The 1007500-nt window shown below is 44.1% G+C and overlaps 11 protein-coding genes, 1 long non-coding RNA gene and 1 pseudogene across 25 annotated transcripts in view; 8 read left to right on the top strand and 5 right to left on the bottom strand.

The window, feature by feature from the left end:
- The first annotated feature begins 89130 nt into the window (after positions 1-89130).
- Positions 89131-127510, top strand: LOC142838794 (serine/threonine-protein kinase DCLK2-like). Its single transcript, XM_075954421.1, has 3 exons — positions 89131-90256; positions 116619-116905; positions 126786-127510. Exons 1-2 carry the CDS (start codon positions 89959-89961, stop codon positions 116753-116755), a joined length of 435 nt encoding a protein of 144 aa, XP_075810536.1. The 5' UTR covers positions 89131-89958; the 3' UTR covers positions 116756-116905; positions 126786-127510.
- A 3829-nt stretch (positions 127511-131339) lies between these two features.
- Positions 131340-193812, top strand: LOC142838793 (serine/threonine-protein kinase DCLK2-like). Of its 4 annotated transcripts, XR_012908633.1 has the most exons (4): positions 131340-131979; positions 182343-182387; positions 182679-182965; positions 193540-193812. XR_012908633.1 is itself a non-coding variant. In XM_075954418.1 (3 exons), the coding sequence occupies exons 1-2, from the start codon at positions 155916-155918 to the stop codon at positions 182813-182815; spliced, it is 435 nt and encodes a 144-aa protein (XP_075810533.1). In that variant the 5' UTR covers positions 155062-155915; the 3' UTR covers positions 182816-182965; positions 193540-193812. The 4 variants fall into 4 exon arrangements, 2 of the variants coding, with proteins under 2 accessions (XP_075810533.1, XP_075810535.1); XR_012908634.1 differs by lacking the exon at positions 182343-182387 and having other exon boundaries at positions 131342-131979; XM_075954418.1 differs by lacking the exons at positions 131340-131979; positions 182343-182387 and adding an exon at positions 155062-156213.
- Positions 193813-197352: 3540 nt separating this feature from the next.
- On the top strand, positions 197353-280213 carry LOC142838616 (uncharacterized). The gene is made up of 2 exons (XR_012908602.1): positions 197353-198001; positions 274386-280213. It is a non-coding gene; the product is annotated as an uncharacterized LOC142838616 (long non-coding RNA).
- A 39441-nt stretch (positions 280214-319654) lies between these two features.
- On the top strand, positions 319655-701711 carry Syn3 (synapsin III). 5 transcript variants are annotated; one of them, XM_075954797.1, is made up of 14 exons: positions 319655-319778; positions 351739-352199; positions 366405-366462; positions 408084-408175; positions 448480-448636; positions 451758-451847; positions 638020-638082; positions 677450-677592; positions 684034-684108; positions 688500-688602; positions 692710-692844; positions 693343-693430; positions 697324-697597; positions 698783-701711. In XM_075954797.1, the coding sequence occupies exons 2-14, from the start codon at positions 351889-351891 to the stop codon at positions 698913-698915; spliced, it is 1722 nt and encodes a 573-aa protein (XP_075810912.1). In that variant the 5' UTR covers positions 319655-319778; positions 351739-351888; the 3' UTR covers positions 698916-701711. The 5 variants fall into 5 exon arrangements, 4 of the variants coding, with proteins under 4 accessions (XP_075810912.1, XP_075810915.1, XP_075810914.1 ...); XM_075954798.1 differs by lacking the exon at positions 319655-319778 and adding an exon at positions 327076-327240; XR_012908665.1 differs by lacking the exon at positions 688500-688602 and having other exon boundaries at positions 319683-319778.
- Timp3 (TIMP metallopeptidase inhibitor 3) lies at positions 453991-502174 on the bottom strand. Its single transcript, XM_075954801.1, has 5 exons — positions 501743-502174; positions 464598-464680; positions 459241-459352; positions 458604-458725; positions 453991-457706 (listed from the first exon to the last, which is right to left on the bottom strand). Exons 1-5 carry the CDS (start codon positions 501864-501866, stop codon positions 457509-457511), a joined length of 639 nt encoding a protein of 212 aa, XP_075810916.1. The 5' UTR covers positions 501867-502174; the 3' UTR covers positions 453991-457508.
- LOC142838739 (large ribosomal subunit protein uL24 pseudogene) lies at positions 630234-630707 on the top strand (annotated as a pseudogene).
- A 4555-nt stretch (positions 701712-706266) lies between the features above and the next one.
- Positions 706267-726403, bottom strand: Fbxo7 (F-box protein 7). Of its 2 annotated transcripts, none has more exons than XM_075954794.1 (9): positions 726269-726403; positions 723777-724071; positions 719470-719697; positions 715441-715582; positions 713215-713298; positions 710829-710924; positions 710415-710591; positions 707750-707787; positions 706267-706864 (listed from the first exon to the last, which is right to left on the bottom strand). In XM_075954794.1, exons 1-9 carry the CDS (start codon positions 726388-726390, stop codon positions 706475-706477), a joined length of 1572 nt encoding a protein of 523 aa, XP_075810909.1. In that variant the 5' UTR covers positions 726391-726403; the 3' UTR covers positions 706267-706474. The 2 variants fall into 2 exon arrangements, with proteins under 2 accessions (XP_075810909.1, XP_075810910.1); XM_075954795.1 differs by lacking the exon at positions 726269-726403 and adding an exon at positions 726067-726141 and having other exon boundaries at positions 723777-723919.
- On the top strand, positions 726077-785327 carry Bpifc (BPI fold containing family C). Its single transcript, XM_075954796.1, has 18 exons — positions 726077-726866; positions 734909-735072; positions 740492-740584; positions 750211-750334; positions 752842-752962; positions 756454-756582; positions 758225-758380; positions 758484-758547; positions 760270-760330; positions 765598-765689; positions 767400-767576; positions 769559-769612; positions 770849-771019; positions 771939-772006; positions 778783-778825; positions 780773-780836; positions 782154-782230; positions 784055-785327. Exons 4-18 carry the CDS (start codon positions 750211-750213, stop codon positions 784175-784177), a joined length of 1524 nt encoding a protein of 507 aa, XP_075810911.1. The 5' UTR covers positions 726077-726866; positions 734909-735072; positions 740492-740584; the 3' UTR covers positions 784178-785327.
- Positions 785328-786458: 1131 nt separating this feature from the next.
- Positions 786459-806216, top strand: Rtcb (RNA 2',3'-cyclic phosphate and 5'-OH ligase). The gene is made up of 12 exons (XM_075954302.1): positions 786459-786644; positions 787995-788073; positions 790213-790280; positions 791217-791316; positions 793515-793671; positions 795779-795935; positions 796567-796726; positions 798396-798571; positions 798984-799172; positions 799753-799863; positions 801567-801686; positions 805758-806216. Exons 1-12 carry the CDS (start codon positions 786552-786554, stop codon positions 805863-805865), a joined length of 1518 nt encoding a protein of 505 aa, XP_075810417.1. The 5' UTR covers positions 786459-786551; the 3' UTR covers positions 805866-806216.
- A 4787-nt stretch (positions 806217-811003) lies between these two features.
- Positions 811004-811517, bottom strand: Ascl4 (achaete-scute family bHLH transcription factor 4). The gene has a single exon (XM_075954313.1). It carries the CDS (start codon positions 811433-811435, stop codon positions 811004-811006), a length of 432 nt encoding a protein of 143 aa, XP_075810428.1. The 5' UTR covers positions 811436-811517.
- A 5132-nt stretch (positions 811518-816649) lies between these two features.
- Prdm4 (PR/SET domain 4) lies at positions 816650-844258 on the top strand. Of its 3 annotated transcripts, none has more exons than XM_075954643.1 (12): positions 816650-816791; positions 817023-817229; positions 822042-822175; positions 825095-825280; positions 828283-829077; positions 830817-830966; positions 831807-831925; positions 833426-833511; positions 834563-834690; positions 836886-837200; positions 838724-838892; positions 842762-844258. In XM_075954643.1, exons 3-12 carry the CDS (start codon positions 822043-822045, stop codon positions 843066-843068), a joined length of 2388 nt encoding a protein of 795 aa, XP_075810758.1. In that variant the 5' UTR covers positions 816650-816791; positions 817023-817229; position 822042; the 3' UTR covers positions 843069-844258. The 3 variants fall into 3 exon arrangements, with proteins under 3 accessions (XP_075810758.1, XP_075810757.1, XP_075810759.1); XM_075954642.1 differs by having other exon boundaries at positions 816782-816929; XM_075954644.1 differs by lacking the exons at positions 816650-816791; positions 836886-837200 and having other exon boundaries at positions 817094-817229; positions 842762-843213.
- Positions 844259-846005: 1747 nt separating this feature from the next.
- On the bottom strand, positions 846006-866283 carry Pwp1 (PWP1 homolog, endonuclein). The gene is made up of 15 exons (XM_075954645.1): positions 866113-866283; positions 863826-863884; positions 863551-863735; positions 861582-861667; positions 861386-861482; positions 858305-858415; positions 857469-857599; positions 856961-857022; positions 854626-854722; positions 853824-853885; positions 851571-851682; positions 848475-848565; positions 848258-848379; positions 847238-847343; positions 846006-846341 (listed from the first exon to the last, which is right to left on the bottom strand). The coding sequence occupies exons 1-15, from the start codon at positions 866182-866184 to the stop codon at positions 846238-846240; spliced, it is 1497 nt and encodes a 498-aa protein (XP_075810760.1). The 5' UTR covers positions 866185-866283; the 3' UTR covers positions 846006-846237.
- Positions 866284-887212: 20929 nt separating this feature from the next.
- Abtb3 (ankyrin repeat and BTB domain containing 3) overlaps positions 887213-1007500 on the bottom strand; it is a 243736-nt gene continuing 123448 nt past the window's right edge. Inside the window, exons 2-17 of one of the 4 annotated variants that reach the window (XM_075954315.1) lie at positions 988523-988672; positions 973502-973706; positions 942911-943063; positions 918713-918878; positions 916591-916680; positions 914545-914646; positions 912599-912692; positions 912343-912478; positions 911432-911652; positions 909917-910095; positions 903520-903625; positions 898726-898828; positions 897924-898005; positions 894795-894863; positions 892497-892610; positions 887213-889392 (exon numbers count right to left, since the gene is read on the bottom strand). In XM_075954315.1, coding sequence (XP_075810430.1) covers positions 889183-889392; positions 892497-892610; positions 894795-894863; positions 897924-898005; positions 898726-898828; positions 903520-903625; positions 909917-910095; positions 911432-911652; positions 912343-912478; positions 912599-912692; positions 914545-914646; positions 916591-916680; positions 918713-918878; positions 942911-943063; positions 973502-973706; positions 988523-988672 — 2180 coding nt within the window. In that variant the 3' untranslated portion in view covers positions 887213-889182. Of the gene's footprint in view, positions 889393-892496; positions 892611-894794; positions 894864-897923; positions 898006-898725; positions 898829-903519; positions 903626-909916; positions 910096-911431; positions 911653-912342; positions 912479-912598; positions 912693-914544; positions 914647-916590; positions 916681-918712; positions 918879-942910; positions 943064-943208; positions 943307-973501; positions 973707-988522; positions 988673-1007500 lie in introns of those variants that run through there. The other 3 variants (XM_075954316.1, XM_075954318.1, XM_075954317.1) reach the window with 3 other exon arrangements.

Here is a 1007500-nt window from a genome sequence, read left to right as displayed (position 1 = left end):
TTTAGAAACAGCACGGATGAACACATATCGTTTGTTCTCTGTTTGGCTTCACACTCAGAAGCATTGAACTCATTTTGAGGACGGAACGAGTTTTTGAGGAGCTGAAGGCAATAGAATGAGAGTTTGTGCAGGATTGTGATCTGTGTATCAGTTGCCAGGCCGAACTCAGTGACCTTGGATGGGTCCCTAAACATTTCTTGCTTTAATGGCCAATCACTAAAATTTGGGGTAACTGCAATATTGGCACTTGGGTATTAGAGTTATTTGTGCTTCCATGTGAGATCAGTGAGATTTAGTTATGGAAAAGCTACCTTTGTATCGAACTCTTCTTACAAATGCCTTTTATGAGTATATGGCTAATACTTGGAGGCTTTAGGATATGGTACAGCTCGGTAAAGTAATCATACCATGTTTTGTGTTGAAAGAGGACCAGTGACTCAGAAGGATCATTCCGTGAGTGATATATTGTGGAAGACTTTATTGGATTTTAAGTGATTTTAATGTTGGGTGTGTGCACCAATGCGAGGGTGTTGATTAGAAACAGCACGGCTGAACACATATCATTTGTTCTCCTCTGCTTTACTTCACACTCAGATGCATTGAACTCATTTTGAGGACTGAATGAGTTTTTGAGGAGCTGAAGACTATGGAAGGAGAGTTTGTGCAAGGAGGGTGATCTGGGTATCAGACGGGATAATTGGTATTGCCAGTCCGAATTCAGTGAACTTAAATGGAAAGGTCCCTTAACTTTTCTAGGTTTGATGACCAATCACTAAAATTTGGCGTCAGTGCAATATTGGCCCTTGGGTATTACACTCAGAGGCATTTTACTCATTCTGAGGATTGAACGAGTTTTTGAGGAGCTGAATGCAATAGAATGAGAGTTTGTGCAGGATTGTGATCTGTGTATGAGATGGGATTCTTGGTGTTGCCAGTCCGAACTTAGTGACCTTAAATGCAAGGGTCCTTTAACTCTTCTGGGTTTAATGTCGAATCACTAAAAATTTGTGGTCACTCCAGTATTGGCACTGGGGTATTACATTTATATGGGCTTCCAAGAGAGATCGTTGAGATTTAGTTATGGGAAAGCTCCTTTTGACTCGAACCCTTCGAACAAATGCCTTCTATAATTATGTGGCAAATACATGATGGCTTCAGGATATAGTACAGCGCGGTAAAGGATTCATGCCATGTGTGTTGAAAGAGGACCAGTGACTCATAAAACGTAGATTATACTGTAATTTATATATTGTGGAAGATGTTATTGGCATTTTTAAGTGATTTTAATGTTGGGTGTTCACCAAAGCCAGGGTGTTTTTTAGAAACAGCACGGATGAACACATATGGTTTTTTCTCTGTTTGGCTTCACACTCAGAAGCATTGAACTCATTTTGTGGACTGAACGAGTTTTTGAGGAGCTGAATGCAATAGAATGAGAGTTTTTGCAGGGATTATGATCTGTGTATGAGATGGGATTCTTGGTGTTGCCAGTCCGAATTCAGTGAACTTAAATGGAAGGGTCCCTTAACTTTTCTAGGTTTGATGGCCAATCACTAAAATTTGGGGTCAGTGCAATATTGGCCCTTGGGTATTACACTCAGAGGCATTGTACTCATTCTGAGGACTGAACGAGTTTTTGAGGAGCTGAAGGCAATAGAATGAGAGTTTGTGCAGGATTGTGATCTGTGTATGAGATGGGATTCTTGGTGTTGCCAGTCCGAACTCAGTGACCTTAAATGCAAGGGTCCTTTAACTCTTCTGGGTTTAATGGCGAATCACTAAAAATTTGTGGTCACTGCAGTATTGGGACTGGGAAATTACATTTATATGGGCTTCCAAGAGAGATTGTTGAGATTTAGTTATGGGAAAGCTCCTTTTGACTCGAACCCTTCACACAAATGCCTTCTATAATTATGTGGCAAATACATGATGGCTTCAGGATATAGTACAGCTAGGTAAAGGTTTCACGCCATGTGTGTTGAAAGAGGACCAATGACTCATAAAATGTAGATCATACTGTAATTTATATATTGTGGAAGTAGTTATTGTCATTTTTAAGTGATTTTAATGTTGGGTGTTCACCAAAGCCAGGGTGTTTTTTAGAAACAGCACGGATGAACACATATCGTTTGTTCTCTGTTTGGCTTCACACTCAGAAGCATTGAACTCATTTTGAGGACGGAACGAGTTTTTGAGGAGCTGAAGGCAATAGAATGAGAGTTTGTGCAGGATTGTGATCTGTGTATCAGTTGCCAGGCCGAACTCAGTGACCTTGGATGGGTCCCTAAACATTTCTTGCTTTAATGGCCAATCACTAAAATTTGGGGTAACTGCAATATTGGCACTTGGGTATTAGAGTTATTTGTGCTTCCATGTGAGATCAGTGAGATTTAGTTATGGAAAAGCTACCTTTGTATCGAACTCTTCTTACAAATGCCTTTTATGAGTATATGGCTAATACTTGGAGGCTTTAGGATATGGTACAGCTCGGTAAAGTAATCATACCATGTTTTGTGTTGAAAGAGGACCAGTGACTCAGAAGGATCATTCCGTGAGTGATATATTGTGGAAGACTTTATTGGATTTTAAGTGATTTTAATGTTGGGTGTGTGCACCAATGCGAGGGTGTTGATTAGAAACAGCACGGCTGAACACATATCATTTGTTCTCCTCTGCTTTACTTCACACTCAGATGCATTGAACTCATTTTGAGGACTGAATGAGTTTTTGAGGAGCTGAAGACTATTGAAGGAGAGTTTGTGCAAGGAGGGTGATCTGGGTATCAGACGGGATAATTGGTATTGCCAGTCCGAATTCAGTGAACTTAAATGGAAAGGTCCCTTAACTTTTCTAGGTTTGATGACCAATCACTAAAATTTGGCGTCAGTGCAATATTGGCCCTTGGGTATTACACTCAGAGGCATTTTACTCATTCTGAGGATTGAACGAGTTTTTGAGGAGCTGAATGCAATAGAATGAGAGTTTGTGCAGGATTGTGATCTGTGTATGAGATGGGATTCTTGGTGTTGCCAGTCCGAACTTAGTGACCTTAAATGCAAGGGTCCTTTAACTCTTCTGGGTTTAATGTCGAATCACTAAAAATTTGTGGTCACTCCAGTATTGGCACTGGGGTATTACATTTATATGGGCTTCCAAGAGAGATCGTTGAGATTTAGTTATGGGAAAGCTCCTTTTGACTCGAACCCTTCGCACAAATGCCTTCTATAATTATGTGGCAAATACATGATGGCTTCAGGATATAGTACAGCGCGGTAAAGGATTCATGCCATGTGTGTTGAAAGAGGACCAGTGACTCATAAAACGTAGATTATACTGTAATTTATATATTGTGGAAGATGTTATTGGCATTTTTAAGTGATTTTAATGTTGGGTGTTCACCAAAGCCAGGGTGTTTTTTAGAAACAGCACAGATGAACACATCGTTTGTATTATGTTTGGCTTCACACTCTGAAGCATTGAACTCATTTTGAGGACTGAACGAGTTTTTGAGGACTTAACGAGTTTTTGAGGAGCTGAATGCAATAGAATGAGAGTTTGTGGTCACTGCAGTATTGGCACTGGGGTATTACACTTATTTGGGCTTCCAAGAGAGATCGTTGAGATTTAGTTATGGGAAATCTCCTTTTGACACGAACCCTTCACACAAATGCCTTCTATCATTATGTGGCAAATACATGATGGTTTCAGGATATAGTACAGCTCGGTAAAGGATTCTCGCCATGTGTGTTGAAAGAGGACCAATGACTCATAAAATGAAGATCATACTGTAATTTATATATTGTGGAAGAAGTTATTGGCATTTTTAAGTGATTGTAATGTTGGGTGTTCACCAAAGCCATGGTGTTTTTTAGAAACAGCACGGATGAACACATATCGTTTGTTCTCTGTTTGGCTTCACACTCAGAAGCATTGAACTCATTTTGTGGACTTAACGAGTTTTTGAGGAGCTGAAGGCAATAGAATGAGAGTTTTTGCAGGGATTATGATCTGTGTATGAGATGGGATTCTTGGTGTTGCCAGTCCGAATTCAGTGAACTTAAATGGAAGGGTCCCTTAACTTTTCTAGGTTTGATGGCCAATCACTAAAATTTGGGGTCAGTGCAGTATTGGCCCTTGGGTATTACACTCAGAGGCATTGTACTCATTCTGAGGACTGAACGAGTTTTTGAGGGGCTGAAGGCAATAGAATGAGAGTTTGTGCAGGATTGTGATCTGTGTATGAGATGGGATTCTTGGTGTTGCCAGTCCGAACTCAGTGACCTTAAATGCAAGGGTCCTTTAACTCTTCTGGGTTTAATGGCGAATCACTAAAAATTTGTGGTCACTGCAGTATTGGGACTGGGATATTACATTTATATGGGCTTCCAAGAGAGATTGTTGAGATTTAGTTATGGGAATGCTCCTTTTGACTCGAACCCTTCACACAAATGCCTTCTATAATTATGTGGCAAATACATGATTGCTTCAGGATATAGTACAGCTAGGTAAAGGTTTCACACCATGTGTGTTGAAAGAGGACCAATGACTCATAAAATGTAGATCATACTGTAATTTATATAATGTGGAAGAAGTTATTGGCATTTTTAAGTGATTTTAAGGTTGGGTGTTCACCAAAGCCAGGGTGTTTTTTAGAAACAGCACGGATGAACACATATCGTTTGTTCTCTGTTTGGCTTCACACTCAGAAGCATTGAACTCATTTTGAGGACGGAACGAGTTTTTGAGGAGCTGAAGGCAATAGAATGAGAGTTTGTGCAGGATTGTGATCTGTGTATCAGTTGCCAGGCCGAACTCAGTGACCTTGGATGGGTCCCTAAACATTTCTTGCTTTAATGGCCAATCACTAAAATTTGGGGTAACTTCAATATTGGCACTTGGGTATTAGAGTTATTTGTGCTTCCATGTGAGATCAGTGAGATTTAGTTATGGAAAAGCTACCTTTGTATCGAACTCTTCTTACAAATGCCTTTTATGAGTATATGGCTAATACTTGGAGGCTTTAGGATATGGTACAGCTCGGTAAAGTAATCATACCATGTTTTGTGTTGAAAGAGGACCAGTGACTCAGAAGGATCATTCTGTGAGTGATATATTGTGGAAGACTTTATTGGATTTTAAGTGATTTTAATGTTGGGTGTGTGCACCAATGCGAGGGTGTTGATTAGAAACAGCACGGCTGAACACATATTATTTGTTCTCCTCTGCTTTACTTCACACTCAGATGCATTGAACTCATTTTGAGGACTGAATGAGTTTTTGAGGAGCTGAAGACTATGGAAGGAGGGTGATCTGGGTATCAGATGGGATAATTGGTATTGCCAGTCCGAATTCAGTGAACTTAAATGGAAAGGTCCCTTAACTTTTCTAGGTTTGATGACCAATCACTAAAATTTGGCGTCAGTGCAATATTGGCCCTTGGGTATTACACTCAGAGGCATTTTACTCATTCTGAGGATTGAACGAGTTTTTGAGGAGCTGAATGCAATAGAATGAGAGTTTGTGCAGGATTGTGATCTGTGTATGAGATGGGATTCTTGGTGTTGCCAGTCCGAACTTAGTGACCTTAAATGCAAGGGTCCTTTAACTCTTCTGGGTTTAATGTCGAATCACTAAAAATTTGTGGTCACTCCAGTATTGGCACTGGGGTATTACATTTATATGGGCTTCCAAGAGAGATCGTTGAGATTTAGTTATGGGAAAGCTCCTTTTGACTCGAACCCTACGCACAAATGCCTTCTATAATTATGTGGCAAATACATGATGGCTTCAGGATATAGTACAGCGCGGTAAAGGATTCATGCCATGTGTGTTGAAAGAGGACCAGTGACTCATAAAACGTAGATTATACTGTAATTTATATATTGTGGAAGATGTTATTGGCATTTTTAAGTGATTTTAATGTTGGGTGTTCACCAAAGCCAGGGTGTTTTTTAGAAACAGCACAGATGAACACATATCGTTTGTATTATGTTTGGCTTCACACTCTGAAGCATTGAACTCATTTTGAGGACTGAACGAGTTTTTGAGGACTGAACGAGTTTTTGAGGAGCTGAATGCAATAGAATGAGAGTTTGTGGTCACTGCAGTATTGGCACTGGGGTATTACACTTATTTGGGCTTCCAAGAGAGATCGTTGAGATTTAGTTTTGGGAAATCTCCTTTTGACACGAACCCTTCACACAAATGCCTTCTATCATTATGTGGCAAATACATGATGGTTTCAGGATATAGTACAGCTCGGTAAAGGATTCTCGCCATGTGTGTTGAAAGAGGACCAATGACTCATAAAATGAAGATCATACTGTAATTTATATATTGTGGAAGAAGTTATTGGCATTTTTAAGTGATTTTAATGTTGGGTGTTCACCAAAGCCAGGGTGTTTTTTAGAAACAGCACGGATGAACACATATCGTTTGTTCTCTGTTTGGCTTCACACTCAGAAGCATTGAACTCATTCTGAGGACTGAACGAGTTTTTGAGGGGCTGAAGGCAATAGAATGAGAGTTTGTGCAGGATTGTGATCTGTGTATGAGATGGGATTCTTGGTGTTGCCAGTCCGAACTCAGTGACCTTAAATGCAAGGGTCCTTTAACTCTTCTGGGTTTAATGTCGAATCACTAAAAATTTGTGGTCACTCCAGTATTGGCACTGGGGTATTACATTTATATGGGCTTCCAAGAGAGATCGTTGAGATTTAGTTATGGGAAAGCTCCTTTTGACTCGAACCCTACGCACAAATGCCTTCTATAATTATGTGGCAAATACATGATGGCTTCAGGATATAGTACAGCGCGGTAAAGGATTCATGCCATGTGTGTTGAAAGAGGACCAGTGACTCATAAAACGTAGATTATACTGTAATTTATATATTGTGGAAGATGTTATTGGCATTTTTAAGTGATTTTAATGTTGGGTGTTCACCAAAGCCAGGGTGTTTTTTAGAAACAGCACAGATGAACACATATCGTTTGTATTATGTTTGGCTTCACACTCTGAAGCATTGAACTCATTTTGAGGACTGAACGAGTTTTTGAGGACTGAACGAGTTTTTGAGGAGCTGAATGCAATAGAATGAGAGTTTGTGGTCACTGCAGTATTGGCACTGGGGTATTACACTTATTTGGGCTTCCAAGAGAGATCGTTGAGATTTAGTTTTGGGAAATCTCCTTTTGACACGAACCCTTCACACAAATGCCTTCTATCATTATGTGGCAAATACATGATGGTTTCAGGATATAGTACAGCTCGGTAAAGGATTCTCGCCATGTGTGTTGAAAGAGGACCAATGACTCATAAAATGAAGATCATACTGTAATTTATATATTGTGGAAGAAGTTATTGGCATTTTTAAGTGATTTTAATGTTGGGTGTTCACCAAAGCCAGGGTGTTTTTTAGAAACAGCACGGATGAACACATATCGTTTGTTCTCTGTTTGGCTTCACACTCAGAAGCATTGAACTCATTCTGAGGACTGAACGAGTTTTTGAGGGGCTGAAGGCAATAGAATGAGAGTTTGTGCAGGATTGTGATCTGTGTATGAGATGGGATTCTTGGTGTTGCCAGTCCGAACTCAGTGACCTTAAATGCAAGGGTCCTTTAACTCTTCTGGGTTTAATGGCGAATCACTAAAAATTTGTGGTCACTGCAGTATTGGGACTTGGATATTACATTTATATGGGCTTCCAAGAGAGATTGTTGAGATTTATTTATGGGAATGCTCCTTTTGACTCGAACCCTTCACACAAATGCCTTCTATAATTATGTGGCAAATACATGATGGCTTCAGGATATAGTACAGCTAGGTAAAGGTTTCACGCCATGTGTGTTGAAAGAGGACCAATGACTCATAAAATGTAGATCATACTGTAATTTATATATTGTGGAAGAAGTTATTGGCATTTTTAAGTGATTTTAAGGTTGGGTGTTCACCAAAGCCAGGGTGTTTTTTAGAAACAGCACGGATGAACACATATCGTTTGTTCTCTGTTTGGCTTCACACTCAGAAGCATTGAACTCATTTTGAGGACGGAACGAGTTTTTGAGGAGCTGAAGGCAATAGAATGAGAATTTGTGCAGGGAGTGTGATCTGTGTATCAGTTGCCAGGCCGAACTCAGTGACCTTGGATGGGTCCCTTAACATTTCTTGCTTTTATGGCCAATCACTAAAATTTGGGGTAACTTCAATATTGGCACTTGGGTATTAGAGTTATTTGTGCTTCCTAGGGAGATCAGTGAGATTTAGTTATGGAAAAGCTACCTTTGTATCGAACTCTTCTTACAAATGCCTTTTATGAGTATATGACTAATACTAGCAGGCTTTAGGATATCGTACAGCTCGGTAGAGTAATCATACGATGTTTTGTGTTGAAAGAGGACCAGTGACTCAGAAGGATCATTCTGTGAGTGATATATTGTGAAAGACCTTATTGGCATTTTAAGTGATTTTAATGTTGGGTGTGTGCACTAATGCGAGGGTGTTGATTAGAAACAGCACGGATGAACACATATCGTTTGTTCTCTGTTTGGCTTCACACTCAGAAGCATTGAACTCATTTTGAGGACTGAACGAGTGTTTGAGGAGCTGAAGGCAATAGAATGAGAGTTTGTGCAGGGATTGTGATCTGTGTATGAGATGGGATTCTTGGTGTTGCCAGTCCAAACTCAGTGACCTTAAATGGAAGGGTCTCTTAACTCTTCTGGCTTTAATGGGCGGAGGGCGAACAGTGTCACACATAGACAGACCAACACACTCCCACAGTATTCCCTTACCTTGACTGAAACTGGCGACCTCCTCTGAGATCCGCCTGCTTCTGCCTCCCGAGTGCTGGGATTTAATGTGTGCATCACTACCACCTGGCTTCTAATTGCTCTATATAAGAAACAGCTGAAGTCACTTATCAGGGGTGAAAGCTGAAGAAAAAACACAAAACACAAACAATCACTACACTGAAGCTCCCTGTGCTGGTGGGGTGGAGGGAAGTTCATCTATTCCCGCGGATCTGAGGCATTGGGTCTTTTGACATGGTGGTGTCTATATGTCTAAAATACACATGCACAGGCAAGGCTCCCTCGGTTCCCCCTTCCCCAAACCCAAAACAAGAACCAAACGCCATTAGCATTAGTAAATATCTAGTTGGTGCACTTCAGAACAGCCCCTAAAGGGCTCCAGAAACCGCATGGGTGGTGATTTGGGACCAGCACGGAAACATCATTGTGAATGATGCACAGGACTCCGTACCTCACTCTCTCTGTCCTTCGAACTTCATTTAAATGGAAGACCCCACATTCGAATGCCTAATCCAGAAGTCTCTTAGCTCTGCTATCTGGAACTGCCTGGCCTCGAACTCAAAGAGATACACCTGCCTCTGCCTCCTGAGTGCTGGGATTAAAGGCCTGCGCCACCACCACCCTGCTCTCTCTTGGGTACTAATCGCGGCTGGGGTCCGGGGGAGGGGCCTGGGTTCTCCACGCGGCGTGTCCGCACGTGTGGGGGCCCCGCCCCCACACCCCTCGTCGCGAAGGGACGGCAGGGCACTCCCCGGGGCTCTTGGAGCCCGTTCCCTGCTCTGAAATACATCTCCCATGATTCTCTGCGGCGGCCATTTTGCCTGTAGTCCGTGAATGTGCAGAATGCAAAGGGAACTCGATTTCCCATGATGCCCGGGCCCCTGCCTTTGACAGCCTGTGGCAAAAGAAAAAATGCCGAAATATTAACAGAACAGTGGATAAACAGCGGAGAAAGCACCACCTGTGACCTGCAGCCGCCGCTGGAGCTGGTACAGGGCACGGAGGGGGCGGAGGGTGAACAGGGTCACACGGTGCTGAGGGAGGGCACAGGGCGGCAGCGGCGGAGAGGCCCAGAGGGAGGAGCATACCATGCCAGTGTCAAAACCCCATTAAGTCTTGTTGTGCCTTAAAGGTGTACTTAGGGCGTGGCTAGAGGTGGGGCATCACTAGGGATCAGCGGACCCGGGGGGTGGGGTGTCTCCAGGGCCAGGGAGGGGTCGGGGTGACCCGGCACTCGGGGTCCATGGGGGACCCCGGGTGGCTGGGGTCCGGGGCGGGACGTGGGGTCCCCATGGGTCATGTTCGGACAGACTCAGTCTCCCAAGATTCCCGGCCTGATGTTGCCAGGCCGAACTCAGTGACCTTGGATGGGTCCCTTAACATTTCTTGCTTTAATGGCCAATCACTAAAATTTGGGGTAACTTCAATATTGGCACTTGGGTATTAGAGTTTTTGTGCTTCCATGTGAGATCAGTGAGATTTAGTTATGGAAAAGCTACCTTTGTATCGAACTCTTCTTACAAATGCCTTTTATGAGTATATGGCTAATAGTTGCAGGCTTTAGGATATGGTACAGCTCGGTAGAGTAATCATACCATGTTTTGTGTTGAAAGAGGACCAGTGACTCAGAAGGATCATTCTGTGAGTGATATATTGTGGAAGACCTTATTGGCATTTTAAGTGATTTAAATGTTGGGTGTGTGCACCAATGCGAGGGTGTTGATTAGAAACAGCACGGATGAACACATATCGTTTGTTCTCCTCTGCTTGTCTTCACACTCAGATGCATTGAACTCATTTTGAGGACTGAATGAGTTTTTGAGGAGCTGAAGACTATGGAATGAGAGTTTGTGCAGGGATTGTCATCTGTGTATGAGATGGAATTCTTGGTGTTGCCAGTCCGAATTCAGTGAACTTAAATGGAAGGGTCCCTTAACTTTTCTAGGTTTAATGGCCAATCACTAAAATTTGGGGTCAGTGCAATATTGGCCCTTGGGTATTACACTCAGAGGCATGGTACTCATTCTGAGGATTGAACGAGTATTTGAGGAGCTGAAGGCAATAGAATGAGAGTTTGTGCAGGATTGTGATCTGCGTATGAGATGGGATTCTTGGTGTTGCCAGTCCGAACTCAGTGACCTTAAATGGAAGGGTCCTTTAACTCTTTTGGGTTTAATGGCGAATCACTAAAAATTTGTGGTCATTGCAGTATTGGCACTGGGGTATTACATTTATTTGGGCTTCCAAGAGAGATCCTTGAGATTTAGTTATGGGAAAGCTCCTTTTGAATGGAACCCTTCACACAAATGCCGTCTATAATTATGTGGCAAATACATGATGGTTTCAGGATATAGTACACCTCGGTAAAGGATTCACGCCATGAGTGTTGAAAGAGGACCAATGTCTCATAAAATGTAGATCATACTGTAATTTATATATTGTGGAAGAAGTTATTGGGATTTTTAAGTGATTTCAATGTTGGTTGTTCACCAAAGACAGGGTGTTTTGTAGAAACAGCACGGATGAATACATATTGTTTGTTCTCTGTTTGGCTTCACACTCAGAAGCATTGAACTCATTTTGAGGACTGAACGAGTTTTTGAGGAGCTGAAGGCAATAGAATGAGAGTTTGTGCAGGGATTGTCATCTGTGTATGAGATGGGATTCTTGGTGTTGCCAGTCCGAATTCAGTGAACTTAAAAGGAAGGGTCCCTTAACTTTTCTAGGTTTGATGGCCAATCACTAAAATTTGCGGTCAGTGCAATATTGGCCCTTGGGTATTACACTCAGAGGCATTGTACTCATTCTGAGGACTGAACGAGTATTTTAGGAGCTGAAGGCTATAGATTGAGAGTTAGTGCAGGATTGTGATCTGTTTATGAGATGGGATTCTTGGCGTTGCCAGTCCGAACTCAGTGACCTTAAATGGAAGGGTCCTTTTACTCTTCTAGGTTTAATGGCCAATCACTAAAATTTGGGGTCAGTGCAATACTGGCCCTTGGGTATTACACTCAGAGGCATTGTACTCATTCTGAGGATTGAACGAGTATTTGAGGAGCTGAAGGCAATAGAATGAGAGTTTGTGCAGGATTGTGATCTGTGTATGAGATGGGATTCTTGGTGTTGCCAGTCCGAACTCAGTGACCTTAAATGGAAGGGTCCTTTAACTCTTCTGGGTTTAATGGCGAATCACTAAAAATTTGTGGTCATTGCAGTATTGGCACTGGGGTATTACATTTATTTTGGCTTCCAAGGAGATCGTTGAGATTTAGTTATGGGAAAGCTCCTTTTGAATGGAACCCTTCACACAAATGCCTTCTATAATTATGTGGCAAATACATGATGGCTTCAGGATTTAGTACAGCTCGGTAAAGGATTCATGCGATGTTTGTTGAAAGAGGACCAATGACCCATAAAATGTAGATCATACTGTAATTTATATATTGTGGAAGAAGTTATTGGCATTTTTAAGTGATTTTAATGTGGGGTGTTCTCCAAAGCCAGGGTGTTTTTTAGAAACAGTACTGATGAACACATATCGTTTGTTCTCTGTTTGGCTTCACACTCAGAAGCATTGAACTCATTTTGAGGACTGAACGAGTTTTTGAGGAGCTGAAGGCAATAGAATGAGAGTTTGTGCAGGGATTGTCATCTGTGTATGAGATGGGATTCTTGGTGTTGCCAGTCCGAATTCAGTGAACTTAAAAGGAAGGGTCGTTTAACTTTTCTAGGTTTGATGGCCAATCACTAAAATTTGGGGTCAGTGCAATATAGGCCCTTGGGTATTACACTCAGGGGCATTGTACTCATTCTGAAGACTGAACGAGTATTTGAGGAGCTGAAGGCAATAGAATGAGAGTTTGTGCAGGATTGTGATCTGTGTATGAGATGGGATTCTTGGTGTTGCCAGTCCGAACTCAGTGACCTTGGATGGGTCCCTAAACATTTCTTGCTTTAATGGCTAATCACTAAAATTTGGGGTAACTTCAATATTGACAATGGGTATTAGAGTTATTTGTGCTTCCTAGGGAGATCAGTGAGATTTAGTTATGGAAAAGCTACCTTTGTATCGAACTCTTCTTACAAATGCCTTTTATGAGTATATGGCTAATACTTGAAGGCTTTATGATATGGTTCTGCTCGGTAGAGTAATCATACCATGTTTTGTGTTGAAAGAGGACCAGTGACTCAGAAGGATCATTCTGTGAGTGATATAATGTGGAAGACTTTATTGATTTAGGGTGTGTGCACCAATGCGAGGGTGTTGATTAGAAACAGCACGGATGAACACATATCGATTGTTCTCCTCTGTTTTACTTTACACTCAGATGCATTGAAATCATTTTGAGGACTGAATGAGTTTTTGAGGAGCTGAAGACTATGGAATGAGAGTTTGTGCAGGAAGGGTGATCTGGGTGTTGCCAGTCCGAATTCAGTGAACTTAAATGGAAGGGTCCCTTAACTTTTCTAGGTTAGATGGCCAATCACTAAAATTTGGGGTCAGTGCAATATTGGCCCTTGGGTATTACACTCAGAGGCATTGTACTCATTCTGAGGACTGAACGAGTATTTGAGGACCTGTAGGAAATAGAATGAGAGTTAGTGCAGGATTGTGATCTGTGTATGAGATGGGATTCTTGGTGTTGCCAGTCCGAACTCAGTGACCTTAAATGGAAGGTTCCTTTTACTCTTCTGGGTTTAATGGCGAATCACTAAAAATTTGTGGTCACTGCAGTATTGGCACTGGGGTATTACATTTATTTTGGCTTCCAAGGAGATCGTTGAGATTTAGTTATGGGAAAGCTCCTTTTGAATGGAACCCTTCACACAAATGCCTTCTATAATTATGTGGCAAACACATGATGGCTTCAGGATATAGTACAGCTCGGTAAAGGATTCATGCGATGTTTGTTGAAAGAGGACCGATGACCCATAAAATGTAGATCATACTGTAATTTATATATTGTGGAAGAAGTTATTGGCATTTTTAAGTGATTTTAATGTCGGGTGTTCTCCAAAGCCAGGGTGTTTTTTAGAAACAGTACGGATGAACACATATCGTTTGTTCTCTGTTTGGCTTCACACTCAGAAGCATTGAACTCATTTTGAGGACTGAACGAGTTTTTGAGGAGCTGAAGGCAATAGAATGAGAGTTTGTGCAGGGATTGTCATCTGTGTATGAGATGGGATTCTTAGTGTTGCCAGTCCGAATTCAGTGAACTTAAAAGGAAGGGTCCCTTAACTTTTCTAGGTTTGATGGCCAATCACTAAAATTTGGGGTCAGTGCAATATAGGCCCTTTGGTATTACACTCAGGGGCATTGTACTCATTCTGAAGACTGAACGCGTATTTGAGGAGCTGAAGGCAATAGAAGGAGAGTTAGTGCAGGATTGTGATCTGTGTATGAGATGGGATTCTTGGTGTTGCCAGTCCGAACTCAGTGACCTTGGATGGGTCCCTAAACATTTCTTGCTTTAATGGCTAATCACTAAAATTTGGGGTAACTTCAATATTGACAATGGGTATTAGAGTTATTTGTGCTTCCTAGGGAGATCAGTGAGATTTAGTTATGGAAAAGCTACCTTTGTATCGAACTCTTCTTACAAATGCCTTTTATGAGTATATGGCTAATACTTGAAGGCTTTATGATATGGTTCAGCTCGGTAGAGTAATCATACCATGTTTTGTGTTGAAAGAGGACCAGTGACTCAGAAGGATCATTCTGTGAGTGATATATTGTGGAAGACTTTATTGGCATTTTAAGTGATTTCAATGTTGGGTGTGTGCACCAATGCGAGGGTGTTGATTAGAAACAGCACGGATGAACACATATCGATTGTTCTCCTCTGTTTTACTTTACACTCAGATGCATTGAAATCATTTTGAGGACTGAATGAGTTATTGAGGAGCTGAAGACTACGGAATGAGAGTTTGTGCAGGGAGGGTGATCTGGGTGTTGCCAGTCCGAATGCAATGAACTTAAATGGAAGGGTCCCTTAACTTTTCTAGGTTTGATGGCCAATCACTAAAATTTGGGGTAAGTGCAATATTGGCCCTTGGGTATTACACTCAGAGGCATTGTACTCATTCTGAGGACTGAACGAGTATTTGAGGAGCTGAAGGCAATAGAATGAGAGTTAGTGCAGGATTGTGATCTGTTTATGAGATGGGATTCTTGGTGTTGCCAGTCCGAACTCAGTGACCTTAAATGGAAGGGTCCCTTTACTCTTCTGGGTTTAATGGCGAATCACTAAAAATTTGTGGTCACTGCAGTATTGGCACTGGGGTATTACATTTATTTGGGCTTCCAAGAGAGATCGTTGAGATTTAGTTATGGGAAATCTCCTTTTGACACGAATCCTTCACACAAATGCCTTCTATAATTATGTGGCAAATACATGATGGCTTCAGGATATAGTACAGCTCGGTAAAGGATTCATGCCATGTGTGTTGAAAGAGGACCAATGACTCATAAATTGTAGATCATACTGTAGTTTATATATTGTGGAAGAAGTTATTGGGATTTTTAAATGATTTTAATGTTGGTTGTTCACCAAAGCCAGGGTGTTTTTTAGAAACAGCACGGATGAACACATATCGTTTGTTCTCTGTTTGGATTCACACTCAGAAGCATTGAAATCATTTTGAGGACTGAACGAGTTTTTGAGGAGCTGAAGGCAATAGAATGAGAGTTAGTGCAGGATTGTGATCTGTTTATGAGATGGGATTCTTGGTGTTGCCAGTCCGAACTCAGTGACCTTAAATGGAAGGGTCCTTTTACTCTTCTAGGTTTAATGGCCAATCACTAAAATTTGGGGTCAGTGCAATATTGGCCCTTGGGTATTACACTCAGAGGCATTGTACTCATTCTGAGGATTGAACGAGTATTTGAGGAGCTGAAGGCAATAGAATGAGAGTTTGTGCAGGATTGTGATCTGTGTTTGAGATGGGATTCTTGGTGTTGCCAGTCCGAACTCAGTGACCTTAAATGGAAGGGTCCTTTAACTCTTCTGGGTTTAATGGCGAATCACTAAAAATTTGTGGTCATTGCAGTATTGGCACTGGGGTATTACATTTATTTTGGCTTCCAAGGAGATCGTTGAGATTTAGTTATGGGAAAGCTCCTTTTGAATGGAACCCTTCACACAAATGCCTTCTATAATTATGTGGCAAATACATGATGGCTTCAGGATATAGTACAGCTCGGTAAAGGATTCATGCGATGTTTGTTGAAAGAGGACCAATGACCCATAAAATGTAGATCATACTGTAATTTATATATTGTGGAAGAAGTTATTGGCATTTTTAAGTGATTTTAATGTGGGGTGTTCTCCAAAGCCAGGGTGTTTTTTAGAAACAGTACGGATGAACACATATCGTTTGTTCTCTGTTTGGCTTCACACTCAGAAGCATTGAACTCATTTTGAGGACTGAACGAGTTTTTGAGGAGCTGAAGGCAATAGAATGAGAGTTTGTGCAGGGATTGTCATCTGTGTATGAGATGGGATTCTTGGTGTTGCCAGTCCGAATTCAGTGAACTTAAAAGGAAGGGTCCCTTAACTTTTCTAGGTTTGATGGCCAATCACTAAAATTTGGGGTCAGTGCAATATAGGCCCTTGGGTATTACACTCAGGGGCATTGTACTCATTCTGAAGACTGAACGAGTATTTGAGGAGCTGAAGGCAATAGAATGAGAGTTTGTGCAGGATTGTGATCTGTGTATGAGATGGGATTCTTGGTGTTGCCAGTCCGAACTCAGTGACCTTGGATGGGTCCCTAAACATTTCTTGCTTTAATGGCTAATCACTAAAATTTGGGGTAACTTCAATATTGACAATGGGTATTAGAGTTATTTGTGCTTCCTAGGGAGATCAGTGAGATTTAGTTATGGAAAAGCTACCTTTGTATCGAACTCTTCTTACAAATGCCTTTTATGAGTATATGGCTAATACTTGAAGGCTTTATGATATGGTTCAGCTCGGTAGAGTAATCATACCATGTTTTGTGTTGAAAGAGGACCAGTGACTCAGAAGGATCATTCTGTGAGTGATATATTGTGGAAGACTTTATTGGCATTTTAAGTGATTTTAATGTTGGGTGTGTGCACCAATGCGAGGGTGTTGATTAGAAACAGCACGGATGAACACATATCATTTCTTCTCTGTTTGGCTTCATACTCAGAAGCATTGAACTCATTTTAAGGACTGAACGAGTTTTTGAGGAGCTGAAGGCAATAGAATGAGAGTTTGTGCAGGGATTGTGATCTGGGTATGAGATGGGATTCTTGGTGTTGCCAGTCCGAATTCAATGAACTTAAATGGAAGGGTCCCTTAACTCTTCTAGGTTTAATGGCCAATCACTAAAATTTGGGGTCAGTGCAATATTGGCCCTTGGGTATTACACTCAGAGGCATGGTACTCATTCTGAGGATTGAACGAGTATTTGAGGAGCTGAAGGCAATAGAATGAGAGTTTGTGCAGGATTGTGATCTGCGTATGAGATGGGATTCTTGGTGTTGCCAGTCCGAACTCAGTGACCTTAAATGGAAGGGTCCTTTAACTCTTTTGGGTTTAATGTCGAATCACTAAAAATTTGTGGTCACTCCAGTATTGGCACTGGGGTATTACATTTATATGGGCTTCCAAGAGAGATCGTTGAGATTTAGTTATGGGAAAGCTCCTTTTGACTCGAACCCTTCGCACAAATGCCTTCTATAATTATGTGGCAAATACATGATGGCTTCAGGATATAGTACAGCGCGGTAAAGGATTCATGCCATGTGTGTTGAAAGAGGACCAGTGACTCATAAAACGTAGATTATACTGTAATTTATATATTGTGGAAGATGTTATTGGCATTTTTAAGTGATTTTAATGTTGGGTGTTCACCAAAGCCAGGGTGTTTTTTAGAAACAGCACAGATGAACACATCGTTTGTATTATGTTTGGCTTCACACTCTGAAGCATTGAACTCATTTTGAGGACTGAACGAGTTTTTGAGGACTTAACGAGTTTTTGAGGAGCTGAATGCAATAGAATGAGAGTTTGTGGTCACTGCAGTATTGGCACTGGGGTATTACACTTATTTGGGCTTCCAAGAGAGATCGTTGAGATTTAGTTATGGGAAATCTCCTTTTGACACGAACCCTTCACACAAATGCCTTCTATCATTATGTGGCAAATACATGATGGTTTCAGGATATAGTACAGCTCGGTAAAGGATTCTCGCCATGTGTGTTGAAAGAGGACCAATGACTCATAAAATGAAGATCATACTGTAATTTATATATTGTGGAAGAAGTTATTGGCATTTTTAAGTGATTGTAATGTTGGGTGTTCACCAAAGCCATGGTGTTTTTTAGAAACAGCACGGATGAACACATATCGTTTGTTCTCTGTTTGGCTTCACACTCAGAAGCATTGAACTCATTTTGTGGACTTAACGAGTTTTTGAGGAGCTGAAGGCAATAGAATGAGAGTTTTTGCAGGGATTATGATCTGTGTATGAGATGGGATTCTTGGTGTTGCCAGTCCGAATTCAGTGAACTTAAATGGAAGGGTCCCTTAACTTTTCTAGGTTTGATGGCCAATCACTAAAATTTGGGGTCAGTGCAGTATTGGCCCTTGGGTATTACACTCAGAGGCATTGTACTCATTCTGAGGACTGAACGAGTTTTTGAGGGGCTGAAGGCAATAGAATGAGAGTTTGTGCAGGATTGTGATCTGTGTATGAGATGGGATTCTTGGTGTTGCCAGTCCGAACTCAGTGACCTTAAATGCAAGGGTCCTTTAACTCTTCTGGGTTTAATGGCGAATCACTAAAAATTTGTGGTCACTGCAGTATTGGGACTGGGATATTACATTTATATGGGCTTCCAAGAGAGATTGTTGAGATTTAGTTATGGGAATGCTCCTTTTGACTCGAACCCTTCACACAAATGCCTTCTATAATTATGTGGCAAATACATGATTGCTTCAGGATATAGTACAGCTAGGTAAAGGTTTCACACCATGTGTGTTGAAAGAGGACCAATGACTCATAAAATGTAGATCATACTGTAATTTATATAATGTGGAAGAAGTTATTGGCATTTTTAAGTGATTTTAAGGTTGGGTGTTCACCAAAGCCAGGGTGTTTTTTAGAAACAGCACGGATGAACACATATCGTTTGTTCTCTGTTTGGCTTCACACTCAGAAGCATTGAACTCATTTTGAGGACGGAACGAGTTTTTGAGGAGCTGAAGGCAATAGAATGAGAGTTTGTGCAGGATTGTGATCTGTGTATCAGTTGCCAGGCCGAACTCAGTGACCTTGGATGGGTCCCTAAACATTTCTTGCTTTAATGGCCAATCACTAAAATTTGGGGTAACTTCAATATTGGCACTTGGGTATTAGAGTTATTTGTGCTTCCATGTGAGATCAGTGAGATTTAGTTATGGAAAAGCTACCTTTGTATCGAACTCTTCTTACAAATGCCTTTTATGAGTATATGGCTAATACTTGGAGGCTTTAGGATATGGTACAGCTCGGTAAAGTAATCATACCATGTTTTGTGTTGAAAGAGGACCAGTGACTCAGAAGGATCATTCTGTGAGTGATATATTGTGGAAGACTTTATTGGATTTTAAGTGATTTTAATGTTGGGTGTGTGCACCAATGCGAGGGTGTTGATTAGAAACAGCACGGCTGAACACATATTATTTGTTCTCCTCTGCTTTACTTCACACTCAGATGCATTGAACTCATTTTGAGGACTGAATGAGTTTTGGAGGAGCTGAAGACTATGGAAGGAGGGTGATCTGGGTATCAGATGGGATAATTGGTATTGCCAGTCCGAATTCAGTGAACTTAAATGGAAAGGTCCCTTAACTTTTCTAGGTTTGATGACCAATCACTAAAATTTGGCGTCAGTGCAATATTGGCCCTTGGGTATTACACTCAGAGGCATTTTACTCATTCTGAGGATTGAACGAGTTTTTGAGGAGCTGAATGCAATAGAATGAGAGTTTGTGCAGGATTGTGATCTGTGTATGAGATGGGATTCTTGGTGTTGCCAGTCCGAACTTAGTGACCTTAAATGCAAGGGTCCTTTAACTCTTCTGGGTTTAATGTCGAATCACTAAAAATTTGTGGTCACTCCAGTATTGGCACTGGGGTATTACATTTATATGGGCTTCCAAGAGAGATCGTTGAGATTTAGTTATGGGAAAGCTCCTTTTGACTCGAACCCTACGCACAAATGCCTTCTATAATTATGTGGCAAATACATGATGGCTTCAGGATATAGTACAGCGCGGTAAAGGATTCATGCCATGTGTGTTGAAAGAGGACCAGTGACTCATAAAACGTAGATTATACTGTAATTTATATATTGTGGAAGATGTTATTGGCATTTTTAAGTGATTTTAATGTTGGGTGTTCACCAAAGCCAGGGTGTTTTTTAGAAACAGCACAGATGAACACATATCGTTTGTATTATGTTTGGCTTCACACTCTGAAGCATTGAACTCATTTTGAGGACTGAACGAGTTTTTGAGGACTGAACGAGTTTTTGAGGAGCTGAATGCAATAGAATGAGAGTTTGTGGTCACTGCAGTATTGGCACTGGGGTATTACACTTATTTGGGCTTCCAAGAGAGATCGTTGAGATTTAGTTTTGGGAAATCTCCTTTTGACACGAACCCTTCACACAAATGCCTTCTATCATTATGTGGCAAATACATGATGGTTTCAGGATATAGTACAGCTCGGTAAAGGATTCTCGCCATGTGTGTTGAAAGAGGACCAATGACTCATAAAATGAAGATCATACTGTAATTTATATATTGTGGAAGAAGTTATTGGCATTTTTAAGTGATTTTAATGTTGGGTGTTCACCAAAGCCAGGGTGTTTTTTAGAAACAGCACGGATGAACACATATCGTTTGTTCTCTGTTTGGCTTCACACTCAGAAGCATTGAACTCATTCTGAGGACTGAACGAGTTTTTGAGGGGCTGAAGGCAATAGAATGAGAGTTTGTGCAGGATTGTGATCTGTGTATGAGATGGGATTCTTGGTGTTGCCAGTCCGAACTCAGTGACCTTAAATGCAAGGGTCCTTTAACTCTTCTGGGTTTAATGGCGAATCACTAAAAATTTGTGGTCACTGCAGTATTGGGACTTGGATATTACATTTATATGGGCTTCCAAGAGAGATTGTTGAGATTTATTTATGGGAATGCTCCTTTTGACTCGAACCCTTCACACAAATGCCTTCTATAATTATGTGGCAAATACATGATGGCTTCAGGATATAGTACAGCTAGGTAAAGGTTTCACGCCATGTGTGTTGAAAGAGGACCAATGACTCATAAAATGTAGATCATACTGTAATTTATATATTGTGGAAGAAGTTATTGGCATTTTTAAGTGATTTTAAGGTTGGGTGTTCACCAAAGCCAGGGTGTTTTTTAGAAACAGCACGGATGAACACATATCGTTTGTTCTCTGTTTGGCTTCACACTCAGAAGCATTGAACTCATTTTGAGGACGGAACGAGTTTTTGAGGAGCTGAAGGCAATAGAATGAGAATTTGTGCAGGGAGTGTGATCTGTGTATCAGTTGCCAGGCCGAACTCAGTGACCTTGGATGGGTCCCTTAACATTTCTTGCTTTTATGGCCAATCACTAAAATTTGGGGTAACTTCAATATTGGCACTTGGGTATTAGAGTTATTTGTGCTTCCTAGGGAGATCAGTGAGATTTAGTTATGGAAAAGCTACCTTTGTATCGAACTCTTCTTACAAATGCCTTTTATGAGTATATGACTAATACTAGCAGGCTTTAGGATATCGTACAGCTCGGTAGAGTAATCATACGATGTTTTGTGTTGAAAGAGGACCAGTGACTCAGAAGGATCATTCTGTGAGTGATATATTGTGAAAGACCTTATTGGCATTTTAAGTGATTTTAATGTTGGGTGTGTGCACTAATGCGAGGGTGTTGATTAGAAACAGCACGGATGAACACATATCGTTTGTTCTCTGTTTGGCTTCACACTCAGAAGCATTGAACTCATTTTGAGGACTGAACGAGTGTTTGAGGAGCTGAAGGCAATAGAATGAGAGTTTGTGCAGGGATTGTGATCTGTGTATGAGATGGGATTCTTGGTGTTGCCAGTCCAAACTCAGTGACCTTAAATGGAAGGGTCTCTTAACTCTTCTGGCTTTAATGGGCGGAGGGCGAACAGTGTCACACATAGACAGACCAACACACTCCCACAGTATTCCCTTACCTTGACTGAAACTGGCGACCTCCTCTGAGATCCGCCTGCTTCTGCCTCCCGAGTGCTGGGATTTAATGTGTGCATCACTACCACCTGGCTTCTAATTGCTCTATATAAGAAACAGCTGAAGTCACTTATCAGGGGTGAAAGCTGAAGAAAAAACACAAAACACAAACAATCACTACACTGAAGCTCCCTGTGCTGGTGGGGTGGAGGGAAGTTCATCTATTCCCGCGGATCTGAGGCATTGGGTCTTTTGACATGGTGGTGTCTATATGTCTAAAATACACATGCACAGGCAAGGCTCCCTCGGTTCCCCCTTCCCCAAACCCAAAACAAGAACCAAACGCCATTAGCATTAGTAAATATCTAGTTGGTGCACTTCAGAACAGCCCCTAAAGGGCTCCAGAAACCGCATGGGTGGTGATTTGGGACCAGCACGGAAACATCATTGTGAATGATGCACAGGACTCCGTACCTCACTCTCTCTGTCCTTCGAACTTCATTTAAATGGAAGACCCCACATTCGAATGCCTAATCCAGAAGTCTCTTAGCTCTGCTATCTGGAACTGCCTGGCCTCGAACTCAAAGAGATACACCTGCCTCTGCCTCCTGAGTGCTGGGATTAAAGGCCTGCGCCACCACCACCCTGCTCTCTCTTGGGTACTAATCGCGGCTGGGGTCCGGGGGAGGGGCCTGGGTTCTCCACGCGGCGTGTCCGCACGTGTGGGGGCCCCGCCCCCACACCCCTCGTCGCGAAGGGACGGCAGGGCACTCCCCGGGGCTCTTGGAGCCCGTTCCCTGCTCTGAAATACATCTCCCATGATTCTCTGCGGCGGCCATTTTGCCTGTAGTCCGTGAATGTGCAGAATGCAAAGGGAACTCGATTTCCCATGATGCCCGGGCCCCTGCCTTTGACAGCCTGTGGCAAAAGAAAAAATGCCGAAATATTAACAGAACAGTGGATAAACAGCGGAGAAAGCACCACCTGTGACCTGCAGCCGCCGCTGGAGCTGGTACAGGGCACGGAGGGGGCGGAGGGTGAACAGGGTCACACGGTGCTGAGGGAGGGCACAGGGCGGCAGCGGCGGAGAGGCCCAGAGGGAGGAGCATACCATGCCAGTGTCAAAACCCCATTAAGTCTTGTTGTGCCTTAAAGGTGTACTTAGGGCGTGGCTAGAGGTGGGGCATCACTAGGGATCAGCGGACCCGGGGGGTGGGGTGTCTCCAGGGCCAGGGAGGGGTCGGGGTGACCCGGCACTCGGGGTCCATGGGGGACCCCGGGTGGCTGGGGTCCGGGGCGGGACGTGGGGTCCCCATGGGTCATGTTCGGACAGACTCAGTCTCCCAAGATTCCCGGCCTGATGTTGCCAGGCCGAACTCAGTGACCTTGGATGGGTCCCTTAACATTTCTTGCTTTAATGGCCAATCACTAAAATTTGGGGTAACTTCAATATTGGCACTTGGGTATTAGAGTTTTTGTGCTTCCATGTGAGATCAGTGAGATTTAGTTATGGAAAAGCTACCTTTGTATCGAACTCTTCTTACAAATGCCTTTTATGAGTATATGGCTAATAGTTGCAGGCTTTAGGATATGGTACAGCTCGGTAGAGTAATCATACCATGTTTTGTGTTGAAAGAGGACCAGTGACTCAGAAGGATCATTCTGTGAGTGATATATTGTGGAAGACCTTATTGGCATTTTAAGTGATTTAAATGTTGGGTGTGTGCACCAATGCGAGGGTGTTGATTAGAAACAGCACGGATGAACACATATCGTTTGTTCTCCTCTGCTTGTCTTCACACTCAGATGCATTGAACTCATTTTGAGGACTGAATGAGTTTTTGAGGAGCTGAAGACTATGGAATGAGAGTTTGTGCAGGGATTGTCATCTGTGTATGAGATGGAATTCTTGGTGTTGCCAGTCCGAATTCAGTGAACTTAAATGGAAGGGTCCCTTAACTTTTCTAGGTTTAATGGCCAATCACTAAAATTTGGGGTCAGTGCAATATTGGCCCTTGGGTATTACACTCAGAGGCATGGTACTCATTCTGAGGATTGAACGAGTATTTGAGGAGCTGAAGGCAATAGAATGAGAGTTTGTGCAGGATTGTGATCTGCGTATGAGATGGGATTCTTGGTGTTGCCAGTCCGAACTCAGTGACCTTAAATGGAAGGGTCCTTTAACTCTTTTGGGTTTAATGGCGAATCACTAAAAATTTGTGGTCATTGCAGTATTGGCACTGGGGTATTACATTTATTTGGGCTTCCAAGAGAGATCCTTGAGATTTAGTTATGGGAAAGCTCCTTTTGAATGGAACCCTTCACACAAATGCCGTCTATAATTATGTGGCAAATACATGATGGTTTCAGGATATAGTACACCTCGGTAAAGGATTCACGCCATGAGTGTTGAAAGAGGACCAATGTCTCATAAAATGTAGATCATACTGTAATTTATATATTGTGGAAGAAGTTATTGGGATTTTTAAGTGATTTCAATGTTGGTTGTTCACCAAAGACAGGGTGTTTTGTAGAAACAGCACGGATGAATACATATTGTTTGTTCTCTGTTTGGCTTCACACTCAGAAGCATTGAACTCATTTTGAGGACTGAACGAGTTTTTGAGGAGCTGAAGGCAATAGAATGAGAGTTTGTGCAGGGATTGTGATCTGGGTATGAGATGGGATTCTTGGTGTTGCCAGTCCGAATTCAGTGAACTTAAAAGGAAGGGTCCCTTAACTCTTCTAGGTTTAATGGCCAATCACTAAAATTTGGGGTCAGTGCAATATTGGCCCTTGGGTATTACACTCAGAGGCATGGTACTCATTCTGAGGATTGAACGAGTATTTGAGGAGCTGAAGGCAATAGAATGAGAGTTTGTGCAGGATTGTGATCTGCGTATGAGATGGGATTCTTGGTGTTGCCAGTCCGAACTCAGTGACCTTAAATGGAAGGGTCCTTTAACTCTTTTGGGTTTAATGTCGAATCACTAAAAATTTGTGGTCACTCCAGTATTGGCACTGGGGTATTACATTTATATGGGCTTCCAAGAGAGATCGTTGAGATTTAGTTATGGGAAAGCTCCTTTTGACTCGAACCCTTCGCACAAATGCCTTCTATAATTATGTGGCAAATACATGATGGCTTCAGGATATAGTACAGCGCGGTAAAGGATTCATGCCATGTGTGTTGAAAGAGGACCAGTGACTCATAAAACGTAGATTATACTGTAATTTATATATTGTGGAAGATGTTATTGGCATTTTTAAGTGATTTTAATGTTGGGTGTTCACCAAAGCCAGGGTGTTTTTTAGAAACAGCACAGATGAACACATCGTTTGTATTATGTTTGGCTTCACACTCTGAAGCATTGAACTCATTTTGAGGACTGAACGAGTTTTTGAGGACTTAACGAGTTTTTGAGGAGCTGAATGCAATAGAATGAGAGTTTGTGGTCACTGCAGTATTGGCACTGGGGTATTACACTTATTTGGGCTTCCAAGAGAGATCGTTGAGATTTAGTTATGGGAAATCTCCTTTTGACACGAACCCTTCACACAAATGCCTTCTATCATTATGTGGCAAATACATGATGGTTTCAGGATATAGTACAGCTCGGTAAAGGATTCTCGCCATGTGTGTTGAAAGAGGACCAATGACTCATAAAATGAAGATCATACTGTAATTTATATATTGTGGAAGAAGTTATTGGCATTTTTAAGTGATTGTAATGTTGGGTGTTCACCAAAGCCATGGTGTTTTTTAGAAACAGCACGGATGAACACATATCGTTTGTTCTCTGTTTGGCTTCACACTCAGAAGCATTGAACTCATTTTGTGGACTTAACGAGTTTTTGAGGAGCTGAAGGCAATAGAATGAGAGTTTTTGCAGGGATTATGATCTGTGTATGAGATGGGATTCTTGGTGTTGCCAGTCCGAATTCAGTGAACTTAAATGGAAGGGTCCCTTAACTTTTCTAGGTTTGATGGCCAATCACTAAAATTTGGGGTCAGTGCAGTATTGGCCCTTGGGTATTACACTCAGAGGCATTGTACTCATTCTGAGGACTGAACGAGTTTTTGAGGGGCTGAAGGCAATAGAATGAGAGTTTGTGCAGGATTGTGATCTGTGTATGAGATGGGATTCTTGGTGTTGCCAGTCCGAACTCAGTGACCTTAAATGCAAGGGTCCTTTAACTCTTCTGGGTTTAATGGCGAATCACTAAAAATTTGTGGTCACTGCAGTATTGGGACTGGGATATTACATTTATATGGGCTTCCAAGAGAGATTGTTGAGATTTAGTTATGGGAATGCTCCTTTTGACTCGAACCCTTCACACAAATGCCTTCTATAATTATGTGGCAAATACATGATTGCTTCAGGATATAGTACAGCTAGGTAAAGGTTTCACACCATGTGTGTTGAAAGAGGACCAATGACTCATAAAATGTAGATCATACTGTAATTTATATAATGTGGAAGAAGTTATTGGCATTTTTAAGTGATTTTAAGGTTGGGTGTTCACCAAAGCCAGGGTGTTTTTTAGAAACAGCACGGATGAACACATATCGTTTGTTCTCTGTTTGGCTTCACACTCAGAAGCATTGAACTCATTTTGAGGACGGAACGAGTTTTTGAGGAGCTGAAGGCAATAGAATGAGAGTTTGTGCAGGATTGTGATCTGTGTATCAGTTGCCAGGCCGAACTCAGTGACCTTGGATGGGTCCCTAAACATTTCTTGCTTTAATGGCCAATCACTAAAATTTGGGGTAACTTCAATATTGGCACTTGGGTATTAGAGTTATTTGTGCTTCCATGTGAGATCAGTGAGATTTAGTTATGGAAAAGCTACCTTTGTATCGAACTCTTCTTACAAATGCCTTTTATGAGTATATGGCTAATACTTGGAGGCTTTAGGATATGGTACAGCTCGGTAAAGTAATCATACCATGTTTTGTGTTGAAAGAGGACCAGTGACTCAGAAGGATCATTCTGTGAGTGATATATTGTGGAAGACTTTATTGGATTTTAAGTGATTTTAATGTTGGGTGTGTGCACCAATGCGAGGGTGTTGATTAGAAACAGCACGGCTGAACACATATTATTTGTTCTCCTCTGCTTTACTTCACACTCAGATGCATTGAACTCATTTTGAGGACTGAATGAGTTTTTGAGGAGCTGAAGACTATGGAAGGAGGGTGATCTGGGTATCAGATGGGATAATTGGTATTGCCAGTCCGAATTCAGTGAACTTAAATGGAAAGGTCCCTTAACTTTTCTAGGTTTGATGACCAATCACTAAAATTTGGCGTCAGTGCAATATTGGCCCTTGGGTATTACACTCAGAGGCATTTTACTCATTCTGAGGATTGAACGAGTTTTTGAGGAGCTGAATGCAATAGAATGAGAGTTTGTGCAGGATTGTGATCTGTGTATGAGATGGGATTCTTGGTGTTGCCAGTCCGAACTTAGTGACCTTAAATGCAAGGGTCCTTTAACTCTTCTGGGTTTAATGTCGAATCACTAAAAATTTGTGGTCACTCCAGTATTGGCACTGGGGTATTACATTTATATGGGCTTCCAAGAGAGATCGTTGAGATTTAGTTATGGGAAAGCTCCTTTTGACTCGAACCCTACGCACAAATGCCTTCTATAATTATGTGGCAAATACATGATGGCTTCAGGATATAGTACAGCGCGGTAAAGGATTCATGCCATGTGTGTTGAAAGAGGACCAGTGACTCATAAAACGTAGATTATACTGTAATTTATATATTGTGGAAGATGTTATTGGCATTTTTAAGTGATTTTAATGTTGGGTGTTCACCAAAGCCAGGGTGTTTTTTAGAAACAGCACAGATGAACACATATCGTTTGTATTATGTTTGGCTTCACACTCTGAAGCATTGAACTCATTTTGAGGACTGAACGAGTTTTTGAGGACTGAACGAGTTTTTGAGGAGCTGAATGCAATAGAATGAGAGTTTGTGGTCACTGCAGTATTGGCACTGGGGTATTACACTTATTTGGGCTTCCAAGAGAGATCGTTGAGATTTAGTTTTGGGAAATCTCCTTTTGACACGAACCCTTCACACAAATGCCTTCTATCATTATGTGGCAAATACATGATGGTTTCAGGATATAGTACAGCTCGGTAAAGGATTCTCGCCATGTGTGTTGAAAGAGGACCAATGACTCATAAAATGAAGATCATACTGTAATTTATATATTGTGGAAGAAGTTATTGGCATTTTTAAGTGATTTTAATGTTGGGTGTTCACCAAAGCCAGGGTGTTTTTTAGAAACAGCACGGATGAACACATATCGTTTGTTCTCTGTTTGGCTTCACACTCAGAAGCATTGAACTCATTCTGAGGACTGAACGAGTTTTTGAGGGGCTGAAGGCAATAGAATGAGAGTTTGTGCAGGATTGTGATCTGTGTATGAGATGGGATTCTTGGTGTTGCCAGTCCGAACTCAGTGACCTTAAATGCAAGGGTCCTTTAACTCTTCTGGGTTTAATGGCGAATCACTAAAAATTTGTGGTCACTGCAGTATTGGGACTTGGATATTACATTTATATGGGCTTCCAAGAGAGATTGTTGAGATTTATTTATGGGAATGCTCCTTTTGACTCGAACCCTTCACACAAATGCCTTCTATAATTATGTGGCAAATACATGATGGCTTCAGGATATAGTACAGCTAGGTAAAGGTTTCACGCCATGTGTGTTGAAAGAGGACCAATGACTCATAAAATGTAGATCATACTGTAATTTATATATTGTGGAAGAAGTTATTGGCATTTTTAAGTGATTTTAAGGTTGGGTGTTCACCAAAGCCAGGGTGTTTTTTAGAAACAGCACGGATGAACACATATCGTTTGTTCTCTGTTTGGCTTCACACTCAGAAGCATTGAACTCATTTTGAGGACGGAACGAGTTTTTGAGGAGCTGAAGGCAATAGAATGAGAATTTGTGCAGGGAGTGTGATCTGTGTATCAGTTGCCAGGCCGAACTCAGTGACCTTGGATGGGTCCCTTAACATTTCTTGCTTTTATGGCCAATCACTAAAATTTGGGGTAACTTCAATATTGGCACTTGGGTATTAGAGTTATTTGTGCTTCCTAGGGAGATCAGTGAGATTTAGTTATGGAAAAGCTACCTTTGTATCGAACTCTTCTTACAAATGCCTTTTATGAGTATATGACTAATACTAGCAGGCTTTAGGATATCGTACAGCTCGGTAGAGTAATCATACGATGTTTTGTGTTGAAAGAGGACCAGTGACTCAGAAGGATCATTCTGTGAGTGATATATTGTGAAAGACCTTATTGGCATTTTAAGTGATTTTAATGTTGGGTGTGTGCACTAATGCGAGGGTGTTGATTAGAAACAGCACGGATGAACACATATCGTTTGTTCTCTGTTTGGCTTCACACTCAGAAGCATTGAACTCATTTTGAGGACTGAACGAGTGTTTGAGGAGCTGAAGGCAATAGAATGAGAGTTTGTGCAGGGATTGTGATCTGTGTATGAGATGGGATTCTTGGTGTTGCCAGTCCAAACTCAGTGACCTTAAATGGAAGGGTCTCTTAACTCTTCTGGCTTTAATGGGCGGAGGGCGAACAGTGTCACACATAGACAGACCAACACACTCCCACAGTATTCCCTTACCTTGACTGAAACTGGCGACCTCCTCTGAGATCCGCCTGCTTCTGCCTCCCGAGTGCTGGGATTTAATGTGTGCATCACTACCACCTGGCTTCTAATTGCTCTATATAAGAAACAGCTGAAGTCACTTATCAGGGGTGAAAGCTGAAGAAAAAACACAAAACACAAACAATCACTACACTGAAGCTCCCTGTGCTGGTGGGGTGGAGGGAAGTTCATCTATTCCCGCGGATCTGAGGCATTGGGTCTTTTGACATGGTGGTGTCTATATGTCTAAAATACACATGCACAGGCAAGGCTCCCTCGGTTCCCCCTTCCCCAAACCCAAAACAAGAACCAAACGCCATTAGCATTAGTAAATATCTAGTTGGTGCACTTCAGAACAGCCCCTAAAGGGCTCCAGAAACCGCATGGGTGGTGATTTGGGACCAGCACGGAAACATCATTGTGAATGATGCACAGGACTCCGTACCTCACTCTCTCTGTCCTTCGAACTTCATTTAAATGGAAGACCCCACATTCGAATGCCTAATCCAGAAGTCTCTTAGCTCTGCTATCTGGAACTGCCTGGCCTCGAACTCAAAGAGATACACCTGCCTCTGCCTCCTGAGTGCTGGGATTAAAGGCCTGCGCCACCACCACCCTGCTCTCTCTTGGGTACTAATCGCGGCTGGGGTCCGGGGGAGGGGCCTGGGTTCTCCACGCGGCGTGTCCGCACGTGTGGGGGCCCCGCCCCCACACCCCTCGTCGCGAAGGGACGGCAGGGCACTCCCCGGGGCTCTTGGAGCCCGTTCCCTGCTCTGAAATACATCTCCCATGATTCTCTGCGGCGGCCATTTTGCCTGTAGTCCGTGAATGTGCAGAATGCAAAGGGAACTCGATTTCCCATGATGCCCGGGCCCCTGCCTTTGACAGCCTGTGGCAAAAGAAAAAATGCCGAAATATTAACAGAACAGTGGATAAACAGCGGAGAAAGCACCACCTGTGACCTGCAGCCGCCGCTGGAGCTGGTACAGGGCACGGAGGGGGCGGAGGGTGAACAGGGTCACACGGTGCTGAGGGAGGGCACAGGGCGGCAGCGGCGGAGAGGCCCAGAGGGAGGAGCATACCATGCCAGTGTCAAAACCCCATTAAGTCTTGTTGTGCCTTAAAGGTGTACTTAGGGCGTGGCTAGAGGTGGGGCATCACTAGGGATCAGCGGACCCGGGGGGTGGGGTGTCTCCAGGGCCAGGGAGGGGTCGGGGTGACCCGGCACTCGGGGTCCATGGGGGACCCCGGGTGGCTGGGGTCCGGGGCGGGACGTGGGGTCCCCATGGGTCATGTTCGGACAGACTCAGTCTCCCAAGATTCCCGGCCTGATGTTGCCAGGCCGAACTCAGTGACCTTGGATGGGTCCCTTAACATTTCTTGCTTTAATGGCCAATCACTAAAATTTGGGGTAACTTCAATATTGGCACTTGGGTATTAGAGTTTTTGTGCTTCCATGTGAGATCAGTGAGATTTAGTTATGGAAAAGCTACCTTTGTATCGAACTCTTCTTACAAATGCCTTTTATGAGTATATGGCTAATAGTTGCAGGCTTTAGGATATGGTACAGCTCGGTAGAGTAATCATACCATGTTTTGTGTTGAAAGAGGACCAGTGACTCAGAAGGATCATTCTGTGAGTGATATATTGTGGAAGACCTTATTGGCATTTTAAGTGATTTAAATGTTGGGTGTGTGCACCAATGCGAGGGTGTTGATTAGAAACAGCACGGATGAACACATATCGTTTGTTCTCCTCTGCTTGTCTTCACACTCAGATGCATTGAACTCATTTTGAGGACTGAATGAGTTTTTGAGGAGCTGAAGACTATGGAATGAGAGTTTGTGCAGGGATTGTCATCTGTGTATGAGATGGAATTCTTGGTGTTGCCAGTCCGAATTCAGTGAACTTAAATGGAAGGGTCCCTTAACTTTTCTAGGTTTAATGGCCAATCACTAAAATTTGGGGTCAGTGCAATATTGGCCCTTGGGTATTACACTCAGAGGCATGGTACTCATTCTGAGGATTGAACGAGTATTTGAGGAGCTGAAGGCAATAGAATGAGAGTTTGTGCAGGATTGTGATCTGCGTATGAGATGGGATTCTTGGTGTTGCCAGTCCGAACTCAGTGACCTTAAATGGAAGGGTCCTTTAACTCTTTTGGGTTTAATGGCGAATCACTAAAAATTTGTGGTCATTGCAGTATTGGCACTGGGGTATTACATTTATTTGGGCTTCCAAGAGAGATCCTTGAGATTTAGTTATGGGAAAGCTCCTTTTGAATGGAACCCTTCACACAAATGCCGTCTATAATTATGTGGCAAATACATGATGGTTTCAGGATATAGTACACCTCGGTAAAGGATTCACGCCATGAGTGTTGAAAGAGGACCAATGTCTCATAAAATGTAGATCATACTGTAATTTATATATTGTGGAAGAAGTTATTGGGATTTTTAAGTGATTTCAATGTTGGTTGTTCACCAAAGACAGGGTGTTTTGTAGAAACAGCACGGATGAATACATATTGTTTGTTCTCTGTTTGGCTTCACACTCAGAAGCATTGAACTCATTTTGAGGACTGAACGAGTTTTTGAGGAGCTGAAGGCAATAGAATGAGAGTTTGTGCAGGGATTGTCATCTGTGTATGAGATGGGATTCTTGGTGTTGCCAGTCCGAATTCAGTGAACTTAAAAGGAAGGGTCCCTTAACTTTTCTAGGTTTGATGGCCAATCACTAAAATTTGCGGTCAGTGCAATATTGGCCCTTGGGTATTACACTCAGAGGCATTGTACTCATTCTGAGGACTGAACGAGTATTTTAGGAGCTGAAGGCTATAGATTGAGAGTTAGTGCAGGATTGTGATCTGTTTATGAGATGGGATTCTTGGCGTTGCCAGTCCGAACTCAGTGACCTTAAATGGAAGGGTCCTTTTACTCTTCTAGGTTTAATGGCCAATCACTAAAATTTGGGGTCAGTGCAATACTGGCCCTTGGGTATTACACTCAGAGGCATTGTACTCATTCTGAGGATTGAACGAGTATTTGAGGAGCTGAAGGCAATAGAATGAGAGTTTGTGCAGGATTGTGATCTGTGTATGAGATGGGATTCTTGGTGTTGCCAGTCCGAACTCAGTGACCTTAAATGGAAGGGTCCTTTAACTCTTCTGGGTTTAATGGCGAATCACTAAAAATTTGTGGTCATTGCAGTATTGGCACTGGGGTATTACATTTATTTTGGCTTCCAAGGAGATCGTTGAGATTTAGTTATGGGAAAGCTCCTTTTGAATGGAACCCTTCACACAAATGCCTTCTATAATTATGTGGCAAATACATGATGGCTTCAGGATTTAGTACAGCTCGGTAAAGGATTCATGCGATGTTTGTTGAAAGAGGACCAATGACCCATAAAATGTAGATCATACTGTAATTTATATATTGTGGAAGAAGTTATTGGCATTTTTAAGTGATTTTAATGTGGGGTGTTCTCCAAAGCCAGGGTGTTTTTTAGAAACAGTACTGATGAACACATATCGTTTGTTCTCTGTTTGGCTTCACACTCAGAAGCATTGAACTCATTTTGAGGACTGAACGAGTTTTTGAGGAGCTGAAGGCAATAGAATGAGAGTTTGTGCAGGGATTGTCATCTGTGTATGAGATGGGATTCTTGGTGTTGCCAGTCCGAATTCAGTGAACTTAAAAGGAAGGGTCGTTTAACTTTTCTAGGTTTGATGGCCAATCACTAAAATTTGGGGTCAGTGCAATATAGGCCCTTGGGTATTACACTCAGGGGCATTGTACTCATTCTGAAGACTGAACGAGTATTTGAGGAGCTGAAGGCAATAGAATGAGAGTTTGTGCAGGATTGTGATCTGTGTATGAGATGGGATTCTTGGTGTTGCCAGTCCGAACTCAGTGACCTTGGATGGGTCCCTAAACATTTCTTGCTTTAATGGCTAATCACTAAAATTTGGGGTAACTTCAATATTGACAATGGGTATTAGAGTTATTTGTGCTTCCTAGGGAGATCAGTGAGATTTAGTTATGGAAAAGCTACCTTTGTATCGAACTCTTCTTACAAATGCCTTTTATGAGTATATGGCTAATACTTGAAGGCTTTATGATATGGTTCTGCTCGGTAGAGTAATCATACCATGTTTTGTGTTGAAAGAGGACCAGTGACTCAGAAGGATCATTCTGTGAGTGATATAATGTGGAAGACTTTATTGATTTAGGGTGTGTGCACCAATGCGAGGGTGTTGATTAGAAACAGCACGGATGAACACATATCGATTGTTCTCCTCTGTTTTACTTTACACTCAGATGCATTGAAATCATTTTGAGGACTGAATGAGTTTTTGAGGAGCTGAAGACTATGGAATGAGAGTTTGTGCAGGAAGGGTGATCTGGGTGTTGCCAGTCCGAATTCAGTGAACTTAAATGGAAGGGTCCCTTAACTTTTCTAGGTTTGATGGCCAATCACTAAAATTTGGGGTCAGTGCAATATTGGCCCTTGGGTATTACACTCAGAGGCATTGTACTCATTCTGAGGACTGAACGAGTATTTGAGGACCTGTAGGAAATAGAATGAGAGTTAGTGCAGGATTGTGATCTGTGTATGAGATGGGATTCTTGGTGTTGCCAGTCCGAACTCAGTGACCTTAAATGGAAGGTTCCTTTTACTCTTCTGGGTTTAATGGCGAATCACTAAAAATTTGTGGTCACTGCAGTATTGGCACTGGGGTATTACATTTATTTTGGCTTCCAAGGAGATCGTTGAGATTTAGTTATGGGAAAGCTCCTTTTGAATGGAACCCTTCACACAAATGCCTTCTATAATTATGTGGCAAACACATGATGGCTTCAGGATATAGTACAGCTCGGTAAAGGATTCATGCGATGTTTGTTGAAAGAGGACCGATGACCCATAAAATGTAGATCATACTGTAATTTATATATTGTGGAAGAAGTTATTGGCATTTTTAAGTGATTTTAATGTCGGGTGTTCTCCAAAGCCAGGGTGTTTTTTAGAAACAGTACGGATGAACACATATCGTTTGTTCTCTGTTTGGCTTCACACTCAGAAGCATTGAACTCATTTTGAGGACTGAACGAGTTTTTGAGGAGCTGAAGGCAATAGAATGAGAGTTTGTGCAGGGATTGTCATCTGTGTATGAGATGGGATTCTTAGTGTTGCCAGTCCGAATTCAGTGAACTTAAAAGGAAGGGTCCCTTAACTTTTCTAGGTTTGATGGCCAATCACTAAAATTTGGGGTCAGTGCAATATAGGCCCTTTGGTATTACACTCAGGGGCATTGTACTCATTCTGAAGACTGAACGCGTATTTGAGGAGCTGAAGGCAATAGAAGGAGAGTTAGTGCAGGATTGTGATCTGTGTATGAGATGGGATTCTTGGTGTTGCCAGTCCGAACTCAGTGACCTTGGATGGGTCCCTAAACATTTCTTGCTTTAATGGCTAATCACTAAAATTTGGGGTAACTTCAATATTGACAATGGGTATTAGAGTTATTTGTGCTTCCTAGGGAGATCAGTGAGATTTAGTTATGGAAAAGCTACCTTTGTATCGAACTCTTCTTACAAATGCCTTTTATGAGTATATGGCTAATAATTGAAGGCTTTATGATATGGTTCAGCTCGGTAGAGTAATCATACCATGTTTTGTGTTGAAAGAGGACCAGTGACTCAGAAGGATCATTCTGTGAGTGATATATTGTGGAAGACTTTATTGGCATTTTAAGTGATTTCAATGTTGGGTGTGTGCACCAATGCGAGGGTGTTGATTAGAAACAGCACGGATGAACACATATCGATTGTTCTCCTCTGTTTTACTTTACACTCAGATGCATTGAAATCATTTTGAGGACTGAATGAGTTATTGAGGAGCTGAAGACTACGGAATGAGAGTTTGTGCAGGGAGGGTGATCTGGGTGTTGCCAGTCCGAATGCAATGAACTTAAATGGAAGGGTCCCTTAACTTTTCTAGGTTTGATGGCCAATCACTAAAATTTGGGGTAAGTGCAATATTGGCCCTTGGGTATTACACTCAGAGGCATTGTACTCATTCTGAGGACTGAACGAGTATTTGAGGAGCTGAAGGCAATAGAATGAGAGTTAGTGCAGGATTGTGATCTGTTTATGAGATGGGATTCTTGGTGTTGCCAGTCCGAACTCAGTGACCTTAAATGGAAGGGTCCCTTTACTCTTCTGGGTTTAATGGCGAATCACTAAAAATTTGTGGTCACTGCAGTATTGGCACTGGGGTATTACATTTATTTGGGCTTCCAAGAGAGATCGTTGAGATTTAGTTATGGGAAATCTCCTTTTGACACGAACCCTTCACACAAATGCCTTCTATAATTATGTGGCAAATACATGATGGCTTCAGGATATAGTACAGCTCGGTAAAGGATTCATGCCATGTGTGTTGAAAGAGGACCAATGACTCATAAATTGTAGATCATACTGTAGTTTATATATTGTGGAAGAAGTTATTGGGATTTTTAAATGATTTTAATGTTGGTTGTTCACCAAAGCCAGGGTGTTTTTTAGAAACAGCACGGATGAACACATATCGTTTGTTCTCTGTTTGGATTCACACTCAGAAGCATTGAAATCATTTTGAGGACTGAACGAGTTTTTGAGGAGCTGAAGGCAATAGAATGAGAGTTAGTGCAGGATTGTGATCTGTTTATGAGATGGGATTCTTGGTGTTGCCAGTCCGAACTCAGTGACCTTAAATGGAAGGGTCCTTTTACTCTTCTAGGTTTAATGGCCAATCACTAAAATTTGGGGTCAGTGCAATATTGGCCCTTGGGTATTACACTCAGAGGCATTGTACTCATTCTGAGGATTGAACGAGTATTTGAGGAGCTGAAGGCAATAGAATGAGAGTTTGTGCAGGATTGTGATCTGTGTTTGAGATGGGATTCTTGGTGTTGCCAGTCCGAACTCAGTGACCTTAAATGGAAGGGTCCTTTAACTCTTCTGGGTTTAATGGCGAATCACTAAAAATTTGTGGTCATTGCAGTATTGGCACTGGGGTATTACATTTATTTTGGCTTCCAAGGAGATCGTTGAGATTTAGTTATGGGAAAGCTCCTTTTGAATGGAACCCTTCACACAAATGCCTTCTATAATTATGTGGCAAATACATGATGGCTTCAGGATATAGTACAGCTCGGTAAAGGATTCATGCGATGTTTGTTGAAAGAGGACCAATGACCCATAAAATGTAGATCATACTGTAATTTATATATTGTGGAAGAAGTTATTGGCATTTTTAAGTGATTTTAATGTGGGGTGTTCTCCAAAGCCAGGGTGTTTTTTAGAAACAGTACGGATGAACACATATCGTTTGTTCTCTGTTTGGCTTCACACTCAGAAGCATTGAACTCATTTTGAGGACTGAACGAGTTTTTGAGGAGCTGAAGGCAATAGAATGAGAGTTTGTGCAGGGATTGTCATCTGTGTATGAGATGGGATTCTTGGTGTTGCCAGTCCGAATTCAGTGAACTTAAAAGGAAGGGTCCCTTAACTTTTCTAGGTTTGATGGCCAATCACTAAAATTTGGGGTCAGTGCAATATAGGCCCTTGGGTATTACACTCAGGGGCATTGTACTCATTCTGAAGACTGAACGAGTATTTGAGGAGCTGAAGGCAATAGAATGAGAGTTTGTGCAGGATTGTGATCTGTGTATGAGATGGGATTCTTGGTGTTGCCAGTCCGAACTCAGTGACCTTGGATGGGTCCCTAAACATTTCTTGCTTTAATGGCTAATCACTAAAATTTGGGGTAACTTCAATATTGACAATGGGTATTAGAGTTATTTGTGCTTCCTAGGGAGATCAGTGAGATTTAGTTATGGAAAAGCTACCTTTGTATCGAACTCTTCTTACAAATGCCTTTTATGAGTATATGGCTAATACTTGAAGGCTTTATGATATGGTTCAGCTCGGTAGAGTAATCATACCATGTTTTGTGTTGAAAGAGGACCAGTGACTCAGAAGGATCATTCTGTGAGTGATATATTGTGGAAGACTTTATTGGCATTTTAAGTGATTTTAATGTTGGGTGTGTGCACCAATGCGAGGGTGTTGATTAGAAACAGCACGGATGAACACATATCATTTCTTCTCTGTTTGGCTTCATACTCAGAAGCATTGAACTCATTTTAAGGACTGAACGAGTTTTTGAGGAGCTGAAGGCAATAGAATGAGAGTTTGTGCAGGGATTGTGATCTGGGTATGAGATGGGATTCTTGGTGTTGCCAGTCCGAATTCAATGAACTTAAATGGAAGGGTCCCTTAACTCTTCTAGGTTTAATGGCCAATCACTAAAATTTGGGGTCAGTGCAATATTGGCCCTTGGGTATTACACTCAGAGGCATGGTACTCATTCTGAGGATTGAACGAGTATTTGAGGAGCTGAAGGCAATAGAATGAGAGTTTGTGCAGGATTGTGATCTGCGTATGAGATGGGATTCTTGGTGTTGCCAGTCCGAACTCAGTGACCTTAAATGGAAGGGTCCTTTAACTCTTTTGGGTTTAATGGCGAATCACTAAAAATTTGTGGTCATTGCAGTATTGGCACTGGGGTATTACATTTATTTGGGCTTCCAAGAGAGATCCTTGAGATTTAGTTATGGGAAAGCTCCTTTTGAATGGAACCCTTCACACAAATGCCGTCTATAATTATGTGGCAAATACATGATGGTTTCAGGATATAGTACACCTCGGTAAAGGATTCACGCCATGAGTGTTGAAAGAGGACCAATGTCTCATAAAATGTAGATCATACTGTAATTTATATATTGTGGAAGAAGTTATTGGGATTTTTAAGTGATTTCAATGTTGGTTGTTCACCAAAGACAGGGTGTTTTGTAGAAACAGCACGGATGAATACATATTGTTTGTTCTCTGTTTGGCTTCACACTCAGAAGCATTGAACTCATTTTGAGGACTGAACGAGTTTTTGAGGAGCTGAAGGCAATAGAATGAGAGTTTGTGCAGGGATTGTCATCTGTGTATGAGATGGGATTCTTGGTGTTGCCAGTCCGAATTCAGTGAACTTAAAAGGAAGGGTCCCTTAACTTTTCTAGGTTTGATGGCCAATCACTAAAATTTGCGGTCAGTGCAATATTGGCCCTTGGGTATTACACTCAGAGGCATTGTACTCATTCTGAGGACTGAACGAGTATTTTAGGAGCTGAAGGCTATAGATTGAGAGTTAGTGCAGGATTGTGATCTGTTTATGAGATGGGATTCTTGGCGTTGCCAGTCCGAACTCAGTGACCTTAAATGGAAGGGTCCTTTTACTCTTCTAGGTTTAATGGCCAATCACTAAAATTTGGGGTCAGTGCAATACTGGCCCTTGGGTATTACACTCAGAGGCATTGTACTCATTCTGAGGATTGAACGAGTATTTGAGGAGCTGAAGGCAATAGAATGAGAGTTTGTGCAGGATTGTGATCTGTGTATGAGATGGGATTCTTGGTGTTGCCAGTCCGAACTCAGTGACCTTAAATGGAAGGGTCCTTTAACTCTTCTGGGTTTAATGGCGAATCACTAAAAATTTGTGGTCATTGCAGTATTGGCACTGGGGTATTACATTTATTTTGGCTTCCAAGGAGATCGTTGAGATTTAGTTATGGGAAAGCTCCTTTTGAATGGAACCCTTCACACAAATGCCTTCTATAATTATGTGGCAAATACATGATGGCTTCAGGATTTAGTACAGCTCGGTAAAGGATTCATGCGATGTTTGTTGAAAGAGGACCAATGACCCATAAAATGTAGATCATACTGTAATTTATATATTGTGGAAGAAGTTATTGGCATTTTTAAGTGATTTTAATGTGGGGTGTTCTCCAAAGCCAGGGTGTTTTTTAGAAACAGTACTGATGAACACATATCGTTTGTTCTCTGTTTGGCTTCACACTCAGAAGCATTGAACTCATTTTGAGGACTGAACGAGTTTTTGAGGAGCTGAAGGCAATAGAATGAGAGTTTGTGCAGGGATTGTCATCTGTGTATGAGATGGGATTCTTGGTGTTGCCAGTCCGAATTCAGTGAACTTAAAAGGAAGGGTCGTTTAACTTTTCTAGGTTTGATGGCCAATCACTAAAATTTGGGGTCAGTGCAATATAGGCCCTTGGGTATTACACTCAGGGGCATTGTACTCATTCTGAAGACTGAACGAGTATTTGAGGAGCTGAAGGCAATAGAATGAGAGTTTGTGCAGGATTGTGATCTGTGTATGAGATGGGATTCTTGGTGTTGCCAGTCCGAACTCAGTGACCTTGGATGGGTCCCTAAACATTTCTTGCTTTAATGGCTAATCACTAAAATTTGGGGTAACTTCAATATTGACAATGGGTATTAGAGTTATTTGTGCTTCCTAGGGAGATCAGTGAGATTTAGTTATGGAAAAGCTACCTTTGTATCGAACTCTTCTTACAAATGCCTTTTATGAGTATATGGCTAATACTTGAAGGCTTTAATGATATGGTTCTGCTCGGTAGAGTAATCATACCATGTTTTGTGTTGAAAGAGGACCAGTGACTCAGAAGGATCATTCTGTGAGTGATATAATGTGGAAGACTTTATTGATTTTAATGTTGGGTGTGTGCACCAATGCGAGGGTGTTGATTAGAAACAGCACGGATGAACACATATCGATTGTTCTCCTCTGTTTTACTTTACACTCAGATGCATTGAAATCATTTTGAGGACTGAATGAGTTTTTGAGGAGCTGAAGACTATGGAATGAGAGTTTGTGCAGGAAGGGTGATCTGGGTGTTGCCAGTCCGAATTCAGTGAACTTAAATGGAAGGGTCCCTTAACTTTTCTAGGTTTGATGGCCAATCACTAAAATTTGGGGTCAGTGCAATATTGGCCCTTGGGTATTACACTCAGAGGCATTGTACTCATTCTGAGGACTGAACGAGTATTTGAGGACCTGTAGGAAATAGAATGAGAGTTAGTGCAGGATTGTGATCTGTGTATGAGATGGGATTCTTGGTGTTGCCAGTCCGAACTCAGTGACCTTAAATGGAAGGTTCCTTTTACTCTTCTGGGTTTAATGGCGAATCACTAAAAATTTGTGGTCACTGCAGTATTGGCACTGGGGTATTACATTTATTTTGGCTTCCAAGGAGATCGTTGAGATTTAGTTATGGGAAAGCTCCTTTTGAATGGAACCCTTCACACAAATGCCTTCTATAATTATGTGGCAAACACATGATGGCTTCAGGATATAGTACAGCTCGGTAAAGGATTCATGCGATGTTTGTTGAAAGAGGACCGATGACCCATAAAATGTAGATCATACTGTAATTTATATATTGTGGAAGAAGTTATTGGCATTTTTAAGTGATTTTAATGTCGGGTGTTCTCCAAAGCCAGGGTGTTTTTTAGAAACAGTACGGATGAACACATATCGTTTGTTCTCTGTTTGGCTTCACACTCAGAAGCATTGAACTCATTTTGAGGACTGAACGAGTTTTTGAGGAGCTGAAGGCAATAGAATGAGAGTTTGTGCAGGGATTGTCATCTGTGTATGAGATGGGATTCTTAGTGTTGCCAGTCCGAATTCAGTGAACTTAAAAGGAAGGGTCCCTTAACTTTTCTAGGTTTGATGGCCAATCACTAAAATTTGGGGTCAGTGCAATATAGGCCCTTTGGTATTACACTCAGGGGCATTGTACTCATTCTGAAGACTGAACGCGTATTTGAGGAGCTGAAGGCAATAGAAGGAGAGTTAGTGCAGGATTGTGATCTGTGTATGAGATGGGATTCTTGGTGTTGCCAGTCCGAACTCAGTGACCTTGGATGGGTCCCTAAACATTTCTTGCTTTAATGGCTAATCACTAAAATTTGGGGTAACTTCAATATTGACAATGGGTATTAGAGTTATTTGTGCTTCCTAGGGAGATCAGTGAGATTTAGTTATGGAAAAGCTACCTTTGTATCGAACTCTTCTTACAAATGCCTTTTATGAGTATATGGCTAATACTTGAAGGCTTTATGATATGGTTCAGCTCGGTAGAGTAATCATACCATGTTTTGTGTTGAAAGAGGACCAGTGACTCAGAAGGATCATTCTGTGAGTGATATATTGTGGAAGACTTTATTGGCATTTTAAGTGATTTCAATGTTGGGTGTGTGCACCAATGCGAGGGTGTTGATTAGAAACAGCACGGATGAACACATATCGATTGTTCTCCTCTGTTTTACTTTACACTCAGATGCATTGAAATCATTTTGAGGACTGAATGAGTTATTGAGGAGCTGAAGACTATGGAATGAGAGTTTGTGCAGGGAGGGTGATCTGGGTGTTGCCAGTCCGAATGCAATGAACTTAAATGGAAGGGTCCCTTAACTTTTCTAGGTTTGATGGCCAATCACTAAAATTTGGGGTAAGTGCAATATTGGCCCTTGGGTATTACACTCAGAGGCATTGTACTCATTCTGAGGACTGAACGAGTATTTGAGGAGCTGAAGGCAATAGAATGAGAGTTAGTGCAGGATTGTGATCTGTTTATGAGATGGGATTCTTGGTGTTGCCAGTCCGAACTCAGTGACCTTAAATGGAAGGGTCCCTTTACTCTTCTGGGTTTAATGGCGAATCACTAAAAATTTGTGGTCACTGCAGTATTGGCACTGGGGTATTACATTTATTTGGGCTTCCAAGAGAGATCGTTGAGATTTAGTTATGGGAAATCTCCTTTTGACACGAACCCTTCACACAAATGCCTTCTATAATTATGTGGCAAATACATGATGGCTTCAGGATATAGTACAGCTCGGTAAAGGATTCATGCCATGTGTGTTGAAAGAGGACCAATGACTCATAAATTGTAGATCATACTGTAGTTTATATATTGTGGAAGAAGTTATTGGGATTTTTAAATGATTTTAATGTTGGTTGTTCACCAAAGCCAGGGTGTTTTTTAGAAACAGCACGGATGAACACATATCGTTTGTTCTCTGTTTGGATTCACACTCAGAAGCATTGAAATCATTTTGAGGACTGAACGAGTTTTTGAGGAGCTGAAGGCAATAGAATGAGAGTTAGTGCAGGATTGTGATCTGTTTATGAGATGGGATTCTTGGTGTTGCCAGTCCGAACTCAGTGACCTTAAATGGAAGGGTCCTTTTACTCTTCTAGGTTTAATGGCCAATCACTAAAATTTGGGGTCAGTGCAATATTGGCCCTTGGGTATTACACTCAGAGGCATTGTACTCATTCTGAGGATTGAACGAGTATTTGAGGAGCTGAAGGCAATAGAATGAGAGTTTGTGCAGGATTGTGATCTGTGTTTGAGATGGGATTCTTGGTGTTGCCAGTCCGAACTCAGTGACCTTAAATGGAAGGGTCCTTTAACTCTTCTGGGTTTAATGGCGAATCACTAAAAATTTGTGGTCATTGCAGTATTGGCACTGGGGTATTACATTTATTTTGGCTTCCAAGGAGATCGTTGAGATTTAGTTATGGGAAAGCTCCTTTTGAATGGAACCCTTCACACAAATGCCTTCTATAATTATGTGGCAAACACATGATGGCTTCAGGATATAGTACAGCTCGGTAAAGGATTCATGCGATGTTTGTTGAAAGAGGACCGATGACCCATAAAATGTAGATCATACTGTAATTTATATATTGTGGAAGAAGTTATTGGCATTTTTAAGTGATTTTAATGTGGGGTGTTCTCCAAAGCCAGGGTGTTTTTTAGAAACAGTACGGATGAACACATATCGTTTGTTCTCTGTTTGGCTTCACACTCAGAAGCATTGAACTCATTTTGAGGACTGAACGAGTTTTTGAGGAGCTGAAGGCAATAGAATGAGAGTTTGTGCAGGGATTGTCATCTGTGTATGAGATGGGATTCTTGGTGTTGCCAGTCCGAATTCAGTGAACTTAAAAGGAAGGGTCCCTTAACTTTTCTAGGTTTGATGGCCAATCACTAAAATTTGGGGTCAGTGCAATATAGGCCCTTGGGTATTACACTCAGGGGCATTGTACTCATTCTGAAGACTGAACGAGTATTTGAGGAGCTGAAGGCAATAGAATGAGAGTTTGTGCAGGATTGTGATCTGTGTATGAGATGGGATTCTTGGTGTTGCCAGTCCGAACTCAGTGACCTTGGATGGGTCCCTAAACATTTCTTGCTTTAATGGCTAATCACTAAAATTTGGGGTAACTTCAATATTGACAATGGGTATTAGAGTTATTTGTGCTTCCTAGGGAGATCAGTGAGATTTAGTTATGGAAAAGCTACCTTTGTATCGAACTCTTCTTACAAATGCCTTTTATGAGTATATGGCTAATACTTGAAGGCTTTATGATATGGTTCAGCTCGGTAGAGTAATCATACCATGTTTTGTGTTGAAAGAGGACCAGTGACTCAGAAGGATCATTCTGTGAGTGATATATTGTGGAAGACTTTATTGGCATTTTAAGTGATTTTAATGTTGGGTGTGTGCACCAATGCGAGGGTGTTGATTAGAAACAGCACGGATGAACACATATCATTTCTTCTCTGTTTGGCTTCATACTCAGAAGCATTGAACTCATTTTAAGGACTGAACGAGTTTTTGAGGAGCTGAAGGCAATAGAATGAGAGTTTGTGCAGGGATTGTGATCTGGGTATGAGATGGGATTCTTGGTGTTGCCAGTCCGAATTCAATGAACTTAAATGGAAGGGTCCCTTAACTCTTCTAGGTTTAATGGCCAATCACTAAAATTTGGGGTCAGTGCAATATTGGCCCTTGGGTATTACACTCAGAGGCATTGTACTCATTCTGAGGACTGAACGAGTATTTGAGGAGCTGAAGGCAATAGAATGAGAGTTTGTGCAGGATTGTGATCTGTGTATGAGATGGGATTCTTGGTGTTGCCAGTCCGAAATCAGTGACCTTAAATGCAAGGGTCCTTTTACTCTTCTGGATTTAATGGCGAATCACTAAAAATTTGTGGTCACTGCAGTATTGGCACTGGGGTATTACATTTATTTCGGCTTCCAAGAGAGATCGTTGAGAATTAGTTATTGGAAATCTCCTTTTGAATCGAATCCTTCGCACAAATGCCTTTTATAATTATGTGGCAAATAAATGATGGCTTCAGGATATAGTACAGCTCTGTAAAGGATTCATGCCATGTGTGTTGAAAGAGGACCAATGACCCATGAAATGTAGATCATACTGTAATTTATATATTGTGGAAGAAGTTATTTGCATTTTTAAATGATTTTAATGTTGGGTGTTGACCAAAGCCAGGGTGTTTTTTAGAAACAGCACGGATGAACACATATCGTTTGTTCTCTGTTTGGCTTCACACTCAGAAGCATTGAACTCATTTTGAGGACAATCACTAAAATTTGGAGTCAGTGCAATATTGGCACTTGGGTATTACACTCAGAGGCATTGTACTCATTCTGAGGACTGAACGAGTTCTATATCGTTTGTTCTCTGTTTAGCTTCAAACTCAGAAGCATTGAACTCATTTTGAGGACGGAACGAGTTTTTATGGCAATAGAATGAGAGTTTGTGCAGGGAGTGTGATCTGGGTATCAGTTGCCAGGCCGAACTCAGTGACCTTGGATGGGTCCCTTAACATTTCTTGCTTTAATGGCCAATCACTAAAATTGGGGTAACTTCAATATTGGCACTTGGGTATTAGAGTTATTTGTGCTTCCTAGGGAGATCACTGAGATTTAGTTATGGAAAAGCTACCTTTGTATCAACCTCTTCTTACAAATGCCTTTTATGAGTATATGGCTAAGACTTGCAGGCTTTAGGATATGGTACAGCTCGGTAGAGTAATCATACCATTTTTTGTTCTGAAAGAGGACCAGTGACTCAGAAGAATGGATCATACTGTGAGCAATATATTGTGGAAACTTTATTGCCATTTTATGTGATTTTAATGGTGGGTGTGCACCAAAGCCAGGGTGTTGATTAGAAACAGCATGGCTGAACACATATCTTTTGTTCTCTGTTTGGCTTCACACTCAGACACATCAAACTCATTTTGAAGACTGAATGAGTTTTTGAGGAGCTGAAGACTATGGAATGAGAGTTTGTGCAGGGAGGGTGATCTGGGTATCAGATGGGATTCTTGGTTTTGCCAGTCTGAACTCAGTGACCTTAAATGGAAGGGTCCCTTAACTCTTCTTGCTTTTATGGGCGGAGGGCGAACAGTGTCACACTCCCACAGTATTCCCTTACCTTGACTGAAACTGGTGACCTCCTCTGAGAACCGCCTGCTTCTGCCTCCCGAATGCTGGGATTTAAAGTGTGCATCACTACCACCTGGCTTCTAATTGCTCTATATAAGAAACAGCTGAAGTCACTTATCAGGGGTGAAAGCTGAAGAAAAAACACAAAACCAAACAAAACATCACTACACTGAAGCTCCCTGTGCTGGTGGGGTGGAGGAAAGTTCATCTATTCCCGCGGAACTGAGGCATTGGGTCTTTTGACATGGTGGTGTCTATATGTCTAAAATACACATGCACAGGCAAGGCTCCCTCGGTTCCCCCTTCCCCAAACCCAAAACAAGAACCAAACGCCATTAGCATTAGTAAATATCTAGTTGGTGCACTTCAGAACAGCGGAGAAAGCACCACCTGTGACCTGCAGCCGCCGCTGGAGCTGGTACGGGGCGCGGAGGGGGCGGAGGGTGAACAGGGTCACACGGTGCTGAGGGAGGGCGCGGGGCGGCAGCGGAGAGGCCCAGAGGGAGGAGCATATCATGCCAGTGTCAAAACCCCATTAAGTCCTGTTGTGCCATAAAGGTGTACTTAGGGCGTGGCTAGAGGTGGGGCATCACTAGGGCTGAACGGGGCCCACCTGTGAGCAAGGCCCTCGTGCTCGAGCCAGGTGTCCCAATGCTTTAAGGCCAGAGCGCCCAGATCACGGCACGCTGCGGCTGGGGCTGTGGGGACGTTCCTTCATTAATTTATTTATTTGTGGAGAGCTTTCTCTGAGCAGCCGCGACGGCCAGCACCAGGAGCATTGAGCTGGAGCATTTTGAAGAACGGGACAAAAGGCTGCGGCCACGGTTGTGGAGAGGGTCTGGGAGCTCCTCCGGGGGCAGCAGCATCTCTGGCCCCAATTGCAATGGGCTCATCCCCAGCCCGGCGCACAGTGCACACTGCAGCTTCTACCGCACGCGGACTTTGCAGGCCTAAAGCTTTGAGAAGAAGGCCAAGAAGGCACGCTTCTACCGGAATGGGGACTGCTACTTCAATGGCCTGGTCTTTGCCACCTCCAATGATAGCTTCAGTTCCTTTGATTCGCTTCTCACAGAGCTGACCTGCTCGCTGTCTGACAATGTGAACCTGCCTCAGGGCGTCCGCACAATCTACACCATAGACGGCAGTCGGAGGATCACCAGGTTGGACGAGCTGCTGGAAGGTAGGAGGGGCGGGCAAGGCTTGGCAGGTGCAATGACTGTGGGCTGGGCGCTTCCCCGCCTAGAGGTTGGCAGGTGCTTTCTAGGCAGCCAGGGGTTTAGAGCTCCTTTGTTCGTGTTGGGCCAGGGTGTACACATTTTCTGTCCTTCTCAAGAGATTTGCCTTTTTTTTTGAAGAAAATTCTAATGAGTAGAGACAAATGGTACCTTTAAAATTAGCCGACTTATTTTTGCTGGAAGGGCAAGCTGTTTGAAAGCATGGTCCTCCAGTGAGGCGCGGGGTAACCCTTGGTGGAGCTCAGCGCAGCACTTGTGCTGTCCCCGTGATTGGGATCCCACTGTACCTTCTGAGCATGGCTGTGGTTCTGACTTGCTCCAGGTTGGCTTTTCTGATTTCACTTATGGCAGAAGTCACTCGAAATCAAGAGGGGCGATCCAGCATAGCAGGTATCAACCTTGGCTTCATCTTGGACCATACTGGACACTTTTTAAAGTATAGGTGACTGGCCCCACCCACCCCTTAGATATTATGATGTGCATGGTTGGGGTGTGACTTGGGCGTTAAGGTTTTGAAAGTTCCCCAGATGATTTCAGTGTGTAGACAAAATGGAAAAGTAGCCGTGCTTAAAGAATTTTCCACATTTGGTCGACAACGGGGTGAATCAAGATGAATCTCACCTGCCTTCTCCCTGAAGAGGATAACTAGGGTCGAGGGAAGCGACAGCAGAGGCCTATTAGAAATTAGTAATCCTGGCACAACAACTCAGAAGGACCACTTGGTAATATGTTGGGTCATTCTTGAGTTTCTGCAATATTTATTAGTTTTTAGGAAGGGACGGGTGGTTGGTAGTTATGTTACCTCTCAGACATCTTTCGTAATGCAAAAGTGCATTCCATGTAGCCATAACAACAAGAGGGAGGAAACTGATCTCTGAACTAGGTGGTTTTCTTATTTCAGCATAAACTTATATTCTAAAGTCATTTTCTCGATGTCACAGTTGATGAAACCTAAGCAGCATGCATGCCAGGGTTACTGATTTCTAACAGGCCTCAGTTGATGCTTTCTCTTTTACAGTTTCCCTCCAAAGGAAATAAGGTAGCTATTCTGAGGAGTCCTCAAAGTGCCCGAGTTTCTCCATTACTTTTAGCAAATGGTACCCTTGCTCTGTCTACAGGACAACATAATTAAAATTGTCTTCTATATAATTTAGCAGTAGAAGGGACTACCTCACACTTTGTCTTAGAAGTGAGATTTGGTTTTAAAGACTAAAAGAAACCTGTATGTGTGCCAGTAAAATGAAGAAAACATCATTGAGAGATAAGGTCTCATTACATAGCTTCGGCTGTCTTGGTACTCACTACGCAAACCAGGCTGGCCTTGAACTCACAGACATCTGCCTGTCTCCAGTTTCCTGAAAACTGATCCTGATAGTTTTTGTCTGATCCCCATGTCAGAGCACCAGCACAGTGAAAGGCTCAACACGGTTGTGCAAGCACGTGTATCACTGAGGTTCCTAAGTTTTATAGCTGGGTAGGAATGTTGATTTCTCTTTTCCTTTGGCAGTTTGCATAGCATCTTCAGGTACTACTAGAGCTAGTCCTTGGGAAGGAGGCTTGCAGGTCAGTTCCAACTCTATTTCCCTGAGGTCTATGTCTGAAATGTGTAGTATCTTTAACAAAGGCACTGAAACTATATCAATAGCTATGTCAAAATGGAAAAGAATTTTCCAATAATAAAAATAGTGGGAAAGTTACAGTAAGTAAGGTTTTTTGGACTGTATAAACACTAAATTTCTGGATGTCAAGCAGCAGTTTTATGTTGAGGTATAGCAACTTAATATTAGGGGATCCTGGAAAAGTGACTAAAAGTTCGTACAGTTGAAGCACAGACAAATGCAGTCACCTTTAAAATGTGTAAACTCGTGATGAAACATTTGAGTACTGAGACTGTGACTCAGTGTAGAGTATTTGTTTAGTATGGGTGAGACACGGGCTTTGTTCCTGATATCCCCCAACAGTCCTTCGGTCTTCCTTTTGGTGCTTAAATTGATTTTCTTTTAGGAAGAGAAATTTCTGTTGCACGAATAATAAAAACCTAGAGATAGATATTGGGTTCAAGTTGAAGATCAGAAAAGCAAAGCAGTCAAGCAACTAGAGAGATCTTATCTCTACCAACTCTCAGACGAACAAAAAATATTCTACTCTCTGCCCAGTCATATTGCTCCTGTCTTCACCTCTCTCCATTAAAGGTGTGTGATTCCCAAAAGCTGGGATTAAAGGTGTGAACCATCACCACCTGGATCTGTTTGTGGATTGATTTTGTGTAGCCCAGGGTAGCCTTGAACTCAAAGAGATCCATCTAACTCTGTCTTCTGAGTCCTGGGATTAAAGGTATGTGCCACCACTCCCTGGCCTGTAGGGCTGACTAGGGTGGCTGCTTTGCCTTCTGATCTCCAGTAAAACTTTATTTATTAGAACACAAATACTATAACACTAAAAATGTCCAATGTTTTTGAGGATGCAGTGATCAAAAGAGATAAAAGTGTACAATTTATTAGCTTTGAAAAGCAGTATGCAATTTTTTGTAACTCTCTCAAAGGTCTTACTGCTTGAACTCATAAATTCATTTTAGAAATTTGTCTAAAATAGCCAGAAAAACAAACATAAGAAACTGTGTATAGGGGCTGGAGGGATGGCTCAGAGGTTAAGAGTACTGATTGCTCTTCCAGAGGTCCTGAGTTAAATTCCCAGCAACCACATGGTGGCTCACAACCATCTGTAATGAGATCTGGTGCCCTCTTCTGGTTTGCAGCATATATGTAGGAAAAACACTGTATACATAATAAATAAATTCTAACAAAAAAAAACTGTGCATAGCAAGTTTAAGCCCAGCATGGAATCATGAAAATGGATCGCTACCAGTTAAATACCGAATGTGAAAACATTCCATTTCTTCCTTCATACTGGACATTTCCATCTGTGTTTGGGGAAATCTAACAGTTGAGGAAAAGGCTAAGGGAAAGAAACAATGAGTGAGATCTGTGTGTTGTATTTTTTATTTTGCTCACAAGGATAGGAAAGACAACTTAAAAAGTAATGCAGCAGAAACAGTAGACTGGGGGCACAGAGGTGAGGGGGAGGGAATGAGAGGAGAGGAAGGAGGGGAAACTGCAGTCGGGCTGTAAAATAAATAAATAAAAGTAATTCAGAGGTTGTCATTACCATCAGAAACCAAATGTTTGCTGTTGTTATCATTCTGCATCATGCTGAAGTTAAACAGTCTGAAAGTGATCTTTGAAACCTTGGAAGATGGCTATAGAATGCTACAGGGATTACTCTGGTCACTTGTTGGTTAGTTGGTCTTTCTTCAGAGATAGGGTCTTACTGTGTGGCCCACGTTGGCTCGGACTTGATGCATTCACTTGCCTCCGCCTCCTAAGTTCTGTGATTGTAGACCTTCCCTACCCAGATATTTACATCTCCTGTTAGGTCTTATTAACGTACATGTTTTTCATGTGCAAAGAAAGTGATGTTTTCAAGCTTTGACATGATCCATTGTTTTTGAAAAAAAAAGTATAGATTTGACTTTTGTATACACAATTTTTGGATCCTACATTCTTGGCACCCAGGCCATTCTTGAGGAGCTGTGGTTATCTTTGTGATTTAAAATTTTGGTTTCACTTGCTATTTTTTGTTTGGTGTATGGTTTAAGGAGAAATAGAACAGTATCTCTAGCCTTAAAATGACAAGGAGTTGGGGCTAGAGGAGTGGTCAGCAGTTAAGAGCACTGGCTGCTCTTCCAGGGGTCCTGGGTTCGAGTCCCGGCCACCACATGGTGGCTCACAACCATCTGTAGTGGGAACGGGTGCCCTCTTCTTTCGTGCAGGCACACATGCAAATAGAAGCACTCACACACGTAAATAATTCTTCTAAAAATAGCAAGAAATTGGGCTATGTTTAAGATTAATGAAAACCTTAGTTAGGCAGTGTTCATTTTTACTTTATTTTTCCATAAAATTTCTTTATTCTCTGGATTGGTTAAACTAACTACTTGCTGCTGATGTTTTTTTTTTTTCTTTTGTACTTTTGAGACACGATTTCAATGTATCCTTGACTGTTCTGAAATTCTCTATGTTGACAAGGCTGGCCTTGAACTCAAAGAGATCTGCCTGCCTCTGCCTCTCAAGTGCTGAGATTAAAGGTGTGTGCCACTATGCCCATGCCCATGTCTAACTGCTTTAAGATTCTTTATAGTGTGTGCATGTGTGTGTATGGTGTGTGTGGTTTAGTGTGGTATGTGTGGTGTAGTATGGTGTGTGTCATGTGTATGTATGTGTGTGTGGTGTATTGTGATGTGTGTGTGTGTGGTGTGTGTATGTGTGTGTGGTTTAGTGTGGTACGTGTGGTGTAGTATGGTGTGTGTCATGTGTATGTATGTGTGTGTGGTGTATTGTGATGTGTTTAGGTATGTGTGTGTGGTGTAGTGTGTAGATGTGTGTGATGTGGATGGTGTGTATATGTATGTGTGGTACATGTGATGTAGTGTGGTATAGTGTGGAGTGTGTGATGTGTGTATGTATGTGGTTTAGTTGTATATATGTATGTGTGTGGTGTGTGTATGTATGTGTGGTGTGTGTGTATGTGTGTGGTGTAGTGTGTGTGTGATGTATGTGGTGTGTATGTGTGTGTGTGGATGGTGTGTATGTATGTGTGTGGTGTGTGTATGTATGTGTGGTGTGTGTGTGATGTGTGTGGTGTGTGTATGTGTGTGGTGTAATGTATGTGTGATGTGTGTGGTGTGTGTATGTGTGTGGTGTGTGTGTGTGATGTGTGTGTGGTGTGTGATGTGTGTGGTGTGTATGTGTTTGGTGTAGTGTGTAGGTGTGTGTGTGTGGTGTGTGTGTGTGATGTGTGTGTGGTGTGTAATGTGTGTGTGGTGTGTGTATGTATGTGTGGTGTGTGTGTGATGTGTGTGGTGCGTGTATATGTGTGGTGTAGTGTATGTGTTATGTGTGTGGTGTGTGTATGTGTGTGTGGTGTAGTGTGTGTGTGTGATGTGTATGTGTGTGGTGTATTGTGATGTGTGTAGGTGTGTGTGTGGTGTAGTGTATGTGTGATGTGTGTGGTGTTTATATGTATGTGTGTGGTACGTGTGATGTAGTGTGGTATAGTGTGGCGTGTGTGATGTTGTGTATGTATGTGGTTTAGTGTGATGTGTATTGTGTATATATGTATGTGTGTGGTGTGTAATGTGTGTGGTGTGTGTATGTGTGTGGTGTAGTGTGTGATGTGTGTATGTATATGTGTTTTGTGTAGTATGGTGTGTGTAGTGTGTTTGTATCGTGTGTGTATGTGTTGGTGTAGTGTGTAGTGTGTTTGATAAAATGTGTGTATTTTTATGACAGATTTCCTTTGAAGAGAAATGAGAAAGAAACTTAGACATATTAGTGAACTGTCTTTATACAATTTTAGACTGTCTTAAGCATATTTTGTCCTAGTTCACTTACTACCTGAGTTTGTTTTAGTTTAACATTAACTGGGTGTGTGTCACAAAGACAGAAATTGTCCTTTAGACAACTCGCCGTAAGCCATCACTGATCTCATCCTAAAATAGTCGACTTTTATCGGTGTTGGTTTCTTTCATGGATCCGAAGGCTTTGAGATTGAAAATATTATGAGTATCATGTGATAGCAGCATTCATGTCCTTGTTTTTTCATGTTTCTGTAAACAGCAGAGTTTAACATGAAAAAACATTTTATAGAATTTTGGAACAAGTTGGTTCTTGTCATGGACAGAGGCAAAACAGACTTAGAAATTGATTGCAGTTGATGCTTTTAGGGTAAAACACTTCTAGACTTTGGGACCACTGCCAGCGTTGAGATGCCCATGTGCAGTGTCCTCATCAGGGAGCATGACATCCACTGGTGTGCCTGTCATATGAGCCATCTTAGAGCCTAGGACTCTTTCCACCCTCACTTTCATAAAGCTTAGTTTTTACCTGGGTCGTTAGTACATGGTCAGCTAGTTGCAGATCCCTGCTCTGCTGCATCTCTTCACTCTTCCTTTTCCTGGTAGAGGTGCTTATTTCCTCCTTATTGGTTATGCGGAGATCAAAGGTTAAGCTTGGCCATGCCCTCCACATTCTCAGGGAAGAAGAAGAATGAATTGAGTCTAAATTAAATAAAAATCCTTCATGAAGGCAAATACGCTTGCTCTCTCAGTAGCCCCATGTAATTTTTCAGATTTAAAAATTGACCTCATGCATTTGTTGATGTTAATATAGAAACGCTTCACTCAAACTTTGTAGTGTTTTTCATGATTATTCTCTTTTGGTATTTTTAGGACTTTTAATTGTAGTATGATAGAACTGCCAGACTCAGTGTAGTGAGCTCTGCAGTTAGTATTGCCTCCATGGAGGTTTAATGTTCAGAGTCTAAAGACTGTTCATATTGAAGCAGCCAGCACCTACCCAGAAGAAATGCTCCCGTTTTCATAGGCATTTCAGACTCTTACTTGAAAAGTTTCATATATGTTTTTTTTGTTTCTTCACTTAGTATAGTGGTCAGTATTTTATATATGACCAAAGATAAATGTCTTAAAAGTTTTAGAAGCTGAAAGTGACTATTATTTTTTTGCAGAACATTTTCTCCTAGGTAATATCAGTGATGATGTAGTAATTTCTCAAACTTCCAAGAAACAGGAAGTATGATCATTATAATTTGTGCCCAACAAACTAATCATGTGGTATGGAGCCCGGGGGTATAAATACAATTTGATATATTCATTTCCTATGGTGTAGTTCTGCTATAGGGGAGAGTTTGTACTTAAGTGGCGAGGGATGACATCTATAAGATTTTTTTCTTTCTTTTTTTTTTTTGTTTTTTCAAGACAGGGTTTCTCTGTGTTTTTGGAGCCTGTCCTGGAACTAGCTCTGTAGACCAGGCTGGCCTCGAACTCACAGAGATCTGCCTGCCTCTGCCTCCCGAGTGCTGGGATTAAAGGCCTGTGCCACCATCGCCTGGCTAAGATTTTTTTGATAATAAAGTTAATAGAACTCTGATCTTGATCATCCTGCAATAGGTATGAGGTCATATTCTTACCCAAGGAATGCTACAAAGTACATCCAGAGAAAATTCTTAGGTGTGTGTGTATGTGGAATGGGGTGCACATGGTTATACACGTTCACGCATGTATGGATGCCTGAGGCTGACATCAGGGGTTTTCCTTTGTTGCTCTCCACAGTATGTCTTAAGGTGAGTCATTGAATCTGGAGTTTGCTTTTTTCGCTAGTTTGGCTGTCAGATCTCCAGGAATTTTTCCCCTGACTCTGCATACTCATAAAACGAGTCTGGCAATGTTCCTTCTGGTTATATTTTGTGCAACATTTGGAGGAGTACAGGAAGTTCTGATGGAATTCTTCATTAAAACCATTTGGCCCTGGGATATTTGGTTTGCTTTTGATGAGAGCTTCGATTTCCTTTAAGAGTATATGGCTATTTAAATTGCTCATCCAAGCCTCATTTTATTTTAGGTAAATGTTGACTAGCCAGAAAATTGTCCATTTCATTTATGTTTCACAATTTTGTGGAGTACAGGTTTCTGTGGTTCGATCTAAGGATTCTGTGAATTTCCTTAGTGTCTGTTGTCATGTATCCATTTTCATTTCTGATTGTGTTAGTTTGGATGTTCCCTCTTGTCTTTTATTAGTTTGCATTAGGGTTTGTTTATCTTCTTTATTTTGTCAAATAACCTGCTTTTTGTCTCATTGATTCATTGTATTATTTATTTGTTTCAATTTATTTCCGCCCTCAATTTTTTTATTTTCTGTTTCTACTTATTCTGGTCATGTCTGCTTTTTTTTTTCGAGACCATTCACATGTGTTGTTAAGTCACTAGTGTGAGCTTTCTGTTTGTGCTAGGAAGTTTCCTCTTGGCACTGCTTTCATTGTGTTACATAGGTTTGGGTACAACGTGCCTTCATTTTTCTTGAGTTTTAGGAAGTATTTATTTTATTTTTCATTGGTCCATGCGTGGTTAAGTAGTTTGCTGTTCAATTTCCATTGTTTTGTAGGATTTCTGATAGTACTGTTGTTGTCAAGTTCTAATTTTAAATCATGGTCATTTGATAGGACACAGTGTATTACTCCAGTTTTTTTCTGTGTATGTTTACTTTGTTCCACAGTGTGGTCAGCTTTATAGACCTTTTCATGAGGTGCTGAGAAGATGGATTTTCCTCCTAGCGCCACTTTCAGTTTGGTTACGTTGTGTCTTTATTTTCTTTGAATTCAAGGAATACTTTCATTTCTTTATTTCTTCCCTGACCCAGGTACAGTTTAGTGGTTGCCTGTTCCCTTTCCATGAGTTTGTCTGTCTTTGGTGTAATAACAGTTGTTATACTTCAACTTTGATCCATGGTCATCTGATAATGCTCATGTGCTTGCAAAATTTTTTTAAATATTTACTTTCTTGGTAATTTATTTATCATGTATGCGATATTCTGTCTGTGTGTGTGTCAGCAGGCCATAAGATGGCGCCAGACATCATTACAGATGGTTGTGAGCCACCATGTGGTTGCCGGGAATTGAACTCAGGAGTTTTGGAAGAGCAGGCAATGCTCTTAACCATTGATCCATCTCTCCAGCCCAATCACCCCCCCTACCATTTTTTTTGTTTGGATTTTCAAGACAGGGTTTCTCTATAGCTTTTGGTTCCTGTCCTGTAAGTAGCTCTTGTAGACCAGTCCTGCCTAGAACTCATAGAGATCTGCCTGCCTCTGCAAAATTTTTTTGTGTCATATAAGGTTCACTTTGTTATCCATGTATGTGGTCAATTTTCGAGAAGGTTCTATGAGTAGGTGAGAGGATATATGCTTTACTATTAGGGCGGAATGTTCTACAGATATTTCTGAAGTCCATTTATTTCATCATCTCCATTATTCCTCTTATTTCTCTGTTATGTTTCTGTCTGGTTGACCTGTCCATTATTGAGAGAGGAGTGCTGCAGTCTCCTACTATTAGTGTGGTTTCGGGCATAAATTTATTTCTAGTGATGTGGGTGCTTTTATATTACTGAAATTTATATTTGGTATTGATACTTCATCCTGATGATATATTCCTGCTGTGAGTATAAAGTATTTGCTGCTCTTAATATTCTTTCTTAATACTGTATCTTTTGTGTTTTTATTATTATGCGGTGAGGGTTTCTGTTTCAGTCTATTTGGTGTTCTGTATGCTTCTTTTACCTTAATAGGAATATCATTTTTTAGGTTGGGAAAGATTTATTCTCTAATTTTGTTGAATCCTTTTCCTCCATTACAGTTTTCAAGTCTTGAAATCTTTCCATTACCAGTTTGATTGCTTTTTCTTGGTTTCCTTTCCCAGGGATTCTTTGATAGATTTCTCATTTCTTCAGAGTTGTTGTTATTCTTCTCATCCTTTTGTTTGAAGTTGTTTTTTTACATTCTTTTTGATGGTCCCTATATTTTTCATAATTTTATGTTTAAAGTCTATTTCTTGTACTACCTCTGGATTAGGGTGTTCAAATTCTCCTGTTGTATATTCCCTGGCTTCTCATACTATCATGCTGTCTTTCAAATTGTTGGAGGTATTCTTACATAAATGCATGCACATTTGTACCAATCCTGTTAGGAGAGTCTTGCCTGCTTGGTATGGTCTTTGCTGCGGCTATCTCTGTGCTTGTGGTTTTTTCTTGGTCTGTCTTCTCTTAGTTTTCTCAGCTCTGGAGTCTCTTATATCTACTCCACCCTGGAGTAGACTGTGGTGATGGACATCAACACATTCCAGATGGATAGGAGTCCTTGGTGGCAAGCTAGGATGGGATAGAGTATTTTTGCATTCATGTTCAATATTGAGATTAGTTTTTTATTCTCTTCCTCGGTTGATTCTTTTTGTTTTTGCGACAATCTTACTGCATAGTCATAAAAAGAGTTTTGGCAATGTTCCTTCTGTTTATATTATGTGCAGCACTTAGAAGAGTAGGGAAGTTGTAATGGAATTCTTCATTAACACCATTTGTCCTGGGATATTTTGTTTGCTTTTTACGGGAGCTTCTTTTTCCTTTAAGAGTATATACATATTGAAATTGTTCACCTAGGCATTATTTAATTGATGTAAATGGTACCCACCCAGAAAAGTGTCCATTTCATTTATGTTTTACAATTCTGTGCAGTACTGGTTTTTTTGGTATGATCTAAGAATTCTGTGGATTTCCGTAGTGTCTGTATCCCTTTTCATTTCTGATTGTGTTACTTTGGATGTTTATTCTCATCTTTAATAGGTTGCATAGGGGTTTGTCTATCTTTATTATATAAAATAACCTACTTTTTGTCTCATTGATCTGGTGTATTTTTTATTTGTTTCTACTTAAATTATTTCAAGTTGTGGCCAGCGAGGTCTTGATCTGTATCATATTCATTAAATCCCTTATGAAAAGTGATTTGCTCATATTTTGTTTCTCCAATTCTTATTTTTAACTTGATATGTTTTAGTGATTATAAATTATATGTCCTTAGTATTTTATATTCTACCCAGTATTGCTTTTTGTCCCCTTTTTCCATAAAGTAAATCTTGATGTTAGGTGTGGTGCCTCACACCTGTAATCCCAGGATCAAGATGGTTTCATATAAGATTGAGGCCAGGCCGTGCCATATAGTGAGGTTCAGTCCAGTATGGGATACAGGGTGAGATCATATGTCAGTAGTAAAACTTTTTAACAATAGAAATTCATTTGCCATTTTCTAGTGTTCTTTATTATACAATACACTATAGTTAATTCATGTGCATATGTGTTAAACATTCCTAAAATATCATAATTTTCTTTTAAACATTCACATATATTTTACATTTTGTGCACATGTTTTTATGCATGTGTGTCACAATATACACGTGGAGGTAGCGGGCAAATTTTAGGAGTCAGTTCTCCCTTTTCAGTGTACCAGGGAGGCAAACTCAGGCCATCTTGGTCCCTGCAAACATCTGTAGGCGCTGGGCCATCCTGCCAGGCCCTGTGTGTATTTTAAAGGAAAAAAAGTGGAAATAGGGAACTTGGTATTAAGATGACATTCAAGCCTTCTGATGGTCTTTATTTGCACAAAAGGATGTTGTTGTTTCTGGTATTCTTTTCCTTCAGCCTGAAGAATTTCTGATTGTTTATATTTGTGTATTTCTGCTTTTTCTCGGGACTCTTACTTTTCTTTCTTTCCTAAAATATCTATGTCACCTTCAGGCATGAAGAATGTTTTCAATGGATAAGAGACTGATTTAACTTTTTCTGTCATCACCCTTTAGAGGAAGTTGATATCTTGATGGGGAAGCTCAGCCAATCACTTTTATCTAGGGTGTGGCTGCTTGGGGCCAGGGAAGAAAACCTGGGAATCTGGGTCAGTTTGCTCTCTTTGGCTCTCTTTGCATGGTGTTCTCCAGACCTGTTTTGGACATGGGAAACTTTACCCCAGTCGTGTGAGTTTCCCCGTTTTCAATTATTAAGTTATATCTGTTGTTTTCAACTGGTTTGCTTAATTCTAGCATACTGGTCGAACAGAACACCACTTCCTTCTAGTCTCCAGGTCACTGATTAGAAAGTCACAGGTTTTTGAATAAAACATGTCATGCTTGATATGCGAACACCTCAAGTGTATGGAAGGGATTGCCATCTTTTCAGTATGTGGTCTTGGGATTGCCGGCTATCCATGTATACAAATGAGGCTTTCCTCCTCTCTCACTCGACACACATGAAAAATCAATTCCATGGTTCCTTTAAAGGAAGTCATGGTAGATAAATTCACTTCATACCTGCAGCAGTATTAGAGAAAGGAGGGCTTAACATGACATAACATGGCATAACATGACACAGCAGAATAATGTTGGTCAGCGACCTGTATTCCTAAGAGTGGATTTACACTTTCATTTCGTGGTTATCACCACGGTTTGGGTTTTAGTTTTTGATTCAGTGTTTCGTTATGTCGCCCAGACTAGTCTGGAATGTGCCTTCCTTTGCCTGTGTCTGCCAACAGAGTGGGCCACAGTAGCAGTTTCTGGCGTTGTTCTAAAACACTCCAACACAAAATCAGCTTAGATAAGAAAGGGTTTATTTGGCACAGGCTTCCAAGTCACAGTTCATCACTGGGGAAATCGGGGCAGGAACTCAAGGCAAGAACCTGGAGGAAGGAAGCCTGGAAGGAAGAGTGGACTCCAGCGTCCAAACACCGAGGAGGAGTCGCCGCCAGAGACCAACTCTCACACCATAGCTGAAGCAAAGGCGTGAGGATTTTATTAATTCTGTCATGACAGGGTCCCTCAGCATTCAGGAAGCCGAGAGACCTCGAATAGTGTGCACAGGCTACTTTTAAAGGAGAAGGCCGCAGAATCAAGGGGGGTTGTGAATGGCTCATTCAGAAGGGCTATTACCAATAATTGACTAGAGAGCTGTTGCCAGATCAGATGAGGTCAGAGGTCATTTTGACCCCGTTTCCCAGGGGACTGAATCAAAACGTACGTATATGGGTAATTGTTCAGGAACTGAGTACCTGCGTGTGTAGCTATAAGGTCCTTAGTTCCCAGGGGAGGAGGGGAAGCACTATGGCATGGAGGCTGAGAGGATTTAGAATAGTCAGAAATGGCTTCAGGATTGTCTTAAAGTCTTACATTAGCTAGTCCCTTCTCTGGCTTGCCCATAGGCTCGTGCTTCGCTGGTACTTTTATCTAACCTAGAGCCTCCTCCCTAGGAATGGTATTGCCTACAGCGGACCGGGACCTCTTTTGTGAATTAATAATCAGGGAAACCACACACACATGTGTCCAAAGACCAACCTCTTCATCTGATGTAGGCAGTTTCTCATTAGAGGCTTCCCTCTCAGTTGACACTGTGGTAGGTCGACATTAACACAAGGACAGCCACCATGTCTGTGAGGCTTCCATTTCTGGAGGGAGCTTTTATAAAATGAACAATATACAACATGAAGAACTTGATGTTCTCTGCAACCTTGATGGAGGTGATGTACTTCAGAAAAGAACTTCTCATGGTCTTCCCAAAGGTGACTCCATTGAGATAAAGACAGTAGGGAAGGATGCAACACACTAACGTTTCATTTTACCCTAGAAGTATAAATGATTCCTCAACACAAATATATGTCTTACAAAAAGCCATGGGAACCACTGCTGTATGAATTAGTGTCTTCGTGGGAGACACTAATGGACAATGGTAAAGAGTAATGGTAAAAGATAAGGATATCTGAATAAACCATGGATTTAGTAATTAGGAATGCCTTGATTGGCTCAACAATTGTGACACATCCACTCAAAATCGTAACAAAAGAATCAACCAGGTTCAGGGCATTTGGGAATATTCTGTCTTATTTTTGCAACTTTTTCGTAAAATAAATGTCTAAAATTAAAAAAAAATTCTTCAAAGCAAGTGGCCTTAATGGTGGTTTGGGGCTCTTAATGCAGGGTATGTGTCACGCTGAAGATTATGGATGGCCCATATATGAGATTTAAGGGTGTCTGGTTTATCCCCCACTTGGGAATATGCTGTATTAGTTTTAAATTGTAATCACTATGGTCAAAATCAAATTGAAAGGCTTTATTTAAGTTTCCAGTTTTAGTCCATCATGTAAGGAAATCAAGGAAGGAATCTCGAAGCAGAAATCAAAGCAGAGGTGTAGCAGAATCATAAAAACCCAGAGGCAGGTATTGGGGTCCAAGCTGAAGATCAGAAATACAAAGCAGCCAACCACCTCTACCAAGTCTTCAGACTCAAGGTGATGATCCTGTCTCCACAAATTATCAGACTCCACACTCCTGAGTTCCTGTCTCTCCCCCTTTATATTCCTCTCTCTGCTCTTCATATTGCTCCTGTCTCCCCTTCTCCAGTACTGGGATTAAACATGTGTGATTCCCAAACACTGATATCTGTTTCTGGATCAATCTTGTATAGCCCAGAATAGCCTTGAACTCAGAGACTTGCCTGCCTCTGCCTCCTGAGCACTGGGATTAAAGTTTTGCTCCCCCCACCACCACCACGGTCCTGTATAGCTGAGGAGTGTGGCTGCTTTGCCCGCTTATTTTCAGGCAAGCTTTATTCATTTTAACACAAATATACCAGTATACAGAGGCCATGGCAGGAATGCTGCTTACAGGCTTGCTTTCCACGACTTACTGAGCTTCCTTGTTACACACCCTACCACCACCGGCCTGCTGATGGTTCTTTATACAAGGGCATTTAACCTGGAGTGGGAGTTATTAGACTCTCACCTGAGATTCCAGCTCTCCTCGAAGTATTTCCTTGTCATCTGTGTGTGATTCTGACCCAGTTACTTGTGTTTCTGTAGCCTCTGGAGACACTGGAGTACTGAGAGTGTGAACGGTCGACTGACGGGCAGGCACTTCCATCTATCTGGCTACAGAGAAGGAATCTTTCCTTGCTGCAGTCAGACTTTCTGTGGTGTCGCTGCTTTGCTCCTGTAAGTAACTCCTCATCTGTTAGCTGTAAGTTTTAAACTCTTTGGCTCACCAACTTGGGTTTTGGTGGAATAATACCTTGGTCTTTTGGAGCCCTAGCTGATTTGGAAAACACTTAGAACTCAGGATCAAAGTCAATGTTTTCAGAATACACCCCCCTCCTTTTTTAAAAAAAATAAATCCACTTTTTAAAAACCACATTTCTAACTGATTATTTTGTATCCCAATTAAAACTTCATCCTAGGATTTGAGGGGAAAGCTCAATTAACAAGGTGCTTGATTTGCAATCCCCAGAATCTACATAAAACTCCAGTTGTGGAATCCCAGCACAAAACTGTGGATACGTAATGTTCCTGGGGTTTACTGCTCAGACAGCTTACCCTATTTTGTGAGCTTCAGGCCAATGAAAGACTCTGTCTCAGAAAAAAAGTGGACAAGACACGAGAAAACACACTCAAACCTGTATATAGGCATCAACCTCAAATGTGCAGAGACACGCGTGACTGTGCACAGACACACGTACACACACACATTTGATCATCTGGTGTGGAGGTTCTCCTTCCTGGACACATCAGGAAATCATACTAGGAGCTTACATACCACACACACCACTACAACCTCACAATACCCCCCCACCCACACACACACACACAAACACACAGAGCGAGGGAGAGAGAGTGAGTGAATTTTGGATCTTATGCTCAAATGCTAATTTGATTTGCCTGAAAGGAGGTTCAGGTATCAGTGCTAAGAAATCAGGTGATACTACCCTATCTAATTCAGGTATCAGTGCTAAGAAATCAGGTGATACTACCCTATTTAATTCCTGTCTCCTGACCCTACTTCCAGTTACCTCACTGGTTTTTCTTATGAAGCAGAGAGGATCTCTGTTTTTCTCTGGTCTTGACCTTAGCAGCACTCTTTCTTCCTTTCTTCTTTTTGTCTGTCTTTCCTTCATGCATTTCTTCATTTGATCCTTCTTCTTTTCGAAAGGGAAGAATTCCAATAGGATGCAGTAGTTGGTCAAGTACTCAAGAGTGTAAGCAGAGCAATCAAAGAGGCAAGTAATATAGCCAATTCGAGGAGCTGAAGACTATGGAATGAGAGTTTGTGCAGGGAGGGTGATCTGTGTATGAGATGGGATTCTTGGTGTTGCCAGTCCGAACTCAGTGACCTTAAATGGAAGGGTCCTTTAACTCTTCTGGGTTTAATGGCGAATCACTAAAAATTTGTGGTCACTGCAGTATTGGCACTGGGGTATTACATTTATTTGGGCTTCCAAGAGAGATCGTTGAGATTTAGTTATGGGAAAGCTCCTTTTGACTCGAACCCTTCGCACAAATGCCTTCTATAATTATGTGGCAAATACATGATGGCTTCAGGATATAGTACAGCTCGGTAAAGGATTCATGCCATGTGTGTTGAAAGAGGACCAATGACTCATAAGATGTAGATCATACTGTAATTTATATATTGTGGAAGAAGTTATTGGCATTTTTAAGTGATTTTAATGTTGGTTGTTCACCAAAGCCAGGGTGTTTTTTAGAAACAGCACGGATGAACACATATTGTTTGTTCTCTGTTTGGCTTCACACTCAGAAGCATTGAACTCATTTTGAGGACTGAACGAGTTTTTGAGGAGCTGAAGGCAATAGAATGAGAGTTTGTGCAGGGATTGTCATCTGTGTATGAGATGGGATTCTTGGTGTTGCCAGTCCGAATTCAGTGACCTTAAATGGAAGGGTCCCTTAACTTTTCTAGGTTTAATGGCCAATCACTAAAATTTGGGGTCAGTGCAATATTGGCCCTTGGGTATTACACTCAGAGGCATTGTACTCATTCTGAGGACTGAACGAGTTTTTGAGGAGCTGAAGGCAATAGAATGAGAGTTTGTGCAGGGAGTGTGATCTGGGTATCAGTTGCCAGTCCGAACTCAGTGACCTTGGATGGGTCCCTTAACATTTCTTGCTTTAATGGCCAATCACTAAAATTTGGGGTAACTTCAATACTGGCACTTGGGTATTAGAGTTATTTGTGCTTCCTAGGGAGATCAGTGAGATTTAGTTATGGAAAAGCTACCTTTGTATCAAACTCTTCTTACAAATGCCTTTTATGAGTATATGGCTAATACTTGCAGGCTTTAGGATATGGTACAGCTCGGTAGAGTAATCATACCATGTTTTGTGCTGAAAGAGGACCAGTGACTCAGAAGAATGGATCATACTGTGAGTGATATATTGTGGAGAACTTTATTGCCATTTTATGTGATTTTAATGGTGGGTGTGCACCAAAGCCAGGGTGTTGATTAGAAACAGCACGGCTGAACACATATCTTTTGTTCTCTGTTTGGCTTCACACTCTGACACATCGAACTCATTTTGAAGACTGAATGAGTTTTTGAGGAGCTGAAGACTATGGAATGAGAGTTTGTGCAGGGAGGGTGATCTGGGTATCAGATGGGATTCTTGGTTTTGCCAGTCTGAACTCAGTGACCTTAAATGGAAGGGTCCCTTAACTCTTCTTGCTTTTATGGGCGGAGGGCGAACAGTGTCACACATAGACAGACCAACACACTCCCACAGTATTCCCTTACCTTGACTGAAACTGGTGACCTCCTCTGAGATCCGCCTGCTTCTGCCTCCCGAATGCTGGGATTTAAAGTGTGCATCACTACCACCTGGCTTCTAATTGCTCTATATAAGAAACAGCTGAAGTCACTTATCAGGGGTGAAAGCTGAAGAAAAAACACAAAACCAAACAAAACATCACTACACTGAAGCTCCCTGTGCTGGTGGGGTGGAGGGAAGTTCATCTATTCCCGCGGAACTGAGGCATTGGGTCTTTTGACATGGTGGTGTCTATATGTCTAAAATACACATGCACAGGCAAGGCTCCCTCGGTTCCCCCTTCCCCAAACCCAAAACAAGAACCAAACGCCATTAGCATTAGTAAATATCTAGTTGGTGCACTTCAGAACAGCCCCTAAAGGACTCCAGAAACCGCATGGGTGGTGATTTGGGACCAGCACGGAAACATCATTGTGAATGATGCACAGGACTCCGTACCTCACTCTCTCTGTCCTTCGAACTTCATTTAAATGGAAGACCCCACATTCGAATGCCTAATCCAGAAGTCTCTTAGCTCTGCTATCTGGAACTGCCTGGCCTCGAACTCAAAGAGATACACCTGCTTCTGCCTCCTGAGTGCTGGGATTAAAGGCCTGCGCCACCACCACCCTGTTCTCTCTTGGGTACTAATCGCGGCTGGGGTCCGGGGGAGGGGCCTGGGTTCTCCCCGCGGCGTGTCCGCACGTGTGGGCGCCCCGCCCCCACACCCCTCGTCGCGGAGGGATGGCCGCGCCACTCCCCGGGGCTCTGGACTACGTCTCCCATGATTCCCTGCGGCGGCCATTTTGCCTGTAGTCCGTGAATGTGCAGAATGCAAAGGGAACTCGATTTCCCATGATGCCCGGGCCCCTGTGGCAAAATAAAAAATGCCGAAATATTAACAGAACAGTGGATAAACAGCGGAGAAAGCACCACCTGTGACCTGCAGCCGCCGCTGGAGCTGGTACGGGGCGCGGAGGGGGCGGAGGGTGAACAGGGTCACACGGTGCTGAGGGAGGGCACGGGGCGGCAGCGGAGAGGCCCAGAGGGAGGAGCATATCATGCCAGTGTCAAAACCCCATTAAGTCCTGTTGTGCCATAAAGGTGTACTTAGGGCGTGGCTAGAGGTGGGGCATCACTAGGGCTGAACGGGGCCCACCTGCGAGCAAGGCCCTCGTGCTCGAGCCAGGTGTCCCAATGCTTTAAGGCCAGAGCGCCCAGATCACGGCACGCTGCGGCTGGGGCTGTGGGGACGTTCCTTCATTAATTTATTTATTTGTGGAGAGCTTTCTCTGAGCAGCCGCGACGGCCAGCACCAGGAGCATTGAGCTGGAGCATTTTGAAGAACGGGACAAAAGGCTGTGGCCACGGTTGTGGAGAGGGGCTGGGAGCTCCTCCGGGGGCAGCAGCATCTCTGGCCCCAATTGCAATGGGCTCATCCCCAGCCCGGCGCACAGTGCACACTGCAGCTTCTACCGCACGCGGACTTTGCAGGCCTAAAGCTTTGAGAAGAAGGCCAAGAAGGCACGCTTCTACCGGAATGGGGACTGCTACTTCAATGGCCTGGTCTTTGCCACCTCCAATGATAGCTTCAGTTCCTTTGATTCGCTTCTCACAGAGCTGACCTGCTCGCTGTCTGACAATGTGAACCTGCCTCAGGGCGTCCGCACAATCTACACCATAGACGGCAGTCGGAGGATCACCAGGTTGGACGAGCTGCTGGAAGGTAGGAGGGGCAGGCAAGGCTTGGCAGGTGCAATGACTGTGGGCTGGGCGCTTCCCCGCCTAGAGGTTGGCAGGTGCTTTCTAGGCAGCCAGGGGTTTAGAGCTCCTTTGTTCGTGTTGGGCCAGGGTGCACACATGTTCTGTCCTTCTCAAGAGATTTGCCTTTTTTTTTTGAAGAAAATTCTAATGAGTAGAGACAAATGGTACCTTTAAAATTAGCCGACTTATTTTTGCTGGAAGGGCAAGCTGTTTGAAAGCATGGTCCTCCAGTGAGGCGCGGGGTAACCCTTGGTGGAGCTCAGCGCAGCACTTGTGCTGTCCCCGTGATTGGGATCCCACTGTACCTTCTGAGCATGGCTGTGGTTCTGACTTGCTCCAGGTTGGCTTTTCTGATTTCACTTATGGCAGAAGTCACTCGAAATCAAGAGGGGCGATCCAGCATAGCAGGTATCAACCTTGGCTTCATCTTGGACCATACTGGACACTTTTTAAAGTATAGGTGACTGGCCCCACCCACCCCTTAGATATTATGATGTGCATGGTTGGGGTGTGACTTGGGCGTTAAGGTTTTGAAAGTTCCCCAGATGATTTCAGTGTGTAGACAAAATGGAAAAGTAGCCGTGCTTAAAGAATTTTCCACATTTGGTCGACAACGGGGTGAATCAAGATGAATCTCACCTGCCTTCTCCCTGAAGAGGATAACTAGGGTCGAGGGAAGCGACAGCAGAGGCCTATTAGAAATTAGTAATCCTGGCACAACAACTCAGAAGGACCACTTGGTAATATGTTGGGTCATTCTTGAGTTTCTGCAATATTTATTAGTTTTTAGGAAGGGACGGGTGGTTGGTAGTTATGCTACCTCTCAGACATCTTTCGTAATGCAAAAGTGCATTCCATGTAGCCATAACAACAAGAGGGAGGAAACTGATCTCTGAACTAGGTGGTTTTCTTATTTCAGCATAAACTTATATTCTAAAGTCATTTTCTCGATGTCACAGTTGATGAAACCTAAGCAGCATGCATGCCAGGGTTACTGATTTCTAACAGGCCTCAGTTGATGCTTTCTCTTTTACAGTTTCCCTCCAAAGGAAATAAGGTAGCTATTCTGAGGAGTCCTCAAAGTGCCCGAGTTTCTCCATTACTTTTAGCAAATGGTACCCTTGCTCTGTCTACAGGACAACATAATTAAAATTGTCTTCTATATAATTTAGCAGTAGAAGGGACTACCTCACACTTTGTCTTAGAAGTGAGATTTGGTTTTAAAGACTAAAAGAAACCTGTATGTGTGCCAGTAAAATGAAGAAAACATCGTTGAGAGATAAGGTCTCATTACATAGCTTCGGCTGTCTTGGTACTCACTACGTAAACCAGGCTGGCCTTGAACTCACAGACATCTGCCTGTCTCCAGTTTCCTGAAAACTGATCCTGATAGTTTTTGTCTGATCCCCATGTCAGAGCACCAGCACAGTGAAAGGCTCAACACGGTTGTGCAAGCACGTGTATCACTGAGGTTCCTAAGTTTTATAGCTGGGTAGGAATGTTGATTTCTCTTTTCCTTTGGCAGTTTGCATAGCATCTTCAGGTACTACTAGAGCTAGTCCTTGGGAAGGAGGCTTGCAGGTCAGTTCCAACTCTATTTCCCTGAGGTCTATGTCTGAAATGTGTAGTATCTTTAACAAAGGCACTGAAACTATATCAATAGCTATGTCAAAATGGAAAAGAATTTTCCAATAATAAAAATAGTGGGAAAGTTACAGTAAGTAAGGTTTTTTGGACTGTATAAACACTAAATTTCTGGATGTCAAGCAGCAGTTTTATGTTGAGGTATAGCAACTTAATATTAGGGGATCCTGGAAAAGTGACTAAAAGTTCGTACAGTTGAAGCACAGACAAATGCAGTCACCTTTAAAATGTGTAAACTCGTGATGAAACATTTGAGTACTGAGACTGTGACTCAGTGTAGAGTATTTGTTTAGTATGGGTGAGACACGGGCTTTGTTCCTGATATCCCCCAACAGTCCTTCGGTCTTCCTTTTGGTGCTTAAATTGATTTTCTTTTAGGAAGAGAAATTTCTGTTGCACGAATAATAAAAACCTAGAGATAGATATTGGGTTCAAGTTGAAGATCAGAAAAGCAAAGCAGTCAAGCAACTAGAGAGATCTTATCTCTACCAACTCTCAGACGAACAAAAAATATTCTACTCTCTGCCCAGTCATATTGCTCCTGTCTTCACCTCTCTCCATTAAAGGTGTGTGATTCCCAAAAGCTGGGATTAAAGGTGTGAACCATCACCACCTGGATCTGTTTGTGGATTGATTTTGTGTAGCCCAGGGTAGCCTTGAACTCAAAGAGATCCATCTAACTCTGTCTTCTGAGTCCTGGGATTAAAGGTATGTGCCACCACTCCCTGGCCTGTAGGGCTGACTAGGGTGGCTGCTTTGCCTTCTGATCTCCAGTAAAACTTTATTTATTAGAACACAAATACTATAACACTAAAAATGTCCAATGTTTTTGAGGATGCAGTGATCAAAAGAGATAAAAGTGTACAATTTATTAGCTTTGAAAAGCAGTATGCAATTTTTTGTAACTCTCTCAAAGGTCTTAGTGCTTGAACTCATAAATTCATTTTAGAAATTTGTCTAAAATAGCCAGAAAAACAAACATAAGAAACTGTGTATAGGGGCTGGAGGGATGGCTCAGAGGTTAAGAGTACTGATTGCTCTTCCAGAGGTCCTGAGTTAAATTCCCAGCAACCACATGGTGGCTCACAACCATCTGTAATGAGATCTGGTGCCCTCTTCTGGTTTGCAGCATATATGTAGGAAAAACACTGTATACATAATAAATAAATTCTAACAAAAAAAAACTGTGCATAGCAAGTTTAAGCCCAGCATGGAATCATGAAAATGGATCGCTACCAGTTAAATACCGAATGTGAAAACATTCCATTTCTTCCTTCATACTGGACATTTCCATCTGTGTTTGGGGAAATCTAACAGTTGAGGAAAAGGCTAAGGGAAAGAAACAATGAGTGAGATCTGTGTGTTGTATTTTTTATTTTGCTCACAAGGATAGGAAAGACAACTTAAAAAGTAATGCAGCAGAAACAGTAGACTGGGGGCACAGAGGTGAGGGGGAGGGAATGAGAGGAGAGGAAGGAGGGGAAACTGCAGTCGGGCTGTAAAATAAATAAATAAAAGTAATTCAGAGGTTGTCATTACCATCAGAAACCAAATGTTTGCTGTTGTTATCATTCTGCATCATCCTGAAGTTAAACAGTCTGAAAGTGATCTTTGAAACCTTGGAAGATGGCTATAGAATGCTACAGGGATTACTCTGGTCACTTGTTGGTTAGTTGGTTTTTCTTCAGAGATAGGGTCTTACTGTGTGGCCCACGTTGGCTCGTACTTGATGCATTCACTTGCCTCCGCCTCCTAAGTTCTGTGATTGTAGACCTTCCCTACCCAGATATTTACATCTCCTGTTAGGTCTTATTAACGTACATGTTTTTCATGTGCAAAGAAAGTGATGTTTTCAAGCTTTGACATGATCCATTGTTTTTGAAAAAAAAAATATAGATTTGACTTTTGTATACACAATTTTTGGATCCTACATTCTTGGCACCCAGGCCATTCTTGAGGAGCTGTGGTTATCTTTGTGATTTAAAATTTTGGTTTCACTTGCTATTTTTTGTTTGGTGTATGGTTTAAGGAGAAATAGAACAGTATCTCTAGCCTTAAAATGACAAGGAGTTGGGGCTAGAGGAGTGGTCAGCAGTTAAGAGCACTGGCTGCTCTTCCAGGGGTCCTGGGTTCGAGTCCCGGCCACCACATGGTGGCTCACAACCATCTGTAGTGGGAACGGGTGCCCTCTTCTTTCGTGCAGGCACACATGCAAATAGAAGCACTCACACACGTAAATAATTCTTCTAAAAATAGCAAGAAATTGGGCTATGTTTAAGATTAATGAAAACCTTAGTTAGGCAGTGTTCATTTTTACTTTATTTTTCCATAAAATTTCTTTATTCTCTGGATTGGTTAAACTAACTACTTGCTGCTGATGTTTTTTTTTTCTTTTGTACTTTTGAGACACGATTTCAATGTATCCTTGACTGTTCTGAAATTCTCTATGTTGACAAGGCTGGCCTTGAACTCAAAGAGATCTGCCTGCCTCTGCCTCTCAAGTGCTGAGATTAAAGGTGTGTGCCACTATGCCCATGCCCATGTCTAACTGCTTTAAGATTCTTTATAGTGTGTGCATGTGTGTGTATGGTGTGTGTGGTTTAGTGTGGTATGTGTGGTGTAGTATGGTGTGTGTCATGTGTATGTATGTGTGTGTGGTGTATTGTGATGTGTGTGTGTGTGGTGTGTGTATGTGTGTGTGGTTTAGTGTGGTACGTGTGGTGTAGTATGGTGTGTGTCATGTGTATGTATGTGTGTGTGGTGTATTGTGATGTGTGTAGGTATGTGTGTGTGGTGTAGTGTGTAGATGTGTGTGATGTGGATGGTGTGTATATGTATGTGTGGTACATGTGATGTAGTGTGGTATAGTGTGGAGTGTGTGATGTGTGTATGTATGTGGTTTAGTTGTATATATGTATGTGTGTGGTGTGTGTATGTATGTGTGGTGTGTGTGTGATGTGTGTGGTGTGTGTATGTGTGTGGTGTAGTGTATGTGTGATGTGTGTGGTGTGTGTATGTGTGTGGTGTAGTGTATGTGTGATGTGTGTGTGGTGTGTGATGTATGTGGTGCGTATGTGTGTGGTGTAGTGTGTAGGTGTGTGTGTGGATGGTGTGTATGTATGTGTGTGGTGTGTGTATGTATGTGTGGTGTGTGTGTGATGTATGTGGTGTGTGTATGTGTGTGGTGTAATGTATGTGTGATGTGTGTGGTGTGTGTATGTGTGTGGTGTGTGTGTGATGTGTGTGTGGTGTGTGATGTGTGTGGTGTGTATGTGTTTGGTGTAGTGTGTAGGTGTGTGTGTGTGGATGGTGTGTATGTATGTGTGTGGTGTGTGATGTGTGTGTGATGTGTGTGGTGTGTGTATGTGTGTGGTGTAGTGTATGTGTGATGTGTGTGGTGTGTGTATGTGTGTGGTGTAGTGTGTGTGTGTGATGTGTATGTGTGTGGTGTATTGTGATGTGTGTGTGTGGTGTGTGTGGTGTATTGTGATGTGTGTGTGTGGTGTGTGTGTGGTGTAGTGTGTGTGTGTGATGTGTGTGTGTGTGGTGTAGTGTGTAGTGTATATGTGTGTGTGGTTTAGTGTGTGTGTGCATGTGTGTGTATGTGTGTGTGGTGTATTGTGATGTGTGTGTGTATGGTGTGTGTGGTTTAGTGTGGTATGTGTGGTGTAGTATGGTGTGTGTCATGTGTGTGTATGTGTGTGTGGTGTATTGTGATGTGTGTAGGTATGTGTGTGTGGTGTAGTGTGTGTGGTGTGGATGGTGTGTATATGTATGTGTGTGGTACGTGTGATGTAGTGTGGTATAGTGTGGAGTGTGTGATGTGTATATGTATGTGGTTTAGTGTGATGTGTATTGTGTAGAAATGTATGTGTGTGGTGTAGTGTGTGCGATGTGTTTGGTGTGTGTATGTGTGTGGTGTAGTGTGTGTATGATGTGTGTATGTATATGTGTTTGGTGTAGTATGGTGTGTGTAGTGTGTTTGTATCGTGTGTGTATGTGTTGGTGTAGTGTGTAGTGTGTTTGATAAAATGTGTGTATTTTTATGACAGATTTCCTTTGAAGAGAAATGAGAAAGAAACTTAGACATATTAGTGAACTGTCTTTATACAATTTTAGACTGTCTTAAGCATATTTTGTCCTAGTTCACTTACTACCTGAGTTTGTTTTAGTTTAACATTAACTGGGTGTGTGTCACAAAGACAGAAATTGTCCTTTAGACAACTTGCCGTAAGCCGTCACTGATTTCATCCTGAAATAGTGGACTTTTAGCGGTGTTGGTTTCTTTCGTGGACCCGAAGGCTTCGAGATTGAAAACATTATGAGTATCATGTGATAGCAGCATTCATGTCCTTGTTATTATGCTTTGAATTTTTTCCTTCTTTAGAATGTTTACATTCCCTATTGGTATTGACTCCATTTGTAAGATTTGGATTTATTAGTAATATTGACTAATATATCTAAAGTCTTCATAAAATCGCTTAGATCAACTTTTAGAATTTCATTTAAGTTAACTCATGGTTTCTAAAGCAGCAGTGATTTTATTTAAGTCCTAGGAGACATAGAGCTATATCTGGACTCAGCTTTTAGTTGTCACATCTAGAAATGGGGATTTTGGTGATTGATCATTGGAAGGCAGAATCCTAAGATTCACAGGCAACTATAACATGGTTCTTTGGGCTATATATTTATAGTACTGAGAATTTAAAGTCCTGGTTTAGTGTAACAACGTTATTCAAAAGTAAATACTCTTTACGTATTAACATTGTTAGTAGATATCATACTGAACTTTATTTTGGACCTTTATTTTTGACAGACAGGCTACAAGGACATCTGTGTTGTCTAATGGACACAAACTTTGGGAAGTTGTGGTTTATAATCTGCTGGCTTGGGTTTCAGCCTGTCTCTCTTGTGCATGTTTACGTAGTGCAGCTTCACAGATGTTTAAAGAAAGACATCATAAATGCTTTTGTAGGTATTTAAAGTTAGGTACCAAACATCATGATTTAATCGTAAGTTTTTAGTACTTAGAAGCATGGTGTAAGGGTTTAAATTAAGCGTTGTCACACCCGAAGGCTATCTGCTTGCTTGTTAACACATGGGGTTTGGAGAGGCAGGAACATGCCAGAGCCTCCAACCTCATCACTGGAGTAGCTGGTTGATGGGACAACAGTTTGGTTGGCTGTTGGGAGATGGAGCTTCGTGGGGGTATTTCTTTTTTTAAAATATTTATTTATTTATTATATACATATAAATATTTATTATTTATTATATTATTTTTATATACATATAAACACAAATAAATATAAATATTATTTATTTATTATTATATTATTTTATATACATATACATATAAATTAAATAAATATTTATTATTTATTATTATTTATTTATTATATACAATATTCTGGTGCCCTGAAGAGGGCACCAGACCCCATGACAGATGGTTGTGAGCCACCATGTGGTTGCCAGGACTCGAACTCAGGTCCTCTGGAAGAGCAGGCAATGCTCTTAACCACTGAGCCATCTCTCCAGCCCCTCGTGGGGGTATTTCTGTGAAGTGATGCCTTGCTCTGGCTTCTTAGCTCTCAGTTACTACTGTCTGTTGGCTGAGTAAGCAGCCTTCTCTGCTATGTGCTTCACCCACTACTTTTTTGTCTTGTCTGAGGCCCATACTGTAAAGCCATCTGATCATGGATCTCTAAAACCTTTAGTCATTTTAGGTTCCTGGAGGTATTTTGGTACAGGGATAAAAAACAAATAGCCATATTTTTCATTATCTTTAAAAAATTACAACCTTCACTCATGAGGCAGAGGCAGGGAGATCTCTGTGAGTTTGAGGCTAGCCTGGTCTACAGAGTGAGTTCTAGTACAGCCAGGGTTACACAGAGATACTCCACCTCAAAAAAAATAATAACAAAAAATCCAAACAGACAAAACAACAACAACAAAAAAAAACCCAACAAAACAAAAAGGTTCAATCTTGAATTTGGGAGTAGCTCAGTAATAAACACCTGACTTGCATTTGAGTGGCTCCAAGTTCCAACCCAGCAAAAAGGAAAAAGAAAAACGATAAATGAAAATTCCTAATGTAAAACTCATATATTTTAAAATGAGATGACTAAGAAAAATAATCTATAAAGAGGAATACAGGCCATTTCATAATACTGTTTAAACACACATTGAACTTTGATTTTTTTTTTCAATGAAAAAAGCCTTGAACTTTTAAACACATGTATAGGGAAAGAAGGCCTTTTAAACATGTTTAAAGTTAGAAAGCCTTTTTTTTTTTTAAAATAAGCCACAGTGGCAAAGTTCTTTAAAAATGTCTCTTTTTTCTGGTACAGAACTGAAAGGTCCAAATATAACTTTTCCCACATATGTGAAGAGTTCTAGCTTTTAGCATTCCCAGAAACAGCAGAGTTTAACATGAAAAATCATTTTATAGAATTTTGGAACAAGTTGGTTCTTGTCATGGACAGAGGCAAAACAGACTTAGAAATTGCTTGCAGTTGATGCTTTTAGGGTAAAACACTTCTAGACTTTAATTACATCATTTATGTCACCACTTTCTTGCCTCTAAGCTTTCCAGAAATTAGAAAAATGATGAATTTTGCTTTATCAAGGGTTGCTGTTTGCCTGTGACCTAGGTTTGGCTTCAGAATATCTGAGCTATAAGGGAAAGGGTTTATTACACTGGTCAGTGACTCTGTAATGGAACACATACAAGTAACACCATATTTTGGAAAAGAACAGGAAGTGCTCTCAGAGACTGGAAGAGTTTTTACTAAAATGCCAATATTCCAGACCAGAACCCTGTGTTCCCCTAGGGTGGAATGGTAGAGCTGGGAAGGGCTGTGCTGGCTTAGTCATTTGATTTCTGCTCATCTAGTTGGGGAACTGCTTGAGGCTCAGCTGGGCAATTCTAGCTATTGAGGGATTCTGGGCAAGCCTAACAATCAAGAACACCAGTGGGTAGTAGATTGTGAGCAAATAGGGAGCCAATAAAGAGCCATGAGAGTTGTTTTTCTTCTTCCCTAAATTGGTTTTTTTAAATATTTATTTATTTATTATATACATATAAATATTTATTATTTATTATATTATTTTTATATACATATAAACACCAATAAATATAAATATTATTTATTTATTATTTATTATATTATTTTATATACATATACATATAAATATAAACAAATATTTATTATTTATTATTTATTTATTATATACAATATTCTGGTGCCCTGAAGAGGGCACCAGACCCCATGACAGATGGTTGTGAGCCACCATGGGGTTGCCAGGACTCGAACTCGGGTCCTTTGGAAGAGCACACAATGCTCTTAACCACTGAGCCATCTCTCCAGCCGCCTCTTCCCTAAATTGTATAGTTGATTTCTACCTCCAGTTCTTATCCCACCTTCCTCTGAAGAGGTAACACTAACTACCATGATGGAATTTTGGTCACTGCTATTGTCTTGAATCCCAGCTAGGTGGTCCTAGCTATTGATGGACTCTGGGTGGCAATAATGAGCCCCAGTAGTAGGAAGTTTACAGGTTCTTTCAGTGTGGCCCCATATTTCGATATGGCACAAAAGCCATTAGTCCCATCCGAGCTGATCACGTAGCTCTGCAGACAAGCTGTCTCTGCCCTGAACAAAAGCCAGGATGCCTGCTCCTAGCTTCTTTTGTTAAAATGTGGATTACCTGAGAAGAAATGTTTGACTGAAGCTGATGACTTAAGAGTTCAGAGGTTTGGTGCTTCCTTTCTTTTGTAATTTGGAAGGTGTCTTATAGAGATGCTAATTCAGGGCCTACCTGACTGCTAGATGCGGATGTGACTTGAGCCCTGCACCTAGTAAAAAATCTGCCAGCCAGAGCTCAGGAAGGCAGTCTAACAGACAGAGAGCCCGTGTTCTACTCCCTGCTCTGCAGTGCAGCTTCAACTGAAAGAAAAAGCCAGATTTAAATTAAAGTAGCCTCTGAGGTAAGCAGGTTAAAATGCTTTTTCATTTCACAATTTTGCCTTTTTGTTAATAGTCTGCTGTTTGTAGGCAAGTGAATTTGTATCCAAGGTGGATTGATTTTAGTACTGTGCCTCTAGTAAAGTTTAAAGTCAGAGATTGTGATGCATTCAGAAGTTCCTTGATTGTACAGGATTTTAAGGTTTTTCAGGCTAGCCTGAGTTTTTGTCTTTTCTCACAAGGCTAAGGATTGTTTTTTCAACATCCGTGAAGAATTTTGTTACAAGTTTAATGGGCATTTGCATTAGATCTGTAGATTGCTTTCAATAACATGGTCAATTTTGCTATGATTGGTGCTATCTTTACAAGAGAATAGGAAATCTTTCAATTTTCTGTTGGCTTAAATTTCTTCCTTCAGAGATTCAAAGTTCTTGTTATACAAGTTTTTCAACTCGTGTGATTAGAGTTACTCAAATATTTATAATATTTATGAGTATCTCGTTCATGATATATGTAGAGGAGATTCATTTGAGTTGTTTTCAGATTCTGTGTATGATAAAGTAATTCTGCTATGAACATGGTTAAGCACATGTCCTTGTTGTATGGTTGAGCATCTTTTGTATATAGGCCCAGAAGAGATAGCTGAGTTTTAAAATGGTTTGTTGCCTAATTTTGTGAGAATTAAACAGCAGTGGAGGAGTTTCCTTTAAACATAAGTTGTGAGTTTTTGATCTTTGTCACGTTACAGAGATAAGAGTCTCAGAGTTGTTTTGATTTGCATTTCTCCAATGGTTAAGCATATTATATTTGAGCAATTTTTGAATGTTTCCAGTCATTTTAATTTCATATAAAGTTATGGTAAAGAAAATTATGAAATTATGAATAATTGGAGAGCTGGTACTGACCGGCTAAACATGCAATTACGAATTAGGAGAGCTGGTATTGACCGGCTAAATATGAAATTATCAATAATTGGGAAAGCTGGTTTTGACCTGCCAAACATGAAATTATGAAAATTGGGAGAGCTGGTTTTGACCGGCTAAACATGAAGTTACGGTATTAGAAAACTAAAGAACGGTATTGACTGATGATGTGGAAAAATCATGATTGTGAGTTGCTGCGGTTGAGATTTGGCTGAAAGAGAGATTGACCATGAATGTTGAGTTGATACGCATGCTGAGAAAGTAAACTCTGAATGATGTTCTGTACCAGCGGAGGAAACATTTTCAACTCAGGTGATTCTACTCTCCTTTAAGATAGGAGAATATAGTCTTTGGGAGCATAATTATACATAAAGCATTATGATGCATCCTAACAAGTAATGGCTGATACACAGGGCCTTAAAAGTTTATTTATCTCCACTAATCTCTTTACAGAGGTCGGCAGTCAATGACGGGTGTGAGGCTTCTCCCCAGATGCCTAAGACAGGGGCTTGCATAAAAGATGCCTGCTCCAATGACGGGAAAATTTGGGTAAATGAGGACTTTGCCCAAGTCAGGCGCGACATATCTGTCTTGTTGCAGAAGCACAGGGTTTATTAAAATTAATAAGAGAGAGTGGATTGTGGGCCCATATTTCGATATGGCACAAAAGCCATTAGCCCGGTCCGAGCTGATCACATAGCTCTGCGGACAAGCTGCCTCTGCTCTTAACAAAAGCCAGGATGCCTGCTCCTAGCTTCTTTTGTTAAAATGTGGATTACCTGAGAAGAAATGTTTGACTGAAGCTGATGACTTAAGAGTTCAGAATGCTTTGCTCATTTAAAACATCTGGGTGATCAGAAAATTAAAACCAAACAGAAGCATTTCTTGTTTAATGTGGGACCAGGCAGACCAGAAACAGGAAAAAGTGATAAGTAGGAGAGGGCTGTAAGGTCCACGCTCTCTTCATCATAGCTTAGACTTTCAGTCGAGAGAGTCTTAGGTGGTGATAAGGCCTGAGTGAACAGTCTCTCTTTTAGCCTTATCACCTGGCTACAGGCTTCCTGGGATGCAGTTCCTCTCATTGTCCTATGAACTTCTATAGTGTTTGTTCCCTGAATGTAGCGTTTTTGCCTAGTCACTATTTCTTTTAGTCTTCTCAGACTCCTACTTCTTTATGAATCTCTTGCCGGGCGACAGTATAGTAGACGCGTGCTGCCACCATGTGGCTAAATAGTGCAACGACAAATTTTACAGTTCTGGATGGCTGGCTGTCAGGTCTTGAAGCTCAGCAATATACTCTTGAGCTCAGTGAAGCTTAGGGCAGTAATTGTCAGAGTTTTATCTGAATCGTACCCATGGAATTCCTGAATAATCTTACGATTTTCATGTATAAGTTCTCTGCTGGTGCTGGTGCTGTCCTGATAGGTCCATAGCATTGATTCAACTGCCACAGACTCTGCCTTCCTCCCTGTAAAAGTTAATTATACTGTTGAAGAGATGGCCTGTCTCCCTGCAGGGCAATTATTCAAACTGTCTTTCCCCTCTTTGTCATCAGGAAGGCTCAAAAGAGCCTGGGGAAATAATAAGAAGACACGAGGCTCTCTGCCACAGTTATCCTGTTCACTGGGTACAATGGGGGCATGGGCAGAGTTAGATTTGTTTCAGTTCTAACTTTTCAAAAACCCTTTCTGCTTTCTTTGCACCGCTAGCTAGCTATTCGTTTTTTGGAGGCAGTCTGTGATCAAAGTCTTTTCATGCTTGTTTTCCAGATCTTTCTCCCAAGCTAATGGTTTAAGCAATGAATCCTTTGAACAACTTAAAGTAAAACTTGATCTGTGTTACAAAGGTGACGCATAAATCCAACTACACTTAATAAAAACCAGGGGACAGATATGGGAGTAAAAACCTGGAAGACCAGAGAACTGGGAGCAGTCACCATTTGCTTTCTATGCATCTCCTTTCTGCATTTAAAAGGGTCAGATTCTGTCTCTACCCAACCACCACCACTACCACCACCACCGGGCTCCTATGGTCAACTAGTGGTTAGCTCCACCCTGGATCTCCAGGCCAGTTTTATTTGTCAGAACACAAACAAAATGCTACACAACACATATGGAAGGATTTTCATGAGCCTTTTGGAGGGGTGTTCCTCACTTGATCAGACAACAGAGCTGATTGATTAGATCAATCAAATCATTCCTGATTTGTAGACTATTATGTCAGGAGGCTGCATTCTAAAAGTCAGCTGAGGAGCTACCGTGTGTGTGTGTGTGTGTGTGTGTGTGTGTGTGTGTGTGTGTGTGTGTGACACCCAGGCATTGAGCTGAGACTGCTGTCTCAGAGGAGTTTCCAGATTCGAGGTAGGATGCTTAGGTGTAGCTCACAGACATGAGAGAGACAAAGAGTAGGAAACACTACATTATGAAAAGAGGAGCCATCTGATGTCTTGTTCTCTTAACTCTGATCTTGATTACCACAAGACAGCACCTCCCTGGGTCTTAACTTGTGGATGTTTATTGTCTGTTGGAAGTGTATGTGAACCCAAGAAGCAGAAACCTTTCTCCTTGCCTTCTTTATTGTTTAGGGTCAGAATGAATGAAGTTAGGACATTTTTAAAAACTTGTTATGTCTGGTGCTTACTATGGAATCACGTGGCCAGACTTCAATTTGGCTCAGGACTGATGGAGTTCAAGATCATTTGGCACTGGTGGTGGAGAAGCGGCACTCACCACACTCTGAGTTTGTTCAGTGACAGAAAGTAAAGGATCCTAGGAGGATAAGCATAGAACAGTAGATTCTAGCCTAGCATGGGACATTTGATTCAGACTTCTGTTTGTTTACCAGAAAACTGACAATCAGAAAGGTGACAAGGTGTTTGCTCGAGGTCACTGGAAATTTTGTAGCAGTGAAGCTCATAATCTAGGGTTTCAGTCCTTTATCATGTTCTTTCAGAGACAGGGTTTCATACAACCTAAGGTGGCCTGGTATTAAAGCAGAATACTGCTTTAGTATTCGAGATGCTGAGATTGCAAGTGTGAGTCTTTGTACCTAGTTCTGACTCTTCAGGCATAACTTCAAAAACTTATTTATTATGTGTGCATGTGTGTGCATTTTTGTGGGCATACAAGCACTCATGCACCATAGCATACATGTTGAAGACAGAAGACAGCTTGTGGGAGTTGGTTCTACCTTGTGGTTTCTGGGGATTAAAATTAGGTCCTCACCTCTCTGCCTTCCTGACTTCAGGCATATAGCAATCCCCCAAAATTTGAGCTTGTGCAAAGTCATACATTGCCTTAGATCACCCACCCTCTCTAGAAACCTATAGGTTATAACCTATAGTAAAGAACTCTCTTTAGTTGGGATTCAGAACAAACCCCTATTGCCGTGACTGATGCTGCAACTAAGCTGACCTTTCTACCTGAAATAAATATCAGCTCCTATTTATACCAACCTGGAACAGAATCCTTTGCTCATTTAAAACATCTGGGTGATCAGAAAATTAAAACCAAACAGAAGCATTTCTTGTTTTCTGTGGGACCAGGCAGACCAGAAACAGGAAAAAGTGATAAGTAGGAGAGGGCTGTAAGGTCCACGCTCTCTTCATCATAGCTTAGACTTTCAGTTGAGAGAGTCTTAGGTGGTGATAAGGCCTGAGTGAACAGTCTCTCTTTTAGCCTTATCACCTGGCTACAGGCTTCCTGGGATGCAGTTCCTCTCATTGTCCTATGGACTTCTATAGTGTTTGTTCCCTGAATGTAGCATTTTTGCCTAGTCACTATTTCTTTTAGTCTTCTCAGACTCCTACTTCTTTATGAGTCTCTTGCCGGGCGACAGTATAGTAGACGCGTGCTGCCACCATGTGGCTAAATAGTGCAACGACACATTTTACAGTTCTGGAAGGCTGGCTGTCAGGTCTTGAAGCTCAGCAATATACTCTTGAGCTCAGTGAAGCTTAGGGCAGTAATTGTCAGAGTTTTATCTGAATCGTACCCATGGAATTCCTGAATAATCTTACGATTTTTCTGTATAAGTTCTCTGGTGCTGAGCTATGAGAGCCAGTGTGGTTCATCTTCCCCTGGCTATGTGGTAGTTAGTGATCAGATGCAGATTTCTTTATATTCTTGCCTGGTCCTGCATCATCCAGTGTGCTCCAGCATGATCTGAGTGGTCCTGCATGTTCTTTGTATCTCTTGGGCCGACTGGCACTCTCCTGACTGCATCTGTGCAGAGCACAGGGAGTGGGACTGTGCTTTGAAATATCCTTTATGAAATCAGCCCCATGGAACACAGATTTGCCAAGGTCGGAGAGCCCTGGTCCCTCTAGTATCTTCCAGAAGTTTTGCACTTTGAACATTTAACATTTAGGTTTACTATCCATCTGTAGTTAATTCTGTGGAGCTTGTAAACAGTAGTTCCTTTATAGAGTAGCACTCCACTGTTACTGTGATAAGACTAGGATCGATGGTATAAATTCTTAGAAAATATTACGTCACAAAGTAGAATTTATATAAGGGAGAGTTGCATCCCAAATCCTCCAAAGGTTAATGGTATGCTAACTGCACGTTAGAGATTAGTATAAGACATAAATGTTTGTTCCCTAGGATTAACCAGCTGCATTCCCAAAACAAAGGCGACAGCCCTGTTTTACAAACAGCAGAAACACCCATTCCTCCATCCTTTTAATGCTGCTCAAGAGACCATGCCAGTGTCACAACCCCATTAAGTCCTGTTGTGCCATAAAGGTATATTAATTCTAGAACATTGGCATTTCTAGTCTTTATGAAAAGAAATTTTGAGTCAAGGTCTCCTATGTTGATTGAAGTCTATTTGAACCCTGTCTGTAGCCCCACAAGGCATTGCCCTTCTTGTCTTCCTGCCTAAACACTCTAAACCTTGGATTGCATGTCTGCAGCACCACAGCATTCTGAAATTGCCAGTTTGAGTACATAGTGGACTGTCCATTGCAGAACAGAGAAAGGATTTGTTTATGGAGCCTGTCTTCTCCACTCAGACCAGAAGCGGAGGAACACTGCTCTGAGAAAACAGATAATAGCCAGGTCACAGACTGAACTTGAAGGCAGTGAGCTGCAGGGGTCTTCATTTTAAAGAAGGACTGACTGATGGGGCATGATGAGTGACTTTCTCTATAATTTCCCTGCATGTATTAATTCCTTCCATGTGAGTGAAGACAGACAGAATTCGTGGGTGTGCAATTTAGGGAGGGGAGCTTGAATGACTGAGTATTCAGTTTCCAATGAGCAGATCTATGCAGATATGTACAATCCTGATTGGATAAAGTTAAGTCAGCTGAGATGTTTGAGAAACAGACAATTGAATGCAACTCCATGTGTTAGATTACAGCACTCAGTGACTAACATTTTACATGGAAGCTGAGCAACCTCTTCCATTGCTGGTCTGGGTCCTCAGAACCCAAGACTTTTCACAGAAAGGTGAAAACTATGGTTATCAGTTCCAACACCACTGTGGACTTTGTTTATAATGTTCTTGGTTTACCCAATGTTTCTCTTGTGCAACATTGTCTGATTAGCCCCTTTCTGAATTTGTATACTTCCTTTTAAAACCCAACCCATTGATTTACATTAGCAAGAGACTTGCTGTTGAATTTGACTTAGTTCTACAGTCAATCTGGGATAGGTCTGATTAGCAGCCATTGCTGGGACCTTCTGCTCACCTGATTCTGACACTCAGACCTCACTAACCAATCAGAGCCTCCACCAGTCAAATGGGAGGGTTCTTCAGGGAGCAAGGACTCCCGGTTTATCGCTTCCTGAAGAAATCACAGTCTCTCTTGTGCACTGTGTCTTGGGTTCCCTTGTGGGGAGAGAGTTTGTCAGCTGTACCATGGTGAATGAGTGGTTGCTCTCCACAGATTGGAGGAGTGATGGGCCAAGGTGAGTAAGGGGCCAATGTCCCCAGGGGGGAGAAGTGGCTGGGCTTCATGCACGTGGCTGCTCTTCCCACGGTTTTTATTTTTATTTTTATTTTTTTTTTTTTTGGTTTTTCGAGACAGGGTTTCCCTGTGGTTTTGGATCCTGTCCTGGAAGTAGCTCTTGTAGACCAGGCTGGACTCGAACTCAGATCCGCCTGCCTCTGCCTCCCTAGTGCTGGGAGTTTGGAGTGGCTGTGCTTGGCGGGTCAGGGGCCACTGTCCATAAACTAGCCTGCTGAGGAGTGCTGCTGATCTGTTCAGTCCTCCCCTGATTGGTTGGGAGCCAGTGGACAAAGAGTTTAGTGTGTTCCTGCCTTATCCTAAGTAAGTAGTCCTAAGTGATCCTTGCAACTCTCCATGGCAGTCTCTGAATAACTTCACCGCCTGGGCTGTGTCTGCACTGAGCAGAGCATTGGCAGCTGCAAATGGTGGTGGCTGTAGTGCTTATTTTGCCGCATGTGGAGAGATATCACCATATTTTCCAAACTCAGAGACCACAGTATCTTCAGAAGTTCTTCACTTTTAACATTTATGTTTAGGATCCATTTGTCGTTAATTTTGTGGAGCGTGTAAATGGTTTCTCCTGTGTAGAGTAGCACTCCACTGCTAAATTGAAGTAGAGCATAATTGATAGTAGCATTAATGGTATAAGGATTTACCAGTTCTTAGGAGACATTAAGTCACACAGGAGAATTTAAGTAAGGGAGGGCTGCATCCCAAATTCCCCAAAGATAAGTAGTATGCTAACCATGCCTGTTAGATATTAGTATCATGAGATGCAAATGTTTGTTCACCAAGATTAATAAGCCATTAAGGTACATTCCTATAACAAATGAGACAACCATGATTTACAACCAGCCAAAAGACCCACTTCTCAGTCAAAGACCTCTAACATGGTGCTCAAGGGGCCATTATAGGCTCACAACCTGTGTGCCATGAAAGTATAATAATTCTAGAACAGCTGCATTTTTCAGTTTTTAGAAATGCCGAGTTAACTTTTAAATTAAGGGATGTACATGACTTTTTTATTGTGCATTGTCCCATACCCTGTCTTGACATGCAAAACTGTCAGTATCAAGGGATTACAGAACTTCAATAAAGAACACCAGAAAGTGGCAGACAGAAACAATAGGCTAAATGCAAACCCTAGTTTCACTGAAAACCCCTGTTATTGGAAATGGTAACAACAAACAAAGCAATTAGTACCTGAGCTTTACCTCAAGGTTATAAAAATTCTTTTGTTCATGCATAATGCTTGCTTCTTGCTATAAATAGGGTAGTTTGTAAATCTCCCATCACCACTGATATAGAAATCCAATCTCAGGTGGTGATCAGATATAACTGATAAGCTTTGTGTGCCCCATGGAGGTTTTTTCCTTTTTTTCTGGAATCAACTTTGCTTCTGGTTTAATAGATTTTAGGGGTCTGCCCCCTCCTCAATAGTTGCATGCCACCTGGACACAACAATAGTAAGCAAAATGTTGTCTAAGTGACCCTAACAGACATCCTATTCTTTATCATAATAGAATGATATCCTTTTATTTTTTTTTATTTTTATTTTTTATTTTTTGGTTTTTCGAGACAGGGCTTCTCTGTGGCTTTGGGGCCTGTCCTGGAACTAGCTCTGTAGACCAGACTGGTCTCAAACTCACAGAGAACCACCTGTCTCTGCGAGTGCAGGGATTAAAGGCGTGCGCCACCATTGCCTGGCTGAATGATATCCTTTTAGTAGTCACAATATCTTCTACAAAGTTAAAACCTCAGAAGGCTTCAAGTGAATCTCTCCAAAGAATGTGGTGTACTGGATGAGTTATCGTCATTGATTTCTGGTAGTTTGATTTTGATTAGAATCCTGTCATTTCTGTTTAAGAAATTATAGTCTATATTTGTAGGCTATGTCTTTATGTCTCATTTTTTGAGTGCTGCAATCTATATTGTTTTATTATCATCTGATTGTTCCTCTGGAAAATGATCGGCCTTCAACAATTTTGTATCTAGAAAATTTCATGTTAAAAGTTCCTTATGTTTTCGTTGGTTTGAGAAGTTTCTGTGGAGAGTTGGTTTTAGTTATTTTTATTTATTGTTCTTAGAGGCCTTCCTCTTTCCATTCCCTGACATTTCTGTGTTTTCCAGTTGCTGTTTGGGCTTTGGCTGTTTAAGTGATTGGATGTGATTAATACATTTACTTTGGATCTTTAAAACCTCCTTGTATATTATTGTCTTTTTCCTAATTAGCCTCACCTGTCAACATGACATTGCCTAGGGTTATCTGAAGAAGCATCAGTTGAGGGTGTGCATAGATGAGAACATCTAATTGCTGCATCTGAGAGAAATTGTATTGATTTAAAGTGTGGGAAGGCTCTTCCACTGAGTTGACAATATCTCTAAGCAAGTGGACCTGCAGAAGAGAACTAGCTTAGACAAACGAGAAAGGTAGGAAGCAATGTTTCCCCATGTATTGTCTTCATTTATTAGCTTGAGTTTCCACCCTAAGCTCCCACAAGGGTGGACTGTGATCTAGGGATATCAACCAGATAAATCTCATTATCTAAGTTGCTTTTGGATAGAGTTTAATCACAACAATGGAGAAGAAAATTGGAACAAAAATGGTACCTCAAATGTACTTTTATTACTGCAAAGGACTTGAAATTTTTAGGTCTGCCCTTGCTATCCTGAATGGAATTGTTTTATTGTTGTTTTGTTATTTAGCCCAAGGAGGCAACTGATGCATAGCAGCTTTCCTCCCAGCCTCTGTATGCTGGAGTTACATGTCATGTACTCCCATTGACAAAGAGCCAAATATTTGAATTTTTTATACGTGGTCATTACTTGTGCAGCTGGCACTACTTTATCTTTTGACACTGTGGCTAGTTATTTTCATTTGCTTTTCTTTGAAAATAGTAAAGCTCATAAACCCTATAAGACCAGAAATAGACAAGTACTTTCTCACCCTATCTCAGAGCTTTTTCAACATTAGCTTTAATTCTTTACCAAGTATCTATATCTTAGGTGCCTTCTGGATACCAAATAATTTTTAAGGCTTCATTATTTCCACACACATTTCTAAATCAGAAAGAGAAATGTGAACCCTATGAGTTTTTACTGAATGCTTTAGGATAGCAAGGTACAGAGAGGATTTGGCTTGTCCCATTACCCTGTAATGAGGATTACTTATCTGGTTAATATTTTACACTTCCTAACTTTTACTCTTTATGGTCCCTGTTCCGGTGACACTGATCAACATCTACTGCATTGTAGACTCTTGGTATGGTTGTCTTGTAAATCAGTACACTGGGAATACCTCAATGAATATAAAAATGAAATAATAAATATTTCATTTTTATATTAATAATAAATAATATAATAAAAATAAATAATAAAAATAAATAATCATTAACCCCAACTCTGAAACCCCTCTGGACTCACGTACATGGTCATGGTAAACTCTCGCCTCTCCTTGCCAGAACAATACCTCAATGAATATAAAAATGAAATAATAAATATTTCATTTTTATATTAATAATAAATATAATATAATAAAAATAAATAATAAAAATAAATCATCATTTTTCAGTAATAAAAATGAAAATAAGTCCATAGACACAAGGCAACACGTCTACAGAAGCAAAGCACTCCTTTGTGACTGGTACAGTGTGAGCAACTGCGCTCAAAAACAAATTCTTTATCCATGGTATAGATTCTGAGAGAACCTTTGAGAAATAGGCAGAGTTTGCTTTCATCGATGCTTGTTTTCTCATGCAACCGTTTCCCGACTTTGTCTCATCTCTACCACGAGTAGCCTGCACTCTAAGGTAGTTTGGTGCATTCGTTATTTTCCTTTTTTTTTTGATTTTTATTTGTGGTAAATGGAGTATTAATATGTATAGTAAAATTATTAATATGTATATTAATAGTAAATAATGAATAATAAATTAATTATTAATAAGTAAATAATAGTAAAATTATTAATATGTATATCAATAGTAAATAATTAATAATAAATTAATTATTAATAATTAATTATTAATAAGTCAATAATAGTAAAATTATTAATATGTATATTAATAGTAAATAATTGATAATAAATTAATTATTAATAATTAATTATAATAAGTCAATAATAGTAAAACTATTAATATGTATAGTAATAGTAAAAGTATGAATTTTCCGCATTTGAAACAAACTGATACATCATCAAAAATAGAAAGCCATGAGAATGATTGCAACAAGCATACTAACAGAGGTATGATTAATGCCTTGTGTGAATCCCTCAGGGTCTAATTTTTCATATTATCCTGTCAATTCATCATCATAAATGTGTGAATGGTAGAGGAATCTGAATCAGGAAATGATTAGGAAAAGCAAGTTCTATATCATTATGTAAGTGCTCAATGAGAGATCTAGAAGCAGCATTGCCCAAACGATAAGGTTGAATAACCTTCTATTTATGTTAAAAATCATTATGAGCCTTATCAGTAATGCCAAAAGTTGTTGAATTCCAATTACAAGGCAAAGTAATAAGTTCTTGCACAGATAAATATTTCTTTCCCAACCATCCCACAGTTTGCTTAAGTCCATCAATCTCTGTCTGAAGTAGAGCATCTATTTGAGCTTGTTGAGTCCAGTTCTTGATAAACTTTATATTGTTGCCCTACAAAATGCTTTGTTTGCAGGGATGTATGTAAAGCAATACCAGTCACAGAATCATTAGCAGCAACAGCGATAAGGCTAGGAATTACAGCTATTACTAAATCTAACATGCAATTTGTTCTTTTCAATATCTTATTTAGGAATTCTACAACATGATGATCTAGAGTACTTAGAGCCCAAGAATGACCTAGGTTTACAGGCAGCCAAATATGTGTATGTTGCTGTAGTGTCATAAGTGATGAGGATTAAACTTAACAGAGGGATTAATACATGAATATCATAGAAAATCTTTACTACTAATTCCAGTAGTGAAATTGACTCTTCCAGGTTAAAATACATATGTAAGTAAGTAGCACATAGGCAGTAACATTAGTATTACAGAATAAGGTAATTTTACAAGTAGAACCAGATACTGCTGTTTTAAGTTTTTTTTAAGGCAGCTATCTGTATTGCATTATGGGCTGTGTGGAAGGCAATCAATGCCAGAAAATGGCTTCCTGTTATCTTTTTATTATTGGCTTGATTCATCCTGGTAACACTAAGCAAATCACAAGTTGTGATATTTCAGAACAATTGTTACAAAGTTAACCCCATGGGCCCCAATTGACCCATTTGTATAGAAGTATTTTTCCAAATATGCTCAACAATTTTCCAAAAGATGGCTGATGTTTGAAATTGTAATGTGTATAATCTGTACATACAGGTTATGCTGTTTCTTAATTTTCAGTGCCAATATCCCATGCATGATTAATGGGCTATGCTGAGAGCCTCATGTATTTTTTTTTAAGTTTATTTATATCATGGATTGTGTTACTGCATTGATGACTGTTGTGCCATCCCTGCATCTCTGGGATGAGGCTGAATTTATTATGTAGGTTTTTAAAATAGATTCCTGGATCTGGTTTGCCATCGTTTGATTGAGTATTTTGTCGTTCATGCTCATGACTGAGATTAGTTTTTAATTCTTTTCCTCCGTTGATTCTTTGTGTGGTTTCGCATCAATCTTACTTCATACTCATAAAACGAGTTCTGGCAATGTTCCTTCTGGTTATATTTTGTGCAACATTTGGAGGAGTACAGGAAGTTCTGATGGAATTCTTCATTAAAACCATTTGGCCCTGGGATATTTGGTTTGCTTTTGATGAGAGCTTCGATTTCCTTTAAGAGTATATGCCTATTTAAATTGCTCATCCAAGCCTCATTTTATTTTAGGTAAATGGTGACTAGCCAGAAAATTGTTCATTTCATTTATGTTTCACAATTTTGTGGAGTACAGGTTTCTGTGGTATGATCTGTATTTTTTTATAATTTTATAAATTTTATAATTTTTTATAATTTTATGTTTAAAATCTATTTCTTGTCCCACCTCTGGATTAGGGTGTTCAAATTCTCCTGTTGTAAATTCCCTGGCTTCTCATACTATCATGCTGTCTTTCAAATTGTTGGAGGTATTCCTACATAAATGCATGCACATTTGTACCAATCCTGTTAGGAGAGTCTTGCCTGCTTGGTATGGTCTTGGCTGCGGCTACCTCTGTGCTTGTGGTTTTTTCTTGGTCTGTCTTCTCTTAGTTTTCTTAGCTCTGCAGTCTCTTATATCTACTCCACCCTGGAGTAGACTGTGGTGATGGACATCAACACACTCCAGATGGATAGGATTCCTTGGTGGCAAGCTAGGATGGGATAGAGTATTTTTGCATTCATGTTCATAATTGAGATTAGTTTTTTCTTCCCTTCCTCTTTTGAGTCTTTTTGTTTTCGCATCAATCTTACGGCGTAGTCATAAAAAGAGCTCTGGCAATGTTCCTGGTTATGCTAGCCCCCCCCTCCCCCACAGCTGCTGAGCATGAGTCCACGCGCGGGAGCACGCAGCTCCCGCTGCCTGGAGGGCGGGGCCCCCATGAAAGGTCCAGCTGCTCCTCAAGCCGCGCCGCCCTCTTCCTCACCACCTCCCTCTCCTTGCGGTTTGTGGTATCCCAAGAGTGGTAGAAGGAGTCCTCCGGGATCCAGGCTCTGCCAGGCGGCCGCGAGCTCGAATGCCCATAAGCGTGCGCCCCTGGGAGGAGGCTGCGCTCTTCCCTCAGGGGCCCAGCGCAGCGTGAGGATCCCGGTCAGCTTTGCCGCTCATTGGCCATGGACCGGTCCTGGCAGCGGGCGAGGTGGCGACGTGAACCCGGGACCCCAGGCCGCACGTCACAGCCACGATGCGCCTCGCCCAAGCTCGCGCTCCACCCCATCCCCTCCACTTCCTCCGTTTAGCGCGCCGGATAGCGAGTGCGGACTGGACGCGAACCGGGGCAAGCCTTGGGTCTTTCAACTTAGTGGTTTCTGGCCCACTGCCCACGCGCTATGTGTGAGGCAGGGCCCGGCCAAGGAGGCGCTTAGGGGACGTGGGGCTCCCAAGCTGGCGGCGGTGACGGAGAGGGTGCGCGGAACAATGAGCTGGGCAGCTGCAAGCCGAGACAGCTTTTAGCTGTCTGAGCGGGCCCACCTGCAAGCACAGCCCGCGTGCTCGGGCCAGGTGTCCCAATGCTTTAAGGCCAGAGCGCCCAGATCATGGCGCACTGCGGCTGGGGCTGTGGGGACGTTCCTTCATTAATTTATTTATTTGTGGAGAGCTTTCTCTGAGCAACCTTGATGGCCAGCACCAGGAGCATTGAGCTGTAGCATTTTGAAGAACGGGACAAAAGGACGCTGCCAGGGTCACGGAGAGGGGCTCCCAGCTCCTCAGGGGGCAGCAGCATCTCTGGCCCCAAGGGCAATGGGCTCATCCCCCAGCCTGGAGCACAGTGCACACTGCAGCTTCTACCGCACGCGGACTTTGCAGGCCTTAAGCTTTGAGAAGAAGGCCAAGAAGGCACGCTTCTACCGGAATGGGGACCGCTACTTCAATGGCCTGCTCTTTGCCATCTCCAATGATAGCTTCAGTTCCTTTGATTCGCTTCTCACAGAGCTGACCCTCTCGTTTTCTGACAATGTGAACCTGCCTCAGGGTGTCCGCACAATCTACACCATAGACTGCAGTCGGAAGGTCACCAGCTTGGATGAGCTGCTGGAAGGTAGGAGGGGTGGGCAAGGCTTGGCAGGTGCAGGCAATGCTTGGAAGGTGCAGTGACTGTGGGCTGGGTACTTCCCTGCCTAGAGCGGGGCAGGTGCTTTCTAGGCAGCCAGGGGGATTAGAGCTCCTCTGTAGGTTGTGTTGGGCCCGGGTGCACACATTCTCTGTCCTTCTCAAGAGATTTGCCTTTTTTTTTTGGAGAAAATTCTAATGAGTAGGGACAAATACAGACAATGGTACCTTTAAAATTAGCCGACTTATTTTTGCTGGAAGGGCAAGCTGTTTGAAAGCATGGTCCTCCAGTGAGGCGCGGGGTAACCCTTAGTGGAGCTCAGCGCAGCACCTGTACCATCCCCCTGTTTGGGATCCCACTGTACCTTCTGTGCATGGCTGTGGTTCTGACTTGCTCCAGGTTGGCTTTTCTGATTTCACTTATGGCAAAAATCACTCGAAATCAAGAGGGGCGATCCAGCATAGCAGGTATCAATCTTGGCTTCATCTTGGACCATATTGGACACTTTGGAAAGTATAGGTGACTGGCCCCACCCACCCCTTAGATATTATGATGTGCATGGTTGGGGTGTGACTTGAGCGTTTAAAGTTTTGAAAGTTCCTCAGATGATTTCAGTGTGTAGACAAAATGGAAAAGTAGCTGTGCTTAAAGAATTTTCCACATTTGGTCGACAGCAGGGTGAATCAAGATGAATCTCACCTGCCTTCTCCCTGAAGAGGATAACTAGGGTCAAGGGAAGTGACAGCAGAGGCCTATTAGAAATTAGTGCCTGAGTTTCTCTATTACTTTTAGCAAATGGTACCCTTGCTCTGTCTACAGGACAACATAATTGAAATTGTCTTCTATATAATTTAGCAGTAGAAGGGACTACCTCACACTTTGTCTTAGAAGTGAGATTTGGTTTTAAAGACTAAAAGAAGAGAGTAAGAAACCTGTAGGTGTGCCAGTAAAATGAAGAAAACATTGAGAGGACCACATTACTTTCATATGCATATCAGAATATACATTTAGAGCAATTTAGTTCATTGAGCTCTTTCTTCCTTAGAATATCTTTTACAAATTTAAGATTAATTTTGAAATAATGATAAAATTGTTTCTCAGTCAGCGAGTCTCCTCCCCCATTTCCTTGCTCATCATCTTCATCTCTTAACAGTATTTTGCCTCACCTGAAGAAAGTCTTAAAAATGCATTGCTGGCTCTATGCATGTTCATTAAGCCCGTGTGAGTGAAAGAACCTGAAAAGTGGCTCAGTGGATATGTGTCTCCTTAGTTTAGTGATCAAAGTCAGTAGCTGGATGAATCTTATAGTGCACTTAAATACTTAGTAGCCTGGCTGCTAGAGATACTTGTGTCATGGTCTTCAGAATCTTCCAGCAAAATTATGCCTGACACCCACCGCCACCTCCAAGTGCTGCGATTAAAGGCATACACCACCATGCCTTGCCTACTTTATTTTTTTTGACTCTGAATAGACCATGTGGAGATTCATAAGGCTATGTCTTCCTCCTCCTCCTCTTTCCCCTTCTTCCCGTTTTCCTCCTCTTCCTTCCCCCAGCCCCTAACTCCCTTCTCCTCTTCCAGGTGCCCAGGCACTTTGACATCAGAGTTACATCTCAGGCCTGCCCTGCTTATTGTTTATCTGTCCTTCAGATATGACCCATTTCCCTCAAGTCTTCTCATTCTTGGAAGGCCTGTCTGTCTGTCTTTCATTTTTGGACGAACACTTGTTTTCTGAACTTTTGTTACTTGTGTGAGTGCTGAATCTGAGTCCCAGTCGGGATTGCTTGCCTAAACTTAGGGCTAAACTGTGCGGTGAGATCCATGGAAGATTAAGGATGCAGGAGAGGAGAATTGAAGGACCCCAGAGGCTGGGGAACCACTGCTTGGATGAGCCTGTTAATGGTATGCTACACTCATTGTGCCCTAGTTTGTTTGCAGATGTCAACCGTCTTTCAGTTTGAAACCCTTCCACTAGCCTTATACTTGCAGTTTATTTATTTGGACAGAGTCTCATTGTTGTAGTTCTGGCTGACCTGGAACTAAGATGCACCTTCTTCTGCCTCCCAAATATTGGGTTTGAGATATATATGACCACTCTTGGCTATATTTGATTTTATTTGCTACATAGGAGTTATAGCATGGGGTATTGTGAGCTATCTCAATGCATGTAAACAGTGTTAATGATCATGTCACGGTAACTGGTATATCTATCACCTCAAATTTTTTTTTTGTTTGTGTTAGGAACTTTCAAAATCCTCTCTGCTATTGACTTGGAAACATTTCACTAAATTTTTGTTAACTGTAGTCATTGTACTACTGTGTGGATCAGTAGAAGTTGTTCCTCATAATCCCCTGAGATTACAAAACCTGAATGTTTGTGCCCCTGGAAATAAGAATAGGAGCCTGGTAGTGGTAGTGCATCCCTTTAATCCAAGCACTTGGGAGGCAGAGGCAGGTGGATCTCAGTGAGTTTGAGGCCAACCTGGTCTACAGAGCAAGTTCCAGGACAGGCAAAAAAAAAAAGAAATCCGAGCGATGCCTTTAATCCCAGCACTCGGGAGGCAGAGGCAGGTGGATCTCTGTGAGTTCGAGACCAGCCTGGTCTACAATGCTAGTTCCAGGATAGGCTCCAAAGCCACAGAGAAACCGTGTCTCAAAAACCAAAAAAAAATTCCCAGCACCCACATGGTGGCTCACAACCATCTGTAATGGGAACTGATGCCCTCTTCTTTCGTGCAGGCACACATGCAAATAGAAGCACTCACACACATAAATAATTCTTCTAAAAATAGCAAGAAATTGGGCTATGTTTAAGATTAATGAAAACCTTAGTTAGGCAGTGTTCATTTTTACTTTATTTTTCCATAAAATTTCTTTATTCTCTGGATTGGTTAAACGAACTACTTGCTGCGGATGTTTTTTTGTTTCCTTTTGTACTTTTGAGACACGATTTCTATGTATCCCTGACGGTTCTGAAATTCTCTATGTTGACAAGGCTGGCCTTGAACTCAAAGAGATCTGCCTGCCTCTGCCTCTCAAGTGCTGAGATTAAAGGTGTGTGCCACTATGCCCATGCCCATGTCTAACTGCTTTAAGATTCTTTATAGTGTGTGCATGTGTGTGTATGGTGTGTGTGGTTTAGTGTGGTATGTGTGGTGTAGTATGGTGTGTGTCATGTGTATGTATGTGTGTGTGGTGTATTGTGATGTGTGTGTGTGTGGTGTGTGTATGTGTGTGTGGTGTAGTGTGTGTGTGCATGTGTGTGTATGTGTGTGTGGTGTAGTGTGGTGTGTGTCATGTGTATGTGTGTGTGTATGTGTGTGTGGTTTAGTGTGGTATGTGTGGTGTAGTATGGTGTGTGTCATGTGTATGTATGTGTGTGTGGTGTATTATGATGTGTGTGTGTGTGGTGTGTGTATGTGTGTGTGGTTTAGTGTGGTACGTGTGGTGTAGTGTGGTGTGTGTCATGTGTATGTGTGTGTGGTGTATTGTGTGTGTGTGTGTGCATGTGTGTGTATGTGTGTGTGGTTTAGTGTGGTACGTGTGGTGTAGTATGGTGTGTGTCATGTGTATGTGTGTGTGGTGTATTGTGTGTGTGTGTGTGTGTTTGGTGTGTATGTGTGTGTGTGTGGTGTGTGTATGTGTGTGTGGTGTATTGTGATGTGTGTATGGTGTGTGTGGTTTAGTGTGGTACGTGTGGTGTAGTATGGTGTGTGTCATGTGTATGTGTGTGTGTGTGGTGTATTGTGATGTGTGTGTGTGTGGTGTGTGTATGGTGTGTGTGGTTTAGTGTGGTACGTGTGGTGTAGTATGGTGTGTGTCATGTGTATGTATGTGTGTGTGGTGTATTGTGATGTGTGTGTGCATGTGTGTGTATGTGTGTGTGGTTTAGTGTGGTACGTGTGGTGTAGTATGGTGTGTGTCATGTGTATGTGTGTGTGTGTGGTGTATTGTGATGTGTGTGTGTGGTGTGTGTATGTGTGTGTGGTTTAGTGTGGTATGTGTGGTGTAGTATGGTGTGTGTCATGTGTATGTATGTGTGTGTGGTGTATTGTGATGTGTGTGTGTGTGGTGTGTGTATGGTGTGTGGTTTAGTGTGGTGTATTGTGATGTGTGTGTGTGTGGTGTGTGTATGTGTGTGTGGTTTAGCGTGGTACGTGTGGTGTAGTATGGTGTGTGTCATGTGTATGTATATGTGTGTGGTGTAGTGTATGTGTATGTGTGTGGTGTATTGTGATGTGTGTAGGTGTGTGTGTGGTGTAGTGTATGTGTGATGTGGATGGTGTGTATATGTATGTGTGTGGTACGTGTGATGTAGTGTGGTATAGTGTGGCGTGTGTGATGTGTGTATGTATATGTGTGTGGTGTAGTGTGTGATGCGTGTATGTATATGTGTTTGGTGTAGTATGGTGTGTGTAGTGTGTATGTATGTGTGTGTGGTGTATTGTGATGTGTGTGTGTGTGTGTGGTGTGTGTATGTGTGTGGTGAAGTGTGTGTGTGTGATGTGTATGTGTGTGGTGTATTGTGATGTGTGTGTGTGGTGTGTGTGGTGTATTGTGATGTGTGTGTGTGGTGTGTGTGTGGTGTAGTGTGTGTGTGTGATGTGTGTGTGGTGTAGTGTGTAGTGTATATGTGTGTGTGGTTTAGTGTGTGTGTGCATGTGTGTGTATGTGTGTGTGGTGTATTGTGATGTGTGTGTGTATGGTGTGTGTGGTTTAGTGTGGTATGTGTGGTGTAGTATGGTGTGTGTCATGTGTGTGTATGTGTGTGTGGTGTATTGTGATGTGTGTAGGTATGTGTGTGTGGTGTAGTGTGTGTGGTGTGGATGGTGTGTATATGTATGTGTGTGGTACGTGTGATGTAGTGTGGTATAGTGTGGAGTGTGTGATGTGTATATGTATGTGGTTTAGTGTGATGTGTATTGTGTAGAAATGTATGTGTGTGGTGTAGTGTGTGCGATGTGTTTGGTGTGTGTATGTGTGTGGTGTAGTGTGTGTATGATGTGTGTATGTATATGTGTTTGGTGTAGTATGGTGTGTGTAGTGTGTTTGTATCGTGTGTGTATGTGTTGGTGTAGTGTGTAGTGTGTTTGATAAAATGTGTGTATTTTTATGACAGATTTCCTTTGAAGAGAAATGAGAAAGAAACTTAGACATATTAGTGAACTGTCTTTATACAATTTTAGACTGTCTTAAGCATATTTTGTCCTAGTTCACTTACTACCTGAGTTTGTTTTAGTTTAACATTAACTGGGTGTGTGTCACAAAGACAGAAATTGTCCTTTAGACAACTTGCCGTAAGCCGTCACTGATTTCATCCTGAAATAGTGGACTTTTAGCGGTGTTGGTTTCTTTCGTGGACCCGAAGGCTTCGAGATTGAAAACATTATGAGTATCATGTGATAGCAGCATTCATGTCCTTGTTATTATGCTTTGAATTTTTTCCTTCTTTAGAATGTTTACATTCCCTATTGGTATTGACTCCATTTATAAGATTTGGATTTATTAGTAATATTGACTAATATATCTAAAGTCTTCATAAAATCGCTTAGATCAACTTTTAGAATTTCATTTAAGTTAACTCATGGTTTCTAAAGCAGCAGTGATTTTATTTAAGTCCTAGGAGACATAGAGCTATATCTGGACTCAGCTTTTAGTTGTCACATCTAGAAATGGGGATTTTGGTGATTGATCATTGGAAGGCAGAATCCTAAGATTCACAGGCAACTATAACATGGTTCTTTGGGCTATATATTTATAGTACTGAGAATTTAAAGTCCTGGTTTAGTGTAACAACGTTATTCAAAAGTAAATACTCTTTACGTATTAACATTGTTAGTAGATATCATACTGAACTTTATTTTGGACCTTTATTTTTGACAGACAGGCTACAAGGACATCTGTGTTGTCTAATGGACACAAACTTTGGGAAGTTGTGGTTTATAATCTGCTGGCTTGGGTTTCAGCCTGTCTCTCTTGTGCATGTTTACGTAGTGCAGCTTCACAGATGTTTAAAGAAAGACATCATAAATGCTTTTGTAGGTATTTAAAGTTAGGTACCAAACATCATGATTTAATCGTAAGTTTTTAGTACTTAGAAGCATGGTGTAAGGGTTTAAATTAAGCATTGTCACACCCGAAGGCTATCTGCTTGCTTGTTAACACATGGGGTTTGGAGAGGCCGGAACATGCCAGAGCCTCTAACCTCATCACTGGAGTAGCTGGTTGATGGGACAACAGTTTGGTTGGCTGTTTGGAGATGGAGCTTTGTGGGGGTATTTCTTTTTTTTAAATATTTATTTATTTATTATATACATATAAATATTTATTATTTATTATATTATTTTTATATACATATAAACACAAATAAATATAAATATTATTTATTTATTATTATATTATTTTATATACATATACATATAAATATAAACAAATATTTATTATTTATTATTATTTATTTATTATATACAATATTCTGGTGCCCTGAAGAGGGCACCAGACCCCATGACAGATGGTTGTGAGCCACCATGTGGTTGCCAGGACTCGAACTCAGGTCCTCTGGAAGAGCAGGCAATGCTCTTAACCACTGAGCCATCTCTCCAGCCCCTCGTGGGGGTATTTCTGTGAAGTGATGCCTTGCTCTGGCTTCTTAGCTCTCAGTTACTACTGTCTGTTGGCTGAGTAAGCAGCCTTCTCTGCTATGTGCTTCACCCACTACTTTTTTGTCTTGTCTGAGGCCCATACTGTAAAGCCATCTGATCATGGCTCTCTGAAACCTTTAGTCATTTTAGGTTCCTGAAGGTATTTTGGTACAGGGATAAAAAACAAATAGCCATATTTTTCATTATCTTTAAAAAATTACAACCTTCACTCATGAGGCAGAGGCAGGGAGATCTCTGTGAGTTTGCTGCTAGCCTGGTCTACAGAGTGAGTTCTAGTACAGCCAGGGTTACACAGAGATACTCCACCTCAAAAACAATAATAACAAAAAATCCAAACAGACAAAACAACAACGACAAAAAAACCCCAACAAAACAAAAAGGTTCAATCTTGAATTTGGGAGTAGCTCAGTAATAAACACCTGACTTGCATGGGAGTGGCCCCAAGTCCCAACCCAGCAAAAAGGAAAAAGAAAAACGATAAATGAAAATTCCTAATGTAAAACTCATATATTTTAAAATGAGATGACTAAGAAAAATAATCTATAAAGAGGAATACAGGCCGTTTCATAATTTTGTTTAAACACACAGTGAACTTCGATTTTGTTTTTGTTTTTTTATTAAAAAAGCCTGGAACTTTTAAACACATGTATAGGGAAAGAAGGCCTTTTAAACATGTTTAAAGTTAGAAAGCCTTTTTTTTTAAAATAAGCCACAGTGGCAAAGTTCTTTAAAAATGTCTCTTTTTTCTGGTACAGAACTGAAAGGTCCAAATATAACTTTTCCCACATATGTGAAGAGTTCTAGCTTTTAGCATTCCCAGAAACAGCAGAGTTTAACATGAAAAATCATTTTATAGAATTTTGGAACAAGTGGGTTCTTGTCATGGACAGAGGCAAAACAGACTTAGAAATTGCTTGCAGTTGATGCTTTTAGGGTAAAACACTTCTAGACTTTAATTACATCATTTATGTCACCACTTTCTTGCCTCTAAGCTTTCCAGAAATTAGAAAAATGATGAATTTTGCTTTATCAAGGGTTGCTGTTTGCATGTGACCTAGGTTTGGCTTCAGAATATCTGAGCTATAAGGGAAACGGTTTATTACACTGGTCAGTGACTCTGTAATGGAACACATACAAGTAACACCATATTTTGGAAAAGAACAGGAAGTGCTCTCAGAGACTGGAAGAGTTTCTACTAAAATGCCAATATTCCAGACTAGAACCCTGTGTTCCCCTAGGGTGGAATGGTAGAGCTGGGAAGGGCTGTGCTGGCTTAGTCATTTGATTTCTGCTCATCTAGTTGGGGAACTGCTTGAGGCTTAGCTGGGCAATTCTAGCTATTGAGGGATTCTGGGCAAGCCTAACAATCAAGAACACCAGTGGGTAGTAGATTGTGAGCAAATAGGGAGCCAATAAAGAGCCACGAGAGTTGTTTTTTTTCTTCCCTAAATTGTTTTTTTTTAATATTTATTTATTATATTATTTATTATATACATATAAATATTTATTATTTATTATATTATTTTTATATACATATAAACACCAATAAATATAAATATTATTTATTTATTATTTATTATATTATTTTATATACATATACATATAAATATAAACAAATATTTATTATTTATTATTATTTATTTATTATATACAATATTCTGGTGCCCTGAAGAGGGCACCAGACCCCATGACAGATGGCTGTGAGCCACCATGTGGTTGCCAGGACTCGAACTCGGGTCCTTTGGAAGAGCACACAATGCTCCTAACCACTGAGCCATCTCTCCAGCCGCCTCTTCCCTAAATTGTATAGTTGATTTCTACCTCCAGTTCTTATCCCACCTTCCTCTGAAGAGGTAACACTAACTACCAATATGGAATTGTGGTAACTGCTATTGTCTTGAATCCCAGCTAGGTGGTCCTAGGTATTGATGGACTCTGGGTGGCAATAATGAGCCCCAGTAGTAGGAAGTTTACAGGTTCTTTCAGTGTGGCCCCATATTTCGATATGGCACAAAAGCCATTAGCCCGGTCGGAGCTGATCACGTAGCTCTGCAGACAAGCTGTCTCTGCCCTGAACAAAAGCCAGGATGCCTGCTCCTAGCTTCTTTTGTTAAAATGTGGATTACCTGAGAAGAAATGTATGACTGAAGCTGATGACTTAAGAGTTCAGACGTTTGGTGCTTCCTTTCTTTTGTAATTTGGAAGGTGTCTTATAGAGATGCTAATTCAGGGCCTACCTGACTGCTAGATGCGGATGTGACTTGAGCCCCGGCACCTAGTAAAAAATCTGCCCCCTAGAGCTCAGGAAGGCAGTCTAACAGACAAAGAGCCTGTTCTACTCCCTGCTGTGCAGCGCAGCTTCAACTGAAAGAAAAAGCCAGATTTAAATTAAAGTAGCCTCTGAGGTAAGCAGGTTAAAATGCTTTTTCATTTCACAATTTTGCCTTTTTGTTAATAGTCTGCTGTTTGTAGGCAAGTGAATTTGTATCCAAGGTGGATTGATTTCAGTGCTGTGCCTCTAGTAAAGTTTAAAGTCAGAGATTGTGATGCATTCAGAAGTTCCTTGATTGTACAGGATTTTAAGATTGTTCAGGCTAGCCTGAGTTTTTGTCTTTTCTCACAAGGCTAAGGATTGTTTTTTCAAAGTCTGTGAAGAATTTTGTTACAAGTTTAATGGGCATTTGCATTAGATCCGTAGATTGCTTTCAATAACATTGTCAATTTTGCTATGATTGGTGCTATCTTTACAAGAGAATAGGAAATCTTTCAATTTTCTGATGGCTTAAATATCTTCCTTCAGAGATTTAAAGTTCTTGTTATACAAGTTTTTCAATTTGTGTGATTAGAGTTACTCAAATATTTATAATATTTATGAGTATCTCGTTCATGATATATGTAGAGGAGATTCATTTGAGTTGTTTTCAGATTCTGTGTATGATAAAGTAATTCTGCTATGAACATGGTTAAGCACATGTCCTTGTTGTATGGTTGAGCATCTTTTGTATATAGGCCCAGAAGAGATAGCTGAGTTTTAAAATGGTTTGTTGCCTAATTTTGTGAGAATTAAACAGCAGTGGAGGAGTTTCCTTTAAACATAAGTTGTGAGTTTTTAATCTTTGTCATGTTACAGAGATAAGAGTCTCAGAGTTGTTTTGATTTGCATTTCTCCAATGGTTAAGCATATTATATTTGGGCAATTTTTGAATGTTTCCAGTCATTTTAATTTCATATAAAGTTATGGTAAAGAAAATTATGAAATTATGAATAATTGGAGAGCTGGTACTGACCGGCTAAACATGCAATTACGAATTAGGAGAGCTGGTATTTACCGGCTAATTATGAAATTATCAATAATTGGGAAAGCTGGTTTTGACCTGCCAAACATGAAATTATGAAAATTGGGAGAGCTGGTTTTGACCGGCTAAACATGAAGTTACGGTATTAGAAAACTAAAGAACGGTATTGACTGATGATGTGTAAAAATCACGATTGTGAGTTGCTGCGGTTGAGATTTGGCTGAAAGAGAGATTGACTATGAATGTTGAGTTGATACGCATGCTGAGAAAGTAAACTCTGAATGATGTTCTGTACCAGCGGAGGAAACATTTTCAACTCAGGTGATTCTACTCTCCTTTAAGATAGGAGAATATAGTCTTTGGGAGCATAATTATACATGAAGCATTGTGATGCATCCTAACAAGTAATGGCTGATACACAGGGCCTAGAAAGTATATTTCTCTCCACTAATCTCTTTACAGAGGTCGGCAGTCAATGACGGGTGTGAGGCTTCTCCCCAGATGCCTAAGACAGGGGCTTGCATAAAAGATGCCTGCTCCAATGACGGGAAAATTTGGGTAAATGAGGACTTTGCCCAAGTCAGGCGCGACATATCTGTCTTGTTGCAGAAGCAAAGGGTTTATTAAAATTAATAAGAGGGTGGATTGTGGGCCCATATTTCGATATGGCACAAAAGCCATTAGCCCGGTCCGAGCTGATCATGTAGCAATGCAGAAAAGCTGCCTCTGCCCTTAACAAAAGCCAGGATGCCTGCTCCTAGCTTCTTTTGTTAAAATGTGGATTACCTGAGAAGAAATGTTTGACTGAAGCTGATGACTTAAGAGTTCAGAATGCTTTGCTCATTTAAAACATCTGGGTGATCAGAAAATTAAAACCAAACAGAAGCATTTCTTGTTTTCTGTGGGACCAGGCAGACCAGAAACAGGAAAAAGTGATAAGTAGGAGAGGGCTGTAAGGTCCAGGCTCTCTTCATCATAGCTTAGACTTTCAGTGGAGAGAGTCTTAGGTGGTGATAAGGCCTGAGTGAACAGTCTCTCTTTTAGCCTTATCACCTGGCTACAGGCTTCCTGGGATGCAGTTCCTCTCATTGTCCTATGGACTTCTATAGTGTTTGTTCCCTGAATGTAGCATTTTTGCCTAGTCACCATTTCTTTTAGTCTTCTCAGACTCCTACTTCTTTGAGTCTCTTGCCGGGCGACAGTATAGTAGACGCGTGCTGCCACCATGTGGCTAAATTGTGCAATGACACATTTTACAGTTCTGGATGGCTGGCTGTCAGGTCTTGAAGCTCAGCAATATACTCTTGAGCTCAGTGAAGCTTAGGGCAGTAATTGTCAGAGTTTTATCTGAATCGTACCCATGGAATTCCTGAATAATCTTACGATTTTTATGTATAAATTCTCTGGTGCTGAGCTACAAGAGCCAGTGTGGTTCATCTTCCCCTGGCTATGTGGTAGTTAGTGATCAGATGCAGATTTCTTTATATTCTTGCCTGGTCCTGCATCAGCCAGTGTGCTCCAGCATGATCTGAGTGGTCCTGCATGTTCTTTGTATCTCTTGGGCCGACTGGCACTCTCCTGACTGCATCTGTGCAGAGCACAGGGAGTGGGACTGTGCTTTGAAATATCCTTTATGAAATCAGCCCCGTGTAACACAGATTTGCCAAGGTCGGAGAGCCCTGGTCCCTCTAGTATCTTCCAGAAGTTTTGTACTTTGAACATTTAACATTTAGGGTTTACTATCCATCTGTAGTTAATTCTGTGGAGCTTGTAAACAGTAGTTCCTTTATAGAGTAGCACTCCACTGTTACTGTGATAAGACTAGGATTGATGGTATAAATTCTTAGAAAATATTACGTCACGAAGTAGAATTTATATAAGGGAGAGTTGCATCCCAAATCCTCCAAAGGTTAATGGTATGGTAACTGCACATGTTAGAGATTAGTATAAGATATAAATGTTTGTTCCCTAGGATTAACCAGCTGCATTCCCAAAACAAAGGTGACAGCCCTGTTTTACAAACAGCAGAAACACCCATTCCTCCATTAAAAAACCATCCTTTTAATGCTGCTCAAGAGACCATGCCAGTGTCACAACCCCATTAAGTCCTGTTGTGCCATAAAGGTATATTAATTCTAGAACATTGGCATTTCTAGTCTTTATGAAAAGAAATTTTGAGTCAAGGTCTCCTATGTTGATTGAAGTCTATTTGAACCCTGTCTGTAGCCCCACAAGGCATTGCCCTTCTTGTCTTCTTGCCTAAACACTCTAAACCTTGGATTGCATGTCTGCAGCACCACAACATTCTGAAATTGCCAGTTTGAGTACATAGTGGACTGTCCATTGCAGAACAGAGAAAGGATTTGTTTATGGAGCCTGGCTTCTCCATTCAGACCAGAAGAGGAGGAACACTGCTCTGAGAAGAGATAATAGCCAGGTCACAGACTGAACTTGAAGGCAGTGAGCTGCAGGGGTTTCCATTTTAAAGAAGGACTGACTGATGGGGCATGATGAGTGACTTTCTCTATAATTTCCCTGCATGTATTAATTCCTTCCATGTGAGTGAAGACAGACAGAATTCGTGGGTGTGCAATTTAGGGAGGGGAGCTTGAACGACTGAGTATTCAGTTTCCAATGAGCAGATCTATGCAGATATGTACAATCCTGATTGATAAAGTTAAGTCAGCTGAGATGTTTGAGAAACAGACAATTGAATGCAACTCCATGTGTTAGATTACAGCACTCAGTGACTAACATTTTACATGGAAGCTGAGCAACCTCTTCCATTGCTGGTCTGGGTCCTCAGAACCCAAGACTTTTCACAGAAGGGTGAAAACTATGGTTATCAGTTCCAACACCACTGTGGACTTTGTTTATAATGTTCTTGGTTTACCCAATGTTTCTCTTGTGCAACATTGTCTGATTAGCCCCTTTCTGAATTTGTATACTTCCTTTTAAAACCCAACCCATTGATTTACATTAGCAAGAGACTTGCTGTTGAATTTGACTTAGTTCTACAGTCAATCTGGGATAGGTCTGATTAGCAGCCATTGCTGGGACCTTCTGCTCACCTGATTCTGACACTCAGACCTCACTAACCAATCAGAGCCTCCACCAGTCAAATGGATGGGTTCTTCAGGGAGCAAGGACTCCCGGTTTATCGCTTCCTGAAGAAATCACAGTCTCTCTTGTGCACTGTGTCTTGGGTTCCCTTGTGGGGAGAGAGTTTGTCAGCTGTACCATGGTGAATGAGGGGTTGCTCTCCACAGATGGGCCAAGGTGAGTAAGGGGCCAATGTCCCCAGGGGGGAGAAGTGGCTGGGCTTCATGCACATGGCTGCTCTTCCCACGGTTTTTATTTTTATTTTTATTTTTATTTTTGGTTTTTTGAGACAGGGTTTCCCTGTGGTTTTGGATCCTGTCCTGGAAGTAGCTCTTGTAGACCAGGCTGGACTCGAACTCAGATCCGCCTGCCTCTGGCTCCCGAGTGCTGGGAGTTTGCAGTGGCTGTGCTTGGCAGGTCAGGGGCCACTGTCCACCTGCTGAGGAGTGCGGCTGATCTGTTCAGTCCTCCCCTGATTGGTTGGGAGCCAGTGGACAAAGAGTTTAGTGTGTTCCTGCCTTATCCTAAGTAAGTAGTCCTAAGTGATCCTTGCAACTCTCCATGGCAGTCTCTGAATAACTTCACTGCCTGGGCTCTGTCTGCACTGAGCAGAGCATTGGCAGCTGCAAATGGTGGTGGCTGTAGTGCTTATTTTGCCGCATGTGGAGAGATATCACCATATTTTCCAAACTCGGAGACCACAGTATCTTCAGAAGTTCTTCACTTTTAACATTTATGTTTAGGATCCATTTGTAGTTAATTTTGTGGAGCTTGTAAACGGTTTCTCCTGTGTAGAGTAGCACTCCACTGCTAAATTGAAGTAGAGCATAATTGATAGTAGCATTAATGGTATAAGGATTTACCAGTTCTTAGGAGACATTAAGTCACACAGTAGAATTTAAGTAAGGGAGGGGTGCATCCCAAATTCCCCAAAGATAAGTAGTATGCTAACCATGCCTGTTAGATATTAGTATCATGAGATGCAAATGTTTGTTCACCAAGATTAATAAGCCATTAAGGTACATTCCTATAACAAATGAGACAACCATGATTTACAACCAGCCAAAAGACCCACTTCTCAGTCAAAGACCTCTAACATGGTGCTCAAGGGGCCATTATAGGCTCACAACCTGTGTGCCATGAAAGTATAATAATTCTAGAACAGCTGCATTTTTCAGTTTTTAGAAATGCTGAGTTAACTTTTAAATTAAGGGATGTACATGACTTTTTTGTTGTGCATTGTCCCATACCCTTTCTTGACATGCAAAACTGTCAGTATCAAGGGATTACAGAACTTCAATAAAGAACACCAGGAAGTGGCAGACAGAAACAATAGGCAAACCCTAGTTTCACTGAAAAACCCTGTTATTGGAAATGGTAACAACAAACAAAGCAATTAGTACCTGAGCTTTACCTCAAGGTTATAAAAATTCTTTTGTTCATGCATAATGCTTGCTTCTTGCTATAAATAGGGTAGTTTGTAAATCTCCCATCACCACTGATATAGAAATCCAATCTCAGGTGGTGATCAGATATAACTGATAAGCTTTGTGTGCCCCATGGAGGTTTTTTCCTTTTTTTCTGGAATCAACTTTGCTTCTGGTTTAATAGATTTTAGTGGTCTGCCCCCTCCTCAATAATTGCATGCCACCTGGACATAACAATAGTAAGCAAAATGTTGTCTAAGTGACCCTAACAGACATCCTATTCTTTATCATAATAGAATGATATCCTTTTATTTTTTTTTCTTTTTCTTTTTTATTTTTTGGTTTTTCGAGACAGGGCTTCTCTGGCTTTGGAGCCTGTCCTGGAACTAGCTCTGTAGACCAGACTGGTCTCAAACTCACAGAGAACCACCTGCCTCTGCGAGTGCAGCGATTAAAGGCGTGCGCCACCATTGCCTGGCTGAATGATATCCTTTTAGTAGTCACAATATCTTCTACAAAATTAAAACCTCAGAAGGCTTCAAGTGAATCTCTCCAAAGAATGTGGTGTACTGGATGAGTTATCGTCATTGATTTCTGGTAGTTTGATTTTGATTAGAATCCTGCCATTTCTGTTTAAGAAATTATAGTCTATATTTGTAGGCTATGTCTTTATGTCTCATTTTTTGAGTGCTGCAATCTATATTGTTAGTTTTATTATCATCTGATTGTTCCTCTGGAAAATGATCGGCCTTCAACAATTTTGTATCTAGAAAATTTCATGTTAAAAGTTCCTTATGTTTTCGTTGGTTTGAGAAGTTTCTGTGGAGAGTTGGTTTTAGTTTTTTTTATTTATTGTTCTTAGAGGCCTTCCTCTTTCCATTCCCTGACATTTCTGTGTTTTCCAGTTGCTGTTTGGGCTTTGGCTGTTTAAGTGATTGGATGTGATTAATACATTTACTTTCGATCTTTAAAACCTCCTTGTATATTATTGCCTTTTTCCTAATTAGCCTCACCTGTCCACATGACATTGCCTAGGGTTATCTGAAGAAGCATCAGTTGAGGGTGTGCATAGATGAGAACATCTAATTGCTGCATCTGAGAGAAATTGTATTGATTTAAAGTGTGGGAAGGCTCTTCCACTGAGTTGACAATATCTCTAAGCAAGTGGACCTGCAGAAGAGAACTAGCTTAGACAAACGAGAAAGGTAGGAAGCAATGTTTCCCCATGTATTGTCTTCATTTATTAGCTTGAGTTTCCACCCTAAGCTCCCACAAGGATGGACTGTGATCTAGGGATATCAACCAGATAAATCTCATTATCTAAGTTGCTTTTGGATAGAGTTTAATCACAACAATGGAGAAGAAAATTGGAACAAAAATGGTACCTCAAATGTACTTTTATTACTGCAAAGGACTTGAAATTTTTAGGTCTGCCCTTGCTATCCTGAATGGAATTGTTTTATTGTTGTTTTGTTATTTAGCCCAGGGAGGCAACTGATGCATAGCAGCTTTCCTCCCAGCCTCTGTATGCTGGAGTTACATGTCATGTACTCCCATTGACAAAGAGCCAAATATTTGAATTTTTTATACATGGTCGTTACTTGTGCAGCTGGCACTACTTTCTCTTGACACAGTGGCTAGTTATTTTCATTTGCTTTTCTTTGAAAATAGTAAAGCTCATAAACCCTATATAAGACCAGAAACAGACAAGTACTTTCTCACCCTATCTCAGAGCTTTTTCAACATTAGCTTTAATTCTTTACCAAGTATCTATATCTTAGGTGCCTTCTGGATACCAAAGAATTTTAAGGCTTCATTATTTCCACACACATTTCTAAATCAGAAAGAGAAATGTGAACCCTATGAGTTTTTATTGAATGCTTTAGGATTAGCAAGGTACAGAGAGGATTTGGCTTGTCCCATTACCCTGTAATGAAGATTACTTATCTGGTTTATAATTTAAATCCCTTCCTAACTTTTACTCTTTATGGTCCCTGTTCTGGTACCACCTTTCAACATCTACTGCATTGTGGTCCCTTGGTATGGTTGTCTTGTAAATCAGTACACAGTGATGCATAGTATGAACAACTGCACAATAAGATTTATTTACTATGCCGTTTTATACATACTAAAAAGTGATACCTCAACTCTGAAACCTCTGTACTCATGTACGTGTGTACTCTTGCTTCTCCTTCCTAGAAACAATACCTCAATTAATCAGTAATAAAAGTGAAAATAAGTACAAAGATACAATGCAAAAAGTATACAGAAGCAAAGCACTCCTTTTTAACTGGTACAGTGTGAGCAACTGCGCTCAAAAACAAATTCTTTATCCATGGTATAGATTCTGAGAGAACATGTGAGAAATAGGCAGAGTTTGCTTGTTTTCTCATGCAACCGTTTCCCGACTTTGTCTCATTTATACCACGAGTAGCCTGCACTCTAAGGTAGTTTGGTGCATTCATTATTTTCCTTTTTTTTTGATTTTTATTTGTGGTAAAAGGAGTATTAATATGCATAGTAAAATTATTAATATGCATATTAATAGTAAATAATTAATAATAAATTAATTAATAATAAATTAATTATTAATAAGTAAATAATAGTAAAATTATTAATATGTATATTAATAGTAAATAATTAATAATAAATTAATTATTAATAATTAATTATTAATAAGTAAATAATAGTGAAACTATTAATATGTATAGTAATAGTAAAAGTATGAATTTTCCGCATTTGAAACAAACTGATACATCATCAGAAATAGAAAGGCATAAGAATGATTGCAATAAGCATACCAACAGAGGTATGATTAATCCCTTGTGTGAATCCCTTAGGGTCTCATTTTCCATATTATCCTGTCAATTCATCATCATAAATGTGTGCAATGGTAGAAGAATCTGAATCAGGATACGATTAGGAAAAGCAAGTCCTATATCCTCACACAAGTGCTCAATGAGAGACCGAGAAGCAGCATTGCCCAAACGATGAGGTTGAATAATTTTCTATTCATGTTAAAAATCATTATGAGCTTTATCAGTAATGCCAATCGTTATCGAATTCCAATTCCAAGGCAAAGTAATACGTTCTTGCACAGATAAATATTTCTTTGCTTAAGTCCATCCATCTCTGTCTGCGGTCGAGCATGGATTTGAGCTTGTGGAGTCCAGTTCTTGATAAACTTTATCCTGTTGCCCTACAAAATGCTTTGTTTGCAGGGATGTACGTAAAGCAATACCAGTCACAGACAATGGTACCTTTAAAATTAGCCGACTTATTTTTGCTGGAAGGGCAAGCTGTTTGAAAGATGGTCCTCCAGTGAGGCGCGGGGTAACCCTTGGTGGAGCTCAGCGCAGCACTTGTGCTGTCCCCGTGTTTGGGATCCCACTGTACCTTCTGAGCATGGCTGTGGTTCTGACTTGCTCCAGGTTGGCTTTTCTGATTTCACTTACGGCAAAAATCACTCGAAATCAAGAGGGGCGATCCAGCATAGCAGGTATCAATCTTGGCTTCATCTTGGACCATATTGGACACTTTGAAAAGTATAGGTGACTGGCCCCACCCACCCCTTAGATATTATGATGTGCATGGTTGGGGTGTGACTTGAGCGTTTAAAGTTTTGGATGTTCCTCAGATGATTTCAGTGTGTAGACAAAATGGAAAAGTAGCTGTGTTTAAAGAATTTTCCACATTTGGTCGACAGCAGGGTGAATCAAGATGAATCTCACCTGCCTTCTCCCTGAAGAGGATAACTAGGGTCAGGGGAAGCGACAGCAGAGGCCTATTAGAAATTAGTAGTCCTGGCACAACAACTACGCATCACTCAGAAGGACCACTTATATTCTTATATTCTAAATTCATTTTCTCCATGTCACAGTTGATGAAACCTAAGAAGCATGCATGCCAGGGTTACGGATTTTTAACAGGCCTTAGTTGATGCTTTCTCTTTTACCATTCACCTCCAAAGGAAGTAAGGTAGCTATTCTGAGGAGTCCTCAAAGTGCCCGAGTTTCTCCATTACTTTTAGCAAATGATACCCTTGCTCTGTCTACAGGACAACATAATTAAAATTGTCTTCTATATAATTTAGCAGTAGAAGGGACTACATCACACTTTGAAGTGAGATTTGGTTTTAAAGACTAAAAGAAGAGAGTAAGAAACCTGTAGGTGTGCCAGTAAAATGAAGAAAACATCATTGAGAGGACCACATTACTTTCATATGCATATCAGAATATACATTTAGAGCAATTTAGTTCATTGAGCTCTTTCTTCCTTAAAATATCTTTTACAAATTTAAGATTAATTTTGAAATAATGATAAAATTGTTTCTCAGTCATCAAGAGTCTCCTCCCCCATTTCCTTGCTCATCATCTTCATCTCTTAACAGTATTTTGCCTCACCTGAAGAAAGTCTTAAAAATGCATTGCTGGCTCTATGCATGTTCATTAAGCCCGTGTGAGTGAAAGAACCTGAAAAGTGGCTCAGTGGATATGTGTCTCCTTAGTTTAGTGATCAAAGTCAGTAGCTGGGAAGTTACAAATGAATCTTATAGTGCACTTAAATACTTAGTAGCCTGGCTCCTAGAGATACTTGTGTCATGGTCTTCAGAATCTTCCAGCAAAATTATGCCTGACACCCACTGCCACCTCCAAGTGCTGCGATTAAAGGCATACACCACCATGCCTTGCCTACTTTATTTTTTTGACTCTGAATAGACCATGTGGAGATTCATAAGGCTATGTCTTCCTCCTCCTCCTCTTTCCCCTTCTTCCCCTTTTCCTCCTCTTCCTTCCTCCAGCCCCTAACTCCCTTCTCCTCTTCCAGGTGCCCAGGCACGTTGACATCAGAGTTACATCTCATGCCTGCCCTGCTTATTGTTTATCTGTCCTTCAGATATGACCCATTTTTCTCAAGTCGTCTCATTCTTGGAAGGCCTGTCTGTCTGTCTTTCATTTTTGGACGGACACTTGTTTTCTGAACTTTTGTTACTTGTGTGAGTGCTGAATCTAAGTCACTGTCGTTATTGCTTGCCTAAACTTAGGGCTAAACTGTGCTGTTATATCCATGGAAGATTAAGGATGCAGGAGAGGAGAATTGAAGGACCCCAGAGGCTGGGGAACCACTGCTTGGATGAGCCTGTTAATGGGATGCTATACTCATTTTGCCCCAGTTTGTTTGCAGACGTCAACCGTCTTTCAGTTTGAAACCCTTCCACTAGCCTTATAGTTGCAGTTTATTTATTTGGACAAGAGTCTCATTGTTGTAGTTCTGGCTGACCTGGAACTAAGATACACCTTCTTCTGCCTCCCAAATATTGGGTTTGAGATATATATGACCACTCTTGGCTATATTTGATTTTATTTGCTACATAGGAGTTATAGCATGGGGTATTGTGAGCTATCTCAATGCATGTACACAGTGTTAATGATCATGTCACGGTAACTGGTGTGTCTATCACCTCCAATATTTTTTTGTTTGTGCCAGGAACTTTCAAAATCCTCTCTGCTATTGACTTGGAAACATTTCACTAAATTTTTGTTAACTGTAATCATTGTACTACTGTGTGGAACAGTAGAAGTTGTTCCGCATAATCCCCTGAGATTACAAAACCTGAATGATTTTGCCCCTGGAAATAAGAATAGGAGCCTGGTAGTGGTAGTGCATGCCTTTAATCCAAGCACTTGGGAGGCAGAGGCAGGTGGATCTCTGTGAGTTTGAGGCCAACCTGGTCTACAGAGCAAGTTCCAGGACAGGCAAAAAAAAAAAAAAAAAAAAAAAAAAGAAAGAAAGCCGGGCGGTGGTGGCGCACGCCTTTAATTCCAGCACTCGGGAGGCAGAGGCAGTCTCTGTGAGTTCAAGACCAGCCTGGTCTACAAAGCTAGTTCCAGGATAGGCTCCAAAGCCACAGAGAAACCGTGTCTCGAAAAACCAAAAAAAAAAAAAAAGAAAGAAAATAAGAATAAGTGCGGCAGGTGAGTGTAGCTCAGTGGTAGAGGGCTGCTTTACAAGATTACAGCTTGTGGTTCAAAGCCCATGGGTCATGACCTCCTGGGGCTGAATGACCCTTTCACAGGGGACACATCTCAGATATCCCACATATCAGATATTTTCTTCACAATCCTTAACAGTAGCAAAATTGTAGTTATGAAGTAGCAATGATGTAGCATGAATTCTAATTCTTATTAATAATAAAAACTGAGAGTCAGATACTGGGTGTTAATGCTGAAGATCAGAGAAGCAGAGTGCCAGCCACTAGAGAGTTTTTACTTCTACCAGTGCACAAACCGAGGGGCAATCCTGTCCTCAGACTGCATCTCCAGACTGTATCTGTCTCCACTAAACCTTCAGACTGCAGTGCTCTTGACTCCTCCCTCTTTATAGTCCTGTCTAGTCCTATCTACCTCCCTAGTGCTGGGATTAAAGGTGTGAGCCCCCACTCCCTGGGTTCTAGTGGTTTAGCTTTGCACTACGATCTTCAGACAAGCTCTGTTTGTTAAAACACAAACAAAATAACCGTACACAGTGAAATATGGTTTGGGGTCACCACAGCGTAAGGAACTACATTAAAGGGTCCCAGCTTTAAGAAGGTGGAGAGCCACTGCTCTAGAGCACCACCACCAATAGTGGTAAAACAATCTACATGAAAATCTAGCATACAAATGATAGAGATTGCTAACTGCATTGCAATTTAAAGATATTTATAAATATAAAGATGATATGCAAAGGTTCCATACTGCAATGCTATCCAAGCACAGTGGCTGTGAAAGAACTGGCCAACCTTCACGACCTGTGAACATGTAAGTTATCAGGATAAAGCTGCAGGCAATGTTTGTACTAACTTAACTGCTATTCACGGATCCCTTCAGTGCTTAATGCTATGTTGGTGTGCAGAATTGATGCAATGCCCTTCAGAATGCCATGCACTGAGCCAGCTATATAGCTAACTGACTTCTATTCCTAGTAAGTGAATATTCTCTGCCCATAACTTGCTGTGAGCATCTCTTTAAATTAGGTATTATCTTATTTTCCCAACTAATTCCTGTCCAAGTTACATACCTTGCACCTAAAGAGTTAGAGCTTTTGGCGGGAGTTTGTGTGGCTGTGCTTCATTTAGAGGTAGTTATTTAGATGTATTTCACAATGGGGTGATGCATACATTTTATCATAAAAACCAACACAAAATTAAAATTCCCATTGTGAACTCTAAGGATATCTTACCCTTGACCAGGTGTGGAGAACTGAGGGCAGGCCACGGATCTCTTAGTTTACACTAGTGCATGAGAACTATTTTTGGTCTCCTCATTAGTAGAATTTCTGTTTTCACATTTAGCTAATTTTTTAGGTCTTAAGACAAACTTCTGTGGTGTCGTTTTATTTGTATTTTTATTTTTATTTTTATTTTTTTATTTTTTTTATTTTTTTTATTTTTTTATTTATTTATTTATTTATTTTATTTTTTTTATTTTTTTTTTATTTTTTTTTATTTGTATTTTTAAAAATAAAGCTTGGAAAAGTAAAACAGCCACACTGTCCAGTCTTACTGACTATGCAGCAAATGACACATACTTTAATCCCAGTAGTTACAATGACACACACCTTTAATCCCAGTAGCCACACTAGTTTACCATAGAAACCAAACAGTCGTGGTGCATACCCTTAATCCCAGAATTAGAGATGATTATAAAATGGGAGGAGACAGCTCTCAGTCACAGTCTCATTCTGAGACTTCCTGGAGGCAGAATCACTATTTTCGGACTGAGGTTAAGGTCAGAGCCAGTGACTGACTGCTTTCCTTTTCTGGTCTTCAGGTTGAACCCTAATACCTGTCTCTGAGTTTTTATTAATCTTGCTCCCACTCCTCTATCTATATGTGGAAACCTCAGTATATAGACATACCTTTCTTCATATCTGCGTCCACCGTAGCTTCTCTGCACTTTTCCTGGTGGAAAGCATCATAAACCCAACAGTTGGATGTATCTTCAGGAGAGAAAACTGTGCTTAGCTTTCAGATGTGTGGAAAATGTGGTCATAGGGGGCTGGAGAGATGGCTCAGTGGTTAGAGCACTGCCTGCTCTTCCAAAGGTCCTGAGTTCGAGTCCCGGCAACCGCATGGTGGCTCACAACCATCTGTAATGAGGTCTGGTGCCCTCTTCTGGCCTGCAGGCATACACACAGACATAACATTGTATACATAATAAATAAATAAATATAAAAAAAGAAAATGTGGTCATAGAGGTCACCCACCTTATTTTGTGTCCACCGCAGATGGAAGTGACAGGGAAGCTCCTTGGGCCTGACACAGAGGTACAGTGCACATAGTACCCCAGCTGGAGCAGGAGATTTTGTGTTACCTTGATGATTCCCATAATTTTTACTTTAGCCAGTGCACAGTTTGGGTTAGAAAACCCAATTAAATCATTTTACACAGTAAACTAATAAAACAGTCTTACTTTTTCCCACTCTGTATTTTTCTTGCAGCTATGTGGGGTACTCATCTTCTGATGGAAATGAGCACTTTAGTATACAATGCACTCAGAAGCTCACCCACGTTAGGTTTCACTAAGAGCACATATAACTGAATGTGGTTTTCCTCGGTTGCATTCTTTTTGGGAAAATTTTCCTTAGATTTTGAAATTAGGAAAGCATTGAAATTCCTAAGATTTACCAGTATTAAGCATTAAGTGCCTTTCCATGTTTTCTTCTGCATTCCCTTGTTTAAGTGTGATGAATGCATGTCTATCAATATGTCCGTCATTTTCTCCAGAAGTGAAGAGCCTGTGTTTCAGGCTTAATCAGGTTTTGTTTTTCTCATAAGGTTGTCTGCTTGCTCCTTCTACCATAAGAAGTAAAACCATGGGCTCCAGATTTCATGTCACAGATTTTGACTTGAATGTCAGGATTATTTATAAATTAGTTAGTGACCTAAATAATTAAATTTTAGCAAATGTGAGAACGATATTGACTTACACAAGTAGTCTAATACTGCTGGTGTATGAATTTCCTACTTTGTAAATCATATGTAGCTCTCCCACAGCCAGCATCACTCTCAATAGTGGAAAACTTCAAAGCTTTTAATTTAAAAGGAGGAGGAGATACTCACGCTCATCCCATAAGCAACTGAGGGCCCCAGGAAGAACAGATTTTTAGAAAGGCAAAGGTGTTGGAAGAAGTGTCTAGGTCAGAATTTCTCGACTAGTGGGTTGTGATTCCTTTGGAAGTTGGACAACTCTTTTTCAGGGGTTGTCTAAGTGTCTACGACCACTGGAAAACACAAATAATTTACTTATGACTCAACACTAGCAAAATCAGTTATGAAGTAGCAATGAAAATAATTTTATGGTTGGGAGTCAACACAGCATGAGGAACTATATTAAAGGGCCACAGCATTAGGAAAGTTGGGAACCACTCATCTATGTCCTAGATGATAACTAGGGTTTGTTTTCAAAGCAACTAGAGAAAGTAAAAACCTTACATTTGCTTTGATAACCTGTCTACCAGTGACTGTTTCAGCTGGACCAGGGTGAGGCTTGGATGTGCTGAAGGAACAAGATCACCTAATTTATAATATATATATATATATAATATTTATAATATATATTATATAATTATATATATAATTATATATATAAATATATAATATTTATAATATATATAATATTTAAAATATATATATTATATAAATATATATAAATATATATATAATTATATATATAAATATTTATAATATATATATATATATATATATATATATATAACTTCTTTACTAACTAGAGAATGATGAGAAACCAATAGTTTGTAAGCTCAGTGTGCAGGAAACTGTATGTGCACATGCACACCATGGAAGTGTGAAGCTCTATTCTGTGGACACCTTGACTCAGAACTTTCCAAATTATAGAACTGTTCTACATGTTTCTAGTAGGAACATTATGATGGGAAAGGGGAGACAGGGAAGGAAGGAGTTAACCACCTCTAACTGCACAATCACACGAAGGGCTTGCTCTTCTGCTTGTTTCTGTTCTTCCAAGCCCATGCAGAGAAGGAAATTAAAACAGGAGTTGAAAAGCGTGTGTCCTGGGTGGTTTGTCAGCTGCGCAAGGTCTGGTTGATCAAAGGAGATGGACATAGAAAATCTGCGCATTTTCTTTTTATCTGTTTTTTTTATCTTTAAGAAGACTTTACCACTGACTTAATATATCCCTGTCTTAAGAAACAACTATCTTCTCTTGCTAAGGTTATTTTTATATAGTCTTCTATTACACATTTTGAGTCAGAACATTCATCAAGTTTTCATCAAAAATAAAAATGGCAAGAATTTTTTTGATATGACTTGTACTTTTTCTGTAAAATTCAATGGTAGCACCATCATATTTTTCTCACTAATACATGTGCATTGCATGGCTTTATTAATTTTATAACTTTTTGTGCAGGAGCCTTTGGGCATCTCTGAGGTTCTCTACTAATCAGGTCCTGGAGAACATTTTGATAATAGTCAATATTGACATTATTAGCTTATCCTCAGGCTTTCTTTTTCATTATTTTGGTTAAAACATTTATGACTCATCTGATATAATTACTATATCAAGAATGAATCTATTTGTACTAAGTATATAAAATAATGTGTTCTTTGTGATTATATCTCAGAGAAAACCTTAGCATGTAACCTTCCGTGTCAAAAAGTCAGTACCAAAATAATTGAGTAAGTTATATATTTCTTGGAAAAGTACCATCTTTTCAGTAGGAATTATAGAAATTTTGGAATGTAAAAAATTTATATATTGATAAACGATAGGCAAGCAGTATAGCCTCTGTGCCCTTCTTAATTAAACAAAAGCCTGATTAAGCTTTGTGAGAAATGACTGTATCATTTTAGCTTAATATCTGCTCCCATTTAAGAAGATATAGAAAAAGTTTTCCACTTGAAGTTTTAGTTTTATTTTAAATTTATATTCCTCTAGAGAAAACAGTGCCAGCAGTATGCTGCGTTGAGGAGCCAAGCCTTTCACTTCACAGGGCTTCAGTAGTTGAACGGATGATACTACAACTGAAGATGATAAGTCCACCGTGTAAGGATGTAGTGATTGCTGTTTGAATGAAATTAGAAGGATTTTAATTTTTATGAATATATTCGTTTCAATTATTTCAACCAGAATGAACTATCTATGTTTATTTCTGAGACAGGGTCTCACTGTGGAGCCTAGATGAGCCTTAAACTCCTTGCATAGCCTAAAGTATCCTTAAACTTGGTGCCAATCTTTCTACCTTAACCTCTGCTCCTAGGACTGCAAGCTTGAGCTACCTAATACCCAGTACAATCCCTCTCTCTTTGTAGTAACAGTTCAGGCTGAGTTCAAGCTGGCCTTGAACTCAGATCTTTCCACTTTAGCCTTCAAAGTAGCTACGATTACAGGATTCTACCATATCACCATGGCTGGCTAGGATGAGCTTTTATGAAGAATAAATTAGTTTGCATTTGGAATCATGAAGTACTTTGTAATTTAGTTACTTGATTTATTTAATTCTGCAGCTAACGATCCTGAGAATCAAAGTGTGGAGCAATGACTTATCAAAGGTGAGACATTTGGGTAAAATAAAACCCAGGTCTCACTCTTCATTTCTGGGCCTAGTGCTTTTCACATTATATGTGTAATTTTCTGAAAACCAACCTAGGTGCTTTGGAAGAAAGGGAGGTGGGGGGATGTTAAAGGAAAGGGGTATTAGACTGCACCCCCTTTCTGTGACCACAAGTTTAGGAGTTACAGGTTTCCAGAAGCCATTGTTTAGACATAACGCATCCAGGCTTACTATGGCCAATGCTCAGAGATCTGATATTGTGCTAATAAAATTGTTATTTGCTTTTTAGGAGAGAGTTACTTCTGCACCTCCAATGAACCATTTTGTAATGTTGATCACACCAAAAATGTTAATCCAAACTGGTCTGTGAACATCCAGGGAGGTACAACCCGAGCTTTGGTCATAGCCTCTGCGAAAGCGAAGTGAAAGAAAGCAAGGGCTTCATCAAACCCCCAAGTTAGTGACTGTGATTCAAAGTGGAGGGAAGCCTAGGAAGGCCATGCGGATCCTTCTCAATAAACCATTAAACTTGATTCAGGCGTGGTCAAGAGGCTGTGTACCCTGAATGGAAAGCAGGTAGGTGGCTTCCCACAGCTCGCCATCTTGCCTTCTTTGAGTTTACATGTTAATTATCTTTGCTGGTGTTTGCTGATGTCCTATACGGTCTGGAACTTGCTGTATAGAACAGGCCAAGCTTGAGCTTGGACTCCGCTGCCTTCCCAAATGCTAGGATTAGAGGCATGCAGCATGTCCAGCTATTTATGTGCAGGATTAGAGGCATGCAGCATGTCCAGCTATTTATGTGCAGGATTAGAGGCTTGCAGCATGTCCAGCTCCTTGTGTTCAGGATTAGGGGCTTGCAGCATGTCCAGCTCCTTGTGTGCAGGATTAGAGGCTTGCAGCATGTCCAGCTATTTATGTGCAGGATTAGAGGCTTGCAGCATGTCCAGCTATTTATGTGCAGGATTAGGGGCTTGCAGCATGTCCAGCTCCTTGTGTTCAGGATTAGAGGCATGCAGCATGTCCAGCTCCTTGTGTGCAGGATTAGAGGCTTGCAGCATGTCCAGCTCCTTGTGTGCAGGATTAGAGGCTTGCAGCATGTCCGGCTCCTTGTGTGCAGGATTAGAGGCTTGCAGCATGTCCGGCTCCTTGTGTGCAGGATTAGAGGTGTAGAGCATGTCCAGCTCCTTGTGTGCAGGATTAGAGGCTTGCAGCATGTCCAGCTATTTATGTGCAGGATTAGGGGCTTGCAGCATGTCCAGCTATTTATGTGCAGGATTAGGGGCTTGCAGCATGTCCAGCTCCTTGTGTGCAGGATTAGGGGCTTGCAGCATGTCCAGCTATTTATGTGCAGGATTAGGGGCATGCAGCATGTCCAGCTATTTATGTGCAGGATTAGGGGCTTGCAGCATGTCCAGCTCCTTGTGTTCAGGATTAGAGGCTTGCAGCATGTCCGGCTCCTTGTGTTCAGGATTAGGGGCTTGCAGCATGTCCAGCTCCTTGTGTGCAGGATTAGAGGCTTGCAGCATGTCCAGCTCCTTGTGTTCAGGATTAGGGGCTTGTAGCATGTCCAGCTATTTTTGTGCAGGATTAGAGGCTTGCAGCATGTCCTGCTCCTTGTGTGCAGGATTAGAGGCATGCAGCATGTCCAGCTCCTTGTGTGCAGGATTAGGGGCTTGCAGCATGTCCAGCTACTTGTGTGCAGGATTAGGGGCTTGCAGCATGTCCAGCTACTTGTGTGCAGGATTAGGGGCTTGCAGCATGTCCAGCTCTTTATGTGCAGGATTAGGGGCTTGCAGCATGTCCAGCTACTTGTGTTCAGGATTAGAGGCTTGCAGCATGTCCAGCTATTTATGTGCAGGATTAGAGGCATGCAGCATGTCCAGCTATTTATGTGCAGGATTAGGGGCTTGCAGCATGTCCAGCTACTTGTGTTCAGGATTAGAGGCTTGCAGCATGTCCAGCTATTTATGTGCAGGATTAGGGGCTTGCAGCATGTCCAGCTCCTTGTGTGCAGCATTAGGGGCTTGCAGCATGTCCAGCTACTTGTGTGCAGGATTAGAGGTGTAGATCATGTCCAGCTCCTCCTGCTGCTGCAGTTATATCAACAACAGAATGTCGTGGTCTCCTGGAATTGGTCCTTGAAGATTTACACAAGGACTATATGTGTGAATTAGCCTTTAGCAAGAAAGATGTAAGGGCCTCCCATTTTTTCCAGCTATCTTAGAATTCTCGTACTCCTCATTTTTTAGAAGGAAAGATGTCAATTTCCAAGGAAAAGGATAAGTTGAGTGGTGTCGTGTGCTAAACAGGAAGTTATCCAGAAATAATTATCAATTAGTGTTTAGTGGTTTGTGCCATGGGACAATGGTCTGGACCCTGTCACTTGTATTTTAAATAAATGCTGTTTGACCAGTAACCAGGCAGGAAGTATAGGCAGGGCAACCAGGCAGGAAGTAGAGGTGAAACAACAAGAATTCTGAGAAGAGGGAAGTTTCAGTCTGCAGTCTTCCTCCAGACACAGAGGAAGCCAGACACAGCAAGCAAGATGTGATTGCCTTGTCAAGAAAGGTACCAAGCCACATGGCTAACACAGACAAGTCTTATGGGCTAATATAAGTTATAAGAGTTAATAAGAATCCTGAACTACTAGGCCAGTCCGTTTATAATTAATGTAGGTCTCTATGTGTTTACTTGGAACTAAGTAGATGTGTGACCTGGTAGGACACAAACCTCAGTCAACAGAATGATGTGCCAATGTGGGGCTGACTAAATCCACTTTAAAGCCTTAAAGAGCTTGGGAAGTTATTCTAGATAGAAAAGAATAGAGTTAAACACAGCTGATAGCAGCACTTTCTCAGGTAGGCTCTGCTTGCTAGAGGCAAGCTTCCTGGGGTTGGAGAGATGGCTCAGTGGTTAGAGCATTGCCTGCTCTTCCAAAGGTCCTGAGTTCGAGTCCTAGCAAACACAAGGTGGCTCACAGCCATCTGTAATGGGGTCTGGTGCCCTCTTGTGGCCTGCAGGCATACACACAGACAGAATATTGTATACATAATAAATAAATAAATATTTGACAAAAAAAAAAAGAGAGGCTTTCTGACTCAGCTTTAGCTGCAAACCTTAAATGGTATTGATGAAAAGCTGACTGCATGCTTTTTGGTGGTGGTAGAGACCTTTAAACACCATACATTTGTGGCAATAAATATGACTCCAGCCAGTACTTCTGCCATGAGGCAAGACTCTCAGAATAAAGCTAAGGAATGGGCTGGAACCAGCAGTCAAAGCCATGGCTTTAATCCTAGCCATATTGCTGTACACGTGTTAAGGGCTGACCACTTGGGATTGGATAACCTATCTGGATGCTCGTTCTTGGGAAAAACTGATTCGCCCTCTGTCAGCCACAGTGAGTTGTGCTTAGCTCTTCTCTCCATCGAGGGGTGGGGCTTTGTCAAATTAAAATTCTAATTACATTAAATTTAAATGAAATTTAAAGTTCTAATTGAATTAAGATCAAATCAAATTAAATTCTAATTACGTTAAATAAAAATTAAATCAAGGTTCTAATGACAATGAAATCAAATCAAAAATTCTAATTACGTTAAATTAATTTTTATTTAGTGGAATTAGAATTTTAATTTCATTTGATTTCTTTTGTAATGAGAATTTTAATTTAAGTTCTAATTACAATAAAATCAAATCAAAAATTCTAATTAAATTAAAATTAAAGTTCTAATTGCATTAAAATCAAATTAAAATTCTAATTACATTAAATAAAAATTACTAAAGTTCTAATTGCATCAAAATGAAATTAAAATTCTGATTACATTAAATTAAAATTAAAGTTTTATCTCCCTCATGCGCATTGGCATGTCGACTGGTGGCATCACTATGCAAGTCTTGTTTAGGTAACTGTATTGTTGAGATTTCACAGGTACAGTTTTTCTGTCATGTGTAGAAGATACTAGCAACAAGTGTCCTGGGTCATCTGGTTCTTCCCATCTTCCTCCTCTTCCATGTTTTTTCTGGGCCTTAGGAGTAGGAGTTACATTGTAGGAAAACCAGTTGGGGCTGAGCACCTGTGGTCACATATTCTCTCCATGTGGACCTGTTGTATATCTCTATAATGTTCTCTACTACAAAAGAAGGGTTTTCTTGTGGAGGGGTTGAGAGTTACGCTTATCTTTGGGTATAAGAGTAAGCATTTAGAGTATTGTTAGAAAGTATATTGATTTTGGCAATTGTTGGTTCTCCCCTAGGGTCTCGAACCTCTCTAGCCATAGATATTGGCTAAGTTTATAGTACTGGGTGTGCATTCCCTCCTATTGAGTAGACCTTAAGTTCTATTAGACAGATGTTGGTCATTCCCGTGATAAAGTGCCCTTGTGTTGTTATTGTACCGTGGGGGTATCTTGTCAGAAAGGTATCACTGAAGTTCCTAAGTTTTTTTTTTAAATATTTATTTATATATTTATTATGTATACAATATTCTAATTTTATATTTAATTATTTATGTATTATATACACAATATTCTAATTTTTATATTGATTTATTATGGATACAATATTCTGATTTTTATATTTACTTATGATGTATACGTTATTCTGATTTTTATATTTATTTATTATGTATACGATATTCTGTCCGCGTGCATGTCTGCAGGCCAGCAGATGGCACCAGACCTCATTACAGATGGTTCTGAGCCACATGTGGTTGGTAGGACTCGAACTCAGGACCTTTGGAAGAGCAGGCAATGCTCTAACCACTGAGCCATCTCTCCAGCCCCCAAGGTTCCTAAGTTTTATAGCTGGGTAGGAATGTTGATTTCTCTTTTCCTTTGGCAGCTTGCATAGCATCTTCAGGTACTACTCGAGCTAGGCCTCGGGAAGGAGGCTTGCAGGTCAGTTCCAACTCTATTTCCCCGAGGTCTATGTCTGAAATGTGTAGCATCTTTAACAAAGGCACTGAAACTATATCAATAGCTATGTCAAAATGGAAGAGAATTTTCCAATAATAAAAATATTGGGAAAGTTACAGTAAGTAAGGTTTTTTGGACTGTATAAACACTAAATTTCTGGATGTCAAGCAGCAGTTTTATGTTGAGGTATAGCAACTTAATATTAGGGGATCCTGGAAAAGTGACTAAAAGTTTGTACAGTTTGAAGCACAGACAAATGCAGTCACCTTTAAAATGTGTAAACTCGTGATGAAACATTTGAGTACTGAGACTGTGACTCAGTGTAGAGTATTTGTTTAGTATGGGTGAGACACGGGCTTTGTTCCTGATATCCCCCAACAGTCCTTCGGTCTTCCTTTTGGTGCTTAAATTGATTTTCTTTTACGCGACCCCAGTATGACCCTGGTCTGACCTGTGTGTGACCCCAGTCTGACCTCTGTGTGACCCCAGTCTGACCTCTGTATGACCCCAGTCTGACCTGTGTGACCCCAGTCTGACCCCAGTCTGACCCCAGTCTGACCCCAGTCTGACCTCTGTGTGACCCCAGTCTGACCTGTGTGACCCCAGTCTGACCTGTGTGACCCCAGTCTGACCTGTGTGTGACCCCAGTCTGACCCCCGTGTGACCCCAGTCTGACCCCCGTGTGACCCCAGTCTGACCTCTGTGACCCCAGTCTGACCTGTGTACCCCAGTCTGACCTGTGTGACCCCAGTCTGACCTGTGTGACCCCAGTCTGACCTGTGTGACCCCAGTCTGACCCGTGTGTGACCCCAGTCTGACCCCCGTGTGACCCCAGTCTGACCTGTGTGACCCCAGTCTGACCTGTGTGACCCCAGTCTGACCTCTGTGTGACCCCAGTCTGTCCATTATTGAGAGAGGAGTGCTTCAGTCTCCTACTCTTACTGTGGTTTCGGGCATAAATTTATTTCTAGTGATGTGGGTGCTTTTATATTACTGAAATTTATATTTGGTATTGATACTTCATCCTGATGATATATTCCTGCTGTGAGTATAAAGTATTTGCTGCTCTTAATATTCTTTCTTAATACTGTATCTTTTGTGTTTTTATTATTATGCGGTGAGGGTTTCTGTTTCAGTCTATTTGGTGTTCTGTATGCTTCTTTTACCTTAATAGGAATATCATTTTTTAGGTTGGGAAAGATTTATTCTCTAATTTTGTTGAATCCTTTTCCTCCATTACAGTTTTCAAGTCTTGAAATCTTTCCATTACCAGTTTGATTGCTTTTTCTTGGTTTCCTTTCCCAGGGATTCTTTGATAGATTTCTCATTTCTTCAGAGTTGTTGTTATTCTTCTCATCCTTTTGTTTGAAGTTGTTTTTTTACATTCTTTTTGATGGTCCCTATATTTTTCATAATTTTATGTTTAAAGTCTATTTCTTGTACTACCTCTGGATTAGGGTGTTCAAATTCTCCTGTTGTATATTCCCTGGCTTTTCATACTATCATGCTGTCTTTCAAATTGTTGGAGGTATTCTTACATAAATGCATGCACATTTGTACCAATCCTGTTAGGAGAGTCTTGCCTGCTTGGTATGGTCTTTGCTGCGGCTATCTCTGTGCTTGTGGTTTTTTCTTGGTCTGTCTTCTCTTAGTTTTCTCAGCTCTGGAGTCTCTTATATCTACTCCACCCTGGAGTAGACTGTGGTGATGGACATCAACACATTCCAGATGGATAGGAGTCCTTGGTGGCAAGCTAGGATGGGATAGAGTATTTTTGCATTCATGTTCAATATTGAGATTAGTTTTTTATTCTCTTCCTCGGTTGATTCTTTTTGTTTTTGCGACAATCTTACTGCATAGTCATAAAAAGAGTTTTGGCAATGTTCCTTCTGTTTATATTATGTGCAGCACTTAGAAGAGTAGGGAAGTTGTAATGGAATTCTTCATTAACACCATTTGTCCTGGGATATTTTGTTTGCTTTTTACGGGAGCTTCTTTTTCCTTTAAGAGTATATACATATTGAAATTGTTCACCTAGGCATTATTTAATTGATGTAAATGGTACCCACCCAGAAAAGTGTCCATTTCATTTATGTTTTACAATTCTGTGCAGTACTGGTTTTTTTGGTATGATCTAAGAATTCTGTGGATTTCCGTAGTGTCTGTATCCCTTTTCATTTCTGATTGTGTTACTTTGGATGTTTATTCTCATCTTTAATAGGTTGCATAGGGGTTTGTCTATCTTTATTATATAAAATAACCTACTTTTTGTCTCATTGATCTGGTGTATTTTTTATTTGTTTCTACTTAAATTATTTCAAGTTGTGGCCAGCGAGGTCTTGATCTGTATCATATTCATTAAATCCCTTATGAAAAGTGATTTGCTCATATTTTGTTTCTCCAATTCTTATTTTTAACTTGATATGTTTTAGTGATTATAAATTATATGTCCTTAGTATTTTATATTCTACCCAGTATTGCTTTTTGTCCCCTTTTTCCAGAAAGTAAATCTTGATGTTAGGTGTGGTGCCTCACACCTGTAATCCCAGGATCAAGATGGTTTCATATAAGATTGAGGCCAGGCCGTGCCATATAGTGAGGTTCAGTCCAGTATGGGATACAGGGTGAGATCATATGTCAGTAGTAAAACTTTTTAACAATAGAAATTCATTTGCCATTTTCTAGTGTTCTTTATTATACAATACACTATAGTTAATTCATGTGCATATGTGTTAAACATTCCTAAAATATCATAATTTTCTTTTAAACATTCACATATATTTTACATTTTGTGCACATGTTTTTATGCATGTGTGTCACAATATACACGTGGAGGTAGCGGGCAAATTTTAGGAGTCAGTTCTCCCTTTTCAGTGTACCAGGGAGGCAAACTCAGGCCATCTTGGTCCCTGCAAACATCTGTAGGCGCTGGGCCATCCTGCCAGGCCCTGTGTGTATTTTAAAGGAAAAAAAGTGGAAATAGGGAACTTGGTATTAAGATGACATTCAAGCCTTCTGATGGTCTTTATTTGCACAAAAGGATGTTGTTGTTTCTGGTATTCTTTTCCTTCAGCCTGAAGAATTTCTGATTGTTTATATTTGTGTATTTCTGCTTTTTCTCGGGACTCTTACTTTTCTTTCTTTCCTAAAATATCTATGTCACCTTCAGGCATGAAGAATGTTTTCAATGGATAAGAGACTGATTTAACTTTTTCTGTCATCACCCTTTAGAGGAAGTTGATATCTTGATGGGGAAGCTCAGCCAATCACTTTTATCTAGGGTGTGGCTGCTTGGGGCCAGGGAAGAAAACCTGGGAATCTGGGTCAGTTTGCTCTCTTTGGCTCTCTTTGCATGGTGTTCTCCAGACCTGTTTTGGACATGGGAAACTTTACCCCAGTCGTGTGAGTTTCCCCGTTTTCAATTATTAAGTTATATCTGTTGTTTTCAACTGGTTTGCTTAATTCTAGCATACTGGTCGAACAGAACACCACTTCCTTCTAGTCTCCAGGTCACTGATTAGAAAGTCACAGGTTTTTGAATAAAACATGTCATGCTTGATATGCGAACACCTCAAGTGTATGGAAGGGATTGCCATCTTTTCAGTATGTGGTCTTGGGATTGCCGGCTATCCATGTATACAAATGAGGCTTTCCTCCTCTCTCACTCGACACACATGAAAAATCAATTCCATGGTTCCTTTAAAGGAAGTCATGGTAGATAAATTCACTTCATACCTGCAGCAGTATTAGAGAAAGGAGGGCTTAACATGACATAACATGGCATAACATGACACAGCAGAATAATGTTGGTCAGCGACCTGTATTCCTAAGAGTGGATTTACACTTTCATTTCGTGGTTATCACCACGGTTTGGGTTTTAGTTTTTGATTCAGTGTTTCGTTATGTCGCCCAGACTAGTCTGGAATGTGCCTTCCTTTGCCTGTGTCTGCCAACAGAGTGGGCCACAGTAGCAGTTTCTGGCGTTGTTCTAAAACACTCCAACACAAAATCAGCTTAGATAAGAAAGGGTTTATTTGGCACAGGCTTCCAAGTCACAGTTCATCACTGGGGAAATCGGGGCAGGAACTCAAGGCAAGAACCTGGAGGAAGGAAGCCTGGAAGGAAGAGTGGACTCCAGCGTCCAAACACCGAGGAGGAGTCGCCGCCAGAGACCAACTCTCACACCATAGCTGAAGCAAAGGCGTGAGGATTTTATTAATTCTGTCATGACAGGGTCCCTCAGCATTCAGGAAGCCGAGAGACCTCGAATAGTGTGCACAGGCTACTTTTAAAGGAGAAGGCCGCAGAATCAAGGGGGGTTGTGAATGGCTCATTCAGAAGGGCTATTACCAATAATTGACTAGAGAGCTGTTGCCAGATCAGATGAGGTCAGAGGTCATTTTGACCCCGTTTCCCAGGGGACTGAATCAAAACGTACGTATATGGGTAATTGTTCAGGAACTGAGTACCTGCGTGTGTAGCTATAAGGTCCTTAGTTCCCAGGGGAGGAGGGGAAGCACTATGGCACGGAGGCTGAGAGGATTTAGAATAGTCAGAAATGGCTTCAGGATTGTCTTAAAGTCTTACATTAGCTAGTCCCTTCTCTGGCTTGCCCATAGGCTCGTGCTTCGCTGGTACTTTTATCTAACCTAGAGCCTCCTCCCTAGGAATGGTATTGCCTACAGCGGACCGGGACCTCTTTTGTGAATTAATAATCAGGGAAACCACACACACATGTGTCCAAAGACCAACCTCTTCATCTGATGTAGGCAGTTTCTCATTAGAGGCTTCCCTCTCAGTTGACACTGTGGTAGGTCGACATTAACACAAGGACAGCCACCATGTCTGTGAGGCTTCCATTTCTGGAGGGAGCTTTTATAAAATGAACAATATACAACATGAAGAACTTGATGTTCTCTGCAACCTTGATGGAGGTGATGTACTTCAGAAAAGAACTTCTCATGGTCTTCCCAAAGGTGACTCCATTGAGATAAAGACAGTAGGGAAGGATGCAACACACTAACGTTTCATTTTACCCTAGAAGTATAAATGATTCCTCAACACAAATATATGTCTTACAAAAAGCCATGGGAACCACTGCTGTATGAATTAGTGTCTTCGTGGGAGACACTAATGGACAATGGTAAAGAGTAATGGTAAAAGATAAGGATATCTGAATAAACCATGGATTTAGTAATTAGGAATGCCTTGATTGGCTCAACAATTGTGACACATCCACTCAAAATCGTAACAAAAGAATCAACCAGGTTCAGGGCATTTGGGAATATTCTGTCTTATTTTTGCAACTTTTTCGTAAAATAAATGTCTAAAATTAAAAAAAAATTCTTCAAAGCAAGTGGCCTTAATGGTGGTTTGGGGCTCTTAATGCAGGGTATGTGTCACGCTGAAGATTATGGATGGCCCATATATGAGATTTAAGGGTGTCTGGTTTATCCCCCACTTGGGAATATGCTGTATTAGTTTTAAATTGTAATCACTATGGTCAAAATCAAATTGAAAGGCTTTATTTAAGTTTCCAGTTTTAGTCCATCATGTAAGGAAATCAAGGAAGGAATCTCGAAGCAGAAATCAAAGCAGAGGTGTAGCAGAATCATAAAAACCCAGAGGCAGGTATTGGGGTCCAAGCTGAAGATCAGAAATACAAAGCAGCCAACCACCTCTACCAAGTCTTCAGACTCAAGGTGATGATCCTGTCTCCACAAATTATCAGACTCCACACTCCTGAGTTCCTGTCTCTCCCCCTTTATATTCCTCTCTCTGCTCTTCATATTGCTCCTGTCTCCCCTTCTCCAGTACTGGGATTAAACATGTGTGATTCCCAAACACTGATATCTGTTTCTGGATCAATCTTGTATAGCCCAGAATAGCCTTGAACTCAGAGACTTGCCTGCCTCTGCCTCCTGAGCACTGGGATTAAAGTTTTGCTCCCCCCACCACCACCACGGTCCTGTATAGCTGAGGAGTGTGGCTGCTTTGCCCGCTTATTTTCAGGCAAGCTTTATTCATTTTAACACAAATATACCAGTATACAGAGGCCATGGCAGGAATGCTGCTTACAGGCTTGCTTTCCACGACTTACTGAGCTTCCTTGTTACACACCCTACCACCACCGGCCTGCTGATGGTTCTTTATACAAGGGCATTTAACCTGGAGTGGGAGTTATTAGACTCTCACCTGAGATTCCAGCTCTCCTCGAAGTATTTCCTTGTCATCTGTGTGTGATTCTGACCCAGTTACTTGTGTTTCTGTAGCCTCTGGAGACACTGGAGTACTGAGAGTGTGAACGGTCGACTGACGGGCAGGCACTTCCATCTATCTGGCTACAGAGAAGGAATCTTTCCTTGCTGCAGTCAGACTTTCTGTGGTGTCGCTGCTTTGCTCCTGTAAGTAACTCCTCATCTGTTAGCTGTAAGTTTTAAACTCTTTGGCTCACCAACTTGGGTTTTGGTGGAATAATACCTTGGTCTTTTGGAGCCCTAGCTGATTTGGAAAACACTTAGAACTCAGGATCAAAGTCAATGTTTTCAGAATACACCCCCCTCCTTTTTTAAAAAAAATAAATCCATTTTTTAAAAACCACATTTCTAACTGATTATTTTGTATCCCAATTAAAACTTCATCCTAGGATTTGAGGGGAAAGCTCAATTAACAAGGTGCTTGATTTGCAATCCCCAGAATCTACATAAAACTCCAGTTGTGGAATCCCAGCACAAAACTGTGGATACGTAATGTTCCTGGGGTTTACTGCTCAGACAGCTTACCCTATTTTGTGAGCTTCAGGCCAATGAAAGACTCTGTCTCAGAAAAAAAGTGGACAAGACACGAGAAAACACACTCAAACCTGTATATAGGCATCAACCTCAAATGTGCAGAGACACGCGTGACTGTGCACAGACACACGTACACACACACATTTGATCATCTGGTGTGGAGGTTCTCCTTCCTGGACACATCAGGAAATCATACTAGGAGCTTACATACCACACACACCACTACAACCTCACAATACCCCCCCACCCACACACACACACACAAACACACAGAGCGAGGGAGAGAGAGTGAGTGAATTTTGGATCTTATGCTCAAATGCTAATTTGATTTGCCTGAAAGGAGGTTCAGGTATCAGTGCTAAGAAATCAGGTGATACTACCCTATCTAATTCAGGTATCAGTGCTAAGAAATCAGGTGATACTACCCTATTTAATTCCTGTCTCCTGACCCTACTTCCAGTTACCTCACTGGTTTTTCTTATGAAGCAGAGAGGATCTCTGTTTTTCTCTGGTCTTGACCTTAGCAGCACTCTTTCTTCCTTTCTTCTTTTTGTCTGTCTTTCCTTCATGCATTTCTTCATTTGATCCTTCTTCTTTTCGAAAGGGAAGAATTCCAATAGGATGCAGTAGTTGGTCAAGTACTCAAGAGTGTAAGCAGAGCAATCAAAGAGGCAAGTAATATAGCCAATTCGAGGAGCTGAAGACTATGGAATGAGAGTTTGTGCAGGGAGGGTGATCTGTGTATGAGATGGGATTCTTGGTGTTGCCAGTCCGAACTCAGTGACCTTAAATGGAAGGGTCCTTTAACTCTTCTGGGTTTAATGGCGAATCACTAAAAATTTGTGGTCACTGCAGTATTGGCACTGGGGTATTACATTTATTTGGGCTTCCAAGAGAGATCGTTGAGATTTAGTTATGGGAAAGCTCCTTTTGACTCGAACCCTTCGCACAAATGCCTTCTATAATTATGTGGCAAATACATGATGGCTTCAGGATATAGTACAGCTCGGTAAAGGATTCATGCCATGTGTGTTGAAAGAGGACCAATGACTCATAAGATGTAGATCATACTGTAATTTATATATTGTGGAAGAAGTTATTGGCATTTTTAAGTGATTTTAATGTTGGTTGTTCACCAAAGCCAGGGTGTTTTTTAGAAACAGCACGGATGAACACATATTGTTTGTTCTCTGTTTGGCTTCACACTCAGAAGCATTGAACTCATTTTGAGGACTGAACGAGTTTTTGAGGAGCTGAAGGCAATAGAATGAGAGTTTGTGCAGGGATTGTGATCTGTGTATGAGATGGGATTCTTGGTGTTGCCAGTCCGAATTCAGTGACCTTAAATGGAAGGGTCCCTTAACTTTTCTAGGTTTAATGGCCAATCACTAAAATTTGGGGTCAGTGCAATATTGGCCCTTGGGTATTACACTCAGAGGCATTGTACTCATTCTGAGGACTGAACGAGTTTTTGAGGAGCTGAAGGCAATAGAATGAGAGTTTGTGCAGGGAGTGTGATCTGGGTATCAGTTGCCAGTCCGAACTCAGTGACCTTGGATGGGTCCCTTAACATTTCTTGCTTTAATGGCCAATCACTAAAATTTGGGGTAACTTCAATACTGGCACTTGGGTATTAGAGTTATTTGTGCTTCCTAGGGAGATCAGTGAGATTTAGTTATGGAAAAGCTACCTTTGTATCAAACTCTTCTTACAAATGCCTTTTATGAGTATATGGCTAATACTTGCAGGCTTTAGGATATGGTACAGCTCGGTAGAGTAATCATACCATGTTTTGTGCTGAAAGAGGACCAGTGACTCAGAAGAATGGATCATACTGTGAGTGATATATTGTGGAGAACTTTATTGCCATTTTATGTGATTTTAATGGTGGGTGTGCACCAAAGCCAGGGTGTTGATTAGAAACAGCACGGCTGAACACATATCTTTTGTTCTCTGTTTGGCTTCACACTCTGACACATCGAACTCATTTTGAAGACTGAATGAGTTTTTGAGGAGCTGAAGACTATGGAATGAGAGTTTGTGCAGGGAGGGTGATCTGGGTATCAGATGGGATTCTTGGTTTTGCCAGTCTGAACTCAGTGACCTTAAATGGAAGGGTCCCTTAACTCTTCTTGCTTTTATGGGCGGAGGGCGAACAGTGTCACACATAGACAGACCAACACACTCCCACAGTATTCCCTTACCTTGACTGAAACTGGTGACCTCCTCTGAGATCCGCCTGCTTCTGCCTCCCGAATGCTGGGATTTAAAGTGTGCATCACTACCACCTGGCTTCTAATTGCTCTATATAAGAAACAGCTGAAGTCACTTATCAGGGGTGAAAGCTGAAGAAAAAACACAAAACCAAACAAAACATCACTACACTGAAGCTCCCTGTGCTGGTGGGGTGGAGGGAAGTTCATCTATTCCCGCGGAACTGAGGCATTGGGTCTTTTGACATGGTGGTGTCTATATGTCTAAAATACACATGCACAGGCAAGGCTCCCTCGGTTCCCCCTTCCCCAAACCCAAAACAAGAACCAAACGCCATTAGCATTAGTAAATATCTAGTTGGTGCACTTCAGAACAGCCCCTAAAGGACTCCAGAAACCGCATGGGTGGTGATTTGGGACCAGCACGGAAACATCATTGTGAATGATGCACAGGACTCCGTACCTCACTCTCTCTGTCCTTCGAACTTCATTTAAATGGAAGACCCCACATTCGAATGCCTAATCCAGAAGTCTCTTAGCTCTGCTATCTGGAACTGCCTGGCCTCGAACTCAAAGAGATACACCTGCTTCTGCCTCCTGAGTGCTGGGATTAAAGGCCTGCGCCACCACCACCCTGTTCTCTCTTGGGTACTAATCGCGGCTGGGGTCCGGGGGAGGGGCCTGGGTTCTCCCCGCGGCGTGTCCGCACGTGTGGGCGCCCCGCCCCCACACCCCTCGTCGCGGAGGGATGGCCGCGCCACTCCCCGGGGCTCTGGACTACGTCTCCCATGATTCCCTGCGGCGGCCATTTTGCCTGTAGTCCGTGAATGTGCAGAATGCAAAGGGAACTCGATTTCCCATGATGCCCGGGCCCCTGTGGCAAAATAAAAAATGCCGAAATATTAACAGAACAGTGGATAAACAGCGGAGAAAGCACCACCTGTGACCTGCAGCCGCCGCTGGAGCTGGTACGGGGCGCGGAGGGGGCGGAGGGTGAACAGGGTCACACGGTGCTGAGGGAGGGCACGGGGCGGCAGCGGAGAGGCCCAGAGGGAGGAGCATATCATGCCAGTGTCAAAACCCCATTAAGTCCTGTTGTGCCATAAAGGTGTACTTAGGGCGTGGCTAGAGGTGGGGCATCACTAGGGCTGAACGGGGCCCACCTGCGAGCAAGGCCCTCGTGCTCGAGCCAGGTGTCCCAATGCTTTAAGGCCAGAGCGCCCAGATCACGGCACGCTGCGGCTGGGGCTGTGGGGACGTTCCTTCATTAATTTATTTATTTGTGGAGAGCTTTCTCTGAGCAGCCGCGACGGCCAGCACCAGGAGCATTGAGCTGGAGCATTTTGAAGAACGGGACAAAAGGCTGTGGCCACGGTTGTGGAGAGGGGCTGGGAGCTCCTCCGGGGGCAGCAGCATCTCTGGCCCCAATTGCAATGGGCTCATCCCCAGCCCGGCGCACAGTGCACACTGCAGCTTCTACCGCACGCGGACTTTGCAGGCCTAAAGCTTTGAGAAGAAGGCCAAGAAGGCACGCTTCTACCGGAATGGGGACTGCTACTTCAATGGCCTGGTCTTTGCCACCTCCAATGATAGCTTCAGTTCCTTTGATTCGCTTCTCACAGAGCTGACCTGCTCGCTGTCTGACAATGTGAACCTGCCTCAGGGCGTCCGCACAATCTACACCATAGACGGCAGTCGGAGGATCACCAGGTTGGACGAGCTGCTGGAAGGTAGGAGGGGCAGGCAAGGCTTGGCAGGTGCAATGACTGTGGGCTGGGCGCTTCCCCGCCTAGAGGTTGGCAGGTGCTTTCTAGGCAGCCAGGGGTTTAGAGCTCCTTTGTTCGTGTTGGGCCAGGGTGCACACATGTTCTGTCCTTCTCAAGAGATTTGCCTTTTTTTTTTGAAGAAAATTCTAATGAGTAGAGACAAATGGTACCTTTAAAATTAGCCGACTTATTTTTGCTGGAAGGGCAAGCTGTTTGAAAGCATGGTCCTCCAGTGAGGCGCGGGGTAACCCTTGGTGGAGCTCAGCGCAGCACTTGTGCTGTCCCCGTGATTGGGATCCCACTGTACCTTCTGAGCATGGCTGTGGTTCTGACTTGCTCCAGGTTGGCTTTTCTGATTTCACTTATGGCAGAAGTCACTCGAAATCAAGAGGGGCGATCCAGCATAGCAGGTATCAACCTTGGCTTCATCTTGGACCATACTGGACACTTTTTAAAGTATAGGTGACTGGCCCCACCCACCCCTTAGATATTATGATGTGCATGGTTGGGGTGTGACTTGGGCGTTAAGGTTTTGAAAGTTCCCCAGATGATTTCAGTGTGTAGACAAAATGGAAAAGTAGCCGTGCTTAAAGAATTTTCCACATTTGGTCGACAACGGGGTGAATCAAGATGAATCTCACCTGCCTTCTCCCTGAAGAGGATAACTAGGGTCGAGGGAAGCGACAGCAGAGGCCTATTAGAAATTAGTAATCCTGGCACAACAACTCAGAAGGACCACTTGGTAATATGTTGGGTCATTCTTGAGTTTCTGCAATATTTATTAGTTTTTAGGAAGGGACGGGTGGTTGGTAGTTATGCTACCTCTCAGACATCTTTCGTAATGCAAAAGTGCATTCCATGTAGCCATAACAACAAGAGGGAGGAAACTGATCTCTGAACTAGGTGGTTTTCTTATTTCAGCATAAACTTATATTCTAAAGTCATTTTCTCGATGTCACAGTTGATGAAACCTAAGCAGCATGCATGCCAGGGTTACTGATTTCTAACAGGCCTCAGTTGATGCTTTCTCTTTTACAGTTTCCCTCCAAAGGAAAAAAGGTAGCTATTCTGAGGAGTCCTCAAAGTGCCCGAGTTTCTCCATTACTCTTAGCAAATGGTACCCTTGCTCTGTCTACAGGACAACATAATTAAAATTGTCTTCTATATAATTTAGCAGTAGAAGGGACTACCTCACACTTTGTCTTAGAAGTGAGATTTGGTTTTAAAGACTAAAAGAAACCTGTATGTGTGCCAGTAAAATGAAGAAAACATCGTTGAGAGATAAGGTCTCATTACATAGCTTCGGCTGTCTTGGTACTCACTACGTAAACCAGGCTGGCCTTGAACTCACAGACATCTGCCTGTCTCCAGTTTCCTGAAAACTGATCCTGATAGTTTTTGTCTGATCCCCATGTCAGAGCACCAGCACAGTGAAAGGCTCAACACGGTTGTGCAAGCACGTGTATCACTGAGGTTCCTAAGTTTTATAGCTGGGTAGGAATGTTGATTTCTCTTTTCCTTTGGCAGTTTGCATAGCATCTTCAGGTACTACTAGAGCTAGTCCTTGGGAAGGAGGCTTGCAGGTCAGTTCCAACTCTATTTCCCTGAGGTCTATGTCTGAAATGTGTAGTATCTTTAACAAAGGCACTGAAACTATATCAATAGCTATGTCAAAATGGAAAAGAATTTTCCAATAATAAAAATAGTGGGAAAGTTACAGTAAGTAAGGTTTTTTGGACTGTATAAACACTAAATTTCTGGATGTCAAGCAGCAGTTTTATGTTGAGGTATAGCAACTTAATATTAGGGGATCCTGGAAAAGTGACTAAAAGTTTGTACAGTTGAAGCACAGACAAATGCAGTCACCTTTAAAATGTGTAAACTCGTGATGAAACATTTGAGTACTGAGACTGTGACTCAGTGTAGAGTATTTGTTTAGTATGGGTGAGACACGGGCTTTGTTCCTGATATCCCCCAACAGTCCTTCGGTCTTCCTTTTGGTGCTTAAATTGATTTTCTTTTAGGAAGAGAAATTTCTGTTGCACGAATAATAAAAACCTAGAGATAGATATTGGGTTCAAGTTGAAGATCAGAAAAGCAAAGCAGTCAAGCAACTAGAGAGATCTTATCTCTACCAACTCTCAGACGAACAAAAAATATTCTACTCTCTGCCCAGTCATATTGCTCCTGTCTTCACCTCTCTCCATTAAAGGTGTGTGATTCCCAAAAGCTGGGATTAAAGGTGTGAACCATCACCACCTGGATCTGTTTGTGGATTGATTTTCTGTAGCCCAGGGTAGCCTTGAACTCAAAGAGATCCATCTAACTCTGTCTTCTGAGTCCTGGGATTAAAGGTATGTGCCACCACTCCCTGGCCTGTGGGGCTGACTAGGGTGGCTGCTTTGCCTTCTGATCTCCAGTAAAACTTTATTTATTAGAACACAAATACTATAACACTAAAAATGTCCAATGTTTTTGAGGATGCAGTGATTTGACCTTGTCAAAAGAGATAAAAGTGTACAATTTATTAGCTTTGAAAAGCAGTATGCAATTTTTTGTAACTCTCTCAAAGGTCTTACTGCTTGAATCATTCATAAATTCATTTTAGAAATTTGTCTAAAATAGCCAGAAAAACAAACATAAGAAACTGTGTATAGGGGCTGGAGGGATGGCTCAGAGGTTAAGAGTACTGATTGCTCTTCCAGAGGTCCTGAGTTCAATTCCCAGCAACCACATGGTGGCTCACAACCATCTGTAATGAGATCTGGTGCCCTCTTCTGGTTTGCAGCATATATGTAGGAAAAACACTGTATACATAATAAATAAATTCTAACAAAAAAAGACTGTGCATAGCAAGTTTAAGCCCAGCATGGAATCATGAAAATGGATCGCTACCAGTTAAATACCGAATGTGAAAACATTCCATTTCTTCCTTCATACTGGACATTTCCATCTGTGTTTGGGGAAATCTAACAGTTGAGGAAAAGGCTAAGGGAAAGAAACAATGAGTGAGATCTGTGTGTTGTATTTTTTATTTTGCTCACAAGGATAGGAAAGACAACTTAAAAAGTAATGCAGCAGAAACAGTAGACTGGGGGCACAGAGGTGAGGGGGAGGGAATGGGAGGAGAGGAAGGAGGGGAAACTGCAGTCGGGCTGTAAAATAAATAAATAAAAGTAATTCAGAGGTTGTCATTACCATCAGAAACCAAATGTTTGCTGTTGTTATCATTCTGCATCATCCTGAAGTTAAACAGTCTGAAAGTGATCTTTGAAACCTTGGAAGATGGCTATAGAATGCTACAGGGATTACTCTGGTCACTTGTTGGTTAGTTGGTCTTTCTTCAGAGATAGGGTCTTACTGTGTGGCCCACGTTGGCTCGGACTTGATGCATTCACTTGCCTCCGCCTCCTAAGTTCTGTGATTGTAGACCTTCCCTACCCAGATATTTACATCTCCTGTTAGGTCTTATTAACGTACATGTTTTTCATGTGCAAAGAAAGTGATGTTTTCAAGCTTTGACATGATCCATTGTTTTTGAAAAAAAAAGTATAGATTTGACTTTTGTATACACAATTTTTGGATCCTACATTCTTGGCACCCAGGCCATTCTTGAGGAGCTGTGGTTATCTTTGTGATTTAAAATTTTGGTTTCACTTGCTATTTTCTGTTTGGTGTATGGTTTAAGGAGAAATAGAACAGTATCTCTAGCCTTAAAATGACAAGGAGTTGGGGCTAGAGGAGTGGTCAGCAGTTAAGAGCACTGGCTGCTCTTCCAGGGGTCCTGGGTTCGAGTCCCGGCCACCACATGGTGGCTCACAACCATCTGTAATGGGAACGGGTGCCCTCTTCTTTCGTGCAGGCACACATGCAAATAGAAGCACTCACACACGTAAATAATTCTTCTAAAAATAGCAAGAAATTGGGCTATGTTTAAGATTAATGAAAACCTTAGTTAGGCAGTGTTCATTTTTACTTTATTTTTCCATAAAATTTCTTTATTCTCTGGATTGGTTAAACTAACTACTTGCTGCTGATGTTTTTTTTTTCTTTTGTACTTTTGAGACACGATTTCAATGTATCCTTGACTGTTCTGAAATTCTCTATGTTGACAAGGCTGGCCTTGAACTCAAAGAGATCTGCCTGCCTCTGCCTCTCAAGTGCTGAGATTAAAGGTGTGTGCCACTATGCCCATGCCCATGTCTAACTGCTTTAAGATTCTTTATAGTGTGTGCATGTGTGTGTATGGTGTGTGTGGTTTAGTGTGGTATGTGTGGTGTAGTATGGTGTGTGTCATGTGTATGTATGTGTGTGTGGTGTATTGTGATGTGTGTGTGTGTGGTGTGTGTATGTGTGTGTGGTTTAGTGTGGTACGTGTGGTGTAGTATGGTGTGTGTCATGTGTATGTATGTGTGTGTGGTGTATTGTGATGTGTGTAGGTATGTGTGTGTGGTGTAGTGTGTGATGTGGATGGTGTGTATATGTATGTGTGGTACATGTGATGTAGTGTGGTATAGTGTGGAGTGTGTGATGTGTGTATGTATGTGGTTTAGTTGTATATATGTATGTGTGTGGTGTGTGTATGTATGTGTGGTGTGTGTGTGATGTGTGTGGTGTGTGTATGTGTGTGGTGTAGTGTATGTGTGATGTGTGTGGTGTGTGTATGTGTGTGGTGTAGTGTATGTGTGATGTGTGTGTGGTGTGTGATGTATGTGGTGCGTATGTGTGTGGTGTAGTGTGTAGGTGTGTGTGTGGATGGTGTGTATGTATGTGTGTGGTGTGTGTATGTATGTGTGGTGTGTGTGTGATGTGTGTGGTGTGTGTATGTGTGTGGTGTAATGTATGTGTGATGTGTGTGGTGTGTGTATGTGTGTGGTGTGTGTGTGATGTGTGTGTGGTGTGTGATGTGTGTGGTGTGTATGTGTTTGGTGTAGTGTGTAGGTGTGTGTGTGTGGATGGTGTGTATGTATGTGTGTGGTGTGTGATGTGTGTGTGATGTGTGTGGTGTGTGTATGTGTGTGGTGTAGTGTATGTGTGATGTGTGTGGTGTGTGTATGTGTGTGGTGTAGTGTGTGTGTGTGATGTGTATGTGTGTGGTGTATTGTGATGTGTGTGTGTGGTGTGTGTGGTGTATTGTGATGTGTGTGTGTGGTGTGTGTGTGGTGTAGTGTGTGTGTGTGATGTGTGTGTGTGTGGTGTAGTGTGTAGTGTATATGTGTGTGTGGTTTAGTGTGTGTGTGCATGTGTGTGTATGTGTGTGTGGTGTATTGTGATGTGTGTGTGTATGGTGTGTGTGGTTTAGTGTGGTATGTGTGGTGTAGTATGGTGTGTGTCATGTGTGTGTATGTGTGTGTGGTGTATTGTGATGTGTGTAGGTATGTGTGTGTGGTGTAGTGTGTGTGGTGTGGATGGTGTGTATATGTATGTGTGTGGTACGTGTGATGTAGTGTGGTATAGTGTGGAGTGTGTGATGTGTATATGTATGTGGTTTAGTGTGATGTGTATTGTGTAGAAATGTATGTGTGTGGTGTAGTGTGTGCGATGTGTTTGGTGTGTGTATGTGTGTGGTGTAGTGTGTGTATGATGTGTGTATGTATATGTGTTTGGTGTAGTATGGTGTGTGTAGTGTGTTTGTATCGTGTGTGTATGTGTTGGTGTAGTGTGTAGTGTGTTTGATAAAATGTGTGTATTTTTATGACAGATTTCCTTTGAAGAGAAATGAGAAAGAAACTTAGACATATTAGTGAACTGTCTTTATACAATTTTAGACTGTCTTAAGCATATTTTGTCCTAGTTCACTTACTACCTGAGTTTGTTTTAGTTTAACATTAACTGGGTGTGTGTCACAAAGACAGAAATTGTCCTTTAGACAACTTGCCGTAAGCCGTCACTGATTTCATCCTGAAATAGTGGACTTTTAGCGGTGTTGGTTTCTTTCGTGGACCCGAAGGCTTCAAGATTGAAAACATTATGAGTATCATGTGATAGCAGCATTCATGTCCTTGTTATTATGCTTTGAATTTTTTCCTTCTTTAGAATGTTTACATTCCCTATTGGTATTGACTCCATTTATAAGATTTGGATTTATTAGTAATATTGACTAATATATCTAAAGTCTTCATAAAATCGCTTAGATCAACTTTTAGAATTTCATTTAAGTTAACTCATGGTTTCTAAAGCAGCAGTGATTTTATTTAAGTCCTAGGAGACATAGAGCTATATCTGGACTCAGCTTTTAGTTGTCACATCTAGAAATGGGGATTTTGGTGATTGATCATTGGAAGGCAGAATCCTAAGATTCACAGGCAACTATAACATGGTTCTTTGGGCTATATATTTATAGTACTGAGAATTTAAAGTCCTGGTTTAGTGTAACAACGTTATTCAAAAGTAAATACTCTTTACGTATTAACATTGTTAGTAGATATCATACTGAACTTTATTTTGGACCTTTATTTTTGACAGACAGGCTACAAGGACATCTGTGTTGTCTAATGGACACAAACTTTGGGAAGTTGTGGTTTATAATCTGCTGGCTTGGGTTTCAGCCTGTCTCTCTTGTGCATGTTTACGTAGTGCAGCTTCACAGATGTTTAAAGAAAGACATCATAAATGCTTTTGTAGGTATTTAAAGTTAGGTACCAAACATCATGATTTAATCGTAAGTTTTTAGTACTTAGAAGCATGGTGTAAGGGTTTAAATTAAGCGTTGTCACACCCGAAGGCTATCTGCTTGCTTGTTAACACATGGGGTTTGGAGAGGCAGGAACATGCCAGAGCCTCCAACCTCATCACTGGAGTAGCTGGTTGATGGGACAACAGTTTGGTTGGCTGTTGGGAGATGGAGCTTCGTGGGGGTATTTCTTTTTTTAAAATATTTATTTATTTATTATATACATATAAATATTTATTATTTATTATATTATTTTTATATACATATAAACACAAATAAATATAAATATTATTTATTTATTATTATATTATTTTATATACATATACATATAAATTAAATAAATATTTATTATTTATTATTATTTATTTATTATATACAATATTCTGGTGCCCTGAAGAGGGCACCAGACCCCATGACAGATGGTTGTGAGCCACCATGTGGTTGCCAGGACTCGAACTCAGGTCCTCTGGAAGAGCAGGCAATGCTCTTAACCACTGAGCCATCTCTCCAGCCCCTCGTGGGGGTATTTCTGTGAAGTGATGCCTTGCTCTGGCTTCTTAGCTCTCAGTTACTACTGTCTGTTGGCTGAGTAAGCAGCCTTCTCTGCTATGTGCTTCACCCACTACTTTTTTGTCTTGTCTGAGGCCCATACTGTAAAGCCATCTGATCATGGATCTCTAAAACCTTTAGTCATTTTAGGTTCCTGGAGGTATTTTGGTACAGGGATAAAAAACAAATAGCCATATTTTTCATTATCTTTAAAAAATTACAACCTTCACTCATGAGGCAGAGGCAGGGAGATCTCTGTGAGTTTGAGGCTAGCCTGGTCTACAGAGTGAGTTCTAGTACAGCCAGGGTTACACAGAGATACTCCACCTCAAAAAAAATAATAACAAAAAATCCAAACAGACAAAACAACAACAACAAAAAAAACCCCAACAAAACAAAAAGGTTCAATCTTGAATTTGGGAGTAGCTCAGTAATAAACACCTGACTTGCATTTGAGTGGCTCCAAGTCCCAACCCAGCAAAAAGGAAAAAGAAAAACGATAAATGAAAATTCCTAATGTAAAACTCATATATTTTAAAATGAGATGACTAAGAAAAATAATCTATAAAGAGGAATACAGGCCATTTCATAATACTGTTTAAACACACATTGAACTTTGATTTTTTTTTTTCAATGAAAAAAGCCTTGAACTTTTAAACACATGTATAGGGAAAGAAGGCCTTTTAAACATGTTTAAAGTTAGAAAGCCTTTTTTTTTTTTAAAATAAGCCACAGTGGCAAAGTTCTTTAAAAATGTCTCTTTTTTCTGGTACAGAACTGAAAGGTCCAAATATAACTTTTCCCACATATGTGAAGAGTTCTAGCTTTTAGCATTCCCAGAAACAGCAGAGTTTAACATGAAAAATCATTTTATAGAATTTTGGAACAAGTTGGTTCTTGTCATGGACAGAGGCAAAACAGACTTAGAAATTGCTTGCAGTTGATGCTTTTAGGGTAAAACACTTCTAGACTTTAATTACATCATTTATGTCACCACTTTCTTGCCTCTAAGCTTTCCAGAAATTAGAAAAATGATGAATTTTGCTTTATCAAGGGTTGCTGTTTGCCTGTGACCTAGGTTTGGCTTCAGAATATCTGAGCTATAAGGGAAAGGGTTTATTACACTGGTCAGTGACTCTGTAATGGAACACATACAAGTAACACCATATTTTGGAAAAGAACAGGAAGTGCTCTCAGAGACTGGAAGAGTTTTTACTAAAATGCCAATATTCCAGACCAGAACCCTGTGTTCCCCTAGGGTGGAATGGTAGAGCTGGGAAGGGCTGTGCTGGCTTAGTCATTTGATTTCTGCTCATCTAGTTGGGGAACTGCTTGAGGCTCAGCTGGGCAATTCTAGCTATTGAGGGATTCTGGGCAAGCCTAACAATCAAGAACACCAGTGGGTAGTAGATTGTGAGCAAATAGGGAGCCAATAAAGAGCCATGAGAGTTGTTTTTCTTCTTCCCTAAATTGGTTTTTTTAAATATTTATTTATTTATTATATACATATAAATATTTATTATTTATTATATTATTTTTATATACATATAAACACCAATAAATATAAATATTATTTATTTATTATTTATTATATTATTTTATATACATATACATATAAATATAAACAAATATTTATTATTTATTATTTATTTATTATATACAATATTCTGGTGCCCTGAAGAGGGCACCAGACCCCATGACAGATGGTTGTGAGCCACCATGGGGTTGCCAGGACTCGAACTCGGGTCCTTTGGAAGAGCACACAATGCTCTTAACCACTGAGCCATCTCTCCAGCCGCCTCTTCCCTAAATTGTATAGTTGATTTCTACCTCCAGTTCTTATCCCACCTTCCTCTGAAGAGGTAACACTAACTACCATGATGGAATTTTGGTCACTGCTATTGTCTTGAATCCCAGCTAGGTGGTCCTAGCTATTGATGGACTCTGGGTGGCAATAATGAGCCCCAGTAGTAGGAAGTTTACAGGTTCTTTCAGTGTGGCCCCATATTTCGATATGGCACAAAAGCCATTAGCCCGGTCGGAGCTGATCACGTAGCTCTGCAGACAAGCTGTCTCTGCCCTGAACAAAAGCCAGGATGCCTGCTCCTAGCTTCTTTTGTTAAAATGTGGATTACCTGAGAAGAAATGTTTGACTGAAGCTGATGACTTAAGAGTTCAGAGGTTTGGTGCTTCCTTTCTTTTGTAATTTGGAAGGTGTCTTATAGAGATGCTAATTCAGGGCCTACCTGACTGCTAGATGCGGATGTGACTTGAGCCCTGCACCTAGTAAAAAATCTGCCAGCCAGAGCTCAGGAAGGCAGTCTAACAGACAGAGAGCCCGTGTTCTACTCCCTGCTCTGCAGTGCAGCTTCAACTGAAAGAAAAAGCCAGATTTAAATTAAAGTAGCCTCTGAGGTAAGCAGGTTAAAATGCTTTTTCATTTCACAATTTTGCCTTTTTGTTAATAGTCTGCTGTTTGTAGGCAAGTGAATTTGTATCCAAGGTGGATTGATTTTAGTACTGTGCCTCTAGTAAAGTTTAAAGTCAGAGATTGTGATGCATTCAGAAGTTCCTTGATTGTACAGGATTTTAAGGTTTTTCAGGCTAGCCTGAGTTTTTGTCTTTTCTCACAAGGCTAAGGATTGTTTTTTCAACATCCGTGAAGAATTTTGTTACAAGTTTAATGGGCATTTGCATTAGATCTGTAGATTGCTTTCAATAACATGGTCAATTTTGCTATGATTGGTGCTATCTTTACAAGAGAATAGGAAATCTTTCAATTTTCTGTTGGCTTAAATTTCTTCCTTCAGAGATTCAAAGTTCTTGTTATACAAGTTTTTCAACTCGTGTGATTAGAGTTACTCAAATATTTATAATATTTATGAGTATCTCATTCATGATATATGTAGAGGAGATTCATTTGAGTTGTTTTCAGATTCTGTGTATGATAAAGTAATTCTGCTATGAACATGGTTAAGCACATGTCCTTGTTGTATGGTTGAGCATCTTTTGTATATAGGCCCAGAAGAGATAGCTGAGTTTTAAAATGGTTTGTTGCCTAATTTTGTGAGAATTAAACAGCAGTGGAGGAGTTTCCTTTAAACATAAGTTGTGAGTTTTTGATCTTTGTCACGTTACAGAGATAAGAGTCTCAGAGTTGTTTTGATTTGCATTTCTCCAATGGTTAAGCATATTATATTTGAGCAATTTTTGAATGTTTCCAGTCATTTTAATTTCATATAAAGTTATGGTAAAGAAAATTATGAAATTATGAATAATTGGAGAGCTGGTACTGACCGGCTAAACATGCAATTACGAATTAGGAGAGCTGGTATTGACCGGCTAAATATGAAATTATCAATAATTGGGAAAGCTGGTTTTGACCTGCCAAACATGAAATTATGAAAATTGGGAGAGCTGGTTTTGACCGGCTAAACATGAAGTTACGGTATTAGAAAACTAAAGAACGGTATTGACTGATGATGTGGAAAAATCATGATTGTGAGTTGCTGCGGTTGAGATTTGGCTGAAAGAGAGATTGACCATGAATGTTGAGTTGATACGCATGCTGAGAAAGTAAACTCTGAATGATGTTCTGTACCAGCGGAGGAAACATTTTCAACTCAGGTGATTCTACTCTCCTTTAAGATAGGAGAATATAGTCTTTGGGAGCATAATTATACATAAAGCATTATGATGCATCCTAACAAGTAATGGCTGATACACAGGGCCTTAAAAGTTTATTTATCTCCACTAATCTCTTTACAGAGGTCGGCAGTCAATGACGGGTGTGAGGCTTCTCCCCAGATGCCTAAGACAGGGGCTTGCATAAAAGATGCCTGCTCCAATGACGGGAAAATTTGGGTAAATGAGGACTTTGCCCAAGTCAGGCGCGACATATCTGTCTTGTTGCAGAAGCACAGGGTTTATTAAAATTAATAAGAGAGAGTGGATTGTGGGCCCATATTTCGATATGGCACAAAAGCCATTAGCCCGGTCCGAGCTGATCACATAGCTCTGCGGACAAGCTGCCTCTGCTCTTAACAAAAGCCAGGATGCCTGCTCCTAGCTTCTTTTGTTAAAATGTGGATTACCTGAGAAGAAATGTTTGACTGAAGCTGATGACTTAAGAGTTCAGAATGCTTTGCTCATTTAAAACATCTGGGTGATCAGAAAATTAAAACCAAACAGAAGCATTTCTTGTTTAATGTGGGACCAGGCAGACCAGAAACAGGAAAAAGTGATAAGTAGGAGAGGGCTGTAAGGTCCACGCTCTCTTCATCATAGCTTAGACTTTCAGTCGAGAGAGTCTTAGGTGGTGATAAGGCCTGAGTGAACAGTCTCTCTTTTAGCCTTATCACCTGGCTACAGGCTTCCTGGGATGCAGTTCCTCTCATTGTCCTATGAACTTCTATAGTGTTTGTTCCCTGAATGTAGCGTTTTTGCCTAGTCACTATTTCTTTTAGTCTTCTCAGACTCCTACTTCTTTATGAATCTCTTGCCGGGCGACAGTATAGTAGACGCGTGCTGCCACCATGTGGCTAAATAGTGCAACGACACATTTTACAGTTCTGGAAGGCTGGCTGTCAGGTCTTGAAGCTCAGCAATATACTCTTGAGCTCAGTGAAGCTTAGGGCAGTAATTGTCAGAGTTTTATCTGAATCGTACCCATGGAATTCCTGAATAATCTTACGATTTTCATGTATAAGTTCTCTGCTGGTGCTGGTGCTGTCCTGATAGGTCCATAGCATTGATTCAACTGCCACAGACTCTGCCTTCCTCCCTGTAAAAGTTAATTATACTGTTGAAGAGATGGCCTGTCTCCCTGCAGGGCAATTATTCAAACTGTCTTTCCCCTCTTTGTCATCAGGAAGGCTCAAAAGAGCCTGGGGAAATAATAAGAAGACACGAGGCTCTCTGCCACAGTTATCCTGTTCACTGGGTACAATGGGGGCATGGGCAGAGTTAGATTTGTTTCAGTTCTAACTTTTCAAAAACCCTTTCTGCTTTCTTTGCACCGCTAGCTAGCTATTCGTTTTTTGGAGGCAGTCTGTGATCAAAGTCTTTTCATGCTTGTTTTCCAGATCTTTCTCCCAAGCTAATGGTTTAAGCAATGAATCCTTTGAACAACTTAAAGTAAAACTTGATCTGTGTTACAAAGGTGACGCATAAATCCAACTACACTTAATAAAAACCAGGGGACAGATATGGGAGTAAAAACCTGGAAGACCAGAGAACTGGGAGCAGTCACCATTTGCTTTCTATGCATCTCCTTTCTGCATTTAAAAGGGTCAGATTCTGTCTCTACCCAACCACCACCACTACCACCACCACCGGGCTCCTATGGTCAACTAGTGGTTAGCTCCACCCTGGATCTCCAGGCCAGTTTTATTTGTCAGAACACAAACAAAATGCTACACAACACATATGGAAGGATTTTCATGAGCCTTTTGGAGGGGTGTTCCTCACTTGATCAGACAACAGAGCTGATTGATTAGATCAATCAAATCATTCCTGATTTGTAGACTATTATGTCAGGAGGCTGCATTCTAAAAGTCAGCTGAGGAGCTACCGTGTGTGTGTGTGTGTGTGTGTGTGTGTGTGTGTGTGTGTGTGTGTGACACCCAGGCATTGAGCTGAGACTGCTGTCTCAGAGGAGTTTCCAGATTCGAGGTAGGATGCTTAGGTGTAGCTCACAGACATGAGAGAGACAAAGAGTAGGAAACACTACATTATGAAAAGAGGAGCCATCTGATGTCTTGTTCTCTTAACTCTGATCTTGATTACCACAAGACAGCACCTCCCTGGGTCTTAACTTGTGGATGTTTATTGTCTGTTGGAAGTGTATGTGAACCCAAGAAGCAGAAACCTTTCTCCTTGCCTTCTTTATTGTTTAGGGTCAGAATGAATGAAGTTAGGACATTTTTAAAAACTTGTTATGTCTGGTGCTTACTATGGAATCACGTGGCCAGACTTCAATTTGGCTCAGGACTGATGGAGTTCAAGATCATTTGGCACTGGTGGTGGAGAAGCGGCACTCACCACACTCTGAGTTTGTTCAGTGACAGAAAGTAAAGGATCCTAGGAGGATAAGCATAGAACAGTAGATTCTAGCCTAGCATGGGACATTTGATTCAGACTTCTGTTTGTTTACCAGAAAACTGACAATCAGAAAGGTGACAAGGTGTTTGCTCGAGGTCACTGGAAATTTTGTAGCAGTGAAGCTCATAATCTAGGGTTTCAGTCCTTTATCATGTTCTTTCAGAGACAGGGTTTCATACAACCTAAGGTGGCCTGGTATTAAAGCAGAATACTGCTTTAGTATTCGAGATGCTGAGATTGCAAGTGTGAGTCTTTGTACCTAGTTCTGACTCTTCAGGCATAACTTCAAAAACTTATTTATTATGTGTGCATGTGTGTGCATTTTTGTGGGCATACAAGCACTCATGCACCATAGCATACATGTTGAAGACAGAAGACAGCTTGTGGGAGTTGGTTCTACCTTGTGGTTTCTGGGGATTAAAATTAGGTCCTCACCTCTCTGCCTTCCTGACTTCAGGCATATAGCAATCCCCCAAAATTTGAGCTTGTGCAAAGTCATACATTGCCTTAGATCACCCACCCTCTCTAGAAACCTATAGGTTATAACCTATAGTAAAGAACTCTCTTTAGTTGGGATTCAGAACAAACCCCTATTGCCGTGACTGATGCTGCAACTAAGCTGACCTTTCTACCTGAAATAAATATCAGCTCCTATTTATACCAACCTGGAACAGAATCCTTTGCTCATTTAAAACATCTGGGTGATCAGAAAATTAAAACCAAACAGAAGCATTTCTTGTTTTCTGTGGGACCAGGCAGACCAGAAACAGGAAAAAGTGATAAGTAGGAGAGGGCTGTAAGGTCCACGCTCTCTTCATCATAGCTTAGACTTTCAGTTGAGAGAGTCTTAGGTGGTGATAAGGCCTGAGTGAACAGTCTCTCTTTTAGCCTTATCACCTGGCTACAGGCTTCCTGGGATGCAGTTCCTCTCATTGTCCTATGGACTTCTATAGTGTTTGTTCCCTGAATGTAGCATTTTTGCCTAGTCACTATTTCTTTTAGTCTTCTCAGACTCCTACTTCTTTATGAGTCTCTTGCCGGGCGACAGTATAGTAGACGCGTGCTGCCACCATGTGGCTAAATAGTGCAACGACACATTTTACAGTTCTGGAAGGCTGGCTGTCAGGTCTTGAAGCTCAGCAATATACTCTTGAGCTCAGTGAAGCTTAGGGCAGTAATTGTCAGAGTTTTATCTGAGTCGTACCCATGGAATTCCTGAATAATCTTACGATTTTTCTGTATAAGTTCTCTGGTGCTGAGCTATGAGAGCCAGTGTGGTTCATCTTCCCCTGGCTATGTGGTAGTTAGTGATCAGATGCAGATTTCTTTATATTCTTGCCTGGTCCTGCATCATCCAGTGTGCTCCAGCATGATCTGAGTGGTCCTGCATGTTCTTTGTATCTCTTGGGCCGACTGGCACTCTCCTGACTGCATCTGTGCAGAGCACAGGGAGTGGGACTGTGCTTTGAAATATCCTTTATGAAATCAGCCCCATGGAACACAGATTTGCCAAGGTCGGAGAGCCCTGGTCCCTCTAGTATCTTCCAGAAGTTTTGCACTTTGAACATTTAACATTTAGGTTTACTATCCATCTGTAGTTAATTCTGTGGAGCTTGTAAACAGTAGTTCCTTTATAGAGTAGCACTCCACTGTTACTGTGATAAGACTAGGATCGATGGTATAAATTCTTAGAAAATATTACGTCACAAAGTAGAATTTATATAAGGGAGAGTTGCATCCCAAATCCTCCAAAGGTTAATGGTATGCTAACTGCACGTTAGAGATTAGTATAAGACATAAATGTTTGTTCCCTAGGATTAACCAGCTGCATTCCCAAAACAAAGGCGACAGCCCTGTTTTACAAACAGCAGAAACACCCATTCCTCCATCCTTTTAATGCTGCTCAAGAGACCATGCCAGTGTCACAACCCCATTAAGTCCTGTTGTGCCATAAAGGTATATTAATTCTAGAACATTGGCATTTCTAGTCTTTATGAAAAGAAATTTTGAGTCAAGGTCTCCTATGTTGATTGAAGTCTATTTGAACCCTGTCTGTAGCCCCACAAGGCATTGCCCTTCTTGTCTTCCTGCCTAAACACTCTAAACCTTGGATTGCATGTCTGCAGCACCACAGCATTCTGAAATTGCCAGTTTGAGTACATAGTGGACTGTCCATTGCAGAACAGAGAAAGGATTTGTTTATGGAGCCTGTCTTCTCCACTCAGACCAGAAGCGGAGGAACACTGCTCTGAGAAAACAGATAATAGCCAGGTCACAGACTGAACTTGAAGGCAGTGAGCTGCAGGGGTCTTCATTTTAAAGAAGGACTGACTGATGGGGCATGATGAGTGACTTTCTCTATAATTTCCCTGCATGTATTAATTCCTTCCATGTGAGTGAAGACAGACAGAATTCGTGGGTGTGCAATTTAGGGAGGGGAGCTTGAATGACTGAGTATTCAGTTTCCAATGAGCAGATCTATGCAGATATGTACAATCCTGATTGGATAAAGTTAAGTCAGCTGAGATGTTTGAGAAACAGACAATTGAATGCAACTCCATGTGTTAGATTACAGCACTCAGTGACTAACATTTTACATGGAAGCTGAGCAACCTCTTCCATTGCTGGTCTGGTTCCTCAGAACCCAAGACTTTTCACAGAAGGGTGAAAACTATGGTTATCAGTTCCAACACCACTGTGGACTTTGTTTATAATGTTCTTGGTTTACCCAATGTTTCTCTTGTGCAACATTGTCTGATTAGCCCCTTTCTGAATTTGTATACTTCCTTTTAAAACCCAACCCATTGATTTACATTAGCAAGAGACTTGCTGTTGAATTTGACTTAGTTCTACAGTCAATCTGGGATAGGTCTGATTAGCAGCCATTGCTGGGACCTTCTGCTCACCTGATTCTGACACTCAGACCTCACTAACCAATCAGAGCCTCCACCAGTCAAATGGGAGGGTTCTTCAGGGAGCAAGGACTCCCGGTTTATCGCTTCCTGAAGAAATCACAGTCTCTCTTGTGCACTGTGTCTTGGGTTCCCTTGTGGGGAGAGAGTTTGTCAGCTGTACCATGGTGAATGAGTGGTTGCTCTCCACAGATTGGAGGAGTGATGGGCCAAGGTGAGTAAGGGGCCAATGTCCCCAGGGGGGAGAAGTGGCTGGGCTTCATGCACGTGGCTGCTCTTCCCACGGTTTTTATTTTTATTTTTATTTTTTTTTTTTTTTGGTTTTTCGAGACAGGGTTTCCCTGTGGTTTTGGATCCTGTCCTGGAAGTAGCTCTTGTAGACCAGGCTGGACTCGAACTCAGATCCGCCTGCCTCTGCCTCCCTAGTGCTGGGAGTTTGGAGTGGCTGTGCTTGGCGGGTCAGGGGCCACTGTCCATAAACTAGCCTGCTGAGGAGTGCTGCTGATCTGTTCAGTCCTCCCCTGATTGGTTGGGAGCCAGTGGACAAAGAGTTTAGTGTGTTCCTGCCTTATCCTAAGTAAGTAGTCCTAAGTGATCCTTGCAACTCTCCATGGCAGTCTCTGAATAACTTCACCGCCTGGGCTGTGTCTGCACTGAGCAGAGCATTGGCAGCTGCAAATGGTGGTGGCTGTAGTGCTTATTTTGCCGCATGTGGAGAGATATCACCATATTTTCCAAACTCAGAGACCACAGTATCTTCAGAAGTTCTTCACTTTTAACATTTATGTTTAGGATCCATTTGTCGTTAATTTTGTGGAGCGTGTAAATGGTTTCTCCTGTGTAGAGTAGCACTCCACTGCTAAATTGAAGTAGAGCATAATTGATAGTAGCATTAATGGTATAAGGATTTACCAGTTCTTAGGAGACATTAAGTCACACAGGAGAATTTAAGTAAGGGAGGGCTGCATCCCAAATTCCCCAAAGATAAGTAGTATGCTAACCATGCCTGTTAGATATTAGTATCATGAGATGCAAATGTTTGTTCACCAAGATTAATAAGCCATTAAGGTACATTCCTATAACAAATGAGACAACCATGATTTACAACCAGCCAAAAGACCCACTTCTCAGTCAAAGACCTCTAACATGGTGCTCAAGGGGCCATTATAGGCTCACAACCTGTGTGCCATGAAAGTATAATAATTCTAGAACAGCTGCATTTTTCAGTTTTTAGAAATGCCGAGTTAACTTTTAAATTAAGGGATGTACATGACTTTTTTATTGTGCATTGTCCCATACCCTGTCTTGACATGCAAAACTGTCAGTATCAAGGGATTACAGAACTTCAATAAAGAACACCAGAAAGTGGCAGACAGAAACAATAGGCTAAATGCAAACCCTAGTTTCACTGAAAACCCCTGTTATTGGAAATGGTAACAACAAACAAAGCAATTAGTACCTGAGCTTTACCTCAAGGTTATAAAAATTCTTTTGTTCATGCATAATGCTTGCTTCTTGCTATAAATAGGGTAGTTTGTAAATCTCCCATCACCACTGATATAGAAATCCAATCTCAGGTGGTGATCAGATATAACTGATAAGCTTTGTGTGCCCCATGGAGGTTTTTTCCTTTTTTTCTGGAATCAACTTTGCTTCTGGTTTAATAGATTTTAGGGGTCTGCCCCCTCCTCAATAGTTGCATGCCACCTGGACACAACAATAGTAAGCAAAATGTTGTCTAAGTGACCCTAACAGACATCCTATTCTTTATCATAATAGAATGATATCCTTTTATTTTTTTTTATTTTTATTTTTTATTTTTTGGTTTTTCGAGACAGGGCTTCTCTGTGGCTTTGGGGCCTGTCCTGGAACTAGCTCTGTAGACCAGACTGGTCTCAAACTCACAGAGAACCACCTGTCTCTGCGAGTGCAGGGATTAAAGGCGTGCGCCACCATTGCCTGGCTGAATGATATCCTTTTAGTAGTCACAATATCTTCTACAAAGTTAAAACCTCAGAAGGCTTCAAGTGAATCTCTCCAAAGAATGTGGTGTACTGGATGAGTTATCGTCATTGATTTCTGGTAGTTTGATTTTGATTAGAATCCTGTCATTTCTGTTTAAGAAATTATAGTCTATATTTGTAGGCTATGTCTTTATGTCTCATTTTTTGAGTGCTGCAATCTATATTGTTTTATTATCATCTGATTGTTCCTCTGGAAAATGATCGGCCTTCAACAATTTTGTATCTAGAAAATTTCATGTTAAAAGTTCCTTATGTTTTCGTTGGTTTGAGAAGTTTCTGTGGAGAGTTGGTTTTAGTTATTTTTATTTATTGTTCTTAGAGGCCTTCCTCTTTCCATTCCCTGACATTTCTGTGTTTTCCAGTTGCTGTTTGGGCTTTGGCTGTTTAAGTGATTGGATGTGATTAATACATTTACTTTGGATCTTTAAAACCTCCTTGTATATTATTGTCTTTTTCCTAATTAGCCTCACCTGTCAACATGACATTGCCTAGGGTTATCTGAAGAAGCATCAGTTGAGGGTGTGCATAGATGAGAACATCTAATTGCTGCATCTGAGAGAAATTGTATTGATTTAAAGTGTGGGAAGGCTCTTCCACTGAGTTGACAATATCTCTAAGCAAGTGGACCTGCAGAAGAGAACTAGCTTAGACAAACGAGAAAGGTAGGAAGCAATGTTTCCCCATGTATTGTCTTCATTTATTAGCTTGAGTTTCCACCCTAAGCTCCCACAAGGGTGGACTGTGATCTAGGGATATCAACCAGATAAATCTCATTATCTAAGTTGCTTTTGGATAGAGTTTAATCACAACAATGGAGAAGAAAATTGGAACAAAAATGGTACCTCAAATGTACTTTTATTACTGCAAAGGACTTGAAATTTTTAGGTCTGCCCTTGCTATCCTGAATGGAATTGTTTTATTGTTGTTTTGTTATTTAGCCCAAGGAGGCAACTGATGCATAGCAGCTTTCCTCCCAGCCTCTGTATGCTGGAGTTACATGTCATGTACTCCCATTGACAAAGAGCCAAATATTTGAATTTTTTATACGTGGTCATTACTTGTGCAGCTGGCACTACTTTATCTTTTGACACTGTGGCTAGTTATTTTCATTTGCTTTTCTTTGAAAATAGTAAAGCTCATAAACCCTATAAGACCAGAAATAGACAAGTACTTTCTCACCCTATCTCAGAGCTTTTTCAACATTAGCTTTAATTCTTTACCAAGTATCTATATCTTAGGTGCCTTCTGGATACCAAATAATTTTTAAGGCTTCATTATTTCCACACACATTTCTAAATCAGAAAGAGAAATGTGAACCCTATGAGTTTTTACTGAATGCTTTAGGATAGCAAGGTACAGAGAGGATTTGGCTTGTCCCATTACCCTGTAATGAGGATTACTTATCTGGTTAATATTTTACACTTCCTAACTTTTACTCTTTATGGTCCCTGTTCCGGTGACACTGATCAACATCTACTGCATTGTAGACTCTTGGTATGGTTGTCTTGTAAATCAGTACACTGGGAATACCTCAATGAATATAAAAATGAAATAATAAATATTTCATTTTTATATTAATAATAAATAATATAATAAAAATAAATAATAAAAATAAATAATCATTAACCCCAACTCTGAAACCCCTCTGGACTCACGTACATGGTCATGGTAAACTCTCGCCTCTCCTTGCCAGAACAATACCTCAATGAATATAAAAATGAAATAATAAATATTTCATTTTTATATTAATAATAAATATAATATAATAAAAATAAATAATAAAAATAAATCATCATTTTTCAGTAATAAAAATGAAAATAAGTCCATAGACACAAGGCAACACGTCTACAGAAGCAAAGCACTCCTTTGTGACTGGTACAGTGTGAGCAACTGCGCTCAAAAACAAATTCTTTATCCATGGTATAGATTCTGAGAGAACCTTTGAGAAATAGGCAGAGTTTGCTTTCATCGATGCTTGTTTTCTCATGCAACCGTTTCCCGACTTTGTCTCATCTCTACCACGAGTAGCCTGCACTCTAAGGTAGTTTGGTGCATTCGTTATTTTCCTTTTTTTTTTGATTTTTATTTGTGGTAAATGGAGTATTAATATGTATAGTAAAATTATTAATATGTATATTAATAGTAAATAATGAATAATAAATTAATTATTAATAAGTAAATAATAGTAAAATTATTAATATGTATATCAATAGTAAATAATTAATAATAAATTAATTATTAATAATTAATTATTAATAAGTCAATAATAGTAAAATTATTAATATGTATATTAATAGTAAATAATTGATAATAAATTAATTATTAATAATTAATTATAATAAGTCAATAATAGTAAAACTATTAATATGTATAGTAATAGTAAAAGTATGAATTTTCCGCATTTGAAACAAACTGATACATCATCAAAAATAGAAAGCCATGAGAATGATTGCAACAAGCATACTAACAGAGGTATGATTAATGCCTTGTGTGAATCCCTCAGGGTCTAATTTTTCATATTATCCTGTCAATTCATCATCATAAATGTGTGAATGGTAGAGGAATCTGAATCAGGAAATGATTAGGAAAAGCAAGTTCTATATCATTATGTAAGTGCTCAATGAGAGATCTAGAAGCAGCATTGCCCAAACGATAAGGTTGAATAACCTTCTATTTATGTTAAAAATCATTATGAGCCTTATCAGTAATGCCAAAAGTTGTTGAATTCCAATTACAAGGCAAAGTAATAAGTTCTTGCACAGATAAATATTTCTTTCCCAACCATCCCACAGTTTGCTTAAGTCCATCAATCTCTGTCTGAAGTAGAGCATCTATTTGAGCTTGTTGAGTCCAGTTCTTGATAAACTTTATACTGTTGCCCTACAAAATGCTTTGTTTGCAGGGATGTATGTAAAGCAATACCAGTCACAGAATCATTAGCAGCAACAGCGATAAGGCTAGGAATTACAGCTATTACTAAATCTAACATGCAATTTGTTCTTTTCAATATCTTATTTAGGAATTCTACAACATGATGATCTAGAGTACTTAGAGCCCAAGAATGACCTAGGTTTACAGGCAGCCAAATATGTGTATGTTGCTGTAGTGTCATAAGTGATGAGGATTAAACTTAACAGAGGGATTAATACATGAATATCATAGAAAATCTTTACTACTAATTCCAGTAGTGAAATTGACTCTTCCAGGTTAAAATACATATGTAAGTAAGTAGCACATAGGCAGTAACATTAGTATTACAGAATAAGGTAATTTTACAAGTAGAACCAGATACTGCTGTTTTAAGTTTTTTTTAAGGCAGCTATCTGTATTGCATTATGGGCTGTGTGGAAGGCAATCAATGCCAGAAAATGGCTTCCTGTTATCTTTTTATTATTGGCTTGATTCATCCTGGTAACACTAAGCAAATCACAAGTTGTGATATTTCAGAACAATTGTTACAAAGTTAACCCCATGGGCCCCAATTGACCCATTTGTATAGAAGTATTTTTCCAAATATGCTCAACAATTTTCCAAAAGATGGCTGATGTTTGAAATTGTAATGTGTATAATCTGTACATACAGGTTATGCTGTTTCTTAATTTTCAGTGCCAATATCCCATGCATGATTAATGGGCTATGCTGAGAGCCTCATGTATTTTTTTTTAAGTTTATTTATATCATGGATTGTGTTACTGCATTGATGACTGTTGTGCCATCCCTGCATCTCTGGGATGAGGCTGAATTTATTATGTAGGTTTTTAAAATAGATTCCTGGATCTGGTTTGCCATCGTTTGATTGAGTATTTTGTCGTTCATGCTCATGACTGAGATTAGTTTTTAATTCTTTTCCTCCGTTGATTCTTTGTGTGGTTTCGCATCAATCTTACTTCATACTCATAAAACGAGTTCTGGCAATGTTCCTTCTGGTTATATTTTGTGCAACATTTGGAGGAGTACAGGAAGTTCTGATGGAATTCTTCATTAAAACCATTTGGCCCTGGGATATTTGGTTTGCTTTTGATGAGAGCTTCGATTTCCTTTAAGAGTATATGCCTATTTAAATTGCTCATCCAAGCCTCATTTTATTTTAGGTAAATGGTGACTAGCCAGAAAATTGTTCATTTCATTTATGTTTCACAATTTTGTGGAGTACAGGTTTCTGTGGTATGATCTGTATTTTTTTATAATTTTATAAATTTTATAATTTTTTATAATTTTATGTTTAAAATCTATTTCTTGTCCCACCTCTGGATTAGGGTGTTCAAATTCTCCTGTTGTAAATTCCCTGGCTTCTCATACTATCATGCTGTCTTTCAAATTGTTGGAGGTATTCCTACATAAATGCATGCACATTTGTACCAATCCTGTTAGGAGAGTCTTGCCTGCTTGGTATGGTCTTGGCTGCGGCTACCTCTGTGCTTGTGGTTTTTTCTTGGTCTGTCTTCTCTTAGTTTTCTTAGCTCTGCAGTCTCTTATATCTACTCCACCCTGGAGTAGACTGTGGTGATGGACATCAACACACTCCAGATGGATAGGATTCCTTGGTGGCAAGCTAGGATGGGATAGAGTATTTTTGCATTCATGTTCATAATTGAGATTAGTTTTTTCTTCCCTTCCTCTTTTGAGTCTTTTTGTTTTCGCATCAATCTTACGGCGTAGTCATAAAAAGAGCTCTGGCAATGTTCCTGGTTATGCTAGCCCCCCCCTCCCCCACAGCTGCTGAGCATGAGTCCACGCCCGGGAGCACGCAGCTCCCGCTGCCTGGAGGGCGGGGCCCCCATGAAAGGTCCAGCTGCTCCTCAAGCCGCGCCGCCCTCTTCCTCACCACCTCCCTCTCCTTGCGGTTTGTGGTATCCCAAGAGTGGTAGAAGGAGTCCTCCGGGATCCAGGCTCTGCCAGGCGGCCGCGAGCTCGAATGCCCATAAGCGTGCGCCCCTGGGAGGAGGCTGCGCTCTTCCCTCAGGGGCCCAGCGCAGCGTGAGGATCCCGGTCAGCTTTGCCGCTCATTGGCCATGGACCGGTCCTGGCAGCGGGCGAGGTGGCGACGTGAACCCGGGACCCCAGGCCGCACGTCACAGCCACGATGCGCCTCGCCCAAGCTCGCGCTCCACCCCATCCCCTCCACTTCCTCCGTTTAGCGCGCCGGATAGCGAGTGCGGACTGGACGCGAACCGGGGCAAGCCTTGGGTCTTTCAACTTAGTGGTTTCTGGCCCACTGCCCACGCGCTATGTGTGAGGCAGGGCCCGGCCAAGGAGGCGCTTAGGGGACGTGGGGCTCCCAAGCTGGCGGCGGTGACGGAGAGGGTGCGCGGAACAATGAGCTGGGCAGCTGCAAGCCGAGACAGCTTTTAGCTGTCTGAGCGGGCCCACCTGCAAGCACAGCCCGCGTGCTCGGGCCAGGTGTCCCAATGCTTTAAGGCCAGAGCGCCCAGATCATGGCGCACTGCGGCTGGGGCTGTGGGGACGTTCCTTCATTAATTTATTTATTTGTGGAGAGCTTTCTCTGAGCAACCTTGATGGCCAGCACCAGGAGCATTGAGCTGTAGCATTTTGAAGAACGGGACAAAAGGACGCTGCCAGGGTCACGGAGAGGGGCTCCCAGCTCCTCAGGGGGCAGCAGCATCTCTGGCCCCAAGGGCAATGGGCTCATCCCCCAGCCTGGAGCACAGTGCACACTGCAGCTTCTACCGCACGCGGACTTTGCAGGCCTTAAGCTTTGAGAAGAAGGCCAAGAAGGCACGCTTCTACCGGAATGGGGACCGCTACTTCAATGGCCTGCTCTTTGCCATCTCCAATGATAGCTTCAGTTCCTTTGATTCGCTTCTCACAGAGCTGACCCTCTCGTTTTCTGACAATGTGAACCTGCCTCAGGGTGTCCGCACAATCTACACCATAGACTGCAGTCGGAAGGTCACCAGCTTGGATGAGCTGCTGGAAGGTAGGAGGGGTGGGCAAGGCTTGGCAGGTGCAGGCAATGCTTGGAAGGTGCAGTGACTGTGGGCTGGGTACTTCCCTGCCTAGAGCGGGGCAGGTGCTTTCTAGGCAGCCAGGGGGATTAGAGCTCCTCTGTAGGTTGTGTTGGGCCCGGGTGCACACATTCTCTGTCCTTCTCAAGAGATTTGCCTTTTTTTTTTGGAGAAAATTCTAATGAGTAGGGACAAATACAGACAATGGTACCTTTAAAATTAGCCGACTTATTTTTGCTGGAAGGGCAAGCTGTTTGAAAGCATGGTCCTCCAGTGAGGCGCGGGGTAACCCTTAGTGGAGCTCAGCGCAGCACCTGTACCATCCCCCTGTTTGGGATCCCACTGTACCTTCTGTGCATGGCTGTGGTTCTGACTTGCTCCAGGTTGGCTTTTCTGATTTCACTTATGGCAAAAATCACTCGAAATCAAGAGGGGCGATCCAGCATAGCAGGTATCAATCTTGGCTTCATCTTGGACCATATTGGACACTTTGGAAAGTATAGGTGACTGGCCCCACCCACCCCTTAGATATTATGATGTGCATGGTTGGGGTGTGACTTGAGCGTTTAAAGTTTTGAAAGTTCCTCAGATGATTTCAGTGTGTAGACAAAATGGAAAAGTAGCTGTGCTTAAAGAATTTTCCACATTTGGTCGACAGCAGGGTGAATCAAGATGAATCTCACCTGCCTTCTCCCTGAAGAGGATAACTAGGGTCAAGGGAAGTGACAGCAGAGGCCTATTAGAAATTAGTGCCTGAGTTTCTCCATTACTTTTAGCAAATGGTACCCTTGCTCTGTCTACAGGACAACATAATTGAAATTGTCTTCTATATAATTTAGCAGTAGAAGGGACTACCTCACACTTTGTCTTAGAAGTGAGATTTGGTTTTAAAGACTAAAAGAAGAGAGTAAGAAACCTGTAGGTGTGCCAGTAAAATGAAGAAAACATTGAGAGGACCACATTACTTTCATATGCATATCAGAATATACATTTAGAGCAATTTAGTTCATTGAGCTCTTTCTTCCTTAGAATATCTTTTACAAATTTAAGATTAATTTTGAAATAATGATAAAATTGTTTCTCAGTCAGCGAGTCTCCTCCCCCATTTCCTTGCTCATCATCTTCATCTCTTAACAGTATTTTGCCTCACCTGAAGAAAGTCTTAAAAATGCATTGCTGGCTCTATGCATGTTCATTAAGCCCGTGTGAGTGAAAGAACCTGAAAAGTGGCTCAGTGGATATGTGTCTCCTTAGTTTAGTGATCAAAGTCAGTAGCTGGATGAATCTTATAGTGCACTTAAATACTTAGTAGCCTGGCTGCTAGAGATACTTGTGTCATGGTCTTCAGAATCTTCCAGCAAAATTATGCCTGACACCCACCGCCACCTCCAAGTGCTGCGATTAAAGGCATACACCACCATGCCTTGCCTACTTTATTTTTTTTGACTCTGAATAGACCATGTGGAGATTCATAAGGCTATGTCTTCCTCCTCCTCCTCTTTCCCCTTCTTCCCGTTTTCCTCCTCTTCCTTCCCCCAGCCCCTAACTCCCTTCTCCTCTTCCAGGTGCCCAGGCACTTTGACATCAGAGTTACATCTCAGGCCTGCCCTGCTTATTGTTTATCTGTCCTTCAGATATGACCCATTTCCCTCAAGTCTTCTCATTCTTGGAAGGCCTGTCTGTCTGTCTTTCATTTTTGGACGAACACTTGTTTTCTGAACTTTTGTTACTTGTGTGAGTGCTGAATCTGAGTCGCAGTCGGGATTGCTTGCCTAAACTTAGGGCTAAACTGTGCGGTGAGATCCATGGAAGATTAAGGATGCAGGAGAGGAGAATTGAAGGACCCCAGAGGCTGGGGAACCACTGCTTGGATGAGCCTGTTAATGGTATGCTACACTCATTGTGCCCTAGTTTGTTTGCAGATGTCAACCGTCTTTCAGTTTGAAACCCTTCCACTAGCCTTATACTTGCAGTTTATTTATTTGGACAGAGTCTCATTGTTGTAGTTCTGGCTGACCTGGAACTAAGATGCACCTTCTTCTGCCTCCCAAATATTGGGTTTGAGATATATATGACCACTCTTGGCTATATTTGATTTTATTTGCTACATAGGAGTTATAGCATGGGGTATTGTGAGCTATCTCAATGCATGTAAACAGTGTTAATGATCATGTCACGGTAACTGGTATATCTATCACCTCAAATTTTTTTTTTGTTTGTGTTAGGAACTTTCAAAATCCTCTCTGCTATTGACTTGGAAACATTTCACTAAATTTTTGTTAACTGTAGTCATTGTACTACTGTGTGGATCAGTAGAAGTTGTTCCTCATAATCCCCTGAGATTACAAAACCTGAATGTTTGTGCCCCTGGAAATAAGAATAGGAGCCTGGTAGTGGTAGTGCATCCCTTTAATCCAAGCACTTGGGAGGCAGAGGCAGGTGGATCTCAGTGAGTTTGAGGCCAACCTGGTCTACAGAGCAAGTTCCAGGACAGGCAAAAAAAAAAAGAAATCCGAGCGATGCCTTTAATCCCAGCACTCGGGAGGCAGAGGCAGGTGGATCTCTGTGAGTTCGAGACCAGCCTGGTCTACAATGCTAGTTCCAGGATAGGCTCCAAAGCCACAGAGAAACCGTGTCTCAAAAACCAAAAAAAAATTCCCAGCACCCACATGGTGGCTCACAACCATCTGTAATGGGAACTGATGCCCTCTTCTTTCGTGCAGGCACACATGCAAATAGAAGCACTCACACACATAAATAATTCTTCTAAAAATAGCAAGAAATTGGGCTATGTTTAAGATTAATGAAAACCTTAGTTAGGCAGTGTTCATTTTTACTTTATTTTTCCATAAAATTTCTTTATTCTCTGGATTGGTTAAACGAACTACTTGCTGCGGATGTTTTTTTGTTTCCTTTTGTACTTTTGAGACACGATTTCTATGTATCCCTGACGGTTCTGAAATTCTCTATGTTGACAAGGCTGGCCTTGAACTCAAAGAGATCTGCCTGCCTCTGCCTCTCAAGTGCTGAGATTAAAGGTGTGTGCCACTATGCCCATGCCCATGTCTAACTGCTTTAAGATTCTTTATAGTGTGTGCATGTGTGTGTATGGTGTGTGTGGTTTAGTGTGGTATGTGTGGTGTAGTATGGTGTGTGTCATGTGTATGTATGTGTGTGTGGTGTATTGTGATGTGTGTGTGTGTGGTGTGTGTATGTGTGTGTGGTGTAGTGTGTGTGTGCATGTGTGTGTATGTGTGTGTGGTGTAGTGTGGTGTGTGTCATGTGTATGTGTGTGTGTATGTGTGTGTGGTTTAGTGTGGTATGTGTGGTGTAGTATGGTGTGTGTCATGTGTATGTATGTGTGTGTGGTGTATTATGATGTGTGTGTGTGTGGTGTGTGTATGTGTGTGTGGTTTAGTGTGGTACGTGTGGTGTAGTGTGGTGTGTGTCATGTGTATGTGTGTGTGGTGTATTGTGTGTGTGTGTGTGCATGTGTGTGTATGTGTGTGTGGTTTAGTGTGGTACGTGTGGTGTAGTATGGTGTGTGTCATGTGTATGTGTGTGTGGTGTATTGTGTGTGTGTGTGTGTGTTTGGTGTGTATGTGTGTGTGTGTGGTGTGTGTATGTGTGTGTGGTGTATTGTGATGTGTGTATGGTGTGTGTGGTTTAGTGTGGTACGTGTGGTGTAGTATGGTGTGTGTCATGTGTATGTGTGTGTGTGTGGTGTATTGTGATGTGTGTGTGTGTGGTGTGTGTATGGTGTGTGTGGTTTAGTGTGGTACGTGTGGTGTAGTATGGTGTGTGTCATGTGTATGTGTGTGTGTGTGGTGTATTGTGATGTGTGTGTGCATGTGTGTGTATGTGTGTGTGGTTTAGTGTGGTACGTGTGGTGTAGTATGGTGTGTGTCATGTGTATGTGTGTGTGTGTGGTGTATTGTGATGTGTGTGTGTGGTGTGTGTATGTGTGTGTGGTTTAGTGTGGTATGTGTGGTGTAGTATGGTGTGTGTCATGTGTATGTATGTGTGTGTGGTGTATTGTGATGTGTGTGTGTGTGGTGTGTGTATGGTGTGTGGTTTAGTGTGGTGTATTGTGATGTGTGTGTGTGTGGTGTGTGTATGTGTGTGTGGTTTAGCGTGGTACGTGTGGTGTAGTATGGTGTGTGTCATGTGTATGTATATGTGTGTGGTGTAGTGTATGTGTATGTGTGTGGTGTATTGTGATGTGTGTAGGTGTGTGTGTGGTGTAGTGTATGTGTGATGTGGATGGTGTGTATATGTATGTGTGTGGTACGTGTGATGTAGTGTGGTATAGTGTGGCGTGTGTGATGTGTGTATGTATATGTGTGTGGTGTAGTGTGTGATGCGTGTATGTATATGTGTTTGGTGTAGTATGGTGTGTGTAGTGTGTATGTATGTGTGTGTGGTGTATTGTGATGTGTGTGTGTGTGTGTGGTGTGTGTATGTGTGTGGTGAAGTGTGTGTGTGTGATGTGTATGTGTGTGGTGTATTGTGATGTGTGTGTGTGGTGTGTGTGGTGTATTGTGATGTGTGTGTGTGGTGTGTGTGTGGTGTAGTGTGTGTGTGTGATGTGTGTGTGGTGTAGTGTGTAGTGTATATGTGTGTGTGGTTTAGTGTGTGTGTGCATGTGTGTGTATGTGTGTGTGGTGTATTGTGATGTGTGTGTGTATGGTGTGTGTGGTTTAGTGTGGTATGTGTGGTGTAGTATGGTGTGTGTCATGTGTGTGTATGTGTGTGTGGTGTATTGTGATGTGTGTAGGTATGTGTGTGTGGTGTAGTGTGTGTGGTGTGGATGGTGTGTATATGTATGTGTGTGGTACGTGTGATGTAGTGTGGTATAGTGTGGAGTGTGTGATGTGTATATGTATGTGGTTTAGTGTGATGTGTATTGTGTAGAAATGTATGTGTGTGGTGTAGTGTGTGCGATGTGTTTGGTGTGTGTATGTGTGTGGTGTAGTGTGTGTATGATGTGTGTATGTATATGTGTTTGGTGTAGTATGGTGTGTGTAGTGTGTTTGTATCGTGTGTGTATGTGTTGGTGTAGTGTGTAGTGTGTTTGATAAAATGTGTGTATTTTTATGACAGATTTCCTTTGAAGAGAAATGAGAAAGAAACTTAGACATATTAGTGAACTGTCTTTATACAATTTTAGACTGTCTTAAGCATATTTTGTCCTAGTTCACTTACTACCTGAGTTTGTTTTAGTTTAACATTAACTGGGTGTGTGTCACAAAGACAGAAATTGTCCTTTAGACAACTTGCCGTAAGCCGTCACTGATTTCATCCTGAAATAGTGGACTTTTAGCGGTGTTGGTTTCTTTCGTGGACCCGAAGGCTTCGAGATTGAAAACATTATGAGTATCATGTGATAGCAGCATTCATGTCCTTGTTATTATGCTTTGAATTTTTTCCTTCTTTAGAATGTTTACATTCCCTATTGGTATTGACTCCATTTATAAGATTTGGATTTATTAGTAATATTGACTAATATATCTAAAGTCTTCATAAAATCGCTTAGATCAACTTTTAGAATTTCATTTAAGTTAACTCATGGTTTCTAAAGCAGCAGTGATTTTATTTAAGTCCTAGGAGACATAGAGCTATATCTGGACTCAGCTTTTAGTTGTCACATCTAGAAATGGGGATTTTGGTGATTGATCATTGGAAGGCAGAATCCTAAGATTCACAGGCAACTATAACATGGTTCTTTGGGCTATATATTTATAGTACTGAGAATTTAAAGTCCTGGTTTAGTGTAACAACGTTATTCAAAAGTAAATACTCTTTACGTATTAACATTGTTAGTAGATATCATACTGAACTTTATTTTGGACCTTTATTTTTGACAGACAGGCTACAAGGACATCTGTGTTGTCTAATGGACACAAACTTTGGGAAGTTGTGGTTTATAATCTGCTGGCTTGGGTTTCAGCCTGTCTCTCTTGTGCATGTTTACGTAGTGCAGCTTCACAGATGTTTAAAGAAAGACATCATAAATGCTTTTGTAGGTATTTAAAGTTAGGTACCAAACATCATGATTTAATCGTAAGTTTTTAGTACTTAGAAGCATGGTGTAAGGGTTTAAATTAAGCGTTGTCACACCCGAAGGCTATCTGCTTGCTTGTTAACACATGGGGTTTGGAGAGGCCGGAACATGCCAGAGCCTCTAACCTCATCACTGGAGTAGCTGGTTGATGGGACAACAGTTTGGTTGGCTGTTTGGAGATGGAGCTTTGTGGGGGTATTTCTTTTTTTTAAATATTTATTTATTTATTATATACATATAAATATTTATTATTTATTATATTATTTTTATATACATATAAACACAAATAAATATAAATATTATTTATTTATTATTATATTATTTTATATACATATACATATAAATATAAACAAATATTTATTATTTATTATTATTTATTTATTATATACAATATTCTGGTGCCCTGAAGAGGGCACCAGACCCCATGACAGATGGTTGTGAGCCACCATGTGGTTGCCAGGACTCGAACTCAGGTCCTCTGGAAGAGCAGGCAATGCTCTTAACCACTGAGCCATCTCTCCAGCCCCTCGTGGGGGTATTTCTGTGAAGTGATGCCTTGCTCTGGCTTCTTAGCTCTCAGTTACTACTGTCTGTTGGCTGAGTAAGCAGCCTTCTCTGCTATGTGCTTCACCCACTACTTTTTTGTCTTGTCTGAGGCCCATACTGTAAAGCCATCTGATCATGGCTCTCTGAAACCTTTAGTCATTTTAGGTTCCTGAAGGTATTTTGGTACAGGGATAAAAAACAAATAGCCATATTTTTCATTATCTTTAAAAAATTACAACCTTCACTCATGAGGCAGAGGCAGGGAGATCTCTGTGAGTTTGCTGCTAGCCTGGTCTACAGAGTGAGTTCTAGTACAGCCAGGGTTACACAGAGATACTCCACCTCAAAAACAATAATAACAAAAAATCCAAACAGACAAAACAACAACGACAAAAAAACCCCAACAAAACAAAAAGGTTCAATCTTGAATTTGGGAGTAGCTCAGTAATAAACACCTGACTTGCATGGGAGTGGCCCCAAGTCCCAACCCAGCAAAAAGGAAAAAGAAAAACGATAAATGAAAATTCCTAATGTAAAACTCATATATTTTAAAATGAGATGACTAAGAAAAATAATCTATAAAGAGGAATACAGGCCGTTTCATAATTTTGTTTAAACACACAGTGAACTTCGATTTTGTTTTTGTTTTTTTATTAAAAAAGCCTGGAACTTTTAAACACATGTATAGGGAAAGAAGGCCTTTTAAACATGTTTAAAGTTAGAAAGCCTTTTTTTTTAAAATAAGCCACAGTGGCAAAGTTCTTTAAAAATGTCTCTTTTTTCTGGTACAGAACTGAAAGGTCCAAATATAACTTTTCCCACATATGTGAAGAGTTCTAGCTTTTAGCATTCCCAGAAACAGCAGAGTTTAACATGAAAAATCATTTTATAGAATTTTGGAACAAGTGGGTTCTTGTCATGGACAGAGGCAAAACAGACTTAGAAATTGCTTGCAGTTGATGCTTTTAGGGTAAAACACTTCTAGACTTTAATTACATCATTTATGTCACCACTTTCTTGCCTCTAAGCTTTCCAGAAATTAGAAAAATGATGAATTTTGCTTTATCAAGGGTTGCTGTTTGCATGTGACCTAGGTTTGGCTTCAGAATATCTGAGCTATAAGGGAAACGGTTTATTACACTGGTCAGTGACTCTGTAATGGAACACATACAAGTAACACCATATTTTGGAAAAGAACAGGAAGTGCTCTCAGAGACTGGAAGAGTTTCTACTAAAATGCCAATATTCCAGACTAGAACCCTGTGTTCCCCTAGGGTGGAATGGTAGAGCTGGGAAGGGCTGTGCTGGCTTAGTCATTTGATTTCTGCTCATCTAGTTGGGGAACTGCTTGAGGCTTAGCTGGGCAATTCTAGCTATTGAGGGATTCTGGGCAAGCCTAACAATCAAGAACACCAGTGGGTAGTAGATTGTGAGCAAATAGGGAGCCAATAAAGAGCCACGAGAGTTGTTTTTTTTCTTCCCTAAATTGTTTTTTTTTAATATTTATTTATTATATTATTTATTATATACATATAAATATTTATTATTTATTATATTATTTTTATATACATATAAACACCAATAAATATAAATATTATTTATTTATTATTTATTATATTATTTTATATACATATACATATAAATATAAACAAATATTTATTATTTATTATTATTTATTTATTATATACAATATTCTGGTGCCCTGAAGAGGGCACCAGACCCCATGACAGATGGCTGTGAGCCACCATGTGGTTGCCAGGACTCGAACTCGGGTCCTTTGGAAGAGCACACAATGCTCCTAACCACTGAGCCATCTCTCCAGCCGCCTCTTCCCTAAATTGTATAGTTGATTTCTACCTCCAGTTCTTATCCCACCTTCCTCTGAAGAGGTAACACTAACTACCAATATGGAATTGTGGTAACTGCTATTGTCTTGAATCCCAGCTAGGTGGTCCTAGGTATTGATGGACTCTGGGTGGCAATAATGAGCCCCAGTAGTAGGAAGTTTACAGGTTCTTTCAGTGTGGCCCCATATTTCGATATGGCACAAAAGCCATTAGCCCGGTCGGAGCTGATCACGTAGCTCTGCAGACAAGCTGTCTCTGCCCTGAACAAAAGCCAGGATGCCTGCTCCTAGCTTCTTTTGTTAAAATGTGGATTACCTGAGAAGAAATGTATGACTGAAGCTGATGACTTAAGAGTTCAGACGTTTGGTGCTTCCTTTCTTTTGTAATTTGGAAGGTGTCTTATAGAGATGCTAATTCAGGGCCTACCTGACTGCTAGATGCGGATGTGACTTGAGCCCCGGCACCTAGTAAAAAATCTGCCCCCTAGAGCTCAGGAAGGCAGTCTAACAGACAAAGAGCCTGTTCTACTCCCTGCTGTGCAGCGCAGCTTCAACTGAAAGAAAAAGCCAGATTTAAATTAAAGTAGCCTCTGAGGTAAGCAGGTTAAAATGCTTTTTCATTTCACAATTTTGCCTTTTTGTTAATAGTCTGCTGTTTGTAGGCAAGTGAATTTGTATCCAAGGTGGATTGATTTCAGTGCTGTGCCTCTAGTAAAGTTTAAAGTCAGAGATTGTGATGCATTCAGAAGTTCCTTGATTGTACAGGATTTTAAGATTGTTCAGGCTAGCCTGAGTTTTTGTCTTTTCTCACAAGGCTAAGGATTGTTTTTTCAAAGTCTGTGAAGAATTTTGTTACAAGTTTAATGGGCATTTGCATTAGATCCGTAGATTGCTTTCAATAACATTGTCAATTTTGCTATGATTGGTGCTATCTTTACAAGAGAATAGGAAATCTTTCAATTTTCTGATGGCTTAAATATCTTCCTTCAGAGATTTAAAGTTCTTGTTATACAAGTTTTTCAATTTGTGTGATTAGAGTTACTCAAATATTTATAATATTTATGAGTATCTCGTTCATGATATATGTAGAGGAGATTCATTTGAGTTGTTTTCAGATTCTGTGTATGATAAAGTAATTCTGCTATGAACATGGTTAAGCACATGTCCTTGTTGTATGGTTGAGCATCTTTTGTATATAGGCCCAGAAGAGATAGCTGAGTTTTAAAATGGTTTGTTGCCTAATTTTGTGAGAATTAAACAGCAGTGGAGGAGTTTCCTTTAAACATAAGTTGTGAGTTTTTAATCTTTGTCATGTTACAGAGATAAGAGTCTCAGAGTTGTTTTGATTTGCATTTCTCCAATGGTTAAGCATATTATATTTGGGCAATTTTTGAATGTTTCCAGTCATTTTAATTTCATATAAAGTTATGGTAAAGAAAATTATGAAATTATGAATAATTGGAGAGCTGGTACTGACCGGCTAAACATGCAATTACGAATTAGGAGAGCTGGTATTTACCGGCTAATTATGAAATTATCAATAATTGGGAAAGCTGGTTTTGACCTGCCAAACATGAAATTATGAAAATTGGGAGAGCTGGTTTTGACCGGCTAAACATGAAGTTACGGTATTAGAAAACTAAAGAACGGTATTGACTGATGATGTGTAAAAATCACGATTGTGAGTTGCTGCGGTTGAGATTTGGCTGAAAGAGAGATTGACTATGAATGTTGAGTTGATACGCATGCTGAGAAAGTAAACTCTGAATGATGTTCTGTACCAGCGGAGGAAACATTTTCAACTCAGGTGATTCTACTCTCCTTTAAGATAGGAGAATATAGTCTTTGGGAGCATAATTATACATGAAGCATTGTGATGCATCCTAACAAGTAATGGCTGATACACAGGGCCTAGAAAGTATATTTCTCTCCACTAATCTCTTTACAGAGGTCGGCAGTCAATGACGGGTGTGAGGCTTCTCCCCAGATGCCTAAGACAGGGGCTTGCATAAAAGATGCCTGCTCCAATGACGGGAAAATTTGGGTAAATGAGGACTTTGCCCAAGTCAGGCGCGACATATCTGTCTTGTTGCAGAAGCAAAGGGTTTATTAAAATTAATAAGAGGGTGGATTGTGGGCCCATATTTCGATATGGCACAAAAGCCATTAGCCCGGTCCGAGCTGATCATGTAGCAATGCAGAAAAGCTGCCTCTGCCCTTAACAAAAGCCAGGATGCCTGCTCCTAGCTTCTTTTGTTAAAATGTGGATTACCTGAGAAGAAATGTTTGACTGAAGCTGATGACTTAAGAGTTCAGAATGCTTTGCTCATTTAAAACATCTGGGTGATCAGAAAATTAAAACCAAACAGAAGCATTTCTTGTTTTCTGTGGGACCAGGCAGACCAGAAACAGGAAAAAGTGATAAGTAGGAGAGGGCTGTAAGGTCCAGGCTCTCTTCATCATAGCTTAGACTTTCAGTGGAGAGAGTCTTAGGTGGTGATAAGGCCTGAGTGAACAGTCTCTCTTTTAGCCTTATCACCTGGCTACAGGCTTCCTGGGATGCAGTTCCTCTCATTGTCCTATGGACTTCTATAGTGTTTGTTCCCTGAATGTAGCATTTTTGCCTAGTCACTATTTCTTTTAGTCTTCTCAGACTCCTACTTCTTTGAGTCTCTTGCCGGGCGACAGTATAGTAGACGCGTGCTGCCACCATGTGGCTAAATTGTGCAATGACACATTTTACAGTTCTGGATGGCTGGCTGTCAGGTCTTGAAGCTCAGCAATATACTCTTGAGCTCAGTGAAGCTTAGGGCAGTAATTGTCAGAGTTTTATCTGAATCGTACCCATGGAATTCCTGAATAATCTTACGATTTTTATGTATAAATTCTCTGGTGCTGAGCTACAAGAGCCAGTGTGGTTCATCTTCCCCTGGCTATGTGGTAGTTAGTGATCAGATGCAGATTTCTTTATATTCTTGCCTGGTCCTGCATCAGCCAGTGTGCTCCAGCATGATCTGAGTGGTCCTGCATGTTCTTTGTATCTCTTGGGCCGACTGGCACTCTCCTGACTGCATCTGTGCAGAGCACAGGGAGTGGGACTGTGCTTTGAAATATCCTTTATGAAATCAGCCCCGTGTAACACAGATTTGCCAAGGTCGGAGAGCCCTGGTCCCTCTAGTATCTTCCAGAAGTTTTGTACTTTGAACATTTAACATTTAGGTTTACTATCCATCTGTAGTTAATTCTGTGGAGCTTGTAAACAGTAGTTCCTTTATAGAGTAGCACTCCACTGTTACTGTGATAAGACTAGGATTGATGGTATAAATTCTTAGAAAATATTACGTCACAAAGTAGAATTTATATAAGGGAGAGTTGCATCCCAAATCCTCCAAAGGTTAATGGTATGGTAACTGCACATGTTAGAGATTAGTATAAGATATAAATGTTTGTTCCCTAGGATTAACCAGCTGCATTCCCAAAACAAAGGTGACAGCCCTGTTTTACAAACAGCAGAAACACCCATTCCTCCATTAAAAAACCATCCTTTTAATGCTGCTCAAGAGACCATGCCAGTGTCACAACCCCATTAAGTCCTGTTGTGCCATAAAGGTATATTAATTCTAGAACATTGGCATTTCTAGTCTTTATGAAAAGAAATTTTGAGTCAAGGTCTCCTATGTTGATTGAAGTCTATTTGAACCCTGTCTGTAGCCCCACAAGGCATTGCCCTTCTTGTCTTCTTGCCTAAACACTCTAAACCTTGGATTGCATGTCTGCAGCACCACAACATTCTGAAATTGCCAGTTTGAGTACATAGTGGACTGTCCATTGCAGAACAGAGAAAGGATTTGTTTATGGAGCCTGGCTTCTCCATTCAGACCAGAAGAGGAGGAACACTGCTCTGAGAAGAGATAATAGCCAGGTCACAGACTGAACTTGAAGGCAGTGAGCTGCAGGGGTTTCCATTTTAAAGAAGGACTGACTGATGGGGCATGATGAGTGACTTTCTCTATAATTTCCCTGCATGTATTAATTCCTTCCATGTGAGTGAAGACAGACAGAATTCGTGGGTGTGCAATTTAGGGAGGGGAGCTTGAACGACTGAGTATTCAGTTTCCAATGAGCAGATCTATGCAGATATGTACAATCCTGATTGATAAAGTTAAGTCAGCTGAGATGTTTGAGAAACAGACAATTGAATGCAACTCCATGTGTTAGATTACAGCACTCAGTGACTAACATTTTACATGGAAGCTGAGCAACCTCTTCCATTGCTGGTCTGGGTCCTCAGAACCCAAGACTTTTCACAGAAGGGTGAAAACTATGGTTATCAGTTCCAACACCACTGTGGACTTTGTTTATAATGTTCTTGGTTTACCCAATGTTTCTCTTGTGCAACATTGTCTGATTAGCCCCTTTCTGAATTTGTATACTTCCTTTTAAAACCCAACCCATTGATTTACATTAGCAAGAGACTTGCTGTTGAATTTGACTTAGTTCTACAGTCAATCTGGGATAGGTCTGATTAGCAGCCATTGCTGGGACCTTCTGCTCACCTGATTCTGACACTCAGACCTCACTAACCAATCAGAGCCTCCACCAGTCAAATGGATGGGTTCTTCAGGGAGCAAGGACTCCCGGTTTATCGCTTCCTGAAGAAATCACAGTCTCTCTTGTGCACTGTGTCTTGGGTTCCCTTGTGGGGAGAGAGTTTGTCAGCTGTACCATGGTGAATGAGGGGTTGCTCTCCACAGATGGGCCAAGGTGAGTAAGGGGCCAATGTCCCCAGGGGGGAGAAGTGGCTGGGCTTCATGCACATGGCTGCTCTTCCCACGGTTTTTATTTTTATTTTTATTTTTATTTTTGGTTTTTTGAGACAGGGTTTCCCTGTGGTTTTGGATCCTGTCCTGGAAGTAGCTCTTGTAGACCAGGCTGGACTCGAACTCAGATCCGCCTGCCTCTGGCTCCCGAGTGCTGGGAGTTTGCAGTGGCTGTGCTTGGCAGGTCAGGGGCCACTGTCCACCTGCTGAGGAGTGCGGCTGATCTGTTCAGTCCTCCCCTGATTGGTTGGGAGCCAGTGGACAAAGAGTTTAGTGTGTTCCTGCCTTATCCTAAGTAAGTAGTCCTAAGTGATCCTTGCAACTCTCCATGGCAGTCTCTGAATAACTTCACTGCCTGGGCTCTGTCTGCACTGAGCAGAGCATTGGCAGCTGCAAATGGTGGTGGCTGTAGTGCTTATTTTGCCGCATGTGGAGAGATATCACCATATTTTCCAAACTCGGAGACCACAGTATCTTCAGAAGTTCTTCACTTTTAACATTTATGTTTAGGATCCATTTGTAGTTAATTTTGTGGAGCTTGTAAACGGTTTCTCCTGTGTAGAGTAGCACTCCACTGCTAAATTGAAGTAGAGCATAATTGATAGTAGCATTAATGGTATAAGGATTTACCAGTTCTTAGGAGACATTAAGTCACACAGTAGAATTTAAGTAAGGGAGGGGTGCATCCCAAATTCCCCAAAGATAAGTAGTATGCTAACCATGCCTGTTAGATATTAGTATCATGAGATGCAAATGTTTGTTCACCAAGATTAATAAGCCATTAAGGTACATTCCTATAACAAATGAGACAACCATGATTTACAACCAGCCAAAAGACCCACTTCTCAGTCAAAGACCTCTAACATGGTGCTCAAGGGGCCATTATAGGCTCACAACCTGTGTGCCATGAAAGTATAATAATTCTAGAACAGCTGCATTTTTCAGTTTTTAGAAATGCTGAGTTAACTTTTAAATTAAGGGATGTACATGACTTTTTTGTTGTGCATTGTCCCATACCCTTTCTTGACATGCAAAACTGTCAGTATCAAGGGATTACAGAACTTCAATAAAGAACACCAGGAAGTGGCAGACAGAAACAATAGGCAAACCCTAGTTTCACTGAAAAACCCTGTTATTGGAAATGGTAACAACAAACAAAGCAATTAGTACCTGAGCTTTACCTCAAGGTTATAAAAATTCTTTTGTTCATGCATAATGCTTGCTTCTTGCTATAAATAGGGTAGTTTGTAAATCTCCCATCACCACTGATATAGAAATCCAATCTCAGGTGGTGATCAGATATAACTGATAAGCTTTGTGTGCCCCATGGAGGTTTTTTCCTTTTTTTCTGGAATCAACTTTGCTTCTGGTTTAATAGATTTTAGTGGTCTGCCCCCTCCTCAATAATTGCATGCCACCTGGACATAACAATAGTAAGCAAAATGTTGTCTAAGTGACCCTAACAGACATCCTATTCTTTATCATAATAGAATGATATCCTTTTATTTTATTTTCTTTTTCTTTTTTATTTTTTGGTTTTTCGAGACAGGGCTTCTCTGGCTTTGGAGCCTGTCCTGGAACTAGCTCTGTAGACCAGACTGGTCTCAAACTCACAGAGAACCACCTGCCTCTGCGAGTGCAGGGATTAAAGGCGTGCGCCACCATTGCCTGGCTGAATGATATCCTTTTAGTAGTCACAATATCTTCTACAAAATTAAAACCTCAGAAGGCTTCAAGTGAATCTCTCCAAAGAATGTGGTGTACTGGATGAGTTATCGTCATTGATTTCTGGTAGTTTGATTTTGATTAGAATCCTGCCATTTCTGTTTAAGAAATTATAGTCTATATTTGTAGGCTATGTCTTTATGTCTCATTTTTTGAGTGCTGCAATCTATATTGTTTTATTATCATCTGATTGTTCCTCTGGAAAATGATCGGCCTTCAACAATTTTGTATCTAGAAAATTTCATGTTAAAAGTTCCTTATGTTTTCGTTGGTTTGAGAAGTTTCTGTGGAGAGTTGGTTTTAGTTTTTTTTATTTATTGTTCTTAGAGGCCTTCCTCTTTCCATTCCCTGACATTTCTGTGTTTTCCAGTTGCTGTTTGGGCTTTGGCTGTTTAAGTGATTGGATGTGATTAATACATTTACTTTCGATCTTTAAAACCTCCTTGTATATTATTGCCTTTTTCCTAATTAGCCTCACCTGTCCACATGACATTGCCTAGGGTTATCTGAAGAAGCATCAGTTGAGGGTGTGCATAGATGAGAACATCTAATTGCTGCATCTGAGAGAAATTGTATTGATTTAAAGTGTGGGAAGGCTCTTCCACTGAGTTGACAATATCTCTAAGCAAGTGGACCTGCAGAAGAGAACTAGCTTAGACAAACGAGAAAGGTAGGAAGCAATGTTTCCCCATGTATTGTCTTCATTTATTAGCTTGAGTTTCCACCCTAAGCTCCCACAAGGATGGACTGTGATCTAGGGATATCAACCAGATAAATCTCATTATCTAAGTTGCTTTTGGATAGAGTTTAATCACAACAATGGAGAAGAAAATTGGAACAAAAATGGTACCTCAAATGTACTTTTATTACTGCAAAGGACTTGAAATTTTTAGGTCTGCCCTTGCTATCCTGAATGGAATTGTTTTATTGTTGTTTTGTTATTTAGCCCAGGGAGGCAACTGATGCATAGCAGCTTTCCTCCCAGCCTCTGTATGCTGGAGTTACATGTCATGTACTCCCATTGACAAAGAGCCAAATATTTGAATTTTTTATACATGGTCGTTACTTGTGCAGCTGGCACTACTTTCTCTTGACACAGTGGCTAGTTATTTTCATTTGCTTTTCTTTGAAAATAGTAAAGCTCATAAACCCTATATAAGACCAGAAACAGACAAGTACTTTCTCACCCTATCTCAGAGCTTTTTCAACATTAGCTTTAATTCTTTACCAAGTATCTATATCTTAGGTGCCTTCTGGATACCAAAGAATTTTAAGGCTTCATTATTTCCACACACATTTCTAAATCAGAAAGAGAAATGTGAACCCTATGAGTTTTTATTGAATGCTTTAGGATTAGCAAGGTACAGAGAGGATTTGGCTTGTCCCATTACCCTGTAATGAAGATTACTTATCTGGTTTATAATTTAAATCCCTTCCTAACTTTTACTCTTTATGGTCCCTGTTCTGGTACCACCTTTCAACATCTACTGCATTGTGGTCCCTTGGTATGGTTGTCTTGTAAATCAGTACACAGTGATGCATAGTATGAACAACTGCACAATAAGATTTATTTACTATGCCGTTTTATACATACTAAAAAGTGATACCTCAACTCTGAAACCTCTGTACTCATGTACGTGTGTACTCTTGCTTCTCCTTCCTAGAAACAATACCTCAATTAATCAGTAATAAAAGTGAAAATAAGTACAAAGATACAATGCAAAAAGTATACAGAAGCAAAGCACTCCTTTTTAACTGGTACAGTGTGAGCAACTGCGCTCAAAAACAAATTCTTTATCCATGGTATAGATTCTGAGAGAACATGTGAGAAATAGGCAGAGTTTGCTTGTTTTCTCATGCAACCGTTTCCCGACTTTGTCTCATTTATACCACGAGTAGCCTGCACTCTAAGGTAGTTTGGTGCATTCATTATTTTCCTTTTTTTTTGATTTTTATTTGTGGTAAAAGGAGTATTAATATGCATAGTAAAATTATTAATATGTATATTAATAGTAAATAATTGATAATAAATTAATTAATAATAAATTAATTATTAATAAGTAAATAATAGTAAAATTATTAATATGTATATTAATAGTAAATAATTAATAATAAATTAATTATTAATAATTAATTATTAATAAGTAAATAATAGTAAAATTATTAATATGTATATTAATAGTAAATAATTAATAATAAATTAATTATTAATAATTAATTATTAATAAGTAAATAATAGTGAAACTATTAATATGTATAGTAATAGTAAAAGTATGAATTTTCCGCATTTGAAACAAACTGATACATCATCAGAAATAGAAAGGCATAAGAATGATTGCAATAAGCATACCAACAGAGGTATGATTAATCCCTTGTGTGAATCCCTTAGGGTCTCATTTTCCATATTATCCTGTCAATGCATCATCATAAATGTGTGCAATGGTAGAAGAATCTGAATCAGGATACGATTAGGAAAAGCAAGTCCTATATCCTCACACAAGTGCTCAATGAGAGACCGAGAAGCAGCATTGCCCAAACGATGAGGTTGAATAATTTTCTATTCATGTTAAAAATCATTATGAGCTTTATCAGTAATGCCAATCGTTATCGAATTCCAATTCCAAGGCAAAGTAATACGTTCTTGCACAGATAAATATTTCTTTGCTTAAGTCCATCCATCTCTGTCTGCGGTCGAGCATGGATTTGAGCTTGTGGAGTCCAGTTCTTGATAAACTTTATCCTGTTGCCCTACAAAATGCTTTGTTTGCAGGGATGTACGTAAAGCAATACCAGTCACAGACAATGGTACCTTTAAAATTAGCCGACTTATTTTTGCTGGAAGGGCAAACTGTTTGAAAGATGGTCCTCCAGTGAGGCGCGGGGTAACCCTTGGTGGAGCTCAGCGCAGCACTTGTGCTGTCCCCGTGTTTGGGATCCCACTGTACCTTCTGAGCATGGCTGTGGTTCTGACTTGCTCCAGGTTGGCTTTTCTGATTTCACTTACGGCAAAAATCACTCGAAATCAAGAGGGGCGATCCAGCATAGCAGGTATCAATCTTGGCTTCATCTTGGACCATATTGGACACTTTGAAAAGTATAGGTGACTGGCCCCACCCACCCCTTAGATATTATGATGTGCATGGTTGGGGTGTGACTTGAGCGTTTAAAGTTTTGGATGTTCCTCAGATGATTTCAGTGTGTAGACAAAATGGAAAAGTAGCTGTGTTTAAAGAATTTTCCACATTTGGTCGACAGCAGGGTGAATCAAGATGAATCTCACCTGCCTTCTCCCTGAAGAGGATAACTAGGGTCAGGGGAAGCGACAGCAGAGGCCTATTAGAAATTAGTAGTCCTGGCACAACAACTACGCATCACTCAGAAGGACCACTTATATTCTTATATTCTAAATTCATTTTCTCCATGTCACAGTTGATGAAACCTAAGAAGCATGCATGCCAGGGTTACGGATTTTTAACAGGCCTTAGTTGATGCTTTCTCTTTTACCATTCACCTCCAAAGGAAGTAAGGTAGCTATTCTGAGGAGTCCTCAAAGTGCCCGAGTTTCTCCATTACTTTTAGCAAATGATACCCTTGCTCTGTCTACAGGACAACATAATTAAAATTGTCTTCTATATAATTTAGCAGTAGAAGGGACTACATCACACTTTGAAGTGAGATTTGGTTTTAAAGACTAAAAGAAGAGAGTAAGAAACCTGTAGGTGTGCCAGTAAAATGAAGAAAACATCATTGAGAGGACCACATTACTTTCATATGCATATCAGAATATACATTTAGAGCAATTTAGTTCATTGAGCTCTTTCTTCCTTAAAATATCTTTTACAAATTTAAGATTAATTTTGAAATAATGATAAAATTGTTTCTCAGTCATCAAGAGTCTCCTCCCCCATTTCCTTGCTCATCATCTTCATCTCTTAACAGTATTTTGCCTCACCTGAAGAAAGTCTTAAAAATGCATTGCTGGCTCTATGCATGTTCATTAAGCCCGTGTGAGTGAAAGAACCTGAAAAGTGGCTCAGTGGATATGTGTCTCCTTAGTTTAGTGATCAAAGTCAGTAGCTGGGAAGTTACAAATGAATCTTATAGTGCACTTAAATACTTAGTAGCCTGGCTCCTAGAGATACTTGTGTCATGGTCTTCAGAATCTTCCAGCAAAATTATGCCTGACACCCACTGCCACCTCCAAGTGCTGCGATTAAAGGCATACACCACCATGCCTTGCCTACTTTATTTTTTTGACTCTGAATAGACCATGTGGAGATTCATAAGGCTATGTCTTCCTCCTCCTCCTCTTTCCCCTTCTTCCCCTTTTCCTCCTCTTCCTTCCTCCAGCCCCTAACTCCCTTCTCCTCTTCCAGGTGCCCAGGCACGTTGACATCAGAGTTACATCTCATGCCTGCCCTGCTTATTGTTTATCTGTCCTTCAGATATGACCCATTTCCCTCAAGTCGTCTCATTCTTGGAAGGCCTGTCTGTCTGTCTTTCATTTTTGGACGGACACTTGTTTTCTGAACTTTTGTTACTTGTGTGAGTGCTGAATCTAAGTCACTGTCGTTATTGCTTGCCTAAACTTAGGGCTAAACTGTGCTGTTATATCCATGGAAGATTAAGGATGCAGGAGAGGAGAATTGAAGGACCCCAGAGGCTGGGGAACCACTGCTTGGATGAGCCTGTTAATGGGATGCTATACTCATTTTGCCCCAGTTTGTTTGCAGACGTCAACCGTCTTTCAGTTTGAAACCCTTCCACTAGCCTTATAGTTGCAGTTTATTTATTTGGACAAGAGTCTCATTGTTGTAGTTCTGGCTGACCTGGAACTAAGATACACCTTCTTCTGCCTCCCAAATATTGGGTTTGAGATATATATGACCACTCTTGGCTATATTTGATTTTATTTGCTACATAGGAGTTATAGCATGGGGTATTGTGAGCTATCTCAATGCATGTACACAGTGTTAATGATCATGTCACGGTAACTGGTGTGTCTATCACCTCCAATATTTTTTTGTTTGTGCCAGGAACTTTCAAAATCCTCTCTGCTATTGACTTGGAAATATTTCACTAAATTTTTGTTAACTGTAATCATTGTACTACTGTGTGGAACAGTAGAAGTTGTTCCGCATAATCCCCTGAGATTACAAAACCTGAATGATTTTGCCCCTGGAAATAAGAATAGGAGCCTGGTAGTGGTAGTGCATGCCTTTAATCCAAGCACTTGGGAGGCAGAGGCAGGTGGATCTCTGTGAGTTTGAGGCCAACCTGGTCTACAGAGCAAGTTCCAGGACAGGCAAAAAAAAAAAAAAAAAAAAAAGAAAGAAAGAAAGCCGGGCGGTGGTGGCGCACGCCTTTAATTCCAGCACTCGGGAGGCAGAGGCAGTCTCTGTGAGTTCAAGACCAGCCTGGTCTACAAAGCTAGTTCCAGGATAGGCTCCAAAGCCACAGAGAAACCGTGTCTCGAAAAACCAAAAAAAAAAAAAAGAAAGAAAATAAGAATAAGTGCGGCAGGTGAGTGTAGCTCAGTGGTAGAGGGCTGCTTTACAAGATTACAGCTTGTGGTTCAAAGCCCATGGGTCATGACCTCCTGGGGCTGAATGACCCTTTCACAGGGGACACATCTCAGATATCCCACATATCAGATATTTTCTTCACAATCCTTAACAGTAGCAAAATTGTAGTTATGAAGTAGCAATGATGTAGCATGAATTCTAATTCTTATTAATAATAAAAACTGAGAGTCAGATACTGGGTGTTAATGCTGAAGATCAGAGAAGCAGAGTGCCAGCCACTAGAGAGTTTTTACTTCTACCAGTGCACAAACCGAGGGGCAATCCTGTCCTCAGACTGCATCTCCAGACTGTATCTGTCTCCACTAAACCTTCAGACTGCAGTGCTCTTGACTCCTCCCTCTTTATAGTCCTGTCTAGTCCTATCTACCTCCCTAGTGCTGGGATTAAAGGTGTGAGCCCCCACTCCCTGGGTTCTAGTGGTTTAGCTTTGCACTACGATCTTCAGACAAGCTCTGTTTGTTAAAACACAAACAAAATAACCGTACACAGTGAAATATGGTTTGGGGTCACCACAGCGTAAGGAACTACATTAAAGGGTCCCAGCTTTAAGAAGGTGGAGAGCCACTGCTCTAGAGCACCACCACCAATAGTGGTAAAACAATCTACATGAAAATCTAGCATACAAATGATAGAGATTGCTAACTGCATTGCAATTTAAAGATATTTATAAATATAAAGATGATATGCAAAGGTTCCATACTGCAATGCTATCCAAGCACAGTGGCTGTGAAAGAACTGGCCAACCTTCACGACCTGTGAACATGTAAGTTATCAGGATAAAGCTGCAGGCAATGTTTGTACTAACTTAACTGCTATTCACGGATCCCTTCAGTGCTTAATGCTATGTTGGTGTGCAGAATTGATGCAATGCCCTTCAGAATGCCATGCACTGAGCCAGCTATATAGCTAACTGACTTCTATTCCTAGTAAGTGAATATTCTCTGCCCATAACTTGCTGTGAGCATCTCTTTAAATTAGGTATTATCTTATTTTCCCAACTAATTCCTGTCCAAGTTACATACCTTGCACCTAAAGAGTTAGAGCTTTTGGCGGGAGTTTGTGTGGCTGTGCTTCATTTAGAGGTAGTTATTTAGATGTATTTCACAATGGGGTGATGCATACATTTTATCATAAAAACCAACACAAAATTAAAATTCCCATTGTGAACTCTAAGGATATCTTACCCTTGACCAGGTGTGGAGAACTGAGGGCAGGCCACGGATCTCTTAGTTTACACTAGTGCATGAGAACTATTTTTGGTCTCCTCATTAGTAGAATTTCTGTTTTCACATTTAGCTAATTTTTTAGGTCTTAAGACAAACTTCTGTGGTGTCGTTTTATTTGTATTTTTATTTTTATTTTTATTTTTTTATTTTTTTTATTTTTTTTATTTTTTTATTTATTTATTTATTTTTTTTTTTATTTTTTTTATTTTTTTTTTATTTTTTTTTATTTGTATTTTTAAAAATAAAGCTTGGAAAAGTAAAACAGCCACACTGTCCAGTCTTACTGACTATGCAGCAAATGACACATACTTTAATCCCAGTAGTTACAATGACACACACCTTTAATCCCAGTAGCCACACTAGTTTACCATAGAAACCAAACAGTCGTGGTGCATACCCTTAATCCCAGAATTAGAGATGATTATAAAATGGGAGGAGACAGCTCTCAGTCACAGTCTCATTCTGAGACTTCCTGGAGGCAGAATCACTATTTTCGGACTGAGGTTAAGGTCAGAGCCAGTGACTGACTGCTTTCCTTTTCTGGTCTTCAGGTTGAACCCTAATACCTGTCTCTGAGTTTTTATTAATCTTGCTCCCACTCCTCTATCTATATGTGGAAACCTCAGTATATAGACATACCTTTCTTCATATCTGCGTCCACCGTAGCTTCTCTGCACTTTTCCTGGTGGAAAGCATCATAAACCCAACAGTTGGATGTATCTTCAGGAGAGAAAACTGTGCTTAGCTTTCAGATGTGTGGAAAATGTGGTCATAGGGGGCTGGAGAGATGGCTCAGTGGTTAGAGCACTGCCTGCTCTTCCAAAGGTCCTGAGTTCGAGTCCCGGCAACCGCATGGTGGCTCACAACCATCTGTAATGAGGTCTGGTGCCCTCTTCTGGCCTGCAGGCATACACACAGACATAACATTGTATACATAATAAATAAATAAATATAAAAAAAGAAAATGTGGTCATAGAGGTCACCCACCTTATTTTGTGTCCACCGCAGATGGAAGTGACAGGGAAGCTCCTTGGGCCTGACACAGAGGTACAGTGCACATAGTACCCCAGCTGGAGCAGGAGATTTTGTGTTACCTTGATGATTCCCATAATTTTTACTTTAGCCAGTGCACAGTTTGGGTTAGAAAACCCAATTAAATCATTTTACACAGTAAACTAATAAAACAGTCTTACTTTTTCCCACTCTGTATTTTTCTTGCAGCTATGTGGGGTACTCATCTTCTGATGGAAATGAGCACTTTAGTATACAATGCACTCAGAAGCTCACCCACGTTAGGTTTCACTAAGAGCACATATAACTGAATGTGGTTTTCCTCGGTTGCATTCTTTTTGGGAAAATTTTCCTTAGATTTTGAAATTAGGAAAGCATTGAAATTCCTAAGATTTACCAGTATTAAGCATTAAGTGCCTTTCCATGTTTTCTTCTGCATTCCCTTGTTTAAGTGTGATGAATGCATGTCTATCAATATGTCCGTCATTTTCTCCAGAAGTGAAGAGCCTGTGTTTCAGGCTTAATCAGGTTTTGTTTTTCTCATAAGGTTGTCTGCTTGCTCCTTCTACCATAAGAAGTAAAACCATGGGCTCCAGATTTCATGTCACAGATTTTGACTTGAATGTCAGGATTATTTATAAATTAGTTAGTGACCTAAATAATTAAATTTTAGCAAATGTGAGAACGATATTGACTTACACAAGTAGTCTAATACTGCTGGTGTATGAATTTCCTACTTTGTAAATCATATGTAGCTCTCCCACAGCCAGCATCACTCTCAATAGTGGAAAACTTCAAAGCTTTTAATTTAAAAGGAGGAGGAGATACTCACGCTCATCCCATAAGCAACTGAGGGCCCCAGGAAGAACAGATTTTTAGAAAGGCAAAGGTGTTGGAAGAAGTGTCTAGGTCAGAATTTCTCGACTAGTGGGTTGTGATTCCTTTGGAAGTTGGACAACTCTTTTTCAGGGGTTGTCTAAGTGTCTACGACCACTGGAAAACACAAATAATTTACTTATGACTCAACACTAGCAAAATCAGTTATGAAGTAGCAATGAAAATAATTTTATGGTTGGGAGTCAACACAGCATGAGGAACTATATTAAAGGGCCACAGCATTAGGAAAGTTGGGAACCACTCATCTATGTCCTAGATGATAACTAGGGTTTGTTTTCAAAGCAACTAGAGAAAGTAAAAACCTTACATTTGCTTTGATAACCTGTCTACCAGTGACTGTTTCAGCTGGACCAGGGTGAGGCTTGGATGTGCTGAAGGAACAAGATCACCTAATTTATAATATATATATATATAATATTTATAATATATATTATATAATTATATATATAATTATATATATAAATATATAATATTTATAATATATATAATATTTAAAATATATATATTATATAAATATATATAAATATATATATAATTATATATATAATTATATATATAATTATATATATAAATATTTATAATATATATATATATATATATATATATATATAACTTCTTTACTAACTAGAGAATGATGAGAAACCAATAGTTTGTAAGCTCAGTGTGCAGGAAACTGTATGTGCACATGCACACCATGGAAGTGTGAAGCTCTATTCTGTGGACACCTTGACTCAGAACTTTCCAAATTATAGAACTGTTCTACATGTTTCTAGTAGGAACATTATGATGGGAAAGGGGAGACAGGGAAGGAAGGAGTTAACCACCTCTAACTGCACAATCACACGAAGGGCTTGCTCTTCTGCTTGTTTCTGTTCTTCCAAGCCCATGCAGAGAAGGAAATTAAAACAGGAGTTGAAAAGCGTGTGTCCTGGGTGGTTTGTCAGCTGCGCAAGGTCTGGTTGATCAAAGGAGATGGACATAGAAAATCTGCGCATTTTCTTTTTATCTGTTTTTTTTATCTTTAAGAAGACTTTACCACTGACTTAATATATCCCTGTCTTAAGAAACAACTATCTTCTCTTGCTAAGGTTATTTTTATATAGTCTTCTATTACACATTTTGAGTCAGAACATTCATCAAGTTTTCATCAAAAATAAAAATGGCAAGAATTTTTTTGATATGACTTGTACTTTTTCTGTAAAATTCAATGGTAGCACCATCATATTTTTCTCACTAATACATGTGCATTGCATGGCTTTATTAATTTTATAACTTTTTGTGCAGGAGCCTTTGGGCATCTCTGAGGTTCTCTACTAATCAGGTCCTGGAGAACATTTTGATAATAGTCAATATTGACATTATTAGCTTATCCTCAGGCTTTCTTTTTCATTATTTTGGTTAAAACATTTATGACTCATCTGATATAATTACTATATCAAGAATGAATCTATTTGTACTAAGTATATAAAATAATGTGTTCTTTGTGATTATATCTCAGAGAAAACCTTAGCATGTAACCTTCCGTGTCAAAAAGTCAGTACCAAAATAATTGAGTAAGTTATATATTTCTTGGAAAAGTACCATCTTTTCAGTAGGAATTATAGAAATTTTGGAATGTAAAAAATTTATATATTGATAAACGATAGGCAAGCAGTATAGCCTCTGTGCCCTTCTTAATTAAACAAAAGCCTGATTAAGCTTTGTGAGAAATGACTGTATCATTTTAGCTTAATATCTGCTCCCATTTAAGAAGATATAGAAAAAGTTTTCCACTTGAAGTTTTAGTTTTATTTTAAATTTATATTCCTCTAGAGAAAACAGTGCCAGCAGTATGCTGCGTTGAGGAGCCAAGCCTTTCACTTCACAGGGCTTCAGTAGTTGAACGGATGATACTACAACTGAAGATGATAAGTCCACCGTGTAAGGATGTAGTGATTGCTGTTTGAATGAAATTAGAAGGATTTTAATTTTTATGAATATATTCGTTTCAATTATTTCAACCAGAATGAACTATCTATGTTTATTTCTGAGACAGGGTCTCACTGTGGAGCCTAGATGAGCCTTAAACTCCTTGCATAGCCTAAAGTATCCTTAAACTTGGTGCCAATCTTTCTACCTTAACCTCTGCTCCTAGGACTGCAAGCTTGAGCTACCTAATACCCAGTACAATCCCTCTCTCTTTGTAGTAACAGTTCAGGCTGAGTTCAAGCTGGCCTTGAACTCAGATCTTTCCACTTTAGCCTTCAAAGTAGCTACGATTACAGGATTCTACCATATCACCATGGCTGGCTAGGATGAGCTTTTATGAAGAATAAATTAGTTTGCATTTGGAATCATGAAGTACTTTGTAATTTAGTTACTTGATTTATTTAATTCTGCAGCTAACGATCCTGAGAATCAAAGTGTGGAGCAATGACTTATCAAAGGTGAGACATTTGGGTAAAATAAAACCCAGGTCTCACTCTTCATTTCTGGGCCTAGTGCTTTTCACATTATATGTGTAATTTTCTGAAAACCAACCTAGGTGCTTTGGAAGAAAGGGAGGTGGGGGGATGTTAAAGGAAAGGGGTATTAGACTGCACCCCCTTTCTGTGACCACAAGTTTAGGAGTTACAGGTTTCCAGAAGCCATTGTTTAGACATAACGCATCCAGGCTTACTATGGCCAATGCTCAGAGATCTGATATTGTGCTAATAAAATTGTTATTTGCTTTTTAGGAGAGAGTTACTTCTGCACCTCCAATGAACCATTTTGTAATGTTGATCACACCAAAAATGTTAATCCAAACTGGTCTGTGAACATCCAGGGAGGTACAACCCGAGCTTTGGTCATAGCCTCTGCGAAAGCGAAGTGAAAGAAAGCAAGGGCTTCATCAAACCCCCAAGTTAGTGACTGTGATTCAAAGTGGAGGGAAGCCTAGGAAGGCCATGCGGATCCTTCTCAATAAACCATTAAACTTGATTCAGGCGTGGTCAAGAGGCTGTGTACCCTGAATGGAAAGCAGGTAGGTGGCTTCCCACAGCTCGCCATCTTGCCTTCTTTGAGTTTACATGTTAATTATCTTTGCTGGTGTTTGCTGATGTCCTATACGGTCTGGAACTTGCTGTATAGAACAGGCCAAGCTTGAGCTTGGACTCCGCTGCCTTCCCAAATGCTAGGATTAGAGGCATGCAGCATGTCCAGCTATTTATGTGCAGGATTAGAGGCATGCAGCATGTCCAGCTATTTATGTGCAGGATTAGAGGCTTGCAGCATGTCCAGCTCCTTGTGTTCAGGATTAGGGGCTTGCAGCATGTCCAGCTCCTTGTGTGCAGGATTAGGGGCTTGCAGCATGTCCAGCTATTTATGTGCAGGATTAGAGGCTTGCAGCATGTCCAGCTATTTATGTGCAGGATTAGGGGCTTGCAGCATGTCCAGCTCCTTGTGTTCAGGATTAGAGGCATGCAGCATGTCCAGCTCCTTGTGTGCAGGATTAGAGGCTTGCAGCATGTCCAGCTCCTTGTGTGCAGGATTAGAGGCTTGCAGCATGTCCGGCTCCTTGTGTGCAGGATTAGAGGCTTGCAGCATGTCCGGCTCCTTGTGTGCAGGATTAGAGGTGTAGAGCATGTCCAGCTCCTTGTGTGCAGGATTAGAGGCTTGCAGCATGTCCAGCTATTTATGTGCAGGATTAGGGGCTTGCAGCATGTCCAGCTATTTATGTGCAGGATTAGGGGCTTGCAGCATGTCCAGCTCCTTGTGTGCAGGATTAGGGGCTTGCAGCATGTCCAGCTATTTATGTGCAGGATTAGGGGCATGCAGCATGTCCAGCTATTTATGTGCAGGATTAGGGGCTTGCAGCATGTCCAGCTCCTTGTGTTCAGGATTAGAGGCTTGCAGCATGTCCGGCTCCTTGTGTTCAGGATTAGGGGCTTGCAGCATGTCCAGCTCCTTGTGTGCAGGATTAGAGGCTTGCAGCATGTCCAGCTCCTTGTGTTCAGGATTAGGGGCTTGTAGCATGTCCAGCTATTTTTGTGCAGGATTAGAGGCTTGCAGCATGTCCTGCTCCTTGTGTGCAGGATTAGAGGCATGCAGCATGTCCAGCTCCTTGTGTGCAGGATTAGGGGCTTGCAGCATGTCCAGCTACTTGTGTGCAGGATTAGGGGCTTGCAGCATGTCCAGCTACTTGTGTGCAGGATTAGGGGCTTGCAGCATGTCCAGCTCTTTATGTGCAGGATTAGGGGCTTGCAGCATGTCCAGCTACTTGTGTTCAGGATTAGAGGCTTGCAGCATGTCCAGCTATTTATGTGCAGGATTAGAGGCATGCAGCATGTCCAGCTATTTATGTGCAGGATTAGGGGCTTGCAGCATGTCCAGCTACTTGTGTTCAGGATTAGAGGCTTGCAGCATGTCCAGCTATTTATGTGCAGGATTAGGGGCTTGCAGCATGTCCAGCTCCTTGTGTGCAGCATTAGGGGCTTGCAGCATGTCCAGCTACTTGTGTGCAGGATTAGAGGTGTAGATCATGTCCAGCTCCTCCTGCTGCTGCAGTTATATCAACAACAGAATGTCGTGGTCTCCTGGAATTGGTCCTTGAAGATTTACACAAGGACTATATGTGTGAATTAGCCTTTAGCAAGAAAGATGTAAGGGCCTCCCATTTTTTCCAGCTATCTTAGAATTCTCGTACTCCTCATTTTTTAGAAGGAAAGATGTCAATTTCCAAGGAAAAGGATAAGTTGAGTGGTGTCGTGTGCTAAACAGGAAGTTATCCAGAAATAATTATCAATTAGTGTTTAGTGGTTTGTGCCATGGGACAATGGTCTGGACCCTGTCACTTGTATTTTAAATAAATGCTGTTTGACCAGTAACCAGGCAGGAAGTATAGGCAGGGCAACCAGGCAGGAAGTAGAGGTGAAACAACAAGAATTCTGAGAAGAGGGAAGTTTCAGTCTGCAGTCTTCCTCCAGACACAGAGGAAGCCAGACACAGCAAGCAAGATGTGATTGCCTTGTCAAGAAAGGTACCAAGCCACATGGCTAACACAGACAAGTCTTATGGGCTAATATAAGTTATAAGAGTTAATAAGAATCCTGAACTACTAGGCCAGTCCGTTTATAATTAATGTAGGTCTCTATGTGTTTACTTGGAACTAAGTAGATGTGTGACCTGGTAGGACACAAACCTCAGTCAACAGAATGATGTGCCAATGTGGGGCTGACTAAATCCACTTTAAAGCCTTAAAGAGCTTGGGAAGTTATTCTAGATAGAAAAGAATAGAGTTAAACACAGCTGATAGCAGCACTTTCTCAGGTAGGCTCTGCTTGCTAGAGGCAAGCTTCCTGGGGTTGGAGAGATGGCTCAGTGGTTAGAGCATTGCCTGCTCTTCCAAAGGTCCTGAGTTCGAGTCCTAGCAAACACAAGGTGGCTCACAGCCATCTGTAATGGGGTCTGGTGCCCTCTTGTGGCCTGCAGGCATACACACAGACAGAATATTGTATACATAATAAATAAATAAATATTTGACAAAAAAAAAAGAGAGGCTTTCTGACTCAGCTTTAGCTGCAAACCTTAAATGGTATTGATGAAAAGCTGACTGCATGCTTTTTGGTGGTGGTAGAGACCTTTAAACACCATACATTTGTGGCAATAAATATGACTCCAGCCAGTACTTCTGCCATGAGGCAAGACTCTCAGAATAAAGCTAAGGAATGGGCTGGAACCAGCAGTCAAAGCCATGGCTTTAATCCTAGCCATATTGCTGTACACGTGTTAAGGGCTGACCACTTGGGATTGGATAACCTATCTGGATGCTCGTTCTTGGGAAAAACTGATTCGCCCTCTGTCAGCCACAGTGAGTTGTGCTTAGCTCTTCTCTCCATCGAGGGGTGGGGCTTTGTCAAATTAAAATTCTAATTACATTAAATTTAAATGAAATTTAAAGTTCTAATTGAATTAAGATCAAATCAAATTAAATTCTAATTACGTTAAATAAAAATTAAATCAAGGTTCTAATGACAATGAAATCAAATCAAAAATTCTAATTACGTTAAATTAATTTTTATTTAGTGGAATTAGAATTTTAATTTCATTTGATTTCTTTTGTAATGAGAATTTTAATTTAAGTTCTAATTACAATAAAATCAAATCAAAAATTCTAATTAAATTAAAATTAAAGTTCTAATTGCATTAAAATCAAATTAAAATTCTAATTACATTAAATAAAAATTACTAAAGTTCTAATTGCATCAAAATGAAATTAAAATTCTGATTACATTAAATTAAAATTAAAGTTTTATCTCCCTCATGCGCATTGGCATGTCGACTGGTGGCATCACTATGCAAGTCTTGTTTAGGTAACTGTATTGTTGAGATTTCACAGGTACAGTTTTTCTGTCATGTGTAGAAGATACTAGCAACAAGTGTCCTGGGTCATCTGGTTCTTCCCATCTTCCTCCTCTTCCATGTTTTTTCTGGGCCTTAGGAGTAGGAGTTACATTGTAGGAAAACCAGTTGGGGCTGAGCACCTGTGGTCACATATTCTCTCCATGTGGACCTGTTGTATATCTCTAATGTTCTCTACTACAAAAGAAGGGTTTTCTTGTGGAGGGGTTGAGAGTTACGCTTATCTTTGGGTATAAGAGTAAGCATTTAGAGTATTGTTAGAAAGTATATTGATTTTGGCAATTGTTGGTTCTCCCCTAGGGTCTCGAACCTCTCTAGCCATAGATATTGGCTAAGTTTATAGTACTGGGTGTGCATTCCCTCCTATTGAGTAGACCTTAAGTTCTATTAGACAGATGTTGGTCATTCCCGTGATAAAGTGCCCTTGTGTTGTTATTGTACCGTGGGGGTATCTTGTCAGAAAGGTATCACTGAAGTTCCTAAGTTTTTTTTTTAAATATTTATTTATATATTTATTATGTATACAATATTCTAATTTTATATTTAATTATTTATGTATTATATACACAATATTCTAATTTTTATATTGATTTATTATGGATACAATATTCTGATTTTTATATTTACTTATGATGTATACGTTATTCTGATTTTTATATTTATTTATTATGTATACGATATTCTGTCCGCGTGCATGTCTGCAGGCCAGCAGATGGCACCAGACCTCATTACAGATGGTTCTGAGCCACATGTGGTTGGTAGGACTCGAACTCAGGACCTTTGGAAGAGCAGGCAATGCTCTAACCACTGAGCCATCTCTCCAGCCCCCAAGGTTCCTAAGTTTTATAGCTGGGTAGGAATGTTGATTTCTCTTTTCCTTTGGCAGCTTGCATAGCATCTTCAGGTACTACTCGAGCTAGGCCTCGGGAAGGAGGCTTGCAGGTCAGTTCCAACTCTATTTCCCCGAGGTCTATGTCTGAAATGTGTAGCATCTTTAACAAAGGCACTGAAACTATATCAATAGCTATGTCAAAATGGAAGAGAATTTTCCAATAATAAAAATATTGGGAAAGTTACAGTAAGTAAGGTTTTTTGGACTGTATAAACACTAAATTTCTGGATGTCAAGCAGCAGTTTTATGTTGAGGTATAGCAACTTAATATTAGGGGATCCTGGAAAAGTGACTAAAAGTTTGTACAGTTTGAAGCACAGACAAATGCAGTCACCTTTAAAATGTGTAAACTCGTGATGAAACATTTGAGTACTGAGACTGTGACTCAGTGTAGAGTATTTGTTTAGTATGGGTGAGACACGGGCTTTGTTCCTGATATCCCCCAACAGTCCTTCGGTCTTCCTTTTGGTGCTTAAATTGATTTTCTTTTACGCGACCCCAGTATGACCCTGGTCTGACCTGTGTGTGACCCCAGTCTGACCTCTGTGTGACCCCAGTCTGACCTCTGTATGACCCCAGTCTGACCTGTGTGACCCCAGTCTGACCCCAGTCTGACCCCAGTCTGACCTCTGTGTGACCCCAGTCTGACCTGTGTGACCCCAGTCTGACCTGTGTGACCCCAGTCTGACCTGTGTGTGACCCCAGTCTGACCCCCGTGTGACCCCAGTCTGACCCCCGTGTGACCCCAGTCTGACCTCTGTGACCCCAGTCTGACCTGTGTACCCCAGTCTGACCTGTGTGACCCCAGTCTGACCTGTGTGACCCCAGTCTGACCTGTGTGACCCCAGTCTGACCCGTGTGTGACCCCAGTCTGACCCCCGTGTGACCCCAGTCTGACCTGTGTGACCCCAGTCTGACCTCTGTGTGACCCCAGTCTGTCCATTATTGAGAGAGGAGTGCTTCAGTCTCCTACTCTTACTGTGGTTTCGGGCATAAATTTATTTCTAGTGATGTGGGTGCTTTTATATTACTGAAATTTATATTTGGTATTGATACTTCATCCTGATGATATATTCCTGCTGTGAGTATAAAGTATTTGCTGCTCTTAATATTCTTTCTTAATACTGTATCTTTTGTGTTTTTATTATTATGCGGTGAGGGTTTCTGTTTCAGTCTATTTGGTGTTCTGTATGCTTCTTTTACCTTAATAGGAATATCATTTTTTAGGTTGGGAAAGATTTATTCTCTAATTTTGTTGAATCCTTTTCCTCCATTACAGTTTTCAAGTCTTGAAATCTTTCCATTACCAGTTTGATTGCTTTTTCTTGGTTTCCTTTCCCAGGGATTCTTTGATAGATTTCTCATTTCTTCAGAGTTGTTGTTATTCTTCTCATCCTTTTGTTTGAAGTTGTTTTTTTACATTCTTTTTGATGGTCCCTATATTTTTCATAATTTTATGTTTAAAGTCTATTTCTTGTACTACCTCTGGATTAGGGTGTTCAAATTCTCCTGTTGTATATTCCCTGGCTTTTCATACTATCATGCTGTCTTTCAAATTGTTGGAGGTATTCTTACATAAATGCATGCACATTTGTACCAATCCTGTTAGGAGAGTCTTGCCTGCTTGGTATGGTCTTTGCTGCGGCTATCTCTGTGCTTGTGGTTTTTTCTTGGTCTGTCTTCTCTTAGTTTTCTCAGCTCTGGAGTCTCTTATATCTACTCCACCCTGGAGTAGACTGTGGTGATGGACATCAACACATTCCAGATGGATAGGAGTCCTTGGTGGCAAGCTAGGATGGGATAGAGTATTTTTGCATTCATGTTCAATATTGAGATTAGTTTTTTATTCTCTTCCTCGGTTGATTCTTTTTGTTTTTGCGACAATCTTACTGCATAGTCATAAAAAGAGTTTTGGCAATGTTCCTTCTGTTTATATTATGTGCAGCACTTAGAAGAGTAGGGAAGTTGTAATGGAATTCTTCATTAACACCATTTGTCCTGGGATATTTTGTTTGCTTTTTACGGGAGCTTCTTTTTCCTTTAAGAGTATATACATATTGAAATTGTTCACCTAGGCATTATTTAATTGATGTAAATGGTACCCACCCAGAAAAGTGTCCATTTCATTTATGTTTTACAATTCTGTGCAGTACTGGTTTTTTTGGTATGATCTAAGAATTCTGTGGATTTCCGTAGTGTCTGTATCCCTTTTCATTTCTGATTGTGTTACTTTGGATGTTTATTCTCATCTTTAATAGGTTGCATAGGGGTTTGTCTATCTTTATTATATAAAATAACCTACTTTTTGTCTCATTGATCTGGTGTATTTTTTATTTGTTTCTACTTAAATTATTTCAAGTTGTGGCCAGCGAGGTCTTGATCTGTATCATATTCATTAAATCCCTTATGAAAAGTGATTTGCTCATATTTTGTTTCTCCAATTCTTATTTTTAACTTGATATGTTTTAGTGATTATAAATTATATGTCCTTAGTATTTTATATTCTACCCAGTATTGCTTTTTGTCCCCTTTTTCCATAAAGTAAATCTTGATGTTAGGTGTGGTGCCTCACACCTGTAATCCCAGGATCAAGATGGTTTCATATAAGATTGAGGCCAGGCCGTGCCATATAGTGAGGTTCAGTCCAGTATGGGATACAGGGTGAGATCATATGTCAGTAGTAAAACTTTTTAACAATAGAAATTCATTTGCCATTTTCTAGTGTTCTTTATTATACAATACACTATAGTTAATTCATGTGCATATGTGTTAAACATTCCTAAAATATCATAATTTTCTTTTAAACATTCACATATATTTTACATTTTGTGCACATGTTTTTATGCATGTGTGTCACAATATACACGTGGAGGTAGCGGGCAAATTTTAGGAGTCAGTTCTCCCTTTTCAGTGTACCAGGGAGGCAAACTCAGGCCATCTTGGTCCCTGCAAACATCTGTAGGCGCTGGGCCATCCTGCCAGGCCCTGTGTGTATTTTAAAGGAAAAAAAGTGGAAATAGGGAACTTGGTATTAAGATGACATTCAAGCCTTCTGATGGTCTTTATTTGCACAAAAGGATGTTGTTGTTTCTGGTATTCTTTTCCTTCAGCCTGAAGAATTTCTGATTGTTTATATTTGTGTATTTCTGCTTTTTCTCGGGACTCTTACTTTTCTTTCTTTCCTAAAATATCTATGTCACCTTCAGGCATGAAGAATGTTTTCAATGGATAAGAGACTGATTTAACTTTTTCTGTCATCACCCTTTAGAGGAAGTTGATATCTTGATGGGGAAGCTCAGCCAATCACTTTTATCTAGGGTGTGGCTGCTTGGGGCCAGGGAAGAAAACCTGGGAATCTGGGTCAGTTTGCTCTCTTTGGCTCTCTTTGCATGGTGTTCTCCAGACCTGTTTTGGACATGGGAAACTTTACCCCAGTCGTGTGAGTTTCCCCGTTTTCAATTATTAAGTTATATCTGTTGTTTTCAACTGGTTTGCTTAATTCTAGCATACTGGTCGAACAGAACACCACTTCCTTCTAGTCTCCAGGTCACTGATTAGAAAGTCACAGGTTTTTGAATAAAACATGTCATGCTTGATATGCGAACACCTCAAGTGTATGGAAGGGATTGCCATCTTTTCAGTATGTGGTCTTGGGATTGCCGGCTATCCATGTATACAAATGAGGCTTTCCTCCTCTCTCACTCGACACACATGAAAAATCAATTCCATGGTTCCTTTAAAGGAAGTCATGGTAGATAAATTCACTTCATACCTGCAGCAGTATTAGAGAAAGGAGGGCTTAACATGACATAACATGGCATAACATGACACAGCAGAATAATGTTGGTCAGCGACCTGTATTCCTAAGAGTGGATTTACACTTTCATTTCGTGGTTATCACCACGGTTTGGGTTTTAGTTTTTGATTCAGTGTTTCGTTATGTCGCCCAGACTAGTCTGGAATGTGCCTTCCTTTGCCTGTGTCTGCCAACAGAGTGGGCCACAGTAGCAGTTTCTGGCGTTGTTCTAAAACACTCCAACACAAAATCAGCTTAGATAAGAAAGGGTTTATTTGGCACAGGCTTCCAAGTCACAGTTCATCACTGGGGAAATCGGGGCAGGAACTCAAGGCAAGAACCTGGAGGAAGGAAGCCTGGAAGGAAGAGTGGACTCCAGCGTCCAAACACCGAGGAGGAGTCGCCGCCAGAGACCAACTCTCACACCATAGCTGAAGCAAAGGCGTGAGGATTTTATTCTGTCATGACAGGGTCCCTCAGCATTCAGGAAGCCGAGAGACCTCGAATAGTGTGCACAGGCTACTTTTAAAGGAGAAGGCCGCAGAATCAAGGGGGGTTGTGAATGGCTCATTCAGAAGGGCTATTACCAATAATTGACTAGAGAGCTGTTGCCAGATCAGATGAGGTCAGAGGTCATTTTGACCCCGTTTCCCAGGGGACTGAATCAAAACGTACGTATATGGGTAATTGTTCAGGAACTGAGTACCTGCGTGTGTAGCTATAAGGTCCTTAGTTCCCAGGGGAGGAGGGGAAGCACTATGGCACGGAGGCTGAGAGGATTTAGAATAGTCAGAAATGGCTTCAGGATTGTCTTAAAGTCTTACATTAGCTAGTCCCTTCTCTGGCTTGCCCATAGGCTCGTGCTTCGCTGGTACTTTTATCTAACCTAGAGCCTCCTCCCTAGGAATGGTATTGCCTACAGCGGACCGGGACCTCTTTTGTGAATTAATAATCAGGGAAACCACACACACATGTGTCCAAAGACCAACCTCTTCATCTGATGTAGGCAGTTTCTCATTAGAGGCTTCCCTCTCAGTTGACACTGTGGTAGGTCGACATTAACACAAGGACAGCCACCATGTCTGTGAGGCTTCCATTTCTGGAGGGAGCTTTTATAAAATGAACAATATACAACATGAAGAACTTGATGTTCTCTGCAACCTTGATGGAGGTGATGTACTTCAGAAAAGAACTTCTCATGGTCTTCCCAAAGGTGACTCCATTGAGATAAAGACAGTAGGGAAGGATGCAACACACTAACGTTTCATTTTACCCTAGAAGTATAAATGATTCCTCAACACAAATATATGTCTTACAAAAAGCCATGGGAACCACTGCTGTATGAATTAGTGTCTTCGTGGGAGACACTAATGGACAATGGTAAAGAGTAATGGTAAAAGATAAGGATATCTGAATAAACCATGGATTTAGTAATTAGGAATGCCTTGATTGGCTCAACAATTGTGACACATCCACTCAAAATCGTAACAAAAGAATCAACCAGGTTCAGGGCATTTGGGAATATTCTGTCTTATTTTTGCAACTTTTTCGTAAAATAAATGTCTAAAATTAAAAAAAAATTCTTCAAAGCAAGTGGCCTTAATGGTGGTTTGGGGCTCTTAATGCAGGGTATGTGTCACGCTGAAGATTATGGATGGCCCATATATGAGATTTAAGGGTGTCTGGTTTATCCCCCACTTGGGAATATGCTGTATTAGTTTTAAATTGTAATCACTATGGTCAAAATCAAATTGAAAGGCTTTATTTAAGTTTCCAGTTTTAGTCCATCATGTAAGGAAATCAAGGAAGGAATCTCGAAGCAGAAATCAAAGCAGAGGTGTAGCAGAATCATAAAAACCCAGAGGCAGGTATTGGGGTCCAAGCTGAAGATCAGAAATACAAAGCAGCCAACCACCTCTACCAAGTCTTCAGACTCAAGGTGATGATCCTGTCTCCACAAATTATCAGACTCCACACTCCTGAGTTCCTGTCTCTCCCCCTTTATATTCCTCTCTCTGCTCTTCATATTGCTCCTGTCTCCCCTTCTCCAGTACTGGGATTAAACATGTGTGATTCCCAAACACTGATATCTGTTTCTGGATCAATCTTGTATAGCCCAGAATAGCCTTGAACTCAGAGACTTGCCTGCCTCTGCCTCCTGAGCACTGGGATTAAAGTTTTGCTCCCCCCACCACCACCACGGTCCTGTATAGCTGAGGAGTGTGGCTGCTTTGCCCGCTTATTTTCAGGCAAGCTTTATTCATTTTAACACAAATATACCAGTATACAGAGGCCATGGCAGGAATGCTGCTTACAGGCTTGCTTTCCACGACTTACTGAGCTTCCTTGTTACACACCCTACCACCACCGGCCTGCTGATGGTTCTTTATACAAGGGCATTTAACCTGGAGTGGGAGTTATTAGACTCTCACCTGAGATTCCAGCTCTCCTCGAAGTATTTCCTTGTCATCTGTGTGTGATTCTGACCCAGTTACTTGTGTTTCTGTAGCCTCTGGAGACACTGGAGTACTGAGAGTGTGAACGGTCGACTGACGGGCAGGCACTTCCATCTATCTGGCTACAGAGAAGGAATCTTTCCTTGCTGCAGTCAGACTTTCTGTGGTGTCGCTGCTTTGCTCCTGTAAGTAACTCCTCATCTGTTAGCTGTAAGTTTTAAACTCTTTGGCTCACCAACTTGGGTTTTGGTGGAATAATACCTTGGTCTTTTGGAGCCCTAGCTGATTTGGAAAACACTTAGAACTCAGGATCAAAGTCAATGTTTTCAGAATACACCCCCCTCCTTTTTTAAAAAAAATAAATCCACTTTTTAAAAACCACATTTCTAACTGATTATTTTGTATCCCAATTAAAACTTCATCCTAGGATTTGAGGGGAAAGCTCAATTAACAAGGTGCTTGATTTGCAATCCCCAGAATCTACATAAAACTCCAGTTGTGGAATCCCAGCACAAAACTGTGGATACGTAATGTTCCTGGGGTTTACTGCTCAGACAGCTTACCCTATTTTGTGAGCTTCAGGCCAATGAAAGACTCTGTCTCAGAAAAAAAGTGGACAAGACACGAGAAAACACACTCAAACCTGTATATAGGCATCAACCTCAAATGTGCAGAGACACGCGTGACTGTGCACAGACACACGTACACACACACATTTGATCATCTGGTGTGGAGGTTCTCCTTCCTGGACACATCAGGAAATCATACTAGGAGCTTACATACCACACACACCACTACAACCTCACAATACCCCCCCACCCACACACACACACACAAACACACAGAGCGAGGGAGAGAGAGTGAGTGAATTTTGGATCTTATGCTCAAATGCTAATTTGATTTGCCTGAAAGGAGGTTCAGGTATCAGTGCTAAGAAATCAGGTGATACTACCCTATCTAATTCAGGTATCAGTGCTAAGAAATCAGGTGATACTACCCTATTTAATTCCTGTCTCCTGACCCTACTTCCAGTTACCTCACTGGTTTTTCTTATGAAGCAGAGAGGATCTCTGTTTTTCTCTGGTCTTGACCTTAGCAGCACTCTTTCTTCCTTTCTTCTTTTTGTCTGTCTTTCCTTCATGCATTTCTTCATTTGATCCTTCTTCTTTTCGAAAGGGAAGAATTCCAATAGGATGCAGTAGTTGGTCAAGTACTCAAGAGTGTAAGCAGAGCAATCAAAGAGGCAAGTAATATAGCCAATTCGAGGAGCTGAAGACTATGGAATGAGAGTTTGTGCAGGGAGGGTGATCTGTGTATGAGATGGGATTCTTGGTGTTGCCAGTCCGAACTCAGTGACCTTAAATGGAAGGGTCCTTTAACTCTTCTGGGTTTAATGGCGAATCACTAAAAATTTGTGGTCACTGCAGTATTGGCACTGGGGTATTACATTTATTTGGGCTTCCAAGAGAGATCGTTGAGATTTAGTTATGGGAAAGCTCCTTTTGACTCGAACCCTTCGCACAAATGCCTTCTATAATTATGTGGCAAATACATGATGGCTTCAGGATATAGTACAGCTCGGTAAAGGATTCATGCCATGTGTGTTGAAAGAGGACCAATGACTCATAAGATGTAGATCATACTGTAATTTATATATTGTGGAAGAAGTTATTGGCATTTTTAAGTGATTTTAATGTTGGTTGTTCACCAAAGCCAGGGTGTTTTTTAGAAACAGCACGGATGAACACATATTGTTTGTTCTCTGTTTGGCTTCACACTCAGAAGCATTGAACTCATTTTGAGGACTGAACGAGTTTTTGAGGAGCTGAAGGCAATAGAATGAGAGTTTGTGCAGGGATTGTGATCTGTGTATGAGATGGGATTCTTGGTGTTGCCAGTCCGAATTCAGTGACCTTAAATGGAAGGGTCCCTTAACTTTTCTAGGTTTAATGGCCAATCACTAAAATTTGGGGTCAGTGCAATATTGGCCCTTGGGTATTACACTCAGAGGCATTGTACTCATTCTGAGGACTGAACGAGTTTTTGAGGAGCTGAAGGCAATAGAATGAGAGTTTGTGCAGGGAGTGTGATCTGGGTATCAGTTGCCAGTCCGAACTCAGTGACCTTGGATGGGTCCCTTAACATTTCTTGCTTTAATGGCCAATCACTAAAATTTGGGGTAACTTCAATACTGGCACTTGGGTATTAGAGTTATTTGTGCTTCCTAGGGAGATCAGTGAGATTTAGTTATGGAAAAGCTACCTTTGTATCAAACTCTTCTTACAAATGCCTTTTATGAGTATATGGCTAATACTTGCAGGCTTTAGGATATGGTACAGCTCGGTAGAGTAATCATACCATGTTTTGTGCTGAAAGAGGACCAGTGACTCAGAAGAATGGATCATACTGTGAGTGATATATTGTGGAGAACTTTATTGCCATTTTATGTGATTTTAATGGTGGGTGTGCACCAAAGCCAGGGTGTTGATTAGAAACAGCACGGCTGAACACATATCTTTTGTTCTCTGTTTGGCTTCACACTCTGACACATCGAACTCATTTTGAAGACTGAATGAGTTTTTGAGGAGCTGAAGACTATGGAATGAGAGTTTGTGCAGGGAGGGTGATCTGGGTATCAGATGGGATTCTTGGTTTTGCCAGTCTGAACTCAGTGACCTTAAATGGAAGGGTCCCTTAACTCTTCTTGCTTTTATGGGCGGAGGGCGAACAGTGTCACACATAGACAGACCAACACACTCCCACAGTATTCCCTTACCTTGACTGAAACTGGTGACCTCCTCTGAGATCCGCCTGCTTCTGCCTCCCGAATGCTGGGATTTAAAGTGTGCATCACTACCACCTGGCTTCTAATTGCTCTATATAAGAAACAGCTGAAGTCACTTATCAGGGGTGAAAGCTGAAGAAAAAACACAAAACCAAACAAAACATCACTACACTGAAGCTCCCTGTGCTGGTGGGGTGGAGGGAAGTTCATCTATTCCCGCGGAACTGAGGCATTGGGTCTTTTGACATGGTGGTGTCTATATGTCTAAAATACACATGCACAGGCAAGGCTCCCTCGGTTCCCCCTTCCCCAAACCCAAAACAAGAACCAAACGCCATTAGCATTAGTAAATATCTAGTTGGTGCACTTCAGAACAGCCCCTAAAGGACTCCAGAAACCGCATGGGTGGTGATTTGGGACCAGCACGGAAACATCATTGTGAATGATGCACAGGACTCCGTACCTCACTCTCTCTGTCCTTCGAACTTCATTTAAATGGAAGACCCCACATTCGAATGCCTAATCCAGAAGTCTCTTAGCTCTGCTATCTGGAACTGCCTGGCCTCGAACTCAAAGAGATACACCTGCTTCTGCCTCCTGAGTGCTGGGATTAAAGGCCTGCGCCACCACCACCCTGTTCTCTCTTGGGTACTAATCGCGGCTGGGGTCCGGGGGAGGGGCCTGGGTTCTCCCCGCGGCGTGTCCGCACGTGTGGGCGCCCCGCCCCCACACCCCTCGTCGCGGAGGGATGGCCGCGCCACTCCCCGGGGCTCTGGACTACGTCTCCCATGATTCCCTGCGGCGGCCATTTTGCCTGTAGTCCGTGAATGTGCAGAATGCAAAGGGAACTCGATTTCCCATGATGCCCGGGCCCCTGTGGCAAAATAAAAAATGCCGAAATATTAACAGAACAGTGGATAAACAGCGGAGAAAGCACCACCTGTGACCTGCAGCCGCCGCTGGAGCTGGTACGGGGCGCGGAGGGGGCGGAGGGTGAACAGGGTCACACGGTGCTGAGGGAGGGCACGGGGCGGCAGCGGAGAGGCCCAGAGGGAGGAGCATATCATGCCAGTGTCAAAACCCCATTAAGTCCTGTTGTGCCATAAAGGTGTACTTAGGGCGTGGCTAGAGGTGGGGCATCACTAGGGCTGAACGGGGCCCACCTGCGAGCAAGGCCCTCGTGCTCGAGCCAGGTGTCCCAATGCTTTAAGGCCAGAGCGCCCAGATCACGGCACGCTGCGGCTGGGGCTGTGGGGACGTTCCTTCATTAATTTATTTATTTGTGGAGAGCTTTCTCTGAGCAGCCGCGACGGCCAGCACCAGGAGCATTGAGCTGGAGCATTTTGAAGAACGGGACAAAAGGCTGTGGCCACGGTTGTGGAGAGGGGCTGGGAGCTCCTCCGGGGGCAGCAGCATCTCTGGCCCCAATTGCAATGGGCTCATCCCCAGCCCGGCGCACAGTGCACACTGCAGCTTCTACCGCACGCGGACTTTGCAGGCCTAAAGCTTTGAGAAGAAGGCCAAGAAGGCACGCTTCTACCGGAATGGGGACTGCTACTTCAATGGCCTGGTCTTTGCCACCTCCAATGATAGCTTCAGTTCCTTTGATTCGCTTCTCACAGAGCTGACCTGCTCGCTGTCTGACAATGTGAACCTGCCTCAGGGCGTCCGCACAATCTACACCATAGACGGCAGTCGGAGGATCACCAGGTTGGACGAGCTGCTGGAAGGTAGGAGGGGCAGGCAAGGCTTGGCAGGTGCAATGACTGTGGGCTGGGCGCTTCCCCGCCTAGAGGTTGGCAGGTGCTTTCTAGGCAGCCAGGGGTTTAGAGCTCCTTTGTTCGTGTTGGGCCAGGGTGCACACATGTTCTGTCCTTCTCAAGAGATTTGCCTTTTTTTTTTGAAGAAAATTCTAATGAGTAGAGACAAATGGTACCTTTAAAATTAGCCGACTTATTTTTGCTGGAAGGGCAAGCTGTTTGAAAGCATGGTCCTCCAGTGAGGCGCGGGGTAACCCTTGGTGGAGCTCAGCGCAGCACTTGTGCTGTCCCCGTGATTGGGATCCCACTGTACCTTCTGAGCATGGCTGTGGTTCTGACTTGCTCCAGGTTGGCTTTTCTGATTTCACTTATGGCAGAAGTCACTCGAAATCAAGAGGGGCGATCCAGCATAGCAGGTATCAACCTTGGCTTCATCTTGGACCATACTGGACACTTTTTAAAGTATAGGTGACTGGCCCCACCCACCCCTTAGATATTATGATGTGCATGGTTGGGGTGTGACTTGGGCGTTAAGGTTTTGAAAGTTCCCCAGATGATTTCAGTGTGTAGACAAAATGGAAAAGTAGCCGTGCTTAAAGAATTTTCCACATTTGGTCGACAACGGGGTGAATCAAGATGAATCTCACCTGCCTTCTCCCTGAAGAGGATAACTAGGGTCGAGGGAAGCGACAGCAGAGGCCTATTAGAAATTAGTAATCCTGGCACAACAACTCAGAAGGACCACTTGGTAATATGTTGGGTCATTCTTGAGTTTCTGCAATATTTATTAGTTTTTAGGAAGGGACGGGTGGTTGGTAGTTATGCTACCTCTCAGACATCTTTCGTAATGCAAAAGTGCATTCCATGTAGCCATAACAACAAGAGGGAGGAAACTGATCTCTGAACTAGGTGGTTTTCTTATTTCAGCATAAACTTATATTCTAAAGTCATTTTCTCGATGTCACAGTTGATGAAACCTAAGCAGCATGCATGCCAGGGTTACTGATTTCTAACAGGCCTCAGTTGATGCTTTCTCTTTTACAGTTTCCCTCCAAAGGAAAAAAGGTAGCTATTCTGAGGAGTCCTCAAAGTGCCCGAGTTTCTCCATTACTCTTAGCAAATGGTACCCTTGCTCTGTCTACAGGACAACATAATTAAAATTGTCTTCTATATAATTTAGCAGTAGAAGGGACTACCTCACACTTTGTCTTAGAAGTGAGATTTGGTTTTAAAGACTAAAAGAAACCTGTATGTGTGCCAGTAAAATGAAGAAAACATCGTTGAGAGATAAGGTCTCATTACATAGCTTCGGCTGTCTTGGTACTCACTACGTAAACCAGGCTGGCCTTGAACTCACAGACATCTGCCTGTCTCCAGTTTCCTGAAAACTGATCCTGATAGTTTTTGTCTGATCCCCATGTCAGAGCACCAGCACAGTGAAAGGCTCAACACGGTTGTGCAAGCACGTGTATCACTGAGGTTCCTAAGTTTTATAGCTGGGTAGGAATGTTGATTTCTCTTTTCCTTTGGCAGTTTGCATAGCATCTTCAGGTACTACTAGAGCTAGTCCTTGGGAAGGAGGCTTGCAGGTCAGTTCCAACTCTATTTCCCTGAGGTCTATGTCTGAAATGTGTAGTATCTTTAACAAAGGCACTGAAACTATATCAATAGCTATGTCAAAATGGAAAAGAATTTTCCAATAATAAAAATAGTGGGAAAGTTACAGTAAGTAAGGTTTTTTGGACTGTATAAACACTAAATTTCTGGATGTCAAGCAGCAGTTTTATGTTGAGGTATAGCAACTTAATATTAGGGGATCCTGGAAAAGTGACTAAAAGTTTGTACAGTTGAAGCACAGACAAATGCAGTCACCTTTAAAATGTGTAAACTCGTGATGAAACATTTGAGTACTGAGACTGTGACTCAGTGTAGAGTATTTGTTTAGTATGGGTGAGACACGGGCTTTGTTCCTGATATCCCCCAACAGTCCTTCGGTCTTCCTTTTGGTGCTTAAATTGATTTTCTTTTAGGAAGAGAAATTTCTGTTGCACGAATAATAAAAACCTAGAGATAGATATTGGGTTCAAGTTGAAGATCAGAAAAGCAAAGCAGTCAAGCAACTAGAGAGATCTTATCTCTACCAACTCTCAGACGAACAAAAAATATTCTACTCTCTGCCCAGTCATATTGCTCCTGTCTTCACCTCTCTCCATTAAAGGTGTGTGATTCCCAAAAGCTGGGATTAAAGGTGTGAACCATCACCACCTGGATCTGTTTGTGGATTGATTTTCTGTAGCCCAGGGTAGCCTTGAACTCAAAGAGATCCATCTAACTCTGTCTTCTGAGTCCTGGGATTAAAGGTATGTGCCACCACTCCCTGGCCTGTGGGGCTGACTAGGGTGGCTGCTTTGCCTTCTGATCTCCAGTAAAACTTTATTTATTAGAACACAAATACTATAACACTAAAAATGTCCAATGTTTTTGAGGATGCAGTGATTTGACCTTGTCAAAAGAGATAAAAGTGTACAATTTATTAGCTTTGAAAAGCAGTATGCAATTTTTTGTAACTCTCTCAAAGGTCTTACTGCTTGAATCATTCATAAATTCATTTTAGAAATTTGTCTAAAATAGCCAGAAAAACAAACATAAGAAACTGTGTATAGGGGCTGGAGGGATGGCTCAGAGGTTAAGAGTACTGATTGCTCTTCCAGAGGTCCTGAGTTCAATTCCCAGCAACCACATGGTGGCTCACAACCATCTGTAATGAGATCTGGTGCCCTCTTCTGGTTTGCAGCATATATGTAGGAAAAACACTGTATACATAATAAATAAATTCTAACAAAAAAAGACTGTGCATAGCAAGTTTAAGCCCAGCATGGAATCATGAAAATGGATCGCTACCAGTTAAATACCGAATGTGAAAACATTCCATTTCTTCCTTCATACTGGACATTTCCATCTGTGTTTGGGGAAATCTAACAGTTGAGGAAAAGGCTAAGGGAAAGAAACAATGAGTGAGATCTGTGTGTTGTATTTTTTATTTTGCTCACAAGGATAGGAAAGACAACTTAAAAAGTAATGCAGCAGAAACAGTAGACTGGGGGCACAGAGGTGAGGGGGAGGGAATGGGAGGAGAGGAAGGAGGGGAAACTGCAGTCGGGCTGTAAAATAAATAAATAAAAGTAATTCAGAGGTTGTCATTACCATCAGAAACCAAATGTTTGCTGTTGTTATCATTCTGCATCATCCTGAAGTTAAACAGTCTGAAAGTGATCTTTGAAACCTTGGAAGATGGCTATAGAATGCTACAGGGATTACTCTGGTCACTTGTTGGTTAGTTGGTCTTTCTTCAGAGATAGGGTCTTACTGTGTGGCCCACGTTGGCTCGGACTTGATGCATTCACTTGCCTCCGCCTCCTAAGTTCTGTGATTGTAGACCTTCCCTACCCAGATATTTACATCTCCTGTTAGGTCTTATTAACGTACATGTTTTTCATGTGCAAAGAAAGTGATGTTTTCAAGCTTTGACATGATCCATTGTTTTTGAAAAAAAAAGTATAGATTTGACTTTTGTATACACAATTTTTGGATCCTACATTCTTGGCACCCAGGCCATTCTTGAGGAGCTGTGGTTATCTTTGTGATTTAAAATTTTGGTTTCACTTGCTATTTTCTGTTTGGTGTATGGTTTAAGGAGAAATAGAACAGTATCTCTAGCCTTAAAATGACAAGGAGTTGGGGCTAGAGGAGTGGTCAGCAGTTAAGAGCACTGGCTGCTCTTCCAGGGGTCCTGGGTTCGAGTCCCGGCCACCACATGGTGGCTCACAACCATCTGTAATGGGAACGGGTGCCCTCTTCTTTCGTGCAGGCACACATGCAAATAGAAGCACTCACACACGTAAATAATTCTTCTAAAAATAGCAAGAAATTGGGCTATGTTTAAGATTAATGAAAACCTTAGTTAGGCAGTGTTCATTTTTACTTTATTTTTCCATAAAATTTCTTTATTCTCTGGATTGGTTAAACTAACTACTTGCTGCTGATGTTTTTTTTTTCTTTTGTACTTTTGAGACACGATTTCAATGTATCCTTGACTGTTCTGAAATTCTCTATGTTGACAAGGCTGGCCTTGAACTCAAAGAGATCTGCCTGCCTCTGCCTCTCAAGTGCTGAGATTAAAGGTGTGTGCCACTATGCCCATGCCCATGTCTAACTGCTTTAAGATTCTTTATAGTGTGTGCATGTGTGTGTATGGTGTGTGTGGTTTAGTGTGGTATGTGTGGTGTAGTATGGTGTGTGTCATGTGTATGTATGTGTGTGTGGTGTATTGTGATGTGTGTGTGTGTGGTGTGTGTATGTGTGTGTGGTTTAGTGTGGTACGTGTGGTGTAGTATGGTGTGTGTCATGTGTATGTATGTGTGTGTGGTGTATTGTGATGTGTGTAGGTATGTGTGTGTGGTGTAGTGTGTGATGTGGATGGTGTGTATATGTATGTGTGGTACATGTGATGTAGTGTGGTATAGTGTGGAGTGTGTGATGTGTGTATGTATGTGGTTTAGTTGTATATATGTATGTGTGTGGTGTGTGTATGTATGTGTGGTGTGTGTGTGATGTGTGTGGTGTGTGTATGTGTGTGGTGTAGTGTATGTGTGATGTGTGTGGTGTGTGTATGTGTGTGGTGTAGTGTATGTGTGATGTGTGTGTGGTGTGTGATGTATGTGGTGCGTATGTGTGTGGTGTAGTGTGTAGGTGTGTGTGTGGATGGTGTGTATGTATGTGTGTGGTGTGTGTATGTATGTGTGGTGTGTGTGTGATGTGTGTGGTGTGTGTATGTGTGTGGTGTAATGTATGTGTGATGTGTGTGGTGTGTGTATGTGTGTGGTGTGTGTATGTGTGTGGTGTGTGTGTGATGTGTGTGTGATGTGTGTGGTGTGTATGTGTTTGGTGTAGTGTGTAGGTGTGTGTGTGGATGGTGTGTATGTATGTGTGTGGTGTGTAATGTGTGTGTGGTGTGTGTATGTATGTGTGGTGTGTGTGTGATGTGTGTGTGATGTGTGTGGTGTGTGTATGTGTGTGGTGTAGTGTATGTGTGATGTGTGTGGTGTGTGTATGTGTGTGGTGTAGTGTGTGTGTGATGTATGTGGTGTGTATGTGTGTGTGTGGATGGTGTGTATGTATGTGTGTGGTGTGTGTATGTATGTGTGGTGTGTGTGTGATGTGTGTGGTGTGTGTATGTGTGTGGTGTGTGTGTGATGTGTGTGTGGTGTGTGATGTGTGTGGTGTGTATGTGTTTGGTGTAGTGTGTAGGTGTGTGTGTGTGTGGATGGTGTGTATGTATGTGTGTAGTGTGTAATGTGTGTGTGGTGTGTATGTATGTGTGGTGTGTGTGTGATGCGTGTGTGATGTGTGTGTGATGTGTGTGGTGTGTGTATGTGTGTGGTGTAGTGTATGTGTGATGTGTGTGGTGTGTGTATGTGTGTGGTGTAGTGTGTGTGTGATGTATGTGGTGTGTATGTGTGTGTGTGGATGGTGTGTATGTATGTGTGTGGTGTGTGTATGTATGTGTGGTGTGTGTGTGATGTGTGTGGTGTGTGTATGTGTGTGGTGTAATGTATGTGTGATGTGTGTGGTGTGTGTGATGTGTGTGGTGTGTGTATGTGTGTGGTGTAATGTATGTGTGATGTGTGTGGTGTGTGTATGTGTGTGGTGTGTGTGTGATGTGTGTGTGGTGTGTGATGTGTGTGGTGTGTATGTGTTTGTTGTAGTGTGTAGGTGTGTGTGGGTGGTGTGTGTGTGTGATGTGTGTGTGGTGTGTAATGTGTGTGTGGTGTGTGTATGTATGTGTGGTGTGTGTGTGATGTGTGTGGTGCGTGTATATGTGTGGTGTAGTGTATGTGTTATGTGTGTGGTGTGTGTATGTGTGTGTGGTGTAGTGTGTGTGTGTGATGTGTATGTGTGTGGTGTATTGTGATGTTTGTAGGTGTGTGTGTGGTGTAGTGTATGTGTGATGTGTGTGGTGTGTATATGTATGTGTGTGGTACGTGTGATGTAGTGTGGTATAGTGTGGCGTGTGTGATGTTGTGTATGTATGTGGTTTAGTGTGATGTGTATTGTGTATATATGTATATGTGTGGTGTGTAATGTGTGTGGTGTGTGTATGTGTGTGGTGTAGTGTGTGATGTGTGTATGTATATGTGTTTGGTGTAGTATGGTGTGTGTAGTGTGTTTGTATCGTGTGTGTATGTGTTGGTGTAGTGTGTTTGATAAAATGTGTGTGTTTTTATGACAGATTTCCTTTGAAGAGAAATGAGAAAGAAACTTAGACATATTAGTGAACTGTCTTTATACAATTTTAGACTGTCTTAAGCATATTTTGTCCTAGTTCACTTACTACCTGAGTTTGTTTTAGTTTAACATTAACTGGGTGTGTGTCACAAAGACAGAAATTGTCCTTTAGACAACTCGCCGTAAGCCATCACTGATCTCATCCTGAAATAGTCGACTTTTATCGGTGTTGGTTTCTTTCATGGATCCGAAGGCTTTGAGATTGAAAATATTATGAGTATCATGTGATAGCAGCATTCATGTCCTTGTTTTTTCATGTTTTCTGTAAACAGCAGAGTTTAACATGAAAAAACATTTTATAGAATTTTGGAACAAGTTGGTTCTTGTCGTGGACAGAGGCAAAACAGACTTAGAAATTGATTGCAGTTGATGCTTTTAGGGTAAAACACTTCTAGACTTTGGGACCACTGCCAGCGTTGAGATGCCCATGTGCAGTGTCCTCATCAGGGAGCATGACATCCACTGGTGTGCCTGTCATATGAGCCATCTTAGAGCCTAGGACTCTTTCCACCCTCACTTTCATAAAGCTTAGTTTTTACCTGGGTCGTTAGTACATGGTCAGCTAGTTGCAGATCCCTGCTCTGCTGCATCTCTTCACTCTTCCTTTTCCTGGTAGAGGTGCTTATTTCCTCCTTATTGGTTATGCGGAGATCAAAGGTTAAGCTTGGCCATGCCCTCCACATTCTCAGGGAAGAAGAAGAATGAATTGAGTCTAAATTAAATAAAAATCCTTCATGAAGGCAAATACGCTTGCTCTCTCAGTAGCCCCATGTAATTTTTCAGATTTAAAAATTGACCTCATGCATTTGTTGATGTTAATATAGAAACGCTTCACTCAAACTTTGTAGTGTTTTTCATGATTATTCTCTTTTGGTATTTTTAGGACTTTTAATTGTAGTATGATAGAACTGCCAGACTCAGTGTAGTGAGCTCTGCAGTTAGTATTGCCTCCATGGAGGTTTAATGTTCAGAGTCTAAAGACTGTTCATATTGAAGCAGCCAGCACCTACCCAGAAGAAATGCTCCCGTTTTCATAGGCATTTCAGACTCTTACTTGAAAAGTTTCATATATGTTTTTTTTGTTTCTTCACTTAGTATAGTGGTCAGTATTTTATATATGACCAAAGATAAATGTCTTAAAAGTTTTAGAAGCTGAAAGTGACTATTATTTTTTTTGCAGAACATTTTCTCCTAGGTAATATCAGTGATGATGTAGTAATTTCTCAAACTTCCAAGAAACAGGAAGTATGATCATTATAATTCGTGCCCAACAAACTAATCATGTGGTGTGGAGCCCGGGGGTATAAATACAATTTGATATATTCATTTCCTATGGTGTAGTTCTGCTATAGGGGAGAGTTTGTACTTAAGTGGCGAGGGATGACATCTATAAGATTTTTTTCTTTCTTTTTTTTTTTTTTTGGTTTTTCAAGACAGGGTTTCTCTGTGTTTTTGGAGCCTGTCCTGGAACTAGCTCTGTAGACCAGGCTGGCCTCGAACTCACAGAGATCTGCCTGCCTCTGCCTCCCGAGTGCTGGGATTAAAGGCGTGTGCCACCATCGCCTGGCTAAGATTTTTTTGATAATAAAGTTAATAGAACTCTGATCTTGATCATCCTGCAATAGGTATGAGGTCATATTCTTACCCAAGGAATGCTACAAAGTACATCCAGAGAAAATTCTTAGGTGTGTGTGTATGTGGAATGGGGTGCACATGGTTATACACGTTCACGCATGTATGGATGCCTGAGGCTGACATCAGGGGTTTTCCTTTGTTGCTCTCCACAGTATGTCTTAAGGTGAGTCATTGAATCTGGAGTTTGCTTTTTTCGCTAGTTTGGCTGTCAGATCTCCAGGAATTTTTCCCCTGACTCTGCATACTCATAAAACGAGTCTGGCAATGTTCCTTCTGGTTATATTTTGTGCAACATTTGGAGGAGTACAGGAAGTTCTGATGGAATTCTTCATTAAAACCATTTGGCCCTGGGATATTTGGTTTGCTTTTGATGAGAGCTTCGATTTCCTTTAAGAGTATATGGCTATTTAAATTGCTCATCCAAGCCTCATTTTATTTTAGGTAAATGTTGACTAGCCAGAAAATTGTCCATTTCATTTATGTTTCACAATTTTGTGGAGTACAGGTTTCTGTGGTTCGATCTAAGGATTCTGTGAATTTCCTTAGTGTCTGTTGTCATGTATCCATTTTCATTTCTGATTGTGTTAGTTTGGATGTTCCCTCTTGTCTTTTATTAGTTTGCATTAGGGTTTGTTTATCTTCTTTATTTTGTCAAATAACCTGCTTTTTGTCTCATTGATTCATTGTATTATTTATTTGTTTCAATTTATTTCCGCCCTCAATTTTTTTATTTTCTGTTTCTGCTTATTCTGGTCATGTCTGCTTTTTTTTTCGAGACCATTCACATGTGTTGTTAAGTCACTAGTGTGAGCTTTCTGTTTGTGCTAGGAAGTTTCCTCTTGGCACTGCTTTCATTGTGTTACATAGGTTTGGGTACAACGTGCCTTCATTTTTCTTGAGTTTTAGGAAGTATTTATTTTATTTTTCATTGGTCCATGCGTGGTTAAGTAGTTTGCTGTTCAATTTCCATTGTTTTGTAGGATTTCTGATAGTACTGTTGTTGTCAAGTTCTAATTTTAAATCATGGTCATTTGATAGGACACAGTGTATTACTCCAGTTTTTTTCTGTGTATGTTTACTTTGTTCCACAGTGTGGTCAGCTTTATAGACCTTTTCATGAGGTGCTGAGAAGATGGATTTTCCTCCTAGCGCCACTTTCAGTTTGGTTACGTTGTGTCTTTATTTTCTTTGAATTCAAGGAATACTTTCATTTCTTTATTTCTTCCCTGACCCAGGTACAGTTTAGTGGTTGCCTGTTCCCTTTCCATGAGTTTGTCTGTCTTTGGTGTAATAACAGTTGTTATACTTCAACTTTGATCCATGGTCATCTGATAATGCTCATGTGCTTGCAAATTTTTTTTTAAATATTTACTTTCTTGGTAATTTATTTATCATGTATGCGATATTCTGTCTGTGTGTGTGTCAGCAGGCCATAAGATGGCGCCAGACATCATTACAGATGGTTGTGAGCCACCATGTGGTTGCCGGGAATTGAACTCAGGAGTTTTGGAAGAGCAGGCAATGCTCTTAACCATTGATCCATCTCTCCAGCCCAATCACCCCCCCTACCATTTTTTTTGTTTGGATTTTCAAGACAGGGTTTCTCTATAGCTTTTGGTTCCTGTCCTGTAAGTAGCTCTTGTAGACCAGTCCTGCCTAGAACTCATAGAGATCTGCCTGCCTCTGCAAAATTTTTTTGTGTCATATAAGGTTCACTTTGTTATCCATGTATGTGGTCAATTTTCGAGAAGGTTCTATGAGTAGGTGAGAGGATATATGCTTTACTATTAGGGCGGAATGTTCTACAGATATTTCTGAAGTCCATTTATTTCATCATCTCCATTATTCCTCTTATTTCTCTGTTATGTTTCTGTCTGGTTGACCTGTTCATTATTGAGAGAGGAGTGCTGCAGTCTCCTACTATTAGTGTGGTTTCGGGCATAAATTTATTTCTAGTGATGTGGGTGCTTTTATATTACTGAAATTTATATTTGGTATTGATACTTCATCCTGATGATATATTCCTGCTGTGAGTATAAAGTATTTGCTGCTCTTAATATTCTTTCTTAATACTGTATCTTTTGTGTTTTTATTATTATGCGGTGAGGGTTTCTGTTTCAGTCTATTTGGTGTTCTGTATGCTTCTTTTACCTTAATAGGAATATCATTTTTTAGGTTGGGAAAGATTTATTCTCTAATTTTGTTGAATCCTTTTCCTCCATTACAGTTTTCAAGTCTTGAAATCTTTCCATTACCAGTTTGATTGCTTTTTCTTGGTTTCCTTTCCCAGGGATTCTTTGATAGATTTCTCATTTCTTCAGAGTTGTTGTTATTCTTCTCATCCTTTTGTTTGAAGTTGTTTTTTTACATTCTTTTTGATGGTCCCTATATTTTTCATAATTTTATGTTTAAAGTCTATTTCTTGTACTACCTCTGGATTAGGGTGTTCAAATTCTCCTGTTGTATATTCCCTGGCTTCTCATACTATCATGCTGTCTTTCAAATTGTTGGAGGCATTCTTACATAAATGCATGCACATTTGTACCAATCCTGTTAGGAGAGTCTTGCCTGCTTGGTATGGTCTTTGCTGCGGCTATCTCTGTGCTTGTGGTTTTTTCTTGGTCTGTCTTCTCTTAGTTTTCTCAGCTCTGGAGTCTCTTATATCTACTCCACCCTGGAGTAGACTGTGGTGATGGACATCAACACATTCCAGATGGATAGGAGTCCTTGGTGGCAAGCTAGGATGGGATAGAGTATTTTTGCATTCATGTTCAATATTGAGATTAGTTTTTTATTCTCTTCCTCGGTTGATTCTTTTTGTTTTTGCGACAATCTTACTGCATAGTCATAAAAAGAGTTTTGGCAATGTTCCTTCTGTTTATATTATGTGCAGCACTTAGAAGAGTATGGAAGTTGTAATGGAATTCTTCATTAACACCATTTGTCCTGGGATATTTTGTTTGCTTTTTACGGGAGCTTCTTTTTCCTTTAAGAGTATATACATATTGAAATTGTTCACCTAGGCATTATTTAATTGATGTAAATGGTACCCACCCAGAAAAGTGTCCATTTCATTTATGTTTTACAATTCTGTGCAGTACTGGTTTTTTTGGTATGATCTAAGAATTCTGTGGATTTCCGTAGTGTCTGTATCCCTTTTCATTTCTGATTGTGTTACTTTGGATGTTTTATTCTCATCTTTAATAGGTTGCATAGGGGTTTGTCTATCTTTATTATATAAAATAACCTACTTTTTGTCTCATTGATCTGGTGTATTTTTTATTTGTTTCTACTTAAATTATTTCAAGTTGTGGCCAGCGAGGTCTTGATCTGTATCATATTCATTAAATCCCTTATGAAAAGTGATTTGCTCATATTTTGTTTCTCCAATTCTTATTTTTAACTTGATATGTTTTAGTGATTATAAATTATATGTCCTTAGTATTTTATATTCTACCCAGTATTGCTTTTTGTCCCCTTTTTCCAGAAAGTAAATCTTGATGTTAGGTGTGTTGCCTCACACCTGTAATCCCAGGATCAAGATGGTTTCATATAAGATTGAGGCCAGGCCGTGAGATGGGATTCTAGGTGTTGCCAGTCCGAACTCAGTGACCTTAAATGGAAGGGTCCTTTAACTCTTCTGGGTTTAATGACGAATCACTAAAAATTTGTGGTCACTGCAGTATTGGCACTGGGGTATTACATTTATTTGGGCTTCCAAGAGAGATCGTTGAGATTTAGTTATGGGAAAGCTCCTTTTGACTCGAACCCTTCGCACAAATGCCTTCTATAATTATGTGGCAAATACATGATGGCTTCAGGATATAGTACAGCTCGGTAAAGGATTCATGCCATGTGTGTTGAAAGAGGACCAATGACTCATAAGATGTAGATCATACTGTAATTTATATATTGTGGAAGAAGTTATTGGCATTTTTAAGTGATTTTAATGTTGGTTGTTCACCAAAGCCAGGGTGTTTTTTAGAAACAGCACGGATGAACACATATCGTTTGTTCTCTGTTTGGCTTCACACTCAGAAGCATTGAACTCATTTTGAGGACTGAACGAGTTTTTGAGGAGCTGAAGGCAATAGAATGAGAGTTTGTGCAGGGATTGTGATCTGTGTATGAGATGGGATTCTTGGTGTTGCCAGTCCGAATTCAGTGACCTTAAATGGAAGGGTCCCTTAACTTTTCTAGGTTTAATGGCCAATCACTAAAATTTGGGGTCAGTGCAATATTGGCCCTTGGGTATTACACTCAGAGGCATTGTACTCATTCTGAGGACTGAACGAGTTTTTGAGGAGCTGAAGGCAATAGAATGAGAGTTTGTGCAGGGAGTGTGATCTGGGTATCAGTTGCCAGGCCGAACTCAGTGACCTTGGATGGGTCCCTTAACATTTCTTGCTTTAATGGCCAATCACTAAAATTTGGGGTAACTTCAATACTGGCACTTGGGTATTAGAGTTATTTGTGCTTTTCCTAGGGAGATCAGTGAGATTTAGTTATGGAAAAGCTACCTTTGTATCGAACTCTTCTTACAAATGCCTTTTATGAGTATATGGCTAATACTTACAGGCTTTAGGATATGGTACAGCTCGGTAGAGTAATCATACCATGTTTTGTGTTGAAAGAGGACCAGTGACTCAGAAGGATCATTCTGTGAGTGATATATTGTGGAAGACCTCATTGGCATTTTAAGTGATTTTAATGTTGGGTGTGTGCACCAATGCGAGGGTGTTGATTAGAAACAGCACGGATGAACACATATCGTTTGTTCTCCTCTGCTTTACTTCACACTCAGATGCATTGAACTCATTTTGAGGACTGAATGAGTTTTTGAGGAGCTGAAGACTATGGAATGAGAGTTTGTGCAGGGAGGGTGATCTGTGTATGAGATGGGATTCTTGGTGTTGCCAGTCCGAACTCAGTGACCTTAAATGGAAGGGTCCTTTAACTCTTCTGGGTTTAATGGCGAATCACTAAAAAATTTGTGGTCACTGCAGTATTGGCACTGGGGTATTACATTTATTTGGGCCTCCAAGCGACATCGTTGAGATTTAGTTATGGAAAAGCTACCTTTGTATCAAACTCTTCTTACAAATGCCTTTTATGAGTATATGGCTAATACTTGCAGGCTTTAGGATATGGTACAGCTCGGTAGAGTAATCATACCATGTTTTGTGCTGAAAGAGGACCAGTGACTCAGAAGAATGGATCATACTGTGAGTGATATATTGTGGAGAACTTTATTGCCATTTTATGTGATTTTAATGGTGGGTGTGCACCAAAGCCAGGGTGTTGATTAGAAACAGCACGGCTGAACACATATCTTTTGTTCTCTGTTTGGCTTCACACTCTGACACATCGAACTCATTTTGAAGACTGAATGAGTTTTTGAGGAGCTGAAGACTATGGAATGAGAGTTTGTGCAGGGAGGGTGATCTGGGTATCAGATGGGATTCTTGGTTTTGCCAGTCTGAACTCAGTGACCTTAAATGGAAGGGTCCCTTAACTCTTCTTGCTTTTATGGGCGGAGGGCGAACAGTGTCACACATAGACAGACCAACACACTCCCACAGTATTCCCTTACCTTGACTGAAACTGGTGACCTCCTCTGAGATCCGCCTGCTTCTGCCTCCCGAATGATGGGATTTAAAGTGTGCATCACTACCACCTGGCTTCTAATTGCTCTATATAAGAAACAGCTGAAGTCACTTATCAGAGGTGAAAGCTGAAGAAAAAACACAAAACCAAACAAAACATCACTACACTGAAGCTCCCTGTGCTGGTGGGGTGGAGGGAAGTTCATCTATTCCCGCGGAACTGAGGCATTGGGTCTTTTGACATGGTGGTGTCTACATGTCTAAAATACACATGCAAGGCTCCCTCGGTTCCCCCTTCCCCAAACCCAAAACAAGAACCAAACGCCATTAGCATTAGTAAATATCTAGTTGGTGCACTTCAGAACAGCCCCTAAAGGACTCCAGAAACCGCATGGGTGGTGATTTGGGACCAGCACGGAAACATCATTGTGAATGATGCACAGGACTCCGTACCTCACTCTCTCTGTCCTTCGAACTTCATTTAAATGGAAGACCCCACATTCGAATGCCTAATCCAGAAGTCTCTTAGCTCTGCTATCTGGAACTGCCTGGCCTTGACCTCAAAGAGATACACCTGCCTCTGCCTCCTGAGTGCTGGGATTAAAGGCCTGCGCCACCACCACCCTGTTCTCTCTTGGGTACTAATCGCGGCTGGGGTCCGGGGGAGGGGCCTGGGTTCTCCCTGCGGCGTGTCCGCACGTGTGGGCGCCCCGCCCCCACACCCCTCGTCGCGGAGGGATGGCCGCGCCACTCCCCGGGGCTCTGGACTACGTCTCCCATGATTCCCTGCGGCGGCCATTTTGCCTGTAGTCCGTGAATGTGCAGAATGCAAAGGGAACTCGATTTCCCATGATGCCCGGGCCCCTGTGGCAAAATAAAAAATGCCGAAATATTAACAGAACAGTGGATAAACAGCGGAGAAAGCACCACCTGTGACCTGCAACCGCCGCTGGAGCTGGTACGGGGCGCGGAGGGGGCGGAGGGTGAACAGGGTCACACGGTGCTGAGGGAGGGCACGGGGCGGCAGCGGAGAGGCCCAGAGGGAGGAGCATACCATGCCAGTGTCAAAACCCCATTAAGTCCTGTTGTGCCATAAAGGTGTACTTAGGGCGTGGCTAGAGGTGGGGCATCACTAGGGCTGAGCGGGGGCCCACCTGCGAGCAAGGCCCTCGTGCTCGAGCCAGGTGTCCCAATTAGCCGACTTATTTTTGCTGGAAGGGCAAGCTGTTTGAAAGCATGGTCCTCCAGTGAGGCGCGGGGTGGAGCTCAGCGCAGCACTTGTGCTGTCCCCGTGTTTGGGATCCCACTGTACCTTCTGAGCATGGCTGTGGTTCTGACTTGCTCCAGGTTGGCTTTTCTGATTTCACTTATGGCAGAAGTCACTCGAAATCAAGAGGGGCGATCCAGCATAGCAGGTATCAACCTTGGCTTCATCTTGGACCATACTGGACACTTTTTAAAGTATAGGTGACTGGCCCCACCCACCCCTTAGATATTATGATGTGCATGGTTGGGGTGTGACTTGGGCGTTAAGGTTTTGAAAGTTCCTCAGATGATTTCAGTGTGTAGACAAAATGGAAAAGTAGCCGTGCTTAAAGAATTTTCCACATTTGGTCGACAACGGGGTGAATCAAGATGAATCTCACCTGCCTTCTCCCTGAAGAGGATAACTAGGGTCGAGGGAAGCGACAGCAGAGGCCTATTAGAAATTAGTAATCCTGGCACAACAACTCAGAAGGACCACTTGGTAATATGTTGGGTCATTCTTGAGTTTCTGCAATATTTATTAGTTTTTAGGAAGGGACGGGTGGTTGGTAGTTATGCTACCTCTCAGACATCTTTCATAATGCAAAAGTGCATTCCATGTAGCCATAACAACAAGAGGGAGGAAACTGATCTCTGAACTAGGTGGTTTTCTTATTTCAGCATAAACTTATATTCTAAAGTCATTTTCTCGATGTCACAGTTGATGAAACCTAAGCAGCATGCATGCCAGGGTTACTGATTTCTAACAGGCCTCAGTTGATGCTTTCTCTTTTACAGTTTCCCTCCAAAGGAAATAAGGTAGCTATTCTGAGGAGTCCTCAAAGTGCCCGGGTTTCTCCATTACTTTTAGCAAATGGTACCCTTGCTCTGTCTACAGGACAACATAATTAAAATTGTCTTCTATATAATTTAGCAGTAGAAGGGACTACCTCACACTTTGTCTTAGAAGTGAGATTTGGTTTTAAAGACTAAAAGAAGAGGGTAAGAAACCTGTATGTGTGCCAGTAAAATGAAGAAAACATCGTTGAGAGATAAGGTCTCATTACATAGCTTCGGCTGTCTTGGTACTCACTACGTAAACCAGGCTGGCCTTGAACTCACAGACATCTGCCTGTCTCCAGTTTCCTGAAAACTGATCCTGATAGTTTTTGTCTGATCCCCATGTCAGAGCACCAGCACAGTGAAAGGCTCAACACGGTTGTGCAAGCACGTGTCACTCACCGATCCTCAGGTGATGTACCCACTCCACCTCCAGATGGTTAATAATGCTAGGGTCCTTCTCTGAAGTTATTTTGACAAGGTATTGTTAAGTTAAACTGCTTCAAAGGAGAGATAAGAGCATTTTCTGGGTTAATATATGAGTTCAAGACCAGCCTGGTCTACAGAGCTAGTTCCAGGACAGGCTCCAAAGCCACAGAGAAACCCTGTCTCGAAAAACCAAAAAAAAGAAAAAAGAAAAAGAAAAAAAAACCCCAAAAAACAAAACAAAACAAAACAAAACAAAAAAAACCCACCTTCTTCTGCCTCCCGAATGCTGGGTTTTAGATGTATATGACCACTCTTGGCTATATTTGGTTTTATTTGCTACATAGGAGTTATAGCTATGGGCTATTGTGAGCTATCTCAATGCATGGACACAGTGTTCATGATCATGTCACAGTAACTGGTGTATCCATCACCTCCAATATTTTTTTTTGTTTGTGCTAGGAACTTTCAAAATCCTCTCTGCTATCGACTTGGAGACATTTCACTAAACTTTTGTTAACTGTCGTCATTGTACTACTGTGTGGAACAGTAGAAGTTGTTCCTCATAATCCCCTGATATTACAAAACCTGAATGTTTGTGCCCCTGGAAATAAGAATAGGAGCCTGGTAGTGGTAGTGCATGCCTTTAATCCCAGCACTCGGGAGGCAGAGGCAGGTGGATCTCTGTGAGTTCGAGACCAGCCTGGTCTACAAGAGCTAGTTCCAGGACAGGCAAAAAAAAATAAGAAAGAAAGCCAGGCGATGCCTTTAATCCAAGCACTCTGGAGGCAGAGGCAGGCGGATCTGAGTTCGAGTCCACCCTGGTCTACAAGAGCTAGTTCCAGGATAGGCTCCAAAGCCACAGAGAAATCCTGTCTCGAAAAACCCCCCTCAAAAAAAAGAAAGAAAGAAAGAAAATAAGAATAAGTGCGGCAGGTGAGTGTAGCTCAGTGGTAGGGGGCTGCTTTACAAGATTCCAGCTCGTGATTCAAAGCCCATGGGTCCTGACCTCCTGGGGCTGAATGACCCTTTCACAGGGGACACATATCAGATATTTTCTTTACAATTTTATTTTCTTAACAGTAGCAAAATTGCAGTTATGAAGCAGCCATGATGTAAGCATGAATCCTAATTCTTATTAATAATAAAAACTGAAAAAAAATTAAAAATAATACAAAAAAACAAAAAACCTGAGAGTCAGATACTGGATGTTAATGCTGAAGACCAGAGAAGCAGAGGGCCAGCCACTAGAGAGTTTTTCCTTCTACCAGGGCCCAAACCGAGGGGCAAGCTTTGTTTGTTAAAACACAAACAAAATCACAGTACACAGTGAAATGTGGTCTGGGGTCATCACAGCGTAAGGAACTACATTAAAGGGTCACAGATTTAAGAAGGTGGAGATCCACTGCTCTAGAGCACCACCACCCATAGTGGTCAAACAATCTACATTAAAAAAAAAAAAACGAAAAAAGAAAGAAAGAAAAAACAAAAAGGAAAAAAAAGAAACAATCTACATAATAAAAATCTAGCATACAAACGATAGAGATGGCTAACTGCGTTGCAATTTAAAGATATTTATAAAAAATGATAGAGATTGCATCGACATAAAAATCTAGCATACAAAGGAGGTGGAAACTTGTTTTTTTTTTCTCATTTTCTCAATTAAAAAAAAGATTTAAAAAAAATCTAGCATACAAACGATAGAGATTGCTAACTGCGTTGCAATGTAAAGATATTTATAAATATAAAGATGATATGCAAAGGTTCTGTACTGCAATGCCATCCAAGCACAGTGGCCGTGAAAGAACTGGCCGACCTTCACAACCTGAGAAAATGTAAGTTAGCAGGATAAAGCTGCAGGTACTGTTTGTGCTAACTTAACTGCGATTCACGGATCCCTTCAGTGCTTAATGCTATGTTGGTGCTCAGAATTGATGCAATGCCCTTCCGAATGCCATGCTTGGCATGTGTGAGTCCCTGGGTTTAGTCCATTGCCATGTAAACAAAAACAAAGAGCCAAATCCCAGAGGAACTTATGTATTAGTTGAGTATTTGGCAATGGATGGATTTAAGGTGTTACAAGTCAGAGTCCCTAAAATGTGGTTTGTAAATTTAGTGAACTTTGAATTGACAAAAATAAAGCAGCAGTGTTGGTAAGGAAAACTGAAACCCTTGACTTCTCAGTAAGGTTTTTCCTGAATAGAGCCTTGGAAAGAAATGCTGAAGGCACAGAAGCAAAGATGCAGGGAATGCTTCTGTAGATAGTCCCGTCTCCATGGTACCTTGGTTCCTCCTGGTCCCATGCTCTGCCACAGGGTGCACTGGCAGGTGGCAGGTGAGTTCCAACAAGAGAACAAGCCTTGGAATTGTAGTTGGAGGCTTGTAATTGTGGGTAATTGGTAAAGGACACTGTGCCTGTGTCCTTACCTGGGAAGAGAATAGTAGTAAGAGCCTCCAAGGCTGCTGGCTGCCCACTAGGCTGCTGTTATTTTAACTGTTTCCTTTTGAAGCCAACTGTCAGCAAATCCATTTTTGCTGTTGTTCCTTATGTTTGCCATTTGAGCCTCAACTTATTCAGAGATCAAATCACTACATTGACTATCCAGAGTAGTTTTTCACTTGAAATGCTAAGATTTATGGGAGAAAAGTGCAATTTATGTAATTAATGCTCAAATCTAGTTCAAGGACTAGTCTCAGTCTTGCCTAGAAGGTTTTAGAAATGCAGTCTCTGGTTCAGCCTTAGCTCTCTTGGAAGGAGGAAGCTGAGGTTGATAGTTTGTATATGCAGTGTCAACATCTGGGACAAGGAAGCTGCAGTTGAACTGCACACAGTGGTTTCAGCTAAATGGTCAGAGTTAGTCAAAGTCTCTGAATTTAGACCACTGTGTGCTGGATAGTTTACTGGCAGCTTGAAATAAGCTAAAGTCATGTGAGATTAAATTTTAAAAAGGGTCTCCATAAGATTGGATCCTATGCAAGCTAGTAGGACATGTTGTTGCCTCATGCTATGTACTTGATAATTGCTTTAAACTCCTAATCCTCCTTCTGCTGCCCAGTGCTGGGTAGGTAGTCCTGCAACTCCTTCAGGACTTGACTGGTCTGTCAAAAGGATAAATAGACCATGTAGTGAGTGACCTCTAGTATCTCTGTTTTTTATTGTTGCTTATAAATGAAAAATAATCTGTGCAAGAACTGAGTACATAGGTCAAGCTTGAAGCTGGTAGATTCACAGTGCAGAAAGTGAGAGAAAGGACAGTGGTTGAGAAGGTTCCTACTTCAACAGTAGTTGAGATTAGCAGTGTTTAGCTATGTATTAATTACCTAATTAGTAATTAGGTAATCAATTTTAGACACTCCATAAATGTCCCGGATGGCCATTTCTTGTTTTCCACATGCCATATAATCAAAAATCTGGATAAAAAACATATCTTGTCATAAAGCCAAATTGCTATAGTTACAGTAGTTCAACCAAAATAGATCTGAGTAAAATGTGGCCCTGCCTAACAGGACTGTTATTACTGGTTTTAAATATACACCCTGAGATAAACAGTTTGAGAAATCTTTGATGTGCCCTAATATAAATCCCTAGTTACTGAATTACATGACTATTAATCCTGTTTCAACATTCTCTTTCCTATCCCCAAGCCTTACCATGACACCCCTTATTATCTTCTAATTTGTGGCTGATCTTGTATATTTTGAATTTCCAAGTGGATCTATATGTTTTTCTTAGGGTTTACTTTGTTACTTAGCTTCTAGGATCATGAACTATAGGGTCAATATCCTTTGTTTATAGCTAATATCCACTTATGAGTGAGTACATAATACCATATTCATCTTTTGGGGTCTGAGTTACCTCACTCAGAACAGTGTTTTCTAGTTTCATCCATTTGCATGCAGAATTTCAAATATTTTTGTTTTTTTACCACTGAGTAGTAATCAAACTATATGAATGTTCCACATTTTCTTTATCCATTCTTCAGTTGAGGGGTATTCAGGGTGTTTCCAGGTTCTGACTATTACAAAAAATGCTTCTATGAACATAGTTGAACATATATCTCTGCAGTATGATTGCGCGTCTTTTTGTTATAATGCCAAGAGTGGTATTTCTGGATTTTTGGGTATGTTGATTGCCAGTTTTCTGTGAAACAGCCATAGTGATTTTGAAAGTGGTTGCACAAGTTTGTATTCTGAATAGTTATTTCACATCCTCTTTAGCTTACGGTATCATTGGTGTTTTTGGACTTAGCCATTCTGACAGGTGCTTTTATATTGTTTAGATATGTTTCTTGTACCACTGATCTCTCCAAGATCTTCATCGTGAAGGTGTATCAGATTTTGTTAAATGCTTTTTCAACATCTAATGAGTTGGTCATACAGTTATTTTCTTTCATTTTATTTACATGATGGATTATATCAATAGATTTTTTTTATGTTGTACCATTCTTGCATCTCTGGGATCAAGCTGACTTGATAATGAAGGATTTTTTTGATGTGTTCTTGTATTTAGTTTGCTAGCATATTATTGAGTACTTTTGCATATCTATGTTCATAAGTGAGATTATTATTTTTTTAAAAATATTTATTTATTATGTATAGAATATTCTGTTGGCGTGTATGCCTAAAGGCCAGAATATTTTTTTTGTTTGTGCTAGGAACTTTCAAAATCCTCTCTGCTATTGACTTGGAGACATTTCACTAAACTTTTGTTAACTGTCATCATTTTACTACTGTGTGGAACAGTCGAAGTTGTTTGTGGCCCTGGAAATAAGAATAGGAGCCTGGTAGTGGTGGCGTACGCCTTTAATCCAAGCACTTGGGAGGCAGAGGCAGGCGGATCTCTGTGAGTTCGAGACCAGCCTGGTCTACAAAGCTAGTTCTAGGACAGGCTCCAAAGCCACAGAGAAACTGTGTCTCGAAAAACCAAAAGAAAGAAAGAAAGAAAGAAAGAGAGAAAGAAAGAAAGAAAGAAAATAAGAAAAAGTGCGGTGGTAAGTGTAGCTCAGTGGTAGAGGGCTGCTTTACAAGATTCCAGCTCGTGGTCAAAGGTCATGACCTCCTGGGGATGAATGACCCTTTCACAGTGGACACGATATCCTGCATATCAGATATTTTCTTTACAATCCTTAACAGTAGCAAAATTGTAGTTATGAAGTAGCCATGATGTAAGCATGAATTCTAATTTTTATTAATAATAAAAACTGAGAGTCAGATCCTGGGTGTTAATGCTGAAGATCAGAGAAGCAGAGTGCCAGCCACTAGAGAGTTTTTACTTCTACCAGTGCACAAACCAAGGGGCAATCCTGTCCTTAGACTGCATCTCCAGACTGTATCTGTCTCCACTAAACCTTCAGACTGCAGTGCTCTTGACTCCTCCCTCTTTATAGTCCTGTCTAGTCCTATCTACCTCCCTAGTGCTGGGATTAAAGGTGTGAGCCCCCACTCCCTGGGTTCAAGTGGTTTAGCTTTGCACTATGATCTTCAGACAAGCTTTGTTTGTTAAAACACAAACAAAATAACAGTACATAGTGAAATATGGTTTGGGGTCACCACAGCATAAGGAACTACATTAAAGGGTCACAGGTTTAAGAAGGTGGAGATCCACTGCTCTAGAGCACCACCACCAATAGTGGTAAAACAATCGACATAAAAATCTAGCATACAAATGATAGAGATTGCTAACTGCATTGCAATTTAAAGATATTTATAAATATAAAGATGATATGCAAAGGTTCCATACTGCAATGCCATCCAAGCACAGTGGCTGTGAAAGAACTGGCCGACCTTCACGACCTGAGAAAATGTAAGTTAGCAGGAGAAAGCTGCAGGCAATGTTTGTACTAACTTAACTGCTATTCACGGATTCCTTCAGTGCTTAATGCTATGTTGGTGTGCGGAATTGATGCAATGCCCTTCAGAATGCCATGCACTGAGCCAGCTATATAGCTAACTGACTTCTATTCCTAATAAGTGTATATTCTCTGCCCGTAACTTGCTGTGAGCATATCTTTAAATTAGGTATTATCTTATTTTCCCAACTAATTCCTGTCCAAGTGGCATACCTTGCACCTAAAGAGTTAGAGCTTTGGGCGGGAGTTTGTGTGGCTGTGCTTCATTTAGAGGTAGTTATTTAGATGTATTTCACAATGGGGCGATGCATACATTTTATCATAAAAACCAACACAAAATTAAAATAATTCCCATTGTGAACTCTACACTAGTGCATGAGAACTATTTTTGGTCTCCTCATTCGTAGAATTTCTGTTTTCACATTTAGCTAATTTCTCAGGTCTTAAGACAAACTTCTGTAGTGTCGTTTTATTTGTATTTATAAAAAATAAAGCTTGGAAAAGTAAAACAGCCACACTGGCCAGGCTTACTGACTATGCAGCAAATGACACATACTTTAATCCCAGTAGTTACAATGACACACACCTTAAATCCCAGTAGCCACACTAGTTTACCGTAGAAACCAAACAGTCGTGGTGCATGCCCTTAACCCCAGAATTAGAGATGATTATAACACGGGAGGAGGAGAGGGGGCTGGAGAGATGGCTCAGTGGTTAGCGCCCGGCCTGCTCTTCCAGAGGTCCTGAGTTCGAGTCCCGACAACCCCATGGTGGCTCACAACCATCTGTCGTGAAGTCTGGCGCCATCTTCTGGCCTGCAGGCAGACACACAGACAGAATATTGTATACATAATAAATAAATAAATATTAAAAAAAAAGAAAATAATTTTATGGTTGGGAGTCAACACAGCATGAGGAACTATATTAAAGGGTCACAGCATTAGGAAAGTTGGGAACCACTCATCTATGTCCTAGATTATAACCAGGGTTTGTTTTCAAAGCAACTAGGGAAAGTAAAAACCTTACATATGCTTTCATAACCTGTCTACCAGTGACTGTTTCAGCTGGACCAGGGTGAGGCTTGGATCTGCTGAACGAACAAGATCACCGAATTTATATACATAAAAAAACCTTCTTAACTAATGATGAGAAACCAATAGCTCGTAAGCTCAGCGTGCGGAAAACCGTATGTGCACATGCACACCATGGAAGTGTGAAGCTCTATTCTGTGGACACCTTGACTCAGAACTTTCCAAATTATAGAAGTGGTCTACATGTTTCTAGTAGGAACATTATGGAGGGAAAGGGGAGACAGGGAAGGAGTTAACCACCTCTAACTGCACAATCACACTAAGGGCTTGCTCTTTTGCTTATTTCTGTTCTTCCAAGCCCATGCAGAGAAGGAAATTAAAACATGAGTTGAAAAGGGTGTGTCCTGGGTGGTTTGTCAGCTTCGCAAGGTCTGGTTGATCAAAGGAGATGGACATAGAAAATCTGCTCATTTTCTTTTTACCTTGTTTGGGAAGTTATTCTAGATAGAAAAGAATAGAGTTAAGCACAGCTGATAGCAGCACTTTCTCAGGTAGGCTCTGCTTGCCAGAGGCAAGCACTCTTGTTTAAGAAAGGCTTACTGGGGCTCAGAGGTTAAGAGCATGCCTGCTCTTCCAAAGATCCTGAGTTCAATTCCTAGCAACCACATGGTGGCTCACAAGCATTTTTAATGGGGTCTGGTGCCCTCTTGTGGCCTTCAGGCATATACACAGACAGAATATTGTATACATAATAAATAAATAAATATTTGAAAAAAAAAGAGAGGCTTCCTGACTCAGCTTTAGCTGCAAACCTTAAATGCTTTTTGGTGGTGGTAGAGACCTTGAAATGCCATAGAGTTGTGGCAATAAACATGACTCCAGCCAGTACTTCTGCCATGAGGCAAGACTCATAATAAAGCTATGGAGTGGGCTGGAACCAGCAATCAAAGCCATGGGTTTAATCTTAGCAGTATTGCTGTACACGTGTTAAGGGCTGACCACTTGGGATTGGATAACCTATCTGGATGCTCGTTCTTGGTAAAAACTGATTCGCCCTCTGTCAGCCACAGTGAGTTGTGCTTAGCTCTTCTCTTCATCGAGGGGTGGGGCTCTGTGGAATTTCCCTCATGTGCATTGGCATGTCGACTGGTGGTGTCACTATGCAAGTCTTGTTTAGGTAACTATTGTTGAGATTTCATAGGTACAGTTTTTCTGTCATGTCTAGAAGATACTAGCAACAAGTGTCCTGGGTCATCTGGTTCTTCCCATCTTTCTTCCTCCTCTTCCATGGTTTTTCTGGGCCTTAGGAGTAGGAGTTACATTGTAGGAAAACCAGTTGGGGCTGAGCACCTGTGGTCACATATTCTCTACATGTGGACCAGTTGTATATCTCTATAATGTTCTCTACTACAAAAGAAGGGTTTTCTTGTGGAGGGGTGAGAGTTACGCTTATCTTTGGGTATAAGAGTAAGCATTTAGAGTATTGCTAGAAAGTATATTGATTTTGGCAATTGTGGGTTCTCCCCTAGGGTCTTGAACCTCTCTAGCCATAGATATTGGCTAAGTTTATAGTACTGGGTGTGCATTCCCTCCTATTGAGTAGACCTTAAGTTCTATTAGACAGATGTTGGTCATTCCCATGATAAAGTGCCCTTGTGCTGTTATTGTACCGTGGGGGTATCTTGTCAGAAAGGTATCACTGAGGTTCCTAAGTTTTATAGCTGGGTAGGAATGTTGATTTCTCTTTTCCTTTGGCAGTTTGCATAGCATCTTCAGGTACTACTAGAGCTAGTCCTTGGGAAGGAGGCTTGCAGGTCAGTTCCAACTCTATTTCCCTGAGGTCTATGTCTGAAATGTGTAGTATCTTTAACAAAGGCACTGAAACTATATCAATAGCTATGTCAAAATGGAAAAGAATTTTCCAATAATAAAAATAGTGGGAAAGTTACAGTAAGTAAGGTTTTTTGGACTGTATAAACACTAAATTTCTGGATGTCAAGCAGCAGTTTTATGTTGAGGTATAGCAACTTAATATTAGGGGATCCTGGAAAAGTGACTAAAAGTTTGTACAGTTGAAGCACAGACAAATGCAGTCACCTTTAAAATGTGTAAACTCGTGATGAAACATTTGAGTACTGAGACTGTGACTCAGTGTAGAGTATTTGTTTAGTATGGGTGAGACACGGGCTTTGTTCCTGATATCCCCCAACAGTCCTTCGGTCTTCCTTTTGGTGCTTAAATTGATTTTCTTTTAGGAAGAGAAATTTCTGTTGCACGAATAATAAAAACCTAGAGATAGATATTGGGTTCAAGTTGAAGATCAGAAAAGCAAAGCAGTCAAGCAACTAGAGAGATCTTATCTCTACCAACTCTCAGACGAACAAAAAATATTCTACTCTCTGCCCAGTCATATTGCTCCTGTCTTCACCTCTCTCCATTAAAGGTGTGTGATTCCCAAAAGCTGGGATTAAAGGTGTGAACCATCACCACCTGGATCTGTTTGTGGATTGATTTTCTGTAGCCCAGGGTAGCCTTGAAACCAAAGAGATCCATCTAACTCTGTCTTCTGAGTCCTGGGATTAAAGGTATGTGCCACAACTCCCTGGCCTGTGGGGCTGACTAGGGTGGCTGCTTTGCCTTCTGATCTCCAGTAAAACTTTATTTATTAGAACACAAATACTATAACACTAAAAATGTCCAATGTTTTTGAGGATGCAGTGATTTGACCTTGTCAAAAGAGATAAAAGTGTACAATTTATTAGCTTTGAAAAGCAGTATGCAATTTTTTGTAACTCTCTCAAAGGTCTTACTGCTTGAACTCATAAATTCATTTTAGAAATTTGTCTAAAATAGCCAGAAAAACAAACATAAGAAACTGTGCATAGGGGCTGGAGGGATGGCTCAGAGGTTAAGAGTACTGATTGTTCTTCCAGAGGTCCTGAGTTCAATTCCCAGCAACCACATGGTGGCTCACAACCATCTGTAATGAGATCTGGTGCCCTCTTCTGGTTTGCAGCATATATGTAGGAAAAACACTGTATACATAATAAATAAATTCTAACAAAAAAAAAAACTGTGCATAGCAAGTTTAAGCCCAGCATGGAATCATGAAAATGGATCGCTACCAGTTAAATACCGAATGTGAAAACATTCCATTTCTTCCTTCATACTGGACATTTCCATCTGTGTTTGGGGAAATCTAACAGTTGAGGAAAAGGCTAAGGGAAAGAAACAATGAGTGAGATCTGTGTGTTGTATTTTTTATTTTGCTCACAAGGATAGGAAAGACAACTTAAAAAGTAATGCAGCAGAAACAGTAGACTGGGGGCACAGAGGTGAGGGGGAGGGAATGGGAGGAGAGGAAGGAGGGGAAACTGCGGTCGGGCTGTAAAATAAATAAATAAAAGTAATTCAGAGGTTGTCATTACCATCAGAAACCAAATGTTTGCTGTTGTTATCATTCTGCATCATCCTGAAGTTAAACAGTCTGAAAGTGATCTTTGAAACCTTGGAAGATGGCTATAGAATGCTACAGGGATTACTCTGGTCACTTGTTGGTTAGTTGGTCTTTCTTCAGAGATAGGGTCTTACTGTGTGGCCCACGTTGGCTCGGACTTGATGCATTCACTTGCCTCCGCCTCCTAAGTTCTGTGATTGTAGACCTTCCCTACCCAGATATTTACATCTCCTGTTAGGTCTTATTAACGTACATGTTTTTCATGTGCAAAGAAAGTGATGTTTTCAAGCTTTGACATGATCCATTGTTTTTGAAAAAAAAAAAAGTATAGATTTGACTTTTGTATACACAATTTTTGGATCCTACATTCTTGGCACCCAGGCCATTCTTGAGGAGCTGTGGTTATCTTTGTGATTTAAAATTTTGGTTTCACTTGCTATTTTCTGTTTGGTGTATGGTTTAAGGAGAAATAGAACAGTATCTCTAGCCTTAAAATGACAAGGAGTTGGGGCTAGAGGAGTGGTCAGCGGTTAAGAGCACTGGCTGCTCTTCCAGGGGTCCTGGGTTCGAGTCCCGGCCACCACATGGTGGCTCACAACCATCTGTAATGGGAACGGATGCCCTCTTCTTTCGTGCAGGCACACATGCAAATAGAAGCACTCACACACATAAATAATTCTTCTAAAAATAGCAAGAAATTGGGCTATGTTTAAGATTAATGAAAACCTTAGTTAGGCAGTGTTCATTTTTACTTTATTTTTCCATAAAATTTCTTTATTCTCTGGATTGGTTAAACTAACTACTTGCTGCTGATGTTTTTTTTTTTTTCTTTTGTACTTTTGAGACACGATTTCTATGTATCCTTGACTGTTCTGAAATTCTCTATGTTGACAAGGCTGGCCTTGAACTCAAAGAGATCTGCCTGCCTCTGCCTCTCAAGTGCTGAGATTAAAGGTGTGTGCCACTATGCCCATGCCCATGTCTAACTGCTTTAAGATTCTTTATAGTGTGTGCATGTGTGTGTATGGTGTGTGTGGTTTAGTGTGGTGTAGTATGGTGTGTGTCATGTGTATGTATGTGTGTGTGGTGTATTGTGATGTGTGTGTGTGTGGTGTGTGTATGTGTGTGTGGTTTAGTGTGGTACGTGTGGTGTAGTATGGTGTGTGTCATGTGTATGTATGTGTGTGTGGTGTATTGTGATGTGTGTAGGTATGTGTGTGTGGTGTAGTGTGTAGATGTGTGTGATGTGGATGGTGTGTATATGTATGTGTGTGGTACATGTGATGTAGTGTGGTATAGTGTGGAGTGTGTGATGTGTGTATGTATGTGGTTTAGTGTGATGTGTATTGTGTATATATGTATGTGTGTGGTGTGTAATGTGTGTGGTGTGTATGTGTGTGTGGTGTAGTGTGTGTGTGGTGTGTGTGTATGTGTGTGGTGTAGTGTGTGATGTGTGTATGTATATGTGTTTGGTGTAGTATGGTGTGTGTAGTGTGTTTGTATCGTGTGTGTATGTGTTGGTGTAGTGTGTTTGATAAAATGTGTGTGTTTTTATGACAGATTTCCTTTGAAGAGAAATGAGAAAGAAACTTAGACATATTAGTGAACTGTCTTTATACAATTTTAGACTGTCTTAAGCATATTTTGTCCTAGTTCACTTACTACCTGAGTTTGTTTTAGTTTAACATTAACTGGGTGTGTGTCACAAAGACAGAAATTGTCCTTTAGACAACTCGCCGTAAGCCATCACTGATCTCATCCTGAAATAGTCGACTTTCATCGGTGTTGGTTTCTTTCATGGACCCGAAGGCTTTGAGATTGAAAATATTATGAGTATCATGTGATAGCAGCATTCATGTCCTTGTTTTTTCATGTTTTCTGTAAACAGCAGAGTTTAACATGAAAAAACATTTTATAGAATTTTGGAACAAGTTGGTTCTTGTCGTGGACAGAGGCAAAACAGACTTAGAAATTGATTGCAGTTGATGCTTTTAGGGTAAAACACTTCTAGACTTTGGGACCACTGCCAGCGTTGAGATGCCCATGTGCAGTGTCCTCATCAGGGAGCATGACATCCACTGGTGTGCCTGTCATATGAGCCATCTTAGAGCCTAGGACTCTTTCCACCCTCACTTTCATAAAGCTTAGTTTTTACCTGGGTCGTTAGTACATGGTCAGCTAGTTGCAGATCCCTGCTCTGCTGCATCTCTTCACTCTTCCTTTTCCTGGTAGAGGTGCTTATTTCCTCCTTATTGGTTATGCGGAGATCAAAGGTTAAGCTTGGCCATGCCCTCCACATTCTCAGGGAAGAAGAAGAATGAATTGAGTCTAAATTAAATAAAAATCCTTCATGAAGGCAAATACGCTTGCTCTCTCAGTAGCCCCATGTAATTTTTCAGATTTAAAAATTGACCTCATGCATTTGTTGATGTTAATATAGAAACGCTTCACTCAAACTTTGTAGTGTTTTTCATGATTATTCTCTTTTGGTATTTTTAGGACTTTTAATTGTAGTATGACAGAACTGCCAGACTCAGTGTAGTGAGCTCTGCAGTTAGTATTGCCTCCATGGAGGTTTAATGTTCAGAGTCTAAACATATTGAAGCAGCCAGCACCTACCCAGAAGAAATGCTCCCGTTTTCATAGGCATTTCAGACTCTTACTTGAAAAGTTTCATATATGTTTTTTTTTTGTTTCTTCACTTAGTATAGTGGTCAGTATTTTATATATGACCAAAGATAAATGTCTTAAAAGTTTTAGAAGCTGAAAGTGACTATTATTTTTTTTGCAGAACATTTTCTCCTAGGTAGTATCAGTGATGATGTAGTAATTTCTCAAACTTCCAAGAAACAGGAAGTATGATCATTATAATTTGTGCCCAACAAACTAATCATGTGGTGTGGAGCCCGGGGGTATAAATACAATTTGATATATTCATTTCCTATGATGTAGTTCTGCTATAGGGGAGAGTTTGTACTTAAGTGGCGAGAGATTACATCTATAAGATTTTTTCTTTCTTTCATTTTTTTTTTTTTTTTTGGTTTTTCAAGACAGGGTTTCTCTGTGGTTTTGGAGCCTGTCCTGGAACTAGCTCTGTAGACCAGGCTGGCCTCGAACTCACAGAGATCTGCCTGCCTCTGCCTCCCGAGTGCTGGGATTAAAGGCGTGTGCCACCATCGCCTGGCTAAGATTTTTTTGATAATAAAGTTAATAGAACTCTGATCTTGATCATCCTGCAATAGGTATGAGGTCATATTCTTACCCAAGGAATGCTACAAAGTACATCCAGAGAAAATTCTTAGGTGTGTGTGTATGTGGAATGGGGTGCACATGGTTATACACGTTCACGCATGTATGGATGCCTGAGGCTGACATCAGGGGTTCTCCTTTGTTGCTCTCCACAGTATGTCTTAAGGTGAGTCATTGAATCTGGAGTTTGCTTTTTTCGCTAGTTTGGCTGTCAGATCTCCAGGAATTTTTCCCCTGACTCTGCATACTCATAAAACGAGTCTGGCAATGTTCCTTCTGGTTATATTTTGTGCAACATTTGGAGGAGTACAGGAAGTTCTGATGGAATTCTTCATTAAAACCATTTGGCCCTGGGATATTTGGTTTGCTTTTGATGAGAGCTTCGATTTCCTTTAAGAGTATATGGCTATTTAAATTGCTCATCCAAGCCTCATTTTATTTTAGGTAAATGTTGACTAGCCAGAAAATTGTCCATTTCATTTATGTTTCACAATTTTGTGGAGTACAGGTTTCTGTGGTTCGATCTAAGGATTCTGTGAATTTCCTTAGTGTCTGTTGTCATGTATCCATTTTCATTTCTGATTGTGTTAGTTTGGATGTTCCCTCTTGTCTTTTATTAGTTTGCATTAGGGTTTGTTTATCTTCTTTATTTTGTCAAATAACCTGCTTTTTGTCTCATTGATTCATTGTATTATTTATTTGTTTCAATTTATATCCGCCCTCAATTTTTTTTTTTTTTTTTGGTTTTTCGAGACAGGGTTTCTCTGTGGCTTTGGAGCCTGTCCTGGAACTAGCTCTTGTAGACCAGGCTGGTCTCGAACTCACAGAGATCCGCCTTGCCCTCAATTTTTTTATTTTCTGTTTCTACTTATTCTGGTCATGTCTGCTTTTTTTTTTCGAGACCATTCACATGTGTTGTTAAGTCACTAGTGTGAGCTTTCTGTTTGTGCTAGGAAGTTTCCTCTTGGCACTGCTTTCATGGTGTTACATAGGTTTGGGTACAACGTGCCTTCATTTTTCTTGAGTTTTAGGAAGTATTTATTTTATTTTTCATTGGTCCATGTGTGGTTAAGTAGTTTGCTGTTCAATTTCCATTGTTTTGTAGGATTTCTGATAGTACTGTTGTTGTCAAGTTCTAATTTTAAATCATGGTCATTTGATAGGACACAGTGTATTACTCCAGTTTTTTTCTGTGTATGTTTACTTTGTTCCACAGTGTGATCAGCTTTATAGACCTTTTCATGAGGTGCTGAGAAGATGGATTTTCCTCATAGCGCCACTTTCAGTTTGGTTATGTTGTGTCTTTATTTTCTTTGAATTCAAGGAATACTTTCATTTCTTTATTTCTTCCCTGACCCAGGTACGGTTTAGTGGTTGCCTGTTCCCTTTCCATGAGTTTGTCTGTTTTTGGTGTAATAACAGTTGTTATACTTCAACTTTGATCCATGGTCATCTGATAATGCTCATGTGCTTGCAAAATTTTTTTAAATATTTACTTTCTTGGTAATTTATTTATCATGTATGCGATATTCTGTCTGTGTGTGTGTCAGCAGGCCATAAGATGGCGCCAGACATCATTACAGATGGTTGTGAGCCACCATGTGGTTGCCGGGAATTGAACTCAGGAGTTTTGGAAGAGCAGGCAATGCTCTTAACCATTGATCCATCTCTCCAGCCCAATCACCCCCCCTACCATTTTTTTTTGTTTGGATTTTCAAGACAGGGTTTCTCTATAGCTTTTGGTTCCTGTCCTGTAAGTAGCTCTTGTAGACCAGTCCTGCCTAGAACTCACAGAGATCTGCCTGCCTCTGCAAAATTTTTTTGTGTCATATAAGGTTCACTTTGTTATCCATGTATGTGGTCAATTTTCGAGAAGGTTCTATGAGTAGGTGAGAGGATATATGCTTTACTATTAGGGCGGAATGTTCTACAGATATTTCTGAAGTCCATTTATTTCATTATCTCCATTATTCCTCTTATTTCTCTGTTATGTTTCTGTCTGGTTGACCTGTCCATTATTGAGAGAGGAGTGCTGCAGTCTCCTACTATTAGTGTGGTTTCGGGCATAAATTTATTTCTAGTGATGTGGGTGCTTTTATATTACTGAAATTTATATTTGGTATTGATACTTCATCCTGATGATATATTCCTGCTGTGAGTATAAAGTATTTGCTGCTCTTAATATTCTTTCTTAATACTGTATCTTTTGTGTTTTTATTATTATGCGGTGAGGGTTTCTGTTTCAGTCTATTTGGTGTTCTGTATGCTTTTTTTACCTTAATAGGAATATCATTTTTTAGGTTGGGAAAGATTTATTCTCTAATTTTGTTGAATCCTTTTCCTCCATTACAGTTTTCAAGTCTTGAAATCTTTCCATTACCAGTTTGATTGCTTTTTCTTGGTTTCCTTTCCCAGGGATTCTTTGATAGATTTCTCATTTCTTCAGAGTTGTTGTTATTCTTCTCATCCTTTTGTTTGAAGTTGTTTTTTTACATTCTTTTTGATGGTCCCTATATTTTTCATAATTTTATGTTTAAAGTCTATTTCTTGTACTACCTCTGGATTAGGGTGTTCAAATTCTCCTGTTGTATATTCCCTGGCTTTTCATACTATCATGCTGTCTTTCAAATTGTTGGAGGTATTCTTACATAAATGCATGCACATTTGTACCAATCCTGTTAGGAGAGTCTTGCCTGCTTGGTATGGTCTTTGCTGCGGCTATCTCTGTGCTTGTGGTTTTTTTCTTGGTCTGTCTTCTCTTAGTTTTCTTAGCTCTGGAGTCTCTTATATCTACTCCACCCTGGAGTAGACTGTGGTGATGGACATCAACACATTCCAGATGGATAGGAGTCCTTGGTGGCAAGCTAGGATGGGATAGAGTATTTTTGCATTCATGTTCAATATTGAGATTAGTTTTTTATTCTCTTCCTCGGTTGATTCTTTTTGTTTTTGCGACAATCTTACTGCATAGTCATAAAAAGAGTTCTGGCAATGTTCCTTCTGTTTATATTATGTGCAGCTCTTAGAAGAGTATGGAAGTTGTAATGGAATTCTTCATTAATACCATTTGTCCTGGGATATTTTGTTTGCTTTTTACGGGAGCTTCTTTTTCCTTTAAGAGTATATACATATTGAAATTGTTCACCTAGGCATTATTTAATTGATGTAAATGGTACTCACCCAGAAAAGTGTCCATTTCATTTATGTTTTACAATTCTGTGCAGTACTGGTTTTTTTGGTATGATCTAAGTATTCTGTGGATTTCCGTAGTGTCTGTTGTCATGTATCCCTTTTCATTTCTGATTGTGTTACTTTGGATGTTTTATTCTCGTCTTTAATAGGATGCATAGGGGTTTGTCTATCTTTATTATATAAAAGAACCTACTTTTTGTCTCATTGATCTGGTGTATTTTTTATTTGTTTCTACTTAAATTATTTCAAGTTGTGGCCAGCGAGGTCTTGATCTGTATCATATTCATTAAATCCCTTATGAAAAGTGATTTGCTCATATCTTGTTTCTCCAATTCTTATTTTTAACTTGATATGTTTTAGTGATTACAAATTATATGTCCTTAGTATTTTATATTCTACCCAGTATTGCTTTTTGTCCCCTTTTTCCAGAAAGTAAATCTTGATGTTAGGTGTGGTGCCTCACACCTGTAATCCCAGGATCAAGATGGTTTCATATAAGATTGAGGCCAGGCCGTGCCATATAGTGAGGTTCAGTCCAGTATGGGATACAGGGTGAGATCATATGTCAGTAGTAAAACTTTTTAACAATAGAAATTCATTTGCCATTTTCTAGTGTTCTTTATTATACAATACACTATAGTTAATTCATGTGCATATGTGTTAAACATTCCTAAAATATCATAATTTTCTTTTAAACATTCACATATATTTTACATTTTGTGCACATGTTTTTATGCATGTGTGTCACAATATACACGTGGAGGTAGCGGGCAAATTTTAGGAGTCAGTTCTCCCTTTTCAGTGTACCAGGGAGGCAAACTCAGGCCATCTTGGTCCCTGCAAACATCTGTAGGCGCTGGGCCATCCTGCCAGGCCCTGTGTGTATTTTAAAGGAAAAAAAGTGGAAATAGGGAACTTGGTATTAAGATGACATTCAAGCCTTCTGATGGTCTTTATTTGCACAAAAGGATGTTGTTGTTTCTGGTATTCTTTTCCTTCAGCCTGAAGAATTTCTGATTGTTTATATTTGTGTATTTCTGCTTTTTCTCGGGACTCTTACTTTTCTTTCTTTCCTAAAATATCTATGTCACCTTCAGGCATGAAGAATGTTTTCAATGGATAAGAGACTGATTTAACTTTTTCTGTCATCACCCTTTAGAGGAAGTTGATATCTTGATGGGGAAGCTCAGCCAATCACTTTTATCTAGGGTGTGGCTGCTTGGGGCCAGGGAAGAAAACCTGGGAATCTGGGTCAGTTTGCTCTCTTTGGCTCTCTTTGCATGGTGTTCTCCAGACCTGTTTTGGACATGGGAAACTTTACCCCAGTCGTGTGAGTTTCCCCGTTTTCAATTATTAAGTTATATCTGTTGTTTTCAACTGGTTTGCTTAATTCTAGCATACTGGTCGAACAGAACACCACTTCCTTCTAGTCTCCAGGTCACTGATTAGAAAGTCACAGGTTTTTGAATAAAACATGTCATGCTTGATATGCGAACACCTCAAGTGTATGGAAGGGATTGCCATCTTTTCAGTATGTGGTCTTGGGATTGCCGGCTATCCATGTATACAAATGAGGCTTTCCTCCTCTCTCACTCGACACACATGAAAAATCAATTCCATGGTTCCTTTAAAGGAAGTCATGGTAGATAAATTCACTTCATACCTGCAGCAGTATTAGAGAAAGGAGGGCTTAACATGACATAACATGGCATAACATGACACAGCAGAATAATGTTGGTCAGCGACCTGTATTCCTAAGAGTGGATTTACACTTTCATTTCGTGGTTATCACCACGGTTTGGGTTTTAGTTTTTGATTCAGTGTTTCGTTATGTCGCCCAGACTAGTCTGGAATGTGCCTTCCTTTGCCTGTGTCTGCCAACAGAGTGGGCCACAGTAGCAGTTTCTGGCGTTGTTCTAAAACACTCCAACACAAAATCAGCTTAGATAAGAAAGGGTTTATTTGGCACAGGCTTCCAAGTCACAGTTCATCACTGGGGAAATCGGGGCAGGAACTCAAGGCAAGAACCTGGAGGAAGGAAGCCTGGAAGGAAGAGTGGACTCCAGCGTCCAAACACCGAGGAGGAGTCGCCGCCAGAGACCACCTCTCACACCATAGCTGAAGCAAAGGCATGAGGATTTTATTAATTCTGTCATGACAGGGTCCCTCAGCATTCAGGAAGCCGAGAGACCTCGAATAGTGTGCACAGGCTACTTTTAAAGGAGAAGGCCACAGAATCAAGGGGGGTTGTGTATGGCTCATTCAGAAGGGCTATTACCAATAATTGACTAGAGAGCTGTTGCCAGATCAGATGAGGTCAGAGGTCATTTTGACCCCGTTTCCCAGGGGACTGAATCAAAACGTACGTATATGGGTAATTGTTCAGGAACTGAGTACCTGCGTGTGTAGCTATAAGGTCCTTAGTTCCCAGGGGAGGAGGGGAAGCACTATGGCACGGAGGCTGAGAGGATTTAGAATAGTCAGAAATGGCTTCAGGATTGTCTTAAAGTCTTACATTAGCTAGTCCCTTCTCTGGCTTGCCCATAGGCTCGTGCTTCGCTGGTACTTTTATCTAACCTAGAGCCTCCTCCCTAGGAATGGTATTGCCTACAGCAGACCGGGACCTCTTTTGTGAATTAATAATCAGGGAAACCACACACACATGTGTCCAAAGACCAACCTCTTCATCTGATGTAGGCAGTTTCTCATTAGAGGCTTCCCTCTCAGTTGATACTGTGGTAGGTCGACATTAACACAAGGACAGCCACCATGTCTGTGAGGCTTCCATTTCTGGAGGGAGCTTTTATAAAATGAACAATATACAACATGAAGAACTTGATGTTCTCTGCAACCTTGATGGAGGTGATGTACTTCAGAAAAGAACTTCTCATGGTCTTCCCAAAGGTGACTCCATTGAGATAAAGACAGTAGGGAAGGATGCAACACACTAACATTTCATTTCACCCTAGAAGTATAAATGATTCCTCAACACAAATATATGTCTTACAAAAAGCCATGGGAACCACTGCTGTATGAATTAGTGTCTTCGTGGGAGACACTAATGGACAATGGTAAAGAGTAATGGTAAAAGATAAGGATATCTGAATAAACCATGGATTTAGTAATTAGGAATGCCTTGATTGGCTCAACAATTGTGACATATCCACTCAAAATCGTAACAAAAGAATCAACCAGGTTCAGGGCATTTGGGAATATTCTGTCTTATTTTTGCAACTTTTTCGTAAAATAAATCTCTAAAATTAAAAAAAAAATTCTTCAAAGCAAGTGGCCTTAATGGTGGTTTGGGGCTCTTAATGCAGGGTATGTGTCACGCTGAAGATTATGGATGGCCCATATATGAGATTTAAGGGTGTCTGGTTTATCCCCCACTTGGGAATATGCTGTATTAGTTTTAAATTGTAATCACTATGGTCAAAATCCAATTGAAAGGCTTTATTTAAGTTTCCAGTTTTAGTCCATCATGTAAGGAAATCAAGGAAGGAATCTCAAAGCAGAAATCAAAGCAGAGGTGTAGCAGAATCATAAAAACCCAGAGGCAGGTATTGGGGTCCAAGCTGAAGATCAGAAATACAAAGCAGCCAACCACTAGAGAGACCTTTGACCTCTACCAAGTCTTCAGACTCAAGGTGATGATCCTGTCTCCACAAATTATCAGACTCCACACTCCTGAGTTCCTGTCTCTCCCCCTTTATATTCCTCTCTCTGCTCTTCATATTGCTCCTGTCTCCCCTTCTCCAGTACTGGGATTAAACATGTGTGATTCCCAAACACTGATATCTGTTTCTGGATCAATCTTGTATAGCCCAGAATAGCCTTGAACTCAGAGACTTGCCTGCCTCTGCCTCCTGAGCACTGGGATTAAAGTTTTGCTCCCCCCACCCCACCGCGGTCCTGTATAGCTGAGGAGTGTGGCTGCTTTGCCCGCTTATTTTCAGGCAAGCTTTATTCATTTTAACACAAATATACCAGTATACAGAGGCCATGGCAGAAATGCTGCTTACAGGCTTGCTTTCCACGACTTACTGAGCTTCCTTGTTACACACCCTACCACCACCGGCCTGCTGATGGTTCTTTATACAAGGGCATTTAACCTGGAGTGGGAGTTATTAGACTCTCACCTGAGATTCCAGCCTCTCCTCGAAGTATTTCCTTGTCATCTGTGTGTGATTCTGACCCAGTTACTTGTGTTTCTGTAGCCTCTGGAGACACTGGAGTACTGAGAGTGTGAACGGTCGACTGACGGGCAGGCACTTCCATCTATCTGGCTACAGAGAAGGAATCTTTCCTTGCTGCAGTCAGACTTTCTGTGGTGTCGCTGCTTTGCTCCTGTAAGTAACTCCTCATCTGTTAGCTGTAAGTTTTAAACTCTTTGGCTCACCAACTTGGGTTTTGGTGGAATAATACCTTGGTCTTTTGGAGCCCTAGCTGATTTGGAAAACACTTAGAACTCAGGATCAAAGTCAAAGTTTTCAGAATACACCCCCGCCCCCACCTTTTTTAAAAAAAAATAAATCCACTTTTTAAAAACCACATTTCTAACTGATTATTTTGTATCCCAATTAAAACTTCATCCTAGGATTTGAGGGAAAAGCTCAATTAACAAGGTGCTTGATTTGCAATCCCCAGAATCTACATAAAACTCCAGTTGTGGAATCCCAGCACAAAACTGTGGATACGTAATGTTCCTGGGGTTTACTGCTCAGACAGCTTACCCTATTTTGTGAGCTTCAGGCCAATGAAAGACTCTGTCTCAGAAAAAAAGTGGACAAGACACGAGAAAACACACTCAAACCTGTATATAGGCATCAACCTCAAATGTGCAGAGACACGCGTGACTGTGCACAGACACACGTACACACACACATTTGATCATCTGGTGTGGAGGTTCTCCTTCCTGGACACATCAGGAAATCATACTAGGAGCTTACATACCACACACACCACTAAACCTCACAATACCCCCACCCACACCCACCCACACAAACACACAGAGCGAGGGAGAGAGAGTGAGTGAATTTTGGATCTTATGCTCAAATGCTAATTTGATTTGCCTGAAAGGAGGTTCAGGTATCAGTGCTAAGAAATCAGGTGATACTACCCTATTTAATTCCTGTCTCCTGACCCTACTTCCAGTTACCTCACTGGTTTTTCTTATGAAGCAGAGAGGATCTCTGTTTTTCTCTGGTCTTGACCTTAGTAGCACTCTTTCTTCCTTTCTTCTTTTTGTCTGTCTTTCCTTCATGCATTTCTTCATTTGATCCTTCTTCTTTTCGAAAGGGAAGAATTCCAATAGGATGCAGTAGTTGGTCAAGTACTCAAGAGTGTAAGCAGAGCAATCAAAGAGGCAAGTAATATAGCCAATTCGAGGAGCTGAAGACTATGGAATGAGAGTTTGTGCAGGGAGGGTGATCTGTGTATGAGATGGGATTCTTGGTGTTGCCAGTCCGAACTCAGTGACCTTAAATGGAAGGGTCCTTTAACTCTTCTGGGTTTAATGCCGAATCACTAAAAAATTTGTGGTCACTGCAGTATTGGCACTGGGGTATTACATTTATTTGGGCCTCCAAGCGACATCGTTGAGATTTAGTTATGGGAAAGCTCCTTTTGAATCGAACCCTTCGCACAAATGCCTTCTATAATTATGTGGCAAATACATGATGGCTTCAGGATATAGTACAGCTCGGTAAAGGATTCATGCCATGTGTGTTGAAAGAGGACCAATGACTCATAAGATGTAGATCATACTGTAATTTATATATTGTGGAAGAAGTTATTGGCATTTTTAAGTGATTTTAATGTTGGTTGTTCACCAAAGCCAGGGTGTTTTTTAGAAACAGCACGGATGAACACATATCGTTTGTTCTCTGTTTGGCTTCACACTCAGAAGCATTGAACTCATTTTGAGGACTGAACGAGTTTTTGAGGAGCTGAAGGCAATAGAATGAGAGTTTGTGCAGGGATTGTGATCTGTGTATGAGATGGGATTCTTGGTGTTGCCAGTCCAAATTCAGTGACCTTAAATGGAAGGGTCCCTTAACTTTTCTAGGTTTAATGGCCAATCACTAAAATTTGGGGTCAGTGCAATATTGGCCCTTGGGTATTACACTCAGAGGCATTGTACTCATTCTGAGGACTGAACGAGTTTTTGAGGAGCTGAAGGCAATAGAATGAGAGTTTGTGCAGGGAGTGTGATCTGGGTATCAGTTGCCAGGCCGAACTCAGTGACCTTGGATGGGTCCCTTAACATTTCTTGCTTTAATGGCCAATCACTAAAATTTGGGGTAACTTCAATACTGGCACTTGGGTATTAGAGTTATTTGTGCTTCCTAGGGAGATCAGTGAGATTTAGTTATGGAAAAGCTACCTTTGTATCAAACTCTTCTTACAAATGCCTTTTATGAGTATATGGCTAATACTTGCAGGCTTTAGGATATGGTACAGCTCGGTAGAGTAATCATACCATGTTTTGTGTTGAAAGAGGACCAGTGACTCAGAAGGATCATTCTGTGAGTGATATATTGTGGAAGACCTCATTGGCATTTTAAGTGATTTTAATGTTGGGTGTGTGCACCAATGCGAGGGTGTTGATTAGAAACAGCACGGATGAACACATATCGTTTGTTCTCCTCTGCTTTACTTCACACTCAGATGCATTGAACTCATTTTGAGGACTGAATGAGTTTTTGAGGAGCTGAAGACTATGGAATGAGAGTTTGTGCAGGGAGGGTGATCTGTGTATGAGATGGGATTCTTGGTGTTGCCAGTCCGAACTCAGTGACCTTAAATGGAAGGGTCCTTTAACTCTTCTGGGTTTAATGGCGAATCACTAAAAAAATTGTGGTCACTGCAGTATTGGCACTGGGGTATTACATTTATTTGGGCCTCCAAGCGACATCGTTGAGATTTAGTTATGGGAAAGCTCCTTTTGAATCGAACCCTTCGCACAAATGCCTTCTATAATTATGTGGCAAATACATGATGGCTTCAGGATATAGTACAGCTCGGTAAAGGATTCATGCCATGTGTGTTGAAAGAGGACCAATGACTCATAAGATGTAGATCATACTGTAATTTATATATTGTGGAAGAAGTTATTGGCATTTTTAAGTGATTTTAATGTTGGTTGTTCACCAAAGCCAGGGTGTTTTTTAGAAACAGCACGGATGAACACATATCGTTTGTTCTCTGTTTGGCTTCACACTCAGAAGCATTGAACTCATTTTGAGGACTGAACGAGTTTTTGAGGAGCTGAAGGCAATAGAATGAGAGTTTGTGCAGGGATTGTGATCTGTGTATGAGATGGGATTCTTGGTGTTGCCAGTCCAAATTCAGTGACCTTAAATGGAAGGGTCCCTTAACTTTTCTAGGTTTAATGGCCAATCACTAAAATTTGGGGTCAGTGCAATATTGGCCCTTGGGTATTACACTCAGAGGCATTGTACTCATTCTGAGGACTGAACGAGTTTTTGAGGAGCTGAAGGCAATAGAATGAGAGTTTGTGCAGGGAGTGTGATCTGGGTATCAGTTGCCAGGCCGAACTCAGTGACCTTGGATGGGTCCCTTAACATTTCTTGCTTTAATGGCCAATCACTAAAATTTGGGGTAACTTCAATACTGGCACTTGGGTATTAGAGTTATTTGTGCTTCCTAGGGAGATCAGTGAGATTTAGTTATGGAAAAGCTACCTTTGTATCAAACTCTTCTTACAAATGCCTTTTATGAGTATATGGCTAATACTTGCAGGCTTTAGGATATGGTACAGCTCGGTAGAGTAATCATACCATGTTTTGTGTTGAAAGAGGACCAGTGACTCAGAAGAATGGATCATACTGTGAGTGATATATTGTGGAGAACTTTATTGCCATTTTATGTGATTTTAATGGTGGGTGTGCACCAAAGCCAGGGTGTTGATTAGAAACAGCACGGCTGAACACATATCTTTTGTTCTCTGTTTGGCTTCACACTCTGACACATCGAACTCATTTTGAAGACTGAATGAGTTTTTGAGGAGCTGAAGACTATGGAATGAGAGTTTGTGCAGGGAGGGTGATCTGGGTATCAGATGGGATTCTTGGTTTTGCCAGTCTGAACTCAGTGACCTTAAATGGAAGGGTCCCTTAACTCTTCTTGCTTTTATGGGCGGAGGGCGAACAGTGTCACACATAGACAGACCAACACACTCCCACAGTATTCCCTTACCTTGACTGAAACTGGTGACCTCCTCTGAGATCCGCCTGCTTCTGCCTCCCGAATGCTGGGATTTAAAGTGTGCATCACTACCACCTGGCTTCTAATTGCTCTATATAAGAAACAGCTGAAGTCACTTATCAGGGGTGAAAGCTGAAGAAAAAACACAAAACCAAACAAAACATCACTACACTGAAGCTCCCTGTGCTGGTGGGGTGGAGGGAAGTTCATCTATTCCCGCGGAACTGAGGCATTGGGTCTTTTGACATGGTGGTGTCTATATGTCTAAAATACACATGCAAGGCTCCCTCGGTTCCCCCTTCCCCAAACCCAAAACAAGAACCAAACGCCATTAGCATTAGTAAATATCTAGTTGGTGCACTTCAGAACAGCCCCTAAAGGACTCCAGAAACCGCATGGGTGGTGATTTGGGACCAGCACGGAAACATCATTGTGAATGATGCACAGGACTCCGTACCTCACTCTCTCTGTCCTTCGAACTTCATTTAAATGGAAGACCCCACATTCGAATGCCTAATCCAGAAGTCTCTTAGCTCTGCTATCTGGAACTGCCTGGCCTTGACCTCAAAGAGATACACCTGCCTCTGCCTCCTGAGTGCTGGGATTAAAGGCCTGCGCCACCACCACCCTGTTCTCTCTTGGGTACTAATCGCGGCTGGGGTCCGGGGGAGGGGCCTGGGTTCTCCCTGCGGCGTGTCCGCACGTGTGGGCGCCCCGCCCCCACACCCCTCGTCGCGGAGGGATGGCCGCGCCACTCCCCGGGGCTCTGGACTACGTCTCCCATGATTCCCTGCGGCGGCCATTTTGCCTGTAGTCCGTGAATGTGCAGAATGCAAAGGGAACTCGATTTCCCATGATGCCCGGGCCCCTGTGGCAAAATAAAAAATGCCGAAATATTAACAGAACAGTGGATAAACAGCGGAGAAAGCACCACCTGTGACCTGCAACCGCCGCTGGAGCTGGTACGGGGCGCAGAGGGGGCGGAGGGTGAACAGGGTCACACGGTGCTGAGGGAGGGCACGGGGCGGCAGCGGAGAGGCCCAGAGGGAGGAGCATACCATGCCAGTGTCAAAACCCCATTAAGTCCTGTTGTGCCATAAAGGTGTACTTAGGGCGTGGCTAGAGGTGGGGCATCACTAGGGCTGAGCGGGGGCCCACCTGCGAGCAAGGCCCTCGTGCTCGAGCCAGGTGTCCCAATTAGCCGACTTATTTTTGCTGGAAGGGCAAGCTGTTTGAAAGCATGGTCCTCCAGTGAGGCGCGGGGTGGAGCTCAGCGCAGCACTTGTGCTGTCCCCGTGTTTGGGATCCCACTGTACCTTCTGAGCATGGCTGTGGTTCTGACTTGCTCCAGGTTGGCTTTTCTGATTTCACTTATGGCAGAAGTCACTCGAAATCAAGAGGGGCGATCCAGCATAGCAGGTATCAACCTTGGCTTCATCTTGGACCATACTGGACACTTTTTAAAGTATAGGTGACTGGCCCCACCCACCCCTTAGATATTATGATGTGCATGGTTGGGGTGTGACTTGGGCGTTAAGGTTTTGAAAGTTCCTCAGATGATTTCAGTGTGTAGACAAAATGGAAAAGTAGCCGTGCTTAAAGAATTTTCCACATTTGGTCGACAACGGGGTGAATCAAGATGAATCTCACCTGCCTTCTCCCTGAAGAGGATAACTAGGGTCGAGGGAAGCGACAGCAGAGGCCTATTAGAAATTAGTAATCCTGGCACAACAACTCAGAAGGACCACTTGGTAATATGTTGGGTCATTCTTGAGTTTCTGCAATATTTATTAGTTTTTAGGAAGGGACGGGTGGTTGGTAGTTATGCTACCTCTCAGACATCTTTCATAATGCAAAAGTGCATTCCATGTAGCCATAACAACAAGAGGGAGGAAACTGATCTCTGAACTAGGTGGTTTTCTTATTTCAGCATAAACTTATATTCTAAAGTCATTTTCTCGATGTCACAGTTGATGAAACCTAAGCAGCATGCATGCCAGGGTTACTGATTTCTAACAGGCCTCAGTTGATGCTTTCTCTTTTACAGTTTCCCTCCAAAGGAAATAAGGTAGCTATTCTGAGGAGTCCTCAAAGTGCCCGGGTTTCTCCATTACTTTTAGCAAATGGTACCCTTGCTCTGTCTACAGGACAACATAATTAAAATTGTCTTCTATATAATTTAGCAGTAGAAGGGACTACCTCACACTTTGTCTTAGAAGTGAGATTTGGTTTTAAAGACTAAAAGAAGAGGGTAAGAAACCTGTATGTGTGCCAGTAAAATGAAGAAAACATCGTTGAGAGATAAGGTCTCATTACATAGCTTCGGCTGTCTTGGTACTCACTACGTAAACCAGGCTGGCCTTGAACTCACAGACATCTGCCTGTCTCCAGTTTCCTGAAAACTGATCCTGATAGTTTTTGTCTGATCCCCATGTCAGAGCACCAGCACAGTGAAAGGCTCAACACGGTTGTGCAAGCACGTGTCACTCACCGATCCTCAGGTGATGTACCCACTCCACCTCCAGATGGTTAATAATGCTAGGGTCCTTCTCTGAAGTTATTTTGACAAGGTATTGTTAAGTTAAACTGCTTCAAAGGAGAGATAAGAGCATTTTCTGGGTTAATATATGAGTTCAAGACCAGCCTGGTCTACAGAGCTAGTTCCAGGACAGGCTCCAAAGCCACAGAGAAACCCTGTCTCGAAAAACCAAAAAAAAGAAAAAAGAAAAAGAAAAAAAAACCCCAAAAAACAAAACAAAACAAAACAAAACAAAAAAAACCCACCTTCTTCTGCCTCCCGAATGCTGGGTTTTAGATGTATATGACCACTCTTGGCTATATTTGGTTTTATTTGCTACATAGGAGTTATAGCTATGGGCTATTGTGAGCTATCTCAATGCATGGACACAGTGTTCATGATCATGTCACAGTAACTGGTGTATCCATCACCTCCAATATTTTTTTTGTTTGTGCTAGGAACTTTCAAAATCCTCTCTGCTATCGACTTGGAGACATTTCACTAAACTTTTGTTAACTGTCGTCATTGTACTACTGTGTGGAACAGTAGAAGTTGTTCCTCATAATCCCCTGATATTACAAAACCTGAATGTTTGTGCCCCTGGAAATAAGAATAGGAGCCTGGTAGTGGTAGTGCATGCCTTTAATCCCAGCACTCGGGAGGCAGAGGCAGGTGGATCTCTGTGAGTTCGAGACCAGCCTGGTCTACAAGAGCTAGTTCCAGGACAGGCAAAAAAAAATAAGAAAGAAAGCCAGGCGATGCCTTTAATCCAAGCACTCTGGAGGCAGAGGCAGGCGGATCTGAGTTCGAGTCCACCCTGGTCTACAAGAGCTAGTTCCAGGATAGGCTCCAAAGCCACAGAGAAATCCTGTCTCGAAAAACCCCCCTCAAAAAAAAGAAAGAAAGAAAGAAAATAAGAATAAGTGCGGCAGGTGAGTGTAGCTCAGTGGTAGGGGGCTGCTTTACAAGATTCCAGCTCGTGATTCAAAGCCCATGGGTCCTGACCTCCTGGGGCTGAATGACCCTTTCACAGGGGACACATATCAGATATTTTCTTTACAATTTTATTTTCTTAACAGTAGCAAAATTGCAGTTATGAAGCAGCCATGATGTAAGCATGAATCCTAATTCTTATTAATAATAAAAACTGAAAAAAAATTAAAAATAATACAAAAAAACAAAAAACCTGAGAGTCAGATACTGGATGTTAATGCTGAAGACCAGAGAAGCAGAGGGCCAGCCACTAGAGAGTTTTTCCTTCTACCAGGGCCCAAACCGAGGGGCAAGCTTTGTTTGTTAAAACACAAACAAAATCACAGTACACAGTGAAATGTGGTCTGGGGTCATCACAGCGTAAGGAACTACATTAAAGGGTCACAGATTTAAGAAGGTGGAGATCCACTGCTCTAGAGCACCACCACCCATAGTGGTCAAACAATCTACATTAAAAAAAAAAAAACGAAAAAAGAAAGAAAGAAAAAACAAAAAGGAAAAAAAAGAAACAATCTACATAATAAAAATCTAGCATACAAACGATAGAGATGGCTAACTGCGTTGCAATTTAAAGATATTTATAAAAAATGATAGAGATTGCATCGACATAAAAATCTAGCATACAAAGGAGGTGGAAACTTGTTTTTTTTTTCTCATTTTCTCAATTAAAAAAAAGATTTAAAAAAAATCTAGCATACAAACGATAGAGATTGCTAACTGCGTTGCAATGTAAAGATATTTATAAATATAAAGATGATATGCAAAGGTTCTGTACTGCAATGCCATCCAAGCACAGTGGCCGTGAAAGAACTGGCCGACCTTCACAACCTGAGAAAATGTAAGTTAGCAGGATAAAGCTGCAGGTACTGTTTGTGCTAACTTAACTGCGATTCACGGATCCCTTCAGTGCTTAATGCTATGTTGGTGCTCAGAATTGATGCAATGCCCTTCCGAATGCCATGCTTGGCATGTGTGAGTCCCTGGGTTTAGTCCATTGCCATGTAAACAAAAACAAAGAGCCAAATCCCAGAGGAACTTATGTATTAGTTGAGTATTTGGCAATGGATGGATTTAAGGTGTTACAAGTCAGAGTCCCTAAAATGTGGTTTGTAAATTTAGTGAACTTTGAATTGACAAAAATAAAGCAGCAGTGTTGGTAAGGAAAACTGAAACCCTTGACTTCTCAGTAAGGTTTTTCCTGAATAGAGCCTTGGAAAGAAATGCTGAAGGCACAGAAGCAAAGATGCAGGGAATGCTTCTGTAGATAGTCCCGTCTCCATGGTACCTTGGTTCCTCCTGGTCCCATGCTCTGCCACAGGGTGCACTGGCAGGTGGCAGGTGAGTTCCAACAAGAGAACAAGCCTTGGAATTGTAGTTGGAGGCTTGTAATTGTGGGTAATTGGTAAAGGACACTGTGCCTGTGTCCTTACCTGGGAAGAGAATAGTAGTAAGAGCCTCCAAGGCTGCTGGCTGCCCACTAGGCTGCTGTTATTTTAACTGTTTCCTTTTGAAGCCAACTGTCAGCAAATCCATTTTTGCTGTTGTTCCTTATGTTTGCCATTTGAGCCTCAACTTATTCAGAGATCAAATCACTACATTGACTATCCAGAGTAGTTTTTCACTTGAAATGCTAAGATTTATGGGAGAAAAGTGCAATTTATGTAATTAATGCTCAAATCTAGTTCAAGGACTAGTCTCAGTCTTGCCTAGAAGGTTTTAGAAATGCAGTCTCTGGTTCAGCCTTAGCTCTCTTGGAAGGAGGAAGCTGAGGTTGATAGTTTGTATATGCAGTGTCAACATCTGGGACAAGGAAGCTGCAGTTGAACTGCACACAGTGGTTTCAGCTAAATGGTCAGAGTTAGTCAAAGTCTCTGAATTTAGACCACTGTGTGCTGGATAGTTTACTGGCAGCTTGAAATAAGCTAAAGTCATGTGAGATTAAATTTTAAAAAGGGTCTCCATAAGATTGGATCCTATGCAAGCTAGTAGGACATGTTGTTGCCTCATGCTATGTACTTGATAATTGCTTTAAACTCCTAATCCTCCTTCTGCTGCCCAGTGCTGGGTAGGTAGTCCTGCAACTCCTTCAGGACTTGACTGGTCTGTCAAAAGGATAAATAGACCATGTAGTGAGTGACCTCTAGTATCTCTGTTTTTTATTGTTGCTTATAAATGAAAAATAATCTGTGCAAGAACTGAGTACATAGGTCAAGCTTGAAGCTGGTAGATTCACAGTGCAGAAAGTGAGAGAAAGGACAGTGGTTGAGAAGGTTCCTACTTCAACAGTAGTTGAGATTAGCAGTGTTTAGCTATGTATTAATTACCTAATTAGTAATTAGGTAATCAATTTTAGACACTCCATAAATGTCCCGGATGGCCATTTCTTGTTTTCCACATGCCATATAATCAAAAATCTGGATAAAAAACATATCTTGTCATAAAGCCAAATTGCTATAGTTACAGTAGTTCAACCAAAATAGATCTGAGTAAAATGTGGCCCTGCCTAACAGGACTGTTATTACTGGTTTTAAATATACACCCTGAGATAAACAGTTTGAGAAATCTTTGATGTGCCCTAATATAAATCCCTAGTTACTGAATTACATGACTATTAATCCTGTTTCAACATTCTCTTTCCTATCCCCAAGCCTTACCATGACACCCCTTATTATCTTCTAATTTGTGGCTGATCTTGTATATTTTGAATTTCCAAGTGGATCTATATGTTTTTCTTAGGGTTTACTTTGTTACTTAGCTTCTAGGATCATGAACTATAGGGTCAATATCCTTTGTTTATAGCTAATATCCACTTATGAGTGAGTACATAATACCATATTCATCTTTTGGGGTCTGAGTTACCTCACTCAGAACAGTGTTTTCTAGTTTCATCCATTTGCATGCAGAATTTCAAATATTTTTGTTTTTTTACCACTGAGTAGTAATCAAACTATATGAATGTTCCACATTTTCTTTATCCATTCTTCAGTTGAGGGGTATTCAGGGTGTTTCCAGGTTCTGACTATTACAAAAAATGCTTCTATGAACATAGTTGAACATATATCTCTGCAGTATGATTGCGCGTCTTTTTGTTATAATGCCAAGAGTGGTATTTCTGGATTTTTGGGTATGTTGATTGCCAGTTTTCTGTGAAACAGCCATAGTGATTTTGAAAGTGGTTGCACAAGTTTGTATTCTGAATAGTTATTTCACATCCTCTTTAGCTTACGGTATCATTGGTGTTTTTGGACTTAGCCATTCTGACAGGTGCTTTTATATTGTTTAGATATGTTTCTTGTACCACTGATCTCTCCAAGATCTTCATCGTGAAGGTGTATCAGATTTTGTTAAATGCTTTTTCAACATCTAATGAGTTGGTCATACAGTTATTTTCTTTCATTTTATTTACATGATGGATTATATCAATAGATTTTTTTTATGTTGTACCATTCTTGCATCTCTGGGATCAAGCTGACTTGATAATGAAGGATTTTTTTGATGTGTTCTTGTATTTAGTTTGCTAGCATATTATTGAGTACTTTTGCATATCTATGTTCATAAGTGAGATTATTATTTTTTTAAAAATATTTATTTATTATGTATAGAATATTCTGTTGGCGTGTATGCCTAAAGGCCAGAATATTTTTTTTGTTTGTGCTAGGAACTTTCAAAATCCTCTCTGCTATTGACTTGGAGACATTTCACTAAACTTTTGTTAACTGTCATCATTTTACTACTGTGTGGAACAGTCGAAGTTGTTTGTGGCCCTGGAAATAAGAATAGGAGCCTGGTAGTGGTGGCGTACGCCTTTAATCCAAGCACTTGGGAGGCAGAGGCAGGCGGATCTCTGTGAGTTCGAGACCAGCCTGGTCTACAAAGCTAGTTCTAGGACAGGCTCCAAAGCCACAGAGAAACTGTGTCTCGAAAAACCAAAAGAAAGAAAGAAAGAAAGAAAGAAAGAAAGAAAGAAAGAAAGAAAGAAAGAAAATAAGAAAAAGTGCGGTGGTAAGTGTAGCTCAGTGGTAGAGGGCTGCTTTACAAGATTCCAGCTCGTGGTCAAAGGTCATGACCTCCTGGGGATGAATGACCCTTTCACAGTGGACACGATATCCTGCATATCAGATATTTTCTTTACAATCCTTAACAGTAGCAAAATTGTAGTTATGAAGTAGCCATGATGTAAGCATGAATTCTAATTTTTATTAATAATAAAAACTGAGAGTCAGATCCTGGGTGTTAATGCTGAAGATCAGAGAAGCAGAGTGCCAGCCACTAGAGAGTTTTTACTTCTACCAGTGCACAAACCAAGGGGCAATCCTGTCCTTAGACTGCATCTCCAGACTGTATCTGTCTCCACTAAACCTTCAGACTGCAGTGCTCTTGACTCCTCCCTCTTTATAGTCCTGTCTAGTCCTATCTACCTCCCTAGTGCTGGGATTAAAGGTGTGAGCCCCCACTCCCTGGGTTCAAGTGGTTTAGCTTTGCACTATGATCTTCAGACAAGCTTTGTTTGTTAAAACACAAACAAAATAACAGTACATAGTGAAATATGGTTTGGGGTCACCACAGCATAAGGAACTACATTAAAGGGTCACAGGTTTAAGAAGGTGGAGATCCACTGCTCTAGAGCACCACCACCAATAGTGGTAAAACAATCGACATAAAAATCTAGCATACAAATGATAGAGATTGCTAACTGCATTGCAATTTAAAGATATTTATAAATATAAAGATGATATGCAAAGGTTCCATACTGCAATGCCATCCAAGCACAGTGGCTGTGAAAGAACTGGCCGACCTTCACGACCTGAGAAAATGTAAGTTAGCAGGAGAAAGCTGCAGGCAATGTTTGTACTAACTTAACTGCTATTCACGGATTCCTTCAGTGCTTAATGCTATGTTGGTGTGCGGAATTGATGCAATGCCCTTCAGAATGCCATGCACTGAGCCAGCTATATAGCTAACTGACTTCTATTCCTAATAAGTGTATATTCTCTGCCCGTAACTTGCTGTGAGCATATCTTTAAATTAGGTATTATCTTATTTTCCCAACTAATTCCTGTCCAAGTGGCATACCTTGCACCTAAAGAGTTAGAGCTTTGGGCGGGAGTTTGTGTGGCTGTGCTTCATTTAGAGGTAGTTATTTAGATGTATTTCACAATGGGGCGATGCATACATTTTATCATAAAAACCAACACAAAATTAAAATAATTCCCATTGTGAACTCTACACTAGTGCATGAGAACTATTTTTGGTCTCCTCATTCGTAGAATTTCTGTTTTCACATTTAGCTAATTTCTCAGGTCTTAAGACAAACTTCTGTAGTGTCGTTTTATTTGTATTTATAAAAAATAAAGCTTGGAAAAGTAAAACAGCCACACTGGCCAGGCTTACTGACTATGCAGCAAATGACACATACTTTAATCCCAGTAGTTACAATGACACACACCTTAAATCCCAGTAGCCACACTAGTTTACCGTAGAAACCAAACAGTCGTGGTGCATGCCCTTAACCCCAGAATTAGAGATGATTATAACACGGGAGGAGGAGAGGGGGCTGGAGAGATGGCTCAGTGGTTAGCGCCCGGCCTGCTCTTCCAGAGGTCCTGAGTTCGAGTCCCGACAACCCCATGGTGGCTCACAACCATCTGTCGTGAAGTCTGGCGCCATCTTCTGGCCTGCAGGCAGACACACAGACAGAATATTGTATACATAATAAATAAATAAATATTAAAAAAAAAGAAAATAATTTTATGGTTGGGAGTCAACACAGCATGAGGAACTATATTAAAGGGTCACAGCATTAGGAAAGTTGGGAACCACTCATCTATGTCCTAGATTATAACCAGGGTTTGTTTTCAAAGCAACTAGGGAAAGTAAAAACCTTACATATGCTTTCATAACCTGTCTACCAGTGACTGTTTCAGCTGGACCAGGGTGAGGCTTGGATCTGCTGAACGAACAAGATCACCGAATTTATATACATAAAAAAACCTTCTTAACTAATGATGAGAAACCAATAGCTCGTAAGCTCAGCGTGCGGAAAACCGTATGTGCACATGCACACCATGGAAGTGTGAAGCTCTATTCTGTGGACACCTTGACTCAGAACTTTCCAAATTATAGAAGTGGTCTACATGTTTCTAGTAGGAACATTATGGAGGGAAAGGGGAGACAGGGAAGGAGTTAACCACCTCTAACTGCACAATCACACTAAGGGCTTGCTCTTTTGCTTATTTCTGTTCTTCCAAGCCCATGCAGAGAAGGAAATTAAAACATGAGTTGAAAAGGGTGTGTCCTGGGTGGTTTGTCAGCTTCGCAAGGTCTGGTTGATCAAAGGAGATGGACATAGAAAATCTGCTCATTTTCTTTTTACCTTGTTTGGGAAGTTATTCTAGATAGAAAAGAATAGAGTTAAGCACAGCTGATAGCAGCACTTTCTCAGGTAGGCTCTGCTTGCCAGAGGCAAGCACTCTTGTTTAAGAAAGGCTTACTGGGGCTCAGAGGTTAAGAGCATGCCTGCTCTTCCAAAGATCCTGAGTTCAATTCCTAGCAACCACATGGTGGCTCACAAGCATTTTTAATGGGGTCTGGTGCCCTCTTGTGGCCTTCAGGCATATACACAGACAGAATATTGTATACATAATAAATAAATAAATATTTGAAAAAAAAAGAGAGGCTTCCTGACTCAGCTTTAGCTGCAAACCTTAAATGCTTTTTGGTGGTGGTAGAGACCTTGAAATGCCATAGAGTTGTGGCAATAAACATGACTCCAGCCAGTACTTCTGCCATGAGGCAAGACTCATAATAAAGCTATGGAGTGGGCTGGAACCAGCAATCAAAGCCATGGGTTTAATCTTAGCAGTATTGCTGTACACGTGTTAAGGGCTGACCACTTGGGATTGGATAACCTATCTGGATGCTCGTTCTTGGTAAAAACTGATTCGCCCTCTGTCAGCCACAGTGAGTTGTGCTTAGCTCTTCTCTTCATCGAGGGGTGGGGCTCTGTGGAATTTCCCTCATGTGCATTGGCATGTCGACTGGTGGTGTCACTATGCAAGTCTTGTTTAGGTAACTATTGTTGAGATTTCATAGGTACAGTTTTTCTGTCATGTCTAGAAGATACTAGCAACAAGTGTCCTGGGTCATCTGGTTCTTCCCATCTTTCTTCCTCCTCTTCCATGGTTTTTCTGGGCCTTAGGAGTAGGAGTTACATTGTAGGAAAACCAGTTGGGGCTGAGCACCTGTGGTCACATATTCTCTACATGTGGACCAGTTGTATATCTCTATAATGTTCTCTACTACAAAAGAAGGGTTTTCTTGTGGAGGGGTGAGAGTTACGCTTATCTTTGGGTATAAGAGTAAGCATTTAGAGTATTGCTAGAAAGTATATTGATTTTGGCAATTGTGGGTTCTCCCCTAGGGTCTTGAACCTCTCTAGCCATAGATATTGGCTAAGTTTATAGTACTGGGTGTGCATTCCCTCCTATTGAGTAGACCTTAAGTTCTATTAGACAGATGTTGGTCATTCCCATGATAAAGTGCCCTTGTGCTGTTATTGTACCGTGGGGGTATCTTGTCAGAAAGGTATCACTGAGGTTCCTAAGTTTTATAGCTGGGTAGGAATGTTGATTTCTCTTTTCCTTTGGCAGTTTGCATAGCATCTTCAGGTACTACTAGAGCTAGTCCTTGGGAAGGAGGCTTGCAGGTCAGTTCCAACTCTATTTCCCTGAGGTCTATGTCTGAAATGTGTAGTATCTTTAACAAAGGCACTGAAACTATATCAATAGCTATGTCAAAATGGAAAAGAATTTTCCAATAATAAAAATAGTGGGAAAGTTACAGTAAGTAAGGTTTTTTGGACTGTATAAACACTAAATTTCTGGATGTCAAGCAGCAGTTTTATGTTGAGGTATAGCAACTTAATATTAGGGGATCCTGGAAAAGTGACTAAAAGTTTGTACAGTTGAAGCACAGACAAATGCAGTCACCTTTAAAATGTGTAAACTCGTGATGAAACATTTGAGTACTGAGACTGTGACTCAGTGTAGAGTATTTGTTTAGTATGGGTGAGACACGGGCTTTGTTCCTGATATCCCCCAACAGTCCTTCGGTCTTCCTTTTGGTGCTTAAATTGATTTTCTTTTAGGAAGAGAAATTTCTGTTGCACGAATAATAAAAACCTAGAGATAGATATTGGGTTCAAGTTGAAGATCAGAAAAGCAAAGCAGTCAAGCAACTAGAGAGATCTTATCTCTACCAACTCTCAGACGAACAAAAAATATTCTACTCTCTGCCCAGTCATATTGCTCCTGTCTTCACCTCTCTCCATTAAAGGTGTGTGATTCCCAAAAGCTGGGATTAAAGGTGTGAACCATCACCACCTGGATCTGTTTGTGGATTGATTTTCTGTAGCCCAGGGTAGCCTTGAAACCAAAGAGATCCATCTAACTCTGTCTTCTGAGTCCTGGGATTAAAGGTATGTGCCACAACTCCCTGGCCTGTGGGGCTGACTAGGGTGGCTGCTTTGCCTTCTGATCTCCAGTAAAACTTTATTTATTAGAACACAAATACTATAACACTAAAAATGTCCAATGTTTTTGAGGATGCAGTGATTTGACCTTGTCAAAAGAGATAAAAGTGTACAATTTATTAGCTTTGAAAAGCAGTATGCAATTTTTTGTAACTCTCTCAAAGGTTTCAAATGCTTGAACTCATAAATTCATTTTAGAAATTTGTCTAAAATAGCCAGAAAAACAAACATAAGAAACTGTGCATAGGGGCTGGAGGGATGGCTCAGAGGTTAAGAGTACTGATTGTTCTTCCAGAGGTCCTGAGTTCAATTCCCAGCAACCACATGGTGGCTCACAACCATCTGTAATGAGATCTGGTGCCCTCTTCTGGTTTGCAGCATATATGTAGGAAAAACACTGTATACATAATAAATAAATTCTAACAAAAAAAAAAACTGTGCATAGCAAGTTTAAGCCCAGCATGGAATCATGAAAATGGATCGCTACCAGTTAAATACCGAATGTGAAAACATTCCATTTCTTCCTTCATACTGGACATTTCCATCTGTGTTTGGGGAAATCTAACAGTTGAGGAAAAGGCTAAGGGAAAGAAACAATGAGTGAGATCTGTGTGTTGTATTTTTTATTTTGCTCACAAGGATAGGAAAGACAACTTAAAAAGTAATGCAGCAGAAACAGTAGACTGGGGGCACAGAGGTGAGGGGGAGGGAATGGGAGGAGAGGAAGGAGGGGAAACTGCGGTCGGGCTGTAAAATAAATAAATAAAAGTAATTCAGAGGTTGTCATTACCATCAGAAACCAAATGTTTGCTGTTGTTATCATTCTGCATCATCCTGAAGTTAAACAGTCTGAAAGTGATCTTTGAAACCTTGGAAGATGGCTATAGAATGCTACAGGGATTACTCTGGTCACTTGTTGGTTAGTTGGTCTTTCTTCAGAGATAGGGTCTTACTGTGTGGCCCACGTTGGCTCGGACTTGATGCATTCACTTGCCTCCGCCTCCTAAGTTCTGTGATTGTAGACCTTCCCTACCCAGATATTTACATCTCCTGTTAGGTCTTATTAACGTACATGTTTTTCATGTGCAAAGAAAGTGATGTTTTCAAGCTTTGACATGATCCATTGTTTTTGAAAAAAAAAAAAGTATAGATTTGACTTTTGTATACACAATTTTTGGATCCTACATTCTTGGCACCCAGGCCATTCTTGAGGAGCTGTGGTTATCTTTGTGATTTAAAATTTTGGTTTCACTTGCTATTTTCTGTTTGGTGTATGGTTTAAGGAGAAATAGAACAGTATCTCTAGCCTTAAAATGACAAGGAGTTGGGGCTAGAGGAGTGGTCAGCGGTTAAGAGCACTGGCTGCTCTTCCAGGGGTCCTGGGTTCGAGTCCCGGCCACCACATGGTGGCTCACAACCATCTGTAATGGGAACGGATGCCCTCTTCTTTCGTGCAGGCACACATGCAAATAGAAGCACTCACACACATAAATAATTCTTCTAAAAATAGCAAGAAATTGGGCTATGTTTAAGATTAATGAAAACCTTAGTTAGGCAGTGTTCATTTTTACTTTATTTTTCCATAAAATTTCTTTATTCTCTGGATTGGTTAAACTAACTACTTGCTGCTGATGTTTTTTTTTTTTTCTTTTGTACTTTTGAGACACGATTTCTATGTATCCTTGACTGTTCTGAAATTCTCTATGTTGACAAGGCTGGCCTTGAACTCAAAGAGATCTGCCTGCCTCTGCCTCTCAAGTGCTGAGATTAAAGGTGTGTGCCACTATGCCCATGCCCATGTCTAACTGCTTTAAGATTCTTTATAGTGTGTGCATGTGTGTGTATGGTGTGTGTGGTTTAGTGTGGTGTAGTATGGTGTGTGTCATGTGTATGTATGTGTGTGTGGTGTATTGTGATGTGTGTGTGTGTGGTGTGTGTATGTGTGTGTGGTTTAGTGTGGTACGTGTGGTGTAGTATGGTGTGTGTCATGTGTATGTATGTGTGTGTGGTGTATTGTGATGTGTGTAGGTATGTGTGTGTGGTGTAGTGTGTAGATGTGTGTGATGTGGATGGTGTGTATATGTATGTGTGTGGTACATGTGATGTAGTGTGGTATAGTGTGGAGTGTGTGATGTGTGTATGTATGTGGTTTAGTGTGATGTGTATTGTGTATATATGTATGTGTGTGGTGTGTAATGTGTGTGGTGTGTATGTGTGTGTGGTGTAGTGTGTGTGTGGTGTGTGTGTATGTGTGTGGTGTAGTGTGTGATGTGTGTATGTATATGTGTTTGGTGTAGTATGGTGTGTGTAGTGTGTTTGTATCGTGTGTGTATGTGTTGGTGTAGTGTGTTTGATAAAATGTGTGTGTTTTTATGACAGATTTCCTTTGAAGAGAAATGAGAAAGAAACTTAGACATATTAGTGAACTGTCTTTATACAATTTTAGACTGTCTTAAGCATATTTTGTCCTAGTTCACTTACTACCTGAGTTTGTTTTAGTTTAACATTAACTGGGTGTGTGTCACAAAGACAGAAATTGTCCTTTAGACAACTCGCCGTAAGCCATCACTGATCTCATCCTGAAATAGTCGACTTTCATCGGTGTTGGTTTCTTTCATGGACCCGAAGGCTTTGAGATTGAAAATATTATGAGTATCATGTGATAGCAGCATTCATGTCCTTGTTTTTTCATGTTTTCTGTAAACAGCAGAGTTTAACATGAAAAAACATTTTATAGAATTTTGGAACAAGTTGGTTCTTGTCGTGGACAGAGGCAAAACAGACTTAGAAATTGATTGCAGTTGATGCTTTTAGGGTAAAACACTTCTAGACTTTGGGACCACTGCCAGCGTTGAGATGCCCATGTGCAGTGTCCTCATCAGGGAGCATGACATCCACTGGTGTGCCTGTCATATGAGCCATCTTAGAGCCTAGGACTCTTTCCACCCTCACTTTCATAAAGCTTAGTTTTTACCTGGGTCGTTAGTACATGGTCAGCTAGTTGCAGATCCCTGCTCTGCTGCATCTCTTCACTCTTCCTTTTCCTGGTAGAGGTGCTTATTTCCTCCTTATTGGTTATGCGGAGATCAAAGGTTAAGCTTGGCCATGCCCTCCACATTCTCAGGGAAGAAGAAGAATGAATTGAGTCTAAATTAAATAAAAATCCTTCATGAAGGCAAATACGCTTGCTCTCTCAGTAGCCCCATGTAATTTTTCAGATTTAAAAATTGACCTCATGCATTTGTTGATGTTAATATAGAAACGCTTCACTCAAACTTTGTAGTGTTTTTCATGATTATTCTCTTTTGGTATTTTTAGGACTTTTAATTGTAGTATGACAGAACTGCCAGACTCAGTGTAGTGAGCTCTGCAGTTAGTATTGCCTCCATGGAGGTTTAATGTTCAGAGTCTAAACATATTGAAGCAGCCAGCACCTACCCAGAAGAAATGCTCCCGTTTTCATAGGCATTTCAGACTCTTACTTGAAAAGTTTCATATATGTTTTTTTTTTTTGTTTCTTCACTTAGTATAGTGGTCAGTATTTTATATATGACCAAAGATAAATGTCTTAAAAGTTTTAGAAGCTGAAAGTGACTATTATTTTTTTTGCAGAACATTTTCTCCTAGGTAGTATCAGTGATGATGTAGTAATTTCTCAAACTTCCAAGAAACAGGAAGTATGATCATTATAATTTGTGCCCAACAAACTAATCATGTGGTGTGGAGCCCGGGGATATAAATACAATTTGATATATTCATTTCCTATGATGTAGTTCTGCTATAGGGGAGAGTTTGTACTTAAGTGGCGAGAGATGACATCTATAAGATTTTTTCTTTCTTTCATTTTTTTTTTTTTTGGTTTTTCAAGACAGGGTTTCTCTGTGGTTTTGGAGCCTGTCCTGGAACTAGCTCTGTAGACCAGGCTGGCCTCGAACTCACAGAGATCTGCCTGCCTCTGCCTCCCGAGTGCTGGGATTAAAGGCGTGTGCCACCATCGCCTGGCTAAGATTTTTTTGATAATAAAGTTAATAGAACTCTGATCTTGATCATCCTGCAATAGGTATGAGGTCATATTCTTACCCAAGGAATGCTACAAAGTACATCCAGAGAAAATTCTTAGGTGTGTGTGTATGTGGAATGGGGTGCACATGGTTATACACGTTCACGCATGTATGGATGCCTGAGGCTGACATCAGGGGTTCTCCTTTGTTGCTCTCCACAGTATGTCTTAAGGTGAGTCATTGAATCTGGAGTTTGCTTTTTTCGCTAGTTTGGCTGTCAGATCTCCAGGAATTTTTCCCCTGACTCTGCATACTCATAAAACGAGTCTGGCAATGTTCCTTCTGGTTATATTTTGTGCAACATTTGGAGGAGTACAGGAAGTTCTGATGGAATTCTTCATTAAAACCATTTGGCCCTGGGATATTTGGTTTGCTTTTGATGAGAGCTTCGATTTCCTTTAAGAGTATATGGCTATTTAAATTGCTCATCCAAGCCTCATTTTATTTTAGGTAAATGTTGACTAGCCAGAAAATTGTCCATTTCATTTATGTTTCACAATTTTGTGGAGTACAGGTTTCTGTGGTTCGATCTAAGGATTCTGTGAATTTCCTTAGTGTCTGTTGTCATGTATCCATTTTCATTTCTGATTGTGTTAGTTTGGATGTTCCCTCTTGTCTTTTATTAGTTTGCATTAGGGTTTGTTTATCTTCTTTATTTTGTCAAATAACCTGCTTTTTGTCTCATTGATACATTGTATTATTTATTTGTTTCAATTTATTTCCGCCCTCAATTTTTTTTTTTTTTTTGGTTTTTCGAGACAGGGTTTCTCTGTGGCTTTGGAGCCTGTCCTGGAACTAGCTCTTGTAGACCAGGCTGGTCTCGAACTCACAGAGATCCGCCTTGCCCTCAATTTTTTTATTTTCTGTTTCTACTTATTCTGGTTATGTCTGCTTTTTTTTTTCGAGACCATTCACATGTGTTGTTAAGTCACTAGTGTGAGCTTTCTGTTTGTGCTAGGAAGTTTCCTCTTGGCACTGCTTTCATGGTGTTACATAGGTTTGGGTACAACGTGCCTTCATTTTTCTTGAGTTTTAGGAAGTATTTATTTTATTTTTCATTGGTCCATGCGTGGTTAAGTAGTTTGCTGTTCAATTTCCATTGTTTTGTAGGATTTCTGATAGTACTGTTGTTGTCAAGTTCTAATTTTAAATCATGGTCATTTGATAGGACACAGTGTATTACTCCAGTTTTTTTCTGTGTATGTTTACTTTGTTCCACAGTGTGATCAGCTTTATAGACCTTTTCATGAGGTGCTGAGAAGATGGATTTTCCTCATAGCGCCACTTTCAGTTTGGTTACGTTGTGTCTTTATTTTCTTTGAATTCAAGGAATACTTTCATTTCTTTATTTCTTCCCTGACCCAGGTACGGTTTAGTGGTTGCCTGTTCCCTTTCCATGAGTTTGTCTGTTTTTGGTGTAATAACAGTTGTTATACTTCAACTTTGATCCATGGTCATCTGATAATGCTCATGTGCTTGCAAAATTTTTTTAAATATTTACTTTCTTGGTAATTTATTTATCATGTATGCGATATTCTGTCTGTGTGTGTGTCAGCAGGCCATAAGATGGCGCTAGACATCATTACAGATGGTTGTGAGCCACCATGTGGTTGCCGGGAATTGAACTCAGGAGTTTTGGAAGAGCAGGCAATGCTCTTAACCATTGATCCATCTCTCCAGCCCAATCACCCCCCCTACCATTTTTTTTGTTTGGATTTTCAAGACAGGGTTTCTCTATAGCTTTTGGTTCCTGTCCTGTAAGTAGCTCTTGTAGACCAGTCCTGCCTAGAACTCACAGAGATCTGCCTGCCTCTGCAAAATTTTTTTGTGTCATATAAGGTTCACTTTGTTATCCATGTATGTGGTCAATTTTCGAGAAGGTTCTATGAGTAGGTGAGAGGATATATGCTTTACTATTAGGGCGGAATGTTCTACAGATATTTCTGAAGTCCATTTATTTCATCATCTCCATTATTCCTCTTATTTCTCTGTTATGTTTCTGTCTGGTTGACCTGTCCATTATTGAGAGAGGAGTGCTGCAGTCTCCTACTATTAGTGTGGTTTCGGGCATAAATTTATTTCTAGTGATGTGGGTGCTTTTATATTACTGAAATTTATATTTGGTATTGATACTTCATCCTGATGATATATTCCTGCTGTGAGTATAAAGTATTTGCTGCTCTTAATATTCTTTCTTAATACTGTATCTTTTGTGTTTTTATTATTATGCGGTGAGGGTTTCTGTTTCAGTCTATTTGGTGTTCTGTATGCTTTTTTTACCTTAATAGGAATATCATTTTTTAGGTTGGGAAAGATTTATTCTCTAATTTTGTTGAATCCTTTTCCTCCATTACAGTTTTCAAGTCTTGAAATCTTTCCATTACCAGTTTGATTGCTTTTTCTTGGTTTCCTTTCCCAGGGATTCTTTGATAGATTTCTCATTTCTTCAGAGTTGTTGTTATTCTTCTCATCCTTTTGTTTGAAGTTGTTTTTTTACATTCTTTTTGATGGTCCCTATATTTTTCATAATTTTATGTTTAAAGTCTATTTCTTGTACTACCTCTGGATTAGGGTGTTCAAATTCTCCTGTTGTATATTCCCTGGCTTCTCATACTATCATGCTGTCTTTCAAATTGTTGGAGGTATTCTTACATAAATGCATGCACATTTGTACCAATCCTGTTAGGAGAGTCTTGCCTGCTTGGTATGGTCTTTGCTGCGGCTATCTCTGTGCTTGTGGTTTTTTTCTTGGTCTGTCTTCTCTTAGTTTTCTTAGCTCTGGAGTCTCTTATATCTACTCCACCCTGGAGTAGACTGTGGTGATGGACATCAACACATTCCAGATGGATAGGAGTCCTTGGTGGCAAGCTAGGATGGGATAGAGTATTTTTGCATTCATGTTCAATATTGAGATTAGTTTTTTATTCTCTTCCTCGGTTGATTCTTTTTGTTTTTGCGACAATCTTACTGCATAGTCATAAAAAGAGTTCTGGCAATGTTCCTTCTGTTTATATTATGTGCAGCTCTTAGAAGAGTATGGAAGTTGTAATGGAATTCTTCATTAATACCATTTGTCCTGGGATATTTTGTTTGCTTTTTACGGGAGCTTCTTTTTCCTTTAAGAGTATATACATATTGAAATTGTTCACCTAGGCATTATTTAATTGATGTAAATGGTACTCACCCAGAAAAGTGTCCATTTCATTTATGTTTTACAATTCTGTGCAGTACTGGTTTTTTTGGTATGATCTAAGTATTCTGTGGATTTCCGTAGTGTCTGTTGTCATGTATCCCTTTTCATTTCTGATTGTGTTACTTTGGATGTTTTATTCTCGTCTTTAATAGGATGCATAGGGGTTTGTCTATCTTTATTATATAAAAGAACCTACTTTTTGTCTCATTGATCTGGTGTATTTTTTATTTGTTTCTACTTAAATTATTTCAAGTTGTGGCCAGCGAGGTCTTGATCTGTATCATATTCATTAAATCCCTTATGAAAAGTGATTTGCTCATATCTTGTTTCTCCAATTCTTATTTTTAACTTGATATGTTTTAGTGATTACAAATTATATGTCCTTAGTATTTTATATTCTACCCAGTATTGCTTTTTGTCCCCTTTTTCCAGAAAGTAAATCTTGATGTTAGGTGTGGTGCCTCACACCTGTAATCCCAGGATCAAGATGGTTTCATATAAGATTGAGGCCAGGCCGTGCCATATAGTGAGGTTCAGTCCAGTATGGGATACAGGGTGAGATCATATGTCAGTAGTAAAACTTTTTAACAATAGAAATTCATTTGCCATTTTCTAGTGTTCTTTATTATACAATACACTATAGTTAATTCATGTGCATATGTGTTAAACATTCCTAAAATATCATAATTTTCTTTTAAACATTCACATATATTTTACATTTTGTGCACATGTTTTTATGCATGTGTGTCACAATATACACGTGGAGGTAGCGGGCAAATTTTAGGAGTCAGTTCTCCCTTTTCAGTGTACCAGGGAGGCAAACTCAGGCCATCTTGGTCCCTGCAAACATCTGTAGGCGCTGGGCCATCCTGCCAGGCCCTGTGTGTATTTTAAAGGAAAAAAAGTGGAAATAGGGAACTTGGTATTAAGATGACATTCAAGCCTTCTGATGGTCTTTATTTGTTATTTCTGGTATTCTTTTCCTTCAGCCTGAAGAATTTCTGATTGTTTATATTTGTGTATTTCTGCTTTTTCTCGGGACTCTTACTTTTCTTTCTTTCCTAAAATATCTATGTCACCTTCAGGCATGAAGAATGTTTTCAATGGATAAGAGACTGATTTAACTTTTTCTGTCATCACCCTTTAGAGGAAGTTGCTATCTTGATGGGGAAGCTCAGCCAATCACTTTTATCTAGGGTGTGGCTGCTTGGGGCCAGGGAAGAAAACCTGGGAATCTGGGTGAGTTTGCTCTCTTTGGCTCTCTTTGCATGGTGTTCTCCAGACCTGTTTTGGACATGGGAAACTTTACCCCAGTCGTGTGAGTTTCCCCGTTTTCAATTATTAAATTATATCTGTTGTTTTCAACTGGTTTGCTTAATTCTAGCATACTGGTCGAACAGAACACCACTTCCTTCTAGTCTCCCGGTCACTGATTAGAAAGTCACAGGTTTTTGAATAAAACATGTCATGCTTGATATGCGAACACCTCAAGTGTTGCCATCTTTTCAGTATGTGGTCTTGGGATTGTCGGCTATCCATGTATGCAAATGAGGCTTTCCTACTCTCTCACTCAACACACCCTAAGAAAGCAGGGCTCCCTCGCTACCTCCCTTTCTCCCTCAGTTCCTCCCTCTCACCAAGCCATAATTGTGGCAGCCCCTTGGCCCACATAGTCCTTTCACTGAACAGTCAGACACACTCTTTTTTTTATTTTTGAATTGTGGGTGAAGTCAATTAATTGAGCTCTTAGATTATTATTATTATTAGTTTATTTGTGTGTGTGTGTATGTTTTTTTTTTACATAGAGCTTCCCTGTGTCCCTGGAACTTACTTTGTAGACAAGGCTGGCCTCAGACTCACAGAGATCTAGCTGCCCCTGCCTCTACCTCTGCTTCCTAGTGCCGGAATTAAAGGCCTGTACTAAACACACTCCCCCCCCCTAAGACAGGGTTTCTCTGTGTCTGTTGCTTTGCCTGTCCTAAAACTCACACTGCAGAACAAGGTGGCCTCAAACTCACAGCCATTTGCCTGTTTCTGCCTCTCCTGATTTCTGAGGGCTGAGAACTGAGAATAAAGAAATGTGCTGCCCAAAATATACTGCTGCTGCTGCTGCTGCAATTAAAAAAATAAATTAAAATAAAATAACCTGAGATAAACAAAGAAAAAATGAAAACACCTGTTTTTTCCTTCCTTCCTTTCTTTTTCCTTACTTGTTTTTTTCTGTTTTCTTCTTTTATTATCATTATTATTATTATTATTATTGGTGCAGGGTTTCTCTGTATAATACCTTTAACTCACTATATAAACCAGGCTGTCATCTTGGTAACATTATGGTTTTGTATTATGGTTTTGTTTTTTCTTATTTCTTGTCTGTAAATCAACAAATCAACATTTCTTCTCTCTCTCTCTCTCTCTCTCTCTCTCTCTCTCTCTCTCTCTCTCTCATTTAATTTATGTTTTATTTTATTTTTGGTTTGTGTTCTTGTTTTGATTTTCAAGGAAGGGTTTCTCTGTTGCTTTGGAGCCTGTCTTTGGAACTAGCTCTTGTCAACCAGGCTGGCTGGCCTCAAACTCCCAGAGATCCACCTGCCTCTCTGCCAGATATGGAACCAGTCATCTTGGTTAGTTCAAAAGCCACCCCATAAACACAGACACACAACACACACACACACACACACACACACACACGGAGGCACGTCCAGAGAAACATATTTTTTTTTTTTTTTGGTTTTTCGAGACAGGGTTTCTCTGTGGCTTTGGAGCCTGTCCTGGAACTAGCTCTGTAGACCAGGCTGGTCTCGAACTCACAGAGATCTGCCTGCCTCTGCTTCCCGAGTGCTGGGATTAAAGGCTTGCGCCACCACCGCCCTGCGATGCCCCTTCTATAAAAATGGGTTTCAGAAACCGGCCTTTTGCCACAGTGTCAGAAGCCCAAACTCTGCCTGTGGTCTCAGCTAGCTGATAAGCTTCTGTGACTCGCAGTGTGTTTTTATTTTTAAGTTTGTTTTTGGTTTATTAGACTTGGTGGTGTTCTCATCTTTGCATGACCCCCCCCCCCTCGACCCAACATTTAAGTGTCTTTCAACCATTTTAGATCCCTCTGTTGAGAGTTCTCTATTTAGGTCTGTACTCCATTTTTTAAAATTGGATTATTTGTTCTTTGGATGACCAATTTCTCGAGTTCTTTGTGTATTTTGGAGATTAGTGAAGATCTTTTCCCATTCAGTAAGGCCGTCGTTTTGTCTTGTTGGCCATGTTCTTTGCTTTACAGAAGCTTTTCAGTTTCAGGAGGTCTCACTTATTAATTGTTTCTCTCAGTGTCTGTGCTTCTGGGGTTCTATTTACCAAGCGTTCTCCTGTGTCAATGTGTTCAAGTGCATTTGATATTTTTATTTTTATATTCTTTTATTGTGGATGAAGTCAATTATTTGAACTCTCAAATATTTTTATTGTTATTATCTCTCTATTTGTTTGCTTATTTGTGGTTGTTCAACTTAAGGTTTCGTTGTGTACCCTTGTATGCCCTGGGACTCACTTTGTAGACAAGACTGGCCTCAGACTCACAGAGATCACAGAGAGTGATCTTCCTCTGCCTCCTAGTGCTGAGATTAAAGGCATGCACTAAACACCTTTTTTATATATTTATTTTCCTAATAATTTATTTATTTTCATTTTACTGGCATTGGTGTTTTGCCTGCATGTATGTCTATCTGAGGGTGTCAGATCTTGGAGTTACCGACAGCTGTTGACTGCCATGTGGGTGGTAAGGAATTGAACCTGGGTCCTCTGGAAGAGCAGTCAGAACTCTTAACCACAGAGCCATCTCTCTCCAGCCCTCACCTTTTTTTTTTGAAAACGGGGTTTCTCTGTGTCACTTTGCCTGTCCTGAATCTCAATCTGCAGAACAAGGGAGCCTTAAACTCACAGTGATCTGCCTGCCTTGGTCTCCCTGATCTTGGAGGTGTTTTTATCATCCCTCTGTCTGGCTATCTAGCTATCTATCCATTCATTTAATTTTTTTTTGTTTGTTTTCTGAGACAGGATTTTTCTCTAGCTTTGGAGTCTGTCCTGGGTTCAGACCTGGTCACAGCTGTACCTGGAAACAAACAAAAACAAAAACAAAGCAAAGCAAAGCAAAAGCCAGGCAGGACTGTATGGTTGACCTTCCCTTTCCCCCTCCCCCATGGGCTCCTCAGAGGTGGTGAGGCCTCCTGCAGGGAATCCACAGAGCCTCTGCCCAAGGCTCTCCAGGGAACCCACTCTCTCCCTTTCCCCCAGCCCCAGGGCTGCCGGCCACATCTATCTCAGGCATATGTGGCGGGCACTCTGGCTATCCGGGACGTGACAGACACACAGAAGCAGGGAGGAATGGTGCCCACTCTCTCACTAGATGCAGGCATGCAGGAGGAACAATGAAAGAATGAGAACTGGAGAGATGGAATTTCTGGAATGTCCAGAAACCACATGGTGGGGATCTAGTGCCCTCTTCTGGTGACAGGGAGTACAGCACAGATTTGGGTTCTTGTGCTCCTGAGACCTACCCCAATTTAATAGTGACATTATCCTATCATACCCTATGTATCACATATAGGCTTGCTTGATATCACACACATACACTGCCTGCGTTTCTGCCTGACCCCTGTGAGAGAGCCTGGTACCTTCAGAAGACCAGAAGATGGGGTGTGGGTCTGTCTGTCTGTCTATCTGTCCATCTATTCTTCCATAAAGTATTTATTCCTTTTTTGTTTGTTTTGTGACAGGGTTTCTCTCTAGTTCGCTCTAATTGAGTCAGTCCTGGAACTAGCTCTTGGAGACCAGAACGAGTGTTGGAATTAAAGGCGTGTACCACCATTACCCGGTTAGAAGTCTTTTTAAAAAGTAGGCAATCAGAGCTACAAATTTCCTCATAGGACTGATTTTACTGTGTGCCAGGGTTTGTGTAGGGTTTTGCTTTCATTTTCTTGAGTGAATCTCCCCCCCCCCCCGTCTCTCTTATTCTAGAGATCTGTTTTGTCTTCCATGAGCTCTGAGGGGCACTTGGCTTGAGTGTGATCCACACACAGACTTACTATTAAGGAAAGTTCAAGATCAAGATCCTTTCCTAACTCTGTGACCTTGCAACAGAGAAGTTTCAAGGGGTGTGAAGGGTATGCCTACTGACACTGGAATTCATTTGATCTGCTAGGCAGCAAATGCTATGGATTGTGTATGTGTGTGTCTCTGTTAGTTTAGGTGTCTTTCCAGTCAACGTTGGTGTAATTACCGTGCGTCTCTATATTCAGTGCTGTGATCCTTTCAAATGGTTGTGAAGGGAGCCCTAGCCTAGGAATGACTTCAGTGAGGCGTTATTTTCCTTTCCTAACTCTGTGACCTTGCAACAGAGAAGTTTCAAAGGGTGTGAAGGGTGTGCCTACAGCTCCACTGGCCTTCCTCAACAGCTGTTGCCTTTCCTGTCAACATTCTTGTTGGAGTTGGGAAATTGCTGATTTGAACTCAGCCAATTTCATGGAATAGCCCTGGCTGTCCCGGAACTCATTTTTATAGACCAGGCTGTCCTTTTGGTGACGTTCTATTGTAGTAATAGGGGGCGGCGGCGGGGCTGCGTCCCCAAACACCCCAGCCGCCTGCCCTGCCCGGCTAGTTTTACCCGAAATAATTACACAGACACTGTATTCTGTGGAGTCTGACCTCACTTCCTCTTCCTCCCGGCATTCTGTTCTGTTTACTCCACCCACAGGGCCAAACAGTTTCTTTATTGCTTAACCAATGAAATCAACAGATTGATATGACACTCCCACATCATTCTATTTTTTTTTCTTCCTCTTATTTTTCTATCTGCAGTCAACATTGGTGTAAGGTCTGGGCACCTGTATATTCACTGCTCTGATCCTTCTCTCCTTCCTTCCTTCCTTCCTTCCTTCCTTCCTTCCTTCCTTTCTTCCTTTCTTTCATATGTCTGCCCACTCACGAAAACCCAAAAATTTCTAGCCTCCCAACGCAATTAAAAATAACTAAAATTTTAGTAAACTGGCATTTAAAAAAGGAAGGCAGGCAGGCAGGCCTGGATGGTGGTTGTGAAGGGAGCCCTGGCCTAGTCGTATCCTCTGCCATGACTGTAACTCAGGAGCTCTAAAGGGTCTGAGAAGCTGCTTTCATGCTTCTGCTGCTGGGTATTTATTTATTTATTTATTTATTTATTTATTTATTTATTTATCTGGCTTATGTGGGAGGGGAAGGGAAAGCCAAAGCCTTGTCCTATGGGCTCCACGCTCTCAGTAGTGTCTCATAAACTCGAGTGTGAGGGCCCATGTCTGTCATGTCAGCAGCACTCAGAAACTGAAAACACGAGGATCAGGAGATCATCTTCAGCAACTCAGCAAGTGCGAACCATCGTGGTGGGGAAACAGACCCTCTCCAAGAAATGACTAAAGTGACCTGTTTATTTTTTCTGTTCTAAGTGAAAATGTTCACAACACATCACTATGACGATATTATTCCCAGAAATGAAATCCGAGTGGGATTTTTGAAACACTATTTTTATTTCATTATTATTATTGTTTTTTTTAAAAAAAAAACTATTCCACGTCTGTTTTAATTTTCTCTGACTCGGTATTTAGTCTGAGAAGTGTGGGCTGAGGGCGTGGGGAGTGGGGTGAAAAAAAAGAACCACAAGCAAGCAAGCAGTGGCCATGGTGAAAGGAGACCTTAGATGGCAGGGAACTGCCGTTGCCGCCTCCCTCCCTCCCTTCCTCCCTCGGTCCCTCCCTCTCACCATGCCCTAATGGTTGCAGAAGCCCCTGGCCCATCTAGTCCTGTCACCGATCTGTCAGACACGCTCTTTGTTTTCCCGTGAGCGAGCGAGCGAGCATTCGATTCGCCTGCTTTCCTAGCTGCCCGGCCCGCCGTTCACCGTGTTCGGGGGTGGGATGGGGAAGGGTGGGGGAACCGACAGGGGAGTTCCCTGTCCTGTTGTGGGCCCGTGCCACCTCCGGGCGTGAGCGTGGAAGGACGCTGTCACGCCAGAGAAGGTGAAGATGCCGCCGCCGCGACCGCGGCCGAACGAGCGAGCGATCTATGGCGGTCGGTTGTCGGGCGCCCCCTAGCGGTGGCCTTCTGCAACGCTCCTGGTCCTCGGTCGTTGACGAGGACGGGGCGAAATGGCTTTTGTGAGGCGGAAAGAGTGACGAGAGTCCCGGCCCGGCAGGCGGGTGTGTCCCGGAGTCGGTGTCGTGCTTGGGGACGGTCTCTGTGTAGGAGGTTGTGCCGGAAGAGTCACCCATGGGTGTGTGCGTTGGGGATGGAACCCAGTGACGGGACCAGCTGGAGAGGGTGCTGGGAGACTTGAGCGGGTGGACCAGAAGGCTTCAGTCGTTCGCATACCCCCGCTAGGTGTCGGGTTCACCCGGGCCCAGGATCGGTGAAATACCTCGGCTTTAAAAGTTGCTTTTCCCTTGCTTTTTCTCTCTTCTTCTTCCTCTTGCCATAATGGCTCCCTCAATCAATCTATCTCTTTCCTTGCTCTCATCTCTGACCTTCCTCCATCTCAATGATCCCATTTCCTCAAGCTTTTTTTGATGTGTTCTTGGATCAGTTTGATGCATTCTGTTAATTATGTTTGCATCTTTGTTCATAAGTGAGAGTAGTTTGTAATTCTCTTTCTTTGTTCTAATATTGTGGAGTCAGGCTTTTGTAGTATGATCTAAGGATTCTCTGGATTTCCTTGATGTCTGTTGTCATTTATCCCTTTTCATTTCTGACTGTGTTAATTTGGATTTTCTATCTCTGCTTTTTTATTAGTTTGCGTAAGAGTTTGGATAAGTGTTTCTCCACTTTCTTTATGTGCCATGAACTTTCTTCTTAGCACTGAATTCATAGTGTCCCATAGGTTTGTGTACTTTGTGGCTTCATTTTTGTTTAATTTTAGGAAGTCTTTAATTTCTTTCTTATTTCTTTTTTGACCCAGGGGTGGTTCAATAGTTTACTTTTCAATTTCCATGAATTTGTATGATTTCTCGTAGTATTGTTGTTAATTTCTAACTTTAAACCTGGTGATCCAATAAGACACATAGGGTTACTCCAATTTTTTCATATCTGCAGATGTTTGATTTGCTATGGAGTATGTGGTCATTCTTAGAGAAGGTTCTGAGGTGCTGAGAAGAAGGTATAATTTTGCGTTTAGGTGAAATGTTCTGTACATGTCTGTTAATTCCTTTTCATCTATGCCATCTGTTAGTTTCCTCATTTCTCTGTGAATTTTTTTGTCTGGTAGACCAAACTAACATTGTGGTTAGTGGAATGTAGAAGTCTCCACTAGCAGTGTGCGGATTTTGATGTATGTTTTAAGCTTTAGTAATGTTTCTTTCTTTCTTTCTTTCTTTCTTTTTTTTTTTTTTTTTTTTTTGGTTTTTCGAGACAGGGTTTCTCTGTGGTTTTGGAGCCTGTCCTGGAACTAGCTCTTGTAGACCAGGCTGGTCTCGAACTCACAGAGATCTGCCTGCCTCTGCCTCCCGAGTGCTAGGATTAAAGGCGTGCGCCACCACCGCCCGGCTAGTAATGTTTCTTTTACATATGTGAGTGCTCTTGTATTAGGGGCATAAATGTTAAGGATTGAGACTTCAGTTTGATAGATTTATCTTGTTATGAGTATAAACTGTCTTTCTTCATCTCTTCTTATTTATTTCATTTTGAAATCTAATGTTAGATATTAGGATAGCTACACCTTTTTTTTTAGGTGCAATTAATCGGAAAACCTTTTCCTAATCCTTTACTCTGAGGAAATGTCTGTCTTTGAGGTTGAGGTGTGTTTCTTGTATACAGCAGAAAGCTGGCTCTTGTTTTCCTATCCATTTTCTTAGCCTGGGTCCTTTTATAGGTGAGTTGGGACCATTGATATTAAGTGCTATTAATGTCCAGTGGTTGTTAATACCTGTTCTGTTTCATTGAGAGTGGTTGTGTGTTTCCCTTCCTTTGGTTTTGCTGATGTGAGGTTATCTGTTGCTTGATTATTTTGTGTGTGAAGTGAGCTTCCTTGGGTTGGGGTTTTCCTTCTAGTACTTTCTGTAATGCTGGGTTTGTGATATATATTGTGCAAATCTGGTTTTGTCATGGATTATCTTGTTTCCTCCATCGATGGTGATGGAAATGTTTGCTGGGTATAGATATCTGTGCTTGCATCTGTGGTCTCTTAGTGTCTGCAGCATATCTGACCAGGGCCTTCTTGCTTTCTTGGTTTCCATTGAGAAGTCAGGTGTCATTCTGATAGGTCTACCTTTATATGTTACTTGACCTTTTCCCTTTGCTGCTCATAATATTCTGTCTTTAGTCTATATGTTTTGTGTTTTAATTATTATATGGTGAGTGGACTTTATTTTTATCCAGTCTATCTTGTGTTCTGTAAGCTTCTTCGATCTTTGTAGGGCTATCTTTCCTTAAGTTTGTATCATTTTGTTTAATGTGTTTTCTTTGAGCTGGAGTTCTCCTTCTATCCCTATCATTCTTAGGTTTTGAGTTTTGATGTTTTCCCAGATTTCCTGGATGTTTTGTGTTAAGTATTTGTTAGATTTAATGTTTTCTTTGGCTGATGAATTTATTTCATATAGCTATGTTCAACCCCTGAGATTCTCTCTTCCATCTTTTCTATTCTGTTGATGCAATTCTTACAGTGGCTGTCTGAGTCTCTGGGAACTGTTCTTGGTCTGCTCTGTGTCTCATGCTCTCTTGCTCTGTTCTCCTGGGTTGCTCTCACAGCTTGTGCTTTAGAGTTCTGCTCTTCCAGAGGTCCTGAGTTCAATTCCCAGCAAACACATGGTGGCTCACAACCATCTGAAAAGAGATCTGGCGCCCTCCTATGGCATGTTAGTATAAACGGAGGCAGAAAGTTGTATACATAATAAATTAATCTTTAAAAAAAATAAAGAGGGAAACTGACAATAAAATACTTTAAAAGAAGGTTGACCATTTAACTTCTGAACAGGTTGTTAGTGGTAGTTAAGATGACTATAGTGATTAAGAATGTTAATAGGTATTTGATAAACCGATCTAGGTTTGGGTCTGAGTGTATATATCATATAGAAAATTCTATAATCGATCTAGGTTTGGGTCTGAGTGTATATATCATATAGAAAATTCTATAATTGATCATGTGACGAATAGGGCTACAGGTAAGAAAACGATTGAGAAAAGGTCAAATTTTAGGCTTAGTGAGAGTTTAACAGCTCTTGCATGCTTTCTGGGTAAATAAGGATATTTATATCCTATCTTCAGATTCACAGTCTGGTATTTTTTTAAACTATATTAATATAGTGTGGAGCCCATAATTAGCTTAGGGTTAATAGTAAGTAGGACGAGAGGTAAAATATGGATAGCTATGAGTGTCGATTCTCGTGTGTGTGAAGGTTGTAAGTTATTTATATGGTTGGTTAGTTTACCCCGTTGTGTGGTGACAATTATGTAGATCGAGTAAAGGGAGGTAACAGGGATGTTTGTTCCTAGTAGAATAATGGATGGATTTGATCAAGAGAATAAGGAGATTGTAATTATTAGTTCTCCAATTCAATTGATTGTTGGTGGTAGGGCAAGATTAGCTAAGCTTGCTATGATTCATCATGTGGCCATTAGAGGGAATCCTATTTGTAGACCTCGGGCTATGATTATTGTTGGACTATGGATGCATTCATAGTTTGTGTTTGCTAGACAGAACAATAGGGAGGATGTTAAACCATGGGCAATTATTAATGCTGTAGCTCCCATAAAACTTCATGGGGTTTGGATTATGATGGCGGCCATGACTAGGGCCATATGGCTGACTGAAGAATAAGGGATGAGAGGTCCATCTGTCGGAGGCAGATGGAGCTGGTTATAATTATTCCTCATAGTGACAATAGGATAAAAGGACAGGCTATATATCTAGTTACTGGGTCTAGAATTGTAGAGATTCATATGCCATATCCCCCTAGCTTTAGTAGAATTGCTGCGAGGATCATAGATCCTGCAATGGGGGCCTCGACATGGGCTTTAGGGAGTCCTAGGTGGACTCCATATAGGGGTAGTTTAACTATAATTATATAATTATATAATAATACAAGCTAGTCATAGGATGATATTAGACCATGTTTGGTTGATTGGTGAGGAGTTTTTTAGTGTTATTAGGGTAAGGTTTAATGTTCCTGTTGAGTTTTGAATGCAGATTAAGGCAATTACTAGGGTGATGGATCCTACTCAGGTGTAAAATAAGAAGTAAATCCCTGCGTTAATTCGTTCTGTTTGGTTCCCTCATCGTGTCATAATAATAAGGGTTGGAATGAGGGTGGCTTCAAATGGGACATAGAATATGATGAGTTCATTGGCAGAGAATGTCATGATAAGTAGAGTTTGGAGGTACACTAGTAGGGAAATGTTTAGTTTTTTGATATGATTTTAGCTGGCCAGGAGTATTCGTGGAAGTTGTTAGGACTAGAAGTGGGACAGATAAGGGGTCTGCGGAGAATATGGTAGAGAAGCTCAGGCTGTTTTTGTTGTTTTGTCATAAAAGGTTAATAGAGACAAGGTTAATTAGAAGGCTATAGGTTGTCACCATTGATCCATACTTTTTTGTCACTTGAAAGTCAGGTTAGGGGTAATAGTATGAATGATAGGAAAATAATTTTTAGCATTGTAGAAGGTTTAGGTTATGTACGAAATCAGAGCCATAGGTGTTTGAAATTTTTGCTAATAGGGCTAGCCCTACAGCTGCCTCACAGGCAGCAAATACTAAGATAAGATAACGATGGGGATTGGGAATATAATTATGGAGTGTGTGTTTAAGGGTGTGATAAATAAGGATAATATTATACCTTCTAGGCAGAGGAGGGTAGATAGTAGGTGCAATTGGAATATAAGGGTTCCTAGGAAAGAAAAAGTAAAGGACAGGGTAATGTTAAGTACGGCAGGTGTCATTTTTGGTAATTATGATATCATCATAATCTAATGAGTCGATATCATTAATGTCAATGAAACTAATTACCAGTTATTCTGTTCATTCTAAGCCTTTTTGTGTCCACTCATAAGCTAGGCCGAGGATAAATGCGATGATTGTTGGTATGTTTCTGTTGGGGAATTGTATCGCTCAGGGTAATGGAAGGAGTTAATGCGATTTCAAGATCGAAGAGTAGGAAGGTGATCGCTACTAGAAAGAATTTCCTTGAGAAGGGTAGTCGAGCTGAGCTTATAGGGTCAAATCCGCATTCCTATGGGTTGGCTTTTTCAGTATAGATGTTAAAGTGAGTAAGTCAGAAGGCTATGGGAATTAGGGTTATGGCTAGGGTGATGTTTACTAGTAAGATAAGTATTATGTTAATTACTTTCTTTTAGGTTGCACTAGAACTAACTGATTGAAGTCAGATGTACTGATTATACTAAGAAAGTATGATCCTCATCAATAATCAGATACATATAGGAATAATCATGCTACGTCTACGAAGTGTCAATATCGTGCTGCTGCTTCGAAGCCAGAGTGGTGTTTAGATGTGAAGTGGTATTTTAATTGTCGTGGGAGACAAATAATTAGGAAGGTGGAGCCAAAGATGATGTGGAGGCCATGGAATCCGGTTGCCGTGAAGAATGTGGATCCGTAAATTCCATCTGACATAGAGAATGGTGTTTCAAAATATTCTGAGGCTTGTAGAATGGTGACATAGACTCCCAGTATGATTGTGATAAAATAGGGCTTGGTGTGTGTTATTTCGTTTGCCTTCTATTAGGCTGTGGTGGGCTCATGTGATAGATACTCCTGATGCTCGTAAGACTGATGTGTTTAGGAGTGGAACTTCTAGAGGGTTAAGGGGTGTAATTCCTGTTGGTGGCCAGCAGCCCCCAAGGTCATGGGTTGGGGCTAGGCTTGAGTGATGGAATGCTCAGAAGAAACCTGCAAAGAGAAACACTTCCGGAGATGATAAATAGGATTGTTCCGTAGCGTAGGCCTTTTTGTACAATAGGTGTGTGATGTCCTTGATAAGTGCCTCCTCGGATTACATCACGTCATCACTGATATATAGTGAGTGAATTACCTAGGAGTCCTAGTGATAGAAGGATAGCTGAACTGTAGTGGAATCATATAACTAAACCTGAGGTTAGCAGTAGGGCAGAGAAGGGCTTGGGTTTACTATATGGAAAGGATGAGTTTGGTGGGTCATTAGGTGTTATCATGTAGGTAGAGGCTTACTAGTAAGGCAAATACGTAAGATTGAATTAGGGCTACGGCAAACTCTAGGATAGTAAGAAGGGCTAAAATGATGAATGTGATTGTAGCTGTTGGTGGGCTAATGCTGTGAGAACTACTGTAGCACCATTGATTAAGTGAATTAATAAGTGACCTGCGGTGATGTTAGCTAGGGCTATGGGTTAGATGAATAAGCTGGTGGTTTCAATAATGATTAATATAGGAATGAGGGAGATAGTGGTACCCTGGGGTAGGAAGTGGGCTAACGAGGCTTTCGGTTTATGGCGGAAGCTGAGGATTACGGCTCCATCTCATATTGGGATTGCTATTCCTAAATTTGTTGATAATTGTGTTGTTGGGGTGAATGTGTGTGGTAAGAGTCCTAGAAGGTTAGTTGAGCCAATAAATATAATTAAAGATACTAGTAGGAGTGATCGTGTGCGTCCTTTGGGTGAGTGGATTAGCATTATTTAATAATGAGTTTGAGTAATTGTTGAAATGAGTGGAAGCGGTTTGAGACCAGTCGTTTGGAAGAAGTTATAAAGTATTGATGGGAGTATAATAATAAGTACGACAATTATTGTAGGGGTAATAAAAAAGGCGAATAAATTTTCATTCATTTTGATTCTCAGGGGTTGTTTTTTTTTAACATTTATTTATTTATTTATTATGCACACAATATTCTGCCTGTGTGTATGTATGCCTGCAGGCCAGAAGAGGGCACCAGACCCCATTACTGATGGTTGTGAGCCACCGTGTGGGTGCCGGAACTCGAACTCAGGACCTTTGGAAGAGCAGGCAATGCTCTTAACCTCTGAGCCATCTCTCCAGCCCTTTTTTTTTATTTTTTTATTTATTTATTTATTTTTGCTTGCTTTTATAAGTCTAATTGACTTGACTTGATGGAGTTTGTGGGACGTTGTGAAGTGAGATTTTTAGCTGTATACGAATGAACAGTGTCATTGTCGTTGACAGGACCGTAATAAATCATGTGGATGTATCCAGTTGTGGCATTCACTATGGAGACTAACTATCTCTAACTTTAACTTAAAAGGTGAACGCTCTAAGCTTCGTAATGTAATTAGATTATTGATAAAGATCAATCTTCAATATCATTTGTGGCCCATTGTTTTTACTGTGAGGGCTAGGTTGTTAATTTCGTCTATTATGTACAAGATTTGTAAGGAAGGCAGGGCAATTAGAATCAGGATTATGGCGGGTAAGAGGGTTCAGATCGTCTCTACTTCTTGGGTGTCATACTGGTAGTATGAGTTAGTTCTGTTGTCTTTATGAGATTACTGATATCTAGTACTAAAAACACCATTCTAAGTGTCTGGTCATGAAAATTTATTAATTCTTCTACAATAGGTGAAGAAGCATCTTTTTAAAAATATTTATTTATTTTATTTATTTATTTATTTATTATGTATAAAGTATTCTGTCTGTGTGTATGTCTGCACTCCAGAAGCGGGCACCAGACCTCATTACAGATGGTTTGTGAGCCACCATGGGGTTGCCAGGAATTGAACTCAGGACCTTTGGAAGAGCAGGCAATGCTCTTAACCTCTGAGCCATCTCTTCAGCCCCAATGAGGAGGAAGCATCTTGTAAGCCTAGTTGGAATGGGTAAGCCATATAAGATAGATAGAGTTTAGTCTATAATTTAACTTTGACAAAGTTATGTAATTTATTTACTAATATCTCATTGAGAAAGACATAGAGGCTATGGTGCTGGCTTGAAACCAGTTTTAGGGGGTTCGAATCCTTCCTTTCTTATTTTACCTTAACGAAGGTTGGCTCTTATTGTGGCCAATGTAAAGTAAGCTCGCGTGTCTACGTCAGGTCCTACTGTGAACAATAAATCCTAGGAATCCCATAGATATTATAGCTCAGACTATTCCTATGTATCCGAATGGTTCTTTTTTGCCTGAGTAGTAGGTTACGATATGGGAGATGATGCCAAAGCCAGGGAGAATAAGAATATGTACCTCTGGGTGCCCAAAGAATCAGAACAGGGGTTGATAGAGGATGGGGTCGCCCCCTCCATCTGGGTCGCAGAGAGTGGTATTTAGATTACGGTCTGTAAGAAGTATTGTAATTCCTGCAGCTAGAATAGGGAGGGAAAGGAGTAGAAGGACAGCAGTGATTAGGACGGATCAGATGAATAAGGATCAAACTGGTTCAAACTGGATAAAACCAGTGTAGACGGGTTAAAAACGGGATCAAACTGGATCAGACCTGTTCAAACTGTTTCAAACTGGATCAAACCAGTGTAGACCGCTTATTGTGTCATAGCTGGTGGTTTCATATTGATGATTGTGTAGTAATAAAATTAATTGCCCCAAGAATTGAGGGCATGTCAGGAGCCAATTTCCTCCTAAAATCATTACAGGAACCATCACCCTGGGGAGTCTGCAGAGAACCCCACACCCCTAATTGTGTTAGGAATCAAAGCCTACCCCACACCCAAATTGGCTGTTAATGAGAAGCACTATCTGTTAGCGGAACCCATCCCACATTCCAAACTATCTCGAGAACTAGGTGTGTCATCTCCTAGTTGCGACTTCTTGGCCTACAGTGACCTGACCGAAGGTAACCTGGCTACGTGATCAACGAGAACCACGTGACCAACGTGAACCACGCGGCAAGAGCCCAGACCCCTGTGCCCATCCCCCAACTCTTTACTCTATATAAGTTGTCCCCCATCTCTAATAAACGGAGGCTCTGACAAACTTTGCATGGCCTTCTTCCTGTCTCCTAGACCATATCTTCCAGGTAGTGCCTCTCCGTGACCCTGGAATAACTGAACTGCCAGGCGGGCTACTAACCCTAGACTAAGTAGCCCGCCAAGGCAATCAACAGTGGCGCCCGAACCAGCGACGCGGAGCACGGTCAACTATCGGACGACAACGCGCAGTCCCGGGAAAACAGAAGGTTCTGTGGCTGTAGAACTCGGACAGATCTGCAGGACAAGGTAGGCGCAGGCTCACCGTCATCCAAAAAGATATGGGACTTTCAAGGGAAGAGAAATCCATACAGGAATTTAATCAATCACTCAGGGAGAGAGGAGTAAGAGTCAAAAACAGAGATTCATATGTTTGCTTTATGTGTTTGCTTGTGGACTCAAAAGGGAGTCCCTCGAGATGCGAGAAGTTAGGGTACAATCCACACAGCTACACCTGCCAAGCAGGCTGGCTGCTAGGGCTAGAGAGCCTATGTCTATGTCTAAACCCCCTGCCATATGGAGCAAAAGCTGACAGGCAGGTTTGCTATACAGGAATCTAGACTCAAAAAGCTGCAGCTTCATTTAGGACAGTAAATATGCTTCTTTTCCATTTTAAAAATCTTGCTTCTTGGTCAAAAATCTTTAGTTTGTAGGTGTATAAGTTTATATCTAAGGTAGATTAATTTCAGCACTGTGTTTCTGTAGGAAAGTTTTAAAATCAAAGATTGTGATATATTCAGAGGATTTTTAGAATTGTTTAGGCTATCCTGAGTTTTTATTTCTTTCGTATAAGGTTGGAGATTGTTCTTTTGAGTTCTATATTGTTCTTTCGAGTTCTGTAAAAAGTTTTGCTATAATTTTAATGAACATTTACATTAAATCTGTGAGTTCTGTGAGGAATGTTGCTATAATTTTTAATGGACATTTACATTGAATCTGTAAACTGCTTTCAGTGAAATTGTCATTTTTGCTGTGTTTCTTCTGCTTTCGCAAGAAAGTAGGGGATCTTTCAAGATTTAAAGTTCTTATCCTACAAGTTTTTCCATTTGTACGGCCCACTCTTGGGTGGGAGTTGTATTGTTTCAGCTTGAGGTCCTTTCCTGCTGCCAGGTGTGGCTTCAAGGTGGTCTGCTGAGACTCAGGCCTCTTAATTAACTTTATCAAGGGCCAGAGTTATACTCTAACAAATGATAATGGTTAAAAATAAAAAACATTTCCGCCTTCACAGGCAGAGATGATGGGACCCAAAACTTCTGTCCTGCTTGCTTGGAATTACTCCAAGATATTTTGTGGTATTCATGAATATTAAAAAGGATGATGTCTCATTTATCCTAGATGTAAAAGAGGTACATCTGGGTTATTTTCAGATTCTAGGCTATGATAAAATGGTTCTGCTATGGGCATGGCTGAGCACGTGTCCTTGTGGTTTGGTCAAACATCTTTGTATTTAGGCCCAAAAGAGGTATTGCTAAGTTTTGAGGTAGATATTTGCCTAATTTTAAAAAATAGACAAAATGAGGGTCCCTCAATGCTGGGGAGACTCTCACTTGGGTCTCTGGATGGCAAGGGCCCGGAGACCATCCTTGCTGAGGTCGCACACGTGGCCTTGGTTGGTGGGGGAGGAGTTCGACCCCCAGTGACCAGGAGAAAGAATTTTTTGAGGAAAGGGGCCACACCCCAGTGGTCCGGGAGGGTCATAAATTCCAAAAATCCTGTGGTGGTTGCAGGAGGACAGCTCTCCTGCCTCAGGACCACTCCCAAGGTTGTAATCCCCTAGTTCCTAAAACAGTACTGTGATAATTGCGGCTGGAAAACCTGTTTTTCGAGGTCAAGGTCTGGCTTTGTCTTCAGCTGGTTCCTGGTGCAGGGTCGCTGAAGCGGCTAGCCCTGGATTTTTGGTTCTTCTCTTCCTGCTGGGAGAGTCTGGTTTATCCAGGATTTTCAATACTAGGTATGATCCAAAAGTGGCTATGCCAGTATGCACTTCCAGCACCAGTTTACACTTCCAGCAATAAAAGTTTTTTCTTTACCCACATTTTCGTAAGCATAAATTGTTAATAATAATTTTTAATCTTGGTCATTTCTACAAGGATAAGATAAAATCTCGGAGTTTTGGTTTGCATTTCTCTGAGGGCTAAAGGTTGTTATGTTTGAGCATTTTTAAGTGTCTCAGTCATTTTTAAGTTCATCTGAGAGTTTTCAGTTTAGGTCTATAACAAATATTTTTTGGGATTAAAATTTTTAATAACTAATTTCCTGAGTTATTCATATATTTTTGGAATGGATTTATGATAAGTAAAGATCTTTTCCCACTATATAGTCTTGTTATACAAAAGTTTCTCAGTTCAGGAGATTTATGGTTTCTCCAAATGTTTATGCCACTGAGGCTGTGTTTGAGATGTGGCAAAGTGTGCTTCAAAAATTTTTCTCTGTGAGGTTCAACATAATTTTTATATGCTGAGGCCTTTGGCTCATTTAAACTTAAGTTTTGTACATGGAGATGGATGTAGATCCATTTTCATTCTTCTACATGTTGGTGTCTAATGAGGCCAGCATTATTAGTCAAAAAATGCTTCATTTTTCCAGTTTCCTATCTGCAAGGCAGACTTAAAACTTAAGAGGAGGATATCTTATAAACTTTTAATTAGATATACAATGGTTAAAGCCCTAGTTATAATATTTTTATGAAAGACCTTGAGCCGCTAGGTAAAATTCTTACAAAAAACAATTTCCAATAAAAAGCTTAAACAAGCTGCCTAACAGGTATTCAAGCAGGTAAAATATAAATCAACAGGTAAAGTATACAATAATCAACAGATACAGTATATTAATTATAATTCACCTATGACAAATGTGTATATTAAATGTAAAACTTATTCTACAACAGTTTTATAAAAAATGCTGTTTATGGCTAAACCTTCTCAGTTTTGCCAGTTAAGATATTAAACTCTTAATTTAAAACAGTAGCCTGTCTGATACAAAAGGGCAGGATAAAAGCTGAAAAATGGTTTGACAAAATATTGACTATAATCAATGTTTCTTATACTAAATAATAGATTCATTGATAATTTTAAGACAGATTCCTGGACAATTATGTTTGCTCAATTCAAAGGCAAAAACAATAATCTTTTCCCAGATCATTGCTACAATTCACACAACTGTATTTTGCTAATGTTATAGCAAAAAAAATCCCTTAAAGGATTTTATGCTAAATTTTACAAATGGCTTTTCCAATGGAAGAGCTGCATATATGGCTAATAAAAAAGAAATTGTGGAGCGTAACAAGGCTCCTTGAAAGCAACTCATAAAAGGTTGCAAGCAGATCCTAACACAAACGGATCTGGCGTGATAACACCAAGCTGACCTTTGCTAAGGCAAGGTGGAAAAGCCCTTGCAATGCATTATGAAAAAACCCGACCTATATATATTTGGGGTCGAGGATATGTTTATGCTTTTTTCACAGAAAGAAAATAAAAGCTGGATCTGATGTCGAGGCTGCAGATGCCCACAGAGGAGTTCCAGAGGAGACTGGGGAGAGGTCCTTGGTCCGGCCTTTCCTGCCCCCAAGGAGAGGAGTGCCTGATAACAGAACCTGCTACCCCACTCTGCAGGGTGTCAATTCTGCCCCTAGAGAGTCCAGGGAGACCCGCCTGAGATAAGTGCCAGGATGTGCTTCAGATAGCTGAATCCAGCTCACCTCACTCAGGAATCCCACCTGCCCTAAAGCACAAATGCTGAGCTGCTTCTGATGTGGACTAAACATCAGACAGTTTTAATCTTTGGGACACAGAACTCATTTTAATTAAAATATTAACCTCTCTTCACTTAATAAGGGGGAAGATTAGGGTTCCTGTCACTGTTGTTCAGAGACTGGAACTGGTGGTATTTGATAACAACAATGTATATCACTGTGCTCTTACTGCAATTGATCTAATGATACTTATAACTGCTTATAGATGTTGGGAAAAGTTTGACACACGCTGTAAAATGTTTGGGTTTAATGCATATGTTAAAAAAATTTAGATTTAGATCCCTTTTACACTGCCCTAATTGTTGGCAGGCAGCACTCATAATCTTATTGTGGAGTAGGCATTTAGGAAGGAGGATACCTAAGGCCAGATTAAAAGGTGAATACTGGGTTTGGAAAATGCCCTTTCTTCTTGTCTGGAAGATGGAGTTATTGGTGCCCAAAATTATATCATTATATTTTGTTTGAGGAGCTACTCACAGTCTTTTCATTAATGATAGACACAGGGGCCCAATGACGGGAGTTAGTGTGGACCCTCGCCTGAACAGCACACCATACAGAGGCTGTACTGGCCGGCTCAACAATGGCATGGTGCCAGGCACGAGGAGTGCCCTCCACAAGGCCTAAAACAGGGTCGACCTGTGATCTGTTTATTTTAAATCTCGCTAGATACCTTTCATTTGAGGAGCTCCAAGGACGGGTGACTTGTGGCAGGAAATCCCCCAACCTAAGACAGGATACTGGGAATCCTAGGACGGGTAAGGGGGATAAAGATCTGGTCCCCACTCGACCTAAGAATCATAAGGCACCCCTCTGTTCCCAGGAGAGGTAAATTGCTTCACCATTCGAGAGGAGGGTCTCTCCTTGTCCCAGTCCCTTCCCCTTTAGATCTGACACCTTGGTTGGACTCTGACCTGATGCCCTTCACTTAATAGCTGCCTGTCTTTATAAAAGAAAAGGGGATCTGTCAGGAGCCAATTTCCTCCTAAAATCATTACAGGAACCATCACCCTGGGGAGTCTGCAGAGAACCCCACACCCCTAATTGTGTTAGGAATCAAAGCCTACCCCACACCCAAATTGGCTGTTAATGAGAGCTATCTGTTAGCGGAACCCATCCCACATTCCAAACTATCTCGAGAACAAGGTGTGTCATCTCCTAGTTGCGACTTCTTGGCCTACAGTGACCTGACCGAAGGTAACCTGGCTACATGATCAACGAGAACCACGTGACCAACGTGAACCACGCGGCAAGAGCCCAGACCCCTTTGCCCATCCCCCAACTCTTTACTCAATATAAGTTGTCCCCCATCTCTAATAAACGGAGGCTCTGACAAACTTTGCATGGCCTTCTTCCTGTCTCCTAGCCCATATCTTCCAGGTAGTGCCTCTCCGTGACCCTGGAATAACTGAACTGCCAGGCGGGCTACTAACCCTAGACTAAGTAGCCCACCAAGGCAATCAACAAGGGCACACCTGCTATTTGTAGTGAAAAAAATGGTTAGGTCAACTGATGCCCCAGCATGTGCTAATGGAATGTAAAAACAGTTCAGCCTGTTCCTGCCCTGGCTTCTACTATTGCTGATGCCAGTAAGAGGAGAAACGATGGGGGTAAAAGTCAGAAACTTATATCGTTTATTCGTGGGCATGCTATATCTGGGGCTCCGATTGTACGTGGGACAAGTCAGTTGCCGAAGCCACCGATTGTCATTGGCATAACTATGAAGGAAATTATTACGAATGCGTGGTCTGTGACAATTACGTTATAGATTTGGTCATCGCCTAATAGGGTGACTGGTAGAGAATAATCAGCGGTTCATGAACATAGGTAAAATGGCTGAGTAAAGCATTAGACTGTAAATCTAAGCACAGAGGAGAAAGCCTCTTTTGACCAGGCCTTAAGGTGATAATCACATCGAATTGCAAATTTCGAAGGTGTAGAGCAATGACTCTACTGAGGCTTCTTTGGCTCCCTTTCTGATAGGCGGGAGAAGTAGATTGAAGCCATATTAGGGTGTTAATTAGCTGTTAATTAAAAGTTTGTAGGTTTGAGTCCTTTCTATCTAGTAGAGGATTTAGCTTAATTAAAGCAATTGATTTGCACTCATTAGATGTAAGATGTAGTCTTGCAGTCCTTATCAGAAGTTAAACTTTATGGGTTTGCTTAGGGCTTTGAAGGCTCTTGGACTAACTATCCTAAACTTCTGCTATAGAAGTAAGGGAGATAGGGGAAGTATTAGTGTGCTAATGACGATTATTGGTGATAACATGTTGTTGCTTTTTGTATGGTTTTGGTGAATGTATATTTTGGAGTTGTTATTGCTTGGGAAGGTGGTTAGTGAGGTTGAATAAATTAGTCGTGTATAAAAGAATAGATTGATTAGGGCGGCCATTGCTATTAATGTATCTAAAGATAGGTTGTTTTTTATGAGTTCAGTGATAATAGCTCATTTAGGTAGAAACCATGTGAGTGGTGGCAGTCCTCCTGTTGATAATAAAATTAATGAAATTATAGGTAGTGCTATTGGTCTTTTATTTCACATAAGTGAAATGGATGTGATTGACGTAAATGAGTGGGCATGGAAGATAAAAAATATGGGGATAGGTATAATGATGTAGATTAGGAGGTTTAGGGTTGTTAGTGATGGGTTGTAGGGTAAAATAGAGACTATTCAGCCTATGGGCAATGGATGAGTAGGCTAGGATTTTTCATGTTTGTGTTTGGTTAAGTCTGTTTCATGCTCCAATTAATACTGAAATAATGGCTGATAAAATCATTAGATTAGGGGCTGGAGAGATGGCTCAGAGGTTAAGAGCATTGCCTGCTCTTCCAAAGGTCCTGAGTTCGAGTCCCGGCAACTCCATGGTGGCTCACAGCCATCATGTAATGGGGTCTGGTGCCCTCTTCTGCCCTGCAGCATACACACAATGGTCAGGCTGGGATTTGGAGTCACAGTGGTTCTTGTGTATAGATAAGAGATTGGATTGAGGTAGACTCATTTATTTTATTTTTTTATTTTTTATTTTTATTTTTATTTATTTATTTATTTTTGGTTTCTCGAGACAGGGTTTCCTTGTGGCTTTGGAGCCTGTCCTGGAACTAGCTCTGTAGACCAGGCTGGTCTCGAACTCACAGAGATCCGCCTGCCTCTGCCTCCCGAGTGCTGGGATTAGACCCATTTATTAAACGGACGGATAAGAGAATGATTGCTATTGTCACTTCATATGAAATTGTTTATGCCACTGCTCGCAGGGCCCCGAACATTGAGTATTTGGATGCTCAGCCTCATCCTAGGATGGAGTATACTGAAAGGCTTGATGTGGCTAAAATAAATAGGATCCCCAGTTTTAGGTTCACTAGGGGATGTGGTACGGGGAGTGGAATTCATAGGCTTAGGGCTAGTGATAGAGATAATGTTGTGGCAATAATAAGTAGGGTTGTAGAGGTAGCTATGGGGCGTAGGGGTTCTGTAATGAATAATTTTATAGTGTCTGCAAATGGTTGAAGAATTTCGTAAGGATCCTACGATGTTTGGGCCTTTTCGTAGTTGTATGTAACCTAGGATTTTTCTTTCAATAAGGTAAGAAATGCTATATCAACTAGTACTGGTACTAAGAGTATTAGGATATTGATGAAATACACTATTAGGGAGAGGATTTGAACCCCTGGGGACAAGGTTTTATTATTATTTTTTTTAATTTTTTTTTTAAATTTATTGTTTTATTTTTACGCAATTTCCTGGCTCTGCCACCCTAATAAAACCCTTGTCTAGGGTGTTGTTAAACAAACTTACTAAATTAAGATAATTTCATATATTAGTTTTAAGGCGCTTAGGTTAAGGAGGCCTCATTTCTCTTTTCCATTCGTACAGGGAGAAACAGTTAATAGATAGAAACCGACCTGGATTACTCCGGTCTGAACTCAGATCACGTAGGACTTTAATCATTGAACAAACGAACCATGAATAGCTGCTGCACCATTGTGATGTCCTGATCCAACATTGAGGTCATAAACCCTAATTGTCGATATGGGCTCTTGAATAGGATTGCGCTGTTATCCCTAGGGTAACTTGGTCCATTGATCAAATAAAATAGGCAATGAATCAATCAATTTTAGATGATCGCTAAATGTTCTTTCTCACCATTTCTTGCATCCACCAATTAATGAATCAAGAATCAGGATAAAGAACCAAATTACAATAGTTGAACTACTGTGACAAAAATAGAACTGGATAAAATGGTGTTCCCCTGCCTAAAAGAACTGTTATTTTACATATTTAAGATGCACAGTCTTAGATAAAATGTGTTACTAATCCTTGGTGTGCTCTAATATATAAATCACTAAACTTTGGAGCACATCACACCATAAACCTGTTTCACCTTTTATATTAATTTTTGTGGATTATAATTACATCATTTACATCATCACTTTCTTCTAAGACTTTCCAGAAATGAGAAAAATCATGAATTTTGCTTTATCAAGAGTTGCTGTTTGAATGTGACTTAGGTTTGGCTTCAGAACATCTGAGCTATGAGGGAAAGGGTTGATTACAGTGGTCAGTGACTCTGTAATGGAACACACATGCCATGGACACCGTATTTTGGAAAGGGAACAGGAAGTGCTCTGAGAGCCTGGAAGAGTTTCTACTAAAATACCAATTTTCCAGACTGGAGCCCTGTGTTCCCCTAGGGTGGAATGGCAGAGCTGGGAAGGGCTGTGCTGGCTTTGTCATTTGATTTCTGCTCATCTAGTAGGGCAACTGCGACTGTCTTGAGGCTCAGCTGGGCAATTCTAGCTCTTGTGTCCAGATTGCAGGCATGAAAAGAATGCATTACCACATATAGCTTGAAAATAATTTTTATGGTCTACATCTCCTGTTCTTATCATGGCCAAGGAGGCCAGAAGATGGTGTCAGAAGCCCTGGTACTAGAGTTACAGATAGTAGTGAACTTCTATATGTACCAGGAATAGAATCTGGATTCTCTGACAGAATCTTCAGTGCTCTTAACTGGTAAGATATTTTCTAGACTAAGTTTTCTATTCTTGATTTTACTGCCCAAGGCAGCCCAGTCAGGCTCAAACAACCGATGCTGGTTAAAAAGTAAAAAATGTCCTCTATTTGAGAAAATAAATCTCAGGAAGGGATGAGCTCCCTAACTGTTTATCCAATACAACATGATCAGCCAATTATCCATCTATACACAATCAACAAAAATGGATGCATCCGTTTGTCTTCATGTGTTTGAGCATATGGATTCACCCAAACTTAACAAGGAAGAAATTGGAAGGGATTTGGGAATGGAGGGAATGAAGAGATAAAAAGGGAAAATGATGCAATATTTTTTAATTATCATTTTATAGTGGTTTCTGGCTGTCTGGCTTGCTTAGACCCAAAATAATCACAAAAAACTGTATTGATTAAATAACTGCTTGGCCCATTAGCTCTAGCTTCTTATTGGCTAGTTCTTACATATTAATTTAACCCATTTCTATTAATCTGTGTATTGCCACATGACTGGCTTACCAGCTAGATTCCAACCATGCTATAGACCATGCCAGTTTTCTTCATCCATTAACCAATAAAATTAACACATAGACAGAAGGACCTTCCTCACCAGTATGGAAATAAGTTTTAAATAAAAAGAGGGACTAAAGAGACGGTTCAACAATTAAGAACACTGGGTGAGGACTGGAGAGATGGCTCACAGGTTAAGAGCACTGCCTGCTCTTCCAAAGGTCCTGAGTTCAATTCCCAGCAACCACATGGTGGCTCACAGCCATCTGGAATGAGGTCTGGTGCCCTTTTCTGGCATACACACAGACAGAATATTGTATACATAATTAATAAATAAATATTTTTTTTAAAAAAAAGAACACTGGGTGTTGTTACAGATCCCAAGGTTCCATTCCCAGAATCTACATGGTAGCTAACCATTTGCTGTAACTTCAGTCCCAGGCATCTTCTGCCTTCTTCTGGCCTCTGTAGGTACTGTGCACAGACAGATGCTGGGAAAACACCCTTACAACTATTTAGGTGAATAGAGTTCATCATAGCCATCCATCCGAGAACAGAGTATACAGTGCCGTTAAGTGACCTTTCCTTGATTTTTTTTAATTTATGTTCTCTATCTTTTGTATCTGTGGCATTGTGGCATTGGTACAGTTATCTTTTAGATCAAACATCAAGATGGACAGGCCACATAGGCTCCCTCTGATGTGTGTTTTACCTAATATCCACCCCTAAGTGAGTAAATATCGTATTTTTCTATGTGATTCTGGGTTTCTTCACCTAGGATATTGGTGAATTCTAAATATTTATTTATTTATTATGTATACAATATTCTGTCTGTGTGCATGTCTGCAGGCCAGAAGAGGGCACCAGACCCCATTACAGATGGCTGTGAGCCACCATGTGGTTGCTGGGAATTGAACTTAGTACCTTTGGAAGAGCAGGCAGTGCTCTAACCACTGAGCCATCTCTCCAGCCCCATGGATATTTTTTTTTAGCTGGGTAGAACACAGGAAACACCAATTGTCAGGTAAGGAGCCTAGTCGCCAGAACACGAACCAATTGCCTTAACCAAGATAGGGTGCCCAGGCTTTCAGCTCTTTTTTAATAGTTTTTACACCACTCCCCTTGGGCTGGAAGTGGCTATGGGACTACATTTCCCATGGTGCCCTGTGTCAGCGGCAGGAAGTGGCCAACCAAGACTCCATTTCCCAGCACTCCTGGCGCCCGTGACAGGAAGTGGTGACAGAGAGGACACTGGGGCCCTCGTGGGTGAGGGGCGGGGACACAGAGGTGATTGACAGGAGGGAGAGTGGGGACACACATTTTACAAAACTGTCAATTCTGTGTATCCATTTCCGGATCCTGTGTGTTTTGTCAGTGACTGAGGTATGGGCAGTTTGTTTCCCATAGGCTGGTTTTGTCAATAAGAAGACAAGATCAAACTGGATCAGACCTGATCAAAGTGGATCAAACTGGATCAGACCGGATCAAACAGGTTCAATCTGGGTCAAACCAGTGTAGACTAGTTCAAAAGTGGATCAAAATGGATCAGACCGGATCAAACTGGATCGAACCAGTGTAGACTGGTTCAAAGCCGGATCAAACTAGATCAGACCGAATCAAAAAGGTTCAAACTGGTTCGAATGATTGTGTCTTACTACCACAGAACTCTAGAAATAAATTGAATGGCATTTTCTACAGCTCTTCGAAGAGCTTGAAGACTATTTATACAAAATATAAACTATGTATCTAAAGAACCTCATTCGTCTAACTATAAATATGACCGACATGGATGACTGTTGATCTATAACTCTTAATCCCTATCTAAGAATAAATAAATAAATAGTAAATATATATATTACAGTATTATATTAAAGAATATACAACTGTGCCATCAATGCGAACAATTACCTCCAAATGTAACCAATGGATATCAATATATAAACAATATATAAGTATCTTAGTCATAGGTAGAAATGTACACTGTAATATGATATCCATATATCAACACAATATATATCAGTGCACAAAGATGTTTTAAACATAGGTATTAGCATGCATGCATACAATATTCAACATAATTTAACTTTGTATCCATATTCAAAAATCTATACCAATGTAATTATCTATAAACAATAACTCACCAATACCATTATTACCTATCCAAATTTCCATCTTTTTTTTTTCAAAAAGATCCCTGAGCTTATAAAATTCCTCTCGCAACCCTCAACTGTATATTAATTATAAGCAACCCCTAAGGATCCCGTGATAGTAAAAAAATCATGGTTAAATTTCAGCATCAATGTCCTTTAAAATTGCAAATGGTCTCTGAGTATTGTGTTGAGGTCTGCCAAAATATAGGCTTCTTATTTCCTAATTCAATTTCTGGCTTATCCTCCCAATTTTACACCTGAATGCTGAGGTTTCCGATTTCTGCCATTCACAGATGAAGTGTTATTTCTAGAAATACCTTGGCTTTGATTCCTTTTTAGGTGTCCAAATTTACCACGATTAAAACATTTGGTAGGTTTATGTCCCCTCATCGCTTTAGAAATTGCTAATCCTATCCAAGATTCATCATCGTAATTCGAGGTCCTAAAAATTAAAAATAATTTCCTCAATCATTTCAAAGTTTTGTATCATTGCCTTTCTTAAATCCTGAATCTCCTTACCTGCAATGTGTCTCTAGGGATTCCAGTAAGGTATCAATTTTTTGTTCCCCATTCTGCACCTGTGAGTCCAAGGTCTCCATGTTTCCTTTGAAAGAGAATATATCGGGGCTGGAGAGATGGCTCAGAAGTTAAGAGCATCGCCTGCTCTTCCAAAGGTCCTGAGTTTGAGTCCCGGCCACCCCATTCACAACCATCTTAGTGAGGTCTGGTGCCCTCTTCTGGCCTGCAGGCATACACACAGAATATTGTATACATAATAAATAAATATAAAAATTAGAATATTGCATACATAATAAATAAATATAAAAAGAATTAGAATATTGTATATATAATAAATAAATATAAAAATTAGAATATTGTTTACATAATAAATGAATATAAAAATTAGAATATTGTATACATAATAAATGAATAAATATAAAAATTAGAATGTTGTATACATAATAAATGAATATAAAAATTAGAATATTGTATACATAATAAATAAATAAACATAAAAAGTAGAATATTGTATACTTAATAAATAAATAAATATTAACAAAATAAAGATAATACAGCCTCCTTGAATTGCCCCTGGATACCATGTAAGTTACCATCCTGGAAGTCTATCCTGTCCGTTTCCTTGTCAAAACTCGGCAATAACTTCTCAAAGTCATATTCAACAGCGTGCGACCTTTCAGGTGAATTCCTAGTACCATTATCTTAAAAAGTCAATTTGGGCTATCATGGAATCTGTGCTATCTATTGATGCCACATACTTCCACAATGAAAAAGAAACCTGCCGTTTCCCTGTCAGCCAGCAGAGGGCGCTGTTTCTGAGTTGCCACTGGAACCCTGACAAATCCTGTTTTAAAATAAATATGCTCTGTTATTTGATGGAATACTGGTAAAAAAAAAAAAAACGAGTCAATTGAGAGGTCACAGAGAGAAAATCCATAGGCCGGGCACTGAGCACAGGAAGTCAGAGAGTTTCTAGTGGCCAATAGACAAGGCAGCCTGGCCTCCCTCCCTCCCTCAGTCGTGGCCTGTGCCTTGTGCGAGGAGCCAGCAGTTTGTTTGAAATTATCATGCCGCAGCTTTTCTTGCCAGGAATTTCTAGGAATAATATCTCCTCTGGGAATCACAAAGATAGGAGACTTCGGCCTTCAAGGGTCAGAGGTAGGTCTGTGATTTCAAGGTTTGGCAGCGCACGCCTTTAATCCCCATGCCTGGGACGCATAGCCTGGCAGATCTCTGAGTTCTAGGGGTGGTGGCACACAATTTTATTTATTTATTTATTTATTTATTTATTTAAAATATTTATTTTATTTCTTTATTTTAACTATTTATTGAGTTATTTATTTCCAGTATTTATTTTAAATATTTATTTATTATGTATACACTATTCTGTCTGTGTGTACGCCTGCAGGCCAGCAGAGGGTGCCAGACCCCATGACAGATGGCTGTGAGCCACCATGGGGTGGCCGGGACTCGAACTCAGGACCCCAGGAAGAGCAGGCAATGCTCTAACCACTGAGCCATCTCTCCAGCACCAAGAAAATTTTTAAAATGATTTACAGTGTGTAAAAAATAGGGGCAGGCTAAAATGGGCAGTTCTTAAAGTGAAAAATCAAAAAAAAGAGGAAGGGAGTTGCTGGGTGTGGTAGTACACACCTTTAATCCCAGTGCCTAGAGGGCAGAGACAGAAGGATCTCCGTGAGTTAATTAAAATTAAATTAAAATCAAGATACACAGAGAATCTGGATACTCTATGCTATCATGCTATGTTTTCATTGTTTGAGTCGTGATAAGTAGCAACCGTGGCGAAAGGATATTTTTTTATCGGTGCTGCTAAATTAATTCAAGATAAATATTTTTAAAAGACCTTGAATGAAATTCAAAAGGAATGTTGCTCTGGAGAAGAGATTTTGCTTCTGAAAACGAGAGGCTGTGGGTTCATCCTGAGTTTCAAAGAAATAACTCTGAATTTTCTTTGGGTCCTTAAAAGATTCTCAGTGCCCCCAACCAGTGGGAATTAATCCAGGAATACTACGCACATATTCCCAAAAAAAAATGCAGTATGGGTATTTTCCCCCGTTTATCAAAAAAAAAAGAAAGAAAAGAAATTTTTTGGTTTTTTTATATAAAGTTAAATATTGTTTTCTCAAGATCTGTAAAAAAATTCTCTTTCGTTTTAATGGGTGATGTATCGAATTTATAGATTGCCGTTTCTATCGCTCCCATATTTACTTTGTGGATCCAATTCATCCAAGAGCATGGGAGATCTTTCAATATTTTTGGGTCCTTTTCAGTTTTTCTTCAAAGCCTTAAAGTATTGGCACATGGACCTTTCATTATTGGTTATTCTAAAATCAAGATACTTTATGCTATTTGTCACTGTTGTGAAATATGAGGTTTCCCTTATTTCCCCCTCTGCTTTTCTATCCTTTGTGTATAGAAGAGGTATTTATTTTTTATTTTTATTTATTTTTTTTAAAAATTAATTTATTATGTATACAATATTCTAATTTTTATATTTATTTATTCATCATGTATACAACATTCTAATTCTTATATTTATCTATTTATTCATTATGTATACAATATTTTGCTTCTCTTTCTATTTTTTACATTTATTTATTATGTATACAATATTCTAATTTTATATTTATTTATTATGTATACAATATTCTAATTTTATATTTATTTATCATGTATGCAATATTCTAATTTTTATATTTATTTATTATGTATACAATATTCTAATTTTTATATTTATTTATTTATTATGTATACAATATTCTGCCTGTGTGTATGCCTGCAGGCCAGCAGAGGACACCAGACCTCATGACAGACGGTTGTGAGCCACCATGGGGTTGCCGGGACTCGAACTCAGGACCTTTGGAAGAGCAGGCCGTGCTCTAACCACTGAGCCACCTCTCCAGCCTCTCCCCCCTTTTTATTTATTTTTTCATTTTTCGAGACAGGGTTTCTCTGTAGCTTTGGGTTCCTGTCCTGAAGCTCGCTCTTGTAGACCAGGCTGGCCTCGAACTCACAGAGATCCACCTGCCTCTGCAAATTTTTTTTTGTGGCATATTAAATGCACTTTGTTGCCAGGTATGTGGTCAATTTTGGAGAATTTTCTCGAGATGCTGAGCGGGTATATTCTTTACTATTTGGGTTGAATGTTCTACAGATGTCTGTTAAGTCCATTTATTTCATTATCTCCATTATTCCTCTTATTTCTCTGTTTGGTTTGAGGCATACATTGATTTCTAGTGATGTGGGTGCTTTTATATTACTGAAATTTATATTTGGAATTCATACTTCATCCTGATGAAATATTCCTGCCATGAGTACAAAGTTTCCATCTTATTCTCTTTTGATTGCTTTAAACAAATTAAGTTTGAAGTCATTTTTGTTATATATTACTAATTAGTATTAAACCTTTTTCCTTAGCTGCTCTTATTATTTTTTCTTAATACTGTATCTTTTTTGTTTTGATTATTATGTGGTGAGGCTTTTTTTCAGTCTATTTGGTGTTCTGTATTTTTCTTTTACCTTAATAGTAATATTATTTTTTATGTTGGGAAACATTTATTCTATAATTTTGTTTAATCCATTTCCTCCATTTCATTTTTCAAGTCTTCAACTCTTTCCATTACCGGTTTGATTGCTATTTCTTGGCTTCCTTTCCCAGGGTATTTTTGGTGGATTTCTCATCTCTTCAGAGTTGTTGTTATTCTTCTCATGCATTTATTTAAAGTTGTTTTTCACATTGTGTCTTTTGGTCCCTGTCTCCTTTATAATTTTACGTTTAAAGTCTATTTCTTCTACTTCCTCTGGATTAGGGTGTTCAAATTCTCCTGTTGTATATTCCCTGGGTTCTCATGCTATCACGCTGTCTTTCACATTTTTGGAGGTGTTTGTGGATTTTTTTCTTTTTCTGCCTTCTTTTATTTCTCTTAGCTCTGGAGTCTCCTTTATCCACTCCACCCTGGAGTAGGCTGTGGTGGTGGTAAAATTTTAAAATTAAAAAAAAAAACAAATTTTACCTCAACACCCCGCAGAGGGATAGGAGCCCTCAGTGTGTTGTCATAGGAGCGGCGGGGCCGCCTCCTGCCCACCCGGCTAGCTTTACACCCGAAATAATTACACAGAAACTGCATTCTTTTAAAAAACACTGCCTGGCCCGTTAGTTTCAGCCTCTTAACCCATTTCTTCCTTTTTTTAAAAAAAAAATTTATTTCTAATATTCTAATATTCTAATTCTTTTTATATTTATTATGTATGCAATATTCTAATTTTTACATTTATTTATTATGTATACAATATTCTAATTTTTACATTTATTTATTATGTATACAATATTCTGCCTGTGTGTATGCCTGCAGGCCAGCAGAGGGCACCAGACCTCATTGCAGATGGTTGTGAGCCACCATGGGGTTGCCGGGACTCAAACTCAGGACCTCTTAGAAGAGCAGGCCGTGCTCTAACCACTGAGCCATCTCTCAAGCCCCCTCCCCTTTCATTTTGTATTAATGGAGTTTTTATTTCCTCACATTGACGCAGACTTGAGGCAATCCCAAATCATAAGAATGAGAATATAAAAATGTAAGTTCCAGAAATGGAAACGTAGAATTAAAGAAAAATATGATTTTAACCATAGGAGAATGAGAGCGGACTGTTAGACAGATGCTGGAACATTACAAGGGAAGACAATATTCAGATTAATGGAGATGTGTTAATATATGATTTAGCCATAAATACGCTTAAGCTGTTGTCCAATGAGTATTCCAGGTAATGTGGTTTCTGTTTTATTATTTAATTATTTAGATCTGAGCATCCGGGAATATTCCAAGTAATGTGGTTTCTGTTTTATTATTTAATTATTTAGGTCTGAGCATCTGGGAATATTCCAAGTAATGTGGTTTCTGATTTATTATTTAATTATTTAGGTCTGAGCATCCGGGAATATTTCAAGTAATGTGGTTTCTGTTTTATATTTATTTATTTAATATGTATACAGTATTCTAATTTTGATATTGATTTAGAATGTACACAAGATTCTAATTTTCATATTTATTTATTATGCATACAATATTCTACTTTTTATATTTATTATGCACACAATATTCTAATTTATATATTTGTTATGCACACAATATTCTAATTTTATATTTATTATGTATACAATATTGTAATCTTTATATTTATTTAATATATATACAATATTCTAATTTTATGTTTATTAATTATGTATAAAATATTCTAATTTTTACATTTATTTATTATGTATACAATATTCTAATTTTTACATTTATTTATTATGTATACAATATTCTAATTTTATATTTACTTATTATGTATACAGTATTCTGTCTGCGTGTATGCCCTCACGCCAGCAGAGGGCGCCAGACCCCATCACAGATGGTTGTGAGCCACCATGGGGTGGCAGGGACTCGAACCCAGGACCTCTGGGAGAGCAGGCCGTGCTCTTAACCTCTGAGCCATCACTTCAGCACCAAGAAAAATTTTAAAATGATTTACAATGTGTTAAAAATATGGGCAGGCTAAAAGTTGAAGTTCTTAAAGTAAAAATCGAAAAATAAGGAATAAAGAGAGTTGCTGGGTGTGATAGCACATGCCTTTAATCCCAGTGCCTGGAGGGCAGAGACAGACAGATCTCCGTGAGTCAATTAAAATTAAATTAAAATCAAGTACAAAAATACAGATACACGGAGAATCGTGACACTCTATGCTATCATGTTATCTTTTCATGGTTTGAGTCGTGAGGAGTGGCAACCACGGCGAGAAAGGATATTTGTTTATTAATGAATTACTTAATTCAAGATAAATATTTTTGAAATACCTCGAATGAAATTCAAAAGCAATGTTACTCTGGAAAAGAGAATTTGCTTCTGAAAACGAGAGGCTGTGGGTTCATCCTGTTTTTCAAAGGAAATAATCCTAAATTTTCTTCGGGTCCCTATAAGATGATCCGTGCCCCAAACCAGTAGGAATTATCCAGGAATACCACGCACACATTTCCCCCCCAAAAATTCACTGTGCGTATTTTCCCCTGTTTTTCAAAAAAAAAAAGACATTTTTTGGTTTTTTTTTTATAAAGTTGAATATTGTTGTTTCCTCAAGGTCTGTAAAAACTTATTTTATTACGTTTTCATGGGTAATGTATCAAATTTATAGATCGCCATTGCTGTAGCTCCCATATTTGTTGATCCTACAAGACCTTGGGAGATTTTTCAATATTTTTGGGTCCTTTTCAGATTTTCTTCAAAGCCTTAAAGTCTTATCAAATGGATTTTTCATTATCAGTTATGGTGACCCCAAGTTACTTTATGCTGTTTGTCGCTGTTGTGAAATACAAAGTTTCTCTTGTTTCTCCCTCTGCTTCTCTATCCTTTGTGTATAGAAGAGGTGTTTATTTTTTATTTTTATTTATTTTTAAAAAATATTTATTTATTTATGATGTACACAATATCCTAATTTTTATATTTATTTATTTATTATGTGTACAATATTCTAATTTTCCTGGTGGGAAGCAGATGCGGCACCTCGGGGACACAGAGCTCCGCCCCCTCCCCTCCACACACACCCCCCCCGCCTGCACTGATTGAATACAAACGATCTATTTATTATTCAACATAATTAATCGTCCATGATATTAACTAGTATTAAATATGAATCTAATTAACATCGATGAAATAGGCGGATGATTGAAAATAGATGCAGAGCATTTGGGGGGGGCTGTAAGGGGAGGAAATTGGCAGGCACAGGGAATCATGGGAGATGTAGTCCCACGGAGCACCGGGCAGGCAGGAAGGAGCCCAGCCTTTGAGGCCAGAGACATCCTGCTGGACCAAGTCCATCGCTGACTACAGGCAACATGGTCGTCACGGGGAATCATGGGAGACGTAGTCCCGCACAGCAGCGGGCAGGCAGGAAGGGAGGAGCCCGGCCTTTGAGGCCAGGGACATCCTGCTAGTCCGAGTCCATCGCTGACTACAGGCAACATGGTCGTCACGGGGAATCATGGGAGATGTAGTCCTGCGGAGTAGTGGAGTTGCTCCCCACACCACGCCCTAACCTTAGGCCTAACCCAAACCCTAACCAAGCCCCAATCACCGCACTGTCCCCCCCCCCCCCCCGTAGCAATGCCGCACCCCTGGCCCCACCACGAACCCTAGCCATGCCCACTCCTAGCACCGCCCACACCTAGCAATGCCTCACACCTGGCCCCGCTAGAGCCCTAGCCACGCCCCACTCCAAGCACCGCCCATTCCATAGCCATGCCACACACCCGGCTCCGCCCAACGCCTAGCCACGCCCACTTTTAGCACCGCCCACCCCATAGCTCTACCGCACCCCTGGCCCTGCCCCAAACCCTGGCCACGTCCACCGCTAGCAATGCTGCACCCCTGGCCCTGCCCCAAACCCAAGCCAGGCCAACTCCTAGCACTGCGCACCCCTTGCTAGCTCCCAACCCCAGCCACGCCCACTCCTAGCACCGCCCACTCCTGGCCCCGCCACCACCCCTAGCTTCGCCCACTCCTAGCAGTCTTTTATTTCATCGATATTGAAATAGAAATATAATAATCCCTGCTGGGCCTCTACCTGCCCAGCAGGGACATCCTGCCGGACCGAGTCCATCCCTGACTACAGTCAAAATACACACTCCGGGGAATCATGGGAGATAGTAGCGGGCAGGCAGGAGGGAAGGAACACGGCCTTTGAGGCCAGGGACATCCTGCTGGACCGAGTCCAGCGCTGACTACAGGCAACATGGTCGTCACGGGGAATCATGGGAGACGTAGTCCCGCACAGCAGCGGGCAGGCAGGAAGGGAGGAGCCCGGCCTTTGGGGCCAGGGACATCCTGCTGGACCGAGTCCATCCCTGACTACAGTCAAAATGGACGCCCCGGGGGAATCATGGGAGATAGCAGCGGGCAGGCAGGAAGGGAGGAGCCCGGCCTTTGAGGCCAGGGACATCCTGCAGGACCGAGTCCATCCCTGACTACAGTCAAAATGGATGCCCCGGGGAATCATGGGAGACAGCAGCGGGCAGGCAGGAAGGAAGGACCCCGGCCTTTGAGGCCAGGGACATCCTGCTGGACCGAGTCCATCGCTGACTACAGGCAAAATGGTCGTCACAGGGAATCATGGGAGATGTAGTCTCGCAGAGCACCGGGCATGCAGGAAGGAACGATCCAGGCCTTTGAGGCCAGGGACATCCTGCTGGACCGAGTCCATCCCTGAATACAGTAAAAATGGACGCCCCGGGGAATCATGGGAGATAGCAGCGGGCAGGCAGGAAGGAAGGAGCACGGCCTTTGAGGCCAGGGACATCCTGCTGGTCCGAGTCCATTACTGACTACAGGCAAAATGGTTTTCACGGGGAATCATGGGAGATGTAGTCCCGCGAAGCAGTGGAGTTGCACCCCACACCTCGCCCCACCCCTGGCCACGCCCTAACCCTAGGACTAACCCAAGCCCCAATCACAGCACCGCCCACCCCATAAAAATGCCACACCCCTGGCCCCGCCCCCAACCCTAGCCATGCCCACTCCTAGCACCGCCCACTCCTAGCAATGCCTCCCCTCTGGCCCTCCTTCAGCCCTAGCCAGGCCCCACTCCTAGTATCGCCCACCCCATAGCCATTCCACACCCCGGCTCCGCCCCGACCCCTAGCCACGACCACTCCTAGCCCGCCCACCCCTGGCCCGCTCCCAACCCTAGCCACGCCCGTTCCTAGGACCGCCCACCCCTGGCCCCACCCGAACCAAGCCACGCCCTCTTGTGGTCCAGACCACAAACCCCAGCCACGCCCACTCCTAGCCCCGTCTACCCTAGCCCTGCCCACTCCTAGCAGTCTTTTATTTCATCGATATTGAAATAGAAATATAATAATCCCTGCTGGGCCTCTACCTGCTCGTTGACAAAGTCTCTGTTTACCTTTCATAATTAATCCAGAGATCTTTTCTCCATGAGTTTTCATTTCTTTGATCCAGTTTGAACCAGTTTGATCCAGTCCGATCAGGCTTGATCCGGTTTTGAACCTGTCTACACTGGTTTGATCCAGTTTGATCCGGTCTGATCCAGTTTTTTTTTTACTTGGTTTGTGTCTTAAGAAGAGTCATTCTAGCCGGGCGGTGGTGGTGCACGCCTTTAATCCCAGCACTTTGGAGGCAGAGGCAGGCGGATCTCTGTGAGTTCGAGACCAGCCTGGTCTACAAGAGCTAGTTCCAGGACAGGCTCCAAAACCACAGAGAAACCCTGTCTCGAAAAACCAAAAAAAAAAAAAAGAAGAGTCATTCTAAAATAGCATCTTCCCTCTGGATTAAATTAAATTTAAAATTAAAAATGAAAACTATTAAAATTAAAATTCCTGTAGGAGAAATTCAGGAAAGCAATACGAATAGAAGACCACGAAGATTTGGATCCACCCTATTTACATGTTTTTCCTGTAATTTTTTCCTAAACCGTCTTCATTTCCCTTTCCGCTTCCGCTGTTAACTCTCTGGGACTCTGCAAATCTTTGTCGCTATTTCAATTTTTGTTTAAATGCATATTTTTGGAAATCGTTAAGCGTCCCTACCCTGTCTCTCTTAATTTTTTCCCTTCTGTGCCCCTAATTTTCTTTAAACCCATTCTGTCACCCGGGTAGTGAATGGATTAATTAATTTCATTAATTAATTTCAGGAGCTGTTTGGGATCCCCATCTAGGCAAAAAATATCTTTGCTGACTCAAACAATCTTTCTAAAGTAAAATCTACAAACTCTAGCACTCGGGTTCACGTGGCAATAAAGTTTTGTGAGAAATAAAGAAAACCTGTTTGGCGTATTTTTTTCCGTCATCATTATTATTTTTTTTATTATGAAATAAATATTAAAACTTTTTTTTAGTCAAATAGCAAAATGCAATCCGTAGAATGGTATTTTATAGATTTATGGAATCGCTTGCGTGTGATTTCCAAGGCTTCATTTACAACGTATCGACTCATGCTCTTGCGGTTGAGCGTTCCCAGTGGGAATGCAGTCGACTTTTATCTCCCAGTTTGCTGAGCGTTAATATGTGTAGGCACTGGGAAGGCAAATTTTTCTCCATCCTTTTCTTTTTTAAAATATTTATCTATTTGTACACAATATTCTAATTTTGTATTTATTTATTATGGTCACAATATTCTAATTTTATATTTATTTATTATGCACACAATATTCTAACTGTATATTTATTTATTATCTATACAATATTGTAATTTTTACATTTATTTATTATGCATACAATATTCTACTATTTATATGTATCTATTATGTATACAATATTCTAATTATTATATTTATTTAAAATGTACATAATATTCTAATTTTCATATTTATTTATTGAGTATACAATATTCTAATTTTTATATTTATTAAGTATACAATATTCTTATTTTATATTTATTATGCACACAATATTCTAATTTTTATATTTATTATGTATACAATATTCTAATTTTTATATGTATTAATTTAATATGTATACAATATTCTAATTTTGATATTGATTTAGAATGTACACAAGGTTCTAATTTTCATATTTATTTATTATGCATACAATATTCTACTTTTTATATTTATTATGCACACAATATTCTAATTTATATATTTGTTATGCACACAATATTCTAATTTTTATATTTATTATGTATACAATATTGTAATCTTTATATTTATTTATTTAATATGTATATAATATTCTAATTTTATGTTTATTAATTATGTATAAAATATTCTAATTTTTACATTTATTTATTATGTATACAATATTCTAATTTTTACATTTATTTATTATGTATACAATATTCTAATTTTATATTTACTTATTATGTATACAGTATTCTGTCTGCATGTATGCCCTCACGCCAGCAGAGGGCGCCAGACCCCATCACAGATGGTTGTGAGCCACCATGGGGTGGCAGGGACTCGAACCCAGGACCTCTGGGAGAGCAGGCCGTGCTCTTAACCTCTGAGCCATCTCTTCAGCACCAAGAAAAATTTTAAAATGATTTACAATGTGTTAAAAATATGGGCAGGCTAAAAGTTGAAGTTCTTAAAGTAAAAATCGAAAAATAAGGAATAAAGAGAGTTGCTGGGTGTGATAGCACATGCCTTTAATCCCAGTGCCTGGAGGGCAGAGACAGACAGATCTCCGTGAGTCAATTAAAATTAAATTAAAATCAAGTACAAAAATACAGATACACGGAGAATCGTGACACTCTATGCTATCATGTTATCTTTTCATGGTTTGAGTCGTGAGGAGTGGCAACCACGGCGAGAAAGGATATTTGTTTATTAATGAATTACTTAATTCAAGATAAATATTTTTGAAATACCTCGAATGAAATTCAAAAGCAATGTTACTCTGGAGAAGAGAATTTGCTTCTGAAAACGAGAGGCTGAGGGTTCATCCTGTTTTTCAAAGGAAATACTCCTAAATTTTCTTCGGGTCCCTATAAGATGATCCGTACCCCAAACCAGTAGGAATTATCCAGGAATACCACGCACACATTTCCCCCAAAAAAATTCACTGTGCGTATTTTCCCTTGTTTTTCAAAAAAAAAAAAGACATTTTTTGGTTTTTTTTTTTATAAAGTTGAATATTGTTGTTTCCTCAAGGTCTGTAAAAATTTATTTTACGTTTTCACGGGTAATGTATCAAATTTATAGATCGCCATTGCTGTAGCTCCCATATTTGTTGATCCTACTCCTACAAGACCTTGGGAGATTTTTCAATATTTTTGGGTCCTTTTCAGATTTTCTTCAAAGCCTTAAAGTCTTATCAAATGGATTTTTCATTATCAGTTATGGTGACCCCAAGTTACTTTATGCTGTTTGTCGCTGTTGTGAAATACAAAGTTTCTCTTGTTTCTCCCTCTGCTTCTCTATCCTTTGTGTATAGAAGAGGTGTTTATTTTTTATTTTTTATTTATTTTTAAAAAATATTTATTTATTTATGATGTACACAATATCCTAATTTTTATATTTATTTATTTATTATGTGTACAATATTCTAATTTTCCTGGTGGGAAGCAGATGCGGCACCGCGGGGGACACAGAGCTCCGCCCCCTCCCCTCCACACACCCCCTCCCCCGCCTGCACTGATTGAATACAAACGATCTATTTATTATTCAACATAATTAATCGTCCATGATATTAACTAGTATTAAATATGAATCTAATTAACATCGATGAAATAGGCGGATGATTGAATATAGATGCAGAGCAGTTGGGGGGGGGCTGTAAGGGGGGGGAAATTGGCAGGCACAGGGAATCATGGGAGATGTAGTCCCGCGGAGCACCAGGCAGGCAGGAAGGAAGGAGCCCGGCCTTTGAAGCCAGGGACATCCTGCTGGACCGAGTCCATCCCTGACTACAGTCAAAATGGACGCCCCAGGGAATCATGGGAGATAGCAGCGGGCAGGCAGGAAGGAAGGAGCCCGGCCTTTGAGGCCAGGGACATCCTGCTGGACCAAGTCCATCGCTGACTACAGGCAACATGGTCGTCACGGGGAATCATGGGAGACGTAGTCCCGCACAGCAGCAGGCAGGCAGGAAGGGAGGACCCCAGCCTTTGAGGCCAGGGACATCCTGCTGGACCGAGTCCATTGCTGACTACAGGCAACATGGTTGTCACGGGGAATCATGGGAGATGTAGTCCTGCGGAGTAGTTGAGTTGCTCCCCACACCCCGCCCCACCTCTAGCCACGCCCTAAACTTAGGCCTAACCCAAACCTTAACCAAGCCCCAATCACAGCACCGCCCACCCCGTAGCAATGCCGCACCCCTGGCCCTGCTTCAGCCCTAGCATGCCCCACTCTTAGCACCGCCCACTCCATAGCCATGCCACACACCCGGCTCCGCCCCAACGCTTAGCCACGCCCACTTTTAGCACCGCCCACCCCATAGGTCTACCGCACCCCTGGCCCTGCCCCAAACCCTGGCCACGTCCACCCCTAGCAATGCTGCACCCCTGGCCCTGCCCCAAACCCAAGCCAGGCCAACTCCTAGCACTGCGCACCCCTGGCCAGCTCCCAACCCCAGCCACGACCACTCCTAGCCCTGCCCACCCCTGGCCCCGCCACCACCCCTAGCCCCACCCACTCCTAGCAGTCTTTTATTTCATCGATATTGAAATAGAAATAAAATAATCCCTGCTGGGCCTATACCTGCCCAGCAGGGACATCCTGCCGGTCCGAGTCCATCCCTGACTACAGGCAACATGGTCGTCACAGGGAATCATGGGAGACGTAGTCCCGCACAGCAGCGGGCAGGCAGGAAGGGAGGACCTCGTCCTTTGAGGCCAGGGACATCCTGCCGGACCGAGTCCATCCCTGACTACAGTCAAAATAGACGCCCCGGGGACTCATGGGCGATAGCAGCGGGCAGGAAGGAAGGACCCGGCCTTTGAGGCCAGAGACATCCTGCTGGACCGAGTCCATCCCTGACTACAGTCAAAATGGATGCCCCGGGGAATCATGGGAGACAGCAGCAGGCAGGCAGGAAGGAAGGAGCCCAGCCTTTGAGGCCAGGGACATCCTGCTGGACCGAGTCCATCGCTGACTACAGGCAACATGGTCATCACGGGGAATCATGGGAGACGTAGTCCCGCACAGCAGCGGGCAGGCACGAAGGAAGGAGCCCGGCATTTGAGGCTAGGGACATCCTGCTGGACCGAGTCCATCGCTGACTACAGGCAAAATGGTCGTCACAGGGAATCATGGGAGATGTAGTCTCGCAGAGCACCGGGCAGGCAGGAAGGAAGGAGCCCGGCCTTTGAGGCCAAGGACATCCTGCTGGACCGAGTCCATCCCTGACTACAGTCAAAATGGACGCCCCGGGGAATCATGGGAGATAGCAGCAGGCAGGCAGGAAGGAAGGAGCCCAGCCTTTGAGGCAAGGGACATCCTGCTGGACCGAGTCCATCGCTGACTACAGTCAAAATGGATGCCCCGGGGAATCATGGGAGACAGCAGCGGGCAGGCAGGAAGGAAGGAGCCCAGCCTTTGAGGACAGGGACATACTGCTGGACGGAGTCCATTGCTGACTACAGGCAAAATGGTTTTCACGGGGAGTCATGGGAGATGTAGTCCCGCGAAGCAGTGGAGTTGCACCCCACACCTCGCCCCACCCCTAGCCACGCCCTAACCCTAGGACTAACCCAAACCCTAACCAAGCCCCAATCACAGCACTGCCAACCCCATAGAAATGCCGCACCCCTGGCCCCGCCCCCAACCCTAGCCATGTCCACTTCTAGTACCGCCCACCCCTAGCAATGCCTCCCCTCTGGCCCTGCTTCATCCCTAGCCACGCCCCACTCCCAGTTTGGCCCACCCCATGGCCATGCAACACCCCCGGCTCCGCCCCAACCCCTAGCCACGCCCGTTCCTAGGACCGCCCACCCCTGGCCCCACCCGAACCAAGCCTCGCCCTCTTGTGGTCCAGACCACAAACCCCAGCCACGCCCACTCCTAGCCCCGTCTACCCTAGCCCCGCCCACTCCTAGCAGTCTTTTATTTCATCGATATTGTAATAGAAATATAATAATCCCTGCTGGGCCTCTACCTGCTCGTTGACAAAGTCTCTGTTTACCTTTCATAATTAATCCAGAGATCTTTTCTCCATGAGTTTTCATTTCTTTGATCCAATTTGAACCAGTATGATCCGGTCTGATCAGGCTTGATCCGGTTTTGAACCTGTCTACACTGGTTTGATCCAGTTTGATCCAGTTTGATCCGGTCTGATCCAGTTTTTTTTTTACTTGGTTTGTGTCTTAAGAAGAGTCATTCTAGCCGGGCGGTGGTGGTGCATGCCTTTAATCCCAGCACTTGGGAGGCAGAGGCAGGCGGATCTCTGTGAGTTCGAGACCAGCCTGGTCTACAAGAGCTAGTTCCAGGACAGGCTCCAAAACCACAGAGAAACCCTGTCTCGAAAAACCAAAAAAAAAAAAAAAAAAAAAAGAAGAGTCATTCTAAAATAGCATCTTCCCTCTGGATTAAATTAAATTTAAAATTAAAAATGAAAACTATTAAAATTAAAATTCCTGTAGGAGAAATTCAGGAAAGCAATACGAATAGAAGACCACGAAGATTTGGATCCACCCTATTTACATGTTTTTCCTGTAATTTTTTCCTAAACCGTCTTCATTTCCCTTTCCGCTTCCGCTGTTAACTCTCTGGGACTCTGCAAATCTTTGTCGCTATTTCAATTTTTGTTTAAATGCATATTTTTGGAAATCGTTAAGCGTCCCTACCCTGTCTCTCTTAATTTTTTCCCTTCTGTGCCCCTAATTTTCTTTAAACCCATTCTGTCACCCGGGTAGTGAATGGATTAATTAATTTCATTAATTAATTTCAGGAGCCGTTTGGGATCCCCATCTAGGCAAAAAATATCTTTGCTGACTCAAACAATCTTTCTAAAGTAAAATCTACAAACTCTAGCACTCGGGTTCACGTGGCAATAAAGTTTTGTGAGAAATAAAGAAAACCTGTGTGGCGTATTTTTTTCCGTCATCATTATTATTTTTTATTATGAAATAAATATTAAAACGTTTTTTTTAGTCAAATAGCAAAATGCAATCCGTGGAATGGTATTTTATAGATTTATGGAATCGCTTGCGTGTGATTTCCAAGGGTTCATTTACAACAGATTGACTCATGCTCGTGCGGTTGAGCATTCCCAGTGGAAGTGCAGTCGACTTTTATCTCCCAGTTTGCTAAGCGTTAATATGTGTAGGCACTGGGAAGGCAAATTTTTCTCGATCCTTTTCTTTTTTTAAAATATTTATTTATTTGTACACAATATTTTAATTATTTATTTATTTATTATGGTCACAATATTCTAATTTTATATTTATTTATTATGCATACAATATTCTACTTTTTATATTTATTATGCATACAATATTCTAATTTATATATTTGTTATGCACTCAATATTCTAATTTTTATATTTATTATGTATACTATATTCTAATCTTTATATTTATTTATTTAATACGTATACAATATTCCAAATTATTTATTTATTTATTTAATATGTATACAATATTCTAATTTTATGTTTATTTATTATGTAAAAAATATTCTAATTTTTACATTTATTTATTATGTATACAATATTCTAATTTTATATTTACTTATTATGTATACAATATTCTGTCTGCGTGTATGCCCTCATGCCAGCAGAGGGCACCAGACCCCATCACAGATGGTTGTGAGCCACCATGGGGTGGCTGGGACTCGAACCCGGGACCTCGGGGAGAGCAGGCCGTGCTCTTAACCTCTGAGCCATCTCTCCAGCACCAAGAAAAATTTTTAAATGATTTACAGTGTGTTAAAAATATGGGCAGGCTAAAAGGTGAAGTTATTATAACCCCTTTTTATTCTCTTTCAAACTCGTTTAGACCTTATCAAACCAGATTAAACCAGATTAGACCGGTTAAAACCGGTGCAAGTAGATCATACCGGATCAAACCAGTTTAGACCAGTGCAAAATCGGATCAAACTGGTTCAATCTAGACAATACTGGTTTAGACCGTCTCAAAGCGGATCAAACCTGGTTCAAAGCGGTTTATAACGGTTCCGGACAAGATCATCCTGGTTTGAACCAAAACAAACAGATTTAGACCGGCTCAAACTGGATCAAACCAGATTAGTTCAGTTAAAACAAAACCAAACTGGATCAGACCGGATCAAATTGGATCACACCAGTGTCGACTGGTTCAAAACTGTATCAATTTGGATCACACCAGATCAAACTGGATCAAACCAGTGTAGACTGGTTCAGAACTGGATCAAATTGGTTCAAAGCGGATTGAACCTGCATAATCTGGTTTAGATTTTTGCAGGTCTGCCAAACCGAATCAAGCCAGTTTAAATGGGTTTTAACCGGTTTTGGACAGTGCAAAAGGCATCAAACCCGCTTAGCCAGGATCAAACGGCATCAAACTGGATAAAACCAGATCAAACTGGATCATACCAGTGTAGACTGGTTCTAACTGGATCCAACTGGATCAGATGGGATCAAACAGGTTCATACCGGATTAAACCGGTTTAGACCAGTCCAAAATAGGATGAAACTGGTTCAATCCACATAAAACCGGTTTAGACCGGTTCCAAACGGATCAAGGAGATCATACCGGATCAAACTGATTCATACCGCATCAAACCAGGTAAGACCAGTCCAAACCCAGATCAAAGTGGTTTAATCTAGACAATACTGGTTTAGACCGTCTCAAACCAGATCAAACATGGTTCAAAGCAGTTTACAACCGTTCCAAGCAAGATCAACCTGGTTTGAACCAAATCAAACTGATTTAGGCCGGCTCAAACTGGATCATCCAACTTAGTTCAGTTAAAACAGGATCAAGCTATATCAGATCAGATCAAATTGGATCACACCAGTGTCGACTGGTTCAAAACTGTATCAATTTGGATCACACCAGACCAAACTGGATCAAACCAGTGAGACTGGTTCAGAACTGGATCAAACTGGTTCAAAGCGGATTGAACCTGTATAATCTGGGATTAGATTGTTACAGTTCCGCCATACCGAATCAAACCAGTTTAGACCAGTTTAATCCGGTTTTGGGGAGCTCAAAACGCATCAAACCAGCTTAGCCAGGATAAAACCGGATCAAACTGGATAAGACCAGATCAAACTGGATCATATCAGTGTAGACTGGTTCAAAACTGGATCCAACTGGATCAGACCGGATCAAACAGGTTCATACCGTATTAAACTGTTTTAGACCAGTGTAAACTAGGATGAAACTGGTTCAATTCAGATAAAACCGGTTTTGACCGGTTCAAACCGATGTAGACAGACTCAAACCAGATCAAACAAGTTTAGAGCGGTTAAAACCGTATCAAATAGATCATACCGGATCAAACTGTTTCATATCCATTGACTTGTCCATTGGTGAGAGAGGAGTGTTGAAATCTCCTACTATTAGTGTGTGTGGTTTGATGACTGCCTTGAGTTTTAGTAATGTTTCTTTTATGTAAGTGGGTGCTTTTATATGAGGGGCATAGATATCCAGGATTGAGCCTTTGTCCTGATGGATTGTTCCTCTTATGAAGCTAATACCTTTCCTTCCTAGTTAGACAATATCTGCAATGCTGCTCTTTGTCCACGAGGTGGCAGCACGCGATCGCACATGGGCATTTCCAATTGAGCTGAGAGGTTCACCTGAAGAATTAAAAGGATATGCATGCAGTTGGGAGGGAATTCTGCTGTGGTACCCAATAAACAGCAATCCGTGGGGGAATTAGAAATGAAATAATAAAGTAAGACTGTACACATGAAATTCTCAACAAATAAATAAATAAAAGATAGTTTCAAAATATTGCGTTCTTGCCACAAGTTGATATACCATGCTTTCTTTATACCCACATGAGGCCTGCCCCTTTCTGAACAGATACAGAGGTAGGGTTAATGGGGGTACTGAGGGCAGGATTGGGAGGGAGTATGAGGAGAGGAGGGAGGGACACTGCCGTATGGATTTAAAATAGTTAAATTAAGATAAAAAAATAATTTAATTCTTCTCTATACTTACACTTTCATGTACTAAATACACTGAAAGACTTTTGATGTTGACTTTGATTTCTAATGATGAATCATAATTTTCACTGCTGTATTTAATAAACATTTTGTTCATTTATTTATTTAATAAACATCATTTAAAAAATGAATGCATAAATAATTTTTCTCTCTCAGAAGTTTTTAAAACATCCAAGACATTGTCATAAAATTTAGTTATACCAGAAAACTCAGGTTAGCTGTCTCCTTTCTTCTACGGAGAACTTCAAGTCTAATTATTTAGTCCTTAATTCCATCAAGGACCCCAGAAGTGTGAAATGTTACCTAATGACAGGTACATCTGGATGCCTGGACAGTTTTAAGACAACAATCCACCATCAAGCCAGAGTCTTTAAGTAACTAGTGTTTATTTGTGATATCACAATGACCTTGAGGCTAACATTGACAAACAGAAAACAGCCTTTTCGTGTTTATTCATAAATGTTCACTCCGTGGGAAGAGATGAAGCTCTCAGAAAGCAGGCGTTCAGTTCACTTTTTTTGTTTTAAAGTTGAATTGTGCCTCTTCTCTGGTTTTGGATTCTTCGGGACACTTTAGAATTGCCTCTCCCTCCCCACTTCTGTTCAGAACGGAACACCACATTCTGATAGGGCTGTATACGCTGTCAGTTAACAGGTTCTATTCCTTTTCTCTTTTTGACAAAAGATGTCTTACTACAAAATATTCTGGTTACTGTAGACAGATTTTCCTTTGGCTCAGTTACCTTTACTCTGTATTTCCCTTCCTGTTTCCTCTGCTTCTGACTGACGACTCTTTCTTCTTATCAGAGCTCTTTTTCCAGAAGTTCCTGCTATACACCTGCCTAGCTATTCACCACTTGTCCTTTTACTAAACCAATCACAGTGACATGTCTCTGCACAGCATAATCAAATATCTCTCAATATTGTTCTTACTCTATGTATATAGTTTTCTTCGTTGAAGCTAATAGCTTTCCTTCCTGGTTAGACAATAGCTGCAATGTTGCTCTTTGTCCACTGGATGGAACCACACGATCGCACATGGGCATTTCCAATTTAGCTGAGAGGTCCCCCTTAAGAATTAAAAGGACAATCAGTTGAGAAGGAATTGTGCTGCAATAATTCAGTAATCAGTGTAGGAATCAGGAATGAAGTAATAAAGTTAGACTCTACACATGAAATTATCAATAAATAAATAATAGATATGATTTCAAAATATTTAGTTGGCACAAGTTGATATACCATGCTCTCTTTATATCCACGTGAGGCCTGCCCCTTTCTGAACAGAAGCAGAGGAGAGATGCATGGGGGTACAGAGGGAATGATGGGGAGGGAGTAGGAGCATAACAGGGAGGGACACTGCCTGTTCTGCTGTAAAAGATCCAGAACAGGACACTGCCTGTTCTGGATGTAAAAGAGTTAAATTAAAGAAAACAAATAATTTTAGTCTTCTTTATACTTACACTTTTATGTACTAAATATACTGAAAGACTTCATGATTTTGACTTTGATTTCCAATGATGAATTGGATCACAATTTTCACTGCAGTTTTTATTAAATATTTTATTTATTTATTTAAACATCATTTTAAAAAATCACTTCATAAACTATTTTTTCTCTCAGAAGTTTCTATAACATCCAAGACATTGTCATAAAATTTAGTTATACCAGAAAACTCAGGTTAGCTGTGTCCTTTCCTCTAAGGAGAACTTCAAGTCTAATTATTTAGACCTTAACTCCATCAAGGACCCCAGAAGGGGGAAATGTTATCTAATGACAGGTACATCTGGATGCCTGGACAGTTTCCCAAACTTCATTATTTTGGAGCATCCAATTTTGACCTACAGGCCTCGAATATCTGATAGACATTTTTGAGATGCAGGGATTTTGATGGCCTGTCCATCTTGGCTTGGCAAGGAGCAGTGCATGAGTTGGAGAAGAGAGGAGATGGGGGAGAGACTGGGAGGAGGAGGGAGGGGAAAATTGTTAAGATTAAAATCCAAAAGGAAATGAAGAAAGAAAAAAGAAAAATCCTTGATAAGTTCATGAGGATAATGGAGAGTAGAGGGCCATGTGTTCAGGGATGGCAAGGAAAGGCAGGGAGCTCTAGGGGCAAGTTTTATCCCAAATAAGGGCATGAGAAGATTGTGAGTTTAAAATGTGGGAAATCAAGGAAGGAAGTGAAATCAGCTGTGGGAATATTGAGGAAAGAGATCAAGGGAGTTACAGGAGCCATAGTTATGGAAGAGCTGAAGGGTGACTGAGGAGGAGAATAAGGAGGATGGATGAGGAGCTGGGTGGAAATCAGTGTTATTAAAGTCTGCAAACTGTGGTTGGCCAAAGAAGCAGCGAGATGCAATTCAAGTTGCAGGTATCAGCCCAGCAGAAGGGAATGCTCTGATGGGCCCATCTCATTAAGGCAAGGCCACGGGACTGCAGGTCCCAGAATGTCTCTTGTTTCTGCTGTGCCTTTACATGTTTGCTGTGGCTATCTTTCTCTGGTCTCTAGCATGGTGTGAGTAGACGTAGGGATATCTCCACTGCCTACAATATAGTTTGTCTATTTCTTGAAAGCATCCTGTTCTACTGGGCATGTTTACCTTTGGATTTTCAAGAAGATGACCCTCCATGTTGTACTAATTTTATAATAAGAATAATAATAATCATATCTTACATAGAGTTTTGATAAATAAAAATAAATAAAAGGATGTGTTTCACAGCCAGGGTCTGAGTTTCACCTAAGGAGCAGCACGGGTTGTAGCTCAAGCTAATGACTAACAGTTGAGTCTCCGTAGCCCAGCTGGTTTAAATTCTTTTAACCTTATTGTTGGGAGATGTGTTCACAGGTCTTGTAGTGCATCACGGCTGAAACCAAGCTTTAAAAATAAGAAAGTTAGACTAAGATGGTTTTCTTAAATAACTTTGAGTTGAAAAACCCCAGAAGACAATCTAAAGTTTTAGAAAGGCACATAGCTGAATGCAGAACTCTTTAAGGTCAGGGAATAAGATTAAAGTAGCCCAGTTATTACTGGTTGATAGACTCTCCTTGTATTATCAACTGCAGAGTTCCCTGGTAGAAATTTTGGGGTTGCTTATGTATACTATCATATCATCTACAAATAGCAATACTTTAACTTCTTCCTTTCAAATTTGTATATCCTTGATCTTCTCTGATTGTCTTATTGCTCTAGCTAGAACATCAAGTACTGCATTGAACGGATATGAAAAGAGTAGACAGACTTGTTTTGTTTCTGATTTGTGGAATTACTTTGAGTTTCTCTACACTTAATTTCATGTTACTTATAAGCTTGCTGTAAATTGCCTTTATTATGTTTGGATAGGTGCCTTGTACTGCTGATCTCCCCAACAGAAGGGATCGGGTATGGGGGTGGGAGGACAGAATACTGGAAGAGATTACTGGAAGAGATTGAGGGGCATTTAGGGGAGAGTAGAAACCTACCTCTCCATATGGGTGACCCTAGCAAAGTCTCCTAGTGATGGGGGATACAGAGCCCGAACAAGACGTCTTCTGTAACCAGGCAAAGATTCCAGTGGAAGGATTAGGACACCAACCCAGCCACAAAACCTTTGAGCTACATTTTGTCCTGCCTGCAAGTTATGCTGTGATAAAGGTGGTACAGAATTTGTGGGAGTAGCCAGCCAATGAGTGGTGCGACTTGAGACCCATGCCACGAGAGGGAGCCCATGCACTGCCTGGATAGCCAGGAAACAGAGTCTGGGTATCCCAAAGACCTAGGATAGAACCAAACAAGAGAGAGAGAGGGAGAGGGGGAGGGGGAGGGGGGAGGGACGAAGGGGAGGGGGGAAAGAGAGAGAGAGAGAGAGAGAGAGAGAGAGAGAGAGAGAGAGAGAGAGATCAATGAAATAATCCCTAATGATACCCTGCTATCTCGTAGATTGGAGCCCGAGAGTCCCTCATAATTGTCATCAGAGAGGCTTCACCCAGCAATTTATGGGAGCAAATGCCGAGACTACAGCCAAACACTAGGTGGAGCTCTAGGAATTTTACAGATGAGGGAGAAAAATCAGAGCACCAGAGGGTTCAAGGATATCACAAGAAAATGGTCCACAGAACCAACTTAGCAGGGCTCATAGGGGCTCATAGAGACTGAAGTGACAATCAAGGAGCCTGGAAAAGTTTGAGCTAGGTCTTCTGCATATATGTTAGGGTTGTGTAGCTTGATGTTCTTGTGGAACTGCTCACAGTGGGAGCAGGTGCCTCTGACTCCTTTGCCTGCTTTTTTTGGACCCTTTTCCTCCTATTGGATTGCCTCACCCAGCCTTAATATGAGGGGATAATACCTAGTCTTGTAACTTGATATGCCATGTTTGGTTGATATTCCTGGGAGGCCTGCCCTTTCTGAAGGGAAAGGAGGCATGGGTTTGAGGAAGAAAGGAGGTGGCAATGAGAAACGGGGAGGAGAGAAGGGAGGTGAAACTACAATCAGGATGTAATATATAATGGGAAAATAAAGAAAAAGAAAACAAAAGTTTCAAAAGGAAAAAGGGATGCATTCCTAGGACTGAACAGTAGAATGCAGATGCTGATACTTCCAGCTGGAAGGGGAAAGATATACCAAACCAGATATTTTAGACTCCATGAAGATTTATAGACCTGGTAACTATAAATGTTCTATATTCTTATGAGCAAAACAAACACAGTAAACAAAGGAAACAGTTTTTCTTCAGAAATGCTACCTTTTGTAAGGGAGCATTGCAACCACAGAGCCACCATTTAAGCCACAAATCAAGTTCCTAGAACTGGTGTGACTCTCGAAATGATTTCATGTTTGGCACCACGCAGAAGCATGGCATGCTCCCCAGTGGCATGTATCTGGTACACAGTGGTGGTTCTTTACAATTCTTAAGACTGAGTAGAGGAAGAAACGATGAAATCATTTCAGTTTCATCCAGAGATATATTTACTTCTCTGTGTTATTATTTATTTTTTTCTATTTCCTGAATATCTCAAAATACATTAAAAGTAAAAGGTGAAGTTTCAAGGTTATTCAGAGGAGAAACAAAACTGAGTTTCTACTGCCTCTGCTTCAGGCAGTGGACTTGTTTGACCTCCTTGAACACATTAGCATCCTTTCCGGCCTATCAATGTTTATTAGATTTGATCCTGCCTGATTCTGACATCCAAAGGAAGGTGATTCACTCACAGTGAGCATGTTAATCATTCCCTGAGGACGTGTGCAATCTGAATGATGTCATCTTGTCTGGCTGGTGTATTTTAGGTGGAGAATACCCAGAGCTCACAGAAGGAAATTTTCCATTTGTTTGGCATCTCTGATATATCCATTAGAGCAGATATAAGAGGTGTCTTTGAAAGGAAAAGACGGTGACACAGATTTGATTTCGCATATCCATATTTATGACACTTGTAAATGCAAGTCTTTTCAAGAAAATCTCTTTGAGTAAATAAAGATCTCCTTTAAAGTAGTAAAGATCACTGTAAGCCCGTCTTCTCTAAGATCCCTTCAGTAATCATTTGGGTCCTCACACTTACTTGCTATGTAATCATAGAAAGTTATTGACAGGTCTGAGCTTTGGACACCTGTTCATATGATGAGGATCCTCAGTGAGGAATTATGAGTAGTAACAAGACTTTGACACCGCATGGTCTCATATAGTAGGAGGCTGGAAATGAGACACGGGTGGCTGACTCAGCTAACACAATTTCTGAATAAAAAAAGAATTAAGGAAATCTCCATGTAGACAGAAGGATTTTCTTTGTCTTTGAAAGAGAAATGTTCCTATTATCCTAATGCTAAAAGACCATAATATTTGGAATGAGAAGATCTGGTCTCAATCCCATCTTCATCAGATGTGAGTTAACACATCTCTTTCCTTCCTCGGGCTTCATTTCTTGGTGCTACAGAGATGGTTTAGTCATAGGATACTGGACATCATTATTTTGGAACAATTCAAAATGCTACTTGGACTAGTACAGTGCTTAATAGTATAGTATATACTCATCCATGGTCTGAATTTGAATTTTGGTTACACCGTTCTGCTGAGTGGTCTGGGAAAAGTTTCTTGCAGTGGTAATTTTGATGGAATTTCAGATCACATAGGAGATGTGGTAGCTTGAATGAGAATGGCCATCATAGGCTCACATGTTTGAATACTTGGTCTCCAGTTAGTGGAACTGTTTGGGAATAAATAGAAGTTTTGGCCTTGTTGGTGGAGGTATAGCCTTGATGGAGGAGGTGTATCATTGGGGGAAGGCTTTAAAGTTTTAAAAGCCCACACAAGTCCATTAGCTTGTGGATTAAGATACAAGTACTAAGTTACTGCTCCAGGGCCATAACTTCCTGCCTGCTGTCATACTCCCTGCCATGAGGGTCATGCACCCACCACCTAAAACTGTAAGCCCCAAAATAAACTTTTTATTCTATAGGTTGTTTTGGTCATGGTGTATGATCACAGCAACAGAACAGGAACAGAGACAGGAGACTAACCTCTGGACATACCTGTGAAGCTGTTTTCAATGATAGCTGAAATAGGAAGGTCTACCTATTCCATGTCTAGGTCCCAGACTGAAGGATATGGGAAAGAAAGTAGATTCCACCTTTCCATCTCTCTCTCTGCTTCCTGAATACAGACACAGTATGAGCAACCATCCCATAGTCTGGCCCCACAGCCTCCCCACCATCATGAACTGGCAACTAATGTTGTGAACCCAAAAAAACTCTAACTTAAATTTTTGTCAGATATTTTGTTACATTAATGAAAATATTAACTTTTTTTTTTACTTAAGAGCCCTAAGCATTGAATAGCACATCAGTGAAACAGAAAGAGCATAAATAGCATTTTTTACAAGTACATTATTGTTATTAAAAGTATCAGTGGGGATAAATCACTTAGAATGGTATCTGGTATACAATAAGAGCTAGACACAAAAACAGACCCTTCGGGTAAGTATACATTTTATTTCCCTAGGAGAATGGATCATATCTCCTCTGTAATTCTGTGTAGCATGAATAATAAAACCCAGAGACAGATGTTGGGGTTCAACCTGAAAACCAGAAAAGCAAAGCACTAGAGCAGTTTTACCTCTGTCAAGGCTGGGTGGCCACAGACTAAACAGTCCAAGCGCATTAAAACAGACAGAGCCTCTCTCTCTTCTCATTTTATATTCCCTCTAGTGCTGGGATTGAAGGTGTATGACTCCCTAGTACTGGGGTTAAAGGTGTGAGCCACCACCACCTGGATCTGTTTCTGCATTGATCTTGTGTGACCCAGGGTGGCCTTGAACTAACTCACAGAGATCCATCTTCCTCTGTCTCCCAAATCCTGGGATTAACAGTGTGTGCCACCACTTCCTGACCTCTAGTGGGTTAGTTTTGTCCTTCTGATATTCAAACAAACTTTATTTATTAAAAGATAAGCAAAATATCACCATAAATTTGCTTGTTATGGGACAATGTCTGTATATTATCAAGCTACTCTTTTCTCACATGATGGCTCTTACATATTATGGTGGCAACTACTGAAGAAAAAAATACATCAAAACTATTTTACTCTGCTTTATAATGATGTATAAAGGAATGTAATTTCTTGGAGTAGAAAGAGGTAGACCAGGGTCCAAGTGATGGAACAGGATTTTCTGGCTCTGAGGACCAAGAGTGAGGATGTGTGTGCAGAGTCAGGAAGCCCATCCTTGTATTCTCTCCCAGCATTTGCATATGCTAAACTCAACCTCACATGATTCAGCCAGACACTATTAAATAGGCAATACTCCTGACTCTAATATGATGGCTGAGTTTGAGAAAAATAAGACAGCAATGATGACAACGTGGTGATGAGCTCCATAGCTTGGGTCACTCAACCTCATTATCCAGATCAGGAAATCTATTCACTGTCTGAACGTTAAATGAGGAGGCTTTGTTAGTGGTGTTGTTTTCTACTACTATTATTGTTGCTATTTTATTGTTATTATTATCATTACGTGTGTGTGTGTTCGTGCACACATGTGTCTGTAGTCAGAAGAGAGCATTGGATTCCCTGGAGCTGAAGGTACAGGAAGTTGTGAACCACCAGACATGGATGCTGGGAACCAAACTCAGGTCCTCTGGAAGAGCAGAACGCACTCCTAACCACTGGGCCATCTCTCCAGCCCCATGTGTGCTACTTGGAGAAACCTAGTCATTGATAATTTAGATGCAAGGAAGGTGGATAATATGTGTAAAGTACTCATTTTATGCCAGGCTCGGTGTTAGGAAAGTGATGTATTTTACAGATCTTAGTCTCATAGCTATCCTGGACATAGGTATTATTAGTGCCCTTCTATTATGGCTACGGGATGCCTAAGCTTGCCAAAAGCTGTATAACTGCAAAACAGCAGAGCAAAGATTTCGTGAAGATGGTATGGCTCCGGTGCTGCCGTAACGCCATTGTACTTTTGCTTCTCTCTGAAGGTGAGGAGAAAATATCTGCTTTTACTCATGTCAGCTTTTCCTTTGGCAGCTGAGTTTGGTTGAAATGATAGAGCGTCCCACAGAGACCAATTTATGTAGACTTATATGTCTTTTTTTAAAAAAAAAATATTCATTTATTATGTATACAATATTCTGTCTGTGTATATGCCTGCAAGCCAGAAGCGGACACACGACCCCATTACAGATGGCTGTGAGCCACCATGTAGCTTCTGGGAATTGAACTCAGGACCTTTGAAAGAGCAGGCAATGCTCCCAACCTCCCGGCCATGTCTCCAGCCCCTCAGACTTATATGTCTATGTGGGGTTTAGGATGGAAGGCAAAGGACATGCGGACAAGGCAGCCTTTTTGCAGGGTTCCCATGCCAAAGAACCTGGGGGACTCGTGTGTAAGTGGAAAGTAGGGCAGAGTTCAAGCACATCTGGAGTTCAGACTCCAGAGTGGCTCTAATTCAAACGCGCCTACAGACCTGGTTCTGCCAGGCGCTTCACGTTCAAGAGTCACAATTCTGGAGTAAGTTGTATGATTATCCTCGTTTCCTTTTTTGTGGCTCTGGTAAAATACCTTAACAAAAAGCAGCTTGGGGAGAGAAAGGGTTTATTTTATCTCACAATTCTTATATGAATATAACATATATAACAATGGTTATAGTCCATCACTGTGGAGAAGTCATTAGCAGCAAGAGTTCGAGACAGCTGGTCATGTCTCATCCACAATCAAGAGCAGAGGAAGGAATAGGTGTGTGCTCACTCGCTTGTCTGCTTGCTTGTGCTCAGCTCAAACTCTCCACTCACAGTTCAGTGCCCCTTGTCTAGAGTGGTGCTACCCTCAGTGCGATGGATCTTCCTACATCAATTAACTTATTCAAAACAATCCCCCACAGACATGCTCACAGGCAAAGGCAACGTAGTCAATCCCTCATTGAGACTGTCTGCTCAGGTGATTCTAGGTTGTGTCAAGTTGACAAAGCTAATTACACACCATGATAACTTTATTTCACAGGTGAAGAACTGGAAGCCTGGAGAAGTGATAAAGGCTGTCCCAGGAACACACAGAGAGACCTGATACTATGGATCTGGACTCTCTCAATATTGCTTACACAATACTGATTGTGGTGGTTTGAATGAGAATGACTCCGATAGGTTCATATGTTTGAATACTTGGCTCCCTAATGGTGGAACTATTTGGGAAAGATTAGGAGGTGTAGCCTTGTTTGAGGCAACAAAAGTCCACACCACTCACAGTTAGCTGGTGTGGGAGGTCATTCTGTATGTGTGCTTCTTTTATTGGTTAATGAATAAAGAAACTGCCTTGGCCTGTTGATAGGGCAGAACTTAGGTAAGAAGGGAAAACTGGACTGAATGCTGGGAGAAGGAAGGCAGAATTAGGAAGAAGCCATTGAGCCACAGGAGACAGACCCTGGGAATTTTACCCGGTAAGCCAACTGGCACATGGCAATACACAGATTAATGGAGATGGGTTGAATTAATATAAGAGTTAGCCAACAAGAAGCTAGAGCTAACGGACAGTGATTTAATCAATGTAGTTTCTGTGTGATTACTTCGGGTCTAAGCTAGCTGGGCACCTGGGACAAACAAGCGACCCTTCCCCTAACAGTTCTCTCTCTCTACCTACCACTTTTCATACCATCTAAGGACTCAGCTCCCATCCCTGCCTACCTTCCTGCTGCCATGCTCCCCACCATGATGGGCTATGGAATTGTAACCCCCAATAAACTCTTTCTTCTACAAGTTGCCTTGGTCTTGGTGTCTTTTCACAACAACAAAAAAAGTGACTGATACTGATACAATGTGTATCTGCTGGTATCCTGTCCCCCTTCCAGCTGCTTGGCTTGGGTGAAAGCTGACAAATCCATGTATCTTGGTTTTTGGAATGTGAAGCCAACCATGGAAATGAGTAAAGGTATTTTCATCCCCTGTCCCACAGGACCGGGCCACTTTCTGCCTCACTGGAGCTGCTTCTGAGTGAGACTTGAAGGCAAATTTATTGGACTTTGAGAGTGACATGATCAGCTGAAACTTCTGTACATCCTTAATGACAGAAGAACACCCACTGGCATCTGCCTCCTTTGAGGGAGACGGCAAGAATTGGGAAACTTTTTTTTACTGGTTGCCATGGCAATTCTTTGCAATGTCAGCAGAAATACTCCACAATACACACAAGTTAGCAGAAAGCCTCCCAAAGTCTTCAGCTCAGAATCTGCCTCATCCCTAGACTTGGGCATCACTGAGACTTGACTCTGAAATTCAAGAAAAGAAACATGCACCCCGTGCAATTCTTCTCTCTCTTCCTCTTAGCAGGGCTCAGAGGTGAAATGAAGTCCAACCACCTCTCCAGGTAAAGATGCATGGGAGTAGATGGAATTGAAAAGTTCTTGCACCATTGATCCTCTTTGAATAGACTCCAGAGTCCCTTAGATTCTAACTCTAAAGCAACATTTACCCCTCCGAATCCTGATCATGATTGTTCCCAACCTCATTGTTTTCTAAGCCTAGAAATTTGTCTCTTTTTAATCTTGTGTGGCTGTGTGGGGCCACACACCTCCACGTGTGTATTGTGGGGTACATGTGGAGGTCAGAGGATAACTTGGTCCATCTTTGCCTCCCACCCTGTTTGACCATGGTCCCTTGGTTGTTTGCTGGTGCTCATAGCAGGCTAGCTTCTGGGAATCCTGTCTTTACCCCTCACCTTCCCTTAGGAGCACTGGGGTTACAGGCGTGCTGCCAAACCTGACTTTTTATATGAGTTCTGAGGATGCAAATTTGGTTACTTATGCTGACACAGCAAATGCTCTACCCACTGAGTAATCTCCCCATCCCATAATTTATCTTTGATCATTTGGATCTTAAGCATCATTTCAAGTGGTTAGAAAGAAATATTGAAAACTAAAACTCACCAGTCACCTTAAAAATACTTCCATGCATAGACAATAGAACAATTCTACCCTTGCTGACAAGGAGAGCCAAGCTACAGCTCAGTAAAGCCCAGGATCCAACCACAACTCTGTCAACTACAATCTGTGCATATGAAATGTGAAATACTTGCAAGCTATAATCTTTACAGGAGAGAGCTTATTTCTAGGATAGCTTGGGTATTATAAGAACTTGCTCACTTCTTTTTTAGACCTGCTAAGAATAGTGTATCTGGGTTCTTTTCAAATGTAAATATCATTTTCAAATGCTCCTACTACCACCACATTGTGGGGTGTGATTTCTTGTGGAGTAATGAAGGAATGTGTACACCTGTCACTACGTGGAAATCTGCTTGTATGCAGATGCCTGTGCTAAACTGTTCCTTTGCTATTGTGTGAGGCAATCTCTCCTCGCTGAATCCATCAGGGTCTTGGTTCAAAGCAACAGAAATGACCGTGTAGCAGAGATGGAGAGTTACGAAGGAAAAATGGCAGGGTGAGGTGCAGGGGTAGCCATACGGATGAAGCTTGAGAAATAGGCAGAAATTTAGGGAGCACTGAGGCTGCTCACTCTGACCCATGACAATACGGTCCAGTCTCTTTAGATGTGGTCACCATCACCCTGAGCAGTGTCCTGTCCAGTCTGTGGCCTTTTTGTCACTTTTTCTGGTGAGACAAGGTCTCCGGGATGAGCATCCGATAGTTTGAACTAGCATTCTGCTCCCAGGATTTGGGGTGAACTGTAGGTGAAACAATCTGTGAAGGGTTCTGGCCTGAGGAATTGCCAGCTTTCACAGAGTCAAAGTGAACCCTCCCCTCAAGATGTGGGGGTAGAGGGGCTGGAGATATGGCTCAGTGGTTAAGAGCAGATTCTGCTCTTGCAGAGGACTTGAGTTCAGTTCTCAGCACCCAAGTGAGGTGACTTATACCAGCCTGTAACTCCAGCTCCAGGGAGGCCCCTGCCTCTGCCCTCTCTCTGCAGGCATATATACTCATGTGTACAAACCCACACACAGATATACATATTTAAAAAATAAGAAAATAATTTTTTTAAAGGTAAGAAAATTATTTATTTATTTATTAAGGATTTCTGCCTCCCCCCCTCATCCACCTCCCATTTCCCTCCCCCTCCCCCGATCAAGTCACCCTCCCTCATCTGCTCAAAGAGCAATCAGGGTTCCCTGACCTGTGGGAAGCCCAAGGATCGCCCACCTCTATCCAGGTCTCCAAAGGTGAGCATCCAAACTGCCTAGGCTCCCCCAAAGCCAGTACGTGCAGTAGGATCAAAAACCCACTGCGATTGTTCCTGAGTTCTCAGTATTCCTCATTGTCCTCTATGTTCAGCTAGTCCGGATTTATCCCATGCTTTTTCAGACCCAGGCCAGCTGGCCTTGGTGAGTTCCCGATAGAACATCCCCATTGTCTCAGTGTGTGGGTGCACCCCTCGCGGTCCTGAGTTCCTTGCTCGTGCTCCATCTCCTTCTGCTCCTGATTTGGACCTTGAGATTTCTGTCCCGTGCTCCTCTGTCTCTGTCTCCTTTCATCACCTTAATATTCATGAGGATGACTATGTGTTTGTCTTTGGGTTCACCTTCTTACTTAGCTTCTCTAGGAACATGCATTATAAGCTCATTGTCCTTTATTTATGGCTAGAAACCAAATATGAGTGAGTACATCCCATGTTCCTCTTTTTGGGTCTGGCTTACCTCACTCAGGATAGTGTTTTCTATTTCCATCCATTTGTATGCAAAATTCAAGAAGTCCTTGTTTTTTACTGCTGAGTAATACTCTAATATGTATATATTCCATACTTTCTTCATCCATTCTTCCGTTGAAGGGCATCTAGGTTGAAGAAAATAATTTTTAAATGTGTGGAGGCAAAAGTAACAGGCATTTTTCTAGAAAGCAATCTTTTAGCTACTGCTCATTGCTGCTGACAAAGGTTCGGAAGTATTAACGACTTAGCATCTTCTGCCTCCCCAGTCCTCGTACACCCTCCAGGACAAAACCCAGTGACTTAGCAGATCATATGCTGTTTCTCCAAATTTAAACAACATCTCAGGTGAGGGAGTGCCTCTTCTGAGGGTGTCTACCATTTCCAGGCCTTTTTCATTATTCGAGTTCAGTACATAAAAATAAATAATGCTAGGTGCCACTGACCTCCAATGCATGATGGGAGAACATGTTAATGTAAAACCCTTGTTGATATATACCGGCTACCATACATTGAATTTTTAGTGAAAAATCATCATGTTCTCCTGCATCTAATTTTCACCTTTTATTTATATTGCAATAAAATGTGAATATTTGTGCAGTAATCTGCCTAGCTTCTCATCTAAACCTCCACCCTATTCCTTGTTTCCTTAGAAGTGTAAGGTTCTTTAAATTTACCTATCCAGACAAGAATTCTCCTTATAATTTTCCCAAGCATTTTTCCTATGCATTTTGAGCACCAGTAATCTTTTAGAAAATAAGTTATAGATCTAGACATTACAGTTAGAGCTGGGTGTGATGACACACACCTTTAAACTGCACTCAGGAGACAGAGGCGGGTAGATCTCTGTGAGTTGGAGGCCAGCCTGGCCTACACAGCAAGTTCCAGGCCTGCCAGAGCCATGTAATGAGACCTTGTCTCTAAAAGCAAACAAAATATTGCAGGTGAGTCTTGGGGGTGGGTGTTCTGCTTTGACCTTCTAAAAAAAACCTGAGGCATAGAAATGACACAGGAGACGTGAACCTGAACCTGCCAAATGCCCTCATAGTCTATGCCAATTTGGAGGGTTGAGATTTCCCTGGTTGCCTTCTTCTTCTACCTGGGATTACTTTTAACCTGTAGTCTTAATTCACACCTATGCTTCCATAGACCATCCTGGCATTTAGTGACATCCCTTTTGTGTTCTGACTACACACCCTTCTCAGCTTACAGCAAGCTGACTTTGTCTTTTGTTTGTGTACTTGTATATGACCAATTCCTCGTGCCAGACCCACACCAGAGTAAGAGCCTAGCTCCCTGCTGCTTCTTGTGCTTGTAATCCTGTAACATTTGCTGACAAGTGGCTGTCCGGCCTCTCAGTAGCTCCTCCTAAGGCCCAGGGAGGCCAGTTGACTTTCTCAAAGCTGGCTCCCTAGGATACTGAAGTGCACTATTCGCACTCCCTGAGGGGCATCTCTACTCCTGGGATGAAGAAAGATCACTTTATTTGGCCACTTGAGGCCAGCGAGAGTACTGCTTGCTTGTTGCAGCAACTTTCCCTACCTGGCTGTGGAGGAAAGCCTGGGGGGGGGGGGGGGGCATGGAGCGGCAGGAGGGGCGGGACTGGGTGCGGAGTCTTGTTGCCCCAGCCAATGGGCTCCGCGGCACGGGGAAGCCAGGCTGCCCGGCGGAGGCGCTCGTGCTCTGTGAGGAGCAGAGGCAGAGCGTCCCAGCTGCAGCAAGTCCGCGGATCTTGTAACTGGCGGCGCCGGTCGGAGGTACCCACGGGCCACCGTAGCTGGCAAGGTAAGATACAGTAAAGTCGACTTTGTAAGATTTCTGGCCATAGGGAGCACCCACCCAAGTCCTAACTGGTGGCGCATCCTGGTGCTGTGTCCCCATAAGCTCCCTCCCCGTGTTGGTGGGTTGTGGGTGAGCCGTGGGCCCGGAGCGCCACCCTGTCTTTCCAGGCTGCTGCTGCCGGGCCCTGGCTCTAGAACCCCCCTCACCCCCTTCCCCCATCCCCAACCTCCGCTGGGGGCTCGCAAGGCTATGGCTTCTGAGGTTTCCACCCAACATCCAAACGTCTCCCGGGAAGAGCTTGCTCCGGGAAGCTGAGAACCGCTGCAGGTGCCAGTGCTCAGCACTGGATTCCAGCACCTGCCTTACGTATGCAGATTCCTCACGACCTGTTGCCTGGGGCTCAGATCTGTCCCACGATCTCCTATTTCCAGCTATCTTGGAGCACAGGAAGAAACCTAGGAGGGTTTCCCTTGGCCAGGCTAGGAACAGAGACTAATACTGATAGAGCTTCCCGGTTATTTATTCACGACTTACTTGGCTGAGTGCCAAACATTGTGCTTAGCTCTAGCTGCCTGAAAGGGAGTCTCGGAGTTCATGGGGGGCGGTGGGCTCACAGGAACGAGAGGAGGGGTTACAATGTAATGTCGTGTAAGAGGCACGAGATGGGTGGATTGTGATGCTCCCAGGAAGGTTGGGAGGTTGCTCTTCAGTGCAGACTTGCGGAGACTGGAATTTGCCAGCCTGAAAACTGTATAGGCGGGGGCGGCAGGGACCGCACAAATTTCAGGTGGATTTTCTTATGTGCTGATGAAAGAAGCGAAGGAGTCAGAACATTAGCTAATCAAACAGCAGATTACTCAGTAGGACCAGGACTTGTGGGTGGGAAATAAACTGCCAGGTGGAACAAGTTTGTCCCCTGATGAAGGAGGCTGGGTGGGCAGTGGCGGAGGCTAGGATTCACAAGCTGGTAAGTTGTAAAGCTGGTTTTCGGCCAACTTGGCTACGAAGACTCTAGCCCCTTAAGGCTGACTGACCAAGAGCCCTGCACCCCTGGCTTCTGGGCATGGATTCAGGCAGGGAGATGCTGCCATGTGATGCTTGCTTCTGAACTTGCTTGTCATTGTATATCATTTTAGGAGGCTAAGACCTATATCTTGTTACTAGGGATTGCCCTTGGGGGCTTACATAGAGTACCTGTGCTCTCTGATCTCTTGGCCCTATGTACAGACTTCTGCCTTACTTGAGCTTGCCTTTCTCCGTTCTATCTCCCAAGTCCCAGAAGTTCCTATGGAGGCAAAGCCATATAGATACTGGTATAGCAGTAACAACAAAGGCTCAGGAGGACGTGAGACCAGAAGGGCACTTCATCTATTTGCCTTGAAGACATTATCGGCCTTGTGAACTCACTCTCTCTCTCTCTCTCTCTCTCTCTCTCTCTCTCTCTCTTTCTCTCTCTGAGTGTGTGTGTGTAACATGAAGGGCCTGCTTGTTGGGGTTTCTGTTCTGTCTGATACCCCACAGCCAGCAAGTCTCAAAGAAAATCACACATAGGTCTACATAGGTTATAAAATGATTGGCCCATTAGCTCAGGCTTCTTATTATTTCTTGTAACTTGTACCAACCCATTATTCTTATCTATGTTAGCCACAAGACTCAGTACCTTTCTCAGCAGGGCAGGTCACATTTTGCTTCTTTGGTGGTCTGAGCTAGACTGCAGAGGGAGCTTCCTGCTTCCCAGAAATCTCCTATTCTCATTGCCCCTCCTCTACTTCCTGTTTGGTTGACCCGCCTATACTTCCTAACTGGCCAATCAGCATTTACTTAAAACATGACTGACAGAATACAGACAATTCTCCTGTACCATGTGTGTGTGTGTTTCTCCCTCCCTCTCTCTCCTCTCTCTGTCTTCTCTTCCTTCCCTGACTCTGTGGGGGGGGGGGAGAGAAAGAGGGAGGGAGAGAGAACATCATTGTGCCTAGTTGTCACAGGCAAGGTTCCTTGGTTGCAGAGTCAAAGGTGCTATGCTACTTTTAATTGTTAATTTGCCACAACCTAGAATTTCCTGGAAGGAAAGTCTCAGTGAGGGATTGATTGTCTGGATCCGATTGGCCTGTGAGCATGTCTGTTAGTTGATGGGAAGACTCAGTCCACAGTGGGCAGTGCTCTTCTCTGGGATCCAGTCCTGGACTGTGCAAGTGTGGAGGAAGTGAGCCTGCATTTATTCTTTCTCTGACTTGCCTATGGCTTGATTAGCTCCCTCGAACTCCTGCCACCTTGATGTACTCCCCAAATGGGCTGTAGCCTGGACTCATGAACTACAATAAACTTTTTCTTTCCTGAGTTGCTTTGTGATTTTGTCACAGAAACAGGAGTGGACATGGAAGAGATATTAAGATTTCTGTGTAGCAGGGTCCTTGGGTCCTTGAGAAGTTGTTGGGGTGATAAGACGAGGCTCTGGATAAAGGAGAAAAGGGGGCTCAAGCCATCCATCCATTGAGGCTTTTGACTAGCCATCCAATGCATGCAGAATGCTCCCAAGAAGGGGCGCAACTTCAGTTGTTCCTTTAGCCCAACAGTTTCTAAATAGGGGCTTAAATGTGATCTATGAGCAATCAACACCCGTGGCTGCTGGAAATTAGGTGATAACAAGCTTCTTGGTCTTGGGACAGCCTGAGACTTTTCCTACAACATCGGTTCTATGTGTCACCGGGTGGATTTGGGGAAAGATGATCACTTGGTGCTTGTTTCTCTGGCCTTCAATTCTTTACAGCCTCTGAAAGTAAATGTTGGGCTTGGGTTTTTATTACCGTGAGACACTTCTACTGGTGTCCCCAGTGACTGTGGGCTCCTGCTGAGTGCTTGCTATGTGTGTGTATCCTCTCCTAACTGCCCCGCAACACACAGAGTTGTACACTTTTCTTCTCAGTTTACAGTCATCCCAGTGTTTCTCAAGCCTAATAGAGTCCCCATTAAGATAACAGTGACAGCATCCGTCACAGCATGTCACTTGTTAAGCTTCGGGAAATGCTTTCATTGATGACTCACTCATTGATTCAACCACTTATTAATCCAATCAGCCTGTTTGGAGAGCCTTCCACATGGTAGGGGCTGTCCCAGGCAGGGAGGTACAGCTGTGTCTGTTAAGGGAGAGAGAATGATGGGCATTGTATGCTTCAACCCTTCGAAAGAAAATATTGAAAGCTAAACCACTGCTTTGTAGTGTCAGGATATGAGAGAGGAAAAACAGACTCTCTGACTGAGTGATTCTTTGTGCCTTGCAGTTCAGTGTGGCCTCCTTGGAAGGACTATGCTATGTGAAGCAGATACCTTTCCTCTCCCTTAATAGCATTTTTTAATTTTGTTCTCTTCCCTATGCTGGTCTTCCTCACTACACCACAGCTCCATGGAATAGAAATATATTTTATCCTAGAGCCCAACAGTCTTAAGCATAGGCATCTTCATTACATGTATGTGTGGATAGTTGGGGTATGGAGACTAAACCCAGGATTCATCCATGCTAGCCCCTCCCCCAACACTGAGCTATGCCCACAATCCCAGCACATATTTCCTGAAGAATAAAATGATGGATTTGCTTCACAGAGTCATTAAGGAAGGCCTCTCTCTCTCTGTCTCTCTCTCTGTCTCTCTCTGTCTCTCTCTCTGTCTCTCTCTGTCTCTCTCTCTCTGTCTCTCTCTCTCTCTCTCTCTCTCTCTCTCTCTCTCTCTCTCTCTCTCTGTGTGTGTGTGTGTGTGTGTGTGTATGATGTTTTTGGTGATACCTGGTACTCAGAAGTGCTAACATCAGGAAGCAGAAGGAATAGCTTGCCTATGGACCATGAAGTGGAGGGATGCAGCGCACTGTAGCAGAAGCATAACTCAAGGGTTACTTCAAGCCACTTGAGATGCATTTGAAGTTGCTAAGCCTTAGAGGCACACTGAGCTCAGAGTTTATAGTGAAGTCAGTGAGTGATTTTAACCTAAGGAATGACCCGATATAATGCTGTGTGTTTGTTTTTTGTTTGGGGGGTTTGATTTTGATGTTGTTTTTGTTTGAGGTTTTTTGTTTGGTTGTTTGTTTGTTTTGCTTTGCCTCCAGGAGGCAAACTCTCTATATAACAGGGTCCAGTTACTATAGTTAAATGAATAGATTATCTAGCTTAGGTTTTAAAAGTATCCCAGGAGCTACAACTAGAGAGGATAATGAAGTATTGACACCAACTTGAAGTTAGGTGAGTGAGATATGGGTATTTTGTGTAAGCACAGAGACAGAGCAGAAGGATTTGAACTCTATTTTGGGCATAGAATGGGTAGGATTTGCTGTTGCACTAGTTTGGAGATGTACAGAAGAGAGAAGGGTCAGAGGTGACGGTCAGGCTTATTATGGTTTAGGATTGGATGGATGAAAGGTGTCACAGGGTGGGTGGATGAACAAAATGTACCATAGGCATACAATGGATTATTAGTCATAGAACAACCAAAGTGCTAATAATAATGTCGCACTATAAATGGACCTTGTAAACATTAAAAAAATGTAAACAAATGAAGGAAGACACAGGACTATGGGGATAGCTTAGTGGGCGAAGTGCTCGCTGCACAAACATGAGGAGCTGAGTTCAGATATTCTACACCCATGTAAAACAGCTGAGTGTGGTGGCCTGCACCTGTAACCCAGCACTAGCTGGTAGAGATCACGAGCTTGCTAATAGACATGGCTGAGTGTGAGGTCATGCATTTGTAGCCCATCACTAGTTGGTAGAGATCATGAGCTTGCTACTAGACATGGCTGGGTGTGATGTCATGCACCTGTAACCTAGCACTAGCGGGTAAAGACCAGGAGCTTGCTGGCTAGGCAGCCTATCAGAAGCTGTGGACTCCAGGCTCAAAGGGGGCCTGCCTCAAAAAATAAGGTGGGGGAGTAATAGAGAAAGACATCTCACCATCCACCTATGGCCTCTGTATGTGTACAAGTGGGTGAGTGTACAGACAGATACTCACACACAGAGCATGTGGACATAAGAAGTCAAGTGCTGCCCTGTGCTGCAATCCATATATCTGTAAATCCACAGACACAGGAAGGAATCAGCATTTGTCACAGGCTGAGGAGAAGCAGGGATGGAGTCTGACAACAGAATTGGCTAAATGGTTCCCTTTGGAACAATGGTGAGACCTTAGAACTAGACAGAGGTAGTGGCTGTCTACAGTATGAAGGTGCTAACTGCCCCTCAACCATGCACTTTAAAGTGCTTAACTTTGCACTGTGTAAAATTCACTTCAGTTTGTAAAAAGACGGGGTAGGTGGCATGGGCATTTTGACAGTGGAGAGACTGTGTGGGGGCTGAACTACCCAAATACATCATATATCCATGAAGAGCATGCATTTGATGTGGGTTAGAGTCAAGCAGGTGAGTTAGGTCATTAAAGGGCAGGTGCCAGCTCTCAGATTATAAAGCAGATTGAGTTCTAGTGACAAAGGATGTGGGCCATTATTTAATGGGATGCCCATGGCTACCCTATCAAGAAGGAACTGTGGTCCTTTTTTAGACAAAGAATCCGAAAATATGCCTTCCACCTCAATCAATATGCCCAAGATTAGACCGTTAACTCATGTGGGTCTCAGGCTTTTCATTCCTCTGCCTTTCTCATTCCAACATGACGATACCATTTAAAAATCCAACACAAGCCTCTTCTGCTGGCCCCTCTCTCCCTGTCAGCCACGACTGAGTATTCACATATGGTAGGCGCTGTTGTGGGCATATGTGGGTGGAAAAGGTAGACACAGCTCTCATCTCACTGAGCTTATCCAGTAAACAAGCAATGCAACTCCCAGATGCAGGGACCTGAGAAGCACACAGCAAGGGCATCTCTCCCAGATTAGGAAGCAGGAGGGAGCCTCCTGGAGAACATGTTGGTGAGGCTGAGATTTGCAGTAGAAGCAGACAGAATGAACTTGAGAGAGACAGTGATTTCCAGAATGGCTGGGTGCCTCTTAATATACCTGTCTGAGAAGTCACTTTTCTCTCCAGTTCTCAGTTCTTTTCAGGTTCATCAGCTATATTAATATTTTCTGTAATCTAACAGACCATGTGAGACAAATGCAAAATGCAAATCAAATGGCCTGGTTTAACTTTAAGTGGGAACCCCATGCTGGGCATCGTGGTGCAGGCCTTTAATCCCTACACTCAAGCTAGAGGCAGGTAGAGCTCTGTGAGTTCAAGGCCAGCCTGGTCTAAATAGCAACCTCTAGGACCGCCAAAATTATAGAGTGAAACCTGATATCAAAAAGGCGGGAAATTCGCAGTGTACTCACAGCCTGGCCTTCATAGTGAGCCCCAGCTCTTGGGCAAGTGACTTAGGATCTCTTTTGTTCAGTGCAGGTGCCTGACCCCACAGCCTTATGCAGGGTAGGCTGGTGCCCTACTGGGGAGCCCATCTGTTGCCCTCTTTACCTCTCATTTTGAGAAACACAACCTCACCCTGCTGCTGAGGTTGGTCTTGGACTTACTCTGTAGCTCAAGCCAGCCTTGAACTTGTGATCCTCCTGCCTCAGCCTCCAGAGTAGCTGGAATGGCAGATCTGTGCCAAGAGGCCTGACTGAAGCTTGCTTGTGAAAGAGGTTGTCCCCTGCCTAGGGTAGGATTTGAGTGGGAAGAGACTCTAAGTGTTGGGTATGTTATATATACTCAGAAAAATGTCACTTCCCTTAGTAAGGAAAGGTTCTAAGTGCTCTTGGTTCCCTGCTCTTTTTACTGTTAAAATAGATAGCCACACACCCCTGAAGGTTGAGATATGGATAATCTGAGGCATAGGACTATAAAGTACATGTTTAAAAAGCTCTTTGAAGGAATTAGATGAAAACGAGTTTGGGAAACACTGGTATAAACCAAATCCTTTTTGATTTGCTAACTAGGAAGGGGTTAAGCATCTAAAGATAGGATTTTGCCTTTTAGGAATTATTAGCCAATGAGGGGGCTTGCTGGTGATGTAATGCCTGGGGCCGGCACTCCATTGGTTAAGTGTATTGTTTCTCTGGCTTCACTGAGAAGCAGAGCTGGAACACAGGAGTTAATCATTCTCTCTCTCTCTCTCTCTCTCTCTCTCTCTCTCTCTCTCTCTCTCTCTCTCTCTCTCTCTCATTCCTTCTCTCCTAAGTGTGAAGAGATACAGCAGAGCTCAGCACACTGTTGACGTTTGCTTTCCAATAAAAGCCATACTCGCCTCCTGCCTCCCTCCCAAGTAGAGCACATGTTCCAGTAGTACTACAGAGGAGGACCTAGAAGGGGGAGGAGGAGTGGGAGGAGGAGGAAGAGGAGGAGTTGTTCTTTAGATGAAAGAGAGCCCCTTTGCAGGGCCATAGCCTCTCCTTGCCTCCTGGGATGGGCACAGCATCACATGCCCCCAATGAATTGTTTAACAGCCATCTGCTTCTGAGCATTGTTCAACCTGGCGGGATCCTCAGAAGGAGGAGGTGAGCCCAAGGATCTGGCAGAGGGAGTGGGCCTGGGAGGGAAGAGAAGCACCTGAGTAAAGGGAAAAACAGCCCCTAGGCTAGAGGTCAGGACGAGCTCTGGCCAAGGTGCTGCCACTGGCCGGCAGTGAGATCTCAGGAAGGCTGATCTATCTCCCTTTCTGGGTCTGTGAGCTGAAGTGCACATGGTTTTGGCAGACACCGGTAGGGCACTGTGCTCAGAGGGAGCTGGGATCAGGCTTGTTCTTGGTGTGGCTTTCTGTCAAATGTTCTCTAAAGATAAAGGCTTTGCTTTGGGAATCAAGCCAGGATGGGAGCTGGTGTGCCAAGGAGCCAGCTTCAAAGCAGCTCTTTCCTTGTATTGTCTGCACTCCCTCCTTAGCCCTCTGCCGCAGCAGGCTGTGGAATAAGGTTCCTCTGAAATCTGATGATTTTTACCTTGTTTGCCAAGAATCTTCAGGTCCCTGACCCCTGAGCTACCAATGTGCCTGAATGAATTTGGAAGCACTCTCCGGCTGTTCAGGCTGGGCTGTCAGGGGATAGAGAATGCCTCAATTCCTTTTAGTTTGTGGGTGGCACAGTTGTGATGGTTTTCTTGTTGGATTGTTGCTGCAGTTTGACACCCCTCCTTACATGTCCCGAAAGGCTTCCCATGTGTGCATGTCTGCTTCAGCGGGTAAACTGAAAAGAGCAGAAGTGGGCAGACATGTGGGAAGCAACTGGGAACTGCTGCCAGCTGAAAACTCGGCACTTCGAGACGTTCTCTTGTCCCATGCTCATATGATTATTACATGATCCCTCTGGTACATGCCCCTTCCCTCGCCCCACTGCCCCCATGCAGAAGTAAAAAGTTCAGCTACTTTTCCGCGTGTGTTCATATAGGAGAGTGATCCCAAATTTGTTTATGCAGAGTAGAACCTACAAATGGTTGTCACGGTGTCTTATGCAGCCCTGGATGTCTGCCGTCCTGTATCCTGCATTCTAGGCCAGGCTTTGTTGGTGAAGAACTTTGCATGTCCTTGAGCTAAGTCACAAGTTTTTTTCTGAGTTTGTCCGTCACAGGGGTGGGGGGAGGAGCAAGAGCCTTTCTTACTCTCGGTGCTTGTGTTTTCAAGAGGAATGAGCTTCAGAATGAGGGTGTGAGCTGAGGTTGGTAGTAGACCATGTTTGAACAAAGGGTATGGTGCTTGTGTCCTTTGGGTGACAGGGGAGTCACAATAGTTAACCACTGTGTTTTTCTCCATTCCTGGGAATGGGTGGATGAAGTCACTGGCACACAGATGTGGAAAGTCAAAGCTGTCAGAACTAGAGTGACATGCCCAAGACCATGTTAGTGAACAATAAGGCTGATACCCAAATCCGTCCAGTAGACTCCGTGGGGTGGCAGCAGGTTGCGGGGGGGGGGGGCTGAAAGTGGTAGTGTTGTCTGCCTTTGTGAATTCCTTGTTCTTCATTCTAGAAACTGTGCCCCAAATTTGATATAGGTCAGCCCAGCCAGATTACTGTGGATTGTCTGCTTTACTGTCTGAAATAGCTGTAGAAGATTACCTGAGTCAGAAGGAAACTTCATGTTCTACAGATCAGGACCCTCCTCCTATAGCTGAGAAAATGCAATTCAAAGAAATTAAATGACTTGTCCCGTGCCACTTGGTTAGTCCATAGATTGCAAGAAATAGGGACCATGTCTTCTTGTCTTAGGTACGAAGTTGTATTGTTTTTATTTGGTGAGGTTTTTCTTTCAGTTGAGGAATTTGAGATGAACTGAATCTAATCATTCTTGCTTCCATGCCCTCTTAGAGTTTGAAGACTTTAGTAGATGCACAGACTTGGCATTGTGCTCACTAGGCATAGGCAGCAGTGAGCAGCCATAATGTGAGGCCAGGAGGCCAGGTCCTTGTTCTGAAGCAGGCTCAGGACACAAGCCATGTTTTGTGTGGGTTCTGCCTCCCAGGTGAGCAATCTTCCCTCATGGGTAGATGGAGACACTTTCCCCACACGTGTGGCTGGGTTCATACTCCATTCAACTGCACCAGCTCTTGTTACGTATGCTTTCTGTCCTTTGTCTTTCCAACTAACTCACTTGTTTCTGGAGTATGGCTTCCAAAATGCTGAACAGAAATGGTTGCTGTCATTGTCTAATGAAGAGGCAAGTGGCGATACCCTCTATGACCAGAGATGTATAGCCAGACCTAAAACACATCAAGTAGACATTAAAAAGTACAAACACTTGACTCTTTGCCCAATCACTGTGTTGTTAAGAAAGCATCACCCTGATAGCAACTTCAGATAAGCAAAAGATTATCTTAGGAAATAAACATTGCTATTATTCCACGGGACCAGAGGACACAGCTCACAGGAGTGGGTAGAAGGAGAGAGGAGAGCCAACAGATAGAGGGGCAGGATGCCGACAGAGCTGTCCAGTAGGAGAGCATCTTCCTTGCATGCTCTTACTACTCAAAGTACAGAAATTCTGGCAAAAAATGGACCGCTATAGCCTCCAACTTTCCTTTGAGATCGCAGATTTATTGGTTATTCATCAGTAAAAATAAAAAAAAGATATAGAGGGATTAATCTTATGTTTTAGGTTACAAGACCATAGTATGAAATGAAGAACTATACAGTCAAAAATACCTTTAAAAATATTTTTTGTCACTAAATCCTGTGTTATACGTGGTTTTTGTGCATATAGCCTCAAATAGCAGTGCCTATCCTGACCTTGCCCAAAAGAAGTAGAAAGCAAAGTCTGCATGGGTTTTCCTGGGACTGCATACTGTTTTGTCTTCAAGATAACTATCAGGTTATGAATTGGCATGGCTGGAAGTAGGGAGTTCCCTGGCATCCTTGCTTTCTGGGTTTATGTCGTTCTCTGTGTATAAACAGTGCCAACACCTGCATGTTTGCTGAAAGTGTTTCTGATAATCTTGAAAATCAAATGACAGTATCTGGGGGAAAACCCCAGCCCAGGACCTGTTGAAGAGCAGGTGCTCGATTAAATATTTGTGGTATTCAGCATCTTGCTCTATCAGACTTGATGATGTCAGTCTTTGAGAAGAACCAGGCTATGTGTGTATCCAGGTTGATTCTTTGTTTTTAGAGTTGGCACAACCTGCTTGACTCCTCTGATATTTATGCTCGTGAGTAAACATTGTTTCTTAAGTCCCAAGTGGATGAAAGATGGGACTGAAGGCTACAAACACCTGACTTCAACATACAGCACATGTTCTCCACCTTTGTGTGACACTGAGTCTGTTACTTGTACTCCATGTGTTCAGCTTCCTTCATGTGTAGGGCTGGCTCACTGGGCTGACTGAGAACCTATAGGATGCCCAGAAGCTGGTGCTAATCCTCCTCAGGTAGGTATTGCAGGGCATCTCTTTTGTCCGTGGAAGCAGCACCTCTGGGTAGCTTCCACATCATGTTACTCTAAGAAAGCCTGAGTGCCCAGCCTTGGTCTTTCCTGGATCCTGTTCCTGCTCTAGCAGGAAGATGTCAGACTGATTACAGCTTTAAATGTCAAGGGCCGAATTCATTATTCTAAACTGGGGTTGCTCTACTTTGAAGGATGATACAAAATGAAAACATAACATCAGTTTCAGAGAATTGAGAATTTCGTGGCTGAATGTTCATCTCTTGGGATTTATTCATTTATCCATTCAACAAATATTTGAGGAGTTCTTACCTGTGGTTAGCGGCATTCTAAGTACTAGTGTCTATCACTGGAGAGTCAGCTGAGGTCTTTACTCTCCTGGATCACATGCTTTGGTGGATAACGCAGAAAATATCCCTAAATGAGCCATCCTGACTCCTTCCCTCTATTTTTAAGTGGTATATGCTCTGTGTGGCTGACAGTACTGTTGTCTGTCCACTGTATAACATCACATGGTCATAAACCTTGTGGGGGTAAAATATGAAGCCATACGAAGGCACAGAGAGCTTTCAATGCAGGAAAATCACTTAGAGAAGATCTGCCTGTAAAGCTGGTATTCAGCCTCCCTGTGAAGCTCAGTAATAGGTCAGAAGTGGGGTGGGGGGAACAATGAGTGACTCGTATAGTAGGTAGAGAGGCCAGGGAAGGGAGAGTTAGAGAAGATGTCACTGCAAGGGTCCCTGGAACCAAATGTGCTATAGACTTATGGGTCAAGGAAGAGAAATCGAACTCTACTCCCAAGTTAGAATTTTTAGTCAAGGAGACAATGTGGGTTGACAACTGACTGGCTTTATAATAATTTCATTCAGGGTCTCAGTGTGTTGTCCAAGCTAGTATCAAACTCACAATTCTCCTGCCTCAGGCTCTGGAGTGCTGGGATTACAGAGATGTGCTATCATGCCTGCCTGACTCAGTCTTTAAATTGATTATATATATATATATATATATATACACACACACACATATATATATGTGTATATACACACATATAATGTATATATATTATGTATATATGTGTATATGTATGTATGTAATTATATATATATATAGTCCCATAGGAAAATCAATCTTGTTCTGGTGTAACATGCTATAAACTCCCGCTATCCTGCCAAAGTCACAAACATCTCACCTTTAACATCTCAAAACCATAGATCTGATCTCCATCACCATGTTATGTCTTGTCAAGAATGTCATATGCAGAGATGTGACTCGGTCAGTAAAGTATGCTCTGTAAGCCTGAGGACCTCAGCTTGAATTGCTGGCAGCATCCCTACCACCACCACCACCACCAAAAAGAGCTAGGGAAAGCAGTACCTGTCTATAACTTCAACCCTAGGCAGGGGTTGAGGGAGACAGAAAGATCCCTGAAGTTTGGTGGACAGTCAGTCTAGCTGAATTGGTGAGCTTTCCAGGTTCAGTGAGAGACCGTGTCTCAGAAAGCTAACACAAGCAAACATACAGAAAACATAAAGACTGATAGAGGAAGTCATGTACCATCAACCTGCGGCCTCCCGGCATGCACACAGTCACCTGTGCACCCTGGCACCAACATCTGTACATATCTACATCGTGTGTGGGGGCATGCGTGCAAACACAGGGAGAAAATGTTGTACGCGGCTTCACTTTTCAAGAAGGTCACATAAGCAGAACTGCTCACCCCAGGCACTGCTTTATTAGCTTTAAAATGGTGTTTTAAAGCTGTCTGCTGCTTTGAGGGATTATCAATAAAACTATTGTTTGTTGAGATTTCTGTGTGAGTGTAAGTTCTCCCTCTCCTAGGACAAATACCTGGAGTTGGTCTGCTAGGACGTGCACTGAGATTATGTGATGTGGGATGCACTCTGTATGCTGTGAATGTGTTTTATTACCATAGGTTAATAAAGAAGCTTCTTTGGCCTATGGCAGAGCAGTATAAAGTCAGGTGGGAAATCTGAACAGAGATATGGAGAGAGTGTAGGCCGAGTCAAAGAGATACCATGTAGATGGAGAAAGACGCCAGAACCTTACCAGTAGGCCACACCCTCATGGGATACATAGATTAATAGAAATCGGATCATTTAAGATATAGGAGCTAACTAGAAATATGCCTGAGCCATAGGCCAAACAGTGCTATAATTAATATATTTTTGTGACTATTTAGGTCTGGGCTGCTGGAAAACAAACTAGCAATCTCAGGGTACAGTTCTGTTTAAATTTTTGAGAAACTATTTTTTCCAGAATGCTGGTTTGCATTTCAGCCAGCAATGCCCAAGAACTCGACATCCTCTCCCTCCTTCTCAGCACTTGGTACTGAGCCTACTGTTTATTTTGGCCATTCTAACAGCTTAGTGGTATCTCACCACGGTTTGAATTTGAATTTCTATAATTTGCTAGTGATGTGGGCATTCATTTTATGTGTATGTTTGTCATTCATTGTCTTAGGGTTTCCATTGCTTAGAAAAAAACATATGACCAAAAAGTATGTTGGGGAGGAAAAGGATTTATTTGGCTTATACTTTCACATTGCTGTTCATCACTGAAGGAAGTCAGGACAGGAACTCAAACAGGGCAGGATCCTAGAGGCAGGAGCTGATGCAGAGGCCATGGAGGGGAGCTGCTTATTGACTTGCTTTTCCCGGCTTGCTCAGACTGCTTTCTTATAGAAACCAGCCCACCAGCCCAGGATGGCACCACCCACCATAGGCTGGTCCCTCCCCCATTGATTACTAATTTAGAAAATGCCTTAACAGCTGGATCTCATAGAGGCATTTCCTCAACTGAGGTTCCTTCCTTTCTGATGACTCTAGTTTGTGTCAAGTTGTCACACAAAATCATACATCATCTTCGGTAAAATATCTGTTCAAATTTATACCTCTTAGGTTTTCTATTTGTTTTCAATTGTGTTTATTTTTCTTGTTATTTATTTATTTATGAGAGAGAGAGAGAGAGAGAGAGAGAGAGAGAGAGAGAGAGAGAGAGAGAGAGAGAGAGAGTCTGTGTCTCCACAGAGGCTAAGAAAGACATCTTATCTCTTAAAGCCGGGGTGATGCGTAGTTTTGAGCTGCCTGACAGGTGCTGGGAGCCAAACCAGGGTACTCTGGAAGAGCAGCTGTGCTCTTAACCTCCGAGTCATCGCTCCAGCTCTGCCTTACTGTTTGGGATAAGGTCTCTCACTGAAACTGGAGCTAATAGATCAGGAGCAAAGGTTACAAATATGTGCTATTACACCTGACTTTTACATAGTTGCTGAGGATTTGAGCCTGGGTCTTTGTATTTATGCAGCAAGCACTTTACAGACTGAGCTCTGGCTTTTGGTATTAATTAGATCTCTTGGATTCCAGTGTTTTCTTGAGCATGTGACTACCAGTTGCTTTCATGTCACCTGTGACCACAATATCTGCCAATAAGAATTTAAAGGATAAGCGATTGCTTTCCGTCCCTAGTTTTCAAGGGTTTTAGTCCATCATGACAGTAGGAATCTGTGGAAGAGGCTACACCTCACAGCAGACCAGGAAACAGAGAGCTAGGCCAGAACCAGGAGCAGATGTATCCTTCCAGGCTCACCTCTAGTGACCCCTTAGCTAACTAGGCCCCACTTCCTAAAGGTTCCCCAGCCTCCTGAAATAGCAACACCAGCTGGGAAATAAACATTCCAAACGGGAGGCTATGGAGATGTGTATTAATTGGGATTCTCTAAAGGAACAGAACTGATAGAATGAATATGTATTAAAAGGGGATTTATTTATTAGGTTGGCTTACATGCGTGCTAGGAGTCTAACTATTGTAGCTCTCCTCACACTGGAGAGTCTGAAAACCCTGGAGCTGCTCAGTCCGTGGGGCTGGATGCCTCAGCAGTCACACCCTGTTGTTGAAGGGCTGGGGGATTCCTGAGGAGACATTGGCCTTTACTCCGTGTAGGAAAGCCAAAGAAGCTGGAAGTCACAGATGGGAGTAGTAGCAGCAGAAAAAACAGAGCAGATGAACATCGCAAGCAGGGTGGGTGAACTTGCTAGTGGGACACAAGGACAATGAGCCCCAACGCAAAGCTTTCCCCTCTAACTTCCTTGTATCTGGACTGCCGTTGGAAGGCACTGCCCACATTTAGGGTTGGTCTTCCTGCTCCAGATAACCTGATCAAGGCAACCCCTCACAGGTGTGCCCCACAGCTTGCCTTTCAGCGGATTTCAGACTCAGCCTGGAGCCATGGGTCTGAAGCATTGGGAGCAATTCATCAGCTCCTCAGTTATGGACACCAACTTGCCTTGGTAGAATGTTCTAAGCAGGCGTGTAGGATGCCTCTTGCGCCTTCGGAGTCTCTGGTAATAGCGGCTTTTGAGAAAGGACCCCCTGCTGTGAAAGAGGAGCTAGCCGCAGGTGGTTTGTGCAGAGGTTGGCAGAACACTGTACCGGGTACCACTTCCAGCTTTCCCTGAAGTGTCTGACAGCTGCAGCACCTCCTTTTCGCACATTGTCCTACCTACTCACCAAGGGAACCAGAGCCATGCTTCACTGTGGCAGAGCTTCTGGTTTCTTACTCACTGCCTGTGAGCTAAGAATAGTTTGTATGGGTTGGTCTAACTCTTGCCAAAACTGGGAGTGAGCTAGAATTATTATCCCTGCTGTATGCTGAGTAAACTGAAGCACAGAAGGATTAGGAGCTGGAAGTGACAAGATCAAGAAGCAAAAAATAAGGGGCTTGTCTCTGTTTCATTTCTTCTAGGCTGCTTGACTTGTCTGAGCATCTCAGCAGTCTTCACTGCTAATATGTGTATGAGAAGGGAGGACCAGTGAATCTGGTTAGTTTCAGGGACTTCCTTAAGACATTGAGTTGCTTACTTCCTGTGTTTAACAAGCAGCTATGTAGGAGATATTTCACCTCTGTTTAAAACATTCTATGTCTTAATGAGTTCCACTCCAAGATGAATGGTTTTATCTAGGAAAAAAAAATCACTGCACAGAACCCTTTCATATCACCAAGGTTTTACTGCCCCCATTCCCTTAAGCTATTTCTTCCCCTTTTCTTATTTCTTGGATTCTACAGATACTCCAGTTTAAAATAAAAAAAAATCTTAAGATTCAATATCAATATCCTCATATGAACAGGAACATTAAATATTTGTCTTTCTGGGTTTCTTAAATTATTCAGTACAATGTTCTTTAGTTTTATTCATTTATCTGCAAATTTCATTTTTCTTTATAGATGAATAAAATTCTATTATGTATATGCCCCCACATTTTCTTTAACAATTCATAAGTTGATTTATAGGCATCTCAGTTATTTTCATGTCCTATCTGTTGTGAATAAAAGCATCTATGAACATGGATGGGCATGTGTCTCTGTAATAGGAAATAGATTCCTTTGGGAATATGCCCAGATGTGATGTAGCTAGTGTTTGAGCAACTGTCACGCTGATTCCACAGTGGCTACATTGATTTACACTCCCATCAACAGTGCATGAGAAAAGAGTTTCTTTCCTCCCCATTCTGACTCAGGTAATATGAAATCTCAAAGTAGTTTTAATCTACATTTCCCTGATGGCTAAGGACAAGCATTTGAAACCATTTCTTAACTATTTGTATTTTTGCTGCAGATCCAAGGGCTGAACCTATTACTACTATTTTGCTAAGCAGACATAGCATCAAACTCCCATGGAAATTTGTAATTCTATACCTAGAGACTAGAATAGCTAGCTCTCAGATCTCATCAGAGAGGTTTCTTTTTGCAGTCAATGGTGGTTAATACAAACTCACGAGTGCTCAAAGTACAGAGAATAAGTGCCTGTGTAGATCTGGGCTATAAATGGGACATATATATCACCCCTCTCCCACAATGCTCGGGCACCATTGTGGAAGAGAACACTAAACAATTGTAAGAGCCAGAGGTCAGGGAGGACCTTCTGGACGTGACAGGACAGTTAGCTCCTGCACTCACTGCACAAAACGAAGACAGTCAGCATTCTTGTATGGATCAGGAGCTCGGGAGCCTCCACCCATAATTAAGGAGCTATTGACAGCTGATGGCTTCTGTGGGAGGAGAATGAGTTTTCTTAAAGTTTGTGGCCACTGGTAGGTGGACCACACTCTGATAGATGGCCCCATGCTTATGAGTTATTTGGACAGCACACAATGGACCTGGTGGATTAAAAAAGAAAAGAACATGAGGTTTGGGGAGGTAAAAATGTGTAGGTGGATCTGGGAGGGAACTAGAGGAAGGAGTGGGGGGTGAATGTAATCAAAACACATTGTACATGTGTCTGAAATGCTCAGTAACTTAATAAAAATGTTATAGTGTTAAAAATAATACTAAATGGATAGAAAGGAGAGCTGGTTGGAGGAATCTGAGCCCACCTTCAGTATTTTGACAAGGGCTTGCCTCAGCGTGGCTGCTACTTCACGACCCAGGAAGCAGCTACCAGGCAGCCCATCCACTGAGAAAAGCCCCTACCCCGCCCCCCTCCGGGACAGCGCTGCTACTGGTGGGAAAACCTGATGCCAGGATTCCAAAGCTCCTTACACTCTGCCTGTTAGGTGTCATTTGCTCTTTTATGTGTCTCAGTTTGTGCTTAGCTGAGGCTCAGCCACTTCAGGGGTAGGGAAACCACTAGGGAAAGGGAGGTGTCTGGAGGCAGTAAGCCCCAATGAGAAGAGAGTCAGCAGGGCACAGAATTGCCCCCATGTTCTTTTTTTTAAATTGAAATCTTTTCATACAGTCTATTTTGATCATGCTTTTAACCCCCATATTATTTTAGTCTGTCTCCCCTCATTTGTACATTCCTTTATTGTGGTATCCATATGATAGTGGTTTTTCCAGTCCCCTGGTAACTTTAGAGGTACAGGAAACTCCTCCCCTGACCTCCATGGGGAGCTGTTTCTGAGGAAGGAAGAAGAAAGATTAACTGGTAAATGGACAAAATTAGACATTGGGATCCCAGCAGCCATTGAGTTATGAGGTGGCTTGTGTTTCTTTGGTTAAAATACCTGTCCTGGTAAGACTTTGCTTCCTCAGGATAAAATCAGGAAGCCTGAACATTCTCTGTCCGATTGCTAGGAGTATATGAGAATACACAAGAGGTGCTTAACTAAGTACTTTTTGGTATAGTGAGACAGTTAAAAGTAATTTCAGTAAACATTATTACTAATTATACTAATATGGTATGACTAGTTTTATTAGAAAGCAAAATAAACAAAGACAGAAAAATTAACCTTTTTGCTGTGCTTGGCTCTGGCAGTTAATACTAGGAAACAAAGATTTGCATGTGTTCTTCAAGAGGGCCCTTCATTTGCTCATCAAAAAGAAGCTTATCCAGGCTGTAGGATGCTTTGCCCAGAGGGTGGAGCTGGAAGGGGGAGGGACTCATATCCAGGAGCCAAACCATCTCCCTTGGTCAAACCCTAGGGCTGTGGCCATCGGGCAAGGAGCTCTCCCTTTCTGGGCCTCAGTTCTTTCCGCATGTAAAACATAGATAATAATGAATTATTGTAGAGAAAGGAAAACCTGTTTCCCTATGACCCCTTTGTGGATTGCATAGCAGATATTCACATTACGATTCACAACAGTAGCAAAATTACAGTTATGAAGTAGCAATGAGGTAACTTTATGGTTGGGGTCACACAACATGAAAAACTGTGTCAAAGCACCTTAGTATTAGGAAGGTTGAGAACTAAGTCATCTTAGGGTCATTGACTGGGACCCTGTGATTTAGAATAATAGCCAAGGACAGACTGTCAAAAGAAAAACAGTTTCTAAGGCATGCAGTGGATACAGGCACTTGCTTGTCAGTCAACTTGAGGCAGTTCAGCTTGAGGCTGTTTCTCTTTATGGCGCAAACGTGACGCTCGTTCAGTGGGGTGCTTCAAATTTTGAATGTGTTCCTTCTTTCCAAGGTAGCTGTATGTACTGTGATCCTTTCTCATGATGCTGGACTTCTGCAGCCAGTGGTCCAGGTAGTCATGTGACCACGGAGGAAGCATCCAGTACCCTGCCATGTGCAGCACTGCTGAGCTATGGTGTGCAGCTGGTCAGGTGAGCATTTCCAGCTCACAGTGGAGCGATGGGAGGCAACTGTGTGGTAAATCACAGGCACTTGAATGTGAACTTGAGCAACTCTGAGAAGGTAAATGGACCCTGAGTCCTGGAACATCTAAACAAAAGAACAGAAATGCTCAGAGATCTGATGACACAGAGGAAAAGAACTGAGCTTACCAGGCCATAAATACACGGGACACTAATAGAAAAAAAGCAAGGCTGATTAGGGAAAGTTTATCAGGTAAATTCCTGTTGTGTCTGTGGGATGGTTGGTAAAGGTTCAAAGTTGTCTCTAGTAATTAACTCATGTACTTCCTGGTAGACAGCGAGTCGTGGGGAAATGGGTGCCCTGGTTTTAGGCAAACAGAGTAAGAATGGGGAGCTCTTTCTTTGATCTTAATTAGTTAACTTTAGCTCAAAATAGTCTTTGTGCCAAAGTTGCATGTTCTGTTCCCCTGTATCTGCTAGGACTGATGGGTTTGGTACACAAGAGAGACTTGAACAAGACCTCGCGGTGTCTAACCATTGGCTGCTGTTGTTTGCTTTTGTCAACATGATCATCCTGATCATGAGGAGCCTGTGATAGTACTCACCCAGTTTTCCTTCACACACACACACACACACACACACACACACACACACACACACACACACACACTCGAGTCTTACCCACATGTCTCTTTTTCAGCAGCAAAAAGGCTGCCAGCCTGCAAGATGGGAATGTGTCCTTGAAGTTGTTGTATCTGACACAATTATTCTTGATCCAGTTCCCAGACTTTGGCTTTCCAAGGTGAAGGGCAATGCAGGGCTGAGAAGGTACTGCATTGACAGCAGTTACCAGTGAGCACCTTGTTAGCATGTGACACCAGAAGAGGAGATGGGAGGGCAGGGCAGATGACAGGGTGTCTCGGTGCTTGAAAGTCTACATCCTGAGATGGAGGAGAACTGGGAAATGACATTTTGCAAGTTACTAAGTCCCCTGATCCTCGGTTTTTCATCTTTAAATGAGGTCAGTGATAGTATTTATTCCACGGCATTGGGTGAGGATTATTAGTGAGAGAGTGGTTGTCTTTGGTTCAGTCTCAGAGTTCATAACCAGCCACATGGTGGGTGCTAGTTGCTGATTCAGAGACAATTCTCCTTGTTGGGAGACGGTACAATGACTAGCAAGTATTCATGATACCCTTGCGTGTTAGCTGAGGCGATTTTGGAGGCATATAAATGCATTTGTTAAGGACTCAAGAGACCAGTGCTCTGGTCTAACCTGTTCTTCTCCTGAGCTAAGTGACCCTGGACAAACCGTTAGTCTGCCAAGTTTTCTTGCTTCAGTCAGATTTCTGCTGATGTAGCAGAATCCTCAGAATGGATCATTTGCAAAGAAAAGAGATGTATTTAGCTCACAATAATGGACAGAAAAGTTCAAGACGAGATTGCTACGCCTGGTGAGAACCTCACAGTACATCCACATCAGGAGAGTGGGGTGCAAGTTCCTGCAGGCAAGAAGGACACAAAGATGACATTAACAGCTAACTCAGTCCTGCATGACTCATGGGGGGACAGTATTAATACATTCACGAAGCTTCCATCCCAAGGACCTAAACACCTTCTATTAGGCTCTACCTATCAACACTACCCAGGGAGGAAAGTTTTGGTGGAGACTAACCATGCTCAAGCCGTAGCTCTCCCCATCAGGAAAACAGCCATGACGTAGGAGTGCCACAGTGTGGGGGTTCTGTACTGCACAGACATTTCCTCCCATGCCTGTCCCTAGTCGGCCAGAGATCGCTGACGACCACCTACAGACCTAAAATCCTCAACAGACTTCAACTCCGTGTTCACTATGTGTGGGCTCTGTATGCCAGATCCTGGGCAAGGCAGTGAGAACAGAGATCTCAGCTTTTTTTCTGGGAGTGCTTGATGGGAAATACTGCATAGTCGTATTGTGGGCAGCAGTGGGTGCTGGAACAGTACAGGACATGATCAGACTGGCTAGAGAACAATGAGAAAATGATAATAAAGGTAGGGTATGTGTGGCAAGAAGGAGCTGGAGAAGAAATCTTAGGAGAAATGGCTAGTACAGAGGCCTGAGGTCATGTGACAGGATGGCTGATCACTGCCTTCTAGTAGGGACGTTTAGGTCATTGGGGCATTTGTGTCACTGTGATCAAATGCCTAACAGAAACAATGAGAGGGAGGGAGGTTTGACCCGTGGTTTCAGAGTTCTCATTCCATCACCATGGAAAAGGCAGGGTGGAACCCAGTAGCTCACAACATTGCAGCCAGGAAGCAGAGCAAGAAAAAGAGAAGCCCAGGACAAGATACAGTACCCAGGGATATATCCCTTCATGATGGGTTTCCTCCAGCTAGGCATCTCCTCCAGCACCTCTCAAAAGAATGTTCAATCTGTATTCCTGGAGGGCATTTCATTTTAAACTATGAGGAAATTTCCTTTATTAGGGAAATAAAGGAAATTTATTTTTGGTGTGGAAAGTGAGTAAGGAGAGGTTCCCGATCGTGTTAGCTCCATAAGGATGTGAAAGGGTCTCACATTCCAAAGTACACTTGGTAGAGGGGCCGGGGCATAAAAATGGTCAAAAGGACTTAACAGCCTGTCGGGGGGTGAGTGACAGAGGCCAAAGAAGAATTGTATCTGTCTAGGAACTGTGCCTATGGGTTTGAAAAAAGCAAATGAATCCGACTGTTTTGGGTGGTGGTGGCTGTGTGTGGGAGGGGAGGAGAGAAGCATGCAGACCCCTGAATTGCCAGCCTGTGTGTCTGAGTAGGGTCATTACTGAAGTGGAAGTGGACGAGAAGGGGTGAAGCAGGACACCAGGAGCTCCGTTTGGACCCATTCACCGGGATGACTTTTAGCCATGCCTTGTCTGCTTTCCCAAATGCATTTTCTAACTTCTTCATTAGGCCGGCACCTGGCCTTTAGGAGCATTGCCAATTGGTCATTTTCCCTGCTCTAGGCAGGGGGCTCCTGGCCAGCAGCTGAAGGTGTAGGATTGAAGGGATTGAAGGCCGAGTAGGCTCAGTCTGGCTCATCAGGAGTGTTCTTGGTGAGTGTACCTCCATCTGTCTACCTCCCTGTCTGTCTTTGTCTTTCCATGTGTCTCTTCCTGCCCATGTCTACTTTTCTATGTCTCTCTCTCTCTCTCTCTCTCTCTCTCTCTCTCTCTCTCTCTCTCTCTCTCTCTCTGTCCAGATGATAGATAGATAGAGATATAAATATATAGATATATCTTCTCTGTGGATATTGAGATAGACGACAGGCAGCACATTTTTTGTATATGTTATTTCCTCTGGCAGAAGCATCATGCAAATTTCCAAGGCAACTGATATTTTCTCATCACAATTTTTGTATTCTAAGGAACATGGTAAGCCATGAGGTCCCTTTGTCTCTAAGAAGGTTAACTTGTTTACTTATTTACTTATTTCCAAATTGTGGCAGTACAGGCATCTCATTGGCTCCTCTCTACCTGATGCTGTTTCCAGTTCAACAAGACCAAGGCCACATGTGCTACCAGCCTTGGTACCTTAGTGCTCAGAGCCAAGCTCAGTACCTCTTCTTCAAACCCATAATGAGGAGTGTGTTCAGAAGGCATCATTGCAAGCAGCTTTAGACCTAATTGGTAACTGGTGAGTAGCACCAGAATCTTCCCAGAGGAGGCAATGAGCCCAGAGAGCATGAACAGAATAAATTTCTGAAGAAAGTGCAAGGGGCATAGGGAAGGACATGCTAGAGAAGGGGAAACAGTTGTGAAACCACTGTGTGAGCAATGGAGCACAAGAACAGGGTCTCAGAGCACCTCTGTATAAATGGTCAAGCCCAACTTGAGCACCTGAGAAGCCAGATTCCAAGGGGACTAGGGTACCGTGGTATAGTGGAATGCCCATGGACCATGGCCTCAAGCCTGCTAGGGCTTAAATCTTCATGCGATAATTAGGAAGGCTGCTAGATGTTCAAGATTGTGGCCGCCAGAGCTGGAAGAGGGGTTTTTAAATTGCTCTGCCAATAGTGGCCAACACTGAGTAGATATCTCAGCTGACTCATAGGTGGAGGATGGGTGACTTGAGCTAATAGGTCAGTGTCTGGCAAGCTGAGTGACCAAAATATCTCTGGTCCTTGATTTGTACATTAGTAAAAATGGAGGTGATAGCATCTTCTGGTCTGGGTTGTTGGGAAGGAGAGCCCCATCTCTTGGACCATTTCCACAGAACCAGGATCTCAAGCCCAATAAATAGCCAATCACAACAACATCACCATATTCATAAGCACCATCACCATCATCAGGATCTTATTATACAGTCATCCCTTTGTTGTTATAAATACCCCGACAAAAGGCAGCTTACGGAACAAAGGGCTTATACTGGTTCACAGTTTGAGTGTATGGTCCATCACAGCAAAGGTGGCAGCGGAAGTGTCAGGTGGCTGATCACATAGCATCCACAGTCAGGAAGCAGCAAGAGATGGAGTCTGGTACCCAGCTCCTTTTCACAGCCCAGGGAACAGTGCTGCCTGCAGTTAAGGTGGGTCTCCACTCAGTTAACTCAATCTAGACAATCTCTTGAAGACATACCCAGAGGCTTGTTTCCAGAAGACGGTAAAGCCCATTGAGTCGACAAGATCAACTATCACAGTCCTCAACTTGTGAAAGATCCCTCTGTTGCTTTGTTTCTGTTTTTGTTTACAGTGATTTGTGATGCTTTCAATGATGAGCCGAGGCAGGGAGCTTCAGTTTCCAGATAGCAGTGTTCTCAACAGTCACTTGTCACAAGGAACTCCCGCAACTCTCTCTCCTCTAGGACTGGCCACTTGGGCATCTGATCCATAGCCTCTAGCAAGCAGACAGTGGTCTGGAGAAGTGTTTCCCCAAATCAGATTTGTAGACAAACCACAGTGGATCCCTTGTAAAGTACCGTGGTGTGTCTTAATTATCAACTCAATTGGGTTTAGATCTGCACCTTAAGGTATTCTATGAAGACGTTCCCAGAGAGGTTTCACAGAAGAGGGTAGCCTGCTCACCCTGAATGCGGGCAGCACCTTTTTGTGGGCTGAGTTAAAAGGGAAAGAGAGAGAGGCACCAGCATCTATCCTTCTCTGTTCCCTTACTGAGATGCAGTGTGGCCAGCCCCCTCGTACTCCTGCTTCCAAGCTTTCCCCACCGTGGGGATTTGGGTCATGACCCTCAGATAATGAAGTTTGGATAAATCAGAGGCAAACTGGCATGAAGATTGAATAACCTCAAGCATAGGCCCCAGTCCTGGATGTTGATGCCCAGAGGGTTCTGCAGATTCTTTGTGTAGATAGATCAGTCATATTAGCCATGTAATCTTCACAGGATTTAGCAAATGCCTCAATTTATTAAATGTAAATGGTTACTTCCATGTCCTGAGTTTTGAGATTGTTTGGGGCATGTCTGTATTTGAATGTATTTCAGAAGGGGGGTGGTAATTAGCAACAAATGAAAGATTTCACTTGACTGACCCCTCACAAAATTTCCCAGCACCCTTGGTTGCTCTTCCTCAAGAGGAGAAAGAGGGTGCAGAAGGCTACAATTTATCATTTCAAAGCTAAAATCTTTGGGTACCCACAGTGCTCTTATTGTGCTATTTGTACCACTCTCAGGAGAAAGGCCTGTGGGATGGAACTCTTCAACATCAGCAGGCACCTTCAAGCTGATACGTCTAGCTCTGAGCTCCAAAGTCCCAAGACATCCGCTAGTATCGCTGGAACTGGTCCCTTGGCACTTGACCTTTTCTCCAGAAGGTTAAGTGTCTCTTAACTTCAACCAAAACAGTCTGTGAGTTTCCTACCTCCCCTGAGACACTGACTGTACCCACACTTATCAATATATTGGTAAAGTCCAGGAATTTTTAAACTTTCTAACCAGAGACTTTCTCGTAAGCGGGGTGGGGGGGGAATCAGGAGAAAAAGAACAATTCCTTTTAGTGTTCACTCATGGAGCCGAGGGTGGGTGGAGTGAGGGACACGATATGAATCCGGGTATGTTTGCACGGAGGGGTGGCCACTAAACTCTGAAGATGGCTGCTCCTCCAGCAGCATGGTGCTTGGTTGGCTGAGGTGTGTGTCAGAAACCTAGAGAGCTTTCTTTAGTATAGCAACACACTTAGTCTCCACAGAAAACCCATGGAGGTAGCTGAACTTTGTCCGTGTAATTTTATATAGATTCACTCACTCAATGGTTACTGCTATCCTACTACGTGCCGGCACTGTCCTAAGTGCTTAGAATACGCCAGGGCACGCATGGGTCACACAGTGGTGTCTGATCTTGAGGCACTTGGATTCTGTCAGTGCAAGCAGAAAGCAGACAGTAAGCAGAATAGAAGATGCTGTACTGCTGGAGGCATCCCAAGGGAATCCTCTTCTAGAGGGTGGCATTTAGGAATACCTAAAGGAGGCTGGGCAGGCATCTGGAGGGACTTCCTGTGGAGGGAACAGCCAGTTTGCAGGAAGCACACCCAGGAAGATCCATTCTGGGATTCATTGTCTTTCCCTGTTGATTAAGAAATTAGGGGAGCTTTGCATATTCCTCATCTACATTACCAGTGTAGGCAGTTCAGGGGTCAGCGGGCAGAGCTCTGTGTGAGTGACCTTGGAGGGGCATTGGACAGAGGTTTCATAGGGAATGATGGATGGACCCTGTTTTGAGTTTCAGTGGTTACAAGAATGTGTCGAAATTCATAGAACTAGGTACCCAGTAAGTCCATTTTACTCTGTGTTGACTTAAAGGACAAATATTTTCACAAGCCCTTTGGCACCATTTTGATCTGCTCAATACCAGTAGCCTCACTGGCCTAGGTATTAGTAGCTGTGAGCTCACTCTCATGTAAATTCTGCAGCCCCACCACTGCCCTCCCTACCACTGTTGGACCTCCTAAGTGCACTGGGGACTCTGCTCACTCCAGGCACTGTTTCAGACATCTTCATTAGTCACTTGGTTCTCATAAGAACCCTATGAGGTAGGCACTAACATCCGAATTCTGCAAACAAAGAAATCGAAGCACGGGGAGATGAGTTAACTTTCTGAGACACTGTGGGCAGGGAGTTGCAGAACCCAACAGCTCAACCTTCAGGCTAACTGATTCTGTCTGCCTGTGTCTAACACCAGAGTGTTGGGACTGTGTTTTCTTTAACTAATGTGTTCTGGGTAAGAGCCGCCATTGGAGTCAGTTTGTTGGATCTTGCAGACCAAATAGGAGGATTGACCAGACAAAAGGAATGAGCATCTGAAACCTATACTGGAAAAGGAGAAGCCAAAATGTGAGGTTTCTGGCCTAAGAGTGGATGGAGCCTAGGTGGGAACCCAGGAGCATAAACCCAGCTGAGAGTGAGCAAGGAAATGAACCCAAGTTTCTCTGACACATCTGCACAGAGATGCCTGCTCTCTTCCCTGGACTGTGGGATGACTCTCCTTACTCCACAAAGCTCCTGCCACTTTGATGCAAAGCTTCTGACCCTGTGATCATCCCTCATCAGGCTCTACAGCCGAGCCAACCCGTTTTCATCCTTCTCACTGCTCCCCTTTCCCACCTCAGCATCTGAGAGGTTAAGCTTGCAAGGCTGTCAGAGAAAAGGTTTTAAGATTTTTTTTTTCTAATCTAATGTGGCCACTCCCGCCCTCTAGTGGCCAGTATGTGACAATGTCACTGCTTTTGCACTTTGCAGCCATTAAATAAAAATACCTGCCATTTAAATACAAGAGTTGCTATATTGTGATCATCGAATTCTGGTGAAAAAGATGGGGTCTAAGCGGCTGATGGGAGGTAGCATTACACAGTGTGCGTACACTGGGCAGTGGGGTAGAAGAGTGCAGTATGAGATTTTTCCACACCACATTGAACAATGTGCAGTTTAGAACACATGAATGTTTCTGGAGCTTTCAAACGTAAAAGCTTTGGGCCGTGGCTAACATTGTGTGGCTAGAAGCACGGAAAATTGAAACCCTGATTAAGGAAGAGCAGTCACTTAAATCCTCCACACTCTGTGTCTCACAGCCAAGAAGACTCCCTGGGACCCGCCTCTCTGTAACCTTCCTGTAGAGTTCTATCATCGGTGTACCAAAGCCAGAATTATTTTCAATATGACCTTTTTTGATCGGGTATCTAATCTTCCTCTATTCTTCGAAATAGTTTCTTGTGAACTTGTATTTTTCCCCCAGCAGAGTAGGCCTTCTTTCTCTTTTTCAGATGTGCCAATGTCTTTCCTACCATAGGGAGTTTGTACATACATGTCTCCTCATTCTTCATCTTAGAGACTCATGACCATACCAAAGGAATTGTCTCTGTTTTTATGGTAACACAATCTCCTTTATAGAAAACTTTTAAGTATTTCACACACCCCAAAGGAACTGATTTTAAAATGTAATGAAGCCACAAGATGCAAAACACACAGAACTAGCAGAATTTCTTCATGACATGAAATTATTTTACAATATCATCAAAAATATTTAACAATAAATTTAACCAAAGAAGTGAAAAATATGAGTGACAAAACTAGAAAAATATTAATGGAAATAATATAACACAAATAGATAATAAAGTACCCTATGTTCATGGACAGGAAATGTCAATATTGTTCAAATGTCCATGCCACCAAAAACAGTCTAAATTCATTACCACCCCTATCAAAATTCCAATGTCACCTCTGACCAAAATAGAAATGTTATCCAGCCCCCAAAGATCTTAAATACACAGAGAAATCTTGAGCAAAAAGAAAGCAGAAGGCATTGTCTTCTACCTGACTCCAAAATCTATTACAAAGCAAAAATAATTAAAAAGGTATGACATAGTTCCCAACAGATGGCACAGAGATCAAGAATATTGGCTACTCTTGCAGAGGACCTGGATTCAGTTCCTAGCATCCACATGATGGCTCACTACCAACTGTAGCTACACTTACTAGGATCTGCTGCCTTCTTCTGACCTCTGTGAGCACCAGGCACCTGTGGTACATATATGCAAGCAAAACACTCATATGCATAAAATGGAAAAAATGTTCATAAACTGTAGCAGCAATGGAGATTGATCTGGAATAGGGCAGAGAGCCCAGGAATAAAGCTGGGCATTTACAGTCAAGGTTTCTAAGAATTTATAAACATCTATCTGTTAAGAGGCTAGCATCCAAAAATGTATAAGATCTCAATTCAACAGCAAGAAAACAAATAATCTATTCTAAAAATATAAAAAGTACCTGAATATACATTTCTTAAAAGAAGACCCAAGATGACCAAAGACCAATTCTCATCATCTGGAATATGCAAATGGGTACAAGGAGACACCTCACATGTGATAGAATGTTTATTATAAGCAAATATGAAAGAGTGCTGAGGCCAGCAACATTGCTCAGTGGGTAAAGGCGCTAAGTTTGATGGCTCGAGTTAAATACCTGGGACCCACACGGTAGAGGGCAAGAACTGACTTCTGCAAGTTGTCCTCTAACCCTACACATACGTTGTGACATGTGCATGGATAAATATAATTTTAAAAATTAAATGCATGGAAAAAGGAGACTTGTATACTGTGAATGAGAATGCAAATTCATGTAGTCATTAATGGAAAACAGTGTTGGGGCTCCTCAGGAAACAAGAAATAGAGTTATTGTTTGGTTCAGCAGTCTCACTTCCGCGTGCATAGCCAAAGAAACTGAAAGCACCTTGGCAAAGAGCCAGTGACTCTCCTGTGTTCATTTCAGCATGATGAACAATGAGCAAGGTATGATATCAACCTGCTTTCATTGTCAGAGGGTGTGGTGTTGGTGATAATGAAATACTATTAGGTCATTAAAAAGAGGGAACTCCTGTTTCTGTCAGTAGGGATGAACCTGGAGGATGCTATATTAAGGCAAGTAAGCAGGGTGCAGAAGAACACAGACTATATGGCCTCAAGTGGGGCATCTAAGAGTTCAAAGCATCCAACCATGGCTCTGAGCAGTAGAGGAAAGATGTGGATGGAGACTGGGTGATGTTGATCAGAGTTGAAACTGGGAAGAATGAGCTTCAGCTGTCCGTTGTAAGGACTACAGATGTTAAATATTAAAGAACATATCTCATATTTTCAATCTGCCAAAGGGGATTTTAAATGCTTTCACCACACCAAAATTCTAAGTACCTGAGATAGTTTTGTTTGTTTACCTAATTTGATCAACCCATAGTGAAAATATGTATCAAAAAATGACATCATCTGCCAGAAAAATACTGTTATGAAAAAAGTCACTTCTTCATATAGGACTTCCCAGCTATTCTATTTAAAGACACCTTACTCTCCACAAGGCCACTCCAAGTTCTTTATCAGCATAGATTTCAAGCCATAGATTCATCATAGTTTCATCTTTTACCAGCTTGTCTTTGACAAATCTAAATCTTCCTGGGGCTGTAGTAATAAGGGTTAAGAGAACCCCTGTAGTTGGGGTTGATCAGAAGTTTATAAGGAAGCATGCCTGGAGGGACACTCGTGTAAACTCGGTTACTTGGGAAGCTGAGGGTGGGTGTTTGAGAGTTCAAGCTCAGGCTGGGTTACATAGTGAGGCTCTACCTCAGAATAAAAAGGAAAGAGGGCTTTCCAGCAGACAGAAAAGTTTAGAGGAGGCAAGTTTGGTGGTAATGGTTGAATTCCTACCAGTGTAAGGTAGACCAGAGTTCCCCCAAAAGAGATTGTTAAATAAACTGCAAGGTCTCTTCAACTGAAGTATTTGACAAACTTTTCATCCGGTAATTTAAAAAGAAAGGCAGTTGAATTTCAGGAGTGACCAGTAGCTTGTTAGGGTTAGCCTCTTCACATTGAACTTTGCACAAATGTTTCAAAGAAAATGCTTGATGTTGCTAGAAAGAAACAAAAAGTAGATACACTATAGAAGAGAGTCCCTGCCTTAAGGGGAGGTAGCCACCCACATCTGCCCAGGTAAAACAGAAAGCTTGGCCCAGAGCAGCTCCAGCTAAGGCAGAGAGCTGTGGGTGTAATGGTTAATGAGCAGCGTACAAACAGAAGGAAGAGTGTGGGGACTCAGGAGATGTTTCAGTTTCTCTCAAGAGGATCACCCAAGGCTTTGCTGAAACTGTACCACATAAGCACCCCTCCCTCAGACCAATTCTGTTTCTCATTCTTGCTGACAGTTGTTGATTGGGGTGGCACTCTTCAATAGGCCTGACTTAAGATGCTACGGGAATTGAGGCCCCTATGAGGAACCTGACACAAAACAATGGAAGTATTTTTAAATATATGTTTCTGTCAAGTGCAACAGAACATCACTGATATGGGTCTGAGACATAAAGTTAGTCTCAGGGCTACAGAGGTGGCGTCATCAGTAAGGTTCTTCCCATGGAAATGTGAAGAGCAGAATTGGGGTCTCTAGCTCCCAGGTAAAAATCCAGGCACAGCAGTGTACACTAGTGCCTTGAGGAGGTGTGGCTTGACCAGAAAGGGGCACAGGGGAACTTTCTGCGGTGGCAGAAGCAAGCCAACACCACCCCCACCTTATTATTTAACAAAGAATTGGACTGTAAAGACTTCAAGTTTTCCTGAAAGTAAAATTTACAATAATAACATGTAAAAATATGACAGAAACATATAGTTCAGTTTTGTGGCTTAAGTAGCCCTTAATTCTCAATCTCAAATAAACATTGAAGTTTTAAAAATTATTCTTGGATTGGTGAGATGGCTTGAGCTCAGACAGTAAAGGCACACGAGTTCAGTCTCCAGTCCCACAGAGTGGAAGGAGAGAACGCATACCTGCCTCCACATTGTTCTCTGGCTCCCACGGAGTGCATGTACACACACACACACACACACACACACACACACAAATACACACACTTACACACCAAATCCAAAAGTAAGCAAATGAAATAAATGATTTCCAGAAACTTGTGTGTGTACGTGTGTGTCTGCGTGCATAGTCTGTTTCAGTTACCACAACAAAACGCCACAGACCATATGGCTTAAACAGCAGGAATTTATTTTCTCACAATCCGGACATCTGACAGCAGGATGTAGCATGGTGGGGTCTGGTGAGGGCCGCCTCCCAGCTTGCAGTCGACCGCCTTTATTTGTGTTCTTACGAGGCGCAGAGGGTGTCCCTCATAAAAAGAGTTCTACTCCTATTCCGTGGCTCCATCATTAACACTTACCCAATTCCAGTCACCCCCCAAAGGCCTCATCTCCAGATCTCTTCTCACTGGAGATCAGATCTTCAACACATGAACTTAATGGGGGGGACATCTCAATCTTCAACATTATACATTCAAGAACATTTGGAAGACATAAATAGAAAAAGGTCAAATAACATATGTTACCAAAATATATTCACCGCTGTGACTTATTTATAATTTCCAAGTTGTGATACTTTTATATGGCTGTAGTTATTCTATACATGTAATTTTGTATTATGATTATTTCTTTTTCAGTTGCTGGGGTGCAACTCAGAGTTTTCTGCATGCTCGGCCCCTCTCCACTGAACTATAGCCCCAGCCATTTAAACATTTTTATATATTTATTTGTCATTTAATTCTGAGAGAGGCTTTTACTAAGTTATTCAAGCTGGCTTTGGACTCACTATAGCTCAAGCAGGCCTTGAACTATTGATCTACCTGTCTCTGCCTCCATTGTAGCTGTGAATGTTGCTGGCATGGGCTAGCAAGCTCAGGCTTGATGTGTTTAAGTTTACAATACAAAACTTAGTATTGTTACTAAAGATGCTCCATCTGAACCCTCTTTGAATGGACAAACAGTCCACTGAGTGGCTGTGTCGTCCTGTGACTGAATGCTGAGTGGCTTCTCAGTATTTTAAAGTGTTGGTAAGGCTATGATATGTCTATGTATGCATGAGGGTTTTACCTGTTACTGAGATTATTTTTCTTAGTGTAGAATTCCTGAAATTGGAAGTTGTATGCTTTTAAGGCATATTGCCAAATAGTCTCTAAAAGTGTGTCCCAGTTTGCAAAGCCACCAGCAGTGGGCTGGGAACATAGAAATGTTCTTTATCTGTTTGCTTTTAAAGGGGAGGCGTTTGGTTCCACTAATGTGATTACTGGATTGTTTCCAACAGGTAAACAGAATTCTGGGAAGCCCACTTCTGGTGTGTAGAAGCTCTGGGCTCCTCTGACCCCACACCTCCTGCTCCCTGTTGCTGGCTCCTTGCATTTTGAGCCTCACCTAGTTCCTCTGTGTGGACGGAGGCTTCCCATCTATCGCAGCCATGAACTTCCTCCGGAGGCGTCTATCTGACAGCAGCTTTGTGGCCAACCTGCCCAATGGCTACATGCCGGACCTGCAGCGCCCAGAAAGCTCCAGTAGCTCCCCAGCATCCCCGGCCACTGAAAGGAGGCACCCCCAGCCCCTGGCTGCCTCCTTCTCTTCTCCAGGATCCAGCCTGTTCAGCTCCTTCTCCAGTGCCATGAAACAGACTCCACAGACCCCCTCGGGGTTAATGGAACCACCAACTCCTGTCACACCCGTGGTTCAGAGACCCAGGATCTTGTTGGTGATCGATGATGCCCACACAGACTGGTAAGCAGCTTCAGGGATGGAACCTGCATGGGGCTGTCTCACTTCTCGGGAGGACAGAATAGAAAATAAGTGCTATAAAAGGCTTATATGGTTTCTGAGGCTAGCTGGGAGAAGGAGGGGTTCATCGAAGAGAAGCTGTGTGCCTTTTTCTCTAGGGACCGTATATGAACAGAGCCCCATCTGCAAACCCCACATTTAACAGCTCTGAAATAAACAGAGACCCCAGGTCTGGGAAGTTCTATATAAATGCTTTAAACATCTTAAAGTGGTTGATATGGGTGTTGCAAGTGTTCTAGAAACACAGCACGGGAACCATATGACCTTTCTGAAGAAGCAAAGTTCTCAAGTTGCTATTTAATCCAACTTTTTAAATATAAGTCTATCTGTATTGTGTGTGTGCTTGTGTGTATGTGTGTCCTCATGTGTGTGGGTACGTGTTTGCGTATTAACGAATACGCTCTGTGTAGAGGCCTGGAGTTGACATCACGTGTCTTCCTGGACTGGTCTCCACTTTATTTAGAGGCAGGATCTCTCAATCAACCAGGAGCTTACTGATCCTTGCTGGATGAGCTAACCAGCTTACCTCCCCTTACCCTATCCCCCATCCCTGCCACCCGGGATTCCCTGTCTCTGCCTTCTAAGGACTGGGATTACCGGTTGCCACCAGCCTGCCAGGCTTGTACATGGATTCAGGGATCTGAACTCCAGTACCCCTGCTTACAAGTTAAACAGTATATCCACTGAGCCGTCTCCACGGCTCCTAACCAGACATCTGGCCTTATTCTGCACTGGCTGTCTTACCTAAGAAAGTTGCTTCCTGTCTGAAAATGGAGTTTAATAATGGAGATCCTGTGCCGTGGTGTGGTAACAGCTAGGCAGAGTTCCTGTCCTGTCCCCCAAGCCCTCTTGCAGCTGTGTGGCTCTTGTAACTTGCTGTGCCTAATGCAGTACCTACATTATAAAGGGGCTTTATGGAAGTCGGTAATGCCTAAGTTAATATGAAAGTACCCAGCGATGCCATTTAAATATATATGCTTGCTATTATAGAGGGCTGTGGCCCTCTGCGTGACACTGATCATGGCAGCAGTACCTTCCAAGCATTCATGGCTTGTGTCTTTATCCCCAGTATTGTGCAGAAAGGGCAGGGTTTATCCCCTTGTGCCCGTTTCCTGTTGGTCATGCCTTCTTGATTAGTCTATGGGTGATTGCCTCAGATTTACTGCTCTATGTCTACCCATAGAACATGTGGTATTGTGGCAAGGCACAGTGAACAAGGCAGGGACCCATCCAAGTAGCGTTTACATTTTGTCTTTGGTCATCAATCTCCTTAATCTACAGGAATGAGGAGTGTATAAATCTTAGGTGCTGCCCCTTGTGGGTGGGAGCTGGAGATACACTTTTGGCCTAAGTAGTCTCTCCACCCTTTAATTGGAACAACAGCGTTTGTTTTCTGGCATCCTTCTTGCCCTTTGGTGGGGAAAAGAAACTGATGTTCGTGGGCTCGCCTGGAAGTTGGCTCCACGGTCATTGAATATTTGTGACTGAGAAACTTCTCACCACAGACCCATCAGCTTCTCCTTTGAACTCCTTTCTTGAATCTAACCACCCAGCTTTACCCAGTCATTTCAAACTGATGTTCCCTGGGTGCCTAAAATGGGTCTTGCTGGTTGTGGTGGTGCACTCCTGAAATCCGTGCACTCAGGACGCTGAGGTTAGGAGGATTGTGAGTTCAAGGCCAGCCCTGGCTACGTAGGGAAACTGTTACCAGACACCAGAAGATTCTCAATCCTGCCTACAGAGTTTTCCAAAAATGCCTGGCCGCAACTACCAAAAGTGGCCACCAGGTGGCGGGCTAGTCCCATAGTTCTGCGTATCCTGGCCGGCTGCCTCCAGGTCCAGCTTCTTCCCAGCTCCTCCTCCTTTGTGTGAAGATCTCTAGCGGGGAGGAGGTTGTGAAAAGAGAAGAAGCTAGCTCCCACAGCTCCTTCCTTCCCTTTTGAGATGATAATGAGGTGGGCACTTACTGTCTGGGCCGAGAGTGACCCCACCCCCATCCCCACAGACACGCTGCTGTCCCATTCCTGACCCTTCTCAGGCTGAGCCCTCTAAGCTGTCTTCCCTTTCCTGGGACAGGGCCAATCTAGCTCATGAGGTTTCCTTGCAAGCAGAGAGTGTTGCGGGAACCCTTGCCTTTTCTGGGAGCGCAGCTGGCAGGTTATTTCAACCCGCGGGCTCCCTCAGTTCCACCTGAGAACTGCCTAGAACAGTGCAGAAGGGACCTTGCCTTTCTTTTATTGTATTTTTTTCTTAATTTTCTTCCCACCTAGTCCCTCAGTGATAATACCCTTGGAGAAAATGACACGACCCCTTATGGCAGCCATTAGCAGTCATTAACCCCTCAGGAAAGAGCGGGGTCTTATGGGTACCTCTTCTCTCTACGATGGAATGTGGGAGGGTCCAATATTACACACGTCTCCATAGCTGCTGTGTGTTCATGGTCACAGTAATGTCGTGTCTGGATGGCAATGTTTCATGACACTCCCCCCACCCTTCTAGTCTTCAGTTCTATCTGCCCTTCCTTCTGGGACACTCCCAGGCCTTGATGTGGGAATGATATAGATGCCCCAATTAGGGATGAATGCTCATCAATCATTTAGACCAGATATTAATCTTTGCATTAAGTGGCGTCTTCTGCAAAAATGGAGCTTTTCTGCCCAGGGCTGAGAACCGGCATTAGTCTACAGGTGTAAACACAAATATTTGGAAGACAGTTTGGCAGCCTGTCCCTGGAGAGAACCAGTAGGGAGATGCTGTCCCTTTGAGCCCATGCTCTTTTCCACCACAGGCTTTTGCTTGGGTTTATAGTGCTTTGTATTTCCTGAAAAGAAATTCAGATCACAAAGCCACCTTTGCTGCAAGGATTCATGGCAGCTTTGTAGAGGTGAGCCTAGCCAGGGCAAGGGTCACTGGAGAACCTCTGGCAACGTGACAGGTGTGGCGATATTTCATTTATATTTTATAAATAAAACTTGCCTGAAGATCAGAGGATAAAAGAGCCCGCTGGTCAGCCTTGCAGACCAGGCAGTGGTGACACACACCTTTAATCCCAGTAGCCACACTAGTTTGCCATAGAAACCAGGCAGTAGTGGTTACCCCGAAGAAGTTATAGGCACTATCAGTACATAGCATTGCTCACCGGCACTTCCCAGTAGACATACCAGGGGCTGTTTTCCAGGAAGCTGCAGAAGATCTACACACCTGCTTGAGGAGTCCAAACAAGAGGCTGGGCTGGGAGGGGAACAGGAGCTGCCTTCCCACCCAAGCCTTTTATGTTCGGCATGATGGAGACGCCGGGCAGTGTGGATGAAACAGAAGGGTAAAGATGCGTAAAGATCTACTGGGGACTCTCGGAGGACCAGATCCTGTCCCCATTGTTACATGAACAACGTTTATAGATGGACTAATATCTCTAACAAAAACAACTTAAGAAAGAACTGGTTTATTACGGCTCTGAGTTCTAGGCTGAGTCCCTCACCAAGGGGGATCTCAGGGGCAGGAACTTGAGGAACATGGTTATATAGAACCCATAGTTAGAGAGAGAGCATTTTGCCACCCAGTTTGTTCTCTCCATATTAAATAGTCTAGGGGTCCTCTGCCCGGGGAATGGTCCCTCCCACAATTAAGATGGATCTTCTCACATCAATTAACATAATTTCGGTACTCCCTACTGACATACCCAGAGGCCCATCTCTCGGGTGACTTTAGATGAGTCAATTCAATTCAGACAAACACTGACAATCTCCTGCACTCCCCATCACTAGGCATTGTGCTAGGTGGTTTTTACCCATTCTCTAATTTAGTCTTCCTAATCGCTCTGTGGGTACTAATACTATTCTTGTTTTATAAGTAAGAAAGCTTGAGGCTCAGTGCCTCAAACCAAAGAGGTGTTCCTGGCATCTTGGGATCCTGCTAGGGCATTTGAGGACAAGCCTGGGTGTCACTATGTTCTTGCTGTTCTCCCAGCTGCACCTGAAGCCCAGGACCTCCTGTGCCGCTCGTGCGCAGGCTCTGACCCTGCCTCCTCCTCCTCAGACAGCCCAGCTGAGAGAACGGTGGCAGAACCCCATTCACACCTCATTGGCCGAGCGCAGAAGCCTGGTGGCCTCACCCTGGAGGGAAGTGCCCTGCCCCAGCCGGGCGGCCTCCCCCTGACAGAGAGTGTTAAGGTGCCAGGAGGAACGGGAGTCCTTGGAGACATCCAGACACTCATGGTCACAGACTGGCAAAGTGAACCTTGTGGAGAAATTGCACTTGGACACACAGAATATTTTTTCCTCTCTTTAAAGTACCAAGGGAGCTCAGGCAGGGGCTCTACCATTCTTTTCCCTCTGATATTAAGGTTGTCACCTCCAGGAACACATGCCAGACATTATTTTCTATGGGAATTAAATGGAAAATTGAATAAATTCTAGAGAATTTGGGTCTGATAGGTGGCAGCTGAGAATTAAGACCCACGCTTGACCGTCATCCTCTCTGTGTCTCTGCCAGCTTGCTTGTGAGCCTCAGTTTCTTTGTGTGTAAAGTGGGTGTTAACACCATCCCTTTCCCTACCTCACTGACCTCAGGGGGACATGATGAAGAAGCCCCTTCTCATCTCTCTCACGTGAATTTTGCAGCACGTGCTATTTCTCCAGCTGAGTCTCAGTATTCTGCTTCCAATATGAGTTCCACCCTTAGGCACCAAATAGCTTCTGTTTCTGCCATAGGAAGATTAGAGCTTGTGGTGTCTTGGGAAGGTTCTCTCGGAAGACACTTGGTGCTGTGGAATTCAGGAAGGCTCCCGACACTTTCTTGCTACTCCCAAGGTTCCTGCTGCCATCCCTGGGTGGTAAAAAGAAAGGCTCCAGCATTCTATTGAGATATCAGACGGCTCCTGGCTGCTTGGCCCAAGGAACAAGGACAGCCAGACACCTTGGACTGTCTCTCCGAGGATTTGCAGTCGGCCTAATTGGTGCCATGGTAGTCAGGATCTTCTGCTTCTATCTTTGCCACCTGTGGGCAGGTGTCAGGGAAGGGTGTGATCTCAGAGCTGTGGGAAGGTGTGTTAGTGGCTTTTCTCCTTTGTGTGACCAGATACCTGACCAGAAGCAGCTTGAGGGAGGAGGTGATTTTGTGGGTTGAGACTTTAAGGGTGACGGTTCATCACAGTGGGAAAGTACGACCCAGCAAAAGTATCAGCATAAGGCTGATAGTCACATTGTATCAGGTGTCAGGAAGCAGGAAGAGATGATGGTGTTCAGGCGGCTTTCTCCTTCTTAGTCCAGCTGAGAATCCAGCTCACAGGATGGTACCATTCAGAGGTGTGTTTCCATGGTGATTCTAAAGCCTGTCAAATTGGCAATCAAGATTACCACTTAAGTAGGGTTTGTCAGATTGAGTAAATAAAAACACAGGTTGTCAAGTTAACGCTTTAATGACCCAGCCTGAGTATATACTGTGAATCATGAAAAATGTATTTGCTGTCCATCTGAAATTCAGATTTTATTGAGTATCCAGTTTCTCTCGGGAAAGAAGAAAACACATGATACAGCCTAGCTTTACAGATGTGTGATGAGCAAGAGACTGTCCTCTGAGGTGTCTTGCTTTCTGGTTGGGGAGCTAAACCAGGTCTCCTGACTGGCCCCATTCTTGGAGCACAGCGTTCTCTGTCATTGGGATCAGGAAGGGAGATAAGCGCAGAAGACGGACTCTAGCCAAATTCCTAGATACTGTGGGATCTGGCCCCTCCTTTCCCTCTCCCATAGGAGATCTTAGTCAAGTCCAACCTCCCAACCTCACATCCCTCCCCTATAAGGCAGAATTTGGGGCTAACTTTCAGGAAGGTTAATTATGAAGGTTAAAGATAATGGCACGGGTGGAGTTGGTACGTGCCTCAGCCTGATATAATAGGCCCCGGGATGGTAACTGTTATTAACAATTAATTGCAGTTACTAATTGCTTGTGAATATAATAGCCGTGGGAGCCAGAGGGAAGGAAGACGCTTGGCATGCTTTTCAGTTCAGCTGGCTGTGCTGGAGGGCCAGCATCCAGAAGCCCTGGAGGAGGGGTGTCTAGGCCCTGGCAAACCAGCAGTCACTCTCTAAGATGCGGCGAGAGCCAATCAGGCCAGCCCTGAAGTCAGGGAAGAGGCTTAAAGGAGAGATGCACAATTCCCTGCTGAGACCCTCTATCTGTGGGAACATCTCGTGCCTATTGCAGGAACAAGGCTCCCCATTCCACAAGGCAAATGCTTGATGTGGAGAACTGTGAGGGACTTGCGGTGAAATGGGAAGAGGGAGCCTAATAAAAGGGGTATCACCCGCTACTTGCTTTACCTACTAACTCCAATGTTCCACCTGACCCCACCTGGTAGGCTTCTGTGCTGGACATTGGCCCTGCACCTCTGCCCCTCCCTCCCTGCCTCTCTCCCTGCCCTAGTGTCCAGGGGGAGGGGAGGGGCCTGGACATTCCCCATCCACCAGCTCTGTTGCCTGGAGACAGCTCAGTTTTCCCAGGCCCGGCCCCTTTTATCAGGGAAACAATGTGCGCACACAGTGAGGGCCTTGTGTGGCACCCAAGCCCCTAGCCCTTTGACTTGAGGAATTTTTCAAGTGCTGACCCTTCTCCGTGAGGTCTTCAGGCTGTCCAATCCAAGGGCTGATGTCCCTGCAGCTTCCTAGCCAGCTCCTGCAAGCAGAGAGGGAGGAAGGGGAAACAGAAAGTGTGTTACCCATGCCCTGCTCTGGAGAACTTCACCCTTGGAACCCTGCTAGAAAATCCTAGGAAAATCTCTGTGAACAGAAGGGAATATGGAGAATTTTTCTTCCCAAATCTCTTTCCTTTTGCTGTCTCTCTAAAGAGCTTGGCTAAGCTGTGAGATCTCACAGGTAAAGGACACGTCCCTCTCTGAGCCCGTTTCCTTAGATATGCAGCCACGTGGATGGTGAAGATTATATCTCCAGATGAGTGTTCCCATTAGAATGCTGGTTTCCAGCTACCACCCTAAACCAGCTGTGTCAGGTCAGGTTCCACATAAGCAAAAGGAGGCTTTATTGGGACATACGCGGAGAAGTTCTTAGAAGGAAAAGGGTGTACAGTGATTGGAGTTCTAGGCAGTCAGCCTGTGAAGTCCCTCCAGAGATGTGCATACATCAACTCTTCTTTGTCCTGGTCCTTGAAGACAAATTCTTGGGGGAAATTAAACCCGGCTTAGTCCACTCCTTATTTCTTGGGGGACACTTTGGGACAAAGCTGCAAAGACTCTGTATAGGATGCTTGGTTCTGTCGAGACACAGGCAAATACAAAAAGAGGAACCACTACTAAGCAAGGACTTGGTGGCTACAGATCGGGGCCAAGAGAAACTGTCACGTACCACAGTGGACTCCAGATGTCCAGAATGGAGCCAGGAACCTGCTTTTTGACAATGATGAAAAAGTCAACCTTAGGAACTACCAAAACAGAGGACTTCTCACACATGGCTTAAATGAATAGAGCCAAGACCTCTGGCGCAGTGAAGGCTGGAGATGAAATTCAACTTGGTACGTGGAGGATGCCAGTACAGCTCAGTATAAGTAGAATTAACTGGCAGAGGTCAAGTGGGTGGTGGGAAGGGGGTGAATACCCCATTGTACAGAAGGGTCCAAGCTTGGTTTGTGTACACATCTGTAAAAATATTCAAGGGCTCAGACCCCAAAGAGCTTACTCTAGAAGCCCTTATAGGAGGCTCTAAACTGAAGCTTTTACTGTTCTCGGCTGGCCTCTCTTTTACCCCCATCTCATGCCCTTGCCTTATTCAGCTCTGAGGAATTCCACTGCTTCATTGCAAGTCTCCTCACCCTCCACAGTATGGTTTTCTAGGCCAGGCCCTCTCAGTGACCTTCTTTTTATAGAGTCCCTCAGAGACCTGGGTCTACTTGGGCAATAGTCGCTCAGAGCTGGCGCCTCTGGACTTTACCCCCACTGGTTGCAGCCATGCCCCTGGAGAGGCAAATCTCTGGGTAGATGCCAACCTCATGACAGAACATCTCTCCCCCAGGTTCAGTGGAAGGCCACCTCTAGTGTGTTCCCTGGCAGAAGGGAATAATCTGCCATGGCAGGAAAAGGGATAAGGTTTCCTGTCCACTCTCCTGGCCTCCCCGTCTGGGCTTCCTAGAGATCTTTAATGAGTTAATTATCGCATACAGAACTGGCTTGGTCAGAGATTGCCCGTGGAAGACAAGCCAGTCTGTGAGTTCAGGGGCACGTGGATGGGAACCGCATGGGTGGAAAAAAATACTTTCCTCTGGCCAGAAAAAAAGCAGCTTAGAGTCCACAGCAAATGGCATTGACCACTTGGTTTGAGCACCCACAGAAAAAGCTCAGTATGTCCCCTTCACACCTGTGACCCCCCAGAGCTTGGGGAACACAGAGAAAGGAGGCTTACTGGGGTTTCCTGGCTGCCAGCCTAGCTCTAGGAGGGAGGGAGGTTCTGTCTTAGGCAGATATAGAGTGATAAAGCAGGATGCCCGATGTCCTCTGGCTTCCATGTGTGCACATACATCTGCACGTATTCGTGCTCATGTTTACGTACACTACATCACTGATGCGCAGAAGTAAAAGTTTACAGTTCATCCAGTCCAAACGAGGCTAAGGATTCCATGAGATCTGCCAGTAGGGACTTACGATAAAGGATAGCGGTGTTAGGGTTACTATTAGATCTGTGTCCTCCTCAGGGACTGTCTTCCAGCACAATATAAAGGCCTTTCTGCTTGGACAGGATGTTTCATTCAGTGCAATTGCAAAGACCAACATGATGCTTAACACAAAGTAGAGAGGGGATGGATGGATGGATGGATGGATGGATGGATGGGTGAATGGATGGATGGATGGGTAAGTAGTCGAGTGAGTGGATAGATGGGTGAATGAGTTAGATGAATAAGTCAGATGGATAGTTAATCTATGCATGGGTGAATAGATAGATAATAAATCTTTCGGCCTTCTTCATGCAAAAAGAAAAACAGAAGGGAGGAACTGAACATTAGCAACACCTGCTATATACCAAGAATATTCTTTAGGCATTCTTGCTCAGGTGGCAGATGTAGTAATTTTTGTCCTAATTGTTTTTACCAATGAGAAAACTAGTACTTTGGGGGTGGTTGTTTGCTTGAGGTAGCATCAGGTTATAAATAGCAGAGCTACACAGGACCTGTCAGTCTCTAAAGCCAACAGGCCCTTTCTACTTTCTTTCCCAGCAAGGTGAAGCCTTACCTATCCCGCCCCCCTTCAGCAGCAACCACTGGTAAGCAACTTGCTGGCCCAGTCTTGGCAGCCTCCCACATGCCTTTGCATCTGTGTCCTAATGTAAATCCTCTTTGCAACTTTAGAATTGATCTTTTAAATCCTCATTATTCAGAGGAGGAGGCAGAGGTGGTCCCAAAACATCTACAGCAGGTATCAGAAATCCTGCCCCACCCCCCAAACCAGGTCTTCCTCTGTGTGTCTACTGCTCATTTTTCTTTCATACTTAAAAGTGTGTGCCTCAGGAAGATGTGAGGTACCCCAGTACCCCAGTTCTACCCTGTAGTGTCCCAGTGCTTGCCCAGCATGGTTGCCCTTACTAGTTTCTCTCTTCTCTCTTTCTCTCTCTCTCTCTCTTCATCTCCCCCCCTCTCTCTCCCCCTCCCCTCTCTCCCCTCTCCTCTCTCTCTCCCTCTCCCCCCCTCTCTCTGCATCCCTCTTTCATACACACACACACACACCCTGCTTCCCACCCAATGCTGGGCTGAGTGTCTCCTCTGTGGACCAAGCAGGATCCCTGTGCTGATGGCTACTGGTTATTACCTATCTGTGTGTCACACCCTCCTAGGAGGCAGTAATCCCTGTGGTCTTCATGTTTAAAGGCTCTGCACAGAGCAGATGGTCCATCACTATAGGATGAACCATGCAAAGAAGGCCTCCTGGGGCCATGGACATGGCTCACTGGGCAAAGAACTTGCTGCACAAATAAGAGCCCTAGTATTTAAATCATCAATGCTCTAGTAAACGAGTGGCCATGGTGCCCCTGCCTGCATCCCAGACGGAGGAAGGCTGGAGGAGGATCCCAGCTGGCTAGCTGGAATAGCGGAATCCTCAAGCTCTGGGCTCAAGTAAGAGAAGTGACCTCGCCTCACGGGCTTCACAGGCTGATGGGTCTGTCAGAGCACCCTGCTCTGACACAGGTAGATCCCATCTGTGCTCATTCCCTGACTGCAGCAGGAAAAGAATGCTGTGCCCACTCCTCATAAATCTCTCTCACACACCACCACATCCCGGGGCCTCAAGCTAGGGATTTCCCACCCCAGGCAGCCCCAGTTTATAATATTCTCCTTCCTGGTGCCTTTAATGTGGCAGTAAAATATGAGGCCACCCACAGAGACAGAAGCCTCCTGGAATCCAGAGTTCCCACCCCTTTCATAGGGCAGGACCACGGACTTGGCTGATTGGCTGAGTTATTCAAGGAGCTATGAGGATGGACATATTAGGGCAGTGGGATTGAGGCTGCTTGTGGGAGACAAAGCCAATGGGTACCATGGATCCATCTGTTTCTGCCTAAGGTTAAACAGCCAGTCAACAGCAGAGGCAGTGGGCTCCACCCCCAAGGCATCTAGAATTCTGGGCCATCCCTCCCCTTCCCTCTGCCAGACAGAGCTGTTCTGAGGCAACTCCAGCCTGAATGGGCCCACCCTTCCACCCCCACCCCTCACACACACCCCCGGCAAGGAGGCAGCAGTCTGTGTGGCCCATCAGGAGACAGACTTCTGACTCCCAGCCAGGCAGGGGACGGACTGCCTGACCCTCACCCCAGTCTGAGACCGCCTGCCAGCCCCAGCAGTCAACATCCCAAAGACTCCTGGGAAGGTGAGGCCTCTCTGAGGCCAGCGCTGCTTGGGTGGCATGTAATGCAGGGTTCTAGGTTGGAATCAAGTCCGAGGCGGTCAGTCCTGCAGGTCAGGTATCCACACAATGACCCGTATCATCAAAGTTGTAGATGTGTGAGTTATTACAGTGATTTGCCAGTAGGTGGCAATAAAAGATCACAAAGAAGGAACGCATGAAAAAGGGAAACATTCGCTAACCTGGCTAACATGGGAAGCACAGTCCTGAGCCCTGTCATGCTTGTGTTGTTCCATGCAATGAATGAATATTGAGACGGAGCTTCTGGTTTCTAGGAGCTCACAGACGGGATGCCTGGAGGCAGGGGACAGATTGTAATGTAGAATTACAAGGCAGAATGGTACCATAAGGGTTGAGAGTTTAATGTGCCCAGTGGCTGAAGAGAGACACCCAGCCCAGGTCTACTAAAGAAAACAAAAGAACCGATATCGCAAGTGAGGAGTGGTCTGGAAAACAGAGATGTGAGTCTATGCAAAAGGCCAGAAACATAAAAGCAGAGGACATTTTGAAGCATCACAGGAGATGTGTGTGTGTGTGTGTGTGTGTGTGTGTGTGTGTGTGTGTGTGTGTTCATGGAACCAGCCATGAAACAATGCATGGAGAAAGTGGACCAACTGGTGCCTGGGTCCCCATTTGGAAGGAACTTGGGGCTCTGGGTTGAATCCTGAAAATTTGGAACTATGGGACAACTGGAAAAGTTGTGAGATTTTGAAAGGTGACTTCTCTGTCTGCAAGATACAGGGAGTGAACCTGCCTCATCCCCTCTTGGGGCTGATGAGACGGTCAAGTATTAAGGAGAGAACACCAGAATCTTCAGGGTTATGGGGCAGAGTGGAGAGGAACTGGGAAACTATGGAAGAATATGAATTAGGACTGAGGACCAAGAGCTGGCCATTGCGATGCTGCCATAGTCTGGGTAGAACTCTACGACCTTATGAGTTGTAGTCCTCAAAGAAGGAATGCAGATAGTTTATTTAGACAACTGTTAACTTTACTCATCATACTAGTATTAAATGTCATCTTGCCACAATGTAGAATTGTTTGAGGCATTAAACAGGGACATATTAGATAACATTGGCCTGTGGACACGTCTGTAGATGATTGCCCTAATTGTTGGGAAAATCCAGTCAATTGTGAGAAACATCATTCCCTATAAAATAAAGCTAGCTGAGGACAAGCAGGCAAGGTTGACTTTATCTTCTCTTTACCCTTGACCATGGGTGTGCTATGACTACTTGCGTTTATGCCTTACCTTAACCCAAATTATGGCCTGTTAACATGGAATTGTAAGCCAAAAAACCCTTTCATCTCTGAGTTGCTTCTGGTAAGATCTCGTACGACAGCCCCAGAACTGAAATTAGGATATTCATCAACTTTAAATATTAGTCATGTGCCTCGTAGACCATTTGTTGTTTTCTCCAGGCCCCACAAATACTGGAGGTGGAATGGAATGTGATGACTCCTCTTGTTGAGGATTTGTGATAAAAATTCTGCATTGTGGGAGGCTAGCTAAACACACATTTTATTGAAGAGCGTCAATGGGAAAGAAAGAAAAAGACAGGCAGGCAGACAGAACAACAGACAGACAGAAAAAAAACAAAAGGAAGGGAAAGGAAGACAGACAGGCCTACCTTCCTCACTTTCAAGTCATACCAACCATTCCTCTTCCACAAAAGCCCAGCCTCAGTGACATCTTAGTCTGTCTACACTGTAAGAAGAAGGGACGCCAACATCAAAGCTGTCAGCAAAGGATGCAGGACGTTTTGGGGACTTGGCATTGGCTGAAAATTGATGGGGGCTGTGAAGACAGACAGAGTTGGGCAGTCTAAGAGTTTGTAGAAAGGATTCTTTCACAAACAAAGATTGAGAAAATAGCAACATCCCTGCTCCAGGGGAGAGAATAGAATGAAGAAACTTAAGAGAAGGTTCTGGAATGTAATACTTTCAAGTTATTGATTAGAACGAGGTCATGTGGCCATACCTTACTTAGGGGAGTGTTGGGGCCACATTAGATAAATGTTTATCTAATATATAAACATTTCTGCTGTGAAAAAAAGGAGAGAATGAGTTAGGAGGAAGAAAAGTGCTGCCTCCAGCCCTAAGAAGGTTTGTAGACATGTTTAATGTAGTGTCTGGTTCACAGCAAGTTACTCAAGCATCTGTTTCATTGCAACAGCAGTGGGAAATGGGGATGCAAACTGGGTCTTTGGCATTTCACATGGAAAGATATCTAACCCCCAAGCACCCTTCCGTCCTGACTCTTACAGGGTTGAGTGAAAGCACAGACACAGGGATGAAGGCCTGGGTGCAGATCCCCCTTAGAATGTGCAAGTGTTTAGTCTCTGCCTTTTGAGTTCCCTCCTTGATAGAACAGAAATAAAACTGCCTGCTTCATGATGGCAGTTGTCTACATTAAATGACAAAGACCACAGATTAAACCCTACATTCATTCATTTATTTATTAATTCAACAGATAATCAATTGCATTCCTGTGGTGTGGTGCACATTCTGGTGGTGTTACGGATAAAATGACGAGTCACAGACTTGAGGAATTCCTACTGTCATTCAGGGGGATGCAGACATTAAGCACCGTTACTGATTTTAATTATACTTGTAATCAGCAGTAGGAAAGACAGTCCATGTCAGAAGGGAGAAGAACTATGGTCAGGAGTAGGGTGCTTACAAAGGAAAGTGGACAAGTAGAAGGATTGAGAATAAGGTTGGAGGGTCAGCATGGAAAGGAAGGGTGAGGTCATAAGAATGCTATCTACTCTTTGGCCTTGATCATGGTGACAAGTTCATGGTGATAATTAGCTTTGTGGATTAGAGTCATGGAAGGATGGGTGAGTGGATGAAAGAATTAGTGGTTGATATTTAGAATATGATACAGACATGAGGGAACAGATCAATAAGTCCTTGAGGTAGTACATAAGTACAATTTAATAAAATAGCACCAAATCAATACTGCACTGTTTATGTTCTCCTTGTCTCATCGAGTCTTTCAAATCATTCATAGAAGTTGGGAGCATGGCTTCCTTTTAGAGGCTGCAGTTGAGGTACAGGAGGTCGAGTCTCCTCTCTTCCCATTTATTCTCCTCTCCTTCACCGTTCTATCTCTAAATACCAAGGCAGTGGGTTGTCAGGGGAGGACAGTGGCAGGTTGAGACTGTTTTGACTTCCACCTTTAGGGTCTTTGGGAAATGGAGGAAAGGACAATGGACCCTTACTGAGCAGGTCTCTTGGTTTCCTTGCAGGTCAAAGTATTTCCACGGGAAGAAAGTGAATGGCGACATTGAGATCCGAGTGGAGCAGGTAGGTGGTGGCCCCTTTCCTAGCTCTTCACACAGCTGCCTTTCTCTGAACAGTGGCCATTTCCAAGAGCAACCTTGGTCATAGTGAACAAAGATTGCCAGAAAAATCCTGGGTTTTACTTGGGAGTCTCATTAAGTTCCAGAATTTTCTGGTCCACTAAGTTTTCAACCTTTTGGTTTTAGGTAGAGTATTAGTCAGGGTTCTCTAAAGGAACAGAATTGATAGTATATATGTACTATATAAGTTTATATGTAAGTGTAAACATATATACATATATTTATGTACACACACACACACACACACACACACACACACGAGTGACTTACAGTCTGTGGTCCACGAAGTTCAACAGTGACTGTCTACCAATAGAAGGTCTAAGACTCCAGTTCCATGTACTAGACTAAATGTCTCAACTGGTCTTCAAAGTATGCCAGAATTCCAAAGAAGTAGGCTCCAATGCCAGTAAGGGAATAGATTTTCCAGAGAGATTGAGAACAAGTAGGCAAAGAGCAAGCAACCTTCGTCCACATCCTTAATGTAGCCTTCCAGCAGAAGGTGTGGCCCAGATTAAAGTTGGATCTTCCCACCTCAAAGATCTGGATAATAGATGGGTCTTCCTACTTCAAATGATTTAATTAAGAAAAAATCCTTCACGGGTATACTTGGCAGCTTGGGTTTTAGTTAATTCCAGATGTAGTCAAGGTGACAGCCAAGAACAGCCATCACAGATAGAGAACTGTTCTTCAAAGAACTATCAAAAGGAGTCCATGCTACAAAACTGAGGCAAGTGTAGCTGCTCAGATGGGAAGCTATGTGTCCCATCTGTGACCCATGACTCCAGGGCATCTCCTTTGACTTTGACTATGGAGTATAGTGGATATGTTAGTTACTTTTATATTACTGTGATGAAATATCATGACCTGGATAACTCATAATAGAAAACATTTCATTAGGTTTAGGATTTCAGAAGCTGGAGTCTGTGATGGTAGAGTAAAGGCATGGTGGCAGGGACATGTGAGAGCTCACATCATGGTCTTCAAGTGGGAGGCAGAGGGAGACACACTGAGGATGGAGAGTCTTTAAAAAACTCAGATTCTACCTCCAGTGACGCATCTCCTCCAACAAGGTCACACCTCCTTATCTTTCTCAAATAATCCCACCAAGCAGAGACCAAATATCCAAATATATGTGCCTATGGGGACATTCTCATTCATACCACCATAGTGGAAGAGCACATGTTTGAATCTTGACTCTTTTGTTTCTAGGTGTTAAGCAGGTGATTTGAGCTCTCTGTGCTGTCCTTTTCTTGTATTATTGTAACTGGGATGCAGTTATTTGAAACATCAAAAGAGACCAGAATTGAGAATACCATCTCTCATTATTACTTCTGTTATCAATATCCATGTCCCTTGTTTTATGTAGAAAGAAACATGGACTAGGTCAGACTGCAAAGGAAATCAGGACTTAACTCCATTCCTCCTGGTTTCTGACCAGGGACTCCACAATCAATAAACTGAGACCCTCCTTTATAGGAAGGAGTACCATACTCAACCTTAGGAGAGCACATCAGAGAAAGGGCTCTGGAGTCAGATTCCAGGTTCAAATCCCAATTCCACCTCTTAAATTAGTTGTCCTGGCTGAGCAATACTTGGGCCCTCTCCAGTTCTTCATCTGTGCTCTTGGGTAATAGTAGCATCAATTTGTGACAGTGGGGTGGTCGGGAGGACTCATGAGTTAGTGACAGGACATCACAAGTGTTTCTTTTTCCTCTTCTCCTCCTTTTCTGTCTCCTTTTCCTCTCCTTTTTCTCCCTTTCTCTTCTTCCCTCTCTGTCCTGTTTCTTCTCCCAGCCTTCCCTCATCCCATCTGTCCACTTGCTGTTTCTTTTGCTATGAGTGGTTGTGGTTGTTAGTAAATCTCCCTTTCCTCCCCCTCTTCTACTCCCACCATACTCCATTCTACCACAACCCTTCCTCCTCCTCTTCTTCTCATCATCCTTCAGTGAATAAGAACAAAATTGACTGGAAGAAATTCCATTTGGAACTCAGGAACAGAAATGGCCTCTCTCCCTAGTCTCGCTCCCTGCACTATTTTTTCCCTGTGAGTCAGAAGAAGGGAGTGAACTATTGAGCATCACATTGATGGAGTTGGCTTCATATTAAAACACCTTCAGTTTGAACTTCAGTATGATCCAGTGGCTTTTAAGTCAGTCCAATGTCTACTAATTTTCCTTCCATGGCAAAAACGCGGGCTATTTTTGTTCATTTTGCAAATATTTGTCAGCGTCTGCTATGCTGGCTAGCTCCATGTGGGGAAGACTAAAGAAGCAGTGGTCCCGTCCATAAACAGAAATGGCTTTGAGGATTGCGTGCTGTTTGAGTTGGATTGAAGAGTGGATGGGCTCCTAATATGTGGATCCGGTGGCATGGGAAGCACGTGAGGCTGAGGGTCTAAGGGCAGAGGAGTTTGGCCAGTACAAGGTGAGACACCAGTCCCACTGTTTGACTCCAGTACAGAACTCACTGTCTCCCCCTACCCCCTCTCAACAGAGTGCAACCTGGACCTTCCACCTTAGCTGCAAGCCTGTGCATCCTCCCTCTGCCACCATACCTACCTTCTGCCATGTCCTCTTGACTCCATATCTCATGATTCCCTACTTCCTCCACTGCTAATTGTCAAGATGCTACCTTGGCTGGATGGCCACCAGCTCTCATCCAGACTTTTGATCAGCAACCATATAGCTCTATTTGTTTACCAATCTCCATTTTATTCTTCATGCCAAAACCAGGATGGGATGATCTGTCTTTGGGGTGTGTCTGTGTGTCTCTGTGTGTGGTGATGGTGATACAGGAGCCTGTGTACCATGCAGGTATGTGGTGGTCAGAGGACCACTTCAGGAGTTGGGCCTCACCTTCCCTCTTGTGTGTGAAAGGGGCTCTTTTTTTTTTTGCTGCTATGCTAGTTGTCCAGGGAGTCTCTGGAGCTCCTTGGGTCTAGCTCTCCTCCTTAACAGCACTGAGAACACAGATGTTTGCAGCTGCCCCCAGCTTAGTGTGGGTTCTAAGGATCTAAACTTAGGACCCTACACTTACACTACAGGCACTTTTGCCCACTGAGCCATCTCACTATTCCTAGAGTGATCTCTCAGAAGAGCAAGTTGGGCCCTTTAATGACTTGGCTTAATTAACAGTGGCTTCCTCAGAGACTCCCTCCCTGAGCCCTGTCCGAATCAGGAACTCAGGGGTCCTTTCACAGCACCTCCCTCCTTCCTTCTCATCAATATATTTAGGGTGGGGTTATTTGCCTGCAGCAAGGGGCCATGACCAGATCTCCTCTGTTAAGTAGCACAGGTCTCAGCACAAACTAGAACGGAAGGAAATGTTTGCAGAGGGAATAACCGACAGAGTCCGCAGATCCTGGCAGATCCGTTTCCAAGAGTGATAAATCCCTGCTTTTTAATCTCTCTTCCCAAATCTCAGTTTTCTGTAAACCATCTGGCAAATGTTCTGTTGCCAACCAAGCTGAACACACTTCATCTCCTTTGTGGCAACCCCAAGGCATGCTTTCATTTCCCTCTGGTATCTTAGCTCTGCATTCAGCCCAAGTGGCAGGTACCAGATCTGTTTGCAGGGAGGGACACCTGCCATACCCCCACACAGAGATGATGGGAACACTTCAGGAGTCTGTGGGGGCTGCACTTGTACTGGAAAATGTTGGCTGATTTAGTCATTCTCATTTCCAGCCATGGAAAACCAGAAAGTAAATTAGTCAGGAAACCAACTAGCATGTCATTTGGGCATTTGTCCCTGGAAGACATTCCTTCTCAAACTCTCCTTGAAGTCTGAATGACTTGTCTTTGGCCCAACTGGATCCATGGGTGGGTCACATAAGCAATCTCAACCCCCTGAAACTTCACACTCATCCTCCGGCACTCGAGAGAAGCTTTAGGATGGAAGCCACTGTTTAGTCTAAGCTGGCCTCTCCATGAAGGGTCAGATTAGCCAGATAATCGTACTGTCTGGGCTTTGTTGGACAGAGTCAAAGAGTTAGTTGTGGTTGGCTTAGAGGAAGCCTCCACCCCATCTCTCCACCCATTTCCCCACAATTCCCAAACCACTTGCCTGGGCTGTAGCAGAGCCAGGAATCCAGAGGCCCAGGGAATCAAGGGGAGAGCTGCATCATTTTGCATTCCATTACCCAGCATACCCTGCAGGGTCCTACTGTGGAGTCCTAGTGGGACTAGAGAGTATCTGGCCAGGGTTCTTGGCCTGCCAAGCTCTCTTGTTTGTATTTGAGGCCAGGGCATTTTTCCACAGATACAAGTCACCCCTCTGTGGGACAAAGAGGTAGAGTCTATGGATGAATAGATTAGTGTTAAGTAGACCCACAGACTGAGAGAGTTTTTTTTTTTTAAATAAAACTTAGTGGTGTGGGCCCTCTGACTCTGGTAAAATTGGAAATGAGAAGCAAGAAAAGGGGGGTGGGGAGAGAAAGAACTGGGATGACCGTGTTCAGTCTTTTCTCAGTATTAATGGAAGTATCAATGCCTTGCTCCAGCAGTGTCAGACAGAAAAGCAGGAAGAGAAGGAAGCTGGATAAACCACAGGCTTACATCTGAGCCTGTCTTGAAGTCCCTGTTCTTGAATGATTGAGAGAGAATTAGTTCCATGTGTTCAACCTACAGAACCTGTACAGATTGAGGTTCTTTGGGCCAGAAGTTTTCAGGTTTTAATTTTTTTTTAGATTTAGAAGTATTTGCACATACATGATAGGATATATCATAGAAGAGAAGCTGAATCACATTATGAAATTCATTTCTGTCTAGCACATGTCTTATAGACACACACTGATAGTGATTTTATATATTGTAGGTGTACCTGTATTTTGATTATGACCTGGTCTCCTTGAAGCCATGAGCATCATGGTGGCACTCAAGGACATTTGGACTGGAACATGTGGGAATTCGGATTTCCAGCACAGATGAGCTCAGTGTATGTTATATGTAGTGTATGCACACTTATGTGCAGCTGCACTACCATGAATATGTGTGTGAATGCCAGAGGTCAACAGTGGGTATCTGGGGTATCTGTCTCCATCACCTTCTACCTCATTTTTTTTTTTTTTGAGACAGGTCTCTCACTGAACCTGGAGCTCACTGATTGACTAAACTTGCCAGTGAACCCCCATCCTTCTTATCCTCCCACCCTATCTACCTGTCTCTCCCCCAAAAGTATTGGGGTGCAGATGTATGCTACCACATCCAAATTTTCTGTGGCCATTGAGGATCTGAACTCAGGCCCTTGTGATTGCACAGCAAGCGCTCTTAACTTAGTAACCACCCTCAATCTCTCAACCCATTTTATTTTTACATACACTTTAGTCTTCAATTCATGTATTAACATATCTTAATAAATGTATTAACATTCTTGACCTATGACATTGTTTGGTGTGGGGGCGTAAGTCCTCACCCCTCACTGAGGAGTTATTGACCGCTGGTAGCTAATGAGGATGGGAGAATAAGTTTTCTCTCTCAACACGGCCTCTGGTAGGTTGACCATGCTTCAGAGGATGGTCCCACACCCATGCACACGTGCACAGCACTAATTATACTTGGTGGATTAGAAAAGGAGAAAGAGGAGGAGGGCAAAGAGTGAAAGTGAAAACAATCAAAATACACTGTTTACATGTATCAAATTCTAAGAAAATAAGTTTTAAAATTCTATTTTCTTTTTTAAAAAAGAATAGATCCTAATTAACAGTAGGCATTGATGATTAAAATAGGGTGAAATTTCAAGAACAGATGTCAACAAGATAAAATAGTAGAAGTTGGAAGTTAGTTCAATGTGACATTTTGGCAACTGTTTGAACACCACAGTCATGATGTTGATAGGAATATACCTTGAAAGAAGTATATAATGGCTAGGAAGGGCTCACAATTGACTTTATTTGGTACCTCCTAAATAATAACTTCTCACATTTCATTTGTTGAAGAATTTAGGATAAATGAGAGAAAGAATGTGCTGAATTCTTTAGATGTGCTCAAACTGAATGAGTAAGCAATGTGAAATCTTATTAAAAAACCCAGCTGCAAGGCAGCAGGAGCAGAGAGATCTAGCTTATAAAAAACATATGAGAAAAAAGAAAAAAATCTAATATTTAACTAGAATGCAGCCCAATGCTTGTGGGAGGAAATGTGGGCTGAAAGCTGAGGCTGTGGCGGCAGAGAAGACTGGAGATGGGAATCTCAGCTCCACCCTGTTGACTTTAGGTTGACCTTCTACCTAAAACATCTCTAAGTATCAATTTCCTTATCAGAGAAGTGAGGCTAATAATTGAAGCCCAGCGAGCTACAGTTATTATATGGCCTAAATAGTCAATTCTGGCGCACATATTTGTGCTCCGTAAACTGCAGTCATGGTTCTTACTCTCAATGTGATACCACTACACGCTACAGCATGATCTAAGGCAGCATTTAGAATATAAGAAGATGACAGTTCCTACCTGTCCCCGACACCACTAGACGTGTTTAAGCGGTATTATAAGCAGGTTCTGGTGAGAGATTTGACGTATCGCCAGCTGCAACCTGGAATGCCTGCAGGAGAGCAGCTGGAATGGGAGGAAGACTAGGTCAAGGGACAAGAGATGCTGAGCACAGAGGATAAGAGGTCTCCAGTAGGGCCTGTTTCACTCACAATCATCTGCCACTCGAAGAAGCATTAGTAATTTAATTTAGCCTAATGACAACACTTTGAGATGGGTGCTTTGATGTTTCCATTTAGAAGATGAAGAGCTCAGAAGGGTTAAATAGTAAGCAGAAACGAGTAACGGAGAGAGAATCTGAACCTAGGTTCCCATGTTCCAAACCATCCTATATTGCTTCATTGAGGTTAGAGTTTGAGCCCATGGTACAGTCCTGCAGAGAGATGGGTTTCAGTTCTGTACACGGAAGCGTGGAGCAGCACAAAGTGAATCATGGGCCGACCTGTGCTGTAGGTAGGTAGGGTGTCTCCTGGGCTGGAAATACTCTGGCAGAAACTGGGCAGCTGAAAAAGGGGGCTATTTCACAGGAAATTAGCATTCTTAATAGAAAAGGTTCCTTTACTGATGTTTCTTATATTTTTCTTGTGGGGATAGAAGTAATGGATTCACATGTTACAAACTGGAAAAGAAGTCCCAGAACTTGCTTTCTAAGGCAGCCTTCCTATTCACGTAGCCTTTTTATTTCCACCATGGTGTCGGTGCCGCCCATCACCCTCACCTTCACAAACTTGTAAAATAGAATCAGATTCGGGTGTGGCTGTGTGAGCAGGTGAACACTCGAAGAGCTTTGATAAGTACATGCACCTCACATCAGGTGATGCAGGAGAAATTCATTCTTTAAAAAAAGTCAAGAAAACAACCGTGTAGGATCATACTAAAAAGGAGATAATATTATTCTGTTCCAAACCATTTCCAAATAGAAATAGTCAAGGATGGGGACAGTTGAGAAGGCGGCGCCATGTGTTTAAAGGTGTCTTCTGCTGGGAACACCGTCTGAAACATCTATTCCTGTTGCTTTGATAGGTGACAGTAAATGCTGAGACTCTTTTTGTTTGGAAAAAAACTGAAAAGTTACCAAGTGGCATCTGAAGAAAAATTTTCATCTAATTTTGTCCCTGATGATCTTGCAATAATCGTTATCACTTGGGGGTTTTCTAGAAAGGTTTCAGATATGTAAATGTATGCCAATAGACGAAGTTACAATGTGTGTTCATAAATTAATTGGTTTGCGTCTATTTAGTTTTAACTGTCAAGCTGACATACCCTAGTATTATCTGTGAAGAGAATCTCAATGGAGGTATTGCCTAGATCAGATTGAACTGTAAGTTTGTCTATCGGGGTTGTCTTCACTGATAGTTGATGTACAGAGAGCCCAGCCTGCTGTGGGCAGCACCATTTCTCTAGGCAGTTGGTCCTGAATTCTTTACAAAAGAAAGCTAAACACGAGTCTGCCTGTTATCCACCAAGCAGTTTCCTTCATGGTTCTTGTCAAGATTTTTTTTGACTATAAAGTGAGTTCTTTCATTAGAAGTAATTCTGTGCAGACTATCAAGAAGGCCTTCCTTTGGGTTCCTGCCTTGATTTCCCTCATTGATGAATGATGACCTGGAAATATAAGCTAAATAAACTCTTTCTTCCCCTTGTTACTTTTTATCAGAGTATTTTATCACGGTGACTGAAATGAGACTAAACAGGCAAAAATACAGAAGTGATTCTGTAACTCCACAGAGGGGTGAAGTTAATAAAGAATGATTAAAATTGGATCAAAAGAGGAAGTCACATTACCCAGTGCCACAGCAGTCTTTATTCATGACTGTCCCTGCTGTAACTGTCCAGGGAGGGCTTGAACCCACATCCCCACTCGTGGTTTGGGAATTGCTACAGACTGTCTAACTTAACTGTTGTTACTGGCAGACAGGTTGATGCCTCCTCCTCCTCCTCGCTCCAGCTCCTGAATAAATAACTCCCATTGGTAGAAACAAAGATGGGCACATCTGGCAAAAGAATGTGGGACAAAAAGACTCTGGACTGTGAACTCTCGTGGTATAAGAAAGACTCTAAAGGGATGGATGTAGGGCTAAATAGGAAGAGTCTGACACAATCTACTCCTTTAGCGGCTCAAAATACATACCTATTCTCTTAACTTATCTACACTCAGCACTGATTTTTCAATTAATTTTTTTGGTTTTGGTTTTGTTTAGGGGAGTTATTGTTTGGGTTTGGGTTTTTTGTGGTTGTTTTGCTTTGCTTTGTTATTTGAGACAGGGTTTTTCTGGGTAGCTCTGGCTGTTCTGGAACCTTGTAGGCCAGGCTAACCTTGAACTCTGAGATCTGCCTTGCCTCTGCCTCTTGTGCTGGGATTAAAGGTGTGGGTGACCACACCTGGCTGTCGTTTAACTTATCTTAGAGTTATCCATGAGAATAAGCAGGTAGTGCTATCTCATTCCTGTTAACGACGGCCTAGAATTCTGTCATAAGTACATGCCAACATTTCTTTTCCATAAAAATACTATCACAGATGGTGCCACACCTATGTTACTTCAAGCATTTGTGTAGTGTGTCTGTAGAAGTCATCCCTTCCAGTAGAATGTCTCCATCCAAAATTGGAACGTGTGGTGGATGCTGCAGTGTATGTTAAAGAATGAAGGACTTGGGGCTGGAGAATGCCTCTGCAGTTAAGAGCCTATACAGCTCTTGCCGAAGACCAGACTTTATGATGGTTTGTATGAGAAATGTTCCCCATAGACCAGGGTATATGAATACTTGATTCCCAGTTGGTGGCAATGTTTGGGAGAGGTTTAGGTGTTGCAGCCTTGATGGAGGAAGTATATCAGTGGGGACAGGCTTTGGGAGTAGAAGCCTCGTGTCACTTCCTTGCTTTCTCTGTTTTCTACTAGTGTTTGAAGATGTGGGGCCTGAGCTTCCCATTTCTGCTGCTAGGCCTACCACCTGTTGTCATGTCTCCCTGTCATGCTTTGATGCACTCTTATCCCTCTGGAATCATAAACCCAAATCAAATCTTCCCCAACTTTCATAAGTTACCCCAATCATGGTATTTTATTGTAACAACAGGAAAGTAGCTCATAAAGAGTTTGGAGAAACACAACTGCCTAAAACTCCTCTTTTGGATTCCACAGACATATGCACTCACATGTACACATGTATAGACATGTGTACACACAGATATGGGGGGAGAGAGAGAGAGAGAGAGAGAGAGAGAGAGAGAGAGAGAGAGAGAGAGAGAGGGAGGGAGGGAGAAAGGGAGGGAGGGAGGGGGAGAGAGGGGGGGGGGGGGAGAAAACTTTAGAAATGAAAATAAATAGAAAAAGGATAGACAGAGATAAGGACTCTTTCCTCCAACTGCTCTTCCTGGAATAGCCCTCAACCATCATCCCTCTTTTACACATTCCTTAGGTAAAGAGAGCTGTCTGGTTGAGGTCACACCTCTTTCCTGGGAGCAGTTGTAGTCAATTCTATAAAGATCCTTACCCCTTCATTCTAATCTGAGACAGCCGTGAAGGGCTATCCTGCCCCAGCTTCTTTTGTGTTGATAGAGACCTCCGCTGAGATGTCTGTGTAGCTTGCCTTTTATTCCCCCAGCCTGTACCCATATTTTCCATTCCTTACAGTGTTGGTGCTTCTCAAAGCATCCTTAATAAACATCCCAGAGGATGCCAAACTTTCAAGAGCCCACTTACAATGTTGATAGGTACTGGATACTTAATCTCCGAGGAGTCCTACAGATGATGGAAGAATCTATTCAGGGATAGATTTCTGGAACCCTACTCAACCCCTGGATGCTGAAGCTCTTCCCATGTAGAGCGGTCTCTGTTCCTGGCCAGGAACATTGATGTGGAACTCTGAAGTGCTCCATGATTTGCTCTTCCTGTTTGACACCTGCTGTGTTTGAAACTTACCAGAGCTTGGCATCTCTCTGGAGAGCTGAGTTCAGCTGCACTGATGCGGTAAGCCTTGCTTTGTTAATACAGTCCCGCAAGGTTTATTCATTTGGCTTGGCTTACCCTGACCTCAGACATTCTGTTTTGTATTATTTTTAAAAGTGTGCACTTCTCCATGGAGGCCCCTTTTTTCAAATTTAAGAACCAGCTGGGAAGTGGGGGGGAGGGAGAAAAATAGAAAAAAACAGGTGGGGTGCTAAGACATACTAGTTTGAACCATAACTCATCACATGAACAACTGTTTCTCTCCTTAAGCATGACATTGATTTGTGTGGGTTTATCAGCTTCCTGGCTCTACCTGTAGGCCCATCAATTTAAGTCTAGAAACTGGAGAAGTGGCAGCTATGACAAGAGTAGCCAACTACCACTGAAGCACCACAGCACAGAGAGTGCCCTTTAAGAGCCTGCTGTGTGTTGTCTCATTTAATCCGCAACTATGACTGTTGCCGAGAAAGCAGCTCAATCAGTAAATTCGCCAGACCTTATCCCACAGTGTATAAGTCAGTTATGTTTAATCAGGTCTGATGTAACCGAAGCAGAATATTCATCAAAGTGTGTATATCAGGATAGTGGTTCTTGATTGTTGTCATCAGAAGGCTTTTGGCTTCCCATCTTGTCTCAGGTCCCCAAAATTATAGGCATCTCACCCTGTTCCTTTGACCTACTGGGTACATTACAAAGTCATATGTAATGTTTTCTGGCATATGGCTACCCTTCCCCTGACTCAGCCTAGTTGCCCTTCCCATTGAATGCTTCTGGATCGTTACTGCAAAGTTCTGCTGTGCAAAGTTCTGCTGTCCAAAGTTCTGTTGTCCTTTATTTCATCCGAAAGGTTACAATGATCCTTGACCTTAAGAGTGTCAAAGCCCACTCTCTACAACTCCATCAGGGGGCTTTGAGTCCCAGCTTTACAACCTCCTACATGACTCTGAGGAGTCATTGAACTTCATCATGCCTCGGTTTCTTCACATGTAAGTCAGTAGCCATAGTAAGTACTGTAGGCAGAAGCAGCTTGTTTGTTCCCGGCTGCCCAGCACCACAAAATGATCACTCAGAAACTATATTTTTTGCAATACTGTTTGGCCAATAACTTAAGTGTATTTCTGTTTTACTCTTATATTTTAAGTTAGCCCATTTTTACTAATCTGTGTATTGCCATGTGGCTGTGGCTTACCAGCAAGGTTTTGGTTCCTCTGTTTCCTGTGGGCAGTTCCATGGCTTTTCTCTGACTATGTCTACTCTCTCCTCCTCTATCTGCTTGGAACTCCCACCTTGCCCTGTTCTGATAAGCCACCAGCTGAAATAGATGTAAGAGTAAGCCAGAAATACACTTAAGCGACTGGCAAAATAGTACTGCAAATAATAGATTTCTGTGTGATTATTTCTGGATTCTGGGTGGCGGGGGAACCAAACAAGCAGCCTCCCCAAACAAATACTTTCTTCACGTGTAAATCAGTAGCCATAGCGAGTACTATAAACTGAAGTGAGTTACCATATATAAAGCACACTTACAATTGAGTTGTTATCTTGACTTCTTGGTCCCGAGTACTGTGTGTATGTGTGTGTGTGTGTGTGTGTGTGTGTGTGTGTGTGTGTGTGTGTGTTTGTGTTTCTTTTCCTTTTAGATCATTCAGAGATGGTAAAGGTGCATCCATACACTAAAAACCTAGACATATAATCTGTGGGCAAGGCTATGTGAGCAGTTCTTGTGGCATGTATTTGGTTCTTTAAATACACGACTACAGGACCCATTGATATTTTCACACTCAGTTGGCACTTTCTAAGATTCCCTTGATACCACATAGTGGGGGGGGGGTCTGGATCTGATGGGTGTTAGGGTTTAGGCGTTAGGTGGGATTTTCTTGAATGGATGTGAACGAGTGGATGCTGTGACAGCCACGGAAGGGTGAAGTCAGAAAGGGTATATGGAGATCATCCAAGCCAATCTACTTATTTGGGGAAATTCATTATATTTTTATTTGTGTGTCTCTGCGAGTGTGTGTATCTGTGCATATGTACAGATGCCAGAAAAGAACGTTAGGTCTCTTATAGCTGGAATTTTAGGTGGTTGTGAACCACCTAGCGTAAGTAATGTACAATCACTCTTAACCACTGCACTGTCTCTCCAGACCCCCAATCTATTGTCTTTTTTAAAATTTTTAAATTCATTTTGCATAGCAACCACAGTTCCCCCTCCCTCCCCTCCTCTTACTCCTTCCAACTCCTTCCCCAACCCACTCCCCATCCATTATCAAGGGTAAGGCTTCTCATGGGGAGTCGACAAAGCCTGGCACATTAAGTTGAGACAGGATCAAGTCCCTTCCCACTGCTGTGCAAAGCATTCCACCACAGGGAATGGGTTCCAAAATGTCAGCTCATGCAGGAGGGTTAATAGATCCTTGTCCCACTGCCAGGCCCCTCAAACAGACCAAGCTACACAACTGTCATCCACATGCAGAGGGCCTAGTTAGGTCCTATGCAGACTCCCCTACCTGTCAGTCTAGAGTCCATGAGCTCCCAAGACCTCAGGTCAGCTGACTCTGTCTGTGGGTTTTTCCATCATGATCTTGATACACACACACACACACACACACACACACACACACACACACAACACACACTTTTCTTCATATAATCCCTACTCTATCCCTTCAACTGGACTCCTGGAGCTTGACCTGGTGCTTGGCTGTGGATCTCTGCATCTGCTTCCATCAGATACTAGATACAGATTCTATGATGAGAGTTAGCATGAACTGATTGGATGAAGTGTGGCCCAATCTACTGTCTTTTTAAAAATATATTTATTATGTATACAATATTTTGTCTGTGTGTATGCCTGAAGGCCAGAGGAGGGTGCCAGACCTCATTACAGATGGTTGTGAGCCACCATGTGGTTGCTGGGAATTGAACTCAGGACCTTTGGAAGAGCAGGCAATGCTCTTAACCGCTGAGCCATCTCTCCAGCCCCCAATCTACTGTCTTAACTGCAGAGAATATAGAGGGAAAGGGACTAGAGCCATCATATCATACTCATCATGTTACAGATGGAGACTGAAGCACAGATTACCCAGGCTTTCATCTCCCATGCCATTGCTTTTTCTTCATCTTTTCCGTTTCTGCCAGTGGAGGCTGTTTGGTTTTTGACCTATAGTTTTAAGGAGCCATGAGATAGATCCTTCTTAATGGTTTTAATAACAAAGAAATTAATCTCACCTCATGAGTTCCTTATTTTCCACACTATCCTATGAATGGCCTTCTTGGGAGGGATCTAGGTTGGAGTTCTTAGCCCTAGCTGGTGGCCAAAGGATAGAACCATCAAGTGGGCACTCCCCCGATTCTAAACACAGCAGGAACCATTTGGCCATTAGAATGATTCTTCTGGCCTGCCTCATCTTCTCGGTTAGAGGAGGTTTTATCATCCTGGTGTGATTTGAGCATTTGAGCTAAATACAAGAGAGAGTCGGGTTTTATCTCTGGCATTATTTATGTGCCAATCAGAATGAAAGGGGTGAAAATCAAAGGGGCCCATCATCTTTCTTTCCTTGTATTTGAGACAAGGTTTCACTATGTATTTCAGGCTGCTCTTGAACTCACTGTAGCCACAAACCCAAAGATGTTCCAGCTTCACAAGTGCTGGAATTACATGTGTATCACCACCCCTACCTGGAGTCTGTTGTCTTACACCGGAATGCCACACTCATAGGTCTGGCCGCTAGCCACTGTGTTTGGTAATTTAGCTTTCCTTACTACCATTCCACTTCACTAACACGTGCCTTGCCTCCATTAAATGAACGAGACCTCAGTGGAAATTAGGTTGACGTCCAAAAGGAGACCTCAGCAAGCCCTTTGTTTTCTTGGAGGGTATATAATAAACACATACACAGAATGCCTTATCTATGCCTGCACCTTTGTTCAAGAGACACTGAACACCTGCTTTGTACTTTTCTTACTGACACTCCTCCAACCTCAAGGAGTTTGTCATCTAGTAACTGTAAGAGATCATGGCATATGTCTCCCAGAGACTCCCCAGCTGTGCAGCATTGTCACGGAAGACTTCACAGAGAAGCAGGTGATCGGCGAGGTTTGGAGAAGAGAATTAAGGGGAAATCAATGGACAGATGTGGACATTAGGCCTTCCAGCTCAACAACGTATTTTATAACTTGGCTTGTCACATATGGAGAAGAGATCAGATGATAGAGTGCGTGAGAAAGGATTGTTCTGGTTAATTTTAACTGTCAACTTGACATAACTGAGAGTCACCCGGGACGAAAGTCTCAGTGAAGGAATGTCAACATTTGGTTGGCCTGTGGGCACGTCTGTTGGGAATTCCTAATTAACCCAGTCCAGTTTGGTTAGTACCATCCCCTAGGCAGGAGGTCCAGAGCTGTAAAGAGTGGGTAGATCAAGTTGAACTATCCAGCAAGCAAGGTTTCTTTGGTTCTTTCTTTGCTTTTAACTACGGATGTGATGTGTCTGACTGCTTGAGTTCCTGCCTTGATTTCCATATAATGATGGACTGTAACACTGTAAATTCAATTAGCTCTTCCTTCTCCTGTGTTGCTTTTTGTCACCACAACAGAAGTAAAACTGGGACAGGGATGATGGGAGGTGAGTCTAGAAAAGGAGGTGTAGAACAGTTTCTTCCATGAGGGCGTTAGGTACAGGCTGTACATGCTGTTCATTGTCAGTGTGACACAAGCTAAAGTCATCTGTGTCTATGGGAGGGGGGACCTCAATTAAGAAAATGCCTGCATAATACCAGGCTGTAGGCAAGCCTGTGGAACGTTTTCTGAATTAATGATTGATGGGGGAGGGTCCAGTCCATTGTGAGTAGTGCCATCCCTGGGCTGGTGGTTCTGTAAGAAAATCAGGTTGAACAAGCCATGTGAGTAAGTCACTAAGCAGCACCCTCCATGGCTTCTGCATCAGCTCCTGCCTCTAGGTCCCTGCCCTGTTTGAGTTCCTATCATGACCTCCTTCAAAGATGAACAGCAATATGGAAATGTAAACCAAATACACCCTTTCCTCCCCAACTTGCTTTTTGGTCATGGTGTTTCATCATAGCAACAGAAACCCTAACCAAGACACTGTGCAACTGAACAGTGTGTCCTAGGGGCAGCAGGGGCACGTGAGCATTGCTCTGACTTACCTGTGGAATGATGAGACTGTATGTTCATATGTGAGTGCACATGATCATGGCGTGTTTGGGAGACGACTGTAAAAGTAACAGTTCGAGGCTGGAGACAGACACCCAGCACTTCATTTGTCAAAGGAGACACCCAGTCCTCCCTCAATTACTAGCCTCAGTGAGGAGGCTCAAAAGTGGGTGCTTGTGGAAAGGAGGTTTCACCACTGTGTCCTTCCTTCCTTCCTTCCTTCCTTCCTTCCTTCCTTCCTTCCTTCCTTCCTTCCTTCCTTCCTTCCTTCCTTTCTTTTTTGTGTCATGCTATGCCTACCATTTCTACTTAAGAAAAGAAGTGACTTGGTTTCCCTAGCTCACAGAGAGTATATCCAGACCCATATGATAGAGTGGAGCTGGCATCGTTTTGAAACAAGCCACTGTCCACCTCACCTTCTGTATCACCTTAGCTGGCCATTTGCCCTGGTCAGCTCCATTCTCTGTACTCCATCTTCCAGTCTGCTAAAATCCTGGGCCTGTGACTCCTGTACATGCCCCCCTCTCCCCAGCTCCTTTTGCTCTTCCTCATATGTCTGCCCCAGCTTTGCCCTTCAACTTTTGCTTGGCCACTCCACATTTCCTGCCAGCCCTACTGCTGGGTCTGGCCAGCTCCTGGATGAAAGCAGACTTCCACAGCCCTGCCAGCAGCCCCAACCCAGGTGTGCTTACACACCGGATTTGAGCCTTTGTATTCTAGTAGGAACCCCAGGGGTTATTAATTAATACAGGGTGGAACCCATCATGGAACATCTCAAAAAAAAAAAAAAAACCAGAAGGAGCCAAAGGGATTTCTGAATGCCCAGCAGGGAAAAACACCGTTTAATTGACTTGGATGACTTCACTGCAAAACTCTGTCTGGCTGTTATGCTAAACTGGAAATGAATCCATTACATTGTCTAAGGAATCTCCCAGCCCACCCTGAGCACATCTCCTGAGGCAGGGAGTGGGCCCGACACATAAACAGGACTTAGGCATAGAAGTGTCTGGGCACACTGTTTCATGCCTAGAAGCTGATATCTGAGAATGGGTTTGTATGTTCTACAGTGTCTCTCTTCCACCACAGGCGCTTCCCCAATGCACTACTGACTTTGGAATATAATGCAACATAAATCAAACCTATCTTGGGCCCCTCCTCAGGAAGTTCACGGGGTACCCTGAGAATTTCCAAGGGTGATGTTGTGCTATGATAGCACTTAACCTAGGGGCAATACTACCAGCCTCTGGCCCCGTGTTCCTGAGCACAAGGCACCAGCTGAGCATTTCATATAAATTACCTTCTCTCAAGCTCATCAACTCACGGTGGTGAGTAGGTACCATAAAGTTTCATTTTCCAAGTGAGGAAACCAGGATTTGCCCAAAGCCACAGGGTTTATGAGTGACAGTCTGACTCCAGAGTCTGCACGGACAGCTCTAACCTGAATGCTTGCTTCCCTGGAGACACATAAACTCCAGCCTCCGTAGGAGACTTCCCACCTCCTTTCTCCCAGAGTCCTTTTTAGACTCCAGGCCTCCTGACTCCAAGCCATTTTGATTCATAGCCCAAACCTGGGCTCATACACATCTTTCCTGGGACATCCTCTCCCCGGGCCTTCTCTGTGTACATCACAATTTCAGGCTTTGTTTCCACCTCTTGTGTTCACATGTCTACCATGACGCTCACCAGATAACTTTGTTACTGCTGGTTCACCTACCTGCCACTCACAGGGCGGGATCATCATTCTACAAATAGAAGTGTTCCTCTGTGCCAAGCGATAGAGCTTTAGTGGTGAGGGAAGACAGATGTGGCTTCTACCCTTTGGAGAGTAGGTGGGAATATCAGAGTCTCTCTCTCTCTCTCCATAATTAACTGTTAAAATCTATGACAGTGTGAAGTCTATAATAGTATGGAGGGGAGACAGCTCAGTTGCTAAAGGGCTTGCACAATGGCTCCTGAGAAGGTCATCTGAGGGTGACCTCTGACCTCTACACGCATTGGCCACATATCCACATTGCATGCACGTGCGCGCGCGTGCGCGCGCACACACACACACACACACACTTTTTAAAGCTACGATGGTAAAGTACCTGGGGTGACAGCAGCTTATAATGGATTTCCTGGCAGTGAACACTTACTTATGCAATTGGTATCCAGGTACACAGTCCAAATTCAGCAGCTAATTTAAAGTAAGAGAAAAATTATTTAAAGTAAGAGAAAAATAAAAGAAGCTGCAGAATTCAGACCAACCATGAGGGACTCCAGATCTCCTTTTGCCCTGTACTGAATGCATATAAAACACTATCTCAGTAAGAGTGACATAGAGAAAGTCATACATCATGATCAGAATGTTTGACAAGCCGCGGTCCAAGAAATTGATCTGTACAAGTCATTTATTTTGCTTTTGCCCCAGTCCCAAGGTTAGAATTGGTAGAACTCAGACTCGCCACACAGCCAGTAGACAGCTGAGCTGAGATGTGACGACCACTGCATCTGTGGAACTGGGGCTCCTCGAGGGTTAGCCCCCTTACCCAAGTCACGCCATTGGATAAAACCAACCTTACTTCCCCATCTCTTCCTGCCAAGTCTACCTCTGGGGTTGTGAAGGAAAGGAAGTTAACACTGATAAGGAGTCGGAGCAGGAAACAGCAGAGGCCCAGCACTGGGCACCCAGGAGTGCATCTAGGAGAATTCCAAGTGCGCTATGAGGGCTAAAAGAACAGTGAGCCACGACAGGTCAGTTTTGTGCTCTTCCTGGAGTTTGCTTTGCCCAGCCTTTCCTAACAGGTCGTGTCCTAGCTGGTGAACTGTGATGGTTTCCTAGCCGGTAGCCTGTCCACTTAAGTCACCTGGTGTCTCATTTTCGCAGACAAATGGACGTGTCAGTGCCACAGACTGCGTTTCTACTTTTATGTCCTTCTGTGTCCACATTACTCGAATTTTCCTTTCCCCCATGAGTAGCTCTCTTGTGATTCCTCTCATGAGCTTGTGACTGGGTTGTCAGTCTGTTTGGGATGGAACTGTACCAACAGACAGCCCCTCCCCACCTAAGACCTGCTTGCTATCCAGACAAGGAGGAGACAGTGGCCCAACCTCTATGTGGCTGCCAGGGAAAGCAATGGAAGCCAGAGCCTACACCTCCTCTTTCTGGGCCCGCCAATTGCCAGGAGCCCTAAACTTTTCACTCATTGGACTGAAAGAGATTTTGATGGCTCCCCTTAGTTTGCTTGTTCTTGTATAATTGCTTTGGTCTCCCCCTGGCTCCTGCGGCACACCATGGTCCAGGCTCCTCAATGTCTATGGGCTGAGGGCCAAAGTCTTTAGGCAGCACCAAGGCCCTTCCTACTCTGCTAAGCCTGTCTTCCCTTTGCTCTTTTCCTTTCTTTGCTTACTGGTCCCCATGGGCAATTTTGGAAAAGCCAGATAATTAATTTACATGGTTTCTTATCCCTTGAAGCTTTCACACATTTTCTGTGTCTTGATGTCAAAAAAATGTTAATTCTCTACAACGGCTATCAACAGAGATAACCATTCATTCGCGTATTGGTGCCCCTCACTAGCCAGCCCTGTGCATACACTTCTATCCATCTCTCTATAACTGACTCTCCCTTCTTTCTTTTGTGGATTACTCCATCCAAGTACTAGCCAGGCTTAACCCTGCTTTGCTTAGGAGATCGGGTGCATTCTGGATGGTGTGATTGGAAACTGTTTTATGGTTTCTGATCAGTTCAGAGGTAGACTTTCTTTCTCCATGGGCTTTATGAAGTGTAGTATATTTCACAATACAAATACAGAGACAATAATGAGTCCCATATATTAAAAGTGTTTATATAAGGGGTGTGTGTGCATGCAAGTGTGTGTAGATGCAGAAACAGAGAACAGGGTAGGTATGCAGTTCAGGTGGTAGAGTGCTTTCCTGATATACACAAAGTCCTTGGCTTCCATCCCCAGCACTGGGGAGGTAGAAACAGGATGATCAGGAGTTCAAGGCCATTCTTGGATACAGAGTGAGATACTGTCAAAAGACAGACAGAGAGGAAGGAAGGGGGAAAGAAAGAAACGACAGTGTATAGATGGGTAAGATTTTACTATCTATAACCCAGTTTCCTTCCAGTGGCCTTGTGAACTGTTACTGCTTTAGGTGGTAAAACCAGCTCCACAGAGTCTCAGCAATGTAGACTTGTGTATCCGAGGTGGAACTTAAACTCCCGGCTAGCCCTCCCTCTCTTAGCTCCCAGTGCTAACTCATCCCTTGTCTCTGGCATACTTGTCTGCTATCCCTATTGGGTTTCTCTGTGCTCTTGGTTTTTCATAATCCTTCCCTGAACTGCCCTTTGTACATATTTTGTGGGGGGAAAAGAACGGTAGGATTCAGAAAGGAAAAAGGCCCATTTGAAATGACTGCCATTACTATTACATAATAGTTTGTTTACATGGAGGAAATGTCTTGTGGCCTCAGTAGAGCAGAGATGTATTCAGGCTGAGATGCACACGGAGTGCGATGGATTCTGGCTCTGCTCCTTTTCACCTTGTGGGACTTGTAGCAATGGGCTCAGTGTTCTGAGTTCCCGTTTCTTTATTTACAAGTGGAGATAGCAGGGTACCTGTGTTTGGCATGTGGCCAGAACTGGATTTGCTTTAGTGGAAAAGGAAGGCACTCTGGATCTAGCGTGACTTACTCATGAACAGAGGAACTAGTAAATACAGAAAGCATTGCCACCCCACATCCGCCCTGTTCCTGTATCACACACAGCTGCTCCATGAGTGGGGCAGTCACTTTCTAGCTAAGCTGAGGCCCGTGACACACCTGTCCACACAGCAGTGAGTGCTGGCAGCAAGGTGGACTCATAGTCTAGCTTTGAAGGAGCCACATGAGCCTGCTGTTGAAGGATGACAGATTGTGGATAACGTGACGAGTCTTAGACAGATGAGCTCAGTTGGTAATTAATTATACAACGGGAAGGAAGCCAAACCCATGCACAACAAACTTGAACTCTGTTGAGTGTCTCTCACCTAGCGCTGCCTGTCACACCATTGCTGGTCCCGTTTCTCACAGCTCTAATGTCCTCGGGGCTCTAGGAGCTTGCACAATGTTGAGGATCTTTGACAGAAGAAGAGGAAATATGGAGGGGAGGGAAAAGCGATAGATGAGAAGAGAGGGGAAGGGAAGGAGAGGAAAGGGTGAAGGGAGAGAAGGGGAGAGAAGGGAAGGGAAAATAAGAAAAGAGAGAAGAAAGAGATGAGGAGAGAAAGGGTGGAAGTGAGAAAAGGGGAGAAAGTAGGAAAGAAGAGAGGTAAGAAGGCAGTGATGAAGACAGACAGAACAAGATGCTGGAAGTGGGGAGATAAACAGCCTAGCTCATCTCTTTGCCTGTATCAGTAGTTTCTAATGAGGAGTGATTTTGCCTCGTGGAGAATGTTCTGCAATATCTAGAGACGTTTTGGTTTTAACAGCCATGAGGAGAAGGTCAGGGATGCAGCTGAACATCCCATTGAAGCACTGTGCAGCTTAAAATGTCCATGGAGCAGGGCTGAGAGACTGCACCCAGATCCAAGAACCCAAATTCCACTCCTGAGCCTGAAGCCCCCTCCTCCCCTAAGAATAGAAGATATGAGTCCAGTTTATGACAGTGTGGCTTCACTCTGAAGAAACTCCACATTCGTTCTCTCCTTCACATTCCACATGCAGTTTAAAGATAGAGATAGGACAGAGACCTTTTGCAAGATTTTTATGGGAAGAGCCACTGAGGCAGAAGTTTTTTGTAGTTCCCCTCCAAGATCCCATAGCTAGGAAGTTTCTGAGATGAAATTGAAAGCCAGGTATGTATGATCACATTTGGCATTTGTGTGTGCATGTGGCAGAATCCCTTATCTCCCACTCTGCTCCTAGGAAAGTAGCCCATCAGGAACTCAGAGGTCTGAGATTTCCTGCAGGCCACAGAGGTGGGGCACATCCTGCTGTTCCAAAGGTGCCTGTGATTTGTTTCAGTTGGATTTAGAAAGACATATAGACATGTAGAAGACTATCATGAAGAAAGGCGATGTTATACTCACAGTCCCTTGACAATATAAAGCAGGGGAACAGAGGTCGGAGCTAGCATAGGTCAGGCACAAAGGTAACAGTGGAAGCAGGGGCAAGAAGCCTCATTGTGACAGACATTGCAGGAAGGAACAGGTGAGGCAGGGGACTCAGACTCACACTGACTGGCTGGTTGCTTCAGTGAGCGTTGGAGGGCAAGGGAAGTTTTTCTACAGTGATGGCTTGGGAAAAGTGATCTGGGCAGGTTGATGGTTAATTGGAGTGTGACAATCAGAACAAACAAACAAACAAATAAAAAAAACAGCTTTAGGGTATCCAAGTATCAGAACATAGAGAAGATATAGTCACAATGCCTGTCAAAAGCCAAACACTCACTGTGGTCTCAACCCACATCCAACTATGGACTCTTGCCTTTCCCATTCAGCTTCATATAAAACCCAAGACATAATCAAGTTAAAAAAATAACAACACTGTTCTATTTGATTCAGAGCTGTGAGGTCCTGAAGCCTTTGAGCCTCCAGCTATCATGTGACCCTAAGAAATGGTTTAATCTCATCCTGCCTTAGATCCCTCAGTGAACATGGCAATAAAGCCAGGTACATGCTTGTAATCCCAACTCCTGGGAAGTTGAGATAGATTGATTGCCATGAGCCCAAATCCAACCTGAGCTGATATATTGAGTCTTAGGTTATCCTGGGTTATACAATAGAACCCTATCTCCAAAAGCAAACACACAAATAAAACAATAGAATGATAGAACCATTCTCATTGGCTGTGTGTCAAGACTGAGTTTAGAGCAGTGCCTAGTACATACTAAGTACTTAAAAATCATTATAAAATTTAATTCTGCCAAGCATGATGTTGCACATCCTTAATCCCAGCTGCTCAGGAAGCTGAGGTAGGACAGTAGAGAGTTCAAGGTCATCCTGAGCTACTAAGTGATTCTGAGGCCAGCCTAGATAATTTAAAAATAAAATTTATAGGAGGGCTGGATCATAGCCTAGTGATAAAGTACTTGCCTAGCAAAATGATAATAACAACAACTATAATAGTAATAATAAATAATGCCTAATGCAAAAATAATGTATATTAGATTACTGATAGACTATTTTATAATTCTTCTATAGCCACCAGAAGTAGTAAGGGCATTAGTACAACCACTGCATCCAGTGCTTTTCTACGCGTAGAGTCTTGATGGTGTCATTACCCCATGAAGCACAACCCTTCCTATTTATTTTGCCACTGCTTCTACTGTCATTTTTAATGAAAGAGCCACCACCTCTACCACTAGTAATTTTACCAAGAACAGGCAGAATCTTCTTGTTTGAGAGTTTTTTTGTTGTTGTTTTTTTTCTCTCTCTTATCTTGTTTGTACTCTATTCACTCAGGGGCAGAGGACGTAGAGGGGTGGGAGCTGATGAGGCTGTGGAGAGATTCTATAAAGTCAGAGGGCTCTGGTGTAGCCATCTGTGGACATGCACTTGCAGTCCCACTGATGGGTACACCCCCAGAATCAAAAACCAGGACTGGTCCAGTTATTCGCACATATTCATCAGTTGCAGCCCTGTTCGCTGTAGCCACTGAGACAGGCATGTCCTTTGTCGGGTGGTATAGAGGGTTTGCTCTTTCCTCAGAGTGTGGACAGAGTTCTTCACCTCTGCTTCTTGACATGGGACACGCTGAGCACAGGTGGGATCTTTTCCCTGGCTGGCACTGTCCCTTCCCATCTTTGTTTAGGGATTCATTTCAAGTTGGCTCGAAGCCCTACCTGGCCAGTGTCATACTGGAACTTCTGTGGCCTCTTGAGAAGAAAATGAGTGGCTGGGAAGAAAAGGGCCTGAACTTCCAGAAACATGAGCCCCTGCTAGGGAAAGGAAATGAAGAAACAGCCCATTTACATAGGAGAAAGTGGCCCCAGGGCTCCCCCTTTGCTGAGCCTCATCTTAATTTGGAACCTTTTCACAGTGGACCTTTTGCAAGGATGACAAGTTCAAACTGAGCTGCTTAAAATGCTTGGAGCAGAAGCCTAGGGACTTGCAAATCAACCTCAGAAAGAGAAATTAGCTATGTCTTGTCTCAGAACTCCCAATGCTTGCTCCAAAGTAAACACATAAGCTATGCTGGCGGGGGAAACACAGCCCTTTTTTCTTCTCCATCTTAGAAACGCCATGTGTGCGTTATTTTAAATAGGCGCCAGAGCATGAGGCCCTTTTAACAAGATTGAAAACAGATGGGGCCTTAGGCTATTCGGTAGCTCTTGAAAACTAGCTTGGGACGTGCTAAGCCATCCTGTGTCCAGGAAGTGCTCATTTGCTTGTTGAAGCCCAAGTTCAGCCAAGCTTTTGGGTCCCAGAGAGCACGTGTCTGCTTCCTGTGGCAGGTGTGTGTGTGAGCCAAGGAAAGGAAATATCTCCTCTCACATTTTCTGTGTTTGCATTTAGTTAACCCTTTTCCATCTCTTCGTCATCTTTCTTCTTTTTCCTCTCTCTCCTCTGCTGAGCATCCTTTCTGCCTTGGGTACGTTGTCAAAAGCACCCCTACCTCTTGAACTTTCCATGTGACCTAGGGAAAGGCCAATCGATAATTCACTTTGAGTCTTGGGTGCTGTTTCTTATTAATACAGCGATCTTGAGAAGCCTGAAAAGGCAGGGGTGACTGTCAGGACAAAATTAAGTCATTCATAGACTCAGTGACTCTTAACTATCAAACTCCACCTGGCCTACTCACTAATGTGCATCTGGGTTTGGGGCGGAATCAAACCCTTGTCGTTACGAAATTCCTTTAAAATCAGAGGTTCTGTGCTTTAAAACCAGATTCTGAAATTTTATATTGCCAAGAGTAGTGGTGTTGGTGGTGATAATGAAGGCAAAGAAGGAGGAATTGCCATATTCATTGGTGAAGATGCTGGTGGCGGTGGCAAGGCTCATGCCATTGCACAATCTGCAGAATAAAATTCCATATCCTCACTGAGCTCCATAATCTCTGACCACATCTCTTCCTTGTGCTTCCTCATTAGTCCAGTTCTAGCCTGTCCAGCTTCCTTGCTGGTCTGGAAATTTGCCACATATATTCTGGCCTCAGGGCCTTTAGACTGGTTGGTCTTCTGTCTGAAAAGACATGCCCCACCTGTGTGGTTTGTTCCTCCCCTTGCTTTTCTCACTGGTCAAATTCCAGTGATGCCCCCACTTTGACATGACGCTCACCACTCCTACATATACCGGCTCTGTCTTCCTATCAAGATTTACTTTTCCTCTCCATCCATGTTAATGGTCTCTTTCCCTTTCTATAGTATAAGACCCATTAGGACAGGAGTTATAACCTATCACCAGTTTCTGTCCTTGGTGTCTTAGTCATTGTTCTATTGCTGTGAAGAGACACCATGACCAAGGCAACTTTTATAAGAGAAAACATTAATTGGAGGGTTGCTTGCAGTTTTAGAGGCTCAGTCCATTTTCATTACAGTGGAGGGCATGGAAACATACATGGGACTGCAGACTGATAAAGCAACTCTGGACTCCTGAAACCTCAAAGCCTGCTCCCAGTGACACACTTCCTCCAACAAGGCCACACCTCCCACTCCTTCTAATCTTTCTCAAATGGTCCCACTCCCTGATGACTAAGCATTCAAATATGTGGACCTCCCTATAGGGGCATTCTTGTTCAAACCATCACATAACACTCCCTGGGCCCCTATAAGTTTATAGCCACATAACCATACAGAATGTATTTAATCCAACCTCAGGAATCCCCATAGTCTTACAGTCTCAACACTGTTTCAAAGTCCAAAGTCTCTCCTGAGACTCAAGGCAATCTCTTAACTGTAAGCCCATGTAAAAGAAAAGGCAAAAGGCAAATCACATACCTCCAACATAAAATGGCACAAGGTACATATTACCATTCCCAGAGGGAGGGGAGGGTGCATAGTGTTTCCCCACAAGAAGCCAGACCTAAAACCAACAAGGCAAACTCCAAATTCTGCATCTCCATGTCTGATGTCAAAGCGCTCTCAGATCTCCAACTCTTCTCAGCCTTATTGACTGCAATAGCATCCAATGTGAATTAGTTAAATGAATACATTAATAATGAATCAGAGAGAGAGGTCCCAGTAGCTATGTGACCTTAGCCCAGTCATGTGTCCTCTATGTCCCTCAGCTTTCCCACCAACCCATGAGGACACTAGATCGCTAAGTTACTGTGCTAAGCAGCTTAGGTGACATCTGTGACCACTAAACTTCATTACCTGGTATTTTACTGTGATGTGCAGATTGATAACAGCTGGGAACTTCACTGCCTGGCATCTCTCCTGGGCAACTATTATGAGCCTTTTTCTGCCTGGCATCTCTCCTGGGCAACTATTATGAGCCTTTTTCTGGGATGACACAAATAAATGTCTGTCCACCTCAGATAAGCACCAGACACAGTTTCACCCAAGTTTATCAGGGTTACTTCTGGGAGCATGGATGCCGCGTCGGCAACATCGTGACTAAAATGCCCACCCCAGCACAGGCGATAAATGATTCACAAAACCTGAATCTTTAATGCTCCCTACCCAACTCCAGATGCTGGGCAGCTCCACCAGAGAGTCTCCTCTCCACAGGGGTCTTCTGAATCTCAAGTTTCTGAGCCTCCCAAGTCTCCTAAGTTTCTTTTGCTTCCTAAGTCAAGGAGGAAATGTATGGTGCAATCGCTACGTAATAGCGCTGGCCTCGCAGCTTAATTCACTGAAGACTCGGTGGTGTGGATAAGCACGGCCACTGCCTTCATTTTGCAGGCCACAAGTAGGCGCAGAAAGACTAGCTTTCATAAAAACAATATAACAAGAAAGGGGGATAATGTGACCCGTGGCGTGGCATCTGACTTGATAAAACATGGGTGTGTACCATGTTGAAACTTCAAATCACTACTGTCTGTTTTGGTTTAAATATTCCATTATTTAAACATTTAGGAATGTTGAGTATTATTTTATTTTTTTCAGTTTTCTTAAATATTTATCTTGACATGTTTTCATGTATTTATCTTTCCCCACCTTTCTTGTCATGTCCACATGTATATATACACACACATTCTCTCTCTCTGTCTCTCTGTCTCTGTCTCTCTCCCTCTCCCTCTCCCTCTCCGCCCCTGCCCTTCCTGCTCAACATTCTCACACACAGAGATAGTTTCATTTTCAAGCAGGCAGGAGGTACCTTTGATCAATACATAGAAGTTGGTGCCAGGAAGTCATTGGGCTATGCGGTACCCCCGACCCAGTGACCTGTGGCTTCCCTGAGATGTCAAGTCCTGTTTCCAAGCAGGACCTCCTCATCTGGAGAGGCAGTTGAGCCAGGGCACAGACTTTTCAAAGCCTCCTTTGTCTACAAGGTGAACCTGAGCTAGTGGAGAGAGCTCAGCCTCAGATGTTAGTTAGTTCGCTGAGGAAGTCACAGAGCCCCTGGGCCCTGGGAACTAAAAATACAGCCTGCATTGGGAAATGGACAGGAAACAGCACTGCTGGCTGGAGGCCTTGCAGAGACTCAGGCCTTGGCACCTTGTCAAGTGCTTGCCAGCACCAGGGCAGGAAGAACAGGAAGAATGGAAGAACCAGCAGGCCAGGCCTTGGCTGATAGATGCTACAGGTGGACGCACAGAAGATGGCAAAAGTCGAGAAGACCATAGGCCAGAGGCCAAGCCTGAGTCTGTACATCCGGCCCTGCAGTATGCACATCAGAACAGAAGTCACCTCACATAACAGCCAATTCTTGGCACACCGTAAAGTGTCGGTGAGGTTTGTGTCCTTGAGGAAAAGTCCCCGCCTTCCTGAGTGCCATCTCTGACATCAGCCAAGTTGGCTTCTGCGCAACTCATGCCAGTCACTGAGTTACTGCTGTCCTACCCCAGGCAGGCTCAGGTCACAGGGTAGGACTGCAGGCCAGAGGGACTCAGTCTCTGCACTGTAGGGGTCTTGTTTTGGTCTGAAGACGATTAAGTATTTCTTAGAGAAGATCTTAAGTATTGAAGTCTGGAGTGAATTAGGTTGTAGTTTTGGTTTCTGGTACACAAGAAAACTGGATGTGGAGTACAGCAGGGTACTTTGAAGGGAGACCACCTCTGGGGGCACCACTGCACAGGGGGACTGAATGGCCTGAGGATGCTATCATATTGGGAGCCCAGAGACAGGCTTTGCTATGGGGGACAGGACTTGAAGCTCAGAGGTAGGGGACCAGGAATGGTGGGAAGCAGTGGAAACTAACTATCACAAGACTGTGAGCCCCATAGGGCTTGGTATTCTATACTTAGTTCTTTAAAGTTATTATTGCCAGTGTTTGTCCTTTGCATAAGTGTCTTGGCTGTGAGGGAATGTTGGGACTGGGGAAGGTCACTGTGTGTACAGAATGCTGCTCTATATAGAAGGAATCTCACACCCAGTTTTGCTCCTGGAAATTTGTAAGACATCAATCTTTGTATTGGATTTGAATGAAAGTCTGATGATAATTGGCTAAAGGACTCAGAAATACTTTAATCATCCCTTAGCAATCACCGTCACCCCACTTCAGGTCACTAAGGTAACGAGAGTCTCAGCAAACCCATGGTAACCCCTGGGTGCTCAGTGCTCCCATGCAAGTCCCCTGCTATAAGCTCCAACCCCAAGCACTGTAGCCTGTTATCTCCTCTGTAATCACAATTATCCTAACAACTTCCTTTTCTAGATTTATTTATGTATATGGGTGCTTTGCCTGCATGTCTCATGTGCACCATGTCTGTGCCTGGTGCCCGTGGAGGTCTGAAAAGGGCATCAGATCCTGTGGAACTGGGATTACCAATGGTTGTAAGCCACCATGTGAGAGCTGGGAACAAAACCCAGGTCCTCTACAGGAGTAACAAGTGTTCTTAACCACTAAGCCATCTCTCCAGCCCCTCTAATCCAAATCTTAATGGAAGTATCTCTGGTTAACTAATATGTCATAGGACACAGCAAGCACGTGGGTCAAAGAGACACCAGGAGAGCTGGGCCACCTGGGAACCAGAAACTCAAGATAATGAAGATACTTTCCATCTGATACATGGCTGAGAAGACAGAGCTGTGGAAAGAAGAATGGACGACGGAAATAGCACCCGAGGAACACCAAAAGGCAGAAGAGGGGCAATGAATTCAATGGCCACACACTCAGATCCACACACCCTTAGATGCAAAGTTTGGAAGTCAGAACACACACAGCATTGGCTCTATCCCCTGGCAAACAGTCACAGGTGTGCTGAGAAGCTGCTGGTTAAACAGAGCGAGAAAGGTTGTCTAACAGGCAGAGTGTCACAGTAAATGGCCATTGGGAAATGCCTGAACTCCTCTCTTCCATGAGCATAGTATCCATCTCCTGTGTACCTGTCTGTCTGTGTCTGTCTGTCTCTCTTTCTACAAGATGCATGAATACCTACTGACCTGTACCAGAGCACACTCCAAGTAAGAATCAAGGGAACAAGCTGCACCAGAGATGTCTCCACTAACTGACAGAAATTTCCAGAATCTTATCAGCTAACCTTAGATTCCAGACCAGTCTGTCTGCCAGCATCTTGCCTTTCTCAGGCACTCTGGACAACTTCTTTTTGTGTCGAAATCTTCCTTCAGTCAGGCTTCATGGTCAAGGCTGATAACGGCTACCTTCGAGTTCCCACACATTCTTGGTTTCTTTCGTACATTCCAGTCAGTCATCCAGTTCCAAGCCTCAATTTCATTCTTTCCCATTGATCTGTTGGCCTGATACATCCTTCAACATATTATAATAATCACAGCTGCAATCACCCCCCTTCCATGCTGTCATCACCATGATTATCATCGCAAATGCAATTATCAGTAAGGAGACATGAAAAAACCCTTGCTTTCAGACATATTATCTTCTTGGCTTGACATCCTTGTCAGGTATCAGTGTTCATGAGAATATGGCCAGAGGCCTTACAGGAAATTGAGTTCATTCGATTTCTATTCCTGTGTGTGTGCACGTGCATACACATGTGTTCTTGCGTGCATACTTATCTCTTTGTGCTTTCTTGGAACAGGACATGTTCCTTCTCTCCTAGAAGAATACAGCAGAGAATTTTTTAGTAGATCTGATTCCAGCCATATGTATTATCTGTACCAGAGCTTGGATATTACAAGGGCTCAAGATCAAACCACTACTCTCTCAGAATCTTTTCCTGCTTAGACCCATTGTTTGTCTACTTCCTAACACAGATGTGATTGCATGGTTACAGTTATGAGCCTGAAGCTATGGAGTGTCTTGGAGAGCCCAGGTTAAGCCAGTCTAACCGCAGGACCACATAAGCCCTCAGAAACAGAGAACTTCCTCTGGTGAAAGATAGAAGATGTATCAGAATTAGAAATCAGAAAAAGTCTGTTTTTCATTCCAAGCTGGGGAGTGCAGGGTTGCGGATGTGACTCAGTTGGCAGAATGTTTGACTGTCATGCAAAAGTCCCTGGGTTCAATCCTCAACACTATGAACTGTGTGTGGTGGTACATGCCCACAACTTTAGCATTTTGGGAGGTAGAAACTGAAGGACAAGATCAGTGTAATTCCTGGCTCTCTCTCAAATCTGAGGGCAGTGTGGGCTGTTTGATACCTTATCTCAAAAAAAAGGGAAGAAGGAAGAGGATACAGGATGACAGGAACACCATCTTAAGTAGCACACAGATCAATGAAATGGCACTTCAGTCCTGTGGTGACTGAGAACCGAATTCTTTCAATATCTCAGAAACAGCTTCTTCCCCGAATCTCTCAGTCAGAGCTCAGCTGGCCAGCACCTTGTCTTTGGCCTTGTGCAACACAGGACAGAAAGACCAGCCAAGATAATCTAGATTCTGAATTACAAAGCAATGAGATGAGTTTGTGTTGTCTCAAGTCCCTAAACTCACAGTAATTTGTCCAGCTGCAGCAGATGAATATGATGTAGAAGGGCATGCCCACTCCTTCCCCAGGAATTCTAAAGCTTCATGAACTGAACTCCATTCCAGCATTCTAAGCTGCCTTCCGCTGTGCTTACCAACGAAGTCAGTGTCCCTGCAACAAACGACATTTCACCATTCCATTATCTCATTACCCCACGTCCTCACCTATGCTTTTCTTCATTGACCCTTATCTTGAGCTTTCCCCCCTACTATCTGCCCAGAAATACTTTCCTGATCACTGTTATCTAGAACCTCTGGCAATATAGTCCCCAAAGGCACGTTATTTAGCAGATGTAGGACTCATTGTCAGTAGGCAGGGTTCTCCAAAGGAGCAGAACCAATAGGTGTACCTATTGTAGGAGGGCACTTATTAGATTGGCTTACACACCAGGGCCTAGGAGCCCAGCAATGGCTTTCTGCATACTGGAGAGGCTGAGAACCTGATAGCTGATCAACGTGTAAAACTTGTTGCCTCAGCAACACCAGTACAGCACCAAAGGTCTGAAAGCTCATGAAGAAATGCTGATATTGAGTCTGAGTTGAAAGGATGAAGAACCTGGGATCTGATGACCACCGAGGATGGGATCAGCAGTGACAGATGTACTTGCTCAGGGAGAGGAAGAAGAAGGGGAATACAGGTTTTCTCATCAGGTCTCTTAGTTCATGGGCTGCCCATTGGAAAATACCCACCCTGAAATATGGTTATCCCATTGTTTAATCTTCTCCATATGTGTCCTCAGAAACATACCCAGAGGTGTGTCTCCCGTCCAAATCCCTTCAAGTTGATCATCAAAATCAAACATAGCCCCAACTCATATTCAAATTATAAAACTAATAGTTTATTAAAGAAGTGTGTTTTAATATCTACAGTGTGCCAAAAATGACCATAAAGAAGTGAATAATTCTTCACAAAGCTTGTTCTCGCTTGCTGTGCCTTTCTCATCAGGGTTGCTATCATAACAGATTTTGTTTTTGTGGTAGTAACTGAAAAATTCTGGTTGAGAAAGAGACTATATAAAAATGAAAGAGCCTATGGAGATAATTGACTTCACCAATTACAGTGTTGCAGATTTAAGATAAAGCAAATTAAAGCTAGGTAAGAGTGAGACCCTAGCCTAAGGTCAGTGTCAAATTTCAGTCTTAGAGCTAGCTCTCATTCAAAGTTCAAGGCTGATCTCTCTCCCGTGTCTCTCCCTGTCTTCATGCAGATATTTAATAAAGATTATAATCAAGCAGCAAAGCTCTGGTGTCATTGGCATCAATGATGGAAACATCTCCCGGCGACTTTTTAAAGAATAACAAAATACTCATAAACCTGTTTGTGCTTTATACAGCCCATCTATAGATCAAAGAATTAGCACCTAACTTTCTTAATGATGTCTCCGGTTCTTAGGACTGTATCACACAGTTGCTTTCCCTCCTAAGATAGAGTTCCAACAATCAGACTTAACTGAAAGTGATATTCATTTCCAAAGTAATATATTAGGAGGGACTAGCGAGATGGCCAAGCAAGTATGAGTGTTTGCTGCTCTTTTCAGAGGCCTGCACACACATTGAGTGACTTAAGACTTCCTCTCACTCCAGTTTCAGAGACCCAACATCCTTTTTTTGGCTTCTTCAGGCTCCCCCACACAAGTGAACAAATACACCCAGAGAGACTCTTTAAAATAAACCTTAAGAAAATAAAGGAAACAGATTTTTTTATGTGCCCTAAGTAGCAAGAAATAGACAAAACATAACTTCATTATTCACAAGAACATTGGCTTACGTTTGCAGTAAGGCAGAAAGGAAGCTAAAATGATAATGTTTGGAACTGGGGTGAAGCTTGAAACTTCATGTATAAAGCCAAGAATTTCTTCCAGGATGTGTGAGCATGGCAGTAGTAGATGATACACACATACTTATCCTCAGTTGAGGTGATGACTCAGTAAGGGATGAACTTGCTTCCTCACCTGTTCACCTCCCCTAACATTTAGAGACCACATTCCATTGCTAAGGATTGATTTCACATGGCTGATGCTGAAGAGGAGTTCTTGATGTCCATTGAACCTTTGAAAGATGCAGATCTTTGAGAGAGTTAGCTGCATCAATAGGCAGATACAAAGCCAAGCATGTCCAGTCATCAGCCATATCACTGGGGAACCGTCTGACCAATGTTCTCAAGACAGAACGTTTGAGGTCAACTGGTGGCCTGGTGTAGTACAGAGTGGGCATGTAAGAAGTCTATAGATTAAAGAGACAGAGTGGTCACCCTATATTGTCTTGGTATTTTTTTCTGTTTGGGTGGCTTTCTTCTTATACAATTGGTCACTGTCAAGACTCCCTCCAAAGCGACAGTAACAGAGACAACTTGAAACAGACTTCAGGATAGCACACATCACAGATTAGAACCGAGAATTTAGGGACTACTGGCATAAGCTTGTGGCCCCAGACCCGTGAGAGGCTGAGGTCAGAGGACCACAGATATAAGGCCAGTCCTTGGTCTACCTAGTGAGCTTAAGACCCGGCTGGGCTACTTGGTGAGACCTTGTCTCAAAACTAAAAGGATATCAAGATATAGTTCAATGGTAGAGCACTTAGTGGTCTGAATTTCATGTGCCATACAGCCACAAAAAGAAAGTTAGAGTACCACAAATGAAATAATTTAGTGTTTGACATTGGTACAAATGTGATTCTATTAAGAGAATAAAACAAAAAAATGAGCATTTCAGCAAATGGTGGCAAAATGTTGCTTAACCAAATGGAAAAGTCAGAACTTGAGCCTTTGTATCATAACAAAAGTTAATTTTATGTGGCTCACAGGATTAAATATGACATATAAAACTAGAGCTTCTAGTAAGAAATGTTACAGGATGTCTTTATAATCTTCAGATATACAAAAGTTTGCACTAACAATAATGAAAAAGCTAACTATAAAAAATCATTAAATTACACTATGCATATATATGTGTGTATATGTTTTACATTTAAAAATCAGAAGGTTAAAAGATGCAACATAGAATAAAAGAACGTAAATACAGATAAATACATCAATGATATGTTTATATAGAATATATTTTTATAATTTGTTGATTTTCAAAATTTTCACACTAGAATATTTTAACATATCTATGACAAATTAATAATAGTTACAAACTGAAATACAAATGTGGCTAAGATTGGATTGGATACTTCACCAAATTGTGTATCTGAAGTTCTAATTTTCACCAAGAAAAGTATCCAGTGCTTCTAATCATGAAAGAGATGTAAGCTAGAGACATAGTGTTCATTATCCTAGCACCAAAGTAGGCTAGTCCAGGAGTGACTCAGCCCTACAACTAAGTCTTGAGAATAAGATTGGTATCACAAGGTCTTTATACTGTAACCATCAAGCATACAACCAGTTCCTAGGCTTGTGTGGGTTCTGCAGGCTGTTGAGCCTACTGATATTTGATGTGTTATCCCATTTCCTAATCCCCCAGCCTTGTGTATTTCCTTTTATGCAGGGTCAGACCAGCGCTTGGCCACAGACCTCCAGATCCCTCCTTATGGAGTTCTTTTTCTATGTAGCTCCATATTTTCCTATATACTGCCTGAAAATTCTATCCACAGTGGCTCTCCTGAGCTTCAGTCTTGATGTGATGGCTGAACTCAGTGTGAGTCCTCCTTTGCTGCTTTATAGCCAGGAAACTCTCTCCAAGCAGTGATCTTGGGTGATTATAGGGATAATAGCATCACTTCTGCAGGAACCCCAGTCCTGAAATACCTACTGTAGGATGACTGAAAACTGAAATGTCTTTTGTCTGTTCTCCTTGGCTAAGATGGGACTATAAATAAGAGTCTTGATTAGTTTATTGTAGTCATGAGCCAAAGTCTGTTGTTAGTTGCTTTCCCCATTGCTTAGCCAAATACCTGACTAAAAGCAAGTAATGAAAGGGAAGAGTTTTATTTTTTGTTTATGACACAAAGGCATAGTTCATCATGGTGGGAAGGCATGGTGAAAGGAGGAGCCCTTGGCAGTAAGAGCAGAAGCACAAGGCTCTTTGCTCATGTCTGGAAGGATCAGGAGGCAGAAAAGAGAAAGCCAGCCCCGAAACTCATTTTCTCCAATCAGCTTAGTCCAGGACTCTAACCAATGGGATGGTTCCACCCCATTCAGGGTAGGTCTTCCATCCTCTGTCACAGCTCTCTAGAAATAACCCCAAAGACTCATCCAGAAGTTTGTCTTCTTGGGGATTCAAAATTCAGTCAAGTTGACAGTGAAGGCGAACCATGACACATTCTCTGTATTTTACATCTCCTGTTGCACAAATGCTTGAAGATATTACTGCTTTTCTAGTTCTACCATTTGGTTTTGGTTTTTGAGAAAAGGTTTCTCAGTGTTGCCCTGGCTGTCCTAGAAATTGCTCTGTAGACCAGGCTGACCTCAGACCCAAGGTTCTGTCTGCCTCTACCTCCTGTGTGCTGAGATTAAGGATATGCATCACCACACCCAGCAGTTCTACCATTCTGGATGCCTTCGATTCAAATTACTAAGACAACGAAATACTTGGAGATAATTCTAACTGCAGCTATTCACAGAAGCCCCGTGTCTCAGCCACATGCTAATTGTCTCAGAAATTTGAACCATCACAAAATCTTACAGGTAGATATTATTTATATTATCTCCATTTCACAAGTGTTAAAGCTGATATTTAAAGGGGACTTAATGAAACCCATTGGCTAATACATTGGGTAGCTTATATACACATGTGGCTTGAGTATACATGAATCTGTACCACAAGGCCTCAAGTGTAGCATTTTTTTATCACATAAAAGACAACTGAAGAAAAAAATGAAATTAAAATGTTAATTAGTTCAGAAATTTTAAGTTGCTCTTAAAATTTGCAAAATGTGTAATTGCTATATTACAGAGAGAAAGGGAGAAAGAGACTGTGCATGTTTCTATGCACGAGTTCTTGTGGAGATGATAGAGCAGCCTACTGACCACATTGACCTCTGGAGGTCTCCTCTGGCTTTGCCTGCTATGCTGAAATCATATTCATTTCTCAGTTATTTTATTTGTCTCCTAGGGTTGCCATGGAAAAGTAACACAAACTTAAAAGACTTAAAAGAACATAGCTTGTAGATCTAGATGTTAAATAGTCTTCTTCAGATTTCAGCAGGCCCTCCCACGCCCTCAGCTTTGGGGACAATCTTCCTTGACACCCTCCACCTACTAGGCTCTCCTGGCCATTTTTGCCCGTGGCTTCATCATTCTGGTGTTCATCTTGTTCTTCACGTGACTTCTACCTTCTATTTGATTGTCTCAGTGTTTGTCACTAGAATTCAGGTTCACCTAAATCCAAGATGATTTCTTCAAATAGTCACATTAATTACATTTGGGAAAAAAAATCTATTTCCTAAAAGGGCTCCCTAATGTACCAGGGATTAGGACTTGGTATATTATCTGGGAAATAGCATCTGGTCCACTGCAGTCTCTATGAAAACATATTCTTCTAAGGTGACCACTGTCTTAGATCCTACAACAGTACCAGCATTTTGATGGAGAGGTGCTTGGGTACCTCTGTGTGCATTCTCATTGCTGTTGATGCTTTAGAAAGTTAAATACAGAGGAATTCCCTTTTTATTTGCTTCCTAAACTCTCTATGTGTGTGCTATAACAGAATCTTGTTGCCTTGTGATGCAGGCATTCACCTTCTCCAATTGTTTATAATACATGACTGGGAAATAAGTCTAGACATGAAAATCTGTACAAGACCAATGTCTAACTTTTCTTTCTTTCTTTCTTTCTTTCTTTCTTTCTTTCTTTCTTTCTTTCTTTCTTTCTTTCTTTCTTTCTTCTTCCTTCCTTTCTTTCTTCTTTCTTCCAACTGTTATTGATTCTTTGTGAATTTCACATCATGCATTCCAATCCCACTTATCCTTCTCCTCGAATCTGCCTTCTGCCCTTGAAACCTCCCACCAAATTAAAACAAAATTTAAAACAAAACCCAATGTCCAGACAAAAGAAAGAAAGAAACAAAATAAAAACAACAAGAAGAATCTTGTCATGGAAGCTGAAGTATGGCCCATTGAGATACACAGCTACCCTTTAGTCCATTCGTGTTTACTTGCAAGCATTCATTGACATGAGTCATTAGTCTGACTTGAGGTCTCTAGTGTCTGCTACACCAATGTTACTGGGCTTTCACTAGGGCTCCTCATGGATATCCTGCTGTTGTCCTGTGTCATGGAGACACACAGGAGATCAGGCCTCTGTACTCTGGGCAGTACACTAGAGCTGACCCTGTTGCTGGGGTGGCAGGTGAGCCAGCCATAGGCCATGGGAACAGAAGAACTGACTCTGCCCATCCCCCTCTTATGCTCCCTGTAGCAATCAGGAGAGAGGATCCTTCACCTTGCCAGGCCAAAACAGTAGAGCTAGCCCTAGTAATATGAGTGAGGATGGCCTGGATCTGGGAGCCTAAGAGCATAAGAACTGGCCCTGCTCCTTGTGTTAGGTGCATTGGGTGAGCTAGCCCAGGCAGTTCTGGAGAGCTCGTCCAGGTGGTGCTGATGAGGGAAAGTTAGCGAGCTGACTAACCCAGCTACCCCCCAGGCCTGGAACCGGGGCTATGAGTTGGCCCACCTCAGCATCCACTGAATCTATGAACCATTGGGAGCACGTGAAGGGATGAACCTTACTTTTAACTTTTCTATCAAAGCCTGAATAGTTTTTATATCCAGGAATTTCTTTTTCCCTTTGGGCAGCAAGACAACTCCTGGATCTGTACCTCTCTCGGTTCATTGCTTTTCTTCACATATCTAATAACCAGCTCTCTTGTTTTGCAACTTCCTTTTAACTTCTTTCCCTGCCACACACATGCACTAGCTTTTTTTTAAACTCTCCTTGATGTTGCCAATTAAGTATTTTTGAGCAATCTGGAGCTGAATTTGGAAGGCATCAGACATAATAGCTAGGTTATTACTGCAGTTTACCAACGTGGGCTCATTAGCAACGATCTTTTCTTTTCACCTTGCCACAACATAATGAGGTTATTAATTAGAGCAAGAAACGTAAGTGTTCTTGATTTCCCTTAATACCATCTGGAGAGAGAGTCAGGCCCTTTGTCATAGTTCCTCATAAATAGCTGCAGGGTGATACGTTTAGATCTTTACAAAGTGATATTTTCCCTCACTAAAACCTCGTTCTCTTTAAACACTGTTTAAGGTCCATATATTACTTACTTTTGCTGTGCTAAAACACCACAACCAAAAGTGGCATATAGAACCAGTTTATTTTGGCTTACTGCTCCAGAGTAGGAGTTCCCTATGATGAAGAGAAGGCGTGGCAGTAGGCAGGGATGGCAGACAGAGCAAGAGACTGAAAGCTCACATCCTCAGCTGAAAGCATGAAGCAGAGAGAGAAAACTGGACGTGATGTGAGGCTGTAAACTCTCAAAGCCCACCCTCAGTGACACACTACCTTCAGCAAGTCTATGCCTCCTCATCCTCCCCCAAACAGTGCTACCAACCAGGACCAAGAGTTCAAATATCTGTGCCTGTGAGGGACATTCTTATTCAAAACACTATAACCCCTACAATCTCTGAGCATTAATGTGGCCTCATGCAACTTCAGGGAGAGGCAATAGAGTGTAAATTGTCTATTGTACAATCCCTAGAGAACACTGCCTAGGGTTAAATCTTGGACTTTGCTGCCCATTGTGTGATACCTGCATATAGCTAATCTCTGACTTCCTTCACTTCCTTCCCTGGACCAGGGTTACATAGATTTATGTGTGTGAAATGCTTATACCAAAACCTTGCACATATTGAGCAATGAATATGAGAACAGTTAGGCTGGTTCATTACATCCAAAGAAAGGCTTTTGGCTGTTCCTGTGAACAAGACACTTTGGTATTATTACTTTTAAATGATGACACTATCACCAAAACTCATGGGCTCACAAGAGAACAGTGCCAGGTGTGGGGTACCTCCTGTTCATCGGGGGTACCCAGTAGACCCCCACAAACAATAGAGACAATTCCCGTTACTCTTGGTCACCCCAATGAGCTTGATGTTAAGAACCCAGCGCTGAAGACCGTACACAGTTTTGTCACAGAACAAAAGAAATAAAGGTGATACCAAGATAGAAGCTTCCTCCCTGCTAAATATCTTTCACCATGCCAGAGGTGCTCTACAGGCTATTGAAGGAGAGAGAGAGGTCACCAGAAGTCTTACCTAGTTGTGGATTCTGTGAGCTTCAATAACAAACTGCTGGTAAGATGTGCCCATTGATGCCATAGTGGCATGAATACTATCTGGGTAACCAGCTGCCTTCGGTTTGGATTTAAGGTCACTCCACAGAAAGGAACTTATACCTGATACTGTAAGTCTGACCAGGAACCCAATGGCTGGAAAGATCATATACCCTAGAGGGAACCCTACTTTTGTTGTACTTCTCAATGAAAACAGCATCAATCTGCTTTTTTTAATTAATAAAATTAATATATGAATTTTATATTCATAGATTAATGCAGCTATCACCCCTCATTAGATATGTCCCTTATTACAGTGGACATCAGTTAACACAGAGACTCATAGTCAAATTCCAAACGAATGTGGCTGTTTAGTGCTCAGATTCAAATGGGGCATCTCTATATCACACTCCCCTAAGATGAACATCATAGGAAGGAGGTAGAAAGATTTTAACAGTGATACTATTTCTGTACGTGATAGGGCCATTGCACTCATGAGCTCACAGCAGCTGGGGCTGCCTACACACGATCTACACAAGATCAGGCCAATCACCATTACATTATGGATGGTGGAGGTATTCATGAGGACTACACTCAGATGAGAGCTATTGGCCATTGATGGCTGCTAAGGGACAAACAGGAGTGTGCCTCATGGTTGGTTATCCATGCTCCAGTGACTGTTATGAGTATATGTGTGAGTCTATGGCATGGGATCCCCTGGAGCTGGAGTTGCAGCCACCTGATGTGGACTCTTAGAATCAAACTTGGGTCCTCTGCAAAAGCAATAACACTCTAACTACTAAATCATCCATTCAGCCCCATATCTGACATTCTTAAAGAACAGATAAATACAGTTAAACTTTTTAAAAATTATAGTTTAAAATCTAACATACAGTACCTCAGAATGTGACCTTACTTGGAAAGAGAACCTTTAAAGAGGCCATCAATCAAAAATAAGGTCATTAGAGTGAGAAGCTATATGGTTGATGTCCTTATAAAAGGGGAGATTTAGATATAGGGACAAACACTGAGAAGAGATTCAGGGGAAATGGTGCTCTTCAAGAGAGGAAGCCTAGAGTAGACCCACCCTTAACAAGCCTTCAAAAGAAACCAGTTGAACCAGCACCTTGATTTTGAACTTTTAGCCCAAATCTGTAGAGTAAGTTCCTGCCATTTAAAACACCCAGTAGGGGAATCGTCATTACAGCATTCTAGACATATGATAGAGGTAGTCATAGCAGCATGTCTCTATCTCCAGGGAGCATACAGTGTAGCCAAAGATACGCATTATTCCACAGAACTCTGGTTAAACGCAATGCAATTTCACTAATGCCTTAAACAGAAGAGGAAGCACAAAAGTACACACCAGACGGGACTATCAAGAGAGTTCTCCATCTCCTGCTTCTGTCCCCCTCACCCTCTCCTGGTGATTGTGATATATCTTTCCTTCTTCCTTGTCTCATCCTCCTCCCCCCACTCTTCCTCCTGTTCTTCAGTTTCTTACATTCTGGTTTCCCACGCTTCCCTAACACAGCTAGTAATAAATATGATCCCAAGTAGCACCCAGGCTTGTACATTAAAGATATAAACTACCTATGGGCTGGGGATGTAGCTCACTTGGCAGAGTGCTAGCCTAGCATGCACAAAGTCCCCGGTTCCATCCACAGCACTAAACAAAGTCATTGTGGTGCATATCTGTAATTTCAGCACTTAGGAGGTGGACATAGGAGGATCAGAAGTTCAGAGTCATTTTCTGCTGTGAAGTGAGTTTGAGGTCAGCCTGTATTCATTTTTATACAACCCTATGCCAAGAAACAAAACAGAAAACAAAGAGATACAACCCCCTAGAAACAAACTTCATGTCTTGTGTCTTAGCTAGGGTTTCTATTGCTGTGAAGAGACACTATGAACATGGCTGCTCTTATAAAGGAAAAAACATTTAATTCAGGGTGGCTTACATTTTCAGAATTTAGTTCATTATCATCATGGTGCAACGTAATGGCATGAAGGCAGACTTGGTGCTGGAAATGGAGCTGAGATTCCGACATCTTGATGTTCAGGCAAACAGGAAGTGGTCTGTCTCACTGGGCATGGCTTGAACATGAGACCTCAAAGCCCTCCTCTACAGTGACACACTTCCTCCAACAAGACCACACCTCCTAAAAGTGCCACTCCCTTTGGGGCCCATTTTTTTCAAAGCACCATATCTTGCTCAGTAGTTTTAACATCTCAGATAGGAGTCTGTCATTCCCTCACATTGTATTAGATGCCCGCCCATCAAAGGTGATCAAAATGACATAGCCATATTGCTTCCACTGTAGCTACACGTGTGGGATGAGGGAGGAGGCCATTGCTAAGAGAGGGATATTGGGCAGACAATTTCAAGGAGTCCTGTTACCTGAGCCATGGAATCAGCAGCATGGGGCTGACAAAGAGCATAGCACAAAACTGACTGCTCTAGGGAAATCAGCCTGTTAACAGTGGCATCTTCTAGTCAGACTGAGAGTGGCTGCTTCCAGGGAGGCAGAAGCGAGTTGTGGTTATGACAGTGGGCCTTTGAATCAGAAACTCATGGCTTCTAACTGATGTGCTCATCATGTGGTCCTGAGCACGTCACCTGCCTCTCGACTTCCTCTTTCAAAGAGAGATAAAAGTTCCATTGCTAAGTTTGAGATGAACCTGACTGTGCACTGCATAATAATAGAAATGTACAGTAAACACAAGCATCCTACCCTGGTAGTGTTTGATGTCTCGTTTTTGTTTGTTTGTTTGTTTGTTTTGCTTTCTCCTCCAGGCAGAGTTCTCTGAGCTGAACCTGGCTGCGTATGTTACCGGAGGCTGCATGGTGGACATGCAAGTTGTGAGAAATGGCACCAAAATCGTGAGGTAAGCAAACCTGAGCCACAGAAGCCATCTGAAAAGTGTTTATAAGAAACCTCACAGAGACACCTTCACACACCCCTCTCCCTGCCCCGTCTGTGGCCACTTTCAGGTGCCTCGCATACATCCCTGCACCAAATGATTTCCACAGAGTCCCAGGTGCCCCTGTAGCAGAAATGATTAACGGCACAAACGCATGAGAAGGAACGGTGATGCCCAGGAGGAAGGCTTGGGGTGAAGGCATGGGTTCTGGTTGTGGAGCTGTGACCCCGTTCTGCCTGTATTTGGTTCCTATTGTACTACTCTGTTTCTCACACACGTGTGGAGAGAGCAACACCACAGCCAGAGGCTGCCAGTTTCCACGAAGTGGTACGTGGGAGAGCAGCCTATCCACGGAACATACTCCATCTCAGGGTCACAGCAGACAGAGCATTCAGAGTGAAACCCTGCGTATCAGATTCTCCAGAAAGCTGTGTAGGATGTGTGCTCATCTGGACAGGAAGTGAGGGGATTCTTCGGAAGTCAGAAATGACAAATACATCTCCACCAGAGAGATAAGAATCACATAAATGCAACCCAATGTGGCTAGGCACTGGGAAAGAGATGCACAGGCCAATGTGTGGGGGTCTAAATGAGGAAGTTATGATACTCAGGTCTGGGAAAAAAAAAAGGGAAAACAACCATCTGGGGGAAAGGTAGCATATGTGTAGCATCTTGTCAAACAATAGTACAGGTGTTATTCTTGGGCTGGGGAGAGGGTATGAGAATTCTGCAAGTTAAAAACAGCCTTGCAGGTAAATACAGACAAGCAATGGAGCATGGTTGAGGGAAGCGAAACGATTGGCTAATGCAATCATTTATTGCGTGTTTCCTTAGTGCAGGGAAGGTATTGTGTGACTTCCTGTTTCCAGTAGGCCACCACTAAAAACTAGTTTCCAACAATTGTAATGTTAGAAGCCTTCAGAGAGTTGGCGTGACAATGGGGATTACCAGGGAGAGATTATAATGAAACAAGGGAGGCCCAGAAAGATAAATAAGAATTATCATTTGAATGTCATTTGTTTAGCAGAATCTTTGGGATGTGGGGCCAAGCTGGAGGAAACAGGTCACCACGGTGGGCCTTAAGTTATATCTAGTTCTACCCAGCTCTACTCAGCTCTTTCCATTTCCTGACCAGCTACAGTGTGAAGATTGCTTCCCTGTGCTCCCACAAGCCACTAGGTCTTACCTTCCCCACAGTGATGGCCTGAAACCTCTCTGAAACTGTGATCCAAAATCTGCTTTGCCTCTCTTAAGTGGCTTCAGTCCGGTACTCTGTCACAGTGATGGAAAAAGCAACGACCACAAGGACAAAAGCCACTGTGTCTTTAGGCTGACTATGTGCTGGTGCCCAGATTAGAAACTGGCTTTGATAGGCTAAGGAGGGAAAGGGAAAAAGAAGTCAACCCTCAGCCCCACTGTCTTGGAGAGTAATGAACTGAGATCCCAACAGACTCCAACTTCAAGGTGAACAGGAAGCCAGAGTACCTGAGCCCTCACAGATTGAATTGAGGCCTAGGAAGCTTGGACATTAAACTTGATGCCAGTTCATGTCAAGCACGCCAGAAGTATAAGTTCTTTATAAAAGAACACACTTTCGGCCAGGTGGTGATGGCACACGCCTTTTATCCCACAACTCAGGAGGTAGAGGCAGGCAGATATTTGTGAGTTCCTGGTCAGCTTGGTCTATAAGGACTAGTTCCAGGACAGCCATAGAAACCCTATCTTCAAACAAACAAACAAACAAACAAAAAACCACCATACTTTCATGCTATGCTTTGGAGAATTCTTTATTCAATAGCTAGCACATGGTCAAAATTAAATAGCATTAGTGTCAGGAAATAGCAGAAACAGGAGTAGTAGACCACAGAAGCTAGACTTCAGAGAGACTAGCCATTGCAGCTGCCAGACACAGATTAGTAAAAAAAGAAAGTGGTAATTGTCAAGAGGAAAAGAAAATCAAGTTGGAAAATATTGGCAGAAAACAGGAAACTATAAAAACTAAGCATTCTAGCTTGAATTTGTTCAGATCTTCTACGTGGGTGAATATCCGCATCAGCCCCTCTTGTCTATAGCAAGGGCTGTTTCCTTGAAGTCGTCTGCCTCCTCTTTAATACAGATCTCCACTCCTTGAGGGAAGGGATATCATACACCCCACTTAGGGCTGACTGTGCCAAAGGCCCTCATTCTCTACATGTTGTCCTTTCTACGTGTGATTTTTCTGTGTTAATTACCTCTACAGCAAAAAAAAAAGATTCTCTGATGAGGGTACAGCAGTGCACTGGTTTATAGATGTAGCACTATGTCATTAAGAGTCATTTTATTGCTATTCATTTAGCAGAATGATTATAGTAGATTTTCCCCTAGGATCCATGGCCTATCTAACTTCAGGTTCTTGGCCTCATTAAAGTCAGGGTATGAGCTAGGTGATGGTGGCACACATCTTTAATCCCAGCACTTGGGAGGCAAGGGCAGGCGGATCTCTGTGAGTTCGAGGCCAGCCTGGTCTACAAGAGCTAGTTCCAGGACAGGCTCCAAAGCTACAGAGAAACCCTGTCTTGAAAACGCAATCAATCAATTAATAAATAAAGATTAAACCAAAAGTCAGGGTATGGTTTCTATTTTAAGTAGCCAGCCTTAAAACAGAGAAGGGGAAGTGGACACAAAGTCCTACACCTAGTAAAAAAAAAAAAGATATTGCAATTGATAGTTGCTGGGAGAGGAAAAATCTGTTTTCTTCAGTGGAGTGACACTAAGTGCAACCACACCACTGGTCAGGCTGCATACTAAGGAATAGTTGGCCAACACAAAATGGACTCTATGTTTTTGTTTGTTTGATTGGTTTGGTTTTAATTGTTATTACTGTGTCCTTTTATGTGTGCTTTTAAAATTTGTTTTGGATTGGTTTTATCTTTTAAAAGAAAAAAAATACAAAGTTGGTTAGGGAGGGAGGATCTGGAAGGAGTTGGGGGAGGAAAAAAACAATATGACCAAAACATACTATATTAAAGAGTTTAAATAAACAGCTCTTAAAAAAATAGAACTTCTAGAAATGGAAAACTATAATTGCCAAAATGTTTGGATGTGTTGTGTTTAACAGCATATTAGACACAGTTGAGGAAGCATTCATGGAATTAAATAAATTGTCCTGAAGGAGACAGAGAGAGCGAAGGGCAGTAGGAGTGCATATATAGGCTAGATTTCATCATGTGCTATAACGCTCGTCTACTCATAGGGTCAGAAGGAAAGCAAAAGAACAAAAGAATGAAGCAGAGGCAGGAGTGTGCAAGGAATGGTACCTCCAGCACAGTGCCAAGCCAGAAGCTCACTACAGTTGAGGCAGGATTAGGAAAAAGAATTCTAAACCAACATGTCCGTGCAGCTTTAGAAAGATTTAAAAAAAAATTCTTGAGAGTAAACAGAATTAGGGAAGTAATTTTTTTTAAATTGTAATAACAGAGTGATAGCTTTGAAAGAGCCGTGGTGAGGATGCCTTCAGAGTAGTGAAGAAAATGAGGTGCCAGCCTTTCATTCCACCTTGAGGGGAACAGCTTACGTGAATGCTGAATGAATAAAAACCGAAGAGCAGATCCTCGCTAAGGGAAATGCACAAAGAAAAATGATCCCAGAGTAAGGTCGGCTGCAAGAGGTGAAAAGGAAAGAAGAGAGTGTATGTGGGTGGCTGTTGTTTTTAGGTGATCATGGTAATAAACTACTTGCAGGGTAGGAATGGTGATTATAAAGTGGCTCTGTGTGGGTAGGTAAAGAGACTCTTCCCTGTTCTACAGACGACCCCATTATGTTCACTCTGTCAATGGGAATAGCCATGGAACTGCTGTCCTGCCTCCTAGTTTACCATATTCCTGTCCCTGAAGTCATGTCCTTGCTTCTTCTTTGCCCAGAGGTTTCTTGGACCTTGTAGTGGAGACACACTGTCAGAGGCAGTGGTGGAGTGTCAGTCTAGCAAGCTTGATACAAACCTTGTCTAATAAGTACTCATTTACCAGGAAGCTACAGCTTGATTTACACTGTGACCTGCAGGTAGAAAGCAATGAAATCTTCCTTATGCATGTGGGACCATGACAAGCCCTAGCTGCACTCTTGACTTGTGGTATTTCCTTTCAGAGGCATTTAGATGTCCTATTGGAGACGCCAATAGGCATTTTGCCCAGGGGGCATGGTTGTTATATATGTCAGCAGGGCCTATACCCAGATAGTACTAAGCATCATCTCTAGGTGTCAGCAGGAATCTTGCTGGTCGATTGAGGAAAGAAGATGGGATCTCACTAATCTGGACAGGCACCATCCTATCCACACAGAGCCCAAGCTAAGAGCACAAAAGGCCAAGCTGAGACTGTCTTCTGCACTCCTGTCCTCTGTCATCAAAGCTCTTAGTTGTGACAGTTTCACACTCTAGGATTTACCTCAATGGTCTCTCAGTCTTGGGCCTCGGCCTGAGAATGACACCATTGGCTCCCCTGCTTCTCAGAACTCCACACTCATTGAACCCCATCACTGGTTCTTCAGCTCATAGATGGCATATTATGGGACTTCTCCATGGTCATGTGCACTAGTCTCGGTAACACATTTCTGTTGCTCTGTATTCTGTTGCTTCTGTTTCCACAAAGAACTTAAGGTTCTTGTATTCCAAGAGATCAAGATGGTGGCAGCAAACCACTGCTAATCGTCTCCATCAGTACCTAGATAATTTTCCACCACAATGACCCCTCTCTACCTCATTGTCTGGGCAGTGTGTGCAGCTGACAACATATGACCAGCCCTGGTCTATTGGGCTGTCAGCTTGGACTCAAGGTGAGACAACAGGATTTTCTCACAAGACTTTTTCTAGAGCTCTTGGTTAGCAGGGGCATGCGTTTTCAGGGGCTACTGAGCTGCTGGGGTGGACGTCCAGAGATGCTGAGCTGGTAGGGTGGATGCCTGGAGCTGTTGGTGGCTCTCTGTCTCTCTGGGTGAATGACCTGCCAAAACCAAAGCCAAAGCAAAGGAAACCACAGCCAAGAGAGACAGTGACCCGGTGATGTTACTCAAGAGTGAGTCTACACTCTTCCTCAGACTTGAGCCAAGAACAATCCCTTTTAGTTGAAGCCAGTTTGAACAGTACATGCAAAATTCATGAATTTTTATTTATTTAACAAACACTTTTATAGCGTTTCCTATGTGCTAGGCGCTGTTCCAAGCACTTACCATATATTAACTCATTTTATCCTTTCAACAACCCCATAAGGTGTGTGCTATTAAATCACAGTTTTATAGATAAGAAGGTTGAAAAACCAATGGGTTGTGTAATGGAATCCAGGTGTCCAGCCAGTGAGAGGTGGAGTTCAGCCAGTCTGACTCCAGAGCCTGTGTGTGGCTTCTCTGCCCTGATTGCCCTCTTTAATAAGAGGGAGAGTGTTGCATAGAATTGTTTAAAGAGGTGTTAAGTTCCCCCCACTGTGAGCAGCACGTAAAAGGACAGTTCAGCAACTGTTCGAAAGAATCCAAGAGTCTGACTTATAGACAGGATCTAGGGGAAAGGTCATTACCACTTACTGATGGATCCCTGTGCCAAATGGAAGCTTCTCTGTCCCCACAACCCTATAAGATAGACCAAAGAAACGAGGGGACAGTGAGGTTTGGCGGTAGGTATCCTTCTTCAGCCTGGGTGAGGGCATTGTGTGACTGTGGGTAACACCTTCTCTGGAACACTTAATTCTAACAACTACTCCCAGAGTTCAGTGAGGAATAGACAAGGTGGTATGTGCTAATCCCTCAGCTGTGTCTAGACCAGGATAATCCTTAAATTAAATGCTGGCAATTATTAGCCCATTTTACAGAGGGAGAAACCAAGTCGCAGCAGCAGAGGTTCGCTTGGAGGCATGGAATCGCTTTCCTCATCAGACTTCTAGAGCTTGGCAGCACTTGAATCTGAACCAGGCCTCTGATGCAATACCAGAAACAGCCCCAGGTGTCTCTAACTCCCTACAGTTCCCTCTGTCTTCCTCCCAGCATCTGTTCCCACTCCCCCCACCCCAGCACAGGTGGACTCCAGATCTCTAGACAGAAGGCAGCAGGAACCTGAGATCCGAGTTAGTCAGCGCTCGGTCACTCTGGTGAGATACCTAAGTTTAATCCACTTAAGAGAAGGCAAGGTTTATTTTGGCTGGAAGGTTCAGATGTTTTGGTCTGTGGTTGCTTGGCCCTATTGTTTTGGAGATGGTAGCATCCAGTAAGTCTTGGTGGATATGTGACACAGAAGACATCACCACCTCATAGTGCTTGTGGAACAAAGAGAACAAGGATAAGAAGGAACCAAATCCCAATGTCCTTTCATGGCACAGGCCAATGACCTAACTTCCTTCTAATAGGCCCCACCTGCTGAGGGTTCCACCACCTCCCAACACCATGAAGGGCTGGGGACCAGATTATGAGCATGTGACCTTTAGGGACAAATTAGATCCAAACTCAAGCAAGCTTTCTGCAGGGGCGGAGCAGGGACAGAGCTGATGTGGGTTAGTCCAGTGCTGCTTTCACCCAGAGGTCAGAACTGGAGAGGCCAGAACTCTGAGTCCCCAACTCCCCACCTTAAAGGGCACTCATACAGCTTGTGACTTTTGTGAGCACCACATGAAATAGTGTATGTGAAGAGTTTAGTTTATTTATTCCATAAATACTTATTTATTTATTTATTTATTTATTTTGGTTTTTCGAGACAGGGTTTCTCTGTGGCTTTGGAGCCTGTCCTGGAACTAGCTCTGTAGACCAGGCTGGTCTCGAACTCACAGAGATCCGTCTGCCTCTGCCTCCCGAGTGCTGGGATTAAAGGCGTGCACCACCACTGCCCGGCCAGTCCATAAATATTTATTAAGGAATCACTATGCCCTGGGCACCATTTTTGAAACTGGGAATTACATCAGAAATTGTATGAGGTGAGAGACAGAATTCACCCCTTCTTGACTTATTTAAATACAAGGACTTTAATGAAGGAGCCATTTGTAGAGGAATGTGTGGGGCTGAAGGGGCAGAGAGGGGACATACCATCACAGGTAGAACATCCCAGTCTGAAAATCCTAACCCTAAATACTCCCAAATTTAAAACTCTTATTAGAGTTCTTTCATGACGTTACAAGTGGAAACTTCTGCATGGTTAATGTGTGTTTAGTACACAAAATTATGGAAAACTATTATAGTACATTACCCCCGGCTACTTATATAATGTGTATCTGGAATACAAATGAATTTTGTGTTTAGACTTGAGTCCTGTTTTCAAGATATGTAAATATGCAATATATGTAAATATTCTAAAATCCAAAACCATCTGAACTGCAAAAGGTTTTAGCGCAGCCTAGCCGGTCTTCTTGCAGGTATGGTCTATGGTTGAGCAGCGGGCGTCTGCTGGAGTTGGGGGCTGGGACACAGTGTTGAGTCCAGGAGTCAGGAAGTAGTTGTCTGTGGAATCCACAGGAGGCATGGTAGGGGTGGAAAGAGAGGCTGTAGCTGGTGTTGTGTTACACTAGAGACAAGTCTGACGTATTGGATCTGGTTGGGGACCAGAGAGAGCAGATAAGATCTGCTGGCAACCTTCATGGTCTTCTGGAAGGCATGGTCTGTCGTTCTTCACCTTAACTTTTGAGACAGGGTTTCTTAATGAACTGGTCTTTTGGCTGAACAGACTGACCAAAGAGCCCCAGAAATCCTCCTGCCTCTACCTTCCAGTGCTGGGATTATAAGTGCATGCCACCACGCCCAGCTTTTTAAGTAGGTTTGGGAGATCAAACTGAGGCTCTCTCATGCTTGCAAAATAAGCACCTTCCTGACTGAACTATCTCCACAGCTCAGGTGTCCTCCACTTATGGGATTCTGGTAGGAAGGTGTACCCAGTTCTCAATCTGGTATACCTGAGAAGTTCATAGGCCTGGTTTTCCTGATATGATTTAAACATGCCCATGGCTCATATATGCTCATATGGTCATATTGCAACCATAAAATAGTTCCAATTTGCTTTATATTCTTACATATATTTATAGGTTAAAACCCTTTCTACTCTTAGGAATAAGTCATTTGTCAGTGTGTGCTTTGTGGGCGGTGTGTACAGACTGTGTTGCTCTATGCCCAGTGTGGAACATCCTGCCTCTGTGTGTCTATTTAAATGCTTCCTTAGTGCACAAAATTACAAAAACCAACTATACAAAACAACCTCCAGGCGAGTTGCATAACATATATGAGAAACGCAAATGAATTCTATGTTCAGAGCAACTAAAGTCAAAATCTAATTTAAAACGGAGTCTCTGAGGACAACAAGTTGCAGCCAGTATGACCAATATTTTATGTGGTACAGAGTGACTTAGAACAGGGCACAGCCTGATGATGGTGAGCACTGGGGAGAGATCCTACCACCCTTTCCGTGCTCTGCCTTGCAGTCTCTAGCTAGAGCTGTACTATAGTAAAGCCATGCACAGGCCAGAAGGCAGGAGAACTAGGCTGGTGCCGCCCACCAAACCAGGCTTGCTGGGGCTCCGAGCAGAACATGGAGGAGTGTGGAAAGAACGGGGCCAGTCTTGGAAAAGAGAGCAACCTGTGGACTCTTCAGTGAACAACCTCACTAAGCCCCTGCTCCTGAGGTCAGATTCCAATATCGCTTTATACGTTTTAATTGATAGTTTAGCCATCAGTCTTTGCAGCAATTAAATTGATAGCCCTTCTCATTCAGCTCTCTGGCCGGCACACAAACCAGAGGTGCATGGCCAACCAGCTTGAGGTGCTTGACGCTCCTAAGGATTAGGAGCTAATTCTATTTAGAAAGCAAGGCAAGGGTCAGCTCGGGGTGTGTTGAAATCACATTCTGTAGATGGCAGGGCTCTTCTGGGCTCAGTCGGGAGCCTGACTCCACCAAGCAGTGAGAAAAGGGGCGGCCGTGTTCACTCAGACAGATGGAATTGAAACTCTGAATGAGAGACACCAAGAATGCAAAGCACCCAAGGAGGCAGACACTAATGAGGCCCAAGCTAATGATGCAAGCCAACTCTGAGTCTGTGGCATTGGGCAATTCTAAATGGCAGGCAGCCATTCAAACCACAGCCGCTGATAATGTGCATCAATCATTAGAAGGTCAGACCTCAGACAGTGGAGAGGGAAACCTAAGGCGTTAGGAGCCAACAGTTCAAGGAAAACCATCAAAGGTTCTCAGGTCCCAAGCTAACCATTTGCTGGGAGGCAAGAGAGATATGCCTGAATTTATCCTAGCTAGAAGGGGACAGTTCATCAGATCATAAAGATTTCAAATTGCCTCTCATAATTGTCTGTGCATAATTCCCCTTGTACAGATGGGAAAACTGTCGCCCTCTGCAGGAAGGGAGAGCAATATGTCTGAGCTCCCTAATGTTAGAGCTGGAGCCAGCTAATCCACAACCTTCTCCAAAATCTATTCTAAACATTTCAGAAAAAGAGAAAAAACTGGTCTGGAGATTTGATTCAGTAAGTAGAGCGCTTGCCACACAAGACTGAGGAGCTCGACATGGATCACCGGTACAGCAGTGGCATGTCTCTGTCATCCTCACTGGGAAATGAAACAGGGGATCCCTGGGGCTTGCTGACCAGCCAGTCTTGACAAATGGGCAAACTGTAGGCTCAGTGAGAAACCCTGTCCCCCAAAATGAGGTGGGCAGTGATTAAGGAAGACTCTGATTCCCACATGCACTGCATACACACTTACTTACACACTGCATACACACTTACACACTGTATACATACGTATGCACATACACACACTTACACACTGTATACACATTTACACACTGTATACACACGTATGCACACACATTGCATACACACACACTGTATACACACATATGCACATACACACACACTGTATACACACGTATGCACATACACACACTTTGTATTTATTTCACACATACTTTCCCCAAACTTTGATATTTATTCACCAAGCATCAGGCAGAGCTCGCAAGTATAACACAGAGCCCAGTTCCCACTTTCCCTTTAAGGCGCCTGAATGTGTGGGGAATGTTCATGGACTCCTCTAAATCTGTCTCTACCCATGAGCTTCCCTGTCCTCCATTCATTCACTACTGGAAAGAGAGGATACTCTTGAGAAGCAAACAGCCCATGTGCTGATATTTAAGTTGTGGATATGTATCCTAACAACAGATTCTGGGAGGCCAGCTGTTGTCTGAGACAGACAAGCAAAGATAATTCTCTCAAGAACTGACTTAAGCAAACCAGAGAGAGACCAGAGTGAGCTCTGTGGTTCTGGAGGAAGGGCCTCAGCCTCTCATTGGACAGAATGTGGATGCTAAATTTCTTCATTCAGCTCAGGGCCTTGCGCACTCAACACAAGCACTCTGTCGACTGAACCATATCACAAGCTATCTGGGGCACAACCTTTGTATGTGCTAGTCACACTTCTTGAAACACCTCTGTAGTCAGGAAACCCCCTCAGCTCCCTTGTTCTCTTTCCAATCTGCCACCAGACATCCCCTTCTCAGTGAAAACTTGCCAGACTGTAAGCTCCCTATTCTCTAAGCTCAGTATCACATTTTCTTTCCCGTCAGGCCTGTATATCCCCACTCAAGGTGACTGATGGATCAACACCTCTGGTTTTACATAATACAAAATATGCTGAGTGCTTGTCCTATACTGGGACAGACTCCTGGGGGATAGTCACCATCTACTCTCCACATCTCCCTGAGTTGATCTATTCCTGAGCACCTCTTTAGAGACAGACAGCTTTTCTGAACTGTAGCTCCAGCTCCTGGCACAGTGCCTGATTTAGCTGACGTCAACCCATAACTAGCTGGCAATTCCCACAAATGAGAGTCTGAAAATGTGGTAAAGTGAACAATTCACTGATGAGAAACTTAACTGCAGTTGACACCAGGCAGGAAGTTTGTGATAGGACACCACCCTTGAACTCTGACCCTGAGGGATCATATGGTTTAGATCCAGAGGCTGACATACCTTGTCACCGTGAGATCCAGTATAGCAAGCAGTCTTGGAAGGAAGGAGGCCCCTTCTGCCTCAGAAATACCAGGCCATAATGGGTTTGTTACTTATTTCATGAGTATTTCAAAATACCTGGTCAAAGCAACTTAAAGGAAGGAGAGTCATTGGGCAGTGGTGGCACACACCTTTAATCCCAACATGCGGGAGGCAGAGATAGGCCTCTGTGAGTTCGAGGCCAGCCTAGTCTACAGCGTGAGTTCCAGGACAGGCTCCAAAGCTACAGAGAAACCCTGTCTCAGTAAAAGAAAAAAAAAAATGGAAGGAGAATCTAGTTTAACTTATACTCCAAGGGTATTCAGTTCATCATGGCAAAGGAGCCATAGCTGCAAGAGCTTAAGCCAGCCAGCCACTCTACATTCACAGTCAGAAAGCAAATGGGACTGGGGAAGTTTTGGCAATGGTAATTTATTAGCCACAACAAGAAAAATTAACTCCAAAAAGTTAAAGCAAATGGGGTGGGGGCCTGTGGACCAATGACTCTGCCTCTCTGAGCCTGCTTCCTTGTCTGTAAAGAGATGATATGGCCAGCCCTGAAGACGAGCTGATACGCTCAGTGCAGAAGGCATGTGTGTGGTGGTGGTGGTGGTGGGGGTGTCCTTGATAAATTATACAGTAATGTTTGAGATTAGGTGATATTAAAATGCAGTTTTCCTGGGATACGTTTTTGTTTTGCTGGTCACTAATGTTTCTGTGTCATTTGGCCTGTTTGCTGTTGTTCTGTAGAATTTCTCTTCCTGGTCCTGCAGCACCTGACAGGCTCTTGGGCAATGTGCCCTTCACTGAAGGAGAACGGCTAGGAGGGGAGCCAGTGTCAAAAAGTAAATACAGAGTTTCCAAAGGCCCTGATTTCATTTCTGTTGCTGCAATAAATTAGCCTGCCAAAAAAGAAAAAACTTAGTGGGAAAAGAGGATTTATTTCCCCTTACAGTTCCAGGTTACAGTCCATAGCTGTGGGAAAGTCAAGGCAGGAACTTCAAATCTTGATGTTACAACTATAGTCAAGACCCCTGAGGATCTTGCTTCTCCCAGACCTCTTGTCATCCTATGACAGTGTAACAAATGTCCTCAAATCTCTGGGTCTAAACTCTTGGCCATTTTATTTTATTTTGTTCTATGGGTTGGAAATCTCGGTGGAGAGGTTCTTCTGCTCCTTGCAGTGATTCAGTTGCCCTGTGGTTTTGTAGTTCTGGGAAGCCCACTCAGCCTACATTCTCAGTCTGGTGTTCCACGGCTCCTCTACGTGCTTTTGCCTCTGCATGGCATTGGGGCTTCTTTCCCGTCCTCTGGGCTGGGCCTTTGCTATGGCAATATGTTTTCAAAAGAATGACCCGCACAGAGGTATCTGTCCTAATTCATTTCTGTTGCTGTGAGAAAATACTCTGACAAAAAGCAACGTAAGGGGGAAAATTCCAGTTTATGGTCTGTCATAGCCGGGAAGTAGTCATAGTAACAGGAACGTGGAGCTAGTCACATTCACAGTCAAGAGCAGAGACAGATGAATGCAGGCATGCTCATTTGCCCGTGCTTGGCTAGATTTCTTCACTCATATACAGTTCAGGATCCACTGATTAGAGAATAGTTCTGCTCGCAGAACTATTGGGCTGTGTTTTCCCATAGGAAATTAACTTAGTTAAGACAATGCCCCATAAGCTAACCCTCACTGAGACTCTCTTCCCAAGTGATTCTAGATTGTGTTAAGCTTGTAATTAAAGCTAACCATTACTGTATCTAATGCAATGACAGAAGTTATACACCATTATATTTATCATATTCTAGTATCCACAGATAGGTACACGGAACCCCTAAATTTAAGAAGATCCCATCTCTTGATCAAAACACCAAAGAATTTAAGTGCCCACAGATCTACAACTTCTCTACACAGTAACTAGATGCACTCTTTGGAAGCTATTATAAATTCCAGCTGTATGTTTAAATCCCTTTGACATTTCCTTTCTGCCTCATTGTGAAAAGCATACAGTGTTTGTGACCTCCCAAGTCAATGTGTGGGTTCTACATCTTCTTTCTGTCACCATCCAGCATACTTGTCCCTTGCTTGTCTTAATGGGTCAAGCATCTTCTCCCCTCGGGTCTTTGCGCTTCATCTCTGCTCTCTCCAGCTGGGAAGCCTTTCTGCCACAATCACTGCAGCTCACTCCTCTCTTCATTTTGGAGATAGATAATGTTACCATGTACACCTATAGAACCCCCTTTCTAGCCAGAGCCTCTCTGCCCAGGTCTGCCCCCTAGCCTAATGGCCCTCACCTCTGCCGTACTGTCTGTTTGCATGTCTCTCTCTCCCTCCAGTACCAAAGCATCATTTGGTATCTGTCTTGTGACTCACTCCATCTCTAGTGCCCAGAACTGGAGCTGGTACCATCCTACTGAATGATGAACAACTTGTTCTTAGAGCCTGTGTTTGAAAATCCCCTTGATTCCTCTCCTTCATCTGGCTAGAAGGCCCTTGAAGGAGACAAAGGTCAAGTGGTATTCCACACTGCAGCACTCAGCTGCAGCCCACAGAACAGCATGCTTCTTGAGACCTCTTGATTGAGTGCTTGGTTTGAGCCTTTCGCCTGGCTGGAAGTTTTAAGTGTTCTCTCTCTCTCTCTCTCTCTCTCTCTCTCTCTCTCTCTCTCTCTCTCTCTCTCTCTCTCTGTCTCTCTCTCTCTGTCTCTCTCTCTCTCTCTGTCTCTCTCTCTCTCTCTCTCTCTCTCTCTGTCTCTCTCTCTCTGTCTCTCTCTCTCTGTATGTGTGTGTGTATGCTTGTATATGAAGATGTATGTATGTGCATCTGTGTGTGCATATATGTGCATGCATGCCTGTGGAGGCCTGTTCTAGTTTACTTTCTGTGATAAACATCATGAACTGAAACAACTTGAGGAGGCAGTGGCTTATTTAGCTTATACTTCCAGGTCTGCCTTTGTCAATGTTTCTCAGACTGTGATAAAAAAAAAGCACACACACAAAAATAAACAAACAACAACAACAACAAAACAAAAACAGACAGACATGACCAAAAACAACTTGGGAAAGAAAAGGTTTATTTGGCACATCACAGTCCATCAGCAAAGGAAGTCAGGGCAGAAACTGAAGGCAGGAACTGATGCAGAGGCTGTGGAAGAATGCTGCTTACTGTCTGGTTCCCAATGGCTTGCTCAGCCTGCTTTCTTAACAGCATCCAGCACCACCTACCCAGGAATGGCCCCACCCACAGTGAGCTGGGCCCTCCCCAATGAATCATCAGTCAAGAAAATTAACCACAGGCTTGCCCACAGGCCAGTCTGATGGGGATATTCTCTCAATTGTGGCTTCCTCTTCCCAGATGACTTTAACCTATGTCAAGTTGATATAAACAAACCAGCACAAAAATCACAAAGTTGGGCAGGAATTAAGGGAGGAAGCATAAACCACGGAGAAACACTCCTTATTGTCTTTCTCACTGGTACACCAAAAGCTAGCTTTCTTGTACAACCTAGACCTATCTACCTAGGGATAGGTCACCCTCTGTGGGCTGGGTCCCCCACATCAATCATCGATCCAAATAATCCTTTATAGACATGACTACAGGTCAGTCTGGAAGAGGTAATCCCTCAGCTGTGGTTCCTTCTTCCCAGATGGCTCTATGTTGTAACAAACTGACAATAAAAACTAACCAGTACAATGCCAGAGGACAGCCTCAACATCTTAGATGTCACATACCTTGTTGTTTGAGACAAGATCCCTCACAGAAACTTGCCAGACCTGCTTACCCAGAGATCTGCCTGTCTGTGCCTCCCTAGCACTGGGAATACAAACATGGGAATACCTCATGTAAGACCTCTTAAGACAAACACTGTACTGACTGAACTATCACACCAGCCCTAAGTTTACTCTAAAGAAACTCCTAGCAGCCTTCCTTTATCCCGATAATTTTGTTTATTCATTTATTTACTTTTGATATAGAGGTTTATACAACCCAGAATGGCTTCAGACTTGCACTGTAGCTGAGGCTGACCTTGAACTTTTGATACTCCTGTCACCACCTCCTGATTGCTGGGATTATAGGTGTGCACCACCATGCTGTTTTATGGGGTGTTAGGATATTGACCTATGGCTGGGCTGTTGACTGCCCTGTCTTTTGGTCAGGGGGTCAGCAAGAGCTTTTCACCGTTTCTAATACTGTAAGGTGGTTGTACTGCAATTTGGGGGTCATACTGTTTGTTCCCCCACATGGCAGCCTGGCTCAGGTCCAGCTACCTAAAGCAAGCCACAAGGCCCACTTTCATGACCACCCTCCGTGCTGGGAGAAAGCTAGAAAGATAAAGTCACCCCATGGTTTGCGTTTGCTGCCTTCCTGTATAGCTTTCTCTGCCTCCCAGACTGTCTTTTTTTTTCCTCAAATTTATTCTCTCTCTATACTTTGCAGCAGATACAAAGATGGCCAGAGAGACCAGGCAGTCATTAAAGGTTGCCCAGATTGTGTGTGCCAAGGCATTTGACACTATCCAGATGGGGCAGAATATAAACCATCCGCCCCTGTTCATTTTTCCCCTAATTCACAAAGAGGTACCTTATGACCCAGAAGGAACGGCTTGGAGACTATATATATATATATATATATATATATATTATCCAGCCCTCTCCCCTCTCCTCTAAATCAAACCATCGGCAACATCAGTGACTCCCTTTTCTTTCAGGCTGAGAGTTCCTCAGCAGTCACTTGGGCCGGACCCTTGACCCCTAGAGTCAAGAGCAAAGCTGTTTAGGTTGGCAGACCTAGCAGACCTAGATTCAGGTCCTCCCTCTATGTCATACATATGACCTGACACCACCTTATTCCACTTCCCAGAGCTTATAGGATGGTACCCATAAACACTGGGTATAATACAGGCAGTCTTGATAAAAATTACTTCCATCAACTCCGTACCATGTGCCTCTTCCTATTCTGAGGACTTTAATAACAATTACTGCCTTTAATCCTCTGTACAATCAAGTTTTCAGATTGACAAATCTGAGGTACAGAGATGCTAATGTGTCTGGGGTCTCACAACTGCTGAGCTGGTGACCTGGGGTCTGAAATCCAAGCTCTGCACTAACTCCAGAAGCTTACGGTAGAGGAATAAGTGTCAGCCTGGGCGCTGAGTGTTTGCAGTAAATACACCTGCTGTTCCCAGCGACAGAATGGGTTGCCAGGAGCATACTTTTCTCAGAGTCTCTTATTCCCGCATGTGATCCTCTAGTGTCTGGGCACAGCACCTGTGAATGAACTGACTTGAGTGCCCTCTTCAAACCCCATGCATATTCTGACCGGCACCTGTCCCTGCCAGAGAGACTGCCATTCCACATCACAAAACCATGTCCTGAGGCTGCCCCCCTCTGTTGACTTGCTCTCTGGATGTGATGGAAGGTCAGACCTGAGCCCACAGGATAGGAAGGGCTGACAGGTACCCAGGGTTCCTGGGATGTACTTGATAAATGCTAAACCAAACGTGTTTGGAGATTCAGATCAGCAGCCAGAGACAGCTGACCACATCCAGCTGTGGGAGCAGGTAGATGCCGAGTTGGAATCGGAGCATTGTTTAAGAACCGGATGAAGGCATTGTTTATTCGAGGCTCTGGGAATAAACACAAGGATAGAATGTGCAGAATGGACCTGGGCTCCTTCAGCGAGAAGTGACTATAATGATCACAGTCACCTGTGTGCTTCAAGTGAGGCTTCCCAGACACCTGCCAAAGGCAAATTATGTTTGCCCAGACAAGGATCTAGACTCCAGAGAGGGGAAGGGGTTTGTGCAAGGTCACACAAGTGGTGTGTGTAAGAGAGTGGAATCGAAGCAGGTTCCCTTACTCTCAAATCCTCACTCTTATGATGAAGATCCGAAGACTGCAGCCCTGACCTTTGAGGTCAAGGGCAGTGCAGTTTAACTTGAATGTTAACTAGGCAGCAAACTTGAATTTGAGATGAGTGTTAATATAAACACAGAGACAATGAAGACATCCTAAAAAAATATGAAACCCTACCACTAGGCGTAGGACCTTTAAAGCATTTAACCATAGCAACTAGACCCCAGGAATCTTGACCTATGAGGGGTTGGACTGAAAGGCAGGGCATTGACCAGCCTCACCACAATGCTGAGGCCTCCTTTACCCATCCATCTGTAGATCTGGAGGGAACGCCTGGAAAGCTGGGACATCAGTGCCTATGGTCAGGTTCCAAAGCCCCAGCCCTCTGTTTCCATTCTTCCTCAAGTTAGGGCTCCACTTTGAGCTTCCTATAGACAGGTTTAGAGGTTGGATCTACCAATCCGCTCTACTAAGGCCCAATGCCATCTGCTTTTGATGACAGCCCACAAGGGCCCCAACCTCACCTGTCATTGTGAACATAAACCAGACACACATCAACCATATGCATGGATATAGATTCCTGTCCATAGAATCATTTTTTACAAAAAGAGACTTGAGCCAAATGTGTCCTGGGTTAAAGGTCTGGTTGCCTGGAATGGGCCAGACAGCGCTTCAAAGCCCAGCTCTGCCCCCTACTGGCCAGGTTGATGTTAGACAAATTATGTAAAGTCTAGGACATTATTCTTTGCTTTGTAAATGGGAAGGAGACTGATTTTTCCCTTATACAGAGATTAAGAAGAAAATAAAGATACTCAGACAACTCCTGAAGAAGCAATACCAGGCATCTATAATTAATTTCTGCCAAAAGGGCAGGGTGTATGAATAGCAATAGGGGCGATACTACCTCCGGGTCACACCTGTCACTAATTCAATGAGGAGTTGGGGGTAACGGCACGCCTGTGGTCCTCACACTTGTGAGGCCAAGGACAGAGAGTTGCAGGCTAGTCTGAGCTGCAAAAAAGACCCTGTCTCAAAAAGCAAACAAAACTAAGATCCCAGTGAGGTCATTTACATACCCTTCCATTAAGCATGAATGTGCAGTTCATGTTTCATTGTTTATCTTCCTCTGATAAAAACTTCTTCTTTGATTGATTGTTTTTCAAGGCGGGGTCTCACTCTGTAGCCCTGACTGTACTAGAACTCTCCCTCTCTGTAAATCAGGCTGGCCGCCTGCCTCTGCCCCGCACATGCTGAGATTAAAGTTGTGCACCACCGCACCAGACTACAAATACATTGTCCAGGCCAGCCTCAAACTCACGCTCCTCCTGCCTCCGACTCTTCTAACAAATCCCACTGAGTGCACCACCACAGATCGCTGTGGACACTTTGTAAGTTCATGCAGCCCAGGCTACAGGCATAGCTTGTTGGCTTGTTTTTTTTTTAATTTTTTTTTACCATTTTTCTAAAATATTATTTATCTGGATTATTGAAATTTTGACAGCTAAGCTAAATTTCATGCACCAGGGTGAGCACCTCAGTCCTAGAGCCACCTGGCCTGGGTGTCAACAATGACATGCAGCAGTCATTCCACCAATCATAGTTGACTTTGAGAAGGAGTGGGAGTGGCTTCCAGTACCCAGTAGGTCTTCAACAATGGAGTCTCCGGTGTGGGAATCAGACTGCCTAAATTGACAGTCCAACTCAAGTACCTACTGTGTGACTTCTGAAAAGCTTCATAGCTCTGTGTTTTGGTTTCTTGCTATATAATAGAAAGTGAATGATAGTGTCTACTTCTAAGGAGAGCGGGGATTTTAAATGTCTCTGGAGAACCCGGGACTCACAAAATGTACTAATAAATACTCTATTATGTGTTTCCCTGGGGTCAAGGGTCATTGATGGGCAAGATGGCATAAATGAACTGGGGGTCATGGAAGAACTGGGGAGAGCTGCAACAAAGGGATTTCCGGTTCTTAAATCGGGGTGAGCATGGCAGTATCTGACAGTGCAGGTTCCCGGCCTTAGCACCAAGAGCTGGCAGATTCCTATCCCTAAGCCTGTGTTTAACGGAAATCTCCGAGTAGAGCCTGACCCCCAGAGAGAATGGGAACAGAGGTCTAGGACTTTAAGACATTGGCCATTGGTTCCAAACGAATTTCTGATTTCCCAGGGTTTCCTGCATGAATGCAGCCTAAAAGGCACCCCCTGCCCATCCACAGATGGGTGAATGAATAAATGAACTCTTATTCCTCAGCCCGAGAGAACGCAGCCCATAAGATGGCTGAGTGTCTTAGATTACATATACAATGCAAGCTCAGGAGACAGTCTGAACCTGAAGAGTCAAGGTTCGAGGTGGCGGGGAGATAGAGATCATCTTTGCTCACTTACCTCCCTCCTTCCTCACACCTGGCCTCCATACCTCCACACTCTGCACCCTGTCTGGGCCTCCCTGTTCCATGAAAGTGTGAGCCGCGGTGATATTGCAGGTCCTTGGCCACTGGATTTGGTTACTGTATGCTAACTTTGTGAACAGCAAAGACAGAAATTCTCAGTCCTCTCTTATTAAAAACAAACATATTTCTGTCCCCTTTAAGACTAAATGAAATAACACAGAAAGTGTCTGACTTCTGGAAATTGTTCTCCTCGGGGAGGGTAGAACAAGTTAGAAGCTGCAGTCACTAGTTCCTCATCCTGCTCTAACCAGCTAGGAACTCCAAGCTCCACGGGGTCAGCAACTGGCCACTGGGGTGCCCCATCTAGACTCTAAACAGGCCTAGGAGACTGGCTGCCTGGTCCTCTCGACCTGGTCCATGAGTTGGAGTACTGGACCTGGAACAAAGTGAATCCATCCCATACCAGACAGGGCTCTTTATCCCACCCAAAAGCCCCCAACAGTGGGTGGGCCACAGTCCATTGCTGTAACGTGCAGAGAGATGGTCCTACTGCTTCTCTAAGATGTTGCCTGCATAAAGGGACTTTTCTGCTTTTTGGAAGAGCATGGGTAGATAAAACAAACCAAAAAGCAGGGTCTCTTACTGAACCTGGAGCACAACTAGATTAGCATGACTGACTAGCCAGAGAGGCTGGAGAAGCCTCTGGTCTCTGCCTCTCTGCCAAGGGGATTACAGTTGTGTGGGAAACTCAATTTGCACAAAGACTACTCAAGCATTCCATTCATCCAGTTGGCCAGAATATAGTCACGTGGGCTGCAATCCACCCTGAGGCATGCTGGGAAGTGTAGTCCAGCTGGATACCTAGGCCTCAAGGGAAACAGCTGAACAAGTACCTATACACTGCCTCTCTTTGAGCTTTAAACAAATTTGTTTTATTTCCCCATCCTTAAACTGAGGATATGATGTCTGGATATGCCCTAACTTGAGCCAGAGAGCAAGAGAAATCATTTCTCTCACAGAGCCCTCTGGCAGTAAACACAGGTCTAGTTAAACTGTTGTTGACTTCACTGTCTCCTCCTGAATGCTTGGCACAAGGCCAGGGACATAGTAGGTGCACAACAAAGCATTGTGCTACTGTGCAGCTTCCCACCAGCTTCCTGAATGCATGCCTTGCCTTGGCTCGCCGATGCTCCATTCACACACACATCTTTCTGACAACTCACCCCTTGCCATCAGTCACTGGCAGTGGCCCCTGCCAGCTATGAGCTGGGACACAGGAAGGATTTTATCTGTAGTCGAGACGTCCTGAAAGGATGAGGCTCCCTTCTTGGGTCGCTGGAAGGCTGCCCGCTGTATGGCACATTCTTTGCAGCCTAGAGGCCCACAGTAACCAGGAGCGGATTGAGGGCCGCAGCCGCTATCCGTGGAGGCTGCCGCTGGGACGTAGGACTGTGCCTGCAAGTCTCGAGTCTTCTTTACTCCAACCTCACCCTAAGCTGCAGTGTCAACTCTGGAGGAGAAGGAAAAGGTCCCAGAGACATTGCCAGAGCTTTGACTGTTAAACTGAACCCAGGGGCACTGCCCTGTATCTAGCTACTCAGGAAGCTGCAACAAGAGAACTGAAAGTTCACAGCCAGCTGGGGAAAATTAGGGAGACCATATTTCAAAATAAAAAGTAAAAATAGTTCTGGCAGCTTGGTTTAATGGTAGAACACTTGCTGAGTGTACAAGGACCCTAGATGTGTTTCTCAACACCTAAAAGAAAAAAAAAGCCAACCTTGTTGTTAGTGTACTCAGATCTTAATACAGGTAGGTGGGTGTGTGAAATACCAAGATGCAGCTCACCCTCCAGTGGTTTCCATGTGTATGCCTATGGTCTTAACTTTCTTATGATAGAAATAAAATTCTTACTCCAATTTTACAGAGCAGAAAATTGGGGCACAAAACCTCCACCAGCCTAACCTAATACGTACCACAGGAATGTTCCTTCATCAGGGTGCAGCCTCTCAAGCTCAGCACAGTACCTACCACTTCTGAATATCTCCTAGACCTAGGGACAAAGGGTCAGTTATTGTGTCTCTGAGCTTGGAAAGCAGTAGAGCCCAGGGCACTTGTTTCTTAAACTGCGTCTGACCACGATCATTTAAAACCAGGTGCTGTTGCATGTCTGCTCTGTAAGTGTGACCATCGCTAACTGTTCTAAACATTAAATCCTCGTTTCCTCTTTTGTCCTCCCGCTTTTCTAAGAGTGCATTTAATCCAGGCCGCTACTCTGAGAGCTTTACTGTGGAGCACATGCACTGTTTACTAACAGAAACGATCCCAATGCCACCGCAGATGCCAACAACTGGGAAATGGGAGCAGAGATGGTTCCAGTGACTGTTGACACTCAGTGAGGGAAAAGTCCTTTGCCCAGTATGTGCTTGTATGCATGAAGCCATGTAGTGGGCCTGTGGGGTCTTCGTGTGCATCAGACCCAGCTCCTGCTTGCACACACACGCTCCTGTAGCAGTTTTCTCAATCTTGGCACAGTGCTGTATAAATTCTGCCACAGGCCCTGATCCTGCTTCTTATAGACCATCCCAGACCCCTGTAGTCTCGCTTAGTGTGGGACCTGGCACACAAAATGCCTTTGGTTAGTGTCAAGTATATTCAGTCTGCCCTTGGAGATGGCAAGAGCAGAGGCGTGTGTGGGTCCTGCTGTGAGCTGGACGGCCAAGAGTGACCTGAAGATCCTTCCTGAGGGGACAGGTCAGTCTTCATTTCACCAGAAAGGAACTCAGAGAACATGGCTGCCTGTGTGCTAACATAGGAGGTGAGGATGAAGTCAGGGTTGCGCCCCAGGTCACCCCCCTTTGTATTTCCCGTTTCCCCCCTTTTTTTGAGTACTGGAAATCAAATTCAAGCAAGCTACATCCCTGGCCCATGCAGATTTTTTTAATGGCCTGAATGCCTCTGTCACACACACACGTGCACACACACTCACACACACTACAGAATGCATCTCTCTGACTATCAATAGGCTTTACCATGTTAGTTACTTTCCTCATTACGTAACAACATTCCTGGCAAATGCAAGTTAATAAAGAAAAGGTTTACTTTGGTACAAAGTTAGAGGATACAGGCGATCACGGTGGGGACAGTGTGGAAAGAGGAGTATGAGTCGGCTGGTGGCATTGTGTCCATAATCAGGAAACAGCAAGGAATGCGGTGCTCAGCTTTCTCCTTTCTATGCAGAACTAGGATCTCAGCCCAGGGAACGGTACCTCCTGTAGTTTGGTTGGGCTTTCCCACCTCAGTTAGTCTAATCGGGAAATACTTTCACAGGCATGCCCAAAGGCTTGCCTACTAGATAATTCTAGATCCTGTCAAACTGACAATGTCATTCACCACACCAACTTAACCTCCTTTGGCTCAGTCTTGACAAAGATACTGCTCTTTCATTCATTGCATATTTATTGAGCACCTACTGTATGCCAGATACTCTCTTAAGCCTCAGACGTCTTTAAAAGTAGAGATACTGACAGATGCACCTGCAGCACTGACACATGCATCTACAACACTGACAGATGCGCCTGCAGCACTGACACAGATGCGCCTGCAGCACTGACACAGATGCGCCTGCAGCACTAACACAGATGCACCTGCAGCACTGACACAGATGCACCTGCAGTACTGACAGATGCACCCTCAGCACTGACACAGATGCACCTACAGCACTAACACAGATGCACCCTCAGCACTGACACAGATGCACCTGCAGCACTGACACAGATGCACCCTCAGCACTGACACAGATGCACCCGCAGTACTGACACAGATGCACCTGCAGCACTGACACAGATGCACCTGCAGCACTGACACAGATGCACCTGCAGCACTGACACAGATGCACCCTCAGCACTGACACAGATGCACCTGCAGCACTGACACAGATGCACCCTCAGCACTGACACAGATGCACCTGCAGCACTGACACAGATGCACCCTCAGCACTGACACAGATGCACCTGCAGCACTGACACAGATGCACCTGCAGCACTGACACAGATGCACCCTCAGCACTGACACAGATGCACCTGCAGCACTGACACAGATGCACCTGCAGCACTGACACAGATGCACCTGCAGCACTGACACAGATGCACCCTCAGCACTGACACAGATGCACCTGCAGCACTGACACAGATGCACCCTCAGCACTGACACAGATGCACCTGCAGCACTGACACAGATGCACCTGCAGCACTGACACAGATGCACCTGCAGTACTGACACAGATGCACCTGCAGCACTGACACAGATGCACCTGCAGTACTGACACAGATGCACCTGCAGCACTGACACAGATGCACCCTCAGCACTGACACAGATGCACCTGCAGCACTGACACAGATGCACCTGCAGCACTGACACAGATGCACCTGCAGCACTGACACAGATGCACCTGCAGCACTGACACAGATGCACCTGCAGCACTGACACAGATGCACCTGCAGCACTGACACAGATGCACCTGCAGCACTGACACAGATGCACCTGCAGCACTGACACAGATGCACCTGCAGCACTGACACAGATGCACAGATGGCAGTGAATAAATATCAGTGTGAGGCAGTTGGCAGTTGCCAAAGGAGGAAAACAGAGTAAGGAAGCCTGGGGATGCTTTATTCTCTCCATTATCTAGATGAGGAAACTGGAGCTCAGGCAAACCCTCAAACCTCAAGGACAAACAGAGAATGTGGTTAGAATTCACTGTGTGCTGATGGCATGTCAGGTGTCTTTTGTGCACTCATTCAACCATCTTATCCACTGCCTCGTGTGAGTCTTGTTACCCTTGTTTTCCAAAGGAATTCTGAGTCATTGAGCTTGAATGTCCCGGCCTGAGATGAAACGCTGGAAAGCAGCTAAGTCAGAGCTCAGCATAGGCTGTCCAGCTCTCCTTTGAACTCCTGTCTCATTGATCCACTACCTTCTATGACTGTCATTTCTGTAAGAGAGAAGGGGAAGATGCAGCATGGCAGTCCCTGCCCTTCAGGAAGCTCCCAAGAGCCTTGGCAGTGTATCATGGTGGGATGGTCATAACTAAGAGTCTACTTCAGGAAAGTGAGGATCTTATCAGTCCCTGGGCAGGCTCCTCTGTCCACAGGAGAGGGTGCATGCCAAAGTGGGCTCTCAAAAGACAGAGACTAATACCTCAGGAATCTGGGGCCTTCAAGGACAGCAACATGCTATTTTGGTATCCTTGCATCTCTCACAGCACCTGGATCCAGGTACACATGTTCCCAAGGCACCATGGGAGCTCAGTGCTGAGGCAGGTAGTTTGTCCCACGAGGGGTCCAGAATGAGCCCCATGCAACCTCCCCAATCCAAGAGAGCAGTCAAAGAAAAACAAAGACACATGTTCTCTTTACAGCAGTGCCCAGTGCATCATCTCAGAGATGGGGGTAGACTAAACAGTCTCCATCTGAGAGGCTGGAGAGGCATGGGGCATAGGTCACCCTGTGTTCCTGGAAAGGATGTGGCTTGGAGCTGCTACATAACAATACCTCTTAGATCTTTCCAAACTGTAAAGTTAGAGAATGTGTCTTCTAATTCTTTCTCAAGTAGCCTTTGGGGGACCCCAAGGGCTTTATCAGCGACATAGGAGCCAGCCCCACCACCAAATGTTCCAGGGTCAAGTCTTAGCTAACTTGGAAAGAGTCTATGCATTTGTTCTTCCTTCAGAGAGTTACACAAAAAAAGCTTTGGAATTTATCATTTGCTACTGTGTATTATAATTAGTCTCAAATTCTGAGGTCAAAGCCCTGAGATGCCTGGTGTCTTTGGCTAGCATGTTACTGTAGCTCTACCTATGTGTCTAACTCTTCCTGGAAAGAAATGAGGTCTGAGCTTCTTACCTCTTGTAATGAGCTGCTAAGTGGATTTAATCAAAAATTAAAGAGATGCCCACATCCTTTTTCTGTTCTGTCACAAATGTTACCCTTTGTAGCTTCAGCCATTACATGTGTGAGGATCTGGTTCCCAGGCAGGGATGGACTCCCAATGCTCCTGGGAGATCGGCCTAGCTCCCGAGCACCTGTGAATCAAAGTAGGGCTCTCAGGGATGGCTGGGCCTCTGTTCAGAGCTAGGCGTCTGAGCCAGTGCTTTCCTCCCATAGGGCCTGATCCGCGTTCAATTCTGCTTGTATTTTAGCATGCAAAGATCCCTGGAAGTAGTGAGCCAGGCACAAGATGTCACAAGATGACACATAATGTGTAATTTTACTTTATTTAGAAATAGATGCACTGAAAAAAAAAAGAAATAGATGCACTGGTGTGTGTGTGTGTGTGTGTGTGTGTGTGTGTGTGTGTGTGTGTGTGATGCTGGAAATACAGAACATAGATGGATGTGGAATGTGGGTGTTCCTTGACTCTCTCTCTCTCTCTCTCTCTCTGTCTCTGTCTCTGTGTGTGTGTGTTTGTGTTTCTCTCTCTCTTTCTCACACATACACACAAGCACACACACATTTTGCTCTGCTATTGGATATTTTTTCTTTAAATTGAATTCCAATATATTTTTATCCACTTAGGGGAACATTTGGACCCCAAGAAGGTAGTTGGACTAGTCACTGCCTCTGCACTAGTCACCCGTCTCTGGAGGCCACACAAAGCCTGACTTTCTACCAGTGTGTTTGGAAGCCAGACCTGGAGCTGGAGACAGAGAAGTGAGCTGAGCTGGGTCAACAGAAGTAACAAGGAGTAAGGTGTACTAATTTTAGCATCTATGATGCATAGCAGTTACCGAGCCCTATAGCTTCCCCTGGCACCCACTGGGCTGTGTCCTGCACCTTCCACCCTGTGACAGCTGGGCAGATATACTCATAGACCTCAGATTGCAACACTGGAGACTCTGATGCCTTAAATAGAGGTGTGGGGCATGCCGTCAGGTGCCAAGTCTGGCAGAACTGGGGACCTCAGCACTTGTCCTCGGAGGATGCTCAGGGCTAGCACCACTTTGGGGGGCCAGGTTTCTGTTGCCTTCAGTGTTGGAGGCTGATGTCATCGTCAACCCCTAAACTAGGCTGTGCTGCCTGTCCAGATCCTCTCCTGGCTCTGGCCCTGGGGACTCATCATTCCTGCTCCATCACATCTGTCACTTAGCTCCCCGCCCCATCACCTCTTCCTCAGGTCTGTGATTCGTAACCATTTTTCTTCCTTTCTTTTAATTACTTATATATCAACACTATGTAGCACTACATGCTAGGCACATTATCACTGAAAGCTTATAGCAGCCTACGAGGCAGGCTCTGACCAGATACCCACTGTAAAGATGGGAAGGCTAAGGCACACTGCAGATTCCATGACTCAATGAGGTGTGCACAGCCATACCTGGGTTTCACATGGGTGTTAGGAGATCTGAACTCAGGTCCTCATGCTTCCACGGCAGACATTTTACCAGACTGACCCATCTTCCCAGTTCTTGCTGCTATTATTATTCAAGGTCACTTAGAGACAAAAGCTACATGATTCTGTAGAGGGCTCACCAAGTATGCTTCCTAGAATCCAGGATGGAAACAGGCAGATCCCTGGAGCCTATTGTTCAGCCAGCATAACTCAGGCACTCAGCCCCAGGTTCAGAGAAAGATTGCGACTCAGCAATAAGATGAGCAGTGATTCCTACCTTCCACAGGCACACACCCACAGACAAGTGTACATACAAGAACATGTACATGTATGTCTTATACACACGAGTACCAAAATATCATTTCTCTTTTATCTAGTGTCTATTTTAAATGGCAGTTGTATTTCATTCGGAATACTTTCCTAAAACATCCCTGTGGATGGCAAGAAAAAAATCTTAAGATTTCAGTAGATACTAGGCAGAAAATACGTCAAAGCAACTTGACTGGGAAGGTGACAAAGGAAATTATAGTGAGGTAGCAGATTTCACAGATGGATGATTCAAACTATGGGTGATAAAGCGCGATGCTGGATTCACATATGCAGCCATAAACTGTGAAGTAGTGCACATCCTATGGAAAACAAACAACCTGATAGGTAGCTTCTCAAAGATGTATTTATTTTTTTATGTGTGCATTTTCATGCATGTATGTATGTACATCAAATGCATAGGGAGATCAGAGAAAAGTGTTGAATTCCCTGGAGCTGGAAATAGAGATGATTGTAAGTCACCAATGGGAACTTGGAACCTATGGGTCCTCTGTAGGAGGACCAGAGCTCTTAAACACTGAGCCCTCTCTCCAGCCTCGAGCTTGGGTGATTTTCTACAAAGTTAAACATGCATGCACTGCAGGATCCATTCTCTTATGAGAACTTTCTTCAGGAGAAATAAAGCATGTCCACTGAATGGCATGCATATGAATCTTTGAAACGGCTTTATTCATAGCAAGCCCAAGCTAGCGACAAACCAGATATCCATCAGCTGGCGAATATGTAAGCTGAAGGTGGCATATCCATGTGTGTCCTCTGAGAAACAGGACAGCTCAGAAGCACTGGAGGTGACTGTCTCTCGTGCAGAGTTAAACTTTACCTAACACAGCAGCTTAAAACATCACGTACTTGTCTGCTGACTTGTGTGGATCAGAGTTCTGGGCAGGTTCGACTGGGTTTTCTACAAGACTCTAACACAAATGCCAGCAGGGGCTCTGCCCTGATGTGAACAGGCAGAGGAGCTACTTACAAGATCATTCAGCTTGTAGGAAGAATTTATTTCTCATACCCATGAACTGAGAATGTGGTTCCTCGCTCTTTGTTAGCTGGAGGCTCCTCTCAGCTCTTAGAGGAAGGCATCCTAGCTCCCGAGGCCACCCTCAGCTCATTAAGGTCACTTTCAGGTTAAATAACTTACAGTAGAGCCACAGGCTTAGATGCCATTGAAAATAAAGAAGTTTGTCCATTTGTATAGAAATGAAACAATCCCCACCATCCGCTGGTATGTAAGAGCAAAGGTCACAGGAATACACAGAAGAGGTTTAGATCCATGGCCATGAAATGCCCCTAAGCTCACTGGAAAACTCACCATGCCCAGTCATGGCCATGCATCATTTAGTGAAGAGGACACTATATTAGCTACGCTTCTCGTTGCTGTGACAAAATGCCAGGCAGAAGCTGTAGAAGGAAGGAAGGAAGGAAGGAAGGAAGGAAGGGTCTCTTTTTTTGGCTCATGGCCTGAGCGGATGCCATTCATCATAGGGAGGCACAGCAGTGGGAAAAACAGCCGCTGGTCACGTCGCATCTCCTCAGGAAGAGAGGGAGATGAGCCCTGGTACTTAGCAGACTTCCGCCTCCATTGAATAGATTGAGCACATCTTTCCTCCTCAGTTAAACCTTTCTGAAATGTCCTCACCTAGAACTGTATCGCCTAGGTGATTCTAAATCCAGTCAGTTGGAGATGAACCATCAAGATGTGATGGAATCTCTCCATGAACAAGCTTTGCAGAAATTGCTTACACAAACTTTCCGACACATCAGTCACTCAGCGTGGCCTCTTGCTGCAACAAAGAGATGTCATGTTGGTAGACATGTGAAACAGTTGCCAGAAAAACAGGGCAGACTATTTAAAATTATTCATAGTAAATTTTTGTCATGAGTAGACGGGGCACACTCCAAAATAGCAATAAAAGTGAAGTATGGTCAGTGTGGAAGAGGGGCCCTACTCGTCCATCAGTGTCTCCAAGTATGAAATGTGCACATGGCGGCTTCAGGTACAGAGGCTTGCTAGCATCGACTTCACCACCAAGTCCTGAGTAATGTGTTGCACTCCAGCGTCAGCATGGCCATGATGTCACTTGTAATGAATTTTTCAGATCCATCAAAAATCTTTTGTGTGAGTCAAGTTTGATGGCGTGAGTTTGTCCCCTGGGAACCACGTGGTAGAAGGAAAGAACCGAGTCCCTCAAGTTGCCCTCTGACCTCTATGTGTGCACGGTGGTGCACAAACATGTGTATGGATTGTATATATCTGTGTGTATGCTCATGCCTCTGTCACGTGGTATGTATGTATAAGCAACACATGTGTGTTGGCATATTATGAGAGTTGAGGTCAAAGGACAACTTCAGCTGTCATTCCTGCAGTGCCGACCATCTTGTATTTTGGCATAGGGGTTCTCGTTGGCAAGAGGACTCACCAACTAGGCTAGACTCGTTGGCTCCTGGGATCCACCTGTCTCTGTCTCCCCAGTACTGGAACTGCAAGTGTGTGCCACCACGCAAGCTTTTTAACATAGGTCTGGAGATCAAGGCAAGCACTATACTGACTGCGCCCTCTCTCTAGCCCTCCACCAAAATCTTCTAGGGTCGCCCCCACCCGTGTGGCCATTGACTGTCAATCAGAACACCTGGGAATGAAAGAGGAGGAGGAGAAAGGGCTGGATTAGAATAATTTCGAAGGTGTCCCAGGGATTCTGTTGTCTAGCTAAGACTAAGGGTTCTTTTGTCCCTGTGTTGGAAGAGTTGAATCCATCAGCTACCAAATCAGCAGAGACACCACTCCAGAAACATCTGGTGAGCCCAGATGGCTTTCTCCAGAGCTGCTCCTTCCTGCTGTTTCTCTGGTGGGCATTCAAGCTGGATTCAGCCAAGATCCCATCTTAAGGAGTTCCTGTCCACAGTGTAAGGTGCATCTGGAAGCATTTATGCTGGAACCTTTGGCTGGGTGAGGATGTGGAAACCACTGCCATGTGTTTTCAGCAGGGCAGGGCCCACAGGCGTCCTCTGCCCCTCCACAGCCTTCCTCTGTACTGAGCCACCCTCACCCATCACTGCCCCTGAGTTGCTCCCATTAATCTCATCATTTTATTGCATCTCTGAACTCCTTGCAACTGGCAGGTTTCTAAACATGCAGTTAAAAAGCCAGCTGTCATCCTTCCCTGCAGGAAGAAACTGAAGATAAAGCTACAGCTAGGATGTGTGTGCTATGGTCCATGGAAGAGGGGCGGGACAAGCAAAGGAAGGGACAATGCAGAGAAACTATGGGCCATGCCGTGGTGGCGCACGCCTTTAATCCCAGCACTCGGAAGGCAAAGGAAGGTGAATCCCCATGAGTTTGAGGCCAGACTGATCAACAAGAGCTAGTTTCAGGACAGCTAGGACTGTTGCACAGGGAAACTCTGTCTTGAAAAACAAACAAAAACAACAACAACAGCAACAAAAACAGAAGAGGGAAGGGGGAAAGTTCTTCTGAGAAGAAATGGTGCCAACATTAACCCTTTTTTCAAGTGTTCAGATACATTTTAGAGTTTGGAATCATTCTGAATACTGAAAGCTGAGCATGCAGATTTGTGGAGTGTCTTGTTTTTCATTCATCATATTTACTGCAGATCCTTCTAAAAATTTCAGAGTTTTCCAGACGTGGAGAACACACTGGGACTTCTGCAAGAAACATTCATAGATGGAGGGGGATACCTGACTCTGCAGGGTGATCGCAGGAACTCCTCAACCCCCGTGCCATTGTCCTGTTTAAAAGCCAGGAGTGGTAGTTTACACGTGTCATCCCAGTACTCAGCAGGTTAAGGGAGTAAGATGGTGGAGGCCAGTCTGGGCTACAAGTGAGGTCTTGTTGTTATCTTCACCTACCTCAAATGGTAGTTGCTGGGATTCATTAAACGTTCTTAAGAAGACAAGTGTTCAATGCTTCACCAGCATTAACTGTTAATTCTCTTGGGTCCAGGACTGAGTCTGTTGAATCTGAACATGCTCCTGCGTATGTTAAAGTGTTTTAACAGAAAAAAACACCTTATCTAGGATCCCTTTACAGACCCTGTATGTGTCTTTTTTGGCTGAGCCCTGCCAAGAACTGAAAGGAGCTATGCCGTTGGTGTTGGCTGAGTGGCAAAAGGATTGCTCTTGATTCTGAAACCCTATTGTGATCAGGATAGGAGGTGACCTCGGGCCCAGGAGGGAGTGGGGAGTGTGGGATAAACTGTCCTTTCACGGACAGACTACAGCCTCCCAAACTCCCATCTCTGAGGAAACACTCAAGGTATCTTTTGATGGCTCTCTATATAACAGACAAGGACCCAACTTATTTCTCAAGAGGGAGGTTGTCCCCTGAAGGTGCTCACCATGAGGGAAGAGGGGAGATCTAGGGATGTGACAGGAAGCATGGAAGCAGCTGTGAGCCTCTGGTCCAGCCTGAAGAGTAGAGATGTGTGTCTTTCTAGGACTCTGTACCCACTAGTGTGTATTTTCTGTGACCACATTGCTGAGTGGTCCCTGGCGAGCTGGGTCTTAACCTGACGGCAGCATGCATGCGACTCGTTGGCATAGATCTTCATGGGAGAAGGCCCAGAGCTTGTGCCTCACATCTCTGCTAGCTCCTGTCTCCGATCTGCAATGTGCTCTCCTGTCACTCCAGATCAAAACCATCATTTTTTATCTCAAAATGGTCCCCCCTCCCCCCACATCCCTGTGTATCTCTCACATCCGTTCCAACCACGCTGAGAAGGAACAGCTGCCGGGGGGCCCACCTCTCATCAGCTGCCTTATCTCCTGGATGAATAATGTCCCCTTCCCCGGCAGCAGCGGCCTGGCAGCAGGCCCACAGCGCAGTAGGCTGATGACAGCCCTTAGAGCTAAGACAGCTGTAGGAGGAGAAATGGGCTGCTCGGGGGCCCGCGTGGGAGAGACTGAACCCTCCACCTCTCCGTTTCTGGAGGCCCCAACCCCAGGGAACGACATCTCACAGGCTGCCTGACCGACATACCTCAACACCTAGGGAAACAGAGGTCCTTCAGACATGGGTCCTGCTCTTTAGGAATGGGGACTGTTTATGAATCATGGTTAGTGTATAGAAATGTTTCATGTCCTGGGAATAGACTTAACTACCCCAAGTCTCAGTTATCTTCATCTGCAAAGTGAGTTGAAATGAATGTTTTACCAAAGTGATGGGTTCTCTGCTCAGGTCTGTGCCAGCCAGTGCATCCAGAAAGCAACACAATTTAGTAACATTATAGCCAGGGTCTTCTCCATTGCCTGGAGCTAAGGAGAACTACATCCCCAGACAACTGAGGGGCTGACACCCCTCCCCCCACACACTTGCTAGAGAGTCAGTCACAGACTTCCATGGCAGCAACCAAGCCCTCATGCCTCAAGTGGGGTGTTAGTTATGTTCCAGGTCCCCTGTGTCTCCCACCAAAAGCCGTGTTCACCAACAGAATTCCTTATCTCTGTCTTCACTGCTGAGTCCCGTGCTCCCCCACTTGGTTTTGGGCTCCTCATCTAAGAACCCAGGACAGGGTATAAGACCCTGCTTCCTCAGCCAGCATCCCACGGTGAGTCCTGCCCATTCTTAACCCGGTTCCAATACAATGAACTGCAGCAAGGGACAGAGATGCAGGGAGAAGGAGGTAAAAGCTAAATTTCCAAAATGGAGAACCCAGGAAGGGCCCTCAGAGAGTCTCCTAGCTCAACTCTACCAGTGAGGAAAGAGGGATTCTGAGAGGAGAAATGACATTCCCAAAGGCACACTGCAAGCCAAGGAGAGCAGGGGCTAGACGAGGGCTTGATTTATACCAGTGTTTTTATTATTTGTTGTCTTCTGATCATTTTTAAAATATTTTTTCAAGTGTACCAGGATACTGATACATGAAGCCATGTCCCTTGTTTGTTTTGATATGGACCTTGGGAGTACCTGTGTGCTCAACCCCAGCAAGGCACTGGAGAAAGGTCACAGACATCAGCCTAAACACATGTTCTCAAGTCCCTGAAGCATCTGGGCATGGCGGCTCGTGCCAACTAGCCCAGCACTCAGAGACTGAGACAGGAAGTTCTTTGCAAGTCAAGTCTGAGGCTAGTCTAAGCTATGCAGTGAGTTCTAGGTCAGCCTGGGCTATCCAGTGAAGCGTTATCTCAAAAAAAAAAAACTAAAATAAAACAAAACAAACAAAATAGTAAGACAGAGAGATGACATGTTTTTCCTACCTCATCTTATATGTCCTTGGCATTTTGAAGGGATCCTAGTGTACTTTGACTAGGTAGAAAAGGTAATGCCATTGGAGTGTAGAAAGCAATAGAGGGCATGAGGACTGCAATCAGCTGACACAGACTGTCGTGCCCGATAGGTTTACCAATGAAACAAGGCAAGTGTCTAGCTAGGACGACAGCAGAAGAGACTTGTTTCTTGCCTGTCTATCGTTGTTTAATTTCCTTTCTGTGTATTGTCGTAAATCCTGATCAAAGCAAGTTAGAGGAGGAAGGATTTGTTTAACTTAGACCTTCAGGTCACAGTCCTAGTTTCATTGTGTTACTGAGAGCAACGTGGAGAAAAAAAGCGCTTACTTGTCTTTCAAATCCAGGTCACAATGCATCACTGAAGGAAGCCAGGGTAGGAACCTAAAGAAAATAAAGGGGGGCACTGTTTGCTGACTCGAGCTCTTACTCATCTAGCTTTCTTTTCCTTTCTTTTTATTTATTATTTTATCTTATTTTTTGGTTTTTTGAGGCAGGGTTTCTCTGTGTAGCCCTGGCTGTCCTAGAGCTTGCTGGCCTGATCTGCCTGCCTCTGCCTCCCTTGCTTGGAACTAAACGCATGTGCCACCATGCCCGGTTTCGTCTAGTTTTCTTATTTTGCCAAGATTCACTTGGCTAAGGATGGTTCCACCTACAATGGCCTTGGCTCTCCTATAGTCATCAATAATCAAGACAGTATCTGTGCCCATAGACCCATCCTACCTACACGATTCCTCAACTGGGGCTCCACTATCAGGTGGCTCTAGGGTGTATCAAGTTGACAATTAAGATGAACCAGGACAAGTTCATTACTTCAGGAAAGTCAATGAAGGGATTTAAAACATCACATCCGTGATAAAGAACAGAGAGAAAACAAACACATAAATCATGGCTTACTCGACGCCCAGTACTCAGCTCATTTTATCTCCTCTTTGACAGTTCAGGGCCAAGCCTAGGGAATGGAGCCACCCACCCACCGTGAACCAGGTCTTCCTACATCAGTCATGCCCCACAGGCAAACCTGATCTGGCAATTCCTCAATTACAACTCTTTCCAGATAATCTAGGTTGTATCAAGTTAACCATTAAATACAGGCAGTATAATCATCTATCTGTCCATCCACCTACCCATCATCGATAGATGCCTGACAACCATAATCTTTGGTTTAACATCAAATTACAAGAAAAGTGGAGATTTTAAAGGACTACCCAGCCTCCTGCCTCTTTACCAAATGAACAGTTTTCCATTTTTCCTCCCACAGACATTATCTTTCAAAGCTTTAGTGATAAAACAAGTTATCTTTTTAGATAGTTTTATACACGTGGCAGTGTATAGATTTTCCTGTAATACAATATCACTGTTAGAGCTTTTTATCAGAATGAAGACAGCCGCAGGTTAGCATTTTGGTGAATGTTCATTTGCCCATGTTTCTACGTATTTGTGGGTATGTTGTATAATAGAAAAAAACTGAACATTAATTTTCATAGTTTCATAAAGATATTCTTGTTGGGTTTAATATTTGCTACAGTTTAAACATACATCTTCCCCCAAATCCATGTGCTAGTATTGGAGATGGATGGGGCCTTGGAGAGTTAGCAAAGTCTTTAGGATGCATCCCTCATTGGTGAGAATAATATCCTTGCCAGGAGGATCTAGAGAGCTGCCTCTCTCCTCCCTATGCTGCCTGGTAAAGGCACAAGGGAAAGGCCTGGCCTTGAGCCAGAAAGTAGGGCTTTACTAGTCACTGACTCGTAAACCATAAGAAATAAATTTTTGTTGTTTATAAGCCACCAAGTCTGTGGTATTTTGTTTTGGCCCCTGGAATAGACTACTCCAAGGCTGCTGTTTTGGAAAGAGGAGCATGGAAGTCTAGATGTAATGACAAAATAAATCAGAAAAGCTTAGTTAGAAGCTGCCTGAACAAGGGAATACAGGGCTTCCCAGGGCATTAGATTGCTGAGACTGCTGAACATGGCACACAGCTCTGGCGTAAATGACAGATATATCTACTTCTAATTCTGGAGGCTCTAAGTCTGGATTCAGGGCATCTGGTCCTCTGGAGGTCTCAGGGAGAACTCTTTCTTGCCTCTTGCTAGCTTTTGTTTGTTGTCAGCAGTCTTGGCATGTTCTGGATTATGGAGCATCATTGCCATCTTTGGTTCCTTTATCATTGGTGTTCTGGTGTTATTCTCTCTCTCTCTCTCTCTCTCTCTCTCTCTCTCTCTCTCTCTCTCTCTCTCTCTCTGTGTGTGTGTGTGTGTGTGTGTGTGTTTGTGTGTGTGTCTTTCTCTCTGTCTCTTTCTCTCTCTGTCTCTCTGTCTCTCTGTGTTTCTCTGTCTCTGTCTCTCTCTGTGTCTCTGTCTGTCTCTGTCTCTGTCTCTCTCTCTCTCTCATGTATGAATAGATTCCTCTTACAAAGACAGTCATTAGGTTATGGTCTACTCCATTGCAGTGAGACCTCATCTTAGCTCAATGCTATCAACAATCACCCTATTTCCATATCAGCTCACTTTCACAGGTAACAGGGATCAGTACTTCCATGCTCTTGGGAGATGAGATTCATCCAAGGATAAGTAGAAACCCCAAGATAAAGGATGGAGGAAGAGAATGAAGCCAGTGACATTCTCTAACATGAAAGAAAAAGAAGAGCCCAGGATGAAGAGACTAAGAGAATAGATACAGGAAGCCTGCTTCCCCCAACAGCCCCTGCCTGTGTTTTATTAACCTCTGAGATCCAGGAGAGCAGGCTGCCCATCAGCTTCTCCAAGTCCCTTCTCCACTGGCACATGTAACTGGCAGCTTCCCCGTGGGCCCCACCAGCCTGGCTACAGTATCCTGTTTTCTGTTCATTGCCAGATTTCTGGTTGGCTGCCACCTAATATCTTTTGGGCCTGGACTAATTTCTTGCAGTCCCCAGGAAGCATTGTTAATTCTCAAGTCCTCCCATCTGGTGGGTCCAATCCCCACATTTTCTATGATTTACACTTGCAGCAAGATAGAGTTATGATGAGCCTTAAGGAGTACAGACAGCCCTGATGCTCAGCTCCCCTTCCTACGTTTTGCTGGTTTACAGCTCCCTGGGTCCCTGTGCCCTAGACTGTGCACCAAGTTACATGTATAGATGCAGGGTAGAGAAGGTTTTAAGGAGTGTAGAGACGGTCCATAATAAACCTGGAGTTTCTCTGCTGGTGTGTACAGAGATCAGAATGTCTGGAGCCTTCACAGACCTGGCTAAGACAAGATATGGATGTGATGGGCCAGGCCATGATCTTCAAGTCAGCATGATCTTCCTCCTTTGCCAACTTAAATGCTGAAGAACAAGGGATAGTTGCTCAGTCTCAGTGAAGCAGCTGAGAAAAATGAGGCCCCTGCTCGTTAGCTGAGGTCACTGGCAAAGCCCTGTCAGGATCCATTCTTGCTACTGCAAGAACTCACATAGTTGAAGGAATTATGACACTTCTCCAGTGGTTCAGAGTGACTCAGCCTTGGGCCCCCTACCTCTGGGCATTGCTTCAAGCCCCTGGTAATCCTCATCAATGTACCATCTGTTTTATCCTTACCATTTAGTTATCTGTCATCCTCAGTTTTCTTGGAGCACTGACATCCACTTCCAAGCCATACCTGGGTTTAAGACCCGATATTAAAGTCTAAGGGTAAAATAAGAAGGGACCCAGAAAGAGTCTCCAGTGAAAACTTGTATGGGATTGACTGTCAGACATCCTGCCCAGACATAAAAGGCACAGGACTTAAACCCTGAGGGATGGGGGGGGGGTGGGGAGAGAGAGAGAGAGAGAGAGAGAGAGAGAGAGAGAGAGAGAGAGAGAGAGAGAGAGAGAGGTGGTCTCCATCAGCTAACTTATTAGCTGACCATCCCCTTTCCTTACAGTTCTCAGACAGAAACTCCAGGAAGTCTGATAAGGTCATTCATTCATTCATTCTTCACGGCTCCTAATCTAAAACCAGTTCTGACCACAGTAATCCAGTTTGCAAATGGGAGGGAATTTGATCGTGAACGCTGCTCTTCCTAGGCACTCTCTCACTGGTGCCCTCTTCTGGCCTCTGTACGCACTGCATCCACATGCACAACTTGTCTGCATACGACCCCCGACAGACACATAATTAAAAATAAAGTCTTTTCTTAAAAACACCATTCTGTTCTTGGAGGCTGGTCTGGCCACTCTCTTCATAAGCGGTGAGGTTTGACTGTATTTTCCTGGTCCCGTCCCTGTGATGAATTCTTCACACAGCTAGAGAAGCTAGGAGGATGATTAGCAAGTGATCGCTGACTGCTCCCTCAAGGAAACCTTATCCCTGGCACGACACTGAGACTGTCATTGTCTACAATAGAGACCACCCTGTCAGGAAGTCTGTTAGGTTCTGCCTAACTGTCTGGACCCTCTAAGCGGCAAAACAGAAAGAAAAAGCAAAAGGCAGTAGCGGATAGAAGTGTGAAGTAAATACATTCATGTGCCTTCTTAAGAGGATACACCTAGTAAAAAATATCAACACACTTCATAGAGAAAAGGCAGTATCCTTACTGCAGAGGCCTTATAAGGGAATAAAGGGGAGAGGTTTTTTTTATGGGGATAGATGTGAGCAGATACATATAAAAATGACAAAGCAAATGATTGATTAAAAACATCAAAGTCCAACAACAGAGAGATGCAGGGTATCTTTTAGGGGATGTCACTCATCAGATCGAAACTCTTATAACTGCAGTGTTACAAGGCCTGGTTGTTACAGGTCTGTAATCCCAGCTACTTGAGAGATTAAGGCAAGAAGACAAGTTCAAGGCAAGCCTAGGCTACAGAGGGAGTTCAAGTCTAGTCTGAGCAACTTAGTGAGATCACGTCTTAAATAAATAAATCAACAAATAAAATTAATGGGATATAGCTCAATAGAACAGGCACAAGGTCCTGGATTTAGTCCCCAGGACTGCAAATAAAAACAAAAACAAACAAAAAACAACAACAAAACAAAATGCCCCAAGGGACTGGCAAAGATGTCCTGAGATGGAAACTGGGCAAATGAAGCTTGAAAGTGGTTGTGGGGAGGTGTCCTTAAGGGCTAGTGTGAGAGAATTACCAAAGGAAGAAAACAGAGTGCTTGCCTAGATGTTCAAGGCCCTGAATATGATTCCCAGCAATGATGAAGGGGGGAAGAAAAGGGGACAGAGGAAAAGGAGGAGCAAGAGGGAAAAGGAAAGAAGGGAAGATGATGAGGAAGGAGCTGTAGGAGGGGAGAGGGCGGAAGAAAGGAAAAAGAAAGGAATTTGTTTTTATAGGTATTTTGTTCATAGAGGAACTGTTCATGTCATTGTATTATGTAGAAAATTTCAAAATCATAACTGATAGAAAGCATGAAATCAATTATGTGTCTGAGTGCACACTGTGTATAGTAAAATACATAGTTGGATCAAAATGTATATATAAAGATTGTTAGGAATTTTCTCTGCATTTTTTAAGATCTCCAACAATTTGTTTACTTCTTTTTACATTCCATGGGTTTTTTTGGTAAATCATATAAAAGAAGAAAATGGTTCTCATGCAATTGCTTCTGATTGCCATCAAATCCGCTTTCATTCCTCCATCTCAGTTGCTCTTATTCTAAGATTCTTTTTTTAAATGTGCTTTTATATTTTGCTTGCACGTATGTCTGTGTGAGGGTGTCAGATTCCCCTGGAACTGGAGGTACAGACAATTGTGAGCTGCCATGTGGTTGCTGGGAATTGAACCCAGGTTTCTGGAAGAGCAGCTAGGGCTCTTAGCTGCTAAGCCATTTCTCCAGCACTTCAGAGTCTAACTTTAACTTTCTTAACACTAAAGCTGACCATTCCCATAAACACTTCGTGTGTCAGACTTGAACACATACCACAGTCTGGTTTAAGTGACCTGTGGAGATAAGTTAGCACTTAGCATTTGTTTTGATGGGGTGGGGGTGATGTTCATAGGTATCTCTACCACACCTACCTGTCACATACCTGCCCTAGAGGTGCCAGACACTGGGGTATCTGTTGAGAACCAAGGTCAACGTGACCCAAGATGAGTCTGCACTGTGCACATTCTTTTTATCTGTCCTTGGCAGGAGCAAGTCCTTCCATCTGAGAGTTATTTTAACTTATATTTAAATCATTTTAAAGAGACAGTTTTTGTGAAGTTAAGGATATGACTCCAATTGAGACAGACAGATCAATGGAGCCGTGTTGAGTGTCCACCCTCTGCCCACTGTGAGGCTAGGTTTCTCATGTGTCTTAGAAGTAAGGAGCACAGAAATAAGTTGGCCTTTGACAGTGTGATTAAAACACTGTGAATCTGCCAGGAGCCAGGGTGTGGGGTAAAAAGCAAAAGGACTTAAACCAATGGCAGACTTCAAAGGCAACTCTCCTGCTCACCAGCTTTGTGGTATGGGGCACTTAATTTCTCAGAGTTGCAAATCCTTCCTGCTGTAAAGTTGGGCGAGGGGAGCATATCCCAGCTCTCCCCCAACTCTATTGGGAAGCATTCATCAGGACCCTGTCTCCAGAGGGACCCAGCAAAGAACCTGTGTACCCTTGGTCTTTGCCACTTTCTAGGGGTTACTACTTAGAATGCACAAGGCCAGTTTGTTGGGAAATCTACAAGGAAGAAGTCAAGCTGCCAGAGAGTTGACAACTATAGACATAACCCTGCCAATTGCCTGCAACATGTCACTTTGAGCAATTATGCATCTTCCTGGGTATTAGAATATACCTCTGAGAAATAGGAGCCGGAAGCATCCAATACCCAAGGGAGTGCATGTATCCTGTACGTTGCTCAGAACCTAGCAAAAAATTTATTCTGTTGCTCAGTTATTTGAGACGTGTTTCTCTTTGTTGTAAATTAAATAGGAATCTAGGAAACAACCTAAAACCCAAACACAAGAAAATATCTGTTCTTTTCAGCTCATCTGGTTTGCAGCTAGGCAGTTGTGAGGTGTTACCAGCCTACCCTACCTGCCCTCTCAGCTGAGAGCTCCTATGGACAGCAACCACATAGGGTCAGGGCTATAACCAGCAAACCTTGGTTATATTGCCATGTGATAATACAACTGTTGCCCCTCTTTTGGCAGGTCCTTCAAACCGGACTTCATCCTGGTTCGACAGCATGCCTACAGCATGGCCCTGGCTGGGGACTACCGCAGCCTGGTCATCGGCCTTCAGTATGGAGGGCTTCCTGCTGTCAACTCTCTCTACTCCGTATACAACTTCTGCAGCAAGCCCTGGGTGGTAGGTGAAAGACAGCCCACGTGGAGGGAACTGGGGAGCGTGAGGTAGTCTCCTAGCCTGTAAATGGCTCCATTCACCATACAGACCCTCAGCAAGCAGAAGAATCTTTATTTAAACGACTTGACCCCAGGTCTCTTCTGGGAATTACAGCCTGGAAAATATTATGTATAATACATTATGATACAGGATCATGTAATAGTAATATTAGTCTTGCTGAGGATATAGCTCAGTTGGTAAAGGGCTGGGCTCAGTCTCCAGTGCTGTGTAAACCAGATACGTTGATGTACCTATAATCCCAGCACTAAGGAGATAGAGGCAGGAGGATCAGACAAGATCATCCTTGGCTACGTAGCAAGAGTTCTAGGCCAGCCCAGGCTATGGGAGACCTTGACTCAAGCAAACAACAAACAAACAAATATATCTTGTTATTTTTAACATCTTAATATAATTTTCCTATTGTTGCTCTTTAAAGTTATCAAACACTTACTGAATACCAGAAAACTGTTGTGGGTACCCACCCTATCACTGTAGTTGAAGATGGCATTGCTCTATCCTACAGAGGAGAAGGCTTAACTTCAGAACTCTTTGGGAACTTAAGACTAGTGAATGGTAAAACTGAACTTTGAAGCCCTCTTTCTCCAACTCTCACATTTGCTTTCTTCCCATTGATCACTAGTCTCAAACCTTCAGTTATTTTACTCAAGTTTCCATTCAAGTGTTGTACAAAAACAAAAGGATCTTCCTAAAATGCCCATCCTCCTCTCTTCTATTACTCCACACATGGCTCTGGACCAAAATGACACCATTCCTTTATCTGTCATTTATCTCCCTTAACACAAGCTATGCAGAACCACACAGTGATGGTACCAGAGTACCCGCCCCTTAGTCTACCATTCTAGTGAAACAGTCTATTAACAAATATGACACCTGTGTCATCTGTCCTATGGTGCGTACCTCAGGGAAACATGAAGGAGGCTCAGAGGTGTGGAGAGAATGTTATGAAATGTCTCAGTTCTGTGGTCCACCCATTTGGCTACCTGTCTGCCATCACCTTGGAGTGAAAAGCACTGATTAGAGTCTGGGCACTGAGATAGATTGACCAAGGCCAAGTTTCTCCACTTATGTGATCCTTCAACAATTTGCATTAGCTTCTCTGAACTTAGTGTCCTTATTTTTTTTTAAAAAAAGATGATAATAGGGTTTTTCTGGTTTTCCATGGGGGCATGTAAAATGTTTGTAATGTTAGCTGGTATACAGCATATTCACAATAAATGGTACACCAATTCTTGCCTCTTGCACATGGACTAAGTCTACGCTGGGATGGCTCTTAGGATTTAATGAATGACTACTCAGTTAATTTAGTAGGTGTGGATAGTCTTGGCTGCTGCCATCCTGCCATGGTCTCTTTGTGTCATAGCTAAGGGTTTTGGCTCATGGGGTCTAAGATTTGAGTGTCATGAGAAGGAAACAGGCCATGGTTTTGACAGCAGCAACTTCATTAGCACTCACTATGTCGTGTGCTCAACCCCAATACCCACATCCCAGATATCCCCACTGTACAAAAGAGGAAGCTGAAGCCCTTGTAGCTGGCAGTAAGTGCTCCAGCTCTTCTTCAAAACCCACCAGCTTAGCTATGGAGTAATACTCCCTCTCTGAACTCCAATGTCTTTGTCTATAAAATGAGGGCTACCCCTAAACAGTTCTACAAGCCTTTGGAATGACTCTGTCCTTTTTTTTTTTCGAGACAGGATTTCTCTGTAGTTTTGGTTCCTGTCCTGGAACTAGCTCTTGTAGACCAGGCTGGTCTCGATCTCACAGAGATCTGCCTGCCTCTGCCTCCCAAGTGCTGGGATTAAAGGCGTGCGCCACCACCGCCTGTCTTGGAATGACTCTGTTCTGTGTTACATGTGTGGGCTATTCCCCAAGAGTGCACAGAAGCCCAGTATAAATCAGGCATTTCCCCAGCTTCCTTATTTCTTTGTCTAAGATCCTGGCATTTTCCTGCACAGAATGTGGCTCTTCTTCTAGCCACCATGTACCTGTGTTTGCAAAGTCCAAGTTGTCCTTCTGGTATCCACCTATAATTCTCCTTGGCCTTCTGAGTAAGATCCTAGCCTAGCCTCTTAAAGCTCATGATGACCTGTGATAGACCACCCTTTGCCTGTTTCCTCACCATCCCCCTGCACCTGAGGCCACAGCCATGGAAGCCATTGAAGGCCTTCAAAGACAGTCATCTCCTTCAACACATGGAGTACCCTTCTTCCTCTTATAGGATAGGTACAACAAGCCTTCCTGATAACCCATGTTCTCCTCTATGTCCCAAATTCCCCATCAGCAACACCTTAGCATCTCAACCTTGTAGCATTGCCTGTCTTCTACTAGACCTGGCCTGGCAGACTTGGAGTGTTGTCCTAATCATCATACATAATGCCAGATGCCGCGTGAGCTCTGCATAGCCCTGTGTGATGACCACTGGATCTGACCCTTACTCTGGAAGCACAAGCTAATATGAGGACCAATTAGGAAGTAAGAAATAAGTGATGCACAGTGGGGACCTGTCTGTGTGTATTGAATGTATAGAGTTGTAAAAGCAGAAACATTAATCACCCCCATGAACTAGGCAGCAGTGTCCTAGCAATCCAGTGAGTGAGATTTTTTTATATATATTCTCCATTTACAATTTAGGAAATGGGTTTCTGAACCTGCCCCTCCAGGTCTCAAAGCTAGTAACAGTAAAAATCTGAATGAGAGTGTCTGGACTCAGAGTGACTATCATGAAATACCTACAGTGCTATCCTCGAAATACAGGCATTGCAGCCAGAGGATGGCAGAACCCCCAACAGGATGTGCTGGGGAAAAGGACCTTGTGTGAAATGGCCGAGCATGCATTAAGTGCTCATAAAATGTAGTTGAACTGTGAAGCCAGTGACCTGCCTACCTCCTGGCTCAGGGGCAGGCACAAGAGGGAAAAGAGAGAGTGACACCCAGCCAAGGAAGTTGGCTTTTTATCCTAGCGGTGAGCAACAGCTTCTAAAACCCAGCCCAGGACAAATGCTTGAAGGTCAGGATTGAGTGGGAAACCCTGACTGGGTAATGAATGAACTCTCCTTTTCTTTCCCAGTTCTCTCAGCTCATTAAGATCTTCCATTCTTTGGGTCCTGAGAAGTTTCCACTCGTGGAGCAAACATTTTTCCCCAACCACAAGCCAATGGTGAGTGCCTTTTTAATCTCTGCTTATCTTCGTGATGTGGGATGACCTTACATGTCTGTCTCCCTAGCTCTGGGCAGCTCACGGCTTGCTCCCTGGTTATCTGTTCTCCACATAGGAGCCTTCATGTCCTGTGCTTGTGGAAATGTCTAGTGTTCCCTGGGGGAAGGTTCAGCTTCTCCAGGGGAGTTTCAGGCAGTAGGGCAAGTAACAAAGGTATTTGGCGTTCTGTGAGACACATCAAATGACGTCTTAAGCTGGCATCCTTGGAATCAGAGGTTGAATATAAAGGACAAAAATATTTTTATAGTAAAATGTTACCTTCAGCACAATTTTTCATGGGACCGGTTTCTACTGTAATTTTAATAAAATATGTGCTATTTTATTTGAGCTGATTATTAAAGAGCAATGTATTTATATGTTCAATTTCCATTCTTTGAAGTGCACCTGTGTTATCTCTGGGAGTCTACTAGGCCAACCTGAGAGTTTGTAACTTTACTACTATTTGGAAGGTTTAAGACTAATGCCTACAGTTGGAATTTTGGTAGAAGAGTTTTGAGCTGCTGGAATCAGCCTACATCGTGCCTGCTTATGTGATTGGTGCATGGTCAGCTCACTTGGCCTTGCATGAAATAGGAATCTCAGGGAACAAGAGTAATGTACTCATTGTACTAGGGACTGTGGTCTGATTGTAGAATTTCAGGCTCTGACTGTTGAACTGGACAAGCCTGTTTGAAGACACTGCCAGGTAGGACTGCAGGCTTCAGTGGAAGCAATCTAGTCAATCAGAGGCTCTTGCTGCTTGTCCGTCTACTGTATCTACCCGTCGCTCCCAGAATTTAGGATGTCTGAGACTCTCATTGGGGTTGTCTGTCTATTGTATCTACCCATATGTCATAGAATCCATGATGTCTGAGGAACTTATTGGGGTTGTCTGTCTTCTGTATCTACATATTACTCACAGAATCCATGATGTTTTGGCTCTCATTGGGGTTGTCTCTCTACCGTATGTACCCATCAGTCACAGAATCCAGCGTGTCTGGTTGGTCTGAGTGGTGTAATGGTAAATCTGAATTATTAATTTGATTGGAATGAAAAACACACAGATTACTTTCTCAGTGTCTGTCAGGGTCTTTCCAGAGAGGATTAACTGAGCCAGGAAAGACCAACTTGAAATGTGGGAAGCACCATCTATGAAGATGGGGGCCCAGATGGGATTAAAGGAAATGGAGGAAGGCTGGGGTTTAGGTATTCTCTTTTACTTCTGGTCTACCATGATGAAAGCTGCTGGTCCTATCACAACCTCCTGGGCACAGTGAACTAAGAACCAAAGCAAAATAAATCCTCCCCCCACAAGATATTTCTCCAGGGTATTTGATCACTACAGTGGCAAGGTATGAATAACACAGAAAATGTATAAACTAACTAAAATATTTCAGGGTTTGACTTTAAAGCATGGTTGGTTGCTAATCACCACCCTGACTAGATTTTAGACAAGAATTTAGTCTCATTGAGAGTGGTAGAGAAGCAGGTTGATAAGGATCTGTGAAAGTCTATGTTTAATGTTGTGCCTGGCATATGGTGGGTGCTTTTCAAACAGGGGCAAAGACCATGACCTGGAACACTGGCGAGGGAGGGCTCACAGTTAGGTGGCCCTATGTAGTGGAGAGTAGCTCCCCAGTTGTCCTAGGGCCTGAGGAATTCCTGGCATTCCCAACTAGGAGCTTCACTCAGGGTTTCGTTTACTCCACCATCATCAACTATGGCCGCTGGCAAGCTTCTACTCTCACTCCGGCCTGGCCGTGGAATTCTCAGAGGAAAACATGAGTTAGGCTGAGACAGGTCCCAGCCCTGTTCACCCACAGGTGATTAGATAAAAAGAAATCTTTTGAACACTGGATCCTGCCAGTAGGGTGAAGGAGTGAAATTCATGCTGGGTTAGCAGCCAGAAGGGGCTAAGGATACTCTTTTGAAATCTGTTGCCACGAAAGGGGTTTAGTTAAGGTGGCCCGAGCTGTAGACATGGGTGGAAGGGGGTTGTGTGCAGGAGTGTGGAGGAGGACAGGCAGAACCTGCTTGCCAGATCCTTTTCGATACCAATATCACCCACCACGAAAGGACACAAGAAGGCAAGAGACAGCAGGTGTGTGATAGAAATAAAACCACTTTACTGTTTAGAATAAAGGACACACTATAAAAAGTGAACATTATGCAACATTACAAGACAATATACATTCACGGAATATAAAATTCATAAATAACATGGAGGAAAACTGTAAACAGTGCTACAAAATTTAGCAACAAATACATTCCTTCTAGACAGGGTTTTCTCTGGTTGGTGTCTCTTCGTCATTACTGGGCTTCAGCGCAGCCAACTGGCTAGAGGAAAAGTAGTCATAGAGAATCTAAGGTACCCCTGTCATCAGAGCATGGTCATGTTCTTAGGTCCTCTCCTCCTCAATCTAAATAGCCAACTTAAGTCTGTTGAGACCACCTCTCCTGCCTTTTCCCATTTCATTGTGCTTCTGCCATTAGATTAGATTTTTTTTTAAATTTTTCTCTGATACAAATACTAGAGTGATGTTTTTAACTTTAAGTAGCTGGGAGCCAACCACCTACTGCCCCTTAGTGTGAGGCAAGGAAGGGTAATGCTTCCTGGACCCACATTTTTCTCCCAGAAAGAGCTATCCCCAAAAGTCATTGTGTGTCTTTTATTGTTTAAGAAGCACAACATGAAACAGGGTTTGTTTGGCAGGGTTAGGACTGGAGAAGGTAGGTACTGGGGTTTCTTTATGCTCCCCACCCTGGCTACAGCTGAGTGCAGTCCTGGGAAGCAAAAGCCTATGTATAAGAAAAGATGCCTGGATGAGACAAAGAGAGCTTGGTGTCACAGTTGCCATGGTCACGGACTTTGCAGAAACCATAGCTTCCTGGGTGAGAAGAAGAAAGGGTCTTGGGAAGTGGGTGGCAGGTGACCCAGGGGTAGCTGATACAGGACAAGGACATCAGTGTGCTTTTGTTTCTGTTTTGTTTTCTTCTTCTCCTTCCCACCCTTGGGATTCTACGGGGGAGGAGGCTGGAGGAGGCTGCTTCTAGTACCTTCTATTTCCTTGAACTCCAGTCTAGCTGAATGCTTGCGTCTCAGTATTCTACCCTCCATTCTACTGTAGAATTTGAATCAGGAAAAGGCATGGGGGTTCCTTTCTTTCTTTCTCTTTCTTCTCTTAGACACAGTGTACACTGACAGCCTACGCATGGCACATGATTTTAGCAAAATAAAACATTCATGATATGATTGAAATACCAAATTGTCTCTGCTACATAAATGATTTTAAATTATACAATAAGTGAACAGGTGAAATAAACAAAGCTATAGCTTATAGAAAGCTCAAAAACCTCCCTCCGATGACGTGACTTTCCAGAATCCCTCTTTGCCCAGAACTTCTCGCCAGGGCCTCCACAGCCAACTGCGGCCACGGTTCTGCCATCTGATTAACGGGTTAGCATCAGGTGTCTCACCCTCAGGCCTCACCTTAGGGTTCTCCCTCTAGGAGTGAGGTTATTACACAGGATTGAGAATGGCTAAAGGCCTCTTGGAAGAGACACGCGTGCGCACACGGGAGAGCACTTGAGCTGGGTAAATCGGGAGCTCCATGTTAGGAGACTCTAAGGTTGAAGCAAAGAACCCCAAACAATAAGTCACCCCTTAAGAACCACTGGCTTGCTGACCTCAGCTCCTCTTGCTCCACATCATGGGAAGGGTTGTGCCTTCTGTTCCCTGTGAGCACAGGGGAAATGAAATCAACCACAAGGAAACTTGACACCCATCGCCTGAACTGTCTTCCTGCTCCAAAGCAGGTGTATGTGGGGTGGGGTGGGGGGGCAGACGCTGGAACGTGTTGGCTTCTTTCTCTCTCTTTCTACTTATAATTGGTAACTATGTCTCCTAATGTGGAATGAACTGAAGATATGATACTAATAGAGGATAAATACCCATAATCTGAAAAGAGACAGAGTAACTGTGTTAAATGTCACCACCACCTTACCACCTCAGACTCTGTAAAATACACATTATCATCTACTATCGGCAATGCATTTTTGACACTAAAACTTAAAATAACCTTATTTAATAGGAAAATTTATATTATAGTTTTATTTTAAAAACAAAAATACAACACAAAAAGAGGCCTATAGTTTGATGGCAGAGCCTGGCTCCCTCAGTGACCAACCGTGTTCATTCTGAGAGGTGACCACCTCAGGAGGTAATGCTCACCCACTCCTGAGCTGGGGAAGAAGAGTATGCTGTCCCCAGATCCAGGAGAGGAGGCATTCCACCGAAGCAGGACGCTAGGCAACTGTCCCTCTCGTGTGGAGACCCCTAACCTGCTCTCACACTCACCTGCCATCAGATGGCCAGTAAGGCAATTAAGTGAAGGGCACCCAAACACTAAGCAGAAGGAAGAAAGGAGGTGAGAGGTCAGATGACCCCAGTTATAGGGACAAGAGGGTGTTGAGGGTTTTCGGAGTTTCAAAATTTTAATTCAAATGGAAAAAAAAAGTCAACTTGGAATGTCACAATTTCCCATCAAACAATAAAAAGAAAAGAGATTAAACGATTCGCATATTTAACAGCATTGAATAGAATTCTGTGTCCTATAAAAATTAGCTCATAATCCCCTATGGGTATATGAAAATGTGTATATAAACACGTCCCCCTAGATGAGCTAAACACTACTTTGGAAATAGTATCCTCTACCCAGATCTACTTGACTATATCTGTGGATAGTGTCTGGTGTATGTTTCTTCAGATTACACATTGGCAAGCTTCGAGCCAAACTTCCCCAAGAATTCCCAGGAGGATGTCTCTCATGGGAGGCACGAAAGAAAAGATGTTCGTCCCAACACTTTGTCTGAATTTTTGTACAGACAGACATGTTCAACTCGGGCAGATGCTTAAGTCTTCATGAACTCAGAAAGCTCTATTACTCTGACATATGCTTGCTCCGGGATTGAAAGATCTAATCAACCCAAGTATCACAGGGCTGGGGAACTGTGTGTCACCTCAGACCTGCTCCTGCCATTTGCCCCTTCCCTCCCTCACTCCGACAAGCAGACACGAACAGACAGACCATCTGATCCAGATACACAGTTGTCTATCCTCTGTGGTTAAGGTCTTTCAAATACCTGGTGTCTGTCTGCTTGCTGTCCTTGACTGACTGGGAAACAGTTGGACCTGTGCCAACTTCCTTATCTATACTCTTTGTATACTAGGATGAAGAAGTGTAACTGGATGTGGGTCTAGAGAGGAAGAAAAAGGAGTAGCTATTAAATGCCCAAACGGCATAGAATTTTTCAATTTTTGTTTTCCTAAAAAAATATAGATTATATATCATGAAGAAGAGGAGTATACGTGCTCTTTCTTTCTGGCTTGGCACCAGAGATTCCCAGTTAGAAATGGGTGATGTCAAAACCAAAAAAGAAGGGGGAGGGGCAGGACCAGAAGGGTAGTTCCAAATCAACTCCATAGACAGCAGAGACTTTAAGTGTCCCCAGTGCTAAATTTGCAAGAAAACAGGCACTAATTTCATTGTCATCATCTGGGAAGAGTTAGTGTCCGGGAGGCTCAGTGGGATGGGAAGGAGGTGAGGTGGGACAGGTCTGCGTTCAGGGGTCTGTGGCGTTGCTGATGCTCTTGTCTGGAGGGGCCCATCCTCGGTACCAGCTGCAGTAGCCACCCTTCTGCCGGATGCAGGCGTAGTGTTTAGACTGATAGCCGGGATAGCCAAAATTGGAGAGCATGTCGGTCCAGAGACACTCATTCTTGGAGGTCACAAAGCAAGGCAGGTAGTAGCAGGACTTGATCTGCAGTGATACACAAACCATAGTTAGGGTACTGCACCATGGCAGGCCCAGCCTGGATTCAAACTCTGGGGCCCCTGCTCTTTAATGCTGACAGTATAGTTACACTAGCGACTAGCTCACACCCTTGAGTATCTGCTGGGTACCAGAAACAGTCCCTCTAAACTTTTGGTGCAGTTCTAACTCCCTTCTATAAATAAAGAGACTTAGCTTGTTCCAGGTCACAAAATGTATGAGTCCCAGACTAGATGTGGGAAGGGGAGACTGCCACTGTTGTAGGAAATGAAGGAATTAGAAAGATGAAAGCAATGCACTTTAGAGTTCAGTAGCCTTGGGTTGGAAGTCAGACTCAGCAAGCTATATAACCCAGGATCACAGAGCAAAGATCTCTGAGCCCTTATTTCTTGCCTGTATAATGAACAATTAAGTAATTAAGAGCACAGGAGATTATTCTGGGGATGAGGGGAGAGAGTGACTCAACTCCCTCCCATGGCTTTGTACTTGGGGAAGGGACTGGACCCAGTTGAAGAGAGGTGTTAAGCAGCAGCTGATGTCAGCAAGCCTCAGCCAGCTTGCCCACCTGGGCAGGGACTCCAGTGAGTCAGCCTTCAGAGTGAACCTACTTAGGACAGCCTGGCAGAATCCTCCAGGGAAAGTTCCTGTACCTATCATAGCCTTGAACATCTGGGAGGGGCTGAGATGCTGAAGAGCCCTCATAACCCAGCAGATGCCAAGTAGGCACCATTCAGTAAGGGAAAACAAACAAAGGCTTTCTTCAGAGCTTCCTTGCCTGCCTTGCCTCGGGGCAGCATTCCTTACCATCCCTGCACTACCTCCAGTAGGCTCTCTGTCCCTACACAGCAGGAACTAATGCTTCCAGACTGACCCTACAGAACTCACCTTGCAATTGCAACCCAGGTGATAGCGGTAATTGAGCCCCTTGCGCTGGGACAGTGTGAGCTGGTCCCACCTCTCCACAAAGTTGCACAGCCCTGTGTACATCTTGCCTTCATAGACACGGCCTGAAGTGGGATAGGAGGCAGGGGAATAGGCATTTAGTCAGAGCCCTGTACTGCCAGGGCCAGGCACTGACCCTGGGTTGGTGATACCTTCCCCAACCCCTTCAGACATGAACTCTGGCCCGTTTTCCAAATGATACTGGATCTTAAGATATTGAGCTTTACGCTGACGGTCTCAAAGCCATCAGGTCTCAGATTCCTTAGGGTTTTGCATGTTGCAATGACAGCCTAGAGAGCGGTCTGTGACATAAGACAAACCAATGGCATAAGACATATTGACTGACAAGTGCTTTCTAGTTGTGTTAAAGCCGAGATACCACAAAATCAAGACAAAATCAGGACACAGGCAGGTGCACAATGGAGCCAAGGCTGCCAGCCAGTACTGGGTAAGCAAGATAGACCCTTCACTTCATGAGACACATGGCTATGACCCTCGGGATGCCACTGACTCGGGGTTGTGGGGTTGTGGCAGATGCAGAGCAAGGGAAGAGTGCCTTGGTGCTCCCAGTGACTCTTACCTGTCAGCAGGTACTGGTATTTGTTGACCTCTAGCTTAAGGCCACAGAGACTTTCAGAGGCTTCCGTGTGGATGTACTGCACATGGGGCATCTTACTGAAGCCTCGGTACATCTGTGGGCAAAATGGAACATGATCATGAGAAAGGGTCCCAGGCACAATCAGCATGCTGCTGTGTAGCATATGAGTTTCTGGATCCCCCGCACAGCCTGTCAGTGGCAGGCTATTAACTCACCACCACAGGGTTCCCTGCACACCAGAGAAGGACATCTATTCTTTTCCTTGGGCCAGGTCCATGTCTCATTCAGCTGCCCTACCCTACTCTTCTACCTATTTTTCGCTCAACTACAATACCCCTTCACAGATCCAAAGCAGCTATTATGAAAAGTTCCATGTGCTCCATGCCAGTTTCAAGGTGATAGCTAGCCCGCCAGCTGGTCTTCACATGACATCTCTTTGACACACTGACGTCATACATAGCAGCATCCTTGCAGCATCCTCACAAGAGCCTGGAGAGTGGGTACCAAAAACTCTACTCTGCTTCTGGGGTGGCACTGAGTTCCTTTACGCAAGATGAATCACATATACATGAATGTGAAAAAAAATCAAAACTTCTTAATTAAGCATATTCTTATTTCTAGACTAAACCATGTAAAATTCATCTAGGTGGCTGAATCCAGTCACTCTAAACCAGAGGCAAGGCTACACCCCCTTGGAAACATTTGAAACACAAGACAATGGCAGGAGAGTGGACAGAGCAGGGATGTTGATAATCTTCCTGTGATATGTAGAAGAGCCTTGGGTACAGAGAGATCCGGGCCCAATGTTAGTGACAACACTGAATTTAGGAGATTGCTAAAATATCTAGGCACTAATGCCTAGGACCTGAGAGACAGGAGCCTTGGACAGGCTCACAAGTTTGTCTGTAGTCGTACCGTTGGTAAACAGCAACAAAAAGTCCAGCTAGACAACCCATGGTCTGTGGTCTAAAAGGTCACCTGTTACCACTTCCCCTTTCGGCCTTTGAAGTTAAGGACCCAGGGTTCCTCACAATGAGCAGTTTCTTCTATTTCTAACTCCCGTGGGTCCTTCGTCAGCATGTGCTTGGAGTACTTGCTGTGACTCTGACAGAGACTGACTACAGTCTGCAATTCTAGAATGAGTCCATCTGTGTCACACAAGTCCTGATCTACTGAGGCCACATGCAATCAACTGTGAGCCAGGGAAGGTGGAGGCGGACACTCAGACCTGGCCTGATCCTTACCTCTCAAGGGGCCTTGAATGCCTGGTTGTCACTGGTCCTCCCCTAAGAGCCTCACAATAGAAAAATATCCCTAGCATGAACTATTAATTATCCAGGTAATTAATACAAGCCAGACAGTATACTCCACTGGTGCCTCACAAATACCCCACTGAGCCTGATGGGCTCTTTTTCAGTCCTCATCTTCTAATTGGCAAAAGGGTAGCAGGGCACAAAGCCGTCTGTTGAAGCTACACAGTCCAGAGGCCTCTCCTTGTTTATAGAGTGCACTGTCCTGATGGGTTGGAGTAGACCCCTTCTGCAGTTCAGTTACACCATGGGGGATCAGGGCTGGAGAGTCAGACTAGGTCAATGGCTTGTTAGATGGTGGTTGTATCGACCACTCAGGCTCCACAGGAAACACATTTAAGACTCTTATGTGAATGAGGTACCATCACCATGACCTATAAAAGAACAAGTTTCACTGACTAACTGCTCATAAGGATTTGGGTTTTGGCAAATATTTCTACTAAGCATTTAGTCGATGGAGCTTGACAACACAGAAGGTTCCAGCAAAAGCTAGATAAGATCTTGTACTGTAAGGGTCTCAGGCTTTGGAGGACAATGGCTCCCTGAGGTCTGAAGGTCAGAGGGTCTTGCAGCTGGAGGAAGCCCTGCTGGCTCTTTTTGCTTAGACAAACTGCTGAGGAAAGGACCCAGCACATTCCAGCTGCCCAGCAGATCCGTCCTGCCCCCAGTTAGGACAGGCAAAGCATATGACCAGCACATGTCCCCCTGGGACCAACTGGGACATAATGTCCCCCACGTGTTGTCCCTTGCAGCCTGCCTGAAAGTAAGTCAGTGCTGTACAAACAATAGCCCCTGGCAAAACAAACTGCTTTCCCATGGTCCCGATGGGAGATAAGGCCCCCACAAAGGACAGAGGCCAGTTCTGGAAACTTCCACATTTGCACCACAGCTCAATCCCGGCTAATCTCTATGTACGGGTTTACAATAAGTTCCCTCCATATTCTTATAGCCTTACCCCCCTCACTCCCACACTATGGGTCTGTGTGCACTCAAGGTATGTCCAAGAGAAGGCTGTGTGCCTGCCCCCAGAGGTTAGATGTGCTGACTTTCTGTTCTCTGTTCTCTAAGTTCCTCCAGTCCTGCTCCAGGGCTGCCTGGCTTCCGTGTCTGATCCTCTGGGGTAATCCACAATACAAAACCTCTAGAGACCAACGCCAGTCTTGCAGGCTTGGCTGTCACTCACTTTCTCTACCAGTCACCTGTTAGATCACACACCAGCAACTCCAACCTGGCCTTTTTTTTTTTTAAATCTTTTATTTACAGTTCAAAATTTAAATAAGATCTTGGTTTTGATTTGTGATACTTCCTGGTTCATACATTGTGGAGGCAGAGGTCAGTCCAGCTTGTCTGACTCAAGGGAGAGTGTCACCCAACACAGAAGACTTGGTTCAGTCTTGGTCTAGATTACATTTCCCCACACTGTGAGATTACCACTTGCAGTTTGGGTTTATTGTTAGGGCCAGTGGGAACATTCTCAATTTTCCTCATCACCAGAAGTCCATCAGTGATTTTCCCAAACACTATGTGCTTCCCACCCAGCCAATCACACTTAGAACAAGTGATAAAGAACTGGCAACCTGGCCTTTTAAGTCCCCCGAGGGAACTAGACATGAGCAGGTGAGGGAAGCCCCCACAGTAGGCAGAAATGAGCATTCAGTCTGCTTGTAGGTCTCTACTTTGTTATTTCCTTGTCCTCCAAGACCCCCGTGGTAAAGACCCTATAGTTTGTCACTTTCTACTCATACAATCTTAACTGTTACATTACTTCCAAGTGTTACTTGCTAGCGTCATGTTAACTGTGACAAGCATGTCCTTGTCTCCCCATCTTACAGTCCAGTGCTAAGCACAGAGGAGGCTGAGGAGGATGGTGGTGAATGGGCAGACGCCCATTCCCAACTGGTACCTGCTCTGACAGGAAGGCAGAAGGTATCTCTAGATAAAGAAAGCATTGACCAGTTTGTGGGTCAAAACTCAGGGCTGGAAACACCAGAGTTAGAACTAATGAAAGACATTAGATAAGACTGAGAAACAAGCTGCCCTCCAAAGAATCTCCTGTTATACCTTCGGCAGGCTGCACATCAAGAGCCACACACAATTAGGAAAGGTGCCCTAGCCCCTCAACTTGAAACTCATATATGCCCTTAATTAAATACACGACTCTTGGCACATCACTTCCCATTGAATAAGGGAAAGAGCCCTACATTGGATGCCCAGCTGAAGGACAGTGAACAGAGAGTCTGAGCAAGCCAGCCTGGGAGTGGTGTGCTGACAGGCTGGTGGGTGAAAGTACAAGTTAGTTTGCCTCTAAACAACTCCCACTTGTGGGTGTGACACACACCAGGGACATTCTGCCACAGAAAGGCCTCTGGTAACTTGGTCCTCTACACCCTGAAGGCAGGAAGGAAGGCAAGCCAGTTTAGGAATTCCTGCCCCGCAGCTATGTCTCTGCAGCAACCTCAAAGTTTCTGGACAAAGCAGCAGGGCAGGCGGGGAAGGGGCCTCCACTGCAGCCAGAAGCTCTGGCTTCCCTTTCCTCAGTGCCAGAGGTTGCAAAGGAGCTTCCCACCTCCACCCATTCCTGGCCTCCCAGCTGTCTGAAGACATAAGCTGCTCTCATGACCAAGCCCAGGCAGCCAAGGGCATCTGGCCAGGGCTGACTCTGAACATTACATAACCAAGAGCCTGGGAGTGTTTCCACAATTGAAGCCAGAGCAACAGGTTCCACAGAATTAGTGCATCTAGCCACAGGCCTCTGGAGGGAATAAAGAGGCCTAAAGGTCAGCTTCTAGGATAGCTGGGCTCCACCTAGGGGTGAATCACCCCTCAACCCCAAGTCAAGTCCAACCTGGTCCTTAACACTTGTCCTTTCTGTGGATTTTTCTTCAGACCTTTGGGTCTCACCTTCATCTCTTTTATTAGATAGGAAGCATTCTCCAAGATCTGCCTACTGAATGTCAGACCCCCCCCACCACACTCCCTAATATCCAAGGGTGCAAAAACTAGCAATGAGTAAAGAGGTAGCAGCTCACAAGGACTTCAGCACATCCCATCTTGAAGTTGTCAGTGCATGTCTCTTCTCCCTGCATATAACTACAATCCCAAGGTAGAAACAAGAAGCCTGGTGGGCTCACAGACTGCAAACACAGGAATCTGCATATAGCAAGGCGCTTTTATAAAAGCGCAGGGGCCGAGGAACAGCTGAGTTATTCAAGCTGAAGCCCCAGTCCTCAGTTCCATCGAGGCAAACATAAGAACATGAGTCCAGCAGCTACTGTCAGTTCCTGCTTAGAAAAGACCCTATCCATTAGGATGCTTGAACAATGAGGTGCCAAGCCCAACAGCGCACTACCAATCAATGGTAACAGTATGGCCTGGAAAAGCACAAGGCCAAAGTCAGTGGGCTCTTTAGGATTAGAAACAGGGCCAGGACACGGGTTCTCTGTTTTCCTTGGACTACCCTGGCATACTTAGGAACATTCATGGGCTTTGGTGAATGGTCTGATGGTATGAATATGCTTAGCAAATATTCCTAATGGACTGTATATAATACAGGCAGGCAACCAAAGCTGGGAAACAGAGAGGGGGCCCTGTGCCCAGCACTCATTCAGTGTGAAGACTGGAGGAAAGGACACCTATCATGTAACCTTAGTGACAGGGCTGGCTCTGTGCATACAACACAACTCAGCTCACAAAGGTTCTTAGGGACCACGTGGTCCAAGATTATGATCTTGTAGGTCTTAGACAGGCCAAAGAAGGGCAGCAACTGTACTGAGGTCTCACAGTCAACAAGTAACAAAGCTATCTGCCATCTGGTTCCAAGGCTCAGCCGCCCAACAAAGACCTATGAATGAATCTGCCTGTGCTGGCTTTGGAGCAAGCAGCCACCATCTCTTCCTGCTGCCTCAGCAGCTCCCTGGGGCTACACTGAGCCAACACACATTATAGTTCCAACCATTTGGCCTCCTTTGGCCATGACTCTTCTGGCAAACCCCCAAGATCTCTCCTGGGGCCAGTGATGATGTCACTCACCTTCATCTGCTTAATGGTGTAGACCAGTGTGCCAAAAGGCCCCTCCTTCACCAGCTTCTTTCCCACCACTTTGGCTCGGATCACTGTAGAGAGAGCAAGACAGAGAGGGAAGGGGGTTAGAAAGGCCTGAGCCACACCTGGAAGGGGAACTCTTCCTGATCCTCTATCTCACCAGGAGTTCTTTATGTCCTGGCCCATCCACAGAGATGTGATGAACTCCTGCTCCCTCAGCACCCCAAGTTAGCATTCTGATTGCCCACAGGGCCCACCACTAAGCAAGGAATTGCAACCAAGTCTAGGTCGGAGGGGGCCTACCTAATGAGTGGTTCCCATCCCAGCCCCACTGTTCATGGGTATTGTGACACAAGACAAGTAGGGAACTTTGATTCATCCCTAGATCAAGATTTACAATAGTCCAGATCCTCTGAACTGGAGTAATTAGGTGAAACAAAGCAGGTGAAACACATCCTTGCCTTTGATGTACCTTTAGATAAATGCTATTAGAATCATCATCCTTGGCATCAAAAATAGAAGGACTGCTACAATAGGCATCCTTGGTGTACACCTACTATACTCAACAGTATTAGTCATTATTTACTTTCTCAACTTTCTCCTACAATCAGAGTATGCCATCTCCAGTTGTGCAGGGTCTGGCACTCCTTGGTGAGACTCGATTGGTTAAGAGACAGTCCCTTCTGTTTCTACTAGACTGTAAGGTCTCTCCTAAGCAGTCTTCAGGGGTTTTTAATGCCAGCCACGCAGAGCCATCAATGAGGAAACGAGACCTGCAGAAAGTGGGTCATTCTCGGTGTGGATGTGGGGGAGATCCCTCGATTCTAAGAACTTGTGAAAGGTGGGAGCTACTGCAGGGGGACAGCGCAGCAGCAGAAGCTAGGGCACTGCAGAATGGAGGCATTTTTACTGATTCTTCAGCTCTAAGATGCTATTGACATTCCAAACTCAAGCTCCTTCAGTCAGACGTAGAGCAAACATGCAACTCATTCCAACCCACTTTTGGAGTAAATATTCAAAAAATGCTTGTTGAATTGAATACTCTTTACACATGTAAAAGGGTCTCTCTCTCTCTCTCTCTCTCTCTCTCTCTCTCTCTCTCTCTCTCTCACACACACACACACACACACACACACACACACTTCTGCTGGATTCCTTATTCTCCCCCTACACCCACATTGTAGATATCCCATAATATTTCTGTATTTCTTGCTTACAAACACATTCATGAGGAACGAAGTTCCCATCCCTCTACAGCTTCTTGGATCACACTTTTGTGGTTAGATATGAAATCAGAACTTAAATGAATCAATGACCCTTCTAGACCTTTTTTACCATCCTAGCAATACAAATCCCACAGCAAAAACAGCTCCAGAGCTGAGGCAGTTCAAGTTAAGAGGGGTGAGTGGCTCTTTCCAGGTCTGCTGTAAAGCCAGACATTGACAAGGCTCCAGAACAACATCCCTCAAGGCTCTGCCTCCATTTCTCATGTCTCATTTTGCAAGACCATCAGTATCAGGCAGAAGGCCATCTTCCCAGAGGCCCCCAGAGACTCTTTCATCTACCATAACCTTAGGGGCACGCTGGGGCAGCCCAGCTGCTGGGCAGAAGGCAGATCACCTGGACTTGACAATTGATTCTCCTTCTTGAGGAACTGAATTGACTTAATATTCAGCAGCTTCATTTACCCAGATGATAAACCAGGGAGTAAGGTTTTGCCTAAGAGGAAAACGGCAAGAGAGATTTCTTTAAATAGCAGCATCTAGCCTTTCCTGGCTTTGTGAAGAGCTCACCTTGATTTAGACATAAAATGTCCTAAGCAAGTTTGCTCTATAAAGCTGGGTACTTCTGGAAGCTTCTGCACAAAAGATCAGCCAAATCTTTTCTTACCCTGAAATGGCCTGAGCTTGGAAGTTTTTCATCTGGTGACAGTTTAGAGAAAACATAGAGTTTTTATTCTCAGAGAGTTACATCAGAGTTCAAATCCTACTATTACTATGCAGCCTCACTACAGCTCTTTCTCCTAAAATCTCTCCGGCTTTCTTGATCTAATGCCACTCACATTGATTACAAGTGACACACTTATAATTAGTGGAAGAACACCATAAAGACCTGGGCTTGGCAAGCTCTAGTATGGAGTCAAATCTCAGCACGGTTGCCATGTGACCATAGGTAATTTACTAAATCTCTCTGGCCTTAGTTTCCTAATGCATAAATTGGGAGTGATGAAAGCAGTCGTCTGAAAGTTGCCATGAGGACCAAGAACAAGCACCAAGAACAGAATGTGATCCACCCCAAGTATCATGCATCTTTCCTCACTGCCACTAGCACTGAGCCCACCAGCAGAACCTCACTTGGTATTTGTCTACCCTAGAGCCCAATCAGTTAAGACCTGTCAACCTTCCATGGCATTAGGGTAGAGGAGAGGTTCCTGTCTGCGACAAAAGTAAAGGAAAACTCATTCAGATACCTCAGCCTTGTAAAAATCATGGAGAAGGGTAGGGAAACAGACTTGAGGTAACCCAGAACTAATGTGCATGAGGCCTTCAGGCTGAAGCATCTCTGCCATCAGTCTTGTCACTACAAATAACCCAACAGTGATCTAGTGGCACCTGCCAAACAAGGCGGTATCTGTGCTCCAGAGAGATGGGGGCAGAAGCAGATATGGCCAGGGTAGAGGCCACACCAATGTTTTCTCTGGAGCTGAACTAAAATTAAACAACATCCTGTACTCCCAAATAGATACACAGCCCTTCCAAGTCAAATTGCTTGCCAGCCCCAAATCTACCTATTTGGCTCGTGAATTATTATAACTTCATTTGCTTTAGTTTGTCCTGTGCAACTTGGATGTGTGTTATTCTGTGCTTTCCTATTTGGCAGTAAGGTCTTCCCTGGAGGCATTCCACTGGCCGAGGCAGGGACCATGGGGAACAAGAAGGTTGGTGGGTGTCCAAGACTTCAACAGCAACAGAAGACTTAGAGCTGATATTACATCTAGCCTTTCCCTCCACTTTCAAATGGCAGCTTTGAGATGGACCATGCTGGACACAGGCTCTCTTTATTCCTGCCAGAGAGTGGCCACTCACCCAATGTCCTCCAGCAGCTGAGCCAGCCTGGACATGACCTAGGCTGGTGTCTGGAAGCATGAATGCTTGGTAGGGATGATAGCAAGAAATACAAGCCCAATATCCTGCTTCCACAGACTGCAGTCTAGCAGGGAGACAAGGTGGAGTTTAGCACCAGAGAACAAATCGCCGAGGGTCATAAGTGCTGCCAGAGACTAGAGGGTGGAGGCCCTGCCTGACTCAACCTCTGATGTTCCCTAGGTCGTCTGAGTTCTCTGCTCCTGAGGACATGGAGATTAAAAGAGATAGGAAGAGGTTAATTAAGGAGTCGATAATATTTCAACACAAAGTTTCTAAGAAACTGACTAGAGACTTGGGTGTAGAAGGATGATAGAAAGACTTGCCCAGAATGCCCTGGTTCCAATCTACAGACCACAAAAAGGAAAAGAGCAGGCTATAGGTGCTTGGGAACTGGCTCACAGATCCACAAATGTATGTTGAGTCCTGAGAAAGAAGTCATAAAGTGTATCTCTTTTGGGAAGGTTGATCAGTGTTTGCAAAACCAAGGCAGACAGAGTACACCTCTTCCAAGCATGTGAGGTTGTCACTTTTCTTCCTCCCCATGGCCCACCCTTTTTCGTTAGCAATGGGGACCTCAGCAGCACAAACTTTAAACAGTAATAGTTCCAGGGCAAGCATCTCTAGGAATCACACGTCTGCTAGAATCAACATATTCAGAGAAGGACAAGATATCCCCGAGCAGCCCATGTCTCTCTCCACAACCTTCCACCCTCCTCTACCAATCCAACCACCATCAATCAAACCAAGACCTTCCTCTCTCTGACCTAAAAGACGGGTTTTCCTACTGACTGGGTGGAAGGATAAGCAGTGGGGCTGCTGGTCTGGCTAATTTGGGGAACAAAGGCCTAAGTTAATGGGGGTCACCTATCTCAGGCTCCCATCAAAAGCTATACCACTCCATCTATTCTCTCCTAGGAGCCAAGTGGCTGGCTCTGAAAATGTGGACCCCAGGATAGACAGGACTCTGTGTAAAGCTGTCCAAGAATGGCAGAGCGGGGATTCCTTGCTCATCCAGCTGCCCACCCACCCCACCAGTTCCTGCATCTCTTTGCATCGCACCTGCAAGCGTAGTGAAGAAAGCAACTAGAATATATTGATAGAAACTCCCATTGACAGACTGTGCCCTATGTGCCAAGGACTGTGTATACTTCACTGTGTTCCCTTCGGGGTGACTCTGTAGGATGGGAATTACTATGCCTGTTATTGGTACCTACTGAGCCGTTTTGCCTCTCAGTGTGGAGGAAAATGAAGAGTGGTCCCAAGAAAGAAGACTGCCATTGAATCTTTGCATAATAGTTCTTAACTGTGTTCTATTACCATTGTCAACCCTAATGGGACTTGAAAGGGGATGCCTGATGTGTCCCCCACAAACCTTCATCAACTCAATCAACCTTAAGGCTACCCCTCCCATTCTCTCTCTGTCTCTCTGTCCCTCCCTCCTTTTTTCCCTCCCTCCCTCCCCTCTCCCTTATTAATAATAAGAATCTACTAATAATCACCATCAACAGATAATGGTAAATCATTTATTTAGCTTACTGTGCTTCCCAATCACAGGACAATGTGTTTGTATGTATAAAACACTTTGCAACCATGGAGCTGAGCAGGTGATTCAGAGGCAGGGAGATGGACAGTTACTTACAGATTTGTAATATTTTTTGGTTCTTCAGAGGAAAACAGAAGCCTTCCCCTGATGATACATAGCATCCCCTTGCCCTCATCCTTTTCAAGGTCCTCAGGAACCTGTTGCTCCTTAAGGGATCCTTAATGTATCCATATTTGAGGACAAGACAGCAGGAATGAAGATGAAGGGGACTTAGAAGCCCCTGCATCTTCCTAGTTCTCAGTCTTGTGGGTGTCATGACCCAAACTCTAAAAATCTCCCTAAAAAAGCTGAAGTCAGAAGCTCAGACCAAGAAGACCGCTAGCAATACAGTCTGAAAGAGCAGGAGGCACAGGCATGTTGATCCAGTCAATGCAGCCACTTCCCATCCTAGCTTATAAATAGTGGGTTATGGTTACCGATCTCACAGGTACTTCCTCCCCTCATAGGACCCTGGGTTCTCTTCCCACCTCATCAAAGCCAGTTTGTCAGAATTACCCATAACATCCAAGAGGCTCAGTCCAACCAACTATGTGCTCTCAATCATGAACTTCCAACTGTGGTTTTCTATACAGCCTGTGAGTGAATTCCTACCCACCTGGAGCCCCCAAACCCAGGAGTTCCATGGCTCTTAGGCCTCATACTAAGGTACTCACACCTGGGATTCTACTAAGCCATGTGAGGTACCACTTAGTCCAACACAGAACTCCTGGTAATAGGCCACACCCATAACCAGGCCTCTGGGGGCCTTCTCTATCTCAGGGAAGGGCAGCCTGGTCAAGTCCTAAGCCCACTACTCCAAACTCACACCCCACAGTCTTTACCCTTGCAGTTGCTAAGGTTGGACACCCGGGCTTCACTCCTGCATATTCCCTTCATCGCCTGTTTGTTACAACCTGGTCATGGGTGCCATCTCTAATGTCTAATGCCTCCCTGCACACCCTTCCTCAAGCCCACACTTACCCCACCATGCTCTAGCCTTATTGGGTCCTGCCTGACACTTGGCACCCTCAGGTCACGTGCTTGCTGACCTATATTTCCCCAGTAGAGTGTGGGCTCCCAAAGTAAATGCTTTGTTTGATCAGCTGCTCCTCTCAGAAAGTTCAGGAAGACCAAAACATCACAGGCTTCTAATATATTTGGGCTGGATACATGAAGTTAACCAATGTGATTTTCACATACACAACGCCACACGGAAAGAGGATGACTTAAAAATAAACAAGTAGCTCTCTTGTTTAAGCTGCCTAAGACAACCAAGTCTTTCTTAGCTTTTGAGACATCAAAATGGGATAAGGACAATTCTCAGTTGGTAAGTCAGATAAACCTCTGTCTATTTACCATACTGAGGCCTGTGCCTGACTGGGGGTAAAGGAGTGGGGGGGGTGGGAGGTATGGGGGGTGGGGTGTGTAATGAGATAGATGAGACCCCTAGGATCTCCAAGTTCAGAGGCAGGAGACACACGTAATAATAAGAAAGTATGGCAAGCACAGCCAGAGGCGGGAACCACAGGAACCAAGGCCAGTGCACAAGGGAGTGGAGTCTGCCTTGGGGGAGGTGCATCGAAACATCTGTTCTGGATCCATCCTGCACAAGACACCTTGTTTGGAACAGCTGAAATCAGAGGAAGCAGAAATTTGGACCAGAGTTTGGGAGGAGGTGGGGGGAGGGGGAGGAACTGGCTTGGAATGAGGCAAACTTGCAGCTGGCCCCTAGTAAAAACCAGGGCCTTCTTCCCACTTTCCAGGAAGACACCCCTCCCCCATGAACTCCCCCAAACAGGCACTTCCTGCATCCTCTCCTGGTTCCCCAGGCCTCTTCCTTGTCAGTTTCAAAGGCCCTTTTTGTTGATGTCGAAGCCAAGGCCAGACATTATTACTGCACTCCTCATCAAGATAAGCAGACTCCAGTTCAAAGACTGTCCTGACTAACTCTTTCCGTTAAGTAAAAATATTAATCTTGGTTTTATTTAAGCAGGGTTTTTTTTTTTGGCAAGAATGAATGCCTGGGGCTAAAAATAAACCCAATCCACACACTCTCTAAAAATCTGGAAAGCTGCAAATCATTTCAGTCCAGTTCCTTCTCAGGGAATGCCATTAAAAACCTCCCCACCCCAGAGCTCCCAGGGCTTAGTACTCCATGGCTGGTACCCTCTTTGTGCTCTGAGGTCCCTGGGCAACCTCGGTCTGGGGATGCTCAGCCCTCAGTTCTTGGGGGCTTCTATGGAAAGGGAGGGTTTGTGCAGGGTCTTGCCTTATATGCACTGTGTAAATCTGCTTTGGCCAGGAACCAGGAAATAGCTCCTGGTGACGCTGTTTGTGCATGAAATAAAGGGGCCATGGAAGGAAGGTGAGAGAATCCAGGTCCACAGGTCAGGCTGCCTGAAACTTGGAGGTCACCCAAAAGGAACAGAAAGCAAAACCTCCAAAATGCTCCCTTTTTCCTGATATGACCTCGGTGTGAAACTCTGAGAGGCAAAAAGCAAGTGTTCCTGGCCGCAGGCATCTTCTCAGATTTGGGATTAATGCATTTAATTTCTAATCCAATTGCTTTTAAAAGCAGTTCCCCTTAATTGTTTCCTGGGCCACTGGCAATTTGGGAGAAAGATATGCATCATTTGGCCAGGGACAGGGCAAAAGTCATTATGGATGACTGATTCCTGAATGTAGAGTTGACTTAGCTGGGAGCAAGGAGCTCATATCTGAGAAGGTACATGGTATTTCTGTGATGTAGGTTTGCAAAGCATCATAAGATGCCACTTGGGCTTCTACTTTCTTTCCATGTCCCTACCTACACAGCAGTCTCCTCAACTGAACTGCTGAAGCCTCCTGTCTCCTTAGGCAAAGCTATTCCCATATACTCTCTTTTATTCCAATTCCCTCTTTCCTTCTGGCTAGTTGCTCTTATGTGATCAGTTCTTTGGGAACTCAGCAGCATCCCTAGTAACCAGATGTCAGGGACAACCTGGAGTGTCAGCACTTGGCATCAAGCCTGCAAAGCAGCAGGTTCTCAAAAACATTCGTGGAATGAATGAGACTTGGAGAGGGACTGTAAGGTAAGAGAAAAACACAGGATTATTTTCCCGTTTGGCCTCCTGGAGAAGAGGGGCAGGGGTCCCCGTTCCTAAGAGCTACTTAGACAAGAAGGAAGTGTGTGAAATGTGGTCTGAGAGCCCAAGAAGAGACCCTGGTCCCAAACAGGGAAGATTCACACTTCAAGAGAAGTGAGCCAGGGGATGTTGTTATGGAGGGAGTGGGGCTCAGTCAACCTGCTGTCTCTATGGAAGCCTGCACCCAAACCAAGGGAGACATGAGAGACTCGGGCTCAGGAACCTAATGGAAGCCACTGAATGTTCCAGGACTGCCACTGCTGATTCCCTTGCAGCCCTCTTGACAGGGAGGAGACCTGAGTTCAGCTGCCCCTTTGGGTCACATTCCATCACGTTTTTCTGCTCATTTCCAAAGTGTGTTCCTCTTTTCTGCCCCTTCCCTTCTTTCTCTTCCGCCTATGACAAGCCCTTGAGATTGATCTGTTCGTTGGTCAGGATTTATTCAGAAATATATAAAGCACTATGATCCAACAGCATGCCTTAGAGATCTGGCAATAAGCAGGTGGACAAGGCTCCTACCTTCAGGAACTTTCTTTCTGTCTTATAAGACAAGAAAGTGGAAGTAGAAGATTACAGAACAGAACCCCAGGCTAGAAGGGCATCCTGTTCCAGTTTTCATCTGAGAAGTGCCTAGAACCACAAAGGAATGGGTCTGTTGGTGGAGGGGAGGAGTAAGTAAAGGCAGATATACCTATAGACTAGAGATCCTAGCCTACAGAATAACAGAAAACACAGCCTGCAATGAGACTGATTTCCCCGGTGACTGTTGATCCATCAAGGAAAGGCATCTTTTAGAACATACTCCCAGGGGAGCCTCATCTCTCAAAAAGCCTTGAGAAACCCCAAGAAACTAGTTTGGGTATTACATGCCCCTCTTTGTATCAAATCCACAATGAGCTCCTTCCAGTTTGCGTTCCATTGTTGAGGTTCAAAGTTAGGGTTTAATACAGCTCCCCGCATCTCCAGTGCCCTCGCCCTTAACCTCCTAAAGTGGGTTTGCCTTGGGTGTTTGGTTGGTCATCTGTGCTATGGACAGAGAAGATGTGTCTAGGGTGCACACTGATTTCTGCCAAGCTCAGACGCACTCAGGGTTCAGAACTGCCCATTGCTCTTTGCCATTGGTTCACACTTGGCAAGGGGGGCTTGGACCACCCCCACCCTCCCTCCTGGGCTCCAGCCCCTCCCCATGGGCCCATGGGAAACTTTATCCCACACAAGTGGCCACCAGAATAGCAGCCTGGTCTTCAACCACAGCCCCTTTGAAGCAGTGCCCAGAAAAATACCGTGCCCTCCAACGGTTCTCAGAGCATTGAGCTTTCAGGTCGGGTCATTTGTGAGAGCAGAACAGCTGGCAGCGTCTCAGGAGCTGTCTATAGCATTTGATTTTTTCTCCTAATTGGGATTTTGTTTGCTAGAAGAGCTGAGGGATGCTGGGAGAGGTCTAGGAACTGCACCACCATTAAGCCAAGGGACCTCCCCTCTGCACACAAGACCTGCAGACAGCAATTCTGTTCCCAGAAGGCACTGGGAGAGGTAGGAGGCATTACTGTGGTTTGAGAATTCAGCAATGTCTGCTCTGTTTCTGCAGTATATTTGTATAGCACAGATGTCAAGAAACCCTGGTGTGACTTTAACATGTCCTTTGGGTAGCTTCTCTAATCATCAGAGCTTCTCCCAGCTTTATAACAAGCCAGCATGGTTGTGAATAGTAAATGGAAACAGCTAGGCGGATCCCACTGGAAACAGGTGATACTGGTCCTGGCCCACCAGCTCACAGTCCCTATGTCCAGGTGGTGATGAATAGTCAGGTAGAACAGGCATGAGAAAAACTCCTAAGTGTGTTAATCAGAAATAGCTATCATCAAAGGTGTGCAGGAATGTTTCTCTGAGATAAGCTCCGAGTGCCTCTTCAAGTCCCACCTACTTTAAACAAAATATATGTAAAGAATGCTAATTGCCACCTCTTCTGGTCATGGTGGATAATGACAGAATTATAAAACCAGCTCCCACCATAGTTTTGGTATTTTTGAGCAATCTTTGTTGGCCTGGTCAGTGTAACTGAGGAGGACAAGGGTCCGTGATAGAGAAAAGACTGTATAGTCCATGACTATCCTCTCTACAGGACCCACAGCACCTGAATCTCTATGCATTCAGTAAATATCTCCTGTATAAATAAGCACATAAATATAATATAAATATGAATATCTGATGGTCTATCTGATGGTCTACTACGCACATGCCAGACACTGTGTCTGATGGTGAAATACAACAGTGTGCAAGACACACACCTACAGATGATATACATACTCCTTAAAACTGATTGTAGCATCTCCATTGGATACAGAAAGAAGCAAGACTCAGGGGAGTTGAGGGACTTGTCAGAGGTCATACAACTAGAAATTAAATACAGATGTGCCCAGCCACAGAGCTCACCCATTTTCTATGACTCAACAATCAGCAAATATGGAGTGCTCAACCAAAAGGTCAGATGCATCAGACGTGAAGAATGAGGAGAGACTTCCAAGACTGACCAAGGAAGGATTTAAGTAAGCCATTGCTACTGAGAACTTTGTGGGAGAATCGGCCTCTTCAATCCCTTGCCGTGTCTCAGAACTCTCTATTGCAAACTGGAGGAATGCATGTGGATTCATTCTAGCTTCTAGGAATGGTACCTGGATTTGTGAGCTGTACAGAGTGGATTTGTCCCAATTAGTTATAGTACAAATGCACTCTGAAAGAGGGCTAACATGATCATCTGAGCACAATTCTGACCACACCTTATTGTTGGACAGTAGGATCTCGACTCCTTAGGCAACTGCCACAGCACAGAGCACCCTCAAAATATGCAAAGCACAAATCACTTCTCCCATGCACCTTCACTGCATAGCTGAAGTCATACGGTATTTCGCCTAAGTGACCTACATGACCACACGTGACCCATAGCTTCCGACTCTTCCTGTCCATGCGAAGTGATATTACAAAGGGGGCTTAGCTGCTCCTGAAGCACACTTAACCACTGCTTCTAGATGTTCCCAAGTGCAACAACACAGCAAAGAAGGACACATTTCCAATACCACACTCATGCTCTTCCACAATAAACAATAGGAGTACAGCAGCTGAACACATGTGACCTAACATTGACCTAAAACACCGGTGACTCACTGGAGCCTGGAGACTCTTGGCAACCTTCCCTAATGATGAGAAATCTGCTGGCTTTGAGCATAGCCCTTATTCAACACCTTGTTATCAGTTACAACAGGTGCCCTTATTTATATGCAGGTACTGTGCATAGTCATAGTCAAAGCAGAGTTGTTTATATGGATTGTCCCATTTTAATAAGCCTCATTAAGACCTCACGGGGTAAGTGCTGTCCTTAGCACCATCTCATAGCATTGAGGTTTATGGGAATAAGGGATTCTCATCTAATGAGGAAGTGGGGGACCCAGCATGACAGTCCAGGTGACCTGACTCTAAAATCCCTGTTTATCATCTTTGGGCCACACTTACTTAACCTTTCAGCAGTGCCTCTTTGGACACCAGTGAGCAGGACACATTTCAAAGGATGGATAGAACTTCGGGGTCACTAAGTATAAACTCCTTTAACTTTCTTTGCCATGCCCATCCCAGAGTTATCTGTACAGCGTGTGGCATCTATGACCTGGGTCAGGCTGTCCCATGTTTTGACTATCGTATTATCTCCCCGTGGTAACTTTCTAACTAGCTGACATCATAGGCATACACTTATCAAAAGAGTCTTCTCATTTTGTCTAAGTCTTTGTTAGGATAGAGGTGTCACAGATCCTAAGGGTCCCTTCTCTGTGTCTTCCTCTTGGCCAGTCTCCCCACCATCCTTCTCTTCTCTCTTGTATTCTTCAACTCTAATTGCCATGGCAGCAGACGAATGTAGACTTGCCAGGGAGAGGGGGTGAGAGGAGGAAGAGGGGGAGCAGCATCTATCATGGCAAGGGGAGAGAGATAGAATCTTCCCTGCTCAGAGTGCTTGTCAGTCACGTTGTCACTCAACCTAAGGCGTTACCATTGTCTACATAAAACCTTGTGTGTAAACAATTTGTTATGTATGTAGATCTTAACTTCTGATGTGACTGAATGCGTTTAGCTGTTACTACTAAGGAACTGCTTGGCTGGGTGTGGAAATACAGGATTTGAGGACAACAAACTCTGAGTGGCCAGAAGAGCCCTGGGGTAGTGGTTACTTGGGACCTATATTCACTTTGTTTTCCACTCATTTTTTGTGTGAGTTTTGCCTACCAATATCTTTTCATAGCCCTTCATTCTACACAAATAACAAGTTGGAAAGATTACACTCCACTGTCACTTACTATCTTAGGGACTTTTATTGTCCCTTTGAATTTTCTCATTTGGGCATTTTCCTTTGGTTCTACTTTCATTTCATCATTGTCTATGTACCCTACATCCTCTAGAACCTCATTTCTGAACATTAAAGTCATAGGAATGTGTCTGATCTTATCTTCAAGGTTTTATACAGAAACTTGGGTAGAAGTAAATACAGAGTGTCCCTAATCAGCTCACTGGGTCCCTCTGCCATTCAGAGTGACAGAGACCATTTGCTAATGAGCAGTAAGCACTCTGCAGACTGGTCACGACGCTGCCAGAAACTCTGCTGGGAAGGACTCAGTCTGATTGGAGTGATGCTAAAAGCTCACCTCAGGCCCTTCTGGTTCCCTTGTAGAATGGCAGGGGGACAACCATTACTAATCACCTCCCCCAGAAAAGCAGCACAGTCTGGGTGGCTTATTTGCCATACTCCTTGAGCCCTTCAGAGAAAACAGGAGTGAGCTCCCTTCAGCACAGCCTCAGCCTCTCCTCTTGAGGGACAATGGACGCAACAGGGTCATAGGAATCTCAGTTTTTGTTTTCCTCCAACAGCCAGGAGCTGGCTTTACTCACATCCTTGCCTTGGAACTTTCTATTTATGAACGACAAGGAAGATTAAATGAATCTCATTCTGTGGATACTTCTTGTCCTCATTTCCCTATCTTCCCCACCCCTGTGCCTTTGGTTGGGATTTTTTTAGAGTAAAATATAAACAAAACACTGCTGCGGGTAGCAGCTCCCAATGATCTAGTGGATTCTCTCAGTGCCAGCAGAGCACGCCAACAGGATCCTCAGGAAACACCTTGCAGAATCTGCTGGGAGAACTGGAAAGGGGGAGCTGTGCACTGGGGGTCCTAGGCCTGCATAGCTGGAGCAGAGGGGGTGTGTAATGGGGTCCTAGGCCTGGAGATCTGGGGCAGAGGGGTATGCATGCACTGGAGGACCAGGGCCTAACTGGCTCTACAGGCTGCACACTGGAAACAGCAGGATTCCAGGCTCAGTGAGACAAATATACAAATGGGGGCAGGGGCGCAGTTGTCTCTGGTGTTTTCTGGTAGAAAGTCCTTGAATTTGTTTATCTGCTCCCAAGTACCTACACCCAATCTGTGCTAAGAAGACAAAAAAAGTGAAGGGGGAGAAGGAGAAGAGGAGGAAGATTGGTAGCTTCCAGGAATCTCCAGGTATTTCCTGTTGGAGGTTTAGCAGCCCCTCTTACTGTGTGAGGTGCATGCAGTGTAGAGATCAAGTATTGTGGACATATGTATTTTATATAACCTAGAACCTGTGTTGAACCTGAATTCCAACTTTTATAACTACTTGGTGTGTGTGTGTGTGTGTGTGTGTGTGTGTGTGTGTGTGTGTGTGTGTGTGTGATCGGGAATTGAATCTAGGGACTTGCCTATCGTAGACACATTCTTTACCATTAAGCTGTATCCCCAGCCCCTTAAAAAACAATCATTTCATTTTGAGACCGGGTTTTATCATATAACTTCAACTGATCTTGAACTTGAGGTCTGCCTGATTCCACTTCCCAAGCAGCTATGACTACAGACCTTCTCTCAGACAAACTACCTTACCCATCTTACCTACTGAAAATGGAGATGTGCAGAGGCAAGAGATGGGAGTGGGTGCAGATATTATTTGGAAAGAGTCTAAATTGAAGGTCTCCATCAGACCCCTCTCCTTGGAGCTCCAGGAACCCCGTGGAAGAGGGGGGAGAGGGAAAGATAGTAGGGAATCAGAGGGGATGGAAGACACCAGGAGAACATGACCCTCCAAATCAACTAAGCAGGGCTCACGTGGGCTCAGAGACTAAAGCAGCAAGCTCAGGACCTGCATTAGTCTGCACCAGGTCCTCTGTTATATGTGTTATAGCTGTTAGCTTGGTGTTTTTGTGGGACCCCTAACTGTGGGATATAAAAGAGCTAATACATCTCTGACTGGTTTCCTGTTCTTGGGACTCTTTTCCTCTTATTGGGGTGCCTTGTCCAGCCTCTATATAAGGACTTTGTCTAATTTTATCTTGTTTTATCCTGTTTGGCTGTCTTTTCTGAAGAGGAAGTACAGGGGGGTGGATCTGGTGGAGAGGGTGAGGGAAGTGGTGAGCAGGGAGTAGTGAAAAGAGGGGAAATTGTGGTCAGGATGTATTGTATGAGAGAAGAATCTATTTTCAATTAGAAAAAGAAAAAAGAAAACGGAGGTGTGAATTCCCACCGTATTGGGCTGTGAGCACTGAGATGCAGGTCATAACGGAAACAGCGGCATTGATTATTTTGGAAGAGCCTGCCCTTCCCAAGGCCTTGAAGAAGCTAGAGGGCAGTAAGCAAGAGAACCAAGAAGTTCTAAAAAAAAAAAAAAAAGAGAAAAGAAAATGCAGAGAGCTAGTGGAGCCCCATATGGGGCATTGCAGGCTCACAGCCTGGCTGCAAACCTCCCCCCTCTTGGAACGGTGGTTGCCCCACTTATTCTGGGCCAGCACATTTTGATTTCAGGTCAGGTAGAAGCAAGGGACGTTGACTGGTATCCATCCAAGTGGACAGCGCAGAAAAGCCCAGCAAGAGGAGAGAGGGGAAACATGGACACAAATGCTAACTTGTGGTTCAAGTCTTCCAGGTGGCATCCTGGTCCTTCCTGGAAGTACGGAGCATTTGAGTGGATCCAAAACAGTATGTTAGTGCGTGGTTAGCCCTTTCAAAAGCTGCCTCCCAACAAGGCTGTGGGTGTGGGAAGCCAATCTTGATGTATGAAGTTAGGCCTGAAAGCCATGTCTTGGCAGGCCTGCTTGGGCCAGGGTCAGTCGCCAGAGCCAGGCATTGTTCTGGCTGGAGGAAGAAACAGCCAGTGGCCAGCATTCTGTGGGAGGCGAAGGCCAGACCCAGACCAATTAGGGTCTGAGGGAAAGCGGGACCACTCTTTCTGAATCAGGAGGCCAGTGGCCTCGCGGCTATGAAGATGCTGGCTAATGGGCGCATTTGGCAAGCCTGCATAGGGGTGCAAATGAAAAACTGAAGGCCTGAGGGCCAGGCTTCACTCCCCACCCCAACTTTATCTTAGTCATAACGAAGTGCCAACTGGGAACCAGCTGGGCAAAAGGGGAACATGTTTCCTTGCTCCGTCCACTGGTTGGTAACAATTACAGACGTCTTTGGACACCAAAAGGAAAAGTAAGAGAGGGTGTCATGCTTAGATCCACCAGGCATGAACATGAAAGGCTGGCTCAGATCAAAGGTAGCTTCAGCTTAATGTTCAATTTAGTTCCTGCCTCTCTGGCTGAAGACCGGGGTCAACCACGTGGCTAGACAGACTACTGAGAGTTGCCTGGCTGAATTTAACAGATCCTGTTTTGTCCATGGCCCCTTTTAGCAGTATATTTGGAGGGGTCGACTTGGTGACATGTGACTTGTTTCATTTAAGTTTAAGTCTACTTTAGGGAGTGAGATCATGGTCTTCTTCAACCCTCAAGGCTACCCTTAGAGCAGTGGGAAGGTAAGGGCCAGTTGCCCCGAAGATGCTATTTTTGTCCTTCCTCAAGGGACTGACTCCCCCAGGATGCCAGCACCACTCCCCTCTGCTGGTGCCAGCTTTAAATCTAGTATGCTGGTGCACCAAACATGGAGAAGGAAAATGTAGTGTGAGGAAAATGCTGCTTCTCCCAGGTCCAGCCCAGAGACCCTGGACTCCCAGATGAATCCAAGTAACCTTGATTCTGCCACCTGGGACTTCTAACTCTTGAGGTCACCACAGGCAAGTCACTTCTCATCTCTGCTTCCTCAGATGGGAAGCAATGTTCTTAAAGTCTATGAGTTGAAATGGTACTGCTTGTGGTCTAGAAAGCTCCCATAGAGAAGCAGAAATGGGTGCTTCAGATTCTGAGGCAGCAGTCAACAGGTGGCAGAATCTCCCGGAGTCTGTCTGGGATGTCTGCAAGATCTGCTTCCAGTCCACAAAGAATGCTGACTCAAAGGCGGTCTGCCCCTAAATGGCTGTGTTAGAATTCTCCTGCTTGGCTTTTTACCCACTCAAATACTTAAACATCGGAGCTAAGTGTGGGCCTAGCACCACCTCCCTCCCCTGCTGAGGACCCAAGACAAGACACTTGATCCATCTGAGTCCCAGCTTCACCCTTCTGTCAAAACATGGATTTCATGCATTTTAGTCAGGCTCAGAGTTCCAGGAATTGTCTAAGAAGTGAGATCTCTACATTCCTGCCACTTACTATGGTAGAAGAGACAGAACAAATGAACAAATGTCCAATACAATACCAGGTTCTAAAGGGGAAAGGGAGATAGAGAATGGCTGGGGTAGACATAGTTCCTCCATAATGCAAAAGAGCCAAGGAGACAGAAATCGGATCCCATAGAACCTTCTAGAACTTGTTAAGGAGTTGTGAAGCCAGTGGAGAGCTTTTAAAAAGCTGACATTTTAACAGCTTGCTCTGGCTACTCTTTTGGAGAATGGATTGCTGAGGCCTGGAGTGAAACAAGGAAATTAATAGCCATCATCACCACCTTTTCCCTCCCCACCTTCTACGGTCATTGGAAACCTCTTAGGAGATTTCTGCTAGAAAAGCAGAGGCACAGGCAGAGTACAGACGGTCACATGTTTGAAAATCCATTTGTACAAGTAGGAGCTTGCAGGTCCTGGCACCAGGCTAGCTGGAGCCGTGTTCCTGTACGGATGGATTTCAAGGAAACAGGGTAGGGTGGCCGACTCCGCCTGATGCAGCTGTCCCGGTCCAGATGAATCCACATATTTAAACAGGGAGCTTTGGGTGAGGATATGCCTGGCTCTGCTTTTGCTGGTAGTGCTGGACCGGGGTAAGCTAACACCCAGCAATGTGGCAAGGCTGATGCCGATGAGACACCATTTGCTAAGTGCGTGGCACGAGCTCACCTCCCTAGCTGACCTCCCCTTCGGGACTAGGAAGAAAGCACAGGGGAGCTGGAGATCAGGTTAGCTGAGGGTCTGCGATTTCAGAGTGCCCCCTAGAAGGAGAATGACCTAGAGAACCCCAGCACCCCAGGGAAGCCCACCCCGGCATCATGGGTTTCATGCTTCTCTTTCCACGGGGGGTATGGAGTGCTGGCTTGCATGCTGGAGCGTTGCTAGGTTCCCACAAGTGGAATGAATGGATGTGACAGCAGTGTCTTAGAGCTGTCAGGCATGGAAGGGGAAAGGAGTTAGAAAACTGTGCTCGGATCACTCACCCATTCACACCTCCTGAGGCTGAGGCTCAGGGGCAGACACCTTGGTGCTTAGCAAATATTTGCAGAGCCCAACACTATACAGGCTTCATTCCTCTAAAATCTTATATTATCTAAAAGGCTGGAAGAGAGTCATTAATCAGATGACCTGTATGCACTAGCTCGTGTCAAACAAAAAACCTGTTAGTTTCTCGGGATTTGAATCGTCTGTTATCTCTGCAACAGGGATACTGAGATTCCCCAACATTTAGCAAAATGGGATTGGAGGTATCTGTCTTTTTTCTACAGTAGCTGTTGATCCACACTCTCTCCCTCCCAGCTTTCCAGTCTGCTTCTTGTTTTCTTGTATTGTTTCTTTTGTACAATGGTATAACTGCAGAAGAAAACAGCACAATAAAAACAGCATACCTACTAAGACTTGGCATTTGCAGGGTACCTTCAAAACTTTTTGCTGGGACTGGCCCATGCTTGCACATGTGCAGAAATGGTTTCACCTCTGAAGGAATCATATAGAACATATTTGTTGGTGATCTGTTTTCTTTCCACCCAAACACATGCATTCATATAGTGTAGCCCCAAGAGCTTGCTAGATAGTTTTGTAAACAACTCTGTGATAAACATCATATGTTAATGTCTGTGTATACTCATAAATATACATACCTAAATGTTTATATGCACATGAACACATTCATGTGCCCTGGCATCCTATCTGATTGTTTTACCTGGACCTAGACCCTATCTCCTGTCTTTAAACGAGTCATTTAGTAGTCTCTGGATCCAAATCAGTGGGTCCTTGGCTCACATCAGCTGACCTCTCTGTAGACATCTCAGGTGACACTCAGAGTAGCTGATAGAGCATTTAACACAGCTTCTCAGGTCCCCAAAACTCACCCCTGCCTTGCAAGTCCCCTACCTGCAGCCTCTGTCTCTCACCCACACTAGTCAGCTGTGACAAGCCTGAAGGAAAGGCTGTATTTGATATTCCTTGTGGGTGCCGCAGGACCCCTTTTGTTATTTCAGAGTCTGAGGCAACATCCCAGGACAGATTGGGGGCCACCAGGAGCCTATTCATTTATGTCACAAAGTCACAGCAAGAGGCCACCTTCCCAAACAAAGTTCCTTTCTGCCTTCCTGATCCTCCACTCATAAAAACCCTCTGCCTGTAGTGGACGGTTTTAGTATGCTGAGCGCACAGGGAGCATCCCTTTCAGGGCGAAGGCAAGCTGCCCTCTCTTCTCTTTCAATCACAAAGGCAATCGCCTGCAACACTGGTCCCTAAATGAGAATAGAGGAAATGGATGTAGATATCTTTTGTGAAGGGGGCCATGTTAATACTCCATTCAACCAATGAAAGCAGACTCTGTGTCCTACATGCCCCCGGCCAATCTGATCCTAGCTATTCCTAAAAATGTTTTTATTATAATGCATACTGTGTATTGTGCAGTATGCGGGTATATAAACATATATCCTCCACCTTAAAGATCAGTTCCCCGAGCCTGTGATTCCCAGGTACACTCACTCCAAGCAGGGATCCAGCGATGGCTAACGTAAGTCCAGTCCTATCCAACACAAAGCTTTCTTGCATGATACCCAACTCCGCCTACACCCAACTGCTCAATTTAAGCTGCTCAACAAAAAAATAAAAATATAATAGTGTGTCCCAATGTCAATGAAGAAGGCACTGGCTCCATTGGAGGCAGGTGGTACATACATTCTGAAAAGGGGTTCAAGAGCATTTTGCTGCCCTTTGTGATGACTCGATAAGACAAAGAGTGCCACTGCCTCTCTCTCTCTCTCTCTCTCTCTCTCTCTCTCTGTCTCTCTCTCTCTCTGTCTCTCTCTCTCTGTCTCTCTCTCTCTGTCTCTGTCTCTCTCTGTCTCTCTGTCTTTCTCTCTCTCTCTCTGTGCGCGCGCATGTGTGTGGGTGTGTGTGCATGTGTATTGTACACAGAGGACCTTCACCCATATAGGTGTGGAGGTGGGGCTCTTAGGTTGAGGCCAGTGACAATGGGGGATTCTCTAATGGCCAGCCCTGGTCTTCTCGTGGGAATCCAGAGTTCCCGCCCAGCTCCCAAGTGGCCTCTCACTAGCCCTTTGAGAGCTTGCTGAGTTTTCTCTGGCCCTAGTCAGTCAGTCACCGTGCTGTCTACCCAGAGCCCAGCCCTCAACGTCCCTCATGCTTCTCCGAGATGCTCTCCTTCCTCCCCAAGCTGTCCCTGATGGCAGGTGCTCACCCTTTCCCAGACTGCCCCCCTCTAGGCCTGGGCTAGCTTTGGGCCAATCCGCAGGATCCTGGCTACTTCTATTGAGACTGGGAGGGCACTCCGGAGCCTGGTTTCCCTTTTGACAAACTCCCAGTCACAGATCTGGCCCATTTAGAAGAGAAGCAGAGGAAACCAGCCCCCTACAGCCCCCACAGGACTATTCCATTTGGAAGTCTCCTGTGGAAGGTCCTGTGGACAGAGCCACACGTTCTTCAGCTTTACAGAAGTCATCAGAGCTCTCAGGAAACATAAGGTCTGAGAGCCCCCCTCCCAAGAGCTCTAAGGAGCACCCCAGAAAGTAGGCTGTACTGGCTTCCACCCACCATGGAGTCCTCGACCCCCCCCCCCACACAGAGATCCACGGAGGCTTTGCTTTCCCTCCATTGTTCTTTTATCTGATTATGAAAGTGATATGTCACTGCTAGGAAATTTCATTTTCCGGAAAATATGGGCCAAAATGACAATCATCCAAAACTACACACCCTAAGAATAAACAGTATTGATGTTTTGCAAAACAGACATTCTGCCTTTTCTCTAAGCATCTATATCCATATTCCTATCTTTCATTATTATTACAAACCAGCTTCTATTATTCAAAAAGTGCCCAAGGCTATTTCTGTGTTGATTAAATGGAGGAACTACCTCAGGCTATTTTCTGGCTCTTTGGCAGCCCACTTGTTAACAATACATAGTTAAGAAATTTCTCTGCAAGAGACATTTAGGCATTGCCCAATTATTTCTTTGGACCGAACTTCTAGAAACACAATTTTCTGTTAAAGAATATACACATTTCCAGAGCCCTGGATACACAGCACCAGGATGACTTTCCAAGTTGGCTATACTTTTCTTATCAGCTGCCTGTGAAGGTGAGATCCATATCCATGAGTATGAAAAACACCAAGTACTAGGATTCCCCATACAGCTTTGCCAAGTCCCGGGACATTATCTGGAAACCCCCATAGCCATCAGCACCTGGCATGAGCTAACAGTTGGGAAGTGGGAGGAAGGTGGGCAGGTGGGAGGGGACCTAGGGTTTTTTGCAGGTGCAGAAGTCGGCAGTGGGAGATAGTGAGTATCAGGGACCATCTGAGGCTCTCCTCTATGAGTCCCTAAAAGTATCTCTCCACTGATAGGGATGCCATGCCTAGAAGTGCTATATGTAACAGTAGTAAAGGCCCAGGAAGGAATCTAACCACAGGAAGTTGCCTCCCTTCCTCCGCAACTAGCTATTGACCTCAGGAAAGCGGTTTCAACCTGAGGCATTGTTTCCCTTGAGAATTTTTGCTTCTGTGACTTCAGAACCAGAGAATCCCAGAGCACCGAATCTTACATTCTGTACCCACCATTTGCCCTTTTTTAGATCTTGCCTCTAGAAATGTATTCTTAAAGTCTATCTTCACCAGGGCTGTGATAACCATCTGTGACATTTATTGGTACCATTAGTGCACTGAGAAGGCCTTAATGACCAGAAGAGAACACATACCTTCTTTGGAAAGTAAGGGGCACACTCCTCAGATGCAGCTTCAGCTCAACCTTTGTTGAGGTCCATGATCATGGCTGTCATATCTTACCTACCTTCCCACCAGCCAGTCTTGAATTATGAACGGAACTCTTTCCATCTTGTCACTGGCAGAACTAAAGCTCAGACTTCACTTTACTCTCCCAGTGATAAAAGGCAGCATTGGGGTTCAACCCCACGTATCTTTCGTTCTAGCTCATCTTCCTGCATCCTTCACTATCTCTCCCAATCAGCAGGAGAGCACCCAGGCAGGACTCTTCTTTATTGCTATTATTAATGCCTAGTGAGCATGTATGTGAACTGGTTGAGTGGCACTTCCACACATGCTTATGTCTGCACTGGGAAGATCCTGAGCTCCGAATGGGATATTCTTTAGGACAGAGATGCATTGGAAGAGCATGGCGCCCCCTGGATTTCTCAGATTGGCCAGGTTGGCTCAGGAACCATGAAGCAGATTAATAACATCTTGCTTCCTTACCTTTATCACCTATGAAATCAGTACTGACAACATTGAGTATCTGGCTTTGTTCTTTAGCCAGTTCTCAATTTAGCAGTCCCCTTATTCCCTGCTTTCAAGAACAAGTATATGTGGGTGTGGTCTTCCCATTCCTCCACCCCAGAATGTGTCCCAGGCCCTGGACCTCACCTTAGCTTCTAGAGCTCCCTGGTTCCTGGAAGTAGCCAGGTTCTGGAAATGTTTTTTTCTGAGCCTTTGTCATGGGGGAAAGAGGAGTATTATGGAAGCCAGAAATTCCAAGAGTGAACTCAGCTGACCTTGAAGAGTTGACCCTATCCAATAAGTACACCAGATTAAACAGAAAAAAAAAAGTCAATGAACTGGGAGTCTGTTGGACTCTGACTATAGGCTGTGGTGTGCCAGGCTCCCATATGGTGCCAGAGCATTGGGACAGAAGGTTGTTAGGCAGAGACAAGGTCACAGGCTCAGAGGAGACAGGAGAAAATGGCAGAGAGATGGCCTGTGGTCATCCCCAGATAAAGTAGCAATGGCCTTGGGCATGGGAGCCAGCTGAAGCCAGTATATTACATATCACATGAAAAGATGCTTTCAAGGCCCTGATTTCTTTGGGACTGTGGGTAGGGGCCAGAAATCAGGCTGATAGTTCTTCTAGAAAACCATATGGGAAGAGAAATTCTGTATAAAATAATCATAGTGGCCAACAGTTCCCTTGGGCATGAATAGAAGTAGAAGTCAGGCAAAAATACAGTACAAGGAAGTCAATGCCTTCTCTCCCACAGAAACCTTGCATGTCCTGCATGTTTGGAATCAAGAGACACACCCAAATAGAGATGCCTTGCTCATGCCTGCATAGTTGTCCAAGATGGAACTGGGGAGGGAGGCAGCCAGACCCACACCACAGGGGACAGGCTGGACCTCTGAAATACAGGGTGACAGCAATATCTTCATAAAGACTTCAGCGCTTTGCCTAGAACATAATAGATGTTCAGGAAATCTTCATTTGTGTGTTAGCAGGGCCTTCGACACATACACCCAGCCAAATGGGAGGCAGCTGGATGAGAGATGCCCCCACCTCCCTCTAGCAGTCTCACTGTGCCTGGTGGCTGAGGAAGAAGGCAGGAAGTGAGGCACAGCTTCTGCACGTGCAGAGACCAGGCTAGGGTGGGGCAGAAGCCCTCAGCTCCTGACAGGCTTGGCCCCCTCTCCTCTGTGTGTCCTGAGATGCCTCCTTTTTCAAGCTTCCATCCAGCCCCTTGGCAGGGAGACCTGCAGCAAGCAGAGAGGCAGCTCTTCCCTGTGTAACCCAGCACCAGCTCAGGAGGCCAGGCCTCCTGGTGCCAGCACAGATCATGTCTGCTTTTACTCCCTCACTCAGTAGTGGGAAAAAATGAGAAACCAAAATTCCCCTGAGCAACCGGAAACCCCGTGACCCCCTGACTAAGTGGCAAGATTCAGCTCTGCCCTGTCCCCCAGTCCCCTCACTTTCCCCTGGATCACCTATACTCAGCCCAGAGGCCAGCCTGGAGGTTATTTATAACTGTGTCAGAGGAGGAGGGGACAGGAAATTAGGAAGGAGAGAGGGGAAGAAAAGCATGGTGCCCAGTGACCCACTAGATTGGAACCTGCTGCCTGCCTGACCCATGCTGTCCTAGCCCAGTTCCTGTGAGCTCCAGTCCTGCCCACAGCTCACTTGCCTGCACCCCTGCCCCAAGTTAATGTATAGGAGCTAAGGGCCAACCCAGGCCCTGAGAGCCTAAAATGGACAAATTCTCAGCCTCTTCCAGATGTTGTGTGCCCTACCCTGCTTTCGTCTCCTGATTAAAAAGTCAGAATCTTAATAGTCAACACTCAGGCACTCAGACTTGCTATTAACTGCACTAAGGGGAGGTAACTTATGCAGAGCAACACAGCAGTGGGGACAGAGCCAGGCTTGTGGCATTGACCCCTTTTCCATACCACTCTATTTAGCCCACTAAAGTTCTCAGGGCTCAAGCACGGATGTACTCACATGTTAAAATGCCCAGCCTTGCCTGAATCCTAACTGCCCATCCCAAGGCCTCTCAACCAGAGCATCAGAGCCACTGCTCAATCAGCAGAGCCATTTACTCCAAGATAACTTTGGATAAAGTTAGGTTCCTTTGAGGTTGTTTTGTTTTATTTGGAGCTGTTTAATCTTCACACAATCACTGCTCAATTCTCTAAGACAAATGCTCTCATGATTATAAATGTCCTTGGGGAGATTGTCTAAAATTCTTGTAAATTGTATTATCATGCAATCAGATTTCCACATGTACTCCTGTCTGTAATAGGATCATGGTCACAAGATTAAGGGCCCAGGGAGGTACCACAACTGTACGCCCCTCTGATACTCATAACCTTCTCCTCCCAGGACTTGAACCCTGGACCTCTCCTCTCCCAACTACACTGTTTTCCCATCAAGCCTGCAAATCTAAGTAATTTACTAGTTTCTATATCTTGGATCTGGAGCAGCTTCCTATACACACACATGTACATTCACACGCACACGCATTCACACACGCACGCACACACACCTATGTGTTAAAGGCTTATCCCTCAGTCCATACTATTGGAAGCTTATGGAACCTTAAGAAATGTGGATCTGAAGGGAGGCCTTAAGTTCTTAGAGTGCAACCCTTGAAGGTATTGGGGTATTGGGGTGTTCATCTCTTTCTCTCTCTCTCTGTCTTTTTTTTTTTTTTTTTTTGCTCTCCAGTCACTAGGAAGTAAGCAGGCCTCTTCTGACCCACACTTTTCCACCACGATATCCTTACTTTGTTGCCGGAGACCCAAAGCAACAGAGCCAAGTGACTGTGAACTAAACCCTCCGAAGCTGTGAGACAAAGTAAATCATTTTCCTTAGTTGATTAGTTCACGTATCCTGTCACAGTGATGGAAAGCTGGCCAACATGCTAATTTGAAAACCTAACGTGTGCCCCAAACCCAGCTGAGCAAGTCTTAAACTCAGTGGCCACCATTCCCTTGTCCCTTTTGTTTCTGGCTTTCCTGACCTTCCAAGACCACCATTCACAAAACTTGCAGCCTTTTTCTTCACGCAGCAACCCCATATGAGCTACTTCCCTTGCAATATGTGAGGCGAAAGTGATCAGCCACTTATCAACCTCAAGGCAGGCAAGAGCACAAAGTTAACCTTGTGAATCTTCACCTGGGCAGTGCCCTTGGGAAACCTCAGTACCTTGACCAGGTGGTTTATGGATTACTGGCTTAAACCCAGCTGGTTATCCTGCAGCAGGACTTCTCGGGACCTTGACTATGCTAATGATCACGTGCATCTCCCGGAAGGCAGCAGAATAAAACAGCTTTCCAAAGAACCTTCTGGGGTTGAGAAACACCTTGGGAAACAGGGTTGATTTAAAGCTTCCCACAGCTCAGGAAATCTTGTCTGCTCCTGTCCACACTGCTTACTTGATGACCTACAAAGAGAGTTGGAGTTCTGCCTGAACGGCCACCTCCACTCTTCTGAGTCAGACAGCGGGTCGGTTTAAGGAAGGGTCCTAGAGCTTCAGAGGCTGTTCCCGGTCTGATGGGACATTAGGAAGCTACAAGGAACTGGATTCTGCAAACTGCTCGTAGAACAGCAAAGTCTTTGGGGGAGCAGGGACAGCAGGGATCTTAATATGCAACCCAGGCTGGAACTCACTGTGTAGTTCAGGCTGGTCTGGAACTCACGATCCTCCTACCTCACCCTCCTGAGTGCTAGGATTGCAGGTGTGTGCTACCACACCCAGCCCAAACTCTTGATAACTTGCAGGGAGGGGCTGGGGAAGGAAAGACAGTCTCCTGTTTTCAATCTTGAAGGGTAGCTGGAGCTGCCAGAAGCAAGGCCAAAAGCACAGTGAACTTGATTTGCATGGTGTCCGAAGTGAAACTGTTATGAAAAATTAAATCTAATGACAACCAAAGTTAGCAAGTAGAATTGGTTAGTGAAGAGTTTCAGCCTGCATGAAACCCAGATAATCCTGGGCAGAACTTCTTTTTTTAATACAGAGCACAGTGTTACTGTCATAATACCCCTACAATGGCCCAGTTTTAGTATTTGAGTGTTCCTGTAGTTCACCCACATTTATTGAGCAGCTACTGAGTATGATGGCCTATAGTCAGGAATACCAAGCGATTTCCAGGCAGCAGGGCTATTCTTAGCTTTCCGACGTCTATTTCAGGAGTGTTAATCCATTCCACCTCCCCCTCTGCAATTAGACACATACCTTCCAACTTGATATGCTGACCTCACCCAACTACCCCAACAGCACAGGCGGGGGATGGAGAAGTGTGCTTCCCACCCTGCTGAACTTGGCCACACATTTGGTCTCCCTGAGCCCAGGCAACCTGGGGAACCAGCCAAGCAGAGGTACCTGCTTTGCCTGTGCCCTTCAAACAGTCCAGGAAGTCAGATTCCTCCCCCCAATCCCAAACCCCCTGTTCTTCTTGTCCCTAGAGCTCGGGAGGAGGGGGGGAATGTATGAACCAAGAACAGCACAACTGGAGGATGGAGTAGTTAAGAGCTCAGCTCAAACATCCACACACAGCAATGTGACTGAGTATCAAAATGTAAGTAAGGGCCAAAATTAACCTGTAAGCCCCACTTGCCCAAAGTGACTTTCTGGAAAGCTGAGAGCCATTGTTCTGGGGAACTAACCAGCCGCGTGTTTTCAATCCCCTAAATGAGTTTGTTTGGGCCAACCACACCCCATGTACATGGTTGGATACAGGTAGGAGGTACGTAGGCAGGAAACACATCAAGATGTATGCTTGCCCCTGATTGGACATAATGGGAAATGCAGTGAATCGTGAGCTTTGCTAAAACAGGACTCAGCCATTCCCTGAGAACCCAAGGATGGACCTCACCAGAGTTCATCTTCCTAACCATTATTTAATTAAAGCTTCCTTCAAAACTGGCTCAAAATTGTGGAAGTGTCTTTCATGATTTTCAGGATTAGCAAAGGTATCTATCCAGCCTTGCCCAGCCTCAGTATTCCCATCTGTAAAGTGGGATAATGATGACAGCAATATTAATTCTGAACATGTTAGTTTACAGCTAACAATAGAATTTATATGCATAAGTATGTAGTTATTAGAACAGCTGTGGCTTTGATGATTAACTCTTCTGGCTTCAGTGTCCTCATCTGCAGCACAGGAATAAAAGTCCCAACTTCTCAGGGTGGTAAAAGTGATAAAGCATCAGGAAATCTTAGCACATGAAAATGAATTGATACATTAATATTGTCAAATATCGCTTTTATTCCAGATCTGTCTCTAAAGCTAAATTGTCCCACCTCTATTGACCTAATTTCCCCATTAGTCAAATGCGAGAAGTGGGTCATAGAGCTTCTAAATGATCAGACAGGACATGAGTTTCCTACCCTAAGACCTTCATAGCCCCAAGTCTCTTGTGGCCGAGTTGAATCAGTAGCCTCTGTAGTTAGCTCAAGTGCACCCTGAATTCTGCATCCCTGCATGCAACCTGCCAATCAAGGGAGGCAGGGAAAAAGACACCTTGTATTCTAACAGTACCTTGGCTCCTATGATGGTCCCTATCCAGGGGCAGCTGCTAGAATAGCTGAAGTGCAGCCACTTGCAATTGATATGTGCTGACCATAAAACACACAGTGCGTATTAAAGCATTCACTGAAAAACTGGGAAATCTCGGAAGTCATTTGAAAATTGATTACGTGGTAAGGTGATCGTACTTTGGGTACATTAGGTAAATACAGGATTAAATGGACTATCACTTCCTTCTTTCTTTTTATAATGTATCTACTGTGAGAAAGCTTTAAAAAGTATGGGTGACCCTCCATGCCCCTGCCTCAGGATGGACAAGGATTTCTCTCTGTTTGGGGACCTATTGCTATGAAGCTTCTCAGAGTGAGACCCAGGGGAACGTAAACTATTTAGGGTTAAATTAAAAAAATAGGGAGTCAGGTGGGGCATTAAGTTGTAGGAGTCTCTAGGAATCTCCTGTGGCTTAAAAGCCTAGATATATAAAAGCCATTAATCTGCCAAAACACCCTTGAGGCCGGCACCACCTCAACATCTGAGCTCCAAGTGGCCCCTTTGTTTTTCATCTATCTTTGTGTGTGTGTGTGTGTGTGTGTGTGTGCACATGTGTCTGGTGTGTCTGTGTCTGCGTGTGTCTCTGTTTGTCTATGTCTATGTGTATGTATGTGTAAGCCAGAAGTAAGTGTTGGATGCCTTCCTCAATCACTGCCCACCTTATTTTTTGAGACACTTTCCCTTGCTGAACCTGGAGCTCGCTAGCTAGTCTGCACAGGCTGGTCAGCAGCCCCAGGCATCTTTCTGTCTGTGTCAGTTCTGGAATTTGAAGATCACAATAGCACTGATTTCTATGTGGGTTCTGGGAATCTATGCTTCCACGGAAGCTCGTTACTGACTGAGCTGTTTCCCAGCCCCTTTTGTTGTGTTTCCCAAGTTGATCACTGCTGTTTAACACAGCAGCTGTTTCTTATTGAGCTGGCCAATGCCCAAAACAGCAAAAACTGATATTCTCTCTTTTCCCTGCCAACACTGAACTGAGGACACTATTGCCTAGAAAGGCTGGATGCTGTTGTTTTTCAAACATCCTCATTCATTCACGATGTCTTCACTATGTGCATACAAACATCAGACTGTGACCCAGTGAGTAAGACCCAGTTCCCATGTAAGGAAGGCAATAAGACCATGTTATAATCATGGGGGTTGGTATTTACCAAGCCTTCACTACAGGCTAAACAGTGAGCCAAGTCTGTTATTTCCACTATCTCCATGAATCTTCCCTAAAAGATTTTCTTGTAAATTCAGAGTTACAGATAGGATAAGCTAGCATAAGTTGGGCTGGCTTGCCTAAGACATGTGACCAACAAGTAATGACGTCAAGATTTTAGCCAGGCCATCTAACACCAGAACCTTTACAGTTGAATCTGTGTGTGTAGGTATGTGTGTGCATGTGTGTATACACCCGAGCACACGTCTGTTTTCATTATACTGACCCTTAAAAACTAAACTTTCACACTAACACTTTGGGTTTCTAGCTTATGATAAGAACCTAGACATCTGGCCAAACTGTCCCCATCCCAAGGGACATGGATTTTTCAGTTCACCACATTTGCCACCACTCTCCATTGCCCCCCTGATACCAAGGCAAAGAGGAGGTGTTCAAAGCTATCATACATATATTTGGGGACAAACATGGGAAAACAGAGACTGGAGAACCTTATATGTATAGCTGAAATGAGTAATAGACTCATGTATTTGACATGCAAACACCCTCCTTTTCTGGCCAGTCCCTGTAGGCATCAGAGTTTGTGACCTGAACTAATTTGAGAAACCCAAGCTGGAAGATAATGGGTTAAAAAGGGACCCACCTGCCGCAGACATAGGCTGTTCCCCATTGTGAGCATCTGTCCTGAACTGTCCTCCAGGCAGCTCCCTGTTAGGATTATCACAGATCTTAGTCCGTTGGGTGCCTGTCACCATTAGAGAGGAAAGTAGAGTGGTATTGCTCAATGGTCACATGGTTGACCTGGGCCTTCCAGCTCTCTCTCTAGTGGAGTGAATAGGATTATATGAGATAATGCCACTTTCAATTAAAGGCCTATGTCTAAGCTAGTCTTGTAGTGGGAAAAGTCCTTTCTGCAGCAGAGCCTTCTTACCTGCCCTCCAGCAGTCGGTGACAGCTCCCTGAAGTGACCTCAGTTCCAGAATTCTAGCCTTAAGCTAAATCGACAAGGCAGCTGTGGTAAACCAGCTGTCTTCCAACCAGAAGTCTGCTAGTCGCTTAGATCACTGAGCCCATCAGAAATGTTCAGGCAGAATCCTCACCACATTCGAGATCCTGCTCTAATCTTGACAGACCATATTTCTGATGAACCTCCCTTGTTGACTGTCACTGGTGACACTAGGTGTTCGGTCCTGAACGCCACTGGACAGCCCTCTCCAAGGGAGACTGACCTAGAATACTGGCACACCAGAGGCAGTAACACCTATGCACAAAGGAGCAGACACACACAGTCAGTGTGTCACCTTTCCAGGTAAGAGATCAGTGCCTGGGGAAAGTAGATCTCAGGTCTTCCCACCTTGACATATAGGAGAAGGCATTGCCTCTCTAGACCCAAGCAGAGCAGAGACAGGAAGTTGTGACTTGCCAACCAAATTTAGTATCACCAGTTTCCAGGGCCCTCCCTTTGGCTGCCCCATTATCTCCTACTTCTTTCTGCCTATCAGAAGGAAATGTACATATGTCTATATGGGCAAGGGCAACCCCTGATCCTTGAAGAGCACTGCATTGGACTTGGCCTTCAGAAGGCATGGGATTACTCCCAATACATCTGCTATACTGTGAAGCTGCCCTACCACACCAATTCTCAATACTGACAGCCATCAAATGGGAACAGTGACTCTTCCACCACCCTGCTTTCCGAATCCTTTGAAGAATTAAAACTAACATCATGGGTCCGGTGTTGGGAGCTTTGTTACCTGTGTGTCCTGTCAGAGGCCATTAGGGAAGTAGAGAATACTGAATTTGGGATAAGGGAGAGATATCAACCATGGTTTTGAAATTCAGCTATCTGCATGTGACAATGAAAATATCCTATCACCCCTCAGAGTCCCACTTTCCTCAGTAAAAAGACAATGAGAACACTGGTATATATACATAACAGACAGACAGGACCCCCTACCTATCCCCCCACAGTCTTTACAGGAGATTCTGTGCTACACATTTGCTGAGTTATTTCATGGAACCGCCAACCCCAGTTCTCCCCAATTTCACAGACGAGATAACTGGGTCAAAGAACTTTCTAAGCAGATCTCACAAGAGTCAGTATTCTCAAGAACTAAAAGTCCATGGGCCTACCCTCAGTGATGCGGTCTAGGTCAGAAGGTAATTCTCTTGACAGATGAAACCATACCTGCGTAGTCTTCTACACTTGCCACTTCCCATGTCCTAACCTGGGTCTCACAGGGACCAATTCAACAGACTTCTCTGCAGGATTAATCTCAGCAATTAATTATTATCACCCAAGATGTCCAACCATAACTGCTAGCATTGTGGCAATTTTCTGTTTTGACGTGTTTGTTGAATGAAGTTGTGATAACTCTCCAAAAACAGAACCCGCTGAAGAAAAAAAAGGATTTTAAAACATTTTTTGAAATTGAGCAGAATGGAGACAGTTGAAGCAAAGACTAGAGTGCTGGATTGGGAATCAGAAATTTTTTCTGAGGCTTGGTTCCATTGCGAGCCCCAAATAACTAATGTTAAAACGAAATCGAGGACAGGAGGAAAGGCAGGGGCCCAAGAGACTGGTGAAGGATCTGCCCTGAGCGTCCCAGCAGTGAGTCAGAGACCAATGCACCAAAAGTTGCAAAAGGAGGAGAACCTCCCCACTTCTAGAGCATTGTGGTCCTCAGTCTATAGGAGAAGGGGAAATAAGTCTACAGGAAAGAATAATCCCGAACACAGGCTTTGGGGATGTAGCTTCGGGCTGCACTGTGATGATGTGATCATAGTTAGGTAGTGTTCCCTCTTCAGCCTGAAGCTGCTGAGCGGGTAGCTGGGAAGGGAAGCCCCCACTTTACAAATGACTGGTATGCGAGGAAGGAGCCCAGCCCAGTGCCGTGGAATGTAATTGCCAACCCGCCCCATAAAGGTCTGATTAGGAGGATGCTGTAGTGTTCTTTCCACTAGATGGTGGGGCTAGACTTTATCACACAAGCAGGGAACGAATCAGGTGCCTCCCTTTCAGGGTAATACACAGCAGGAATGTGGTTCTGGCTTTGGAATGATGCCCTCTGGTCATGCCTCATGCAATTTCAGAGGAGCTGGCTTTTTAGCAGAAATGGTGTCATGCTGCAGCTGGTTTGAACTCTAGGTGAGATGGAAGGGTTCTTCTGCACCTGTACCATAGAAGAAAAATGGGACCAAGTGAGACCCGGAATACAAGTTCATGAGGGTGTGCACAGCGTGGGTCAAGAGCCAGGCAGAAAACATGATTTTCTAGAGCAGGAAGGACCAATGAAGAGGTGGGTGGGGCCTGTTATTGGTCCTCATAAAAGCCATTTTATTATACTTTATACCATTAACCCCACTGAAAAATTTCAATAAGGGCAGTGGAATTCATTCTTTCAAAGGTATCATGATGTCAAGACCCCAGGGTCTTTCTCTGCCAGCCGCTCTGCCTTGGCCTCAGCTATTCACTTCCATCCTCATGGTCATCTTATTGCTCCCATCCAAGCACTGTCCAGACGCAGTAATGAGTGCAGGAGGGAACAAAGGGATCTGTCTTCTCACAGCCGCCCTGAGCCCAACAGGGAGACAGAACCCTACGCCTGGGTTTCACACATACACTTTTGAACCTGAGTTCATGCAAAAACCAAAGGCCAAACAAGTTTAGATAATGAAAAGCACTCCACTTATTATAAAAGCAAAACCCCACAGCCATCTCTGACTAGAGTACTCCAGAAGAGCCAGCCGAGGGCTGTGACTGTCCTACCACTTAAGGCCTATTCTTGATATAAAAATGATCCCATTAACTGGGCCTAAGTGGCCTTAATTTTGTTCCCTTTCAAGAAGATAAAAAGGCTACCCAAGAACAGAGGTCCTCAGAATACCAAGAAAATGTCTGAAATTGTTTTCCATTTGAGAGAAGCCTGAATGTGTCCTTAACACAGCCCTGGGACATCGCCTCCAGGCCCATCCCCCATCCCTCCAGCTGCACATTTAAAAGGTACAGTCAACACGCAGCAGCTGCAGAGCGTAGACTGCAGCAAAAACTAAAACACACAGCGCTCTTACTTCCATCCAACACGTCCATAGAGAAACACTTGCCATAGAGAAACATCCATGCACAGAGCAGAAGACAATATCATGACTGCTTGTTCCAACACCCTTCTAAGGATGAGAAGTTGTTAGAAGCATAAATATCCATGAAGAGGAGATATCTAAATAAATGAAGGTAGATTCATAGGGATATTAGATTATCATAGTAATATCATCACTTATAGTAGTATACATATTACATAGTGTAGTTGGATATATCTTAGAGGTGAGCTCCATTGGTTTAAATACTAGGTTCTGTTATTTACCAGATATAGCATTGAACAGGTTACCTAATTTTTTCTGTGCTTCAATTTCTTCAATGAAGATGGCAACAGTCCATCTGTCTCTTAGGACTGCTGAAAGACTTGACTGAGCTAATGCATATTAATTATTTAGAATGGTGCCTAGCACACAGTAATCACTATTTTAACTCAATATTGGGTTTTAAAAAGTATAGTCCTATGGAATACTAGAGAGAGAAGAATAAAGTAACCTATACATGTATTAGTTGGCAAAAACTCTCTGGTGCACACTATTGAATGAAAACAGCACTTAAGGGCATTTCAGTATTTACTTGTCTAATTCTTCAAGTTTTTAATGGAGGAAAGCCATCGTAAATTTTCTACAGGTGATATAATATAGAAGGAAGTAGCGTTGATTGAGGCAGTGATCCAAAAGAACTTTATCTTTCTCTGATTTTTATATGGGTGGATGGATAAAGAAATGATTGATAGATGATAGATAAATAGATGACAGAAGATAATGACAGATAGATAGAAAGAAGACAGAGAGATATCAGTGATAGATAAAAGGCAATAGATAATAGACATATAGGTGGACAGAAATGAATGGATAAATGACATACAGAAAAAGAGAAGAACATAAGATACACTCATCATTGTAACCTTAAGTTTAAAAGCATGAATAAAAATGGTCTGAAAAGGTACAAATTCCTTCTGTCTTTTTATAATGAGGAGAGTGAAAGCTAAACAGACCCACAAAATAAATGCCTCAACACAAAGCCAACAAGACCCTGGGGGAGGATTTGAGCCCAGCTGTGCCCTGCCACCATCCCACACGGCCTCTCGAGACCACCCAGGAGTTGACTTCGCATCCACACAGGCTGAAGTGGTAAAGGACAAAGTGACTCGAATTGTGTTGCTTTGTTTCTCATTAACGAACCTGCTGGAATGTGCCATTCAGCAACTGAGCTCAATCGTTCCTGCTATTCCAGCAGAACCACAGCCCCTTCCCGGCCAGGCCGCCGGTCTAGTCTTATCTGTCCATGGAATGGGGTGGGACAGACCCGAGGGCACCTGCTGCACCCACCAGGAACCCAGTCTGCAGATTTCTTCCCTGGCTCACACCTCGTGTGTGCGCCTCCTCTGAGAATCCCTAACTGTCTCCCACAAATCAGTTGGGTTTATATCATCCCCACTGCTCGCTGGCCTCAGTGACACAGCCAGTCACTTTTTCAACTCAGCCTAATGATTTTGAGAATCTTTTCTGGTTCTAATAACCAAAGAACATAGGGAATTTATTCATTTTTTTTGTTCTGTTATAAACGATAATTAATTCTTCCTTGGCAAACATGATACTTAATTAAAGCCCCTGGCCATTTTAGCTGCCTTCGAAGTTCTGAGAAAAACTTAATCTGTTCCTTTCCTTTGGATTCTAGGGGCACATTCTTGCCTTAGGATGTCAAGGGGTCAAGGGGAGTTGGAAAATGTCATAGGTGTGACTGACTAACTCCATGCCTCCCCACTGCAGGGTGGCCTTGTATAAGCATAACTTTGTTTGGCCTCAGTATTTGCCATCTGAGAAATGGATCCAACAACCACACTTAAGGTTGCTGAGAAGTTAAGATAACATCTTTGAAGTGTTTGCACCCCAGCACAGGTCTGAAAGCTGCCTGTTTTTTCTCTTTTCCTCTTGCCCAACAGCCATCTGCCTCTGACCAGGCTTCCTAAGATACTATTAGCCTTGGTACACATGGTACACATACTCACATGGGTACACACACACACACACACACACACACACACACACACACACACCACTCCAATGTTCAGAACACTGTGAGCATTACCCATCCCTTCCTGAGCTAAGGCTGGCAGAGCAAGATCAGCCTAGCCAGGCTACCTCCTTCATTCCCAGCACCTACCCCCGTCCTTTCTGAGTCAATGTTTTGAAGGAGTTTCAGGGGCAATGCCTGGTAAGGAGAGGGCCCCAAGTGAGGTGACCGCTGCCAACTCCCTTTCTTTGCCCCACCGAGTATCTGATAAGCCTCCATGTAGTTCATTCTCCTAAACACTTTGATAGGGTGCAGGGCCTGCAGTTGCCATGGAAACACCTTTTAAGTCCTCCTCACCCAAAGGGTTGTGCCAGTCCCCTGGGCTCTGGAGAAGAAAGGGAAAAAGAGACACCCATGGATAAAGAGACAGGAGAGGGAAGGCCATTGTGGGGTGGTGATGGGGGCTTATGAAGGGCTAAGCCAGACATGCTGTGCCCTTCCCTGGCAACGTGGCATCCGGCCAGGATGAGAGAAATCCATGCAGGAAGGTTCTAGAAGAGGAAGGTGGCAGGCAATCTTGAGCATACTTAGGGGGCTCCTGCGTCCAGAGGACAGTTGGGAGCCATCTACTGGAGGCCGCAGAGTGTCTGCTGTTGTCAGGCCGCAGGTCAACAAGCCAGAGGCCCACACCCACACCTCCCATTTTTAAAAGCATTATCTCATCCCTTGTGCAGTGCACCAAGCTAAAGGCTGAGTGAGTCTGGATCCCTGCCAGAGCAATGATTTTTCTTTCTTTCTCTCTCTCTCTTTTTCTTTTTGCTACTACACTGTTCTGTGCTTGGCATATTTCTTAGCAATTGAACTTTTCTCTGGGAAGTGTATTAAGAGGAGGAAGCTGTTTTTTGAATAAAGCCATAGAAATTACAAGAAGCTTCATCAGACCCCCACATACAGTAGGGTCCTTAAGCAAACAATGAGCTGATTCCAGAAAAGCCCACCGGGAACAGGATCTACCAGCTCATGTTGCCACTTTCCCATGAACTTCAGTGTAGAAACCTCTGGGCTATAGGCACCTGGGATAGAGATGAGATTCCTCTCTCCCCTATACATACTATAAAACCAAGCTGAACACACTCAGCCCGCTGTAAAGCAGAAATTAACACCCCGATTCCATCTGCTAGCTCACAGGCTAGGAGCATGTTCTAGGCTGAGCAAAACCAGAACTTGGCACCAACTAGCTGGGAATGTCACCGGGCTGGTGAGAGCAGAGAAAAGTTCAGAGGAATCTGGGTGGGGACCACACTCAGGAGAAAACCTTCCCAGGCCTCTCCAGCAATCTAAAGGATGCTTCCTAGCAATCCCAAGGACCGGGGAAGGGTGAAGGGTGTGTTCCTGCGGGTCCCAGGAAACCTCCATCAAGGGTGACTGCAGGTCACACAAACACCCTGGGCTGCCAAGTCCACTGACCTGGCCACCATAGCCACCTCCCAGATTTCCCCCAAGGCTGGCCTGGCCCCTCTCCAACCTCAGTTGCTTCCCCTCCCAGGTCACCACTCCTCCCTCTCCTCACCACAACACACTTGCAGAGTGGAATCCCTCACCCGAGACCCAGTGGAAAATTTCCTTCTCCTTCATGACCATACTTTAAACACACATGCCCCATTTTTCACCTCTGAATTGACACAGGCCAAGGACGGCCTCGTGTCCCACCCCTGCCCTGCAAACTCACAGCAGGGATATTGAACCGGGTGCTTTAGGGGCTGGAGAAAAGGGAGATTTTCTAGTTTCCTCTTCCAAACACAAGCATCCCCAGCACTCTTCAGGCCATCTGGACAGTGGGCTCTGCTTCTTATCAAGTCTCTCTAATCAGCAAACAGTCTCTTTGAGACAATTATCACATCACAAGTGATGAGACCCTTGGCATCTTTGTTCTTTTGATGACAAATCTGCTTTCTCCCTTGCTCACTCTCCCTCCTCACATACGTTCAAGAAAAAAAAATAATAACAATAACCTTCCTGTGAATTTTCACAGCTATGTGATCCCCTACAGTCACCTCAAGCCACCTATCGACACTCAGATGCAGTTCTCCCATGGAGGGAGTCAAACCTACAGTTTTCTTCTGTGTGGTCCCCCCCCCCCCGCCCCCCTTTCTAGCCACCCAAACTTGGCAGGCAAGAAGCTCCAGCACTTGCTGGGCGAGCCTGCAGCTACGCTGGTTGAATCTCAAGGAAAAAAAATAAAGTTCAAGGGCGCGGGCGATAAGCAATCTCTGAAAGCTAGTTTTCTCTCGCAACTCCACACGCACAAGTTGGCAACTTCTTGTAAAGAGTACTAGAGCTCCCAGCGCTTCAGTTAGCGTTCCAACTTTTCAGAACCTTCTCCCACCCTGCTCCTCCAGCTCTTTCTCTGCAAGAGTCAATGGGGAAATTTTCTAGATGTCAAGCAGGGTCCACGTTCACTCCTGCCAGCCAGAGACCACTAGGACACTGCTTGGGTTCCCTCTAAAAGGCATCTCCCCACACAGAGTCCCGGCCCAAGGAAACCCAGTCGCCTGCTACGGCACGCAGCTTGCTTGGTGCCTTCTAAAGCGCTTACCTATATCGGAGTTGCAGAAGGCATCCTGGGGATGGCTAGGCGAACATGTGCACGCCTCGGCGCCCCAGTGCCCAAGGCTCCAGCAGCCCAGGAGCAAGACAAGCCCAAGCCAGGGAGTCATCATCGTAGCTACTGCTGTCCGCTGCGGGGACGGCTGCTCTTCTCTTCAAAGTTGCCGAGTGCTGGCGCGGATACTGCAGTCCGAGCTCACTCGCTAGATCTGACCGTGCACGCTGGGCAACTTTGAGCTCCGGGAAAGTGTCCTCCAAGTTGCTCAGCGGGACGGGTTGGGACTCCGCGAACTGGCGTTGGGTGGCTGGAGCACTCGTCCGCAGAGCCAGTGAGTGGCCTCCGGGAGAAGGATCCGGAACCAGAGCGGAGAAGCGGGAGAAGAAGCTTTCCCGGTCCTGGTGGCTGCCTGCTGCCCACTGTGCGCAGAGTCCAGGGCTGCAGAGTGATATAGGGGCACCAGAGGGACCCAGCCCCTCGGGAGCTCGGGGGCCGCCCCCTCCGACCAATGGCAGCGCCGCATTACCTCATCGGCCCTCCAAAAAAGGGGCGGGGCCGGGGGGCGCGGGGCGACAGGGAGGGGCCGGCCCGGACTGTTCAGATCCTTATAGGGAATAATGCGGTTGTGGGCACTTGAGTGGGTGGGCTGGGCGCGTCCTGGGACATTGTGCGCTGAAGCGGTGACCCACGGCCCCATTGCCCTACGCCCACCGGCACTCCCGAGCTCCTTCGACCCAAACAAGTCTCCACTCCCAGCCACTCAGAGAGGCAGCACAGTCCCTTCCTTCCTTCCCTAGGACCCAGGTGGCCCCGCGATGTAGAGTCCTTGATCCTGCCTCCTGGAAAAAGTCTAGAAGGAAGCCTCGAAGAAAATTTCACCTTCCTACCTTGCCTAGAGAGAGCAGAGAGTAAGAGGAAACACCTGGGTAGATGACATTTTCTCAGCACCCCCACCCCACCACCACCCCTCGGCCTTTTGGAACTGGCTATGGTAGTTGTCACTGGGGGTAAATGGAACCGTGGAATCATTCACCAAACGCTGTTCTGGACTCCAAGCAAAGCCCTTGCAGCCAGGGTGATTGTACTAGAGCTAGAGGGTGTTGCTTTCTGTGGGACAGTAGGAGAAGAGTTCTTTGAGCTGACATCATGCAAGGAGACAAGCAAGTGGAAAGGCCTGGCTCGCCTTTGAAGGACAGAATATAGAGTAAACGGGGAGTATGAAAGATAGCACGTCTCACTGGTGGCAGACAGCAGTCCTTCCTTCAGCAAGGAACTTTGAAGTTAAGCAATCCAAAAGTAGAATAAAACCAGATCCTGGAGAAAACTATCCCGGATCCTGGATAAACTAACTGTAAACGAAGAGTATTGGTAATGTTATTTAAGTGGCCTCTTGATTGTGATATGTGCACGTGTGGTATATACACACACTATTGTTGCTTTGTCTTTTTGAGACACGGTCCAGGCTGACCTTGAAACCAAGATCCTCCTGCCTTGGGCTCCCCACTGCTATTGACGGAGATGCAGTACCACACCTGACCTATGCTATATGTTTTTAAAAACAGGATTCCCATACTCTATTCCTTCTAGTAAGGGAAGCAAGAGCAGGTGTCACGTGTACCTTCTAGCTGAGGAAACAGGCCCAGAAAGGGGATGCTCCTGTTACTCTCTCTCAGCGCCTGCTCATACAAAAGAGACAGATGCCCCTGGACTTAGCAGCAGTTCAATCTAACTGACAGGGTTCTTATTGCAATCTCCTTTTCTTTCCTGCCTTATGTTCTATTATGATTTTGAAGGTGCTTTAGGTACAGAAATGCTGAAAACTTGCAACAAAAAAGGAAAACGCAAGAGAACCCCTTGGACTGTCCCCCCAAGAAACTCTTTTTAATGACAGAACAGAGAGTATTGTGATAACATTATTTTTGATTGTACTTCCCTTGTTAGACTATTTTGTATCTTTTATTGGTGTGGGCACTGCTGTTACTTTGAGGCAGGGTCTTATCATGTAGTCTAGGCTGGCTTTGAACTCTCAACCCTCCTGCCTCAGCCTCCCAAATGCTTCCCAGAATGTTCTGTAAACTCTTCCAAGCCGTTCTAACTATAGAGAAGAGGACTCAGCTCCCATATCTTTCTGTCTTCTCCCCAATCAGCTCTGAAAGCCCCCACCTCTTTCATTCTGTTCCATGGTACCATGGCCCCCTTATTGTTCTTCTAGCCCCATCTCCTGGAATATGGTTATATTATTTCCCTTCCTGGCACTTGGAGGCCTGGCACATTAGGCCATGATGCCTTTTAGCCCTCAAAAGATCCCAGGAGACTTGAGTGTGGATATAGCCAGTAACCACTTGAGGCCTGAGCCTTGGACACTACAGGGCCACTCTGAGGAACTAGGTTGAATGAGGGCATACTTGGTAGGATTTGAGAGATTCGCTGAACCTTGCACCGTGCCGGTCATGTGGAAGGTTTTAGAGGAGCTTGTAGGCAAATCCACTTGGGATAAACATCTTACAGACTAGAGGCCCTCTCTCCTCTGCTTCCCTATTACAAGACCATTTTGTCCAAAATGCCATTTGCTTTTTCTCCAAGAGAGAGCCTTTTCTGGAATGCAAGACAAGTGCCAAGCAACTACTTTCTGCTACATGTCACAGAGCAGATTCCTCAGAGAGGCCATCTGAAGTGTGTCTTGTTCCCACAGCTACTTCCTGCTCAAAGTATAGGTGTCCTTGGATTATTTTCCTTTCTGAAAGGTGCTAATTTAGACTCATTTCCTCTTGATTCTTCTACTTTGGCTTGCTCAGATTTTAGGGGTTTCCAAGAACACACAGAGCATCCTTGGTCAGGAGTCTTCTCTTCTGCCTGGACTGAGATGACCTTCTCTCTCCACCTCTGCAACACCAGCCTAGTCATGGCCCTGGGAACCAGACATAGGATGCTCCCTGAGTCCTCATGTGGGTCTTGCAAGCAGGTGGACCTTGTAGTCATCAATCTGGACATTAGGTTGTCCACCAGACTAATAATATGTAAGGATTTCTTTTTCTAGTCTGTTTAGTGGACAAGATTGAGTGGGCTTGGAGCTTGGGTAAGAGTGAAGATAATGGCTCTCCTGCTTTCTTCTGGTAGCTGAGAACAATGGCAGATTTGCAAATCTAGGGGGAGCCGGAAGAAGCTTCAACCAGCACCTGGCTTGTTCTCAACCTACTAGGCTCACCCGGTCCCTCTGTTGGAACTTTCCTAGGGAAGGTGAGGGCCTGTTTGCTTCCTGTGCATCGAATTTCAGAGGGTAGAGCCTATAGGAAACATTTTCTTGGACTTGTATGGGAGATACGAAGTTGCTCAGAGACTGCTCATCTTCGAGGAGGAAAGAACTTCCCTAGCTTCCCACAGTCAGCTACAGGCAGAGCCAAGTTCATGCTGTGAACACTGATTCCTTGGCTTCTACCTGCATCACATCTACATGGCTAAGTCTTCCTTGATAGCACATGTGATTAATGTATTTCCACACCCCTCAGTTGGCTCACTGAGAGCTACCTACACTGCTTAGGAGTTCTTGGCTACAACAAAAGACCCTTCTGAGCCGACCAGCATTATATAGTGCTATGTGACTAAGCGGGTTTGTGTTTGTGTTTCCAACAGGTCACTTCCCTTGTTCAGACACTAATCTCCATGTTTATTAGATATAAAGTTAAACTTTATGATTCCCAGCAAGATGCCCCTTTAGTGATTTTTTTAAAAGAAGTCTACTATTCCCTGGGGGATTTGCAAAAAGTGAGGTAAATGGCTGTGTAGGAAAAATAGATCTTACCGTGTGAGCAGGTTTGACACCAAACTAACATGCCCAAGACTGAGGCCCATCCACCACATGCTAGGTCATTTTTTTTTTTTTTTGCATTCCCTTCCTACTCTGTCTTCCAAGGCACAGAGCTTAAAACAAAGAATGCCAGTGGAGATTGTGATGATGACAGAGCAGGGGAAATTTGGGGTCTTCTTTTAAGTAGAGCCTGTGATAGTTACCAATTCATCTTTCTGGGTTTTTTTTTTTTTTTGGATTGGAAGCATTAAAGGGTCTGGAACAAAATTTACTGGACTTTTATGCCCTTTCAGCCTCAGCCTTTTATAGGATTCCCCACCACGCCTTATTCTGTTCTTTTCGCCTGTAGCTGTAGCCTAATGTGGCTGTTCATCTGCCCGTTTCCCTTCCTGAAGTGTAAGGCCCCTAAGGATAGAGCTTTGACAACAGGGTTCAGTTCAGTTACGGCTGATTGGATCTAAATGTCCGTACTAGTCCAGCTGCCCAGTGTTGGGCTTGGAGGAGCTCATTGAGTTTATCCCGCTGACTAATGCTAGGGGGCGCTGTAAGCCAGAAAACATGGCTCTCTGAGCCTTCAGCCTGCCAGTCTCATTGAGAAGCCAGGAGAGGGACCTTGAGTGGGTGAAGTGAAGCCTTCCCGTATCATAGCCACAAAGCTCTCAGTCAGCATCCCGTCTGGGTACACAGCTGCCCAAGTTATTCTACCCCTGGGCTGAGGCTTACTTGTGAATCACTGATTTGGGGGCCATGGGGGAGGTCTGGGAAAACAGCTGAGGATGCCACCGTGCTACTCAACCAAGTGGCGCTCCGGAAGTTCAACGCGGAGAAGGTACCGACAAGCCTAGGTACCTCAGCTTCCCTCCTCCCCAGACCCTAGTTACAATGCCTTCCCCCAAACCCGCAGTCCATGTGAAAGTCATTATATTCAAAATAGCCTTTTCCAAGCAACAGACACCCTGGTCCACCCATCACCAGGAGCCGTAGCCAGACCCTCAGCAGAGCTGCTGCCCAACATGGGGCAATTAGGAGCCTAAGAAGGTGGGTGCTTCAACTTCACTCTGTGTCTGGTACCAGCGGGAAGTAAACACCTTTCCCGGTTTCCATCTGGAATTGATTTCAGGGCAGTAAAATTGGAGGGCGTTCCTCACCCCAGCTCCCCCACCCCCCAGCCCGGCCAGGGAAGTGAAGACCCCTGGCTGTGTTCACGTGAATGCTGAGGTTTTCGCATTTCTTTCCATAGACAGCTATTCCCAGGAATTTTAAGCCAGAAAACACATGTGTGCGGTAGAGACATTTTGTGTCCTGTGTTTTCTGGGGTGGTGGGAAATGGGAAGTAGAGTTAAATATTCCGGTTCTTGGTTTTCTTTTAATGACCGTATGTTGAGGCAGTCAATTATTTTTGCAGAGGATAATATGAGGTGGTGGAGATCTTCCCCACAAGCCTGGTTTAATGCGTTCCTTATGCCTCTGGGGTTCCTGCGCTTTGCCGTTAATAATGAGGAGCTAGCTCCTCGGTGGCTTTTCTGAAGGTATGGGGCTCAGACCCACACAGGGTTGTCTCAGCCAGCCATCACTGCTGGGGCTCAGGGAAGGGGTAGGCTGGACACTGGTCAGGTTCCTACCACACCGGGCTGGAGATCGTATTTCTGCAGAAGTACTGTGAGCTCACCTTGGTGGAATCTAATCTGACAACTGGAACTGGCTTGTCTTATGGTGGAGAACCCAAAGGTTGTGACACTGTGAGTCACAGCCTTCTTGATACCCTGGCTGTGGAAGCTCCTCTGCCCCCTGGCCGGTCACTTTCCGCCTCTCTTCAGGTACCTTCTCCCTCGGTGGCAGACTCCCCGCTCTTCTGTTTTCTGTGCTTGGATTCTTGCCTTCCCTTCTAACCTCCCCTGCCACCTTGCCGAATTCCACCTTCTCTCCTGGCCTTGACTGGCCACTGTGCTGTGTGCAGCGGAATGAGATTGACAAGATAGTGGTGTCCCTCTGGTCTCCTGACCTCCCTGTCCATCTTCCCCCCCCCCCCCGTGACAATTTCACTTGCAAATCCCATGACCTAATCAGACTCCAGTTGTCCTGAACTCACTGTCTTCTTCCTTCTGTCCCTTCCAGCATGACTCATCCCCTCTAATGACATCACCATTCACCATGTCCTAGAGAGTCTTGAACGGGACATCTCTCCTAGCCATCCGCCTTTCCCACTCCCACTGTTCCCACCCTTGACTGTACCCTGGAGAGTCTTTCCAGACACTGTCAACAGACCCATAACTGGCCCTGTTGTCCAGAGTCCTGTTCTACCCAGTTCCTCTCTTGCCTTGCGGTTACCCACCATCATCTCAATATAACCCCGAAGTCGTGCTAGGCTGTGTTTCAAGTGATCAATTCACATCCCATGGCTTTCCGAATAAAGTTTTAAACTCCAAAGACGAACAAGCTCCTCTTTGGCCTGCTTCTTCCCATGACACCAGGCTGCAACCGGAGGTGACATCATTCATGTAGAACATCATGGGACTGCCACCCCATAGTTACACAGCTGCAGACAGACCTACATCTCTGTTACCTCAGTGCCATCTTGCACCATTTTATGATTCCTGCCTTCCCTCCTCCACCTTACCTTCCATGAATCAGCTAGAGCCACCAGCTTCTGAGTATCTGCTGATTCTCCTGTTTCTTCATGCTCCACTTGCAATGGGTTGTTCAGCTGTCCATCTGGGCCCCCTCTCACTCTCTGCTCTTCCTATTGGTTAAAATGTCTGATTCTTCCCTAGAGCCGAGCATACCTGGATGCTTCTCAAATGCCCAATGTGGCACCTACACACAGTAGGCACTTAGCAGGTACTGAAAGAAGAGACTGACCAATGACTTGAGGGGAAACATATGTGTTTGGGGGGTATCAGTATCGCCATCACAAATCCACCTTGGAAGGTTCGAGGATCCAACTCCTTGAACTCAGATTCTCAGAGAGGTTTCTAGAGGTGAGCAGTCTTATGGGTACAACCAGTTAATTCATACGCATCAGCAAGCCAGCCAGCCACAATTCCACTGCCCTTACTCCTACAAGACTGATGATTAAGAGGTAGGCTGAGGCCCCATGTCGAAGGGACCCCTTATTATTCTGATACTTGAAGAGAGCCCCATGCCACCTCACCAGGAGAGCATGTTGGGTCGGTGGGTATGGAATTAGAATATGGATTGAGGTCATCCTAAGAGGAACTTCTGGACAAAACCCTTTGAGATTTTCTTTATATTTAATTATATATTTTTAAATTTATTGTGTACAATAGCACATGTAGCGGTCAGAGGATAACCTGTGAGAGTTGGTTCTCTCGAGCATATAAATCCTGAGTGTCAAACTTTGGTTGTCAGGCTTAGTGTCAAGTGCATTTACTCCCTAAGCCAGCAACCACCCCTTTAATTTTCTTTCTGATGGAAGAAGCAGTGTCCACTGCTAAAAGTCCATCTCACTGGTTGCTGACGGATGCTGGACTCACAGCCCCAACTGCGGGGTCACTCTGCTCTTAATCCTTTGCTTAAGATCCGTCACGCCTTCATCTTTCCACAGACATTTTTGGCTCTGGAAATATTGAAATTCTTTGCCTTCTGAATTGTTTGCAGGTACTTTTGATGGAAACAAAACGTCTAAAACTGAAGCTTCTAGAAGAACAACCTGTTCTTGCCTGTCATGTAAATTTCTTTGAATTTGACCATGGGGCCTTGTGTTTAAAAGCAGTGTCTCTCAAGACATTCTTGATGACAATGAATTTGCCCAAGAGGCCATTTACAAAGTGTGTTGTAGGCATGAGGTAACATTATTTATAAACTTCTACAAAGAGCTTGTGTTTTCATGTCTTTTTCAGCCTTCCCTACCGTAAATAATAGATATTTTACGTGTGTGTTTGCATGTTGCACATGGTGTGGAGACCCAAGGTTGACAAGAATTCTCTTGTTACTATCAAACTTATTCTTTGAGACAGTGTCTTTCCTTGACCCTGGAGCTTCCTGATTCAGGTGGGCTGGCCAGCCAGTGAACTGTTTATCTCTGTTTCCCCAGTACTGAATTTACAGGCCTGTGCCGTGCCCAGCTTTCTTTCATTACTGCTAGGGCTCTGACTTTAGGTACCCATGCTTACACAGTAAGCCCTTTGTCTTTTGAGACATCTCCCCAACGCTATATGCCAATCTAGGAAACCGAGGCTCAATAAAGACATTTTGCTATTGTTTTTCTTTCTTTCATATCCATCTTTTAGGCTTTTTTTTTTCAGAGTCTTCCACTTCTCTAACATTTTTCCTTCTTTCACCCATCCTCCTCATGCTTGCTGGGGTACTGAAGAATGGGGTCCTGGAGTCCCTGGGGTATGCCAGGGCTATCTAACATTGGCTCAGTAGAATCCATGGCAGCATTTTTTACAGTTCTCTGAGTCAGTTGTAAAACATAGTCATGATTAAAATTGTAATTGCAAAAACCAACAATTAAATAACTTGTATTCAAAGCAAGGGCAATTAACATTAAACTTCATCACTTCCTAATCACAGATACTCCTTGACTTACAATGAGGATATATCCAAATAAACTCATCATTAGTTTAAAAATGTCATAATCCCAACTGCATGTGATATACCTGATCCACCAAACACTGGAGCTGAGTCACAAAGACATAGCAGAGAGTTAGTAGCTCACTGTCATGATGGGGGGCTGTTAGGGTTTGTGTTTACTGTTCATGCCCAGCATATCAAGAGAGAATCTTACTGAGCTTCAGCAGCTCTGAAGGAAATGATGAAAAATGTGAAATCTGGAGTATGGTTTCTACTGAGAAAGTATCATTTCCCCCACCATCTTCAGGTTAAAAAGAGAAGAAACCATGAGTCAAGTTGTCAGAAGACAAGAGTGTGTGCATTTTACTGCCTCAAGGTCAGCACTCCAGAAGTTATTTCCATTGATTTTTCTCTACGTGGTAGTGGCATTACACAGTGCTCTGCTCTTGTGCGTTTTCTCAGTTCTGCAGTCGGTGACACCACAAGGTAACCTGGAACTGACTGTGATGGGAGTGTTTACACCACAGAAATTGGTCAGCACTGCAAACCAGGGCTTCTTGGCTCAGAGAGCCACTTGTTGGATATTCATAGGTTCACTGTTGCTATTATTTCCTAACAGTAAAACCCTGGGTAAATCATTTTATATCCTTGTGCCTCAGTGTCCTTGTCTGTAATATTGGGATAACATTAGTCTCTATCTTGAGAGGTCATGAATAAATGAACTGAGACATCAAAAGGATGTGTTGGAATGCTTGGCACTAGCTTAGCATCATTGAACAGCCGCTGTCAACATTATTCAGTCAGGGTTGTCATCAAACGCTGTCTCCCTCCTGACCTGGATGGCATTTATTCATGGTGACCCAACTTAAATCTTATCACACTGTGTTTGGATTGTCACCCTCTGGGTTTATTAATTATTTTTTTCCTTACCATGTACCTGGCAGAAACAATTTAAATGAGGAAAGATTTGTTTTGACCTCGGATTTCAGGGAGCATGGGTCCATCTAGGCAGGCAAGGTATGGTTTCTGAGAGACTTTCTCCACAGCGATAGGAGTTTGTGGTGTGGCTTGTTATGTTTTGGAGGATTGGGAAGCAGAGAGATCAGAGCAAAACCAGGATCGGGTATCAGCTGCAGGGCCTGCCTTCAGTGATCCACTTCTGCTAGGTAGGCCCCACGTCTCCAAGGTTGCTCAACCTCCTGAAACAGTGCTACCTGCTGGGGACCAAAGGTTCAAATAGACAAGCCTGTGGAGGGCATTTCACATTCAACCCATACTGCTGGGTCCTGCCCGTCTTTATTCAGGATTGTCTTGGGCTAATTGAGTTTTCAGTTCTGAGCACATAATTTAATGTCTGATACACAGCACGTCCTTAGCACACTGGGGTAACAAACTGATCAGAGGCTACTAAAGAATCAAGAGAAATCAGAGGGTTCTCTAACCACACAGCAACAACACTCTAGGGATTTCCTTTCCACACTAGAGAATCGCTGGAATACTGTGCCTGGGTTGTTCCTTTTATAAGAATGATATCATGAAGTCATTCTCATACTTCGGGAGCTGAAAGCCCCCTGACTTGGTGCCCAAAGAGACCCACATTGCCCACTGGTCTCTGCTTTATCACTACACTCTCTCCATGTATGATATAGAGTCCAATGAAGTCTTTAGCCTGTCCAGAGAAGCATGACCAGTAACTTTCCAAACTGCTCGAAGGTGCCTGGAAATGTTTCTGCTACAGGTATTTACAAGGGAAATAAAGAATTTGATGTCTTATCAATACACGCTAGAAGAGACTGAATTTGCCTGAGGTATTTTTGAGACCTGTGATTGGAGGCTGGCGACAGGGAGGAGGAGGGGAGAGCCTGGAGCATGGAGAAAATATTTTTTTTTCTCCTTTTGGCCTGTTGTTCCTTTGAACAAACGTGTTTCTGGCTTATGCAACTCCCAGTAATTAAAATGGCTCGAATACTTTGCATTTTTACAGTAACTTGAAGGCGGCTCAGAGGCCTGGAGCTGGAGCCAACTTGTGGGGGGGCCTGGCAGTCTTATGATGCCTGTGCCTTGGCAGGGTAGAGGTGCTGGCATCTAGCTAGGGGAGAGGAGAGAGGAAGTGAAAGGGGTCATAATTCGTGTCAACATCTCTCCCCTTTCCCTGGACAGGCACCCAGGTGTATTCCCCTGAGAAGGAAGGTCACCAAGGGCTACTCTTCCCCCCCCCCCAAAGGGCTACTCTTGAAAGTATGATAAATGGTGCCTAGGGCTGATAAAGAATTTCAGGTGATAAGATTTCCCTTTCCAATACTGCCAGTGTATCACATCCTACAGTAAGAACCCACTTAGTATTTGATTTAAAAGTTAGATGAACCTAGGCCTAGTGGTCCATGTCTGTATTATCAACTACTCCTGAGGCTGAGACAGGAGGATTCCAAGTTTACGGCGGGCGTTACCAGTGGGTCTTCCCACCACTCCCAATGACTGGGGGTGTTTAGTTCTACCTCACATGGTCTTGACCAGTGATTTGTATACACTAGGAGCTTAAACCTCTATTTGTGCCAGTGAAAGCCATTTGCATGCATGTATTCTCTTGTACCAAGGGGAAAATTGTTGTCATTATTTTGAGGATACACCTCCTGCAATATGCTTAGGCCTGCTGTGATTTGCTATTCTACCAAAGGACTTAGGCCTCACATAAGCCAGGGATATATTGTAGAGTTCCAAAAGTTGGTAGATAAGAGGCAAGTCTCCATTGTCACTAGTTCCATGTCGCTGTGTGGCAATGTATCAGGAACTTTGTGGTTTACAACACTGTATTTTATCCTCTGACTTCTGTGAGTCAGAAGTTCAGACATTGCCTCACTGGGTCTTCTATAGGACTAAAATCAAGATGGTGGTACCCAGGGCTCCCATTTCCTGTGGAACTCCAATGAGGAAGGATCTATTTCCCTACCTATGTGTTTGTTGACAACTTTGAGTTCCTCGGTGTGATGGTTTGAATGAGAATGGGCCCCATACACTCATATATTTGAATACTTGGTCCCTAGCTGATGGAACTATTTGGGAATGATTAGGAGGTGTGTCCTTGTTAGAGAAGGTGTGGTACTGGGGAGTGGGCTTTGAGGTCTAGAAAGGTTCCTGCTATTCCTAGTGCTCTCTCTCTCTCTCTCTCTCTGTCTCTCTCTCTCTCTCTCTCTCTCTCTCTCTCTGCCTCATGGTTGTGGGTCAAGATGTGACTCTCAGTTGTTCCTTCACATGCTACCATGGACTCCACTGAAGCCGTAAGCCAAATTAAATGCTTTCTCTTACAAGTCGCCTTGGTCATTGTGCTTTATTACAGCAATAGAAAAATAATTAAGATACCCAGTTTCCCCTTGGTTGTGGTCCATAGACAGCTTCTCTGTGTGACAAGCTCTTTCCTCAAAGCCAGCATGAAAGAAATTCTCCCAAGGCAGGCATTGCAATCATGTTCACAGAGGAAAGCGTTGTAATCATGTTCACATAACCATACATATCTTGTCACTCTGGCTGTATTCTGTTCATGCCACAGTCTCTGCCACACTCAGGAAAGGGGAATTACACAGAATATGAATGCCAAGAGCAAAATTCATGAGGGTTACAAGAGCCCACTCTCCAGTCAGAGTAATTAGAATGCAGAAATCCCTGGAAACTGGAATTCAGAGAGTAGTTGTAAACAGTTGCTGTGGTCGAGGCAGTAAACATTCTTAAGCTCTCTTTAAATCAGATGTTTTGTTTATTTGTTTGTTTTAATTAAACTGACAGCCTCAGGGCTTGATTTGGTTTGAGCACAGCACTGTTTTTTGATAGACATTCAGAACATTTCACACTCCCAAAATCTCCTGAAACCTTGGGACCTCTGGGCCCACTGGATTTCATCCTCTGAGGTCTAGAAGAAGCAGCTGCCCAGGCTCCAAAACAAGAATACTCTGCTTACTGAAGCCGATTTGTCCCCATTTCTCTGAGAGGATGCTACAGGCTGCTCTCTCTCAGTCTTACTATATGCAGGCCCCATGCTGCATCACGGACCCCTGGGAGAAGCAGCCAGGCAACTTAGACATGTCATCAAGGCGGAAGTGAAAGACAAGACAGACCTTAGTGATCATCCAAAGGATCCCAAATATAGGAAGTGGTCCAGGGTCAGGGCTAGCATCCATTGAGATGCATCCTGTGGGTCTTTGGTTCCCAAACCTGCTGCTAACTGAGCAAGCGTCCAGTCCTGCCGACTATAGGAGATTCGAATGGCTTCCCAGAAACTGGAGAAACAACCACCTGGACCATCCTCCAGGCTCACAGACAGAGGGAAACCAGCTTCCTTCTGTAGGTATGTGACAGCCTGGAGTCCTGTCTCTTCCTTCTTGCCATGGAATGTTCCTTTCAGAAACAATATTGCAAGAGGAAAGCCAGCCCTCTGAGATGGTGGAAGGGGAGAAAAGTGTCCCTGTGAGGTATGGAGTCCATTCCTTTGCACTGCTAGAATGATTGGTCATTCTGTGATCGACTGAAGAGAGAGGGGAAGGGAAGTGTGTGTTGCTGCAGATCCACCCAGAACATAAGCTTCTCTACATAGGAATCCCAGGCAGGCCCTAGAGAAGGGAAACCATCAGAGAAGACCATTAAATATCAATTATACTATGGGCTGTTAACAATTAAATTAATAACTGGTACCTTGCTAGTGCATACTATGGCCCAGACACTAATAAATCCCTTAAGTCTCAACCTAGCCCCATGGAGTCAGCATATCCACCCTTCTTAATTTGTGGGTGCAAATACTAAAACCCAGATAGATTAGAGAATGTGCCTAAGTCCACGCAGCTCATCTGTGGCAGGATCCAGAGAGCCATTCAATCCTGCTTTAAGATCTGGACTTTCAACTTCTACTTAGTCCATCATACAAGAAAATTGTTGAGCATAAACTTGTATAAGGCACCATATTAGCACAACAGAGAAACAAGGAAAGATGACAGAATCAGGAGAAATGGCTTCCCAGCTTGTGTGCTTGCTGCTACAGGGCCTTGGGCAAGAATGTGAGCTACAGTGTCTTACACAGCTTGTTGTCTCCGGCTTCAGATTTTAACCTTCCAAATAGAGCTGGCTTCCATCAGTCTATGAAGCTGGGTCCTGGAAGATAATAAGGTGTTAGTTCATTGACTTTCTAGAATCCCATTGTCTCTTCCAAAGGCCATTGGCTGATAAAAATAAGTAAATAAATAAATAAAATTTTAAACAGGACGGAAGAAGACAAGAAAAGAGAAGTAAAGTGAGATGGTGGAGAAGAAACACACACGAGAGAGAGAGAGAGAGAGAGAGAGAGAGAGAGAGAGAGAGAGAGAGACAGAGAGAGACAGAGAGACAGAGACACAGAGACACAGAGACACAGAGACAGAGACACAGAGACACAGAGACACAGAGACAGAGACACAGAGACAGAGAGACAGGGACAAACCTGGCTTTCCATGTACACTGACAAGTACACTAAGCACTTACCCTACGCTTACTCTCTTTACTCTCTTCTTTATCCCAAATAATCAGAACCTTAAGTCCAAAGAAACCAAGTAGAGGAAGCTCAGTACCTACCTAGTCTAAGGCCGTGCAGCTTGTACAAGGTCACACGGCTGGGATGTGGAGCCAAGATTCCAAATTGGTAAGGTCACTTTAACCACCAGGCTCATAGCCAGTCACAAAAACAGTGGCTGTTTGAGGTCCAGGTGTAATCCCTTCATTGCAAAGCTGTCTGTTGCAAGATGTCCAAGGGTGGAGATGCGGACAGTTTCCGGGGTCCCCAGCCAACAGTTCTCAGCTAACACTTAGGTGGAAAATACCAGAGACCGCGGAGATGTGAAGAGAAAAGCAGGGATACCAACAATGTGCTGCTATGTGAAAATAACTAGAAAATGAAAGGTTTGGTTGGTACCAGACCATAGCAATGAAGTATAACATGTCCAAATGCCAGCTTCTTCTTCAGGGTCTCCTCATATGATAGGTGCTTGGGCTAAATGTACCGTAGCCAGGCAGAGATGACATGCTCGGCAGAAAAAGCTGGCTGTGTGGTCTTAGACAGGTCTCTAGGTGTTTCTGACCCCTAAGCTCATATAGTTGAACACATGGTCCCCAGTTGGTATCACTGTGTAGGGAGGTCATGGGACCCTTGAGGGAAGAAGTATGTTACCCAGGTAGGCTTTGAGGGTTTATTACCCTGACCACTTCTGTTCTTCCTCTCTTCTTCCTGCTTGTGGATGGTAAATGTGAATGAGGTAGCTTTCTGCTCCTGCTATATGCCCTGTCTCCCATCCCCCATGGGCCCTATCTCTCTGAAACCATAAGCCAAAGCTAACTCTCTTGTCCTTAAATTGCTTTCTGCCATCATGGTATTTTTTATCACAACAGAAAAAAGCTAATGCATTGCCTGTCTCCTCCTCAGTAAGATGAAGGAGTCACTGTAACTGAATACATTCTGTGGTTCAGGTGGGACTGGATCTGAGCCCAAAAATCTGTAGGGAAGGTAGCTGGGTGTGGTTTTTGGGAGACTGGATTTAACTTTGAAGAAATGGCCTCATGAAACTAGGGGTCATGCCATGGTCATCACTGGGGTCCTGGGAAGTGGCTTCTGTAAGGGCTTAGGAACTTTTCTGTGTGTACTGGGGGATGGGGAAAGTTGATTTTTTAACACTGGTGCCTCTACCTATCTCAGAGCAATAGTTAGGGCAGATTTACCATGTCCTGGAAGGCCTGGCCTCCACTTTGAATGCTTTTTAAAAAAATATTTATTTAAAATAAATAAATATAAATTAAAATAAAAAATATTTTTAAGTGTATATATGTATGTGTGTTCATGTATGTGCATGCACAAAATCGTGCATGCTCATGAGTGTGGCATGCGCATACAGAGGCCAGATGCATCGAATCCTCCTGGAGGTCATTGTGAGCCACCCAGGAGCTGAGCTTTGGCTCACTGGCTGGACAGTAAACACTCTGAATCAATGAACCATCTATGCAGCCCCATTCTTACACCTCCTCCTTGAGTGCACTTTGCAGTTTGCTAAATACTTTTCATATTTTCTTTCCATTTAATCCTCATGGGACCCCAGAGGAGGCCGTCGAGAGTAGTGCACAGGGAGGATGGCAACCAGTGACCCAAGAGAGTATTTACTTAAGCGCTAAGGTGGCCCAGGGCAGGAACAGAGCCAGACCCCTTCATTCCCAGCCTAGCTCCGTCAGGCATCAGCTGCATAAGGCAAGTTAATCACTTCTCTAGCTGCACGGAGATACCAGTGTCTGCTTCTCAGACTACTGTGAACATAGAATGAATACTTAAGCACATAGAAAGTCAATGTGTGTATGTGTGTGTGTGTGTGTGTCTTTGCATGCACAGGCATGCATACATGCACGTGAAGGGCGGAAGACAACCTCAGATGTTGCATCTTTCTATTGCAATTGAATTTCTCATTGTCCTATAATAGGCCCCTGAGGCTTGACTGGGTTACCAGGAAGCCCTGGCACTCACAGGTCTCTGCCTTCCTGGTATTGGAATTACAAGCAGTTGCTACCACACCAGTTTTGTTTTGGTTTTTAAATGTGGGTTCTGGGCATCTAACTCAGGTCCTCAAGTTTTCAAAGCCAGCACCTCACTAAGCTACCTCCCAAGTTCTGTGTTTGTCATTTTAAATGTTTATTGAGATATTGCACATACTCTTTTCCTGGGCTGCAGTAGTAAAATACCGCAGACTAGATGGCAGAATGCTTCTGGAGGCCAGAAGTTCACAGTGAGAGGAGGAAGGGCTGTGACTCTCTGTAATCTCCAAGGAATGACCCTTGACCTCTTCCAGCTTCTGGAAATGCTACACACTTGGCCTTCCTTGATTAGGAGATATTGATTCCCTGATTCTAATCGCTGCCTTCTTGGTCACACGTCACTCTCTGTGTCTACGTCCAAAGTTTCTCTTTTAAGGATGCCCATCACTGAATTCAGGCCCATGCTAATCAATCTGACCTCATTTTAACTATGGCATCTGCAAAGAGGCAGACTAGGGCTTGACTATTTCCTTGGGGACCACATTTAAACTCCTACCAAGCACCCTTAGCTTCCCTTATGCTCAGGATAAGCTCAGAATCCAGCCATGTGTGCATTAAGTCCTTCCCTTCTTCTCCCTTCTGATATACCTTGAATTTGCCTTTGTCTTGTACCTCAGATCCCCTTCCTTAGGCCTCTTGGTCCTTGCTCTAGCTGGTGCCCATACCACCTGTCCCCTTTCGAGCTTGGCCCACTTCTGAGTCCCACCTGAGCATGGAAGACTTGGTGTGGGCATCAGCTCCTCCCTCAAGCCTTCCTCACTGTCCTTTTTCTCCTGATCCTGGGAGAAAGTCTCTTGTCCATTGTCCCTCTCCCCAACCCCTGGACTCTGCCCAGTTCTACCAAAGATCCAGTAATTTTGTCTGCTTCCTTCCCTCATCATGAGCTTGTAGGACAGACACAGTGTCTTCAATGCTCAGCCCAGAGTCAAGCACACAATAGACCACAGGGTGCAAATTGGAGCCTCATGGGTGGGATGTGGCCAAACAGATGGGTTTTATTCAGCCTGTATGGCATTGAGAATATTTTAAAATAGCTACCAACAATTAAAGTGAAATGAGTTCTTGTAATAATCAGGAGCTGCAGCCTCCTTGAAGAAGTCAGAGGTCCTCCCCCTCTCAGGTCTTTGCTCCTCTCTCAGTTGGCTGAAGCTAAGCCAATACTGCACTCACACGTAGCAATACTGGCTAATACCGGCTCGTTTGGGCGTTGCCTCTGGATGCTTCAGTAACCTAAGAGTAGAGTCAGGTTATTGTGACCCAGATATTTGTTCTCCGACTTGTATTCGTTTCTGGCCTCTACTTAACAACTACTGTGGAAGTGTGACTTAAAACAACATGAAGTTTCTAGTTCACATTTATAATTGACAGAAGTCCAGAGTCAGTTTCATGAGGCAGAATCCCAGGCACTAGTAGAGCCCCTCAGCAGACTTATTCCTGCTTTGGCTGCTTTTCTGTTTGCTGAGGGCGTTCCTGGATGTGTGATTTTTGTCTCTCCAATCTCTTGCCTCATGGTCACCATGCCCCATCTCCCTATGTCCAAAATCTCCTTTTTCCTCTTCTTGTAATGATAAATGCACGGGTTCAAGACAATCTTGTCTCAAAACCCTGAATTTAATCACTTCTGTGGAACCCTTTCACAATGTTATAGAAACATCCAGGTGTCATTGATTAGGGAATGGGTATTCTTAGGGCGTTGTTTTCAGTGTACCCCATGTCCTTAGGGGCCATTTTCAGTGTATCCCATGTCCTTAGGGGTTGTTTTCAGTGTACCCCATGTCATTAGGGGCCATTTTCAGTGTGCCCCATGACCTTAGGGGTTGTTTTCAGTGTACCCCATGTCCTTAGGGGCCATTTTCTGTGTGCCCCATGGCCTTGCTGAGGAAAGGTTTTGCCCATCCTGTTTTAGAATGACATATTCCAGCCCTTCCGGAAGTCTCAGGGCTCACTCTATCTGACCCTCTCCAGTGCTCCTCACTGTGTTAAGCTGCTTCCTAGGACTGACTCTGCCCCCTCATTCTGCCCCACCTTCCTGCACAGAGGAAATAAAAATAACGCCATCTGCAACATTGCTAGGTCTTCTGACCTTGTTCACTCTCTCTTGTGACCCAGTGATATCCTCAGGAACAGGAAAAAAGTGATAGAGTTCTGGTTGTGTTTTTTTTTAAGCAGAAATGGTCTGTTTTCCATATTGGATCCTTTCTTCACCTTGTTTTGCAAGCTTAATGTCTTTTCCAGATGTGCTAAGAGGGCTTTGCTCCATTTTTTGTTCCTGGGCTCTACTGCTCTTTGCATACTGTTTCAGCCTTGTCTAACCAGTCACCCTCCCCTCTGCTCCTCTACGGGTGTGTATGCTCGCCTCTCAACACCAGTGCCCTGAGAATAGCATCGCCCCAACTCCCTCCCAACTTTTACCATGGAAATTCAGATACAAAATGGTTTCCAGATTCCCTTCTTAACTAGTAAAGCTAACAGAAACGTGTGGTGAATGACCATTCACCTTAAGAATGAGTGAGAAACACACAGGCCCACAGCCATCTTCATGTGGAGAAAGCATCTTTTTTTACTTGGTCCTCAAGCTCAAAAATGAATAAAACAAGCACATCATGTTTTCACGGGTATGTGAAGTGGCCAGTCACGTTCACGGGTGATGGGCATCAGCATTCTTGGGCACCAGTGTCTGGTTACACACCCCCAAATGGAAGCAGACAGTTATTGTGTTCATTTTGAGGAACTGCGGCTTAGAACGATGAGATGATGTCTAAGTGTCAGACAGCTAGCAGGTAGCAGGCTTTGCTATGGAGTCCATTCCCCACTGTGTGACAGGCCAAGGGGCAGGCACAACGCAGGGACCTGGAGTTCGAGGGCTGTTTCTGATGACTTCCTCTGTCACTCGGTGAGCTAATGTTTTCTCTCTGACGTTCAGCTTTTCAAAATATTTGTATCGACTTGGTGGACATCTTCAGGGAGCCAGACTGGCTCCCAGAAAGGATGACAATGTTAACCAACATGGAATTGATGCTTTTCATGTGCCATGTTGTACTTCACATGCCTTTTATAGGTTAACTCAGTCAACGCTCAGACTGTCATTGGAAAGTAGGTATCCTTACTAGAGCTACCTTGCAGAGGAGAGAGAACATTTCAGAGCCTAAACTGGGGGTCATGTGCCTATTTAATAGAGGGGCCTGAGTGCCACAAACAAGGTGATTTCTATATTTTAATTGATATGTGAGTGATGGTCTCTCTGATGAAGTAGAGACATGAATAAAGGTAAAGCTAAGAGCTGTGTGGATAACTAGAAAGGTGTTTTTTTAAAGCAAGGGAATAGCAAGTGGAAAGGCATGGGAATGTCCTTGCTTTGTACAAGGAACAGGAAGTGGAGCCAAAGGAGTAAGGACAGGTGATGTTATTAGAGATATTTGGGACAGGTATCATATGAGTGGTCCATAAAGATATCACTGGAAAGACTGTGAGCAGAAGGGTAGCAATGAGCTGTATCTAAAAGCATCACTGTCTGCTATGAGAAGAGAGAACTCAGGCAGCAGATGCAAGCCATGGCCATAATTCAGGGTAGGCATGATGGTGCTTTGGCAATAAATATGGTAAGGGTGGTCAGTTCTATTTTATTTTAAAGGTGTTGTTGATATTATTTTCTGATGGAGAAAAGAAAAATCTAGGGTGACTCCAGACTTTGAGGATGATAAACCAAAGTGGGAAGTCTTCAGGTAGAACGGGTGGAAAAACTGGTACTAGTAACATTGGTAACATCTCTGGACATCCTAGATGTTGAGGGGTAAATAAATCTGTTCTTATTTAGAAAATGCTCTCTCTCTCTCCCTCGCTCTCTCTCTCTCTCTCTCTCTCTCTCTCTCTCTCTCTCTCTCTCTCTCTCACACACACACACACACACACACACACACACACACACACACAATGTCTAAACTCCTAAGACTCAATGGACTGAATGTGGTGGGGAAAGGAGCTGGGGAGCCTGATGCACCAATGTTTAAAGGTTGCATTTAGAGGTTTGCAGTGGTAGTGAGATGAGGAGACAGACAGACAGAAAGAAAAGAGATAGAGACAGCAGTGTCCCAAAAGCCAAGTGAAGGAAGTATTTCAGACTGGGTGGCGATGGTACACGCCTTTAATCCCAGCACTCAGAAGGCAGAGGCAGGCAGTTCTCTGTGAGTTTGAGGCCAGCCTTGTCTACAAGATCTAGGTTCAGGACAGGCACCAAAGCTACAGAGAAACCCTGTCCTGAAAAAACAAACAAACAAACAAACAGAAAGTGTTTCAATGTGGAATGATTGATTATGTCAAATGCAATTGCTTTGTTAAATAAAATAAGAGTTAAAAATTGGTAAATTTACAACATGGAGACATTGGTGGTGATAGCAAATGGGTTGAAAGGAGAGGAATCAAGTCCAGATCTCTAGATATGTACACTTTTTCTATAAAATACAATAAAAAATAGATGAGGATTGGTGAGTCATGAAAAGCCATGTATTTTAAAGTGGGATGTGTTTGATGATTTTACTAGTAGAGAAATGGTGGTGGTTATGGTAGAGAAATGATGGTGGTTATGGTATAGAAATGGTGGTGGTTATGGTAGAGAAATGGTGGTGGTTATGGTAGAGAAATGGTGGTGGTTATGGTATAGAAATGGTGGTGGTTATGGTAGAGAAATGATGGTGGTTATGGTAGAGAAATGGTGGTGGTTATGGTAGAGAAATGATGGTGGTTATGGTATAGAAATGGTGGTGGTTATGGTATAGAAATGGTGGTGGTTATGGTAGAGAAATGGTGGTGGTTATGGTAGAGAAATGGTGGTGGTTATTGTAGAGAAATGGTGGTGGTTGTTATGGTAGAGAAATGGTGGTCATGGTAGAAGAAAGTGGATATAGTGATAATAGAATGTCAGAGAAATCAGTGGATTGATACCCTAGAATCAGTTAAAGATGGTACATAAGCTAGGCATCTGCATAGGAGCAACATAAGGTCCAACAAAGAAATGAGGAGTGTTTGGGGTCTAAATACTGGGCAGTGGGTGGATGTAGCAGTGGAAGCTTGGAAATTCTCTTCTGACTGCTCAGAATGCTTCAGTGGAATGAAACAAAATCTTATTCCTGAGAATCTAGAAGAGGATGAACATGGAGCATAGGAAGAAAACACAGATTAAGTCATGCCTGGAACACTGGGAGAAGAGAGAAGCTGAGCAAGTCTACTAGGTCAGTGGCATAGTCCCGAGTCCTGCAGTTTTTCTCTAGCTGCATGGTTCTCTAGTTCAGGTGTGTATACTTAGATGACATAAGACTGATGTTTGTAGGAAAAGGGCAAGATTGGCTCTATACAGGAGTTAGGAATGGCCGTATGATAGTCATATGACCATGTCATATGGTATTTGGCATGTGTGTGTGTATGTGTGTGTGTAAAATGCCTTTGACTAATTTTGATCTGGCAGTAAAGGAGAGCTATAGGAATGATCACAAAAACAGAATGAAGAAGGGACGTGATAAGGGAGAGGCAATAAAAATGGCCTGACATATCCACATTTCTCTTGGAGTTGAGTTCATATTATAAATGCTTTAATTTTGCTTCTCTGTTTGGTTGCTTGCTTTGGCTTGAGGTTGTTTTTAGACAAGATCTCACTGTGTAGCTTTGGCTTGCCTAGAACTTGTTATGCAGATCAGCTTGGCCTCAGATGCGGCGAAGCCCCTGCCTTTTCTTCTTGAATGCTGGAGTTATGCATGTGCCACCGTGTCCAGCTATAGGGCATGAGTTTCTTGAATTGATCTACTTAATTCTTCAGTTCAAGAGTTTATCAAGAATGTACACAATCCCCTGTAGCCCATTGCTACACAAGTAGAGTAAGCCTGTGAAAGAGGAGTAGAAAGCCATGGAACCAATTTGCTCCCCCAAGGAGGAATTGCACTGATGCAGACAGTTTCTTTTCCTGCCTGGCCACCGTGATGTGAGATGCTCCAGTCTATCATGCCTCTACAATGCTGGACTGAAATGTCTGAAATAGTGTGACAAAATAAATATCGTCTCTTTTAAGTTGCTCTCCTTGGTTATTTTGTGATAGCAATGAGGAAAATAATATAAAGCATCCCGCATTTCGTTTTCTGGAGGCTTCCATACTAGGTGACAATGAGTAGCAGAAGTCAGCAAAGCTGAGGGGCTCGTGCTGGGGGCACAAAAAATACAAGCAGTCCTGGGAATATAGCCTCTCTCACGTAATCCCTCCAAGAAGCTGTGACTTTCTAACGTGTTCATATCCCATCCCTACCTCAGATGGTTGGCAGAACTGTGGCTTTGGAATATTGCTACCCATCTCCTTATCATTTTTTAACCTCATTTTTAAACCCAAACACCTTGAAAACTGAGCTCTGATGCAGAAGTTCCATCCTGTGGAAACCACGGCACCCACACTGCCCACTCTGAGTATGTGCCAGAGCTCCCTAGTCCCCCAGTCTCCTCTCTCCTCCTGGTCACCCAGTCCACTTCCCCCTGAGAGCCAGGCCTGAGTTCTCCCTCACGTGTCCATTGCTCCCAGGGGAGCTCCCAGCATGTGCACACCCCATCCTCGCCATGTGACCATCCTGCTCTGTCACCCCCTTCGCCCGGCCTGGCCTGTCATTTTCTCATATCATTGCCATCCCAGACCCAAACTTGTCCTCGGCTTTCCTGTTTCCAATTAAACTTTGTCCTATCAGGAATCCTAGGCCACATTGTTCTGCGGTTACCAGAGAGGAAAATGACAGCATGCGAAGGGAACTCTCACTGCTCAGCCTCACAGGCTTGGCCAGAGATATCCTGGTGGGGGTAGGGGACAAAAGCTGGGGGAGACCCCAGGGCAGATGTGGTGGGCCAGCAAGCGAGGTCTGCAGTGGGTGTGGGGCAGAGTGTATTTTATTTCCTCATCTTGTACTTTTTTTTTTTCACAGCTGCTGTTCCTTGGAGAACCCAGCATTCCAGTTCCCAGGGCTAATTTTAATTTCTTGGGACTGGCTTGTTCTGGGTGACCCTTACCCCTGCCTTTCCCCTTGGTTCCATGTGTTTATTCCTGCCCTGTGGCTCACACAACCCACACTCACTCACAGCCCACGCTCACATACACATTCTAACTCATGTGACTCTACCCTTTAAATGGAGAATAAAATAACTAATTCAGGACAGCAAGCGACCGAGTCCCTGCACCACTCAGGAAGCAGGAAGCTAAACAGCAGGGGGGGGGGAGGGTGGTCCCCCAAAGGACAAAAGAGAGTAGGGGTGGAGAGCAACTTCCTGCTTCCCAAGTAAGGGCATGATGTTTACTGCATCAGCTGTGAACAGGGAAAGACTTAAGGAAAAGGGAAGGACCATGAGGGAGGAAAGGTGAAGAAGTAGGAATAAGAATGATTTCTCCCATTGCTCTCTGTTCCCACTATTCATACGGTATCCAAGTATCTCAGTTCAGATTCTCATGGGTCTCTAATAGAAGACATAGACATCAATTCCATAGTGGCAACACCAGGACTCAGAGATGTATGGTGACTGTCCCTGTTTGGAGTATTCCTGGGGGATGACGTCAACTCAGACCCTAACCCAGGATGCAAGCTCAGGCTCCTGACTTCCAGCCAGACTTCTTCCAAGCCACCGGGTTACCTTCTGTCTTGTTTCCCCTCCATTTCTTATGACCTGAAAGCCGCTGCAGCATTTGGTTGTTGGGTGCTGCCCTCTGATGCTACCCAAGCTGATTTCCTCAGAGGGTTCTCTGCTTCTTTTGCAAAGGAAGAAATGGTGGGTGGGAGTGATGTCCATGAGGGAGTGACCGCACCTGCCAGGCTCCTGCCTGAGGACCCGCTTGTTACAGAGAACCAGAATCCTCTTTCTGTTCTCCATCCCCCACTCTGCTAGTTCTTCAGGAAAGCTGAGTAGTAACTGGGGCCTCTTCTTCCAATTTTAGGGACATCAAACACCCTCCCTGGACGTCAGTAGTGACTTCCCTCCTCTTAAAAATGTGCCCTATTTTTAGAGGTGCTTTTCCATACCATGCTGTTTGTCTCCATTTTCCTTGACATTCTTTGTCCTCTTTCTTGTCTTCATTTTCAGATCCCGGGCTTTCTTTACTCAAGGAAATAAAGATTTTAGAGCTGTTCATTGGTTTCCTGTGGATCTGTTAGACTTTAGGTCATTCCCGATAGTCTCTTTAGTGATCTGAGTCCCCAAGACAATGCTACATAGCTAAGACACACAGACAGGCTATCTGAATTTGAGTCCTGGCTCTGCCTCAGTTTCCACATCAATAAATGGGAATGTAGTAGTTTGCTCTATGTTGTGAAATACATCATAACAACAGGGGCATAAAAGGTTTATTTCAATTTATAGGTTGCAGTACATCTTTGAAAGAAGTCAAAGCAGGAACTCATGATAGGACCCTGCAGCAGAAACCTATAGGTGGATTGTTCTTTGGACTGCCAGCTCACACACACAAAAAAAGAGGCAGAAATTATTTTTAGTTATGAAAGATTGGTCAATAGCTTAGGCTTGTCCCACTGGTTAAGTTAAACTATTTCTATTCATCCATGTGCTGCCACATGGCTGATGGATTTTATCTCTTCTCCTGCATGTCTTGCTCCATCTGAGTCCATTTGGCAACCCTACCTTGCTTCTTCCAGAGCTCTCTCTGTCCAGAAGTCCCTACTATGCCTCCTGCCTAGCTATTGTCTCTTTAGCTTTTTATTAAACCAGTCACGGTGACATATCTTTACACAGCGTAATCAGATATCTAGCAACAGAAATCAAGGGAGGAACGTTGTTTACTGGTTCTTGCTCCCAGGTTTACATTCAGCTACCTTTTCCATTCAGCCCAGGCTCACCTGCCTAGGGATGATGCTACCCATAGTGGACTGGGACTTCCAAATCAATTAGAAATCAAGAAAATGCTCCATAGACATGTTAACAAGACAATATGATGGAGGCAATTCTCCAACTGAGATGTCCTTTTCCTAGGTTTGCCATGTTGCCAACCAAGAGTAGCCATCACAGGTGTAAACACTGTAGAGTAATTGTGATGATTTAATGAACTCCCAGGATATATAAAAAGACTAAAGTACTAATTACTTTATTGATTTACTAAATACATTTTTGCCTTTTAAAATAAAGATTGAGTTTATAAAGTTCACACATTCAAAATACTGAAGACAGAGCTGATGATTAGTGCTGCTACAATAGCCAACAGTTTGGTAACTATGGGGTTAGTACCATTGCTCCTAAGAGTCCAGAAAGAGAGTATCTCACATTTGACTCAAGCCTTCCAGTTCACCAAGTACCGCTCTTTCTTTCAGTAGCTCCTGGAGATAAGTAGCATTTCTTTACTTTGTATGAACATAGGGAGGCTCAGAGACACAGAGTTGGCTTAGCCTAGATCATCCAGCCAAGAGGTGGAGGACCAAACCATGTCCTTCAGTCCTTATGACTGTGGCTGCATCCTTACTCTGCCCGTCTCTCCTGTGGTCTTCTCTCACTTCATGGTTACAGCACCCGGCTTTCCTTAACTAGGAATCTTCATGTCCTCAGAAAAGTGGCCCATTGAAGGTCTATAAAGTTGAACACATCAAATCTGAGATAGAACCCAGGTCTGCTAAAGTAATTTCCAGTCTGGCACTGCATTCATCACAACCTCTTGTCTACTTGGACCATTTCCGATCTGGATGCATTCTAACAAAGAGATCCATTTCTGGGTGGTTGCTGTTCACATAGAAATAATGGAGCCAATACCATTATGCTGAGAATTGGAGTGAGTATATTAATTACAGCCTGGAGAAACAGAACATGGACGAGGCAAAGAGTTTCAGTTCCTAGGCCTCAAGGGTAATCATGACACTATGCACTCCAGCCACATCTCCGTCCACTATCATTCTTTCTTTGGGCAGATGACACCCTTTGGTATCTGAGATTGTGAGTCTAATGTTCAGACCTCCACTCAAGCTCTCTGTGGAGAAAGCATGCTTGGGCCAGGCTCCTGAGAGACCCAGTCCAGGCTACTGAGTCTTTCATAAGCCCCACAGGGTGGTTTGAGGGTTCCCCCACCCTGACAGTCTCCTGATGTGGTTATTTTTAAGGAAAGTTCCACAGAGCAAAACCTCACAGGGACACTGGTGTTTGAGGGCTGGGCTCTTCCTGCCTTACTCTGGAGACTGGTTTTGAGGTTGAATCACTGAATCACTCGGCAAAAGTAAATAAATAAGTGGAGGAAGGGAATCTTCCTCAAAAGGAATTATGTTGCCTTCTCCTCTGACAGAAAGCAGCTGCCATCACCAAGGAGTCGACAGCCTGTTCATTCCAGAGGCGCCCACACTGTAGAATCCACCCCTTCCCTTAGATAGGGGCTGAGGAACAAGCTGTTCACATCCCAGGCTCCTTGGGTAGATCAACCTTGATTTCTCCTCCCTTTCAAGTAGAACAAGAAGTGTCATGCCCATGGGCCTGTGAACTTGTGAATTTACATGGTTTCCTTTGGGACTCACCCACACTCCTTCTTGTGTCTTAAGCATGTAGTTTCTATGGACTGCCTCTTGATTCTCTCTTCTGTGTCAATGTTGGCTTGACTCTTCCCCTCCGTGCAAAGAACATGACAGAGAGCTCATCCATTCCCTGAGTCCAAGCCCCTCACTTGGCAGATATGGAAAATGAAGTTGGGATAGCTGCAGAGACCAGCCTCGGAACACATAGAAACTTTGAGGAAGAGTTAGGACTAGAGTCAGAGACCCATTGTTCCCTGAAGTATTTCATCAGCAGTTGAATTGAGACCCAACATCCACCTCCTGACCTTCAAGTGTTGCCCTTGTATGGCTGAGCTCCTGGACCCCAGACACCCTGAGGGCACTCCTGATGGACTGAAAGGGTTGAGAGATGTAATAGGAGATTGAGAGGAACATTGTAGAAAGTCTTCAAATTGGTAATACCAGGTTTCCTGGACCCTTGTATGAGCTACCTATTTTTGAGGTCTCCTGGCCCATCACTTTAGCTGTCATCCCCTGAAAGGAGTTCACTCAAGATCTTCAGTAGCACAACATCCATCCATTGCCTCAGGTCCAAACTATTCTAGAATTCATGAGATTTGAGCCATTCTAACACATTCCCTCCTCTTCTCTCCTTGTCTGTCTGAACACTGCCCCTCTTACCCAGTGATGAGAGGCTCATTCCTGAAGCCTACTGAGCCTCAGCAATGGAGACGGAAGCTGGTGTGGACATGACAAGCTAGCCTAATAGTACCCTAGGGTGACCTGAATGTGCTTTCTTTAAATAACTTATTTATTTTTATTTTATATGCATTGGTGTTTTTCCTGCATGGTTGTCTGTGAAGGTGTCAGATCTTGGAGTTACAGACAGTTATTCATTACCATGTGGGTGCTGGGAATTGAACTCAGGACCTCTGAAAGAGCAGACAGTGTTCTTAACCACTGAACCATCTCTCCATCCCGAATGTGCTTTCTATAAGTCTGTCCTTTCACAGCAGAAGGACACATCACCTCTACTTCATATCCACTCTAAGGCCCACAGAGAGTTGCTGATCATACCAGACCCTGTTTCCTTATTTCCTCTCACAGGGAATCTGCCTAACAACTCAGCCAGCTATGAGGACAGCACCTTATGGCAACACTTAGGGAAAAGTGCTTGGTAGTCCTGGCTTCTTCCCTTCATCCCCCGAGATGCAAGGCAGCAGTCTCAGATTGGGGAGAGAATTTAGCTTAGACTGACTCCTAGCTTCTTAGACTTAAAAACATGATAGCCATAAAAGTATCTGAACATGCAGTGTTCAAAAATTAATTCAAATCCTTTAATAAACCTGATGCGCCCACCTGTGCTGCATTGCATGACTCACTTCACTGCAGTCCTGGTTCCAGATGCACAGCATGGGCAGCTTGCACTATGGACACCATCACACCATGCAATGCTAACGGGCATGATCTGGAACACCTCACACGGCTCAGTTCTGAGACCACTGTATGAGCTGCAGTGTTTTTACTGTAATACAAAGCTTTTTATTTTCTTTTATAGAAGAAACATAATGGTTTAATTTCAGAGAATAAAGACTTAATACTTTCCTTCCTTCGTTCCCTAACATGCAAGGATCATATTAACATCAAATTAATTGTGTTCTGTTATAGCATTTGATTTTTTAAAATTATTACTGACATGAGTTTCATAAAAATTATTCCAATGGTTTTTTACCTTGAGGTTAGGCCAGAATTTCTAATAATTTCTGAAATGGCCATAAAAATTTTTCTGCCATATTGTACCACATATTTATTAAAAAGTGGCATTCTTAGTAATGACAGTTATAAAAATCAAAATATTAGTCAAATCTAAAACCGAGGGCTGGGGGGGATGGCTTAGTGGTTAAAGTGCTTGCCTCCCAAGTGTGAGGACCAGAGTTCAGATTCCCAGAAACCCACATCAATGCCAGCCAGGCTTGATGACCTGCCTATAACTTGAGCCTTGGAAGGCAAAGACGGAGGATCCCAGAGCAATCTGGGTAGCAAAACTTGTTTACATATTGCCAGTTTCAATGATTTTTGTTATAGCGACATAAAATGGAATAATTAAGAAAACTCGGAGGGTGAGACCAAGAACATACACAATAAGTGTGCATAGCCAAGACCTGTCCTATCCCCATGGAGACATGGGCGGGGCCTCTAGATTTTACAGATGAAAAGCTCCATTCACTGAGCTTAGAACCTCACATTGTATTAAAGTTAACACAAAATGTCCAATACCCACTTCCTCCCCACAATGCAGCCACCATATGAATAAAAGGAAGGGCCACACTCTGGTTTGTTTTGTTTAATTTTGTTTTGTGTTTGCTTAAAAGTTACCAAAAAGTTTTGATCAATTAAAAAGTTTCACATCACTGGTAACATCCCTACTTCTGGCATGTGAGCTACCAAGGAACTGTCTCAACCCACATTTGTCCATGGGTGCACATTTGTTCTGTCCACAAATACGAGCAGAGGCCCCTTCAGTATGCCTTTCAGTGGGACTGTGGGAAAGTATTGATAAATAGAAATGTGTGTTATTTTTATTCACATTATGATGTTTTTCATATTTGATTTCTCCTATCACTGTTAATGTATGCTATTTTTTATTCAAAATTGCACATACAGATAACTGTGGATTTTACTTGCAGTAAAGGGAAGTTCACACAGTTCATGAAGCATCAGAAGAGATTTGTAGATTTTTCCTCTAGGTACTGAGGATGGAATTCCAAGCACACTATATAACAAGATGAATAAAAACCCAGAGACAGATATTGGGCTTCAACCTAAAGGTCAGAAAAACAGCCAAGCCACTAGAGAGCTCTTACCTCCATGAAATCTTCAGACTAAAAGAGAGCAAGTTTCTGTCTCATCTGCCTTGTATTCCTCTCTAGTGATGGGATTAAAGGTGTGCACACCACCACCTGGCCTCTGTGGCTAACTAGTGTGGCTGCTGGGATTAAAAGGTGTGTGCCACCACTGCCTGGCCTATATGACTGGCTAGTATGGCTGTTTGGCATTCTGGTCTTCAGGCAAGCTTTATTTATTAAAATACAAGTAAAATATCACTACACTTCCTCCCTTTTGTCTAAAATAAAAAAGGAGGCTATAACTAATGTAAGAAAAATTATATAAAATAAGTACAATAATTATATACAACATATATAGGCAATAAATACATCAACAATGTCTAGTCCGTTTGCATTTGACACATTCAGAGAAAATACTCCATATCTATCCCGTCTTGGTGAGTTCAAAGTCTTGTACTTAATTTACTTTCTATCATAACTTGCTTTGCACATCAGTTAAACAAGGAAAACTGTAACTGTTAGCTATCTAGTCTTTAACTCCATCAGAGACCCAAGAAGGAAATAATATTAACTGAGTAAGCAGGAAGTACAAGCAAGTGACTTCCAAAAAATGTAAGAAATGACGGAAGCATCTGGCTGCCTGAATTGTCACTAACCAAGCACTGTTTTACTGAACTCCTTGTCTGGGACACTGGGGTGTAAAATGAGGGTTAGTTGCTATGGTGCACGAAGAGGGATCATAACAGACTGATAAGCTTCTCCCTGTTCTTCTGTTGAGGTCAGAAGAGTTGAAGCTGTACTTGAAGGATTTGGGATGGACCTAGAGAATGATTTCCTGGTTTGTCTTTCAAGTAAATGAGTGAATGGATAGTACCTTGAAGGCGGAGTCTAAAGACCTGAGTTCAGATCTTGCCGTGTCTTGATGTTGAAAGCAAAGCAAACCTCCCTGTCCTTTATTTCTGCATTGCAAAGGGATCCCCTCAGATGAAAACTGCGGGGGTGGGGGTGGAGTGGTATTTACAGTGTAACAATCTATAGCTCTGTGTTTGGGGATCCTTAGATTCCTTCTCAAGCCATTGATGCCTTAGGTATTAGAGTGATTTGAGTATCCATTGGTGTGAATGGAAGATGCCTTCTGGGGAAGGTTATTTTATTTCTCTAAGCCTTAGATTTATCCATAGTGAAATCAGAATTATAAACATCTTACATCATTGGGGTTTTAGACTTAGCGAGTAACACTTCTAAAAATACCAGAACTCCGTGGTTCTCAGCACATGCTAGAAGTTGGTTTTCTTCCTCCACCCACCCCACCTTCTCTGGCTTCTGTAGACTCACCCTCTGTTCTGCCCCCTAATCTTCAATCCCCTTAGAGGCTGGGGAGAGACAGAAATAGAATCAGCCTGAGTTTCCACAGTGTTCTTGCTCAGAGGTTAGGAGTTCCTGACCACACAATGGAGTTTCCACTTCTCTTACTGGGACGGCTGTGGGGTTCGTGAAGATAAAAATGACTTTAACAGTGAACATTTCTGGAGGCTTCTCTGGTCCTGACTCAGAGTCACTCCCCACTAGGAAGCCAAGGGAAGTAATCTCTTAGTCTAGTGTCCCAGGACAAAGCCTTGGCCCAGGACACATGGGTACCGTCAACTTCCCTTTCAGCCAGTAAGGAAGATGCATTGATGGTTTGAGTGTCTGCATTTGACAATGTGATGAAATTTGTGACCTAGATCAAAGTGAGGGGATGTGGAAAGTCACCACACAAATGAACCCCAAAGCACCTTGCTTATCTTGTTCCTGAGCCAAACCATTAAGGGGTGGAGGAATGTGTTCTCAGAAGTGATTCAGTGACTTCAAGATGTCAATAGTCCAAGAATTGATGACTGGCAAAGCAGGAGATGGGGAGTAGATACAGGTCATAGCCTTGGGGCAACCCCTTCCCAGAATGCCCACTTGTTGGCCTTCTTGGCTCCAGAGCCTTCAGTTGCCAGCTCCTTCCCATTCGGGACTCTCTGGGAACCCCATCCATAACTGAGGTCAACAGAAATCAAAACTTGCCTTCAGAAGACTGTTTTTTGAGAGAGGAAATTTTAAAAATTAAAACAAGAGCCTCAATCGAGTTAAAGAAAAGGAAAGAGGAGGCTTCCAGGATCTGGAAAGAGTTGCAGAAAGTCTCAGAGGTTCTGTATGGCTCATGACCTTCAACAGGTGGCAAGAAGGGATAAGACTTAAAGGGCTGGCTTTTAAAGGAGTTAGACACACATCTGCTTAAGTCACCACTCTGCTGCCTTCAGTGTTCTCTGGGCCTCCAGCTTCTCATGCAGAAAATGGAGCGTAGTCCTGTACTGGAATGCAAGCTCCTAGAAGGCAGCTCATGCTCTTGCTCTTTCCTTTATAGGTAAGGCCAGGGGCAGCACCTCGCCTTGGGGACCCCTCAGTCCACTTGCTGAATGAACAAGTGAAAGGAGGACATAACTTATTCACTATTCATGTCTGACACAAGTAAATGCTCAAGAATAAAGATGTTTTTAATGTTTGAGGCTCATAGATGACCCAGCTAATGAGAATGGAAAGGTGCTGGATACCTTCGATGCGGGAAGCTAGGACTCTTTCTGAAAACTGGGGAGCCAGTGAACCTCAGTGAACCTGGGAAGTCCCTGGTTGTCCAGCAGAAGCCCTTGTTGGGGAATCCTTTAGCCTAAGAACCTTTCCTGGGACCCTTCCTAAGGCAACTTCCCATGTGTCATCATCACAGGGCAGCTGTGGTCTCTGGAGACAGCCTGCGTCAAGAATTAGGAATTCTTGGAGGTGGCCAAATGGTGACCCCTTGGTGTTGTTTTCTGAGACTGAGTAGGAGAGCCTGCCTGCCTGATTTAGAGTCACATGGTCAGCATCCGGGAGACCCCAAAGGATAATGACCTTCATTCCTCCCACACATCCCGACCTCACGGTCTCAACAGGCCCTAGTGTTAAATTTGCTTGGAGAAGATGCAGGCTGGGACAGAGTGGGAAGGCCTGTCACATGGTGTCTCACTCTGGCCAAACTGCCTCTTGGCTCCCCGGAGGCGGGGCCTACTCCCAAGGGAATGTTGGTGTCTGAGGCTAACCTGACCCTTCTCATTCTTAAGTGGCTCCAAGGGAAGCCAGAGCTTTCTCCAGAGTGTTCAGTTTCTTCCTTAATGGGTCCCAGATCTTCCCCTCACTCTCCATCCAGTTCTGTTTCCCACAATTGCCATCCAGAGGGGTCAGCTCCTCACATGTTCCCTCCATATCCTCCCATGTGTTCCTCATGTGTTCTCTCCAAAGCACAGCATGGCACTTACCTCTTGTGTGCACTTCAGCCTTGCCCTGCTGTCACCTCTGCTCAGGGCCTCTCCTGGACACAGAAGCCACCGACAAAGAAACCAGGGGTCTAGGGGAGGACAAATGATGGGCATTTGTATGAACTGCTGATATCAGAGTGATAAGGCACCCTGTCTGCCTGGTGGCTGTGTGGTTTTAGATGAAGTTGGCTGAAAGGAACAACAAGGAACTAGCAGATAGTAGGGCCCAGAAAACAGGAAGTTAGTAGGAATGGTGGCAGGATCAGTGGTCTACACAACTTAATAAGTTAAAGAGAAATAGTAGAGAAAAAATGTGGAAACATAGGGGGCTGGAGATAAGGGATGGAAACGTGAAAACTTGCAGTAGGAAGTTTTGAAAGAAGGCTAGACCCAGAATCCTACAAACTCTGTCAACTGTGGCTCCATGGGAGAGGCGAGCTCACATAGTAGTGAGATTTGAATAGCAAGGAGGGAACCTGATTGGAGAGGAAACAGAAGGGTGTGCTCTAAACTTAGGGGGTAATCAAGAAACAGCAGCCCAGCATAGCCAGGAATTTTTAAACCCAATTTGAAGCCTGAAACTTAACATATAGCTTAATAAACATTTATTATGATGTTCCCTCAGCAAGAATTCATCTAGGAAGAACTCTTCCTGTGCACTGCCTAGGGAAGTTGTGTTCATACACTCACTCGAAAGTGAATGGGTAAAGGTGTTCAACTCATTGAGTACCTACGGAAGTTGAAGCATGTTCTGTAGGAGGCTGTCAACTACTGGTGGTCTGACAAGTCGCAAATCTCTCTTGCGCACGCACACACGTGCGCTTCCCCTCTGGATGGCCCAGGCTTTTGACTTTCACTTCTTCCAGAATGCAATTTTTGGGGTAATTCCGTTTTGAGGGTTCTTTATTTCCATACTCTAATGGCCAAAGTGAGAGACCAAAGCATCTCTCACCCTTGGTGTGCTGGTTATAGGTTTCTTTGCCACTTCCTCACCCAGGCTGGGGCCTGCAGTCTGTGCTCAATGTTTGTCATACCTTCTCTATCCTGATGCACCATCACCAATGTCACCTCTCACCAGTGTAAGGCCTTGCAAGTCAGAGCCGTATCTGAAGCTGTGTGCACAGTCTGCCTTGGCCTCTCATCAGCATTCCAGTACAACAACCCACAGTTTAACTTCCCTCCCCGTACACTTGCCTCCCCCTGAGCCTCTCCTTCAGTGCTAGCTTGGGCACCTGTGCACTCAGTCTCAAACTCTGAAGTTCTTTTTGATTGCTCCTTATCTCACCCTCCTCCTCGCCCCCAATCTAACCCACCACTATGTTTTATAGTTCCCCTGACAAAGCCTCCCCGGCCTTCAGCTATCTCTCAGCTGCTCAGTAGTTGCCCACAAACTCCCTGTCCTGTTTCTGTCGTTGCCTGCTTTCAATACGATGACCCTCTGTGTCTTCAAGCTCCACAGAATATTTGACTAACCAAGGTTCAAATGTATCTGAAAACAAACTATCACATTTGTATTGAATATGTCAAAGGCTTTTGATCTGTTACTGTTCACTAGCTAACTCAGTACCCCCAGGAACAATATTGGTGTTCTTACAAGAGAGATCCCAAAGAGATCTACAGGTAGTTCAGGAAGAAGATGGCCATCTAGGAGCCAGAAAGAAGCTCTCAGCAGTCTAGAAGCAGTGTGATCTAGCCTGCTCTGTCCAGGCTCCAGTACTTCTGTTTATAAGCCACCTACCCTATGATCATATCTTGTGGCACTTTGAACCAAGACATTTACCATGTGATAGTTCAAGACAACTGAGCAGAAACAGATACATTGAGATGAGGTGGGCTGAAGGGACAGAAATATCACAGAGGTTTCAGCAAACCAAGCCCAGGAAAGGGATCCCAAGCATGTCACCCATAATGGAGCTTGAGTTTGTTCCCAAAGCTAGAGGCATGCCACGAGATGAGTATAAAAGACTGATGGGGACAGTAGTCACAGATGCTGTATGCTACAGAAACTAGGTTTATGTTAATGTTCCATGCAAACTGACCCCATGCCACCCAGTTACTACCCCACCCTGGTGCAAGAAAAGCCCCAAGTCCACCTGTGCATAGTTGATCCACTCTGACGCTAGTGAGGCCACTGTGTAGAGCTGCACCATGATTTATCTATGACAGCTGGTCACCTCCTCAGTGACAGAGAACTCTAGGGTCTCCTCATGATGGCTTCAATGACCAACTCCTATGATCCAGACAGAGCAGTCTTAAATGTTGGGCGAATGAGAGTCTCATTCACTTCTTCAAGGAGAGGAGTCCCATGCCTCTTCTCCTGTTCCACCTTCTGCTGAATGGTAGATTACTGAGTATCAAGGCTGGCTTCTACACTTAAACATTTCAACCTATTGTCCTATTTAATCCTCTTATGAGACTCGTACTATCCCCTTGCTACAGATGGAGAAGCCAAGGTTCAGTGAGTCCACCTATTTTTTTTAACATTGTAGCTATATTTTTTTTATAAATACTTTTATTAAAAAAATTTGCTGGGTGTATCTTTAATGCCATCACTCTAGAGGCAGAGGTAGGCAGATCTCTGTGAGTTACAGGACAGCCTAGTCTACATATTGAGTCCCAAATCAGCCAGGGCTATGTAGAGAGACCTTGTCTCAAAAACTAAAAAGTAAATAAAGTTTTTTCATATATTTGATAATATTCTTCCCCCTCCCTTGACTTCTCCCAGATATCCCTACCTCCTTATGTACCCAATACAAATATATGGTTTCTCCCAAATAAAAACCCCAAACCAATATATGAAACTCAAAACATAAAAAACCAATAAGACAAAAAAAAATACCAAACTAAAATAAAAAGCACACAAAATGTGGAGTCCATTTTGATTTGGTCGATTACTCCTGGGCATGGGACCTGTCCTGGGTTTTGTATATCATGTGTCACTCCATTGGAGAAAACTGATTTTCCCTGTTCCCAGCAGGTACCAATGGCAAGTAGCTTCTTGGTAAAGGATGGGGCTTGGTGTTCACTTCCCCCTCTATAGAGGTCACCAATCTTAATCTTGGTCATTCAGATGTTAAGTTTTGGTGTTGGGTTAGACTCTAGCTTTGTTTGAACCCAGTGCCAAGTTTTCTCAAGACCCGAGAAGTCACTCTCCTGGCTGTCTTACTTCTAACGAAGAGCACCAACTAGGGAGGGCAAGTCCTGTCTTCCGCCCTGAATCAACTAGCTTCAGTCTGCCCCAGCTTTGTACACTGGAATCATTAGTACACCCTTCCTGTGGCCAAGCCAGAGACAAAGCACTGCAGCCAGTGGGCAGAGAAGGTCAAAGACAGGGCATCTCCAAGTGTGGAGGGATGCAGTGAGCAGCATACATCTCCTCCGGCAGTGGACAAGGGACTCATAACTGAACCCTGGGGGCTACTCAATGAGTGACTCCTGCAAGGAATAACTCAGCAGAATGTTGGGCATCTGGACACACTGACTCCAGACTCTGGGTGCTTAGGTTTAAGTTGAGTCTACTTGCTGACTGTGTTATCTTCCAAGCTTCATCCCTTCTCAGCCTCACTTCCCTCATCTATAAAATGGGGTTACTCATTGAACATCTCATGGAATCACAGGTCAGATGAGAGGAAATCACTTTGACACAGTGCTTGGTAAAAATCAATATCAGCCCCAGTGATGTGTGTTCTTTAATATCTGGGTAAAGAACTACTACAGTAGGCAGAGGAAAGAAGCCAGCATTCCAGGCAGCGCTTCCCAACACCGGATCTGAAGTCCAATGATCTGGCCTCAAATCCAGCTGAACGACTTCTTTCTCAGCCTTGTCTTGCTCATACCGAAGAGAAAACAGTAGATTTGAACCTGCCCTTAGCTTTCTTATGAGACTCAGACAGAACACGTGGAAATATTATACGGAACCTAAATACCTGAGAAATATGAGCTGTGATGTTAGGATTGTCCCCTGGTCCTGTCCCCCATCCCACCCAGCTGCTCTCTAGTCAGGAAGCCTCCCTCACTTTGTTTCTTGGCCCTCATCTGCCTTGGAATCTCACTTGGCTCCCCAAAAGGCTTCAGCGCAGCACAGATTGTCCAAAGGTTGTTTCCAAAGCCCGAGGCAGCTGAGCCTGGCCCCACCCCTTCCTCCTTGAAAACGTCTTGCCTAATGGGAAAGAATGCAGGCTGAAATTCAGTACCATACAAGTGTATGAACACCCATTGAATCTCTGCCAGGTGCCAGGACTTGAACATTGAGTACCTGGAAATAAGTGAAGTGGTCTCTGCCCCCAGGAACCACAAAACTGGCATATCGCATAGACCCAAAATTGCATATTTATGTTGGGAGCCTAGAAAAGGCACAGAGAAGGCTTCCTGAAGGAGGTAACATGGGAGGAGGACCTGACCCTCACTCAGTCATGTCTGAGTATGAAGCCTTTACTGCATGATGGACCCTTGGGCCCCTTGTATTGTCTCATCATCCCAGGGAACATAGATTTGAAGACCCCTTCTACAAGCTAATGGGGTCCTTAAAATATGAAATGCATCTGTCACTTTAAAGGAGCCAGAAAGCTCAAGTGATTTCTCACAGATGCCCAGCTGGACTGACTGGCCTGACTGGGCAACGCTTGTGTGAGGATTGGTGTTTCTTCTGAGTGCTCATTACCAATCAGACCAACCTTCAGGAAAGGGTACATACTGTGCTTAAAACACAGTGAGCTGGGGGGGGGAGGGGTCTCACAACCCCCTAGCCTGCTGCTTAGGCTGCCAGAGTGGACCTTGAGCAGCACTTCACAGTTTGCACCAGGTATTATATCCCACTCAGGCCTCTCAGAAATCCTGTGAAAGAATGATTTCACTTAGCCTGGTTAATAGATAAGAAAACTGAGGTTCAGACACAAATCCTTGGGGTGTGACTGTGAAACTAGAAATTGACCCCAGAAGTCACAGTACCCTGGGTTAGCATCTTGATCTGATTACAAACTGCAGAGTCTGTTTGGGAGCTAAGGGCTGTACATTGACTTCTTCCTGGCCCTCTCTTCTTTTTTCTTCTCTGAGATTTCCTTGGAAGACGCTGGAATTGCTGGTGGCCATATGGCTGGAGGCTGTCTCTTTTCTGTCTTTGCCTGGTCTCTGTTCTCTCCAGATCTCCACAACACTTGGCAGCATTTCCTGTCCTGTTTCCATCTCTCTTCATCACTTACCAATATCTCTCTCTCTCTCTCTCTCTCTCTCTCTCTCTCTCTCTCTCTCTCTCTCTCTCTGTGTGTGTGTGTGTGTGTGTGTGTTTGTGTGTATCTCCATCCCTGACTCTCATCGTTTTGTCCTTCCCATGTACCTTTCCCTCCAAGGTATTCAGAGATACCAGGACCCTTTGCTCTGCTAATACAGGCTGCCTCTTGCAGCTCCCGCTGAGCTCCCAGCCACATATTCCCAAGCAGCAATAGGGGAAAACCACTGAGGTGCATACCTCCTTATTAATACAGGAATGAGGATTTCTAGAAAATAAACAGGGGATGCCGGGTGGCAGCAGCCCACCTCCCAAGCTCTCTGTGAGCATCTGGGGTGAGGAAGTGGAGCTCACCCTCTGGCTGGGGTCTGCAACAGGAGAGATGGACAGTGATTACATAGTTCACTGAAGCAAAGAATGTGGAGGGTGTGCATGAGGGAACAGAGTCAGTAAGAGCAAAAAGCCAAGCTCCAGCTCTCTGTTTATTCAGGTAGCAGGAGAAGCTGAGAGTTTAGAGGGAGAGGAAGAGCGCCACATATGACCCTCATTTCTGTAGACTTCAAATTCTAGTTCTTCTTGGCTCATAGAGATGCCTGATGGACCCTTGGATTTCCTACACTGGGTGCTGATTCGAAGCTTCATTGTCTGATAGCTGTGACATCTCTGTCCTCACAGAGATATGACAATATTTTATTAGATGAATCTCTGGGATGCCTAGCTTAGAGCTTGGCAGGTACTGGGAACTCAGTGAATGTAAGTCCCTATCCCAGAAAGTTTTCCTCCATCAACCCCACACTCCCAGGGCTCTCTCACCCACTGCTCTCTGCCCTTAGCTGGTCCTTATAGTCCCAGTTAGTGCCCTGACAGGCTGGCTTACTTTCAGACACTAGCCCCCACATATTTATGGCCTTTGCTCTGGTTCGCATTCAGACTGCTTTCTATATCTCTTGTCTTATCACTTCCTTGATGCTGTGATTTGGATATGGTTCAGGCGTCATCCAAGGATCCACGTGTTTTAAAGGCTTAGTCCTCAGATTGCAATATTGAGGGATGGCATCTTTAAGAAGAGAAGCCCAGTGAGAGGTTCCTAGTTCATTGACGATATGCTCATGGGGCCTCTTGCAGGTGTGTCCAACCTTTGGATATGTCATCTACAAAGTTTATGTACCAATTTTTATTTTTAAATCGCCACAAAACATTATGATGTTTTAAGTAAATCTACAAGTTCTTGTTGAGCCTCGTTGTTAGCTCTCCTTGGCTGTGGGCAGCTGCATGCAACCCCCTGGGTAACAGGTTACCTGCCCTGTGGTCATTGCCCTTGTCGGAAGAGACTCCGGTCACTAGATAACTGATGGTAACAGAATGACCTGGGATTGTCTACAGAGCTAGCCAAGGGTTGACTGCTGGGTAGTCAACACACTGAATATTTAGTATCAGAATTCAATTGGACCTTACTACTGTGACTTCCAACATGGGCAAGCCACTTCCCCAGGACCTTTAGGAATCTATTATCTGTTTCCTATAATTCCCAAAGTCTCTGATGAATTATACATTTGTGCTGTGTGTGTATTTCTCTCTGAAATATCATGTGTGTGTGTGTTTGTGTTTATGTCTGAAATATCTGATGTAAAATTAGATCATCTCATAATGACCAACTTATCAGCAACTTATAGAGGTCTTTGAGTCATTCAAAGAGTTTGACTTATTCCTATTCATTGTTTAATGGGTGATTAATATGTTGCTTTGGGTAAATGACTGATTTATTTGATTCCTCTCTTATCAATGGAGTTTGCACATGACAGGGTTTTACAGGTGACTAATGCATCAAATGCTTAGACGAGGTCCTGGAACCAGCTCCTTGTTCACTGTTACTGCTTTTGTTGTTACCATTGCTGTTAATGTTGTGATTCGATGAGATATGGATTATTTTTAATCACAACATACTCTGGGGGTAACTTGAAGTCTAATTTTTACATTGCACATAAGGGAACAGGTCACAAATGTGAAACAGGAAGACATGTAGTTAACTGGAGGGACACGGGCTCAAAACTCAAGTTGGCCTGCATACAAATTCCACCTCCTGTGCTTCTTATCTCAGTGACTTTGAGTGAATAGCTTTTCTTCTTCCATCCTGTTTCATCCTCTATAATGAGAGATGTCTGTATCACCACAGAATAGGCACTCCCATGGTTGCCATGGTGATGGACATCCTCTCTCTTCCCATCCCTTCCTGACTGTTGAGCTAATGAACTAATAAAGCTCTGATTTGGGACAGATCTTTTTCCTTCTGCCCCTCACTCTTCCAGATGTTTCCATGAATATCTGTGAAGGTTCCAGCTGGGGTCCAGTAGTATTCTGGATCAGGAGACCAAGACCCTCTACTCTAACTTCCTATCTGGTGAAATGAAAATTTTCTAGTTAGAAAATTAGACACATGAGTATCTTTAAAATCTGATTTCATATTTGTTTTCTCTTAGTTCTTGGTAGTTTAATTATTGGTTATGGGGTTCAAATTTGAAACCTTTGGCTTGGAGCATTTCATTATGTGATCAATAACAGAGCCTTGGGAAGCTCTGGCTTCAATGTGAAAAATCTACCCATAAAGTGAAGGTGTCATAAAGAGACAGGTGTCTCATGCTAATTTAACCGTTGTCAAAGAAAACTGGACTAATGCTAAGCATTGTGCTTTATGAGTTTTTACAGCCTGTCTCATGAAGTAAGGGGGACCCTAGTGTAATACAATGATTAAAAACCAGAATGCCCAGTCAGGCTGTTCAGGAGTCAGTCCTAGCTCTGACACTTAGGGTGGCCTGCTAAACTGTATCTCGTTTCCCCACCTGTAAAAAATGGACTAACAAATATCTAAGACTATACATGCTTGTATGAGAACCAAATGGGCTCACCAAGATGATTTGCTCAAGACAGCTCTTGTCAAGGGGTGCCTGCCTGTTACAAACCCTGTCCCCATTCTAGGGCTTTTAAAGAGGACATTTGGAACTTTTCTTCGTGTCCAGGATAGAAAGATGGTGTCACCTTTGTTCCCAGCTGCCAGAAATAAAATTAGTCAAGGATCAAATTGAAGTATTTATCTATAGTGCCTCCACTGCTGTGCCCCAAATTTCCATTGGTTCCCTTTGACCGCTACTCATAGAACTGTGAGCTTTAACTCTCGGAGATGTTCAGATTGGGACAGAACATGTGGTTCATTTTATGTGATTACTCTGGACACTAAGATATCTCCAAAGTTATCCTCCCTGTACCCCCCCCAATGCCTCGGGTGACTCCACCTCAACTCTGAATGTCTCTAATTCAAACAAAATTCTCCCTTAACTGCTCCAAAGCTGCAAAGGCACCCCCTGACTGATCATCTCTGTTTGCTAGTCTTCACGGTTTCTGCTTGTTCCAGGCTCACATCCAAACTCTCAAGACCTCTCAGGTCAAGAGGTCCTCCATCACTGTCAGCTACCTTTCTTTCCATACGTAGCCTGGGTCTCACCTAGTTTTCAACTTGGCTACTTTGCCTGTGCTGTTCTCCATATATTTTTTTCTCTGACAGCCACCCATAGATTCTCCAGTCGAAACCCTCTGCTTAAGGAGCTTGACAAGCTCCCCCAAAGGATGCCAAAGCTCCATCCATCAACACCTCTCTCTCTAATTTTCATTGTGATCATGTAGTTTTATGTCTGCCTCCCATATGAGTGACAGTTCCTTATTCTGTTCCCCACTGCTCCTCTTGGGCTCAGTTTACCAACTGCATAAATGAGGTAGCCAGAAGGCATTTCCCCAATGAACAGGTAAACACACAATGGCCACATTGACAGCTAATCCCTCCCACTGGTGCTAGTTCCATTCCTGGGTCTAGCCTTTTCACGCGGCATCCTTCTTCACACATTTGAAGTTCTTCTGTTCCCTGAATGCTCCCTTCTCCAAATTGGCATCCCTAATTCATTTTATTTGGGAGCAGTTCCCTGGAGATGGAGCCCAAAGGCTTTGCTTATGGTAGACAAACATACTGCCTCTGAGATGCAGCCTCTGCCTGATCCCTCATTCTACCAGTCTTTCCTAGTATGGTTCAGTCTTAAGTCCCCCTTATCCCTGTCACTCTTCTCTATGTAAATTCAAAGTATTTATTATCAAACTGTGTCCTCTGAAACTAATTGCAAGGTGCCCACATGGTTAGCCTTATGCAGGAATGCTCCCCACTTATTCTAGCTGTGAAACTAATCCAAGATTCTGTTGAGCATAAATTCAAACTAATTCTGTTACCCGTCATCTAAATAACTTGTGTTGACATTTAAATTATTAAACAAATGGTATGCTTCAGGAACCGACCAACAGCTACAAATCACAGGCGGGGTCCAGAAGCCCCTAGTGAACTTGATGTTATCCTTCATGGTTAAGGATCACAGGGGAGGAGGGCATGCAGGAAGTCAGAGAGCACCAGCCAACTGGCTGGCAGTATAGAAGCTCATGAATATGTGCATGGCTGGGAGGCTGACCCTGTGTGGACTGGGTAGATATCCATCCTGGATATGGCCAGAGTCAAAACTTCCAGATCTTATAGCATGGTTCTCCTCATCTTGGTAGCAGAGCTGAAAGTAGTACCTGCTTGCTGTTGGGGACATTGAGAGGACACAACACGTAATGTCCCTCTTTCCTGACAAAAATTATAAGCAATTAAGAAATAAGGAAAATGAGTAAGCTGCCTTGCTGGGGGTGTGTCCTTAAGTACCTCAGGACAGTTAGATGGGGGACCTGCCTCATACCTGCAGGTTACAGTCTCCTTGACGACCCAGATTAGATCCCACACAAAGGTTAGAAGCTTCACTTAGACCATGACGCACACCCCCACAGTATGGTCCCCATCTAAGTATCAGCCTTTTTCTCATTACTTGCTGGATGTTCCAACTACACTGTGTCCTGTGGCCATTTTTAACCATGTTCTATCTTCTGAACACCCCATGTATCAACTGGATCCAGGCAAAGGGACTCTACCCGTGAGAAGCTTTGCCTGCTGTTCTTTTGTTCTGGAATATTCTATCTTCTTTTCTCTGGACAGCTACTCCTCTTATATTCATATTTGGCCCAAACATCTCCTCCTTAAAAGCTTAGCTGTGCCTGTGAACTTAAACGCCGACTCATAGGGTCACAGGAAGCCAGCGGGCTCTAACTTGATGGGGTTCATCTCCATGGAAAGTCAGACAGTAAGAGCTTCTATTTAGCCCTCTGAGTGTATCATCCGGGTCCAGGCAAAGGGACTCCACCTGTGAGGAGCTTTTATGCCTCATTTTTCAACGCCTGCTTTCTCTCTGTGCCCTGTGTTGCTGCTTCTTGAAATAAGTGTGGATTCTATTTAGTGGCATAGTGTCCACACCCATGGGAATAGACATGTGTTAGACACACACCACTTCAAGTACTAGCTTTGGTAACATAATTCCTGGACCTTGCTTCCCAGAGAGGGCCTGTCCATCCTCTGATGTGAGCAAATCCGGTACCCACTTGAGGCAATTTACCACTTAAGTCTGTAGATAAGCTGCCAAAATCCAAGGACTTGACAAATGAAGATAGCACAGTTTCATCCAGCATGGTCTAGAGCCAGCCTAAAATAACATAGAGGAGCTGTGGTTATTATTACTATATTATTAGACAGAATTAACAGCTTACTGCACAGCTTATAATTTCCTGACATGGCAATGGACTTGGTAAACTACTGATTCATTTTGTGCTCATGAAACATCTGATATAGGTCAAGAAGTCCTCCTCCATCTGTCTGTCTTGTACGTGTAGCCTCCATTGTCTCTGAATAGGGACATGGGATAGATAAAGGAGGCATATCAGCTCCTAACTTCCTCTAGAGAATGGAGAGTATGTGGAGGCCAGAGGAAGATGTCAGGTATCCTGTTCTCTCACTTATTCATTTGAGCAGGGTCTTCCGCTGAACCTGGAGCTAGGCCTGTTGAGCCTGTCTCTGCCCCACACAGCACCGGAGTTACAGGCCAGTGGGGGCCACACCTAGGATTTTAAGGTGGGTGTTGGAATCCAAACTCAGATAAGCACTCTTAACCATTGAGCGCTCTCTCTCTCCAACCCCTACATTGTCCCTCTTAATGCTCAGTTTTCTTATCTGTGGAAGGATGGAAGAGGGTGCTGACAGTACCCATCACATAGGATTGTTGTGGGGACTTGGAGAGAACCTATTCCAAGTACTAGCAATGCATTATCTGACACTGGTCCAAAAATGCTAGGTAACAGCATTAACATGGGAGGTGTTATCTTTTACTATGGAATAATGGTCAGCAGCAAAAGGGAGAAAACAGGGCTGGAGAGATGGCTCACTGGTTAAGAGCACTAGCTGCTTTTCCAGAGGTCCCGAGTTCAGTTCCCAGCAACCACATGGTGGGTCACAACCATCTGTAATGAGATCTGGTGCCCTGCTCTGGTGTGTGGGCATACATGGGGGGGAGGATGTTGTATACCTAATAAATAAATAAATCTTTTTTTAAGGGAGAAAACAAATAGCAACAATTCTATCTTGAGAAAAAGATGCCAGATGCAAATAATCCCACTTAGATGAAATCTAGAAAATATAACACAATTTATAGCAACCAAAAGCCTGATTAGTGGCTTCCTGAAGCTTGGGTTATCTGGAGCATATAAAAATTGTGTGTGTGTGTGTGTGTGTGTGTGTGTGTGTGTGTGTGTGTGTGACAGAAATATTCCATATTTTGATTACTTCAATGACAATGAGTATACCTGCTTGTCAATAGTCAGTCATGGACCTAAGTACTTAACATCAATGCTTCAGGGGCTGAGAAGATGGTTCAGTCTGCACAGTGTTTGCCTTCATAAGCATGGGCCTTATCACCAGAATCTATGTATGCTGCTGAATGTGGTGGCACACGTGTGTAATCCCAGAATTGGAGGGATGGAGATAAGCAGAGTTCTGGGACTTGCTGGCCAACCAGCCTCGTATACTTGGTGAATTGCAAGTCAATGAGAGTCTCTTTCAGAATACAATGGGCAACATTCCTGAGCAATGACATATGAAGTTGTCCTCTGTCCTCCATTTGCACATGTATAAAAGCTCATATGGACCTGCATGGACCACACATGTATGCATGCACACACACACAACCAGTGCTCCTATTTCATGTAAATTATACCCGAGTAAAGTACAATTAATTAGCAAATAGAAACAAAGAACAAAAACAAGAAAATGAGTAGGTTGGACGAGGCAAGTTGTAACTCTGATTCTGGAAAGCTGCCAGAGATGCCCCTGTCCTGCCTATCAATAGCACATCCTGTACAAGAGCCCTTTGCTCTAGTCCCTTTCCTCCGGGCATCTGCTACAACTGTGCATGTCCTGGCCCCTGTTTCCTGCCATTGAGCTAGTTGGCTTGGCCTCTCTGCTTTGTCAGTAAACCCAGGAATTGAGTGGGCAGAAAGGGTACAAGATTCCAGGCATGAATGGGAGGGAGCCACACATATTACCTCACAGTGGAATGCAAATGTTGGCATGCACAGTCTAAGCTACAGGGAATTGATGGCCTCTCTGTCTTTGAGGGGCTGGTGGCTATGATTCATGAATTAGTGTGGGAGGTGGTGGGCTGTCAGCTGATGATGATGCATCCACTTAGCCCTGACTGTAAGCCAGCATGATGAAAATAAAACACATCTCTCTCTGCTGAAGTTAAGACACTTGCCCAAACTCTCTGAACTAGAAGTGACAGAGCTAGGATTTGAACCCTGTCCATCTGGCATGGCCCTGTGGAAAGCAGATACCTCATACCTTTGTCTGCCCAGCACACACAGAGCAGCACAGCCTAGCACAGCCAGAAGCAAGTACCTCTAGAAACTTAACCCAGTAGCATCAGTGTAAGCAGCTAGAGAGGCCTTCACTTTTGTTTCAAGGAAATGTAAATCATACCAAGAGTCCCAACTCCAAGGAAGTCCTTGAGCTCTTCCTAGTCCTTTCATACAGATAGGCACTGTCGTAGAAGTAGAGAAGAATGGCTAGAGAAAACTCCATCTATCTGGAGAAATGAAAGGTCCCGGAAGAGAAGGGTGTTAGGACTCTGGATAACTAACTAGTTGAGACCAGTGGAGGCATCTTTAAAAGAGGATTTCTCCCAATACATATGGGAAGGGTCTCATGGAATCCAGGGGCAGCAGTCAGTCCAGAAATAGCCTGGAACTAGGAAGTACTGTTGGCACCTTCTTACATCTCTGATCTCCATCCCTTTCTGTACATATGCTCCATGCTTCTATTTCTCTACTGATAGGCTTCCTCTCCTTTTCAGACCAGGCAGCCAGAAGCATGGTTGTCATTGCGTGGCCAGCTGCTCAGACTGTCTGGATGCCTGTCATTATGTCTGTCTGACTCTTTCCCTTTCTGTCCACCAATCTCAAGTTCCAAGGGAAAACTTAACTGGTGTTGGGCCAGCAGCCCTTCCCTTCCTGTTGTGTGTGTGAAGAACACAAGGGAGATGCCTCCCTGCTTTGCCACCTATCCCCTGCATTAGAGGTGAATCTAGGTGGCTACAATAATTTGGGAAGGGGCTGTTGGCCCAAAGACTGAAAACCCTTCCCTAGTCAGGTCCCACATACATATATATCCATGCATATTGTTAACTAACTAGCTTAATCTGGTCTCAGGAACTTTTCAAATTGCTCCCACATGCAGAGACATCTTCGAGCTGTTGTCACTCAGACATCAGAAGGGGGATTGCATCTGTTCACCCAGCTCAGGCCATTTAAGGCAACAGAACCAGTCTCTCTCTCTCTCTCTCTCTCTCTCTCTCTCTCTCTCTCTCTCTCTCTCTCCACTTACCAATCATGGAGGCAATGGCCCTACACAGTCTTCATTTATTTCTGGTCCTGTTCTCACTCCAATCACATCTCTTCAGTGTTTTTACAATTTGCTCTGCTCCATCCTGGCTTCTGGCCCTTTTGACTCATTGTCAGTCCTTGGTTCTCTCAACTAGGCTTGGACTGAGCTGGGTCCTATGACCCGATACTGCCTCCCTCTTGTCCAGAGTTTCCTCAGGAAGTCCACTGCCCAGTGCCCTTAAGGCCAGTCTCCAAGTCCCACAGATCATCACCCTGGCAGTACCAATAGGGTGTAACCATGTTGATAACTCCAACAGCATCTCATGACTTTGGTCATTCATTTTATACTTGGACAAACTTTTGGGCTTTGGTTCAGCATTTTGAGAATTTAGGCTCCATACCAAGCTCTACACCAGGTGCGAGGACACAGAGATGTACAGATCTGAGAATGTCGCCTGAAGAAAGCCACAGACATGGCAAAGGTTTAACTGCAGTTGGACTTCCTATATTAAACATTCAGTAGCGACCAAGAGCCAGCTACCAGAAGCCAACCCACCAAAAGTGAATGCACAACAGCCCAGAATGTCCTGGCGTGGCGAGCTGCAAGATAAGAAGTCTTTGTTGCTTCCTCCTCTGTGGGCACAATGAGGCATTGATGAGACTCCCCTCAGGACTTGTGAAGCATTTTAGGCCCAAGAAAGGCCTGTGCGTCATCATAATTGTGTAATATGGCTGTTCTCTTCCCATCCCACCCCCTTGACAGATCCTGGTCAGGCAAGATTAAGTTGTGTTGATGCTGCTACAATACAAGCTGTCTATCAAGATTCTTTCGGGGGCCTTTGATTTTGAAGAAAATGGGGTATCATTTGTTGCCAGTGCCCTGATCCCCCTTACCCTCAGGCACTCTAAGGACCCACCCTTTCCTCAAGTATTGTAGTGCAAATTCTCCTGGAGGGCATTATTGTAGCAGGGAGAGACAGTCTTCCATATTCAACTGAGACCCAGAGAGGCTGTTAATTAATAGTTGAGCAACGGAAAAAGTGAGTTTGAGCCAGTTCCCAGCAGTGAAATCAGGGTAATTTGTATGACCTCTCTGAACCTTGTTTTGTTTTCTTGTTTTGTTTTGCTTTGTCTTGACTGTGTTCAGTGGATGATTTAAGATGTCAGGAAATGACTTTAGAACTTCAGTCTCAGCAGAGATACTTGCATATCCATGTTTATTGTGGAACTATTCACAACGGCCAGAAAACCGAACCAGCCTAGGTATCCACCAAGACGGATGGACAAGGAAAATGCAGTACTTTGTATAGCCATAGAGAAAAATGAAATCATGGTATTTACAGGAAAATGAATACAACTGGGGATTACTTTGTTAAATGAAGTAGGCCAGACTTGGAGAGACAAATACCTCACTTTCTCTTATGTGTAGAACCTAGATTTAAAGTTATATATGTGTGTATATATGGGGGTGTCAAGAAACTTTATAGGGCTCATGAAAGGGGCATAAAAAATCTAAAAGAAGATAAGAATTTGGATAATGAAATACATGCAGGAGGGGAGGGAATCATCTGGGCAGAGGGGCATGGAAGAGGGTAGTGGAGTAAGGGTAAGTGCATCCTGACCCTTAGCAGAGGATCGGTAAACATGGCTCCTGTTTCTATGTCCTAAGCAAGTTGGAAAGTGAAATAGATGGATACAGTTCCCACCCTCAGGAAATGTACAGTCATGAGTAAATAGTCTCACCTCTGAGAAACAGCCTCATCCCACAAAGATCAATCTCAAAGGATGAGCCACCACCGTGACCCCCACTTTATAGGAAGAATTGGAAACACGGGGCGATTGGGTGACTCAGCCACAAACCCAGAACCTGAAAATGGGGCAGGGGTGGGGTGGCAGGTGAGGGACTTAATATAAGCCAGACAACACAGTAATTATTATAGTAAGGACAACTGACATTTATGGAGGGTTTTTCTCCATGTGGGTTGTAACTGAACCCATTTTACACAAAAGAAAACTGAGACCCAGAGAGGCTGTTAATAATAGAGTTGAGCAATGGAAACTAGGTGCTATCCTTCTGCTTTCCTTGTTTTGTTTTGCTTTGTCTTGACTGTGTTCAGAGAGGTCATACAAAGGTGCCACTGCTACCTCTGACTTGTACGGTTTCTTATATCTCAGAAATATATTTAGAAACATCTGGAAACCTTGTCAAGGCCCTTATCATTGGCAGTGAAGGGTTTAGCCCACAAGAGTTCACCCTTTGTCTTGAATCTGCACCTTCTTTAGATATAAATCCAGAGTGCCATGACATGTGCTGGCAAGCTTCTTCCACCCCACTCCACCCCCTGCCTTGGAAGCTACCTCACCACTAGGCTTTACATCACTCTTGGCCAAGCCTAGAGCCTGGGCTGTGTCCTGAATCTGAAAGTCCAGACACAGGCTTTTATGGAACTCTTTCTTTCTGAGAACCTCCAGTGGGCATTACCTCACTTGTCCTCGGTTAATGTCCCCAGAACATTGGCTGGCAGCCTCATCCCAGATCTATAGATTGTGGGGCTGGCAACAGCCAGAAACAGGAAATTACTCTCAAGGTCACCCAATGGAGTTATGCGTAGAGATCCTCCCATATTTCCTGAATCCCAACCCCAAGATGTCATGGGAAGCCTTAACAAACAGAGGCACGGGGCAGATGAGAGGCATTTGTTCACAGCCTTTTCCATGACTCTCTACCTCACGTGGGACTGTGTGCACCATCACTGAACATATGCATACATATGCACCTAGCGTGTATGCCAGTGTGCATGTGATTGTGGGGGCCAGGGCACAACCTTGGCTTTTGTTCCTTGGGTGCTACCCGCCTTGTTTTCTTGGGACAGAATTTCTCACTAGCCTAGAACTCCTCAAGTAAACTAGGCTGGCTAGTCAGCGAGTGCCTGGCATCCGTCTGCCTCCACTCTCCAGTCCTGGGATCACATGTGTGCTGATGTGCCTAACTTCTTTTTCATGTGAGCTGTGGAGCTTGAACTGACATCCTAGCAGTTTACCAACAGATCTATCTCCCCAGCCCTCAGTGGACCCAGTTTCTCGATAACGCTCTTCATGCTAGGCACTAGGAAGAGCAAAATAGACAAATCAGATGTGATCTGTACTGTTTGGGAGACTAGAGTAGAGAAGACAGACACGTGAAAACACGCTGAGTGAGAAAAGGAAAAAAAAAACTAAAGATCTCTGAGGCCAGAGAGGAAGAGTCAGAAAAGACCATTCCAGAAGGTGATGGGGACACATGAAGGGTAGGGGGAGTCTCCTGAGAGAAGGCCAGGAGCTGTGCTCTAGGTGGAGACACTGCTTGTTATGGTTTAAGTGTCTCATAGAGGCCGTATGTTGGTGAACTGTGGCATGACAAGGAGATGATAGAACCTTGATAAAGGAAGACCTAGTAGAAGAAAGTGATGTCACTAAGGGCATGCCCTTGAAGGACATAGTGTGACCCTTCCTCTCTTTCACATCCTTGTATGTTTCACTCCAGGCCCAAAAGCCCTGGGCCAGCAAGTACTGAGACCTCTGAAATTAAGCTGAAATATCCATCCTGCTGGCCACCTGCTGCATCTGAAAATACACATGGATCACACCACAGCTCTGAGGTTCTGCAGATTCCCAAACCAGAATTGATCAGCAAACCCACCATTTAATGGTAAATGTCAAACTCACACCATTGTCTAAGGATAACATTGGATTTGACCTGAATACTCTTAAGACATTTTCAGTGTCTCATCTCCAGTTAAGATATGGGTTATAGTCTGAGGAGATAGTTCAGTTGGTGAAGTGATCCCCCAGAACTCATGTGAAAAGTATCTGTGTAGGGTAGTGTGTTAATAACCAGAGTACTCGAGAAGCAGAGACAGGTGGACTCTAGAGCTAACTGGCTAGTTAGCTTCACCAACTTGGTGGGTTCTAGGTCCGAGAGAGAGACTCTGTCTCAAATAAAACAAGGTAGATGACACCTAAAGAACAACACTCAAGGTTGTCACGTGGCCTCCGTGTGCACTTACACGCTTAGAACCCATGTTCATGCATGTACTTGTATTTACACAAATGTCCATACATGTGCATGCTTAGTCTCTCTCTCTCTCTCTCTCTCTCTCTCTCTCTCTCTCTCTCTCTCTCTCTCTCACACACACACACACACACACACACCAAAAAGGAAGACAAAGAATCAAGATGAAATGAATGCAAATCTATTGATTGCCAAAAAAAAATCAGCTGAGGTTGGAGAATTTTAGCCACTGTGTGTATAAACCATCCTTTCTCTGAAACACATGGAAGACACAGCACACCCAGGTGGCTACTTAATAAGCATCAAAATGATAAAGAATCATTCAGGAGCAATGTCTGATGGGACCAAACTAGACCCACATAATACAGCCAGCTCACAGTAGGTTCAGCTGGGCCAGTGAGAGAAAATGTATTCAAGATATGCACATAGTAATAGAAGCTATCATTACGGATATTTTGTCTGAGGCAATGCCATTGTTAAGAGTATTAGACAAGATGATGTGCATAATACCAATGTGCTATGATTACAATGGCAATTATTGCCTAGCCAGGTGGAGCCTGGTGCATTGCCATCTTGGATGGTCTAAGTATCTATAGTTATCATCTATACCATGATTGCTCATGCTACTATAATAAAAAGTTGTCATTATCTATGGAATACTGCCTAAATGCCAGCACACTATTAAACTCTACTAGGGCCCACAGTAATATATCACCCACATTTTGTAGAAAGAAGCAACCAAGGCTCAAAATGTAGTATAAGTTGCCCAAGGTTGCTCTTTAAGGCGAGCGGAGAAGCAGGGATTGCCGTGGTGTTCGGCACATTGCCCCCCTGCAACACTGTTGAAATGAGTATGTGCAGACTGTAAATTCAGATCCATCTCTCCCACTCAGGAAAATAGATTGGATTATTAGTCAGCAATAGTGATGTCATGAGGGTGACCTTGAGCCCACTCTCATTCATTAAAAGAAGTGCTTGTACAAATATCAGTACCTAAGTATATTCTCTCTCTCTCTCTTTCTCTCTCTCTCTCTCTTTCTCTTTCCTTACCTCTCTCTCCTTACCTCCCTCCCTCCCTCCCCCCTTTTGCCTTATTGAGTCAGGTTCTCACATTGCAGCCCGGGCTGGCCTTGAATTTATAACAACATACCTTAACTACCCAAATTCTAAGACTACAGGTGTAAGCCACCATACTCAGCTAGTATTCTTAATAAAGCAACGATTCTTGGCTTGAAAGTTCCCAAATTTGGCAGTAGTATCTCATTCTGCATTCCTCATACATTTCTTAGTTGTTTTGAAAGGCCCCCCAAAGACACCTCCATAAAGACACCGTGATGGTTAATTTTAATTGTCAGTTTTGAATCACCTGAGAGGTTAGCCCCTGTGGGAACTGTCTTGATTATCTTAATTGATATGAAAGGTCCCAGCCCACTGTGGGTGGCACCACACCCTAAGCTTGGGTCCTAGACTGGTGAGTTGAGCATTGCTTTCCCGTTATGGTGGACTAGAATCTAGAATTGTGAGTGAAAATAAACTCTCTCTTCCCTAAGTTGTTTTTGGGTCAGGGTATTTTATTGCAATAACAGAAATTAAAGGAGGACAGCAAAGTATCAGTTGGAATTATTCCTAGCTGTCTGTCACCCCTTCCTCCCACACAGTCTTCTTGTTCTTTTTGTCTACTTCTGCTTGCTCATGTCCATCATCCACCTCGCTGTCTGAGGTCAGCTCAATTGCACTCAGTTTTCTGTCTCTAGTCAATGGAGTACTGTATTCATTCATTGACACATTAATTCACTGACTCATTCATTCATTCTACTAATATTTATTGAGGATCCACTTTGTACTAGGGCCTGAAGAGAGAAGAGCGTGTGATCCCTGTTGTTGTGTAGCTGGTAATGTACCTGGGGATGTAGGAAACATGAAGTTAACAAGTAGGTTGCTGAATTAATTAGCAAGAAGACTTCAGATATAGACAGGAACTTAATAGGGACAATGAAGACAGGCTGGTTGGAAAAGCACTGGCCAGGATGGGGAAGCCCCACCCCACAGCTCTTCTAATCCTCTTTGGAGTTCATTGGTACTCTCTTTAGTCAGATCCTAGGCCTTCACCCCTGCTTCCTTCCCCGTCCTTCTTCTGAGAGCTTTATCTATGCTGAGTGAATGTTTCTGAAACATACATGGATTGGTGTGCACATGTGTGGGGATCGTTGGGGGGTGGGTGAATTGGCCTGTGTAAGGATGAAGGCCACTTGCTCTAACTTCCACCTCTGTGGGCCAACTCTGATACCGGTTCTAGTCACCACAGTGGCTCCTAGTGAGACTGAGCTTCAGATTCCTGTTAGCACACTTGTCTCTGTATCTTTTGCCCTATTCTGATGCCGTGTATCCTGAGATCATCTTACAGATGAGCTGCCTATATTTGTTTTCTTTGTGGATATTTGGGTAAAGGGAAAACATGCAGAGCTACGTGCTAATGGTCAGCCTAGCTGAGCAAGTGAGGCATGAGCTTAGAGCCAAATTACGTGAAGTTATTGATGCAAAGGCATGGAGGGGTTGCTCCTTAGCCTGTGTTGGGCGTAGACTACACCTCTAAGGCAGAAAGAGTCTAGGTGTAAAGAAACAGAGAGAGAGCCAGAGCTGGTGACTCCTTTATTGGAGTCCAGGAAATAGGGAGTCGAAGCCAGAGAGAACGGCAATTAAGTATCATTTTGCGTTTAGATAAAGCCTTTGGGAGACATTTTCTTTAGGAGGTCCTGTGCAGTGACTGTGTAAGAGTGGGGGTCTTGGAAGAGGCTGGTTTAGCTGGTACCAAGGTCTTACAGTCATCCTAAAATCATTCAGTGCCTCCTGTCCTTTGAGGATGTCACTCAAAGATGGCATCTTCTCCTCTTGCATCTTCTGTTTCCCTAAGAAGTCACTCCCCTAGAACCTTCCCGCTGTAAAACCTAAGTCTTCATATCTGAAAGTGAGGACTGATCCAGGCACATGTGACAGGGAGAGTGGACCCATGAGGGGTGTCAGACCAACATGCCAAGAGGTAACCACATCTTCCCTGGTCTTGTGTCATATACACTGTTACCATGACCACACAGGTATGGCTATATGACAACAATGTCACATCTTGTAGTCATGACACCCTAAGAGCAACCTGGATATAGAATCCATTATCCCCTTTGAGTACCAATCCCACAAAGTATTTATCCTGGAATAAGAGTGAGAGATATAATTTTTCCTGCTTCTGGGGAGTCCTGACTTTCTATTCCTTCAGAAGTTCAGTATTCACTCCCCCATCCACCCACCACCACCCCATAACCCTGGGTGGTCCCAGAAGGCAGGCCTAACTGGAATCATGAAAATTCCAGAGCCTTCTTTCTAGCCTGGAGGTGGGGTGGAGGTCAAGAAAGACCCATCCTAGCAGCTCTGAATTAGGTTGTCAAGAGAACTTGGCCCCAGGAGAGGAAGCACACACTCAGACCCTGTGGTTTGTATGCAGATGCTACATACTGGTGACACCCACAAAAAAACATGCCCTGGCCACTCTCTCAGACCTCTGCCTGCAGCTACCTGAGTATCTAGAGAGCCTTTTTAGTTGAACTCCAGGCAGCCCTTTGGATTTCTCTGTCGCAGCTGCTCTGTTCTTCCCTGGTCTTCCTCCTTTCATGAGTGGCATGGGGATAGACCCAGGCCACTCAGGCTGAAACCATCCAGCCCTCCTTCCTCTTCACAGTCTATATCCAGGATCACAGGCAGAATACAGTCAGTCTTCCCTGTGTCCCAAACAATCCCCGACCCTGCCATCTCTGTCCACTGTGCTGCCACCATCATGGTCAGGGGACAGATGGAGGTATCACCAGCGTCTTTTACTTCCTTTACCCCATAAGTCTCTAGCCAGCCTTGCTCTGTGCACTGCCTCCTGACTCCATTTGATAGATTCTTGACTTGGCCAGAAAGCTCTTCGTAGAAGTCACTTAATGTCAGCATCCAGCCTAAAACCTCTATGGCTTCTTACTGAGTCAATATTTATACTAAACTCCTGGTTTTTAGGCCCTACAGGATGAATGGGGCCAGTTGAGCTCATCTCATTCCTTCCTCATGCTCTCTTATGCTTTCTGTAGTAACCCCCTTTCCGTTTCTCAAGCCAAGCTTATTTCTCGCCATAGGAACTTTGTACAAGTTGTCCCCTACCTGGAGCAGCCTCCCTTGGAAGTTATCTCCTCAGAGACACTACTTAGCCTTCCTGCCATAATTCATTCTCTGCTCTCCCATCACTCAGCACACCACTGCCTCATGAAATGGCAATAATCATGAGACTCATGATTTTAGGCTATATTCATAATATCTCACCTGTGAGGATAAAGGTACAAGGGGCCCATCCTTAAAAAAAACACATGATGAATATTTGTTCGACAAAATCATGAACCTGATGCAAGACCTGGAACAAGTTAGTCTTCCAGACTTCCATTTCAATTTTTTCTCATAGTATGTTTGGCTATTTTAGGCCACCCTGCCTCAGGTCCCATCAGCAGCCATTCTTCGCTCGAAGAAAGACTCTATAGTCTTTTCCTTGGCAGAGCATCAAGGGCAGATCATTGATCCTTCTAAGAGTATGGAGGATCCAGGAGACTAGTGGTCTTATTTGGTGGGGAAGAATCTGGGCTGATTCTGAGAGCAAGATGAGGGTAACATGGACCAGAAAAGGTGTGGACACCCCTGTAGTGATTGACTACAACCAGACAGGGCATCCCACAGCCCAATCCCTTCTCTTCTGCTCTGCTGCAGTAGTGAAACACATTCATGCTACACAAATGAACCCTGTGAGTCTCACACCAAGAAGGCTGAAGAAACAACCGAAATGAGTTGCCTCCAGTCTCTGTCTGAGCTTGAAGTGAGTGTATCTGGAACAGCTACAGTGAGCAACATCAGTAAATGTTGTGAGTTCACAGATTCACACATGCCTGTGTGCACAGACAGGAATGTCAGTGACTAGGGGTCTCCACACAGACATGAAGACAAAAGCTTTGCGTTTTAATCTCAGTTCTCTAGTGAAGAGTCTTCAACTTGCCTTGTCAGTCAGATTCCAAATATCTGTCTTTATTGCCAAGAATCCTTCACCTTTGTCCCTGCTCTCCAGCATGACTATGCTTGTCAGTGGCTCAGATTGCTCTAAGGTTGTGAGTAGAGTGAGCTCTCTTTGCCAAGACTTTGTCTTGCCAGCTATGTCTTATATCCCATACCTCAGATTGTCCAAGCCTTACATCATCCTTAGTGCCCTCTTTATTACCTCCAGGATAAAGCACCACCACAGAGGCTGTGACTGTCAGATCTGGTCCCACCCCTTCTTGGTATGTCCAGCTAACATTTCAGATATTGAAGCGCCACCTCCAGCCCCAGCACATGCAAGGGCCTCATCATAGGCTTCATCACACAATGTTTGGCAATCCTAAGCTCTCTGCTAGGGAGTAAGGTTTTCACTGTTGTGATAAAACACCTAACTGAAGCAACTTAAAGGAGAAAGGGTTTCTTCTCAGTTCATGGTTTAGGAGGACGCACTTCATAGTGACAGAGAAAGCAAGGTGGAGCTTATGATAGTGGGAATATGATCCAGATTCCTTACCTCTCGGTACTAGAAAGCAAAATGCTGGAAGAAGGCAGACATTAGTGATATGGGGCCTCACCTCCTAAAGGGTCAACAACCCTCCCCCGCAAAAAAAACCCACCAGGTTTGACCAAGTTTTCAGATGCATAAGTTTTTCAGGTGGGGGGGGCATTTCATATTCCAACCATAATGGGAAACATGGATGATGTTAAGCTCAGAAGCCAAGGGGTTTCCAGCCTTCATCTACCAGGAACCCCATGGGGTTTTCCAGGGGTTCGCTCTTGTTGAGACTTGTCTTTGCCCCAAAGTAGACAGGAATAGAACATTGCGAGCCTAGAGTTAGATCTATCTGAGTTTATTTTCTAGTCTACTACTTGCTAGCTCAACAATTTTAGGCATCTCGGCTTCAGTATCTTCCTAAGTAGATACAGTTATCACATAAGCTTATATCAGGAGTAGCTAACTTGACACACATCAGTTTCTTAGAACAGTGCTCATGATCTTTTTTGTTTGGTTTGGTTTGGTTTGGTTGTTTGTTTTGGTTTTGATGTTTTGTTTTTGTTTTTTGAGACAGGGTTTTTCTGTAGCTTTGGAGCCTATCCTGGAACTATTTAGACCAGGCTGGCCTTGAAATCACAGAGATCCACCTGTCAAGTGCTGGGATTAAAGGCGCATGCCGCCACTGCCTAGCCAGTGCTCAGATCTTACGGCTTAAATTTGTAGAGCTATGCAACCCAGAGCCTTCGTGCCACAAATACCCCAAGACAGCTATAAACGAGGCCCAACACAAAACCGAGAACTTACTGAAACATTAGGAGATCAGTTTGACTATTTTTTTGTACCTCAGTTATGCCATGCTCAAACATGAACTTTGTAAAATGACACTGTATATCAGGGAATTCAAAAGGTTGGACACTTTTAGAAATGATGTGTTTTGATGTTAACTGAGAACTGTGAACATATGATGGTTAACTTAAACTACCAGCTTGATTGGGTGGAGAAAAACTAATAGGACTAATGAGGAACACCTGCAGTGGTTTCCTATGAAAGCCTCTCCAGAGAGGCTTTACTGAGAAGACGCACCCTGAATGTAAAAAGCGCCACCGCAGGGATTGGAGTCCCACATTAAATGAAAAGAGAGAGAGAGAGAGAAAGCCAATTATCAGCCTTCATCTTTCTGTTTCCTGACTGTGGGTGCAATGTGGTCAACTACCTTCTGTCCCCCACACCGTGCCTTCCCTGATATGATGCACTGTATTCCTTCAAACTGTGAGCCAAAAACAAAAAACAAAACAAAGAGCAATGAGGGCTGATGAGACGCCAAGGACATTGGCACGCGGTTTTGATCCTACGCAATGTGCTGGCTTGGTGGGAGCCTAGCCAGTCTGGATGTTCACCTTCCTAGATATGGATGGAGGGGGGAGGACCTAGGACTTACCACAGGGCAGGGAACCCTGACAGCTCTTTGGACTGGAAAGGGAGGGGGAGAGGAGTGGGGGGAAGGGGAGAGGGGTGGGAGGAGGGGGAGAAGAGTGGGAAGAGGGGGAGAAGAGTGGGAGGAGGGGGAGGGAAATGGGAGGCTGGTGGGAGGAGGTGGAAATTTGTTTTTTTTTCTTTTTTTTATCCTCCTTTTATCAATAAAAAAATTTAAAAAAAAAAACCTCCTTCCTTCATGGATCTTGGCAGGTATTTGGTTCAAGAGACAAGAAAAGTAATGAATACAGACATAAACCGTGATGTATAAATAACAGCAAAAATGTCGATGAGTGTAAGTATTTGAGAGGGCTAAGTTTTCATTTGGAGAGATAAGAAACTTCATCCCACATGGTGATGGTGGGTGAGGAACAGTGTGGCATAACTGTCCACTTAAAACAGTTAAAGTAGCATTAACACCCCAAAAAGGAGCATCTCTCATTGCTTCTTCCAAGGTATCCCAGTTGTTCACAAGGTTCTGGGTTAAAGGGTAAGGGCTAAAGGTTGCTGAGTAGGAGGAGGAACAGTACCATTCATGTTCAATGTTGGACTCTAGCTTCTAACTTTTCTCACCCAAAAGAATTCAATTCTGAAGTCCTCAAGAGGTACCACCACCCATGAATGTAGTTGTGTGATTGGAGGCCTTGGACTCACACAGGTGAATGCAAGGGTATGCGCCCAGTTTCAGGGACAGGGCCTGAAGGCAAACATGAAGAGCCGAGGCAAGTTAGCCAGAAGCTGTGATCTGTGTAGACGACACTCCATCTGCCCCAAGAAAAATCTCAACGAAATGAAGATATTTATTGTCCAGGTCTTTGTTCAGGCTCCTCCCCCATGTAGTAGCTCTTTCTGCCCTCTGATTCTCTCCAAAAGCTCACATGCTCTCCCCTGCCCCAACAGCCACTTCCTGCGAAGGGTTCTCTCTACAGCTACAGCTCTTCAGAGGTTCCCCATCTCTAGATCTAGTCTGTCCTTCTATGCTCACTTCATGTGTCAGTCACCCCCACACAAAGGTGGGAGCTGTGTCTTCTCTGCATTCCTTTTCTTGCTCACTGCCCCTAATTTGCAAAAACATTTTCACTGTTTTAATGAAAATCAACATTTTCAGAAGAGAAAAGTAAGATACTTCCTACCAACACTTCCGAAATTGATTTCCCAGGACACACTGGTCCTGTGGGATAAGAGGAGAGGATCCAGAGGTGAGGGAGTTCTGTGGTCAAAGACTCTCCAGAAAAACTGAACTAAATAAAGCTTAGCAGGATATTCTAGAGCACGTGGAGACTATGACACAGGGCAGCTACTTTACCAGTCAGCTGGGACAGCTCAGGGCTATAACTTTGGTAACTTGAACTCGGCTGCGGTAGAAGTATTTATATCACGGAAAGCTGTGTATGCTACAGATCTGTGGCTTTATTTTCGTGTTTTCAGAGAGCTGGTTTACCCACATGTCACTGAACACTAGCCCAAGAAAACAGTATGGACTCAAAATTTTCCTAATGTATTCAACCATAAAATCCCTTTAAATCTCATCTTATGGGAAACATCATGGGCAGGAAGTCGTGTTCATTAGAAGATACTTAAGGAATGCTGTTCTCTGCAAGGATACTTTAATAAATCATGGGTGGGGATGAGTAGTAACTGGGCATTTGTCATGACCGTGCATGATGCTGGGTGCATTATGTTTACTGTTGTGTGCCATTCCCCCAGTACCAGAAGAGGCACAAATGTGACCTCACTGGGGAAGAGATGAAAGAAATGTCCACCCTACAGCCAGCGTGAAGCCTTTTTCCAACAGACATTACAATTTTTTTGTGGTGGTTTTGGCATCAAGATTTAAGTAACATTTTCAGAAAGGCTTGTCAAACAATTAGCAGATAGTCATGAGCTATTCCTATAGTCTGGTAATCTAGAGTTGTCAAAGGTTCTTGTAGAAAATAGAAGAACAGGAACTGAAAGTCCTAGGTGGTCCATAATCCTCTATTGTTCTCTCTCTCTCTCTCTCTCTCTCTCTCTCTCTCTCTCTCTCTCTCTCTCATATATATACTGAGAGCCCTGGATATACCATATTTTTGAACCTCTTAAGCACCTTTAAACATGCCAATCTCTGATTTCCCCCCCCCTTCATTTCCCCAAGGCAATTCTATCCCCAGCCAAAATGAAGAACCATTGACACACAAAAGAGCCCTTAGAGATCATCCAGACAAATTCTCATTTTACAGGTAGGGAGACAGATCCAGAGGGAAGTGGTCTCTTCAGGGTCCCTTAGCTGTTCTGCAATGCTGTTTTCAATAAACACAAAGATCCGCAGACCTTGTTGTCTTAAGGAAGCGATTTCAACTGAAATAGAGGAAAGATGTTCTGCATTGGAAGAACGTTGTCCCGAGTCACGTGTGGAGCCAGGTCAGACCATTCCCTCTGTGTCCCTTGTGCTTATCTGGAGGTGCCTCTGCTCCAGTGACAAACAGCCGGGGCCTAGGAAGATCACCTCCACAGGGATGATCTATCAGCATCTTCTCCCCTCTGGTATGATTTCATTTGGTGTTGGTGCCTAATTTTGGTGCTCCCTAAAATATGTCTAATGGAATATTTTAGAATGAGTAACGAGGGTCAAAATAACCTAGTAATAGAGCCTAGGTGATACTTAAATGTAACCTGGCACTGGAGGGGACAGGGAAATGGCTCAGTAGGTAAAGATCTTACTACACAAGCATGAAGACCCAAGTTCAATCCTCCACATTCATGCACAAAGCAGCTGCAGCAATGTGCACCTAGGCTCTATTACTAGGTTTCTGGGTATAGAGATAGACCAAGATGTTATCTTTGAAGATAGTGAGAATTAAAATGATTTCAAGGGGAGGAAGTCATGACATAAGAGCAACCAAGCAAACAAATAAAGAGCCACTTAGAAGATGTGTGTCGAAGGAGGAACAGGGAGGATGATACGAGTCCAGCCTGGGAGGTACTTTAAAATCACATCAGAGATTTCACTTGGCTGCAGACAAAACAAAAGGAAGCATATTAAAGGCACAGTGGCCAACATGAATGAAGACCCAGAGGTGGCTTAACTCAGGGATGCTGGGAAGCCTGGTGGGGTTGAAGATGAGTTCGAGGAGCGAAAGGAAAAAGACAACACTGAGAAGATCAACGGAGGTCAAGCCCTGCAGGAAGTCATATTTCCCGGGACAACTGGAGCACAAATCAGTGATCTTGTAAGCTGCTGAACTCAGTAGTGAGCCCAGGAAAACCATGGAAAGACTCCAAGCCCCCTACACTGCATCAAGGGTCTTCCCTATCATTAGTTCACTGATAGGTTTTCACTGTTGAAGCAAATGACCTAGGGAATGAAAGGTTTGCTTTGGATTACAGTATTAGAAGTTTCAGCCCAGGATTGCTTGGTCCCATTGCTTTGGGCCTGAGATGTAGGCAAAGTTTTAGAAGAAAATATGAAACAAAGCAAAACTGCTCACCTCAAGGGATCCAGGAAGTAGAGAGACAGATGGGGAAAAGAACCTATGACAAGATATAGTCCCCCAAAGCCTGTTCCTCCAACTAGGCCCTGCCACCTTACATTTCTACCATCTCAAACATGACATCAGATTATTACTCTATAGGAAAACATCAATCCATTGATGATGAGTCGACCAAATGAGCCTTCAGGATCACTTCTCAGTCAGCCCATCAGCTGGCAGCCAAGCCTCCAAAAGAAATCTCAGATGCAAACGATAGTCCAGACTTGAAGAACTCAGCTGAGAGACACTGTCCTCTGACAGCAGAGGCAGAGTAAGCAGGCACACCAATGTCTAGCTGGGGAAAGAAGCACTCAGAATCAGTTACGTGATATGAAAACGGTAAGGTCCAGCCTGCCCTGGTTTTCTTATCACGGTGACTAAACACTTGACAAGAAGCAAAGGAATAATGGTTTGCTGACTCAAAAGTGTGTGATGGAGAAGTCATGATGGCAGCTAGGGCACCAGCCATGGTGGCAGAAACTTATGATATGACCTGCTACATCTCATTGGATCAGGAAGCAAGGACCCAGGGTTGGAGGGACTGGGTATCACCCTCTATTTTAGACCCTACTGCTTGCATCATCTACCAGTTAGGACCCAAGTCCAAAAGGTTCTATAGTCTCCAAAAACAGCATCATCAGACTAAGAGTTCAAACACATGAGGCGTAGTAGCATCTTACATTTAAATAACAGTAAGTCTAGAGTGGAAACAAATCAGTGGGAGGCTATGAATAAAGATGAGCAGGAGGGTGGGGAAGAGGTGGAAACTATGTGAGCAAAGAATCAGTTACATGATATGAAAATGATAAGGTAGATCTCTCTGGGTTGCTGCCAAAACCTAATGGTGAGAATCCCCCTGTTGGGGGGTGGCGGGGAATGGCAGTAAGTCCCTGGCAGAGGAAAAAGTCCTGGACCAGTGCCTTGACTGAGGCACGGAGGTGAAATCCTACCCACTCAAGACATCTGGATGAGGTTATCAGACTAGCATTAAAAAGCCAGAAGGGCAAGGAAAGGCATGTTGCCAAGCTGAACTCATGAAGAGAGTGTAGCAGACACTCCATGAGAGGATCCCCTTTTCACCTGCTCCTGGCCTGAGATAGATAGACTCCTGGAAGCCAGAGACTCTAAGACAATGTTCAGCTTGGCAGTGTTCAATACATGCAACCACCAACAAAATCAGACAGGAAGCCCATCTGGACCAGTCAGGCTAGCCAGATCATGAGAGCTCTGATCTGTGGACTGATCCGTTGGCAGGAGCAACAGTGCCTGGCATGACACACTGGAGGATGGAACAGGCTGACTAAGAACTGAGATTCCTTCAAATGACAGCAGGAGGGAGGGGGGTTATCAGTAGTTACTGTGAAGAGCCGCACAGCAATCCAGAGAAAGAGAGCAGGAAAGGCCTTAGGTCTGCGTGTGGCCTCACACCTGTAATCCCAGCACTATAAAGGCCAGAAGTAGGAGACTCTGAGGCAAGCCTGGGCTACAGAGTAGCTTCATGTCTTAAAAAAGGAAAAAAAAGATGGATGGAGAGGTAACACAGTGGTTAAAGCAGGAGCCAGAGCTTGAATTTGACATATACTTTGGGCGAGTGTTGCAGACCATCTGTATGTCCAGCATTCGGGAGGAAATGTAGGATCCCAGGAGAAAAAATTGCCAGCTGGAAAAGAATCAGAGGGTTCTGCATTCAATTCAGACTCTGCTCCAGTGAAGTCAAAGAAGACTTATTTTTAAAATTTATTCTATATGTATTTAACATCTTGTATCTTGATCCCACTCATTTCCCCATCCCTTCCCACCTGTCCTCCACCCCTGTTCCTCCCCCCAATAAATTTAAGAGAGAAAAGGAATTTTTTTTAAAAAAAAGGGAAAAAATTTAAAATCTCGTCGTGGAAGCTGCAATGTGACACGTTGTTCATATCTGATGTTGAACTTGGTCCTCTGTGCACCTGTGCACAAGAACAAGGGAAACAGGGAGAGTGTAGGATGGAGAGGCCACAGGAAGGATGAATAGGGATATTGAAGAGTCTTGCTTCTGCATGGAGAAGTCAGTTGTTTCAAGTTCCTGCTCCCTTTAACAACCAGCTCCCCTCTTCTTTTTTCTCCCTTTCTTCTCCCCATCTCTGTAGCTGGTGCTTGACTAACTAAATCTTCTACGTCACCATAGGTTACAGAAACTTCAAATCTAGTTCCTGCTGCCGAGAAACAATTTCTTTATTCTCAAAGCAAATTCTCAAGGGAAGGAACGTAACGGGCTTCAATCTAGCCACCTCAGGCCGGGTGTCAGACAGCGTGGAGCCAGTGCAGCAGTCACAGAGATCCTGTGTGCACAGCTGTGTGTAGTCATGGACTGCCCATGGTGACCAGTTTGTCCCACCCTACTCAGGACTTTCCTTGTTTTAAAACTAAAACTGTCATGTCTGAGGACCCCTTCTCTAAACTTATCCAAGTGGGACAGTTGGTTCCCCTATGTACTGTGGGTGGGGTCTTTCTCTTTGGAGATGTGGAAGGACTATTAGAGTAACCGACTCTAACAGGTTACTTTGAGTCAGGTGCTGTGGTTTGTCCCACTCAGAGGTTCAGGGATGGCAGATGTGGTCTCCACAGGTAGGGATATGGGCAGGTGAGTCTAGTGGGGGGCTGGTAGTCACTGGTAATATGCTCCTGGCATGGCAGGTGGTTCTCAGGAAACCTCTTGGTAGTCCTGTAGCAGAGCTGCTATGAAGAGGGAATTCTGGTCTTCTGCTCTGCTTCCAGGCTGCAGGCATGGCCACCTGCTCTCACTCTCACTCCTCCCTTCACCATTAGTCCAAGGTCCTCACCAGAACTCAGTCGGTGACACTGCCATGCCCCACCCCAAACCCCCAAAATATGACCTGAATAACCCTCTTTTTCTTCCTTAAGTAGCCTGTGTTAGGAGTTTTGTTTACGGTGCTGGCAAGCTAGCACACCAGGGAGTGGAGAGATAGCATTTTTATCACCAATGACAAGAAATAAAATTATGACTTTCCATGGAGGAGGGGATAGATAAGTATCCTCTTTGTTTCAGAAACACTTCAAGTCTAAAGCAAACTCGCCAATTCAAATATTCACAGTAACATTATTTGGCAAAGTAAAATTATGGAGGGAACCTGAATAACCATCAATAGATAATTATCAAGATAAACTATCATTAACCAATAAAATGTTGGTCACTACTAAGACTCATTAAAAAGGATAAGACAGCTTTCTGGATATTGACATAGAACTCTTCTATTAGATAGTCCTAAAAACAGGTAATTAAATAGTCCCATAGAATACTTATATTAAACAAAAATGAAATTATTATTTATAGAAAAAGTTAGGAATATCCCACTGTAGGAGCTACAGGTGACATCCATCTTTGAACTTATGTTTTTACTAGTGTTTTGTGTGTTGAGTGGTATTTTCCCATTTGGATGGTTTCCCGTTTTTAAAGAGACAGAAAACAAATCCTGGTCCAACAAGCCAGATAAAATAGTGTTTTCATTCAAAAAGAGGGTTTTTTTTCTACTTCTGTTCTGGTTCATTAATTTTAGAACATGTAGAGGTTTGGATTCAGGCTCCAAAAGATCCGCTGGGGTTGTGTTCTTCTAAAAGCAAACCAAAAAAGATGATTGATTCTATTTACATTGTATTTATGGAAAAGTAATGTTGAGGCTTGGTTCCAGATTCAAATGGTGGAATGGTTGCTTCTCATCCTCCAGTCATTGCTCGGTTCTCCTCAAGCCGTTCTGGGGAATTCTCGCAGTAACCCTGAATAACTGGAATGAAGGCAGGGGAAGAGAATGAGAGCCCTAATTATCCAGAAAATGCTATGTCTTTCATCTTGGAAGGTCCTACAAGAGGCCTCTTTCTAGGGTGCAGCATGAAGCCACAGCTGGGACGTTTCCAGGAGGTCAGAGCTCTGTTGCTTCAGGGCATCAGCTCTTCGATGCTCCTAACCAAAGCATGTTGCCACTGATCAGGAGCTGGCTCCATGTCCTGTCGTTGCCTGACTGAGCCTGGGGACACTTTCCTCCTGATGCAATGTTCATGCACCATTTCCCAAGAAATTCGATTCGGGCCAAAGAACATGCAGTAAAATTCCGTCATCATGGAGTCACCCTTGGCAGTCATGCACACCCAGAAATGACTGGCTCAAAGGCCACCTGAGTGGCAGACACCAGAGTTCCCCACCAGCACAACACGTGCCTCTTGTTTCTAAGGTGTGCCCTGGGCTGGTGGAGAGGACGTGATGCCTTTCTTTATATTTGTTATTTATTGGGGGGTGGTTGTTTTTGAAATGAGGTCTTACTATGTAGCCCAAGTCGGTCTTGAACTCATGGTAATCTTTCTGCCTCAGTGGTGCTGGGATCATAGCATGCACCGTCACACCAGACTTTAGGAGTTCTTCTCTTGAAAGAAGTGAGGATGAGAGAGGGAGGCAGCATGAGAAGACAGCGGACCCAGAGTTTCCGGCTCAGACAAGTTACTACCAAAAAAAAAAAAAGTCAGGACATCACATTTCCCAACCCACTACCAGTCATGATCGTCAAAGGACCCAGGGAGATTCCTGCTCCTCAGTGCTTTACCAGAGACCATTAGGTAAAGAGGATATTTTGGGGACTGTATCCCTCTTGGAACATCCCATCGAGTGTACCTCCGCATCCCTATTTAGTCACAAGCTGTGGAGAATTGTCTCATGCTCACTACAACGCCTTCCACCAGCACTGGGGTGGAGAGGAAAGGCTGCCTGAAGTAGCCATAGGAAAGAAGGACGGCATTGTCTGTAGATCGTTTAAGATCATTCTACATTTGACTGCTATCCAGGCTGCTTTTTATTAAACACACACACACACACACACACCCCAACATATCCCAACAGCACTAGTGAGAAATATTCTTTATCATCCCTATCGACCATTTCACCCAACCTCTTGCTGGGTCCAGCATTGCCTGTTGCAGATTACACGCCTCACAAATGATAGCGAGCATCCCTTTGTTATTAGACACATTAACAATTATACAATGCAGTTGTAATCCAGTTTACAGATGTGGATACTAGCTGCAATACCCTAGACAGGGAGATGAAAGACATATAGTGACTTCAAGCCTGAGTTTCTCATTTCACCAGATCATGAGCGGGTTACAAAATATTTTTTCATATTTGCTCCTGATTTTCACACTGGTGCTAAAAAAATTAGGCACAACTATGCTCATTTAAAATATAAGGACACAGAGGCTTGGAAAGGTTAAAGGAACCAACATAGGGGCACTGGCAGAACTGAGGCATCATTTCTACGGGCCTTCTCTTCCATCAGCCTGCAGTGGCCAGTCCTTTGAGATGGGGAGATGGCACAGGGGATAAAACACTTACCCACAGTCTTCGGATTCCTAAAAACTTACAGAAAATCCAAGGAAATGTGGCAGCCACCTGAAATTTCTGTGTTTGCGAGTCAGAGATGGGATCCCCAGAGCAAGGTGGCTAGTTGGAACTAGTTGGAATTGGTGAGTTCCATGTTCAGCAAGAGGCCCTGGCTCAAAAACCTAAGTAGAATGTGACTGAGGAAGACAGTTGATGTCAACCCTCAGGCCTCCACACATACATGCAGCACATATTCACATATGCATGTGCACCCGCTCACACAAGTGAGTCCACATGCAGGCAGACACATACTCATGTAGAGGAGGAAAAGACACATGGGGAAAGGACACTTTCCCAAAGATCATCAGGAGATAACAGGCCAATCTACTGATACATAGAAGTCATCGGAACAGCAGAGAAGGGGACATGTGACCACTCCATGCTAGGTTTCCTCTCCTCTTTTTTGAGTCTCTCAGAAGCCCCGAGAGGCAGACATCACAGGAAGTGGCACCAGGTCTCAGAGGACATGGATCCGTAAGGGGATAGCCAAAAAGTAAACTCTAGTACCCTCTGGCTGGACCTCTTCATGCCACAGCGGTCCTGAGTGAGGGTGAGGATTGGCAGCGTGGTTGATGAGGGTCAGGGAATGCTTCAGAGCTTCTGAGAAAGAGTATTCGGGAAAAGAAATGCTGAAGCCCACGCTTCTCAGAATCAGTGGTGGTTCCTAGTTGAGGTCTTGGATGAATGTGATGACTAAGGCTTCTCACAAATGGCCTGGGTTTTCCCAACTTACATGAACATGAGTCCCTGGTCAGCCGCTTCCAGGGAGACCAGGAACATGCCCATATCACAGTTCATCAAAACTTGTGCTGTTTGAAATATACTGGGGACACTTATGTATTTGTTTATGCAATCATTACTCATCATAGGTTTTTATTGATATCAACAACATCATAATTATCATTACAATGATGGAATAGGTGCCTATGCAAAAATTTTTTAAAAGTACGAACTAAATAGAGCATAAATAATACTAGGCTGCAGAGTAAGATCATCTTAAAGGCGAGCTAGCCTCCATTCTGGGTGGTTGATATGGAGGAGGACATGGAGTAAAATGCTGAGTATGCAAGAGATACCAGCTGTCTTGGGAAGGGCCGTGGCTAGGGAAGAAGAGGACAGGTCAGCAGAGTTGAAGTGAGAGATCTGGAAGCAGACAGAAGGGGGATCAGGTCTGGCACCAGATGTAGGAGCTTCCTGGAACAGTGAAGCTCAAAGGGGAGTGGCCAGTCAGGGACCCAAATGAGCCTTGGTTCAAGGGCTGCTAAGCAGCTTGGTGAAAACAGATTGGCTGCTGTTACTTGCTCCCTCTGCTTACCACTGCCCTGCTATTTATTCAGTCTGTCTTTATTCCAATTCTTTCTTCCTGAAGGTATACTTTAACACCCAATACATACATGGTGACAAATGAGTTATCTGTTTTTGAGCATGTGTGAAAGTCTCTTTGTTCCTTAAAATTTTTTTAAAGGATTAGTGCTGAGCACAGAATTCTAATTTGACCATTCTCAGCCTCTGCTCTTAAAATATAGTGTGTTCTCACCTGCATGATTTCCAGCCAAAAGTCTGCCCCTGGTCTTGTTTCTGTTCTTCTCCACTCCAGGCACAGTTGCTTCCTCTGGCTGCTTTTAAATTTTCCTTTTTGTCATTTTTTTCTTTCAGAAAAATTGATAGTAAGTTCCTTAGCATGATTTCCTTTTTTGTTGTTTTAGTTGTTGATGATTGTCATTGTTTGTTTGACATTCATTGAGCTTTGGGGACTTCAGTTTTCTACCTCATTTTAAGAAAAAAATTCAATTAATTGTTTTCAACAACTTTCCTGTCCAATCTCCTCTTCTTCTGGTATTCCAGTTTCATATATATTAGGCTGCTTCCTCTTATTTTGTTGTTAATTCTGCCAAATGAGAGTAAGGACCATTACCCAAATTCTTTTAGTTGAAGTAAGCAAGCTTTATTTTCAGTCAGACAGGGATGTCTTCCTAAAGTGGGGTTTGAAAGAACAGCATCGAACTTGGGAGAAAGTGAAATTTATATAGCACAAGAACTGCAAGACAAGGGGTCTTTTCAAGGGTTGGAGGATTTCCAGAGGGATTTTGGTTATATAGGAACTTAATAGAACATCTCAAAATTATTTAGCAGAACATTTCTCTTATCAAGGTGGAGATCAGGATATAGATTGTGGAACATGGAACATGTCAAATTCCAAAAAATGGGTCAAGACATGCTCAAACTCAAGTTGTATAGGAAACAAGAATGAACTTATTTTAACATTGTAACAAGATGGCGTCTGATCTTAAGACGGAGTCAGGTTGGTTCATCACCACATCTCAGGGCAACCCTGTTTTATTTCATTTTCCTATTACTTGATATTAGATTCCCAAGCTATAGTTTTAAGTTCAATAGCCTTTTGTTCTACAGTGTAGAATCTGGTGGTAATTTTTATTACAGATATTATTCTTTTTCCCCAATGTCAACTTCAGCCTCCACACACACCTGTGCACATGCACTTGTACACACACCTGTGCACATGCACTTGTACACACACCTGTGCACATGCACTTGTACACACACCTGTGCACATGCACTTGTACACACACCTGTGCACATGCACTTGTACACACACCTGTGCACATGCACTTGTACACACACCTGTGCACATGCACTTGTACACACACCTGTGCACATGCACTTGTACACACACCTGTGCACATCCACCTGTAACACATGTCCAGTCTTTTACATTTTCAATGTCTTTCTTTCTCACACATTTTGTATCCTCAGACATACTTATAAGATTCATGACAGACTTCTAACTAATAATCTATATCTACGAACATTACTCTTCTTTTGAGAAAGAATTTCTATGCATAGCCCTGGTTGTCCTGGAACTCACTCTATAGACCAATCTGGCCTCAGACTCAGAGATTCCCCTGCCTCTGCTTCCTGAGTCCTGGGATTAAAGGCATGTGCTACCACTGCCTGGCCCAATGTTATCATTTTTATCATCTCTAGGTGTAATTCTTTTGATTGAGTTTCCTCTCATTTGAGTCCTATTTTCCTTCTTTTTTACATAGATGTTGTCTTAGTATTCATGGGAAAACATATAATTGGGGCTTACTTATCGTTTTAGAGGTTTAGTCCATTCTCATCATGGCAGGAAGCATGATGGCATGCAGGAAGGTATGGTGCTGGAGAAGAAGCTAAGAAATCTACATTTGGATCTACAGGCAGGAGGAAAAGAGAGAGTCTCCAGGCCCGAATTGGGTCCATGAAACCTCAAAGCCCACTGCCAGTGACATAATTCATCCAACAAGACCACACATCCTAATCCTTTCAAATAGTGCTACTCCCTGATGATCAAGCATTCAAATATGAATCTATGGGGATCATTCTTATTCAAATCACCACATATGGTTGGATAATATGACTTTTATGTTGATGAATGGTAGATTTGTTTATTTCAAGAGCACTGAATTTTATTCTGATGATCAATTATGCAATTTTGGATTACTTTTATCTTTTAGAAGACTTCTTTTAAACTTTGTTATGACATGTTTAAAGCAGACTTTATTTTAGAAGTAATATATTATTATTACTAAGGTGTCACCTTTGAAGATGCTACCTAATTCCTAGAAATTATAAGATTTCTCCATTCTGGCTATTAGACTCAAAATTATGCTCTCTCTCTCTCTCTCTCTCTCTCTCTCTCTCTCTCTCTCTCTCTTCTTTTTTTTGGTTTTGTAAGACAGAGTTTTGTGTATAACAGCCCTAGTTTTCCTAGAACTAGCTCTTGTAGACCAGGCTGGCCTCAAACTACAGAGATCCCCTGCATCTCCCTTCCGAGTGCTGGGATTAAAGGCATGCACCACCACTGCCTGGCTATTCTTATTATTGTATTGATCCTGGGCATTGCTTTGACCTATTTCTCTCCAAAGAATTATTTCCTCCTTTGGAGTCATGGAATTTCATTTTGTGTGTGCTCAAATCTGTATTCAGAGGAAGGGGACATCTCTGAAAATATTAGTAGTGTCTTTTCCTCTCTCTTCCCTTCTCTTTATCCGTTGTGTTCCCTTCTTTGCAGCTCCTCCTCTCCAGTACTCTGCTCAGAAACTCTAGCTGTTCTAATGACTCAATGTAAGTCTCCATCATCTTAGTCCAATAAGGCTGCCTAGCTGCCTTGTTACCTTCCTTTTGTTTCCTCCTTCCTGTATTCTACAGCCTGGAAGCTATTTCCAAGTAGTGAACTGACACAGTCATAGGTCTTTGTTTTCTCACTTTCAGAAAACACAGTTCTATCCCTTCACAGCCTTTTGCTAAGATAAGTGCAGAAGTCACAGTCTTGTGCTCTGTTGCCTATGTTCTAAAAACATGGTTTGCTTTGCTTTGCGTTTGTATGCTACTGCAAAGTATGGGGTGAAGGGTGTCCCACAACAGTTTGTCATTCACAGTGGAATCACAAATTCTAACTGGGATGTTTTAAACAGAAGTATGGTCGAATCAGATGCGTATTTTTTAAAAAAAACAGACTTATTACTCCGTAGAGAATGGATTGAAAGCACCAATCAAGGTCATACCTGAATCTTCTGAAGCAACAGAAGATGTTGACTTGTTTGGGGAAGCCATAATGAAGAGGAACAGAGTGAGACATGTGTGAAATGAATGTAAATTTTCCAAAATTCAGTGGCTGGCTGGCAGGTGCTTATCAAGGACCTGCCTTGACTGATGGAATGAACAATTGAGTAAATGATGGTATCAGTTAAAATAACTGAATCATAGATATTTGGGGTGAAAGACCATGAGCTCCATTTTGAAGATGTGCTCATGCCTGTGAGACATACAGATAGTTGATGCTTGCAAGGCTGCTGGATTGAAGCTCAAAGGAGTTTCTGGACTAGGCTGCTCAACAATATTATGTGGGACTTCTTTTCACTTAATGTTCCAGAGTATTATCCATGGGATATTTGCCTAATCTCTTGAAATTATGAGTCCTCAGAGGGCCAGCTTGCCATGCTTTTCTCCCTGTAACTTACAAGTACTTGGCACATGAATTGACACCTGGTAGGTACTCAACAGGTGTCTATCAATGAGACAATGGCTGTTTCCATGGTTCCATTCCAAGTCCTTATTCCATACTCTAAGTTTCCCATTTGCCTTCTGGCTGTTTGAAGAATTGTCTTAAGTTTCATTGTTCTTGTTGGGTTTTGGGGTTCCAGGCAGACTTTTCTCATTAGCGTGTTAGTCACCAGTAGGGAGGGTCATAACTCTCCCTTTTCATAATGGGGTGGATCATGTCAACTCAGATATTCCATCCTTGAGCTGAAATTGGTACCAACTATGTAGGAGGCCATCTCCATTCCAGTGGTCCAAGGCTTAGGCTGAAAGGAATCTCTAGGCTTTCCAAAGGATATTTATGCCTTTGGAATTTCACAGATTTCTCATGAACCTAAGACTCTAATTTCCATAGTCAATCCCTGAGTTAACCTTAAAAGTTGCTTGAAGAAGGAAAGAACAAATTCTATTGTAAAAGATAAAACATCCAAAAGTGTCAGAGCTTAAAAAATGTATTTACTTTATAGGTGGAAAATATCATTTGTGCTGGAAAGAGCTTTATTCTGTGGATCAGAGAATCCATGTTCTTGGTCTGAAATTCATTCTGTGTGACTGAGAAGTACCTTCTCTTCTCTAGTCCCTTTTTGGAACTGAGAGGATGGTAGGGAAAATGACCCTGAAGGTCTCTTCCATTTGTTAGAGTAAAAAAGAATTCTATGCTGGGCAGTATAGTCTTGACCCTTCCTCAAGGTGCTTAAAAATCTTAGAATTGAAGTGAAAGGTAGACTGGCCCTCTGCTTTTCTCCGGAACAAAAATCCTACTTCCTTCAAATGTGCTTCATATTTTTTTTTTCTCTGTAAATCCTTTGAAGATGAAATAGAATCCCAAGAGAGGATGCGACTTATTCAAAATCACACAGCAGGGCTACATGGCACAACACCCACAGCTCCTCAACACACAGACTTACACATGTGCACATGCACACACAAACTACCCTAAACTCCATCAAAGCTGTTTCTCCACCAGCCTTTCCCTTTGGCCACATGCACACACAAACTACCCTAAACTCTATCAAAGCTGTTTCTCCACCAGCCTTTCCCTTTGGCCACATGCACACACAAACTACCCTAAACTCTATCAAAGCTGTTTCTCCACCAGCCTTTCCCTTTGGCACCACCACCCATCTCTGAAGCTCTGCTGTCCCCATGGTAGGACACTCCTATACAGAGGGAATTAAAAGAGCAGGGGTGGATACTAAACCTCTCTACCCATTGGCAATTGCAGTTCTGAATAGAGCCCAGCAAGCATTAGCTCAAGGGAGTCTAGCAGGCTGTGTGGAGCCCTACTTCAGTTTGCATAACTCAGAAACAAACCCACACCCTGCTCTCCACCAGGTAAAGCCCCTAAGACGAGTGGTCTGTGGTCAGGGCACCACTGCCTGTGGAACAGTTATGGGTGTTGTCTTGCAGCCTGTCTGGCCCAACTCTGTCAATGTGTCCTGCCAAGCTCAATGAAGCCACTGAAGATGCTGGGCCAAGCTTTGTATAAACCCAGGCCAAGTTTCAGAGTGGCTAGTGCCAAGGCTGGGTGTCTGATCCAGTGAAGATTAAGACTTCCAGATGCTTGTCGACAGTTGACCTCTCATAAGCTTTCTGACCTTGGGCCTTGATGACCTGTCCAGGCCTCAGGACATTGTGTAAATAAAAATGGAGACAACTTGTCACCTTGCCATCCCAAAACACATTATCCACTTTCTCATGGGATCTCAGTGAGTATTTGCAGAAGTCTAATGTTCCAGATCTTCCTCAAGTACACAAAGGATAAATATTTACTCTTGAGTGTAGATCCCATAATTGAGGGGCTTTCCAAGTCTGTAGATACTTACTATCTGGGACAAGTGGATTAATTTATAAAAAAAAAAAAAAAAGACTGAGAAACTTTAGGGTAAAGAGCAATGGTAGATAGCACCTGGCAGAGTTACGTACTATGTAAGGTAAATGAGAAGGGGAAGTTGTGCAGAACCTATTGGCCTAAGAAACAAAGACAAGAGTCCAAGATAAATGGAGATTTGTAAGTTTCTGTTATGTCAGCCCCCTTCAGGCCTACTGTTGGGGTCTTCAGTAAAATCTAACATGTATGTTTTCCCCTGAGGACTCAGAAGAGGTGTAGACACACACACACACACACACACACACACACACACTCGCGCACACACACATACTGGGGAGCTTGAAACAGTGTATTAGTTATCTATTCTATATAACAATACACAACCTCTACTACAAGGTGTTTGATGCTCATGAATCTAGTGGTGGTTGGTGTTGGCTGAGAGGCTCTTCTGGTATTTACTTGTCTCACTCACATGTCTGGAAATAGCCAACTGGCTGATTTGGGATGGCCATGACTGGGCAGTTGGGGAATCTCAGCTCTGTTTCATGTATCTCTTTCACTTCAGCAGGCTTGCTCAGGCAAGCTCTCAAGTTGCTATAGAGTTAGAAGACCACTAATAGGAACATGCAAATGTATGCTGTAGGTCTCTACTTGCTTTAAGTCTGTTAGCAGCACACTGGTCAGAGGAAGTCATATGACTAAACCCAGAATCACAGAGTGGAAGAATGTATTTTGCCTTGCAATGGACACTGACTGACAGTATTCTAGGTGGTGGTGTCTGTCCTAACAGCCCGAGGATGACCTAGAACAGAGTTCCCAGCTGCCCTTTTATCAACAGGGAGTATTAGTGAGAAACAAACCTTCGTTGACTCATGGTAAAAGAATTGGGGAGTTTTCTTATTCAAACAAAGCTAGCCTGTCATTACTGACATAACCAAACCTGCACTGATCATCCAGAATATACTAGATTCGGGGCTGAAAGCTTTATGTCCATTTGGTGTTTAGATGAATTCATGTTGTAAAATACCAAATATCTATTTTGCACCAAGATTTTTTTATTCTGCTTGCTAAAAACAAGACAAATTGGATAGTTATTTCGATATTATTATAGGTGAAGAAATTGAAACTCTAATTGCTCAATTTTCCAAAGGTCACAGGACTGGCAAATGGCAGTATAAGATATGATCAACACAGTCCACCTGTTTCCAGGGTCAGGCTCCTAGTTATTCCCTGCTAATCTGACTCTGTGGATGTTCTTTCATGGGTATTGTCCACTCTACAAAAATAACTGGCTCCGGAAAAGGGATTTTTGACATAGTGACCCGTTGAGTTCAGACAAAGCAGACTTCTTTATGCATACTTGATCCACACCCCAGACCTGTGTAATGCTTGTGACATTTAGCACCAGCTGGAACGGCAGAGCACCTGGTCATCTCACCAGTAAAATGTTTACCCAGACAGACCAGAGGTTTTCTTTTTCTCCCTGTAAAAGATATCAAATCTTACAGCCAAGTTGCAGGGAGGCACACTGTTCAGCTTGTTTGGCAACAGGAACCCTGCTAAGCCTCGAGCCAGGCTCCGCCAGATTTCATTCTAGGGTGGGGTCCATCCGTGCAATGAGACAGGATGAAAGGCTTGTGTCAAAGAAGGACGGGAGGGACAAGTGGGAAAGAGAAGGAGGCAGCCCTGACTGCTTCTGCTATCACTCTCCTGAGCTAAAGAAAGAGCGACTAAAAAGAATAAGTTGAGAATGGGGCACATGGGGAGGGGGATCAGCTTTCACTTACTCATTCTTTCATCCAAGAAACCTTGGTTTAATAGCTGCTATCAGCCATCTTGCTGAGTGCTGAAAAACACCGATGTAACATTTCTGGTTTAGAGAAAAAAAATCAAAGATGATTGAGAGACATACTTATGAGTTTAAAAGATGCTTACTCCTAAATCCACTTAAAACAACAAAAGGGGTAAAAGTAATGAAGACTGTACCATCTTCAATAATTTTAAAATGTAATAAAGGGGAGATAATAAAGAGAGTGAAAGTCACCAGTAAGAAAGCCATACTTATAAAGTATGAGTTCACATATGCATGCCAGTTGCTCCTGAATAAAACAATGGAACAAGAAGAGGCAAACATATTCAAAGATTCTATAGAAGAATTTTTTTTCTGAATTGACAGAATTAAAAGTAACCTTAATATATTGTAGAACTTTGATGAAGAATAATCAGAACATAAAATTGGAAGACATCCTAAAGAAAAAATGAAGCTGATCTCTGACTATTCTTAGAACTTTATTATTCCTTAATGTTAAAAGATATGGTAACAGTAAATCATTGTTGGTAATAAGTACATCCTGAGAATTGATTGGCAGCCTTCTTGTCTTCAAGTATGAAAATAGTTGACAGGCTTTCCCTGTGTAGGTCACTTTCACAGTAATATCACAAAAATGCATGAGATAATTAATTTACAAAAACCTAAGACTTATTTGGCTCAAGGTTCTGGTATGAGATTGAGAAGATCCACTATTTCGGGCCCCTGTTGGAGGTGCCATGTGGCAGTTCTGAAGACTACCAGAGTAAAGTGCTCACATTGCAAGCCAGGAAGCAGGAGAGAGAGGGTAGGAAGATAAAGGCCAGGAGGCCTCAGTCCCTTTTAAGAACACATCCCCTATGACCTAAGGACCCCTCACTTATTCCCATCTCTTAGAGATCCCACTACTTACTAATGGCCTTTGAGAAACACTTCTCCAGATCCTAAACTTTACCAGTCCAGGTCCAGAGAAGCAAAACACAGCACTGCAGAGTTCATGCGAGGATGGAGGTGGAGGAACAAAGACTTGACAATGACATACAGTCCCCCACAAGATACATCAATGAGATCAAATTAGGAATCTCGGCGAATTTCTGAAATATAAGCTTGTATGGAAAACATGGTATTCACGAATATAAAGGCTGAACATCTGTGGGGATTATGGTAACAGAGCAGAATGCAAATGGCCCCAAACCACAATGGTATAAATGCGGGCAAGGGCAGTGAAAGAGACATGCTGTAGCTTCTACATCTGCCTTAGTGGAGCTCTGTGGGTAGGAAATACACAAATCAAGAAATAGGGTGGTGAGTTCACGGTCTGAAACACAAGGGTAAATTACTCAGACAGACCATAACCTTCCAACCATGAGAAGGGACAAGGAGGACAAAGGAAGCCTCACAAGCCAAACCAAAGAAGACCAAGGGAAACAAATGGCAAAAAAAAAAAGCAAAGTAAACAATTTACTTTTTAAGAAGAGAATAAAAACGACAATTTTAGAGCAAACATCCAACAGAGCATTCACATAATGGGTATGCTTTTTCTGTGAAAATAAACTAGAAACCACAATTTGCAGAAAAGTAACTAACTCAATGTAACCCCATTTGGGTCAAATAACTATCAATATAAACATTCTGATTTCCACTTAGAGAAAATTCCAAAAGCCTGCCAAATAAATTGATAATCATGATTATGTTTGAGGAATGGGTGCTTGGAAAACTGTGGGACAGAAGGATTTTATTCTTCGATTAACAGTATAATATACAAAGTCCCATCACCCATGGATTTTAGAAATGTAACCTTAAATATCAAGTAAGTATAGCACAATCTCAAAATACATGTCAGTGGCAAGATGAGCGGAGGTCTTTGAGTGCTAAGTGGGAGGACTAATTAGTTCGGAGGGCTTTAGAAAGAGCTTCAGAGGGTGGGAAACACATGATGGGGACCTTACAGAATGCCCGTCTCTTTTCTGGGAAGAAAGGTAAGGGTCATGTTCAACAGTGAAGGAGTACTTGCAGGACAGTTTGAGCACACGCACGTGCAAGGTATATGAGAGAGTTAGTTGCAGGCTTAGTGCCCCTCGAAGGACCTAAGTGTGTGCTGAGATGCCCTGAAGGAAGAAAAAGAGGCTTCTGTGTGAAGGACCAGAGGCTATTATCCTAGCCGCCCGCTAGCTCCAGCTCACAGTAGGTAGGATACAGGGTGGATTCTGGAGAGCTCACATACATCCTGCTTGGCTTGGCTTTCCATCCGTGGACCTGCCTCCCTCAGGAGTAGGCAAGGGGTCTGTAGCACCTTCTGAATCAAAGGGCAATCAACTTGGGGTTCTATGCATGCTCTTGTTCCCTAAAGAACGCTTTGCTGAGCACCTCTGTCTTCCTCTCTATGTCATAGAGAAAAAAATAAAGTCACATTAAGGTGTTATCAATTCCCTTGGCAGGACATACTCAACTAGATTTCTTCTGTTTTGTTATAAATTCTTATGAGAGACAGTCTGACCATCATGAGGGTCTTAATGTTAGTCATCTTGGCTATGGGAAGGGGTCTGAAGTCCAGGGAGGAAAACCTTGGCATGCTGATAGAGGCAGGGTATAAGCAGTGGGGGTGGTGATTTGGGGAGAATGCCGTTCGCACTTCAAGGTGCCATCTATCATGGCCATCTTTATTTTTTAAAAAAATTATCTTTCATTTGTGTGTATGTGTATGCCTGTATATTTCCATCTTAATATTGAACCCTAGGTGTCCCCTGTCTGTCTCTCTGTTGTAGCCCCCACTCCTATTTGGTCCTCTCCTCCTGTACAAGACAGATAAACAGATAGATGGATGAATAGATAGATGATATATAGATAGATGATAGATAGATAGATAGATAGATAGATAGATAGATAGATAGATAGATAGATAGATAGATAGATAGATAGATATTCAGAACCACTGTAAACTTTGTAATAAAACAGTGGTTCTCAACCTGTGGGGGTTCGAATAACCCTTTCATGGGGCTGCTCAAGATCATCAGAAAACACATGTATTTATATTATAATTCATAACTAGCAAAATTATAGTTATGAAGTAGCAACAAAAGTAATTTTATGGTTAGGGGTCATCACAACATGAGGAACTATGTTAAAGGGTCGCAGGATCCGGAAGGTTAAAAGATGCGGGGAGAATAGATTATTGACCTCTAGTTCCTACTTGTGCTTCACCAAGAGACTCCTGGGAATATACTCAGTACCAGGGTAGGGCCCTCCTTGACCCTTCATGGTGGGAGATTCCAGAGCAGAGGCTGATGAGCAGAGGGAAGGAAGGGCTTCCTACTAAGAGCCTGTGAAACGGGAACCACCGTTCCTGCCTTACTGTCAGCTAGCTGTTAGTGACTAACAGAGCTGAAGGATCTGGGCTTGGAAGTATGTCTGTGTGGCTCTAGTGTGCAAAGCCACTCCCTCACACAGCCCACAGATACTTATACAGCCATACAACAAGGGCTCAGCCCTGCCCTATGCTGAAGTAAAAATTGTCTAACCCCAACCACCCCTTTTTCCAAACTTTATATGTATGAGGTTTTCTTTACCTGTGAAAGAGAGGTGTCTGTGGAGGAGGGAGAGAGCTACACCAACCTGGCCAAAAAAAAAAAAAGTAGAGGAGAGAAGAAAATAATTGTCTATGTGTTTTGTTGGTTGGTCAGTTTTAGGGTGGATTGAATTTTGATCTTTTTGACATAGGTTCTTGTACATTGAACTTCTGATCCTCCTGTTTCTATATCTCAAGTTCTAGGATTATAGGTGTGTGCTCCAATGCCTGGAAAAATTGTCTATTAATAGCTTGCTAGGTGTTTTCACCACAAAAATTCCAAAAGTAAACACTACTACTCTCATTTGATGGTTAAGGAAATTGAGGCTTAAGGATCTTAGGTTGGTTACTGAAGGCTCTACTCATACAAGAAGATCAAGCCAACTGGCCTGGCTCACTCCTGGACCCCGCCCGTGGCTGCCTGTCCCTGGACACCAGCCCAGGTATTTCCCCTGCTGAGAGCAGCTTCAGTACAGCCACCACCACTGAGATGCAGCCCAGCAGGGAGGAGGACCCTTTATCTAGCAAGGAGACCATGATCCAAGCATGGGTATGCAGCCCCCAGTGGGGGATTCGGGAGGAAAGAGAGCAGTTTGGGTGCTACCCCAGAGGGGCAGGTGAGAAAAGTCTTTTAAAATGCTTGGTAAGAACCTTGGAACTGAACCATGAGCTAGCATCCAAGCCTCGGGAATTAGAAGTTGTTTTCCAAATTCCTATCAGAAATCCCATAATTAAAAGGGATTGGAGGCAGGTCATTATGTCCTCAGCAGCAGACAGTGAGGATAAAGAGCTCTCAGCTGCCCAGAGCCAGCTAACAAAGGCAAAAGTATTTCTCTTTCCCAAGAGGTTAACCAAGCAACTTTTCCCTGGGGCAAGATTCATGCTGAAAAATACTTATGTTTACCCATTCCAAAGCGAGAAAACATCCACCCAAACAGCAGAGCAAAAACACTGGAGAAGGAGCCATGCTAAGGACTTGGAGTTTTATTTATATACTCTCCAGTGTCACAATCTATAGAATTGCTTATTGACTAGGACCCTCTGTTGCCTCATCTGTAACATGCCCAATATGCTAGCAGGGACAAAGGTGCCAAATTTTATGGTTGACACACAGTTATAGATGTAAGCATTGGACCATTCCATGAATACTGATTGTATGTTATGATGGTCTGCATTCTGACACTCTCTGTGGATTCAGCCTGCCCTTGGGGTACCCTGAAGTCTCCCAGAGGCAGTGGAGAGGAGGAAAGTAAGAGCAGTTTATTATAGGGCCCCCTAACTGTTATGAAGAAGAACTCAGGATGCCTGCTAGAAGGATTCCTCCAGAAGCTGGCACTGGACTGAGATGAGGACCGTGAGAGTCTCAGTAGCTGGAGCCCTGGGGAGATAGCTCAGTCAATAAACACCTTGTGCATACTTGAAGAGCTGAGTTCAATGTCCAGCACCCACGTAAAAATTTGGGCATTAGTACACACTCGTAATCCCAGCTCTTGGGAGCTGAACACCTGGGGAATCACTGACCAGTCAGCCTCATCTAATCAGTGAACCACAGGTCCCAGGTAGAGGCCCTAATCTAAAAGAGATAAGGTGGATTGCTTCTTAGGAGTGGCACCTGAGGTTGACCTCCGCCCTCTGTATGCATGCACACAGTATACACACAGGCACAGCAATGGGTGGAGCCAGCACTGTTTTGAGACTCTGAGAATTTGATCGGATTAAAAGAGATGTGAAGCCAGGTAGGATCCCATGGACAAAGCCCTTCAGAGGACAGGAACAGCAGGTTAGAGGTTAGAGGGAATGAGTGGTCTGAAGCAAGAGGCAGAGAGATGGAGCATTAGGTCAAGAGGGAAGTGGGGTTGAGTATCTTGTCTTAAGTCTTGGAAGGTAAGAAAGGTTTAAGCAGAGTCACACCATCAGAGATTGGTCAGGAAGGTAGCCAGTTGAGACAATGGACTCGAGATGGAAACAATGTAAAGAAACAGGATGAAGACAATCTACAGTGAGCAGACTTCATGAACCTTCATGTTTGATGAGTACTAGGGATCAAACCCATGCCATCCACTGGCTTGGGCATATGGAGGAATTCTGGTGCCTATTCCCGAGGTCAGAAAAATTTGAGAGAGCAAGGATTATGAGTGGGGGGAGGGGAATCCATGGCTGAGAAACAAGGTGGTCAGTTGAGCCCCTTCTCATTTCTGTGTTGCTGGTGTTAAGCTGATGGTACACAGGAGATACCATTTCTGGCATTTTGTTGAATGGCTCACAAAGATCAGGGAAAGCAGTTGGTCAAGCTCAGTCAGTAACTTCCATTTAGGTCCTAAGCCCCTTAGTTCTTGAAATACTCCAAGAGCAGGTGTTCAGATGGGTGACTAGGAGAACTGTTCATGTACATCAAGTAACTCAAATCCGCACAAGGTCAGGGTGAGTGGAGTTGAGTGGCTGCTGGAACTTGGGAGGAAGCAGACTCCCCTCCCCTGGGTGCCCATTTATTCCCCTTTTCAGTTCACACAGATGCCTGCTTAATCCATCCTCAGCTGCTTCTCAAGGTTCTCCAACCAGGAATTATTTGCTAAATTATTCCTTCTCTGATTAAAAAGAAAATGAACAGAAAAATACCATCGTGAAGGTATCTTGTAATTCTGCCACACAGAGAAAATCATCATGAAACTGGGGTCTGCTTTTTGCTAGACTTGCTTTGACAATTGGTCATATTAAATAAAATTATCCTTTCTGGTGCTAGTTTTACGGCAGGAGTACTTTTCCAGGCAATTAAGGATTCTTTGAAACAGGGTTTGGAATAGCGGTATCATTTGCTGAATAATATACTTAATCACTCCACTGTCACATCTTGGATTTCTAGACACATCTAAACTCTGATCATTTCTTCAGACAACTTCGTGAAGTGCAATGATGAGGTCAAGGGGATGGTGTATGTAGGTCTTCCACAATCGCTGTCAAATTGCTTTCCGGAAAGTTTGTTCCCATCTTCATCATGCATCAACCATCACACACGGCCAAGACCAGGTGGGACCACTTTGGGAAGCTTTCTGGATGGAGAGAGTGGGACCCACAAGAAAATCCTGCTGATCATAGAAGCTATGCCTTGTTTTTTATGGAGTTCTCATTCAGAGAGGAGTTACTAACTGCAAACTGAATAGTAAACAGAATTGAAAAGGCCCTTGACATTAGTTTCTGCTTGCAGGTCGTAAAGTCACTGATGAAACTCCACCCTGGTTACTGTGCAAAAGCAGCTGTGGGCAGTCTGTCAGCAGTGGAGAGTGGCCATGTTCCAGTGAGACCAGGCTTGTTCTTTACTTTAAAAAAAAATGTTTATCTGGCCCCTGACTCATGGTTTGTTGACTTACACTCTCATTTCACCTCTCTGTAATCTTGAGAGGTAGGTGAGGCAGGAATTAGTGTGCCTGTTCAAGAGGGAAACTGAGGCTTGGAAAACCCAAGTTCCATGTCTGCAGGCACACAGCTAATTACTGGAACTGCTGGCATAGACGCCTACACCTCACCTTCTGACTTCTACTTTAAGGATTCTCTTCTTACAGTGTAGTCATAGGAGGCACATAAATTTCAGCAGATGCCCGCAGTGTCCAAGACGCTTGACCCCGTGTGTAATCCACTTGAGGGTATCTAGTTCAGAGAGGAGGAACCATGATCCAGTCCCTTAGATAGCAGGAAAGCCCCTTGGAAAGAGCCTTGAACTGTGAAGAGTTTATCTGAAGTGTGATTTTTCTTGGGAATATGATTGTTCCTTCAGCAAGGACTTGGCGATGGTGGAAGGCAGCTGAATTAGAAAATCTTTAATTGAAAGAAACAGAAACCCCAATTCCAAGTAGTGGCGTGAAAATAAAGAAATCTGTTGGTTTTCTGCATCTCAGCGGCATCAGAGCAATGGCTTTAGAGAGGGGCCGGACCCAAAAGCTAAAATGATGTCGTTGACATGTTCTCATTCCCTGGGCTTTCTGCTCTGATTGTTCATGTGTTTCAGGTTTTAGAGAAGTTCATTTTATGCAACAGATGTCAAGGATGTTGCCAGACTGAATTGTGTTCAAAATAAAGGGAACTCACTCTCTTGATGCCACATCGTAATATTTTATAGAAGGCTGTCTTTCTTGGGTCATATGATCCACCATAGGCTTGGTTACTATATCTAGATGTAGGCAACATTCTGACTGACTACTACTTTTAGGAGGTAAGAGCATCATAGATGATGTCTTCTTGGGGTCTCATAGGTAGGGGAAAGGGTGTAACCTTAGAAATCAGCGAATACTGGTCGAAGACCACAAAAGCAGAAAAACAATTTGGATAAAAAAAAACCCTTACATCAGCATATTCACTGAAAGACCCCAAAACAAGAGGACCCAGAAATCCATTCTCCATAGACTGAAGTGAGATCTTGTTTTACACATGTACTTAAAAACCATGAGTGAAAAATGGAGAAGGGTATTTTTTTTTTTAGATAGAATTATGTTTTCTACCTCCAAAGCTGTTTGTGTGTGTGTTGAAGTCTGATGTCAGACTGTCACCCTACTTGGAAACAGAATCATGGCAGATTGAGGTTGGGCTGGAATAAATTGGCCCCTAAGCCCTTATGACATACTCCCAGGAGAAAGAGTCATGTGACATTAACAGCATAGAACACCATGTGACATTGAAAGCAGGAGATTTGAATGAAGATGATGCAAGCCAAGGATTGCCATAGGTGACCAGCAACCCAGCAGAAGCTCCTGCAAGGATGCTCCTACTAGCTTCTAACTGTGGCCTCCTCAGTTTCATGACTTTAGACTTCCATCCTTCCATGCTATAAGACAACAAATCCTTGTCATTAGCTGCCCGGTCTGTGTTGTGTCACTTAGAGGAAACCTGATGGACTTGGGCTAGGAGGATGGGTCAGTCGGTAAAGTGCTTGCCTTGCAAATGTGACTCTTATCTCTCAAAACCCACATGATAATAACGAGGTGTGGCGGTTCATGCCTGTCCCAGAGTAGTGGCGCCTTGTACCGTTAAGGTAGCTGCTGACTTTATGAATGGAAGAAAAAGAGGTATGGGGGAAGAAAATAAGAGAATGAAGGGAAAACTGGTGCACTTGTGAACAAAGAGGTGTAAAAATGGGCATGACCAAAGATAAATGCTTCTGAGGAGAAAAATAAGAATAAGGAGATTGGTGGTATGGGCGGCATTAGGACATTTCCAGAGCATTGGGAACAGTGATTAGGGTTTAATATAACTATAATGCATTCCTTTTGGTGATTTCTGTTCCTTGATGTAATTGGATTTATTCAGTCATTTCCACAACTAATGAACATTTGGACATTTGATGTGATGTACAATAATGAACACGGTGCAGTAAACACTTGAGTATGAATATCGTTCCTCCTAGTACATTAGTGCACTTGTAGGACTCTTCCCTGGCACATTCTTGTTCATTATTCAGAAGCTAATTGAAGTACACCCCCTTTTGAAAATAGCCACTACCACTAGTTTTCAAAAGAGTGGAAGCCTCTGTCATGCTTTTTCCCTTTTCTTTTTATTTATTCTATGTGTCTTTTATGTCACGTATCTTGATCCCATTCATTTTCCCATTCCTTCACATCCACCCTTTGCCCCTGCACCACTCCCCCCCCCCAAAAAAAAATAAATAAAGGAAAATAGAAGAAGAAGAAGAAGAAGAAGAAGAAGAAGAAGAAGAAGAAGAAGAAGAAGAAGAAGAAGAAGAAGAAGAAGAAGAAGAAGAAGAAAGGAAAAATATTAAAAATCTTGTCATGGAAGCTGCAATGTGGCACAGTAATTCACACAGTAAACCCTGCTGTCCATAATATTTACTTGCAAATCTTCACTGCAAAGAGTTACTGGTCTGGTTCAAGGCCTCTGGTTTTTATTGCACTACCAATGGACCTACACTGGGACTCTTCTTGGGTATCCGTTGCCCTGTGTTGTGGAGATCCTGCAACTTTGGGTTTGCGAGTCAGGTTCCTTCACATGCTCCAGTAGATCAGAGATGGGGTGGACGTTGGGGCAGACCAAGCCATAACCCTGGATCCCAGTCTGGGCAGCTGCAGGACTGGCCCACCTGCCCGTTCTCCGTCTCCTCACCAATAGGGTGAGCTCTACAGCGTTGCCCTGGCTAATTCAACTCTTTCAGCCATAAGTGAAGAGTGGGACCAGTTCTGCTTTCATGCCCTCAGGGTCGACTCTCCCACACCTAGACCATCAAGGCCAGCACTGTTGTGCTGCCCCTGTGACCTATGCCCCTCTCCTGAGTGCTGCAGCTGGTGAGGGGCTGGAACAACTCTCCCACTCTTATGGCCCCATGGCCTGTCTCGGGCGTATATGTGTGTGTGTGGCAGGGGGTTATCTCTCCTCCTCCCATGCTGCCATGGTCAGTAATGGGGTCAGCTCTCCCTTGCTCACAACATCGGGGCTGAATCACCTCCAACCACTGGGCTAGCTCTCCTGTGTTGTTTAGGCAAGGCGTAGGGCCCACTTTTCTGAGTGCTGCAGATGATAAGGGGGAAGGTCAGCTCTCTTGTCTGTCCTGCTGTCTTTTTTAGTTTTTCTGTTGCTAGAATAGAATGCTTGAGACAGTATTTTATAAATACCATATGAATCGTTGGCTCATGATTCTAGTGGCTGAAAAATCTAAAGAGCAGGGCAACCATGTTTCATGATGATTCCCTGACTGGTCACAAGCTGATAGAAAAATAGAAGAACACATTCAGAAGGGTCCTATGTGTACATGAAGATGCACAAGACCAGGAAGGATAAAGCTCTCTGGTATAGGATAACCTCCTACTAAGGGAGCTCTCCACTCTTTAACCCACAAGACCATCATTGGTCCCTTCACAAAGTGGTCCAAGCCCAGTCAGCAGCTCCCATGAGGCAGCTCTTTTGAAATGTCCACCCCTCCGCACAGTTGCAACTGGAAGCAAGGCTCCCAACACATGAGCCCTTAGGAAACGCCCCACAGTAAACCATAACACCCTTCCTTTTCTGAGCCTCTGAACCTCTGAGCCCACGCATTGAACTCTATACTTTAGCATATTCAGGGTATTTTGAAATTCCTAGTGAGTCACTGAAGGCTAGCCCAGTGTGTGCACCACCAGTGTTTGTCATACAAGTGTGGCCAAGATGTACTTACTGAATTCAGTTACACTAGAAGTACTGTGACTCTGTCACGTACTGACTTCTGGGATAGTTTTCTTGCCTGCAAGCATAGGGGGGTAATCCCTGTCCTGTGTATGGATACTGGGCCACCAAATGAGATCAGGCAGAGCTTGAAGCAAGGGGCCTGCAACACAGGGAACGTCAGAAAATGGAAGCTGTTGCGGCTGGCACATGTCTTTAAACAGACACCTAACTGAGATGTTAGGTTGGCACAGAGCCTCTCCGGGTACCTCCAGGCTTCTGCAGATAGGGAACCTCCCTGGGACAAGTTGACGCTTCTCTGACAGAATTCCAGATATATCTTGTTGGTGCCAAAATGTCTGAGCCCTGTTGCCTCTTGCCAGCCTTTTCCAAATAACCAAGGCCTTTGCTGATGGGAAAATCTGACTTCCACTTCCCATGACACACCTTGGTTGGCAAGCTCTGTGGACGTCACTGGAACTCCTTCCCAAGCCAGCACTCAGCACTGCAAAGGCGGGCGGGTGCCTTGATAAAGGACTGTGAACAGTGAGGCCTCTAATAGAATGTAACAGGACAGGGCTGCAGAGGGTCCCGTGAGGAGGTCTTACATGGGTCACACTGGGATTCCCGTCAGATCGTGGTCAGAATAGGGTCCATTTTATCCCCCATTTTCACACCATCACTCCCTCTGCAATGTTCATTTTGGAGGCCCAGAGCTCTGTCGAAGCCTAGAGAGGGAAATGACCACACAATGGCAATGCAATGACAGCTGAGCTCAGAATTGAAGACAAGTATTTTCTCTTTATGGACATTCCGCCATGGTCCTCATGCGGCAGAGCACTTGGGCACTGATCCAGCTTCCGACTTCTCTCCAGGGATTTATAGGTGCTTCCACATGCCACCATCCTCACCTCTACCACCTACTGTCCTGGTCACTTTTCAAATGCGGTCATTGGGCCATGAAGGAATGGTGACTCCCCACCCTCTCGCATCTGTAGCCTCTGTAGTCTTCACTGGTAGCAAAGGTTTATCGTGTGTCTTCTGTGGCCCAACCTGGACATAGGCAGCTGGGGTATACTAGCAACCACTCAAGTAAGATCCCTGCTCAATGGAACGAGCCCCACTGTAAAGATGCAAGTGACTGACAAACATGAAATCCACAGTCCAGTTCTTTGAGGCACCGTCCTTCTGGAATAGCCTCTCCCCATGACTTGAGAGCTTTTCCTTGGGAGCACATGGGCTGCAGAACCGGCTCCATTCAGGTTTGAATGATCCAAGTCACAGTTACTGAGCCAAAATCCTGACAGTCCTCAGGCCTCTTCTTCCCATCCCTTGCTCTCCATACTTGCCTAGCCCTCTGGTATCTACCATATCTCTGTCACTAAACATTCTCACGCTATCCAAGCCTGTTTGTTTCCCTGTAACAATCCATGCTCACATCTTCTCATCTCTCCCCTGGGCCTCAGCAATGGTGTCTTCACCTTTAGTCTCACTTCCTTAGGCTACTTCATGCCTGGCCCTGCCACTGCTGAGCTCAGTCCTCACCAGAACCAAATTCAACCCTGTCCACATGTTCAGGACCAAGCTCATTTCTCTGGCATCATTCTCTCTCCCTTTCACACATATAGGAACTTGAGCTGCCTTATGTGTCTCGAACTCCTGCCGCTTTCCTCGCAGCTCAGCTATGCAGACACAGTTCCTCAGGTCCATTCCTCTCTTGTTGACTGTCCTAATCCCAGTCCGTCTGGAACTCTGTTTCCTTCTGAAAGCCATGCTCACTTGATAGGAACCTATGTTCCCTCCTGGGTGTTTTGTTGTTGTTGTTGTTTGGGGGGGGGGGGTTCTGTGTATTTTCTTAATAGCTTGGCTCCTTCCCTGCTGGGGTGAGATTTTTGTAGTTGAGAGGGAAATTTCTGGTTGATTGTACCTGACCCTTTCTTCAGTGTGAGATGGCACAGGGACTGGTGCTTTATGATAAGAAATGTGACTACTTGTGTTTTACCATCTGTGACTGGGGCGACTCTATGCTGTGGAGTCCCTGCCTGCAGGAGGTATCAATGAGGAATGATATTGCTCTGTCACCCACACAACACCCTAAATGTAAAGAAAAACCAGCTCTGCAACAGCACCCCCATTTCAAAACATGCTCTTTGGCCAAGAAATACCCCAACTCCCATCCCCACCCCAAGAAATCTTGTTTGCTTTGATAAATCAATACTATGTTCTTAAAAATGGAAGGGGGGAGTTTATCAGGGATTTTGAGTTATCCATAAAGGAAGCCACACCAGATGCCCCATAGAATTCATGTCCCCCCTCACATACCATGTGGCCCTTGAGAGAACTTAGGCGCCAGCCAAACTAGGTGCTTCTCTCTGCCCAGACCAGTGTCCCTAGCTGGCTGGCCCATGTCCTGATGGGAAGCGAGGCACCGCTACACAAAGCTTTCTTTCTCTCGCCATTTCTACATTATATGAAATTCTTAGGGAGGAGACCAGCCTGGCTTCTTCACCGAAGCTCCCCCAACCCCACCCAGTTTCTTAATAGGGAGCCACCCAGCTGGCGCCTCCCCAGCTCCCAGGCCTCGGGGAGAAAGAAAGGGCTGTTGAAAGTGCCTCTGGGTTCCCACACAGGAAGGTGCCAGCTCCAGACAGTCAGGCTTTGTGTTGGGAGAATCTGCTTCTCATGAGGCAGCAGGGCACAGTGTCCTCCAGAGAGATTCGAGGGACAGCGAAGGACAGTCCGAGCGGCAGAGGGACAGAAAGGATGACCCAAGCGCCAGGCAAGTCTCAAGCATACGCCTGCCCTAGAAGAGAAGGGGCTTACACCTCACGGACCTGAGAAGAGCCCTTCCCAGGACCTCTACAGTACCATCACCAAAACTATTCTACGGCTAAATGTTATCCCCAATCCACATATATTTAAAGGTGACACATCGATGAGATCAAGACTGGGGGCAGAAAGGCTTAGCCATTGTCAGGGGCACTGAAGACATTCAAACCCTGGGAAATAAAAAATCCATGAGATGTGTGAGTGAAGGTGGGTATCTGTGTGAGAATGAGTGCAAGTGAGTGGGGTGTGTGATGCACTGGGTGTGCTGGTGTGTGTGTGTGTGTGTGTGTGTGTGTGTGTGTGTGTGTGTGAGGGAGGGAGGGAGGGAGGGAGGGAGGGAGGGAGAGCACATGTATGTGAATGTATGCATGTGTGAAGCAACTTGGGGAGGAAAGGGTTTATTTGGCTTACACTTCCATATTGCTGTTCATCGCCAAAGGAAGTCAGGCCAGGAACTCAAGCAAGGCAGGAGCCTGGAGGCAGGAGCTGATGCAGAGACCATGGAGGGTTTTGCTTACTGGCTTGCTCCTCGTGGCTTGTCCAGCCTGCTTTTCTTATAGAACCGAGGACCAACATCCTACCTTCAATGGGCTGGCCCTCTGTCACGCCTTTAATCCCAGCATTCGGGAGGCAGAGGCAGGTGGATCTCTGTGAGTTCGAGGCCAGCATGGTCTTCGTCTTCAAGAGCTAGTTCCAGGACAGGCACCAAAGCTACAGAGAAACCTTGTTTTGAAAAAAAAAAAAAGTCAAAACAAAACAGAACATACCTTACAGGCTTGCCTGCAGCCTGATCTCATGGAGGCATTTTCTCAATTGAGGTTCCCGTCTCTCAGATGCCTTTAGCTTGTGTCAAGTTGACATAAAGTTAGCCAGCGTAGGTGGGGTGAGAGCAATTATAAATGTGGACGTGAGTGTGTTAATGTACCTGAGAGAAGGTGCATCTGCCAGGGAGTGGGAGACCTGGTGGGATACTTGGCATCCTAACAGGTACCCCAAGAACCTCAGCAGAGGGAGACTCCCTTGAAAAGGGCTGACCCACTCGCTCCATCCTCTCTTGACAAGTGTAGAAACTGCCGCCACTGGAGGAAAGGACACACCAGACAGCTTTATGGTGCCAGGGCTGGAAATGAGCCTCAAGATTCCACCCACACACCACTCTTTGCTCTGTTGCCAAGCAAACTGTCTCACCGTTCCTGGAAACCTGTCAGTGGTCACCTAGCGGGTGGGATGTCAGCATCTCTCTTCTGGAAGTGCACCCACCCTCCAAGTATCCTTGCTCCCCACTCCCCAGCTACTCACCCCATCCCTCCTTAGAAAAGTGACCCACCCCTATTCGATGCAGGCTGTCTAAAGCTTGCATTCTGTAACCACAGCTCTTTAAATATGTGTCTTGTTTCCTGGCAACAGATGCTTGGTCTCCAGGGATAATATGATCTAACATGAATCAGTTATTGTCCGTGCCTAAGAGTCTTGACCACAAAAGGTGGTCTTCTAACCATATGCACACACATGCACATGAGTGTTCTACATACACACACACACACACACACAGAGAGAGATGATAGATGATAGATAGATATGATAGATAGATGATAGATAGATGATATATAGATAATAGATAGATAGATGATACATAGATAGATATATAGATAAATGCATAAATACATACATAGAGATACAAATAGTTACAGATACCAGCTCTCCCAGAAAGACTGAGCAAACATGAAAGAGTACCATGATCCAAGCCAGCATCACCTTCTCAGCAGGTCTGTGCGGGTGGTGTAGAGTAAGATGCTGAAACTAGAGAGGTGGGTGGCCGGGATGCAGTACTATCAGCTCCCTGGGCAGTAACATAATTTTCCCTAAAAACCAGAAGGGGAGTGTCTTTTGCCTTCTAAGAGAAGCAGTAGCTGGGCTCCATCTCAGCACTTAGTAGGAGTTTGCTCCTAGATGTGTATGGGAAATGGTGAGAAGTGTCGCTCAAGTGGGAGGTGTGCCCAGATGCATGGTGAAAAAGGCAGCTCGGCATGCCCTGAGCCTGTGCTGTGTGTGTGCTCTGCTCACGGTGTGGTATCTTCCTGTTTCCTCTTAATGAAGGCCTTGAGATGTAGGTATTTTTACTCTCCCCCATTGCAGATGAAGAACTCAGGGAGTTGAGTAACTTAGTTAGGGCACTGTCATCCCTCCAGAGTCTATGGTGTTTCCAATTCTCACTATACTGAACACATGGCTGCTTAGCAACAAACTCAGGTAGCCAACAAGTTTGAGGGGTGAACTGGCAAATCCTGTTTCATGTATCCAGTGCAGGTGTGAGACTCAGCAGGCTGCTGAAGAGGTTTAGAAAACTTGAACTAACTTCTGATCACTGAACCAATAAACTCAGGAGTATGAAGATTAGGGAATAGGGGGCCCGGACAGAGCTCCATGTAGGAGATAGAGATTCAAGAAATGAGAAGATGGTGAAGTAGAAAGGGGAAATAGAGTGATATACTCAGAAGCTAAAGGACACCCGTGCCATACTCTACAGAGACAGCCAATCAGAAGAGAACTACAAAACCACTTTAGACTGTACGGATGCCTGCACCCATGACTACATACAGAACTGTCTCTCTCCACTAGAAAACAAGAAGGAAAGGACAGTCAGTGGGTATCAAACTAGACATAAAATCTGATTTTTACAACTCATGGGGAAAGAATTATGCCTTATCTAAAATTTTAGATTTGAAGTATAATGGTTTCTTCAGCCAGATACAAGGTACGGCTTGACTCGGGCATGGGACAAGGCAGTCTCATCCCCTTTAGGACCTCACTCTGCCTGTTGATAGACAAAGGTGTTGGAAGTGGCATACTCAACCTTCTCTCCCAGATCTAAATTTTCTCCTTGACCATTCCAGGTCTTCTGGGGATGTTGGCATTGACAAGAAAGATGTGTCAAAATACACACAGACACACACACAGACACACACACACACACACACACACACCAGTGTGTACCTTCTGCAGTCCCCTTATGTCCTGAGTCTCCTCTGTCTTGTTTTCTTTTCCATGGTAATAATACCCAAGCCACTGGTGAGAAGCACGTGTTTCTGGGCTGCCATGGAATTGCTCTATGTAGCCAAAGAGGGAGACGGAAAAAAAATTTTTTAAAAAAGAAAGAAAATAAAGAAATGAGCTTTGGTATTCTCAGTCCTGCACATAATTCCCCTATTGATGTACTGTGAATTACAGTGGCTGCCAGGCCATCGTGGTTTCTGAATCATTTCCTTCAAGAGGGGCTGCCTTCAGCCAACTGGATTGCAAGGAGGTTGGGCCCCTCTGCAGTGCCCTCACCTTTCCTCCCTGCCAGGGTTCCAGACAGCACAATAGGAACCTGAATAAAGGTGATAGACAAGCAGGCTGTAGCTGCTTATCCCACCAGGTGGACTCTAAAACTCGTGCCCTTCTCCCTTGTTAGAGATGGGACTGAGACAAAACACAGATTATATGTTTCTTCACAATGGTTTCCAGGCTCAGCTGAGTTCAGAATCACCGTCTTCTCTGCCTTGTTAGTCTGTATGATAAAGGCAACATGAGCATCTTTGGGGCAGATTCAGATGTGAATCTGATGCTGGTTCCTCCTTCCATGGTTCACATTAAGGAACCTTGAGTGGCATCTCCCAGTTTCCTATGAAATTTCCATGGCTGAGGATGTGGGTATAAGTGGTCTAGGAGTTCCTCTCCAGGGCATTGGTGCCCAAAGAAATCTGTTTTGAATTTGTCTGTAGAGTAAGTTTCATTCACTCAACAAAGAACCTTAACGCTTTCTCAGGGCCAGATTCTGTGCTGGCACCAGTGTTTCCAAGAGGAAATGGATGTGATCCCAGTTGTAAGAGATACAGACAAGCGGATGATGTAAATTGAGTATGGCAAATGTTATGAGGGGGTGGTACAGGGGGATCATAAATGCAGACCTGGGACTGGGGAGAGTCCAGGGAAGGCATCCAGAATGTTCTGTTGCGTTGAATAAGGCAGCATGTCATGTCATTTTCCTCTGCCCAGACATCACTCCTTTCCTCCTTAATACCATCCTTACTCACACATCTCATATGTACTTCTCTGAAGGTTTCTATCTCGCACGGAGATGAGACTTACCACGTTGTAAAGTGGGGTCTCTCCTCCAGGACGACAGGGGGTAAAGTTTCCCAGCAACCTCTGCAGGTTGAGGAAGTGCAGGAGTGCTGCCACCTGGTGGCCAGGTTGAGTCAGGTCCGGTTCATAGCTACTGTTCTGGGGTACTTAGTAGAGACGAGGTGACTTGGAAGCAGTACCAAACAGAAACTGGTACTGGTGTGCCTGCTCATTGGCTGGTAGTTATAGGCAAAAGGTGAAAAGAGAAATTTCTAAGGAGCCCCTGTCTGCCTTCAACTGACTGTAGACTCCCCTTAAGAAGGTGGCTTTGCAATCTACCACAAGACCCAGCAATACCACTCTTGGGCATATACCCAAAGGATGTTCAACTATACCACAAGGATGCTTGCTCAGCTATGTTCATAGCAGCTTGATTTGTAATAGCCAGAATTTGGAAACAACCTAGATGTCCCTCAACCAAAAAAAAAAAAATGGATAAAAAAATTGTGGTACATTTACACAATGGAGTATTACTCAGCTGTTAAAACCAATGACATCATGACATTTGCAGGCAAATGGAAGGAACTAGAAAAAAAATAATTGTGAGTGGGGTAAGCCAGATCCATAAAGACAAGCATGGTATGTACTCACTCATAAAAGGATATTGGCTGTAAAATAAAGGATAACCAAACTACAGTCCACAGACCCAGGGAGACTAGGTAACAAGGAGGATTCAAGCAAGGGAACACCCATCTCCCTGAGAAGGAGAAATAGTATAGACTTTGTAAGTGGACTGGGGGTGGGTGGGGGTGGGAACATGAGATAGGGAAGAGGGATGGGACATGACAAGGGAGGGGGGATGGATATGGAAGGAGAGAGTACTAAAAGACACTACTGGAAAGGAGGGGCATTTCAGGGTCAGATAAAAACTGAGCACAGGGAATCTTTAAGGACAACCCCAGCTAAGTCTCCTAGCAATAGCGGATAGTAGTTTGAACTGGCCATCTCCTGTGACCAGGCAAGGCTTCCAATAGAAGAATTGGGACACCAACCCAGCCATGTGCTAAGATAAGGGTTGCCTAGAGTTTGAGCAAGTGGCCAATGGATGACTGGTCTAGCCTAAATCCCATGCCAGGAGAATAAACTTACCCCTGATACTGCAAGGAACATCAGGACCCACAGGCAGGGTGACCCAAAAACATATGACTGAAGGGGAAAAAGTCAATGTAACGATGCCTAACGATATTCTGCTACACTCATAGATTGGTGCCTTGCCCAGTTGTCATCAGAGAGGCTTTATCCAGCAACTGATGGAAACAGACACCCACAAGCAAACATTAGGTAGAACTCAGGGAATCCTGCAGCACAGGGGAAGGAAGGATTGTAGGAGCCAAAGGGGTCAAGGACAGTTACAAGAAAACTCACAGAATCAACTAACCTGGGATAACGGAGTTCCCAGAGACTGAATCAACAATCAGAGTGCCTACATGGGTCTGGCTTAGACCCTCTGCATATATGTGACAGTTGTGTAGCTTGGTCCTCTTGAAGGACTCATAACAGTAGGAACAGAGGCTACCTCTAACTCTTTTGCTGGCTTCTGGGACCCCACTTCTCGTACTGGGTCACTTTGTCCAGCCTTCATATATGGGGAGGTGCTTAGGCTTACTGTAATTTGGTATGCCATGTTTTGTTGATATCCATGGGAGTCCTGCCCTTTCTGAACAGAAATGGAGGAGTGGATTGGGGGGTAGGAACTGAGGGAATGAGGGAGGAACTGAGAGGAGAGGAAAGAGGGGGAAAACTGTGGCCAGGACATAAAATTAATTAATTAATTTTGGAAAAGAAGGCGATTTGGAGAAGCAACTTGTTTAACAGAGGAGCCACATCTTACTCTTAAGATCCCTAACCCCTAATTGTCCTTGCTGTATGAGTCATCACTGAACTGGTGAATGAAAGAGACACAAGGAAGGTTCTAGAAAGAGCAAGCATTTGCTAGCTGGGGAATAGTGTAGATGTTGTCTGTGTTGCCCAGCGCAGCTTCTCTTTTCTCATGGATCCCTAGGAAGGTGACTTTCTCTGGGTCACACAGCTCCTCTCAGAACCAGGACTGGTGGGTTGGTCAACTGACTGGCCCAGGGTTGCCATGCAGGGTCAGCCAGTGCTTAAGTAAGAAGCATGGCAAAGCAGCCAGGAAACAGGAAGCAGACCTTCCCCTAAGGTTACACCCTGTGGGAGAGCTTTTTACAGAGCATCTCCGCCAGTGAGGGCATTGACCTAACTACCGCTCTCCTTCTCCAGTCCCAGGCCTGCTGCCACTCATTATCTCTGTGACCTTAAAGAAAACACTGAACTCTCAGTGCCGTAAGTGGAGGATCCCAAAAGCACGCTCAGACTGTGTTTCCTCTCCCATGAGTGGAGGATCCCAAAAGCACATTCAGACTGTGTTGCTGTGAGAATTCTGAGATTCAGCATGCAAAGTCCTCCAAATAGCACCCAGCAGGTAATCTGCTGGCCATGTGTTAGCAGTAATCCCTGCAGCTGCCACTACATCACCATGTCCCTTTTCTCCCTCTCCTAAATCTCTCTCTACTCCTCCTCAAATGGAGCTCAGTCTTGAAGATCAGTCTATGATATCCAGTCATTCCTCTGTCTTCTTCTTAGCCAATATATCACTCCCAATCTCTCAATGGCACCCCTAACGCCCCTATCTGTCAAAGGGGAGCCCTGTCATCTGCTGGTTATGGGATACCTAAAATGGACAACTTCACAGTTAGAATGCACAACTTGAAATGCCCTGGGTGCTTCCTGAGGAAGGAATGGGTACTTTGCAATTGTGGAAGAGATACTCACTGCCTGCTTTCTGCCTTGCTGAATTCTTCTCCATAGCCATTCAGACGCTGTCTTTCACTTTGCAAACACAAACTCAGCTCTGCTGCACTGCTGGATTCCTCAGACTTCCCAGGTGCTGACAGCTCCATTCCTCACCCACTCAGCCACCTGGAGTTCAGGGAAGTCACGTGGTTGAGCTCAGGGCGTAACCAGCCAGCCCACGTAGAGCCCTTTGCCCCCACCCTCAGCCCTGCTTCTTCTACTTTCCCTCTCCCAATCCCTGCCTTTATTCTGTCTCCTCTCCTCAGACCCTCTTTGCCAATCAAAACGGAAAGGTCCTTTCTCAGCTCCTACCCCTTCTTGTTTTCTCTCCCTCCTCCCCCACACCTTCCTTACAGTCCTCAAATCCTTTTCAAGGACTTTAACAAGCAATTCACATTTTATCCATTCATCAAGTATTGGGAGGACCACACACTTTCTGCAGGCTATTATAGGAGGGTCGGGATGAATAAGCTGCAAACACTGCCCTGGGGGCGTGGGGGTGCGGAGGCCAGGCTCTGCTCTGTTGCAGGACCGAGGTAGGTGCTAAAGCCGTCCTCTGAATTCCCCACCACTCTGCCTTGGCCTGGGCTTTGCTGTAGTCTCCACTCCACAGAGGACACGCTGAAGTAGAGAACGTTGACTTACAGCAAGTAAAATAGGCACCGTTTTCCCCAGGTCAGACCCTCATAGCACAGTGCACAGCAGGTCGGGAGACCCATGGGATGCAAAGATGAGTGTGAGCCAGAATCCTTTAAGATGTTGCAGACCAAATGCTGTGTCCCTGCCAAACACATATATTGACACCTATTCCCCTCCAAAAAGACGGAATTTGAGATAAGGTCTTTGAAAAGTGGTTCAGTTGTAGGGCTGAGTCCCTTGTGAATGGGAGTAGTGCCCTTATAAAAAAAAAAATCTCCAAGAAGACCTGGGGAAATTGTTCAGTCTGTGAAGTATGAATACCTGAACTCAGTCCCCAGCACCCATGTGGAAAAGCTGGGCATGGTGAGGCAAATTTGTAATCCCAGCACTGGTGAGACCCAGGATCCCAGGTGCTCACTGGCAAGCCTAATTGACAAACCTTGGGTGCTAATGAGACCCACTCTCAAAAATCCAGGTGGAGAGCTTGGGGAATGTCACCTGATGTTGACCTTTGGCCTCCACAGAAGCCAGCATACTCATATGTCTGTCTGTCTCTCTCTCTCTCACACCCATACACACACACACACACACACACACACACACCTCCAGCCACATGAAAACAGGCTGATGCGACTCCATCTGCAAATCTATGAGCCAGGAAGCAGCCCCTGATACGCAGAGAATCCTCCAGCTTCTTGACCCTGAAGTCCCAAACCCTGGGCCTGTGAAAGATAAGCTTGTCTTGTTCCCAAGTCTGTGGTGCTGCTTTAGCAGCTGGATGGACTGAGGCAGAAACGTTCTGAGGGCTGTCTCCGGCCACACAACACTTTCGCTGACTGTCTTTGTTTATGCCCAAGACTGCAGGATCTCTCCTTTGTTCTTCAGCCCACGGCCTACTGGGATGAATGGCATCATTCATTTCAGTCAGTGCAACATCTCTGCAGATCAGACATCCAGGGCGTAGTGAGAAAGGATGCTAGCAAAAACAGACCCCCGGATTGATCGCAGCAGCAAGTCTCCTCTGGATATTTTTTGTTGTTTTATTTTATAAGATTTATTTTTGTTATTTCCAAGGGTGTAGGGGGTGAGGGGAGAGTGTGTGCATGTGAGAACAATGTTGTGAAGGCTGGGTCTATTGCAATAGCTTGACTGCTGAGCTGTCTCTCCAGCCCCATCTTCTGAATGCCTGATGTGTGCTAAGTCACATTGGCTTGTGAGGGTACAATCGTTGGTACCACCAAGTTAGTGAAAAAGAGGTCCTCGGAGGTACTCCCTCAACATGACACGGCTGGAAGGGACTGAGCTGTGGTTGGATCCTGGAAAAACAAGCTTTAGAACTCACAACTAACCACCACTCCAGTCCCAAGGGATCCAGTTCCCTCTTCTGCTTCTATGTACACACACACACAAACACATTTAGAAACATTAAGAATAAAACCTTGAGCTGGGCGATGGTGACGTACACCTTTAATCCCAGTACTCGGGAGGCAGAGGCAGGAAGATCTCTGTAGGTTCGAGGCCAGCCTGGTCTACAAGAGCTAGTTCCAGGACAGGCTCCAAAGCTACAGAGAAACCCTGTCTCAAAAAAAAAATAAAATAAAATCTTGTTGGAAATGCTAATTCTGAATGTCAACAGTTAACTGCCATTGGTCCTGTCTCCCGTGGCTGTCACAATAGTCATCTTGCCCAGGAAAAGCACAAGTTTCCACCCCAGGAAATGCAAAGGCGAGAAAATCCTGCATCAGATTTAAAACACTCAAGCCTGGTGACAGCCCCTGAGGTTTATTGAGTTCTTCCCATATACTTGACAGATGACGCTGCCTTTAAGCCTCCGACAGTCAGTGAGGTGGGTTTTGCTCTCTATCCATTTTACAAACCAATAAATGAAGCCTTCTTTGGTCAGAGTCGAGCATCAAGTACAGGAGAGACAGATTGGATCCCTGATAGGTGTGTGTGTGTGGTTCATATCTGCTGTGCTGTAGAGGGTGTGGGACTTGCCCTCCAGAAACTTGAGGCTCATGAATCCTCCTTGCAGAGGTGTGTTTTCTGTGGCTGTAATGGGAGAACACATGATGAGTACATTACAAAGACCAGAGCCCAATGTTGGCTCAGGGTTTTGGTTAAAGATCAATGGCCCATATCTGATGATTGCTTACTGGCCGAGTCCTGAGGCAGAGCAAGTTACCCCACGGCAAGAGACAGGAATGTGGGTGTGTGACTTCTGGTCTCTTTCTCTCTTCTTAGAAATCAGTGGTAGACCCTGCCCTGATGTCTTGTCAAAGCCTACTCATGTCACAGAACCCCCACCTCCAAACGCCATTGGTGAATTAAAGCTGCCCTGCCCTGTCCTCATACCACACAGAGATAAAACATTAACACATGATTCCCTGAGGACACTCAAACCACATCCAAACCACCGTAGTTATTAGATAATAAAAATCTGCTTCCCAGAGGGAGTGAGTCCAATGTTTGTACATCATCCATAGAGCAGCTACTTCCAGATAGCATGTTCTCATGTCCTCCTGACTGTCCTTGTCCCCATTATATGGGCGGAGTAAGCAGCTGGGTGTAAAGATGTTAGTTATTACCCAGATAGCCACCAAGTGGCAGAGCTGGGTTTTCATCTCAATGCATTTCCTCTGGTGTAACAAAATACTTGAGACTGGCTTATTTATAAATAAAGTTCATGAGATAACAATGGTACTGTGTAGTTGTTATGGTTTGAATATGAAATGTCCCTCACAGCACAAGCCAGGACAGGACAGTGATGGACAGGTACTCATGTTCTCAGCCCTTGGTCGTCAAAGTATAGTATTCTTTTGAAGGCTGCAGAGTCTTTAGAAGGTGGGACCTGCTTTCTGATTGCTTGCCGTTTAAGAATCCTGACGGGGGGGGGGGAGGGGGGCTGGAGAGATGGCTCAGAGGTTAAGAGCATTGCCTGCTCTTCCAAAGGTCCTAAGTTCAATTCCCAGCAACCACATGGTGGTTCACAACCATCTGTAATGAGGTCTAGTGCCCTCTTCCGACCTGCGGGCATACACACAGACAGAATATTGTATACATAATAAATAAGTAAATATAAAAAAAAAGAATCCTGACCCGTTCCCCTACTATGGCATACAAAGCTGCTCATACTGTCTGGTGTGGTCCTGTATACCAGTAGTCCCAGCTACTCAGGAGACTGAGGCAAGAAGATCTCTAGAGTCCAAAAGTTCTTGGCTGTAGTGTGCTATGTGGATCAGGTGTCTGTTAAGATCAGTATCAATACAGTAACCTCCCAGGAGCAAGGAGACTACCAGGTTGCCTAAAGAGGGGTAAACTACCCCAAGTTGGAAATGGAGTCGGTCAGAGCTGTGTATTTCTCCCACCATGGTGAACTAAATCCCTCTAAAACTGAAGCCAAATTAAACTTTTCTCCCTTAAGTTGTTTCTGTCAGGTATTTTTTTTTTAACAGCAGCACAGAAGAAACTAATACATTCAGTGTTCACAAAACACACTCACTTCTTACATCCCCTGGGCCAGAACAGAAGGGGCTGGAAAGGAAGTATGGAGGGAGCCAACACATGCCTGTAATGATCACCCATTCCAGTCCTCAGTCACCCAAGGGGAAGGTACTCCGCAAATTTAAAACATTAGCTCAGAGGCCTGTCGATTTTCTGAAGGTCACAAAGCAAGCAAATGGCAGCTGATGTTTGACCTCGGCCGCTGGACATCTTCTTTAAGCCCACTTTCCACCTCTGAACACTGCCTCCCAACACTTCATTTCCTGTATCTCCCAACCATATGCTGTCAACCATGCGTGAGCAAAGTAGACTCCTCTTTCAGCCCCTTCCTCCCCCACCCCTAGATACTGATCCCCCCAGATCTTCCCCGGCACTCATCATATCTTTGGTTGGAAGTAGAGTCCTAGAATTTCTTTTTACTTTTTAAAAAAATATTCCCCCTCACACTTTTCTTATATTTTCTAGTGCTTTTGACACTCTGTTCAGATGTTGTTGTTGTTGTTTTTAAGTTGGAAAAGCATAGATCAAGGTTCATCTGATACCACGGCAGGGATTCTAGGTATGACATTTTGCCATTGATACAAAATTCTTGAGTATAAGAGAACCATCTTAGCCTCTCTTACTTTTCCCTTTTCCAAGTAAAAGAGAACAAAATGTTTCCGGGTTGAGGAAAAAAAATGGATGGAAAGACAATTTGATAACAGATGGTTTTCTAAGGCCTAGCTGGAGAAAGCCAGCAGCTGCAGCGTATCGGTTACATGGAAATCATTAAGTCATTCCGGGAAAGGGATAAAAAGTGTGTGTGTGTGTGTGTGTGTGTGTGTGTATGTGTGTGTGTGTGTGTGTGTGTGTGTGTGTGTGTGTGTGTGTGTGTGTGGTAGGCATATGTTTATGTTCAGAGCGAGGCAACCACAGAGGGAATTATTTCAATATTGCCTCTGGGCCTGGACAAAAGACAAGCATGTGTGTGTGTGGGTTCTAAGAGTCAAGTTCTTGTTCATCGTGGAGTTTAAACTGAAAATCTAGGAAACCATATTTCTTGTGCCTTCTAACCTGGAAGGAATCCCATTATGGTAGAGATGACAGGGTATTTGGAGTGTTCTGCTCCGACTTCCTCCCTTCTAGTAACCAGGGTGTGACTCTAGGGAAGTTTCTCCTCCCTCACAGACTTCAAGTTCTCAAATGTAAAATAAGGGGATTTTGAGAAGAAAGTCTCTGACGTCACTTCCTGCTCTGAGGTTCTGTCCATGTGCGATAGATTTTTATGGTATGAATTTCGTCAGCCAGAGACTGTGCTTCTCAGGTTTGAATGGTGGTTTCCCCCACCCACTCAACAAGTGTGGCTTTTGTCAAACCAGATTTGGGTATAAATCTCATTTACTTCTCCATGCTTGCATTGACAATTGCATAATACCTCAAAACTAAGCTACCAGGGTGTGGGATAGTTAAAGCAAAAAATATTAGTCACTTTCAGGGAAGATGCTCACATCCCGGACTCAGGCCTGCCCAAGGGTTGAAGCGTGTATAGCTCTGTTTCCAGCTGTGAGGCAATCTGATTATCTCTTCTGCATTGAGTTTGTGTGGGAGTATGTAGATACCAGATGCTAGTTACCGAACAGACCCAACTGAACCGTCTTGATGACTACGTGTATAAAAGATCAATTATCCCTATCATTTTATAAGATTTCAACCTTGACAGTGTTTAGGACTAAGGCAACAGACCATGCAGTCCAGGGAACAAGTATCTCCACTTTGGCACTGTGAACATTTACACAAGGTAATTCTTTGATGTTCCAGTGGTCACATCATTGGATGTCTAGAAATCCTGACCCTAGATCCAGGATAAGTCAGTAGCCAGTCCTCGAGAACATCTCTAGACATTGACCAGTTCCTTGGGTGAAAGGCATGGACAGGACACAGGCAGAACAGACTGTAGAGTCTACAGCACCTTCCCAAGAAGCATCACGAAGAGCACAGGTGGCGTCCTGTAGGCAGTGGCCATCCTCACTGAGATTCTTCCTCCCGTAATCCAAGAAGCTCCCAAACTGAACTGATCCTGGAGGAGCTGCCATGAAGAAGCCAACCCCGCTCAGCATTCCATCCTTTCAATACTCGATAGAAGTTGAAATAGTAATGATGACAAGCATCCTGATCTGATGTCACCTGAAGACCTCCAGACATTTTAGGATACAAAGGAAAAAAAAATGGCCCTTCTCAGATTTTTTTTGATAGTCATCTGTTGGCACCACTTCTCCTGAATCTTCTGCCATTGGGTCACTTGTTCCCATGGTTACTAGCCCTGCATATCACTGTTGGCAGGTGTACCCACTTCTCATGCCCCCACCACAAAAGGGCTCTTCTATCAAACGTGATGGGTTTTGCCTATACAGTACCTCTAGAGAGACCCTGGGAAGGAGGTCTCACTTCCGAATGAAGAAACCTTGTTGGCCTTCTCTGTTCTATTTCTTGTCCTCAACCCCTTGATATTGGCCATGGCCCTGGTTTCTTTTCCCTGGATACCCGTGAAACTTTGAATCCAGCTGACTCTAAGGCTTCAAGAACTCACCTTTTAGTTTCATCATGAACCAAAGTATTTTTCGCCACTAAGACTTCCCTAAGCAGGGCCACAGAAGGCGTTCCCGTAAGGTAATGGAATAAGATGTGTGCCAGTGAGACAATATGCAAAGCTGTTGTAATAGGAGCTGTGGGGCTGCGTCCCCAGCACCCCGGCCGCCTGCTAGCTTATGCCCCGAAATAACAACACACAAACTGTATTCATTTAAACACTGCTTGGCCCATTATATCTAGCCTCTTCTCAGCTAACTCTCACACCTGGACTAACCCATTTCTAATAATGTGTAGCACCAAGGTGCGCTTACCAGGAAGATTCTAGCCTACATCCATCCTGGGTCGGAGCTTCATCGCGTGTGCCTCAGAGAGCAGAGCTATGGCATCGCATCTATCCGGGAGAGGGGAGCATGGTGTCTGTCGAGTCTGAGCTCACTTCCTCTTCCTCCCAGCATTCTGTTCTGTTTACTCCACCCACCTATGTTTTAACCTATGAGGCCAAGCAGTTTCTTTATTACTTAACCAATGAAATCAACAGATTGATATATGACACTCCCACATCATAACGCTCTGGTTTAGATATGGATTAAGTGCCCTCCAGGGCTTCCCGTGTTGAAATTTCATCCCCTCTGTCAGTTGTTGTTACGAGTATAGAAATTTAATTGATTGTGGTTAGAGATGAGACCTTTGGGAGAAGATTATGGTTAGATAAAGTCATCATAATGGAATCCTGGTAGTTTTAAAAGAACAAAGCAAGACACAGAAATATGCATGCCTCTGTCTTTGTATATACGGTGTCCTGTAATACCTCAGTATGCATCCAACAGGAAGACTAGCACCACATGCAACTCCTCACCCTTGGACCAGAATTATGAAGCAAAATTAACCTCTTATCTTTAAAAGTCACCCTGCTTTGAGTGTTTCATGTAGCAGAACACTCAATACTGTGATGATAGTACAGCACTTCTTAATTATTTGGCAATGGCCTCTGTGCTTGGTGAACATTATCTCATTTAATGATGAGCCTGAGTCATTACAATGATATTCACTAAAACATAAAGCACAGTAGTCCAGAACATTCTCTCTGAGTCAAAGGCAGAGCTTGCTTCTTTCTTTCTTTCTTTCTTTCTTTCTTTCTTTCTTTCTTTCTTCCTTCCTTCCTTCCTTCCTTCCTTCCTTCCTTCTTTCCTTCCTTCCTTCCTTTTCTTTCTTTCTTTGGTTCTGTATCTTTTATTTAAAGATATCTGTGGGCATTGTGAGAAGCCCAGGACAAAGTATGTCATATCCTGCCAGGACAGATAGTCACCAGCTTCCCATGTAGTGTGCAGTATCCTTTGACAGGACAGACATCCACCAGCCTCCCCATGTAGCATATCCTGACAGGACAGACATCCACCAGTCCCCACCCCATGTAGTGTGCAGTATCCTTTGACAGGACAGACAGCCACCAGTCCCTCCTTCCCTAGTGGCTGCTCAGCCCTGCTTGCACCCCCCAAGCTTTACTTGGAGGCCTGGCTGGTAGACACAATCTTTGGCCCAGATGAAACCACAACTCCAGAAGCACAGTAGATGAGTCAGCCTTGCCGAGGGTGGACATAGCAGATCCTGGGACCCCTGCTGAAGTCACCGTCTTTAGATGGCCCAGTGCATAGAACAGCATGAAGAGCATGCTCCTGAGTCTGGGCACACAGCACATCCAGTGAGCTAAGAAGGGAAGCAACTTCAGGAGTTCCTGGAGCATATTGCTAGGGTCAGACACTCAGAGGCCTGTGCACACAGTGAGGTAGGGGGAGGGGACTCAGCGCGAGGCAGCCTTCCTGTTGCTGGACTTGAAATGGAACATTAAACCCTCAGTCTCAGATGTCAACCTGGATGGCATCCATGGACACCATTTGTTTGTTTACTTTTGCTTTTGCAAATATGTATAGAAATAGTCTGATATAAAAATGATTTTTTTTGTTTGATGATGATATATAGCTATGCTCACACACAATAAAGCAATGGGAAGAAATGAAAATGTTCTCTTTTGCTTGTAAAGATAAACCCAAGCCATGTTTGGTGGTCCAAGTCATAATCCCAGCTATTCAGGGGCTGGGAAAGGAGGAATATTTTTTAATTGATTTTTATTGATCTCTACATTTTTCTCTGCTCCCCTCCCTGCCTCTCTCCTCCCCTTCAGCCCTCTCCCAAGGTCACCATGCTCCCAGTTTACTCAGGAGATCTTGTCTTTTTCTACTTCCCAGGTAGATTAGATCTATGTAAGTCTCTCTTAGTGTTCTCATTGTGTCTAAGTTCTCTGGGATTGTGATTTGTAGGCTGGTTTTCTTTGCTTTATGTTTAAACACCACTTATGAGTGAGTGCATGTGATAATTGACTTTCTGGGTCTGGGCTACCGCCCTAAAAATGATGTTTTCTAGCTTCATCTATTTGCATGCAAAATTCAAGATGTCATTATTTTTTTCTGCTGTACTCCTTTGTGTAAATGTAACACATTTTCCTTATCCATTCTTCAGTCGGGGGGGGGGGCATTTAGGTTGTTTCCAGGTTCTGGCTATGACAAATAATGCTGCTATGAACATAGTTGAGAGCACATGTCCTCGTGGCATGATTGAGCATTCTTTGGATATATACCCAAAAGCAGTTTTACTGGGTCTTGAGGAAAGTCATTTCCTAATTTTCTGAGAAATCACCACACTGACACCCAAAGGGGCTGTACCAGCTTGCACTCCCACCATCAATGCAGAAGTGTTCCCTTTACCCCACAACCTCTCCAGCATAAGTTACCATCAGTGTTTTTGATCTTGGCCATTCTTACAGGTGTAAGGTGGAATCTCAGAGTTGTTTTGATTTGCATTTCTCTGATGGCTAAGGATGCTGAGCATCTCCTTAAGCATCTTTCAGCCATTTTAGATTCCTCTTTTGAGAGTTCTCTGTTTAGGTCAATACTCCATTTTTTTATTGGATTATTTGTTCTTTTGATAATCAGTTTCTTGAGTTCTTTGTGTATTTCGGAGATCAGACCTCTGTCTGATGTGGGGTTAGTGAAGATTTTTTTCTATTCTGTAGGCTGGTGTTTTGTCTTGTTGACTGTGTCCTTTGCTTTACAGAAGCTTTTCAGTTTCAAGAGGTCCCATTTATTAATTGTTACTCTCAGTGTCTGTGCTGCTGGGGTTATATTTAGATGGTGGTTCCCTGTTATGTTCAAGTGTACTTCCGACTTTCTCTTCTATGAGGTTCAGTGTGGTTGGCTTTATGTTGAGGTCTTTGATCCATTTGGACTTGAGTTTTGTGCATGGTAATAGATATGGATCTATTTTCATTCGTGAATCTATTTTCATTCCTCTACATGTTGATATCCAGTTATGCCAGCACCATTTGTTAAATATTCTTTCTTTTCTCCATTTGATACTTTTTGTTTCTTTGTCAAAAATCAGATTTTCAAAGGTATGAGTGTGTGTGGATTAATATCCGGGTCTTCTATTCGGTTCTCTTGGTCCTCCTGTCTGTTTTTATGCCAATACCAAGCTGTTTTCAGTACTGTAGCTCTGTAGTAGAGTTTGAAGTCAGGGATTGTGATGCCTCCAGAAGTTCCTTTATTGTACAGGATTGTCTTGGCTGTCCTTGGGTTTTTTGCTTTTCCATATGAAGTTGAGTACTGTTCTATCGAGTTCTGTGAAGAATTTTGTTGGGATTTTGATGGGCCTTGCATTGAATCTGTAGATTGCATTTGGTAAGATTGCCATTTTTACTATGTTAATTCTATCTATGAGCCATTGTTTTCTCTTTCATTGCTGTATCAGAGAGCATAAGATTAGCTAACCCTGAGCTCTTTATTGATTGAGTCAATAAAGACGGACAGCATTAAAAAGGGTGTCTCTCCCTTGGTGCGTGTGAAGTGAAGGATTGTTGTCACCGCCACTGGGGATGAGTAGAGGGGTTTCAGACTGAGTCAGCCTTAGACAGGGATAACTCACAGAACCGGGTGGATGAGTAAGTCCTCGTTCCCAAGAATATCTGTTGCTCTGTGCTTCATGAAATCAAAGCTGGTCAGGAGCCCCTTTCTCAACCCCGTCAACCTTCCCTCCTGGCTTTCCCTGCTAATTCCTCATTCCCACAGGGTCTGGTGAGACACTTGGGAAAATATTTTTCCAAAATAAGTTTCAAGTTATTATTTGTCCCAAACCACCCAATTCTGTGGCCCATCCCTGTCTACTCATGTCACCGCCCTGTCCTTATTTAGACTGAGGTTTTATAGCTGACCAGGGCTCTCTCCAGGGCTTCCCTGTCCTGCCATCTCTAGCCTGAATCACCCTGTGATGTCACTGTCTTGATTTGTCATGGTGGCTGCTGCGGTCTCAGGGATGACTATAGATGAGTCTGGCCCAGAGCCCAGCTGTGACTTATTTTCATTGTGTTCCATTCTCGTTGCCTCATTCCTCCCTGATAGAATGGAGGCATAACAGGGCTACCTCCACGTTTTGATGTTTCCTCCCTGTATCACCCTGTACCAGAGAGGCTGCTCAAAGCCTCATCCTCCTCGTTAGGAAAGAGGAATATTTGGAAATTGTTTTAGTTAGGATTTCTATTGCTGTGATGAAACACCGTGACCAAAAATCAAGTTGGTGAGGAAAGGGTTTATTTGGTTTAAATTTCCCTATCACAGTTCATCATCAAAGGAAGTCAGGACAGGAACTCAAACAGGCAGGAACCTGGAAGCAGGAGCTGATGCAGATGTCATGGAGGGGTGCTGCTTACTGGCTTGTTCCTCACAACTTGCTCAGCTTTCTTATAGAACCCAGGACCACCAGCCCAGGGATGGCATCACCAGCCATGGCCTAGGCCTCTCACATCAATCACTAATTAAGAAAATGACCTGTAGGCTTGCTTATGGCCTCTGCATTTTGTCAGTTGAAGCTCCCTCCTTTCTGATGACTCTAGTTCTCGTCAAGCTGACATAGAAATATCCATAGCACAGAGATTAACTTGGACTACGCCAAAATTCCTGTGCCTGAAACAAAGTAGGGGGCTCTAATATCTATGATAAGTATGTCAAAAGTATATATGTCATTATATTGATGTTTAATAAACCACCCCAAATTCCAGCAGCTTAAAATATTCCTTTTTCATGTATGTCTGCATGTGTGCATTCATGTGTACATGTGTGCATAAAGGTGTATGTGCAACCACAAGTGTTACCCTCAGAAATGTAGTCCACCTCTTTTGAGTCAAGTCTCTCACTGGCCTGGACCAGTTAGGCAAGGCTGACTGGCCAGTGAGCATCAGTGTCCTACTGTCGCCACTTCCCTGGTGTTGGAATTACGAGTATGCGTCATCACACCTGGATTTTCACATGGGTTCTACAGATAAAACTAAAGCAAGTGCTTTACCAACTGGTTCATCTTCCCAGCCATCTCGTTATCCTTGCTCCCATGGATTAGACAGTAACTGGGTAATTTATGCTTGGCTCCAAGGGGACCAGCAGCTCATAGGGACATGCTTTCAGCATGACAACGAGAGGACCGTGCCCAAACACAGAATCACATTTTAAAGCACCGTTTCCATCTCATGGTCCCAAGCAAGGGACAGAGCCAAGCCCCAAATTAAAAATGAGAGATCTACACTCCAAGTGAAGAAATGGCAAAGTCTCTGTCTTATCCATTTTGTGGAGCTGTGATGAAATGCCCAAGACTGGGGATGATATAAAGGAAAGAGGTCTGTTGAGGTCACACACCAAAAGCATACATGGCTTCTGGGGAGGGCCATGAGACAGAGGGTATCATGGGACAGAAGCTCATAAGAGAGAGGTCACAAGGCAAACCATGAAGCAGGAGAACAAACCTAGAAAAACAAATTTGCTTTTTGGTATCCCCAGACAGCACCCACAGGAGCCTAATCAGCTCTGAGGCCTGACGTCCTGAAGGTTCCATTACCCCTCAGATTTAATACAAGCTTCCAGCATGGGACAGGAGGTACAAACAGTATTCCAAGCATAGCAGTCACCTTGCAAATGGTGTGCAGATAGGTGTGAGGAGTTAGGAGCTGTGATGTTGATCTAGTGGATAGGCCAGGAAATAGCTGTTTCTGTTTCTAACTCTCTTCCATAAACTTGGGCCTCTTCATTTCATATCATGTCCACCAAAACTCACCCCAAAGAGAGAACTTACAGTCTTCCTATTGGCATAGGTGATCAATAACTTGTGTAGGACCTTGGCGGTAAAAGGGGTGTCTTTGTGGTCATTGAGAGGTCACACTTGCTCACTTTAATGTTTACGCTAGTCTCTGAACTTGATCTTCACTGTATCTATACGAAACCTAAACCAGGCTACATCTCCCACAAATTAACCTCAAACTCTCCTCTTATGGGAATCTGTGCATCTTCCCTTCCCACAGCCAATGAGCTATTTTCCCATACCAGAAGTGAGAAGCCTTCTGCTCAGTATCAGCATTTCTCTCAAATCCAATCTCTGTTGTGTCAAGAGTTACTTTACTTTTTGTAAGGAACTGGGTCTTTGAATCAAAAGCTGGAGAGCAACGGGGTACAGACCTTTCCCAAAACAGTGACCACAGGACAGCAGCAGTGCTGGAAAGACAAGGGCACTGCAGAGTGAAAACACAAACCAGCTAATGTCACCCAGCAGCTTTGCAAGTGTTCAGCACACATGCATACATACATACACACACACGCAATTTGCCCACACACATACACATACATGCATACACAATGCACACACATGCATACACACACATTCATGCACATACATCTATCCACACACATACACATGATTGCATACACAATGCACACACATACATGCACATATACACGCGACACACACACATGACTTCCAGAGTAAATGACTACACAACTGAATTTGATAGATGGGGAATTTCCTGTCACCCCTAGCCCTTTATCTCCATTTTATTCTTTGACTTTAAGGGGGGCTATAGCTTTTTTTCCTGGTTCTGTAGTGTTTTTTTTTTTTTATTTTGTGTTTGCTTTTTCTTTTTCTGCTTCTTTTTCTTGATTTTTCTAAGAAAAATGTCCTGAAGGAAGAAATATCATAAAACACTCATTTTGTTTTCTTTTGTGTTTTTTTGTGTTTTTACCTCGGCCCCAGCTTGGAATTCTGTTCCCTATATGTATACGACAAGACCTCAACAACTTTCTGGGCCATTCCCTCCTTTTCCCAGGAACAGTCAGAAACAGCAGAGAAAGCCATCAAAGACTGCAACTCCACAGGCTTCACGCCTCCTGCTTGGGCATAGAGGGAGGAAGGAGGCCCCTGCGGGTCCCAAAGGGAATTTCTTCACTTCCTGGCAGTCTCCAGTACACAAACTGTGTTTGTTAGGAGGGAAAGGAATGCTATTGATGGCTCTGCTGCCGCTGGAGAGGGAGAAACAAAAATAATCTGTGACCATTGGCTCTGTTTCCTGTGCATGTGTCTGTGTGTCTGTCCTGTCCCCAGCCTGTCTGGCAAGCTCCATGCTTGTTTGGGCTAGAAGAGGTTCATGGAGGGGGCTCCATGGAGCCAGGGCCTGCTGAAAAGGCAGCTCCACTGTCTCTGACCCAGCATGCAGGACAGCTGCCACCTGGCACCTAGAAGAGCCTGTTCTCAGTTGTGGCCGCAGGGATAGAATAAGAGTCTCCCTCCTCCTTAGCCCCTCTCTGCTTCCTCTCTGCCCCATCGACCTCTGGTCCTACATGCATGACCTTGTGCTTAGACTGTTGCTTGTATGGCTTGACCCCTCCCACTGAACTGGAGACTCCTTAAGACTTGGAGACTCAAGGTAAACTCCATCTCTTGGTCCCTACCTGAAGTTCCTGGAATTCAGTAGATACTCAGTATGTTTTGTAAAATGGCTTCTATTTTCTCTCTCTTTCCTTTAATGTCCCTCCTGCCACCTGTCCTCTCTGAGAGCATTGTCTTGTGGCCCTGGCAGTGTGGCAGGAAAAGTGTGGGTACTCCCATTCTGCAAAGAAGGAAGCTAAACTCAAGGTCACAGTCACACTGATAGTAAAATGTAGGAAGTTTAGGATCTTGGGGTCTGAGCTATTTGTTTGTTTGCTTTTCCTGGTGTCTTTCCATTCTCGCCTTCATCTATTCTCTGTTATTTGGTTTTCTTGCCCACCCATTTACCTGTCCATAATCCTACCTCCCATTATGGCCACCCATTCCTCCATCCATGATCTCAAGGATCTATGGACCCTGAGCAGAAGATTGCAATGAATTCACTGTGGGGCCAAGATGTGCCGGCAACAAGAAAGCAAGGATGAGGACCAGTTATCTAAACTCTTCTCTGTTCTTCTCATCCCTTGAGACAGATTTCTCCATGACTTTTACTTAAGATCATGTTGCCATGGTGTGTGTATGTGCGTGTTTTATAGTTCCCTATTGATGTGAGTGTGCACATGTGTATAGAAGTCGGAGGTCAGTGTCAAATGACTTCTCTGATTGCTCTCTTACTTCTGAACCCAGAGCTCACCAAATAAATGAGCTAGGTCAGCAGACCAATGTGCTGCAGGGACACTCCTCTCTCCATCGCCCCTCCACCTCTCGTCCCAAACACTGAGGTTGCAGATGCATGCTGCTGTGGTTGAATTTTTATATCTGCTCCTGGGGATTTGAACTTGGGTCCTTGTTCTTGCACAGAAGGTATCCCCATAGACCATTCTTTTTTTTTTTCTTTTTCTTGTTTGGTTTGAGCTTTTTTGTTTTGAGATGTGATTTTCCTGTGGCAGTCCAGGCTGCCCTTGAACTCATGATCCTCCAGCCTCAACATCCCTGTGTTAGGATTACAGATGAGCCCCACGCCCAGCTTAAACTAACCTGCATAATTGTGATTTGCACACATTTCATCTTGCATGTTTTGATCAACATAAAAATGCTGTTTTAAGTGTTTTAAGAAATATTTATATGCTGAAACATATCCTCATTATTGTTTGATAAGGCATCTGATCAAGAAGGCTTGGGATGGGACCCTGCCTGGTTACATCCCTTCACAGTTTTGTGTTCATAAAAACCCTTCCGGAAAATGGAGAGGGTTCTTATCCAGCAACACCGTGAGAATTTCTGGCGGGCATGCTCTGGAAGTGGGAGTCCCTATCCTTAGAGCAAAGGAAGGAAAATCTGCATCCTTGAAAACAGGCTCCAATAATGAGGTCTCTTCACCGAGTGTGAGAGCAATCATTTAGGCTCTCTGTAGGAGGTTTGTTAAGATATAATTCACACCTGCTCACGTAAATTATGCAGTGCAATTATGTTTAGTGTGTTCACGGAAACACGCAACCATTTTTAAACCCCTTGTATGGATAGCTGTATTTTTGGCTATTCATTTACCAGTTAATGAACATTTAGGCAGGCCCCATATTTTGACTAATATAAAAAATGCCTTTGTGAATATTCATGAACAAGTTCTATGTAGACATTGCATTTTCATGTTTTTGAGGAGATAGTTATGGGCCAAACTTCTAGGTCAAGAATGACTGAATAAAATGCAGATTATGGGCCTTTAGACCCTTCAAATCAGACCCTAGGAAGAGACCCAGGGAAGTGCATAGACATTCAGTTCCTTGGAAATTCTGAAGGACAGGTAGGCTGCCTCTCTGCCTGTGATTCCAGCAGCATTACCAACAGTGACACAGTTTACCCAGTGATTTCTGCTATGTTTGATGCCTCCTGACCACATGCATTCCTCAATAATCAGCCCACAGAACTGTCGTGGCTACCGCTGCTGCAGAGAGAGGGGTGCGGCAGCCCCAGATGGAAGTGAGGGGTAAATCAGAGCCACCTGACTAGAGCCCAGTGCTTGTCCAGCACCCTGTCTAAGACTGTTTTCTAACCCAAAGCCAAAATCAAGCATCCTGAAAAATACTAAAGTGTTTATGAAGATTGGGGGACCCTCTCCCACTCCGCTATACCCTTCTGTGGTTTCTTCCCCCACCCCCTTTTAAAATTTTACTTAAATAATTTTTCATTTATTTTACATACCAACCAGTTTCCCCTCCCTCCTCTCCTCCTGTCACCTCCCCTTTCCCTTCTCACTCCTCCTTCATCTCCATTCAGAAAAGAACAGGCCTCCCATGGGCTTGCACAAAGCATGGCACACCAAGGTGAGGCAGGACCGAGCTTCTCCTCTTATGTCGAGATCTAGAATAAATGCTGTAAGGATGTGATTAGAGGGCCTGGGCATCCCAAGGAAGGCTTCCTGGAGGAGGTGAGCCCTCGATAGACTGGAAGACAGTGCAAGGAGAGAGACAGCATTTCAGGCAGAGGACCCATGGGCACAAGGGTAGAAAGGCAAGAAGAAGCTGCTTGTTTAGAGGTGAACCCATGGGTTTTATGGCCCTACAACAGCCAGATTATAGAAAGGAAGGACTGGAAAGGGTGAGATGCAAGAGGTGGCTCAGGGTCAAGTGGGAAGGGGGCAGGTCCTTAAGTCACACTAAAAAAGCATTCAGTGCAGTACTAAGCCACACATTCTGACATCTCCCAACCAAAGAGGGAAGGCTACCCTATGAACATTAGAAAGGGGAAAGGCATCCCCAGGAGTCAGTGGAGACAAATGGGCATGCCTGAAATGGCAACAGGGCAGGCTACAGGCCTGGCACTTGAAACATAGAAACATGCAGACTGCTGTGTCCTCTCAGCACCCCAGCCAAGCTCCTGAGCCGGATTTCAGGAAATCCAATAGCCGCCGAAGCCAGGATTGCACTAGGGATTTTTAAAGTAACTGTCAAATATTTGCTTCAATATTCCAGGGCGTCCCTATTTCAAATATTTGTCATGTGGACATGTTCTGATTTGGGATGAGAAAGTGAAGGCAGTGATTGACCCATGTCCACTATGAATAAATAGCTTCCTCTATCCTGGGCTCTGGGAATTCTGATTCATTTCTCTCATCTACCATGTAATAGGCCTCCAAATATATGATGGAGATACCAGATTGTAATGATGGACAATAAACAGGATGGATAGATGAATGGATGGATGGAGATGAGCTAAATGATCGATAAATGACTGATGATAGACAGCTGATAGGTATTTGAGTGATTGAAAGATTTATAAAGATGGTAGGTGATTAGATAGATAGATAGATAGATAGATAGATAGATAGATAGATGGTAGATAGATGATAGATAGATGATAGATAGATAGATAGATAGATAGATAGATAGATAGATAGATAGAAGATAGACAGATGATAGATATTTGAATGATTGAAAGATTTATAAAGATGGTAGGTGATATAGATAGGTAGGTAGATAGAAAGATAGATGATAGATAGATAGATAGATAGATAGATAGATAGATAGATAGATAGATAGATAGATAACAGTAAGGAGTAGGAAACATCATGACTGTTCCTTTACAGACACCATCTCTACTCAGAGTGGAGAGTAGATAGAGGTGGGCAAAAATAACTCAATAGTGTATCCATTGCTTTTCTGTTGCCGTCATAAAATATCATGGCAAGAGCAACTTAAGGGAGGAACAGTTTATTGTGGCTCGCAGTTCTACAGGGACACAGTCCACCAAGGTGGGGAAGACCTGCAGCAGGCAGGAAAAGCATGGTAGAGAGAGCAGAAGGCTCGCTCGTCACATTGTATCTGTACTCAGAAAGCAGAGAATAACAGGAGATGTATTGAGGCCTGGCCTCGACAGACAAAAATACTTCTTACCAGGATAGGAGCATGGGAATTGAAGAAATATAAGTAAAGAATATGAAGACGTGTAAAAATAATAAGACAGAAACCATAGAAAGTATCAGGAGGGCATTCCAGTGACTGAAATACTAAAATCCTGAAATCCTCCTGCAATTATTTTTCCACAGCTTTTATACCCGATGTAAACGAGGGAGGGGAAACAAAGGACTTTATTAACACAATACAAAGGACAACTCACACAGCCAATCACTTTATCACCCTGAGACATCAAATCATTAGCATTCTGTTGTCTAGGTTACGAAGGTGCTCTAGCTCACCTATGCTGAAGATTGCCCCTCTCCAGGTGACCTCACAATTACAAAAGAAGGAGCAGAAGTACATTGGCATATCCTGACCACCTGTCAGGATGGCATGGAGCTACAGTAATTAATTTCAAAAGAACCAAGTAATAGCATCCTGAGTTGGGACGTCACAACTATGCTTGTCAATCTCCAAACTCTCTGACGGTCAGAGAAGGTGGAAATGGGCCTGCATTTTTCAGCCCCCACAGAAATGGAGTCAGGCTCTAAAGCCTCAAGGCCCATACACAGTGATCCACTTTCTTTAATAAGGCTCCACTTCCTAAAGGTTTCTTCCCAAACAGTGCCACCATCTGGGGACCAAGTATTCTAAGACAGGAGTCTTCAAACTACACATTCCAAACTGTATTCAAACTACAACAAATAGAAGCCCAGTGTGGGGGAGCCCAGGAAGTGTTTGCTGGGAGGAGGTGATGCCAGAGGAGGTCCTAAGGGAGCAGTAGAGATTAGCTGTGAAGAGTGGAAAATAGCCTGGCCTTGGCTTGCGAAATCTCTCATCAGCAGCTGAGTGACCTGCCTCCTACTATTTGGCCTGGGACAAGTCACTCCAGAATTATGGAATGATACCAAACTGATGGAATCATGGGGTTAGAACAGAAATGAGCATCCAGTACTTCACGAAAGCCTCGGCGGATGCTTCTCTTCTGGTTTGGGTCCAGCACTCAGAGTGCAGAGGAAGTCAAGTCAACTCATCCCTACAGCAGTCTGGTGTGAGAGACACTATGATGTCTCTCATTGTCCAGAAGAGCAAACAAATACGGGGTAGAGATTCAACTGAAGTCATACAACGTTCTGAGAACAAGCTGGGTTGGAACTCAAATGCTGTAACTTCGTAAGAAACACTCTGAACCACTATAGAAGGTTTTAGGAGATGGCCAGATGATGAGCTTTAAGGCATTGCCTGTAACCCCTGACGAGCTAATAGAGGTAGGAGCCAAACCTATCTGCAGTGGCCTCCCTGAGCCTTGAAAATGCTGTATGCATTACATCAATCCATCAGTAGAAAATGAGATTAAGAAAACACACAAGGACGGTCATTTCCCTTGATTTGGGGTTCATCTCTCTACCAGTAATGCAATCAACCCCTGAGTTACACTGAGAAATAAATAAAAGGGTACCAATTGAGGAAGGTGTTTGCCAAGGGCTTCTGCTCCAGCTAAGCCAAACTCTTCCTGCTCCAAACCCTGGAACAAAAAACAACAGAATCCTGGTCATTGCGCTTGTAGCAAGAAAGAACTCCAGAATTCATCTGCCCCATCACAACTAGTTCAAGGATGAAAAAAACGAAGGTCCCCAAGGGGAGGTGTGTCAGCCAATATCACACAACGGCTTCCTGTTAACCTAGGACTTATCAAACACAGCACAGTCACGCCGTGTCTTGATTATGGCAGTCCTGCTGGGACATGCAGGGTCTGGTGATATGGGGCAGGCACTCACCCTCCTCCTGTATTCCTGTATTATACAACAAAGCCACTGGTCCAAGAACAGCCCCAACACCCTTATCTTCACAGGGCAGCTTCTCCATATCTGCTGGCCCCAGCATCTCTCTGCCTGGCAAACCAGTAGAAGGGGTGGCAGAAACATGACCTTTAGATATCTGACGTGTTTTCCTAGGGAATAAATCAAAGCGCACAAAGCACATTCCTCACCTCATATTCATAGCCTGCCTTTGGTGACATTAAAAAAAGGAAGCACTCTGGCTTACACAAATAAGGCTCTACACTGGAAGGGATGAACCTGATTGCCCTGGGTCTAGCACTGAACTGCCTGCCACTTGTTATATAGTTCGGGGCAAATCCATCATTTTCCTGGTCCTCAGTTCTTCATCTGTGAAACATACATCCTAACAGTACTCACCTCACAGGATGCCAGGAGGATTAAAAGGGATACTGGGTATAATAGTGCCCTACACATAGTAACATAAGAAAAGGCAAATGAACTACAGCAACCCCAGGGAAGATTCGGTTCTCCCAGGCTTGTCCATCCTCCAAAGCCCAGAGTCCTAGACAGTGCATTAAAACCTGTGCAGTTTGTTTACTGTGTTGAATTATTATTCTCTTTTCCTTGCTGGGGGTGTGGGTTGTGGGGACAGTTGATGCTCTCGGCTCTGAAGGCATTTGACAATGCCCTATGACTGGGTTAGCAATTGATTGGGGGAAGTTGAGGGGGGTCATCAAATCCAAAGCCAAGGTCAGCCCAAAGAGACACTGGACTGTAAGGACTATACAGATTGAGCCTTTAGGCCCAGCACACCTGTATATGGTTTCCTGTGGAAGAGTAGGGACCCCCCACGAGGCATAACAAAGAGGTTTGATCTTCATCTTGGCAACAGTGAACATCCACTAAGTTTCTAAGCAGGGGAAGGGGGGGATGTTCCTATAAGGGAATCTTTCTGCTCTGGTGGAAATACCTGTCTTGCTTAGATTTCTTCAGCGACTGCTCGATGCTGTCGAGGTGAAGATCGGATCTATTTGTCCTGGCTCTTTTGGGAGCCCCCTCTTCTGTAGGAGGCTGTGAGTGTAGGGAAGCACTCAGCAGTCTGTACGTTCTAGCTATGTGTATGTTACTGTATGAAACCTATACATACAGTAACCTTCCTAATAGAGGAAAACACACCTTACTAAGAAGTAGAGTTGAGATCCAAATCTGAAAAATATTTTGAGGAGTCGAGGAGCTGGGACAGCACTACAGAAGCATCAGATTCTGTCACTCAAAAACATTGCTGTTTGGTCCACCATGGATTAATTTACACCGATTTCCACCTTTAAAAATATGATGTTGACATAGTAAACATGTATTTGGTCAGGTGTGGTGGCACATGCCTTCACTCTCAGCATTTGGAAGGGGCGGGTTAGAAATTCAAAGCCATCCTTGGGTACATGGGGAGTTTGAGCCTAGTGTGGGTGATGTGACAGTCTGCCAGAAAGGAAGGAAAGGGAAGGGGGACGAAGGAGGAAAGAGAGAGACTGGTGTGCATTAGCGAGTTTGGGGGTATCCTCTTACATTTTATTTCATTTCACTTCCATGTATTCTTCAGACTAGGTGTTCAGCCTCCTTACTTTGGTCCTGACACTGAGCCAGCCACTCTGGTCCTTCCAGGGCATGTGCCTTCCTCACCCCCGGGTGGCCTCTCTTAGCCAGTGGCACCCTCAGTACAAAGAAGTCTGGATGGAGCATATGCAGAGAGATTCTTTTGACTAGAAACTGACTACAAAAGAAGATTGAAAAGAGATTCCCCCTGAGTAACTCTGAGAAAAAAATATAAAGAAAAAAGTTTATAAATTCTCTAAAGCAATCCAGAGGTGACAGGAGAGGCATTGAAGGGCGGGCTGCTCCTTGGTCCAGAAAATACACTCTGCCTACCAGCATCCTCCCATCACACAGTGCTACCTGCTCAAACAGGTCCTGAGCTGGTGGTCCCAGGGTTGTTCACAGTTTTGAGCCTCTTCTAATGTCATATCCAGTGGTTTGGCACAGACTTTCTGATGAGTCTTGTGATATATTACAGAGCTGGGAAGAGTCTCTGCTGCTCAAGCACTGTGGGGCTTGCGAACTCATTCCCATACGTGGCCCAGATGACAGCCAGGCTTCCTTCCTCCCCTGCCTGAGATCTAGATGTGGCTGCTGAGACCTTTGTTCATTTCACAATCTCCTCAGGTCTGAGAAAATTCCCAGTGGAGGGGGAGGGCTTCATCCTGGCTTCCAGGACAGCAGTTCCTACGTCACTCGCCCCCATTCTACATCCAAACTCTGTGTGATTCCTGAATGCATGACGTCACTGCAGATTTAAGGGCATACAGGGCAGTTTGCGATGGAATTGGTCGTCCTCTGTCTGGGTCCCCTCACTGCAGATTTAAGAACATACAGGGCCTACAAAAGCATTCCAGGACAGGCTCCAAAACTACAGAGAAACCCTGTCTTGGGGGGAAAAGGAACATACAGGGCCCTTTGCAATGTGTGGGCTCTGCCTTCCTCTGCCTGGGTTCCCAGCTCCTTCTCCTTCTTCTGTTGCCTGGAGAATTCGAGGCTCAAGCACAGCAGAGCGATTCCTGCTAACTGGGAATAGATTTCTAGGTCTTTGTCCCTCTCCTAAGAGCCTTCAGCTCACCTGGAGGACCTAAGCTTCTCTTTCCGAAAAGAGAAAGATGCCACACCTCACTTGAACTTAGAGAATTGAGAACACATTAAAAGAGAGAGATGTTCCCAGAAACCAAAAGTAGACAATCAATCTGAGCTCAGAGCTAAAGATGGACATTTCGGGGATGTTTTGAGTTTTGTGTTTGTTTAGGGGATAAATGTCCTTTCTAGGTAGAAATATCCTCTGGGCCTTTTTTATATTTGTTGGTCTGTCTGTCTGTTTGTTTGAGACAGGGCCTTGCCATGTAGCTGAGGCCAGCCTGGAACTGTCAATCCTCCTGAAGCAGCCTCCTGAGTACTAGAGTTACAATCGTGCACCACTATACCCGGCCTCCCCTCACTGTTTCACCATAAGCTGTTTGCCTCATAAAGTAATTCAAGCTGGTAAATTAAATAAGGGCAGACATTGAATGGAACCTGGTAGACACATAAACACTATAGAAGGGAGAAAGAAAAGTCTTAAACTTCATTGCTTCGTCTACCATGGAACATGGAGGAAACTTTATCTTGCCTCTTTACTCTCCCCTGAGGGCTAAAACAAGGACAAGGCAGGCTGCCTGACTCCTTGGAAAATGTGGTGTGTGTGTGTGTGTGTGTGTGTGTGTGTGTGTGTGTGTGTGTGTGTAACTCTTTCCACAAGAATGAATGTCAGTCTAAGCATGTCTCTGTGTCTGTCTGTGTGTCATTTTGTGGTGGTGCATGTCTGGTTGTCTGCACGTGGCTAGCTCTACACGTCTATGTGTGTTTGCATTTGCCTGTCTGTGTGTTCTGGTGTCCCTCTGTCATCAGTGATGCTTCTGTGTCTTTCTGTATCAGATATAATCTGTATCCCTCTTATTGAAGGACGGTAAAAGGAGGAGATGATGTATTTTACCTGTGACATGTATGGCATGTAGATGTACAGGCGTGTATAGGAGCAAGGGTGCAGTGGGGCTCACAGAAGCCGTAAGGGAAGGTACACACTGCCTCTGCAAAGCAGGTCATCTGCTTTCCTGGTTTTGTTTTCCATCCTCCCAATGGGCTCCAGACCCTTCTTGCAAACAAAGAGAGTTTAAAAATTGCAGTGCTTCCTGTGTTCCCAAATGTTCGGAAGGTCGCGATGAACTTGAACGCTGGCAGCTTGGATACCCAGCCCGGCTGCTGTAGCAGGAAACCACCAGCCCACTGGCTGCCACCACCCATTTATATAATGTGCCCCAGAGGACGGAAACAAGGAGCAGCTGCCGTGCTCACTGCGCCCCAAACCAGGAGTCGGTGACGCACCTTCCATGGGAATGGGAAGCCTGCGTGAGGCACAGATGTGTCCTTTGAGGTCTTCCTCCAACTAGGTAAATGAGAAAATGTGCTCTCTTTTTCTGTTGCCATAATAAGCTGGCTGAGACAGCGTGATTTTACAAAGAAAACAGGTTAAACCAGGTGATTTACAAAGTAAACAGGTTAAACCTGGTGATTTACAAAGTAAACAGGTTAACCCAGAGGCTGGTCTATTAGTTCCTTAACTCGTTGTTGTTACAAAATATCTGATAGAAGCAAGTTACGGAAGAAAAATTGATTTTGACTCACAGTCCAGGGGATATGATCCATCACAGTGGGGAAGACATGGTGGCTTTTGCCATGACAGAAGAAGTTGGTAGCATCAGGCTACAACACAGGCCTCTGCTGGAAGGCCCGCTCCCTCCCCAGAGATCCACGTCCTCTAGTGAGGCCCCACCTTCTAACAGTTCCACCATCTTAAAAAGTTGCACCACTGCTGTTCAAACATATGCGCCTATGGGGGGACATCTTGCATTAAACAATAGCAACTGGGAAGTCCAGGCAAGGGTCTGGTGCTCACTTGCCCTTTCTTGGAAAGCAGGTGGGCCAGGGGAGTGTGGCCAGTGGGCTGAAGAGGTGGTGCTAATGGTGGCTCATGTTATAACTGACTCTCAGTTACTAACCTAGTCCCAAGAGAAACACTTTAATCCCCTAAAAACTTAATCTCCTCTCAGAAACTCCCAGCACAGTCACAGTGACAAACACATTTCAGCGTGGCGTTGGGTGGGACAAACTGCATTCACACACCACAACAGCACGTTTGCCTGGAAGTTCATACCTACCAACCAGGTATCTGCCCTTATCATTTCCCCAGGTCAGACAGAGATAGATATCAGCATCTCGATCATTTCTACACATTTCCCGAATATCTGTTCTGTGTCCTTTCTGTGCACTGCCAGGTATGGGTAACAGTTAGAGAGAAAGCCTCCCTCCCAGCTTTTGGGGGCACACACACACACACACACACACACACAGAGAGAGAGAGAGAGAGAGAGAGAGAGAGAGAGAGAGAGAGAGAGAGAGAGAGAGGAGACACAGAAAGAGACAGAGACACACACACAGAGACAGAGAGAGACAGAGAGAGAGGAAGGGAGGGAGACACAGAGAGGTGGAGACACAGAGAGAGAGGAGAGAGAGGGGGAGACACACACACACACACACAGAGAGAGAGAGAGAGAGAGAGAGAGAGAGAGAGAACAGACAGAGAAAGAGAGAGGACAGAGAGAGAGGAGAGAGAGGGAGGGAGACACACACACAGAGAGAGAGAAGACAGAGAGGAGAGAGAGGGAGACACAGAAAGAGAGAGAGAGAAGACAGAGAGAGGGAGACACAGAGAGAGAGAGAGGGGGGAGAGAGAGAGGGGGGAGAGAGAGAGAAGACAGAGAGGAGAGAGAGAGAGAGAGAGAGAGAGAAGGAGACAATCACACACACACACACACACAGAGAGAGAGAGAGAGAGAGAGAGAGAGAGAGAGAGAGAGAGAGAGAGAGAGAGAGAGAGAGCAGCTTGCTCCACTCCAGTACACCCACCCCAGGCCTTCCCCTAGTCGTTTGCGATGAGCAGGCACCTTTCCAAGCCTTGACTTCATACTGACCATCAAATCCCCAAGCCGGGGAGGGAACGATGATGTCACTGTCCCTGTACTTGAGAAATACAACCATCAGTCTTGGAAGAGGTTGGCCTTGATTATGGCAAGGGCAGCTTCGGGGGGGTGGGGGCAGCTTTCATTCACAGAAATAGCAGTTTTAAGGATCTAGAAGGCTGCAGTGTCCTTGAAGTCAGGAATCGTGGGACTCGTGCTAAGGCATAAATGATTACTTTGAGCAGAATCTCCTCAGGGAGTTGAGGGAAACCCTTGAGGACAGGTGGGCCTCCTTCCCTGTCCCCTCACCATGCTCTGCACATCTGGCCTCCCTGTATCTCCCTCTGTGTAAGGATGTCACAGTGTCTCTCTATTGGACTAAGTTCCATGAAGGTAGGGCCAGTTCACTGATGTATCCCTGACACTGAGCTGAGAGATCAATCAATGTGAACTGGAACAATGGGTGGGGCTGTAGCACACGTGGGTTCCGGGGATCTAGAGATGAACCCTGGTTTCTCACCTGCGCCTGCCTGGTAGCCAGGCTGGGTGAGTATGCTGAGTAGCTTGACATAAGCTAGAGTCACGTGAAGAGAGAGACCCTCAGTTGAGGAGTTGCCTCAAGCAGATGGTCCCGTGGGAAAATCTGTGGGGTCATTTTCTTGATTAATGACTGATGTCGCAGGTCCAGACCACTGTGGGCAGTACCACCCCTTGGCGGGTGGCCTTGGGTTGTATAAGAAAGCAGGCTGAATTATCAAAGAAGCTTCCTCCTGCAACAGGTGAGAACAAACATAGAGACCCACAAGAAGCATTGCACAGAGAGTGGGAGACCTTGGAACACACAAGTCTAAATGGGATGTCTCCCCTCAGGGCTCAGGGAACCATGTGGAAGAAGAGGCAGGGAGAGCTCAAGAACTAGAGGGGATGGAGGATGCTGAGGAAACAAGGCCCTCTAAATCAACATGAGCAAAGCTCATATGAACTCACAGAGACTGGAACAGCATTCACGGGGCTGCATGAGTCTGGACTCTTTGTATACATTATTGCTTCCGGTTTAGTAACTGTTATGAGGTTCCCAAGTTATGCAGATGAGTGGGTCTCTGATTCTTGTACCTTCTCTTGGGCTCTTTTCTTACTGTTGCTTTGTCCTATCCGGTTACTATGCGATAGCTTTTGTTTTATCTTATTTTGTTATATTTTTAAAAGATGGATGAATGAAAACCTAGCTACTAGGGTAAAAGATTAACAACTGAACTGTCGTTTATACCTGCTGGGCGGGGGAGGTACATCAGCCACTCCAGGGAGACATATCTCTAGACAGACTGCCACTGTGTGCTGGAGGGGGCATGTTTGCATTTGCTCTTTGGCATGCTTCTGCTTGTGGTTCCATTCACCCTTCTTTCACCAAATACCCAGCCCAGCCCTGCCTTTACCGATTGCTCCATGGCCAAAGTGAAGGGCAGAAGAGAGGTCCCACTCTGGGGAAGGGCACTCATGAAAGAAAGTCTCCTTCACAGCCACTAAATCGCTGGCACTTAGTTGCAAAGTCAGTCAGTGATGACCAAAACACATGAGCAGGGATTTTCTGCTATGCTCTAAGCTGAACTTTCTCACAGCAGTGACCATGGTTCTGTTTCCTCTTGTACATAAAACAGAGCAAAACCAAAAACTTTTCAATGCCCTAAATCTTCCACAAGAACACCCCAGCTCACTTTAAGAAAGAGACTGGCAGAGTAGTGAAGGCCTTCATCCCAGCTACTGTGGAGTGGAGGCACGGTTGAAAGTTCAAGGCCAGGCTGTGTAACTTAGCAAGAACTTAGATAGTGGCAGTGTACTTGTTCAGCACCCATGAGGCCCTACACTCACTTCTGAAAAGCAGAAAGAGAAGAAGAATGGCAAAGGAAGTGAAGCAGAAGCCAAGGAGCCACCCTGCCTGAGCTAGACCTCTTCTCATACGGAGGGTACTCTAAACACAGCCCCCAGCAGCCCAGAACAAGGAGCCGTCAGTGGTCAGAGCCTTGCTGTTTCTGCTCATGCTCATCTGATTCTCCCAGCTAGGAGAGGTGGGTCTCCCTAAAATGAGAATGAGAGGGGAAAGAGGAAACCCAGCCCCACACCCTTCCCAGTTGGGTCTTTACACAGAGAACTGAGAAAGATTTCCATAAGTGATGATTTTTTTCTATTGAAGCCACAAGTTCTAGACTTTGGCATTGGGAAGACCCAGATAAGTCTGAGTAGGAGCATTCTTCAAGACAAAGTGGGCTTTCCAGCCTGCTGATTTTCCAAAGCTATTGACATAGCTGGACTCATCCAGCCCAGCTGTGCAGAGTGTAAGCAAGCAGGGCCTTTTATGAGGTTTGTCCCCATCCCAGCCATGTGCGTACAGGGTTTGGTCCAGCCTTTCTGTAGGGATGTCAGTAAGATGTCTGAAGCAAGCAGCTGGTGTGGGAGCCAATATTACCACCCTCAACTCCCCCTGCAAGGTCCTGGTGCCTTAGAACCTTCGTGAGGGCTTTAGTCGGGATCTTTGTTCTGAGTTTCTCAATTTTTCTGGGTCTCGGATCTATCCTCTTAAGTTGGCTATCATAGTAGAGATCTTGATGAGTCACTGGGTGTGATGAGTGAGTAGACCCTAAAGTGTGCACAGGATGAATGTGAGCCGGAAGCACAGAGAGATGCCCTGAGACTGACTCTTTGCTTGCTGGAGAAGAAAGACAGAAGTTACTCCAGCACTGTTGGGCCTCCAGTTAGACAGAGCTGCTGAGAGCTGTCCCCTGCCCGACCTGATGGCAAGTGACCCTTTCCTACCCAAGGTCAGGCATGAGAAGGAACTCGTGCTTCAGTCTGCACAATAATCTCCTTAGAGAAGAAAACTGAGGCCCAAGGCTGTGATCATGGCACTCTTTCCAGTTCAAATCCTTTATCTCCACACATGGTGCTTTCATAGTTATTGTTAAAAAGATTTAAGGAAAGGCAGAGAACACTTTGGAAATAAGAAAATGGAAGTGCAAGTTTAAAAAACAAAGCTCGGAAGTAAGCCTTCACTCAAGCTTAACAGGCTTTGATCTTTATAGGAATTTAATTCTCTAAGTCAATAGATTAATCCCTTTCCTTTTATAAATGGGTCAATTTCAGAAGTAACAAGATTTAGCTACCAACATAGTTAGGTAGACCAGTAATCTCAAACCTGCACCTGCATCAGCTGAGCATCCTGTTAAAATGTAGGACCTGAGCCCTCAATCTGGAGTGTAAATGAGACATGTGATTGATGATCTACAGATTCTACAACTGCACATTGAAAAGCAAAGATCTAAGGCTAGAGATAACTCAGCCATGAAAATGCTCACCATGCAACAACAGGTCCTGAGTTCAAACCCCAGAATCCACATTTTAAGGGTTTGCAATCCTAGCACTGTAGAGGCAGAGGCAGGCAGCTATCTGGGGCTTGCTGACCAGTCCGTTTATCCTAACTGAGGAGCTCCAGGTCAAGGAGAGACTGTCTCCAAAAACAAGGCAGACAGATAATGAGGAATGACATTCGAGGTTGACTTCTGACCTCTACAAGTTCATGCACTGACATATATGCACACACCTTTACATGCAAATGGGGAGAAAGAGACGGACAGAGGGAGCAAGAGAGAAAGAGAGCTCTAGACCCCAGGCATTCCTGAGAATGGTCCTGCAGAGAGAGGCTATCAAAAATGATAAACAAGATGTGAGTGAGGAAACACAGCCCACCTACCGATTCTCAGGCCATCACCAGGCCATCCCCCCACACCATGTTTTTGAAACTCTCCAACTCAGACCTGTTTCACCAGGGGGTACACTAAATTTCAGAAAGGAACTGCTAATATTGAATCCACACCCCCGCAACACTTTACAGATGGGGCCTCAGTTTCCTTTGTCCCTAGGTTAGATAGAGATATCTTTGAGTGCACTCAGATAGGTGAGCTAAAGGATTTTGGTCCATTCAGAGCCATCAGTTCCTCGAGTGTGAGCCTACTTTCTTGCTGAGATCTCCCACTCCCAGTCATCTTTCCATGTGTTGGGAACTCCACTCACAGTGCTGCCAGGGGTCTCCAAGTCCCAGTGGCTGAGATTGTCCTGTTTGGCGAGTGATTTAGGGGCTTTGGCCATTATCCCTTGGTCCATTATGCGCTCACTGAATATTCAGTCCAGAAACCTTTTGGCATGTCCCACATCTTCAAAATGAAACAGGGAGCCCATACTCATTTGCCTGATTTAAAGGCATCTAGAAGGTTTTTTTTCCCTAATGGAGGGAATCACACCATCCATCTAAAATGAGGAAACCCCACACTAAGGAGCCAAGAGAAAGATGGAGACCTAAGTTGAAAGGGTTGACATATTAATGGTTTGTTTCTGCCCAGCCCTATTCCACTTGGAATTTAATTCAGAAGCCATGCCTCTCTGAAGGTTTGGAGCTAAGAGGAAATGGCTTTATCCTAGGGGAGAACGGAGCCCCCCGCCCCTCCTCCTCAGACACTGGTGTGATCTCACTCCCATTCCCTCCAGCCTGTAGACAGTTACGGAGAGGCTGCTCTAGGCTGGGTCAGACCTGGGCTGGCTCATTCATTTGGCAGTTGAGAAAGCCTCTGCTTCCCTGGGTTTTTCTATTCATAGAGAGCCAGCTGCCATCAGGCAGCTTGTCTGAACGAGGAAGGGCTCAGAGGCAGGACAAGATGTCACACTTGGTCTGGCCAGTGGGCAATTCTCATGAACCTATCATCACAAGGCATCACCTATTCTCTAGACTCCAAGCCTTGAACCTGTAATTGTCCTATCTCAGAGGTAGCCAGGAGGACAAGACTACAGCCTCAAGTCCAGTAGGTAATTGCCTGTTCCCAGACCTTCCTGACTCCTACCCATTACTGCTACCTTCCTGCTAATCAGTATTCTGGGTGCCCTTTCCTGAGTGAAAACTGAATAGTATCAGCTCTGTCTGGTGCCTACCACCTGCAGGTTGCAGCCTGAGACACTGAGTCAATTTTTTTTTTGGTTTGGCTCCATGCCCTGTTCTCACCCACTCCATCATTTGTACTCCTACCTAGCTATGATATTCATTCTGGGACTCTGGGGGTCCACACTGAGTGAGAGAGACCCTGAAAGAAATGGTCTGTGAGAGTGGAGCGGTAGCTCAGTTGGTACAATGCTCGCCACACATGCATAAGGACCTGATTCCAAGCATCATCGTAAAAAAGCTAAACATGACGGCACACACAATGCTTGAGTTGAGGATGCAGAGACAGGAGGATCCTAATACTCACTGGCCAGCCAGTCTGGCCAAATTTGTGAGTTCCAGATTCATTGAGAGACCCTGTCTCAAAAAATAAGGTGGAGAGAGATTAAGGAAGATGCTTTCCATGTGCACACATGTGTGCAAACATGAACACACACGTACACACATAAAATGACTTGTAATGGAAATGGTCAGACACACATGAACACAAAGTAGCCCCCGCACTATTCCTGCACCCCTGCTCAGCTCCAGTTCAGACCCCATCTGTGACCACGCCAGACTCACTTCCACATCCAGACCGCACGGGATTATTTTAAAGAAAGTTCAAGACATTCTGTCCTTTCATCTAAAAACGCTTCAACATGTGTTCCTGAAAGAAGAAAAGACTTCATTTTTGGAAACTCTAGGTTTGGGTAGGCAGGGAGGCGGGCAGCCAAAACAAAGTAACCAGATTTGTGGTTTGGTTTAAATGTGTACATTTTATAAACTCATATTTTTAGCATAAACCCCCTGAACATGCAGAGAATGCAGTGACTATGTGTCTACCCTCATTTAGAGAGAGAGCAGTAACAAAGTGAGGTCGTCACTGAGCTTAGATACTGGCTAGCCTCTCCCTCGCAGGATTTTTCCATGGTTGGCTCTGATGGTTCCTGAACCTTCTGAAGTTTCACTTTTATGTCATTTCCTCATGGATACATCTGCCTGGAATGGCCCTTTCTTTATTAGGCAAACTGACTCTATCTGCAAAATCTAGTCCAAATACCACCTTGCTCGTTGTCTGTGATAACCTCTTCAATACTCCTTTCCTCTTGAAGCAGCCAGCCGGACTACGCAGCTGAGTTGAAATCATTCTTGTGTGATCCACTGCTCCATTCGTCCCATGATTCTCTATAGAGTAAGGCCTGGGTCACCCCTATGACTCAGGGCCAATGTGAGAAACAGTTCAGTCCTCAAGCATGGATTTGGCTTCAGCATCAGCTGAACAATTGTTTAATTAGGTCTTAGGGTTCTGGTTCATGAGTCAGAAGTAGCAACACTGTGATGGGGCTCATGGGAATTAAGTGGGATGTGTCTACTATAAGGCTGAAGCAAAACACAGCTGGCCACCAGGAGACGCAGACAGATATGGCTTCTCGAATCAGACATCCTCTTAAAACGTTCATTAGCCAGAGACCTGTCTCACCCTTCAGCACAGGCCCTAGCCTCTGCCTGGGTCTCGGTTGTCTCTTACCTATGAAAGACACTAAAAGGTACCCTTGACATTTATAGTATAAGAGGTCATGCCCAAGTGGGCGGGTAACTTAAAGGCTACTTGCTGAAGGATTTCCTACATCAGGACTGTAACTCATCAGCAGATTCTTGCCTAGCATATATGAAATCCCTGAATTGAGCCTCAACATGGCCAAATATTGAGCCAGGCATGTTACATGACTGGGAAAATGGATGCAGGAGGTGTCCAAGGCCAACCTGGCCTCAGTGGGACCCAGAGACCTTCTCTAAAAAAAAAATAAATAAAACTTTAGCTCTTTCCTCTTGCGGCCATCGCTGGATTGCAGCCGCCAAAATGAAGTTCAATCCCTTTGTGACCTCTGACCGGAGCAAGAACCGCAAATGGCATTTCAATGCACCTTCTCACATTTGGAGGAAGATCATGTCTTCCCCCCCTTTCCAAAGAGCTGAGACAGAAGAACAATGTTCGCTCTATGACCATTCGAAAGGATGATGAAGTTCAGGTTGTCCAGGGACACTACAAAGGCCAGCAGATTGGCAAAGTGGTCCAAGTGTACAGGAAGAAATACGTCATCTACATTGAACGGGTGCAGCGGGAAAAGGCTAATGGCACAACTGTCCACGTGGGCATCCGCCCCAGCAAGGTGGTGATCACCAGGCTAAAGCTGGACAAAGATCGAAAGAAGATCCTGGAAAGGAAAGCCAAGTCTCGACAAGTAGGAAAGGAGAAGGGCAAATATAAGGAAGAAACAATTGAGAAGATGCGGGAGTAGGGGCGTCTCATACAGTTTGCATTAAAGACTGCTTGAGTAATAAATAAATAAATAAATAAATAAATAAATAAATAAATAAAACTTTAAAACAATGTCCATTAGCTGGAATGGATGGTAAGGTTAGGGTATTTGGGGTTGATTTTCAGAGAATGCCATTTCTGTTGCCCACAGAGAACTACGTGGGGTCCAAATGCAAACATGTGTGGTTCACATGCAGACTCGGATCCCACAACAATGGTGTGCACTTCATTCCTTTTACAGACAAAGCACCTGGGAGGTGAGGGGGTGTCTTAGTTAGGGTTACTATTGCTGTGATGAAACATCCATGACCATGGAGACCCTTATTAAAAAAAAAAAACGTAACTGGGGCTGGCTTACATTCAGAGGGTTAATCCATTATCGTGTGAAGGGGAATTATTGTGGTGTGTAGGCAGACATGGTGCTGGAGAGGCAGCTGAGAGTCCCTCATCTGATCCACAGGCAGAAGAAAGAGAATGGCACACTGACCTGGCTTGAGCATTGGAAACCTCAAAGCCCACCTCCAGTGACACACTTCCTCCAACAAAGCCACACCTCCTACATACAACATGACCACCACTACTAATAGTGCCACTCCCAGAGAGCCTAGAGGGGCCATTTTTATTCAAACCAACCAAGGAAGCTAAAAAACCTTCCGAAAGAGACTCCTGTGGGAAGATAGGGTGCATATGTGGTATAGTTAGACCATGGCTAAAGAAAAAAAAATTTTTTAAACATAAATAAAAGGATAGGACAGGAAGAAGGTGAAAGGAGAGGAAAGAGCCATGGGCAGCCCAGAAGTTTGGGGATCCCGAGGCGGCCTATCTTCAGGAGCATGAAGGTGGTCTCCTGTATCCTGCCCCTTCAGGATCATTTGGCTCCTCCCCCTGACAAACTCTTCCACTGAGGATGTCCTCTGCATGTGAGCAGCAACTAGAGAGTCCCTGAGGTGGTAAGGGTAATATCCTGGCAGCCTGAGCCTACTGTGAACCCTAAGCTCACACAGGTGAGAAAACAAGGAGAGCTTGTCCACAGGCAGATGCTGCCAGCCTGTGGGTTTGCTTCTGGCCGTTGCATTTCTCAGGGCAACAGGAAATGTAAGAGGAAGGAATGCTTGCTTGTCGGTAGGCATGATCAGTTTAATTATTCCAAATTTGCTCCCAGTATTTTTCCAAGACACTAAAAGCAGTGGGAGGTAGGGTGAGACAGAGGTGGAATTATCAGAGCAGAGAGACCACAGGCACTCAGCAAACACCTCCTAGGCCTTCCTGAGTGCCAACCCTGGGCCTGGTTAGTGTTAGAATTAAGGAAGGCAGGGGAGGTGCCATGCCTATCTTAGGCATCCAGGTGCATGGCAGGACAAGTGACTGGAGATGTTTGTGATTGTTGTTTGTGATTGGATGTCAGAACACTGGCTATGAGGTTAAGTCTGAGGCCAGATCTGTACCTTAGGACAGTCTTCAGCTCTCAACCACAATCGATAACAGACATAGACTCCTCAGTTGTGGCTCCCCTTTCCTGCATGACTCTAACCAGAACACTGTGTGATCATATGATGAGTGAGGGAGCTTAAGCAGCAGGGAAGGCCCTGGTTTGGGTTCTTCCACAAGCCTGCCTTGCAGAGCTAGCCAGGACCCACATAACTAGTTAAAACCCCCCTCCAAAGACCAACTTGGTACCCCCTCTTAAAGGTCCTGATGCCTCAACACAAAGCTAGAGACCAGGCTTCCTCCATAAACCCTTGGAGACATACTCAAGCCATAGCAATGTTCAGCAAGGATGCAAACCTTCACATGCATAAATCTCCATTACCCAAAGTATAAAGGGAATGCCTTGGGTAGGAAGCTGCATAGACCATCCCCAAGCACCCACTGTAGAGTTCCAGCTTCAGCGTGAGGATGTCGTCGATAGAATGCTGGCCTTGGCTAAGCCTGTTGGACTCCAATCTTCCCAAGGGAACACCCTGCAAGAACACAGGGCCGCCCCACTTATTTTAGCTTATTTGGGTACTATTGAGTAAGGCCTTATCAGGGTGGAGAATCTCTTTTCAAAGATGGATCTGTCCCCTTTCTAACAGGATGTCAGGCCTCTTGCCATGGGGCAGTGCTGAACTCTGGAGTGTCTGGGGCCATGGGACCGGGAAAAGGGTCCCTGAGAAGCCATCCCCAAGGAAACTAAATAAAGCTATTGTTGTGAAGGGAAGAGAAAAAATAGCCTAGCCAACAAGATGTTTTCTGTCCTCTGTGACCTGTCTGTGCTTGGGGAGGGGCTGACTTGTGGCAAATGGGTGGAAATAGGAACAGCCCTTGGGATCCATAGACACAGTATGGAGGGGAAGGAACATGGCAGAAGAAATGAGCAGCCATGGGCCAGGGCTGAGTGGCTTGTTCTCCATCTATAGTGGTGAGGAAGGAGAGAAGCTAAGGCACATTACACAAGTGGTCCCTGGTTCTACTCCTGGCTGGAAAACCATCTTAGTCAGGGAGATGTCATTTTCATGGGCGGACTCTTTACATGATTCAGGACTTTCATTTCTGGAGATCAAATGACTTGCTACAGAAACCTATAACAATGTCTCTAAATTCTGCATATCTCTCCTTGAAACGCTCCAAGTCTAGCCCCTTGGAGATGAAATATAGTTCAAAGGACGTGTGAGCAAAAGTGTTTAGTGGGATTTGGTTTGCAGTAGCAGGGAAGGAAGAGGAGAAGGAGATGGAGAGAGAGAACCATACACATCTTAGTTCATCCCCAGGAAAGTGGCTCAAGTATTGCAGGACAGATGTGGTGTGGGACAATGGTCTGTATTCAGTCACTTATATTTTAAATAAACGCTGATTAACCAGTAGCCAGGCAGGAAGTATAGATGGGACAACCAGACAGGAAGTAGAGGCAGGTCAATGAGAACAGGAGAATTCTGGGAAGAGGAAAGCTTGGTCTGCAGTCCTGACCCAGCCACAGAAGAAGCAAGATGTGACTGCCCCGCCAAATAAGGTACCAAGCCACGTGGCTAACATAGACAAGAACAATGGGCTAATATAAGTTATAAGAGTTAATAAGAAGCCTGAGCTAATGGACCAATCAGTTTATATCTAATGTAGAACTCTCTGTGATTTCTTTGGGACTTAACGATTGCGGGAACCAGACAGGACAGAAACTCAGACAACACAGATGCACATGGAATGTGGTGCAGCTATTGCAATGACTGTGTTAGGACTGTGCCTGTCACGATGGAAGGCATGTGCATGATATAATATGCAGAGTTGTAAGAGTGGGCAGAGGTGTAGTTCAGTGGCAAAGCAGGCCCCTGGGCTCCATCGCCAGCATTGGAAAAGCAAGTGAGAAAGAGATACGTTTGAAAAAATAAATGCAATGCCAACTATTTATATGCAACAAGTATGTAAAAAGACAGATGTGTGAGCAAGACGCAAAAGCACCTAGGCAGGTGAGATTGGCCATCTGAGCTAGAAAAGGCATGAATAACAGATGCCAGAAAAATATATGACCAAGGCAGAAAGATGGGCTGAGAAGATGGTGAAGTTCTTGCTGCATAAGCATGAGAAACTGAGCTCAGATCCCTATCCTCCACATAAAATCCTGAGTGTAGCAGCAGGTGCCTGTAGTCCCAGCACTGGGAAATGGAAGCATGATGTGGGATTCCCCTCTGTATGCTGTAAATACCATTGGTTAATAAAGAAACTGCTTTGGGCCTATAATAGAGCTATAGGGGAACAAAGCTAGGTGGGGAAAACTAAACTGAATGCTGGGAGGAAGAGGGCGGAGTCAGAGAGAAGCCATGTAGCCCTGCTGGAGCCAGACAGAACTTTACCTGGTAAGCCACAACAACGTGGCAATACACAGATGAATAGAAATGGGCTAAATTAATATGTAAGAGTTAGCCAATAAGAATATAGGGCCGCCTTTAGGTTATATCTTTCAAAGTCTGAATCCATCAATAGATTAACCATTGCTTAGGTCATAGCCCTTGCAATCTAACTGACTGACAATGCCCTCACAGACACATCAGAGAGAGCTGTGCTTTACTGATTCCTTTGGTGTCTCTCAATCCATTCAAGTTCACTACCAGTGCTAACCATCACAAAGTCTTGACACTGGAATTACCCAACTTGGAGCACCCAGACAGTGTTCCTCCTGGTGTGGTCATGATTCCCTTGGGTTATGATTTCATCTTGTTCCAGCCCAGATCAGCTGGCATTGTGGAGCCAGAGCCTCTAATCTCCTTTTCCATCACCCAGTTTTCCTGTACCTCTCCCTCTTCCTCCCAGAGTTAGTGCAAGTGCACACACACACACACACGTGTGTATGTGGTGCATGTGTGTATGAAATTGTAAAAGAATATGTTTTTAAAGCACAAAAGCTGGGCCGGGCGGTGGTGGCGCACGCCTTTAATCCCAGCACTCAGGAGGCAGAGGCAGGCGGATCTCTGTGTGTTCGAGACCAGCCTGGTCTACAGAGCTAGTTCCAGGACAGGCTCCAAAGCCACAGAGAAACCCTGTCTCAAAAAAAAAAAAAGCAGAAAAGCTGAAGTTTAAAGAGGCACAATGTTTGTTAGAAATTATATGATGTTAAGGTTATGAATAGATGCAGGGGAAGAATAAACACAGAATCCGTGCACTGGTTCCCTCTAGGGTGGGAGGGAACGGCTTACATCAAGGAAAGAATCATATCATGGTTTTCAATTGCTTGGGCAGTGTTTTGTTTCATCAGCGTGATGGCCCAAAGCTGCTCTTGAAGTCTCTTTCAGATGGGAATTACTTTATAACTGTTAAACCAACAAATAATAACCACCAGAAATGTTCTCACCGCTTATTATCGGGTACAAAGAGTGGGAAATAAAATTGGATATGCACTGTGCTCTCAATTTCATAAAAACAGAACAAATAAAAAGCAACTATTGGGCTTTTTTTTTTTCTCAGACCAGCAGACGAGAAGTCTGGGACAACTGTTATTGCCCTTTTTTATACTTAATAAGTTATTACAATTTATTTCCAAACTTTTCCACTGACTGAATATTGCTTTTGGTATCGAAATCAAATGTTACTTCTTTATTTAAAAAGACAAACTGGTTCACCTTGAGTACAGGAGCATGGTAATATTTAGGCTGAAATAGGGGGAAAATTATCCAAACTGAGCTCGGGAATTACCGAACCCACTTGAAGTCCTCAACTCTCGGCTGGCAAAATTTTCTTATCTGTAAAATGCTTAAATAACAACAACAACAACAACAATAGTAATAATACTGAGTGCCTCCTCAGATTGCCTCAAGAGGCATTGTGGGAGATGATGAGATGATGTATACCTTGCTTTTTTTTCCCTCTCTCATTCTTAGGACAAAATACTAGAAACAGACACATAATGGAGGAAGGATTTATTGTGGTTCACCGTTTCCTATGGGTCAGTCCATCGTGGGGAGGGGGTGTTGCCATGGCTCCCAATATCGTAGAGAGGGAACAGAGTGGCATTGGGATAGTAAGGGGCCGGGGCAGGACATAGTTCCCAAGAACAAGGGTGTTGTCCTCCAACAAGAACCCACCGCTGATGTTTTACCAGATCCCAGCAGTGCCATCCTGCTTTGAGTCCGCCAAGGTCATCCATTGACCTTGATCAATTAGTCCACCACTGATCATCCATTAGGTCAAAGTCTCACGGTCTAGTCACCTCTGGAAACACACTCACAAACACACTCAACAGTGTGCTCCATTCATCTCTTAGGTTTGTCTTAATACAATCAAGTTTGCACCAGAGTTCGTTTGGTGGTTTTGTGACCCACAGATGACCACTGGGCAAGATTGTGTCGTAGATACCCAAAGGGAAAAGATGAGCTCCCAGGGGACATTGCTGGGAACACCTCAGTGTCGACAGGGTGACAGACAATCTGTACAGCCTAGAGAAGGGGATGTGATGGCCCCTGTTGCGGGACAGCATGATCCAAAAGGAAGAGACTGACGTCATTGCTATGTGGCAAGGAGAGATAAACTTTGACCTCAAGCAAACCAGAATAGACTCTTACAAACCAAGCAAACACTCTTCAGATGACATCGGAATGACATGAAAGGAACAAATCAAAGCGCAGATGTGAGAGCATTGGTTTCCTCTCAGTCTCTCCTCCCGGCACTCTTTATTTGTATCAGAGGGAGAGAGGACCACACCCCTCCAGAAAATGATGCTGACAGAACAGATTGAAGCACAGATTCTGTATTCAGCCTTGTGTTGGCATTAGAAATGTCTGAGAGACTGGCAATACAACAGGGCACCAGGCAGGCGAGGACAGTTGCCTGGAAAACAGTGCAATGCTCCGACGAAGCCACCGTGGTGAGGCTACGTAGCACAGTGCCTAGAGGACATGACTGATAAATGCTAGCAGCAGAGTGGCCTTGAACTCCTGCAGTGCCCGGAAGAAAGCTAGGAGTTGTAAGGAGACTTGCTAGGCACTGGAGTATTATGGGAGGCAGAAGTGTGCAAGGAAAATGAAGCTGCCATCCTCTGAACGCAAAGCTTTAGAATTCCCGACATGGGACTGAAGAGATGCCTCAGCGGTTAAGAGCATTGGCTGCTCTTCTGGAGGACCTGGATTCGATTCCCAGCATCTACAAGGCAACCCAGAAACATCTGTAACTACAGTTCTACAGGACCCAATGCCCTCTTCTGGCTTCTGTGGGCTCCAGGCACACGTGCGGTACACCTACATACATGTGGGCAAAGCACCCATGAACATAAACTAGGAAAGAATTCCTGTCATTTTCATGACCATTCCATGTGTGAACACTGGTATCATCCCCATTTTGCCAATGAGGAAACAGGCATGGATCCATGTCATGTTTTGCATGCAGCTGCACTAGGGTAAAGCCAGAATTTTATTATTTTTTATTATTAATTTTTTTTCGAGTCAGGGTTTCTCTGTGGCTCTGGAGCCTGTCCTAGAACTAGTTCTTGTAGAGCAAGCTGTCCTCGAACTCACAGAGATCCTCCTGCCTCTGCCTCCCAGGTGCTGGGATTAAAGGTGTGCACCATCACTACCTGGCAAGTCAGAATTTTAAATCAGTTGTCTGGAACACCTCTATCTCTACAGACTGTTGGGTGCTCCCAGGCAAGCTGGTTCTGAGAGCCCAGGTGCGCACAGGTGTTCTGGAGCACAGGTTGAACACCTGCAGAGCTTTCTGTGGGGATCCCTGACAACATTCTGTGAGTGAACCTTCCTACAGAACAGACAGCCCAGAGCCTCCCCACGGCAATGCTCTGAGAGTAATACTGAGTGATTTCCTCTTGTGTCTTTCAGCTCACGGCCCCGCACTTCCCCGTGGTGATCAAGCTGGGACATGCCCATGCTGGCATGGGAAAGGTAAGGTTTGAGAAGTGCTTTGCATACAGTCAATATAGCCACCTCTCCCCAGACTACCTGATGCCCCTTTCCCACTGGTACAGCCCTCAGGACTCCCCCAGACTGTCTGCAGCCCCTCCCCACTGGTGCAGACCCCTAGGACACCCCCAAACTACCTGCTGCCCCTCCTGCACTGATGTAGTTCCCCCGGGGCTCCCACAAACTATCTGCTGCCCCTCCCCACTGGCACAGTCTCCGGAAGAGAGTATTAGAAGTAATCTACAATCCACCTCCCTCTGCTCCCAGCTGACTCCCCAGAGCTTACACTGACTGTCTCTCTCCTCAGCCTGAGCTGTGAACATCACCTTCATTTGATAACTTACAGTTCTCCACGGTTATAACTTAAGAGACATGAAGGAAAAACATTTGCTGACAATGACTCTTTTGTGTCAAGTAGCTATTATCTTCTAGTGCCATAAGCTCCTGTCTTATTTGTCCCTTTATCACCTGCTGGGCTAGCACCACCGAAGTGCAAACAGCACTCCCAGCAGGAGCCCTGGAGTCAGCAGGCTTCTGCCAAACTAAACAAAGTACTTTAAACAGTCACAGATGACATCCAGGGCAGCTGTACTGGTCAGCTTCTCAGTTGCAAGTCTCAAAGCTAAACTTGGTTTTGGACCCCTGACTGAGGTCTCTCTTCTCAACGTCATATCCCCTGGGAGATAGCTTGGGTTCATGTACCTATCTCCCATGAGAGGAGAGAGAGATGGGTGGGCCCCAGACAAGAGGAAAATCCAATCCTAGGATTGTGTGCAGTGGGGAGCTATAACAAGATACCTCTTGGGCCTCAGCAAGAACTAAATGACAAAGGAGGGGAGGGGCCTTGCCTTGACCAGCTCAGGCAGCTGTACAATTCTTCACTTTATATCTATATTCTTCTCTACCTGCCAGACTGCCCCCCCCCCCGGATCCCTTCCTACCTGTGCTCTTCAAATTCAGGTGGCATAAGGAGAGGGTCAAAGGTTTAGGGTGAGGCAAGGTAGGGTGGGGCAAGTTCTAAACCAGCCCCTTTGGGCTTCTTCATCTGTTAGATGATGGTTCTAATGAACAGCCTCTAAAGTGAGTCTTTCTGTGTGCATCAGCCTACTGTCCATGTGACAAAATGTGTAAGAAAATGAGCTTCTAGGAAGTTTGTCTGTCTGTCTGTCTGTCTGATTACTTCTGCCTGTTTCAGAGTTTTTGTTTTGTTTTGTTTTAGTTTAGAAAAATTATATATTTATTTATGACAATGATCACTAATACATTCTTTTTCTTTTAATTAATTATCATCAATGTTATGATTTAATATGGATAAAATTGATATAATTGGTTATTTGACAATTGATTAAAATTTCAGTTGCAAGAATATATTTTAAAATAAGCAATTGATGGTACACAGTTACGATAAAATGTTGAATGGTAAAATATTTGAAACACGTATCAAGGAACGAGTCATTAGGGCAGAGAGGAAATCCAGGGCATGAAGTCACCATTCCGTTCAAGACAAATACTGACGACATCCGCCGTGCTCTTTCTTAATAGTGAACCGCTCTTCAGATTTCTCTAGGAATGGTATTTCCCTTTCTTTGGGGCTACTGTATTTACCTATAAACCTGGTCTTTCAGAGTTTTTGATTCATGACCACTTGGCCCTGTTTGGGGGCCTATGCTGATACAGTTGACCACAGCACAGAGGGTGTGTTGACTCAAAACTGTTCTTGTCAAGGCAGCTAAAGGAATGAGAGTAACAAAGCTACTGCCCTTCAAACCCTTTAGGCTATGAATTCATTGATGAGATCTGAGCCCTCCTGACCCAATCTTCCCTCCTGAGCCTCTGTTTCTAAATCGCTGCAGTAGGGACACATACTTAACACTTGAGTTTGGGGAGGGGGGTTAATATCCAAACCATGTACCTCTGTCCACAGGATAAAGAAAGGAATGTTTGCTTCTTTTCTCATTCCTGTATCTCAGGACCTGGGATAGGTGTAAGTTTAAGGGTCTAGGAAGGCAACCTTGGCGGTTGGAACTGAGGGACACCACAAGGTCCCAGCAAGCAACAGAGGTTTATTTGGGGACCCGCAGAGGCTGGCCTCTGACGGGGGAGCAGGAGGAGTGGGGGTCAGGAAGGGCTTGCCTTTTATTACTTAGGGAGAGTGCTCTACTTGGTAACTGTGGTAGCTACAGCTACAGCATCTTGGCTGCTGCTGCTGACCTGTCCTGCTAGGTCTCTGGGAGAAGGCAGAGTAAATGTCTGAATGTTAATAATGGGGCCCGGTGGATGGGTGGATCCTCCTCCAGAAGCCTATCCCTTCTTTGTCCACTCCTTCACCCACCATCTGGGTGGAAAGCGCCCTCCCCATGGTTCCCAATGGCCTTTGTGCTAATCCATGCTAATTCTTCTGTCCTGAACTGATATCTTTACATCACTTAAGCTTTCTGAGCATCCCTTCTTATCCCCAGACTTTTTCCCTAGTGGCCTCTGATTCAGGTTCTTCTCCTGGCTTTCTTCCTCAGTTTCAATGATTCTGTCTCCAGTGTCTTTAAAGGACAAACTCTCCTGCGCCATCCCTGACCATGGCCGCGCCATAAGCACTCCCTCAGCTTCGGCTGTCACCCTCATGTCAATACCTCCTGAGTCATATTTCCTATATCTCCAATTACCTCCTGTCTTTTGTTACCTTGTCTCCATGGTAACATCCCAAACAATGTCCATTATCTCCCCCTCCCCCCCATTCTTATTCCTCCTCTCCTGTGACTTCCATATCTGGAGCAGAAACCTGTCATTCCGTTATCTCAAAACGGAAACCAAAGGGTGAGGGTAGCTCAGAGGTAGAGTGCTTGACTAGCACATCCCAGCCCCGGGGTGATCTTCCATCTCCAGCACAAACAACTCGGAAACATGGGTCATCTCCACCTTCTCCATGTCCAAAGAGCCACCAAGTTCTAGTCACCCGAGCCTGTTTCTCTCGTTGCCCCTTGCCGTCTGTCCACCATTACCATCTTGAACGACTCTGGTAAAGTCAGAGGGTTCCCAAGGACTTAATTATATCACTAAAGCTTAAAATAAGCACCAAGTGGAAATAAGGAAATGCCTAGAGAGTTGAATGTCATGCGTCAATAAGAGGGATGTCCCAAAGGTCAGGAAGTCAGTCTCCAAACTGAGAAGGTGACATAAACCAAAGTAAACATGGGTTTTCAAGAACGCTGACACGGAGGAAAGGGGGCTCTTCCCCGTAGATGTAAAATGAGAAAAGTTGCAAAGAACACTCTGGGAAAGCTGACTGAGCAGATGATGTCATGTCCATGCCGAGAGGGTAAAGAACACAACACGTAGCTCCTTTAGTCTTTGTACCTTTTCATAAGAAGAGAGATGGGTGGCTGGAGACCAGCAGGAAAAGCATGCCCTGAAGACGCCTAGTAAGGAGGTATCAATGACCCTGGTGTTTTGCAAAGCCCATTCAGGACCCAATGGGTGCAATCATTGACCCACCCTCAAGCACATGTACTCGTGTGGTACACCACAGACCTCTGCCTGTTCTACACTGGGATTCAGACAACCAATAGGACCCAGTCCCTAACCTTAAAACATTGTGGAAACCATCTCATATGTAAGTAAGGAATAAGTCAGGTGTGATGACACCTATAGTTCAAGTACTCAGGAGGCTAAGGTAGTAGGGTCATGAGTGCAAGACTTTCCTGAGCTGCCCAATGAGAGCCTATCTCAATAGTAAATAAATAGAGAATATTTATACATGGGGTATGATGTAAAGAATGCAGAGCTTAAAGAAGAACTCAATCCCACCTAGCATATGGAGTCTCCTGCCACAGTGGATTCTCTCAGGCAGGGGCTAGCTGAAAGAACCCTTTTTAACACAATATGGAAATGTTCTGAGTAGAGCACAACATGATCATAAAAATTCAAGAAGTGGATTAATTCATTCATGACATCAAAGCCCTCCCGAGCCATTCACCTCCCAAACCACATCTGAATGAGTTGACACTTGATGTCAAAAGTCAAGTAAATAATGGTCAATGGTGGTGATGAGTGAGACTGTGCCACTGAGAAGAACACAATCAAGCTGCCAAGATGGCATGGGAAAGCTGTATAAGGCTGGTGGACCTGGGAGGTCAAAAATCCCAATAAACCAGAAATAAACAAGATAGAGATGGGCTAACTCCCTTGCATTAAAACAAAGAACATGGGTTCTTCCATGGGGCAAAGAAATCAAAATCTAGTGAAATACTGAATTTGGGGGTGCTTAGACAAGCAGGGTAAAATCATGGGTGTGCTGGCAGGTTTTTGTTTTGTGGGTTTGGGTTATTTGTCAGCTTGACACACCTAAAGTCATTTGGGAAGAAGAAACCTTAATATGTTGTAAGGAGAGGGCTGCTTGTTCGTCCCCACCACCCGGCTAGCTTAGCCCTGAAATAACCACACAGAAACTGTATTAATTAAATCACTGCTTGGACCATTAGCTCTAACTTCTTATTGGCTAACTCTTACATATTAGTTTAACCCATTTCTATTAATTTGTATATCACCATGAGGTTGTGGCCTACCAGCAAAGTCTCAGCACATCAATCTCCAGCCACGGGTCCACCCTTCTTTATCCCAGCATTCAGTTCTGTCTTCCCTGCCTACCTAGGTTCTGCCCTATCAACAGGCCCAAAGCAGTTTCTTTATTAACCAATGAAAGAAACACAAAGACAGAAGGACCTCCTACACCAAATTATTGCCTCCATCAGATAGCCTATAGATAAGTCCAAGGGAGCATCATCTTGATTATGATCTGTGTGGGCAGTGCCATCCCTTGGCAGGTGGTCATGGGTGGTAAAAGAAAGTAAACTGAGCAAGCAGTGGGGAGAAAGCCAGTAAGCAGTATTCCTTAGTAGTCTCTGCCTCCTGGTTCCAGCCCTGACTTCCCTCTGTGATGGACTGTGACTGAGATATGTAGGCCAAAAATCCTTTTCCTCCAAAAATTCCTATTGGGCATGGTGTTTATCACATCAACAGAAAGAGAACTAGGGTGTGAGCTTTCCATAAGTCAGAGGAAAATAAGCAGCTGAGGATCTACTTCCCAAAGGACACTGGGCCACGTCTAGAAACAATGTTAGTTGTTACAGTTGGGAGAACATAGGTCCTTCTGGATCCTACCAGGAGGAAGCCAGGGCACTGATAAACACCCCACATGGCACAAGATAGCCTCCCACCTCAAAGAACTACACAGCCCCGAACATCAGCAGTGTCAAATGGAAGGAAAAATCGTTTCATTTGGGTAAAAATGATTTTGTTTCCCCTGTTGAAAATTTTACAAGCCTGGAACCCAGGTGGTGCTGTGGTGATTGTAGAGGCTGACATGCTTCAAAGTCTAGAGGAGATTCCATGTCAGTGGATCTGTGACTGTGGAGTCAGCTAAGTACAGACCAGAAATGAATACAGACCAGGCCAGCCTGGTCTACAGAGCAAGTTTCAGGACAGCCCGGGGCTACACAGAGAAACCCTGTCTTGAAAAAAAACCAAAAGGAAAAAAAATGCCTCTGTACTGAAAATGTCTATTTTTCGTCCCATTGTTTACTAAATGTGTGGCAAGTGTGTATAGGTGCTACATATTGTAGATATACAGAAGGTGCAGCTACTGTGTCATTTTATATAAGGGATGTGAGCATTCACAGATGCAGATTTTTATAGTCTTTACATTGTTACATTTTCAATGTTTTCCTCTTTGGAAGCAGCACATCATAGCAGCTAAGGATCTTCATTTGAACCTAGATTCCACTGCTTGTGAGTTGAGATGCTATAAGTTACCTTATTTAGCCTTCCCCACCATAGTTCCTTTCTCTGTAAAGTGAAAATAATGTCACATGCTGAGTGTAAGGATTAGGAGAAACTCTGAAGTTGAATCTCAGTGCATGGACAAGGGAGCACTTAGTGGATAGTAGCTGTCCATAAAATGAAGGATTCCTGACCTGTTCTGAGGACCCCAAACCCAATTGAAGTTAACAGGAGAGAGATGACTGAACAGCTCCAGAGACTACAAGTTCTTATCCCTTGGCTGCAAGTTCAGGATGAGTCAAATGAGTGCCAAGTTGCCAAAAATCATCAGCAAATACCAAATATGCATGGGTTACACTCACTCTATCATCTGTTGAGAAAATGAAATATATAACCATCAGAATAGCTAACAACAAAACAATTGATAACACCAAGTGTTGTCAAGGACACAGAACCTCTTGTCTACAAAGTTGAAGACAAAGGAGTTCTTTGGGTGTATCTAGTTCTAAATGCATCATATACAAACCAAAGCAGTTTATGGTAGCTTTGATATTAATTTTCCAAAACTCATCTGTCAGCAGTAGACAAAAATCACAGTGTGTTCATGCAAGCAGGATGTTTCGGCAATACCAGCAAGCTAAACTACATATACAGCATGCATGAACCTCATGCACACACCACTGACAGAACTAAGTCAGAAACCAAGGGGTGCTGATATAGATAATTTCACTCACGTGAAGTTGAAAGCCTTCAGCGAGCTATAGGTTCCCTAGGATAGTTTCAGGTGATAAAACATCCAGGAAACCCAAAAAAAGGCAGATCTGGAGATTGGTAGTTGAATCTTTACCCAACCTGCACAAGGCCCCAGTTCATCTCCAACATTGCAAACAAACAAGTATAAGTTACCTTCAGGGTGGAAGACAAGTGCTGTCTGAGCTGAGGTAGAAATGGGCACCATTCTTGACTTGGTTGATCCTACAGGGATGTTTGTTTTGTAACTACTCACAGAACTGCCCTTTGTGTTGTATGTCCTTTTCCATAGTTATGTTACATTTTGGAATAAGGTCTTAACAATGTAACCAGCTTGGAGGATAGAGACATAAACCATGATATCCAGAGTGAAGGATGAGCGCACAGCTAGAATATTGACAGGTTGGTCAGTAATGAACAACTAATGAAAGGAAGAGCTGTCTAGTCTAGGAGGACTAGGGGCACTGTAAGCAGCACTCTCTAAAGCATCGGGCATGGACAAGGACGCTTGCCTTCATCTAGTAGTCAAGGCAGAGAACAGGCACCGTCAGGCTTCAAGGAGCAACTTTGTAGCAATCAGAAGGCTAAAGCAGAGAACACGGACAGTCAGGCTTCAAAGAGCAACTTTGTAGCAATCAGAAGGCTGAGGCAGAGACAGAGGTCAGTCAGGCTTTAAGGAGCAACTTTGTAGCAATATCAGAAAACTGGAAAGCCCTCCCTCTTCAACAGAAGGTTCTTAGCATTACCCAGGCGGTGTGTTAACCTCAGACACTGGACCCCTAAGATTGAGACTAATATGTAGGTGCAAAGAGTTTGAAAATAGTTTCTGTGTCTCACAGGTAACTCCCAGTGTAGATACCATAATCCCAAATATGAGGGTTCAAGACTATAATCCCCAAACCCAGGATACTGAAGCAGGAGGGTCGCTACAAGTTAGAGACTACATAGTTTAGCCTACTGCATACCTAGTTGGTCTGTTTAGTGGGACATTTCTCAGAAACAAAAAATGGCTCTATATTGTTCACTGATGAATTTCTATAGTTTTAATCAATTGAAAAGAATAGCACAATGTATCACATCCATGATGGCTCATATTCCTTGTCAGCTTGGTGAGATTTAGAATTGTCATGGAAAATACAGCTCTAGATGTGTCTGTGAGGGGGGTCTCCAGAAAGGTTTACCTAGAGACAGAGACTCGCCCCTGAGAGTGAGTGCACCTTCCCTTGGGCTGGGGTCCCACACTGAATAAAAAGCAGGAAGTCAATTAAACAGTCAATTAAGCAGCCATTTCTCTCCGCCTCCTGACTGTGACCAGCTGTGTCAAGCTCCTGAGACCATGACCTCCCTGCTGTGAGCCAGCATCAGCCCTTCCCTCCTGGTGTAGATTATGTCTGTCATTTTGCCACAGCAATGAGAACATTACCTATTACACCATCAGCATTGGAAAACAAGTTCAAGGCATCAATTGGAGAGGCTGAGGCAGATGGGTGGGTTGAGCTCAGGAATTAGAGGCGAGCCTAGGGAACATAGTGAGACTTTTTTTTTCCTCAACAAACTAAGAGTGGAGTCTAAGTCCCAAAGGTGGCATGGGGGAATACACGTGGAGTATTTCACAAGGTTCTGGCCTGAATCTGGAGTTCCCATGCACTGGTTACATATACTTCAATCTCCACTCCTCTAACACAGAGACAGTAAAGTCCCACCTTAGATTGTAATGACACCAGAATTGATATATCAATTTGTATTTATTTTATGTATTATTTATGGAGGGTGGCAGATAAAGCTGGTATACACTTACTGCAAGAGAGCTTCAACATCCATAGCAAATATGAACTATTATTTTGATTAAGCACTTACTGAGCTGAAACAGGCAGTTTGCTCATAACAAACAAAAAGGGAAGGAATTTAATTAAATTCTGGGTAAAAATACAGGCAGCAGCTTCCAGCACAAGGAGCTAGTCCTACCCTAGCCTTGCCTTAAATTTTACTTTCCCAGTTTCTCCCTGTCTGAGCTTGAATTCTGGCACTCCTCTCAGAAAACAAGAACCTGAGGCTCAGAGAGGAGCAACACCTTGCTCAGGCCACACAGCAATAGAATATCCCCCAAAGTGAGAAGAAATGAAAGTTGAGATATTTGGCCCCATTCATACTTTTGAGACAGATATGTAGTCATTGTGATAGCAATGCAATACAATGCAGAAGTCTTCTTTATCCAGGAATGCTATGTCCTATCACGCACAATGGAGACCTGAAATCACAAAAGTACCAACCCTATGTCTACAGTTTTTATGGCTTCCCTTTGACATATGCAAATTGATAACTCTTGTGTATTTCATGGTCATCATAAAGTAGAATGAGGTTCACTTGACCCCCGAGCATGGTAGTACCCAACCTAGTGGTCCTCAACCTTCCTAATGCCACGACCCTTTAATACAGTTGCCCATGTTGTGGTGACCCCCAACCATGAAGTTATTTTCATTGCTACTTCATCACTGTAACTTTGCGATTTTCCGGTGGTCTTAGGTAACCCCTGTGAAAGGATTGGCCAACCCCAAAGGGGTGGGAACCCACAGGTTGAGAACCAACAGCCTAAGTCGTAGTTCTCACAACTGAGAATTGCTGAATTTCTCACGGGAAGGTAGCATATACTGCGTGGAATGCCACAGAGGGATGGCTCACACCGGAAGCAGCTGGGAGGAGGTTGGGACACAATTTTGTCATTTCGCTCAGAATGGCATGTGACAAAAACTTAGGAATTATTTATTCCTAAAATTTTCCATTTGATATTTTTAAATTTCACAAATTAGCTGTGGGAAGCAAAACTATGGGTAAGGAAAGACTATCATAATCACAATAATGATAATAAAAAATCTAATGTCATATTGATTTTATTCTGTCCAAGAACTAGTCTAAGTGATAGATGACATTAAACAATTAGACAGACAGACAGATGGGTTTTGTATTCATTTATTGACTATTTTCTGTAAGGAAGGTACTATTGAGACTAACATTTTACAGATGGGGAAATTGAGGCATGGGCAGTCTGGCTGAGCTCAGGAGTGGAGGGCGTGGCCACTGAGGTGGTAACAGACTATAGGGAACTAGAAGACCTAACTCTTCCCTTGCGTGCGCAGTGCTGCAGTGCTGCTGCTATTAAAGGAGCCCCAAGCAGTGAGTGACAGGTTAACACGCCCTGCAGCTGTCCTGTGTGTTCCGGACAGCCAGGTGCCTGCAGCAACCCCAGCATCTCACACACTCCCACTTGCCCCAGTTCGCTGCCGTCATCAGCTCAATCGCTCTAAAGATGGAAGGAGGTGGGCTTAGAACTCCATGCTGGAGAGGGAGGAACTGGGTCCAGGGGAGCAGTTAAGGAATCCAAAGATTCTTCTCCCACCGGGAGTCTGCCAGAAAGGAGAACCATGACCTGTGGTCAGCAGAAGTCTGTAAGGCTGAGTGACACCCCATGCAGAAGAAAGACCAGAGCCCTGCTTCCATGAATGAGGAGAATCCATGGAGGATTCATACACATATGTATCTCATGCATGACCACGTGCACACCCTATAGACCCTTACTTTAATTTCTGCCTTTAGATACTAAAATACTACCCTTTTTTTTTTCGAGACAGGGTTTCTCTGTAGCTTTTTGGTTCCTGTCCTGGAACTAGCTCTTGTAGACCAGGCTGGCCTCGAACTCACAGAGATCCACCTGCCTCTGCCTTCCGAGTGCTGGGATTAAAGGCGTGCACCGCCACCACCACCCGGCAAAATACTACCCTTCTAAACTCTCAGACCCAGACGGGACAGGAATGAGATTCTAATGCTCTGTCAGCCTGGTATGTGTCATGTTGAAGACAAATTCATCTAGATCAGGAGGGAGCTCATTTTCCAACCTAGGATTCAAGGCTTCAGTCTTCCTCTGCGGTATCTTATCTTCCACTTCTCACATTCTTGCATCATCTTTGGTTCACTGAAAAGAGCTTCAGCCTAGATTCAAGAAACCCTGATTGTCCTGCTGACCCCTGCATCACCAGGCCCAGCACTGTTCCTGTGGGCCAATTATTTAAACATAAATGCCATTTCCTTGTATGTGCATGAGCCTTGATTTTACTTACCCATCACTTGAAGAGCTGATAAGGCCAAAAACATCAAAAGCAGAAAATGGCATGTTGAGAGGAAGGCTGAGGAGGGACATGGCTTCAGACTCCAGTATTCCTGGTGGTGAGCTTGCCTCTGCCATTTGCTATCTCTGGGAAATTAAGAAAATGTCTTAACTTCCCAGGACTTCGATCTCACTGAGATAGTGCAGAGCAGATTTTGGTGGTGAGCAAAGGAGGAGAGAGAGCGCACATTAACTTATCTGTGTGCCAGGATGCATTCTTTGAGCCTCCAAACCTTCCTGGGAATTAGATGTAAGCCCTGATGTGTACAGGTTCCCAGGGTTCCCAAGGTTCATCTTACTGAGGTCACAGGTTAGCAGCAGAGAAGAGTCGGGACACTGAAGCATATAAAATTTCCCTCTTTCGTTTCTGTTCTCCTGACAGTGTCTGCCAGCATATCTGGACACTGTGTATAATAAAAGTCAGCAGGAGCCTTTCTCTCTGGGGCCCTCAGAGAGAGGAGTTCCACATGAACACTGGCTCCCACCCTCCCCCCACCATTAGACAGTATTAGACACTAGAGAGACTATAGAATGCAGGGCTAGAGAGGTAGCTCTCTTGGCAAAGCATTGGCCTTACACACATGAGGATCAAGAATCTGTGCTTTTGTTTTTAAATCCAGGTATGGTGGCATACACTTGTCACTCCAGTTCAGGGAGACAGAGGCAGGCAGCTCCCTGTGGCTCCCTGACCTAAGTCTAGTTGAATCTTGCTTCCAGACCATCGAGAGACCCTATCTCAGAAGACAAGGTGGAAGTTTCTAAGGCTGACCTCTGGCTCCACCCGCATAAATGCATGTCCATACCACAGACACACACACACACAGAGAGAGAGAGAGAGAGAGAGAGAGAGAGAGAGAGAGAGAGAGAGAGAAATCAAAACTTATTTTTACAGGTAAGAGAAACTAAAACCAAAATGTTACTCTCACAAGGCCTGCACATGAGACCCCCACACTGTTTCCTTGTGCTCTGGTGCCCATGCTCAAGGAGGCTAGCTTCCAGAAGTTCTACCAGCCATACAGAACACAGTCTGGTGTCTGTCAGGAAGAGCCTGGTTTTATGATCAGCCCATAGGAGAAGCTATGTCCTCAGACGACAACCTGGCTTCCTGGCGTCTCAGCACAGACAGCTGCCCTGTGAGCTTCCTGGAGGGAAACCCGTCACATCTCTGGTTTCTTGGAAAGAGCTGGAGTTTGGGAACGCTGGCAGTTTTGTTTTTCCAGGAAGGCCAGGAGGATAGAATGTTGGCTTGTTATGTATGGGAGTCTGTACGTGCATGTTTGGGAGTAGGAGAAGCCTGTTCTCACTCTCAGACTCCACTAAGCCTCTTGACAATTGGGGCAGCAATGGCAGAACCTGTGTCTGTTGTCCTGACCTCTGGTCTCAGCCCCAAGAATTTATCCCACCAACACCCCTTCCAGGGTGAGGCCTGAAATGCTAAGGAAGATAATGCTGAGATAATGAATGCTACCCGGCCTTTTCCACGTCGTGGTACTTGAACGTGGCGGTGTAGATACAAAGATGCCACTGGAAGCTGAAGGGTAGCATCTGGGGATTCCAGACACCTAGGAGACAAGGGTCAGCAGTGTTGGCATCTGTCAGGATGATGTCATCTGCTAGGTGTGTCTGATTCTGAAGCTCTTCCACAGCCCTGACAATTTAGTGTGCCTCATAGGAGGACCACCATCACCACCAGCAGCAGCAGCAGCAACACTAGAGCCTCTCACAAATGCAGAATGCCCCCAGCCATGCTCCACCAGCATCATAGCCTAACAAGACGTCCAGGTGGCTCACGTGCATGACCGTGGTTATAGACCATAGGATGCAATCCCAGAGGGCTCAGGGACCAGGAGTTCCACAGTGACTCAAAGATATTGGCAACCTAGAGCCAAAGGCCATGCCATCAGATAGGACACTTACAACTCAACTCTGGCCAGTTAAGACTGGGAGACCAGGAAGTCTGTAGACATCAGATCCTTCTCATTCTCTTATTATATCTGCTCCCCCCTTGTTAATCTTAGGCTGCCAGCTTGATGCCTCCAATTGTCTTCCATTATAGACATGGAGTTTGGATTTGTCTTCACTATGCTGAGGGCTGCAGAGCCCAAGGTGAAGCCACAGCTCAGATGCCTCTAAGGTGGATAACCTTGGGAAAGCACTGGACTTTGGCGTCTTTTTTGTTTCTCACTTGTGAATGACCCTAATAAGCCCCCTAACTGGATGAGGGGTTATCCCACAGGCACTCTTAGAAAGATGTTGGCTTGCCTCCTCTAGATTGGAGATGCTTCCCAAACTTTCCTGGGTAGGCAGATCACCAGAGGATCAGTTAAGATGCAGAGCCTGTCAGCAACATGAGTAGGGTTGTGGGGTACTGCCTGGGCTTTCATGTTTCAGCAAGCCCACAGGTGATATCAATGCTTCTAGTCCTTGATCTTGGTCAGCTGCTTACATATTCCTCTCCAGTGACCATGTGTCTTCTGTTGCAGCTACTCACCCTACCCTTGTAGACTTAAGCAGCCATGGATAACACATGGGTGAATAAGTATAGCTGTCTCCCAGTAGAACTTTATGTGTGGACATTAACATTTCAATTTCAGGGCCAGGAGATGGTGCAATCCATATAGTGTTTGCTGCAGAAGCAAGGCCCTGGGTGTGATCCCCAGAACCATGTAGGGTAGCACACATACTTGTAATCCCAACAACAACAACAAACAAATAAAAATGGTGAACTGTGTCTGGACAACCAACACATACACACATACTCACATATAGCACATACATGCATACCCGCCCAACCCCATACACACAGTGTGTGCACATATACCACACACATACACATACATACATACATACATACATACAAGGAAATTTTTATTTTATGTTCAGTTTCACAAATTATGGAATATTGTCCATCTTTGTATTTATTCCAAGTATTTAAAAATATAAACACCATCTCTGTTTTATCTGTTTTATTTTGTGGCAGGGTTATGATGTGTGTGTGTGTGTGTGTGTGTGTGTGTGTGTGTGTGTGTGTGTTCATCTCAGGCCGGCATCAAACTTGTGATTCTCCTGCTCCACTCTTCAGAGTCTTATGCCACTGCTCTGGGCTTATAGACATCATCTTTAACTCATGAATTTCATCAAAATAGCCACAGGCCAGTCTTAGCACTCAGATATAAGTTACCAGAACTCTATCCAAGACCATCTTGAATTCTAAGACTGGTTGTCTTTGCCACCTGTCAGATAACAAGCCAAGGACATATACGCTGCATCCCCCCACCTACACACACACCCTACCCTACCCTACCGTACCCTACTACCTCTTCAGCTCTCTCCCTGCCTAGTCCAGGGCCCTGAGCAGTTGAAAACCAGTCCTTCACCCTGCACAATGGGCAGGAGCTGGGAGGAGGAGGTGTTAACCCTCAGGGCTGACACTTGTCCGGTGACTCCCTTCCCTTCCATTCAGTCTTACAGTCAGCAACTTGCAGTAAAAATGTGGCCCAAAGAATCGGTGACCCGGGCACTCATCACTAGCACACAGTTATCTGATTTATTAAGGAGAAAAGAGGAAAGGAGCCCAACCTGATAAGCAGGACAATTAGCTCCCACATGGTCCATTATCTTCCCATCATGGTGGTCCCCCACCTTTTTCTACCCCTGGAAGCAGGGTGTGACATTGATCTCTGGCCCCTGGACTTCAGAAGACTCAGAGTAGGTGCAGAGGCTTTTGAGGATTTGAGACCAATGGCTTGTGAAGGCCTGAAAGGCGGCATCCTTCCAAATGTCCTAAGTTAGGCCTTTATGCAATACCCAAAGCGACGCTGGAGAGGCAGGGCCTCTAGGAAGCGATTAGATCATGAAGGCACCACCCTCATGAATAGAGTCATGAAAGAGGCAGGGGAAATGCCCTTTCCCCTCCTGCAGTGTGTGGACTCAGGAAAAGCCTCATCTATAAAACCCTTATTGGACACTGAGTCTCCTTGTCTTGATCTTGGATGTTCCTGTCTCAGAATTGTGAGTCATGGACTTCTGTTCATCAATTTTACAGCCAAAGGTTTTTTGTTATAGCAATCCAAAAGGATAAGGTGGGCCTCTTGCACGTATCCAATAAATATTGACAGATGTGATGTCCAACTTACTTTAAGCTGAAAAGCCAGTAAATGTTTAGTGACTATTTTTGAAAATATATTTGTTATTTTTCTTGCAGCTGTGACAAAAACCTGGCAAGCTGCTTAAGGGAAGGAAGGTTTGTGAGGGGAAATCCATGGTGTCAGAGGGTCTCAGTCCATCAAGACAGAGTGGGTTATTAGCTGTGGAAGCCTGTGTCAGATACTCCTCACATGACAGCTGAGGATGTGAGTAAAAACCAGAAGGAACTAGAATCTTCAAAGACCCACTCCTAGTGACCTTTTGTTCTGAAAACCAGACCCCACCATCTATGGGATCCACAGCCTTCAAAATATCACCATAAGATGGGGGCTGAGCATCCAAAATGTGAGCCTGTGGGAGGCGTTTTGGATCCAAATTCTAGTAGGCACAAGGCTCAGCAAACTTCTACTGCATCCATATCTTGCTCTCACATGCAGTGGGTTTTATTAATAAAGTTTTATTGTAACTTGGCCATGACTTTTGGTAAGCACATTATGGAGAGCTTGGTTTTGCACTGTGATTTCATACTTGAGTAGTTTTTGTGGCCAGAAAATTCTATAATATTTACCATTGGATGCTACAAAACAAGTTTACTAATCCCTGGCTTAATATAATACTTTTGTATTTCAAAAATTTAGTAGCAAAAACCCCAAGAAGTAACACATCTTTCCCTGCCACATGATTCCAAGATGCTATTGTTGCACTGAGATAAGTATCCCAGACCCACATCTGCCCTTGGTATGTGCAAGGTGTCATCTATGCTAGTGGGTTTCATTTTGGGGTTTTTTTAAATAGATTTTATTGAGCTATACATTTTCTCTGCTCTCCTCCCTGCCTCTCTCTCCCCTTCAACACTCTCCCAAGGTCCCCATGCTCCCAATTTACTCAGGAAATCTTGTCTTTTTCTACTTCCCATGTAGATTAGATCTATGTAAGCCTCTCTTAGGGTCCTCGTTATTGTCTGGGTTCTCTGGGATTGTGATTTATAGGCTGGCTTTTTTTTTGCTTTATGTTTAAAAACCACTTATGAGTGAATACATGTGATAATTGTCTTTCTGTGTCTGGGTTACCCCACTCAAAGTGATGTTTTCTAGCTCCATCTATTTTCCTGCAAATTTCAAGATGTCATTATTTTTTTTCTGCTGTGTAGTACTACATTGTGTGAATGTACCACATTTTCCTTATCCATTCTTTGATCGAGGGGCGTTTAGGTTGTTTCCAAGTTCTGGCTATGACAAACAATGCTGCTGTGAACACAGTTGAGTACATGTCCTTGTGGCACAATTGAGCATCCTTTGGATATATACCCAAAAGTGGTATTGCTGGGTCTTGAGGAAGGTTGTTTCCTAATTTTCTGAGAAATCACCACACTGACATCCAAAGGGGCTGCACCAGCTTACGCTCCCACCAGCAATGCAGGAGTGTTTCCTTTACCCCACAACCTCTTCAGCATAAATTGTCATCAGTGTTTTTGATTTTGGATATTCTTACAGGTGTAAGATGAAATCTCAGAGTTGTTTGGATTTGCATTTCTCTGATGGCTAAGGATGTTGAACATTTCCTTACGTGTCTTTTAGCCATTTTAGATTCCTCTGTTGAGAGTTCTCTCTTTAGGTCTGTACTCCATTTTTTATTGGATTATTTGTTCTTTTGATGACCAATTTCTTGAGTTCTTTGTATATTTTGGAGATCAGACCTCTATCTATCTGATGTGGGGTTAGTGAAGATCTTTTCCCATTCTGTAGGCTGTCGTTTTGTCTTTGTTGACTGTGTTTTTTGCTTTCATGCCCCACAGGCTTCCTGCTCACTGGGGAAGCACTCCACCACCAAGATACATTTCAATGACATATTAGGGCTGGAGAACAGCATTTCACTGTGTAGCCCTGGCTGCTCTAGATCTTGCTCTGTAGACCAGGCTAACCTTGAACTCACAGAGATCCATCTGCTTCTGCCTCCCAATAGCTGAAATTAAAGGCATATGCTACCACACCCAACAGTCATGACCCAGATCCTGTCAATCATGGATGAGTATCTGGGCTCCAGCCTCAGCACCACTAAAACACAATACCACAGGTACTGGAGGGATTTTGTTTAGAATTTTTGAGACATGATCTCACAATGCTGACTAGACTGATCTCAGATGATGGACTCAGGCCATCCCCACCAGCTCAACCTGGATCTGGAGGTGTGCATCACTGTGAACAGATAGATAGGTTATGTTTTCCAAACCAGATCCAATTTTCTAATGCACGCAGAAATGCATGCCAGGCTAATAGTCTGTCATATGTGGATTTGTGTCCATCTGCCTCACCCTGTGGTTATCAGCACCATGCACTGAGGGCCACTGGCCGAAGAGAGCTGGTACCCAGGTCCTGAACACACGTGATGCCTGCCTTGTTCTTGGCTTAAAGTGGCACTGTATGGCACCTAGTCTGATTAAAAGTGAGAGTTGTCCTGATGCCTTCAAAAGTTCCTCACGCACTGGGCCTCTTCCCTACATTGCCTTTATAGGCAGGACACCCACGATTTCAGCCACAACACTTGCCCACTCCTCTCCTCCCAGCACCAGCTGAAGTCTCTTCCCTCCCCAGCTGGGAGAGAAACCTGTGCGGTTTCAGCTCTAAGTTCAAATGAAGTTCTTAAATCAGAGAGGGAGGGGAAATGATTTTTTAGGCAAGTCACTATATTTTCACCAACTCCTCAAAAAGCAGGGAAACATGTAGGGAGCGCTTAACTATGATGTTCAGTTGACTATAGACTCCCAATTTCCAAGCATTCTCACTATCTTAACTCTATGCAATGAATCACACACACACACACACACACACACACACACACACACACACTTGTATCACTTGTATTGTTTTTCAAAGATGTTTACATGGCTTTAATATCTCCACAGTTCAGCCGGGCAAGGAGAAACCCCACGCCTCTATCTATCTTTGGCTGTAGACAAGCACTCCCATTTTTGAAAGCAAGTCAGTATCTTTTGAATAACTCCCTGAAAGGCAGGGAAACACATAGGGAGGGCTACACTACCATATTCAGTTGACAGTAGAAGCTTCCCTGTGAGGTAGCGCCAGCTATCGCTATACCTACCTCGTCCTCAGCACAACCCACATCCAAAACAAGGGCACACAAGAGAGAAACTCATGCCAATAAAGACAGTGCAGAAAATGGCTTAGATGCTATTAGTGTGGATTGGACTTTACAATAAATAAATAATAACTACTGGAGAACCTTTATTATGGACGTGTTACATACAGCTGGCCTTGGTTGTTTTGTGGACGTATTTGGTTTTACTATATCTTCTTTGTCACTCTGGAGGCATGTTTATAATGATAAACTCCATGTACAGATGGGGAAAGTGAGGTGTGGATCAGTGAGGAAGTTCCCAGTGTCCCACACTGCACAACGTACAGATACCTGATGCCCAAACCAATGTTCATGTTGATGCCTCCAGTCTTGGAGAATCCGTATTTTCTAAAACTTTCATTCATATAATGACCACCAGTTTGGAGAAATATAGAGATTGTGTGTGTGAGGAGGAGGATGGAGGAGGGAGGGGGAGCACCTCATCCCAGGTTACAGCATTTAAATGGGAAAGCTAAGATCTGAATCTAGGTCAGCATCACCTGGAGCCTGCAAGACTCACCTGATTTCTTTCTTACAACTTGATGGGAAGACGGTGTGGTTTAGTAAAGCTCCGGTGTGCATTAAATGCAGTTTTCCCAACCTGGCCTGACTCATGGGTTTTGGAAGATCACTAAGCATGCTAGCAGTGGGCGATGGAACAGCTCTCTCCTGGCCTGTCCTTTAGCAGGCTATCTGCCTGATACCTACTTACCTACCTTGCCATGTGCCGGTGGTCTGGATGCTTATTTGGTGACCCCCCCCCCCTCATGTCACCTCCGAGGTACTGGGAAATGAGAGCATTTGAGAGGTGCCTGGGTTCTGAGAAATCCTGAATGGGATTAGTGCTGCTGTGGTTTGAATCTAGAATGTCCCCTACAGGCTTGTGTTTGGGATTCTCGGACTCCAGCTTGTGGGGCTCTGCTGAAAGTTGTGGAGCCCTTAGTTATAGCCTAGAGTCCTTGCTTCCTGGCACATGCTATGTGAACAAAAAGAAGCCTTCGCCATAGACCAAGCTGTTCCCACTTCCATGTCTGCACCACCGTGGTGGACTGTGACTCTTTGAAACCATGAGCCTATACAAACCTTACATTTTCAGTCACTTCTGCCAGGTATTTTGTAACAACAACAACAACAAATGTGCTAACACAATGTCTTTATAAAATGGGTTCAAGGTCAGCCAGCCAGGTTGAATCGATGAGCACCAGGTAAATGAGGGAGCTTGTTTCAAAGGAGATAGAGGACATTACTAAGGATAACCCCAGATGGTAGCCTATAGCCTTCACACACACACACACCCCACAAATATGTACATATATGAACACGCATACACATGAGCATGCACACATACAAACACACACATGCACAACACAAATATGCACATGTAGGAACACACATACACATGAGCATGCACACATATAAACATACACACACATGCACACATGGGCAAAAATTTGTTTTAAATACCTTGTAAGATAGGAATACAGAAACAGGAACAACAGGACAGTTGCTGGTGTTTGACATCTGGTTAACTCGGATTACTTTTTTTCTGCAAGGATTTATGCCAATTTAAATTGTCCCGTTTGGAAGAGTTGGTGGTTACCATTCTAACCTGACTCTCCTTCCCTGCCCGGGTTTATTGGCTGTATGCTATGTACTAAATCCCGTCCTAAGGACTGCACATGCTTGCTTCGCTGATCCCATGGCCTACATTTCCCCTCAGGTAGACACTGGCAACCGCTCCACAAATGGAGGCGAAACCCACTCCCTCATTTCATGAAAGACAAGTGAGCTGGTTTTAGAAGCTACACTTGGCTAATTTCTTCTTTTTAGTATTTGTAATCAAGTCAGGTCCTTGCAGATCTAGGTATTTGATAGTTCACCTTCTTTATTTACTTCTCTCACCTAAACTGCTATGATTAGCTCTAAGAGTCCAGGGTGTGAGAGACCCACACCTTCCAGGGGCCTTCTTGTTGTAAGTGTTTATTTTCTCATTCTGGAGGGTTCTGTGACCTTTCCTGGAAAGCCCAAGTTGATGGCCCAGGGAAGCCACCTTGAGATGTAACCTGGGGCGATGAAAAGTTCTAAATGAAACACAGACCAGTCTTTGCCACCTTCTGCTTGTTTCTGTTTTTATTGCAAACAAGCCGAATTCAGCCTAAGAGGCACTGAGTCACCTTTGTTCTCCCACCCATCAGGCAAGACAGGGAGGGATGTGAAACAGAGTGAATAAGGCTTGGAAAGGAGCAGTCATTCCAGTGCCAGGCACTCCCACGCCAGACCTGACAGACAGGCAAGGGCTAGAAGAGAACCTGGTCCATCCCAGAGGGTTCATTTCACGGGTGAGTGATACCTCTCCAATCTGCACGTGATTCCTTGCCGAAGGTCAGATTCTCAGACAATAGGGGAGATTGAACCAGGATAGCTTTGAGGAAGGAACAACCCAGCCTGAGGAATCATTCATGGAGCCCGCTGTCCTCCTGTCCTAAGAGGAGGAGTGGTTACAGGGGAGCAGTGGGAAAGGATAGGAAACAGATTCCATTTAGGGTCAGAGAAGCTGTGCCAGGCCAGGGTGTTGCGCATAGTACACAGTCTTTTAGGAGGAGAAATGGAATTAGCAGCTAGAGGGAAATGTCCTATCAACAGAAACAGGCCATTTCTCTTTGGAGATAATAGGGCCAAGAGATCTCAAACTGGGAAAAGGCATTTAAAGGTAATTACTTGGGCTAGCAAGATAACTCAGCTAGTATAGGTCCCAGTCACCAAGCCTGAAAACCAAGTTCAGTCCCTAGAACTCACACAGGGGAAGGAGGGATTCCTTCAAGTCTTCCTCTCCTTGTTGAGTTTGAATTAAATTCTGACAGTGCTGTTCCCATGACATTTTCATCCTGACTCTAACAAATATTAGGGTCAGAAAAGATTAAAAAAGAACATAATGTCTTTAATTATGATGTTCATTTACTCGTTTGTGTTGTGTATATGTACATACAAACTGCTTTTCATGGTGAATATATCATTTTACAATCCAAGGTTCACGTCTGAATTCTACCAAACTTCCAGGGAAGACCTAATATAAACATGCTCCAGCTGTCCCACAAAATACAAAGAAGTAATTGGCCATCTAATCATGCCTTTTCATACTCTCTTGATCTGGAGGAAACGAAGACCTCTTACCGTCAGTGTCCTTATGAGCAGGCACTCATGGAATTTCTGTGCTAAAATGGGCAATGTTGTAATAAACAAGAGAAGGAAACAGGAAAAGGAATTTTAGGTGGCAAACGAAGATTCTGGTAAATGTTTGGAAACAAAAGGATATTCAGATAACAACAGCCACCCCCATAAACTCAAGGACCAGTAACCAAATAAAGGGAAGGTTAGGACACAGAAAACAGCCGCCAGCGTCCACTGAGAGGGCATCGAGTTCAGGAAACAAAATGAGCTTCTGCTATTATCTGGGTTCGATCGCAGAAACTCCTTTTATGTACATGAATGTTGTTTGGTTCCCATGTTGGGTGCCCAAATTGTCTGACTTAAGGGAAACATGTCATCCAAAGCAAATATAAATGAGGATCACCCGAGAATATGAATTCAACTAACCCTGAGTGGTGTGTTCCACTCTGGAAGGGGTTATATGAAATGTAGCCACAGAATAAAGAAAATCATAGATCAATACATTCAACAAATGTGTCAGTAGAGATAGATGTTAAGTAGGTAGGCTATATCAAGTAATAATTTGCCCTAGGTGTCAAAGAGATCAGATCCCATCCAATACCTACAGGAAGGACTAGAGTGAGTTTGAGGTCAGCTAAGCTTGGCAGCACATTGCAACAGGAACGTAGTTGTGCGAATGTTAGGGTAGTTACAAAGACTAAAAGTAAAAGCTACTTTTTATAGAAAAACCTAGATCGCCCATGACAGTGTTGTCTCTTTACCTGAAACTTTCCATTCTACCATAATTATGGTATTCTACCTGGCCAATGTCAGCCTTCATCTTCCCAAGATCAATCTGAGGAAGAAAACAGATATCATGGTCTCCTTGGGAAAGATAGATACTAAAGGAAAGAGTAGAAGACTAGATTGAACTGTGCTTGGCTGTTTCTCCTTCAAGTTCCTCCAATCAATAAAATAATGCTCCCCCTCTGGGTGTGTGTGGGATTAAGTAGCAGGCAAGTGAGTGTTCTCTCACAATGAATGAGGCTGCAAGAATTTGGAAATAAGATTATCTTGGTTATCTCTTTCCTCACTCAAAGGCTCCTCCCCAACTCAAAGGCACTGAGCTCCCAAAGAAAAGGACTTGGGGTACTCAAGTTCCCCCAGAGTGAAACATTCTGCTGCAGACAGGAACTTCAACAAGAACACTCACAAGCCAGCAAAGCTGGCCTGACAGCCAGTAACCAGTGAATTCACTCATCCTAGATCAATTATTTTGACCATAAGAAACAAGATTACTTTGGGCTCTAAGAAATATCATCCCAGACTGGGTATGTGGTGACTTCATGTAATTAATTCCAGCACAGTCTGAGGCAGGATGATTTCCATTAGTTAAAAGCCAGCCTGGACTTACATAGTGAGTCCTAGGCCACTGTGGATAAGAAGTGAGAAAAGAAAATAAAAAGGAAATTCCATCTGAAACTAGCTTGGGGCTCTCGGGCCTAGGGAAGTCACTGAAGCTTTAGTTTCGTTTAATCTCAGCTTACTGGCTTTAGGAACACCTGCACTCTTGAACACTTCCTCTATGCTATGCTGGCTGATGTCAACATTGTAAGCTACATGGGTTCCATTCATTCATATCTACCAGGACCAAAAGAGCTGGAAGAATATGGATTCTCACACAGAGCTGGCCATACAGGCCTCAACAGTTAAAAAAAAAAAAACCGCTTACTTGGCTTCTCCCCCAAACCTGTACTTCCCACGGCCTGTCTCACTGGAGTAGAGCCAAGGAAGGGAGAGGAAATCTGTCCTTCCGGTTGCCCCAGCTCCAAACGTAGCATCATCCTTCACACCTGCCTTTGTATCATGCCGTACCTTCTGCCCATCAGCAAATCCCTTCTGGGTCCTCTTCACTATAGTCCCAGGGCCGGCTGGCCTTGCTCAGGCCCCTGTCGTCTCTCACTGTATTATTAAACTGGCTTTCTAACCTATATCCCTCCTCTTCGGCACTTGATTTAGCCTTCTCACACCAAAGTCACCCTTTTCACCATAATGAAGAGCCTGTCAGTTTCCACTAGTTGGATCAGTCATTGGTTAGCCACTCCCACAGGTTCTGTGCCACCATTACCCCAGCACGTCTTGCAGGCAAGTCAAATTGTAGGTTGAAGGTTTTGTGGCTGGGTTGATGTTTCAGTACTACCACTGGAAGTCTTGCTTGGTTACACAAGTTATGAAAACACAGGAAATAAATAATCTCCCACCAGCAAAACTAAAAGAAGGGAAGTACACACCACTGCCAACAACAACAACAACAACAAAATAACAGAAATTAACAATCATCAGTCATTAATATCTCTTATTAGCAATGGACTCAGTTCCCCAATACAAAGACTCAATGTCTCTTTACTAGAGAGTGCTCCGACAAGTTCCGTATGAAATAGCCCCATTCTGACTCACCTCAACCCAATCCACGCTCATCTCCACCTAACTACTGTGTATTTATTTATGGATGGTCATCCCACCCAGCCCCACTACTGCACCCCCAGTTCCTATAATAATACCTGGCTCGCAACTGGGGCTCCATAAATATTTGTTCAGTGAATAACTAGGCCTTTAGAGTCAGACAGACTTCAGTTGGAATGTCAGTGCTTCTGTGTGCCAACTCTGAGTCCTTTAGCTGGTTAACATCCTTGCTGGGACACGGTTTTTAATGTACGAAATGGGAATAATTGTAGTAATCGCATAGAGTTCTTACGGAGATGAAATGAATTACTATAAGGCTTGTAGACTGTGCCTGGCACATGAAAAGCACTCATCAAGCACATCATCCATCATTGGTGTTATTATGACAATTGTCATTATTATTATTTATACAGAGGCTGAGTCACATGCCCCAGCCCAGGGTCCCACCCCAGTTTCCCCAGCCTTCCTCTCCAGCCAGAGGTGGAGTGGGTGATTTGGATGGTGGCAGCCTGCCCTATGAGTCAGCGGTGATCTTCAGCCACACTGGGGTCCTCTGGCACAGGCTGCCTTGGCCAAGGGGCCCTTGAGTTGAGTCATCAGGGCTGTGATTCCAGCTGGAGGATGCTTTGGCAGTGGAGTTTGGCTGGCAGAGTTTGACCTCCTAGGTCCTTCCAGGAAGAGACTGGGCACCTGCCCCATGAAGCTCTCAGATGCTAACACCGTGCTAGCATTCAACCTATCTGCTAGTGCAGCATGCAAAAGAGCCAGATGAGTAAATGGGGGAGGGATAAGAAGGAGAAAAGTTGCCTTTGATAACTTGCTTCAAGCTAGAGTCCTAGTATGGAAGACAGGTCACAGGGCTCTGAATTCAAGCTGTATGACCTCAAATAAGCCGTTTGCTTGTCTGGGCCTTGTCTGTGAAGTGTGAAGGACAACATGGCCCTTTCACAGTTCCACCAGGATTTTCTGAGCAGAAATGGCCCTTGGTTACCTTTTCCCTTACTGTGACAAAATGTTTGACAGAAGCAACTTACAGGAAGAGAGTTTATTTTAGCTCAGTTTAGTTGTCCCCAATCATTGTGGGAGGATGGGTTTGTCTTAGCTCGCTGTTAATTGCCCCACCACCCAGTCATGGTGGGTGTCTTAGTTACCATTCTATTGCTGTGAAGAGACACCATGACCAAGGCAGCTCTTATAAAAGAAAGCATTTCATCGAGAGCGGGCTGATGGTTTCAAAAGGTTAATCCGTGGTCATCATGGTGGAAAGCATGGTGGCAGGAATGCGAGAACAGGGCTGAGAGCTTACATCCCTTTGAGTCCTCAAATCCCATCCCCAGTGACACACTTCCTGCAACAAGGCCACACCTCCTGCAACAAGGCCCTGCCTCCTAAACCTTTCAAACAGTTCTGCTCCCTGGGGACCAAGCATTCCAATAATGTGAGCCTGTAGGAGCCGTTCTCCTTCAAACCATGTTGTGGGAAAGGCTTGGCAGCTGAGGCTCAGTCCTTAGCCGTGGAGCTCACCACACAGTTACATCTCAGTGGGTCAAGAAACAGAGAGAGCTCAGAGGAGCCAGCTGTTCCACATCCTCCATCTAGGCTCCATCTCCTAAAATTTCTGAGACTCCCCCAAAACAGTGCCACCAGCTGAGGAATAAGTGTTCAAATAAACACGTGAGCTTACGGGAGATGGTTTTTTTCCTTCACAGCATGAGAACACATACTATCTTCCAGTCCCAAGTCCTTTATGAAGCCTTCTCGGATCCACCCCACAAAGTCCCAACCTTCAGTAACCTTTGTAGAAGGGGAGAAGAATTTCTCCTCTCTTTATGTTCCTAACTCTCCCATCCCCCAGAAAGGAAAGGCATCAATTTAGTCCTTTCTTCTCTCCTCCCTCCCTCCCTCGCTTTTTTCTTCCTTCACTTCAACAGTAACTATTTATTGGGCATACTGTGTTGTGTCATTGATGTGCAGACCGTGGTCTAGTAGAAAAAGTTAGCAATTGCAAGATCTTCAGAAATGAAGCATAATGTTCATTGGGATTTCTTGGAATAGTTACCAGGTAGTCAAGATATAAGTAATTGTTAAACTGCTTAGCTTTAATCCCTTCATAAATGAAACTGATATCTTTTGGTCAAAGAATGCTTTTTAAAAACTGCCCAAATTGGTTAAGACACACCCAGGAAGTTTGGGAATCATTGACTTAGGGCTTTTATAACTCCTGTATGTCTCTCCTAGCTTTGGATCTTTGAGGTCTTTTCGGTTTCTAAGCTTTGGGGTCTTCTAAGCTCAAGGACTGATTCTGAGCTAAAGTATGAGTATGGGCTGACAGTAATGTTACATGGAACCTATGTAACAGGAAGAAGGGAGAGATTGTACATATTCATGTATGTACAGGTGCACATACATGTGGAGGGCAGAGATCAACCTCTGAATCCATTTCTCAAATGCAGTACAACATATCTGTAGCTAGGTAATTTGTTTAAAATAAAAAGTCACTGCAAGTCTAAGGCTTCAAAAGCCATATACTGAGCTGATGACTCCTGATGGGAGGAATTCATGGCTAGGGAGCAGGGAGTGGTCCCTGCTGTTCTTTCCAGAACCAACCAGAGTCACAAAAGAAGGGCATTAACCCCTGCCTACAGAATCTGAAGGAACAGTCCCGCAGAGTCTCATCTCCAGATGCTAACCTTTGGTTCACAGATCACATGACCACCATAACCCTTTCAGGGCATCTCCTCTAGTGACCCAATCATCCCCTCCTAGGCTGCACATCTCATATACCTTCCTAGAAGCACAATGAGGACCAGGCTGCCCACCTATGAGCCATGGGAGGACACCATCAAAATATATGAGCTTTGCCTTTTGAGCCTAGATACGCAGTGGTGCTGGCCACTTCCAGTGGCTCCTCTGCTCCTCTGCAGATGGCCTGGGGGGATCCACACCAGTTCAACAAGCCCCATCCCACAGCACAGAGCTCCTTAGTTCTGCTGGGGTCCCACTGAAGCGCTCAGCAACCGTGGGGGTGGCCAAGCAGCACACCTTGTTCTCTGCATAGTCTTTTCTCTCCCACTTCCAGAGCCATCTTGTCCAAGTACCTGTTTGGTACACAGCCCTCTCTGTCCCAGCACACACTGGGAGGTGATACCTTTGTCTCCTCTGCTCAGCTCCGAGATGGGAGGGACCCACTTTTCATCTCCTTGAGTGAGCATATTCATATTCTATTTCCAGTGACGTGCAAAAAAATATTACCAGCAGGTGACTGCTTTGGGCTCATAGGATGGAGACCTTTATCTTTTTTCAGATTTTCTTTTCTATTGTAGCCCTTGTTCGATCATATATGTGTAATATATTTCCAACTACAGAAGTGCACCTTTTGAAAGGTGGATCAAAGTGGTTACAAAATTCCATTCCCTTGATCACTTAAAAGCAGCTTTCCCTGAGTGGTGCTTTAAGGAAAAGACAGGAGGATATGAGATGCTTTGGAACAAGCCATGGAAAAAGAAAGCTCACGTTGAGCTGCAAGATAGCCCTGTCAGCAAAGGGCTTGCTTTGCAAGCATGAGGATCTGAGTTCAATCCCCGGAACCCACATTAAAAAATAATAATAAATAAGTGAAGTATGGTAGTGCCTGTTTGTGACCTCAGCACCTCGAAGATCTAGAGACAGACAGATCCCTGGAACTCTGGCCAGCCAGCTCAACCTACCTGGTGAGTTCCAGAGGAAAAGACTCCTTCTCAAAATAACAAGGTTGAGGAAGGATATCCGAAGCTGTCTTCTAGTCTCAGTGTACCGCCACACTGATGAACACATGCATGTACGCACAGAGAGAGACAGACAAACCCAAAAACACTCATACACACATACATGCACACACACACATGCATGCACACACACACATGCACACATACATGCACACACACATGCATGCACACACACATGCACACATGCATGCACACACACATGCATGCACACACACATACATGCACACACATGCACACATACATGCACACACATATGCACACATGCATGCACACACATGCATGCACACACACACATGCATGCACACACACACATGCATGCACAAACAGACTCACGCTGAAACTGTAGCCTCTACATAATAGTATCTGCAAGATGGGGCCTTTGAGAGGTTTGCTTGAGTGTAGAAGGATAGGACCCTCCTACTGAGTTTAGTATTCCTTTAAGAGGAGCCACTGGAGAGCCTGTTCCCAGTCTCTTCCTGTGAGAACCCAGCAAGAAGGCAAGGAACTGCAAGCCCTCACCAGAACCAGCCATGCCAGCCCTGTTTTGGACCATAATACGCAAGGTTCTGTTATGGCAACTGGAACAGAGGGGGACCAGAGGTGTCTGCAGTGTAAGACTGAAGTCACTGGAGAACCCCCGGGTGGGAGGCACAGCTGCCCCTCCCCCAGGGAAAACATGGAAGGATGTTGTTTTGCTTGTGTTGCTGGAACGTCTGCGATTCCTCTAGACATCCTAGATGAACTGGATCATGTTTGACCCAAGTTGCTTTTTTTTTTTTTAACTGTTGTTTGCCACACACAAAGAAGGGCCCACACCTGCTGCCAGACTTGGCCATTTGCCCTTTTAACCTCCTTCTGACTATAATTTTATATCCTCACCTCTTTTGTCTTCTTCTTTCCGTCCTACTTGTTCTTAAATCTTTATTATAGAAGATCTCAAGCACGCACAGAAGAGGAGAAAATAATCAGTCTTCAGCTTCCACCAGAACCCTTTCATGGTCAATTTTGCTTCACAGACACACCCTCATTTCCTCTCAAACAGTAGATACTTTTTCATTTTTAAAACCCAAGATCTGATTCTCATACAATTTCTCCTTCTAAAGTATGCGATTCACTGGAGTTTCTTTGTTCTTGGTGTTTTGCTCAACGGGGAGCCATGAGCACCCTGGAACTCTATCTTCATGTTCCTCCCCCATCAGAAGTCACTACCAAACCCCCCCTCATCGCCTCGGTCCTGGCAGCCACCCTTCCTCTTTCTGTGTCTATGGCTCTCTGGATTGTCTCAAAGCAAATCCCAGATAGCATGTCATTTTATCCAGAAATAGCTCAGAATGTATTTTTAACACATAAAGGCTCCTTTTTGCTGTAGCATCGCCGAATGCCACTATTACACCTAAAACCTAATAATCCACAATCTTAACATACAGTCAGTGTTCAAAAGCTCCCCTTTTCATTTGGATCTTTTGTTTGGCCAATTTTGTTATTGTTGTTGTTTTAAATAAGAATCTTGCTATGTAACCCTAACTGACCTGGTACTGACTGTGCAGCCCAGTTTGGCCTTAATTCTTCCTCAGACTTCTAAGTCCTGGGATGACAGGCAGGCACCACCATGTTTGTAGCCCCCTTGTTCTGGCTGTAGCCAAACAAAGCCTGAATTCTCACAGCCAGCATGACTATAACAGCCCCTCTTCCTCTGTTCTTACTGGGTTTTTTTTTCTATGTCATTTAGTTATTGGATGGAAAATGGGTACTTTTTCTATAGCATTTCCTACATTCCAAGTTTAGCTGGTAGCATCCGATGAAGATGTCACTGTCTTCCCTGGGAGCTGGGCAGGTAGATCTCGAGATGCCATGCAAGTCAGGTTCTGAGGTGAAAAGAGTACACTCCTTGATTGGGTAAGGACATTATCCTTCATTGTACCTGAGACACAGCCCTGTGTGAGGAGTTCTCTCTCTTGTTAAGCTGATCTGTAAGTTCAGGTTTTGTCTTCATGCCCCATACCGTAGGACATTTCCAGAAATCCTTTCTGAACAGTCTGGGTATCTACCACTGTTGCTAGGCTTTGCCAAAGGATGCTCTCCTTGGTCCTCACCCCTCCATGTAGTATCAGAAAAGAAGATTTCTTCATCCTTTTACTAGCCCAGTTTTCAGAATAATGATGTGCCTTAGTTAACTCCAAAGGTGACCATCACTTATTTTTAAGTCATGGATTTTTAACAATTCGATGTATTTAAATCTGTTGAATTTGTTATTTTTTTGGCACTCAAATGATCCATCTTTGGTTTCTAGAAATTGTTCAGGAAGACTCATGATCTTGATTTGACTGCTTCTCTCTGCTTGCCATGATGAGATGCTTCCAGCTCACCACATATTTTTACCTAAATCCTGGGGTCAGCCATGGCTCCTTTCAAGATAACAACATTTTTCTAAGGACCATAATCAAAATGCTAAGCATGTTTGTTGTTATTTTGCTGGCCACTTCTTCTAGGTCTTTTCGAGGGCATAGGAAAAAGTAGAACATAAATCTACACTGACATTTTCAATTCAAATTTTAGATAAGAGAGATTTAATTTAATTTCTATGATTTTCAAATTGTATTTCTTTTTCACTTAGGGCTAGGGATATAACTGTGTGGTGTAGCACTTGGCAGACATGGGAGCAGGAAAAGAAGGAGGAAGGAGGGGGGAGAGGAAAAGAGGGAGGGATAGCAGGAGGTAGTGAGGGGAAGGGAGGATCTCGACTCCTAATAATGCTGACATTATTGTTATCTTGGAGCTTTTCAAATAGCATTTCCATTATCATTTCCACAATATAGTCATTAAATATCCATACACAGATTCCTTATTCATTTTTTAAGAATGTGTTACATACATTCCACCAAGGACATACAGTTTCTGCTCTGTTAAATTGCTATTGTTCAAGTTAAACAAATATCTATGAACCATGTCCTTGTGCCAATTATTGATTAGGCAGCAAGGCAGATGGCATTTTCTTCTTTAACGTCCTCCAAATGTAAGCTGCCTCTAGATCATTTTAGTGCCTTAAAACATCTCAGACTCCATGGACCCCAGAATCACTCAGCATATTCTGGATGTAGCTTTGTGCCTCTCCCTCCATCGGGAATGCATCTGTACAAACAAGTGTTCCATTCCTAGCCTGCATGGCTCACCACACACACACACACACCACACACACACACTTCGCTCAGACCTCTGTTCAAACTTGACTTCATCCATCATCTGGGTGGTTCCTCTTCTCACCCAGCATCCCTCATCCACTGCACCCTGCTTTATCTTACTCCACAACATCCTCTCCCCGTTTTCTATCACGCCACTAACAGTTTGTTGGCTTAAACCACTGTGTGTCAGCCTTCTGTTACTATCAAAAAAATTTCTGAGATAATCAACTTTAAAAGAGCAAAGGCCATTCTGCCTCACAATTGTGGATGTTTCAGGCCTTGGCTGTTTGGGCTTGTAGTGAAGCAGTGCATTGTGGTAGGAGGATGAGAGAGAAAGCTACTCACCTGGTGGTGACTGGGAAACACACAGGGAAATGAAGGAGCTGGGATTCCAATATCCTTTCCATGACACACCACAGTGACCTAAAGTCCTCCCACTAGGCTATGTCATAAAGGTCCTACCACCTCCCAATAGCACCTTAGGCTGAGGAGGAAACCTTTAACACAGGGATCTTTGGTGAAATTTGTGATTCAGTTGATGGCTATAAACATCTGTAACCATTCAGGGAGAACAATAGGGAGTTAATTGATTGTTTAATGACTAAATTAACACAACACACACACACACACACATATATATATAGTATTTGCAAGAACCCATGAGGGATTGGTTCTGTTGCGAAAGACACCAAATTCATAGCTCCTCACATTCTTCATCATGATGGTTAATGCTGTCAACTTGACAGAGTGTAGGGTCGCAGAAAGATGGACATCTGGGCATGGCTGGGTGGGCTATTTCCATTAAGTTTATTCATGTGGGAAGCCCTATCTTAATGGTGGGTGGAGTTATTCCCTCTGCAGTGAACCCTGAACTGTAAGGAGAAAGCAAGCTAAGAGCTAAGAGGCACCCATTGCTGTCTAGGTATGGCTATGGACATGGCCTGAGCAGCTGCTTTCTCAGGACTGTGTACCTCGAACCGTGAGCCAGAGTTAATCCTTTCTCCCTTAAGTTGCCTCTGCCAGGGCATTTTATCAGTAGGAAAGAAGACTAAGACATTAGTAAAATATTTTCATGCTGGCACATAGCATACACATTTATACACCCCTGCATACTTTTAATCACTTCTACTTATCATATCTAAGATGATATATATACTTGGTAAATTATTGTTGTTGTTTAAAGAATAATGACAAAAAAAGGTTTTTATGTATTTAGTAGGAACATTATTTTTGGCCAAATATTTTCAAGCTACAGTTGGGTAAAATTAGGACTCAAAACCCTTAGCTTAGAGGGGATAACAGTGTTTATGACAACAGGTACTGGGATGGAGTATGGGTGTACAAGAGAGACAGGAGCCTGGCTCTTCTTATCTATGGGACATGATACCTGTTAACTGCCTTGCTTCTACTAATGCAGCTTAACACAGTATTTGTCCTGCTGAGATCCATATGGAGCTACCTGCCTCTAGATAATTCTTCCAGGTCATTGTCATACATGAAATCCTGAAAGTCCACATCTCTCCTTGGACTTGGATGACTGACTATTCCAGTTCCAGAGGGCAGTTTTGCATTTTCCCAGTCAGTGTTTAGCTCCTGTGTTCTCATCTGTCTTCCCAACGTTAACCATTGCTCTCAGCTCTACGTCACTCTTGACCTTGGTGGACCTGTCTCAGACGGGCTTTCAGCCGCTCCTTAAGTTACTTTTCTGAACTTTGCTTTTCTTAATTCTTATCTGAGATAGTAACTACGTTGTAAGAAGTTTATGATTTTAAATTAAATTATAATAATTGTTGTCCAAGGACTTCCCTAGCATAATGCCTACCACATTCTAGGGGCTCAACAGAAGTTGGTTTACTTTAATCGGATAGTTGCTTGTTGTAATAAGGGCGGTGGTCCCCAACACCCCAAGCCGCCTGCCCGGCTAGCTTATGCCCCGAAATAATTACACAGACACTGTATTCTTTTAAACACCGCTTGGCTCATTTCTACCTAGCATCTTCTAGGCTAACTCTCCCACCTGGACTAGCCCATTTCTTATCATCTGTATAGCACCGGTCTTACGGGGAAGATTCTAGCCTAAGTCCATCCTGGGTCGGAGCTTCATAGCATGCGTCTTCCCTGGAGCAGGTAGCATGGCGTCTCTCTCTGAGGTGTCTGCTCCCGAGAGGAGAGCTGTCAAGTCTGACCTCACTTCCTCTTCCTCCCAGCGCTTTGTTCTGTTTACTCCTCCCACCTATCTCCTAACCAATGAGAGCCAAGCAGTTTCTTTTAATTTAACCAATGACCTTCCTCCATCAGTTGCTGAGGGGTTTTGCTGGCGTAGAACCATAGGTAAACACTTCATTTCCTACCATCATTCCTCCAGTTGCAAGCTTACCTCCCCCACACTGATCCAAATCCCATTTCACCTCTTTGCTGTGTAGAATCATGAAAGCTGAGGCTCATTGCAGAGGTCCAAGATCACAGTAAATGTTATTTAAATATGTATAAGTATTTGTTGGTCTTTTCTTGTTGCTCTAGCTTCTCAGTAACGGACTAGGGAGTAGGGATCTCAGGTCACATGAGGACTGGCTATAAACTTTCTAGTCTCACCCCTGCAAAAATGTGTTTACATATTAAAATAGCATCTACTGTGTTCTTCGACCTCTGTAGCCTCATGTTAGCCAGCTAAGTTGCATACCTTAATCTGGAGACTGAGGATGCAAACACACGCGCTTGTGGGGAGGACACTTCCTATTCAAAACACTGCAAAAGCAAACGGCCAAGTCAAACTCCTGAGGATTGGATGGCGATTAGACTTACTCATTCATATGACCACATAATTAAAAAGTAAAATGAGTCAAATGGAGGAAGCATCTCTAAAAACTGACAATGAGGTGACTCAACAATATATCACATGGTGGCTTACACACAGGATTATTTCAAGTAACCATGGGAATCACTGCTTTTCTAGGGTTTTTTTTTTTTTTTTAGCCTGTAAACCTCAGCACCACAATCCGTCTCGGTCATCATCTTCACGTAGATGGAGAGCAGACACAGGCAGAGGTCAAGACCACCCACGTGGACCATTCATTCATTCTTGGGCCAACACATAGTGAAACAAGGTAGAGGCTCTTGAAAACGAAGTAGCTGCCAGGACCATCACAAGCCCCAGACTCGTTGGAGATATCTGAGCGCGTGATGAACAGTCCTTTGGGGATGGAGATCATCCTCCTGTCCCGTGCTGGAGTTTCAGGTCTTCAGACTTCCTGCTGGAAGAGTCTGACTGGAATCCTGGTCCTTCTTCAGTTCCTCTTGTTGTCTTTGGATGCTTTCCTTCCTAGTTTCTCCTCAAGGCAGCGTGTGTGTGCACACGCTCACACACACACACGTGTGCACATGTATATACATATACACATGTACATGAGAGAAGAAAGGCACTTTTACAGTTAGTCAGGGACAGGCAGGGGAAACCCTGAGCATGAATATGCTGGAGACGGTGTGCAGGAGAGCCAGAGGGGTCATAGAAGACAGAGAGCAGGGGGAGCCTAGCCATGAGAGAGGGAAAGACAAGCTGAAGATGAAAGAGAGAACGGGGTGAAAGGAGCAACCGTAAGAAACAAATTAGACAAGAAGATGGAGCATGATAACAGAGGGAGAGAAAGATGTTCAGAGGGGAGGGAAGATGGGGTGAGGAAGGAAGACGTGAGAAGGCAGAGAGAGGCAGGGAGGGGAGACAAGAGCAGGGGTGCAGGCGAGAGGGGTAGGGGAGGCTGCATCTCTGCAGTTGTTCTCTGGCCCCACACTCTCTGCAGCACATGGGTCCCCTTGCATCACAGTTCATTTGGGCCTTCCTGTTTTTAATCACATCTTTGGGAACCCTCGGAGACTTTTCCAGCCAGTGAATCGGGCAGAGTACCAAGTTTCCCTGTTCGGGGCCCAGCTCTACCTCCCACAGCTGTGCTTATCATGGCCCTCAACACCCTCCGTCCCCGGCCTAAGGACCATCCCAGAGTCCTCTCCAGGATCCCTGATTCCATTTCGTCCCCAGGAATGTCTAACAGAAGCTATAACCCTCTAACAGGGTCGATCCAGCCTAGACATCCGAAAAAATTCATTTTATAAAATGACATACTTGTACAGTGTGGGTCTGGGGAGATGGGTCCATGGTTAAGGCCTCACCATGAGGACTAGAGTTCAGATCCCCAGAACCCCTGTAAGTGGTGGGTGAGTGTGGCAGCCTGCCTGTAATTCCATCAAGGAGCTCCTCCTTGGAGGCAGAGATGGGAAAGCCCTGAGAAAGTTGGCTAGCAAGACTAGCTGTGTGGGTGAGCTCTGGCTTGATTGAGAGACTTCTGTGAATAATGTGGACCATGACTGAGGATGCTTCATAGCACCAACTGTGGATACACACACAGCCCTGATGGAAAAAATGTACACCCCCAAAGCACACTTTCTTTCGTTCTCTGACTCACGGATGTCTTCCACTGCCATGATACTCTCCCAGCTCTAAGTTCTAGTCTCCCTCCAGCTTCTTACATTCCTTCCAGAAAACACCTTTTAACACCTACACTGTGCCACGCATGAATATTATGACTTTGAACAAAAATCATTGTCCATCCCCGAGAAGCTCAGCATCTAAAGGGAGGTAGGCACAGAAGACCCAGGGCAGGGCCAGGATTTTTATTTTTTGAAACCCCAGCATTGTACAGTCTAGGGAACCCTCTGTAACAAAAAGAAAGGAAGAGGAAAAAAGAAAAGAAATAAAAAGAAAAGCAAAGAAAAGAAAGATCAGCCTGTTGCTAGGGACATTTGACTCTTTTGAAAGAACCCAGAAAGAGTTATGCCAGCTCTGGAGGGGGCAGAATGAGTGACACTCCCCCTCTCCCCAACTATTCAGACAGGAAGGTGGGCTGACGCACTGGCTCACTGTTGAAGCTATAATTATCGATACTTTCCCTTTTGGTTCTCTTTTGTCCCCACTATGAACAAAATCCCAGGTGCACTTTAAGGTTTAGATTGTGATTGAGATAAAGTCTAATTGTCAAAACAAACTAGAAGTTTCTGTTTCCCCTAATGGAACTGGGTAAAAAGAAACCCAGGGTTGGTATGGAGCCTCCCTGGTTTCGAGGGGCCGGTTTCCTTCCACCATGTGAATCATCCACTTGTTATCCATTAAGCCAATGGTGGGCCACATCCCAGCCAGCAGGAAAAGGACAAGAGCGAGGGGAAAGCCAGCCCTGGCCTACAGTTCACACCCCCTTCTTTGATGACACAAAAGCACCAAGATGTCACATGGACACACTAAGGTGCTGGAGAAAGGGCAAGTGTGGTGTTTATTCCGATGCCCACGTGTCTTCGGGTCAGAAGAGAACGATGCATGCCTCCTGTGTGGTCTGGGAAGCCACGGGACAGAAGCTCTAGTCTTTCCAAAGCCACTGGTGACGGAAGCATGGCTGTGCTATGCAGGTCCTCCCTGTAAGCTCTCTCCTGGGATCTTTCATTCTGATAACTTTGAATCCCTGCACCTGAATCCACACGGTGACTAAGGATGAAGCCCTAGACCATCTGAAGGGCACCGGAGGGAGAAAAGGCACTGTCAACTGTAAGGGAGGCACCAGAAAGGAAAGAACAGTGGTGTGTAAACCAGACTCCAAAGCTTTTTCTAGTTCATGCTACCCAGAGCAGGACGCAACTCAAAGAACTCTACAGATCTGCAGCGAGGCAGGTGGGGTGGTTTATGTTGCTTATCAGCTTGGTGGGATCTATAATCATCTTAGAGATAAACCTCTGGATGTGTCTATGAGGGATTATCTAGATGAGGTTCATTGAGGTTCAATTTATCCATCTATTTATCCTGTCAGGCTGGATAAAAAGGAGAAAGCAAGGTGAACAACGGCATTCAGAACTCTGCTTCCTGGCTGTAGAGGGAATGTGATTTGGCCGCCTCATGCTTCTTCCACAATGACTTCCCAGCCAGGATGGACTCTTCCCTCAAACTATGAGCCAAAATAAGCCTACCCTTCCTTCTTCAGGTTGCTTCTGTTGGTTTTTTACATAGCAGTGCTCCAAGTAACTAATACAGAGGCTGAATCAACGTTGGTGTGATGGCAGAGAATTAGACCTGAGGACAATGGCTTGAGAGAAGAAGACCACAAAGACCCAGAGTCATCCGGTAGAGAGTGGCAAGAACCCAAAGTGCCAATTAGCAGGTGGCAGATCCTTTTTGGATTTGTCCCATCGTGATAAATATACCAAACATGAGATTGAAACTAAATGACAGCTTCTTTAATAGAAATCAAAACAACAGCTGCTTAACCAAGTTCATTGCTCTCTCCTGCAAGATTCTGAAGGTACAAAGTACTGAAGGGGTTTACAACACTGGGGACCCAGGTTCCCTCCATGTTATCACTCCACCACTCTCAACACATGACTTCTGTGACTGCTGCTGCTCAAGTTATCACAGCCATAATGAAGAAGGGAAGAGGAAAGGAAGGACTCTTCACCTTCAGGTGGTGTAGGAGTTCCTTCCGTTTGTGTGTTGCTTTCATTGGTTAATGAATAAAGAAACTGCCTTGGCCTAGTTGATAGGGCAGAACTTAAGGTAGGCAGAGAAAACAAAACTGAATGCTGGGAGGAAGAAGGGCAGAATCAGAGAAGCCATGGATCCTCCACCAGAGATGGACACTGGTTAGAATCTCTGGTAAGCCACTGCCATGTGGTGATACAAAGATTAATGGAGATGAGTTAAACTAATATGTAAGAGTTAGCCATTAAGAAGTTAGAGCTTATGGCCAAACAGTGTTTTAATTAATACAGTTTCTCTGTGGCTATTTCAGGTGTAAGCTAGCCGAGGGGCCAGGACAAACAAGGGGCCCTCTCCATACAACATTCAGGGACCACTAAGAAGTGACTCACACCACAGCTACTTGATTTTCATTGGCTAGAACTTAAAGAGTTCACCACATCCATTTGGAAAGGATACTAGAAGGAAAGCATCTGTTTCTTGGAGACCAGATGCTCAGCTTAAACTGAAGGGTCCTATTGCTAAAAGGAGTAGGGACAGCCAGACATCAGAGCCTCGGGAGACCTAAGACAAAGGAATAAGGTACACTTCTGCCCCTGTTACAGCTGGAAAGAGAAGGGGAGGCTATGAGCTGGAAAGTGGGTTGTACGTAGGGACATCTTCCTGGCTGACCTTGTTTTCTCTGCACCATGTGCCTGAGCTTCATTACTGGAAGGTTGTGCTCTTCAAGGGTGAAGAGGAAAGAAGGCTTGCCAAGGCTTGCTTATTTAGAATCCCTCATGGAGAAAAGAAAGTCTGTACCTGCAAAAGCCTGAGCTGGTTAGTAACAGAGCTGGGCCTTTGGGTCAGGATTTAATTGTAGGCACTGCGCTCAGATGCACTGACTTTGGATAAAGACAACTCAGTCTGCACATCTGTAGAAAGACCATATGTGTAGCTGGCATGCCTTGCCCCTGCAGGTGCCTTTGTACACTTGTTACAAATGTGAATGGACGATACCATAGAAGCGATGGTGTTTTCAGAGCAGAGATGCAAAGAGCAGGGAGCATGGGAAAGAAGAAGAATGCACTCCTGAGGGTCAATCCCACTCTTTTCCTGTTCCATCCAGACTGCCATTGCACTCAGCGCTCTGGGGCTTCTACCTGCCTCTGGTCCAGCGTTGGAATGTTCCACTGACAATGTGAAGAAGCCAGGAAGACCAGTCTAGACAAGTAGCGCCCTATGGCCACCTGGAAGGGGCACTCCACCCTGTTTTTCACAGACTCTAAGATTCAGCTTCTGCAGTGTCTTGATGCCACAGAGCCTTGACCTTGTACCCTGCCCTTGGTCTTGGGAGCTCTCTTGAGACTTTTTTCTTACCTCAAGACACCACTCTGTGGTCCTGGCCTCAACCCAGTAAACAGGGCAAGTGTCTCCCACGAGCTTCTGAACTACAAAGCCAACCTGTCCACTGCATGTACATATCCAAACACACACTCGTACACACTACTCTATACACACCAGGTATAAACACAGCAAGTACCAATGAGTGTACAAAAACATACCATACATGTAGCATCCACTATATACATGCAAACACAGCACATGCATGCACACAGGCACGCACGCACACACCATGTTTTTCTAACTGGTTTCTCTGTTGCCTACCACACTCCCCCAATTCAACCCCTTACACAACTGAGTGATTGTTCTGAAAACACAAATTAAGGCACTTGCTCCTTTAAATACCAATCTCTTTCTGTGGCATCTGGACCTTCTGCCTGAAACCTGCGCATCTGATCAAAGCTAGCAGGACCTGTTCCCTAGGATGCCACCCAACCATTGTGCCCACTTTCCTATCCCCAGCAACCAGGTGACCAGCTATTCTTCCCTAGAGGCCCTAATGTTCCCTTTGACCCCGCCCTCCACATCGCCAGCCAGCCACACATTCGGAATGTATATTCATGGTAGTGTATACCTTTAATCCAGCACAGCACTCAGGAGGCAGAGGCAGAGACAGGAGGATCTCCACAAATTTGGAGTCAACCTAATCAACATAGGGAACATTTGGACTACAATAGAGAGACCCTTTGTCCAAACAAAATAAAAGTATTAATCAGGCAGGGGCTCTTGAGATAACAGGTGGTTCTTCAGAGCTCACCTGTTATCTCAAGAGCCCCTGCCTTCCCAGCTGGAACCAGCCCCTTCCTTTTCTGTTCCTTGGGAAAGCAGGTAGTGGGATTGTTCACCTCCTGCGTCTATGTCCCTGCAAGTCAGGTGACCTTCTCTTTGATGGAGCACCTTGTCCTGGTCTGGGCAGCCACACTCACATGTCCTCCTTGCTCCACAGATCAAAGTAGAAAACCAGCATGACTACCAGGACATCACTAGTGTGGTGGCCATGGCCAAAACCTATGCCACCACTGAAGCCTTCATCGACTCCAAGTATGACATCCGCATACAGAAGATCGGATCCAACTACAAGGCATACATGTGAGTCAGTGGGCAGGGACTGGGAGGAAGGTGGGAGTGGCCTGCTTCTACCATGATGCTGTGTTTGTTTGTCCTTTGCTTCTGTTGCAACTTAGCCCGATAGACCTCTCTATAAAGGTGTGTGTGTGTGTGTGTGTGTGTGTAGATTTGTGCAAATCAAGGAGTCCTTGCTGAAGGGTTGGAATTCTCTTCGGTATGAAGCTGCATGGCCTGGTGTGTATGGAAAAGCAATCTGTTATTTTCTGGAACCTACAAGACTCATTAGGAAGTCACGCCAAATTCTCTGGTTGCAAGCAACAAAAACTGCTTCTGAATCCTACATGTTTTGTTTTTAAGGAAATTCACTAGAAAATCATGGGTAATTGGAAAGTTTAAAAAAACAAACCAAAATCCTGCTAAATTTATGATTTCGAAAGCACTGGGATTCAGGGCAGCCCCATGTACATAGTAGTGTGTGTGGTTGATGCTCACGGGGCCGATGGATGAAGAATTCACTAGAGTCTTTTTGAAGCACTTATCTCAGAGTGTGATCTGTCGCTTCCATTTTGGTTGGAGGCAGAAAACCACTATGGCAAATCCAAGCAGGAAGGCAGGCAAGTTGAGCAAGATCAGGGCCGGGCAGAAGTGGAGGTGCTGCCTCTAAAGGAAGAGCTATGAATGCCAGGTGACAAAGGCAGCCCCCTGCATTTGCTTCAAGGTGAGTCGGCAAATGAAGAGCTAACCTGGGACTGAAGCCATCCACTTCAGTGGGACTCCAGAGCAGGAGGAAAGGCTGTCTCTTGAAAAGGTCTTACCTGTGTCTGGGTCTTTGTGCCCCTCACTTTGGAATGTTGTTCCTGGTTCCACTTCAGATGGGGAGACCCAACAGTCAGCTCTATGCAGCACCGACTGTGAGCACAGCTCCATATCAGGAAACTGCAGTGATCAGCCATGGACAGTTGGACAGTCTGTCTATCCATGTGTTGTCTATCTGTGCAGCATAGCTTTTGCCTGGGAATCCTGTGGGCAAGCCAAGCTGTCACCTGCTTCTGTTAAGATGTCAAGTCAATCAAAGCTGTGCCTATTCGCGAATGCATTGTCTGCCATGACCTTTTGCTACCTGGATTGCCCATTGGAAAAACATATCTTTGTGTAAAGAGCCAGGTAGAGACCAGGGAGATAGGTCATAAAGACCTGAGTACGATTCCCAGCATCCATCTAAAAAGATGTGATGGTGCATGATTATAATCCTAGCCTTGGGGAGGATCCCTGTGGCTCACTACCCAGATAGTCTAACATAGTTAGCAAGCCCCAGGTCACAGTGAGAGACTCTGTCTCAAAAACCAAGGTCAATGGTTCCTGATGAACAACACCAAGATTGACGTCTGGTTTCCATGCTCACTCACGTGTGTGTGTGTGTGTGTGTGTGTGTGTGTGTGTGTGTGTGTGTGTGTAATTTTAAATAGGTCTGGGTGGGGTTGGTTCAATGAGTAAAGCATTTTGTTTGCAAGCACCAAAATCTGAGTTCAATCTCCAGATCCCACATAAAAGTATGAGGTATGAGGCTGGGTGTGGTGGTGAACACCTTCAGTTTCAGTATTTGGGAGGCAAGTGAATCTCTGTGAGTTGGAGGCCAGCCTGGTCTACATAGTAATTTCAGGATACCAGAGTTGCATAGTGAGGCCCTTTCTCAAAACACAAAAGTAATAGGTATGGTCATAAGCTCTTGTAATCCAAACACTCTGGAGTTCCCTGACCAGTCAATCTATTCTAATTGGTGATCTCCAGGCCAATTAAAGACCTTGTTGCAAAGGAAACAGATTTCTGAGGATGACACCCAGGGTTCCCCCAGCCTCAACAAGTACGATGTGTGTGTGTGTGTGTGTGTGTGTGTGTGTGTGTGTGTGTGTGTGTGTGTGTGGATAGGGGAGATTTTAGGCTTTGAGACCCATGCCCTTGGTGGCAACTGTACCATTTCCTGAGACACTGGAAAAGACACATGTAATTGACCAATAAGGACACAGTCCCAAAAAAGAGATAAAGCCAGTTTGCAAGGGATAGTTCTCTTCCATCCTATCAGTCAACCACCCAGTTCTTTCCCCGAGGGCAGGCCAGAGCTGTTACTGCTTTCACGTGTTCTCTCGGAGTGTCTCAGGGATTAGATCTCCCATACAGACACACACATACACGCACGCGCATGCACACACACACACACACACACACACACACACACACACCCTCGCACGCCGCCCCGAATCAGGCATTCTTGAAGCACCGTGGTGTCATTTCCTTCCTCCTTTCCTTGTTAGAATTTGCATTTGTCATTGGTGTCACTTTGCCCCAGTTTCTTTTCCGGGGATTACCTCATTGCTGCATTCTTTGAACCCTTCTGGCCTGACAGCTCCAATTTGTCATTGGTTACAGAGAATCTTGGACCCTGGGTTGGTCCACAGCCAAGGGATGGGGCTCATACCACACTTGAGCGGCGAATGTCCTCCCTGCCCATAACTGTTCACCCTCCTCTGGCCCACATCCTGCTCTGCACTTAGGCCTCTCTGCTTGCTAACACAGAGGTGTCACTGCTTGCAAATTCTCCTAATGCACAGCCGGGACACACATATGCATATTTGCCCGCTCGGATACAAGCATCCGTGATTATTTCTCTCTATATCCATCTGCATGTATAACCCTCTAATGAAGTCACAATGCTGTCTGGACTTTCATCCAGTACCATGTGGCTCAGCTGTGCCTTCCTGATTGCTGTCTATTCTTCCTCTGCCGGTTAAGAAAAAGCTGACTCTCCCCCCGTCCGTCACTCACTTGACCCCCATCCATGTGAACAGTTTCAGCCTGTGCCTAAAACAGTGGGAAACAAGTCTACCAACCCCAGCACAAGCTTGTAGAAAGTATCATGACGTTCAGTCTTCACTCTTGTCCAAAGTTGCTCAGCCAGAAGCTTCTCCTCCACCTCCAAGGTTGTATGTTTGATCTTAAGTACTCCCTCCCCAAATTCATATTGAAAATCCACCCCTTCTCAATTATCTTACGAAAATGGGTCAGAGAGGGGATTATATCATCAGGGTAGAACCTTCCAGAAAGCAATCAGTGCTTGTTCTATTTCCATTCTGCTACTGTGTTAAAGCACTCTGAACAAAAGCAACTTTAGGGAAAAAAGAAAAGAATTTATTTCAACTTCCCTTCCATCACTGAGGGAAGTCAGGGCAGGAACTCAAGTAGAAACTTGAAGCAGAGACCCTGGAAGAATGCTATTTGCTGGCTGACTTATAGAGCCACGCTTGGTTAGCTTTCTTATAAAGCCAAGGACCACCTCTCTAGGGAATAGTGCCGCCCACAGTGGGCTGGGCCCTCCTATATTAATTAACAATAAGGCAATCCCCACTGACATGCTCACAGGCTGGTCCAATCTGGTCAGTTTCTCAACTGAGATGCCTTTTCTCAGGTGATTCTAGGCTGTATCAAGTTAACAATTAAGGCAGTGTTCTTAGAAAAAAAAGAACTCTGAAAGGCCCCTTGCTTCATCTGCTACATGAAGACATGCTAAGAAGGCACAGACTAAAAAATGGGTCATCATCAAACATGAACCTTTAGGCAATTTGAACTTGGACTTCGATGTCTCCAGACTACAAGAAATGAGTCATTGTCTATAAATCACACAGCTAATGGTCCTCCCTTACATCAGCCCAAATAAATAAAGGTGATTATAGCCAAGGTGGATGCTTTAACAACAATCTCCATTTCATCCTACATCCGCTGGCTGCATCTCATTTAAGTCAAGGACAAGAGCCCTTCCATACATGTGTGATGTACTCCATGAGCTATGCATGGAATCAAGGGTTTATGGAGTGCAGTTTTGGAGCATCTGCCGTTAAGAGAGAAGGATAACTCTAGTGCCATCCCCTTCAGTGGGGCTGATACAAGCTGATACTTATAAAGCCCTTGGATACACAGCTCGGATGTCTAAAGCTGTCCTTGGGTATCAGCTCTCCCAGTTATCGCCCTCTTGGAATGAGAGCAATCTGGCTTGAGTTTCTGCTGTTTCAGCCCTTGGAATGCCTTCTTCTTTATCTTTTCTTGCTAAAAATAACAGCACAGCCATTTGTGCTGAGAGGTTGACGGGAATGTTTCCTCTCATTCACGTAGGACCCCACTCAGGTCTACAGTTATTCCCATTTTACCAAGGAAGAAGTTAAAAGACTCGGAGATGCTGCCCGTGGCATATTACTAGAAAATGCTAGCACCACAATGTTCTTCAGTTCTTACCGTCTTCCACCATCAACTCACTATGCCAAATGCTGTTCACCTGCCAAGGCATAGCTCAGTGGGCAGGTTCTGGGGCCTCATCCAGTGATCTCAATGGATAGGTAGGTTCTGGGGCCTCATCCAGTGACTCTGGGGTTTCTTTTGCATCCCTGGAGACCATAACCATTGCTAAAATCGCCATGGCAGTCCTCTGGCTCAAACCAAGTAAAGGCAGGAAGGGAATAGCCTAAGCAGGGTACAGTTTTACACTCTCCGACTGAGCCATATCCAGGATGTAGGCTGACCCTGTGAGCGTTGTTGTCATAATTTTTGTCAGCTTGACACAAACCTAGGCATACCTAAGAAGAAGGACTCTGTTGAGAAATGGCCTCCATCAGATTGGCCGTGTTAGTGTGTATGTGTGGAGTTTGTTTGATTACTAATTGACGGAGGAGGACCCTACCTACTGTAGGTGGCACCATCTCTGGGCAGATGGGCCAGGGCTGTATGAGAAAGGCAATTGAACTGAAAGAGCACACCAGTAAGCAGCATCCCCAGTGATCTCTGCATCAGTTCCTCTTCCTAGCTTCCTGCTTGAGCTCCTGCCTAGGCTTTTCTCAGAGATGAGCTGTCTTGGTTACTGTTCTATTGCTGTGGAGAGACATCATGAAGACACCCATAAAACAGAATATTTAATTGGGAACCTGCTTACAGGGATCCATATGTGTCTGAGGTTCTCCCCAGCATACATCATCCCTCTCCCAGTCAGTAACTACAGGGCACCTATTAGTGGTCCCGTTGGAACTCTGTGCCCAGAGGACAGAGCAAAGCATGTTCTGTTTTTAGAGCTTCTCCCCCATCAGGACAGTTAGATGAGCACAGTGCCAGGGAGAAAAAAGGAGAGGGAAGCAGGGCAGGGCATGGACAGCCATATAAGGACTGAACAAGAAGGTGTGCTGCAAGGGAGTCATATTCAAATGAAGCCTGAAAGATGAGCAAGGGCTTAGGAAGGAAAGGTGGTAACAAAGGCCACCAGGGGCAAAGGGGAGAGTGAGTGTGTAGGACAGAAGCCATACATGGGCAAGCACTAAGAAGGAAGACAGTTGTGGCTGAAGAGAACAAAGTCCAAACAAGAAGCTGAGAAGAGCAGCATGGCAGGCAGAGGTCACAAAGGCTTCCCAACTCTTCACCATGGGAAAGTAATCACTTCCTCCCTAAGATCATCTTTTTCCCTACATTTAAAAACCTATTTAAAAAAAATCCCAGAATCACTAGGTGGTACACTGCCCTAGTTCTCCTCAAAAGCAAGAGGTCATGCCTCTTACTCATTTTTCCATTATTGTAATAAAATACTTGAGATGATCAACTTAAAAGGAAGAAAGGTTTATTCAGATTCACAGTTTCAGAGGGTTTAGCTCGTGGTTACTTGTGCCTATTGTTTTGAGCCTGTGGTAGCACAAACAAGGGGGCTGCTCACATTATGGTGGCCAGGAAGCCAAGAAAGAGGCAAGAAGGACTTAGGTCCCTTCAAGGGCATGACCCCCCAAGACCTAACATCCTTTTCCCAGGCATCACTTGCTGAAGGTTCCCACACCTCCCAATAGCACCACAAGATGCTAAAAGTCAAGCCTTACCATGTGGGATCTGGAGTGGGAACACTGAGGCACCAAAGTTTGTGCCATTTTATCTGAGCAGCCTTTTTATATTTCAATTTTAATCCTGGGGGCTGGAAAATGGCTCAGCGGTTAAACGCATTTTATTACTCTTACAGAGAGCCAGGATTTGCTTCCCAGCACCCACATGGCGGATTATAGACTTCCATAACTCCAATTTCTGTGGGTCTGAATCTCTCTTCTAAGCTCTGTGGGCATTACACACACATGGAACACAACGTGCAAACAAAACACACACAAAAACATAAAATAAATAAACAAAAATATAAGTAAACACAATTTAATCTTTAAATTTCAAAAACTTTTGGCAAACAATACACAATATCCAGGAATAAATAAATCAGTCGGCATTAATGGAAATTACAGAAAGAAAAATCAAGTTGAGGGCAGGCTACAGATACAAAAGTAATGCTGTGTATATTATGGGCCAGAAGTTTGAAACAACATCTGCTAACCACCAAAGTGAAGAAGAAAAGCAGATTAGTGGCAGAGATCCCTAATATCCTCAATGTGATCTGTTCTAACCTAGGAGAACCTCCATCTCTGGAAACTGGAAGGCCAACACAGGTTCTGCCATGCTGGAGCAGGTGGCCATGACGGAAAGGTAAGAGACAAAGGTTCTGTGGAGAGAGGCACCAGCATCCATGAGAATGGCACTCCAACCTCTGACCAGTGTCCCATAGAGCCATTTGCCAGTTCGCTGTCCCTTATGGTCAGCAGCAACAGCAGGGCACCTGACAAAATAATGCTTACAGATGATAAGATTTCAGAGAAGGGAAGTGGTTTGCCTTGTGTCCCAGAGGTAAGAGAGGAACACTGAGATCCTGGCTTCAAGTCCTGAGACCTTCTGGGTCCTGCTCTGCTGCCTCAGTAAGAGACTGAAGCCTTCATCAGTCCCCAGTTGCCTGCAAATAACTGGGAGAAAACATTTGTATTAAAACATCAAAATATGGATATGGGCCTTCCTCAGACCTTCTGAAGAAGGAAAAGCCAGTTCTTCATAAATTGTGTGTACTCTGGGGTGCACTGTAGCTGAGGGACTTACAGGTCTTCGTCCCGTCGGGCACTGCTGTGTAGCCTTCTCAGTTGAGAGAGGTCTGGGCATCTGTTCTCTGAGCCAGTCACACTCCTTCCTAGGAGTTCACCGAGCACTGCCTGCGAGCATGCAGCAGTAGTGGCCAGAGCATGCGCTCTAAGGTCAGTAAACACTGAGAGCCTACTGCATGCCAGTGTGCTGAACAGAAAAGCGGCCACGGCAAAGGGCGCTGACTCAATTCTCTCCTCTGAGAACCAAGGGTCATCTGTAAGCATCAGAACAAAGCTCATTAGTTTGAGCTTTGGGGATGTAGCTTTTGTTGATGAAAACTCAAGAGGCATGCTTTCAGGAGAGACCTGAGACCCCATCTCCGTGAGATCATTTCTTTCACGGTTGTGTCTGTTCAAACTTCTCCAACCATGGTTCACAGCGTCACTAGGCTTAATGTCTCAGGGTCAAGTCCGACAGAAAGAAACCATCTTTTCCTGTCATTTCATCCAAAGCCTGAAATGGAACCTTATTGATTGCTTAGCCAGGCTTGGGATCATAGGATCATCCCTAAGCCAATCATGGGCTGAGAAGGCTGTGAGATTGTGTTTGAGTAAACCTATGGCAAGTTACGACTCTAGAGGCTGGAGTGGAGCCTTCCTCTGTAGCAACAGTGACTGAGTCCCAGGAAGGATGTAATGCCACACACTGAGAAGTCTTTAGTAGGAAGGAAAGTAATTGCCCCACCTATGTTAAAGACAGCCACCTTTCCCCACTTGTCTAAGGGATGACACAATTGCAGATGAACACAATAATGTTAGGGCAACATGAGCATTGAACACTTGTAGAAGAAAGAAGGAGAAGGGGCACCCAGTGAAATTTAGGGAAGGAGAGACCAGAGCGTGGTTCCTGAAGGACTAGGTACCGGCTTGAATGAGTGGGCCCCTGAAGGAGCTAGCTTTTGTTTCATCTCAACAACAATGTCACAAGCTGTCACTATGCACTAGTTTTAGAGCTCGGCCTTGGAGCAGGTGGTGGGGAAGAGAGACATTAGCCCCGCCCCTGTGGAACCTCCAGTTCAGGGTCTATAAGCTCAGGAAGCCAGATGAACCAAGGTGGGTACCCTCTGCCCTTTCTAGATAAGCTAACAGACAGTTCTGAACTTGTTCTGAAAAATGAAGGTAAATCTGCATGCCGTTAGAAAGGCTAACCATGGCAGAGGACCCTGCCAGGGTGGATACCTGCCTTTCTCAGCAGGCCCAGTTAGGAGATGCTAGCTGTCATCTGGGAACTCCCTTGTACCAGCTAATCTTGTGAGGTTGTGCCAAGTACCTGGCACACCCCTCCCCCAGGCGGGGGCATTCATGGACAGCCAGTGCCCTCTTCTTCATGACTCTCGCAGTCAGTAAGTCCTACCCTCTCCCTGGCCTCCGAAGTTTATGGTGGGGACCTCCAGCACATCACCATCCCGTGGCTCTGCTCTGTCTCAAGCCACAAGGATCCCTCCAACAGGAACCTGGAAGACAGGACAGGGTCTGCTCAGCCTAACATGCACTGTCCCTCAGACAGTCGTGAGTTGTGCCCATGGCCTGAACAGAACTCCCTGTCCCATTCCTACACTTCCAAAGTCTCTGGAGCCCCTTAAGCAGACCCAGGCCCTCCGTGGATCCTGAACAATTCATTCAGTTTGATTAGTGCTAGTCTACCTGGTTGAAGGGAGGACCTTTCCCGTATTTCCTGGCCTCTGGGGTTTCTGGCCCTAGGGTGATGCACACACATAACTTAGATGTCCACTGTTTGAAAAAAAACCTTTGGAAACTAGTTGCCTCCAGTCCTAAGTCTAGGCTCGTATCTCTCTTGGGAAGAACCTGACTCATTAGTGTGTCTCAGGCACAGTGCTCCCTGAGCACGTTGTGTCCCATGAGTCAACACCAAATACAGTAACTCTAACACCTGGCTCCCGAAGCCTCTCACAGCCCCAGGGATCAACGTTGTTGCCAAATGTGGCTGTGCTTCAGTCCGAGCATTGTACGCAGCATTGAGAATAGGTAGAGACCACTCAATAACGCAGGGTAGAGTCCAGAAGCTGCCCGTTTATCTGTACAGGGGCTGCATTATCTTTGGAGCCCCAAGCACAAGAAGCATCAAATGAAGGAAACAGAGGCATCAGGAAGGAAAAGCTCGTTCAAAATCACCGAGAAACTAATAGGAAACATTCATAACACAGGCCAGGGAGACAGGTCAGTCCAGAAAGCACTTACCACACAAGAATGAGGGCATGGGTTCCATCCCCAGATCGCACATTTAAAAAGCCAGGCAGGTGTGGCAGAATGCAGCACTGGGGGAGAGAGAGAAACAAGAGGATCCTGGAGCTCGCTGGCCAGCCAGCTACACTGTTCAGCGAGCTCCATATGGAGTGGGAGACCTTGCCTCAAAAATCAAGGTAGGGGGCTTCTGAGGAACAACACCCAAGGTTCACTTTGGGCCCTACAACCCATATGTGCAATTTGTGCATACATGTGCTCCTACCCAATATGTGTTCTCTCTCTCTCTTTGTCTCTCTCTGTGTGTGTCTCCCTCTCTCTCTCTGTCTCTCTCTGTCTCCCTCACTCTCTGTGTCTCTGTGTGTCTCCCTCTCTCCCTGTGTCTCTCTATGTCTCCCTCTCTCTGTCTGTCTCTCTCTCTTTCTCTCTCTCTGTCTCTCTCTGTCTCTGTCTCTCTCTGTCTGTCTCTCTGTCTGTCTCTCTCTGTGTGTCTGTCTGTCTCTCTCTCTCATCTCTCTCTCCCCCCCAGTTCCTCCATGTCAAGTAAAAACAGACACACTGTGGCAGGCTCCAAATGAAGGGAAGGAGGTTTGCTTACAACCTGGACACAGACACGATCTGGGACGGAAGCCACACTGTTAGTTATTACTCTCTCAGCCTCAGCATCTTCGCCTGAAAGCAATGAGTTCAACCCTCCCTCCTTGATCAGTTTGAGCTAGAATTAGAAAGAATGAGGAGTTAGCCTGCCAAGCACAGTAAGGGGTCTTTATCCTGCCTTTTACTCCCAGCACGCTCCTGGCTGCTGTTGGACCTCACGAACTAGGGTTGGGTTCCAGTTGGAGATCTAGGTGACCATGACCATGTTACTGCCCTGCTGCATAACCTCAGAAAGAGACCTTCTCTCTAGGCCTCAGTGGGCCCTGGTGGATACAATCAAAGAGTGAGTTCTTAGAAATTGTCAGCCATGCTCCCTCCTCATCCAGGTCACGTGGCTCAAATGCACAAATAGATCTGAGAGCCAAGTGTCCTGCATGACCTCAGAGAGTGGGGAGAGAAGCAAAGACATTAACACAAAGTCCCCTGTGGTCACCAAATCTAGTCCACAAGGAAAGCCAAGTGCATGCCCAGAAGATCTCCCCAGATACAACCAAACCCTTGTCGCAGGGTCAAAGTTCACAGCCCAGATCTGTCCCCAGCAAAGCAAACTGGCCCTGCAGCCGTCAGTCACGGGAATAGGAACAAAAGCAATTGGTCCAGAAGGCCAGGCCCCCAGGAAAGTCAGGAGCTGTCTGAAGGAGCTCCCCTGCCCCCACATCCCTCCCACCCCAACTCCAGGAGAATGAGGTCCTTTGTCCCCCACAGGCTCTTGTCTGGCTGGGGCTCTGAGCAGGGAGGGTAGCCTGGAGGGATTTTTAGAGTCCTTCAAGCTGCTTTCCCAAGGGAAAAGGACTGCAGGGGTGGCTTGGTGTCGGGATGGCCCTGGATGGGGGCAAGGCAAGCTTCCTGCTGCTGCAGTCAGGTCTGGGGACAACAGCCAAAGGGTGTCCATGGGTCTCCGAGACCTCCTGGTTCTTATTCCTTCTCTTCTTCATCCTCTGTCCCTGCTTCTTGAGTGCCCCCACTCCTTGGTCTTCCTTCTCTGTCTCCCTCTGACCTCTTGCCTTGCTTCTTACCCCATGCTCACTGTCAGTCTGTCTGTCTTTGCAGGTACAGGCTATGGGTGGACAGCTGCTCAGAAATGTTCGGCGGCCTAGACATATGTGCTGTCAAGGCTGTCCACAGCAAGGATGGGAGAGATTATATCATCGAGGTGAGGAATGGAGCGGGAGGGTCCAGCCTGGACCATCCCAGAAGGAAACAGTTCCTAGCTGACCAACCCCCAGCTCTGGCCTGCCGCACATAGCTCAGGGCATAGGGAGTGCTTCATGCACCCACCTCAGCTTCAGCAACACTGGGAGCCTTCCTGCTCAGCACTCTGACCTCAGAGTCCAGAACTTGGAGCACAGTTTTTCCCAGCTTATCAGGCTAAGACTCTACACGATTCTGTGCCCATGTCCAGTGTCCTCAGTGTTCAAGGACATGATATGAATGCAATTCCCTTACCACCATGCAAGGTTCTATCCTTAAGTTCTTTCAACAAACGTGGGCCCCAGAGGATTCTTTAGGCCAGGTACTGGGTAATTCTGAGACACAGTCTTGAGCATAGCAAAATTAGCAAGCTGCAAGAGAAGATAACTTTAAAAAAAAATGCAAAGCATTGTTAAGCAAAAGGTCACCCATTGTACAGAGTGTAGCTGGAGGGACAGATGCAACTGCCAGAAATAGAATTGTAAGATGTTCAAAGGCAGGCACTGGGATCCAGAACCGCTCTAAGGACCCTTCTGCAGCCCATGCATCTCTCCATCCCACAGTGGCCTCTTCCCTCTACAACCCCTTCCTACTCTCCTCAAGGGCTCCTTCTCCTCTCTCCTCCATCTCCCAGCCTCCAGCACTTCTGCAGCTTTAACCTGAAACGCCCTGGTGGCCTCAAGGCTCCCCTCCAATCTCAACTACCAGCTCGACAGTCATATGTGGTCCTTTCTGCCCACTCCTTCCATGAGGCAAGGGAGGAATGGGCTGACACTAGGCCAAGGCACGTGAGGGCAGCCCCGTAGCCACCCTTCCCCTGCAGCTATGTGGGCTGCTCTGAGAGGCACATGGCTGGGATGACCACAGTAGCCAGTCAGTCCTCTAGTCCCTCATGTCTGTCCCACTGCCCAAGGACCAACTAATAGGCAAAGAGCATCGGGTAGAAAGGCATACCAGCAGGTCATGGAAGGGCTGCCTTGGCAGTGGGGGTTGGGGAAGCTGAGAGCCCAGGGCCAGAGACAGTCTCACTAGTTGGCCCACCAGAAAGGCTGGATGCTACCACCAGTAAGTGGCATCTATATGTAGGATCCCATCCTTGCCTCAAGTTGGAGAATACTCTTCCTCTGACTATTCCCAGAACAGAAGTGAGTGGAGGTCCTCTTCACCTGGACATTAGCAACTCCTGGCAAACCTCCCAGCATCACCTTTCCTCCCTAGGATGCAAGACATGACTCTGGTTCGGGCTCACACACACTCATTTCTTCACTCTGGGCACCGGGCTTGAAGCTGAATGAACAGGGCTCAGATGGGGCAGGGGAGTAGGAAAGGGCTGCTATCCCGTTAGGAATGAGGGCCAAGGGCAGAAGAGATGACTTGTAGCCAATATCTCCCATTGCTCTTGCAGAGGAACCTAGGTTTGGTTCTCAGCATCCACATGGTAGCTCACAGCCATCTGGAATATGTATGTACATACATACATGCAAGCAAAACACTCATACAAACAAAATAAATAAATCTTTAAAAAGTGAGAAGAAAAATATAAACTGTTTCCCTCCTCTCTCAGTTAACACCACACACATACACAAACATACAAACATACACACATACATAAATACATACACATGCACAAACATACAAATATATACACACAAACACACACATGTACACATACATACACACATGCACATACACAAACATACACACACACACACATGACCTCTAGCCTCTGACATCCCTCCACTTTCACAAAAATCTATACCCAGAGGCCCCAGTTCCAGACACTTGGGGTTAGGGGTGAGGTCAAGGATGAAAGATGCTTCACATTTAAAAACAAACAAACAAAAAAGTCAATTTGGGTCTTATAAACATAAGAAAACAACTTTTCAAAAATGTTCCAGAAAAATCTCAATAAAACAAAGAAAAAAAGATGGCTTTCAGATTTGGGATTCTTTTTCCCCCTCAGAAACATTAGAGAATTGTTTTCCTTTTGAGGTTTGGGATGGAATCAGGAAGAGAGGAAGTCTGTTCCTAGGAATAGAAATCCACTGTCTCCCAGTCACCTCTGCGTGAGAGCACAGGGCTTGCATGGTACATTCAGTGAGGGCGCTTAGGGGAAACACCCTGAACCTCGTCCTCTTTGACCTGGCCCAGAGGATGACCTTGCTCACTGGGAAAAAATGTTTCCCTGGGGAGAGTGAGTGTCCACTTCCTCTGGCTGTGTCCACGGTGGGGACTCCAGTTCCTGACCTCTGGCTCCTTGTCATGTCTGTTTTCCACTGCAGAGAATGTGGGGGGACATCCAGGGCAGAAAGCAGTGGGCAGGGTGTGAGGGACGAGAGACAGGCCAAGCCGGGAGCCCAGGACCTTTGGGGAAATCCGTGATGGAGACTACCTGTGACCCAGGCAGGACAGCCACCTCAGAGAGCTCCATTTGGGGACAGTTTTCAGGACCTTCTGGGACCCATACCCATACCCTAGTTTGCTTCTCAGTCCCTGAGGCACACTGGGTGCTTGTACCCACCGTCCCCTGAAAGCCACTGCAGCTGCTGGAACCCTTAGTTTACAGTTGACAGACACTAGACCCAAGCAAACCCATAGCACAACACAGACCTGGAACCCCGACTGCTGTGTCCAAAGTCTCACCACTGAGCCATCCAATGCTTGGTGAGAACTTCCCGTCTGACCCTCATCACTCTGGTGAGAATAATCAGAGTAACCATAAGCCTCAAAGACCTCTTGTTGTGAGACAGGGTCCCATGTAGCCCAGGCTGCCCTCAACTTCGATATGTAGGAAGACATTGAACGTCTCGTGCCCCTGCCTCCACCTTCTGAATGCTGGGAATGTAGGTACTGGGAATGGAAGTGAAGGCCCCAAGCATCTTACCAAAAAGCCCAGCCCTACAGAGTGCTGCTCTGAGATAGAGCTGATGTCATCGATACCTGGTTCTTAGAATATATATCATCATATATCATCAGTGCTTAGTGAAATTGTACTATCAAGGCCTTCCCAGGGTGAACACGCTTACCCCTTTCTCCAGGACGCAGGCCACTCCTGACTTCATGGGCTTAGGGATGGCAAGTGATAGTTCTGAGACTAATTTTTTTAAAGGGACAGATACGTGAGTTCAGCAAAGACCCAGGCACAGAGGGGCTCCTAGGAAGTTGTGTGGTCCCTGAGGGGCTTCTAGAAGGAAGAGCTGACTAGGGGTTTCATGACGGATAAGGAGTTAGCCAGGTGACTGAGGTGGGGAGGAGGTACAGAAAGTTGGGTACAGAATCTGGGAATGAGGCTGTATGATTACCCTAGAGCTGGCCAAAGAGGGCTTTACTGAGTGAGGCAGGTGACAGAGGAAGACTGGGCTCCTGCAGGTGGCCAACACAGCTCTGTCACAGGTCTACAAAGTCTTTGTGTTCCCTTAAGACTGCCAAACTGCCTGCGCCTAGTGTTCAGCTGGTCCACTGGCTCTCTCATCTCTGAACCTCAGTTTCCTATCTATCACTAAAGTAGACGAGCCCAACATGAACTCCCAGGGCTGCCAAAAAACAGCCTGGTTTCGAGGGTGTTTCCCTTCGAGCCTGCATCCTGCAGGGTCCCCGGAACAACCCTCTGTCTTCTTCTGTCTTCTCTATGAACCCTGGGTCACTTCCAGCCTATGTCAAAATTTTGGTTGTTGTTGTGATGGAGCCCCCACCATTGCTGTTTCCATCTCTGAGGACATCTTCAACCTTAGGGGGCCAGACCCAACCCTGGGAGGAAATTCGGGTGGGAAATGAGGGGGCGGAGACCAACCCCCCAAAGAAAAATACAGAAAAGGTCAGGCATGCTACCCTGGCCCTGGTCACATTGCTGGACTCCAGCATGTGGAGGCTGAATTGAACTGAATCCAGGAGTCTGTTGAGAAGGAAACAGAACTGGACAACGGGAAGGGGCCAGCTGGGCTGTTTGCATGGAGGACATTGCCACCTAGTGGTCATTCCTTCCTGAGCCCAGAGTCAACACTCCTAGAACAGGAAGCCAGGTCAAGCCATCTTAACTCAGAGTCATTCAGCCTCCTTTCCCTCCTCCTAGGTCATGGACAGTTCAATGCCTCTGATTGGAGAGCATGTCGAAGAGGACAAGCATTTAATGGCCGACCTTGTTGTCTCCAAGATGAGCCAACTCCTGGTGCCAGGGGGCACGGTGCCCTCACCCCTGAGACCTTGGGTAAGGTTCTCTTGAGAACAAAGGAGGTTATGGAATGAAAACCCCCAGGGTTTATTGGAGATAACCCCAGGAGGGCATCATGGGGGAGAATGGGATGGGGACAGAGGAGTGCAGGGTCCCCTTTCCACCTCCTATGCCCTGGGAAGAAAACTTCAGTTCCGTGAGCCTCCCCTGCATAGGCCCCACTGGGGAATTTACCAGCTTGCCAGCTTTCTGGAAAAGCTAGTTTCAAATCCTCCCCCAACCCCAATCCCTGTTTATCCCATAGAAACTCATCCCTTTATAAACACAGGAGTAGTAGTTAAACTCAAGGGGCTACTAGGAGGTCAGGGGTGTATACAGCATCCTCCATGGCTATGCTGAAAATCTATACACTGAAGAATCATACATCATGTGTTTTACATCAGTGATTATTTTGAAAAAAAAAACTGTATAAGGCCTCGACTCCCACCCAGACATTCTGTTGTCACAGGCTTCCTTTCTCTTCTCTTGCTCTAGGGTCCACAGACTAAACTTGCAAAATCTCCAGGGCAAGGCCAGCTGGGACCTCAGCTAGGACAGCCCCAGCCAAGGCCACCTCCCCAAGGTAAGACTCGGGAAGCCACTGAGAAACATTCTATCAGTGTGGATGTCGAAATGCCAGGCAGAACACTAGAGAGGGGGCTCAGCAGGTAAGAACACTTGCTGTGCAGATGTGAGGGCCTAAGTTCAAATCCCAAGCACTCGGGGAAATCAGCTAGGCACAGCCAAACATGCCTGTAGCTCCAGCACTAGGGGAAGGGAGGAACAGGCAGCTCTTGGTAGCTTGTTCACCAGGTTAGTCTGGAGGAAATGGCAGGCTTCAAGTTCAATAACAGATGCCGTCTAAAGCAGTGGTTCTCAGCCTGTAGGTCATGGCCCCCAAGGGGGTCGCATACCAGATATCCTGCATATCAGCCATATACGTTACAGTGCATAACAGCAGAAAAATTACAGTTATAAAGCAGCAATGAAATAATTTTAGGGGGGGGGCGCGTCACCACAACATGAGGAACTGTATTAAAGGATCTCAGCGTTAGGAAGGTTGAGAACCACTGGTCTACGGGGCGTAATCTAGGAAGCAATAGAGGAAGACACTCAAGGTCCTCTGACTCTGCTTGCACATCCAAGGGTGTGTGCTGATGCATAGAGTAATTAAATAATAATTGAACCAATAAAAACGCGTTGCTGGAGACCATCCAGAGCAGTGGCTCTCAGCCTTTCTAATACTTCGGATTTAATACAGTTCCTCATGTTGTCGTGACCCCCAACCATAAAACTATTTTCGTTGCTACCTCATAATTGTAATTTTGCTACTGTTATGAATCATAATATAAATTATCCGTGGTTTTTGATGGTCTTAGGCGACCCTGGTGAAAGGGTTACTCATAACCCCAAGGGATCACAGCTGGTCTAGACAGTCCATCCGGACACTTTATCTTCTAGCTTTGAACACTCCCTCCGTCTGCAGGATGAGGAAGCTAGGAGGGCTGCTGTCCCCTTAAGGTCAGGAAGGAGTTAGAAAGAGCGAACAGCAGGACTGTCGAGTACCTAATGTGCTGGGCCCTGTACTAGGGCCGTTCCTTTCTGTGCTCATTTCTATCCGCCCAGCCACGTTACAGAGGAAGCCTCAGTGTCTCCCTTTTCCCAAGTAGGAAATTGAAGCTTTGCCCAGGAAGGCACAGTGAGGAGATGGCAGCTTTACAAGCCTGGACTTTCAAACCTTCTGGGAAATGTTATTTGTAGCCACTAGTGGTGCCTGAGCATACATTTACGAGCCAACCAGCCGGAGTGAGAAAGAGAAAAGGAAGACACCCAGATTATACCCGCAGCTGCTGACATTTTCCTCAAAGCTGCGGCTTGTGAGAGGGTGAATCCCGGCTGGATAACAAGAGGAGGAAGGGTTGTGAGAATAGCTAAAGATTTACTGGAGGGAGGTCAGGTGTAAGGGTTTCCCACGCACGGGCTCAAGGGGAGCACCTGCCAAGCGTGACCCTTGTAGGAGATCCGTGTGCTCAGCCTGGCTGCTCTGCGCCAGCTTGGGTTTCAGAGTTTGGCATGGAGATTCCCTTCTCTCAATCTTGACAGAAGGCGTTTCCATCCTGTCCTGGACTTTCTAATCGTATCTATTAGAGATTCATTGCTTCTGGGGAGCAGTGGACCTTGGGCAGCAGATGGTCTCCTCCTCTTCCACAGCTCTGGATGAAAGAGGCCCCCCTCTCCCCCTCCTGCCTCCCTTTCAGCCTTCTCTCTCCTTCCTTACTTTCCCCATTATTTCCTGTACTTAACATAACCCTCCAGATGAGTTTACTTTCTCATATAAATGCCTTTGAAATTGACAACCCTCCAATATACTCCAAATGCATATACAATAATCAAAATTATATTTAACTGTAGACTAAAAGTTACCGTATTTGTCAAAATACCAGTTAGGTTGGCGTTTTAATCATCAGTATCTGTGGTCAGTCTTCTCGAAATATAACAAACAAGGCCTGACCTGATGAGTTTCAGCACAAAAGAAACTGAGGCAGGAGGATTGCTGTGAGTTTCAGGCTATTCTGGACTATCAATTGAGTTCAATGCCAGGCCAGCCTGGACTATAGTGTGAGATCCTGTCTCAAAAGAGGCTGAGGAGGCAGCTCAGTGGATAAGTGCATGCCTTCTGAACATGAAGACATGGCTCTGAACTCCGGTACCCACATAAAATAAATAAATAAAATAAAATAAAATAAAACCTGAGTGTGACAGAGTAATCCTAGAGATGGAGATAGAGGGAATCTCTGAGGCTAGTTTGTCAATGAAACTACTTGGAGAGTTTTACCAATGTCTAAAAATAATAATTAGAATCACATTATTAATTTGCTTTGAACTCATTTTCAAATTCAGTAAACATGAAGTTTTCTTTTAATAAATTTTATCTTTTTAGGGTCAATTCTGTGCATAGGAAACTTTATGTATGTATGTATGTATGTATACATATATATAGTATATGCTCAAATAAAAAATACTAAGTTGATTGCTTTGCCAAAAAGCTGTAAGAAACAACCAAGTATCTCCCAATGGATCCCAGTGGTAAAGTAGAAACACATGAAATACTCAATGAGTTATTGAACAAGGACACAGATTTTCCAAGATAGCATCAACTGGGGTTGGGGGTGGAGGGCTTAAGATAAAAGGAGAAATCAGATGTTTTGTTTGATCTGCACTGGGTGGAGAAAACAAAAAAAAGCGTACAAAAATCGTGACACTTTTACTTAAAGCCTGGATTTTATCTTAAGTCTCCCACCCCTACTCCTGGTCAATCTTTAGCCTCTCTGGAAAGCTCCCAACTGTGTTCCTACCCAGCATCCCTTGGTGGTTAGTAAGGGCTGCCTCAGGCCCTGCTCTTCCCTCCCTCCCTTCCAGAGACAAGAGTCCGTCGGTATTTTCCTTATGTTTACCCCCTTTAGAAAGAGAGCGAGATCTATGTCTTATACCAAGAGGGAATGAAGTCTTGGTGTCTCAGATAGTGTCCCACTCTAAACAGACTAGATGAAACTCGCTGTGTAGCCAAGGCTAGCCTCAAACTTGACACAGTCCTCCTGCCAAAACCTCCTGAGTCACTACACTTGACTCCACATCTTCCTGCTTACCTCTTTTCATCTAAGGACTCCAAACCCACTGCATCAAAACCTCACCCTATGACCGTTAACCTTAATTACCTCGTTAAAGTCCCTCTCTCCAGATCCAGCCACATTGAGGGGGTAGTGCATCAACATTTGCATTTAAGAAAGCATGTTTTTGTCTATAACACCACACCAAATCCCTAACCTGCTACAGTTGCCCCACAACTGTACAGTTGCCATCCATACGTTGGCGTGTGAGACCTGCCTGTTCCAATGTGCAACTTTCCAGTGTTTCTTTATTACATTGCTCTATACATTAGTGCACAATGAGAAACAAATACACACGACCTTATAAACGGCTTTTTCTCCTTCCGTGTAGTGGTGTGCATGTGGCACATACTGTCAAGAGGTCGGTTAATGGTACCCTGACACAGCACATGACAATCAGCCCATACTCCACCATATAGATGCTTTCTTGTGGGTATTTTTTTTCTGGCACAGGGTCTTAGGTACCCCATGCTGGCCTTGAATTCTCTACATCATCAAGGATGACTTTGAACTCCTGATCTTCTTGCCTCTGCCTCCTGACTACTGGAGTTAAAGGCAGGCACCACCATGCCTAACCATGCTGGGAATCAATTATAGGGCTTTGTGTATGCTAGACCAGCAAGCTACCAAGTGAAATATGTCCCCTGCCATATAGCTGTTTCTTGATATTCCTAACCACCTCCCTGAGATCTAGCTTCTATGTTGTTTTCAGTTATGAGAAACATGTCTATATAAACATGTGTGTTAAGCACACAGCTACATTTATTCCCAAAACAAATTAAAATTTAACTCTTTCTTTGGCTTCTAGGGAGCCCTCGTCAAGCTCAGTCTCCCCAGCCTCCCAGATCTAGAAGTCCATCCCAACAGAGGCTTTCCCCACAGGGCCAGCAGCCTGTGAGCCCTCAGTCAGGATCTCCACAGCAGCAGAGGTCACCAGGCTCTCCACAGTTATCCCGGGCATCTGGTGGCACTTCTCCAAACCAGGCCTCCAAGCCATATCCCCGGCCACCTGTGCAGGGTCGCAGCACCTCCCAGCAGGGTGAAGAGCCCCAAAAGTCAGCACCACCTCACCCCCACCTCAAGTAAGTATCTGAGAGTCTGAATGGATTCGAGGAGAGTTAGAGTATATCCAAAGATGAGCTGATTCAGGATCAGGAACAAAGAACCTACCACAGCCTGGCCGAGAATCCAAGGTCCAAAAGTGGACCTATAGGGTGGCATCTGTGTAGCAGGGACGCAGTTTGAGAGTACAGATTAGGCTCCACCACGTCCTCATGATCCCTGTATCAGTCACCATTTGCTGTGTAACAAACATATGTCAATTTATGTAGCTGAAAAAAAATCATTTTCCTGTTATTCTAGTTTTCTGTTGCTGTAATAACACACTCTGACAAAAAAAAAACAATTTTAGAGGAGCTGGACAAGTATCTCAGTAGTTAAGAGCGCTCAATCAGAGGACCAGGGTTCAGTTCCCAGCACCCACATGGAGGCTAATAACCATCTGTAACTATTTCCGGAAGAACAGAGAAACATGCAGACAAAGCACCCATGCACATAAAATACAAATAAAAATCTTGAATTTTTTTTCTAAACAACTTTGGAGACGAAAGGATTTGTTTCAGCTTCCAGGTCAGTTCATCACTGAGAGAAATCAGGAAATGAACTCAGACTGGAACTTAAAGTAGAAGCTATGGGAAAATGCTGTCATCTGACTTGCTCACTGACTCCTGCTTAGCTAGTTTTCTCACATAGCCCAAAGCCACCTGTCCAGGGAATGGCGCTACTTACAGTGGCTGGGCCTTCCTATATCAATTAACAATCAATGCAATACTCATGTTCAGGACCACAGGCCTCTCCTATCTGGAAAATCCCTCAGCTGAGACAGGGGATCTAGAACAGGGACTACCTGGTTTCTCAGCTAATGCTGGGACCTCTGAGAATAACTAGAACCTGGTATGGCCCACTATGGCTGACAAATTAGAGAGCAGCCTGGAATGGGGGAAAGAATGGAAGCTGTAAATGCTCCCTACTTCTTGCTGGAAGGTCTATCCAAGCCGTACTTGCCTCTGGAAACCCCGATTTCTAGACCTAAGAAAATGAATGTGATACCCCCTGCCACCTTGCAAATTCTAGGCTAGCATCCTATACACACTGTGATGCCTGATTTCAGGTCTCAACATCCTTTGATGACTTTACAGCTGGCTCCAGACTCATTCCCTTGAGAGTCCCAGCCATGACCATCCCCAAACTCTTGCTTTCTGTTTCAGCAAATCTCAGTCCCTGACTAACAGCCTCAGTACGTCAGATGCCTCCCATCGAGGGACCCCAAGTGAAGACGAGGCCAAGGCTGAGACCATCCGCAACCTGAGGAAGTCCTTTGCCAGCCTCTTCTCCGACTAGCCTCCTCCTCGGGCTGAAGAGCAGAAGGGCAGGAAGACTCGATGACTGGAGACTTTCTCTGGCTCCCTCCTTCTCAGCCTTGGTTCCTGGTGGAAACACACTTCCTAGATGCCTCTGACCCAGGAACTGATGATCTACGCGCATCCCCACCTCCTTGACCATGACATTCCAATGCCGCCTGACTGGGCTCCTCAGGGCGGACGTTCTAGACAGAGAAGACATCACTACACCCACCATACGCTTGCTCCCCTGCCGATGGCACCCAGTAAGATGTCTGTGTGGCTTGGTTTTGCATTCTTATTGGTGTTTTGCTTGCCTTTGGGCAGAGGCCCGCTTCGAAGCCTTGACTTACCTCCATCAAATGCAGACATTGTAGTTGGACCTCAGCAACACAAAAGAGGCAATACTTTTTAATGGTGTTTTTGCAGACAGAAATAGGGAAGCCCAGCCTAGGAGCCTACTACCCACCCAGAGCAAGCTAGTGCCATCCTTGCTGGGTGTAGGCTGACAAAGGCCCCATCGCAGCTGGACCTCCTAGGGATCTTGATGCCGAAAGAAAGAAGCTAGACCCTATGCAACAAGTGGGGCTTTTCAGAACAGAGTAGAGGGACCCCCACATAATGGTACCCAGGCTTAGAGCCAACAGCAGGAATCCAGAGGAGAAGAGCCTGTGCCCCCTGTGGAGAGGGTCCTAGGATTGTGTCTTTGACCTCACACAGAATTTGCTTTTCCCTCAAGGTTAGATGGGAACCCAGAGGGAGTGGGTAGCTCCCTGTTGCATGAGAAGACATCGTGAGGGGTTCTATATGGTTCAGCATTCTACCTGCTCTAAACAAGGCGTCAGTTAATGTAAATAATGTAAATGCCCCCGCGTTTACAAAAGGTCTGGTGGGACAACCTTCAGAAACAGTGCGTGTGTTTCTCTTTGTGGAACACAGAACACAGGACACACATTGAAGCCTTTTGGAATCTCTTCCAGAAAAGGTTCCACTCCAACCTGGTCTCGGCCATTATAACTCAGATGGTTGGCTGCAGAGCTAGGCAAAGTGGTCCTGACTCCCCTTCCAGTGCGCATATGCTCCTTCCCCTGCACCAGACTGCTCCCAGATCACATCACCAAGCACCTGGTGCTAGAAACACTGTAGGTTGCAGCAGCAGCATCCTGATCCCGAGACGACCCAGGATATCAGAACACAGCCATGCAGATCTGCACAGCGCCCTCAGCCACCTGAACGCTGCAAGGGAGGGAAGGGTTATTAACGGGAGCAGTTTCTGGTTATGCTCAAGTTCTGCATAGCCTTGGTGATCATCTAAGGTTTTTCCAGGTCTCCAGGAACACAGAAGCAGCCACTATGGTCTCTGGGGAGTTTTCTGCTTGTTTTCTTGGAACAGAGTTTCATTCAGCAACTCGGGCTGAACATAGCCCAAGCAAGTCTCAAAATCATGGTGACTCTTCTGCTTTATCAGCCTCCCAAGTGCTGAGATTTCCTGAATGATCTGCCACATCCAGCAAGCATTCATCATTTTTCTTAGTCCTCCCAGCCCAGACTGGAGTAGCAAAGACAAGGGTAGAGACCCTCTCCTGCCTTGGCTCACTTAGAACCCTGCATTTATGCATAATTGCACCTTCAAGCTGGTTTCCAGAAGGGCAAAAGTGGCAGCTTTGGCCCTGGCTGCAGAGATCCATTTGGCCCTCAGGGTCATCCTCTTCCTCCTTGCCTTCTCCTCCCTTGCCTTCTCCTCCCTCATGATCAAGTCAATATCAAGAGCAAGCATGCTGGTTATTTCAGAAGCCCTCCTTGGCCTCTTTCCACATCCTTGGTTTGGAGGAATAAACAGCTGATGTGATTCTACATTGTGAAGGTCCAGAGACCACTGAGACCTTGGTTTGGAGCTGTAGACTGCAGGGCTTCGCCTAGTTGGAACTGACTAGACTGAGGAGCAAATACCCTGTGGTGTGGAGTGAGGCATGAAGGGCTGGAGGTCTGCACTTCACAGTACCAACCAAGCCCAACTCTTTTATTCCTAAGTTCAGTGTGTGCAGGATGGTCCCTGGGGCTTGCTTACACCCACCCTGCCCACGTTGCCCTCAATTTGCTCAACTGCTCTTCGATCACAGAATGAAGCTGGCAAAAACTTCCAGAATTCTTCTCGAGGATGATGGGGATGACCCAGAACGTGGAAAGACACTTGGCACAACAGTCAGCAGATTCTCCTGTCCCTCATCCACTCCCTGATGAGGGAAGAGGAGGTCTTGAGGCCAGCACTCCCAGCCATGATTTAGGTAGGTTATCCAAAGGAAGAAAAAAAGGTCAGTCAACGAATCCACAGAATATTGCTGCTGCTTCCTGCTCCTCCTCTGTTCTTATTTAGCTCTTGCATCTTTCTCTAGAACCTCTGGAAAAAGCTAGGTGAGGTAGAAATGAGGATGGGGCGGAGGTAAGACTAGAAATGTCAAAGATAGTCAGCTAAAGTGAGTTCTAGAGAGGATGATGGATGTTGGCTTTCTGATTGTCTACCCCAGGAGATGTGAGTGCCCTTTTCAGGTCCCCCAGCACCCTCCTCCCTCCTCCTTCACACACACACACACACACACACACACACACACACACACACACAGGTGCCTGGTTAATGACCAAAATGAACACATTAAGATGTAACATCTTGCCAGGCATGGTGGCACATGCCTTTAATCCCAACACTCCGGAGGCAGAGGCAGGTGGATCTCCGAGTTCGAGGCCAGCCAGACTCTGCAAGTTCCAGGAAAGCTAGGGCTACATAGAAAAACCCTGTCTCAAAAAAAACAAAAACAAAACAAAAAGAAAGGAAGGTAAGGGAAGTGAAGGGAGAAAAATGGAAAAAGGAAAGGTAACATCTTAAAACCCCATTACCTAATTTCATAGTATTCCCTGATGGCTTGCTTCAGTAAGACTGCAGTTCTATATCAGACCTTGAGAAGCCAGGGCTCACTCATGAGGCCCATGTGGAGGGAATCAGTACAAGAGCCTCACAGAAGTAAGGGGCTTGGGCCCTTTGCTCCTGACAAAGATAGCTGAAGTTGCTCCTATAGAAAGCTCTGCCCCAGTTGGTAATAGTCTAACAGCCTCACACGTGTGTGAGTGTGTTGGCGGGTGACCTTGCATTCTGGAAAAGGGTAAGAGAGATGTACTGCTAAGATAACATCATGGAGAAGCCATGCTTTAGGCAGGTAAGAACACGGGGAACACCTGTGGCAGCCGTCACTCTACAGTAGCCTCACCCATGTCTCAATAATAAAACACAGCTGAAGGCAAGGAGTGGTACCAGGCAGCAAGAAGTTTCTCAAAGTGACAGCCACGGCCCTGGACAGAACTAGGTGTAAAGGCAGAGGAACCTTTGCTTCAGATAACAAGAGTATGAACGTGTAGTGAGAATGCTCAGAACCTACGGCTGGGTCAGCTTCTGGGTGTTCTGGAGGCCAGCTGAGGCTGGGCTGCCGTTCCTAAGCAGGGCAGACATGGATATGCTTCAGTTGCCAGCCCTGCTAGGGACCTGCCCCTTTGCTAGACAGAACTAGCAGCTCCATAAATGACCATGTGGCCAAAATGTCCCCACTTTGACTCTGCCCCTAAAAACATCTCAGCATTCAATGGCATCCGTCCAGAATCCCAACTGCAGTAACACAAATGTCTTTCAAAATCTGCATCAGGCTGGACACTCTGATTTTTATCATCAAGCCGGTGTGTCTAGCCAGACCCTGGTGTAACACTAGATTGCAGCCAGCACTTCCGAATGATTTCCAACTGGCCTGGGAATGGAAACAGAGGGAAAGGGTATATACAGGTCCCATGTCGGCCACATCTCCAATGGATTGTTTTCACCCGTAAGCTAGTACATGTTGCTCCCAAAACTTCAGCCTTCAATAATTATGACATTTAGAGGTGCATAAGGGCAAAAGGAAAGGGGAGAAGTCACTAAATAGATTCTGAAAGGTTATATGAATTGGGTTTTGCTTTTACAACTCTGACCCAAACAAGAGCATTTTCCCTCCACGCTGACGTAAGGAAGCTGAAACATAACAAAGACCCATTCAGTTTACATACAGTGACCAGGGACTTCCAAACACAGCCCCAAAGGACACCTCAAAACAGCCACGGCACGCTTCCTCCAGGCCTGCCTGTCACCAGGACCAGATGACCCCCAAGGCCTCCTGGCTGCTGTATTCACTTCTAGGATGCAGATGACTCTATTCCTGGAGTATCAAGAGTGGCAGTTCTTCACGCTCATAAAGAAAAAAACAAGCAGCTAAAAACTCCATGTCACGGAGTAGCCGCGGCTCCGGGAATTTCTCTTGTGAATATATATGACACGCCCCAAAGAAGCAAGCTGGCTGAGCACCTAGGATCTGGCACAGGAGCTTGGTGCAGTTCAGTGACAGTTAGGTGTTCAGGACTCTCAAGTGACTCTCCTACAAAGTTAAGAAATCAGTGACATGTACATGACAGATTAAGATTGGAGATTCTTTCTCCCCTCCCGCCATCCCCAAAGACTTCTGCACTGCATCTAGACAGGAAGGGTAACAGATAGAATGAGAGGAAGACACTAGCCCCTGGGGAGCATATTCCTAGGGTACACAACTTCCTGGAGACCAGAGAGTTGCCAAGGTCAGCGTGGGTCACAGGAGGTGGCAGTGGGCATCCAGGACCATACTGCTGACACTCATGTAGCAAAGGAAAGAAAGTGGCTCTTTACATGAGAGCCGTGTGGACTGTTCCAACCAAACATAGCTCAGCTTTGTAAACAAGTCCTCGGACAGGGTGTGCCAGCTCCCAGCAACCTGCCAGTCAATACCTTGTCCTTTGTTATAGCTTAGTGGTTCATTCTGTGTCAACGGAAGTGTGAGTGGCTGCAGGTGAGTCACAGGTGTTGATTAAGCAAGTTTTGCACATACAGGTGGTAGCATTACTGTCACAGGGACCAGCCCATTCACTGTGAGAACCCTTGCACATGTATTTCTAGTTTATCCCAGAGCCACGCTGGCTGATACAACTAAGCTGGGTCCTAGACCTTAGCAGCTGATTAAACTGTTTTAATATTTAGAGTTTCATAAGCAGCAGCACTTTGGGCTGCAGTGAAAACAAAGGGGAAAGTTGGGCAACAAGCAAGGCTGATCGGTCCACTTGAAAAGCGCAGAGCGTAAAGGACACAGAAGCTCTCTTGTGTTCCCACAGAACACACTGAGATTGAAGAAACATGCACACTCAGCCTTCATATTCAGATCTAACTGGTAGACCCAGAGGGAAAAAACAAAAACGCCTACTTTTCATTGAGTCTCAAGAAGACTCGAGTTAACACCTCTTACACTAAGCACTTGACTACAGAAATAAGTGTTATAACTCACTTGGGATTCCTAGTAGAGAAAACAAGAAGTCAGCTTGAATTAAGTCTTTAGGGGCTGGAGAGATACAGTTCAGTCAATCAAGTGTTTGCAGTGCAAGCCCAACGACCTGTATTCGACCCATGCTGAAAAGCTGGGTCAACACTGGGGAAGCAGAGACAGGTAGAGCAGAGTTCCCGCAGGCCAAGGGAGACAAACGTGTACACACATCTTTCCATGACTTGCCTAGCACACTGCAATAATCTCATCTGTGCAAAGTATTGACAGAGCCTTGCCTGCACTAGGGCACAGCAGAGCACCTGCCCAGCTCTTCTCCAAGGCTCAAATCAGCAGAGTAGGAGGAAAACAGACCTGGGAACCAACTGAACAGAAGAAGGAAAGGGAGGAGTATCTGGTTAGACTGGTTAGGAATTGAGACATCAAGTTCAACAGTGGCCTCGGAAACTGAGAAGGAAGGAAAGAGCTAGAGAATTCAGGATTTTACACAGGGAGTCATGAGTTGGAAAGGGTTCTTGCCCAGACTGAGTTACCAGCCATGCTCAATGGGCATTTTCTGTTTATAGTGGTATGGGGAGGAGAAGCTCCCATTACTAAAAGGTGACTATAGGAGAACTTAAGAGGCCAAGAAAGAGGGAAGGCTACTACAAGCCAATGCGCTGGAGCGGCACCATTCTCAAGCACTTGCGAGAGGCTTCTAGGCTGTCCTGCTCCCGTTACAATGCATGGAGATGACATCACAAAGCCACAGAGCGAAGAAGCCGCTGCCAAGTCAGGATTCCACCCATTATGTTATCAGCAATACACAAAAGCTCACAGTCTAAAGACAAGGATGCAAGATTTTCTAAGCTTCTAAATATAAAATTAGCTGCTAGTCAAGAGAAAATGCTTTGAGGACTCTTTAATAGGAATTTTTGAGAGGTGCCTACGTTTAGATTTAGGGCACTCTTTCAGCACCTTAAACTCAAACTTGCAACATCTGCCAGTCAAGTTGAGTGAGGGTGGACCGGCACCATCAGGGGCTCCAGGGCCTATCTGGAAATGGCTGTGTTCTGAAAACTTGTATTTGGTGCTCTGGTCTTCCGTTTCCCACGCCACACGTGCACACACACTACATGGGGCAACAACGTCCAGCTACAAAGACACGTTTTGAAGTGGAATCTTCATGGTGACCCTTTCAACCATATGCAAATGAAGCCTATGGTACTCGGTGGGCATTAAGAAGACTGTCCTATAGAACACAGAAACCTAAGCAGCCCAGATCCTTTTCTTCATTAAAGATCACATAGCTTATAGAAATATCAGACTGAATTTTCTTCACTGTGATGCAAAGACTCACTTGAACACAGGACTAATATTCCTGCAGCATACATTCTAAGCCATCTCCTAATATGCAAAACAGGTTTTTAAAATCAGAAGACAGTGGCACTCGCCCATTTCCTGCAGATGCTAATGGCATTTTATTTCTGTGCAGCAGTTCGATTTAAATTTGTCACTATAGCATGTTCCTATAGTTATTTGTGAAAGTCATTTGTGTTTGGGCCTTTTCTTGTAGAATAAATAAATGTTGAATTTTGAGTATTTCAAGTCTTAAAAGCACAATATTCTTCCAGTAAAAGTGCCTGCAGAACTCTGCTGTCAAGACCCAGGATCTCAGATACCAAACACAACAGGGAAATCCTAGTTGGGAACAAGTCTATACCAACCCATTGGCCTTCAGAGCTTTAGAAGTTCCTCACAGAATCCAGAAAAGCTGCTCAAAAAGAAATGGTAGTTCAAGCAAACTAGTTCAGCTTTTATTAGGACGTGTAAGCTCAGCTTTCACCCGACTGACATCTCTGCAAAACAAAGATACCACCTATAATAAGTCACCTCCTCACACTCAGAAGCACCCCGATAATTTTCAAATATAAAAATTAGCAGTATGAATAAGGCTTGACTACTAAATGTATCTTGACAAAAGTCAAGACCACCATATAATTTTTACTTTTATTAATCTAGCACAGAATATAATCCCACAAGCTCCATCCCAGAGGTGATTCCAGAGCAGGGACCAGCAGTCAATCTTCCCAAAGTCACCCCGGCTCTGAGTAACCTTGTCCTTGGTGCCACAACCAGAAACTGACAGCCAAGGTCACCGTCCAAGGAAACAGCACGTGTGGTTTCAACAAAGCCTCCAAATTGGTCACATGAATGGTAGCTGGCTGTCAGCCGGTCGACCCCTGCTGGGTCTGAAGGGAAATCTGTTGTTGGGGCCACCTCTTCCTGGGAAGAGGGGGTCAGGTCCTGGAAGTGGGCCAACAGGATCAAATCGTGGTCTGAGCGGCTGAAATGGGTTAGGTATCTCCCCTGGCCTTGGGATGAGGGAGCCAGCAGGGTCCCCAACACTGGGCAGGATCGGTCTTGTGTCGTATTCACCGCCAATGATTCCTGGAGGAAGCAGTGAAGGGGGAAAAGTGACCCTGGGGTAGACAGGAATGGGACAGAATGGGACAGAATGGGAGGACGATGGCAGGAACATTGCGTGCTGCATTCTCTGAGCCTCTTTTCTTTGTATGTGCCTCTTTCTGTACAGCTGTAGAAAAAAGGGAGGGGGAGACGTGTGAGTGGTCAGCTACTACAGGCGATTTCATGTTTCTCATCCCTAGTGGATTTCAATTTAACATAATAAGAGGATCTGTTAAAGGGCAGGACACATACTCAAGAACAGTTCTGTCTACTCTGCAAGCATCTGAGGACTTTCATTCAATTATTTTCTTTAGTCCTTCATCCCAGATAGTTTTTTATCAGGCCTAGCAATGGTTTTTACAATCGAAATCTGCAGATAAACTTTGTCTCTTAACTGGGCGATGGTGGCGCCCCTTTAATCCCAGCACTTGGGAGGCAGAGGCAGGCTGATCTACGTGAGTTTGAGGTCAGTCTGGTCTATAAGAGCTAATTCTAGGACAGGCTCCAAAGCTACAGAGAAACCCTGTCTCGAAAAACAAAAAGCAAAACAAAACAAAAAATACCTTGTCTCTTATTCTTTTCACTATCTAACAGCTTTAGATTTCCTAAACACAACAATGACAGATTTTTTGTTTTGTTTTTCAAGACAGGCTTTTCTCTGTTCCTGGAACTCGCTCTGTAGACCAGGCTGGCCTCAAATTCACAAAGATCCGCCACCTGATTCCCAAGTGCTGGGATTAAAGGCGTTTGCTTCCGCTGCCCAGACAGAATTATTTTTGTGAAAAAAAAAAAAAGCCTGTTTCCTATTTCAATGAAAAACTATTAAGACTTGTCTTTGTAGTTCCAAGAAAACAAGGACTAAGCCTAAAATTGAAAACATTTTCAGTAGCAATATTTAACAATAAATTTAAATTGATTTCATCACATCACATTAAAAGTGAAAAGACACCTTTCCCTATTGACTCAGTTATTTGAGTCATAAACGTTAGTCTTCATATTTAAAAATACCTACTTCTTTCCAATCTGTGTCTGGACCTCTGACAGTACCATCTGCAAACCAAAACAACAGAAAAAGAATTAAAACCACTTCATGCATCCAGTATTACAGTGAACCTGGACTTGCCCACCAAGTGAGGAGGAACAGGAGGCATCTGGACACATGCACTGCACTCACTAGTGTGCGTCAGTCAGCTGCTCACCACTGCTTTGTGCACTGCCCGATGAGTTCAGGCAGATGCCTCGGGACACTGCGGACAGCCACTCATTCATCCATAAGTGTCTTCTGCTGCAGGCTGCAGGCCCATGCAGCTGTGCCAGCTGCCCCTAAGACATGTCTGGAGTACCGGCCCAGCTTGGCAGCCTCTCTTAAGTAAATATATTACAACCCACATTCATTACTGAAGTCTAACTGACCAGGCCTTCTTCTGTAGTGGGTATATACTTCCTTCCCGCCAGTCTCTACATGGCTTCACTACCAAGAGTGTGACAATAACACACAGAACTGTTTTAAATGTACTTAAAATATATGAAATGAGGGGGAAAAAATCAGTCAACTTCAAGTCCAATGAGGAGTTCAGGAAAAACCTGCCCATGGCTTCTCTACAACTTATTATCTAGCTTGGAAGTTTAGGAAAGCTCTCTAGCCCAGGAGTTTTCTACCTATGGCAGCCATGACCCCTTTGGGGGTTGAATGACCCTTTCACAGGGGTTACCTAAGACCACTGGAAAACACAGATATTTACATTATGATTCATAACAGTAGCCAATTAAAGTTATGAAGTAGCAACGAAAATAACTCTATAGTTGGGGGTCACCACAACACAGGCAACTGTGTTAAAGAGTCACAGTGTTAGGAAGGCTGAGAACCATTGCTCTACTCCCATACAATTGCACACCACAGTCAGGAACGAACCACAGACCAACAGCTAAAGTTAAACGCGCAGGTGAGTGGGCGTCTGTTCCTCTCACGTGACTTCACACCATAGTCAAACAGGCAGGTGAGTGGGTGTCTGCTCCTCTCACGTGACTTCACACCATAGTCAAACAGGCAGGTGAGCGGGTGTCTGCACCTCTCACGTGACTTCACACCATAGTCAAACACGCAGGTGAGCGGGCGTCTGCTCCTCTCATGTGACTTTACTCCATAGTCAGCTTTCCTTGTCACCTGTTCCGTGTAGATCACTGTGTCTTTTAACTACTTGTTCATCTGATTTTTTTTCTTTTTAAGATAAGGTTTCGGGAGGCAGAGTCAGGCGGATCTCTGGGAGTTCGAGACCAGCCTGGTCTACAAGAGCTAGTTCCAGGACAGGCTCCAAAACCACAGAGAAACCCTGTCTCGAAAAACCAAAAAAAAAAAAAAAAGATAAGGTTTTACTTGGTAACTCAGACCAACTTTGAATTACAGAAACCTTCTTGCCTTTAGCCTCCCACATGCTGGGATTACAGACATGCCCACCATTCCTGGATTATGCACTGCTGGGGATGGAACCCAAGGCCCAGTACGTGCTAGGCAAGCACTCTACCTACTGAGCCACATCCCGGCCCTGTGCTTCCTATTAACTGTGATTTTTTTGGTTACCACACTTGCTGCCTACTGTCACAAAGGAACACTTCAAGTTTTACTTCTAAGGGCTTTAAGCAAAGTCAAATGAAGACTTTAAGATCCAAAAAGAAAAGGAAGGATCTAGTTCACTCACTTCTTAAAGTTCAAGAATCTAAATGACTCTATGACATTCTGTCAGGGGGAGTGGGGGTCTACGCACCAGATTTCCACGGCTAAGGTATGTTAACAACACATTCATTTTCATTAAAACGCTTTTGACAGAAACCACATAGCAAGTAAATACTACTTGATGTAGCTCACTTCTCTTTTTCTACCTTGGTGGTGGTGTTCCTTGTGAACTGACCCATTAAGTCAACTTCACGACCACCCTACATTCAAAACAACAGCTTCAAACACTAACAAGTCAGTACTGGCAGAAGAGAAGCTCACAGTCAGGCTCTTTCTGGCCTTGACCTGGAAATCCTGGTGTACAAGATCTAATGTCTCACCACTGCTACAATGACCATTCAGTCACAAATGTGACCACTACAAACAAAGAGCCAGAACAGCATTCCAAAGGTGAGCAGCTGTGAGCTGACCCTGGTCCTCAAAGGTGAGCAGCTGTGTGAGCTGACTCTGGTCCTCCAAAGGTGAGCAGCTGTGAGCTGACCCTGGTCCCCCAAAGGTGAGCAGCTGTGTGAGCTGACCCTGGTCCTCCAAAGGTGAGCAGCTGTGAGCTGACCCTGGTCCCCCAAAGGTGAGCAGCTGTGTGAGCTGACCCTGGTCCTCCAAAGGTGAGCAGCTGTGAGCTGACCCTGGTCCCAGAGACTGAAAATGCTCTTTCAGATGGAATAAACCTGTCTTCTATTTTGTATCCTAACATAAATTTACTTGGGCTAAAGGGTTGTATTGCAGAAAATATGAAAAAAAGGAGTAGAGAGAGTATCTGTGGCACAGGCCAACATTAGGAAGCCAGAGTTGCTTCTCTCAAAAGCTACTCCTTTAACAAGCTGTAGATAAACAGAACAGCAGGGGAAAAAAACTCTACTTTAAAACTTTAGCCAGCTGAGTAATACCATGGCAACCACGGTGACAAGGAGCCTTTCTCCCATCAACATGTCGTTATGTAAATCACCTCGAAAATCCCGCAGATACAAGCACCGCCACAGCAGAGGGTCGTTTGATGCAATCTGGAGGTCATGACAGACGGCAGACAAAGCCAGGACAGACTGAACATCCAAGAGTCGGAAGATGCGTAGTTTCAGCTCCAGCGGAAGGACAACCAGTCCAAATACATCTGGAAGGTTCAGTACTAGATGGGGAACAGCAGCAACGGGAGTTACTGAGTACAGAACATCTAGGTTTCCCCACATGCTCACCAAAAGCTGTCACTGCCTCTCTCTCAGAAGGTGATAGATAGGTCTTGATCATCAGCTTTATCTGAAACTGTACTTTTTATGTTTTTATTGAGCTATACATTTTTCTCCACTCCCCTCCCTTCCTCCCGCCCCCCTTCTACCCTCTCCCTCCTGTGACCCCCATCTCTCACTTTGTCGTGTGAAGGCCAGAAGAGGGTACACCAGCTGGTCTTTGAAGAGTCGAGAGAGCTTCTTAAGATCTTTGTACACTTTAGCTGCACTTTCCCCTGGAGTGTTTTTACAAAGTACAAGTCAAAACACAAAACCCTGAAGTGGTGTCAAACAAGATCCAAGTATTAAACATTCAGGAGTAACTCCCCCACAGATATCCTTAGAAGACGAGGAACAGCACACGGCTGACCAGCCCATCTCAGGTGCAAACATTAATAGGTGACGTCACGCAGCTGACCAGCAAATCTCAGTAGAATTAACATAGTGAAAATGGCCATCCTACTAAAAGCAATCTATAGATTCAATGCAATACAAAATCCCAACACGATTATTTACAGACCTTGCAAGAACAATTCTCAACTTCATATGGAAAAACCAAAAACAAGCAAACAACAACAAAAAACCCAAGACAGCTAAAACAATCCTGAACCTTTAATCCCAGCACTCAGGAGGCAGAGGCAGGAGGATCTCTCTGAGTACCAGGCCCCAGCCTGACCTACAGAGCTGGTTCCAGGACAGCTAGGGCTTTGAGACAGAGAAAGACTGTCTCGAAAACAAACAAAACACCAGTCCTGAACAATAAAAGAAGTGGTGGAGGTCTCACTATCCCTTATTTCAAGCTGTACTACAGAGCTATAATAATAAAAACCTCATGGCACTGGCATAAAAACAGAAACACTCATCAATGGAATCTAATTAACGATCACAAGAAGCAAAAAAGTAGAATATACAGAAAGAAACATTAAAAACCCCAGGCAAAACATAAAGAGAAACAGATTAAACTAAGAGCTAACGTGAGGCCCAGCATTCCTAACAAATAATAAGTCTCTGTGTCATGATTTGGTAGCTGGTTGGTTGGTGGCTCAAAGGAAAAAGCCTGTGACAGGGGTCTAAACTTAGGAGCTACAACAAAAGTACTTCACTGAAGTCTATAAACTTTTCCAGAGAAACAAACTTTCTCCCTCCCTTTTGCTTCTTTGTTTCATATTTACCAGATCAAGAACAGGAATCTGAGCTCTAGACCCCTAGATAAGGTTAGATTTTTAAAAACTTAATGGTCAGACAATCTACTCCAATCCTGATTTCCTCTACTACTTAGGTCTCGGCCACTGAAATGATTTAACCCTCTCAGGGACTATTTCCTTATCTGTAATCTGAGCATAAAGCCTGTGCTGGGGTATGAAATACTCAGAGCAAGGCCCTCCCTAGGGTGGGGATAAACAGTGCTGAGGAACGTTTAAGCTTCTGATCATGATAGAACGCGCATTTACACACTCGTGACTCTAGCGCACATTATCAATTCATTCTCGGTAGCGACAAGATCATCCCAATGGTAGCAAAAATTGGTTCTTGGAGAGTACTAATTGAACCCAAATGTAGAATCAAAAGGGCTACAGTATTTAAGGACAGTGTGTGTGTGTGTGTGTGTGTGTGTGTGTGTGTTACTAAAACTTCACAGGAAAGTGTGACTGTACAGCAGAGGACAAGGGGGCGAGGAGCCCACAGAGGAGCGGCGGTAAAGGAAGTGACAGGCTGACCAGAGACTGGCCTAAAGCCACCATCTTGGTGTGCATCAGCCAGAGCTAAAGAACACGCCATACTCCTTCCTCCCATCGGCCTCCCAGACTACAGGGATGGTACGTGCTCAGCACAAAATAGAAAGGAAGATCCATTCATTCCTCTCCACCCACCACTCCTGTTGATCACCTGGTCTCTCAGTTAAGGTTTAACCAGAAACAGTAAACAGAGAAATTGGACCTTTTTGCATCTATTAATAATTTTATGGAATATTGGCAAAGCCATACTTGGAACCACAATTTTAGGAAAATTCTAATCTCATTAAGAAGTAGCATGTATGTCAAGTTTATAGTAAAAATATTCAAACAGGTTTTTTCCATTAATATTCAATAACGAAGACACACTGAATTACTTCCATGAAACATAGATCTTCTCTGTATCAGTTACACAACAGTAGAAAGATCTCCAAGGGTTAACACAAGAAACTAGGAGGGAACCTCTAAAGCTACAAATATAGTTTTGTATTCAAAGACCAGAAGAATTATAATAAAGAAACAAACTCTTCAGATTGTAATAAACCTTCCTCTTTCTTTCCTTTGTATTTGTTGTGCAGAGTAGCACCCAGGGCCTTGTAAACGCTAGGCAACTGCTCTACCACTGAGCTACACCCCTAAGCCCTACCCATCTGAATCCTTAGAAGCAACATTGTTTTGGAATTTGCTCTAATCTCATTTAGAAATGGCCATCCTTTTCAACATAATCTTTTGGGCTCTGTGTTTTCAGTGCCTCCCAAAGCTTCCTTCCAAAGTTAAGTCGTGGTTACATCACCTGGTTCCGCTCCACACACGTAGGATCTTGGCTGCAGCTGCATTGACTTCGCGTTTTTAATCCCACCACTGATTTTTACTGTAGCTGTAAATAAAAGGAAAGATGGTAAAGCAGTCCGTCACTTCCCTTTGTAGTGCAGGCCTTCATTTCCTCGCCTCTGTAGACTAAAGACAGACTCTTCCACACAGACTGTTCTGAGCACATTCTTCCTCTCTAAGCAAGGTCAGAAGTCTAAATCTGCCATGAAGAAATCAGCATTCCACACCACCTTCAGAGACTACAGTGAGCATCTTCACACACAGTCCGCTCAGCACCACCAACAGTGGCTAACTAGTTATCGACAGGTCTGCAACAGGTCAACAGGAGGCAGGGCAGGCCAGCACAGAAGGCCATTATTTCCAGTGAAGTCACTAAAGCACCATTCATTTCTTCTTAACCCGTGGCAACGGCCAGTCCTGTTCATTAACAGGATCCTGCCAGTTTTCACAGCACCGTCGCTGTCTAGACCCAAAGACCAATATTCTTGACATCACCAGAGGGTTCAAGTTCAGTTCTGTGTACAAAGGCACACTTCATCTCAGCTCATGAAAGAGCTAGTGATGGCCTAGTGCACGTGTACACCAAGTCAAGTCCTGGATGGAAGGTTTAGAGACACTGCCCCTTTTCAAAGACTTGAGCCTGGATGACCAGTGACTGAGAGAGCCTGCAGGTCACTGGTCTGAAAAGAATTAAAGAGTACAACAGCAGAAATTAAGAAATCATCAAAATATTTGGTGAAGAGAGGGGATGAGATGCATCTCATCAGTACCTTTCTATGAAACTGAGGTCAGACTATTTATGTTTGGTAACGTCCATCTTCTAAGTTGTGACCCATAAATCAGAAATTACCGCCGCTCTGAGCACAGTGCACACTACAAGCTCTATAAGCTACCAGTGAAGAGCTGACAGAGACGTCACTCGGCCTTCACGCCATCACACTCACATCCTGACAAATGTGCAGGACCACCAGAGAAATATCTACTTCTAAAATAAAAAAATGCCATGTTAGCTTCCAAAACAAATTTCAGTAGAAAGCTTATTTTCTAACACAGAACCTCAATAAACAAAACAGGTAAGTTTGCTGTGGGGCAAGGACTCTACCTTACACCACCTCAGCAAAAGCAAGCAGCTGCAGGACACGCAACACTGCTGACCTGGGGCAGCAGAGCAATACAACCTGTTATACCAACATTACATTCTAAGTAGCCGAAAAGATAACTCAAAAGCTAAACAGTGTTAGCCCGGTGGAGTGGTCCTCACACAATCCTGAAGGAACAGAAGTTGAAGGCCAGTTTGGGCAACCTAAGACCCTATTTCAAAAATATAAAAAAATAAAACAAAAATCGAAATATAAGAACATGGTCACCCAAATGGATCTCCAATATGTGAGACCTTGAGAACATTCCAGAGACCAGCGGTGGTTAGAAAGGGCCTGTGTGACATCTCAGCTAAAATGAAATCCACCTCACTGAAGAAGAGAGGAAAGCAGAGAGGTTATTTATTCAGGGCACTTTCTGAGCTAAGTTATGCATATACTAAGGCCTCAAAAATCTCAGTAGCATGTCTGTGTATTGACAGTCACAGAGATGCCAAACTGGATAAACAGGAACCTCAGATCTCATAAACCCAGATCAAGACTTAAATAAAAAGAATTCACAGATATGCACAAAAAGCCATCCTTATAGTTTATACACTCATTTCATTCTTATCATCACAGAATGAAGGATTCAAGACAGACATTGAAAGGAAGGGCTGGGACTGGGGAGGTGGCTCGGCAGTTAGCTACAGGCACTGACTGTTCTTCCAGAGGAGCCTGGTTCAATTCCCAGCACCCACACAGCAGCTAATAGCCATCCGCAACTCCAGTTCCAGGGAATCTGATGCCCTCTTTTGGCTTCTGAAGGTACTGCCTGCATGTGGTGCAGACGCATGCAGGTCAAACACACACAACAAATAAATGTTTTAAAAGAAAGGGGGCCAGCACAAGAGTAAAGGGTGATGTCTTAAACCAACATCAACCTCACATTTTTAATCCTTCCAGGCACGTCACCAGTGGTAGAGGAGTTAAGTTGTGAATGACCCGTAACTATTTCTTGGCAGTCAGTCACTAATGAGGTTATAAGACATCTAAAAGAAACAATGTATGTAATTCATAAGCCAGCAAGCATGACTGCAGGGCTGCATTACCATTTATAATGATGAGGCTTTCCAAAGGTACACAGGTGAGCACAGCAGCTCCCTCCTCACAGAGAGGGTGTGTGTACTGCAGCTTGTACACGCCACTTGACTTCCACTTCTCAGGCATTGATGCTGCTTTGGCTTCAGTGCCCTGAGGAATGAAATGAAAGGAAAATTTATTTTAAAAGGTGCTGTACTAAAAAACCTAGAAATCAGAAACACCTCTATCTTACCAAGCTTTAGAGCCCCCATGGACCACTGATACGGCTCAGCAGGCACAGTGCTTGCACAGAAGCCATGGAACGCTCATAAAGGTGAAAGTGGAGAACCAGCTCCTCGGAACTATGCTCTCACATGCCACACATGCAGTATGATATGCACACGCCCCACATGCACACACCACACACATGCAGTATGGTATGCACACGCCCCACATGCACACACCACACACATGCAGTATGGTATGCACACGCCCCACATGCACACACCACACACATGCAGTATGGTATGCACACGCCCCACATGCACACACCACACACATGCAGTATGGTATGCACACGCCCCACATGCACACACCACACACATGCAGTATGGTATGCACACGCCCCACATGCACACACCACACACATGCAGTATGGTATGCACACGCCCCACATGCACACACATGCAGTATGGTATGCACATGCCCCACATGCACACATCACACACATGCAGTACGATATGCACACGCTCCACATGCACACACCACACACATGATATGCACACGCCCCACATGCACACACCACACACATGCAGTATGGTATGCACACGCCCCACATGCACACACCACACACATGCAGTATGGTATGCACACGCCCCACATGCACACACCACACACATGCAGTACGATATGCACACGCCCCACATGCACACACCACACATGCAGTATGATATGCACACGCTCCACATGCACACATCACACACATGCAGTACGATATGCACGCGCCCCACATGCACACACCACACACATGCAGTATGGTATGCACACGCCCCACATGCACACACCACACATGCAGTATGATATGCACACGCTCCACATGCACACATCACACACATGCAGTATGGTATGCACACGCCCCACATGCACACACCACACACATGCAGTACGATATGCACACGCCCCACATGCACACACCACACACATGCAGTATGGTATGCACACGCCCCACATGCACACATCACACATGCAGTACGATATGCACACGCCCCACATGCACACATCACACACATGCAGTACGATATGCACACGCCCCACATGCACACACCACACACATGCAGTATGGTATGCACACGCCCCACATGCACACATCACACATGCAGTACGATATGCACACGCCCCACATGCACACACCACACACATGCAGTATGGTATGCACACGCCCCACATGCACACACCACACACATGCAGTATGGTATGCACACGCCCCACATGCACACACCACACACATGCAGTACGATATGCACACGCCCCACATGCACACATCACACACATGCAGTACGATATGCACACGCCCCACATGCACACACCACACACATGCAGTATGGTATGCACACGCCCCACATGCACACACCACACACATGCAGTATGGTATGCACACGCCCCACATGCACACACCACACATGCAGTATGATATGCACACGCCCCACATGCACACATCACACACATGCAGTACGATATGCACACGCCCCACATGCACACACCACACACATGCAGTATGGTATGCACACGCCCCACATGCACACACCACACACATGCAGTATGGTATGCACACGCCCCACATGCACACATCACACATGCAGTACGATATGCACACGCTCCACATGCACACATCACACACATGCAGTACGATATGCACACGCCCCACATGCACACACCACACACATGCAGTATGGTATGCACACGCCCCACATGCACACACCACACACATGCAGTATGGTATGCACACGCCCCACATGCACACACCACACATGCAGTACGATATGCACACGCCCCACATGCACACACCACACACATGCAGTATGGTATGCACACGCCCCACATGCACACACCACACACATGCAGTATGGTATGCACACGCCCCACATGCACACACCACACATGCAGTACGATATGCACACGCCCCACATGCACACACCACACACATGCAGTATGGTATGCACACGCCCCACATGCACACACCACACATGCAGTATGGTATGCACACGCTCCACATGCACACATCACACACATGCGGTATGGTATGCACACGCCCCACATGCACACACCACACATGCAGTATGGTATGCACACGCCCCACATGCACACACCACACACATGCAGTACGGTATGCACACGCCCCACATGCACACACCACACACATGCAGTACGGTATACACACGCCCCACATGCACACACCACACACATGATATGCACACGCCCCACATGCACACACCACACACATGCAGTACGATATGCACACGCTCCACATGCACACACCACACACATGATATGCACACGCCCCACATGCACACACCACACACATGCAGTATGGTATGCACACGCCCCACATGCACACACCACACATGCAGTATGGTATGCACACGCCCCACATGCACACACCACACACATGCAGTATGGTATGCACACGCCCCACATGCACACACCACACACATGCAGTATGGTATGCACACGCCCCACATGCACACACCACACACATGCAGTATGGTATGCACACGCCCCACATGCACACATCACACACATGCAGTATGGTATGCACACGCCCCACATGCACACACCACACATGCAGTATGGTATGCACACGCCCCACATGCACACACCACACATGCAGTATGGTATGCACACGCCCCACATGCACACATCACACACATGCAGTATGGTATGCACACGCCCCACATGCACATACCACACACATGCAGTACGATATGCACACGCCCCACATGCACACATCATCCCACATGTTTTTAAAAAGATACACAGCCTCCTTAACAGAATGTGCACATCATTAATACTGCTACTATCAAAGAATAGTATGTTGTAATATTTTTCTATAAAAATTTGTTTTAATAAAATATCATAGAAATAAGGATTCGTTTTTCTGTTCGAAGGCTCATATTTCTGTCGAGCAAAGCCATGCCATTATTCACTTCTTTCACACAGCCCATTTTGGAAAACACTGCTATTTACTAACACTGTCCACACTTCTGTCACTGCACATTGTTAGGCTTTTCATCGGTTTACACTGTTATTTAGTATGTGGTATTTCTCTTGTCTTCCTTGCCCATTTGAGAACTCTGAGGACAAGGACAGAATCTGGTGTGTTAGTTTCTGGCACAGGCATACGTTGATCTTGTTTTTAACTTTGTAGCCCACGTGTTCCCCAGGGAATGTGTACAGGACAGCAGTACAGGGGCTACGCAGGAGTATGCAAAAGGCTCTGCTCCATCCTAGTTTACCAGTGCAGAACCTGCACTCTGACAAGATCCTAAGTTTTGCTTAGTGCTAACTGTTCTCTGAGCTTCCCTGGGACTCTTACATGATATACTATAATGGTCTATATTCTTGTCTATTCTCAGACTAAAGGTAACTTGAGAACAAAGACCTGAAACAGGGAGAAAAAACAACTGGCAGGAGTAGATGCTTAGCAAACACATGCTGAATGAAATAAGCAACCACAGCACAAAGCCATTAACACGAAACAGCCTCTCAGTCAGCATTTAGTCATGCTCGGTCCACACCACCTCATTTTATCTGAATAATAGCATATATAAACCTTTGTCTTTTTTAAAGCCAGTGACCATTACCTCTGTGATACTAAACGCTAACAAAGGAAATGAAGACTGAAAAGGGAAAGGGCATATTTACAGAGTACCTATGACAACCTTCCTGTGCCTGGCATTTTACATTCAACAACTAACCACGTTTAATAAAGGAAGGAGGACCTCCACAAGACCGACTCAGGTGTCCAGGGAGACCTCACAAGGCACCTGGGTGGGGCTTACCTGGGGTATGTAGCCCGACTCGAGCATGAGGAGATGCACCAGCACTACCAAGGCATCACTGATGCTGGAGCAGCCAGCTGACTGGTACAGAGTCTCCAGTGAATGTGGCACCTGGCCATCCTCCACTTCACTGCACAGCATTGGTTCCAATGGATGGAAACCAGAATCCTCTTCCATATCCATGGCATCCTCAATTGACACAGCCTCAACATTTTGACTAGGCCCTTCCTAAAAAGGATGGCAATAATAAATTCATTAATTTTACACAGGGTATTCTACATCCTAAACTAAGCAAATAGTGCTCAAACCAAAGCACAGCATGAGGTTCAGGAAAAGGCGCCATCTTAAGGAAGCTCTCGTAGATAAAGGAGACTGCAGCCTGCATCCCCATCCTGGATCCCTAACTCCCTCTGTGCTGATAGGCTAGAAACCTGGAACTCATCTCTAAGTCTCCACACTTGTAAAACAGTACCTAAATGCGGTGTCTTCACAGCTCCAACTACTATCATTTCTCTAAAGCCACAGGTGCTTCAGACCCCCCCTCTATGTGTCCCGACTTCAAGGAACAGCACCCCCTCAAAGTGCCTGACTTCCCCCCCCTTGTCTCATATACACCATACACTCCTGCCAGTTTCCCTGGAAATTGAGAATCCAATCATGTCTTATGCCCCAGTTTAAGACGTACCAGGATTTCCTCAAGACAGACGACATTTCCCACAATTGTACCGTAAGACTGTGTCCCTGATATGCTCTTAGGGGAAAGTCAGCTCAGTCTAGTGAGGAAATACTGCAGCTATGTCTGCCTAACTGAACCTACATTCACAGGACCCAGCATTAACCTCAGAAAAGTCCCGAGACTTCTAACAGCCGCAATGTGTGCAATTAACCAATGCGTTCTCCTTCTTCACTTAGCATCTCTGCTACACTTACTACAGATTCACAGAACAAGTTTTTTAGAAACAGACTGAGGAGCGCAGGCCTAGAACATAAGTCCAAATGCCTAGGCATATAAGGCCCCCCATTACCTGTTCCCTGGCTCTCCACCTGTTCACTACCAATCCTTCCCTACCCGCTGCAGCATTCCCACTTCAGCAGACCCAAGGGATGCCACGGCCTTTATTACTGCACCTGCCACACTGTGCTGCATCCCTCCATGACTGTAAGTTTGTGTAAAGTACAAAACTACCCAAGGCATCCATCTGGTACCTGCCGCATTCAGTAACGTCTATGGAACAACTGCGGAAAGATAACAATTTCATGTTTCTGTTGCCTTACAAGATCACATAACCTGAGCAAGGGAGGACAATGCCTGTTTATAGATACTACAGTTGTAACTCAGAACAAACAGTAACTCGCTGAGATCACCAGCTGATAGGAGTCTGAAATGAACCCACGTCCTCAGATTCACCATTAAGGGCTTTTAGATGTGAAACAGGCTTTAGTAAAGCTACGTTGCTACACTGATTTCATTCAGAAAGCTTGTTTCCTAGTTTGTGCTCAACTCTTAATACAAAGCAAGTCTCTTTTTAGGGTTGTACTTCCAGAAGAAGGAGTGACAGGGGAATTTAAAGCTATACAGCATAAACCAAAGCTGAGGGACTGCAATCAAGCCAGAGCTGGCACTTACTCTTTCAAAATCAGCGGAGCTGAAACCTAATGGCTGCAAAAACACCAAACTTGTTAAAATGCAAACCCCAGCCAGGCACGGTGGCACACACCTACAACTCCTGCACTTGGGAGGCTGGGGCAGGATAACTCAGAGTTCAAGGTCAGCCTGAGCTATATGACAAGATCCTGTCTCAAAAAAAATTTAATTAAATTAAATTTTAAAGGCTATGATAACTCACACTATATAAAAGATGCTACTGCATAAACATTTCCATGATTTTCTCTGAACAGAAATCACCATATTAGAAAGAATCTATCAAGCTAAATTATGAAAACAATCTCTTGACTTTTCCCCCATTATTCCTACTTCAGCCAGTAGCATGGAACAAAACAGATGTGGAGATCTTTAAGAAGCATTACCCTAAGCAGCTAACTCTACACCCACTGGGGGCTTATCTAACCTTATTCCTAAGTCCAAGAAGCACTGGCGTCCGCTGGGCTGTTCTGATATGAGTGTTTGTCATCTTCCATGTGTGAGAAGAGAACAGCTGAGCATCATCTCCAAACAGTCTTGCCACAGGCCACTTACAAAGCAAACAGCCGGCTAAACTGTGGTAGAACTTCTCTCGGTTACAGGTTAATCCCTTGCTGTCACTAAAGGTAATTCCCAAGTGCAATGATAGAAAACTAACTTACATTTAGTCACAAGCAGAACCCCTCTCCTCTGATTTTGAGTCTTGTCCATCATCTATTTTTCTTTTCCACTGCTCCCTTCTATACTGAACTAGCACCTTACGTAGAGTCAAGGACTCCAAGCTCAGTGTCCCTGCTAAGGTCTCATAGCCACCCCATAAAAACCTCACAGACAAACAGTATGCTCTTAGAACTGGATCACTACCTTGAGGCACAGTAGTGTCTCAAAAATTTTCCAAAGAAAAATTAACAAAGTATTACATACACTGTAAAACTCCATCTTACTGGAGGATTTTTAGAGCACATCAAGTCAGGGGAACAGGCTCTTCTCTCTAGGTTTTATCTCTAAAAGAGTCTGTTTTTTTTTTTAAGTATGCAGTCAGATATCTTTAATAATTCCATACACTACCCTCTGAAGCAGAAACAAACAAGAGACACAAGAATGAGTTGAAGGACAAATTAAAATTCTTGTATCAGGAAATTATTTTCACAATTTATCAATCTATTAAATATCTTAGCAACCACCTATTCAGAATATCTGCTTATTCTTAATATCATGATTCAGTGTTTAAGGCTTGCAAAAGAAATATATACATAAAAAGAATATACACATAAAAACAGTTAAGAATGGTACATGTGTTAGTATTAAAGCAGTGTTTTGTTCAAGGCCTACAAGCAAGTTTCAGAACGTCAGGGCTGTCTCAAAAAAACCTTTAAAAAAATAAATAAACTTTTAATTTTTTTTTTTTTTTTGGATTTTTTCGAGACAGGGTTTCTCCGTAGCTTTTTGGTTCCTGTCCTGGAACTAGCTCTTGTAGACCAGGCTGGCCTCGAACTCACAGAGATCAGCCTGCCTCTGCCTCCCGAGTGCTGGGATTAAAGGCGTGCGCCACCATCGCCCGGCTAAAAATTTTAATTTAAAAAAGAATCACTTTATACAAAATATTAAAAGGAAAAAATAATAAGGAACTTACAAAGTTATACAGATCATTGATGAATGTTTTAAAAAAAAATCACTGAACTATATTGGAATACAGAAGTACAAACAGGAAAAGGAGAAGCAGCAAGGGCACCGGGCCACATCGCTGGTCACAAGGTCAGCAGGTTGTACATTTGATGCGAGCAAGCAATTATCAGGACTCAATACTAGTGAGAGACAATCACTGACGGGAAAGAACAGAAACTAGCCGTGGGGAGGCAGGGTAGGACAACTTTCGGAAAGCCTGGGTACAGGACGATAAGGGGCTTTCTCTGCTGTGAAATAACACGACTGGACTAGAGATATTTTCATCTCAGACACAGAGCTACTGAAGAGCAAGAGAATAACATAATGAAGAAGTAAGAAACAGAAAACCTTAAAAAGAGAAGAACACAGACTGGCAGCCTGTGTTATAAGAAGTCCTATGGTAGTGCACGCCTTTAATCCCAGCACTTGGGAAGCAGAGGCAGGTGGCTCTCTGTGAGTTCAAGGCCAGCCTGACCTATATATTGAGTTTTAGGACAGCCAGGGCTGTTACACAGAGAAAGCTTGTCTCAAAAAACCAACAACAACAACAAAAAGAAGTCAAAAGGCACAGAATATCAGGGGTCCTACTGAGGGGCAAAGCAGGGCGTTTCTATGTGAAGGACAGGCTTAATGGTGCATCTTATTTCCAAAGCGATAACCATTTAAAAGTTCAGCCAGTTGTCTGGAAATACCTGGGCTGTTTATAGGTACAACATTAGTGAGTGTCCAAACTGGTAAGTTAGGGATCATGAACGCACAGACATCAGACACCACGTGATACACGACCTAAAGGAACATCTGAGCAAAACTACAAAACCATGCATGTTAGAATGTCAGCATAAAATCAGTCCAGACATTTAGCAGTTAAAAAGAAAATGTTCAAAAAGGGCACAGTCTATAATTTACTGATACTAATCATCCTGACTGGTGTAGGATTCCTCTGGAGTGTCAACATATCTGATCAATTACTCTGTTCCATCTCTTCATCTTTAATACCCACCACACTGTCATCACTCCAGGCATCAAACTGGGTGGCCTGTGCATGGGAAGAGTCGCTCCGCCGTTCATCCGGGATGCTAGCCTGACATGAGCTGGCAGCCTGAGAAGGTTGGTCAGTATTCTGGAGTGAGGAAGGTTCTGAATCTGTAGATGAAGGTAAGTTAGGTGCCGGCAAGTCATCTTCAAGAACCAAACATATCAAGTCCCCAGAAACAATCCCATATGAAGCCAAGGTTTCTTCATCTCCAGTGAGGGCATCCTTGTTGTTCAATGTAATTGCAAATCGGGTATCAGAACTGCCAAGAAAGATGGATGAGCACAGTAAGAGATACCTACTCCACTATTCCAAACAATACATTTGGAATACACTAAACTACATGCTGTGTACCCAAAAGCACTAAGTAATAATAATAATAATAATAAAAGCAGGGGACTAAATTCCTTGTTCTTCTCATCCAATGCCCAGGTCATAGGTTTCTAATAAGTTTAATAATAGTAATAATAGGTTCCTATAAGTTTAGCCAGGGGTATGAGGTACTTATCATTAACCTACATTTTCATCGATTCTAAAGAATGCAGTTTTCAGTATTTCAACAGCTTTAAAGTTGAAGTGTTTCCTAAGCTTAACACATCAATTTAATCCACAGCTTTACTTCCAGCTTCAGATGAGCTGGGAATTCAAACTCAGGGTGTTAGGCTTATGCAGCTGTGCGTTAGCAACTCCCCAGCCCGGTTCTTTTTTCTTACGCACACCTATGAGACACTACTGGAGTCAATCCCCCTCTTTAGACAATCAGCCGCTCTGCTGCTGCCTGCAAATGCTCTGATAAACAGAAAGTTGAAAATCTGCCAGCTGCCCTTGAAAGCACCATTTTGGAAGAGAAAGGGAAAAACTCCCCAAACAAACAATCATTTTGTAGAGAACATAAGAAATGCCAGTTTTCCCTCCTGCTTTTCTAAAGCGCTTTCAAGGTCTTATTTTCTCAAGTTATGGGGCTGACGGATGCATTTCACCCAAAAAGTGCAACTGCAGAAATCCAAGCTTTACAAAGTCTATTTTATGTCAATCTTTGGTCTGCTGAGTTAGAAAACGCTCTACAGGAATACACCTGTATCATATGGACACAAATGAAAGCTTCCCTTTTGTTCCCCAAATAAACAAAATTTCAAAGGAATGAATTTACTTTCACAATCTGCCGAGGCCTAAATTCCATCCAACTAATCAACCTCAACTTTGAAAACAAGCCTGAAAGAGAAACTAGCTGGGTGGGGCTCTTGGGTTTCACAGCTTTTCAAGATGACCCTACTTAACTGAAGAGTGATACAATTTATAAATACCTTAAACATAGGAGTCTCAACATGTGTGGAGGGGTAACTGTTACCAACACATAAAACACTCAGTTTTACACCAGGATGTAGTGTAAGTCATCATTATGTGGAAATACAACAATATGTTGTTTAATCCTTTTAATGTGAAAAATGGCTCTTTAATGTTTGGGCTAACATTATTGTCATTTTATTTTATTTGATGGGGTCTCACTATGTAACCCTGGCTGGTCTGGAACTTGCTATGTGGACCACAACAGAGATCCCCTTGCCTATGCCTTCTGAGTGCTAGGAATAGCCAGAGCTCAGGCTCACTTTTAATCTAACAAAATCTTAATCTGGGGTGGGGGCGAGGTGAGAGGACGAGAAATCAGTCTAGGACCTCATTTTACTCAAGTCCCTACAAATAAAGTGAAAGGCTATTAAAAATGTCAATTAACGGAAAGGGTCAGAGTTTATCTTTTTAAAACATTTTATTCCCGAGTTCAAATTTCTAGCTCACCACTTGAAATGACTCGTTCATATACTTGTCTATGACCTGAAAATAGCTTCAGAAACACAGAAGCTTCATCGGCAATACCAAAAATCAGAAATAGAACTTAATCCTTTTTCAACTTGCCACCAAACTGAAAGTTTTCTGGGGTCATGCCTCTATTTTAGAAGCACGCGTACTTCCTAAAATGTTGCAGTGAGAAAGTTACAGCAGTCTGGCATAGGCAAGCTCAGCAATGCTTTTAGTTACTGTAGCCCTAAGCAGTGGCACTAAGGACAGCGGCCTAGGGTGCAAGAAGTTCATCACTTCAGGCGCGATGCTTTTCCAATTTAGCCACTGAATTCAAGCTCCGTCGGTTCCCATCGGGAGGGTGTAACGCAGGCTCCCCACTCCCGACCGCAGCTAGCGCTTCCCGCCTTCCCGGTGACGGGGGGGGGGGGGGGGAGGGCGCAAACCCGGAAGTGACACTCACCGGGGACGACAGCGGCAGCCTGAGGAGGCTGGGCCATGGTCTCCCTGAGCTGGAACCCCGCGAGCACCCAGCCCAGCAGCCGATCGCCACAGTCACAGGTGACCAGGCAGCCAGGCAGGCGACCTCACGTGACCGCCAGGCGCGCCCAACCCCCCCCGCCCCTCCTCTGTCCCGGAGGCCCGCGATCGGGGACCCCGCTCACCTGAACCCCCACGTGGGCAGCAGACTCTGGCGGAGGTGTGCGCGCAGATGGCCGAGCGTCGGCTCCGGCTCCGGCACCTCCAGCGGCTGGGTCCGCTTCTGAAGCCGCACGCGCAGCTTCATGGCGACAGGACCGCCAGCCTCGGGCGACAGCAGCGGCTACCGGAGCGGAGGAGAAACCGAAAGCGTTCGCCTCGCTCGCTCTCGACTACGCCCCCTACTGCCCAGTTCGTGAGTGGAGCGCCGAGCGCCTTCGCTTCCTTCCCATCGGTGGCTCGGCGCACGACGGCGCCCCCTGGGGGCGAGATGCCCACGGCGCAGGCGCTGAGTCGCTTAGGCGCGTAGATAACCTGTGCGCTTCCCTGCTTGCAGGATCTCTGCTAGGACCGCTGCCCACCGTGCGAGGACCTGACTGCCAGTTCTAACCTGGTGGCGCTGTGTTTTTGCAGGCCCCGAAATGAACTGCTCTATCCCAGTCTTTAGAGCGCTCAAACCTGACACAGGTTTCCTGTGCTGTCTAAAGAACCTTAGCATGGAAGCTGGCATCCCTTAAGGGCCATTTGGGTCTGGAATGCCTGGGCGACCTTAGTGGCCTTCAGGTGAGATAAGAATAAGATAATGGGCTGTGAGGTGTTATTAGCAGCTGCCTTTGCTTCTGTAAAACTTGCTTATCGCTGTGGTCTTTTTATTACTATATAGTGGGAAAGTAAGACAAACTGGGGGAAGTAAAACAATTTTCCCGCCCAGCTGTAAGTTCCATGAATGATTGTAATGCACACCTTTCTGACTTCAGTTTTAAAATCCCACCTTTACCTCCTTTCCACACACAGGCTGTTTTAGCTCTATGGCTGCCGTCCTACTAGCCCCAAGAACACATTCATTTAATATAAATTTGAACTGAGCCTAAGTCTTTGGTTTCTCCCAGAGCATTCAAACGCCACGTCAACAGTATAGCTCTTCACTTCCCAGGGCAAATCCTGGTAAACCAGCCTGCCTCTATCTTAGGTCTGAAAGCCTTCTTATAGTAAAGACGAACTAGGCTCATTCTTGTTTATAATTAAATCTCTGTTTCTCGAGGATTAGGCTATGTCCCTACCTGATACCATAACTATAACTGGTTCTGTACTGCCTGTGCCAGGACTTGCAATCATGTCTTTGTTTCAGAGGGTTATTATGACCACTTGCAACCATTTTGTTGTTGTTGTTGTTTAAGAAGGTTGTTATGGCCAACGTGTTATCCCTGTGTTCTCTCCTATAACCCCACCTGCTTGCCTGCCAAATCCCCCTACGCCCTAACAACTTTTTTCGTGCCCATGTCCAATGCTGGTCTCTTGGACCTTGCCCTTAGGGAGAGAGACCCATGTACAGGAACCAAAAAAAAAAAAAGCTTGCTTTTAATTAATTTGGCCATCATGAGTTGGACTGGTGGTCTTTCTCCTTCAATCTGTGGGGTTAACATTTTTTTCTGTGGAATTAACAATCCCTGCCGCGTTTCTTCCTTGGCACTGCTCTTAGATACTTGAAGTTGAAGCCACCTTCTTTACCTCCCTCAAGCTTCAGCAAAATTTAAAGCAGCTTGTAGTTGCTGGTCTTTGTTGCACAGTGTCTTAGTAACCTCTTGATGCCTAACAATTGCCCCCCAAAGCTTACTAGCCTACATCAATAAAACATTCGCTTCTCCATAGGTTCTGTAGATTGGGAACTTGGGGGTAGTATGGATAGGTGGTTCTTTCTCTGGCTTTCCTGCCAGGTCTGCCTGAAGATTCAACTACAAGCATTATTCAACCTATTGCCTCAGTTTTTCAGAGATCTGCTTGCATGTCCACATAACATGATAGCTGATTCCCTCAGAGTAAGTGACCCAGGAATAACCAAGACAGAAGCTATGAATAAGTCTTTTATGACCCAGCCTCAAAAGTAATGTTTTTTTCTATCATTTTTTTGGCTACAAGCCAACATTTCAGTATAAGAATATCAAACCAAAAGCATGAATATTGATATTCATTATAAATATATATTGATCTTGATTTGAGACTGATTGTAATAGAAAATCAGTTTTTATGAAAGAGATAGCCTTGGCTAGGCAAAGGGTTTAAGACAAATTCTAGAATACATGAGAAGCCATTGAAGAGTTGTAAGAGAGTCTTTAATATCAAGGTCTTCAATTCTAGCCAGTGGAAATTGACTTTGGGGGCATCTACCCAGGAAGGAATGAATTAAAAGGATACTATATGGCCCAAGGGAATTAGGGAGAATTGGAGAAAACTCATAACCACACCTAAGACCTTGCCTGATAAGAAAGGTACCAAAGTTGGGACTACCGGACAAAACTGTTGTCACCACTGCTAGAGAACACAGGGATGTGGCTGAAACTGTCTCTGCTATTAGCAGACACCTTGTGATTTTTTTGTTTTGTTTTTATTTGTTTGCTTTTTCCTGCACCAACAAAATGACACTTCTAAAAAAGATTCTGTTTCCTCGCTTTTCTTTCCAATCAAGAGTTTATAGGGGTGTGCTCTAAGGAAGTTTGGGCCCCATTCCTGAATCCTGACCACAAAAGAGACTGAAAATTAGAATCTGACTTTCTTTGGGGAGACAGAGCTTATTAGAATTTCCCAGAAGCATAAGGAAGGCTGTCCAAATATTGATAGGAAACCCTGAATTTGACAGGTGCTGAATTTGACTCTAGCGCCGTGCTCTGACCTGAAATGTGTGATTTCCCATAAAAAGGTATGGGGGGAATGGGGTCTTGACACCCTGTAGGGCTATAGAGATATCTCAGTGGTTAAGAGAACGGACTGCTCTTCTGGCGGACTTGGATTTAATGTTCAGCATCCACATGGCAGCTCACAGCCATCTGTAACTCCAGTTCCAGAGGATCCAATGTGCCCTTCTGGCTTCTGTGGACACCAGAAAACTATATAGTCCACAGATATGCAGACAAAACACTCATACACTTAATATTTTTTAAACTTTAAAATAGGGGCTGTTTTCTAACGCGTTGCAGGAGGGGTATCTGTATACATTGTTCAGACTTAAGCTGGGGATATAGTTCAGTTGGTAAATGTTAGGTCCAAAGGAAAACCACAAGCACCCCAAAAGAGCAGGCCTATTGACTTGGTCCAAAATGATCATCTTGACTCATGAGGCTCATGCTGGCTTAGCAATCATAGGATTGCTGGCAGATACTTTTAGCATTCCTCAGGAACTTGTGAAACAGGTTTCTGTATGCCAAAATGAGTCATTTCCATTATAGTCCCTTGACTCTGGCAAGGGGACAAATGGCTCTCCATTTGTCCTGCCACATTAACTTGTGGTTGCATATCAAAGCACACGCTGTCCTTCTGTCTCCTTGAGTCCCTGTGTACACACTCTTGCTATGCATTTAAAAACCCACACTAGCATCCTGGAATGCTGTGGGCTAAAGTTCTTGTACACTGTAAAGATTTGTCGCTTGTATTGATTCTTATAAAATGCTGATTGGCCAATGGCCAGGCAGGAAGTATAGGCAGGACAACTGGACTAGTTGAATTCGGGAAAGAAGAAAGGCAGAGATGCAGTCACCTGCCAGATGCAGAGAAAGCAAGATGAGAATGCTTCACTGAGAAAATGTACCAAGCCATGTGACTAAACATAGATAAGGATTATGGGTTAATTTAAGTTGTAAGAGCTAGTTAATAATAAGCCTGAGCTAATAGAACAAACAGTTTATAATTAATATAACCCTCTGTGTGTTTCCTTGGGACTAAACAGCTGAGGGACCAGGCAGGACAGAAATTTCCAACTACACTAGCTCTTCTCACCATGTCCTCTACCCTAACATCCCAGGCTGCTCCAGTTCACAAGGTTCCCTCACCAAAACTACTCATCCTCCATGTAACACACATGGCTTTTCCATGCTCCACTTCCCTAGCCCTGGCCATGTCCCATCTACTTCTTTTTCTCTCTGCTTTGGACTCTTCCAAATGTCTCTGGATATTCTCTCTCTCTCTTATTCACAATGAAAAGCCTTCCCCCAGTCATGGAGCAGCCGTTTCAGTGGTTTCTTTCCTGTGCCCTCGCTTACAAAGTGCTCGCCACACATTCACAAAGCCCCATGTTTGATCAGTAGCATCGCACAATCTAAGTATAATGGTGCATGCCTGTAGTCTCAGCACTTGGGAGATGTAGAAAAACCAAGAGTTCAAGGTCATCCCTGGCTACTTAGCAAGCCCCATCAGTCTGGGTTGCATGATCCTGACGTAAATAGTAGCCAGGCATAGTGGTGCATGCCTTTAATCCCAGCACTCAGGAAGCAGCGGCAGGATCACCTCTGTGAGTTCGAGGCCAGCCTGATCTACATTCCAGACCAGCAAAAACTACATAGAAAGCTCCTGTCTCAAAAATCAATCAATCAATCATTTTGCACTGGCTTGGTCTACATAGCACATTTGTTTATTTTTTTTCTTGTCTTTTTAGAATTAGATATTTATTAGATGGGTTATGGAGGGGAAGGAGAAAGGGGAGAAGGGGGTGAGGGGGTGGAGAGAAAGAGAGAGGGCTTGTTTATTCTTTTATCAAATCAATTGTACTAGTGTGAATTAAATACTTACTTTACATTATTTATCATAGTCTAAAATTAATTTTTCATTGCTGCTGCCCAGCTCTGTCCACTGGAAAATGAGTCTTCCATTGGTTCTTGTATTCGTTTTTCCATCTCTGTATTTTTCCTTCATTTATTTTATTCAATTCCATTTTTGAGTATTTTCTTACTTCCTGTAGCTATGAGGTGCAATGGGATAATTTTGTATATTTTCTGCCCTAGGACCAAAACCAGCAATTTGTTTTTCTGAGAATCCCTACCTACTTTCATTTTTTGTTTGTTTGTTTGGAGAATGGGATTTGACACCAAGATCTGGGTAATAATTATACTCACTGTTAATGGGGCGTCTTTGCTTCTGAGCCTTCCTGGCTAACTGAGCAAGGTTATATCTTATTTCCATAATAGAATATCTATTTCTATATGTAACCAGACATATTATGATAGATCCAACTCTGATCCATTCACATGTGAATCACAGCCTCCTCCTGCCGCAGCCAGTGTAGCACAGGCTAAAACTCGGAGTTCCTGGCAGAGCAGAGCAATGGCACAATCACGGGTCACATGGTCTCTGAGTTTCTTTTACTTGGAAGAGAAAACAGCTTTCTTTTCCAGTTTGGCATATTTAAAGGGCGGAGTGGGGTTACTGCATTTCTGGGAGTATCAGGCTTTCTTCACTAGAGTTTTAGCAGTCATAGCTACCTGAGGCACTTTCCTTCTGGGTATCAGATGGCCCTGCAGTTTTCCACAGAGATGAACACCAAGGAGAGGATTAACTGAGTCACAGGCTGTCCTTTAATTATGGTTTGCCCCTGAAAGCTGGACCAGCCTTCTGTATAGCAGCATCCTCCCTTGAGAGCTGGGCCAGCCTTCTGTATAGCAGCATCCTCCCTTGAGAGCTGGACCAGCCTCCTGTATAGCAGCATCTTCCCTTGAGAGCTGGGCCAGCCTTCTGTATAGCAGCATCCTCCCCTGAAAGCTGGACCAGCCTTCTGTATAGCAGCATCCTCCCTTGAGAGCTGGACCAGCCTTCTGTATAGCAGCATCTTCCCTTGAGAGCTGGACCAGCCTTCTGTATAGCAGCATCCTCCCTTAAGAGTTAGGCCAGCCTTCTGTATAGCAGTATCCTCCCCTGAAAGCTGGACCAGCCTTCTGTATAGCAGCATCCTCCCTTGAGAGCTGGACCAGCCTTCTGTATAGCAGCATCCTCCCTTGAGAGCTGGACCAGCGTTCTGTATAGCAGCATCTTCCCTTGAGAGCCAGACCAGTCTTCTGTATAGCAGCATCTTCCTTTGAGAGCTGGGCCAGCCTTCTGTATAGCAGCATCCTCCCTTGAGAGATGGACCAATTTTTTGTATAGCAGCATCCTCCCTTGAAAGCTGGACCAGCTTTCTGTATAGCAGCATCTTCCCTTGAGAGCTGGACCAGCCTTCTGTATAGCAGCATTCTCCCTTAAGAGCTAGACCAGCCTTCTGTATAGCAGCATCCTTCCCTGCTTATCTCCAACTTCCCAGTCCAACTATAAGAGAACCGGCTACAATTATCTGCCATCTGTTTACTTTATTGCCTAATTGTTCTGACGTACATGCATAGTGTCTTCAGAATTATTAGCCCATACCCTGAAAGTTAACTAGAATGCCCCATTGGCCTACAATTCTCGCTGCCTTTACGCTTACAGACTCCGTATATTCCCACAGGTAAAGTCTGTACCTTTTCTCCCAAAACCCTTCACTTATGTTATTTCAAACACTTGTGACCTATAAAACAAAACATGGAGGAAAGGTGGAGATAATGCCAGGCAGCAAGATCATTCACCCAGACTGTAGACTCATCCATCTCTCTTAAGAGCCAAACAAATTCCAGACAACTTCCTCTGGTAGTAATTTAAAACACAAATCTGTATTACTCACACAAATTCAATTAGCTGGTGGGGAAACAAGAAGGGTTACCAAGTAACAGCACCCTCCTCTCTCCCCCGCCTTCCCCATGCCCTGAACTGTGGGTTGCCCTTCAGTGACCTTCCTAAAATGCCAGCATAGTGTAACAGACACCTATGTCTTGAATGTAAGCACTGATGCCAAGCTTCAACACAGCCCTTTGTTGGAGGGAGGCCACTTGTTGGTTCCCGGCTGCTCTTTGCTTGTTTGTCCCAGCTGCCCAGAACCAAAATAATCACACAGTAACTGTATTAATTATATCACTGCTTGGCCCATTAGCTCTAGCTTCTTATTGGCTAACTCTTACATATTAATTTAACCCATTTCCATTAATCTATGTATCACCACGTGGCTGTGGCTTACCAGATAAACTTCTGGTGTCTGTCTCCAGCAGGGCTACAAGGCTTCTCTCTGGCTCTGCCCTTCTTTTTCCCAGAATTTAGTTTAGTTTTCCCCACCTAGCTCTGTTCCCCTATAACCAATGGTAATCCCAGCATACAGAGGGAAATCCCACATCGCCTCCCCTTTTCTGTTAAAATAAAAAGGAAGGTTTTTAACTTTAACGTGGTAAAATTACATATTAAAAAATGTTTAATTTTTTAACAGGTTTCAAAAATCTCCCATCGGTCCTTGTCCTCAAGGTCTTCATTTATAGCATGGAGATAGTCTTTGTTCCTCACATTGACAGAGGTTTAGGGAGCTCATATATGAGAAGTGCCCAAAATATAACAAATACACAGTAAATAATAGGTAACACTTAATATATCTCCTATGTCTCCTTTTGGGGTTCCCTTTTAATCAGACTTCATTAGCACAGGTGTGGGGAAACAGGGAGCAAAGCTGGAAGTGCCTTTTGCCTCCAAACCGGCCATTTTGGCTCACTCCTACCCCATATACATATAACCCTGTCCCATCCCATAAAACAGTGTGATTTGTCTTCAAGTTAAAAAAAAAAATCTAGGAAGTGTTGAGACTCTGGGCCTCACCCAGGCATCGCTGGGTGGGTGCCTCCAGGAAGCAAGCAAGTATGTGGTAAAGAGATGGAAGAGAGACAGAACTGGAAACGCTACAACAGTGAGGAACAGCCTGATGTGAGAGGCATGCACTGCCACCTGAGGCCATGGTGATGCCCAGGCTTATGCGGCTACTGCCACCGAAAGCCTTGTCTGGGTCCGTGGTCCTGGGTCTGTGTTGATCTCCGTGGCTGGTGCCAGCACAAAGACTATGCTAGTGTTGGCGGGTCTGTACGGCGGCCTGAGGACCCCACTGAGCTGGCTCCTCCCCTCGTAGCCACCACATGGCGGCACCCGGCACCCGTGGACCCATGGGCCTGGGAGAGTTAGGCCTGCCCCTCACTTAGGTGGCCTGGGAGAGCGGTCCTTGGTGGTGAGGGTGAGAGAGTGCTGGTCCCACTCCTCCCCAGCTGCCGCCCTCCCCATGGTGTGGGTGGGAGAGCTGGCAGGCTGACTATCACCCAGACCCAGTTCCAGAGTTTTGAGAGAACACACCCCAACATCTTCCCTCCCCATCTATGAGTTACTGGAGCACATAAAGAGGCCAGTCTGTAGATCCATAGCCACGGGATCTCCATGACTCAGGGAAACAGCAGGATATCCAAGAGTCTCTGTGAGGGTCTAGTATTAAAGAGGTAGCAGAAGGCAGAGGCTGTGAACGTTAATAACTAATAACTCATTGCAATGAATATTCACAAGTAAAGCTGTTTGGACAAAGGGGTGTATTGCGCGATACACTGCAGCTTTCAATGCCACTACGACGATAGACTATGTGATGGAGAGGCAGAAAAGAATGAGGAGCAGAATGATCCATACACTGAAGGCTGTGGTCGCTAGAGCAGCAGGCCGGTCTCAAGAGGGGTCTGTGAGATGGTATTCCAGTTTTATGCTTATTTGGTTGGTTGATTGGTTTTTTTGCTTCTTTTCTAATTTTTATTCTTTATTTTCTTTTGGGGGGGGGAGTTACAGGGTGGAGGACAAATATGTAAAGACTGGGAAATGAGTGGGATTGGGGTGCACGATGTGAGATTCCAAAAGACCCAATAAAAATTATGTTAATAATCCAAAAAAAATATGTTAATAAACAGTTTGCACCGTTTCCTTCTAAACAGAAATATAATTCCTTCCTTAAGACAACACAAAACGTGTCTACCGGTCCTCAAGAAGAAGCCAGTGTTCACCCTGGGCAAACAATGAGTTTATGAAGCTTTCTTACAGAGCATGGGTCTTGCCCAACCTATATATTCCATACCTCCTGAGACCCTAAGGTTACCAGGTAAGCACAACTTAGCTAGCTACATACAGATGTCCTGATGGACAGCTGGGACCTCAAGTGAAGATCCAGTGACCTTCTCCAACTCCCTTCTCTGAGGGAACAGTTAACAGATGCATTCTTTTTTTGTTGTTTTGTTTTGTCTTTGTCTTCCGAGACAGGGTTTCTCTGTAGCTTTGGTGCCGGTCCTAGAACTAGCTCTTGTAGACCAGGCTGGCCTCAAACGGATGCATTCTTGCGAGCATGCATAGCTGATCTGAAAATGATGCTGGTTGCTTTGCTCAGAGCACCAAGTTCGACATGCTATATAACCTAGGAACAAGGGACGGGCATGCTTAATTCCTTCTAACTGGATCTCGGCGTCTTTCTTTAATGAATGATTACTTCTACATAGTTAATTACTGTCTTCCTTCTGGAGCTTCAATTCAAAGTCTCCCGCGATCTAAAAAGACCAAGTCCTGTCAGCAGTGGTGTTTTAGATTACAAACACCAGTATTCTGAATAAGCAGGAATTACCAGTAAATTTTTCATTTAAATGTGGGGGGGGGGGGAATTGGATGGAATGCTGTTGGCTTTTGCTGTTTTCTTGATGAATTTGGAAGCTTTGCCTTAAAATGATTCCTTGAAGAGAGTAGAAAACTAGTTGAGCCGATTTCAGATGTCCTTTCCGGAAGTGAGGGCAATCTGGCTGTGACATCTGTCACCCCATTGATCGCCAGGGTTGATTCAGCTGATCTGGCTGGCTAGGCGGGTGCCCCCTTCCTCCCTCACTGCTCCATGTGCATCCCTCCCAAAGCTACATGCTTGGTCAAAGAGAACAACCTTACCCCAATAGAGGAGGACCCATCTTCAGTCAAGGGTATACAAGTAGCTGCGCTCCCCTGCTAGAACCTCCAAACAAGATCTCAAATGTCCTTTCCAAAAGCAATGAAACTAATTTCTTTCTTTCTTAGACCTTTTAAAACTTGTTATTTATAGCTTGATGGTAGTGGCACATGCCTTTAATACCAACACTAGAGAAGTAGAGGCAGGTAAATGTCTGTGAGTTCAAGACCAGCCTGGTCTACAGGGTGAGTTCCAGGACAGCCAGGGCTGTTGTTTGTAAAACACAATTCCTGTTCTATGCTCTACGGTACACGAGCCGGGAACCAGGCTGGAGATTTCAACACATACACACACAGACAGGCAGAGACACGGGGACACGAATCATCCTTGTTACAAGAATGCCAAGAATGCCAACCTTATTGTGCTCAGAGGCAGCTTATACAGGGCTCTGGCCACACCCCAGCTCTCCCGATCTTTCAGCCAAAGGCCTCACCTGAACCCACTTCCCTGCCATCAGGGTCTCGTGCTCAGAGCAGCTGCAGACACAGGTAGGCAAGTTGTTTTGCTCAGTTCACTCCAGCAGGCAAAGGGTCTGAGACAGGCAAAGACAGTCAAGGGGCTAGGGGTCATAGTTGTTACTTAAGATGTTTCCAAATTTGTTTAAGAGGGAAATGTCACATAAAAAGAAAGCATCTGTTGATTGTCAAATTAAGGATAGCTATAAAAAGTGCATGTGGCCCTCCTTATCTGTGTTTCCGCTTCTATTAGTTCAAAGATAATTGGGAAAAAACATCACCTGCCCTGCTGTCACTGTCACCATAGCGACACAGGAGAGCAACTATTTATGTTGCTCTTTTGAGGTCCATGGCATCCAGGGATAATTTAAGGAACACAGAAGGATGTGGTTGGATTATGTGAAATGCTATCCTGCTGGATAGAAGGTATTTAAACATCTGCAGATTTGGGGACCGCAGGGCATTTGGAGCCAATACCCCAGAGACACGGAGGGAATGACTGTAACCATGGAGACAAATTTGCATTCCTCTTCAAGAGGGAGAGGTGGAACAAGAAACTGTCGGTGCCAGTCTAGGAAGATGCGGACGAGAGAGCAGAAATGATTAAAGACATTTTATGAATTTTTTTCCTTAGGATATGTGACATCTTTCATCCTTCGTGTCTGTTTCTGCACTTTTTATTGTTTTTATTGAGCTATACATTTTTCTCCACTCCCCTCCCTTTCTCCCCTCTCACCTTCTATCCTCTCCTGTGACCCCATGCTACCAGTTTACTCAGGAGATCTTGTCTTTTTCTCCTTTCTATGTAGATCCATGTTTGTCTCTCTTAGGGTCCTCTTTGTTGTATAGGTTCTCTGGGGTTGTGGACTGTAGGTTGTTTTTTTTTCTTTGCTTTAAGTCTAGAAGCCAAATGAGTGAATACATATTATATTTGTCTTTCTGGGTCTGGGTTACCTCACTCAATATGTTTTTTTTCCTAGATCCATCCATTTGAATGCAGATTTCAAGATGTCATTATTTTATACTGCTGTGTAGTACTCCATTTTGTAAATGTACCGCACTTTCTTTATCCATGGTGAGGGCCATCTAGGTTGTTTCCAGGTTCTGGCTATGACAAATAATGCTGCTATGAACATAGTTGAGCACATGTCCTTGTGGCATGATTGAGCATCCTTTGGATATATACCCAAAAGTGGTATTACTGGGTCTTGAGGAAGGTTGTTTCCTAATTTTCTGAGAAATTGCCACACTGATATCTAAAGGAACTGTACCAGCTTGCATTCCCACCAGCAATGCAGGAGTGCTCCCTTTTCACCACAACGTCTCCAGCATAAGTTGTCATCAGTGTTTTTGATGTAAGGTGTAAGATGGAATCTCAGAATTGTTTTGAGTTGCATGTCTCTGATGGCTAAGGATGTTGAGCATCTCTTTAAGTGTCTTTCAGCCATCTGAGATTTGTCTATTGAGAATTCTCTGTTTAGGTCTGTACCCCATTTTTATTGGATTGTTTGTTCTTTTGATGTTAAGTTTTTTGAGTTCTTTGTATATTTTAGAGATGAGACCTCTGTCTGCTGTGGGGTTGGTGAAGATCTTTTCCCATTCTGTAGGCTGCCATTTTGTCTTGTTGACCGTGTCCTTTGCTTTACAGAAGCTTCTCAGTTTCAGGAGGTCCCATTTATGAATTGTTGCTCTCAGTGTCTATGCTACTGGGGTTATATTTAGGAAGTGATCTCCTATGCCAATGCATTCAAGTGTATGTCCCACTTTCTCTTCTATGAGGTTCAGTGTGGTTAGTTTTGTGTTGAGGTCTTTAATCCATTTGGGCTTGAATTTTGTACTTGGCAATAGATATGGATCTATTTGGATTCTTCTACATCTTGATACCCAGTTACTGCATTTTTTTTCTAATGCATTAAAAAGGGCCACAGTACAGTTTCGTGTGCTTATCTGTGTGGCGCCTGGCATTTTCCCCATTATGCATCACAGGACCCTATGCCAAGATGATGTCCTTCACTTCTGGTGATGACTCCAGAGACCTCTCCCCTGAACCCAAACTACACACACATCTCTCATCACCATTACTATGCCTACCACTCTGTCCATCCTCACGTCACTCCCCTGGCTCACTTTTTTGCCCCCTCCCCTTTCACTATTTCCCTTCAATGACTTTAATAGTCAGCTCAGTTCACGTGTTACCTCCTCAGAGAAGCCAGCCTGGACCATCCCGACAAACTGGCCTCCTGCAGCTACATCACTCTGCCAATTATAAGGTTACCTCACCGGCTACGTGCCCTTATTTCCTTCATAATGTACGTTAGTCAGCTTTCCATCACTATAAAAAAATTACCTGAGACAATTACGTTATAGAGAATACAGGTGTATTTGACTCACCGTTTTACAGGTTCCTGTCTGTGACAGTTTGACACCGTTGACTTGGGCCTGTAACATGGTAGGAGTTTGTGGTAGAAGAAAATTAGTGTCACAAAAACAAGGACATAAGGGGGAGAATCCCAGGTCCCCAGTCCTCTCCAAAGGGGTACCTCCAATAGCCTAAGAATTTCCTATGAGGTCCCACCACTCAGAAATTCCAGCATTTCCCCATAATGCCACCTGACAACTCAGTCTTTAATACACGGGCCTCAGAGGGGACATTCAGCATGCAAACCATAGAATAGTACATGCTACCATCTGTACAGTTTCGCTTTTATTGGTCTCTTAATCATTTTGTTTCCTGTCTGCTAGAAGTGTCTGCATCGTAGCCAGGGCTCTTCTTGTCTTTTCTCCTAAGAAGCTCATTCCTACCATAAGTCCTTGACAAATGTTCTTTGATTGAATAAGTAGATTTGTCTATGATGACTGTCTCCAGGTTTATGTTACCATTGGCAAGGCCACTAAAATTTTATTGCATTAACAGCATATTATCATGTTGCTAGTGTTCCCTATTGATATACAGAGTTGATTCAGGCAGAACCACATTTTACCAGGGTTAAAAAAAAATCAAGTTAAGGAGGTAACTAGAACTCAAGGTAATTTTTATGATAAACCTGCAAACTCATCAATAGTGGGGATATTGCTAAATGAATGTGCCTGCTGTTCTCGCTGGAGAAACTAAACATCTGGATTTGGCCCAAGCTGTCCTTACTTTAATACTGAAAGCACACATCCTGGAAAAACTGAGACGGTAAACCTATCTTGCCCAAAAAAACTTTTAATGCGAATAAATTATTACATATCATGCAATCCAATCCCTAGTCATTCAAAACACGCTGACTAGCAAAGTGTGGTGATGCACACCTGTAGTTCTCACGCTTGGCAAAGTATCGTAAATTTGAGGCCAGCCTGGGCTACACGGAGATCTGTTACAAGAAAGAAAAAAGCAAATACATTGGCTAAGTCACGTAAACCACAGCGATACAGCGGCTGGTAACCAGATACAGCTTGCATCAAAGAAATGCTGGGACAGGAAGTCATTGTGGCATTTGAAAGGGAGCAAACCCTTGGAGATGCCATCTGTGGTCTTGCCTTGAATGATAAAGATGCTAACTAGGCCAGACTGGTTACCAAGTCACATGCTTTCAGACCGAATCTCATGATCACCTAAAGTCCACACAATATCCTATGTAGTGGAGCCGGCCCCCGACCTGGCCAAAGGAGATTCTTCCCCGTCTTCCATCTCAGTATTATCATGTTTTCCCCAGATACTGGGGGTAGAACCCAGGGCTTTGGACACACTGGGTAAGCACTCTGCTACTGAGCTACATCCTGAGTCAGTTCAACAAGTATAAACACCTTTTAAAAATAGATTAGAAGTCTTTTCTTAATCTTTTCGGTTAAAATAGCCCAGTACTTTCACTAAAATGCCGTGTGTGTATTTGGCGTCTGAACACACATGTGTTATAGGAAGATGATGATTGCATGGGTGGCCTTGTCTATTCATCTAGATAGAGACTGTAGTATTCATTCATGCCATTGGGTAATCGTAGTGAAGCAATTACGTATCACATTTTGAAAGAGTCATCTGAAAGAAAAAAAAAGTTCATGGCTGGGGTGACTCAGACTTAATTATCTTGACGTTTCGGCAGCGGCGATCAAGGCGCAAGGTAGAGAACACTCCTGTTTCGAAGCCGAAGGGAAGCGAAGGTACGCCCCAACTTTGGACACTTCTGGAGCTTGAGGTAAGAATCTCAAACAAAACTTCAGGTCTCTGCTAGCCCAGGAACTCGGGACGGGAACCTTCAATGCAGACATGACTTGAGTAGTCAGCTGTCATGCTTTCTGAATTCTTACTGGTGTCTGCCTAGAGTTTCTCATGCTGTGTTTGTCATACCTGTTTTCCCGGATCCCTCCTAGGGAAGAGGGTTAGTGAAGACTGAAGGGCCCTAGGAAGAGGAAAGAGTCGATCTGGACTGCAGGTCTAACTTGATTTGGTTCATAGTGGTACGGAGTTTGTTTTTTGGTTGTTTGTTTTAGCCTCCATTTCAGAGAGGAATCTATCAAGCGGCAGAAAATTCTCTTGTCCCTCGTCATTGTGGTTAGAACTAAGTAGCCATTCTGGTTTTTGTGCTTTGGTGCGGTGTTTCAAACCACACTGGCGACCTGGATCCTGTTACCACAAACCTGCCCTCCCACTCGTCTGAACCCTAAAACTTGTCGGTGTGAAACTCCGTGTTTAGAAAGGAACAACTTGGCAGAAAATTTCAGCGCCCCCTGTTCCTGGAAATCTTGCTATACTATGGATGTAAGGATAGAATCCCTTGAAAGATTCACCAACTCTGCCTATATTTCTTTTACACTTTTATTTTTTTTTAAATATTTATTTATTATGTATACAATATTCTGCCTGTGTGTATACCTGCAGGCCAGAAGAGGGCACCAGATCTCATTACAGATGGTTGTGAGCCAATATGTGGTTGCCGGGAATTGAACTCAGGACCTTTGGAAGAGCAGGCAATGCTCTTAACCACTGAGCCATCTCTCCAGCCCTCTTTTACACTTTTATAAACAGTCTTCCTTTCTCTTAACCCAGATGTTGGGATACCCTAGTGGAGACATCTTCCAACCCATTGAACTCAAGTTTTCAACGTGTGCCTCTGTTGAGAATGTTGTGTTTGGCTCACTCCTCGCTCCCCTAATCACGGTTTCCACATCCGTCATGGTTCCTGCCAATAATAGCAATGAGAAGCTGAGCTGTGAGCATCCAGAATTTTTTTTTTAAGTGTACTGGTGTTTTATTGCTCCTGGTGTTAGGGAATAACACCATTTAATCTAGGGGCATTTTTTCTTTCTGTGTGTTGGCAAGGAAATATTGCTATGGAAATATGCTCTGAGTCTTAGAAAGGAACAGTTCCTGAGAAGCAAAATAGGCTACTGGCTGGGAGGGCTTGTGAGCGCTCTTGGGTCATTTTCTTGAGCAGGCAGCTCATCCTGCCCTTACTTGTCAGACAAATTACTTAGCCTCTCCAGAGTCATCGCCTTGCCTGACAGGGTTGCTATCCTCCTCTGCCCATAAATCATCATCCCAGACAAACAAGTCAACTGAAAGTTATGGACAATCCAGCCCTTTCTACTTCAGTAATTTAATTCTCTCCTAAGATGTCTGGAGGGGAAATATGCTTTTCTACACACAATTTGAGTTCCTGAATCACCATCCAAGTACACCGATTCAGACACTTACTTTAGCCAAGGGGGCAAAACAGCTTTTACTGTTTTACCTCTGGATGAGGACTTAAAACTCCATTTGTGCCCAAGGAAAAATAAGAGAGAGTTGCTCAGAAACACTTGAAAACCTCCTGGTGCTGGTTGAGCTTCTCCACACTGAAGATGTCACCTAGGAATTCTCACCTAAAAAAAAAATTCTGGATAAAAATGAAAATCTAGCATTTATCAGCTCATTTGATTAAAAAAAGAAATTAATAACACTAGAATTAGGAGCCAGAAGAACAAGACTTGATCCTCAGATGCACATGGGGTGAATAAGTCATTCAAACCTTATAAATCTCCATCTCCATGCATTTAAATTGGAGATGAAACAGTATCTACCTTGTGAATTCTGTGATTGGTTTTTAAAAATACACTCATTTATCACTATTTTTATCCCTGTTAGATACTGAGACATGTAGATGTTTTACTACATAAGTGCACATACAAATGTTCTCTCTCTCTCTCTCTCTCTCTCTCTCTCTCTCTCTCTCTCTCTCTCTCTCTCTGTGTGTGTGTGTGTGTGTGTGTGTGTGTGTGTGTGTGTGTGTATGTATGCATAGCTTGTTTATCCTTTTGTTCCAATCTTTTCTAGAGCCTCTCTTATCTAAGTAAAATCTTACTGAGGTCCTGTTCCCTCCTTTTCATACAGTCAAGTTGGCTTAGGCTCTTATGGCTTCTCACTGCTATGAAACATTATTTGCTCTTTGACAAAAATCCCTCTGGTGCCCATTTCAGACTGATATTTCCGCTTTAGTCTTGGCCTTCAGTGATATTAATGTGATCACCAGCAATATGACCCCTCCAACTTGTAAGACATGGAAATATCCTGTACCAGTTGGTAAATGGCTACCAATCTGAGGTCTTGAGACATCCTTTACACTCTCATCGTCCCATCCCTCTGGGGATAATCTCCACTCCAGAATCAATCAATCAGTTGATCGATCAATCAGTCTCTCTCCCTCTCCATCCCCTCTCTCTCCCGTGTGTGTGTGTGTGTGTGTGTGCGTGCATGCGCTATGCTGTGTATATGTATGGGTGTGCTCTCTCACCCTTGTGTTCCTATCTTTTGGAGGTAACAGGTTGGGTATTTCCTAACTCTCTCCACCTAATTTTTTGGGTAGAGTCTCTCACTGATCTGGAGTTCACATTTCAGCTACACTTGGATCCTCCTGCTTCTACTGTACACCCAACATCTCCTCATAAGCACTGGGAGTACAGATGTGCACTGTCACACTTGACTTCCATGGGGGAGCTAAGCATCCAAGCTCAGGTCCTTGTGCTTGCATAGCAAACATTGTACCCAATGCTCCATGCTCCCAGCTCTCCAGGATCCCTTGGCCACCCAACCACCAGGACAATTGCAGGATTAGAAAGCCTGGAAGATCAGAAAGTCACTGGGTCTGCCTACATCCTGAGTAGAGGATGCTGTTAATGTCCCCTGCTTCCCACTATATGAAAGCTTGGCACCCGTTTATCCCTCCTCACAGTTCCTCAGACCATCAGATAACCCCTTGCTTGGCCAGAGGCCTTCCTCTCCTACTGAGTGCCTTCCCATCAGCTGGATCTCCCTTTCATCCTCATCACCATCTCCTCTCAGTCTCAGTCCTGCTCCTCCTAAGGATCGCTCTGCAGAATCAAAACCAGCTATGCAGGACTGCAACATAGATTCACAAGACCGTACCAGTATAAAACACCAAAAGGTCTATTAGTCTCAGAGTCTAATAGAACCACCACTCTGTGCCCTGACAGTGTCACTATTCCAAATTGTCCCATCCTCCCTGTGACCCAGACCTAATCTCCTGGCCCCTGTTGCAAGACTGCACCCAACATCTGATGGGTGTCTGTACTCTACTGGTTTATAATGCTAGGCTACTCATCTCTGTCATGGACTGTTACAATCCAGAATGAGATAAGAGCTATCACCTCCTTTATTCACTCATTGATCCATTCTCCCACACTTATCAATCAACCACTGTGTCCCAGGTCTGGAGCGTTTGAACTATGTGCTTGCATTCTGGTAGGAGAGGCAGACGCTTTTCAAGAAAGTAAGCATAGGCACATAAATAAATATACTTTTTCATCTATAGTTCACCAAGGAATGAGATTAGCTTAAGGAAGTCAGAAATGTCTTCAGAAAGGACATGTTCAACTTGGACCTTCAGGGGGTTGTGAAGATGGCTCAGTAAATAAAGCACAACGAGTGTGAGGGCCAGAGTTCAGATCCCTCAAGTCTATGAAAAGACTAGGTGGGGGATGGTGAGGTGACTCAGTGAATAAAGGCACTTGCTCCCAAACCTGAGGACCTGAGTTCAATCCCCAGAATGCACACGATGGAAGGAAAATCAACTCCAATCCAATAAACTGTTCTCCTCTGTCTGTCTGTCTCTCTCTCTCTCTCTCTCTCTCTCTCTCTCTCTCTCTCTCTCACACACACACACACACACACACACACACACACACACCCTAATGTTATAAAGAAAGAAAGAAAGAAAGAAAGAAAGAAAGAAAGAAAGAAAGAAAGAAAGAAAGAAAGAAAGAAAGAAAGCTGGGCAGGTGCAGTGGCTACCTGTAATCCCGACATTTGAGAGACAGGATTCCCTGTCTGGGTGAGCTGAACATGATAAGTAAATAAAGTGGAGAAGAACACACTTGGTATCACTTCAGCCCTGTACATACAAGTACACACATACACACACTGTGGCAATACATACTCACCTTCATACACACCGCAAATACATATGCAAACAAGCAGAAATAATAAAACAGAGCAGACCTCTAGGGAACAGTTTCAGCAGCCTAGATAAAGAACAGCATGAGCAGTGGTGTTAGATGGACATTATCCACATGTTTAGGGACTGGAGGGTCCGCTGTGGTTGGATGTTAGATGCGCAGAGGAGGCTCCTGGGAAACTGGGTGAGAGATGCAAGCAGGTTGGCCAAACTGGGTAGGTTTACACCTGAAGATGGACTTAGGCGATAAGTCAAGAGTCATTTTCCAACCCTCATGGCCCTCCAGGAAATTCCAATCCAAGCACAGACCCGCTATGTGGGTTTGGTAGTTTATGTGCTAGAGAAAAACCACTAGCTCAAAGGAAAGGTGAGGTAGCCCTCACTCCCCCCAAACCATACGTTATTATTCTATTGTTCTAATATGCTCTCCACTAACACCACATGGTTCCAACCAGGGATATCTTTTTCCTTTTTACCCAAAGGCCCAAGAAAGAGTCGCAACAGCCTTGGAGGCCCCTCCTTCCCTATCACACTGTTTTTGGAGGCCCTCAGTCCCTAATCACCCTATTCTGTCCTGTACAAGCTATTCCCGGGATGACTTGCCTACATCACCCCAGGTCTACAATCTCACCACTAAACCTACAAACCACCAACCAGACTTTCAGCTCCATTAACCAAGCACCCCCACCTCTTTCTCTTCACTCAGAGTGCTCCCAAGGTCTAACCCTTATCTGGCCAGGTCCTTCCTTCTGTCTGAGCACAGGGCTCTCACAAGTGCCTCCGTCTTGACCACCTCCATAAGGTCACCTTGCTGGATTTGTTTTAAATTCATGTGGTTTTGTGAATTCAGATTGTAAGCACCCCAAACAAGAGTCAGAGTGTGTGTGGTGTGTGTATTAATTTGGCTGTCATTGAAATAAGTCTACACCACTGCTGCGATTGGCATCTGTGATTCAGCCACGAGGAAAACGGGGTGGCATCAATTCAACAAGCAAACAATTAGTTACTTCTACATCCCAAACATAGGTGACATAGCAATGAGTACAATGTTTTCTTTCCTTGGAGAGTATGTTTGTCTCAACAAGGTATTTCTGGACGTCTACGTTGAGCTAAGCCTTGTGCTAGACTCTGAAGTTTCAGAAGTAAAACACCCCTTTGATGAAGGGACAGAGAAGCAAAGAGGCAATCGCAATGCAGGGCCATGCGTATCACATACCAAGGCCTCAGGACTGTCCCGAGTTAAGTAGGAATATGTGACCCAATTCATAGCCTGTGAAGGAGACAGTGAATCATTCATCCAATCAATCATTCAATATTTACGCACTGCCTGCCCTGCGTCAGTTGCTATCAGAAGTGCTGGCATGACAAAGTCATTCCTTGTGAAGCCAAAAAAATGTCCAGTAAGAAGAAGACAACAACAGTAAATCGGTAACTAAATATTGATTAGGTTATAGCTTCTTAAGCTAAGGGTTACAACTCCATATGAGGTCTCATAACTGATGTAGAAGTTAAGAAACATTTGCAACCTTTTCTACATCCAATGAGTTGTGTGGATGCTGTCCTCAGAAACTGGGGCCCTGTTTTCAGTTTTCAGAGAAAGACCTTCTGTCCAGGCACCAGTCTGGACTGTTTGGGGGTCTCCATGGGATTCCTTTGGCCAACAACTCAACAAAATCCAGCCTCGTCGTACCATTGGAAGGCTTTTATAACCACAAAAGATGGCCATTTCAGACTTCTTATCATCCATTGCTAAGTCTTTACTAGGGTTGCCCTCATAGATTCCAGGGAGTTTCCACTATACTAGGTTTCCATATCACTCCCAAATGCCCCCCAATTCCTGCTGTCTTCCCGAACTCTCTCCCTCCATCCCATCTCCCCACCTGATTCCTCCTACTTCTGTCTTCACCTGCCCTCAGTCCACCCATAAATTCTATTCTATTTCCCCTTCCCAGGGAGATCCATGAATACTCCCTATAGCCATCCTCTTTACTTAATTTTTTTCTGGGTTTGTGGATTGTAAATTGACTATGATTTGTTTAACGGCTAATATCAAATTATAAGTGAGTACGTACCATATTTGTCTTTTGAGTGTGGGTTACCTCACTCAGGACCATTTTTTCTAGTTCTATCTAGTTGCCTAAAAGTTTCATGATGTCATTCTTTTAAATAGCTGAGTCATACTCCATTGGGTAAATGTACCACATTTTCTTTATCCTTTCTTCTGTTGGGGGACTCGTAGGTTGTTTCCAGTTTATGACAATTATGAATAAAACTGTAATAAACATAGTTGAGCAAGTGTCCTTGTGGTAAGACTGGGCATCCTTTGGATATATAACCAAAAGTGGTATAGCTGGATCTTGAGGTAGATTGATTCCAAATTTTCTGAAGAATTGTCATATTGTTTTCCATAGTGTCTATACAAGTTTGCACTCCCACCAGCAATGCAGGAGTGTTCCCCTTGTTCCATATCCTCTCCAACACAAGCTGTCACTTGTGTTATTGATCTTAGCCATTCTGACAGGTATAAGATGGAATCTCAAAGCAGTTTTGATTTGCATTTCCCTGGTGGCTAGGATGTTGACTAAGTGTTATCAGCTGTTTGAGATTCCTCTATTGAAAATTCTCTTTTTAGCTTTGCATCCCATGTTTTGATTGGATTATTTGGTTTTTTTGATGTCTAATGTCTTAAGTTCTTTGTGTATTCTGGAGATCAGTCCTCTTTCAGATGTGGAGATAATAAAAATCTTTTCCCTTTCTGTAGGCTGTCATTTTGTCCTATTGATGGTGTCCTTTGCCTTACAGAAGGTTCTCAGTTTCATGAGGTCCCATTAATTAATTGTTACTCTTAGTGCCTGAGCTATCGATATTCTGTTCAGTAAATTGTCTCTTGTGCCAATACATTCAAGGCTATTCCCTACTTTCTCTTCCATCAGGGTCAGGGTATCTGGTTTCATATTGAAGTCTTTGATCAACGTGGACTTAAGTTTTGTGTGGGGTGATAAATATGGATCATTTGTCTACTTCTACATGCAAATATGCAGCTTGACCAGCACCTTTTGTTAAAGATGTTGTCTTTTTTTTTCCCAGTGTGTATTTATGACTTCTTTATAAAAAAATCTGATGTTCATATATGGATTTGTGTCTGGGTCTTCAATTCACTTTCATTGGTCAAAGTTTCTGTTTTTATGCCAGTATCATGCAGTTTTTATTACTATAATTCAGTAGAAGAGCTTGAAATAAGGGATGGTGAGACCTCCAGCATTTCTTTAGTTGTTCAGGATCATTTTGCTATTTTGGGTTTTTTGTTCTTCAATTTAAAGTTGAGCATTGTCCTTTCAAAGTCTGTAAAGAATTGTGCTGGGCACTGAATCTGTAGGTTATTTTTGGTAGGGTTGCCATTTCTACAATGTTAATTCAACTGATCCATGAGCATGGGAGATCTTTTCATCTTCTGATATCCTCTTCAGTTTCCTTCATTAATGACTTGAAGTTCTTGTCATACAGGTCTTTCACTTGTTTGGTTAGAGTTACCCCAAGATGTTTTATAATATCTGAGTTCATTGTGAAAGGTATTGTTTCCATGATTTCTATATCAGTCTGTTATTTGTATATATGAGGGGTACTGATATTTGTGAGTTAGTCTTGTATCCATCCACTTTTCTGAAAGTGTTTATCAGCTGAGGGAGTTCCTTGGTAGAATTTTTGGGGATCACTTATGTATACTATTATATCATCTGCAAATAATGATGCTTTGACTTTTTCCTTTCCAACTTGTAACCCCTTGATCTCAAGTGGCCTGTGGTTGAGAAGGGAGTGTCAACCCAAGTTGGGCACTGGGACACAGCAACAATGGGGTGGGAGGAGGGAGGCATGGGGGGGTGTCTGTGGGATCCATAGAAAGTGTGGGGATGGGGGAGGGGAGGTTGCCACTGGTGTTCTATGCAGCATTATTCTTGCCTGGTCCCACAGCCATTCAGTCCCAAAGAAACATATAGAGGTCTACATTAATCATAAACTGGTTGCCTATTAGCTCAGGCTTCTTATTAACAATTATATCTTATATTAGCCCATAATTCTTGTCTGTGTTAGCCATGTGGCTTGGTACCTTTTTCAGTGAGGTGTTCTCAAGTTGCTTCCTCTGCTTCTGGGTGATGAGTGTAGACTTTATCCTTTTTCTTCCCAGAATTCCCCTGTTCTCATTGCCCTGCCTCTACCTCTTGCCTGGTTGCCCCACCTATACTTCCTGCCTGGCTACTGGCCAGTCAGCATTTTATTAAAATACAAGTGGCAGGGTACAGACCATTATCTCACAGCAGTGCTAAGGATGACCCTGTGGATTGGGTCTGGAGGTACAGGGCTAATTATGACGTTTTATCACAGAGAAAGAAACCTTGACTAAGACACATTCATTATGAAAGTGTGGCAGGGAGGTGTAATGAACCATGCATTCATGAAAGGCAGAGAAGAGGATATTGTCACAGAGGAAAGAGGAGCTGACCCGGGAGAATGAATTCACCCAGTAGTCTATGGATGGGTGACTGAATGCAGGAATGGGAATAGGAGATTACACACACACACACACACACACACACACACACACACACACACACACGGAGAATTGACAAAGGCTCACAGGTGTGTGAGGACTGATAAATCAATGAATAGAAAGCCGATGGTTCTGAGTAGGCTATTTGGAACACCTACCTTGAAGACGGGGTATAGCAGCTGAGAAATACAGAAACAATGAAAGAAGATTTTCGTTTGCTTGTTTTGACGTTTTAATTTGTTTTGAGACAGAGTCTCAAGAACTCATTAAGTTGCCAAGGCTGGCCTTGAACTCCTGATCTTACAGCTTCAGCCTCCTAAATGCTGGGGTTGCAGGTGTGCGCAACCATGCCTGGCTTAAATGAGATCTTGACTGCCATGCTAAGTGCTTACATCCAGTCCTGCAGATAAAGGGGAGCTACCAGTAGTCTTTGAGCAGATGAAAGATTGTTTCATGGCCATAAAGCTACATGACTTATAAGTTAGTTCTAAAATGTATTTGTTCCACACCTTATCCCACACAGGATCCCTTCCAGGGTATATGCCTACCAGGGCTATTTTATTGCATTGTGTTATAAACGTGTGTGTGTGTTCGTACAAACATCCAGCTCACCCTCTAATCTGTGAGAAACAGGTCATCTCTACATCTACAACATGTTTTTGCTATGTTTAATACAGAACATGGATGGATGGGTGAAGGCATCAATGGATAGGTACAGTTGGAGAAGTTAAGCAATGAAAATAAGAAAGCCTAGAAACACTGGGTGGCACTGGCCGATGATGACGTAAAAGGATTAAAGGAACTCTTAACTGTTGATTCACTGCAGATGCGAACAAAGCAGGTCCCAGTCCTCTGGGCATGCTTCCTCCTGTGGAATCTCTTCGTCTCCTCCTCCCAGACTGCTAATCCTGGAATCAAGGCAAGGATCACCCAGCGTGCACTAGACTATGGTGAGTTGGATACATTCAGGAGTCAGGCCATAAGTGCTCTAGATGCAGCCCATGTTCCAAACCAGCAGTTTGTGAACTGGGTCTGAAATGAAAATCTAACCCCCTATGAAGCTGTACCAGACACCTGGGAAGAAAGTGTTACCCACAAAATAAATACCCTGGTGGAAGGTATATTCAAACACACAGCTGTTCTCTCTCTCTCTCTTCTTCCCACCCCCACCACAATATCAGGGCTCCAAATAAAAATACATTAGAAAGAGTATCATGACCTGTTCCTTTAATCCTAGCACTCCAGATACAGAGGAAGGATCTCTGTGGCTCTGAGGACAGCCTGGTCTACATAGTAACTTCTAGGCCAACCTGGGATACACACTGAGACCCTGTCTCACAAAGGGAGGAAATCTACGATCCTCTAAATCATATACTAAATCTATTGTGGGGACAGTCTTGACACATACAGGCACACCACACAAACTCTTATTAGCTGGGCTGGAGAGATGGCTCAGAGGTTAAGAGCATTGCCTGCTCTTCCAAAGGTCCTGAGTTCAATTCCCAGCAACCACATGGTGGCTCACAACCATCTATAATGGGGTCTGGTGCCCTCTGCTGGCCCGCAGGCATACACACAGACAGAATATTGTATACATAATAAATAAATAAATAAATAAATATTTATAAAAAAAACAAACTCTTATTAGCTTAACCTTACCAGTTATACACCTCCATATTTTTATAGTGCATGATTTTTCTGGGCTCATTATTAATAGCATCTGCTGGGTATATATCAAAGAGGAACAAGCAATAGTGGTACCCACCTCTCGGGTGTCGTAGGAACTGAGTGAATTAACATGTATGAAGCACTGAGAACAGGGCCTAGTGAAACGAAATGCCTAGAAAATATTAGTGACCATCCTCTTCCTATGTGTGAAGAGATCCCTTCTTGGCCACTGTCATTCCCATGTCACAGACGAGGAAACGGAATGATGCTGAGGCTGAGTCACACAAGCTAGCGAGTGACAGTGTCAGGGCTCAAGTCTAAGCCTAATGTGGCCTTTGGTTGTTACCGTCAACCCCTTCATGCTCTGTCTAGATGACAACAGTATCTGCAGCATTTTATAGGTTACGGTCTGCTCCTCCTCTCCAGAGGGGATGGAACCGCTGAAATGAACTTGAACACAAAGTGAGGAAACAAGACAAGGTCGCATTCCTTTACTTTAATATTTTATTGCATGTAGTGTGTGTGTGTGTGTGTGTGTGTGTGTGTGTGTGTGTGCATGTCGGTACGTGTGCCATAGTGCACATGAGATGGCCAGAAGACGACTTGTTCACTCCTTCTACCGTGCAGACTCTGGGAATCCAACTCATATCAACAGGTTTGGCAGCAAGCCTCTTTACCTCCTAAGCCATTTAGCCAGTCCTGGAAGTTACCTTTATCAAGATATTCCCCACACATACACACAAGCTAAGAAAAATGTGTACTGGGAAGCTTCCAGACAAAGAAATGAGTGAGTTGTTCCTGGACAGATCAGAAGTAGTAATCAGTCACCTCTTCTGAGTTTGGGGTCCTGCGGAGAATCTAATGTGACTCCTTTCCAACGATAAATGGAACGCTATACCCACACAACCACTCACTGTCTCTTATTAGAATTTCAGTGGTTCAGTAGTTCCCTAAGACTCAGGATCCCTTCACGAAACATCTGAGTTCAAATAATCTGCAAAGAAAGAAGAATGGAAATAACTTTGTGAAATTGGCCATAGCCTAGATTCTGGAGCCACACGGCCCAGAATTTGGTTCATAGATCTCCAGGACCCACACTTTCCTAGATGAAAAATAATCTTTCACATCTGAAAGACGTGCCTGGGGACAACTTGTAGCACAAAGCTTGCTCTATGCGGAATCGCTATGGTACGGTTTGCGAGTTGGGCAAGGGCCTGGAGATTGAAACACACACACACAGGGAGACAGACAGAGACAGAGAGAGAGCCAAGAATGCCCCAAGAATGCTCACTTTATTGTGTCCAGGGCAGCTTATATAGGGTCTTCTTGACTAATGGCCATGCCCTAACTCTCAGCTGCAAGCCCACCAGAAACCACTCTCCTGCCATTATGAACTCCTGAGGGTCTTGTGCTCAGAGCAGCTGCAAGCACAGGGAAACAAGTTGTTTACTGAGGCAGGCAGGGGGTCACAGGAAATTCAGGGTCTGGGGGTCCACAGTCCCTAACAACTGTACCATCCTTTGAAGGATATCTTCTATTGTGTCCATCCCAGCCCTGGCCATGTAATGAAAACTTCTCCTCAAGTTAGCCTGTGGTCTCAGGCAAGGTCCTTCACCTCTCTGAGGAGCAGAGTTTCCGTATGCGAAGCAGAGACAATACCCCCTTTGTCGGGAGGCTGTTCTCTTACCTCAGCATCAGGTCTTACTCAATGCTGGCGTCTGTAGGGTTAGAGATATTACATCACTGTCATCTTCCTTATGTAAAGGAACACTTCCTGTTTTCCTCACAGGTGTTCAGGTTGGGATGAAGATAATGGAAGAAATGGCGAAGGAAATTGTCATCCCAGATTTGAAAGGCTCTGAATCTCTTGAGTTTCTGAAGATTGACTACGTAAAGTACAACTTTTCAAAGTAAGGGATATATAGTGCATTGTCTTATATCACAAGGGCTCAAAACCAGTGGAGAAAACTTTAGCAGCCCTAACTTCTTTATCTTTTTTCTGCTTCGCCATCTGAGTTCTGACTTCTGTTCCCCAGTTTGCCTCAAGCCCCAAGACAGCGTCTATGGTTCCAACCATCTGGTGTATATTTCATGTAGCTAGAAGGGGGAAAGGCACTGGGGAAAGACTCTTAGAAGCTTGGTTAATTTTCTCATTCTTGAGGTTTTGCTTGAGGCTTTAACATTTAACCACATGCCATCTACACAACAATGAACAGAACTTAGTCGCATGTCCAGGATATTTAGGGAAGAGGAAATGGATATTCAGACAGCAATTGGGATCCAGTAAGATCCCCAAAGGAGGGAGAAGATGTGTTTACCAAACTGGTGATCAATCTTAAAGGGGAAAGAAGAAGCCGCTTCCTAAGGAGCTGTTATGTTTCATCATTTTCCCCAATGCTTTCCCAGCTGTCTATTGCTCTAACCCTTTGCAGTAATAATCCCCCTAATTTAATGACAACCCCTTATAAAACCCACAGGTATTTTTGTTGCAAGGGAGTTGGCACAGGGAACGTTCCTCGCAAATCTCCTCACCTGCAGAAAGCCAGCTGGTCAGCATGTGTTTATTGAACAGCTGCCTCACTCAGGGCTTTGTTCTAGACACAAGGAATGTTCTAGTGAATATAAGTCCTCTCCCTTGATAGTTTGTGGGAGAGACGGACATATATATATATATTTCCAAAGATAATCATTTACCTACAGTGGTGATGACACAGCAGAAAAGTACAGGGAAAGCTATATAATAAGTTCTGGAGAAGGGGAGAAATGGGCATTCTCACGTGTTGCTGGCGTGAGTAGATAGATCAATATAATTTTAATCCTGTGCTATCTAAATCATTCATGGGCACTGAACATTTGAAATGTGACTTGTATAACAGAGAAACTACATTTTTATTTACTTTGTTTTACTTCGTTTTCATTTAAAACGCTGACTCTTAGCTGACTATTGTGCTGCATGCTTATAATTCCTGATCTGCATAAGCCGGGTGCGGTGGTACACACCTGTACTTCTAGCACTTGGGGGGTGGAGGCAGGAGGATCAGGAGTTCAAGATCAACCTCAGCTTTGTGTCACATTCAAGGGCAAAACTGACACACAAAAGACCAACAAGGAAATGCAAACAAAAGTTCAGCATTGCTGATTGTCTGGGAGAAGACATATCAATCCACACTGAGAGTGGTTTTTTCCCACCTCAGTTAGCCTAGTCTAGAAACTTTCTAAGAGACATGTCCAGAGGTTTGCTTCCCAAGTGATTCTAGATCATATCAAATTGAAAAATCAACATTAACCATCTCAGTATGTTAGTCTTTGGCCCGGGACTTCTACTCCTCAGGATCCTCCCTGGGAAAATATAGTCCACAATTTATGTGTAGTAGGGTTTTCTATACGGCATTGTTTATATGATGGAAACAGCCTAGAGAAGGACTTTGGTGTATTCTGTAATGGTTATAAAAATGGATTAATGAGGCATAGTGCCATACACCTTTAATCCTGGCACATAGAAGGCTAGAGCAGATCTACATAGTGAGTTCCAGGATAGCCACGGCTACATAGAGAGATCCTGGCTTGGGGAGAGGAGGGGAGAGTGGGTTAGACTATAGGTGTCAAATGAGCATATTTCTAAAGCACTGATAATTCTGAACCTCTGCTGATTCTCTTTTCACGGTGGGACTCAGGTGTGTACAGTAGCGGACAGGTGGGAGACGGTGAATAGGAAGGGAAACAGCGGTTTCATTCGTCAGCTAGTGCGTGTATGTTCTTCTAGACTTTTCCCAGTCTCAGTCCAGAGCAGTGCCTTCGTCCTGTGCAGCAATGAGGTGTGGATTACCTCATTTCCATGTCCTCTTCCCAACCTCCCTGTGAGTAGCACTCCTTTTTGGACCATTGTCTGAAAGAGGGAAAGCTGCTTGCTCAAGGTTGTACAACTAGTACAAACCTTGGCTCCGGGTCAGATACTCATTGTACAATACACGGAGTGGCATGACCCAGTGACTAGGAGTCCGAAGTCAGATTGCAGAGGATTTCAGATCTGGTTCTACTGCTTATGTATGACTTATGGGCTTTTCTTATCTTCTTATCTCTGGCTGGAGTTTGCACATACACCAGAAGCCTACAGGGATACTGGGAGGGCCAAACTGAGCTGCGCTGTCGAGTGGTTGCCAAGAGGCTGGGCAGTTTGGAATCGCCCAAATCACAATACTTTGTCATTGCACATATATCTTCTATCTCCGTGGATTACAGGCAAGCCCACTGCTTTACGGGTCCCTGAGACAACCTGTTCGACCACTCAGGGATTCTTACAGAAGCTAACTCTTTTCAGCTCCATGTAGGGGTACCTGACAGCAGTAGGAGGAAGGCATGTTTGTTGTCCCAGTGAGTGGAAGTGGGGGATACAGCTGACATGTGTGTCAAATGCCTGGCAGTGTACTTTGACCATCCCCTGAAAAGCAGCTGCTTCTTCAGAATTACTGATGTCATCCCCTTAAAGAAACGCTGAAACTGGTCTAAGAACCAAACAAACCATGATGGCAATATTGGGCCTATTTTTGTTTTTAAAGGAACCCAAAGGGCTGGAGAGACGGCTCAGTGAACAAGAGTACTTGCTACCAAAGCACAAGGGCTTGATTCAAATCTCAAACACCCATGTAAAACACAGGCTGGGCTTTATAGACCTGTAACACAAGCCCTGTAGGCACCAGAGACAGGAGGATCACTTTGCTGGCCAACAATCTACCTCCAAGTCTCCAGGAAACAAGATGGAGGCAGTAGGACGGAACACCTGAGTCCTCTTCTGGCCTCAGTGTGTACACACATGCATATACTGCGCGCACACACACACACATACACAGAGAGGAATGCATATACCACACTCATAGGCATGCATATACCGCACACACACAACACACACATAGGCATGCATATATCGCACACACACACACACACACAGAGAGGCATGCATATACCACACACAAATAGGTGTGCATATAACACACACACACATAGGCATGCATATACCACACACAAATAGGCGTGCATATAACACACATACACAGAGGCATGCATATATTACACACTCTCACACACACATACACACACAGAGGCATGCATATACCACAAACACACACAGGCATGTATATACCATACACACACACACACACACACACCAAAAAAAAATTGAGAAACAGATCATTTGATTACGAATTTAGTTTTAAACTTGATTGCTTCCTCCCTCAACTGCATCTTGCTAAAACGGATGAGGCCGTACCCAGACACCCCGCTAGGGAGCTGGAAGACCCCTTCTTCTGTAGGAATTTGCAATCTCAGGGCAACTCCAGCCTCCAACCTTGCTCTCCTTAGGAAGTTCAGAAGTGTTGCCCTTACTTTCCCGCTTCTTCTTTTACAGCATAAAAATCAAAGCCTTTTCGATGCCAAATACATCACTGGCCTTTGTGCCTGGGGTGGGAATCAGAGCACTGAGCAACCACGGCACTGCCAACATCAGCGCCAACTGGGAAGTCAGGGCTCCGCTTTTGTGAGTATCCTACGGACATCCACTCTGTTCTGGGGGCAATGCAGACAATGCGCTGCTGTTTTCAGTGTAGGCTTCTTTCTCTCTGTATCCATACCTTGTCAAGAGCGCTACCAGGTGAGAGTTGATGCAGGAAACCCCTGCTTAGAAGGGAGGTGGAAGGTGGAGGAAAGGCACCCTCCCATAGAAGCAGAGCAACCAAGCATTCCAGACTTCCTAAGATCCCAGCATGATGACGCATGCCTTTCATTCTAGTACTAGGGAGGCAGAACCAGGAAGATCTCTGTGAGGTTGAGGCCAGCCTGGTCTACAGAGGACAGCCAGAACTACACAGTGAGACTCTGTCTCAAAATCACCCTCCAAAAACAAAAATCCTAAGGACTAGAGGCCCAGCTATCTGGAGAGAAATTCCCCATATTTTCCACATTTTAGGTCCACTGATCTAAACCAGATGTTTAGTGCATTTTCCCCACCTGCAGGCTCAACTGATGGGAAACAGCTTCCTGTCTCACATGGAGGTTGGAGGATGGTGTTTGAGCCTCACTCTTCCCCAATCAAAAGGTCTCTGTGCCCTCAAACAGAAGAAAAAAGTAAAAGGTTGAAGCCAGGTGTGGTGGTTCAACTTCTGTAATTCAAATCCTTTGAGACGTTGAGGCAAGAAGACTGCCACTAGTTGGAGGCCAGCTTGGGCTCTGCAGTAAGCTCTTGACCATCTGGGTTACAGAATAAGATCATGTATAAGAGAGTAGAAAAAGAAAGGAAGAAAGCAGAGGAAGAAGGGAAGGAAGGAAAAAAGAACAGAAAGAAAGGAGCTGGGTTTGAGAAACGGCTAAGTGGGTAAAAGCACTGACTGCTCTCGCAGAGGACCTAAGTTCAGCTCCCAGCACCCACACAGTGGCTCACAACAGCCTGTAACTACTGATCCAGGGGCTCTGGTGTCCTCTTCTTAGGCACCTCCATGCACATGGTTGGAATAAATAAATAAAAAGAGAAGGAAGAAGAAGGGAAGGAGAGAGAAAGAAAAGTTGAACTCAAGGTATACCAACAAACCAACTTCTATGGACAAGTCATTGATGTAGTGTAATGGTTAGGTCTGTCTTGATTGGCACCTCAGAATAAATACATTTAATTATTCATAAGGCTACACTACAACCATTTATTATCTATGTATCATTTTCCCAAGCTAATAGATTGTAGATTGTTTCTCCATAATCAACATAGATTCATATACTTCCTCACTTCCTTGATAATTTAGCAGCATGTGTTGGGAATTATTCTGTGGAGGGCCCTTGCAAAGTCTTCAGTGACACATGCTCCATTCCCTCACGGCCATAGTCTAAGCATCCCTTCCCCGTGTTCACCCATCCCAGATGTTTACCTGGTGTTCTCTCTCAAACTGAATCCTGTACATAAGTGGTGCTCTGCCATTGTTTAGCCACTTTCAGCACCAGAGCACTGGGAATGACCTATGTATAGGGTCCCCTAGCTGTCCATTTCCACGCTCGCCACGTGATTTGTTAAGTCTGTTGTCAGTCCTAGAGACTCTGGTGGGAACACGGCAAAGTCCCTGTCCCGAAAGAACTTAGAAGACCCATCTCCATGTGTGGCCCAGATTTGGGTAATCTTTCCCTTTCTCTCCATATAGCCAAGATTCAGGAGCTGCTGATCTGTTTCTCTCTGGAATCTACTTTACTGGCATCATGGTCCTCGCCCGTAATAACGTTGGTCATCCAGTCCTGGAACTCCAAGACTGCTATGTCCAAGTGAGCCATGCCCGAGTCTCATTTTCTGGAGGCCTTAGGTGAGTGACAGCAGCCTGGTGGAGCCTCAGGCTACCACTCAGAGAAGTTCCCCCGCTGGTGTTTCCTGACCCCTGATAAGCTCCCTTTTTTCGTTTTTCCTAGTGTCCTGTATAACTCCTTTGCTGAGCCCATGGAGAAACCCATTTTGAGGAATTTGAATGAAATGGTGAGTCTTCAGAAGTTGGACAACTAAGGTCAAATGATATCGGTGGGCCTATCATACTTTAATAATTTTTATCATAAACATTTATTGAGCACTAACTGTATGCTAAGCACCATCCAAGACCCAGCTAAAGTAGGAACTACTGAGAACAAAAGAAACAAATATTGGTTAATTTAGAAAACAAACAAAAACAAAACAAAAAATCCTTAGACTTGTAAAACAACAACGGAACCAGGTCTTGAGTTTAATACATGGTTACATGATAATGAGATGGAACTGAAGGGGTTCAGGGAACTGGAAAATTTCCTGGAAGACGTGTTTATTTAGGGAACTGAGCCTTGAAATATAGGTAAGATTTGGGTAGGTGAGGAATGGGGAGGGTGATAACAAGTATTCCCAAGAAATACATTAAGAATGCTCTTGGGAACAAGGGGCTGGAGAGATGGCTCAACAGTTAAGTGCACTGACTGCTCTTCCAGAGGACTCGGGTTCAATTCCCAGCACCCACATGGCAGCTCACAACTGTCTGTAACTCCTCTTTCACAGGATCTGAATCCCCCATATAGACATACTTGCAGGCAAAACACCCATGTAAATAAAATAAATAAATAATTTATTTTTTAGAAAAAAAAGAATGCTCTTGGGAGGTAGAGACAGGAGGACGAGAAGTTCAAGGCCATGTACAATTACACAGCAAGTTTGAAGCTAGCCTGGGCCACATATGATCTTGTCTCAAAAAAAAAAAAGGCAGCAGCAGACGTACCAAATACTGAGCCTGAGCTAATAAGCAGTCTTCTCTAGACTATTTCAGTTTCTCCTCACAACTTAGTGAGGTAGATATAACAACCATTCCCACGCTGTAGATGATAGAGTATGAAAGCAGAATACTGATAGTTTCGACTCCGGGGGCTTGACTGCCTTGCCTCTGCTAAAACCACCATGCTGCGTGAGCATCGACGAGCATGTGCCGACACACCAGTGTTTGTAACTTAGCTAGATTAGTTAGAGTCTCTCCGGAGTCTACTTTGCTGGCCTTCACCCCCTCCGGAAAGGTAGAAACAGGACTGAGGATGTCTCAAGGTAAAGATCTTGCCTCGTATGCATGAGGGGTCCTGGTTTTGTTCCCTAGCACCACATAAACTGGACGGGGTAAGGCATCCCTATAATGCAGCACCTGGAAGGTGGAGGCAGAAGTATCATAATTTCAAGGTCATTTTAGACTACATAAAAAGTCTAAATGTCAACATGGGCTAAGTAAGACCACATCTCAAGGAGAGGAGAGGGAGAGGGGGCAACAGAGTCCTCAGCGGATCCCCAATCTCACGATCTCTCCAATTAGCCCCAGTGAAAGTGAAGCCACTCCAGGCAGGACTTAGCGTTGCTGATGCAATGGGAGCCAGTGGCGCCCAGTCAGCAAAGACACAGCCGCTCTCGCAGCAGGTTCCTCAGGTGTGACGCCAACACCGTGGACAGAGCGCAGGCCTCGACACATCCAGAGAGGAGAGCCAGGCTCTTTCAGTGGGCTAGCTGGGTGTGGTTTCAGTTGCTCTGCAGCTCAGCGGGCGGCACTCAGTGACACACTGCCCACACCCGCGGAGGTTGCAGGCCAAGAGCGTCAGCTAACTTAGAGGAGCATTGTCATGGCAACAGGGATAATGTCGTCTCAGCAGAAGGCTTGCCTTTCAACATGGCAACGTGATTTCTCAAAATTTTCTTTTGGTCCAGCTCTGTCCCATGGTCATCAATGAAGTGGAAGCCCTCAATGTCAATATCAGTGCCCTGGAGGGTGAGTCGTGGAACTGTCTTCTAGATAGTTCTCTCCAGCTTCAAACCTTACCCAGCCTTTTCTGATAGGCCATGAAGCACCTATTCGTCACTCTGTTCTTCTGCAATTAAAGCCCCGGGACTCCATATGGGACAAGCCCTATGCATAGCACGTGTAGTTCTTGACCATTACCCAGCTTTGTTACTGCATCAGAGGAGGGTCTCAGGGATAAGTGGGCAGAGCTAGGAAGAAAAGCCCTCCAGGCTCTAATCCAAGGTTTGGCACTAAATCTGTCTCCTTGGCCAGGTTATCTGCCTAGCCTTCTCTGACCCCTTTCGGGGGCTGCCTTCCGTATGTAGCAAGCCCACACGTCAGTCCACGTTCTGTCTCTGCCTCTCTGTTTCACACCTTAGCTTCTCCTCCTCTAGCAATCAAGCTGCCTGTGCTCCCAATCTGGATTGTCTGGGTCCTTTACTGTGGCTGGGATTGGATACCAGAAGTTGGATGAATTATAAACAACAGAAGGGTATTTGTCACGTGGTCTTGGAAGCTGAAAAGTCCAAGATTAAGGACTTACATCCGGCGATGGTTTCCACGAGGAGTCACAACGTGGCAGAAGGGCAAGTGGGTGCCCACGAGACAGAGACGAAATCAAGTCAAATGTGTAACAAACGCACTCTGATAGCCATGGACTGGGTACTGTTCCATGGCCCAGTCACCTATGAAAGCCCCACCTCCCAATACCAGTTATATTGCTAACTAAATTTAAGTGTGAGTTTTAGAGGGACGTTCAAATCATAGCGTGTGTGGAGAACAGTCAGGAACAATATATCACGTGCTCCAAGGTCCTGAGGTAGGAGTGCGCTGAGTGCAACAGAGGGGTTGAAGGACTAGAGGGAGGGCCTGGTGAAGGGAGTGTGAGAACTGAGTTTGCAGGTGGGGGAGGGGTGGCTAGACTTGTCAGGGATCTGGAACACTGCAAAGCCTATCTCTTAGTCTGAGTCACTCTGGTGTCCCAGATAATAACAGACAGGATGGAAGAGGGAGGTGGCAGCAGAGAGACCATTTTAATGAGTAGAACAATGACCCTTAGGAGCAAGGACTGCAACTAGCCTCGGGTGGAGTGACAGAGAGGGAAGGCACGTCCCTGTATTCCATGCATACCTTGTAAGCAGACAGCGGTAATTGCCAGCAGGTCAAATGTGGGTCATGGAGGTATTCAGGAGGGATCTCGGGGTTTCACCCTGAGCCAGCGGAAGACTGTGTGGCAGGACCATCATATCAGCTTCAAGGGGGGGTTCTTTCTTTCCTGGCCATGTGTGTGTCCCCTCCTCCTCTGGACTTTAAGATCCTTGGGGGCAGGAGCTTTGCTCTAACATCAGGCACAGGGCCTGGCTGCCAGGTCGGTAAATACTGAACTGATGAGAGAATGAAAGGAAATGGACAAAGGATGGGTGAGTGGGTGCAGATAGAAAGGAACCGAGTGGATCGGAAGGAAGAAGAGAAGGATGGGCCCCATGTGTTGTGTATCTTGGGCTAGTGTCTTCATCCCCAGACCTCACTGCCTTCACTGTTAGGAATCCCCATCCTGATCGCCTCACAGAGGGTGATGGGATCTATGTAGACCGGGCACTTTAAGAACATTTTAAAAGCTATAGTTAGGGCTGGAGACACCGCACAGCAACTAAGAGTGCCGGTTGTTCTTACAGAGGCCTAGGTTTAATTCTCAGAATCTACATCTGGTGGTACATAGCCACCTCTAAGTCCAGTTCTGGGAGTTACGACGCCCTCTTGTGCCCTTCATGGGCACCTGCACACTGGTGCACATACAGACAAGCAAGAGCACATAAGTAAAAATAAATCCTAAAAACGTGAAGGCCATGGTGATGGCGCTGTGTTCTTACTAACTCAGCAAGCTGCTTCTCCTCCTGCTGCTTCTAATCCGGATCTGAAAGAAGGTATCCTTTTGTGATGTTTAGGTGATCCTGGGGTACCTTCCTCTAGAACCTGAAAGAAGTCCTCAGATCACAGAGTATGGAGTAGCCAGCAAAGCAGCGTCTCACACCAAATTAGAGCCCAAGTGCTGCTAATACCACCTCAGACATGGAAATCTTTCCTCCCAGGAACTCTGCTCACTGGTGTCCCAGGCTCCCTTTTCCTTTGGCTTTGTTCTGAAAATGCAAACACAAACGTTTCATTCAATTAATAGCACCATGTGTAAGAATTTCATGGCCTCTCTAACTTGGTGTTTCCTTTCTCATAACATCTCTTTTTAAATAAATTCTCTCTGAGCACTCGGAGGGACAATAAAGGTAAATTATGAATCAGGCCAGTCTGGGCTACAGGGACTCCCAGGCTATCTTGGGCTACAAGAGAAGCAAAAGTATTTTAACTACAATAATGATGCATACTTATTGTCTCTAAAAAATGAAATTCTAACTACATAGAATCTCTAACATTGCAATTGGAAGCCTCTCAATCTGATATTATGATTTAATATTGATAAGGATATTTGTGTTAATTTCTTTGTTTCATTTTTCCCTTTATTGGAAATAGATACTTCTCTCATATGATATACCCTGATTGTGGTTTCTCCTCCTTCTACTCCTCCCAGTTCTTCACCACTTACCCTCCCTTCTGGATCTACTCCCTTTCTGTCTCTAGTTAGTAAAGAACAGACTTCTAAGAGATAACAGTAAAAAAATAACAAAACAAAATATAATAAGATGAAGCAAAACCCACCATACTGAAGTTGAACAAGGAAACCCAACAGAGGGCAATAGTTCCAAGAGCAGACACAAGAATCAGAGACCCATTCATTCTCATACTCAGGAGACCCATTAAAATACTAAGCTAGAAATTATAATATAAATGCAGAGGACCTGGTGCAGACCTTAGGCCCTATGCTTGTTGCTTTAGTCTCTGAGCTCATATGGGTCTTGCTTAGTTGATTCAGAGGGCCTTGTTCTCCTGGTGTTTTTCATCCCCTCTGACTCTTACACTCTATGCGCCTTCTCTTCTACAAGGTTCCCTGAGCTCTGAAGAGGGAGGATTTGAAGGAGACCTCCCATTTAGAGCTGTGTGTGTGTGTGTGTGTATGTGTGTGTGTGTGTGTGTGTAATGTCTGGCTGTGGGTCTCTGCATCTAGTCCCATCTTCTGCCAGTAGAAGCCTCTCTGATGATGACTGGACAAGGCATTGATCTATGAGTATAGCAGAATATCATTGATACTATTTTTTATACCAGTAGTGTTTGGTTTTACCCTAGGTCTCTGAGCTATCTAGTCTCTGGTTCTTGTTTCCTAAGCAATGTCAGGTATGGGTTCCAACTCCTTGAGTAGGCCTTATTCAAATCAGACATTGTTTGGCTACTCCCACAATTTCTACCCCACAATTGCCTTATTATATTTTGCAAGCAGGTCAAATTGTAGGTCAAAGGTTTTGTGGCCGGGCTGGTGCTTATGTTTCTCTTTGGGTAGTGTGCAGGGTCCTTTTCCTGCATCATAAACATTAGAATGGAGAGACGAAGGATCCATGTAGGCATCAGCTCAATTTCTCCATGTTCGATGAGTTCTGTGGGTGTTGTCCTTGGCAGTGGGGCCAGGATGTCAGTTCTCAGAAAACAATCCATCATTGTCTTGGGAACAGCCTGGGTTGTTTGAGGACCTCTATGGGACCAGTCCCTGTTGCGGGATATTTGATCACACTGTGTGAAGATCTCTGTTTTACTTCACCTGCCTAAGATACCTTCTGACTGATTTAATAAAGAGCGGAATGGTCAATAACTAAATAGGAGAGGGTAGATTGGGCTTCTCCAGGGAGAGAGGGGAACTCAGGGGAAGAATCAGAGAGGGAGAGATTTGCCAGCTAGAAAAAAAGAAAGTAAAATGATGTACTGTACTGAGATAATGAGCCACATGGCAGAATGTAGATTAATATAGATTAATATAAGTTTTAAGAGCTAGTTGGGAACAAGCCAAAGCTAAGGCCAAGCTTTCATAATTAATAAGAAGTCTCCGTGCCATCATTTGGAAGCTGGTTGTCCAAAGAAAGACCCGTTACATTGACTACATTTGGCTAATTCCTGTCAACTACTTGCTGGCTCTGCCTCCTGACCCAAGGTTGATTTTGTTAACACAGCCTCGGGTTTCACAGTGCAATCTGCCAGATGTAATCAGAGATGTAGCAGCGGGGCAGGGAAGGATGCAGCTGGCCTTCAATTGCAGCGCTAGGGATAAACCTGGAGACTGGATTTAAAGGGGAGGAAGGACCAGTGAGGGTCTTGTCTTGGCTTACCTGTTTCCCTGGCCTGCTCAGCACGTGTGTTCATGTGTTCGCAATGTTGAAACCCACAACTGTGTTGGAGGCTGGGATGAGCCAGAGGAAGGAAAACTGGGGGATGGGAAGATCTTTGTGATGATCCCTTGAGGATGGGGTTAGAGAGGAAAGGGGGACCACAGCCGGTGTTCTGCTACAGGGTTATAGATGAGACTGGGGAAACTCCATCTGGGGGGACAAAAGGAGAGGTATGCGTCTGCCTTCAGCCTAATTGTTTGTTAATTTCTTCTTAAACCTAGAAGCCTGGGAGATGATGATTCAGGGGGTGTAGTTGCCTCCCACCACCCTGACAGCCTGAGTTCAGTTCCTAGGACCCACATGGTAGAAAGAGAGTCAACTCATACAACTTGTCCCTCTGAGCACCACACACATTTGTATGTACACACACACACACACACACACACACACACACACACAATAAATAAATGGACTGATTAAGTAATGTAAAAATATTTTAAATAGAACCACATGGGCCAGTGAGGTGGCTCAGCGGGAAAAATGCTAACCACACAAGCCTTACAACCTGAGTTCAATCCCCAGAACCCATGGGGTGGAAGGAGAGAACCAGCCCAGAAGTTGTCCTCTGTCTTCCACACCTGCACGGTGATATGTGTGCACCCACAGCCACACACACACACACACACACACACACACACACACACACACACACACACAATAATGATGAAGTCTTAAAAATTAAAAAAGAAGGATCGCACACGCATTGTGGTGTGTGAATGTTTTGCGGACAGACGGATGAAAAGCGTGTGTGAAAATTTTGCTAATGTTTCTCTAATAGTTGAGGAAAATATTTGCTTTTTTCTTTCTTCCTCTTCCTGAGTTTTCAAATGTATGCATGTTTCTTAGAAGAAGGGGAAATTGATGTTTCAAACATAATTCGTAGATTAAGGTTGTAATGAACACAAAATTTCCTTTTTTTTTTTTCTTTTTAAGTTTTAACCAAGATTGACAACTACACTGTGCTGGATTGCTCCCTGATCAGTCCTCCTGAAATCACGGAGAACCACCTTGACTTGAACTTGAAGGTATCTATGGTTCTAGGACTTGAAGGTAACGATCCCTCTGGCTATGGGGAATATTTGGAGGACAAAAATTACGTGCAGAAGAAAATGTGCAAGTATGTATTTATTGTGCAAGTGTGTGTGTCAAGCAATTTCATTTCCTGTAGTACCTGCCTCATGCTTGCACCCTTTCAAAAGACTCCCAAACCGTTTCTTGATGGGCAGATGACTGTTGTCCTTGTACTTATGTCTGTCTTCTTAGTGAGGAATATCAAGATATTTTACCTCTTCCCTCCTGGAAAACATTTGAGGCTAGGAGCCTTCAAGAAGAATGACCACATTTATTAGGACTGAATACATCAGGAGGTACTGAGAAGAGGCTCAGTTGGTACAGACCTTGTCACATAAGCGTAAGGATCTGGGTTCAGTCTCCCAAAGCCCAGGTGGTAAAGGCCAGGCAGAGATAGAACAATCCCTGGGGTTCATTGGCCAGCCAGCTAGGTGAATCCTCAAGCTCCAGGTTCAGTGAGAGACCCTGACTCAAAAAATAAGGTGGAGAGTGATTAGGGAAGACATTCAACATCAACCTCTGGAGTACACATACACACTTGCACGTACATGCACTCACATGCGCATGCATACACACGCACAGGCACCCCCACGTGCATGTGAACACGGCACACACTCACACATGCATGAGGAATCTAACACATCAATGGTTTGTACAGATTGGCAGATTTTACTGAGGCTGTTGACCTCCACTGAAATAAATGTATAGAAATAGTGGTTACTGATCCTGGAAAAGCATCATTTTTGCTTATGCTTAATCTTATCCAAATTAATATCACAGTCTTTTTGTTCCGAGACAGGGTTCTCTGTATAGCTCCGACTGTCTTGGAACTCACTGTGTAGACCAGGCTGGGCTCAAACTCACAGAAATCCACCTGCCTCTCCCTCTGCCTCCCAAATGCTGGGATTAAAAATATGCACCACCATGCCCAAAATATTAAAGTTTTTAGAATGAAAACTGGTTTATATTTCTTTCATTCACAGTGTTTCAAATCAGTTAAGTGCTGTTCAAGACAGTACATTTAAATAATGCTTAATACCTAATAAGATTAGGATTGACCATGTCTCAAAAACTCTTAATTAAGCCATTTGGAGTCTGTGTTTCTCAGAGTAGTTCTGTGTCTCCCCAGTTATCCAGCAGTGTATTTTAAAGGTCTAGAGCTGGGCATCTTGAAGGCTAGTTCATAGATGTTCCTTACATGACTGCACGTCCCTCCTAAGAGAAGTTCTAGCTCGAGCATCTCCAGGAGCAACATCCCAATAGTGTGAACAGATACACATGAAAATGCCCAAGACTCTTCAGAGTTCTGGGCTAGGGGGGAACGGCTCCACTGTTGAGTACAAACTGCTCTTTCAAAGAACTTGAGCTCTGTTCCCAGCACCCATACCAAGTGGCTCACAAATTGTAACAGTTTCAGGAGACCCAACACCTCCAACCTTTGAGGGCACCTGCACTCACGTGTCCATATTCACACACAAAATAATTTTTTAATCTCAGAGCTCCGAAACATAGCCGCTAGGCAAGGAGCCTAAAGACCTTATGCTCTTGTCCTTATCAAGAAGCTACTGGGATTTTCTTTATCCAGACTTGAGAGGTCCAAGTTTCTTTGTCTGATACATTTGCATTTTCACCTGGTAACTGGTCTTCGTTTCTGCTTCCCACAGGGTGCGTTCTACCCCGTGGAAAGCCTCGTTGACCCTCCCTTCCTACCAGCCCCCTTCGAGCTCCCTCAGAGTGGGGACTCCATGCTCTACATTGGCATCTCCGAGTATTTCTTTAAATCTGCATCCTTTGCGCACTATGTATCTGGGGCTCTTGGTATCACGCTGTCCACCAAGGAGGTAAGTAAAGCCTTGAGGTGGGGGCTGTGGCCACCATCTTGAATCTTTTTTTAAATAAGTGTTTCTTTATAAACTTCTCAGTCACAGTTTTGATTCCTTGGTCTTTTTACACCATCACTCCTAAAAAACATAGTGAATGAAGGTTTATAGAATGAGTGTTATTCTTATTTTAGAGAGGGGATTGCTGGGTTTCCAATTCTTCTGATTTAGTCTTCTTCACGATGTCTAGCCACTATTCTAGAATACAAAGATATAAATATCTCTCCACCACTCATCATCTGTGACCCTTTGTCAATTCAGCCTACTTCTATGCATTGGTTTCTTCATCTGAGAAAGGGGGCTGAGAGTCCCACACTCTTAGGGTCATAGCAGTCACTAAAGAGTTTAAACACATATGGCTTCTAGAACAACCTCAGTACAGAGTAAGTGCTCTATAACTGTTGCTTATGGGTTATTTCACCACCACCACCACCACCATCACCACCATTACCACCACCACCATCACCACCACCACCATTACCACCACCACCATCACCACCACCACCATCATTGTCATCACCACCATCATCACCACCACCACCACTACCACCACCATCATAACCACCAGCACCACCACCAGCACCATCATAATCACCAGCACCACCAGAACTACCACCAATAACAACAACAACCACCACCCAATACAACCACCATCACCACTATCACCACCACTACCACCATCACCACTACCACCACCATCATAACCACCACCACCATCACCACCGCCATCACCACCACCACCACAACCATCACCACTACCACCACCACCATCATAACCACCAGCACCACCAACACCAGCACTACCACCAATAGCAACAACAACAACAACAACCACCCAATACCACCACCACCACCATCACCACTACCACCATCTCCATCCTTGTCCTCATTATACTGGTATTGTACCAGTATAAGGATTTCTCCTACTGGTAATTACAACTGATTTACACCAGCAAGCAGGAGTGGTACAGATATTTATTGATTCTCTCTGCCATGTTACCTCTCTTTTATCACCTTCTCTGGATAGTCAGCAAAAAGTGCCAGTTTATTTTTTAAATGATTCATCTTATTTCATGTACATTGGTGTTTTGCCTGTGTGTATGTCTATGTGATGGTGTCCAAGCACCTGTAACTGAAGTTAGAGACAGTTGTGAGCTGCCACATGGGTGCTGGGAATTGAACCCGGGTCCTCCAGAAGTGCAGTCAGTGGTCCTTAACCACTGAGCCATCTCTATTTCTCAAAAGCACTCATTTTAAATCTTCGCTTTCTGTGCGTTATAATTGTACACATTGCTGTCATGGTGAGGACAGCGGCACTAGACTCGAAAGAAATGCTCGCCAGGTAAATTACTTAAGCAGCTCATGCTCTGGAGATCTCTGAAAATGAAAACAATATCTTGAGAGTTACTGCTAATGACTGTAGAGTGCTTGAAGAAAGATCGTGCATCTATGAGACAGTGTTCTCCAGTGAAGAAGGGATTTCTCTAAAGGCATATGACTTTGGGCAAGTCTCTTGCCTTTTCTGGGCATCAGGTTCCCTAAGGTTGAGCTATAAGATGAGGCTAAACATTTTGTGGCTCCACCTCTTCACAGTTCACATTAGAGAGAATTCTACATTTTACCCAAAAAGACAACCCAGAGAAAATGTTGCAGTAAGGGGCTGGAGAGATAGCTCAGTAGTTAAGGGCACTGGCTGTCCTTCCAGAAGACCTGGTTTCAATTCCCAGCACCCGCATGGTGGCTCAACCATCTGTAACTATGGTCGCATGGGATCCGATGTCCTCTGCTGGTGTACAAATGTACATGCAGATAAAATACAGATAGATAGATAGATAGATAGATAGATAGATAGATAGATAGATAGATAGATAGATAGATATTGCATAAATGAATAAATCTTTTTAAAAGTCTTGCAGTGACACAGTGCTTCTTTTCTCTCTTAGATTTCCAACTATTTCAATCAAAATACCCAAGGAATTGGCAGTCTGCTCTCCAAGGTGAGTGCTCACGTTTTGGTCCTCAGCGATGGGTGTATTGTCATTGAAGTCACTTCCAGGAGACTCTTAGATTCTCTACATTCTCTTTTCATCCAAGCATAAATCAATCCATCTTTATATTCTTTTTTTTCTTTTCCTGCTTCTCTTTTCTTCCTTTTCCTCCCCACCCTCCTTCTTCTCTTTCATTTCTTGAAAATGTCTTAATATGTAACATGGGTAAACTTGCAGTCCTCCTGCTTCAGACTCCCATGTGCTGGGATTAAAGGTATATACCACCATACTTGGTCATCTTTCCATCCTACAAGATTTTTCTCTTCCTAATCAAATATCCAGAAAGATTTCCTAAATAAATACCATTAAAGTACAACTAAAGGTATTGCAAATTCATAAAATAATCAATCCATAAAATTCCACCACTCTTAAAATAATTTACTTAAATATAAAAATGATTGGCTTGAATGGAATATTTAATCCTTAAATTACATCATTCATTCATTCATTCATTCATTCGTTTACTTATAGGCAAGGTCTCACCATGTAGTTAGTTCAGGCTAGACTGGAACTCTGTATTTAACCCAGGCTAGTCTTTAATTTTTGATCCTCCTGAGTCTTTTTTCCAAGTGCTGGGATTACACATGACTTTAATAAGACAATTATTAATATCAGCCCTTCATAGCATTCTAGGTATCATATATAAGGGACTTACAGGCTCAAGTTTGCCTTAGAAGAGCAAGCTGCTTCAGAGAAAGGCACTCAAGGTTGGTGGATCTTGGCTTAAATTTCAGTCTACAGCTTATTCTGTGATAACTGTGAGCGAAGCACTTGGCCCGTCCACAACTCAACCTCCATTGTAAAACAGCACTCCTGATGGGTGGTGGCGCACACCTTCAATCCCAGCACTTGGGAGGCAGAGGCAGGTAGATCTCTGAGTTCAAGGCCAGCCTGGTCTGTAGAGTGAGTTCCAGGACAGCCAGGGTTACATAGAGAAAGCCTGTCTTGAAAAACCGAGTAAGTGAATAAATAATAAAAATAATAAAACAGCACGGCTTATAGAACCTGCCTTGGAGTTTTATGAAGAGTAGATAAGAGATAATAAAGTAACCGTTATTCCCAGTAAAGAGGTGTTTTCTTTTTTAACTGCATGTTGCAAGATTTAGCACAAACCACTCCAGGCTTGTGCCTTCCCCTCATCAGCTCCTGACTCACTATCTCTGTTTCTCTCCCCGAATGGGACAGATTGCAGAGATCTATGTCCTATCCCAGCCATTCATGCTGCAGATCATGGCCATGGGGCCTCCTGTGATCAACTTACACCCCAACAATTTCAGCCTGGAGTTCCCTGCTTCTGTCATCATGCTCACGGAACGGCAGAACTCCACCATTGAGCCCATCGTCTCCATGGACTTTGTGAGTCTGGGGATGCAGGAGGGAAGCCTCTGGGTACCAGTCCTGTTCCTGCTGGGAATCACTGGCCAGCAGCCTTTAGATGTTTGGAGTGAAGGGTGATTTCTTTTTTTTTTTTTTTTTTTTTGGTTTTTTCGAGACAGGGTTTCTCTGTGGCTTTGGAGCCTGTCCTGGAACTAGCTCTGTAGACCAGGCTGGTCTCGAACTCACAGAGATCCGCCTGCCTCTGCCTCCCGACTGCTGGGATTAAAGGCGTGCGCCACCATCGCCCGGCTACAGGGGTGATTTCTAAATTAAGAGTAGATACTGGGACTTCCTGAAACAGGCCCACCTGCTCATATATGGAAGTGCCCCTATATGGAGATAGAAGCACTCATGACCCTGTGTGTAAAATACCTCACTGACCTCTACTTCCCAGGCTCCCTTCCATTTACATTAGAGACCTGTAATCAAGTCAAATTTCCCTGACCAATGAAAAGTTAAAAACAGTACAATGAAGCCAAAGAAAATTACACACATGAAGGAGAAGAGCGGTTAGGAAAAGCAACTTTAAAGAGGGGGCTGACAATATGGCTCAGTGGTAGAATACTTGCCTAGCATGCAACACTGCCAAAAAAGTTAATTTAAAAGAAACACTCAAACAAGAAACTTTTACACCCAGCTCCCTTCTCTGCAAGACAGTATTCCCCCCTCCCCAAATTTAGACCAAGCTGGCCTTGAACCTCCTCCTTCTTCAATCATCCAAATGCTAGAATACACTCAGGCTGCCCTGCCCAGAGGTAGAGATACATCTTTGCAACATTTCCCGAATAAGGGAAACGCTGGGCTTGGGATGTTTCCACTGTACTCCTATCATGGAACTATTATACCTGTAGTCCAGATCAGCCCCTCACTTCAGTAACAAGGGATTTCTCATCTTCAGATTGCTAGCACCAGTGTTGGCCTGGCTATTTTGGGACAAAAACTGATCTGCTCCTTGTCGCTGAACAGGTAAGTCAAATCAATTGATTTGACTGCTGGAAACCTCGGTAACACATTAGTGAGCCTTCCCCAAAGACAAAGTGGCCCTTGAGAAAACAAATGTTTTCCCACTGTGGGACTGTGAGTCGGCGCAGCACTCAGCCCCTAACAGAACAGATAATTTCAAAGGCTGAACTCAGTAAAAGAAAATTACGCTTCTGTTTTTCTCTTCCTTCCAATGAGAGCAATGGTAAGATAAAATAGAAACAAGGTCATTGTAAAGATAATTCTATCAGCACCCATTCTGGTGATGGCTAAATTGCTCTTGGTGACTCAAAGGGGAGTATATTGAATGGGGTTATGGCAAGAAGAGGGGGCATGGGAATATATTCAGGTGCTGTGTGCCTCTTTAGAGATTAAGGGATCAAGTTTCAAATCCTTTCTCACTGGCCTTATGGCCATAGTCAAGTCTTGTCTTAGGGTTAGTATTGCTGTGATAAAGCAGCATGACAAAGAGCAACTCGGGGAAGAAAGGGTTTATTTTGCTTACATGATTACAATCTGTTGAGGGAAGCCAAGGCAGGAATTCAAACTGGGCAGTAGCCGGGTGTCTTAGTCAAATCTGGGTAAAAATCGCTATATTGTTTAGAGCCGCTGCCAAAGGGAAAGGCAGCTCTTCTAGTTCAGGAATCATGAAGAAGGGCAGAGATGGTGTCTCAGTGGGAAAACTCCTTACTGAATACCTGTGAGGACCTGAATTTGAATCTCTGACACCCTGGTGGGTGTGGTGGTGCACAGTTTAACCTCAGTGCTGAAGGGCAGACACAGGCAGAAGATCCTGGGGACTTGCTGGCCAACCAGACTAGCCAAAACAATGAGCTCCAAGGTCAGTGGGAGACCTTGTCTCAGAAAGATAGATGATAGATAGATAGATAGATAGATAGATAGATAGATAGATAGATAGATAGAGGATGGATAGGTAGGTAGGTAGATAGATGATAGACAGACAGATAGATGATAGATGGATGGATAAATAGGTAGATAGATGATAGATCGAAGATAGATAGATAGATAGATAGATAGATAGATAGATAGATAGATAGATAGATAAGTAAAATATTGAGGAGGACATCTGGCATGGACTTCAGGCCTTTACTGGTGCACACACAGATAAGCACAACACACACACATACACACAAGGCTTTAAAAAAAATATATGAAGAATGTCAGGGTAGAAACGGAAGGAGTCTGAAGGTGGTTCCTGCAGAAGATGCTGTATTAAATTCAGACATTGAGCCGGTTTGGGGCAAGGTTTGTGGGTCAAGTCTCACTTGGCCAAAGAGCCAGAGAACAGCTTAGCAAGGCTGCCTAGGCTGGACTGAGAGGCAGTCTTGTCCTCAGCTGTGGGAGCAGCAGCCCCGCCTCCCAACATCGCTGCCCCTCCTTCCTCTAGGACTCAGCCTGTGGCCTTTCAGGCCAAGCCGGTTTGGTTTTTGGCCTTGTCACAAGGGAAGGGCACCATTGGGGAATCCAGGAGACAGACATCAAAGGAGAAGAGCCAGGCAACAGTATCTCCAGATAAACTCCCAGCATGCCATGGCCTTCTCACCCACTCTGGCTGAACTGCTTAGCCTTGGCTGTGCAGATAAGAAATGCAGAAATCACAGGCAAACCCAAGGGGGTGTCATTATGACCAATCAGAGAGCAGGCCTAGCTGGGTTGAGGTGCCAGCACTGCCGTTTATCGCGTAAGTCTCAGGCAGGCAAGTTAGCTAACCTCTCTGGATCTCTGTTTCCTTCTCCATAAAACGATGCTCTGATAAAAAACCTGCTTCAGGGGTTTGTGGCATTGAGGGTCCTTAAGTGTACACTGTCTGTTTGCTGCCCAAAGAATGCTGGCTGTAACTATCACTTGACATTTCTGTCTAGTCCCAGCAATCCGAAAGGAAACGTTCAATTACACAAGCTCTCTCTCTCCTCTGTGTGTCCATCTGTCTTTCTCTGTCTCAGTCTCTCTGCTAGGGCTCAGACTCAAGACTTTACGTGTTAAACAAGTGTTCTCACTCTCAGCTACGCCTTTAGCCCCTACAATGTCATTTCATGAGTGTCCCTATTGAGAGAACCCCCTCACTCTTATGTGGAGGACGCCGTCCTCTACTTCTCTTTATTGTTGAGCTTTAAAGCCTCCTAGGTCCTTCACCCAGCAAAGCACCCCTTTTACTTCACTTAAATCTTTCTCCTTTTATTCTTCTCTCATACATTACATCCCCGACTGCAGTTTCCTCTCCCTCCCTCTCTCCCAGTCCCTCCCACCCTACTCTCTTTTCTCCCAGATACATCCCTCCTCCATCCCCCTCCCACAAAGGAGCAGGCCTCCCAGGAGTATCCAACAAACGCGGCCTAATAAGTTACAATAAGATAAGGTGCAAACCCTCGTATCAAGGCTGGGTGAGGCAACGCAGTAGGAGCCACAAGGGGGCACTCACACCTGACACTCCCTAGATAACCAGGAACCAGAGGCAGGACGGAGACCCAGGAGAGAACCGCCTGTAACTTCAGCGAGCGCTGGAGGTGACTTGAGGGTCACGGAGCTTAGATAACTTACTCTCAAGGTCACAGAGCCATCCAAAGGCCACAGCACAACCAGAACCTGTTTTCAAGGTCATGGGTGTTTTCCTACAGTGTTACCTTGCCTTTGGCAGAGGGGTGAACTAAGACGTAGAAAATGGCACCTAGACCTGGAACTTAGGAAATAAATATGGCTGTCTGGACCAGGACACTCATGAACCTGGTGTCATGCAGAACTAGAAAAGACAATAAATCATTTCTCAGTACTAAGCATTGAAAAGCAAAAGAGAAGACACAGAACAGAGTGTCCTGGATAGAAAAGGCACACAACCCTGTTCTCACTGCTGGCACCAAGTAGAGGAATGGACAAAAGAAGTGGACAGTTAGGGATGCTGCTAACAAGCCTGACCTCTCTGGGAATGTCTAGTCAGTGTATGCAGTCAGGTGGATCTGGATTGGATTCTGTTACCTGGTAGCTGTGCGAACCTGAAGCAAGCTCTTCAAGCTTTAAGTATCAGTTTCCTCATCAGACAGACACCACACCTCTCACCTCTGCATAGATCTGGTGGACAAGTGGGTGGGGTGATGGATAAGAAGCCCTTGGCACGAAGCCTAGCCATTGCTACCAGTCCTGGTAGTTAGTTCTCTCTTCCCATCCCAGAATCCAAGTTTGACCACGTAAGGTGGGGAAACTGGTCCCCAGAGACATGACAAGTCAGAGAAGCCTTAAAAGCAATATAGCATTGGCCAGGTGGTGGTGGTGCACGCCTTTAATCCCAACACACGGGAGGGAGAGACAGGCAGATCTCTGTCAGTTCGAGGCCAGCCTGGTCTACAGAGTGAACTCCAGAACAGGCTCCAAAGTTACACAGAGAAACCCTGTCTCAAAAAAACAAAACCAAAAAGCTGAAAATCTGTAGCACCAGCCCACTACATCATAAAACAGGTTCCCAGTGTTCTGTCATGGAGCCTCCTCAACTAAATAGAGTTGAGTTTGGAGGCATCTCTAGTATATAGTAGGTGTTTTATAGATCCATAGACCATGTTAAATGATACTCTCTCTTTCTTGGTCTTCATTCAGAAAACTTAATTCTAACCCTCAATCTACAAAACTCAAGGCAGTCAGGGCCAGGGGAGATAGCTCAGTCAATGAAGTGCTTGCTGCACAAACAGGAGTATCTGAGTCTGGATCCCCAGAACTAACATAAAAAGCTAGTGAGGTGCTAAGACAGATGTCTGTAACCCCGGAGCAGAGGAGGCAGACAGGAGGATCCCCAGAGCTTCATGGTCAGACAGGGAGTTCAGGGATTAGTGAGAGACCCTGCCTCGAAACATAAGGTGGAGAGTGATTGAGAGTGACCTCTGACCCTCACACATAAGGACACATGCACAAATACATACATACCTGCACACACATATGGGAATGTGTACACACATACCCAAAACACCTGGAGGTAATCAAACATACATTATTGTTTCTCTACCCATCAACACACACACACACACACACACGCATGCATGCATGCACGCACGCATGCACACACACCACAACCCCTCCCAAGCAATGTAGTCAGAAAATACATATGCAGCCAATTACTAACTCGCCTCCTCGCAGGTGGGTCGGGTAAATATTTCCCAACATGCGCCATCAGGAACACATATCCAGAGAGAATGCATCTGTGTTTTCATCATGAGGGTGCTTTTGGATTGTTGGCAAAGGAAGAAACTCTAAACAGAAAATTTCCAGGCTGCTGGAGGAACTCCCATGAAAACACTGGGGAATCCTTACCCACTAAATGGGTAGTTCTTCCAAGAAACCTTTAACTAAAGGTCAAACCCACAGCCTGCTGGGTGATTTGTGTTGTTCTGTTTTGGTTTGGTTTAATTTACCTTTAGGTTCAAGGGCAATTCTACTAGAGTTTAAAAGGAAGACCCTCAAGCAAACAACCTGTAAATCTCAACAGTTACCCACAGGAGGAAAAGGAAAAGTCGTCCTGTTTGATCTCTGCTAGGAGGTCAGCCCTGAAGAAGCAGAAGCAGGCAAAAAAATGGGGAAGAAAGGCTCAGATAAAGAGTGAGAGGCCCAAAATGTGAGGGAAAGCACCATGCTCTGGCTTCGAAAGCTCCTCAACTGCTGGTCCTGGCTTTCAAACCCCCAACCCTAGCTGCTCCTCCCCCTTCCCCACCTTCCTAAAACTTTCTTTAGAATGTCTTCAACCTCAAAAGGACCCCCAACCCCTGGATTCCAGTTAGCACTTCCTACCCATCCCTTCTGTCTGCTCCTCTCTCTACATCCAGTAAGGATTTCTTAAGCACGTATTTGAACTGCTCTTGGTCCAGAGAACAAAGAGAAGGACAATGGTCCCTGCCTGACTTGGGAGAGGAAAGGAGGAACAGGCAACTAGTGGATATGAAGGGTCACTCTTGAGGTGCCTATAGAATGCTTTCCTCAAAGGACAACTTGCTTTGCCCCACGACTGTCGTCCCCAACTCCATGCTCTCTCCCACACATACACCCTTGTAAACCCACAAAAGAACACTGGCATCTGCACTACTTTGTATCCTCCTCTACAATTTTAAATTAAATTCTTCGCACGGCCAATGCATGGCTGAGCATTGGATAAGCCCCTGAGAAGCTCTTGGCTCTCAGTCATCTCTCCACACTGCAACCATCATCTTTCATCTTCAAAACCTTCCGTGGATTCTTTGCTTTCCACAAGATCAAATTCCACATGGTGGGGTCGCCGTGTCTGCCTCTCCAGCGCCATTTTACTGTGTCCTCACTGTGGCTTTGTCCCCTCAAGGGGCCACTGCCAGGCCCCCTTCCTCCTGCTTTTCATTTTAAATGCTATCCATCCTCCCTGTTTCAGCTCAAGGAGACTTTCCTTGGGAGCCTTCATGCATCAACCAAGTCAGGTCAAGTGCCTCTGTCACATGACTCGATGACTCGTTTCTTCCCTTCAGAGCATTTACCTCAATTTGAAATTAAACTTTAATTGTCGGGATTTTTTGATAACGCCCCCACCTCCCACCAGGCTGTGAACTCCCTGAGAACTCTGAGTCTGATTTTGCCCACAATCATCTCCAGCACCTTCCCCTTAACTGACATGGGTTAGGTGCTCATGAAACATCTTCTGGATGGACCAATAAAGTCATGCTTAGTGCTGGGATGTACTGAGATATGTACTCAATGCCGAGATACAGCCATTAAGACTGGATCTCACTCCTTGAAAAGTTCATGGTTACAAACTGAAACAGAAACAGGACATAAGGCATTGGGTAGTAGGACTTATCGAACTTGTCTCTCTTGGCACGCACAAGGTTGGAGGGGTGACCTTGTTACGACCTTGCACTTGACTTTCCCTCTTGGCTTTTGCTGTATCAATTTCACCATATTGACCCAGGTCACGTATGACCTTTCATCATGCTTAAGAGTTTGCAGCTTTACTCTGGTTTTCAATCTAGGAAATAAACTTTCTCTAAAACTTTTTGAATAGGCTGTATTCTCCATGTACCTGCAGGATGATAGACCTCAGTGCCACAGGCACACTAAGTGGGCTCTGCCACTATGCCTCACCCCCAGGCAAGATGCAATATTGTTTGTCTTCAAGGAAGACAATCTTTTGATTTTACTTCCTTCCCAACAGCTCTGTGGCCCTGCAGTAAGAGTTTGTTCTTAGTAGCTGCACTTTAACTATCAGATGAGGGAGTCGAACAGAAGATAGTTCAAAAGCCAAAGTCAGGCTCACCTCATGGTTTGAGCTGGGATTGTCTTTTTCAGAACCGGGCCAGTGGTTTTGTCTCGCCAGTGTCTCTGCAGCCAGAGACAAGAATCCACTCGTAAAGGAGGCTGCCGGCATGCGAGAGATCTCATTACAGATGGTTGTGAGTGACCATGTATGGTTGCTCGGACCTTTGGAAGAGTAGCCAGTGCTCTTCTGAGCCTTCTCTTTGGCACATAAATTTAACCTTCTTTTAAAAATTGTTTTTTAGATTTATTTAATGTATATGAGTGTGTTGCCTGAATATCTACGCACCATGGGCCTAATGCCTAAGGAGGTCAGAAGGGGTCATTGAATGCATGGAACTACAGTTACAAATGGTTGTGTCCCTATGTGGGGAGATGGGGAACTGAACCCTGGTCCTCTGCAAGAGAAAAACTCTTAAGTCTTAGCTGCTGAACCATCTCTCCGCCCCTATAAATCTACCTCCCTTTAACCTCTTCCTGTTTCCTTTCAGGTTCCGCCTCTCTTTGCCAGAGAACAGACATAGAGATGTGAAGGTAGGGAATGCAAGCTCAGGGTACCCTGGAAAGGGCACGAGAAACAGAATTCTGTGTATGCGCTTTTCTGTGTCTCTGAGTCCTGGATTTCTCCACAGTTTTAGCTTTGAATTTTTTTCTTGTTCATGTGTTTGGTTGATTTTGCGGCACGGGAGACTGAACCTGGGTCCTTTGTGGTATTCATTTATGAAACCCATTAGCTTAGCAATATACTTTTACTCATATTGCAAGACTTTGAAAAGAATTGGAAAGACTATGTGAGATGCTAGAAAAACGGGCATTCTTTAAACAATCCTCTAGAGTTAAATTTAAGTGGTATTCAGGCCACATCCAGCTTGGGAGTGGACATGTTATCTTAGCTCTTTTTCTGTTGCTGTCATAAATACCATGGCCAAAAGCAATTTATAAAAGAAAGGTTTGTAGCCAGGCCATGGTAGCACATGCCTTTAACCCCAGCACTTGGGAGACAGAGAAAGGTGGATCTCTGTGAGTTCAAGGCCAGCTTGGTCTACAAAAACTAGTTTCAGGACAGACTCCAAAGCTACAGAGAAGCCCTGTCTCAAAAAACAAAACAAAACAAAAAAGGTTTATTTTGGTTTGTGGTTCTGGAGGGGGAGTCCATAACGACAGGTAGCAGGTACATGAAGTGGGTCCATATCCACACACACAGGAAGTAGAGTGGATAAACAAGAAGTCGGGTGACGCTACAGAGGCTCAAGGCCCACCCCCAGTGACATACATCCTCCAGCAAGGGAAAGGGTTAAAGGGTTCCATAACCTCCGAACGGCACTGCCAACTGGGGACCACGTGTTCAGATACATGAGCCTGTGGGAGACCGTTCTCATTTAAATCCCTACACTCCCCAACAAGTAACATGGAATGTCTGTACTCCTAGACGTCAAGAAGGTCAGCCAAGTCCATGGCTTCCTTTGCTCACAAACGGTCCTATCATAGAACGTGGAAGCACGTTATCAGACTTCCTGGGTAGAGCTCTGCCTAGCGCATGCTCGGCTGGACGTGACCGGACGTGAACTTTCATACTTTCATTCTTAACGTCAGTCTTTGATGTACAACGTCTTACTGAGCCTAGCAATGCTCAAGACGAAGGTTCCCCCTTGTGACATTAACATTCTGTGTAGTGATTCTCCTCTAGGGTCCACTTAGTCCTTTAGGGACCTCTGCTATTGCGGCCTGGAATGGGGAGGAGAGCGATACCGAAATAGATGTTAGAGATGTTTCTGAGCTTCCCATAGCATGCCAGCCAGCCCCAGACAAACAAGCAAATCCATCCCAAAATATCAATAGTACTACTATTTGGAACTCAGGTTTAGAATGTGTGAGAATAAATATATGCTTTTGCAAGCAGTTGTGGGTAGAAATGGTGAACAAAATTGCATGCACTGAAAATAATATAGAAGAAAAGAACAGGCCATTGGAGCAGGGATGGAGGTAGGGATCACTCGGCTGTTGAGAGAATCTGCTGAAGCCCAATTCACTCAGCACATCTACAGCATGATAGATAGGTGGCAGATAGAAAGTAAATAGTGGCCATTCTTCCTGCCCTTAAAATAATTGATTTGTCTACGTAGATGGAGAATACACATAATGGTTTCATACCTTAACTCTGAGGCCAGGCTGCAAGAGTGAAGTCCCACTGTGTGTTCTTAGGTCACTTAGCCACATCCAACCAAAAGGTGGCAGTAAGACAGGACCAGATCTGGAGATGTTAGTCAGGTCAGCGAATTTAGCTGAGGCTCAAACAGATGTTTCATTTCAGGGAAAATTCTGAGATTAAGAGTCAGGAGCTAGCTTGCACCTGCAGGGGGAAAGTCTAGTCATAACTTTCTATCTAGCTGAGTTCTGGGGACCTGCACACCCCCAAACCAGGCTTGATGCTCTCAGGGAGCCTTGATTTAGCAACTGATAAAGTCTCCTTTTTCATTTTAGGTCGTGAGGTTTGAGAATATCCTCTCTTCCATTCTTCACTTTGGAGTCCTCCCTCTGGCCAATAGTAAGGAATCCTTTAAAACATGATGGGAGGCCAGGCGGTGGTGGCGCACACCTTTAATCCCAGCACTCGGGAGGCAGAGGCAGGCAGATCTCTGTGAGTTCGAGACCAGCCTGGTCTACAAGAGCTAGTTCCAGGACAGGCTCCAAAACCACAGAGAAACCCTGTCTCGGAAAAAAAAAAAAAAAAAAACATGATGGGACTCTGGGATTGGCCACACTCTCGGTTGTGTTTAGAACTTTCTACCCTGATGCCTGTAGAGTGTTATTGTGGATTTGGCTCAGAGCCAGAAGTTTGCAGTGTTCAGCAATAACAGCTGAAGCAACCAGTTAACAGGATTATGATTGCTAACAACACTGTTTACACATTCAGCGAGCAAGGCTAACTTGGCTTGAGTTAGAGAAATAGAACTCTGTCCTTAGACAGTTATGTCTCCTTAAGGTTAACTAGAAACGATATTAGGCTCCCTTGGACTACTGTCTGGGAAGACACACTTTAATGAATGTCAATCCTGGTTCTCTCCCCCATCCAGATGACTTACAAAACAAAGCATCTGGAGTTTTTATATTAGACCCAAAATGTTCCCAAGTCCATGAATTAAGAATTTTCAAAATTGGAGACTGGATTAATAGTTGGCAACTATCTTGAAAGCACAAAACCTGAATTCAATCCTCCAGGAAGCCCCCTTCCCCCCCTTTTTAAATGCTGGGCACAATGGTACATGCTTATAATCTCAGTGCTGATGGAGGTAGAGACAGGTGGATCTCTTGGATTCACTGGCCAGCCTAGCCTACTTGGGAGTTTCACGTCAATGAGAGACTACCATCTCAAAAGCAACAACAAACCGAGGTAGTGAATGAAAGTGAGAAATGGCACTGAGGTTATCCTCTGTCCTCCACACATGTGCACACACTACACACACACAATACACCCCATTATTATAAATATACATATATACATGTATATATATAAACAGGTATTTATACATACATATATATACACTATCTTTTATGACTATGTAGAAAATGAAAAGCATAGTCAGACATGGTTAGTACTTAAATGGGAGGAAATGGACAATATTTAGTTTAGTTTGGTATCCAAATACACATAATTTCAGGTATTTTTTATTGAATATAAATTAATTACTAATTCATCCAGCAAAATGCTAGGGACATATTACTGTGAGTTAAAACAAGACCAGGAACAATGATAATATAAACTATTAAAACGCTTCTAGTTCCACCTCTTTCTAAAATGCCAGCCCCCAAAAAAAATCAGTTCCCACGCCTGATTACCTTACACCTTTTTTCTACATTCCAGCAAAACTGCAGCAAGGGTTTCCTCTCCCCAACCCCTACAATATCTCATTCGTCAATTCAGACATTGAAGTTCTGGAGGTAAGGTTCCTAATCTCCTCTTCACTATTGATTTTCACAGTAGAACAAACTTCCTATTTTGTTCGTTACTTATTTTTTAAAAATACATTTACTTTATTTCATGTGGATATGTGTGTTCATGAGTGTGTGTATGTATGCCATGTTCCTGCTGGTACCACATCAGATCCCCTGGAACTAGAGTAACAGTCAATCATGACTCAAACACTGTAGGTATTAGAAACCTAGCCCAGGTCCTCTGTAAGAACAAGGCGTTCTCTTATCCACACAGCTATCTCTTCATTATTATGTTTTATTTTGCTTTCTTTAGACTTTTACCAGCCCAAGGAGTTTTATAAACAGAACATCCAGCTATTAAAGCTTATAATTAACAATGAAAAATTTAAAAGTCAGACCAAGTCTGATTTCACTTTGAAGTCACATTTAAATCACTCCATAGTATAAGAAAAATACTTTTAAAAGTATTTTATTTCACCAGACAAGCTGTAAGGCTGACATCATTAATCCCATTTATCTAAGAAAGTAGACCCAAAGAAGTTTAGTGTCTTGGGTAGAAAGGAAAACGCTACTATGTTAGTTAGAAGTTAGCATCTCTCTTTGCTGTGACTTAATGTCTGACAGGATACAATGTAAGAAAGGGTTTATTTTGGCTTACAGCTCAAAGGGATACAGTCTACCACAGCAGGGAAAAGTGTGGCAAATGTTAGGGTCTGAGAGAAGCCTCCAAGGAAAGACCAATAGCCACATATGAAAGAGCGCTTTATTAATCCCAACATCGGGGTGGCACATGGCGACCCCCCGAAAAAGGCCACAAGCTCCTTTTAAGTGGAGTTAGGGGAATTCCAGGGAAGAGGGATTAGTCTGGGGGCTGATTGATGGGAGATTCTAGTGGTTAGGGACCTTCCAGCAACAGGGTAGGGAAAGCTAACTTTAGTTATCAGGAGACTAGGTGGCAGAAGGTGGGGGGAAGCCCTGCTGAGACAGCAAAGGGGCTTTGGGGGCCTGCTGAGCCAGAAGAAGGGGCCCTGGGATGCCTGCTGAGCTAGCAGAAGGCTGTGGGGCGCCTACTGATTGGCTGCTCCTAAACTGTGGTTTTCCTGAGGACTGTCTGTTTAGCTCTGTCCCATGCTAGTGAACCAAAACTAGGTCTTTGTGGGGCTACTAGTAGAGTCTGATCTACCCTGCCCCTCAAGCCCTCTCAGCAGCAGTTAGAAGGGTTACAGTCCACCACAGCAGCAAAAGGTGGGGCAACAGAAACAGAGAGACCTGGTCAGGATACAGTGTCCAGGAAACCCACTAAGTCCTAAGACCTCAAGACACTTCCTTCAGCAAGATCTCACCTCCTAGGTTCAACAACCTTCCAAAGCAAAGCGGTGTCACTGGCTGGTTTCTAAATATATGAGGCTGAAGGATTAAAACCATCACAACAAAGAACCCTATGGATTTTAGGATTTCAGCCATTTTCAGAATTGGGCCCTAGTGAAGGCTGTTTCCTGGGAGATGGTTACTAAGTAACTTCACAAAACTGCCGCCCCTTCTTTTCTACTTGTTGTTGTATTTTGGAAATTAGAAACAGGTTTCAGAAAGCATCTCCCACTTGGCCACTACTTCAAGCTCACTCTTCCCACCAGCTTTCCTCTTTTCCACTCCCTAAGTCACATCTAGCGACAATGATCCAGAATAGCCTCTTCACATCAGGAGCCTTCACGTAGGGTACAGAGGCAGGGAAAGGCTTGAAGCCTTAGGGCCCAGCAAGGAAACTTTTCTCCCACAGGAAAACCCAAATACGCCTTTGGTTTATTATTCTTTATTCTGCATACTTTTCAGGGTTTCCTTCTGATTTCTACTGATCTGGCGCATGAAACAGTCTCTAAACAACAACCAAATCTCCACACCTGGGGAGGTTTGAACCTGCTAAACCGACCATGGAGAGAACAGCCAATCCACTGATTGCCGGTTCACAATTCAACCCAGGAAGTAAACAACATTCCGTCCCATGGGATAACTGTAAACCTGGAAGAGGAAGGCCCTGCACCCCGGGTATTAAAGCCCTTGTGAAACAGTTTCTCTCTGGGGTCCTAAGAGACCTAGAATAAGGCCGACCGAGTTAAAGGGCTGAACAGGGACAAGGCAGTGGGAGGGGGATATATGTATGTCAGCATATGTAGCATGTTGTGTGCCTGTTTTTATAACCTGTGGATAAAAGTGAGGTTTGTAGATCTGAACAGGTGGCTAAGGAACTTGTCTGTAAGTGCACTGGTAGGTGTGTGTCTGTGCGTGTGTGTGTGTGTGTGTGTGTGTGTGTGAGTGAGTGTGTGTCTAAATCATGTCTTCTCTTTAGAGACTGCCTTCTTTAGTTGGATTGTATGTTTTATGTTTACTATGACTATCCTGTGCTTAATTAAAATTGTTTTCTATCAATGTCAGTCTCTGTGTGTGAAAACTCCCGTCCTGAATTTATTTTATTAAAATATGACAGAAAATGGCAAAAGCTGATGTTCCACAAATATCAATATTAAAAGGAGTTGCTAGCCTCTTAAATCTTCCTGTAGTCATCCTGTGTTGTTTGTTTAAGTCTGAGGCATCCTCTCTGGGATGGAACAAAAGTGGCAGAGCGGCCTACGGAACCAAGACACTTTACAGCTGCCATCAGTGTTATTCATCATCTGGGTGAGACGGAACAGGGGAACAGGATGGGACAGCCAGGATGGCTAAGTGAAAATGCACAGAAACAACACCCTCTGTTTGTACGCTGCTTGGGTTCTTGGGTAATGGAAGAGCACTGTTAAGTGCTTAAAGCTCTGGCCTGGTGACTCCTCCAGCTTCATTCCTGAGATCTTCACAACCTCTCTGTGTAGAATTATTGCTGGGACCATTTGGCATCCTGGCCTCCAGCTGATCTTCCCTGTTAGAGATCTTTACTTTCCTTCTGATTTGAGTTACTGAAAGCTGTGTCAAAGTTGTTTACCAGCTCAGCTTCACGAGCACGTGTTGCCTTGGCCTTGAGGATCAGAGGACAAGGTTTTCACCTGTTGGCCCACCTGACTGTTGGGTAGATAAGCCTCCACGGTGCTATTGAATAAAGGGCTGCTTACCAGTGACTAGAGGTCCGTGTCTCTGTCTCTCTGTCTGTCTGGCATTGTGTGTTTCAACCTCCAGCCCCTTGCCCAAAGCTCGGGAACTGTATGGTAGTACATAGAGCACAGACAATCGTGGTGCGTGGCAATTATGATCCCATTACATCGATGAGAAAACAGAGGTTAAGAGGAATTTATCACACAAACGTTGGTAACGGCATAGGTGGAAACCAAGCCTTCCTGATAGTTACTGTGCTTTTTCTTCACAGGAAATAGGACTAGAAACAAATCAATCAAACCCCGTGTTTAAAGGCACATCACAGAGGGCTTACTCCAAACAAAGCCACCGGTGGTGGTGGCGCATGCCTTTAATCCCAGCACTTGGGAGGCAGAGGCAGAGGCAGAAGCAGAGGCAGGTAGATCCTGGCTTACAAGAGTTAGTTCTAGGACAGGCTCCAAAGCTACAGAGAAACCCTGTTTCGAAAAACCAAAATAAATAAGTAAATAAATGAATGAATGAATGAAAAAGAAAAAGTTAGCCTAAGAAACCCCAATGGTTCACAGCAACTCTAATGTATTCACCTTTGCAGGGCATTGCTGGCTATACCAGATGCCTTCATAAGCGTTTGTAGAAATAAAAGATACGTTGTAGTCATATGCTTCTTTGGAATGCTCTTTTTGTAACGGAAAATGTTTGTTGTAGGTCCACAGTTCCATTCTGAAGCATTACAATGGTCAAATGTGCTGTTCATTAGTATTTTATCTTGCTCAGCTACTTCACTAACGGGGCTGTGAACTCCAAGCTGTATATTCTACAGAGCAGTTGACTCGATTCAGATTCAAGGGTTTTCGGGAGCGGCTTAAAAACATTTCCAAGCACAGCCTTTTATCCACGGCAGCATAGGCAAGTGGATCTCACGGAGTTCGAGGCCAGCATGTTCCAGCGAGTCAGCGCGAGTTCCAGACTCACTAATAGCTAAATGGTGAGACCTAACCTTTAAAACAAAAGTCCACTAGAACGGTAGTTTAACCAGCTCTTTGGTTTAACTTTCCTTCGCGGAGGGCATCATATCAAGATGACCGCGACTTGCGCGAGGAGATTTGAGCCTCGGCGCTTGCCTTCCTCCCTCACGCAGCGGCGTCGGTCGCGCTTGCGCCCTGAGTCCCCAGAGGCGGCTACGCGGAGCCGGTGGACTGTGCGGCGGTTTCTCTTCCAGTCGGGAGCTGCTGCCACCTTCGCCGCCACCATGAGTCGCAGCTACAACGATGAGTTGCAGTTCTTGGACAAGATCAATAAAAACTGCTGGAGGATCAAGAAGGGCTTTGTGCCCAACATGCAGGTGAGGCGGGGCGGGGGTATAGCGGCCTTCGGGGCTGTGGGGTCGGGGTAGCGGCCTGCGGGGCCGGGGTAGCGGCCTTCTGGGCTGCGGGGCGAGGGTAGCGGCTTTGGGGGCTGCGGGCCGGGGGTAGCGGCCTTCCGGGCTGCGGGGCCGGGATAAGCGGCCTTCTGGGCTGCGGGCAGCGCTTCCGCCGCTAACCGGCCTCCTCCGCCCCGCGCCGGCCGGGCCGACCCCCCACAGGGTCCGGGTCTGCTCCCCAGCGAGGACAGACACAGCGGGGCCGTTCACGCGTGTTTTCCCCACGCATGTATTGTTCCCGGTCTTCGAGATGCCCGAGACCCCTAGGACCCGTCCGTACCCATCCAGGAAGACTGCCCTGACTTCGTGTCCAGTCTGCTGCTTTTTCTCTTCCTGGTTGATGAGGGAGCAGGAGACCAAGGGGCTAAAACCCTGGGCCTCGCTGCCCTCTCAGTTTCCAGGCCGATGGCTTCCGTTAAAGTCGAGGAAGAAAACACTTTGGAGGTATTGGCACGTGTGATAAGTGACTCGGTCCCTTAAGTGCCAGGGGAATGCAATAAAGGTTTGCAGTCCTTGGTCTTAGTAAAGAAGTTTCTGATAGGCCTTGCACAGTAGGTAGCTCAGGCCTGTATTCTCACTCAGCACTGAAGGCGGAGGGCAGAAGACCCTATTAGCAGATACTACTGGGCTAGAGGACGGTCTAGGATGCCTACGGGACCAGCCAAAGCAACCTATTTAAGACTCTGAAAAATCACAGAATTCCTTTTAGCCGTTCCTTTCATTTGACACTAAACAAAATGTCTTTGAGCCCCCATTATTTTGCAAGCTGCTAGGAAGAAAAAGACCACAGCAATAAAACAATGGTATTTTCCCTTTATTTTGTGGAAAGAGGGGTAGTTGGTTAGTGGATTTACCTGCTAGTTTTTTATCTAACACATGAAAATTATACATTATTTAGGACACCATGGTTTTTTTTAAAAAACTGTATAAGTTGCAAAATAGCAAAACCATAATAGACATACCTCAGAAGTTCATGAGCACTGAAGTAGCAGTTTGAATGTGGCTGTCTTAAATATTCATAGCCAGAGGTGGTGTAGATTTTTATTTTTTTCTGATTTGGAGATAGTTGCTGAGATTTCACTGGCTGAATTTTGTGATTTGAATCCGGATCTGAAATGCTCTAAAATCTTCTAGGTTCTTATGAGACGTAACAGGGGAGTTTGATGCGGAATAAAGCGGTGTAAACGCGACATGTAGCGCATACATTCTGCCCACCGCGTCTGTCCATGGTGAACTTGGGTTTAGACGATGTTTGCCTTTCTCTTGTATCAGGTTGAAGGAGTGTTTTACGTGAATGATGCTCTGGAAAAACTGATGTTTGAGGAATTAAGGAATGCCTGTCGAGGCGGGGGTGAGTACACTTTAGGCTCGTGTATGGGACGGTAAAGCCTCCCCTGTACCCTGAATGAAGAACTCAGCCAGTGTAAAACACTTTCAAGGAAAGCGCCTGTTTGTGATCGCCTGTTTAGCACGCTGCTGGTTAAGGGTTTGGAGCTCGGGCTAGTCTGTTCTCATCCTGCACCTGCTGTGTCTCAGGGACCTCATTAGGTTTTTACAGTGACTGTCCATGCCATGTTTGTAATAACGGAACAGATAATAACAGTATTATCTGTCTTTTGTAGACGGGCAAATTCAGTAAACTTAAGTAATTTAGTTTCTTTTTATATTTTTATTTTATGTGCATTGGTGTTTTGCCTGCATGCATGTCTGTTTGTAAGGATGTTGGTGGAATCCTTGGAGTTACTGACAGGAGCCGCCATATGGATGCTGGAAATTGAACCCAGGTCCTCAGGAAGAGCAGCCAATGCTCTTAACTCTTGAACCATCTCTCCAACTCCAGCTTATGTGATTTTTAACTTGTCCTTGGTCACAATTTCAAATCTGAATTCCTGATTTTAAAACCAGTGCTCCCTTATGCATGTACGCATGCACATGTGCCTGTATGCGTCTTAGATACATTTATTAATGCCACATTGTAAATGATACTGAATGGACTCGGGAGTGAGTGATGATGGGCAGGTGTAGGCCTTTCAAAGTTTTACTTCATCAGCACTCCCGATTCTATTAAGGATGAAGGTCATTGACCCATTCCTACCCAAATTTCCTAGTAAACCTGGGTATAGGGGGGCGGTTTCATGGGGACCCAAGCATTCTTAATAAGGATTTGAAGCATCTCGAGAGGACAAGGCCAGCTCCTAACTGGTATGCTAGTTAGGTGAACATTAGGGTTGACACCTGTCTCTCATGGCTACCCCTCTTCCCTCACTTGAGCGTGTCCCCTTGTGTTAAGTGGCACTGCTGCAGGCCTTGGCTGTGGCTCAGTGAGGAAAGTGCCAGCTGTGTAAACATGAAGACCTGAGTTGGAATCCCTAGTATCTACGTCAGAGCCAGGTGCCAGAGACGGGCAGAGCTTGCTGCCCAGTCAGTCTAACCAGTAACTGGTTCAGTGAGAGACCCTGCCTCAAAACATAAGGTAGAGGGCTAGAGAGATGACTCAAGGGAAAAAGTGCTTGCTACACAGCCCTCACCACCTGGGTTCACTTCCTAGAGGATAGAAGTGGCTCTGCCAAGCTGCCCCCTGGCCTCCCTGTGCATGCACACACATACACAGCGAGTAGATAAAAATTTTAAATAAGGTGGAGAGACGTTGAGGAAGATACCGATTGTGGACTTGTGGCCTCCACATACATACATACACATACACATATACACACATGTTTAAAAGAAAAAAGCAACTGCTAACATTTGACAAAGCTGGACTTGCCCTCCATCCGTCCTGACTCTCAAGTCATTGTTTTGTTTTCTCAGCTCTTCCCCCATTGCCCTTTGCCCTTTGCCCTTTAGATTAACACCACAGCTGTTTTGGGGTAGTTTTGTTTTGAGACGGTCTTGATCCCTTAAAACTGGTGTTACAGATGGTCAGAGATGGTTGTGAGCTGCCATGTGGGTGCTGAGACTCGAACCTGGATCCTCTGCAAAAACAGCCAGTGCTTTTAACCATTGAGCATCTCTCCAGCCCCCACTACTAATATTTTTAATGACTACAATGAGTTATTGAGAGAGTACATTTTATACTGGTGGCATAAAGATTAATAGTTAATGTTTTCTATCCCTCGTGCACAGAACACTGACGAGCGTGTCTGGTTTCCTGCCCCTCCTGTGAACGTGCTTCTTGTGTGCACAGAACACTGATGGGCGTGTCTGGTGTTCTGCCCCTCCTGTGAACGTGCTTCTGGTGTGCACAGAACACTGATGGGCGTGTCTGGTGTTCTGCCCCTCCTGTGAACGTGCTTCTGGTGTGCACAGAACACTGATGGGCGTGTCTGGTGTTCTGCCCCTCCTGTGAACGTGCTTCTTGACGTTTCCTCCCCACTTTCCTTTCCACCATCCTTCTCTGCTCTGTAACCAGAACCTCTGCCCCTTCATGTACTTAAGTCATGCTAAAAACTAAATGTGTCATTTTTCTCAGACTGAGGTGTGTTTGTTTCAGGTGTCGGTGGCTTCCTGCCAGCCATGAAGCAGATTGGCAACGTGGCAGCCCTGCCCGGGATTGTTCATGTGAGTCAGAGCCAGAACCTTGATTATTCACGTCGTGTGTGATTGTATGTAAGTTTGCTGAATGAATGAAGGGCTCCACCTAACAGACCTTTAGAGACGGTGGCCTTTGCCTGTAGCAGTAACACTTAGACTTAGGACTGAGGCTGGATAGCCCCTCCGTCTCTTAATCTAAGCGTTTGGAGAGGCTGTTGTGGAGAGATTTAGATCTTACCCTTGTGCATCGTTACTCCTTCATCAGTGCACCGTTCTAGGTCTCACTGTGAGTCTGTGTGTGGATGATTGGGAAAGAAAAGAAGAGGACGTTGAACTGAGCAGAAGAGTGGGAAAGGACTAGCGATGCTGGGGCAATGACAGTGAATAGAGGGGGGGGGGCTCCACTAGCCTAGCGTTCAGATTTCACCTTCAGAGGAGAGTGCTGAGAAGTAGATCCATTTACCAAACTTTTATGGGGCTTTTTCATTAACAATGTGGTGCTTGTGGTGATAAAATGAGGGGGTTCCTGTATCTATGAACTCATATTTCTGGTTATCTCCATGTCTCACCATATTTGACGGCTTTTCTGTATGGCGTAGCATGCCATCCTTTACTCGGCCCCTGTATATGAAATGTGCTGTATTGATGTCATCAAATAGATTTCACTTGTGAAAATCTTCATGACCTGTATAAACCATGGAACAACTACAGTTTGCCAGTGTCTTGAGAGAATTTTAAAAGTAACAGCACTGGCACTTAGTGTGTGATTCTCTGGCAGCCTGTCACTCTGAGACTTCCCTGTTGGCAGTCAGACTTTGAAATGATGTCCTCGGCAGTATTCAGCTTTGTGAACGGGTTCATAGACAGATAGTTCACTAACAGGGCTCAGAGTGAAGGGCAGGTCCATCAGACAGCCACAGCAGAGAGTGGAACAGCTGTGTTTCAGGTCTCGTTCTTTTCCAGCGGTCCATTGGGCTTCCTGATGTCCACTCAGGCTATGGCTTTGCCATAGGGAACATGGCTGCCTTTGATATGAATGACCCTGAAGCCGTGGTATCCCCAGGTAAGGTGCTGGTGTCGTGTGGCTTCTCTGTGTTGTGTGGCCTTTCTGAGACAGTGTGCATTTCTCAGTCTCATTCAGTGATTTCTTGTTTTCTACATTAAAGCTGCTTATGGATAGTTAGGCTATTAAAATATCAATCAAATCATTTACTGAAAACTTTGGGGATTTTTATCAGATGCCAGGGAATATCAGACATTGGCTGCAAAAGAAACATTTCTCTGACAAAATTTCTCTTGGTGACTCAGCTACTGCATAGGTAAATGTTTCTAGTGTCAGCACTGAGCGTTATTGGGAGGAGCAAATGAATTGAGCTAGACTCAGTACTTCCTCGCATCGTTTTTGTTCTAACACTAGTATTTTTCATTAATTTCTAGTATATAGGAGCCAGGCCTTCATCATGGTGTGCTCACACATGTGCCATTCTACGTTGTCCATCCTTTCTCCTCCCCAGCTACCCTGTCCCTCCTCCAGCTGCTTGCCTTTCTTCCCCAAGTTAAGTCCACGTACCTCAGTCTGCTTGTCTACGGCTTGTGTTCTGTTCCCTAATTCCCACCTCCCTCAGATCCCTTCCTCCCCTCTCATGATCTTCTTTCTAGCTTTATGACCAGCAAACGTGTAATACTTTGATATATACAATTTTAAATTTAGGTTCCACTTATGAAAGAAAACATTGGATATTTGTTTTTCTGAGTCTGGCTTACTCTGCTTAACAGTAGTTTCCAGTTGCATCCATTTTCCTGCAAATATTATTTTCTTTATGGCTGAATAAAATTATTGCACACGTACTCCATTTTCTCTATACGTCAGTTTGTTGATGGCCATCTAGGCCAGTTCCACTTCCTAGCTGTTGTGAGTAGTGAGACTGTTAACTGACATGCAAGTGTCACCCAGGAGTGGTGGAGCAGGGTCATAGAGTGGGTCTATCTTCGGGAACCTCCATACTGATTTCCACAGTGGTGGCCCAGGTTTGTATCCTCACTGTAGAGTATAAGGATTCACCAGCATTTGCTGTTGTTTCCTTGATGGTAGTCACTTACTAGGTAAGGTAGAATCACCTCTAGTTGTTCTTGTCAGTCATCTCCATAAAGCTGGAAGGCATGGTTTTCAGAAATACTTAGATCTAAACATTTTCTACTAACTGGTATATAGAGTTTCTATTGCTGTGAAGAGACACATGACCGTGACACCTCTTATAGAGGAAAACATTTCATTGGGACTGCTTTACAGTTTCAGAGGTGTAGTCCATTCTCATGGGAGGAAGCATGGCAGCGTGCAGGCAGACACGGTGCTGGAGAAGATGCTGAGATTTCTACATCTTGATCCACAGACAGCAGAAGGACACTTTGTGCCATACTGGGCATAAAGACCTCAGTTTGCCTCCACAGTGACACACTTCCTCCAACAAGGCCACACCTCTTAATAGTACCATTCCTTATAGGCCAAGCATTCGAACACATGAGTCTGTGGGGGCCATTCCTATTCAAACCACCATAACTGGAAATTCCATCTTTGTAGGCAGATACGCTATAGTCTTAAATGCACAAATTAGGAAAATGGGGGGGGGGGGGGCTGAAATATTTTTTTAATTTAATTTATTTAATGTGTTTGGCCTGCATGGATGTGTGTGCCTGGTACCTGGGAAAGGCAAAAGAGGACATAACAGATCCCTTGGGACTGAAGAAGTTGTGAGCTACCTTGTGGGTGTTGGGAATCAAACTGGGGGCCTCTGGAAGAGCAGGCAGTGCTCTTAAGCACTTAGCCATCTCTCCAGCCTCCTGGAATATCTTTAAAAGTTGGAGAAAGTACAACGGTTTAGATGTACAAAAGACAAAACATTGGAAATTGTTGTTGGTTTTTTTTAAGAAAAAAAAGATGCACAGTAGGAAAGGTTGGCTATTTGAGAAGACTGACAGTTACCAGCCTCTTGTGAGACAAACGGAGGCAGGTTACTGTCCTGTGCGTCTGTCTGCCACATTCTCCACTGTGGGTGAGGTACCTTAGTGCATGTGTTGCTTGCATTGTTTCAGTGTTGACAGACTTGCACAGCAGCCGGTCACTTTGATGACTACATTAAAACATGCTTGTCCTTGAAGGAATGTGCCTTCTTTTAACTCCATATTAGTAGTGAGGAACTTCAAGTAATGCTCTGATTGTCTGATTATTTTGCTAAGATTTGACTTAACTTCTGTATATTGTAGGTGGTGTCGGATTTGATATTAACTGTGGTGTCCGCTTGCTAAGAACCAATTTAGATGAGAGTGATGTGCAGCCTGTGAAGGAACAACTTGCCCAAGCTATGTTTGACCACATTCCCGTTGGTGTGGGATCAAAAGGTGTCATCCCAATGAATGCCAAGTAAGAGCAGGAGGTTCTGGTAAACGGAAAGGGGGGGGATACCACACGGCTCAGCTTTGCTTCCAGTTTAGACATGTACTCAGCCACTTGTTAGGAAGCGCAGATTAGTGCTTTGTAAAGCGTTAGCTCCAACCCGTGTTCATTAGAACAGCCCTTGAGCTGGGCTTACTGGCATACACACCTGCAGTCCCAGCCTCTCGGGGGACTGACATCATGGGATCATTTTAACCCAGGAGTTCAAAGCCATCATGGGCAACATATAAGACTCTGTCTACAATTTAAAAAGAGAAAGCGTGTGGCCAGAAAGAGGACTCAAGTTAAGACTGTTGGCTGCTCTCCCAGAGGCCCAGGGTTCGATTCCCAGCACCTACACAGCAGCTCACAACTGTCTGTAACTCCAGACCCAGGGCATCTGACACCTTGTTCCGACCTCTGTGGGTACTGTATGTACATGGGGTACAGACATATGTTGGAGCGAAACTCCCATATACATAAAAGTTAAGAAAAACAGTCCTTGACACAGAGTATTTCTAGAATAATGACACTGTGCCCAATACCTCACCCAGGTGATGACCACTGCTAGCAGAAAGCAAATTAACAACAGGAAATTAAGCTTGGTAAGTGGTGTCAGGGTTCAGGCTGAAGAGCTTTTGCCTCTCAGACGGGCTATGTTCTAAGTACCTCTCAAGGAGCCTGTTCATCCTACAAATTTTTTTTTAATGATGGTACTGAATATGTGCTCTGTTTAGCTAAGTAGTGCAGTAATTCAAGACTACAGTGTTTCTATCTCTTGGGTACCTAGTGACAGTGCTGTACTGCTCATGCCAAATGGTGTACCTTACACGTGGCAGGGTCTTCTCTACCCTAAACCTGCTGTGTAACCAGGCTGGCTTGAACTCATGGTCCCTGCCTCAGCCTCCCAAAATACCAGGGTTGCAGGTGTACACCACCATATCTGGATCAAATGTTGTGTTTATCAAGTATAAGTCAACGATGTTCCGTTGACATGTACATTGTATATACTTTGCATTTTAAGTTTGTATGCATACACTAATGCATAAATGCTCTTAACTGTTACCTGTTACACAGTCCTTTCCACCAAAAAATCAAATAAAAGAACATGTGAAGGAAAATTAATTTAGATGCTTATCCTTTATTTTCATATGACCCCTCTGTCACCCCAATGTGAAAAATATACATGTAACAATTACTGATTGAACATAAAGCATCTTTACAAATATTTCAGGTAAAATTTTGTCCTAATTCATTTTGTTTGTAAAGGGTTGTCATCTAGGGTAGTGGAGAAGGGAGTATTCTCTTCTAGCTGTATGAGAAGCCTGCCCTTTGGGTGATGGTGAAGCATCCTCTCTCTAAACATTTAATGTTTGTGCCCTACATCTTCAAAGTGTAGATGCAGTAAAGCCACACAAAGCTTTGGTGAAAATAAACCTTAAGATGTAACCTGTGTTACTTGAGGAAATTCAGGTATCTTCATTATTTGACTATTTTTTCATAAATTATTAATATAGACATGTAAAATAGAAGTAGATGGTAATATCTGATTAAGATTACAGCTTTTCTATGTCTGATTAATTGTCCCCTAATGGAATTCAGAATCTGAGAGGTAGATGTAATATAAAAGAAAATAATAATTGAAAAATACATCACATGGGCTGATGATATATACCTCAGTTGGTAGAGTACTTACTTAGTGTACATGAAAACTGAGCACAATGATACATTTTGTGTCCACACTTGAGATAGAGACAGGAGTTTTTGCCAGAGGTCATCTTTGGCTACATAGTGAGCTCAAGGCCAGCCTGAACTACATGAAAACCTGCTTTGGTTTGTTAAGTACAACAGACCATGTAAATGTCAAGTGAAACTGTAATCATGTTTATAACACTATCTCCATTTTACATAGTGATCATTTATGTGACTACTTTCCTCAAAAACAAACAAACAACCTAGGAAGCATGAACTCTTAACCAAGCCTGGTAGACAGGAGTAGTAGTTACCACACATCCCTATGCTCTGTGGGATGTGTTTCTTCCTATCCTTGGTTGTCCTTTGCTGTGAAATGACTTTATTTCCTTGCTCACCCCAGAGACTTGGAGGAGGCGTTGGAGATGGGTGTGGACTGGTCTCTGAGAGAAGGCTACGCCTGGGCTGAAGACAAGGAGCACTGTGAGGAGTACGGGAGGATGCTGCAAGCTGACCCCAACAAGGTCTCACCCAGGGCAAAAAAGAGGGGCCTTCCTCAGGTAACTCACTTTGTAGGATCTACATGCTATTTTAGCTTTCATCACGAAGGAAATCTGTACCTTCTGTTTAACAAAAAGTATATCCTTAGAGTTTTTTGTTTGTTTTTTACAGTACATCAAAAAACACATCTGTTTTGCTTATGCATCATTTTTCTGAAAGGTTACCTAGAGCTTGCAGATAGTCATAAGATTGTGAGTTATAACATGGGATACAATTATGAGACTTACAAAGTATGCCAAAGTTTATTTTTAAAAATTTTTTAAAGACTGTAGGGCAGTGAGATGGTTCAGTGATGGAGACACAAGCTCACAACCCGAGTTCTAATGTCCAGAACTTCCATAAGGTAAAAGGAGAGACTGACTCTCCTCTACATAAGTGCTATGGCACACATGCCCGACATCATAGACAACTTACAGCTTAGGCTACGCTAGACCTCTGGTGTAGTCCACATTATTTTTGGAAAATGCTGTAATAAGAATTTCTAAGACTTAGAATTTTTCTGTTACTTGAGACACTGTGTATAGTTATTTTGTTGGCTTGGTTTTACCTGTTTGCTTTTTAAATATATGTTTGTTTACTTGTTTTTAACTAGAATAGAAACTATTTAATCAGACATTCTTACATTTACAGTTGGGGACCCTGGGAGCAGGCAACCACTATGCAGAAATCCAGGTTGTAGATGAGATTTTCAATGACTATGCTGCTAAGAAGATGGGCATCGACCATAAGGGACAGGTGTGTGTGATGATCCACAGTGGAAGCAGAGGCTTGGGCCACCAGGTAGCCACAGGTATGTTCTAGCAAAGGTATGGTTTGTGGGGAACAGGATGAGAGAGGTAAATTGAGCCATGGAAGTACATTGTGTGGGTTTTTAACTTGTGACTTTCTTTACTTGTGACCCTGAACAAACTAATAACTTCATTGGGTCTTTCTCATCTGAAATGAGTGGGTAGCAAGGCTAGTGAAATAATATATGCGAAGATTTGAACTGCATGGTCACTGAGGAAGCCCTTGGTAATGCTAGTTCTGTTTAGCGCTGTGTTCTCTGTTGGGGGTTAGTGCTGACTAACCACCTTGATAGAACTTGGACTATAGAGTTTAGGTACTCATTCAGTCAGCCTATAGTACTCGGCAAGGTTAGTGATTTTGGTAGATTGGATTCTAAAATCCAATTGGCCTCACTGTCTGATGGGTAAGATGATGTTCATTGAGAAAAAGGATTAGCGAGAGAGCTCAGTTAGTAAAGTGAGGGGCAAGCCCAGTGACCTAAGGTCAGTCCCTCAACCCACAGAGAAGTGCAAGGATGGTGCACACTTGTAATCAATCACAGCGTTGGGGAGGCAGAAACAGACAAATGCGTGGGATTCACTGGAGCAACACTCAAGGTTGACCACTGGCATCCACATGAAGACTCATCCAGACCCTCACACCACCACCACCAAGGACAAAAAGTAATAGTTGATAAAATATTGTAAGAAAGGCAACATTAATATGTTTTTAAAATATTGAGATTGCTTCATAGACAATTCTCAAGCTAGGCCTTGGGATTTGAATAGTTAACACATAGAAGACGTTCATGACAAATAAGCAGGAAGAACAAAACCAAGGAACATGGAAATCCGTGTCTGGGTGGCTTACAGGCATCAGTGACTGTGGGAGACAGTGTACACACATGGAAATTATAAACATCAAATTCCGTGTTCCATCACCCGTACAGCTGTGTCTTATCCTGTAAGAATCAATCATTTGTGCCAGCCTGATCCTTGATCTAGCAGATCCATGAAGCACTGACTGTTTTATTTCTAAGACATTGCTTATTTGTAAGACATTGATTGTTCCACACACTATGATCTCCTCATTCCAGAGGCTGAGCAGAGGGAGCACAGCTGTGAAGTAGCCTAAACAATGTAGTTAGCCGGAAGACAAATGAGTGATAAAGTGAGACCCATGATGATAACAAAATATATGCTATTCTCATTTACTTACATGTTGGGAAGGGAGTGCATGTTGCTGTTAGTTATACACATCCCATTTAAGGTTTCTGGAGGCATATGGTATCTGTATGTCTCACAAATCTCTATCACCATACTCAGACGATTCTCAGTAAATATCTTTTTTAAAAAATTCGTTGTGTGTGTGTGTCTGTCTGTCCGTCCTTGCTTGTCTGTATGTGCTCAATGTTCACGCAGTGCCCATGGAGTCCAGAAGAGGGTACATATCCCCTGGAACTGGAGTTAACTGTCAGTTGTGAGCCACTGTGTGGGTACTGGGAATGCAGCCAGTGCTCTTAATTCCTGAGCCATCTTTTCAACCCCAAATATATCTTGATTGAACAGATAGATGTACTTAGAAGCACACTTAGGGTTTTGTTTTGAATTTGAATGTTCTGTCTTTCTACAGTAAATCTGGATGACTTAAGAGAAACTTCCCTGGGCTGACCTAAGGCTCTGTTGTTTCAGATGCACTGGTAGCTATGGAGAAGGCCATGAAGAGAGACAAGATTATAGTCAATGACCGGCAGTTGGCTTGTGCTCGGATCGCATCCCCAGAGGGGCAGGACTATTTAAAGGGAATGGCTGCAGCTGGAAACTATGCCTGGGTTAACCGCTCTTCTATGACCTTCTTAACCCGCCAGGTAAAGTAAAATTGCTCTCTTGAGTTAATCAGGAAGTTAAGCATGTTTGATTTTAGAAATTTGTATTATGGATACTAGAGAAGTATCTTAAGTTTTGGTGTCTTTGGCCAGGAGAGTAATCAAGAGGGCCTGGGAAATAAGAAAAGAGAGACCCAGAATTGCCTCAGTTTGTCTTGAGCCACAGCAAGAATACAGACGCTGTTCTCTGAGGTCAAGAAGGCTGTGAAAGAAGTGTCAGGCAAGATCCACAGAGGCAGACAGTGTGTTCCCCAGGGCGGTTTCTGTGTTAATGTGGAGATTAGTGACTGCTGTTTTTGAATTCTGAAGTCCCTACTCCAGGAGTTCGCTAGCCGAAAGCAGTAAAGTACGTTCTCAAGAGCTAGAGCTACTTGTAATGGAAACTTTCCCCTAGGCTTTTGCGAAAGTCTTCAACACAACCCCTGACGACCTGGACCTGCATGTGATCTATGATGTTTCTCACAATATTGCCAAAGTGGAGCAGCACGTGGTTGATGGGAAGGAGCGGACGCTGTTGGTGCACAGGAAGGGGTCCACCCGTGCTTTCCCTCCGCACCACCCACTCATTGCTGTTGATTACCAAGTATGTAACCTTGTCTGTGTTTGAGCTGTGAGGTCACGATGTCGAGAATGCTAGATACCGGCTTAGTGAAGCAGGGAGCAGCAAGTGTGTAAAGAACAAAGCCTGTCCCACATGACAGAAGTGGTTCCCAGTCTGCCCCAGCGATGCCCCGTCCCATAGTGAGTGCTGTCTTAGTTCTGTATTAGGAATGTTCTACTCCCCTGAGCTCAGTGATAGCCTGAAAGTGATTGGAAGGCAGGACGGAGGGTAAACTGCAGTTTTTCTTTCCCTTATGCTTATGTTTGCAGATGAGGAAGTCCAGAGAGGGCAGATGCCTTGCCATGGATGAGAAATCCTGCAATGCTTCCCTCCAGTCTGAGAGTTTTCTGTGCTATGTGCAGTCTGTTGTGGGCCTCACATCTTCCTTCTCTTTCTTTTCCCCAAGAACCAAAAAAAAAAAGAAGTAATTTCTTAATACAGCTAGCTGTAAGAGCATTGAGTTTAGAGAGTTAGGTTTCTGCTACAATTCTGCAACATGAAGTTTCAGCATGAAAAGCATGTACCTTTCCAAGACTTACCGTTTGGTGTTTTGTATCCTCAGCTCACTGGACAACCAGTGCTTATTGGTGGCACTATGGGGACCTGTAGTTACGTTCTGACTGGCACTGAGCAAGGCATGACTGAGACCTTTGGAACAACCTGTCATGGAGCGGTAAGGAGATAAAAACTCGCTTAGAAATTTACTCTTCGGGGTTAAGTTTAGCAACATCGAGGTTTGAGTGTATCATGACTTCTGCAAATGATTCCCCATAATATACTGTTTAGTTAGCTGACTGAAATCACCTAGAATCTCAGTAAGGACTTTGTAGGACCAATTCCAGAAAATCTAGCTGGACAGTTACCAATCCAATGTAGCTGAGTTCAAGGCAACTAGCTTGTAAGTGACATAACTATCGGAAGCCCCGCACTGGACCTGCTCACTCGGACAGTCTGCTCCAGATGTGGGCAGACATGCTCTTAGCACAGAGAGCCCGTCTGTTTGGGTGATGCCTCACATCTTCTCAGCCACCTGTGGTCAACTGTGTCGAGAGCTGGGTACTTGAGACCTTCTAGGCTTTGGGAGTTCAGTTCAGCTGTGCTGTGATAGGGTAGGAAGAGCCACGGGGCTGTGTAAATGGCCATTGCTTTGTTTCAGGAATTTTTGCTTACAAAAAGGTGGTTGACTGACGGATACTTAGTGATACTTAGAATCATTCAGAATAAGTCTTTAAATATAAAATGTTTTATTTTCAAAAATGGTATGATGAGTCTTCTTGATAAAGGACATATAATAAGGTTAAACTAGCAAAGGTAGTTGTGTGTGTGTTCCAGAGTCAACATTGGTTGTCTCCTCCAACACTCGCCACCTTGTTTTGTGAGACAGGTTTCTCTCTGAACCTGGGGCTCACTGATGGCTAGACTGACTGGCTAACCAGCCTTTGGGATCCTCCTGTCTCTGCCTCCCAGTGTTGATCTGACAGGTGTGTTCCCATGCTTGCCTAGCAAGTGCTTTACCTACTGATCTAGCTTCCACACCAGGTGGTTTTGTTTTCTTTTAATCTATTCATACTTTATTTCTTTCTTTGTGTGTGGGTATACCAGGAGGGGTATGATGTGACCTAGCATGCAGGTGAAGTCAGGACAGTTTTGTGGCAGTTGGAGCTCTCCTTCCATGGTATGGCTTCTGGGAATCAAACATGACAGCAAGCACCTTTTACTTACCTCACCATCCCAATGGCATTTTGGGTTGGTTTTTTGTTTGTTTTAAACTTTTATTATTATTATTATAAGATAAAAGAAAAATGAAGCCTCATACAGTGATATGTTCCTGTCATCCTAGCTACTGATGAGGCTGATGGAGGAGGAGTACAAGTTCAAGGCCTGCCTGTGCATTGTAAGCAACATAGCAAGGCTTAGCTCAGAAGTGAACACACAAGGCAGGTGTGATCATTCAGTGGGTAGAGGTACTTGCTGCAAGCCTAATGACCCTCATTCCGTGGAGCCCTCACACCTGCAGTTCCCGCACTCCAGCAAGATGGGCAGCAGAGACTAGAACCTTAGAAGGACATCAGCTGTCCTGGAGTTCACAGCAGCAGCAGAAACAAGAGCCTTACCTCAGCCACTTCTGAAAGCTGTGTTCTGGCTCCACACACATGCCAGGGCTTTTATGCATACATGTTCTGACATGCACACACTAACGATAATGAGGGCAAATGAGCAAGTATATAGGAGGATGTGGTAATGGCAAGAACTTAAATAATCAAGGAAAAGGCATATAATCCCAAGGGCTTAAATAATTACTAGAGCCAAACAAAGTTTTAGTTCAAAATTCATAAATTGAAGTTTACTCCTGTCCCTGATCCTTTCTCATTCTAGGGTCGTGCATTGTCCCGAGCAAAGTCTCGCCGTAATTTAGATTTCCAGGATGTCTTAGACAAACTGGCAGATATGGGAATTGCAATCCGTGTTGCTTCACCCAAGCTGGTTATGGAAGAGGTGAGTGAAGTCCTGATGGATGTTTAACCGAAGACCAGAGGGCAGGGACAGGGCTGTGTGGGATTACTTACAGAAACAACTTGGAGTTTTTGATGATTTCTTTTTGGATTATGGGGTATTTTATTTTGTTCACTTTTTCTGGTTTGAGAATTCCACCCACGAGTATACACTTTTTATCGTTGTCACCACCACCACCACTCACGGTTCCATTCCTACACATCCGGCCAGCTCTGCCCTACTCTGGCCTGGAACTTGAAATATCCTCAGCCTCCTAAGTGCTAGGATTACAGGTGTGAGCTGCTACTCCTGTCAATTTTTGTTTATCTCATTTTGATTTTATATTGTCCTTTGTTTGGAGACTAATTACAGGCTAAGTCTATGAGAATGATTTTTACCGTTCATATAGTTTCTATCTACATTATAATGTTTAAAAACATGTTGAGAGGACCAGCAAGTTGGCTCAGTATGGTGACCTAAATTTAATCCCAAAATCCCATATGATTGAAGAAGAAAACGTGTTCCTTCAAATTGTCTTCAACCTGCTCATGTGCAGTGTGGCATGTGTGAACACACAGGCAATGAAATTTAATTGTACAAAATTTAAAGTAATAAAGAACTTTTTATTTTTTATTTATTATGTATACAGTTTTGCCTGCATGTACCCCTACCTGCCTGAAGAGGGCACTAGATCTCATTATAGATGGTTGTGAGCCACCATGGGGTTGCTGGGAATTGAACTAAAGATCCCTGGAAGAGCAGCCAGTGCTCTTAACCTCTGAGCCATCTCTCCAGCCTAGAAGTAGTTTAAGATGATTGTGCACAGTTGTATACTTATATTTTGGTTTAGAACAAATTTGAAAAAGGAGACATGTTTAAAGAGGTTTTGTTTAATTCACACAAATAAAGATCTGCACGAACTTAAGAGAAAACCAGTTATCTGACCCCTCCCTCCATTTTTTTTTTTTACTGCCACATGTCCTTGATGCTGTTTTGAACCTAAAGTCAGACTTTATTTGTCCTTTAAAAATGCAGCCTCTGATAAGTTCTTGGTGTCAGTCTGTAGTCAGTGCTCCCAGATGCGTGTCTTACCTCTGGTCACGTGGGTTTTTACATAGCTTCCCTCTTTTTGCTGCTGTAAATTAATTTGTGGTAGGTATATTCATTCTTCAAGTTTTTAATGATTAGAAGTCTAAAGCAGAATTACCGGGTCAAACCTTACTTTTGTGATAATTTATACTTGTTCTTAAGAGTAACACATTTGGCAGGGCATTGGGGGCTGGAGCCCTGACTTGGGAGTTAAGAGTACTTACTGCTTTTTCAGAGAACCCAGCGCCCATGTGGTTTCTCACATCCACTCATAACCCCAGTTCAATTAACTCTGCCCTCTTCTGGCTTCTGCATGTAACAGATAGACATAAAACGTACAAAACACTCCAACATATAAAATAAATAAACCTAAAATTATCATCGCAACTTATAAAGTAATAACTTTAAAGGATATGGAAAACACTTAAGAAAAAACCAACATTATTCGTCCAACTAGAAATGGCCACCACTTTCCTGTTTTACTTACCTCATGGCCTTTTTCATTCCTATGGTCTTATTTATTAGACATTTGTTCTGGTGCTAAGAAGGACACAGTGGAGAAAAATGATGTAATCCCTTCCTATGGAATGTAAGATACAGTAAAATTGTAGTGTATAACGATGTAAATGCTATAAAGTCAAAGGAAACAAGGGAAGGTGTAAGGGATGATTGGGCGCATGCCATTCTACGTAGGCTGAGCCGGGAAGGCTTTGTTGTGGTGATACTTGAGTGTGGGCCTGAAGGACACAGGTGGCGTGAGCAGGAGATGCAGGGAGATGAAGTCATTAGAGAGGCACCAGACCCTTTGGGTTGTATCCCTACCCCAACCTCGCCTTTGATTTACAGGACCTTTGCTTTTGCTCAGAGTGATAGGAAGACAGTGGAGGATTTGAGTGAAGAGTGCTTTGGTCTGCCTAGTGTGCCTGGTGAAGAGGAGAGAGAAACTGATAGTGCAGAAAAGATGAGGTGGATCACCTGCTAGGACTCGCATCTAAGTGAGAGGAACGTCAGGGTGGCGTGTTTCCAGGGGAGCACCTGGCTGTGTAGAGGTGGCACAGTGCAGGCACTATCCTTAAAGTACGGTCCAAGTCGTGGTGATTGTTTGTGCTCTAACAAATAAAGCTTACCTGAAGGTTAGAGGGCGGGGCTAGCCACTAGTTAACCATGGAGACCAGGCAGTGGTGGCACACATCTTTAATCCCAGCACTAACTAGGGAGTTGGAGACAGGAAGTGATACGGCTGGGCGGAGAGAAATACAAGGCTGGGGGAGACGGGAGCTTGGCCCTTTTTAGTCTGAGGATTTTGTAGAACTCTAGTGGCTGGCTGCTCTGCCTCTCCGATCTTTCACCCTTAATACTTGACTCTGGGTTTTTATTATTAAGAACAATTAGAATTCGCTCTACAGCTGGGCAGCAGTGGCACTCGGGAGGCAGAGGCAGGCAGATCTCTGTGAGTTCAAGGCCAGCCTGGTCTATAAGAGCGAGTTCCAGGACAGGCACCAAAAGCTACAGAGAAACCCTGTCTCGAAAATAAAATAAAAATCGCTCTACAGCTAGTTATTTAGGGTGGTTCACTAACAGGGATGGTAGGGCCTGTATGGTTGGTTAAAGGAGTGTTGCCATGGAGAGCAGGAAGGAACAGAAGCCCAAATGTGCACTTGTAGAAGAGTTGGGCTACAACCCGCAGAGAGCGGTAGAGGTATAGCCATAGCCGCCACATCGCTGGAATGAAGGTGCTTCCAAGTGAAGAGGCCTCCCTGAATAATGGTATCATTCAGATTCATTGCAAGAGAGAGAGTACCAGCAAGTCGGGGGCTAGATGTCTGTCTCCCAGGTCATTTCATGCTGGCTGATAACTGAGTTGAGAGCTTGTGGGTGGTCTAATGTGACCACAAGATTTAAAACTGGTAGTTTTGGGGGAGAAAAGAAAGAGTGAAATACACATGAATATTAAGGGGGACTCATGTTCCATTCTAGGCCCAGTTGGAGAGGGGGGAAATCTGCTTCATAAGGTTGGAGGCAAAAACCGCATCAGGGGAGATGCAGGTTTAGTCACAGCAGGGTGAAGGAAGTGAACAGAGGAGAGTCACTGAAGTGGTCCCAGAGGTTCAGAAATGGAAATGGAGCACACAGCCCAGTCAGGGTCTGGGCAGCCTGCCCTGTGTTAGCAGGTGCAAGGAATTGGCGGTGGTTGTAAGGAGTGGGTGTGTGTAGGGCAGGGAGTTGTGTAGACACACAGCCACATGCTTGCAGTTGTTTAGATAGACACAGATCTCTTGTGAAGAGGAAGTTACTAATCCACATTCATTTAGAACTTTAATAGCTGCTGAAATAGAGAAATAATTTTGCTCCTATTACTATTCTGTCATTTGGAGCATTTCCTCCCAAGCGGATTGGTGTGTGCACTTGAAATGTGAAACTGCTTCTCTTTTTAATTAGTGGTTGTAGTGTGTGCACGGTGTCTGGGCCAGAGCATGTGTGAGGACCAGAAGACATCCGTCAGTTCTCTCCTCTCATACTGTGTGTTCCAGGGATAAAAGTCGGTCACAGACTTGCACGTTCCCCACTGGGCCATCTTACTGGCCCCTGCTTTTAATTATACAAATAATAAATGTTTTTGAATAATTTTTTTTGTTGTTGTTTTTTCGAGACAGGGTTTCTCTGTGGTTTTTGGGGCCTGTCCTGGAACTAGCTCTTGTAGACCAGGCTGGTCTCAAACTCACAGAGATCCGCCTGCCTCTGCCTCCCGAGTGCTGGGATTAAAGGCGTGCGCCACCACCGCCCAGCTGAAGAAATTTTTTGAAAATTTTGGACCACCTGTTTATCTCACACCCCTTAGCAGCCCTGAGTTTGTTCGTATTTTTAACTTTTGCTTAGTTAATGGGCAAAAATATCCCGAGTATTTCTTATAATTTCAAGTAAATCTTTGTGTTTTGAAAGATTTCTTGTTGGTGGACTTTAAAGTGTTCAATCCCTTCCCTGTAGGCTCCAGAGTCCTATAAGAATGTGACAGACGTCGTGAATACCTGCCACGATGCTGGGATCAGCAAGAAGGCCATTAAGCTGAGACCAATTGCAGTTATTAAAGGATAGAGCCAAGCCCAGCAGAGCCTTGAAGTGCCATGGACTGAAACGCTTAAGACGTCAGACTCAAGATCCAGAGTACACAGCTCTTGCTGTGCACGCCACAGTGACTGGTGGAGAGGCTGCTTTTCCAGGAGCCAGGGTTGTAAAACAGCCTTCCAGGAGACATGTCTCCATTTGGAGCAGGCAAATGTGCCTCTTCCTCCTTTGTCCCAGATTTTTGGGAAAATCTACTAGGGTGTAGGGAAGGGTCAAAAAGTTGCCTTGCTCTGTCATACAAGTCTGTAATCACCAGAGTGAACTTTTCTAGCCCAATAGGTATCATGACAAATGTTCTATTAAATATGGTTTGTGAATGTTTCCTTTCTTCTACTGTGTCGGTTTGTGTCCATCTGTGGACCTCCTCACCCAGCAAAAGCTTAGACTCCCTTCTCTCATAGGAGCACCAAGCACCCAAGGTGTTATAATCAGATGCTGGATAAGTGCATAGTGGGGTGTGCTGAGGAATACCTCGGGTGTGAGCAGGAGCCAAAGAGAAGAGGCAGAGAACCTACAGCATGCTTTCAGCAGATTCTGACCGCTTCGAGCAATGCTTTGACGCTGACAGCAAAGAGCTTCCAGGTGATCCCACGCTTACATCTATTTAATTACTATAAAAACGTTAAATGGCTCAGAGGTTAAGAGCACTGGCTGCTCTTCCAGAGGCCCTGAGTTCAATTCCCAGCAACCACATGGTGGCTCACAGCCATCTGTAATGAGATCCGGTGCCCTCTTCTGACCTAAGTTCCAGTGGAAACTCCCAGGATACTGGAGATGAGGAAATGTGCACCACTCACCAATAAAAGCTGCAGGCTCTGAGTGGACCTGGGCTAAGAGAGACCAACTGTGTTGCAGGCAACAGCTGGAAGGCAGTACTTCTGTCTTAGCTTGAGTTACCTGTGCTGTGAAGAGACACCACGACCACAGCAACTCATAAGGAAAACATTTAATTGGGGCGGCTCACTTAGAGTTTCAGGAGTTGAGTCCATTTATCATGGTAGGGAGCATGGCAGTGTGCAGGCAGACATGATGCTGGTGACATGACCAGAAGGCAAAAGTAAGTAACTGGGTGGTATCCTAATAGTACTAATGAGATTGTGGGGTCAATTACATTCAAACTACCAAGCTTGTTGGAGCTCAGATGGCGTCTTGATGCTACCCAGATACCCACATGGAACTGAAGAGTTTGGTGTTTGCTCTGCTGGATTTCAGTCTTGATTTGGTCTGGTTTGTCCCTGTTACGGTCCTATTCTTCTCTTTTAGAAAAGGAATGTTTACTCTTTGCCATTGCACGTTCGAAGTGTATAAAGAGTGCCTTGAGACCCAGAAGAGATGACGTTTTAACAGTGGTTAAAAAAAAAAACAGCTATTAGACTGAAAATCTTTGAAATTGAATTTAATGTATTGTACATAATAAGATGCCCATGAACCTAAGCAGAATGTTATAGTTTGGATGTAAAATGTACCCTAAAGGGTCGTGGGTTTTGATTCTTTTTTGTTTGTTTTTCGAGACAGGGTTTCTCTGTAGCTTTGGAGCGTGTCCTAGAACTAGCTCTTGTAGACCAGGCTGGCCTTGAACTCACAGAGATCCGCCTGCCTCTGCCTCCCCAGTGCTGGGATTGAAGGAGTGTGCCATCACCACCCAGCCCCTGTTTCTGCTTTATGATTCATAGAAACATGAGCAATCAGGTGCAGCCACACTCTCATCACCTTGGAGCCACAGGCTTCAGTGCCTAAGCTCTTCCAACTGTGAGCTGAGATTAACCCCATCTCTCTTCCATTTCCTGTTGGTATTTTCTTGAATCAGTGAGCAAAGTAATACAGTCATGTGATCTCTTCAAGTCTCAGGTTCCTCATCTTGAGAATGGAAGTGATGGTCCCTCTTTTCACACAGTTGTGAAAATCAGCAGAGAATCGTATATAGAAGGGCTAGCCTGCTCTACAGTATAACCTCAGGAACTGCTAGCATATAGAATGATCTGCCTTTATTGGTGTTTTACAAAGAAAAAGGAGGAGGAGGAGAGAAGAAGGAGGAGGAGAAGAAAAAGAAGAAAGAAGAGAATACTCTTGGGCCTAGAAAGATCAGGTCATCTCACAAGACCCTGCCTATAGCTCATATATAGAATTCTTAGATTATTTTCCAGCGTCAGGAGTGGCTGGCCCCCTCTAGGCCCTGCTCTGGAGGCAAAAAACCAGTTTGGAGAGTTGTGCTGTCTGGACGGACACCTTTCTGCAGCTCCCGTGGTTTCGTTCTGGCTGCAGTTAATGACAGTGAGTAACCCGACATGAAAGGGGGGCTGACAGGTCTTCAAGCAAAGGACAGGGCTAAATAGCTGTGGGATTAAACACCAGCCTCACCACCCAGAGAGTCTACAAGGAAAACACATATGCAACTCAGCGATGATAATCAAAGGGCTTGAAACGGTTTAGTTGTCATGAGCCTGTAAAGGAACTAAAAGGCACCTTAAGGCCCTCCGCTCTACCCCAGCAGGCAGCCTGTCTGTCTACCACGGGATGACAGGCATGTGATGGCCCACAGAGAAGGGTCAAAGGGGGCTCCCCAGTGGAATCCAGTCATCACTGCAGCGGAGGATTCTGGAGACCACATTTCTAACCAAAATCTCATTTCTGGGATGATGTGAGCTTCCTTTTCATTTTTGAAGACAGCAAAGATAACTTCAGGTCTCAGTCTGATAGAAACTGTCCGGAAAGCTTCTGGCAAGGGCATTCTCTAGAGCCTGTGTGTGCTTGGTTAGGATGGGCCACGCTAACATTCCTACATGGTTTCCCTAGCCAGATGGAACCTGGCTTTCAAATTCAGGGTAGTCACAGGTGGCTTAAACAGCCAACAACTACTTCTCAACTCTGGAAGCCATAAGTCAAGATCAGGGCTTCTTGACCCTCAGGCATGCATGTCACAGCAGCTATCAGTGTGAACCCTGAAGAACATCTGGAGATTTCCAGACAACCAATCAGGGAAGACCTCAAAGGACATGGCGGCCTCTCTCCTTTCATCGTCCTTGTGTTCCCATAACACAGCACTCCGCTCCATAAACTACATTAGGGCTTGGTTTTGTTCTTTTGGAAGAAGGTGCAACGTTCCATGGCTTAGCGGAGTGCTCCACCGCAGGAAAAGGGGAGAATAAATCTTTTTGAAAGTCCTCCGGCCAGTGATAAGGCTCGGTGGGTAAACTGGCCACGCAATCCTGACTACCCAGTTCAATCCTGGAGTCCACGCAAAGATGTAAGGACAGAACCGACTCCACAAGGCTTCCGTTAATCCCATTGGGTGAGAATAAGATCACTCTGCAATGCTGAGCCAAATCTGAAGCAAGCTTGACTTTTATTGGGATGTACCAGAGGCCACTGACTGCCTCCTAAGTTAGAACAACGCTGAGTATTTCTCAGGGCCATTTTAAGGAGTAAAATCATGAGCAGTTGCAAAGCAGGTTTACAAAAGACAATAGAGCAATGTAGTAAGGAAATATAGAAAAACTTCAAAAGAAAATTCAACAGCCGTCATCACCATGAGGTCAAAGTCTACCAGTCTAATGGAACCGGAGTTATTGGTGGTTGTGAGCTACCATGGGGGTGCTAAGAAACAAACTCAGGTCCTCTGCAAGAGTAGCAAGCACTCTTAACCACTGAACCATCTCTCTAGCCCCCCACTTCCTAAAATAAAAAAGGTTTTGGTTGTTTTTTATACAGGTTTTTTGGTTGTTTGTTTTGTTTTTGTTTTTTTAGATGGGTCAGGCAGTAAAGGATTGCAGGAGATGGTGCCTGGACAGTGCTCACCAAGGTTAGTTCACCTCAGCTCCACTCTTCCTAGCCCAAGTTATCTCCAAAGAAAGGGTAATTCACAGTATGGTATTAGACGGAAGGAAGCGGGAGGGCACTTGCCTAGCATGTATGAAGCCCTGGGTTCAATTCCCAGCACCACAGAAGGGCGATGGGGCAGAAACTTTAGAAAGCAGTTTGCCTTCAGATGTCAACAAGCATCTAGCAATTTCTATAATTCATAACTGTTTGATGAGGCAGAGGGAATGACCATAGTGAAATACTCAATATGCCTGAAAACCTTCAAAGACAAATGGCTTGGACATGTAGCGGGTTCAATTCATATCCATTATCCACATCCCTCTCCATTCAGCTCAAACATCGAAACAAAGCATATTTGCTTTTTATATTTCAAGTCAGTGTCACTTTTCCAAACAAGTTAGAAGGGGTGAAAACGGTACAGGGGAACATGCAAAGAAAAGAGCAGAAGAAACAGTGGGCAGGCCGGGCGATGGTGGCGCACGCCTTTAATCCCAGCCCTTGGGAGGCAGAGGCAGAGGCAGGCGGATCTCTGGGAGTTCGAGGCCAGCCTGGTCTACAAGAGCTAGTTCTGGGACGGGCACCGAAGCTACAGAGAAACCCTGTCTCGAGAAACCAAAAAAAAAAAAAAGAAAAGAAAAAAGAAAGAAAGAAAGAAAGAAAGAAAGAAAGAAAGAAAGAAAGAAAGAAAGAAAGAAACAGTGGGCAGGAATTGGGCGGGAAGATGGCCGTCAAGATCACCAAAAAGATAGTTAACTTTGAGACTTTATTAAAAGTTTCCAAACGACCTCCTGCCGACAAAGCAGTATGTATCAAGCAAGAATGTCTTTTTTAGCACGGCCATTCACAGTCAGCAAGCCTATGCTCAGGTCTAGCCGATGCGCCACAAATGTGTTAGCAGTGGCAACTCTGCCACCTTCACCCATAGTGCGGTGCTGTTGGTTGCCAGTAAATTTCCCAAAGGGAAGGAATGCGCGAGACTGTGCCTCTCAAGTGTGTGTGTGTGTGTGTGTGTGTGTGTTTCTTCTCTGGCTAAGGTTTAATTGTTACAGCCTTTTGTGTTTTTAAAATCACCGCACAGATCTCGGAAGGTCCTTCTGTGCTTTAGAAAAAACAAGTTTCCTCCAGCATTTGTAAGTTGCAGGTTAGGAACCAATGAAGGTGGAGGAGGAAAACACCCTCCAAACATTAAAATACCCCCGTCCCCACGCCAGAAGCACTTAATTTTTTTCTTAAGATTTGGGACCAGAGAAGAACCCAGTTCCATAAAAACCTGGTGGGCGAGGGCGCTGCTAGCCGCGCTCCTCTGGCTCGCTGCAGGGCGAAGCTCCGGAGGATGCTTTGGACTCGCCGTCGCTGTTGCAGTCCGGCCTGTGGCGTTCCAGCAGCTCCTGCAGGTGCTTGATGTAGCCGATGGCGGCGCGCAGCGTCTCCACCTTGCTGAGCCGCTGGCCGGCCAGCTCGCGCGGCAGGTGCTGGCGGAGGCGCGCGTAGCCCTCGTTCACGCAGCGCACGCGCTGCCGCTCGCGCTCGTTGCGCTGGCGCAGAAAGGCGGGCTCGCCGACGCCCCCCAGCGACAAGGATGGGCACGACCGTCTCCGCGCACTGTCCTCGGTGTCCTGGAGCGCGGAGGTCCTGCCTGGCTCCGTCCTGGGCAGCGCGCCCAGCGGCGTCCGCAAGGGAGACGACAGAACCAGCAGTCCCGCCGGTTTGCGTTTCTCCATCCCTCCGTGGAAAAGCCTGCAGATCACCCGAGAGATGACTGTCTCAGCAGGAAGACGACACTTGAAGCTTTCGTGGCCGAGACTCTGGTCCATCCAGACTTCCCGGTTTGTCTTTGGAGAAGTGTCTAGGTCCAGAAGCTAGGTACCTGAACACAAGTGGAGGGGACTGCGCATGATGTCCGAAGCTCGTTGCTCTCTTCGGGTCTTTATAAAACTTCTGAGCCGAAAGGACACGCTTCATCCACGCTTGTGTCCCCTCCAATCTTAATTCAAAAGTTAACAAAGGGTCCCTAGCCTGAATGGGCGATCGCACCCCTAACAGATTAATCTTTCAAAGCTGCCCAATTGCTGTAATTCGCTCCTGGGTCAACCAGTGTGGCTCTCCGGGAGCCAGGAATTGAGCAGGGCCCTTTCCAGGCACTTGCAGAACGACTGGCCAGCAGAAAGTTTACTCCGGCTTTCTCCTTGAAAATCCAAACTTGACTGCCCTTTGTGGCTTCCGGCGTTCAGGTCTGATGGAAAGAGCTTTCAGGGTGTTTGCAAACATACCTCTGCTCTTTCATTTCTCGGGAGGTGGAGAAGAAGCACTCATCAAAGGGAAGACTGCACTCTTGCGGTTAGAAGACGTGTCAAGTTAAGGAGGACCTCCGGGGAAGCCCGAGGTTTTCTTCTGCTAAATCAAATCTTTCAAAAACCAAATTAGACACTTTTTGAAGGTAAGAACAAAATCTATATATTTTAGCATCAAATATAAGGATTTGTGATATTGTGTTCTAGCGTATGTTTAACGCGAGGCCCTTTATGTTCTTGTTGCTCTGTAAAAACACATCAAAAGCCCGAACAGTAACACACACTTTTAGCTAGTTATTTCTCAGGGTGCTTACTGTAAACACAGCTTTAGTCCTGCCTCCCAACCTCTTCTAATCCCACTCAGGATATAAGGATACCTTCCCATAGCACAAAGTATTTTCCCATTGTATTCATCTTTATTTCCTCCCTCGAGGATTGGAAAACAACATTTGAAAAGTAGAGAGCCCCAATTCTGAGGAGAAAGGATATGGCTTTGAAGGCTTGTCTTTATAACGCTGCCCCCCCCAATGAATAATTAATCCATCTGTGCTGGTAAAGAGCTTTGAAGATGAAAGTGTCATTAAAAATCCAACTACACTGGTTAATGTCAAAGATTGTTATCACACGGAAAAATCAGATTTCCTGTTCGGCAAACCAACACATTAAAGGCACCTTCTACTTGAAAAGTCCAACTTAAAAACATGAGACGAAAAACCCCCTAAATTTACAACCAGACCTCTGCCTCTTCTCTGGGAGCTGGGGTGTGGCACTAACATGTTTGTTTTTTGTTTTTGTTTTCTTTTTTTAAAGGAGTCTTTCGCTTCCATGTTTACTCTAAAGTTTAGAGTTTAAACGACCAGCCTAAAGCAACTGGAAAAACACTTGCATCAAGGCAAATAAAACAGAAATAATTATTCCTTTTAGGCATAAGTTAGTCATATTTAAAGATGCGCGGTTCCCTATAGACTTATACTGGCATCATGTGTTCTTGCGTCAACATTTTTTCGTGAATTGAGAAAGCCTTCCTATTAGTAGATATGCCCCCTGCAGGGCATGTAGACTCCAAGACCACAAGCTACTTTGGGCCAGGTCAAAGATTTTGACCTTTCTGCTAAGAGCCACAAGAGGAAAATGAGATAATTGAAAACGGAGACATGATTGAAATCTGTTTTTCTTTCTCAGGCTGACAGCAAATAAAAATCCCTGCAAGCCAAGTGTGGTGGTGCACACCTTACCCAGTGGTGGTGCACACCTTACCCCAGCGCTGGGGAGACAGGCAGGCAGGCTTGTGTGAGTTTACATAACAAGTTCCAAGCCAGCCAGGGCTGTATGGTGAGACCTTGTCTTAAAAAATAAATAATAGCCGGGTGGTGGTGGCGCACGCCTTTAATCCCAGCACTCGGGAGGCAGAGGCAGGCGGATCTCTGTGAGTTCGAGGCCAGCCTGGTCTAGAAGAGCTAGTTCCAGGACAGGAACCAAAAGCTACGGAGAAACCCTGTCTCGAAAATCAAAAAAAGAAAAAATTAAATAATATAAAAACACATAAAGCTTGACTAAAAACTGGTGATGTTAAGGATTTGAGGGAGGGGTGGGAGCATAAATCACTGAAGTGTTTGGGGAAGGAATGATTATAGTCAACAGTATATTATCCAGAAATGCTGACAATTTTATCGCACAGAAATAAATGTATGTCTGTAGGTTTATATGTGCATACAGATCAATACTGGACCACAGCATTTGTTGTGAGTTTAAAAAAAAGAGAGAGAGAGAGAGAACAGGGCGCTGTGCCTGGTGCTGCACACCTGAAATCCCAGCTACTTTGGGAGGCTTGGAAGGATGGTTGTTCAAGGCCTGTATAAGGCTACTCGTAGGTATGGTTTCAAGGCTGATCATGTGGTATTGGATAACCCATCAGTGTGCATGCCCCTAGGGAAGACTATTTCTCCTGCTACCAGCATCCTCATTGTCTCTAGTTCTCTGTGTAGGACCAAGGCTTCTTGGGCTTTTCCCTGTCCATATTAACATATCTATTGCTGTTTGTCCGTGTTCAGCCCATGTTTAGACAGTTGTGTTGGTGAGACTTATTTATGTCTTTAGGAGTATATATGTTTACAATATACATATGTGTGTATAACAACAATTAAAAAAGAGGCCATGAATTTGAAAGGGAGCAAGGAATGGTATATGGGAGGGTTTGAAGGGAGGAAAGGGAATGGAGAAATGATATAATTATAATCTCAAAAAATAAAAAATAATTAGAAATTTAAAAATAAAAGAAGTCTTGAAAAGAAAGTGCAAGGCCTGCCTGAGCTGCAGAGTGAGTTCAAAGCCAATCTGGGCAACTTGTGAGACTGTGTCTCAAAAGAAAAAATAAAAAGAGTTCTATGGTTAACTTTAGGTTGTCTCCCAAGGGAGTAGGGATGAGGGGGACACAAGACACACCCTGAATACTCATCCATAAAGACAAGAGTAATACTTACAGATCTTTATATTATTAAAAATAAGTAAGATATATATATATAGAGAGAGATATATGTACTTACAGAAATATAAAAAATGTGTTAAGCAAAACCCAAGGAAGAAAATTGCAGACTGATGTTTGCAATGGGAACAAAACGATTTTACATGATTCGTACATTTACACATGCCTGGATTTGAAACAGGATCTCACTGTATAGCCCAGGCTGGCCTCAAATTCAAGCTCCTCCTGCCACAGCCTTTTGAGTGTTGGAACAACAGGTGTGTGCCACTGTGACAAGTGACATGCATGTCTTTACGTGTTTGTGCAGACACGGAGAATGAAGCAGAAAGATGTATACCAAATTACTGTCGTTGGTTGCTTAGAAAGTATGTCACTGGGCGTAGAAGAGTGATCCTTGTCCTTCAGCTATCCCTCTGTTTACTTATTACAAACTGCACATTGCCTTATAGCTTCAATCTAATGAGTTTTAAAATAACAAAGTGTCCAGAACACTCAGAGGATACACTGACTCAAGCCAGATCTACAGATTTATTATTAGCATTCCAGGGTATTGGACCGTGTTTCCTTACCAGTTCTTTCTCTGAGGATTGTGGTATGGCTGTTCCCTGCGGGCTTGGCATGAGCGGCACCATCATGAAGCACTGAGACCGCCGTGACCCTAGGAGACCTCGGCCGCTGTCGCGGCAGTGAAACATGAAGAGTGTACATCACTTGGCAAGGTCTGGTAAGGAGGCAAGCATTCCTTCCTGGAGAGGGAGAGGGTCACGGAACACTCCTCTTAGATCCCATTATTGCTGTGAAAACATAGTCAGGCATGATGATAGCACACACCTGCAATCACAGCACTTGGGTGGAAGATACAGGAGGATGAGGAGTTCGAAGCCAGCCTTGGCTCTATAGCAAGTGGAAGGCTAGCTTGGGCTACATGGGATCCTGCCTCAAAGAAAAGAGGTAAAAAGCTGCCTTTGGGGGTGGGTCAGACTTTTCTATGGTACAGTTGCTCACAAGTTGCCCATGTTGCCATAAGTAACACCAATTAACTTACTTATTTTCCAGGTCGGGTTTCTTTGGTCTGTCCACTACTGCACACCTGGTTTCTATGACAAACTAGTGTGGCTACTGGGATTAAAAATGTGTGTTATTGCTGCTGGTCTGGAAGGCTGATCAGTGTGCCTGTTTTATTCTCTGAACTTCAGGCATGTTTTATTTGTTAAAATACATATGAAATGCCACTACAAAGAGGGGTTAGAGAGAATGCTTAGTGAGCATGAGTGTTTTATTTCCATGTATGTCCACCCATACGCTAATAGTTTGTTCCTTTTTATCGCTGCGGAGAGGGCTCTACTATGTAATGTAACTCTTCACTGGTTGATGCACACTGAGATGGTTATGAGATCATTATTACTAACAAAGTTGCAAAAAATATTTGTGCACATGCCGTTGTACATGTATGTATGTATATATATATGTATGTGTGTGTATATATATATATATATATATATATATATATATATATATATATATATACATATTCTGTTGGGTAATTACTTAGTATGATTAGTGAATTGCGTGCAATAAGAAATTGCCACATATAGACTGGCTCAGAGGGTAAGGCCCTTTGATCCCTGGGACCCACATGAGGGAAAGAGAGAGCCGATTCCTGTAAGTTGTTTTCTAACCTCCACATGGACATTTGCTCTAGTGACAGACAGCACACACATCCACCCACCCACCCGCATGAATAAACGTGTTGTACAAAGTTGGCTACCCAACAGCTGGTGTGGTTTCAATGAGCATTCTTAGCACTGCGCCTGCAATGGGGACGGAAAGGCAAAGAGAGAAGGAAACCTGCACAAATCCTAGCACCATCATTTGCGACATGGAAGCAGGCAACCTTCACGATCTGATTTCAAAACGTGCTCCGTGGATCCTTGCGTCCCTACTTGAGGCTATGCCACTTAGGCCCGAAAAACAGTCTGGAGAACCTTGGAGCTATAGTAATGAATGAACTCTACCAAGTACATCAGTTTTGGTCTCCTAGCAAAGGCGGGTCGATTACTCAGCGCTCGACTGGATTGAGGTCCACCTGAGCCGCCACGCTCTGGGCGGAGCGTCTCGAAGCCAGCCTACTTCCGGGGTGGGCGGGGCGGGCTCTCTGCGATGCGCACGCGCAGCGACTAGGCGGGGCGACTCTGCAGAAAGGAAGGTCGCGGCGCAGGGAAGCCGGAAACGCGCCCGGCGTGGCCGAGAAACCGGAACGCACCCCGGGAGGGGGTGTGGCCCTGAGAAGGCGGGACTGACTGGGTAGGGCGGGGCGGGCGGGAACGTTACGGGAGCCGCAAGCGGGGCTTGGGGTCCCGGGCGAGCAAAGGCGCTCGGGCTGAGCTCCGGCCGGATGAAGAGCCGAGCGGGTGGGCCGGTGCTCCCCAGCGCGGGCCTCAGGTGGGCGAGGCGGCCGGGCGGGCCGGGCTGGCCGGGCGGGCTGGGCGGCCGGGCGGGGAAAGGTCGTGGCTCATCACTTTTCTCCCCTTCCAGGTCGGCCAGCCGGGCTGCCAGCGCTTCCGGAAAGACAGCCCCGGGCGCGGCCCAGCATGTCCGGCCCTTGGCACGGTGCGCGGCCGCCGGCCCTCGGAGACGTCGGGAGGTCCGGGGAGGCGTGGCCACCAGCGAGATGTTCTAGCACGTGACCCCGGCCCCGGCGCTCTCCCGTCGGACGCCGGTTCCCTGCACTTGCCCGCGCAGGTGAGGTGGGCCGGGGAAGCCGGGGAGATAGCGCCGGAGGGGGAGTCTTTGTGTGCCTTCGGAATGCACGTGTGACAGGTTAATGGGTTGGAGCACCCGAACCTACTACCCTTCCCCCCACAAAAAAGTCCATCCAGAGTACTAGTTGGTTCCAGGTGTGAGTGATTGTTCAGAGTAACTACACGTTATTAGCTGCTTGACACTTTTTCCTGTCTCTGAGTTATTGTAGCGTTTGTTGTTTCGAGTCGTCTGTTTTTGTAGTGTCATCACCCTTCACCTTTATGTTTTCCGGGATGCAGCCAGGTATGATGAAGTGCGGAGATTTAATTATTAATTGTGCAAACTAGGTGAATTAGAAGGTACTGTGCCAAAACAGTATAGAAACAAACCAAAGATGGAGTTGTGTTTAGCTGGTATTTTTTTCAGAATCCTTTAAAAAGTCTGTTTAGAATGTGGAAGAGGAAATGCATTGAATGAAATTATTGGGGCTGGTCGCTGCGTCTTGCAAAGTGGCCGTACTTTTCCAGAAAGCAGCGTGAGGGCTGAACCTAACAAGTGATTATGTAGGTTGGTTAAAAACATAAAAACGGAATGATTTGCTGACGGTGTGAGGAAGACGGAATTCAGTATCTTTAGGCCTTGACTTGATGTGGGACAAGTGGGTAGCGTGGAATTGCCGATTCGATTGGGAAAACCTGTTGAGGATCACAATGTTTGTTCCTTCCTAATGTCTTTTATCTTTGAATACTTCTTTTTGGTTTATGGCTGTTGAAGTCATCACATTTTAAAGACTCACAACAAAGCAGAGATGTCCTGAGCCTGATCTGAACTGGTTTGAGAAGGCCTAGGGTTTCACACCGATGTTTATTCTAACATGATGTACTTTCAGAATACGAAGTGAAGACACTTCACTCTGCTCTAAAATGTTACTGTAATCGGTATGTTGTAGGCTTTATGGTGCCAGCGGTGATTTTGTCTTATGGTTGCAGCTGGGAGAAATTAGAGAGTCTGTTGTAAACCAGCTGAAGCCTAGGAACTTGTCAAGTTAAAGTAGCATGGCTGCTTTAGGCTACAAGGAGTTTCCACTCTTGTGCGAGGATAGTGTACCTCATTTACTAGTGCTTGTCACGGTCTTTCTGTCAGGGTGATGAGTGGGCATTGCTTTCAGGTCTTTCATACTTAGTTGATGTCCAAAAGCTAGTTTTATGATAACCCTATGGATATAGTATAATTCAAGAAACAAGTTTACGTAGAGCTTTATACCTCACATTTAGTCTAGTCCTGATACAAATAGGACTCTGTAAACAGCAAAAACATTTTGTTTGTAATTTGTTACTAGGCTAAGAAAGAGGTTGGGCCTCTTAAATTAGTTCTGAGCTCCAAACTCAGCTATACCTCTGACTAGTTATGTAAGTGTAGTTTATTTTTTAAACTCAAAATCTAGGCTTTCTAATCGTTAAAATGGAGTTAAAGTGCCAGTCCAGGACTGGAGAAATGGCTCAGTGAATAAAAGCACTGACTGTAGGGTGCCTCAATTCCAGTTGGGTCTCTGGAACCCACATAAAAAGCTGTGTGCAGGGGTGTGCATCTGTAATTCTAGCATTTCTAGGGGACATGGGAGGCCAGCACAGAGAATCACCTTGGAGCTGGCAGATCACTGTAAAGACCCTGTCTCAACAACATAGAAGTTGAGCACTATCTCCAGACTTCCATGTACATCCTCAGCCCTCTTCATCACACACATACATGCGTGTTAATTAGAAAAAGAAGATTACAAACTAGCTAACACTGGTTGCTATGACAGTACATGACAAGAAGCGATTTAAGGAAGATGGTGTATTGTGTTCAAGGGGACACAGTCCATCATGGTGGGAGGCTAGTCAGTCACATTGCAACCTGTAACCTGGAAGCAAAGAGAAATGCTGGTGGTGGGTTTGCGTTCTCATTTTTATTTAGTACGGGATCCTACCCCATTGAATGTGGGTATCTCCCCACCACATTCAGTGTGCATCTTACCTTGTCTTTTTTTTTTTTTTTTTGGCTTTTCGAGACGGTTTCTCTGGGTAGCTTCTTTGGAGCCTGTCCTAGAACTCGCTCTGTAGACCAGGCTGGCCTCTAACAGCCTCCTGAGTGCTGGGATTAAAGGTGTGTGCCACCACTGCCCAATCTGCATCTTACCTTTTCAATTAAACCTCTCTGGAAACACCCTCATAGACAGTCAGAGCTGTGTGCCCAAGTGATTCTAAGTCCACTCTAGTTGACAGTGAAGGTTTAGCATCATAGAGCCTTAAAGTATGTAGTGTAGGAGAGGCAGGAGTAAATTACTTAACCCATCGTTTCTTAAGTACAGAGTATGGTGGGAGGTTGTTAGAGATTTCATTTGAATTGTGTTCTGTCCATTGTCTGTAAACGATAATATGGTCTCTAAATCCTGATTAGAAACCCATGTGTATGGGCTGGAGAGATGGCTCAGAGCGCTGACTACTCTTCCAGAGGTCCTGAGTTCAATTCCCAGCAACCACATGGTGGCTCACAACCATCTGCAATGAGTTCTGGTGCCCTCTTCTGGTATACAAGAATACACCCAGGCAAAACACTGTATACATAATAAATAAATAAATTAATTAATTAAAAAAAGAAATGACTTGATAAGTCAAGAGTGAGAAAAGAAAAAAAAACCAATATGTATATATTTGAAAATACTTATTTTTAATTATATGTGTGTTGTGCGTGCGCGTGCCTATCCTGTGTATGCAGGTGCCCTTGGAGGCCTTAGGAGGGTGTGAAACCCCATGGAGCTGGAGTACAAGGTTTAAGATGTGAATGCTGGGAACTGAACATGGTTCCTGCAGACTGAACTCAGGTCCTCTGGAAGAGCAACAGGGCTCTTAACCCGTGAGCCATCTCTCCAGCCCTATATATTTTTCTTTTGAGACAAGCTATTGCTATATATTGTAGACTGGCATTGAGTTTATGTTCACTACAGGGTAAGCTTGGAACTTGTGGCCACCCTTCTGCCTTAGCCTCCCTACTTCTGTGCCCTCCCAGCTAACTAAAACTAATGCCTGTACATAACAATGGCAGTTAATGGCCTTTTCTGTTGGGAGCAGTGAGACCCCAGATTCTGAATTCCTTGTAAACAACTTGTTTTCCCCTGATTTGAGTGCCTACAGCTGCTCTGAGCACGAGACCTTCAGGAGTTCCTGATGGCAGGAGAGTGGTTTCTGGTGGGTTTGGCTGGGGCGTGGCTGTCTCTATATAATCTGCTCCTGAACACAATAAAGGGGGCATTCTTGGGGAAGTCAAGGATGACCTGTGTCGCTGTCTCTCTCTCTCTCTGTGTGTGTGTGTGTATTTTAACCTCCAGCCCCCTTGCCCGAAGCTCGTGAACTGGGTGCCAGCGCACAGAGCGCAGACATGGGGGCGCGGTGCGCGGCATTTTCACTCGTTATTCTCTTGTAAGATGTGCTCCGTGACATTGAAGAAGGGCTGTACAGAAAAGGTGATTTCTTGGTTCTTCAGCCTTCTGAAAATGATCTGTGTATTAAGAGTCTGATGTGTTGGAACATCTTTGGCAGTCCTTTACAGGATGATTGATGCCCTTTTATTGAGCTGCTTTGTGATTTGAGGCAAATATTTTATCTTTGAGCCTTAATTCTTCATTTGCCTTACTTTCCAGAATTAGTTTTGAAGATTCAAAGTTGTTTGAGTAGAGTTCTAGCAAAGCTTGCTTGATGGCCCTATGTGCGGGTATTAAGGCTGTTAGATACTGATGACTGTCAGTGTGTGAGGGTATTAAGGCTGTTGGATAATAAGGTATGGATACTGATGACTGTCAGTGTGTGAGGGTATTAAGGCTGTTGGATAATAAGGTATGAATACTGATGACTGTCAGTGTGTGAGGGTATTAAGGCTGTTGGATAATAAGGTATGAATACTGATGACTGTCAGTGTGTGAGGGTATTAAGGCTGTTGGATAATAAGGTATGGATACTTATGACTGTCGGTGTGTGAGGGTATTAAGGCTGTTGGATAATAAGGTATGAATACTGATGACTGTCAGTGTGTGAGGGTATTAAGGCTGTTGGTCAATAAGGTATGGATACTTATGACTGTCGGTGTGTGAGGGTATTAAGACTGTTGGTCAATAAGGTATGGATACTTATGACTGTCGGTGTGTGAGGGTATTAAGACTGTTGGTCAATAAGGTATGGATACTTATGACTGTCGGTGTGTGAGGGTATTAAGACTGTTGGTCAATAAGGTATGGATACTTATGACTGTCGGTGTGTGAGGGTATTAAGACTGTTGGTCAATAAGGTATGGATACTGTTAACTGTCAGTGTGTGAGATCCTTAGGCGAGCATGGTGCTTCTTTATGCCATTGACAATATGAATTAGACTCAGGATTACTTTTACCTCACTATAAAAAGGGTTAGTAAAACTTCAAGTACTTTAAAATAGAATGTCTAAAAGCTACTGGTTTGAGCAGGTAAGCCCAATGGAAATAGTACCTATCATGAGAAGAAAAGATTGGGTGGTTTAATAAACAAAATAAGCCACTATAGCCAGAGCTGTAGATTGTTGGCTTGTGTGTTTGGTGCTTGTGTAGGTTTTGGAGCAAGGTAGATGGAATTCAAGTCCTGTATATGGTATGTGACATTGACCTGCATAGTTAACTCGGAATCACAGTCTTTCTTGTGGTTTTCGAGTCATGTGCGCGCAGAACAGTTGGTCAGGTTCCATTCCCCATCCCCAGAGTCTCGGCTCTTTTAACATGAGCTTACTGAGGTGGTGTATGCTCTTTCCTAGGATGAATGACATGAATTTGAGCCCAGTGGGGATGGAGCAGCTGTCTTCATCCTCTGTGAGCAATGCCCTGCCAGTCTCAGGAAGTCACCTGGGTTTGGCTGCCTCTCCCTCTCACAGCACCATCTCTGCCCCAGGTGAGTGGGAGCCACTGCACTCAAACATTGTGTTCATTCAGCTCTGAGTGTGTTTCAGGGTACAACAGAGAAACTAGTGAGCGGCCTCTGCCAAGGGTTTTGTGTAGTTGCACCATCCTAATGGGAGTAGCATTTTTTTCTTTTGGGGTACTCTCTTTCATTTAGAGCTGAAATTGACTTGGCTTTTTATCCAGGGCTTCTCATACTCAACTGATTGACACTGACATTATGTCCCTAATTAATAGATGAGGATTAGGCTAAATTTTCTCTGAAGTTCCCGAAACATTTAATTGGGCTTGTTTTAGGTTGGAAACTGAGCATCTGTGGGAACATGCAAGGCCTGGCTTTGTGGGAAAGTGGTGAGAGAGATGGAGCTATGTGGGGCTCCCTGTGAGCATGGGCAGAAACAGGAGAGGAAGCTCATTTTTTTTCCTCTCCTAGGCCTAAACACTTAAGTCCCATTTTTTTGTTGTTGGGAGATTTTGTTCTATTTGAGAAGAGGTCTTGAATCCAGTCTTTTTTTTTTTTTAAAGATTTATTTATTTATTATGTATACAGTGTTCTGTCCACACGCATGCCTGCAGGCCAGAAAAAGGTGCCAGGTCTCATTACAGATGGTTGTTAGCCACCATGTGGTTGCTGGGACTTGAAAACTCAGGAACCTTTGAAGATCAGCCAGTGCTCTTAACCTCTGAGCCATCTCTCCAGCCCCTTGGACCCAGCCCAGTCTTAATATAACCAGGGTGACCTTGCACTCTTGATCTCTGGCTCCACCTCTCAAGTGCTGGGATTATAGGCCTGTGCCACCACACCTGGCTCTGAAACCCTTTGTCTACTTTCTTTCCCTCTCCTAGTGAAATGAGAAATGGGTAAACTATTGATTGTTAAGGATATGTAGCCTCATAATATTGTATTGGACTTATGCTTAGTATTTTAAATAATGTGTAAAAGATGTTTAAGTAGTTATTTGTAGAGAATTTTATCCTGAATTAATAAAATGCAGCAGCCAAGCCAGATTAACTAAAATTAACATTTCCTTCCTTAAAGTGTCAACACAAGAGATTTTAAAAAAATTAAAGTTTATTTGTGTGATTTGTTGGATTCATGTTGAAAACATGGTGCTTCTTTACACACTGATAATCTGAGGCAGATCCAGGATCACTTTTGTATATACCACATATGTGCATTGTGCCCACAGAGACCAGAAGGAGGGAGTCAGATCACTTGGAATTGAAGTTTCAGATGGTTGTGAACTACCATGTGGGTGCTAACACTCTGAACCTGGGCACTTTATAAGTGTAGCAAATGCTTTTAGCTGGGCCATCTCTCCAACCCCACAAAATAAAGTTATAAAAGCATAATGGTGTATGCTATAACCTCAGCATTTAGGCGTATAGGCAGGAAGGAGGAGTTGAAGGCCAGCCTTGGCTTTGAAACTTTAAAAGAACTGTTAACCTGTCTGTTTATCTCTTAGGCATTTCTTTAGAAGATAGTCTTTAAGAAAAGGCTTATATTAAAAAATACTCCCTTTGACCAAAATATGCAAATCAGCACTAAGTTGGTGGGTTTTCATTTAACGCTTGGGCACAGGAAAGGTCGTTTAAACATTTCGTACATGGGTATAATCCAGGGTGGGTAAAGTTCAAACTGTTTTGATTATAGAGTATAACACGTAGAGAAAGGGCTGAAAAGAAACACATATAGATCCATATCTGACTTTAATGTGGATGGATTCCAAGTATAGACATACCTGGATTTTGTTTGTTACATTTTTAGACAGGGTCTCTCACTATGTTGCCCAGGCTTGGCCTAAACTCAAAATCTTTCTTCCTCTGCCTTCTTGGTACTGGGATTACAGTAATGTACCACCATGCCAAGCATTTGAGTGTTTTAAAAGTGAAATGTGTAGTGATTCAAAAGGGAAAATAAAGCTTTAAAAAAGCTATCACTGGTTGGGTGGTGGTGCACACCTTTAATCCCAGCACTTGGGAGGCAGAGGCAGGCAGATCTCTGTGAGTTCAAGGCCAGCCTGGTCTACAAGAGCTAGTTCCAGAACAGGCTCCAAAGCAACAGAGAAACCCTGTTTCGAAAAACCAGGAAAAAAAAAAATAACTGCAAGAGACCACACCTGTGAACAGTTGTTTTTTTTAATTAAAATTTACCTTAAGGAGTCATTTTTTACTCTTTGTAGTGATGTGTAAGTATATGCACATGAGGTTCTGGCCTGGACCTAGAGTAACAGTGATGTGGCTGCTGGGAACTGAACTCTGGTCCTGCTGGAACAGTACATGCTCTTAACCACTAAGCCATCTTTCCAGCCCCTTGTTTTTTTTGTTTTTTTTTGTTTTGTTTTGTTTTTTTTTAAGATTTATTTATTATGTACACAGTGTTCAGCCTCTATGTGTTCCTGCAGGCCAGAAGAGGGCACCAGGTCTCATTACAGATGGTTGTGAGCCACCGCGTGGGTTGCTGGGAATTGAACTCAGGACCTTCAGAAGAGCAGTCAGTGCTCTTAACCACTGAGCCATCTCTCCAGCCCCTTGTTTTTGTTTTTAAAGTAATTTGTTCTCTGAGTTGTTATTCAAACTAGATTGTTAATTGTTTTGGTGTTTGGGAGAAACAACTGGAGGACCAGTTTCGCACTTTAAAAACAATGTGCACACGTACACACTAATCTGAGGGCCAGGTTCGGTCATGCACACTTGTAATCCCAGCATTCCACTAGGTCAGCCTGGGCTACATAGATCCTTTCTGAGAAGTAATCTGGGGACTGGGAATGTTTGGTTATGGTATAGATGTTATCCAATAGTGTCTTGGGTTACAAAGGGAGATTCTTTTGTTTCTCTAAATTCTAAGTTTTGCCAGTGGTTTTTAGATACTAATCTAAGATACTAATTAAGAAAAAAAATTTTTTTCAAGGTCTCCCAGTGGCAATTCCAAACCTGGGTCCCTCCCTGAGCTCTCTGCCTTCTGCCTTGTCTCTGATGCTCCCCATGGGCATTGGAGATCGAGGGGTGATGTGTGGGTTACCCGAAAGAAACTACACCCTACCTCCACCGCCTTACCCTCACCTAGAGAGCAGTTACTTCAGAACTATTCTACCTGGTAAGTTTTATAGCTGTTGAGTTGGGGGAAGATAGGGGAATGGGGGATGGAACCCTTCTACCTGGTAAGTTTTATAGTTATTGTGTTGGGGGAAGATAGAGGAATGGGGAATGGAACCCTTCTACCTGGTAAGTTTTATGGTTGTGTGTGGGAGGTGGATGGAGCCATTCTGACCTCAGTTTTTGGAGATTAGGATTAAATATCTTTTTCTCTGTTGTTATTGGATAGCAGTCTCTGGATTTGTTGATAATTGTATGCTTTGCTTAGAACATGCATATGGTTTAATATGAAAGAAGCAGTTTGGTAAAGATAATTCTTTTTCATAGCGTTATTAGTGTAGTTTTAATCTTTTAAAATTGTTTTCGTTTTGAAGTGGTTTTGGTTTTTTGGTGGGGATTGAACCTAGGGCCTCATGCATGATACAAAGGCATATTACCACTGAGCTACTCCGAAGCCCTTTTTTATTTTGAGATTGGGCAACTGCCTATATAGCAGAGAATAACCTTGTTTCCAATTCTCTTGCCTTCCACCTTCAAAATACTAAATTACAGACATAGGAAGTTTTTTTTTTTAATTTTTTTTGGCTTTCAAGATAGGGTTTCTCTAGCTTTTGAGCCTGTCCTGGAACTAGCTCTTGTAGACCAGGCTAGCCTCGAACTCACAGAGATCCATCTGCCTTTAAAGGCATGCGCTACCACCACCTGGCAGGCATGGGGATTTTTGTTGTTGGTTTAAGACAGGGTCTTGCTTGTAGTCCTGGAATCTGCTGTGTAGGCAGGGCTGGCCTCAAACTCAGTGTCGGGATTATAGATGAGCTCCACCACACCTGGTTTATGTTACGTTTTTTTCTTTGCATGTGTATGAGTGTGCAGGTATGTGTTGGTGCGTGTGGAGGCTAGAGGTTAATGCTGGTTGTCTTACTCAGGTGTATACGGGTGTGCAGGTATGTGTTGGTGCGTGTGGAGGCTAGAGGTTAATGCTGGTTGTCTTACTCAGGTGTGTACGGGTGTGCAGGTGTGTGTTGGTGCGTGTGGAGGCTAGAGGTTAATGCTGGTTGTCTTACTCAGGTGTGTACGGGTGTGCAGGTGTGTGTTGGTGCGTGTGGAGGCTAGAGGTTAATGCTGGTTGTCTTACTCAGTTGTTTTCCACCTTACAGAGTGAAGCTGGGTCTCACTGGACCCAGAACATGCTGAGTTAATAGTTTGTGTTTCAGTGATCTGTGGGATTATAGGTGGGTCACCACACCCTCCTGGAATTTTACATGGGCATTGGGGATATAAACTCAGGTTTTTTAGAGTTACATAGCAGTGATTTGTCTGCTGAGTAATCTTTCAGTTCCCTATGGTATAATTTTGTTTTATTTATTTATGTATTTATTTTTGTTTTTTTGAGGCAGGGATTCTCTGTGTAGTCCTGGCTGTCCTGGAATTCACTCTGTAGATTAGGCTGGTCTTGATCACTCCTCTGCTGCCTGAGTATTGGGATTCAAGGTGTACACCATCCACAACCCCCCAACTCCAGCTAACCAGTTTTTATATAAAGTGAATATTGATTCTGTAGTAATTCTAGATTACCAGCTATCTGTACTGCTTAAAGTTTATTGACTTTTTATTCTGTTCTAAAAGTATTATATATACTCTTTCAGACAGTTTAGCAAACAGGGAGAAAGGGAAGCCACATTGTCCTTCTATTGGACTTGTGGTTTTTTGGGAGTACTGATGGTTATGGTTTTCATTATTTAAGACCATGATTCTCTACCGTTGTGTGTCTCTTTTACTTTGTATTTGTCCTGCTACTGCAATGGTTTTCATACCCTCTCTCCATCCTCCTCTGAAATAGGTTTTCACTGTGTAGCCCTGGCTGGCCTAAGAACTAACTCACTGTGTAGACCAGGCTGACTTTGAACTCAGACCCTTGCCTGCCTCTGTGCCAAGTGCTGGAATTACAGGAGTGTGCCTTCGAGCCCAACACCCATAATGGTCTTTTTAGATAACATACTGGTAATTCCAATGTTTAGGAGGCTGAAGCAAGGATATCAGGAATGTAGACTAGACTGTGTCTGTCTCAGTATTGTTGGGCAGCTTGGTTTTTCCAGGTTTTATTGTCATTATAGCTGATGTTCTTAGCTATTATGGTGTTTTTGTGTACATTTACAAAATAACATTTAGGCATTTAGGGAAGGTTCTTGTAAATGGAACATTTTATTCAAGACAGTGTGGTCATTTTTGGGTTCATAATGTGCTGTGTTTTAATATATACTCTCCTACCAGAAGTACCTCAGATGACATCCCATAGCCTTAGAAGCATAGCTGTGGACTTGAGAAGTAGTTTAATAGTAAGACTTTTTTTTTTTTTTGAGACCCTGGATCTGATCCTAACAGGTCCCCCGCAAAAAAAGTTCCTGTAGTTTCGTTTGAATCAATTTGCTTTGATAATTTTATATAAAAGTTCTTAAATCATTTTATTGCTTATTTACATATTTTATTTATTTTTATTTATCTATTTATTTTGTTTTTTGAGATAGCGTTTCTCTGTAACAGCCCTGGCTGTCCTGGAACTCACGCTGTAAACCAGGCTGGCCTCGAACTCACAGAGATCCTCCTGCCTCTGCCTTCTGAGTACTGGGATTAAAGGCATGCGCCACCACCGCCTGGCTGGCTATCTATCTACCTACCTATCTTTCTTTTTCTTATTTATTTACTTTTTGTAGGGCAGCTTTTAATATCTTAGGACCGAAGAATTGAGGACCACATAGAGATTAGAGATCCCATTTAGGGTGTGTCTAGTTGGCTTTGTCAGATCAGCTTCATGTGTTTAGGATTTGAGTTTCATAGAGAAACTCAGAATGGTGTATGTACTACTTGTATAGATATTGATTAAAGAAGTAGCAGGATTTTTAACTCAGTTGTATTTGTAAGGAAAATGGTTCCTAGCACTTGAAATTTCTTATATATAATAACAGTGTGATAATATCTCTTCTCTGATATCTCTTCTTTTCTCAGGCATTTTATCTTACTTGGCTGACAGACCGCCTCCTCAGTACATCCACCCCAACTCTATAAATGTTGATGGTAATACAGCGTTGTCTATCACCAACAGCCCTTCAGCACTAGATCCTTATCAGGCCAATGGAAATGTTGGATTAGAATTAGGTGTTGTTTCAATAGACTCTCGTTCTGTGAACACACATGGTGCCCAAAGTCTTCATCCTAATGATGGCCATGAAGTGGCATTGGACACAACAATCACTATGGAGAATGTTTCTAGGGTTACCAGCCCAATCTCTACAGATGGAATGGCAGAGGAGCTTACAATGGATGGTGTTGCAGGAGACCATTCGCAAATCCCCAATGGCTCCAGAAGTCATGAACCTCTCTCTGTGGATTCTGTGGGCAACAACCTGACAGCAGACACTGTAGGACATGGTGGTGTGATACCCATTCATGGGAGTGGTCTGGAGCTTCCTGTGGTCATGGAGACAGACCACATTGCAAATCGGGTCAATGGGATGTCTGACAGCGCCCTCAGTGACTCCATCCACACTGTGGCCATGAGCACCAACTCTGTAAGCGTGGCACTCTCTACCTCACACAACCTCGCCTCTCTAGAATCTGTTTCCCTCCATGAAGTTGGCCTTAGCCTAGAGCCTGTGGCTGTCTCTTCCATCACGCAGGAGGTTGCTATGGGGACAGGTCATGTAGATGTATCCTCAGACAGCTTGGCTTTTGTACCACCTTCGCTGCAAATGGAAGACTCCAATTCAAACAAGGAAAACATGGCAACCTTGTTTACAATTTGTGAGTGTGCTTCTCTGTTCTCTTCTGGAAATTCTGGGTTTTGTTTTTTAAAATTACATGTGTTTGAGGGTTTTGCCTGCATGCATGTGCATGTACCACCTGCATGCCTAGTGCCTGCAGAAACTAGGACAGTGTTGGATTCCTTGGAACTGGAGTTACAGATAGTGTGAGTCATCATGTGGGTTCTGGGAACCAAACCTGGATCCTCTGCTAGAATAGTGAGTGCTCTTAATTGCTGAGTCCACTCAATACTGGTTTTAGAATGCCATTGTTTTGACTAGTGTTTGGTATAGTCTGATGTTAGTTAAGGGAGTATAGCAAGGAATTTCACTTTGCTATTTTTCTTTGCCCTCCTATTATCCTTTTATTAATCTGATGCCACTTTTTCAAGTCAGATAATATATGTGCAGTTTATTGGTTCTTACATTGATTTCTTGGAGCAAACAGACAGTATAGTCATGTCTGTATTTTACCAGTTAGTTGTAGCCCTGTGATATGAAGGTATCTCTCAAACAGCCTTACAGGAGTGAAACTTGACACAAGTAATCTTGGTGATACACATTGTGTTCTTTCAGCATGTGCCAGAAGATAAAAATGCTATAAAAGTGACCACTTTTATAACTTTGGGAAATGTATATTGCTATGCAGTGGTTTGTCTTAGACTGTATGAATCACGACAGTTAGGCATGTAAAGGTTCTGTATAAAAATGGTTGATTTGTTGGTTTTCACTTTGTTCTTAAGCCATGCAAGAAACTTCATCTGCGCACTGTCTGCTGTGCTCTGCCAGATGCAGGGGGCAGGGCACAGTTACCAAGAGTACAGACCTTGAGGACTTGTGCCTGATGGGAAGCATGGATGAAACACAGGCCACTGTAGTACATAATAACAGTAAACGTGTCATGATGGGATTCATGGTGCTTACGAGTCTGAAGAACAAGTAACTAGGTGTGGAAGGGTGAGCATGCCAGCCACAGAGGGCAGCATATGTGTTAGCATAGGCCTGAGGACATTGTAGGAAGACAGGCGTTGGCACCTGCGCGTGCCTAGAATGAAAAGAATCATACATGGTTCAGATGGCCGCAGTGGCAAATAGGGCTGAGGCAACAGTCTCCTAGGGAGACAAGTAAGAACAGAACGTACCCGTAAGGGTTCTAGGAGTAGACTGGTATGGGGTTCTCCTGCAGTGTGTGAGCCGTTAGATTTGTTGGAGGCAAGTATTGTAGGGAGATAATGCTGAATTTCAATGCAAGGTGATTTTCTGTCTTCACAGAAATAAGATGAAAAAAGTAAACCTTTTGTGGAATTGTCATTTAGAGAATGCAGGTAGCATAAGGGGAGGTGTTAGAAAGAAAGCTCTGTCTCCTCCATGAGACACACTACATAAACATTATGCTGGAAGGTGGGGCTGAATCCGTTTTAGATGCTGATTCAGTGTGTAAGGTGCTCAGTAGAGATGTCTAATGGAGTTCAGGAGGGATTACCTAGAGGCATGACCATGGCAGTGGGAAGAAACCATCTGGTAAGGGTACAGAAGAGCTTTCACATAGAGTGAACAATCGGGTCCAAAATTCAGAAGGCAGTCAGTGAGAAGCCCCTCTGTATTGGTCTTTAAAGTCTATGATAAATGTAATTAAGACCCTTCTTACTGATTAATTTAGTAATTAGCATTTGATACCAAATGGAAATTTAACTTACGTGTACTATGCCCATCTGTGTCTTTCACGCATGCTGTCTGCAGGGTGCACTCTCTGTGACCGAGCCTACCCCTCAGACTGCCCTGATCATGGCCCAGTGACTTTTGTTCCTGACGCACCAATAGAGAGCAGAGCAAGGCTGTCCCTCCCAAAGCAACTTGTTCTCCGTCCATCCATTGTGGGGACAGAAGTCGGTAAGAATACTGGAAGTTTCCTTTCCTTATGGGATGGAGTTGTCAGTCTGTGTGTAATTAGTGATTTGTTGACCTAGATAGAAGTCAGTGATTTAAAATGTATACTGTTAGGGAATGGCTGACTTCTGATGGTGAGAACAATAAAGCCTATGAAAATTTAGGGTTGAAGTCTCCCCTGAGAGTCAGAATTGAACAGAAAGACAAATCCTGGCCTGAGTCTGTGGAGACCTCTGTTCTCAGCTGTTCCGTCCAGTCACAACTACCATGCCACCATGCTGTGCCCTTTGAAAATATGAAATTAGGTTTATTATTTTTCAGCCATAGCTCAGGGATGAATCCTGAAAACACTAAACAGCTCAGATAATACATGCAATAAGATATTTCAGGAGCTTAATTTATATAAATTGCTTTTTTTGATAAACTGTTCCTTGGTCTCTTGCTTATTCCAAAATAATATGGAGGGATGTAGGTTTTGTTTGTATACAGAGGGATTTGATTTTGCTTTTTCTGTATTTCAGTTTAATGTATGTGTGCACATGCGCGCGTGTACACTTGGCATGTTTGTGCGAATACATGTGCACACATGCCATGAAACACTTGTGAAGGTCAGAGAACAACGTTTGGTAGTGGAATCATCAGGCTTTCAGGGCAAGTACCGACCCATCTTTCTGGTCTGTTACTGTAGGCTTGGACCCACAAGTCTTAGCTGTCTAGGGTGGCTGACACATCAGAAATTGTTAGCGTTAGTGAAATGAGATTTTTTGTGCGGGTTGAGCTCCTGCCTCAGTACCCTTGTTAGCTGTTCAAGTCATTCTGTGGTTGGTGTCCTTCCATTGATAGGTGTATGGACTGCAGAAACCATTCCTGTGCGGACTTGCTTTGGGCCTCTAATTGGTCAGCAGAGTCACTCCATGGAAGTAGCAGAGTGGACAGACAAGGCAGTTAACCACGTCTGGAAGGTCAGTGTTGAAGAAACTTCTCTGACTTTTGGCTGCTGCTGTAACCCACTCTGGCTTCAATTTCTGAGTCCTCCTCTTCAGCTTCCCAAATGTTGGAATTATCCATGCCACTGTCATGCTTGACATTTCGGGTTGTTTTCATTATTTTGTGATAGTTTAAAAAGGGACAAGTCAGCCGGGCATTGGTGGCGCACGCCTTTAATCCCAGCACTCGGGAGGCAGAGGCAGGCGGATCTCTGTGAGTTCGAAACCAGCCTGGTCTACAAGAGCTAGTTCCAGGACAGGCTCCAAAGCAACAGAGAAACCCTGTCTCTAAAAACAAAAAGAAAAAAGAAAAAACAAACAAAAAAAAGGGACAAGTCAAAGTTATGCAAGACTGAGAGTGCATTCACCTGTCCATTATTTATTTTGTATTACATTCTCTTATTTCTGGTGTAAAAGCATTACAGCAGTGTACCAGCTGCTGAACAAATAGGGGATAAGCCGATACAGTTTTTATTGTATGGATTATTGCAGTGATTTTGGTCTCTTTCAAAGATTTATCTGTATTTTTTATGTGTGTCTGAATGCATGTGTCCCACTTTGTGCAGTACCTGTAGAGGCCAGAAGAGGGTGTCAGAGTCTCTGGAACTGGAGTTATACACACTTTGAATCTCCATGTGGGAGCTGAGAACTGGACCCAGAGTCTCTGCAAGAGTAGCTACTGCTCTTAGCCATCAGGCTATCTTAGCTCTCATTTTAATCATTTTAAGCATTTTGATTTCTTGTGACTGCTGAAGCTATGAACTTTGTTTATAAAATAAATGTGTTGGTTTTTTTGTTTGTTTTTGTTTTTTGGTTTAATTTCAGTTTCGTTTTTTTTTTTTTTTGAGACAGGGTTTTTCTGTGTAGTCTTGACTATCTCTGTAACTCACTTCATAGACCACACTGGCCTCAAACTCAGAGATTGCCTGCCTCTGCCTCCTGAGTGCTGGGATTAAAGGCATGCCTGACATAAAAGTCACTTTTAATTAACCAAACATTCCTTTAATATTTGAAATAAGGAATAGTTCTATAATTAGTTACAATTATTTCTCTAGTTTCCTAATGGGAACATGAGGTTTTGACATCAATAGCTATATTAGTAGCATATTAATATAGAATCTTAAAGAATGCTGGGTACAAAAGTGAAACAGGGAGGCAGTGCATCATAGGGGACTTTAATTTGGATGTCTGACTGGAAAAATGGGTGGGGGTAATCCTCTGTCCTTAGGAGACAGTCATTCCCACTGTACCTACCTGGTAGTGTTGGTAAAGACAGACAGATAGACTGTATTTTACCTTCTTAGCCAAAAGGCATTCAAGAATGACTTCATTCTGTACTTGGAGCAGCACCTCAAGACTGCTGATGCTCGCTCTCATGGGTCTGGAGACAGGAAGGGGGTGACATGAACATAGAGAGGGCGCTAGCTCATTACTAACCGAGTTCTCTTGATGTGTGTGCTTGCCTTCTGTTGGCAGATCTACCACAGTGGTGTCCTAGAGTTCTGCATCATTACAACTGATGAAAATGAGTGTAACTGGATGATGTTTGTGCGCAAAGCCAGGTAAGGGGGGGCTTAGATGGGGGCTGTTACCATTCAGATAGTTTTTTAGTAGGAAACTTTACACAAAATATGCAGAACACAAGTTACCACACTTGACATGCTTAAAGCCCAAGCCTTTCCAGCATTCATTCTGTTGTAGCTGATTGGGTGACTGTAAAGCAGAGTATGTCTTTTTTAAATAAACATTTTATTCAGCGTCTGGTGCAGTGAAGAATGATACACTCATCCATGAGTTTGCCAGGGAATGCCTCTTCATATCAGTGATAGTCTTTTTCAGGCTTTTATTGGAGTTAATTTTTGTTAGCTTTCTGTCTTTATATATTTGGCATAAAGAAAATTTTAAGACTTCATGGGCATTGTGACTCAGGCCTATGTTACCCAGCACCCAATACTTGGGAGCCTGACGCAGGAGGATCCTCTACAAGTTCGAGTCCAGTTAGCTTGAGCACGATTGGGACCCTCAACATTAACAGGAACACTTCATTTTATTTACCTTTTGATTGTTTTGAGATAGGATCTCATTATGTATATCAGGCTGGCCTGGGACTTGGAGCAATCCTGTCACTACCTCTTGAGTACTGGGATTACAGGTGTGAATTACCCATGCCTAGGTACCTCTTTACTCATTGTGCATCTAGTAACAGTCTGTAGTGTTTCTGACTGTAAAGGATAACCACCTATGTAACCCAGTAAGTTTTTTTTCACAATCCCTAATAGGGTAGATAGAGAATGACAGAAATGATAGAATAGTTCCGTCTAAGCTTTTATATTGGGTTCTGCTATAGAGGACTTGACATGTCTAGTGTATATTCAGAATTACTGTACTCAAGGGGTAGGATTGATTGCCTAGTTTGTGTGAGGCTTTAGTTTGATGCACAGCACTGAATAAAAAGCACCCTTAAGCCAAGTATGGTGGTGTACACCTGTAGCCCTAGCTGATTGGCAGGCTGAGTGAAAAGTTAATTGAGGCCAGGAGTTTACAACCAGCCTGAGCAACATAATGAGGTCTGTTCTTTTATACTTGATTGATCTTTTCCATGTGACTATGTAGGAACCGTGAAGAACAAAATTTGGTGGCTTATCCCCATGATGGAAAAATCTATTTCTGTACCTCACAAGACATCCCCCCTGAAAATGAACTGCTATTCTATTATAGCCGGGATTATGCTCAACAGATTGGTAAGTCTGTGACCAGTAAGAGAGTTCGCCACTACTTTTATTGTTCATAAATAAAGCTCGGGAGTCATGTATTAGGAATAAACCTGATAGATCCACGGAGCGATGGAGCAAGGGTCAGCTGGCCATCTTCTCCACCTTCCCAGATTGAAAAGACCTGTCTGTCTTTCCAAGTCCTCCTTCCTCTCAGTGGCTTTCTATCTTCATCTGGGTTGGCCTGAAAACTCTATGGTTTATTATAGTCAGCTGAATTGGACTTCACCCTCTGAATCAAGGTTTAACTCCACTGGCAGTTTTGAGAACAATACAAACAAATCTCCCATGATAGATTTCACAGTGGTAGCGTTATGAAAGCAAGTTGTTAGCTCTTTATGTATGAGGTGACAGAAATCTGTAGTTCTTCACTAGGTTGTTACTGTTTCAAATAAATAATCTTTTGTGGTAGGACTTTGAATCAGGGCTTGCAAATCCCTGAAATTGCTTTTTTGAACTTCTTGAAAAGTTAGCAAAGTCCCTTGGGTTTGATTTAATGTGTTTTTTGCCTCTTTCCAGTGTGTTACATTGACAAGTTTAAGACTCTGTGCACTTCAAAATGCAAATGATTTCCCAAGGAAAAATATCTTTTTTTTTTTTGCTTAATCTTTTTTATTGTTATTTATAAATCATTTACTTTTCTTCTATGAGTGTCTATATGCATTTTCTTAAGCCTGTTTTTTTCCACATAAATTTTTAATTTTTAAAATTATTTTTATTGAGCTATATATTTTTCTCTGCTCCCCTCCTTTCCTTCCCCTCTCCCCTTCTACCCTCTCCCATGATCCCCATGCTCCTAATTTATTCAGGAGATCTTGTCTTTTTCTACTTCCCATGTAGATTATATTCATGCACGTCTCTCTTGGGTCCTCTTTGTTGAAGTTCTCTGGCATTGTGAATCGTAGGCTGGTTTTTCTTTGCTTTATGTTTAAAAGACACTTATGAGTGAGTACATATTATATTTGTCTTTCTGGGTCTGGGTTATCTCACTCAATATGATGTTTTCTAGATCCATCCGTTTGCCCACAAATTTCAAGATGTCATTTTTTTTCTGCTGTGTGGTACTCCATTGTGTAAATGTACCACATCTTTATCCATTCTTCGGCCAAGGGGCATCTAGGTTGTTTCCAGGTTCTGGCTATGACAAACAATGCTGCTATGAACATAGTTGAGCACATGTCCTTGTGGTATGATAGAGCATCCTTTGGTTATATACCCTTAAGTGGTATTGCTGGGTCTTGAAGAAGGTTGTTTCCTAATTTTCTGAGAAATTGCCATACTGATTTCCAAAGCAACTGTATAAGTTTGTGCTCCCACCAGCAATGCAGAAGTGTTCCCTTTACCCCACAACCTCTCCAGCATAAGTTGTCTAAGTGTTTTTGATCTTGGCCATTCTTACAGGTGTAAGATAGAATCTCATAGTTGTTTTGATTTGCATTTCTTTGATGGCTAAGGGTGTTGAGCATTTCCTTAAGTGTTTTTTCAGCCATTTTAGAGTCATTTGTAGAGAGTTCTCTGTTAAGGTCTGTACCCCATTTTTTTTCTTGGATTATTCTTTTGATGACCAGTTTCTTGAGTTCTTTGTATATTTTAGAGATCAGCCCCCTGTCTGCTGTGGGGTTGGTGAAGATCTTTTCCCATTCTGTAGACTGCCATTTTGTCTTGTTGACCATGTCCTTTGCTTTACAGAAGCTTCTCAGTTTCAGGAGGTTCCATTTATTGTTTCTCTCAGTGTCTGTGCTGCTGGGGTTATATTTAGGAAGTGATCTCCTGTGCCAATGCATTCAAATGTACTTCCCACTTTCTCTTCTATAAGGTTCAGTGTGGCTGGCTTTATGTTGAGGTCTTTGATCCATTTGGATTTGAGTTTTGTGCATGGTGATAGATATGGGTCTATTTTCATTCATCTACATGTTGAATATGCTTTCTGAAAAAGATCTTAATAATCCCATGTTTACCAAGTACTTTTTGTGTGTTCTGGTGTACTACTTTAGTTGACAGGAATTTGGCACTGAACAGGGAGTTTTTGTTTGATGGGTAGTGAGCAAGTTAGATATTTAGGCAGAAGGGGAAATTCTTTGATTTCTTTTAATCATCAGTAATTAATGCCAAGAATAATTTTGAAATTAAAGTAACAAGGAGATACTGATTTTATTTTTTTAAAGGTGTTCCTGAACACCCAGATGTGCACCTCTGTAACTGTGGCAAGGAGTGCAATTCCTATTCTGAGTTCAAAGCTCATCTGACCAGCCACATCCATAGCCATATCCCTGGCCAGGGCCACAGCAGCAGCCATGGGCCGAGCCACAGCAAGGAAAGGAAGTGGAAGTGTTCCATGTGCCCCCAGGCTTTTATCTCTCCTTCCAAACTCCACGTTCACTTTATGGGTCATATGGGCATGAAGCCCCACAAGTGTGATTTTTGTAGCAAGGCTTTTAGTGATCCAAGCAACCTGCGGACACACCTCAAAATACATACAGGTAAGCTGTACTGAACTATCGACATGGAGTTTTTATAGCAATTAGAAATTGTAGCCATAAAGACTTGTCTGAAGAAATTATTGGAGGTAAAGTTGTACTATTATCATAGAAAGTATGATGGCTGTAGGTAGGGTGTCACTGGGTGGTGGGAAACCTAAGGCTACCAGGAGTGTTACTTCCAGTTACATTTTAAAGAGTCCTACTGTGTAGCCTGACGGAGTCCGGAAGAAGGTAACTAGTGCTTCCATTTTAGCAGACGGAGTCCATCAGAGCACCCAAGCTTCCCTTTGTAGCTCTTCCTGCCGTTCTTCAGGAGTGCTCAGTAAACACCGCTGTTCCCATGTTTGAGCTTCCGTCAGTTTCTGCAGCTCTTAAAAAATGACTTATTTGTATTCTGTGTTATGTGTATGGATATTTTGTCTGCATGTATGTAATCCCTCAGCTCTTTCCCCCCATGCGTACTACAAAATAACCAGTGAGATTTTTAACTTTCCTGGTTGACTTGTCTGTTCTACAAATTACTAAAAGGAGTTTTTTCTTCAGTCTCCATTTCATTAAGACTGGGTGCTTGGAGCAGAGACCATGTGTCCTTCAGAAACACTCACTGTACTTTTTCTTTTCTCCTTCCCTTACTTCTTTCCTCCCTCCTTCCCCCCATATCATCTGCCAACCCCTGTATCTAGAGTTTTCTTAAAATATACTTAGAAGGATTTGATTTAATTTTTGCTTTGTGAGATCATGCTGTGTTTAAAAAAAAGAAAAATATTGTCTGGACCTGTAGACATTTGCTATAGTTTGTGAGTTGTTATCTCTCTCTCTCTTTCCTTCCTCTCTCTCTCTCTCTCTCTCTCTCTCTCTCTCTCTCTCTCTCTCTCTCTCTCTCTCTCTCTCTCTCTCTGAGTCTCATTAGCTATAGGCTAGCCTCATACTTCATTGCTGAGAATGACCTTGAATTTCTCTCTTTCTCTGTGTAATAGTCCTGACTGCCCTGGAACTCACTCTGGCCTCAAACTCAGAGATCCACCTGCTCCTGGCTGCTGAGTGCTGGGATTAAAGGTGCACGCCATTGCCTTGATTTTCTGACCCTCTTGTATCCACTCTCCAAATGCTGGGCTCTGAGGCATGCACCACCATGCCCGGCTAATGTGGTGCTGTTAGTTGTATCCAGAGCTTTTAGGTATGCTGGGTAGGCATTCTGTCAGTGGTTACATTGCTAACCCCACATTCTTATAAATTAGCTAGGCACTGATATAATACTTTTTGTTTTTCTGTCTTCAAAGTTTGTATCATGTGCCATATGTACGTTTCGATAAGAGGTCTTAGGAGGTCATGTTTACTGGCTTTAATTTAGGTTATAAATGGAATGGCCTCGACTGTTTTTAGGTAGGTAACATAGGGGATGAAGTGCTAAGCACATGTCAGTTTTGCTTGATTCTTACTTGGACTGTTCTCCAGACGTGCCTGCTTGTCTGAGAATCTGTAGTCACTTCATTCTCAGTGTGATGTTGTGGGTTAATCTGCAGGTCAGAAGAATTACAGGTGTACTTTGTGTGACAAGTCTTTCACCCAGAAGGCCCACCTCGAGTCCCACATGGTAATCCACACGGGTGAGAAGAATCTCAAGTGTGATTACTGTGACAAGCTGTTTATGCGGAGGCAGGACCTCAAGCAGCATGTGCTCATCCACACACAGTAAGTACTCTGCAGTGAGATGTTCCCTGCCCCTGCGGTGCTGAGTGAGCATCTGGTTCTTGCCCCTGTTCAGGCTGTTGCCTCCTTTGTTCCAGGTCGCCAAGGAGTGCTTAGGTTTTATTGTGGAAGATTTCACTTCCCTGTTTCTTTCCTTATTTTTATACACTCTTTTTTTAAAATTTTCATTTATTTTTATTTTATGTGCTTTGCTGTTTTGCCTGAGTGTATGTCTGTGTGAGGATGTTGGGTCCCCTAGAACTGGAGTTACAACAGGACAGTGGTGAGCTGACATGTGGGTGCTAGGAATTGAACCTGGGTCCTCTGGAAGAGCTCTCCAGCCCCCTTTTATACATTGTTTTTATTTAGTTTTTATCTGTGTTTTTAAAACATTTCACTTATCAATACGTTTTTATATGACCTCTGATGCTCAGCGTTGTGTTAGGAGATAGATACAGAGAGGAAAGACATGGTCTTCAGAGAGCTTCAAGTCTGGGACGTGAAACAATAAGTAGTTGCCATGCTGATTTGCATGGGAGGTTGAAGACCTTGGAGAAGCAGCACTTCAGCCGGGTACAGCAGTATACTCCTATAGTCTCGTCCACCAGGACACTGAGGTAGATGGAGGATTGTGAGTTAGAGGCCAGCAAAAACAACAGGGCTGCTGGGGAGGTGGCTCAGCAGTTATAAGCACTGACTGCTCTTGCAGAAAACTTGGATCTTATTCCATGGTTCCACATGTTAGGCTCCCAACAACCCATAACTCCAGTTCCAGAGGATCCAACACGCTCTTCTGGCCTCTGTGGGTACCAGGCAGGCAAGTGGTACAGAGATAATACATGCAAGCAAAACATTGGCACACGTAAAATTAAAAATAGATCTTAAAAACAAAATAAAGGGTTGGCAATACAGTTAAGTATTAGAACAGTTGTTTAGTTTAAGATCAGGGGTCCAATCCCCATACTGAAGAGGGGTACGTAAGCCAACCCGAGGGGTCTGGTTGAGCTTAGTCATAAGGTCAGTTAGAATTAAGAAAATGGGTGGAGTAAGGAAGGAGAATGGATGATTCTAGATGGTATCAGGGTGTGAAATAACAGAGGCAGAAACACAGAAGCAGAATGTGTGTGGTTTTTTTGTTTGGTTTTAGTTTTTGGGTTTTGTTTTTTAGGCAGGGTTTCTCTGTAACAGCTGTAGCTGTATTGGGACTCACTCTGTAGACCAGGCTGACCTCAAACTCAGAGATCCACCTGAGTGCTAGGATTAAAGGCATTGGCTACCACCATCCTGTAAACCTGATTCTTTATGTTAGAAAATAGAGTACTTTGGAGAGAGTGGTGAGAGGCAGAGCCTATGCCGTGAACAATCACTTTTTTGAGGTAAGATGTCATGTGTCCCTGGCTGGCCTTGAACTCACCATGTGGTTAGGGATAACCTAATGCAATGTGGGTGCTGTGATCACAGGTATGTGTTGTTTGTTTGGGGATCCAGTTCAGGCTCTAGGTGCTAAGCAGGCATCTACTAACTGGGCTACTTCCCTGTTGAAGGTCGACCAAGGAAATTAAATTTCATTCTCAGAATGCTGGTGCGCTGTGACAGATCTACTCCCTACTCACTGCCTTCGGGAGTAGTTCTGTGCTGAGGGTGTATGTGTGTGTTGAAATTGTGGTTAACAGAAAAATAATTTAGCATTTTTTAAGAGTTTAGTTCACCAATATTGTATCTGTGTAGTTGTGCAGACTCTGAGGGACTGTAAGGAAAGGGGTGTTGTGACATACCTCCTCTGTGAAGACTGTGCTGTGTGGTGGACAGAGGGCAATTCAAGGGGTCTAGGGTTTAGGGGGATGTCAGGCAGCAGATTGCCTAGCAATGTTTTACTGAATCTGGGCCTAAGAAATGGTCTCTCTTGCAGTAGTCATAGTGGTGGTAGGCAGATGTAAATAGAATTTGTTGTCCATTGTCCTTAGCTTTGAACAACTGTTAGAAGAGGGAGAATTCACTGTGTCTCTGTGTAGCTCTGGAGCCTGTCCAGGAACTCTCTCATAGACCATGCTGGCTGGCCTTGAACTCACAGAAATCCGCCTGCCTCTGCTCCTGAGTGCTGGGATTAAAAGCTTGCATCACCACCACCCGGCTTGAGCTTTATATCCTAAAGAGTCTCTGGTTTTAGCTCTTTTGCCTGCTTTCTAATCACAGTATAACCAGAAACACTTCACAGCTGAGAGCCAGGATCTATACCTTAGTTATTAGCTCAGGTTGACCCCAGCCTCCTGATTAGTGGGGGTCACAGAGAGATACCACTGTATCTGCTACCATTACAAAGAATCTTTTAAGCTTATTGATTTGTATTTGCTTGTGTGTATGATACAAGCATGCCATAGTTTTCATGGGGAGGTCAGGGGACAACCTGTGGATTCTTCCCTTCCTCCACGTGGGTCTTGGGGATTTAACTCAAGTTGTCAGACTTGCTGAGCCATCTTGCTGGCCCTATAAAGGATCTTTTACAACGAAGTCATTAGTTTCATTTCTAGTGTGAAACTTTGGAAAATTGGACCCTGATTATTAAATAGAAGTTGTGTGAGAGCTTGAAAGCTCTCTGGGGTCGTAGAAATTCTCTCATCAGTGCAGATGCATATAAGAACACTGTAACAGCAGCATCCTAGTGGAGAAAGTAGCCATAATCAAGTTGGACATTGGGCACTTTGCAAAATGAGCCAGCCATGGGATATACTAATTTTCAGAATGTCTCTGGCAGATGGGGATGTTATTTCTTTCTGAATACCACACAATGTAATTTTGTGGGGAAGTTTTGTTCACCTGTTGAATGTAGGCTGAGTTTTTATCAGGACCACTGGTTCCCTAATACCCACACAAAGACTTACTATTAATTATAAATGCTCAGCTGATAGCTTAGGCTTGTTACTAACTACTAGCTTTTACATTTTAGATTAACCCATATTTCTTATCTATGCTCTATGGCACATTCATCTCTCTGCATCTCCCGGTGACTTCCCGTGACAGCCCTCTCTCTGTGTCCACAAGTCCCGCCTAGCTACTGACCAGTCAGCTCTCACATCTTCACAGCGTGCAGAATGATTATTCCACAGCATGAGCTTCAGTTAACCTGTGTCTTTTTAACATTTGTCCTCTCTGAGGTTTAAACATAGGTTAATACTTCTTCCTTTTCTTCCTTTTGGGGCGTGTGTGCCTGCGTCCGTGATGAATCAAAATCAGGCTCCTCTACATGCTAGGCAAGTACTCTACCACTGAGATACATCCCCAGGTCCTAACCGTTCTATAAAGTAGCCGTTTTTTGTGTAATTTGTGGTCATTGTTCTTTTTATCAGGGCACAGGTCTCTATAGTTTCTGTAGCTAGTCCTATTGGTTAGTTTCAAGTTTGGTCCCCTAGAGGTGACAGTATTGTTGATATGATCTGTTTAGGGGTGAGAGATGTAGTTTTGTGGTAGAGTGCTTGGTTAGTGTGCCAAAAACAGAATTATCTTTTTTGACCTTGAAGATGGGTGCATCTTTAGATGCAAGTGTTTTTCTCAGTATATATAAGAAAAACACAAATAGAGAAATAAATGTTCATGGAGTCTTGCTTGTGAAAATATAAAACTGAAAGTCTCCAGAAAGACAGTTGCAGACTGTTTGTATGTAAATACTTTATTAATGGAAAGGAACAAACTATAGTTATGTAACTTGAGGGGAATTTCACAGGTTTCATATTCAGTGAAAGAAATCTATACTGGATAGTCCTCCAGGAAGGCAGAAGCAGCCAGTTCTAAAAGTTCCTACAAAGGCCTCGTTGAGGGAGAGTGAGTGTGTGGCTTGTCATTTATACTCAAAGCAGATGTTCTTGTGTTCCTCTTAGGGAACGCCAGATCAAGTGTCCAAAGTGTGATAAACTGTTCTTGAGAACAAACCACTTGAAGAAGCATCTTAATTCTCACGAAGGAAAACGAGATTATGTCTGTGAGAAATGTACGAAGGCTTATTTAACCAAGTACCATCTCACTCGGCACCTGAAGACTTGCAAAGGGCCCGCCTCCAGTTCCTCGGCACAGGAGGAGGAGGAGGACTCTGAAGAAGATGATCTCACAGACTCTGTGAGAACAGACGACTGTAGGATGGGCGGTGCCATTTACTCAGCAGACGAGCCTCTCCCCACACACAAATAGAAGGAAAACTGCTCGGATGGACCATGCATCTGGAAATCACAGAACCAACGCACTGCAGTGGTTTCTAATGTGGAATGCTTTCTGATCCTTCCAACCCACTGTCAAAAGTGGACTGAGTGGGATAGCTAAGGCAGTTCGTGAGGAATATCCAGATGGATTCTTTAGGGTGGACTGAAGACAAGGCACGTGTCTGCCCATTTTTAAGCAATGGGTGGCGAGGAAAGGGTCAGCTTTTGATATCTGTTCTTTATTTGCTTAGTAATTTGGGAGATGCATTTATGCCTGAATCAGTGTGGCCTTTTGTTCTTACCAATCAATATATCTCATTGTTCCATTCTTTTTTCCTCCAGTCAACATGATTTGACCCCAGCCATCCCCACTGTTGACCACATATTATGCACTATTGTAAGGTGTGCATCTCACAGCAAGAATTGCAGCACAGCAGATCGAGTGTTTGGTGACTGTAATAACACCTGCCTACCTTCTGGCCACTTGCGAGTTTAGATCCTGCTTCTCCATCTCAGGTGTTGAGGGAGCAGGTGGAGCAGCAGTCATGGGTCAGAGGACAGTGGCTGGTTAGAGGAAAAGGCCCAGAAAACCACCTCCAATGGGAGCCAAGGTTAGCCACCTGGTTATGTGTACATGTACGCCTTTATGGTTTGGCCATGTCTCTGACTTCAGGAAAGCCTTCCGTTATTCAGAGAGTACCTGGAATTAAGTATCCAAATAATGTCTGCTGGGTAGTCTCCTGTCATGGACTCACCTGACAAGACTACAGGAGGAAGAAGGGGAATGATCTTTTATGTAGGTTTACTTTATGAAAACCATTAAAATGTTGCTGACTGAAAGCAACATGTAGTTCCAAATGCATTGGTGGGTTTCAGTTAGGCCTTCCCAGTTTTCTTCCTTGCTAAAGGTCCTCACCAGCTAAGCGTAGAGGATACCAAAGGATTTGGAAGATAGAGAAGTCACCATGTGGGTCTGTTTTGAGGTCCCTGTGAGCAGGCACAGCGCTTTTGGCAAGAAGGAGAAACATCCTGAAGGTGACAGGGTTGATGGAACAACCTTGAGTAGAGGAAGGACTCTGCTGGGAAGGTTTTGCTGCTAAAGTATTTATGGGATGAATGTATTTCATTCAAATCTGTATTCCTTTAGGAAGAATTAAAATCAAAAATTTTTAATGAAAATAAGGCATTTCTTATAATCTTTTGTAGAAGATGGACTCAAAGGTTAAAAGAAAAGAAAGCTTTTAGCTCTGAGATCGTATCCTAATTGTTCCTGTGTAACGGTGCTTAGACAGACTCAACTTCTGGGATTTCTAGGAAGATCTACAGCTGAAGGCAAGTGCTGTGTGTGGCTCAGAGTGAGTGCTAACACCAAGGCGTGAAGCCTTAGTAGTGCACAAAGTAATTTCTTCCTTTTCTCAGGAGCATGCACTTGATTAAATTCCTTATTGCCCTGCACAGAGATGCTCTTCAAACTAGAGCTATTCAAGCTAAACACCAAAACAACCCAAGGCAAGAGGAAGGGCGGAAGATTCCTGCTGAGGATGTATGGTGGTGTTTCTACCTTTGACCTCTTGGGTTTAAGTGGGACTAACACTTCTCTGCCTAGTTGCAGGAGGTCTTGTCCACGATTGCTGCTGGGTCAGTGGCCACACCAACAGGATATGGTAAGTGTGGGCTCTGGATCCAGAGTCTCTGGGATTTATTGGGGGATGATAGCTTCGTGTTTCAAATAAAAATATTAAACAGAAAAGGAAATAACAAAAAGAAGAAACCATGTAAAGAGCCAGCAGTATGAGGCACTGTAGGAAGAATGAGAACAAATTCATTAGCATACAGTTAAGGCCTGTTTATGCATAGTATTTTACAGAACCTCCAACATCTGGCTTCATATTCAGGTTTCCTAAGGGCTATGAAGCCTCAGGTGATTCTGAAGTAGTGTGTAGTTGTGTAGGAGTCCTACATTTTGATCGTGTTGCTTATAAAATGGTTTTGCACAGGGTATAATTTACACAAACCTAGATGGCATAGACCTTGAGGTGAGAAGCTGTGGTGTAGAATGGCTGGATGGTTTATAGTAACAGGTTACCAAGTATTACATATGATCTTACATCGGGGTGGTTTATACTAGCATCCCACAAAACTGAGCAATGCTTTCTGCTAGAATGTCAGGATAGCCAGCTACATTATAACTTGCCCATCAGAGATTTTCCAACCCCATTACAGTCTAAGAACATTGTTGTTGACTGCATACTGTTTTGTTGCATGCTACTACAGATGTGTTAAAGTCTAGGAGCAGGAATGATAAGGTCCTATCAGAAGAAATAAGGAGTAAAGTGCTTGGTAAGCCTGACTTAGTAAAGGGAACAGTATACAATCTAAGTCCAGAGTGCTTTATGAATGCAATTCAAATTCATCTGAAAAGGAAGGCATAGGTTATGAAGTAACTAGAGGGAGAATTTACTGGAACCAAAACTTATTTAGCATACTCTGACAGTTTGTTGTCTATTAAATATTTTGATTATAGAAAATTCATATCAACCCCCCTAAAATAGTTTTTAAATATTGGGACAAAGAAAACAGTCCTGAAAAAAAGTTAACTTTGTAACCAAAAGCATTTTAGCAATAGCACTGTCAAAAATAAGATTAATATGCAAAAGGTGAATGTACCTTTAGGAATCCCATTTTAAAAACAAAACAGGCTAAGGAAACTGCACAGTCAGTAAAATGCTTGCTTTGCAAACACACGGGCCTGAATCTAGAACCTACCATGCATATTAGTAATCCTAGCCTGAGAAGGTGAAGACCAGCTAGAAATTTTCCTCTCCCTTCTCCCCAGTGCAGGCTGGCTGATACAGCAAGACCCAGTCTCCAGAACTCTTCAGTTACTATACATATAATAGAAACCTACAGTTCTAGGTCAGATGGCATATTTAAGGAATCATTCTCTAAAAACTTTTATTTTCAAGAAATGCAAGAACTGTACAGTACGCAGCTGAAGGCAGACACATAGGCAGTGGACTGCCAAGGCTGCAGAGGAATGGCAGCAGGAACTGGATTTTTCCTTCCATCACTGTATGGCTGTAGGTACACACGGGACATTTTTAGGCCAGCTTCTCAAAACTCCAAGTTCATGTAGGCATCCTAGGAGACTATGATCTTTGTCAGGACTCCATTGGTGTCTGGGAGCTCCCACAAGGGCCATTAACAGATAAGCCTTTTGCATTGCCAATAACCAGTCTCTCCCGTCTTCCAAATGTTTCGTTCACTAAAAAGAACCATGAGATAAGGACTACAGTGTAAGACAGTAAATTTCTGTTGTGAGGTAAAAACTTAAAAAATATATATTTAATAGAAAGTGAAAAAGTATGCAAGTTGTAAGCCTGACCAATTTTTTTTTGTTTTGTTTTTCGAGACAGGGTTTCTCTGTAGCTTTGAAGCCTGTCCTGGAACTAGCTCTTGTAGACCAGGTTGGCCTCGAACTCACAGAGATCCGCCTGCCTCTGCCTCCTGGGATTAAAGGCGTGTGTCACCACCTTAATCATCGTTTTGTACTTTGCCCTAGAGCTTAAATCTGCCTTGGAACATGGCTTTGGTACATCCCCCCGCCCTGTATGACCACACCCCCACATAATCTGTACATATTTCATGTATATAAATTCAAATTAGCAACCTAGACAAATCTTGGGATCCTTATCATCTAGGGAGAATTTAGTGGAGATATACTGTCTCAGGACACAGTAAGTAGTCAGGCAGTGGTGGCACACATCTGTAATCCCAGCACTGAGACATAGGCAGACTGTGAGTTGAAAGCCAGCCTGGTCTACAGAGTTCCAGGCAGCTACACAGAGAAACCCTGTCTCAGAAAGGGGTGGGGGAGGGCATGACGGGACAGTAAGTTAACAGTACTTATCTTGTAGAAAGTAGTTGAGAAATGAACACATTCATGCATTGTAGCACCTGGGCAAGGAAGGAAGGCTCTTCCTTGAGACTGCTACATTTCTTTTTAGCTTGTCCATTTTAAGTGGGAACACAGACTTGCCATTTCTGCAGCAGGGACTACAGGATACACACTGGGCGGGCCTTTTCCGCCCATGACATTCCCACCCATGCTTAGCCCTTACTCTTTCCTTTCATAAAGAGCAGGAGCTTGGAGGTTCTCACCTGAAGATACAGTGCTTATGTCCCAAACGCGAAGCCCCTCCTTCTGACCTCCAAAGGCATAGACAAATGGCAAATCAGGACAACAAGAAGAACAAAAGAGAACTCCCTGGGGAGAGAAGAACTAAAGTCAGTGACTTTTATCCTTCCAGATAGTTCTAACCTCAGCCCCCACTAGATAAGCACCACCATGAAGCTGGGCATGAGTCACCCGCCTAGGTTGCTGAGTACATCTAGAAACTATCCATCTTTTTAAACAACTGTTATCTTAGGTCACTATGAAGTCTTTTTTTTCTGAAATGATTCTTTGGCATATGTACAGGTACTCTACCACTGAGCCGTGTCCTTAGTCTCTTATGTGTTGGTTGTGTGTGAGGTCAGAGGACAACTTGTGGGAGTTGTTTCTTTTTACAGTGCCATCTCTCCAGACCCCCTGAGATTAAGGAACTTTCAGCTTTCCCATTCTTAATACTTGATATGAGAACTATGCATTACTGAAAGTATGAATGAGAAAAATAGAAAATCCTTTAATGCAATAGCATTTGTTATGCAAATAAGTACGAAATCACAGTCATTTATACATAGGCTTAGGATGGAATTAAGAACTTCGTGGCCCGAACGCACGTATTTAACAGCTGTGGTGCTCTTTTGTACTGCACTTGTTGCTCATGTAACTCAGCGCTCACACTAAGCACCCCATCTGCTGAACACTACCTGTTCCGCTCTGTGCGCAAGCACACAATAAACCTCAATGTAGTAAATAAAGAGCCACCAATAACTCAAGTGCTGGAGTTCCAAAACTTTAAACAGTGGCCACTTCCTTATGTCCTTCCCCCACTCTTGATCCTGACAAGTGACTCTTAAGCTTGTGACCCTGAAAGGAGTTCAGATAGTAACTGAATTCTTTAAAATACCTAAGTTAGAAACTCTCACCGAACATGACTAGCTCAATATTAACTTCAACACGTCCTTGACTGCAGTGAATCCCATGAAAAGACAAGCAAAGTGTCAGGAGATGCTCACCATTTTCATGTCTCTAGAATGAACGAGACTTGGCCTGTCTCCTAGGATGTCCCAGATCTTCACATATTTGTCTGCTGAAGCAGTCACAAGGCAGCCCTTGATCTGACTGCTCAGATCAAGACCTGGAAGATAAGATTAGTTTAGGAGCTACTGTCTGAAATTTAGACTTACTTTGTCATAACTTAATGCATCAGAAAGAAACATCACTCTTGCTCACCAGAGATTTCATCGTTGTGTGCATTAAGTGTAAAAATTGGCTTGTCTGAACGTGCATCCAGATTATACACAAAGCCGTCGTCTGTACTGGCCTGCAGAGTAAAGGATGGGCAAGACCATGTTAGGTGACAATAAAATTTGGCAGTGGAGAAGTGTGCAAATTACAGTAAATATCTATAGAATTTACTAAAAATTAAAAACAGACATGAGAACTTTGCAGGAGCTATATTTGTGAAGGGGAGAGTGGGGTTAGAAACGGGAACACAGAAGTGGCATTCACTGTACAGGGCAGAAGGAATACCTGGGGTGGGGTGGGCTAGCACAGAGGTTGGCTGAGGGGCGAACAGAATGAGAGGCAGAGGAAGAAGATGGATGTGGGTAGCCAATAAGGAATTTATAGGAATGGTGGGATCAGATCATGTCTCAACACTGCCACAGCAGGGGACTGAAACCTCTCTGCCAGCAAAGGGCAACACCAGCACAGGAAAAGGTGGGAAAAGTGAAGTCTAAGATTGGACTTGGCTTCAATTCCCAGCACCCACATGGTAGCTCAGCCATCTGTAACTGGAGCTCCAGGGGATTTGATGCCATCTTCTGGCCTCCACATGGTATACACAGGCAAAACTCATTAAAATGAAATAACATGACAAACCAGAAAAAAATCCTTCACAGTCCTCTATGCAAAAGCTGGACTCGGGTGAACGTAAATAGGAAGCATTAATCTCATGCGCCCCAGGTGAAATGACTAGGCATCTCTACACTTGGTGTGGTTCCTAAAGTGGGAGCCTGCAGAGCAGGAGCGGGAGTGGCATTTCATTTGCATCTTAACAGTCCCGCTGGTCAGCCTTACAGACCAGGCAATGGTAACTCTGACCTGTAATCCCAGCATTTTGGTGGAGTTAGAAGGATGTTATTACAGGCTAAGGTATAGCAGCCAGTAATCTCGGCACTCTGGAGACAGAGCCAGAATTGATGGGAACTGCGGTCACCTTGGGCTACATATTCTTTTAATAAAGTATGTTGATGGGGGGGGGAGAGCTACAGTCTTTTTGTTCATTCATTGTTTTTCGAGACAGGGTTTCTCTGTGTAACAGTTCTAGCTGTCTTGGAACTCAAACTCAGAGATCTGCCTACCTCTGCCTCCCAAGTGCTGGGATTAAAGGTGTGAGCCACTACTGCCTGGTCTGTAAGGCTTTACTCTCATCTTCAGGCAAAGGCAAGCTTTATTTATAAAAGCACAAATGAAATGCCACTCCAGCTCACAGACTCAGTTCTGAACTATTTTAGTACTCTAGGAGGCCTTGTAACTTTACACTCTATCTTCCCTTAGTGGCATCGTGTTGAATAATATATTCTGCTACTGTTAAAACTTCTCTTGAGAAAAACTACACTCAAATGTTTAGAATTCATAAAATGATCTTATGGTGAAAACACATGACCTTCTCAGAAACACTGTTTGAAAGCTTAATTTCTTACAAAGTTGTCCTAAAACTAAAAAGTGTTCTTTTCTTGCTCAACTTCCTAATTAGCTGGACTGGAACATTTTAGTTTGTACATAAAAAAGCTGTGATATATTGCTGAGGCAGAAGAATTACTTTGAGGCCAGCCTAGGATACACTTACACTGCGTCCCAGAGGAGAAGTGAAGCGGGGAGAAAGCCAGTATAGGCTTTTCAGTTGTTTTGATTGGGGTGGTTATAAATTAGGAACAGTTTTATGTTATACAGCTAAGAATACTTAAAAGTATTTAGATTAAGTTTCATTATTGTCCCATAAACATGATTGCATACTACTGTTGTCTAAATATACTACAAGGCACAGCTTGTTTAAAATGCATGTGTGCAAGTTATATTTTCTTAGAAACACGGGCATTTAACATTACTGTGACTTCTGCTCTCGCGTGTTTTCATGGCTATTTTATATCAGGCTTCCTATTACCAAAGAGAAAGCTAGTGAATAAACACATACACATGAACTGAGTCTGCAAACTACAAACAAATAAAACCGTTTTTTTTTGGGGGGGGGGGGGGTGTTTTTTTTTGTTTGTTTGTTTTTCAAGATAGGGTTTCTCTGTGGCTTTGGAGCCTGTCCTGGAACTAGCTCTGTAGACCAGGCTGGTCTCGAACTCACAGAGATCCGCCTGCCTCTGCCTCCCGAGTGCTGGGATTAAAGGCGTGCGCCACCATCGCCCGGCCAGTTTTTTTTTTTTTAAGGGAGACAACAGAACACATGAAATACTAATGCAAAAAGAAATACAGAGTGGGGAACATTGAGGGCAAAGGATACATTAGGAAAAGTAAGGGGCATGGTGGGGAACAGAAAACTCAACCAAAATGAAGCCTAAATGAAAATGCCCCAAAGCAGTAGGTGGTAGTGGCACACACCTTTAGTTCCAGCACTCAGGAAGCAGAGACAGGTGGATCTCTGAGCTTGAGGCCAGCCTAGTGTACAGAGCTCGTTCCAAGACTACACAGAGAAACCTTGTCTCAAAAACAAACCATCCAAACTAAAAGGAAATGCCACAAAGGAACCTGTTAATTTGTATGCTAATCAAAAGACAAACCCCTCCTGTCTTTGAGCGACATTATTTCTCAGAACACACACCTAATGGGCCTTATAATGAATTGCGACACTAGGACTTTATTTTCCTTTGGTTGATGTTAGTGGAATCTTTGCTATTGATCATCTCTAGAGTTCCATTTACACATAAGGATTTGAGTAAGAGTATCTTTTGGACTGATTTAACTATTGAAAAACACCAAAACAGATAGGAGCAGGACTTGCAAGTTCAAGGCCAGCCTGGCTACACAGATCCTACCTCAAAATCTTGAAACAGTATTATGATGGTTAATATCTCAAAAGACCTAGTATGTAGTAAAATGGCTTAAAATATAAAAATATATGAAACACTGAAATAGGTGAAAATTAGCTAAGTCATTCACAAGCTACCAATTTTTTTTTGTAGTTGAGCCACCATTATATTGTTAAGAAACAGTGTTTTCAATTCTAAGACCCAGAAGCTTCATACTTCTAAATAGTGAAAATGCTTTTCTGAGAATATCTCATAGGAATAGAAAAAGCAATGTGCATATTCTTACCAAAAAATGACATGGTGAGAAGTGGTTCCAGGTCACTCTCTCGATCTGTCCACTGAACCGCCACAGACGATGGTTCTGGTTTGGATTTCGGCAGTCATACAGAGCCACTGACCTGCACACATTGCAGGCCATGACAGGGTCAATGTATTTTAGTGAAATGGTTAACACAGCAACATTGTGAATTCAGAATTCAAGTATTTAAAGTCCGTTTGAAGGTTCTAAACGTAAAATTTTCTATTGTACTTATGTTGTGTGTGCAGGTGCCCATGTAATTCAGAAGGACATGCAATCCCTTGGAGCTGGAATTACAGGTGGCTCTAAGCCATCAGATAGAGGTGCCAAGAATAAACTTAGGTTCTCTGTAAGAGGAACAAATTCTCCTATGACTAGACCATCTCTCTAGCCCACCAGACTCTTCATGTGAATGTTTTGCCTGCATGAATGTGTATGGAGGCCAGAGGGGCATCAGATTCCCTGGAACTGGAGTTAGAGATGGCTGTGAGCTACCACGTGGGTGCTGGGAACTTAAAGAGGATCCTTTGAAACAACAAAATGGATCTAACCATAAGCACTTCCCTACACAGGTTATTGTTTTTGGGGAACTCAGGGATATGGTCTTATGTTGTGGCATTTCCTTTGTATTTTAATAAATAAAGCTTGCCTGAAGATCAGAATAAAAGAGCCCCACTGCCCCAGGCAGTGGTGACACACATCTTTAATCCCAGTAGCCACACTAGCTGCCAAAGAAACTGGGCGGTGCATACCTTTAATGCCAGCACTAGAGAGGACTATAAAACAGGAGAAGATGGCTCTCAGACACAGTCTTATTCTGAGGTTCCTGGAGGCAGGATTGCCATTTCGGACTGAGGTGTCAGTGGCTGGCTGTTATACTTTTCTGGTCTTCAGGGCTGAACCCCAATTTCTGTCTGAGTTTTTATTAATTGAGCTTTGGCCTTATTTTTCGCAAATCACACTGCAGTAGGATCACTGTATCTATTGTTTTCTAGGAGCACTTAGACCCGAAAGAAATAATTTTCTCTTATCTACAGAGTTGTTTTTCTTTCGGTTTTTCGAGACAGGGTTTCTCTGTAGCTTTGAAGCCTATCCTCGAACTAGCTCTTGTAGACCCAGCCTGGCCTTGAACTCAGAGATCCGCCCACTTCTTCCTCCTGGGTGCTGGGATTTAAGGCCTGCGCCACCAATGCCCAGCCAGAGTTATTTTTTCTGAAGGGGCTTTACAACCTTTGCCTGACTTTGTCACAGGATGATCCCAGCACACCTGAGGCGTCTTGAATCACTGCCTACTGCAAACAGTACATGAGGACTTAAGTTCCAGGGATCCTTCAGAAAACATAAATTAGATCAGGGGCTTTGGTATGCAAACTTGTTTTACCCCCCTCCCCTCAAAAAACTTTTGTGTAATAATCAGTAAGTGAGCCTTTGCATGGCTGTTTGAGGTTCAGTCCACAAAAACTGTTCCTGTTGACAGAGAGCCTAAAATTACATTCTGGTGTGACCGTCTTTGACCTGTGCAACACAGAATAGCCTGGCATTCTATCTTCAAAAAGCTGGAAACAAATTTTTGTAAAGGAAAAGAAACCAAAGCAAAGACTGCTGACTGGTTTGATTCTACTAGCCATCCTCCCCTCAGACACATGTGACCAGGGCTCCTGTAGTAGCCTGTTAGCTCCAATTAGATTGATTTCTCCTGAACCCATGGCTTCTGCCAAGAGATACATGAATGCTCCCCATGGGAGAAGAGCACATCTCCCAGTCCATGTAACATGGCAGGAAAAGTACACTTATTCCAAACCAAACCTCCAAAAGCCTTGGTTTCTCTGCCTTTGGAGAATCAAGTGTCTCTGTTTAGCCTAACCAAGCCATTGTGGGCAGTTACCAGCTGAATCGAGTCTAATGGGCAGAGTCTGAAATGGCATTAGGAAATGTTTGCCTTAAATCATCAAGTATGGGATTGAGTACATCACAAAAATGGCTAACTCATACGTCCTTTAGAAACCAGAGAAGTTGCTAGTAGTTAGATTACTATCACAAAACCACATTTCTTTTGAGAGGGAATGAAGAATCAAGGGCTGAAAACTAGCAGTAATAATTTAAACGTGTAGCTACCTCAGTAGGACAGCTTGATTAAGATCAGATGTTTCCTGTTTTGTCTTAGTGTGGTACAGCCCCTTTGAGCCACCCCACCCCAGACCAAGTACTGTAATTTAAGCATAGTGCAAAGTGCTTTCTTACTTATCATATGACCCAGAAATCAGAGTTTGTGCTTCAAATGGATGAAACTGCAGAGTCTGGACCTAAAGGGAAAAAGAATAAAAGAAGAGATCTATCTTTGCCCACTCTGAGTAATAACAGTGCTACTGTGTGGTGAGACAGACTATGTATTCCCCTCTTTTGAAATTCCAATACTGCAATCTGCTGCAGGTTGTTGTTTTGTGTTTTGTTTTGTTTTTTTTTTTGTGTGTGTGTGGGGTCTCACTATGTAGGCCTGGCTGGTCTGAAGCTTGATACACCAGACTGGCCTAAAGGCCCTGAACTCAAAAGTTTCACCTGCCTCTCTTGACTGCTCATATTAAAGGTATGAGCCACCATGCTTGGTCAAGAAACCAGTTACTAAATACTCAAAGGAGAACCATATTCTCAAACAATGGCTCGCACTTAGAGGAATACCACAGCACTCCTCAAACCCTAGGATACAATATTGCATCCCTCAGGATAAAGGAGAAAAAGTAGAAGGGATTGGACAAGTGCACAAGCTTCAAAGTCCAACTGTTTTTCAGGTCATCAGTACCCTCAGCAGAGTTATACATCTGCTACAACCTTTCTTTACTACTGTGTAACTGACAATCATACCCCTTTACCCCCAGGATCCTCCATGAGCATATCACAGGGCATTAATGTTCCTGGTTTCTGTAAGATTAAAGGATTCTATCTCTTACATAGGGTTCTGTGAACCTAAGTGGTTTAACTATTGAAAGCACTTTGTAAATCATAAATCCATATTGTTGAGAAGCCCTTTATCCACTAAGTCACATACCTTGTCTGTGTGTGCAGTAAGCCTGGCTGCTGGCTTCCCCACAGACATGTCCCAGAGAATTACAGTGCTGTCTGCTGATGCACTTGCCAGCACATTTCTGGAATGGGAAGAAACAAATTAGAGAAATTGTTCTTAAAAAGAAAGCAGTAAATACAAGTAGTTCACTTACAATCACAGCAGTGATTATACACAGTAGTAAAATATTAGAAATTTAAACAAAACTTAAGGCTTACATCCTGAAAACTACCAAAGACTGTCAAAGTGGAAAGATCCTTCTCCATTTGTTCTGGAAGACGTAATATTGTTGGGATGGAAACAGCACCTACAGGCTGATTACAGATTTGGCCACACACAATGACAGTCAACCCACTCTGCTCAAAAGCTTACTTCACTTCAGTAGAAAGCAGTAAGCCGATTCTGAAGCTTCTGTGTCTGTACAAGGGACCCATAAAGAAACCTGGGAAGTGCACAGTTCTCAATTTTAAAATTAAAAAGTTAACCAGAAGTAACTTTCAAAAAATACGTTTTGTTGTGAACTACTGGATGTGGGTGCTGAGAATCAAATTCAGGTCCTCTGTAAGCAGTGAGTACTCTTAACCACTAAGCCACTTCTCAGGCTGGCAGGTGTCACGTCTGTCACCACCGCCTCCCCTCAAGGGTTTTTCTATGTAGCCCTGGCAACCCCCCAAGTGCTGGGATTAAAGGCGTCCATTGCTTTTTTAAGATGTGCTCTCACTATGTTGCCCAGGTTGTCTCAAATTCTGTGTTCATGCAGTATTCCTGTCTCAAGTTCCCAGTTAGCTAGAACTAGATGCCTGCTGCCCACTTAGCTGTGGCTGTGTTTTTAATCTGCATTTCTCAGTGATTGGTATTTTTCATTTATAAAAATGCAAGGAAAATTAACCATTCAAGTTGGATGAATGATGACCATATTTTCAATTAATGATTCAAGGACAATGGAATATCCTTGTGAAAAAGTTCTAACCCCAGTCTCACTCAGCAGCCACACACATCAAAACAGACAGCACATTTAAATATGGGAGCTAAGCTCATAACAACATGCTAATATAAATTTTGATGATGAGTTAGGAAACAGTTTCTGCGATGCAACAGCAAACACACAATAAAAATAAACTGGACACCAGCAACATTAAAATGGAAAAGACGGTATGTCCATAGTGCAAATACATTTCTAATTAGGTATTACTTTAGAATATATTAGAGACTTTTACAATTCAATTAGAAATTTCCCACCAAAAAGGTATACATAATGGTCAGTGAGCACAGAGAGCTCAGCATTGCCAATCACTGAGAAACCCATATAAAGTTCAGCTGAATGGGAGACTGAAGCAGGAAGACCATTTGAGTGCAGGGTCTGAGAGAACTTGGGCAACACAGCAAGACTACACCTTAAAAAAAACCATGCCAGGTGTAGTGGTACATGCCTTTAATTCTGGAACTTGGAAGGCAGAGGCAGGTGGATCTCTGGATTTGAGAGCAGCCTGTTCTACATAGTTCCAGGACAGCCAGAGCTATATAATGAGACCCTGTTTTGAAAAAAACCAAGAAACAGAACAAAAGACACATTCCAAATACTTTTGACAGGAAGTGGAATGGGCTTGCCTTGGCTGAGGGATGCAGGATTTTGTGGGTTTTTTTTCTTTTTTTTGTTTTTCGAGACAGGGTTTCTCTGTAGCTTTGGTGCCTGTCCTGGAACTAGCTCTTGTAGACAGGATTTTGTTATTATAAGGTACAGTTTCAGTCTGGAAGACAGAAGATCTGAAGATGGGTGGGGTGGCGGCTGCACAGCTGTGAATGCACTGACTGAATCACTCAACTTCAAAAGGGCTCAAGTGGGGACGTCATGCTGCAGATGGGTGATGTGTAAAAATGAAATACTGTTTGGTGAGAAGCAACAGTACACCCTGTGGCATCACTGGTACTGCAGTACACATTTCCCAGTGATGGGGAAGATGGTACATGGCATCCAGGTTTTGTTTTGTTTCTTTTTTTCGAGACAGGATTTCTCTGTGTAGTCCTGGCTGTTCTGGAATTCACTTTGTAGACCACGTTGGCCTTGAACTCACAGATCTTCCTGCCCCCGCCTCTGAAGTGCTGGGATTAAAGGCCGTGCCAGTGCCACCACCGTCTGGCTGGTCCCTAGGTTTGTAAAGGGCACCTATGGCAAAGTCTGCTAGGGAACGTGGGGCTGCAACTCAACAGCACAGCTGCTGCCCTGGAGTGGTGCATTCAGCAGGAAAGGCCCTAGCACAGGAGGTGGGCAGTGTAGCCGAGAACTAGAACAATCTGCATCATATGAACGCCATCTTCTTACCTGACTGACTTATTCCAGGAGAGGTCAAGGACAGCATCAGTGTGCCCTTCTGCTGAGGAACTCTGTAATAATTATTTTATTTTTTTGTATTAAACGTCACCCACCACAAACTGACTTTCTGTTAACTTTATCATGGTAAATATTCTTTTCAGAAAGAAACTATAGCAATTTATGAATTATATCAACACTGCCTTTCACTTTCCAAACCTATTTAAAAAACTACAAGAATATAGATTTTTTTCGAACACATCACAAAAGCACTTCAAAACAAGAGTTTGGTATAGAGCTACTCCAGGTGAATGTGCATCACCCAACTCATCTGTTCTATATTACATGCCAACAAGTTTCATACAACAGAAAATACATGGGCTTTCTGAAATTAAAAAAAGTACGTTAACTTGTAACTTTCTGTCTTGTTCTACCAAAACTATCTGATTGCAAAAACATGTTCTTATACCCTCCTCTCTAGTAACTTAACCCAACTTGTCTTTTAATATCTATTTTTTACCTTCTTCCCTTTCTTCTTTTTCTTTTTTGAAGTCTTACTTCCCAAGGTGAAGACCGGCTCTAGAGAATCCACTATATCCAGGTCCCACACCTCGATGACAGGGGTCATGTTTCCCACAGCAATGTAATTTCCTATGGGAAGAAACAACGCACTTTCAACTATAAACCAGCACCACACCTGCCACTCCGGCACGTCACCCCGGGAGCGGCTTGAGCAGCGACTCTCAAACCCACTGCGCCATCTTGGAGTCCTGCAGTTGTAGCAGCTCCCACTCCCTACCATCGCTGAGCTGCTTTTGAGAGCTGTATTCTAGCAATAAAGGCTCAATCCTTTGGCCTCAGTTATGAAATTTATTGTAGTTAAGCAACAACTCTTGCCCTATTCTCCACGGATGGGAGAACAAGGTCACTTGTTGCTCTTGCAGTATTATATGTTTACTGTTACTGAGAAGCACCAAAAGGGCAACTAAGGGTGTGCGGTGTGGCTGGAGAGGGACAAGTGTCTCTGGTTTATCTGCTTTCCTTTTTTCTCCTTTGTGAGACCAGGTCTCACTTATAGTCTAGGACTCCAACTCCCACTACCATTCCGTACCAGGCTCATTTGAGTGTTTCCCGAGGCCGGTTACATCCCTTAATTCCAGCTGGGCTTTCATGAGATCCAATAATTCCATAATCAAAAATCTTTCAGATAGCATCGTTCAACCCACAGTGTAGCAGCTTATCCAAACCATGGAGGCACACAGACCCTACGTGATTAAGTGACATTACACTAGTCTCACTTCATAAACTATTGTCAATAACTCTGACTCATGCAGAACAAACAATTTTTCCAATTACCAGTTGAAGCATCTGGGCTAGGATCAAAGTTCAGCCATTCTACGCTCAGAGGGTATGCTGACAGGAGTATGTCGTGGTGCACATAGAAAGACTCCTCTTCTTGATTGTAAACTGGAAGGATGGGAAGAGACACTTAATAAACTAGAGACTTCAGAAGTCACACCCACCCCACAAGAACACTCTCCTGTTGAAACGAGACAGGTCATGGTCACTACTGCCACAGAAAGTCTGTCTGTCCAGTCTAATACATTCTAACCCGCTTTATTGCCAGCCAGATAAATGGGTCTGTTGTCTACTTCATTACAATAGACACTCTACAGGGAGGATTGACATTGCCTGCTAAAGGTCTAGCTGATTTTACATTCAAAACAAACAAACAAACAAACAAACAAAATAACCTTGGAGAAAAATAATTGTATTTAGAAATTTAAATACCTACCAAAAATTATTTCAATATTTCAAGAGTTTATGAAGACTAACAGTCTAGACCAGCACCCTTTCAAATACAGCGACTCACAGAAGCAGCTCTTTAACTACCACAGACATCACGAAGACGCATGCGATGCTGAGACAAGAGTACAGTAGGGGAAGTCCTACTTGCCCTTGTCAGGCTCTTTATTGAGGAAGAAGTGAGAAAATAATATTTATTTAAATTTTCAGATCTCTGAATATGGGACAGACTGGGACTGGGAAATGTCATGTCAAGTTCTATCACATTAGCTCCTGCTGAGAAGGCACGGTCCTGAAAAAAACGTTAGCTGTCACCAATGTGCTTGGTGCACATTGTAAATTAGGTGCATGCATAAAAACCAATCTACCAATCTCAAAAAGACTAATAAAATTTAAATTTTTTTAAAAAATGACAGTTTTTGTTTGTTTTGTTTTGAGACAGAATCTTGGTAATTGGCCAGGCTGGCTTCTAAGTTACATAGCTTCTCTTGTCTCAGCCTCCCAAATGCTGGATAAGCCTGCACCACCACTCCCAACTATAGAATAATTGGTCTTAAAAAGAAATTAAAATTAATTTTCTTAAAAAAGAAAATTAACCTATGTTGTTATCAGTTAACACATCTAAAACATCAGAGTTTTAAAACATCAGAATTAGAACAACATATTAGCTATGCTGCTGAAAGCCTTATTTTTGAAAAATTTCTAATATTGATAGAAAACAATCATCTGTGGAGTAAAATGGACCTAATTATAGGCTTCCTATAGACCAGTGGTTCTCAACCTGTGGGTTGCAACCCCGTTTTTTGGGGGGGAGGAGATGTCAAACAACCCTTTCATAGGGGTCACTGAGACTATTGGAAAACAAAGATATTTACATTATGATTCACAACAGGAGCAAAACTACAGTTATGAAGTAGCAACAAAACACTTTTATAGTTGAGAATCACTACAACCTGAGGGACTGTATTAAAAGGTTGCAGCTTTAGGAAGGTTGAGAACCACTGATATAGACAGCCTCGAAGGTCCTTAGGAGCTACAGAAATCCAAGCTAAGGGGGCTGGCAAGATTGGTTACTAGGTATTTGCCTCCAAGTTTAAATTTAATCACCAGTACTCACATGGTGGAAGAAAAGAATTGATTCCTGTAAGTTGTCCTCTGATACAACACACACACACACACACACACACACACACACACACACACACACACACACACAGGGGTGGGGAGGGAAGAAGTTGGGGGCAGCAACAGGGTTCAGCAAGTAAAAGTTCTTTGCTGTCTGCCATGAAAGCCTGAATTCCATAAAGTAAGGAGGGAGTGAAACAAGGGGCAGAAGTAGTAGGGCTGGGAATCTCAGCGTCCAGCATAGCATGCTTGCTTAGCATGCTAATCCAAGACCCCTAGGCTTGACACGAAGCCCTGGGGAAAACAAAACAAAAAAACCCAAAACTAAAACACAAAAAGAAATGTAACTAGGCTGGAGAGTTGGCTCAGCGGTTGGGAGCACTGACTGCTTTTCCAGAGGTCCTGAGTTCAATTCCCAGCAACCACATGGTGGCTCCCAACCACCTATAATGAAATCTGATGCCCTCTTCTGGTCTGCAGGCAAAACACTGTATACATAATAAATAAGCTTAAAAAGAAAGAAGTGTAACTAACGAAGTCACTAGGATAGGCCAGTAAGCACCAAGCCTAAAGGTTTTGTTTTTTTAAATTGTGACTGTGTCTCAACCGAGCCAGCTCCACAGTTTCAGTTTCAAGGCGGACAGTAGAAGATGAACTGAGATGGACTGAAGGAAGCTCTGGAGGTAGGTGCTCAGAGGAATGACAGAACAAAGAACAAAGGAAAACATAGGGCAAAGTATCCGACATACTCTGGAGATATGTTTTTGGTATATAAAACATAAACTATATTTCACACTAAAAATACCAAAATCCAGCAAGTTATTTAGTGTTAACTTAAAAAAAATCTGCTATAGGGCTGGTGATGGAGCTGCGCACCTGTCTGCTATGAGGTCACTGAAAACAAAATCTGATTTAAAATTTTCTAAGCAGATTCCTTTAAAGCTTTCGTCTGGCTTAGGTGCAGGTGTTTCCTGAAGTGAAAAAAGTGACCAAGATGTTTTGGTAAAAAAAAGAGCATGGTGATTGGGGAAGAGATGACTCAGTGGTGAAGGCAGCATTTGTTGAGGGCCAGGTTCAGTACCCAACACCCATGTGGTGACTACAAACCACTCGTAAAGACTCTAGTTCCAGGGTATTGGATGCCCTATTCTGGCTTCTATGGGCACTGCACACATCTGGTACATACATGCAGATGCATTCATACACGTAAAATTAATTTGAGAAAAAAAGGCAGCTCTGTGTTGAATTAGGAAGAAAACAATGTTCTATAAAGGGAACTATTACAAATAGCTTTAAGAAATGCAGGACAAGGTCACTGCTCTTGCAGGGGACCTGGGTCTAATTCCCAGCATCCACATAGCTGCTCACAACTGTCTGTAACTCCAGTTTCAGGGATCTAACACCCTCTTCTGGTTTCCTTGGGCACCAATCATGTAGGACCTGGCCTCTAAAGCTGCACAAATGGCCACTTGGAAAACTTTTTAGCAGGGCAGCTCCTTCACTCACCATGCACCTCCAGATTGCACTGCTCCTGTTCAGCACGGCCACAGATGATGAAGTTGTCAGTGGGCTTAATCAAGAAGTCTTCATGCTCGTATTGTTCCTAAGTGGGCAGGAAACAGTCACTGGCTAGAGGCAGAAATTCAGTAAGGTTTCTTAACAGCTAGGACCAATCTGAAAACTAATGTGGCTAAACACTTACTGTATCTTTTAGGGTAACATATGGATCTTGATCATTACTGCCATAGACCGTAAGACCCAGCAGAGATTCACCAAGAGTCTCAGCATCTGTAATAAGAATTTACTCATCAAAAAGGAAAAATTAAAATCATTCCGACAAAACCTTTTTCTCAAGACAGCTAATTCTGGGCTTGGGTCTGTTTTATCATTAACAGTATCATATTTGGGAAAAGAAGCTGTACAAATTTCAAAGTCATTTTCTGTGTGACAGCTGAAATGCATTCCTTCCTAACTTTTAGAAGAGGCAGGCAGATCTCTGTGAGTTCGAGACCAGCCTGGTCTACAAGAGCTAGTTCCAGGACAGGCTCCAAAACCACAGAGAAACCCTGTCTGGAAAAAACCAAAAAAAAAAAAAAAAAAAAGGTCACAATCTTCCAATGAAATAATTAATTCAAAAATTCAATCCTTTTAGAAAATATTACAACTCTGTTCTGATTCTCAAGCTTGTTCCATACAATTAAAATTCAAAGTGCTAGCCGGGCGGTGGTGGAGCACGCCTTTAATCCCAGCACTAGGGAGGCAGGGGCAGGCGAATCTCTGTGAGTTCAAGGCTAGCCTGGTCTACAGAGCAAGTGCCAGGACAGACTCCAAAGCTACAGAGAAACCCTGTCTCAAAAAACAAACAAATAAATAAATAAAAATAAAGTAAAATAAAATAAAATTCAAGGTGCTAGAAGCAACTTTTAGAAATGGAAAGAAAGTGTCCTGGGAATGCTGAAATCAGCCAACCAGATAAGGGTTGTTATGGAAAAACTAAGACAGCAGGTTTCACAGTTGGCCAGGATGCTCTGCAGGCAATGCTCTCAACTTAAACACTCACTTCCTTCACACATCTGCAAAGGAGTGAGCAGACCTAGAGTAACTGTCATGGTCTGGACGTGAGATTTCCTTCCCTAAAGACTCTTCTGTTAATGAAAGGGGATGCCAGCTGACAAGCTTCTAGGGAGTGATAATCCTCAGAATTCTGAGCTAATCAATGGACTAATCCCTGTTGGACTTAAAATATCCGGCATCATTTCCAGGTGGTAGGGCCAGCATGGAACGCAAATCAAATCCAAGCTCCTATGAAAAGAAACAACCCCTGACGCCACAGCCTCATACAGCACAACACTCTGTCCACAGTACTGCATTCCCTTCATCTCTTGGTGGGGGAATCACGACAGCCCCAGCAACCAAAGACGTAAGTAGGGGCACATTAAATATAAAAAAGCACCATCTTTGGTGTTTGTGTTTTCTCCATTCATAATGAATAGCACGTGTCTACAGATCATCACCCACTCACTAGCAATCCTGAGAACAGACGGGGGCAGTGATTTCAATGGGCCACAGACAACTTTCAAACTGAGCTGATGAGTCTGAGCTGAGCTGTCAGGTCATTTGTTACTCCAAAGTTGAGAGTTGCTGATTTTGAGAAACTTCTGACAGGCTCCAGAGATGCAGAGTAGTTGGGATTGACACATTACAGAGTTTATTAACCGACTCAGGGCAAGGGTGAGCAAGGTGCATCTATCTCTTGCCCTCGAGATTTCAGGTTAATGTTACCCGGGATCATTCCAGAAGGCCACAACGCACACTCACACAGCTCCTGCCAGTTCTTTATACTGCCTTTGCTAGCATCTCGGCCAGTGTCCTCGGCTCGCGTTTTTCCCCCAGGCTCCCCTCTCCTCATTATCTCAACTGGCAGTGCTGGAGCTGCAGAGAACTCAGTTACAGGGTCACCCCTGATGCATGCAGGAAAACAGACGGCCTCTTCAGAGCTCAGATTCACTCTTAGGTCACAGAGCTCCCTTCTAAACTAGTTCAGGAAACAAGTGTAATCTGGAGGCAAAGTATCTGACCTGACCCCAGGGACATAAAGCAGATGGAAGCTCTGGGTAGCAGCGGGTCTAGACCGCTGTGAGCAGACACAGTAGAGGTGAGGGACTTCTCACCTGGGTCGCCCTCCTCATCATAATTATCCAAGTCGTACTCGGCTAGTTCATCATCATCTAGGGTACGGTCATCCTGTGGGTCCCCATCCTCCAGGGACTCCCTAGGCTGTGCCTGGGTATGAGCACTCCGAATGCCATCTTCTGAAGGACTGCCTGCCTCCTCTTCCTCACTGCCACCTTCTTCTCTGAGTGAAAACAAACAGGGAAGTCACCCAGGTGGCACCTCCCAACAGCAAGCAGGTGACACACCAGATGCAGCAACACTTGAAACTTACTGTAATTTTTCTTTTGCTTCAGCGATGAGACGCTTTACTTCCTCTTTACTTAGCTCTACCTACAAGGGAGCAAACGCTTCATTAGAGAATATTTGTGGAAATCTACTGTGGGATGTTTCACTCTTTTGGCTTTTGGGGGGCCCGCCACCCAGCTTCCAAATAAATCACACAGAGGCTTACTCTTAAGTTATGAATGCCTGGCCTTAGCTTGGCTTGTTTTCTTAAATTAACCTGTTTACCTTTTGCCTCTGGGCTTTTTATCTTTCTGTTTCTGTATACTTTCGTGACTGGATGGGTGGCTGGCCCCTGACGTCCCCCTCTCCTTGTTCTCTTCTTCTCAGAGCTCTCCTTCTATTTATACTCTCTGCCTGCTAGGCCCACCTCTATCCTTGCTCCTGCCTCTTTACTGACCATACGTCTCTTTATTAAGACCATCAGGTGTTTTAGACAAGCAAAGTAACACAGCTTTAGAGTTAAACAAATGCAGGGTAACAAAAGTCACACACCTGAAAGTAATATCGCCCAAAAGAAATCAGAAGCCTTTGAACTAGGTCTTCAGGCAAATGTACACTGTAACCTCAAGAACCACCAAGACAATTTTTCACATTGCTCAAGGCTCGAAATTTAAGTAGCTGGAGCTTGTTGCTATAGGTCCTTATGATTAAGACTTCCTCCCCCAATACTGTTCAGAAGTCATGTTCACTCTGCTCTGCCTTCCTCGGTATTCAAATAGGTTGACTTTTGCAAAATGGATCTGTGGTAGTCTATTTTTCTTCCAACCATCTCAACCTCCAGGGGCACCTCTCGTGCGCGCATTTATTCATGTAACATTGGTCCTCTGCTTTTTTTCCCCTACCACCACTGCCAATTGCAAACTGATTCTTCCTGGGAACCAATTACACCCTTCAACTTCCCCTACCTCTAATCTTGAACTTCAGCTTAATTTTCCCATCTTCCCGTAAGATTTTCTGTTTGGGCATCTTTTGTTCTAACCGTTTAAAACTGAGGCCTTCCAAACCGCCATTCCCTCACCTAAACAACGATTCAGTACCTTTAAAACACTAACACTACTAAATTAAGCTTATAAAAGCCAACGATGGTTTGGTATTGTTTACTTAAGTGTGGCGCTGGCCATAATGGCAGCGCTCCACGACTGATGGTGAATCAATCAATTGCCGAGTTTCTACTCTAAAAAGCCGCCAGTTCTTCGGTGGCTCATACCGGTTAACTCTTAGTACTTAGGAAACTGAAGCGGGAGGATTGCCATGCCTTAAGTCTGAGGCAAAAATTTTGTAATACAAGGACGCTCCCAAGGACCTCCTATTTTTGACGAGACAGATACAGAAATTAAAAGCTAGGAAACACTGGGGAGGCAGGGAGCTCAGACATTCAAGTTTTTGTTAAGCAAACGTTAGGCTTAACAAAATTCCATCCCAGAACTCGCTTGAAAACGAGGCGCAGTGACAAGCACACCTGTAATCTCCGCACTGGAGATTACAGGCACAGGTGAATTTCTGGTGCCTGTTGGCCAGCCAGTCTATCTCAATTGGCTAGCTCTGAGTTGAGACAGCACACGAATACAAACATAAGAACCTGGGCATACACACAAAAAGGTATTTGTATTCTCTGGGGGTGGAGAATGAGAACTAGGGATTTTTAGGACTCCCCATCAAATACTTCAAAAGATTTATGTCCCTTTAACAATGAAAGCCATTTCCTCTTGGACAAATCGAATGAGGTGACTGTTGTACCTATGCTATAAATATGCCATTGACACCGCTGTAGGCAAAACACCAAAGAAAACAGTGACTAAACACTGTTCTCTGGTGGAATTCACACCTGAAGGGAATACTTCCATCCCTCAACCGCTGTAAAGTCAAGAGAAAAAAAAAGACCTCTGCCCTATTTCGCTCAAACATATCCTGGGACCCCGAACACCGACTGAGCAACCGCATTCTTTGCCACAGTCTCCAGCTTTTGCTCGATTTCTTTCCTTGTCCTCCCTGCCCCAAAACGTTCTACCCGAATCACCAGGAATTCCTAACCAGCAAGCACCCCGCCCCCTTCCAGGAGCAGAAACTCCGCGTGCTCGCAAATTCGGGGGTGGGGCCGGGCTTCCGGCTCCGGGCCGAGAAGGGGTGAGGTCCCCGCTTTTCTCGGGACACCGAACTACACCGCAAGCGACTACAAGTCCGGCCGACCCAGACCGGGCGCCGCTGCGCGACTCAGGGCCGGCGCGTGCGTCCCCACGCGAGGGCGACCCCGTGAGGGTCCCCGGGCGCCTCACCTTGTCCGGCGTCTCTTTGGCCACGCCGCGGCGGACCCAGGCCAGGCAGGTCACTTGGCGGCTGCGGTTCATGGTCGTCGGCGACAACGCGTCTCAGGCCGGCGGACCTTACTGCCGGGAGAGACGACGCCAAGCTCCGCGAAGGGGCGGACGGCGCGCAGGCACGAGAGCTCGCTTGACGTCATCAGCAGGCGCCGTAGGGAAAGAGGCGGGGGGAGTTGCAGGAAGTGGGCGTAGCCGTAAGCTGATGAATGGGGGTCTGGGTGGTCCGTGCTCCTGCGGAAAGTGTCCTGGGGCCGACAAAGGAGGTCTTTGGAACTCTAACCTTCCGCCCTTACGTTTCTTTGATTTTTAACCTCCCTACAGTACGGGGTCAAACCAGAGCCCCGAGCACGGTACTTAAGTGCTCTACCACAAACTACATCCTCTTCCTCGCCCCACTACCTGCGGTCTTTGGAGAGTTTCTCACTATGTAGCTCCAGGCTGATCTGGAACTCTGGATCTTTCTGTCTTAGCCTCCCGAATTCTAGAATAACAGGCGTTCATTGAGTCAGCTCGCCCAGCACTTTCATTACTGAATGTTACTTTCTCATAGTAAAACATTTAGTACCTGAACCGGCACGGTGGTGTGTGTCTATAATTCCAGCACTGAAGAGACAGGGTTGCTGCTGAATGAAAAGCAGAAATAAAAGGAGGACTTGGCTGCTCTTAAAGTGGTTGAGGTTTTTATTATAAATATAAGGGAGAATACGGGTAGAGACAGAGACCTCTGGGGGAATCCAGAGTGAACGTGGCCGGGACAAGAGACTAGCCAAGAAGTAAAAGGCAAAGGAGCCATTGTAGCCAAAATAACTGGATTACATAGGGAAGAGCCACCAGGGAAAGAGCAGTCCAGCCCTTGGGCTGGAGAGTTCAGAGTAAGGGTTGAGGTAAAACAACCAGGAGGACCCTGCCACAGGTGGGATTGAGGGAGAAGGGAGGCTAGAGTCTGTTTTGATACACTAGTAAGCACCTTAGCTGTTTGTCCTGGGTTTGAGACCTAACAGTCCTCTGTTGGGGGTCAGCCAGGACTGTGAAGAAAGACTTGGCTAAAAATGACCAAGCCCTCTGTCTTATTCTTTATTGTTGTGATGAAACACCATGACCAAAAGAACCTAGGGAGGGGAAACTTTACTTACTCTTTCATATCACTATCACAGTGGGCGTCAAGGCAGGAGCTCAAATAGGGCAGGAGCCATAGAGGAGTGCTACTTACTGGCTTGCACTACAACGTGGCTTGCTCAGTCTACTTTCTTAGAAGAACCCAGGACCACCTGCCCAGGGTGGCACCACCCACAATTGTCTGGGCCCTTCTACATCAGTCACTAATTAGAAAAATGCTCTATAGGCTTGCTTACAGGCTAGTCTTTGTGGTGCCTCCTTCCAGATGGCTCTAGCTCGTTTCAAGTTGACATAAAACTAGCCAGCACACCCTACTCTCCCCAAAACAGCACCCATAAGTTACCACAGTTACTAATAGTAACACATTTTGTTTATTAGGTTGAAGATACAATTTTAAGTGTCCCACATAAAATGGCCATCAAATTATGAAATTTTGCTTATGCTAGGCAAGTTCTCTACCATGGAACCAGACCCCCCAACTCCATAATTTTTATTATTGCAAAATATACATAACATAAAATTTATCTCAATCCATTTTGAATGTGTAATTTATGTTTATAATTACAAATGCATCAATAATGAACAGGTGAGAAACCCTTCCTGTGTTTAGAACAGCACACAGGTGTTGACTTCTTTCTTTTTACTGTGCTGGATTGAACCCAGGGCCTTGAGCATGCTAGACAAGCATGCTATCAAGAACTACACTCTTCATTATGAACTGACTACTTTTTAGAGGCTACTTCTAAATATCTGACTACGATTGTCTAGATGGGTTCATCTGGCATACGGGTGGGCGTACGCTTGAGTAGTTGATGTTGGGGTTCCCTGTGGCAGTTGCCCAATGAGCGGCCACTCCTGTCTAGTTTGTACCCAACATAGTGCCCAGTGCAAGGCAAGCACTTGATAAATATTTTAATTTTTGTCAAACGAATGAACAAATTAAAGACTAGAAGGTAAGCTAGCTAGACGGCTATTTTTGGGCCGACACAAACTACCTTCCTTTTCTGGACTTATTTCAGCAGTATGCCATTTCAGCCCAAGTTGTGAATTTGCTTGAAAAGTGAAAACCCAACTACAGCTGACATTATTGGTTTTTTTTTTATAACAAGAACTGACAAACTGAGCTTAAGCAGCTGTTTCTAAGTTTTGTTCTTAGGCAATGAGCTTATTTAAGCCAGAAAACTCTCATTGCCAGAGGCGGGTTGGTAGCACATTGACTATTCTTGGAGTTAAGGTCCCTTGTGGATGAACCCAGGCCCATGCCAGCTCTTGTTCACCCTCCGGATCAGTGCTCTGCATAATTGGACTGATAAGCATTAATAGCTGGCCTTGAATGCTATTGTGGTGGGTGAATGAAAATGGCCCCCATAGGCTTATAGGGAGTGGAACTGTTAAGAGGTGTGACCTTTTGGAGTAGGTGTGACCTTGCTGGAGGAAGTGTGTCACTGGGGTGGGCTTTGAGATTTCAGATGCTCAAGCCAGGTCTATTTTTTTGTTTGTTTGTTTTTTCAAGACAGGGTTTCTCCATAGCTTTGGAGCCTGTCCTGGAACTAGCTCTTGTAGACCAGGCTGGCCTCGAACTCACAGAGATTCTCCTGCCTCTGCCTCCTGAGTGCTGGGATTAAAGGCGTGCACCACCACCACCTGGCTCAAGCCAGGTCTAGTGTTGCTCTCTCTTCCTGCTGCCTTTGGATGCAGATATAGATCTCTCAGCTACGTCTCCAGCACCACGTCTGCCCGTGTGTGGCCATGCTTACCCCCATGATGAGAATGGACTAAACCTTTGAACTTCCTTTGTTTTTGTTTTTAGAGCCAGGGTTTCTCTGTGGCTTTGGAGCCTGTCCTGGAACTAACTCTTGTAGACCAGGCTGGCCTTGAACTCACAGAGATCCGCCTGCCTCTGCCACCACCCGGCTAAGTGCCTTCCTTTGTAAGAGTTGTTGTGGTCAATGTGTCTTTCCACAGCAGTAAAACCCTAACTAAGACATCTAGGAAAGGAGACTATGTTACCCTTCTTCCTGATTCCACCAGTCTGTTTCTTGTCCCTCTAGCTTACCCTGCAATTTTAGCTGATAAAAAGTTGAAGGGAACCCGGCGGTGGTCTACAAGAGCTAGATCCGGGACAGGAACCAAAAGCTACAGAGAAACCCTGTCTCGAAAATTCAAAAAAAAAAAAAAAAAGAAAAGAAAAGAAAAGAAAGAAAGAAAGAAAGAAAGAAAAAGTTGAAGGGATAATAATGACTACCAGTTACCAAGTGCTAGAAACTATGAGCAGAGACAAACCCAGATATTCAGAAACCCCTGCATGGTGGTGTTGGTTCATGCCTGTAATCTTAACATTTGAGAACTGAGGCAAGAAGATTATGTGTTGGTTAGTGTGTGCCACATAGTAAGACCATGCCTCAAAAAGAAAAGGAGGAGGAGGAGGAGGAGGAGGAGGAGGAGGAGGAGGAGAAGAAGAAGAAGAAGAAGAAGAAGAAGAAGAAGAAGAAGAAGAAGAAGAAGAAGAAGAAGAAGAAGAGAAAAAAATTTATCTTCTCAGTGTCAGGCCCAAAAGAAATGTGGTACAAAAGACTCTGTGTGGTGCCCGCTAGCACAGCAAAGCACATGCTGGCCTCTGTGATTCCTCGGTGTCACAAAACCTCGTGGCTCTTCTCACCCTGCCCATACCCCAAATTTCTCCAGCTCATGAGCTTCCCTCCCCCAGCTTCTCGTTTCTTTATAATGCTGCCATTTCAGCCAAGCTCTCTGATTTGTCTCCATCGCTTGCCCCTGTCCCCTATCTCAGTCATCTCTTTCTCGTCCTCTCTTGTCCATTACCCCACTCATGGGTGATTATATTCAGTTTACTTCTTTCTCAGCTCCAGGTTCTTCCAGAGGCCTTTGATTGTATTCTCCCTCACATCTACAACAAAATCGTTCCTCCTCAAGTGTACCTCAGAGTGATCATGTCCTCAGTTCATACATCTAGTTTATACGCCCAGAACTGAAGAGAGATTCACACTTTCACAAGGGCAAATCTGATGAAGGTCTTGCTACCACAGGATTGCCCATACCTAGCAGAGTGCCCGACAGAACGAATGGCAATAAGGGCTTATGTCAGAGATGAATGATATGGTGAGAGTCCTACACGGATGTTTAGAGACATTAGGAAGTTTGCACACTATCATAGAGTTCAGTGGTTCTCAACCCTCCAGATGCTGTGACCCTTTAACACAGTTCCTCATGCTGTGGTGACCTCCCCACCCCAACCATAACATTATTTTCATTGCTACTTCAAAACTGTCACTTTGCCATAGTTATGAATCGTAACATAAATCCCTGTGTTTTCCGATCATCTTAGATTGACCCCTGTGGAAGAGACCTTTGCCACCTAAAGGGTCACGACCCACTGGTTGAGAATGACTGACATAACTATTAATGGCAGATGCTATCCAACTCCTTTGTTCCTGTCACACAAGTTTCCTGGTAAAGCTGACCTTCGATTCACTCATCCTCTTAGTTTGTAAGTGACGGGTAACCCGTAACTCCAGTCCAACAACACAAGGGACTTCACAGTACCTGCTGCAGCTTCAGGCTTCCGGTGTCCTCGCCTCCAGCAGCCCTAGAAGATAAGCACCTGTCTTTATCTTCCTCCGTTCTGTGCTGGCCTGTGGACTGGGCTGGTATGGGGTGGAGGGAAGTGGGGAGAGATGCCATCTCCTGATCAGAAGGCCTGTTTGAAAAAAAAAAATAAATCCCAGCCATAAGCAACTACCACAGCTGAGAGGACGATAAACCTAAGACCACACATCATTTGAGTGTCAGGATCTAGCTTCGCTCCTGGGTGTTTTCTGCCACACCTGAGCATCAACTTTGGGAGGGAAGACCGGAATGTGTTGCACAGGGGGAAAAGTCACAGGAATAATGAACTCAGTCACATCCTTGCCACCTGGAACCCAACCTCTGGCAGTCACGGAAATGTCAGGAGGAACAAAGACACCGATCGTGTGCTTACAAGAAGCATAGGAAGGCCGGTTGTGGTGGCGCACGCCGGTAGGATTTGCTGAAGGAGGCAGAGGCAGGAGGATCACGAGTTCGAGGCCAGAAAAAAAAAAAGAAGCATAGGAAGACTGGTTGGGCAAAGATTTGATCTCCCTTTTATGAGGGCACAGGAGAAAGGTCTTGACTTTATTTCAGAGGATCTTGAGCAGGGTTTCTGGCATTCACAAACACTAACCACCATATTGATCAGGTCAAATCGATATCATACACGTGTTTCTTTTTTCTATAGGTATCTTCCCCTATTCTAGCATTCCTAGAGAGAGTTGAGGCAAAAATAGATATCTGAAGACAAAAGGGAAGGATGACACTGCTGGGCTCTTGATATGGATGAATGGGCGGAATAATATAGTCGTCACACAGAAACTGGGAAGTGTCCATCCCACTGAAACAAGGAGAAGAACCACCGGCCCAAACCATCATGGTGCTAGATAAGATAACGTGGTTTTTGATATGCTCAATATTGTAGTAGCTCCCATACCTGTCGTGTGTATTTTCACACTCAGCAAAGATTTAGTGAATGGCTGGGTAATTGAATGAAATAGCGGTGGTGGCGCACGCCTTTAATCCTAGCACTCGGGAGGCAGAGGCAGGCGGATCTCTGTGAGTTCGAGACCAGCCTGGTCTACAAGAGCTAGTTCCAGGACAGGCTCCAAAACCACAGAGAAACCCTGTCTCAAAAAACCAATATATATATATATATATATATATATATACTTATACTATATATATTCTATATATACTTCTCAAGCTCAGTGTTGCTAGGCAGAGTTAGGCTCTTCACACTGAATGCGTACTGATATGGCTCCACCTAGTGGACACTTTCAAGGTATGCCTGAACTTTGAATATTACCGTACATCCAACACTTGCTTTCTTCTGTGGCTTCTTCATTTGCGTGTTCCTGCTTCACATGCACTGAGGATGGCAGCACGGTCTTGCTGGTGGTCTGGAGAGCCAAACTGGGCAACCTGAGAAAACATGCTTGCAAAGAACAGAGGAGAAGAGCTGGGATGGATTGCCTTAGAGTTGCTGGTGATGGGCAAAAGATGTTGCAGCTGGTGTCCTGAAATGCATACCTAGCTGAGTGGCCTGGAGCAAGCCATCTCCTGTCTTATTTGGGGAAGCGGAGTCTGAAATCAGATACACAGACAATGATAGTTCATATCATATGTCTGTGGCTATTTCCCACAGTCTGTAGGGACTACCATGTTTATGTGATCGTAGAAGGTACTGGTTTTAGTTCAAGGAAGGAACCCTCCTGCTAACAGGGCCAACTGGGACCAGTGTTCAAATACCTGAGCCTATGGGGGGGGACAAGTCTTAGTTATACCACTGCGTTAGCTAAGCAGTCTTTGTCAAGGTGTGGTCCCATCCATCCTGACCCACCATTGCCTCTGCTCCAGTCTCTCCCGCAAGGTGTCCCGACAGCCTGTCAGTTCTTTGTGAAATTCACCGAGAGACAAGCATCCACCTCTGGCTGGCATCAAGGCTTCAGTCTTTTCCTTCCCCAGCACAGGACTCCATGGGATCCATTTTCACATAATCTCTGACAGTCAATGACAGGCGCTGGAGTCTCTTTGCACATCGTCACCTTCTTCTCCACTGTGGGTACAAACAAACCTCCTACATGTGTTTGTAGCTTCATAAAAAGTCTCTCATCCTGTGTTGTTTTTCCCAGGAATGCAATGGTTGCAATCTAAAACTTGCTAATTCACAAAGCTGTCATCAAAACAGGTGGCTGGAAAGGGTGATTGCCCATGCAGTGCGCTAAAGCTTCCTGCAACATCCCCACCAGGAGAGACAGCAGGGAAAAAGCCATCAGTGGGAAAGTTAATTTAGCAAACATTCACCAAGGACTTGAAAAGCACCCCATGCCCTCAGCCAAGGGGATCACTGGCAATAGAAGAACGCACACAGAAAGGTAGGGAGATGCCTCAGAGGACATGGATCTCTTCAATATCTTACTCCAGATGAATGCAGAAAGCACTTTAAGTATCTTCTCCCCACTTCTCATTTCCATCCCTTCCCAGTGCTCTCAGAGAAAAAGGAGCAGCTCATAGTGACCTAGGAAAAGGATAATGCAGTGTCTCCTAGCCACCAAAATGCTCAGTGGTTTCTGGACCTTGACTGCAGGTGGCAGAGGACAACTTCAGGTGCTGTTCACCTTGTATTTGAGACATCGTCTCTCAGTGGCTTAGAATTCAACAAGTAGGCTATTCTAGGGTAGCATGCTTGTGCAGCAAGCTCTTTACTGTCTGAGCTAACTTCCAAGGCCTCAAACTTGTTTTTAGTGTAGTTCAGCAAGGACAACCTAATGTACTCCTGTGCAAGTAAGAAATCTGCATGCAAGAACCACCACCGTGTTTCTTGTGTTAGTCAGAGTTCTGTAGAGGAAAAGAACTGATGGAATGAATTTATCTACTATCTATCTATCTATCTATCTATCTATCTATCTATCTATCTATCTATCTCCTATTATCTATCTATCATCTATCTATATTTATCATCTATCTCTACTATCTATCATCTATCTACTATCCATCATCTATCTACTATCTATTGTCTATCTACTATCTATCTATCTATCTATCTATCTATCTATCTATCTATCTATCTATCTATCTATGGGATTTATTAGAATGACTCACAGGCTGTGGTCCAGCTAGCACAACAATGGCTGTTTACCAAGAGAAGATCCAAGAATCCAATACTTGTTCAGCCTATGAGGCTGGATGTCTCAGCTGACCTTCAGTACATGCCAGAATCCTGGAGAAGCAGGCTCTAATGCCAGTGAAGGGATGGGCTTGTCAGCGAGTGCAAGAGCAAGCAGGCAAAGAGCAAGCATTTCCTTCTTCCATGTCCTTTATATAGGCTGCCAGCCAAAGGTGTGGCTAATATTAAAGGTGTGTCTTCCCACCTCAGATATCCGGATTAGAAGTGGGTCTTCCTACAAATAATTTAATTAAGAAAAAACCCTCATAGGTGTGTACCTAGCTTCTTGGGTTGTAGTTAATTCCAAATGTCATCAAGTTGACAATGAAGAATAACTATTATATTCTCCGTCCTCAGAGCAGTAGAAGCCACCTCCCTTTGTGGGCTCATCTCATTCTAAAAGTTCTAGAAGTAGGCCAGTATTTGGTGGTTTTCTTTGTTCTAATAAAAGACTAAAAGCCACACTTCCAAAACCTATATTGTTCTCTGGTCCTGGACTCTGCATGCTGCAATACTGGCCTGCCAGGCAAGATGTGCCCACTGGTGTAATAGTGGAATGACTGTCTTTGGGCAACCAGCTACTCTCTGATTGGATTTGAGACCTGCTCCCCATAAACCTGGTCAAAAGCCCATGATTAGGAGGTCACAGTCCCTAAAGTGGAACCTGAGAGGAGAATGAAAGAAGGAATGAGAAGGGAGGAAGGACAAGGTGAGGAGAAACTCCACAATGTTCAGGATTTTATTTGGAGAGAAAATAAACCTACAGAGGGAGCCTTTGTAAGAATCAGAACTTACCACTCATGTCTTAGGGTTGCTATGACTGTGATGAAACACCATGACCGAAGCAACTTGAAGAGGAAAGAGTTAATTCAACTTATGCTTCCACATCACAGTTAGTTCATCATCAAAGAAAGTCAGAACAAGATCTGAACCAGGGCAGGGACCTGGAGGCAGGAACTGATGCAGAAGCCATGGAGGGGTGCTGCTTACTGGCTTGCTCCTCGTGACTTGCTCAACCTGTTTTCTTATAGAACCCAGGACCACAAGCCCAGGGTAGCAGCATCCATAATGTTTCAGACCCTCCCCCATCAATCACTAATTAAGAAAATGTCCTACAGTCTTGCCTATTGCCCACTCTTATAGAGGCATTTTCTCAGTAGAGGCTCCCTCCTCTCTGATTACTCTAGTTTGTATCAAGTTGATATAAAACTAGCCAGTACAACCCACTTATAAGCCAGGGCAGAAGGGAAGGGTGGGGAGGGAGGTTGAAAACTTTCCTTTTTGGTCCGTTGTTTGTCATTGCTCGGACTAACCACCGAGGAGTAGTCAGTTCAAGAATGTTATACGGTTGATAAACATCTTTCCTAGGTGGACATTACCTGAGATTCACAGGACAGGGGAGTAGTCAAGAATCCAGAGAAGCTGGGCAATGGTAGTGTATCCTTTAATCTCAGCACTGGGTAGGCAGAGGCAGGTGGATCTCTGTGAGTTTAAGGTCAGCCTAGTCTACAGAGTGAGATGCATAGAAGGAGAAGGAGAGAGGGAGAGAGAGAGAGAAAGAGAGAGAGAGAGAGAGAGAGAGAGAGAGAGAGAGAGAGAGAGAGAGAAGCAGGAAGACTGAATGAACCTAGAAAAGCAAGTTAATTTACTAACTTACTTCTGGAAACCAAATTACTATAGCCATTGGAATTTTCATAATTCAATACAAATGGAGGAGCTTACAAAATGGCAGAGCCCTGGCTAACAGAGCCTGTTATCATTAGTTTGCTAAATGGTCATGTTGCCAAACTGCCTCCCCACTATTTGTGTTGAAACCCATGGGCCCAGCCTTGCTCAGCTCTGTCACACAGTGTCTTTCTGCAGTGGGTAGCAGTCCGTGCAGATTCATAACTGGTCGAAGTGCTGAGACTTGGGGGGAGTTGGATAGATATTATTGTGTTTTGTTGTATACATGCATGAAATTCTTAAATAATAAATTTGAAAAAGAAAAAACAACAAAAAGGGAAAAATAGCACTCTAAATGAGGAGGCAGAGCTGAGCAGAAGGTGTGAGTAGTCAGACCAGCTCCATCTGCCATTCAGATCTGCCACTTACTTCAAGACTTAGCCTTAGTTTCCCTGCCTGGGAAGCAGAAATGAAAATTCTTATGCAGAATTTACTACAAGGGTTGAGATGATGTGTATGAAGAGGAACAGGAAAAGTGCACAGATGAAAAACACACCAGCCCCCACACAAATGAAAATTGTAGCGCATGAGATTTCAGTGTCAGAAACATCTCTAACACGGCTGACAGAGGCGTGGGATGCAGGCTGTGCTCCTGTGGCCTCTAAGATGAAATCTGACAATTGGCTGTCATTCATACAGTGAAATTCCCTTACCACAGTGATGGCTCTGCACAGAAGATGCTCCTGAGCTCCAGGGACCGAGGCTGTCAAAAGTGTCATAGATCAACCTGAAACTGAGTAGATACTTTCTCATACTCCACAGGGCAGCGTGAGGTGGGAACGGCTCTTGACTGCCTCTTACTAGAGGCCTTGCAGAGTCAGGGATGGTCTTTGGGGAGTCAATTTACCGGGGAAGTAGGTTTAAGTAATTAGCAATCAGACTAGAGGCTTTCAGACCCAGGGTCTGAGCAATGCACAGCTTCCTTCTTCTTCTTCTTCTTCTTCTTCTTCTTCTTCTTCTTCTTCTTCTTCTTCTTCTTCTTCTTCTTCTTCTTCTTCTTCTTCTTCTTCTTCTTCTTTTTGTTCTTTTTGTTTTTCGAGACAGGGTTTCTCTGTGGCTTTGGATCCTGTCCACAGCTTCCTTCTTGCATAGCTTCTGTGAACACAACATTCTGAATTTAGACAGAAATATCCTTCCCACTGGTGCTTTCAAGAAGGCTGGAATCTTATACTGTCTTGACGAATTGACATTTCATTCTTTGGGCAGGACTGAGGCTGACGAGGGAACTCATTCACTAGACACTGTGCCACACTGTGCCACACTGTGCCAAACTCATTCTATTGTTTTGTTTTTCTGTTTAACTTAGTTCAAGAACCGCCTAAGAGGGTCTGGGGGTGCAGTTGAGACTGTAGAGCTTTTAGCATGTGCAAAGCATTGGGTTTTATTCCCCGCAGATAAGAGGGTCTGGGGATGCAGTTGAGACTGTAGAGCTTTTAGCATGCGCAAAGCATTGGGTTTTATTCCCCGCAGATGTAGCGGTGCACGATTGCAGTTCCAGCACTTGGAAAGTAGAGCCAGGAGGACCTGGGGCTCAAGGCTATCTTCAGGTATATGGTCAGTTCATGGGACCCTGTATTAAAACAAAACCATCAGAAATGCACAGCCGTTCCTGTGTGCCACCCACACTCTTGTGTTGCAATTTAATTTTAAAAATATCCCTCTCCAGGCACAGCACATGCCTATTATCCCACCCCCTGGGAGGCAGGAGGGTCAGGAGTTCAAGTTCATCCTCAACTATATATTGAGTTTGAGGCCACCCTGGGCTATAGTACACCCTAGACCATCAGCCCTCCATGTATGGGTCTGGACCCATTTGGGGGTCGAACAACCCTTTCACAGGGGTTGCTTAAGACCATTGGAAAACACAGATATTTACATTACAATTCATTAACAGTAGCAAAATTACAGTTACAAAGTAGCAGTGAAAATAATTTTATGGTGGGGGGGGTCACCCAACATGAGGAGCTGTATTAAAGTGTAACAGCATTAGGAAGGTTGAAAACCACTACCACAGACCCTGTCTTAAAAGTTAATTAAGTTTTTTAAAATTACTTTAATTAACCCTTTGAGTTTGTAGTAAGAAATTGCTTCATGACAGACATAAAGATAGAACATGTATATTTACATGGGACTGGGTTAGGGTATAGGTCGTGAGACTAGAAAGAAGCCTATAAGAGGAAAAAGGAGGGTTGGGAGGGGGTGATGGAATATAAGAGACATGAAAGTGTAAAGGGATTACTGGGGTGAAGGGTGCAAAAATGGGGGAGGGGACTAAAATATATATGGAAATGCCATAAGGAAACCAGCTACTCTGTATGCTAATTAAAATAATACATAAAAAATGGAAGAATAGAACGCCCTAATTATAAAAAGGAAGGAATAAAGAGACTCTTCCCTAACTTGATTGATGACTGGAATCCATTTTTTTCTCCTTTATAAAAAGAAGTTCCATATTTCAGTGATGGAGCTGCTTCTTGCTCCCTTTTCTCCCTCTAGCTGGTGGGGCTTTGTGGCCCATTTCTCTTCCGTCTGTACTAGATAAGTAAGACTAATGAATCCGCCTGCTGTCTCACTAACTTGACGAGGACAGATAGATAGGGTGACAGGTTTTAATAAAATGCAGTCCTTGCAAAAAAATGAATGGGTGCCACAAGGTCATTATACATGCTACACGAGATCCATCAGGGCAGGCATCCATCTTCGAGGACATGGAAATGATTCCCTTCAGAAGGGGAGAATGAATAATGCTGTCCCAGGACAGCAAAGACCTTTAAACTCTGCAGCCTTGTATGCCTTGAACCCCTGTCAAAGGGTTGATAAGTGTTTTCCCTAGGATTTTCTGTGATGGGACATCGTTCCCCTCACTGTGTTCTGTTTTGATTTTTTTCTTTCAATTTTGTTTTGAGACAAAGTCTTGTGTAGCTCAGGTGTTGAACCCCTGATTCTCCCGTCTCTGCTTCTCAGTGTTGGGATTACAAGCGTGTTTGATCCTGGCTGAGTCCATGGTGGAACCGCCCTGATTCCTGGTGCCTCCCTGACTCCTCTCGGCCTGTCTGTCTGCCTCTGCTTGCTTCTCCAGAGCCTGTGGCTTTCATCACATCTTTTGTACTCATGCCCCTCCTTCTTTTCTATTTCAGATAACCTTACAACCTTTTCTTGCCTTGAAATTGCAAATTGCAAAAGCAATTTAAGGAGAAAAGGTTTTCTGTTGATTCGCGGTTTGAGGTCTTTGTTCCATGGTGGGGAATTATGGCGGCAGGAAGATGAGGTAGTTGGCTTTGCTGTATCCAGGGACAGGAAGCAAAGAATAATGAATATTGGTGCTCACAGTCCCCCTACCCTGACCTGTCTCTGTCTCCCTCCCTTCCTCCTTTCCTCCCTTTCTTCCTCTCTTAGTATGCATGTATGTAAGTGGCATGTGTGGTGCGTGTGTGTGAGAGCGAGTGTTTGTATGGGTGTGTGTATGTGTGTGCATGTGAAGGTCAGTTTGGTGTCATGTGTCTACCTCAACCCCTCTTCATGCCATTTATTTGTTTGTCTGTGCGATAGTGTCTCTTTATATAGTTCTGACTGTCCTAGAGCTCTCTGTAGACCAGGCTGGCTTCCAACTCACAAAGATTCTCCTGCCTCTGCCTCCTGAGTGCTGGGATTAACGGCATATGCTACTGTACTTGGATTCATGCCATTTTTTTTGGTGGGTGACAGGGTCTATTACTGAACTTGGTGCTCATCAGTTTGGCTAGGAAGGCTGGCCCAGTGAACTTCAGGGATCCTTGTCTTAGCCTTCCCAGTTCTGGTATTGCTAGCACTCAGCATTTACTTGGGTGCTGGGGACCTGAACTCAGGTCTTAATGCTTGCACAGCAGGCATTTGACCAACTGCACAATCTCTGCAGCTTCTCTTTCTCCTTTTTATACACCCTCACACCCCAGCTCATGGGACAGTGCTGCTCACCTCAGGAACCCTCATCTAGAAACTCTCCTGTGATTTTGTTAAATATTTTCTGTGCTTTTGAATTGTATACCTCTTCTCCTTTTTCTATACCTATTATTCTTAGGTTTGGTCTTTTCATGGTGTCCCATATTTCCTGGATATTTTGGGTTAAGCTTTTGTTAGATTTAATGTTTTCTTTGACTCATGAGCCTATTTCCTCTATTGTATCTTCAGTGCTCGAGATTCTGTCTACCATCTTTTGTATTCTGCTGTTCATGCTTGCATTTGTGGTTCTTGATTGTTTTCTCATGATTTCTGTTTCAATAATTCCCTCGGCTTGTGTTTTCTTTCTTGTCTCTATTTCAGTTTTCAAATCTTGAATAGTTTCTTTCACATGTTTGATTGCTTTTTCTTGGTTTCCTTTAAGGGATTTGCTGATGTTTTTCAATTTTTTTTGTTAGCATTTTCCTCTATTTCTTTGAGGGAATTTCTCATTTCTTCTTTAAGAGTCTCAAACATTCTCCTGAAGTTATTTTTGAGGTCATTTTCTTGTGTTTCATCTATATTTGGTTGTTCAAGTCTTGTTGTTGTAGGGTCTTTAGATTTTACTGGTGTCGTTTTGCTCTTCCTGGTGTTGTGTGTGCTCTTACCTTGTCTACTCATCTTTTCCTTTAATTGGTGTGGTTGGGGCTGTCTGTGACTCTGGTGATTAATCTTCCAGGTGCCAGTGGATCCAAGGCTCAGATGGTTGTTCTTTGTGGTACAGTCAGTGCCACGGTTCCAGTCACCCCGTTGGTCACTCCATGTCCCTGGAGGTCAGTCAACACTCTCAGGGTTTGCTCTTTGCTCTGCTCCCATGGAGTTTGCTGTCTCAGATCTGCTCTGGTCTAGGTTGCCAGCTCAGACCTGTTTCTGCAAATGTCCCTGGCCAGGATCTGCTCCTGTGGAGGTCCCTGGCTTGGGGTTGGTACTGCAAAGGCTCTGATCTTCTCTCTTGAAGGTCCCAGATTCATATGCAGACCAGCAGGGATCTCTGCCTCTGGCCCACTCACTCAGCTGTCTCAGGCCCGCTCTGGCCTAGGTTGTTGGCTCAGTCCCGCTCCCGTAGCGCTCTCCTAGGGCCTGTTCTGGCCTCTAGAAACTCTCTAAAAGACATCTCAGATAATTCTAGATCAGGTTTAGTTTATAATTAATAGGAATCATCACAGTCTGTGCCCTGCATCTGTAACGCCACTACCCCCACCCCTGCTGCTAATAAACAGCCTTGCTTGGGGGTGCACCTAGACAGAGCAGCAGAAGGAAGTAGAGGCTTTGAGCTTCCTGGGTGGGTGGAGTCCATGCTAGAGTGTAGCTTGTGGCAGGCAAGCGTCGTCACTGGAGACATGGTCCTGCTAAATTTAGAATGGTCCATATTCATTCTTGCCTTTGTATATTTGATGGCATTGTTGACCAAAATGACCTCATCAGAGCAGTTCATAGTTTGTAATTTGTTCCTTAATGCTCTGCTTTTGGTGGCTGTATGACTCCTGTCATGTCTTTGGATAAATCTCCTACCTTTCTAAATTGGTCAGAGTTGCTTGCTGCTGGAGTCCTTGACTCCTGTGGGTGCTAAGCTGAATGTGTAACTCCTGTAGACACCAGTCCAGGGCACAGAGAACCATCACTTCCCTCGTCCTAGAAGCCATCTTTCTATTACTGTAGCCCAGAGCTCAATTAGCTTTTTAATCCAACCGCATTACAGTTGGCTTGTTTTTAAACTCACTGGTGGATGTGGGATTCTCCTCTGAATGCTATGAATGTGTTTTATTATCCTTGATTAATAAAGAAGCAGGGAAGAATATAGGTAGATGGGAAAACTTAACTGAATGCAGAGAGAAAGAAGGCAGAGTCAGGCAGACACCATGTAGCTGCCCAAGGAGAAAGATGGTAAGATACAGCCTCATGGCAATACATGAATTAAAAGAAATGGGTTTATTTAACTAAAAGAGCTAGCTAGGAATATGCCTGAGCCATTGGCCAAACAGTGTTGTAACTAGTAAGGTTTTTGTGTGGTTCTTTGGGTCTGGGTGGCTGGGAAATGAAAAAAAAAATAGTCTCCGTTTACAACTGGCCAACTGAGACCCTCGCCGCTTAGGGACAGAGATTCAAAGGCTAACTAAAGGAACATTGAGAAAAGTGGATTGTATGTGCTCCCTTCCTATTTATGTAGCAGAGAATAGTGTTTTCACTATCTTCCAGACATGATCTTTGAGGGAGAGCCCTTTCAAGTGTTGAAGCTACAGCCGTTCATTCCCTTGACAAGGAACAGAAATAAATGACTGATAAAGGAGAAGAGCCTTCGTCCCATTCACTATTCCCCCAACACCCAGCAGCCATTTCATTTACCCCTCCTCATTATTCAATGCATGTTGACGCAAACACAGAAGGGACAGCATCTTTGTTTCTTCCCATCTTCCCCTTCCCAAGTGTCCCTCCTACTTCATGGCTTCAAACTCCAGTGGGTGTAGAAGCTGTCTCCTACCAAGTCAAAATAAATCAGGACCTTCTTTCCTTCCTCTCCAATCCTGAAGGAAAAAGATGAATCAAAGCAACAGAGGTTGGGTGTTTAACGTTGTGGGGACAGCTGGGTGCCCTGTGTAGAAAGGACAGTATCCATGAAGTTGCAAATCTGTCTTAGAACCAATGTCTGAGCAGGGAATGGAAAGGCAGGAACAGCGTAGGGGTGACTAACACCTTAGGCTTACCCTGACTGAGAAAGTATCAAAGGGCTTTCTCAGATGTATATCCAAGCTGTCCTCGCTGCCTATGGCAGAAAGCAAGCTTCCAACAGCACTCACACTGAGTCTCCAGAAAGTGCAGGTGACAGGATAAAAGCCATAGGTTGGCCTGGCAGCGGAGATGACCCTCTGACCTCTTATACCCTAGGCCTTTGCCTAGGTGTAGAGTGTGAAAGCGTGGCCTTTGGTCCAGCCGCGTCAATGGGACTGAATCACAGTTCGCATTGTCATGGGACTCTCAGGTCTTGGATGCATAACGAGCCTGTGAAGCCCAACCTACGCCAGCTGTAGAAAGAACTTACAGATTGGACAAAGGTCTGGTTAGCCCAGGGGGAGGCATCTTGGACCCCAGGGATTTACCACATACCAGGGATTGTTGGTGCTTTCTTGTGACACATGCTGCAGTCACTGACCCGAGTCAGTGCTTAGGAGGCAGAATTGATTTCTAAGAGTGAGGACCAATCAGCTGCCAGAGCTAAGTCATTTCATCACCATGCTTCCTGAGAACGTAGCAGAAGGATGCAGCCTCATTGGAGCTTGCCTGCTTGCCTGACATAGGGAGGGTCTGGGTTTGCTCTCCAGCAGGCCCACGTGAACCCAATGAGCAAGGGATGGAGAGAGAATTCTTTAACACTAAAAAGGAACAAACTATCTATGCTTAGTATCGAGAGAGAACTTTTTAACACTAAAAAGGAACAAAGTATCTATGCTGATCCGAGGGATATATCCAATCATCTCACCTCAAGAGGCTGAGTGTGTGTGTGTGTGTGGGGGGGATGTCACAAACTCAAACCCAGCCTTGGCTACTTAGTGAGGACTTTGTCTCAGAATTAGAAAGTTTAGAAAAGAAAACGAGGCACAGCGGAGGATCCCTGTCATAATATGAATGGGGCCCTGGGTTCAAGTCTGGATTTCACAAACAAGAAAGAAGAGGAGGAGGGAGAGAAGGAGGAGGAACACACACTTGGTACTATTGTATGACTCCATTTCTATAACATTCTTGAACTAACGGAGACACAGAAATGCTGATCAGGCGTGCGCTTGTCGGGAATAAAGTGTCTGGTATATGGTATGTGGGACTGGCTGATATGAGGAAAATATTTTTTTTTCTATCAGAGATAGCTAAGCCTGCCAAGAGGGAATATCCCATGAATCTTTACCCACCTAGCAAAACTTAAATTTATGCAAAAGGCCCTGAAGCATCCCCCAGAACTTGATGGCCTGAAGTGCTGACTTCTTTCTACTTTTCTTAATTTCTTTTGTGCCAATTCCTTTAAAACTAGCCAAACTGAATGACTATAGGGGAAAAGACAAAATCATCACCTGCTTTAGAATGAAAGCCAAGAGAGCTTCTTGTCCTAGTGTGCTTGCTAACCCGGTTGGGGTCAAACCCTTTTCTCAAAGAGACATTGCTTGGCTTAGCTACTTTGCTTCATTTGTGTGTTTCTTTGTGTGACACTGAGAATATTTGTCTTTAATACTAGAAGGGCAGCAGGAGGCACATCTCTGTGGTGGTGGCGGCATGGTGACTGTGGTGGTGCTTGCATGAATCTCCATACGATGTCACAGAACTAAGCGCACACCATACCAATGCCAGTTTCCAGGTTTTCTATATTAGACATTCCTAATTTCCACCATTGGAGGAAGCTGTGGGAAAGGGACATGGGCCTTTTTTTTTTTTGCCATTTCTTACAAATCTATAAATAAAACACTAAGTAAACCAGCGAGTTGAAAACAAGATGCTCACAGAGTGACTGATCTCGTGAGAGCAATTTTCAGAATTAAATATCTTGGGACCTTGTTCTAAGGCTTGTGTTTGGTTTCCTGCTGGGAGCTTGTTTGACAAAGACATCATGTTATCAACGCATTCCAGAATGTTCTCTCATGCTAAACAGTGCTATCAGGTTTTGAGATATACCAACGTATTAAGGGGAGAGTCTAGACCCACAGAACACCAGCTCTGATGTACCCTGTTTCAGAGATGAGAAAGAAAGTCCAGGACATGGAAGAGGCCTGACCAAGGTCTCCCAAGCAGCTGACGGCAGAAGCAGGACCTAGTGAGCCCTTCGGCCACACCCACCATCCTCTGCTCCTTTCAGCTCTCCCTTCACCCCGGAGGTTTAAGACATTAAAATTCACAACTCATCGGAAGGTTGACTCTGAAGAGCCACAGCTAGAGGAGTAGATGAACATCAGGGCATCTTTTTTAATTGCCTATTCACACAGACAGATTGTCTTTTCTTATTCGGATCTAAACTTGGAGATGTGTCCTTCTGCAGGGCACTCATTATCTGACGTCTCATCAGGAACGGGAGCAAAAGTGCAGTTTGATTGCTGAGTATAGGTTCTATTTTTTTCCTCCTGAGCAGGAAGTTCGAAATCTTCTGCGTTATTTTTAAAGAGAGTGGGGAAAAAAAAGAAATCATAATAACTTCCTCAGAGGCTTAGTCCAATGACACATACTGCTGGCCTCAGTGGAGTGGGGAGGACCAGAGGTGATGCAGATAGAACAGTCTAAGCCATTTCTCAGTGGAGGGGTTGGGGCCATATAAAAGGAAGCAAGGGGCAGATGGGGCTGGAACTGGTTCCCTGGTGACAGGGGTCCCAGGTTTTTCTGGGACTGATTTCTACTGGGATTCATTTGAGGAGCTGTGATTACCTTCTCCTTGTCCACAGAACCACAATTCCCATTCCTGGCTAGGCAGGCGACTCTTGTGGGGTCAGGGCTCTTTTTAGTCTTTCGTGGAGCCTGGAATGTTAGGCAAACATTACGGGAGCCATGGGCATAATCCTTACCTTCTTGAGTGGATTTGGAGAATGAATCCCTGGAACATAAATATTCAAAAATGTCCTATTTACAGGGAAGAAAATTAACTTGCTTATGTTGACATAACCATTCTTTGTTGACTGACTGTGTGAGGCAGTGTGCTGGGAACAAGAATTACAAACAAGATACTTAAGTTTTCAGGGAGGTTCCCCACATCCATTAGATGAGCAGGAAAATCCAGGGAAACTGCAAGGCATCATGGGAATCATGTAGAAAATTCTAGAAACAACGGGCCAAGGCACTAAATGTTCTTTTTCTTGTCCAAGTTGCCAATTCTTCTTCCCTCTGCTTAGCGTTAGGAGTTTAGGAATGCCTTCTTTCTGCTGTTAGCAGTGGGGGATCTACAGGGCACACCCCTTCTGACACCATCAGCTAATTGTAGCGAAACCTAAATTTTCTCTTCCACTTTCTTTCTTCTACCTTCCTTCCTCCCTTTCTTCCTGCAGCTCAGGTTGGCCTCATAGGTAACCATGGATGGAGCCGACTTCCTGATCCTCCTGCCCCCACCTTCCCTACTGCTAGAATTATAGGTGTGGACCATTTCACCTGGTTTATATGGTGGCTGGGATTTGAACTTGGGGCTTAGTGCTTGCTAGGCAAGCACTCTACTGACTGAGTTGCGTCCCCTCTGAAAAAATTTTCCACAGATGACAATGTAAACTAGACATGTCGATGAGTTGTACAGAGTTTCAGGGTTAGTCAGGGGAACCAGGTTGGAAAGGGGAGACTCTAAGGCGTCTGTTGCTGAGAGGGACCTGGGAATGGACTGTCAGCCTTGCAGGGTCTCTGGAGGATGGGGCACTGGTCAGAAAGGGCATGAAAAGTGGCAGGAGGTAACAGTCATGAACAACTCCAGGCAGGCAGAGAGAGGTGAGTGCTGGGTTCTGAGAGCAGACCCTAGGCTGTTAAGAGTGCTTTTCTTAGACTTTTTGTCCACACATCCCAGGGCAAGTCCTGAATGCAATAAAAAGTCTTCTTCATGGGACTCCCCACCCAAGCTGACATTTCTGCCTGGGCATTTACATGAAAACTCAATGTACAACCCACAAAGAATCAGAAAGAGGAGCAAACAGCATCATAGAATCCCAGGTTTATCTAATCTACATGGGAAGTAGAAAAAGACAAGATCTCTCAAGTAAACTGGGAATGTGGCAATCATGGGAGAGGGTAGAAGGGGAGTGGGCAAGTAGAGAGGGGAGCAGAGAAAAAATATATGGCTTAATAAAAACAATAACAAAAAGAATCCCAGGGATTTCCATCCAATTCCGCCCTTGCATGTTTCCCATTTTAGCCAGTGGTTGGTGCCCACACCTGGTTTCCCAATGGGGTAAGGATTCTGTTTCAGAGAAGAGGAATGGTATTTAGGGATAGCACCAAATTACCATGGGGGTGGGCCCAGAAGCCACAATTGAGGCTAACTGAGTTAATCTTGCAGAAGCAGGGATGCCCTGTCCCTCAGATGTGGAGAGTCCCTGCACAGGCTCTCACGAGTGGCAAAGCCACTTGTTACACAAAGAATTGGTGGTGGCTACAAAACTCGTTTTATTTTGCTAAAAGGAACACACTGAAGAGCTCATTCATCTGATTCTGTGCAGGGGGAGAAGCAGGTCAGAAATGGTGGGCTTCCTGTCCTGAGAGGTTATGTTCCTTCTCTCCCGACTGCTCTTTCCAGACTATGCCAAAGGACCTTCTGAGGCAGGCTTTGACTGATGGAAAGGAAACCTGGAGAGTCACTCAGAGGTGCACACAGACCCTTCCAGACCCCTCCCACTGCCATCCCCACATGCACTCCATCCTCTATGTTGTCTTGTTCCTGTTCTCCACATGTTTTACAGAGCCACATTCCAACCTCTCAGCTGAGGGAAGACCCCAGGCCTGAGCTAAGGGAGGAGGCGCTCCTGTGTATTACACAGAGGATGCAGACTGTGGGAAATAATTTTTTTTTAATGACAGAGAAAGCACACCAAATTGTAACAGAAGCCTGGGCAGGAGTTACCAATGTACAGATCACACGGAGGTCCAGAGAGCAGTAGACCTTCACAGAGAAACCAGCTAGGCTAGGGAGCAGCATCCCCAAAGACAAGTGACCGTATGCCACCCTGTGTGTGACCTGGTTGTCACCTCAAGCAGCGGTTCCCTTTTTCATTTGATGGTAGGGATGGTTCACAATGACTACATGGAAGAGAGGCCTCAAGGACTTGGACCACAAAGGGGTGATACTGCAGACGGACTCGGACTGGATACCGTGCATGCCACACCCGTGGAACAAGACTCAGTGTGGGTCCTTGACAGGCATTGAGCGAGTAGGACAACAGGTGAAAGATACAAGCTCCTTTAGACTCTAGGGTTTGGCGCAACTTCCATAAAGCATGCTAGGAAATAGGTTTATCAACAAAACTTTGCCATCCTAAGAGATTAAAAACCACCCTCCCAGTTTTTAACCGTGATGTATCTAGGATTCAAAATAAGGAACGAGAAGCAAAAAGGCCGCAACTCAAGAACTATTTGGAGTATTGTGGCACTTCACCAATCTCTTTTGCATATATATATGTATATATATACAAACACACATATGTATATATATATTATAGGCAGAGCAAACATAACCCTGTCAATATAAATTTTCATCATAGATAATTGTAGACTGTACACTCTCAGAATGCAGAAAGTGGTGAGCCTATCTATCATACACTTTTCATCTTTAAAAATAATCTAACATAGTCATACTCTCTGGCTAGTAACAAACTATGAACATCTTCTGAGAATACAGATAAAGCTCTGAGATTAATAGCAAATTCTCTGACGTGCTCCCCCGCCCCTATTCGGTATCAGAAATGAACATATTTCTGTAAAAGCATCCCCAGAACCATTCATAACCAGAAAGGAAACGAATATGTTTGTTTCACCAAATGGGCTTTTAGCAGGAAGTCAGGAAACATTATCTAACTTTGGCAAAAGGAGACGAAGCACGGCATGATGCCTTATAGGTTCGGGTCCCATGCAAATGCATGTTTTGTTATACGGGGGTGTCTCAGTCTCATCCTAAGTCCACGGTCAGCATGCAGAGTATTGTCAACTATGGGATTTGAGATAATTAGAGACAGTTGGCAGTTGGCAGTGCACCTCTTTTGTGTAACCATGATCAAATCACTAAGGCAGGAGTATGTGACCTTGTATAGATAATATCAGCAGGAATTTGTCGGATGCAAGTTTACATGGCACGGACCTGCAACTTACTGTCTAAAAAAAAAGAAATGAACCCCTAAACACAACTCAGTTGAAAATGAACCATTAAGCTTTTAGAAATATATTTGAAACTACGAGACTGCTCTGTGTTTGCTACACACGAACTTTTTTTTTAAAAAGTTCCCGCCCCTAAAAATTGGCCGTGTGATTTCCTCATGCTGAGCAACAGTGTCTATAACTAGCCACTATGACTGTTGCCTGAGCAAGAACAGCCTCCAAAGTCATTTGTCTGTCACGTGATGCTCTTCAAGGTCAACCAGGAAGCAGAGGGCCTTTTCAGCCTTGGTCCATCTGTTAGACTGTGGTCCTCAGCAGAAGGTGTCCATGGCTCCTGGGCATTTTCCATTGGAGGTGGCTTGGCTGCTACGTTGGCTTGCAGGTTCTGGACGTAGCTACAATCTAACCTGCAGACTCACGGAAGGTCCTTCACTCAGGAGCACACAGAAGCCAAGATCACTGACTGGAGAGAGGCTGAGGCAGTGGAGGCAGCTCCTTGGCCCAGCAGAAAGAGACGCCAGGGACAATTTTTGTGTATGTGTGTTTTGTGGAGCCAGTGCAGGAGGGAACCAGAAATCGTGCTCTGGGGAAGCACTTGCCACACGGAGGCATCTCACACCACGGAACCGCATTTGCCACACGAAGGCATCTCACACCACGGAACCCTTGGAGGAGGATAGGTGGATGGACTGAATCCTAATGGCCAACGTCCTCTGTAAGTCCAGAAGCACATCCTGGCCCGTCCCTTCGCCGTTCTTGTCATACAGGAGCTGCTTGAACGCTTCATTTTCGATGAGGACCATCATGTTTTTAAGAAAGTAGCCTTCGCAGTATGCCGAGAGCTCTGTGACCCCAAGGAACTGTGGGGAGAGGAAAGGAAGCAGGTGGTTACCATGATGGAGACCACTCACTCAGGTGCATCAGCCTGATGCTTCACCAAACCATCTTCCTATCCCCAGGTTGTGGCTTTGGAACTCCTACTCAAAGACCTGATGTTCATTCTTCTACATCTTGCCTTGTTCAAGTCCAGTCTTTTTTTTTTTTTTGAGCCTAAGTTTCCCAAGTTTCAGGATGGGTGGGATAGCCTAGGAGTACTGTCAGGACATGGATGTACATAGAGACTCTATGGTCTTCAAGAGATCTCAGCAGTTGAAGCGTCAGTCAGAACTGGGGTCCTATCCAATATAGTCACCATACAGGCACCGAATTCTTCAGCTGGGAGACCTCCTAGCACAGAGCCCACTCCTGCCATGCGAGTCCTGCTCTTGGGGGTCACAGGACAAGGCCTCATTCTGAATAAGAAGGGAAACTGAGGCTGAGAGGTCTAGCTCTTGGAGATTGCTTTGTAGGTGAGTGCCACTCCACACGAGTTAGCGCAAGTGAAGGGAAATACAACATATTTTTATGTATGGTATCTGTTAATACTAACGGAATGGACGCTATATACCACACTTTATCAGTCTCCACACAACTATCTACAGGTTCACATGGGACGGAAGCTCTCACCTCTCCTCTTCTAGGTAGAGGTTTGCAGATTACAGCCCCCGGGCTAGATTTGGCTCACAATTTGTTTTATAAACAAAGTTTGGGTAGAACACTGTCATGTTATTTATTTTTCTACCTATCTTCGATTGTTTCTGCACTAGAGGTAGTAGACTCAAGGAGGAACAAACAAAATAAAACATCAAAGTTGAAAATAATCATCTGCCCCTTTACAGAACACGTTTGCTGAGCCTAGTCCACTGTTATGTTTTTCAAATGAAGAGACCACGTCTTGCACTAATTTTTTTCCCTTCTAAGATGGGGTCTCATATACCAGGCCGACCTCAAACTTTCTACGGAGCTGATGATTGCCTTGAACACCTCACCCTCCTGCATTTGCCTCCAGAGTGCTGGAATCACAGGTGTGAGCCACTAGGCCTAGAAGGCCTTACAAACTTCTTTATTATATTCGGATGAGTCAGGTACTAGCAATGAAAACGTGGGTCAATCAACACCAGAGAGACTCCTGTGGCTCCCAGACCCTTGTTCTTTCCACCATGATACTAGACCTGGATTGAGTTTTTCTATAATTGATGAAGCAGCTCGTCCTCGTTTTCAAACACAAAGATAACTTGAGGGGACCGTCAGAAGCTCAGGACTGAGCTGCTGGGACAGCTTCTAGGAAGAAGAGATGCTAAACCCACGCACGGATGGGCTGGCTTTCTCCCTCGATCTAAATCCCACAGCTGGGACTCACGTGCTTCCCTGAAGCACAGAGCTGATGCTGTGGGGGTCTTTGCTAACATCGGGACCTTGGCTGTTAGCATCTGAATGCCTGCGATTCCTCTGGTTCAGAGCAAGCTTTCCTGCTTCTTCTTGCACTACCGTCCATCTGAAGCACAAACAGAGAGGAATCCCAGCGGCTGGAGAGCATCTGTCGAGGCTGCATCGCCCGTAGCTGAGGGAAGTAGTGTACACACCGGGCAGGAGGCAGCTGGCCCTGCCCTTCCCTCATGTAAATACCACAGATGGCTTATGTTGATGTTGGCACTATTCCAGGATGGGATCTTGGAGGTAAAGCTGATGTCTGTCAGAGCAGAGGCCCTGGTCACATGGGTGTACATGGGAGAGTCTGCTCCCCTGCCACGGAAGTCCTTGGCCTGCATTCCCTGTTCTAACTCGTATGGCATCAGCTGGCATTATTAAACCACGGTATGTGAAGCTGATGCTGCCAGCTAAGGAGCCTTAGGAGACTGGGCTAGGACTTGCCAACGTGAAAAGTCACAGAAAATCTACCCGTGGAGGTTGGTTTTCTGGGGCAATTCAAATGACCATGGTTAAGGGAGGAAAGGAGGAAGACACTGGCTGTCTTCCTGAACACAGAAGGCCTCTCTGGGTGGTGCCATTATTTGAGGCAACCCATTCAGACAAAGACAAATGCTGCTTAGCTGGGGTACAGGTAGAGCATGTCAGCCTCAGAGTCAAAGCAAGGATGGAGAGTTCTAATCCACACTAACCAGAACACTGTGTGTGTGTAGGGTGTGTGTGTGTGCATGTGCGTGTGTGCATGCATGCATGTGTGTGTATGTGTCCCAGAGACACGAAGGAGAATGGTGTTCTCACCCGTTGTGGTAGTATGTACAAAAAGTGTCTCCCATAGTTTTGTGCATCTGAACACGTGATCCCCAGTTGGTGGCGCTGTTTTAGGTGTAGGTGGCGCAGGCTTGCTGGAGGAAGTGTGACGCTGGGGGTGGGTTTTGAGAGTAAAAGCTTCACCCCAGTTCAAATCCATTTTCTTTGCTTCACACTTGCTCTTTGAAGACACGAGCTTTCGGCTTTCTGCTTCTGCCATCGCTCCTGCCTCTTGCTGCTATGCCTCCCCACCAAAGTGGACCCTAATCCGGCTGGAACTGAAAGCCCAGATAAGCCCTTTCTTCTATAAGCTGCCTTGGTTGTGGTGTTTTATCACAGCACAGAAAAAAAAATCGACACACACTTGAGCTTGCATGGGAATCAGGAACACCCCACCACCCTCCAGAGTTTCTGAGTTGATATGTTTGGGGCGTGACCTAAAATACTTCTTGCTGCCCCCACTGCTGCTGGAGACCGCCTTTTGAGACCCACCGTTCTAAACTCTTCTATTCAAGACCACTTAATAACAGAGACATTAAGTAGACCCTGAGATCGAGAGCCCAGTCCAGGCCTGAGGAATCAGTCTATGATGATTCTTGTGGGAGCAGAGTGAGTAACATTCCTGGGGACGCCATTGCCTGGCTTACTATCCAGTGTTCAAGGAAGAAAGGGAGGACACGGAGATGTCAGATCTGGAGCAGAAAAGAAAGGCCTACGGTCTGGGGGCGTAAGTCAGTGGTGGAGTGACTGGCTGACGTGTGCTGAAGCCCGGAGTTTAATCCCAAGCCCCAGAGCCCCGGAACAGTCTCGGGAGCACAGGGCCAGCTGTGGGGTCAGGGGAGAGGCTTACCTTGGCGTGGCTGTAGATATCCACGCAGTTGTCGGTATTGATGCTTTTCGCACAGATAATCTCACAGTGTCGCTGCAGAGCCTCCAGCTGGAAAAATTTAGCCGCAGACAGAAGCTGGAATCCAGAAAAAGAGACTGTTAGCCGTAGAGATGGGGAAGAGTGGTCAGCAAACCATAGGAGTGCGCCACTGTGACAGTTTGAGTGAGGAACGGCCCCCCATAGTCCCAGGCATTTGGGCACATTGTCCCCAATTGGTGGCAGTGTCTGGGGGACAGTTTAGGAGGTGTGGCTTTGTTGGAGGATATATGTCACAGGAAGCAGGCTTTGAGAACACAAGGCCCTCCCCTGCTCCAGTTGGCTCTTCTCTGCTTTGTGTCTGTGGTTCAAGATGAGAACCCTGAGCTCTCAGCTGCGGCTTCAGCCACTGGGCTGACCATCTGCCTCCTCCCTTTGGCTATCACGAACTCTCATCTCTCTGGAACTGTAAACCCAAATAAATCTTTTCTTCTTCAAGTTGCCCCAGTCATAGTGTTTTGGCACAGCAATAGAAAAGCAGCTCATCTACTCCACAGGGTACCTGACTGAGGGTCAGGAAGCAGAGATGCTGGATGCACAGGGTGAGACGGGGGAGCAGGCCCTAGTTATGCAAGTTTCCTGTGGGCAGAGGGCAGGGTGGAGTGGATCACAGACACACCTCTCATAGCAGGTCAGCCCCAAATATCCCAAATCAGATCCAGCAAGGAGGAGGGGCTAGGACATCCATTAGCAAGGTGGGTATGACTGTGGCTTCCTCCCTGCCTGTGCTCCCTGCATCTCCACTCCAATGTCGCTCCTCACCATCCTGGCTCAGGGACCGACCTTCACCCCGTCTTCTTCTTTATGGGACTTCCTATCCAGGTGCTATGGCACTCCCATTTTCTACGACAGACTCCAGAAGGTTGGGGTCTTCATCCCATTGGGCCATTGCCACACCCAGTCAAAGGTCAGCCCTGGGCCGTGGAGGCTCCCAGAAGTATGCTGAAACTGGCAGGCTCTGAGAGAGGAAGTCATACTTCTCCCAAGGTGGGGGGAGTGGGGTTTATCATGAGCCTTCTTGTGATTTTTTTTTTCCGTTTGAGACACAGTCTCAGTGTCTGTCCTGGAGCCTGCTGTCTGTCTCAGGTGATCATCAGATCCCTCTCAGGTGCTAGAATTACCAGCATGAGCCATCATGGCCGGCTGAAACTTAAATGCAAATCCATTCACCTCCATCGTATCTTACAAAGGGGGTCTGAGGGATGCTGGGTGGGTGAACATGCCCCTGTCCTGTGAAGGCAGCACACTCCAACTCCACAGAACTTGGGATTTGAACTTGTCATGTGGACACCCCCCTGCCTGTCCATTCAGCCCCGTCTCCAGTAAGCAAACGAGTCAATGCAGAAAGTAAAATTTAAGATGCTTATAAAAGACCACCTGTCCCTGTGGTGGAGTATAGGATAGGAGGAGGGATTCAGAGAGACCAGGGTCTCTGGAGTATCATGGGGTGAGGTGGGGGTTAAGAAGGGTAAGGACGCAGGACAAATTGGGCCCTTAGTGACCATGAGCCCTACAGCACTCACCATGGCCAAAGGTGACTAAAGAATCTTCTAAAACATATATTTTTTATTTTTTAATTTTAATTTTTTTTGAGACAGGGTTTCTTTGTATCTTTGGAGCCTGTCCTGGAACTAGCTCTTATAGACCAGGTTGGCCTTGAACTCACAGAGCTTCACCTGCCTCTGCTCCCTGAGTACAGGGATTAAAGGCGTGTGCAACCATGCCCAGTTAGCTCCCATCTTTAACTAGGAAAATGGATTGGAGCTCTGGCTTTGGGTGGGGGAATAGAATGGGAAGTCAGGCAGTGGTGGGAGAGGGTGGTGGTGGAGGTGAAGAGCAGCAGGCTTGGTGAGAGATGGCTCCCAGCTCTCAGCCTCTGGGTTCCAGAGGCACTGTAGGGAGGAGAGCCGCGCCTCTCATGGATGTAATTCCCTAGCAACCACGAGGGGGAGCAGGCCACCTAGGAGACTCCCTGATGGTGCTGTAGAGGTCCAACTGTCCCAGTGCAAGTGGTGCCCAGATTCCTCCGTGAACTTGCTTGCCTCTCACAAGCCAGGTAAGACTGGTTTCTACCCAGGGCCCCTGATGCAGACAGACTCCCAGGGAAGGCTTTGCTTGGGAGGGCCACAGAGTTAGTGAGGATCACGGAGCTAGGAGGGCCCTCAATTATGAAGCCAGACAGAAGGGATGCTGAGGCAGCTAGGAATGCAATGTTCTCCTTACCTCCATGATCTCATTGTTTTTAATGAGAAGTGACTCTGGACCACCGTAGTAGAGATACTGCATGACCAGCTGGAAGGAAGAGGCCACAGTGAGTGATGCCCCAGCCGTACACAATACCACACCACTCTAGAACATCCCTCTACCTGATGGGGGATGTTCAGATAGGTTTTCCTGATGACACCCCGAAATCACGACCCTATAGTTTCCAGGCTCTGCCTCCATGTCTTTGCACAGGACCAAAGCAAACCTGGGATTGTCTCCTCATGATGGATGATAACCAAGGGACCAAGGGTGCCCACCTACCTCTCATCCAGTCAAGCTGTCCAGGTGAAACTACCTAGAGAGCCTGACACAAAACCTCCTGAGGTCCCAGAGAGCACTCTGGGCAACCAGCTCCTTCTAACGAGTTGACGAAACTCCAGAGGAAACTGAGAGGGACCCAGGGTTTTGATATTCATTGAGGGTGGTGTGAAGGAGCCACGTAAGGCTGTCCCCTGTTATGTGTCTTCCAATGTCTGGAATCTGGTTTAATAAAATGTATCTAGCATGGTATCTGTCTTTTATCTCCCCTTGCCTCTATCAGAACCTGGCCACGTCTTCCAGTTCCCTCAGCCTGAATGAGCTCTCTTCTGTAACAGTGGAGGCTGGTTCTCCTTTGGGTCAAGTTCTACTCACTGTGCTAAGAAACTTGGCTCATCTGAGAGCACAGATGTCTCATTCATCACACTATCCCTGTGCCTAGCATAGTACCTAGCACAGAGACAGCACAGGGACACTTTATGTTATCATTATTACTTGGAATCTCAGACTGATGAACTCAGGGCAATCCTCCTGGCAAGAGCAATCAGTTTTCCAAGAGCTGGGACTGCAGGCACATGTCACCAAGCCTGCCTCATGTGACCATATTAGACATCACATGACTCCTGTGTCTGAGTCTCTGTGTCTGAGCCCACTACAGAGGTGGTGACATTGTCTAGGCCTTGGGAAATAGCACTACGTTGATCCCCTCCACCTCCTGCCTTAGAGAGCAGGGCTTATATGTGTGTGAAATACCGTCAGTCAACACGGGGCTATGGGCTTTATTAAAACCAATTGATTCCTCTAGCCAGTTTGTTATGTAGGCCAAACCAATAGTAATAAGAAGCACCTCTGTAATGTGCACCCCCCTGTTTACAAAGCACTTTTCTATCTGTCACAGACATTGTCTCATTTATTCAGAGTTGAGCCATGGGCTGAAATTGCTGCATTGGTGGAAGGAGACCCTGGGCTAATGGAACTTAAATCAGGCCATTCCAGGCCCCTTCCAGACTCTGTCAGTGCAAGCATTTTCTCTAAGTGGGTGCAACGAGGCCTTATTAGGCCAAAGGCCCTGCTTACAGAACTGTTTTTCTTGGCTGCTGCCAACCTACACGAGGCAGGGGCTTTTGCAGTCTGAAGGAGGCCTAGCTTCAGGTGTGGCCTCAGTGGGTCTGGCTCCTGCATGCATATGATGTTAAACAGTCTCGAGGGAGGAAACGCAGTGCAGTATCAATTACTAAAAATCCTTCTGCCCAAATTGGCACGCCAGAAGCACATAAAGTGCGCAGGTTTTTGGGAGGCTCCTTGTGGGTCGGACTCAGCCTTCCTTGGCCTATTTGAAGCCACAAATGAGGCTCTTCTTCTTTTATGGGGACTGGGCAGGGACACAGGCAAATCCCCAGGGCCCAATCAATCTTCCCTTCCCATTACAGAAGCTTAAAGCTAATGTGGCCAGCAAACCGTCCCCATCGGAAGCAATTACAGGCCTGGGGATCCCTCTGAGGCCAGCCTTTCCCATGTAGGACTCCGACAACAAGTCCGCTGGGCAAACATTTACTGAATGCCTGCTCTGAGCCAGGCTCTTATTACTGGAGCCTCTCTAGTGAGAACCAGGCTTAATAGTCATGGGGTATTTCTTGGTGTGTGTGCGTGTGCATGCGTGTGTGTGTGTGTGTGTGTGTGTGTGTGTGTGTACGCATGTGCATACAGGTGCTCTGTTTCCTGCCTTCAGCTCATGATCTCACTCTAACAGGCCACAGGATTCATAGGGTCAGGTGACTTCAGAGCAGATGCATTTTTCCAAGGATATGAGAAAACAACAGGATTGGGTTTGGTTTTAACCTTGGCTCTTGTATGGGCAGCCGTGGGAACTTGGGCCACAACCTTCCAAGAGCTTGTGGCAGGGCAGTTGAGAGGATCATGGACACAGGGCAGTATTAGCTTTCTGGTTTGAACCCTGAGCCCGGGAGCATCAGAGGCTCTTGTCAGAAGTGAGACTGCCCATGAGTGAAAGTCAGGTGGAGAGGTGGGCCCTAGGGGCTCACACTGAGTGTGTTTTCTATTTTCACAGTCTGCTAATGTTCCGAAGATGCTGTAAAGAGAGAGCCTGGCTCCACAATGTCAGGAGAGGAAGGGGAGGCCTCCATGCACCCAAGGTTGGGACCTGCCCTGAGATTCTGCTTTTACGGGTCTGATGTACAGGCAGGATATCCAGGGGACATTTTCAAAGCCCCTCCAGGTGATATCTGTGTGATGGAAGTTGGGGGAACAGGCTTTCCATTTTGGTATGGTTTCTACTTAGAAAGACCATCTCAGTATCGAGTCCTGGAGGTGAGCCAGCAGATGGGCTAGGCACAGATCCTGTTGGTTCTAACATGGCCGGGATAAACACATCATTTAAGTCCTTTTTGTGTGCTCTTTCCTTTGTCTGGGTCTCTCTAGCCTTCTTCTTGAGCCCAAAGCCTCATTCTGAGCCCCATAGCTTTGGCTTGGCTTTGGTTCTCCGTTCCTAGCCATGCCCTCAATGTCCTGGGTCTAAACTATTACAGTACATTGCTCCAAAAAGGACATCCTCTTTGTCAAACACCCCACGTATCCTGTAATTGATGAGTGACTTGGGGATACCCCCTCTAGATGTATAAATCTTTGGGCCCCCTCCCCAAGTCCAAGCCTGGAGCTAACAGACACAGGGCTCCAGTGATTGCTGCGGGGCTTGGGATGGAGCGGGAGGGGTGAAGTAAGTGAGCCTGAAGATCAGGTGCTAACATCTTAGTCAGGGGTGTCCCGAGGTGCTAGGGACATCTGAGGCCCCAAGGCTGCCCCAGAGCTCACCTGGAAGATGGGGTACTTCACGTAGCCGATCTCTATGCAGGTGCTGTCGTTTGTTGGCTTGCTGGAGAGGAGGGCCTTGAACCTGAACAACACAGAGAAAGACCGAAAGGATCATCCACATACCTAGTCATTGCCCCAAATGACTCTTCTCATGACACAAATCTCTGGATTCTGCTCTAAACCACAACCGGATTACAGATGTTAGTGTCTATTCAAAGCTAAAGACCAGCTTGGAACTCACATCCTCTCCCACACTGGCCACTGGGAAGGAATGGATTCTCTTTAAAAGCCCATCACTTCCCAGCACCAGCCCAGGGTCTCCTCTGCAGGCCTTAGTCTGTTCTGAGTGCTTGCCCTGGCTTCCCTCAGACGGTGCCCAGGGGTCATCACCTGCCCTCATTTCTGTTGTCTGAGCTTTGCTCCAGGGAGATAGGAGCTTCCTCTGTCTTTGTGGGACATAAAGCCGCAAGGGCATTTAACCCATCCTTGCTGGCTCATCATCTGTCTTGGAGTTTGGATGCAAAGCCTCTGGCGGGTAGGGACCTTATCAGTGGGACTGAACTTCCAAAAGCAGGGATAGCAGCTAGGGTTGTAGCTCAGTCGTACAGAGGCGCCTGGCATTCCTGAGGCCTTGGGTGCAATCCCCAGCACCAAATAAATTGGGCATGATGGTGCATGTACTAGGGACATGAAGGCAGGAGGGTCAGAAATTCAAGGTCAACCTTGCTCACGTATTCCAGGAGAGCAGCAATAGGAACAGTCACAGACAAATTCCAGTCGCAGCAAAGCCGAGGGTCTGTACCTGGGAGAAGCCGTGAACAACAGCACTTTGTGAGCATAGAAGGGTCTTCCCTCTACCAGGAAGGTCACGTCAGACATTTCTTTATTGTTAAGAAAATGAGGATCTAGAAACAGAAAGGGGGGCAGTGTGTTAGTGAAGGAAGAGTGAAATTGGGGCCGTCTGGCGAATGCACAGGAGAGGACCGAGAACCATATTGACCTTTTCATTCCTCGTAGGTGATTTAAGAGTCATGCCAGAGGCAGCTCCCATAGAGGACGGATATATCCCTGCCACCCAGCTCAGCACAGGAGATATTCAAGCTGACCTGTGGCTAGAAGCAGCTCTTGGACTGGCTCAGTGGCTTAATGGGGGTAATGGCACTTGCTGAGCATGTGGGATGACCTGAGTTCTGGTCCCTGGAATCCACTTACAAGTTGGATGTGGCCAGGAGGGAGTGGCTCACGCCTTTAATCCCAGCACTTAAGAGGCAGAGGCAGGAGGATCTCTGTGGTTTTGAAGGCCAGCCTGGGTCTACAGAGTGATTTCCAGGACAGGCTCCAAAGCTAAAAAAAAAGTTAGATATGGTAGCACTAGTATCTAGAATCCTGGGGCTCCTATGGTGAGATGGGTGGTGGAGTCTGAGAATCCTTAGAAGCCAGCTAGACTGATGTACAAAGCAGCAAACAAGAGACCTTGCCTCAGTCAAATGGGAAGTGAGACCTGACCCTGACCATTGCAACTGTGCTATGACCTCCTGCATACCCACGCTCTCACACTCACAAAGAAGGAGAAGGAGGAGAAGAAGCAGCCATATACTCCATAGCAGATACACCTCTAGGCAGAGCTTAGTGACTTCTGGGTGTGAAAGGCTTGTCTATGAAGGGAGTTCACCCATCTCTGTGCCTCTGTCTTAGGCTTGGTGTTCCCCTGCCTATTGGAAGTGGTGTAGAAGGGCAGCCATGCCCTTACCACTGGACTCCAGCTGTTTTCTCTCAAAATCAGTGATAAAGGAAGCAGCCCCCAACTCATCTCTTCTAACAAGACAGTGTAGCTAACACTCACCTAGTCTAACACACGAAAAGGCAGGTCTTGTGCAGGGGGAAACCTAAGACACACAGACATGACAGTGGCCAAGCCAGGGTTTGAACCAAGGCATTCAGATTCTATGGCACGACTCACCAAATACAAGATTCCTAGGGTTATCTTTAATGTAGCTATGTAGACCGTAGGTCCTTCTTGATGGCCCTTGGAGTTGGTCCAGCACTTCTGCCTTGCTGGGAATAGTCTCCACTCCCTGCCTCCTGTCCTATCCATCACAAACAAGGTTTTTTTAGCTGCCAGGTCTTGCAGTAGGACACCTGCAGGCCAGTTGTCTAAAACTGCAGCACTCAGGGCTGGCCTTCCACAATGCTTCCTTGGGGAGCAGCACTCGTGTTTGAGTTTGAGGAGCCACAGCATCTTCACCATCTACACGATTCTCCTGACCTCATGCTCTGTGCAGGTGTGCCTCATCCCTATGAGAGGTGCTCCTAACCAGGACCAAAGGCAGAAGAGTTTTCTTCCCTACAGTCGTCCCCAAACCCTGACCTTTTCTTCTTCATTCTGTTACCACCCTTCTTCAGGTTACATCATCGTTCTAGACAGTTCTGGAGCTTCTGTGGGTCTCGTTGCCTTCACTCACCACAGGAGGCATCCTTCCTAACATGAGATTTCATGCTGGTGGGGGCAGGGAGACTGTAGGATATGTTTGTGTTTCATACCACGGGGTCCTTGCACTCCATAGTACAGGAAGGAATCTGCACGCACAGACTATGAACAACTTGGCAGGGCAACTGTTGATGGCTTGCTGCTTCTGAATTTAATCTCCAGCCAAGGAGGTGCTAAGAGGGGCCTGAGCCCAGATATCCACAGAACAAGGACCAGTTGAAGAGATTGTTTTGGGAGAAGGGCTTAGAACTGTGACCGACCACATGACAGAAGGGTAAGACTGAGCTCTGGAATGCTTGACTCTGTTTCCACCCTCCCTATAAAGCTTGGGGGCTGGAGAGGAGAGGGGGGGTTTGTTTTTAGGGTGTTAGCCCACTGCCGCCTCAGAGCCTGGGTCCCCTGAATACAGCAGAGTGTAATGATTCAGTTCCTGTCTCCGATGACTGGTTTTTGTAGTGACAAGCAGTGTGGGCTCTGATTACAATCCATCTCTCTCCTTCTACAAACCTTCCAATAACTCCCCAGGGCTCCAGAGAGGCCACACTTCTTTGCTTTTAAAAGAAGATTTATTTTTATTACTTTATTTATTTTATGACTTTTAGTGGCATGTATATGTATGTGAATGTGAGAGCAGGTGCCTGCTGGTTCTAACTTCCCTGGTCTACCATTACAGGTAGTTGTGAGCTACTTGATATGGGTCCTGGAACAGAACTTAAGTTCTTAGGAAGGGCAGTAGTACTCTTAACTGCTGAGCCATTTCTCTAGCCTGAGTCCTTTTACCAGACCACTGTGACTGAGTTCTTTCACCTCTCTCTCATCAAGACCTCTGTCTTCTTAAAAAAATACTTTATCTTATGCATGCTTGTCTGAGTGTGCTGGAGCCCAAGGAGGTCAGGGAAGACAATAGGCTGGAACTGGAATTGCAGACAGCTATGAGTCACCATGTGGGTGGTGGGAACATCTGAGTCCTCTGCAAGAGCAGTAAGTGCACTTAGCCATGAAGCCACTTCTCCGGTCCCATCCTACCCTGCCTTCTCTTGGTGCTAAGCTTGGGAGTCTGACGTGAAGACCAAGTACCTTTCACTGCTAGTGAGACAAACTGCACCAAATTCAAGAATTCTCCTCCCTCTCTGGTTATGAGAAGCAGAACTTAGGCTGTGTCCTGGACCCAGCCCTCAAAAATGTTTGTGCTAACAAGGGGCCTCACAAGGCACTCAGGTGATGTATACTGCTGATACTCGGGGAAGGTCACTCTCCACAACTACCACCTTCTCATTTGGTTGACCTTTCCAGTCTGTCGCCCTGACAACCAATGTTTCCTGCAGGGCAGAAACACTTGTGACTTAGGTACAACTCAGATTAGTCATGGGCATGGTCATAAAGGTAACATAGACCCTTTGACACTGCTGCCAACTTTCCCGTTTTAGCAGAAAGCTGCATCATATTTAAATGTCCGCGTTACTCATAACAGGGATGAGTATACATTGAATCAGCGCCATGCACTCAATCTTTCAACTGATAAAGGCAGAGGGATAGCTTGGCTGCAGGATAGAATTTTCAGATGCTTTCATTTCTCCAGCATTTCATATTCACAGGGAAAGGATAAAGGAAGCAGGGAAGAACCCCCCCCCCCCCTTAGAGGAAAAGGAATACTTCATTGTTAATTTTTTATTACTCTCTGGGCAACAGGGGATGTGGGCTTCTGCAAGACCAGGCTCAGGTTTCCAGTCTCAAGACTGCCAGGTATTTCTCTGTCTTTTCAATTCTGCTCTGCCTGTAGTAGCCCTAGAGCTTCTGGCTGAAGCCAGTGTCTGCCTGGGGGAATCTCAGGAGCTGACCCTACACAGTGAGGAATTCTGGCATTGGCCGGGCTGGTCTTCAAGTTCCAGCTCCACCCTGTTTCCAGACTGCAGTCAAAGCACAGGATGGGCCACGCCTGCCGCCTGGGAAGCACTACTGAGAGGTGGAAGTTGGGTATATGGCTGGAGTCATGTGCAAGTATTCAAGGATCATATAAAGTGTTCAGCTATCCTTACTGGATTTCAGAGCACCTAACCCCACTGCTCAGGTATGCCCTGCTTTTTGAATTAAAAATATTTATTTTATTTTTAATAACCCATGTATGTGTGTGTCTGTGTGTGAGTGCCCACAGAGGCTAGAAGTGTTGAAACTCTGTGGATCTACACTTATAAGGTTGTAAGCCACTTGACACAGGTGCTAGGAAACGAACTTGGCTCCTCTGGAAGAAGAGAATCCATTCCTAACCTCCGAGGCATCTCTCTAGCTCTAATCTGCCTTGTTTTTTTACAGTCACATGTGTGTTTTTTCCTCATGATCACCTAAAGCAGGACTTTCATTAGGGATAGTGCTGGCTGGCTCTTTGGTGTCTCCTGCTTACTCCTCTGCTGTGGAGATGAGGGACTTCATAGATGGGAGAGTAGCTGTTTAATCCTGCCGCTTTGATAAAACACCATGACAAAGGGAACTTAGGGGAGAAAGGGTTTAGTTTAGTTCACAGTTCCTGTCCATCATTGCAGAAAGTCAGCACAGCAGGAAGCAGCTGCTCACATCCACAGCCGGGAGCAGAGAGACGGAATCTGTATGAATATTCTCAGTTCTCTTGTTCCTTTTCATATCAGTCCAGGCAATGGAGCCCGCCCACATCAATGATCCAATGAAGACAATCTCCACAGACCAACCGAGTCTAGACAATTCCTCATTGAGATTCTCTTCCTTGATGATTCTAATTAGACCATATCAAGTTGACTACCAAAACCATCACAGCTGGCATGGACGGGGGACCATCTATCACAATCTCCTGTGCATGGGACATCAGGACTCCTCAGCAGTGCCCAGTGGCAATGAATGAGGGAAAAGGTCCCACAGGCGAGGCACCATAGTCTCCTCATCCATGTCCTCTGTTGAATTCTCCAAAGAGATTTACCTCCTACTAAGGGAGATCTCAGCTCTTGGGCTTGATTCCTCCTCTGTCTGCCTCTTGCTTGCCCTGTGAAGTCCCCACCCTAGACTTGTTACATGTGTGGGCTTCCTTCCCGTCCCTATGCTCCATGGCTGTGGCCTGAATACACCTGGGCCACTGTGACTCACCCAGGCGTGAGGTCTGCTTCCTCTTGATCTCCGTGAGCTTGGGAATGGGGTAGGGACCATAGCAGTGTGTGAAGATGACGCACAGTTGCTGGCTGATGACTTCATTCTGCAAAGGAAGAAGAGGAGCTGTGTTGTGGGAATGCCAGGGTGGTACAAGCCAGGCTGTCACTACAGACACCTGTCCCCCAGGCAAGAGGAGCCCAGACATTCAGTTTGCACCGACCTGCTCTGTGAGACCATTGTTGAGTGCTTATGAAATCTATATAAAACATTTCCCCATCACACCTTGATCACTTCCTAGCCAAGGGAAAGCAGCTTTTTGTAGCTTCTGAAGACAAAGCTTTCACCTCCAATCCACCTTTATCCATATTCTCAAACTCTGGAAGCAGCCAGCAGTCCTGAGCAAGCAGCAGAAAGCCCTTTTGGCCCTGTGACTGTGCCCCTCAAGGACATGACGGAAGCTTCTGCTTCAGCTCTGTAATAAGTCGGATTCTAGGGCTCAGGCGTTCTGGAACTGGGAGTCATCAGTTGAATCACTTCTCAATAAAAATAAAAATAAAAATAAGGACGGCGGAAGGCAGTTCTGTGCCTCCAAACTCCAGCAGCCCAAGGCACAGGGAGGAAGGAGACTGTGCTGAGCGAGTGACCTTCATCCAACTGTTTGGTTCTTTTCCATCAGTCCTTCCTAGCTACTGCTCTCCACCAGCAGGTAAACCGGCTGTGGGTGGGGTGGGGTGTGACCTACAGCATCCTGCTTTTTATTGGGCAAGTGGCTAAACCAGGGGCTGGGCAAATCTTTACAACAGCTGTGGTTTGACTGTCTCCAAGGGCTCATGTGTTAGGGGTGCGGTCCCTTGTTCATGGGGAGATGGTTAAATAAACCCTCGTGAGACTCTGCAGGATATTTGAGGTCCTTGGGTGTGTCTCCGACAGGGGATTATGGGATGCTGGTCTGCTCAGCCCTTTCTCTCTTTGCTTCCCAGCTGCTCCTCCCACATGCTTCTGTTGCTACCCCAGAAGCAATGGACCAGCTGACCACCGACCTCCAAAACTGTGAGCAAACCGAACCCTTCCTCTTTTAAGCTGAATATCTCAGGTGTTCTGTTTTAGCAACACCAGGCAGACTAACACAACAAAGTATCAAAAAAGGAAGGTTAAAACATGCTTTGTACCATTTCTCTGAAAATAAAAGACTGAAGAGTTCTTAGAAGAGTAGAGTGAGATCATTATTTTTTCTTTATATTTCCCACTACTGAGTATTGTTGTTTTTTTAAAATGATGGCTTGGGACCGTAACGATGCCAGTGATCCAAGATAGTCTCAAAGTTAATCCCCGAGGCAGGACATAGCTCCTCCGTGTGTGAAAAGAAAATTTAAACCCTTCTATCAAAGTGGATAGATGGCAGAAGGCAGTGTCAGCTGGGACATGATTAAGAGACGGGTCATTAGAGTGGAAGGAAGAAGGGGTGGTGGCTCTTCTCAAGGATGGCATGGATGATATGGATGTGCACAGGGTGAGAGGCACTCCTCCGCCTTGGCAACCACACCAGTGGCTAACACCCCACCCCTGCATTCATGGGCGAGCCAAGTGTTTCTCCCCACGAGCAGCATTAGAATTCCCTGAGAGCCGGTGTGGAACATAAATCCTTTCCTTTCTTCCATTGTCTCTCATTTTTGATACAGGACCTAGATATGTAGCTCAAGCTCGTCTCGAAGTCAAGATCTTCCTGCTTCACCTTCCCAGGCGCTGATGTAACAGGCAAATGCTTCCAGACCAAATCCCCGGCTTTGAAAAAATAGTCCTTGTTTTCTGGAGCCGGGCAAAGCCTGGTAGCAGCGTGTGCATGAGTGGCGGAAATTACTGGGTAGGTGACAGTCATGGCTCCTTTCAAGGCAGCCTCCCCTGGCCATGACATCAGCAGATGTGGGGTGACCTTCCCATTGGCAGAAGGCTCTATGGTTGCATACCAATGTCTGGTTTCTGTCATTCAAGGAGACAAAATGACATTTCACAGGGAAAGGCACTGCAGGCAAACCCAAGGGGAAGCTGAGGGAGGGGCAGGGTGACTTCACCATTGAGAACGTGAGGTTTGCAGCAGCCAGGCTGCCTGGATTAGGATCCTGGCTTTTGTGGATCCCCCTCCAAAGGGATCTCAAGTCTATCATTTCAAATCATTTCAAATGGAGATGTTGATAACACAACCCCCTCCCTCTGGGGGTCCTTGGGAGGAGTAGATGAGTACGGAGGATCTAGAATGGTCCCTGGCACACAGAATGTGGGTGATCATCATCATCATCAAAGGCATGTCCTGCTTTAAGTGCCCGGAGCCATCACTCACAGAAGAGAGAATCTGGGAGAAGTGTGAGGGCTGGATGGGGACACGCAGAAGAAAGGAAATGGGGGAAAAGGCAGACCTCGTCAGGCTTTGATGAATGGATGTAACAAAAGGAAGAGATTGCTCACACATGCTTGTTCTGCTCTGGTGTTTTCTCTGGTGTTGATAAATTAAGCAGTTTTAGCGAATGGTGTTCACACTAAGTTCCATTTTCAAGGTTTTTCACAGAGATGGTTTGAGAGCTCGGCTATGAGGATCTGAGAATGTCTCTGGTGACTTCTGGATGCTTTTAAGATTTGATCCAAAATTCACTTAGCGGCTGTTTTTCATTGGCAGTCCATTGGCAGGCAGAAGCTTAGACTGAAGCATTGCTCAGAGGCTTCCTGGGCCAGCATGCTAGCAGATTTCCCTGCTTCGATTGATAATAATTTTTAAACTTTTGGTGTTACTGCTAGTTATTGTTCAGTGAGGGGCTTTAGACACACATACCTGCTTCATTGGGGCGTCTGAGATCCCTGATATGGGTACATCGCAGTCAGAAAAATTGTTTTTAAATTATCGTAAGTCTTATGAAAAAGAATAAGAGACTTTTTTTTTTTTGGTTTTTTGAGACAGGGTTTCTCTGTAGCTTTAGAGCCTGTCCTGGAACTAGCTCTTGTAGACCAGGCTGGCCTTGAACTCACAGAGATCTGCCTGCCTCTGCCTCCTGAGTGCTGGGATTAAAGGCGTGCGCCACCATCGCCCGGATAGACTTTTTTTTTTTTTAAAAAAAATTTAAACAATCATATTTTTCATTCTGTTGATGGGGAGATGGAAGAGGCATACATTTTCCTATTCCTCATAACAAGCTGCTATGGTTAATATATGTTGTGCCTCTGTAATACACATTACAGCCTGGTTCCCGATCTGATGATAGTGAGGACAGTTGACAAATGCTAGCACTAAGATAACAGGATGAAAGACAGACTACAGAGGGGAGAAAATATATGCAAACCATACGGCTGACAAAGGACTAGTACTTGTCATAAATAAGGAACTTAGAATTATTCAACAACTCAAACAGAAAAAAACAGTTAGACTAGAATGCAAGAAAATGATACAAAGAGAAACTCCAGCGGAGAGAATGCACGGATGGTGGACCAGTGCATACTTGGGGAATGTCTGACTGCAAGCTGTAGCCATGTTAATCTGCCTGCTTCCCTGTGGGCCAGTCTGTGTGATGTTATTCCATACAGATAAGGGTTTCCATGAAACCTCCTATGAAAGCAAATTAACCCTCTCTCCTCCCTTCCTCCTGGCTGTACCATCCTTCTTGTGCCTGCTCCTTCCAGAGAATGGAGCTGCCTGCTTTGTCTCTGGACGGCCTCTCCTGGATGTTCAGTCCAGCTGCCGGGGAACGGGCTTTGGTCTGTATCTGGCAAAGGCCTTTCTTTCTGCCTGCCTCCCCAATGCGCCTGTTAGGGTTGCTGGTGATTTTCATTTTCTTCCATTCAAAGGCCTCTCCCCCCAACCCTCCTCCTGTCAGACACTGGAGTGCTTGTGGAAGGCTTCTCACTCCTGAGCCACCAGGCAAGATGAAACCTGTGGTGTCAGCAGTCAGGAAGGGATGGCTTTTTGGTGGCCTGGGAGCCAGGGGAACTTGGGGTGCTAGGTGTGCTGTGTTTTGTGGTCTAGTGATGACTGATTTCAGCTGATAGGAATTCACTGGGCTCTGCAGTTACAATCTGGGGAATTTTCTACATTTATGTCTTACTTCTAAGTGATGTTTGCTTAAACAACAAACAAAAAACAAAAGGCAAAATTCTTCCATGGCAGGGTGTGGGGGGAGTTAAACCCAGACAGGCCAGAAAACACTCAATTATAGACATTGGGAATGCATCCAGCAGTCCCTTTCACCCAGGTGGTTCTGGGTAATTTCAGTTGAAAGCCTTTTATTCACTTATTTTAAGTTGGAGGGGGGCAGGGAAGGAGCTTGCTTTTGAAATGTTCCCAGCAGGGTCCGCTCTTCTTGAACTCACTGAGGCCCACTGTACTCGAGCTGCACGGCACAGACACCAATCACAGCCAGCAGGAGCTACAAGGCTTGAGGTTGGCACTGCCCAGAATGGCTGCCGAGATGAGCTCTGGCCTCAAGGCTCCGAGATGCTTTGAAAGCAGACGGACTGTGCGGCTGGTGGGCTGACTCCGTCACCAGGGAAAGGCAGTTCTGTGTGCCCTTCACTCTCACAGCAAGCTGCCCGTCAGCCTAGCCCAGGACAGGTACCCACACAGTGTGGCTCATAGGCCAGTTTCTCCTGAGGCTCCACAGACTCCTTGTGGATGGACCCAGGAGCTCCACAAAGCCTGCCCTGGGGCAGATGATCACTCCAGTGTGGGCCCTTAGCTGCTCAGCAGTGGGTGAGCCTGGGCGGGTTAGTTCCCATCTCCCTGCCTCCATTACCCCTCGTTGGTTATATGTTAAATGTTTGTTAAATGGAGATGAATTTAGGGTTCCTCCAGAAGTGCTTGTGAAGACTGTGAGAGTTAAACCTTCAATATATATATTATAAATTATATATATATATGTATATATATATATCATGTATAAACTTTGAAAAAACTTCACTTATGTCTTGAGGCATAATGAAGTTCATTATGAAAGGATTCTACAGACAAATGAGTCTGGGAAACACCTTAGTTCCCTTTGGGAATTTCAGGGCACTGAAGACAGAAGAGTTCAGAAGGCATTGTCACCCTGAGGAGAGCAGCTGGCTGTGCCTGCCGCTGTCCTAAGCTGGTGTTTACAGAAGATCCTTGGGGAAGCACAGAAGGCCCTGCATCTTCTATGATGCTCTTCAAATCCACTAAGAAAGCTTCTCTGTGGTGTCAGGGAGGAGTGGAAGGGCCTGTATGATTGCTGACTCATTTACAGACAGAGAAATTGAGGCAGAAGGAGGTTTAAGAAGCTTGACTAGGGCCCTATGGCTAATGAGTGGGAGAGTTAGGATTTGAATCCCTGTAATTTGGTTCTAGAGTACATAAGCTCAACCACTGTGTTATATGAGCCCAAGCAGTTGCGTGATGCAGCGGCGTAGGGTAGGAACTCTCTAGAACCTTCCAGGGAGGTTGGTGCTCCTTAGTGCTTCTCGTGGTCACAGTGCCAGGGGATTCTCTACAGTGACCCCCTGGCCTTTGGCTGTTGACTCCAATGGGTGTCAGGGAGCCAGTTCGTCAAGGTTACCCAAAGTCAGTACTTCCCACCCCCACACAGGAGGGGGGCCACACACCCCTGGCAGGGAGTGTCTTTATCTACAGAGCTTTCGTGGAATGGTTCTCATAATTCCCCAAGAGCAAGACAGATGTCTAGAAAGAGACGTAGGGATGTGGCCTTCCTTTGCTGGGAATGGAGACCTTGGTAGGGGTGAATCCCAAGGAATCAGATGAAGCTCCTCTGACAGGCTGTCCCATCAGAGGTGTTTATCATTTTGATACTGTGATATGATGCCATCCATATATGGGCTTCATCCATAGCTGTCCTGAAATATGTATGTATGTATGTATGTATGTATGTATGTATGTATGTAGCATGAAATGTATGTAAACCTTTGGGTTGCATGTTGGACAAGCTGTCATTCTACATGTCCAGGGATGACACCTTTCCCCTCTTCTACTCGATTCCCACCATCCCTTCGGGCCTGGTCAGCACCTGCACTTTGGGGGTGCCCGCTTTCTCTCTTTTGAATCCTACATTTCTTTTAGCCTGGTCCAGGGAAACTAGCTTTATATGCTTTTAGAGCACATGGGTTGGTATTACCCCCTGGCTTCAGTGTAAGTTCCACAAGTCAAAAATCACTAACCTGCTCTTGTGCCTAAGTGCCTTGGGATACCGCAAATACTCAGCCAAAAAGCTGCCTCACAAGTAACTATGCAAGTAGTTATAACCAGCTGAGATGCGCTTGCCACCTGTAACTGCGATGTTGGGGTGTTTAAGGACCATCGGTTCCCAGCGAGACACCGTCCAGATCTGTGAGTCTCCATCCCAATCACAATGGCCTCACCGCACCCTCCCTCCCCCTTTTGTACCTTGCTTGCTTTTAAGATTTCAAACATCAGGGGCAGGCCTTGGGTGACAAGCTCCTCTGTGTACTCCTCCTCTTGAATGGTCTTGAACTCCTTGAGCAAACACTGAATGAGAGGCCGGCGGTGCTGCTGGAAGGCGACCCGCAGTGACTCCAGCCACGTGTGCAAAGTCCATGGGACACCTGAAGGGGACGGGGCGGGGGAGGCATCGGGCCAGGCGGGAGGGGAGGGCAGGAGAGGAGAGGGTAGAAAACAACCAAGGAACAGGAATGTTTTCATTTGGAAGTCGACCTTTGTCTAGAATATTATCAAGCTGTGAAACCGAGGGTCTGGTCTCAGTGAATACAGGCGAGACACGCAGAAGTTGAAACTCGTCTGTGTACGCATGCGCATGCGCCTCATACTATTGGAGGTCGCATTCTACAATACCAGTCATTGCGCAGAATCTTTCAGTTACTCATTCTTACATCTCCCTGCCTCTGAGTTCACTGCCTTTCTTCTACTGGGGAGGGGAAACCTCAGGAGAAGAGAGAGTTACTTCAGGATTAGATGACATAACCATGCTCAGATGAGGGCTGAGAACCATGAGATCAACCATTGAAATCAGTGGGAGGAGACCATTGCCAGGCCCGTGTGAGACATTTCCACCTGCAGCCCCTCATGGGTCTTCTTCCTTTAACAAGGTCTCCTCAGTGTATGACTGATGTATTGTGCAGTGAGAGAGCCAGGAGGGAGGGAGAGCATGCCCCGCCTGCTTCAGAACGAACAGCTTAATCATGCAAAGCAGACTCTCAGGGCAACAGTATACATTTCCCACGTATTGAACAGTCCACCTGACAGAGACGCTTTCCAGAGTAGTGATCCAGCAGCTTCTATTTGGTTTTCAGCCTGCCATGACCCATTTTTATGTCTTACGGTTCTCTTCCCTTGCCAGGCAAAAGTCACTAGATGGGTACTAGGCTAGCCTGGATCACCAGAAACACCAATGAGCCAGCTCTGGGCTAGCTCACTGAAGAAAGAAAGAGCCGCTGCTCTCCTGAACGGCTCCTGTTGACTCAGAGGAAAAGACCTGCTGAGGAGGCATTTGTCCTTGCCTCGAGGGTCACTCTGTGTTAGTGGAGTTGGGTGTTCTACACAGCAAAGTCCTCAAGCCCTGGGAGCCACCTGGAGTGATTGTTAAATATACAGATTCCAGCCTTTATCCATCCAGACCCTCGACAGCAGAGCCTCTGGGTGCAGGGCCTGGCAATCTGTATTCAGACAAGCTCCCCAGGTGATTTAGGTGCCTGGCTCAAGGTCCAGGGTTTGGGAACCAGGGCAGGATGAGCTAAGGGTGGGGGCCTCAGGGCAGGCAGTGTTGCTGTCTGTGGGGACAGTGTGGGTGTCTTGGTCTGGAGATGTTCTGACAAGTGAAGGAAAAGCTCCCTGGGACCCCTTGAGGTGTGTGTGAGCGTGTGTGTGTGAGCATGTGTGTGTGTGTGCATGCTGTGTCTCATGGTGAATGGTGCCCAGACTGACCTATACTTCTGATATCAATAGTCACATCCACGTAGCCATGCTCAGCGCTGTGATACATGGCCTCCCTCAGGGCCCTCAGTTTGGCCTTGCTGTTGCGGCTGGCACACAAGGGGGGCGGGGCTGTTTCTGGCAGGTCAGTCCCCTCAGCCAGAATCTCCTCCAGGGACAGGATATCGTTCTTCTCCTTCTCTGGCTGAGCGAGCAGCTTGCGGAACACATTCCTGTCAATCATAAACCCAGAGAGGAAGACACTGAGAGATGGAAGGAGCCGTGCTGGGAGCAGGGGCACAGTAGGGGGCTAGGAAGCTGCTCACTCAGAACCAGGAATGAGAGGATAATTCCCAGGCGGTGGCTTTACGGATGGCAGGCTTTGGGGATGAAGGAGATGGTGGGGGTATGACTGGCCATGTTTCCTGGAGGACATGTTGAGACTGAATAATATCCAGAAAGTTCTGGAACTCTGCCCTTTTGAGCATTAGTCTGGAGAATTTTCTCTCTTTGGCGGGGGAGGGATAGTGTGTAATAAAACCTGACGGGGCTTCTGGAAGAAACCTAGAAAGGACTTGAGCAAAGACGAAGAACTCTATCATTCCTCTGTGAGTTCTTCTCACATCATGGCAGCTGACATGATGTACTCTGACCCATTCTGGACAGGAGTGACATATCTCTGTGATTAAAGCCGGCTCAGAGTGGACAGAACATGGCAGTCTGTAGGCACGCACGGTGCAGGGAACTGGCTCTTGGCAGAAAACTGTGGGTGAGGGCACTCTTGTCAGGGCCAGAGCCTGGGCCAGCTCACTTCCACTGGGCCCCGCAACCAGAGAGAGGATGGGTCTGGGGGGAGGCCTGGGAATCTGCATTTTTAACAAGCACCACTTGGGACCTGGTGGCCTTGGCCCATCCTAGCCTACCTGTGTCCATGGGCTGCAGCCTGGCTGAAAGAGTTCATGTCACCCTGGGGGGTTGTAGAAATTCCATTCCTGTACATGGTTCCTATCAGGGGGTCCGCACCACGCTCCAACAGCAAACTAACCAGCTCAAAATTCCCTGCAAGCCCAGAGAAGGGGGTTTTGTAAAAGAAACAAAAAAGAAAACAAAAGCCAGTCACAGGTACATCAAAGGCCACAGTGGGGGACGCCAGGGCTGGGGTTGGAACTGGTAACTTACCAACAGCAGCTGCGAGTTGTAGGGGAGTTTCTGAGTAGTTCTCCTCTCCGTGCTCCACCGAGCCTTCCACCTTGGCCCCAGCATCCAGGAGGAGCTGCAGGGAAGAGTGGCCACTGAGATACATGGAGGGCATGATTGGGGGTGAGGGGAGGCGTCAGTGTCCTGGTAGAAACCGGTCAGATACTAGTGTCCCCCTCCCCCAGGTCAGTGACCTTGTGCACTGGGCTGGAGGCAGCTTCACGTCAGAAAAGAAGCCTCTCTCGCCTTCTAGAACCCCAGGCTACCCACAGTGTGGTCCATGCAGAAGAACATGTTAGACAGTTTGTTAGAAGGGCTGCCTCTCTGGCCCCAGCCTGGACATACTGAGCTAGTCTGTATTTTAACAGGCTCTCCGGGGCATCCTTAGGTATAGTAAGGGTTCCAGAAGCACCGAGAGAGAAGAAGCATCCAAATGCTGGAAATCTATATTGTCAGGTCTGTGTCACAAGTCTCAGAGGGCAATTGACGTGGTCCCTTTCAGCAACAGGTGCTCATGCGTTATGACTGACCAGCCACGGGGAGAATCCCTTCCAGAAGACCCTGGAGGACTCTGAGGACAGGTGAGGTGTTTAGTTCTCTGATCAGCAAGATCCAGGGCAGGTAGCAAAAGCCGCAGAAGCTTTGCCTCTCCTGCCTTCATTCAGTGCATTTGCTGCGATACGTGAGTTTATTAAAGGAGGCGGAGGCTCTGTCCATACCCGATCACCACTCTCAGTGATGGTGATGGTGTGCTGCTGACATGTGGCACATAACATGGGGAGAACCCACCATTTTTACTACCTACCTACTGCTACCTGAGGGCATGTCCCCACGACTGCACCTGCCTCAGGGATGCAGCCTCACTATCAGGAGGCTCTGCCTGACTTTCAGTTGTCCCCTTTCCTGAATAAATGGCTGAGGATGCCGTTGTCCATCAAGGGGTCCTGTCTATGCTTTCGAGATGCTATCGACTCCCTTCTTTTTTAGGTTCCCCTCTGCCCCCAAAGGGCTGAGGTTGATGTCCTATAAGCAGAAGTCAGCCCCAACCTCCTGAAATACCACCATGGGTCTGTCATGAGGATTCCCATAGTCAGGAAACATCAAAGGCTCTTGTGAAATACCAGCGCTGCTGAGCTGTCCCTGCCACTCTGATCTCGGCTGCACAGAATTCCGAAATGTGGGCCACATCAAAGAAGTGTGTTCTCCTTGTATCTGCACTCACTGTGGGCCTGGGGAGGTCCCGGACTTAGATGCCAAGCTCCCTCTTCTGATGAAGTAAAGACCAAGTTAAGACCGAGGCTAGTCACTGACAATCAAGTCGACCACGGTGATAAAAAGTGACAATACTCTCAGGATGGCAGATGCAGGCATGTTACCGCATTTGGAGCTGTTTCAGAAGATGTGGGAAATGTACCGTAGACCCCCCCAGGAGCAGATTCTCAGGAGTCAATCCTCACACCAGTGCACTTTTCAAACATGTCCTTGTTGATCTGGATGCTTCTTCCCCACTGATTGGAAACCACTGGCATCTGGCATCTACAGAACACCAGGGCTGCACCTAAGGGAAGAGTCCCTCCAGGTACTGACCCTGGCCAAGTCTCGTGGTCATGTTAAGAATGTAAAAGGAGCAAGTCCCCAAAATATCAGTTGAAGTCCCACCTCAGAGCAACCAGGAAGAACTCCACAGGTCGGTCGCTCTGGACGTGAGGCTGCGTGTGGGTACGCAATGCTTTCATATTGGTTAATGCTTGGCCAAATGGATGCTTAAGCATAATAATTTCATTATAAAATAAGGATATGCTTCATTGGATTGCAATTAACCAATATGAATCACTCGGGGAGATACGCATGCCGGGAGAGATTTAGATTTGTGTCATGGAGTAATGTCACAGTTAACGGTTAGATGTGGATAGGGAAATACTTAATACCTGAACTACAGGAATATGTCCATGCAACACAGCAAAAGTCAGAGCCGTCCAATGGCGGGTCTCGGGGTGGACGGATGGATATTTATGAGGAGTACTGACAACCTATAAACAAATTGAAGTTATTTTTAAAAAGGTGACCTTCACAATATTTAGGCTTGCAGATTCTAGCCTATCTGTGGCCAGGCACACAGATTAGGGAAGTATCAAAAGACATCCTGGCAGGTGCCTGGGCTAACAGCGGTGACGTCAGGTAGTGACTTCCCCTGTTGGAGGCCCCAAGCAACCTCTCACCAGAATTGGGCGCTGGTCCTGCTTGAGTTTCTTAGGAGAGATGCTGATGCAGCCTCCTGGGAGCAGGCCACTGGAGGGCTGTGTTTGGGGGGTGTTATCAATGGGGGCTGTGTTTGGGGGGAAAGGTTTTTGAGCCTATGCTGTCTGCGCCTTCACTTTCCCCCTAAAGAGCATTAGCGTCCCTTCACTCATAGGGTGATGCTTTGGAAACCAGCTTCTCTGCCGGTCTCTTTCCCTCTTTCTGCTTAAGGAGGGCGGTGGTTCCGAGAGCTACAGGAAGTGAGGCAGCCTGAGACATCTATATCTACATTTAAGATACTCAAAGGGGCTGGGTGAGGAGAAGGTCTGTCTCACGCTTCCACAGTAGAGAAGACAGTCGCTCATTTGAGAGAGGATATCCCTGCCGCTCTGCTCACAGGTCACCTGGCTTCTTAGTTGAAAAGAGCCTGTATATAACTGGAAACACAGGCGCAAAACTTGCCCTGAACATGCCAAGAAGAAAGAATGAGAGACTGGCTTTCAGGATGGAGAAAGGGCCTTGGTTACGCCAAGCTGGGATGCAGTAGGGAAGCCGATGGCTGGAGGCTTGTGATATTAACACCAGCTCAAGGTTATCTGCTCAGCATTCCTGGGGCATGTGACCTTGGCCTGAGTGTCCTTACAGTAGACAACGGCACTGAGCGAAACCCATGGGAGAGTCTGGAGAGGAGGATCAAAGAACACCTCTAGCTGAGGACCTTGACAGGGCCTGTGGTGCTTAGAGACCCACAGCACTATGGGTCCCGTTATTACTTGACCTCTCTATCACTTAAAACTCATTAAGATCCAAAAGGGGTTTGGATTCAGAGCTATGTTTACTGTCTGCTTTCCTCAGATGAACATAAAACTCACCAATATATTTTTTTTAAGTACAGGGCAGCTCTGAAGGGCATCTAATTTTGAAGCAAAAAGGTTTCCCAGAGTTGCTGGTTGACGGCTGCAGCGTGCCAATCTCCTTGACATCTGCAGCTGCCAAGTGCTGGCTGAGTACGCCTTCAGGCAGCAAAGAACAAAAAAAGCAAGGATCCACTTATTTTGAATCTCAGGGTGGTTTGGAGCAACTACTATTAACGGAGTCCCAAGCGAGGCTAGGTGCCTCTGCTAGGTGCAGATCACAGCTGGGCACCTCTACCAGGCATCAATTCCTCCCGACAATGTGTGCATAGTTCGTCTCATAAGCCACGCCACTTCTTGAGCATCAAAGCAAGTGGTAGTTTCAGAACTTGAACCTAAGCCTATCAGATGCCAAAGCCTTCAGGGAGGGGGAGCTTCAGTTTCCAGTACACTGCACTGCATCCCAGCAGCTTTGAGATAATTCAGCCAACAAAGTGAGTCAGTGGGGCTGGGGATGAGGGGAAGGCATTGGATATCAGGAAGGGGAACCTCAGCCCAAGGAGCCAGGACAGCTTGTGCCAGGCATCAGGAAAAGGCTGGGATGCAGGAGTTTGCGTCCCATCCCAGAAAGGATTAGTCAGGAGCTAGGAGGTGCTCAGCCAACTTAAGCCAGAGCTCCCTGCAGCTACCGCTATTGTTTCAAACAAAGCACAAACAGGGGTTGCTACTTGGGATTTTGCTTGTGACCTCAGTCTGTGACATGGTCTGCCAGGTGATTTCACCATGGCTGCAGTCACTGGAAGGGTTGAGGAGTGTGTGAGGGTGACTGGGAAGGGGAAGTCTGAGCTGGCAGGACCTGCCTGCAGCCCTCTACACCCTCACCTCCACATTCAGGTCAGCTCCGGCATCCAGCAGCATCTGCACCATCGCCTCGTCCCCGCGGACACAGGCGTACATCAAGGGGGTCATGCCCTGCGGTGGTTAAAACCAGAGACGGAGACATTTACAAGGTGGCCATGGTTGGTCGACAAACACGTGGGAGGTCTTATTAGTGTGTGTGCTGCTCAGACTGTGGCAGGACAAAAGAGTTAATGTGGGGACCTGTGACTCACAGGGTCACAACCTTCCACATTCTGGAAACTGCAGTGGAGGAGTGAAGGGGAGTGACATCATCCTTAGCACCTATCTTTGATTATGTTGGAGGGTTTTCCTGAACTTCATGGTACAGCAGACCTAAGTGTGTTTTTAAGACAAGTGGCTGATTGTGATGGGGGTAGGGATGGTTCACAAGAACTTTCTGGATACTGCAACACCAACCCTACACCATTTAATTACAATGAATACAGTTTCTTTGACAGTTGTATCCTTCCCAGTGTGACAAAGTATCCTTGTTGCTCTATATGGGCCTTGGGCCAGGCAGATGTCTGTCAAGGGTAACTGGACATCCTTGAGCACGTGGCTACCTACATTGACATCTGTCCTCCCAACACCCTTTACAAGCAAAGGCTACTGAAGCAGGGTGGCCTTCAAGAAAACCTTCCCTGCTCGGCCTCCTTACTCATCACAAACCGAGCACCACAGCCTACAGGGGACGGAGTTCTCCATCAACAGGGTTGTGAAGGCAGCTCTTTGGGAAAATGTCCATGCTCCAGCCTTATCTCACATGACATGCCAATATAACCTTTAGTTTTACGAGAGATAGCTAGCAAAATTAAAATTATAAGAGATACCAAGTTGTTTTCGGGATCCACTTCTAGGCATAAAGCCATGAAAAATGTCACGCGTGAAAATTATTCTAGCATTGGTACTGTGCAATTGAAAACATTATAAGCAAAAATTCCAAAGTCAATGACAAACTGAGATGCACTTGTTACATTACAGGACTTTGTTCCTAATATAGAAAGAATTCCTCTAAGTAAGCAAGAAAACAGTAATAATGCCAATAAAAAGCAAAGGAAAGCAGAAGATTAACAGGAATACATATGTCATCAGCGGGAGCACAAAGACTAGTCAGGCTCCTGGGTGCAGGGAATGAACTCGGGAAAGCCTGGTGCATTTGAGACACTACTTCCATTTTAAAGAAACATTTCCCAAAGGAAATAGAGATTGGAACAAAGATTTGTCTAACATAAACATTTTAAATATCTGACATTGGGAAGATGGTTAATGAACAAACACTACAACCATTTTATACAGATACTAAAAGCAACTTACAAAAGAATATTCAATAGCATTATAAGGTATCTGAAATATAAAAAAACACTGAAAAAAGATATAAGAAATCCCCGCTTTTAAACATAAAAGATACATATGATTGTGTACTAGGGATCCTTGATGTTGTTCAAGAAAAATAGTGCCTTCTACCCTCTTCATGGATCTCTTGCAAAGAGCTGCCTGAGGAAGAAATGGTCCCACCTGTCCCTTGTAACTCTGCACTAGGGGGAACAGCTGTCTGTTTTCTCTTTCTGTGACACTACCACCTTCCCAGGGTACCTCTGTGCCTTATGGATGCCTCTAATCTACCACCAGTTTCAGGATCTGCTGGGCACTGCCATGTCTGGGTGATGCCCTAGGGTCCCCAGACTGACTTTGGTGTCTCTTAAACTCTAAGAGGACGGTGCGGTGAGATCTGTCTTGTATCAATAGCAGACCGACAGAGAACTGACTTTAACACGCCAGTAAAGAGACCTAAGGGTTGCAGAGTCCTAAGAACGATGGGCAAGCTAACGACATTATTTCCTTTCCTGAACAGGTCTAATTTTCACTCCTTTGTTTCAGCTGCAATGATCATGTGAGCTTTCCACGAAGAAGGACAAATGTATTTTTTCTATAAGATTAAAAAAAAATCCAAAACACTAAAAAGAGAAAAAAAAACGGAGGAGGGGGCATTATTATTATTTTAATATTATTATTAGTGATCAGCAGAGGGAGCCGGTGTCCTGCCAGCTGCTCACGCCCAGTACCAGCACTGAGAAGGTGCGGTGTGGTGCCAGCGGATTGGTACCTGTTCGCTCATGGTGTTGATTCCGTCGGGCCCCAGCAGAGACACCGCCTGCTTCACCAGGTCGGTACGTCCACAGTTGAGCATCCGGAAGCCCAAGTCCTGCTTGAACTTGGCTTCAATGGCCACGGCGTCCAGCTTCCGAGAAGCACAAAAGCAGTCGTCCGCCCTGAGGGAGGGAGAGATGGTCACGTGGGTACTGTCGGCTTTTCTTTTTTTTCTTTTTCCTTCCCAGGGTCTGGTCCCTGAGAACAAACTTCCCCCAGCAAGCTCCACCAAGTTCCTCGTTTGCTTTTTTTTTTTTTTTTTTTTTTTTGCAAATTGCCTGTTCCAGGCTCCCAGTTAAAACAACTGCCTCCTGTTGGCTCTTAATCCTCTGTCCTTGCCGTGGCTGGGTCTGGTCCCTTATTTGTGTGCCAGGAGCATTCTCAGCTAAGAACTGTTATGCACATATTTATGGAGTGTTTATATAGATTAGGTCCTCAGCTAAACATCTTATATGAGTTGGTTCACTCAGTTCCCACACAAGAGAAGGCAGAATTCCTGTGAGGAACTTTAAACCTCTGGGAAACAGGGATGAGCACACCCCCCCCCCCTCCAACCCAGGCAACTCCATTTGCAAGTGACAGAGCCTGGATTTGAACCAGAGTAGCGTGTGTGGAGAGCCAGTCTTTGGGTCTACTGTGCTACCCTGTCCCCCAAGCGTAGCATCTACTGTTTGCTCGTTCATGTGTCTGACCCCTCACACTAGGCTGTGGACTTCTGAACAGGTATTTATTTGTCTGTGTCCATTCCCGTGACAGACAGGAGATATGAAGGCATTAATAAACGAAGAGTAGGAACACAGGATGGAGTCGCTAAGTTCCAAATACAACAAGCCAGAGAACTTGCTGGATGAAACGAGAGATGGCAAGGTGTTTCAGGGAGAAAGAGGGAAGGGAACGGATGGGAGAAGGTGATACAGGCTCCATGTTGAGAGGACATAGCAATCTTCTCCCAGTGAATTGACCAATTATCATTAAATCAAGTTACTAAGCATTTGTAGAGTGCCCTGCTCTAGCTAGCTGTCATATGTCATCATCCCTGTTGGGAAGCCCGGGTGAGGGAGAGGACAGGCAGGGGCCATAAGCCCATGCATCTAATACAAAATATTGAGGGCTCAGAGACACTATTTCTAGTGAAATACGTTATGGGACTAAAGGCCTCTCTGCACCACACACAGCTTAAGGAAGCTTTGTCTTCCTTGGAAGTTGACCCCTGAGCTGTGGTTGTAGGAGTGGGGACAGGAGAGAATGGAGGGACCCAGGACTTAGATTCAAACATGGCATCAGCATCCTAGACTTTGGGGCACAGAATAGGACTGTGTCTTGTGGCTTCTTGGTCTAGTGCATGTGGGCTTTGAACTTGGCTAGAGTTGCCAGATCAGGCAAATACAAATGCTAAAGCAACAGTGCATGGGGCATCTTTCTATCAAAGCTTTGTCTATTGTTTATCAAAGATAGAAATTTAACTGGCTTTCCTCTTTTGTCTTCTGGAGAAGGGCACTGCCAACTATGCAGAGAAACTTAGGATCCCCCTCCTTTAGTGTGGTGGCAGGGACTAATGGTTTAGCAGAGGAAATTTGCTACACCAGAGTAGCAGGGCAAAACCCTAGGGCACAGAGCACAGAGGCCTCCAGGGGGCGTAAGTGTGGCATCTACGTGTGTTTTCTTAATGTACCAGGATCCTCTGTGTGTGTGTGTGTGTGTGTGTGTGTGTGTGTGTGTGTATGCGTGTGTTGTATGTGTGTGTGTGTGTATTTATGAAACTCTCTGGGAGTTGATTCATTGCATGTACAACCTTTCTTCTGCTAGATGCTAGCCATGCCAGAAGCGGCTGCTTTGGGAAATCGCGCAGCTCCCATCATGGGGAAAGAGCTAGAGGAAGGGCAGGGGTGCCGTGGAAGGCTGATTCTGTGGCACGAACTCACAGCAGCGGAGCCTACCTGGTCAAGACCTGTACAAGCCTGGGCCTGTCAACATTTCACACAGAGGGAGAAGGGGTTCATGATGCCCCACCCCTACCAGAGTACTTTCAGGTAGTTAATGGTTTCTGAGGGGTGTAGGAAGACATTTTCTCCAGTGGTGCAGCCACTGGTAATGTGCCCATGCTCCTGTAAACAATGCGAGTAAGACTCACTGGGTTATTAAAAAAGCAAAAACATGGAAACAGAAGAAGGATTATTTGGAAAGAGAGATGGAATCAGCAGGAGTTGGGGGAGACAAAAACAGTGTCAGAGTGGGGGATACAATCAAAATATATTATATAACTCTGTGAAAGATGTCACAATGAAACCCAATATATGTAATTAATACACACGAATAAAAACAGTAAAAAGTAGTTCCCATCTGGGGACAGAGATATGAGTGATCACTGTCACATAAAAACCCACCTAGTTTGGGAGAAGGGGACGATTGGGGAGAGCTTGGGGGAATAGGATGGTTGAGATGGAGGAAGGGTGGATATGGGAGCAGGGAAGTAGGTATCTTAATTAAGGGAGCCATTTTAGGGTTGGCAAGAGACTTGACTCTAGAAGGGTTCCCAGGTGTCCAAGGAGATGTCCCCAGCTTGTTCCTTGGGCAGCAGAGGAGAGGGTGCCGGAACTGGCCTTATCCCATAGACACATTAATGAATATCTTGCATATCACCATAGAACCTTCAGCTGGCGATGGATGGAGATAGAGACAGAGACCCACACTGGAGCACCGGACTGAGCTCCCAAGGTCCAGATGAAGAACAGAAGGAGGGAGAACACGAGCAAGGAAGTCAGGACCGCAAGGGGTGCGTCCACCCACGGAGATGGTGGGACTGATCTAATGGGAGATCACCAAGGCCAGTTGGACTGGAACTGATGGAGCATGTGATCAAACTGGACTCTCTGAATGTGGCTGACAAAGAGGGCTGACTGAGAAGCCAAGGACAATGGCACTGGGTTTTGATTCTACTGCATGGACTGGCTTTGTGGGAGCCTGGTCTGTTTGGATGCTCACCTTCCTTGACCTGGATGGAGCGGGGAGGACCTTGGACTTCCCACAGGGCAGGGAACCCTGACTGCTCTTAGGACTGGAAGGGAGGGGGAGGGGAAGTGGGAGTGGGAGGAGTGGGAGGGAAATGGGAGGAGGTAGAAATTTTTAATAAATAAATAAAAAAACCCACCTAGTCATTTCTTCTTGTCTCTAAGTACTAAGCCTCGGTACTTCATGAGCTCATTCAGATATGTGGTTTCCCCCCTTTCCGTGCAATCAAGCTACATTCCATGTGACCGGGCAAGCATTGCCAGTGCCACACTGTGTCACACCCCACGCCAAGGAGCTCCAGAGGAGGAGGGCAGAGGCTGGGTTCATAGGACTCAAAAGCTTATGAACAGATAATTCTAAGAACATCACAAGTGTTTACCAGCTCCCGAGGTCCTTGATTTTAATTAGAAAGAGACAAATGGCAGGAAAATTACTGCAGCTAAAATGATGATAATTGTTATTACAGGAAGCTGATGTTTACTAAATGAATACTCAGTGTGGCGACCTAAGCTCCCTCTGTGTGTTAACCCATACCATCATCATGGTGAGCCCCAGAGCTAAGGGGCTATGTGCAGCCTACTACAACAATGAGGAAACTGAGGCAGAGGAATTACCAGAGATATAGATGCTAAAGGACAAGCTGGCATGTATCGGGGTGACCTAACTGTTGGGGATCAGAATAGTATGTGCTGTCTATGTGTTTAACTTCTATTAGAGCTGGACTGTTGGATATCTCTTAGACCTTTAAGTTCAGCGTCTCCAAACGAACTGTATGAACACCTCTGTCTGCACCCTCTGAATGTGCTCCTGGTTGCCTGTCTCAGCCACTGATGTTACTGCTCACCCAGGTGCTGAAACTGGAATCTGGCCTCACACTCACATCCACCCCAACAGTTGTTACATTGCACACAAATCCCAAATCCATCCCCCTTGCCGCCATCATGGCTCTCGATGGGTCCCAGTGCACGTCTCTGGGTGGAATAGTGTAGGAGTCTGATGGTCTTCCCGGTTCCATTCTCCACACCCCATGTCACATCTCACACAGAGTCAGGGTGAGTGTCAGTGCAGGCAGGGTCCCTTGGGTCCTTTCTAAAGCCTTCTAGCATATTAGGGATAAATTTTGGCTCTTGGTACAGAGCTAAGGTCTTTCCTGCCCCAAGGACTGTGCCCCTGTTTCTTTCCCTTGGGAAGCCTTCCTTGAGGCTCTTTGTAGGGGTGGCTCTTCCTTGTCCTTCATGGATAAACTTGACCATAGCCCATCAGACCACCTATAGAAAGGTTTACCCTTGTCCTGTGTACACGCTCATCTCATGGTCAGCTCCCTCAGCCCCCTTGGTGGCATCTTCACAGTTAGTGACTAGTTTTTTTAAAACACACACACACACATCCCAAAGCCATCAAATTTCATTTAATTAATGAGCTGATATCTCTCTATGTCTCTCTCTCTCTGTCTCCCATATGTGTAAGTGTGCACACACAGTGCACATGTCTAGGTCAGAGAATAACTTTGGGAGTTCTCTTCTTCCCCTATATGGGGCCCAGATCCAGTTCGTGACATCAGCCTTGGTAGCAAGGGCCTCCCTCACTTGCTGAGTCACGTTGCCAGCTCCTAGTTATTTTTTTTCCTACCAGCAGGTCTAAATCCAGGGCCAGGGCCACACCCATCTTGTTCTTTGCTGTAAGCAAAGCAGAGTGAATGCAAATAGCAAGAACTGACAGGGGAGACAGGTGTGTGCTACCTACCATGTGTTCTTTGTTTAAACATGGAGACTTAATGTTAACTGATTGCTAAAAATTACACACGTGTTTATAATGTATAACACGGTACTTAGGAATATGTACACGCTGTAGACTAGGCAAATTAAGACAAGGTGTTACCTTACCCGCTGAGCATGTCTGTGATGAGGGTGGTTCAGATCTCTCTTTTTCTCCTCATGCATGCTGGACACGCAATCCACCAACTGAACTATGTCTGCCGTCCCAGATCTACTTGCTTAGCAATTTTCAAGTATGCAACACAAGGTTAAAAACTATAGTTCCCATGTTTTATAGCAAATATCCTGAACTTACTTCCTCTGGTCTAATTGAAAGTTTGTATCCTTCAACTCACACATATCTCTCGACCCCTTTCTACTCACAGTGCTCCACTCTCTGCTCTTCAGAGAGCAACGTTTTCAGGTTACACATGTAAGTCCACATTTGTCTTTTTATGTCCAGCTTACCTCACTTCAAGTCATGTCCTCCAGGTCCATCCACGTTGTGACGACAGAATTTCCTTTAGAAAAGCTGACTAGTGTTCTGTTGTAAACATACCCCCCCATCACACCACCTTTTCTTTATCCATTCATCTGCGGATGGACAGTTAGGTTGACTCCATTTAATTTCTGTAAACGATGCTTCAACTTGACATGGTGCTATGACCTATCTCAGTGACTACTGACTTCCTTTAGATGTCCATCAATAAGACTGTAGCATTCTACCATGGTTCTATTTCAAATTTTTTTTGAGGAACCTCCATGTTTTGACAACGGTTGCATTTATGCATTCCCACCGACAACGCACACCGATTCCCTTTTCCTTTTGACCATAGCTATTTTACCAGGTGGATGTGAGCCACCATGTGGTTGCTGGGAATTGAACTCAGGACTTTTGGAAGAGCAGGCAGTGCTCTTAACCTCTGAGCCATCTCTCCAGCCCCCGTACCAGGTGGAATTGCATTTTATTTTTGTCTTTTTATGGTGACATTTTATTGTCATTTTAATATGGAACTCTCTAATGAGCAGTGATGGCTGGCATTTAAAAATACACTTACTGCCCATTTGTCTTCTTCTAACAAATGTCCCTTCAGGTCCTTTGCTCTTTTTTAGGTTGAATTATTTCCTTGTTGCTATTGAGTTGATTATATACTCTGGCTGATCACACCATAGCTGACGTGTTTGCAGACGTGTTCTGCTCTGTGTAAGGACCACACGCTGTGCGTCTTTTATTCATTCTTTTGTTCATTCGGCTGTCTCTTTGCTGTGCAGAGACTTTTAAATTTGATGCAATTACACTTGTCTATTTTGGATTTTTTTTTTGCCTGTGTTTTTGGGGATACATCCAAAAATCGTTACTGAAACTAATGTCACGGAGTTCTCCCTTTGTGTTTTACACTTTTAGCTCTTGAGTCCATTCTGAGTTGATTTTTGTACATAGTACAAGATAAGGGTCTAGTCCCACTCTTCTGTGTGTGGATATTCAGTTTGCCCAGTAACACATAGTGACGAGACTATTCTTAGTACCCACCCTCGGCCCCCCGGGTCGTTATGAAGCGCACACTGACCTGGAACTTGCAACCCTTCTGAGTCAGTCTCTTGAGTGCTGGGATTACAGACACGCACCACACACCTGGCCCCATTCATTCTTGAGTACAGCCCCAGGAAGCACCTGTTTACCGAGCAGCCCGTAGATGCATAGAGCAAACAGTGGTTCTGGTGTCTGAGCCAAGTTGAGCAAGCAAACTAAGCAGGTAAAAACCATTTTCCAACAAAGTGTGAAACATGGCTTCCGTCAGCCCAGTCATCAGAGAATTGGACTCCAGCATTTCCCAGGACAGGGCTACAGCTCCACCCTGGAGAGTCCCTGCAGAAGCTCAGAGCTGCAAACCAACAGGACATCCTCGGGTCCAAGCAAATAAGTCTGCCTTTCTCTGTACATGACTTATTTATGCAGAAATATATTCAGCCTGTCCCCTGGGGCTTCCCCAGGTAACCAACTTTGCGGTTTTCCCTTTGAGTGGTTTTCAAGGATGCCGTAAAAATCCCGATCAATTTAAGTAAGAGGTCGGCCACTGAGGTGGTCAATTTCTCGGATTTCTCAAGTGCGTAAGTCCTGAGAGACTGGCGCAGTGTCTTCCACCACTTCATACGTGTGGCCTCGGGAAGGTGTTTTCCAGAGACTTCGGGCTTCAGGGCCTGAGTGCGGGGAGAGACTGCGCTTCTTATCCTCCTCTGTAAGGAGGGTGTGCGTGGGTGAGGAGCTAATTCATTCTGCTCACCTCACCTCTCAACGCCTTCTGAGTGACAAATGCCAGCAGGCGATGTCCAGACACCTTTATGTGTTTATTAGCCTCCACGCCACCTTGGAAGCGCTGAACTTGAACTCTGCTGAGTCTGTCACTGGGCTCAGGTCTGGCTCTGCTGCTCAGCGGCTATGTGATCTTGGGGCCAGTGGCTTTACTGTCTTGTGGTCTGGTTTTCTCATCTGTAACCTGAGCTTTGTGTAACACTTTCCTTCCAGGATGTTAGCTGTGGGTCAAATGAGGTGAATCTCGGGAGGTGCTTAGAAGAGCATTATGCAGAGAGCACAGAAGCACAGGGCTGGGGAGCTAGCTCTGTCGGTGGAGTGGTACACACGGATGCCAGTGCTTGAGAGTGGCGTGGAAACCGGAGTACCCCTGGAGCTTCCTAGCCAGTCAATCCTGCTAAACTTATGATCCTCAGCGAGAGGCTGTTTCAGAGAAACAGAAATGTTTCTGAGGATTGACAGCAAGGTTGATCTCTGGCTCCCATACACACGTGCACAGATGCACATGTGTGCCTGCACACACACACACACACACACACACACACACACACACACACAATAGGTACATACTCCTGTACATATACCATCCTCAAATATACATTACAAAGCCAAGTGTAGACTAGAGAGAACACACTGTGGAAGAAACAAATCCAGATGCCAAGTACAAAGAACACGGCAGTCACTGTTCTTCTAAGTTCAAAGTAGACAGCGTGTCTAATAAACACCACAGGAATCAAGGAATTGAGGCAATCCTTTCCCCAGAAGGGCTGCCTGGCTCCCAGAAGGCACCTGGTGCCAGTAGGGTCTTTGCAAGCAAATTGTGATGGAGGAGGCCAGAGAGAGCCAGTGCTGGACGTAGAGACAGTTTGGGGGACAGTTTAGCAAGTGAACAAAAGCAGAGACCCTTAGGGTGCTGTGGGTCTATGTATGAGGTTTCTATCTTTTTATTTTTCCCTGCCCAGGACTGACCTTGATCCTGCTGGTGCTAGAAGGCTCCTTGAGGTTTGCATGTCCCTAGTAAGTGCGTCTTGGGAATGCAGGCTGCCCACACTTCAGCTCTGTCCTCGCCAATGGGGTCAGTCAGCTTTAGTTTCCTTATACATAAAATGGGCCCATTGTAGGGCTTTGAATGCTTTATTGATTTATCTAGCACTTCATACCAAATGTATGTTAAGCTTTTTACAAACATCAGCTTTTTTGAAGTCTTTATTATCTTTAATCCATTTTACGGATAAGAAAAAAATGTGACGACCACAGCTTTAATTTACTTGTTGAATTCTTCTATTTCCCTAGTATGATAACTAAACGTGGAATCTGGGTACTTATAAAGAAAAGATGTTTATTTAGCTTCCAGTCCTGGAGGCTCAAAGTCCAAGACTTTATGATTATTTTGAGACAGGCTCAGGCAGCCCCGGCTGACCTCAAACTTGCTGTGTAGCAGAGATGACCCTGAAATTCTGCTTCTTCTGTTACTGTCTCTGGAGGGCTGGCATCCCAGGTGTTTGGTACCATATCTGCTTTTATGGAATAGTAGGAACTGGGCCCAGGGCACCCCAACACTAGGCAAGCCTCTATCACTGAGTTGCTCCTGAGAGTTCAATTTAGAGAAGGTTCTCTTCCCAGGCCAACCTCTGTCGAGGGCCTGTCTTCCAGGGCACATCATGGTGAATGGCACCTGGGCAGAAACTTGTGGCTGAAAGAAAAGGGTTGTATGGCAAGACAGGAAGCCAAAGAATGGGAGGGCCCAACTGACTCTTTTATAACAATCCTCATGAAAACTCACCAGAATCCTGTGGGTCCTATCTTCATGTTGTCTGAGGAATGCATCCCCTGTGACTTCCTGCCCTGTCCCACTTCTTAAAGGTCCCAGACTTTCACGCTACAGACCAACACTTCAACAAGTGAGCCAGACCATTGGCACTCATGGTCCCCGAATTTCGTTGCACAGAAATGGACCCATGGCAGCATTTGCTCAGCCACAGAGCTGATGTGGAGTGGGGTGAAGCTAGCAGCCCGACCCCAGCTTCTGCCTCACTATCGGACGCTAGCAGCCCAACCCCAGCTTCTGCCTCACCATCCTTTCTGTGAGGAAGCTGACCAACTGAGGGTTGTTTCGGATGAGAGCACAGTTTCCGCAGGGATTCCTCCCACTGTGATCCCGGGATCTCTACGGCAACCGCCCACGTCGTCACAGTCAGTACTAAGAAGCCCCCTTTACTGAATGCTGATTGTTCAGCGAGCACTCCTGGGTGCTCAGTTTCTGTCACCGTAACTGATTCTCTCTTGGGAGCACTGCCACTGCCACCACCACTACCATTACTACCACCACCACCATGATTATAATCACCACCACCACTACCATAACCACCACCACTACCACCACCATCATAATCACCACCACCACTACCATAACCACCACCACTACCACCACCATCATAATCACCACCACTACCACTACCACCACCACCACCACCATTACCACCACCACCACCACTACCATAATCACCACCACCACCATTACTACCAACACCACCATCATCATAATCACCACCACCACTACCATAATCACCACCACTACCACCACCATCATAATCACCACCACCATCATTACTACCAACACCACCATCATCATAATCACTGCCATCACCACCATTACTACCAACACCACCATCATTATAATCACCACCACTACCACCACCACCACCACCACCACCACCATTACCACCACCACCACCACTACCATAATCACCACCACCACCATTACTACCAACACCACTATCATCATAATCACCACCACTACCACTACCACCACCACCACCACCATTACCACCACCACCACCATTACCACCACCACCATTACCACCACCACCATTACCACCACCACCACCACCACTACCATAATCACCACCATCACTATCACCATCATCATTACCACCTGCCCCATCAGCTTCCCCTTTCTTCAGGCAGAGACCTTGGTGGCTACGCTCCAGTTTCTAAACGTTCCACACCACTCTCTGTGACAAAGTATCCTAACAGGTGAGCCTATGGGGGACACTTTACATTCAAGCCATGCCAGTGTCTGACACCAACGCCAGTGTGCTCCCATGGGACAGAAAAGCCTAGTTCCCAAGACCAGTGCTCATGTCCCCATTCCTCCTAGTTCCTATGAGACTTGGCAGGTAACAAACTCTCTAAGCCTCAGTTTCTCCATCTGCAGAATAGTGCATTAACCAACGTCAAGATCTGTAATGAGATTTAAAGAGAAAACTCCCTGGACCACTCAGCAGAGACCGAAGACAGACTGCCCGGCATTGTTACTATGTAACCTCAGGTTCTCTCTAGGGATTTAGCCAAACCCTTTCTACCTTCCAACCCCTCAAACATCTGACTCTAGGGAGGTCTTTCCTGACTACCAAGGCCTCTTCTAACTCTCTGGAGGTCCCTCTGGGCACAGTCCCGCTATGGCCGCTCATCTCCTGGGCTCCACCGACATATTGCTTTGCCCTTCGTTTACTTTCTATCATCCACACATCCTATTCTCACTCACGGGTTTCCCACCATCAGGCGGGCCATCTGAAAAGGACAACTAGCACAGCCCCTCTTGTAGATGACAGCCAGGGGCCTGCTTGGGGGCACAGATGCCCCATAAGGGGAAACCACATTTTCCTGCTCACATGAAAAGAACTGGAAGTCTCTAACTGCAGGATGCAGGCTGAGGTGTTTGGCGGAGGATGAGTATGAGAGGATGTAACCCAAGTTGTCTAGGACTCCACCAATGGTAATTTGGGTTATGATATGGTTTCCCTAAGCCACTGGTTGACCAGTTGTCCTAGACGAGAATGGCAATCAGTGGAATGTGAAGTACTTAGAGACAGCATCCCTGACACACAGCTTATAGTAATATTACAGGCATTCACGTGTAACACTTGATTTGTGAAGCATTTCAGATTTCCTAACTATCTCAGTTCATCTTCTAAGTGACCTTCAAACTGAAGGCCATCACCCTCAGTTTACAGAACACTGAGATTCTCAGGCTCTGCATCACCTCCCACGGCTCACACAGCATGTAAGCATCAGGGATGGTAGTAAGCCTGCAGCCTGACACAGCCCATGCTTTCTCATGTTTTGCCACCACAACGGGAGTCTCCAAAGCAGGTTTTAGTACACCCACTGCACAGATGAGGAAACAGACTGGAAGAAGGTGGCTGTGGTACACAAGTCACCGGGGTTCCTTGTCACTCCATTTCAACACAACCGTATTTCTCTTTAAAGGTCAGGCTTAAGTAGAGTCCTGCTCCTGACACAACCAACACTAGAGAGTTCATTGCTACTGAGCCCCCCCCCCCCCGTGCATTACACGCTGCGCCAGGTAGAGTCTAGGAGCTGCCTTAGGTGACATACCAAAACACTTCTCTCAAATAAGACCAGACCAAACATGTATGTAATATTTACACTGTTCCAGTAATTCTTCTAATTTTACACAAACACATACTTCATATATGTGAATGCATATATATGCAAACATAAAATATTCATATACATATATATATATTTATTCACACACACACATAAAATTTTTCCTTTAACCCTACAAAATTTATCTTTGTTACAGCTTGGGGAGGCTAAGAATTTTGTCCAAAGACACACTGTCAGTGGTAGAGCTAAGATTTTAATCCAGGTAGGCTGGGACTGGACCCTGATTTTTCTACCTGTCTCTATCATCTCTCCATGCAATCAAAGGCCTCCCGTGTTTGCTCAGACTCTTGCTGCCAGGTACTGGGGTGAGTGTCAAATGCCAAGCAAGGCCTTCAGGTTGAAGGTTTTCCTGCAGTTCCTCCACAGAAGAGTCCCCATCTCTCAGCCACTTTGTATTTTCTCACTTGCCAGCCAATATTCCCATTCCAGTCACCCATTTCCTGACTGTTTCCCCAAGATGCACGGCCAGCTTCCAATTCAAATCTTCTCCTTTTTTATCTTGCCGTCCCACAGATTGTATTCTGTAGACAAGACCCATTGAGCAGCTTTTAACTTGCAGATCCCCTGGGATCCAAGAGAGAGCTTCTTTGGCTCAGGAAACTGGAGGACAAAACTGTCAAGCTATCTGTACCAAACCACAGAGGGAGTCAGGAACAGAAGCCTGTCTTTCTTCACAGTCACTTGTGGACACGCGTAAGTTTGGGTGGACTAGTGAGTCTCGGCTAGTAGGTGATGTGGGCGTCTGGGGATGATATGGTGGGATCTAGAGACACCTGCTTCACACCTCAGGAAGGTGTCCTGGCATCCATAGAACAGGGATGCAGCTGCTGTTAAACAGCCTCTGACACACAGGAAGGAAGGCTGCCCTCCCCCAGAACAACAAAGAATTATGCAGCTCCAAACATTAGTGGTGCTGAGGCTGGGAAAGCCTGCTGTGGAGCGATGAGGCACTTACACATCACCTCTTTACATCAAGCACTTCCCATTACGGGATCCCGGGAGTGTGACAATCAAACGGTGTTTTGGAAATGAATCCTGAAACCGCGTATCAGACGACTCGGCCTGACTTGCACGTGGCCCACAGCTTCCTCCATAACGCACGGCCCCTTAGGAAGCCTTCGTCAAACTCCTTTCCACAGGCTGCAAGTCCTGAAATTGATGACCTTTTCCCTTTGCTTTTGAGCAGCAGAAAGATTAACAATTCAATGGCTCTTTGTGCTGAGGCAAGCCATACCAAGGTCTCGGCACATTTCTGAGAAGGAGAGAAACGGTATTATCACAGCAAATGGAACACGCACGGCTTGCAAAGTTCCTGGGAGAAATCTCAGCCCAGGAATTGCACCCACTTGTAGTTTGGCGTTACTGCCAAAGGCACACAAGAGAACTGCCTCATTAGACTGCCTCCGAGAAGGAGAAGCCAGCGTGGGACTCCATGGCCTCCACTCTGCCCGTCCTTTCTGCTGCAGGAGGGATATTAAGGGGCCTGGAAGCCTCCTCTTTGGAATCTGATGTGCAGCTAGCAACAAAATCCACTGTCATTACCTGCCCCAAAGATGGAAATTCTGGGTCTGTTCAAATATGCCTACAAAGATTTATCTCAAAAGCAAGGGCTGCAGACACCCAGGAGGGTGGAAGACGTCTTTCTATATGAATTTGTTGTCATATTAATTTGAGCAGGAAATGATGGAGGAGCATTATAGATCTTCTGCTCTGGCACTATGGTTATTTTTTATAAAGAGCAGAAAATAAGGTTTACCTCCAGGGAAAGCGTGTGGCCTCCAACTAAGAAGCAAGTGCTAAACACGCCTCTTCTGCAGACACAGTTTGGCGTCCTCCAGAACCCTCCGTGGATTGTTTTAGGACTCAAATTTTCAGCTGGGCACATGGCTGCTCAGGTAAAGACTACATTTACCAGGCTCCCTTGCAGGTATGTGAGGCTCTAGCTAACCAATAGGAGGTGATGTGTGTCATTTCTGAGGCTTTCTCTGCTCTCCACTTCCTCCCTTCCCACGGGTTAGCCGCAGTCCTGTTGGGTGGGGCTGTTTGAGGAAGACTCTATCCAGGGATTGGTGAGTCTCAGCAGGGGAAGTGCTGGAGTATTGACCTCATGAGCTCTCTGACAGCTATGGACTGATTATCCCTGGTTTGTTACCTGAGGGAGAATTTCAGAATCCCGTTTTATACAAGCCAAGGCCTTCTGCCTCTGTTGCAGTTAACAGCATAAATACTATTAATCCCCACCATAAGTGCTTTTCAAATTTCAATCAACTCAGGGTGGTGCACAGGGTTTTCGAAGTAAAGGCAGGTGTTATGCTGGGCACTCGAGGTGCAGAGACAAAATCAGCACCCCCTCCAGGGGAGTCCAGAAAGAACGGTGTGCTCTATCACTGTTCTGTGGACTCAGGGGAAGTTCTAGATTTACAATCCCCAGTGCACTTTCAGGGGCACCAGCCTCTCAAATGAGTATAAAGGGCCAAGTAGTAATATTTCAAGGTTTGTGGATCTCAGTTGTAGTTACTTAACGACTACTGTAACAGCCATAACAGGTGGCTGTGGCTCTTTTCCCATACAATTTTATCTACAAATTGACCTCATGAGCTCTTTGACAGCTATGGACTGATTATCCCTGGTTTGTTACCTGATTTCAGAATCCCATTTTATACAAGCTAAGGCCTTCTGCTCTCTTTTAAAAATACTTTATTTAAAAAAATTAAAAATACGTATTTAAAAATAAAAACTTTTAAAATGTTTAAAAATTAATTAAAATATTTTATTTCTTTTTATTTTCTGGGTACGGGCATTTTGCTTGTATGTTTATCTATGTACCACGTGTGCAGTGCCACAGAGGACAGAAGAGGGCATTAGGTATTCAGGAACTGGGGCTACAGATGGCTGTGAGCAGCTCTGTAGGTGCTGGGACTTGAACCTGGGTCCTCTAGAAGCACAGCCAGTACTCTTAACCACTGAGCCATCTCTCCAGCCATGGATGGCCTGCTCTTTGAAATTTATAAAAAAAAATTAGGATGCGAAAAGCACTGAGAACGTTTTTCAGATTTACTTATTTTTATCTTATGTATATGTGTGCTTTGCTGATATATATATATATATATATATATATATATATAACCATATATGTGTGTGTGTGTGTGTGTGTGCATGCACCACATGTGTGCCTGATGCCCACGGAGACCAGAGGAGGGCATCGGGTCCTCTGGACCTGGAGTTACAGGTAGCTGTGAGCTGCCATGTGAACTGGGAACTGACTGCATTTTCTGAAAGAGAAGTATAGTCTTTTAGTGGTTGAGTCATCTCTCTAACCCCTCAGATTTTTTAAAAAATCTGTTTAATTTTCTTTAAGAGAGTGTTTCTCAACTTTCTTGAACCATTTCTTAAAAAATGGTTACTAACCCGAGGCTGGCCTTCTGCATGTGAAAAGGGCTGGCTATGTAGATAACTTTTGCTGCTAACTAATTATTTTAGGAACATACAACATAGATGAATATCTCAGTGACCTACCTGTTCATCATCCAATCAAAAAGGAAAAGCAGAGCATGTCAGGACAAGCAAAGGCCCCCGGAACACCATGGATCCCGCCATCATTGCTCGCTTGCCGAGAAGACTCCCCCAGATTTGCCTCTGTCTAGGATTTATTCTTTGTCTTACTCTCAGGATTTCCTAACACTGCATAAGCTCTTTTACATAAAAGTTAGGATTCTGCATAAATCCTTCTTCAACTTGCTTTTTGTTGTTGTTGTTTTGTGCAATATTCATTAAGTAACTCATGCAATAACCACATAAATCTGGTTCATTTATTTCCATTGCTACTTGCCTTTTCATTAAATGAACATCCCACAATTTATCCATTTGCCTGGAGACAGACAGCTCTCTCTCTCTCTCTCTCTCTCTCTCTCTCGTTGTAAGTACTGCATTTATGACCATCCTTGTTTATGTCTCCTCATTTCCACATAGAAGCATTTTCCTAGCATATAGATGTAACAGCAGAATTATGTGTTTACAAGTTTACTTGAATGTAGATTCGGAGTCGCTTCCGGTGGTGTCTAAGAGTTCTCCTTACTCTATATCTTCATCCAAATCAGGTAGCATAATACCAGACTTTTAAAGAATTGTGAGTGTGTGTGTGTGTGTGTGTGTGTGCATTGCAGCATTCATGTAGAGGTCAGGGGGTGACTTTCACGGGCTGGCTCTACAACCTACCTCGTTGAGGCTGGGTCTTTCTTGTTTCTTCCATTCCCTCCAGACTAGCTGGGAGATGCTCCTGTCTCTGCTTTGTCCTATCTCTAAGTAGGAGTGCTGGGAATATAGTACTGCCACATCCCACATCCAGCTTTGACATGGGCTCCGGGGAATCAGGTTGTCAGGCCTGCAAAGTGGGTGTTTTTTTTTTTTTTTTTTTTGGCCAGGTGCTTTTCATTCATTTGTTTGTTTTTCATTAGAAAGATACGAAATGCATGCCCAACCATTGTTTCGAATTGTATCTCCAGGATTGCTAGCGAGGGTGTGCCGTTCCCACTTTTTTTTCTCTGCTACTTGGAGAACAGTGCCATCTTTGTAAAGAGCTCTATACTTGACCAAAGCTGAGAAGTGGACTCCTAAGAGAGGTTGAGTCTGGTGGCTGAACTTTTTAACAAGAGCTATGGACTGTTAGGAAAAAAGGAACTTTCCCATTTCCCATCATGCCTCTGATTGGAGTTGCCATTCCAGAAGAGGGATTCTAGGAGAGGGGGGGGGGGCGCTCAGGCAAGTTTCACAACCTGCTGGGGCTTGAGCTCCCTCTGGTATGAAGAACCAGACTACTCACAGAACTGGGGGAGAATGAACAGATCATGAGAAATTATATCGTGACCAGGTCTTCCCTACAAAGGCTATCGATGGCTTTCTTAGAAATCTAAGGCAAACTGGAGAGATGTGTCACTTAAAAAGGTGTTTGCCATGCAAACATGGCAACCTGAGTTTGGATCCTCAGCACCCATGGGCTGAGGGGTGAGTGCCTGTAATCCCATCACTGGAAGGTCAAGATTAGCGTGTTCCCGTAGCTTGCTTCCCAACCAGTCTAGGCAAATCAGTGAGCTCTAGGTTCAATGGGAGGATCTCTCAAAAAGCAAGAAGAATGTTTGAGAAAGGATACCCATCAATGTCCACAAAGTACACACATGTGTGTTGTGTACCCCCTCACAGGTCCATACACACAAATATAGATGACATGCACATACACTCGACATATGAAAGGGGGAAGGGGAGAGTGAGAGTCGGAGGGAAAGAGAAACGCAAAAATGATGAGTTGTGGCTACTCTGATTTTCTTTGTTGGCTACATGCCTCAGTTTCCCCCGCAGGTGAGAGTGTCCCTCTCATTTTTCATGACTAACAGAAAAGACACAGGAACTCACCCATGTAGGGTAGTTCACAGTCAGGCTGGTGATCTAATGAGTTGATGAGCGGACAGTGAACCAGGAGAACACAGCACCTGTGAGCAGGAATCCACAATTGCAGAGGGGACTGGCTCCCTACTGTGGCTGGAAGCCCCTCTGCCCTGGCTTATACTGAGTTTTCTGCAGGAAATCCTTATTACCTGACCTACCACCAGGGAAGAGAAAGATCCTGTATAACCAATTCCGCCAACCAGAGTTTTGCTTGGGAGGTTTGCTGGCATGCGAGCAAATCTGTGGGGTGTACAGAAATCTAAGAGAGTCAAGAGTGGGCCAAGACTTATTAAAAAATAAATAAATTGCTGTTCCCCAAGACGACAAATCCCATATTGAAAACTAGATGTCCTCCAACTGCTAGCCTGGATGTGGAGTCCTAGTCCGGAAATGAGCCCCAAATGCCACTTAAGATGTGGTTCTCTTTCGTCGCTGTAAGCGCCAAATATGTCCAATGTGCTTTCAATACTTTGGACATTCAGGACACATCCCAAGTATTGGCAAACTGTCTGCCGCCTGTAGTCTGGCTTCCTCCCACACCAGGCTGCTCTAAAGCGCCACTGCAGGGGCGACTAATGGTTTCCCGACTGCCAGGCCCTGGTGGCCCTTTATAGCCAATGTCTCCTACACTGGCTCCTTTTTGTAAGTCCTTGAAGTTCTCATCCACATGCATTCAGTGCACATTTTTTTAGGGTCTCCCCGAACAAAGGCTTCTTTCCTCAGAACCCCTCAGCTGACTATGTCTTCTTCCTTCTCTTTCTTCCCCTCCCTTTCTCCCTAACCCTCCTTATTCCACTTCTCCTTGAGACAGGGTCTCATGCAGCCTTGGCCGGCCTCGAACTCAAGACGCAGCTGAGGACCCGAACTGATTCTTCTCTATCCATCTTCTGAGTACATGACCATAAGACTGTACCACCATGCTCAGTTTGCGTTCTTGCTGTCAGCTTCTCACCTGGAGCACGTTACTCCAGGGTTCAAGACCCCTGCCTTCCTCTGTTCATCCTCCATGTTGTCTCTAAATTATACATCTGATGTTTTCCCTGTTTAATCGTTAGTGACAGCTCACAGTTCTTTGTCAGAACTGGCAGAATTCTCTAAACCCCTTACTTCCTCTCTCCTCCCCTTCAGACTGGTGCTTTCCTGTTTCCTCTTCAGGATACAGATCAAAGAGTCCCTGAAGGAAGATCACAGCAGCTCCCTGGCCTGGGTCTCTCCTGACTGGTCATCTTGGTTTGTGCTAATTATTACTGGATGTCTCAGTTCATCTTTTGCCCAGATGAGAGCATAGTAGGACCGTCACGGGGTAGATGCTCTTTAGGTATTTGCTGAGTGTCAGTCTGTCTGGCTAGTTTGACATCCTGAGCAGCTTCTTTGACCTGTCCCTGACTGTGATACTGGAGGACAGATGAGCCCCAAAGGCAGTCCCCTAAGACCAGGGAGAAGGCAGCATTCTGTGTTCCAGAAGGCGCTAATGCATTGGCATCAGCACTTGGGAGGCAGTGGCTCAATTGGGTCACTAAGTCTGATGTCTTCTCTAGGAGGTGAAGCAGGGACTGGCCTGCCAACGCTGCACATCCGTGGCTGCCCAGCTATGAATCTGCAGGGAGATAGATGACAACTTCCTCCAGGCAGGGACAGACAAGGACACTCAGGAGGAGAGAGAGCAGACTGCCAAGGTGGAAGGAATCCGGGCCCCACTGAGAGAAGGCCTAGGTGCTTGGTCTCTGTTGGTGACTTTTAAAGAAGAAAGTAGAAGGCCCGTGGCTGGGATTCAGGGATCTGTAAGGGCATGATTGTGGGTGTACAGGTTCCAGATCCATGCTTTCTCCATGAGCCCCACACCTTAAGAGCTGAATCCCTTTAAAACTGGAGTTTCCTTGGAGTCTCCAGGCCACTTGTGAACACCTAATCCACATATCTCTCTCACATCAATTTACTTCTGCCTGATGCCCAGTTCTACTTTCTTGGTAGTGCTAAGATTGTGTCTGATATCACCTTGCTCAGTTGCTTACTTCTGTTTAGTGGCTGCATCTTCCCACTGGTAGAAAATTCCTGATGATTCTGACTCCTGCAAGCCTGTAATAGCATCTGGTACCATTAAGATCCCACACTAGACTTTCTGTGCGTATGGATCCAAGGAGCTGGCCAGCCACAACTCAAAGATGTTCCTAAGAAACTACAGCGTACAGATTTTCTACACAACATGGTAGGGAAACTGTTCGCATATTGAATGAAATGCAAATCAGCTAGAGATGATTTAAAGTATATAGGAGATTATGAACAAGCAGATATAAACAAAATGTCATTTTATAGAGGATTTGAGCATCAATAGGGTTTGGTATCTATGAGTGTCCTGAAACTCCCCCTCCAGACGCTGAGAAAGAACTACTCCATATTTTTCTGAGACCAAGGTTCTCAACCAATGGTCTTTGGTACGGGCTCTTCAGGCACACACACCATCCATGAACCTGGACTTCAGCTGCACTTCAGGGCCAGCATTCTTGTGACACAACCTTCACTCTGGAGCCCAGTTTGGCCACCTCAAACAAATCATAAAACATGCCAGCCTTAGAAGGGTCTCTCTGGACTCTTAGGGGGCCTGAGAAGGGTTGAAAGCTACAGGTGTGAATTGTTAGCCTTAGCCCCAGGCCTCTGTCATGGTCAGCTGGCCCTGAAGCAGTGGCCATTCTCATTTTTGCAAGGGATAGGGGTAGTGAGTTCCCCCAGGCCACCTGACAGATGCACCAGACCTAGATGAGAACACACTGTGGGGCTAGGCACGCTGGTGCTCTAGAAATACCACGGAAGAGCAAAGGTAAGCACGGAAATTATCAGGTCTCCCAAGTCCCAGTTGGACACTCGGCTCCTTCTATGTCTTGAGCTTTTCCACTTTCAGACAGCTCAGCCCTCTCCAAGAAGGATTAACTGTTCTCAAGAGGAGAGCACGGTACCCATGGCCCCCAGTCTTCTTGCTAGGTGCTGCTGATAGGATCTGAGCATACCTCGCTGCCTTTGTTTTTGAATTCAGCCTTCACTCCAGAGCCGGAAACCCACCTCATTCCAAGAGGAGGAAAACAACAGCATTTATCTTTGTATTTTTGAAGGGTTTCAAAACCAATCATCAAGAAAGCATACAAACCCTGCCAAGACGCGTTAACCGTTCTTTCATTCCTCTCTGTAGCTCCCCCACTCCCTCACCTCCCAAAGAACTGGAGGAAACAAAAGCCTGGCTCTGCAGTTTAGGCGATCCGCTACTTCATTAAGGAAGAATAAACGGGGCTCCCCTGGGCTCAGGGGCTGCGGCCACATGGAATATCTGATCTCGTGGCAAGGCTGACTGTAGCTGAGAGAGACACAGAAGATTTCTGACAAGGTCACTCTGAAGATTCAGTGACAAATGAGTACCAGACCTCCTGGACCAGGCTGGTCCTTTCTGACTGGGTTCCATGTCATCTTTGTTCAGTAGTGAGTGACCAGCCGGTAGGCAATTACATGTACTAATGCCACGGACACTTCGGCACCAATGCCACGCTCCTGCATTTGTTAGAACACATGACCCTTACCCCTTCTCGCTTGTTCTGCTTTAAGACAGGGGAGCCCAGCTCTGACTCAGAACCAGAGGCCCCAAGTCCATCTGACAAGTTCTAAGTTGAATGCCTGGCAGGACAGATCAGCCCTCGTTCACAACGGCTGTGTGTCTTCAGACGCATTCGGGAACCCCTCTGAGCCCCAGCTTTCCTCTCTGTAAAATGGAATGAGTGTGCTTTGCACAGTTGTTGGGGATGGCTACATACGCGCTGCAGAGACGCGTAGGTCTCTGGTGTCTTTGCTGAATGTCAGAATGAAAACATTTTTCTCTGATCCTGCTACCTGCATGAGGGAGATGGTAATTCCTGCTTCACAGCATATTAAATGATGAAATGAGATAGGATTCTACAGAAAAACAGGGAATCTTTTTTTATGTACTGATTTTTCCCCTAGTTTTTATAAGTTTCTAGCATTTTGTAAATTTTACTTTCTATCTGTCTGTCTATCTATATATGCTATAGACGAAATCCAGAGCCTTGTTTAGGATAGGCAGGTGCTCACCAATGAGCCATGTGCCAGGACATTTTACGCTTATTATTTGGGGAAATCAATGGAATCCTATGAACTCATCCATTAGTACTCACAGGAGATTGAACCCAGGATCCCCTATAAATAACAAAATCCAACCCGGGCGATGGTGGTGCACACCTTTAATCCCAGCACTCAGGAGGCAGAGGCAGGCAGATCTCTGTGAGTTCGAGGTCAGCCTGGTCTACAATAGCTAGTTCCAGGACAGGCTCCAAAGCTACAGAGAAACCCTGTCTTGAAAAACCAAAACAAACAAACAAACAAAACCAAAAAACCCCACAAAAAAACCCAAAAACCAAAAAACAAAATCCAGAGATGCTGATATCCCTTCTACAAAACAGAACGATATTTGTATAGATCCTGCATATCATCTATATGTACATTAAGTTCTATGTGGATTACTTATAATACCTGCTATAATGTAGATGCTATATAAAAAGCATTTATGCTCTATTATTTAGGGGAGAGTGACAAAATTGTCTATACAGGTTTAGTATGAATTCTAATGTGGTGACAAACCAAAGAGATGCCAACATGGACTCTTAGTGTGATTTTCAGAATGACACACGTGGTCATCAGACCTCACCTTGTGCTGGGTGAAGGGGACAGGGAAGAAGGGCTTCCTGGAGGCTCACATCCAGGCTCTGAAGTTCTGATAAATAACAGAGCCCCAGAAGAGGGTCCTAGAATCCTCTCATAGACCTGGGCAAGGTCTAGGTTGGGAGGGGGGCAGGTGGAAATGATATAGCTGGACATAGCTGTCTTCTGACTTCATGGGTGATGTGCCCCAGGATCCCCTATTGGGGATCATTGGCTACTTATGTCTTGTATATGAAATGACACAGTCTTTACACAAAACCTACATAAATCCTCACACATTGTTAGGGTTTCTGTTGCTGGGAAGAGACACCATAGTTGGCTGCAGAACTCCTGGGACTGAGCTCTTACTGCAAACAGTGATGCCTGTGGGTGCCTGTGTTTTCTGCTCAGTTCCCGAGTCTTTCACTTAATACCTGTGTGATACTGGGAATTACCCAGTCTCAGGCACGGTGATTTTTCTCCTCTGTTTTTTAAGGCACTTGAATATGTTAAAGGCCACCCAAGATTACTAATCAGTACGGAGGGGTTCCCTCAGTGTTTCAGGGGTTCTGGAGACTTGGGGACATGAGCTAGAGTGACTTCTACTTTGTGAACACTGTAGCCATGCTTCACACTTATGACCTTGCCCTCTGTTTACACCAACCTGGGGAGGGGGCTGTCATTACTGTCTCCATGTTACTGTTGGGCAAATGAAGGTTCAAAGAGGTTAATTAACTAGTGGTGCAATTAATTAGCCATAGCAGAGGCATCTGGGCCCAAGCAACGGGACCCTGGGGCCCAGGTTTGTAACTTTTGAGCTATGGGGGTCTCCTGAGAGCATGAAGAGCAAAGCCTGCTTTTTCAGTAAGCAACAAGGAAACACCTTACTTTTCTGTCACCAATGCAAGCTAGAGCTTACGGCAACAAAGAGAGCGGGAGCATAGGACATCACAATCTGGGGATGGTGAGCAGAAGTGGTGGGAATGAGTCTGGTAGCCAGAGGCTGGGCTTTTTTGTCTAAAGCCTTCCCTGGTACTTCTGTGCCATAGTTGCTGCCTAGGCTACAGGAGTGGACGGTCATGTTAATCTCATTAGGTGGCTGAAGGGACTAAGGAAGCAGGTTGCTGGTACAAGTGTCCTGTTTCTGGCTACAGCCACCACACATGCGGCTATTCTAGTGTCATGGGCCCCAAAGGCTCAGGTTTCTGACTAAAGAAACCTCAAGGCAGAAACACGCAGTGGCTTGAACTCAACCCACGGACTAGGCTGCTGGAATTTACATCTTGATGGCTTACCAGGTCAGTTACATCAGACCTGCTGCCTGATCTACCAGTACCTCAGCTTCCTTATCTGCGAAGTGGGCATAACAGCCGCATGCTTCACAGGACTTGGAGAGCACTGCCTGGGTACTAATCTATACCAAGCATTTAAAGTCGGGGCTCAGCATATGGTTAGCGTTGGACACACACTAGCGGTTTTGACTCTGATCAACCCTTTGTGTACTTGGGCTGAGAAGTCATTCTGCGTCTTCATGAGCCAAGGTTTATATGGCAGATCTGCAATAACCTTGTGGGCCCCTCCCTCCATTCCCATCAAATCCAGCTAGGACAGAAATCCCTGCCGCTTGGGGTGGAGTACTCCCAAGGGAGGACAGTCTGACATCAGGAGGTGGGAGGAGATTTGAAAATGATACGGTCACCCAGAAAACATTTGAGGGAGTCAGGAAAGTGTGTGTTCTCGCGTCATTTGTTTTTGGGCTGTTTGCATTTGGATCTGGGCAGGACTCATCTGAAGGAGCTTGCCTGATGTATTTGTATTGCTTTTAGATAAAAAAAAAAAACCCAAAATCAAAAAACCACAAAAACCAAACAAGGCCCCTGCAGGAGAGCCCTGGCCAGTTCACGAGTAATTCCCACCTTGCTGGAGGGGAGCCCTGGGGTATATATAAATCTGAAGCGGTCAAGGAGGCTCATGTCATCCTCAATCTGGAGGGAAGACAGAGGGTGCGCTCCCAGACAGAGATTTTACTCTGCCAAGATTGGTCAGGAAAGTAAGGACGCCAATATTTCACAGAGGGGGATAGAGGAGGAAAGGAAGAGGAACACAAATGGAAGGGTTACCAACAGAGACTAGTCAGAAAGAACAAGACGCTCCGCGTCCTGTAATCCACAGGGACCCAAGCAGATCCTTGGAGTTCAGCCCCCCCCCCCCCCCCCCGCCAGTTTGCCATTTCAACCAGCAGAGCGTCAGCAGCAACAGTAACGGTGATACTCGGTGCCAGCAAGGGGGCGGGGGAGTGTAGTGCCTGTATGCCTTGGTGGCTGAGATCCACAAGCAAAGCTTGGGACTCTTCGCTTCTTCCTCCAAAGATAGCCCCAGGACCCATTCTCACAGTCCCCGCCCCCAGGGTCCCTGCGCCTCCCCGTCCCCCACGCCCGTCGCCCCCCGCCCACTCTCCCCCTCCACTTACTTGAGCTGGCGCGGCTCGCAGTCCACGCCTGGCAACAGCAGCCGGGCCGCTTGGCGGACATCGTCGCTGTCCATAGAAAAGCTGCGGCGGTGGCCGGCATGCGCCACCGCCACTCGGATCCACTCCATCAGAGGGGGCAGCACGAGGAAGGGCCTGCGCAGGAGAAGGGAGGCGGGGATGTGTTAGGACCGCCAAGGAATCAAGGCTGCTCAGACCCAGCCCGACTCACGGAGACCCTTATCCCATCCCTATCCTGACTTCCATCCCCACACCCATCCGGTTTTCCTAGAGACCCTGCCTGGAAATTCCTGAGTGCGAGAGCCTTTGGAGACATCCTGACCCCACTGGTGACCCTGGGGCAGACTCTCTGGACTCTCTGGGCTTTGGTTTCCTCATCTGTGAAAGGGGGCTCCCGAGGCCACCAAAGGATGCAGTGTTACTCGGCTGTGAGTGCTGTCCCTTCCAGAGATGTGCACGTGGAGACAGATGAGTCACTTCAAGCTCTAGCGCAGGGTCTGGGAGCCAGAGGAAGCCAATGGACACCTGGTATTACTTCACACTGCCAGCCCAATCCAAGGCACTCTCGGCCCTCTCCCTTCCCATCCCTGCCAGGCTTGTTGACTTCCTTCTCACCTCAGTTCTGCGCTAGCACCGGGCTATGGAAAGGCACAGAGCATCTGCCAAAGCGGGATGGGAGCCAGGCACAGTTCACCTTCACAAGCAAGACTGCTGGGGCCCAGGAACAGCCAGCAAGGCCGGACTCGGGGACATTGCACACATCCCAGACACCGTGGGAGCCAATGGGTGCACTGTGTGCCATGGGGACCCACTTGTGGCAAGCGTAGCTTTCTAAGTGGATTTGAGCCTGCCTTCCGTTTCATCCAGGGACTATATAGTCGATTTTCACATTTGTATCCTGGAGTGTGGGAAAATACTTGAGTCCCCTCCAGAATTTATTTGGGATAGTATGCACGTGTTTTTATGTGCACCCCAGCTCCCTGGATGGCTTGTTAAAATGCAGAGTGCTGGTCCCACCTGCAGCAGTCTTTATTTGCTGGATCAGAAGAGGAACCTGGGAAATGGCATTTTCAATCAGTTCCTGCTACCTAGGCGGCTGACCTAGGAATGTCACTCAAAGAACTGCTCTGAGTCACTGAAGGAGGGATTGAGAATGGCTTGGCTGGGGAGGCTCCTTGGCCTGTCCCCAGAGATGATAAGTACAGAGAGCTTATGGACACAGTCTGAGGCATGGGAGAGATGACCCAGCAGGCAAAGTCACTTGCTGCCAAACTTGATGACAAGAGCTTCATCCCGAGGACCCTCCCACATGGTGGAAGCAGAGGACCCAGTCCTGAAAGTTGTCCTCTGGCCTCTACATGACGCACACCGTGGCATTGTGCACCCTCATAAATAAATGCAATTAATTTAAAAAATAAACATAAATTGAATAAGCACTTCCCAGACTTCTCATTTTAAGTGGACCATACTTTGAGAATGGTATTATGTGGACCTATAGATTTCCTGCCTCTTGGCAAGGCATGGAGGCCACCGAAGCAAGAGTGCCTGGGGTGTCAGATTTAAGGAAGCAGGATCCTACAGCCATGGGAATGCAAAAAGAGTTTACAAGGCATCTGCTCCCTCTCACAGTACTGACGTCACGAGCTTCCCACAAGGCTTTGGTGCCAGATCCCAGTTTTCCTAGAGTCAGATTACTGACATGATGTTAAAAATTACGACTCAATCTGTTACTGTCATCTCGGTTAACCATGATCATGACATGTTCTAAATGTTTACTGATGTTAAGGAACCTTCCCGACCCTGGATTTTCAGAACTAACAGTCAGACCTAAGTTGTTTGTTTACACAGTCTCTCTGCGGCTATCCCATATGATCTCACCGTTCTCTCCTTCCGCTTCCCAGCATACACTCTGTTACCCAGAATGCACCTGCTACTCCAGGGGCGCTGACCTGGTCTTGGGTCTTTGAAGGCATGTCATGTTCATTTTCTACCTCGCAGCTCAGGCCTCTGTGCGTAAGGTCCCCATCTCTTCAGAAGTCTGCATCCTATTTAACCTTTGCCACAGTTCAAGTCCCGCCCTCCCTAAACACTTGTCCTGATAATTGTGCCACACACACCACCGCCGTGTGGCTCCCACTTGGAAGGACTTTACTCCTTCTGCAGATGCCTCATTAGCATGTTAATTCCATCTGTGCAGAGACCTGAGCTGTTCAATTCACTGCTCCTACGTCTGCTGCAGGACAGTGCCTAGCAGGCTGGAAGCCCTCAGTGTCTGTTCATGAAACTGAACTCATGAAACATGAAGACTCACCAATTTCTTACTGACTGATACTAAGAAAATCAAGTTTCTGGTCCTGGGACCCGGAGGTCAGACTCTCAGGGAATTTCTGTCTGCATCCGCCTACTACTTAACCTGTCTCTCTCATTCTCCCCATCTCTCCATCACCTAAACTGAATCAGGCACTCAATAAACACACCGACTTGAAATCGAATTGGATTCCACTGTCTCCAGGGGAAGCGGGGTTCATTTCAATCCCTGTGTCTCAGTCACTGCTGGAAACCAGTCCCAGGTGCTCAGAGAACTCCCCCAGATGTTCTCAGGCTTCTCAGAGGTGAACCTCCTCCTGTCTTTGCTCACTGGCCCCCAAGCCTGGTCCCTCGTGGATGGAGTCTCCATTATAAAGCTGTTCTGGTGTGGCTGCCTTTCACGCTGGAGGCTGGAGCATAGAGTGTGCCTGCTGAATACCAAAGAGGGGCCCTGCCACTTCTAAGTCGCTTCTCTACCAAGCCAGCCGACCAGCCCAGAATAAAAATTCTCAGGCCCAGAAGTTCAGCCCTCCTCTGGAATTTCCTATGTTCCTATTCTCTCAACACCACCTCCTCCCGTCATCCGACGCCAGCAGTTTATAAGCTCATGAATTCCTTGCCAGCAACTCATTTAAAAAACCTTATCTTGTCTGCTCAAAGGGAACAAAATCATATTATTTGAGATGCTTTCTTTGAAAAAGATAGTGATGGGAAGGAAATTTAGGGTTTTGAGTCAAGTGGTGTAGAGAATGCTCAGGAAAAATTATGGTCTCTCTCTCTCTCTCTCTCTCTCTCTCTCTCTCTCTCTCTCTCTCTCTCTCTCTCTCTCTCTGTGTGTGTGTGTGTGTGTGTGTGTGTGTGTGCATGTGTATGTGTGTGAGTGTATTTGTGTGTACATGTGGAAGACAAAGAAAACCACTGGTGGTGCTTCCCAGAGATCATCCACTCACCTTGTTTTCTTTTTGTTTTTTTGTTTTTTGTTTTGTTTTGTTTTTTGAGGCAAAGTCTGTTATTGGGATCTGGGCCTCTTTCTGATCCAGGTAGGCTAGGATTACAAGCGTGCACCATTATGCCTGGATCTTTGTTTATTTATTTATTTTCTTAAAATCCTGGGGCACTAAATTCAGGTGTCCATGCTTGTAAAGAAAATGCTTAACTCCAGCTATCACCCAGCCCTCTTCTTGAACATTTTAAAGAGGATCGTGATTCATTGGGGGCCCCTTGCTTTATTTAAAGGCAGTCAGTTAAAACCAAAAGCCCGTGGAGGAAATGGTGACACCTTCAGAGGCTCCCGAGATTTATGCGGGTGGGGTGGGATCAACAGAGCAGAGTTGGGTTTTGAACATCTGTATTCTCAGCCTGCTTTCCCGGCTGTTCTGGAACACAGCAAAGTCATGAACTAAGCATCCTGGATGAACAAGGGAGGGGGTGGTTCACTCAAACAGTGCTGTGGCCTTCATTGTAGCTTCAGGCAATGTACGTGGAGTGGGGCAAAGACTCTGAAAGGGAAGAGAAAGCCTAGATGGGCTTCTGCAGGCTCAAGCCAGCAGGTCAGCTAAGGAAAGTCATCAGAGCCAAGATCTAGGGAGGATGACATGCACAGATGCAGCCCCTCCCTGAAACCACGAAGAGATCTGTTGACAACGTGAAGGCCAGAGAATGAAAGGGACTGTGGTTGGTGATCCGGCAGCATCAAATTCCAGTTCTGGGTCTGTCATGAACTCACCTGTGACTCTGGCTAATGCCATTTTACCCCTTAGTATCATTTGGAAAGTGGGTGGGTTCAGGTGAGATGGCTTAATTTGTGGGCTGGCAGCCACCTCTGTGAATGGCCAGATAGAAAGTATGTTAGGTTTCATGGGCCATATGGTCTCTGATGCAGCGAATTATCTCGTTCTAATAACCTCTGCCCCCATAGTGAGACAGCATCTACAAAACCAAATGAATGCAGTTAGCTATATCAATTGATATCTGGTCATTGTTGGCCAACACTGGTCTGTTTAGTTCTTTTTGATTCTAAAGGTCATTGATTCTATTGGAAGAGTGAGTTGCCTGGGAACTGAGAAAGGGTCAGATCTATGGTCAGGGGAAGATGTAGAGAAGTCCATGAAGGTGTTAGTGACATGGACAGGATGCTTAAAAGATTGGAAAATGGGGATTCTCCTATATAGAGTCACACTCTGGTATTATCACAGAGGGTCTGAGTTTGGATATCTGGTCTCCAGAATACTAAGGGTGTAATTCTGAGGGAGTTTTTGCATATGTATGTAGGAGTAGTGTGTGTGTGTGTGTGTGTGTGTGTGTGTGTGTGTGTGTGTGTGTGTGTATGTGTAGAGTAGTGCAGATGCATGTGACGGTGAAGTCCCAAGGTTGGCTTCAGGCATCTTCCTTGTTTGCTTCCACCTTATATTTTGAGGCAAGGTCTCTTGTTGAACCTGCAGCTCTCCAGTCTGCTCTAAAAATTCCCTGCCCACCTTCCACACACTAGAATTATAGGCGGATCATCATGCCCACCCAGATATTAGCCCAGGCTGACCTGGAATCTGCTATGTAGACCAGGCTAGCTCCAAACTCGCAGAGTTCCCATCTGCTTCTGCCTCTTGAGCACTGGCATTAAAGGCACGTTCCCCCACATCTGGCTTCCTTTCAGTTCTTTAAGTAGGTATTCTGGGGAATCTGATCTCTGATCCTGAGAACTATATAGCAAGCACTTTATCTGCTCATTCACCTCTCTAGAGTTCCTTTGTGTTGTATGTGGCCTCCACATCCACAGCCATGATTTTAGAGTAGCCACAGGGAACACATAGAGTGTTACTATAAGAAAGGATCAAATGAAATCACGTATGTATCCTGCCATGTGAACTCAGGAACTCAGTGGCTGTGGCTATAGTTTTCATCACCAACATCATCTTCAGCCTCCCTCATCTGTCTCTTTGCTGGAGGAAAATGCATTGCCACCTGGAGCTGCTCAGAGGGCTGCCCCCACCTTCTCTTCACATGGAAGCAAGCGTCTGTGGTTGCTACAGCTCTCCGTCGTTAAGCCTTGTGGCCCTGACTTTTTGTTCTTGCTATTTGCTGAGACTTTCTAAGACTGGAGAGGAGTTTCAGTGTTTGACTATGGTTTAGGAAGCTTGCAGTTCCAGCGATACAGGGAACGAAGAAAAAGCAGCTCACAGGTCATAGATTAGTTTCTATAGCAATCACCACACAATCTTGCTGTATCTTTGGACACCAGGAAGATGGTAAAAACAAGAAGTAGACTGGTTACTATGGTGACAGGTCCTACTGTGCAAGGTGTGGCTGGCCTGCCAATAGAGTGGTTCCTGTTGTTGTTGTTGGAATTAACATTTAAATCTATTTATGCTGAGTGAGCCAGTTGCCTTCCATAACATGGAAGGACCTCACTACTCTTGAGGTGAAGGGATTCTGTCTCTGAACCCTTAGACTTGGCTATATCACCAACTATCTCCAGGCCTTCTGCCTGCTGGCCTGTCCTATAGTTAAGTCTTTCTCTGTGAGTATGCATATGTGCGTTTGTGTGCACACACATCTAGGGTATTGATGGAGGAAGGTCATTGGTTAAATAAAAAGAAGCTGCTTGGCTCTCATTGGTTAGGAGATAGGTGGGAGGAGTAAACAGAACAAAACGCTGGGAGGAAGAGGAAGTGAGGCCAGACTCCACAGCTCTCCTCTCGGGAGCAGATGCTTCAGAGAGACGTCATGCTCCCCGCTCCAGGGAAGATGCACGCTATGACACTCCGACCCAGGATGGACTTAGGCTAGAATCTTCCCGGTAAGACCAGTGCTATACAGATGATAAAAAATGGGCTAGTCCAGGTGCGAGAGTTAGCCTAGAAGAGGCTAGATAGGAATGGGCTAAAGCAGTGTTTAAATGAATACAGTGTCTGTGTAATTATTTCGGGTAAAGCTAGCCGGGCAGGCGGCTGGGGTATTGGGGACGCAGCCCCGCCGCCGTCCATATTACTACAGGGTATAATATCAAAGTTTCCTGAGAAACAAAATCAAAAGGACATGTGTATAATTGTCAGATCGATGTGTCATCTCTCTATTGATTTGTCAATGAATCTATTACTTCATCCATCCATGTATCAATTTACCTACTGAACTGTCTAACTATCAATCCATCTTTGTCTACCTATCTATTCACCTATTATTTCCTTCTACCTAAATATCTATCACTTTGTCACTCAGTTTGTAAATCAGTCAGTTAGTCCATCCATCCATCCATCCATCCATCCATCCATCCATCCATCCGTCCATCCATCCACTCTTCCACCCTTCCATCTATCCAACTCTTTTATTGAGCTATTCATATTTCCACCCATTTATCCATCCATTCTCTCTTCATGTTATTGGTTCTACCTCTTGGGGAGACTCTGAGTAACACACACCAGCAATGAGGTTTAATTGTATGCAGATGCCCTTGTCCTTTTAAATCATTGACCCAAAGTCTCATCATCAGCATACATGATTGTCTGAGGCCCAGAGGAAGCGTGGAAAGGAAGTTAATGCAGAGGACCACTTTGCAACATCCTAAGCGTGTAGGCACACCACTTGAAGACCATGAGACAAAGGCATCTTGGGTGGTGGCAATGCTTTCAGGGAAAAGGAGACATTTTGTGCCCAGAGGACAAGAGGGAAAGTCAGCCCCAATTATGGTGATTACATAAATCAGCTGGAATGGAGCAGGAACTAAGGGGCATGAAGCAAGGCAATAACTTCTGCTAGTGGTACCCTGGGGCAGGTGTGACATACCATAGAACGCTGCTGGCCTTCTTCTCAAGCATGCTGAGGACGGAGACTTGGAAGGCTTAAGAGCTGTAAGCAGAGTGCTAAGGTACAAGTGTGTAGGGCAGAGCAAAACCACTGCTTGTAGAAGGGTCTCCACCTTGCTCACAAACCACTGTAAGTGCTACAGCATCCATCTTATCCTCGCTATTCCTGCTGCCCAGGGATGTGGTTCCGTCACTCATTTTCCTGTCGCCCCACAACCTGACCCTCTTCCTTTGTATTTAAGCACCCTTGAGCATTTAAGCACTCAACTTTCTCTCTCTCTCTTGGTTTTTCAAGAGAGGGTTCCTCTGTGTAGCCCTGGATGTCCCTCAACTGGCCATGTAGACCAGGCTGGCTTCCACCTGCCTCTGCTTCTCTTCTACAGAGACCAGTCCCCTGCTTCTTAGTTAACCCCCTACCCTGACCTCGTAGGTCTTTTCTGACATCTACCATAGGCTGAGGACTCTGGTCTTGCTAGCAGTAGGATGTCTGACCCACTGTCTCCCACACAGTTCTGTGGGAATAAACAAACTAGCATGTGCCTCTGTTCTCCGGAGAGCTGGCTACACCCTATCCTGACATGTTAGGATGAGGACCTCTGGGATGAGAACTTGATCACTGCCTACAGGGTAGGGTAATAATGGGGCCTAGGATATAAATGACCCTGAAAAATGCCCACAACTTCAGAAGTGGGGAGCCACCCGCTTTGTGGTAGTCTAGTACAGACCCCCTCATGGCACACAAGTGTGCATGCACACAGACATACATACACACACACACACACATACACACTCATACATACACTCACACATGATGGGCAAAGCAAGGGTAGTTTGCCATCCACACCGTGTTCTCTGATATCCTGGCCACTGGGCCTTGGCTTCAGGAAGATGGCATTCTGGTTCCCTTGCCATAAATACATGAACTGTCATTACATTGCCATTGGCAGTTAGAAAGGAGAGGTTATGTAGATTTTTTCAGCTCTGACTCACAAGAACCCCACTATCGAAACACAGGCTTGGGGAATGAATTCCACAGCCCCTGGTGCTACCACAGGAAACCGGATGTGTCTCCAGAAGCATGCTGGACCAGGCTGTGCAATTGTGAATCTATTCCACTTCCCTGGGCCTCAGTGACTTCACAGGCAGAGTTTAAAGATTGTGGCACCGTCACTTCTAGCTTATAATAGCTGCATAACTGTTTTGAAAGAAAGAAAACCAACAATACTGAGATGAAGAACTAAGAAAGAAAACCGGTGAGGGTGGTTTCCAGCAGAACTCTGCTCAGTGAAACTTTCTGTACTGCTGATGTTCACATCGATGCTGTCCAGGATGGCAGACCCTGGCCATGTGTGGCTACCAAGCACATTATATGTGGGTAGCGAGATACAGAGCCAACATTTTAATTAATTTATGTAGCCGTGTATAGGTGATGGCTACCCTATGGACAATGCCAACTCAGGATCTTTTGGAGCCAGGGTGATTTCAGACAGATTGAAGTAAGGAGAAAAGGGTGACAGTCAATGTCTTTGAGTTTGTCTTTTCTTGATCATGAATATTGCTATTACTACAATCATCATCATCACTATCACCACCATCATCAACGTCATCGTCACCAAGACCACCATGACCACCACCATCATCTTTATCACCATCATCTTTACCATCACTATCACCACCATCATCAACGTCATCGTCACCATGACCACCACCATCATCTTTATCACCATCATCTTTACCATCACTATCACCACCATCATCAACGTCATTGTCACCATGACCACTATTACCACCACCATCATCTTTATCATCACTTTCATCACCATTATCTTGACTACCACTATCACAAACCATCATCACCACTATCACCACCTACCATCATCACCATTGTCCTTATCACCATCATTATCATGATCATGAATTGTTAACACTTCCTACTGTTCTTGTTTTTGTTTTAATCTTGGATGAGTGTTTGCTTCATGTATGTATGTGTACCACATGTATCCCTGGTGCCCACAAACCCAGAAGAGGGCACTGGATCCCCTGGAGTTAGAATTAGAAGTGATCATGAGCTGCCATATGAACGCAGGGAAAAAAAACCCAGGTTCTCTGTAAGATCAACAAATACTCTTAACCATGGATCCATTTCTCCAGCCCCCATCCTCCATCTCTTGAGAGCTTCTGATGCTCCAGGCTTGGCGCACACCGGCTCAGTGCGCGTGATTTCATTTAATCACAGAAATAGCAGAGGGTGATGATGATTGCTCTCCCTGCTTTGCAAATGAGTGTGCTGGTGTGAGGTGAGTGAGCCTCTAATGGGCACAGGCAGACACAGCTGTCAGGCAGACCTGGGGTTTGATTGCAAGAGGACCAGAAATCACAGCCCATGGGTGAATCATCTTTTTAGTGTTTCTCTAAAGACCAGGGCAAGGCTGACCAGGACACTGAGCACTTGGACTCTGGTTGCTCATCTGGGACACAGGAGGCTGAGTCACAGTACCCCCAAGTCTCACTTCAGTAGGTAAAGATCACTGACCCTATGTCTGTACATTATACAGAACTTCATTTTTGTATAGTAAATGCTGTCGCTGTTTTATGCCTGGGTCCATGACTTAGAGAAACCCTAGATGCTCTGGGCACAGTATGCTTATATCCTTAGACCCATTCCTTGACTGGGTTATGGGATTCAGGCCAACAGGAAGGTCTGAGGCTACCAGCCCTGGACTAAAAGGCCAACTTCTGATACCCAATGTGAGGAGTTACTTAATACACACAAGAGTATACTTTTTATGTGTGTATGCCTGCACGTACATGATGATGGTGAGAATAACATGTGCATTTCCCTTTTTTGCCTTGCTGGTCAGAAATCTCAAAGCTAAAACTTAGAAGAAAATTTTTCTGGTTTGTCACTTGTCTTCTGTGTTCTAAATGACTCTCTCTCTCTCTCTCTCCCCCCCATCTCCATGTGTGTGTATCTCCCCCCAACTCCGTGTGTGTGTTTATGTCTGTGTGTGTCTTTCCGATCCCCATGTGTGTGTGGTGTGTGCATGTATGTGTGTATGCAGGCACATGCACATACACATGTGTGAAGGCCACTGACCACCTTGGGTCCTGTTCCACAGATGTTACCGCCTTGTTCTTTGAGATGGGGTTTCTCATTGACTTGTTGCTCTGCTAAGCTAGGCTCTCTGGCCAATGAGCCCCAGGGATCCCCTATTTCTACCTCCCAAGTATTGGAATTATGAGTATGTGGCAGCATGCCCTACTTTTGTATGTGGGTTCTGGGGAACTGAACTTAGACACAGCAAACATTTACTGACAGCCATCTCTGCAGCCCAACATACCTTTAAACTCTCTCTTTTTCATATTTCTTTCTACAACTAACTCACACTGTGAGTCTAATTCAAGCCCCTTCCAGAACTGGCTTTTAGTCAGAAAGGATGGATGATTGAACAGACATCATCAGGTTCAGATGAACTGAAGCCCTAGCACGAACTGGGTTGATGATAAAAATGAAAACATCCCCCACGTAGAAAGAGGAACCTTACTGGAGAGGCAGCTGATAACAGTGAGATAAAGCTTCCCATTATGAAGAAAAATTAAATGGGGAGTGCAGAGGAAGGAGGGGAAGAGAAGTCCCCCAGGAGGCTTCAAAACCCCAGGAGTGGGAGGGAACAGTCGTGTGGCCACTGAGTAAATCAATGGGTCGTTGAGAAGAAACCGTCTTTGTGGTTTGCTTCTTAGATGACATGTGGCCCACTGTATGTAGTGTTGGGCATGGGATGTGGGTGGCAGAACTCAGGAGGCAACATACAACTTCCACCAGGGACTGTTTTTTCCAGTGGGAGGTGCATGGTTGCCTGGGACTCTAGGGACACCCTGTCCTTACCAAAGTACACCATATATTGTATATAAAGAGTCCATTGTTTATGTATAATTAATGTGTGCTAATAAAACATAAAAAGTTGTCACAAACTCTCACACATTTAGAATCAGGAAAAAATAATCAACAAAGACACCACCCACAAGACTTGGGTTCTACCATTAAAATGGTTGCCACAAGTCGCAGTACCACAGCCTGCCTGAAGGGGGCCTCCTACTCACATATGCTCTGTGCTCCTTGGCCTAGCTGGCATTTCCTTCTAGCTCCTGGAACTACCTTCTCATTGTACCTTTTGACTTCTAGCCTCTTGGTCTCACTACATATGCTCTATTCATTGCTGGGATGTGCCAGGTTGAACCTTCAATTGCTTAAATCTGAGTCTACAATCTACCTCATGTCCCCACTTTCTAGGCACACCTATTTTCCTCTTGGATCCTGGCATACTGACCTAGTTCTCCTGGGCATGGACTTGTGAGGGTGGTTCTTGCTACCTTCCCGCTCCGATGCTACACACAGGAATTGGGTTTGCACAGGGGTTGAATAGAAACCACTCTCCTTTTTTGGAATAGCAAGGCTGAAGCAAGTCAAGGCTTACCACACTTTTATAGGCCTGGATGAAAACCCCACTGCCCAGATCTTTAAGAAGAGCATCTCTAGGGTGAGGTCATCATAATTATTTATCATTGGTTCTGCTTCTTTCTGTTCCTTTCTGGAATACTCGGGATAGGGGATTTCACAGACTTAGGTGCTAAATAAATGTTCAGTTAAATAGATAAGAGTTCCCAAGTACGTAGGCTGTGGAGCCAGATAGCTCTGGGGTTTCGTTCTGGGGCTGCAAAATGGCTGGGTCAACTGTCAGGCCACATGGTCAAGAACCTCTGAGTTCTTGCAGATTCAGGAAATGAGCAACTAGGCGTCCTGAGTTTGGTCTGGCACATGGGAGGTGTTCAGTGAGGTATGGCTGCTTCAGGCCGCACAGAGCTACGTCCAGCTATCCAGGGTGAGCCATGAGGAGTAGAAGTGTGCACTCCAGGGAGCAGATTCTGTTCTGTGCACCTTAGAGCAAAAGGAACCTCAGCCCTGAAAGATGGGGCCTTGAGGGCTGGAGCTGGGCAAACCCTTGGGAAGGCTCCTTGGGCATACAATAGATAGTTGTACTACAACTTAGAGAGCCAGCCCAAGTCTAAGTCCAGCACAATATCCTATTTTAATATATAAGCAGACTCATTTTTTAATACAAAGAATCCTTTATGTTTTTCAATACTGCAAGCTGGTTGACACTCATAGACATATTACTTATTGCCCAATGAAACAGAAGGGGCAATGTATTACTACAGTATATTTGACCCAAGGGCACAAGGCTTCTTACAGGGTAGGGGGGGTTTCAATGCTGTGAAATTCTCATGCCCTCTTGTCTGATGGAAGGAAGGGCACAGAGATTATTCTACTTGATTCTAATCACCTTGACTTAAAAGTGGTTGGACTATAGTGATGGGCTATCAAAGTCAATTCTGCAGCAGAGTAACTGAGAACTGGCTCGGTGTTATTTGTTGCTAAGCCCTGGTTCTAGAAAGCATTGGTTACGTATGCTAAGGAAATTTGGGCTTCAAGATCAAAGGAGGAACTTTCCACATTTGGGTAAGAATATATAGCAAGTGTCAGTAATGAAAAAAGCCCATCTCAGTCATCAGTGCGTAGGGCAGTATAGAACACAGTGCTTTGTGGTATCCAGGTGTGCAGTGGGCCCAGGTATGCAGGTTGGGATAGTTTATATTATTATAGGCAGGCATGCAAACTCCAGCTAAGGTAGTGGTAGGACAGACTGTGAAGTTCCAGAACTGGGAACTCCATACGGCAGAGGGGAGACTCCTTGGACTATGGATACACCCAACAGGCAATTGGCACAGGAGACAGTTGCTTCCTGGGAATCCAATAGTAGATGCAAAGCTGTCCCCAAAATGCCGTAAGTGGAGATGACATTAAAGAAGGTGTCAGTCAGGCCGGGCGGTGGTGGTGCACGCCTTTAATCCCAGCACTTGGGAGGCAGAGGCAGGCAGATCTCTGTGAGTTCGAGGCCAGCCTGGTCTACAAGAGCTACTTCCAGGACAGGAACCACAAAAGCTACGGAGAAACCCTGTCTCAAAAAAAAATCAAAAAAAAAAAAAAAAAAGAAGGTGTCAGTCCAGACAGAGACCCACATTGGAGCACTGGACTGAAATCCCAAGGCCCAAATGAGGAGCAGAAGGAGAGAGAGCATGAGCAAGGAACTCAGGACCGCGAGGGGTGCACCCACACACTGAGACAATGGGGATGGTCTATCGGGAACTCACCAAGGCCAGCTGGACTGGGTCTAAAAAAAGCATGGGATAAAACCGGACTCGCTGAACATAGCAGACAATGAGGGCTGCTGAGAAGTCACAAACAATGGCACTGGGTTTTGATCCTACTGCACGTACTATCTGTGTGGGAGCCTAGGCTGTTTGGATGCTCACCTTACTAGACCTGGATGGAGGTGGGAGATCCTTGGACTTCCCACAAGACAGGGAACCCTGACTGCTCTTCGGGCTGCTGAGGGAGGGGGACTTGATTGGGGGAGGGGGAGGGAAATGGGAGGCGGTGGCGGGGAGGAGGCAGAAATCTATAATAAATAAATAAATTAATTAATTAAAAAAAAGAAGGTGCCAGTCTGTCATATCAGGTGTGAACAGGAGTCATGGGGTCACAGGGTGGGGTTGGATAGGGAGGAGCAAACCCTGCCTGTGCTCCTATCTGATAGAGCCATACTTGCCACGTGCATGACCTAGGGAGAAGTCTACATACAAATCACAGCCTTCTGCATGGTTGACCTCTGTTGTGTATACTGTTTGAGTCTACACAAAGAGAGTTTCATGAGCCATCTATTGCCATGGGGCAGGGGACATAGAAAACACAGCAATGACAGGTATGGATAGAAGATGTTAGATACAAAGGTTAAAACAATCAAGGCCAGATAAATTGAGCCCAAACCAACAATCTCCAGCTCAGATCCAGATATGTGAATGTACTGACGGGCATTGACCCTTTAAAAAGTATAAAAAAATGAGATTATCGGGCACAAAAACAAGCCAATCCATTCTTACATTAATTCTAGAAAATGAAGCACTATCTACAGACGTCCTGTATTAGCAAAACCTATTTACAAACCAAGCATATCAACAATATTTAATTTCCTTCTAGCACAAAGGCCAAAGGAGGTTAATTGCAGTTATTTATATGTTCAGAAAACGTTAGACAAATCTATTTATTTTTCAAATGTAAATTGCTCTAGATCTTTGCCAAGTCAAAAAAAATGAATGAAAATTAAAATTTGAGAGACAAAGAACATAGTAGATAGCTCTCTAGGCCACTCTCAAGGTGTGTTTATCAACTGTCCTGACACACCTCAAGAGAACCATTGCTTGAACCTCTACCATGCTTGCCACAGGAAGGGAATGCTGAGTGTAGACTTCGGGGATTGCTTTGACTTTAGCATTTTCCATGCAACTCAGAGAAAGCATTTATCCTCTGGTATTGACATAATTCTATAGCATGTAAAAGAAATGTCTCCAGAAGTTTTAGTTTAAGATTCGCTACTAAATTCAGTTACTTAAGTAAAAATGCTTATTATTAAATTTTTAAAAATTATTTTTATTGTTTCAACTTATATATATGAAATAAATAACATATTATAAGTAGTAGACATATATGTACCTTATTCCTCTTTTATCAAACCCCTCCTTATTCCCAATAATCAAGTAGACCAATTAATTTTCTATTACACTTTAAATCTATTATCTTTATTGTGTGTGTATGTGTGAGCGTGCATAGGTGTGTGCAGGTCAGTAGACAACTCTTGGGAATTGGTTCTTTCCTTCCACCACGTAGGTCCCAGGGACTGAACTCAGGTCACCAGGCTTAGGGGCTAGTGGCCTTACCCAGTGAACCATCTAGTTGGCCCAGAGTACGCTCATTTTTGACCATACCTCTGTATTATTTTCAAAACCATTTTTCTTTATGTGGGTCCTAGAAATAAAACTCAGCTTCTTACACTTTATGGAGCATGTCCTCAGTTTAATCTATGTCTGTACTATTACCCCAACCACACTGAGGAGGGGCATTAGGTCTGTATCCTTCAATGCTTCTACAGTAGCATCACCACCGCTCAGGCTGACAATGGTATCTGTTTCCTGCTCAGATATTCCTCCTCACTATCAGCATGAGCAAGGCTTGTCCTGTGTTCTGCTTTACCTAATAGGGCTTCCAGAAGTCTTTAGATTGAATGAATACAAATTTGTTAAATGAATCAGTGAAAGTTCTGCACAATGAGTTCATCCAGATCGAGTACCACTGCCTCCGGGAGGGAGGGGGGAAGACACATAGGAATCTAGAAGCTAAAAAACTTTTATGAAGCCCTAAAATCTCCTGAAGTTACGAGATTTAAAAGGTCAAGACCCATCTTTAAAGTTTTTGAAGTCAGCAATAAATAAATAAATAAATAAGCACAAAACAAACCACCATCACCGTCAACAACAAAAACCTCTCGGGGGAAACGAGAGATCATCTTCAGTGGAGCTGTCTGCAGATTGCAGAATGGGCAAGCAGCTCAGGGAGGCAGCTTCTCGGGGTCACCCGTGCTGTGCTGGGCCTTCCTGTTATGTCTTTAGTCACGCATGCTTTGTGAGCAATCTCTTACCCACGTTCTTGGAAGTGACCCCCATAAACTCGCTGGCTTATGCAGTGAGACGCGAGTGTCCTTGGCTCTTTGGCCTGTCGTGGGGCCCTACCCGGGGTGAATGGATGCCCTGATCACATCCCAGGAAAGCCACGCAGCAGAATGTATTAAGCCTACCAGTGTGTTCGTCTTGAATGCTGGTGGGCTTCCTGCTTTACTCTAGGGGGTGCTTCTTGGCTTCTACAGACTAAGGAGAATGATAAAAATAGCCAGATAGGATTCTTTCCCAGCTGCAACGAGTGAATAAATTCCATATCCTTAGGACTTAAGGAGAGCTAGATTTGAGGAAAAACTAGGTTAAAAGTCAGATCTAGGATCCTGCCAAGGGCCCAGAAAAAATTCCATTGACCACCCCCTTAAGACGTTTGACCCTGAGAAAGACGGAAGCAAAGTAGAAGGAGCAGGCTAGTATTGGGCTTCTCTGCCTCGGAAGCAAGATGCCCCCTGAGCCAGCTCCATCATCAGTGCCGCTGGTGCAGGGGAGCAGCTGGCAAGGGTACTGGCTGAAAGGCTTTGGAATCATCTCCAGGGCTCTGCAATATCCGGAAGGATGAGATGGAACGGGTTGTAAAGTTGCTGAAGGGATTGATACAAAGCTTCGGTGTTTTTAGGTGATAAGGGCAGACCAGGGCAGCGCCGGCTTCCAAAACTGTTTCCTTGCCCAGCGACACCTAATGTGTTTTAGCTCAGTGGGGCCCATCTGCAGAAGGTCAATCACACGGACATCACTGAGAGTTTAAATAACCTAAGCTCCTTTGCGTGTCTGACTTGCCCACCTAGGATTACAGCTCCCACTGCCCTCCTGATGGACTCTGCTCCAGCCTCCTTAGCCTCCTGACTGGTCTGTAACCTTGTCAAGTATGATCCCGCCCCAGGGCCTTTGCATTTCCTGTTATGATTGGCAAGGTCAGTCCTCCTCTAACCTCCTGGCTTGCTGCCTCACTTTCTTTAGGTCCCGGCTCAAAGGAAGGGGAACTTTCTGACCGTCCTACCTAAAGCAGCTCCTTCCTTGATTCCAATACTTGCTTTGTTTCTCTATCTCTATACATGATACATTGTTATCTATGCCTTTGTTCCCCTCTCTCTCTTGTGGGAGGACTCAAAGCCAGGGTATTTTGCCTGACCGGGTAGCTGCTTGCTACTTGTCTACTGAATGGGTGATTGCATGAATAAGCATCTCCTGGGCACCAGCTTCTGAACTTGGTGATACTGCAGAGGCTCCAGCCCTCAGGGTGTCTGCTCTAGAAGCCTTATGGCCAGGAGCACATAGTGTTCTGAGATGATGAAGTTTGTGCTTTCACATCAAGTCAAAGCTGAGAGGGTGGCCTGAGCCTGTGGGAAGGGAGGGTTTACCACAGAGTATGGGCAGAGGGTAAGAAATACAAGAAGATGAGACATTTTAGGGGGATTCTGTGGAGGGGGTAAGAAGTTGGGAGACATTGAACCTAAGTTAGAAAATACATGAATAGGAGAACCATTTGGAGCAGTCTCAGTACTGACTGGTTCCCTGTTTATTAACAGTTTCCTTAATAAATGGGGGGAGGGGAATCTGGGGCTGTCTGTTCTAGTGTTTAAAGCCTTCAGAGTTTGAACTACTAGGGGTTTCGTGCAGCCACTCGGGATTAACTTAAAAATTGCTTCAATGGCAAGAAGTCTGACAGTCATTAATTAAACCTGCATGATTGTTAGAGCAGCATTTGCAGTTGGTGACAGAGGCATAAGTGGCCACCAATATAGGATGCAGAGAGCTAGAACTCAAGGCAAACTGCCGAGCCCGGGTCACCTGTTCCAGTCAAGTGCTCAGGGTTTCCGGGGCAGAGGCAGTTCCGCAGAGAAGGGCTTTGGAGGCTTATGAAAATGGTAGCATTCCCATTTCACCATGTATGAGCATCCTTGTCTGTTACACACACACACACACACACACACACACACACACACACACACACACACACACACACACCATGGTGCCCAGCGTCTCGGGAGCAGTCACATGAGGGTGGGGTTTCTGTGTCAGGGGTTCAGAGGTGAGTAGAGAAGAGCATCGTACAGAAGACTGTAGGGCTCCCTCCAGCCTTGTGGTTTGAACTTGGCAGTGAGAAGAGCGAAGCCTGGGAAAATTGCTACCTGCTTTTGCTAGCCTCTTCACCAAAATTCCTGGGCATGCCAGAGCCTGACTGGCTGAACCTTGACTGAATTTCTCAATCTTTAAGACCGAGAGGAAGCCTGCCTGGGCAAAGTTTAGTACACACAGGAAAAACATGCGTCAGAGCACAAAACCTGAAATCCAAAATTACAAAGAAGCACACACAGCCACCTCATAAATGGAAATCTCAGCCAGGCGCATGCACAATGACCTTCGTATAAAAACAATGCCAACGCTTGCTTTGTAGTGTCCCAGAGATGTCTTTCCTTCTAGAACAATCAGGGAAGATGGGTGGGGAGCCCTTATTGGAAATTCTAGTTTCAATTTCAGAAACTCACAGTTTTGGCTAGGCAGGTATGTGCATGCCTATGTGCGTGCATGCGTGCGTGTGTGCGTGCGTGAGTCTATGAAAACACAAAAACAGCCTCAGCTGATCTTGCCAGGGGCTTTGCTGGAAGCCTGGAGGGAGGCTGCTTGTAGAAAAACTACGAAGGCCCAATGTGCTCATTCTAAGAGATCCTTTATGTGATTGTGGGAAGAAAGCTTGCAGGCCTGGAAGTTACCGTTCCCAGAAGGCACTGCTTCTTGAAAAAGGAAGTAGGAGGAGCCTGGTTGGGCAAGGCTCTTTTTGGGGGAAAGGGCTGGTTTTCTTGGCCAGTTTTTCGCTCACATTGGCCATCAGAGGCCCTGTAAATTATCTTTCAACTGCTCTCCTCCAAACAGACTCCTCTTGTTATATCCACTCTCTCTAAATAGATGTTTTAGTCATGCCATGGTGGGTAGTTTTCAAAGAACAACGATTTGCAAATTGGAAACAATCCCAATGACCAGCGACTGGGGAAACATTAGGCAAATTACAGGACATTCAGAAGATGGACTATTTCACAGCCATTAAAAATGATGTGCATAAATGTTCTGCAGTATCCAGAAATGCTTATGGGACACTATTAAGTGAAATAAAAGGGATATAAAGTTATATATGCAGTACACATATTTTAAAACTCACACTATTTGTATTAAAGAACAACAAGAAACAAACAAAACCCATGAGACGATGCCCTAAGTACTAATTTTTGGTTACCTCTGGGTACTGCAGTAGTAGATAATTTTAGTTTTTCCTTGTATGCTTTTGTGCATTTCCCAATAGTTAAAAAAAAAGAGCTTATATACCTTTTCAGGAAAAAAAAATAACTGTAAAAATTTGAGTTTATCTCCCTTTACATTGCAGCTGTAAAACAACACAGCATACGAGGAGAGCAAAATGGAAGGAAGGTTGGATGATTAAAACAATGAAAATCAAGAAACTGAGCCACGTGGTGGTGGCACATGCCTTTAATCCCAGCACTCGAGAGGCAGAGGCTGTGGATCTCTGTGAGTTTGAGGCCAGCTCGGTCTACAAGAGCTAGTTCCAGGATAGGCCCGAAAGCTACAGAGAAACTGGACAAGCATAAAGGCTCGGCATGGAGCCAGCCCGTGAAGGATGCGACACTCAGGAATACATCTGGTGGGCAGAGGAGCAGATGTGGGCTAGTCACAGCTGTGCCCTGGCAGTGATGCCCATCCCCACGCCAAAGCGTGGGCATCTGGGGACTGTGGATGCAGCGAGTGTTGCAGTGTTTGCAGTGTGTATGAGGCTGTGGTTTGGTTCTGGGTGCAGGGGCACCTTCGTGTTATCTCCACACCTTGGAGATGAAAGCGAAAGGAACGGGAGTTCAAGGCTATTCTCTGCTGTTTTCCTTAGCGTGAGGCTAACATGGGCTGTATGAGACCATATTTCAAAAAACTGGGGGATGGGGAGAGGAGAGTAGAAATTTGGCCGGGGGGGGGCAGGATGGTTCTAGGGTGCTAGGGTCTGAGAATATGTTCTGTAGGCCTCATTGCTCCCAGATACCCAGTCTCCCCGCTGGACCCCACCATGCTGTGCCGGCTACCAATTAATTCCCACTGCGTAGCATCTGACCTAACTTGCACTTATGCCCGTTTTGAATTTTTGGCTTTTTCCCTGTGTGTTCCAGGATCCAAACACAGGGCACACCAAAAGCTGTCAGTTCCAAGCAAATTAAACCTCTTGCCTTTGGGCCACAGAGGAGGGGGGGGGCAGCTGGCAGCACCAGGCCCTGGGGATGCAGAGAATTGCACTCTGTAGACCATGAACTTGTCACCCCTCTCTGGGCCTCTTGCAGGAAGCTGCATCCTGAATAGTTCTTTGCTCTACTTTGGTGTTATGTCTCACATCGGCCTAACTCTCTTACCTACTCAGTACCAAGAAGAATGAGTGACGGACAGCCCTCAGGCCTGCCTGCAAGGAGTTTGGTGCAGTGGCAGCAGACACAGGCATGGGTGTATGTGTGTGTGTGTGTGTCAATCTGCAATGTCAGAGCTACGGGGGTGTGCCAGGAGGGCACGAAGAACTCTGGGCACTTGGTTTCCAGCCAGTCAATAATGGCACTTTGTGACCTTGGGCAAGGCCTCGAATTTTTCACTCTCTGCTTCGTTAGTAAAATATGAAGACGGGCCCTATCTGAGAGCGTGACCCTGAAGTTCAAGTGGAGGAATTCTGACCAAGGCCCTGGCACAGGCTAGCGCTCCACAGCTGTTCCAGCTCTCCAGCGAAGGCTCCAAGGAGAGCAGAGGCTTTCTCAGGCCTGAGAGGCAATTTAGCACCGTGCCTGTGGGAGAGGAGGAGGTGCGGCCGCCTCCAGGGCTGTGCAGGCTCTATATCCTTCTCTTGCTCCCTCCCTGGCACTGGGGGCATCCTATCTTCATCAGTAGTCCCCCATAAGAGGCACAAAGATGGAAGCCACGTGGGCAGGCAGTAATTTTCCCTATACTTTAATCCCGTGGATGGCATTATAAATATTGGACTCCCAGCAAGGCCGGGCAGCAGTCTACCAATGTGGCTTCAGTACAGACAGGGCCCCCCAGGTCCAGTGCAAGGCCAGACCCCAACTGTGGTTACTTCAGGATATCCAGGACACACTGTCAGGGTGGAGTGCATGAGGCTCTTTATCAGCTGTTAGGAAAGTATTTGAGGGGCTGGAGAGATTTTTGGATCAGCATTGAACAGAACTGGCTGTTATTCCAGAGGTCCTGAGTTCAATTCCCAGCACTCATATGGTGGCTCACAGCCATCCGTAATAAGATCTGGCACCCGCTTCTGGCCTCCAGGCATACATGCAGGTAGAACACTGTATATATAATAAATAAGTAAACCTTTGAAAAAGAAAAGCATTTGAACATTTTGGTGGTGAAGCAGCTGTTCCTCTACAAATAGCTGAAGGAGGGTCTCCTGGCTCCAGCCCTGATCCTCCAGGGCTGGTTTTTGCCTCCCACCATGAATCTTTAGGTTTTTTTTTTTCTAATGTAGAGCCAGTGGCTCCATCCCTGGATTACCTCCGTGTTCACTGTGTAACGGCACGATTTGATCCAGCTTCCAAAGTCCGACTCAAGTACCGTCTTTATGACCACAGTGTTCTGCAGGTGACCTATCTGAAACTCCCGTAGGCACACTACACTCTCCCCCAGGCCCGCCCCGTTCAGTGATTCAATGGTGCCAAGCAGGAGCCATGTGAGGCCCCTTTGTTCCCCTTCTTCAGCTTAGGGACCGACCCACAGACAGCAGCAGAGTGTCACAGTTCGGTCTCACAGTTCTGGACCAGGCTGCTGACAGTGAGTCCCTGAGCTGTCATTCTCTGCCTCACCTTCTCCATCTGTAAAACTCAGACCCTGCTAATCACACATATCTTGTGGGAATCACGAAGGCTATCTGAATTTATTTGTCAAAAATGTTAGAGTGCTTGTGTCCCATCTAAGGGATGCAGGACCGCCAGCTTCCAGTGCTTGTGCCCCATCTAAGGGATGCAGGCCTGCCAGCTTCCAGTGCTTGTGCCCCATCTAAGAGTTTCAGGACCGTCAGCTTCCTGTGCTCGTGCCCCATTTAAGGGATGCAGGACCGCCAGCTTCCTGTGCTCATGCCCCATCTAAGGGATGCAGGACCGCCAGCTTCCTGTGCTCATGCCCCATCTAAGGGATGCAGGACCGCCAGCTTTCAGTGCTCGTACCCCATCTAAGGGATGCTGGACTGCTAGCTTCCTGTGCTCATGACCCATCTAAGGGATGCAGGACCGCCAGCTTCCAGTGCTCATGCCCCATCTAAGGGATGCAGGACCGCCAGCCTCCAGCACTGCAAAACTCATGGCAGACACTGGATGGACACAGCTGACTGAATGACTGACTGACGAGTGAATAACAAATCAGAAGCTTCCGAGTAACTAAATATAATGAAAACATCACACAAGCTGAGATGCGTCATGCTCAAAAAATGTTGAGGTACCATTTTCTGGCGCAGTGGGAGAGGTTGGCAGAGGTCTGTCAGCGGGGGCGGAGTTAAAGGGAGACAGAGGAATGGGTTTTCATCTACTGAGCATGACACCGTGGCTGATAAAGGTGTTGTGTATGCTTCAAAGTCCTGAAGAGGGGGATTTTAGACATTCCTACTACAACGAATCGGCGAACTTTGGGGCGATAGTTATGCTAACAAGTCCAACTTGCTCGTACAAGGATCAAGACAGAACACCGTGTTCCGGGAGGATGTGTAGTTGCCGTGTGACAATTAGAAATCAAACCGCAGAGGTGGACTTTTTTTTTACCTTTACAGAAAGTTAAGAAACCAACCACGTTTCTCTGAGATTTAAAAATTGTAGTCAAGTTAGATGAAGTGAGCCAGCAATCCTTGTACCATTTGCTATTAGCAGTGTTTGTTGGAGCCCCAAGCAGGGAAAATACTAGAAGGAAAAGGGAAGAAGGAAGGGAAGCATACTGAAGCAAGACTGCTCTGGGCATGGTTTTCAGGCTTCTGACCTCAGGGCCCCTAGTCTCCAGTCAGGGCATATGGCTGCAAGAGGCAGTCTAGGCTCACGCTTCCTCATGCCTCCAGCCTTTGTGCCCTCGGTTGGTTCCTCACGAGCTGTGTGACTTCTTTAAGGCTAAAATTCTTCCACCAGATAGGGATAGCAAAAGGGATGATGCCTAGGATCGGCTCACACAGCTGTCGGGAAGATTCACTGATGCGCTGCCCTCAGAAGGGAGCTGCATAGTGGGAATTTCTGGAGAAACGGCACGGAGATGCTAACATGACTGCTTTAGGAAGTGCTGGTCTAAGCCAGGCCTGGAGGCATAGACTATAAATCCAGCCAATCAGGAGGCTGAGGCAGAAGGATCACAAGTTCAAGGCTAGCCTTGGGCAACAGAACAAGACACCATCTCAAAATTTCTCAAAGTCAAAATTATAAAGAGGGTTTGGGGTGTAGCTCAGTATCAAAGCATTTGCCTAGTATGTGTGAGAACTCAGTTTCAATCTCTGGGTACAGGATTGCCTCCTTCCCACAAATGGAGCTTTATATAATTGAGAGCAATCTACAGATTTAACACGATACTCATTAAAATTCAAATGGTACTCTGTACGGAAGTAGAAAAATAATTTAACTCAAGTGAATGCTGATTAACTAAGCAGTCTTGATCAAAGAGAGCAATGCTGTAGGAATCACAACGTATCTTCAGATTATACTATAGAGCCACAGTAACAGAAACAGCAAGGTATGGCATAAAGCATACCAGACAAAGGGACAGAGTGAGAATCTATATTAGGTTGGCCTGTGGGGGATTGCCTTAGCTGAGTTAATCGATGTTGAAATACCCAGCCCATTGTGGGTGGCACCATTCCTTAGGTAGGGGGTAGGGAACTGTATAGATAAGAACAGAGAAATCGAGTAGAGCTCAAGCAAGCGAGAGAGCATGTGTATATTCACTTCTCCCTGTTCTTGAGTGTAGATGGGATGTAACCAGTTATTCTGAGTTCTTGCTACCTTGACATCCCTGCGATGCAGGACTGTAACTTGGAATTGTGAATGAACATAAACTCTTTCCTGATTTGTTTTCTTGTTGAGGTATTTTGTCGCAGCAGCCACAACCACAAAACTAGAACCCTCATTCTTCTTCAACAAAATCAAACACACACACACACACCACCATCATCATCATCCAATTAGTAAGTGGGCAAGTGAGCTGAACAGAAAGTTTTCAAAAGAAACACCAATAGATGGGAGTGTATGAAAAATGTTCCATATCCATAGCCAACAAGGATGTGTTGAGACATCATTGAGAGGCCATCTCACTGCAGTCAGAATGATGGTCGTAGAGAAAACAAGCAACAAACACCTGTTCAGGATGTGGGCAAGCAAAACTGGCATTCACTTTTGACAGCTGTGTAAGGCTGGAATATCAATGATGGAAATCAGGATGGAGGTTCCTAAAAACTTGAAATAGGAGGGCTGAATAGCTCAGCCAAACCATAAACCCAAAGGGCTCTAAGTCAGCACCCACCAAGCTGTGTCAAATCCATGCACACTGCTGCACTGTTTGCAACAGCCTGGAGAGGCAAATGGATGGAGAAAATGTGGTGTTTATACACTGCAGGCTTTTGTTCAGCCATAAAGAACAATGAGATTGTGAATTATTTGCAGGAAAGTAGACAGAAGTGCAGGTCAGCATGTTAACAAAATAAGCCAGACTCGAAGACTAATATCATGCTTTCTTGTATATGGGGAAACTAGGCTAAAATAATGTACGTATATAAGACATAAATATAGAAGAGGTCTATTTGGGAAGTGGGACCGCAGGGAGGGAGAACAACAGAGGGTAATGTATGAATATGAGCAGAATTATGATCCACACATATGAAAATGCCATAATAAAACCCATCGTTATATATGCTAGTTTAAAAACATTAAAATAAGTTTGGCGGTAAGATGATCCAAGTGGGAACATGGTGTGCATTCCAGCAGGTAGCTGGCCCTGGGTCTGTGATGATTCCCTTCATGGTGCTGGGGGGGATGAAAGAGTTCCCTGGCTGCTGTCCTAAAACGCTGCTTGCATTGAGTCTCACAGCAAGGTTTATGATGATGGTGATATTCTAGGTCCCTGCTGTCTGGTCCTGTCACTTCACAAGACCTGGCAGTTCTCCATGAGGTCTTACCAGTGCGGGCATCTGAAAGAAGGCTAGGCCCATGGTGGCAGGAAACTGACTCTTTAATTTGGGTTGATTCTTTTTCATTTAAATTTAAGCACCCCCATGGGGACGGATCACTGTACCAGGCTGGGCAGCTCTAATTTATGATTCTTTGTGTTTATTAACAGAAGGTCTCCTGGGTTGGAGTTGATAAAGCACTGGCCTTTGCGAGCATGAGGCCCTGAGCTTGATCTCTAGAACCCATAAAAAAAAAAACACCCAGACATGTCGCTGTGTGCTTATAACCCAGTTCTGGGAAAGCAGAGGCAGGAGGATCCACCGGCTCACCAGCCAGCAAGCCTGGACTACTTGGTAAAAAACCCTATCCCAAAACAAACAAACAGAGGACCAAAACGAATGAACAAACTGATAAGGTGGACAGCACATGAGCAATGGTGACTGAAGAATGACAACTGCCATTGACCTCTGACCTCTGTACACATTCACACCCACATACAGGCACACACACACATGCACACACAGACACACGCATATACATGCAGACACACACACATGCACGCACACACACATGCACACACACACACATGCAGACACACACATGCACACATGCACACACATACACATGCACACACAGACACACACACATACATGCAGACACACACACATGCACGCGCACACACATGCACGCATGCACACACAGACACACGCACATACATGCAGACACACACACGCACGCACACACGCACGCACACACAGACATACGCACACACATGCAGACACACACATGCACGCACACACACATGCACGCACACACACATGCACACACAGACACACGCACACACATGCAGACAGACCCCCCCCCACACACACAATAAATACGAGTATTCTTCCCCTTGGTGTCAGCCCCCATGAGCGTGCTGTGGTCCAGTGGGCAGATCCAGAAGAGGACTGGCTTCTGAGGGGAACAAATGTACCTGCTGGCAGTCAGGCGACACCTGCATGCTGGGGGAAGGTGCTGTCCTTCAGCCCGAGCCTACCCCTCGGCTTGTCACCTGTGGGCACAAGCTGTCCCTCTTCCTAGGTAAATTCCCTAAGTAACCCAGCCAAAGCTGTTTAACAAGTCCCAAGGCTGCAGGTGTCAACAGCTCAGATGCCGGTGAAATCCCGTTTGCCTGAATGCTGTCCCGAGGGATGGCCCCTGTCAAACATTGCCTTGCCCCTCCTTTGTGCGTTTCTGCATTAATCTGCCAGCCTTGAGCTGTGTAGAGCCACCTTGGGGAAGCTGTGGGTGATCGTTAAACTGAGAGCTGTTCTTTGGTGGTTGCTCCAGAGCCAAGCATGCTGCAGGCTGGCCACGTCAGGACAATCCCACGTTCCATTTGCTCAGGTAAACTGCAGAGGACTTCTGGAGTAAGGAGGTTGCAGCTAGTCCCCACTGGGACAGACGGTCATTAGGTACCAAACATCAACTGAGCCCCCACCTCTGGGGGCTCACTACAAAGCTTATTTCTTGTCTATATGAAGCTTTACAAAATGGAGGTTTTGGTATAAACTTTGAACAAAACAAAACAAAATGTTAGTACCTCGTAACAGTGCTGTCCAGGCCCCAGCTGCTTCACCTGGGAGCCAGCTGGAAAGAAAATGTGTAGACTGTACCTTCAGGCCTAATGAAGTTTATCAAAATCCCATCGTTAGCCTGTTCCAAGCCCACGTGATAGACGCCACGACAGCAAGGTGACGGCAGCCATCATTTCTAGTGCAGAGACCTTTAAAGCATTTAGTATATCAACTCACAAAGCCTCATGAACACCCTGACATCGACCTATGGTAGTCCAGGAAACTGAAGCTCAGAGGGGTTAAGTAACCTGTCCAAGATCACTCAGCTAATGAGTGTGAAAGTCAGGATCTCAACCGAAGTACTCTACCTTCAGAATTAAAGAAGAATGCCTACAACACATTTCTCTTATCTAACAGGCATGCCCATGAATCAAAACCTCCCCGTATCTTGTAAATACGCTAGTTCTTCTTCATCAGTTTCTTTTTAAAGTGCTGAGATACGATGGATGGGCTATGATGTTGGTTAGACTCTGGATAAGGATGGTTTCCTCACTACCAGTTGGATTTGTTTTGTCTGTAGACACAAATGTGAGGGTTATACAACGCTCTGTCCTTGTCCGGCACAGAACAGAGGCTGAGCAAATAACAATATCTCACGCCAGCCTCCCCTCCTTCTCAGTGGTCCTTTCTGATCTTCACTGATGACAGTGGGTCTCTCCACCTTCCTTCCTGCCCAGGCTGTTGCTGTGTTCCTAGAGCCTCTCCAGGCCAGGACCTGCATGAGGATTTCAGATACTAAACTCAGAGGCATTAAGGGACAGCAAGAGAGCTTTTCTTGCAGATAGAGCCACTCCTGAGCTTCTGTGAGGACAGGTGTATGAACAATTTAGTGGAAAGAGTGCATGATCATAGCTTTCTATTTTGGTAGCCATGGGATGGAAGGTCATTCTTATGTCAAGCTTGCCCTGGGTGTCTCAGTTCTGACATCTAACTCACTGCTTGTACCTGTCCCATGAGCAATGTCTTTTCTCATGTTACAGATGACAAAAGGAGATTCGACGAGGCAAAATCACTTGTTCAAGTTCTCAGAACTGCAGAGCTGGGCTGTAATTCCTAGCTGCTACCCACCTGACTCACCAAGTGGTAGAATCTCCAGAAGATGAAAGTGATAAGGGCTTTAAAAAATGTTAACATCTACTTTGATTTTGAAAATTCAACCAAGAAGGGACGGAAAGAATGAGATAAATGGCTTCGAAAAAATTTGGGACATGTAGATCATGTCTTTTTCAAGTGTGTCTTGGAAATTCTGCATTTCTTAGTGGGTCTCTTTAGACTTCCAGCTGCTCCAACCACACTGAATCTAGAAATAGACTCAAGAAGGGAAAATGGCCGCTGATAAACACAGTAGATAATAGAACCACACAGCTGTATGTTCAGGGTCATGCAACAGCGTGTTATCAGGTCTTAGAAGTTTAGATCTGGTACAGTGCGGGGGATGGGGTGGGGGGGGCGGAGCTGGCCACAGGTTATGAAGCCTCATTTGCACGCAGACCATTGAGAAATCAGCTTCAGTGATCTTGGTGAGAGGGAAGTCCTGAAGCACAGCCAATGCAGCCCGGGCAGAAGGGAACAGAGAAATGAGATGTCACAGTGTAGCATAAGACATGTGCTGTAGAATGCTGTCCTCTGGGTCTAACGTGACTGCTGCTCCATTGAACCGTCAGTGTCTGTGATTACCCTAAGGAAACCTGGAGAAGATTGGGCCATTAACTTTCTAACATGAGTGGAGGATGGCTTCACAAGACCCTGCTTCTTCCAAGATTAAGAAGATTAAGAGCCAGTTAATAGTGTTGTTTGGAGGAGGGGATCATGAGGGCTACACCCCTCCCCATGTGTGTACGTGTGTGTGTGTGTGTGTGTGTGTGTGTGTGTGTGTGTGTGTGTGCTTGATTACACTCACTCTTACACTAAACTAGACATGTGTGGAATCTTTTCCTGGTCTATTGTTTGGTGCTGTATCTACATGTGTGACTAGAAGGTCCTTCATCTGTCCAGGAAAAGTCACACCTCAACATGCTGGCCAGTAGAAGTCAAGAGCAGGTACAAGAATCCTAGTTTTCTAAAGCCAATGGGAGTGCCTTCCTTAGAGACTAGAGACAGGAAGAGCAGCGGATTTGGGGATATGATGACTTCAACTCTAAGGTGATGTCACTCCCGAGGGACTTGTTCAGTGGGCAGCTGGAATTGGATCAGTCCACGCTTTCATGCTGCAAGTCCGTGTTGACTTTTCCTTGTGCACCTAGCATGATCTTGGCCTTGGCTGTGGAGTGACGGGCCAACCACATGTTTAGTTCACCACTGTGAAGCTCACAGGCATCGCCCAAGCACGGGAATCTGTAGGGGATCCCAGGTTACTGCACTGGGCAGGAAAGAACAAGGGGTTACAAGAAGAATTAGCTTGAGACTAGACAGTGGGAACCTGAAGGGGAAAGCAGGGTGGGAAGAGGAGATTCTGGAGCTAGCGGAGGCAGTGTTTGGCCAGGGAGGGAGACGCATCATCTACAGAGACGCAAAAGCCACAGGTGATGGATGAGGGTAAACAAGGAATCTCAACACTGTCTAGGCACTGGAAAGCTTGGTACCACTGAACTGAGCCTCCGAGGACCTATAGTCAAAGACAGCGAGGTATTGGTGTGTCTGGCTAAGAGATTTTGCTCTGGGACCACGGACATTTCCGCACCTCCCTGTGTGGGACTTGTCTGCACATGGGGATTGCCTAGGGGGTCCACTGATTTGGCCTGGAAAGTGAGAAACCTGGGTGACTCCTGACCCATCAGGTCAGGTGTTCAGATGGCTGGATACTGATAACTAAAACTCGAGAAGATTCCTATTGCCTGGCCAGTTTTCATCCTCTTGTTTGAACAGAACTCTGAGAGGTGTGTGGGAGGGTCTTAAGGGAGCCCACCGAGGCCCAAGCTACTGTGGTAGAAACAGCATCCACTGAGTTTTTAAGAACCACTTCAAAAGCCCAAGACGGGAATCATTCAGATATGTGCGCTTGACTACCACAGCAACAACAGCCAAAGGGGCACTAATTGGACCCTGGTGTGTTCCGGGCACTGTTCGACTCACTTAAGTTTCCAACAGCCCTGTGAAGAATTTACTTTTTGCATCCCATTTTACAGATGAAGAAACCAAGGTACACATGAAGGCATTTCCCCAAGGCTGCAGTTTTTAATCAGAAGTGCCTGAGTTTGAGCCCAGGCAGTATATTTTAGAGCCCGTTCTACTAAGTGTGTCTCTGTAAGAATGGGGGTCATTTCCATAGTTTTCATTGTACTTAGGTCAAGGAAGGACTGTGTTAAGGTAGCGCCTGGTTCATGAGCCTCGAGAAAAGACAGACGAGAAGGGAATAAGAGAGGGGACACGCCCAGGTAGCCTGTTCCTAAAAGCGGCTTCTAATCCCAGACCTCTGAGAGGGTAGGATTCCCCCAGAGGATCCTGGGGCTTAAAGGTATGAAGAATCTTGAGAAACTGTGTAATTCAGTTCTCCGGCATGTAGAAGGGAAGGTGAGGCCAGCAGAAATGGAGGGACACAGTCCAGAGCCCCTCACACTCTTTTCTTCCCATAAGATTCCAGGCTACAGAGACAACCGAGAGACTTCTCCCAGGACAGCCCAGTATCCACTCCAGACCCAGGAGACAACTCTTCTGGCTGATCAACTGCTCTGGTTCAACTGGGGCCCCAAGAGATCCATGAAGAAAGATGGAGACATCTAAGGAGGTGGCATCTTCAAACCGTATTTTCAAAGACTGCACCCCAGTTCCTGCCTGTCTGAGATATTCATGTAAACTTCTGTGACCCAAGCCACTTTTATCCTGTACAGGACCAGGCACATATAAAGCTATTTCAAAACCCCTCCAGGCTTTATGATGTCTCCCTGGGGCATGAAGTTCCTCTCCAGTGTTTTATGGGATAAGAGCAACCATTTCCTCCCATCCTCCCTCCATCACTCCCAAACCTCTCTTCATCTTAGAGGGCAATACGAATCCATCACAAGGCTGGGGTGAGCCAAGAACTGTCTGTAACCTTGGAAACCAGGCAAGGCATACCTTTCCACCTGGAGGTTGACCTTGGACGGTTCCACGTTGGGGTTTTCCCATTCCATTTGCGGGCAGTGCATGAAGTAGCAAAGTGTGTACAGGGCCTCCGGCTCCCAGTAGAGCGCCCCCTGCTTGTGGTGCAGGGGAGTGCCATTGCCGTGGTGCTTTGCATTGAGGGGCTGCAGGTGGTGCATCGCCCGGGACACCAGGTCACCTGTGGACAGAAGCAAGATTTCAGAACCTCGCGTCACAGACACCAACCAGAAGATCTTAGCAGAGACTCTGGACCCCGGTTTCCTCAGCCGCTACATCCCGTGACAGTCCCACGTCAAGCAGAAAGGGAAAAACATTTGTTGGTCATGTGACCGTCAGGGACTTTGAAGTACAGGCGTCAGTGGAATTGCTTGCAGTCTTGCTCTTCTGGGACTCCAATTGCTTTCGCTCCCCTCTCACGCAGCCCAGAATGACCTCAAAGTCACTATGTAGCTGAGGATAACTTGAACTTCTGATCCTGCCTCCATCTCCTGAGTGCTGGGATTACAGGCATGAGCTACCACACCCAGACTATGTGGTGTCCAGGAGCAAGCCCAGGGCTTCCTTGTGCATCCTAGGCTCCCTACCTGTGGAATAATGGTCTTGTACGCTGCAAAGATTTGTCACTTGTATTGGTTTAATAACCTGTTTCCTTGCTGTCCTCTGCTAGTACAATAACTCAGCTTTGAGAGGTATATTTTCACTTCTAGTCCATGAAAAGAGTCCCTTTACTCTGTCACATGCTTCCTGCCATGTTGCCGGTTCCTCAGCATGAAAATGGAACCAAGTGAGCCCAGATCAGCAACTCAGAAACTTGGTCAAGGTGTCCTTTCCTTTAGGTTTATTTCTTGGGTAATTTGTCACTGAGGTGTGTGTGCATACGTGAATTTATGTTTTATTACATTTGTGCAGGTACCCACAGAGACCAGAGAGTGCTGGATCTCCCAGAGCTGGGCTTACAGGTGGCTGTGAATCACCTGGTGTGGGTCCCGGGAGCTGAACCCACGTCCTCTGAGGAATCTCTCTAGCACCCAATATATTTAAAGTCTCTTTATGGTGAAGAAATGGAAGTCCAAAAGGTTCCACAGCTTCACAAGGTTGCATAGCTATAAAATATGTAAGAGGAGAGGTGGGATTTGAACTTAGGACTCTGCACAGAATCCACGCTCTTAGCCATAGTCTTTGAACACAGGGGGTTGTTTCACCCTTCTCAGGACCAGCAAACCTGAGGAACATGCTGTTCTTTTTTCTTCTTCCTCAGAGGGACAGCGTACTTTTTACATTAATCTTTGCTTTTAATTACATGTATGCATGTGTGCACGAGTGTGGGTTTGTGCATGTGAGTGTGGTATCCGCAGAGGCCAGAAGAGGGAATCAGTTCTGCCTGGAACTCCAGTTCCAGGGGATTGTGAGCTACCTGTTGTGGTTGCCGGGAACTGAACTCTACTCAGTAAGAGCTTTAGGAACTTTTCATTGCTGAGCCATCTCTCCATCCTCAAACAAGACTTCTTAATGAAGCCACAACTGCACGTTCTCATGGGTCACAGGGCAGATCTTCCTGGGGGTGGCTGACTGAGCTCAGAAACCCACCCTTGTCCTGGCTGAGACAATGGTTCCATTATTCACGAATGCCGCCATGCCAAAGCGAGCAGTCTTTGTGGCTACTTGCTCAATTTTAAATGTACTCATTTTGTCTTAGTTAAATACATCCATGTAATGAGGAAAATTATACCACTTTCACAAATAGAATATGAACATCACTTGCCATAAATAGAAAGCAAATGATTAGGACAGCTCAAATTTGGGTTCTGCTTTCTTCTTAAATGAATAACAAGTATCAGAAAGGGGGTTGGGGGCCATATCAAACAGAGCCTTTCTTAAGTAATTAAGGTAAAAGTGTGTGATACATGTATTTTAATGTCCTTTCCCTGGCCACGAAAGTCATCTCGTGTACAATGGAGTGTGTTGCATATCTTTGGAGCCTCTTGTGCAAGATGCAAAATGATTAATGTTAAGTGTCAACTGGGCTGGGCTGTGGAGCTGAGTTGCTAGATCAGACATTGTCTAGACATTTCTTTGGGGTAGTTTTAGGATCATTTTACTGAGAGCAGGTTCTGAGTACAGAAGCCGAACACCTGTGATGTAGATGGGCCTTGGCTAATTGGTTGAAGGCCTGAGGGAAAACTGAGGCTGGAGAGATGGCTCAGCAGTGAAAAGCAGGCACTGCTCTTCCAGAGGACCTGAGAGCAGTTCCCAGCACCCACATCCGGCTGCTCGTGGCTGCATTAACTCCAGAATATCTGAGGCCCTCTTCTGGTCTCTATGGTTACCCCACATATGAGGCATGGCAGGCAGGCAGGCAGACAGACAGACACACAAGTAAACATAAATAAAAAAAGTGGAATCCCCCTCCCCCCAAAAAAGGGATTCTGACTCCAGGCTGCAGCATTAGCTTTGATTAGAACCCCAGTCTGCTGGGCTGCCTTGAAAGGGCTGGTCCTGCTGCCCACACTCATACGAGTCAAATCTTTCAAGTCTCCATTGTCTCTTCTACTCTTCCTTTGTCTTTTGAAACATAGTATTACTTTGTAGCTTACTTACTTTATAGCCTTGAACTCACCATGTAGCCCAGGCTTGATCGGAATTATGGGGATCGTCCTGCCTCAGCCTCTCTTCCAAGTGCTGAGATTATGTGACTGACTCTCTCTCTCTCTCTCTCTCTCTCTCTCTCTCTCTCTCTCTCTCTCTCTCTCTCTCTCTCTCTTCCCTCCCACAATGTCTGTGCTAGTCTCTCCCGTCCCATCCTGCATTGCTGCATTGTGTGGTCAAACCTTCTACCATCCTGCTGCCTCTCAGTGACACACTTTAACCGACCTCAAAACCCAGGAACACAAACTCTATGATATCTAGTGGGCTGAGGTTAGGGGCCCTGCTGAACCATCCTGTGCACGGGTCACCCGTTACAGCAAACAATCTAGTCCCGAAGGTCCACGCTGCTGAGATGGGAAACCGAGGCCCATGTTGCAGGGCAAGGTGGGGTCAGATAAGGTTCTCTGTGTTAAGGTAGTGTGCCTATGTCTTTCTCTCTACAGTGGTCCAATTTCCTCCTCCAAAGGCAGCCCAGTTCAACTGGCCAGCCCTCAGTCCATCTTAGAGCAATTTGGCTTTATGCAGCAAATGTATTATCAAATGCTCCAGTCCCCTGAGTCAGTAATCCACTTCTGGGAACGTGTCCCAGTGTTAGAATTCAAAATGCTGCAGAATCTTTGCCCATGAGGATTGGCACCCAGACCTTATTTACAGACTCCCAAATCCAACAAACAAATGTCCAAAAATAATAAGAAAAGAAACTCCAGTACACACATAAGATCAAATAATAAACGGAGGCAGACGTCAAAACTGTTTACACAAAACTGCAATATCGCGAGGAGGAATCTTCATTAAAATGGTAAGTAGGGAAAGTACGAACTTCAAAATTACTTACAGTGTGATCAGGATTATGTTATTAAAAATATGCACAAGGTAAATATCAGGAGAAGGAGAAAGAATGTTGACCAAGGATTTTTGCCTGGAGGGATTATTGGCGTTCTCCAAATTTCTGAACTTTGATTTCTGGCACCTAGAAGTAGGTATTTCCTTCCCTGTGCTTCTGTCCAGGGTCAGACTAGAATATTCTTTCTCTAAAATGCTCTCAGGAGGGAGGAGCTCATGGGGCCCTGAAGACTGACACACAGTTGGTGGCTGCTAGGGGGAGGGAGAGAGGTTGTTAGCGTTAATTGTCAACTTGACAAAATGTAGAATCAGTTGGGAGAAGGGCTCTCTGGCATGGATTCCGGGATCATCCTGGTTATATTAGTTGATGGGAGACCTACCCACTGCAGGTGGTGGAGGGTCCTAGACTGTGGAAAAGTGAAGGCGAGCTGAGCTAGCAACCAGGCGTGAATTCATGGCTCTCTGCTCTTAGCTGTGGATGGAATGTGACTTGAGACTTCAAGGTCCTGTCACCTTGACGGCCCCACAGCAGACTGTAACCTGCAACTGTGAGCCAAGGTCCTGTCACCTTGATGGCCCCACAGCAGATCGTAACCTGCAACTGTGAGCCAATTAAGCCCTTTATTTCTTGTTTCTTATAGGTTTTTTTTTTTTGTAATCACAGCAGCAAAAAAGAACCTAAAACAGGAATCATGAGAGAGGCACGTGAGAGGACAGTAGGGGATGAATAATATCAAAATATGTTATTTACATGTGTGAAGATGTCATAATGAAACCTCTTACATATTAATACGCATTAATAAAATGTAAGAAGAAATTTGCATGAAACACTTCACAATGATAAAAATCAAAAGTGAGAGGGAAATGGGGCTAGTGACAGCAATGGCAGAGACGGCGAGATGCGGGCAGGAGTTCCCAGTTGCCCATCAACTTCCCATGTTCTAGGGACACTGGGAGGGCTGGTGGGTGGGTGCTCTTAGCCTTCTAGTCTCACTGTCCCTTCATCTTCTCGGGGACCACTCGGTCCACCTGGCTTTCCCAGGTCCCTGTTTCATTGATTTCTTAACTCCCACACCCTACAGCTACTGATGGCTGATCAAATGGTGCAGCTTCCAGGAAGCCCTCTAAAATGCCCTGGTCAGAATCTCATTTCCTTGAGTACCAGCAACACTCCCTAATAAAGATGTAGCTGCTTAATTTTGTAGTGCTTTACAGTTAACTATCCACATGCATGCTTCTTTGTGGGGACCCAATAAACTCTATCTATTGCTCTCTTTTTGGGAGCAGTATGATATGTCCTTTGCCTGCATCTCAGCACCCAATATGCTACTATTTAGTGGTGGCTCTTGACCAAGCTAATTTATTTTTCTGTGAGAAGCGAAAATAATGGCAGAATGGATTTGTTATGTATTTTAAGAGAAAAAACACATATAAATTACCTAAACTTGACATTCTTGCCTGCAAAATGGAGATAATAATAATATTTATCTCATAGAATTAAATGAGGAAATACATATACACACTTACAGTACTCAGAAAAGGGTCTGGTACCTTGTTTGTGCTTAATTAGTATTTAGCTCTATTCTTTTTTTGCACCACCATTATCATTACCAACATTATTGATAGCATCACCACCACATCATTTCCATCATCACTACACATTTCCATCCTCACCAACATCAGCGATATCATTATCATATCATTTCTGTCATCACCATAGTCATTGTTACCAACATGATCACCATCATTACATCATCTCCATCATCACCATCATCTCCATCACCTCCATCAACACCATCATCTCCATCATCACCATCATCTCCATCATCATCATCATCATCATCACCATCATCTCCATCATCATCATCACCATCATCTCCATCATCACTATCATCACCATCATCATCATCATCACCATCATCTCCATCATCATCATCACCATCATCTCCATCATCACCATCATCTCCATCATCATCATCATCATCACCATCACCTCCATCATCATCATCATCTCCATCAACACCATCTCCATCATCTCCATCATCATCATCATCATCATCACCATCATCTCCATCATCATCATCACCATCATCTCCATCATCACCATCATCTCCATCATCATCATCATCATCATCATCATCATCATCATCATCATCACCATCACCTCCATCATCATCATCATCTCCATCAACACCATCTCCATCATCACCATCATCTCCATCATCACCATCACCTCCATCAACACCATCATCTCCATCATCATCATCATCATCATCACCATCACCTCCATCATCATCATCATCTCCATCAACACCATCTCCATCATCACCATCATCACTATCATCACCATCATTACATCATCTCCATCATCTCCATCACCATCATCACCATCATCTCCATCATCACCATCACCTTCATCAACACCATCATCTCCATCATCATCATTATGATCTTCATCATCACCATCTCCATCATCACCAGCATCTCCATCATCACCATCATCAAATAATCAAATAATTGCATTATTTCCATCATCACATGATTTCCCTCATCATTGTCATCTTCATCCCCAGACTAGAGCTTTCGGTGTATCTCTGAGGAGGGCTGCCCATGTGAGATGAGTAGGCATAGAGATTTTCACCCTCACTACACCTGTTTGAAGCTCTCCACTCTGTAAGTGCTACCTGCTGTCCTCCCTGTCTGTGACATGAGCACCAAACAAACATTTATTTTTTTCTGCCAGCTTCTCTGAGCTTGGGCAGCTTGAGTTCAGTTCAAGACACCTCTCTGAGAATCCATCCACTGGTAATTGTGTTTCTCAAATGTCAGCCATCTGGGAATACTGTCATGATGTCTCTCATATCTGTGCACAGCTTGTACAATTTATTTACTTAATATTTTCTCTTTAAATTGCCTCACTTGTTCATACAAACAAATTTATTTTAAAAGGAAACTTTATATCAGCACCATAAATGGAAAACCAATATTTCCGCATGCTCATGAAATATACATAGTGATTAAAATTAAAAAGGTTCTGTGCATCACCTACAATCATCTTCCATGACAGCCCAGGGGATGCTTCTCAAACCTGCCCAGCTCTTATATACAGCCTCCTAGAAGCTGAGACTGCTGTGAGCCAGGAATGGTTTCCCTGGAAAAAGATCACACATTCCAAAAGGGGGCTGCTTCTGCTCAAATCTATGCTGAGACAGCCCTTTCAATCGGAGAAGAAAGAAGGGAAAGAAGAGAGAAAAGGAGAGGGGAGGGTGTAAGAGGCAAGAGAGGAGAGGAGGAGCAGGAAGGAGAAGAGAGGAGGATGGGGGAGGGGGAGAGGAGGAAGAGAAGGGAAGGGAGGAGTCAAGAGGGGAGAGTTTGTGTCAAATTGACAAGACTTAACCAGAACACAAGATTATGTAAGTGGTAGCACTTGCTGGGGAGAACACACTGCCCTACTGGGGAGAGGAGACTTTCCCACAGGAGCAGTCTGAAAGGTGGGCGGGGCTTCACGGGTGCAGCTTGTGTTGAGTTATCACCCTACCTTGGGTGACTGTCTGCCCTATAAGTAACTTCAGTAAACTCCATAAGCTAGACTTGGGTGGAATGATTTCTTTGATCTGTCATTGATGTCCTATCTGGGGTGATTATGCTGTGTGACTTTTCACAGGAAACAACATAATCCAGCCCCATCATTACTCAGGGGTGACCACAACTGCCCACAGACTCCAAGTCAGTGTAGGGATGACACACTCTCTTAGGATATTACCTCTCTGTTATGTATGTGAGAACCTGTGTATGTTCAGCTCAGGGTCCTCCAGCTCTTAAGTTCAATAGAAAATGACATTAGTCTGTCTTATAATCTTTGAGCGCCCAACCTACAGCATTTTCTTCAGTCTTTGTGTCATAGAGCAATTCACTTCAGGCTGTTAATTTGTCATTTCAGGGACATTTGCTGAGCTGTGGGTGGTATACGAGATGCTCAGAATACAAAGTTCGTTCAGATACGGCAGAGAGGACAAAGAAAGCTGCTCAATGAAGACCTTCCTATATTCTGGCTGTGCACCCTGGGGCGAGACAGAGATCCTTTTGCTTATTTGTGAAATGGGAAGACTAACAATGCCTGGGTTGTATGCCATGTCCTTTCCACACAGGAGATTCAGAATTGGTGAGTGTTTTTACCTCAAGACTATATCTCAGTCAGAATCCCACCAAAGAGACAAAACACCTGAAGGAATCAACTTAGAAGGAGGATGGATTTTGTCTATGGTCTCTCGACTCTGCTGCTCTGGGTCTGTGGCAGCTCAGTACCTCATGGAAAGAGCATTAAGCAGAAGATCCTTCTTCACCTCACAGCATCCAGGAATCAGTAAGAAAGGCAGTGGAGGCTGGCATCCCAATATCCCTTTCAAGGACACCTCACTCCCAATGGCCACAGACTAGAAGATAAGCTTTCAATATATGCCACTGGGGAACTTTCAGGATAAAACATGAAGCCCCATAACAGGAGGGATAAAGGCAAGTGTTCCAAGCATCCCAGTGACTGAGGGAAGTTCAAAGTCTTAATATGATTTACTGAAGAAACAAGCCAAGTGGTGTGGGGAGACACCCTAGCCTTCAGGGTCGGTCTCCTCCTTAGGAACTTGGCAACTTTTCTGAATGTTGTGTCTCTCCAGTTTAGCTCAGAGCCTGTAGGCTCTCAGAGCAAATGCAGGTTCTCAGAGTTGGAGGAACAAAGCTGCACCTGGTAGCCCATCCTTATGGAGGAGGCTCTGGGATCTGAGTGGTACCTCTTCAGGTGACTCCAGTGAGAACATGGTTCCATGGTGATGGGTAGCAGATATTTCTAGCCCTTCAGCTCACAGGTGAGGCTGATGGAGGACATAGTGTTTAAATTCCTCTTGCTTCTACCTCCAGATCACAAAGTAGGGACAATATGTCAAAAGCATATCTATAGATTTATCACAGCACCTGTATTATTTCTTGATGCTGAAACAAAATAACCAACAGAAGCAACTTAAGATAGGAGGTGTTTATTCTGGCTCACAGTTTGAGAAGCTAGTCCATCACCATTGGGAAGGTATGGTGGCAGGGGCTTGAAGCAGCTGGTTACATTGTAACCATTTTGCTCTTGAAACAGCTGGTTACATTGTAACATCTCTCTCTTTTGAAGCAGCTGGTTACTTGTAACCATCTCTCTCTTTTGAAGCAGCTGGTTACATTGTAACCATCTCTCTCTTGAAGCAGCTGGTTACACTGTCTACAGGTAGAAGCAGAGAGATGTTTTGGGGTTTGTTTTCTCCTCATGCAGCCCAGGACCCTGGCTCATGGGATAGTGTCACCCACATTCCTACCTTGGATAAACCTTTCTAGAAACATACTTGTAGACATGCCCAGAGATGCGGTCTATGGTGATTCTAAACTCATCAAGTTAACAATTTAGATTAGCAAACACGGCACCCGGGTTCCACAGACATCAGTTGCTGCTATTATCCTTACTAGCTACTAAGAAGGGCTTCTGCTCTTGAATCTTTCATCCATGAGACTGTTTCAAGAGCCAAGTCTCTCATCTCTGCTGCAAAACAGTGGTTTCTACCACCCACCTGGAAAGAACAATCTTTGGATATGAATAACAGTTCTCTGTGTCCACACAGAGAGAGCAAGCGAGCTCCAGTCTGTGTTGATTCAGACTGCAGAAAAGGCCAGCCTAAATTACAGTCAGAGCCGAAGAGAATCTTATTTTACCTCCCTTCTATACTGGGTCTTATCAGAGAATTCTGCACACCGACTTCAGGCCCAGATTAATGAATGCACAAAACACACTCGCAATTAGCAACACCCATTTGTGTGCCAACAATTCACACGTGAAAGTCAACATCCAATGATGACGTGTTTAATTTACACAGCAAATTACCCTTAAACACAATTTCTGCAGCACGTTGCTCCCATGGGCTGCCTGCTTAGGTAACCATGGATTTGCTTAGCAATTTTTTTCTTTGAACAGGGGCTGAGGGGAATCCTTTAAGGTACTCTGGGAATAACCTTTGTATATGAATGTGTTAAATGTGTGTAAGAATGTGTGTGTGTGTGTGTGTGTGTGTGTGTGTGTGTGTGTGTGTATGTATGTGTGTGTATGTAGGTTAGAGGCCAACACCTGTCTATTCAGTTATTCTCCGTCTACTTTTTGAAACAGGGTCTTTCACTGAGCCTGAACTACTGATTTGGCTAGGCTGGGAACAGTCAGGACCCTCTTGTCTCCATCCCTACTTCCTGTTCCCAGGCATGAGGGTTACAGACGCTCTTTTGTGGGTGTTGGGGATCCAAGCTCAGGTCCATACCTGCCTTAGAATCACTTTAGTGACTGAACTATCTTCTGAGTCACGGAACTAACTTTTGACCTGTATAGAACTTTGTATTTGGGGTGTGGAGGCCTCTTCCCAAGCGATGTACACACAGACATGTTCCAACCCTATAGTCAGGTTCTACAGCTGGAAGGCCAAGGACATTTCCCAGAATGAGAAGGTCCAAAAGTGTGGTATTCTGTCTTCTGGTGATGCTTCCCAAGGGTGTTGCTTGGGGCCGCAGCACCTGCCCAAGACACCCTGAGGGTGTGTAAAATGTAAACATCCCTCACCTCCTTGTGGATACGTCAGAATCTTATTCCATAAATATCGCGGCTTCAGAATTATGTGGTCATCAGCCTCACTTCTAGATTCTGCCATATTGTGTGCTAATAGAGGCACAGAACATGGGGCTGGAGAGATGATTCTGTCATTAAGAGCACTTCCTGCTCTTTCAGAAGACCTGGGCTTGATTCTCAGCACCCTCATGGTGGATGACAACCATCTGTAACTCCAGTTCCAGGGCATCTGACACACTCTTTTGGTCTCCTTGGGCACTTCACATACATGTTGTACATATGAACATGTAGGCAAAACATTTATACACATAAAAAAATAAATCTAAAAAAACACAGCATGACTATGCCATAATTTAAATGCAAAAGATTTGGTTTGATTTATAGTCTTGTATGTTATGCATTAAAAAACATTCTAAGGCAGGGTCTCTAGACTTCACCAGACTGCCAACAAGGCCATGTTACTAAAAACTGTAAGGCCAACCACACAAGCAGGAGTGAGAAGGTTGTTACTGGGGGTATCTCGTGACCAGAGGGTTTAAAGGGATGGAAATCCAACCTCCCCACCCAGAGGCCAGGAAGGCAGCTATTTCATGATTGCTATGGTTTGCATAAGAGGTGTCCTCACTTAAAATGCTCATCTATCGGAAGTTTGACCTCTGGCCGGCAGTGCTATTTTGGAAGGCTCTAGAAACTCCAGGAGGTGAAACAGAGGTGGTGCAAGTAGTCTCTGGAGATGGGTCCTTTAGGGTCTCATGCCCCTGCTTTCTTCCTGTTTTGCTCTAGGCTTCCTGTTTTCATGGAAGTGAAAAAGGGCCCCTGGCCACATGCTCCCCCCACCATGATGGTGAGCCTCCTAGTTAGCCAAGTAGCACAGAACCAAGTTGCCAGCAGAGGGACCTTCTGAAACTGCCAGCCCAAATAGACCCCTTTCCCTTAAGTTTTTCTGTTAGATGGTTTGGTTACAGTGAAAGAAAAGTAATGAATGGGAACAGTGACAGCCTCCCCCTCCCCCGTGGCTTGCCATCACAGAAATGTAGCATGTCCCCCAAAAGGGCCATGTCCTGGGTGGGTCAGGGATTCCTCTGGGAGGAGGTGCAAGGTGGGTTCTGCATCCAGATGCTTCTCACTGCTCAGGATCTGCTGGAATCACTTTATCAATTTCTGCAGAGTTTAGTGATGCAGAAATCAACACTCCAGCTCACCAGGAACTGATAGACAGATAACTGTTTACCCTTCAACTGCGTCTTGAGCAAATGCAGTGGTAATCTCCTCTGCTTGGTGTCCTGGTTAGGTTTTATTGTCAACTTGATGCAGACAAGAAGTCCCACGGAAAGAGAGGATCTCAACAGAGGGATTTCCAGGGCATTCTCAGACCAGATCGACCAGTGGTCAGGTCTGTGGGGGAACTGCCCTGACTGTTGATTAATTGACGTGGGAAGGCCTAGCCCACTGTGAGTGGTGCCATCCCCAGGCAGGTAGCCTTGAGTTATATAAGAAAGCAGGCTGACCAGGAGTTGAGGACTAAACCAGCAAGTTACACTCTTCCACTCCCTCTGCTTCAGTTCCTGCCTCCAGGCTCCTGCCTGAGTGTGTGCCTGGACTTCCCTCAGTGATGGGTGTGACCTGGAAGTGGAAGCTGAAATAAACCCATTACTCCTCCAGACTGCTTTTGGTCAGGAGCATATCATCGCAGAAACAGAGATAAATGGATAGAGTTGGTCTCCTGGAGAGCACAAGCCTGAATTAGGGGTACACAACCAATTATTCTTCAAACCCGGGACACTCCAACTTTAACTATTCCTCTGTCTGAGTTGTTTTTGCATTGCTGCCAGAATGCCTGAAAGAAACAAGAGAGGAAAGATTTGCTTTGGCTCCCAGGGTTCAGTTTTCTGAAACCCTGGGTCCTCTCTTGACCTCATGTGCTGGGGCAGAAAATCATGATGGCAGGAATGTGTGGTAGAGGTTGTTCTTTGCTTCTTTGTGAGTGGGGAACAGAGAGAGGGAGGCACACTGGAAGACACCAGTGTGACATACATATATATCCCCAAGGACACCTCAGTGATTTACTTCCACTAACTTGGCCTCCTACCTTTTGCTACCTGCCAATAATGCTATCTTATTATGAATCCTTCAAGGGATGAATCCACTCATTAGGACCAAACCTTCATGATCTCATTGTCTCTGGAAACACCATCACAGTCACACCCAGAAGAGTGCTTCCCAATCTCTTAAACATGTCTTATTTTTTTACGCTATTTATTTGTGTATTATACGTGTGTGCATGTTCCAAGGCATGCAAGGGGGTGTCAGAGGACAGTTGGAGGAGGGGGGTTCCCTTCTTTCCACCATGAGGGTCCTAAGGATGAAATTTGGGTTAGTAGACTTGGCAGCAACACCCGAGCCCACAGAGTCAACCCAATGGTCCTCCTTGGGCATGTTTAAATCTGATCAAGTCAGCTAGCAAACTTGACCTCACATCTTCCCTTTATTTTCTTTATATTTTTGGGTCCCTCTTTCTTTTGTACTCCATCCTTCTTGCAGCCCTATTATGTACCACATATCTGACGTTGCTCTGCCAGTGAACAAATAAAATATTTGTACTGTCAGGAAGAGAAAACAGCTTCCAGCAGGGAGAGAGACAATAAAATAAATAATGAAGTGAAATATGGAGTGTGATTAGAAGTGGGGAGGTAGGGGATTATTATGGGTACTGGCTTTTTAATTGGAGTAATAAAGATGTTCTAAAATGGACCGTGGTTATGGCTGCACAACTTGTTAAATAGACTAGAAATGATTGATTTGTGTGCATAGGTAAGTGGCATGTGAATTATGCCTCAATAAGGAGACTGTGGAACCACAGATGTATGAAGTATGCTATAGGATGGTAACTGCTGGGCATGACACTCCAGAGTGACAGGGATGAAAGTAGCCATGGATTGATGGACTGGGTGCTTATGTCTTCCCAGTTCACACATGGAAGCCTCAGCCCTCAGTGTGAGACTGTGAGATGCTTAGGATTGGGCAAGTCCAAGAGAGTGGGGCCCCCAGGGTCTTATAGGAAGATGAAGGACTGCCCCCCCCCCTGCCCTGAGTGAGAAGGTACCAACTGCAAGCCAGGCAGAGAGTCCTCACGAGAAGCTGAGTATCTGACCTTGGATTTTCCAGCCTCAAGGACTGTGAGAAATAAATGACTCTCCCTCTCCCTAATCCCTGCCTCTGTGTAAGCATGCGTGAGGGCATCCCTGCCTCTGTGTGGACATACGTGTGTGAAGGTATTCCTGTCTCCGTGTATATCCACATGTGTGAGGGTATCCCTGCCTCCGTGTATGCACACGTGTGTGAGGGTATCCCTGACTTTGTGTGGACATACGTGTGGGAGGCTATTCCTGTCTCTGTGTATTCACATGTGTGTGAGGGTATCCCTGCCTCCATGTATGCACACGTGTGTGAGGACATCCCTGCCTCCGTGTGTACATACGTGTGTGAGGCTATCCCTGACTTTGTATGGACATACGTGTGTGAGGCTATCCCTGCCTCCATGTATGCACACGTGTGTAAGGGCATCCCTGACTTTGTATGGACATATGTGTGTGAGGCTATCCCTGCCTCCATGTATGAACATATGTGTGAGGGTATCCCTGCCTCTGTGTATTCACACATGTGCGAGGGCACCCTTGAAGGCCAGAAGAGGTGATCAAATTCCTGGAGCTGCAGTTACAGGTAGATGTGAGCCTCCCAACATGTGTGCTAGGAACCAAATTAGAATCTTCTGCAAGAACAGTAAGTGCCTGTTGACAGAGGTTTCTGTCCTGCTCAGTCCCGCTGCCATTCAGTCCCAGAGAAACACACAGAGGTCTACATTAATTATAAACTAGTTGGCCTATTAGCTCAGGCTTTTTATTAACTAACTCTTACATCTTAAATTAGCCCACAATTCTTGTCTGTGTTAGCCACATCTTGGTACCTTTTATCAGTGAAACTTTCTCATCTTGCTTCCTCTGGGTCTGGGTGACGACTGCAGACTTAGCCTTTTCTTTTCCCAGAATTCTCCTATTCTGGTCGCCCTGCCTATACTTCCTGCCTGGCTACTGTGCTTTATTAAACCAATACAAGAGACAAATCTTTGCAGGGTACAAGACCATTGTCTCACAGTAAGTGCCCTTAACCGTTATGCCATCTCTCCAGCCCTGAAGACCCACCCTGTGTACTCTACTGGTTTGTTTTAATAGCCTGAAGTAAGACAAGGGGTCCTTAAAGAATTTTGTTTCATAGTGGTGAGAAAGAAAGGCACGAAGAGATGTTTTGGCTGGGGGAACAGTCAGTGCAAAGGTCCTGAGGATAGCAGTCCTGACAGCAGTTCTGAGGTCTTTGGTTTATCCTGTGGGTCAGAGAGGAACTAGTGGAATGTTCTGAACAGAACAGAGAGCTAATCTGACATGCGTGCTCAACAGATGCTGTTGTAGACATCAACAATGGGCACTGTTTAGAAAACATGCATATTGCCTGAAGCAGGCAGGGTGCCAAGCCCCGAGACGGGCATCTGTGTGTTCCCATATCAGAACCATGCCCTGCATCAGCTGAGATTATTTCTTCCATCCAATCAAAAAAGAAATTGAGGCTCAGGGCAGATGAGGAATGGATTTCTCCTGCAGTAATGACAGATCTGGGAGATTTACCAGGCCTCCTTTCTCTAGAGCCCTCGCCTTTCCATTTTCACAAGTACTGTTTTGCACACACAGCAAGCACACAATAAAAGTGCACTGGCCAGGTCAGCATGGGCACCTGTGGCATGAAAGACTGGCATGTCACTTTTTGGACGCAGAGAGGCTAAGTGCCAAGAGCACCAGGCTGATGAGATGGCATCCACTTACTGAGCTCAGCGATGCTGCCCACACGTGTGGCCAGCAGGGACTGTTCAATGGTCCTCAGCTCTGACTGGCTGAACATGGGTAGCTCTCCTGGCTTGCTGGGCCGCTGTGGGTCTCGGTGCAGGTTCAGGCTCTCTGGTAAGCTCAGCACACCTGTGGTGGGGAGACACAGAGAATAAATTGTTACTTTTCAATTCACCAAAGGAGAGGAACCAAATCCCCAAAGGTTAGAAACCGAGAGGGGAAACACATGCTCTGGACTTCCAATGCCTTTTGACACAGGATAGCATATAGAGCTCAGGCTAGCCCCAAACTTGTTAGCCAGGAATGCCTCTGGCTTCTGAGTGCTGGGATTACAGGTGTGACAACCACTTCCAGTTTATTTGTTGCTGGGGATAAAACCCTGGGCCCCACCCATGCTAGGCACACAGAAACCAACTGAGCTGCAACCTCAGTCCAGGACCACTTTTAGACATGGATCTTGAGTTTAACAAACATGTGAGCATTTGTCTGGACACTCCATTTCCAAAAGCCATGAAACAGAATTGTTCCCCGGCCTGGCAATGAATCTGTCCACTGAGAGCTGCTTTATCTGAACCCAGAGATCCTCATCCTCTCTCCCAGAGACAGCCAAGCATTTTGGGGCTGGGGGCAGTCCCTGCTAGTGGTGGCCCCTGAGGAATTCCTTCATTGGTTCAGTAGATGTAACTGTTGTGGACAGGCTGTGATCTCTAAGGCAAGGCTTTGAGATTTCTCTGTAGAGATGCATATGGGAGCGGGGTTTGGGGGAGGGAGTCCCTAGGACTTCTGTACCTGGTACAATGAATGCCTACAGAAGTCCTCAGAATGCAACACTCTTCTCTCCCACTCTGCTCTGTAAACCTTCAGTGATGACCTAACATATAGCTATGTGGCTGACCCAGAGGCATTTACCTATCCCTAGCCACCTCAGGAAAGACAGTGTGTTGCTGCTTCTTGAATTTCAAGGCTGATTAATTGACTTACTTTGATCAAGGCCATTGTTAACAGATGGGGTAGAATCAGCCCTGAAAAGTGCTTGTGACATTGAACCTTGCTATTTTGAGCTCTGCCTTTATCATGAGCAAAACATGCCCAGGCTTGCCGGCTCATCTAAGGAAGATGAGAGAAATATACACAGTGTTAGCCAAATAGAGAGGAGGGGGGGAGAGAAGAGAGAAAGAGGGAAGAGAAGAGAGGAGAGAGAGAGAGAGAGAGAGAGAGAGAGAGAGAGGAGAGAGAAGAGAGAGGAGAGAAAGAGAGAGGAGGGGAGAGAGAGAGAAGAGAGAGGAGGGGAGAGGAGATAGGAGAGAGAAAGAGGAGGGGGAGAGAGAGGAGAGAGGAGGGAGAGAACAGAGAGGAGAGAGAGAGAGGGAGAGGAAGGGAGAGGAAGGGAGAGGAAGGGAGAGGGAGAAGGGGGAGAACATTGATGCTCACAAAACAACCTGGGGACAATAAGGCAAGATGGACGTACAAGTGCCCAATGATGGAAATCAGCTGGCAGAGGGAGAGGGAGCCGAGTGTGAAGCCAGTCGCTCAACTTCACTCCTCATCCTGCTCAAATCACAGATCTCAGCAGCCCCACCCTTACCCTGCCACTCATTATGCTGGCTGAGACTAGGGAGAAGGCGGCCAGAATAAACATTGTTTTGAATGAATGATAACAGTGGCTAAAGGATACAAATGCCCATTCGATTTTAATATCCGTATAGTCCGGAAATGATAAATTCCCATTAAAGACTGTTTCCAACTGCTTATTTGTCAAACACTTTGTAGCTCTGAAGAATGCACTCTGTATCACAGCCCAGAGCACAGCAATACGCTTTTCATGTTTGCCTTCGGAAATCTTCCACAGAAAACTGCCTGCCCTTATTGTGTGATGTAGCCTGTTTTTGTTTTTCCCATCTCTTCTGTGCATTATCAACAATAAGAAAAACAGCTGATGGCTGTAGCCCACCACAGCCTGGCAGGCAGACCAACCCAGCCTCACTATTCACCAGATCTTTCCGTTTTCAGGGAAGACCAGACCTTCAGAGGGATGCCCACCTATGCAAGGGACCCTTCTGCCTCTCTCACATCCTCCTATTGGACCCAGGCAGTGATGTGCTAAGTCTTCTTCTTCCTCCCTCTCTCACATTACCTGTGAAGTCAGAGAGCAGCCAAGCAGCTGTTGCCATGACAATCTTGGGTCTACCCCTCACTGAGGTCCCTGATGTCTCTGTGACTCTAGCTCAGAGACTTCCTACTCCTCTTGAAAAGGTCACAACAAATGATACCAGAAAATCAAGACTCACGTTAAGAACTGAGGTAAGTTTCACAGACTCCTCACTTGCAAGGGATTAAGGGCAGGATCAGGGGGCATAAAGAGCCAAGAGTGAGGTCCTGAACACGAGGGAAGAGGGACAAGGGAGTATCACACAATTCCTCAGGCATTCCTAGGGACTCGATCCCGTGGTTGTCATCCCTGGCTGTGCATTAGCCCACATCTGCAGCCCACACGATGTTCCACAGGGATCCACAGGCACAGGACAAGGAAACTTGAGTCTGCAACCCTGAGCCTCACCCTAGCCTGATGCTTACTGTGTGTAAGGACTGGTCACAGAACCTCTCTGGACCTCAGTGTCCAGAAGTGGGAAGGTGGGGCCAAGCACTGGCTTCTCCTTTTCCCTGAGGCTTCAGGGGAGGGTGGAGAAATGTGATCTTGTAGGCTATCTTTCACGTGCTGAGAAGAAAGGTCCTCCACACGTGGCCCTGAGATGAAATCAGCATACAACACCCTGCCTCGGGGTTTCTTCATATTTCATCGTGCAGATGAACAATGTCCCTTCCTGTCCCTTTAGAGAGTTATGAAATTCAAATGTGGAAATGTCATTTATTCAAAAGTGCTTTAAGAACTAGATGATAGAGATTTATAAAATGTATAATTGATCTATTATGCCAAGATTTTATATTAGGCTTTTCTTTTTGAGAACTCCATATAGGGTGTCTTAGTTAGGGTTTTATTGTTCTGAAGAGACACCATGACCATGGCAACTCTTTTTTGTTGTTGTTGATTTTGAGGGTTTCTCTGTGTAACAGTCTTGGCTGTTTGGCTCTCCTGGTCCTTGCTTTGTAGACCAAGCTGGCCTCGAACTCACTGAGATCTGCCTGCCTCTGCCTCCCAAGTGCTAGGATTAAAGGTGTGTATCACCACCACCCAGCAACCATGGCAACTCTTATAAAGGAAAACATCTAATTGGGGCTGTGCTACAGTTTAGAGGTTTAGTCAGTTATTGTCATGAGAGGAAGCACTGAGGTATGCAGGCAGACATGGAGCTGGAGAAGGAGCCAAGAATTCTACATCCAGATAGGATTGGCAGGCATCAGGAAGAGAAAGCGAGAGCCATTGGGCCTGGCTTTAGCTTCTGAAACCTCAAAGTCCAATCCCAGTGACACATTTCCTCCAACAAGGCCACACCTCCTTATTAGACCACTCTGTACGAGCCTACAGGGGGCATTTTCATGAAAATCACCACATAAGACTTTATACATGAACTGAAATAATTATCTTTTTCTAATGTAAGAGAGTAGGTGGATATGAAGGTCAGAGCATCATAGTTCTGTGTCTGATACAATCCTGTTGTTGCAGCTGAAGAGAGAATGGCGTGGTGATTAAGTCCCAAGTTTAAAACTGAAGTTTGGAAGCAGGTGGGGGAGATGGCTCAGCCAGTCAAGTCTTTGCTATACTCATGAAGAACTGAAAAGATCACATAAAAGCCAGATGTAGCAGCATGTATCTGCAACCCTGGCCTTGGAGGGAGGTGGGACAGAGACAGGCCCACAGAGCTGAGTTCCCTCTCAACATGGGGAAAACTTCTCCCATGTCCAGGCAGTTTCCTTGGCTGCAGAGAGCAGCTAACGATGGTTGCTGTGGGCTGACTGTGATGATTTAACATAATAAGATACTGAGAACCTCTGGCCTCCAGTCTGAGACCTCATCGATATTCTGCCCTACCAAGCATGAAGTCTCATCTGTTTACTCTCTGGATTCAGTCTTGAGAGTCATCTTTCCAAAGTCTTGTGTGACCAGAGAAAGAGAATCTTTTGGTCTGGTCACTCAGAACGTAAACAAGCGTTGTTCTGCGTGGGATCTTGGATGCAACGTGTCCAGCACCTCATCTGTCATGGAGGCTATCAGTCTCTCTGCCTGCTTCCATTTTGAGGTCACAGCACAGCCCTGTGACAAACAGAGTGCCTCGCCTTCCTCTATTTTATCACTAGTCGTGGGTCAAGGATGTATTTCCCCACAAGGAGAAGACCGTGTTAGCTATCCTCCATCCCCCAACCTCAGCCACTCACCCTCAGGAATGACACTGGTGATGGGGTGATGATGGAGGAGGAGACCAAGCATACTGAGTACCAACTCAGTTAGACACTGTGCCCAGCACTTTCTATGTTTAGATTAAAATGTATTTGAATTCTCGCAGCTATACTAGATTAGCAAACTCTCTCCTCTCCTCTCCTCTCCTCTCCTCTCCTCTCCTCTCCTCTCCTCTCCTCTCCTCTCCTCTTCTCTCCTCTTTAGGCACCATAAGATGACAGTATAGAACTCTCTGGATTCCTACGACCTTCCTTTGAACCATAGCAATAATACTCAACATGCTTTTCATTTTTAGCACTTATGGTGGCTTGATACTCTATGACTACATTGGTATTTTCTTTGAGTAGCCAATAGCTATGCCATTGCAACAGAAGAAGCCAGAACCAGGAGATGCATGTACCATGCAGGGGGTCGGCATGACTCCATAGGTCTGGTGGTCTGGGCACAGGCTTGGGCTCTGTCTCATCTGCCTCTGGCTGCCAAAGAGAGTTGACTGTACAGACCCTGATGCCAGCCTGAACTCCATCTTCCACTTTGCCACCTTCCATGGAGGCTGCTAGGCTCAGCTTGGTTTCTCCCTCTGCAGTGTTTGGATAGTCTGCCTCGTGGCTGGCAGAGAGGCAGGAATGAGATAATAGAGAGAGCCTGGCACAGAGAATGGAGTCAATAAATGTTTGCTAATAAAGTAAGTAAATGAAGTTCTTTGGAGCTAAAGATTTAGGAAAGCCAATAACCCAGTCACTGCCAGAAGGCTCTCTTTTACTGTGAATTTATGAAGGAAAAAAAAGAAATACCAGAACTTTTTGTTCCCCCTACATCACCAGCTTGGAGCTCCTGGGTTTTTTGTTTGTTTGTTTGTTTTTGTTTTTAAGACTTGGCAGCAGGAAGAAGATTTAGGGCTGGCCTCATGAACCCATAGTCTATGAGAAGCAGACCCTTCCCCTGGTAGTGTGAGCACAGTTCGTAGCTCACATTTTGCCCAGGAATGGATTTCCTTCTCAGAGATCTTTCTTAAAAATGTTGGACCCAGGGCCCTTAAGAATGAGAGTGGAGGAAACCTAAATGAAGAGTCTTTCTAGAAATGTGGGTATGGTGTCAGCGAGGCTAGTAAGGAAGGGTGTGGTGACCTTCTGAACAGGCTCAGCTGGGATATCTTAGAAACAGAGCGGAGCACACATCCCTTGGGGTCCTGTGCAGTATCCCTGAGGCAAGCCCAAGGCCGCCTCACAGCTTCACAGGCTGCCTAGGGACTCCACTGAGCAGTTCAAAGAGCATGAGTTCCATGTTCTGGAGGCCAGTTTGGCCCATGACACTGATGCATTTAGTTAGCCTCCCCTTAAGTACAGGCTTCCTTGGGAATACTACAGAATAATGGAGAACATTCTAGCATAACCCTCACAGGGCCACTGGAAGATTAAATGAGTGAAATACAGCTTGCTCTCTATAAATAGCACAATAATGGCAGCTGTTATTATCATTATAATTGTGGTTGGAGGACAGTCCAGGAGGAAACAAAGGCTCAGAGGCAGGTGCTCTGCACGTGGGGGAAGCGCCTGGAGCCGAGGGTGCAGAGGGAGCAAGCAGATGACAGCCAGAGGTGGCTAGCAGACAGCCAGAGGTGGCAAGCAGACAGCCAGATGTGGATCTGGAGGACTTTGGTCACTGGCCACATTCTAAACCTTCACCTCCATGGTGCTATGCTTTTTTTTTTTTTGTTCACAGCCCAATTCCTAGAAACCGTGGTCTGACATTGGATTTCTATTGCTTTCTCCCCACCTCCATCTCTACTTACATTGGTCTAGCAAGTTCAAGGTTATTGTTCTGAGCCTGACTCCCGATGCCACACACATGCAGGCCCTGCTTTTGCAGGAGATTTCAGTCCAGACAGCCAGCAAGACATTGAGAAGCTTAGCAGAGACTGCTCCGAGCAGAGACAGAGAGGCCGGACAGGTAGGATGGAGTCACAAGCAGGAAGTGGCCCAAGGTGACCCCCACAAGCTGTCCTTCCCTCTCACCAAGATGGGACTTTCTCCAACTGGGCTTAGTTTACAGTGGCTGCTATGTCGTTCTGGATACTTTGTATAAGAGACCAGGTACAGAGACAATGGTATGTCAGTGTGGCTCTAACACAGATGACATAATGAGAATACTAACTGCAGGAGCAAGAAGCCAAAGGTTAAAAACTCAGTTCTGATGTGGGATTCCCCTCTGTACGCTGTGAATACATTTTATTACCATTGGTTAGTAAAAAAGTTGCTTTGGCCTATGACAGGGTAGGATTGAGCTAGGCAGAGAAAACTAAACTGAATGCATGGAGAAAGAAGGCAAGTCAGGCAGATACCGTGTAGGTGCCAAAGGAAAAAGACGCTAGAACCTTACCGATGGGTCACAGCCTCATGGAGATACACAAATTAATAGAAATGGGCTAATTGAAGATGTAAGAGCTAGATAGGGATACACCTAAGCTATTGGCCAAACAATGTAGTAATTAATATAGTTTCTGTGTGATTATTCAGGTCTGGGTGGCCAGGAAATGTGTAAGTAGTCTCCTACATAGTTCATTCATGCATTAGGTCAACATTAGCTGAGTACCTGTTAGGTGCCAGGCAATGCTCTAGGTGCTTGGGATTTGGTAGCAAAGTACTGGAGATTTTTGATATTTTAGTATTTATGTTCTAAATGGATGCTCCAATATATGATTAAATTATGCAGGCAATAGTCAGTAAGTGTTACTTAGGAAATGGCAGAAAAAGAGGAAGGGGTAAAGAAGCCGCCTAGGCAGAGGCTTGAAATCTGTACCTATCAGACATCTCGGTGGAGAGCAGAGGCAACAGAGGGACCAAAGGGTGATGGTCACTGATGGACTTGTTAGGGAAAGGAACAGAGTAACTTGGGAGAAGTAACTGGCAATGAAGCACTGAGGATGGATTGGATGAAGCCTCATGGGGGACTCCAAAGTGTTGGGAGCAGTGAGACCCCAGATCCTGAATTTCTTGTAATCCCCTGATCTGAGTGCCTACAGCTGCTCTGAGCACGAGACCTTCAGGAGTTCCTGATGGCAGGAGAGTGGTTTCTGGTGGGTTTAGCTGGGGCATGGCTATCTCTATATAATCTGCCCCTGAACACAATAAAGGGGGCATTCTTGGGGAATTCAAGGATGACCCGTGTCGCTGTCTCTCTGTCTGTGTGTGTCTGTGTATTTTAACCTCCAGCCCTTTTGCCCAAAGCTCGCGAGCTGGGTGCCAGCGCACAGAGCGCAGACACGGGGCCGCGGTGCGCGGCACTAAAGTCTTTGGTTCTAACCCTGAACAAGGCAGGAACCACTAGAGAATCCTGAGTGGAGAAGGATGGAGCTGCCAGCAAGCTCAGAGCAATGCAATAGCCGTACTGTTCTCCGTCTCTCCGCTGTCTAGGACTCGAATGCTGCCTGTGGGCTCCTTTAGCTCAGCAGATGTCTTAAACTTGACCTCTTTGGTTTCTCTAGGCTCTCAACACATATCTTAAGAGAGATCTCAAGATATTGTCTTCTATTTTCACCTTCACAGTTCAACCAGCCCCTGGATTTGACTGAGAGGGACCCCTGGCATGATCCTTGTGCCCTCAGGATTTTCTAATGACCTTCATCTTCGAATGAGTTTCCCTTTCCCTCCCAAGATGCTGAGATAAAGGGGTTAGTCACAAGTTGGCATCCTTTTTCTTAGATGTCCCTTTACCTTTTTGCTCCCACTTAAAACACCTAGACTGTTTTCAAAACAATGACCATAAAGTTGCACATAGCCATCTGAAAAACCTAAACAGAAAAGCATAGACAGACCCTCTTTCTTTCCCTGTGCTTACCCCATTCTCCCAAGTGAGTTTATTACTAGTTTCTGATGTAAGATCTTTCTGTCCATACTCACCCACCCACCCACTTACTCTTCAACATTTATTAAACCCCAAAAATGTACGAGCTCTCTAGGGGATGGAGGTCTGATGGTTCTTGCCCTCACAGAGCACAGAATCTAGCCAGAGGGACTAGCATCCACCTAAGGAACCCACAAAACACCATGCAAGTACAAGTCTGCAAAACGCCACGAAAAGTCCATGTGTGTGTGTGAACCATGTGAACCAATGTGAAAACTAGAAGGTAGTATCTAATTTAATTTAATTTCATATACTTTTAAGTAAAAGAATGCTATCTGTAGTCATTAGTATCTGTTTCCCTAAACCAATCTTCCTGATTCTAAATCAGTCTCCACAGCTTTCTTATTTTAAATAGAAAGTCATATTCTCACTGATAGAGAAGTTCCTCACATAGTAAGTGTCGTAGGAGGCTGCCTGTTCATTCTCGGCCTTCCAGAGTCCCAAAATAACTACACAGAAACTATATTACTTACAATTCTGTTTGGCCAATAGCTTATGCTTATTTCACCTCATTTTTTATCTCTTAAATTAACCCACTTCTTTTATTTTTTTATTCTACCACAAGGCTCACAGCTAGCAGCTTGTGTCTTTCTCCTCTGGCGGCTCCATGGCTTCTCCTCACTCTGCCTTCTTTCTCCCAGCATTCATTTTGGTTTTCCTGCACCTACCTCTCTTCTGCCCTGTGCTGTCCCAAGACAGCTTCTGAATACAATGGTATTCACAGCCTACAGAGGAGACTCCCACATCCATCAAGAAATCACACCTTTGCTGACATGTGTCCTGCACAAGCCCTTCTCAGTTTCCCATCTGTCCTTGTAGTGTGTTTATAGTATCCAACCAGGAGTGTTTCCATTCAACTTAACACGTTCAGTCTTTTTCTCTATAGGTTTAGGGCTGTGTTTAGAAAGTGCTTCCTCTATAGTGAGATGAATCAGTGGTCAAGACACTGGCAAGGTGAGCAAAAAGGATGTTCAGATCACCAGAATCCATGTAAACGCTGAGTAGGTATGGGGGCCTTCCAGCCTTGGAAGACAGAGATGGGATTCCAGAAGCAAGCTGGCTAGGGAGACTAGTCATGTTGGTGAGCTCTGGTTTTGATGCATGGAGAGACCGTGCTTCAAAGAATAAGCGGCAGAGTGTCTGAGGAAGAGTTCCAGCATCAACCTCGGGCCTCTTTATGCATTACACAGACGTGTACACATAAACCCTGAGACATACGTACACACATGAACATAAGAAAAAGAGTTTCCCTTAGGCAAGATTACTAAAACTCAAGCATGTTTCCGATGGCAGTTTCACTTCCGCTATCAATATTAAAACTGTGATCTATTTAATAGATCTATATCTATTAAAAATATGGAAATCATATTTTTAATTTTTCCAAAGTACCCAGTCAAATGTGTCCCAATCTACTGGATACGCTACCAAGTAACCAATCAGCTGTGCTGCTCTCTACTGGATAAGCCGCCTTTGACCCAGTGATTTATATCCACTCTCTCAACCACTGTATTTCCAGGTACAATTGAATTCACGTCCATATTTTCTACTTTATCCTATTGATCTCATCTTTTTCCCAGTATGGGAAATAAATTGCTTCATTATCGAAGCTTCATAAACGCTTTAAAATCAGAGAAGACTAGTCTTGATCTAATCGTTCTTTTTTTAACTTTTTTTTTTTAAAATGATACTTAGAGCCTATTTTTATCTCATTCTCTCCGATATTCATTTTAATTCTGAATTAGATCTCTGTGTGCCATTCAGAGTGAAGGTGATTGCATGGGAAAGGGAAGTCAATGGTGGGGCTGTGTGAAGGCCCAAGTCCCTTTAAGACCATGTTTGAATACACATTATGCTTCCTGAAACACATTTAGCTGCCACCTTTTGCTGTTCCCAACTTTCTGGTTTTACCATTCCTCATAGGGACTGGCTTCACAGGCACAAGCGGAATTCATGAATGAGTCCTGGGTGGAATTCTTTGTAGAGAAGAAAAGATCAGCATCGAGGAAAGGTGTTAAAGCCACATTAACACCCTCCTGGGTATCTGTTGCAGAAATTAAAGGGAACTGAAAAAAAAAAACAAAACAAAATGGAGGGTTTCACACCTGTTGCCAGCAGCATTTGATGCCAAGGACAAACACTCACAAATCTGTGTCCTCCAGGGATAGATAGAAACCATTTCCAGGTAAAAGCGAGGATCCCGCTAGAGGGGAGGCTGCCGTGCCTGGCTGGCTTCCAGTGGGGGATTTCTTTCCAATAGAGCTTCCACATAGCAAGAGGATTATTTATATGCATCATGAAGCCCCTTAGGGTCTGCAAGATCCCGAGTCACCCACAAAAGATTAAATCACATACACCCCAGCTTCAGCGCTAAGTATATTTAATTGTATTCTATGTCTTCAAAGCCTGATTGTTTTTTAATTAAACAGCTCGATGATAGATTTATTACTTATTTGATAAGATATAGTAGAGAACTATCCACTGAAATGTTTTTTTAAATTTATTTATTATGTATACAATATTCTGTCTGTATGTATGCCTGCAGGCCAGAAGAGGACATCGGACCTCATTACCGATGGTTGTGAGCCACCATGTGGTTGCTGGGAATTGAACTCAGGACCTTTGAAAGAGCAGGCGATGCTTTTAACCGCTGAGCCATCTCTCCAGCCCCCTAACCACTGAAATGTTAATAAATGGAAATAGCCTATGGTTGACGACACAGAGTGACAGAAGTGTGTGCGTGTGCGTGTGTGTGCGTGTGCGTACGTGTGCGTGTGCGTGAGTATGTGCGTGCGTGTGTGTGTGTGTGTGTGGGCGTGTGCGTGCTTGTGCATGTGTGTGTGCGTGTGTGTGCGTGTGCGTACGTGTGCGTGTGCGTGAGTGTGTGCGTGTGTGTGTGTGTGTGTGTGTGTGGGCGTGTGCGTGCTTGTGCATGTGTGTGTGCGTGTGTGTGCACGAGAGTTGACTGTATCCCTCTGTTAACATAGTACAAATACTAATAGCACATAAAATCACAAGTCTGCCATTTGCAGCAGCGCATGTGTATAAAGATATAAATAACTACTCGGCCTTTCACAATCCATCAAAAACACAAAGATTACTAAATTGGCTTTTAAAAACATTAGAATCCCATTAGGGCAAGTTCAGCTGCTGACTATAGAGCCAGAAACCAGCCACAAGAGGACTTTAAATTCTCGCTTTGTGACTGCTGATAAAAGTTAAAGGTACCATGCTTCCAACCAGGTTATGGGGCCTGCTGGTCGGTGGGTGGGGGTGGGGCAAGCACTAACCTTTGCTGGGGAAAAGAGGCCCTATTCCACTAGACACGTAGAAGGATGCTTCTGGGGGCCATGTCCAGTTGAGGGAGTTATCAAAGCACAGCATTCCTTGAGGAAGCTCGGACGCAGCTCCGTGGTTCCCAGCTCCCCACATGAGCCAGAGTCAGAGACTGATGTACAGAGATCACCTGTGTCGTTGCCTCTATATGGTGGCTCCAAAACACATATCCGCCAAACCCCCAAAACCTGTGAGTGGGACCATATTACATGGGCTTGGAGTCCTTTCTCAGCCTGGTGGCAGAACAGCAAAGGGAGACCAGGACACATCGACTGTTCTAGCTTCATTTCTGTGATTGTGATAAGACACCCCACCAATGCAACTTTAAGAAAGAAAGTGTGCCAGGTGGTGGTGGCGCACGCCGTTAATCCCAGCACTCGGGAGGCAGAGGCAAATGGATCTCTGTGAGTTGGAGGCCAGCTTGGTCTACAGAGCGAGTTCCAGGACAGGCTTCAAAGCTACACAGAGAAACCCTGTCTCGAAAAACTAAAATAAATAGAGACAGAGGGTGGGGGAAAAGGAAGAAAGGAAAGGATGGAGGGAGGGATGGAAGAAAGGAGGAAGGAAGGGTTTATTCAGTTCACATGCCAGGCTATAGGCCATTATGACAGGGAAGCCAAGGCAGGAACTTGGAGCTGCTGGTCACATCCACGGTATGAGCAGAAGGAGATGAATGTATGCAAGCTCAGAGTACCCAGCCTTCCCTCTGAGTTTACCAATCTAAGACTTAGAACCAGGGAAATGTGCTGCCCCAAATGGGCAGGTCTTTTCATCTCCACTAACACAGTGGAGACAATTCCACACAGACACACCCACAGGCCAACCTGATCTAGACACTCGCTCTTTGGGACTCTCCTCCCGGCGACTCTAAACTGTCAAGTTGACAATTAAACCATTACACTGATACACAGAGACAGCCTTGTGAGGAGGGGAAAAGGGATTGGAGTGGGTATCTAAAGGTCAAAGGGCAGCTGACAAAACTCGGGAGAGAAGATGCCAATCCTTCCCGGCAGCCTCCACAGTAACCAAAGCCGTGGATGCCTCATCTCGGGCTTCCAGCTTCCAGAATACAAGAAAACGCACAACTGTGCTTAGAATTGATTGTTTCTGCGGCAAGAGCTGAGTTCTCTCTGGGTGTTAAACATATCTGACTGCTCTGAGCCAAGAGCCCATGACCTTCCTCTCCTTCAACAACAACCTTCAGTGGCTCCCTATTGCCTAGGGATGAGATGGAAACTCTCTACCCAGGGCTCAAAGGCCTCTGTGGCCTCTGCCTGATCCAGCTGTCCAAACAAATTCCGTCCTACTCACAAGCCCACAAAGCCACTGATGTCCCCGAATGTCTCTGCTCACATTACTTTTCTTGACTCTAAGCTGTTCCCTCAGTTTTCTCCAGGAAGACATAGCCTACTTTTCTGGGTGTAACACTACATTGTTTCCCAGGGCAAGCTGACCCAGACTCCCCGAAGTGCCCCCAATTCTCCATTTTACACAGCAGGATTTGTGCAAATGACATTTGGGTGAAGACAGAAGATAATAGTACTCATGAAAAATAGGAGTTAAGATCTTTGTGACAATTTCTCCGAGCCAGGCACTATTCACGTCGTGAATTATTCTAATCCTCATGCCTCTAAGTAGTTCGCTTGATAATCATCGTACAGATGATAAAAAAAGGGGGCCCAGAGAGGTTAGGTTTCTTTCCAAAGGTCACACATCTGGGGTTACAGTAGGGGTTGGGAATTAATCCATTTAACTTCAGAGTTTGCACTGCTCAGAGAGAAAGGCAGGGGCTGAGCTGGGAAGGACATAGAGGCATGTCTGAGATCAGTGAAAAGCCAGAAGCAGAGAAATGACTTTGGTCCAGAGTGCACAGAACCAGGCTGCTGTTAGCAGCACAAGAGAAGATAACAGCCTAGGCCAGGGAAGGGCTGTGACAAAGTTGGGCCTGTGTGGTGGCTGCACCAGAGGCACCTAAGAGTTCCAAATAAGCCAGAGGGCCTCAGTAGAGTAGAGGCCTGGTTGCACAGTCCTGTCCAGCGAGGTGACTTCTGTAGCAGGTGGGGCAGAAGACACACAGAGTCTTTGGAGACCCACCAAAGCTACACAGCTAACACAGGTCAGGGCTGGTCTTGGACTGACTCTGAATTCCAGATCAGGGGCTCTGAGCTTCATAACTGGAAGTCACAGATAGGTTAGGCTTGAGGTCAAGCTGGTGATGTGTAAGAACCATTCCCCTAGAAGCCTGGAGTATTGGACAGGATGGCTATGGGTGCAGGGAGCACCAGCCAGGTAAGCAGGAAGTGAGAGGAGGATGTCTGGGAGTAGCAGGGGTGTGCACTAATCTGCAGAGGTGCTTATCTTGTCCCCACTCCCAGCCATCATTAGCAGAGACAGGTCTCAGTGGCGACAGGCTCACAGTGCCCCCTCACAGTGCCCCCTCCCACCCCGCCACACCTGAAGGATGGTTAACCCTAGGGATCCAGGGGCTGGTTAGAGGAACATGCTTTCTACCTGAGCTTTGCAAGCAGGTGATTGCGCACACAAACACACAGCCCCTGTGCCTATACACACACATACAAGCCCAGTTGCCTATGCATTTGCTGTTGGCGTGTGTGCTCAGCTATCTTCTGGTACAAAGCACCACACCACAGAGAAAAACGATCCACTCCTCTCCCTGAGGGAAGTTTCTCAACAGATGTGATTATGCATCTTCAGAGTTTGTGTCTGTTATTTAGAAGCAGCGAGTCATGAAATCACAGGCCCCAAAAGCTGGGAAACCACAGATATTATGAAGTACGGCTGCCGGAGTCAGCTGCTGGCATCTCCAAACACCACACATGCCATGGCGGTCCTTTATCAGAGTTGATGCTTTTTCGTCGTGATCCAGAGAGGGTAGGGAACTTCCCTCAGGTCACACAGTGTCGGACAATGGAAACTTGCTTCCATTGGGGGCTGACATATCAAGCTAAAGGAATCAGAATGTGGGGTTGTGTTCCAATCTTTATGGCCAGCGGAGTAATGTTCTCCAACGATGTTTACCATATACTCACCAGAATCTATGGCTGTGAATGGGGGTTTCAAAGTGGCAGGTTGAGCCCCTCTCTCGGTCCAAAGGGACCTGGTGCAGTGAACACCTTGCTCTTAGCTCACTGAGGTCCATTTGGGCTTCCTACCTCCACAGCATGAAAACTGGGTCATTCTGCCGGGAGGTCTGTGTGGTGGTCATGGAGACTCCGCATTCATGTTAGATTGAGCCACACAAGAGGATTCTTGGGTGCTGGGCCTGGTGGGACCATCCTTAAGTGGGCATCACTAGCCTTCCTGGAGGCCTGGTCAGCAGCTGCATTGATTTACACAGTAGGACATGGGCACACAGGGGATCAATACCTTAAGATGTGTACAAGCCGCAAATGGGAAAGGTTTTCCCACAGTTCAAGAAGTATGCAGCCTGGCGGTGGTGGCGCACGCCTTTGATCCCAGCACTTGGGAGGCAGAGGCAGGCGGATCTCTGTGAGTTCGAGACCAGCCTGGTCTACAAGAGCTAGTTCCAGGACAGGCTCCAAAAACCACAGAGAAACCCTGTCTCGAAAAACCAAAAAAAAAAAAAAGAAGAAAAAAAAAAGAAGTAAGCATATAGAGAGCCTCTAGGAGGGGACTGTGGGTTTGGATTATGACATCCCTGTTGTCCCTCTGACCCCTCTGACCCCTACCAGAGATGATGGGATGGTTGTGCCCAGTTCTAGTCATACTATAGTCTACATCTCACAGGGGCTGTCACCTCCTAAGGTTTCCGGTAGCTGGGCCTGGCAAGCCCAGCTATGACCTCCAGAGCAAGTTTGGGCTAGTCTCTGATTCAAAGCTGGTCTGCTTGTGTAGTGTGTAAGTGTGGGAACACTGGTGTGGTTGCGCCAGGAAGGTAGGATCTGGCTCCCCACAGGCTGAATCCTTAGAGGAAGCAATGGCTGATTCAGAATGAATCATCTCCAATCACACTATGGCACTGAGCCAACTGAGGAAGGCCCGCCCCCTTCCCACTGCCTCTTCTCAGATACCAGAAGAGAGAGGGCTTCATTGGTGAGGACACCTGGTGACATGGGGGAGCCTCGGACTACACAGGTCCAGAGAGGCTGGCTGCTTTGGGATCTGGGAGTCCCTTCTATAATGGGATGGTGACCACCAGCCTATTCCCTGTCTGCAGGTCCCAGATTACGGACAACATCACTGTGCCTCTGTAGTCACCTAACAGGAGCTGGAGTGAAAAGGCCTGTTTGGCAGGTTCTGAAGGGCCTGTGACACCACATTCCATGCTCTGAATAAGAATGAGCCCCATAGGTACATTGCCTCTACCCAAGGACATATCCCACCCCACGTTCGTGCAACTAACACAAATTAAATGTGCTCTCTCTCTCTCTCTCTCTCTCTCACACACACACACACACACACACACACACACACACACACACATACACACAACTGGAAGTAGTAGGGGGACTTGGGACAAAAGGATTTGGTAGGAGGAAGAAAGGCATAAGAGAAGATGATGGGAGAAAGACTTTGGTCAAAGAACACTACACACACACACACACACACAAATATGAAGTTGTAAGGAACAAGCAAATTAATGATTCGCAAAACCTAGAGTGATCCTCAAGGCCCTGCTCCAAGAGAGGCTGGGCTTCCCAGAAAGTGTTCAGCAGGAAGGGAAGGTGCTGCCTGGGGACAGTTCAAGCTCTGGGAGGTGTCAGGGCAGGAGGTGGGTCTTTGGATAAAGCCCAGCTCCCTGAGACAGAGCAGGGTGAAGGTGGATTGGCCCTCAGGTACCTGGAGAACACTGTGATGAATTCTTGATTCCTGGCACCTGACAGCTGGGGCCACCTTGCTTCCTGGACACACCCTGCACGGTCATGAGCAACCTGTGCCCTAGCTTATTTACAAAGCACTCCTACCTTTTGCCAGCCCTGGGCTCCTTGCTCTTCATTCCCCACCAGGCTCCTGACAGCAGAGAGCCTGTTATAGCCCATCTTCTTGTATGAGTGTGGAGAGACTGGGCATGGGTAGGATTCATTTGTAGGCCTGGATCTGGGCTGCTTGTTGCTCTCTGAGACTCCCACTGCCTGCTCTAACTAGGACCCAGAGTTCAATTCTCTTGTTTGGGTCCTTCTCTAACCATGTGGTTCTAGCAAGGCATTCTTCCTCTCTGAATTCCTATGACTGCAGAGCAAGGGGGGTAACACCTCTTACAGTAGGTGTGTTATGGGGTCTGAGGTATCCTCACAATGTAGCAGCTTCTTAAAGCTTCCCCAAACCCCATGGCTATCTGCTGAGATAAATACACGGTGGCCCCCAACTGTCAGGGGGTTGGGAGGGCAGTGGCAAGAGGATCGGGACTTAAGAGTCTGGGCTACAGATGGGATTTGATGCTAGCTGGGGTTACTTGAGACCCTCCCACAATCCCCAACTACATGTCTTTTGTTTCTAGAAGCTCAGATGACCAAAGACCAAAGAGGACAGAAGTCCAGGGGGGCAGCTGTTCAGAGAGGGTCTATCTGCACCTTTCTGGCTCTAGGCAGATCTCATCTGTGTGTGCAGAGAACCATCCAGTCTTTATCTTCTAATAGCATCCTCTGTGTGTGTGTGTGTGTAGCTGTGTCCAGAGACCACTTTTAGGATTCTTGCCATGATGGGTTAGGGCCTATCTCTTCTTAACCACTTGTACCTGCAGGGATCCTATTTCCAGAGGAGATTCCATGCTAAGGCACTTGGGACTTCAGTATAGGAATTCTGGAAGGGGGCATGTTCAAAGCATCGTACTTCAGAAGAGGTAGCGAATGTAAGAGATGCTTGGGTCATTTTCCTTCTGCACCACAGAGCAGCCTGAGGCCGAGACAGTACCAGTACTTTGGGAGTGCTCAGTTGATACATACCAGCTCAGATAGCTTGGGGAAAATGCTATTAGCCAGCGCTGTTAGGTACCCATCTTCATGTCAGGGGCTGATTTTGCCCAGAGAAATGCTTTGCCCAAGGAACACCTCCATGGCTCACAACAAAGTGGCCACTACAGCTTCCCTTGTGGGGACAGTGAAGGGAGAGAGCAAGGGCTTGGCTTTGAACAGCTCCTGTATTTCTGGCCTTGTTTGCCATGCTCCTCCAAGAGCCCCCAAGACAGCTTCTCTGCTGTGGCTTGGCCCTAGGGAGGCCCACGTGAGTGTTTCTGGCCTGTCTACTGTCACTCTGATGCTAACAGCTGCACAAGAAAATATCTCCTGAGCTCAGGTTCTGCTGTATTTATTAGTATGAGGTGCCTTCACAGCCCTTGGTGCCAGAGGGCATAAGTTTACCTCCAGGGAAGGCGAGTGCTGCCCAGGGGCACAAAGCCAATAAACAGTCAGAGAACTCAGCTTGAGGATTTCCTCCTTTGCCTGACTCTGCAAAGGGCTAACTTTAACAGGCATGCTACTTTCTTTGGTTGTATTGAGTTTGGCTGGACCTCCGGAGGGACAAGCCTCCTACAAGCTCTTACCTCTTTCTATGAGGGATGAAAGAAGGGGCTAGGAGCGAAGGCAGAGAGAAACACAAGCAGGTACCAGAAGCCTGGGTGGGAGGGGTCAGGCTTGGCTGGTCAGAGTGTAGCCCTTGCTTTCTGGTGCTAAAAGGGAAAATGTTGGCTTTAGAGCCAGGGAAAGCCACAGGCACACCCTGCTGTGTTCTGTGCCAGCCCGGCAGGTCCTCAGGCAAGAGAGCGGCTGGCATTTCTCCAAGGACCTTTCCCGTATTTGCTGCAGGAGAAGGCAGCTAGTACCTGGCAGGGGCATCTCTCCATTTTTTTTTTAGATAGAATAACTGGTATATGGTCAATAAATTGTCATCATTAGGTGTCAGTGGGTGGAGATGACAGTGGTTGTGACGGGGATGAGAGATCTCTCCATATTCTGCACCTAAATTGTCGTGAGCTTCAGCATGGCTTTCTGTCTCCTGAGACATCCGCATCTTCTAGCCCTCCCGTCAAAGTCTGTGCATCTCAGGAGGCCACCCCAGGCATCAGCCCAGTTCCTGCATGACAAGCCAATAGCCTATCAACTGCACTCGGCATATCACACTGCATTGTGGGAGGGGCAAGGCTGTGCTTCCTCAGCCTTGCGGGGGGCCAGCCCTGGAGCAAAGAAAATGCCTGGCTGACATTCACCGAGAAGTGAAAAGAACTGGATGGATGTTTAGAGAGAGGCGACCCATGTTCTGGTGCCACTCTGTTTTCTGTTTAGGAACCTCGGGTTGGGTCTCAGACTTGATGAGGAAACCCGAGGTGCTGAGGCACATGGCTAAGGAGTTAATCTGGCTGATAAAAGAACAAGGAATTAGCGCAGGAGTGT

The sequence above is a fragment of the Microtus pennsylvanicus genome, chromosome 20 (genome assembly GCF_037038515.1).
Source record: "Microtus pennsylvanicus isolate mMicPen1 chromosome 20, mMicPen1.hap1, whole genome shotgun sequence".
Lineage (NCBI taxonomy): Eukaryota > Metazoa > Chordata > Mammalia > Rodentia > Cricetidae > Microtus > Microtus pennsylvanicus.
The sequence above is the reverse complement of the archived record's forward strand: the minus strand, read 5'-3'. Positions and strand labels throughout refer to the sequence as shown.

What these genes read in the sequence shown, in the direction of transcription:
- LOC142838794 (XM_075954421.1), top strand. Translation starts at nt 89,959, where the DNA reads ATGGGCTCATCCCCCAGCCTGGAGCACAGTGCACACTGCAGCTTCTAC. An exon ending in CTTGGATGAGCTGCTGGAAG is followed by an intron (nt 90,257 to 116,618) that starts GTAGGAGGGGTG and finishes TTTGCTTTTTAG; the next exon opens with GAGAGAGTTACTTCTGCACC.
- LOC142838793 (XM_075954418.1), top strand. Translation starts at nt 155,916, where the DNA reads ATGGGCTCATCCCCCAGCCTGGAGCACAGTGCACACTGCAGCTTCTAC. An exon ending in CTTGGATGAGCTGCTGGAAG is followed by an intron (nt 156,214 to 182,678) that starts GTAGGAGGGGTG and finishes TTTGCTTTTTAG; the next exon opens with GAGAGAGTTACTTCTGCACC.
- Syn3 (XM_075954797.1), top strand. Translation starts at nt 351,889, where the DNA reads ATGAACTTCCTCCGGAGGCGTCTATCTGACAGCAGCTTTGTGGCCAAC. An exon ending in CCTCACCCCTGAGACCTTGG is followed by an intron (nt 692,845 to 693,342) that starts GTAAGGTTCTCT and finishes CTCTTGCTCTAG; the next exon opens with GGTCCACAGACTAAACTTGC. An exon ending in CCACCTCACCCCCACCTCAA is followed by an intron (nt 697,598 to 698,782) that starts GTAAGTATCTGA and finishes TTTCTGTTTCAG; the next exon opens with CAAATCTCAGTCCCTGACTA.
- Timp3 (XM_075954801.1), bottom strand. Translation starts at nt 501,866, where the DNA reads ATGATGACTCCCTGGCTTGGGCTTGTCTTGCTCCTGGGCTGCTGGAGC. An exon ending in ATACCAGTACCTGCTGACAG is followed by an intron (nt 458,726 to 459,240) that starts GTAAGAGTCACT and finishes ATCCCACTTCAG; the next exon opens with GCCGTGTCTATGAAGGCAAG. An exon ending in ACCTGGGTTGCAATTGCAAG is followed by an intron (nt 457,707 to 458,603) that starts GTGAGTTCTGTA and finishes GTATCACTGCAG; the next exon opens with ATCAAGTCCTGCTACTACCT.
- Fbxo7 (XM_075954794.1), bottom strand. Translation starts at nt 726,390, where the DNA reads ATGAAGCTGCGCGTGCGGCTTCAGAAGCGGACCCAGCCGCTGGAGGTG. An exon ending in AAGCCTCATCATTATAAATG is followed by an intron (nt 713,299 to 715,440) that starts GTAATGCAGCCC and finishes TTTTATTTACAG; the next exon opens with CTACAGTAAAAATCAGTGGT. An exon ending in CGTGTGTGGAGCGGAACCAG is followed by an intron (nt 710,925 to 713,214) that starts GTGATGTAACCA and finishes AAAACACTCCAG; the next exon opens with GGGAAAGTGCAGCTAAAGTG.
- Bpifc (XM_075954796.1), top strand. Translation starts at nt 750,211, where the DNA reads ATGCGAACAAAGCAGGTCCCAGTCCTCTGGGCATGCTTCCTCCTGTGG. An exon ending in CAATATCAGTGCCCTGGAGG is followed by an intron (nt 760,331 to 765,597) that starts GTGAGTCGTGGA and finishes TTTCTTTTTAAG; the next exon opens with TTTTAACCAAGATTGACAAC. An exon ending in ACAGACATAGAGATGTGAAG is followed by an intron (nt 778,826 to 780,772) that starts GTAGGGAATGCA and finishes TTTTCATTTTAG; the next exon opens with GTCGTGAGGTTTGAGAATAT.
- Rtcb (XM_075954302.1), top strand. Translation starts at nt 786,552, where the DNA reads ATGAGTCGCAGCTACAACGATGAGTTGCAGTTCTTGGACAAGATCAAT. An exon ending in TGAAGCCGTGGTATCCCCAG is followed by an intron (nt 791,317 to 793,514) that starts GTAAGGTGCTGG and finishes TGTATATTGTAG; the next exon opens with GTGGTGTCGGATTTGATATT. An exon ending in GTCATCCCAATGAATGCCAA is followed by an intron (nt 793,672 to 795,778) that starts GTAAGAGCAGGA and finishes TGCTCACCCCAG; the next exon opens with AGACTTGGAGGAGGCGTTGG.
- Ascl4 (XM_075954313.1), bottom strand. Translation starts at nt 811,435, where the DNA reads ATGGAGAAACGCAAACCGGCGGGACTGCTGGTTCTGTCGTCTCCCTTG.
- Prdm4 (XM_075954643.1), top strand. Translation starts at nt 822,043, where the DNA reads ATGAATGACATGAATTTGAGCCCAGTGGGGATGGAGCAGCTGTCTTCA. An exon ending in CAGCACCATCTCTGCCCCAG is followed by an intron (nt 822,176 to 825,094) that starts GTGAGTGGGAGC and finishes ATTTTTTTCAAG; the next exon opens with GTCTCCCAGTGGCAATTCCA. An exon ending in GGATTATGCTCAACAGATTG is followed by an intron (nt 834,691 to 836,885) that starts GTAAGTCTGTGA and finishes ATTTTTTTAAAG; the next exon opens with GTGTTCCTGAACACCCAGAT.
- Pwp1 (XM_075954645.1), bottom strand. Translation starts at nt 866,184, where the DNA reads ATGAACCGCAGCCGCCAAGTGACCTGCCTGGCCTGGGTCCGCCGCGGC. An exon ending in GAAGCAAAAGAAAAATTACA is followed by an intron (nt 863,736 to 863,825) that starts GTAAGTTTCAAG and finishes GTTTTCACTCAG; the next exon opens with AGAAGAAGGTGGCAGTGAGG. An exon ending in ATTCTAGAGACATGAAAATG is followed by an intron (nt 847,344 to 848,257) that starts GTGAGCATCTCC and finishes TTCTCTCCCCAG; the next exon opens with GGAGTTCTCTTTTGTTCTTC.